The 1082255-nt window shown below is 46.4% G+C and overlaps 4 protein-coding genes and 1 pseudogene across 5 annotated transcripts in view; 1 reads left to right on the forward strand and 4 right to left on the reverse strand.

The window, feature by feature from the left end:
• RTF1 (RTF1 homolog, Paf1/RNA polymerase II complex component) overlaps nt 1-7962 on the reverse strand; it is a 588556-nt gene extending 580594 nt beyond the window's left edge. Inside the window, exon 1 of the mRNA XM_082242851.1 lies at nt 7714-7962. Coding sequence (XP_082098977.1) covers nt 7714-7791 — 78 coding nt within the window. The 5' untranslated portion in view covers nt 7792-7962. The remainder of the gene's footprint in view (nt 1-7713) is intronic.
• Nucleotides 7963-80132: 72170 nt separating this feature from the next.
• NDUFAF1 (NADH:ubiquinone oxidoreductase complex assembly factor 1) lies at nt 80133-193271 on the forward strand. The gene is made up of 4 exons (XM_082242893.1): nt 80133-80688; nt 100413-100598; nt 157104-157178; nt 193117-193271. The coding sequence occupies exons 1-4, from the start codon at nt 80197-80199 to the stop codon at nt 193252-193254; spliced, it is 891 nt and encodes a 296-aa protein (XP_082099019.1). The 5' UTR covers nt 80133-80196; the 3' UTR covers nt 193255-193271.
• A 135946-nt stretch (nt 193272-329217) lies between these two features.
• On the reverse strand, nt 329218-329865 carry LOC309569188 (annotated as a pseudogene). The gene is made up of 2 exons: nt 329862-329865; nt 329218-329823 (listed from the first exon to the last, which is right to left on the reverse strand). The product of its transcript is annotated as an uncharacterized misc_RNA (transcript).
• A 360-nt stretch (nt 329866-330225) lies between these two features.
• On the reverse strand, nt 330226-331710 carry LOC309569189 (uncharacterized protein; the record flags this gene model as incomplete). The annotated part of the gene is made up of 2 exons (XM_082274948.1): nt 330226-330990; nt 331078-331710. The coding sequence occupies 2 exons, from the start codon at nt 331708-331710 to the stop codon at nt 330226-330228; spliced, it is 1398 nt and encodes a 465-aa protein (XP_082131074.1).
• Nucleotides 331711-362149: 30439 nt separating this feature from the next.
• On the reverse strand, nt 362150-950534 carry NUSAP1 (nucleolar and spindle associated protein 1). The gene is made up of 11 exons (XM_082242852.1): nt 950293-950534; nt 888455-888523; nt 808868-808979; nt 715734-715814; nt 670928-671040; nt 578804-578866; nt 550785-550966; nt 499220-499461; nt 476188-476304; nt 399054-399156; nt 362150-362258 (listed from the first exon to the last, which is right to left on the reverse strand). The coding sequence occupies exons 1-11, from the start codon at nt 950383-950385 to the stop codon at nt 362171-362173; spliced, it is 1263 nt and encodes a 420-aa protein (XP_082098978.1). The 5' UTR covers nt 950386-950534; the 3' UTR covers nt 362150-362170.
• Nucleotides 950535-1082255: the final 131721 nt, after the last annotated feature.

Raw genomic sequence — 1082255 nt, forward strand, 5'->3', positions numbered from 1 at the left:
CACCAAATTAGTCCTCCTGGGTGCCACAGAACGCCTAAGGTCCTACCATTCCAGGGAGGGGCACACGTCCACCAAGGGTGTTTGGGGGGGGGACAATTTTACTCACCATACCATGGTACAGGTGGGGGCCACTCCGAAACAGATGACCTCCCACCCAGTAAGGGGGTGCTGTCAGCCAAGGGAAGCTGCGACTCAGGGCATTCCAGGTCCATGCGTCCCAACGAGCCTGTCCACTCGCAGGCTCACCCCCATCCATCGGGGCACTGTCGTAGCGAGGCCTAGTTCTGGACTATAACCTGCTCACGCTTGCTGGCCAGGCTGGGAGACCTTAGGGATCTAGATTATCCAGTGTGAAACCCGAGCCGGCTGTTGCTTGTAGTACCTTTGGATCTTGGTCCTCAAGAACTAGTTAAATCTAAAAATAAAAACATTCCCATTACAGCTAAGACCGAAGTCCCAGCAGGGAGCTAGGTCCTATTCATAACACTAGGCAGAACAAAACAGTTTGATGATAGAGTCCGAGAGGTCATGCCTGCAGGGACAGTCCTCATAGGTGTGGTTACGTTTTTTTCCTGCCTAGTGCCTATTCCTAGAAGGAGGAGCATAACCCTATTAGTCAGTCGATGAATGATAAAGAAAAAAATTTAAGGCGCCCCGTCACTCAGCACTCGTGCGCAGAAGCGAACGCTAGGGCTGAACAATAGTCGATATGATATCGACTAGCATTCTGCGGGCGTGGGCGATATTTAGTATAGGCAGGGAGAAGTCGGGACTCGGCGTGGGGGGGGGGGGGGGGGGGGAGGACAGCGATGACATCCGTCCCATTTTCCGTGAAGCTCCATTCTCTGCCCATAGATAAGCTCCGCACACCAGGGGGGGCAGTGTGGGGGATGTAGTTCTTCGCTCCCCTGTTCCTCCACTGGTTGGCTCCTACAAAGACTACATCTCCCGGCATCCCTTGCACCTTAGCTGCCCCTGCACACAGACAGACAGCTCCAGCGGTGTCCTATCACACCGTAGGGGGATGATGTCACCTGCAGGCTGCAGCACGCAGAGACAGTTCAAATAGATCTCCGCGTATGAGGAGCCCGGGCAGGATTCATGAGGGACCCGGCATGCTCAGGTGAGAGACCCTCCCTATGCTAAGAATGGCTGTGCTGGAGAACACGGACAGTACACACTGCAGGGGATGCTGGGGAGACACTCAACCAGCTTATGGGCGTGACAGCTATGTGGGGAGACTGCTAATACTCGGTGCGGGTGCATGGAGGGTGTTCCATTGAGAAGAGCAGCTTGCTGGGTGACTGGAGCCTCCCATTGATCTGCAGTCACTGGTCTCACTGGACACAATGGGGGCAACTACTGCCTTCCTTTCATTCTCCTCCATTCATACTGTCATCCCACTGGAAGCACGGCACAGCGATCAGCTTGCACCGCTAACCAATCACACGTGCCGGCACACCTGATTGGTTCGCTGTGCCGCTACTCACTGCGTGATTGGGTGGCTGTGCCATTGAGAAAAATGGCTGCAGGGCGGAGACTTAACGTGTGGGCTGCAGTTCACGGAAGTGGAGTGAATCACTGTATGCAGCTGTTTTCTTTTACCGGCTCCTAGTCCTCCTACCACCACTGGGAGAAAAGCATTGTGAGAAATATCTTGCATGAATGAAATTCCTTGGTACAGTACAGAACAGCACTGTAGGCAAAAGGATACCAAGCATTAGAGATAACTTATTTACATTTTATTTTTGGAAACACTTTATTGGCTTGGTGGTCACTTGGACAAAAATTGTGAGAAAATCTCCACAATCGGGACAAACCATTTCAAAGCCCAACAGAGGATTTCAATCTTTCCATACTCTACCCAAATCCTACAAAATAAAAAAAAGTTTGGCTGGGGTTGCAGGTTGGAGGATTACTATATAGTTTTAAATTACATTGTTGGGAGTGGCTAGTGTAATGAGTTCCACTTCCCTCAGCTACATATCATACATCAAATACACAGCTGCTAAATTGCAACCCTGCCCACTGTTTATCCTCTGCCCGCCAAAACACGCCTGGTCCTCCGTTCTTGGAACGGAGGTACCTGACACCAGGAAAGTCTATGGGGATGTCACAGAGAGGAAGTAGGTGAGCAGATGATCCATGGCAGTGCAGAGATTTTGCATCTGCAAATCTGGCAAAGGATGCCACAGAAGTTTACATTGCACATTACACCTGCCACCCACACTGGCTGTCACTGAGAGAGTATCAGTATACCATTATTAACCCTGGCCTGCCCTGTATCTGCAATTACAATCAGAAGGCTGTGCTGCTGCCTGCATGCCCTGCTACAATACTTAATGATTTCCATCCATTCTCAATATCGCAATATATATCGTTGAAAAAAAATATCGCAATATATATTTTTTCCAATATCGTGCAGGCCTAGCGAACGCACATGCAAGTCGCGCCCACATATGAAAATGGTGTTCAAGCCACATGAGAGGTATCACCGCGATCGCCAGAGCAATCATTTTAGCACATGACATCCTCTAACTCTAAACTGGTAACTTAAAATTTTTAAAGTGTCGCCTATGGAGATTTTTATGTACCTAAGTTTGTTGCCATTCCACAAGTAAGCACAATTGTAAAGAGTGACATGTCAGGTATCTATTTACTCCGTGTAAATAAATTTTTGGATTCAAGAAAGTGTATTTCTTCCCCAAAAAAATTGGGTTTAAAAGATTGCTGCGCAAATACCGTGTGACATAAAATATTGCAATGATCACCATTATATTTTCTAGAGTCTCTGCAAAAAAATAAAAAATATGTTTAGGGGGTTCAAAGTAATTTTCTAGCAAAAAAGATTTTATGAGCTGTTCAGGAGGCGAAGAATTGCCCTCAGCCCCCACCTTTTTGGCCCCGAGACTTCTTCTGTCCATCGAACCACTTCAGAGCAGAGAAATTCCTTTGAGTGCAAGATTTATTTTTGAAAGGTTCACCATGTCTATGCTTGACAGGAAAGGACTTCTTCCTGTCCGCTTTCCAATCCAAGACCGTTTCCAGGCCTAGACCAAACAGTTGGTCTCCTGTAAATGGAATCCTACAAAGTTTAGCCTTAAGCCCCGTACACACGTACTGATTGTCGGCCGTAAATATTCGGCCGACGACTGTTCGGCCGATTGTAGGCTTGTTAGTATGATGCTTCCGACAGCGCATTTTCGGCCGAACAGAATCGGGTGTGCAGGCATTAAAATTTTTGTTGGCCGTCACCAGAACGGCCGATTGTTCGCCAGTCAGTACAGATTTCGGCCGACAGAAAGCAGATTAGCAAGACTGGGCATGCTCAGAAAATAAAAAAAAAAAGACAAGGAAAGTTAACCATCACATGACATCACTTCTGCAGTCGGCTGTTGTTGGCCGACAAAATTCGTGTGCAGTCTTTTGCAGTTTTCAACAGACACGAAAGCACCGGACAAAAGACGGCCGATCGTTCGGCCGACATTCGGTACGTGTGTACGGGGCTTTAGACCCACTAACACCCTGCCAAGTCTTGAGCCAAGAGCCCTCCTTGCGGAGTTGTCTAGTGCTGAAGATCTAGCGGACATACATACTGATTCCGCCAACACATCCGCAATATAAGCTACGCCCCGAAGGAGCATGGGACAAGGAAGACAAAATTGTCTCCTTCGAAACGCCAGCCTCAATGTGTGCTTTAATCTGGGTTAACCAATACTCCAGATTGCAGGCAATAACTGTCATAGCCACGGCAGGTTTAAGATTTCCTAAGGAGGAATCCCACTGAGCAGAGAATCCATTCTTTTATCCAAGGGATAAGGAAGGGAGCCCATGTACTCAAAAGCTAGGTCTGTTTGTCTCGAGATCTGAGAGAAGGCTGTGTCCAATTTTGGTGACTTGTTCCACACTGAGGCGTCCTCTTCAGAAAAGGGAAACCTTTCAGGGCTCTGAAAAAGAAAGGCTCTCTCTCAGGATCTTGCCATTCTTTTTAAACCGCTTCCACAAGGACCTCATGGGGAAGACTCTTCTTTGTTTGCCTAAACCCAGGTACATTTGATCATAAAGAGAAAGTCTTCTCCTCCTGAATTCTTAAGGTGGTGTGGATTGCTCCCAACAGATTTTTCACCTCTTCAAGGGTTAATTTGTACCCAAAAGCTCTGGCGGACTCACCGTCCCACCTTCTGCATCTGACTCCCCCTGGGAGCCTGAAGATGTGCTATCACATTCCTCACCCTGTTTTTCAGTAACCCCCCCACCTGTGGAGGTGGAGCATACTCCTGCTGTGCGGAGCTGTGGGGCTAAGGCACCTGTAAATTAGAAGAAAAAAAATCCTTAAAAGACTGAAAGGTGCTAGAAAGCTCCTTGACAGATGCAGCTAGATCTGTATTTTGTTCCCCGGCTAGGCTATCCAGTCTTTACAGAGCGCCTTGGTTCAGGATTCCCTCATAGCAACCTTGCATGACGGGCATTTCCTCTTAGAGCTATGTGGCGATTTGCATTTCTCTGAGGTCTTACCTTCAAAATACAAGAGACAAAAAACACACTGACTAAGAACCTCAAGGGCCCCCCCCCCCCCAGCCATAGCACAGCATGCCCCCTAGGGAGTGATACTGGGAATCCCACAGATACCCCACAAATCCTTCCTCTATCCCCCTTTGGACCACTAAGGTGGAATAGCACTGTGGAGCAAACAGGAGAAGCAAGGGCACCCACCCCAGGTTCCTTACCTCAAGCTGGCTGGTGCTGGCTTTAGTGGGAGCAGTTCCTGAGGCCTGTGCCTCCGACATATCCCCTAAGTGGTCACCGCCAAGTGTCTTTAACTGTCCCCCCAGCATTTGACACGCACCAGCCAAACGTCCGGCAAGCTTTCCATGCCGCGACCAGAAACCGGAAGCCACGGCTGTCGGCAGAAGTGCCCTCCTCTACGGGAAATTACGTCGCCTGTTATCCGGCCCGGCAGCTCCAAGCTGGTCGCAAGTGCGGGAGGCCACCTGCATTTTCGCCCTGCTCTCCCTAAGCATGAGGAGCAGGCCCCAGAAGCCAGGATCGTCACTGAGAGGAGCAGGGGTGACGAGAGGCAGCCAAGGTAACCCGGTCCCTACCTAGTACTCAGCTGTCATGGAGAGCCTCATCTCTCCTTCCGGAAACACAGCCCCAGCCCCCTGGCCGATCAGCTCCTAGTGGTGTCTCCCCACCGTAGGAAACACCAGAACTGAAGGAAGCTGGCTAACGGGGCTTAAATCTGTGAATGGGGTTGTGTTTCCTGAGAAGGGAGGAGCCAGGGTCTCCCTCAAAGGTGGCTGTCCTGAAAGACAATAGGGGAAATATATAATTACTTTACATTGTTGTGGCTTTAAACTGCCACTTCCTCAGTTCAAGGTGATAGAATTGTTGTCTAGTGTCTGCTGGTAGTGTGCTCCACTTGGGAAATATTCTTCATCAACCACTAAAGTAAAGCGTAGATTTTGTTGTAATTATGTCATCCATGGATCAAACGTAGCTGCTACATGCGATTTCCCTTGATGACATGGCCACAAACTACACTCCGCTACATCAGGCAACTGAGCCAAAAAAAAAAAAAAAAAAAACCTACCAACTTGGTTTTTGGTGCTGACTCTACTTACCAATTAATTCACCCACCTAAGGACCCCAGAGAACTCGCTGGGTGGAAATGTCTGAGGCATAAAGAGCAACAACACTGACCCTCCATGTAAACAGGGGGATTTCTCCAACTGGGCCCTAGGAAAGCCACATGCCTTCCGTCCGTGCCCCTTGAATGACCACAGCCTCAACAGTTGAAAGTCCATTTTGACCTGTTCCTTTAATTGTGAAAGCATTCTTTCCTGGTTATTAAATGAGTCTTCTGCACTTTAAGTGCTCTTTGGTCTTCCTCTTTTTCGGTGGACACTCTTGAGCTTTACCAGAGACCACTGGTCTACCACCACACCCTAGACCCTATTGTCTACATTGAAGCCACTGGGAGCTTATGTGATAATTTAAAAGCTGAACCCCCATCTTTTGATATATTTTACATAGTTCATTTGGGCTAGTTTGGCCCAAACTAACCATGTCCCTCTTCAATGTGAAGCCACTGGATGCGTAGTATTAACTGTATGTACTTCCATACTGCACTGTGTACCGGTATATTAACTGTATGTACTTCCACACTGCAGTGTGCACCGGTATATTAACTGTATGCACTTCCATACTGCACTGTGTACCGATATATTAACTGTATGCACTTCCATACTGCACTGTGTACCGGTATATTAACTGTATGCACTTCCATACTGCACTGTGTACCGGTATATTAACTGTATGCACTTCCATACTGCACTGTGTACCGGTATATTAACTGTATGTACTTCCATACTGCACTGTGTACCCGTATATTAACTGTATGTACTTCCATACTGCACTGTGTACCCGTATATTAACTGTATGTACTTCCATACTGCACTGTGTGTACCCGTATAAGTGTATGTACTTCCATACTGCACTGTGTGTACCCGTATATTAACTGTATGCACTTCCATACTGCACTGTGTACCGGTATATTAACTGTATGCACTTCCATACTGCACTGTGTACCGATATATTAACTGTATGCACTTCCATACTGCACTGTGTACCGATATATTAACTGTATGCACTTCCATACTGCACTGTGTACCGGTATATTAACTGTATGCACTTCCATACTGCACTGTGTACCGGTATATTAACTGTATGCACTTCCATACTGCACTGTGTACCGATATATTAACTGTATGCACTTCCATACTGCACTGTGTACCGGTATATTAACTGTATGCACTTCCATACTGCACTGTGTACCGGTATATTAAATGTATGCACTTCCATACTGCACTGTGTACCGGTATATTAACTGTATGCACTTCCATACTGCACTGTGTACCGGTATATTAAATGTATGCACTTCCATACTGCACTGTGTACCGGTATATTAAATGTATGCACTTCCATACTGCACTGTGTACCGGTATCAAGCTGAGACTTCCTGTCTCATATGCAGAACACAGTAGAGTCCATCATAGTAGAGAAAGCGATGTATAAATAGCAATGGATACAAGGCTTCAGAGTCAGAGGTTGTAACATCATCTGACCGCCTCTAATTCAGCCATTCCGAGGAAGCTTTGCATTAATTGTTAAAATACAATCACTTTCTCTGAATGGCTGAGCGCCGATCAGATACACTCTACTTGTGTTTCGGGTATGAGAAAGGAAGTCTGGGCTCGAACCCAGGACAGTGTGGTAGGCTGTATGCCGCCTCAGCTACATACAGTTTATTCAGCGATCTCACATTAGTAAGGGACATAGTTCGCTTAGGCATTAGGGTCGTTTTTTAACATTGGATATTACGTGTGGCCCTTTGGTTATGTCAGAGGACACACTAAGGGTTTCCTATACTGTGGACGATCACCGGTGTAGTGTCCGTAGCAGGCGTTTAAATACCACAGGACGGAGGCTTCTCAGCTTTTCAATGAAATTGTTCTAGAATCCTTCACAAACCAGTAACACTGTACGTGATAGAACAGAGGGAATTCCACAGATGAGCCCGAGTTACACCCGGACAACGTTCCACATGCATGAACTGTTGTGTAGGGAGCATTAGGTGTGGGTCAGTGCCCAGGCCCAGTGCAATATACGCTCATTCTAGCTATACGTATGGTTTTAAAAGGGATTTCTCACCTGATCTAGGTTGGAATCACTGCCGCTGTCTCCAGTATCCGAATCGATAACGATTCGCCTCGTCCGTTTCTTCACCATGTTTGCAGCAGACAGGCCCTACCACCGGAACCACAGCTCACGCAGCAAACACTGCGCCTTCAGAGTCCTTCCCCCCCGGCGCCCTGACGCTTAAGGGCGGGACCGTGACGAAAAAAGACTAGCACAGTGAATCAGGTTAGCGTTTGATATGAGATATAGGCTTCCTATTAATTGACGTCATTTACTGAAGTGAATTACGGGGGTCTATGGTTCTCTTCAGGTCCTTTACATGGGAAGAAGTCATTGTTTAAAATTGGTACAAAACATCCGCGGCTTCGCTACTAATTAGTCGCAAATAAATGACGTATGGGGGTGGGGGGTGGAGCCGGCTGACTGACGTCCTGACTTTCACCGGTGTGCTGTTTGCTCTTCCTGGGGTATAAGCAGGATTGAAGCACGTCAATGAGAATTTGAGAACTACTGGGTAACTGAATGAGCTGATTGCGGGAGAAGAAATCTGTGAGGTAAGAATTTTTTATGAAGATATGTGTTTTAGGGCTGTGATCTCTGATAACCCTTCTTTTATTGAAATGGGACGATAGCGTTCAGTCTGCATCCCGAAATAGGTCGGCTGTGGCAAGTGTGCTATTTCTTTCTGCACATATCCCGTTTGAATTATATCTATGCCTTTCTATACATGTCGGTGACTGTGTATAATTGTGCATTGTGTATTTTTTTAGGGATGTTTATCAAGCATATTAATGACATGGTCTGGGCTCATTCCCAGCAATAGTTAAAGCAGAACTCCAGCTTTTCCTCCCCAAAACAGATGCATTGTGCATGTAAATCAGGGGTGGGGAACCTTTTTTCTGCCAAGGGCCATTTGTGTATTTATAAAATCCTTTGGGGGCCGTACAAAATTGTCAACTTAAAAATGTGCCTGTTATATTTGGTCAAACATTTCATTAACTCACCCCTAATGTGATGGCTGCAACTGCTTCTCTTTGGTGAGGTGTGTGATGTTAGCTGGTATGGATGATGTTGCTGCTCGCAACTGTTTTTCTAGGTTTGCGTTGGTCAGTCTGGAGCGCAGTCGACTATTTGTGGTGGGAAGTTTTGAAAGGAACTGCTGGCTGGTACTGATGGTGGGTACTGCTGGATCTGGCTGGGTACTGCTGTGGGTACTGCTGGCTCGGTTTCCTGTATTGGTCACAGGTGGAGTGCATTTGATATCGCTCTGCCTGTGACTCACTCAGAATGGAGCCGGAACTATACAGGAAGCATTGGCTCCATTCTGACAGATCAGCTGAGAGAGACAGACTCAGCTGCACAGGGGGCCGGACCAGATGACTTTGGGGGCCGCATATGGCCCACAGGCCGCAGGTTCCCCACCCCTGATGTAAATTAATCACAATCCCACTGTTGGTTTCTCTGTATCTTGTCTCATTTAGCTGGATACAGCAGGTTTATGTGTCTGTGATGTCAGTCCTTCTGCCTGAATTTCAAAGTTCTTGATTTGAAAGACTTCTTGATTGAACCTCTACTACTCTTTGAATATGGGGGTGGGTGAACTCTCTTGCTGACCTATGACTTCACTTTTTGTTAAGTACAACCCCCTCCTATGCAATATGAGACTGGTGTTGACTCCCTGAGTTCTACAGGGGGCCACTGTGGGGGAGGAATCCCCTACTTCAATGGTCGGTTGGATGGTAGTGCAATTGATGCCTTTCAGTTCACCTAGGTGAGGGGGGGGGGGGGTTGTGACATTCTTCAGTAAGAGGGATCTAAGATAAGGTGACCAGATTTTTAAAATTAAATCCAGGGACATTTTTTATTGGAAAATGGTTAACTATTTTATAAGCATATTTTCCTCAAATGATATATGCAGTGTATGTAGTATGTGTTTATGGAATGATTTATGATATATATGTTATTTCTCACATTTCGTCCATGAGATAAAAACAAAAAAAGATACTACTTAAAATTTTTTGAAATATGACTACCAAATGTTATGAAGATAAGATAAAAAGAATAAAAACTGTGTGTAGAGTTCAGGAGTGCATTACATAAAGAATGCAAGGCTAAATAGCCCTGCATGCTTTATGTAACGCGCTAAGTAGCGCTCAGGAACGTGCTACATAAAAAAAGCAGGGCTCAGCAGTGTACTACATAAAGAATGCAGGGCTCAGCAGTGTACTACATAAAGAATGCAGGGCTCAGCTGTGCACAGCAATGCAGCCTGACCAGTGCCCCCATCCCATGCAGCCTGACCAGTGCCCCCATCCCATGGGATTAGAGCGCCACCTGATTACACAGAGCAAGGTTCTTCTGCTTACCTGGCGCCCTATGGTAGGGCCGGCCCTTGCGCCCCCCCTGCCCCAGTTCACGGTGCACACGCCCAGCATCGCCCTGGCAAACTGGGGACAAAACTGGGGACGTCTGGTCACCCTACTCTAAGAGGACTCAGGTTTTTGCTGTTTTTTTCTTTATGTAATTTATATGCATAGACTTTGCACTATATTCTTTGGAAGGCTCCTTTGATACATATGGTTTTGAGGGGCTGGTTTGATGGGATTTATCTAATACTCTTTTACATGGGGCATTGGTCTATCTGTTGGAGACGCAGCTGCTCTGCAAACCCTCTATACAAAATACTCTTATGCCTCGTACACAGGATCAGATAATCGGACAAAAATAATTGCTTTCAAATTGATTGCACGATAATCTGATTGTTAGTACACCGCTTTTGACAGCAGATCATGACCCTTCGTCCATCAATATCTGAAGGGACAAACACGAAAACTTTTCTCGTACAATAGCCTAGTGAACGACAATTGTTTAATTAGTTGTGTTCACTAAAAATCGATACAAAGACAACGCATGATCAGAAACCTGAAAATAACCTGGAAAAACCTTGCTGCCATTGTTTTTGTTTTGCACTATCTGATACGTAGCTATGCAACCAGGAAGCTTTTCCAGAATCGTACAGAAAAAATCATACGTTTTTAGTACGCATTGTTGAATTCGCTATTAGTATCATGCAACAAAATGCAAACGATAAGTTGTCTGATTATCTAATCGTGTGTATTAGGGGGCACAGATGTCATGGGAAGATCCGGATGTTGTCCTTCCTCCCGGGGGGGGGGAGGGGGTGAGAGAACAGCACGGGCCTCATTCTTGGAATCGCCTGCTCCCTCAGCATGAGATTTACGGCTGACGTTGGCAGAACTCTGCTGAGGGTGGGCTCCGGCTAACAGACCAGGGGACAAGCCTCTTTGCTATGTTGAGCCCTGGTTCTTACAGTTTAGTGAGTGCGTATTAGGCCTGCGGAATATAATCGGAGCATCGATGCATTGCGATGCGACCCTTCGTGATTCTGCATCGATTTGGGGTGCCGTCAACATCGATTAGGAAATTACGTCATCAGCCGCGGCCACGCCCTATCGTGCCTGGGAGAAAAAAAGTCACAAGTTCACAGCTGATTGGTGGATTAGTGCGGGAAGTCACAAGAACACAGCTGATTGGTGGATTAGTGCGGGAGCTTAATAAAAAGGCTCCGCCCCTCCTCTTCCCTCTCTTTGACCCGGGCCGAGGCGCAGCAAGAACTTCCCCCGCGTGTATCGGCGTCCCACCTGCGGCCTTGCAGCCAAGAAGCCAGCCAGCCAGCCAAGCCAGTCCACACAGGAGCCCGGAGTGTTGCAGCCATCTAGGACCTGGAGCCCCAAGCATCCCCATCGCAGCCAGCCAGCGCCACCCGCCTCACCGTGGTCATCCCAGGCCCAGCTGCCACGCCAGTGACGCCACACGCCAGCGGCCACTGAGGCCAGAGAGCAGCACCTGTCCTCGTTTGCAATGCAGTGCACAACAACCCACACAGTCACACAGCAGGTAAGTCCGAACGAATAATTGTAATCATGAGGGTCTCTCTGTATCTCTGGGGGGATGTCTGTGATGGGGGGGCCTGGCCAGGACAGGGGATGGTCGGTCGGGGGTAGTGTTCTGTGGTGGCAGGGGGGTCTCTGACTGTCAGTGTCAGTGGGTGTGGGGTCTCTGTGTCAGCTGTGGGGGTCTGGGGAAGGGGGGGGTCTCTGTCAGTGCTGTGGGGGATTGCGGAAGGTGTGGGAAGGAAGGTCTCTGTCAGTGTGTCAGCTCAGCTGTGGGGGCACTGGGGGGAGGGGGGTCTCTGTCAGTGTCAGCTGTGGGGGTCTGGGGAAGGGGGGGGACTCTGTCAGTGCTGTGGGGGATTGGGGAAGGTGTGGGACTGGGAAGGTCTCTGTCAGTGTGTCAGGCTGTCAGCTCAGCTGTGGAAGGGGGGGTCTCTGTCAGTGTCCCTGTCAGGCAGCTCAGCTGTGGGGGAAGGGGGGGTCTCTCCGACTGTCAGGGTAAGGGGGGTCTCTGGCTCAGTGCATGCATAAGAGGGACTGACACACACACACACACACACACACACACACACACACACACACACAGTAATATTTTATGAAAGATGTTGCTTGCTTGTTGCAGCTTAGCTTACAAGTGTTTTTTTTTTTTTTTTTTTTTTTTTTTAAACACTGACAGAGTTTGGCAACTTACGTCATCTGTCTCCGTAACATATAAGGTAGTATGGTAATGGCAGAAGGAGAAAAAGATCGAGAGCTAAAAAATGCACCTAGAATTTTAAGAGCAAACATCTGGGCACATTTCGGATTTTACGAACACACAGGGAAGCGTGAGTTGGACAAGATACACGCTGTGTGTAAAGCCTGTCACACAAAAATTAAATACCTAGGGAATACTACGAACCTGAGAAACCATGTTAGCCATTTTCACTCTGAGTTAGTAACACCTGTCGCCACCACTGCCAAGGAAAGACTGCTAGACCCAGATCAGCCAAGAATTGATGCCATACTGTCAACTTATCTGGCCAACTCTGAAAAAGGGAAGAAACTAACCAAAGCTGTGGCAGCTTTCATCGCCAAGGACCTACAGCCTTACTCAGTTGTGGACAACCCCGAGTTTCACTACCTTTTTGAAGATGCTAGAGCCACGTTATAAGATCCCGTCACGCAGTCACTTTACAGAAAACGTTATACCTGCACTCTACCACGACACCAAAGCTCAGGTACTTGCGTCAATGAACCAAGCCAGTCGAGTCGCAATAACGTGCGATTCATGGACTTCAGTCACAACGGAGTCCTATGTTACATTAACAGCACATTACGTTACTAAGGACTGGCAGGTCTTGTCACATGTGTTGCAAACGAGAGCCATTTATGAGTCTCACACAGGTGCTCATCTGGCAGAGCTACTGTCTCCTGTCGTGGAAGAATGGCAGCTGTCTGATAAATATGTAGTGCTTGTGACCGACAACGCGGCGAACATGATAGTTGCAGCTCAAGTTGGTAAATTTCCTCATGTTAAATGTTTTGCCCATACACTCAATCTTGCATGTCAGCGGGCACTGAAAGGGGCCACGCTCTCCAGGCTTCTTGGCAGAGTGCGACAAATATCCACATTCTTTCATCGCAGCACTAGAGCAAGCCACTGTCTAAAAGAGAAATAATGTCTAGGCCTGAAGAATCATAAGCTAATAACTGATGTGACAACAAGATGGAACAGCGCATATGACATGGTCGAGAGGTTCTTAGAACAACAACCTGCAGTTTGTTCCACCTTGCTGTCTCTAGAAGTCAGAAAAGGATCTGATCTCTGCACTCTCAATGAAAGATGTGTCAAATGCAGAGGACGCTGTGAGTGCATTAAAGCCAATGAAGGATGCAACCTTGCTGATGTCAGAAGAGCGCAACCCAACAGTGTCTCTCATTGCCCCTCTAAATGCACAACTGCTCCAGAGCATGACAGACCCCATGGGAGACACCCCTGACCCATGAGATCAAGAATTGCCTTTAAAACAGATCTCCTGAAGAGGTACAGCAGTGAGGAAGAGAAGATCCTTCATACAGCCTCTGCACTGGATCCTCGCTTTAAAGGACTGCCTTTTTATTCTCACAGAGGAGAGATCGGAGATATACAGAGGAGTCACTGAGGAGGCTGCATCTTTGGAGTAATTAGAATTTCATCATGTTTCCTCCCAGACAGCTAGAAGCTCAGCTACATTGTGTTGTGTAATAAGCCCTTATTCACTGATGTGGTGTGGGAAATGGAACTGTATGGATTACCGTGCGGTTTCACACACCTCATCAATGAATCACACTCTTGGGCAGTTTAGCTCTTCTTATACTATTATCTTTTGTTCAAACACAGATTACATCTAATAGAAGGACAAATGTGGATGAAGTGCCTAGGGAAAAAGCAACTGTGGAAGAAGAAACCACACCCATTGAGGACAGCCATTCTCCTCCCAAAAAAAAGGCCACAACATCGCTGCTCATGACTTTGCTGGGGCAGTCTTTCACTGATGGTGCAATAGAACCTAAGACCCCCCCTATGCCAAGGCAGAAGACGAAATGGAAAAATATTGTAAAGTCCCACCTCTGCGTCTCACTGAGGACCCTTTGAAATGGTGGCGTAAGCATGAGGTCATATTTCCCCTCCTCCTCTCAGCTGTCAAAGCAATACTTGTGTATCCCAGGTACAGGTACAAGTGTATCTGCAGAGCAGGTTTTCTCTACTGCAGGAGATGTTATAACTGCAAAAAGAAGCAGTCTGAAACCTGAGCATGTGGATCAGCTAGTGTCCTTACAGAAAAACCTACATGTTCCCAAATGCTAAGCACTGCATTAAAAACATGAATTAGTAATTACTAATACAGTTTGCCAGTCACATCAGTGTTGTTTTTATAGCTTTATAGCACTGATGGTTTGTTTTTGAATATTGTCCTGTCCAATGTCCATTGCCAATCCATAATCTGTTGCTTCACACTAAGTTTCTAGGGGTTCAATTAACCCTCAACCAAATAAATAATATTAAAGTGTATTTTCTTTTAGACAGCTGACACCAAGCCAGCCACGGTGGCAGCATTATAAGAAGGAAAATCATTGAGAGAAATAACTTGTACATTGAAGCTTAACCTTATCTTATTGGATCACAAATAAATACACCAATTTTGGATTCTTGTGTAATATTACTATATTTGTGAGTTTGTGAATGTGACCCCATAAGGATTTCCTCAAGGTTAAGCTTCAGTTGACAATTTATTCTCTCAAGGATTTTCCTTCCTCTAATGGTGGCTTGTTGGCAAGCTTGGCTTCAGTTACAGATGTAATCGACGTGGTAGAGTGCACTGCAGTGCAGGTAAAGTTTTTTTCTTTCTGTGTCGTGACAACTCGAGCTTATAACGCAGCTCTAGCATTAACTCAACACACACACACAGTGTGTGTTGAGTTGATGCTAGAGCTGCGTATAAGCTTTTGAGTTGTCACGACACACGCGCACACACTGTGTGTTTAGTTGACTGGTAATGGCAGGGGAAAACACAATCACAGTGAACCTGGAACATTTTATTTATTTATTTATTTATTTATTTTTTACAGCTTTTCTGGCACTGGAGACGGAGAACGGCTTGTTTTTTTTTTTTTTTTCAAATTTTTTATTTAAAGAATACAATACAGGCAACAGGCAAATATGTAGATTCATGAAACAACAGGTTTGTCATTACAACACAAAAGTGCGGAGAACCAAAAGCGGACAGTATGAGAAAATATAAAAAGGTGATCCGCTACTTTAAATTACATTTACGCAGAGAACGCGCCATTCCCAGGTCCTCCGTGTAAGGGAGGCAAACTTACCCCGGGAATGACGCCTCTAAAGTCAAACCAGCAAACCAGCAAGTGAAGGAGAACAAGAAACCGTACTCCAGGTGAGCAGGCGCCTGAGCCTGTGTGCATCCTGAAATTTTTTACTTTTTTTCACTTTAAGGTCACCAGAGCGAAAAAAAGAAAGAACGTTGTAGGAAAGATAGAAAGAAGGATTAAACAGAGGGAAAGGCAAGGGGGGAAGAGAGAAAGGGAAAAAAAAAAAAAAAGGGTGCAAATCCCCCACGCCAACCCGGACGGGAATTTTCGAAGGGATCGGACTGGCCAGAAGGGCGCCCAAAAAGGGCTGCAAAAGTTGCTACATCTCAAGCGGCACCAACCCCCTACAGTGGGTCAGAGTATGGCAGGTACTCCTCGGAGACTCGAAATAGGTTCCAATGTATCCACCTAGTCCTGTGCGCCTCTCTCGTCCCTCGGAGTTCGGACGTAAGTTCCTCCATATGCTCGAGTTCGCTCACCCTGGCAAGCCATTGCGAAACCGTGGGGGCAGATTGCTGTTTCCACATAGCTGGAATGCAGGCTCGCGCAGCGCTTAAGAGGTATTTGAGTAGGGATTTGCTGTATCTCTTCTTAGACATAGGCGTGAGGTTAAGCAGCACTGCCTTAGGATCCCCCTGCAAAGCCACATCCGTGAATTTCTGAATGAATTGCAGTACTGGGTCCCAAAAGGAGGCAAGGACGGGACAATCCCAAAAAATGTGCAAGAGAGTGCCCTCGGAGGAATGGCACCTCCAGCAACGGTCACTCTGTTGAGGAAAGTATTTGGCCAACATCGATGGCGTTCTGTACCATCTGGTCATCAATTTATATGTAGTTTCCTGATATCGGCCGCTGAGTGCGGACTTGTGCGCAAAATACAATATGCGCTCCCGCTGAGGGACAGAGAAAGTAGCTCCAAGCTCCCTTTCCCATTTAGCAAGAAAAGGGGGCTCAGATCCCGCCCTAAGCTCCAAAAGGAGCCTATAGGAGTTGGAAAGGGATCCACGGATCGGTCCCTCCCCCAGGCACAGCTCTTCAAAGGCGTGTAGATCACGCTGGAAAGACGAGTAATGTGGCTGTGAGTGCAGGAAATGCGAAAGTTGATGAGAGCGCCATTGGTTAAGGAAAGAGGGGGGTTGGCCAGGAGGCAGAATACGATCTACGCGCCACCCCCCGGGACTCAGTAGTTGGGAAGCGCGAACCAACCCAGTGGCAGATAAAAGACTAAAATGCGCATCCGCAAGCCCGGGCTGGAAGCCCAGATGTCCAATAATAGGAGACATAGGAGAAGGATGGCCCTCCAAGGAGGCCATGCGGTAGAATCTGTCCAACTCGGCCAGGGTGGCACCTATCAAGGGGTGCTCCGAGACGGTGGCCAAGTGATGACGCCCTGTCCAGGGCAATCCCGCGAGCGGTGCATCACATGCCTCCTGTTCCAACTGGACCCAAAGCTTAAGGGACTTGTGTCTGCACCAGTCCAGGACCCTCGTCATGTGGGCAGCAGTACAGTATAAGGCAGGGTCCGGAAAGCCTATACCCCCCCTGTCCTTGGAACGTACCAACACGTCGACTCCAAGACGGGGATGCCGACCATGCCAAACAAATTTGATAAACGCTGAGCGGACCGAGTGTAAAAAGATACGAGGCAGTCTTATCGGCAGTGCCTGCAAGAGGTAAAGCAACCGGGGCATCGCATTCATTTTCAAAACATTACAACGACCAAACCATGACAATGCCAGCGAGTCCCATTTCTGTAAGTCTCCGGACAGAGTGCCTAGGAAGGGCTGAAAGTTCAAGGAGAAGACCTCAGACAAGTTTGCAGAGATCTTCGTGCCTAGGTACTGAATGTAACGCGTGGCCCATCGGAACGGGAAGTGTGGGCGCAGGGCCGAAATAGTCGCCGTGGGAATCGAAACGTTCAAGGCCTCCGATTTCTGGAGGTTGATCTTGAAATTGGACAGTGAAGAGTAGCGGCTCAACTCAGCAAGTAAAGAAGGAAGGGATATGAGAGGTTTGGTGATATAAAAAAAGTAAGTCGTCTGCGTAAGCAGCCACTTTATGATGGCAGTCAGTTGTACGTACACCCTGGATCGAGGGATTATCCCGGACGTGTTGGAGGAACGGTTCCAATGTCAGAACAAATAGCAACGGAGACAGGGGACATCCCTGTCGGGTGCCGTTGGCTATAGGAAAGGGGTCCGAGCTAAACCCGTTGACGCGGACCGTCGCAGTGGGGGTAGAGTATAGCGAGGCTATCCAGGACAGCATCGGGGGCGGCAGGTGCACATGTTGCAGCGTGGCATGAAGAAAAGACCAGTTCACCCGGTCAAACGCCTTTTCGGCATCTGTAGACAGGAGCAATAGCGGTGTGCGAAGCCTCTGTGCTCTCTCTATAATGTTAAGGGAACGAACAGTATTGTCCCTAGCCTCACGTGTCTGAATAAAGCCAACCTGGTCCAAAGAGACAAGACGCGGCATCAACGGAGCCAGTCCAGTTGCCAGGATCTTAGAGAAAAGCTTGACGTCGCAATTGAGCAGGGAGATCGGCCTATAACTCCCACACAAAAGGGGGTCCTTGCCTGGTTTGGGGAGGACCGTTATGCTGGCTCTCAGCATATCCGACGGCACCTGTTTGTCGTCCGTAATGGCATTGAAAGCTTTAACGAAATGTGGCGCGAGAACATCCTGGAAGGTCTTATAATACGTTCCCGAGAAACCATCAGGGCCAGGTGCTTTGCGTAGAGAAGTGGACGCAATTGCCGCCCCAAACTCTGCCACCGAAATGGGCTGAGAGAGGTCCTCCACTTCCTCAGCGCTGAGGGTTGGAAGGTTAGCCTCGCGAAGGTAGGAGGCCAGACTTGGAGGGATCTGAGGCTCCAAGGGCGAGGCCGGCACTCTATCAATGTTATATAGCGAAGAATAAAAATCGCGGAAGGCCTTCGCCAGGTCCGGGGTGGAATGAATCCTCGTGCCCGTCGGAGTAGACAAGGCAGACACGAAGGTAGAGGACCTCCCCGCTCTCAGGGCGTTAGCGAGCAAGCGGCTGCACTTGTCCCCGTATTCATAAAAAGACCGTCGAACCTTCACCAAGACATGTTTTGCCTCGTAGAGGGAGTGTTCCCGTATAGCTTCTCGAACCTCCAACAACTCCACGGCCGTGCCCGTATCCGAACCCGCTTTATGGCTACTCTCTAACCGCCGAAGGCGTGACAGGAGCCCAGAGAGAGTCTCCATTCTCTTTTTTTTTTACAATGTGGCCGTGCTTAATCAAGATTCCCCTAATAACGCACTTATGAGACGCCCAAACTGAAAGGGGATTGTCTACCGAGTCCATGTTGGCAGCAAAAAACGCCTGTAGTTCTGCAAGGACATCCGTGACTATGGCGGGGTCCTGCAAGAGCGCTTCGTTCAGCCTCCAAGAAGGAGTGGTTGGATGGGAGTTTCGGATGTTGAGTTCCAACACCGTGGGGGCATGGTCCGACAAGGCGATATGCCCAATCTCAGCTTTGGAAGTCAACGGAATGGACGAATGTTGAAGCAAGAAAAAGTCGATCCTGGTATAAGAGTCGTGTACCGCGGAATAAAAGGTGTAATCCCTCTCCCGGGGGTGAAAGATCCTCCAGATATCCACTAAACGATGGGAGTGCAATAATTCGTGCAAGCGGCGTCTCACGCCGCTCGACATAGAGGAGGTACCCCCAGAGGAGTCCACCCGTGGATCCAGGCAAAAGTTGAAGTCCCCTCCCAAGATCAAAGTACCCTCGAGGAAGGAATCTAAAGTGGCAAGGAACTTTTCCAGGGCAGGAAGTTGGCTACTATTGGGTAGGTAAACAGTAGCTAGTGTGACCTTATGATCATAGATCGAGCCTTGAAGCAAAAGGAAACGCCCTTCCGGATCGGACAGCACGTCCTGGAATTGCCAGGGGAGAGAGCCCGCTAAGAGGATACTGGTCCCTTTGGATTTAAAGGACGCTGAAGAACTATGGTAGACCGTTGGAAACCGTTTGTTGCAAAGTTTTGGTATTTTGTCGCTCCGAAAATGAGTCTCCTGTAAGAAGACGACCTGCGCCCTCTGACGCCAGAGTTCCGAAAGGCAACTCGTTCGCTTTTCAGGCGAGTTCAAGCCCTTTACGTTCCAAGAAAGAACTTTCAAGGCCATGATCTCCAACACAACTGAGGACAAGAACCAGTCCAAGACAGCGTGGGGGAAGGGGGGTAACGAGGAGGGAGGAGAAAGAAGAAGAAAAAAAAAAAACGCAAAGAAGGGGAGTAGAAGAAAAGACTGAGGGGGGCTAGGCTGAGAAAAAGTGCAAAGGAGCAAGAAAAAGAGAAGAAACGGGAAGAAAATACTCAAACTATCAAGAAATCTCTATCGAGATATTCGTCTACCACCAGGGTAGAGGCGGCCTAGAGAGGGAAGTGGCAAAGCACGGGTATGCTCAGAGCCCCGGCCATGTGGTTCCCCCACCATAATAAAAAAAAAAAAAAAAATAAAAGCAAAAGTAAAACAGCAAAAATAACCAAAGGACATGCCACCCAACAGACATCGGAAGGACCAAGTCTTATACAGGACAGTGGAAGAAAAAAAAAAAAAAAGTCACAGTAGAAAAACAACACAGGGGCAAAAGAACCTGGAGAACAGCAAATAAAGCTACAGTCCTGAAGGAGAAAAAGAAGTCCCCCACCCATAGCACAAATCCCACCAGAGGAGCTCAGCCAGAGCCGGGGGGCCCGGTCATCTCCAATCGCCCGTCCCCACTAAGACTCATCCCCGGAACCGGCCGAGCCACACCCTATCCCCACCCACTAACAATACTGAGAAAAAAAAAAAGTCAAGTGAGGCCTCCAAAACAAGGGAAAAAGAACCTCATATAAAGTAAAGTAATGTGTAGCCAGCCCCGAGACCCGAGCCGGCTGTGGGCAACTTTTGGCAAAAAAAAAAAAAAAGTGGGTGGAGAGATCAGTCAAATGTACAAAAAGAAAAAAGCGGGTGGAGAGATCAGTCAATTGTAACATCTAACAGTGGCGGGTACGGACAGTCATTTCCCAAGAACTCATGGGAGTCGCTCAGAAAAAGCGAGCGAACAGGAACTTGCAGACCCCATGCGAGTAACCAGGAACTCTTCACGGTGTGGGCCGTCTGGAGCCTCGGCGCCTGCCCCTCCGTGGGCGGCGGTTGTAGCGATCTTCAGGAGGGTCCCCTCTGGAAGCAATGGTGCGCGGCTCCGGGGTGCCCGCTGATGCAAGCCAGTTCGGCACCTGCATGGGTTCCATTGCAGCGAACTGAAAAAGGTCAGGAAGGCCAGAAGGGTGACGCAGGTAGAAGGATCTGTTGCCATTTTTCACAATGACATGAAAGGGGTGTCCCCATTTGTAGGTGAGACCCTGTGCCCCCAACCGCTCCAGCAAGGGTTTAAAGGATCTGCGCATTTGCAGTGTTTTGCGGGACACGTCAGGCAGCAGGTGGACCGCGGCCCCATCAAACTCCAAAATGCCCACCTGCCAGGCCCTCTGAAGGATTTCCTCTTTAAGATTATAAGAATGTAGGCGGCACAGCACATCTCTGGGTCTATCCGAAGTTGTGGATTGAGGACCCAGAGTCCTGTGAACTCTGTCAATGACAATGTTCGTCTCCGGGGGACGATCCAAATACCTGTTGAAGATGGAAGTCACTGTAGCTCGAAGCGCCCCTTGTTCAAATGACTCTGGGATCCCCCTAAGTCTGATGTTCTGTCGCCGGCTACGGTTCTCCAGGTCGTCGAGAAGTAAGTGCAAGTTGGTAACCTGATCAGCCAGATCTGTATGGGAGGATTGCAAAGCTTGGACAGCTTGGGATGTGGTCCCACACTCCTGTGTCACAGCAGTAACCTTAGCATCCAGATCTGTGACCTCCTGTTTAAGGTTCATCACCTCACCCCTCAAAGCTGTCTCGACCCTGTTAGCCAGGGACTCAAAGTCTGCTCTTGTGGGGAGCTGCTGCAAGAATGCCCAGATGGCCTGTTCTGACTGTGGGGCGGAAAGGGGCACAGTGGTGTGAACTGCAGTCTCAAGGTTACTCACTGTGTGGTGTGAAGCAGGCACCTGGACCAAGCTGGCAGGAAGAGAGGTCTGAGTGTGTCCTGTATAGGAGAACTCGGCCGGGGAGCCAGAGAGATCCATCCCCCTCGCGATCTCCTCTTCATCTAAGCCCAGGGAGAGTGATCTCGGCAGGCAGGGAGACAGGTCACTCGGCGGAGAGAAAGGGGGCAGTTGATGGTCGTCTCCCTGTGTGTCCCTTTGGTCCGCCATGGCAGCACTCCGTGGCTGTGGCAAGGGAGCAGAACGCGCCGGCGCCATCTTGACCGCATCTGGGGTGGAGGCCGCGGGCTGGAGCGGCCGAAGAAAGCGATCCATACCGCAAAACACCCCCGCTGTGCACTCCTGATGCCGGGGGGATCGCGGATCCGGTATCGGCGGCAGGCAATGCAGGAATCGCTGTTGCGGTAAGCTGAAAGGGAGCCTCTGGCCGGGAGCTCTGAAAGGAAGCGTCTTCACGCGGCCATGCTCAAACCACGCCCTTATAGAACGGCTTGTTTTCAAAAAATGGTCCATTCACATAAGTGAACTTGATAAGCTTAAGCTTATAGTTATATAACTCCCCTCTAGCAGCCATCAACTCACTTGAGTTGCCTTGCAGTTGCAGGGGGAAACAAACATCACGGTGAACATGGAAGTTATGCACCAGTGCACTATTGCCAGGTTCACCTTGATGTTTGCTACTAGTCATGAAGTGCTCTGTTTTGTAGAGGACAGGTTATATGGCACACCTGGAATTTATTGCAATGCATATATTGATATTCACATAAAAGGATTTATATATAATGTTTTGTGGGAATTCATTATGACCATTTTCATAAGAATATTAGCTTGGCTGGCTGGCTTCTATCTTGGCTTTAAAGTACAACTATAGGCAAAACTTTATCCAAAATCAAAAAAGTTTTGCCTTTAGTTGTACTTTAAAAGGTAGACCTTATATTAATATTTTCTTTTATGAAGCCGTAAACTGCGCTACTACAGTTTACTTATTTTACTGTTACTTCTAGTAAATACTAGTGTTGTTGTCTGTCTCTGCGATGTTATTTTCATTTTCAGACCTTCCTATATGTTTGAAGTGCAAGTGCACTATGAGTATGCAGGGCTTGCAGGCCATGACAGGGTCCAGGGAAGTGTCCTTTAAAAGCAAATGAAAATAAAAATGATTTTTAATTTGTGACTGCTTGTTTGTTTTGTTTTTTTTATAAAGTTTTGAAAACCATTGGGCAGTGGGCTGGGCATGGGCATTGGGCAGTAATAGTGCGTAATGCATCACGGAATCGAATCGCGACCCTAATAATCGCATCGAATCATGAGGTAAGTGAAGATGCGCAGCCCTAGTGCGTATAATATAATATAATATTATATATATATTATAGTTTTTTTTTTTTTTTTTTTTTAATCATTCTGTTTTAGTCATTTTCATAATTGGCTTTTATGGAATTTTTGGAAGGCTAGAACCAAGGCTGTATACACTGTCTTGGATCCTCCATTATACTGAGTCGCTGAGTAGTTTGTGTATATATAGAGGGAACTGCTTACTTTGGTTGCTCCCTTCCATGGTTTACAGGGAGAGGTAGCTTTCCAGTACTCCCTATGCTTGGGTCCAGAAGAAGTGCCACTCGGAATTACAGTCGGATCTTCCTATTGTATTCTTTTTTTCTCTATTGTCCATTTACAGATGCAGCCTCATCTTCATGAGCTGTGTGGGTTATGCTGCCACCTGCAGGAGTAGTCTAGGCAGTACGTTAGTACAAGTTTTTACATATACACGTCCACGGGGCTGTCCCTCCAGACATAACCCTCACAGACACAGCCCAGCACATGAGTTTGTTTCTGCCTAGAGGAGTAGGACCTAAGTTTCCTGGTGGGATGCAAGTCTCAGTTTTTTTGTGTTCTTTTCAGAATATTTTCTTTTATTTCTATTTACTCACTTGCTAGCTAGTGTTCAGGGAAGAATTTCCTGGTGATCCAGCTGGCATCGTTGTTGGTAGGGCTTCGTACTGGATAATCTAGATCCTTATGGTCCCCCAAGCCAAACCTACGAACGTGAGCAGGTTATAGTCCCGCACTAGGCCTAGCCATGACGGTGCCCCTTTTCCAGATGGGGACGAGCCTGCGAGCAGGTGCCTTGCCGAACACGACGACCTGGATCGCCTGAGTCACAGCTTACCCCTCAGCTGGCAGCACCCCCACTTCGGGTGGGAGGCAGTCTGCCCAGAGCAGAGACCACCCGGGTCCATGGTATGGTGAGTAAATGTTCCCCTCTTGCCCCTGCTGGACTTGGGGGGGGGGGGGGGGGGGGGGAGGAGATGTGGGCCCTTTCCTGGTGATAATGGGATTTGTGCCTCCTGAAAGATCCCCCCCCCCCCCGGCCTACCCGGTCTGTGTGTCTTACCCCCCCCCCCTTTCCTGTTCCTGCGGGGGACTATGTGTCTGAGGCGCCTGGCGCCCTGGGGGGGGGGTGGCATGGTTTCTTGGACTTGCTGGTTCCTGTTGTGGATCCTGAGACCTTCATAGTGTCGGTCCCTGGCCGCATGGCTCGCTGTGGGCGCCGCCATCTTAAGTGTGGGCAATGTAGTTTTCCCTAATTGTCTTTCAGGACAGGCACCTTGAGAGAACTTGGCTCCTCCCTTCTGAGCAAACACCGCCCCAATTCTTTGGATTTAAGCCCCCTGCCAGTTGGCTGCCTCAGTTCTGGTGTTTCCTCCGGAGGGGAGACACCGTCCAGGAACCTAAGCTGAGCAGCCAGGGAGCTGGGGCTATACATTTAACCACTTAAGCCCCAGAAGATTTTACCCCCTTCCTGACCAGGGCCTATTTTGCGATTCGGCACTGCGTTACTTTAACGGACAATTGCGCGGTCGTGCGACGCTGTACCTAAACGAATTTGACGTCCTTTTTTCCCACAAACAGAGCTTTCTTTTGGTGGTATTTGATCACCTGTGCTATTTATTTATTTATTTATTTTTATCATGCGTTCTAAACAAAAAAAGAGCGTCAATTTTGCAAGAATAACTATTTTTCACTTTTTATGAAATTCCCCCAAAAAAATGTAAAATCTAATATTTTTTTTTAACATTTTAGGCCAATTTGTTTTATGCTACATATGTTTGGTAAAAAAAATATCGCAAAAAGCGTATTTTGATTGGTTTGCGCAAAAGTTATTGCGTTTACTAACTAAGGGAAAGTTTGTTTTTTTTTTTTTGTTTTTTTTGTCATTTTAATTAACGCGTAATGCGATTTTTGGCAGTACTGCGACATTGCGGCGGACAGATCGGACCCTTGACTGACTTTTTTTTTTTTTTACACTTTTGGGGTTACCAGTGACATTACTACAGTAATCAGTGCTATACATATGCACTGTTACTGTAAAATGACACTGTCAGGGAAGGGGTTAACTTTTTTTGAGAGGGAGGGGTTGTGTGTCCCTAGGGGCGTGATTCTAACTGTGATTGGCTGTGGCTTGAGGTGTATGAACAGTGATCAACGGTCCTACATAGTAGAACCGTGTGATCATTATTCATACAGACAGGCGGCTTGTTTACATTAGCCGCCTGCCTTTCTCCTGCTCTACGGACGATCGCGAGTGACCGGCGGACATCGGGTCCGCCGAGCACACACGCGCGCGGGGGGGGGGGGGGGGTCTGTGACCGCGCGGGAGCGCGCCCGCTCCCTAGACCCTCACAGGCTAGCGACGTAGCCCTACGCCTTTGCCTGTGAGGGGCTGACCGCCGTCGGCAAGTGGTTAAGAGAGAGCCAGGCACTCTCAAGGCGGCTGTAATGCAGGGATCATGGGCGGGAGGACGGAGCCCACTCACATGCAAGGCCGCGCAGCGTCACCCCAGGTCCAGCTCAGGGGAGTTCACTGGCTGGGGGGTCCTGCTCTCCACGCTCGGTGAGAGCATTGCGGCGGAAGAAAGGCCCGCCTCCCGCTCTTGCGGCAGGTTTGTGGGCTGACCGGGTGACGCCATGTCTGGCGGAGGTGGGCACTTCCGCTGGCAAAGGTCGCGACTTCCGGTTCCGGGTCGCATATAGGAGAGCGGGCCAGGCAAAATACAGACTGGTGCAGTACAAGCTCGGGGACAGCTGAAACACACACGGCAAGCCACCCCAGGAAGATGTCGGAGGCACAGGCCACAGCGACCGCTCCTGGGGAAGCCAGCACCAGCCTACCAAAGGTAAGGAACCCTGGGGAGGTGTTCGCTTACTTTTCCCTCCTAGCTCCAAGGTGTCTTTTCTTTCCCCTTGTGTGGCAGGAGGGTTGATAGGGGGTACACTGGGGATTTTGGTGTTGGTCATCCCTAGTAACACTCCCTAGGGGGTCTTTGCCTCAGCTGGGGGTCCGTGATATTTTACTTGTCCCTTGTGTATTTCCTAGTAAAGCCTTGGAGAAATCCAGGTTACCTCGTAGCTCTAGAAAGAAATGCCCATCATGTAAGGCTACTATGGGGAATTCCTGGCCCAAAGCGCTCTGCAAAGATTGTCTAGACAGCCTATTCAGGGAACACAAGGAAGAAAAGAATACGGATCTTGCTGCTTCGGTCAAGGAGCTCTCTTGCACCTTTGAGTAATTTTAAGGATTTATTTTCTAAATTTCAAATCCCTCAGAGTTCCCCCCCCCCCCCCCCAGCTGATTCAACAAGAACCTACCCCACCCCCACCAGTGGTACCCTCAACTAGCAGGGAAGCACTGGGGGGTTCAGAAAGACGGGAAGAATGTGATAGTATTCCCCCCCCCCCCCCCGGCTTCACAGGGGGAGTCGGAAACGGAAGGATTGGATGGGGATCCATAAAAACTTCCAGATACAAACTAACTATTGAAGAGGTGGAAGGGCTCTTGGGGGCTATCCATACCACCTTAGGCATTCAGGAGACGAGGACTTTGTCCCTTCATGACCAAATCTATCTTGGGTTAGGCGAACAAAAGAAAAAGGTCTTCCCGATGCATGAGGTACTTATAGATGCAGTCAGGAAAGAATGGCAGGACCCAGAAAGAAAGCCCTTTTTTTTCTAGAGCCCTAAGAAAGGAGATATCCTTTTACTCAAGGATGAAGCATCAGTTTGGAATAAGTCGCCAAAACTAGATGCAGCCTTCTCGCAGGTATCAAGGAACCCAGATCTGGCCTTTTGAAGATATGGGTTCCCTTCCTGACCCCATGGACAAGAGAATGGATTCCCTCCTTGGGAAAACCTGGGATTCCACCCTGGGTAACCTAAAACCTGCTATGGCCATCACAGTTGTCACCCGCAACCTGGAATACTGGCTAGCGCAAATAAAGGCGCACATTGAGGCAGACACTCCCAAGGAAACAATTCTGTCTTCCTTTCCCGTACTACTTCAGAGCGTAGCTTATATTGCAGACGCCTCAGCAGAGTCAGTACGTATGTCTGCAATATCCTCAGCCTTAGCCAATTCGGCAAGAAAGGCTCTCTGGCTAAAAACATGGCAGGGAGACATTGGATCCAAAGCTAAACTCTGTGGAATTCCTTTCACAGGGGATCTTTTGTTTGGCCCAGAGTTGGAAAGATGTTTAGACGTAACAGCGGACCGCAAGAAGTCCTTCCCGATAAAGCAGGGACGTAAAGAATTTTTTAAGAAAAGGTCTTACCAGCAAAATTTTTCTGTCCCTAAAAAAATTGAGGGACAAAGGAAGCCTTGGGTCCAAAGGGGTAGGCGCAGAGGAGGAGCTATTTTTCGCCCACCTGAACCCCCCCCCCCCAAGAAGTCGCAATGACGCACTCACCACAGTGGGAGGAAGATTGGGAATCTTCCTCACACAATAGGAGAAGTTTACCTCCAGTCAGTATATCCTAGGAATTATAAGAAGAGGATATCGGCTGGAGTTTTCAACAACCCCACCTTACAGGATGCTTGTAAACCAATCTGCCAAATTCCAAAAGGAAGGCCTCGGCCTTACTATCCTCCCTAGAGGAACTGGAAAAACAGAGGGTCATATGCAGGGTACCACCAGAAGAGTTGGGAAAGGGGTTCTATTCCCACATCTTTTGTAGTACCCAAACCCTCAGGAAAGTACAGACTTATCCTGAACCTAAAACCCCTGAATCTCTCGATCGTGTACAAGAGGTTCAGGATGGAGTCAATTTTTTCAGTAAAGACCATCCTTCCCCCATACTGCTTCATGGCCTCAATAGATTTAAGGGATGCCTACCTTCACATTCCTATCTCAGAGGTGAGCCAAAAATTCCTCAGATTGGCCATAAGAACGAAGGAGGGCACTTTCAGTTTCAGGCCCTTCCTTTTCGGACTATTCTCTTCCCCCCGCATATTTACCAAAGTCCTAGCGGAGGCCTTGGCATCAATGCGGCTCAGAGGTATATTGGTCATTACGTACCTGGAGGATCTGCTCCTGTTTGCACCCTCACAGGAACAATTGTCCAGAGACTTACAGGAAGCAAGGCAGTTCCTGGAAAGCCTAGGGTGGCTTTTGAACCTGGAAAAATCCAGCCTAATTTCGTCTCAGAAAATTACATTCCTGGGATACAAACTGGATTCCACGCTACAAAAAGTTCTCCTGCCCTTAGCAAAGAGCCAGAAGATAGATGCAGCAGTCAGCCTTTTACAGAACAATCAAAGGATATCAATAAGACAGGCCATGTCGATTCTGGGCTTACTCACAGCCACACTCCCAGCAGTTCCTTGGGCGGGACTTCACTTTCGCCCCTTACACTATTTATCCTAGAGATCTGGGATCACACGCAGCACTCTCTGGATACAGTAGTACAAATCCCAACACAGGTAAAAAGATCCCTGTGGTGGTAGAGAAGGATTTTGAATCTGTCTCAGAGCCTCTCCTGGACTCAGACAGCATCAAAAGTTCTCACCACAGATGCAAGCGGCACAGGTTGGGGGGCGCATCTCGGCTCCAATCCAGTACAGGGGCACTGGGGAAGCAAAGAATCAGAGCAGTCCTCCAATTGGAAAGAACTGAGAGCGGTGGAACTAGCCCTAAAAAAACCTTCCAGACAGAACTACAGGGTACAGGTCCGCTCAGACAATGCCACAGTGGTGGCTTATGTCAACCGACAGGGGGGGAACAAGGAGCAGACCCCTATGGGCTATAACGGAGAGAATACTTCAGTGGGCCGAAGCCCAGGTTCTCTCCCTCCTCAGCAGTTCACTTGAAGGGAGAACTAAACCAGGTGGCCGACTTCCTGAGCAGGAAGACTTTGAGAGTCCAGTCGCCCTCTCAATCAAGAGGTGTTCAGTTGCATCACCCAGAGATGGGGGATGCCGGAGATAGATCTGTTTGCTTCTTGGCGAAATGCGAAGCCACGACTCTTCCCTGAGCAGATGGGACGGAGCACTCGGAGTAGATTCCCTCGCACAAGCTTGGACATTCCCCAGCTGTTATGCCTTTCCCCCGCCAGTACTACATAGTTACATAGTTACATAGTAGGTGAGGTTGAATAAAGACCATAGTCCATCCAGTTCAACCTGTGTAGGTGTGTGTGACTGTAATCATCTAACATAGCCCTCAATCTCCTGATCCTTGAGATGTAAGTCTAAGAGTCTTTTGAAAGTCACCATACTACCCGCAGAAACCACCTCTTGTGGTAGACAATTCCACAATCTTGTAGCCCTAACAGTAAAGAACCCCCCACGTTGCCTGAGGTTAAAACGCTTCTCCTCTAATCGCATTGTATGTCCTCGAGTCCTCATGCAATTCCTTCGAATGAACAGCTTTTCTTCTAAGCTGAGATCCCCATTAAGATATTTATAAATTGCTATCATGTCCCCTCTCAGACGTCTTTTCTCCAGGGAAAATAAATCGAGCGATTGCAGCCGCTCTTCATAGGTAAGGTCCTCCAACCCCCTAATCAGTTTAGTTGCCCTTCTCTGGACTTTCTCCAGCTCCAACACATCCCTCCTGAGGACTGGCGACCAGAACTGGACAGAATACTCCAGATGCGGTCGGACCAGAGTTTTATAAAGTGGAAGGATTATAGTCTTATCTCTGGAATACATCCCTTTCTTTATGCATGCTAATATTCTGTTGGCTTTGGAAGCTGCCGCTTGGCATTGCATGCTGTTGCCTAATCTATCATCAACTAAGACTCCCAGATCCTTCTCCATTTTTGATTCCCCCAAGGGTTCCCCTCCTAACGTGTATTGTGTTTTTATGTTTTTGGTCCCCAAGTGCAAAACCTTACACTTCTCCACATTAAACCTCATTTGCCATGTCGTTGCCCACTCCGTAATTTTGTCCAGGTCATTCTGTAGGATATCTGCTTCATGCTGTGCAGTTATTGCCCTGGCCAATTTTGTGTCATCTGCAAAAACTGATAACGAACTACTGATCCCGTCCTCAATGCTGTTTATGAATAAATTGAACAAGGTTGGTCCCAGGACTGAGCCCTGGGGCACCCGCTTACTACCTCAGACCAGTCTGAGTATGCGCTGTTTATTACTACCCTTTGGACACAGCCTTTTAGCCAATTCCGTATCCAAGAGCAAACCCTGCTGTCGATACCTGCAGACCTTATTTTATAAATTAAGCGCTTGTGGGGAACTGTATCAAACGCCTTAGCGAAGTCCAAGTACACCACATCCACTGGTCTCCCCCTATCTAGCTCACAGCTCACTTCCTCGTAGAATGCTAAGAGATTGGTTTGACAAGATCGCCCGTTTGTAAACCCGTGCTGGTTACTACTGATGATGTTGTTGTCTTTAGCATACTCTACGATATAGTCCCTTATCATCCCCTCCAAAAGTTTACATATTATTGATGTCAGACTGACAGGCCTATAATTTCCCGGGATATGTCTCTGGCCCTTTTTGAATATCGGAATCACGTTGGCCTTCCTCCAATCCCCTGGTACATCTCCTGTCCTAATACTGTCAGCAAAGATCAGGAACAGTGGTCTAGATATAACCATACTGAGTTCCTTGAGCACTCTCGGATGTACGCCATCCGGGCCTGGTGATTTGTTTGTGTTAAGTTTATCCAGTCTTTCCCTGATTTCCCCCTCTGTTAGCCATAGTGGCAAGTCCTGTGTATTACTACTAACCATACAGTCATGGTCAGTGTACCCTTCCTTTTCCTGCGTAAAGACTGACGAGAAAAAAGAATTCAGCACGGTTGCTTTTTCAGTGTCCTCTGTAACCATCCTCCCATCATCGCTAATTATGTGTGCAATATGCTCTGCCCTAGTTTTTTTGCTGTTGATATATTTAAAGAATTTCTTTGGGTTTTTTTTACTATCCTCCGCTATTTGTCTCTCAAAGTTGATTTTAGCCATCTTGATTTCGTGTTTACACTTCTTATTTTCCTCCTTGTATTGCTGGAAGGCCGATACGGTGCCCTCTGATTTATATTTCTTGAAGGCCAATTTTTTTCCCCTAATAAGTTTTTTAACGCTACGGTTTAGCCAGCCAGGTTTGGCTTTGTCTCTTCTAAATTTATTCCCCATAGGAATGCACTGCAAGATGCCTTTGCTTAATATTGTTCTAAAGCATTCCCATTTTTCCTCTGTGGTCAGTGATCCCAGGGTTTGGTCCCAGTTTACCCTTTCCATCAATGAGTACAATTTTGGAAAGTCTGCCCTTCTGAAGTTTAGGGTTCTTATGTTCCCCACTTGCCTTTTTATATTGTTATTTATACTAAATGTGATCATCCTGTGATCGCTAGAGCCCAGGTTGTCCTAATACCGGCAGTCTTGAAAAAATTTCGGGAGGAGGATACCACCCTAATCCTCATAGCACCACACTGGCCCAAGAGACCATGGTTCTCGTTTCTGAAAGAACTAGCAGTAGAACCCCCTTGGATTCTACCAGCACGGAAGGACCTTCTTTATCAGGGCCCAGTATTCTGCCCAGAGGTGGAACGCAGGAATCTAGCAGCCTGGTTTCTGAGAAAGATCTATTGAAAAGTAAGGGGTTCTCAGATCAGCTGGTGGAAGTGCTGCTTAAAAGCAGAAAGAAAGAAACACAGGCCATTTATCTCAAGACGTGGAAATGTTTCAATCTCTGGTGCGAGAAACTCCTTGAATGTAAGTAGTCCAATTACTGTAATGGAATTTCTTCAGGCGGGTGCGAACAAGGGCCTAGCCATCAGCACCCTAAAGAGCCAGGTTTCCGCAATAAGTGTATTCTTAGAAACGTCCTTGGCCAGTAATCCCTGGGTAATTCGCTTCTTCAAAGCCTTAAGTAGACAGAGGCCGGTAAGCAATCTCCCGTTCCCTATGTGGGACCTATCGGTGGTCCTACAAGCTCTCCTAGAAGAGCCGTTTGAACCAATTATGTCTTGTGAGGTAAAAGTTTTTTTTTTTTTTTGGTAGCAATCACTACCGCAAGGAGAGTCAGTGAACTCGAAGCTCTCTATTAGAGCTCCCTTTTTGCAAATTTTTTCGGATCGTATTATTTTCAAGACTGATCCGGCTTTCTTACCTAAAGTGGTCTCAATTTCATAGAGATCAAGAAATAGTGTTACCATTTTTCTGTTCAAATCCTGTGAAGGAATAGGAGATAAAATTCCATAAGTTAGACGTTAAAAGATGTGTTCTTCAGTACATAGTGTGAGGGATTACTCATTGGTAGGCGTGGATGACCCCTTTGGGGGTGCGTTTTCACAGAGAGATAGCCGACAAGTGCTTGCAAACAAACAGTGTGGTTTATTAAAGGGTGTTTTCTTCACCAGGCTGTATGCAGCAAAACATCCAAAATAAAATAAAACACAAAATAAATCCTTGCCTCTGTGGGCGGCTACCTTCTCACAGCTGGAACCTACCTAAGAAGTCTTTCCAACCTACTGTTGGGCCGACACTGCTGATCCTACAGCAGACACTCAAATGTCCATTTGTTTGCTTTTCACACAGCACAAACATTGTCCATTGAACATGTCCCTTTGTTTTCTTTCACACAGCACATGTTCATTTATAACAGGATCCTTTACTCTTCAGATTCTTCACATTGAACATAGTTCATTTAACAGGTCCCTTTACTCTTCACATGGAACACTTCTCTTCACACTCTTCACATGGAACACTTTGTCTTCTCACCTTTGAGACGTCTTCACTCGTGGTTACCCTCCTTAGCTTCACATCGCTGTAGGGGGTCTTCTCCCATGCTCACCAGCTTGTCGGGAGGCACACATCCGACTGTCCCCCTCTCCCAGCCCACACGGCGACAGGCGGCAGCAGTCCTTCTCCCATGCCCACACGGCGTCGGGAGGTACACGTATGTCTGTCCTCCTCTCCCAGCCTACACGGCGACAGGAGGCAGCACTCAATAGATTTTCTCTGGACAAATTATAGAGGCCTTGATCTCCTCATTCTGAACAGCTGAATGGTTTTCAACTTCCTGCTGGCTCTTTTTGCAGCCAACACCCTATAGTATCAGTGAATTTTTCAAAGCAGGTGGGAATGTATCTCCTTCCTGTGACTACATTCCCAGATTTACCTGACTTCCTGTCACAATAGCTTGTACAAAAGAATTTAGGAAATCGGATTCCTTTTTTATTTTTAAAAAACAAAACGGGGATAGTGAGGTCCCACCAATATTATAAGGTGGGGTCCCAACTAAACCTATAAAAGAAGGGTATGGTGAAGAGGGTATCATAAACCAGTAAGTCTGAGTATCATAGAACAACAATTAGGAGAACCAAGAAAAAAAGATTTGTATTAAATATTCATTTTATTAAGACATGTATAAAGACCTAAAAATGGAACAAAATCCATAAACCTGACATCATTTGTCTCACAATAAGTAACAGGCACTTGTTGTAGTGACAGCCGGTGAGGATGGGGCTGACGCGTTTCGCTTAGGTTAAGCTTTCTCAAAGACCACTTAATAATCCCCAGTTGACTATTACAAGGAGAAGAAAGAGAAATACAGTGGGTACGGAAAGTATTCAGACCCCCTTAAATGTTTCACTCTTTGTTATATTGCAGCCATTTGCTAAAATCATTTAATAATCCCCAGTTGACTATTACAAGGAGAAGAAAGAGAAATATATACAATATTAATTGAAAAAATGCACAATTATTTGCATATACAAACATTTATATCAATCAAATCATTATATCCTGAAAAACAAAAATAGATGCTCACCAAAGTGCTAGTGCTACAGAGGTGCGGACATAGAACATAGGCGTAGGCTGTGCAGAACACACTCCAAAGGGCTATTAGAGGGGGTACAACCAGGTGGGGACTTCAGGGTAGGCACCTCACTTTTAGAGAAAAGAGGAGTGCCGAGTCGCGTACCCTCAGACAGGAGAAGGGACAAAAACCCCCACTTCAGGGCGGAGGGAAATCCACACGAAAAATCACCCGGAGCGAGGGGAGAATCCCATCTAATAAAACAAAGATAATAAATATACTCCTAATAACAAGAAAAATAAGAACATATATCTTTCAAGGTAAGCATGCACAGAAGCAAAGTCTACCCCATTATATGGATTGGATTTCTAATAGAAGGGGAGTTCTTATGGGGCACCTCCAAAGGGGGTCACCATATACTCCCCAAAGAGTTGCGGATACATTTTTAAGTGATCCAAATATATACATTGCAATAGATTAATGTAGGGACAACTACGTGAGTATCCCCAATCCAAAGACGGGACTCCCGCCCACTTACTGGAGGGGTTCGGGTTGGAGGAAATCAAGAAGAGGGGGGTATATACAACAACAACCACGTATCACCACACCCAGTTATCACCCCTTTCCCCAATTTTTGCCCAATACCAGGATTGTTACATTTTGATATAGGATATTACAAAAATAAATTGCTTGATGTATCCAGAAAAAACAACCATTAATTGGGGGGACTATGAATCTCCTGCTTACCTTGTATTTAGCAACAGAGCCAAATAGATCAAAACCGCTGCATCAACGGAGTAAAACAGGGTGGAGATAATCCCCCGCAACACTGAGGGGGAGAGACAGCTGCGTGGAGACGCCGGCCGCCTCCTCCCTAAATACGAGACTCCACCGGAAGTGATGAACCCGGAAGTCACAACACCTCCGGCGCTGGCACAAGAGACTCCACCGGAAGTGACGAACCCGGAAGCCACGTCACCTCCGGCGCGGGCGCAAGAAATGGAACCGACGCCCTGACATCAGGAAGACATCCGGGGTGCGGTCACATCATAACTTTCGGCATGACGCCGAACCGGAAGCCAGGGTGACAAGTGCTCACCGGCTTTGCGCCCGAACACTCCACCCAAATCTCAGTCGATCCCGTAGCCCCCTAGGTGTGAACTTGGCAACCCACGTTCTGAACATATCCACAAAGTCCTAGCAACAGCAAAGATACAATTGGATATTAACATAAAAATTACAACTTAGACCAAATGACAATTTACCATTGGAAATTAATAACAAAGTTGGATAAATAATTTAACATTAGAAGACTGATTAAAAAAAAAAAGGGGGGAGGGTGCAGTTTGAACCACAGCAATTTATTTCAAAAATGGCTGATATGAAATTACCGAATTTAAACCAGGTGGAAGCGTAGCATGCAAATTGTATATCCATTTGGCTTCTTGTTTTAAATTCCTATTATCAAAATTGCCACCCCGGATACTAGGGCTTATAACCTCCAAGACATGGAACTTAACCAGTTCAGGGTCAAAATTGTGGTGGTTTCCTACATGCTTGCAGATAGGGGTATATATCAACCCTACCTCCATATAATGCAAATGATCGCCTATCCGACTGGCTAGCATCCTCTTTGTCTTGCCCACGTAAAATGAGCCACATCTGCAGAGAGCGATGTACAACACTCCAACTGTTTGGCAGTCAGCATAACCATTTAGTTTGTGTACAAGGCCATTCGGGAGAGTACAAGTTGTTCCTGCCTGGATCCACAGGCAAATGTCACACTGGCCACATGGGTATGTACCTCTCCGTGTCTGGCCACTATCGGCGTCCACCTGCTGAAGATGACTGTGAACAATAGTCACAAAGTGATTTAGACTTCCTGAAAACTAATTCTGGACAATTGTGAACATAGCCAGATATAACCCTATCGTCTGTCAAGAAATGCCAGTTCTGCATCATAATTGCTCTAATCTGCGAATGATGGCTGTTATACGTGGTGACCAGCTTAGTGGTACCAGTACCTGATGCCCTTCTCTTGAAATTAAATACAAGTTCATCCCTTGTGCGGGCTTTGGCCTGGTTATATGCTTTCCGAAGTACATATTTGCTGTAGCCCCGAGACCTAAGCCTATTTCTTAGAGCTGCAGCTTCTACTTCGAAATCATCATCCCTTGCACAGTTCCTCCTGAGGCGGAGGTACTGGCCAAAAGGGATGCTATTAATCAAGGAACGAGGGTGACTACTGGTGTAGTGTAAGATCGTATCCCCGCAGTTTCCTTGCGGTACAAGGTTGTGCAGAGCATACGATCATCATCCAATAATAATCTGGTATCCAGAAACGGGAGGCTTTCGATGCTAAATTGCATGGTAAACTTTAAATTAGAAGTATTGATTGCTAACAACTCCATGAATTGATGCAGTTCCCTCTCGCTTCCTGTCCAAATGACTAAGACGTCATCAATATATCTGCGCCACAAAAGAATGTGTCGCAGGTACATTGATAAGGCCTCGTCACTGAAAACTGATCTTTCCCACCACCCCCAGGTACAGGGTCGCGTAAGACGGGGCACACGAAGTCCCCATCGCCACCCCCTGTACCTGGAGGTAGGTGACATCCTTGAACATAAACACGTTCGACCGTAAAATGTGGTCCAGCAGGATGACAATGAAATCCGCCATTGGCCATTCAGACTGGTCCTGCTCGTAGCGGAAGGTAGAAATAACTTCAATGCCCCTGGAGTGGGGGATGCTTGAATATAAAGCCTCAATGTCTATCGCAACTAATAAGGCTCCTGGGGGGACCATTTCCCCTCTACCGCCCGTAATAGATCTAGAGTATCCTTCAAGTATGAGGGTAACCCCAAAATCAGCGGCCTCAAATGACTATCTACAAACTGGCTTGCAGGTTCAGTTTCACATCCCACACCCGAGACTATAGGACGTCCGTGGGGGTCCCTAAGGTTCTTGTGAACCTTGGGGAGCGCATAGAACGCTGGGGTAATGGGCCATTGAACTTTCAAAAAGAGGTATGTATCATGAGAGATAATACCTTGATGATAGGCATCCAGTATTAGGGAACGGTATCTGTCAGATAAAACTTTAACCCTATCAATAGGAATGATGGAGTACCACTCCTCATTCGACAAGATTTTTAAACACCTACTTTCATATTTGGACCTATCCATCACCACCACATTGCCCCCCTTATCGGAGGGCTTTATGATGATGTTGGCATTTTCGGGTTAGATTATTTAAGGCCTCCCTCTGGGGTTTAGTCAAGTTGGATTTATATGGCACATTGTCTGGTAAGTTCTCAATATCCTTCATTGTCTGTTTGACGAAGGCCCAGACCGAGGGACAGGCTGGGGAATTTGTCAGATTTGGGTTTAAACAAGATGGATTTTTGGATTTGAGTCAGCACCCTCATCCTCAGAGGAGGGGGAATCTGTACCCCCCGGGTCATTGTGCTCATTCTCTGCCAGCAATTGCGTTAGGATCTTCAAAGCCTTGAAGTCCTGAACCTTGAAATCCTTATAGGGATTTATATCGCCTCCCGAGGCTTTACTCCGTTCCTTATCATAAAGGAATCTAAACGTTAAGTTTCTGGCAAAGAGTTGCAGATCCTTCACGAGGTCAAATTTGCTCAGTCCACGCAAAGGGCAGAAACTTAAACCCAGTCGGAGAACCTCACATTCAGACCTTGTTAGTTGGTGGGAGGATAGGTTAATAATATCTAGAGTGTGGGAGTCCCAACCTGCCTCAGCATGTAGGTGTCCAAAGTTCCCACCCTCTTCTCTCTTCCCCCCCCCCCCCCCCAGTGAGGAGGCCAAATTGGCCATTGGCTGCTCCAAAGGGGCCACCCCTGAAAGGGGGGCCAGTGGAGGGGAGGAGGGGGTAAGGTCACCGGCTCTTGAGGGGTTTTTTTGGGACTGCTCCGGGGTCAGCATTTTTTCAACTAATATTGTATATACAGTGGGTACGGAAAGTATTCAGACCCCCTTAAATTTTTCACTCTTTGTTATATTGCAGCCATTTGCTAAAATCATTTAGGTTCATTCTTCTTCCTCATGAATGTACACATAGCACCCCATACTGACAGAAAAACACAGAATTGTTGACATTTGTTGCAGATTTATTAAAAAAGAAAAACTGAAATATCACATGGTCCTATGTATTCAGACCCTTTGCTCAGTATTTAGTAGAAGCCCCCTTTTGATCTAATACAGCCAGGAGTCTTTTTGGGAAAGATGCAACAAGTCTTTCACACCTGGATTTGGGGATCCTCTGCCATTCCTCCTTGCAGATCCTCTCCAGTTCTGTCAGGTTGGATGGTAAACGTTGGTGGACAGCCATTTTTAGGTCTCTCCAGAGATGCTCAATTGGGTTTAAGTCAGGGCTCTGGCTGGGCCATTCAAGAACAGTCACGGAGTTGTTGTGAAGCCACTCCTTCGTTATTTTAGCTGTGTGCTTAGGGTCATTGTCTTGTTGGAAGGTAAACCTTCGGCCGAGTCTGAGGTCCAGAGCACTCTGGAGAAGGTTTTTGTCCAGGATATCCCTGTACTTGGCCGCATTCATCTTTCCCCCGATTGCAACCAGTTGTCCTGTCCCTGCAGCTGAAAAACACCCCCACAGCATGATGCTGCCACCACCATACTTCACTGTTGCGACTGTATTGGACAGGTGATGAGCAGTGCCTGGTTTTCTCCACACATACCGCTTAGAATTAAGGCCAAAAAGTTCTATTTTGGTCTCATCAGACCAGAGAATCTTATTTCTCACCATCTTGGAGTCCTTCAGGTGTTTTTTAGCAAACTCCATGCGGGCTTTCATGTGTCTTACACTGAGGAGAGGCTTCTGTCGGGCCACTCTGCCATAAAGCCCCGACTAGTGGAGGGCTGCAGTGATGGTTGACTTTCTACAACTTTCTCCCATCTCCTGACTGCATCTCTGGAGCTCAGCCACAGTGATCTTTGGGTTCTTCTTTACCTCTCTCACCAAGGCTCTTCTCCCCCGATAGCTCAGTTTGGCCGGACGGCCAGCTCTAGGAAGGGTTCTGGTCATCCCAAACGTCTTCCATTTGAGGCTTATGGAGGCCACTGTGCTCTTAGGAACCTTAAGTGCAGCAGAAATCTTTTTGTAACCTTGGCCAGATCTGTGCCTTGCCACAATTCTGTCTCTGAGCTCTTCAGGCAGTTCCTTTTGACCTCATGATTCTCATTTGCTCTGACATGCATTGTGATCTGGAAGGTCTTTTATATAGACAGGTGTGTGGCTTTCCTAATCAAGTCCAATCAGTATAATCAAACACAGCTGGACTCAAATGAAGGTGTAGAACCATCTCAAGGATGATCAGAAGAAATGGAAAGCACCTGAGTTAAATATATGAGTATCACAGCAAAGAGTCTGAATACTTAGGACCATGTGATATTTCAGTTTTTCTTTTTTAATAAATCTGCAACAATGTCAACAATTCTGTGTTTTTCTGTCCGTATGGGGTGCTATGTGTACATTCATGAGGAAGAAGAATGAACTTAAATGATTTTAGCAAATGGCTGCAATATAACAAAGAGTGAAAAATTTAAGGGGGTCTGAATACTTTCCGTACCCACTGTATTTCTCTTTCTTCTCCTTGTAATAGTCAACTGGGGATTATTAAGTGGTCTTTGAGAAAGCTTAACCTAAGCGAAACGCGTCAGCCCCATCCTCACCAGTTGTCACTACAAGTGCCTGTTACTTATTGTGAGACAAATGATGTCAGGTTCATGGATTTTGTTCCATTTTTATGTCTTTATACATGTCTTAATAAAATGAATTTTTAATACAAATCTTTTTTTCTTGGTTCTCCTAATTGTTGTTCTATGATGCTCAGACTTACTGGTTTATGATACCCTCTTCACCATCCCCTTCTTTAATAGGTTTAGTCGGGACCCCACCTTATAATATTGGTGGGACCTCACTATCCCTGTTTTGGTTTTTAATCTATATTACTTGTAGGATTATCATACCATGTAACCATAGTCTATCCAACAACCAATCTCTTTAGTATATCCTTTTTATTTTATTTTCTGGATTCTAACAAAGGTACTAGGGCATCTAGACACTCGTTAGCAAGATGGCTTCGGTTAACCATTAGTCAGGCCTACATTTCCTGTGGGAGGGAAGCCCCTATAGGTATTAGGGCACATTCCACTAGAGCTATGGCGACTTCTCAAGCGGAAAGAGCTGGTGCTACCCCAGAACAGATCTGTCGGGCTGCAACTTGGTCCAGTTATGAAACATTTACCAAACACTACAGACTGGACCTACTCTCCGCTAAGGATCAGGCTTTTGGTCGAAAAGTCCTTCAGGCGGTAGTCCAACCCTAAGAGTGAGTACTTGCTGATCCTCTCAAGGTGCCTGTCCTAAAAGACGATTAGGGAAAAATAGAGTTACTTACTGGTAACGTCTTTTCCAGTAGTCTTTCAGGACAGCACCGCTACCCACCCGAAAAAGTCTGAACATAAGACAGTCAGAGGTTGGAGGTTAGTATGATTAACTTGTGTCTCCCCCAGTGGCCGGAGGTGCTCTCGAAGAACTGAGGCAGCCAGCTGGCAGGGGGCTTAAATCCAAAGAATTGGGGCGGTGTTTCCTCAGAAGAGGAGCCAGGTTCTCTCAAGGTGCCTGTCCTGAAAGACTACTGGAAAAGACGTTACAAGTAAGTAACTCTATTTTTTTCCCCATAGACTTGTATGGGGTAGCCATTTTCCCTTAACTTCCTATTGCACCTGTATGGGCAACCATGTTTGTGTAGCCTTTGTGCTGCGCTGAGCAGCGCGACCTTTCATTCAGGCGAGATCACTTCCTGTGCTCTGTTTCCTGCTGCTGACCAAGGTCATTTCCTGTCTTTCTGCATGCTGCTGAAACGATCAGGAGGATGTTTTCTCTGAGGTGGAACAGTACTGGGGTCTCTGCGGACATATCCCTGCATACTCTGCTGTTTAGTTTAACCACTTTAGCCCCGGAGGATTTGGCTGCTCAATGACCAGACCCTATTTTGCGATTCGGCACTGCGTGACTTTAACAGACAATTATTAAGGATTTCTATAGCGCCAGCAGTTTACGCAGCACTTTACAATATTGCGAGGGTCGTGCGACGCTGTGCCCAAACAAAATTGACCTTTTTTCCCACAAACAGAGCTTTCTTTTGGTAGTATTTGATCACCTGTGTTTTTTTTTTTTTTTTTTTTTTTGCGCTATAAACAAAAAATGAGCGACAATTCTGAAAAAATAACAGTATTTTTAAATTTTTTTTTTTTTGAAAAAAATGAAATTCTCCCAAAAAAAAAAAAATGTAAAAATCAAAATTGTTTAACGTTTTAGGCCAATTTTGTTTCCTGCTACATATTTTTGGTAAAAAAACAAGCATATTTTGATTGGTTTGTACAAAAGTTATTGCGTTTACTAACTACGGGAAAGATTTATCTTCTTTCTTCTTCTTCTTCTTTCTTCCTTCTTCTTTCTTCCTTCTTCTTTCTTCCTTCTTCTTCTTCTTCTTTCTTCTTCTTTCTTTCTTCTTCTTTCTTTCTTCTTCTTTCTTTCTTCTTCTTTCTTCTTTTTTCTTCTTCTTTTTTCTTCTTCTTTTTTCTTCTTCTTTTTTCTTTCTTTCTTTTTTCTTCTTCTTTTTTCTTTCTTTCTTTTTTCTTCTTCTTTTTTCTTTCTTTCTTTTTTTCTTTCTTTTTTTTCTTTTTCATTGCAGCGGACAGATCGGACCCCTAACTGACATTACTACAGTAATCGGTGCTAAAAATATGCAATGTTACTGTAAAAATTACACTGGCAGGGAAGTGGTTAAATGTGTCCCTAGGGGCATGATTCTAACCGTCAGGGGACATGGCTTGTGAAGTAATCAGAGACATGCAATCCTATATAGCAGGATCACATAGCCTCTGTGATTACTTCAGGGAGAGTGACAGACTGCTGTTTACATCAGCCGTCTGTCCTTCTCTCTCTGCTGCGGGAGATCGCGAGTGGCCGGTAGCCATCTGAGCCGCCGGTCACATGCACTGGTTCCCCAGCTAACGAGCGGGGGTGGGAGCGCGGCGACGCGAGCTCGCCACCTAGAGTCTCCTAAGCGAACGACGTAACATATCGTCGCTTTGCCCAGGAGCGACTGCCTGCCGCAGTAAAACTGCGGCGGGCGGTTGTTATGCGGTTAGAGGATCTCTGCAGACTGCTGCGATCGGTGGTGGGAACCGCGATCGGCGCTTCTTAAAACAGTAGTCCGTTCTTTGCAACTTGCAACATGGAGTCCCAAACTGTGAATTCACCCAGACAGTCCGGATCGCAGTCGCTGGCTGCGATTTCAGCAACTCTGGAAAGCCTGACGCTACAAGTTGATTTAGTCATGAAAAAGGTTGATAGCCGAAAACTGCTGCTGCCTTCTCCGTCTCTATGAAGGTGTCCTCTGATTCAGAGGATGAGGTTGCCCCGGATGCTCCCCTACCTGAGGGGTTCTGTCCTCGCAGTCAGATGGTGAAGAGGACCGGTCCTCTTCAGCCGCAGCGGGGGGACGCGCTTTAGTGGAAGCCCTGATTATTTCAGTACGGGACACTTTAAAATTGGCTGAGCTCACGCCGGCAGGAGGCGGGTGGCTTTTTTTCCTCCCAGAAGTCTCAGAAAGCTGGCAAAGTTTTCCCTTGTCCCGACACTTTTCCAGATTATTGTGAATGACCAATGGTGGCGCGTTAAGCACGTGTGTGCCAAAACGCTTTAAACGCCGGTATCCATTTGCTGAACAGGTCTCCAACTGTTGGAAGGTGCCACCTAAAGTGGACCATCCTGTCTCCAGATTAAACAAATCTACTCTTGTGCCTGTGGAAGATTCCCCGGTTTTTACGGATCCGGTGGACAAGCGGGTGGAATCCCTTTCCCGCCATCTTCACGTGTTGGCGGTTTCTAATTTTAAACCAGTGTTTGTGTCTGTTTTTTAGTCTCACAGACGTTGACTGAATGGATTGGGGGTTTGTGGGAGTCTTTGGACCCCGAGACTGTTACTCCAGAACAGCTGGAACTGTTGGTTCAGTTGATCCAGGCTCTGGTGTTCCTGTGCGATGCGGCCCCCCTGGTGGCCAGGGTTTCGCCCATGGGCATTGCCTTGAGACGCATAGTTTGGCTGAAGAGCTGGTCGGCTGACCAAGCTTCTAAGAACGCTCTAGCTGACCTCCCCTTTTTGGGATAGCATTTGTTTGGCGACTCATTGGATGAGTTGATCAAGGGCTTGACTGGTGGGAAGAGTACTCTCCTCTCCTTCCTTAATCCTCCAAGGGTAAGACTCCCTGTACTAAGCGGGGTCCCGGGGTCCTTTTTTTTTTTTTTTCTGCTCACAAGTGTTTTCCGGGGCGCAAGGAAAAGGTAAGCCGTTCAGAGCTTCTGGAGGGGCTAAAAATCATTGGGGCAAGGCCGGTCAGTCTGGTGCTGCTGATAAGTCCTCTTAAGCATGAAGGGGCGCCCTCACCCAGGTCAGGGGTAGGGGACGTCTGCACTTCTTCCAGGAACCCAGGACTTCCTTCATTCAGAACGATTGAGTTTGCAAACTGTTTTGTTCCAGGTACAAGATCGAATTCTGGTCCCGGCCAGGAGACAGGTTTTTTCAGTCAAATCTTCACCTGTCTCCAGAGCGTTTGAAGGATCTGCGGGAGGCTGCGTAAGATTTCCTGGCTCAAGGGGTGATTGTGCTGGTTCCTTAGCAGGAACGCTCTCAAGGTTTCTATTCAAACCTGTTCACAGTGCCCAGAAAGGAGGGCAAGGTGCGTCCAATTCTGGATCTCAAAGCTCTGAACCGCTTTGTGCGGGTGCAGAACTTTCGAATGGAGTCCATTCGGTCAGTGGTGGCATCATAGAATCAGGGGGATTTTCTGGCTTCCATCAATCTCAAGGATGCGTATCTCCACGTCCCTATTTTTGAGGGACACCAGCGATTCCTCCGCTTTGCGGTGGCAGAGGAGCACTTTCAGTTGTGGCATTACCCTTTTGGTCTCGCCTCGGCTCCCAGAGTATTTACCACGGTCCTGGCCCCTGTGCTGGCCTTATTACGTCGGCCAGGTATAACTGTTGTGGGATATCTGGACGATCTCCTGTTGCGAGCAGTCTCCCACTCAGATCTGTTGGGCAACATCTCTATCACGATTCAGACCCTTCAAGAATTCATCATTTTAAAAAAAATCTGCTCTGACGCCATCAGTATGGGTCACTTATCTGGGGCTAACTCTCGACTCTGCTTCGGCAAGGGTCTTTCTCCCCCTGGACAAACTTCAGAAGCTGCAAGAAGAGGTCAGGTTGCTGATGGCGACCGATCAGTCCTCCTTGTGGGCTTGCATTAGGGCCCTGGGTCTAATGGTTTTTACTTTCGAAGCAGTCCCGCTTGCTCAGTTTCCCTCATGACCTTTGCAAAAGGACATTCTGGCAAAATGGAACAGAGATCCTCAGTCATTTGACCAGAAGATTTGCTTGAGCCGTCTTACAAAGTCGGCTCTTTCTTGTTGGCTCCAGTCTCCTCCTGTCCTGTGCCAGGGCAAGTCCTTCCTGCCGGTATTTTGGACAGTGGTCACCACGGACGCCAGCCTGTCAGGCTGGGGTGGAGTGCTGGGGAAGCTCTGTGCTCATGGGACTTGGGCGACGGGAAGAGTCTTCCTTGCCGATGTAATGTTCTGGTACCCTTATTCCACTTTCCATTCCGTGTATGCGTCCCACCATTCTCTTCTGGTAGGTGCGCATACACCTTTAAGACCGATGCTGTCATCACTGAGCGCCGCAGAGCGGCTATTTCAACCGCCGGCGTTCTCACTCACATGTTCGTTCAACCTGCCTTGCATCTATGCTTACAAGCGTGTCTCGCTGTGGAACCTCGCTACAGATCCCTGTATCTCGCTACCAGGATCACTTCCTCAGACCCGAACCTCGCTACTGATCCCTGTATCTCGCTACTGGATCACTTCCTCATCACCGGACCCTTCTACTACTATACTATAGTGATAAGTACCCCGCAGGGGAAACCTCCATAACTTACACTACTTCTATTGCATTAAGGACTGTTACTACCTATCCATACTATCCTATCATCTGCACTGTTACATAGATTGCTAGCTCTTGAGACTACTACCATCTATCATCTGCACTGCTGCATAGATTGCTAGCTCTCCTGTCTACTACTATCTATCCTTGCACTGGGTTAGTCTATCCTGTATTTTTCATCTGCTGTCCTCACCACCACCTGTTAGCATACTCGATACTAACCTATCTGCATTCCTAAATACCATCTTGAACTCTCCTGTACAAACCTATCAAGTGCTAACCATCCTTGTCACTGTTCACACCTGTCCCTTCAGCACATCACCTTCATACTATCATATACATCCTATCACTCCAGGAACATCTCATTGAGTGTGTATATATCTGTATGTTGAAGCTGACAGGCCCACGGTGATGAGTCCTGGAGAGTTGGATCTGGTATTCAACACATCTCTACATGACTACTGAGTGGAGATTTTGCAGCTGTAAATCCAGCCTATAACAAAAACGCAGGAGCGTTACAGCCGATCAATAATCTGGAGCTGAGAGCCATCAAGCTCTACCTGCTTCACTGGATGGGTTGGCTACGCGGCTCTCCAGTTCAGATACAATCAGACAATGCCATGGCCGTGGCTTGCATCAATCATCAAGGGGGCACCAAGAGTGTCCTGTTGGCCGAGATTCTGGTTTGGGTGGAACAAAATGTCCCGGCTCTTTCCATAGTCCACATTCTGCGGGTGGAGAATTGGCAACGGATTACCTGAGTCATCAGGTGTTGAATCAAGAGGAATGGTCCCTTCATCCGGATGTGTTTTATCTCCTGTTTGCCTGGTAGGAGACTCCGGAGGTGGATCTGTTTGGGTCTTGCCTCAACAGGAAAGTTCAGCGGTTTGTGGCCAGGTCTCAGGATCCTCTGGCCAACGCTAAAGACGCTCTGGTGGCTCCTTAGAGCCAGTATCGCCTGTTTTTTTGCCTTCCCTCCGCTCGTACTCCTGGCAAGGTTTCTTTGCCAGGTAGCAATGGAAGGCATTCCGTTTCTTCTGGTGGAAACCAGACTGGCCTCGGTGGTCTACCCAGACCTGGTAAAAATAGTCGTAGACCCTCCAAAGAGACTTCCTCTGCAGGAAGATCTACTGTCTCAAGAACCGGTCGCTGCTTTAATGGCTTGGCTGTTGAAAGCAAAGTGTTCATGGTTAGAGGTCTGTCTGACTCAGTGATTCCTACCCTTTTTGAAGGCCAGGAAGTCGACTTCCAGGAAGATCTATCGTGGAAATCGTACATTTCATGGTGTGAATTGCTGCAGCTGCACCGTCGCTTGTTTTCTACAGCTAGGGTTTTGACCTTTTTGCAAAAAAAAGGTTGAAGCGCTTGGCGTTGGGTACTATCAAGAGGTGTCAGCCTTGGCTGTTTACTTCCAATGTCCGTTGGCCACTAATGGCTTGATTCGCACTTTCATCCTGGGGGTGCGTCATCTGGCTCCTCCGAGGAGATCCCGGTTATCGCCGTTGGATCTCAATCTGGTTTTGTCTGTTCTTCAGAAGCCTCCCTTTGAGAATATCAAGGAGATTTCTCTGCTTTTCTTTTCACAGAAGGTTGCCTTCCTAGTGGCTATTACTTCTGCTCAGAGTCACTGAGTTGGCGGCGCTATCCTGCCGTTCGCCTTATTTGGTGGTCCACAGGGTAAAGTGGTCCTCCGGCCAAAACTGTCTTTTTTTCCCTAAGGTGGTGTAGTATTTTCACCTTAATAAAGACCTCATGTTGCCTTCCCTTATGTCCTAAGCCTAAACAGCCCAAGGAAATTGCCTTGCATTCTCTGGATGTGGTTTGGGCGATAAGCATTTTATCTGACGGTTACTGAGTCCTTTAGGAAATCGGACTCTCTTTGTCCTTTATGGATGGTCCTTACGAAGGTTTGGCTGCGTCCGCTGTGAACATTTCGCAATGGATCAGACAGATGGTTGTTCAGGCTTATTGCCCAAGGGTCATGTTCCTCCTTTCCATGTGAAGGCTCATTCTACTAGAGCGCTGAGTGCCTCTTTAGGCTTTTCGCCATCAGGCCTCGGTCGTACAGGTTTGTAAGGCAGCGACTTGGTCGTCTGTGCACACCTTTACCAAATTTTACAAGGTGGATTTGTTGTCTTCTTCGGATGCCTCTTTTGGCCGCAAGGTTTTGCAGGCTGCTGTTTCATAAGGCTGCATTCACACTTGAGCGTAGCGTTTTCGCACGTTTTTTACCGTGATTTTACTGCGATTTTTCAGGCATTTTTGGAGGCAGGCATTGACATCTATCAAAAACGCTGGTAATCAGCCCAAAAAGAAGCTCATGTACTTTTTTCAGCTACAGGCGGTTTGCAAAATGCTCAGATGTGAACAGGGGTCATTTAAATGAATGGGGTTTTACTTGTTGGGCGTTTTTGGAACTTTTTTTTTTTTTTTTTTTTTTTTAGCGTTTTTGGAGCTGAAAAATGCTCAAAAACACCCAGGTGTGAATGGAGCCTAAGAGAATGGTTTGTTGTTTTTTTTGTTATTTTTTTTTTTCCTTATTCTCTTAGGGGTCTTTTACCTGGGTGAGCTCATGTTCTGTTGGTTGAGCTTTGTTACCCAGTTGGCTAGGTTTAGCCTTTGGAGTTTACGTTACTTTCTGGTTGCGTTTTCCCACCACTCATGCCTATACTGCTTTGGGACGTCCCACACAGCTCATGAAGATGAGGCTGCGTCTGTCAATGGACGATAGAGAAAATAAAATTTTTGTAAAATCTTTTTCTCTGATGTCCATTGACAGATGCAGCACCTGCCCCTCTGAATTAGGGATGTTTTTTTTTTTTTTTGTCCTCACTGCTTGCAACTAAACTGATGTGCTGGGCTGTGTCTGTGAGTGTTATGTTTCGAGGGACAGCCCCGTGCGCGTGTATATGCTAGTACAAAAAGTTTTAACATACTCCCTAGACTACTCCTGCAGGTGGCAGCATAACCCACACACAGCTCATGAAGATGAATCTGCGTCTGTCAATGGACATTAGAGTAGAAGATTTCACGGCAAGATCTTACAAAAATCTTATTTTTTCCTCCAACTTGTACAAATAATACCCCATAATGACAACGTGAAAGAAGTTGGTTTGCAATCCTTTGCAAATTTATTAAATAAACTAACAAAATTATATGTACATAAGTATTCACAGCCTTTACTCAATACTTTGTTAAAGCACCTTTGGCACCAATTACAATTTTTTTTTTTTTTTTTGTTAGTATGATGCTACAAGCTTGGCACACCTATTTTTGGCCAGTTTCTCCCAGTCTTCTGTGCAGGACCTCCCAAGCTCTACAAGGTTGGATGGAATGCATCATTGCTCAGACCCTTTTCAGATCTCTCCAATCAGGTTCAAGTCTGGGCTCTGGCTGGGCCACTGAAAAACATTTACGGAGTTGTCCCATAGCCATACCTTTTTGTTATCTTGGCTGTGCGCTTAGGGTGGTTGTCCTGTTGGAAGATGACCTTTTCGCCCCAGTCCGAGGTCCACAGTGCTCTGGAGCAGGTTTTCATCAAGGATGTCTCTGTACATTGCTGCATTCATCTTTCCTTCAATCCTGACTCGTCTCGCAGTTCCTGCCACTGAAAAGCATCCCCACAGCATGATGCTACCGCCACCATGCTTCACTGTAGGGATGGTTTTGGCCAGGTGATAAGCGGTGCTTGGTTTCCTCCAGACATGGTGCTTGCCATTCAGGCTAAAGAGTTCAAGCTTTGTTTTATTAGACCAGAGAATTTTTTTTTCTCATGATCTAAGAGTCCTTCAGGTGTCTTTTTGGCAAACTCCAGGCAATGGCTTCCGTCTGGCCACTCTACCATACAGGCCTGAATCGTGGAGTGCTGCAGAGATGGTTGTTTTTCTAGAAGGTTCTCCTATCTCTCCACAGAGAAACACTGGAGCTCTGTCAGAGTGACCATCGGGTTCTTTGGTCACCTCTCTGATTTAAACCTTTTCTCCCCTGATTGCTCGGTTTACCCGGATGGCCTGCTCTAGGAAGAGTCCTGGTGGTTTCAAACTTCTTCCATTTACGTATGATTGAATTCACTGTGTTCATTGGGACCTTTTTAATGCTGCAGAAATGTTTCTGTACCCTTCTCCAGATCTGTGCCTGAATACAATCCTGTCTCGGAGTTCTACAGACAATTCTTTGGACTTCATGGCTCAGCAAGCTGTAGTACCGATTCCAAAGTTTGAACAGCGGAATTTATCCCCCCCCCCCTGTTTCTTGTTCAGAAGACATCAGGCAAATGGCGTCCCGTCTTAGACCTCAGGTTCCTGAACTCCTTTCTCAAGCAAGAATATTTTTGTATGGAGTCAATCAAAACCATTGCCTCAGTAGTACAGAGGAGCGATTGGATGATATCCATAGATCTCGAAAACGCCTATTTCCACATTTCAGTGTCCCAAGTTCCTCAGGTTCCACTTCAGACAGCCATTTCCAGTTCAGATGCCTGCCCTTTGGTCTCAGCGCAGCCCCGAGAAGGTCAAAGGTCCTAGTGGCAGTTATTGCCTATCTACGAGAGAGGTGTATTCGTATTTTTCATTATCTGGACGATGTCCTGGTGTTGGCCCAGTCCAAGGATCTTCTCATGGACCACCGATTTCAGGTTCTGCATACCCTATCAGAGTTCGGGTGGATGGTGAATGTGCAGAAGAGCCATCTCGTTCCGTCCCAGTGCCTCATCTACCTTGGTATGGCTTTCGACAATAATTGAGTCCGTGCAGATAATTTCTTCAAGAGAGGTTACAGTTTGCCGGGGCATGAGCTATTTGGGTCTCCTAACAGCTTGTATCCCAGCGGTGCCTTGGGCACAGTAGCATATGAGGAAGTTCCAGTTCTGCCTTCTGAGTCAGTGGCGCCACGGTTCCCTCAACCAAAAACTCAGAATTCCTCGCTTTGTTTTCAACAACCTTCTCTGGTGGACCAAGAGGAGCAACCTCTCCCAGGGTGGATCCATCAACCCTGGAGACTGTATCACAATTTCTTCGGACGTCAGCCTCCAGGGTTGGGGGGCACATTGCCTGCAACTGAAAGTGCAGGGAGCGTGGGACCAGTGTTTGCCGTGTTCCTCGAATCTCCTAGAGCTTAGGGCAGCTAGGGAGGCGCTGAAGACATTTCTGCCCGTAATCTAGGGCAGGGGAGTCAAACTTCTCATGGAAAATATGACGGCTGTGTCGTACATTGTAATGCAAGGGGGGGACAAGGAGTCTGTGACTTCTCCAGATTACTGCAGAGCTCTTCCCTTTTGCCGACGCCCACTTGCTGGACCTATCTGCATCGTATCTCCCGGGCCCTCAGAATACCCTGGCGAACCAGTTGAGCAAGAACTTCTCCAGCCACACGGAGTGGATGCTGAATCCGAACTATCTGGTGAGAATTTTCACTCAATGTGGGGTTCCCGAGATAGATTTAATGGCAACCCCGCTCAATTGTCATGTGCCCCTGTTTTTTTTTGTTTTTTTTTCTAGCTTCTACACGCAAGCTCTGGCCCAGGATGCTCTCTCTCAGAAATGGTATTTCAGGCAAGTCTACCTATTTCCGCCAATTTGTTCTGATGCTCAAATCATTACTGAATGGGGACCTTCCAAAGTTCCCTTTTTATGGAAGAGATAAGAGAGCTCATGCAGGAAAAATGGACAAAGCCATTGGAATGGAATCTTGGAGGAAGGAGTACCGGCTATTGTGAAAGCTCCGTTCTGGCCGAGGAAGCCGTGGTTTCCCATTCTCTGGCACCTGGCGGCGTGTCCTCCAATCAGGCTTTCTCAAACCAGAGATCTTCTCATTTGCAATGGCCAGTCTCACCCCAACCCGGCCCATCTGGTTTGACTGCATGGAATTTGAGAGGAGCAAGCTCCAAGGCCTAAATCTCTCTGACTCGATAATGTCCACCATTTTGTCGGCCAGGAAGAATTCTACTAAGGCCACTTATTATAGGGTGTGGCATAGGTTAGAGACTTTCTTGGTTCAATGGGGGTTTTCTTTCTGTGCCCCCTCGGTGGCTAATATATTTGACTTCCTGAAGTCCGGCCTTGACAGGGGACTAAGCTACAACACCCTTAAAGTTCTCAAGTGTCAGCAATTTCTGCCCTTACCGATACTCCAAGGTCAAATGAGTCTCTGGTCTGATTCCTTTGAGCGGCGATCAAGATACGCCTGCTTATTCGTGCTTTCTTTCCAAAATGGGATTTATCGTTAGTTTTGAGCTGGTAGCTGATGACCCCCTTTTTTCCCAGATTTAGACAGTCCTTTATGGTACCTGACAATGAAGAATGAATGTTTTTTGACAGCCTTGGTCTCGGCTAAACGGGTCTCAGACATTGCGGCCTTCTCCTGCAAAGAGCCGTTCTGCACTTTCCTTCAAGACAGCGTCGTATTGCGGCCTTCTCCGAAGTTCCTTCCTAAGGTCTCGTCAGATTTTCATTTTAATTGGGAGTCTGTTCTCCCGGCCTTTTCACCTTCTCAGTCACGCTTGGAAGAGCCTAAATGGAAGGCCTCTCCCCCCCCCCCCTCTCTGCAGGAGATCCGGGCACACTCCACAAGGGCAGTATCGTCCTCATGGGCAGCTTGGTCTAAGGTATCGGCGGACGAAGTCTGTAAAACAACAAGTTGGAGATCTCCGAATACCTTCATAAAGCACTATAAGCTGGACGTGGTGTCAGTACGCTAATATGGGGGCTTCAGTATTTTCTTCTGCTCTGTCAAGATATAAAAAAAAAATTCTGTAGGAGCACCTGGTGTCTGATGTTGTTCTTCCCTCCCTGAATTTGGCTAGCTAAGTCCCGTAGTCCTGATGGCATGACGCAGAGCCAGGAAACCGGAAAATTGTTACCAATACCGGAATTTCCCTTTCCTGGCTCTGCGTCATGCCAGCACATACCCTCCCTGGTCCGTTGCGAGCTCTATAAAGAACACTTCCACCAGGTACTGCCTGCCTTTTATGCTGTATTCAGGAATGTCCTATTGGGTCAAGGGAACAGAGTTGACCCGTAGTCTTGATGGCATGATGCAGAGCCAGGGAAGGAAAATTTACGGTAAGTTTTGGTAACGATTTTCCATTTTCTATTTATCGTTCATTATATTAATGTCCTATTTTTAGTTTTCCCTTGGCAAATTGTATTTATTATATTGGTATGATCTCTAATGCGAGCTGCATATTTATTTAGAGCTCCCCATTAAGCATGCTCATGTGGAATAATATTGCAGATTATATCACCTTTTAGTCTAATATACATACCTTTTTGGGATTTCATATATTTTTAAGAGGCAGTATCATTTTATTTTGCCTATTTTAGTATAAGGTTTTGCCTATTTTTAATATGTTAATATTGGCTGACTCCCTCTAGAGCTGCCATTGCAAATTCACCTATATGGCGTCTACACCAAGATCCTTCGGTTTGTTTATGGGCAGTGTCAAATCAAGGCTTGGTCTCCTACATGTCACATTCCAGAGCGAGGCTTGGTTTCTATCCTGCTCAGGTGGGCAATAACGTGACGCTCCCCAAACTCAAATCGAGGCTCATATGGAGCGCACACGACGAGGCCATCTTTGACAGTTCAGGAAGTGGAGCGTGATTGACACGATCTGCAGCCTTCCAAGTGAGTTCCATAATTGGGGTTACTTTTTTTATTTATATATATATATATATATATATATATATATATATATATAATGTATAACACACCCACACAGTGGCAGCAATAGTCAGACATCCCCAAAAGATGTCTATTCAGACAAAATTCATTGGGTCTGCTGCTATGTTTCCACTGCATCATTTTTGATCCTAGGATGTTCTCTTTGAAAGCACTTTTTGCTCATCTACATTGTTCTGTAGTTTAAATAAATGAGATATTTTGTATGGTTTTACACTAATGTGGAGCTCTCTCTTTTATTGAGTACATGTGGAGAAGAACTTGTGGCCCTAATTTTTACCTGGATGGTCCATTATTGGAAATTACCTGTATCCAAGTGGAATAATCCATTGGTGCTGTAGAAGTTTATACAGATATCCTTTGGCTTATTACTCATCTATATATGCTGTTTCTGACTCACTAGGCGTAAGCTTATCGGAGTCTATTCTATCTGGTAAAGCCCCACTATGACGTTGGTGGTGGTTCCGGTGCACGAGTTTGAAAATACACATGAAATGATGTTTGAAGATTTTGCTTTTCACATCACACTTTGGACTCACTCCAGACTTTTTTTTTTTTTTTACTTATTTGCGGTGACCAGTTACTATTATCACTTTATTTATTGGTTACATCATTATGTGTGTATTCTATCAATGCTCATGTTTGTCATATAGATACAATTTATCATTGCACTATATTTTTATTTTCTATTACTGCATTTTATATTTTTTTATTCCTAATCATTGGGTTATACTGCCCCCTACAGGAGTAGGACACTAGGCAGGAGAATATTCTGGGTCAGCCGCGACATAGCCCCACTGGACGGGGCTGGCCTGCGAGTTAAATGTCTTGCGAGGGCACATACAACCTGGCCTCGGCCTGAGTCCATAGTGTTCCTCCTGGCCAACAGCCCCCCATTCCGATGGAGAGGTGGTCTGTCCGGAGCAGCGCCCACCATGTTTCCATGGTATGTGAAGTAGCTGCCCCCCCCCTCTTCCCCCCTCAAGGGTTTTGGGGTGGACATGGGCCCCTAACTGGGATGGTGGGACCCCCGGGTTCCCCTCCTTCTCCCAGCGCCTCTAAATTTTGGGGGTCTGCCGACCGCTCCCTGGGTGAGGTTATGAGCTGACTTCTGCCACGTGCCCTTAAGGGGGGCTTGTTGGGGTTTCTGCTGGCCAGGTTTTTTCGTGGTGCGGTCCTGGGAGGTTGAGTAGAGTTCCCTGCCACCCTGGGGTGCCTAGGGCAGGGATGTCCTCTGGGCTGCCTGCTGCAGTTGTTGGACGGGGAAAGGATTTGCATCTGCAAGTCTGCGCCCTACGCAGCTTGATCCGGCCGAAAATTAAGGTTGCGGCCTACTGGTCGGGAGCCATGTGGGGTGGCCCCAGTGAGGGTGGCTGAAGCCACTCCCCTCCATTTGGGCATCCACCCTCCCCTCCACTGGCCGTGTGGTCGGCTCAGCTGGGGCTCGTGCCCAAGGCTCGCCATCGGCATAAATTTAGGTCGCGACTTGCGGCCGAGTTGGGTGCCTCCGTTAGGGGGGGCGGACCCAGTGGGGTGAGCTGAAGCCCCCGCTCTTTTGGCTCTGCTTTTTCCTCCACTGGCCCTATTGGCTGGGATCCTTGAACTTGCAGCTGGGCCTCCACAGAAATTTAGGCCGCATCCTACTGTGCCATTCGGCCAGCTTGGCGCCTCCCTTGGAAGGGGTGGCACTGTCGGGGCGGTCTATTTTTTGATGGCAGCCATGCCAAAGTAACTGGCGACCGGGTGGTGTTGCCAGAGCGGTGTGGGTGTGGCAGTGTTTTTGCACTTGGCAGTGTTTTTGCACTTGGCAGTGTTTTTGCACTTGGCAGTGTTTTTACACTTGGCAGTGTTTTTACACTTATCTATGGGTCCCCCTGGTGGCTAATGGAGAATACTCAGATAGCGAGGATGATTACTCCACGTCTGCAACCGCGCACGAAAAGGCGCTGGTGGACGCACAGCTGCGACTGCAACAGAGGCGCAGGTTCCCTTTGGCACTCACAAACCACCCAGAGTTGCAAAAGGTGTTCCCCTTTCTCTGCCTAATTTGACAGAATTGTCGCAAAAGAGTCCCTAAGTGGTTTGCTAGGCAAAAGAGTCCTTTTTCAAAAAGTTTTCTGTTCCACCAGTGGTGGACCCTCCAGTTTCCAGGTTAAACTAAGCAACCATGATTCCAGTTGAAGAGTCTCTAGCCTTTAAGGACCCGGCTGACAACAAAGGCGGAGGCTGTGGCTGTGTTCACCATTGCCCTGGTGTCGCAAACTCTGACTGAGGGGGCTAAGCTTTCACGTCATGGCCTGGAGGGAAAACTGCTCCCATCTGCTTTTCCTGAGCTGGCGGACCAGCTAGTCTAGGGGCTTTAGTTTATTTGTCCCGAATCTTTGGATGCGGCTCCCCTAGTGGCTCGGCTTTGTTTCGACAGTGATCTTTGGCTAAAATGCTGGTCTGCGGACCAGACTTCTTAAAAAAAAAAAAAAAAAAAAAAAAAGCCCTGGCTGTTCTTCCTTTTTCAAGGAGATCGCCTGTTTGGAGCTACCCTGGATGACCTCATTAACCACTTAAGCCCCAGGCCTGTTTTTCACACTCGGTGTTTACAAGTTTAAAATCTGTCTTTTTTTTTTTTTTTTGCTAGAAAACTTACTTAACCACTTAAGCCCCGGAAGATTTTACCCCCTTCCTGACCAGGGGGTATTTTGCGATTCGGCACTGCGTGACTTTAACGGACAATTGCACGGTCGTGCGACGCTGTACCTAAACGAATTTGACGTCCTTTTTTTCCCACAAACAGAGCTTTCTTTTGGTGGTATTTGATCACCTGTGCGATTTTTTTGATCACGCGCTATAAACAAAAAAAGAGCGTCAATTTTGCAAAAATAACAATATTTTTCACATTTTTTTTATATGAAATTCCCCCAAAAAAAAAGTAAAAATCAAAATTTTTTTAAATTTTCGGCCAATTTGTTTTTTATGCTACATATGTTTGGTAAAAAAAATCGCAAAAAGCGTATTTTGATTGGTTTGCGCAAAAGTTATCGCGTTTACTAACAAAGGGAAAGATTTTTGTCATTTTTGTTGTTTTTTTTTTTTTTAACGCGTAATGGCGGCGATCTGCGTTTTTTTTTTTTTTTGCGGTACTGCGACATTGGGGCGGACAGATCGGACCCTTGACTGACATTTGTGACACTTTTGGGGTTACCAGTGACATTTCTACAGTAATCAGTGCTATACATATGCACTGTTACTGTAAAAATACACTGGTTGTGAAGGGGTTAACTTTATTTGGGAGGGAGGGGCTGTGTGTATCCCTAGGGGCGTGCTTTCTACTGTGATTGGCTGTAAGGACACTGAGCTGTAAGGACACTGATCAACGGATCTACATACTAGATCCGTTTGATCAGTGTCTTTACAGCGAGGAGAATGACAGGTGGCTTGTTTACACAAGCTGCCTGACATTCTCCCCCGCCGATCGCCGAGTGACCGGCGGACATCGGGTCCGCTGGTCACACGCGCGGGGGGGGGGTCCGTGACCACGCCTCCGGGGGCGCGCGCTCGCTCCCTAGACCCTCACAAGCTAGTGACGTAGCCCTACGTCACTTTGCCTGTGAGGGGCTGACTGCCGACGTAGATCGGCGTTAGGCAGTCGGCAAGTGGTTAAAACCCCCAAACATTATATTTTTTTTTTCAGAGACCCTAGAGAATAAAATAAAGATTATTGCAATATTTTTTATCACACCGTATTTGCGCAGCGGTCTTCCAAACGCAATTTTTTTATTTTAAAAAAATTCCCTTTTTTGAATTAAAAAATAAGAATCCAGTAAAGTTAGCCCAATTTTTTTCCATAATGTAAAAGATAATGTTACGCCAAGTAAATAGATACCCAACATGTCATGCTTCAAAATTGCTCACGGAACAGCGACAAACTTTGGTACCTAAAAATCCCATAGGCGACATTTTATAAATTTCTACAGGTTGCCATCTTAAAGTTACAGAGGAGGTCTAGGGCTCAAATTATTGCGATCGTGGTGATACCTCACATGTGTGGTTTGAACATATATGGGCGGGGGTTCCGTTCTCTTCTGCACGCAAGCTAACGGGGACATGGCCTTTTTTTAATTTTTTTTTTTTTTTTTACTATTTATTTTATTTGTTATTTTTCGTTTTTTTTTAAAAAAAAAATTTGATCATTTTTATTCCTATTGCAAGGAATGTAAACATTCCTTGTAATAGAAATAGGCACGACAGGACCTCTTTTTTGTGAGATCTTCGGTCAAAAAGTCCTCAGATCTCACAAGTACACTAAAAGATGAAAGAAAAAAAATAATAATAAAAAAAAAATGGGGTCTTTAAACCGGTTGCTAGGCAACGACGTTTGCCATTGCTCCGGTCCTCCAAGACCATATATGTAACTATTAAAGACCACACCATACAGGGGTATACAATGTACTAACACACACACACACACACACACACACACACACACACACACACACACACACCATAGGTTGAACTGGATGGACTGATGTCTTTTTTTTTTTTTATTTTTTTTTTTCAACCTCACAAACTATGTAACCATAGTCGAGTGAGGGCAAGCTTGCACTCGCTCGACATCCTGTCTGTGAGGATCCGGGACCGGATCGTTGTCCCTGCTGCCGGCGGGTCCGGTAAGCGGGGAAAAGTACCAGGAGGTGGGGGGCAGCTCTGCGTCGCCCCGGAAGGGTGATCCTGCAGCTAATCCGCCGCTGGGACCACCGTTATCGGAAAGCCGACCGCCCGAAGTTTAAAAAAATACCAGGGTTATGGCAGCTATCTGCTGCCATAACACCGGTATTTAGGTTTAAACTGCTGCCGTAAATAGTTGTTGGGCGGTCGTTAAGTGGTTAAGGGTCTCACGGAGGAGAAGAGTACCTTTTCTTCCACAAACTACTAAGGGCAAGGACCCTCGTCGCAGACGTGGGCCCTCCTTTTCGGCTCCTAAGAAGTTTTTTTTTCGTCCCTCAGGATCGACTGACAAGGGATCAAAGCCTTTTGGGGGCCTCCTCTAAAGGACCCAAGCGAACTTGGTCTAGCAAGTCGAGGACGGGCTTCTCCAGACCCACAGACAAGCCTTCTTCCACATGAAGGTGCACCCTCACCCGTATCTGGGATGGGGGAGACGTCTTTGCTTGGTCCTGGACCCGTGGTACAAGACAAGTGGGTCCACTAGGTCATACAATCCGGATAAAATATCGAGTTTTGTGCTCGCCCTCCGGAAAGGTTCTTTCTTTCTAATGTGCGGCTGTCCCCAGTCTGCTTACAGGCCCTCTTTGGGGCAGTGCAAGAACTCTCTTGCTTCAAGGGGTGATTGTCCCGGATCCATTCGTGGAATGTTTTCAGGGGTTTTACTCAACCTGCTTATAGCCCCCAGGAAGGAGGGCAAGATGCATCCATTCTTAGAGCTCAAGGCACAGAACTGCTTTGTGCGGGTGCAGAAGTTGAGGATGGAGTCCCTTTGCACAGTGGTGGCTTCCCTGTATCTGGGATTTTTTTGCCTCCATAGACAGATGCCTACCTTCACATTCCAATATATGTCAGTCACCAATGCTTCTCCCGCTTTGCAGTGGGAGAGGAATATTATCAGTTTGGGGCGTTACCATTTGGTCTCTCCTCCGCTCCTTGGGTCTTCACTAAAGTGTTGGCCCTGGTACTGGCATTGATATGCCAGCAAGGGATCGCGCTCCTGGGTTATTTATATGTACAAAAAGAATTCCCCTTAATGGTATGGGACTATAAATGCCGCTGGACACTGTATACTATATAAAAAATAATTTTATTAAGACAAAGGGACAAATCATGAAAACACAATATTGTGAAAAACACAAATACACATACAGGGCATTAAAATTGCATGCATTTGACAGACCGAATACCGAACCAAGATGTGGACACTCAGGTACATAGGGCAATCATGGAACCGGAACCGACCCTACGCGTTTCGGGCATGGAAGCCCTTCCTCAGGGGTCACCCAAAGTTACCAGATAGAGCACCTAGTGTATCTAGAAAAGTAAAGCGATTTAGTAATTTGTAAAGCAAATATCTATGTAGTTGCATATCGCCTAGTGTATCTAGGAAAACAAAAATGCTTCGATATACTTTCAAACAGACATTTGTACAACTGTAATTCCCAATACAGGGACATGTGTCTCCAAATCCTCAATAACAGGGAGTGGTACAAGCCTATCTCAAAAGGGGCCATCGATAGGTCCAATTTAGAGTTCTATACCATGGTGGACCACGCCTATCTCTACAATACCATAGATAAGCCTACATGGGATTTTTTACGGACAAAATGTCCGGTGGTTCCCACCTTCTACAGCCTACCGAAGGTTCACAAACACCCTTCCAAACCCCCAGGACGCCCGATAGTGTCCGGATGTGGGAGCATATCGGAGAATCTAAGTAAGTTCATAGATTCAAAACTACGTCCTTTTGTACAGAGCCTACCCTCCTATGTTAGGGACACGATTCACTTACTCCAGATTCTGGACTCGATAGTGATTCCATCGGATGCCCTGTTGGTGGCTATCGATGTAGAAGCACTCTACAGCTCGATACCACACCAACAGGGCATCCAGGTAGTCCAAAAAATATTGTCTCAATTTGATAGACATCAAAGTGACCTCAATGGGTTTCTCATACAGGGCCTTAGATTTATACTCGCTAATAATATCTTTTCTTTCGATGGTTCCCACTACCTCCAGGTGCAGGGGGTTGCGATGGGGACTTCGTGTGCCCCATCGTATGCCAACCTGTACCTGGGGGAGTGGGAACGTCAGTTGCTATCTGAGGACTTATCTACAGGTTGGACCAGGCATATTTTAACCTGGCACCGCTACATTGATGACATTTTAGTTATTTGGAGCGGCTCGTCTGAGGAACTCATTGATGGGGTTACACATATGAATAACAACAACTTCAATTTGAAGTTCACTATGAATTATGACCCACACTCAATTAACTTTCTTGATATTACCATCAAGAAGGACGGTTTAGGAAACTTACAAACCACTCTATACCGCAAGCCCACATCCGCGAACACTATCTTACATGCGTCCAGTTCACACCCTGCACCACTTGTCAGATCTATACCCTTCAGTCAGTACCTGCGTATTCGCAGAAATTGCTCAAACGACACACAATTCAAAACTGAGGCCAACAACCTGAGGGCGCGTCTACGCGAAAGAGGTTATTCTAAAACTTGCCTCAAAAAAGCGTTTAATAGAGCAAACTCTTTTACGCGACAAGAACTGCTGTTTAAAAACAAGAAAAAAACCAAATCAGGCATTGTAGATGCGAATCTTCCTCGCATTATAATGCAATATTCGGAACAGCATCAACAGGTACTTAAAGCGATTCAAAAATATTGGCATATGTTGAGTTGCGACCCTAATATCAGCCCACATTTTACACAGAGACCGGCTATTACGTATCGTAGAACTAAAGCCTTGAAAGACTACCTCACACGGAGTGAATTTGTTGGCAAATACCGTAAAGACCCCTGCAAAAGATTCGGAACATTTACATGTGGAGGGTGCAATTATTGCCAGTATATTAATAGAGGCTCTAATATTCGTCTCCCCAATGGAAAGACATTTAAGGCACATCACTTTGTTAATTGTAAAACGGCAGGGGTGGTGTACTTACTCTCCTGTCCATGTGGGTCCTACTATGTAGGGAAAACCCAGCTGCCCTTTCACAAACGTATCTACCGACATGTATTAAGTATGCAAAAACGTGATCCGGATCTGCCACTTGGCAGACATGTACGAGACATGCATACAGGTATTCCTCCGGTTCCAAAGTTTTTCGCTCTGGATAGGGTCCACCCCAGTCCCCGCGGTGGGGACTGGAATAAGACCCTTCTACAGCGGGAAACTCGTTGGATCCTGGACTTAAATGCCACCACAGCCCCGGGCCTGAACGACGTGATCAGTTTCAGGCCATTTCTGGAGGGCTTCTCCTCGGGTGGCTGGGAACAATGATCATGACTATACTTCCAACTAAGAGTAAGTACACAACAAAACCCCCCAAACCCCCCCCCCCTTTTCACCTTCCCTCTAAAATAGTCTGTATTGCCCACTAGATTGCCCATGTAGATGTTCTGGGGTAGAGTTTAACATCATCATACAACCTGGTGGGGTCAAAGGTTGGGTCTATGACACAATATTTATGCTCAGGACTTCTTATCAAGATAGCCTGACATCATTATGATACCTATATTGTGCATCCCATTCTGTGTGATAATGGCTTATCCAAAATTTCTGTCATATATTTTATATGTATTATAATATATTCATACAATATGCTATGTATTCTTTGTGTATGATCTGACATGTTTTGACTCAATTATATGCAGGGTTTAATACTATCCTATACGATGGTCTTATGGTTCCTTCTGGCTAGTATATGGTGTAAAAACCCGCTCTTAGTTATGTATATAAGCTTTGCTTATTTTCTGTACATTAACTGTAACATGCAATTGAGAGACCAATACTGTGCCACCGCGATGGACAAGTATATAATTATTTTTTACATTTCATCTTTTGGGGTTTCTTTCTCCCTGCCCACCTATGTCTTTTCCTTTCTCCTTCTCCCCTTCTCTCCTTCCCTTTTTTTCTTTTTCCTTCCCTCTTTCTTCCTTTTTCTTTTTTTTTTCTTTCTATCTCTTTTCCTTCTCCCATACTTTTTCTGCTTATTCCTCTGTGTTCACCAGCGTTCCGCTGGCTTTACGTTTGCTGCCTTGTCGGTTGCAGGCTCCCCCGGCGCGGGTAGGGGGCGCTAGCTGCGCTGGCTCCCCACTTACTCCAGCTCTCTTCCTGAGTAGCTGGTTTCCCGCGTCGGTGCCCGTGGAACGCGGACCCGGCCTCGCCTTCCGGGATGGGCGGGGCCCGCGCTCTCCGGGCGGATGACCAGATAGGCTCTCAAGACCGCTCGCACTGACGTCACGTGTCGCCACTGCGCAGGCGCCGGCGTCATGCGATGCTCTTTAAATAGTCTGGGCTCATGGCCATCCGCAGAGGATGCCAAGCCCATGAACACCCAGGGATAGTAAGTGTCAGAATTCTCTTTACTGCATGTTATTATTTCACTAACTCGGCTTTTTATCACCATGTCTTTTATTTTATTCTTGCATGCTGACGACCTGTACCATTTGCTCTATGTCCTTTATTATTATTCATTATGTATTTCCCCACTTACCACACATCCTCTTTTCCGGCATCTTCTCTACACACTTTTTCTCAACACTTACATCTTATCACTCTTTTCCTTACATCATCACACAGCTATGTGGCATGCTTTACCTGTAGGGAGCCATGTATGCACATTGCCTGAGATTTAATCCAGGATTGCCCACGATTGTTTGGCCATATCTTTATGGCATACATTGATGTGGACAGCTTGAGTTATTTTTCTCTCTGACTATCTGTAAGTCATATTAATGTGACAATACAGCACACTATTATGCTGCACATTATGAACAAATTCAGGCACTTGTGCGTCCATGCCCTCTATTGTGCACATGTCATATGCATCTGAATCCTATGCACTTTCTTTGCACTTTATTTTTTGTTTGCACTATTATGTGTTGTGCATGGATCTCTTGGTTTCTTTGCATGAACCTGGGATTTTGACTTCACTACACCTCCTTCCTTTCCTCTCATTCGCACTTTTGCAATTTATTGGGGTTTTAATAGCCTCTATACCCCCCTTAATATCTTTCAGACCACCTTCACAATGTTGACTACGCCAACATAAGATCTATATCATATCTACTTCATTTGACCCTTTGCTCACATTCACTTCATATACTCAAGGTAAATGTCTTCATGGTCTTTAAAGGGGTCAAAGACAAATTCACAGGGAATTATTATCCCTGGCTATTCCAACATTGGTGTTGTACTTTTATATTCTTTGCATTAGGTATCACAAATGTTTATACCCTTCTACATGTGAGCGGCCCATGTTGAGCCACTACTGACTGGTCATCGTGGTGCCCTGTCGGTCCCTCCGGGCAGCTACTGCTACTATACTCTCGATATTCTCACGGAGTTCTCTGCCCTGCACGGGCTTTGGGAAAACTTGGGCATTTCTTCACACGGTATCAATACCGTTTTTATCCGACAGACCGATCCAATCCACTGGTTGGACACAAAGGGTAGGTTGATCCACATAGAGCTTACACTAGAAGACAGTGTTTACAATTGTCGGCCTGTGAATATATAGTTGTACAAATGTCTGAAAGTATATCGAAGCATTTTTGTTTTCCTAGATACACTAGGCGATATGCAACTACATAGATATTTGCTTTACAAATTACTAAATCGCTTTACTTTTCTAGATACACTAGGTGCTCTATCTGGTAACTTTGGGTGACCCCTGAGGAAGGGCTTCCACGCCCGAAACGCGTAGGGTCGGTTCCGGTTCCATGATTGCCCTATGTACCTGAGTGTCCACATCTTGGTTCGGTATTCGGTCTGTCAAATGCATGCAATTTTAATGCCCTGTATGTGTATTTGTGTTTTTCACAATATTGTGTTTTCATGATTTGTCCCTTTGTATTAATAAAATTATTTTTTATATAGTATACAGTGTCCAGCGGCATTTATAGTCCCATACCATTAAGGGGAATTCTTTTTGTACATACTGATCAGGGATGATGGCCGCTGTCACTGGGCACCGAGCATGAGAATACTTTCTATCCTGGGTTATTTATAAGGTCTCCTCTGCGAGCAGAGTCTTCTGCTATGGCCGAAAACCTGGAGATCACCATACAAACTCTTGACGGGGTTAAACTGGATTCTGAATCTTCAGAAGTCAGCCTTAGTCCCTTCTACGAACCTAGACGATCTGGGGCTGACTCTGGACTCGGCCTTAGCAAGAGTATTTCTTCCTCCTGACAAACTTTAGACACTGCAGGTTGCAGTTCGTCTCCTGCTGACCAGCAGATGATCGTCCTTTCGGACTTGTGCCTGGAACAGTGGATGGATCGTCTACAATAGGGATGCACCGAAATGAAATTCTTGGCCGAAGCCGAATAATAATGAAATGCTTGGCCGAAGGCCGAATACCGAACGCAGTGTTTCGCATTTTTTCCATTTATTTTGCCAATTTTTTGTCCTCTCTCTCTTGTCCTCTCGTCTCTCTCTCTCTCTTGTCCTCTCATGTCTCTCTCTCTCTCTCTCTCTCTCTCTCTCTGTCTCTCTCTCTCTCTCTCTCTCTCTCTCTCTCTCTCTGTCTCTCTGTCTCTCTGTCTCTCTCTTGTCTCTCTCTTGTCTCTCTCTCTTGTCTCTCTCTCTGTCTCTCTCTCTCTCTCTTGTCTCTCTCTCTCTTGTCTCTCTCTCTCTCTCTCTCTTGTCTCTCTCTCTCTCTTGTCTCTCTCTCTCTCTCTCTCTCTCTTGTCTCTCTCTCTCTCTCTCTTGTCTCTCTCTCTCTCTCTCTCTTGTCTCTCTCTCTCTCTCTCTCTTGTCTCTCTCTCTCTCTCTCTTGTCTCTCTCTCTCTCTCTCTCTCTCTTGTCTCTCTCTCTCTCTCTCTCTCTCTTGTCTCTCTCTCTCTCTCTCTCTCTCTTGTCTCTCTCTCTCTCTCTCTCTCTCTTGTCTCTCTCTCTCTCTCTCTCTCTCTTGTCTCTCTCTCTCTCTCTCTCTCTCTTGTCTCTCTCTTGTCTCTCTCTCTCTCTCTCTTGTCTCTCTCTCTCTCTCTCTCTCTCTTGTCTCTCTCTTGTCTCTCTCTCTCTCTCTCTTGTCTCTCTCTCTCTCTCTCTCTCTCTTGTCTCTCTCTCTCTCTCTCTCTCTCTTGTCTCTCTCTCTCTCTCTCTCTCTCTTGTCTCTCTCTCTCTCTCTCTCTCTCTTGTCTCTCTCTCTCTCTCTCTCTCTCTTGTCTCTCTCTCTCTCTCTCTCTCTCTTGTCTCTCTCTCTCTCTCTCTCTCTCTTGTCTCTCTCTCTTGTCTCTCTCTCTCTCTCTCTTGTCTCTCTCTCTCTCTCTCTCTCTCTCTCTCTCTCTCTGTCTCTCTCTCTCTCTCTCTCTCTCTCTCTCTCTCTCTCTCTTGTCTCTCTCTCTCTCTCTCTCTCTTGTCTCTCTCTCTCTCTCTTGTCTCTCTCTCTCTCTCTCTCTCTTGTCTCTCTCTCTTGTCTCTCTCTCCCTCTCTCTCTCTTGTCTCTCTCTCTTGTCCTCTCTCTCCCTAAATGTTACTGTAGGGAATGGGATTCAGTGCACACTGCAGCCTTGTACCATAGGGTTAATGTTAGTGACACTGTAGGGATTGGGAAGGATGCTGGGAATGGAAATCAGGAAGCATGCAGGCAGCCTTGTAAATTTTAATTGCAGATACAGGGCACTGGGCAGATCAGGGTTAATATGGTAACATCAATTACTCAGGGACAGTCAGTCAGTGTGGACTCGATCAGATTATACAGTGACAGACAGTCTCTCATAGTGGTGGTAGTAGGAGGCTGGAGGTGGACTAGTAGGAGCCTGGAAAGGAGCGCAGCCGCATACATACATTACTCACTCGTGCACTGCAGCCCGCCCCACACATTCAGTGAGTCTTACTCTCCTCCCTAGTTTTTTCAATGGCACATTCAGGAAGCCAATCACGCCGTGAGTAGCGGCACAGCGGAACCAATCAGGTGTGCAGGCACGCGTGATTGGTTCGCTGTGCAGCTAATCACGGCGTGATTGGCTCCCTGAATGTGCCATTGAAAAAACTAGGGAGGAGAGTAAGACTCACTGAATGTGTGGGGCGGGCTGCAGTGCACGAGTGAGTAATGTATGTATGCTCACCGCTGAAGTGTCCCGGCTTCCCCTGCCTAACACGGAAGTCTGTGAGTCCTCCTCCGAGTCCCTTCCCCCTGCCTATGTAAATATCGTGACCTCGGCGATATGAATATCGCCTACGGCCACAGAACGATAGTCGATATCATATCGACTATCGTTCAGCCCTATTGTTCGGCACAAATTTATTCGGCCTTTTTACTTATTCGGCCGAACACCGAAAGTGCTTTTTTTGCTATTTTCGGCCGAATAATGTTCGGTTGCCGAACATTCGGTGAATCCCTAGTCTACAAGGCTGTCCAATTCGCATTCAATCTGACAATGTCATGGCCGTGGCTTATGTCAATCCCCAAGGGGGCACAAGAAGAACTTTTTTACCATACCTCACATCTGCCATTCGTTTATTTATTGCCTTGGCTTGAATTTTATATATATTTATTCACCCACGTACACAATTATCCTTATGTGACACTTTGTACGCACTAAGCACTTTTTTCTCCTTCACCCGCATTTTTGCACATGCCTTAGGTAGCGCCGTTTTCCAACTATTCACCCTCACACTTTATTTCTGCCCCTAAGTTTCTCAGGGGTTCGGTTGGTGGCTGCAACCTTATATTTCACCGCCTGGTAGTTCACATCCATAGCGCTGGTTCTCCAACCCCCCGCTTATAACAAGAAGTGTCCTGGTGGCTCTGGAGGTAGCCGGCATTCTCAGGTGGACAAAACATTTCGTTCCAGCCTTCTCTGCCGTTCACTTTCCTGGAGTGGAACATTGGCAGGCAAATTACCTTAGTCGGCAGGCGTTAGTCCAGGGGGGAATGGTTTCTTCATCCGGAAGTGTTTCATCAGTTGTCTCCAGTGGGGCACCCCCAAGGTGTATCTGTTGGCGTCTCGCCTCCATAGAAAGGTACATAGGTTTGTGGCTCGGTCACAAGATCCTTCGGCAGACGCCACAGACACGCTGGTAGCCCCGTGCGGTCAGTATCATCATCTGATTTATGCCTTCCTGCCTCTGACTTCTACAGGATCAAGGCAGAAGTGATTCTGATCATTTTAGTGGCCCTGGACTGGCCTCACCGGGCCTGGTACACAGACTTGGTGCTGCTGGTTGCCGACGTTTCCTTGGACAAATTAGATTGAGAAATGCGCTACCACACCGCAGTGTAAGTGGGCGCCAGATCAGTAGGAAAAGTGCCACATCCTAGTTAATTAGAGGTTGTTGGGGAGGCATGGACTTTATAGGCACTGGTAGCTTAAAAAATAAAATTTTTATTGATTGACAATTAAAAATCAAAAAGTTACAAATCAAAAAACACACATAGAAATAAATTGCCTTAGTAGGCGTTTTGTGACAGTAATCATACTATCACAATGTTGATACAGAGCAAGGTAAATATAATACAGTAATAGCAAGATATATACGTCACATCTTATAGGTCTCATAGACGATGACAAAGAAGTTGTTCTATCGTCCCTGAGGTCCACTTGTGCGACATCTGACATGTAAACAGTTCATGTAGCCAGATTGCCCTACATGTTTAGCTTGGAAAAGCAGCTTCCTCTGGAGCTACTGGTACATTTATTTCTGTGTAATAGGTTATATATGTTATATATGTTTAAGTGAAATGTAACCAATTTAGCATAAAACACAGTGATCATAAAGATAGTATGTTGCTATATTATAGAAGCAAGGATCGAAATGGGAAAAGAAAAAAAAAAAAGCATAAATACAAACCGAAAACGGAATGTGTATAATTATAAAAGCCATAAAGTATGGCAGTCAATCAAAAAGGTTTAGACAAGATGTAAAATTATGGACATGGGGGGGGGACCCCAAAAAAGGACATCACATGAGGGGCCCATATGGGGACTGGCGACATACAAACCTTAAGTGCCGGTTCACACTTCTGCGATGCGGGAACGCTGCAGCATTTTCCCGCATCGCATTCGCACATCTGGCAGTTCACACTGCCATATGTGACACGCAGGGGGTGTCAATTAAAAGTTAACGACACCCCCAGTTGCGATCGCATATCGCAGTGCTATCTGTAAGTACGCACAGAATCGGATCGCACAAGTGTGAACCACTATGCAATCCGATTCTACTGCGGCTCAAAAAAAGCCTCATGTGCGTGTTTGTCGCCGATACAGTGCGAATTCAGCCATACAAAGTGTATGGCTGAACTTGCATCCGCACATCAGATCGCATGTAATTAGGAGCAGTGCGCTCCGAATTACATGCAATCTCCGCAAACGCGGAATTGTGAACCGGCACTAAAGTAAACATCAATAACAGAAGTTATACCTGGATGTATCCAAGTAATGATTCAGAAAGGATAGAATCAGTAAGGTAATTAATAATAATAATAACGAAAATAACACATAACAGGGGGGGGGGGGTGGAGTATGTTGCCGGGAGATGCCTGAACACTCAATAGTAGGTATGTTCTGTAGTTGTAACATCAGGCAGGTGTAGACCTATAACCTAAAATGTTGATTATGAGATAGTAAATACATACGTCCCAAAGCAACAACGAGATATTTAACAAAGGTAATAAGGGCAGAGAGAGTGTGTGTATGTATATGTGTATGTATGTATGTATGTATGTATGTATGTATGTATGTATATTGTGACAGGAAGTCAGGTAAATCTGGGAATGTGGTCACTGAGAGGAGACACATTCCCACCTGCTTTGAAAAGTTCACTAATTATTATAGGGTGTCGGCTGCCAAAGGCAGCAGGAAGGTGTAAAGAAGTTGAAAGGCCTTCAGCTGTTCAGAATGAGGAGATCAAGGCCTCTATAATTTGTCCAGAGAAAATCTATTGAGTGCTGCCTCCTGTCGCCGTGTGGGCTGGGAGAGGAAGGCAGACATACGTGTACCTCCCGACGCCGTGTGGGCATGGGAGAAGGACTGCTGCCTCCTGTCGCCGTGTGGGCTGGGAGAGGGGGACAGTCGGATGTGTGCCTCCCGACAAGCTGGTGAGCATGGGAGAAGACCCCCTAAAGCGATGTGAAGCTAAGGAGGGTAACCAAGAGTGAAGACGTCTCAAAGGTGAGAAGACGAAGTGTTTCTGTGTGAAAGAAAACAAAGGGACATGTTCAATGGACAATGTTTGTGCTGTGTGAAAAGCAAACAAATGGACATTTGAGTGTCTGCTGTAGGATCAGCAGTGTCGGCCCAACAGTAGGTTGGGAAGACTTCTTAGGTAGGTTCCAGCGTGAGAAGGTAGCCGCCCACAGAGGCAAGGATTTATTTTGTCTTTTATTTTATTTTGGCTGTTTTGACGCTTGCAATTGTGTGAAGTAAATTGCATGAATAAATCAGTCTTGTTTTCAACCTCTGCTCGGCTATCTCTCTGTGAAAACGCACCCCCAAAGGGGTCACCCATACGCCTACCACCGAGCTAATCCCTTACAATATATATATATATATATATATATATATATATATATATATATATATATATATATATATATATATATATATATTATAGTGTGTGTGTGTACAGTGCCTTGCGGAGAGTATTTGGCCCCCTTGAACTTTGCGACCTTTTGCCACATTTCCGGCTTCAAACATAAAGATCTAAAACTGTAATTTTTTGTGAAGAATCAACAAGTGGGACGAAATTTATTGGATATTTCAAACTTTGTTAACAAATAAAAAACTAAAAAAATTGGGCGTGCAAGATTATTCAGCTCCTTTACTTTCAGTGCAGCAAACTCTCTCCAGAAGTTCAGTGAGGATCTCTGAATGATCCAATGTTGACCTAAATGACTAATGATGATAAATAGAATCCACCTGTGTGTAATCATGTCTCTGTATAAATGCACCTGCACTGTGATAGTCTCAGAGGTCCGTTTAAAGCGCAGAGAGCATCATGAAGAACAAGGAACACACCAGGCAGGTCCGAGATACTGTTGTGGAGAAGTTTAAAGCCGGATTTGGATACAAAAAGATTTCCCGAGCTTTAAACATCCCAAGGAGCACTGTGCAAGCGATTAATATTGAAATAGGAGTATCGGACCACTGCAAATCTACAAAGACCTTGCCGTCCCTCTTAACTTTCAGCTCATACAAGCAGAAGACTGATCAGAGATGCAGCCAAGAGACCCATGATCACTCTGGATGAACTGCAGAGATCTACAGCTGAGGTGGGAGACTCTGTCCATAGGACAACAATCAGTCGTATACTGCACAAATCTGGCCTTTATGGAAGAGTGGCAAGAAGAAAGCCATTTCTTAAAGATATCCATAAAAAGTGTCGTTTAAAGTTTGCCACAAGCCACCTGGGAGACACACCAAACATGTGGAAGAAGGTGCTCTGGTCAGATGAAACCAAAATAAAACTTTTTGGCAACAATGCAAAACGTTATATTTGGCGTAAAAGCAACACAGCTCATCACCCTGAACACACCATCCCCACTGTCAAACATGATGGTAGTAGCATCATGGTTTGGGCCTGCTTTTCTTCAGCAGGGATAGGGAAGATGGTTAAAATTGATGGGAGGATGGATGGAGCCAAATACAGGACCATTCTGGAAGAAAACCTGATGGGAGTCTGCAAAAGACCTAAGACTGGGACGGAGATTTGTCTTCCAACAAGACAATGATCCAAAACCTAAAGCAAAATCTACAATGGAATGTTTCACAAATAAACATATCCAGGTGTTAGCAAGGCCAAGTCAAAGTCCAGACCTGAATCCAATTGAGAATCTGTGGAAAGAACTGAAAACTGCTGTTCACAAAACGCTCTCCATCCAACCTCACTGAGCTCGAGCTGTTTTGCAAGGAGGAATGGGCAAAAATTTCAGTCTCTCGATGTGCAAAACTGATAGAGACATACCCCAAGCGACTTACAGCTGTAATCGCAGCAAAGTGGCGCTACAAAGTATTAACTTAAGGGGGCTAAATAATTTTGCACTCCCAATTTTTCCGTTTTTTATTTGTTAAAGTTTGAAATCTCCAATAAATTTTGTTCCACTTCATGATTGTGTCCCACTTGTTGATTCTTCACAAAAAATTACAGTTTTAGATCTTTCTTTGAAGCCTGAAATGTGGCAAAAGGTCGCAAAGTTCAAGGGGGCCGAATACTAATATATATATATATATATATATATATATATATATATATATATATATATATATATATATATATATATATATATATATAGAGAGAGAGAGAGGGACCTGAGATCCCAAGGTGCCACTGGTGTGCATGATTCAAAGACTGCAATATAGTAATTAGGCAGAAAGGCACATAAGGAGAAGAGAACCAATGTGCAAAGAAAAAACGCATGCAGGAGAGTGATCCAGCAACAGGAAATCAGGAAAATGTAACAATTGCCTGCATAGGGGCACATTCACCAGAAGAAAAAGGTAAGAGCTTCATTCGTGGATCCTGAAAGGAAACCAGAACACCCATAGGTGGACACAGGGAAATTAACAGCAGAGCATAATACAAATGTATTTGAAAGACCTAGGGAGAAATAAATGATCACCCAGGTCAAAATGCAACAAGTATGTATAGGTCCAATAATAAATAGACCGGATGGTCCAGACAGAAACGGGAAATTTTAAGGCTGGTACCTGGATAGATGTAAAATAAAGTATAGATGCATTAAGATGTAGTCCTACACATGTATGCCAAAGTGTGGTAAAGGGACAATACAAAACTTGCAAGAGTTCTTACCAAGGGCAAATACTCAAGGCAAAGCACACTCCAATCCTCCCGGATGGGGAAAAGCCACCATACAAGGGCTTGTAATCGGCTCTATTTGTATGCGCCAGTCCCGGGCGGTGAGTCACCAGTTGATGACGTCAGACTGCCCCGGCTGGTACTCCCGCGCATGCGCGGATCTGCACTCCGCCGTGTCAGGCACGTCGCGTGCAGGGCCAGCAGACGTCCAGGAGGAATAGGGCGGAATGGGTCCGAAGGAATCGGAGCCAATCAGCCCTGAGTCAACGCATGAGTCACGCCAAGGGGGTGGGGCACAATGCAATGTCCAAGAAGGACAACCCGGTAGACCCAATACACTGCTCAGCGTAAAAATGTATACATTACCTGTATAGTAATACAGGTTTAAAGAAGTAGAAAAATTATAAACATCAAAGTGAAAAAATATATATGATAATGGGATTATGAATGAAGGGAATGGGAAGGAGGGAAACAAATGGAATGATATGGGAAAGGTAAGGAGGGAGGGAGGGGAAGGGAGAATGGTGAGGGAAAAGGGAGGAAGGAGAGAAAGACCAAAGAAGGACAAAACAGTGCATAGCCCATATTTGTGTTGTCAACAGCATCAGGAGTCATTTGGATATGTATCCTATAGAAAAGATTTATAAGATTGGGTTTCATTTAAACCTGGGCGGCAGGTGGCATTCAACCGCTCAATCCAGAGTTATTCCCTCTGGAGGATGCGTTGATTCCAATTACCGCCACTTGGATCTTGTCACACAACAAAAAATCGGCATGTTTTGTGTTAAATTTGTTATACAAGTCTAGGTGTCTGACAGGGGTGATCATTTTACTCCCTGAAGAGTAGTAAACGTGGTCATTGATGCGCCGACGGAATTGGCGAATCGTTTTGCCCACATAGACACCACAATTGCAATGCATCAAATAAATGACGCCTATAGTGTTGCAATCGGCTCTGAATGTAGGAGCGAATTGTTCACCATTAGGTAAGATAAATTTCTTGCCCTCATCAACCCATGGGCATAGAGCGCAATTGCGACATTTGTACGTGCCCTTGGGTCCAGAATGAGGGGGGCTTGGTAGATTGGTAAAAACTAGACGTGAGTCGATCTCGGAGAATGGCTGTGCGTTTGAATGTGATTTCAGGAACCGTGTTAATATGTTTGCGGACTATAGGATCTTCTTGTAATAAGTGCCAATGGCGACGAAGTATATTCCTAAGGATGCCTTGATGACTCGAAAATGTAGTTATTAGTTTGACTGTGGGGTTGGAAGGGGTGGGATTGGTTTTGAACAGAAGGGAATTCCTATTTTGGGAAAGGGCTTGATTATAGGCTCTGCGAAGAGTGCTTTTTGTGTATCCTCTCATTTTTAGGCGACTTCGCAGTAAATTGGCTTGCTTCTTGAAGTCCTCAAGGGAGGTACAGTTACGTCGGAGCCTTACATTTTGAGCGTAAGGTATACTCCGTACCAGCGGGGGGGGTGTGCACTGGAGGCATGGAGGATGGTGTTGCCTGCTGTAGTTTTGCAAAAGAGATTAGTAGTAACTTGGCCTTTCAAGCCTTTCTTAATTGTAAGGTCAAGAAAGTTTTACTTCTGACTGGTTAGCTGAAAATGTAAATTTCAAATTAAAACTGTTAGTATTAGGATGTTGAATAATCAGAAGTTGATATGGGCCCAGCCAAACAATAAATACTTCATCAATATACCTATATATACAGCTACGCAGGCAAGGTAATCTGATAAGGCATCATCTGAAAAAATAGATCATTCCCACCCCCCCCAGGTACAGGTTGGCCCATGGCCACGCCCTGTACCTGGAGGTAGTGGGAACCATTGAAAGAAAACCAATTGTGTGTAAGAATAAAAGATAACAGGCTGAGAAGGAAGTCGTTGAAAGGCCAACTACGGTGATCCTGTTCTAGGAGGGAGGTTTGAATCGTCCTGACGCCCTGCTCGTGAGGGATGCTCGAGTAAAGGGCCTCGACATCTAAAGTCACAAGCAGGGCGTCAGGAGGAAGCACCATGTCCTTTACCATCCTGAGGAAGTCAAGGGTGTCCTTGACATAAAACTGGAAACTTGTAACATGAGGCAAGAGAAAAGTCGATAAACCGACTTGCATTCTCTGTTAAATTACCTATACCTGATATGATTGGCCTACCAGGGGGTGACTGCATATTTTTGTGCGTTTTTAGGCAACGCGTAGAACGTCGCTTCCCTAGGAAAGCGAGTATTTAGAAAGTTGTAGGTATCTTGATCTATTAAACTTGACTGAAAAGCCTTTCCAATTAGATTTATTAGTTCTGGAGAGATTAATTTTTTTATACCAGGCAGAATTATTCATGATATCCATACACATTTTTTCATAATTAGCCTTTGTCATTACAACAATGTTGCCCCCCCCCCTTGTCCGATGATTTGATAATCCTATCAGGATGGTTTTGAAGATTCTGTATGGTGCATTGTTTCGTGGAAAGGTTACAGTGAGGGGGAGGTTAACTGACAGAGTTTGATCCCACTTAACGCAAGTAGTTAGGAATTCCCATATTTTGGGATTAGTAGTCAGGTCAGGAAACTGAGTAGATTTGGGTTTAAACTTTTTGTTGGCTGTAGGTGGAGGGACCTTTGGCAAGGGTTAGGTGGAGGGACCTTGGGCAAGGGTTGCGAGCCGATTTGTGTAGCACTAGGCAGAGAGCTAGGGTCATTGGGATCATTGTCCTCCAAAAGGAGGATTAGATCCCGCAATGCCAGAAATTCTCTCATGGTAACCTTTTTATGTTTTCAGAGAGCTCATGTTCTTGGGCTAAACAGGTATTATCTTGATCAAATATGTACTTGTATTTGAGATTCCTAGAGAAAAGATACAGATCTTTTATGGTGTCATATTTGTCAAGTGGTGCAGTGGGGCAGAATGTTAGGCCTAATTTCAGTACAGTAAAACCTTGGATTGCGAGCATAATTCGTTCCGGAAGCATGCTTGTAATCCAAAGCACTCTTATATCAAAGCGAATTTCCCCATAAGAAATAATGGAAACTCAGATGATTCGTTCCACAACCATTTATTCATAAATCCTTCAATTTATAGTCCATAAAAAAAGATTATAGCATTGCGATAGGTTATATAACCATAAAATGTCCATCCACAAATAGCCGCTTCCACAAGGGGATTGGAAGCAAAATCCAGCAGGAGATACAGGGTATCAAAGAGAAGAGAGGCGTCTCTAAGTGTAGCAATATGGTTCCATTTAATGAAGGTACAACATTTAGCAACTCACATGGTTGATGAATAAAACAGGCACATCTAAGTATGCAGGCATCCGGGGTAAAGCTTTCCACATAGACCATGGTCTGCACCGCCGGCTGCTAGTCTGTAATCCTGAACGGGAAGACCCCCCTGCAGTAAAGCGAGGGGCAGCATTGAAAGGATGACGTAGATGACGGTGCGGAGGATGGTCCTATGTGGACAGCTTTACCCCTGATGCCTGCATCCTTAGATGTGCCTGTTTCAATCATCAACCATGTGAGTGGCTAAATGTTGTACCTTCATTAAATTTAGCAATATTGCTACACTTAGAGGCGCCTCTCTTCTCTTTTATACTCAGCTGGGACTTGAGGCTACTTGTATATCAAGACATCACTTGTATATCAAGTCAAAATTTATTTGAAAATTTTGCTTGTCTTGCAAAGCGCTCTTAAACCAAGTTACTCTCAAACCAAGGTTTTACTGTACTTCATATTCCTCAGGGGTAAGTTTGATAGGAGTAAGATTAATAACAGATTTAGGTCGGAAGTGTGGGTGTGTGGCTCATGGAAAAATTTGGTGATTGTGAGGTGTATGGATAAGTTAAAGTGTGAATCCAAAGTGGTTTGTCTAGCGCCGGGTATAAGTGAGTTTAAGCAGATAGCTGGGGTCCTTGTGAGGTTTGTATTGGACCAATAGACACACTAGTATTGGAACCAGATTGGGTGTTACTGCCTATATTTGATGGCCTATTGCCATTGTTAGACAAAGTAGGCTGTAGCATTTGTAAGGCTTGAATGACAACATTCCCTAAGTAGGGGTCCTGTGTATTGGCCTGCATCTCGCGTGTTGGTGTGTCTTTGTGGTGATAAGTGCTTGAAGTCATGCCCAATAGGGGCTGTGACTTGGGTGGTTCATCAGGTCGTTTTTTAGGGTGAGGTGTCTTCGTGTTGATTGCGTTTGCGTGGTCCCATTTTAGATTTGGAACGTGTCAATAGTGTTCAAAGATGAAGATTTGTGAGAGGTATTGGAAAAAGATGAAGAATCGGATTCCCAATCAGTGTCCCTATGATCTGGGTAACTCAGAGGGACCTCGTGGGTCACTAGGGCGGCGGGAGCGGGAGGTTCCCCGCCAATGATAGGCAAATCCCTCTGAGAAGGCCAGCTTGTCTTTCAGAAATTTGGTCTATTTCTTGCATATGATGTCTTTATTTAATTTGGTAACATATTCTTTGACCTCGTTCCATCTTTTGTCAAATGCTGTATGTTTTTTAATTGTTTCATTATTGAATCCAGGGATACCAGGTCGAGTTTGTACTGGGTAACTAATAATTAGCACAAAATCTAAACTGCACCTGGTTAAGATGTGTTCCCACTGCACTCTGAACTCGTTTGAGGCATTGTCAAAAGATGGGAACAACTGAATTCTCAGACCCATAGGGCAAACCCTATGTATGTATTTGAGAAAAAATTCTATATGCCAGTAAAGGTTAGAATCTCTTTTGAGAAGTCTTTTAGCAGTATTGATGTACCGGTTTAGGCCAATATCCTCTTTAACTGGAATAGTGCAGCTTTGTTGGATTTTGGTCATATAACCGGTCCACGCATTGCCTACAAAGTCCATGTTTATGCAAAATATACAGGAGGACAAGGTATAAAGAGGGGAGGGAAGAAAGAGGGGGTAAAAAAAAGGGGGGGATCCTTGGAGGCTTCCCCTCAGGGAGGATCTGCTGTCCCACAGGCCAGTCTTCCAGCCTGCTTTAAAGTAGCTGGTTTTGATGGCTTGGCTGTTGAAAGCCAGATGCTGAAGGATAGGGGATTTCCTGAATCAGTGATTTCTACTCTGTTAAACGCCGGGAAATCTACTTCTTAGACGATCTACCATCGTATGTTGAAGATGTACATTGTGTGATGTGAATCACTTGGGGTCCCACCTCGCTCTTTTTCGGTGGCTCAGATCTTGACCTTTCTTCAACGGGGGTTAAACAGAAGTTGGCCAGGTGTCGGCCTTGGCGGTCTTCTTCCAACGACCCTTGGCTACCGCTCTGGTGCAGACCTCTCCTCAGGGTGTTCGGCACTTGGTCCCTCCAGTGTGGTCTCCTTTGCCGCCTTGGGACCTCAGTTTGGTACTTGGTTCTCCAGCAGTCTCCCTTTTGAGAATCTTTGGGAGTTTCTTTTGCTTACGCTGTCCCAGAAGGTGGCCTTTTTTGGTGGCTATCTTCTCTGCGCGCAGGGTGTCGAACCTGGTGGCGTTATCCTGACGTTTCACCTTATCTGGAGATTCACAGGGATATGGTGATGCTTCTCCCCTGTCCATCATTCCTTCCTATGTTGGTCTCTGATTTTCATTTGAATGAAGACATTGTGTTGCCTTCCCTGTGTCCCAGGCTTAAACATCCTAAGGAAATTGTCTTGCATGCCTTGGATGTGGTCCAGGCAACTGGTGTGTACCTGGCAGCTACGAATTCTTTCAGCAAGTCAGACTCTCTATTTGGGCTCACGGATGGGCTTTGTAAAGCGGTGTCCGCTTCCTCGGCGACCATTTCTGGATGGATCAAAGAGATGGTGGTTCAGGCCTATTCCATCAGGGGTCAGGTTCTTCCTTTCCCTGTCAAGGCGCGCTTTTACCAGGGTGCTTAGGGTCTCCTAGGCCTTCCGTCATCAGGCGGCAGTGACTCAGGTTTGCAAGGCAGCCACCTGGTCGTCGGTGCACTTTTTTTTTTTTTTCTCAAGTCTTAATATAGTGGATGTGTTGGCATCTGCGGATGTTTCCCACCCCTCATGTTTAACCACTTTAGCTCCTCCCGCCGCATTTTTACTGCGGCAGGCAGCTTCTCCTGGGCAAAGCGACGTTATATTACGTCGCTTGCTCAGGAGACTCTAGGGGGTGATCGCACGCCACCGGCGGCGCGCTCTCACCCCCGTTAGTTAGCTGGGGAGCCAGTGCGTGTGTCAGGCGGCTCCGATGGCCGCCGGCCACTCGCGATCTTCTGCAGCTGAGAGAGGATAGACGGGATAGATGGCTGATGTAAACACAGCCGTCTGTCAGTCTCCCTGATCAGAGGCTATAGTTTATTTGAGTCTTTGAGCCCACATGAGAGATACCATAATAGGGTTAATACAGACTCTCCTCAGAATAGAAACACTTCCGATGTCAGAATCTATTTACCAAATAATATACTGTTCATTAAAATTTATATTGGTATGAATGTAGATGAATAGAGACCTCTAGCAAAGATTCTGTCACTTTTTTAAAGTCATTCTTTCGCTGGAAAGAGTTCTAATCGCGGCGATGTAAGTTACATCATATACTGTTTGTGTCCGAGTTGACACCGGAAGTGTTAAGATCTAGTTAAACAAAAGGGCATGAGTGACGGCGCGGACTCCCCTGCCATCTCCGTGGAAGCCCAATTGGGAAGAAACACGTCAGAGCAAGGAGCCGCGCCGCCACACACTATACCGCGGTTTGTATGGCAGACAACCGCAGGCATCGATCTCTACAGGCACTTGTATCCGATATTAATGTAAGTGTTCTAACCATTATAATAAACATATTTTGGGGATAATGCACTATTTTCGGTCATCCTTATTCTTGTCCCATATGTGGAATAACCATGGATGCTGAATCGAGTGTAAGTGTCAGGAGATCCTCTTGCTCACCATTTCAAGTGCAGGAAACAAGGAATCTACATCCTAAAGCCCTCCATTGTTTGGAATCTGGTAAGTGGCCAACTGTATATTAGGTGAAGGTGTCTGATTCACCCCCACTTGTGGTGTTATAAGAGTCTCTCCCAGGATCGACCATCACTTTTTTATGCCCTACATTACTTTTCTCTGGTAAGAAGTAAATCCAAGAGGTGTTGGGAAACTGTCACAGTCCTTGCTGAAAATCACTTCAACACCAGTTTATTTTTCACGTTTTCTATATTTACTTTTTGGAGTTGGAACGTTGGGACTTGTTTATCACTTATTACTGGAATATATTATTCCCTTTTGGACTTTATACACGTTTATACTATTTTGTTTGAGTTTGTTTATAAGGTCATTCACATGTAAATTGTTGGTTTAGCAATTGCACATCACATTTGTAGCGCACCAGACTTATTTTCACATATTTTTAGCACTGATTACTGTAGTAATGTCACTGGTACCCTCAAAAGTGTCAAAAATGTCAGTTAGGGGTCCGATCTGTCAGCCGCAATGTCGGTCCCGCAAAAAAAAATCGCAGATCGCCGCCATTACTAGTTAAAATAAAAATGACAAATCTTTCCCAGTAGTTGGTAAACCCAATAACTTTTGTGCAAACCAATCAAAATACGCGTATTGCGATTTTTACCAAAAATATGTAGCAGAAAACAAATTGGCCTAAAATGTTACATTTAGATTTTTTACAGTTTTTTTTTTTTTGAGAATTTCATATAAAAGAATGTGAAAAATATTGTAATTTTTTTTTCAAAATTATCTTTTTTTTTTTCTTTATAGCGCAAAAAATAAAAATCGCACAGGTGATCAAATACCACCAAAAGAAAAGCTCTATCTGTGGGGAAAAAAGGACGTCAATTTCATTTGGGTACAGCTTCGCGCAACCGCGCAATTGTCAGTTAAAGTAACGCAGTGCCGAATCACAAAATAGGGCCTGGTCATTGAGCAGCCAAATCCTCTGGAGCTAAAGTTGTTAACTTTGCTTTGGGACATCCCAATGGTTAAGGAGACCAGAAGCTGTGTCCGTCAATGAACCAAAGGGAAAATTTAATTTTTTTTCTCTTAACCACTTGCCGACCGCCGCACGACTATTTACTGCGGCGGTCAGCCCCTCACAGGCAGAGTGACGTAGGTCTATGTCGCTAGCTTGTGAGGGTCTAGGGAGCGAGCGCGCGCCCCCGAGTGGTCACGGACCCCCCCCCCCCGCGCGTGTGACCGGCGAACCTGATGTCCGCCAGTCACTCGGCGATCGTCGGGGGAGAGGGAGAAAGTCAGGCAGCTAGTGTAAACAAGCCGCCTGTCATTCTCCCCGGTGTATATATATAGCACTGATTTACTGTAGAAATGTCACTAGTAACCCCAAAAATGTCAGTCAAGGGTCCGATCTGTCCGCCACAATGTCGCAGTACCGGAAAAATCGCAGATCGCCGCCATTACGCGTTGAGAAAAAAAAAACAACAAAAATCTTTCCCTTTGTTAGTAAATGCGATAACTTTTGCGCAAACCAAACCTATGTAGCATAAAACAAATTGGCCGAAAATGTTAAATTTTGATTTTTTTTTAATTTTTTTGGGGGGGAATTTCATATAAAAAAATGTGAAAAATATTGTTATTTTTGCAAAATTGACACTTTTTTTTTTTTGTTTTTTTTTTTTTTTTTTTTGTTTTTATAGCGCATGATCAAAAAATTGCACAGGTGATCAAATGCCACCAAAAGAAAGCTCTGTGGGGAAAAAAAGGACGTCAAATTTGTTTGGGTACAGCGTCGCACGACCGCGCAATTGTCCGTTAAAGTCACGCAGTGCCGAATCGCAAAATACCCCCTGGTCTTTTAGCAGCCAAATCCTCCGGGGCTTAAGTGGTTAATGTTTGACGGACACAGCACCCACCCCTTTTGTGGAATTATAATTCTCCTGACACTGCTTGTAACAAAACTGAGTGGCTATAGCAGAGAGAGGGAGTATATCCCCTGAGACTGCCCATGGGTGTAGCCAGAATTTTTTTTTCTGTCTAGTGTCCTACTCCTGTAGGGGGCAGTATAACCCAATAGTTAGGAATACCAGAAGCTGTGTCCGCAATGAACAACCGAGAAATGGATTTTACGGTAAGTCAAAAATCCCATTATCTCAGGTTTGGGTGAACAAAAATACAGAACTTTTTTGTTGCATTAAATAGGCTCTCATATATTTTTTTTTTTCGGTGTATTTAGCAGTTTGCATAGAGTTTAACTTCAAGGCACTTGTAAATAATATTTTGGTAAAATGCATGCCTTGATTACTAATCCTTTTTTTTTTTATCTTCTTTTTTTCTGTAGGAGTAAGTTTCAAAGATTCCTCACGTGGAGGTGAAGAATTTTGACGTTCCCCCTTCAGTGATGACTTATTCTTATAGCATTTATTTGTAGCCAAATGACAGAATAATGTGGAGGTTCAACTTTTCTCATGCATACCGACAAACGAAGGCATTTTGTCCTTTGTTGTATTCTTCTTTTTATCATCCTATCCTAAATTCACATGCTAGAAGTTACAGGAGGCCAGGCACTTCTCCTGATCAAATACCTTTTTGGAGAAAAAACGATTTCAACCTTAAAAATACAGCTGAAAGTCTAAAGAGAAATTTTTATCTTGTGTTTAAAGAGATAGAAGACCATCTTAGAGGTCCAGGAGGAAAACCTCTAAAGGAGAGCCTTGTGGAACAGACAACTGTGGTGTGGGATTTTAGAAGCCCTGAAGATCTGCAGAAATGGATGGGATCATCTGACATGGAAATTGGTGGGAAAAGCCAGGCTTTCCTAAAACTTGGGAGGAATAACCAAACTGCACTTTTTTATGGAGTGCTTAATTCTGAAGTACCTCGTGATGGAGAAACCACTTCCAGTGGATATTGCACTTTGAGGTCAAGGCCTCCGAAGGTCTGTCTAAATGTAAAAGCACTATGATGTATCTGGAAGTAAATATTTTACAGTTTGAAATATTATCTATTTCTTATAGGAGTACAAAGATAGCCTTCACTTTACTGTAAGACTTGATTCAAATCTTTGCGTTTCCTGTATGCCACATTTGCATGGGTATGGGCTGCTGTACCTGCATCTCCCACAGGGAAATAGTCCTTGGCCCTTATTTAAAACTGGTTTCACACTCCTGAAAACGTACCACATTTTCTGATGTGTGAGGGTGACCTTAACAATTGGAATTTACATGCTGTCCTTAATCTGCAACAGTGTGAACCTAGCATAAGAACGATTTTGCTTTTGTATTTAGTGGGGGGTTTTTTTGCGTGCTTAAAAGGTACCCTTTAAAGCTAGACTTTCATTTGACAGATTTAGCCAACAACGTTAACCACTGGCCGACCACAATACTTTGCAGTTTGCAAGTGGTATATCAGGATTATGGCTGAAGAGATCAACCATAATGTCTGTATCATTTATTTCAGCCTGTGGCCGGCTTTCTCATTAAACCATTCTGACTGGCTCATGAGCCGCTGGAATTCTTTCTGTAGTGGCGGGAGGGAACGTACTCTCCTGGTGCTCGCATGCGTTTCTCGGCATTACTATTTCCACTGGTTTGCCCGAGAAATGATCCGACGGTGCAGCCGGCGCCTCCCATAGGCGATTAAAGAGTAGATACTCTTTGATCGCGTCTATGACCTTGGAGAACAAGAGCAAATTTTTTTTTTTTCTGATCTTTTGCTTTTTATAGTCTTTTTTTTTGGTCCCAGATCTCTCCATAAAAAGGACTTGTCTCCCTTATTTCTATTACAAGGGTTTTTTTTTTCATTTCTTGTAGTAGGAATAAACGTGAAAAAAAAAAAAATAAAGGGACAGTGTTCAAAAGAAAAAAAATGTAAAGCGCCCCCATCCCTCCGTTCTCAAGCACAGAAGCTAACGCATAGCTAAGTCATATGTAAATGATATTTGCACCACACATGAGGTATCGTCGCAAAAGTTAGAGCGAGAGTTTGTTAATGAGGGATTTATAATTAGCTTCATTTTAGGTGTTTTGAAGGAAAGGTTAATGTGATGCCTAGGAATGGAATTTCTTTATCAGACCAGGAGTATAGAAGGTTGTTAGAAAGGTAGGAGCGGTCCTGTTCGGAGGATCCCAAGTCTAAGTTTACGGATTTAGAGACATTAACCTTATAATGGGAAACTGCACTAAAACGGGTGAGTGTCTCGTGTGCATGGTAAAGGGAAGTGGATGGGTTGGTAAGCACTAGAATGACATCATCTGTGAATAGGTTAATGACGTGTGGGCAAGTATGGAAGCAGAAACCTGGAATTTCTGGATGGGACCTGATGATTTCAGCTAATGGTTCGATCATAAGGTAAAAATAGAAGGGGAAAGCTAAAAACCCTATCTTGTCCCATTAGAAATGTGAAATTATGTGGACAGGAGACTTGAGGAGAAAACTCTTGCGGAGGGGGTTGAGTATCGTACTAGTATGGCTGTGAGGATAGGACCTGAGAATCCAAATTTGGTCAATACTTGTTTCATATACAGTTGTGCTAATAAGTTTACATACCCTGACAGAATTTATGATTTCTTGGCCATTTTTCCGAGAATATGAATAACACAAAAACTTTTCTTTCACTCTTGGTTAGTGTTTGGCTGAAACCATTTATTATAAATCAACTGTTTACTATTTTTAAATCATAATAACAGAAACTACCCAAATTACCCTGATCAAAAGTTTACATACCCTGGGGATTTTGGCCTGATAACATGCACACAAGTTGAGACAAAGGGGTTTGAATGGCTATTAAAGGTAAATATCCTCACCTGTGATCTGTTTGCTTGTAATTAGTGTTTGTGTATAAAAGGTCAATGAGTTCCTGGACTCCTGACAGACCCTTGCATCTTTCATCCAGTGCTGCACTGACGTTTCTTGATTCTGAGTCATGGGGAAAGCAAAAGAATCTTCAAAGGATCTGCAGGAAAAGGTAGTTGAACTGTATAAAACAGGAAAGGGATTTAAAAAGATATCCAAGGAATTGAGAATGCCAACCGGCAGTGTTCAAACTCTAATCAAGAAGTGGAAAATGAGGGGTTCTGTTGAAACCAACTAAAATTTCAGCCACAACTGCCAGGAAAATTGTTCGGGATGCAAAGAAAAACCCACAAATCACTTCAGTTGAAATACAGGACTCTCTGAAAATATTTGGTGTGTCTGTTTCAACATGCACAATAAGGAGGCACTTGAAGAAAGATGGGCTCCATGGTCGGGTCGCCAGAAGAAGTGATTACTACGCAAATGCCACAAAATGTCCCATTTACTATACGCCAAACAGCACAGAGACAAGCCTCAAACCTTCTGGCACAAAGTAATTTGGAGTGTTGAGACCAAAATTGAGCCACAACCATAAACACTACATTTAGAGAGTAGTCAACAAAGGTACACCATTCCTACTGTGAAACACGGAGGTGGATCGCTGATGTTTTGGGGATGTGTGAGCTACAAAAGCACATGAAATCTAGTCAGAATTGATGACAAGATGAATGCAAATTTTCTTCAGTTTTGTTTGATAACATACTGCATTTATCAGCCTGGATGCTGCGCATGGGACATACTTGGACATTCCAACATGACAATGATCCTAAACAAAACGCAAAGTCGACCTGTCATTGACTACAGCAATCTCTCGGGAGATCTCAAATGTGCAGTTCATGCAAGAGAGCGCAAGAATTTACAGGAACTGGGGGCTTTTTGCCAGGAAGAATGGCCAGCTTTACCATCTGAGAAGATAAAGAGCCTCATCCACAAATACCACAAAAGTCTTCAAGCTGTCATTGATGTTAAAGGGGGCAATACACGGTATTAAGAACTGGGGTATGTAAACTTCATTTGGGTAGTTTCTGTTGTCATTATGATTAAAAATAGTAAACACAGTTGACTGACAATACAGTAAATGGCTTCAGCCAAACACTAGCCATGAGTGAAAGAAAAGGTTTTGTGGTGTTATTCATATTCTCTGAAAAATGGCCAAGAAATCATAAATTCTGCCAGGATATGTAAACTTATGAGCACAACTGTATCCCCAGTGAACTCTGTTAAATGCCTTCTCTGCGTCTGGGGATAAGAGCAAGGAAGGCTTTTGAGTTTCCTCAGCGTATTGGATAATATTCAGAATGGGCCTAGTGGCATCTGAAGCTTGTCTTCCCCTTTAATGAACCCTGACTGGTCAGGTTGGATTAAGTAAGGGGGTATATAATTTAAACGGAGGGTAATGATTTTAGCGTCAATTTTTACGTCTGAGTTGAGCAATGAGATGGGTCTGAAATTGGCCGGAGAAGAGGAGTTTTTCCCTGGTTTTGGTAGGGTTATTATGTTGGCCATTAACATCATCTCTGGGAATGATGCAGTGCGAGCCACCTCTGTAAAAACCTGCAGTAGAAATGGGGCTAGAGTGTCAGAGAAACATTTTATAGTATTCGTTTGTGAGTCAGTCTAGGCTGGGTGATTTATTTAGAGGTAGAAGTTTAATAACACGTGTTATTTCATCAACTGTAAAGGGAGCATTAAGAGAATCTACTTGGGAAGGCATAAGAGACGGGAGGCTGATCTGTGTGAGGAAGTCTGCAATGGATTCTGGAGTGGGTTGAGGAACAGATATATCTTTATGCAGGTTGTACAAAGCTCCGTAGTAATCTGAAAAAGCATCGGCTATGTCCTGTGGGTTAGTTGGCCTCCGTTTAGAAAAGAGGTGGGTGAGATACGGTAATCCAAGTTTGGCGTTATGAGTTTTTAATTTGTTTGCCAATAGTTTACCTGTGTGATTATCCTGCGTATAATATCTCATTTTGAGCTTTCTCAAGTGGTTAAATTAAATTAAACCACTCACGCCACTGGGGTTAAATTAATTAAATAAGCGTGATCTGTGGGATGAGGTGCTGCTTCAAAAAAACCCTAGAGGTGAAAAACAGGAATTATAGATCAAGGCAGCGCTAAATCCTCCTACCTACTGTTATCGTTCCTTGAAGTGCAAAAATTGCTAGTGCAAATCTGCAACTAAATATAAAAAAAACTATATAATATATTGATCAAAGGTGCAACTAAAGATCAATATACGCTTAGGGGTCTCCACGTGCTGAATGGCCTGTATGCCAGTAGATGGATGGATGGATTTCCTGTGGGTGGTCTCAGAGGGTGAGATAAGGAAGAGGACTCCTCATGGTGTAGTAGGTTAAAAAATAATCCAATATATTATTTGATAAAAAGGTATTATAAAATAGGTTTAAAATGTGCAAATCCAGCAATCACTGTTCCGTATTCTGGGTGGTGCCCGCACTGTTTCCCTGGGTCCCTGGGTCTACCCGGAGCCTTGCGGATTACCGTAACCAGTGCTGGGAGCCGCGCCGCTCCCGGAAGTAGGGTAGATCAGCGTGCGGTTCAGAGCGGGCCCAGAGTGAGGCAGCGTGCGTTGCAGCTTGACGCGTTTCGTCACAGAAATTACGTCGTCGGAAGCTTTCTCAAGTGAGCCTCATGTCGGGAGCATTGGAGGATCCTCGGATTGACGTAATTTTAGTAAATTCGGCTGAAACAGGCTCGCAGGGGGAGGACTTATTTTGGGTTTCAAGGTTGTGTTTGGAGTGGAGAAGTTTTTGCAGTTCAGAGTTAAACTGACATTTTGCCCTGGTGCTAAGTTGCAATATCATCCCTCTGATAAAGTCTTTATGGGCAATTCAAAGGGTAAAAGTGTTGGGATTTGAGGCTGCATTTACACTGAAACACTCCTGGAGGTGTTGGGAAAGTTTAGTTAGATTTTCAGGTTTTTTGATTACTGAGTTATTACATCTCCACACTCCAAGATCTGGGGCAGGTGTCCCCTTCCTCAATAGTTAGTACAATAGGAGCATGGTCAGACCAAGTTCTGCCTAAATTGAGGAATGGGAGATTTGCTGCAAAAGCCATTACGTGACTAGGAGAGGTGTCTAGAGGAAAAAAAAAGGTGAAGTCCTGCTCGTTACCATGACGACCTCTCCAGACGTCGAAGAGCTCAGCTTCGTGAAGTAGGGAGTTCAATTCTGCTCGAGAGTTCTTATCTGGAAAGGAAGTGTCCATAATCGCATCAGTATCAGCGTTGAGATCGCCACCAATTAAGATGTTGCCGTATTTCAATGAGTAGATTTTTTTGAGTAGTCTCCTGAGAAATCTTACTTGATGGGTGTTGGGGACGTAGGTATTTACCAGGGTGTAGTGTTTGGAGTTCATGTTACACTGTAAAATGATGACCCTCCCGTCCTGGTCCAGGGATGAGCTTTTCAGATAGAATTGGTTGTGGCCAGTAGTACGCCTCTCTTTTTTGGTGGGCGAGGATGCCAAGAATATATGGGGATAGAGCTTGTGAGTGGAACATGGGGTTGCTTGAGCGTCAAAATGGGTTTCCTGGGTGAAAAGGATATCAGCACTGTGTTTGCAGGCTTCCATCCACATGGAGCTCATTTTGGCCGGGTGGTTTAATCCATTAACATTCAGAGATAGTAACTTAAGTCCCATATTTGTGTAAGGAGTATTTAGATGGAGTAATCTTGTGTCTCAGCTTTGATAGTGGAGGATTCAGATTCTCTGGTAGAAGGGCTAATGTGAGCCGGGGTCGAGACGAGATTGTGAGGTGGAAAATATTTTGTAGTTTTCATGTTCTGATCTTGGATTTTGGTATGCTGTTGGGAACAGTTTACTTAAGACATGAGTCCTGTACGTGTCCGCTGGAGTTTAGTGTGACAACCAGGAATCTGGTTGCATCACGAAATAGTATAAGAACAATCAAACAAAAACTGAAAAAAATAACGCATAAAAATAAAGTAGTCTCTTAGTGCGAAAGAGGAAATGCTGTTTTATACCTGACAGACTCCATGGCAGCATACGTATCGGGTTTGGCCCCGCCTCCAAACCTACCCATAGGACATCACTCCCATAAATCTTTGCACCTGTTCAGCACACGTGTTCCTTTTTTGTCCTCCTAATGGATTACCTGTATCCTACCTGAAGATGGATCCCAGGAGATGGATGTCTCTACCATTCGGGTAAAGAGTTCTCCAATAAGCCCCAGCTGTTGCGGGGTATGGAGCAGGGGCGAAGATTCTTCTGACGTGCACCTTGGCCAAAAAGCCCAGCTGCTGCGGGTGGCCTGTACCCTTAAAGAATCATGAAGTCCGGTGTGTGCTGTATGCTCATCCATCCCTGGTGGCTAGCGGTTCGTTGGTGGTTGTGAGTACCCCTTGCCTGTCACATTTGTTTAACTCCATGGCAGCTTGGTTCTCGCACATGCTCAGTGACGATGTGGAGCATGTGCAGTAGGGTTTTTCGGCGCTGCTTGATGATGTCAGCGGGTGCCATATTGAAAACCCTTCAGGTGTCAGCAGAGTGTGTAGACCATACACTCTGCTGCTGGAAGTCTGTATTTTGCTGTCGGTTTCTCGGTGTGTCTACCTGCGGCATCCGCTGCTGCTCTGCATTTGCCCATACGGTCTTCTTGGTGAGTACCGGCCCCAGGTTTTCGGGAGTTATTCCCCCCTCTCCTCTTTCTTCCTCTCTGATCCCGTTGTCCGGCTCATCCCTGCAGGTCAGCGCCAGATGGAAGCCTCCTCACCCTCAGCCCGCCCTTAATAGGTATGCGGGGCTTGGGGGTTGGGGTGTGTAGAGAGGGGGGGATTAGGGCATCATTTATGTCCTGGCTCCCTGTTTGTCTTGTTTTGATTCCTTTTTGTTTTACAGCCCTCCTAGGTCGGAACGGCATTCCTCACGCAAGAGTGAGCATCGCTCAAGTTCTCTCCACCGGCACTCCTCCTCGAGATCTGCTCGGAGGTCACAGTCAGGCTCTCATCATCGTGGGAAATCATCTGCCTCAGCGGGCCCCTCGCGACGCCCAGATAAAGTGGGCTGTTGGGGTTGTTGTGCACGTGTCCCTGAAAGCAAGTCAATGTGTGACAAATGCTTCTCTCAAGCTGCGGGAGAGAGGGACAATCCAGACCAGCGACTGGAGGCCCTAGTCAAGAGGGTCGTCAAGGATTCCCTGGCAGACTTGGGAGTAGGTCGCGCGCAGAGCCCAGACGGGACTCCTCCAAGCCCTCCCCTTGGAAGACAGCCTAGGGAAGATCCTGAAACCTCTCAACCTAGTCACCTGTCAACTTTCCTGTCAGAGAGTGATTCAGAGGTTGAAGATCCCTGCTTGGGATTTGAGTATGCTCTCGTCCGCTCCTTAGTCAGAGCGGTAAGAGAGACCCTGAATTGGGAAGACTCGGCTGTTTTCTCCGCCAAAACAGAAGAGATTCTTTAAGCAGCTCTGCAAAGAGCGACTCAACTTCCCTTTTCTGGGTGAATTGGGGGATATTCTTACTGAAGAATGGAATAAAGTGGAAAGGAAGAATTCCATGCTTTCCAAAATGTCCCGGTTATATCCTTTCAAGGAAGAAGATGTAAAACATCTAGAATCTCCTCCCTTGGTGGACGCCGCAGTCATGAGGCTGGTCAAACATGTGACCCTCCCACTAGAGGACACCGCCTCCTTTAAAGATCCTTTGGATAGGAGGATGGATTCCGATCGTAAAAGAATCTACCTGACCGCGGGAATGGCCTGCAAGCCGGCACTGGCCTTAGCCTCATTATCCAAAGCAATGGAGTTGTGGTCTGACTCGGTGGATGAGTCCTTTCGGAGCCTTTCTGAGGAGGCTGCCAGAAGTTCCGCGATTCAGGAACTTAAGATGGCTTCGTCTTTTCTGGGGGAGGCATCTATTGACCTTGTACGTCTGTTGGCCAGGGTTATGCTGTCCTCAGTATCGGCCAAGAGGGCTTTGTGGCTCCGCCCTTGGATGGCTGATCCAGCTTCCAAACAAATCTGGTGCCGTATTCCTTTTGGAGGCTCCTCCTTCTTTGGGAATAAGCTGGATGAGGCGATAACCAGGGCCATGGGCGGCAAGTCTGGGTTTCTCCCTTAGGATCGACGCCCTCTCAATCCAAGGAAAGGACAACCCAGAAGGTATGTTCCTGACCGTGCCAGGGAAGTACATACCTATAGGCCTGGCAGAGAATTTGGTCGCAACTGGAGAGCAAGACAAACCTCGCGGAAACCTTCTAAGAGTGTCCCCTCCGGTGAACGCGATACGACCAAGTCTTTTTGAGATTGGGCCCCCTCAGGCATATCGGGTGGGAGCTCGGTTGCTACACTTCCGGCATGTCTGGGCGGCCTCAATCCGAGACTCCTGGACTGTCAGGACAGTCACGTACGGGCACAAGTGGACTTTCAGAGAAACTCCAAGATCAAGGTTTCTTCCTACCTCCCTGCCACCCTCAGGAGAGAAGCGGCAGGCACTATTTTCCTACATAGTCACTAGTTTCTGAAGGGGCTGTCGTCTCTGTACCAGAACCAGAGTGCGGCCAGGGAATCTACTCCCCTCTTTTCTTGGTTCGCAAGAAAAACGGAACATGGAGGCCAATCATCGATCTGACCTTTCTTTTTTTTTTTTTTTTTATTTAAAATTTTTCGACAGTTTAACAAGTCAGAAAATACAACAGGTATACACAAGAATTGTACATAGCAAAATGCAACAGTGGCTGGAAGGATCCAGCAGGAGGGAAGGGGAAGAGTGGAAAGGGGGGGGTGGCCAGAACTCCATGGCCAGACATTACATGAGTCCCAGGTTGGCATGGGTGGCGGGGATGGAGGAGGCACTCGTAGAGAATGCAAATGCAAAATCTACCGGGGGGGGGGGGGGTCGTCCGAGGTTCTTGACACGTGCTTGAGAAAGACGTTCCACTTGGCGTGGAAGAGGCCAGTAGTAGAGGGGGACACATTGTCCATGTTGATGCGGTCAGTGGAAAGGAGTGTGGTTAGCTCTGGCTGTAGCATGGATGCAAGGGGGGGGGTATTTGTAATCCAATGTTTCAGAATTAGTCGCCTGGCAATGAGTAGAGTGGTAAGGATCCAGAGACGAGGGGAAACGTCTGATATGCTTGACCATTTCTGCAGGCGTTTGTCCCAGTAGCCAAACAGTAGGAGAAGAGGGTCTTTCGGGACAGTCAGTTTGGTGACGGTTTCAATGTAGACAAGCACCCTATCCCAAAATGACGCAATAGAAGGACAGTCCCAAAACTTGTGACAGAGGGACGGGCGTTCAATTAGGCAAAAAGGACATTTGTGAGCATCCGGGATCGTGTTATCTGAGAGGAACGGGATATGTGCTCTATGAAAGATCTTAATTTGCGTTTCCTTCCAGATAGAGTTAGGGGTGAGTGCAAGAGTTGTCCGAAGACCACTTATGATCTTTGGTAGGGTGTCCTCTCCAGGAAAGTCTTTGAGCCAGTTCTTTGCGGATGATGTAAAAATCGCCGGTGGGCATGAGTATAAGAGGGGTTTATACACGTCAGAGATGGTGTATTTGCCCGAAGCTATAAGAGAGTCCACTAGTGACGGCTGGAATCGCTGATCAGGTTTGGGTGAGGCGGTACGGATGAAGTGACGACATTGAGCCAGGTAGAAAAGATCCGATGCAGACAAGTCATAAATCTTGGAGATGTCCGCAATAGGAAGTAAGAGACCAGTTTGGGTGTTGCAGAGCTGGGCGAAGGTGACCAGTCCTTTCAAGCTCCAATGATTATAGACCGTATGATCCAAACCAGGGGGAAAAGCCGGGTTGCCCCGGATCGGCATAAATTTGGAGAAATACAGTGGTAGTTTTAGCAGCTTGCGTATCTCCCTCCACGCTATAACCGTGTCCCTCAGGAGCAGGCTATGTCGCAGGTCGGGAGGGAATTGAACCCATCGGACATGGAGAAGGGCTGCCAGGTCGAAAGGCTTGGACATCTGGGACTCCAACTCATAGTTCGAGAATTGAGACGCCCGAGATATCCAGTCCAAAGCCACCCTCAGCAAGCATGACAAATTATACATTCGTATGTCAGGAAAATTGATACCTGCGTCTCGCCTGGGGAGGCTTAGCTTTTTGGAAGATATGCGAGGCCTCTTCCCTCTCCACAGAAAACGAGAAAATGCTCTGGAGAGGTCCTGTACGTCCTTGTGTTTGATCAGTAATGGTAAGGTTTGCAAAAAGTACAGTATGCGTGCAAAGCTGACCATTTTAACCAAATGGCATCTCCCCAAGAGAGACAGCGGTAGATCCTTCCAGTTTTCCAGTTCCCCTTTAACCTTGGCGAATAGTGGGGGGTAATTGAGGGTGTAAATTGATGCAGGCGTCCTTCCGATTTTAATACCCAGGTAAGTGATAGCATGAGGTGCAATCTTAAAGGGGGAAGTACGTTCCCACGCACGTTGTACATTAGACCCCAGGGGGAGGATTTCGCTCTTAGAATAATTTATTTTAAGGCCCGAACATTTCCTGAAGGCGTCAAAGGTAGAGACTATCGTGGGTATGTCGTCAGCGGGTTGAGAGGTGAATAGAAGGACATCGTCAGCAAATAGGGAGATCCGGAGTTCTCGGTCCCCTACACAGACACCGTGTAAGGCCGCCTTGGTGGAAAAGTAACGCGACAGGGGTTCCATCGCCAAATTAAAGAGCAAAGGGGATAGGGGGCACCCCTGACGTGTACCTTTGTACAGTCTAAAATCGTCCGTCATGGATCCACCCACACACAGTCTAGCAGTCGGAGAGGTGTACATAGAGGCAACCAGGTGCACGAATGGGCCCCTGAACCCCATAGTGTCCAGGACCCGCCTAAGCCAGGTGAAATTCACATTGTCGAATGCCTTTTCGGCGTCTAGCGTTACTATGGCCAGGTCTTTGTCGGGATGAATGCGGGCCTGTTCTAGCACCAGTAACACCTTCCGGATATTCGCCGTAGCCGAACGTCCTTTGGTGAAACCGGATTGGGCTGGGTGAATTAGAGTGGGCATGATAAGCGCCAGGCGCGAGGCAACAATTTTTGATAGAATTTTAACGTCGAGATTGAGTAGCGATATAGGGCGGTACGATCCTGGTTCCAGAGGGTCCTTCCCTTTTTTTGCAAGCAATTTAATAATAGCCTGGTTACCTGTCGGCAGGTAGGGCCCCCCGTCCCAAATATGGGAGTAGACGGCAACCAATGTAGGGACCAGGCATGTCATAGCAGATTTGTAAAATTCCCCTGTGAGACCGTCAGGACCAGGAGATTTGTTAGCCGCTAGGTGTCGAATCGTTTGTGTGATTTCTTCCGCCGATATCGGAGCGTTCAGCATACTCAATTGTGCAGGGTCAATAAGAGGAAGCCCCGTGTTTGACAGAAATATATCGCCCGCCGATTCCTCAACATCTTCCTGCCCATATAATGAAGAGTAGAAGTTTCTCATGATGCGCTGCACGCCTAGGGGAGAAGAGTCTACCAAGCCCGAGGGATCCCGAAGAGAGCCTATGTGTGTGGGAGAAGGCCGACCCTTGCACATGCCCGCCAACATCCTGCCCGCTTTATTGCCGAACCTGTGCAAGGACGCAGCCAAGTGGGCAGTGTGGATGCGTTCCACCTTTTCCGCCCAGTCATCAAAAGCTTTCTTAGCCAGAAGCCAAGCTTCTGTGGCCTTGGGGGTGTTCGTGAGAAGGAGGTGCCTGTGTGCCGCGTGTAAACGTTCACTCGTTGTCTTGTAACCGCTTTTGGCATGTCTCTTGTACGCTGCCGCATACGAAATTATGCGGCCCCTTAGGAAGGCTTTGCCCGCTTCCCAAAATAGATGTGGGGAGGAGGAATGCACTGCGTTAGCCGCCGAGTAGTTTTGCCATTCACGCTCGAGATAAGACTGGAAGTCGTGATTTTTAGCCAAAAAGGAGGGGAATCGCCAAATGAGTGGGACCGTCGGGGAGCCTGCGAGATCAATGGACAGGGCTAGAGGAGAGTGGTCAGAAATAGCCATATCGTGAATGTTTGCGTCTTGTATCAGGGGTAGGAGAGAGTCAGAACAGAAGAAATAGTCGATCCTAGTGAAGGTCTTGTGAGGGTGAGAATAAAAGGTATATTCACGGTCTGTCGGGTGGAAATGTCGCCACACGTCAATCAATGATAATGAGTCTACAAGAGTGGCCAGGGGAGTAGGAGTTTCCATAGTGCGGGGGCGGGATGATTGAGGGTGCAAGGATTTGTCCACAACTACATCCATAACCGCATTAAAATCACCCCCCAGCAGTCGTGGGGTCTGTGGCAGTGTTAGGGCCCGCGTCGATAGCGACGAGTAAAAGGACTGGTCAAATACATTAGGGGCATACACGTTGGATATGACTAATTCCCTACTGTTGATGCGAATGTGTGCAGAGACGTATCGGCCTTCCTCATCCGTATCCACAGTCAGGATTTCCACTGAGAGCCGCTTGTGGAAAAGAATGAGGACGCCAGCTTTGCGGCCCACTGCCGCTGATCCTATCACCTTACCCACCCAAAGTTTTTCCATGCGGTGCATATCCGCCGCCGGAAGGTGCGATTCCTGGAGAAGAGCTATGTCTGCCCGGAGGCGTTTTAAATGCCGCAGGACTTTCATCCTCTTCGCCGGGGATCTGAGTCCCTTAACGTTCCAGGATATCAGCGTCATTCGTCATACAAAAATGGTCGATACATCAGACAATGATGGTATATTACACCCAAAAATATGATATAGTTACGCCAGAGTACGGTGGGAAAAGTTACAGAGTTAAATGAAAGAAGCTCCAGGTATAGTCTAGAGTCCGAGGGGTGACGACCGTTGGGGGGGGGAGGCCCAGGGGAGAAGGGAAGGGATAACTGGAAGGAACAACATCTAGAGAACAAAGAAACATAGCAAAACAGTGGCATCAACTTCACTTTTTTCCGCATGTGCGTGCGATAGAGCGCAGCCCCCCAGGCGCGACTCCAGAAACGACCGGGGCAAATCAGGCCCTATAAGCGAACGCATCTGGAGTGAGACCTGGGTCGCGACGGACAAGCAGAGCTGGGCGCTGCCACGGCACAAGATGCGGAGCATAGAGAGGAGAACAGTAAAACATTAAGGGCTGAGAGAGTTTTAAACGTCATGTAATAAACAGGTTAATCTACTCCAGCTTGTGAAGGGTATGCTTACGGAAATTGCCGTATGACGGCAGGCGTATTCCAGGGACAGGTCACAGAAGAAGAGTACTGAGGTCCCAGGAGACATAAGGTAGCACCAAGGAGGCAGGAGAAAGGTCAATGAGTGGGTCCAGAGCGGCCAGAGCTAACCACATCCGCATATCGCTGCCTTTTCGGAGATCCTTGCCGCGGGCTGTGCTGAGAATCCGGTCTGGAGAGGGAGGACGATTTATATGTAGATGATGACTGACCCGATTCGCCATGATGAAGGGATCGAACAAATTTTTCTGCTTCCGAGGGGTCCTGGAAGGACAGTTGTTCGCCATTCGGGGCACGAAGGCGTAGCGTCGCCGGGTAGGCCAAGGTAAATTTTAAACGTTCATTATGCAGTTGCGAGCAAACGTTTTGGAAAGCTTTACGTCTTTTTGCGACGTCAACAGAATAGTCAGCGAAGATCAGTATTTTCATACCTTCTATTTGGAAGTGTGGAGTTTGGCGAAATTTCTGCAAGATGGCCGATTTGTCCGCATAGTTAAGATATTTTGCGATTACGGGGCGAGGGGTCTTCCGCTCCTCAGAATAGAGTCCCATCCTGTGCGCCCGTTCCACCACACAAATCCCTTGTAGGCCCAGGGCGGCAGGTATTTTGCGTGCACACAGCTCAGGGATAGCCGAGGGGGCAACAGATTCCGGGATCCCTATGAACCGAAGGTTACTCCGCCTGGATCGGTTCTCCAAATCCTCCAGCTTGTCCATTATCACCCTATTAAGTTTATCCTGGGATTGCTCCGTTCCCTGCATTTGGTAGATTTCGTCTTCTATGCTGGAGATTCTACCTTCAGCTTCATTTAGGCGACGGGAGTGAGACTCCAGCTCTTTTCTGATGCAGGCCATGCCTGCGGCCACCGCTTGTTCCACAGAAGCCTTTATGGTGGGGGTGAGCAGGGCGACCACTGCCTGAGCGATCCGGTCCGTGGAAGGGTCCGCAGCTGAGGAGGATATGGCAGAAGTCGGCTGCGAGCTCTCCTCGTGCTGCTGTGAGGTATCCATGGCAGCCGGAGCAGGCGTTTTTGCGGAGTAGGCCGCGACCGCGGCCTCGATTTGGGCCGTGCCCGGCGGAGGACGCGCCGCCGCCTTTTCCAAGAAGCGCTCCATGGCGGAGCAAAGGAAGGGACTGTGCCGGGTCCGGAGGGGTTCGGGAGGCAGACAGAATGCCGATGGGGCAGGCTGGATGTGCTGGGCCGGCTTTTTATGCTGGATTTCAGAGCCACGCCGCGGGAGCTGAGTAGTGCTCAACTACTCCATGCGGCGCCGGAACCGGAAGTGATCTGACCTTTCTAAATCAATTCACCAGAAAGGAAAGGTTCAAGATGGAAACTCTTCTTTCTATTGAACAGGCGGTCCAAACTGCGGACTGGATGGTGTCTATAGACTTAAAGGACTCCTATTTCCTTGTCCCTGTTGCAGAAGATTTCCAGAAATACCTCTGGTTTTCCGTCAATCAATTACACCTTCAGTTCACTTGCCAACCCTTCGGGCTCTCCACTTCTCCACGAACCTTCTCGAAAGTTTTGCTGGCTATGGTAGCTCCATTGAGAACAAAGGGCATTTGCTTACATCATTACTTTGACGATCTGCTCCTCTTGTCCCAAGACAAATCTCATCTGTTGAAGCACCTGGACCAGGTGGTGTCCAACCTTCAGATGTTTGGGTGGCTGCTAAATCTAGAGAAAAGTCATCTAATTCCCACCCAGTCTCTCGTCTACCTCTGGACCTTGTTCAATACACTGACAGCGACCGTGTCCCTTCCGGAGGAGAAAATCACGGTGGTCAGGGACAGGATTCTCCATGCCCTCGCATCACCTCACCTCCAAGTGCGTCAGTGCTTGAGAATTATCTGGACCATGGTGGCTGTAGCTCCCATGGTAAAGTGGGCCCTATGGAGAATGAGGCCATTGCAAAAAGGCTTTCTTCGTCAATTGGACACCTGGCATGTGGATCAGACCATCTTCCTGACCCTGGCCATGAGAGCAGGTCTTCCATGGTGGCTGCAGTGGGAGTATCTTCTGTGCTGCCATTCTCTTGTACAGACCTCATGGGTTGTGATGACATCGGATGCCAGCAGCACAGGTTGGAGGGCTCATTGCCTCTCGGAAGTGGCTCAGGGCAAATGGAAATTCCCCTCCCAGGGGAAAGTGTCCAACATTCTGGAGCTACGGGCGGCCCTTCAAGCTTTGAAAGCATTCCCTTACTTGACAAAAGGTCTTCCAGTGATGATAAGACTGGACAACACCTCAGCAGTTGCATACATAAGGAAGCAAGGAGGGACACGCAGTTGGTTTGGAGCCAATTATGGTCTGGGCTCAGAAGAACTTGCCCGACCTGTCAGCAGTGTATGTTCCGGGAGTCCAAGGTGTCCAAGCCGACTTTCTATCTCGTGTGCAGTTGGACAACGAGTGGTTTCTCCACGAGGAGGTCTTCGAGTGGATCCTGAGCCGGGGGTTCTCCCCAGGGGTAGACCTGTTTGCCTCTCCTCGCAACCGCAGGTTGAAAAAATACTGTGCAAGGTTCAGGGATCCTCAGGCTCTGGGGTTGGACGCCCTCACGGATTGTTGGAGGTTCAACAGGGCATATGCCTTTCCCCCAGTTCCCATAATCCTTCAGTTTTCTCCGGAGACTCGGGTCGGAAGCAACGGAAATAGTGGCGGTGATTCCATTCTGGCCCAACAGGCCTTGGTTCCCTCTTCTAACACTTCTCAGCGTTCAGGAACCGATTCCGCTGCCTCTCAGGCAAGATCTATTATCTCAAGGAACCATATTGCATCCTTGTCCAACCCGGCTGCATCTGAAGGTTTGGCTGTTGAGAGGGGAAGGCTACAAGCCTTAGGGTGCCCTGAAGAGGCCATCTCTACACTTTTGAGTGCCAGACGAAGTTCAACTAATAAGTGTATGAGAGAATTTGGTCAAGATTTTCCTCGCATCTGGCCACAAGGTCCAACCCTCATTCATCCATCAGGATTCAGGATGTGCTAAGCTTTCTACAGTCTGGTCTAGTTCTTCCTCTATCAGTGAGTTCTCTGAGTTCAGGTGTCAGCTATTTCAGCCTTTACCGGCATTTCTTGGTCTACCCATATGCTAGTCCGACAATTCTTCAAAGGGGCAATGAGACTCAGGCCCCAGAAGAAGCCAATGTTTCCCAAGTGGGTTCTCCCCATAGTTCTGGACTTTCTATCACAATGATTACGTAACACAGATGAAACTCTTACCATCAAGGAGTTGACATTGATGACCGTGTTCCTGGTAGCCATTACATTGGTAAAGAGAGTCTCCGAAATCTGAGCTTTAGGGGCACAGGAGCCCTTTCTAACCCTCTTTCCAGACAGGGTAGTATTAATCCCTATGGTGGAGGCTAGACCAAAGGTTACTTCAGTTTTTCATGAAAACACAGAAATAGTTCTGCCTACCTTTTTAGGCGAGAAGAAGATTCTTCTGTCCATCCGCTGGATGTTGGAAATTGCCTCAAGCAGTATCTGGAAGCTACGGTCTCCTTTCGACAGTCAGATCATTTGTTTGTCACTTTCAGTGGAAAGAACAAGGGTCTTCGGGTTTCTTCAAGGTCCATCTCTTCTTGGATCATCCAACTATCCAATGGGCTTATAGGGCTAAGGGCTTGACCCCTCCAGTGGCGATTACGGCTCATTCAATTTGGAGTGTCTCTACGTCCTGGGCAGTGTCCAGACACGTCTCGCCTGAATTGATTTTTAGAGCAGCGTCCTGGTCCTCTATAAATACTCTTTTGTCTCACTATTGTGTTGAGCCGGCGGCTCTTTCTTCTGTTAACTTTGGTTAACAAGTCCTGTCTGTTTTGACAGAGTAAAATTCAACTTTTGTTCAGCACCTGCCCACCCTTTTGTGTACGGCAAGTTATTTCCCGATACGTATGCTGACTCTACGTATGCTGCCATGGAGTCTGTCAGGAAAACGGAAAATTGATATCAAATACTTACCGTAATTTTCCTTTCCTGATGGACTCCATGGCAGCAGGAGTTCCCTCCCGGATTCTGAGGAGGATAGTTACAGAACACGTGTGCTGAATAGGTGCAAAGTTTTATGGGAGTGATGTCCTATGGGTAGGTTTGGAGGCGGGGCCAAACCCGATACGTATGCTGCCATGGAGTCCATCAGGAAAGGAAAATTACGGTAAGTATTTTGATATAAATTTTCAGTTTTTCTGCAAAAATGCCTGGGGTGAAAGTGTGGTGGAATACACTCAACTTGCCGCTGGAGATTGGCGAGGTGTTTGTAAAGATTAGGATGGAGCCCATCCTGCGTGTTTGCCCTTGAAGTGTGGCAGTTATGGCGGATCTTTTGCCAACCTGGGTTTATCTTATGAGGAGGTTGGATGGGGGGGGGGGGGGGTCGGTCTGCATGTTCTGCAGGGATGATGTTCCATTGCCGCAGTAGGGATAAGCCTTCTAAAGATGTTATACGAGCAGTGTGGACTTGGTGGGTGATCTCAAGTTTTGCCGGATATTTCCATTTACAGTGCTTTGCGAAAGTATTCGGGCCCCCTTGAACTTTGCGACCTTTTCCACATTTCAGGCTGCAAACATAAAGATATAAAACTAATTTTTTGTGAAGAATCAACAAGTGGGACACAATCGTGAAGTGGAACGAAATTTATTGGATATTTCAAACAAATAAACTGAAAAATTGGGCGTGCAAAATTATTCAGCCCCCTTAAGTTAATACTTTGCAGCGCCATCTTTTGCTGCGATTACAGCTGTAAGTCACTTGGGGTATGTCTATCAGTTTTGCACATCGAGAGACTGAAATTTTTGCCCATTCCTCCTTGCAAAACAGCTTGAGCTCAGTGAGGTTGGATGGAGAGCGTTTTGTGAACAGCAGTTTTCAATTCTTTCCACAGATTCTCGATTGGATTCAGGTCTGGACTTTGACTTGGCCATTCTAACACCTGGATATGTTTTATTTGTAAACCATTCCATTGTAGATTTTACTTTGTTTTGGATCATTGTCTTGTTGGAAGACAAATCTCCGTCCCAGTCTCTGGTCTTTTGCATACTCCCATCAGGTTTTCTTCCAGAATGGTCCTGTATTTGGCTCCATCCACCTTCCCATCAATTTTAACCATCTTCCCTGTCCCTGCTGAAGAAAAGCAGGCCCAAACCATGATGCTGCCACCACCATGTATGACAGTGGGGATGGTGTGTTCAGGGTGATGAGCTGTGTTGCTTTTACGCCAAATATAACGTTTTGCATTGTTGCCAAAAAGTTCGATTTTGGTTTCATCTGACCAGAGCACCTTCTTCCACATGTTTGGTGTGTCTCCCAGGTGGCTTGTGGCAAACTTTAAACAACACTTTTTATGGATATCTTTAAGAAATGGCTTTCTTCTTGCCACTCTTCCATAAAGGCCAGATTTGTGCAGTATACGACTGATTGTTATCCTATGGACAGAGTCTCCCACCTCAGCTGTAGCTCTCTGAAGTTCATCCAGAGTGATCATGGGCCTCTTGGCTGCATCTCTGATCAGTCTTCTCCTTGTATGAGCTGAAAGTTTAGAGGGACGGCCAGGTCTTCTTAGATTTGCAGTGGTCTGATACTCCTTCCATTTCAATATTATCACTTGCACAGTGCTCCTAGGGATGTTTAAAGCTTGGGAAATCTTTTTGTATCCAAATCCGGCTTTAAACTTCTCCATAACAGTATCTCGAACCTGCCTGGTGTGTTCCTTGTTCTTCATGATACTCTCTGTGCTTTAAACGAACCTCTGAGACTATCACAGTGCAGGTGCATTTATTATTACACACAGGTGGATTCTATTTATCATCAATAGTCATTTAGGTCAACATTGGATCATTCAGTGATCCTCACTGAACTTCTGGAGAGAGTTTGCTGCACTGAAAGTAAAGGGGCTGAATAATTTTGCACTCCCAATTTTTCAGTTTTTTTATTTGTTAAAAAAGTTTGAAATATCCAATAAATTTCGTTCCACTTCATGATTGTGTCCCACTTGTTTGTTCTTCACAAAAAATTAGTTTTATATCTTTATGTTTGAAGCCTGAAATGTGGCAAAAGGTCGCAAAGTTCAAGGGGGCTGAATACTTACGCAAGGCACTGTATGTGTGTGTGTGTATGTATGTTTGTATGTATATGTATGTATGTATATATGTGTGTGTGTGTGTGTATATATGTATATATATATATATATATATATATATATATATATATATATATATATATATATATATATATATATATATATATATATATATATATATATATATACATATATACTTTGCACTTTAGATTAATTTGTGATAAGTTTGCTTTGTGTGTGTATATTCGCATCAGAATAAGTTTTCTGTTCCGTTTCACATTTAAAGAACAGTGCACAATTTATATATATATATATATATATATATATATATATATATATATATATATATATATCTTGTTATTAGAGCGATTGAGTACACTTTTCAGGTGGTTGCAGCATTTCAGATTTCGGTTCACATATTTTTTTTTTTTCTGTAATTTTACTTGTAGCAAAGCATGAGTTTATATTGTTATATTATAATATATTAAATTGTTTTTTTTTTTAATGGTCATTGGTTATTTCAGGGAGCATTTGGACGTAAACAGAACTATGACTGGTCCAACTTTAATACACTGCACCTGAGAATTCGAGGAGATGGACGGCCTTGGATGGTGAATATACAGTCTGAAACCTATTTTTCACTTCAGTGGGATGATTTATATCATTATTTCCTCTACACACGTGGAGGTCCATACTGGCAGGATGTTAAGGTAAATATGATCATTTAAATAAATAAAAAAAAAAAAGTTTTTTTGTGATTTAGACCCAGTTCACACTACTCCGACTTGGGACACAACTTGTGCGACCTCAAGTCGCCCCAAGTCCCTTGTCATTACAAATTCAATGTAAATGAATGAGAGCCGTCTTAATATGCACTACTGAAGTCGCTCCGACTTCAGAAAAGGTTCCTGTACTACTTCAAGGCAACCTCTATGCGACTTGTACAAATAAACTTCAAGGGAGTCGCCTCTAAGGTGGATCCTTATCTATTTTCAAGCGACTAGGATCAGACTTTCCAGGAAGAAGAAAAAGATAACCCAGGCATTCACCACAGACAAAGTCGCCTATCATTTAAGTCTTTTCAAAGTCTGTTTAAAAGTCTCTTCAAAGTTGTGCTAAAGTCGTGCTAAAAAGTCGCTCCTTCATGGGCGACTTTCTGGTGGCGGTAGTGTGAACCGGCTCTAAAGCTTCAAGAACTTTTGTTTACAAAACAAATATTTCTTGCTGATACTTATCTTAGCAATTTTAGCACGGTTTCTGGACTAAAGTATATCTATAGCTTAAACTTTGTTTTTGGTTAGTTTGAATAGGTTGAAACCCCTATTGTTCGTGTGTGTGACCTATTTTAGACCTTTCTCTTTATTTTTGTACTGAGAAAATAACAGGAAGTGAGGGGAAATCCCTTTTAGATGGTTGGCAGCAGATCAGTTGTGCAGATTTTCCCTCACCTGCTGCTCTGGGGACAAACCTTACATTTTGATTTCCTATCAACATCTGACAGTGGTCACCGGTACTGGGACAAATAAAGCGGATGAATCTCTCCAGCAGAGACACAAAATTTGAGCACAGAAATTGTGTTGATACCCCTCATAAACTATAGGCAAATGACCATAATGGTATAAATCTAAAACCTAGTTTTATTGAATGGACATGCAAAAATATTACAATGATAAAGGTCCCACATGGGACTATATAAAACCTACAAGGAGTACCTATTAGACATCATAAACAAATGTATGCCAATTTGTACCGCCGCCTGGAGAATAGCGTGGGCAGCTTGTATTGTGTAGATGTCTTGAATCCTCAAGATCATCAAATTCTCCAGGCGGCAGTACAAATTGGCTTACATTTCTGTATGATGTCTAATGGGTACCCCTTGTAGGTTTTAGATAGTCCCATGTGGGACGTTTATCATTATAATATTTTTGCTTGTGTTTCTATATATTTTTATATGTCCATTCAATAAAACTATGTTTTATATTTTATAACATTATGGTCTTTTGCCTATAGTTTGAGGGTTATCGGCACAATTTCTGTGCTCAAATTTTGCACTTTCAGTGGACAGGACTGAGCTTGGTTTTTCATTATATTGATTTTCATTTCAATACATCCTTTCAAACTCCAAAAAAAAAAAATCTCTATCCAGCAGAAACAGACATTAATAGCAACCTGACAGAGATTGTTATTCTTCCGTATTCTATCGAAAAATATTTGGCATTATACACACTTTAACCTGCACCTCTATGCCTATTTCCCCAAGGGCACAAAGAAAACAATTGTACTCTATGTGCCCTGTTCACACCACAATACTGGTAATATGGGTGTATTTTTTCTGCTCAAAACTATGCATGTCTCTGTAAAAGGTGTGAACATGCCGAAAATATTCTATGCAAGTCAAATCTGAGCCCTTGCAGAGAATTCATGGTGCAGATTTCTGAACAGAGAGACTCACAGTAGTGGGATGGTATGAACAGGGCACATAGAAAACAGGCGTTTTTTTGTGTGCTTGCAGAGACTTGTGTTAGAAATACATGCATCTCTGTAAAAGGTGTGAACAAGCCCAAAATATTCTAAGCATGTCAATTCTGTGCTTTTTTTTTTTTTTTCCATCAGTTATTATGTACATACAGTGTGAACAAGGCCTATAATTAACTTCATTTCTGTGGCACCATCTTTTTAACAACAAAACTATAGAGATCCTGTTGCTGATGATATCCAAAAAGCTTATGGCGGTGCTTGAAGCTGAAGTAAGCTTATGGCGGTGCTTGAAGCTGAAGTGTTTCCCTGCTGGTGGTTACATAAAAGAAACATTTATTAAGAGAGCTCTTACATATTACTAAATACAAACAATGAGAGAGAAAAGACCTAAGACAAACATTTAGATATAAGTGCAAGGGATATATTCCATAATTACCATCCAACTACAACTGAGGGTCCCATTTTGGTAACTTGTGTTCCAAAGACTTCTCCCCCTACTTCATCTAGTCTGTGTATTATTGTAGGCCTCTCCTTCATTGGTTTGCATGGAGTTGCTCTGATTGGTGGCCATCTCTATTCCCTCTTGTCAAATCTTACTCATCCCTTTTTAAGATTGGCTAATTCTCAATCCCCTGTACTTTGCATAAATCAGCCCTATTTTGTTTGCCTTCTCACAGTAGTAATAATTTGAATATTCCCCCTGGCAACTTAAACAATCCCCATCTGTAGAACAGGGTCTTATGAGAAGACCTATTACACACCCACACTGATACAATATATAGATATGAAATATATTCATAATTACAATATTATTTACTGCTGTTAACAAGGATATCACATAAACTTATCTAACAAATTGATAAAATTTATAAGTAAAAAATATAAAAATGTAAATGATATACATCAATAGTCCCAAGGGGAATAGTAATGCCTCTTACCAGACATTAAGACCTCTGTAAAAGGTCTGTGAATCCATATGTAATCAGCGCAATATTGAGGAAATTCTGTGCAAACTAATATTCAGTGGCCTTAAATTATGGCCTATTGTGATTGTTGCCAACACTTATCAGTGTGTCTACCTGTGACTCTCCAAACCAAAATCAATATAACATTACATAATCAGTGTAGCGCAACCAAGATAAAATACAATCCATAATTGCATCCAATAAATGAATACAAAAAAAGTCCCAGTTTTGTGTATGAATTCCACTGTTGTGCAACTCAAAGTGATAGTTCAAAGTCATGTATAAGAAAATGTTATCCAGTGAATTTAGTGACCACCACCTCTGGCTGGAATACCTGCTGACCTCCAAATTATGACCCCCACTACAGAGTCCCAATCACCTCTTAGGATGTCTCTCAGGATGTCACAAGGGTACTCTTCCACAGGATGTCGCTGAACCATGCTGACCTCCTCTTGGGGTTTCAATCAATCACGTGCGGCCATAAAATAATAAAGGGAAACCGTAGTGCTCTCTGCTTTGAATATTTATTGTAAAACTTCACACAGGGATTAAAAATACTTGCCTAAATGTGTGAAAAACATGCATATCACCAGCTCTCCATGCTGGCACACAAGCGAAAAAATGTCCAGAGTAACTACTCCTCCCACCTGTACGCATTACGCCCTCTGAGCTTCTTCAGCAGGTGGGGAGCACCATCAGACTCTTTGGTGAATTGAATAATAAAACCAAAAAATGGGATCAAGGAGAAGAAAAACATACAAAAATTCTGAGAGATACAGAAGATTACAAAAAAATTAGGTTTTTAAATGGCAGTCTAAAGTTAGTGAGAGTCATATCCCCTCACAACTCTCCACTCCAGGAGAAGATAGAAAGGCATCTCCACCAGGAGATCATAGTAGGACTTATGCAGGAGGGCCTAGTACGAGACAACAGCGGTCAGAGCTCACAGGGACCACCAAACAATTTTAGACCACAATATTACAATGGAGGTCCACAGAGACATAAAGGGCATAGAGGAAGAGGTTATAACAGAGGAGGCCCACCAAGAAGGCCTAATCCCCCTTAATATCAGAACCGAACCCCACAAAACCATTATCCCCATTATAACCAAGGAGACCATATGAATTGTTGGTATGGACTGGATATTTCAGTCTATAATAGATTTACTCCCTTGGAAAATAATGGGGAAGATATGGCGAGAGGGGATTTTTTTTTGTAGGATCCCGGATGACCCCAACTAGGGGTTATATGGGGGAAGAATATACTGGAAACAGATCTGGAACACAAAGAGGAGGAGACGGGCAGGGAAAAGGATTTAAAAAAAAATAAAGCTCAACTAGAGGAATGGTATTTACAACTTGAATGGGACTGACCTATTAAAAGAGGAACTAAAGGTCCTTGATAGGGGTCTTAAATTCACTCCAGTTAGGAACTTAAAGGAGAAGTATAGCCAAAGCTAGTTTTGGCTGTAATTCTATAAATCACAGGAGTGCAGTTTGTTTTGCACTCCTGTGACCCGTTTTCAGCAGGGAGCAGGCTGAAGCTCTGCGTCATCACGACCATGGAGTTGGGATCCACCAAATCCCTGGACCGACACCCGGCTCACAGAGCTGCGAGAACCGAGCGATCAGCGGTGTTTGATTGCTCGGTTCTCAGTGTAGAGGCCCCGGGGGACAGATGCAACATCGGTTCGATGCTACATCCACCGAAGTATGAACAAAAAAAAAACGCCCATACTTCTCTTTTAAATAAATTCCAGACTTACATCAGCATTGAGAACTATATTCGGATTTCGAATATCAAATAATATTTCTCTTACATCCTCCGACAGTCACCGCCACCTCTAAGTCCTCACTATTGGGTATTGACTTCCGCTCCGCAGGAGTAACTAGGCATAAGACTTAGTCAAAAGAACAAAGGCATTTGCATATACACACCCATGGGGGCTGTCCCACTAGGTCAATACCCCCCTGCAGTGACCACTCCCAACTCAGTTTCTTTCTGCCTAGCGTCAGGAGTAGTTAGGCTTCCCTGTGCTGGGGCTACAGTCTCAGCCTATCTAATCTTTTTTTATTTGATTTCTTTGAAAATGTCAGTTTTTTTCTTTGATTTACTAGCTGTTTATTTTGTCAGCTTTAGTTTAGTCGATTCTTTGGATGAAGATGGATTCATGCGGTGCTGGGATTCGGACTGGCCGCCCTGGTTCTCCAGGGCATGAGGGTCAGATGGACCCCCAGCCCGCCATCGAGCATTCAGCCGTGGTTCGCCCTGGCACTATGAACGACCCATCCCTGCTCGCAGCAGGGATGCAGCCGTGAGGTGGCTACCTCACTGGACTCATCTGCGATACTGCAGTGAAATGTCCCTGGGTAACGGCATTCCCTGTCAGATGAGGACAGCGGCTTTCCGTTATGAGAGGCTCCCCACGCCATCTGGTACAGGTAAGTACTTCTTTGTGGGGCCTCTGTGTGGGGTGGCAGTTCTGTGTTGCTGTGTGTCCCCCATGTCTGTGCCGGTGTGGGCCTCCCTGTTTGGTGATCCCTGGGGGATATTTTTTTTGCACATACAATGCTGTGTGTTTGTGGGAGCCCCTTTCCCTGTGTCACTTAGGTGTTTTCACTGGGGGTGCAGACTGTGTGTGTGGCGGCCGCAGCGGGGTAAAACCGCGTGGTCCGCAATTTTAGGTATGGGCAAGCATCTTGGGCTTCACTATGGGCATCACTACATGCTGTTTTGGCGCCATCCGCCGCCATTTTGCGGTGGCAGAACGATCGGTCCGACCGCATGTTCGGAAGCCATTTTGCCGGAGCCTTTCCATTCAGTCCTATGGGGCAGCCATTTTCCCTGAGTCATTGCAGCCTATAATTCAGCCTGTTTCTGACATCACTTCCTTTTCCTCTGAGGCAGCGACATCGGTGGTAACACTCTGCGGGGCTCTGCAGACTATTCCTCTCACCCTTCTGTGTGTTCATTTCTGGCTCAGTTTTCTTCACCTGTTTGGGGGTCCTGTGTCACTGTACCTGTAGCGGTGGGCTGCGCACTCCGCAGCAGTTTTAAAGGGGCAGTACCTTATTATTTTTGCACTGTTACTTCATTGGGCAATGGATTCTCAGGACAAAGCTGGGGGGCCCCGGTTCTCCTGTGGCCCCTCTAAAACCTGATTTGGCCTCTGTAGCAGCGACCTTAGTGTCCAATATGGAGGTGCTGCTGGCTGATCGTGCTGCTAAGAAGAGGCCCAGATAGTCTCTCTCCTCTGATTTCAGATGGTGATATGGCTGCTGCGGCGAGCGTGCCCTTTTCAGGGTCCCGCTCATCCCTAGACACGCTGGGGTCTGAGGGGGAGGCTGAGGTGGAGGGGGTTGATACTTCCTCCCCGGGGTCGCCTGAAGAGCACGCGACCATGGATGAATTGATTGTTTCTGTAAAGGAAACACTACATTTGGAGGATGAGCCCAGTCCTCCGGGCATTGTGTCCTCGTTTGGGACACACAGGACCCGCAAGTCGGCGCAGGCTTTTCCCTGTCCCGCTGAGTTTCATTACACTGTTAATGAACTGTGGCGCACTTTAAAACGTCCATTCCTGGTACCTAGTCGGTTCAAATTGCTTTATCCTTTTGCGCCGGCTACGGAATCACAATGGTGTGTGCCTCCACAGGTGGATCACACTGTGGCAGTCTTAAACAAGGCTACCTTGGTTCCTTCAGAGGATACCCCGGTTTTTCGGGATCCCACGGACCAGCGGTTGGAGTCTCTAGCCCGCCATTCCTATACGGTGGCGAGCTCCTTGCTCAAACCCATTTTCGCGTCCGTTTTGGTTGCTCAGGCGGTGGCTAATTGGACTAAGGTGCTTAGGAGCAACCTCGTGTCTGATGCTGTTCCACTTGCCCGGCTGGAGATGGATCAAATTCACCAAGGAATCATGTATTTGTGTGAAGCGGCCTTAAATGAGGCCCCTTTGGCAGCACGCCTGTCTAGTGTCTTGGTACTTAACCGTCAACTAATCTGGCTGAAAAGCTGGTCGGCTGACCAGTCCTCGCGGAAAACAGTTGCTGATTTTCCCTATGCTGGTTCTCGCCTTTTTGGCGAGGCGTTGGATACCCTGGTAAAAGGCGTCACAGGAGGCAAGAACACTATGCTGCCCCAGAACCCGAAGAACAAGTCCTTTCGTGGCAAGCGGGGTTCGGCATCACGATCCAATCAGGGGTCCTTTCGTGCCTTTCGGAACCAATCGAAGGGCAAGCCCTTCAAGGGCCAGGGTAACCAGAAGAAGCCCTGGGCGGGCAAGCAGAAGTCGGGCAATGCCCGCTCGGCGGGTCAGTCCGCCTGAAGGGGCGCCCTCACCCAATTCTGGGGTGGGGGGACGTTTGCGCGGTTTCCTCCAACCTTGGCTGCTCCGAGTTTCGGACAGGTGGGTTCAGGAAATCGTTCGATCAGGATACAGGATCGAATTCCTATCCCGGCCAGGGAACAGATTTTTTGCCTCAAATCTTCATTTGCCTCCTGGGCATCTGCAGGATCTGCACCAAGCGGTGCGGGACCTTCTTGCTCAGGGGGTGATTGTCCCAGTGCCTCATCGGACAGGTTTCAAGGATTTTATTCAAATCTGTTCACTGTGCCCAGGAAGGAGGGCAAAGTACGTCCAATTCTGGACCTGAAAGCGCTGAACCGCTTTGTGCGAGTTCGAAAGTTTCGGATGGAGTCTCTCCGTTCGGTGGTGGCCTCCCTGAGTCCAGGAGAATTCCTGGCCTCGATAGATCTGAAGGATGCGTATCTGCACATCCCCATTTTCGAGGGTCACCAGAGGTACCTTCGGTTTGCTATCGCAGAGGACCACTATCAGTTTGTGGCGTTACCTTTCGGTCTCGCTTTGGCTCCAAGGGTTTTTACCAAGGTGCTGGCGCTGGTTCTGGGCCTGTTGAGGGCACAGCGCATTGCGGTCTTGGGGTACCTAGACGATCTTCTTCTGAGATCGAGTGTCAGCCAACACCTTCTGCGCGAACTGTCCACCACGGTGCAGACGCTACAAGAGTTCGGTTGGACTATCAACGTTTAGAAGTCGACGTTGTCTCCATCGGTTCGTTTTCCCTATCTGGGAATGATCCTGGACTCTGCTCAGGCGAAGGTGTTCTTGCCGAGGTCAGGTCCCTCAGGGACGATCCGTCCTCGTCACTCAGGACCTGTATGCGAGGCCTGGGGTTGATGGTTTTGGCCTTCGAGGCGATACCCTTTGCTCAGTTTCACACGCGGGCTCTCCAAGTGGAGATCCTGGCCAGGTGGGACAGACTCCCTCAGTCCCTGGATCTGAGTGTCTCATTGAGTCGTCGGCCCAGATTGGCTCTTCTGTGGTGGCTCCAGTCCCCGTCGGTGTCGGAGGGCAAGTCCTTCCATCCGTTGTTGTGGACGGTGATTACCATGGACGCCGGCATCTCGGGCTGGGGTGGAGTCCTGGGCAACCTGTCTACCCAGGGCACTTGGTCGGAGGAGGAGTCCTCCCTTCCGATAAATGTGCTGGAATTGAGAGCGATAAAACTGTCTCTTCCAGTGGTCGCACCGTCTTCGGGACCGTCCTGTTCGGGTACTGACGGACAATGCTACCGCGGTGGCTTACATCAACCACCAAGGGGGCACCAGGAGTGCCCGGGCGGCCCGGGAGGTGACCGACATTTTGTCTTGGGCTGAGACTCCTGTCCCGGCGATTTCAGCAGTTCACATTCCGTGTGTGGAGAATTGGCAGGCCGACTATCTGAGCCGCCAGACCCTGAACCAGGGGGAATGGTCCCTACACCCGGAGGTCTTCCAAATGCTGTGTGTGAAGTAGGGATCCCCGGACGTGGATCTGTTCGCATCTTGTCTAAACCATAAGGTGGAAAGGTTCGTAGCAAGAACGCGCGATCCTCTGGCAGACGCCTTGGATGCGTTGGTGGCCCCTTGGCATCAGTATCGTCTGATGTATGCCTTTCCTCCGATTCAGTTGCTGTCCAGGTTCCTCCGCAGGTTGGCCTCGGAACCGCACCCGGTGATTCTGGTGGCGCCGGACTGGCCACGCCGGTCCTGGTATGCCGACGTTGTTCACCTGGCAGTGGCGCCTCCGTGGTGGCTACCACTGCGGGAAGATCTCCTGTCACAGGGTCCGATCTTCCATCCTGCTTTACAGTCGCTGGCTTTAACGGCCTGGCTGTTGAGACCCAGGTATTAAGGGATAGGTGTCTCTCCCCTGAGGTCATCCCTACCCTTGTTAAGGCTAGGAAATCCTCTTCTGGTAAGATCTATTACCGTACCTGGAAGGCTTATTTCGCCTGGTGTGAATCCAGGGGGTTCTCCCCTCGCTCGTACTCGGTGTCACGAGTATTGGCCTTCCTCCATTCTGGGGTGGACCAGCACCTGGCCACAATCAAGGGCCAGGTGTCCGCACTGGCTATTCTTTTCCAACGCCCTGTGGCATCTCATTCCCTGGTTCGCACCTTCATTCAAGGTGTGCGACATTTGGCTCCTCCCAGGAAGGAGCCCTTACCTCCATGGGACTTGAACTTGGTTCTGTCCGTGTTGCAGCGTGATCCGCTTGAAAACATACGGAAGATATCGTGGCCTCTGCTGTCCAAAAAGGTCGCCTTTTTGGTGGCAATCACTTTGGCTCGCAGGGTGTCAGAATTGGCGGCGTTGTCTTGCCGTTCTCCGTATTTGGTAAATCACGAGGATAAGGTGGTCTTGCGTCCACGCCCCTCCTTTCTTCCTAAGGTGATCTCTGTTTTCCACCTTAATGAGGACATTGTCCTGCCTTCGCTTTGTACGAAGCCTAAGCATCCCAAGGAGGTTGCATTGCATTCCTTGGATGTTGTCCGGACGATCAGGGTTTACCTGTCTACGGAATCCTTTCGGAAGACGGATTCCCTCTTTGTCCTTCCTGAGGGACCTCGGAAGGGCATGGCTGCATCCGCAGCGACTATTGCCAAATGGATCAGACAGACCATTGAACAGGCTTATGCCTTGAAGGAACGGGTTCCACCCTTCCCTGTTAAGGCGCACTCTACCAGATCTGTGAGTGCATCTTGGGCCTATTGGCATCGTGCCTTGGTGGCGCAGGTGTGCAAAGCTGCGACTTGGTCGTCGGTGCACACTTTTTCCAAATTCTACAAGGTTGACATTCTGGCATCGACTGATGCCTCCTTTGGCCACAAGGTTCTCTGTGCGGCAGTGCCATGAAGGACCCTTGTTTTTTCTCTGGGTCCCTGGCTGTTGTTGTTTGCTTTCCTGGGCGGTTGCTCCTGTTGAGCATTGTTTGCCCAGAAGGTTCTCTTACTGTGCGTGTAAGATTCCTTTCTCTGATGGGGTACTGCGTTGCCTTTTCTAAGGTTGCGTCTCCCACCCCTCATGTCTACACTGCTTTGGGACATCCCAATAGTGATGACTTAGAGGTGGCGGCGACTGTCGGACGTAAGAGAAAACTGAATTTTTGTAAAATCTTACCTGAAAAATTCCTTTCTCGGAGTCCTCTTGACAGTCGCCCCCGCCCCTCTTTTGGGGTTGTTGTCTATTACCTACTGCTATGCTACTAAACTGAGTTGGGAGTGGTCACTGCAGGGGGGTATTGACCTAGTGGGACAGCCCCCATGGTTGTGTATATGCAAATGCCTTTGTTCTTTTGACTAAGTCTTATGCCTAGCTACTCCTGCGGAGTCAATACCCAATAGTGATGACTTATAGGTGGCGGTGACTGTCGGAGGACTCAGAGAAAGGAATTTTACAGGTAAGATTTTACAAGAATTCTGTTTTTCTAGCTAAACTGGTCCATTTTTTGTAACCCAGTGGGTAGCAATACTAATTTGAGGAACAAATCCACTTTTAAATATTCCCAATGCAGATAATAACCACCAAGAATTCCGCAACATTGTATTTTTAATGAGTTGGACACACTTAAAATTAAAGTCCCGGATCTACAATACGTTAGAAAAGGTATACAACTAGAGGACAGGAAAGATGTAATTATCAGACAAGGGGGGAGGGATTGTCCTGATGACCAAAATACTATAAAGAAGAAATAGGCAGGCTGTTGCTGATTGAACTACTTACAGACTATTACAAAGAAACCCTATTTATGAGTTTAAGAGCAAGTTCGAACAATTAAGAAAGGTATTAAGAAAAAGATCTTAAATGATCACGAGGAGGGGAGGAGCACATGCGCGGAGGCTGCTTGAGCGGTAATGCTGTGCTGAACCTCGGCTCCTGACAGGAAGATAACCGTGGTACAAAGACTGCGAACATCACCCTAATTTTCCTGAAAGGTAGCTAATAGGGTCTGGCACACAGCGGTATGGTTTTAGTTTGGAACCGCCACAAAAACAAAAATAAATCTCTTAAAGAGACATTCTCCCGCTCTCCTGGCAAAATGGCGGCGGCTGTAGCTAGTACCTCAGCTACAACAAGTGTTTCCGTGCGCCCAGTGAAGACTGCTCAGTGTTCCATTTCACTTCAGTATTCCAGGTCATTTTCACATCCGCTTGACCACCATATTTTCTCACAGGGGAGTTTAAACAGTGGGCATTATCTCCAGCACTAATGCAACAGATGGAAAATATGTTTCAGAAATTATTATCTCAAACATCTGATCACATCACAAATAGCCTCACTAAGGAAATTAAAGACTTGGGCTTTAGGATATCTGACCTTGAAATGAGAGTGACTGATATGGAAAATTATTCCCAAACTTATACTGCAGATATTTATTCTCTTAAACCGGAAAATCTCTTATTACAATATCGCCTGGAAGATTTTGAAAATAGGGCTCGGCGTTCTAATCTGCGCATTAGGGTTATCCCTGAATCTGTAACTGACTTACAGGCTATGTTGGCACGCATCCAAGAACTACAGACGTCCAGACGAAGCTACGCTACGTTAAGCGAAATGCGTTGACGTCATCAACACCGGCGGTGCAGCATGCAAGGTTCCAGCGTGGAAGGCGGACGGTAACAGCTGAAGCAAGGCGATCCGGAGCGGCACTCACACCAGCGGAGGGTATGAACGGAATCCATCCTTCTACGGAACGAAGGTCAGGTAAGTGAAGCATCAGCCAAAGCATCAGCAACGAGTTGCAACTCGAAGGGGTGAAGAATCAGCCGATAGGCTGACAAGGTAAATGGCTGCCAATAATTAGACTGTATCGCACAAGCAGAGGAGCATAATTACAGGACATAACGCAGCAGCAACCCCCTGCTAGGCGACAGCTCCCCCATTGCATACCAGTACAAGCAGCCACACTTTGCATAGTCCCCATACATCCCTGATGCTTCACTATACCACACCCGAGACCCTAACAGACCGCTGCAACAAATCGCCTCTCCCCCACATAAGGCTGCAACAAAAATCTTCTCTCCCCCACATGAAATGCACTATCCAGGAACAGGAGGGGGTGAAGAAATGGCATTAGCCGTCGGAGTCTATTACAGGTCATTGCACCAACTCTGCTTAAATCCCCACATACCTCTACATCCCAGACGAAATTAACATCTAAGCAGCCATCCTTGCAAGTCTGGCATGCAGCACCCCCATTAAAGGTGCAGCATTTTACAAAAAGAGATTCCTTACCCGGATTTTCTCTAAACCCGAAACCTCCATAGGAACACATCACAGGGAGAACTTCAGATGTACAATACCCCCAAGATTATATCCTATTACTATCCTGTGATGTTCATGATAATGCATCGGCCGGTGCCCTGTTAACTGTTTTATGTTTTTATGTTGTTTGTCTTGTTTCTTGTTAATACTGGTTCTGTTCACAGTATAATATTGTATCTGAACGGTAATGTAATTACATACCATATATTTTTCTAAATAAATTGCTATGATTCACTTTTACATTGTGTCCCTAATTGTACCGACCATTTAACCTTCTTCAAATTCTGACGACTGTGCAGAATATCTTTTTATATACTATGTTGGCACGCTTCCAAGAACTACAGCCCACTATCTCAGCTGACTGCCTGGAAATGGACAGGATCTATCGTGCACTTACTCCCAGGAAACCTGACGGTCCACCTCGCAATATTATTGCCAAGCTCCATTTTTATCGCACTAAGGAACAACTCATGTCTGCAGCAAGAGAAAAAGATGTTCTGAAATTTTAGGGTCATCATTATCAAATTTTTGCAGACATCTCTCCACTTACTATTAGGCGAAGAGCCCTGAAGCCCCAGCTCCAAATCCTACAGCAACTCCAAATTTTCTATCAATGGGGTTTCCCATTCTCCATTCGCTTCACTTTTAAAGGTACCAAATATGTATGCCGCACAGCAGAAGACCTACAGTCCACTCTGCATGATCTACAACTGATCGAATCAATGCCTACCAGTGGCAACTCATGTTGCAGATCATCTTCAAATTCCCTGCAGAACTATCCCAGAAAGAATGGGAAGGAAAACAAACTGAGTTCACACAAACACGGCCGCTTCATCTCTCCTACACCTGACCCTGTAGACTCAATGGACTGAGATGTCTATTATTAGACATACAATGTCTCTAATACAGACCTGATGGGACAGTGGTACATTTAAAGCATCTTCTGGGAGCGATGGCAAGCAGTCAGCTTTCTGGGTTATGAGTTGGACGGTAATGTAGTGACTTTTCCATTTGATATGCCTTCATTTTACCAGGGGTCCACGGAGGAGTTTTGGATCTATCCCACAGGAGACACTGCGGTCTTGAGTTATCCATAGAAAGAGGCTGAGTGCAGCACCCTGATTGATTTTTCAAGCGATTGAGATTTATCCTTGTGGTGCGTAGGGAACCAAAAGGGTTTGCCAATCACCTTGAGCACTTTTCAAATAGATTATCTGCACCTGAGCACCTTTTTTGGATTTCATGCATTTTTAAAGGACTTTTGTATTATATATTTTTAATTATTTATATATTGACCTGTTTGTTCATCATATTTTTACTGTCGTCACTATAGATCTGCTAGCGCAGTTTTAAATTTGATCTTCTATATAGATATTTATACATTCGATCAGAGGAGCTTTGTGAGCCCGATTTGCTCCCATTGTGGCCAATGTTTTTCCGCCCCACTGGGAGGAAGAGGCAGTCTTCAAAGAGACCACAAGAGTTGATCTGTAAGACGTTGCATAGATGACGTGTTTATGATTTGGCAAGATGAGGTGGAACTGAGACCATGTCAAAGTTAGAAAGAAACCATAAAAATATAGTTTTGACATGGCATGTAGATAGAGAAAGTGACATTCCTAGATCTAGAAATATACAAGAAAGGTAGCACTTTATGCACAAGAAATTTTTTAAACCGACAGACCGGAATAGTTTTATTTCACTGGTTAGTTGTCATTAGAAGTCATGGCTTCTCAATATTTTGAAAAAGGGCAGTTCCATTAGTCTCCAGAGGAATTGCACAGAGGAAGACTTCTCTGCCCATCCCAAAAGTGCAGTAATCCACAGATTACTGTCACTTGCAATACACACACACAAAACCGCAGCATTAGCAGAGTCAGGCCTGAACTCTGCTAGCACTAGCAGTTTTTTTTACGTAGCGATTCAAACAGTCCTCGACAACCAGGTGCTTTTTTACCTGGGAGTCACAGTAGCTACCTGTAAATTTAATTAATCAAAATGTCAAATGAAAGGTACACTAGCGAAGAGGCCTACAGGATACAGAGCATGACCGATGAGCGCGATGGGGAAGCCTCACAGTCAGAATCTGGCTCCGTATACAAACCTGTCGACAGCAGTGGCACCCTGATAGATAGCTCTGACGACGGAGTAGTGGTCCCTGCTAAGGTCAGGCGTACTGGACCCTGTTCTGTTGCTGAGGTGCAGCATTCGCAGGGTTCTCGTATGCAGCAGAGTGTCGTACTAGTGCCGCTCAACCTTCTGGTGAACTGGCAAGCACCAGTGGCCTAGTACATCCTGGTCTTAGTCAAACCAGCACTGCAGTAACACTTGGTGACCTGGCGAGTCCCATAAGTGCAGTTCATGCTGGTGCGGTGGCTAGCACAAGTAGTGTCCCCCAGCCAGGAAGAGTTTAAAGACAAGCCCATAGTGTCCTTCATGATGCGCTGGCAAATCCTATTTGGGAGCCAAACACTTGGTTCTTCCCTTGGTACGGCCTGACGCTCCTGTAATTCCCCCCCCCCCCCCCAACACATTCATTGGCCTAACTGGAATTCAGGTGGAAACAGCCAATTTTACTTCCCTTGACTTTTACGAGCTGTTTTTCACGGAAGATCTATTGTGGACCAAAGCAATTTATATACCATCAATTCATTGCCGCACACACAAATTTGACCCTTGCCAGAGAATTTGCATGGAAATGTATCACTGTTTCCGAATTTAAAACCTTTCTGGACCTATCCCTCCTCATGGGCATTACTAAAAAAAAGTGGGTTGCGGTCATATTGGTCCACTGACTGCTGCCATGGCCAGGACGAGATACGAGCAAATCCTGCGGTTCATGCAATTCAGTGACAATGAACTCTGTCGTCCTCGAGGTGACCCTGGATATGACCGGCTCCACAAAATTCAGCCCCTCATAAACCACTTCAACCAGAAGTTTGCAGCCTTGTATAAGCCCCAACAAGCTGTCTGCCTTAAAAACAAAAAATTCACTAACCTAGAAACTGTCTGCCTTGATGAGTCCCTGATTAAAGTTTTCTGGCTGCTTTCCTTTTAAACAGTTTATCCCCAGCAAGCATGCCAGATACGGGGTCAAAATGTATAAGCTCTGTGACGGGGCAACAGGCTATACATGTAGTTTCCGGGTTATGAGGGCAAAGATGGCAATGTGGAGCTTCACAAATGCCCAGACTACATGCGGAGCAGCGGCAAGGTTGTTTGGGACTTGGTGTTACTGTTTTTTATTGTGAACCATTGTTTGCCTTGCATGTACGCCCATCAGCTGCCGCACTGATTTATTTATTCTGACAGCAACAGCATTTGCTCTCAGCATATATGAAAATCTATGATGACAGCAAGTGTAGGAGGTGATTTCACCATTGCAGGTAAAAAAAAAAAAAAAAGCATATGTGGCGAAGGATGGGGGTGGACACAGATGGAGGATCTCCCTTATGCTTCGCCATATATTTTTTAACACTTTTCTTGGCAGACATTTCTTCATCCATGTGATTGATGCGAATGGAGGAATCTGTTCATGGGCTGCATGAAAAAAAAAAAAAAAGAACATTGCACGAATGTCCATCATTAGAAGTGGTTGGATGTTGGCAGGTGTAATGGTGGGCGTACCACACATTTTCTGGCAGAGATTTCTTCATCCACATGATCGATGTGAATGGAGGAATCTGTTAGGTTCTCTTTTCTCTATCGCTCATTGACAGACGTAGTCCTCGGTGATTCAGCACCTTCGGGTTATGTCGCCTCCACAGGAGTAGGACTAGACAGGAAACAAAATGCTCTGGCCACACCCTAGGGGCAGTCCCTGAGGGTATATCCTCTCTCTCTCTCTGCCACAGCAAATAAGTTTTTTTCTGTCTAGTCAGGAGTAAGGACCTAGATACCTTGCTGGGATCTTCGGTCCTGGCAGGATTTTTTTCTTAGAAAAGATTTTTTTAGACAGCTTTTTTTCTCCAGTGTTCTTGTGAGATCTTCAAGCAAGAAAGCTGAACTGGGCGACGGGCTGGATGTTGAGATCCAGTGGTCACCCCAGTTCAGCCTACGAGCGCGTGCAGGCCATAGCTCCGCGCTGGGTCGGCCGCGACATAGTCCCACTGGACGGGGACTGACCCTGCGAGTTAAACGTCTCGCTGAAACGCCAAGGACCATGAGTCACGGCGTCCGTATTGGTCGACAGCCCTCCAACTTCGGTTGAGAGGGGTACTGTCAGGAGTTGGCGCCCGCCTGGTTCCGGTACGGTGAGTAGTATGTTCCCCCTTTCCCCCTGACGGGTCTTGTGGTGAACGCGGGCCCCTCTCTGTAATGGTAAGGATGGGTTCCCCTCTATCCTATAACATAGCACAGATCCCCCTATATTGAGTGTGATTTGTGTGTACAAAAAGCCAGCAGGCTTGGTTTGGGAGCTGACAATCTAATTACAAAGTATGTTTAAATGATTGTAATATGTGGCAGCACTGGAATCTTACTGTGATAATAGAAGTATCCTACCTGTCAGAAGCCACAGGACATGTATGCGGCTTGCCAGGTCATTCCTCCAGCTGAAGCATGTCTCCCGACGGCCACGCGGTCCCGCCAGGGTTCGGTACCGCCGGTAGCTGATCTCCATGAGAGAGAGATTTTGCAATGCCTAGTTACTCTGCAGGACGCCGCTATGCTGTAACAGACCGCCGTAGATCGCACAAGGCCGCCATTTTGGCGTAGCCTCGTGTCTGCAGCATGGGGGCGGCCATGTTTGAGGTGACTCAAACACCTCGTGGAGCTAGGGGAGGCGCCGGAAGGCGTGCAGAGGGGCGGAGCCGCCTCCTTTCTTCCCGGGCAGCCAGCCAAAAGACTTCCTGTTTGTGGAGACAGTGCTGTAACCTGTTGCAGTGAACTCTGAGCATCAAGTGGTGAGCCTGGGGGTCTATCTCTCTCTCTCTCTCGCTCGATAGGGATCCCTAGCAGGTAACACTGAGGGGCTTTTGTCGCGCTGGGGGTCTGAAAGAAAAAAAAAAAAAAATTTTTTTTATTTAAGTTTGGATTGAATTTTCCGGGTAGTTACTGGAATAATCATGGACCCTGCCACACAAGTACCCCCACCTGTTTCCCTCGAGGGGGCCACGGGACCCGCCGGTGCCCAGAGTATGGATGCATTTACAGCAGCTTTGGAGTCTTTGGTGGCTCGGGTGGAGACGGCCTGTCAGGGACGGGGGTCAAGAAAGCGACCCCCGCCTACCCCTATATTATCAGACACTTCAGACTCCGAGTCTGAGATGGTCATTGCAGCTGCAGGTCCCTCTGCAAGGGCTGTTGTCTCAGGTAAAGTTCCCTCAGACAGTGAGGAGGACGTTAATACTTCCGCCATAATTCTGGAAGAAGCATTGGTGGACGCGCTAGTTGTGGCGGTTCGGGAAACCTTAAGACTGGAGGTTTCACCGGCAGAGGCAACTGAAACGGAGATTCCCTTTGGTACTAACAAACCCACCAATACGGTGAAGGTTTTTCCTGTACCCAAGTGTTTTGGTAATAAAATTAAAGAAGAATGGGAGCATTCTAAGCGTACCTTTACTATTTCCAAACGCATTGCTAGACGATATCCGTTTGAGGAATCCCTCATTAAGAAATGGACGGTACCACCAGTGGTGGACCCACCTATTTCCAGACTGAATAAAGCCACGGTTATCCCAGTGGAGGACACTTCGTCCTTAAAGGATCCGGTGGATCGGAAGGTGGAAGCGGAGTCCCGCACTATTTTTTCCCTGATAGAGTCAGCATTTAGACCAGTAATTGTCATTGGTCTAGTTTCCCAGACACTTACGGAATGGGCGAGATTGGTGCACCAGGACCTGAAGGGGAAAGAGATCCCCCAGGGAACATTTGAATTAATGGAACAAATCATACAAGGACTACAGTTTGTCTGTGATGCAGCCTTGGATGCTACCCCCCTATTGGGGCATGCATCTATGTCAGCGGTAATCCTCAGACGTGTGCTGTGGTTGAAGTGCTGGTCAGCGGACCTAGGTTCCAAAAAGACCTTAACGAATCTCCCCTTTCAGGGGAATCGCTTATTTGGGGCCACCCTAGATGAGATCATTAAGGATGCCACTGGAGGCAAGAGCACTTTCTTGCCACAGGCGGCTAAAGCTAAAGGACCTCGTAACAAGCGAGGACCTTTCTTTACTGCCCATAAAGGGTTCGTACGCCCGACTGGAACTAGTGGGAAAGGCAAGGCTCCTCCAGGGGGGTTCAAGAAGGGCTGATCGGACAAACAAAAGACCGACACAGCCAAACCCGAAGCATACACAGCCTGAAGGTGCGCCCCCACCCGGTTTGAGGATCGGGCATCGATCACTGCTACCGGTGCGATTCTTCCCTTCCAACATTTAAGTACTACAGGGAGTGACAGTTACCGTTCCCTGAACAGATCTTTTCCTTTACCTTTTCCAAAAATTAGTCTCAGTTCCCCACAAGAAACGGATCCGGTTGAACAGACAGGCCAAGAAGCCTCTAGCCAGGTGACTTCGGTCCCGGAAGTTCAACCAGAAGAGATCACCGTTCCTGATAGGAATCAGGTGTCTGATAAATGTGTGGGAACAGAGAATGAGCAGACTGATGGTCGGGGCCAGATAGCTCTAGGGCCGCCTGGTTCAGATCCAGTCAAAGCCAGTGGTCCTAGAAATTCTAGGCTGGCCTCGTCTAGCCGGTCTGGCCGACTTGGACAGACTGGTCGCGGACATTCCTTGAGAACTTCGTCTCAGGGAGTGTCTGCGGTCTCAAGGACCAATCTTCCATCGTGCTTTACAGTCGCTGGTTTTAATGGCCCCGCCATTGAGACCCAGGTACTGAAGGATAGAGGGTTGTCAGCTTCAGTTATTCCTACCCTTATTAAAGCAAGGAAAGCGACTTCCAGCAAGGTCTATTATCGCACATGGAAGACTTATATCGCGTGGTGCGAATATTTAGGGATTCCTCCACGTACCTATTCAGTGACTCGAATATTGGCCTTTCTGCAAAAAGGGGTTGAGCAGAAACTAGCCTTGAGCACCATCAAGGGTCAAGTTTCAGCATTAGCAATCTTCTTTCAGAAGCCTTTAGCTACTAAGTCCTTGGTGCGGAATTTCATCCAGGGGGTGCGGCACCTGGCTCCACCAGTCCGCGCGCCCTTACCGCCCTGGGATCTTAATTTGGTTTTGTCGGTTCTACAGAAACCTCCCTTTGAAAACATCAGGGAGATTCCCTTGCTTACTTTATCCCAGAAGGTAGCCTTCTTGGTGGCTATCACTTCTGCACGCAGGGTGTCAGAACTGGCTGCATTATCATGCCATTCCCCATACTTAGTGATTCATAGGGATAAGGTAGTACTTCATCCTAAGCCATCCTTTCTTCCAAAGGTGGTTTCAGATTTTCATCTGAATGAAGATATTGTACTACCTTCCTTGTGTCCTCAGCCCAATCATCATCGGGAACATGCATTGCATTCCTTGGATGTGGTTCGGGCAATCAGGGTATACCTGAAGGCTACGGAATCGTTCCGTAAGACGGATTCACTTTTTGTGATCACGGATGGCCCCAGAAAGGGGTTGCCTGCATCTGCCGCGACTATCGCCAAATGGATTAGACAGACGGTGGTACAGGCTTATTCTATTAAGGGTCGGAGTCCTCCATTCCCTGTTAGGGCGCACTCCACTCTAGCGCTCAGTACTTCCTGGGCCTTTCGCCATCAGGCGTCAGTGGTCCAGGTATGTAAGGCGGCCACCTGGTCGTCAGTACTTACCTTTACAAAATTTTATAAAATTGATGTGATGGCATCGGCGGATGCCTCATTTGGCCGCAAGGTTTTGCGGGCCGCAATTTGAGGAGACCGGAGGTCTACCTCGAGGATTTTTTCTGTTGAAAGATTTTTGTTGAGTCTCATCATTGAGGATGAGCATTGTAAAACTTCTAGTTGGCACCGGTTGGGCCTTCTAGATTGGATTTAATTTCCATTTCTCCCACCCCTCATTTGTGGTACTGCTTTGGGACGTCCCGAAGGTGCTGTATCACCGAGGACTACGTCTGTCAATGAGCGAAAGAGAAAAATGGATTTTTGTAAAATCTTACCGTAAAATCCTTTTCTCTTAGCTCATTGACAGACGTAGTACCCGCCCCTCTGTTTTGGAGTTGGGTTGGGTTAAATTCTCTAAACACTGCTTTGTGACATAACTGATTTGCTGTGGCAGAGAGAGAGAGGATATACCCTCGGGGACTGCCCCTAGGGTGTGGCCAGAGCATTTTGTTTCCTGTCTAGTCCTACTCCTGTGGAGGCGACATAACCCGAAGGTGCTGAATCACCGAGGACTACGTCTGTCAATGAGCTAAGAGAAAAGGATTTTACGGTAAGATTTTACAAAAATCCATTTTTTTCGTTCAGCCCACAGGGTGCATGAAAAAAGAACCCTACAATATATGCCCAACAAAGGCCAGCAATGTACTGGATGATGCCTTCAGATTTAGGCATCATCTTGGTATTGTTTTTTACAGCCAGGAGTCGGTTTACATGTAAAAGCGATCCTATTGGATAATTAGCCGCTAGACTGCCCCCCCCTCCCGCCAACTTCCACGGTTTTCTCTGGCTCTCCTGCCCCACCGTGTAACCCAAGACTGCAGCCGGTGGTTCCATCAGCTGACCATAGAGCTGATTGGAGATGAGAATGGCTCCAATCATCTCTATGGTTGAAGATACAGGAGGCTACGAGCACTTCATGACTTTGGTTTCGCCAGATATAAACAGCGCCTTTTTTGAAATTGGGAAAGCATCTTATCACACCAATCTTCGTGTGAACAGATGCTTTAAGGGTAGAGGAGAAATCTAATAGACCCCAATTTTTTTTTTTTTTTTTAAAAAGAGTACCTGTCACTACAGATTGCTATGATAGGGGATATTTAAATTCCCTGTGATTAACAATAAAAATTATTTAAAAAATAAAATAAAAGTGAAGGTGTCAAAATAACATAAAAAAGCAAAATAAATAATAAAAAATAAAAATGTAAGCACCCCTGTCCCCCCATGTTTACGCGCAAAGGTGCACATAAGTGTCAGTCTAATGTCATATGTAAACAGCAATTGCAGCATGCATGTGAGGTATCGCCGCGAACGTCAGGTCGAGAGCAGTAGTTCTTGCAGTAGACCTCCTCTGTAAGTCTACTGCAAGAACTACTGCTCTCGACCGGACGTAACCTGTAAACTCTTTTAAAAACGTATTTGTTGCCGCTGCATGGGCGTGCGCAATTTTAAAGCATTTCATGTTTGGTATCTATGTACTCGGCTTAAGATCATCTTTTACATTTTACCAAACAATTAGGAAATATATAGTGTATTTGTGCATTAAATTTTAAAAAAGTGTTTTTCTCTATCGTCCATTGACAGACGCAGCCTTCATCTTCATTAGCTCAATGGGTTGTGCTGCACCCTGCAGGAGTAGTCTAGGCAGGAAAAATTTAATTGTACATGCCCATGGGGCTGTCCCCACAGGCATAACCCACACACCCTCTCTAGGGTAGGAGTAGGACCTAGGTTTCCTGCTGGGACTTCGGTCTCTGTTTTTTTTATTCTTTTCAGAATATTTAGTTTTTTTTCTCTTTACTAGACCTTTAAGGTCTCCCCAGCTTGGCCTATGAGTGTGAGCAGGTTATAGTCCCGCACTAGGCGTCGCCACAACGGTGCTCCTTTCCAGATGGGGACGAGCCTGTGAGTGGATGCCTCGGCGGGACGCGACTACCTGGAACGCAGTCGCAGTGTACCCCTCGGCCGGCAGCACCCCCTTTTTCGGGTATGAGGTCTGCCCAGAGCGGAGTCCACCTGGTCCATGGTATGGTAAGTAAATGTGACCCCCTTGCCCCTGGTGGCCTGGGGGGGGCCCTCTCCTGGGGACAATAGCACCTGTACTTCCTAAAAGATCCTCCTGGCCTGTCGGGTACCCAGCCTCTGTGCTCTGTCTCCCGCCCCAGCGGGGGGCTAGGTAACTAGGGCGCCTGGAGTCCTGCGGGGGGTGGCAATAGTACCTTTTTGCTTGCTGGGTCTTGTTGTAGATCCGTGAGGCCTTCATTGTGGGGGTCCCTGGCCACATGGCAAGCCGTGTGTGCCGCCATCTTAAGTGTGGGCATTGTGTATCTTTTTCCCATTGACTTGTATGGGGCAGCCATTTTCCCTACCAAAGGGTCTCTGTCCTCGCAGTCAGATGGTGAAGAGGACCTATCTTCTTCAGCTGCAGCGCGGGAACGCGCTTTGATGGAAGCCCTGATTATTTCAGTGAGGGAAACTTTAAAATTGGCTGATGAGCCCACGCCGGCAGGGACACGGGTGGCCTTTGGCTCCTGCAAAAACCAAAAGTCTGGCATGGTTTTTCCCTGTCCCGAGACGTTTCATAATATTGTGAATGACCAATGGCGGCGCGTTAAGCACATGCTAGTTGTGCCAAAATGCTTTAAACACCGGTATCCTTTTGCTGATACGGTCTCTAACTGTTGGACAGTGCTACCTAAGGTTGACCACCCTGTTTCCATGTTGAACAAATCTACCATTGTGCCTGTGGAAGATTCCCCGGATTTTATGGATCCAGTGGACAGGCGGGTGGAATCCCTTTCCTGCCATCTTCACGTGTTGGTGGGTTCCATTTTGAAACCGGTCTTTGTGTCTGTTTTGGTATCACAGACAGTTAAAGAATAGATTAGGGTTCTGAATGGGAACTTGGACCCTGACGTTTATCCCCCGGAACTAATGGAACTTGTGGACCAGATGGCCCAGGCCTTGGTGTTCTGTGTGATGCGGCTCCCCTGGTGGACAGAGTTTTGACTGTGGGGATTGCCCTGCAGTGCATGATTTGGCTGAAGAGCTGGTCCGCTGACCAAGCCTCCAATAAAGCCCTAACGGTTCTCCCTTTTCTGGGAGAGCAAAAAGAGAGGGTTGGGACTTTGAGTGAGGCATAAGACCTGAGTCTGATTTGTAAAACAAAGACAAAAAAGTAAAAAAAAATATCCATTTTATTAGGTACAACAAATGATGACAATGTTAAAACAAGATAACATACATGACTAAAAACCTGGAAAAGCGGCGCTAATTCATATTCTTCCAATAAAATCCTAATAAAAAACAATATTCTGGATTAATGTAAGTGAGTAAGTCTGTGAAGTGAGGAAAGTGAATCTTCTCAATAATCCATAATAGGAAGATAAAAATATTGAATACAAATAGTGCAGATGGATAAATCAGTGCAGTAGGATGTGAAACAAGATGTATCTTTATAATACGAAGTCCGATGAAATATAAATAAATAAAATAGTGTTGGTTATAATAAATGTCCTATTATAAAAAAACGGTACAGATGGACAAATAGGTGCTAGTGTCGCAAAAACCTGACGTGCTTCAACCATAAAACACTGTAAAATCAATCAAACATAAATATATAAATAAATAGATGCTGATGCACATTAATATAGTGTCCCAATGTAGAATAAATAGTAAAATCAATCTGCTGCAAAACAAAATGTCCCAGTAAATCCAATAGAAACGAATTTATAAATAACTGTGCACTCCTCTGTGCATGGAAAAGTCTCCACAAATAGTGTCCAAAAAACAAATGTGAAATAAAAGGCAAATAATAATCCCAATCTTGATGCTCTTAAAGTGTGTAGTGGCCGCTTACCTCAAACACACAATACAACGGCATGTGTATAATCCAGTGATGAAGGTACTTTGCTCCAGATATGCTCCATATACCGCCCCTCTCAGATGGGTGGATGGCTGGATCTTTAATCAGCAAATTCCTGTATAATAGTATGGGTCTTCTGCTGTAAAATCTTGTATCCTAGGCACAGATTTAGCCTCATAGGGATGCAAAGGAAAGATCGCTCATGGTGCAGTATCTTTAAAACCAATTTATTGGTTAGGTATATAGCTATCCCTTGATAAAGTCACATGATCTAGTGACGCAACGAGTTGGGAGGAGCCGGGTGACGTCACTTCCATGTTCACGGCCGGAACCGGAAGTCCTATTGTGTACCGCTTGTTAGCGGTGTCAGCGTGTACCTATTTTTATTGATGTAAGTGCATTACTTTTTGATTAATAAATTGGTTTTAAAGATACTGCACCATGAGCGATCTTTCCTTTGCATCCCTTTGAGGCTAAATCGGCGCCTAGGATACAAGATTTTACAGCAGAAGACCCATACTATTATACAGGAATTTTCTGATTTACCGATGTCGCCGGTGACATAAGGGGGCGGGCCTCGTCGAGAGGCCACGCCCCTAGTGGCTAAATAACAAGCTGCAGAGACTGGCATAATCACCGGTGACAGCGTCGGAGGAGGACCGGAGAAATAAGAAGACCAGAGGAGGCAAAAGAGCAGAAGAGCGGAGAGAAGACCAGAAGAGAGGAGAAGACCGGAGCAGAAAAGAGCAGATGAAGATTTTTAATAAACTTTTCAAAACGTCTCCTGTCGTTATTTACACACACTGCCTTTTATGGGGTGAATAGGTATTGGTACGGTGTACCCCATACCCATTCACATAGGGAGGGGGTCCGGGATCTGTGGGGCCCCCTTGTTAAAGGGGGCTTCCAGATTCCAATGAGCCCCCTGCCCGCAGACCCCCACAACCACCGGCCAGGGTTGTGGGGATGAGGCCCTTGTCCTCATCAACATGGGGGCAAGGTGCTTTGAGGTGGGGGGTGCAGAGCCCCCCCTGCCCCCAAAGCACCCACACCCCCCCATGTTGAGGGCATGTGGCCTGGTATGGTCCAGGGGGGGTGGGGCCGCTCGCTCGTCCCCTCCCCTTTCCTGGCATGCCGGGCTGCATGCTCGGATAAGGGTCTGGTATGGATTTTGGGGGGGAACCCACGCCGTTTTTTCAGCGTGGGGCTACCCTCAAATTCCATACCAGACCCGAAGGGCCTGGTTTAGAACCTGGGGGGAACCCCATGACGTTTTTTTCCCCATTTTGGCGTGGAGTTCCCCCTCAAGATTCTCACAGTGCAAGTCGCGCCGCAAGTCGGATCATCCTCCCACAGGGAACCATTGATTTTGATGGAAGAAAAAATACCATATAACGTGGCTTAACGCACGTTAAGCAACGTTATTCAGCCTTTAGCAGCGTCAGGCGTTTTTACAGCTTGACGCTGCAGCTCCAGAACGCACAGTTCCTGGGGTTTTTTTGGAGCTGTAAAACGCCTATGCCTCTTGGAGCTCCTAAAAGCTCTGTGTGCATGAGGCCATAGAATAACATGGATGGGCGTTCTGCAGCTGCAAAAAAAAAGTCTGACGCTGCTAACAGCAGCTCCAAAAACGTCCAGTGTGCATGAGGCCTATGTATTGATTATTGAGAAGATTCACTTTCCTCACTTCAGACTTACTCACTTACATTGATCCAGAATATTGTTTTTATTAAGATTTTATTGGAAGAATATGAATTTGCGCCGATTTTCTAGGTTTTCAGTATTTTTATTCACAGTGGGGACACTGATTAAGATTGGCTGCTTTTTATGATCACTTTACATTGCAGATTTGCACATTATATTTATACGGTTTTTTCTACACTTCATGGGCAATTTTGAGGTCAGACTACCTCCGAGTAGCGCATTGGTCCTTGCTATTTTTACTTGGATAACATACATGACTAATGCCAGTCTGACCAAGACATATTGAAGGTATACAGTGTGTCAATGACCTAAATGCTAGAATTCCAAAGTAAAATAGGAAAATGGTTGAGACAGACATATGTAAATGGCTATAGGAGTATTGTTCATGAAGATTGCGTCCTATTATGCTCTACGCGTTTCGTGTTTCTACACTCGTCAGGAGCAGAAGCAATTGTTAATCTATCAAGGAATAATATATATATCAAAAGATATGCCAAAGTGTCTAATAGTATCATCGCCAAGGCATGGCAATGTCTGTCACAATTGGTGGTCTACTTACTAATTGGTTCAAACTGTCACCACATGGGGCTTATGAAGGAAGGTACTCTGAAATCGTCTAGCCCGGGAACTGAGGGAGCAATGCCATGCGCTTGTGGGGTAGAAAAGCAGAGATGTAGGATAGGTGTCATCTCCATGGGAGGAAAACACAGCCTCAGCTAGTCATCCAATATAATTCCTAAAAATATATATAATGAAGCCAGTATATTCATGTATCAAATGTATAAGTAAAAGTAAATGAAATAAGTTAAGATTATTAAATTAAATAAATTAAGATTAATATTATTAAAATAATTAAATTTAAATAAATCAATAAATAAGTAAATAATAAAGATAAAAAGTAAAAATATTGATAAAATAATAATTTTCCTAAGACTTGTGGCAAAATATAAAATATTCCATGGACTCCCCATGCCTCTCAGCAAATAGCTTGGAGTGTTTACTTTGCAAAATGGGGTCATTTGGGGGGTGTTTCAACTGTCCTCAATCTTAGGTAAAAAATAGAATAAAATCGGCGCTCAATCACCCCTAGTATATTAAAATCACAGAAATAAATAGTAAAAACTCTAAAAACCAAGCAAAGCAACTGCAAAAATGCACAAAAGTAAACAGTAATTGTGATAAAAATAACGTGCAAATATTGCAATAAATAGATGATAAAAAGATACAATGTATAGGAAGTGAAATAATATTACAGGGTGATAAAGTGCATAGTAGAAATATATTTTAAATATATATATATATATTAAAAGAATATTGGTATTTAATTATTTGTTTATTTATATATTTTTAATTGCTCATTTAGGAAAAGGAAATGTAATAAATTATTGCATATTTCATAAGGAAGGTATTTTAATTTAAGATTTAGAAGCGATAATTTTGGTGATTATTGGTATTTACATTGTTTTTTAATGTTTATTTTATATATATATATAATATGAAGGGGGTTGGAATATTGATGTAATTATGGATTTTAATGAGTTTTTTTAACACAAAGGCATTTTAGAGCTAAATGAATAATGATTATGTTTTATTTATTTTTATTTTTTGGACCATTAAAAATAAAGTTTTAATGTGGTTTATATGCATAGATTGCCAAAATACGGACATGGATAATATACCCCAATTTAAATGAAATCGCTAGTAAATTACAGCAATATTAGTAATGCACTGGAGCTTTTTTTATTAAAAGCGGAGTGTGGGGACATTTCATCCATGTCCGGGTTAAAAAAGGAAGAGGCGGGATGAAGGGGCATCACGTCCGGTATTTAAGACAAGGAAGCGCTGTGTGTTCCTATCTCCGAAGACGTCACAGGAAGTGACGAAACACGTCAGATTGGAACGCACAGCGTACTGTTTACTTTTGTGTATTTTTGCAGTTGCTTTGCTTGGTTTTTAGAGTTTTTACTATTTATTTCTGTGATTTTAATATACTAGGGGTGATTGAGCGCCGATTTTATTCTATTTTTTACCTTGTATTATGTATGTGGAGACACTGCTAAGAATTGGCTGCTAATCTTTGACCCCCCTTTATCACATTTCACTTTTTAATCTATTAATCTCTCAGCTTTATTACATCTGGTTGGTGGTCAGCGCATTAGGCTCTTTTTACCTCTTGTCCTCAAACTTAGCCACACATCATCCACTCTTCTAACCACTTGAAGACCAAGCCTTTTCTGTGACTTTTTGTTTACATGAAAAAATAGATTTTTTTTTTTAGTAAAACATTACTTTGAACCCCCAAACATTATTTATATATATATATATATATATATATATATATATATATATATATATAATATATTTTGTGGGAGATTAGCTCGGTGGTAGGCGTGGATGACCCCTTTGGGGGGGTTCGTTACACAGGGAGATAGCCGAGAAGTGGTTGCAAACAACAGTTTGGTTTATTCTTGCAGTTTACTTCACACAAGTGCAAGCCTCAAAACAGCAAAATAAAAATAAAACACAAAATAAATCCTTGCCACTGGGGGCGGCTACCTTCACACACTGGAACCTATCTAATGAAGTCTGTCCCCAACCTACTGTTGGGCAGACTTGGCTGATCATACACAGACTCTCAATAGTCCATGTTTTATCTCTTCACACAGCACATGTTCATTTAACCTGTCCCTTTGTTTGTCTCTTCACATAGCAAACAGATCATTTATTTCTTCCACATAGAACAGGTCCCTTTTCCTCTTCACATTGAACAGGTCCCTTTTTGTTTGTCTCTTCACATAGCAAACAGTTCATTTATTTCTTCCACATAGAAATAGTTCATTTTCTCACCTTGAGAAGTCTTCACACTTTTTTACCCTCCTCAGCGCCCATCGCTTCAGGAGGTCTTCCCCATGCTCACACAGCTTTCAGGGGGCATTCCTTCTTCCCTGCCCACATGGCGTCGGGAGGTACACATCTGACTGTCCTCTCCCCATGTCCACACAGCGGCAGGAGGCAGCAATCCTTAGACTTCCTTTGGACAAATTATAGAGACCTTAACTTCCTCATTCCGAACAGCTGAAGGCCTTTCAACTTCCTTAAGCCAGTTCTGGCTACCTTTGCAGCCGACACCCTAAAGTAATTGGTGAATTTTCTAAACCAGGTGGAAATGTATCTCCTGTCTGTGACTACATCCACAGATTTACCTGACTTCCTGTCACATACCCCCCCCCTCTTGTTTCAACCCTAGGGTTGGGACACAGATTTCCAGACACGCATGTGTCAGGCACTTCTCTTGACTCTCACTGATAAGCCTCCTAGTATCCTCAAGCTTCCGGATGAAACTGTTTCTGTCATCTTCATTGACAGATTTCTCATAAATGTCACACAGTTTGTCTCTCATCTCATATACACATTCCTCAACTGCATTTTTGGCATAATTTCGCTCCTTCTCAAGTTTGTCTTGCATACAAGTTTGTCCTATCCGCCATGGAGGACTGTGATCCATAGGCAACTCAATTGTGCTAGTCTTAAAGTCTTCAACATTCTTGAGCCGCCTCTCTCTGTAATCAACAAATGATTTCCACATTTGAGAACTTTGAGAACCTCTGCTTCACTTGGCTTTGATCCAAGTAGGGACTCTTGACGTCCCTCTGTGACTTGAGTTGCCGCTCCATACAGCTGTACACAATCATTGACTCTTTGTTGTAAAAGGGAATGATCTTCTTTCTTGAGCTTAGCTTGCTCTAAGATGCTGTGCAGAGGGCCTTCTATTTGCGACAACAAGCGGCAACACATTTCTTCAAAGTGACCCCTGTTCCTTTTTCCAGAGACATCATCAACTTTCCTTCCACCAACACATGGGTCAAAGGCAACAACACAGTCTATTACAGGTTTCTTCAATGCACTTTCTGCTGAACTATTTGACCGCTCAAGGTCACCTAGTTCCTTTTCTCAATCTGAACTCCTCATGGAATGTATCTCAAAATCACGCTCAAACTTCTGCCACCTGTCTTTCACCAGTTCCATTTTGGAAATATTCCCTGAAAGGCACTTGAAATTCATTTGCTTCACGTTTTCATCAACCGCCTTAGTTTTCTCCACTAGGTGGTGTTTGCTTTTTTTCTCCCAGATTTATATCACTTGCTTTAGTTTTCTCCACTAGGTTTTCAGCCTGAACTGAGAAATCATCACATTTCTTACACAGCTCCTTTGTTTGCTGAAGTTCTAATGATACATTTTCCAATGCTTGAAGTTTTTGAAGGAACGGTTTATTCCAAAGGGGTGATTCAAGCCACATGTCATCACATTTCTGAGGCTCACTCAGGACAGACCCCAAAACACTGATCCTTTTATAAACTGCATCAGGCACACTATCCCCTCTTTGGGACAGATCCTCTGTTGCCTGTAATTCCTCTTCCAGTTCCTGCAACGGAATCTTCATCTCTTCTACTTGCTGTTCTAAGGCTCGCTTAGACTTTTCTAGCTCCTGAACGCTTTTCACAACATCATCCTTGGAGCTGACCAAATCTTCCATTTCTGTACGCAGCTGTTTAACTCTTTCTAGTTCAACCTTACACTCTAGAGCTTCCTCCAAAGAGCGAGCCAAGAACAGGGCTTTGCTCTCTTTATCACGCACCTCCGCTTCTGCACGGTTGCATTCTTCTGCATATTTTGCAGACAGTCTTCTCCTCACCTTCTTTCTCCTTTAACTGCTGCTCGACACGTTGGGCTTCATCTTTCCAACTTTCACAGTCCGTACGCAATTCATCTACCACATTGCTCAAAGTGGTGAGCTCATACACAGTACTCAGTAATTTAGCCTCTCTTTCACTTTTCTCCTTGTCGCTGAGAGACAATGTCGTTTTCAGAGAGACATTCTGTTCCTGCACCCCCTGCAGGTCTATTTTTGTAGCTTCCAAAGACTGAAGACTTTTTTCCAGCTGACTACGCAACTCCAACATTTCACCCATACTTTGCTTCTGCAAAGTCTATATTTCAATTTCCTTTTCCATAAGGATGGTATCTTTCTCCATTATAGTCTCTCCACGTTTTTGTAACTCGGAAAAAAGAAGAGCAGTGGATTCTTCCCACTGGAACACCTGAGCCTGCACGTTTCTATGCTCCATCCTAAGCAACTCCAGGGCGTGTTCCTTTTCTTCCATTTTCCGTTGCAAGGCATCCAACTCAGCCCTGCACACATACTCTGTTTCCTCCAAACCAATTGCCTCCATTTGCTGCTGGCATCTCTGTTTCCAGCCTGCCATGCTCTCTTGATGAGCCTTTTGTTGAACTGCAAAGCTCCGCTGAAAATCCGCATTTTCCTCAGTGTTGCTAGGGACAACAACCTTTCTCTTTAGCAGACTCTGTTCCGGCATGGATGGGGCTCGTTCAGACGGTAGCATCCCCTCCATCCATAGAATCCGGTCTCTCATTTCAGCTATCTTTGCATCTTTCAGGCGTTTTGATCGCCCCATCTTCAATTACTCCACAATAAATTTTTCACAGTCCAGCAAAAAAAATTTGAGACCACGGTCTCTTTAAAGCCAGTAGCTTTTCTCTCTCTTGCAGGATCTCCTTTCCTGCACACACAGTTTGTGCAGTCTCATGAACCAGACAAAACAAAGTTCATCAAAATGTTTTTTTTTTTTTTTTCTAGGATCTCCTCTCCTGCACACATAGATTGTGCAATCTCATGCACCAGACAAAGTTCATAGAACATATGCACTTCTTTGCAGGGATCTCTGCTTCTGCCCAATGCATACCTCCACCATATGTGGGAGATTAGCTCGGTGGTAGGCGTGGATGACCCCTTTGGGGGGGTTCGTTACACAGGGAGATAGCCGAGAAGTGGTTGCAAACAACAGTTTGGTTTATTCTTGCAGTTTACTTCACACAAGTGCAAGCCTCAAAACAGCAAAATAAAAATAAAACACAAAATAAATCCTTGCCACTGGGGGCGGCTACCTTCACACACTGGAACCTATCTAATGAAGTCTGTCCCCAACCTACTGTTGGGCAGACTTGGCTGATCATACAGCAGACTCTCAATAGTCCATGTTTTATCTCTTCACACAGCACATGTTCATTTAACCTGTCCCTTTGTTTGTTTCTTCACATAGCAAACCGTTCATTTATTTCTTCCACATTGAACAGGTCCCTTTGTTTGTCTCTTCACATAGCAAACAGTTCATTTATTTCTTCCACATAGAAATAGTTCATTTTCTCACCTTGAGAAGTCTTCACACTTTTTTACCCTCCTCAGCGCCCATCGCTTCAGGAGGTCTTCCCCATGCTCACACAGCTTTCAGGGGGCATTCCTTCTCCCCTGCCCACATGGCGTCGGGAGGTACACATCTGACTGCAGCGTTAACAAATTACGTACATTTTTAAAGTCTTTACCGGTTACCGTTTTAGACTTACGGAGGAGGTCTACTGCAAGAATTACTGCCCCCGACCTGGCGTTCGCGGTGATACCTCACATGTATGCTGCAATTGCTGTTTACATATGACACTAGACTGACTCTTGCGTGCACCTTTGCACACAAGCAGGGGGGGACAGGGGTGCTTGAATTTTTTTTTTTTTTTTTTTATGTTATTTTGACACCTTCCTTTTTTTTTTTTTTTTTTTTTTTTTTTTTTTTTATTGTTATTACAGTGAATTTAAATATCCCCTATGATGGCAATCTGTAGTGACAAGTAGTTTTTTTTTTTTTTTTTTTAATTGGGATATATTAGACTCTAGATCTCTCTTCTGCCCTTAAAGCATCTGACCACACCAAGATTGGTGTGATATGATGCTTTCTCAATGGCGTTGTTTATATCTAACAAAACCGAAGTCATGAAATGCTAGTAGCTTCCGGTATCTTAGGCCATAGAGATGTTTGGAGCCATTCTTCAAATCTGTAAAGAAAAGCGCACACAACCTCGGGCAATAACGCTTTAATAAAGGACAATAAAACAGTACATTGGAATTGCACTCACACTTTTCCTTTAAGACAATCGCTTTACAGCATTCCAACAGGAGCTACTCGCTCCTCCCGTCCCTCCAGATGGTGACTCTGCGGTCTCCTCATCCGCGGCTGCCACCGCTGTATCCCCGCTCTCCTTCACTTCCTGTGTTGCCTGGTCACCGGATGCCGGTTCTAGTGCGCCTGCACACTATACCGACGTGATCTACGGCGCCTCAGGAGAGCCTCAGCCAAAGCCGGAGCCACAAGTTGTACGGAGCTGCGAGGTGGGGGATTCAAGACACGGGTGCACTGCCTCTGCTGTTACTACGGACAATGCGTTTCGGAGGCTGAGCCTCCTTCCTCAGGTCCCACCTTGCTTCCTGCTAACGCCCCTCCCTATATATACCCGGGATACCATCGGCCCTAATTATTTAGTTGTGTATTCTTAAAGGGGCCAGTAACCGATAATCCTTATCCACCTTGGCTGGGACGGGAGAAGCAAGGGGCTATCCACTTTTAAAAAACATATATTAAAAAACATATATTAAAATACAGTTTAAGATACAATTTAAAATACAATTTAAAACAGTACAATACCAGCGCAGATATTAACCAGAGCTATTATAGATACATGTTTGGATATCACATTCCCTACATAGCAATGGTTGTCTCCTGCTAAAAATACATAAACGTATCCTAAAAGTATATATGTATATAAGACTCTAAGCTACATCAGCATTTCCTAATCCCAATAGTCGACAGATCATATTAATTCCACATTATCTCTCATCCATCTACCAAAATAATTTCATAAGTCAGGATAATACACATAATAAAAAAAAAAAAAAAATACTAGTCTCATTAAAATTCAATAAGATAAGATTCAATTCCATATGGCACATATGCAAATATCAATTAGTATATGAGAATACTACTCCATATAGGCCAACCAAATATACTACACGGCAGTTGTTTATATTTCTCATATATACATATACACACACATGAGAAATACATATACATATACCTACACATACCCATCGGTGGTGACACCCTGAGTATCCCCAAATATATATCTGTACATAAACACCTACTCTCATACCCAGCTGCTCAGATATTGTGGGACCTGAGGAAGGAGGCTCAGCCTCCGAAACGCGTTGTCCGTAGTAACAGCAGAGGCAGTGCACCCGTGTCTTGAATCCCCCACCTCGCAGCTCCGTACAACTTGTGGCTCCGGCTTTGGCTGAGGCTCTCCTGAGGCGCCGTAGATCACGTCGGTATAGTGTGCAGGCGCACTAGAACCGGCATCCGGTGACCAGGCAACACAGGAAGTGAAGGAGAGCGGGGATACAGCGGTGGCAGCTGCGGATGAGGAGACCGCAGAGTCACCATCTGGAGGGACGGGAGGAGCGAGTAGCTCCTGTTGGAATGCTGTAAAGCGATTGTCTTAAAGGAAAAGTGTGAGTGCAATTCCAATGTACTGTTTTATTGTCCTTTTATTAAAGCGTTATTGCCCGAGGTTGCGTGCGCTTTTCTTTACAGATTTGAATTGTTTTGATCCGCCCCCCCCCCCCCCCCCCCCAGTGGAGTGAGAGAGGAGCAGCAGCAACCGGGACATTTCAGCTAAAAAACATACAAGCAAAGGAGGTGAACACATGGACAGCGCCATGGGCTGGTGAAGTACTCCTCTTTGTACTTGTTGTATATCAGCATGTGCAGGATCTGTCCTTTTTGATTGGAGCCATTCTTGTCTCCAATCAGCTCTGTGGTCAGATATGCAACCACCGGCTGAATTCTCAGGTTACCCGGTGGGACAGGAGAGCGTAAGAAAAAACGCAGAAGGCAGCGGGGGTTTTGGCTAGTCCCCTCCCACTGCTTGTAAAAGCAGTCTAGTGGCTAATTATCCGCTGGGATTGCTTTTACATGTAAGCCGACCGCTGGTTGTAAAAACTGATACCAAGATGATGCCTAAATCTGCATGCTTCATCCTGATATAGCCACTCAAAGTCCAGCGACGTATCAGTACTTTGCTGGTCCTTGTTCAGCATATATTGTAGGCTTTTTTGGGGGGTTTTGTTTTTCACGCAGCCTGTGGGCTGAACGAAAAAAGAGAACCTAACAGATTCCTCTATCCACATCGATCAATGTGGATGAAGAAATCTCCGCCAGAAAATGTGTGATATACCCATCATTAGACCGCCCAACATACACCCACTTCTAATGATGGGCATACATGATGAAAGCCATGTTAGCCTCTTTTTCTTCTTTTTTAAGCTGCGGTGGTGAAATCACCTTCTACAGCGCTGCCATCGTAGATTTCCATATATGCTGAGTGCAAAAAACGCAGTTGCTGTCAGAATATATAAATCAGTGTGGCAGCTGATGGGCGTACCTGCAGGGCAAACAATGGTTAACAATAAAACAGTAAAAATAAAACATTACATTATAATAGCATAGAATGTTGGTATCTGAAAAGTAAAACATGGTTAACAATAAAGTACAGTAAAAGCAGAAAGAGTAGAAGAGCAGAGTAAGAACAGAAAATTAACTAAATAAAATGACAAATTTTGGCATTTTTATTTTTTTATTTACTTTTTTTTTTACACTTTTTTTCTGTAACTGTAAAACATTCCTGGTTAGGGTCTCTCAAAATATGATCGCCATTGAACATTTTTTGAGACCCTGTGTAAGTGTGCCCTAAACTAATAATCCACTAGTGTGTGGTAGCGATGGAAACATTCTCCGATGCAGAGACCAGGTTGGCCAGGACAGAAGGGACAATAATAACGGGTGTCAAGCCTAAATCCGCGTTTCCTACACACACATCTTCTTTGGGGGAATCTTTGGGTAGGGGTACTCGGGAGGACATACGTAAAATGCCTCTCATGCAGCCGTCTCACTGCATCTGGTAAGGGAAGTTGGGGCGCAGAACCTCCTGGATACAGGAGGGCTCTGATGATCTCTTCCTGGAATTGTAGGAAGGATCCACTTCGTCCTGATGCTTTGCATAGCACATAAGCGTTCAGCAGAGCCAATTGAAATAAACAGACCCTTTTTTTGTACCAGCGTCTCGCCTTACATAGTTAGATATAGTTACATAGTAGGTGAGGTTGAATAAAGACAACAGTCCATCCAGTTCAACCTGTGTAGGTGTGTGCAGCTGTAATCATCTCACATACCCCTGAATGTTCTGATCCTTGAGATGTACGTCTAATAGTCTTTTGAAAGCCACCATACTACCCGCAGAAACCACCTCTTGTGGTAGAGAATTCCACAATCTTGTAGCCCTAACAGTAAAGAACCCCCCACGTTGCCTGAGGTTAAAACGCTTCTCCTCTAATCGCATTGTATGCCCCCGAGTCCTCATGCAATCCCTTCGACTGAACAGCTTTTTTTCTAAGCTGAGATCCCCATTGAGATATTTAAAAATTGCTATCATGTCCCCCCTCAGGCGTCTCTTCTCCAGGGAGAATAAATCAAGCGATTGCAGACGCTATTCGTAATCAAGGTCCTCCAATCCCCCTAATCAGTTTAGTTGCCCTTCTCTGGACTCTCTCCAGCTCCAACACATCCCTCCTGAGGACTGGCGACCAGAACTGGACAGAATACTCCAGATGCGGTCGGACCAGAGTTTTATAAAGTGGAAGGATTATAGACTTATCTCTGGAATACATCCCTTTCTTTATGCATGCTAATATTCTGCTGGCCTTGGCAGCTGCCGCTTGACATTGCATGCTGTTGCCTAGTCTATCATCAACCAAGACTCCCAGATCTTTCTCCATTTTTGATTCCCCCAAGGGTTCCCCTCCTAATGTGTATTGTGCTTTTATGTTTCTAGTCCCCAAGTGCAAAACCTTACACTTCTCCACGTTAAACCTCATTTGCCAAGTCGTTGCCCACTCCGTTATTTTGTCCAGGTCATCCTGTAGGATATCTGCTTCATGCTGTGCAGTTATTGCCCTGCCCAATTTTGTGTCTTCTGCAAAAACTGATATAGAACTACTGATCCTGTCCTCCAATGCTGTTTATGAATAAATTGAACAAGGTTGGTCCCAGGACTGAGCCTTGGGGGACCCCACTTACTACCTCAGACCAGTCTGAGTATGCGCTGTTTATTACCACCCTTTGGACACGCCCTTTTAGCCAGTTCCGTATCCAAGAGCAAACCCTGCTGTCGATACCTGCAGACCTTATTTTATAAATTAAGCGCTTATGGGGAACTGTATCAAACGCCTTAGCGAAATCTAGGTACACCACATCCACTGGTCTGCCCCTATCTGGCTCACAGCTCACCTCCTCGTAGAATGTTAAGAGATTGGTTTGACAAGAACGCCCATTTGTAAACCCGTGCTGGTTACTGCTGATGATGCTGTTGTCTTTAGCAAACTCTACGATATAGTCCCTTATCCACTCCAGAAGTTTACATAATACTGATGTCAGACTGACAGGCCTATAATTTCCCGGTATATGCCTCTGACCCTTTTTGAATATCGGAATCACGTTTGCTTTCCTCCACTCCCCTGGTACATCTCCTGTCATAATACTGTCAGCAAAGATCAGGAACAGTGGTCTGGATATAACCTTACTGAGTTCCTTGAGTACTCTCGAATGTACGCCATCCGGGCCTGGTGATTGGTTTGTGTTAAGTTTATCCAGCCTTTCCCTGATTTCACCCTCTGTCAGCCATAGTGGCAAGTCCTGTGTATTTCTACTAACCATACAGTCATGGTCAGTGTACCCATCCGTTTCCTGTGTAAATACTGACGAGAAAAAAGCATTCAGCACGGTTGCTTTTTCAGTGTCCTCTGTAACCATCCTCCCATCATCGTTAATTGTGTGCAATATGCTCTGCCCTAGTTTTTTTGCTGTTGATATATTTAAAGAATTTCTTTGGGTTTTTTTTTTACTATCCTCCACTATTTGTCTCTGTCTATTTTAGCCATCTTGATTTCGTGTTTACACTTCTTATTTGCCTCCTTGTATTGGTCGAAAGCCAATACTGTGCCTTCTGATTTATATTTCCTGAAGGCCAATTTTTTTCCCCTAATAAGTTTTTTAATGCTACGGTTTAGCCAGCCAGGTTTGGCTTTCTCTTCTAAATTTATTTCCCATAGGAATGCACTGCAAGATGCATTTGCTTAATATGTTCCTAAAGCATTCCCATTTTTCCTCTGTGGTCAGTGATCCCAAGGTTTGGTCCCAGTTAACCCTTTCCATCAATGAGTACAATTTTGGAAAGTTTGCCCTTCTGAAGCTAAGGGTTCTTATGTTCCCCACATGCCTTGCTATATTGTTATTTACGCTAAATGTGATCATCCTGTGATCACTAGAGCCCAGGTAGTCCTGGACTCCTACCTCCGAGATTATGTCTGGGTCATTAGTGATCAATAGATCCAGGATGGCGTTTTCTCTAGTAGGAGAATCCACCAGCTGTGACATGTAATTATCCTGTAAGGTTTCCGTGAATAGACGGGCCTTATGTGAGTGTGTAGTCCCCTCTCCCCAGTCAATGTCGGGATAATTGAAGTCCCCCAATATGATGACTGATCCTAGCTTTGTGACTTTACCCAAAAGTGCTAAAAATTCCAGCTCTACCTCCTCCCCTTGTTTAGGTGGCCTATAGCAAACCCCCACAATTACTTTTCCCTTTTCTCCTTCCGTATGGAGTTCTATCCATACGGATTCTAACTCCATACTCATCCCTTCCGTAATGTCACTCCTCTCAATCACCCTTACATTATTCTTGACGTAGAGACATACCCCTCCCCCTCTTTTTCCTACCCTGTCCTTCCGGTACACCGAATACCCTTGGATATTTGCCAGCCAGCCATGTGAGGGGTCGAACCAAGTCTCTGCTATTCCCACAAGGTCTATGTCCTCCTCATGTACTAACATTTCCAACTCATCCATTTTATTAGCTAGGCTCCTGGCAAGAGCATATACCCCTCTTAGTTTTACGGAAGTTAAACGTGATTGGTGGTTATGTTTATTCCTGTTTGGTCTGAGGTTCTCCCGCACAGACCTACCAATTTACGGGCAGTTAAGTACGGTGCCATCATCTGGTCGTTGAGGTCCACCCCTCCCATATTAAGGTTGTAGTCGTGGACAAAGTGGCTTCTCCAAAACACCAGTTGCTGTAGAAATTTGGACTGCCGTGCCTGCGTGAATGGAGGACAGAACGAAAACATTCAGTGTATCCCTCCACTTCACTGCAAGCAATTTGTTTTCAAGCAGGCTCTCTCCCCCGTCTAAGTCGGGTATCTACAAGCCGTTGGGGGAAGCCCCAGCGATTAGGTCGCACAGTGCCACGTGCGCCAATTTGAAATTCAATCAGGTGACTAAAATGTGGCACGCTTGTGTAAAAGTTGTCCACGTATAAATGGTACCCCTTTCTGTCTAAGGGTGACACCAAGTCCCAAACAACCTTGCCGCTGCTCCCTATAGTATTCTGGGCAGTTGGGAGGCTCCACATTGCTATCTTTTCCCTCGTAAAAACAGAAACTACATGTATAGCCTGTGGCCCTGTCACAGAGCTTCTACATCTTGACCCCATATCTGGCACTCTTGCTGGGGATAAACTGCTTGAAAGCAAGGCGGCCATAAAACTTAATCAGAGATCATCAATGCAGACAACTGTTGGGGGATAAACAAGGCTGCAAATCTTTGATTGACATGGTTTACGAGGGGGGCGTATTTTGTGGAGCCGGTCATATCCAGGGTCACTCCGAGGACGACCAAGTTCATTGTCACTGAAGTGCATGAACCACAGGATTTTCTCGTATCTCGTCCTGTCCATGGAAGCAGAGAACATGCGCATATGGTGAATTGAGTCAGTGGACCAATATGACCGCAACTCACTCCTTTTAGTAAAGCCCTTGTTGAGGGATAGGCCTAGAAAGGTCTTAAACTCGGAAACCGTTATAGGTTCCCATCTAAATTCTCTGGCAAGTGACAAATTTGGGTTTGCGGCGATGAATTGATTAGCATATAAATTGCTTTGGTCCACAATAGATCTGTACAGATCTTCCGTGAAATACAGCTTGTAAAAATCAAGGGAATTAAAATTGGCTGTTTCCACCTGAATTCCGGGTTGGCCAGTGAATGGGGGAAGTACGGGCGCTGCAGAATCTGTGGGCTGCCAATCAGGATTTGCCAGCGCATCAGAGAGGACTCTATGGGCTCTACGGGCCTGTCTTCGCATTCTCGGTGGCTGCGGGACACTAATTGTGCTAGCCACCGCACCAGCTTGAACTGCACTTATGGGACTCGCCACGTCACCAAGTGATACTGCAGTGCTGGTTTATCTACGACCAGGATGTACTGGGCCACTGGTGCTTGCCAGTTCACCAGAAGGTTGAGCGGCACTAGTACTTACACTCTGCTTCATACAAGAACCCTGCAATTGTTGCACCTCTAGAACGTTGCACCTCTAGAACTCTAGAACGGGGTTGGGTATGCCTGACCTGAGCAGGGACCACTCCGTCGTCAGAGCTATCTGTCAGGGTGCCGCTGCTGTCTACAGGTTTGTATACTGACCCGGATTCTGCCAGTGAGGCTTCCCCATCCCTCTCATCTGACATGGTCAGTGTGACGAGACCAATCTCGCCACTGGGCGTTGGAGAAGCCTGGTTGCTCGCCTCCTGCAATATGACTATGGACCCTCTCATCAGCCCATGCTAAACATAAACACCATGGCAATTTGACTGTGTTTGTGGCATCTGAGCGCTGTTTGGATATGTTGAGCGCTCAGATCCAGGCTATCTGGGGATGGGTTGAATGTAGGGGTTCTGTTCAGTAGACTGGTAGTTATGCATTTTTGTGTCTTTTTGTGTTTCTTTAAACATGTGGCTAATGGAGCCTTGCCTCTCTCCTGGAAGCTAAAACGTATTCCTGTAAACTGTAAGGAACAGGAAGCCAACTCCTAATATGGGCATTACAGGAAGTTCTGAGGAGACGGGCTGTCTATTGACACTCAGAGTAATGTGTATTGAGGGCTCGTTAGGGAACCATTGTTCTGTGTCTGACTATTGTGTACATTGATTGCCCCCTGGGGCTTCTGTCTCCTTGCATTGGTCAAAGATATCTGACCAATCCCTGTTGACTCATTTTCAAGCCCTCATTTGCATATGCTGGAGAGGACCTTAGTGAGAACTGCAAGTACTTTACAATTGACCAATGGGAAAGCGGTTGTTGGGGGAAGGATGTTCCAATTTCTGTATAAAAGTGTGCTCTGTTCTTCCAATAAATGTTGTTCCTGTTTTACCCTCATCTCGGAGCTTGACTCGTTATTGGGGGAATCTGCTGCAGGGATTGCTATGGTCTTCCATACTCCCTTAGAGAATCACTAAGCTCTTGTAAGAGCTTGTGTAAGAGCTTGTTCGTGCTGCACTCTCTGGGGAAAGAGAGGTTCACCCACAGGAACCTGGGGCCTTGTCGTTGGTCCAGGGTGGGTAGGAGATGCCAAGACCCTAACCAAGCTGCGGTGGTTCGTGGAGTCTGAAGTGCTTACGGTGTCTGGTGGAGTGCTTGGAGCCCTCGGGAAGCACTAGGAGCATCTGTCAACAGAGGTACCTGCTCAGGGGTGCCCTGTTCCGTAACAGTCAGTATCCTAATAATAATAAACAAGCTGCGCTAAGTGATAAAAAATGAGTTACTAACGATGGATTAATCACTCTAAAGTGTTCAAATGTAAATTTGATAACATGCAAATAAATAAAAATAAACCAAAATATCCCAAGTAATATAATGCTGTGAATTAAATTACTGAGATGTGGAAAAATTGCATTGAGTGATAATCATAATGGAATGTGATGCATAAAAAGGTGAAGGAAATTATTTAAATACACAATAATGGTCAAATACATTGGTTGAATGAAGAAAATAAATGAGTATGCAAATAATCTCTAGTAAAAGTCCACAAGTTTCACATAGAGAGTGTGACACAGTATGTGAAAATAAATGGACTGTGCAATAAATCCACCGCAGGTGCTCAATCCATCACCAATATCAAATCTGCTTACCAGAAGCCAATTAATATAGGGCTTATAAATATCAAGGCAGAGGGAGCAACCAGATTCCAATCGACCAAGGTAAGCCTGGAGAGATATCCATGACTCTGAGTGTACAAGCCGTAGGTGTCACCTAGGTGACAACACTGGTCCCAACCTCACGGTCCATTAATGAATAAGGCAGCAGTCATGAAATATAAAACAGTGGAGGCTCCATAGTGTAAAACCATTGAGATGAGCTTTATTATAAAAGAAAAACACTTACAATAGTGCAGAGTATGCGCGCTAAAAAGTCAAAGCCATCGGCCGGCAAATCCGCCCGTTTTTCCTGGTTACGTGGGTGACGTCAGCATGCTGCGACCCGACGCGTTTCATCACAGCTGACGTCTTTCTGGGGTGACCCCAGGATTTTATAATCAAGCTCGTCTCAATGGTTTTACACTATGGAGCTTCCACTGTTTTATATTTCATGACGGCTGCCTTATTCATCTGTGGACCGTGAGGTTGGGACCAGTGTTGTCACCTAGGTGACACCTACGGCTTGTACACTGTCATGGATATCTCCCCAGGCTTACCTTGGTCGATTGGAATATGGTTGCTCCCTCTGCCTTGATATTTATAAGCCCTATATTAATTGGCTTCTGGTAAGCAGATTTGATATTGGTGATGGATTGAGCACCTGCGGTGAATTTATTGCACAGTCCATTTATTTTCACATACTGTCACACTCTCTATATGGAACCTGTGGACTTTTACTAGAGATTATTCACATACTCATTTATTTTTTTCATTCAACCGATGTATTTGACCATTATTGTGCATTTATATAATTTCTTTCATCTTTTTATGTATCGCATTCCATTATGATTATCACTCAATGCAATTTTTCCACATCTCAGTAATTTAATTCACAGCATTATATTACTTGGGATATTTTGGTTTATTTTGCATGTTATCAAATTTACATTTGAACACTTTAGAGTGATTAATTCATCATTAGTCACTCATTTTTGATCACTTAGCGCAACTTGTTTATTTGTTTTTTGTGGTATTTCACTGGAAGCTGCTGCTTTCACTGTTGTACATTTTTCACTAGCGTGGTTATACTTTTTGTGTTTTTTTTTATGGTCAGTATCCTGTAGGCCTCTTCACTAGTGTACCTCCATTTGGACATTTTGGCCAATAAATTTATAGGTACCTAGTGTGACTCACAGGTAAAGCACCTGGTTGTCGAGGACGGTTTAAATCGATATGGAAAAAAAACTGCTAGTGCTAGCAGAGATCAGGCCTGACTCTGCTAACACTGTTTTTGTGTGTTGGGTTTTTGGAAGTTACAGTAATCTATTGATTACTGCACTTGCTTGGGTGGGGTAGTCTTGGTGGAGGGGCTAAACGCAGGTGCTGGCAGGTGTCGTGGCCGATCCTGCTAACGCTGCATTTTTAGAACCCTAAACTATTGGGGACACTAGTATAGTTCTGATCAGATCAATGATATTGATCTGTTCAGACACTATACTAGTAATGGAGGTGTTTAGTGTGTGTATCACTTGCAATCAAAGGTTTAAATTATATTTCTGACGCTGTCCTAGATTGACACTAACAAGCGTTAATGCTAACTAATGTCACCTGCAGTGGCGGCTGGTGCTCAACATTTTTGGGGGGCGCAAAAAGAAAAATGTAATGGGTATTGCTTTGCGGCAAAAAACGCTGTAAAAATTGCGTGACTTTGAGGTCCCCTGCCAGCACAAATCCCCCCAATCCCTCAACAAACCCCTGCCAGTTAACTTTCCCACTGGCATGAATGGATGGATGGAGGCATGGATAGATGGATGGAGACATGGATAGATGGATGGAGACATGGATGGATGGAGACATGGATGGATGGATGAATCTAGACATGGATGGAGACATGGATTGATGGATAAAGACATGGAGGGATGGAGACATGGATGGATGGACATATGAATAGATGGTGGGATGGATGGATGGAGACATGGATGGATGGATGGATGAATCTAGACATGGATGGATGAATCTAGACATGGATGGAGACATGGATTGATGGATAAAGACATGGAGGGATGGAGACATGGATGGATATATGAATAGATGGATGGAGGCATGGATAGATGGATGGAGACCTGGATAAATGGAGACATGGATGGATGGAAACATGCACATATGGATGGACACATGGATGGATGGAGACATGGATGGATACATGGTTTTGAAGAGCCGACGGTCAGCGCTCTTGGCAGAGCTAAGATCAGAGCGCACAGCACAGTAGCACACTGAGACATGCAGCCTGCAGGGGGACTCGGAGAGAACGGGAGGCTGTGGATCGGCTGCAGAGGGAGAGAGCTGCTTGTCAGCTGCCGGGCCCCACTGACTGTTAAACTGAAGGAGCATGCACGGGGAAAAGCAACCATGAATGTTTTATGGAGGTGACTGGATCAGGGATTGAGAGGTGATGTTTTGGGATCATGTGGTTTCACTTACCTGCTCCGGTTGGCACTCGACTCTGTCTGTGAGATGTCCACGCTGCTCCTCCTTGCTCTGAGTGACGGCGGGCGGGAACCGAGTGAGTCAGAGTGACTGACGCACGCACCGCCCCCACCACGATGTCAGACCGGATGTCCTGAATGATTTGTCCAGGCTGGAGTCTGGACCATGCACAGGACTAGAATGTAGAAGTGGGGAGTGTCAGGGCGCATTGCTCTGGGCCCAGATGACACCCAGAAGGCCGCCAATCGGCTCTCTCCACGTGGGATGCTAACCCCCCCATAGACTTTAATAGGTCAGGTGCCCCTAGTTGGCTTTAAAGGGTATTTTTTTTTCTTTGAAGATTGGGGGGGTGGCGCCCCCTATTGACCGGCCGCCACTGGTCACCTGTGAAACTAATATAGTGATCAGAAAAATGATCTGTACACTATAAAATTGACACTGTGACAGGGCAATGAAGGGGTCAACTGGGGGTGATCAGGGAGTTAAATCTTTATTGGGGGAGTGGCGGGTACCCTAAACCTATTTGGGACAAACTAACGGTAGCTAACGCCAAATGAAGCCATAAGGCCCACTATCCCAGTAATCAGCAAAACCGCTATATACTGTATATACTGTGCACTGTGACAGGGAGTGAAAGGGTTAACTGGGGGTGATCAGGGGGTTAAATGTGCTTATCTGAGGTGGTGTATGTGTAGTGCTTGGTGTCCTCAGTTAGATGCTTTCTCCTCTCAAGCTGGAACCGTAAAGGGCTCCACGAGGGAAGAGAGTAGCATTTCCTGTGCCTGTGTTTACAAAACACAGGCACAGGACGGTCTGCCATTGGTCAGAACCGATTGCCAGGACCAGGCCAAAAATCATTGGCCTGGACCTGATGATTGATCGATTCTGTACCGAAAAAGACCATCGCGGAGACGGAGGCTGCGCTCCTGCCCGTCCCCGAGCCATACTTGCGACCGATGTAGCCCCACGTCGGTACGTGCAGGAGGGGCTGCCTGCCGCAGTATATCTGTGGCGGGCGGTCCAGAACCGTTTAAAAAATGGGGTTCCCCTGGTGCAACAATGGACCCTGCAGAACTTTCTCCCCCACCTGAACTCTTCAAGGAGGCCGCAAGGCTCTGCGGATCCCAGCTATCCATAGATGCACTGTCTACGGTCTTCTAAATCCTTTGTGTCCCAGGTGGAGGTGGCCTGTAAGAGAGAGGTGCCAAAAAACGCCCCCACCTACCCCTGCCTCATCTGATGTATCAGATTCTTAATCTGATTCAGCCATCGCAGACGTGAGTCTCCCTGCCAGGTCTACTACCTTGTGCCCTGTCCCCTCTGATAGTGAGGATGACACCTTTCCCTCCGTCACCGTGCAAGAAAAGGAGCTGATGGATGCACTGGTTGTTTCCATGCCTGAGACCCTAAAAATGGAGGACATAGCTGCGACTGAGGCGCAGCTTATGTTTGGCAGTCACAAGCCATCCGGAGCGGTAAAGGTTTTCCCCCTTCCCGCGTATTTTGACAACATGGTCAAAAAAGAATGGGACCGCCCAAAGCGTACCCCCTGGATTGCCTAAGCGGATTGCTAGACGCTACCCCGTTGAGGAGTGCTTTATTAAAAAGTGGACTGTGCCACCTACGGTGGACCCTCCGGTCTCCAGACTGAATAAAGCTACCATGATCCCAGTAGAGGATTCCCCGTCCTTTAGCCACTTCTGGACCGGAAGGATTTGCCCCCTTAATGACCAGACCATTTTTATTGATTCGGCACTGCGTTACTTTAATGGAAAATTGTATGGTTGTGCGACGCTGTACCCAAATACAATTGATTTCCTTTTTTCCCACAAATAGAGCTTTCTTTTGGTGGTATTTGAACACCTCTGCGGTTTTTAGATTTTGAGCTATAAACAAAAAAAGAGGGACAATTTTGAAAAAAACGCCATATTTTATACTTTCTGCTATAAAACATTCCCAATAAAAAAAGATGTAAAAAATTTAATTTTTTTATCCGTTTAGGCCAATTTGTATTCGGCTACATATTTTTGGTAAAAGAAATCCCAAAAAGGGTATTTTAATTGGTTTGCGCAAAAGTTATACCGTTTTACAAACTACGGGATAGATTTTTTTTGGACTTTTTTATTTTTTTTTTTTTTTTTAGTAATGGCAGCGATCTGTGATTTTTAGCAGGGCTGCGACATTGCGGCGGACAGATCGGACCCCTGACATTTTTGGCACTTTTTGGGGACCAGTGACACTAATACAGTAATCAGTACTAAATAATATGCACTGTTAATGTATAAATGACACTGGCAGGGAAGGGGTTAATACTGGGGGTGATCAAGAGGTTAAATTTATGCCTATATGCTTACTGACTGTGTGTGGGGGGGGGGGGGGGGGTTCTGTGACAGGCACAGACAGGTCGCAGTTTAAGCTGATCTGTCCCTGCCTGTCTGAGAGAAGTTCCGCCTGCTTTGTTTACATAAGCAGGCAGGTCTTCTCTCAGTTTCCCGGATGATCGCGCAAGGGCAGTGGCAATCACCGCTGCTCCTCCCGCGGCCCACCTCCTGCTGTGTCTAAACACAGCGGGAGTGTGGCTCCGGTGGCACGTGCACGCTACGGAAACCACATGCACTCCCGTCACGTAGTACTACATGACTAGACACAGCCGAGCCGCCCTGCTGCAAAAAAAAAAGGCGGCGGGCCGTCGGCAAGTGGTTAAGGATTCGGTGGATAGAAAGGTGGAGTCTGTGGCCCGCAATTTGGACTCCCTGGCGGGGTCTGCACGAAGACCGGTGTTTCCTATTGCCCTTGTGTCGCAAACCTTGCCTGAATAAGCAAAGTTACTACGTCGTGACCTGGAGGGGGTACAACTCCCCCCTGCCTTTGCGGAGCTGACGGACCAGTTGCTGCAGGGGCTGCAATATGTATTTGTTTGCGATGCCTCACTGGATGCGTCTCCAATATTGGCCCGACTGTCTTTGTCAGCAGTGGTTTTCCGGCGTATACTTTATCTAAAATGCTGGTCTGCGGATCAGACCTCCAAAGAAGGCCTTGACTGATCTACCTTTTCAAGGTGATCGCCTGTTTGGGGCTGCCCTTGATTACATTATCAAAGGTCTTACAGGGGGTAAGAGTACCTTTCGTCCCTCAAGGACAAGTGATAAAGGATCGAAGACCTTCAAGGCCTCCTCGGGTGGCTCCAAGCGACCCTGATCTAGCAAACAGAAATCAGGTTTCTCCAGGCCTGCAGATAAGACCCCTTCAGCATGAAGGTGCGCCCTCACCCGTATCTGGGGTGGGGGGACTTCTTTGCCGGTTCCCGGACCTGTGGCTATCCCGTATACAAGACAAGTGGGTTCACGAGAGGATACGGTCCAGTTACAAGATCGAGTTTCAATCTGTCCCGCCGGTAAGGTTTTTCCCTTCCAACGTACGACCTCCCCGGATCACTTGCAGGCTCTTTGGGGAGGTACAGGACCTGTTACAACAAGGAGTAATATGCCTCGTTTCCACTGAGCGGAACGGTACAGGTCGGGACAGATAGGAAGGGTGTTAATGGTCCGTACTATTCAGTTGAGCGTTTCCACTGCAAGTCGGACCGCCAGGGTCCATGCGGGGCGTACACAAATGCCTAGCGTGGCGTCACACTAGTGCGACAACAGACGTGACGCTACAAACAACAACAACAACAATGGAGGTCATCCAGCAGCTCCTCTTTGCTCTACTTGGCTTTTGGTTCTTAGTAATCAAAATACATGCCACACTGTGTGAGAGAAGGTTACGAGCGGCAAAGCGAAACACAGCAGAAAAGAGAAGAAACTTTTGGCTTGGGTCTTTAGTCAGGAGGAGAAGTACACCTTTGTGCGGCAAAGACAAAGACGGCAGCGTTATAGGGTAAGCAACATTATGCCATTTGTCATGTAATATTTCTACCTGTATTAAAAAGTAAAATAATACAGAATATGACAAAATCTAATATAAGATGGGAAGGATATACAGTACATATGTATTTAACAACATACATGTTGTACACGTATGTAAACATGCACATTTGAAGTATTAAATCTTGTGCATAAATAATAATTAGTAGTATAATGAGTATTTATGTAGAAGGTGTAATATTCAAATGTGCAAATTTACATACGTATGCAACATGTATGTTGTTAAATACATAATGTACTGTATATCCTTCCCATCTTATATTAGATCTTTGCAGATTCTGTATTTTTTTATTTATGTAAAAGGTGTAATACTTGCAATGTGTACTCATTGCTCACTTTTATACATGATGCTATCTGGCCGTGTAAAATATAGTATGTTGTATTAATATGTTTTTATTATTTGTGATATGGTAACATCTGTGGTTTCTTCTTTTAAAGATGCCTTTCCTTTTGTCAAAGCAGCGCTGCTGACCAGTCATTTGGGCTCACCCCCGCGCCAATGAGTGGTGGGATGTGACCGTCCCAGGATTCACACACACACACACACACACACACACACACACACACAGTGGGTGCACAATTTCCGAATATCAGGGGAAACCTTTTCATACCTTTGTGCAAGGCTACATCCAGCGATGGAGAAGCAAAGCACAAACTTCAGAGACTGTTTGCCGATGAGGAAAAGAGTTGCCATTGCACTGTGGAAGCTGGCTACCAACAGTGAATACAGAAGTATAGGTCATCTTTTTGGTGTCAGTAAATCCTCAATGTGCCGGTGTGTGCAGGACTTCTGTAAGGCTGTCTGCACATTGCTAGCTCCTGAAATTTTTCATTTTCCAGACAGGGAAAAGCTTAAAGACATTATTATGTGCTCGGGGACTCCCTACCCTTTAAAAAATTGACTCCTGAAACCATTTCCTGACAATGGCCGCCTGACACCAGAACAACAAACCTACAACAAGAAAACATCCAGGGCACGGGTCGTAGTTGAAAATGCTTTTGGAAGACTTAAAGGTAGGTGGCGGTGTCTTATGAAGAGGAATGACCGTGACATTGAACTTGTCAAATCTATGGTGCTTACTTGCTGTGCTCTTCACAATCTTTGTGAAAGTCATGGAGAAGACTTCCACCAGGATTGGAATACGTCTGCAGAAGAGCCAGTACGGGTAATAGCACAGGATATTGAAGAGGAGTGCAATGAAATACGTCAGGCTCTGATGCGGCACCTCAACGCCTACCATGATTGTTTTAAAGTTTTATTAAAGTTTTACATTAATGACTCAGACACACCCAAAGTCGCTTATGTTTTTATTCCACAAAAAAAAATATTCTTTCTATATTTTCTTACAAGAAATTTAAAAAAATAAAACATTTTTTACAAAAAAAAAAATTACCAAACAAAAAAGGGTACAGGTCCTGTGCTGACTGACAGGCACTATTGCCTTGGCGGTGGCCTGGGATCACGACTGGCTCCCAGCACTTGAACAAGCTGCCCAAGGACACCAAGGAAGGCCTGGTTGAAGGTAGCCAACTGCTCCATCTGCTGCAGGGCAATCTCAGCCTCCTGACGCAGTGCCTGTAACCACCGCTCAGAAAGGGTCTCCATCCTTTCCTCTACCGCCCTCATATCCTCAATAGCTTTGCGCAGATCCATCTGCAACCGTCTCCTTTCACCTGGAATATACAAAATACCAGAATATTGATTTAAGAAAATGCACAATTATAACTTTCACTCTGATCATTATGTCTTACCTGTGTGACGTGGTGCATTTGGTGTACTCTGTGGTTGGCTTGGTGTTGACGCAATCATACTGGTGCTGCTGAAAGACGTCGATGGACCATCGTCTGAAAAGTTTGAGGTATCATTGGAGAGTCCATCAACAGTATCTGAAAATGCACATATTAAGGGTTTAATACACAAACAACGAGAATAAGACACGGTGTACTATCTTATGGCAGTTATCATCAGGTAGAAAACAATGGGATGCAGAGTAGGTAAAAAAATGAGATGCCTATCCTCTTCTGTACAGGTATTTAAATAAAAAATAATGGAACTATATCAGTTTAAAGGCTAAGGTAGAATGAGAGTATCAGAAATCTCTTATCTTTTCTACAGTTGTCTTTTTTCTCATACATAGGGACTGATTTATACAGACAGTACATATCCCTATCCATTCTTTGATTAACTTTACTTGGTTAAAGTGCACTGTGGCTGCTTGAAATCATGCATGATAGCCTTTAATAGTAGTTTTATGCATATTCAGCACCTATTGATATTATCAAGCCCATACTAATTAAGCAAAACACCAGTTACACATTTTTCATGAATTATACAAAACAGTGCAGCGCTTATCCCTACCATTTTCTTTCAGTCCACTGTACAAATACAATTACATTTTTGGTGCAAAGAGTTAATGGTTTTGTGCAGTTATTTTTATAAATGGTTAGCATAGGGAAAGCCAATGCCAAGCAGGGAAAAAAAAAAAAACTTCCCAACAGGATCTATCATGGATTCGAGAAGTGCAGATGAAGATGCAGAGTCCAGACCTCCTTCCCTGCCTTGGTTTGCCGGCCTTTGCCCGTAAATGGCGTCCATGGCATCGTACCAATTCCAAGTACTTCGACTGTTTCCACTACAGCTGTTGGCATCCTTAATTTTTTTTATATTGGCCTTTAAGCTTCTTAAGCTTTGCCCTACACTGACCTGACGTCCGTTCAAATCCCTGGGAAATATCTTTATACACTCACTGTTTCTCACTGATCCATCAAGCTCACTCTGAATAACGCTGTCCGTAATTATAGTTAGGAAAGTGGATAGTTCCTGAGTCGACCAGACCTTGCCGTTATTTGCAGGAATCCTTCTCCTATATCTGGACTGAACTGCGCTTTCGTTTGAGGACAGCAGTGAAGTTTTCCTGTCCGTCAATCAGTGGAATATATCGTGTGATGCCAGTAGCTCCGCCCTTACCATACCATTTCCTATGGCCCTACATCTGAAGGAGGACCTCTAATGGTGCGGTTTGGTTCGGTTGTATGGGCCACTTTCATAATGGAAACACTCAAAATAGCATAGCGTACCGAACCGTTCCGCTCAGTGGAAACGAGGCAATAGTTCCAGTTCTGTCTTCGGAACGTTTTCAGGGCTTTTACTCAAACCTGTTTATGGTCCCCAGGAAGGAAGGCAAGGTGCGTCCAATCCTGGACCTAAAGGCACTGAATTGCTTCGTGCGAGTTCAGAAATTTAAGATGGAATCCATTGGCACGGTGGTGGCTTCCCTATATCAGGGGGATTTCCTGGCCTCCATAGACATCAAAGATGCCTACCTTCACATTTCGATATGTGCAGGACATCAACTGTTTCTTTGTTTTGCCGTGGGAGAGGTTCACTATCAGTTTGTGGCGTTACCCTTTGGTCTCGCCTCTGCTCCTCGGATCTTCACAAAGGTGTTGGCTCCAGTCTGGGCATTGTTACGCCAGCGGGGGATATCGGTCTTGGGTTACCTGGACGATCTACTTCTCCATGCAGAGCCTTCCATGGTGCTGGTGACAAACTTGGAGATCACATGAGAACTGGAGGGGTTCGGTGGATTCTGAACCTTCAGAAGTCGTCCCTGGTTCTTTCTATGAGACTGAACTATCTGGGCCTGACTTTGGATTCGTCCTCAGCAAGGGTGTTTCTTTCTCCAGAAAAACTTCAAAAGCTCCATTGTAGGTTGTAGCTTCGGACTTGTGGGACTGATGGTGTCGTCCTTCAAGGCGGTCCCTTTCGCTCAATTCCGCACGGGAATCCTTCAGAAGGAACTCCTTCTCAAATGGAACAAATATCCAAATTCCCTGGACAATCAGATTCAGCTGAACCGGGGGACCCAGGGGTTCCCTGAAATGGTGGCTTCAGTCCCCAACGCTCAATCTAGGAAAATCCTTCCTCCCCTCTATTTGGGACAGTGATCATCACTGATGCCAGTCTGTCTGGGTGGGGAGGTGTTCTAGGCCAGCTTTCTGCTCAAGAGGTCTGGTCTCTGGAGAAATCCAGGTTACCGATCAATGTTCATGAGCTGAGAGCGATCAGGCTTTGCCTAGTCCACTGGATGGAGTACCTTCAAGGCTGTCCAGTGCGCATTTAATCGGACAATGCCACGGCTGTGGCTTATGTCAATCACCAAGGGGGCACCAAGAGTGTCCTTGTGGCCTTAGAGGTGGCGAGCATCCGTCGATGGGCGGAACGCTCTGTTCCAGCTCTTTCCGCCGTTTACATTCCAGAAGTGGAAAATGGGCAGGCGGATTACTTCAGTCGGTAGACCTTGGATCCAGGGGAATGGTCTCTCCACACAGATGTGTTCCAGCAGTTGTGCCTTCGTTGGGGCACTCCAGACGTAGATCTATTGGCATCTCGGATCAACAGGAAAGTGCAGAGGTTTGTGGCCTGATCTCGGGACCCTCTGGCAGACGCCACAGACGTGCTGGTGGCTCCGTGTGGTCAGTATCGGCTGATTTATGCTTTTCCCCCTCTCAACTTGCTGCCAAGACTGCTTCGCAGGATCGAGGCGAAAGGGATTCCGGTCATCCTTGTGGCTCCGGACTGGCCTCGCCGAGCTTGGTACGCCGACCATGGTCAGGCTAGTCTCAGACGTTCCTTGGAGACTTCCCCTCAGGGAGGATCTACTGTCTTAAGGGCCGATCTTCCATCCTACTTTACAGTCGCTGAATTTGATGGCTTGGCTGTTAAAAGCCAGGTGCTGAAGGACAGGGGATTGTCTGCTTCAGTAATTCCCACTCTGCTTAAAGCGAGAAAAGCGACTTCTAGAAAGGGCTATCATCTCACGTGGAAGCCGTATATTGCGTGGTGTGAGTCTATTGGGGTTCCCCCTCACTCTTACTCGGTGGCTCGGATCCTGGCCTTGCTTCAACGGGGACTTGATGAAAAATTGGCCTTGAGTACTATCCAGGGTCAGGTCTTGGTCTTGGCAATTTTCTTCCAGAGGCCACTAGCCACCCATTCCCTGGTGCGTAACTTTATCCAGGGGGTGCGACACTTGGCACCGCCGGGGCGACCTCTGTTGCCACCTTGGGACCTTAATTTGGTGCTGTTGGTTCTCCAGAAACCTCCCTTTGAAAATATTCAGGAGATATCCCTGCTTACCTTATCCCAGAAGGTGGCCTTCTTGGTGGCTATTACTTCTGCGTGCAGGATGTCGGAACTGGTGGCGTTGTCCTGTCATTCTCCCTATCTGGTGGTTTACAGGGATAAAGTGGTGCTTCATCCGAATCCGTCCTTCCTTCCGAAGGTGGTTTCCAGTTTCCACTTAAATGAAGACATTGTGTTGCCCTCGTGTCCTAAGCCTCAACATCCCAAGGAATTTGTACTACATACTTTGGATGAGGTTTAGGCAATCAGGGTGTACTTGGCGACTACTGAATCTTTTCAGAAGTCTGATTTGCTCTTTGTACTCATGGATAGACCAAGGAAAGGGCGACCTGCGTCTGCTGCGACTATTTCCGGATGGATCAGACAGATGGTTGTGCAGGCTTATTCAATTAAGGGTCAGGTTCCACCTTTCCCTGTTAAGGCACATTCTACTTGGGCGCTTAGTGCTTCCTGGGCCTTTTTGCCACCAAGCATCTGTGGTTCAGATCTGCATGGCGGCAACCTGGTCGTCTGTTCATACCTTTACAAAGTTTTATAAGGTGGATGTGCTGGCATCTGCAGATACCTCTTTGGCCGCAAAGTGTTGCAGGCTGCTGTTTTTTAAGGGTGTTTTTTAGTCTCCCTTGAGGGTGTTTGTTTTTTTTCAGGTGGGTCTCATCTTGTTGTTCTGATGAGTTCTATGTTGCCTGTTTGGCTATGTTTCAGCCTTGGGGAATTATTTTCTGCTGTTCCCACCCCTCATCTTTAAGGCACTGCTTTGGGACTTCTCCACTGCTATGAAGTACGGAGACTGCGCCCGTCAATGAACGACAGAGAAAATTGGATTTTTGTCTTACCGTAAAATCCTTTTCTCTGAAGTTCATTGACGGACACAGTCTCTGTTCATAACAGTAGGGTTATACTGCCCCCTACAGGAGTAGGACACTAGGAAGACAAAAAAGATGTTGTTTTTTATCAAACAGTGTCAGAGAAAACAATACCAACCCAACTCAAAATAGAGGGGCGGGTCCGTCAATGAACTTCAGAGAAAAGGATTTTACAAAACACAGTACCCACCCCTCTATTTTGAGTTGGGTTGGTATTGTTTTCTCTGACACTGCTTTGATACAAAACTGACATCCTGTAGCAGGAAGAGAGGGTGTACCCCCGGGACTACCCATGGGCGTAGCCAGAACTTTTTTCTGCCTAGTGTCCTACTCCTCTAGGGGGCAGTATAAACCTACTGTTATGAAGAACAGAGACGGCATCCGTCAATGAACTTAAGAGAAAAGGATTTTACGGTAAGAAAAAAAAAAACTTTTTTTTTTTTTTCACAAAGTTGTCATTTTAACAATTTAATTCTCGCACACAGCATTGGCATACATACAGTTACACACCATAACACATTCTGCTACACCTCCTGAGTATGTTGATATCACATGTGTGAGACTTTTTCATAGGAGTCCAAAATCCAAGGAGCACCTTTGGGCTTTCAAGGAACATACGTAAATTTACATGTCTAATTTCCTGACTACCTATTACATTTCTTTAGTCCCTGAGTGCCGGGACAGGAGAAACTCCCACAAAATGATGACATCTTGAAAAGCAAATGCTCTTGGATATTTTCTGAAAGTCATAGTTTTTTGAAAAATGGTTTTTGTTTTTGTTTTTTTTACACAAAGTTGTCAATAAAAAGGTATTTCTAACGCACGTCATCATCTAAGTAGAATTGCACCCCAAAACACATTCCATGTATACCACCTGTGTGAGACTTTTTCACAGCCTAATCATATAGAGAATCCCAAAATTCCAGGGAGCACCTTCAGGCTTTCAACGGGCATAAATTACTATGAAGTATTAATTTCCTGATTACCTATCAGGTTTTTGGAGGCCCTGGAGCACCAGGAGAGTGGAAACGTTCACAAAATGACCACATTTTGGAGAGTAAATACTCTAAGGTATTTTTTAAGACTTAATTTTTTGCCACAAGTTTTGGGAAATTTCAGGGGATAAAAAAAATGAAAATTCACTTTCCCACAAAGTCTCACATACACAGTACGGGCATACTTAGAATTACAACCCAAAACACATTCCTACTCCGGAGTATGGGGGATACCACATGTTCTTCACTGTTTGGACTGATTATGTACTTCAGTATCTTGTGTATCACACACACCAACCAATTGTGTCAAATCCAAAGTACTCTAATAGTCTCCTTCATATGAGTGGTCAGGTAATATAGCTTAGTGTAGCATCACCTATTGCAGTCCCCATTTCTAAAAGGAAAGCAAGCCTAGCCTACTAGTACGTGGCTGCCCTCAGGAATGCCATGTTCACTGGCCAGGAAGTTCAGGAGGCTGAATAAAGGAACACAAGGTTCCAGGAATTGTCCACGGGGGATGGCTGTGACCGGTGTTTTGCAGGACTTAAGACAGACCTCCAGATGGGTCAATTCAGCAGGCAGGCAGAGACATGGTCAGCAAACAGGCAAAAGATCGGTCTAGGCAGAGGCATAGTTGGCAAACAGGCAAACGATCGGTCCAGGCAGTAACATGGTTAATAAACAGGCCAGGGTCAGTACAGGCGGCATGCAGAGGCAACATTGCTGTGTTGTAGCAGTGATAAAGAATACTGTTGCTGGCTGCACTGGTCTGGTGACAGTGGGACCGCTACCCCTTTTATCTACAGGGGCAGCAGTGTACACATGCCACAATTGCAATGCTTTGTTCGCAGCTGTGACAAGAATTGTACCCTCTGTGTGCCCTCTGATTGTGACCCATTCAAGTGAAGGTCTTTGTGCTGTGTTCAAGGGGTAAAAGCAGGTAGTGAGGAGGTGATACAATGCCTCCCCACTGCCTGTCAAATGCTCTCTAAAAAGAGCATCTTCTGAGAGCATCGCACATCTGAATAAGTTCGTATGGTCACACTGGGACTGGTGTGGCAGTTATCAGGGACACTGGCACTAGTGTAACTGTTTGTTTTGTTTTTTGTTTTTTTTTGTTTTTTTTCTCCATACAGTTACTAGAGCAGTGCAGTGACACCATAGTGGCATTAGCCCTGTACCCTGATCTGTGACCTGTTGTGTCCAAGGGACAGGTACATCCTTCCAGATTGATGCTTGCCCAGCCCTGGTCATTTATAAAGTGTCTGGGCAGGAAGTACTTAGGGAAATGAGGGGCTTTTTCTTTCTTTGTATGTAGGCTTTGTGACCCTACAGCCACTTTCTAATTCTTTTGTCAATTCTGCTAATTTATTTTAACACAGATTCCTTTGTCCAAGTTCTTCATGAGCAGTCGTGGCAGAGTCCAGGATGGCCAGTATCCTCTATGGCCAGACAAGGTATGTAATCCTAGAAGGCCTACCAACACCTAAAATGTTAAAACCGTATCTGAGAGTGTCTGAGAAATGTTTCATAATATTCACAGAAATAATTTTGTTTTGAGCAGTGATGAGTCACTAACACACTTAGGAAATGTAGACACTCTGTTACAAAAGTCCATACTGACTACTTGGCATTAGGGATGGAGAGCTGGCCTTTTTGAATACAAAACATTATTTTATTCTGTTCATTATTGTGGCCAGAAAACTCTCCCTAGCTAGACTTTGGAAACAGAACGATTCTTAGGGAAGAGTTAGGAAATTGGCCAACGAAAGCATGGGACACCTGGGAACAAGTGAGAAGCCAGGACATTATAGTCAGTGGAAAGGGATGTAAAGGACCACAGGGAACCATTAGCAACTGTGTGAGAAAAAAGGGTAATTTTATATTTTACCTATGCCTGTGGATCCGGCAGAGTATAAAAATGTGATAACACCACCATGTGATTGCACCACAGCAGAACATTTTGAGATGTATGTGGTATAGTCTCGTATGCTCACCCTGATTGCCAAGCTTTAAAAGTAGTGACCATGGAGGGGGTCAAGGGGTAGAGGCCTTAAGACCACAGAAAAGAAGGGGTTGAAGGGCTTTCAAGGAATTTAGTACCACCGCCTCCAAAATCGTAGAGGTATTATATCTGCCAGGGCATAGCCACCACCTAGCTTTTACCAGCTGTGACCCCAGATAGTATTTTTAGCAATCCAGAAGGGCTAAGCCCCCCCTGGAGGCAGGTCTCATGAATGTTGTCAATTTGTATCCTGGTGGACGAGATCCCCACAGGAAGGAAGAAAAGAGTTGGTTTAGTTGTATAAAAAAATATTTCCGAATCCTTTGGGGCGAATGCCTAAAAAGGTAAGTACATTTAAGGAGTATTTTTATTTTTAGTCAATGTATGCCCCCAAGGAGGGACAAGGGTAGGTTCTCCCCAGCTGAACTTTTGTAGCCTGGTACACTGGAAGGAGATTGAGCCTAGCATAATCCACAGCACACAGAGATACAATCACACCCAAATATTTAAATTCCTCTACCCATTGCAACTGCAATGTCATTGGAGCAGATTTCCAAGCATCAGGGTCAGTTAGAAAGAGTAGAGTTTTAGACCAATTAACTTTCAGTCAAGTAACATAAGAGAACACTTCCAGAGTCTGAAGCACCCCCTCCAAGGAGGGACCTGTGTCGTTTAGAAACAATAGTTAATCATTTGCATATAGGGCCACCCTCTCTTCTAACCAAGCAGTCGTCGAACCATGGATAAGTGGGTATACCAGTACGGCCCCAGCCACTAGCTCCATAGCGATTGCAAAAAGGGCTGGTGAGAGAGGGTAGCCCTGCCGGGTACCTCTGTGCAAGGCAAATTTAGCTGACAGGTCTCCGCCCAACCTAATTAAAGCTGTAGGGTTTTGATAAATTGTGCGTAACTAGTGTATAAAAAGCAGGGGGAAACCCATCCTCCTTAGCACCTCCCACAAAAAGGGCCACTCAACGGTGTCCAAAGCCTTCTCTATGTCTAAAGAGGGGACCACTCTAGAGCCTGGATTTGAGTGAGGTGCATGGATATTAGTAAATGTCCTCCGTAAGTTGACATCTGTGGCCCTATGAGCCATGAACCCAGTTTGGTCTGAATCTATCGAGTGTAAAAGGGTGTTCAATCTGCAAGTGAGCAACTTGGTAAGAATTTTGAGGTCACAATTCAAAAAGGCAATCTGCCTGTATGAAGCACAAGCAGTGTGATCCTTGGTGGGGGTATAAATGAGGACCACACGGTCTTCGCTCATAGACTAGGGGAGTTTATCCCCAGCTAGGCATTGTGTAAAGGACACCAACAGTGGAGAAAGAAAGTCCCCATTGGCTTTGTAGACCTCTGCTGGCAGACCATCATGTCTAGGTGCCTTGCCATTAGAGAAGGCCTGTATGACCACATGGACTTCTTCCAGGGAGATTGGATGCACTAAGATGGATCTCCCATCATCTGAAAGCCGGCCAAGGGCAACAGGGATGTCTTACCTGACGCATCAACAGTAGTTGATCGGGAGGAGGAATACAGTTTAGCATAAAACAGTCTAAATTCTTCTAAGATGTCCTCTGGAGAGGTGAGTACACTACCAGAATGGGACTTCTGGAATCAGCATGAAGGGCGTGTCCTGCTTAGACAATAGTGCTAAAAACCGACCATTTTTGTCCCCCTGCTCAAAGAATGTTTGCTTACATTTAAAGAGATTCAATCTGGTGACTTCAGCAAATGCAGTTCCCTCTTAGCAGATTCTAGAGAGTAAAAGAGGACAGTGGTAGGGTTAGAGTTCTAACGATTCGCTCGTTCAAGTACCCTGTTCTGACTGCCTGCCAACCGTTAAATGACAGCGGAGCGGTGCAGCTATTGTTCTGGGATGCCCTCACATGACGGCGCACCAGAACTGCCTCTCTTACGTGCCCACGGGGGCGTGCAGTGCGGAAATCGTGGCCACGCTGTGTCCTACCAATGACATGGCTCTTTACCCATGTGATCGGCTGTGTCCAATCACAGCCGGTCACATGTAAATGAGGAAGTGCCGTTTATCGGCTCTCCTCACCTCACACTGTCTGAGTGTGAGGCGAGGAGAGCCGATCAGTGGCTCCTCCTCACAGGGGAGACTAGGACAGGTACTGATTACAGAAAAGTGGAAATCAGTGCCCTTAGTGCTGCCAGTCAGTGTCCACCAGTGCCTGCTCATCTGTGCTGCCCATCAGTGTCCATCAGTGCTGCCTGTCAGTGCTCATCAATGCCACCCATCAGTGCCACCTCTCAGTGCTGCCTATCAGTGCCCATCAGTGCGGCATATTGGTACCTCCTCATCAGTGCCCATATGTGCCACCTCATCAGTGCAGCCGATCAGTGCCGTCTCATCAGCGCACACCAGTGAAGGAGAAAAATTATTTTCCAAATTTTTTTTTTTTTTTTTTTTTTTTTTTTTTAATTTTCTCTTTTTTTTTCTGGTGATAACAATTTTTATATGGATACAGTGTAGCATGACCACGCAATTGTCATTCATAGTGTGACAGCGTTGAAAGCTGAAAATTGGCCTGGGCAGGAAGGGGGTGAAAGTGCACTGTATTGAAGTGGTTAACAGCAGCTATGGAAGGAATATAATGACCTCTTATGAAGGCTTTAAAATAGGGATGCACCGAAATTTCGGCCACCGAAATTATCGGCCGAAAATGAGTCTATCTCATTTCGGCCGATAATGGGTTATCAGTGTCGAAATTAATATGGCCGCCGTGAGGAAGGAGGAGGGCGCAGCGCAGGGCAGGTTTTAAAAGTCCCGCCTCTGGCCGGCCGCCCGCCTCTCAATGACGTCCCTACTACAATCTGTGCATTAATGAAGGGACATACCAGGCGGGAGGGCGGGGCGAGCGGCCGCTAATAGATAGAACTATGTGATCCTTCCCTGTCAGCTCAGCGGGACTGTGTGTGAATGAGATCTGATCTGACCTGACACCGGGCGGGGGGAGCGGCCGCTAATGGCTGTAACTATGTGAGCCCTTCACTTCCTTGTCAGCGGAGATACATGCCTGACAAGGAAGTGAAGGGCTCACATAGTTACAGCTATTAGCGGCCGCTCCCCCCGCCCCCCCCCCCGCCCGGTGTCAGATCAGATCTCATTCACACACAGTCACAGTCCCGCTGAGCTGACAGGGAAGGATCACATAGTTCTATCTATTAGCGGCCGCTCGCCCCGCCCGGACTGTCAGGGAATTTAAGAGAAGTGAAGGGCTCACATAGTGACAGATATTAGCGGCCGCTCGCCCGTGGTGTCCGTTCATTCATGTACAGATGGTAGTAGTAGTGACATCACCGGGAAGCGGGCGGCCGGCCAGAGGCGGGACCTTTGAATAATGGACACCATGACCGGAGGAGCTTAGTGAGTAGGAGAGGGACGCTGAGGTTGATGCGGGGGGGAGGGGGGGTTATAGCTGAGGCAGCTTACCATTGGTATTTGTATTAATTATGCAGCATGAGGGGGTTAATGTATTGTCACTGCTGCATTAGTGACCGACCAGTGGCAGTTAATTAACCCCTTTGTGCTGCATTAGTGCAACCAGTATCAGTGTTAATTAACACTGGTTGCACTGATACTGGTTGCACTAATGCAGCACAAAGGGGTTAATTGACTGTCACTGGTCGGTCACTAATGCAGCAGTGACAATACATTAACCTAACCCCCTCATTGTAACGCTCCTGCGTTTTTATAGTAAGCTGGATTTGCAGCTGCAGAATCTCCACTCAGTAGTCATGTAGAGATGTGTTGAATTACCAGATCCAACTCTCCAGACTCATCACTGTGGACCCGCCTGCTTCAGCATACAGATATACACACACTCAATAAGATGTTCCTGGAGTGATAGGATGTATATGACAGTATAGAGGTGATGTGCTGAAGAGACAGGGGTGAGCAGTGATAGCAATGATAAGCACTTGATAGTAATGTTCAGGAGAGTAATAGACGGTAATAGGTAGGATGCAGATAGGTTAGTAATCATGTATGGTAATAGGTGGTAAGGACAGCAGATGATATACAGGAGAGACTAACCCAGTGCAAGGATAGATGGTAGTAGACTCAAGAGCTAGCAATCTATGTAACAGTGCAGATGATAGAATTAGTAATGCATAGATAGTAACAGTCCTTAATGTGCAGAAGTAGATAGTGTAAGGTTGTTATGGAGGAATCCCCTGTGGGGTACTTATCACTAGTAAGGTTAGTAAGTAGAGGGGTCCGGTAGTGAGGGAGTGATCCGGTAGCGAGATACGGGATCAGTGTCGAGGTTCCGGTCTGTTCCAGGTAAAGAGAATAGCTGGAGGCTCCGGCAGCATAAGACAAGGCTTGTAAGCATGCGGTAGATCAGGTAGCGAGATACAAGATCAGAAGTGAAGCACAAGAACAGGTAGCGAGATACAAGTCCAGGTAGCGTCAGGCATAGCTGTATACTGGCGGCTTGAACGAACTACCTGAGAGAGAAAGCCGGCGATTTGAAATAGCCGCTCAGAGCGGCGCTCAGTGATGTCATACGGCTTAAAGGTATATGCGTTCCACCTAACTAAAAAGGTGGGACGCAATATGAAAAGGAAAATGGGCAATAAGGGTACCAAAGGTACCAGAATCTTACACTCATGCTGCATAATACAAATACCATTGGTAATTAACCTATTGCCAACCCGTCACAGTACATATACTGTGACAGGGTGGCAGCGACAGGTGTACGTCGCTGCCTGTTTTTTTTGGCGTATGCCCCCCTTTTATCTATTTTAAAATTATTTGGGGGAAAAAGTAATTTTCCGTTTCGGTTTTCGGCCAATGGCATCCTGTATTTTCGGTTTCGGCCCAAAATTTTCATTTCGGTGCATCCCTACTTTAAAAGCTTCCCATTCTATGTCTGGAGAGGATGATCCCACATTAAAATCCCAATATTCCTGGGGGTGTCTTCTCAGAGATTTCTGAATGGGAGACTTAATAAGCTCCCAGTCACCACAGGGACCCGTTAGGGTGGAGTCGAGTGCGAAGGACCAAATCTATTAATCAGGTAACCCACTAGGAAAATAATTTGTTTCCAGGACATCCACTAAGAGGGAAGGATTGAGAAAGGCCAAATCGATATGGCAAAAGGTATGAGGAAGAGAAGCAGGAGTATGCTTTAGCTGTAAGGTATTTCCTCCTCTATGCTTTTGTGAGGCCAGCTGACAGTGCCCAGTTAGACATGTCCCCTGAGAACTGCTTAGCTGAAGTGGGCCTATCCAGAGTAGGAGACAGAATAACATTGAAATCACGCATAATCAACAATTTAGCCGGACAGTGGGGGATAATCCTCTCCAGAATGGCATACAGAATTTCAGATGAAAAGGGAAGTGAAGGAGTGAGTTGCCAGCATTCTCTGGTTGCAGCATAGCCTTTACTTTGTCAATGACCTTTTAGTGAATCTGTCCCAGCATTTCTGTTTGATAATACTTCTCACTCTTCAGTGTGTAGCTTGGCTCAAATATGGACATCAACCGCTTAAATCCTGAGTCAGACACTATTGTAAATGGCTGGTTATCAGTTACAATCATCTCTGTGATTACTCTGTCCTGCAGTTGGGATCTTCCATCTGAATTTAGACAGTGACACCTGTTTTTTTCTGAAACATATCTGTTATTGGTGCCTGGGATAGTGGAGGAGGTATTTCGAAATCACATTGATATTCATTTTGTTTTTTCTGTGCTGCATGATATAATTCAATAGGATGAACTCTTAGATGGGCCTAAAGATTTGACTAATTTTGGTTTTTGCAGTTACTGATCCCATGCTTCTATTGTTTGTGCATGTGTTGCACACTGCTGCTTTTCCTGGAGAAGGTTGAGACGAGAAGTAGTCCCAGACCACACTTTTTTACTTTTTCTCTCCTCATCCATCTCCATTGCAATTTGAAAGACATAAAAAAGTTAAAAAAAAATGGCTTGCTGACACCCTGTTGTGGGCCGGTCGGTGGCTGACGCCTGGCAGTGTGGGTGGCTTGCTGGTACCCTTGCGGGTTGGTGGCTGAGGCCTGGCGGTGTGGGTGGCTTGCTGGCACCCTGTTGTGAGTTGGTGGCTGACGCCTGGCAGTGTGGGAGGCTTGCTTGCTGTCACCCTGTTGTGGGTCGGTGGCTGATGCCTGGCAGTGTGGGTGGCTTGCTTGCTGGCACCCTGTTGTGGGTTGGCTGACTGCTGTCACCCTGTTGTGGGTTGGTGGCTGACGCCTGGCAGTGTGGGTGACTTGCTTGCTGGAACCCTGTTGTGGGGTGGCTGGCTGCTGTGTCACCCTGTTGTGGGTCAGTGGCTGACGCCTGGCAGTGTGGTTGGCTTGGGGTCGCCCAGTTGTGGGTAGCTTGCTTGCTGGAACACTGTGGTGGGTGGCTGGCTTGGTGTCACCCTGTTGTGGGTAGCTTGCTTGCTGGAACACTGTGGTGGGTGGCTGGCTTGGGGTCACCCTGTTATGTTGGTGGCTGGCTTGCTAGAACACTGTGGTGGGTGGGTGGCTGGCATGGGGTCACCCTGTTGTGTGGGTGGCTGGCTTGGGGTCACCCTGTTGTGCATGGCTGGCTTGGTGTCACTCACCCTGGCCTGTTGTGGGTGGCTGGCTTGCTGAAACACTTTGTGGTCTGTGGTGGTGGGCTTGGTGTCATCTGTGTGGCTGGTTTGCTCACTGGAACCCTGTTGTGGGGAGGCTGGCTGGCTCCTGGCACCCTGTTGTGGGTGGCTGGATGCTGGCCTGGCACCCTGTTCTGTTGTGGGTCGGATGGCTCGTGGCTGAGGCCAGGGCCTGTGGGTGGGTGGATGGCTGGCTGGCACCGTGAGCACCATGACCGGACTGCAACTGTGCACACGAGGCTGTCCGAGTCGGTCTTAGAAGGCAGAAGTGTGCAGCGCGCGGTGAAATGACATCACATATGGGCCGCGCAGGCGTGGGAGGCGGTCTTAGAAGGCAGAACGTGTGCAGCGCAACATATGCAATGACGTCACGAAAATATCAGCAATATCGGTAACTCAGAGGCCGTTTCCGATATATCGGGGAAAGTGCATATCGGCCCTCTATATATTGGCTTTGACGATAATCGGTCGATCTCTATTTTATACATTTGTTTTTTGCTGGCTTCTGGTGGTATGATCATGCTACTTGGTGTATCCATATGCTAATCTACTCTGGGTAAGGCTTTTTTAATTGTCTGATGAGCAGAGTACTTTGGGCTTTGATGCAGTGGTCTGAATATGCCTCCTTTTGTTCTTATTTCTAGGGGATATCTCCTCCCTTGTTTTGGCTGTTAAGTTTACACCTTTGTTTATCCTTGGCTGATTATTTTTGGCTTGGGAATGAAATATTCTGCATTAGATGAACCATAAGGTTTAGCACTCTCCCTGATGTTTACTATATTAGGTCATCTTTTCTTTTTGGATGTAACAATAAAAATGTGCAAGAGGATACAAAGCAGGCTAAAATTAGCAGCTATGATAATAAGTGATCGGAGATAAGTAAATAAATAAATGCACAATAATAAATATATAAAGTGTCACGTGCAGTGAATAGTAAGAATATTACTGGAAAGTGCTTCGTAACAAAATGAATAACGGAATAGTTGAAAATAAAGTGTCAAGGTGCACACATAAATATCAAATGTAGTGATAAAGTGAAATCTGACAAAATATAAACAATATAACAACTGTGGTAAAGTGGCACAGTGCACATATAATAAGTCCGCTGGGCAAAATAAAACATAACCAATAAAGTGACAATGTGCACAATAGTCAAATAAAGTGACCAGGTGTCAGCTGACAGGAACAGTCCATAAATGGTGTATACAAGTGAACACTTTTCATGCGGCAATATCGGTAGTGACCCCGTGGTGGGTATGGTGAGGTGCTTGGTGGCCCCTATAGTAAGTAGCAAACTCACCAGAAATACCCACCCCACACAGGGGTATAGGGCAGGTATATATAGTAGTAAAAAAAGGCGATCCCTCTGGTAGGTCCTGGTTCCCCCAAAATATCTTGGTATACAGGGTAGTGCTGGGAGGTCCCTGTATGGCTCCGGGATAATCATGGTGTTCCTCTAAAGGATTTCCAGGGGTCTTGTGGGGTCCACACTTGGTGGATGGGTGGGGTATTCCAGTACTCAGCCAGTGTCAGCAGGAAGAACCATGTGGAGTAAGGAGAGGGCACATAGCGTGATACTGTATACAAGGTGTATCCTTTATTAAACACAGGTAAATATGGGTACTCACATGAAGGAAGTGTAGTACAGGCAGTAAAAACGTCCCTGGAACGCAATGCGTTCCACACACAATCAGGAACCGGAAGTGATGTGACGGCGCCGTAAGCGCTTTGTCATCGAACGTCTTCAGCGGTGTCAATAGCCCCTGGATATCCTTTTGAGGAACCCCCTGATTATCCCGAAGCCCTGCAGGGACCTCCCGTCACTACCCTGTATACCAAGATACTTTGAGGGAACCAGGACCTACCAGAGGGATCGCCTTTTTTTGCTACTATATATACCTGCCCTATACCCCTGTGTGGGGTGGGTATTTCTGGTGAGTTTGCTACTTACTATAGGGGCCACCAAGCACCTCACCATACCCACCACTGGGTCACTACTGATATTGCCACATGAAAAGTGTTCTCACTTGTATACACCATTTATGGACTGTTCCTGTCAGCTGACACACAGTCACATTATTTGACTTTTGTGCACATTGTCACTTTATTGGTTATATTTTACTTTGCCCAGCGGACTTATTATATGTGCACTGTGCCACTTTACCACAGTTGTTATATTGTTTATATTTTATTGTCAGATTTCACTTCATCACTACATTTGATATTTATGTGTACACCTTGACACTTTATTTTCAACTATTCCGTTATTCATTTTGTCACTAAGCACTTTCCAGTGATATTATTATTATTCACTGCACGTGAGACTTTTATATATTTATTATTGTGCATTTATTTATTTACTTATCTCCGATCACTTATTATACCAGTTAATTTTAGCCTGCTCTGTATCCTCTTGCACATTTTTATTGTTACACACATTTATTATCGCCTATTATTATCTGTTGTTACCGTATTTCACAGTAGACAGCGCCATTTCCCTCCTTTTTACCTACCATTTCATAACCTTCTGGTTATAGTTAAGGGAGGCTGCAGCCTACTATTGTTACTTTTCTCCTTAGCACGGAGTATACCTTCTTCAATCTTTTCTTTTTATTGGACAATGGGCTTCTTATAAACCTTGCACATAATGGCTTTTTTTTTCCCGTAATGGGGAATTCCATGGCCTTCTTTTGTGTTTCCACAGTCTGAGCTGTGTGTGGGTCCCCTTTTTTTAGAAACCTGATCATCATAGCGATTTTTGGCATTGTGAGTCTATAGTTACTATCCATTTATGTTTCTCTTACGTCCTCCGACAGTCGCCGCCCATTCACACAGTCTTCACTAATGGGGTATTACTTCCTCTCCGCAGGAGTTTCTAGGCATAATACTTGTAAAATAACAATTCATCTACATAGTCACACCCATGGGGGCTGTCCCTCTAGTCCAATACCCCCCTGCAATAGCCATCCCAACTCAGTTTGTCTTCCGCCTAGCTTAGGAGTGGATAGGCTTCCCTGTGCTGAGGCTACAGTCTCAGCCTTCTTCTTTTCTTTTATGATTTATTTTCTGAGAATGTCTTTTTTCTTTACATTGCTAGCTGTTTATTTTATCAGCGCTAGTTAGTTGGTTCTTCGGATGAAGACGGCGTTTGCGGAGCTGGGAATCAGACTGACCGTCCTGGTTCTCCAGGACAGAGGGTCAGATGGAATCCCAGCCTGCCATTGAGCGTTTCGCAGGCTATGTGTTTGCCCTGGCCTCGCAAACGACCCATCCCTGTCCTCAGGGATGCACCCATGTGAGGTGGCTACCTCACTGGACACAGCATAGGTTCGTCCGTGCACTACTAGTGTCCTGCATTTCTGGCTGGCGGCACTCCCCTGCCATCTGAAGGTGGGCGGTTTCCCGTTTGATATGGCCATCGGGTACAGGTAAGTACACTCTGTGTGGGGCCTCTGTCTGTGGTCGGCAGTCCTCTGTCTTTGGTGTCCCCTATGTTTGTGCGTTTTGGGCTCCCTGGTCCCGGTCCCTGTGGGGGTTTTATTCTCTCACAGCAGTGCTGTGTGGGATTTTGGGGGTCTCTCTCCTAATGTCACTTTAGGGTGCTTGGAGGTGCAGACACATGCGGCGACCGCTGCAGGGTTAAAATCCGCCGGTCCGCCATTTTTTGTTTGGGCAGCATGTCTGGCTTCACTATGGGCGCTTATACAGCATGCTATGTAGTGTATTTGGCGCCATCTTGCGCATGGCAAACGAGCGTTCCGAGCACGTGTCGGCGGCCATCTTGCCGAAGCCTCCCATTAGTTTCTATAGGCATCCATTTTCCCTTGGTCTGCAGCCTCAGTTCAGCCTCCGGTCGGTGACATCACTTCCTTCTTTCTCACAGAGCCGCCCGAAGGAGCTGGTAACACACTGGTGGGGTCCTGTCCTGCTGTTCCTTTCCTTTCCTACTTGTGCAATTTTCCTGGTCAGTTTTGTCCCTGTGGGGGGGTCTGTGTGTCTCACAGTCCTTATAGCGGTGTGCTGCGGGGGGTCCGCAGCGCTCTTAAAGGGCCAGTACAAAAAAAAACTTTTTTATTTCTGCCATGGAATCCCAGGACAGCAAATTCCCGCCAGCTTTGGTGGGGGATTCAGGTTCCTCTGAATCCTCTACCCTGCCTAATTTGGCTACTGTTGTGGCAACTTTGGTGTCAAAAATGGATGTGCTGATGACTGAACGGGCTGCTAGAAAAAGGCCTAGGATTTCTTTTTCTTCTGATTCTGAATGTGACATGGTTGCTGTAGGTAGCGTGGCCCTTTCGGGGTCTCGCTCTTCTCAGGACCCGCAGACTGCGCAGGTTTTTCCTTGCCCCGCAGAGTTTCACCATAAGGTGAATGAGCTATGGCGTAATTTTAAACACACCTTCGTGGTGCCTAGGAAGTTTCAACTTCTCTACCCTTTTGCGGCTACTACGGTTGCGCGCTGGTGTGTGCCTCCTCAAGTGGATCAAACGGTAGCCAGATTGAACAGGGCTACTCTGGTCCCCACCGAGGACTCTCCGGTGTTTAGGGACCCTACTGATAGGAGGCTAGAATCTCTTGCCCGACATTCCTACATGATGGCGGGTTCCATGCTCAAGCCTATTTTTGCCTCTGTAATGGTGGCTCAGGCTGTGGCGGATTGGACCAAGGTGCTCAAACGTGCCCTCGTGGCTGACTCTGCCCCCCCCACTACAGTGGAGATGGTGGATCTGATTTATCAAGGGGTCATGTATTTGTGCCATGCGGCCCTAAATGAGGCCCCTTTGGCGATACGCCTGTCCAGTGTTGCAGTGATTAACTGTCTACTAATCTGGTTAAAAAGCTGGTCGGCTGACCAAAAATCCAGGAAGACGGTGGCTGATATCCCCTATGCTGGGTCTCGCCTTTTTGGGGAATCCCCAGATGAATTGGTTAAAGGAGTCACTGGGGGTAAGAGCACTTTGCTGCCCCAGAACCCTAAGGGTAAATTTTTCCGCGGTAAGCAGGGCTCCTCCTTTAAACCTAATCAGGGGTCCTTTCGTGCCTTCAAGGCGCAGAACAAGGGAAACCCTTCAAGGGCCAAGGTGGCCAGAAAAAGCCCTGGTTCGGCAAACAAAAATCCGGCCAAGCTGGGACGGCGGCTCAATCCACCTCTGCCTGAAGGGGCGCCCTCACCCGTTTCAGGGGTGGGGGGACGTTTGCGCGGTTTCCTCCAACCTTGGCTGCTCCATATCACGGACAGGTGGGTTCAGGAAATCATTCGGTCAGAGTACAAGATCGAATTTCTTTCTCTGCCGGCAGACAGATTCTTTCCCTCAAATCTTTATTTGACCCCAGGGCGGTTGCAGGACCTGCATCAGGCGGTGCAGGATCTCCTCGCCCAGGGGGTTGTCGTCCCGGTGCCTTATCGGGACAGGTTTCGGGGGTTTTATCCAAATCTGTTCACTGTGCCCAGAAAGGAGGGCAAAGTGCGTCCGATTCTGGACTTAAAAGCTCTGAACCGCTTTGTGCGCGTTCGAATATTCTGCATGGAATCACTCCGCTCGGTGGTGGCCTCCCTGAATCCGGAGGAGTTCCTTGCCTCTATAGACCTGAAGGATGCGTATCTGCACATCCCCATTTTCGAGGGTCATCGGAGGTACCTCCGATTCGCTATCGCGGAGGATCATTACCAGTTTGTGGCATTGCCTTTCGGTCTCGCTTCGGCTCCAAGGGTCTTTACCAAAGTGTTGGCGCCTGTTCTGGGCCTGTTGCGGGCACAGGGCATTGCGGTCTTGGGTTATCTGGACGATCTCCTGTTAAGATTGAGTGCCAGGCAGAGCCTGTTGCGTGATCGGTCCACTACGGTCCAGACGCTCCAGGAGTTCGATTGGACCATCAACGTTCAGAAGTCGACCTTGTCGCCTTCGGTTCGACTCCCGTATCTGGGAGCGGTTCTGGACACTGCTCAAGCAAAGGTGTTCTTACCGGAGGACAAGCTCCGGACCCTACAGGACGAGGTCAGGTCCCTCAGGGCCAACGAATCCTCGTCACTCCGAACCTGCATGTGGTCCCTGGGGTTGATTGTGTCGGCCTTCGAGGCGATACCGTTTGCACAGTTTCACACGCGAGCTCTCCAAGCGGAGATCCTCACCAGGTGGGACAGACCTTGGACCTAAGGGTGTCTGAGTCGCCAGACCAGAATGGATCTATTGTGGTGGCTTCAGTCCCTGGCTGTGTCGGACGGAAAATCCTTCCAGCCAATTCTGTGGACGGCGATAACCACGGATGCCAGCCTGTCGGGCTGGGGTGGCGTTCTGGGCAACCTGTCTGCCCAGGGCACTTGGTCGGAGGAGGAATCCTCCCTTCCGATCAACATTTTGGAATTAAGAGCGATCAGGCTGTGCCTGATCCATTGGTCCGATCGTCTTCAGGGCCGTCCTGTGCGGGTGCAGACGGACAATGCCACTGCGGTGGCTTGCATCAATCACCAAGGGGGCACCAGGAGTGCCCGGGCGGCCCAGGAGGTGACCGGTATCCTATCTTGGGCCGAGACTCATGTCCCGGCGATATCTGCAGTTCACATTCCGGGTGTGGAGAATTGGCAGGCCGACTATCTGAGCCGCCAGCCCCTGGACCAGGGGGAATGGTCCCTACACCCGGAGGTGTTTCAGATGCTGTGTGCAAAGTGGGGATCCCCGGATGTGGACCTGTTCGCGTCTCGGCTAAACCACAAGGTGGAAAGGTTTGTGGCAAGAACGAGCGATCCTCTGGCAGACGCCTCGGATGCTCTGGTGGTGCTCTGGCATCAGTATCGACTGATCTATGCCTTTCCTCCGATTCAGTTGTTGTCCAGGTTCCTTCGCAGGTTGGCCTCGAAACACTCACTGGTGATTCTGGTGGCGCCGGACTGGCCTTGAAGGTCCTGGTATGCGGACATCGCTCACCTGGCCGTGGAGCCTCCGCGGCGGCTGCCAATGCGGGAAGATCTACTGTCTCGGGGACCAATCTTCCATCCTGCTTTACAGTCGCTGGCTTTAACGGCCTGGCTGTTGAAAGCCAGGTCCTTAGAGACCGGGGTCTCTCCTCAGAGGTCATTACTATTTTGATCAAGGCTAGAAAAGCCTCGTCTGGTAAGATTACCGTACATGGAAAGCTTATTTTGCCTGGTGTGAGTCCAGGGGTTTCTCTCCTCGTTCCTATTCGGTGGCGAGGGTGTTGGCTTTCCTCCAGTCTGGTGTGGACCAGCGTCTTGGGTTGGCCACGATTAAGGGCCAGGTCTCTGCACTGGCTATTCTTTTCCAGCGCCCTGTGGCGTCTAATTCCTTGATTTGCACCTTTATTCAAGATGTGCGTCACTTGGCCCCTCCTAGAAGGGAGCCCTTACCTCCATGGGACTTGAACTTGGTTCTGTCCGTGTTGCAGCGTTTCCCGTTTGAAAACATCAGGGAAATTTTGTTACCTATGCTATCTAAGAAGGTTGCGTTCCTGGTAGTGATCACTTTTGCTCGCAGAGTGTCGGAGTTGGCGGCATTGTCTTGCCGTTCCCCTTACCTGGTGGTTCATAGGGATAAGGTAAGACCACCTTATCCATCCTTTCTGTCAAAGGTGGTTTTGGATTTTCACCTGAATGAGGACATTGTTTTACCTTCGCTTTGTGCGAACCCTAAGCATCCAAAAGAGGTTGCTTTGCATTCTTTATATGTTGTCAGGGCGATCAGGGTTTACCTGTCGTCGACTGAATCCTTTTGGAAATCGGATTCTCTTTGTCCTTCCTGAGGGACCTCGGAAGGGTATGGCTGCGTCTGCGGCAACCATTGCCAAATGGATCAGACAGACCATTGTACAGGCCTATTCGTTGCGGGAACGGGTTCCTCCCTTCCCTGTCAAGGCGCATTCTACCAGGTCGGTGAGTGCGTCCTGGGCCTTCCGGCATCAGGCTTCGGTGGCCCAGGTGTGCAATTCTGCGTCTTGGTCGTCGGTGCACACCTTTTCCAAATTCTATAAGATTGATGTTCTGGCGTCAGCTGATGCCTCCTTTGGCCGCAAAGTTCTCTGTGCGGCAGTGCCATAGGGAACTCTGGTTTTGTATGGGTCCCTGGCTGTTGGGGTTGTTTACCCCTTGGTTATTTGCTTTCCTGGGTTGTTGCTCCTGTTGAGCCCTTTTTTTTTTGTTACCCAGAAGGTTGCCTTTCTGTTCATGTAAGGTTCCTTTCTCTGATGTGGGTACTGCGTTGCTTTCTGGCGGTTGGGTTGCCCACCCCTCATGTCTACACTGCTTTAGGAAATCCCCATTAGCGAAGACTGTGTGAATGGGCGGCGACTGTCGGAGGACGTAAGAGAAAATTGAATTTTTGTAAAATCTTAACGTAAAATTCCTTTCTCTGAGTCCTCCGACTGTCGCCGCCCCCGCCCCTCTTTTGGGGTTCTTATACACTTAACTGCTTGCGACTAAACTGAGTTGGGATGGCTATTGCAGGGGGGTATTGGACTAGAGGGATAGCCCCCGTCGGTGTGACTATGTAGATGAATTGTTCTTTTACAAGTCTTGTGCCTAGAAACTCCTGCGGAGAAGAAGCAATACCCCATTAGTGAGGACTGTGTGAATGGGCGGCGACTGTCGGAGGACTCAGAGAAAGGAGTTTTACGGTAAGATTTTACAAAAATTCAGTTTCTCTTACGTCCTCCGACAGTCGCCGCCTCTTCATATTCGTCACATATGGGGTATTAGACTTTGCTCCGAAGGAGTAGCTAGGCAACAGAATATGTTAACATTAAAGCTTTTAACATATCCCACCCTCAAGGGGTGGTCCCCTCAGTCAATACCCTCCTACTTCCTGCAACCATATCTCAGTTTTAATGTCTAGCTTGTCAGGAGTGGCTGGCTCTCTGTGCTGGGGCTTTGTGCCCCAGACTCTTTCTTCTTTTTTGATTTTTTGTTTGAGTTTTCTCTCTACCTTTACTTAGCTGTTCTTTTTGTCAGCATTAGTTAGTTCTTCGGACGAAGAGGATCATGCGGGCTGGGTCTCGGGCTGATCCCCCTGGTCGCAGTTCGTGGGTCAGTGGCTTCCCAGCCTGCCATCGAGCGTTCAGCCAGGTAACGCTCCTGGCACAGTGAACGACCCATCCCTGTTCGGTGCAGGGATGATTGGTGAGGTGGCTACCTCACTGGACGCTGTGCGGTTTCTTAACCCCCATTCTGTGCGTCTTGTATGCGACTCTCCCTGCCTCATGTGCAGCGGCTTGTTCGCCTGTGCGGGTCCCCCACGCCACTGTGAGGTAAGTGTATTTATGTGGGGACCTGTCTGTCTGGGGGGGTGTCAGTCTGGGACTGTGTAACCTGCCTCTATTCACACTGTTTGTCTCCCTATCTCTCGGCTGCATGCTGTGGGCTGCAAGGGGGGGGGGGAGCTGTGTGACACTGTGTGTGTCAGCCTTATCAGTGTGAGAAGCTGTGTGCTGTGGGGCATGTTTTTGTGGCATGTTTGGGCATTATACAGCGATCGCTGCGGCGATCTGACATGTTTTTTTATATGGAGACATGTGTGCATTACTGTACTGTGGAGCGGCGGTTTCGGCGCCAAACGGCGCCATTTTGCCTACAATCGCTCCGGCCGCATGTTCTACATGCATGGCGGCCATTTTCTTGTAGCCTCCCATAGGCTTTCATAGAGCGCCCTGGCAGCATCACTTCCTCTTCTCCAGGAACACCGATCGAGGCAGCAGCAGCGGCGAGGGTCTCCTCAGGTTTTATCCTTCCTATCCATTGCCTGTATCAGTTTTATTGTCCCTGTGGGGGTCTCATTGTGCTTGTGTTGTGGTGCGGTGGGCTGCGCTCGCCGCGCGTGTTAAAGGGGCAGTTAATCCTTTATTATCCGGCATTTGTTGTAGGGGCAATGGATTCTCAGGAGGGCAAATTTCCTACCGCCTTGGTGGACAGCCAGGGGACCGCTGTTTCCCCCCCAGGGGGGGATTTAGCCACTATTGTGGCTAGCCTTGCTGCTCAGGTGCAGATGCTGGTGGCTGCTCAATCTACTAAAAGACCCAGAATTGCTCTTTCCTCTGATTCTGAGGGTGAAGGTGATGGGGTTGTTATGGCGGGGGCCTCCTTATCGGGGTCCCGCTCCTCCCTGGATCTAGTGGGGTCCGAGGTGGAGGCTGAAGTTGAAGAGGTTGATAATTCTCCCCCTGGCTCGCCCGAAGAGCTTGCAATCATGGATGAATTGATTGCTTCCATAAAACAAACGCTGCGTTTGCAGGATGAAGTGTGTCCCCCCGCTGCCTTGGCGGCTTATGGGACGCAGAGAAAACGCAGCACGCCGCAGGTTTTTCCCTGCAATGATGATTTTCAGCGCGCTGTTAAGGAACAATGGCGCAATCTGCGCAAACCTTTTGCTGTACCTAGTAGGTTCAAGCTGCGTTATCCTTTCTCGCCTTCCACTGATGAAAGGTGGTGTGTGCCACCCCCAGTGGATCACGCAATTGCGGTTTTAAACAAATCCACTGCGATTCCTGCAGAGGATTCCCCGGTGTTCCGTGATGCCACGGATAGGAGATTGGAGTCTCTTGCCCGTCATACTTATTCTGTTACGGGTTCTATGCTTAAGGCTCTGTTTGCCTCTCTCATGGCGGTCCAGGCGGTCGCAAGTTGGACGCAGATGCTTCGGCGCGTCTTAGTGGCCGATTCGGCCTCGCCGGCGACCCTGGATATGGTGGATCAAATCCACCAGGGTGTCATGTATCTGTGTGATGCGGACTTGGACTTAGTCTCGTTGGCTGCACGTGTACACAGCGTGGCGGTGTTGTCTCGCCGCCTGGTTTGGTTGAAATGTTGGTCGGTGGACCAGTCTTCACGTAAGACCTTAGCCAATCTGCCTTATGATGGGTCTCGCCTTTTTGGGGAGTCCTTGGATGTGTTGATTAAGGGGATCACCGGGGGTAAGAGCACTCTCTTGCCCCATTTCCCCAAGGCTAAGGGGGCTTCTGGGAAGAAGCATGCTAATTTTCGGCCCCCTCAGGGGTCCTTTCGTGCCTTTCGGTCGCACTACAAGGGCAAACCGTTCAAAGGTCAAGGCTCTCAGAAGAAGCCCTGGTCTGGTAAACAGAAATCCGGTCAATCCGGATCCGCAGCCCATAACAGTGCGGCCTGAAGGGGCGCCCTCACCCAGTTTTGGGGTGGGGGGGACGCTTGCTCGGTTTTCTTCAGCCCTGGTTGGCCCGCGTGCGGGACAGATGGGTTCAGGAGATCGTTCGATCTGGTTACAAGATCGAGTTTCTCTCTCGGCCGGAGAGCAGATTTTTTCCCTCAAATCTTCAACTGTCTCCAGAGCGTTTACGGGACCTGCACCTGGCGGTGCGGGACCTGAGGGCTCAGGGAGTGGTAGTTCCGGTGCCTCATCGGGACAGATTTCGGGGGTTTTATTCCAATCTGTTCACCGTGCCCAGGAAGGTGGGCAAGGTTCGTCCAATTCTGGACTTGAAGGCTCTGAACCGCTCTGTGCGGGTTCGCAAGTTCCGCATGGAATCCCTGCGGTCGGTGGTGGCTGCCCTGGTTCCGGGGGAATTCATGGCCTCCATCGATTTGAAGGATGCGTATCTTCACATCCCCATTTTCGAGGGTCACCAGAGGTACCTTCGATTTGCCATTGCGGAGGATCACTACCAGTTCGTGGCGTTGCCTTTTGGTCTCGCCTCGGCTCCGCGGGTCTTCACCAAGGTGCTTGCACCGGTTCTGGCATTATTGAGGGCCCAGGGCATTTCTGTCCTGGGGTATCTGGACGACATTCTGGTTCGGTCTGCGACCAGCCAGGGTCTGGAGAAGGACCTGTCTGTCACGATGCAAACTCTGCAGGAGTTTGGTTGGACGATAAATTTTCCAAAGTCGACACTGAGTCCGTCGGTTCGTCTTCCCTACCTGGGAATGATTCTGGACTCGGTGCAGGCGAAGGTCTTCCTGCCGGAAGACAAACTCAGAACTCTTCAGGAGGATGTCAGGTCCCTCAGGGACGTTCCGCACTCATCTCTGCGGACGTGCATGAGATGTCTGGGATTGATGGTCTCGGCCTTCGAGGCGATTCCCTTCGCCCAGTTTCACACGCGGGGTCTCCAAGCGGAGATCCTGTCCATGTGGGACGGGCGACCTCAATCCCTGGATCTTCAAATCTCGTTGAGTCATCGCACCAGAAGAGACCTTCTGTGGTGGCTCCAGTCCCCGATGGTGTCCGGGGGCAAGTCGTTTCGTCCTATCTCGTGGACGGTGATCACCACGGATGCCAGCCTGTTGGGCTGGGGTGGTGTTCTGGGCGTTCTGTCCGCCCAGGGAACTTGGTCGGGGAGGGAGTCTTCCCTTCCGATCAACATTCTGGAATTGCGTGCGATAAATCTCTGTCTTCATCGCTGGACGGACCGGCTGCAGGGCTGCCCGGTTCGGGTGCAGACGGACAATGCCACGGCGGTGGCCTACATCTACCACCAAGGGGGCACCAGGAGTGCCCGAGCGGCTCGAGAAGTGGCCGACATTCTGTCTTGGGCCGAGACTCATGTCCCGGCGATAACGGCGGTTCACATTCCAGGGGTGGAGAACTGGCAGGCGGACTATCTGAGTCGCCAGACCCTGGATCAGGGGGAATGGTCTCTCCACCCGACTGTCTTCCAGATGTTGTGCGCGAAGTGGGGTCTTCCAGATGTGGACCTGTTCGCGTCTCGTCTCAACTACAAGGTGAGAAGGTTCGTGGTAAGGACGCGCGACCCTCGGGCAGACGCGTCGGACGCGTTAGTGGCCCCGTGGCATCAGTACAGGCTGATGTACGCGTTTCCACCGATTCAGTTGCTGTCCAGGTTCCTTCGCAGGTTACACTCGGAACGCAGCACGGTGATTCTTGTGGCACCGGACTGGCCTCGCCGGTCCTGGTACGCAGACCTCGTGAATCTGGCGGTCGACGCCCCGTGGCGTCTGCCTCTTCGAGACGATCTCCTGTCTCAAGGACCGATATACCATCCTGCTTTACAGTCTCTGGCTTTGACGGCCTGGCTGTTGAGACCGAGGTCCTGAAGGAGAAGGGTCTCTCCCCAGAGGTCGTTCATACTTTGATCAACGCGAGGAAGTCTTCCTCGGGGAAGGTTTATTACCGTACTTGGAAGGCCTATTTTGCCTGGTGTGAGTCCAGGGGGTTTTCACCCCGCACGTACTCGGTTTCCCGAGTGCTGTCCTTCCTTCAAACGGGTGTCGATCAGCGTTTGGCGCTGGCTACGATTAAGGGTCAGGTGTCTGCGCTGGCCGTTCTGTTTCAACGTCCCGTGGCTTCCAACTCCTTGGTTGGCACTTTTGTTCAGGGTGTGCGGCATCTGGTTCCTCCTAGGAGGGATCCTTTGCCCCCTTGGGACTTGAATCTCGTTCTGTCTGTGTTGCAACGTGCTCCTTTTGAACAGATCAGGGAGATCTCGTTGTCTATGTTGTCCAAAAAGGTCGCCTTTTTGGTGGCGATCACTTCGGCTCGCAGAGTGTCGGAGCTGGCAGCTTTGTCCTGCAAGTCTCCGTATCTGGTTGTTCATTTGGATAAGGTGGTCTTGCGACCTAATCCTTCTTTTCTCCCGAAATTGTTTCGGAATTCCATCTTAATGAGGATATTGTCTTGCCTTCGCTGTGCGCGAAGCCTAAACATCCAAAGGAGGTGAGATTACACTCTCTGGATGTTGTTCGGGCGATAAGGGTTTACCTTAAATCGACTGTCTTTTCAAAAGACGGATTCCTTGTTTGTTCTTCCAGAGGGTCCTCGGAAGGGCATGGCGGCGTCGGCCTCTACCATCGCTAAATGGATCAGGCAGACCATTGAACAGGCCTATGCCTTGCAGGGGAAGGTTCCCCCTGTGCCTGTGAAGGCGCACTCTACTAGATCTCTGAGTACGTCTTGGGCCTGTCGTCATGGGGCTTCTGTAGCCCAGGTGTGTAAGGCGGCGACTTGGTCGACCGTGCACACTTTCACAAAATTCTACAAAGTAGATGTTCAGGCATCGGCGGATGCTTCCTTTGGCCGCAAGGTTCTTAGTGCGGCAATTCCCTAGGGTCCCTTGTTGGGGACCTCTGGCTGTTGGGATAAGTTTTTTATCCCATGGTTATTTGTCTTTTCCTGGGTTGTTGCTCCTGTTGAGCACCTGTTTTTTCTTGTTGCCCAGCTGGTTTCCTTCCTTTGGTAAGGTTCCTTTCTTTGATGCGGAGACTGCGTTGCCTTTTCGGCGCGGATGCGTTTCCCACCCCTCATGTTTGCACTGCTTTGGGACGTCCCCATATGTGACGAATATGAAGAGGCGGCGACTGTCGGAGGACGTAAGAGAAAACGGAATTTTTGTAAAATCTTACCTGTAAAATTCCTTTCTCTGAGTCCTCCGACAGTCGCCGCCCCCGCCCCTCTTTTGGGGTTTGGTTGTATACTCTACTGCTATTCCACTAAAACTGAGATATATGGTTGCAGGAAGTAGGAGGGTATTGACTGAGGGGACCACCCCTTGAGGGTGGGATATGTTAAAAGCTTTAATGTTAACATATTCTGTTGCCTAGCTACTCCTTCGGAGCAAAGTCTAATACCCCATATGTGACGAATATGAAGAGGCGGCGACTGTCGGAGGACTCAGAGAAAGGAATTTTACAGGTAAGATTTTACAAAATTCCGTTTTTTCTATCTGGTGTTCTATATACAGTATATTTCTTGTATGACATATACAGTATGTGCTTATATTATAGATCTAACCACTGTGATATATCCCCCAATGAAGATTTGTGTCAAAAATTTAAATGCGTTGGGATCTTTACATTATTTATGTTTATTTGTCTCATGGTTGTCACTATATATGGTTATAGATCAACTTTTGCTATGTTTTAATAATTTGATGCCACAAACATTGACGTTTTTATATTTTTGTTTGAAGTAGCTTTTGTTGCCTAAAAAATCCCATTATTTGCATTTTTGCTCTATCCTAATTAATCTAATTTATGGAATGTCGCACTTGTTACTTTTTAACTAGATTTGAAAATAATAAATGCAATATCAAATAAATGTTTTACAAGGTATAAACATATTTCCTGACAGACTCCATGGCAGCATACGTTCGGGTAGGTCCCGCCTCCTCTCCTACCCTATAGGACCCCACTCCCATAAATCTTTGCTCCCTTTCAGCATCCATGTTCCTTTTTTGTCCTCCTCAGGTTGCACATATCGGTGCGTTCCTACCTTCAAACGGACGTTATAGGATGTGGATTTGGTTCAACATGGTCCTTCCTCCGATAAGCCCTTGCTATTAGCCGGGTATGGATGGGGCAACTGAAGATTCCTTTGGTGGCCAAAAAGCCCAGCTGCTGCGGGTGGCCCTGCTTTGCCCGAAGCCCAGTGTACTGCGCTGACCGTGTCTGAGCTAAACCGCAAGTATTTTTTTTCTATGCTATATTTTGATTCATTTTCCCTGGTTCTAGTGTTTTTATGGCTTACTCGTCTCTGTCCTCCCTGGTTGGCTCAAGTGCCTTTCTTTTTGTGCTGCTGTGGGGTCGGGTGTCTTCTCTAGCCGGTTTCCTGTATCTCGGTCCCGGTATTCTGATCTTCTGCGCATGCGTGGCCGGGTCCAAAAGCAAAGCTTTGTTCGCGCATGCGCAAATCCGTGTTTGGCTGCCATTTTGCACATGCGCAGTTGCTGGCGCTGACGTCATCCTGGCGCCAAATTTAAAAAGGGAAGATGCCTTTCAAAATGGGAATGTCATTTTGGTTGCAGCAGGCTTCCCCAGGTACTGAATTCCTATCCTACAGGTTAGTGACACTGATGGGGACTCTCCCTCCCCCCCCCCCCCTTCCTTGCAGCTTATAGCTCAATACTTATTTTCTGTCTCCTTCTGTCTTTAGCGAATCGCTTTAGCCAGCATGGAGTCATCTCCGCCCCTAGGTGGTCAGCCCTCTCATGGCAGGTATTTTGGGGGGCAGTTATTGGTGGGAGGTGACACGGATCCTGCATTGCCCGTGCTATCTCTCTCTATTCTTTATTTCTTATAGTTCTTCCAGGTCTGATCCGCAGCATATTGCCCACAAAAAGGAACGCCACTCAAAGTCGCAGCAGCGGCATTCCTCTTCCAGATCAAGGCGTAAATCCCCTTCCAGCTCTAGGCACCGTGGGGAAGACTTGTCCTCTCCTTCTAGGGTCCACGGCAGCTCGGGTCTATCCCGCGAGAATAAATGCTGGGGGTGTGGCCTGCAGGTCCCAGATGGAAAATCTCTCTGCGACCGTTGCTATGCTCAAGCCGCAGGGGAAAGACATAACTCAGACCAGCATCTGGAGTCTGTAGTGAAACGGGTCCTGAAGGACTCTGGCAGATCTGAGGGTCCCTCATCAAAGAGCGACTTATGTACAGCCTTGCTCCCCGTAAATGGAATTGCAGGGTCAAGACTGTTTAGATTCTTCTCAGCCAAGTCGTCCTTCCCTCCTCTTATCAGAGAGTGATTCAGAGACAGACGATCCCTGTGCGGGCTTTGATTTTGGGCTTGTTCCCCCTTTGGTGAAGGCAGTAAGGGAGGCCCTTGATTGGGAGGAGCCAACAGTTCCTCCTCCTAAACAGAAATTTTTTTTTCAAACAACTGAGCAAAGAACGTCTCAACTTTCCATTCCTAGGAGAACTAGGGGAAATTATTACTGAGGAGTGGAATAAGGTAGAGAGAAAAAATTCCATGCTCTCTAAAATGGCGAAATTGTATCCTTTTAAGCAGGAGGAAGTTAAACATCTTGAATCCTCTCCACTGGTTGACGCAGCAGTGATGAGGCTTGTCAAGCACGTGACTCTCCCTCTGGAAGATACAGCCTCCTTTAAGGATTCATTGGAGAGAAGAATTGACTCAGACTTAAAACGAGTCTACCTTACACTACCTACCTGAAAGCCGGCCTTGGCCCTGGCAGCAACATCCAAGGCAATGGAAATTTGGTCTGAAGATATTGAGGAGACTCTTAAAGGTGTCTCTGAAGAGGTTGCCAGGAGCTCTCCTATTCAGGAGTTGAAAATGGCATCTGCTTTCCTGGGGGAGGCTTCCATTGACCTCATCCTTCTTTTGGCCCGAATGATGCTGTCTTCCATGACCGCCAAAAGGGCGCTTTGGCTTCGGCCTTGGGTAGCTGACGCCGCTTCCAAACCAGTGTGGTGTTGGATCCCATTTGAGGGTTCTTCCCTCTTCGGGAACAAATTGAAGAGTGCCATCTCTAAGGCCACTGGCGGAAGGTCGGGGTTCCTCCCTCGGGATAGACACCCAGCTGGCTTCAAAAGAGTCCCAACTAGGAAGCAAAAGGCTGGTCGATCCAGAGAAGCACGCAGCTACAAGCCAGGCAAAAGCTATGGTAGAGGCTGGAAGTCCAGGAAGTTGTCCTTTCAAAAATCATCCAAAGGAGATTAATTTGGGGATCGAGAGGCCACGAAGTCATTTTGAAGTTGGGCCTGCTCAGACATGTCAGGTGGGGGCTCGTCTCTTCCACTTTCGACATGTCTGGGCGGCCTCAATCCGAGACACCTGGATTGTCAATACGGTCTCGGTCGGTCACTCTTGGACCTTCGACCTCACCCCAAGACTCAGATTTCTCCTGACTGCCATTCTCGGCTCAGAAGAGAAAAAATGGGTTCTTCTCACCTACATAGACTCCCTACTAGCCCAGGGTGCAGTGGTTCCCGTTCCAGACATCGAGAAAGGTCAGGGTATTTACTCTCCCCTTTTTATGGTTTGAAAGAAGAACGGTTCCTGGAGGCCAGTCATAAATCTAACACACCTAAATCGCTTTATTCTCAGAGAGGTTCAAGATGGAGTCTCTCCGGACGATTCAACACTCAGTTCAGCCAGGAGACTGGCTAATATCTATCGACCTGAAAGACGCCTACTTTCACGTTCCTATCGCAAAAAATCTTCAGCAGTACCTTCTATAGGAGGGAGTCACTTCCAGTTTGTCTGTCTTCCCTTTGGACTCTCCATGTCCCCTCGCACATTCTCAAAAGTCTTGTTGGCAGTGGTGGCTCTGATCAGAGTAGAGGGCATCAGGTTGCACCATTACTTGGACGACCTTCTTCTTCTGTCCCAAGACAAGTCACAGCTCCTCAGACATAGAGACCGTGTCATCAAGGTCCTTCAGAAATTCGGGTGGATCCTAAACATCGAAAAGAGCCACCTGGTTCCTACTCAGTCTCTCATCTTCCTGGGAGCTCTGTTCAACACAGCAGAGGGCACCATCTCTCTTCCAGTGGAGAAGATCCCAGTAATCAGAGACAGGGTTTCTCTGGACCTCTCATCTTATGGCTCGGCAGTGCCTAAAGATAATTTTGACTTTAGTAGTGAAAGTTCCCATGGTGAAATGGGCTCTTTGGAAGCTACAGCCGTTCCAGAGTGGTTTTCTTCAACAATGGGAGTCAGACGATCTGGCTCAACGCATTTCGCTGATGGCAGCCATGAAAAGGTGTCTTCCATGGTGGTTGTTACGAGAAAACCTTCTGAATTGTCACTCCATAGCTCCCATCTCCTGGGTTATGGTGACATCAGATGCCAGCAGCACGGGTTGGGGAGCTCACTGTCTGTCCGAGACAGCACAAGGGAGGTGGAACTTCTCTATCCTCGGAATAGTCTCCAATATTCTTGAACTCAGGACGGCCTTCAAGGCGCTTCAGGCTTTCCGCCATCTGAAAGTGAAGTAGATTGCGCTGCCAATAATATGAGTAAATGAATATAAAAGTGTATAGTTGGTAAAATCCCAAAGTATATAAGACCTTAAGACACAAGTCTAGAATAAATATAGGTAAAAATGACTAATAAAAAGGAACCAGGTATGTAAGATGGTAACAGAAGGAAATAATCAAAAATGCAAATTAAATGCAGATCCTAAAATTAAAACCTTCCAATGGATAAACAAGGTGCATTGAAGTGTAGAAGTATGGTAAAGTGCACAAATATATATAAAGTGCAAGAGGTGAAAATGATAAATAATTGGCCAAGAAAAAATGGCCAAAACGGAAAATTGAATAAGGTGCAACGATAAATAAAGTACACAAGTGAAGTAAAATGGCAAAAGAAATGTCAATAGCAGAGAGTATTGATAGGTGAATGAATTATTATTCCAAAAATTCCATTAAATAAATAGAAATAAGTGAATAAATAGTCCAATATTAAAGTGACAAAAGTAGGAAAACGTGATCCGAATAAATATATAATTAATAATATACAACTGGTGATCCAGGGACAATGACAAAGTGACCAGTGCTGTAAGCTCTAATGAGCAATAATGTAGTGACTATAAAAAAGTCCAAAATGGTGCTCCAGGGGTGTTAGCCCAGAGATACAGGGTGGGTCCTAGGGTGGTCCGTTTTGTAGGGTGCAGGTGAGGGGTAAAGAGTGCCTCCCCTATGATTATGCCCGCACTCACCAGAACTCCGTACCCCTACAGGGGTAAACAGCGTTGTAATTCTCAAGGGGAATTGGGGGCTCCTCTCCACTATGGACTCCAATATCAAGTAATATAGCCACAGGACCTTCACTCCAGATATATGTATGTAAGAGCTCCAAGGGACATCAGTATATTATGCCAGGGTATACAAGGAGGTATTCCGGACCATATAATGAAGAAAAACCTCACATAGTGAAGTACAGTAAAGCCAAAGCATTTATTGAGGCAAATAAAAAGGGTACTCACATTTCATAAAAGAAAATCGAGCTTTGAATACACAATAAAACAAGGAACAGCAGCTCCTTAGCGGTGTACAGCAGGGCTTCCGGCTTCCGTGACGCCGTGCGCTTCACCAAACCAGAAATGCATTCCAACCAAGGTAGCGGATGTGACGTAGTTACGACTTACGCGTTTCGTCATTCAGACGTCATCAGAGGCGTAACTAGAGCGCCACGTCCGCCATAATATATAATGAAGTGGTAACCAGGCAACCGGAGGCTTTATTAACTTAACTAGACGGCCGTATCCAATCATTAAATGACATGATCGTGGTCAGTAGTTGCTAGGTAGAATATATGTATGCAAATATTGATAATTCTACCACAGATGGAAGCCAATCAATAAATAGCCTACTTGTTACTGGGTAAAAAGTAGAAGTCAAAGGCATTGAAACCGATGATTGTGGAAAATGGATTATATATATATATATATATATGAAGAACAATTAAAATTAGGAGATTTGAGTATAAAATGAAAATTTATATAGAAATATTGATATAAATAATTAAATGTGTAAATATACAAAAAAAATATTTAAAGGTGTGTGTGTGTGTGTGTGTGTGTGTGTGTGTGTGTGTGTGTATATGTGTGTAAAATTAAATTAAATTAAAATAAATTAAACATTCTATTGACATGGTGGCCACTTTTACAATAGTTGATGTCGCATATAAAATACAGGAATCTATAGTAGAAAAGCATAATTCATAAATCTGATAAAAGTAAATGAATTTAAATAAAATATAAATAAATATATAAAGCTAGAATTTAGATGGCTATAAAATAGTATTGAATCATTTAGAAAAAGGGTATGGATCAAGTAATGTAATATATTATAGACCTTTTGTAGTAGGAATATAAAAATGTAAAAAAATATAAAAAGTTGTCAAGAAAATGTAAAAAAGCGGGAGATTGGTGTAAAATTAGGGATCAGAAATTAGAGATGTAACAATTTAAATCAATATCCAAATTTAGGCCCCCTGGCTGGAGAGATTTAAGCTGGTAAATCCACCTGGTTTCATTTTTTGAGATTTTCCTAGTTTTGTTCTCTCCTCTCCAGTGCCCCTTGATCATATCAATACTGTAAAAAATTATCCCCTTAGGGTTACGGTTATGATGTTCCAAGAAATGCCGAGATAGACTATGTTTGGGATATTCTTTTCTGATATTATTGATATGTTCCCTAATACGGACATATAGGGGGGGTCTTGTTGTTATTACAGGGTATAATAATCAGTATAAATCAGTGGAAAAAATCTTTAGAAAATACTGGCCCATTTTGAGAACAGATAAGACACTCTCCAAAATCCTACCCATGAGACCAAGATTCATATATAGGAAAGCCCCGAATTTGAGAAATAGATTGGTTCACAACATTATAGATCCACCTAGAACAGTTAAATTGTTCCCTGAGATGAAAGGCTTTGTCAGGTGCCGCAATTGTATGGCATGTAAAAATAATCCAGATCAAGAGAAGAAAATTACTTCCTTTAGATCCAGGGTCAATTAGAGGACATTTTCAATTAAGGAGCTCATTACTTGCCATACTACACACGTGACATTAGGGCTGCGCATCTTACCTCACGATTCGATGCGATTACGATTATTAGTGTCGCGATTCGATACGATTCGATTCCGCGATGCATCACGATTACTATCGGGACCCTTTTCTAAAGGGGGATCTATGGGGACCCTGCTCTAAAGGGGGATATATGGGGACCCTGCTCTAAAGGAGATCTATGGGGAGCCTGGGCCTGCCCTAAAGGGGATCCAGGGGAACTGAGCTCTAAAGGGGGATCTATGGGGACCCTGCTCTAAAGGGGTATCTATGGAATAGATCCCCTTTAGTGCAGGGTCGCCATAGATCCCCCTTTAGAGCAGGCCAGCATCCCCAGAGATCCCCCTTTAGTAGAGCAGGTCCCCCCATAGATCCCCTTTAGTAGAGCAGGTCCCCTCATAGATCCCCCTTTAGAGCAGGCCACATCAGGTTAGAAGAGTCACCTGATGCTAGTTGTAGTACCATAGGCCCTGGTAAGAAGGAATGCTGGGCTCTGTAGTCCCCCTAGTTGTACTATAGCAGGCTCTGGTAAGGAGTAATGCTGGGCCCTGTAGTGCCCCGACTTACCAGGAAGCAGAGCTGCAGCCAGTTGTGGGTGAAGTAGCAGTAGCCGGTAGGTGTATGGAGTAGGGCTCGGACACGGACAGGTTCTGGTTGATGAGCCTCATGTCGGCATTTGGAGCTCGGACTCGTGCAGTGCAGTGTGCACGGTACAGGCGGAAAGCAGCGCCTCCTCGGCCAGTCCATTGGGGGGGACGGCAGTCCGTGGGTCGGGTTGCTCTGCAGGCTCTGCTCTCCTTTAGTATGGGATGGTGCTGCTGCTATTTTCCCCAGTACTAATTGTATGATATGAACATAATTCTAGTACAGGATATGTCGGCTTACTTCAAATTATTTCCTAAAGGGTTGTAATGAGCCTCATATTCCAATTCTCTGGACTTATCTACCTGCTTCTTCCTCTCACTTTCCCTGATCTGCTCCTGCTTATCAGATCAATAATTGTGAAGGAAACAGGTCTCCTTGTAGTAAAGATAATGCTCCCTGTCATAAATCCCCCCTCTAGACAGCCTTTTCTCAGAGGAATGAGGACAAATTAGACTTTACAAATTGCTGATCAAGCTATGACAGCTGTCCTTGTAGTGTGACCCCCCCCCCCCCCCCCCCGTGAGGGTGCTGAGGGTACTGGGACTCCACAGGGGTCATTTAATATTAAATTCCACTATGACCAATACTGGGACATAGTGGGACTAGTCCCACCAGTCCAACTCTTTAAAGTTCCTAAGCCTCTTAACACCTCATTATGTGTGATACCACTGTATTTTAATTTACAGGCTTCTTCGAATGGAACTGACAGGGATATGTCAATGGGCAGGACTTCTCTGTGCTCTTTTCCAGATTGCTTTATGCTATGGTAGTTTTTATAAGCAGTCACATGACCAAACAAACCCCAGGGGGGCTTCAAGTAATACTAGGTGTATTGCAGACAATCAGTCCCACCCAAACAATGAAAGCTGACACCTGAATTGTGTGACAGCCAGGACACCCCTGCCAGGACATTCACAGCAATGCAGGTGGTGCAAGGAGGAAGTCACAGGTTTGTGGGGGAGGAGGAGGAGGGGAGGGGGGGGGGCACCTGTCAGTGATAAGAAGGAGGAGTGATTTGGGGGTGATGATTCCTGATATGGGGTTTTTGCAGCTGAGAGCAGAAGCGGTGGTGATGTCATTTTCTTAATGCCTACGAGGGCTTTTAGCCACCCCCAGCCCCATGTTTGCAGGGAATAAAAGCTGTATGTATAGAGGAGAAGGGGGCATACCAGCCAGCTGACGCGATGAGGAGGAAAAGCAGGGAAGTCCCGCACCTTATGCCTCACCCTGACAGCAGAGTATCTGTGATCCTGCATGGTACCTCCTCCTCCTGCTCCCAGCAAAGTACTACTCACTACTACTCCTCAACTCCTCATACTAATCCACTGCAAGAATCTACAAATACACATATCCCTCTTACTCTCAGCAAGGTATTGATCCTTATCACTACTAATTTATAAATACCCCCCTGCACCCAGCATAAGGCTACTTACTACTCTGCTCTCCTCCTCTCCCACGAGGAGCTCCGTATTCGCAAGCCCGGCCGCCGCCGGCACTCTCATCATGCGCCAGCGCCGCCCACCCCGGAAGTGACGTCAAGCTAATCGATTTTGCAGTCACCCCGAATCGATGCCGAATCGCGAAGGGTCGCATCGCGATGCATCGATTCGGCGATTATATTCAGCAGCCCTACGTGACATACATAGTGGAATGTCCGTGCCGGCTTCAGTATGTGGGCCGGACAGCAAGACCCCTATATGTCTGTATTAGGGAACATATCAATAATACTAGAAAAGGATATCCCAAACATAGCCTATCTCTGCATTTCTTGGAACATCATAACCGTAACCCTAAGGGGATGATTTTTTATGGTATTGATATGATCAAGGGGCACTGGAGAGGAGAGAACAAAACTAGGAAAATCTCAAAAAATGAAGCCAGGTGGATTTACCAGCTTAAATCTCTCCAGCCAGGGGGCCTAAATTTGGATATTGATTTAAATTGTAACATCTCTAATTTCTGATCCCTAATTTTACACCAATCTCCCGCTTTTTACATTTTTTACAATTTTTTTTATATTTTTTTACATTTTTATATTCCTACTACAAAGGTCTATAATATATTGCATTACTTGGTCCATACCCTTTTTCTAAATGATTCTTGTATATTCAATACTATTTTATAGCCATCTAAATTCTAGCTTTATATATTTATTTGTTTCATTTAAATTCATTTTACTTTTATCAGATTTATGAATTATGCTTTTCTATTATATATTCCTGAATTTTATATGCGATATCAACTATTGTAAAAGTGGCTACAAGGTCAATAGGATTTTTAATTTTTTTTATTAAATTTTTTACAATTTTTTAATTTATAAAATTAATTTTTTGCGTATAACATATATATATATATATATATATATATATATATAATATACCTTTAACTATTTTTTTGTATATTTACACATTTAATTATTTGTATCAATACTTCTGTATACATTTTCATTTTATACTCCAATTTCCTAATTTTTAATTGTTCTTCCTTGTAGAATTATCAATATTTGCATACATATATTCTACCTAGCAACTACTGACCACGATCACGTCATATAATGATTGGATACGGCCGTCTAGTTAAGTTAATAAAGCCTCCGGTTGCCTGGTTACCACTTCATTATATATTATGGCGGACGTGGTGCTCTAGTTACGCCTCTGATGACGTCTGAATGACGAAACGCGTAAGTTGTAACTACGTCACATCCGCTACCTTGGTTGGAACGCATTTCCGGTTTGGTGAAGCGTACGGCGTCCCGGAAGCCCCACTGTACACCACTAAGGAGCTGCTGTTCCCTGTTTTATTGTGTATTCAAAGCTTGATTTTCTTTTATGAAATGTGAGTACCCTTTTTATTTGCCTCAATAAATGCTTTGGCTTTACTGTACTTCACTATGTGAGGTTTTTCTTCATTATATGGTCTGGAATACCGCCTTGTATACCCTGGCATAATATACTGATGTCCCTTGGAACTCTTGCATACATATATCTGGAATGAAGGTCCTGTGGCTATATTACTTGATATTGGAGTCCATAGTGGAGAGGAGCCCCCAATTCCCCTTGAGATTTACAACGCTGTTTACCCCTGTAGGGGTACGGAGTTCCGGTGAGTGCGGGCATAATCATAGGGGAGGCACTCTTTACCCCTCCCCTGCACCCTACGAAGCGGACCACCCTAGGACCCACCCTGTATCTCTGGGCTAACACCCCTGGAGCACCATTTTGGACTTTTTTATAGTCACTACATTATTGCTCATTGGAGCTTACAGCACTGGTCACTTTGTCATTGTCCCTGGATCACCAGTTATATATTATTAATTATATATTTATTTGGATCACGTTTTCCTACTTTTCTCACTTTAACACTAGTATTGGACTATTTATTCACTTATTTTACTTATTATTTCTATTTATTTAATGGAAGTTTTGGAATAATAATTAATTCACCTATCAATACTCTCTGCTTTTGGCATTTCTTTTGCCATTTTACTTCGCTTGTGTACTTTATTTATCGTTGCACCTTATTCAATTTTCCGTTTTGGCCATTTTTTCTTGGCCAATTTATTTATAATTTTCACCTCTTGCACTTTATATATATTTTTGCACTTTACCATACTTCTACACTTCAATGCACCTTGTTTATTCATTGGAAGGTTTTAATTTTAGGATCTGCATTTAATTTGCATTTTTGATTATTTCCTTCTGTTACCATCTTACATACCTGGTCCCTTTTTTATTAGTCATTTTTACCTATATTTATTCTAGACTTGTGTCCTAAGGTCTTATATACTTTGGGATTTTACCAACTATACATTTACTCATATATTATTGGCAGCTCCATCTACCTTTTATTTTATTGCCTTTGTAACCCTCTTGGGGGGTATACTTTTGAGGTGGGCAGCAGCCAGACTGTCTTTTTATCCTAAGCACGGATTTTTATTCTTTCTTTTATTTCTTCCATCTTATTCACGGTTCATCTGTAATCCTCAGGTTAGACAACACTACAGCAGTAGCCTATGTGAAGTGGCAGGGCGGAACACACAGCTGGTCTTTGCTTCGGGAGGTGAAGCCGATTATGCTCTGGGCCCAGAAGAATCTGTCCAACCTGTCAGCAGCATATGTTCCGGGGATACAGAACCTGCAGGCGGACTTTCTCTCCCGGGTCACACTCAACAACGAGTGGTCTCTCAACATAGAAGTCTTCCGGTGGGTTCAGTCCCTAGACTTTCTTCTGGAGGTCGATCTGTTTGCAGCTCCAGACAACAAGAAGCTTGCAAAATACTACACAAGATTCAGAGACCCCCGAGCCTTTGGGGTGGATGGTCTCACGGACTGCTGGAAATTTCACAGAGCCTACGCCTTTCCCCCAGTTCTGATTTATTCTCCAGTTCCTACGGAGGCGATGGAAATCTTAGCAGTAATCCCATATTGGCCCAACAGGCCATGGTTTCCCCTGTTAACACTGCTCAGTTACCGGGCTCCTGTCTCTCTCTACCTTTCAGGCCGGATCTTCTGTCTCAAGGCCCTACTCTTCATCCGTGCCCAGCACGTCTGCACCTCAAGGTTTGGCTCTTGAGAGGGGGAGACTGGATGCCCTAGGATGTCCTGCAGAGGCTATTCCTACCCTTCTGAGCACACGCTAGACGAAGCAGCACCAAATAGGGTTTACGAGAGAATCTGGGCAAAATTCTATGGTTATTCATCTCCTAGAAGCGATCCTGATGCGACTCCTACAATACAGGATGTTCTAGGCTTCCTATTCAGGCCTGGATCTGTCTTTTTCAGTCAGTTCATTACGGGTTCAGGTTTCAGCCATCTCAGCCTTCACAGGAGTTTCTTGGGCAAGACATGCACTGATTCGCCAATTTTTCAAGGGTGCTTTGAGACTTAAGCTGTATACACACTATCCAACTTTTGTGGTTGATTTCCTTCAGATTTACCTTTTCTATGTAGTGCAAGGGCCTGCCAGATTGCATACAAATTGAAAGTGTTTAGGTTTGACCTCATTATATGGTTTTGGGAAGTCTAAAGGAAAAAGTCTTCAGAAAATCTTAGTGTGTATGGCCCATTAAGCCTCAGAGGAAGCCGAGATTTCCAAAATGGGATCTTTCCTTGGTTTTGGACTTCTTTTCATCACTTGAATCAACTTCAAGTAGGCCTCTATCGATTAGGGAACTTACTCTTAAAACCGTGTTTCTGGTGGCAATTACTTCAGCAAGACATGTCTCCGAGATCCAAAGTCTGGGGGTTAAGGAACCATTTCTAACCTTTTTTCCAGACAGAGTAGTCCTGATACCTATGCTAGGATCAACTCCTAAAATAACTTCAGTATTTCACGAAAATTAGGAAATTGTCCTTCCCACCTTTAGGACAGACAAAGACTCGGCTTCATCCTCTTGATGTAGGCGACACTCTACAGCAATATCTAACGGCCACAGCTGCTTTTCGTCAAACAGACTTTCTCTTCACGGGAAGAAAAAAGGAATGCAGGCTTCTTCTAGAGCTATTGCTGCATGGATCGTTCAGGCCATTCAGTGGGCATACCACTTCTGGAGGATCCAAGCCCCTAGATTTGTAACGGCACACTCAACCCGAAGTGTTTTGACATCTTGGGCAGCTTCCAGACACGTCGCTCCTGAATTTGTCTGCAGGGCAGTGTCCTGTTCGTCCATCAACACTTTTATGTCTCACTATTGTGTTGAACCAGCTGCATTATCCTCTGTTAGTTTTGGTATTCAAGTACTGTCGGTTGATGGTACCAATTAAAGTTTTCTGTTCAGCATCTGCCCACATGGGAGTGTATTGCGAGTTATTTTCCGAACGTATGCTGCCATGGAGTCTGTCAGGAAAACGGAAAATTGATATCAAATACTTACCGTAATATTCCTTTCCTGATGGACTGCATGGCAGCAGGAGTTCCCTCCCAGTTCCTGAGCAGGCTAGTTACAGAACATGGATGCTGAAAGGGAGCAAAGATTTATGGGAGTGGGGTCATATAGGGTAGGAGAGGAGGCGGGACTTACCCTAACGTATGCTGCCATGTAGTCCTTAAGGAAAGGAAAATTACGGTAAGTATTTTATATCAATTTTCTGTTTTTATATGAACTGAAATCTTTTTTTTTTTTTTTTATTTATTTTTTTGCAATAATATGGTGTGGGCTATCTACAGAAGAGGTTCTGCTGGTTTCCCGCCCCTCCAGCCTGTGTCTGTTTGTAACAGATTGATGAAATTTGGCCAATTCAGCAGGAACCAGCTAAATTTCGATTCATCTAAAGGCAGGCTGGTTTTACAGAGATCAGTCCATCAATCAACTTCAGTACAACCAGCCTGTCAGAGTTTTCTCGTGCAATTACTGCTAGCTTTAGCTAACTGGCAGTGATCATTGTATTCTGATAGCTGAGAAACCTCTTACTGTCAGAATACAATAGCGTAGCAGGATCAATACTGACTGTGTTGATGGGGAAATGGAGCAAATTTCTTTCCTTCAACACATGGTTAAAAGGAAAGAAATTAATTTATGGGTACTTTAGAATTACAGGGAGGTTATGCCTCCAACAATCGGCATGTAATATCCTGCCCTCATTGTGCGGGAATGGAGGAGGAGGAAGGGAGTGGGTTGTGATTTATCCAGCGTGTATACACTCGCATAGTCACTTGGGCTTCAGATAAGAAACTTGAGGAAACTAACAGCTCAGAATAGAACTGAAACTAGAACATGGTCAGTCGCTGTGGCAAAGGCTGGTCTACACAATCTCATAATGCAGCAAGCACACAGACCAGGAGTGAGGTGTATCAACATCATGTACTTCAGTTTTTAATGATGCAGGTTTGACACTTTGTTTTTTTTTTTTTTTTTTTTTAATGCTCTAGATAACCACTCTTGGATTCACAATTGCGGACAGAGCAGATGGACCTTTTCAACTTGAAATAGATTTTATTGGGCTGTGTAATGATCAAGCACATCAAGAAGAGTTTGCATATGAGTTATACAAGAATACGCCTTTATAAAAAATAAAAACTGAACTTAAATGGTTAAATATAGTAGATTTTCAATTAAACCTGTGTCTTTCCAAGTGGCTTTTCTGTGGGGAGTATGGAGTTTATATACATCTATAGTTTGTAGGCAAAATATAGTACCTGGCACTATGAATTTATGCACTTCATATTGATCGCACCACACGTTTTTCAGTAATATTAATATGTATACTGTAATGTGCAAACAGTTCACCAGCTGAGTTATGTGCCATACACACTATAAGATTTTCTGAAGACTTTTTCCTTTAGACTTACCAAAACCATATATTATGAGGTCAAACCTAAACACTTTCAATTTGTATGCAATCTGACAGGCCCTTGCACTACATAGAAAAGGTAAATCTGAAGGAAATCTAACCACAAAAGTTGGATAGTGTGTATCCAGCTTAAGTCTCATAGCACCCTTGAAAAATTGGCGAATCAGTGCATGTCTTACCCAAGAAACTCCTGTGAAGGCTGAGATGGCTGAAACCTGAACCCGTAATGAACTGACTGAAAAAGACAGATCCAGGCCTGACTAGGAAGCCTAGAACATCCTGTATTGTAGGAGTCGCATCAGGATCGCTTCTAGGAGATGAATAACCATCTGGCAGGCCCTTGCACTACATAGAAAAGGTAAATCTGAAGGAAATCTAACCACAAAAGTTGGATAGTGTGTATCCAGCTTAAGTGAGTCAGCGCTCACTGACAGATGAGATCAACAGTCGGGTCCCTAAATATTGGGACATTGACACAATTCTAATCTTTTTGGTAGGGATGCACCGAAATGAAAAATCTGGGCACTTGGCCAAAAAACGAAACCGAAAATTACTTTTTTCCCCAAATGATTTTAAAATAGATAGAACAGGGACATACACCAGAAACAGGCAGCGACATACACCTGTAGCTGCCACCTTGTTGCAGTATATGTACTGTGACAGCTTGGCAAGTGGTTAACTTAATTACCAATGGTATTTGTATTATGCAGCATGAGGGGGATTAATGTATTGCCACTGCTGGTCACTGATGCATCACTCACATGACATCACTTCTGCAGTCGGCTGTTGTTGGCCGACAAAATTCATGTGCAGTCTTTTGCAGTTTTCAACAGACACAACAGCCCTGGACAAAAGACGGCCGATCGTTCGGCCGACGATTGGTACGTGTGTACGGGGCTTTAGTGACCGACCCGTGGCAGTTATTTAACCCCTTTGTGCTGCATTAGTGCAATCAGTGTCAGTGTTAATGAACACTTGTTGCACTGACACTGATACTGGTTGCACTAATGCCATGATTCACATACTGATAATTCACAACAGATCAAGAAAAAATTCGTAATCATAACATGTGCAAAAAAGACAATAAGTGCTGAAAAATGGGTATAAGAAATTATAACAATTTGTCAGCACCTATTGTCATATTTGCACATCTATTACTACAAACTTATTGTTGATCTATTGCATTATTTGCACATTTTCTTGATGCATGTTCTTGTGCAGTCTAGAGCAGTGGTTCTCAATTCCGGTCCTCGGGACCCACCAACAGGCCAGGTTTGCAAGATTACTAAATCTTGCAAACCTGGTGATCTCATTTGCTGCTCAGTGATTGCAATATTCTAGTCTGCATCCCCCAAGGTAATACTTAAAATCTGGCCTGTTAGTGGGTCCCGAGGACCGGAATTGAGAACCACTGGTCTAGAGGTATATAAGAGGCTACAAATGAAAGAGAAGCACTCTTATTAAATGTAAAGGCTGCAATGAATAAACCACCACTGTCCCAGTATGAATAATTAAAAAAAAACAATCTAAAAAAAACTTTCTCCCCTTTTTTCCATGCAAAAAAAAATGGTCTCTCTCTCTCTCTCTCATAATCATGGTGTTATATTTTGAGAGAGAGCGAGAGAATTTTTTTTTTGCATGGAAAAAGGGGAGAACGTTTTTTTAGATTGTTTTTTTTTTTTTTTTTAATTATTCATACTGGGGATAGTGGTGGTTTATTCATTGCAGCCTTTACATTTAATAAAAGTGCTTCTCTTTCATTTGTAGCCTCCTATATACCTCCTAGATTGCACAAGAACATGTATGGCAGAAAGATAATAAGAAACACAGCAGACAGCCACATTACCTTCCTCCGCAGCGCTCAGCACATAAAGGGAGGAGGTGAGTGGAGCCATTCAGCAGTAGCCGCGGAGGAGAACAAGATACTCCTACGCTATGCATGCTGGGTCGTCTACGTCACTGCGTGCTAGACGCCAGTTGGCTGGCATTCATAGCAACCAGTGTAGCTAACAATGAAGCGTCCGGCGCTGAGGATCACATCGCAGCGGTCACCACAGATACCCGGAGATGACAGGGAAGTCTAGAGCTCATTTTTTACAGATATTACTGGCCATACATTTTCAGCAACTTTAACCCCTTTTCGGCCGAAATGGGATAGGACCATTTTCGGCCGAATCTATGGGTTGCCGAAATTTTGGTGCATCTCTACTTTTTGGCTCTATACACCAGCACAATGGGTTTGAAATTAAACAAACCAGATGTGCTTTAACTGCAGACTTTCAGCTTTCATTTGAGGGTATTTACATACAAATCAGGTGAAAGGTGTAGGAATTACAACAGTTTGTATATGTGCCTCCCACCTTTTAAGGGACCAAAAGTAATGGGACAATTGGCTGCTCAGCTGTTCCATGGCCAGGTGTGTTTTATTATCTCATTATCCCATTTACAAGGAGCAGATAAAAAGTCCAGAGTTCATTTCAAGTGTGCTATTTGCATTTGGAATCTGTTGCTGTCAACTCTCAATATGAGATCCAAAGAGCTGTCACTATCAGTGAAGCAAGCCATCATTAGGCTTAAAAAAACAAAAAAAAAACCATCAGAGAGATAGCAAAAACATTAGGTGTGGCCAAATCAACTGTTTCCTTAAAAAGAAAGAACACATCAGTGAGCTCAGCAACACCGGAAGACCACGGAAAACAGCTGTGATGGATGACCGAAGAATTCTTTCCCTGGTGAAGAAAACACCCTTCACAACAGTTGGCCAGATCAAGAACACTCTCCAGGTGGTAGGTGTATGTGTGTCAAAGTCAACAATCAAGAGAAGACTTCACCAGAGTGAATACAGAGGGTTCACCACAAGATGTAAACCATTGGTGAGCCTCAAAAACAGGAAGGCCAGATTAGTTTGCCAAACAACATCTAAAAAAGCCTTCACAGTTCTGGAACAACATCCTATGGTACAAGTTGATTGTGGTCTCATCTGTCCAGAGTAATGGGAAGAGAAGAGTATGGAGAAGGAAAGGAACTGCTCATGATCCAAAGCATATCACCTCATCAGTGAAGCATGGTGGTGGTAGTGTCATGGCGTGGGCATGTATGGCTTCCCATTGGACTGGTTCTCTTGTATTTATTGATGATGTGACTGCTGACAAAAGCAGCAGGATGAATTCTGAAGTGTTTCGGGCAATATTATTATCTGCTCATATTCAGCCAAATGCTTCAGGACTAATTGGACGGCGCTTCACAGTGCAGATGGACAATGACCTGAACCATACTGCGAAAGCAACCAAAGAGTTTTTTAAGGGAAATAAGTGGAATGTTATGTAATCCAATCAAGGAGTATAATGAATGGAAGTTCAAACACACATCCACATTTGATAGACAGTCCAGTGCAGATATCAGAACTCCCACTATGTAGTGAAGCACAGTAGCAATGTGATGGTTGGCATAAATTACATGACTTGAAGTCAACTTGAAACGTGAGTTAAGAACCACAATGATAAGTTTGTGGTCGGTTAATCTATGATGGTTAGAACCACGTGTGCGGCTAAAGTCTGTGTGGTGTGCCGGAACCGACATAGGGGGTAGGCCTGTAAATAAGAGAGGGCCCCCCGAAGGGATTGTGTAGCAAGGAAGAGGGCGAGGTGGGTGGGGTGGACAGTGAGCGACGCGGCAGGAGGGGAGAGGAGCAGCGTCTTATAAGCATGCTAGCTCCTCCCACAAAAACAGGCCTGCGGCCTTCTACCTCTGGTCGGTTAATCTATGATGGTTAGAACTACGTGTTCAGCTAAAGTCGGTGTGGTGTGCCGGAACCGACATAGGGGGTTGGCCTGTAAAATAAAAGAGGGCAAAAAGGATGCAGTAAACACACTTTATTCATAACACAACTTATGATACAAGCCTCTTGAAAGCTAATCTTCACTCTCTTTCCGGGTGTGGGATGTATGTGTGAAAAATAGCCGATTCCCACCGCCCCAGTTTCTTAATTATGTGACCTGGCGTATTGGCCCTGGAAGCAGCTGATACTGCTCCTATTCTGAACAAATGTCCGGAATGAGATGAGGGGTCACAGCCTAATTGAATGCACAGCATGTGAATGTAAAACATAAATTTAGTAGTGGTTAGGGGACTACCTAACAGGGAAAATAATAAAGAGTGGCTGGCAGAGTCTTTGATTTGAGCTAGGTAAACGTCTAGGACTTGAATTCTCAGTCGGGTAGAAGGGGATGGCCATTGGATGACCAATCTGTCTGGTCTTTGAATGTCATAGCGAAAGGATGTAGTGGTCCTTTACCTTCTCTTAAGCCCCGTACACACGTACCGATGGTCGGCTTACAAATGTTCCTCTTTTCTCCCCGGGATGTCGGTGTCTGCTGAAAAGTGCAAAGACAGCACAAGGACAGCACAAGAATTTTGTCCGCCGACTGCAGAAGTGATGTCATGTAATGGTTAACTTTCCCTGTGTTTTCTATTTTCTGAGCATGCCCAGTCTTGCAAATCTGCGGTCTGTCGGCCGAATTGTGTACTGACAGGCGAACAATCGTCCGTTCTGGTGTCGGCATACAAATATTTTCATGTTTGCACGAAAGACTTTTGTCCGCGGATTGTGCGCAGACATCTGTCGGAGGCACCATACTAACACGCGTACAATCGGCAGATCCTTCGTCCACCGACGTTTGTATGCCGACGATCGGTACGTGTGTACGGGCCTTTAATCTTCTTTGAGGAAGCATGACTGCCTGTCTGACTGGGTCGCAATCGTGAATTCTCCTGGTCTAAGGAACCCGTAAAAAGCTAAATACATGGAGGTTTTAATGACTAGGCTTGTGTAAGGTTCGAATGGTAAGGTGTCCAGTACGTCGGATAAAGTCCGGAATTTTTCCCTATCTATAGGCAACCGTTTGTTTGTGGTGTGATGATCTGCCTTACTAATCTCTATCAATATATTCTTCACCGGGTATGCTCTGAGGAAAGGAGAATGGTCTGGAACAGCTGTCAAGACGTGGTGTTGTATGCCAGACAGGTAAAGTTTGATCGTACTATACGAAAGTCTGAGCTGAAGGTGGCAAAAAGCGGCAAAAGTGACCATGGTTTGAACTGAATGATCGTGTAAGTCATATTCTACTGAGAACTTTGGAAGATGGTCACGGCTCTGTCGTACGCCCCCCTGGTGTTCGCAGATAAGGCTACCCGAGCCAATTCGTCACTGTGTGCCAAAATCTGGGCTAGTCCAGAATTAACTTGTCGAACTCTGGGGTCCGGGTGGGGCACTTGTCGGCAGATGGGTGGAGGTTGAGAAGAAGACCTGCAATTTACAACGGGACAAAGCGTCAGTGGCAGAGTTAGAGTAGCCCGGGATGTGTTCGCAATAGAGGAAGAACTGACAGGTGGCTGCCAATCAGGTCAGCCTGCGAACTAGCCTCATAATGATTAAAGAAGATGAATGGCCCTTTATTAATTATGTCGCAGGCTGCCTTGTTGTCAGAGTAACACTTCACAGCCATTCCTGTGCAGGATTTGCCCCATGCGAAAGCTGCCACCACTATCGGGTTCCTTTTTTCGATTAAGGCCGAAGTCTCGCAAAAGGCAGGTAAACCGAGAGACTCTGCCGGCCAACAATCTCTTAACCAAGAGTTTTTATATATTGCTGCAAACCCGGTATTGGCGGCTGCATCTGTCCAAAAGACCGGGGATTGGGCGATATCGGTGGGATGAACATGGAGATCCCATTCCATCCACATGGTCAGGTCTGCCCTTGCCAGGTGGAACCAAGTGACCAATATGTTCATCTGGAAGACCCAGTAATAATCATAACCGCCTGGAAATAAATGATCTACCGTGGGGAATAATGCGCATCACTAAGTTGAAAGAACCTACCAAAGATTGTAGTTCTTTACGAGTAAAAGTTCCAAGTTGTAGGAACTTGACTAGGTCCTTGCGTATGCGTCTGAGTTTGTCCTCAGGGAGACTAGACTGCATGATGTCGGAATTGAGTGTGATGCCTAGGAAGTCCAGTCTGGTGGTCGGTTCAGTCGTCTTGTCTAGAGACAGGGGGACACCTAAAGTAGAAAACAGTGCTACGGTGCTCTTTAGACTGACAGGGCTGCAGTCGCTATGTTCGACCAACAAAAAATTGTCCAGATAGTGTAGCACCATGGGGCACCTAGCGACATTGAGGAGGAGCCAGCAGAAAGTCTCAGCAAATGTGTTGAATATTCTCGGGCTATTCTTGGCCCCAAACGTGAGTCTAACAGCAAAGTAGTTTTCCACTTGACACCGTGAATATGCCATAAAGAGGGGTGAATGGGTAACAACTTGAAGGCGTTGGAGATATCGGTCTTGCTGAGCAATGCGGCCCTACCTGCCCTCAAGATTGCTTGAATGGCATCATCCACGGTGGTATAGTGAAGAGAGAATTCGGTAGATGGAATGAGGGAATTCAGGCTCGGGTTAGTGGACGAATGAGGAGCAGACAGATCAATGACAAGACGTTTTTTATTAGAATATTTGCTAGTGGTTATCCCAATTGGGTTCGTGTGCCAGGAGGTGAAGGGAGGGGAGGAAAAGGGGCCTATCATGAAATCTTTCTAGGTTTCCTTACTGAGCAGATCGTCCACTGTCTGTGGCTCGTTCCTAGCTGAAAGGAGGTTGGGACTTTCTAGTGTTCCTATAGGGAGTGAAACCAACCCAGTGTGGAATCCTGCTGAGAACCCATGTAACAAGTATTCCACCAGGTGAGGAGACGGGTGCGATTTCAAGTAGTATCCTAAAATACAGAGGCGTAACTAGATTGATCAGGGCCCCAGTGCAAGAAATCACGAAGGGCCCCCCCCCCCCCCGAAAAAACATTTTTTTGACACTTTTTTTCCCCCCAATGTATAACAAAGTAAAACACACATACAGGGGCGGACGTACAGGGGTCGCAGGGGGTCGCCATGGTGACCGGGCCCCATGCTGCAGGGGGCCTGAGAGGGCCCCCTGTATGTATAGAGATGAATTACTGCACACTTCAGCTTAAAATCATTTAAAAGTCCTTAAAAGTCCATAAACTCAAATAGGCAATACCTTGAAGCACACTCACGTACATATATCCACACACATATAAAACACACACACACACACACACATACATACATACATGCACGCACATACAGTACACACACATACATACATACATGCACGCACATACATTACACACACATACATACATACATACATGCACGCACATACATTACACACACATACATACATACATACATGCACCTACATACAGTACACACACATACATACATACATGCACGCACATACAGTACACACACATACATACATACATACAGTACACATACATACATGCACGCACATACAGTACACACACATACAGTACACACAGTACATACATATATGCACGCACATACAGTACACACACACACATACATACATACATGCACGCACATACATTACACACACATACATGCACGCACATACAGTACACATACATACATACATGCACGCACATACAGTACACACACATGCATACATACATGCACGCACATACAGTACACACACATACATACATACACGCACATACAGTACACACACATACATACATACATGCACATATGCACACACATACATACACACACATACATACAGTACACACACATACAGTACACACACACACATACATACATACACATACATACAGTACACACATACATATATAGATGCACATATGCACACACATACATACACACACATACATACACACACATATATAGATGCACATATACACACATACATACACACACATACATATATAGATGCACATATACACACATACAATACACACACATACATATATAGATGCACATATACACACATACATACACACACATACATACACATACATATATAGATGCACATATACACACATACAATACACACACATACATATATAGATGCACATATACACACATACATACACACATACATATATAGATGCACATATGCACACACATACATACACACACACATACATATATAGATGCACATATGCACACACATACATACACACACATACATGCATATAAATACATACATACAGAAAGCCTTTTTAAAAGACGACAGAGAGAAGACTGTTGTACCTTCCTGTAGCTTCCTGCCGGGTATTGCACTGTAGGGGGAGGCAGAGAGCACAGCACACTCTGCTTTCACTTTGCTATGTGAGAGACCAGCTCCTTCAGTGCCGATTTATCGGGGAGCTCCGGTCTCAGCTGCACTTGCCGCTCCTCATCTCTATACATACAGGGGCCCCTCTCAGGCCCCCTGCAGCATGGGGCCCGGTCGCCATGGCGACCCCTGCGACCCCTGTACATCCGCCCCTGCTAAAATATCTATATTCACCTCGGTTAGTCATTGCTTGGGATTTAACTTAGAAGGGCACATGGATTTGTCATGGGCCCGAAAGCATATGGAAAAGACGTGCAGTAGCCTGCAGGCGCTAAAGCTACAGGCACCTCCATTAATGTTATTGCATATTTGAGCTTTGCCTAAATAAACGATGGGATGACCGAGCTTATCCCTTTGGCCACGTTGGTCAGGCTTACTAGTTCCCCCGAGAAACCAGGAAAGGAGGGATCGGCCTCTGAGGGGCACAGGTTGGCGGTATGAGAGATGGAAGAGCAGACTGCACAAGATGGGGGTACTAAAGCCCCGTACACACGTACTGATTGTCGGCCGAACGATCAGCCATCTTTTGTCCGGTGCTGTCGTGTCTGTTGGTTGTCTGTTGAAATGTGCTCTAGACTTGCCCTGGACTTTTGTCGGCCCACAGAAAATGACGTCACTACGTTAAACGCACGTTCGGCGCACGTCCGCCGCTACAAAAGAGGAAGTGAGTGTTTGGCCGTGACCCTTCTGGGCATCTCGCGCTGATTTCGGTAGCATTTGTTTGGTTGTTGACATTTCGCTATTTTCCAAGACATCGTTCGAGAATTAATTATGGAGACCGAGGATTCAACTCTTGCTGTAGTTAGTGTTGGAGTTTTGGCTCTGAGGCGAGTTATGAGCAAGAGGAAGAAGAAGCGAACCTCCTGGACGAAAAATTGGTTGCTTAACCGTGATAAATTTTCCCACATGTCCTTGCTGAGGGAGCTCCAGGAAAATAATCCTGATGACTTCAGGAATTATTTGAGGATGACGGATCCCATCTTTCACCGTCTTCTTGCCCTGGTGTCCCTCTATATTATCAAGCAGGATACGTGTATGCGGGTTGCAATTACTCCTGAGCAAAGGTTAATTGCGACTTTGAGATATCTTGCAACAGGGAGAAGCCTGCGGGATCTCAAGTTCACCACAGGCATCTCCCCCCAAGCTCTTGGTAACATCATCCCTGAGACCTGCTCTGCTATCATCAAGGTCTTGCAGAATGTTTTATTTTTCACATTACATTACATGTATTAGTCATCTCACCCGAATTATGATGTTTTTGGATGTACATCAATTTACAGAGGTCATTATTTTGTAACTACCCTCTGTCCGTATGCACATAGTAGTAAAGATTTATATTCTCTTAACCATTTGTAAAATTACCCACTAACCACCCCAGCATTCTCTCCTATGTGTCCCTAAACGCATTGCCTGTTAACAGTATATTGAATCGGTGTCATTTTATGACTTTCCCTGAAACAATTATTCCTTGGCCAATGTGCTAGTACCTAGTTTATGATTTATCTTAAACACATCAGTCCATCCACTCCCACCTATGATTGTGTATGTTTATGTAATGATGTAAAAACGTTCATTGACCACAAGCCCTTATTGATGTATAAGTGCATAGTTTTACTTACCCATCCCCCCACCCACCCATGCTAAATCTAAAAGTCAGCATATACCAAAGCTCTAGCTGGTGAGTTACAATATAATAACATTAGGAGTTGTAAAATAAATGTATGTAGATGTTAGATCCCCAAATCCAAACGATTGGCTTCCTGTTGTTTATATCTTATTAAAGTTGCATAAGCATTTAACAGACAACTGTGTGTGTAATAATGTGATGTGCTCAAGCACTAAATCTTTTTTTTTTTTTTTTTTCCCCAAAGTTTCCTTCAAACGCAGAGCAATGGCTGTAGATTTCTGCTCAATTTCTGGAAAAGTGGAATTTTCCCAATTGTGGGGGTGCTATAGATGGGAAGCACGTCCGCATTGTCCCCCCTCCGAATTCCGGCGCATTTTTTTATAATTATAAAGGTTTTTTTAGTATTGTCATGCTAGCCATAGTTAATGCTAACTAGGAGTTTATCTTTTTGGATATTGGCAAAAATGTCCGCAATTCGGATGGGGGAGTTATTGAGCAGATGGAGTTCGCTCGTCGCCTTCGTTACGGCACTCTGAATTTGCCATCCAGGGAGCAAACCATTGAGGGGATGAGCTTCGTTTTTATTGCAGATGATGCTTTTGCGCTTGGGGAGCATCTTATGAAGCCCTACCCTCAGAGGAACCTCACCCCTGGGCAAAAGATCTACAACTACCGTTTTGTCCAGAGCTCGCAGAGTTGTGGAGAATGCCTTCGGGATAATGGCCAACTGGTTCCGGATATTCCTGACTTCCATACACCTGGCACTCTACAAAGTAGATCACGTGGTCCTCTGTTGCTGCATTTTACACAACTTTCTATCCATGAATGCTGAGAACTATCTAATGCAGCAACTGGATACTGACCCTGCTATGCCAGGGCCAAGTGGAGAGGCACAACCCTATGAGCAAGTGGAGTCCATGACCTCAATGGAAGTTGGACGTTCCGGATTGGCATCACAAAGAGCCTGTCAGATCCGCCAGTAATATCTGGAGTATTTTGTGGGGAGAGGAGCTGTGTCCTGGCAGGAATCACTGCCAGACACTCATTCATTTTGTCATATCTGCCAGACACAAGATAAATGTCAGATATAATCTTTTTCCAAAAATTAAACTAAAATTGCAATGATTCTGTATTGTGTATTCTATTAATTTGGGCACATATCTCAAACATCATTTTTTGGGTTCATCATGTGTTATATATGTGTGACTTTAGAAGGGTTAATATATTCATCAGTGTGTTTCTTTACTGTAGTCTCTCCCCAGCTGATCCAAAGTGATGATGGCCATGTGTTATTTTTTACCCAGTGGTGTAAATACAAGGGCCTTCTGCACCCCATTAAATTTCCACAAACCCTCTCACATTGAGAACTAGGTCACACCCAATGTTCATCCAATGTCACCTTACATTGTTGGTCATTGTCCAGAAGGTGCCCCCATACTATATATTTATTATAATATATTAGGGTATTAACAACTTACCTCCAGTTCATTTATGACATCCTTCTCACTGCCCACCAATGTTAGATGTCAGTGTTATGTGAAACTTGCTCATTGAAGTGTTCTATATATAGGTAATGTAAAGTGAAATAGACCAAAGAACCAGCAATACACTATATATTACACTGATCTCCCTACACTGATTGCTACTGGCAATATCAATGCCATATTGAATCCTAGGAGTTCTAGTACTTTGAGTGGCGAGTCACACTTATGCGATGCAGGAAGGCTGCGACTTTGCAGCCTTCCTGCATCGCATAAGGATGACCCGGCACTTACAGTTTGCACAGGATTGGATTCCACAAGTGTGAAGCACTGCGCGATCCAATCCTGATGCGGCAGAAATAAAGGGTCATGTGCGACTTGTGTGGGGGTGCAGTGTCAATTAGCCATACAAAGTGTATGGCTGAATTCACACTGCACATCTGATCGCATGTAATATCAGAGCGCACTGCTCCTTCATTATATGCGATCGGATGTGCAGGGCAAAATCAGCTATACACTTTTGTGCGGGTGCAGTGCAAATTTAGCCACACAAAGTCGCACATGAGGCATTTTTTTCAGCCGCATCAGGATTGGATTGCACAGTGCTTCACACTTGTGAGATCCGATCCTGTGCGAAATGTCAGATCGCACTGCGATATGCGATAAAACTGGGGGTGTCGTTAACATTTCATTGACACCCCCAGCATCTCGCATATGGCAGTGTGAACTGCCAGATGTCCGTTTGCCATGCGGGAACAGGCTGCGAATTTGCAGCCTTCCTGCATCGCACAAGTGTGACCCGGCACAGAAGCTCCAATATTACATGCAATTGCCGCAGAAGCAAAAGTGTGAGCCAACACTAAATATAACCTGTATTTTAGTAGACTGATTGACACTAAGGTCACAGATATTATAGTGCATTCAGTGTACTAGTGAATATAACTTGTTAGATGTCCACTGGTCCTGAAGGCACAAACATTTGTTCCCGCTAATAATTCCACACACAATCAAAACTGCTTTCATTAACATGCAAATATGTGAATAGGACAGCCATCATACATTTTGTGCTTCTTTACACAGCTTTAGACCTGGCCCCCCAACGAAAGTCAAAGAAAGAATTGAACACACCTTGTTGAATGTTAAAAAATTTTAGTACAAAACATTCACAGGGTTAGGGTGTTCTAAAGTGCTTGATATGCATAAGAGCCCTGTGTCAAACTTGACAAAACTTGGGTACACCCTTAACAGCTGACAATGCATGTATTGTGCAATAAATATGCCATAAAATTGAACACGAACATGGGTAAAAACAAGAACATCCCAATAAAAACCAATAAAAGGTTATTAAAAGTATTTATTTTTAAAATTTGGCAAGCATGTCAACAAAGTCTCTCATTTTATTTTGTAACGCTGTTGCAGACTCCTTAATTTTTTCCAGCTCTGAGCAGCATTGTAGAGCCTCTGTTGTCATCTTGGCGAGAGTGCAACTATGAAAAACATGACCTGTTAAAAAAATAAAAATAAATAAAGTACATGTGAAGCACCTAGATGAGGTCATAATATAGAAACATTTGGTGTCCAGTTTATCTTAAATTACTCTAGAGTTAATACCTACCCTGTTCTTATGCTCTTTTGCCCTAGGCTCTTCTTCCTCCTCCGATGATTCTGCCGGTCTCTGCAGCTTACTATATATCCATTAGGGGTGTGAACGCATGATGACGTCATCGAGATGTCATGGCCCTAATGTGTATATATATTAAGCTGCAGAGACCGGAGACTGGCAGAATCAACGGCAACAGCATCGGAGGAGGACAGGAGGAAGAAGAAGAGCCTAGGGCAAAAGAGCAGACAACATAAGAGCAGAAGATTGGACAGCAGCAGAGTGGAGAGGAGAAGATCCGAAGAGCAGAGGGGAGAAGACCGGATGAAGATTTTTAAGAACATTTCAGAAACGTCTCCTGTCGTTATTCACATACACTTCCTTTTATGGGGTGAATGTGTAGGGGTACTATGTACCCCAAACCCATTCACATAGGGAGTGGGATCTGGGGGCCACCCCTTGTTAAAGGGTGCTTCCAGATTCCTATGAGCCCCCTGGCCGCATGACCCCCTGAACCACCAGACAGGGTTGTGGGGATGAGGCCCTTGTCCTCATCAACATGGGGCAAGGTGCTTTTGGGTGTGGGGTGCAGAGCCCCCCCCCCCTGCCCCAAAGCAACAAGACCCCCCATGTTGAGGGCATGTGGCCTGGTGTGGTCCGGGGGGGTTGGGTCCGCTTGCTCGTCCTCTCCCCTTTCCTGGCCTGCCAAGCTGCATGCTTGGATAAGGGTCTTGTATGGATTTTGGGGGTACCCCACGCCGTCTTTTTGGTGTGGGCCTTCCCTCAAACTCCATACCACACACAAAGGGCCTGCTTGGGAACTTGGGGGGGACACCCACGGCAGTTTATCCAATTTTTGTGTGTAGTTCCCCCTCAATAATCTCACAGCGCAAGTGGCCCCGCAAGTCAGATCATCCTGATCCGAATTACGGTCCGACTTCCATTCAAATCAAGAGGCTCCCATAGGGATCTAATGTTTAGAAATGGAGGCTGAAAATAACGCTGATAAAAGCAACATGGCAAAACGTGCGATTATGCTAATTCAACAAACTACTGAAAGCACGTATTTACAGCTGCTTTTCCGGCGTCAAAACAAGCTTTGACACACGTTTTTGCTCATGCCCCGTGTGCAAGGGGCCTAGAAACCTGCAAACGTCAAAAACATATGTTTGGTGTAAAATGTGAATCAGGTGCGCCAAACTATTTAATCATGTGTCAAATATATAATCATATAGTCCCAAATCTACACAAATGAAGCTACATTATGACGAATTTACACTATATGATTATATAATTGACACATATTTTAAATGCTTTGCACACCTGATTCACATTATATAACAAACAGGTCGTTCCTTTGAAGCATTACATCAAATACAGCAAATGAAAAATACACTTGAAAAAACATTATTAAAAAATGTACTTGGGCACACAACTGGCTCCCCGACACTTGCTCCATGATCCCGATCAGTCGCAGATGTGCTTGCAAGGCTGGTTGTCAAGCTGGCACGAGATTTGTCTTCAGATATTTCCACATCCGATCTGGCTGGAGATGACATCCCATATGAGGCAACATCTGCAATGTACATTTTAAAGGAAATACAACAATATAAGGTTAAACAATAATTGCAAATACACATATTTGTAGTATCCCACTACCCAAAAATCTGTGCCTACCAACCTTCCTGTTGCTGTGGTGGCTGCACACTTGTTGGCTCCACCATGATGCACTCGGGAAGAATGTCTTGATCTACATAATAATAAAAATGTGGCATATAATAAAATTCACAAGAGGTAAATGTGATAGGACATGGTGCACTGCTTGATAGCTATTTTATTTAAACATATTAAGACATGTACATGGTTATCTCAGAAAAATATGGTACATTAATGTTTGACTCTGCATAGGAAACAATTACCTTTTGGAGAATGTGTGCCAGCATCTGGGCCCATGTCCTCTGCTTCTTCCTCCAATGTAGATGGAGCTGCCAAAGTCGCTGCACCTCTCCTCCTCCTTTCCCATTCTTTAGCTTTTAATTTGCGTTTTTCTCCTATTTAACCACTTTAATACAGGGCACTTCCCGCCCAGGCCAATTTTCCCCTTTTAGCGCTGTTGCATTTTGAATGACAATTGCGCGGTCATGCAACACTGTACCTAAGCCAAATTTATGTCATTTCCCCCCCACAAATAGAGCTTTCTTTTTGTGGTATTTGATCACCTCTGGGTTTTTTCCTTTTTGCTAAACAAATAAAAAAAGCCCGAAAAGTTTGAAAAAAAAAAAGTTTTTTTGTTTATGTTATACAATTTTGTAAATAAATAAGTTTTTTCCTGCACTGATGAGCACTGATGAGACTGCACTGACAGGCACTGATGAGGAGGCACTGATGGGGTGGCACTGATGGGGTGGCACTGATAGGCGGCACTGATAGGTAGCACTGATATGCAGCATTGGTGGGCACTGATAGGCGGCACTGATGGGCACTGATAGGCGGCATTGATGGACACTGATAGGTGGCACTGATGGGGACACTGATAGGTGGCACTGACGGTCACTAATGGGCACTGATAGGCGGCACTGGTGGGCACTGATGGGCGGCACTGATCGGCACTGACAGGCGGCACTGATGGGCACTAATGGGCACTGATAGGCGGCACCGGTGGGCAATAATGGGCACTGGTGGGCGACACTAAAGGATGGCAATGATGGGCACTTGTGGGAAGCACTGATAGGGAGGGCACTGGTGGGCAGCACTGATGGGGAGGCAATGGGGGGCTCCCTGAGCCCTGATTGCCATCCCTGGTGGCCATAGTGGGCATCCCTGGGGTCATAGTGGGCATCCCTGGTGGATCTAGTGGCATCCCCCCCCCCCGAGGGTCTGCACTGGTAATCAATGATCTGATTACCAGTGCCGACCCCCCCCCCCCTGGCAGGGGAGCCGCCGATCAGCGCTCCTTTACTCGTGCCTGTCAGGCACGAACTAAGGAAAGCCGATCAACGGCTGTTCCTATTTACTATGTGACCAGCCGTGATTGGACACGGCTGATCACATGGTAAAGAGCCTCCGTCAGAGGCTCTTTACCGAGATCGGAGATGCAGGGTGTCAGACTGACACCCCGCATCACCGATCGCCGCTCTGCGCGCCCCCGGGGGGCGCCCAGAGCTGTGTTATCCTGCCGCCGTCATATGACGTCCGGTCAGGATAACACAACCACATTCCCACCGTCATTTTGTAATAGGGCGGGCGGGAAGTGGTTAAAGGTTAGAAAAATAATATGGGAATAATAGGAATGTTTGCATAGAAAATTTGTTGCAAGAAAGAACATTCGTTGCAATCAAATGCATATATTTTTAACTATGGCTTCCTGTCTTTTAATGTAATATACCAAAAAATCATCAATAGATCGATCTAATCACGACATGACCAGTAAAATTATTAATAGTAAATTTTATATATACATTATAATCTAGACATTTTAATACAACATACACCAAATTGACCCAAAACATATTGCTTGTTAAAAAAATTACTTTTTTTAAGAATACGATGTATGTGACCAAGCTGTTCTTGCTCACGATGCTTTAGATCAGACCATCTTTTCCGGATTTGGTCTTTGGATCGCTCCACACCATACTTTCTGTGTAAACATGCCACCACCTTGTCCAGAATCCTGTCTTTTCTGGCGTTGGGCCTCTCATAATTCTCCAACCTGTCATCATAGTCCTGCTTCTCAAGTATGCCAACCATCTCCACCATTTCCCCCTTGGTCATAGCTGTTGCTTTGGGTTTTTTGGTTGCCCAACCACTTCAGCCCCCACTTGTAGAATTCTCAGATCTTTGAGACATGTTTCTTGCCAAAGATTCTTCCGCCGACTCGTGTGTGTGTGTCGCATGCAGCCTAATCTTCGGCACGTACACGCCCCTGCGTCAGCCCGCCACTGGAGGCGGAGTTGACGCATGCGCTGTATTTAAAGGACGCCTGGATCTTTCGGTCGACCAATCGCTATCGGAAAAATCGGTTGTTGGAGCGCGGGCGATCGGCGATTCACGACTCTTCAACACAAACAAAGGTACGACTATTGATTCAAAAGTGGGTGTTTTTGGCCCTATACAGCTTTTATTGGGAATATGTTTATTATGTGCCAAAATACTTTTTTTTACTATATTTTGTTTTGTGTTGTGTCTTGCAGGCTTATCCTGTACTTTATCATAGTGGACAATTACACCACCCCAGAATTTTTACAGCAGTTTATCGAGGAGTACAGGAAACTGCCCTGTTTGTGGCAAATTAAAAGTACAGCCTAAACGAATAGGCAAATGAAGCAAGAGGCTTATTTAAAATTAGTGGCCTTCTACAAGACAGCTAATCCAAAGGCCAACATGACTTATATCAAAAGAAAAATCAGCAGCATTCGTACTGCGTACAAACGGGAGGTAAATAAAATTGGCAAAACCACGAGGTCTGGAGCTGCTGCAGGGGAGGTCTATGTACCACGGCTGTGGTACTTTGACAGCCTGAGGTTCCTCACGGACGTGGAGGAATCCAGGCCATCCCTCTCCACGCTGCCTTCTACATCGGCAGAGGCCTCAGTTGAGCCCAGCCAGGAGGAAGATATCCTGGAGGGCAATTTGACTCAGGTATGGCATTTCACAATATATTGTCTGCTATAAATGTAATGATGTAACAAAATAATTAGCAAGACCATAATTGACCCTTTATGTAAACAGGGGCGTAGCAAGGGGTTGGCGAGACCAGCGACCGCCAGGGGCGCAGGCCAAGGGGGGGCCGCAAAAACATTGGCAGTGTTAGTGATTTTTTACAACTCCGCTCAGCCTGCACACCCCAGAACCCCCAAGTAGCATGCGGCTTCATCCAGGTGTAAAACAATGAGAGCAGCTGAGCCAACAGACCAGGAGACTGAGACTGCCTCTCACTGCATCCCCAGCACACCTCCGGTCTTACAAACACTGCTGTAGCCTCAGCATTCCTCCGGCTCAACTTTTTTTTTAACTCTAACAAACGAACAGCTCCTGCAAATGATGCATCCATCCTTGCTTCCATGTCTCTGGTCTCTCACTCCGGGTCAGCAAGGCAGGTGGCTTCCTTATTCCTGTTTCCCTGCACCACTTCCCCCTCAATGCCCTACATCAAGCCCTCTGCAAGTTCAGGCCCCTCTCTCTCTGCAACCCCCCTCCTCTCTCTCTCCCACCCCCTCTTTCTCTCCCTCTCTCTATCTCTCACCCCTCTCTTTCTTGTTGTTCACACCTGAGACAATGATTGCCCACTAGAGAGCTCTACACTGGGCAAACAAGGGACAAATCAGAAACTTGAAATTCCCTTTTAGATTTTTTTTGGTGGTTACATTTTTAAATTGATCTTGGGGGGGGGGGGGTTCACATATTTTTTGGACTGCCGCGAGACGAAAGTTCTTTCTGGATAAAATGTCTAGTTTACTTGAGAATATTCTTCCGGGACATTATTTGTAGATGTTTGTCGGCCGAAATCTGTACTGACTGGCGAACAATCGGCCGTTCTGGTGACGGCCAACAAAAATTTTGTAGTCTGCACACCAGATTTTGTTCGGCCGAAAAGTCGGAGTCGGTTGTCGGAAGCATCATACTAACAAGCCGACAATCGGCCAATCGGACGCTGGCCGAATATTTACGGCCGACAATCACTACGTGTGTACAGGCCTTAAGCCTGCAAAATGTCTGAAAAAGAGTTCCGTGACCAAGAGGCTCCAGTCAAAACGGATGTTAAACTGGGCCAAGGCTGCGGCTGCTTTTGCCGATACAGACTTGTGGAAGTCGTAAAACATAAAACCCCCATACTTGTGGCCTAAGTCAACCACCTTATGAAGGTATAATTCGAATTCCTCCCGGCGTTGCGGATACACCGAGCACACAACATCCCTGTAGATGCCGAAGGCTAGGACAACATCTGGTATGGTAAGCTTTTTGTTGAGTCTTGGGTCTCTGGCCTTCATTATGATGGCCAAATCACCATAATTGTACACCCTGTATGTGTGTTCCCGCTGTGTTCCTAAATGTGAGTGCCACATCCCAGTATGAAAAGCTTGTTTTTGGAAAAATCCCCTATGGGGTGGGACTTTTTAGGTCACTCAAGACAAATAATTTGAAAAAAGTACTTAAATGATAATTGTATTTGTATTAACAAAAGAGAATAGAAAATTGACATACAACAATGATATAATTAAAATTGGACAAAACTGGTGTGAATAAAAAGATGTACATATGCATTCAACCAACTATTTCATGTGTGGTCCGACGTTTCGAGGTGAAGACCTCTTCTTCAAGGACTGTACTAGAAATAGTATTATCTGTAAGTATTAGAGAGATATTGTAACAAATAATTGTTGATACATGGAAGCAGCAAACAGAGTATGGTAATGCGTTTTAAATACATATACATATTTGTTATATTAAATAACGTTTAAACACATATACATATTTGTTATACTCAATATCATTTTGAAGATGGATACAAGATTGAACTTACATGGTTGAAGAAAATATGAACACCAATATTGTTTTGTCCTTTAAGTAAAAGCATGGATTTTTGACCGCACCCACAGAGGCTAATAGTAGTTTGTTCTATGGCAAGGAAGTTTGATGCAAGCAGCAAGCCAGAGTAGTATAAATGGACATATCGCAGAAATGAAATGTGCACCTAGGGGGCCCAATGCCACAACTGCAGTCCAAAAAGTAGCCTAAACAGACGGGCAGAGGCCAATCAACATGTGCTGTGAATAACAAATACGTGTGGTTACTAAAGCCCTGTACACACGCACAGATCGTCGTCATACAAACGTCGGCGGACGAAAGATCTGCCGATTGTACGCGTGTTAGTATGGTGCCTCCGACAGCTGTCTGCACACAATCCGCGGACAAGAGTCTTTCTTGCAAACATGAAAATTTTTGTCTGCAGACACCAGAACGGACGATTGTTCGCCTGTCAGTACAGAAATCAGCCGACAGACTGCAGATTTGCAAGACTGGGCATGCTCAGAAAATAAAAAACACAGGGAAAGTTAACCATTACATGACATCACTTCTGCAGTCAGCTGAAGTCTGCGGACAAAATTCTTGTGCTGTCTTTGCACTTTTCAACAGACACCGACATCCCGGGGAGAAAAGACGAACATTTGTATGACGACGATCTGTGTGTGTGTACGGGGCTTTAGTATATGTAAAAAAGAGAAAGATTGTTCTGTGAACATATCATGCAAATATATGCAGTAATGCAACAGGGCGCATATAAAATATGAAATCCCAGAAAGGGGAAATATAGCCTCAAACATAATTGATCATGTCATAAGGAAATTTTCTCTTTAAAAAGAGTGACTATGTTTATTGGATTGGTTTATTTAAACATAACATATTTTTCTATATATATATATAGGACCAAAAATGCAGTCCTGTTTGCTCCAATGCACGATCAAATGATCGGTGGAGATCAAGTCATGGTCAAGGGTAGATATGTGATGCAGGTGAAATGGAAATAAAACATAACTGGGTGTTGCCCAAATGACATAAAATAGATACCAAGTTTTTGAGGAATATGAAGCATGTAAAATTACACAGCGAATATGAAGGTAAGTACTGACCTTGGACAGATATCCCACGGCAAACCTCCTCCCAGCAATGGATGCGCAGAGTGATCCACGCCGGGAGTGGTGCCTAATAAAGGGACACTGCCAGGTGAGAACAATCACTCTCATTGCCTCTCAGCCCGCTGGCAGCCATGGGCTCCCCGGGAGGTGCTCGCCAGGCCCGCCCTCAGGACCGGCCCCGACGCGCACAGAATGTGCGTCATCGGGGGGCGGGAGCGCAGTCGGCGGAGCGTCTCCCACCAGCACGGGATGTGACGTCGCTACCGCGTGATAACGCAGGTAGCAGCATGTCCCGGAAGCTGGGTGGACATCAAAGAGATGTCAGCAGTGGAGGTACCCAGCTGCCGGGAAGACATAGGACCTAGAAATAGGTCCCGGACCCCGTGCTGGGTTGGGCAAAGGGCTCACGAGGTGCACAACATGCGTATAAAGCTACAAGATTGTGAAATTAAAAGATATATGCATATGTTATATAATGGAATGGAAAATATATATTAAAGAAATAAAATTAGCTGTTTTAGGGCTTAAATGGGTATTGTAATTATTGAAGGAAAATATTTGATATAAATGTGCATACTATAGGTATTGGCTTGCAAAAAAAGAAAAGAAAATGATAACTAATATAAAAATCACCAAAAATACTTGTGTATTATCATATACATATAAACGTCCACAATTATCAGCGGATGTGGGTGGTGCCAATGCCATGCCTTTTTAACAAATTTTAAACTTAAATATGCACAGACATCAACCTCAAAAATGGAACATGATGACATATGGTGGGCAAATATAGGTCCAAATGTAAAAAGAATGAAAAAAGAGAAATACATCAAAATGCTGTACATCACATGGGATAATGAGAGACAGATGGTATATTTATTTTTCAATGCCCCCAGATGCGAAACCTTCTAAGAAGGGCCTAAAGGACACCATGTCATTGAGGCCCGGGGGTTCCGTTGCTTTCAAGGTGTGGATCCATCTCAGCTCCAATTGGAGGAGGCGCTTATTCCAGTCGCCTCCTCTGGAACTGGGATGGACCCGATCCAAAGCTAGAAATTTTATTTTGGGAAACTTTCCACCATGTATAGTAGATACATGGCGGCCCAAGGGTAAATCGGGATCGCATTTCCGCATGCTCCTAATGTGTTTGTACATGCGTCTCCACAATTCTAACTTAGTTTTGCCAACATAAAAGCATTTACATTCGCAGATTAAAAGATATACAATTCCGATAGTTCTACAATTAACAAAATGTTTGGCCTTGAACTTTTGGCCGTTTGGGAGGATGGGGTCCCGTGTAGTGTGCATAAAATTGCAATAGTGGCATGCCCCACATGTGAAAGTACCTTTGTACTTACATGGGTCGACGTTGGACTGGCTTTTCAGTTCACTGCGAACTAATTTGTCCCTAAGGGCCGGTGCCCGTCTGTATGTGATTAATGGTCTCTGGGGTAGATGTCGGCTTAAAGTTGGATCCAAAGCTAGGATATGCCAATATTTAGTGATTATGTTTCTTAAATCTTGGTGTTGTTGGGAGTAACTGGTGATAATTCTCAATGCATTGTCATTTTTTCGGACCTTGGGAACCAAGAGTACATCTCTATCACTGGCCAGTGCTTTCTTATATGCAGACTTTAACAGTTTATGGGAATATCCTCTTGCCAGAAGTCTATCTCTCAGGCCAGTAGCTGCTGTTTTGAAAATGTATACGTCGGAGCAATTCCGACGCAGACGCAGGTACTGGCCTGTTGGAATTGAGCGAATAAGAGGCTGGGGATGAAAACTTGTGGCATGGAGGATGGTGTTCCCAGCAGTGGGCTTGCGATAGAGCCCACTGCGGAGAACACCATCCCCATCGCAAAATACCTCAACATCCAAAAAAGTTATCTTAGTGGCATCAGCTTGCATTGTGAATTTCAAATTAAAATCATTTCGATTTAGTCTTTCGATACATTTGTCCAGAAGTTCTCTGGAGCCATCCCAAATTACAAATACGTCATCAATATATCTCATCCATGTGCATATACAGTCTGTATACATCGTGAAATCTTCATCTGCCAAAAAGGTTTTTTCCCATTCCCCCAGGTACAAATTGGCGTAGGATGGGGCACAACATGTCCCCATCGCTACGCCTTGCACCTGGAGGAAATGGGATCCTTGAAAACAAAACACATTATGTGTCAAAATAAACTCCAACAGGGACAACATGAACTCCCCATATGCGTCAAGGCCGGAACTGGTGGCGATCGTGTGGCGTACAGCTGCGACCCCCCTGGAATGAGGGACCCCCCTGAAAAAAATATGTTATGTTTAAATAAACCAATCCAATAAACATAGTCACTCTTTTTAAAGAGAAAATTTCCTTATGACATGATGACATGATCAAATATGTTTGAGGCTATATTTCCCCTTTCTGGGATTTCATATTTTATATGTGCCCTGTTGCATTACTGCATATATTTGCATAATATGTTCACAGAACAATCTTTCTCTTTTTTACATATATTTAGTAACCACACGTATTTGTTATTCACAGCACATGTTGATTGGCCTTTGCCCGTCTGTTCAGGCTACTTTTTGGACTCCAGTTGTGGCATTGGGCCCCCTAGGTGCACATTTCATTTCTGTGATATGTCCATTTATACTACTCTGGCTTGCTGCTTGCATCAAACTTCCTTGCCATAGAACAAACTACTATCAGCCTCTGTGGGTGCGGTCAAAAATCCATGCTTTTACTTAAAGGACAAAACAATATTGGTGTTCATATTTTCTTCAACCATGTAAGTTCAATTTTGTATCTATCTTCAAAATGATATTGAGTATAACAAATATGTATATGTGTTTAAACGTTATTTAATATAACAAATATGTATATGTATTTAAAACGCATTACCATACTCTGTTTGCTGCTTCCATGTATCAACAATTATTTGTTACAATATCTCTCTAATACTTACAGATAATACTATTTCTAGTACAGTCCTTGAAGAAGAGGTCTTCACCTCGAAACGTCGGACCACACATGAAATAGTTGGTTGAATGCATATGTACATCTTTTTATTCACACCAGTTTTGTCCAATTTTAATGATATCATTGTTGTATGTCAATTTTCTATTCTCTTTTGTTAATACAAATAAAATTATCATTTAAGTACTTTTTTCAAATTATTTGTCTTGAGTGACCTAAAAAGTCCCACCCCATAGGGGATTTTTCCAAAAACAAGCTAATTGTACACCCTGTTCTCCACAACGTCTTGGGAGGCAATCAGCAAGGAAACCAGATTCACCATGTGTGCTGGGGTAATGACTGGTGAAGCATAAGGGGAGAAAAATGGCAAGGCTGGGGGCCTACCCTGTGAGCTGGCAGGAGCGAGAGCTTGTACCAGCCTAAAGGGAGGCGGGGGTCATGTGGGATGGGCCAGCATTTTCCAGCTTGGACAGTCTATCACTGATTGACTGTAGTGATAACAAGATGGTGTCTAGAGTCCCTTGTATGTCCGTCCTAGCCCCCTGAGAGATGGTACCCAGCCCAGGATACTCAGGATGTGCTTAGAGTAGTTCATAGAGTTCAGCCTTTCTCGCCGTAGCTGGGAAAGGGACACCCCCTGCGGGCGCAAAACAGCCGAAATTCTGAGTATGGTCCAGGACTTTAAAGGGCCTGGCATGGATGGTTCTCGGAATCCCCTGGGGGTACCAATTCTAACAAGGGTGTTAGGCCTAGCGGGTGTGCTTGGGGGAGATGACCCTTCCCCTATGTTGGCTGCTTGAGACATGCTGAAAAGAGAAAATAACACACAAAGGAAAAACTTGGTTAAATAAACACCGTTGAGCTAAACAGAACTGGCTGGCTAACTAGTGCCGAGGCAAAAGCTGTCTATCCTGTGACAGAGGAGACAGCCTCATTGGGGGGGGGGGCCCTTCTGGCCACCACTGTGCTCTCTTTCCCCCCCCCCTTACTTTCCACCCCATATGTATGGTTATTACCGGTCGCTCTTCCCCTTCCTCTCTTCCTTATCCCCTCCTCATTCTCCTCAACCTTGTATAGCTTGCCAAGATAAACCTTTGTCATATAATCAATATGTAGCAGCGATTTGGTTATATAATGAGTATATTGGTAGAATAAGGAATATCAAAAAACAGGTGTTGTATGCTGGCCCCTGTGGCGGACAAACATGGCAATTGTAGGAATCTTTTATTATATACATTCGAGCTTTATACATGCTGTGATGGTGGTGGTGGATAGTAATTTGCCGAGCACAAATAGTCCCTATCCCATATATCTATGTATGTATTACAGGAATTGACTATAGATATTTAGTTAATGTACATGCGTGAATGGTGGTAAGTGACAAATTGCCCAGTGTAAACCACCTCAATTCTGTGCCCTGACGGATCGACTGCCTAGATTTATAATGCATAAGACAATGGCTGCATTACTTTTCGCCCTAGCTTCGAGCAGCCTTCAACTACGGGCAATCACTATGTTACTTCCTCCCTGACTTCGAGTAGCTTCCAACTATGGGCAGTCACTACGCCACTTCCGGTATCCGGCGGAGGTGATGCTGTCCTCCGGCGGAAGTGATGTCACCATCATTGCAATCACTTGAGACACTTCCGGGTCACGGACGCCCAGCTGATAGGCGGTAAATACCGCACTTAGTATATAAGGAGTCACACAGAATTATCTACGTAGGCAGGATATGCGTTTGGAGGGAGACACTTATGTAAGTTGCTCATCATGACAACACTTTCTAGCAATGGACACCTGCTATAAAAACATTTAAAATAACATAGATACATATCTCTTTTTATATCCCAAGGATGGTCCTCCTACAAAAGGAAGCTTGATCTTACTGAGTATAATACCCTTGGTGTTTCCTTCTCCATATGATCAAGAAAATACATATATCTATTTGGGAATACTATACAAATAAGTACCTGCCCATCCATCGCATACCCTAGTAGTAGGTAAATTGAGCTCCATTTCCATATCATAGCATGTATGACCCATATTTAGAGATTACCGTCTTATGGTTTTCCAATTTTGTTTCCTCAATAGGATGCTATATATCTTTTTTCATGGCAGTATATGAATATCTAACACAATAGTGCATTGGGGTCCATATTACATAATAAGACAGCACGTGTACCATATAGGCACCTATAGGTACCCCTATTTTATATGCACATATATGTTCTACAAAATTATTATTACTGCAAGATCGATGTGTGGTCCTATGTCTGCCATACAAGTGGAACCTACCAAATTCCTGTTTGTCCTGTGAGTCTGCACGTCTCTAGGGGGTCAGTATGAAACACATTTGCCTATTACTATGTTGATATGGTTTTCTTTGTATATTATATTGCAACATGTTGAAAAATATATTATGAAATGAAAACGATATATTGTACATGTATATTTATTGTATCACTTTTTCATACAATCTGTAGAACACTAGCTGGTTCTCTGGTCTCTTAAGCCCTGAAGAAGCGAAGTCAAGCGAAACGCGTTGGCTGCACAGGGATCATGTCCATCTTTTCTGACTGAGACCCCACCATCCGGTTACCCATTTTGTGTTCTCAATTTTAAATTCATTATATGTAGATGTTATATGTATGCATGTCTTCATATAGAATATAGAAAAATAAGTTGCGCTGTGTGATGTGGGTAAAACAAATAAATGTCCAAACAAATGAGTGTCCCAAATATCAAGTTGAACGACGTTGGAAACAAAGAGTAACTCCACAGTCTCTTTAGGAAATGCGCTTACCAAATAGCCATTAAAAATCAGCAAGATTCATGAGCCAAGGTGCAGTCACAGATCTGGGAGATTGGAGTGATCAGAGTCCTCAACGAATGGTGTTAGTGGTGTACATAAAAAAGAAAAACTTGCATAGTGTGATACCGTACAAATAATGATCAAATCATAAGTTCCACCACCAAGGGAAATCCCTTAACAATTGTGCAGCAGCTCACCAAATAGAAGAAATAGTGATCAGTGAAACCAAGTATCAGGGAGCGAAAAATAGAGGAAGGAACCTCTTACCAGAGCCTCTTACCGGAGTTAAAAAAATGCAAACAAGGTCAATCCAAGAGAACCAATAAGCCAAAAGAATCACTCAGGTGGCACTGCAAGCCTCTTACCAGAAGAAAAATAATCTGTGCAGTATGATCTCTTTATCGCATTCCCTTCACAGGTGTAGCTTCATGACCAACGGCATCAATAATAATCACTGTAAACTCAGTGCCAGAGTATTATGCACCAGCCAGAGTAAAAGAGAAAAAAGCCCCAATAGTGTAATAAAGTCTGGACAAATTTATTGGATAAAAGAAATACACTTACAAACAAAGTCGATAAAATCGTGTGGGATGGAAGGCCGCCGGCCGGAGTCTCCGACGGCATACGTCACTTCCGGTTGTCGGCTGTGGAACGCGGAAGCATCCCGGCGCACACTGTACTCTGATCTCGATCATCTTAAGAGTGAGTTATCTACGCCTTGCTTTATGCTATGTATGATTTGACTATTCACTATGGGGTTTCTTCTTATATGAGCATCTAGGCCTCCCGCCAGCGGCCATTGTTTGCATCATTTTCCGAAAGGGAACCCCTCATCATCATACAGGTTGTATTCCGGAGAAACGCCACCTAGTGGCCACCACGGATTTTGCACACCAAAGTTTTTTCAGTTTATCATCACACTTTGTGTGGCACGGTTTATTTATTAATCACCAAGTCCTTTTCACCCAATGCATGGTTGTGAGTTTATTACACTCACGTTTTTTATTTTCAGCACTATTATAATTTTATTTGTAATAAACACCCAGACTCGCATTTCTGATTATCATTTTATAACACCATTTGGCACATTTCACCATTTGTGGGTTTTTACACCCTTTATCCCCACTCAAGTTTTTTTGGGGCATTTATAAAGGTAGCGCCAACACCAATCGTCACATTTTTATTTATCACTTTCACCTTCTTTAAGGTTTGATTGGGGCAGCTTACACCTTATATTTTATTATTTATTATTTTTTATTTTTCACCCCCCTTTTTTTCATATTTTGAAATCCGTAGCGCTGGTCACCCCTCTTTATCATTTTTTTTTTATATGCATGCTTTTTTTTTTTTCTTCAATATCTCTTTTATTGTAATTTTCCAAAAAAAATAATAATACACAAAAAAAACAAAACAGCAAAATATCAACATAAAATGTTGCAATAAAATTATTGATCATATCATTTTACCTAAAAAAAAAAAAAAAAAAAAAAAAAAGGGGGGGGGGAAGGGGGAGAAGAGGAAAGGACAGGGAGGGAAATAGGAAAGGGCAACCTTCCATCCAACTCAGTTTAACCGTCACACAATGGGGTTTCCATATATATATATATATATACATATATATATACTCATTATTTTCGATCTATCGTCACTAGACGTCAATCTTATAATAAAAGAGACCTATTCCCCATAGCCCATTCACATTTTACCTCATGATCAATAAATTCATTCCTACTAAGCAATCCTTACATTAACACATATACCTTATCTAATCCATACATCTTAGATTGTTTAGCCATGGATTCCATCTAACCGCAAATATTTTCTTTGCCGAACTTATAGTAGCCATAATTTTTTCCATCTCACATTGCTGATTAAGTAATGTAACAATATCAGATGGAGATGGTATCTCCTGAGATTTCCATCTTCTTGTGATTAAAAGTTTTGCCGCTAATAAAAGATGTAAAACCACTACTCGGTACTTTATAGGTATCTCATGGATATTTAGGTGCAAGATCGCCATCTCAGGACTTGGAATTATGTTTTTTTCCACAACTTCTGAGATCATAGAGAATATTTTGTTCCAAAATGCTGTAATCGATTTACACTCCCAAACTGTATGGAATAGCGTCCCTTGTTCACCACACTCTCTCCAACATAATGCTGGAGCTAAGGGGTAAAATTTGGAAAGTTTAGTGGGAGTCAAATACCAAAAATGTAAAGTCTTTTGATATAATTCCCAATGATTAGTACATTTTGAGGAAGCGTATGTGGCAGCAAAGACTTTTAGCCAGTTAGTTTCCGGGAAAGATTTCCCCAGTAATTTTTCCCATTTAAGAACGGTAGTGGCTTTAGAATAGGTGTTATGCTTGTTCAAAATATATCATAAATAACTGATATACCGTTGGCAGTAGCCAAGGGTGCTTGATACAACTTTTATAAAGAAATGGGTAATTTAACATATGAAGGAAGGCTATTTTTCCGTAGAAAGGAAAATATTTGATAATAGCTCAAAAAAGCTGACGGTGGTATTCTATACTGGTGAACAAAATATTCAAAAGGATGAATCCCTGTTTCATTATACGTACAGATCTTTCAAGCACTTAACCCCCTTTCTCAACCACAATTTTATATCAACATTTGGGATGAAGCACGTGAGAACTGACAGGGGAGTAGGGAATTCACATGTCGCCCCATATTCGAGAGGCTAACAAAATACTTCTGCCCACGTTGTATAGGCAGTTTGCACTGTAATAGATAGGATATTGGGCACAGCAGCTCCAATCATTACAGCTATCAGATTTTCTTGATTACAATCATCCGCCTCCAATCCCAGCCACAATTTATGCTGCAAAGGCGTCCACCAATATTTCAATTGATCTAATACAGATGCTTTATAATATGCAGAAACCCAAGGAACTCCCATCCCTCCATGCCTCCTATGTCTCCTCATAATGAGGGACGCACATTGGGGTGGTTTTCCTTCCTATATAGTTTGATTAAAGCACTTTTGAACAGAGACACAATATTGGGGTGGTAAGGGAATTGCCAACGTACGAAACATATAAAGTAGTTTGGGAAGTATAATCATTTTTAACATAGCCACTCTGCCTGCTACAGTCAAATCTTGAACCTTAAGTTCTCCAATTTGTCATGACAAAGTGTCCAGAAAGAGTTTATAATTGTAATCATAAAGTTGTGAAATAGATGAAGTTAAATTAATCCCCAGGAATGGTATATACGAGGACCATGTAAAGGAAAATTTTTCGGTTATATATTTCTGTACTGACGTGGGAACATTAACACCCATAATCTGTGATTTTGTAATGTTTAATTTGTATTATGATACTGCACTAAAATCATTTATCATTTTCTCTACTTCTATTAAAGATGACACTGGATTTGTAATGATTAACATGACATCATCAGCAAATAAGCTAATCTTATGTTCAACTCCAGCAGCTTTCCAGCCTGTTATCTTCGCGTTGCTCCTAATACTCTGAGCAAAAGGCTCCATAAGCAACGCAAAGACAACTGGTGAGAGGGGACATCCCTGTCTATTCCCATTAGTTATCCCAACCGATTTAGATAATATTCCCGATGCAAGTACGTTTGCTGTTGGTCTAGAATAAAGAGCCATTATATTTTTTTTCCAACCAACCCACAATGCCAAATTTATGCAGCACTGCCTCCAAATACCCCCAATGGATCCTGTTGAATGCCTTCTCCGCATCCAAAGAAAGTAGCAGGGAAGGCGTCCGACAGGATCCCATCCGTGTCAGCAGATTCAAAAGTCTTCTCGTGCCATCAGAAGCCTGCCGTCCTGGCACAAATCCCACCTGGTCTGCATGTACCAACTGGGGTAAAAACTTCTGCAGTCTACTTGCCAAAAGCTTGGCAAAGATTTTAATATCTGCATTTAATAGGGCAATTGACCTATAAGATGAAGGGTCCTCAGTATCCTTTTTTTGCTTGGGGATTGTAACAATTAATCCCTTCAACATTTCCGATGGGAATGTACCAGTGGAGGCTGCTAATTCAAATACTGATTTTAAGTGGGGAGCTTCTTCTGTAGATAAACTTTTATAGAATTCATTGGGAAACCCGTCCTCCCCTGGTGATTTCTGATTAGGGAGTTTGATGATGACCAAGCTATTTTCCTGAGTTGAAAATGGTTGGGAAATTGAGCTCAATTGATCCTCTGTAAGTTTAGGTAACGAAATCCGTGCCAAATAGTTTGAGATAATCTCTGTGGTAGGTTGGGGGGATAGTTGTATCCTTTTGAAGATCATATAATGACTGATAGTAATCTGCAAAGGCGTTGGCAATATATCTCTAGGATTTGTTAACCTCCTATGTGAATGAGGGTGGAGAAGTGCTTCTATTTTGTTTCTAAATTGTTTAGATTTCTTTTTTTTAGCTAACCAATGTCCCACCCTATTACCCAGGCCATATTCTTTAGCTTTAAGGACCTTCAGGTGATATTCCTCTTTATTTAACAAAAGTAACCTTAGTTCTTGTCTAAGTTTCAGTATAGTCTGTGTACATTGTGAAGTAGGATTTTCTTTATTTGTTTTTTCCCCCAAAGCTATGCTATCAAGAATATCTCCTATCTTTTTTTCCCTCTGGCGGTTAATATATGATGACATTTTAATCAAAATGCCTCTCATATATGCTTATTACGCATTCCATAATACAAATTTGTTAACTTCTGAATTGTCATTATGTTTAAAGTATTCCCTATGTTCATGAGTCATTCTTTGGTACAGATCGATATTCTGAAGTAATGAAATATTTAATCTCCATCGCGGGGGCGGAGTTTTAGACAATTTGCCATCCACCGTCAAAATAATCGGTGCATGGTCAGACCATCCAACCGTGCCAATTTCAGCTCTTTGAATATTTTGTAGCATCCTCTTGTCTGTAAGGAAAAAGTCTATTCGGGAGTAAACAGAATGAACAGGAGAAAGAAAAGTATAATCTCTTTCAGCTCCATGTATAGAGCGCCAAATATCAAATAGTTCATATTTTGCCATTAGAGGGAGTATAGATTGCGTAGTTCTTCTAGTGGGGTTTGAAGTATCTAAATTTGTGTCTAAGATTGTATTAAAGTCCCCTCCGATCATTAAAGCCCCTTTCCTCATCTCCATGGTTTTACTTAATAGAGGTGATAAGAATCTATGTTGGCCTGTATTTGGAGCATAGAGATTTAACAATGTAAAAAATTGAATTATTGAGTTTGCATATTAATATTATATATCGTCCCAAGGGATCTTGTGTAGTGCAGATATGTTCAAATTTAACTGAATCCCGGATCGCAATCAGGACTCCACATGTCTTTTTCAGACCATTAGCCATAAATATGTGTGGAAAATGTTCAAACTGAAAGAGTGGACACTTATGCCCCGTACACACGTGCAGATTATCTGCAGACTTACCTTTTCTATGTAGTGCAAGGGCCTGCCGGATTGCATACAAATTGAAAGTGTTTAGGTTTGACCTCATATTATATGGTTTTGGTAAGTCTGCAGACAAAAGTCTGCAGATAATCTGCACGTGTGTATGGGGCATTAGAGGCAGCAAAATGTGTCTCCTGGGCAAAAATTACATCAGCTTGGTGCAATTTAGCTTCCTTCAATAGCGCTTCTCTTTTATAGGGGCTATTAAGGCCTTTAGTATTTATAGAAACAATAGTCAATGGCATTGGATATATAAACCATTTACTCTTTTGCCGCTAGGATCTCTTACTTTCAACTTTTTTTGTACCCAAATTTGCTTTATACAGCTATCTGTATTCTTATCAAACCATTTCTCCAAGTATACCCCTAGGATCCCTATAATTTGTCTTTCTGGATGGGAAGGGAAGGATAATAGGATAAGAAAGGGGAAAAGGGAAAAAAAAAACAAAACCTAAAAAAAGGAAAAATACAGACTATACACAAAACATAATAATAAAAAAGAAACGCATAATAATAAAAAAGAAACACATAATAATAAAAAAGAAACACATAATAATAAAAAAGAAACACATAATTATAAAAAAGAAACATTCATGCTTTTTATGTGAACAAAGTTTATCAATAAATATGTATTTCTCTTACATCCTCCGACAGTCGACGCCTCCTCTAAGTCATCACTGTTGGGTATTGACTTCCGCTCTGCAGGAGTAGCTAGGCATATAGACTTAGTCAAAAACAAAAATCATTAGCATATACACACCCATGGGGGCTGTCCCATCTGGTCAATACCCCCCTGCAGTGACCACTGCCTAGTGTCAGAAGTAGTTAGGCTTCCCTGTGCTGGGGCTACAGTCTCAGCCTATCTAAAGCTTTTATTTGATTTTCTTTGAAAATGTCAGTTTTTTTCTTACTTTACTAGCTGTTTATTTTGTCAGCTTTAGTTTTAGTCGACTCTTCGGAAGAAGATGGATCATGCGGTGCTGGGATTCGGACTGACCGCCCTGGTTCTTCAGGGCAGAGGGTCATATGAACCCCCAGCCCGCCATCAAGTGTTCAGCTATGGTTTGCCCTGGCGTTATGAACGACCCATCCCTGTTCGCAGCAGGGATGCAGCTGTGAGGTGGCTACCTCACTGGACGCATCTGCAATTCTGCAGTGCAATGTCCCTGGCTAACGGCATTCCCTGTCAGATGAGGACAGCGGCTTTCCGTTCTGAAAGGCTCCCCACGCCATCCGGTACAGGTAAGTACTTCTGTGTGGGGCCTCTGTCTGGGGTGGCAGTCTGTGTTGCCATGTCTGTGCCTGGGTGCCTCCCTGATGCGGTCCCTGCAGGGATCGCTTGTACATGCACTGCGGTGCTGTGTGTTTGTGGGGCCCCCTTCCCTGTTATTACTTTGGTGTTTGTGGGGGTGCAGACTGAGTGTGTGGCGACCGCAGCGGGCGAATCCACGCGGTCCGCTATTTTAAGTATGGGCAGGCATGTTTGGCTTCTTTATGGGAAAACTACATGCTGGTTTTGGCGCCATCCGCCGCCATTTTGCGGTCGCAGAGCGATCGTTCCGGCCGCATGTTCGGCGGCCATTTTTGCGGAGCCTTCCATGCAATTCCTATGGGGCAGCCATTTTCCCTGGGTCATGCAGCCTCTATGTTCAGCCTACTTTAGCAGCACTTCCTTTTCCTCTGATGCAGGACAGTTGTGGCAACACTCTGCGGAGCTCTGCAGGTTATCGCTCTCAATATTTTTCTGTATTGTTATTTCTGGCTCAGTTTTTTCTTCTCCTGTTTGGGGTTCTTTGTCACTGTAGCGGTGGGCTGCGCACTCCGCAGCGCTCTTAAAGGGACAGTACAAGCGCCTTGCACTGTTTTTTTTTTGTCACATTGGGCAATGGATTCTCAGGACAGCAAATTCCCCCCAGCTCTTGTGGGGGTCCCCAGTTCTCCTGTGGCCCCTCTGAGACCTGATTTGGCCGCTGTAGTGGCGACCTTGGTGTCAAACATGGAAATGCTGATGGCTGAACGTGCTGCTAAAAAGAGGCCCAGATTGTCTCTGTCCTCTGATTCGGATGGTGATATGGCTGCTGCTGCTGTGAGCGTGCCCTTTTCAGGGTCCCACTCATCTTTAGACCCGCTGGGGTCTGAAGGGGAGGCAGAGGTGGAGGGGGTTGATACCTCCTCCCCAGGGTCGCCTGAAGAACGGGCGACCATGGATGAATTAATTGTTTCTGTGAAGGAAACACTGCATTTGGAGGATGAGCCCAGTCCTCCGGGCGTTGTGTCCTCATTTGGGACACATAGGACCCGCAAGTCGGCGCAGGTGTTTCCCTGCCCGGCTGAGTTTCATTACACTGTTAATGAAATGTGGCGCACGTTAAAACGTCCATTCCTGGTGCCTAGTCGGTTCAAATTGCTTTATCCCTTTGCACCGGAATCACGGTGGTGTGTGCCCCCGCAGGTGGATCACACTGTGGCTGTGTTAAACAAGGCTACCTTGATTCCTACGGAGGATTCCCCAGTTTTCCGGGATCCCACGGACCGGCGGTTGGAGTCTCTGGCCCGCCATTCCTATATGGTGGCGGGCTCGTTGCTCAAACCTGTTTTCGCGTCCGTTTTGGTGGCACAGGCGGTGGCTGATTGGACCAAGGTGCTTAGGAGCAACCTCGTGTCTGATGATGGTCTGCCTGCCCGACTGGAAATGGTGGATCAAATCCACCAGGGAATCATGTATTTGTGTGATGCGGCCTTAAATGTGGCCCCTTAGTAGCATGCCTTTCTAGTGTCTCGGTACTTAACCGGTGACTGATATGGCTGAAGAGCTGGTCGGCTGACCAGTCTTCACGGAAAACGGTTGCTGATTTTCCCTATGCTGGCTCTCGCCTTTTTGGCGAGGCGTTGGATACCCTGGTAAAAGGCGTCATGGGGGGCAAGAGCACCATGCTGCCCCAGAACCCGAACAACAAGTCCTTTTGAGGCAAGCGGGGTTTTGCGCCTAGATCCAATCAGGGGTCCTTTCGTGCCTTTCGGAACCAATCCAAGGGCAAGCCCTTCAAGGCCCAGGGCGGCCAGAAGAAGCCCTGGGCGGGTAAGCAAAAGTCGGGCAATGCCGGCTCGACGGGTCAGTCCGCCTCTGCCTGAAGGGGCGCCCTCACCCGTTTCAGGGGTGGGGGGACGTTTGCACGGTTTCCTCCAGCCTTATCGGACAGGTGGGTTCAGGAAATCATTCGATCAGGGTACAAGATCGAATTCCTTTCCCGGACGGCGGACAGATTCTTTCCCTCAAATCTTCATTTGCCTCCGGGGCTTCTGCAGGACCTGCACCGAGCGGTTCAGGACCTTCTTGCTCAGGGGGTGATTGTCCCGGTGCCTCATCGGGACAGATTTCGGGGGTTTTATTCCAATCTGTTCACTGTGCCCATAAAGGAGGGCAAAGTGCGTCCTATTCTGGACCTGAAAGCGCTGAACCGCTTTGTGCGCGTTCGGAAATTCCGTATGGAGTCTCTCCGTTCGGTGGTGGCCTCCCTGGGCCCAGGGGAATTCCTGGCCTCGATAGATCTCAAGGATGCGTACCTGCACATCCCCATTTTCGAGGGTCATCAGCGGTACCTTCGGTTTGCTATCGCAGAGGACCACTACCAGTTTGTGGCATTACCTTTCGGTCTCGCTTCGGCCCCAACGGTTTTTACCAAAGTGCTGGTGCCGGTTCTGGGCCTGCTGAGGGCTCAGGGCATTGCGGTCTTGGGTTACCTGGGCCTGCTGAGGGCTCAGGGCATTGCGGTCTTGGGTTCTGAGATCGTGTGCCAGCCAGGAGCTAGTGCGCGATCTGTCCACTACAGTACAGATACTCCAGGAGTTCGGATGGACCATCAACGTTCAGAAATCGACGTTGTCTCCATCGCTTCATCTTCCCTATCTGGGAATGATTCTTGACTCTGCTCAGGCAAAGGTTTTCTTGCCGGAGGACAAGCTCCGGACCTTGCAGGACGAGGTCAGGTCCCTCAGGGACAACCCGTCTTCGTCACTCAGGACCTGTATGCGGGGCCTGGGGTTGATGGTTTCGGCCTTCGAGGCGATACCCTTTGCTCTCCAGACGGAGATCCTGGCCCGGTGGGACAGACTGCCTCAGTCCCTGGATTGGATCTGAGTGTCTCCTTGAGGAGTCAGACCAGATTGGCTCTTCTGTGGTGGCTCCAGTCCCCGTCGGTGGTGGAAGGCAAGTCCTTCCGTCCGTTGGTGTGGACGGTGATTACCACGGATGCCAGCCTGTCGGGCTGGGGTGGAGTCCTGGCCAACCTGTCTGCCCAGGGCACTTGGTCGGAGGAGGAGTCCTCCCTCCCGATAAATGTGCTGGAATTGTCTCTTCCAGTGGTCGGACCGTCTTCGGGCCGTCCTGTCCGGGTACAGACGGACAATGCTACCGCGGTGGCATAAACCAACTGGCTTACTAGCTCTCATGATCACAACTGTAAAGAGTTTCTTCTATATAAGTGCAATTGTAAACTATATGTATGGAAAACTAACTCAATATATATTTTTGCTTATTTTGTTAAGAGATTACCTAATCATCTGGGGTCCTGGAGAAGCGTAATGCGAAACGCATTGACCTTGCCAGATCAGTGCAACACACGTATCTCTTGCTAACCAATTGCATACAATGCTTGTATATTTACTCTGAACCCACATGGAGTCTTTTCTATAAAGGACAACCATTTTTATATGTTGTTAATTGTGTTCTCTTTTAATATATATTTTCAATAAAATGTATAAATTTTAATTAAATCATTTGTGCCTACTCAGTTTGTGCCTCTAAAGTCCGCCACTCCAGACTGGGCAACCTTGGTTGTACCATTCACTTTTTTCCTCTTATCAATATTAGGATTATGGCAAATAAGGGGTAGCTCTTCCTTTTTGTCCAGTAATACATATAGTAGTAATAGTATCAGCAGTGACGTAACGTAGCAGCGTCTATAGTAGTGGCATAGTGTGACGGTATATATGGCAGTGGTACACATAAGGTAATAGTATTGGCAGTGGATCAGTATATGTATGGCAGTAGTGCACGCCGTAGTAATAGTATTGTTAGTGTAGCAGTATATACAGCCATGGTGCACATAGTAACGGCATTAGCAGTGTATCAGTATATAGCAGCAGTACACATAGTAATAGTATTTTTTATAGGGCAGGGCAGCTGTAACCAACACCTCCAATCTCATCTCATTGATTGGACTCCAGTTGGCTGACATCTCACTCCAATTAGCTCTTGGAGATGTCATTAGTCTAGGTGTTCACATACTTTTTCCACCTGCACTGTGAATGTTTACATGGTGTGTTCAATAAAAACATGGCAACATTTCATTCTTTGTGTGTTATTAGTTTAAGCAGACTGTTATTGTCTATTGTTGTGACTTAGATGATGATCAAATCACATTTTATGACCAATTTGTGCAGAAATCCATATCATTCCAAAGGTTCACATGCTTTTTTCTTGCAGCTGTATGTATACTACTACACTACTTATACTACTACCATGTGTACTACTACTACTTCGCTAGGTATGTTGCATTACCCCTTTGTCAAGCCCCCGTACAGGGTCAGAGAACTGGCTATTTAGGGCTAGGCGCTGGCCTTAGCCTCCCTGGTAGCTGGTCCCACGAGGCCAACTCCCCAATCTCAACACAGAGTTTTTTCGCCCTCGGGCCAAATCATAGTTAGTGCCTCGCATCCACCCATCTCTTGGGGTCATAGTTAGGGCCTCACCTGTCACGGCAACACGTTTAAAATCTTTTACCGTCACCAAGAGGCCAACCCCCCGCCACCATGCTAGTGGCTCGTACCCCACGCCCAAATCATAGACAGAGCCTCTCACCTGCCGCTCAGCAACTAGCAGGACCTCACCTGTCACAGGGTAGACAGCTTTCGCCTCGGCACTAGATAGCCAGCCAGTTCTGTTTAGCTCAGTGGTGTTTATTTAACCACATTTTTCCTTTGTGTGTTATTTTCTCTTTTCAGCATGTCTCAAGCAGCCAACATAGGGGAAGGGTCATCTCCCCCAAGCACACCCGCTAGGCCTAACACCCTTGTTAGAATTGGTACCCCCAGGGGATTCCGAGAACCATCCATGCCAGGCCCTTTAAAGTTCTGGACCATCCCCAGGATTTCGGCTGTTTTGCGCCGCAGGGGGCGTCCCTTTCCCAGCTACGGCTAGAAAGCCTGAACTCTATGAACTGCTCTCAGCACATCCTGAGGATCCTGGGCTGGGTACCAGCTCTCAGGGGGCTAGGACGGACATACAAGGGACTCTAGACACCATCTTGTCATCGCTACAGTGAATCAGTGATAGACTGTCCAAGCTGGAAAACGCTGGCCCATCCCACATGGTGTTTGGAAGAAACACACAACACTATGTGTGGCGAAAAAGAGGCACAGCACACCAACATCCAAACCTCATCCCAACTGTGAAGTATGGTGATGGGGGAATCATGGTTTGGGGCTGCTTTGCTGCGTCAGGGCCTGGACGGATTGCTATCATCAAAGGAAAAATGAATTCCCAAGTTTATCAAGACATTTTGCAGGAGAACTTAAGGCCATCTGTCTACCAGCTGAAGCTCAACAGAAGATGGGTGTTGCAACAGGACAATGACCCAAAGCATAGAAGTAAATCAACAACAGAATGGCTTAAACAGAAGAAAATACGCCTTCTGAATTGGCCCAGTCAGAGTCCTGAGCTCAACCCGATTGAGATACTGTGGCATGACGTCAATAAAGCGATTCACACCAGACATCCCAAGAATATTGCTGAACTGAAACAGTTCTGTAAAGAGGAATGATCAAGAATTACTCCTGACCGTTGTGCACATCTGATCTGCAACTACAGGAAATGTTTGGTTGAAGTTATTGCTGCCAAAGGAGGTTCAACCAGTTATTAAATCCAAGGGTTCACATACTTTTTCCACCTGCACTGTAAATGTTTACATGGTGTGTTCAATAAAAACATGGCAACATTTCATTCTTTGTGTGTTATTAGTTTAAGCAGACTGTGATTGTCTATTGTTGTGACTTAGATGATGATCAGATCACATTTTATGACCAATTTGTGCAGAAATCCAAATCATTCCAAAGGGTTCACATACTTTTTCTTGCAGCTGTATAGCAGTAATACACGCGGTAGCGATAGTATTTAGTAGTCATGTGGTGTAGCAATATATATAGCTGTAGCACGGGCGGTTGTAACAGCATTAGTAGTGATGTAGCAGTGTATAGCAGTAATACTGTACATTTAGAAGTAATAGTATCAGCAGTGACGTAACGTAGCAGCGTCTATAGTAGTGACATAGTGTGACGGTATAAATGGCAGTGGTACACGTAAGGTAATAGTATTGGCAGTGGATCAGTATATGTATGGCAGTAGTGCACGCCGTAGTAATAGTATTGTTAGTGTAGCAGTATATACAGCCATGGTGCACATAGTAACGGCATTAGCAGTGTATCAGTATATAGCAGCAGCATAGTAATAGTATTTAGCAGTGTATCAGTATAGTAGTAATATTCGCGACAGTAATGGTATTTTTTATAGTGTAGCAGTAGTGCACAGCATCGGCAGTGCAGCTGTGCATCCAGCAGTAGTATGCATAGCAATGGTATTGGCAGTGTACCGGTATGGCAGTTAGTTTGTGGTAGTAATAGTATTGTAGTGTAGCCGTATGTAAGCAGTAGTACACAGAAACAGGAGTGTAGCAGCACGTATAGCAATAGTCCAAGTGGTATCAGCAGTATCAGTAGAGTAGCAGTATACATTGTGGCAGTACCCATAGTATCAATAGTATTAGCAGAGTAGCAGTACACATAGTGGCGGTATCAATAGTATTAGCAGAGCAGTAGTACACACAGTGGCAGTACCCATAGTAAGAATAGTATTAGCAGAGTAGCAGTACACATAGTGGCGGTATCAATAGTATTAGCAGAGCAGTAGTACACACAGTGGCAGTACCCATAGTAAGAATAGTATTAGCAGAGTAGCAGTACCCATAGTAACAATAGTATTAGCAGAGTAGCAGTACCCATAGTATCAATAGTATTTAGCAGAGTAGTAGTACACATAATAGCAGTAGAAAAATAGCAGCGTAGAAGTACACAGGTAGTACCAGTGGTAGTGACAGTATGAGTAGGGAAAAGGTATGAAGCAGGGCCGTGGCCTGGTGAGGCAAGGCAGAAGTCAAGCTCCCTCCCCAAGAAGCCCCCCAATGGTACCTGATGCCCTGCGGCCGGATGAATGAACAGCCCGCTCGAGCTGATGATGCGATTGCAGGGGAGGCAGACCGGTGGGACGCGATGGCAGCGGCTGCGGTGGCTGGAGGGATCAGAAATTTGGCTGTCCGGATAGACAGCGAGCGATGCAGCAGGCAGGAGGGGCAGCGTCCTATAAGCACACAAGCTCCTCCCACAAAAACAGGCCTGCGGCCTTCCACGTATTCAAAAAGTCAAATTCTATGTTGGAGGTGTGGGTCGCTTTCAGAATGCTATATATCTGATAAGGCAGCATGAGCTGATCCAATTAATCAGCATTGTAGAGGAACACACCTGATGAAACATTTGCTGGTGTAAATACAAAGTCCATCCAAAGGGAGATTCTGAGACTGACTATAGGTGAATGGAAAAACAGTATATTCCACTGATGTCAGGTATTCCAATCAAAGAGTATAATGGCTGAAAGTTCAAGCACACATCCACCTTGGATAAACGGTTCAATGCAGATAGAGGGGGGCCTAAGCAGGACAATACTATATCACCCAAACACGGGGAGTGTAATACTCACTGCTTCTTGTCACTTGTGCCCAAAGTTGACCATGACTAGGCTGGGGATAAGGAACTTAGGAGCCAGTTTCAGAGTGTCCAAATGAAGTATCTATGTTAGCAAGGGGAGACGAGGCTGAAGAGGGTGATCCCATGAGCTGGCTTCTCCTTTTTCCAATATAAAGTGCGGTGAGTATGGCAGCTACTGCCGGTCAGTGTCTCTCCACACACATCGGTTTGTAAGGCTTCACGAGCAGCTCAGAGCACACCTGCCTGTCATCTGGGAGTAACAGCCATCACTGGATGACGCGTTTCATCCACCACTCAGCGAACTTCTTCGGATCAGGAGAGGGATGATTTTCACGTCCTTTTATATTGTGTAATTCAATGGATTTCAGACATTCCCTCCCCCGCAGTGAGTTGTTAGGATTGCAACATAGTGATAGACCACATAGCAACTGGCACAGCTGAGTCAATCAGAAGATGAGACATGGCAACAATTATCAAGGAACAGGTGGGAAAGAGAGCAAAGTATACTTAGCATACTCCTGCACCATAAGATCATAAATAAAGCAGGGAGAAATGTTGTAACAATAAGAATCACTAAACGGACAAACAGATGAAAACTGGGTAGAGATCTAAAGTATATATCTCCCTGGGCTCAATCTATTACCCAGGGAGGTAGGTATTCAGTATTACAAGAGAAGGGAGGGCAAATATGGAAGTTAGTCCAAGGCAAAAATCACCACATCTTGATTATACAGAATACTCTATATCTGCCAGATAATCAAATATATCATATTAGGAATATACCTTGAGATCCCAGGTTGCCAAATGGAGAAGGCAAGAAGGGATGAGAAAAGAGACAAGAGGAAAAACAGTTGCAGGTCCCCATACCACCTCTGAAGAGTGATACACATATTTGAAGTGCAGTTGTCCTTAACACTAAGATCCAGTGGTAATTCTTCAATTTAGACAAGATGTAGGATAATAATAAAGTTGAGATACAGTCTTTAACTATGATGAACACAGTCAAAGGCAAAAAATCACAGCGTCTTGATTATATAAAATACATACTGTTACTACTGTATCTGTCTAAAAGTAAAGTATACAATGTTGGAAGAATACCTAGAGACCCCAAATTGCTAAGAAAAAAGGCAGGGAATGGTAAGGAAAGAAAGATGTAAGAAGAATCATTTGAAGGTCCCCATACAGTGGCGGCCGGCGGCTGGTGTACAGAGGCGCAGGGGCGCCGCCCCCCCATCCATGCGATCTCTGCATTGGGGGCATGTATGCTGGTCACTACATTGGGGTCATGCACGCTGATCTCTGCATTGGGGCATGTACGCTGGTCACTACATTGGGGGCACACATGCTGATCTCTGCATTGGGGGCATGTATGCTGGTCACTGCATTGGGGGAACGCACGCTGATCTCTGCATTGGGGGCATGTACTCTGCATTGGGGGCATGTACTCTGCATTGGGGGCATGTATGCTGGTCACTACAATGGGGGCATGTATGCTGGTCACTGCATTGGGGGCATGCACGCTGATCTCTGCATTGGGGGCATGTATGCTGGTCACTGCATTGGGGGCACGCACGCTAATCTCTGCATTGGGGGCAATTTACGCTGGTCACTGCATTGGGGGCATGTACGCTGGTCACTGCATTGAAGAAGGCATGTACGCTGGTCACTGCATTGGGGGCATGTACGCTGGTCACTGCATTGGGGGCATGTATGCTGGTCACTGCATTAGGGGCATGTACGCTGGTCACTGCATTGGTGGCATGTACGCTGGTCACTGCATTGGGGGCATGTACGCTGGTCACTGCATTGGGGGCATGTACCCTGATCTCTGCATTGGGGGTATGTATGCTGGTTACTGCATTGGGGGCATGTACGCTGATCTCTGCATTGGGGGCATGTACGCTGGTCACTGCATTGGGGGCATGTATGCTGGTCACTGCATTGGGGGCATGTACGCTAATCTCTGCATTTGGGGAATGGTATGCTGGTCACTGCATTGAAGGGGGCATGTATGCTGGTCTCTGCATTGGGGGCATGTACGCTGATCTCTGCATTGAAGGGGGCATGTACGCTGGTCACTGCATTGAAGGGGGCTTGTGCGCTGGTCACTGCATTGAAGGGGGCATATACACTGGTCACTGCATTGAAAAGGGGCATGCTGGTCACTGTGCATTGAAAGGGGGCACGCTGGTCACTCTGCATTGAAAGGGGGCACGCTGGTCACTCTGCATTGAAAGGGGGCACGCTGGTCTCTCTGCATTGAAAGGTGGCACACTATACCTTAATTACTGAAGGCCCCTTTCACACTTTTGCGACCTCAAAGTCACGCAATTTTTTACAGCGTTTTTGCCGCAAAGCAATGCCTATTACATATTTCTGTTGGCGCCCCCCCAAAAATTTTGAGCACCAGCCGCCACTGTCCCCATACCACCTCTGAAGAGTAATACACATACCCGGAATGCAGTTGTCTTTAACACCAAGATCTAACAGTGGTGTTTCAATTTAGACAGGAAGTAGGGCAATACTAAAATTGAGATATGGACATTACTTCTGGCAAGCCTTAGTTATCAAGTTAAACTCTGTATTTAACCCATTGGGTACCAAATTGTTAACATTGTAAATCCAGAATTTTTCTTTACACAACAAAATCCTGTCAAAATCCCCTCTTCTTGGAGGTAAGTCCAGGAGAAAGATACCTTTGATTTTTAAACCATCTGTCTTACTTCCATGATAGTCCCTGAAATGTAAAGCAACCAGATTTTCTTTACATTTTTAAGCTTTTTCCTTGTCTAGGTCTTATGATTTTCTAATATCCCTAAGATGTTTGCCAAAACGAACCCTCAGTTGACGTTTTGTTTTACCTATATAATATTTCTGACAGGGACATTCAAGCAAGTAAATAACTCTAGATGATGAACAGTTAATAATCTCAAATGTTTTAGTATGTTGTGTGTTCCAGAAGGAACGGGTCTTTTCTTTTCTTTTCAAAAAAAGGTCACATCTGACAATGTCCACAAGGAAACATACAAAAGTTCTTGGCACATCTGTCAACCAATTACCCTTACAAATTTTTTTATATTAAGAGTGGACCAAAAGGTCTCTCAGGTTGGGGGCCCTTCTTGCCACCATAAGTAGCCTTGGCCCAGTGATTCTAGCAATGGAGGGATTGGATGTGAGGATGTGCCAATGCTTCTGAAGAATGGACTGAACGTTTTTCCATTATCTGCCAAATTTCGTAATAAATCTAGTGTGACCCTGCGATTCATCCCTGTCTGTTGTTTTGGTAGTTTTCTTTGTTTTCTTTATTAGTAGGGCATTTCTATCAGTTTGTAGAGTCCTTTTCTTGACTTTCCGTAAGATGCGATGGGGATACCCTCTCTCTGAATCTTCCATTTAGTGAGGTGGCCTCTCTGTTGAACTGCTCCAAATCAGAGCAATTCCACCTGATGCGGAGGAACTGTCCAACAGGGATACCATTGTTTTGGATCGGGACCAAAACAGTCCGAGATTATATCTGCCCCTGGCCTAATTTCAGATTAGGTGTGTGCACACAGGGAAGAAATCATACGCCGACACACTTGTCAGAATAGTTCTGCTTTATTTTGTTCCTCTTTTAAGCTTATAAAGCATCAATAAATTAATTCCAGGAAATACTCATTTATAATACGTATAAGCTGATGATTGGATGTATCTATGTGTCTATGATTCTCTTCCAGGATATGACAACCTTTTATTTTGGGTGCAGTCCCTCTCTGGAGGCGCCATCTAGGATCCCATGAAGCAGCCATTTTGAGTAAGGTAAGGGAAAGTATATTGATTTCTACCTCCAACCCTTAGTGCAGAATATGCCGTCTTATGTCTGTGACACAAGACATGTGATCAATCTAATATCCAAAATCACCCCTACGAAAGATCTGTGGATGGTTATGGCTGATGTATCATCACTATATACCACACGAACTGGGTTTGGGAGCAGTCCATATGTTCCTAAATAGAGAACTCTAATATACCTTCTGTTCAAATTTCATTTATTATGGAACTGCTAGAATATGCCACCAAACATAATTATTTTTGGTTCGGCGGTCGGTTCTATAGACAAGATACTGGTGTTGCGATGGGCGCCAAGTACGCCCCGTCCTTAGCCAATTTATTCATGGCTCAGTGGGAGGAGGATGTCATCTATGCCTACAACAGACCTTGTTGTGGGCCAGGTATATAGATGACATCCTCCTCCTATGGGACGGAGCGGAACACGATCTAGTTTCTTTTTTGGATTCTCTTAATATTAATTCTAGGGCATCCATCTAAATTATGACAAGAGTCAATCTGCCATTCATTTTTTGGATTTGTCCATTTCCATTCTAAATGTTTTTGTTACTTCCACGCATTTTAAGGCAACCGATAGAAACGCATATATACCAGTTGATAGTTGCCATCATAACACCTGGCTACGGGCAGTGCCTAAAGGTCAATATATGCGTATTCGGCGTAATTGTTCGTCGGGCCCAGGTTCTTACGGAGAGATTCATCGACAAGGGATATGATCGTGACTTTCTCCGTGAGTCCCTGGAGCAAGTGAGTCAGATCGATAGATCTCAATTATTGCTAACACGCCCTCAGGACGAACGTAGGGACCATATGCCTGGTCCTTTCTTCATCACTACCTTCTCAAACCAGTTTATGGGGATCAAGAAATTACTAACGCGCCATTGGCATATTTTAAATAATGACTCCATTTTTAAAAAGGTTTTACCAGATAAACCACGCGTTAATTTCAAGGGTACTCCTAACTTACGTGATGTAGTGGCTCCGAATGGGATTGAAATTCCTCAGAGCAAACCTACCTTTTGTAACGCTCCTGCGTTTCTTATATGGTGTGGATTTTCAGCTGCAGAAATAGATCCACGTCAGTAGTCATGTAAGAGATATGCTGAGATACCATTCCCAACCTCAATGACTCATCATGTGTGGAAGGTCTTATTTCAGCCAGTAAATACACACAGTTAGCAAGCTGGTTCCTAGAATGACTTTATGTATGTGGTAACACAATGATGAAGGTTGAGGGATAGGTTGAGTGGAGGTGATAGGTGATAGACACTTGAAGGCTAGACAGTAGCAGATGGATGCAGGAAGGTTTAGCAATGTTGTATGATAGCAGATGATAGAATAGCAGGTGGACATACAAAAGAGATCAACCCAGTGCAGAAAAGTAGCAGTAGTCTCAAGAGCTAGCAATCTAGTTTATGCAGATGTAATAAACAGTCTTTACTATGCAGAGCTAGATAGTGTAAGCTTAGTATAAGTTTATAGAGAATTCCCCTGCGGGGTACTTAGCACTATTAGCGATACAGCCGAAGGGTGGTTCAGGAGAGGCGGATGATCCAGTAGCGGGATAAAGGGATCAGCGCAGCGAGGTTCCGTCAGCGAAGTAAGCTTGCAAGCATGGAAGCTTCAAGCAAGGTTAGCATCCAAGTAAGGGTGTTTGAACGAACACATGTGAGTGAGAACCGACGCCTTAAATAGCCATCTAGTCCGGCGCTGAGTGATGACAGCTCCAGTCTTAAAGGTGTATGCGCACCTTTCCAAAAGTAAATGGTAGGGCGCATACACTTGTGGAAAGTGTAATTTAGGGTACCAAAGGTACCGGAACATTACAATACCCCCCCCCCCCTTAAGGCCTGCTCCTGAAGGCCTCTGGAGCTGGTTTGTCTGGGTATCTCGCATGAAAATTGCGGATTAATCTAGGGGCATGTATGTCAGAGGTGTTTAGCCAGGTGTCGTCTTGGGGCCCATAGTTCTTCCATCTAACCAAGTACTGAAGTCTTCTTCTGTAGATACGAGAATCCAGAATCTCTTTTATCTCGTATTCTTCTCCACCTTCAACTTGTACAGGAGGGGGAGGTGGAATATTAGGCCTTATTCCTTGGTCCGGAACATGGGGTTTTAGTAGCGACACATGGAAAATGGGATGGATTTTTAGGTCCATTGGCAATGTAAGCTGCACTGCAGCTTTTCCAATAAGTTTCTTGATTGGGAAAGGTCCCAAGAACAGAGGTCCAAGCTTTTTGCTAGGGATCTTCAGTCTCAAGTTTTTTGTTGAGAGCCAAACGAGGTCCCCGATAGTATACTGTGGAGAAGGTCTTCTACGAAGATCATAGTACTTCTTTTGTTGACTGTGAGCGTGTGCAATGGTAGTATTTAGTAAACCCAGAGAATCCTTTATTTGGGAAAGATAGTCTGAGGCTACTGGGTTATTTGAAGGAAGGATGCGTGGAGGGAGAATAGAGGGATGGAACCCATAGTTCAAGTAGAACGGACTCTGCTTGGTTGTACTGTGAGTTGCGTTGTTGTAGGCAAATTCTGCCAGGGGGAGAAGATCCAACCAATCATCCTGTTGGTAAGAAGTGTAACAACGTAAATACTGCTCGATGCATTGGTTGACTCTTTCAGTCTGTCCGTTGGTCTGCGGATGGTAAGGAGAAGTGAGATTCCGCTCAATCCGTAGTATGTGACATAGTTCTTGCCAGAATTTAGAAATAAATTGGGATCCACGGTCAGACAGAAGAGTTTTTGGGATACCATGTAATCTGAAGACATGTTTCATCAGGAGTTCTGCCGTTTGTTTGGACGAAGATAGTCTGCGAATAGCAATGAAATGTGCCATCTTTGTCAGATGGTCCACTGACACCAAGATGGTATTAAATCCTTTGGAAGGAGGCAATTCTACGATGAAGTCCAATGACAGAACCTCCCATGGAGTTTGGGGTATTGGATGGTCTCGTAGTGTCAATTTTGGACCTGGCACAGACATTGCATGAAGAGACAAATTTTTGTATAGATGTTTTCATGTCAGGCCACCAGAATTGCCGAGAAATCAAATTGAAAGTCTTTGTCATACCCATATGTCCTGCCATAGGCACATCATGCGATAATTCCAAGATCTTGGTGCGTAGGGTAGGTGGTATGTAAAGTTTATCGTTGTAGTAGAGGAAGCCTTCTGCATCGGTATTTAGTTGTGGTGGGGGTGAATCCAACCTTATACCATGCAGAACCTCTTCCTTCAAGGAACGGACAACTCCAATAATGCGTTTGTGAGGTATTATAGGAACGGAAGGAATTTCAAAGTAGTTTTCTTCAGTTAGTCGTGATAGTGCATCCGGCTTTTTGTTCTTATCTGCAGGTGTGTAGGTCACTAGGAAGTTAAACCTTAGAAAGAATAGTGACCATCGTACCTGTCGATGCGAGAGAGTTTTGCTAGTCTGAAGATATTGGAGGTTTTTATGGTCCATGTATATAATTATTGGTAATTGGGTGCCTTCGAGTAAATGTCGCCAATTCTCCAGAGCCAATTTTATAGCAAGCAGTTCCTTCTCACCCACGGGGTAATTTATCTCGGGACTGCTTAGGGATTTAGAAAAAAAGGCGACTGGATGAAGTGGTGAAGTGGGGGTAGGTCGTTGGGAGAGTATTGCTCCTACTGCCAGGTTTGACGCATCTACCTCCAGAATGTATTGGAGGGATGGGTCTGGATGGCGTAATATGGGAGCGGAAGTAAACCTTGTCTTTAACAAGTGGAAAGCCTTATTTGCTTCTTCTGACCATTTAAATGGTATTTTTAAGCTAGTGAGCTGTGTGAGGGGTCTCACAATAGCAGAAAAGTTTTTTATGAACTTCCTGTAGAAATTTGAAAATCCCAGGAATCGCTGTAGCGCCTTGCGTGTAGTTGGTGTAGGCCAATACACTGATAAAGAGTATACCTTATGCACAATACCTGCGGATACGCAGGAATTGTACAGAAACCTCTGACTTCAAAGAGGAAGCAGATAAATTGCAAAAACGACGAATAAAACGGGGATATTCGAAAACAAAGAGGAAGCAGATAAATTGCAAAAACGACTAATAAAACGGGGATATTCGAAAACGACTTTAAGAAAAGCATATAATAGGGTAAAAATTCAGTCAAGGTCAGATCTAATTACAAGATTCTCAGATAATTCTACACAATTTCGTGCAATTGTTAATGAACATTGGCATTTATTAACAGATAACCCTACAGTTTCTAAATATATAAAAGATCGACCAGAGCTAGTATATAGACGGGCTACATCTATTAGAGATCGGCTAACTTCCAGCCATTATACAGCAATAAAACAGACATCTCTGAATGGACCAAAGGGCACATATCGATGCGGGAATTGTGCCCGCTGCCCTTGGGTCCATGAAGGCCCCACAACATTTCTACCTAATGGTGATGTACATTGACTGCGTACATACGCAGATTGTACTACTCAGGGGATTATTTACCTGATGACGTGCCAATGCACGGCTTTCTATGTAGGAAAATCTATCCGTGAATTTGGTCAACGTATACGAGATTATATATACTATTCAGGTAATGGTAAAATCTTAACCCCAGTGACCAGACATATTGGTCTGTGCCACAAATTCAACAATACTGTAGTATCGTTTCAAGTTCTTGAAGTGGTGCCTCCCGACCCTAGGGGTGGCGACTGGGATAGACGGATTCTGCAATCCGAAACCCTTTGGATTGAAAGGCTTAATGCCCTCAACCCTCCGGGTCTCAATGAAATGCATACTTTTAAAGCATTTCTATAACCTTCTGATTTGAATATTATTTTCTTTTTCATATTTATTTTTATTTTGGTTGATTTGTATGTGATGTGTCCTTTTTCTTCTTTCTCTTTTCTTCCCCTCCCTCCCCCCCCCCCTTTCTTCTGTCTGCACAGGTAATATTTGGGAATGATTCCAAGTTAAGACCTATAGTCCCGTTGCGAGTATTCTCTATACGGGCGGTCCTCTGACAACAATTACTGTACCCTATTAAAATCTTATTGTGGCAGGCTACACAATGTTGATAATAGAATGTAATTACTTATGTGACTATATTATCTGTATGTATTGATAAACTTGAACATCTGTAAACATTGGCATGGAGACCGGCAAATGGCATAAGTGGTATCCCCTTGTTGATATCGGCTACTCAGGTGGGTACTGTGCGTGGAATGGCCTATATTGTCCCATTAGGCGGGCATGCGATGTACAGAGGACTGTGCGTTATATATTAATGACACACTCCTTTGCGTACACAGGATATGCTCCTCCCTCGCCAGCGCCTTTTCATCCACAGCCTTGCTGCTGTCTTCCGGCGTGACGTGGTTGCATAGCAACCAGAGTAGAGGCATCTCCCTGTGATTTGTGACAGCTGTGCATCGCGCCTACCGACGTGCATGCGCAGTTGTACATCGGACTCCGTGATGTCATCGCTGGGCGCGCCGCCTGCTGATGACACCGGAGTTGACGGCCTATATAGGCACATGTAGGACGCTATGATTGTGCAGATGGTGGAAGCGAGACACAGGAGCTGGTCGAGGTAATCATTATAAACTATTTAGATATATCTACATTATGTGGGATGTACTATTGAGCCATAGCCTATGTATTATCACTGACTCCCCCCATGCTTGTGAGCCTAGTGCAACAACTTGAGATGTCTGTTGTTGACAAGGGGGCTTTTTGCAAGTCCAATATATGTGGTATACTGACCCTTTATATATTTATAATTTATAAGCGGAGTTTTTCCTCTGTATATATCGTTAAATCTTATATATTTATAGAAACTGACATTTTGGTCGGATCCTGAATATATATCCAAACTCCTTTCTTCTGTGTATATTACACATCCGTGCTCTGCTTGTCCACCTCCACCATCTGACCATTACGCAGGCCCTGGCAAATAATATTGGTAGGTAAATATAAATGTATATGCAATATCTGCATTTCTGGGACAGCAATCTCTTTTCAATGTATGGACGTATGTTCAGATATACCTTCTTATATCCTACATAACAACTATTCTATGACCTTACATCATTATTTAGATCTATCTGGACTGTATATATAGATCAGGCATCACTAAATGGCGGCCCGCGGTCCGTTTCCGGCCCCCCTCCTTCCCCCTCCCGGACCGCAGCTGTCTCGCCATTTATCAGTCTGCTCTCCTTTCAGCTGTGATGATTTCTTTGCAGAGCCGACAGCGTGAGGCAGGACAGCTCTGAAGGGAGGGCGGGAACTGCCCGAGGTAAACAGCCAGTGATTGGTTGCCAAGATGAATGGCAGTCTAAGCAACCAATCACCATCTTGCAGCTTCCTTCCTCCAGACCTGCTATGCCTCGAGTGCTCCTGGCTGTGTAAGGTAGGGGAGAGACACTGAGTACAGCAAAGAAGAGTACTCTAATGTGTATGGGGGCTATGTACTCTAATGTGTATGGGGGCTATGTACTCTAATGTTTATGGGGGCTATGTACTCTAATGTGTATGGGGGCTATGTACTCTAATGTGTATGGGGGCTGTGTACTCTAATGTGTATGGGGGCTGTGTACTATAATGTGTGTGGGGGCTGTGTACTATAATGTGTGTGGGGGGGCTATGTACTCTAATGTGTGTGGGGGGGCTATGTACTCTAATGTGTGTGGGGGGGCTATGTACTCTAATGTGTATGGGGGGGCTATGTACTATAATGTGTGTGGGGGCTATGTACTATAATGTGTGCGAGGGCTGAGGACTCTGATATATGTGTGTGGGGCTGAGGACTCTGATATATGTGTGTGGGGGCTGAGGACTCTGATATGTGTGTGTGGGGGCTGAGGACTCTATGTGTGTGGGGCTGAGGACTCTGATATATGTGTGTGGGGGCTGAAGACTCTGATATGTGTGTGGGGCTGAGGACTCTGATATATGTGTGTGTGGGGGCTGAGGACTCTGATATATGTGTGTGGGGGCTGAGGACTCTGATATATGTGTGTGGGGGCTGAGGACTCTGATATATGTGTGTGGGGGCTGAGGACTCTGATATATGTGTGGGGCTGAGGACTCTGATATATGTGTGTGTGGGGGCTGAGGACTCTGATATATGTGTGTGGGGGCTGAGGACTCTGATATATGTGTGTGGGGGCTGAGGACTCTGATATATGTGTGTGGGGGCTGAGGACTCTGATATATGTGTGTGGGGGCTGAGGACTCTGATATATGTGTGTGGGGGCTGAGGACTCTGATATGTGTGTGGGGCTGAGGACTCTATGTGTGGGGGGCTGAGGACTCTATGTGTGGGGGCTGAGGACTCTGATGTGGGGGGAATGGGGGTTAAGGCTGAGTACTCTAATGTCGGGGGGGGGGGGTGAATACTGTAATGGGGAACTGAGGACAATGTGGGGGAGCTGAGTACTGTGATGAGGGGCTGAGGATAGTAATGTAGGGGAGTTGGGTTCTGTAATGAGGGGATAAGAAGGGTGTTGATGTTAAGGGGGTATGATAACACAAAGGGGGGAGGGAACTGTGATGTGCAGTGGACAATGTGGAATAGATGTAAGGATGGGATTGTGATATGGGGCTCAGTGTCACAGGTAGGTCAGCCCATTCATTTTAATGGGCTGCACTACCCATGAGAAATGCAGGAAAACAAGTCCCTGACCCTTTTTTTAAATTGCGCAGTACCAAGCTGTGCTGAAGTGTGGCGTGTTCCTCTGCGGGCCGGGAACATGTGCAGTTTCACCTGCATTCCCCAGCTGCAGAGATGGGACCGCCTAGGAGAGGGTGCTGTAATGTAAAGGATCTGAATCAAATCACAAACATGATTCGGACCTCCGCTGGAAGAAGATTTTACTAAGCGGACCTCCATGAATTTTAATTCAGTACCCCTGATATAGATGGATCTTTACCATATCCTTTATGAAGGTTCTATTATTATTATTTTTCAATCATCATTTAGGCTGGACCCCTGTGTCCAACTACATCTTGCCTTTTGGTCGTCCATGCCCGCCGGGGGGACGTAGTTGGCCTCCAGCACAGTCCACCTTGGATCTAATACCATCAGCCCCATAGGGGGGATTGTCCACGTCTGCCTCGGCCTGTATGCCAATGTAGGTCCATCTGTTATACATATGTATTGCACTTCGAATTATGTGATCGAATACGTGACGTGTACGTGTCATAAGAAGGACAGTCTTTCGCCTACTGCTCCATACTCGACACACACAGATATTTGAGAGAATTATCTTATGGAATATAAAAATATGTAACTCTGATATTTGTATGGTAACTAATTTTGTATTCTGTATTTTTCTTACCATTTTGCAGTTCCTTTACTACAAGCTCTATCCTTTGTGCCCCTGAAGAAGTGGTATTTACAGCGAAACATGTCGGGTAGTGGGTAACGGATCTATTAGAGAGATACATATTGGTACCGGTTTACCCTGGCCCAGCTGTAATCTCGGATGATTCCACCTACATATACAAGGATGTGATTTTGCTTTGATAATTTTAATAAGTGTATATGTTTGATATATATGTCTTTATGATTTTTTGCAATATTTTTTGTCCGGTTTTTCCCCCCCTCTGGGGGATTATATGTAATTAATAGAATATATTTTTAATATAATTTATTTACTATATTTATTGGTTTCATGACGGTACCCCTTAAAATCCCAAACTATGCCCCAAATCCCTACATTTTCGCTACTCTACTAGGGATGAGGTACCCATACATATAATATATTCTTGGTACAATGAGCTAAATATATTGTTATTCTTTTTGTTTACTTATTTAATTGGGTTATAAACTTTAGAATCACTTTAATCTGAGTCTGGGAAAGGGTTATATGGTATTGAGAAGAGTGCCATCTCCATGGGAGATAGATTCTTTTATCCTATCCAGGCCAGGAATGAAGCTGTGGATATATTTCAGAGTATTATTGAAAGGGAATTAAATTAATTAAAAATCAACTAAACTGCATCCTGCTAGTTTTAATTTGACTAAAGCAGAGTACGAGGCATTACAGTGTTTTAAAAAGAGAGAAGATATTATAAGGCAGGCTGATAAGGGAGGGGTCGTTGTGGTGCTGGATGTTGAAAATTACAAGTTGGAGGCTCTTAGGCAACTGAGCGATGCAAGTACATACAGAGTACTCAACTCTTATCCTACAGGCATCACTCAGAAGAAATTGTTACAACCTTTTGAGGATGGTAAAGATATGTGCACAATAGATCAAAAGATTGCTGATTTCATATTCATTGAAAAGCCTATAATGCTCATATTCCACCATCTTCCAAAAATCCATAAAGATCAATCTCCAGTCCAGGGATGCCCAATAGTTGCGGGTATTGGTTTCTTATTGGAAAGACGTAGTGAATGGGTGGATGAATATTTACAGCCCTTAGTCAAACGTTTGCTGGGTTATTTGAGAGACACTGGGCATCTTTTGGGTCATATACATGAAATCAATTGGTCTTCTGCCCATTGTTGGATTACGATTGATGTAAAATCTTTATATTCATGTATACCCCATAATAGCGGTTCAACATCATCTTACACGGTACAGTAATTATAGCTCAGAATTGTGTGAATTCATTTTGATGGTTATTGAATTTTTATTACAAAATAATTTCTTCATGTTTGACTCCCAATGTTATTTGCAATGTCGGGGAGCATCGATGGGCTCCATGTTTTCTTCATCTTTGGCCAATTTATACATGGGGTGGTGGGAAGAAAAACTGAATTTTTGTAAAATTCCTTTCTCTGAGTCCTCCGACAGTCGCCGCCCACTCACAAGTCTTCACCAATGGGTATTGACCTTTGCTCCGCAGGAGTAGCTAGGCACAAGATTTGTTAATAACAAAAGCTTTTAGCATAGACACACCCCTAGGGGCTGTCCCCTTAGTCAATACCTCCCTGCACCAGCATTCCCAACTCAGTTTGGTAGCATAGCAGTAAGAGCACACAAAAACCCCAAAAGAGGGGCGGGGGGCGGCGACTGTCGGAGGACTCAGAGAAAGGAATTTTACGGTAAGATTTTACAAAAATTAAGTTTTCTCTTACGTCCTCCGACAGTCGCCGCCCACTCACAAGTCTTCACCAATGGGATGTCCCAAAGCAGTGTAGACATGAGGGGTGGGAGACGCAGCCGCATATCAAGCAACGCAGTACCCACATCAGAGAAAGGAACCTTACCATAGTAAGAGAACCAACCGGGCAACAGGAATACGTGCTCAACAGGAGCAACAACCCCGGAAAAACAAGTAACCCAGGGGCAAAAACACCCCAACCGCCAAAGACCCAAAAACATGGGTCCCTAAGGCACCGCCGCACTGAGAACTTTACGGCCAAAGGAGGCATCGGCCGATGCCTGAACATCCACCTTATAGAACTTGGAGAAGGTGTGAACGGACGACCAAGTCGCCGCCTTACACACCTGGGCCACTGAAGCCTGATGCCGGAAAGCCCAAGACGTACTCAAAGACCTGGTAGAGTGCGCTCACAGGGAAGGGAGGAACCCTCTCCTTCAAGGCATAGGCCTGCACAATGATTTGTCTGATCCATTTGGTGATTGTCGCAGCCGACGCCGCCATGCCCTTCCGAGGTCCCTCAGGAAGGACAAAGAGGGAATCCGACTTGCGAAAGAATCTAGTGGACGACAGTGATCGCCACCAAAAAAACCACCTTTTTGGACAACAGAGGCAACGAGATCTCCCTGATCTTTTCAAAGGGAGAATGTTGCAACGCGGACAGAACCAGGTTCAAGTCCCACGGAGGGAGCCTTTTGGCGCACCTCCTGAACAAAGGTGCGAATCAACGAGTTTGACGCCACAGGGCGTTGAAAAAGAACGGCCAGTGCAGAGATCTGGCCCTTAATCGTGGCCAGCGCCAAACGCTGGTCCACTCCAGTTTCGAGGAAAGCCAACACTCTCGACACCGAGTACGAGCAAGGGGAATACCCCCTGGACTCACACCAGGCAAAGTACGCTTTCCAAGTACGGTAGTAAATCTTCCCCGAAGAGGCCTTCCTAGCCTTGATCAAAGTGGGGATGACCTCAGGGGAGAGACCCCTATCCTTCAGGACCTGGCTTTCAACAGCCAGGCCGTTAAAGCCAGCGACTGTAAAGCAGGATGGAATATCGGCCCTTGAGACAGAAGGTCTTCCCGAAGCGGCAAGCGCCACGGAGTGTCGACTGCCAGATTGACGAGGTCTGCGTACCAAGACCGGTGAGGCCAGTCTGGTGCCACCAGAATTACTGTATGCAGTTCCGAGGCTAACCTGCGAAGGAGCCTGGACAGCAGCTGAATCGGGGGAAAGGCATACATCAGACGATACTGATGCCAAGGCGCCACTAACGCGTCCGAGGCGTCCGCCCGAGGATCGCACGTTCTTGCTACGAACCTTTCCACCTTGTTGTTTAGACGAGACGCGAACAGGTCCACATCTGGTGAACCCCACTTCGCGCACAACATCTGGAAGACATCCGGGTGAAGGGACCATACCATGGTTACGACTAAGCGGAAGACTCCGTGAAACGCGTCAACCGCCGTGCTCCCCTTTTCCCCCCCATGTCTCCGACTGTTTTGGTTTCATCTTGGATGATTTTATCTTTTTGCCTGCAAAATAAATTTGGATTTTAACTTTTTGCATCTTCAACCGGTTGTGCGGCTTTTTGTGCTTTTCCATTTGCTGCTGACAGGACTGCGTATCCGTGCCTGCACCTGGGTTGGATGTGTTTGGAACTATCCCCTCACTTGAGCGGTTCTTTTCCCTCTTGACCGTTTGAAGGGACCATTCCCCCTGGTCCAGGGTTTGGCGACTCAGATAATCCGCCTGCCAGTTCTCCATCCCCGGAATGTGAACTGCCGATATCGCCGGGACATGCGTCTCGGCCCAAGACAGAATGTCGGCCACTTCCCGAGCCGCTCCTGGTGCCCCCTTGATGGTTGATGTAGGCCACCGCGGTGGCATTGTCCGTCTGAACCCGAACGGGACGGCCCTGAAGCCGTTCCGACCATCGCAGAAGGCAAAGCTTTATCGCTCGCAATTCCAGAATGTTGATCGGAAGGGAGGACTCCTCCTCTGACCAAGTTCCCTGGGCGGACAGAACACCCAGGACACCACCCCAGCCCGACAGGCTGGCATCCGTGGTGACCACCGTCCACAACAATGGATGAAAAGACTTGCCCCCGACACCGCCGGGGACTGGAGCCACCACAGAAGATACCCTCTGGTGCGGTGGCTCAGAGAGACCCGCAGATCCAGGGACTGCGGTCGCCCGTCCCACTTGGCAAGAATCTCCGCCTGGAGACCCTGCGTGTGAAACTGGGCAAAGGGGATCGCCTCAAAAGCCGAGACCATCAACCCCAGGCACCTCATGCATGTCCAGAGAGACGAGCTGTCGTTGTCCCTGAGGGACCTGACCTCGTCCTGAAGCGTCCGGAGCTTGTCCTCCGGTAGGAAAACCTTCGCCTGGACAGAGTCCAGAACCATCCCCAGATAGGGAAGGCGAACCGAAGGGCACAGAGTCGACTTCGGAACGTTTATGGTCCAACCGAACTCTTGCAGTGTCTGCACCGTGGTGGACAGGTCTGTCAACAGGCTCTGGCTGGCATTCGACCTTATCAGGAGATCGTCCAGATACCCCAAGACAGCAATGCCCTGTGCTCGCAACAGGGCCAGGACCGGCGCCAGCACCTTGGTAAAAACCCGCGGAGCCGAAGCGAGACCGAAAGGTAACGCCACAAATTGGTAGTGGTCCTCTGCAATGGCGAATCGAAGGTACCTTTGGTGACCCTCGAAAATAGGGATGTGTAGGTACGCATCCTTCAGATCGATGGAGGCCATGAAATCCCCCGGACTCAGGGCGGCCACCACTGAGCGCAGGGATTCCATGCGGAACTTCCGAACCCGCACAAAGCGGTTCAGAGCTTTCAAGTCCAGAATCGGACGCACCTTGCCCTCCTTTCTGGGCACAGTGAACAGATTGGAGTAAAACCCCCGAAATCTGTCCCGATGAGGCACCGGAACCACCACCCCCTGGGCCCGCAGGTCCCGCACCGCCAGGTGCGGAGCCTGCAAGCGCTCCGGAGACAGCTGAAGATTTGAGGGAAAAAATCTGCCCGCCGGCCGAGAAAGAAATTCGATCTTGTAACCTGATCGAACCATTTCCTGAACCCATTTGTCCTGAATGCGGACCAGCCAAGGTTGGAGGAAACCGCGCAAACGTCCCCCCATGGCATGGGTTGCAGAACCGGCTTGACCGGATTTCTGCTTACCCGCCCACGGCTTTTTCTGGGAGCCTTGGCCTTTGAAGGGCTTGCCCTTGGATTGCGACCGAAAGGCACGAAAGGACCCCTGAGAGGGCCTGAACGAGGAGTTCCTCTTGCCACGGAAGGACTTGTGCTTGGGATTCTGGGGTAAGAGAGTACTCTTGCCCCCAGTAACACCTTTCACCAGATTATCCAATGCCTCGCCGAAAAGGCGAGATCCCGCGTAGGGAAAATCCGCCAACGTCTTGCGAGAAGATTGGTCGGCCGACCAACTTTTCAGCCATATCAGGCGACGGTTGAGCACTGCCACACTAGACAGGCGTGCAGCCAAAGGAGCTAAATTCAAGTCAGCATCACACAAGTACATGACTCCCTGATGGATCTGATCCACCATAGCCAGCGTGGTCGGCGGAGCCGAATCAGCTACCAGGGTGCGCCTGAGCACCTTCGTCCAATCGGCCACTGCCTGGGCCGCCATAACCGAAGCAAAAGTAGGTTTGAGCATAGAGCCAGCAACCATATATGCATGACGGGCAAGAGACTCCAACCTCCTGTCCGTAGGTGTAATGTTCCGGTACCTTTGGTACCCTAAATTACACTTTCCACAAGTGTATGCGCCCCACCATTTACTTTTGGAAAGGTGCGCATACACCTTTAAGACTGGAGCTGTCATCACCCAGCGCCGGACTAGATGGCTATTTAAATCGCCGGTTCTCACTCACATGTGTTCGTTCAAACACCATTACATGGATGCTAACCTTGCTTGAAGCTTCCATGCTTGCAAGCTTACCTCGCTGACGGAACCTCGCTGCGCTGATCCCTGTATCCCGCTACTGGATCATCCGCCTCTCCTGAACCACCCTTCGGCTGTATCGCTAATAGTGATAAGTACCCCGCAGGGGAATTCTCTATAAACTTATACTAAGCTTACACTATCTAGCTCTGCATAGTAAAGACTGTTTATCACATCTGCATAACTAGATTGCTAGCTCTTGAGACTACTGCTACTTTTCTGCACTGGGTTGATCTCTTTTGTATGTCCACCTGCTATTCTGTCATCTGCTACTGTAACGGATCTTTGTACCCCAGCTGGGCACATCCGCCGAAACTGTGTCTCCTGTCTTCCAAACGCACCCACAGCCTGCAGAGAAGCCATATCCAGCCCGTAACCCCTCAATCACGAGACAATCCACACAGGTGTTGAGGGTTAGCCATGCAGAGCTTAAACTGTTTATTACATTCCAAGACAACAGTTTTACATACAGTTAGGGAAACTCCCCTTAGCCTTTCCACAGAAGGGGGGGAAGGGAACCAACCAATGAGAACTGAACATTTGTACATTTGAAACAAGCAGTCTTAATACACACCCCCTGCGGAGAGATGTCTCCAACTCAGACCATTGTCTGCCATGAATCCACACACTTAGACACAGAAACAGGAGGGGGGGGGGATGGGTTGTAACATTACATTACATTAACTCAATGCCATGAGTCAGTTGTTCAGAGGATGAATAAAGGGAAAATAAAATGCAATGTCCCAAACTCATAAGAAAATGACACAAAGGGGTTTACAATCCAGGAACAGGGTGATCCGTCACCCATAGTGACGGCTAGTACCGTCACATCTCTTCCCCCCCAAAGGTAGACTAATCCAGGTACTAGACCTCCAACTGGTCTGTGCCTGAATTAGTCGGGTAACAAATCCCAAAAAGAGTCAATGTCTGTTTGCCTGGATAATTCGTCGGCGTTGCTTCCCAGGCCAGTAGTGGATGGTAAAGTCAAAAGGCTGCAGCGCCAAACTCCAGTAGCTTCTGGCCCATAGTCTGTCGGTAGGAGGCTTGCGCACAGTCCCCTCCAAAACACACAGTGACAGTGGGTTCTGTCACAGCTACCATACAACATTGCTAAACCTTCCTGCATCCATCTGCTACTGTCTCACCTTCAAGTGTCTATCACCTACCACCTCCACTCAACCTATCCCTCAACCTTCATCATTGTGTTACCACATACATAAAGTCACTCTAGGAACCAACTTGCTAATTGTGTGTATTTACTGGCTGAAATAAGACCTTCCACACATGATGAGTCATTGAGGTTGGGAATGGTATCTCAGCATATCTCTTACATGACTACTGACGTGGAACTATTTCTGCAGCTGAAAATCCACACCATATAAGAAACGCAGGAGCGTTACAGTAGGATCCCGGAAAACCGGAGTATCCTCAGTAGGAACCAGAGTAGCTTTGTTCAAAATGGCTACAGCGTGATCCACCTGGGGCGCCACACACCAACGCTCGTCGGTGGAAGGCGCAAATGGATAAAGCAGTTTAAACTTATTTGGCACTGTAAAGGGCTTCTTTAAATTGCGCCACTGCTCATTAACAGTATGATGAAACTCTGCAGGGCAGGGAAAAACCTGCGCTGATTTGCGAGTTCTGTGCGTCCCAAAAGAGGACACCCTAGCAGGAGGAGTGGGCTCATCCTCCAGGTGCAGTGTATCCTTTATGGAGGCGATCGGCTCATCCATGAGTGCAAGCTCTTCAGGCGAGCCAGGGGGAGAAGTATCAACCCCTTCCACCTCCCCCTCAGACCCCATAAGGTCCAGAGATGAGCGAGACCCCGAGAAGGGCACGCCAGCCACAGCAGCCACATCGCCCTCTGAATCAGAGGAAATGGATAACCTGGCCCTCTTTGCAGATCGTTCAGCCATCGCACGTGCATCTGAGATACTAGGGATGCCACCACAGTGGCAAGATCAGCCCCCTCGGGGGGTGCAGCAGCCCCCTGGTCCCCCACCAGGGCGGGGGGAAACTTGCTATCCTGAGAATCCATGCCCAACAGCAATGAGAGGAAAAAAAGGGTACTGGCCCTTTAACACTGCGGCGAGCGCAGCCCACCGTATACTACTGTATGCATCGACCCCGCAGGGACAGAGAACACTGAGCAAGGAATGACAGGACAATGAAGGAAAAACCTGGAGAGAGCACAAACAGGCTGCTGCCACCGATCGCTGTTCCAGAGAGAGAGGAAGTGATGCAATAACCGGCTGACTTATATAGCCTATGAGGCTCCGGCAAAATGGCTGCTCGGCTGAGGGATAGAGGCTACAAGAAAATGGCGCCGACATGTGCTCGAAAACGAGCGCGCCTCGCCAAAATGGCGCCAAAACACAGCGCTGCACAGGTTCAGAGGAAAGCTGGCCACCCACAGCATTATGCAAAAAGATGGCGGACCGCAATAGCGGCCGCCGCTGCAGCATGTCTGCACACATTCCGCCCTAGAGGAATCTCACAGCAGAGCCTCCCGGCCCCCCCCCGCAGCCCACAAAGGCATGCTAACCCATACAGGGATCTGTCAGGGAGCCCGCACTTTACACAGACATGGGGGTACACACAGCCACAGACTGACACCCCACACAGAAGGTGCTTACCGTACCGGATGGCGTGGGGAGCCGTCTCCAAGCGAACAAACCGCTATCCTTCATGACAGGGAGAGTCGCAGCCGGGACACAGCGGACCGCAGCACAAGACCGCAGAATGGCGTCCAGTGAGGTAGCCACCTCACAGGCAGCATCCCTGCAGCTAGCAGGGATGGGTCGTTCATGGCGCCAGGGCGAACCGTGGCTGAACGCTCGATGGCAGGCTGGGGATCCATCTGGCCCTCAGCCCTGGGATCCAGGGCGGCCAGTCCGAGACCCAGCTCCGCATGACATCTTCATCCGAAGATCCCTAACTAAGAGCTGACAAAATAACAGCTAGTAAAGTAAAGATAAAACACTTGAAATAAAATCAAAAAAAGGGTAGAAGGCTGAGACTGAAGCCCCAGCACAGGAAAGCCTGCTACTCCTAAGCTAGGCAAGATCAAACTGAGTTGGGAATGCTGGTGCAGGGAGGTATTGACTAAGGGGACAGCCCCTAGGGGTGTGTCTATGCTAAAAGCTTTTGTTATTAACAAATCTTGTGCCTAGCTACTCCTGCGGAGCAAAGGTCAATACCCATTGGTGAAGACTTGTCAGTGGGCGGCGACTGTCGGAGGACGTAAGAGAAACATTTTTTTTATTCACAGCAATCCATACAGGGACCAGATTGAATGGTACTCACAGGTTTCCGACAATTCTCAGGAGATGTGAAGTGACAAATTGATCACCAGATCCTCAAATGGCCCCAAGAATGGTAAAAAGGCTCATAGTGTAATATGTTGAATCAAAATGACACTTTATTGATCATTAATGCACTCACATTTAGTCAAGATGGCATTAGCGTATAGACAGTGTGGGATAGTCTGTTTCCTTCCAAGAAAATGGCCGCGGTCATTGTTGACGAAACGCCGTGTCCAGCGGGCTGACGGTAAGGCACAGTACTTTTGGTGGTGGTGAAATGTTTATCCTGCAATGCCATCTTGGAATCACGGACACTTGCTGATTTATACCTAACAAGACTGCTTATAGATTCTTTGGAATCTTTGTATGTTTTTTTATCTAGCGCTGCACCCTTTATTTTATTTTGCTTGTGTATGTTTATATCCTGACATATGTGCAACTGCTCTTTGTGTTCTTTATACATATAGTCCTTACTTTTATATTTATATTTTTTTTGAATTATTGTCCTGAGTGCAGTTTTTCTCTTGTTTTATAATGGTACTCACGCTTTATAGATGATCTGATCCTCGTGTGGAGGGGCCCGATCGATATGATTGATTTGTTTATGAGCTACTTAAATTCTAACCATCTGAATTTAGAATTCACACATAGTTTTCATCCAGTCCATATTGCTTATTTGGACGTTGTTGTGACAGGTAACAAGGAGGATGGCACAGTAAATACCAAAACGTTCAGAAAAGAAAGGGCTGGGAACTCGTTCTATAGCTAGCCAATAGTTGCCATCCTCCACACACTGTGCGGGCATTATCCATAGGAGAGTTCCCCAGGGCTAAAATAAATTGTTCCCAGGACAAAGATTATCTACAAGAATGCAGGATTATATCAGATTGTTTAAAAGAACGTAATTATAGTGGAGAGTTGATAATATAGTGGAGAGTAATCGATTCGCCAATGAGAAAGAGCGTAATATGTCACTTAACCTGGTCTTTAAAGATAGAAAACGTTCTCCTTGCAGAATTAGAAAAGGCATACATTTTGTAACATCATATTCAGCACAATATGAGCAGATAGTGAAAATTGTCAAACGTTGCCTTCCCATTTTGTATACAGATAATGCACTGTACAACATTTTACAGCAAGGTTGCCATTTTTCCAGTAGGAGAGCTCCCACTTTAGGAACTATGTTATGAGCTTCACTTTTTTGTTCCCACAATCCTCGAACGTCCCATTCTTGGTTGAAGACTATGGGATCATATCCATGTGGTTTTCTCACATGTAAACAATGTGTAAGACATAAAAAAAGGTAAAAACTTTATCTCTTTTTCTACAGGAGAGTCTTATTCACTTAGGCATTATATAAACTGCAATTCTAAAATGGTCATTTATATCATAGAATGTAGTGTTTGTCAATTACAGTATGTTGGATGCAGTAAGAATATCTGAACATTTCAATGATGCATCAAACATCAATGGCAAAAATATTTCTAGTGTGTTTAAACATTCAGAGAAATCCATGTTCTGAAGTTCTTTTTCCTTTTTTGGTTTAGAACAGGTTGGAAGACCAGCTTGAGGAGGTGATATACACCGCACTTTACTACAGCGAGAGATGTGGCGGATACACAAGCTCAATACAAGAGCACCTAGTGGTATGAATAATAGGATGGACATAAACCTTTTCTTGAAATAATTGTGGTTTATTATGGGTTAATGTTTATTTTCCTATTGGACACCTTCCTGGATTTTTGACAGACTTGAACACACCACCTCTTCCCTGGTGTTATGGTGATGTTAATTTCAATTAAGTAGTTTTAGGAGCAATTTTCACATTATACAAGTTTGATTTTATTGTACATGCTATGATGAAGGCGTAAATGCCGAAACACATCAGCATTTGTCATGTTGTCACCGCTATCCATGCTGGAATAAAGAATTTTACTTGGAAGAAGCTTTTTCGTGTGCCAGCTTTATTCATATAACATTTGGTTTGGACGTTCACCCTGAGCACCAACACTTAGCTCTTTATCGTCTCACAGTGCGGTGGAGCTACGGTGAGTTGTTGTTTATATCCTTTCATATACCCTGTCTGCACCTCTGGCTGTTCTGAAGTTTAATAAATGCATCTCTCTGGAAAAGAATCATTGAGCTCGTTACTGCGGAGATTCGTTTTACAATAATAATCACTCATCATCTATGACAACATCTTATAGAGGCGTTGATTGAATTTTCATTTACACAGTTTGCAATGTTGGGTACATAATCCATCCAGCTATTGAAAAGATCTGGCATGATAATCAAGAGAAGTAGCAGAGTACATTTTGGGGTGTAATTCTAAGTATATCCATGCTGTTTGTTAGAACTATCTTATAAATTGACAACTTTGTGTAAAAAAAAAAAAAAAAATGTTTTACCTATTTTCTAAAAACTTGTGAAATCAAATGGCTATTATGCAATGTGATAGGTTGTCAGGAGAAGTAGTAAAATGTATTTTTGGGTGTAATTGCAAGTATGCCAATGATGTGTATGAGAGATAACTTGTTAATATGACAGTTTTGTGAAGAAGGAAAAAAAAAACTGTATTTTTGACTAACCGTAAAATCCTTTTCTCTTAAGCTCATTGACAGATGCAGACTTCTTGATTGATATCAGTAGGGTTATACTGCCCCCTACAGGAGTAGGACACTAGGCAGAAAAAAGGTTCTGGCTACGCCTATGGGCAGTCCCAGGGGGTATATCCTTTCACTTCCTGCTATAGGATGCCAGTTCTGTAACAAAGCAGTGTCAGAGAAAACAAACCAACCCAACTCAAAAACAGAGGGGCGGGTACTGCGTCTGTCAATGAGCTTAAAAGAAAAGGATTTTACAGTAAGTCAAAAATCCGTTTTTCTCTGTCGCTCATTGACAGACGCAGACTTCTTGATTGATATCAGTAGGGACGTCCCAAAGCAGTACCATAAATGAGGGGTGGGAGAGCAGAAACATAGTTACATATAGTAGGTGAGGTTGAATAAAGACAATAGTCCATCTAGTTCAACCTGTGTAGGTGTGTGTGGCCGTAATTATCTCTCATACCCCTGAATGTTCTGATCCTTGAGATGTACGTCTAAGAGTCTTTTGAAAGCCACCATACTTCCCGCAGAAACCACCTCTTGTGGTAGAGAATTCCACAATCTTGTAGCCCTAACAGTGAGGAACCCCCACGTTGCGTGAGGTTGCCTGAGGTTAAAACGCTTCTCCTTTAATCACATTGTATGCCCTCGAGTCCTCATGCAATCCTTTCGACTGAATAGCTTTTTTTTCTATGCTGAGATCACCATTGAGATATTTATAAATTGCTATCATGTCCCCTCTCAGGCATATCTTCTCCAGGGAGAATAAATCAAGCGATTGCAGACGCTCTTCATAATTAAGGTCCTCCAATCCCCTCCTGAGGACTGGCGACCAGAACTGGACAAAATACTCCAGATGTGGTCTGACCAGAGATTTATAAAGTGGAAGGATTACAGTTTTATCTCTGGAATACATCCCTTTCTTTATGCATGCTAATATTCTGCCGGCTTTGGCAGCTGCCGCTTGACATTGCATGCTATTGCCTAGTCTATCCTCTACCAAGACTCCCAGATCTTTCTCCATTTTTGATTCCCTCAAAGGTTCCCCCCCTAAAGTGTATTGTGCTTTTATGTTTTTAGTCCACAAGTGCAAAACCTTACACTTCTCCATATTAAACCTCATTTGCCATGTCGTTGCCGATTCTTATTTTGTACAGGTCATTCTGTAGGATATCTGCATCATGTTGTGCAGTTGTTGCCCTGCCCAATTTTGTGTCATCTGCAAAAACTGATATCGAACTACTGATCCGGTCCTTAATGCTGTTTATGAATAAATTGAACAAGGTTGGTCCCAGGACTGAGCCTTGGGGGACCCCACTTACCACCTCAGACCAGTCTGAGTATGCGATATTTATTAACACCCTTTGGACACGCCCTTTTAGCCAGTTCCGTATCCAAGAGTAAACCTTGCGGTCGATGCCTGCAGACCTTATTTTATAAATTAAGCGCTTGTGGGGAACTGTATCAAACACCTTAGCGAAATCCAGGTACACCACATCCACTGGTCTCCCCCTAGCTAGCTCACAGCTCACCTCCTCGTAGAATGTTAAGAGATTGGTTTGACAAGAACGCCCATTTGAAAACCCGTGCTGATTACTGCTGATGATGTTGTTGTCTTTAGCAAACTCTACGATATAGTCCCTTATCATCCCCTCCAGAAGTTTACATACTATCGATGTCAGACTGACAGGCCTATAATTTCCCGGGACATGCCTCTGCCCTTTTTTTGAATATCGGTATCATGTTAGCTTTCCTACAATCCCCTGGTACGTTTCCTGTCATAATACTGTCAGCAAAGATCAGGAAAAGTGGTCTAGATATAGTCTTACTAAGTGCTTAGAGTACTCTCGGATGTACGCCATCCGTGCCTGGTGATTGATTTGTGTTAATTTTATCCAGCCTTTCCCTGATTTCACCCTCTGTTAGCCATAGCGGCAAGTCCTGTGTATTACTACTAACAATATAGTCGTGGTGAGTGTACCCCTCCTTTTCCTGCGTAACGACTGACGAGAAAAAAGCATTCAGCACAGTTGCCTTTTCAGTGTCCTCTGTAACCATCCTCCCATCATCGTTAATTATGTGTGCAATATGCTGTGCCCTAATTTTTTTGCTGTTGATATATTTAAATAATTTATTTGGGTTCTTTTTACTATCCTCCGCTATTTGTCTCTCAAAGTTGATTTTAGCCATTTTGATTTTGTATTTACTTTTCTTATTTGCCTCCTTGTATTGCTCGAAAGCAAATACTGTGCCCTCTAATTTATATTTCTTGAAGGCCAATTTTTTCCCCCTAATAAGTTTTTTTAACATTACGGTTTAGCCAGCCAGGTTTGGCTTTGTCTCTTCTAAATTTATTTCCCATAGGAATGCACTGCGAGATGCATTTGTTTAATATGTTCCTAAAGCATTCCCATTTTTCCTCCGTGGTCAGTGTTCCCAGGGTTTGGTCCCAGTTTACCCTTTCCATCATTGAGCACAATTTGGGAAAGTTTGCCCTTGTGAAGTTTAGGGTTCTTATGTTCCCCACTTGCCTTGTTAGATTGTTATTTACGCTAAATATGATCATCCTGTGATCGTTAACGCCCAGGTTGTCCTGGACTCCTACCTCTGAGATTAGGTCTGAGTCATTGGTGATCAATAGATCCAGGACTGCATTTTTTCTAGTAGGAGAATCCACCAACTAAGACATGTAGTTGTCCTGTAAGGTTTCCATGAATAGACGGGCCTTCTGTGAGTGTGTAGTCCCCTCTTCCCAGTTAATGTCAGGATAATTGAAGTCCCCCAATATGATAACTGATCCCAGTTTTGCCACTTTACCAAACAGTGATATAAATTCCAGCTCCACCTCCTCCCTTTGGTTGGGTGGCCTATAGCAAACCCTCACAATTACTTTTCCCTTTTCTTCTTCCCTATGGAGTTCTACCCACACGGATTCTAACTATATACTCATCCCTTCCATAATATCACTCCTCTCTATCACCCTTACATTATTCTTGACATAGAAACAAATCCACAAGGCTAAACATAGCCCACCAGGTAATACAGGACTCATCGAAACAATAAGATGAGACCCGCCGGAGAAACAGAAACCCTCAAGGGAGACTAAGGGCCCCTTAAACAGCAGCCCGCAAAACATTTCGGCAAAAAGAGGCATCTGCAGATGCCAGCACATCAACTTTATAAAACTTTGTAAAGGTGGGAACAGACGACCAGGTAGCCGCCTCGCCAACGAGCAGAATGCGCCTTCACGGGTAAAGGAGGAACCTGACCCTTATTGAATAATCCTGTACCACCGTCTGCCTGACCAATCTGGAAACAGTAGCAGCAGACGCAGGCAACCCTTTCCCAGGGCCATCCGTGAGCACAAAAAAGGAATCTGACTTGCGAAAAAAGTCAATAGTTTCCAGGTACACCCAGATTGCCAGAACCACAACCAAAGCATGCATGCAATATTTTGGATGTGTAGGCTGCGGACACAAGGAGGCAAACAAGACAACTTCATGTAAATGAAAAAACGGAAACCACCTTCGGAAGGAAGGACGGTTCCGGACGGTATCACTGTATCACTATGAACCATCAGATAGGAATAATGACAGGAAAACGCCGCCAGTACCGACACACTGCACGCAGCAGTAATAGCCACAAAGAAAGGCCACCTTCAAGGACAAGGTAAGCAGGGGAATCCCCTGAAAATTTGCAAAGAGAGGGTTCTGAAGAACCGACAGCACCAATTAAGGTCCCAAGGTAATAACGGAGGTCGCACTGGAGATACCAGGTGTCGCACCCCCCTGGATGAAGTACGCAACAGGGAAAAAAGGTGGCCAATAGCCTTAGGAATAATATAGCCGAGACATGACCCTCGATATACTCAAGGCCAACCTTTGATAAACTCCCCGTGGAAAAAAATCAAACAATTGAGCCACCGAGCAAGAGCTTGGGGGAACCCCAACAGAAGCACACCACGCAATATATGACTTCCAACGTACGATGATTGATCGATCTAGAAGTCGCTTTCCTTAGTGTGAGCCGAGTAGGAATGACTGAAGCATACAATCCCCTTTTCTTCAGCACCCAGCTATAAACAGCCAAGTAATCAAAGCCAGCGACCATGAAACAGGATGGAAGATTGGCCCCTGACAGTAGGTCCTCCCTGAGAGGAAGTCCCCAGGGAGCGTCCGCCACTAGCCCAACCAGGTCGGCGCACCAAGCCCAACGAGGCCAGTCTGGAACCACAAGAATGACCGGAATCCCTTCCACCTCTATCCCGCAAAGCAGTTTCAGTAGGAACGTGAGAGGAGGAAAGGCATACAGAATCCCGGGAGGAGACAACAACCCACTGTACATCACTGTTGATCCGGGACGCCAACAGATCCCTATCTGGAATGCCCCAACTAGGGCACAACTGGTGGAACACCTCCGGATGGAGAGACCATTCTCTTAGATCCAAGGTCCGTCGACTGAGGAAATCCACCAGCCCATTTCCCACTCTTGAAAAGGACAGCGCAGAAAGCTGGAACAGGCGTTCTGCCCATCGGAGGATGTAGGCCCCTTCCAAGGCCGCAGGGGTGTAATGTTCTGGTACCTTTGGGTACCCTAATTACTCTTTCTTAAGTGTATGCGCCCCACCATTCTCTTTTGGTAAGGTGCGCATACACCTTTAAGACTGATGCTGTCATCACTGAGCGCCGGACTGGATGGCTATTTAGATCGCCGGCTCTCACTCACATGTGTTCGTTCAAACTGCTTTGTGCCTTGATGATAACCTGTCTTGAAGCTCTCATGCTTGCAAGCATACCTCGCTGTCGGAACCACGCTGCGCTGATCCCTGTATCCCGCTACCGGATCATCCGCTCTTGCCGAACCTCTCCTCTGCTACATTGCTATTAGTGATAAGTACCCCACAGGGGAAACCTCTATAACCTTTATACTAAAGCTTACACTATCTAGCTCTGCATACTAAGGACTATTACTACATCTGCATTATCTAAGATTGCTAGCTCTTGAGCCTACTACCACCTGTTCTTGCACTGGGTTGATCTCTCTTGTATGTCCACCTGCTACTCTGTCATCTACTACCATACATGATTGCTAAACCTATCTGCATCCCATCTGCTACTATCTTACTTTCAAGAACATTTCCTTTCAAGTGTCTGTCATCTACCATCTCTACCCAACCTGTCTCTTCAGCCTATCATCACTGTGTTACTATATACATAAGTCACTCTAGGAAACATCTTATTGAGTGTGTGTATTTACTTGCTGAATTGAGATCATCCACACATGATGAGTCATTGAGAGTTGGGATTGGTGTCTCAGCGTTTCTCTACATGACTACTGAAGTGGAATATTTCTGCAGCTGAAAATCCACATCATACGTAAAACGCAGGAGCATTACAAGGGGCACTAATGGTACCCCCTCAGCAATTTACATAAGCCACGGCCGTGGCATTGTCCATTTGAAAGCGAACTGGACAATCCCAAAGACGTTCGGTCCAGCGAAACAGGCAAGCCTGATAGCTCTCAGTTTCAGCACAGTAAGAGGCCAACCTGGATACTTTCAGGGACCAGACTCCCTGAACAGAAAATTCACCAAGAACCCCTCCCCACCTGGATAGACTGACATCCGTGGTAACAATAGACCAATAAATCAAAAAAGAGGGACTGCCCTGGAGTTAGCATCAGGGACTGAAGCCCCCATATCAGTGACTCCCTGGGCACCAGGCTCAGCTGGATCGGATTGTCCAGGGAAATGTGATTATGGTTCCATTGAAGAAGGGTGTCCCTCTGGAGTGAAAAAGTGCAAGGTTGTTGGCGTCGGCGCTATCACTCTTAAGATATTTCAAAGATAAAAAATGTGTACTGTGCGTATTGGTGAAGGATAAAATATATAAAACCATACGTCTTTAGTAAAGTGCATATAGTGCATATAGTGCGTTTGCCACTTAAATGCAAAGTGCTTAGTGCTGATTTAAACATCAATAAAGTGCATAAGCTGTGTTTAGTGTACCATATCATATGCCACAATATACATAGAAAGCGCTGAGTGCTGGTATTTGCATTAAACCACGTGAGTGGTTATGTGCCTTTAAATAATGAACATGGCGCTTGTGGATCTCCACCAAGTGCACCGCTGCTTACCGCACATTTAAGGCAGATGATTCAACCACTCTTCGGTCACTGAAACACAAGAGAAGCCTCCATTGCGTAGTATATGTTGGTTATATAAAAGCAAGTTAGCATCCACTCACATTTAGGGAGTTCACTATCAGCATACGGTGTTCGCCGAGTTGTTTCCGCGTTCTTACCGGCTCAAACCACCGTTACCGGAAGGGACGTATTGACGTAAACAAACCATGACCTACGCGTTTCGTCATACGACGTCATCTGGAGCATGCCATCTAGCGCTACTCCTGGTCTTTTTATAGGCTGGACTGCTGCCATCTTTGTACACCTATTGGGATCCGAGCACGGCGGACATCTTTGTACACCCACCATGCAAATTACCAATATTGTACAGCCTAAACAGATTTTATTCATCATGTGAACTCCCTGCTTGCTGTGTTCGCCGTACAAACAATACATACATGTTTATTATATTTTATAAAAGTACGACCAAGACTTACATTCATTAACTTGTTTAAAAACTTTTAATACAATAATATAGTGCGATATTAGTGCGGGACAGTGATGTACCCGATTCGATCGGGTGTACCCCGATACTCTAAGTGCTAAAAAAAAATGTCAAATGACAAAAGGTGATCCAGTGGACTATTAAAATATTCTTTATGTTTATTGGTGAAGGGCCCATTTAGCTCATGCAAATAGTGCTTATGGTAAAAAGTGCCCATACATATAACGATAAAAATCGGTGAAAAATCGGGAAAAAATATTTTATGTTAAAAAATCTTAAAAAAATCCTAAAAATCCTTAAAAATCCAAGGAACTCTGGGAATGTATTTCCAAGATAAAAAACATATTTGTGGAGAGTTGCATACTTAAAAACGTTGGAAATACCATAATCTTCATGAATATTATGGAAACTTATATCCTCCTGTACGTGTATGTAGATAGTTTCGAGGTAATGTGTTACCATAATCCCGTTATAACAACAAAAAGAAACCCCCTAGGTTTGGTGGGAATTTAGAGGTAACGGTATAAATCTCTCAATAGAAAAGGTTAAATTTAAGTAAAACATGAAATTTATTTAGAGAAAAGTGCATGTTGGCAAAGTCATCATGTCTACATAAGCATATATTCAAGAAATTGCGACTACCATAGATGATACAATACAATCACAGGTATAGAGCAGAATCCAACGCGTTTCAAAACGTTGTCTAATACAGAAATCTTCCTCAGGGAATCTGCATATATTCCTGAAAAGCATAATTAAATGTAAATTATAAGTCCCGAGAAAGGACAAACAGATATACATTTTAACAATATTCGTATACATTAAAACAAGTAGCTTTGCAGCTGCGACAACATATTGCCCCAAATTGCCATGGAAATCTCTGCTGGTTTGCCAGGGATAACACCAACCCCCCTTGTTGTTCTTAGGAAGTACCACCCCGTGGGGAAATAAGAACCCCCCAACAGTTAGAAACCGAGCTGAGAAGGAGAAACAGAAAAAGAAAAAAAGAAAGAAAAAAAGACAAGAGAAAACTTCCAGATGAAATGCCAATTGTGTATAGGTCACATACCTGCGAAGATTAGAACCCCATAGAATTACCCTTCAGGGGATACAGTGATTCTCCCACAAGTCGAGAGCTAGAGTCGGGTATGTTTTGTCACAAAATATTCTTCACCTGAAAATAGTGAGTATGTTTAATACCTATCAGGGAGCCTGGAATGATGTATATATAATTTTTCATACAATATAGAAAAAGTGTTCAAATCAATTCACCTGCTGTGATGATATGCCATTTAAAAATGGAAATTGAAAAAAGAGTTTTTTTTTGATAAAAGGGGGGAAGAAAAAGGAAAAGAAATTCCAAAAGATTATCCTCCGATGTGTGTATCTCCCGGGCTTACTGTATTGTTAGTCCTGGGAGCCATGAGTGTTTGTTGTAACCCTTATGAATAAAGATGATAAATAGACAATACTGGACTTATCATATTTAAGGTGTCTTACCTCACTGCTCTATCAGAAAGTATAGAGTATCCTAGCGACCTTCATAAATATGGTGGCCAGAAGACTTTAACAGTATATCCAGAGTTTAGGGTATAGGTACCAATACTTGCCTAAGATGAATATAAAGAGACAATATGTATGTATACACTGTTGTGTATATAGATATGTATCTAGTGTTAGTGGTTGTTCCAAAGTAAGTAAAAAGGTACCATTCAATATGGGAACAAAAGCATCCCTGGAGTCACAGTATCCACTAGGACTGGCGGCGTGTCATTCCTGAGGCTAAATGGTGTTGCCTCAGTGGCGCTTACCCAGTAAGTCCTAATGGCAAGAAGGAAAAAAGACTCCCTTAAGTGTGAATATAACATAGATTCAAAAATCCAGGTCCCCTGAGGGGTACTTACTGTTGGTACAGGTGAAGATGCTTAGCGGGACCACAGTCTTGCTTGCTATGTACAATCAGGGATGTCGGGCCGTGCCCGGATATCATTGTGTTACCATAAATTAGATGCTCCGTTCCCACATTCAAGATGGCGGAGCGGTCCTCATTGATCTCCGGTGGCCCTGCCCCATCCCTTCTGGTTAAATAGATGGCGTCAGTACGCCGTCCGCACCTTTGAAAACGTCATCTGTGACGAAACGTCGTAAGGACACGGCGTACTGACGTCATCCGATCGCGACCAGGAAGTGCGGACGAGCGGAGACCGTCCGGCCGGCGGCCTTGTTATACATGCTCCCCATTTCCTCGTTTCTGTAAGTTTTATTCTTTTTTTCTTCAATAAATCGTATGGTTTTACACTATGGAGGTCTTTTCTTTTTGGTGGTAATACCCTGGTTTCATTGGAGTTACTCGTATTGGAGTCACTTGCCCTGGAGTCCACTGCAGGTTCCGTGAAGCTCACCATCCCTATAGGCTCATTTACCATCCCCTTAGGGTAAGAGGCAAATTCTACTGGTGAAGGCTGGCGTCCTGTCATACTCTCTTGCTTTATTTGGCTCAATCTGATTTCTATCTGTCTACGCGAGAGATTGGTTCCAGTCTACTATCAAAGAGACGAGATTAGCTTCTGAGAACCTGCCTTTTGATTTACCAGCTCTGGTAAGCGTATACCCATAGGTAGCCTATTTGGATACTGTGTTCCTGATTTATATGGACTTTATGGACTTTATTTTCCATTATTCAAGTTAGCGCGACTTTTTATAGAAATATTGCTTGGGGTGTGGTCACACTTGAAGTTGCTGCTGTTCTCCTGTACCATTAGCGCGGTTATTACTTTTTATCTATCTTTGCTTTTTTGACCTTTAACTGCAGCTTTTGGTTGATCCAATTTGATATGGACATCTTTGAGTATCGGGCCTCTAGGTCCTTAAACACAGATGGGGTTTTTGAGGCCCTTTCAACTGAAGAGACTGATATGAGTGGGCTCTTTATGAGATTGAAGAACCTACTTGTATCTGAAATTCATACACAATGGGACATAGCCTTTCTTGACACCTATATCAAAAAGACTATGGTTCCCAGGAGCCTGAGGTGGGAGGTCAGTCCCCAACAAGGTGAGGTGGAGTTGGAAGATTGGTACAAGTACTTTAATGAGGCGGGGGTGAATTTTTTGCGCTTTTTATCAGGGAGAAAAACTGGTAAACTCTCCAGACTCGATGACGAGGTAAAACTGGTCAAAGAGAAACTGGCACCCTATATGGAGAGTGCAGAGTATAAATCCTCTTCTTCTGATCTTTTAAAGAACCTCGAAAAAGAAGAGAAGGATCAGAGGATTAAGAAGCGCAAAAAGTTCAATCGTGATCTTCAGGATTATCTGTCCAGTAGCGTTTTTGAGTGGCAGAAGCGTTTAATGGCAGAATTAAATCCTGATGATGAGGTTATGGAAGTAACCCCAGCTCTAATCAATGGAGCAACACCAACTCCTCAACCAATTACCAACACCAAGAAAACACAAAAGAAGGGACCACATCAGAATAATCGTCGTCCTTCATTTAAATCCCCATTTAGGGGACAAAACCCCAAAAAAGGTAAACAACCGGCCAATCAACATAAGCCAAATAATTCCTATAACAATCAAGGTTATAATACTAATTGGCAACAGGGAAATAGAGAACATCAAACTGTTCCAAATTATCGTAAGGAGGATTTTTTGCATACTCCGGGCTACCCAAACACTCCACAATGGAGAAGGGGTCCTTACAATTACCCTGAACCCCCTTATCACTATCAGAGAGATCAGGGTTCCGATTATGGCCACCAACGTCCAGCCTATGGGAGGTATGATCATAGTCCCCCTAGACCAAGTACACATTGGTATGATCCACCTACAGGACCTATGAGAGGCCCGGATAGGGACCAACGCTGGCAGGGAAGACCTGATAATAGACAGGACAATTACCATTACAATGTCCCAATTGAGAATAGATTTTATCCTTTAAAGGATAATGAAAGCCCCAACAATATTCAGGCTTCCTCAAACTCGAATGCTTCCCAACGGTCCAGGGAGATAACATCAGAAAATATTACATCTCAAAACCCTAACAATCAAAGCTATCCAGGTTGGGGTTTTCCCAGGGCCACACAGGGAACCAAGCGCCCTGCCGAACCTCAAGAGGAGTTAGAGGAGGCAGGCGCGTCAAATCTAAAAAAAGTAAAAACATAGCAGGGGCAGGGGTCTTCAACCTAAGCAAAGTAACGTTGTCAGAATCTGAAAAACTTATTTTAGATAAAGGTCTCAAATATGCCCCTCCTAAGGGGTTGGATAAGTTCCAAACCTACATGGATATCCATAAATTCGTAAGAAAACTCAATGTCAAGAGATATATATTGAGCAATCCCATCAAAGAGAATCGCATGGTCAGCTCAGAGATTCACCACTCTGGCCTGTCTAATGCTTCCCTATTCAACCCGCCAGGATCCCTAGCTCCATCACTTAGGGTATTCAGGGACGTGTTGCTCAGAGATTTGGATAAGATCAAGCCACATAAAACCTCCTTGTCTGCTGAACTACAAAAAGGCCTAGATTCCCTGTGTGATAACAAGGATCTGGTTATTAGGCCAGCAGACAAGGGGGGTGGCATTGTGGTCCTTGACCGTTGTGATTACAACAAAGAAATGGGACGTATTTTGGGTGATAGCCAAACATATGTACCTCTCTCTAAGGACCCGAAATCTGCATATAAAAAAGCTTTAGTGGAGATAGTTGATAGGGGATTTGATCATAATATAATTAATAAAAAGGAAAGAGCATATCTGGTTCCTAAGTGCCCCCGCACTCCGGTTATCTACTATCTCCCTAAATTGCATAAGTGTCTGACTTCCCCCCCGGGTCGTCCCATAGTCAGCGGCATTGACTCTGTGACGTCCCGGGTGGGGAAGTACATTGACGCTTATTTGCAACCTATAGTGCAGACTACACCAGCGTACATTAAGGACACGAGACACGTCATTGGCCTTTTGTCATCCTTGACCCCCACTGAACACCTTTGGCTGGTCACAGCCGACGTGTCATCCCTCTATACAATTATTCCTCACAATGTGGGATTAAATGCGGTAAATATGTACCTTAATAGAGATTCAGAACTGCCGGCTATTCAAATATCTTTCATCATGGAATTGTTGGAGTTCGCTACACACCACAACTATTTTTGGTACAGTGGACAATTTTACCGCCAGGTCACTGGTGTGGCCATGGGGGCAAAATACGCCCCTTCTCTGGCCAATTTATTTATGGCCCAATGGGAGGAGGACGTCATCTATGCCCATCGCAGGCCGCAGATATTGCTTTGGGCTAGGTATATAGATGACGTGCTCCTCCTATGGGATGGCCAATATAACGACCTAATATCTTTTTTGAACCAACTTAATTTGAATAACCGTGGTATACAGTTAAACTATGAATGCAGTCAGACTAGCATTAATTTTCTAGATCTTACTATAGGCATTAAGGATGGACTGTTTACCACTTCAACCTATTTCAAGACAACCGACAGGAATTCATATATTCCTGTCGATAGTTGTCATTATGCACCTTGGTTGAAAGCGATTCCGAAGGGTCAATATCTTCGCATTAGGCGTAATTGTTCCAATTTCCAAGTTTTTCAGACTCAGGCCCATACCCTTACTGAACGATTTCTAGATAAAGGTTACGATGCAAAATTTCTTCAGGATACTTTATCAGAAGTTAGTCAAATGGATAGAAACCAATTATTAAGGAATGTCAGTAGAGCTGATCAAAATGATTCTTCCTATAACCTGCCATTTGTTACTCCGTTTTCAAGTCAGCATATGAGTGTCAAAAACATCATAAAACGGCACTGGCATATTCTGGGTAATGATTCCGTTTTGGGATCCTCCCTTCCAGCTAAACCGCGTATAGTTTTCAAGGGGGCCCCTACCTTAAGAGATAAGATAGCACCCAATATCTTAGAACCACCTGCACCTAAGCCTACTTTCCTAAGCCAACTGACAGGCTTTTACAAGTGTAATAGATGTCGAGTATGTTCATTTAGTTCCAACAAATGTAGATCAGTCAAACAATTTACAGCTACTAGTACTAATAGGGTCCATGCTATCAAGCCGTTTATTTCCTGCATGACCACTGGTATAGTTTACCTCCTCCAGTGCCCATGCGGGCTTCAATATATAGGGCGAACTAAAAGACCCCTGCAGGTTAGATTAAATGAACATGTGTCTAATATACTCAAAGGGTTCCCGAAGCATTCAGTGTCCAAACACTATGCCCTGGTTCATGGGAAAAACCCCAAGAATACACTTTTCTTGGGGATAGACAAATTTGAACCTCATTGGAGGGGGGAACCCTTGGTGAGGGGCATATCAAAGTTAGAGATGACTTGGATACACCGTGCTAAAACATATGTGCCGTTTGGTCTCAACGTTGACGTTGAGGTTAATGCTTTTATTGATAATTCATGATTTTTATTATTATTTTTTACCTTTCTGGTTTTCCTGGTATAAAAAAGTTTTCAAAAAAACTATTTTTCATATATTTTACAAATAAGAATTACACCCAGTCTTATTGTTACCTTTAAAGGGGTTTACTGTTAAGATGTGTACTAGCACTTATCTACTTAGTTTATCCTTGGACTGTTTTTGGATACTAATTTTTATATAATTTTTATCCTTTAGTACAATGTGGCCTTCACTGACTACACTATGTTAAGCATGGCTCTCTGCAAAGAAATTGCAATTCCTTTTGTTGCCACTAGATGGCATTACAATTATATTGCTATCGTTAATGTCGAGCTTGACCCGATTCTTTTGGGTTTAGATGACACCGTTTTAGGATCGACAATACATTAATTTTCTGATTTTATTCTCTTTTTGTTTTGGCATAACTAGCTTTTATTAAAGATGTAATGTGTAATCGAGACTTTGCTTGGTTCTTTGCAGGGAGACCATGCATCCCTCTTAATTGCCATTAATTGGTGTTCTTAATTTAATAATGTACTCAATGTCTGATATGTTTTTTAGACAATTATTTATGTAACCTGTAGCGAGCGGGACTGTTCAAATTGCCTTGCTTGCTATGTACAATCAGGGATGTCGGGCCGTGCCCGGATATCATTGTGTTACCATAAATTAAATGCTCCGTTCCCACATTCAAGATGGCGGAGCGGTCCTCATTGATCTCCGGTGGCCCTGCCCCATCCCTTCTGGTTAAATAGATGGCGTCAGTACGCCGTCCGCACCTTTGAAAACGTCATCTGTGATGAAACGTCGTAAGGACACGGCGTACTGACGTCATCTGATCGCGACCAGGAAGTGCGGACGAGCGGAGACCGTCCGGCCGGCGGCCTTGTTATACATGCTCCCCATTTCCTCGTTTCTGTAAGTTTTATTCTTTTTTTCTTCAATAAATCGTATGGTTTTACACTATGGAGGTCTTTTCTTTTTGGTGGTAATACCCTGGTTTCATTGGAGTTACTCGTATTGGAGTCACTTTCCCTGGAGTCCACTGCAGGTTCCGTGAAGCTCACCATCCCTATAGGCTCATTTACCATCCCCTTAGGGTAAAAGGGAAATTCTACTGGTGAAGGCTGGGGTCCTGTCATACTCTCTTGCTTTATTTGGCTCAATCTGATTTCTATCTGTCTACGCGAGAGATTGGTTCCAGTCTACTATCAAAGAGACGAGATTAGCTTCTGAGAACCTGCCTTTTGATTTACCAGCACTGGTAAGCGTATACCCATAGGGAGCCTATTTGGATACTGTGTTCCTGATTCATATGGACTTTATGGACTTTATTTTCCATTATTCAAGTTAGCGCGACTTTTTATAGAAATATTGCTTGGGGTGTGGTCACACTTGAAGTTGCTGCTGTTCTCCTGTACCATTAGCGCGGTTATTACTTTTTATCTAACAGTCCTATGGTAGCTCGGAGAGATAGCTCTCCGGACTGACTCTCAGCGTCCCCTTATATACTGGTGAATGCCCAGTAATCTCGCGGTAACCTCCGCGAGATCCACGTGTAGTTCGGTAGTTTCCGCTTATGATGCCGTCATTTCCGCCTATTCTTCCAGCGGGGAATCCCGCGGGTTTTGGCGGTGACATCATATCCGCTCTGGCTTCAAACGTGGCTAGAGGTCATCCCCGCCTATATTTACTGTGGCGAATTCCACAGGGCTAGCGCTGATATCACTTCCGCCCTTGCTGCAGATGGACCTGGCTGTATGTCCGCCCAAAATACAGCGGTACATTGATGCAGCGGAAGCAAGAAGTATAATATATAGACTTCAAGTCATAAAAAGCGGGAAAAAGCTTTTCTTAAAATAAGGCTTGGCTTAAATTGAATCTGTTCAATGCACTAAATAAGAAATTTATTAAGGCCAATGACTGTTCTAATATTAACCCTCAGTTGTATAGAGGCTCCCAGTGGGCCAATCTTCAGATACGGGGAAATCTATATCAGATAACGCCCCAGGCACGGGTAGTGCGTGTACCCCTTAGAATTGACTAGGGGTTCAGAAATGGAGTTCCCGGTAACATAGCAACCAGGTGTTACCAATCTGAAGACGCTAATTTCTCCAGATGTTTGGGGGGCCAAAAAATATATAATGGTCCCCATTCGAGATGTCTTACCCGTGCCGGGCTCTCGGCTAACAGGGAGCCCCCCCGAGGGGAAAAGATGACCATGCATTGCTTGTTGCATGGCTAGGGGTAATGGTCCGCTGGTGGGCCTGCACAATGGGAGGGAAGAAGGAGAGGAAAAGAGACAGAAAAGTGGTTGGAGGGGGAGTATATCCTCCTTGGACTAAAATTGAAAGTGGGAGACTAAGTCCAGGTAAAAACCTAAAATGGAACCGGGAAAAAACAAAAGGAGAAAAGTCCAGGGGTAAAACATCCAGGGAAGAAATCCAGGAAAAAAATCTTTCTTAGGTTGGAACCAAAAAATATCAATATGGGCCCAAGGTATATAAGCCCAAGGGTATGACCTCAGGAAAAAAGGGAAAAAAAGCTTTAGGTCACAAAAACGAGCAAGATAACGCATTTGCAGCTTGAATAAATACATATAAATATAAATTATATGTATAAAATTGTATAAAAATGTAAATATAAAATATAAAATTGTATAAGCCATCCTTATTCCAGTAAAAGAGAGGGGTCTTCTTAAAAATCTGTGATAAAACAGTTCAAATCAATGTCTATATTCAAGCCTTTCGGTTGGAAGTTCTGCATCAGATATATCCACTTAGTTTCGTTCCTGGATACATTTATTCTCTTATTGCTACCTCTCCAATCATTTTTTATTTTGTCAATGGCATAGAAAACCATGCTTGGGAATGATATTGCTTGAAATGTCGGGAAAGACTATGCTTATCAAACTCCTTCCAGATGTTTTTCATGTGTTCTCTAATGCGGATAAACAAGGGTCTGGTGGTACGGCCTACATATTGTAACTTACATGGACATTCCACCATGTAAGTTACATGGGTGCTTGTGCATGTTATAGTGTCTTTAATTTCAAACGTTTTTCCCGTGCTTTGTGCTATGAAGGATGTGGTTTTTCTTCTCTTTTCTTTTGATGTCCTACAGGGTAGGCATTTTCCACACCTGAAGAAACCTTTGAGACTTGTTGGAAGGTTTATTTTCTTTGGAGGATCAATGACATTATGCACTAGCCGATTTCTCAGGCTAGGTGCCTTCCTGTAAATGAAAGTGGGTTTTGCAGGGAGAATATCTTTTAATGTGGTATCTGCTTTCAGAATAGGCCAGTGTTTCTTTATGATCTTTTCTAGTGCCTTGTGTTGCGTATTAAATCCTGTCAAGAAAGCAAATTCCATATTTTTGCTTTTGTTTGTTCTGTTTGGTGAGTCACTTATTAGATCTTCTCTCCTCATATTTTCTACCGTCTTCTTGATGTTGATGAGTTCCCTCCGTTTGTATCCTTTCTCCACAAACCTGTCAATCAATATCTGGGCTTGTGTTTCAAAATCTGTTGGATCACTACAATTTCTTTTGATCCTCATCAGTTGACCTTTAGGAATGTTCCCTAGCCACTTGGGATGATGGCAACTGTTCTTGGGGATATACCCATTCCTGTCGGTTTTCTTAAAATACGTCTTAGTGGTTAGTTTTCCTTCTTTCTTGGATAATTCTAAATCCAGGAAGGCAATGTGCTCGAAATGAAAATCTCCAGAGAAAGTGATGCCATACACATTTGTGTTGATCTCATCGAAGAATTCTTGTAATGACTCCACATTGCCCTTCCAGACGATAATACTGTCGTCGATGTACCTACGGTAGTACTTCAGGTTATCCCTAGGTACGCTGAACACCTGCTCCTCTTCCCACTTCTGCATGAAGATGTTTGCCCCGCTGGGGGCATATTTAGCCCCCATAGCTACTCCTTTCTTTTTTTTTTTTTCCATTAGAATTTTTATTAAATTTTAAAGGAATACAAACATAACATAACATATGTCAGTACATAAGTCAAAACAACAATTACAGCAGATACAGCAAAGTCATTTGTAACCGAAACAATGCCAGTAATAGGAGTCACAGGTATGTCAACTATGGATTCTGTAGGTTAACAACACCGTGAGCACCTTGCCTCTATTCTAGAGTGTAAATACTATAGGCAGGATCTCTAACTCCTGAGGGGAGGAAGAGGTGTTGGGTTGGGGGTAGAGAAGGAGACATGGAGAGAGAAGTGGGAGAGCGGAGAGAGAGTAGAGGGCAGAGGTGTGGGAGAGGAGAGGGGAGAGGAGAGAAGCTACTCCTTTCTTTTGTACGTAGTAGTTACCCTTGTACCAAAAATAGTTTGATTCCATTGCTGTTTTTAGTCCTTTCAACATATAACGAATTTGTGCCTCCTTCATATCCGTATGAGTGTGTAGAGCCCAGTCCACTGCTTGTAATCCATCTTGCTGCTTTATATTAGTATAGAGGGAGTTGACATCAATAGTTACCAAGATGTCACCCTCCTCTACATCCAAGTCCTTGATTTCTGCTAGCAGTTGCTTGCTGTCCCTCAAGTTGGATTTCCCCACAGGGACCAGGGGTTGCAAGAACTGGTCAAGGTACTCTCCTAACCTTGAATGCACAGAATTTATTCCACTCAAGGTTGGCAGTGTACCTAGGGATAACCTGAAGTACTACCGTAGGTACATCGACGACATTAATATCGTCTGGAAGGGCAATGTGGAGTCATTACAAGAATTCTTCGATGAGATCAACACAAATGTGTATGGCATCACTTTCTCTGGAGATTTTCATTTCGAGCACATTGCCTTCCTGGATTTAGAATTATCCAAGAAAGAAGGAAAACTAACCAGTAAGACGTATTTTAAGGAAACCGACAGGAATGGGTATATCCCCAAGAACAGTTGCCATCATCCCAAGTGGCTAGGGAACATTCCTAAAGGTCAGCTGATGAGGATCAAAAGAAATTGTAGTGACCCAACAGATTTTGAAACACAAGCCCAGATATTGATTGACAGGTTTGTGGAGAAAGGATACAAACGGAGGGAACTCATCAACGTCAAGAAGACGGTAGAAAATATGAGGAGAGAAGATCTAATAAGTGACTCACCAAACAGAACAAACAAAAGCAAAAATACGGAATTTTCTTTCTTGACAGGATTTAATACACAACACAAGGCACTAGAAAAGATCATAAAGAAACACTGGCCTATTCTGAAAGCAGATACCACATTAAAAGATATTCTCCCTGCAAAACCCACTTTCATTTACAGGAAGGCACCTAGCCTGAGAAATCGGCTAGTGCATAATGTCATTGATCCTCCAAAGAAAATAAACCTTCCAACAAGTCTCAAAGGTTTCTTCAGGTGCGGAAAATGCCTACCCTGTAGGACATCTAAAGAAAAGAGAAGAAAAACCACATCCTTCATAGCACAAAGCACGGGAAAAATGTTTGAAATTAAAGACACTATAACATGCACAAGCACCCATGTAACTTACGTGGTGGAATGTCCATGTAAGTTACAATATGTAGGCCGTACCACCAGAATCTTGTTTGTCCGCATTAGAGAACACGTGCAAAACATCCGGAAGGGGTTTGATAAGCATAGTTTTTCCCGACATTTCAAGCAATATCATTCCCAAGACCCCACGGGCATGGTTTTCTATGCAATTGACAAAATAAAAAATGATTGGAGAGGTAGCAATAAGAGAATAAATGTATCCAGGAACGAAACTAAGTGGATATATCTGATGCAGACCCTCCAACCGAAAGGCTTGAATATAGACATTGATTTGAACTGTTTTATCACAGATTTTTAAGAAGACCCCTCTCTTTTACTGGATTAAGGATGGTTTATATAATTTTATATTTTTATATTTTATATTTACATTTTTATACAATTTTATACATATAATACAAATAGGAGAACGTTTTGGGACTTTGTATGAGGCATAGCCACCCTAGGGCTATATGCCTCCATCCCTGAATCATAAAGAAGCATTGGGGGAGGGGAGAGTAATAAAGGGGGGGTATAATAGGCAATAGACATAAATTGTAACATAGGGTCAACTAAATAATGTACATTCCACAACATAATCATAATATAGTAACATAATACAAACGGCTAATTGCCTAGCATCCCAGAAGGCTGGGGGACATGGGATAAAAAGGGGGGGGAGCAAGTGGGACTTTAAATGAAGTGCATACAGAGGGTTGGGATGTAAAAGACTGATATGGGTATAAAGGTGGGTCCACAATATGATAACGATATAAGCAATTTAATGATGTGTGTCATCAATCATACAGATATACAAAATTGGCATAGGTACATACATGTGATGGTATACAGTAATACAGTTGAAACAACATGATTGTAAAATCGCATATAGCTGGCAAGGCTTAAAATGGTTGAGACATTGGCTGAAAACGGGCATATACAAAACCCTGAAATGAATAAATAACCATATAAATATACAGAAGGGATTGCATCATAAAAAGCTCTACGCGTTTCGTGGAGTGGATTCCACTTCTTCAGGAGCGGATGCATCCCATGTCACTGCAAAGAGAGTAAAGAATTCCCCTTATAATATAAAATTATTAGAGATAACAGGGATATATATGTAATCCCAGTCCAAGCCAACTCCACCCAATGTACTCACAGCCATGATGATCATGTAAGCATGGAATATTGTGGGCAACGGTCCAACAGGGAATAACGTCTGTCCAGGAGCTGAGGAAGACCAATAAGCGGCCCGGCGAGGAACCACGAGAGGGCATCCCAAAAGAAGCAAGTGTGTCCTGATAGGAAGGATAAATGTGATAAGTATCTATAAAGGTCTGCCATATGCAGATAATCTATGTAAAAATAATATAATTGTGGGTTTCAATGGTGAGGTACCAAAATTAATATAACCATATAGAAAACCGCATACCCAGACACAGGATCTCCGTTATAAAAGATGTAAGTAGATGGTGATGATAGAGACAACACGTGTGCAGGAATTGTGAGATGATGAACAGTGTAATACAGGTGACAGAAGCACCGGTAGTTAAAGAGGGATAGAACCAAGAACCCCATAGTGATGTGAAGACACCAAGTAGAAGAAGGAAATAAGAAAAGGGTGAAAGAAAGGCTGGAGGAATGTACTCCGATAGTGCCCACCTATGGCCACGAATGGCTCACAACGTCACGGAGCACTCCTAAGAGGGGAAGAGGACGCCGCGCCACCGGTGGCTAGAGCCGACCAGGACTGCGGCGGCGAGGAACCCCCCTAGTAATAGTGCGCTAACAGAACACACACCTGCCGTCGTGATGGGGCAATAACGTCACACGTACGGCAGGGGATTCGTGGCGTCGATGCACAACGGGCCGACCCGCCCATATCCCCGCGTCAGGGGGGAAGGGGAAAATGGGAGGGCCCCCGGAGTGCATCGCAGCTCCCTTCATCTGACGGAACCCGGCAGGTCCGTAAGTCCACGAAAGGGGATATGTAATACCCCATATGTAGTCCGTTTGCCATAGTAACAAATAAAAATTGATTTTTTTTAAATCTTACCGTAAAATCCTTTTCTCTTAAGCTCATTGACAGACGTAGTCCTCGTTGATTAATAACAACTCGGGTTATACTGCCCTCTACAGGAGTAGGACTAGACAGGAAAGAAAACGTTCTGGCCACACCCTAGGGGCAGTCCCAGAGGGTATATCCTCTCACTTCCTGCTACAGCAAATCAGTTATGTCACAAAGCAGTGTTTAGAGAATTTAACCCAACCCAACTCAAAAACAGAGGGGCGGGTACTACATCTGTCAATGAGCTTAAGAGAAAAGGATTTTATGGTAAGATTTTACAAAAATCCATTTTTCTCTGTCGCTCATTGACAGACGTAGTCCTCGTTGATTAATAACAACTCGGGACGTCCCAAAGCAGTACCACAAATGAGGGGTGGGATAACAGAAATCAAAATCTAGAAGGCCCAACCGGAGCCAACCAGAAGCATCAAGGACTCATCGAGCAAAAAGATGAGACCTAAGTGAAACACCCAACAAACCCTTGAGGTAGACCAACAGTCTCCTCAGATTGCGGCCTGCAGAACCTTGTGGCCAAAAGAGGCATCTGACGATGCCATCACATCAACTTTATAAAATGTTGTAAAGGTATGAACCGACGATCAAGTCATCGCCTTGAAAACCTGGATCGCTGAGGCCTGATGGCGAAAGACCCAGGAGACACTAGGCGCCCGAGTAGAGTGCGCCTTAACAGGGAACGGAGGATTCCGACCCTTAATAGAATAAGTCTGTACCACCGTCTGACTGGTCCATCTAGATATGGTCGCGGCAGACACAGGCAACCCCCTTCAAGGGCTATCCGTGATCACAAGAAGTGAGTCCGTCTTACGAAAACAAGTTCGTAGTAGTCAAGTGTATCCTTCTGAACCCCATCCAAGGAGTGTAATGCAAACTCCCAAGGATGGCTAGTCTTAGGACACGGGGAAGGTAACACAATATTTTTATTCAGATGAAAACTCTGAAAACCACTTAGGAAGGAAGGATGGATTTGGAAGGAGAACCACCTTATCCCTATGAACGACCAGATATGGGGAACGTCAAGATAATGCGGCCAGTTCCGACACCCTGCGTGCAGAAGTAATGGCCACCAAGAAGGCCACCTTCTGGGAAAATGTAAGCAAGGGAATCTCCCTAATATCTTCAAAGAGAAGTTTCTGAAGAACCGACCACACTAAATTAAGATCCCAGGCGGTAAGGGTGCGCGCACTGGCGGAGCCAGATGTCGCACCCCCTGGATGAAATTCCGCACCAAGGAATGATTAGCCAAAGGTTTCTGAAAGAAGATTGCCAACGCTGAAACCTGACCCTTGATAGTGCTCAAGGACAGTTTCTGCTCAACCCCTTGTTGCAGACAGACCAAGATTCGGGTCACCGAATAGGTATGTGGGGGAAATCCAAAAGATTCACACCACGCAATATAAGACTTCCATGTGCTGGAAGTCGCTTTCCTTGCTTTAACTAGAAGTAGGAATAACTGAAGCTGACACTCCCTTGTCCTTCAGTACCTGGGTCTCAATGGCCAGGCCATTAACCCAGCGATTGTAAAGCAAGATGGAAGATCGGTCCCTGAGACCGCAAATCCACCCTGAGAGGAAGTCTCCAAGAAGCGTCCGCGACTAGCCTCACCAAGTCGGCGTACCAGGCTCGACGAGGTCAGTCCGGAATTTCCAGAATAACTGGAATTCCATCCACCTCTATCCTGCGAAGAAATTCCCGCAGTAACTTGAGAGGATGGAAGGCATGCCGTAGCTGATACTGCCCCCACGGGGCGATCAGCGTTTCTGCTGCGTCCGCTAGAGGATCGCGGGTGCGAGCTACAAACCTCCGCACCTTCCTGTTGAGCCAAGGTGCCAACAGATCCACATCCGGGGTGCCCCAATGAAGGGACAGCTAGTGAAAAACCTCTGGATGAAGAGGCCATACCCCTTGATCCAGAATCTGACGGCTGAAATATACTGGAAGATAAGAACAGCGCCACTCTAAGTGCAGTAAAACCAATACTTTATTTGACATCTAATAATGCTGGGTACTCACAAGATAAACGATTAAAAAGCATGGTGAACGTATGTAAAAAGATCCATTAATCCAGTGCCTGGGCGAGGAGGGGCTGATGTGCTCCAAACAGATCCGTCCGACTGCGGGAGTGAGCAGTATCCGGACCCCGAGGACACCTGCAACGCCTCCGGCGGCGGACTTCCGGGTTGGGCGTAAAGGTATGAACCGTGAGGCCTGAGGAAGGAGCGCATGCTCCGACAACGCGTCGCCTACGTCATCACGCCCACGCTCTACGTCCAACCCGGAAGTCCGCCGCCGGAGGCGTTGCAGGTGTCCTCGGGGTCCGGATACTGCTCACTCCCGCAGTCGGACGGATCTGTTTGGAGCACATGAGCCCCTCCTCGCCCAGGCACTGGATTAATGGATCTTTTTACATACGTTCACCATGCTTTTTAATCGTTTATCTTGTGAGTACCCAGCATTATTAGATGTCAAATAAAGTATTGGTTTTACTGCACTTAGAGTGGCGCTGTTCTTATCTTCCAGTATATTGCAAGTTCCTTCTCGTCTTGAGAATCAGCAGCCTTCTGGAGTGCACAGACCGGTGCTTCTTATGGACTTTTTGGACTTTGCCACACAACATCCAGGTCCGTGCATCTTCCCATTAACCACTTAAGCCCCGGAAGATTTTACCCCCATTCCGACCAGGGGGTATTTTGCGATTCGGCACTGCGTGAATTTAACGCACAATTGCGCGGTCGTGCGACGCTGTACCTAAACGAATTTGACGTCCTTTTTTTCCCACAAACAGAGCTTTCTTTTGGTGGTATTTGATCACCTGTGCGATTTTTTGATCACGCGCTATAAACAAAAAAAGAGCGTCAATTTTGCAAAAATAGCAATATTTTTCACATTTTTTTATATGAAATTCCCCCAAAAAAAATGTAAAAATCAAAATTTTTAAAAATTTTCGGCCAATTTATTTTATGCTACCTATGTTTGGTAAAAAAAATCGCAAAAAGCGTATTTTGATTAAGTTATGAAAGTTATCGCGTTTACTAACAAAGGGAAAGATTTTTGTCATTTTTGTTGTTTTTTTTTTTAACGCGTAATGGCGGCGATCTGCGATTTTTTTTGCGGTACTGCGACATTGCGGCGGACAGATCGGACCCTTGACTGACATTTTTGACACTTTTGGGGTTACCAGTGACATTTCTACAGTAATCAGTGCTATACATATGCACTGTTACTGTAAAAATACACTGGTAGTGAAGGGGTTAACTTTATTTGGAAGGGAGGGGCTGTGTGTGTCCCTAGGGGCGTGGTTTCTACTGTGATTGGCTGTGGCTCTAGCTGTAAGGACACTGATCAACGGATCTACATACCAGATCCGTTTTATCAGTGTCTTTGCAGCGAGGAGAATGACAGGCAGTTTGTTTACACAAGCTGCCTGACTTTCTCCCTCTCCCCCGCCGATCGCCGAGTGACCGGCGGACATCGGGTCCGCTGGTCACACGCGCGGGGGGGTCCGTGACCACGCGGGAGCGCGCCCCGGGGGGCGCGCGCTCGCTCCCTAGACCCTCACAAGCAAGCAACGTAGCCCTACGTTAGTTTGCCTGTGAGGGGCTGACTGCCGACGTAGATAGTCGTGCGGCGGTCGGCAAGTGGTTAATATTTTCCTAGGAGGTTATTGAGGTTCATTTTGAGTCCTGTTGCGCCAGTTTTTTTATGTTTGTTGACGGCTGAAATATCTGCCTGCCGATTTCCCGGAGTGAACACTGCGGGGAGATCCGGAACAAACCGTTCCGTCCAATGAAAGATGCTAGTCGTTTCGATGGCCACCAGGACACTCTAAGTGCCCCTTTCTTGACATAACTCACGACCGTGGCATTGTGCGATTGGATCCGAATCGGGCTGCTCTAGAGCTGCTCGGTCCAGTAAATCAGACAAAATCTGATCGCTCTCAGTTCCGATACCCTATTGGTAACCTGGATGCTATCGGAAGGAATGACTTCCCCTGGTTGAGCATCGGAGGCTCCCTGGTCCGCTCGCTCAACCGGATCCGATTGTCCAGGAAATCGGAATTCTGATTCCATAAGAAAAGAATCTCCTTCAGGAGAATTCGGGTATGAGACTGGGTATACGGTACTGCCTCTAAGAAGGCCACCATCCGTCCCAGCCAATTGACGGACAGCAACATCCGAATCGTTGACTGAACCTTCTGGAGTTTTTCCGCAAGGAGAAACTTTCTTGCCCAGGATGTATCCAACATTCCAAGTCCAGAATTGGACGCACCTTGCCCTCTTTCCTGGGCATTGTGAACAGGTTCGAATAGAACCCCTGAAACCATTCAATGTTAGAAGGGAAGAATCGTACAGGTGGAAGTGATCGAAACTCGATCCTGTATCCTGACCGTATGACCTCGCAAACCCCTTAGTCCGGGGTTTTGGCAAGCCATGGATCCGGAAACCGGTGAAGACATCCCCCCACCCCAGAGATGGGTAGGGGCGCATCAGGCTGTATACTTCAGGCTTGGCTGAGCCGGACTTTTTGCTTAGCCGACCAGCGCCCTTTGAAAAACCCTCTGAAGGGGTTTTGGAAGGTTTCGCCTTATCGCCCGCCCTCGCAGAACGAACAAACTCTTTATGAGCAGAAAGGGAAGGTCCTCGTTGGTTACGAGGTCCTCTTTATCCTAACAGTCTGTGGCAAGACAGCAGGTGGTACCGTCTATCCTTTAAAGAGGAATTCCTCAAACGGATAGCGCCTAGCCATGCGTTATGAAATAACAGGGTTTCGTTTCAAAATGACCCCATTTGGGTAAAGGAAAATCCTTCACCCTTTTGGTAGGCTAACAAGTACCAAAAAGGAATTTCAGTCTCAGCTACCTCTGCCGGTGTAACCTCAAGACTAAAGGTTTCCCAGACGGACACAACTAATGCATCCACCACTCTTGTGCTATGGTGGAGGCAGAAACGTTCTCCTCACTGCTGAGGAGACATTACCTGAGACAACAGCCCCATAAGAGGGACCTGCAGCTGCATTGACCAGCTCCGAATCCGTATCTGAAGTATCAGATAAAAAATAGGGGTAGGCGGGGGTCGCTTCTTGACCCCCGTCCCTGACAGGCCACCTCCACCCGGGATACCAAAGACTCCAAAACTGCCGATAATGCATTAAAAACAAGTGGGGTACTGGAGGGTCCTGCGGCCACCTTGAGGGGATCAGGTGGGGATACCTATGCGGCAGGGTCAATGATTATACAAGACATTTGCCAGCGACAAAAAATGACAAAGTAAAAAACTTTTTTTTTGTATCCCCCAGTCGCAACAACGCCCCTCAGTGTTACCTGCCTTTTTGGACCCCACAGAGAGAGAGAGAGACCCCAAGGCTCATCCCTGATGCACAGAAGTTTTCATCAGCTTGCTCAGTGCTGTCCTGTTACAGACAGGAAGCCTTTGGCCCTTTTTCCTGGGTAAAGGAGGTGGCTCCGCCCCTTAACACACCTTCCGGCGCCTCCCCCTGGCTCCACGAGGTGTTTGGTCACCTAAAACATGGCCGCCCCCATGCTGGAGACACGAGGCTACGCCAATATGGCGGCCTCGTGTGCTCTGCAAGACAATGGCGGTGGCCTGTTAGGATAGCGGCGGCTTAGCAGCGGCCTGCGGGATGCTGTATTCGGCCTAGCGGCCTGCGGGAGTGCATCGGCCCCCCAAACTTCACCCTGGCTGGTGCTCAGCCTGGCCGGCGGTACCGGACCCTGGCGGGCCGTATGCGGTCCGTGGGCCGTCGGAAGGCAGCCTGCCCTTGCTGGAGGAATGCGATCTGGACAGCAGTTATACATGCATAGACATCGCCCTGTGAACACCTCTGACAGGTAGGATACCTTATGCTACCACAGTAATATTCTAGTACTGCCACTGACTTCAGTCATCTTTACAGTTTTGAAATGACATTAGATTGTCATCTCCCAAACCAAGTCTCCTGGTTTCTTGTTCACAAAAATCACACTCAAATAGGGGGATCTGTGACATGTTATAGGATAGAGGGGAGACCCATCCTTACCATTTCAGAGAGGGGCCCGCGTTCACCACCAACCCGTCAGGGGGAAAAGGGGGAACATACTACTCACCATACCGGAACCAGGCGGGCACCAACTCCTGACAGTACCCCTCTCCACCGGGGTGGGAGGGCTGTCGACCAATACGGATGCCGTGACTCATGGTCATTGGCGTTTAACCGCTTGCCGCCCGCCCGCCGTCATATGACGGCGGAGCGGTGCGACCATTATCCTGGGCCGCCGTCATATGACGGCGGCACTTTAAGCAGGGCAGGCGCGCGATCGCGTGCGCGCCGCCCTGCACTGCCGGTGTCGGGGTGTCCCCGGGACACCCCCCGTCACCGGCAGGGGGGAAACAGCCAATGGGCGTGGCTGTTTCCCACGTGATCGGCTGTGTTCCAATGACACAGCCGATCACAATGAAGGCGCCCACAAGATGACCGCGCATGCGCGATCGGGAGCGCGCAGCGCGGTCATGTCGGTGGCACTGTGTTCCGTAGGAACACAGCTGTCACCGGCGGTAGTAAACAGTCACTGACAGTGACTGTTTACTATGTGATCGGCTGTGAATCCATTCACAGCCGATCACAAAATGTAAACAAAGAGCAGTAACTCAGTGTTACTAGCTCTACTCTCCTCACACAGTTTCCAGTATGAGGGGAGCAGAGCTAGAAACAGTGAGTTACTGCTCTGTGTACCTGTAAAATGTAAAAGCACAGTAAAATCACACAAATAAAAGGTCCCCACACAGTCCTCAGTCCCCCCCCAATGTCACCTGTCACCCAACAGTCACCTCATCAGTGCCCAGAAATTGACACCCATAACGTTCACATGTGAGCGTAGCGATCGCAGGCAGAATCACAGCGATTCTGCCCGCGATCCGGAAATCATTGCAAATCGCGGGACGCCTGTGCGTTGCCCCTGATTTGCAATAGCACCCCAAACGCTGTGCGATGTTGCCGCCATTTCCGCCTGCCGAATCGCGGTAACATCGCGCAAACATCGCATGACGCCCAAAAAAGGTACAAGAGTTTCTTTGGAGCGTCATGCGTTGTTTGCGCGATGTTACCGCGATTCGGCAGGCGGAAATCGCAGCAACATCGCACAGCGTTTGGGGTGCTATTGCAAATCACAGGCAACGCACAGGCGTCGAGCGATTTGCAATGATTTCTGGATCACGGGCAGAATTGCAGTGATTCTGCCCGTGATCGCTACGCTCACATGTGAACATAGCCTAAAGTTCACTGGTCACCAGAGACTGCCATCAGTACCGCCGTGCACCATCGCCGTCACCTGTCACCCATCAGTGACCATCACCCGTCACCTGTCACCCCATCAATCACCGTCACCTGTCACCCCATCAGTCATCGTCACCTTTCACCCCATCAGTCATCGTCACTTGACACCCCATCAGTGATCGTCACTTGTCACCCCATCAATCATCGTCACATGTCACCCCGTCAGTGATTGTCATCTGTCACCCCATCAATCATCGTCACCTGTCACCCCATCAATCATCGTCACCTGTCACCTCATCAATCATCATCACCTGTCACCTCATCAATCATCGTCACCTGTCACCCCATCAGTCATCGTCACCTGTCACCCCATCAGTCATCGTCACCTGTCACCCCATCAGTCATTGTCACCTGTCACCCCATCAGTCATCGTCACCTGTCACCCCGTCAGTCATCGTCACCTGTTTGCCATATACATGCAATCACTTACTGACCGCCTAACGACTATATGCGTCGGCCATTAAAAGCTAAATACTGGGGTTATGGCAGCAGATAGCCCCCATAACCCCAGTATTTTTTTGAAACGGCGGGCGGTCGGCTTTCAGATAAGGGTGGTCCCAGTGGCGGATTCTCCGCGGAATTACCCTTACGGTGCAGGGGAAGAGGTGCCCCCCCCCCTCCTGCCACGTCCCAGACGTTTTCCCAGCTTACCGGACCCGCCGGCAGCGGGGAAAACTATCCGATCCCGGATCCTCAGAGACAGGAAGTCGAGTGAGGGCAAAATGGCCCTCATTCAACTCTATGGTCTTGGAGGACCGGAGCTACGTCAAAAGACGTTGCCTAGCAACCGGTTTAAAGGGCCGCTTTTTTTTTTTGCTTTTTTTTTTTCCTCTTTCAACAATTTTTTTTTTTTTTTTCTTTCTTAGTGTAGTTGTGAGGTATGAGGTCTTTTTGACCCCAGATCTCACAATAAAGAGGACCTGTCATGCCTATTTCTATTACAAGGGATGTTTACATTCCTTGTAATAGGAATAAAAATGATCAAAACATTTTTTTTTTAAACTGTGTAAAAATAAAAAAATAATAAATAAAATAAATAGGAAAAAAAAAAAAAAAAAAATTAAAGCGCCCTGTCCCCGTTAGCTCGCGCGCAGAAGCAAACGCATACGCAAGTCCCGCCCACATATGTAAACGGTGTTAAAACCATACATGTGAGGTATCGCCGCGATCGTTAGAGTGAGTGCAATAATTTGAGCCCTAGACCTCCTCTGTAACTCTAAGCTAGTAGCCTGCAGAAATTTTTAAAATGTTGCCTATGGGGATTTTTAAGTACCAACGTTTGGCACCATTCTGTGAGCATGCGCAATTTTGAAGCATGACATGTTGGGTATCTAATTACTCGGTGTAACATTATCTATCACATTATGGAAAAAAATTGGGCTAAATTTACTGTTTTCTTATTTTTTAGTTAAAAAAAGTGAATTTTTTTCAAAAAAATCGCATTTGGAAGACTGCTGCGCAAATATGGTGTGATAAAAAATATTGCAACGATCTCCATTTTATTCTCTAGGGTCTCTGCTAAAAAAAAATATATAATGTTTGGGGGTTCAAAGTAGTTTTCTAGCAAAAAAAAATGATTTTAACTTGTAAACACCAAGTGTCAAAAATAGGCCCAGTCTTAAAGTGGATAAATGGACAACTTTGTGTAAAGCGCTACTTGGATGTGAGGCCTATGTATGTGGCCAGGCTGTGAAAAAGTGTTACACATGTGGTATCGCCATACTCAGGAGGAATAGCAGAATGTATTTTGGGGTGCAAGTTTTGCTATGTACATGCGATGTGTTAGAAATATTGCATAAATTGACAGCTTTGTGTAACAAAAATGTGTTTTCATTTTCTTTCCACATTTTCCAAAAACTTGTGGAAAAAAATGACATATTCAAAAGACTCATTATGCCTCAAAAATTATACGTTGGGCTGTTTGCTTTCCAAAATTGGGTCATTTTATGGGGGTTTCCATTGTCCTGGTGCTCCAGGGCCTTCAAAAGTGCGATAGGTTGTCAGGAAATGATATGTGTAATTTGTGCTCCTAGAATGCCGGACGCTGCTACTTGGCCTCTGTATGTGGCCAGGCTGTGAAAAAGTCTCACACGTGGTATTGCCATACTCAGGAGGAGTAGTAGAATGTGTTTTGGGGTGTAGTTGCAAGTATACATGTGCTGTGTGAGAGAAATAACCTGTTAATACGGCAATTTGTAAAAAAAAAAAAATTAAAAAAAAAAAATCTTCATTTTGCAAAGCATTGTGGGAAAAAATTACAACTTCAAAAAACTCATCATGCCCCTTATTAAATACCTTGGAATGTCTACTTTCCAAAAAGGGGTCATTTGGGGGGTATTTGTACTTTCCTGACCTTTTATTGTCTCAAGAAATGAGATAGGCCTTCAGTACATCAGGTGTGATCAAGTGTGATCAATTTTCAATGATTCGCACCATAGCTTGTGGACTCTATAACTTTCACAAAGACCAAATAATATACACTTATTTGGGTTTTTTTTACCAAAGATAAGTAGCAGTATAAATTTTGGCCAAAATTTGTGAAGAAAAATTACTAATTTGCAAAATTTTATGACAGAAACAAAGAAAAATGCGTTTTTTCACAATATTTTCAGTCTTTTTTTATTTATAGCACAAAAAATAAAAAACCCAGTATTGATCAAATACCATCAAAAGAAAGCTCTATTTGTGTGAAAAAAAGGACACAATTTTTGTATGGGTACAGTGTTGCATTACTGAGTAATTCTCAGTCAAAGTGTGAGAGCGCTGAAAGCTGAAAATCGGTCTGGGCAGGAAGGGGGTGAAAGTGCACTGTAGGCAAGTGGTTAAGCAAGACGTTTAACTCGCAGGGCCAGTCCCCGTCCAGTGGGACTATGTCGCGGTTGACCCAGCGCAGAGCTATGGCCTGCACGCGCTCGTAGGCTGAACTGGGGTGACCACTGGATCTCAACATCCAGCCCGTCGCCCAGTTCCAGCTTTCTTGCTTGAAGATCTCACAGGAACACTGGTCTAAAAAAATCTTTCTAAGAAAAAAATCCTGCCAGGACCGAAGATCCTAGCAAGGCATCTAGGTCCTTACTCCTAACTAGACAGAAAAAAACTGATTTGCTGTAGCAGGAAGTGAGAGGATATACCCTCTGGGACTGCCCCTAGGGTGTGGCCAGAACGTTTTCTTTCCTGTCTAGTCCTACTCCTGTAGAGGGCAGTATAACCCGAGTTGTTATTAATCAACGAGGACTACGTCTGTCAATGAGCGACAGAGAAATAATACTATTATCAACTAATCAAATTTATGATGTGGAGCCACCCATAATTGATGAAATAGTCACATTAATTTGATAGTCATATCGCCAGCCTTGTACGCACTTCCATCCCTAAATCAATAATACAAATAGGAGAACGTTTTGGGACTTTGTATGAGGCATAGCCACCCTAGGGCTATATGCCTCCATCCCTGAATCATAGAGAAGCATTGGGGGAGGGGAGAGTAATAAAGGGGGGGGGTATAATAGGCAATAGACATAAATTGTAACATAGGGTCAACTAAATAATGTGTGGACATTCCACAACATAATCATAATATAGTAACATAATACAAAAGGCTAATTGCCTAGCATCCCAGAAGGCTGGGGGACATGGGATAAAAAGGGGGGGAGCAAGTGGGACTTTAAATGAAGTGCATACAGAGGGTTGGGATGTAGAAGTCTGAAATGGGTATAAAGGTGGGTCCACAATATGATAACGATATAAGCAATTTAATGATGTGTGTCATCAATCATACAGATATACAAAATTGGCATAGGTACATACATGTGATGGTATACAGTAATACAGTTGAAACAATATGATTGTAAAATCGCATATAGCTGGCAAGGCTTACAATGATTGAGACATTGGCTGAAAACGGGCATATACAAAACCCTGAAATGAATAAATAACCATATAAATATACAGAAGGGATTGCATCATAAAAAGCTCTACGCGTTTCGTGGAGTGGATTCCACTTCTTCAGGAGCGGATGCATCCCATGTCACTGCAAAGAGAGTAAAGAATTCCCCTTATAATATAAAATTATTAGAGATAACAGGGATATATATGTAATCCCAGTCCAAGCCAACTCCACTCAATGTTCTCACAGCCATGATGATCATGTAAGCATGGAATATTGTGGGCAACGGTCCAACAGGGAATAACGTCTGTCCAGGAGCTGAGGAAGACCAATAAGCGGCCCGGCGAGGAACCACGAGAGGGCATCCCAAAAGAAGAAAGTGTGTCCCGATAGGAAGGATAAATGTGATAAGTATTTATAAAGGTCTCCTGAGGGGATGCCATATGCAGATAATCTATGTAAAAATAATATAATTGTGGGTTTCAATGGTGAGGTACCAAAATTAATATAACCATATAGAAAACCGCATACCCAGACACAGGATCTCCGTTATAAAAGATGTAAGTAGATGGTGATGATAGAGACAACACGTGTGCAGGAATTGTGAGATGATGAACAGTGTAATACAGGTGAAAGACAGAAGCACCGGTAGTTAAAGAGGGATAGAACCAAGAACCCCATAGTAATGTGTAGACATAGAGTGGTAGAAGACACCAAGTAGAAGAAGGAAATAAGAAAAGGGTGAAAGAAAGGCTGGAGGAATGTACTCAGATAGTGCCCACCTATGACCACGAATGGCTCCCAACGTCACGGAGCACTCCTAAGAGTTTTGTATATGCCCGTTTTCAGCCAATGTCTCAACCATTTTAAGCCTTGCCAGCTATATGCGATTTTACAATCATGTTGTTTCAACTGTATTACTGTATACCATCACATGTATGTACCTATGCCAATTTTGTATATCTGTATGATTGATGACACACATCATTAAATTGCTTATATCGTTATCATATTGTAGACCCACCTTTATACCCATATCAGTCTTTTACATCCCAACCCTCTGTATGCACTTAATTTAAAGTCCCACTTGCTCCCCCCCTTTTTATTCCATGTCCCCCAGCCTTCTGGGATGCTAGGCAATTAGCCTTTTGTATTATGTTACTATATTATGATTATGTTGTGGAATGTCCACACATTATTTAGTTGACCCTATGTTACAATTTATGTCTATTGCCTATTATACCCCCCCCTTTATTACTCTCCCCTCCCCCAATGCTTCTTTATGATTCAGGGATGGAGGCATATAGCCCTAGGGTGGCTATGCCTCATACAAAGTCCCAAAACGTTCTCCTATTTGTATTATTGATTTAGGGATGGAAGTGCGTACAAGGCTGGCGATATGACTATCAAATTAATGTGACTATTTCATCATATTATGGGTGGCTCCACATCATAAATGTGATTAGTTGATAATAGTATTATTTATTCGTTACTATGGCAAACGGACTACATATGGGGTTTTACATATCCCCTTTCGTGGACTTACGGACCTGCCGGGTTCCGTCAGATGCCGGGAGCTGCGATGCACTCTGGGGGCCCTCCCCTTTTCCCCTTCGCCCCTGACGCGGGGATATGGGCGTGTCGGCCCGTTGTGCATCGACGTCACGGATCCCCTGCCGTACGTATGACGTTATTGCGCCATCACGACGGCAGGTGTGTGTTCTGTTAGCGCACTATTACTAGGGGGGTTCCTCGGCGCCGCAGTCCTGGTCGGCTCTAGCCACCGGTGGCGTGGCGTCCTCTTCCCCTCTTAGGAGTGCTCCGTGACGTTGTGAGCCATTCGTGGCCATAGGTGGGCACTATCTGAGTACATTCCTCCAGCCTTTCTTTCACCCTTTTCTTATTTCCTTCTTCTACTTGGTGTCTTCTACCACTCTAGGTCTACACATCACTATGGGGTTCTTGGTTCTATCCCTCTTTAACTACCGGTGCTTCTGTCTTACACCTGTATTACACTGTTCATCATCTTACAATTCCTGCACACGTGTTGTCTCTATCATCACCATCTACTTACATCTTTTATAACGGAGATCCTGTGTCTGGGTATGCGGTTTTCTATATGGTTATATTAATTTTGGTACCTCACCATTGAAACCCACAATTATATTATTTTTACATAGATTATCTGCATATGGCATCCCCTCAGGAGACCTTTATAGATACTTATCACATTTATCCTTCCTATCGGGACACACTTGCTTCTTTTGGGATGCCCTCTCGTGGTTCCTCGCCGGGCCGCTTATTGGTCTTCCTCAGCTCCTGGACAGACGTTATTCCCTGTTGGACCGTTGCCCACAATATTCCATACCTACATGATCATCATGGCTGTGAGTACATTGGGTGGAGTTGGCTTGGACTGGGATTACATATATATCCCTGTTATCTCTAATAATTTTATATTATAAGGGGAATTCTTTACTCTCTTTGCAGTGACATGGCATGCATCCGCTCCTGAAGAACTGGAATCCACTCCACGAAACGCGTAGAGCTTTTTATGATGCAATCCCTTCTGTATATTTATATGGTTATTTATTCATTTCAGGGTTTTGTATATGCCCGTTTTCAGCCAATGTCTCAACCATTTTAAGCCTTGCCAGCTATATGCGATTTTACAATCATGTTGTTTCAACTGTATTACGGTATACCATCACATGTATGTACCTATGCCAATTTTGTATATCTGTATGATTGATGACACACATCATTAAATTGCTTATATCGTTATCATATTGTGGACCCACCTTTATACCCATATCAGTCTTTTACATCCCAACCCTCTGTATGCACTTCATTTAAAGTCCCACTTGCCCCCCCCCCCTTTTTATCCCATGTCCCCCAGCCTTCTGGGATGCTAGGCAATTAGCCTTTTGTATTATGTTACTATATTATGATTATGTTGTGGAATGTCCACACATTATTTAGTTGACCCTATGTTACAATTTATGTCTATTGCCTATTATACCCCCCCCCCTTTATTACTCTCCCCTCCCCCAATGCTTCTTTATAATTTTATACATATAATTTATATTTATATGTATTTATTCAAGCTGGAAATGCGTTATCTGGCTCGTTTTTGTGACCTAAAGCTTTTTTCTCCCTTTTTTCATACCCTTGGGCTTATATACCTTGGGCCCATATTGATATTTTTTGGTTCCAACCTAAGAAAGATTTTTTTCCTGGATTTCTTCCCTGGATGTTTTACCCCTGGACTTTTCTCCTTTTGTTTTTTCCCCGGTTCCATTTTAGGTTCTTACCTGGACTTAGTCTCCCACTTTCAATTTTAGTCCAAGGAGGATATAAGTTTCCATAATATTCATGAAGATTATGGTATTTCCAATGTTTTTAAGTATGCAACTCTCCACAAATATGTTTTTTATCTTGGAAATACATTCCCAGAGTTCCTTGGATTTTTAGGAATTTTTTAAGATTTTTAACAAAATATTTTTTCCCGATTTTTCACTGAGTTTTATCGTTATATGTATGGGCACTTTTTGCATGAGCTAAATGGGACCTTCCCCAATAAACAAAGAATATTTTAATAGTCCACTGGATCACCTTTTGTCATTTGACATTTTTTCAGCACTTAGAGTATCGGGGTACACCCGATCGAATCGGCACATCACTGTCCCGCACTAATATCGCACTATATTATTGTATTAAAAGTTTTTAAACAAGTTAATGAATGTAAGTCTTGGTCGTACTTTTATAAAATATAATAAACATGTATGTATTGTTTGTACGGCGAACACAGCAAGCAGGGAGTTCACATGATGAATAAAATCTGTTTAGGCTGTACAATATTGGTAATTTGCATGGCGGGTGTACAAAGATGTCCGCCGTGTTCGGATCCCAATAGGTGTACAAAGATGGCAGCAGCCCAGCCTATAAAAAGACCGGGAGTAGCGCTAGATGGCACGCTCCAGATGACGTCGTATGACGAAACGCGTAGGGCATGGTTTGTTTACGTCAATACGTCACTTCCGGTAACAGTGGTTTGAGCCGTTGGAACGCGGAAACAACTCGGCGAACACCGTATGCTGATAGTGAACTCCCTAAATGTGAGTGGATGCTAACTTGCTTTTATATAACCAACATATATACTACGCAATGGAGGCTTCTCTTGTGTTTCAGTGACCGAAGAGTGGCTGAATCATCTGCCTTAAATGTGCGGTAAGCAGCGGTGCACTTGGTGGAGATCCACAAGCGCCATGTTCATTATTTAAAGGCACATAATCACTCACGTGGTTTAATGCAAATACCAGCACTCAGCACTTTCTATGTATATTGTGGCATATGATATGGTACACTAAACACAGCTTATGCACTTTATTGATGTTTTAAATCAGCACTAAGCACTTTGCATTTAAGTGGCAAACGCACTATATGCACTTTACTAAAGAGGTATGGTTTTATATATTTTATCCTTCACCAATACGCACAATACACATTTTTTATCTTTGAAATATCTTAAGAGTGATAGCGCCGACCCCAACAACCTTGCACTTTTTAACTTTTCACTACCTCAGAGGTAGGTTGGTGGCAGCTTACATCACATTGTTTTATCCCAGTCCAATAAGGGTACTGAAACTCCATAGCGCTGGTATTAACCCTACCCCTATGTCCCTCTGGAGGATTCTTGTGTGGAATGAGCAAAAGGGAACACCATGAAGGACGACACCATCAGTCCCAGAACTCACATACAGGCCCGAAGGGAAGACTATTTGCTGGACAGCAACAGCTGATCGCAGTCCGGAGCTCGTGTAGTGTGTCCAAAGGAAGAAACACCCTGGCTAAGGGCGAGGCCAAGTCAGGCCCAGATAGGCCAGTCTCCCAGACCGACAGTCCCCGCTTTCACAACAGTGCCAGAACGAGAGCAAAACACCTACGTGAAGACCCAAGGAGCAGAAGCGAGACCAAAGGGTAAAGCCACAAATAGATAATGGGCCACTCCCACTGCAAAGCGCAGAAAACGTTGGTGTCCTGCGCATAGGGGATGTGAAGGCAGTCATCATTGATAGCCATGGAGGCCAGAAAGTCAGATGCAGGGAGGCCATCACCGTGCGATAGATTCCATCTTGAAATTTTGAACCAGCACGAAACAATTCAGCTCCTTAAGTCCAGGATTGGACGCTGTCTCGAATCAAGGAGAGTCACGGGTCCGGGAACCGACAAAGACGTCCTCCCACCGCAGATATGGGTGGGGGTGCACCTTCAGGCCGAAGTGGCCTTGTCCGCAGGTCTGGAGAGATTTGATTCTTGTTTTCCAGACCAGGGTCACTTGGAACCCCCCGAGGGAGCTTTGAAGGACTTTGCCTCATCGACTGACCCTGAGGGACGAAAGAACTCCCTGTGTGCTGAAAAGGAGGGTCCTCGTCAGCGACGGGGCTCCTCACCCTTGGTAGTCTACGGGAGAAAGGTACTTTAACCCCCAGTGAGACATTGAAAAAGTCAGCCAAGGTAGCCCAAAACAGATGATCCCCGGAGGGGAAGATCTGTTAAACGATCATCCAAGGCTGATCCGCAGACCAACATTTCAGCCACAACATGCGCCAGAGGACCACTGCCCAAAAAGACAAACGACCCAGCATGGGAGCAGTGTCCAATGCAGGAGCACAAACAACTGCAGCCCTTGCACCAGTTGGTCCAGCAGCTCCGAAACAGCAAGGGGGAGTAGTCTCCCCTCCAGGTCACGGAGTAGTAGTGTAGCCCATTCAGTCAATGTGTGCGACACCAGGGCACCCAGAAACACCAGTCTTAAGGCAGACCCCATAGATGAAGGGGGGAAGGGAAAAGGGATAAACCCACCGCTCCAAAGCAGTCCGCAGAGCTGTGATCCCAGAAAGGCTGGAGAAAACCCATGCAGGGTGCTCGCTGAGGTCCGTGGCCCGGAAAGTACAAATGTGCAAGAAGAGAGGATGCGGCACTTCCAAATGCAGGAAAATCGTGGAGTATATTGCACTTAAAATAATCCGACATAGACCATAGGACAACACACCATTCAGCAAACGCATTTCACACTATAGTGCCTAATCATTGCTGATTACCATAGGGTGTGTGGATTCTCTTACGGATCAAAATATGCAAATGTTCTCATTTAAAGACAATTAGCATTTGTCCAGGTATTTTCAAAAAGATCTATCAGAGAAAACACCCACACCTGTGCGGCAAGCAGCGGAAACTGCGAGCAGCGAGGAGAGCTGTGTGGAGGAGAGCGTGGAGGAGAGCCGCGGGTGACACTTGCGGGGGAGCCGCACTAGGTCACCAGAAGGCGGCGCGGGTGCAGGGGACCGGGACAGAGAGCGGCGGCTGCGGGACCGGGACAGAGAGCGGCGGGACAGGGACAGAGAGGGACCAGGACTGAAAGCTGCGGCGGTGGACGGCGGAGCTGCGGCGGAGGACGGACACCGCACAGTATTGAGGAGGTGAGTGTTCCCGGAAGCAGGGGAGGAGGAGCAGCGGCGACTGGTGAGTATCTCTGCAGCTGTGTGACGGTGCTTTGGGACCTGTGACTGACTGACTGACAGACCTGTGACTGACTGACCACTTAGGGATCTGTGACTGATTGACCACATAGGGATCTGTGACTGATTGACCACATAGGGATCTGTGACTGACTGACTGACCACATAGGGATCTGTGACTGACTGACTGACCACATTGGGATCTGTGACTGACTGACCGACTGACCACATTGGGATCTGTGACTGACCGACTGACTGACCACATAGGGATCTGTGACTGACCGACTGACCACATAGGGATCTGTGACTGACTGACTGACCACATAGGGATCTGTGACTGACTGACCTTGCTTGCGACCGTCAGCGACTGACAGACTGCTCTGCGACTGACAGACGGTGCTCTGTGACTGACTACTCTGTGACTGACCGACGGTGCTCTGTGACTTACCGACGGTGCTCTGCGACTGACCGACGGTGCTCTGCGACTGACCGACGGTGCTCTGCGACTGACCGACGGTGCTCTGCGACTGACCGACGGTGCTCTTGACTGACCAACCGTGAGTATTTTAGAAACTGGGGAGTATCTTTTTTTTAACAAATAAATTTTTCTTTTATCAAACGTATAAACAGAACAAATAATTACAGCTACAATACATTACTCTGCACAAAAAAAAAAAAAAAAAATTTGGGAGAGGAAGGGAAGGGGAATACCAACAAAACAATTTAAGGGCTGAAAAGGAAAAAGAGAAAAAAAAAAAAAAATTTTTTTAATAAGTTCCTGCTTCTATCATTATGGAACAGGTGACATTGGCACGCCTACAGCATCAATCCAGGCTGACCACACTTTATCAAATTTTTTTGGGCAATTCCTACTACCGTATGTAAAACGGTAGAATGGAAGTGTCTTAGTAACGGCTGCTATCCAGGTTGATCGGGTGGGAGGTTCGGGTAGCTTCCATCGCAAAAGGATTTCTCTCCTAGCATAAAACAGGGTATACATAATGCACATTTTATCATATTTATCCCCACCCACTTCTGTAAGGTTACTCAATAGAGTTACCTTTGGGTCCAAAGGAATCATAATGTCAAAAATTTCCCCAATAGTATCCGTCACCGCCTTCCAAAAGGTTGCCAGCTCAGGACACGACCAAACAACATGTATAAAGGTAACAATTTCATGCCCACATCTGGCGCACGAGGGATCCTTCATAGGATATATCCTAGCAAGACGTTGCGGCGTATAGTATGCTCTGTGTAAGAATTTGAGTTGTATAAATCTATTCCTAGCCGCTATCATTGAGGGAATATAATTATTAACCGAATCCTCCCAATCTTCAACCGTCAGGTCTGGAATGTCATCCTTCCATTTATTATAGGTTTTCTCAAGAGACTGACTGTTGAAAGTATAAAATATATAGCAGAGAGAGTTTTCCCTATTACCTTGAACGTTAGCATTTTCTCCAAAGGGTCTGATTCCAAGACAACAGGGCCTTGGAACTGAGCCCGCATAGCATGACTAAGCTGGCGGTAACGAAAACCCATAGTGGGAGGCAATGAGTGGGTAAACTGGAGAGCGTCAAACCCTAGAAGTCTTCCATCTTTAATAACATGTTTCATGGTCACAATCCCTCTGGCAGCCCATACCTGGGGATCAGGAAGTTGGTACAAATGTAATAGATTAGGATTACCCCACAACGGAGTGTGGGGGGATATATGTAGAGGTGTGTTATATATCACCCGCGCCCGAGTCCATATCCGCAGCACCGTCTTCATCAGACTGGTAATTTGAGGATGTGCCCGTTCACCCCGGAAAACCAGATTACTAAGGGCCGCATAGGAACCCAGCAATGCTGCTTCTAGTGTAACTGCGGAGTTAGTTTTATGTTGGGAGAACCACCACCGGACCGTCACCAGTACAGCCGCCCAAAAGTACAGCTTAAAATTAGGAAACGCTAAACCCCCTCTTGCAAGTGGAAGATATAACGTACGCTTTGCGACTCGTGGAGTACGCCCGGCCCATACAAAAGTTGTTACCATACTATCTAATCTCGAAAAAAAGGTTTTAGTCATATCAATAGGGGAATTACGAAAAAAATACAGAAATTTCGGAAGATAACTCATTTTTAATAAATTAATTCTGCCAACCGGGGATAAGGGAAGCATGCGCCATGACGCACACCTTTTATTTAATTGTAAAACTAAAGGGTCGATGTTATTTTGCTGGTACACATCCAATGTTGGACCCACTTTGATACCCAAGTACACCATATCCTGTACCCATTTCAACGGTGTCTGAGTATCAATTAAAGGTACCGATGGATGTAGTGGAAAGAGGACAGACTTAGACCAGTTAATACATATACCTGAAAAACGACCAAAGATGTAGAATAATTGTAGGGCCCTATGTAATGAGGTGGAAGCATCAGCCAAATAAATCAAGGTGTCGTCTGCATACAAGGACAACTTCTCTTCAATGACACCCACTTTAATGCCTCGGACTTGTGGGTCCGCCCGCAACATAATCGCGAGCGGCTCCAGAGCCAAGGCAAACAAAGCCGGAGATAACGGACATCCCTGCCGGGTACCCCTCAATAGAGGGAATTTATCCGACAGCGATGAGTTAGTGCGGACCCTAGCCGTGGGGTTCCCATAAAGAAGCTTAATCCATGACACAAAGTTAGGGCCAAACCCGAAGCTGGCGAGGATCTTCCAAAGAAATGGCCACTCAACAGAATCAAATGCTTTCTCGGCGTCGAGGGAGGCGACCACACCTGCTCCCTCCCCCGACGCCAAGGCCATATGTGTGAACAATCTCCGGATATTGATATCCGTGCCCCGTTCAGGTATAAATCCGGTTTGGTCCGGATGAATCAAGTCTATAATAACACTATTAAGTCGAGTGGCCAAAATCTTTGAAAGAATATTCCCATCTACATTTAATAAAGAGATAGGTCTATATGATGAACATAATGATGGATCCTTCCCTAATTTAGGGATCACGACGATAACCGCTTCGCTCATTGTTTTAGGGAGTTCCCCGTCGTTTAGAGATCCTACAAGAGTGGCTAATAGATGCGGGCCCAAGAGGTCCATATGGGCCTTATAGAATTCAACGGGAATTCCATCTGGTCCTGGTGTTTTATCCGGTTGTAAGGAAGCCACCACTTCCTGGATTTCCAAAAGAGTAATAGGGGCATCTAATTTGGCCCTATATTTATCGGTTAAGACCGGAAAGTCCACTACCTGCAAATAGTGATCCAATTCATCTCCTGAATAGTTGACCCTGGTATTATATAGGGCCTGATAATAATCAGTGAAATTGTGATTGATGGTTTCTGGATTAGAATGAAGAGTGCCTGATTGATCCTGAATGTGTGCTATACTATACCCAATTGTCTGTTCCCTAGAAATTTGCGCAAGCATTTTACCGTTATACTCTCCTTGTACGAAAATACGTTGGGATTGAGAAAGGAGTTTTTTCTGTGTAAAAACTGTACGTATTCCCATTACCTCCCTGGTCAAAGATTGAAATTGTGTATAATGAGTGGGATCTCTAGTTTGAATATACAAATTTTCCATATCTCTAGCCTCTTTTTCTTTTTGCAGTAAATTTGTTCGCCTATATCGTTGGATCTTCCCAATAGCTGTCTGATAATACCCCCGGGTGCAAACCTTAAAGGCATCCCAGACCATAGCCACTGATGCCGTGCCCGGGTTTATCTCCCAAAAGGCCGCTATTTGGGGCGCCACTAGAGGGTTTATATCAGGATCAGAAATCCAATATCTGGATAATCGCCATAATCTATCAGAGGGGTTGCCAGATAGTTCCATATTTAGGAGAAGTGGAGCATGGTCAGAGATCCCACGAGGAAGAACCCGAATCTCCTGCACCCGAGATAGGAGTGAACCACCTGCAAACATTAAATCAATTCGAGAAAAGGATTTATAAGTGGCGGAATGGCAGGTATATTCCCTAGAGTGGGGATGGTGCCAACGCCATAGATCCGTCAACCCATAAGTCTCAGCCCATTCCGCAAGATCCGATCTGGTGGAAGAATCTCCAGTCATTCTATCCATGTTCGGGTCTGGAACCATATTAAAATCACCCACAATAAGTATGTTATCATTCTCGTGTTTTGCAATTTCTTTCAAGATTTTATGCAGCAGCCTGACTGAAGCCGGCGTGGGTATATATAACCCTACCAGCAATAAAGTAAAAGATGATATCTGCAGATTGAGCAAAACAAATCGTCCATCCGGGTCTAGGGAAAGATCCAGTAGTCTAAACGGAAGAGACTTATGGATAAGAACGCTGACTCCACGAGCATACGTAGAAAACGTAGAGTGGTAATGATGCCCAACCCATGGTTTCTTGAGAGCCAGCGTTCGGGTACCCAGCAAGTGGGTCTCCTGAAGGACACATATATGGGGATTAAAAGATTTTAAATATTGGAACACTAAGGAGCGTTTCTGCGGGGAATTCAAACCCCTAGTGTTCCAAGAGATCACCCTTAAAGAATCCATATCCACTCATAAAACAGTGTATTAAGGATAATGAATGAGTAATAAATATTACAGTATTCCCCAGGGCCCGGGTGGAGGCTGCTCCATTTGGTATTCATCTGCATTCTTAGTAGCAATTTTGGTATGTATAGATTTGTGTGCCAATGCAAAAAAAAAAAAAAGGAAAAAATTGACTAATAAATACAATAACAGAGTAATGTTCAAACATCCCCACCCCCCCCACCCCACCCGTCTCCCCAAAATTGGAGAGGGTTTGTATCCCACCCACCGCGGACCTCATAGTCAACCCTAGAGGGTAAGTGTCAAAAAAGGCACTATATTACCCCCCCCCTTAGGAAAAAAAAAAAGGGAGAGGGGAGAAGACTCCGGCGTTCAAAAAGGACAAAAGTAGTTATATATCGAATCACCCAAATATCGGATAAAATTTGGGAAAGTAAACTGTGAGAAGAGAAAAAAAAACAAAAAAAAAACTGGGGAGTATCTTAGCGACTGGGAGTATCTTAGCGACTGGTGAGCATCTTGCGACTGGTTAGCATCTTGCGACTGGTGAGTATATTTGCAACTGGTGAGTATCTTGCGACTGGAGAGATTCTTTGCGATTGGTGAGTATCTTGCGACTGGTGATCTTTGCGACTGGTGAGTATCTTGCGACTGGAGAGATTCTTTGCGATTGGTGAGTATCTTGCGACTGGTGAGATTCTTTGTGACTGGTAAATATCTTGCGACTGGTGATCTTTGCGACTGGTGAGTATCTTTGCGACTGGTGAGATTCTTTGCGACTGGTGATCTTGCGACTGATGAGTATCTTTGCGACTGGTGAGTATCTTGCGACCGGTGAGTATCTTGCGACCGGTGAGTATCTTGGCGTCTGGTGAGTATCTTGGCGTCTGGTGAGTATCTTGGCGTCTGGTGAGTATCTTGGCGTCTGGTGAGTATCTTTGCGACTGGTGAGTATCTTTGCGTCTGTTGCTATCTTTGCGACAGGTGAGTATCTTAGTGACTGGTGGGTACCCCAGGTTTAGTACCAGGGAAGTTAGAGGTAGTGTAGGTAAGGAAGAGCAGGTCGTTAACATTATCCCCATAGCGTAGTAGGTAATAATGTCCGATAGGATTGGGAATGCCACTCAGTGCACTTCTTGCGGCATGTATGAGTTTCTTGATGAACCAATCGAGGACGAATACTGCTGTGCAAGATGTGAACAACCTGTTGCTCTGGAAGCCCACATCGTGGATCTAGAGAACACAGTGACAAGACTGCGTGGCATCTACAACCTGGAAAGGAGCTTGGACATTACCCATCAGGCGCTGGCAGGGGCCAGCATAGAGGAGGGAGGAATAGAGGAGACGCAAGCAGCAGAGGTACGCAGCTGGGTGACTGTTAGGAATGTTAGTAGGAGGAGTGTCAGGGAGGCCAGTCCTGAGTTGGTACACCCTAACATATTTGCCGAGTTGCAGGTTGAGGGGGATATCAACTCAGGGGTGGCAGTGCTGGAGCATGCGCCCTCCCCCAGCTGCCAGGGGAGGGACGGCTCCAGGAAGAAGGGGGGCCGTAAATCAGGTAAGGTTAGAAAGGTTGTGGTAGTTGGGGACTCAATTATCAAGAGGACAGAGAGGGCAATCTGTAAAAAAGATCTCGTTAACCGAACAGTTTGTTGTTTACCGGGCGCCCGCGTTCGGCATATCGCACATCTGGCAGACAGATTGTTGTGCGGGGCTGGGGATGACCCAGCGGTCATGGTGCATGTGGGCACTAATGACAAAGTTAAAGGTAGGTGGAGGATCCTAAAGAACGATTTCAGGGACTTAGGTAATAGATTGAGGAAAAGGACCTCCAAGGTGGTTTTCTCTGAAATACTGCCTGTACCTCGAGCCACACAGGAGAGGCAGAAGGAGATTAGGGAACTTAACAAGTGGCTGAGGAATTGGTGTAGGAAGGAGGGGTTTGGGTTCTTGGAGAACTGGGCTGACTTCTCAGTCGGCTACCGGCTCTTTAGTAAGGATGGGCTGCACCTTAATGGGGGCGGTACAGCTCTTTTGGGGAGAAAGATGGCCACAAAGTTGGAGGAGCTTTTAAACTAGGAGACGGGGGGGAGGGCTCAGAAGCAGAGTCAGTTAGGAGGGAGCAGAGGACTGAAGGCAGTGGTAGGGTCAGCAGAGATAGTAGGTCCACAACGTCAATTGGTAGGTCTGTGCGGGAGAACCGCAGACCAAACAGGAATAAACATAACCACCAATCACGTTTAACTTCCGTAAAACTAAGATGAGTGTATGGTAATGCCAGGAGCCTAGCTAATAAAATGGATGAGTTGGAAATGTTAGTACATGAGGAGGACATAGACCTTGTGGGAATAACGGAGACTTGGTTCGACCCCTCACATGACTGGCTGGCAAATATCCAAGGGCATTCAGTGTACCGAAAGGACAGGGTAGGAAAAAGAGGGGGAGGGGTATGTCTCTACGTCAAGAATAATGTAAAGGTGATTGAGAGGAGTGACAGTACGGAAGGGATGAGTATGGAGTTAGAATCCGTATGGGTAGAACTCCATAGGAAAGGAGAAAAGGGAAAAGTAATTGTGGGGGTTTGCTATAGGCCACCTAAACAAGGGGAGGAGGTAGAGCAGTAATTTTTAGCACTTTTGGGTAAAGTGGCAAAGCTAGGATCAGTCATCATATTGGGGGACTTCAATTATCCCGACATTGACTGGGAAGAGGGGACTACACACTCACAGAAGGCCCGTCTATTCACGGAAACCTTACAGGATAATTACATGTCACAGTTGGTGGATTCTCCTACTAGAGAAAACGCAACCCTGGATCTATTGATCACTAATGACCCAGACCTAATCTCGGAGGTAGGGGTCCAGGACAACCTGGGCTCTAGCGATCACAGGATGATCACATTTAGCGTAAATAACAATATAGCAAGGCAAGTGGGGAACATAACAACCCTTAACTTCAGAAGGGCAGACTTTCCAAAATTGTACTCGTTGATGGAAAGGGTAAACTGGGACCAAACCTTGGGATCACTGACCACAGAGGAAAAATGGGAATGCTTTAGGAATATATTAAGCAAAGGCATCTTGCAGTGCATTCCTATGGGAAATAAATTTAGAAGAGACAAAGCCAAACCTGGCTGGCTAAACCCTAGCATTAAAAAACTTATTAGGGGAAAAAAATTGTCCTTCAGGAAATATAAATCAGAAGGCACAGTATTGGCTTTCGACCAATACAAGGAGGCAAATAAGAAGTGTAAACACGAAATCAAGATGGCTAAAATAGACTTTGAGAGACAAATAGCGGAGGATAGTAAAAAAAAACCCAAAGAAATTTTTTAAGTATATCAACAGCAAAAAAACTAGGGCAGAGCATATTGCACACATAATTAACGATGATGGGAGGATGGTTACAGAGGACACTGAAAAAGCAACTGTGCTGAATGCTTTTTTCTCGTCAGTCTTTACACAGGAAACGGAGGGGTACACTGACCATGACTGTATGGTTAGTAGTAATACACAAGACTTGCCACTATGGCTAACAGAGGGTGAAATCAGGGAAAGGCTGGATAAACTTAACACAAACAAATCACCAGGCCCGGATGGCGTACATCCGAGACTACTCAAGGAACTCAGTAAGGTTATATCCAGACCACTGTTCCTGATCTTTGCGGACAGTATTAGGACAGGAGATGTATCAGGGGAGTGGAGGAAAGCTAACGTGATTCCGATATTCAAAAAGGGTCAGAGGCATATACCGGGAAATTATAGGCCTGTCAGTCTGACATCAGTAGTATGTAAACTTCTGGAGGGGATGATAAGGGACTATATCGTAGAGTTTGCTAAGGACAACAGCATCATCAGTAGTAACCAGCACGGGTTTACTAATGGGGGTTCTTGTCAAACCAATCTCTTAACATTCTACGAGGAGGTGAGCTGTGAGCTAGATAGGGGCAGACCAGTGGATGTGGTGTACCTAGATTTTGCTAAGGAGTTTGATACAGTTCCCCATAAGCGCTTAATTTATAAAATAAGGTCTGCAGGTATCGACAGCAGGGTTTGCTCTTGGATACGGAACTGGCTAAAAGGGCGTGTCCAAAGGGTGGTAATAAACAGCGCATACTCAGACTGGTCTGAGGTAGTAAGCGGGGTCCCCCAAGGCTCAGTCCTAGGACTAACCTTGTTCAATTTATTTATAAACAGCATTGAGGACGGGATCAGTAGTTCAATATCAGTTTTTGCAGATGACACAAAATTAGGCAGGGCAATAACAGCACAGCATGAAGCAGATATCCTACAGAATGACCTGGACAAAATAACGGAGTGGGCAACGACTTGGCAAATGAGGTTTAACGTGGAGAAGTGTAAGGTTTTGCACTTGGGGACTAGCAACATAAAAGCACAATACACGTTAGGAGGGGAACCCCTGGGAGAATCAAAATGGAGAAGGATCTGGGTGTCTTGGTGGATGATAGACTAGGCAACAGCATGCAATGTCAAGCGGCAGCTGCCAAGGCTAGCAGAATATTAGCATGCATAAAGAAAGGGATGTATTCCAGAGATAAGACTATAATCCTTCCACTTTAAAAAAAACTCTGGTCCGACCGCATCTGGAGTATTCTGTCCAGTTCTGGTCACCAGTCCTCAGAAGGGATGTGTTGGAGCTGGAGAGGGTCCAGAGAAGGGCAACTAAACTAATTAGGGGATTGGAGGACCTTGATTATGAGGAGCGTCTGCAATCGCTTGATTTATTCTCCCTAGAGAAGAGACGCCTGAGGGGGGACATGATAGCAATTTTTAAATATCTCAATGGGGATCTAGGCTTAGAAAAAAAGCTGTTCAAACGCAGGGATTGCATGAGGACTCGGGGGCATACAATGCAATTAGAGGAGAAGCGTTTTAACCTCAGGCAACGTGGGGGGTTCTTTACTGTTAGGGCTACAAGATTGTGGAATTCTCTACCACAAGAGGTGGTTTCTGCAAGTAGTATGGTGGCTTTCAAAAGACTACTAGACGTACATCTCAAGGATCAGAACATTCAGGGGTATGCGAGATGATTACAGCCACACACACCTACACAGGTTGAACTGGATGGACTATTGTCTTTATTCAACCTCACCTACTATGTAACTATGTACAAATAACTTGACAAAGATGTAGTTGAAAATACAATTGTGTTCAATGTGAATAGACAATAAGAAGAAAGGAGACTTATACCACAATACATAAAGTGAAAAAACTACATATATATCAAAAAGGCATTTATAGTGGCAATAAAATTAATAAGAAAAAATGTATGTGTATGCTGCAAAAGACCATAAAAACATCTTTTTTGTATAAAAACAAATGCAAAGAAAAACAATACTCTTTGCATGCACAAATACATACACCCAACAGTAAAGCAAAAAGCACCAAGTATAAGGACGAGAGATAACAACCAGTAATGGCTGAATGTGTATATAAATTGTTTCACAAATATTTCCCTAAAAACACTAGTTGCCAAGAAAAGGAGGGGGAGAATAGTTTCTTGTATTAATCAAAGAGTATGTATAAACTATATGCATAATATGATATAATAAATGCCTCTACTTCCTCTTATATCCGGTCTTTCCTTGTTTTTTGTTCTTTGTTTTTATTTTTTTTTATTGTTATCCCCACAGAGCAAATGAAAAGTGGTGTACATAAGAAAATATATATGGGAGCCACCTCTATAGATAGATGTGTATGAACATGTGAAAAAATATACATGCAATGGCAACAAAAAGTGCTATATATATATATATATATATATATATATATATATATATATATATATATATAATATACTGTTCCCATACGGCAAATTACGAAAGATATGTAATAATAAAGAAATCTCTAAATAGAAAAGTACAATGGATGCTAATCAAAATAGTGGGATATATCCCACTCAAAATTCATACCTTTGGGGATACGGGTATCTAAATGAAATATCCAATAGACTTCGCGTCTACATAAAAGTTTTAACATGTTACCCCCTCTGGCTGCAAGACGTATTTTTTTCCACGATTTGGACTTGTAACAAATTAATATCCCCATGATGTTGAATATTAAAGTGTCTAGCAACTTATGTGGATTTTTTAATCCTAATGTCGCTTAAATGTTCACCGATGCGTTCCCTCAATTTGCGGGTAGTGCGTCCCACATACTGCATATTGCAGTCTTTACATGTAATGACATATGCAACATAACTGGTATTACAGTTGAAAAACTGTTTGATATGAAATATTTTACCAATAATGGAAGAGATCACAGTTTGACCTATAAAGTATATGTGAGCAACAAGAACAATCTCTTGTTCCACACCTGTAATTGCCCTAAAACGGAGCCATGTAGAAGGCTGTTTAGGTGTGGAGCAGAAGAAACTAGGTGATAAACAAGTGCCTAATGAATGGGCTTTCCTGGATACAAAATTAATACCTTTGTCAAAAATATATTTATGAGTATCATCCTCAAACATAATGGGCAGATATTTATTGACTATGTCTCTGATTTGGTGAAACTCTAAACTGTAAGTTACAAGATTGGGCTTATCATTATGTTGTTTATTTCTATGTTTATTTGGACATTTATAGTGTTGGGAAAGTTCTTCCCTGTTTTTAGTCCTTGCAATTAGAGATGTCCTTGCGGTTCGCGGCGAACTTGCTTGTTCGCTACCCGCCAAATTTTCGGACACATGGCGTCGGTCGCGGTGGCCATATTTGTTTACATTGGGGAGGACTTTGACCCATGACACAGCCGTATTCCAGGGCTGGTATTTCAGTTTTGGCCTTCTACAGTCTCTTTTCAGGTTAGGGACAGGTATCCTGTGGTTGCTTTAGGGGCAGTTAGAGATCAGCTGCAGTCACAAATCGCTCTGTCAATGTCCACAAAAGTCCTTCTCAGGGCTGGTATTTTGGTATAGGTCTAGCATCTTTAGAGCTTAGGGAGAGGTATCCTGTGGTTGCTTTAGGGACAGTTAGATATCGTCTGCAGTCGCACAGAAATCGCTTTGTCAATGTCCACAAAAGTAATTTAAAATGCCCCAATGTCGTTTTAGGGTCTATTACAGTCTCTTTAACATGAGGGCCAGGTATCCTGTGGTTGCTTTAGGGACAGTTAGATATCGGTTGCAATCGCACAGAAATCGCTTGGTCAATGTCCACAAAAGTAATTTAAAATGCTCCAATGTTGTTTTAGGATCTATTACAGTCTCTTTTAATATGAGGGCCAGGTATCCTGTGGTTGCTTTAGGGACAGTTAGATATTGGCTGCAGTCGCACAGAAATCGCTTGGTTACATAGTTACATAGTTAGTGAGGTTGAAAAAAGACATCAGTCCATCCAGTTCAACCTATGATGTGAGTGTGTGTTTGCTTTTAACCGTACATTGTATACCCCTTTATGTTGTGGTCTCTAAGGTGCCCATCTAATAGTTTTTTGAAACTATCAATGCTCCCTGCTGATACGACTGCTTGTGGAAGAGAATTCCACATCCTTACCGCTCTTACAGTGAAGAACCCCTTACGCATTTTAATGTTAAACCGCCTTTCCTCTAGTTTTAGTGAGTGGCCACGTGTCTTATTGTATCTCCTTTCTCTGAATAGTTTGTTCCTTATGCTAGGGTCGCCAGTACAGTATTTGTACATTGATATCATATCCCCCCTCAATCGTCTCTTCTCCAGAGAGAATAGGTTCAGTGCTTGTAGTCTTTCCTCATAGCTGATGTCCTCCATTCCCCTAATTATTTTTGTTGCCCTTCTCTGGACTCTTTCCAATTCCAGCACATCCTTCCTGAGGACCGGTGCCCAGAACTGGACAACATACTCCAGATGTGGCCGGACCAGAGTCTTGTAGAGCGGGAGAATAATCTCTTTATTTCTGGAGTGAATCCCCTTTTTTATACATCCTAGTATTCTGTTGGCTTTGCTTGCAGCGGCTTGGCATTGCATGCCACTGCCAAGCCTGTTGTCTACCAGTACCCCCAAGTCTTTTTCCATCCTAGACTCACCCAGAGTTTAGTTTAATGCACTAGTGAGCATTACTTTACATTTTTCAACATTAAACCTCATCTGCCATGTAGTTGCCCACCCCGTTATTTTGTTCAGGTCCGCTTGTAAGGTTTCCACATCCTGCGTAGAAGATATTGGCAAGCTTAATTTAGTATCATCCGCAAATACTGAGATTGTACTAGATATCCCCTCCTCTAGATCATTTATGAATAAATTAAACAGGATTGGTCCCAGGACAGAACCCTGGGGGACCCCACTTTCCACACCCGCCCAATCCGAGTACTCCCCATTAATCATCACCCTCTGGACTCTCCCCTGAAGCCAGTTCTCTATCCAGGTACTCACCTTATGGTCCATACCTACCTTCCTTAGTTTGTACAGTAAGCGTTTGTGGGGAACGGTGTCAAAGGCCTTTGCAAAGTCCAGATACACCACATCCACAGGCTTTCCCTTATCTAGGTGGCAGCTCACTTCATCGTAGAAGGTTAATAGGTTGGTTTGGCAAGAACGATTTTTCATGAATCCATGCTGATTACTACTAATAATACAGTTTTCATTACTAAAGTCTTGTATGTGGTCCCTTAACATCCCCTCCAAAATCTGGCAGACTACAGATGTTAGGCTGACTGGCCTATAGTTACCCGGGATATATCTCGGCCCCTTTTTAAATATTGGTACCACGTTGGCTTTTTTCCAATCAGATGGCACCATACCCGTCTGTAAACTATCCTTAAAGATCAAGAATAATGGTCTGGCAATCACCTGGCTGAGCTCTTTAAGAACCCTCGGGTGCAAGCCATCCGGTCCCGGTGATTTATTTATGTTAAGTTTCTCTAGTTTAGTTTTAAGTCTATCTTCTGTTAGCCATGGCGGTATTTCCTGAGGTGTGTTGTTTAGTTTGACCTTACATGCTGGGTTCGTGTAGCCCCCCGATTCTTTTGTGAAGACTGAAGAGAAGAAATTATTTAACACTTCCGCCTTTTCTCTGTCCTCAGTGGCCATATTTCCTTTGTCATCTTTTATGGGGCCAATGTGTTCTGGCCTCGCTTTCTTACTGTTTATATACTTAAAGAACTTCTTGGGGTTCTTTTTACTCTCCTCCGCTATATGTCTCTCGTGTTCTATTTTAGCCGCCCTGATTTTGTTTTTACATTTCTTATTACACTCTTTGTAATGCTTAAATGCTGCCAATGACCCCTCAGTCTTGTATTTTTTGAAGGCCTTTTCTTTAGCAATAATATGCATTTTTATGTTGGAGTTTTGCCACCCAGGGTTTAGTTTTGCTCTTTTAAATTTATTTCCCTTTGGAATGCACTGGTCAATCCCCCAAATCGCTTGGTCAATGTCCACAAAAGTCATTTAAAATGCTCCAATGTCGTTTTAGGGTCTATTACGGTCTCTTTAACATGAGGGCCAGGTATCCTGTGGTTGCTTTAGGGACAGTTGGATATCGGCTGCAGTCGCACAGAAATCGCTTTGTCAATGTCCACAAAAGTCACTTAAAATGCTCCAATTTAGTTTTAGGGTCTATTACAGTCTCTTTAACATGAGGGCCAGGTATCCTGTGGTTGCTTTAGGGACAGTTAGATATCGGCTGCAGTCACACAGAAATCGCTTTGTCAATGTCCACAAAAGTCATTTAAAATGCTCCAATGTCGTTTTAGGGTCTATTACAGTCTCTTTAACATGAGGGCCAGGTATCCTGTGGTTGCTTTAGGGACAGTTAGATATCGGCTGCAGTCGCATAGAAATTGCTTTGTCAATGTCCACAAAAGTCATTTAAAATGCTCCAATGTCGTTTTAGGGTCTATTACAGTATCTTTAACATGAGGGCAAGGTATCCTGTGGTTGCTTTAGGGACAGTTAGATATTGGCTGCAGTCGCACAGAAATCACTTTGTAAATGTCCACAAAAGTCATGTAAAGGGCTGCAAATTTTTTGGTATTGCTGTGCAGTGCACTAAAAAGGGGGTGGGGGTTAATCCACAGTATAATATACTTTGTAGAAAGCATATTATAGTGGATTAGTACTATTATTGTGCACTGTTCAGCATTGTGACAGGTGTGGTGGTGAGACTGAGCGTTTCTGCAGCAACACTACACACAGTGACAAAAGCACTTATAATGTATTATAACTGGTGTGATAGACCAATTGCCCCCCCCCCCAATGCCACATATTGAAGTAGGGTGTTATCCGAGTAAAGGTTTTCAAACATTTATTTGTGTCATGCAACAATATTGCCTAGTTTGCTGAGTGCAGTCTGGTACACACTGCGCCAAACTCACTGGCCAATTTTTTGAACTGGTGTGCTACACCAATGCCACATATTGAAGTGGGTTGTTATTTAACAGTATAATTTTCTAAGAGTGTATTTTAGTCCTGCAAAAATTTGGCCTCTTGCTGTGCAAACTGTGCTACACACAGTGACAACAGTTGCTGGCCAATTATTTGTAGAACTGGTGTAATAAACCTGTGCCCCCCCCCCCCCCCATGCCACATATTGAAGTGGGGTGTTATTTAACAGTATGATTTTCTAAGAGTGTATTTTAGTCCTGCAAACATTTGGCCTCGTTTGCTGTGTTAACTCTGCTACACACAGTGACAACCAGATACTGGCCAATTATTTGTAGAACTGGTGTAATAAACCTGTAGCCCCCCCCCCCCCCCATGCCACAAATTGAATTGAGGTGTTATTTAACAGTATACTTTTCTAAGATTGTATTTTAGTCTTGCAAACATTTGGCCTCTTTTGCTGTGTTAACTCTGCTACACACAGTGACAACAGTTACTGGCCAATTATTTGTAGAATTGGCGGACTGACGGACCGGCAGATAGGGAGGAGAGGCAGGCAGAACTTGCATTGCAGAAGAGGTAGAAAGCAGACTGCAAATGTATCAGGACAACCCACTTCAAAATGTGGCATTGGTGTAGCACACCAGTTCAAAAAATTGGCCAGTGAGTTTGGCGCAGTGTGTACCAGACTTCACTCACCTACTGTACCTCTATCAACCATGTACAGTCACATCTGGCGCTCCCAGGACGCCGGCACATGGCTCCACAGTGTGGGCTTTTATTAATGTGTCCGTTGCAGACACCAGTGTTGCCATCTGCAGCCTTTCCAGTCAACGCATAAGTCCCGGTAAGCCCAACACTCACCTAGGAACAACCGCCTTAAGAAGGCACCTGAAATCCCATCACCAAGACCAGTGGGAGCAAAACTGTCAGAACACACAAAGCCACACTCCATGCTCTCACCGTCCAGCCTCTTCTCCTTCTCCTCCCCCTTCTCCTGTCTCCTCACAGTTGTCCAACACTCCACCTTCCATGATGCCATCATATACTACGTTCTTTACTGTCAGTTCAACCCATGTGAGCTCATGTTTGTGGCCTAAACAGCCCGCCACCAACTTGTGTATACTGTGAATGCCTACTGAACCTCTAGCAATCATATACAACGTTCTTTACTGTCAGTTTAACCCATGTGAGCTCATGTTTGTGGCCTAAACAGCCCGCCACCAACTTGTGTATACTGTGAACGCCTACTGTACCTCTAGCAATCATATACTACGTTCTTTACTGTCAGTTTAACCCATGTGAGCTCATGTTTGCTGCCTAAACAGCCCACCACCAACTTGTGTATACTTTGAACGCCTACTGTACCTCTAGCAATCATATACTACGTTCTTTACTGTCAGTTCACCCCATGTGAGCTCATGTTTCCGGCCTAAACAGCCCGCAACCAACTTGTGTATACTGTGAACGCCTACTGTACCTCTAGCAATCATATACTACGTTCTTTACTGTCAGTTCAACCCATGTGAGCTCATGTTTGCGGCCTAAACAGCCCGCCACCAACTTGTGTATACTGTGAACTAGGGCTGAATGATAGTCAATGTGATATCGACTATCGTTCTGCGGGCGTGGGAGATAGTCACATCACCGAAGATACGATATTAAAGCACATAGGCATTAGGCAGGGAGAAGTCGGGACTCGGGGGGAGGACTCACAGTGATTGTTGTAGCAGCCCGACATCCGTCCCACACGTTCAGCGGTGAGCAGCGCGCCGTGAGCAGCTGCACAGCTAACCAATCATGCGTGCCTGCACACCTGATTGGTTCGCTGTGTCGCTACTCACGGTGTGATTGGTTCGCTGTGCCGGTCAAGAAAACTAGCTGCAGGGCGGCAGACTGAACGTGTGGGCTGGACGGATGTCGAGTCAGGCTGTGTACTTCTACTGACTTCTACCACCACTGTGAGTCCCGAGACTGTGCCTAATCCACACTGACTGTCACTGAGTGTCAATCCCTCCCTACAATACCATTATTAACCCTGGCCTGCCCTGGCTGTATCTGCAATTACAATCAGAAGAAGGCTGTGCTGCTGCCTGCAATACTTCATGATTTCTATCCATTCCCAGCATCCCTACAGTAACATTAACCCTGGCTGTCCCGGACTCCCAGTGCAGTATATACAATCAGAAGAAGGCTGCTGCAAAACTCATCCCATCCCTACAATGGTAAGGTAATTGTTGACTTTAGCCTGGATTGACGGGTCTCTCAATCTCGCAATATATATCTATGAAAAAAAAATATCACAATGTACTTTTTTTCCAATATCGTGCAGCCCTACTGTGAACGCCTACTGTACCTCTAGCCATCATATACTACATTCTTTACTGTCAGTTCAACCCATGTGAGCTCATGTTTGCGGCCTAAAAAGCCCGCCACCAACGTGTGTATACTGTGAATGCCTACTGTACCTATAGCCATCAAAAACTAAGTTTTTTGCTGTCAGTTCAAACCATGTGAGCTAATTTTTGGAGCCTATCTGAGTATACTTTTACAAGTGTATTTGTGTCCTGCAACAATATTGCCTCTTTTGCTGAGTGAAGTCTGATACACACAGTGCCAAAATCACTGGCCAATCTTTTGAACAACTGGTGTGTTAAACCAGTGGCCCCCCCAATACCACATATTGACGTGGGGTGTAATCTGAGTATACTTTCATAAGTGTATTTGTGTCCTGCAACAATATAGCCTCTTCTGCTGAGTTAAGTCTGATACACACAGTGCCAAACTCACTGGCCAATTTTTTGAACAACCGGTGTGATAAACCAGTGGCCCCTCAATACCGCATATTGAAGTGGGGTGTTATCTGAGTATACTTTTACAAGTGTATTTGTGTCCTGCAACAATATTGCCTCTTCTGCTGAGTTAAGTCTGATACACACAGTGCCAAACTCACTGGCCAATTTTTTGAACAACCGGTGTGATAAACCAGTGGCCCCCCAATACCGCATATTGAAGTGGGGTGTTATCTGAGTATACTTTTACAAGTGTATTTGTGTCCTGCAACAATATTGCCTCTTCTGCTGAGTTAAGTCTGATACACACAGTGCCAAACTCACTGGCCAATTTTTTGAACAACTGGTGTGATAGACCAGTGGCCCCCCAATAGCACATATTGAAGCGGGGTGTTATTTAACAGTATACTTTTCTAAGATTGTATTTTAGTCCTGCAAACATTTGGCCTCTTTTGCTGTGTTAACTGTGCTACACACATTGACAACAGATACTGGCCAATTATTTGTAGAACTGGTGTGATAAACCTGTGGCCCTCCAATACCACAGATTGAAGTGGGATGTTATCTACACAGACACATGGTCTAGCAGACACGGGCAGGGAAGGTATATCACTTTAACTGCCCACTGGGTGAACCTTCTGATGGCCGTTAAGCATGCAACCCGTGGCACCCGTGTAGATTTAGTTGTACAGCCACGGATTGCAAGCAGGCCTGCCTCTTCTTCTCCTCCTCCTCCATCCTCTCCTCCTCGGCTGACTCTTCCTCTTCCACTGCTACCGTCTCTTCTCCTGCGCCGCCCAAGATCCCCAGAACCTATTCCACATGCCAGGTAAGACGTTGCTTGCCATGCTGTGCTGTGTCTGTTGTGCCTGGAAGCCAAGAGCCACACTGGTCCTGCACTCCTTTCAGCTTTGCGTTCACAGGCAGATCAGTGGCTGATACCGCTGAATTTGTCAGTTGGTAAAGTGGTGTGCGACAACGGTGGCAATCTGCTGAGCGCGCTGAAACAGGGCAAAATAACACACGCCCCATGCATGGCACATGTCCTGAACTTGGTGGTGCAGCGATTCTTTGCAAATACCCTGGGGTCCAGGACGTCTTGCGGCAGGCCAGGAAAATCTCGGGCCATTTCCGAAGATCTTACACAGCTATGGCTCGCCTTGCTGAGATTCAGCGGCGACACAACCTCAGGCGTCTTATTTGTGACTGCCCGACGCAATGGAACTCAACGTTGCATATGCTCGATAGGCTGCTCCAGCAGAAACGTGCAGTTAATGACTACCTATTCGAACTCGGAGGCAGGACAGGTTCTGGGGAGCTTGGGGTTTTTTCACCTTGCCAGTGGCTGCTCATGCGGGACGCATGCAGACTTCTGCGGTCATTCGATGAGATCACCAAACTGGTCAGTCACGGCCAGTGCGCCATACGTGACATCATACCTTACGCCTTCTTTCTGGAGCGTGCATTGCGTCGTGTCATTGATCAAGCCGTCGAAGAGCAGGAAGATCAGGAAGTCGCAATGTTGAATTCCCAGGGGGTGCTACTCCATCTGAGACAAATCAACAGCAGGAGTCTGAAGAGGGGTCAGAGGAGGATGGTGCTGGGGGGGATGAGGAGGAGCAAGAAGAGCATGCTTTAAACCTTTCTGGGATCCCTTGTGTTATCCGTGGATGGGGGGAGGAGAATGAGGACGACATTATCCTGGATGATGAGCTGGAAGCAGGCCACTATACCACTTCCAGTTTAGTGGGAATGGGGGCCTACATGCTGCAGTGTTTTAAGGGGGACCCCCATATAAAACGCATAAAGGCCAAGGATCAATAGTGGGTGGCAACGTACTTAGACCCCCGGTACAAACACAAAATGGCGGAAATGTTGCCACAATCACAGAGGGCGGTCAGAATGCAGCACTTCCAGGCCTTGCTGCGGGAAATGCTGCATTCTGCTTTTCCGTGCGCTAGCAGAGGAATATCCAGTCACAGAGAGACAGTTGCGGGTAGCAATCCAACAGCGCCTGCAAGAAGAGGGCGGTTGGAAGATGTCTTGGTCACTTCAGATATGAGATCATTCTTTCAGCGGAACCATCGACAGCTGTACTCCCGATCCAGCATGAGGGAACGCCTAGACCGTCAGGTGTCCGACTACATCGGGTTAACGGCCGATGTGGACGCTCTGAGGAGTGATGAACCCCTGGACTACTGGGTGGGCAGGCTTGACCTCTGGCCAGAGCTTGCACAATTTGCAATGGAAATGTTGGCTTGCCCCCCATCCAGTGTCCTGTCCGAAAGGACGTTCAGCACAGCAGGGGGGGATCATGACCGATAAGCGCACTCGCCTAGCTCATGACAGTGTAGACAACCTCACATTTATAAAAATGAATGAGGCATGGATCTCTGAGGAATTCAACACATGTGACCAGTGGACCAGGTTTCATCAAAATTCCTCCACCCACAACAATTCCTGGTCCTTGGCTTCGCTACATACAGCGGCATAAAAGGCATTTCATGTCCATTGAATGGCACATTTTTGGGGCCTTTCAGGGCCGACAATTATTTTTTCTGTGAATGCCTAATGTACCTCCAGCCACCAAATACTAAGTTCTTTGCTGTCAGTTCAAACCATGTGAGCTAATTTTTGCAGCCTATACAGGCCCACACTTACTTCTGTATGCTGTGTGAATACCTAATGTACCTTCAGCCACAGAATACTACATTCTTAGCTGTCAGGTAAACCCATGTGGGCTAATTTTTGGGGCCTTTCATGGCCGACGCTTACTTCTGTATCCTGTGAATGCCTAATGTACCTTCAGCCACAGAACACTACGTTCTTAGCTTTCAGGTAAACGCATGTGGGCTAATTTTTGGGGCCTGGAATGGCCGACACTTCCTTCTTTATCCTGTGAATGCCTAATTTTTCAGACTGGAAATGAAAAACAATGGGTCTGTAAAGGTTCCGCCAAATTGTGGAATGGATATGGACCCATTTTACAGATGTGTGAATGGACCCTATATGTATTAGACAATGTATTTACTGGCTGCTGTCAGTTCTGGCTGATTTATGAAAAAAAAAATGTATATATTTTTTGCTGTAAAAAAAAAAAAAAAATTTAGGGCAACTTTTTCAATTGCAATACTTCCGTTATGATATTGTCCATGTGCTGGGACTATTTGTGCACAGCTAGTACGTCTTTTGTGGCTGCAAATAGGACCTAAAGTTTTTTAAAGTTCGCCTCCCATTAAAGTGAATGGGGCACGCCACGAACTCGCGGTTCGCGGACTTTTGAGAAAATTTGTGGCTGGTGTTAGCGAACCGCCCCGGCCAATGTTCGTTCATCACTACTTGCAATGCTAAGGGCACGTTCGAGCATCTACATTGGGTATCCCCGCAGTCTAAATCTCTTGAAAAGGGCTATTGACTCTCTTTCAAAATCTTCCTCATTACTGCAGTTGTGGCGCAGACAGACAAATTGTCCTACTGGTATACCTTATATTGTGTGTGCGGAGTGATTGGATTGAGCCATAAGGAGACTATTACCTGCTTACGGTTTTCTAAATAGGCGTGTGGTAACCCGCTTGCCTGAAGCCACTAGCAAAACATTTAAAAAACAAATCTGACAATCGTCAATGTGGCCCGTGATTGAGAAGTCAGATTTTTACCCTGTTAATGCTCATACATCTAGTATAGATACTTTTCAAAGGTGTGTAGAGAGAGACTTATTAGGTTTGATAAATGATTTTGATTCTTCTGACATACATGCCGACAATCTTTCCTCAGATGAGAAAATTGCCTTACGTGATTTACAGAATGATGACACTATAGTTATTAAAAATTGAGATAAAGGGGTCATGATTGTCATCATGGATGCAGAAAAATACCGTGAAGAAGCCGTTAGACAGCTGTCTGATGGTTCTACCTAGACAGCTGAACAGCGATCCAACCATGCGTTTTAGAAGCACTCTATAAGGTTTGATACAAAAGGGTATTTATTTGGGAGTTTTCAGCATTGGAGACACAGAATCACTTATTCCTGAACATCCCATTATACCTATTTTTCATCACCTCCCTAAAACGCACAAGGGTCTAGATCCTCTTCATGGTAGACCTATTGTAGCGGGCATAGGATCACTGAATGAGAGACCAGGACAGTGGTTAGATGGCCAGCTACAACTCTTGGTACACTCTTTACCCAGCTTCCTAAAGGATACTAATCATCTACTAAATGTCATGAATAACTTTGAGTGGAAGCAGAACTATTCCTGGGTGACATGTGATGTTACCAGTTTATATTCCAGCATACCACACAATCTTGTCAATGTTGCAGTATCATTTTACTTAAAACACTTCACGGGATTACCACTTAAACAATCTATGTTCATTTTGGAAGTTCTAAATTATTTACTATCACACAACTACTTTCTCTTTGATGGGTCCTTTTATTTACAGCAGTGCGGAACAGCGATGGGGGTTAAATTTTCGCCCTCACTTGCCAACCTTTTTATGGGTTGGTGGGAATGGTCTTATATTTATGGAGACAGAAATCCTTTTAGACAGGGGATATATTTATTTTTTCGCTACATTGATGACCTGCTATTTGTTTGTGACAAAAGTATAGGAGATCTAAAATCATTTTTGACTTATTTGAACGCCAATGAAAACAACTTATCGTTCATGGGCCACATGGACTATTGTCAGATTTGTTTTTTGGATGTTTTGCTGGTGGCTTCAGGCGAACGGGTTACCACATGCCTATTTAGAAAACCGCAAGCAGGTAATAGTCTCCTTATGGCTCAATCCAATCACACACAATTAAAGGTATACCAGTAGGACAATTTGTCCGTCTGCGCCACATCTGCAGTAATGAGGAATATTTTGAAAGAGAATCAATAGCCCTTTTCAAGAGATTTAGACAGCGGGGATACCCAGTGTGGATGCTCGAATGTGCCCTTAGCATTGCAAGGACTAAAAACAGGGAAGAACTTCTTTCTCAACACTATAAATGTCCAAATAAACACAGAAATAAACAACATAATGATAAGCCCACTCTTGTCGCTCCTTACAGTTTAGAATTTCACCAAATTAGAGACATAGTCAATAAATATCTGTCCATTATGTTTAAGGATGATACTCTTAAAAATATTCTTGACAAAGGTATTCATTTTGTATCCAGGAAAGCCCGTTCATTAGGCACTTGTTTATCACCTAGTTTCTTCTGCTCCACACCTAAACAGCCTTCTACATGGCTCCGTTTTAGGGCAATTACAGATGTGGAACAAGAAATTGCTCTTGTTGCTCACATATACTTGGAGGTCAAACTGTGATCTCTTCCATTACTGGTAAAATATTTCATATCAAACAGTTTTCAACTGTAATACCAGTTATGTTGCATATGTTATTACATGTAAAGACTGCAATATGCAGTATGTGGGACGCACTACCCGCAAATTGAGGGAACGCATCCGTGAACATTTAAGCGACATTAGGATTAAAAAATCCACAAATGTTGCTAGACACTTTAATATTCAACATCATGGGGATATTAATTTGTTACAAGTCCAAATCGTAGAAAAAAATACGTCTTGCAGCCAGGGGGGGTAACATGTTCAAACTTTTATGTAGACGCGAAGTCTATTGGATTTTTCATTTAGATACCTGTATCCCCCAAAGGTATACATTTTGAGTGGGATATATCCCACTATTTAGATTAGCATCCATTGCGCTTTTCTATTTAGAGATTTCTTTATTATTACATATCTTTCGTAATTTGCCGTATGTGAACAGTGTGTGTGTGTATATATATATATATATATATATATATATATATATATATATATATGGCACTTTTTGTTGCCATTGCATGTATATTTTTTCACATGTTCATACACATCTATCTATAGAGGTGGCTCCCATACACATTTGCTGTGTGGGGATAATAATAAAAAACTAAAAACAAAGAACAAAAAACAAGGAAAGACAGGATATAAGAGGAAGTAGAGGGATTTATTATATCATATTATGCATATAGTTTATACACTCTTTGATTAATACAAGAAACTATTCTCCCCCTCCTTTTCTTGGCAACTAGTGTTTTTAAGGAGATATTTGTGAAACAATTTATATACACATTCAGCCATTACTGGCTGTTATCTCTCGTCCTTATACTTGTTGCTTTTTGCTTTACTGTTGGGTGTATGTATTTGTGCATGCAAAGAGTATTGTTTTTCTTTGCATTTGTTTTTATACAAAAAATGGAATTTTTGTAAAATCTTACCGTAAAATTCCTTTCTCTGAGTCCTCTGACAGTCGCCGCCCACTCATACAGTCTTCACTAATGGGTATTGACCTCTTATACATAGGAGCAAGCTAGGCATAAGACTTGTTAAAAACTAAGTAATTTACATAGACACACCTATGGGGGCTGTTCCACTGGTCCAATACCCCCCTGCAACCAGCCATCCCAACTCAGTTTGGTAGCAAGCAGTTAAAGTCCAAAGAACCCCAAAAGAGGGGTGGGGGCGGCGACTGTCAGAGGACTCAGAGAAAGGAATTTTACGGTAAGATTTTACAAAAATTCAGTTTTCTCTTACGTCCTCTGACAGTCGCCGCCCACTCATACAGTCTTCACCAATGGGATATATATAACTAAGTTGCGCTAAATTGTGTTATAAATGGCAATGAATGTCAAATTAAGGCACAATATGATGTTAACTCTAAATGAATGTCCTCTGAAAGTCCCAAATAATCTCCAGAAATAAACACAGTCCAAAATGTAAATTCCCAAGTCAGAAACGTGTATCACCGGTGATGTAGTCTCCTTACCGGATAAAGGAAAGGGAAAAGCCAAACTCAAATTAGGTCTGCCAATCTCAGATCTGCAAGCCCATATTCATCTCAGGTGATGGATGGAAATCATGTAAAGAAAACAAAAGCTTCCATAGCATAATACTGTTGTTAAATGACACCCTGAGAAGTGCACACCACCACCAGAGCAGATAAGGATGAAAGTTATACACCAGCACCCCTATGTTCCAAATGCTTACCAGATGATAGGTAAAGGGACACACAAAAGCCACCAAATTCAAAGATTCAAAGATCACCCCAACACCACTGCCTCTTACCAAATCGCATATGGGTAAACGCCAAATGTCCCATGGATGACCCTCGGAACCAGCAGTAGGTGGAACGATCACTGGCATGCTAGTCAGAAAACCAGTGAGAACCAGTGACACAAGCATCTCATTCAGTGCTGGCTCATTAGGAGAAGCTGATCACTGCACACGCACGTTCAAGACTGAAGGATGTCTCCTATGGAAAGACTTGGTTGTGATTTGGAGTGATCGTTCCACCTACTGCTGGTTCCGAGGGTCATCCATGGGACATTTGGCGTTTACCCATATGCGATTTGGTAAGAGGCAGTGGTGTTGGGGTGATCTTTGAATCTTTGAATTTGGTGGCTTTTGTGTGTCCCTTTACCTATCTTCTGGTAAGCATTTGGAACATAGGGGTGCTGGTGTATAACTTTCATCCTTATCTGCTCTGGTGGTGGTGTGCACTTCTCAGGGTGTCATTTAACAACAGTATTATGCTATGGAAGCTTTTGTTTTCTTTACATGATTTCCATCCATCACCTGAGATGAATATGGGCTTGCAGATCTGAGATTGGCAGACCTAATTTGAGTTTGGCTTTTCCCTTTCCTTTATCCGGTAAGGAGACTACATCACCGGTGATACACGTTTCTGACTTGGGAATTTACATTTTGGACTGTGTTTATTTCTGGAGATTATTTGGGACTTTCAGAGGACATTCATTTGGAGTTAACATCATATTGTGCCTTAATTTGACATTCATTGCCATTTATAACACAATTTAGCGCAACTTAGTTATATATACTTTTTTGATTGTTTGTCGCAATTTAAGTTGCTGCTGGATCTCATTAGTTAGCGCAGTTATCTTCTTGTATTATTCACCAATGGGATGTCCCAAAGCAGTGTAGACACGAGGGGTGGGAAAAACGCAACCGTCAGAAAAGGCAACGCAGCACCCACATCAGAGAAAGGATCCTTACATGATCAGAAAGGTATCCTCTGGATAACAAAAAAGCTCAACTGGAGCAACAACCCAGGAAAGCAAATAAACAAGGGGGAAAACAACAACCCCAACAGTCAGGGCCCTGCAAAACTAGGGTCCCCTTAAGGTACTGCCGCACACAGAACTTTGCGGCCAAAAGAGGCATCTGCTGATGCCAGAACATCAAGTTTATAGAACTTTGAAAAGGTGTGTACAGACGACCAAGTTGCAGCCTTGCACACCTGGGCCACCGAAGCCTGATGCCGGAAGGCCCAGGACGCACTCACCGCTCTGGACAACATCCAAGGAATGCAAAGCAACCTCCTTAGGATGTTTGGGATTCGCACAAAGCGAAGGCAAAACAATGTCCTCATTAAGGTGAAAGTCAGAAACCACCTTTGGAAGGAAAGACTGGTTAGATCGCAAGACCACCTTATCCTTATGAAACACCAGATAAGGGGAGCGGCAGGACAAGGCCGCCAACTCCGACACTCTACGGGCAGAAGTGATCACCACTAGAAAGGCAACCTTCTTAGACAGCAGAGGCAAAGAAATTTCCCTGATGTTTTCAAAGGGAGAACGTTGTAGAACAGACAGAACCAAGTTCAAGTCCCATGGAGGTAGAGGCGCCCTCCGAGGAGGGGCCAAATGACGCACACCTTGAATAAAGGTGCGAATCAAAGAGTCAGACGCCAAGGGGCGCTGAAAAAGAACAGCCAGTGCAGACAACTGGCCCTTAATCATGGTCAACGCAAGGCGCTGGTCCACACCAGTTTGTAGGAAGGCCAACACCCTCGCCACCGAATAGGAACGAGGAGGGAAGCCCCTGGCTTCAAACCAGACAAAATAAGCCTTCCAGGTATGATAATAAATCTTACCAGACGAGGCCTTCCGTGCTTTGAGCAAGGTAGGAATGACCTCCGAGGAGAGACCCCCGTCTCTCAGGACCTGGCTTTCAACAGCCACGCTGTTAAAGCCAGCGACTGTAAAGCAGGATGGAAGATCGGTCCCTGAGACAGTAGATCATCTCGTAACGGGAGCCGCCATGGAGGCTCGACGGCCCGTTGAATGATGTCCACGTACCAAGACCGGCGCGGCCAGTCCAGTGCCACCAGAATCATCAACGTTGGTTCCGAGACCACCCTGCGAAGGAACCTGGACAACAACTGAATCGGAGGAAAGGCATACATCAGACGATATTGGTGCCAAGGCACCACCAGCGCATCTGAGGCATCCGCCAGAGGATCGCGCGTTCTTGCCACGAACCTTCCCACCTTGTGGTTTAGCCAGGACGCGAACAGGTCCACGTCCGGGGATCCCCATTTCGCACAGAGCATTTGAAACACCTCCGGGTGCAGGGACCATTCCCCCTGGTCCAGGGTCTGGCGGCTCAGATAATCGGCCTGCCAATTCTCCACACCCGGAACGTGAACTACCGAGATCGCCGGGACGTGGGTCTCGGCCCAAGACAGAATGCTGGACACTTCCTGGGCCGCCCGGGCACTCCTGGTGCCCCTTGGTGGTTGATGTAAGCCACCGCAGTGGCATTGTCCGTCCGCACCCGTACAGGGCGGCCCTGAAGATGCTCTGACCAATGAATCAGGCACAGCCTGATCGCTCCCAATTCCAAGATGTTGATCGGAAGAGAGGACTCCTCCGCTGACTAAGTGCCCTGGGCAGATAGGTTGCCCAGTACGCCACCCCAGCCCGACAGGCTGGCATCCGTGGTAATCACTGTCCACAGCAACGGCCGGAAGGATTTTCCCTCCGCTACGGCCGGGCACTGGAGCCACCACAGAAGATCCAATCTGGTTTGGCGACTCAGAGACACCCTCAGGTCCAAGGACTGAGGGAGACTGTCCCATCTGGCCAGCATCTCCGCTTAGAGAGACCGCGTGTGAAACTGAGCAAACGGTATCGCCTCAAAGGCAGACACCATCAATCCCAGGGACCGCATACAGGTCCAGAGTGATGAGGATTCGTTGTCCCTGAGGGACCTGACCTCATTTTGCAGGGTCCGGAGCTTGTCCTCCAGCAGAAACACCTTCGCTTGGGCGGAGTCCAGGACAAGTATGGGAGACGAACCGAAGGAGACAAAGTCGACTTCTGAACATTGATGGTCCATCCGAACTCCTGGAGCGCCTGAACCATAGCGGACAGATCGCGCATCAGGCTCTGACTGGCACTCGATCTTAACAGGAGATCGTCCAGATATCCCAAGACCGCAATGCCCTGTGCCCTTAACAGGCCCAGAACTGGAGCCAGCACTTAGGTAAAGACCCTTGGAGCCGAAGCGAGACCGAAAGGTAACGCCACGAACTGATAGTGTTCCTCTGCGATAGCGAATCGGAGGTACCTCGGATGACCCTCTAATATGGTGATGTGTAAATACGCATCCTTCAGGTCGATAGAGGCCAGGAAATCTCTCGGACTCAAAGAGGCCACCACCGAGCGGAGCGATTCCATGCGTAACTTTTGAACGCGCACGAAGCGGTTCAGGGCTTTCAAGTCCAGAATCGGACGCACCTTGCCCTCCTTTCTGGGCGCAGTGAACAGATTTGAGTAAAACCCCCGAAATCTGTCCCGATGTGGCACCGGGACGATTATCCCCTGGGCGAGCAGATCCTGCACCGCCCGATGAAGATCTTGCAACCGATCTGGGGTCAAATGAAGATTTGAGGGAAAGAATCTGTCCGCCGGTCGCAAAAGGAATTCGATCTTGTAACCTGATTGATTGATTTCCTGAACCCACCTGTTCGGTATTCGGAGCAGCCAAGGTTGGAGAAAACCGCGCAGACGTCCCCCCACCCCTGAAACGAGTGAGGACGCCCCTTCAGGCAGTGGCGGACAGGGCCACCGCACCAGCCTGGGCAGCTTTTGGCTTGCCCGCCCAGGGCTTTCTCTGGCCACCCTGGCCCTTGAAGGGTTTCCCCTTGCCCTGCGCCTTGAAGGCACGAAAGCACCGCGACACTAGATAGGCGCGCGGCTAACGTGGCCTCATTTAAGGCCGCATCGCACAAGTACATGACCCCTTGATAAATCTGGTCCACCATCTCCAGTGTAGTAGGGGGAGCAGAATCAGCCACGAGGGTACGTCTAAGCACCTTGGTCCAATCCGCCACGACTTGAGCCACCATTACAGAGGCCAAGATGGGTTTCAGCATGGAACCCGCCACCATGTAGGAATGTCTGGCAAGAGATTCCAGCCTCCTATCCGTAGGATCCCTAAACACCGGAGAATCCTCGGTGGGTACTAGAGTGGCCTTGTTTAACCTGGCCATAGTGTGATCCACAGTAGGAGCCACACACCAGCGTGAATCCATAGGAGATGCAAAGGGGTAAAGAAGTTGAAACTTTTTGGGCACCACAAAAGTGCGCTTTAAGTTACGCCATTGTTCATTCACAGTTGCGTGAAACTCAGCGGGGCAAGGAAAAACCTGCGCCGCCTTACGGGATCTGTGTATACCAAAAGAGGATACTATCCCCGGAGGATTGGGCTCATCCTCTAAATGTAGTGTTTCCTTAATGGAAAGGATCAGCGCATCCATAGCTGCGCGGCCCTCGGCCGTCCCAGGGGGGGGGAATCATCCACCCCCACAACCTCCACCTCCCCCTCAGACTGAGAAGAGCGAGACCCTTCAAGGGGCACGCTACCTACGGTAACCAAGTCAGACTCAGAATCAGATGAAAAAGAGAGCCTAGGTCTTTTTCCAGCACGCTGTGCGGACATCAGAAAATCCACTTTTGACGTCAAAGTCGCAAGTACAGCAGACAGAGTAGTCATAGCAGAGGATTCAGAGGACCCTGAACCATCCACCATGGCTTGGGGGGAATTTGCTGGGACTCAACAATAAAAAACTTTTTTTTTTTTTAAAAGGCACTGGCCCTTTAAGCGCACCGCGATCCCCCAAAGTACACCGCTATGAGGGACTATGCAAAACGACCCCCAAGCAGGAATAAGCTGACAGCCAGAGGCATTCCCACAAAAAAGACAGCAAGACAGACCCCACAAGTGTTACCTACACTCCTGCCGATCTCCTATGAAGAAAGAGGAAGTGATGTCACCGCAATAGGCAGAACTAGGATTTTAGACCAAGGAAAAATGGTTGCCCATAGAAAATAATGGGAGGCTTCGGGAAAATGGCCGCCGACATGTGCTCAGCAAAAAACACATTGCCACACACAAGATGGCGCCGTAAGGCGCCAAAACACACTACATACACTGCTGTATAAGCCTTATTTATGTAAATAGATAACCTCTGTACCATACATAAAAGTAGGATATAAAAATAAGATTGGGATGAGATAAAATTTCCAGCACGTCTAATATAAAAACCCCTTAAATTAATAACAGCAATAAATGGGCTTGATACATAAAATTCTATATAATACTACTATTCTGTCTCAGCATCGGTTGTACCTGTGACCTTCTTGTAGACCCCCAGTCTGTAAGCGTGTGCAGCAGGTTGAATGATGGCTTTAACAGATAGTTTACTCAATGAATAAAGACTCCAGAGGTGTTCTCCAATGCTTCTTTATGCTTCAAGTTAGCAAAGGCATAAACATAGAGGCTTTTCCATAGGTAAATTTACAATGAAGTTACACAGCTTCCACACTCTGCAGTCTCCTCATAACAACTAAACAAAATGGGAGATACAGCAGGAAAATGGAGATGGGAGAAACCATCTAGCCAGAAACAGCAGGGGTGCAAGGAAGATACCAATAACATAGCATAACATAACATGTAATAACAACTGCTAGACAGTTAAAGCTGCGTGGCAGCACACTCCCCGCCTGGTATCGTGAGATACCACTACACAATTATTTTCCATAAACATACAATTAACATTGCATACAGTAGAATGCTATGTAGCCCTCTCCTCTAAGCTAACTATGCTAGAGGTCTAAGTGACTCCTACACATAACACTGAATCAGAATTTTTGGAAGCAGGCATAATTAGGACTGTCTCAGTGACTGGTCTCAGGAAGGTTTTTGGGCTCCCGTCCTTTACAATCCTGACTTCCACACTTCGGACCTTTCCATCATCACTAGCAATGGTCTTTGTAATAACTCCAACTGGCCACTGGATCCGATTGGTTTGCTTGTCTTTTAGAAGAACCATGTCCCCTTCCTTTAAGTTAGGCTTCTGGGTTTGCCACTTTTTACGTCCTTGAAGTGTGAGGTATTCCCTCCTCCATCTGTCCCAGAAACAATCTGCAAGGTATTGAGCGTATCTCCATTGACGTTTATATATGTCCTTTTCATCAAAGATGCTCTTTGGCACTGGGGTCTGTCCAATTTTCCGGCTCAATAATGCAGCTGGAGTTAAAACAGTCGGACATTCTGGGTCTGTAGATACAGCGGTCAACGGTCTTGAGTTGATTATTGCTGCGACCTCAGCAAGGAATGTAGTAAGTACTTCATGGGTAGGATGTGAAGAACTCACATCAAGCAACATAGAATCCAGTATGCGCCTTGCTATCCCAATCATACGTTCCCATACTCCGCCCATGTGTGAAGCGTGTGGTGGGCTGAATCTCCACTGGTCTGCAGTGGCGGAGAAGGTGGCCCTTGGAGGTGGCTCCGTCTGAGAAGCTCGCTCCCGCAGGGGCTTGCCAATGCTATGGGACGCTCTCTCGCTATAATTGAACTGGTTGGTCAGTTTTCTCTCCTTCTTGTTCCTGGATGGTATTTCCTCACCTTCTGTCCATTCTTCACTAGCCTGAGCGTCAGACTTCCCATCTGTATCTTTGTCTCCCGTCTCTGTGGAGTCGTTGGTCTGAGTCTCTTCAATGACTCCCAACTTCGCCATCTGTCGCCGCGCTTCATCAGAGTCTTCGCGTGGCATGTTTCCATCCAGGGAGAAGCGTACGGCCAGCTGGTCCACGATGCTAATGGGTTTGTAGGCCCGTTCCTTAAAACTGTACCTCACAATGTTCTGGGGGGCATGAGGGTTGTTTGCAGTCAGGATACGAGTGAATTCCTCCTTAAGTTCAGCGTCGCTGAGTTCCAGCTGGTCCGGAGGCTTAACCAGAGTCTTGGCCTGCATCCATTCATCAGCTCCATCCCCCATATCTGTGGAGTCATCTTCATCCTCCAAATTTCTTCTTGAGCAGATGTTGGAACTCAATGCTACAACTTCAGGCCGGATTTCCGGATCAGTATCTGGATCCTCCAGGTGGAAATCGATAATTTCTTCTGAGTTTGTAGAAGACTGGTCCATTAAAAACTTGGGTGCTGAAAACCAAATGGTTTGTGTGAGGACAACTGCTGGCACTAAAATCTTCTGCATGAATGCTAGAAAGTGCTCTTGCTTCTCAGGTTTGTTACGGAGAGTTTTCTTAAGTGCAGCAAATCTGGTTAAAGCTTGTTCTCGATTGTTAGGGAGAGTAAGCCTTGGTACTCGGAAGGGTAATGGAGCTACCCAATTGTTGGAATTGTCCTTGAAGAACTCTTCATCCATAATCTTAATGAGCTCCTTGTCTTCAACTGAAGGAGCAATTTTGTTGTCATCGCAAGTAGTCTGGTACACTGAATCACCAAAGTCCTTTTGAGAAGTGACCTTGCAGTTAATACTTTGAAGTGCTTGATATGGAACTTCGTTTTTGAAATCAAGTCTTTCCTTCACATAATAATGCGATGGACATTTCATCAATTGACAGGTAACATTAGTTTTGTAGGAAGCTACATCCAAGAGCTTGTGAGATTGGTCTAAACAGACTTCTCCTATTATCACCCAACCAAGATCGAGTTTCTGGGCTTGAGGAGCATCATCTGGACCGTTACATAACTCTCTTATTTTATGAACTCTAGGAATGTCTCTCCCTAGTAGAATCAAAATCTTAACATCCTTGTTAAGTGGTGGAATGTAGTTAGCAATGTGGCTCAAATGAGGGTGATGACGTGCAACCTCTGGTGTGGGGATTTCTTCTCTGTTGTTCGGTAGCTGATCACATTCGATTAGAGTTGGGAGAGGAAACTCTGTGTCCTCATATTCTGATGCAACTATGAAGCCATGGGCTCTTCTTCCAGAAGTATTGACCTTTCCTGCACATGTCTGCAAGGTATAAGACCAGGTCTCTCCTTGAATGTTGAATAGGTCAAAGAATTCTGTACTGGCCAATGAGCGATTGCTCTGATCATCGAGTATGGCATACATTTTTATGGAATTTTGTGGACATCCTTCAGGAAAAACTCTTACAAGACATATCTTGCTACAAGACTTGCTATGAAGCCCTTCTCCACATACCTCTGTACATCTTGTGGTTACGGGGTCGGCATATTGCTCAGTTCTCTCCCCGCCATCATCTGATGTAGTCTTGGGGTTGCTGCCGGGTGAAGGTTTCCTTTTGAACAGGTCTGAATGAAGAGCGTCCACATGTTTGGCACTGTTGCAGAGAGAACATCTGATGGCGATCTTACAGTCTCTAGCTAAATGATCGGAGGATGCACAACACTTAAAACAGATATTATGCTCTTTGAGAAATGACTTGCGTTCTTCAATAGGCTTGTCCTTAAATGCACGACATTTGGAGAGAGAGTGTGGCGCATTATGAATAGGACACTGTTGATTAAGATTGCTAGCTTTAATGTCTGTAGCTAAGACGTTGGATGCTATTGCAGTCTTCCTCACGGCAATAGGATGCCTTAAATCCTTGAATTTACTGTTGGTGGCAATACCCCTTGAAGTACTTAAAGGAATGGTGGTTGTATCTGGATAGAAGAAGCTTGGGTCATTTTTGGATCTTGCAACCTTCCGCACGAACTCTGAAAAATAAGAAAAGGGAGGGAAGGAAACACGATGCTCATACTTATACTTTGATCCTACACTAGTCCACTTTTCCTGAAGATAACTAGGCAACTTTGCTACAATAGGATTTACGCCCTGAGCAGTGTCTAAATAGCTAAGACCTGGTAAACTAGGATCTAACTTAGCAATTTCAAGTTCTTGAAGGAGGTCACCTAACTCTCTAAGCTTATGATTGTCCTTAACAGAGATTTTAGGAAAGTTGTTTAGTCTCTGGAATAAGGCAGATTCAATGACTTCGGGGCTCCCATAGTCTTGTTCTAGACGTTCCCAGGCAGCATCAAGGCCTGCTTTAAAGTTATAAATGTAGACAGATTTAAGTCTCTTTACTTGTTCTGAAGATTGACGCCCCAACCACTTTATTAGTAAGTCAAGTTCTGCTTGAGGTTCAATGTCCAAGTTCTTACCGCCTTAAATGTAGATCTCCAACTCCTGTAGTTCTCTGGGCGGTCATCAAATCCAGACAGTCCAGTTGTAATCAACTCTTGTCGAATCATATACTTGCTGAACTCTGCAATGTCAGTGCTTTCAGTTTTTATAGCCACAGGGGGTACTGATGGTGAGCCGTCTTGGACCATGGTTGGTATATGATGTTGGCTGGTAGGTAGAGAGAAAGGTGTTGCAGATGGGTTTAATCTAGGTAAGGGTCTGTCGTCTAAAGGTCTCTGAGCATTTGAAGTTAAAGAGAGCTGTATCAAAGGGGGTATAGAGTTCATTCTGTAGTCTTCTGCTGTGCCCTTGTAATCTCTATGCACATAGGGTTGTGGTGGCACATGAGCTGCGTAGGTTGATTCACTTGATTTTGTGACGTGCGGTATTCGTGGAGGGTCTCTGTTAGTAGGTGTGTCTAGTTGACCAGCTTGCTTTGGCGACACATTGCCTTCTGATCCACTTGCTGGATGATTATGAGAAGAATCTCCAACTGTAGGTGGGACTGTATTGTCGTGGTTCTGAGTTAAGACAAACTGTAGGGTCCTTTCAACAGGGTCTTGAAAAGCAGCCAAGCTGGTACAAGCTGCTCCTTCTTCTTCCAATAGGGCTTGTTCCAAGACAGATAACTCTGCTAAAGCTACTTCCTTTTCTCTATTCTTCTGAAGAATTTCTAGCTGAGCCTCTGTTTCTGCTTGTATTCTTGCCTGAATGCGTTTAGCTTCTGCTTACTTGCATTTAGCTTCTGCTTCCTTGCATTTAGCTTCTTCTTCCTTGCATTTAGCTTCTGCCTTGATGGCTGCTTCTTTTTCAGAGCAGGCGGCTTGAACCTGGGCTACTGCAACCTTTTGGCGAGCTTTGATTATTTGGTCGCTCAGTATTGACCTTATAGAGCAGGACCGCAATGACTTAGAAGAAGATTTATGATATGAGCGGGCAGACCTAGAAGATTTTCCTGAGTGTCTGGAAGAAGCAGAGTTACAGGATATAGTTTCATGTAGCTGTGCCAATCTACATTCTATCTGTGCCTTTGCTTCAAGATATGTACTATGCCTCTGCTGGTCATTAGAAGTAAAGTCCTTTAATTCCAATGCAGCTTCCTCTATGTTGGAATGTGACAATAGGGAATAGTACTTCTCAGAAAGTCTTTTATAATTCTCAAATGCCTTCTTAACCCTTGAAAGAGCAGTGTTCAATTGCTCAGAATTGTTGCTAGTTTCATTAGTGGCTGTTATACAACTTAAAGTCTTTTCCCATAATGCAGTCAGGTTACTAGATGTTTCTTCCTTACTTGCTTTATAAACCTCCCTTGCCTTCAAGGATGGATGAGGGGCTCTGACAGGACGAGCAGAATGAAGTAAGGAGTCTGCTTTATCTTGACTAAATGCAGGTAATTCTGTGAGATCTCTGTCAGACATAATAAGTACTGTATTTCTGGTGTCTTGTTAGAAATCTGCCAGAGCTCAGCTCTGTAAGTAGTGACTTCTGTTATTAAGCAGGCTGGGCTGAGGTATTTTTTGTTACAATAGTGGCTAGTGCTGGAACTAGTTCAAACTGGATCACCTCAGAAGGCTGTAACAGTAATGAAGCATTCAGTAGGTGGCTGGTTTCATATGCAGAGTAATGCTTCTGGTGACACACAGGTATGGTACTTACATTTCTGAAGCTGGAAATTTACTATTCTGAAGCTGCAGAGATACCTGTGTGATGAAACAACTGGAAATTTACTTCAAGTACTTCTTGGAAATGTACTCTCTGAAGCTGTGTATTCTTGTAAATTTACTATTCTGTCTCAGCATCGGTTGTACCTGTGACCTTCTTGTAGACCCCCAGTCTGTAAGTGTGTGCAGCAGGTTGAATGATGGCTTTAACAGATAGTTTACTCAATGAATAAAGACTCCAGAGGTGTTCTCCAATGCTTCTTTATGCTTCAAGTTAGCAAAGGCAGAAACCTAGAGGCTTTTCCATAGGTAAATTTACAATGAAGTTACACAGCTTCCACACTCTGCAGTCTCCTCATAACAACTAAACAAAATGGGAGATACAGCAGGAAAATGGAGATGGGAGAAACCATCTAGCCAGAAACAGCAGGGGTGCAAGGAAAATACCAATAACATAGCATAACATAACATGTAATAACAACTGCTAGACAGTTAAAGCTGCGTGGCAGCACAACTACTGTGGATAAAAAGTGACTCAAAAAATAAAATAATAAAATAAAAAATGGCTCAGAATATAAATAGACCAATACCAATAGAGAAAAAAACTTATATAATTATGTGCAATAAGTGTGGTGAACACCACTATTGAAAAATAAGTGAATCCTACCACAAAGAGGTTATTTAGATATGAATGATACAATATTAAGTGTAATGAGCCATATATTGAAATAAGGTGCAAATAGGTGCTATAAAGTGCAAGGTGACTATATAATAAATAAATGAGGTGATAGAGATCACTAAATAAATTATTTAGCAGAGGATAAAGTGCCAGGTGCTAATAATGGTGGTTCACGATAATCAAGAATAAATTAACCTCCAAGAGCCTAATGAAATGCAAGGGTTAAAAGCTCTCGTATGATAATAAAGAATTCCCAATTAAAATTAATCGAAAGTGAAAAACTATGAGCTCAATAAAAATTTATCGCAACAGTGATGTGTCACTAAGTAATTAATTCATACAAAAATGTGCGACCAAAAAGTGCACCAAATGTGCAAAAAAGGGTCCCCAGGAACTTGTATAATTATAAAAGTCCACAGTTAGATTGGGGTGTTCTTATCCGAGGTGACGTGGGGGTGGGTGTTTAGAAGTAAAGGAATCTGGTGCTCCCCTCTCCAGTAAATCCCGCGCTTACCAGAAGGAAGTCCCCCCGCAGGGGTAGAGCGCAGATCGATATTAGGGATCGCTCCCGTACAGCAGGGGTCCAGTCCCTGATCTTCCTTAATGGCTTCAAATCCCCAGGTCACACTCCGTATAAGTAATGGTAAGATTACATCAGCGTCATTGCTCCATAAGAACCATCCCAGGACATGTGTAAAAAAATCTTTTATAGTGAAGTATCGCTTAAGAAATCTTTATTTATCACATAAAAGCAGGTACTCACATAACAATAAGTCAACAATCTTCCGTCTGGCTTAGGGACCGCAAAGTCCTCTTTAGCGGTGTAGTTTCCTGAACGCCGTGCGTTCCACTGGCCGGATATGCGTCCCAAGCTGACGGACCAAGGAAGGCGGAAGTGATGTGGTACGTACATACGTTAATTTAAGGGGTTTTTATATTACAGACGTGCTGGAAATTTTATCTCATCCCAATCTAATTTTTATATCCTACTTTTATGTATGGTACAGAGGTTATCTATTTACAAAAATAAGATTTTTATTCCCCTTACATATACACACAGGATCTCCCATTGTGTATACACACCATGTACATACTGTACCCCATACATATATTGGCAGCGCCAAGCACTTCTCCTTTCTTTTAACATTTATCATATAACCTCTTTGTAGGTTATATTCTGAAGTGGGCTGCAGCCGATCCATTTAGCACCTTTATTTAAATATATCCTTTTTATATATATATATTTTTATATACATATATTTCTTTCTATACCCCGTTTCTTTATCCTAAGCGCGGATCTTTTCTGGCTTTTATCTACTGCTGTATAAGCGCCCACAGTGAAGCCAGCATGCTGCCCACACCTAAAATGGCGGACCGGCGGTTTTTAACCCCGCAGCGGTCACCGCACGTGTCTGCACCTCCAGAATCACCCTAAAGGGACAGGGAGCCCAAAAACGCACAGACATGAGGGGATACCACAGACACACAGGACTGCCAGGCCCAGACAGAGGCCCCACACAGAGAGTACTTAACGTACCCGATGGCGTGGGGTGCCTCTCATCGACGGGAAACCTCCCACCCTCAGATGGTGGGGGTGCCATCAGCCAAAAACGCAGGACGCTAGCAGTGCATGGAGAACCGTGGGGAGACGTCCAGGCGAGGTAGCCACCTCGCAGGCTGCATCCCTGAGGACAGGGATGGGTCCTTTGCGAAGCCAGGGCAAACACATAGCCTGCTAAACGCTCGATGGCGGGCTGGGATTCCATAAGGCCCACTGTCCTGGAACACCAGGACGACCAGTGCGACTCCCAGCTCCGTGACGCCGTCATCATCTTAAAGAAGTGACTAACTAAACGCTGATAAAATAAACAGCTAGTAGTGCAAAGAAAAAACACATTTCTTAGAAATAAAATCATAAAAACAGAAGAAAAGGCTGAGACTGTAGCCCCAGCACAGGGAGAGCCTATCTCACTCATAACTAGGCAGAAGACAAACTGAGTTGGGATGGCTGATTGCAGGGGGGTATTGGACCAGTGGAAAAGCCCCCATAGGTGTGTCTATGTAAATTACTTTATTTTTAACAAGTCTTATGCCTAGCTTGCTCCTATGGATAAGAGGTCAATACCCATTGGTGAAGACTGTATGAGTTACATAGTTGGTGAGGTTGAATAAAGACAACAGTCCATCCAGTTCAACCTGTGTAGGTGTGTGTGGCTGTAATAATCTCACATAGCCCTGAATGTTCTGATCCTTGAGATGTACGTCGAAGAGTCTTTTGAAAGCCACCATACTTCCCGCAGAAACCACCTCTTGTGGTAGAGAATTCGACAATCTTGTAGCCCTAACAGTAAAGAACCCCCCACGTTGCCTGAGGTTAAAACGCTTCTCTAATCGCATTGTATGCCCTCGAGTCCTCATGCAATCCCTTCGACTGAATAGCTGTTTTTCTATGCCGAGATCCCCATTGAGATATTTATTAATTGCTGTCATGTCCCCCCTCAGGCGTCTCTACTCCAGGGAGAATAAATCAAGCGATTGCAGACGCTCTTCATAATTAAGGTCCTCCAATCCCCTAATCAGTTTAGTTGCCCTTCTCTGGACTCTCTCCAGCTCCAACACATCCCTCCTGAGGACTGGTGACCAGAACTGGACAGAATACTCCAGATGTGGTTGGACCAGAGTTTTATAAAGTGGAAGGAGTATAGTCTTATCTCTGGAATACATACCTCTCTTTATGCATGCTAATATTCTGCTGGCTTTGGCAGCTGCCGCTTGACATTGCATGCTATTGCCTAATCTATCATCAACCAAGACTCCCAGATCTATCTCCATTTTTGATTTCCCCAAGGGTTCCCCCCCTAACGTGTATTGTGCTTTTAGGTTTTTAGTCCCCAAGTGCAAAACCTTACACTTCTCCACATTAAACCTCATTTGCCATGTCGTTGCCCACTCCTTTATTTTGTCCAGGTCATTCTGTAGGATATCTGCTTCATGCTGTGCAGTTGTTGCCCTGCTCAATTTTGTGTCATCTGCAAAAACTGATATTGAACTACTGATCCCATCCTCAATGCTGTTTATGAATAAATTGAACAAGGTTGATCCCAGGACTGAGCCTTGGGGGACCCCGCTTACCCCCTTAGACCAGTCTGAGTATGCGCTGTTTATTACCACCCTTTGGACACGCCCTTTTAGCCAGTTCCGTATCCAAGAGCAAACCCTGTTGTCGATACCCGCAGACCTTATTTTATAAATTAAGCGCTTGTGGGGAACTGTATCAAACGCCTTAGCAAAACCAGGTACACCACATCCACTGGTCTCCCCCTATACAGCTCACCTCCTCGTAGAATGTTAAGAGATTGGTTTGACAAGAACGCCCATTTGTAAACCCGTGCTGATTACTGCTGATGATGTTGTTGTCTTTAGCAAACTCTACGATATAGTCCCTTATCCCCTCAAGAAGTTTACATACTATCGATGTCAAACTGACAGGCCTATAATTTCCCGGGATATGCCTCTGCCCCTTTTTGAATATCGGTATCACGTTAGCTTTCCTCCAATCCCCTGGTACATTTCCTGTCATAATACTGTCAGCAAAGATCAGGAACAGTGGTCTAGATATAACCTTACTGGGTTCCTTGAGTACTCTCGGATGTACGCCATCCGGGCCTGGTGATTTGTTTGTGTTAAGTTTATCCAGCCTTTCCCTGATTTCACCCTCTGATAGCCATAGCGGCAAGACCTGTGTATTACTATTAACCATACAGTCATGGTCAGTGTACCCCTCCTTTTCCTGTGTAAAGACTGACGAGAAAAAAGCGTTCAGCACGGTTGCTTTTTCAGTGTCCTCTGTAACCATCCTCCCATCATCGTTAATTATGTATGCAATATGCTCTGCCCTAGTTTTTTTGCTGTTGATATATTTAAAGAATGTCTTTGGTTTTTTTTTTTTTACTATCCTCCGCTATTTGTCTCTCAAAGTTGATTTTAGCCATTTTGATTTTGTGTTTACTTTTCTTATTTGCCTCCTTGTATTGCTCGAAAGCCAATACTGTGCCCTCTGATTTATATTTCTTGAAGGCCATTTCTTTTTTCCCTAATAAGTTTTTTAACGTTACAGTTTAGTCAGCCAGGTTTGGCTTTGTCTCTTCTAAATTTATTTCCCATAGGAATGCACTGCAAGATGCATTCGTTTAATATGTTCCTAAAGCATTCCCATTTTTTCCTCTGTGGTCAGTGATCCCAGGGTTTAGTCCCAGTTTACCCTTTCCATCAATGAGCACAATTTTGGAAAGTTTGCCCTTCTGAAGTTTAGGGTTCTTATGTCCCCTACTTGCCTTGTTATATTGTTATTTACACTAAATGTGATCATCCTGTGATCGCTAGAGCCCAGGTTGTCCTGGATTCCTACCTCCGAGATTAGGTCTGGGTCATTAGTGATCAATAGATCCAGGACTGCATTTTCTCTAGTAGGAGAATCCACCAACTGTGACATGTAGTTATCCTGTAAGGTTTCCATGAATAGACGGGCCTTCTGTGAGTGTCCCCTCTTCCCAGTCAATGTCGGGATAATTGAAGTCCCCCAATATGATGACTGATCCCAGTTTTGCCACTTTACCCAATAGTGATAAAAATTCCAGCTCTACCTCCTCCCTTTGGTTGGGTGGCCTATAGCAAACCCCCACAATTACTTTTCTGTTTTCTTCTTCCCTGTTGAGTTCTACCAACACGGATTCTAACTCCATACTCATCCCTTCCGTAATATCACTCCTCTCTATCACCCTTACATTGTTCTTGACATAGAGACATACCCCTCCCCTCTTTTTCCTACCCTGTCCTTCAGGTACACCGAATACCCTTGGATATTGGCCAGCCAGTCATGTGAGGGGTCGAACCAAGTCTCCATTATTCCCACAAGGTCAATGTCATCCTCATGTACTAACATTTCCAACTCATCAATTTTATTAGCTAGACTCCTGGCATTAGCATATATCCCTCTTAGTTTTGTGGAAGTTAATCGTGAATGGTGATTATGTTTATTCCTGTTTGGTCTGAGGTTTTCCCGCACAGACCCCCCAATTGTGTGGGCGGCGACTGTCAGAGGACGTAAGAGAAAAGATGTTTTTATGGTGTTTTGTGGCATACACATACATTTTTTCTTATTAATTTTATTGCCACTAAAAATGCCTTTTTGATACATAACGGAATTTTTGTAAAATCTTACCTGTAAAATTCCTTTCTCGGAGTCCTCCGACAGTCGCCGCCTCTTCATATTCGTCACTAATGGGGTTATTGACCTTTGCTCCGTAGGAATAGCTAGGCAACAGAATATATTAATATCAAAGCTTTTTGCATATCCCACCCCCAGGGGGTGGTCCCCTCAGTCAATACCTCCTTGCTTCCTGCATACCAACTCAGTTTCAGTAGAATAGCAGTAGAGTATATAAACAAACCCCAAAAGAGGGGCGGGGGCGGCGACTGTCGGAGGACTCAGAGAAAGGAATTTTACAGGTAAGATTTTACAAAAATTCAGTTTTCTCTTACGTCCTCCGACAGTCGCTGCCTCTTCATATTCGTCACTAATGGGGACGTCCCAAAGCAGTGTAGACATGAGGGGAGGGAAAACAGCAGCCGTGCCTAAAGCAACGCAAAACCCACATCAGAGAAAAGAACCTTACCAAAGTAAGAGAACCAACTGGGCAACAGGAAAACGTGCTCAACAGGAGCAACAACCCAGGAAAAAACAAGTAACTCAGGGGTAAAAACACCCCAACAGCCAAGGGCCCAAATAAGGGACCCTAAGGCACTGCCGCACTAAGGACTTTATGGCCAAAAGAAGAATCTGCCGATGCCTGAACATCCACTTTGTAAAATTTGGAGAAGGTGTGAACGGACGACCAAGTCGCCGCCTTACACACCTGGGCCACAGAAGCCCGATGATGACAGGCCTAAGACGTACTCAGAGATCTGGTAGAGTGCGCCTTCACAGGCACGGGAGGAACCTTCCCCCTCAAAGCATAGGCCTGCTCAATGGTCTGTCTGATCCATTTGGCGATGGTAGAAGCCGACGCCGCCATGCCCTTCCGAGGTCCCTCGGGAAGGACAAAGAGAGAATCCGACTTGCGAAAGGATTTAGTCGATTACAGGTAAACCCTGATCGCCCTAACAACATCCAAGGAATGCAAAGCCACCTCCTTCGGATGCTTAGGCTTCGCGCAAAGCGAAGGCAAGACAATGTCCTCATTGAGGTGAAATTCAGAAATTCTCTTCGGAAGAAAAGATGGGTTAGGTCGCAAGACCACCTTATCCAAGTGAATCACCAAATACGGAGACTTGCAGGACAAGGCCGCCATCTCCGACACCCTGCGATGTCGGAGCATGTTGCAACACGGACAGAACAAGGTTCAAATCCCATGGAGGCAAAGGCTCCCTCCTAGGAGGGACCAAATGTCGCACCCCTTGAACAAAGGTGCTAACCAAAGAGTTAGACGCCACAGGACGTTGAAAAAGAACGGCCAGCGCAGAAATCTGACCCTTAATCGTGGCCAACGCCAAATGCTGGTCCACGCCCGTTTGAAGGAAAGCCAACACTCTCGATACCGAGTATGAGCGAGGGGAATACTCCCTGGACTCACACCAGGCAAAATACGCCTTCCAAGTACGGTAGTAAATCTTCCCTGAAGAGGCCTTCCTGGCCTTGATCAAAGTGGGAATGACCTCAGGAGAGAGACCCCTATCCTTCAGGACCCGGCTTTCAACAGCCAGGCCGTTAAAGCCAGCGACTGAAAAGCAGGATGGAATATAGGTCCTTGAGACAGAAGGTCTGCTCGAAGAGGCAGACGCCACGGAGCGTCGACCGCCAGATTCATGAGGTCTGCGTACCAAGACCGGCGAGGCCAGTCCGGCGCCACCAGAATCACCGTTTTCGGTTCCGAGGCCAACCTGCGAAGGAACCAGGACAGCAGCTGAATCGGTGGAAAGGCATACATCAGACGATACTGATGCCAGGGCGTCACTAACGCATCCGAGGCATCTGCCCGAGGATCGCGCGTCCTTGCCACGAACTTTCCCACCTTGTGATTTAGACGAGACGCGAACAGGTCCACATCTGGGGACCCCCACTTCGCGCACAACATCTGGAAGACATCCGGGTGAAGGGACCATTCCCCCTGGTCCAGGGTCTGGCGGCTCAGATAATCCGCCTGCCAGTTTTCCACCCCCGGAATGTGAACAACAGAGATCGCCGGGACGTGCGTCTCGGCCCAAGACAGAATGTCGGCTACTTCCCGAGCCGCCCGGGCACTCCTGGTGCCCCCTTGGTGGTTGATGTAGGCCACCGCTGTGGCATTGTCCGTCTGCACCCGAACTGGACGGCCCTGAAGCCTGTCCGTCCAACGCAGAAGACAGAGATGTATCGCTCGCAATTCCAGAATGTTGATCGGAAGGGAGGATTCCTCCTCCGACCAAGTTCCCTGGGCGGACAAAACGCCCAGAACACCACCCCAGCATGACAGGCTGGCATCCGTGGTAATCACCGTCCACGACAAAGGACGAAAGGACTTGCCCCCCGACACCGCCGGGGACTGGAGCCACCACAAAAGACCCCTTCGGGTGAGATGGCTTAACAACAGCCGCAGATCCAGAGATTGCGGACGCCCGTCCCACTTGGCCAGGACCTCCGCCTGAAGCTCCCGTGTGTGAAACTGGGCGAAGGGAATCGCCTCGAAGGCCGAAACCATCAATCCCAGACACCTCATACACGTCCGGAGGGACGAGCACTGATTGTCCCTGAGAGACCTGACTTCGCACTGAAGTGTCCGAAGCTTGTCTTCCGGCAGGAAGACCTTCGCCTGAACAGAGTCCAGAATCATCCCCAGGTAGGGAAGACGAACCGACGGACACAACGTCGATTTTGGAAAATTTATCGTCCAGCCGAATTCCTGCAGTGTCTGCATCGTGATGGACAGGTCGTTCACCAGACCCTGACTGGTCGCGGACCGAATCAGGATATCGTCCAGATACCCCAGGACAGAAATGCCCTGGGCCCTCAGTAAAGCCAGAACCGGCGCAAGCACCTTGGTGAAAACCCGCGGAGCCGACGCGAGACGGAAGGGTAACGCCACGAATTGATAATGATCCTCCGCAATGGCAAATCGAAGGTACCTCTGGTGACCCTCAAAAATGGGGATGTGTAGGTACGCATCCTTCAAGTCGATGGAGGCCATGAATTCCCGCGGAACCAGGGCAGCCACCACCGAGCACAGGGATTCCATGCGAAACTTGCGAACCCGCACAAAGCGGTTCAGAGCTTTCAAGTCCAGAATCGGACGTACTTTGCCCTCCTTTCTGGGTACAGTGAACAAATTGGAATAGAACCCCCGAAATCTGTCCCGATGAGGCACCGGAACCACCACTCCCTGGGCCCGCAGGTCCCGCACCGCCAGGTGCAGATCCTGCAAGCGCTCCGGAATCAGCTGAAGGTTTGAGGGGAAAAATCTGCCCGCCGGCTGAGTGAGAAACTCGATCTTGTATCCAGATCGAACGATTTCCTGAACCCACCTGTCCCGAATGCGGTCCAGCCAGGGTTGAAGAAAACTGAGCAAACGTCCCCCCACCCCAGAAACGGGTGAGGGCACCCCTTCAGGCCGCATTGTTATGGGCAGCGGATCCGGACTGGCCGGACTTCTGCTTACCCGCCCACGGCTTCTTCTGGGAGCCTTGGCCTTTGAAGGGCTTGCCCTTATAGTGCGACCGAAAGGCACGAAAGGACCCCTGAGAGGGCCTAAACGAAGCATTCTTCTTACCGCGAACAAACTTATTCTTGTTAGATTGGGGCAAGAGAGTGCTCTTACCCCCAGAAATACCCTTTATCAGGGAATCCAAAGATTCGCCAAAAAGACGGGATCCCGCGTAGGGCAAATTTGCCAGAGTCTTGCGAGAAGATTGGTCAACCGACCAACATTTCAACCATATCAGGCGACGGTTCAAGACCGCCACACTAGAAAGGCGCGCCGCCAAAGGGACTAAATCCAAGTCCGCATCACACAAATACATGACACCCTGATGAATCTGATCCACCATAGCCAAAGTTGTCGGCGGGGCAGAGTCAGCCACCAGAGTGCGCTTGTGCACCTGCGTCCAATCCGCAATAGCCTGGGCTGCCATAATGGAAGCAAAAATAGGCTTCAGCATAGAGCCAGCAACCGTATAAGCATGACGGGCCAGAGATTCCAATCTCCTGTCCAGCGGGTCCCGGAACACCGGGGTATCCTCTGCAGGGATCGCAGTTGATTTATTCAAAATCGCCACCGCGTGATCCACCTGAGGCGGTACACACCAACACTCATCAGTAGCCGGTGTAAAGGGATAACGCAGCTTGAATCTACTCGGCACAGCAAATGGCTTTTTTAAATTGCGCCATTGCTCATCAACCGCGCGCTGAAATTCCGTAGAGCACGGAATAACCTGCGATGTTTTGCGTTTCCTCTGCGTCCCATAAGAGGACATCAAAGCAGGAGGACATGGTTCATCCTGCAAATGCAGCGTTTGCTTGATAGAAGCAACCAACTCATCCATGAGTGCAAGCTCTTCAGACGAGCCAGGGGAAGAATTATCAACCCCTTCCACCTCAGCCTCCCCGTCAGACCCCACAAGGTCCAGGGATGAGGGAGACCCTGAGAAGGGCACTCCAGCCATAGCAGCCCCATCGCCCTCTGAATCAGAGGAAATAGACACTCTGGGCCGTTTTGTGGATCGATCAGCCACCAGCATCTGCACCTGAGCAGCTAAGTTAGCCACAATAGCGGCCAGATCAGCCCCCTCGGGGGAAGCAGCAGCCCCTTGGCCCCCCACCAGGGTGGGAGGAAACTTGCAATCCTGAGAATCCATGCCCCAGCAAAAATAAGTAATAAAGGGTACTGCCCCTTTAAGATCGCGGCGAGCACTGCCCACCACACACACTGACCCCCACAGGGATAAGAAACTGGGCAAGGAACACAGGAAAAAAGGAGATATAAAAACCTGGAGAGCTCACACAGGCTGCTGCACCGATCGCTGTCCCAGAGGAAAAGGAAGTGATGCAAGACTGACCGCCCCTATGAAGCCTCTGCAAGGCTACACAAACATGGCCGCTCGGCTGAGGACAAAACCCTGGGCAAAGAGAACATGGCGCTGACATGTGGGATCGATCGCCGCTCAAAATGGCGGCGTTTGGCACCAAAAACGTTGTGCAGTACCTCACAGGACCTGCCACCATAATTCTTGCCCCAGAAAATGGCGGATCGCCGCAGCGATTGCCTCACAGCATGTCTAAAATCTTACTGCTTCATATGACACCCAGCAGAGCGGGAAAGCCCCCCCCTCACAGGCAGCAAGTGCACACAGGAGCTGACAGGGAGCACAGCAGTCACACAGACATGCAGGGTCACACAGTCCCAGACTGACACCCAAAAAAAACAGGTCCCCACATAGAGATACACTTACCAGTCCGGATGGCGTGGGGAGCCTGCTCCAGCGACCAAACCGCAGTACTGAGGACAGGGAGTGTCGCAAGCATGATGCAGTGGAGTTGCGGTGCGAAACCGCAATGGTGTCCAGTGAGGTAGCCACCTCACCCATAGCATCCCTGCAGCGAACAGGGATGGGTCGTTCAATGTGCCAGGGCAAAACCTAAGCTGTACGCTCGATGGCAGGCTGGGAAGCCCCTGGCCCTGAGCCCTGGGATCCAGCTCCGCACGATCATCTTCATCAGAAGAACTAACGCTGGAAATAAACAGCTAAGTAAAAGAAAGAGAAAAAACTACAAATAAAATCAAAAAAGAGAAAGTGGCTGAGACTAAGAGCCCCAGCCCAGGAACAGCCTGCGTACTCCTGAGCTAGGCATATGAAACTGAGTTGGTATGCAGGAAGCAAGGAGGTATTGACTGAGGGGACCACCCCCTGGGGGTGGGATATGCAAAAAGCTTTGATATTAATATATTCTGTTGCCTAGCTACTCCTATGGAGCAAAGGTCAATAACCCCATTAGTGACGAATATGAAGAGGCGGCAACTGTCGGAGGACGTAAGAGAAATGTAGTTTTTTCACTATATGCATTGTGGTATAAGTCTCATTTTTTCTTATTGTCTATTCACATTGAACACAATTGTATTTTCAACTACATCTTTATCAAGTTAAGGCAGACCCTGCCAGGGAGAACATAGTGCGGGACACAGATTCCGCTCTCCACCAGATCCTCACAGGATGGGGGAACCTCCACCAGGATCACAGTAGCTCCATACAGTCTGCAGACCAGCGGACCCACTGTAGGTGGCACAGTCCACTTGTTAATGAGGGACCCTGCAAAATGATAGCACCTAGCATCCGCTCAGGCTGGGAGCAGTGTCCAAATCCCAGAGGAACGTTTTGGATGGTCCCAATCTTTTTTGAGCATATTGGCCAAGTACGCAGGAAAAGGAAAAACCTTTGCTGCTTTGGAAGGCTCGTGAGCGACAATGTAGCCTGCGCCTCAGTCGCAGCTGTGTCCTCCAATTTAACAGTATCACGCACAGACACTAACAGTGCGTCCACCAGCGCCTAGTCTTGCGAGGCAGCAAAGGCAGAAAGGACATCTCACTATCAGAGGAGACAGGGAACGAGACAGAAGACTCGACAGGGAGACCCTTGTCAGCAGTGACTGATGCAGACCCAGAGTCTGAGGCATCAGATGAGGCAGGGGTAGGCTGAGGGCGTTTATCAGCACCTCGCCCTTTAACCACTTGCCGATGGCCGCAAGTACATATACTGCTGCGGTCAGCCCTGTGCAGGCAAAGCGACATATTGCTACGTCACTCGCTCCTGCCACTCTGGTGTGCGCGCCCGCGGTCCCGCTGATGACCTGATTGGGTTCAGAACCGATCAGTCATCAGGTCCAGGCCAATGATTTTTGACCTGGACCTGTTGATCGGTTCTGCCCAATCAGATTCTGATCTGTGCCTGTGAAATGTAAACACAGGCACAGAAAAGACCTGCTCTCCCCTCCCATGATCCTTTTTGGATTCATCAAGTCGAGAGAGCACATCTAACTGAGTACTGCACCAAGCACACCCACACACACTTATATAGGCACTTTAACCCCATCACCCCCCCAGTTAACCCCTACACCCCCTGTCACAACACACATTGTATACAGTATATAGCATTTTCCTATATACCCGTATAAGTGTGACTTGTGACCAGGTTTAGTGCTTGCGGTCGTTCCTTTTATACTTAGGATACCCGCCACCCCCCCATAAAGATTTAACCCCCTGATCCCCCCAGTTAACCCCTTGCCCCTGTCACATTGCACACTAATACACACGTAATATAGTGTTTTACTGTATTTTGCATTAGTGCGATTGTGACTTGAGTTAGCACTAGTGAGTTAGTTTCTATCCCAAGGAGGTTTAGGGTCCCTGCCACCCCCCCATAAAGATTTAACCCCCTGATCCCCCTACACCCCCTGTCACAACACACACTGTATACAGTATATAGCATTTTCTATATACCCGTATAAGTGTGACTTGTGACCAGGTTTAGCACTTGCGGCCGTTCTTTTTAGGTTTAGGGTCCCCGCCACCCCCCCCATAAAGATTTAACCCCCTGATCCCCCCCTGATCACCCCCAGTTAACCCCTTCCCCCCTGTCACATTGCACACTATACACACGTAATATAGTGGTTTACTGTATTTATGTATTAGTGTAATTGTGACTTGAGTTAGCGCTCGCAAATTATTTTCTGTCCCAAGTAGGTTTAGTGCAGATCCCCGGCGCATAGTTAGAAATAACCCCTTGATTACCACATACACACACGCATAAACACACACACTTCCATTACTAGCATAGTGTTTGAACAGATCAATATCTGATCTGATCAGAACTATACTAGCGTCCCGATAGTTTAGGGTTCCTAAAACGCGGTGTTTGCACGATCAGCACTGATTCCTGCCAGCACCTGCGTTTAACCCCTCCGCCGAGCCCACCCCACCGAGGCAAGTGTAGTAATCAATAGATTACTGTCACTTACAAAAAACACAACACACAAAACCGCTGTGTTAGAGTCAGGCCTGATCCCTGCTAGCATTAGCAGTTTTTTTTGGTAGCGGTTGAAATAGTCCTTGACAACCAGGTGCTTTTATTATCTGTGAGTCACACTACTGTACAGGTAAATTTAGTTACTAAAATGACCAAACGTTGGTACAGTAGTGCAGAGGCTTACAGTATACTGACCATGTCAGATGAGAGCGATGGGGAAGCCTCACTTGCAGAATCAGGGTCAGTATACGAACCTGAAGTGAGCAGCGGCTCCCTGACAGATAGCTCCGACGACAGATGGGTCCCTGTTAGACTCAGGCGTACCCGACCCCATTCTGGAGTTGCTGAGGTGCAGAGATCGCAGCGTGCTCGTATGGAGCAGAGTGTCGGTACTAGTGGCGCTCATCCTTCTGGTGGCCTGGCAAGCGCCAGTGGCCTAGTACACCCTGGACCTAGTACAACCAGCACTGCAGTAACACTTGGTGACGTGGCGAGTCCCATAAGTGCAGTTGAAGCTGGTGCGGTGCCTAGCACGAGTAGTGGCCCGCAGCCACTGCGTATTCGAAGACAGGCTCGTAGAGCCCACAGTGCCCTCCCTGATGCGCTGGCATATCCCGATTGGCAACCCACTGATACAGTGCCAGTACTTCCCCCCCCCCATTCACTGCCCAACCTGGAATCCACGTGGAAACAGACAATTTTACGCCCCTGGATTTTTATGAGCTGTTCTTCACGGAAGACCTTTTTAGATTTATTGTGGATCAAACAAATTTATACGCACGCCAATTCATCCCTGCCAACCCAAATTCGCCACTTGCCAGACCATCCGGCTGGAAACCTTTAACGGTTCCAGATTTTAAAATCTTCATGGGCATTTCCCTGTGAACATGGGCATAACCAAAAAAAGTGAATTGCGGCTATATTGGTCCACTAGCCCAATTCACCATATGCGCGTGTACTCTGCCTCCATGTCCAGGGTGGGATACGAGCAAATTCTGCGATTTATGCATTTCAACGACAATGAAATCTGTCGTCCTCAAGGAAACCCTGAATATGATCGGCTCCACAAAATTCGGCCCCTCATAGACCACTTCAATCAGTGGATTGCAGCCCTGTTTACCCCCGGACAAGTTGTCTGCATTGACAAGTCCCTGATTAAGTTTACTGGCCGCCTTGCTATGAAACAGTACCTCCCCAGCAAGCTCGCCAGATACGGGGTCAAGCTGTACAAGCTCTGTGACAGGGCCACAGGCTATACAGTTAGTTTCCAGGTCTATGAGGGAAAAGATAGCTCTGTGGAGCCCCCCAACTGCCCAGACTACATAGGGAGCAGCGGCAAGATAGTTTGGGACTTGATGTCACCCTAATCCGGAAAGGGGTACCATTTATACGTGGACAATTTTTACAAAAGCATGCCACTATTTAGCCACCTGCTCGAATTACAACAGACACGACAGTCCAAATTTCTACGGCAACTGGCGTTATGGAGAAACCACTCTGTGTTCACGACTACAACATTAATATGGGAGGGGTGGACAATAACGACCAGCTTTTGGCGCCGTATTTAGTTGCCCGTAAAGCCAGACGCTGCTACAAAAGTGTCTGTTTATTTATTCCAATTGGCTATGCTGAACGCCTTTGTCCTATAAAGGGCGTCAGGACGAACTGGATCCTTCCTAGAATTCCAGGAAGAGATCATCAACGCCTACCTGTACCCAGGGGGTGTTCAAGTCCAACTTCCCCTTCCAGATGCAGTGAGCCGGCTGCATGAGAGGCATTTTCCACATGTCCTCCTGAGTACCCCTACCCAAAGACGCCACCAAAAAAGAGGTTGTGTCTGTAGCAGGTGTGGATTTAGGCGTGACACCCGCTATTATTGTCCCAGATGTCCTGACCAACCTGGTCTCTGCATCGGGGAATGTTTTGAGCGCTACCACACACTAGTAGAGTATTAGTGTAGGGTACAGCATGACACAGTGTAGGGCACACAAACACAGGGTCTCGAAAGATGTTCGATGGCTATCGACATTTTGAGAGACCCAAGCTTGAAAATTGCAGTTCACAGAAAAAAACGGTTAAAAAAAATTAAAAAAGCCAAAAACAGTTGTGTCAGTCATTTATGTTCTTTTACTCTTCCTACTGTACTTTTACTGTACTTTGTTTTTCATTCTTTTCTTAACCTGTTTCTCTTGCAGGTACCCGTCATCTGCCACACTGATTTTATATATTCCGACACAAACAGCATTTGCGCTCAGCATATATGGATACCTCTGATGGCAGCAGCTGTGGTAGGCTGATTTCACCACTGCAGTTAAAATACCTTTAGGTTTACGTGGAATATTGTCATGTATACCCACCATTAAATCAGTGGGTTTGGTTGTTGGGCGATTAATGGTGTGTAATACTACACAATATTCCTGTGGTGATTTCGGTTAGGTTCTCTTTTTTTTCGTTCAGCCCCCAGGCTGCATGGAAAAAAAAAAAAAAACTACACTATATGCCAAACAAGGACCAGCAATGTACTGGTACATTGCTGGACTTTAAATGTTTATACCAGGATGATGCCTGCAGATTTAGGCATCACCTTGGTATCGTTTTTTACAGCCAGCGGTCGGCTTACATGTAAAAGCAATCCTAGCGGATAATTGGCCGCTAGACTGCTTTTACATGCAGTGGGAGGGGACTCCCCCCTCCCTCCGCCTTCTGTGGTTGTTCTCGGGCTCTCCTGTCCCACCGGTTAAAACGAGAGTGCAGCCGGTGGTTCAGTTATCTAACCATAGAGTTGATTGGAGAGGAGAATGGATCCAATCATCTCTATGGCCTAAGATACCAGATTTGGCTTATATGATTGGACATTTTACAGCTCATTTATATGTGTTATTTGTTTAATCACATTCATTGATACTAGCGCTGCACATTTTTCTGGTTCTAAGATACCAGAAGCTACAAGCATTTCATGACTTCTGTTTCGCCAGAAATACACAGCGCCATTGGGAAATTGGGAAAGCATCTTATCACACCAATTTTGATGTGGTCAGATGCGTTAAGGTCAGACTAGAGATCTAGAGTCTAAAAGACCCTATTTTTTTTAAAAAAGAGTACCTGTCACTACAGATTGCTATCATAGGGGATATTTAAATTCACTGTGATAATAATAAAAATGATTAAAAAAAAAAAAAAAAAAATGAAAGGAAAGGTGTCAAAATAACATAAAAAAAAATCAAGCCCCCCCTGTCCAAAGGCGCACGCAAGCGTTTTTTTAGTGTTATATGTAAACCGCAACTGCAGCATGCATGTGAGGTATCGCCGCGAACGCCAGGTCGAGGGCAATAATTCTTGCAGTAGACCTCCTCTGTAAGTCTAAAGTGGTAACCTGTAAAGACTTTTAAAGGCTTTTAAAAATGTACGTAGTTTGTTGCCGCTGCACAGGCTTGCGCAATTTGTAAAGCATGTCATGTTTGGGGTCTATGTACTCGGCATAAGATCATATTTAAAATGTTACCAAACAATTTGGAATTGTATAGTGTATTTGTGCATTACATTTAAAAAAAATGTATTTTTTTGGCAGAAATTGCGTTTGGAAAATCTGTGCGCAAATACCGTGTGAAAATTTTTTTTGCAACATCCACCATTTTGTTCTGTAGGGCCTCTGATTTAAAGAAATATATAATGTCACAGAAAAGGCTTAGTTTTCAAGTGGTTAGAAGAGTGGGTGATGTATGGCTAAGATTGAGCATATAATGCTGGGACGGTTCAAACACCCCCTAAATGACCCCTTTTTGAAAAGTAGACACCCAACGCTATTTGCTGAGAGGCATATTAAGTCCATGGAGTATTTTATATTTTGCCCTAAGTTTCGGGAAGGTGACAATTTCTTTTTTTTTTTTCACAAAGTTGTCACTTAACGATATATTGCTCACGCATGCCATGGGTATATGTGAAATGACACCCCAAAATACATTTTGCTGCTTCTCCTGAGTACAGGGATACCATGTGTGAGACTTTTTGGTAGCCTAGCTGTGTACGGGACCCCGAATACCAATCCCCACCTTCAGGTTTTCGAATTGCGTAAATTGTGTATTTTACCTCCGCACTACCCGTCACAGTTTCAGAGGCCCTGAAACTTCAAGATAGCACAAAACCCCCCCAAATGACCCCATTTTGCAACGTAGACACTCCAAGATTTTAGCTGAGAGGCATGGTGAGTCCATGGAATAGTTTATATTTTGCCACAAGTTTTGGGAAAATTATTATTCTTTTTTTTTTTTTTTTTTTTTTACACAAAATTTTTACTAAATGATATATTGCTCACACATGCCATGGGTATATGTGGAATGAAACCCCAAAATACATTCTGCTGCTTCTCCTGAGTACAGGGATACCCAATGTGTGAAACTTTTTGGCAGTCTAGCCGCGTACAGGACCCCGAAAACCAATCCCCACCTTCAGGCTTTCTAAGGGGGTAATTTGTTGATTTCACTCCTTACTACCTATCACATTTTGAAGGCCATGAAATGCCAAGATGGCACAAAACCCCCCCAAATGACCCCATTTTGCAAAGAAGACACTCCAAGCTATTTGCAGAGAGGCTTGGTGAGTATTTTGAAGCTCTAATTTTTTTGGAAAATGAAGGAAAAACAGGAAAATGAATTTTTTCCTCTTTTTTCAATTTCAAAAACTTTGTGACAAAAAGTGAGATCGGCAAAAGACACAACATGACTCTCTGCAAATAGCTTAGGGTGTCTACTTTCCGAAAAGGGGTAATTTGTCCGAAACTGTGACAGGTAGTGTGGAGGTGAAATGTACAATTTACGCCATTAGAAAACCTGAAAGTGGTGATTGGTTTTCGGGGTCATGTAAATAGCTAGGCTCCCAAAAAGTCTCACACATGTGGTATCCCTGTACTCAGGAGAAGCAGCACAATGTATTTTGGGGTGTCATTTCACATATACCCATGGCATGCGTGAGCAATATATCATTTAGTGACAACTTTGTGTAAAAAAAAAAAATATATATATATATATATATATATATATATATATATTTCCCGAAACTTGTGGCAAAATATAAAATATTCCATGGACTCACCATGCCTCTCAGCAAATAGCTTGGGGTGTCTACTTTGCAAATGGGGTCATTTGGGGGGGGGGTTTGTGCTATCTTGAAATTTTAGTTCCTCCGAAACTGTGACAGGTAGTGCGGAGGTGAAATGTACAATTTACGCCATTAGAATACCTGAAAGTGGTGATTGGTTTTCGGGGTCATGTAAACAGATAGGCTCCCAAAAAGTCTCACACATGTGGTATCCCTGTACTCAGGAGAAGCAGCAGAATGTATTTTGGGGTGTCATTCCACATATACTCATGGCATGTGTGAGCAATTTATCTTTTAGTGACAACTTTGTGTTAAAAAAAAATTAAAATTTAATATTCCCGAAACTTGTGGCAAAATATAAAATATTCCATGGACTCACCATGCCTCTCAGCAAATAGCTTGGGGTGTCTACTTTCCAAAATGGGGTCATTTGGTGGGGGTTTTGTGCTATCTTGAAATTTCAGGGCCTCCGAAACTGTGATGGGTAGTGAGAAGTAAAATCAAAAATTTACACCATTAGAAAACCTGAAGATGGTGATTGATTTTCGGGGTCCCGTACACACCTAGGCTCCCAAAAAGTCTCACACATGTGGTATCCCCATACTCAGGAGAAGCAGCAGAATGTATTTTGGGGTGTAATTCCACATATACCCATGTCATGTGTGAGCAATTTATCTTTTAGTGACAACTTTGTGTTAAAAAAAATTTAAAAAACTGTAATTTTCCCAAAACTTGTGGCAAAATATAAAATATTCCATGGACTCACCATGCCCCTCAGCAAAAAGCTTGGGGTGTTTACTTTCCAAAATGAGATCATTTGGGTGGGTTTTGTGGTATCTTGACATTTCAGGGCCTCCTAAACCGTTATAGGTAGTGAGAAAATGCAATTGAAAAATGTACGCCCTTTGAAATTCTGATGGTGGGGATTGGTTTTCGGGGTCTCGTACACAGCTAGGCTCCCAAAAAGTCTCACATATGTGGTATCCCTGTACTCAAATACCACCAAAAGAAAGCTTTGTTTGTGGGGAAAAAAGGACGTACATTTCGTTTGGTTACAGCATTGCATGACCGCGCAATTGTCAGTTAAATTCACGCAGTGCCAAGTTGAAAAAAGGGCCCTGGTCTTTGAGCAGCCAAATCTTCTGGGGCTTAAGTGGTTAAAGGCCACCTACAGCCAGGACACGAACGATTCCAGGACCACCGAAAGTGCATCTATTGCCAGACGGGAGCCCTGTGGCCACCTTGAGGGGGTCAGGTGGGGACACATGTTCAGCAGGGTCCATGTTACACCAGGGGAACCCGTTAGCAAATTTTGAGGAAAAAAAACTATTTTTTATTTATTTTTTTTTAAATCGTCCCGCCGCGCTATAGCGCCCCCAAGTGGCCAGGCAGTGCACACTAGAGACCCCCCCAGCAGAGAGAGAGAGAGAGAGACCCCCAAAACTCACCAACCCACAGCCAGATGCACTAGAAGGCCCAGAGTGTCGCAGCCGCACGTGTCAGCAGCGATCCTGCTTCAGAGTATTGCGCCAGGGTCTGCGGAGGGGCTCCACCCACATGCACGCCTCCAGGAACTCCCATACAGTGAACTCATGCACTGAAATACGAGGCGGGTGTACCAAGATGGCCGCCGCCATCTAGAGCACATGTAGGTTACAAGAAAATGGCGGCCCGCGGCGCTAAAGGGGACCCCCCCGTGCCTACCCATGGATCGATCGGCAGATGGGCCTGGAAAAAACAGGTAGCAACCCCCCCCACACGATCGTTGGGGCGTCACCGGCGGCGCACCCCCCTGCCCCCATCTGCGGCCTGTAACCCAGATTCAGCCCCCGGGAGTCACCTCCCAACATCCCCACTAGTAAGGGGGGGGGAGAAGGGCAGATAGGCGGGGGTGTGTAATAGGACAGAGGGGAACCCGGGATTTTGAGGGTCCGACCATCCCAGGGAGGGGCCCGCGTCCACCCCAAAACCTGTCAGGGGGAGAGGGGGAACATTTTGCCCACCATACCAGAACAGGCGGGCGCCAACTCCTGACAGAACCCCTCTCCACCGAGGTGGGGGGGCTGTCGGCCAAAAAGGACGTTGCAACTTGGGCTCAGACTGGCCGTATGCGACCTGGCGAGACGTCTAACTCGCGGGGCCAGTCCCGTAGTCTTGTAGATCTCACAGGAACAATCCGGAGAAAAAAACTAGTTAAAAAAAATTATCTAAAAAGGCTTGCCAGCAAGGAACTTAGGTCCTTACTCCTTACTAGGTAGAAAAAACTGGCATCCTATAGCAGGAAGTGAAAGGGTATACCCCCTGGGACTGCCCATAAGCGTAGCCAGAACTTTTTTTTTCTGCCTAGTGTCCTACTCCTGTAGGGGGCTGTATAAGCCTACTGATATCAATCAAGAAGTCTGCGTCTGTCAATGAGCGACAGAGAAACACATTTTATTTAATTTCTTCATGTTCCAAAGAATTGTGGGAAAAAATTACAACTTCAAAAAACTCACCATGCTTCTTATTAAATACCTTGGACTGTCTACTTTTCAAAAAAGGGATCATTTGGGGGGTATTTCTACTGTACTGGCATTTTAGGGGCTCAACAAATGAGACAGGCAGTCAGTACAGTACATCAGGATTGATCAATTTTTAATGAACCGTACCATGGCTTGTGGACTCTATAACGTTCATATAAACTAAATAATATACTGTATACTGATGTTGGGTTATTTTTACCAAAGAAATGTAGCAGTATAAATTTTGGACTGAATTTATGAAGAAAAATTACTTATTTGCAAAATTGTATAAGAGAGAATAGGAAAAAAAAATTGAATTTTTGTAAGAACTTACCGTAAAATTCTTTTGAGTCCTCTGACAGACGCAGCCACTTCAGTTTCCTCACAAATGGGTAATGCACCCTCTACAGGAGTAGGTTAGGCAGTGACACTTCATAGGAAAACTTTTCATTAGACACACCTTTAGGGTCTGTCCCTTCAGACATCACCCCAGACACATCGTGCTTACTAATCAGTTTCGTAGCAAGCAGTGAAGGAAAACACAATCAACCCCAAAATAGAGGGACGGGGCTGCATCTGTCAGAGGACTCGGAGAAAAGAATTTTACGGTAAGTTTTTACAAAATTTCTATTTTCTCTTACGTTCTCTGGCAGATGCAGCCACTTCATAGTTTCCTCACAAATTGGACGTCCCATAGCAGTGTAGGCATGAGGGGTGGGAAGAAACGCAACCAACAAAAAACAACGGCAACGATTCATCCAGGCCAGTAAAAAAAACGTAGCCAACAGGGCAACAGGAGCTCAATCAACAGGAGCTAACCCCAAAACAAAAATTCACCCCACGAAGAGAAAACCAAGTCTTCAGCAAACAGCAGCCTGCAAAACTTTGCGGCCAAAGGAAGCATCAAAATCAACCTTGCAGAATTTTGTAAAAGTGTGTACGGATGACCAGGTCGCCGCTTTACACACCGGAGCCACAGAAGCCTACTGGCGGAAAGCCCAAGAGGCACTCATAGCTTCAGTAGAATGTGCCCTCACAGGAAAAGGAGGAACTTGACCCTCAAGTGAATAGGCCTGAACAATAGACTGTCTGATTCATGTGGAAATGGTTGCAGCGGATGCAGCCGAACCCTTATAAGGTCCCTCCGGAAGGACGAACAGGGAATCAGACTTCCGAAAAGATTCTGTGGCTGACAGGTAAACCCTGATCGCCCGGACCACATCCAGCGAATGAAAGCAAATTCCTTGGGATGCTTGGGCTTCGCACAAAGCGAAGACAATACCATATCCTCATTGAGATGGAAGGCTGACACCACCTTAGGGAGAAAGGATTGGTTGGGTCGCAGAACAACCTCATCCCTATGAACGACCAGATTAGGCGACTGGCAGGACAGAGCCGCCAATTCAGACACACTGTGAGCAGAGGTTATAGCCACCAATAAAGCAACTTTCTGGGACAACACAGGCAGAGAGACTTCTCTGACATTCTCAAAGGGAGGTCGTTGCAAAGCGGACAAAACCAAATTCAGATCCCATGGAGGCAAGGGGGATCTCATTGAAGGAGCCAGATGACGCACCCCTTGAATAAAGGTGCGAATCAGGGAATTAGTCGCCAAGGGACGCTGGAAGTAAACGGCCAAGGCCGATGCCTGACCTTTGATCGTGCCCAACGCCAAACGTTGGCCCACACCTTTTTGCAAGAAAGCCAAGACCCTCACCCCCGAAAAGGAGCGAGGATGCAACCCCTGCGACTGACACCCGGCAATGGACACCTTCCAGGTACGATGACAAACCTTCCTGGAAGTAGCCTTTGGGGCTCTCAGCAAGGTAGGACTCACTGCCTTGGAGAGACCACTGTCTCTCAACACCTGGCCATCAACAGTTAAGCCGTTAAAGCCATAGACCGCAAAGCAGGATGGAAAATCGGCCCCCGAGACAGCAGATCTTCCCGCAGAGGCAGCCGCCACGGAGGTGCGATGACCATCTTTACGAGGTCTGCGTTTCAAGACCAGCGAGGCCAGTCCGGGGGCCACCAGAATCACCTGCACCTGTTCCAACGCCAACCTGCGGAGGAACTTGGACAACAGTTGAATCAGGGGAAAGGCATAAATTGGCCGATACCGGTGCCAAGGCACCACCAACGCGTCTGAGGCATTTGCCAGAGGATCTCGAGCTCTGGCCACAAACCTTTCCACCTTTCTGTTCAGACGAGATGTGAACAGATCCACTTCCGTTGTCCCCCACCGGGAACACAGGAGACGGAACACCTCCGGATGCAGGGACCATTCCCCCTGATCCAAGGACTGACGACTCAGATAGTCCTCCTGCCAGTTCTCCACTCCAGGAATGTGAACAGCGGAGAGAGCTGGAACGTGCTCCTCAGCCCAAGTCAGAATCTAAGCCACCCCCTTGGCTGCCCCGGCACTGCTGGTGCCCCCTCGATGATCGATGTAAACCACAGCTGTGGCATCGTCGGACTGCACCCGAATCAGGAGATCATGCAGCCGAGGCGTCCAATGGAGAAGGCAGAGTTTGATCGCCCTTAGCTCCAGGAGCGGGAACAAGGCCAACACCCCGGTCAAAGCCTCGGCGAGGACTCAGGGTTCTCAGGCACCGGGAAAAGGGGTGAACAAAAAACCCCGAAACCTTTCCTGCCGAGGAACCGGCACCACCAAGGGACCCCACAAATGATCCGGAGATAAATGCAGACATTTTGAAAAAAACCTGCCTGCCGGGCGAGACCGAATTACGGTCCTGAACCCCGAACGAATCAGTTTGTGAACCCATGAGTCCTGAAACAGAGACGCCCAGGGTTCCGGAAGGCAACGCAGATGTCCCCCCCCACCCCCGAATCGGGTTAGGGTGTCCCATCATGCAGAGGAGGAATCCTCCGCTGAACTGGACTGGCTAGGTTAGGGCTCATCCGACCAAGCCTTCTCGTTTCCTCCAGAGGCACTGAATGGCTCTTCTTCCCCCCCCCCCCAAGCACGTGAAAGCCCCTGGTGAGCCTTGAAAGAAGGTCCCCGCTTACCTCGGGGCCCCTTACCTCTCGTGGATTGGGGGGAGAAGAGTACTCTTACCCACGGTTAGACCCTTGACTAGCTCATCCACGGAGTCACCAAAAAGGTGTTCCTCCCAAAAAAGGGAAGATCAGACAGGGCCATCTTAGAAGCCTGATCCGCCGACCAGCTCTTCAGCCACACCATGCAGCAAAAGGCAATCCCCACCGCAGATACTCTAGCGACCAGGGCAGCCTCGTCCAGGGCCACATCACACAGATAGGCCACGGCCTGTGCCATCTGGTCCATTAGCTCAATGAGAGGTGGAGGAACCGACTCAGCCAGCAAATTGCTTTTAAGCACCTTAATCCAGCCCGAAACCAGTACGGAGCCGAACACAGGCTTGAGGAGCGAGCCCGCCACCAAGTGTAGGTGGCGAGAAAGCGATTCCATGCGCCTGTCCACCAGATCCTTAAAACACCGGGGAGTCTTCCACTGGCACTAAAGTGGACTTATTCGACCGGGAAACAGTGTGATCCACCTTAGGGGACACTGTCCAGCGATTGAAAACTGAGTCTGCAAAGGGATAACGGCGCTGGAAACGCTTGGGCGCTGCCAGCACGTGCTTAATGCACCGCCATTGCTCCTTCATGATTTTGTGAACTCCTCGAGGCAGGGGAAAACCTGGCCAAACTTCTGGGCTTTGCGAAGACAACCAGCTTTCCTGACTGTGTGGGCTCATCATCAATTTCAAAAGTCTTCCTGACTGAGCAAACCAGTGCTTCAAGCAGAGCGCGATCCCGCTCTGCAGCGGAGGACTCCCCCTCCTCGCCAGCTGAGTGTGAGGACAGGGACCCCTCAGGGAGGGCAGTGTCCGTGGCAACCACATCAGGCTCTAAATCAGAAGACAGAGGGCATCGGCCTTTTTTGACCAGCAACTTGTGACATGACAAGATCTAGTTTGGACGCCAAAGTTTCTATGGCTGCAGACAAAGAGGCTAGGGAAGGCGATCCGGATGACCCGGATGCACAAATAAGATCAGTGGGGAAATTTTCACTCTGGAAATCCATATTAGCAATGTTACAAAAAAAAAGGTAAACTGGCCCTTTAAATCCACAATTGCGGTCCGCACCGCCCAAACCGCCCTACTGCTGGAGTCCCCCTTTAGCTAGCAGAGAATCTGATAGAAGCCAAATGTGTCTGGATAGTGCCAAAAAAACTGAGAAAACGATCAGCCACCGCTCTCCACGCTGTCTGCAAAAAGTGAAACTGACTGGGAGGAAGTGGCCAAACATCACTAGAGGCCGAAGTCCCACTGAGCCACAAAAAACATGGTGCCATAATAAAGTATAGGGAAAGCACAGTGAAAATGACCGCTGCTCATACAGCGCGGCCTGCCCTCATCCAAGATGGTGCCCGAAAACGGTGCCAAAACACAGCAAGGCAGAAAATGGCTGCTACCCTTACACTGATGCAGCCTGGCTGCCCATACCTAAAACGGCGGCCAAGAAAAGCACCAGCGAACAGGAGCCCAGGGAACAAGGCCATCGCGGGAATCCATCACAGGGAACCCCCCCAAGACAAGGTATTGGACATACACCCCCAGGAGGCAGGACCTTTCCTGACAGGCCAGGGGGACCTCACAGAGACCGCAGCTCTGACATCCCCAGGAGTGGGCCCACATCACCCCCACAGATGACTGTCCCAGGGACACAGGGGGCATAGCATAACTCACCATATCATGGACCGTGGGGCTCCGCTCCGATACAGCTGGCCTCCCACCCTGCGTGGGGGTGCTGTCAACCAAGAGGGGTACGCTGCATATCAGGGCATTCCAGGTTGATGCGTCCCGGAAAAAGTGCTCTTCGCAGGCTTGTCCCCATCCATCGGGGCACCGTCGTGGAGAGGCCTGGGCGGACCACAACCTGCTCACACTCGTTGGCCAGGCTGGGAGACCATAAGGATCTAAATTATCCAGTGCAAAACCCCAGACCGGCTGTCGCTTGTAGTTTACCAGGAGGATCCCCCTGACACTAGCTAGCGATAGTAAGTAAAGAAAAAATAAAAAACATTTATCAAAGAAAATAAAAACTGAGACCAGAGTCCCAGCAGGGAACCTAGGTCCTACTCCTAAGCTAGGCAGCAAGAAAATGATTAACACCATCCACCAATAGAGAGGTTGATTGCCTATACTTCTGTAAAATAAGAGTCTTGTCAGCGTAATTAAGGAATTTGGCAATGATGGGACGCAGCGTGGTGCGTTCAGAGGAGGGAGAACCCAGTCGGTGAGCACGCTCCACAGTGCAGGGGCCGGGGAGACCCAGGGCCTCCGGTATACGCGTAGAGCAAAAATGTACGATATCTTAGGATTGCAGCGATTCCGGTACACCAATAAATCGCAGACTACTGCGCCTGGACCTATTTTCCAGATCTTCAAGCTTTTGTAGTATATACTGGTTGGTTTTATCTTGTCTTGTTCAGTGGCTTGAGCATGATAGAGCTATTCCTCAATACTGGAAATCCTATTTTCCACTTCATTCAAACGGGAAGAGTGGTCTCCCAGCTCCTGCTTCAATAGCTGCATTGCCGCAGTAATGGCTTTCTCCACAGTGGCTGTGATAGTGGGAGTAAGGATATCAGCCACAGCCTGGGCAATCTGCTGGGTGTTGTAGTCCCCTTGAGCAGGGAGAGTGGAGGATGGGCCGCCACTCACCTCCATTGCAGGCTCCTCTGCTGCAGCGTGGCAAGGCCGCATCCCCGGGCTCAATTTGTTGGGCGGGCGGGAGCGATCGCGCAATGCCCTTCTCCAACTACCGCTCCATGCTGCCTGGGAAGATGGAGAGGGAGGTCCAGGACCGGGATAGGCGGTGGGTAAGGCTTAATATGCCGGTTTGTGAGGTTAGAAGCGGGAGCTGTGAGAGGGAGCTACCCTGTGATGCGGCGCCGGAACCGGAAGTCGAGAAACTGATTAGTAAGTAAGCACGATGTGTCTAGGGTAATGTCCCCTCATGCCTACACTGCTATGGGATGTCCCATTTGTGAGGAAACTGAAGTGGCTGCGTCTGTCAGAGAATGTAAGAGAAAATAACATTTTTGTAAAAACTTACCGTAAAATTATTTTCTCTGAGGTCTCTGACAGATGCAGCCACGCCCCTCTATTTTGGGGTTGGTTGTGTTTTCCTTCATGGATTACTACGGAACTGATTAGTAAACACGATGTGTCTGGGGTAATGTCTGAACGGACAGCCCCTAAAGGTGTGTCTAGTGAAATGTTTTCCTATGAAGATTCACTGCCTAGCCTACTCCTGTAGAGGGCGCATTACCCATTTGTGAGGGAACTATGAAGTGGCTGCGTCTGTCAGAGGACGTAAGAGAATTGTTTTTTTTTTGCTTACATCACAAAAAAAAAAAACGGTGCCTAAATATCACCAAAAGACAGCTCTATCTGTGTCAACAAAAATGATAAATATTTTGTTTGGGTACTGTGTTGCATGACAAGTAACTGTCATGCAAATTGTGAAAGTCCTGAAAGCTGAAATTTGGCCTGGGCAGGAAGGGGATAAAAGTGTCTGGTATTGAAATGCGAACTAGAAACAGTGATTATAAATAAACACTTTTGCAACAGTGATATTACTTTGGATGATATTTATTTTTTTCTGGAAGAAAAGCCATTCTACAAAGCAGAACTTTGTTAACTGGTTCAATAAAATGATGAAGCAAACAAAGTTTTTTGGCATTACACAGTAGAATAAAGACAAACTAACCAAAACCATAAGTAATATATTGCAGTTCAGTCACTTTAAATCTTACAAATAACAATAGCTACAGACGATCTAAAATAGCAAGAAATAGTAAGAAATACATATTGTCTATAGTCACCTCAACACTTCAAGGAGCTACAATAAAACAGTTATTAATAAGGCAATAGCCTTTGCCAGGACTCAATAAAACACCTAATCTAAGTGGATATATCAAGATAAAGCACAACTGACAAAGAAAAAAAAAAAAAGGTACCATGAAGGAAGAGGTTGGAGAAGGCAGAAGCTGTGCTTTCAGCAATAGAATGTTTTAGTGTACATTCGAACTCTTATTATTATATTTTTGGATTCATATGCTTCCAAAATAGCAGTTGACACACAGATCAGAGAATATTTGTCAATTCTTGCAGCCTGACCCATCCCCTCCTGGCATTTTCTTATTAAACTTACTCGTGAGCAGTCAGTTTGCAAATTGCTAAAGCTGGCTATACAAAGATCGAAATTTGGCTGGTTCAGCAGGGAATGGCTGAACCATGTATACGCAGGGTGGTTGTACAGAAGTCAATCGATCTACCGATCGACTTTTGTACAACTACCCCATCAAATATTTGCTGCTCAATCAGTGCTGCCGGCTGCACTGATCACTGTATTCTGACACCAGGGAATTCTCCTCACTGTCAGAATACAATAGCGCAGTGGAGAAAATTTTCCCACCCACATTGAGTATGTGGATGGGGGAATCAAATCATTTTTTGGGTGTTCAGCCTAATGTATGGGCTCTTTATTCGTGCTGGAAATATCTACAAAGCTCTCTCAATAAGCACAAACCTCTACATTTGCTAGCTAGAAACATGTATGTTCGCACCACAGTCGTGCAGCAGGATGATCATTTGGTGGCCAGGTTGTAAATGCATTAACCCAAATTATGTAATGTCTGACAGTAGTAATACCTAAATCCCTCCTACTGCCATGTTGTGTGTGTGTGTGCCTGTAGGACAATGCTTGATGCAAAGCTGTGGAAGAATTTGATTTGATAAGCATACCTAGAGTAATGGGTCCTTTCTCTAAGTTCTAAAAAGATGTGTAACAAACTAGTTTTAGAGCTGCCATGGTAGGCTCCACGGATCCAATGACAGAGGTTTTAGCACAATTCATTCAGGGCAATTAAACTTCTCAGATGGACATTGAGAAACACAAAATTATAGGTCTAATTTGTGCTATAGTATTCAGCATGTGATATATCATAAAAGAACTCGAGGTATAGATAACTTTACCTAGTAACACTGGTTCAGCTTGGACCAATGTAACTATGCATACACCATACCTAGCTACCCTGCTAGAAATCACTGTAGTTGGGCACAGCTACTCCAGTGTTCTCCTTTAGCTTTTGGGTCCCCTGCCGCACTGTGAACACAGGATGTCGCCCATTTGGCATGGTCCTAATTTAGAAATTGTTTCCCATTTTATTATTACAGGCATTTTATATAGCGCTGACAATTTATCCAGTACTTCACATATATATTGTACATTAATTTTCTCTATGTATTCAAAGCGTTGTCTGACTGCAGTGACAGGGAAGTGACATCAAAATCTCCTACCTGGCTCAATTAGAAAATGCTTTACATCACTTGGGAAAATACAAAGCGTTCTCTGTATGGCACCCATGCCAAGCAGGCGACCTCCTGTGTCGACTAAGCAGTTAGGCAGGGGATCCAGAAGCTAGTAAAGATCACTGTAGTAGTGATGCCTTCTACGGCTATTTCCAGCTTCCAGGGGGATCAACCAGAAATGTATAGGCATAGTTACATTGGTCCAACCTGAACCAATGTAACTGTATAAAAATATCCATACCTGGAATTCATCTTTTTGGTTGAATTTAACATTTGACCTGTTAAAATTGGTTATCTAGCAATCCTGCTGTATATGAGAAACAACTCTGAAAAAGTGCAACGATTATATAATTTTAAGTACAATTAAAACAAAGCACAGACAAAAAAAAAAAAACAAATAACCATTTCCTAACTTGCCCAGTATATAAAATATAAAAAGATGGCAGTTAGCTAAGGATTTTAAAAGTTAACACACATATTATGTACAAATATATATATATATATTGTATATATTTAAAATGGCTGAATTTTACTGCATTACAACGCCTCTCCGTTTCCCAACAGTATTGTCTCTCTTGAGCTTTCTGTCTTCTTCATGCTGTTTGCGTCTGTCATCACTTTTAAAGAAAATATAAAATAAAAGGTGATTAGCAGAATAAACTTAGGACAGCAAAAGAAAGGACTGGCAGTGAATTTGCCAACAGATTTTCTTTATTTGATTTAACTGCATTTTCTATTTTTTTTCTCCTCAGAGATTTTAACAGCAGACCACTATTAAAAACAAACAATCCTAGACAGGATATTACAATGAGATACAGCACTGTGCTTAAGTCTTAGGCAGGTGTGAAAAAATGCTGTAAATGAAGAATGTTTTCAGAAATAGAACTGTTAATAGTTTACTTTTATAAATTAACAAAATGGAAAGTAAATGAACAGAAGAGAAATCCAAATCAAATCAAAATTTGGTGAGACCATTATTTACCTTCAACACAGCATCAATTCTTCTAGGTACATAGTTTTTGAAGGAATTCAGCAGGTAGTTTGTTGCAAACATTTTGGAGAATGAACAACAGATTTTCTGTGGATGTAGTCTGCCTCAAAGCCTTTTTGTTTCTTCACGTAATCCCAGACCGACTCGATGTTGAAATCAGGGCCAAATATTTCAGATATTGACTCATCAGTTCAGAGCACCTACTATCATTTTTCTGCATCCCAGTTCCTATGTTGCATAGAACATGGAAACAAGACTAAGTGATTTAACTATGCATGAAAACATAAGAGCTGTGAAACATAGGAACGGTCTTCAGTTTAAAGAAAAAGGAGTCCTGGAAGTGATGGTTAGGCTCCCACAGAGCCCTGATCTGAGTCTGATCTGAGTCTGCCTGAGAGTGCATAAAGAGACAGAAGGTCTGAGGCAACCTACTTCCACAGAAGATCTGTGGTTAGTTCTCTAATATGTTTGGAACGACCTACCTGCTGAGTTCCTTCAAAACCTGTTTGCAAGTGAACCTAGAAAAATTTATGCGGTTTTGAAAGCAAAGGTGGTCACTCCAAATATTGATTTGATTTGAATTTCTCTTCTGTTTAATTTCCATTTAGTTATTTGATAAAAATAAATGGTTAACACTTCTATTTTTGAAAGCATTCTCAAATCACAGCATTGTTTTCACACATGCCTATGACTTTTGCACAGTACTGTTCATACACAAAAAATTGAATTTTTGTAAGAACTTGCCGTAAAATTATTTTCTCCAAGTCCTCTGACAGTCGCCGCCCGATGGTATTAGCCTTCACTAATGGGTAATGGCACACTCTGCGGGAGCAGGCTAGGCAGATAATTGATTATCAGGTTAATACAAAAAAACGTTTTTGTACCTCAGCACGCCACTAGGGGGCCATCCCTCAGCCATTACCAGAACCCAATCTGATATTACTTCAGTTTGTAGCAAGCAGTACCGGAAGGCAACAACCCCCAGATCCAAAAACCAGAGGGGTGGGGGCAGCGACTGTCAGAGGACTCAGAGAAAATAATTTTACAGTAAGTTCTTACAAAAATTCTATTTTCTCTTACGTCCTCTGACAGTCGCCGCCCGATGGTATTAGCCTTCATGAATGGGAAGTTCCAAAACAGTGCAGGTATGAGGGGTGGGAAAGAAACGCAACCAATTTAGAAGGTAACGCAAATAACCGGGCCAGTACCAAACCCAGAACCAACACCCCACAAAGAGGAACAGATTAAACATGTCAAAATGTCCCCTTAAACAACTGCCACACTCAAAACTTTGCAGCCAAAGAAAGCATCTGAAGATGCCAAAACGTCAAGTTTGTAAAAACTTAGTGAAAATGTGCACGGACGACCAGGTCGCCGCCTTGCACACCTGAGCCACAGACGCCTGATGGCAAAAAGCCCAAGAGGCACTAACGGCTCGAGTAACAAGAGCCTTTACCGGGAAAGGAGGAACCTGATCTGTGATGGAATAGGCCCGAACAATCGTCTGTCTGATCCACTTATAAATGGTTGCCGCGTAGGTGGCCAATCCCTTCTGAGGTCCCTCAGGAAGAACAAACAGAGAATCAGACTGCTGAATCGACTCCCTGGTGGACAGGTAGACCTTGACCGCCCAGACCACATCCAGAGAATGCAAGGCAAACTCCTTAGGATGCTTGGGTTGTGTACCCAGCAAAGGCCACACAATATCCTTATTGAGGTGGAATGAAGAAAGCCACCTTGGGAAAAAAAGGTTGACTCGATCGCAGAACCATCTTATCTCTATGAAGTACAAGATAAGGAGAATGGAGGACAAGGCCGCCAATTCAGACACTCTGCGAGCCAACATGATGGCCACCAGAAAATAAACTTTCCGTGACAACAGACAGAGACATCTCCCTGATGTTCTCGAATAGAGGTTTAATGTAACACTGACAAAAAACAAATTCAGGTCCCATGGAAGCAAGAGAGCTCCCCTCTGGGTGAGCCAAATGCGGCACCTCTTGAATGAAGGTGCGGACCAAAGAAAGCAACGTCAAAGGTCATTGAAACAAGACGGCCAAGGCCGACAACTGACCCTTGGCCTTATTCAGCACCAGATCCACGCCCTTCTGCAGGAAGGCCAAGACCTTCGCCACTGAGAAGGAATATACGCTTTCCAGGTGCGGCCAAGAAAACTTCCTTGAAGTGGCTTCGCGAGCCTCTTACAAAGTAAGGATGACCGCCTGAGGAAGACCTCTATACCTCAGGACCTGGCTTTTAACAGCCATGCCGACAAAGCCAGCAACTGTAAAGCAGAATGGAAGATCGGTCATTGAGACAGATCGTCTCGCAGCGGAAGCCGCCATCGAGGTTCAACGACCATCTGAACGACGTCCGCCTACCAGGATCATCGAGGCCCGTCCGGGGCCACCAGAATGACTGACATCGGGTCCAACGCCAACCTGCAGAGGAACCTGGATAACAGTGGAATCAAAGGAAAGGCATACAGTAGCCGATAGCGGTGTCAAGGCACCACCAACGCGTCCGCGGCGTCTGCCAGAGGATCGCGAGCCCTGGCCACGAACCTTACCACCACTTTGTGGAGACAGGACGCAAACAAATCCACGCCCGGGGTCCCCTACCGGGCGCACAGTAGGTGAACCACCTCCAGATGTAGGGACCATTCCCCTCGGTCCAAAGCCTGGTGACGTAGATAGTCTGCCTGCCAGAGTTCCACACCTGGAATGAGAATGGCTGAGAATGCAGGTACCTGCGATCTGGCCCAGAACAGAATCTCGGCCACTTCCGTGGCCGCCCGGGCACTCCACGTGCCCCCTTGGTGATTGATATAAGCCACAGCCATGGCATTGTCCATCTGTACCCGCACCGGACACCCCTGAAGCTGAGGTGACCACCGGAACAGCCAAAGCTTGATCGCTCGGAGCTCCAAGACGTCAATCGGTAGCTAAGTCATCCCCGCCGACCACGTCCCCTGGGCGCAAAACGTGCCCACAACTCTTCCCCAGCCCAACAGGCTGGCATCGGTGGTGACAACTGTCCATAATAGATGTCGGAAGGACCGACTCTGTGTCAAGGACAGCGGCCAGCGCCACCACAGGAGATCCGACCCGGATGACTCAAGGAAATACTCCTTTCCAAGGACTGAGGTGTCCTGTCCCACCTGTCCAGGCTCTCCGCTTGCAGAGACCTGGTGTGAAATTGAGCAAAACGGAACTACTTCGAAGGCCGAGACCGGCCGTCCCAGAACCCGCATGCAGGTCCGCAAATAGGAGAGATCGTCATTCCTGAGAGCTCCGATCTCCTCCCGCAAAGTCCCGATTTTTGTCCTCCGGAAAGGAAGACCCGAGATTGAGCAAAGTGCAGGACCATCTAGGTACTGGAAACGAGAAGAGGGAGTCAGTGCCGAATTCTGAAATTGACGGCCCACCCAAAATCCTGAAGTGTCTGAACCCTCACAGCCAGATCTTTTGCCAAGGTTACACATGAGTTCGACCTTACAAGAGGTCATCCAGGCAACCGAGGACCGCAATGCCCCGTAAACGCATCAAAGCTAGACCGAAGTCAACACCTTGGTGAAAACCCTGGGAGCCGAAGCGAAAACGAAAGGCAACGCCAAAAACTGGTAGTGCTCCTGAGCTCCGATGACCCTCGAAAATAGGGATGTGGAGATACGCATCCTGCAGGGCGACGGATGCAGTAATTCCCCAGGCATCAACGAGGCCATCACCGACCGGATGGATCCCATTGTGAACGTCCCGCACAAAGCGGTTCAGGGACTACCAGTCCAGAATCGGAAACACCGTGCCCTCTTTCCTGGGCACCGTGAACCGGTTGGAGTCAAAACCGTGAAAATTTTTTCCCGAAAAAGAACGGGTACAATGACTCCGTGTGCAAGCAAACCGTGCACAGCCCCCATGAGATCTCTGAGACGATCAGGGGACAGCTGAAGAATGGACGAGAGGAGCCAGTCTGCGGGGCGAGATCAACTCGATCTTGAGCTCTGAACGAATTGGTTCGTGAACCCACCTGTCCTGAATGCCGGACAACCAGGGTTCCTGAAAAGAAAGCAGACGCCCCCCCCACCCTGACAACGGGGAGGGCTTCCCTTTAGGGAGAGGTGGACTGAGCCACCGAACCAGACTGGCCAGCGTTTGGCTTACCCGACCACGGCTCCTCGTGGCCACCGGGAAGTCGGAAGGGTATACCCTTCTCCTGCGTCCTTAAAGGCACGAAAGCAATTATGTGGAGTCTTGAAGGAGGGCCCCCTCCGCGTGCGGGGAGGCTCTCCCTTGGTGACCTGGGGCAGACGAGTACTCTTACCTCCCGTGAGCCCCTTATCAACTCAGCTAGTTACCCCAAAAAGACGATCCCCCTCATAGGGGACCTCAGAGGCCGTCTTATAGGGCGCGTGGTCAACCGACCAGCACTCTTACCATGTAATGCGGTGGATCGCATTCCTCACCGCCGACAACCGGGCGACCAACTGAGGCACGTCCAAGGCCGCGTCGCCCAGGAACATCGCAGTGTGGATGAGCTGATCCTGCTGCGAAGCCCTTTGCACCATGTCATAAGCATCTGAGAGGCCATCACTGAGGCAAAACACAGGTTGAAACAGGAAACCCACCACTAGATAAATGAGGTGGGCAAGCGCTTCCACACGCCTATCAGCCAGATCCCTGAATACCGGGAATCCCCTACTGGCAGCAAGGTGGACTTATTCAGCCTAGACCCAGTGTGATCCCCTGCTTGGGGACAACGACCAACATTCGTCTACCGCCTCCAAAAAAAACGGAGAGTGGGTGGAAAAACGCCTAGGCCCCACCAACATGCGCTAAATGCGCCGCCACTGGCCATTCACGATCTCGAGAAAATCCACCGGGCAGGAAAAAAGCCTGACCCGACTGTCTGGGGTCTGCAGAAGCTGAGCAAAATGGACCGTTCACTTGACTGAGCTGGCGCATCGTTAAGATAGAACGTTTCTGTTATGACACCCATGAGAGCATCCCTCGTAGTGCGGTTCACGCGCTACCGAGGAGGAAGATTCCCCCTCCTCCTCTCCCTCAACGTGGAGGACCGGGACCCCTCAGACCATCGTCAATGGCAACCAATTCGGCTCAGAATCAGAGGACTGGGAGGGCACATGCCATTTCTTATGGAGGAGCGTGCCGACAAGAGCAGATTCACCTGGGACGCCAAAGTCACCAGAGCAGCAGATATGGGTGCCAGGTGGGAGGATTCAGGAGTACCCGAAGTCCCCGCCAGGTCTGCGGGGGCTTTATTATCACGGGAGACCATTTTTGCCTTAAATGAAAAAAAGGGACGCTGCACCCCCCCCGCAATCTGCACCAACTGAAAGAGCCCCTTGAGAAAACACACTAGCAAAAAAAAAGATTCGATTTGGTTGAATAATGGCCGAGATACAAGCAAAAATCCCCAGCCTGTAAGCACATTTTTCACAGGATAAAAATGGAGAAGGAGAAAGTGACCTCACATCGCTAGAGGCCAGCCCTCGAGCCCAGAGAAAAGGTGCCTATTGAAAGTCAATGACAAAAGTCACAGTGAAAATGGCCGCTTGCCCTTACTAGGCATGTTGCCCACATCCAAGATGGCGCCCGACCGGGAGCCAGAGCAGAATTCTCACATGGCTGCTGTGTTACACAGAGCTTAGAATCTGCAAACCATTAAAATTGGCGGCCGCTCCAAACGGCTGCAAAATAAATGCACCAAACACATTTCTGGCTATTAGCAGGGACCCCAGGGAGACCCCCATAGCATTCCCATGCAGCGCCCGCAGCGGGGGCAGGGAGGGGAGGGAAAAGCAACAACCCGGCCAGAAGAGGGATCCTACAGAGACCGCCAGCCCTGCAATCCCCTAGGAATGGGCCCACAACTCCCCAAACGTCCCCAGGGACAAGAGGGTTCAGTACTCACCAGTCCAGCAGCGGGCAGCGCTCAAAAATGGGAGACCTCCCACCCTAAGTGGGGGTGCCGTCAGCCACGGAGAGACGCTGGCAATACGCGGGCGATCCGGGTTGAGACATCCTCTGCGAAGCGCAGCTCCGCCGGCTCATCCCCATATGGAGGGGCACTGTCGTTTTGAGGCCAGGGCATACCAGTAAACTGCGACGCTCGTTGGCAGGCTGGGACTCCATAAGGATCTAGGATACCCATTCCGAGGCCCAGCTCTGCAGTTACTTGTAGTCCTCCAGGAAAGGAATCCCTGACTAACTAGTGATAGTGAGAATAAATACAAATCTATTGTGTAAAGAAAAAACACTTAAATTCAGAAAAAAATAGAAGAAAGCCAAGACGCTAGGTCTTAGCAGAGAAGACCTGAAGCTCTGCTCCTGATGCTAGGCAGCTTCAAACAGAATTAATATCAGATTGGGTTCTGGTAATGGCTGAGGGATGGCCCCCTAGTGGTGTGCTGAGGTACAAAAACGTTTTTTTGTATTAACCTGATAATCAATTAACTGCCTAGCCTGCTCCTGCAGAGTGCGCCATTACCCATTATTGAAGGCTAATACCATCGGTCGGCGACTGTCGGAGGACGTAAGAGAAATTCTGAACGCCGAAGAAGAAAAAAAAAACTTCAGTTTAACCACTTGCCGACCAGCTGCCGCAGATATACGGCGGCAGGTTCCCGCGAAAAGACGTACCCGTACGTGGCTTTGTGGGAGCGATAATGGGGGTGCGGGCGTGCCCATTCGCCAGCGGGGAAGCTGAACCGCACCTGCGTTGTAAACACAGCAGACCGTCGTTCTGTCAGCAATTAACACAGGGCTCCTGTGCTCCTTCTGTTTAGTAACATAGGTCCCTGTGTTGATTCCATAAGCCCCCCCCCCATCCCTAGGCACACATTTAACCCTTCGATTGCCCCTGGGTTAACCCTTTCCCTGTCATTAGTAAAGTAACAGTGCATATTTTTAGCACTTAATACTGTAGCAATGACACTGGTCCCCCTAAAAGTGTCAAAAATGTCAGTTAGGTGTCTGATCTGTCCGCCGCAATGTCGCAGTCCCACTAAAAATCGCTGATCGCCGCCATTACTAGTAAAAATTAAAAATTACTTTTCCCTAGTCTGTAGACTCAATCATTTTTTTTTCCCCCAAAAAATATGTAGAATACAAATTGCCCTAAAATAATGAAAAAATTAGATTTTTAAATTTTTTTTTATTGGGAATGTTATATAGCAGAAAGTGAATATATATATATATATATATATATTTTTTTTTTTTCAGAATTGTCGCTCTTTTTTTGTTTAAAGTGCAGAAAAAAAAAATAGCAGAGGTGATCAAATCCCACCAAAAGAAAGCTCTATTTGTGGGGGGGAAAAAAAAAGGACATCAATTTTATTTGGCACAGTGTTGCACGACTGCGCAATTGTCATATAAAGTAACGCAGTGCCGAAGTGCAAAAAATGGCCTGGTCATGGGTGGGGGGGTAAATCTTCTGGTCCAAAAGTGGATCGATCCAGATAAAATGCAAAGGCATTCGTGCCATATCAAGAAAGATTTAGGTACAAAATGTAATAAATATTATCCAATTTAAAAAAAAGGGGGGAACTTTAGGTAAACCGCTGTGACGCGAGTCACTTTGGCTGGGGGGCTTGTGGAACCCGGATTGTTTTAGGGAGCTTGGGAGACTCTTTGTCCAGCTTCCCCAGCCCCTCTTATGTGTAAGTCACCCTGTGTCTATTAGGGGCACAGGGTGACCAAGAACCCCAGTCGGGTCTGCACAAATCAGACTCGCTGTACAACCACACCGGACTCAGAATTTGGTGTTGCCCCAGTTATCCTGGGTTCTATATGTGTGGTTTGTGTTGAAAGAGTGAAGGGCTCTTTCACTTGGGACAATTATATTTCTGGACAATATCCCTCAGGAAATATATAAAGATATATAGCAGAAGGGTTTCATAGACCCTTGCTAGTGGGGGGAGGGGGAGGTTTGTTGTTGTTGAATACCTGCATTCCCTTGTTCTATTGTTCCTGTCTGCCTTGAGTAAGCTTATTATGGGATGTGTTTGTTTGTGTGGATTGGCTAAGGGGGAGGGGTTGTAAGATTGTATATCTCTGTGTACATGTGTTTTGAATAAACAGTTTGATTCTGGTTGACTCCAAAACTTATACTGTCTAGTTCTTGGGGTAACTATAGCCAGATTCACGGATCCCGTGTTCCAGAGCTTAGGAAGCAGGTTACTGGCAGAGATACCCAGACAGGGGTGTCCGGATTCCGTCACAACCGCTAAATTAGACAATGAAATACATACAGAATGTGTTCACCCCTTTATCTGCGAAAGGATTTCCAATTCTGTACTGTTTGCCCATCATAAACTTCTACTACATGTTATGACCATAAGATACGGGAAGTAGATAGTACCAGACTGATGACGGAATCCAATTCAATTTGTATTATTTCATTAGAAATATCCCAAGGAACAAGTTGATGTGTTAACATACAGTATATTTATTTAGTGGCTGAGGCATTGTTGACCCACATGTAATTCTCTAACACGGTACTGCAATTTAACATGAAATTATTGCTAGAAATATATGAATCACTAACATTGTGCTCTAATTTAACTACTTGTCTACTGGGCACTTCTACCCCTTTTTTGCCCCGTTCAATTTTCAGCTTTCAGTACTGTCGCACTTTGAGTAACAATTGCGCGGTTCTGCAACGCTGTACCCAAACCAAATTTTTATCATTTTTTGAGACAGATAGAGATTTCTTTTAGTGGTTTTTAATCACAACTGTTCTTTTTATTTTTTGCTAAAGAAAAAAAAATGGGTTTTGACTTATTGTAAAATCCTTTTCTCTGAAGTTCATTGACAAACGCAGCTCCATATTCTTCTTAACCATTGGGTTATGCTGCCCCCTACAGGAGTAAGACACTAGGCAGGAAAAAACTTTACTACGCCTATGAGGCAGTCCCTAAAGGCTTATACCCACTCACTCTGCTATGGGAATCGGTTTTGTTTCAAACAGTGTCAGAAGTAAAAAAGAAAACCTCAACCCATTCAGAAATACTGTAGAGGGGCTGGTGCTGCGTCTGCCAATGAACTTCAGAGAGAAGGATTTTACGGTAAGTAAAAAAACTGGATTTTTGACTTACCGTAAAATCCTTTTCTCTTAAGTCCATTGACGGGCGCAGTTCTCTCTGATCCATATCAGTAGGGTTATACTGCCCCCTACAGGAGTAGGACACTAGGCAGAAAAAAGTTCTGGCTATGCCTATGGGCAGTCCCGGAGGGTACACCCTCTCTCTGCCTGCATAGGATGTCAGTTTTGTATCAAAGCAGTGTCAGAAAGTAACACCAACCCAATTCAAAATAGAGGGCCGGGTACTGCGTCTGTCAATGAACTTAAGAGAACAGGATTTTACGATAAGTCAAAAATCCAGTTTTCTTTATCGTTCATTGATGGACGCAGTTCTCTTTGATCCATATCAGTAGGGACTTCCCAAAGCAGTGCCATAAAATGAGTGGTGGGAACAGCAGAAAAAAACAAGTCCCCAAGGCTAAACATAACCAACCAGGCAACATAGGACTCATCAGAACAAAAGATGAGACCCACCTGAAACAAACAGTAAAAACCTTCAAGGAAGGCCAAAAGCCCTCCAGAAAGCAGCCAGCACATCCACCTTATAAAATTAATTTGGCAAAGGTGTGAACAGACTACCAGGTAGCCGTCTTGCAATCTGAAGCACAGATGCCTACAAGGCGAAAAGCCCAGGAAGTACTAGGCGCCCGAGTAAAACGCGCCGAAACAGGGAAAGTTAGGACCTGACACTTAATTGAATAAACCTGCACCACCGTCTGCTGTGTCTATTCCCGGATGGATCGGACAGACGCAGGCAGTCCCGTTCACGGGCCATCCGTAATTACAGAGAGTGAGCCTGACTTACGAAAAGACTCAGTAGTCGCCAAGTACACCTTGAGTGTCCGCACTCTAAACAGAGTAAGCAATGCACATTCCTTAGAATGTGATGGCTCAGGACACAATATGGGAATACAATGTCCCCGTTCAAATGAACACCAGAACCCACGTTCGGAGGGAAGGACGGATCCGGACAAAGTACCATTTGGCCCCATGATCACCATATAGGAAGAATGACAGGACAATGTCGCCAGTGCCGACACCTGCGCGCAGTGTGACAGCAACCAAGAAGGCCACCTTCTGTAATAAGGTAGGCAGGGGATACCCTTGAATACTCGCAAACAGAGATTCTTAAAGAACCAACTGCACCAAATCAAGGTCCCCAGTTGGTGACGGAGGTCACACTGGAAGTACCAAGTGTTGCACCGCCTGGAAGAAGTCACGCACCAGGGCACAGACGGCCAACAGCCTTTGGAAGAAAGCCGAAACCTGACCCCTGACAGTACTCAAGGCCAACTTTTAATCAACTCCCCATTAAAGGAAGCCAAGATCCGGGCCACCGAGTAAGAGCGAGGGGGAGCCCAGGCAATATATGTCCCTTCCCACGCTTCAAGCAGGGTGAGAATCACTGAAGCAGCCAAACCCCCGTCCTTCAGCACCTGGCTTTCAACAAGTCGGCAAAGTCATCGGCTGTAAAGTCGGACGGGAGATGGGCCCTGGAGACAATAACTCCTCCCTTAGAGGAATTCTCCAAGGAGCGTCTACGGCTAGCCTGACCAGGCCGGCATACCAAGCTAGGCGAGGCCAGTCTGGAGCCACGAGAAATACCTGAAACCCTGCTGCCTTGATCCTGCGAAAAATTCTTGGCAGCAACCTGGGAGGAGGAAAGGCAGACCGCAGCTGATACTGACTTTGGCTCATCCGTGAGCACGCACACACACACGACCATGCCGGCAGCAGCCGTGCGCAGGCGACCATGCTAAACTCCACAGCATTGTTCAAGTTGAACTTAGCGAATGTTCTTGGTCATGACAGAATCCATAGTGCCACTATTGCACCTGCCAAAAGGGTCCCGGGAGCGGGCCACAATCCGCAGCACTATCCTGTAGATGCGACGCCAACAGGTCCACGTCTGGCGTGCCCCACAACTGCTGAAACACCTCCGGATGAAGGGACCATTCCCCCGCATTCAAGGCCTGTCAACTGAGGCAATCCGCCCACCAAGGTTTCCACACCTGGAAAGGGAACAGCGGAAGAGCTGGAACAAGGCGCACTGCCCAGCGAAGAATTGACACTTCCAAGGCCGCAAGGACACCCTTGGTGCCCCCTCGGGGAATGACATAAGCCACGGTCGTGGCGTAGTCAATTGAACGTGCACTGGGCAGCTGCAGGTGCCCGATCCAGTGAACCAGGCAAAGCCGGATCGCTCTCAGCCCCAGGACATTGATCGGTAACCTGGATCCTCCAGGGACCAGAGAACCTGCTGAGGACTCCTCCCCACCTGGACAGGCTTGCATCCGCGGTGATAATTGTCCAGGAAAAAGGGGAGGAAGGATTCCAGATCAAGACTCCAAGGTCAGCCAGCTCAGCCGGATCCGAAAGTCCAGAGAGTTTGGATTGTAGTCCCATACAAGAAGGAACGCCTTCTGGGGGATCCCCAAGAGGGATTTAGCGAAAGGGACCGCATCAAAAGATGGCACCATCAGTCCCAGAACTCGCATGCAGGTCCGAAGGGACGACCATGTGTGGGACAGTAATAGCTGAACCGCAGTCTGAAGTTCCAAAAGTTTTTTCCCCGGAGGGAGAAAACACCCTGACTGAGGGAGAGTCCAAAGATAGTCTAGTCTCATGGAAGGGACCAGGGATGACTTCTGAAGGTTCAGAACCCACCTGAACTCCTCCAGAGTTCTCGTGGTGACTTCCAAATTTGTTTGTCAGCACCGTAGGGGACTCCACACGGAGAAGCAGATCAGCCAGGAACCCCGCACCGATACGCCCTGCTGCCACAACAGCCCCAGGACGGGAGCCAACACCATTGTGAAGACCCGAGTAGCAGAAGCTAGAACAAGGGAAATGCCACAAACCTTCCCCACTGTAAAAACTGAGAACCTGTTGGTGTCCTGAACACAACGGAATGTGAAGGTAGGCATCTTGATGTCTATGGAGGCCAGGAAGCCACCATCGTGCGAACCGATACCGCCTTTAATGTCTGATCCGCACGGAACCATCAAAGGTCCATCTTGTTGAACCAGAGCCTGAACTGCCCCACAGAGCACCTGCAAGCGATCCGGGGACAGCCATACATTGGAAGAGAAAAAACTCACCGGAAAAAACGGATCGAAACCCGATCTTGCAACTGGACCGCATGACCCCCTGAATCCAGCTGCCTGGGATCCGGGCCAGCAGAGAACCGGCAAGGACGACCCCCCACCCTATAGATGGGTGAGGACGCACCTTCAGGCTGAGAAGGCCTCGTCCACAGGTCTGGAAAAAAAATAAAAATGATCTCTTATCCAGACTAGGGTCGTTTGAATCTACCAGAGGAAGTCTTGAAGGAATTTGCCATATCGACTGTCCCTGAGGGACGAAGAAACTGTGGTGAGCCTAAAGGGAGGGACCTCGTTCGCGACTAAGGCCTTTACCCTTGGTAGCCTGTGAAAGAAAGCACACTTCCCCCTGTGCCACCCATGTATAATGCCCCCAGGGCAGCGCCAAACAGGCGATCCCCCTGAAAGGGGAGATCCGTTAAGGTCTTCTTAGAAGTTTGATCCTGTTGTGGAAATTTTGTTGTGGACATTTCTTCAGGTAATTAAATTGCCATAATGTCTCCCAGTGTCAGTTTTACCGGTAATCGCTATGAACAGCGAATATTGCTTTAACTGTCATTTCGGAAAGACTTGTTAGTGAAAACCTTCCATTAGATGGGATGGCACAATACTTGTAGCAAGGAAAGTCTATCGCACAGATGTATACCCGCCATCCGGGGCCCCGTACTGCGGAGATATGTTTGTGATATGGAATTCTTGTTGTTTTACCAAGATTAATGGATGGCATCTTTCAGTCATACTTGATCCGTATAACTGAAATACTGCTGCTATTGGCTTATGATAATAAAGCCCCATCTTCTGGAACAAATAGCATGGTCACTATTAAATATGGTTTTCTATGATCAAACTATATTTGATGAGATCCACTAACAGGTAATGAGTCAGTGTTTGTGAATTAACGTGGCTGAATCTTTAGAAGCCATGTGCTCTGTCCTTTGTGGTAGTTGGGAGTCTGTAGCCTCAGTCATGCTCATTCATAGGCATTCACTCATCAGTTCCCATTGTACTTTTTGAATGTATACATGTTCTGTGATAAGTGGTCTTGAAGCCACTCCCTGTAACCCCCTTTTTGTTCACTTGCTGTAAATAAACCAAGCCCTGCCCTGAGACTCACACAGAGGGACTGACACAGGAAGCTCACACACAGCACAGAGAAGGCTCACACACGCAACACAAGCTCTCACATCCATTCATGCATGCAGACACAGAGGAGAAGCACACAGACCACACACATCCACAACCACTCGCTCTCATCCACACTCACACATCCACACACACATACACACACACACACATACATACCCAGAAAGAGAGATCCGGGCAGATGGCATCAATATGACCCAGCGTGTCTGTTCCTATTTTGTCACCGAGCGCTTAGTAAACCTTATGCAAAAGAGCCTTACATTTGTACTTTTCAGTACAAGGGGTTAATGGCGTTTGGTGCGTATTAATATCCACAAGTGCGTTTTTCAGCGCAGCAAAGTCTTCAGCGCACTGATCGGGTTTCTATGCTCCAAGTTCTAACAAAACTTCACAGCGGAGAAAAGGAGGGGAGAGAGTCGGTTCTGGTTCTACAATGGCCAACCGTTTGGTAAGAAAATTTGTTGTTTAAAACTAAAGCTTACTTTCTTTGTCGGCTGTTGAAGTTTAGAAGCATAGCTTAGCAAAGGACCTTTTCATTTGCAGCGTTCGCTCTATTGTATAATGATTGGGTGTTTTGTAATAATATTTGTGGCTGGGGATCAGGTCTATTAATTGGGGGAGAAACCTGTATATAAGGTTCCCAGTTAATATATCCTGGGGATGTGATATCTGTGTTAAATATTTCCTTATAACATATCTGTTGTAGTATCAGTTTAGTTCGATGGGATAGCAATATATTATCGATCAATGTTGGTTTTGGCAGCAGACGCTGACGTTTGAGTTGAGCAGACGGTTTTGGACTGAGTTTCTGTTTTAACTGGCAGATTGTGTTGCACAGCTTAAAATCAGCATTCTATGAGGATAGCTATTGTCTACACTATACAGTGGGGATCGAAAGTTTGGGCACCCCACGTAAAAATTTGTATTAATGTGCATAAAGAAGCCAAGGAAAGATGGAAAAATCTCCAGAAGGCATCAAATTACAGATTAGACATTCTTATAATATGTCAACAAAAGTTAGATTTTATTTCCATCATTAACACTTTCAAAATAACAGAAAACAAAAAAATGGCGTCTGCAAAAGTGTGGGCACCCTGCAGAATTTATAGCATGCACTGCCTAATTTGCAAGGCTGAGAACTGCCAGTGCCATGCATTGTTCTCAATCATCGTCTGGGAAGACCAGGTGATGTCAATCTCAAAGGATTTAAATGCCCAGACTCATCTGACCTTGCCCCAACAATCCGCACCATGGGATCTTCTAAGCAGTTGTCTAGAAAACTGAAACTGAAAATAGTTGATGCTCACAAAGCTGGAGAAGACTATAAGAAGATCGCAAAGCATTTTCAGATGTCCACCCTAAAAGGGCCTGCTTCCACCCAGGGAGGGGGGGAACGTATACTCACCATACCGGGTACACCGGCGGGTGCCATCTAATGCCAGGACCCCACGCCACCGGAGTGGGGGGGCTGTCGGCCAAATAGGAATGCTGCGACAGAGGAGGGCAGAGAAACCGGGGTGCAGGCATCAGAGCAGAGTAGATGGGTGACAGTTAGGAGGGGTAGAAGGGAACAAGGCAAGGAGGCCGGTCCTGGGCTAGAGCACCCCAATAAATACGCCCGTTGCGTGGTGTTGGGGAAACCAGTCAGCAACCAGCATTGCTGGAGCAGAGTGACGCCCCTAGCTGCCAGGGGAAGAACTTCTCCAGTGAGAGCGGGAGAAAGGGAAAGGAAAGACAGGTTCTGGTGGTAGGGGACTAAATCATTAGAAAGACAGACAGGGCAATCTGTCACAAAGACCGTGAGCGCCGAACTGTCTGTTGTTTACAAAGCGCTCGGGTTTGGCACATAACGGATCGGGTGGACAGATTACTGGGTGGAGCTGGGGAAGACCCAGCTGTCATGGAACACGTGGGTACCAATGACATAGGCAGAGGGAGATGGAGAGTCCCAAACGATTTCAGGGACTTGGGAGCTAAGTTGAGGACTAGGACCTAGGAGTATTTTCAGAAATACTACCTGTACCTTGAGCCACACCAGAGAGGCAGCGGGAGATTAGGGAAGTTAACAAGAGGCTGAGGTACAGGTGTAGTAAGGAGGGCTTCAGGTTCCTGGAGAACTGGGCCGACTTCTCAGTCGGCCACCGGCTTTTTAGTAGGGACAGATTGCACCTAAATGGGGAGGGTGCAGCCGTACTGGGTGAGAGTATGGCCAACAAGTTAGAAGGGCTTTTGAACTAGGTGATGGGGGGGAAGGGTACATATGTAGAATTATCCAGCGGGGAGCAAGGTTTAGCGGGCACAAATGGGGACATTAGCGGTAGGGTGTTCAGAGTTCCTAAATCCAAGGTGGGTGTGACAGAACCATCTGACTTTGTATTATATTGTTGCTGCCTCCTTTCATCTGTTTGTTCGGCTGTTCCCCGGCCCGTACAGCCCCCTTTGTTCCCCTGTGTTTTAGCCGCTACGCTCCAAATTCACGGATCCTCCTGACTTTGTTCATTAGACGAACGATGAAGCGTTCGGCAGTTTTATATTAGATTGGGTAAGGGGAAACCCAGATATCCATGCCATGGAACCTGTTCGTGAGATTAAAGACTTTGGCTCCATGGCGATTTGACTGTGTTTGTGGCATCTGAGCGCTGTTTGGATATGTTGAGCGCTCAGATCCAAGCTATCTGGGGATGGGTTGAATGTAGGGGTTCTGTTCAGTAGACTGGGAGTTATGCATTTTTGTGTCCTTTTGTGTTTCTTTAAACATGTGGCTAATGGAGCCTTGCCTCTCCTGGAAGCTAAAACGTATTCCTGTAAACTGTAAGGAACAGGAAGCCAACTCCTAATATGGGCATTACAGGAAGTTCTGAAGAGACGGGCGGTCTATTGACACTCAGAGTGATGTGTATTGAGGGCTCGCTAGGGAACCATTGTTCTGTGTCTGACTGTTGTGTGCATTGATTGCCCCCTGGGGCTTCTGTCTCCTTGCATTGGTCAAAGCTATCTGACCAATCCCTGTTGACTCATTTTCAAGCCCTCATTTGCATATGCTGGAGAGGACCTTGGTGAGGACTGCAAGTGCTTTGCAATTGACCAATGGGAAGGCGGTTGTTGGGGGAGGGATGTTCCAATTTCTGTATAAAAGTGTGCTCTGTTCTTCCAATAAATGTTGTTCCTGTTTTACCCTCATCTCGGAGCTTTGTCTCGTTATTGGGGGAATCTGCTGCAGGGATTGCTATGGTCTTCCATACTCCCTTAGAGAATCACTAAGCTCTTGTAAGAGCTTGTGTAGAGCTTGTTCTGCTGCACTCTCTGGGGAAAGAGAGGTTCACCCACAGGAACCTGGAGCCTTGTCGTTGGTCCAGGGTGGGTAGGAGATGCCAAGACCCTAACCAAGCTGCGGCGGTTCGTGGAGTCTGAAGTGCTTACAGTGTCTGGTGGAGTGCTTGGAGCCCTCGGGAAGCACTAGGAGCATCTGTCAACGGAGGTACCTGCTCAGGGGTGCCCTGTTCCGTAACAGTGGGTATGGGGAAAAAATCAGCAGCCTAAAAACAACATCAAATAAGGATATGGTATGCATCTGGTCAAAATTATGAGGTTTGTATACCAATGCTAGAAGCCTGGCCAACAAGATGGGAGAGCAAGAGCTGCTGATGTATGCGGGGGACTCAGATTTTGTGGGGATTACAGAGACTTGGTTCGACCGCTCTCATGATTGGATGGCGACAATTCAGGGGCATTCCCTTTATCACAGAGATAGAGAAAGTAAAAAAGGGGAGGGGTGAATGCGCCAACAAGGAACAATGCGGTACTTGACCTATTGATTACCAACAATACAGACCTGCTCATGGATATAGAAATACGGGGCAACTTAGGAAACCGTGACCATAAATGGATTTTTGTAAAATCTTACCGTAAAATCCTTTTCTCTTAAGCTCATTGACAGACGCAGTCCTCTTGATTAATATCAAATTGGGTTATACTGCCCTCTACAGGAGTAGGACACTAGGCAGAAGGAAAACGTTCTGGCCACACCTTAGGGGCAGTCCCAGAGGGTATATCCTCTCTCTCCCTGCTACAGGATGTCAGTTATGTCACAAAGCAGTGTCAGAGAATTTAACCCAACCCAACTCAAAAGTAGAGGGGCGGGTACTGCGTCTGTCAATGAGCTTAAGAGAAAAGGATTTTACGGTAAGATTTTACAAAAATCCATTTTTCTCTGTTGCTTATTGACAGACGCAGTCCTCTTGATTAATATCAAATTGGGACGTCCCAAAGCAGTGCCACAAATGAGGGGTGGGATAACAGAAATCAAAATTTAAATCCAGAAGGCCCAACCGGTGCCGACTAGAAGTCTTAAAGGCTCATCAAACCAAAGGATGAGACTCAACTGAAAACCCAACAGAAAGAAACCCTGGAGGTAGACCAACGGTCTCCTCAAACTGCGGCCTGCAAAACCTTGCGGCCAAAAGAGGCATCCGACGATGCCATCACATCAACTTTATAAAATTTTGTAAAGGTATGAACCGACGACCAGGTAGCCGCCTTGCAAACCTGGACCACTGATGCCTGATGGCGGAAGGCCCAGGAAGCACTAAGCGCCTGAGTGGAGTGCGCCTTAACAGGGAACGGAGGATTCCGACCCTTAATAGAATAAGCCTGTACCACCGTCTGTCTGATCCATTTGGAGATAGTCGCGTGTAATGTTCTGGTACCTCTGGTACCCCTATTCCACTTTCCACTTCAGTGTATGCGTCCCACCATTCTCTTCTGGTAGGTGCGCATACACCTTTAAGACCGATGCTGTCATCACTGAGCGCCGCAGAGCGGCTATTTCAACCGCCGGCGTTCTCACTCACATGTTCGTTCAATGTGCCTTGTTGCTGACCTGCCTTGAAGCTCATATGCTTGCAAGCGTACCTCGCTGTCGGAACCTCGCTACTGATCCCTGTATCCCGCTACCGGATAACTCGCTCATACCGAACCTCTCTACTACTGCTTGCTATTAGTGATAAGTACCCCGCAGGGGAATCCTCCATAACCTTCCTACTAAGCTTACACTATCTAGCTCTGCATATTAAGGACTGTTACTATCATCTGCACTAATTAGATTGCTAGCTCTTGAGCCTACTAACATCTATCCTTGCACTGGGTTAGTCTCTCCTGTATGTCATCTGCTATCCTACCACCTACTACCATACATGATTGCTAACCTATCTGCATCCTACCTGTTACCATCTATGCTCTCATGAACATTTCTCTCAACTGCTGTTCACCTATTGTCACTGTTCATACCTGTCTCTTCAGCTCATCACCACTATACTGCTATATACAGTGGGTACGGAAAGTATTCAGACCCCCTTAAATTTTTCACGCTTTGTTATATTGCAGCCATTTGCTAAAACCATTTAAGTTCATTCTTCTTCCTCATGAATGTACACACAGCTCCCCATATTGACGGAAAAACACAGAATTGTTGACATTGTTGCAGATTTATTAAAAAAGAAAAACTGAAATATCACATGATCCTAAGTATTCAGACCCTTTGCTGTGACACTCATATATTTAACTCAGGTGCTTTCCATTTCTTCTGATCATCCTTGAGATGGTTCTACACCTTCATTTGAGTCCAGCTGTGTTTGATTATACTGATTGGACTTGATTAGTAAAGCCACACACCTGTCTATATAAGACCTTCCAGATCACAATGCATGTCAGAGCAAATGAGAATCATGAGGTCAAAGGAACTGCCTGAAGAGCTCAGAGACAGAATTGTGGCAAGGCACAGATCTAGCCAAGGTTACAAAAAGATTTCTGCTGCACTTAAGGTTCCTAAGAGCACAGTGGCCTCCATAATCCTCAAATGGAAGAAGTTTGGGACGACCAGAACCCTTCCTAGAGCTGGCCGTCCGGCCAAACTGAGCTATCGGGGGAGAAGAGCCTTGGTGAGAGAGGTAAAGAAGAACCCAAAGATCACTGTGGCTGAGCTCCAGAGATGCAGTCAGGAGATGGGAGAAAGTTGTAGAAAGTCAACCATCACTGCAGCCCTCCACCAGTCGGGGCTTTATGGCAGCGTGGCCCGACGGAAGCCTCTCCTCAGTGTAAGACACATGAAAGCCCGCATGGAGTTTGCTAAAAAACACCTGAAGGACTCCAAGATGGTGAGAAATAAGATTCTCCGGTCTGATGAGACCAAAATAGAACTTTTTGGCCTTAATTCTAAGCGGTATGTGTGGAGAAAACCAGGCACTGCTCATCACCTGTCCAATACAGTCCCAACAGTGAAGCATGGTGGTGGCAGCATCATGCTGTGGGGGTGTTTTTCAGCTGCAGGGACAGGACGACTGGTTGCAATGGAGGGAAAGATTAATGCGGCCAAGTACAGGGATATCCTGGACAAAAACCTTCTCCAGAGTGCTCTGGACCTCAGACTGGGCCGAAGGTTTACCTTCCAACAAGACAATGACCCTAAGCACACAGCTAAAATAACGAAGGAGTGGCTTCACAACAACTCCGTGACTGTTCTTGAATGGCCCAGCCAGAGCCCTGACTTAAACCCAATTGAGCATCTCTGGAGAGACCTAAAAATGGCTGTCCACCAACATTTACCATCCAACCTGACAGAACTGGAGAGGATCTGCAAGGAGGAATGGCAGAGGATCCCCAAATCCAGGTGTGAAAGACTTGTTGCATCTTTCCCAAAAAGACTCCTGGCTGTATTAGATCAAAATGGGGCTTCTACTAAATACTGAGCAAAGGGTCTGAATACTTAGGACCATGTGATATTTCAGTTTTTCTTTTTTAATAAATCTGCAACAATGTCAACAATTCTGTGTTTTTCTGTCAGTATGGGGTGCTATGTGTACATTCACGAGGAAGAAGAATGAACTTAAATGATTTTAGCAAATGGCTGCAATATAACAAAGAGTGAAAAATGTAAGGGGGTCTGAATACTTTCCGTACCCACAGTACATCTATCACTCCAGGAACATCTTATTGAGTGTGTATATTTGTATGCTGAATAAGACAGACCACAGTGATGAGTCTTGGGAGTTGGAATTGGTATTTCAACGTATCTCTACATGACTGCTGAGTGGAGTTTTTCTGCAGCTGCAAATCCATCTTGTTTCAGAAAACGCAGGAGCGTTACAGATTGAACGAACCTAAAATGGATTCAGCAGATTTACCCACTCAAGTGACACAATTAAAACAACAAGTGACTGCGTTAATACACGCTCTTACTGAATTAAAAGAAGACAATCAGGCTCTGAAGCAGCAGGTAACCCGTCTATCACAACTTGCCGCTGCTCAGCCCCCTGAACCCAAAATAAATCCTCCTCTAGTGTTTACAGGTGATCGCAAAAAATTTAGTGAATTCAAAAACGCCTGTCAGTTACTTTTCTTGCTAAAACCTCGTACCTACCTTACTGATCATATCAAAGTCTGTACTATTATTTCATACCTAACGGGTGATCCACGGGCCTGGGCAGACTCTCTCTTTGAGAAAAATGATCAGCTTCTCAACTCCTATGCTTTATTCCTAGCGGAACTCGCTAGTCTATATGATGACCCCAATAGGCAGAGTACTGCCGATATTCAATTGAGGTCCTTGAAACAAGATAGGAGACCTGTAGAAGACTTTGTAGCAGAGTTCAAAAGATGGACCCTTGATTCAGGGTGGAATGATACATCTCTGAGAACTCAATTTAGACTCGGCCTATCAGAAGCCGTTAAAGAGGAGCTCGCCCGAGCGGATTTACCGGACACCCTGGATGCTTTGATACAACTCAGTATCAACATAGACAGGAGGCTGCGAGAAAGAAAGGCTGAAAAAATGGGAATGCCATTGTCCAATCTTTCTCGGATTTCGGCCGTTGACCCTACTCCTATGGAGGTAGGAACCATACGCCCACCTTTATCAACTACTGAAAGAGCCAGGAGACGATCCAGTAATCTTTGCTTGTACTGCGCATCCCCGGATCACATGATAAGCGTCTGTCCCCTTGTCCGCAAAAAAGAGGGTGAGTGTTCACATGTCCTCCTAGGGGGATTGACAACTTCATTTACTAACCCTTATCTTTTTGTTCGTTTGACATTGCAGTGGGACCAGACTAGGATTACCACTAAAGCCATGATCGACACAGGATCTTGCGGAAATTATATCGATATACGTTTTGCTACTTTAAATAAAGTACCTATTATTTCAAAACCTAAGCCTGTCTCTGTGAGTCTTATTAACGGTATTCCGTTATCTTCTGGCCCAATCACTAATCAGACACAAGCACTCCTAGTCACCACTAACGAGTCTCATACGGAGACCACTACCTTCGACCTATTATCTTCGCCCCATTTTCCCATTGTTTTGGGACTTCCCTGGTTACACACACATCAACCAACCATAGATTGGAAGAAACGGACCCTAACCTTCCTCTCTTACTATTGCGAGAGTACGTGTAACCTCCCGTCTTATGGAAAGATCCTGTCTGTGGTGTCAGATGAGATTGCACCACTATGCTATCAGGATCTGTCCGAAGTTTTTCTTGAGAAAAATGCTCAAGTACTGCCTCCCCATAGGGATTATGATTGCACTATTGACCTACTCCCAAATAGTAAATTGCCTTTTGGTCATGTTTATCCTCTTTCACAGGATGAACTTTCCCATCTCAAGGAATACTTGGATGAGAATTTGACAAAAGGTTTTATTAGACCTTCCACTTCTTCCACAGCTGCAGGACTTTTTTTTGTCCGCAATAAAGACTCAAGTCTCAGGCCTATTATCGACTATAGGCAATTTAACGCCATTACAGTAAAAGATCGCTATCCTTTGCCGCTTATCCCTGAACTCATTGAACAAGTGCGTGGAGCTACCTACTTTTCAAAATTGGACCTGAAAGGGGCATACAATCTAATCCGAATCCGTGATGGAGATGAGTGGAAGACAGCATTCAGAACCAGATACGGATTGTTCGAATATCTTGTAATGCCATTTGGGCTATGTAACGCTCCCGCAGCCTTCCAACGATTCATAAACGATATCTTTAGAGACTTACTTGATGTCTGTGTTGTGGTATATCTGGATGATATACTTATTTATTCACGATCCTTGTCTGAACATATAAAACATGTAAGACTTGTGTTATCCAGATTACTCACACACAATCTATACGTGAAACAAAAAAAATGCTTATTTCATAAAGAAGAAGTATTATTCCTAGGATACATCATATCCAAAACAGGAATCAAGATGGATATGAGTAAGATATCCTGTATTCAGGATTGGCCTATACCAACCACCCGCAAAGCACTACAGCGATTCCTTGGATTTTCAAACTTCTATAGAAAGTTCATCAAGAACTTCTCTGCCATTGTGAGACCTCTCACACAACTCACAAGTATTAAGAAACCATTCAAATGGTCAGATTAAGCAAATGAAGCTTTTCGCTTGTTAAAAACAAGCTTTACCTCTGCTCCCATACTACGCCATCCAGACCCATCCCTCCAATACATTCTGGAAGTAGATGCGTCAAATATGGCAGTAGGAGCAGTACTCTCCCAACGACCAACGAATACTTCACCACTCCATCCAGTCGCCTTCTTCTCTAAATCTCTAAGCAGCCCAGAGGTGAATTACCCAGTGGGTGAAAAGGAACTGCTTGCTATAAAACTGGCTCTGGAGAATTGGCGACATCTACTTGAAGGCACCCGATTACCAATACTCATATATACAGATCATAAAAATCTTCAATATCTTCAGACTAACAAAACCCTCTCCCACCGGCAGGTACGATGGTCACTATTCTTCCTAAGATTTAACTTCCTAGTGACCTACACACCTGCAGACAAGAATAAAAAAGCGGATGCGCTATCACGATTAACTGAAGATAATTGCTCCGAAATCCCTTCCGTTCCTATAATACCCTACAAGCGTATTATTGGGGTTGTCCGTTCCTTGAAGGAAGAGATTCTACACAGTATAGGTTTGGATTCACTTCCACCACAACTAAGTGCTGATGCAGAAGGCTTCCTCTACTACAACGACAAACTCTACATACCCCCTACTATGCGCAACAAGATCTTGGAATTGTCACATGATGTGCCTATGGCAGGACATATGGGTATGACAAAGACCCTTAATTTGCTTTCCAGGCAGTTTTGGTGGCCTGATATGAAGACATCTATACAAAAATTTGTCTCTTCATGCAACGTCTGTGCCAGGTCCAAAATTGACACTACAAAACCATCCGGTCTACTATGCAGTCTACCAATACCCCAGACTCCATGGGAAGTTGTGTCGTTGGACTTTATAGTAGAACTACCACCTTCCAAAGGATTTAATACCATTTTAGTGTCAGTGGACCATCTGACAAAGATGGCACATTTCGTTGCTATTCGCAGACTACCTTCGTCCAAACAAACAGCGGAACTACTGATGAAACATGTCTTTAAGTTACATGGAATTCCAAAAACTCTTTTGTCTGACCGTGGATCACAATTCATCTCCAAGTTTTGGCAAGAACTATGTCACATACTACGAATTGAGCGAAAGCTCACTTCTCCCTACCATCCTCAGACCAACGGACAGACTGAAAGAGTCAACCAGTGCATCGAGCAATATTTACGTTGCTACACATCATACCTACAGGATGATTGGGTGGATCTCCTCCCTCTGGCAGAATTTGCCTACAACAACGCAACCCACAGTACGACCAAACAGAGTCCGTTCTATTTGAACTATGGGTTTCATCCCACTATTCTTCCACCACGCATCCTTCCATCAAGTAACCCAGTAGCCTCAGACTATCTTACCCAAATAAAAGACTCTCTGGGTTTACTTAATACTACCATCTCACACGCTCATAGTCAACAAAAAAAGTACTATGACCTTCGTAGAAGACCTTCTCCTCAGTATGCTATTGGGGACCTTGTTTGGCTATCAACAAAAAACTTAAGATTAAAGATCCCTAGCAAAAAGCTTGGGCCTCTGTTCTTGGGACCCTTCCCAAACAGGAAACTTATTGGAAAGGCTGCAGTACAGCTCACATTACCAACAGACCTCAAGATACATCCCATCTTCCATGTGTCACTACTGAAGCCCCATGTTCCTGACCAAGGAATAAGGCCTACCATTCCACCTCCTGTACAAGTTGAAGGTGGAGAAGAATATGAGATAAAGGAGATTCTGGATTCTCGTATCCACAGAAGAAGACTCCAATATCTAGTACGATGGAAGAACTATGGGCCCCAAGACGACACCTGGCTGGATACCTCTGATATACATGCCCCTAGGCTGATTCGCAATTTTCACGGAAAAACCAGTTCTAGAGGCCTTCCGGAGCCGGCCTTAAGGGGGGGGTACTGTAATGTTCTGGTACCTCTGGTACCCCTATTCCACTTTCCACTTCAGTGTATGCGTCCCACCATTCTCTTCTGGTAGGTGCGCATACACCTTTAAGACCGATGCTGTCATCACTGAGCGCCGCAGAGCGGCTATTTCAAACGCCGGCGTTCTCACTCACATGTTCGTTCAATGTGCCTTGTTGCTGACCTGCCTTGAAGCTCATATGCTTGCAAGCGTACCTCGCTGTCGGAACCTTGCTACTGATCCCTGTATCCCGCTACCGGATCACTCGCTCATACCGAACCTCTCTACTACTGCTTGCTATTAGTGATAAGTACCCCGCAGGGGAATCCTCCATAACCTTCCTACTAAGCTTACACTATCTAGCTCTGCATATTAAGGACTGTTACTATCATCTGCACTAATTAGATTGCTAGCTCTTGAGCCTACTAACATCTATCCTTGCACTGGGTTAGTCTCTCCTGTATGTCATCTGCTATCCTACCACCTACTACCATACATGATTGCTAACCTATCTGCATCCTACCTGTTACCATCTATGCTCTCATGAACATTTCTCTCAACTGCTGTTCACCTATTGTCACTGTTCATACCTGTCTCTTCAGCTCATCACCACTATACTGCTATATACAACTATCACTCCAGGAACATCTTATTGAGTGTGTATATTTGTATGCTGAATCAGACAGACCACAGTGATGAGTCTTGGGAGTTGGAATTGGTATTTCAACGTATCTCTACATGACTGCTGAGTGGAGTTTTTCTGCAGCTGCAAATCCATCTTGTTTCAGAAAACGCAGGAGCGTTACATCGCGGCAGATGCAGGCAACCCCTTTTTGGGGCCATCCGTGATCACAAAAAGTGAATCCGTTTTACGAAACGAGTCTGTAGTCTTCAGGTATACCCTGATTGCCCGAACCACATCCAAGGAATGTAACGCACACTCCCGAGGATGACTGGGCTTAGGACACAAGGAAGGTAGCACAATATCTTCATTCAGATGAAACTCCGAAACCACCTTAGGAAGGAAGGATGGATTCGGACGAAGAACTACCTTATCCCTATGAACCACCAGATATGGGGAACGACAGGATAATGCGGCCAGTTCTGATACCCTGCGTGCAGAAGTAATGGCCACCAAGAAGGCCACCTTCTGGGATAATGTGAGCAAGGGAATCTCCCTGATATTTTCAAAGGGAGGTCTCTGAAGAACCGACAACACCAAATTAAGATCCCAGGGCGGTAAGGACGCGCGCACTGGCGGAGCCAGATGCTGCACCCCCTGGATGAAATTCCACACCAAGGAATGGGTAGCCAAAGGTTTCTGAAAGAAAATTGCTAACGCTGAAACCTGACCCTTGATAGTACTCAAGGCCAGCTTCTGCTCAACCCCCTGTTGCAGAAAAGCCAAGATTCGGGTCACCGAATAGGTACGTGGAGGAAATCCAAAGGATTCACACCACGCAATATAAGACCTCCATGTGCGATGATAGACTTTTCTGGAAGTCGCTTTCCTTGCTTTAATTAAAGTAGGAATAACTGAAGTTGACAATCCCTTGTCCTTCAGCACCTGAGTCTCAATAGCCAGGCCGTTAAAGCCAGCGATTGTAAAGCAAGATGGAAGATCGGTCCCTGAGACCGCAGATCCTCCCTGAGAGGAAGTCTCCAAGGAACGTCCGCGACCAGCCTGACCAAGTCGGCGTACCCGGGTCGACGAGGTCAGTCCGGAGCTACCAGGATAACTGGAATTCCCTCCACCTCTATCCTGCGCAGAAGTTTCGGCAGCAACTTGAGAGGAGGGAAGACATACAGTAGCTGATACTGTCCCCACGGGGCGACCAGCGCGTCTGCTGCGTCCGCTCGAGGATCTCGGGAGCGGGCTACAAACCTCCGCACCTTCCTGTTGAGCCGAGCTGCCAACAGGTCCACCTCCGGGGTGCCCCAAAGAAGGCACAGCTGGTGAAAAACCTCTGGATGAAGAGGCCATACCCCTTGATCCAGAATCTGACGGCTGAGACAATCTGCCTGCCGATCTTCCACCCCCGGAGTGAATACCGCGGAGAGAGCCGGAACAAACCGTTCCGCCCAATGAAGGATGCTGGCCACTTCTATGGCCGCCAGGGCACTCTTGGTGCCCCCTTGGTGATTGACATGAGCCACGGCTGTGGCCTTGTCCGACTGGATCCAAACCGGGCTGCCCTGAAGCTGCTCGGCCCAGTAAATCATACAAAGTCTGATCGCTCTCAGTTCCAATACATTTGTCTGTAACCTGGATTCTCTCGGAAGAAATGACTTCCCCTGGTTGAGCATCGGAGCCCGAAGCCACCAGACCAGAGACTCCCTGGTCCGCTCGCTCAACCGGATCCGATTGTCCAGAGAATCGGGATTCCGATTCCATTAGAAAAGAATCTCCTTTCGGAGAGTTCGGGCATGAGACTGGGCATACGGTACTGCTTCTAAGAAGGCCACCATCAGTCCCAGGATCCTCATGCAAGTCTGAAGGGAAGACCAGTTGACGGATAGTAACATTTGAATCGTTCACTGAATCTTCCAGCTCCTGGTGGGAACTAGGAATGATCTTTGGGAAAAGTGAAGACAACGTTCTGCTCAAGGAACGGGAATTACCGCTCCCTGTTGCATCAAGTCCATTACTGTCCCCCGCAAAGCTTTTAAGCGATCCGGGGATAGTCGAATGTTTGAAGGGAAGAATCGCACCGGTGGAAGTGATCGAAACTCGATCTTGTATCCCGACCGTATGACCTCGCGAACCCCTTTGTCCGGGATTCAGGAAAGCCATGGATCCGGAAACCGGTGAAGACGTCCCCCCACCCCAGAGATGGGTGGGGGCGCACCTTCAGGGTGTATTGGTCTTATCTTCAGGTTTGGCTGAGCCGGACCTTTGTTTACCCGACCAGCGCCCTTTGAAACCCCCTGCAGGGGCTTTGGAGGGCTTTGCCTTATCGCTCGCCCCAGCGGAACGAACAAACTTTTTATGAGCGGAAAAGGAAGGTCCTCGCCTGTTACGAGGTCCTTTACCCTTAGCAGACTGTGGTAAAAAAGCGCTCTTGCCCCCAGTGAGATCCTTTATAATCTCATTCAAGGTGGCCCCAAACAGGCGATCCCCTTGAAAAGGGAGATTTGCCAAAGCTTTTTTGGAACCTTGATCCGCCGACCAGCACTTTAACCACAACACGCGTCTGAGGACCACTGCTGAAACAGATGCATGCCCTAGCAAGGGAGTGGCGTCCAGGGCGGCGTCACAGATGAACTGTAGCCCTTGTATAATCTGCTCCAGCAAATCTGATACTGTCGGGGGGATACTTCTCCCCTTTATGTCACGGCGTAACAATTTGGTCCATTCTGTCAATGTTTGCGAGACTAAACCAATGGCCACCACTGGCCAAACTGTTGACCCTGGAAACCGGTGGGTCCACCACTGGTGGTACCGTCCATTTTTTAAGGAGGGATTCCTCAAACGGATAGCCAAAGGGAATTTCAGTGTCAGCTACCTCTGCCGGTGTAACCTCAAGACTTAAGGTTTCCCGGACAGACATGACGAGTGCGTCCACCAACGCTTCTTCTTGCGCTATGGCGGAGGCAGAAACGTCCTCCTCACTATCTGAGGAGACCGTACCCAAGACAGCAGCCCCAGAAGAGGGGCCTGCAGCTGCAGTGACAAGCTCAGAATCCGTATCTGAAGTGTCAGATGAAATAGGGGTAGGCGGGGGTCGCTTTCTTGCCCCCCGTCCCTGACAGGCTACCTCTACCCGGGATACCGAAGACTCCAAAACTGCTGATAATGCATCAATCACAAGTGGGGCACTGGAGGGTCCTGCGGCCACCTCGAGGGGATCAGGTGGGGATACATGTGTGGCAGGGTCCATGATTAATCCCAGACACTCTCCAGCAAACAAAAAATAACTGCAAAGAAAAAAACTTTTTTTTTTTTTTTTACCTTTTGTAATCCCCCAGCGCAACAGCGCCCCTCAGTGTTACCTGCTTTGGACCCCACAGAGAGAGAGACCCCAAGGCTCACCACCTGATGCACAGAAGTTTCTATCAACCTGCTCTCAGCGCTGTCTCTTACAGACAGGAAGTCTTTTGGATCCTTTTCCCGGGTAAAAGGAGGCGGCCCTGCCCCTTTACACGCCTTCCGGCGCCTCCCATGCTATTCCTCGAGGTAGCTGGTCACTTCCAAAATGGCCGCCCCCATGCTGGAGACACGAGGCTACGCCAAGATGGTGGCCACCATACCGGAACAGGCGGGCGCCAACTCCTGACAGAACCCCTCTCCACCGAGGTGGGGGGGCTGTCGACCAATACGGACGCCGTGACTCAGTTTCCAACTGGTCGTCGGCGTCCCGGCGAGATGTTTAACTCGCAGGGTCAGTCCCTGTCCAGTGGGACTATGTCGCGGCCGACCCAGCGCGGAGCTAGGGCCTGCACGCGCTCGTAGGCTGACTGGGGTGACCACTGGATCTCAACATCCAGCCCGTCGCCCAGTTTCAGGTCCTTACTCCTGACTAGACAGAAAAAACTGACATCCTGTAGCAGGGAGAGAGAGGATATACCCTCTGGGACTGCCCCTAAGGTGTGGCCAGAACGTTTTCCTTCTGCCTAGTGTCCTACTCCTGTAGAGGGCAGTATAATCCAATTTGATATTAATCAAGAGGACTGCGTCTGTCAATGAGCGACAGAGAAAGGTCAATTAGTTTCAGTATTAACCATAGTAATGGGAAACACAGGGGTAAAAGAAGGACACTGAATTTCAAAAGAGCCAATTTCCCAAAACTGCGCTCTTTGCTAGAAAATATCAAATGGGATAGAACCCTGGGAAAAAAGAAAATGGAGGAAAATTGGGAGTACTTCAAGAGCATACTAAACAAAGGGATTGGCCAGTGCATTCCAAAGGGAAATAAATTTAAAAGAGCAAAACTAAACCCTGGGTGGCTAAACTCCAACATATAAATGCATATTAATACTAAAGAAAAGGCCTTCAAAAAAAAAAACTAGGCCGAGGGGTCATTGGCAGCATTCAAGCATTACAAAGAGTGTAATAAGAAATGTAAAGGCGAAATCAAGGCGGCTAAAATAGAACACGAGAGACATATGGCGGAAGAGAGTAAAAAAGTATATAAATAGTAAGAAAGCGAGGCCAGAACACATTGGCCCCATACAATACGACAAAGGAAATCTGGCCACAGAGGACAGAAAGGCGGCGAAAGTGTTAAATAATTTTTTCTCTTCAGTCTTCACAAATGAATTGAGGGGGGGGGGGGGGGGGGCTACACTAACACAGCTTGTAATGCTAAACTAAATAATACACCTCAGGAAGTACCCCCATGGCTAACAAAGGATAGACTTAGAACTAAACTAGAGAAACTTAACATAAATAAATCACCGGGACCGGATGGCTTGCACCCGAGGGTTCTTAAAGAGCTCAGCCAGGTGATTGCCAGACCATTATTCTTGATCTTTAAGGATAGTTTACAGATGGGTATGGTGCCAGCTGATTCAGTTTCCCACAAACGCTTACTGTACAAACTAAGGTACGTAGGTATGGACCATAGGGTGAGTACTTGGATAGAGAACTGGCTCCAGGGGAGAGTCCAGAGGGTGGTGATAAATGGGGAGTACTTGGATTGGGCAGGTGTGGAAAGTGGGGTCCCCCAAGGTTCTGTCCTGGGACCAATCCTGTTTAATTTATTCATAAATGATCTAGAGGAGGGGATATCTAGCACAATCTCGGTATTTGTGGATGATACTAAACTAAGTATGCCAATATCTTCTATGCAGGATGTGGAAACCTTACAAGCAGACCTGAACAAAATAATGGGGTGGGCATCTACATGGCAGATGAGGTTTAATGTTGAAAAATGTAAAGTAATGCACTTGGGCATCAGAAACACGAAAGTAAGCTACTCACTAGGGGGGAAACCTCTGGGTGAATCTAAGATGGAAAAGGACCTGGGGGTACTAGTGGACAACAGGCTTGACAGTGGCATGCAATTCAATTGGGAAAAGACTGCTCCAGGTGGGCTAGATATCAGGTGCTGGTCGGATCCGTCAATCCAGAATCACATGAAGCAAAAAGAGATGACCGCACTACGATATAAATCAAAAATTGGAGTAAATTTATTCCACATCAAACAATAGGCAAACTGGAACAACACACTGTGGATGCAGGACACAAAGGCAGACGCATTTCACGACTTAGCGATGTCGCTTACTCATTGCCAACTCATTGGCAATGAGTAAGCGACATCTCTAAGTCGTGGAGAGGGATATGATATCAATGTATAAAAACTGTGGTGATGACCCTAGCATAAGGAACAAACTTTTCAGAGAAAGGAATACAATAAGATACGGGGCCACTCACTAAAACTAGAGGAAAAACGGATTAACCTTAAAATATGTAAGGGGTTCTTCACTGTCAGAGCAGTAAGGATGTGGAATCCTCTTACACATGCAGTCGTATCAGCAGGGAGCATCATTAGTTTCAAAAAACTATTAGATGGGCCCCTTAAGGACTACAACATACAGGGGTATACAATGTACGGTTAACAGCAATCACACACACACATCATAGGTTGAACTGGATGGACTGATGTCTTTTTTCAACATCAAACTAGGACGTAAGCCTAAGCCTAGACCCTGTCGTGTGCGTCCTGGCGAGACATTTAACTCGCGGGGCCAGTCCAAGTCCAGTGGGACTATGTTGCGGCATACCCAGCGCAGAGCTAAGGTCTGCACGCGCTTGTTGGCAAGACTGGGGTGACCACTGTATATTGGGGTCGCCCAGCCCGGCATAACTGCTTGAAGATCTCACAGGAAAAAACGATCCGGAGAAAAAAACCTGAATTTTTGTAAAATCTTACCGTAAAATTCCTTTCTCTGAGTCGCCGCCCACTCATACAGTCTTCACCAATGGTATTGACCTCTTATCCATAGGAGCAAGCTAGGCATAGGACTTGTTAGAAACAAAGCAATTTACATAGACACACCTTTAGGGGCCTCTGGTCCAATACCCCCCTTATATCAGCATTCCCAACTCAGTTTGGTAGCAAGCAGTTAAAGTCCAAAAGAACCCCACAAGAGGGGCGGGGGCGGCAACTGTCAGAGGACTCAGAGAAAGGAATTTTACGGTAAGATTTTACAAAAATGCAGTTTTCTCTTACGTCCTCTGACAGTCACCGCCCACTCATACAGTCTTCAACAATGGGATGTCCCAAAGCAGTGTAGACATGAGGGGTGGGAAGCGCAACCGTCACAAAGGCAACCCAGCACCCAGGTCAGAGAAAGGAACCTTATCTGAGCAGAAAGATAAAAACTCTGGGTAACAGAAAAGCTCAACTGGAGCAAACAACCCAGGAAAGCAAATAAACCAGGGGGAAAACCACCCCAACAGACAGGGCCCGGCCAACGCCATGGCCCCCTCAAGGCACCGCCGCACACATAATTTTGCGGCCAAAGGAGGCATCTGCTGATGCCAAAACATTAAGTTTGTAGAATTTGGAAAAGGTGTGCACGGACGACCAAGTTTGCTTTGCACACCTAGGCCACCGAAGCCTGATGGCGGAAAGCCCATGACGCTCTCACAGCTCTGGTAGAGTGCGCCTTTACAGGGAAGGGCGGAACCCGTTCCCTAATAGAATAGGCCTGTACAATCATCTGCCTGATCCATTTTGAAATGGTTGCCGCAGACGCAGCCATACCCTTCCGAGGGCCCTCGGGAAGGACAAAAAGGGAATCCAACTTTCTGAAGGATTCAGTAGATGACAGGTACACCCTGATCGCCCGGACTACATCCAAGGAATGCAAGGCAAACTCCCTAGGATTCGCACACAACGAAGGCAAGACAATATCCTCGTTAAGGTGAAAATCTGAAACCACCTTAGGAAGGAAAGATTGGTTCGGTCGCAAGACCACCTTATCCCTATGAACAACCAGGTAAGGGGAGCGGCACAACAGGGCCTCCAACTCCGACACTCTGCAGGCAGATGTGATCGCCACCAGGAAGGCAACCTTCCGAGACAGCACAGGCAGAGGAATCTCCCGGAGGCTCTCAAAGGGAGGACGTTGCAAAACAGACAGGACCAAATTCAAGTCCCAAGGAGTTAAAGGCGCTCTCCTAGGAGGAGCCAAATGACGCACCCCTTGAATAAAAGTGCGTATCAAAGAGTTTGATGCCAAGGGGTGCTGGAAAAGGATTGCCAGTGCAGACAACTGACCCTTAATCATGGTCAGTGCAAGACGCTGGTCCACACCTGTTTACAGGAAGGCCAACACCCTCGCCACCGAAAAGGAGCGAGGATGGACGCCCCTGGAATCACACCAGGCAAAATAAGCCTTCCAGGTACAGTAATAGATCTTACCGGACGAGGCCTTCCTAGCCTTAAGCAGGGTAGGAATGACCGCAGACGAGAGACCCCGATCTCTCAGGACCTGGCTTTCAACAGCCACGCCGTTAAAGCCAGCGACCGTAACGCAGGATGAAAAATCGGCCCCTGAGACAGCAGATCGTCCCGTAACGGGAGCCGCCATGGAGGCTTGACGACCAGTTGTATGATGTCCGCGTACCAAGACCGGCGCGGCCAATCTGGGGCCACCAGAATCACCAACTTCGGTTCCGAGACCAACCTGCAAAGGAACCTGGACAACAACTGAATCGGGGGGGAAGGCATAAATCAGGCGATACTGATTCCAGGGCACCACCAGCGCATCCGAGGCGTCTGCCAGAGGATCGCGCGTTCTTGCCACGAACCTTCTGCATGAGGAAAGGAAGTGATGTCACACCGCTAGAGGCTAAACAGGACTTGGGGTAAAGAAAAATGGCTGCCCATAGGAATCAATGGGAGGCTCCGGGAAAATGGCCGCCGAACACGTGTATAAAGCAAACCACCACACACAAGATGGCGCCCGAAGGGCGCGCTACACTACTATAGAAAATGGCTGCTGAAGTGCCCATAGTGAAGCCAGAGTAGCCGCCCATACCGAAAATGGCGGTCCCGTGGTTTTTCACCGCTGCGGGCCGCCCACACATGCCTGTACCCCTGTAAAAAGCACAGTAATAGTGCCACAGGGGTAAGGGACCCCAACAACCCCCCACAGAGCGTCCTGGACGCGGTAGTGCCCCCGCAGGGAACAGGAGGAATGCGAGCCCCAGACACACAGACATGAGGGGGAGAGCACAGACACCAGCAGACTGTCATCCCCAGACAGAGGCCCCACACAGAATGTACTCACCGATCCATGATGGCGTGGGCACCTCTCTGCGAAGGGAAGCCTCCCACCCCAGGTGGCGGAGGTGCCGTCAGCCAAACAGGACTCTAGCAACGCATGGAACCACGGTTGAGGCATCCTAGTGAGGTGGCCACCTCGCGGGCTTTTGTCCGAGGGCAGGGACATGTCGTTTGCGAGGCCAGGGAAACGCTCGATGGTGGGCTGGGATTCCATAAGGTTCTGTAAGAAGAGGTTTGCTGTTCAGAGTTGTGTTTCTGTTCAATCCCGCCGGGACTTGGCGTATGCGCGCACGCAAGCACGCAACGTGACAGATGCTGGTGCCAAATGGGCTATTTAAACCCAGCCCTTGCTCAGCTCCAGTGCTGCTTTGTCTTCAGCCTTGTTGACCTGAACCTGCTAACTTGTATCCTGCTTACCAGTACCAGATCCGGCATCCGTTCCTGACTATCCTCTGCTCTCCGCCTGCACCGACCTCGGCTTGTCCCTTGACCTCCGCTCCAGTCTGCTCCTTCTGGCTCCTGTATGACCATTTGGCTTCTGACCCGGCTTGTCTCACTACGCTCCTGCCACCAGCACTAGTTGCCTGCATACCTGCTCTGGACCTACCCAGAAATTACCATTGAGGCAGGTGATCCTATATAGAAGGATCACAGGCGCTCTGTGATCATTGCAGAGAGAAGAACGGTCGGCTGTGTTTTCAACATCTGACTGTTCTCTCTCAGCGGGGAGCAATTGCGACCACCGGCCCTATGGATTGGCATCCCCTCTGCCTAGTGAGGGCCCCAGGAGCGCTCCCGCGAACCGATGTACCCATACATCAGTTCACACCGCTGAGCCAGCTTGCCGCAGTAATTCTGCGGTAGGCGGTCAGCAAGTGGTTAACCACTTGCCGACCGCCCGCTGCAGTTTTACTGCGGCAAGCTGGCTCAGCTGCGCAAACCAAAGTAGTACTATGTCGGTTGCCCGCGTGGTTCTAGGGGGCCGTCCCCACTAGGCAGCGGGGACTTCCGATGCACAGGGCCGGCGGCCACAATTGCTCCCCGCTGAGAGAGAATGACAGTCAGCTGTTGTAAAGACAGCCGACCGTTCTTCTCTCTGAAATGATCACAGAACGCCTGTGATGCTTCTATATAGGATCACCTGCCTCAATGGTAATTTCAAAAGCCCCCCCCCCCCCCCCAGCAGTAAACACTCCCCTAGGCTTACATTTAACCCCTTGATCACCCACTAGGTTAACCCCTTCCCTGCCAATGTCATTATTACAGTAACAGTGCATATTTTTAGCACTGATTACTATAGTAATGTCACTGGTCCCCCCAAAAGTGTAAAAAATGTCAGTTAGGAGTCTGATCTGTCCGCCGCAATGTACAATATAATATAATACAATACAATGTACAAGTGGGCACTTTGTACCCACCTTTAATGTACAGAGAGGAAGAGGTGGAGCTCTAAGAGAAAAAGGTGGAGCCTAAAGAGGAAGGGGTGTGGTTTACAGATGACAGGGCGGGACTAAAACAGGTAGGGGTGTGGCCTTAAAAGGAAAGGGTGGGTCGTAGTTAAATTAGGGGGTGCACGAATGTAGTCTGGCTTAGGGCAGCACAAAACCTAAATACACCACTGCCTATTCCTAAACTAGGAAGAAACAAACTGGGTGCTGTAGCAGTGTGGGGTTATGCCTGCAGGGACAGCCCTCATAGGCGTGGTTAAGTGTTTTCCTGCCTAGTGTCCTATTCATGATTGGAGGAGCATAACCCAATGGTCTAAGAAGATATTGAGCTGCGTCTGTCGATGAACGATAGAGTAATAAGAAAGCTATACGACCACAAGTCCCAGTATAAAAAACAAAACAAAATGTCCATACTCCTGACACTAGGCAGAATGACTGGAGGCCTATAGCAGAAAGGGGGTTTTATATCCAGAGGGGACTGCCCATAGGAGGTGGCTATTTTTTTTTTTGCCTAGTGTCCTACTCCTGTAGGTGGGGCTATAAAACCCTGTTTGGTCACGGATAAAAAAGCAGAAGCTATCAACAAACGTAAGAGAAAATCCATTTCTGGGTTCACATCTTGCCTGGTATTCAAACCTCATTAATTAGTCTCTGCTTTCCATGGGTCTAGCCCCAGAACTCTCTTTCTGCTGTGAGAGCCTGCTGCTGGATGAAAAGACTGACTGCTGATGGAACATCAAAAGGTACATGAGCTGCCTTATTGTTTTGGGTAACCCATTAAAGGGCATCCTTTTATTCAGGAACTGGCATGAGTTAAGTTAGAGACATGTACAAGCAGAAAAGTTTTACTTGTTTTATGCTATGAACTTGCTGTACAAAGTCCACCGGAATTGAAACTGTGTGTTGCCTTGCTGAATTAAAGTGCAAAATAAAACCACTTGGACTTTTCCTGGCTGTCCCTGTCTCATGCATGCTTTAGTGCTGCCAATACAGGTTGTGTCTGTACCCCTCAAAAACTTTGTTAGTACTTACTGTGTTGGAAGTATAGGTTGCTTGAAACTATCCCTCATGGCTGATGCAGTACTCCTAGTGGCAGCATACTTCTCTTTAGTTTGCCCCCAAGGTTTCAATTTACCTGTGAAATTTAGAAGAATTAGAAAAGTTCAGTCTATACATACTGCAACATTTTAATTTAGACAAAGCACTGGATTGTGTATATGAAAGTGGACCTTATTTATTCAAGTACCACCATAAATATGATCCATACTACAACATACTGTAGTTTCAAACTTTCAGTCTCAAATTGCCATTTCTCTGTTTAGGGTTTATTCACAATGGTTTCAATACTGCGAGTCTACATATACAGACAGTTCTAAAGAAAAATGCTTTGATAAACGGCAATACCTTGGTTATTTATCTCAAGGAACAGTATGTAGATTTTAAGCAATTTATCATACTTCAAGCAGAAAACCCCTTAAAAATGGGTAAAACATCTGCTGGATGTTTCTGGTCAGCTAGAAGTCTTGAAATTGGATGAATTTTATTCTTTTTAGCTAAGGAAAGTGGATAAGCTCCACATGCACAGAGAGATTCTAGCCAAATTATTTTAAGGTCCAACAATTATGTTGGGGGGGGAGGGGGGGTTTACTTTAGCTCTGCAAGTGGAAAATAATATGGATTTCCCTATTCCTCCAATGACTGCTTACAAATGCAGTTTTGGTACAAGGCCCTGTAGAGTGTGAGGATACATTGTGTATGTATGTATATGTATGTATATATATATATATATATATATATACACACATACACATATATACACACACATATACAGTATCATACATACAGTACAAGTTTGTATATTAGGGGCTGACCTAACATGTCCCACTGTAAAATTTGGGGTATTATAACAGGGTTAACAAAAGAAACATGATTTGTTGCTCTGTTGCCTGCCATTTCCTGTTGCTCCAGGTTAGCCAGTGAGGAAGTCCATCACACTTTATGGCCAATAAGTAGGTAAGAGAGTAGGAAAAGGGCAGGCTACACAATGACCATACCATCTGGCTGTTTTTCCCCTATTGCCGTACCTAGAAAGGAAGGCAAGTAATGACATCACTACCAGCTGTATTTTTGATTTACCAGTAACATCCGTGTCCCCTAATGGAAAATAGTTCAGGACACCTGATCTCTAATCATTACCACTGCCATATGCAGCTACTTTAAGGTGATTGGGGAAGAACTCCTCCAGTGAGGCCGGGAGAAAGGGAAAGGAAAGACAGGTGCTGGTGGTAGGGGACTCAATTATTAGAAGGACAGATAGTGTAATCTGTGACAAAGACCGTGTGCGCCGAACAGTCTGTTGTTTGCCGGGCGCTCGGGTTCGGCACATCGCGGATCGGGTGAACAGATTATTGGGTGGGGCTGGGGAAGACCCAGCTGTCATGGTACACGTGGGTACCAATGACATAGGCAGAGGAAGACGGAGAGTCCTAAACGATTTCAGGGACTTAGGCGCTAAGTTGAGGACTAGGACCTCCAAGGTAGTATTTTCCGAAATACTACCTGTACCTCGAGCCACACCAGAGAGGCAGCGGGAGATTAGGGAAGTTAACGAGTGGCTGAGGAGCTGGTGTAGTAAGGAGGGTTTCGGGTTCCTGGAGAACTGGGCCGACTTCTCAGTCGGTCACCGGCTCTTTGGTAGGGACGGATTGCACCTAAATGGGGTGGGTGCAGCCGTACTGGGTGAGAGGATGGCCAAAAAGTTAGAGGGGCTTTTAAACTAGGGAATGGGGGGGGAGGGTACAGATGTAGAATTAGCCAGTGGAAAGCAAGTTTCAGAGGGCAGAAATGGGGGCATTAGCGGTAGGGTGTTCGGAGCTCCTATACCCAGGGTGGGTACGGGGAAAAATCAAGAGAGCAGCCTAAAAACATCAAATGAGGATAAATGTAACCGATCAAAATTACGAGGCTTGTATACCAATGCCAGAAGCCTGGCCAACAAGATGGGAGAGCTGGAGCTGCTGATGTTTGAGGAGGACTTAGATTTTGTGGGGATAACTGAGACTTGGTTTGACAGCTCTCATGACTGGATGGCGACCATTCAGGGGTATTCCCTTTATCGCAGAGATAGAGAGGGTAAAAAAGGGGGAGGGGTATGTTTGTATATTAAGAACAGTATACAGGTAAATATAGGGGATGATAATAATGGAGCTATGGACGAGGCAGAATCCCTATGGGTAGAGCTTCAAAGGAAAGGCACGGTGGGGAAGGTAATATTGGGAGTATGCTATAGGCCCCCCAACCAGAGGGAGGAGGGTGAGGCGGACCTCATGTTACAGATAGGATTGGCAGCAAGGATGGGAAATGTCATTATAATGGGGGACTTTAATTATCCTGATATAGACTGGGCAGAAGGAACCGCGCATTCAACCAAGGCTCGGCAGTTCCTAAATGTTTTGCAGGACAATTTCATGGGTCAGATGGTGAATGCACTGACAAGAAACAATGCGGTACTTGACCTACTGATTACCAACAATACAGACCTGCTCACGGATATAGAAATACGGGACAACTTAGGGAGCAGTGACCATAGGTCAATTGGTTTCAGTATTACAGTAATAGGAAACACAAGGGTAATATAAGGACACTGAATTTCAAAAGAGCCAATTTCCCTAAACTGCGCTCGCTGCTAGAAAATATCAAATGGGATAGAACCCTGGGAACAAAGAACACGGAGGAAAAATGGGAGTGCTTCAAGAGCATACTTAACAAGGGGGTGGGCCAGTGCATTCCACAGGGAAATAAATTTAAAAGAGCAAAACTAAACCCTGGGTGGCTAAACTCCAACATAAAAATGTATATTAGAGCTAAAGAAAAGGCCTTCAAAAAATACAAGACTGAGGGGTCATTGGCAGCATTTAAGCACTACAAAGAGTGTAATAAGAAATGTAAAGACGAAATCAGGGCGGCTAAAATAGAACACAAGAGACATATAGCGGAGGAGAGTAAAAAGAACCCCAAGAAGTTCTTTAAGTATATAAACAGTAGGAAAGCGAGGCCAGAGCACATTGGCCCCATAAAAGATGATAAAGGAAAAATGGCCACAGAGGACAGAGAAAAGGCGGAAGTGTTAAATAATTTATTTTCTTCAGTCTTCACAAAGGAATCGGGGGGCTACACGAACCCTGCTTGTAAGGCCGAACTAAATAATACACCTCAGGAAGTGCCGCCATGGCTAACAGAGGATAGACTTAGAGCTAAACCAGAGAAACTTAACATAAATAAATCCCCGGGACCGGATGGCTTGCACCCAAGGGTTCTTAATGAGCTCAGCCAGGTGATTGCCAGACCATTATTCTTGATCTTTAAGGATAGTTTACAGACGGGTATGGTGCCAGCTGATTGGAAAAAAGCCAACGTGGTACCAATATTTAAAAAGGGGCCGAGATATATCCTGGGTAACTATAGGCCGGTCAGCCTAACATCAGTAGTCTGCAAAATTTTGGAGGGGATGATAAGGGACCACATACAAGACTTTAGTAATGAAAACGGTATTATAAGTAGTAATCAGCATGGATTCATGAAAAATCGTTCGTGCCAAACCAATCTATTAACCTTCTACGATGAAGTGAGCTGCCACTTAGATAAAGGTAAGCCTGTGGATGTGGTGTATCTGGACTTTGCAAAGGCCTTTGACACCGTTCCCCACAAACGCTTACTGTACAAACTAAGGAAGGTAGGTATGGACCATAAGGTGAGTACCTGGATAGAGAACTGGCTCCAGGGGAGAGTACAGAGGGTGGTGATTAATGGGGAGTACTCGGATTGGGCGGGTGTGGAAAGTGGGGTCCCCCAGGGTTCTGTCCTGGGACCAATCCTGTTTAATTTATTCATAAATGATCTAGAGGAGGGGATATCTAGTACAATCTCAGTATTTGCAGATGATACTAAATTAGGCATGCCAATATCTTCTATGCAGGATGTGGAAATCTTGCAAGCAGACCTGAACAAAATAACGGGGTGGGCAACTACATGGCAGATGAGATTTAATGTAGAAAAATGTAAAGTAATGCACTTGGGGGCCAGAAACCAGAAAGCAAGCTACTCACTAGGGGGGGAACCTCTGGGTGAGTCTAGGATGGAAAGGGACCTGGGGGTACTGGTAGACAACAGGCTTGGCAGTGGCATGCAATGCCAAGCCGCCGCAAGCAAAGCCAACAGAATACTGGGTTGTATAAAAAAGGGGATTCACTCCAGAAATAAAGAGATTATTCTTCCACTCTACAAGACTCTGGTCCGGCCACATCTGGAGTATGCTGTCCAGTTCTGGGCACCGGTCCTCAGGAAGGATGTGCTGGAACTGGAGAAAGTCCAGAGAAGGGCAACAAAAATAATTAGGGGAATGGAGGACAACAGCTATGAGGAAAGACTACAAGCACTGAACCTATTCTCTCTGGAGAAGAGACGATTGAGGGGGGATATGATATCAATGTACAAATACTGTACTGGCGACCCTAGCATAAGGAACAAACTATTCAGAGAAAGGAGATACAATAAGACACGTGGCCACTCACTAAAACTTGAGGAAAGGCGGTTTAACCTTAAAGTGCGTAAGGGGTTCTTCACTGTAAGAGCGGTAAGGATGTGGAATTCTCTTCCACAAGCAGTCGTATCAGCGGGGAGCATTGATAGTTTCAAAAAACTATTGGATGGACACCTTAAAGACCACAACATACAGGGGTATACAATGTACGGTTAAAAGAAAACACACACACACATCATAGGTTGAACTGGATGGACTTATGTCTTTTTTCAACCTCACTAACTATGTAACTATGTAACTATTGGACACTGGCAAAAAAAAAAAAAAAAAAAAAGAGGCTGTAGAGCCACTGCTTTTTAAAACCACTTCCAGGTAACCTTGGTTTTGTAGCAAGCAACATGTGCGTTTATTTTTATTTTTTTATGGGGTAGTAAAGAACCAGCACAGGGAGAAGGGAGGCGGGGCTGTGACTGAACATCATTGGCTTTGTACGAGCAGGGGCCGGCACGGCATTGGGGGCAGGACTACAAGTCAATCACAGCCCAACTCACCATGCCATCCTTTAGCACCCGCCCCGGCATAAACAAACTGCTCTTATTCCTGGGACTCTTCTCAGTACTTGGGGTAGTTCAGCTTTTGGTCTTCTCCCCCTTCTCCTTTTCCCTGGTCCAGTGGACGGGGCTATAAGTAGCTGTAATTTAGCTCTGCCTACTGGACCAGGAAATAGGACAAGGGTGAGAAAAGTTAAAGCTGCAGTACTCTTAGTAATATGCAGAGTCCACTGAGAAGGAGAACACAGCTAAGCAGTGCAGAGGTGAGACAGTCACTTATTACTGCACTCCGTATCACTACTTAAACCTAACCTCTGCACTGACCTCCGAACTCCGCCTCATAAAATTACATATTACATGTTTAATCATATTATCAATTTAAAATTATATAGAATATGCATAAATAAGTATATAAAAAAGTGCATAAAAAATTATTAAATGTGTGGAAGCACCACTACCTAATTGTTTTTTATAGATACATAGGGTCCCTAAAAATAAATAAATAAATATATATAATCGAATAAAATCTTATGGAGGAAACGTATTATTTTTAATTTATTAAAATCAGATGGGAAATAAATTTGTGTGTATTATAATATAATATTCCACTCACTGATCCTGATAGAAATTAATCAGGTGTATTTATTATTAAAAAAGAGGATTACATATTCATAATGGGAGTATTCCCTTAGTTGGAGTTATATCATTAAATCTCTTAATGCAATAAATAAAAATGCGAGTCAGAAAATGGTATATATGAAAGAGGGGTTGGTATATGTCATAGAAATATTGATGTTTATATTAAATATGGTGAAAAATTCTTTATTAATAATATTAATTAATAATAAATAATTTTTCACCATATTTAATTATATACAAGTCCGTGACACACCTCACTTCCAGTATGACTGAGTAGGCAGAATTGAAATAAAAATACATTTATGGGTTGCAAAAGCCACACATCATATATTAGTAATGTATTGGAATAAAAATGAATCAAATACGATATTCCAGTAAAACACTTTTAGGCATATAAAGCGATTTACATATACAAAGGTATTCCAATATGGTGTCTCTAGCATATCCGGCTTTGGAACTATAAAAATACGTCACCTCCATGTGCCATTCACCCCTTGAAGAAGTCACGTGGTATCGTGACGTAACGCGTAGGAAGTACACGGAAGCACACTACCGGAAGTGACGTTACGGGACACAGACGCGAGTCCCGCGGCACACAGACAGGCAGCAGAGAGTGATTTTAAACTGTAAGTTACTATGTTTTTGAAGCAATAAATGTTTGAAATACTACACCATGTTGGCCCCATTATTTTGAGATACGAGGTAGTGGAAAACTGATAGCGGTGTACAAGGATCTGAGGTACCCCGGAGAGGCGAAAGACCACTCCCATCCCCACACTAAGCTGAGCAGAGACAGGAGTAGAAAATTGGTCTGGCTTATGATACCAGAAGCATATTACTTACAGCATTAAGGTGAGCGGTTAGCACACCTAGAAGTGGCTGGCACTGAAAAGCACTATTAGTCACAAGGTTGAGAGGTAGAAAAGATCTATTATAATCCTGGGGTGGAAAACTGGGACATTGTCACTTTTATTTGGACCCTGAAGCACCTTTCTATATTTTGATTGATTTGCCTTAATAATATGTAAAATTAATTGGAATGATGACATTATAAGTTATTTATTGGCACCTGCACCTGGAAGAATCACTAGTATTTGCAAAAGGATTATTAGATATCATACTGGCATTATTACACAATCCCACAATTATGTATATGTACAATATGTGAGTTAGGGACCTTAGATTGTAAGCTCCTTGAGGGCAGGGATTGATGTAAATGTACAATGTATATGTAAAGCGCTGCGTAAATTGACAGCCCTATATAAATACCTGAAATAATAATAATAATAATATTTATTTTTAATTAAGATTACACATCATCGATTGTCATAAGTATTTACAGTTTAAATGATATTGATTATTGATTTTCATATATCTAAGATTCATTATTTATTTATTTCAGGTACTTATATAGCGCTGTCAATTTACGCAGCGCTTTACATATACATTGCACATTCACATCAGTCCCTGCCCTCAAGGAGCTTACAATCTAAGGTCCCTAACTCACATACATACACAGTAGGGCCAATTTTATACAGGATCCAATTAACCTACCAGCATTTCTTTGGAGTGTGGGAGGAAACCCACGCAGGCACAGGGAGAACATGCAAACTCCAGGCAGGTAGTGTCGTGGTTGGAGTTCGAACCAGTGACCCTCTTGCTGCTAGGTGAAAGTGCTAACCACTACACCACTGTGCTGCTCATTAGTGCACATATTTATTAGTGAATATTTATTGAAAATCTATTGAAGCTCAGTACTCCCCCCCCCCCCCCCCCCGTTACCGTACAAGCAGCATCAGGGGAAGAATAACAGAGCGTTCCCACGAAAGCGCAAGAATCATTTTAGTAAAATAGAATCTACATAGAAAATGAGGCTTAATGTGGAGAAATGTAAGGTAATGCACTTGGGGGCCAAAAACAAGCGCAAACTACTCACTAGGGAAGGAACCTCTGGGGGAATCAAGGATGGGGAAAAATCTTGGGGTCCTAGTGGAAGACAGACTAAGCAATAGCAAGCAATGTTAAGCTGCAGCTGCCAAAGCCAGCAGAATATTAGCATACATAATGAAGGGGATATATTCCAGAGATAAAACTATAATCCTGCCACTTTATAAAACTCTGGTCAGGCCACATCTGGAGTATTCTGTCCAGTTCTGGCCACCATGTCTCAGAAGGGATGTGCTGGAACTGGAGAGAGTCCAAAGAAGGACAAATAAACTAATTAGGGGATTGGAGGACCTTAATTACGAGGGATTACAAGCGCTTAATTTATTCTCCCTGGAGAAGAGCCTCCTAAGAGGGGACATGATAGCGATTAACAAATACCTCACTGGTGATCCCAGCAAAGGAAAAACTAGTCTCAGGGAGTGTAAGAGGACACGTGGCTACACAACGAGATTAGAGGAGAAGCGGTTTAACCTTAAGCTGGGTAGGGGGTTTTTCACTGTTAGGGTGGTAAGAATGTGGAAGTCTCTTAGACAATTGGTGGCATCAGCAGGGAGTATCGATACTTTTAAAAGACTCTTGGGCGTGCATCTCAAAGAACACAATATTCAGGGATGTGGGAAATGAATATCGTTACTGACACACCTGCACAGGTTGGACTGGAAGGACTGTTGTCTTTATTCAACCTTAACTACTATGTAAAAGTGAGTACACCCCTAAGTGAAAATGTCCAACTTGGGCCCAAAGTGTCAATATTTTGTGTGGCCACCATTATTTTCCAGCACTATTTTACCCTCTTTGGAATGGATTTTACCAGAGCTTCACAGGTTGACCCTGGGGTCTTCTTCCAGTCCTCCATGACGACATCACAGAGCTGGTGTTAGAGACCTTTAGTTCCTTCACCTTCGGTTTGAGGATACCCCACAGATGCTCAATAGGGTTTAGGTCTGGAGACATGCTTGGCCAGTCCATCACCTTTACCCTCAGCTTCTTTAGCAAGGCAGTTTTCGTTTTGAAAGGGGGGGTTTTGTGGTCATTATGTTGGAATACTGCCCCTGCGGCCCAGTCTCCGAAGGGAGGGGATCATGCTCTGCGTCATTTTGTCACAGTGCATGTTGGCATTCATGGTACCCTCAATGAACTGTAGCTCCCAGTGCCGGCAGCACTCATGCAGCCCCAGACCATGACACTCCCACCACCATGCTTGACTGTAGGCAAGACACACTTGTCTTTGTACTTTCCCCTAGTTGCCGCCACACACGCATGAAACCATCTGAACCAAATAAGTTTGTCTTGGTCTCATCAGACCATAGGACATGGTTCCAGTAATCCATGTCCTTAGTCTGCTTGTTTTTAGCAAACTGTTTGCGGGCATTCTTGTGCATCAAATTTAGAAGAGGCTTCCTTCTGGGACGACAGCCATGCAGACCAATTTGATGCAGAGTGCGGTGTATTGTCTAAGCACTGACAGGCTGACCCCCCCACCCCTTCAACCTCTGCAGCAGTGCTTGCAGCACTCATACGTCTATTTCCTAAAGACAACCTCTGGATAAGACGCTGAGCGCATGCACTCAACTTCTTTTATCGACCATGGGGAGGCCTGTTCTGAGTGGAACCTGTCCTGTTACATAGTAGTTGAGGTTGAATAAAGACAACAGTCCATTCAGTTCAACCTGTGTAGGTGTGTGTGGACGTATTCATTTCCCATACCCCTGAATGTTTTGATCTTGGAAATGTATGTCCAAGAGTCTTTTTAAAAGTAGCTATACTCCCGCAGTTACCACCATTTGTGGAAGACCTATTGACCTTACTGTAAAAAAACGCTTACGTAGCCTGGGGTTAAATCACTTCTCCTCTAGTCCCATTGTATGGCCTCGTGTCCTCTTACATTCCTTGGGACTGAATAGCTTTTTTCTAGCTGAGATCTCCATTGAGGTATTTGTAAATCGCTATCATGTCCCCTCTAAGGCATCTTCTCTCTAGGGAGAATAAATCAAGCGCTTGTAAACGCTCCTCATAATTTAGGTCCTCCAAATCCCCTAAATAGCTTAGTTGCCCTTCTTTGGACTCTTTCCAGTTCCAGCACATCCTTTCTGAGGATCGGTCACCAGAACTGGACAGAGTACTCCAGATGTGGCAAGACCAGAGTTTTATAAAGTGGTAGGATTATAGTTTTATCTCTGGAATATATCCCCTTCCTTATGCATGCTAATATTCTGCCGAATTTGGCAGCTGCAGCTTAACATTGCATGCTTTTGTTTAGTCTATCTTCTACGAAGACTCCTAGATCTTTCTCCATTCTTGATTCCCCCAGAGGTTTCCCCCCCAACGCGTATTTTGCGTTTATATTTTTAGTTCCCAAGTGCAATACCTTACACTTCTCCACATTAAGTCTCATTTGCCACGTAGTTGCCCACTCTGTTATTTTGCTCAGGTCATTCTGTAAGATTTCTGCATCATGATGTGTGAAGTTATTGCCCTGCTTAACTTTGTGTCATCTGCAAAAACTGAGATTGAGCTAGTGATCCTATCCTCAATGCTATTTATGAATAAATTGAACAAAATTGGTCCCAGAACTGAGCCTTAGGGGACCCCACTTACCACACCAGTCCAGTCTGAGTATGCGTTATTTATTACCACCCTTTGGACACGCCCCTTTAACCAGTTTTCTATCCAAGAGCAAACCTTGTGATCTATGCCTGCAGACCTTATTTTGTAAATTAAGCGTTTGAGGGGAACTGTATCGAATGCCTTAGCAAAATCCAGATACACCACATCCACAGGTCTCCCCTTATCTAGCTCACCTCCTCACAGAATGTTAACAGATTGGTCTGACAAGTACGTCCTTTTGAAAACCTGTGCTGATTACTGCTGATGATACTGTTGACTTTAGCAAATTCTTGGATATAGTCACTTATCATCCTTTCCAGTAATTTACATACTATTGACGTCAGGCTGACCAGCCTATAATTGCCCGGGATATGCCTCTGCCCTTTTTTGAATATTGGTATCACGTTAGCTTTCCTCCAGTCACGTGGTACAGTTCCTGTCAAAATACTATCTGCAAAGATCAGGAACAGTGGTCTAGATATAACCTTACTGAGTTCTTTGAGTACTCTTGGATGCACGCCATCTGGTCCTGGTGATGTATTTGTATTAATATTATCAAGCCTTTTCATGATTTCACCCTCTGTTAGCCATAGCGGCATCTCCTGTGAAGTACTGCTAACCATACAGTCATGGTCAGTATATCCCTCCTTTTCCTGTGGAAAAGGAAAGGACTGAGAATTAAGCATTTAGCATAGTTGCCTTCCATGTGTCCTCTGTAACCATCCTCCCCTCATCGTTAAAAATGTGTGCAACATGCTCTGACCTAGTTTTTTTGCTATTGATATATTTAAAGAATTTCTTAGGGTTTCTTTTACTTTCCTCTACTATATGTCTCTCAAAGTCAATTTTAGCTTTCTTTATATTTCTTATTCCATTCCTTATATTGGTGGAAAGCCGATAAAGTCCCCTCCAATTTATATCTTTTAAAGGCCACCCCCCCCCCATACATTTTTTTACATTACGGTTTAGCCACCCTGGTTTGGCCTTGGCTCTTCTAAATTTGTTTCCCATAGGTATACACTGTGAGATGCTTTTGTCTAATATGTTCCTAAAAGAGTACCATTTTTCCTCCATGGTCAGTGTTCCTAGGGTTTGGTCCCAGTTTATTTTCTCTATTATTGAGCACAGTTTAGGAAAGTCTGCCCTTCTGAAGTTTAGGGTTCTTAGGTTTCCCTCTTGCCTTGCCATCTTGTGATTTACGTTAAATGTGATCATCCTGTGATCTCTAGAACCCAAGTTGTCCTGGACTCCTACATCTAAGATCAGATCTGTCATTAGTAATTAAAAGATCTAGCACTGTATTCTTTCCAGTAGGAGAATCCACCAGCTGAGACATGTAGTTGTCCTGTAAGATATTCATGAAGCGACGGGCTTTTAGTGAGTGTGTAGTCCCCTCTTCCCAGTCAGTGTCAGGATAATTGAAGTCCCACAATATGACTGACTCCAGCTTTGCCACATTACCCAACAGTGATAGAAATTCCAGCTCTACCTCCTCCCTTCGGTTGGGCGGCCTATAACATACCCCAACTATTACTTTGCCCTTTACTTCTTCCCTATGGAGTTCTACCCATACGGATTCTACCTCTGTACTCATCCCTCCCCTAATGTCACTCCTCTCTACCACCCTTACATTATTTTTGACATCGAGACATAGCCCTACCCCTATTTTTCCTACACTGTCCTTCTGATACACAGAATACCCTTGGATATTGGCCAGTCAGTCGTGTGAAGGGTCTTACCAAGTTTCTGTTATTCCCACAAGGTGTATGTCCATCTCATGTACTAACAGTTCCAACTCATCCATATTATTAGCTAGGCTCCTGGCATTTGCGTATACCCCTCTTAGTTTTGTAGAGGTGGATGGAGACTTATACTTAAGTTTAAGTATTCCTGTTATGTCTGAGATTTGTCCGCACAGACCCCTCTGTGGTTGTCACTACGGTTCTACTGTCGCTGCTGACCCCAATAATACCTTCTGTACTTTGCTCCCAACTAACTGACTCTACCAACGCCTAGTTTAAAAGCCCCTCCAGCTTTGTGGCGATCTTTCTCCCCAATAGAGCTGTACCATCCCCATTAGGGCGCAGCCCGTCCTTACTACAACCGACTGAGAAGTCAGCCCAGTTCTCCAGGAACCCGAACCCCTCCTTCCTACAACAGTACCTCAGCCACTTGTTCAGTTCCCTAAGCTCTCTCTGCCTTTATGGTGTGGCTTGAGGTACAGGCAGTATTTCAGAGAAAACCACCTTGGAGGTCCTTTTCCTCCATCTATTCCCTAAATCCCTGAAATCATTCTTTTAGGATCCTCCACCTTCCTCTCACTTGGTCATCGGTGCCTACATGCACAATGACTGCTGGGTCCTCCCCAGCCCCGCCCAATTTGCGAACTCGAGTGCCCCGGTAAACATACTGTTCGGCTATAACAATCGTTTTGACAGATTGCCCTCTCAGTCCTCTTGAAAATGAAGTCCCCTACTACCACAACCTGTCTAACCTTTCCTGAGTCTCGGCCCCCCTCCTTCCTGGAGCCGCCGCTCCCCTGGCAGCTGGGGGAGGGTGCCTGCTTCAGCACTGCCACCCCTGAGCTTATATCCCCATCATCATGCAACTTGGCATATTTGTTGGGGTGTACTAACTCAGGACTGGCCTCCCTAGCGCTCTTCCCTCTTCCCCCCTAACTGTCAGCCAAATGCCTACGTCTCCACACAGCTCCGAGTAGGTCACCAGCACACAGCTCCGAGTAGGTCACCAGCACACAGCTCCGTGTAGGTCACCAGCACACAGCTCCGTGTAGGTCACCAGCACACAGCTCCGTGTAGGTCACCAGCACACAGCTCCGTGTAGGTCACCAGCACACAGCTCCGAGTATGTCACCAGCACACAGCTCCGAGTATGTCACCAGCACACAGTTTCGAGTAGGTCACCAGCACACAGCTCCGAGTAGGTTACCAGCACACAGCTCCCAGTAGGCTACCAGCACACAGCTCCGAGTATGTTACCAGCACACGGCTCCCAGTATGTTAGCAGCACACATCTCCCAGTATGTTAGCAGCACACAGCTCCCAATATTGGCAATATTTTTTTAGCCTAAGCCATCTTTATATAGAGCAATAATTATTATTTTCAGATTCAGTGTGTTCTTTGCCATGAGGTGCCATGTTGAACTTCCAGTGACCAGTATGAGAGACTGGAAGCTCCCCATTCACACCTGAGACCTTGTAACACTAACAAATAACATGACACCGGGGAGGGAAAAACTGAATTTTTGTAAAATCTTACCTGTAAAATTCCTTTCTCTGAGTCCTCCGACAGTCGCCGCCACCTCTAAGTCATCACTATTGGGTATTGACTTCTGCTCCGCAGGAGTAGCTAGGCATAAGACTTAGTTAAAAGAACAAAAGCATTTGCATATACACACCCATGGGGGCTGTCCCACTTAGTCAATACCCCCCTGCAGTGATCACTCCCAACTCAGATTGGTAGCATAGCAGTAAGTGTACAAGAAAAAACCCCAAAAGAGGGGCGGGGCGGCGACTGTCGGAGGACTCAGAGAAAGGAATTTTACAGGTAAGATTTTAAAAAAATTCAGTTTTCTCTTACGTCCTCCGACAGTCGCCACCACCTCTAAATCATCACTATTGGGATGTCCCAAAGCAGTGTAGACATGAGGGGTGGGAGACGCAACCGTAGAAAAGGCAACGCAGTACCCACATCAGAGAAAGGAACCTTATACGCACAGTAAGAGAACCTTCTGGGCAACAGAAAAGGCTCAACAGGAGCAACAGCCCAGGAAAGCAAATAATCCAGGGGATAAACAACCCCAAACATCAGGGACCCACAACAAAACAAGGGTCCCTCATGACACTGCCGCACTGAGAACTTTGCGCCCAAAGGAGGCATCAGCTGATGCTAGAACATCCACCTAATAGAATTTTGAAAAGGTGTGCACTGACGACCAAGTCGCAGCCTTGCACACCTGGGCCACCGAGGCATGATGCCAGTAAGCCCAGGATGCACTCAAAGACCTGGTAGAGTGCGCCTTAACAGGGAAGGGTGGAACCCGTTCCTTCAAAGCATAGGCCTGTTCAATGGTCTGTCTGATCCATTTGGCAATGGTTACTGCAGACGCAGCCATGCCCTTCCAAGGTCCCTCAGGAAGGACAAAGAGGGAATAAGTCTTCCGAAAGGACTCCGTAGACGACAGTTAAACCCTGATCGCCTTGACAACATCCAAGGAATGCAATGCAACCTCCTTGGGATGCTTAGGCTTCGTACAAAGCGAAGGCAGGACAATGTCCTCATTAAGGTGGAACTCAGAGACCACCTTAGGAAGAAAAGACGGGTGTGGTCACAAGACCACCTTATCCTTGTGAATTACCAAGCGACAACATAAAGTCGCCAGCTCCGATACTCTGCGAGCCCAAGTGATCGCCACTAAAAAGGCAACCTTCTTAGACAGCAGAGGCAACAAGGATCCCGGATGTTCTCAAAGGGAGAACGCTGTAAAACGGACAGAACCAAATTCAAGTCCCACGGAGGTAAAGGCTCCCTTCTGGGAAGATGCCAAATGTCGCACACCCTGAATGAAGGTGCGAATTAAAGAATTAGATGCCACAGGGCGTTGAAAAAGAATAGCCAGTGCAGACACCTGGCCCTTTATCGTGGCCAGCGCCAGGCACTGGTCCACCCCCCGACTGGAGGAAATCCAACACGCTCGACACCGAGTACGAGCGAGGGGAGAACCCCCTGGACTCACACCAGGTGAAATAGGCTTTCCAGGTACGGTAATAAATTTTACCAGAGGAGGTTTTCCTAGCCTTGATCAGGGTAGGAATGACCTCAGGGGAGAGACCCCTGTCTCTCAGGACCTGGGTCTCAACAGCCAGGCCGTTAAAGCCAGCGACTGTAAAGCAGGATGGAAGATCGGTCCCTGAGACAGTAGAATTCCCGCATTGGCAGCCGCCAAGGAGGCGCCACTGCCAGGTGAACAACGTCGGCATACCAGGACCGTTGATGGTCCATCCGAACTCCTGGAGCGTCTGTACCGTGGTGGACAGATCGCGCAGTAGGTCCTGGCGGACACTCGATCTTAAGAGGAGATCGTCCAGATATCCCAAGACCGCAATGCCCTGAGCCCTCAGCAGGCCTAGAACAGGTGCCAACACCTTTGTAAAGACCCTTGGAGCCGAAGCGAGACCGAAAGGTAACGCCACAAACTGATAGTGGTCCTGATAGTGGTCCTCCGCTATAGCGAACCGAAGGTACCTCTGGTGACCCTCGAAAATGGGGATGTGTAGGTACGCATCCTTCAGGTCTATAGAGGCCAGGAATTCCCCTGGACTCAGGGAGGCCACCACCAAACGGAGAGATTCCATACGGAACTTTTGAACGTGCACGAATCGGTTCAGAGCTTTCAGGTCCAGAATAGGACGCACCTTGCCCTCCTTTCTAGGCACAGTGAACAGATTGGAATAAAATCCCCGAAACCTGTCCTGATGAGGCACCGGGACAATCACCCCCTGAGCAAGGAGGTCCTGCACCGCTTGATGCAGGTCCTGCAGACGCCCTGGGGTCAAATAAAGATTTGAGGGAAAAAATCTGTCCGCCGGCCGGGAAAGGAATTCGATCTTGTACCCTGATCAAATGATTTCCTGAACCCACCTGTCTGGAATTCGGAGCAGCCAAGGTTGGAGGAAACAGCGCAAACGTCCCCCCACCCCCGAAATGGGTGAGGGCGCCCCTTCAGGCAGAGGCGGATTGACCCGCCGTAGCGGCATTGCCGGACTTCTGCTTGCCCGCCCAGGGCTTCTTCTGGCCACCTTGGCCCTTGAAGGGCTTGTCCTTGGTCTGATTCCGAAAGGCACGAAAGGACCCCTGGTTGGGTCGAGAAGCGGAACCCCGCTTGCCACGAAAGGACTTGTTCTTGGGGTTCTGGGGCAGCATGGTGCTCTTGCCCCCCGTGACACCTTTTACCAAGGTATCCAACGCCTCGCCAAAAAGGCGAGAACCAGCATAAGGAAAATCAGCAACTGTTTTCCGTGATGTCTGGTCAGCCGACCAGCTCTTCAGCCAGATCAGTTGACGGTTAAGCACCGCGACACTAGATAGTATAACGCTCCTGCGTTTTTATATGGTGTGGATTTTCAGCTGCAGAAATAGTTCCACGTCAGCAGTCATGTAAGAGATATGCTGAGATACCATTCCCAACCTCAATGACTCATCATGTGTGGAAGGTCTTATTTCAGCCAGTAAATACACACAATTAGCAAGCTGGTTCTTAGAGTGACTTTATGCATGTGGTAACACAATGATGAAGGTTGAGGGATAGGTTGAGTGGAGGTGGTAGGTGATAGACACTTGAAGGTGAGACAGTAGCAGATGGATGCAGGAAGGTTTAGCAATGTTGTATGATAGCAGATGATAGAATAGCAGGTGGACATACAAAAGAGATCAACCCAGTGCAGAAAAGTAGCAGTAGTCTCAAGAGCTAGCAATCTAGTTTATGCAGATGTGATAAACAGTCTCTACTATGCAGAGCTAGATAGTGTAAGCTTAGTATAAGTTTATAGAGAATTCCCCTGCGGGGTACTTAGCACTATTAGCGATACAGCCGAAGGGTGGTTCAGGAGAGGCGGATGATCCAGTAGCGGGATACAGGGATCAGCGCAGCGAGGTTCCGTCAGCGAAGTAAGCTTGCAAGCATGGAAGCTTCAAGCAAGGTTAGCATCCAGATAAGGGTGTTTGAACGAACACATGTGAGTGAGAACCGATGCCTTAAATAGCCATCTAGTCCGGCGCTGAGTGATGACAGCTCCAGTCTTAAAGGTGTATGCGCACCTTTCCAAAAGTAAATGGTGGGGCGCATACACTTGTGGAAAGTGTAATTTAGGGTACCAAAGGTACCGGAACATTACAATACCCCCCCCCCTTAAGGCCTGCTCCTGAAGGCCTCTGGAGCTGGTTTGTCTGGGTATCTCGCATGAAAATTGCGGATTAATCTAGGGGCATGTATGTCAGAGGTGTTTAGCCAGGTGTCGTCTTGGGGCCCATAGTTCTTCCATCTAACCAAGTACTGAAGTCTTCTTCTGTAGATACGAGAATCCAGAATCTCTTTTATCTCGTATTCTTCTCCACCTTCAACTTGTACAGGAGGGGGAGGTGGAATATTAGGCCTTATTCCTTGGTCCGGAACATGGGGTTTTAGTAGCGACACATGGAAAATGGGATGGATTTTTAGGTCCATTGGCAATGTAAGCTGCACTGCAGCTTTTCCAATAAGTTTCTTGATTGTGAAAGGTCCCAAGAACAGAGGTCCAAGCTTTTTGCTAGGGATCTTCAGTCTCAAGTTTTTTGTTGAGAGCCAAACGAGGTCCCCGATAGTATACTGTGGAGAAGGTCTTCTACGAAGATCATAGTACTTCTTTTGTTGACTGAGCGTGTGCAATGGTAGTATTTAGTAAACCCAGAGAATCCTTTATTTGGGTAAGATAGTCTGAGGCTACTGGGTTATTTGAAGGAAGGATGCGTGGAGGGAGAATAGAGGGATGGAACCCATAGTTCAAGTAGAACGGACTCTGCTTGGTTGTACTGTGAGTTGCGTTGTTGTAGGCAAATTCTGCCAGGGGGAGAAGATCCAACCAATCATCCTGTTGGTAAGAAGTGTAACAACGTAAATACTGCTCGATGCATTGGTTGACTCTTTCAGTCTGTCCGTTGGTCTGCGGATGGTAAGGAGAAGTGAGCTTCCGCTCAATCCGTAGTATGTGACATAGTTCTTGCCAGAATTTAGAAATAAATTGGGATCCACGGTCAGACAGAAGAGTTTTTGGGATACCATGTAATCTGAAGACATGTTTCATCAGGAGTTCTGCCGTTTGTTTGGACGAAGGTAGTCTGCGAATAGCAATGAAATGTGCCATCTTTGTCAGATGGTCCACTGACACCAAGATGGTATTAAATCCTTTGGAAGGAGGCAATTCTACGATGAAGTCCAATGACAAAACCTCCCATGGAGTTTGGGGTATTGGTAGACTGCATAGTAGACCGGATGGTCTCGTAGTGTCAATTTTGGACCTGGCACAGACATTGCATGAAGAGACGAATTTTTGTATAGTTGTTTTCATGTCAGGCCACCAGAATTGTCGAGAAATCAAATTGAAAGTCTTTGTCATACCCATATGTCCTGCCATAGGCACATCATGCGATAATTCCAAGATCTTGGTGCGTAGGGTAGGTGGTATGTAAAGTTTGTCGTTGTAGTAGAGGAAGCCTTCTGCATCAGTATTTAGTTGTGGTGGGGGTGAATCCAAACTTATACCATGCAGAACCTCTTCCTTTAAGGAACGGACAACTCCAATAATGCGTTTGTGAGGTATTATAGGAACGGAAGGGATTTCAAAGTAGTTTTCTTCAGTTAGTCGTGATAGTGCATCCGCCTTTTTGTTCTTATCTGCAGGTGTGTAGGTCACTAGGAAGTTAAACCTTAGAAAGAATAGTGACCATCGTACCTGTCGATGCGAGAGTTTTGCTAGTCTGAAGATATTGGAGGTTTTTATGGTCTGTGTATATAATTATTGGTAGTTGGGTGCCTTCGAGTAAATGTCGCCAATTCTCCAGAGCCAATTTTATAGCAAGCAGTTCCTTTTCACCCACGGGGTAATTTATCTCGGGACTGCTCAGGGATTTAGAAAAAAAAAGCGACTGGATGAAGTGGTGAAGTGTGGGTAGGTCGTTGGGAGAGTATTGCTCCTACTGCCATGTTTGACGCATCTACCTCCAGAATGTATTGGAGGGATGGGTCTGGATGGCGTAGTATGGGAGCGGAAGTAAACCTTGTCTTTAACAAGTGGAAAGCCTTATTTGCTTCTTCTGACCATTTAAATGGTATTTTTATGCTAGTGAGCTGTGTGAGGGGTCTCACAATAGCAGAAAAGTTTTTTATGAACTTCCTGTAGAAATTTGAAAATCCCAGGAATCGCTGTAGCGCCTTGCGTGTAGTTGGTGTAGGCCAATCCTGAATGCAGGATATTTTACTCATGTCCATCTCGATTCCTGTTTTGGATATGATGTAGCCTAGAAAGAGTACCTCATCTTTATGGAACAAGCATTTCTTCAGCTTCACATAAAGATTATGTGCAAGCAATCTCGATAATACAAGTCTTACATGTCTTATGTGTTCAGACAGGGTCCGTGAATATATAAGTATATCGTCCAGATATACCACAACACAGACATCTAGTAAGTCTTTAAAAATATCGTTTATAAATCGTTGGAAAACTGCAGGGGCATTGCATAGGCCGAATGGCATCACAAGATATTCGAACAATCCGTATCTAGTTCTGAATGCAGTCTTCCACTCGTGTCCATCACGGATTCGAATGAGATTGTATGCTCCTTTCAGGTCTAATTTTGAAAAATAGGTAGCTCCACGCACCTGCTCAATGAGCTCAGGGATAAGCGGTAGAGGATAGCGATCTTTTATTGTGATAGCATTCAATTTCCTGTAGTCGATGATAGGTCTGAGACTTGAATCTTTATTGCGAACAAAAAAGAGTCCTGCTGCTGTGGAAGAAGTGGAAGGTCTAATAAAACCTTTTTCCAAGTTCTCATCCAAATAGGTTTTGAGATGGGCAAGTTCATCCTGTGAAAGAGGATAAACATGACCGAACGGCAATTTGCTATTTGGGAGTAGATCAATGCTACAATCATAGTCTCGATGAGGAGGTAATGCTTGAGCATTTTTCTCAAGAAAAACCTCAGAAAGATCCTGATAACATAGTGGTGCAATCTCATCTGTCACCACAGACAGAATCTTCCCGGAAAACGGGAGGTTACACGTTTCCTCGCAATAACAAGAAGGGAAGGTCAAGGACCGTTTCTTCCAATCTATGGTTGGTTGGTGTGTGTGCAACCAGGGAAGTCCCAACACAATGGGAAAGTGGGGTGATGGTATTAAATCGAAGGTAGAAGTCTCCCTATGAGACTCGTTAATAGTGACTAGAAGTGCTTGTGTCTGATCGGTGATCGGACCAGAGGATAACGGAACACCGGTAATAAGACTTACTGAGACAGGTTTGAGTTTAGAAATAATAGGAATTTTATTTAAAGCAGCAAAACATATATCCATATAATTTCCACAAGATCCTGTGTCAATCATGGCCTTAGTAGTAATCCTGTTCTGGTCCCACTGTAATGTCAAAAAAACAGAAATGTAGGGGTTAGTGAATGAAGTTGTCAATCCTCCTAGAGAGACATGTGAACACTCACCCTTCTTTTTGTTGACTAGGGGACAGACGTTTATCTTGTGATCCGGGGATGCACAGTACAAGCAGAGATTTCATTTCGTCTTTTGGCTTTTTCCATAGTTGATAGCGGTGGGCGTATGGTTCCTACCTCCATAGGAACGGCCAGACTCCGAGAGGAAACGGATAATGGCATTCCCATCTTTTCAGCCTTTCTTTCTCGTAGTCTTCTATCTATGGTAATACTGAGTTGTATTAATGCATCCAGGGTTTTTGGCAGATCCGCTCGGGCGAGCTCGTCCTTAACGGCTTCTGATAGGCCAAGCCTAAATTGGGTTTTCAGAGATGCATCATTCCATTCTGAATCAAGGGTCCATCTCTTGAACTCTGCGACAAAGTCTTCCACAGGCCTCCTTCCTTGTTTCAAGGATCTTAACTGAAGATCAGCAGTACTCTGCATATTGGGGTCATCATATAGGCTAGTGAGCTCTGCCAGGAACAAGGCATAGGAGTTGAGAAGCCGGTCGTTTTTCTCAAAAAGAGAATCTGCCCAGGCTCGAGGATCGTTTGATAGGTAAGAAATAATAGTACAAACCTTAATGTGATCAGTAAGGTAGGTACGAGGTTTTAGCAAAAAAAGTAACTCGCATGCGTTTTTAAATTCGCAAAATTTTTTGCGATCGCCTGTAAATGCCAAAGGGGGATTTATCTTGGGTTCAGGGGACTGAGAAGAGGTAAGTTGTGTCAGTCTAATTACCTGCTGCGACAGAGCCTGATTGTCTTCTTTTAATTCAGCAAGTGCGTGTATTAACGCAGATACTTGCTGTTTTAATTGTGTCACCTGAGTGGTTATTTCTGGAACTATTTCTGCTGAATCCATTTTTAGGTTCGTTCAATCTATAACGCTCCTGCGTTTTTATATGGTGTGGATTTTCAGCTGCAGAAATAGTTCCACGTCAGCAGTCATGTAAGAGATATGCTGAGATACCATTCCCAACCTCAATGACTCATCATGTGTGGAAGGTCTTATTTCAGCCAGTAAATACACACAATTAGCAAGCTGGTTCTTAGAGTGACTTTATGCATGTGGTAACACAATGATGAAGGTTGAGGGATAGGTTGAGTGGAGGTGGTAGGTGATAGACACTTGAAGGTGAGACAGTAGCAGATGGATGCAGGAAGGTTTAGCAATGTTGTATGATAGCAGATGATAGAATAGCAGGTGGACATACAAAAGAGATCAACCCAGTGCAGAAAAGTAGCAGTAGTCTCAAGAGCTAGCAATCTAGTTTATGCAGATGTGATAAACAGTCTCTACTATGCAGAGCTAGATAGTGTAAGCTTAGTATAAGTTTATAGAGAATTTCTCTGCGGGGTACTTAGCACTATTAGCGATACAGCCGAAGGGTGGTTCAGGAGAGGCGGATGATCCAGTAGCGGGATACAGGGATCAGCGCAGCGAGGTTCCGTCAGCGAAGTAAGCTTGCAAGCATGGAAGCTTCAAGCAAGGTTAGCATCCAGATAAGGGTGTTTGAACGAACACATGTGAGTGAGAACCGACGCCTTAAATAGCCATCTAGTCCGGCGCTGAGTGATGACAGCTCCAGTCTTAAAGGTGTATGCGCACCTTTCCAAAAGTAAATGGTGGGGCGCATACACTTGTGGAAAGTGTAATTTAGGGTACCAAAGGTACCGGAACATTACAGATAGGCGTGCAACCAAAGGGGCCTCATTTAAGGCTGCATCGCACAAATACATGACTCCTTGATGAATTTGATCCACCATCTCCAGCCTGGCAGGTGGGACAGAATCAGACACAAGATTGCTCCTAAGGACCTTAGTCCAATCAGCCACCGCCTGAGCCACTAAAACGGACGCGAAAACAGGTTTGAGCAAGGAACCCGCCACTGTGTAGGAATGGCAGGCCAGAGACTCCAACCTCCTTTCCGTGGGATCCCGAAAAACCGGGGTCTCCTCAGTAGGAATCAAGGTAGCCTTGTTCAAAACTGCCACAGTGTGATCCACCTGTGGAGGCACACACCATCGCGATTCCGTAGCCGGTGCAAAGGGATAAAGTAACTTAAACCGACTAGGTACCAGGAATGGACGTTCTAAAGTGTGCCACAGTTCATTAACAGTGTAATGAAACTCAGCGGGGCAGGGAAATACCTGCGCCGACTTGCGGGTCCTGTGTGTCCCAAATGATGACACAATGCCCGGAGGACTAGGCTCATCCTCCAAATGCAGTGTTTCCTTAACAGAAACAATCAACTCATCCATGGTCGCGCGTCCTTCAGGCGCCCCCGGGGGAGAACCATCAACCCCCTCCGCCTCCCCCTCAGACCCCAGCGGGTCTAAGGATGAGCGAGACCCTGAAAAGGGCACGCCCGCCGCAGCAGCCATATCACCATCTGAATCAGAGGAGAGAGATAATCTGGGCCTCTTCCTAGCAGCACGTTCAGCCATCAGCACCTCCATTTTGGACACTAAGGACGCCACTACAGCGGCCAAATCAGGTATAACAGGAGCCCCAGCAGGACTGGGGTCCCCCACCAGGGCTGGAGGAAATTTGCTATCCTGAGAATCCATTGCTCGAGGTGAAAATAACAGTGCAAGTAAAGGGTACTGTCACTTTAAAACCGCTGCGGAGTGCGCAGCCCACCGCTATATGTACAGTGACAAAAGACCCCCAATAGGAGAAGAAAACTGAGCCAGAAATGACACAACAGAAGGTTATGGAAGAGACAGTCTGCAGAGCCCCACAGAGTGTTACCACCTAGATCGCTGCTTCAGAGGAAAAGGAAGTGAGGTCATGAGAGGCCGAACTATAAGCTGCAAATGATCCAGGGAAAATGGCTGCTCATAGAACTGAATGGGAGACTTCGGGAAAATGGCAGCCGACATGTGCATGGAACGAACGTTCTGCCACACGCAAGATGGCGCCGGAATGGCGCCAAAACAGCATGTAAATCAGCCCACAGTGAAGCCAACATGCTTTCCCAAATTAAAGATGGCGGACCGCCCGGTTTTTCCCCGCTGCGGCCGCCACACACACAAAGTCTGCACCCCCTAACACACACCGAAGTGACACAGGGGAAGGGGCCCCCACACAGATACACAGCACCGCAGCGCATGTATAGAGAAGACCCCCACAGGGATCACAATAGGGAGCCCCACACCGGCACAGACATGGGGGACACACAGCAACACAGGACTGCCACCCCAGAGGCCCCACACAGAAGTACTTACCTGTACCAGATGGCGTGGGGTGCCTCTCAGAACGGAAGGCCGCTGTCCTCAACTGACAGGGAATGCCGTTTGCCAAGGACATTACACTGCATATCGCAGATTTGTCCAGTGAGGTAGCCACCTCACAGCTGCATCCCTGCCGCGAGCAGGGATGGGTCGTTCATAATGCCAGGACGAACCATGGCTGCACGCTCGATGGCAGGCTGGGGGTCCATCTGACCCTCTGCCCTGGAGAACCAGGGCGGTCAGTCCGAATCCCAGCTCCGCATGAATCCATCTTCATCCGAAGAAATGACTAAAACTAAAGCTGACAAATTAAACAGCTAGTATAAGAAAGAAAAAACTGTCATTTTCCAAAAGAAATCAAATAAAAAGATTATAAGGCTGAGACTGTAGCCCCAGCACAGGGAAAGCCTAACTACTCCTGAAGCTAGGCAGAAACAAACTGAGTTGGGAATGATCACTGCAGGGGGGTATTGACTAAGTGGGACAGCCCCCATGGGTGTGTATATGCAAATGATTTTGTTCTTTTGACTAAGTCTTATGCCTAGCTACTCCTGTGGAGCGGAAGTCAATAACCCCCACTGCCACAGCCCAGCACATGAGTTTAATTTTAAAGCAGTGAAGACAAAAGAACCAACCCCAAACAGAGGGGCGGGTGCTGCATCTGTCGATGGACATCAGAGAAGAAGATTTTACGGTAAGATCTTACAAAAGATCGTATTTTCTCCATCTTCCATCGACAGATGCAGCTTCATCTCCATGAGCTGAGTGGGACGTCCCAAAGCAGTATAGGCAAGAGGGGTAGGAAAAACGCAGCCAGACAGTAACGTCCACTCCAAGAGGCTAAACCTGGGCAAAATAGAGCTCAACCAAACAACAGGAGCTCACCCAGGTAAAAGACCCCTAAGAGAACAAAAAAACATTCTCTTAGGAAACAGCAGCCTGCAAAACCTTGCGGCCAAAAGAGGCATCCGAAAATGCCAACAAATCCACCTTGTAAATCTTGGTAAAGGTGTGCACAGACGACCAAGTCGCTGCCTTACAAACTTGTACAACAGAGGTCTGATAGCAAAAAGCCCGAGAGGAACTCAGCTCTCTAGTAGAATGCACCTTCACAGAGAAAGGAGGAACCTGACCCTTGATTGAATAAGCCTGAACAACCATCTGCCTGATCCATCTCGAAATGGTCGCAGCGGAAACAGCCAAACCTTTGCGAGGACCGTCCAGAAGGACAAAGAGAGAATCTGACTTCCTGTAGGACTCCGTAACCGTCAGTTAAACCCTTATTGCCAGAACCATATCCAGAGAGTGCAAGGCAATCTCCTTGGGATGTTTAGGCTTAGGACATAAGGAAGACAACACAAAGTCTTCATTAAGATAAAAATCCAACACCACCTTAGGGAGAAAAGACTAATTAGGTCGGAGGACCACTTTATCCCTGTGGACCACCAAATAAGGCAAACGATAGGACAGCGCCGCCAACTCAGACTCTGCGAGCAGAAGTGATAGTCACTAGGAAGGCAACCTTCTGCGACAAAGAGCAGAGAAATCTCCCCAATATTCTCAAAAGGAGGCTTTTAAAAAACAGACAAAACCAGATTAAGATCCCACGGCGGTAACGGGGATCTCCTCGGAGGAGCAAGATGGCGCACCCCCTGAATGAAGGTGCGGCTCAAACTATGAGTAGCCAACAGACGGAGGTAAATAGCAAAGGCCGAAAACTGGCCCTTGATAGTACACAACGCAGAGTGCTGCTCAACTTTATTTTGTAAAAAGGTCAAAAACCTAGCTATTGAAAACAAGTGAGGGTGCAACTGCAGCGATTCACACCAATAAATGTGCGATTTCCACGTACGATGATAGATCTTCCTAGATGTTGACTTCCTGGCCTTCAAAAGGGTAGGAATCACTGAATCAGAGAGACGTCTATCCCTCAACACCTTGCTTTCAACAGCCAAGCCGTTAAAGCCAGCGACCGTAAAGCAGGATGGAAGATTGGTCTTTGAGATAGTAGATCTTCCCGCAGAGGAAGACGCCATGGAGGATCCACGACCATTTTTACCAGCTCTGCTTACCCAGACCGCCGAGGCAAGTCTGGTATCACCAGAATGACCGGAATGCCATCGCCACCCTGCAAAGAAACCTCGGCAGGAGAACTAGTGGAGGGAAATCCTATATCAGGTGATACCGACTCCAAGGATCCACCTGTGGTTTCGGCCAGAGGATCCTGAGACCTGGCCACAAACCTCTGAACTGTCCTGTTGATGCGAGACCCATACAGATCCACCTCCGGAGTCCCCCACCGGGCGCACAGGAGATGAAACACCTCCGGATGCAGGGACCACTCCCCCTGACCCCACACCTGAAGACTCAGGTAATCCGCCTACCAATTCACCACACCCGAGATGTGGACTGTGGAAAGAGCCGGAACATTATGTTCCTCCCACATCAGAATCTCGGCCACCTCTTTGGCCGCCAGGGCACTCCTGGTGCCCCCTTGATGATTGATGCAAGCCACAGCTGTGGCATTGTCCGTCTGGACCCAAACAGGAGAGCCGCGTAACCGACTCGTCCAGTGAAGCAGGTAGAGCTTGATCGCTCTCAGCTCCAGTATATTTATCAACAAGGAAGACTCTTCTGTCACCCAAGTCCCCTGGGCACAGAGCTTCCCCAGCCCTGACAGGCTGGCATCCGTGGTGACTACCGTCCAAAACACCGGCAGAAAGGACTTGCCCTGGCACAGGACAGGTGACTGGAGCCACCAAGAGAGAGCCGACTTTGTGAAATGGCTCAATCGAATCTTCTGGTCCAATGACCAATGATCTCTGTTCCATTTTGACAGAATCTTTTTCTGCAACTGTCTCGTATGAGCCTGAGCAAACGGGACCGCTTCGAAGGTCGAGACCATCAGACCCAGGTGTTGTGGAAATTTTGTTAATATTTATGTGGCCATTTCTTTAGGATGTATTTTTAGTTAACCTCCTTCCGCCCACGCTATAGCCGAAAGACGGCTTCAGCACGGGCTCTAATTTCCGGGAGGCCGTCTTTAAATGGCCTCCCAGTAACAGGCTCCCCGCGCGCTCCCGCGAGCGCGCGTCGGGGAAAATCTGCGTCGGCTGTACCTCTTGGACATAGCCAATCACAGACCATGGTGGATGGCCAATCACAGCGGCCATTTACCACGTGATCGGACCATGCAATGAGAGATGATCTCATATGTAAACATATGAGATCATCTCTCATCGCCAGCTCTCCTTCCTCACACAGAGACTGCAGTGTGAGGAAGAGGAGAGCCGATCAGCGGTAAGGGGACACAGAGGAATGTAATCAGGGCACTGATCACCAGTGCCCTGATTACACAAGAGGGGAAAAAAATGCCATAACTGCCCACAGTGCCTGCCATCAGTGCCCACAGTGCTGCCAGTCAGTGCCCATTAGTGCCTGCTCATCTAGGCACTGACTAGCAGCACTATGGGCACTGAGTGTGGGCACTGATGGTGCTGCCCATCAGTGTCCATCAGTGCCACCTCTCAGTGCCCATCAGTGCCGCCTCTCAGTGCCCAGCAGTGCCACCTCTCAGTGCCCAGCAGTGCCACCTCTCAGTGCCACCTATCAGTGCGGCATATTAGTACCTCCTCATCAGTGCCCATAAGTGCCACCTCATCAGTGCCCATAAGTGCCACCTCATCAGTGCCCATCAGTGCAGCCTATCAGTGCCCATCTGTGCCGCCTCATCAGCGCACATCCGTGAAGGAGAAAAATTTATTTATTTTCAAAATTTACTCACAGAAAATAAGAAAAACTTTGTTTTTTTCAAAATTTTCTGTCTTTTTTCTTTTTTTTTTGTAAGAAATAAAAAACCCAGAGGTTATTAAATACCACCAAAAGAAAGCTCTGTGTGTGAAAAAAATGATAAAAATGTCATATGGGTATAGTGTAGCATGACCGCGCAATTGTCATTCAAAGCGTGAGAGCGCTGAAAGCTGAAAATTGGTCTGGGCAGGAAGGGGGTAAAAGTGCCCAGTAGGCAAGTGGTTAAATTGCCATTATGTCTCCCAGTGTCAGTTTACCGGTAAACGCTATGCACAGCGAATATTGCTTTAACTGGCATTGAGGAAAGACCTGTAATTGTGGAAACCTTCCATTAAATGGAGACAGCACGCTACTTGTAGCCTGATCATCCCTATTGGCAGTGGCAGTGCAGATCTATGGCAGTGCAAGAAGAACAAATGTATATCAGTCATCCGGGGTCCCCGGAATTCACTGCAGAGATATGTTTAGTATTTGGAACTCTTATAATTTTAATATTATCTGCACTTTACCAGGATTAATGGCTGGCACCTTTCTGTCATATTTGATCCATATGATTGAAATACTGCTGCTATTGTCTTTTGCAGATATAATAAAGTGCCATTCACTGTACATACGGCACATCGCGGATCGGGTGAACAGATTATTGGGTGGGGCTGGGAAAGACCCAGCTGTCATGGTACACGTGGGTACCAATGACATAGTAAGAGGAAGATGGAGAGTCCTAAACGATTTCAGGGACTTAGGAGCAAAGTTGAGGAGTAGGACCTCCAAGGTAGTATTTTCCGAAATACTACCTGTACCTCGAGCCACACAGGAGAGGCAGCGGGAGATTAGGGAAGTTAACAAGTGGGTGAGGAGCTGGTGTAGTAAGGAGGGTTTTGGGTTCCTGGAGAACTGGGCCGACTTCTCAGTCGGCCACCGGCTCTTTGGTAGGGACGGATTGCACCTAAATGGGGAGGGTGCAGCCGTACTGGGTGAGAGGATGGCCACAAAGTTAGAGGGGCTTTTAAACTAGGTGACGGGGGGGGGGGTACAGATGTAGAATTAGCCAGTGGAAAGCAAGATTCAGAGGGCAGAAATGGGGGCATTAGCGGTAGGGTGTTCGGAGCTCCTAAACCCAGGGTGGGTATGGGGAAAAATCAAGAGAGCAGCCTAATAACAACAAATGAGGATATATGTAACCGATCAAAATTAAGAGGTTTGTATACCAATGCCAGAAGCCTGGCCAACAAGATGGGAGAGCTGGAGCTGCTGATGTTTGAGGAGGACTTGGTTTGACAGCTCCCATGACTGGATGGCGACCATTCAGGGGTATTCCCCTTATCGCAGGGATAGAGAAGGTAAAAAAGGGGGAGGGGTATGTCTGTATATTAAGAACAGTATACAGGTAAATATGAGGGATGATATTAATAATGGAGCTATGGATGAGGCAGAATCCCTATGGGTAGAGCTTCAAAGGGAAGGCACGTGGGGAAGGTAATACTGGGCGTATGCTATAGGCCCCCCAACCAGAGGGAGGAGGGTGAGGCGGACCTCATGTTACAGATAAACAAGCAGGATAAGAGTTGGCGCATCACACATACCTATATAGCATCAAGGGGTATGCAGTTCATGTATAGTCATTAGTCTGGTGTAGTTGATGGCTGAAATAGATTACACTCAGGGCCAGCTCAGCTGCAGAGAGAAGTCAGCTTTTTTTTTTTTTGTTGTTGTTTTTGCTGTTTGTTTTTATTTTCATGTTACAGATAGGATTGGCAGCAAGGATGGGAAATGGCATTATAAGGGGGGACTTTAATTATCCAGATATAGACTGGGCAGAAGGAACCGCGCACTCAGCCAAGGCTAGGCAGTTCCTAAATGTTTTGCAGGACAATTTCATGGGTCAGATGGTGAATGCACCGACAAGAAACAATGCGGTACTTGACCTACTGATTACCAACAATACAGACCTGCTCACGGATATAGAAATACGGGACAACTTAGGAAACAGTGACCATAGGTCAATTGGTTTCAGTATTAATTACAGTAATAGGAAACAAAAGGGTAAAAAAAGGGACACTGAATTTCAAAAGAGCCAATTTCCCTAAACTGCGCTCGCTGCTAGAAAATATCAAATGGGATAGAACCCTGGGAACAAAGAACACGGAGGAAAAATGGGAGTGCTTCAAGAGCATACTTAACAAGGGGATTGGCCAGTGCATTCCAAAGGGAAATAAATTTAAAAGAGCAAAACTAAACCCTGGGTGGCTAAACTCCAACATAAAAATGTATATTAGTGCTAAAGAAAAGGCCTTCAAAAAATACAAGACTGAGGGGTCATTGGCAGCATTTAAGCATTACAAAGAGTGTAATAAGAAATGTAAAGATGAAATCAGGGCGGCTAAAATAGAACACGAGAGTCATATAGCGGAGGAGAGTAAAAAGAACCCCAAGAAATTCTTTAAGTATATAAACAGTAAGAAAGTGAGGCCAGAACACATTGGTCCCATAAAAGATGATAAAGGAAATATGGCCACTGAGGACAGAGAAAAGGCGGAAGTGTTAAATTATTTCTTCTCTTCAGTCTTTACGAAAGAATCGGGGGGCTACACGAACCTTGCTTGTAAGGCCAAACTAAATAATACACCTCAGGAAGTGCCGCCATGGCTAACAGAAGATCGAGTTAGAGCTAAACTAGAGAAACTTAACATAAAAAAATCCCCGGGACCGGATGGCTTGCACCCGAGGGTTCTTAATGAGCTCAGCCAGGTGATTGCCAGACCATTATTCTTGATCTTTAAGGATAGTTTACAGACGGGTATGGTGCCAGCTGATTGGAAAAAAGCCAATGTGGTACCAATATTTAAAAAGGGGCTGAGATGTATCCCGGGTAACTATAGGCCGGTCAGCCTAACATCAGTAGTCTGCAAAATTTTGGAGGGGATGTTAAGGGACCACATACAAGACTTTAGTAATGAAAACGGTATTATAAGTAGTAATCAGCATGGATTCATGAAAAATCGTTCTTGCCAAACCAACCTATTAACCTTCTACGATGAAGTGAGCTGCCACCTAGATAAGGGAAAGCCTGTGGATGTGGTGTATCTGGACTTTGCAAAGGCCTTTGACACCGTTCCCCACAAACGCTTACTGTACAAACTAAGGAAGGTAGGTATGGACCATAAGGTGAGTACCTGGATAGAGAACTGGCTCCAGGGGAGAGTCCAGAGGGTGGTGATTAATGGGGAGTACTCGGATTGGGCGGGTGTGGAAAGTGGGGTCCCCCAGGGTTCTGTCCTGGGACCAATCCTGTTTAATTTATTCATAAATTATCTAGAGGAGGGGATATCTAGTACAATCTCAGTATTTGCAGATGATACTAAACTAGGCTTGACAATATCTTCTATGCAGGATGTGGAAACCTTGCAAGCGGACCTGAACAAAATAACGGGGTGGGCAACTACATGGCAGATGAGGTTTAATGTTGAAAAATGTAAAGTAATGCACCTGGGGGCCAGAAACCAAGCTACTCACTAGGGGGGAAACCTCTGGGTGAGTCTAGGATGGAAAAGGACTTGGGGGTACTGGTAGACAACAGGCTTGGCAGTGGCATGCAATGCCAAGCCGCCGCAAGCAAAGCCAACAGAATACTGGGATGTATAAAAAAGGGGATTCACTCCAGAAATAAAGAGATTATTCTCCCACTCTACAAGACTCTGGTCCGGCCACATCTGGAGTATGCTGTCCAGTTCTGGGCACCGGTCCTCAGGAAGGATGTGCTGGAACTGGAGAAAGTCCAGAGAAGGGCAACAAAAATGATTAGGGGAATGGAGGACATCAGCTATGAGGAAAGGCTACAAGCATTGAACCTATTCTCTCTGGAGAAGAGACGATTGAGGGGGGATATGATATCAATGTACAAATACTGTACTGGCGACCCTAGCATAAGGAACAAACTATTCAGAGAAAGGAGATACAATAAGGCACGTGGCCACTCACTAAAACTAGAGGAAAGGCGGTTTAACCTTAAAGTGCGTAAGGGGTTCTTCACTGTAAGAGCGGTAAGGATGTGGAATTCTCTTCCACAAGCAGTCGTATCAGCAGGGAGCATTGATAGTTTCAAAAAACTATTAGATGGGCACCTTAGAGACCACAACATACAGGGGTATACGATGTACGGTTAAAAGCAAACACACACACATACATCATAGGTTGAACTGGATGGACTGATGTCTTTTTTCAACCTCACTAACTATGTAACTATGTAACAATAGCAGGATCACTATCAAATATGGTTTTTATGAACTATATTGTATAGGATTCACTCTTAACCGGTTATGACAAGAGTGTATGCTTGTGAATTAGCATGGCAGAGTCCATGAGAACCCATGTCGCAGCCATGTTGCTTTGTTCACTTGGCAGTTAGAGTCTCTCCACACGGCCGTGTTATTCCAAAAAACTTAACTCCTTTTCTATTGTACTTCTAAAAGTATATATGTCTGATTGGTGTTCTTGAAGCCGCTCCCTTGTAACCCTCTTTTGTTCTCTGGCTGTAAATAAACCTGAGCTCTGCTCTGTAGGACAGAGAGATACTTCCGTTGGCATCAAATTGACTACAGCGAGCGTCTGTTTCTTTCTTTGTCGCCGAGCGCGCTGGGATAACCTTATACAATAGAGCTGTACATTGTACTTTTCAGTACAAGGGATTACTAGCGTTTGGCACGTATTAAAATCCACAAGTACGCTTTTCAGCGCAGTGAAGTTTTCAGCGCATCGTGAGAATTTCTTTGCATAAACTACATTAATTTCCACGACACAGGGCCCTCATGCAAGCCCACAAGGAGGACTGATTGGCCTCCATCAGCAACCGGACCGCCCTTTTCAACTTCTGAAGCTTGTCCAAGGGAAGGGAGACCCTCACCAGAGTAGAGCCGAGGATCAGCCCCAGATAAGTGACCCGCACGGATGGTGTCAGGGCAGATTTGGTAAGATTGATCGTCCATCCGAATACTTGAAGGATCTAAATGGGGATAGAAACATTGTCCAGCAGATCCGAATGGGAGACTGCACGCAACAGGAGATCGTCCAGATATCCCATAATGGAGATACCTCGCCGACGTAACAAGGCCAGCACGGGGGCCAGGACCTTGGAAAAAACTCTGGCAGCCGAGGCGAGATCAAAGGTTAACGCCACAAATTGAAAGTGCTTCTCTGCCACCACACAAAGCGGAAAAATCGATGATGTACCTCGAATAGGAGGAGGTTAAGATACGCATCTTTGAGAACGATGGAAGCCAGAAAATCCCCCTGATTCAAAGATGCCACCACCGCTTGAATGGACTCCATTCGAAACTTCTGCACCCGCACAAAGCGGTTTAGAGCCTTGAGGTCCAGGATTGGACGCACCTTGCCCTCCTTTCTGGGCACAGTGAACAGGTTTGAATAAAAACCTTGAGAGCGTGCCTCTGGAGGAACTGGCACAATCACCCCTTGAGCCAGGAGATATTGCAAAGCCTCCCGCAGATCCTTCGAATGCTCCAGAAACATGAAGATTCGACTGAAAGAACCTGTCCCCTGGCCGGGACCATAACTCGATTTTGTACCCGGAGCAAATCAGTTTGCGAACCCAATCTCCCTGAATGAAGGAAGTCCTGGGTTCCTGAAAGAAGTGCAGACATCCCCCCACCCCTGAGACGGGTGAGGGTGCCCCTTCATGCTTAAGAGGACTTGTCTGCTGCACCAGACTGGCCAGCCTTGGGCTTGCCCCAGGGCTTCTTAGCTCCTCCAGAAGTTCTGAACGGCTTGCGCCCCGGAGGCATGAAAAAAAAACGTTTATGAGCAGAAAAGGAGGGATCCCGCTTAGTACGGGGAGTCTTATCCTTGGAGGATTGATGAAGAAGAGTACTCTTCCCACCAGTCAGGCCCTTGATTAACTCATCCAATAAATCGCCAAACAACCGGTCTCCCAGAAAGGGGAGATCAGCTAAGGCTTTCTTGGAAGCTTAGTCCGCCGACCAGCACCTTCAACCAAACCATGCGTCTTAAAACAATGCCCAAGGCCGAAACCCTGGCCACCAAGGGAGCTGCATCATAGACGCATCACACAGGAACACCAGAGCCTGGATCACCTGGTCCAACAGTTCCAGCTGTTGCGGAGGAACAGTCTCGGGGTCCAAGGACTCCCGCAAACCCCTGATCCATTCTGTCACTGTCTGTGAGACTAGTACAGACACAAAAACCAGTTTCAAAATGGAACTCGCCAGCACATGAAGATGGCGGGAAGGGATTCCACCCGCCTGTCCACTGGATCAGTAAAAGCTGGGGAATCCTCCACAGGCACAAGGGTAGATTTGTTCAATCTGGAAACAGGATGGTCCACTTTAGGTGCCACCGTCCAAAGGTTGGAGACCTTTTCAGCAAAAGGGTACTGGTGTTTAAATCGTTTAGGAACCACTAACACGTGCTTAACGCGCCGCCATTGGTCATTCACAATATCGTGAAAAGTGTCGGGACAAGGGAAAACCCTGTCAGCTTTTGGAGACTTCTGAGAGCCAAAATTCACCCACATCCCTGCCGGCGCAGGCTCATGACTAAATCGACTATAGTCGCCAAGCTTTCCAGGGCTGCTGAAATTGCGCCCAGCGACTGCGATCCGGACTGTCAGGGAGTTTTGCACAGAGGGTATGAGGGTGACTGAACAGTTTTTTCAGCATTTGTCATGTTGTCACCGCTATCCATCTTGGAATAAAGAATTTTACTTGGAAGAAGCCTTTTCGTGTGCCGGCTTTAGTCATATAACATTTGATTGAACAGTTTTGGTCTCCATATTACAATTTCCAAAAAACGATGTACTGTCGCTTTAAGAGCACCGATCGTTGCGGTCTGCAGGGAACCCCTTTAAACCAAACTGACAACAGAAAGTGCAAGGATATGCCTGCAGGGAGCCCAAGGACTAAACCACCTCAGACAAACCGTCCTCCTGAATACTTCAGCAGCATGGAGAGAAAGGCAGGAAGTGACCTCGGCTCAGCAGCAGGAAATGACTGCACAGGAATTGATGTCGACTGAATAAGGTTACACTGCTGAGTATAGCACCAGGGCTACACAAAGATGGATGCCCATACAAAACAATAGGAAGCTACAGGGAAAATGGCTGCCCAATACATGTCTATGGAGAAAAAAAAAAATCACATTGCCCACGACGAACCATGCGGCTAGGGACCGACACATGAAGGCCTCAGGAACCAAAACAGGTACCAGCAAGCCCAAGGTACCATGTCACCCCCCCAGAGTGCCAGGGCCCTCCAGACACACAGCCACCGCAGGGCCAGGGAAGGGGGGAGGGAAGGACACACAGACAGGGCAGGCCAGGGGGATCTTTTGGGAGGCACAAATCCCATTATCCCCAGGAGAGGGCCCTAATCCCCCCAAGGCCAGCAGGGGCAAAGGGGGTAAATTTACTCAACCATACCATGGACCGGGTGGGCTCTGCTCCAGGGAGACTGCCTCCCACCTGAATTGGGGGTGCTGCCAGCCGAGGGGTACGCTGCAATTCAGGGCATTCCAGGTCATCGAGTCACGGTGAGGTATCCGCTCGCAGGCTCGTTCCCCTCCAGAAAAGGGGAAACGTCGTGGCTAGGCCTAGGTCTGAACTATAACCTGCTCACGCTCGTAGGCTAGACTAGGGGGATCATAAGGATCTAGATTATCCAGTGCGAAGCCCCAGCCAGCATTGTTGCTTTCAGATCACCAGGAAAATTATTCCCTGAACACTAGCTAGCAAGTGAGTAAAGAGAAATGAAAGTAAAATATTCTTTAAAGAAATAAAAAAAAAACTGAGACCAGAGTACCAGCAGGAAACTTAGGTCCCACTCCTTCTCCAGGCAGAAAAACTGATGTGCTGGGCGGTGGCAGTGGGCGTTATATGCCTGGAGGGACAGCCCCTAGGGCATGTACATTCAAATTTTTCTGCCTAGACTACTTCTGATGGGAGGAGCATAACCCACTCAGCTCATGGAGATGAGACTGCATCTGTTGTTGGACGATAGAGAAATGGCTAATTGGGCCCAATTTGAACATTTTCACTTAGGGGTATACTCACTTTTGTTGCCAGTGGTTTAGACATTAATAGCTGTGTGTTGAGTTATTTTGAGGGGACAGCAAATGTACACTATTATACAAGCTGTACACTCACTACTTTACATTGTAGCAAAGTGTCATTTCTTCAGTGTTGTCACATGAAAAGATATAAAAAAATATTTACAAAAATGTGAGGGGTGTACTCACTTTTTTGAGATACTGTACCTGCTGAGTTCCTTCACAAACTGTGTGCAGAAGCATGGTGCATACCTAAAAAAATTAATGCTGGCCTGAAGCCAAAGTTTAGTCATACCAATTATCGATTTGATTTAGATTTTTCTTGAGTTCGCTCACTTTGCAAATTGAAAAAAGAAACAATTGAAATATACATTTTTGAATACATTCTTATGTTACAGAATGAAATTTATAGAGGCTGGCCAGTTCTGGAAAAAATTGCAGGTCATTTGAAATCGACATCACTTGGAGATTAATTTCCCTACAGTGGAATGATTCATTACAAATAATGGGGCCCTCTTCTGAAATCACTTGCCAGTCTCCAATGCATTCTTTCTATGGTCCTTGACAGCTCTTTTCATCCTGGCATGATGACCTCACAACTACTAATAGCAACGAACACCAAACCCTAGATATCTAAAGTTTGAAATGCATATTCTCTAAACAAGTTCTAATCAATGATCTCTTATCTAACACCTGATTCCAAATTTATGGATTTAAAATTTTATTAAACCCAAATACAAAATTTAATCTATTGCAGCTTACCAATCCATATGATGTGGTGGCCACATCAGTTTTTTTTTTGTGAAAACCTGTTTGCTAACTGGGAGTCTTTCAGTCATGTTTCTTGGGGGGGGGGGACTCAAATGGCCTACAGGTATGACAAAATTATAGAACATTTTACAAACCTGCACAGTTTTTAAGTCGAATATCTTTTTATTCAGACAAATTCCAGGGTACAAACATGCACAGAAATGATTATGATTCACAATATGATGCACAATCAATGATAACCATATATGAAGGAGATACTGTATCATAGCTGTTCAATAAAAAGACAATGTTTACAGTACCTGATAACACAATATAAACCAAGCTGCACAGTTTTTAATAACTACCACTTAAATGGTTGAGGAATTGGTGCAAGAAGGAGGGATTTTGGTTAATGTAAAATGGGTTTGACTTTTGGATTGGTTACTCAATCTATAGCAAGGACAAACTGCACCTAAATGGGAAGGGTGTAGCTATGTTGGGGGAGAAGATGGCCAAAAAGGTCCACTATTCAAAACTTTTCCCTCCTTCAATGGGCAAGAAGTAGGCCTGCCGTCCTTCATAGATTCATAGAAATACCGTTACTGGTAAGTCTTACGTAGGATTTTCTCCTTACTTTCCATGACGGCACACAAGAGGATAATAAAGAAACCACAGGCCTAACTTAGGTTGGGACAACTGCCTAAAGAACCTTCCAGCCAAAGGCTAGGTCTTGCTGAGTACTTCAACTCGGTAATGCTTCAGAAAGGTATCTTGGCTGGACCAGATGGCTGCGTTGCGAATCCATTCCCAGGAGGCCCCTGCCTTCCCCTCCCAGGATGTCGCCAGAGCTTTAGCTGAGTCTGCTACCACTTTAGCTGGTGCAGGAATCCTCATATGCTAGAACAATAGCCTGTCCAGGGCCGTCTTTTCCAATGGGCATGCCCGGCGGTTGCCCGGGGGCCCCACTTGCCAAGGGGCCCCACACACATGGTGGCAATTACTGTCCCCCAACAGGCCAGAATCCAGATTACTTAGTTTACCTGGTGGTCTAGGGCCCCCCGTTGTCCGCCTGTCCCCCCCATTGTCCGCCGGGCCCCCCCCCCGTTGTTGTCCGCCGGTGGCTCGAGTCTGCACTGCACACTAAGGCCAGCCAATTGGCATCTAGCAACCAGTGACGTTCTGAGAGCAGACCCATGATGCACAGTGTAGGAGGATCCTCCTCGTCGGCTCGTCCTCCTCTCCTCTCCGAGCCTAGAAGACTGGTTCCACCCACCTCCTCTTTTCATGTGCAGCCATTGTGAAGGGTAAGGCAGCCAGCCCAGCTGCCAGGCTGCTTGATTTTCTTTTTTTTTTTAACTCTCTCCATCGACACAAGAGACAACTACCTGGAGGATATACCTTACTATATATTGGTCCCTGTAATATGTATATAGTAAGGTATATATATCCTCCAGGTAGTAGTTGTACTCCCTTGTAGTATATAGTGTTCCCTGTTATGTGTATATAGTCTATATACTGTACATATTACAGGGAACACTATATACTACAAGAGAGTACAACTACTACCTGGAGTATATACCTTACTATATACATATTACAGGGACCAATATATACTACAAGAGACTCTTGTTTGAGGTACCAATAAAAATAAATATCGCCTTATCGATAATTTGCATTTATATTCTTGTGGGTGATTGTGTAGGCAGGGGGCCCCAGGGCACTGCATTGCCCAGGGGCCTATAAGGCTCTTAAGATGGCACTGAGCCTGTCTAATTCATCTGGAGACTGAAGCTTTTAATTCTTGTAGTTCCTTCCTTGGTCCAGATTAGATTTTTAAAAGATGTTTAGATCTCCTCACCTCTTTACCCCTCAGTAAATAAGTGAGAAGACATCTTGCGGCTAAAAAAATTGATTTTTGTAAGAACTTACCGTAAAATCCTTTTCTCTTAAGCTCATTGACAGACGTAGTCTTCTTGATTCTCAAGAGCTGGGTTATGTTGTCTCCGCAGGAGTAGGACTAGGCAGAAAGACAAAACGTTCTGGCTCCACCCTAGGGGCAGTCCCTGAGGGTATATCCTCCCTCTCTCTGCTACAGGGAATCAGTTCTGTTTAAAGCAGTACAGAGAATTTAACCCAACCCAACTCAATAATAGAGGGGCGGGTACTACGTCTGTCAATGAGCTTAAGAGAAAAGGATTTTACGGTAAGTTCTTACAAAAATCCATTTTTCTCTATCGCTCATTGACAGACGTAGTCTTCTTGATTCTCAAGAGCTGGGACATCCAGAAGCAGTGCCACAAATGAGGGGTGGGATTGACAAAATCAAATCCAATCTAGAAGGCCCAACCGGTGCCAAACTAGAAGTTTTAAAGGCTCATTATAAACAAAGAATGAGACTAAAGAAAAAATTTTCCAACAGAAAAAAACCCTCGAGGTAGACCACTGGTCTCCTCAAATTGCGGCCTGCAAAACCTTGCGGCCAAATGAGGCATCAGACGATGCCATTACATCAACTTTATAATGTTTAGAAAAGGTATGCACCGACGACCAGGTAGCCGCCTTGCACACCTGGACCACTGACGCCTGATGGCGAAAGGCCCATGACGCACTAAGTGCCCGAGTGGAGTGCGCCTTAACAGGGAACGGGGGCTCCCGACCCTTAATAGAATAAGCCTGCACTACCGTCTGTCTGATCCATCTGGAAATGGTCGCGGCAGATGCAGGCAACCCCTTTTTGGGTCCATCTGGGATCACAAAAAGTGAATCCGTCTTGCGAAACGAGTCTGTCGTTTTCAAGTATACCCTGATCGCCCGGACCACATCCAAGGAGTGTAAAGCAAACTCCCGAGGATGACTGGGCTTAGGACACAGGGAAGGTAATACAATTTCTTCATTCAGATGAAATTCTGAAACCACTTTTGGTAGGAAGGATGGATTCGGACGAAGAACCACCTTATCTCTATGAACCACCAGATATGGTGAACGACAAGATAATGCGGCCAGTTCTGACACCCTGCGTGCAGAAGTAATAGCCACCAAGAAGGCCACCTTCTGGGACAAGGTGGGTAGAGGAATCTCCCTAATATCTTCAAAGGGAGGTTTCTGAAGAACCGACAACACTAAATTAAGATCCCAGGGGGGTAACGGCGCGTGCACTGGCGGAGCCAGATGTCGCACCCCCTGGATGAAATTCCGCACCAAGGAATGAGTAGCCAAAGGCTTCTGAAAGAAGATGGCTAATGCTGAGACCTGACCCTTGATAGTACTCAAGGCCAGTTTCTGCTCAACCCCTTGTTGCAGAAAAGCCAATATTCGACTAATCGAATAAGACCGAGGACGGAACCCCAAAGGTTCACACCATGCAATGTAGGACTTCCATGTGCGATGATAAATCTTTCTGGAAGTCGCTTTCCTTGCTTCAACTAGAGTAGGAATAACTGAAGCTGACAAACCTTTGTCCTTCAGCACCTGGGTCTCAATAGCCAGGCCGTTAAAGCCAGCGATCGTAAAGCAGGATGGAAGATCGGTCCCTGAGACAGTAGATCCTCCCTGAGAGGAAGTCTCCACGGGACGTCCGCCACCAGTCTGACCATGTCGGCGTACCAAGCTCGACGAGGCCAGTCCGGAGCTACCAGGATTACTGGAATTCCTTCCTCCTCTATCCTGCGAAGAAGTCTTGGCAGTAACGCGAGAGGAGGGAAGGCATATATTAGCTGGTATTGCCCCCACGGGGCGATCAGTGCGTCTGCGGTTTCTGCTAGAGGATCGCGGGAGCGAGCCACGAATCTCTGAACTTTCCTGTTGAATCGTGATGCCAACAGATCCACATCCGGGGTGCCCCACCGTAGGCACAACTGGTGGAAAACGTCTGGATGGAGGGACCATTCCCCCTGATCCAGGGTCTGACGGCTGAGATAATCTGCCTGCCAATTCTCCACCCCCGGAATGAACACCGCAGAGATTGCTGGAACAAATCGTTCCGCCCAGCGAAGAATGCAAGCCACTTCTTTGGCCGCTCGGACACTCTTGGTGCCCCCCTGGTGATTGACATAAGCCACGGCCGTGGCATTGTCCGACTGAATCCGAACCGGGCTGCCCTGGAGCTGCTCGGTCCAGTGAATCAGACAAAGTCTGATCGCTCTCAGTTCCAATACATTTATCGGTAACCTGGATTCTTCCGGGGACCAAAGTCCCTGGACAGATAACTGACCAAGGATTCCTCCCCATCCGGATAGACTGGCATCCGTGGTCACTATCGTCCAATATATTGGCAGAAATGACTTTCCCTGGCTGAGCATTGGAGACCGAAGCCACCAAACCAGAGACTCTCTGGTCTGTTTGCTCAATCGTATCTGATTGTCCAGGGATTCCGGATTCCGATTCCATCTGAGAAGAATCTCTTGCTGAAGAATTCGGGTATGGGACTGGGCAAATGGGACTGCTTCGAACGAAGCCACCATCAACCCCAGAACCCTCATGCAAGTCCGAAGGGAAGACCAGCTGTTGGACAGTAACAACTGGACTGCTGATTGAATCTTTCGGAGTTTCCCTACCGGAAGGAAAACTCTTGTCCTGACTGTGTCTAGAATTAGACCCAGATATTCGAGCCTCTGGGTGGGAACCAGAAATGACTTTTGCTGGTTCACCAGCCACCCGAATTCCTGTAAAGAAATCATAGTAATTTCTATGTTTTGTAGCAAGGTCTGAGGAGACTCTGCATGAAGCAGAAGATCGTCTAGGTAACCTAGAATCGATATACCTCTTTGGCGCAGAAGTGCCAACATTGGGGCCAACACCTTTGTGAAGACCCGCGGAGCCGTGGCGAGACCGAAAGGTAACGCCACAAACTGATAGTGGTTCTCCTCTACGGAAAAGCGTAGAAAACGCTGATGTCCTGCGAAAATGGGAATGTGAAGATAGGCGTCCTTGATGTCTATGGACGCTAGGACATCCCCTGGATGCAGGAAGGCTGCTACCGTGCGAATGGACTCCATTCTGAATCTTCTTATGTTGACGAAAGAATTGAGTGCTCTTAAGTCCAGAATTGGACGCACTTTGCCCTCTTTCCTGGGTATTGTAAACAGGTTTGAATAAAACCCTTGAAACCGTTCTGTCCAAGGAACGGGGACTACCACGCCTTGTTGTAGTAGATCTGTGACTGCTCTCCGCAGATCTTCTAAACGATCTGAGGATAGTCGGATATTGGAAGGGAAGAATCGCGCCGGTGGGAGAGATCGAAACTCGATCTTGTACCCTGACCTTATGACTTCGCAAACCCATTTGTCCGGGATTCTGGAAAGCCATGGATCCGGGAACCGGCGAAGACGTCCCCCCACCCCAGTTATGGGTGGGGGCGCACCTTCAGGCTTTGGATGGTTTATCTTCAGGTCTGGAGGGGGCGGGCTTTTGCTTGCCCGACCAACGACCCCTGACGCCTCCTGCAGGAGCTTTGGAGGACTTAGTTTTTTCACCCGCTGGACGAAAAAACCTCTTGTGAGCAGAAAAAGAAGGCCCTCGTCTTTGACGAGTTCCTCTACCTTTAAAATTTTGCGGTAAAAAGGTGCTCTTTCCACCGGTGAGATCCTTAATGATCTCATCTAAGTTGGCTCCAAATAGACGCTCTCCTGAAAAGGGGATATTAGCCAATGCTTTTTTGGAACCTTGGTCGGCTAACCAACCTTTTAGCCACAGTGTACGCCTGAGAACCACTGCTGAAACTGATGCTCGCGCCATTAATGGAGTGGCGTCTAACGCCGCATCACACACAAACTGTAACCCCTGTATCATTTGTTCCAACAAATCTGATACCGCCTGAGGGACTTCTTCTAAGTCCCGGCGTAACTACTTGGTCCATTCAGTTACAGCCTGCGAAACCAGACCAATAGCTATTATAGGTCTGAAAGCTGATCCAATCAAGGAAAACATGGTGCGAGACATAGCTTCTATCTTGCGATCCACTGGATCTTTAAAAGACGGAGCGTCTTCTAAAGGAATAACTGTGGCTTTATTCAATCTAGCAATTGGTGAATCCACCACAGGTGGTTCTGTTCATTTCTTAATAAGGGTTTCCTCAAACGGATAACGCCTGTCAATGCGTTTAGAAATAGTAAAAGTGCGTTTTGGCAGACGCCATTCTTCTTCGATTGGATTGCCAAAACATTTGGGCAATGGAAAAACCTTCGCCACTTTGATGCGTTTTTTAGTCCCAAAAGGGATTTCAGTTTCAGCTATTTCTGATGGAATACCCTGTAACCTTAAGGTCTCTTGAACAGATACAATGAGTGCGTTTACCAACGCTTCCTCTCGGGCTATGGCTGATGCCGAAACATCCTCCTCACTGTCTGAAGAGACAGGACCCGAGACACCAATCCCAGATGAAGTACCTGCAACTGCAGAAATAGGTTCAGAGTCTGAATCCGAGGTTTCAGATAATAAGGGGTTAGGCGGGGGTCGCTTTCTTGCGCCCTGTCCCTGACAAGCCACTTCCACCCGGGACACAAAAGTTTCCATAATAGCTGACAATGATTCAATTGTCAATGGGGTGCTGGAGGATCCCGCAGACCCTACGAGGGGATCCGGAGGAGATACATGAGTGGCAGGGTCCATGTTAATACAGGACACCTTTGCCAGCAAAACAAAAAAACTTTTTCTTTTTTTTTTGTGTGTCTCCCCCTATCGCAATAGCGCCCCTCACAGTACCTGCTTCTCGATCCCAGAGAGAGAGAGAGGGACCCCCAAGGCTCACCAACCGATGCAGTGCAGTTTCCAACCAACTGCAGTCAGCGTCTGTCTTACACAGACTGGAAGGAGCTGTTTGCTTTTTCCCGGGTAGAAGGCGTGGCTCCGCCCCCTGTATACGCCTTCCGGCGTTCCCAGCCCTCCACGAGGTAGCTGGGCTCACAAAACATGGCCGCCCCCATAGAAGAGACATAGGACTCCAAAAACATGGCGGCCGGCGTGACCTGAGGACATACATGCATTCGGTCTACGGCAAAATGGCGGCGGACCACCGAAATCGTCTTCCCAGCACATCCACCTGCACTCTGCTAAGAGGTGATATATGGATCTACAGAGATACACTACACATAAGGTAGGATTATACCTCTTATGTCTGCTGTAATGTTGCAGTCTGCTGGGTAGAGTGTTAGCTCTTGAACCAAGTCCACTTCCCACAAACACATGCTGTATTACAAGGGGGACTTGTAAGTATCAGATATATACTGACCATATATGGAGGAGCCCATAATACATACTGCCTCATAACGAGGAAAAAAGGGAACGTTTACTCACCATACCGAACCGACAGGCACCCTCTCTTCACAATACCCTCTCCACCGGGGTGGGGGTTTGTGGACGCCTCGACTCTCTGGTACCTGGCGTCCAAGCGAGACTTTTAACTCGCAAAGTCAGTCCCTTCACTGGGACTCCGTCGCGGCCGACCCATCGCGGAGCTCTGGTCTGCACGCGCTCGTAGGCAGAAACCGGGGTGACCACTGGATCTCAACATCCAGCCCGTCGCCCGGCCCCGCATACTTACTTGAATATGTCGCGGCCGACCAAGCGCAATGCCATGGTCTGCGCGCGCTCGTAGGCCGGCTGGGGTGACCACAAGTGTCGCCCAGTCCGGCATTTTTGCTTGAAGATCTCACAGGAAAAAACACTGGAGAAAACTACCTAAAAAATGTCTTTTTCTTAAAGAAAAAAAGTCTTGCCAGGACCAAAAGATCCCAGCAAGGAACTTAGGTCCTTACTCCTGACTAGACAGAAAAAAACTGATTCCCTGTAGCAGAGAGAGGGAGGATATACCCTCAGGGACTGCCCCTAGGGTGGAGCCAGAACGTTTTGTCTTTCTGCCTAGTCCTACTCCTGCGGAGACAACATAACCCAGCTCTTGAGAATCAAGAAGACTACGTCTGTCAATGAGCGATAGAGAAACTGAAACTTTCTTGGTAATTTTTGGAATTATCGCAAAATGATGGGAAGGTAATCTGTGTTCTATAAAATGAGGATGCTACCTTGGGCAAATAAAGTGGATCTGGCCTGGGAATAATCCTATCTTGCAAGATCAACCAAAAGGGTTCCTTTATAGATAAGTTTTGTAGGTCCCCCACCCTTCTAACCTTGGTAATAGCTAACTGTGACGGTGTTCACTTTCACTAGGAGTGAAAGACAGAAAATTAATGGTTTGAATTGCTTTAGATGGGGCCGTAATATTTGACAGCAATATCTTAATATAGAAATATGAAGATTTATTCCTACTTCACACTGGGAGACTTAGACTTTTATAGACCATTGCCATGAAATCTGACTCCTAAATAATGTGTGTATTCCATGTCCCTGCATTCCAGACAGGCTTCCCTATTGTTTGTGTATTGAAATGGAATGTGGATTTGACCTGTCCCATTGTTAAATGTTAATGACCTCAAATTGTTCTGTCCAAATGGCTAGATAATTAGTTTAGGTTAATTCTGTTAGTTTATACACTCATCTGCATATGCTACTGTAATAAAGGCAGAGGGGAGGGATTGTTTACACTGTATGGGAGTGTAAAACTCTGTTTTCATTGGATTGTGAATGTCATGTCCTGTTCTCCACAAGGTCCACCTGGGCGGTAACCTTGTGGGGGAAAACTGTATAAAAGTCTTTCTTGTTCAATAAAGAGTTCTACTTCACCCTCAGTTTAGAGTCCGGTCTCTTATTGGGGGAATCGGCTACAAGGGATTGCTATGCTCTTCATACTCCCTTGAATCATCACTAAGAGCTTGTTCCTGTTGCACTCTCTGGGGAAAGAGGTTAACCCAATGGGAACCTGGAGCCTTGTAGTAGCTCCAGGGTGGGTAGGGGACAGTGTGACCACAACCAAGCTGCGGCGGATTGTGGGGTCTGAGGTGTTTATGGTGTCTGGTGGAGTGCTTGGAGCCCTTGGGAAGCACTAGGAGCATCCGTCAACAGAGGTACCCGGTCGGGGGACCGGTTGATCCGTTACACTAACAAAAAGGACATTTTAAATGTTAGAAACTTGGGGCATGTCCAGCCAGCGGAATAGATGGCCACTTAACAGAGCTACAGCAGCCTCACGCAGATATCGGCTCAAAGCAATGAGGAGAGACGACCTACATAGCCCCGGAGTGACTCACCAACATCCCGCTCATCCGCTGACACAATGTCAAAAAGGAGGAAAGCAGATAAACCATGTCAGCGCCTCACGGACTTCTATCCGGCAGCTCCGCAGCAAGGTAGGCAAGATGACGCCGGCCCCTGCTCCACGAGTGTAGCCCGGTCACTCTGCGGGTCCCAGGATGCAGGCAGACAGGCTCCTGAAGTGCATGGTGCATGAGTGCTCCCCTCCCTCATCTCCCACTACACTTAGCCCTGTTAAAATGAAGCAGCGCAGGGGAAGATGAGCTCTCCCCTGGGCCGCAGCACATGGCATCTTAGGCCTTCATGCTGGCTATGCTTCTCTCCTTAAGGAGCACACTGTTTAAGGATTTCTCAGCTATGTTCACCCCTTTAAATGAGACAGTCCAGATATACGCTGACAAAATTCAACATTTAGAAGCCAAGATGGCGGACCTTTACTCTACACATAATGATCTCATTGACGCTTACAATGGTTAGGAAAGTGAACTATAGCGAATTCAAAACAAATTAGCAGACTTGGAAGACCGCTCAAAGCGTAATATTATTACATTTAGGGGTAATCCCTGAATCTGTACCCCCTAGTGACTTAACCAACTTTGTGCAACGCCTGATGAAAGCCCTTATCCCGTCCTTAAGCGATATCAAGTCATGAGTGGCTAGGGCTTACCGTATCCTTAAACCGAAATTCTTACGTGATACAGCGCCTAGGGATACACTGGCACGTATTCACTACTACCACGTGAAAGAACAGATTATGTTGGAGGCTAAACAGAGCCCAGCGGTACCTGACAAATTTATAGGCATCTCTCTTTACACAGATATTTCTCAGCAAACGGCAATGAATAGAAAGAAACTGGCTCCGCTCACTAAAATCCTTTGTAACAATAGTGTGATCTACAGATGGGGTTTCCCCACAAAACTATTGATCACCTGGAATGGGAAAACCTATCCCATATACAGCGTAGAGAAAGGCATCCAACTCTTCAAACAGTGGCAATTACTACCAGCGGATATGCAGCCGCCTGCTACACCTTCATTAGAACGCCTGCAGTCTGATGGACTTAATTAGCCGGCTTGCTTACCACGACGTCTCTCACCCCAACATACTCTCTACACAGATGTGAGGCTGGGCGAGCACCTACCCGGTATGGTTCTTTTAGCTTGATTTCCCTGGGCTCAGTGTGTGCGCTGAGCATTGTAGCACCCCCCACGCTACAACAGCAGCCCCGGCTGCCCATTGTGCCTGAGTTTTGACAGGCCTTTCTTATCTATGTTGTGTCTGTTTTTTGTGTTCTCTCCCCCTTTCAGTTATCCCTCTTTACCCTCCCACCATCCTAGATGAAACCTTGACCCACTGGAGGATCACTCCACGGAATGTGACATCGACTTCATCAATCCTGCACGGGTGCCTACCACATGAATTGGATACCAGCATCGCATCAGCCGTTGCCTCTAGTCTACTGATGTCCCCTGACTGTCAGGTACTTTTTTCATTGTTTCTCTTATGATGACCGCTCCAGATACCCCAACGTCCCAGCGAACATCCACCTCTCATTATGCCCCTAAAGTTTGCATCACTGAATGCTAAAGGACTAAATAGCCCCTTTAAAAAGGGCTGCGTTGCTGAAAAAAGCTAGAACTCTCAAAGCAGATATTTTATTTGCCCAAGAATCCCATTTGACAGCAAATAAGTGTCCCCGAAAAAATTTCCTGCATTTTCCGCATCTTTATTTGGCCAATGGCCCTAAAAACGCATGTGGAATTCTTATCGCCATCAAGGACTCGGTGTCGTTTAAACATATTCATACTATTTCAGATCCACAAGGCCGGTACATTATCCTGATCTGTGAACTTAACCGAATCATCTTTACACTGGTTAACCTCTATGCTCCGAATTCCAAGCAAAGAAGACACACTGGACTCCATAACCACAAAAGAACGGGAAAATAAAGCTAACCCTACCCCCCAACTGACCCAGGCATTACAGTCAGAAAGACAGACCCTAAGATCACTGCTCCAGTACAAATATGGGAATCATCTCAAATTTCTTAAATCTAATTTTTACGCCCTCCACAACAGAGCAGGAGAATGGCTAGCAAAGAAAGTGAAAATGAAGCAGCGCAAGCACAAAAATCGCCTCCCTAAATTACCCCAAACCTACGGACACCCTATTTAACCCCAAAGATATAGCCAATGGCTTTGGACTACTATTAGTCGCTGTATGACCTTCGCAACGACAACTCCACCCCGCAGCCCTCTTCTGCGCTTATTAGTAATTTTTTAACAAAAATTAAACTGCCCTCTCTCACGGAGGACCAACTCCAGTCTATCTCCCAACCTCTCACAACACAGGAGATCTGTTCAGTCATTAAAAAACTTCCAAATCATAAAACCCCAGGAGAAGATGGCTTTACCAATGAATATTACAAGTGTCTCTGTGAAATTGGCCCCCTATTTGCAGTCTGTCTTCACCCTTGCCTCCTCCTCTGCTACGTTTACCCCATAAATGTTAAGAGCTGTGATAGTCACTATACCCAAACAAGGACCCCACTAACCCTGCAAATTATAGGCCTATTTCTCTCTTGAACACTGATATCAACATTTTTGCCAAATTATTAGCACTCAGATTACAGAAAGTTCTTGCTCTTCTTATGCATCCTGACCAGGTTGGTTTTGTCCCTGGACACCAGGCCCCAGATAGCACTAGACGCCTCATCAATCTGATCTCCCACACTGTGCCCTCTCAAGCGCCTTCTCTGCTCCTTTCATTGGATGCAGAGAAGGCGTTCGATAGGGTACACTGGGGATATCTTCAGAGAATGCTTGACACTTTCGGGATTGGAGGCTGGATGAAATCTGCTATATTGTCCCTCTACTCCACACCTTGAGCCACTGTACTCACTTCGGGTATTAAGTCTAGGCCTATACACATAAAGAGAACTAGGCAAAGATGTCCACTATCGCCTATCATCTTTACCCTTCTAATGGAACCTTTGGCAGAGAGCTACTGCTCTCATCCCAACATCACAGGCCTGGTCATCAAGGGCATTGAACACAAAATTAGTCTCTTTGCGGATGACTTTATGCTCATCATATCCAACCCTGAAACATCTCTGCTAGAGACCTATAGGCTTCTGAAAGAGTTTAGCTCAGTTTCATACCATAAACTGAGCGCCATCAAATCCCAAATTCTAGGTATTAATGTTCCCGCCACCCTACAGAACACCTTATCCAAACATTCCCCTTTGCTTGGTCCCCCAACTCCTTGAGCTTCCTAGGGATCCAACTGACTCTGCACACCCCACAGCTTTAGATCTTAAACTTTAAGCCTCTCTTAGAATAGCTACCTCAGCAGCTTGCGCTCCTGAGAACTCAAGAACTCTCCACCGCAGGTAGAATAGTGGCCTTTAAAATGTTAATTCTTCCCAAACTTCTATATATCTTTCACACTATAATTATCCCCCTTCCACGATGCTTCTTTACTTGTGTTAAAAAATTACAAAATTTATATGGAACCACAAACCCCCCAGATGCTCCATCAACATTATGACAAGACATAGAAATCAAGAGGGTATGGGTATGCCCAATGTCCTGGCCTACTACAAGGCATGAGTCCCTGACCAACTTCGATATTGGTGGACTGCCACCAAGCACAAAACTTGGACGTCCATGGAAACCACTACAGTCCCCCATAAGGACCTAAAAATGGCCCTCATTGCTATTAAATTAGGGGCTACACTTCCAACCCCTATTACCCTGTCTATGCAAGTTTCCACCAAACTGTGGATGGAGTTTCCACTTTCCCACTCAGATAAAAGGTCGGTCTAAAAAATTCTGGTTCCTCTATTTATATTAAAATACTTTATACCCAACTTAGATACAAGAAGGTGGACGGAAAAGGGCCTGAATCTCATTCAGGACCTATACCAGGGTCATTCCCTCCACACCTTTGCAGACTTATCTACCAAATTTGGAGTGCCACCAGGTGCATTCTATGCCTACTTGCAAATATGCTCTTTCCTCCACAAACACCCCCTTCCTGCATATTTGGAACTTCCCACTCCAATATATACATTCTTTCAAAAACAAAACAGCCCGATAAGAGGGATTACACTATAATACCTATAATGCTAAAGGCTCCTTCTCGAAGACCACCACCATTATCAAATATGAAAGCACCTTTCAGAAAGTTTTTCCAGATTCATCCTGGCTTAAAGCTCTCTCCAATACGTATTCTGTCTCCAAATGTGTCAACCAAAGTGATCAATTCCTGGTACCTCACTCCATTTAAACTTTCAAAGTTTTATCCATCTCACTCGGCCCTTTGTTGGGAGACAATGTGGGGAATCTGGGACCCTTTACCATACCTTATGGTCCTGTGTATCACTGACATTCTGGAACAAGTTTTTCTCCATGATTTCAGAATTCTTTGCTCAGACCATACCTCCCAATCCGGAATCAGCTACTATTTTACACCTGAAAATTCAGGAATTCCTACCTAAATTTAGAACAGTAATAACTTATCTCCTACGTGCAGCAAAAATTACGAGACTCTGGAAATCCACTGACTCAACCTCTTACATTGACACCATCCTTACTCTCAACCCCCAATGGGAAATGGAAAAAATACTAGCATATACTTCCTTGAATACTAAGGCTTTCCGGAGAAAATTGGATATTTGGCTCTTTTACTCTAAGTGCACAGTCAAAATGTGATTAGGTCTTATATTTTTGGCTCATATTGATAATCTAACAATGGATGGCTCTCCCTCCCTTTTCCCTCATCACTGCTTCCCTTCTCCCCCCCCCCTTCCCCCTTCTTTTTCCCAGTAACCCATAGCAGGGATTACTCACCGTCTGTGTGCTGGTTTGATGCCTAGTACTCCATGTTCCATGCTTTGATATGTTTGTTGAGATGACAGGGTTGCTTCCCCCCCCCCTCAGGACACAGTTTTGTTCCCATTGGGGTGCCTGGGGTGGGTATTAGGGCTGAACAATAGTCGATGTGATATCGACTATCGTTCTGCGGGCGTGGGCAAAATTCATATCGCCGAAGATACGATATTTAGGCATTAGGCAGGGAGAAGTCGGGACTCGGGGGGAGGAGGACTCACAGTGATTGCAGCCGACACATCCGTCCCACACGTTCAGCGGTGAGCAGCACGCCGTGAGCAGCTGCACAGCTAACCAATCACGCGTGCCTGCACACCTGATTGGTTCGCTGTGCCACTACTCACGGCGTGATTGGTTCGCTGTGCCGGTGAAGAAAACTAGCTGCAGGGCGGCAGACTGAATGTGTGGTCGAGTGAGTCACTGTATGGCTGTGTTCTTCTACCTGCTCCTAGTCCTCCAACCACCACTGTGAGTCCCGAGAGTGAGACTGTGAATAATCCACAATTCCACACTGTCACATAGTACAATACCATTATTAACCCTGGCCTGCCCTGTATCTGCAATTACAATCAGAAGGCTGTGCTGCTGCCTGCATGCCCTGCTGCAATACTTCATGATTTACATCCATTCCCAGCATCCTTCCCTACAGTAACATTAACCCTGGCTCTCCTGGACTCCCAGTGCAGTATATATACAATCAGAAGAAGGGCTGCTGCAAAACACATCCCACAATCAGAAAGCTGCACTACTTCCCTACAGTAACATTAACCCTGTATGGTCAGAAGGCTGCACGTTCCGCGTGCCTGCACAGTCACACCTGATTGGTTTGCTGTGCCGCTGCTCACGGCGCTCACCATAAAAACCAAAAAGTGCAGCGCTGAAATCAGTATACAATTATATAGCTGAAAAGCTCATATAAAGAAAACAAAAAAGGAGAGGGGATAATGTCCAAATGAATAGTCCCAATATTAAGTGCAGAGATGTGAATCCACGTGCAAAATAACTTTCTTCCAGTGACACCAGGGAAAAGTGTAGGAAGGGGACACCCTTGTGCTCAGGTATAACAAGCAGCTTACCGAAATTCCGTGGCTGCTCAATTTAATGAGACAGCCTCTCCCAGCTAGTAGTAAACCAGTAGGTCAACCGATATCAAGCTCAGGTGCTTCGAAAGACTCCAAAAGCCGAAAGCCGTTTCCGGTGTGTTGTTAAACCGATCACATTAATATGTGGCACACTTGGAACTTCTCATATACTCCATTGAACGTAAAGCCATATGTAGAAAGAAACAGAGGCCCATAGCGTAATCCCGTAAACCAATAGGTAAATTTATTAAAAAAACTACTTACAATTTAAAAGACAAAAACAGGCATGTAGTATGTGCCGGCCATGGATCTAACCGCGGCGTCCCGCAAGTCTCCAGATCAGCATATGGATAAACAGCCGGCTTCGTTGGGGGGCGTGTGGACGTTTATGTCTGGGATCGCCAACGTTTCGTCATAAGAAAGACTTCTTCTGGGCGGTGCTCACCGCTCAGTCACAGCCAACATTCATCACTACTAATAATGTGCAACGAAGAGGATCCGCCGCAAAAAAATGATTTCGTACCAAAAAGAAAGTCAAAATCAAGTATTTGGGAGTATTTCGGGTACAAAAAGGAGGATGTTGACCAAAAAGAGGTACTTTGAATGCAGTGTCATAAAGTTGTGGCCACAAAACAAGGAAACACCACCAATTTGTCTGAACACTTAAAACGGCACCACAAAGCTCTTTACGATGAATTCAAAGTCAAATCTGGATGTTGTCAAGTTCCAAAACAAACAAGTATTTGTGATGCCTTTGCCACTAAGACACCTTACCAGAAAGGCTCTCAACGTCACAAACAAACAACAGAGGCAATAACGTTTCATATCGCTAAAGATATGATGCCATTAAATACTGTCGCCAAAGAGGGATTTAAGAAACTGATCCAAACGCTTGACAGGCGGTATGTTGTACCATCCCGCACATATTTTTCCCAAGTTGCGATACAAGAACTGTATGAAAAATGCAAATCTAAGGTTGAAGCAGAACTGTCGCACGTGGAATACTATGCAACTACAACAGACTTGTGGTCCATCAGGACAAGGACAACGGTGCCCTACATGAGTCTGACGGTCCATTTCATCACAGAGGACTTCGAGCTCAAAAGTCGCTGTTTGCAGACGGCATTTTTCCCGGAAAGTCATACAGCCGAGAATATCGCAGAGGCCCTGAGAGAAGCGGTGTCCGCTTGGGGCTTAGATGAGACACGTCAAGTCTGTATAACAACAGATAATGCAGCGAACATGCTGAAAGCTGCCGATCTGAACAAGTGGACCAGGCTACAGTGTTTCGGCCACAAACTGCATCCTGCAGTTGGTGAGTAATGACCATGATCTAAATAAACATTTTTTTTGCTGTTTTACTTAAAACAGAGTTCCTGCTGAAAATAAAAAATGTAGATAAAAATACCCCCGGGACAGTCAGGGCTAGTACATTTCACAATGGATAGCCTCTACTGTCCCAGGTTGCACTTACGTTTTAGAAGAAATACTTACCTTGAAAATTTCTTGTCCAGCGCTGCCATCAGGTGTGGGCAGCTGAAGCTGGAGCGTCCCCTTCTGTGTCCTCTTCCGTCCTAGAATGCCCTGCACTGGCCCCGACGTCATTTGCGGTGCAGGCTCGTCATCCCTGCTCAGCTTCTGGGCATGCCCAGCTGTTTAGCAGGGAATGACGCGCCTGCCCCTGAACGGACGTGCGGGGCCGGTGCAGGCGCATTGACTCCTGGGAGCGATGACGTTCAGCTCCCAGGAATCATTACAAGCAGGAAGTCACGGCGGCGGACGTGTCCGCAGAGGGAGGAAGAGGAAGTAGGGTAAGTATATTTTCTTTAAAAACAAATTAAGTGAAAAGAAAAAAAAAAATTTAATTATCCAATTCTTTTGCAGGTACAAACAAGCAAGCGGATAGAAAAATAATTTTTTTTATGGTGGAACTCCACTTTAATAACCTGTCCTGAACCTGACAAAACTTGTAAAATGAATTTGTTGCATGTGTGTACTGTACATAGAGCTTTAAGAAAAAAATACACTGACTAAATATTTAATTTTAAACAACTTATTGAATCAGTGGCAAAAAATAGTTTTAGGAGCAAATTTGAGGAGCTCTTTTCCAAAACACGATAACTCCATTTCAAAAGTTTTCAGGGAAAATTAAATTTTTTACCTAGACCCACACATTTTTAGAATATTCAATTTATCCTGTTAAAACATTTTAAACAAGGAAATTATCATTGGCGTTTATCGCGTTTTGGAAAAGAGCTCTTCATTTATTGTTTCAAATAAAACAGTGTGCTGCCTTCTATAATTAAAGTTCACATGTTTTGTTTGTTTTCTTCGCTTAGAAAATGCAGTGAAAAAGGATGGTCGCATTGATCGTGCTGTAGGAGTCTGCAAGAAGCTGGTGAGCCACTTCTCTCACAGCTGGAAGGCCAGCAATGCCCTGGCAAAAGTCCAGAAGGAACTCAATCTTCCATCACATTGTCTCATCTCAGAATGCCGAACAAGATGGGGTTTCAGACAGATGATGATCAGCAGGATATTAGAACAGCAGCATGCTTTAACTCAGGTCCTGTCTGCAGACAAGAAGCTGCGGCATCTAATTCCAACCTGGCAAGATATAGGTGTTCTGGAATCTATAAGCAAGTCACTGGGCCCAATGCTGGATTTCACTGATGTACTTTCAGGGGATGAATATGTAAGTGTCTCCTTTGTAAAGCCAGTTCTTCAGCTCTTCAACACTTCACTACTGGAAATGCAAGAGGAAGACACAGACCTGACCAAGAACATAAAGAAGATGATGCTGGACTACCTCAACGAGAAATGCGAAGATGATGATACTCAGAAGCTGCTAGATATGGCATCTGTTTTGGACCCCCCGGTTCAAGATGGACATCATCAGTGCGGACAAGAAGACCCAAGTTAAGGCCAGAGTGGCATCACAGATGATGGAATGCCAGGGGAAATCAAGCTGCAGCACTGACGTGATGCCCAACATTACCAGTGAACCCCAGGCAAAGAAAGCAAAGAAGTCATTGGCAAGCTTCTTTAAACAGAGTGAAACTGCAGCAAAAGGCGATTCCTGTCTGACCCTAAAGGAAGCTTTGGAAGCAGAGTTAAACACCTACCTGCTAACACCTCCAATAGACAAAGAGGAGGATCCACCTGCATGGTGGAAAGTACACAAAATAAGCTTTCCTCGTCTCGCCAGACTTGCCCGCAAATACCTGTGTATTCCTGCGACAAGCTCGCCGTCAGAGAGACTTTTCAGTACTAGTGGCAATATCATCACTTGCCAACGAACCTGTCTCAAGCCTGCAAAGGTTAATAGACTTGTGTTCTTGGCTAAAAACCTTGAGTAAGCAAAGCATACATAAGCAGCTATGCATGATCATTACTCAGTTTACAAGTTTTTTTCATTTTGTTTAGCCATGATTACGATGACCAACACTGTTTTACTTTGGCACTTTTGCTAAGTAAAGTTGACTTAAAAACCGAAGATTGTGAACCAAAATGCTTAGAAGTTGTTTTATAAAAAATATGTTAAGTTATATTGTTGTAATGTAAACCAATCAGGGGGGTTGGTGTAAAGCTGCTGTTTTATTTAAAAATGTGTTCTGCTCTTGTGTTTACAAGAAATGTTCTAATTTTGGAATAAAATATTAAGTGACCTTTTTGTCACTTGTAATGAAGCTTGCTTATTTGTGAAATTATTAATATCAATGGTAAGGTAATTGTTGACTTTAGCCTGGATTGACGGGTCTCTCAATATCGCAATATATATAGTTGAAAAAAAAAATATCGCAATATATTTTTTTTCCAATATCGTGCAGCCCATAGTGGGTATAGCACCGCAGTTATCAATTTGGTTTATTGTCTTCCATCACCCAATTCCTGTTTGACATCATGGAAGAGTTCCACTTGACGGTGATACTTTATAAGTACATGTGGTTTATTTTCTTACACGCAGGGTGTATTATTGCCACTGTTTTATCATTGTTTATTTTCCTGTACGTTTTATTATCTGAAACTCAATACCATAGAAACTAAATGTTAGAAACTTCCTCTTCTATTGCTTCAAACAGGTGTTCTGATAAGGCCTCTAGCACCTTAGTGAAATCCCACAGTGGGAACGTGTCCTTTGTGACTGGGGTAACTCCTTTAACTAAAGGATATTTTGCCAACTTGGCGTCTAGAAAAACAAAGTGCTGCAATCTGCACTCAAAGGGTATTATCCACTACCCCTTTATCTGCTCCGGCCTGAAGTAATTCTAGAACCACGGGAACAGAGGTATAATAAACCGGTTTCTGCTTTCACCATGAACAAAAGCTTTTCCATACTTTAGTGAAAATGTTTCTCGTTACTGGTTTTCTACTTAGAAGAAGGATGTCTACAACCTTATCATAGCAGCCTTTTAGTCTAAGGATCAGGCGCTCAAAAGCCACGCTGTCAACTGGAAGAATTCTGGTCTGGGGTTTCACCGGTCCCTGGGACAGATGACCTGGCTGGATCAGCAAACCGCAGGGGGCACCACTGACAGAGCCTTCAGGGTTGCAAACCCCGCCTTCCTTCAGGAGAAGGTGGCCCGATGACCGAGTGAGCTTCTGCAGTACTCCTGGGATTAAAACCAGAGGAGGAAAGGCATATGCCAGTTTGAACTACCAAACCTGAACTAAGGCATCCAGACCCTCTAGCTCTCTTTCTTGAGAGAGAGAGAGAGAGAGAAAAACCTCTTTACCTTTCCTTTTCTTGCCGTTGGCAAAAAGGTCTTCCTTTGGATGGTCAAAGCGCTCTATTAACACCTGAAATAACCTCTGGCTCAACTCCAACTTTCCTTGCCTTAATTGATTCCGACTGAGGAAGTCTGCTTCCTGGTTGCTCGCCCCTTTTATGTGAACTGCAGCATTAGAAATTACCTTTCCTTTGGCCTGTGTTCTTGGCAAAGTCCAGGAGGGATTCTGATCTGGTTCCTTATCAGCGATTCAGGTACGCTGTGACATTGTTACCTGAGCCTCCCTGCTTAGAATACGGCTTTTAAAGGCCTTTAATGCCCAGCCTATTGCCCTGAGTTCTCTCAGATTGGATGAGGTCTTGGTCACTGTACTGTCCCAAGCCCCTTGGCCGGAATACTGGCCGTCATGAGACCCTGAAGCCTGAGAATCTCCCTCCTGGAAGAAGATGGAGGTTCTGCCTTCCTTCGTACAGAAGAAGTTATCTTCTCTACCTTTTCCCTTGGTATAAAGTTTTTGTAGCCTTGTGTCCACCTGGTAATTCAGGAAGGTGTTGACCTGATCTGGTTCCAAGGATGACTTCTTCAGACTCACTATCCAGCCCAGCATCTGCAGGACAGTGACTACCCTCTCGGTGTCTGTCTTTTCTTGAACAGCCTGAAGACCCAAAAATGAGCAGATCGTCCAGGAACATGTAAAAAGGGATCCTAAAGATTCAGAGTAGTCAGAAAGGCTTCTTTTAAAAGATTCTTGAAACTGAGTATATGTTTTCCATGGAAAACCTTTGGTACTCTAGGAACTTCATGATCCTGAGGTTTATAATGAGGTGGTACTTTCCCGAGGGTTTGCGAACTTCGAACATATGGGAATAGAACCCCTGGAATTGTAACTTTTTTGGTACAGGCACCACTACCCACTGTTCTGCCAGTTCATAGATCCATTCTAAGAGGGCCTTTTTTTTTTTTTTCAAAACATCCCTGGGGGATGAGTTAGAGTGATCATTACTAGGGGCCTTGCAGAGAATTCTAGGCAATAGCCTACTCTCAAAAGCTGACAAATGTAATCGTCTTGCGATATTCCCACCCACTGGTAGGTGAACTGGTAGATAAATGGAGACAGCTGCCCCCCCCCCCTTTATTTTGCTGTGTGTGTTGTTTTGCTGCTTGTATTGGGAGAGGAGAATAGCAAATTGCCTCCCTGTCTCCCCCTACCATAATCCCACTTCTTGGGTTCTTTCCTGGCTCTTTGCTGGTCCTGCCCAGGTGGGGGTCTTTCCTTTTTTTGGTTTAACCGGGAATTTCTTCCCCTTCTCAGGAGACCTGGACAGCAAGTTATTTAATTCTGGCCCAAAGAGCAAGGAACCTTCAAAAGGTAGACCACACAGCTTAGACTTAGATGTGAGGTCACTTTTCCACACTTTCACCCAAATAGCCCTCCCTGACTGGTTCTACAGCTGCATCCACTAAATATGCTACGATTCCCTCTGCTTTGGTCCCTTGAGACAGATGTTTGAAGAGTCTCCCAATCCAAAAATCAGCATTCCTGGCAAAGCAGGTTACTGCCAAGCCATGGCAGAGGTGTTAGCTTCCCAGGCTTTCCTTAGAAGGGATTCAAACATATGGTCCACCACGACTTTTATAGTCCTGGAGTCCTTAAAGGAGAGGTCAGACCTTTTAGTCACTTGAGAGAGAGTGCCGCATCCAATTTAGGGACTTTAAGGAACTTTTCTTCATCCTCCTCTCTAAAGGGGAATCTCCTTCTCCATGTCTTTGGTCTGACCAATCTCCTTTCAGAATCTTTCCATTCCTATAGGATCAAATCTTTCAGGGATTGGTGAAAAGGAAGAACCCTAGAATGGGACTGGACCAGGTCTCCACAGAGATCTCTTTTGGAATTCCAAGGATCTCCTCTATAGCGCACACAGCCTGAAGAAGTCCTTTCAGGAGAGCGAGGTGTCTACTTATTTTGGCTTCCCCACCTTCCTCACTGGCAAAGTCAGGGTCCACTTCTTCCCCAGGCTGAAGTATGACTCCTCACTTCTCTCACTTGTTCTTCCTCCCTGGCCTGAGCTGGGGGGGAGCCCCTTTGAGGAAAAGAGGGAAGCACTTGGTCCCCCCTTTGGAATTAAGACTTTCCAGAGAGTAAGGACTTTCTCTAAGAGCCAGTTGCTCAAGGCTTGGAACCTGTGGAGCCACAGATGCATTGAAGGATTGAATTGTGGCTGGCATCTCAGCCTGCATGAGGTTAAGAAACCCTTCATTAGACCTGAGGCTTCCTTTCCCGACAATTTATTATTGCATTTGTAGTAAAAAGGTCTGGAATGGGACCTAGGTAGTTATCTCCACAATATCCACACTTCTTAGAGGAACTAGTACCAGTACGAGCGGAGGCAGAAGGTGTTTTATCAGAGGTCTCCAAGGATCTGCCTGGGAACTTTGTAAAAAAAAAAAAAACATAAAAGGTCCCTCTTCCCAACCCACTGGCTGCCAAACATACCCCCCCCCCCCCATTTAGAGGGAGAGCAGGAGAAACCAAGCACGGGCTAGGTCACTCTCGTACATAAAAAGATATACTGCATTGAAAGAGATAGCCAAGGCAGGAGATTTCTATATAAGCCTCAGAAACCCAGCAAAAAATAGCTGAATTCTCCAAGCTTCCCCCTGCCTGAGTGTTTGTGGGGCAGGTAGACCAGACTCTCCTGGCAGGTGGAGCAGCCAGACCTCTCCAGCCAAGCTACGCCCCCCCCCCCCTTCAGTGCAAGGCTCCAGACAATTCTCTCCCTCTCTCCCATACCCTTAGAGAAAGATGGAACTCACCGCTTGGCTTGTTGTTTTTTTAGCAGCCTTTCCCTCCTCTGTCTCAGGTGTGCCATCTGGTCAGCTCCCTCTGCTCTCCACGTGTTCCAGCGTCCCTCTTAAGCACTTCTCGGGTCACCTCCACCTGTAGCCCCACCCATTTTCTACTGTGTGACCGGAAGATGAAGCCGAGCGGTTAGAGGGTGCAATAGTGGTAGTGTAACTAGTACACCTAAAGCCAAGATGGATAGGTTGACAGAATACACATGCAGGCTCAGAATAACTAAGGAGAAAATAATATGTGCCCAAACAAAATAAAAGGCATGTACACAAATGCTAGAAGCCTAGCTAATAAAATGGAAAAACTGTAGCTACAGAGAGAAGAGGATTTTGCGCAGGGCAGGGTTTTGCACAGGGCAGCCCAGATCCTCCTCTTCTCAGGTCCCTGGCTGGAGCTCCAGGGCCCTCCCTCCCGTAGAGTGTCCCCACAGCAAGCAGCTTGCTATAGGGGGAACCTGAGCCGAGCTGCAGCTCTGTGCATCCTTTTAGACACAGGAGTTCCTGCTCGTTCCCGCCCCCTCTCTCTACTAATTGGATGAATTTGATTGACAGAAGCAGGAGCCTATGGTGCCACTGCTTTTTCTCTGCCGATCAGGCTGAGGCACTCGTGGACATCGCTGGATAGAGAGGGGACTCAGGTAACTATTAAGGGGGCTGCTGCACACACAAAGCTTTTAATCCTAAGGCATAGAATGCACAAAGTGAAAAAAACCTTCTGACTTTACAACCCCTTTAAGTCCAGATTCACCCTGATGCGACATGCTCTGCGACTTTGAGAGCACATGTCACATGAGAAGTCACACCCCATTTAGTGCAAAGAAACTGTTCTAATACGAGTGAATTGAGTCGCTCTGACTCTGACCGCCCGCCGCCCCTCCTGTGCAAGCCGTTGTAGGTATACATCAGTCGCGCACCTGCAGCTGGGGGCGAGCGTGCTGGCATGCTACCGCCCCCATTTGCACAGGGATGACGCCTCCGATTGCCGCCTGCGATCGCTCCCCGCAGAGAGAGAACAACGGTTCTTCTCTCCGGAAAGATCACAGAGCTCTTGTTATCCTTCTATATAGGATCACAGGTCTCTGTGATCATTTCACAAGCCCAACCCCCATACAGTTAGAATCCCTCCCCTAGGTACACATTTAACCCTTTGATCGTCCCTGGGTTAACCCCTTCCCTGCCAATGGCATTATTACAGTAACGGTGCATATTTTTTAGCACCGATTACTGTAGTAATGTCACTGGTCCACACAAAAGTGTCAAAAATGTAAGTTAGGGGTTCGATCTGTCTGCCATGTCGCAGTCCCACAAAAAATCGCAGATCGCCACCATTACTAGTAAAAATAAAGAAAAATGACAAATCTTTCCCGTATTTAGCAAACGCAAAAACTTTTGCGCAAACCAATCAAAATGAGCTTATTGCGATTTTTTTAAATCAAAAATAAGTAGCAGAAAACAAATTGGCCTAAAATGTTAAAAAAATTTGATTTTTTTTAGGGGGGAATGTTATATAGCAGAATGTAAAAAATATTGTTTTTTTTTTTTTTCAGAATTGTCGCTCTATTTTTGTTTATAGCGCAAAAAATAAAAATCGCATTGGTGATCAACTACCACCAAAAGAAAGCTCTATTTGTGGGGAAAAAAAGGACATTGATTTTTTTTAAGTAGAGCTTAGCATGACCTTTAAATTAGCGCAATTGTCCTTTAAATTAACGTAGTGTCGAATCGCAAAAAAATTGATTTTTGAATTACCGTAAAATCCTTTTCTCTTAAAGAGGAAGTAAACCCTCCTCTGAAACTTTTACCTATAGGTAAGCCTATGATAAGGCTTACCTATAGGTACTGTAAATATCTCCTAAACATGCACCATTTAGGAGATATTTACCTTACATGCAGCCAGTGACATCACTGGCGCATGCGCTCTGAAGGAACGGCCGCTGGTGCCGTTCCTTCAGAGCCCCGTGCCGTGACCGTTGGCTCCCGCGTGACGTCACCGCGGCTCCGGCCAATCAGATGGCCGGATGCCGCGATCCCAGAAGACAGGCGACTGAACATGTCGCCCGTCATAGAGGTAAGCAGGCGGCACGGCGGGGGCTCATTCTAAGGTAAGTATTTCATAATGAGCTTGGAACGGATCCTATAGTCTCTATGAGAGAGATCCGTGCAGCTTCTCCCGAAATCCCATTGAAAATAGAAGAGAATTGAAGAATTGCTCCAGCAATAGCAACTGTATGGCATCCTCTAATGTAGTCGCCTGGCATCCCTGCATCCAATTGCTGGCAGCGCGGTGCATGCGGAATGCCCACTCGGTATATGACTCTTTGCCCTGTCTCCTGAGGGCCCGGAATTTTCTTCTGTGTGCCTCCGGTGTAACAGCATAACGAGCCAACAAAATTTCTTTTACTTTGTCATAATTCTGAATGTCCTCATCAGGCACTGCTCTAAAGGCTTCTGCTGCTCTGCCTGATAACTTGCTGCTCAATATCGCAGCCCAGTTAGCTTTTTCCAGGTCCTCTAATACACACTGTCTCTCCAAGTCTTGCAAATAATTATCAATATCCATCTCACCCTCTGTGAAGCTTTTAAATGCAGCATAGTTGATCTTACGCGGCCGTCCTATTGTAGATCCAGGTAGCGACAACATATAACAAAAAAAACAAAAAAAAAGGGGTTAGGTCCCAGCATACTTAGTCTCCCTCTTACATCCCTTTGGAACTCTGTTTCCTCTGTGTTTGCCATTTGCAGGTTGCTGGTTCGGTCGCTCTCCAGTAGTTCGACGACTATCGTGGCTTTTGGCTTGTTGCTCGCCCCTAAGCCTCGAGCTTCCAGCAGTTCCTTAAGCGTCGTTCGTTTCAGCCGTTTGTATATACAGTGGGTACGGAAAGTATTCAGACCCCCTTAAATTTTTCACTCTTTGTTATATTGCAGCCATTTGATAAAATCATTTAAGTTCATTCTTCTTCGTCATGAATGTACACATAGCACCCCATACTGACAGAAAAACACAGAATTGTTGACATTGTTGCAGATTTATTAAAAAAGAAAAACTGAAATATCACATGGTCCTAAGTATTCAGACCCTTTGCTGTGACACTCATATATTTAACTCAGGTGCTTTCCATTTCTTCTGATCATCCTTGAGATGGTTCTACACCTTCATTTGAGTCCAGCTGTGTTTGATTATACTGATTGGACTTGATTAGGAAAGCCACACACCTGTCTATATAAGACCTTCCAGATCACAATGCATGTCAGAGCAAATGAGAATCATGAGGTCAAAGGAACTGCCTGAAGAGCTCAAAGACAGAATTGTGGCAAGGCACAGATCTGGCCAAGGTTACAAAAAGATTTCTGCTGCACTTAAGGTTCCTAAGAGCACAGTGGCCTCCATAATCCTCAAATGGAAGACGTTTGGGACGACCAGAACCCTTCCTAGAGCTGGCCGTCCGGCCAAACTGAGCTACCGGGGGAGAAGAGCCTTGGTGAGAGAGGTAAAGAAGAACCCAAAGATCACTGTGGATGAGCTCCAGAGATGCAGTCAGGAGATGGGAGAAAGTTGTAGAAAGTCAACCATCACTGCAGCCCTCCACCAGTCGGGGCATTATGGCAGAGTGGCCCAACGGAAGCCTCTCCTCAGTGTAAGACACATGAAAGCCCGCATGGAGTTTGCTAAAAAACACTTGAAGGACTCCAAGATGGTGAGAAATAAGATCCTCTGGTCTGATGAGACCAAAATAGAACTTTTTGCCCTTAATTCTAAGCGGTATGTGTGGAGAAAACCAGGCACTGCTCATCACCTGTCCCAATACAGTCCCAACAGTGAAGCATGGTGGTGGCAGCATCATGCTGTGGGGGTGTTTTTCAGCTGCAGGGACAGGACGACTGGTTGCAATCGAGGGAAAGATGAATGCGGCCAAGTACAGGGATATCCTGGACAAAAACCTTCTCCAGAGTGCTCTGGACCTCAGACTGGGCCGAAGGTTTACCTTCCAACAAGACAATGACCCTAAGCACACAGCTAAAATAACGAAGGAGTGGCTTCACAACAACTCCGTGACTGTTCTTGAATGGCCCAGCCAGAGCCCTGACTTAAACCCAATTGAGCATCTCTGGAGAGACCTAAAAATGGCTGTCCACCAACGTTTACCATCCAACCTGACAGAACTGGAGAGGATCTGCAAGGAGGAATGGCAGAGGATCCCCAAATCCAGGTGTGAAAGACTTGTTGCATCTTTCCCAAAAAGACTCCTGGCTGTATTAGATCAAATGGGGGCTTCTACTAAATACTGAGCAAAGGGTCTGAATACTTAGGACCATGTGATATTTCAGTTTTTCTTTTTTAATAAATCTGCAACAATGTCAACAATTCTGTGTTTTTCTGTCAGTATGGGGTGCTATGTGTACATTCATGAGGAAGAAGAATGAACTTAAATGATTTAGCAAATGGCTGCAATATAACAAAGAGTGAAAAATTTAAGGGGGTCTGAATACTTTCCGTACCCACTGTATGCACCATTTTCCACCTCTTTCAGTTCAGGATATCCATTCGGGAGAAAAATCCCACCGCTTGCCACCAGTGTAAGTCTATAGTCTCTATGAGAGAGATCCGTGCAGCTTCTCCCGAAATCCCAGTGAAAATACCATCAAGAAGTGAAAATAGCTCCCCATTCCCCCAAACACGAGTCCAGACTTCATGACGGGATAAAACGAACTCTTTATTAAACTCACACACAGTCAATTTATATACAGCATGGACACATCCCCCTCCTCATCAAATTACTACACACAGGTCAGGGGTTGAATGATTACATTATAACATGTAGATGAAATTGTATACAAGAACCAAACTAATTATCTAGCCCTCTGAACAGAAGCAATGGGAGTTCATTAACATTTCTAAGGAATAACGACCACAAACAGCATTAACAGATGACAATGGTTCAATCAACCTGAGCCAATTGACTTGAAGACGGCCGTACTCAAGCTCATGAAATGCAATACACATTACCAGACAGAGGTGTAAATCAGCATATTCAATGATGTCTGGAAGACAGGTGGTTGAACTGATGACATTAGTATCTGTACACATCTTAGCATGGCTTTGATTATTTAGTAGTTACAGACTTTATGGCAACAGGCCACAGGTCTCACAGAGCAACTTGGAGAGACATTGTTGAAAACTATCACTCTCCCTTACAGGCAAAACTCAGATTTTGTCACAGAGCTAGTATGCGATGCATGCGCGCGGGAGTTACTTTCCGGCTGGGAGCCGGCAAAGAGCTCTGAAGGTCCGCCAGACCTTCAGAGCACATGAGCCACTGGTTTCAGCAGCTGCATGCAGGACAAATATCTCCTAAACATTGCAGGTTTAGGAGATATTAATTATACCTACAGGTAAGCCTTATTATAGGCTTACCTGTAGGTAAAAGGTAAAAAGCAACGATACTTCCACTTTGACGGACGCAGTCCTCTGATCCATATCAGTAGGGTTATACTGCACTCTACAGGAGGGTACACCCTCTCTCTTCCTGCATAGGATGTCAGTTTTGTATCAAAGCAGTGTCAGAAAAGTAACACGAACCCAATTCAAAATAGAGTGGCGGATAATGCATCCGTCAATGAACTTAAGGATGATCCGACTTGCGGCGCGACTTGCACTGTGAGAATCTTGAGGGGGAACTCCATGCCAAAAATGGGAAAAAACGGTGTGGGGTCCCCCCAAAAATCTATACCAGACTCTTATCCGAGCATGCAGCCCGGTAGGGCAGGAAGGGGACGAGCGAGCGGCCCCACACCCCCCTGGACCATACCAGGCCCCATGCCCTCAACATGGGGGGGGGGGGGTGTTGGTGCTTTGCGGCAGGGGGGGGTGTTGGTGCTTTGCGGCAGGGGGAGCTCTGCACCCCCAACCCCAAAGCACCTTGCAAAAGAGCAGAAGACCAGGAGAGGGAGAAGACCAGAGCAGAGAAGAACAGATGAAGATTTTTAATAAACTTTCCAAAACGTCTCCTGTCGTTATTTACATACACTGCCTTTTATGGGGTGAATGGGTAGGGGTAGTGTACCCCATACCCATTCACATAGGGAGGGGGTCCGGGATCTGGGGGGCCCCCTTGTTAAAGGGGGCTTCCAGATTCCGATGAGCCCCCTGCCTGCAGACCCCCACAACCACCGGCCAGGGTTGTGGGGATGAGGCCCTTGTCCTCATCAACATGGGGGCAAGGTGCTTGGGGGTGGGGGGTGCAGAGCTCCCCCTGCCCCAAAGCACCAACACCCCCCCATGTTGAGGGCATGTGGCCTGGTATGGTCCAGGGGGGGTGGGGCCGCTCGCTCGTCCCCTCCCCCTTCCTGCCCTACCGGGCTGCATGCTCGGATAAGGGTCTGGTATGGATTTTGGGGGGACCCCACGCCGTTTTTTCGGCGTGGGGCTAACCTCAAATTCCATACCAGACCCGAAGGGCCTGGTTTGGAACCGGGGGGGGGGGGGGACCCCCACGCAGTTTTTTTCCCCATTTTTGGTGTGGAGTTCCCCCTCAAGATTCTCACAGCGCAAGTCGCCCCGCAAGTCGGATCATCCTGATCCGACTTGCGGTGCGACTTCCATTCAAATCAATAGGCTCCCATAGGAAAGAATTGATTTTGAATGGAGGCAGAAAAAACGCTGCTAAAAGCAACGTGGCCAAACGTGCAATAACTCAAATGGAAAAAGCTACTGAAAGCACGTTTAACAGCTGCTTTTTCCCAGCGGCAGAACTAGCTTTGCAGCACGTTTTTTCTAACGTCCCGTGTACATGGAGCCTTAGTGAAAACCTTCCATTAAAATGAGATGGCACAATACCTGTAGCAAAGAGAGTCCATCGCACAGATGTATACCCGTACTGCTGAGATATGTTTGTGATATGGAATTCTTATCATTTTACCAAGATTAATGGAAGGCATCTTTTAGTCATATTTGATCCGTATGACTGAAAAACTGCTGCTATTGTCTTATGCAGATAAAGCCTCATCAACTGGAACAAATAGAATGGTCAATATTAAACATGGTTTATATGAATCATATTTGATGAGATCTACTAACAGGTAATGGGTCCATGTTTATGGATTGACATGAATGAACAATGAGAAGCCATGTGCTCTGTTCCTTGTGGCAGTTGGGAGCCCCTTTGTTCAGTCGTGTTCATTCATGGGCATCTACTCCACAGTTCCTTTGTACTTTTTGAATGTATACATGTCCTGTGATTGGTGGTTTTGAAGCCACTCCTTGTAACCCCCTTTTGTTAAATAAACCTGCTCTGCCCTGGATGGGACAGTCACTCACAGGGAACCCTCCAGATGGCATCGAATTGACTACAGCAAGCATGTCTGTTCATTTCTTTGCTGCCGAGCACTTGGATAACCTTATACAAAAGAGCTGTACATTGTACTTTTCAGTACAAGCTATTAATGGTGTTTGGTGCGTATTAATCTTGGGCGCGCTAAGCAGGTTTCTATGCTCCAAGCCCTATTAATTTCCAGGACAATGTTTACTCACTGTTCCAGGAAAACAGGCGGGCACCATCTCCTGACAGGACACCTCTCCGCTGAAGTGGGGGGACTGTCGGCCAAATAGGAATGCTGCAACATAGGCTTAGACCCTGTTGTGTGTGACCTTGTGAGACGTTAAACTCGTGGGGCCAGTCCCCGTTCAGTGGGACTATGTCACGGCCGACCCAGTGTAGAGCTAAGGTATGTGCGCGCTCGCTGGCCAGCTGGGGTGACCACTGGATCTAGATTATCCAGCCCGTCACCCAGATTCGGCATAGTTGCTTGTAGATCTCACAGGAAAAAAATCTGGAGAAAAAGGCTAGCTAATAAAAAAAACTATCTACATAAAAAGAAAAAACACTTTAATGCCAGGACCAAAGATCCTAGCAAAGAATTAGGTCCTTACTCCTGACAAGGCAGATTAAAACTGACATCCTATGCAGGAAGAGAGAGGGTGTACCCTCCGGGACTGCCCATAGGCGTAGTCAGAACTACTTTTCTGCCTAGTGTCCTACTCCTGTAGGGAGCAGTATAACCCTACTGATATGGATCAGAGGACTGCGTCCGTCAATGAACGATAGAGAAAACTACATTCACTGCATGCTCAACATCCAGGTGCATTGATGTTAATAAAACACGCCATTTCAATGTACATATTCCAAAAGCACACTTTACTGTTCGGCGGGCTCTACTCAGTTGATAATTAAAAATGTGTTTCCTGGAATCAGAGCCATGCCTCGTGTAGAGCCTGAGAAGGTAGGTGGATAAAGAAAATGCTTCATTTGCTACAACTACTAGAGGCATATCGGGACCAGCAGCACCAGGCAGAGGCCTTGATTGTGGCACGTCAAATTCCCAATTTTGAAAACGCTGACCCATCACAGAAATACAAAATAATCTAGAATATCCAGAACTTCCATAGGCCCCAACATCCAAGGCTATAAATTTCATGTTGGCATCATAGAGTCCTAGCAGAATAATAGAGAAATACTTCTTGTAGTTAAAGAAGCGGGAACCAGAATTAGATGGCTTGATGAGCCTGAAATGTTTAACATCTAATGCCCCAATGCAATATGGGAAGTTAGTTTTCTCCCAAAACTCATCAGCTATTTCTTCCCACGCATTGGATGTTGGTTCTGGGGTAACTGAATTTTTTAGTTCTTTCCACAAGATGAGGCAAGTGTCATGCACAATTGTTGACACGGTTGATATTTCCAATTTGAAGATTGTGCAGGGAGGTGAAACTGGCTCCAGTGGCAAGGTATCTGCAATTAAATAATTGAGAAAAAATGAGAAATCTGAAGACGGATAATTACACATATTTTGTAAGCATCTGTTCAACATATTGAAAACCTACCTTGAAGTCAATAGCAACCGTTCTTCCGCATTTATGCTTCTTCTCATGTTGGTGTGCCTTCCGTTCAGACGTCCTCTTCCAAGGTCTAGTAACTGATCAAAGGTTGCCACTAACATCCTAGTAAAATTGTAGAACTTGTCTTGGTGAGTACGCAGTTCTCCAAATATGAGGGCAAAGTAGCCAATAGATGGATGCTGGGAGGTCAAAGGATGTACCCAGTAGAGACGACGTCTCCTCTGCTGAATCAGAACCATCTGTCTCCTCCTTTTCATCGTCATAAGCAGCAATTTGAGCATTGCAATCATATGTCTTCCGTAATCCATAATAAATGCTCACTCTTCAACAAAGGTTGAAGTCCTCTCACTGAACAAAAAAACAGGCACTGAACAAAGACACAGGAAATGGGTGGGCAAAAATGCACTATGGGTAGTGAAGGGACAAAAAATTAAACATAGTTGCTATGGAAATGACAAAAAAGTTCCACCGCAGCTAAACGCAGCCGCATTTAAATGCAAGTAATCGTAATGTACATCGCAAATTATCGTTGTGCTTTGAGTCTTGGGATTTCAAGATAACAAACACATGCTTTTACCAGCGGCAGAACAACCGCCCATGTGAAAGAGGCCTTACAGATGCAGTACAATTATTTACTGCCCTAAGTATGTCAGCCAGAGTGAGTTGTTCCTAATCTCTATATCCTGCATAGATGTGGATTGTGGTATTGCAGACAGGGAATCAAAGCTAGTTGGGGATAAGGCTGTCTGATCCTGCTCCCTAATTCTGGAGGGCCCTCTGAAACATCCATCCGCTCTGTCCCCAGGGCCCCTGACAGCTTCTGGGTGTAATATAACATGTCCCTGGGAGGATCCTTACTCTGATCCGCAGGGACTTTTGTAAATTTCAAGCAGGCATCTTTCCCCTTCTTTGTGCGGTGTATGTCCCCATCGGCATGGCCCCGGCAGCGCCATCTTGGCAGTCGGGGCCCGGCTCTTCGCTTTGCTCCTTGTGTGTGCGGATGGCTGGCGGCAGGTCCACATTGGTGTTTAGAGGTTTATCGAGCTATGTGACCCGGATTAATGTCGGTAAAAACAAAAAGCAGAGCTCCTCTAAGTGTTATCAGATTAAAAGGGTAAGGCAGGTACAGGAAAACTGCTCACATTTAAAACGGTATAAAATAGCTAATCTGTTAGGTGGTCTGCAGGAACACAGGGGTCCACGGCTGGATGTTGTGGCTCCAAGAGGTGATGCAGGAGATGGTGAAGGAGGGAGATGCCTGGAGGGCCAAGAGACCAGATAGTAGGATGGCGGGTGGCTTCGGGAAGGTGTTCTGTTCCGCAGAGAGACGCCTGGTGAGCCAAGGGACAGTTTGGTAGGATGGCCGGCGGCTTCAGAAGGGCGCCCTGCTCCTCAGTACATCCGGCAGCGACAGACAGGGGAGCCCAGTGTGACAGATCCAGCAGCCAATCGCACAACGCGTTTCCGAGCGTGCGCAGTAGCCTCGCAGGGCATGCGCGCTCCTTTCTTAAGTGCAGTCAAGTGCGGCCCTGAGTGTCATCTATTTCAGCCATCAACTACACCAGACTAATGACTATACATGAACTGCATACCCCTTGATGCTATATAGGTGTGTGTGTGATGCGCCAAGTCCTATCCTGCTTGTTCGGATTAATGTAGGTATGCAGACTGGGGGAGGATCGTTTACCGGATTGGCTGCAGGAGCTTTGGAAGAAGCGTCCTCTCACATGCCAGTCTTGGCCACACCCTATTTAAATAATTTTTAAAATTCAAAGCAAACTCATCCACATATCCATGTCTCCATGCTTTATTTTTGTTGACAAATCACTTTGAAAAGCACTCTCTAGCATTTCTGGCAGTGGCCATATTGACTAAGGGCAGATAATTCATATAGCAGTTACTTCCCAGAATCCATCAGGCATGCAGTCAGAAGGGTGCGTTTAGCTGAGAAAGCCCTTCCTTCTATGAAAATTCATGGGGTGTATGACATTAGCCTAGGCATGGAAACCAGGAAGTAACTAAATAAATGTAAAAAAAAAAAAAAGTTTTACTAATACTAGCAGCATAAGAATCACAAATAGTAAATGTTGATTGAGAGAGAAGTTCTGCTTCACAGATTATAGTACTAAAATGGTATTTTTGACTTACCAAAAAATCCATTTCTCTCATTGACGGACACAGCTTCTGGTATACATAACCATTGGGGTATACTGCCCCCTTACAGGAGTAGGACACTAGGCAGAAAATATTTCTGGCTACACCCATGGGCAGTCCCAGGGGTATACTCCCTCTCCCTGTTTTGTTACAAGAAGAGTCAGGAGAATTATAACTCCACAGAGCAGGTGGGTGCTGTGTCAGTCAATGAACATCAGAGAAATGGAATTTTGGGAAATATTGCTAGAGGTTTATGACAATGAGAAGCACCACATCCCTGAAACAAATGAAAACTACAATAGAGGGGGCTAGGTGGGATTTTAAAGGTGCAAATGATGGAGAAAAATCTGAATTCTCAAAAAATACACATTTTATTAAACATATAAGATTAGGACAAGACACAACATTGATTAAAATGTTAAAAGCACAAAAATGCACTCGATAATATCACCTCAGAGTTGATATAATCGAGTGCATTTTTGTGCTTTTAACATTTTAATCAATGTTGTGTCTTGTCCTAATCTTATATGTTTAATAAAATGTGTATTTTTTGAGAATTCAGATTTTTCTCCATCATTTGCACCTTTAAATCCCACCTAGCCCCCTCTATTGTAGTTTTCATCAGAGAAATGGATTTTACGGTAAGTCAAAAATCCCATTTTCTCTTTCATTCATTGACTGACACAGCATAGGGATGTCCCAAAGCAGTGTTAACATTTGAGGTGGGAACAACAAAAAATCCCCAAGGCTAGAAGATTAGCCAACCAGGCAACAGGAGCTCAACCAAACAACTGGGGCCCACCTGAAAAAACAACTCACTCTCAAAAAGGATCAGGTCCTCTCAAAACAGCAGCCTGCAAAACCTTGCGGCTAAAAGAAGCATCCAGCAGATGCCAACACATCCACTTTTTAGAACTTCGTGAAAGTGTGCACCGACAACCAGGTGGCCACCTTGCAAACCTGCGTCACTGACGTCTGATGACGGAAGGCCCAGGAGACACTGAGCACCCTTGACAGGGAAAGGAGGAACCTGACCATTGATGGAATAGGCCAGAACCACCGTCTGTCTGATCCATCTGAAAATGGTAGCAGAGGAAATGGACAACCCTTTCTGAGACCTGTCCGTAAGCACAAATAGTGAGAGTCTGACTTCCTAAAAGACTCCGTAGCTGCCAGGTACACCCTAATTGCCCGAATCACACATACAAGACATGCAGGGTAATTTCCTTAGGACGTTTAGGTCTGGGACAGAGGGAAGGCAACACAATGTCTTAATTTAAATGAAAATCAGAGACCACCTTAGGAAAGAACGACGGACAGGGGCGAAGCACCACCTTATACCTGTGAATCACCAGATAAGGTGAACAACAGGATAACGCCGCCACTTCCGATACCCTGCGCGCAAAGGTGATAGTCACCAAAAACGCCACCACCTGGGACAGCGTTATCAGGGGAATCTCCAGGATATGTTAAAGGGAAGCTCTTTGAGAGCTGAAAGCACCAAACTAAGATCCCAAGGCGATAACGGAGACCGCACTGGAGGGACCAAATGTCGGACACCCTGAAGAATAGTACGCACCAGGGAGTGTGGCCAAAGGTCATTGGAAAAAGATCACCAAGGCCGATACCTGACCCTTGATGGTACTCGAGGCCAATTTCTGGTCAACCCCCCGTTGAAGAAAGGTCAAATCCGAGCCATCGAGAAAGAGCGAGGAGGAGCCCCAGGATACTCACAGCACGCAATGTACGTCTTCCACGTACAATAGAAGATTTTCCTAGAAATCCATTTCCTAGCTTTTAACAGTGTAGGAATCACAGACTCAGACAATACCCTATTCTTTAGCACCTGGCGTTCAACAGACAAGCCGTCAAAGCCAGCAACTAAAGCAGGATGGAAGATCGGTCCTTGGGACAGCAGATCCTCCCTGAGAGGAAGCTTTCAAAGAATGACGGCGACCAGCCGCACCAGATTTGCGAACCAAGCCCAGCGAGGCCAGTCTGGCACCACGAAGATAACTGAAAACCCTACTTCCTTGATCCTGCAACAACTTGAAGAGGGAAGGCGTAAAGCAGACAATACTGACCCCACTGGGCCACCAGCACATCTGTGGCATCAGCTAGCAGATCCCTTGACCGAGCCACAAACCTCTGCACCTTTCTGTTGAGCCGAGACGCCAACAGATCCACCTCGGGGGTGCCCCACTGCAGACACAGCTGATAAAACACCTGATAAAACACCTCCAATGAAGGGACCACGCACAGCAGTCAAACTCCTGCCGACTGAGGTAATCCACCTGACAATTTTCCACCCCGGGAACACGTACGGTGGCAAGGGCTGGAATAATAAACCGTTCTGCTCACCTTAGAATGCCGGCTACCTTTGGAGCCGCCAGGACACCTCTTGTGCCCTCTTTGTGATTGACATAAGCCATGGCACTCTCAGATTGAATGCGCACTGGGCATCCCTGAAGATAATCTGTCCGATGATCCAGACACAGTCTGATCGCTCTGAGTTCCAAGACCTTGATCGGTAGTCTGGATTCTTCCAGCGTCCAGATCCCTTGAGCAGAATACTTGCTGAGTGCGCCTCCCCAGCTGGAAAGACTGGCATCCTTCCAGAAGGATCTTTCCAGTCTAAGTGCCGGAGAGCAAAGTCACCATATCAGGGACTCTTTCGTTCCCCGAATCAGCCGGATCTGATTGTCCAGAGACTGCAGAGTCTTGTCCTTTTTGGTCAGAATATCCCTTTGCAGGGATCTCGTATGGAACTGTGCAAATGGAACTGTCTCGAATGTAGACAACATCAGGCCCAGCACCCGCATGCAAGTCTGGAGGGATGACAATTCTTTGGACAGCAGGAGGCGAATGACAGCCTACAATTTATGGAGTTTGTTCAGAGGAAGGAGCACTCTGGCTATGGCCAAATCCAGAGTCAGGCCCAAGTAGTCCAGCTTTGTGGACGGAACCAGGGTAGACTTATGAAAATTCAGAGTCCAGCCAAACTTACGCAGAGTTTGTATTGTGATCTCCGGGTTCTCCACCAGAGCAGAGGGAGACTCCGCTCGCAGAAGGAGATAGTCCAAGTAACCTAGTATCGCACTGGGGCAAACACTTTAGTGAAGACCCGAGGAGCGGAGGTGAGACCAAAGGGTAACGTCACAAACTGATAATGCTCCTCTCCTACAGCAAAGCGGAGAAAACGCTGGTGACTGGCACATATTTGAAAGTGAAGGTAGGCATCCTTGATATCGATAGAGGCGAGGAAATCCCCCTAACGCAGGGATGCCACCACTATTCGAATAGACTTCATTCTCAACTTCTGTACCCGTACAAAGCAGTTTAGCACCTTGAGGTCCAAGATTGGACGCATGTTGCCTCCCTCCCTGGGAGCTGTGAACAGGTTTGAGTAAAAACCCTGAAAACCTTCCTAAGTCGGAACCGGGACAATCACCCCTTGACGGAACCTTGTACCGTCCCAAACAGACCCTGTAAGTGGTTTGGGGACAGGTGCAGGCAGGGCCGGATTAAGAGCATCATGGGCTTGGTGCTGAGGATTTTGAAGGGCCTTAAGGGCCGTGCCTTGGCATGCACCCAGAGGAGGAAGGGTGCAGTCATGCATGCCTAATTCAACATGGGATGCTGTCTCTGAAGCCCATAAACACATCCATGCATCGGCAACTGTCCCTCCTTGTCCGGCCTTCGTGCTGTGTGGGGAGGTTCTGAGGGAGCTGACTGGGGAAGCGAGCATAGAAGCCAGACTTCTGTGTTTACAAGTGACAGAAGAGCGGTAACAGTGAATATGGCCAACCCGGGGCCTATATAAAGGTAGGGGCCTGGAGCTGCAGCTCCAATAGCCCCTACGTTAATCTGGCCCTGGGTGCAGGTTGGAATTAAAAAACCTTGGCGTGGTACAAGAGCGAAACTATCTTGTAGCCGTATCGAATGACTCTGTGGACCCACTTGTCTTGCACCAGGGAAGTCCACGGGTCCGGAAAACAGCGAAGACGTCCCTCCACCCCAGATAGGGGTTAGAGTGCACCTTCATGCAGAAAGAACCTTGTCCGCAGGTCTGGAGAAGTCAAATCTTGGCTTGCCAGACCAGGTTTGTTTGGATCCTCCAGCAGAGGTCCTGAAAGACTTTGAGCCCTTGTCAGCCAACCCTGAGGGATGAAAAAAACCTCTTGTGAGCCGAGAAGGAAGGTCCACGTCTATGACGAGTTTCCTTGCCCTTAGTAGCTTGTGGAAGAAAAGTACTCTTCCCATCTGTGAGACCTTTATTGATGTCATCCAGGGTAGCTCCAAGCAGACGGTCTCCTTTAAAAGGAAGATCAGTCAAGGCCTTTTTTGAAGTCTGATCCGCAGACCAGCATTTGAGCCAAAGGACACGCCGAAGAACCACTGCCAAAACAGAGAGGCGAGCCATCAGGGGAGCCAAATCCAAAGAAGCATCACAAATAAACTGCAGCCCCTGGACCAGCTGGTCTGCCAGCTCGGCAAAGGCAGGGGGGATCAGCTCCCCTTCGAGGTTACTCTGAAGGATCTTAACCCACTCGGTCAGAGTTTGCGACACTAGGGAATTGGTGAATACCGGCCTCATTGCAGAACCAGCTAAAGAGTACATAGTGTGGGCCACAGTCTCCGCCTTCCAGTCAGCTGGGTCCTTAAAGGCCGGGGACTCTTCAACCGGAATCATGGTTGCATTGTTTAATCTGGAAACCGGAGGATCCACCACTGGTGGTACCGTCTACTTCTTAAGAAGGGACTCCTCATAGGGGTAACACCTAGTAAAGCACTTAGGGACCCCAAGGGGACGCTTTGGTTGTCCCCACTCTTTAGCGACAATTCTTTCAAAATAGGCAGGAAAAGGAAAAACCTTTGCCGCTCTGGATGACTAGTGAGTGCCAAAGGGTACCTGCGTCTCCATCGCAGCTTCAGCTGCGTCCTCCATCTTCAGGGTCTCACGCACATATACAATCAGTACATTCACCAGTGCCTTTTCCTGCGTGGTCGCAGATGTGGAGGAATCATCCTTACTATCAGAGGATTCCAGACACGTGGTAGCTGACCCAGAAGGGTGACCCACATCTGCGGTGACCAAATCAGATTCAGGATCTGACGAGACAGATGAGATAGGGGAAGGCGAGGGTCGCTTTTTGCAAGCCCGTTGCCTGCAAGCCGCCTCCATCAGGGACACAAAGGACACCAAGACCGCCGTCAGTGCATGGATGGATGGCTGGGACCCTGAGGGCCCCGCAGCCTCAGAGAGGAGATCAGCTGGGGAAATGTGCTCCAAAGACTCAATGAGTCATCAGGGGGACCCCACAAAAAAGTGTAACATACTGCTAAGGAAAAACCCCCACCACGCTGGCAGCACCACCCGATCGCCAAGCACAAGGTACAGAGCGATCATCAGCAGAAAGGGAGAGGACCCCACCAAACTCACCACCCGCCGACAGGCACCTGCAACCACCAGGGGAATCTGCACTACACGTGCAGCCATCAGGAAGCTAAATAAACCAGGATTCAGTGCCAGGGGATAACCAGGAGGGGCTCCCACTGCCAAAATCGTCGCTCAAAAGGCCCCACTATCATAGCCACTGCTATTTGCAATGCAAACCACAAGAAAATGGCCACCAGACTACATAAACATGGTCGCCATGTAGAGAAAACCACAGGCTACAACAAAATGGCGGCCACCTTGAGGGACCCCAGAGGAAGACTAGGCCTCACGGACGGATCCAGGGAGGAGCCCCCGCCAGGTACAACCCCTCCAGCACAGTCGATTACCCGTTCGCCAGGGGCAAACCCCCCCAGCCCCCATCGCCAGTGAGCGCTCTGCCCCCACCCCAGGCAATGGCCAGACCACCAAAAGCAGCCACAGGGGGTGGCAGGCTGAGGGACTCTGCAAAAGAGAGGAGTGCATGTGGTAAGGAGGGGAACCTGGGGTTCCAACCATCCCAAGGAGGGGCCCACGTTCACTCCAAATTCCTCCAGGGGGTTGAGGTAAAACAGCTACTCACCATACCAGGAACCAAGCGGACACCGCTCCAGACAGATCCTCCTCTTCATCGAAATGGGGGGGGGGCTGTCGGCCAGGAGGAACGTTGCAACTCAGGCCGAGGCCAGGTCGTATCCAAATTCGCAAGATGTTTAACTCGCAGGGCCAGCCCACGTCAAGTGGGGGCTATGTCGCGGCCGACCTAGCGCTCACTGAGGCCTGCGCTCTCACGGCCAGACTGGGATGACCACTGGATCTAGATTATCCAGCCGTTGCTCAGTCCGGCAACTGATTGTAGATCTTGCAGGAAATAAGGAGGAAAACTTTCTATCCAAAAAATTTTGCCAGGACCAAAGATCCCAGCAAGGATCTAGGGCCTTACTCTTGACTAGGCTGAAAAAAACTGAGTGGCTATAGCAGAGAGGGAGTATACTCTATGGGACTGCCCATGGGTGTAGCCAGAAATGTTTTCTGCCTAGTGTCCTACTTCTGTAGGGGGCACTATAACCCAATGGTTATGAATACCAGAAGCTGTTTCCGTCTATGAATGAAAGAGAAAAATATGGGAACCATGGCTTAATCCTCTTCCTTGAATCCTTCTAGTCTGAACTATTTTTTTTAGCCTATTGTATAAGTGCACACTCAAGTCTGTGGGAAATAGCCCCCCCCCCCCTCATTTTGGAGTTTATGAGCCCCCTTCAGGCACCCTGATTCATCTATGCAGCCCTAATTTCTGTGTAGACATTCTATTGCTTGTATCCGTATTTAACTGCCACATATGCTGTTTTTTCCTCTGCAATTATCTAAATGTTCGTTTAAGGGTGTTTTGGTCCTTGCATGGGCATACCTGTTTACCTTCTTTTGCAGTTAGACCAATAAAAAGAATTGAACAGGAAACTGATTGTTTTACTGGTTACGTTAAATTGAAGAAGCAAACAGACAGTCAAAGGAAATTAACCTACAGACTGGGTTTTCTATTAATGAATCTAGAATATTTAATCCATGCTCACCTTTGTGGGGCTGATAACAAAGTGGCTGTGCCAAACTTGCCTGAAGATCAAACTTTAGCTTTTTATTGGTGCTTGGAGTTGTTGTAGGTTGCACAGTAAATTTGAAGGGAGTAGTAACTACAAGAGACAAAACAATATTAAGAGTAAGTGTACATCAGGGGAAAAAAACATATACAGTTAATGCACATTTTCGTATGTTTAACAATTTTAAAGACCCTGGAAGTCCAGAATAAAAGGACTTGCCTTAGGCTCCATGTACACGGGACGCTGGAAATGGACGTTTAGGAGCAGTTGGGCGTTTTTTTCAGAAGTCCCTGAACGCAGCTCCATGTTATCTTATCTGTCCATGTACACATGGTAGTTTACAGTCATTTGCAGGCAGTTGCGTTCAGGGACTTTTTTTAGAACGCAATTATATTGCGTTCGAACGTGTGTTTCCCGACGTTTCAAACGCAGAAACGCGGCCGAACGTGACTAAACGTGACTGAACGTGATGAACCTACGTTCAGCCACGTTATACGTTTTTTTTCTTCCATTCAAAATCAATGGTTCCCTATGGGAGCCTATTGATTTGAATGGAAGTCGCACCGCAAGTCGGATCCGACTTGCGGCGCGACCTGCACTGTGAGAATCTTGAGGGGGAACTCCACGCCAAAAATGGGAAAAAAAACTGCGTGGGGTTCCCCCCCAGGTTCCAAACCAGGCCCTTCGGGTCCGGCATGGAATTTGAGGGTAGCCCCACGCCGAAAAAACGGCGTGGGGTCCCCCCCAAAATCCATACCAGACCCTTATCCGAGCATGCAGCCCGGCAGGCCAGGAAAGGGGAGGGGACGAGCGAGCGGCCCCACCCCCCCTGGACCACACCAGGCCACATGCCCTCAACATGGGGGGTGTTGGTGCTTTGGGGCAGGGGGAGCTCTGCACCCCCCACCTCAAAGCACCCTGCCCCCATGTTGATGAGGACAAGGGCCTCATCCCCACAACCCTGGCCGGTGGTTGTGGGGGTCTGCGGGCAGGGGGCTGATCGGAATCTGGAAGCCCCCTTTAACAAGGGGGCCCCCCAGATCCCGGACCCCCTCCCTGTGTGAATGGGTATTGGGGTACACTGTACCCCTACCCATTCACCCCATAAAAGATAGTGTATGTAAATAATGACAGGAGACGTTTTGGAAAGTTTATTAAAAATCTTCATCCGGCTCTTCGGGGTCTTCTCCTCTCCGGGGGTCTTCTCCTCTCCGGGGGTCTTCTGCTCTTTTGCTGTCCGCCCTTCTGCTATCCTCTCTTCTTGTCTTCTCCTCTCCGGGGGTCTTCTGCTGTCTTCTCTCCGTGGGGTCTTCTGCTCTTTTGCTGTCCGCCCTTCTGCTGTCCTCTCCTCTCCGGGGGTCTTCTGCTGTCCGCCCTTCTGATGTCCTCTCTTCTTGTCTTCTCCTCTCCGGTCTTCTGCTCTTGTGCTGTCGGCTGTCGGCTCTCCTTCTTCCTCCGGTCCTCCTCCGACGACGTCTCCAGCGATTATGCCGGCCTCTGGTCTCTGCAGCTTATTATATAGCCATTAGGGGCGTGGCCGCCAGATGACGTCATCGGGAGACCACGCCCCTTGTGTCACATGTGACGTCACATGTGACACAAGGGGCGTGGTCTCCCGATGACGTCATCTGGCGGCCACGCCCCTAATGGCTATATAATAAGCTGCAGAGACCAGAGGCCGGCATAATCGCTGGAGACGTCGTCGGAGGAGGACCGGAGGAAGAAGGAGAGCCGACAGCCGACAGCACAAGAGCAGAAGACCGGAGAGGAGAAGACAAGAAGAGAGGACATCAGAAGGGCGGACAGCAGAAGACCCCCGGAGAGGAGAGGACAGCAGAAGGGCGGACAGCAAAAGAGCAGAAGACCCCACGGAGAGAAGACAGCAGAAGACCCCCGGAGAGGAGAAGACAAGAAGAGAGGATAGCAGAAGGGCGGACAGCAAAAGAGCAGAAGACCCCCGGAGAGGAGAAGACCCCCGGAGAGGAGAAGACCCCGAAGAGCCGGATGAAGATTTTTAATAAACTTTCCAAAACGTCTCCTGTCATTATTTACATACACTATCTTTTATGGGGTGAATGGGTAGGGGTACAGTGTACCCCAATACCCATTCACACAGGGAGGGGGTCCGGGATCTGGGGGGCCCCCTTGTTAAAGGGGGCTTCCAGATTCCGATCAGCCCCCTGCCCGCAGACCCCCACAACCACCGGCCAGGGTTGTGGGGATGAGGCCCTTGTCCTCATCAACATGGGGGCAGGGTGCTTTGAGGTGGGGGGTGCAGAGCTCCCCCTGCCCCAAAGCACCAACACCCCCCATGTTGAGGGCATGTGGCCTGGTGTGGTCCAGGGGGGGTGGGGCCGCTCGCTCGTCCCCTCCCCTTTCCTGGCCTGCCGGGCTGCATGCTCGGATAAGGGTCTGGTATGGATTTTGGGGGGGACCCCACGCCGTTTTTTCGGCGTGGGGCTACCCTCAAATTCCATGCCGGACCCGAAGGGCCTGGTTTGGAACCTGGGGGGGAACCCCACGCAATTTTTTTCCCATTTTTGGGTGGAGTTCCCCCTCAAGATTCTCACAGTGCAGGTCGCGCCGCAAGTCGGATCATCCTGATCTGACTTGCGGTGCGCCTTCCATTCAAATCAATAGGCTCCCATAGGGAACCATTGATTTTGAATGGAGGCAGAAAAACGCTGCTAAAAGCAACGTGGCCAAACGTGCAATAACGCAAATGGAAAAAGCTACTGAAAGCACGTTTAACAGCTGCTTTTTCCCGGCGTCAGAAATAGCTTTGCAGGACGTTTTTTCTAACGTCCCGTGTACATGGAGCCTTACCTGTAAAATCCTTTACTTGGTATACAGCCGTGGCTAAAAGTTTTGAGAAGGACACAAATAATACTTTTCACAAAGTCTGCTGCTTCAGTGCTTTTAGATCTTTTTGTCAGATGTTACTACGGTATACTGAAGTAAAATTACAAGCATTTTATAAGTGTCAAAGGTTTAATTGACAACTACATTAGTTTTATGCAAGGAATCAATATTTGTAGTGTTGACCCTTTTTTTTCCAAGACCTCTATAATTCGCCCTGGTATGCTGTCAATCAACTTCTGGGCCACACCCTCACTGATGGCAGCCCATTCTTGCATAATCAATGATAGGAGTTTGTCAGAATTTGTGGGGTTTTTTTTTTATTTACCTGCCTTTTGAGGATTGACTACAAGTTCTCAATGGGATTAAGGTCTGTGGTATTTGCTGGCCATGGACCCAAAATGTCAATGTTTTGTTCCCCAAGCCACTTACTTATGCCTTATGGCAAGGTGCTCCATTATTCTAGAAAAGGCATTGTTCCCAACCAAACTGTTCGTGGATGGTTGGGAGAAGTTGATCTCAGAGGATTTTGTACCATTCTTTATTCATGGCTGTGTTCTTAGGCAAAATCATGAGTGAGCCCACCAGGGCCACTGATAGAAATCATGGGGCCCCATACAGCCTACCTGATGGGGCCCCCTTCAGTCCCACCCTCAACCCAGCCCCTGGCCCTTCCCCAGACCCCGCCTTGAAGCAAAGTGCAGGAACAGGCTGGATGAAGTACAAGTATGCGATCCAGCCTGCCGTGCCACCCTGCTGCAATAAATTGACTGAGGGTGGGCGGCAAGCAGTTAGGGGGAAAAGGTTGGGGGTGGGTCCACATAACAGGACTGATCAGATACGCCTGTCCATTTTACAGGTGGACCTAATCTGACCCTCTATACTTGTGTCCATTTACACCCGCCTACCTCCAGTCCGATCCGCTTAACAAAATGGAGGGGGATCTGTTCCCCTTTGTCTAGCGGATCAAATTAGGGGGCAGTCGGGTGTAAACGGACATCCGTTTTTTTACACCAGCCATCCTTAGAGCAGAGTGGGCTGTGTCCGTGTCCACTCTACATAAGCTGAGTGGTCACAGACCTGTCATCTGCCCACTCCGCTCAGTGGGGGATCAGTGGACAGTAGGGCTGCACGATATTGGAAAAAAAAGTACATTGCTATATTTTTATTTCAACGATATATATTGCGATATTGAGAGGAAATCACAGAAGTATTGCAGCAGCGCAGCCTTCTTCTGATAGTAATTGCAGATTGCACCATACAGCCAGGGCAGGCCAGGGTTACTGTTATTGTAGGGATTGACAGTGACAGTCAGTGTGGATTAGGCACACGGTCGGGAATCAATGGTGGCAGGAGATAGAAGAACACCGCCTGACATGGCATCCGTCCATGGTGTACTCAGTGAACTGACTCTTCAGTCTGAACGGTTACAAATTTACAAGTTTGTATCCAGTTCTTCAGTGTAAGTGAGCTAGGAGCCGCTGATTGGTTACAGGCAGGAGCTGAGCTCCTCACTCTAGGATCATATTACCATCAGCTGGAGAACTAGCCTAGCTGCAGGCAGACTGAACGTGTGGGACGGACTGTGTTCTGCTTCAATCAGTGTGAGTCCTCCCGAGTCCCGACTTCTCCCTGCCTAATGCCTATGCCTTAATATCGTATCTTCGGCGATGTGACAATCGCCCACGCCTGCAGCACGATAGTTGATATCACATCCACTATCGTTCAGCCCTAGCGGACAGATACCCCTCTGAACAAACAGATCCCACTCTGTGTGAAAGCCTTGATAACAAACATCAACACAGGGAGCTTAAGATCATCAGAATTTAAACACACAGGCAGCAGTCAGCAGGTGCTCTATCATGGCTGGCACTGTCGCAGTGTCACAGGACATGGCTGTTGGGTGCTGACCTTGTTAACTTATGACCAATGAGTTAACAAAATCAGCACCCAACAGACATGCTATGTGACACACTGTGACAGAGAACCTCTGCTGACTGCTGCCTGTGTATTGTAGATGGTAATATGGATGGTGACATATAGAAATATACAGTGCACTGTAGTATATATTTCACCTACCCCGAGCAGCTGCCTGCTGCCACCGCTTGCCTCACAGCCTCATGCTTTCTGTCTCTCTGACCAACTACTGACTGAGTGGGGAGCTGAGCGGATCACTCCGCCAGGGAAGGAAACAGGCAGCCGCAGTGGCAGGTCGGCGGCCAGTACAGTCTGCGCATGTGCCCGAAAATGAGAAAAAAGTCCCTCTACTTCCTTATCATCAGAGAGGAGGGGCCCGGAAGACAGCAATAATATATCCCCCTAAGCTAGCAGGAGCAGCTGAGCGCGGGTGTAGTTTAGAAAGCCAGTATGTCATTTTATTTTGTGCTGTCTGTGAGGCTGCCCGGGCCCCCCCTGCCGAGCTGAGGTCACCGGGCCCAGTACAACAGGGCTGGTTGTACTGGCCTATCAGGGGCCCTGGAGCCCACTCCCTTGGGTGAGAAGCAACCCCACACATGAATAGTTTCAGGATGCTTTGCTGTTGGCCTGACACAGAACTGGTGGTAGGGAACACCTTTTCTTTTCCTAACAAGGTTTTTTCCCCAGATGCCCCAAACAAACAGAAAGGGGATTCATCAGAGAAAATGACTTTACCCCAGTCCTTAGCAGTCCAATCCCTGTACCTTTTGCAGAATATTAAGTCTATCCCTGATGTTTTTCCTGAAGAGAAGTGTTTTCTTTGCTGCCCATCTTGAAACCAGGCCAGGAGCCAAAAGTCTTCGCCTCACTGTGCGTGCACATATACTCACTCATACCTGCTCCCATTCCTGAGCAAGCACTGCACTTGTGGTGCCCCAATAACACAGGTGAACCAACTATAGGAGCCGGTCTTGGCGCTTGCTGGATTTTCTTGGGCACCCTAAAGCCTTCTTCATAAATGCAGTGGAAACGTTTTTTTATGGGATGAAGTTAATTTTCACAGCAAAGGGGGTCTTTGCAATTGATTGCAATTCATCTGATCATTATTTCTAACATTCTAGAGTATATGCAAATTGCCATCCTAAAACCTGAGGCAGCAGACTTTGCAAAAAACTGGATTTTTGTACTTACCGTAAAATCCTTTTCTCTGAAGTTCATTGACAGACGCAGCTCCATATCTTTAGACCATTGGGGTATGCTCTCCAAATCAGGAATAGGCAATAGGCAGGAACAAGCTTTATCATGCCTATGGGGGCTGTCCCTGCAGGCATAACCCCACACACTCTGCTACAGCAGCCAGTTTTGTTGCAAGCAGTGTTTAGAAGACAAAAAAAAACCCATTCACACAGAAACAGAGGGGCAGGTGCTGCGTCTGTCAATGAACTTCAGAGAAAAGGATTGTACGGTAAGTACAAAAATCCAGTTTTCTCTTTTGTTCATTGACAGACGCGGCTCCATATCTTCTTAGACCATTGCAATGTCCCAAAGCAGCATTTTCATGAGTGGGTGGTAAGATAATGCAAAAAAAAAAAAAGAACTTAACTCCCCAAAGGCTAAACTTAGCCAACCAGGTAACATGGAGCTCAACCAGGAACAACTGGAGCTCACCTAGAAAAAAAAAAAAACCCTCAAAGAGAAACAAAAAAGATTCTCTTTAAACCGCAGCCTGCAAAACATTGCGGCCAAATGAGGCATCCGAAGATGCCAACATATCTACTTTGTAGAATTTTGTGAACGTGTGCACTGATGACCAGGTTGCCGCCTTGCAAGCTTGCAGCACTGACGCCTGATGGCGAAAAGCACAGGAAGCACTCAGTGCCTGTGACAGTATTCACCGTCACTGGAAGATAAAAAAAGATAATTAATGGTTTGAATTGCTTCAGATGGGACGGTCATATTTGCCAGCAATATCTCCATATAGGAACATAAAGATTTATTCCCATTTGCCATAAAATCTGTAATTCCTAAATGCTGTGTATATTACATATCTTTCAATGTCAGACAGGTATTCCTTTTGTTGTGTATTGAGAGGGAATGTGAATTGCCCTTTCGCATTGTTAAATGTTAATGACCTCCCATTGTTCTGTCTGCCGTAAGAGAAACTTATAGGTATAAGGATTGGATGCTGAGGGGGAGGGGGGGGGGGGGGAGTCCCACATTGTATATTTTTGTGTACACTGTATGAGAGTGTAAAACTCTGTTCCTATTGGATTGTGAATATCACGTCCAGTCTTCAACAAGGTCCACCTGGGTGGTAACCTTGTGGGGGAAAACTGTATATAAGTCTGTTCAATAAAGAAGAAGAGAGTTAATTCACCCTCAATCTAGAGTCCTGTCTCTTATTGGGGGAATCTGCTGCAAGGGATTGCTATGTTCTTCCATACTCCCTTAGAGAATCACTAAGCTTGTGTAAGAGCTTGTTCTGCTGCACTCTCTGGGGAAAGAGAGGTTCACCCACAGGAACCTGGAGCCTTGTCGTAGGTCCAGGGTGGGTAGGAGATTGCGAGACCATAACCAAGCTGCGGCGGTTCGTGGGGTCTGAAGTGGTTACGGTATCTGGTGGAGTGCTTGGAGCCCCTCGGGAAGCACTAGGAGCATCTGTCAACGGAGGTACCCAGTAAGGGGTGCCCTGTTCCGTTACAGCGCCCTAGTAGAATTCGCCTACACAGGGAAAGGAGGAACCTGACCCTTCAGCGAATAAGCCTGAACTACCATCTGTCTGATCCATCTGGATATGGTCGCAGCAGACGCGATACATTTACGAGATACTTCGGTAAGGAGAAATAGAGCATGTGATTTTCTGAACGACTAGCCCCCAAGGCAAACTCTGATTGCCTGCATCACATCTAAAGAATGCAATGCCATTTCCTTGGAATGCTTGAGCTTAGGACAAAGTGAAGGCAGCACAATGTCTTCATTCAAATGAAAATCAGAAACCACCTTAGGAAGAAACGACTGATTAGGTCGGAGTACCACTTTGTCTCTGTGGACCACCAGATAAGGTGAGCGACAGGACAACGCCACCAATTCAGAAACTCTGTGGGCAGAAGTAATAGCAACCAAAAAGTCAACCTTCTGAGACAAGGCAAGCAAAGGAATCTCCCTAATGTTCTCAAAGGGAGGTTTTTCAAGAACAGAGAATACCAAATTCAGATCCCACAGAAGTAGCGGGGGGATCACCTCGGGGGAGCCATATGGACGAACCCCCTGAATAAAAGTGTGAATCAGGGCATGCGTAGCTAAAAGGACGTTGAAAAAAAAAAAACACAGCAAGAGCCAAAACTTGGCTCTTGATGGTGACCAAAACCCACCGCTGTTCAACACCTTTTCGAAGAAAAATCAAAACCCTAGCCACTGAGAACAAGCGAGGGTGCACCTTCAATGATTCACAACATGAAATGTACGATTTTCACATGCGATGATAGACCTTCTTGTAAGTAGACTTCCTGGCCTTCAGTAGTGTAGGAATCACTGAATCAGAAAGAACTCTATCCTTCAATACCTGCCTTTCAACAGCCACGCCGTTAAAGCCAGCGACTGTAAAGCAGGATGGAAGATCGGCCCTTGAGACAGCAAATCTTCCCTGAGAGGAAGTCTCCAAGGAGCATCGGCGACCAACCTTATCAGGTCTGCGTACCAAGACCGGCGAGGCCAGCCTGGGGACACCAGAATGACTGGAACCTCTTCCACTTTTATCCTGTGAAGAAGCCTCTGCAGAAGTTTTAGTAGAGGGAACGCATAAATTAGCCGAGACTGACTCGAACGAGCCACCAGTGCGTCTATGGCATCAGCCAGCGGATCCTGAGACCTGGCTACGAACCTCTGCACCTTTTCGTTGAGTCGAGAAGCAAACAGGTTGATTTCGGGTGTCCCCCACCGGACACACAGGAGAAGAAAACACCTCCGGTTGTAGGTATCACTCTCCCTGATACAACACCTGACTCTTCAGGTAATCCACCTGCCAGTTCTCTACACCTGGAATGTGCACAGCAGAGAGGGATGGAACAAACTTTTCCGCCCATTCCAGGATCTCGGTCACCACCCGGGCCACAAAGACACTCTTGGTGCCCCCATGACTAATGTAAGCCACGGACGTGGCATTGTCCGACTGAATCCAGACCTGACAATCTTGCAGATGATTTGTCTAGTGGCTCAGACAAAGCTTTATCGCTCTGAGCTCCAAAATATTTAATCAGAAGTTTGGACTCTTCTACTGTCCAGGATCCCTGGACGCAGAACTTCCCCAGCACTCCTCCCCAGCCTGACAGGTTACCACCGTCCAATGGAAGGAAGGACTTGCCCTGGCATAGTGCCAACGAGTGAAGCCATCATAGTAAAGCAGTCTTTGTGTTATGACTCAACCGAATCAAAGAGTCCTAGGACTTTGTATCTTTGTTCCATTTGATGAGAATCTCCCTTTGTAAGGTTCTTGTGTGGAACTGAGCAAACTGAAAAGCCTCGAAGGTTGACACCATCAGACCCAAAGCCTGTATGCAAGTCTGCAGAGAGGACAGATTGTTTGCCAACAGCAAACGGATCGCACCCTGCAAATTGTGCAGATTCTCCGGAGAAAGAAAGACCCTCGCCAAAGCGGAATCCAGAGTCAGGCCCAGATAATCCAGTCTTAATGAAGGTATCGGGGCAGATTTTTTTAAACCGAACTCTTACAGAGCCGTACAGTGATGGTCAAGTCGCCGAACAGAGCTGAATGAGAGTCCGCCCTTAATAGGAGATTGTCTAGGTATGCAAGTACCGAGATCCCCCGTTGGCGCAGTAATGCCAACACCAGAGCCAGGACCTTGGTAAAGACCCTGGGGGGCGGAGGCGAGACCAAAGGGTAACGCTACAATTGATAATGCTCCTCTCCTACAGCGAAGTGAAGAAAACACTGGTGCCCAGCATAGATAGGGATGTGTAGATTTGCATCCTTGATATCTATGGAGGCCAAAAAGTCTCCTTGGTGTATAGACGCCACTTTCATTCGAATGGATTACATTCAAAACTTCTGTACCCGCACAAAGCAGTTCAGAGCCTTGAGGTCCAGAATTGAACGTACTTTGCTTTACTGGGCACAGTAAACATGTTTGAATAGAATCCCTGAAAGCATTCCCGAGAGGCAACCATCACAATCACCCCTTACTCCTGCGTGCCAAAGGCAGGAAGGGGCCACCTGTGTGCTGAAAAATAAGGGCCCCCGTCTATTACCCGGTGACTTGCCTTTAGCGGATTCCAACAAAGACCCAAATAGGCGGTCCCCCGTAAAAGGGGAGATCTGTAGAGCCTTTTTAGAAGACTGATCCGCAGACCAGCTTTTTAGCCACACCATGTGTGGTTACCATTATTGCGTTTAGAACAACGCCACTGACGCGCGACAATTTTGTCACAGTAGGTGGGAAAAGGGAGTACCGTTGCCACCTTTAGAAGTTCTGCAGGCCCTGAGGGAACCAGTGCCCCCATGTTAAAATTTTCTGCACTGATGCAATCAGTGAATCCACCAGCGCCCTTGCATGTGCAGTAAAAAAGGAATTATTCTCACTGCAGAGCACCCGAAGTGCGTGGACGCAGACCCATTAGAGTCGCTATATGCTAAGCTCACCTTGGGAGCATAACAAGCAGGGGAGGTCGCCAACCAGGAGACACCGGCTAAAGACCATAAATGACATAAGAGGACATAGCACCCTATAAAGGGGAAGAGGGGGCCCACCGTGACGCAGACGCGAAGGCAAAGTACCTCCACACAACAATGTCCCCCACAGCGTCCCCCGGTTAAAGGGGAGCACCAGGCAGTCTGTGTGTCCACCCCCCAGAGGAGGGGAGGGGGAAGGGCAGATGCCCATCTGCTGCTCTATCACCCTGGACAGCAGCTCAAACTGCCTGGTGAGCAGCTCGGTCAGCCAGCCTCGAGTAGGCCCCAAAGCCGCAGCCTAGATTTGGGGCCCGATCCAGTTGCCCCTCCGTCATCAGCTCAATCAGCAGGTCGGACAGCCTGACATGCTACCCGGGGAGTCGCGAGTAGGCCTCAAGTCGTGGCCTCAGTTTTCGGACCAAACCTGACCACGTGTGGCAATCCGTCGGCATCCGCCAGTCAGCTCTGTCAGGCACTTCGGATAGCTTGACATGGTACTCGAACAGCCTGGTATTGTACTCGGACAGCCGTGAGCAGGCCGCAACCCGCAGCCTCAATTTTCTGACCGATCCGGCCCTGCGATGCGATCCCGTCGGCATCCGCCAGTCAGCTCAGTCAGGCACTCGAACAGCCTGGCATTGTACTCGGACAGCCGTGACAATTTTCTGACCGATCCGGCCCTGTGAGGCGATCCCATCGGCATTCGCCGGTCAGCTCAGTCAGGCACTTTGGACCGCTTGACATGGTACTCTGACAGCTTGGCATGGTATACGGACAGCTGTGAGTAGGCCACAAGCCACGCCCTCAATTTTCGGCCGAATCCAACCACGTGAGGTGCAGACCCACAGATGAAGAAACAGCCGCTCCCCCTCTAAACCTATAGCCACCACAGGGAGCCCAAAATACATCCCTGCCCCAGTATCTAATCCCCAGGGGGCCGGGAACTTGCTCAAAGACCCCCATGTGCGATCCGGAAAGCCTGGTTAACAATAACAGCATCTATCTCCCCCTTACTGGAGCAAGTGGCAAAGCCAGCTCCTACCCAACTCTGGGAGGGGGGGCCTGGGGGTAGGTTGGGTCGATCGCGTCACAGCGAGACTTGTCCACTCACAGGCTCGTCCCCATCCATGAGGGCTCTGTCATGGCGAGGCCTAGTTCTGGACTATAATCTGCTCACGCTCGTTGGCCAGGCTGGGAGACAATAAGGATCTAGAATATCCAGTCCGAAACCAGAGCCGGATGTTGCTTGTAGTTCTCCAGGAACTCAAACTAGTGAAAAAAAAAACAAAAACAAAAAAAAAAACACAAAATAATTTTTCGCTATTAATAGCCAAGATCGAAGTCCCAGCAGGGAACTAGGTCCTATTCCTAAACTAGGCAGAAACAAACTGGCTGCTGTAGCAGAGTGTGTGGGGTTATGCCTGCAAAGAGGGCATGGTAAAGCTTTTTACTGCCTAGTGCCTATTCCTGATTGGAGGAGCATAACCCAATGGTCTAAGATGATATGGAGCTGCGTCTGTCAATGAACGATAGAGAAAATAAGATTTTTTTAAGATCTTACCGTAAAATCTTTTCCTCTGAAGTCCATTGACAGACGCAGCCTCATCTTCATTTGCTGAATTGGTTATGCTCCTCCCTGCAGGAGTAGCCTAGGCAGGCAAAATCTAAATGTACACGCCCACGGGGCTGTCCCCGCAGGCATAACCCACACACACTCAGCCAACCAGTTTAGTTGCAAGCAGTGAAGAAAAAAACATCCCCATATTAGAGGGGCAGGTGCTGCGCCTGTCAGTGGACTTAAGAGAATACGATTTTACGGTAAGATCTTAAAAAATTGTATTTTCTTCTGTCGTCCATTGACAGACGCAGCCTCATCTCCATTAGCTGAACGGGACATCCCAAAGCAGTGTAGGCATGAGGGGTGGGAAGAACGCAAGCACAAAGTAACAAACTTCAAAGGCTAAACATAGCCAACTGGGTAACAAGAAGCTCAACCAAACAGGAGACCCCTAAGAGAAACAAAAAACATTCTCTTACAAAACAGCCTGCAAAACCTGAAGATGCCAACAAATCCACCTTGTAGAATTTAGTAAAAGTATGTACAGACGACCAAGTCGCTGCCTTACAAACTTGTACAACCGAGGCCTGATGGCAAAAGGCCCAAGAGGCACTTCGCGCTCTAGTAGACTGCGCCTTCACAGGGAAAGGAGGAACCTGACTTTAGTAAATAAGCCTGAACAACCGTCTGCCTGATCCATCTGGAAATGGTCACAGCAGACACAGCACACCTTTGCGAGGACAGCTGTGAGGACAAAGTGTCCACATTTCTAAAGGACTAACCGCCATGTAAACCATTATTGCCTGAACCACAGCCAAAGAATGCAAGGCAATTTCCTTGGGATGCTTAGGCCTTGCAAATAAGGAAGGCAACACAAGGTCTTCATTAAGATTAAAATTCGACACCACCTTAGGGAGAAAAGACGGATTAAGTTGGAGGACCACTTTATCCCTGTGGACAACCAAATAAGGCGAACGACAGGACAGAGCCGCCAATTCAGATACTCTGCGAGCAGAAGTAATAGCCACTAGGAAGGAAAACTTCTGTGACAAGGAAAGCAGAGAAATCTCCCTAATCTCAAAAGGAGGCTTTTGAAGAACAGACAAAACCAGCTTGGGATCCCATAGAGGTAACGGAGATCTCCTTGGAGGAGTCAGACGACGCACCCCTTGAATAAAAATGCTAATCAAGCTATTAGTAACCAACGGACGTTGGAAGTAAATGGCCAAGGCTGACACCTGACCTTTCATAGTGCCCAACGCCAATTGCTGCTCAACCCCTTTTGCAGAAAGGCCAAAAGCCGAACTATAGAAAACAAGCGCGGGTGCAGCTGCAGCGATTCAGGCCATGAAATGTACGATTTTCACGTACGATAATAGATCTTCCTAGATGTCGACTTCCTGGCCTTCAAAAGGGTAGGAATCACTGAGTCAGAGAGGTCCCTATTCCTCAACACCTTGTTTTCCACAGCCAAGCCGTTAAAGCCAGCGACAGTAAGCAGATTGGAAGATCGGTCCTTGAGACAGTAGATCTTCCCGTGGAGAAAGTCGCCATGGAGGATCCACGACCATTCATACCAGGTCTGCGTACCAAGATCGCCAAGGCCATTCTGGTGCCACCAGAACAACCGGAATGCCCTCAATCGCCACCCTGCGAAGAAACTTTGGCAGGAGAATGAGCGGAGATAAGGCATAGATCATGTCTGTGGCGTCGGACACACAGGAGATGAAAGCCCTCCGGATGCAGGGACCACTCCCCCTGATCCAACACAAAGACTCAGGTAATCCGCTTGCCAATTCTCCACACCCGGGATGTGGACTGCGGAAAGAGTCGGAACACTGTGTTTCGCCCATACCAGAATCTTGACCACCTCCTTGGCTGCCAGGGCACTCCTGGTGCCCCCTTGATGATTGATGTAAGCCACGGCCTTGGCATTGTCTTACTGGACCTGAACCAGAGAGCCATGTAGCCAACTCGTCCAGTGAAGCAGGCACAGCTTGATCGTTCTCAGCTCCAGCATATTGATCGGCAAAGGAGACTCTTCCGGCGCCCAAGTCCCCTGAGCACAGGGCTTCCCCAGCACTCCACCACAGCCTGATAGGCTGGCGTCCGTGGTGACCACTGTCCAAAATACCAGCAGGAAGGACTTGCCATGGCACAGGACAAGTGACTGGAGCCACCAAGAGAGCCAACTTCGTGAGACAGCTCAACCGAATCTTCTGGTCCAATGACCGAGGATCCCTGTTCCATTTTGACAGAATCTCTTTCTGCAACTGTCTCGTGTGAGACTGAGCAAATGGGACTGGTTTGAAGATCAAGACCATCAGACCCAGGGCCCTCATGCAAGCCCGCAATAAGGACTGATTGGCCTCCATCAGCAATTGGACCGCTCTTTGGAACTTCTAAAGCTTGTCCAAGGGAAGGAAAACCCTCGCCAGAGCAGAGTCGAGGATCAACCCCAGATAGGTGACCCGCACACACGGAGTTAGGGCAGATTTGACGACGTTGATCATCCACCGGAAGTCCTGAAGGGTCCGAATTGTGATGGAGATGTTTTCCAGCAGATCCGAATGGGAAACTGCTCGCAACAGGAGATCGTTCAGATACCCCACAATGGAGACACCTTGTTGAGGCAACAAGGCCAGCATAGGGGCCAAGACCTTGATAAAAACTCTGGGAGCCGAGGCAAGACCAAAGGGTAACGCCACAAATTGAAAGTGCTCCTCTGCCACCGTAAGGTGGAGGAATCGCTGATGTCCCTCGAATATGGGGACGTGGAGATACACATCTTTGAGATGGATGGAAGCCAGAAAATCCCCCTTATTCAAAGATGCCACCATCGATCGAATGGACTCCATTTGGAATTTCTGCACCCGCACAAAGCGGTTCAGAGCCTTGAGGTCCAGGATTGGATGCACCTTGCCCTCCTTTCTGGAGGCACAGGCTTAGGATGGGGTGTCTTACCCTTGGAGGATTGAGTAAGAAGAGTACTCTTTCCGCCAGTCAGGCCCTTGATCAACTCATCCAACGAAACCTCTCTCCCAGAATGGGGAGATTAGCTAAGGCTTTCTTCTCTACCAGCTCTTCAACCAGACCAGGCGTCTTAAAACAATGCACATGGTCAAGACCCTGGCCACCAGGGGAGCCACATCCATAGACGCATCACACAGGAACACCAGAGCCTGGATCCCCTGGTCCAACAGTTCCAGCTGTTCCGGAGGAACAGTCTCGGGCTCCAAAGGTTCCCGCAAACCCCTAATCCATTACGTCACCGTCTGTGAGACTAGCACAGACACAAAAAACGGTTTCAAAATGGAACCCGCCAGCACATGAAGATGGTGGGAAAGGGATTTCACCCACCTGTCCACTGGATCCGTAAAAACTGGGGAATCCTCCACAGGCACAAGAGTAGATTTGTTTAATCTGGAAACAGGATGGTCCACTTTAGGTGGCACTGTCCAAAGGTTGGAAACCTTTTCAGCAAACGGATACCGGCATCTAAAGCATTTTGGCACCACTAACACGTGCTTAACGTGCCGCCATTGGTCATTCACAATATCGTGAAAAAGTGTCGGGACAAGGGAAAGACCCGTCAGCTTTTGGAGACGGAGAGCCAAAAGCCACCCATGTCCCTGCCGGCGTGGGCTCATCAGCCAATTTTTCAAGTACGCCACACTGAAATAATCAGGGCTTCGACCAAAGCGCGTTCTGGCGCTGCAGCTGAAGAAGACACGTCCTCTTTACCATCTGACTGCAAGGACAGCAACCCCTTAGGAAGGGGACCATCCGGGGCAACCACATCAGCCTCTGAATCAGATGACACCTCCACACATGGAGAAGGCAGCGGCCGTTTACAGCTATCAACCCTTTTCATGACTAAATCAACTTTAGTCGCCAGGCTTTCCAGGGAAGCTGAAATCGCGGCCAGCGACTGCGATCTGGACTGTCCGAGAGTCGCACAGAGTGGGTCTGAGGGTGAAATTCCAGATTGGGACTCCATAGTGCAAATTGCAAAAACTGAGTACTGTAGCTTTAAGAACGCACTGATCGTAGTGGTTTGCAGGGAGTCCCTTTAAACCAAACTAGCATAGCAAAGCAGAAGAATATGCCCGCAGGGATCCTCAATACTTTACCACCTCAGACACACAGCCTTCTGAATCTTCCAAAGCATGGAGAGAGAAGCAGGAAGTGACCTTGGCTCAGCAGCAGGAAATTACCACACAGGAAGTGATGTCGCCTGATAGGGATACACTGCCAAGAATAGCACCAGGGCTACACAAAGATGGATGACCATACAAAACATGGGAAGCTGCAGGGAAAATGGCTCCCCCATACAAGTCTATGGGGAAAAAAATTCCATTGCCCACACCTAAGATGGCGGCGCCCACGGCGCACCATGCGGCTAGGGACCAACACATGAAGGCCTCAGGAACCACAACAAGGACCAGCAAGCCCAAGGTGCCATGTGCCCCCCCCCCCCCAGCACTCCAGACACACATGGGTGGGTATGGGGAAAAATCACAAGAGCAGCCTAAAAACAACATCAAATGAGGATATATGTAACTGGTCAAAATTACGAGGCTTGTATACCATTGCCAGAAGCCTGGCCAACAAGATGGAAGAGCTGGAGCTGCTGATGTTTGAGGAGGACTTAGATTTTGCGGGGATAACTGAGACTTGGTTCGACAGCTCTCATGATTGGATGGCGACCATTCAGGGGTATTCCCTTTATCGCAGGGATAGAGAAGGTAAAAAAGGGGAAGGGGTATGTCTATTAAGAACAGTGTACAGGTAAATATGAGGGATGATATTAATAATGGAGCAATGAATGAGGCAGAATCCCTATGGGTAGAACTTAAAAGGGAAGGCACTATAGGGAAGATAATATTGGGCGTATGCTATAGGCCCCCCAAACAGAAGGAGGAGGGGGAGGCGGACCTCCTTTTACAGATAGGATTGGCAGCAAGGATGGGAAATGTCATTATAATGGGGGACTTTAATTATCCAGAAATAGACTGGGCAGAAGGAACCGCTCATTCGGCCAAGGCTCGGCAGTTTCTAAAGGTTTTGCAGGACAATTTCATGGGTCAGATGGTAAATGCACCGACAAGAAACAATGCGGTACTTGACCTACTGATTACCAACAATACAGACCTGATCACGGATATAGAAATATGGGGCAACTTAGGAAACAGTGACCATAGGTCAATTCGTTTCAGTATTAATCATAGTAATAGAAAACACAAGGGTAATATAACGACACTGAATTTCAAAAGAGCCAATTTCCCAAAACTGCGCTCTCTGCTAGAAAATATCAAATGGGATAGAACCCTGGGAACAAAGAACACGGAGGAAAAATGGGAGTGCTTCAAGAGCATACTAAACAAGGGATTGGCCAGTGCATTCCAAAGGGAAATACATTTAAAAGAGCAAAACTAAACCCTGGGTGGCTAAACTCCAACAAAAAAAGGCATATTAATGCTAAAGAAAAGGCCTTCAAAAAATACAAGACTGAGGGGTCATTGGCAGCATTCAAGCATTACAAAGAGTGTAATAAGAAATGTAAAGACAAAATCAAGGCAGCTAAAATAGAACACAAGAGACATAGTGGAAGAGAGTAAAAATAACCCCAAGAAATTCTTTAAGTATATAAACAGTAAGAAAGCGAGGCCAGAACATATTGGCCCCATAAAAGACGACAAAGGAAACTTAGTCACAGAGGACATAGAAAAGGCTGAAAGGGTTAAATAATTTCTTCTCTTCAGTCTTCACAAAAGAATCGGGGGGCTACACTAACCCAGCTTGTAAGGACAAACTAAATAATACACCTCAGGAAGTAGCGCCATGGCTAACAGAAGATAGACTTAGAACTAAACTAGAGAAACTTAACATAAATAAATCACCGGGACCGTATGGCTTGCACCCAAAGCATCTTAAAGAGCTCAGCCAGGTGATTGCCAGACCATTATTCCTGATCTTTAAGGATAGTCTACAGACGGGTATGGTGCCAGCTGATTGGAAAAAGGCAAACGTTATTTAAAAAAGGGCCGAGATATATCCCGGGTAACTATAGGCCGGTCAGCCTAACATCAGTAGTCTGCAAGATTTTGGAGGGGATGTTAAGTGACCACATACAAGACTTTAGTAATGAAAATGGTATTATTAGTAGTAATCAGCATGGATTCATGAAAAATAGTTCTTGTCAAACCAATCTATTAACCTTCTATGATAAGTGAGCTGCCACCTAGATAAAGGTAAGCCTGTGGATGTGGTTTATCTGGACTTTGCAAAGGCCTTTGACACCGTTCCCCACAAACACTTACTGTACAAACTAAGGAAGGTAGGTATAGACCATAGGGTGAGTACCTGGATAGAGAACTGGCTCCAGGGGAGTGCAAAGGGTGGTGATTAATGGGGAGTACTCGGATTGGGCGGGTGTGGAAAGTAGGGTCCCACTAGGTTCTGTCCTGGGGCCAATCCGGTTTAATTTATTCATAAATGATCTAGAGGAGGGGATATCTAGCACAATCTCAGTATTTGCGGATGATACTAAACTAAGCATGCCAATATCTTCTATGCAGGATGTGGAAACCTTTCAAGCGGACCTGAACAAAATAATGGGGTGGGCAACTACATGGCAGATGAGGTTTAATGTTGAAAAATGTAAAGGAATATGCACTTGGGTGCAGAAACACGAAAGCAAGCTACTCACTGGGGGGGGGGACCTCTGGGTGAGTCTAGGATGGAAAAGGACCTGGGGGTACTGGTAGACAACAGGCTTGGCAGTGGCATGCAATGCCAAGCCACTGCAAGCAAAGCCAACAGAATACTGGGATGTATAAAAAAGGGGATTCACTCCAGAAATAAAGAGATTATTCTCCCACTCTGCAAGACTCTGGTCCGGCCACATCTGGAGTATGCTGTCCAGTTCTGGGCACTGGTCCTCAGGAAGGATGTGCTGGAACTGGAGAGGGTCCAGAGAAGGGCAACAAAAATAATTAGGGGAATGGAGGACATCAGCTATGAGGAAAGACTACAAGCACTGAACTTATTCTCTCTGGAGAAGAGACGATTGAGGGGGGGTTATGATATCCATGTACAAATGCTGTACTGGCAACCCTAGCATAAGGAACAAACTATTCAGAGAAAGGGAATACAATAAGACACGTGGCCACTCACTTAAACTGGAGGAAAGGCGGTTTAACCTTAAAATACATAAGGGGTTCTTCAATGTCAGAGCAGTAAGGAAGTGGAATTCTCTTCCGCAAACAGTCATATCAGCAGGGAGCATCGATAGTTTCAAAAAACTATTAGATGGGCACCTTAAAGACCACAACATACAGGGGTATACAATGTACGGTTAACAGCAAACACACACACACACACACACACATCATAGGTTGAACTGGATGGACTTATGTCTTTTTTCAGCCTCACTAACTATGTAACTTCAGGTCCTTCTCAAAAAATTAGCATATTGTGATAAAGTTCATTATTTTCTGTAATGTACTGATAAACATTAGACTTTCTTATATTTTAGATTCATTACACACAACTGAAGTAGTTCAAGCCTTTTATTGTTTTAATATTGATGATTTTGGCATACAGCTCATGAAAACCCAAAATTCCTATCTCAAAAAATTAGCATATTTCATCCGACCAATAAAAGAAAAGTGTTTTTAATACAAAAAAAGTCAACCTTCAAATAATTATGTTCAGTTATGCACTCAATACTTGTTCGGGAATCCTTTTGTAGAAATGACTGCTTCAATGCGGCGTGGCATGGAGGCAATCAGCCTGTGGCACTGCTGAGGTGTTATGGAGGCCAAGGATGCTTCGATAACGGCCTTGAGCTCATCCAGAGTGTTGGGTCTTGCGTCTCTCAACTTTCTCTTCACAACATCCCACAGATTCTCTATGGGGTTCAGGTCAGGAGAGTTGGCAGGCCAATTGAGCACAGTAATACCATGGTCAGTAAACCATTTACCAGTGGTTTTGGCACTGTGAGCAGGTGCCAGGTCGTGCTAAAAAATGAAATCTTCATCTCCATAAAGCTTTTCAGCAGATGGAAGCATGAAGTGCTCCAAAATCTCCTGATAGCTAGCTGCATTGACCCTGCCCTTGATAAAATACAGTGGACCAACACCAGCAGCTGACATGGCACCCCAGACCATCACTGACTGTGGGTACTTGACACTGGACTTCAGGCATTTTGGCATTTCCCTCTCCCCAGTCTTCCTCCAGACTCTGGCACCTTGATTTCCGAATGACAAGCAAAATTTGCTTTCATCCGAAAAAAGTACTTTGGACCACTGAGCAACAGTCCAGTGCTGCTTCTTTGTAGCCCAGATCAGGCGCTTCTGCCGCTGTTTCTGGTTCAAAAGTGGCTTGACCTGGGGAATGCGGCACCTGTAGCCCATTTCCTGCACACGCCTGTAAACGGTGGCTCTAGATGTTTCTACTCCAGACTCAGTCCACTGCTTCCGCAGGTCCCCCAAGGTCCGGTCACCTCTTCTCGTTGTGCAGCGTTTTCTGCCACACTTTTTCCTTCCCACAGACTTCCCACTGAGGTGCCTTGATACAGCACTCTGGGAACAGCCTATTCGTTCAGAAATTTCTTTCTGTGTCTTACCCTCTTGCTTGAGGGTGTCAATGGTGGCCTTCTGGACAGCAGTCAGGTCGGCAGTCTTACCCATGATTGCGGTTTTGAGTAATGAACCAGGCTGGGAGTTTTTAAAAGCCTCAGGAATCTTTTGCAGGTGTTTAGAGTTAATTCGTTGATTCAGATGATTAGGTTAATAGCTCGTTTAGAGAACCTTTTCATGATATGCTAATGCTAATGAGATAGGAATTTTGGGTTTTCATGAGCTGTATGCCAAAATCATCAATATTAAAACAAAAGGATTGCACTAATTCAGTTGTGTGTAATGAATCTAAAATATATGAAAGTCTAATGTTTATCAGTACATTACAGAAAATAATGAACTTTATCACAATATGCTAATTTTTTTAAAAGGACCTGTATGTAACATAGCCCCCGCTGGAGGGAAGGACACACAGATCGGGCACCGGGCAGACCAGGGGGGCCTCTTAGGAAGCACAAATCCCATTATCCCAAGGGGAGGGCCCACATCCCCCCAAGGCCAGCAGGGGCAAGGGGGGCACAGTTACTCACCATACCATGGACCCGGTGGGCTCCGCTCTGGACAGATTGCCTCCCACCCGAAGTTAGGGTGCTGCCAGTCAAGGGGTACGTTGCGACTCAAACGCTCCAGGTCGATGCATACCGGCGAGGCATCCGCTCGCAGGCTTGTCCCCCTCTGGACAAGGGGGCACCATCGTGGCTAGGCCTTTGTCGGAACTATAACCTGCTCATGCACGTAGGCCAGACTGGGGGGACCATAAGGATCTAGATTATCCAGTATGAAGCCCAAGCAGGCATCGTTGCTTGTAGATTACCAGGAAATTTTTCCCAGAGCACTAGCTAGCGAGTAAAGAGAAATAAAAGAAAACATTCTGAAAAGAATAAAAAAAAACAGAGACCAGAGTCCCAGCAGGAAACCTAGGTCTACTCTCTCTTACTCCAGGCAGAAAACAAACTGATGTGTTGGGATGTGCAGTGGGGGTTTATGCCTGAAGGGACAGCCCCCTGGACGTGTGTATTCAAATTTTCCTGCCAAGACTACTCCTGATGGGAGGAGCATAAACAACTCAGCTCATGGAGATGAGGCTGCGTGTGTGGATGGACGATAGAGGAAACATGTTTTACAAAGCCAAATATCAGAATTAATATGATCGCACTCTACAGAGTAGTTCCCAAAGAACATTAAGCTCTGGAGTTCTCGACGGCCTAGAGGACGTTCCAAGGCAGACGTGGATGCAGCAATGCTATCTTTTATGGAGGAAATGAGGACAATCCGACAAGATTATACCAAGGGACACTTTGCGGACAGAAACGATCCAATTGTTGCTATTCTGGGGAATCTTTAAAGTCATCTCAGCCACACTCCAAACACTAGAAAAATGGATGTCCACATGTCAATTTTTTATTTTAGTGCCATGTGTGTTAGGGCTGCAGTTGCTGGAGATCCCATGCCAGAATTCCATAATGTGAGCCCTCAACACCAGCCTTTACATACTTACCCCTCAGATGCATCTCCACCAAACATTCAGCAGCTACATGTCCAGCAACATTATCAACTTCACCTACATAACCAACGCCCACCAAGCAACATTTGCTCAACTCCATTAACTGCATCACAGGGATCATACATAAGTCCTAACAACCCCTCCCAATCCTATGAGACCTCAGTTTCACAGTTGCACTATTATGGAAAGTTCATCCCAAGCTTCATCCCAGTTTTCAAATTCTCCCAGTCTGTATTATCAGGATCTTTAAAGTGGTGGTAAACATACACCCAATGAAGTTAAGCTGAACTCCATCTTTTGTTAGACATTACCTATGTCCCTCACAAACATGTGAGACCACCAGATGAACAATCTAAACTGTATGCAGCTGATATCACACTGTGTTCCGGGTTCAAGCCAAGACTTCCTGTCTCATATTCGGGACAAAGGAATACAAAGCTTCCTCTGTTTAGCTGAGTCAGAGAAGCGGCTGATGATGTCACAACCCTGGTTTAGCCAATGAGACGGGAAGTCTAGGCTTGCACTCAGAACATCCCATAATTCAGTAAAAACGGATGAAAAAACAGGATGAAAAAACAGGATTACAATGGGTGGAAAACCGACAACAGGTGGAAAACCGACAGCGGGTAGAAAACAGACGACAGCGGGTCGAAAACCGATGTCAAATGGAAATGTTGAACGAAAATGAAAACAGATGTTGACTGAAAAAAAAAAAAAAAAAAAAAACAAGAATAAACTGATGAAATGAACGGTCCGTATGTGTGAAAGGGCCCTTCTACAGATCAGAAAACCATTAGGTTCAAACTATGGAGGATCTACCCTGATAATGACATACATACCTGGCTGTGTCATTTTACTTTCGTTAGACTGATTTTTGTGTAGTGAGATTTTGCAAAATTCAGCCTTTATATCACTCTCACAAAGTAGTAAACTTTTATTTGCATCCACAACTGATTCTATTTTTTGCAGTGGTAAGCTTCTTCTTGCTTCAGTCTCTGGTGTTTCAAAGTTGGAGGACTTTTTAGCAGGTGTCTTTATTAAAGATTGCTTGTGTTCATTATCCTTTGTGGTTTCTGAAAACCTAAGAGAAATTAAATAACTTATTTAAGTTATCCAAAAATAAATTCTTCTTTTTATGTTTGAAAATGTTTGTGTTTGTGTATATATATATATATGTATGTGTGTATGTATACACACATTTTATGTGTGTATACATACACACATACATATATATATATATACACAAACACACTATATTATCAAAATTATTGGGATGCCTGCCTTTACATGCACATAAACTTTAATGGCATCCCAGTCTTTGTTCGTATGGTTCAATATTGATATGGCCCACCCTCTGCAGCAAAAACAGCATAAACTCTTCTGGGAAGGCTGTCCACAAGGTTTAGGGGTGTGTCTATGGGAATGTTTGACCATTCTTCCATATGCGCATTTGTGAGGTCAGGCACTGATGTTGGACGAGAAGGCCTGGCTCGCAGTCTCCACACTAATTTATCCCAAAGGTGTTCTATTGGGTTGAGGTCAGGACTCTGTGCAGGCCAGTCAAGTTCTTTCACCCCAAACTTGCTCTTCCAGGTCTTTATGGACCTTGCTTTGTGCACTGGTGCGCAGTCATGCTGGAACAGGAAGGGGCCATACCCAAACTATTCCCACAAAGTTGGGAAAATGAAAATTTCCAAAATGTCTTGGTATGCTGACGCCTTAGGAATTCCTTTCACTGGAACTACAGGGCCAAGCCAAACCCCATAAAACAACCCCACACCATAATCCCCCCCTCCACCAAATTATTTGGACCAGTGCACAAAGCAAGGTCCATAAAGACATGGATTTGTGAGTTTGGGGTGGAGGAACTTGACTGGCCTGCACAGACTCCTGACAGACTCTGAGACGACGGCGGACTGGGCCAAGGGGGCAGGGATGCAATTGTCCCCTGAGTCGCTCTGATGTCCTGTACAAAGGCCACTTTGTCACCAGCACAGAACTGCGCATATGCAGTTACGGAGCTGGCCAAGTGCCGCTGTACAGGCAGGAACTCTGTTATCCCTCCATTCAATACTACGAGCCAGGCAGCCATTGATGTGTTCTGTCATAGGGCTGATACTCTGTTTTTTTTTTTTTTCTTTTATACTCTGTTTTACAGAGTGATTTACCAAGCCCAGCTCCTCCATCCTCCACACGAATGGCTGGTAGAGGCTGGATCTGCTCTCGCTTTTCCTGACTGACTGCTCATTTTGAACTTTCTCACCCACACATCCTCTTCACAGACAGCACACGGGCTGCACGGAGTGTGGGCGGGAAAGTTCAAAATGAGCAGTCAGCTCGGCAGCCAGAGCCTTAAAATTAATCCAGTGAGCCTCCCAGGACCGTCATAATAACGGAATTTTTGTAAAATCTTACCGTAAAATTCCTTTCTCTGAGTCCTCCGTCAGTCGCCTGCTCACTCATACAGTCTTCACCAATGGGGTATTGACTTGATCTCCACAGGAGTAACTAGGCATAAGACTTGTTAAAAACAAAGCATTTACATAGACACACCTATGGGGGCTGTCCCACTGGTCCAATACCCCCCTGCAATCAGCAATCCCAACTCAGTTTGGTAGCAAGCAGTTAAGTGTATAAGAACCCCAATAGAGGAGCGGCGACTGTCGGAGGACTCAGAGAAAGGAATTTTACAGGTAAGATCTTACAAAAATTCTATTTCTCTTACGTCCTCCGACAGTCGCCGCCACTTCATAGTCATCACTAATGGGGACGTCCCATAGCAGTGTAGACATGAGGGGCGGGAAAAAACGCAGCCACGCCTAAGGCAACGCAGAACCCACATTAGAGAAAGGAACCTTACCAAGTAAGGAAACCAACTGGGCAACAGGAAAAAAACAAGCTCAACAGGAGCAACAACCCAGGAAAACAATTAACCTAGGGATAAAGACATCCCAACAGCCAAGGACCCAAACAAGGGACCCTAAGGCACTGCCGCACTAAGAACTTTGCGGCCAAAGGAAGCATCCGCCGATGCCTGAACATCCACCTTGTAGAATTTTGAGAAGGTGTGAACTGACGACCAAGTCGCCGCCTTACACACCTGGGCTACAGAAGCCTGATGACGATAGGCCCAAGACGTACTCAGAGACCTGGTAGAGTGCGCCTTCACAGGGAAAGGGGGAACCTTCCCCTTCAAAGCATAGGCTTGCACAACGGTCTGTCTGATCCATTTGGCGATGGTCGCAGCCGACGCCGCCATGCCCTTCCGAGGTCCCTCATGAAGGACAAAGAGAGAATCTGACTTGCGAAAGGATTTAGTCGATGACAGGTAAACCCTGATCGCCCTAACAACATACAAGGAATGTTTAGGCTTCGCGCAAAGCGAAGGCAGGACAATATCCTCATTGAGGTGAAATTCCGAGATCCTCTTCGGAAGAAAAGACGGGTTAGGTCGCAAGACCACCTTATCCAAGTGAATCACCAAATACGGAGATTTGCAGGACAAGGCCGCCAGCTCCGACACTCTGCGAGCCGAAGTGATCGCCACCAAGAAGGCAACCTTCTTGGACAACAGAGACAACGAGATCTCCCTGATCTTTTCAAAAGGAGCATGTTGCAACACGGACAGAACAAGGTTCAAATCCCATGGAGGCAAAGGCTCCCTCCTAGGAGGGACCAAATGTCGCACCCCTTGAACAAAGGTGCTAACCAAAGAGTTAGACGCCACAGGGCGTTGAAAGAGAACAGCCAGTGCAGAAATCTGACCCTTAATCGTGGCCAACGCCAAACGCTGGTCCACGCCCGTTTGAAGGAAAGCCAACACTCTCGACACCGAGTACGAGCGAGGGGAATACCCCCTGGACTCACACCAGGCAAAGTAAGCCTTCCAAGTACGGTAGTAAATCTTCCCCGAAGAGGCCTTCCTAGCCTTGATCAAAGTGGGAATGACTTCAGGGGAAAGACCCCTATCCTTCAGGACCTGGCTTTCAACAGCCAGGCCGTCAAAGCCAGCGACTGTAAAGAAGGATGGAATATCGGTCCTTTTTTTTTGAAAAATTCTTTTTATTGATTTTTAAAGAAAGAACAGAGTAACACAAACAGACACACACAGCAGCCAAAAAAGGCACACAATAACCCAACAACAACCTCCCCCCCCCCCCCCACCCACCCAAAAACGACTACCAGCACCCTGAGAAGACCAGGAGCGTCGAGGTCAGGGGGTCAGCGCAGGCCACCGTCCAAGGACAGCACGACCTACCACCGGCCTCCGGAGTAAACAACCTTCGGTCCCTTCTCATAAACAACACACCATATCTCCCCCCTACCCGGGATCAACACATGTCAATTCAACATTAAAGAGACCCAGTATCTGGCTGTTCTTGCAGGACTACAATGCTAGAATACAAGATAGCATAAGTACACTTCTATAGAGCGTTCAATCCACCAGCTTCATAACAGTTACACAATATGCAGTTCAGCCCACAGTGTCTGAGGAGTCCACCCACGCCCTCCAAACCTTGTCAAATTTTTTCGGGCAACCTCGTGAGACATAGGTGGCTTTGTATAGGGGTAGCATTGCATTCACTAGGCATTTCCAGAACAGTAAGGATGGCGGGGAAACCTTCTTCCAATGTAGTAAAATAGCCTTTTTGGCATAGAATAGAAGAACACTCAGCAAAGTCCTGTGGGCCACCGAGGGGACCACCTCCTCCACCAAACCCAGCAAACAGACTCGCTGGGTTCGCGGAATCGGAGTCAGCAGCACCTCGGCGAGACAGGACGTCACCGCAGTCCAAAACTGCTGAATTTGGCCACAGCCCCAAAAAATGTGAGTTGCATCTGCGGGGGAAGCGGAACAACGCCAACACTCCGCAGACGAAGTCGGGAAGATTCTGGCCAGACGGGCCGGAGTATAGTAAATCCTGTGGAGGAATTTAAATTGAATTAGTTTGTCCCTAGCAGCCACTAAATATTTGAAAGGCTCCGTCCATACATCATCCCAGTCCTCCCCCTGTAGGTCTGGCACCTCAGCCGTCCATTTTTCCTTACATCTAACTATGCCAGGGGGTGTAAGTCGGAACATATCCTTGTACACAGTGGAGAGAGTTTTGAGTGTGGTATCACAGGTCAACACGCATTCTAAGTCCGAAGGAGACAGCTCTACAGAGGATGAGGCAAATTGGGCCTGAAAGGCATGCCGCAATTGGAGGTATCTGAATATAAAGCCGCTAGGCAAGTCGAATTTCTCCCGCAATCGGTCAAACGGCAAGAGAGCCCCCGCCGCTGTTATATCACCCAAGGTTTTTACACCCCGCGTCGCCCACAACATCAAATCAGGTAAGTGATGAAAATGAGGAAAGGTAGGGTTCATCCACAACGGCTCGGACGGGGAGGATCCAACATAACTGGGGCATGTCAACTTTAATGACTGGGCCCAAGCCCTAACAGTCGCCCTCATGGAGAGCGTTAAAGGGAGATCTGAGCCCAGACCCCTAAACAGCGCCAACCTAAGGGTTTCGAAGGAGCCCAGGTGGGCCGCCTCTAAGATTGTTGCCGAATCCTCCCCGTCCGCCCGCAGCCAGCGCCGCGCAAACACCATCTGTCCTGCCAAATAGTACTTGCGCCAATCGGGCAGTGCCAGGCCTCCATTACCCCACGGTTCCTGGAGGGCCCGAAGGCCAATCCTGGGAACCCCGGGCGACCAGAGGAATGAACAGACGAGGCTGTCCAACTTCCGGAAAAAGGTCAGTGGTACCCATAGCGGAGAATTGCGGAGGAAATATAAGACTACAGGCAGAAATTTCATCTTAAGGACACTAATACGACCCAATAAGGAAAGTTGTAGACGCTTCCAAACTTGGATATTTCGTTGGAGTTTAGGCAATAGAGGAGCCAAATTCAACGAGAAATAATCCTGGGGACGCCTAGTTATCTTGATCCCCAAGTAGGTGAAGCTATCCACCCAACGAAGGGGCAGGTCCCCGGCCGCAGCAGGTCGAGCACCGTCATCGAGAGGCAAAATGGAGGACTTACTCCAGTTAACGCGAAGCCCTGAGCACCTGCCAAAATCATTCAGGATGGACAGGGCCGCCCTCAAGGAGGGACCCGGATCCTCCAGGAACAACAGCATGTCATCGGCATATAACGCCAGACATTCTTTAATAGAGCCGACTTTAATCGACCCCACGGCCGGGGAGCTGCGCAGTGCGGTCGCGATGGGTTCAAGGGTAAGGGCAAACAGGAATGGGGAAAGGGGGCACCCCTGCCTCGTCCCCCTCCCCACCCGGAAATACGGAGAAGTGAGATAGCCCAATCGTATGGCTGTTCTAGGGCTTGCGTAAAGGAGTCGGATCCAGGTCTTGAATTTGGGTCCGAACCCCATACGATCCAGCGTCTTGTGCATAAAGGCCCAGTCGACCGAATCAAAGGCCTTCTCAAAGTCGATTGAGACCACCACCCGCTGCCCCGACGCCTCCCCAGGAATTTGAAGATGGGTAAACAATCGCCGAATGTTAGTGTCCACAGATTTACCCGGCATAAAGCCCGTCTGATCCGGGTCTATCAATGAGTGAATAACCCCAGCCAAACGAGTGGCCAGGACCTTCGTCAGGATTTTAAGGTCCATATTTAAAAGGGCGATAGGGCGATACGAGGAGCAGTCCAGGGGGTCCTTACCCGGTTTCTGAAGCAGCACCATATAGGCATCCATCATAGAGGGAGGAAGTTCCTCCACCTCCAAACAGTGCTGCAACAGAGAGCTAAGTCTAGGCGCTAAATGTTCGGAGTATTGTTTGTAAAAGTCAGCAGGGAAACCGTCAGGACCCGGGGCCTTATGTGGTGGGAAGGCCGCAATGGCTCTTGCCACCTCTAATGTTGTTATCGGAGCATCCATGAGGGCGCTATCCTCCGCCGACAAGGATGGCAAGTCAACTCCCTCCAGGAGGGCATCCGCGTGCATAGAGTCACTATCCGGTAGCGGGGCGTACAGGGCCTCAAAATAGTCAGTAAATGTCTCCAAAATGTCACGAGGATCCGACCTGAGCACACCCCCAGCGGCCCTGATAAGCGGGATATTAACTGGCGGCTGCTGGTCAGCCACCAGCAGTGCCAGGAACTTGCCATTCTTATCGCCCTGTGCGAATATAGAAGCCCGTAGATTGTTAGCTTCTGTATGAGCAAGATCAGAGACGTGAAGAGAGAGAAGGCGTCTCGCCTCCAGCAATGCAGCATAGCTGGAATCAGACGGCAAGGCCGCGTTCTCCTCCGCACATCTCCGCTCCTCCTCCTGTAACATCCTCACCTCCTCATTGTGATCTTTCCTAGCGGATTTAATGGCCGATATACACTCTCCCCTCGCCACTGACTTAAATGCCTCCCACACCACTCTCTGATCAGCTGAGTCCACATTTTCTGGCCAATATGACTGGATCGACTTTTCAAGGTGGGAAGCGACCTGATCCTGTTGGAGCCAGCCCGCAGCCAGGCGCCAACCCCGCACTCCAGCCCCCAATTGGAGGTTCACTGTCAAGAGTAGCGGGTTGTGATCAGACACTCCCCCGGCCCTGTATTCCGAGGCAGTCAAAAGGGATTGCATTCTGGCAGTACCAAACGCCAGATCTATGCGAGCAGAGGAACGATGAGCGGTGGACAGGTGAGAGTATTCCCTCAAGAGCGGATGCTTCCATCTCCAAAGTTCAGTCAAGCCCACCGTGGAAGCCCAGGTGAGCAGATCCACCGAGGGCGGTCTATTGGGGTTGGAAGTATCCAAGGTAGCATCCAGGATGGCATTAAAATCACCCATGAACAGTACAGGTAAATGCATATATTCAGCCAACTTATCAGTTAAATCATATAGCAGTTGTATCCGAAAAGGTGGAGGCACATAAACAGCGACCAACAGCATGGTAACAGAGTACATATCCAAAAGCACAGCCACGTATCTGCCCCCTGGATCGGAGATCACCCGCTGGATTGAACATGGGATAGATTTACTAATGAGGATGGAGACCCCTCTAGCATAGGTGGAGTACGTGGCATGAAACGCCCTTTGTATCCACGGCCTACGGAGAGCCAAAATCAAGTTCCCATCCAGGTGGGTCTCCTGCAGGAGGATGACATGTGGCTTAATGAGCTTTAAATACTGAAAGACACTGGCACGTTTGAACTTATTGTTCAGGCCCCTCACATTCCATGAGAGAAGTTTTATATTGTCAGCCATGGGAATCTAGAAAAAAATTACACAGAGCCCAGGTAAGGGCTATGGGCAGGATGAAAAAAAAAAGGGACCCATAAATTACCCCCTCAAAATATACATGAGCAAACAAAAACAGGTGCTGGTGCAGAACTCCCCATGCCATTATACCAGAACAACCCCCCCAACAAACAAAGAAAAAGGGAAAGTTGAACAAAAACGAGCTTTCCCAAAACGTGAAAAACGTAGTCTGATATGCGGCTTCAATTCCAAACTGCCAAAAAAAAACAGTGACGCACGTCAGTTTTCCAATGTGAGCAACAGTCCGGTAAAGAAGATGTTCTTACAGTTCCGATGGAGTCTCTGAGACCGGATCACCCGGTGTGCAAGGAGGGCGCCACGACACACCCCTCCTCCAATAACCAGTCTCCAGATAGCAGGATAGGGAACCCCAAAAGTAGACATTCCTAAACCATCAACAAGCCGTAGATATCCAGAAAGAATGGTACGACAGGAGGAGAAAGTCAGCAGGGGCAGCGTACAACAGGAAAACAAAAAAAAAAAGTAAAAAGAAAAAACGGACCACATCCAAAGGGGAGCCAGCCGAGAGCACTGGCAGTCAGGACTCATCACACGCCATCCAGCCAGTCCGAAGCCTCTTGAGGAGTGTCAAAGAATTTCACCGTGCCCTTGTACTGTACTCTGAGCCTGCTAGGATATTGCATGCTATAGATAAGTTCCTTGGCCCTTAGGCGCTTCCTGACATCCGTAAAGGAACGCCTGCGGCGTTGTGTCTCCGCCGAGAAATCGGGGAATAGCATGACACGCGCGTTCTCAAAGCGAAGTTCAGGGTGTTTCCGCGCCTCCGAGAGGAGCATGTCTCTGTCCCTGTAATTGAGGAACTTCACCAGGAACGGACGGGGGGGGGCTCCAGGGGGTCTGGCCCCAGTTGGCACTCTATGAGCCCTTTCTACCACATACGTGGGGGGTAAATTCTCCAGAGAGAGCAGTTGTTTGAAGAACTGCTCCGCAAATGTAGCAGGCTTTTTCCCCTCCAGCCCCTCAGGAAGCCCCACCACCCTTACATTATTCCGGCGCTGTCTATCCTCCGCATCGTCAGCTCGGTGTTGCAAGGATTTCACAATGTTCTGGAGTTCAGCCAGCTGAGCGCCATGGGAGTGTGAGCTGTCCTCCACCTCCGAGATGCGATCCTCTGCAGCAGTGAGTCTCCCCCTGAATTTATCCAGGTCATGGCGGATGAGCGTGCACTCCGATGCCAGGTGATCTATGCGCACCATCAAGGCCGCTTTGCAAGCATCTATGGCTTCTAGGATGGGGGCCGTGATCGCCCGCTGGTCCGCGACCACCTCCTGAGCCTGTCCCTGAGAAGTGCCGGAGAGCACGGGGTCCGTAGGCTTCTGAGACTCCATGCCTGCACCCGTACCACCGCTCTTCCGGGAAGACGTTGGCGCCAAGATGGCGGAGGCGGAGCCCGAGCCCTGGCTCTTGACGGAGCGGGTCTGGCGCTGGTCCTGTGGCGGCTGCCGGGCGGGTTTTGGGGTCGAGGATGGCATCGCTGGAGACCTGAGAGCTTCCCCCACAAGATGGTATAGGAGAGCAGCCCCACCGCACACCGAAAACGGAGGTAAGTTGCAGGATTAACAGAGAGCTCCGGTCCGGCACGTCTACCCTCGCTCACATCCGGCCACGCCCCCGGAATATCGGTCCTTAAGACAGGAGATCTTCTCGAAGTGGCAAACGCCATGGAGCGTCGACCGCCAGATTCACGAGGTCTGCGTACCAAGACCGGCGAGGCCAGTCCGGTGCCACCAGAATCACCGTGTGCGGTTCCGAGGCTAACCTGTGAAGGAGCCTGGACAGCAGCTCAATCGGTGGAAAGGCATACATCAGGCGATACTGATGCCAGGGCGCCACTAACGCGTCTGAGGCGTCTGCCCGAGGATCGCGCGTCCTTGCCACGAACCTTCCCACCTTGTTGTTTCGACGAGATGCAAACAGGTCCACATCTGGGGACCCCCACTTCGCGCACAACATCTGGAAGACATCCGGGTGAAGGGACCATTCTCCCTGGTCCAGGGTCTGGCGGCTCAGATAATCCGCCTGCCAGTTCACCCCCGGAATGTGAACTGCAGATATCGCCGGGACGTGCGTCTCGGCCCAAGACAGAATGTCGGCTACTTCCCGCGCCGCTCGGGCACTCCTGGTGCCCCCTTGGTGGTTGATGTAGGCCACCGCTGTGGCATTGTCCGTCTGTACCCGAACTGGACGGCCCTGAAGCCTGTCCGTCCAACGCAGAAGACAGAGATTTATCGCTCGCAATTCCAGAATGTTGATCGGAAGGGAGGATTCCTCCTCCGACCAAGTTCCCTGGGCGGACTGAACGCCCAGAACACCACCCCAGCCCGACAGGCTGGCATCCGTGGTGACCACTGTCCATGACAAAGGACGAAAGGACTTGCCCCCCGACACCGCCAGGGACTGGAGCCACCACAAAAGACCCCTGCGGGTGAGATGGCTCAACGAAATTCGCAGATCCAGAGATTGCAGACGCCAGTCCCACTCGGCCAGGACCTCCGCCTGAAGCTCCCGTGTGTGAAACTGGGTGAAGGGAATCGCCTCGAAGGCCGAAACCATCAATCCCAGACACCTCATACACGTCCGGAGGGACAAGCACTGATTGTCCCTGAGGGACCTGACTTCGCACTGAAGTGTCCGAAGCTTGTCTTCCGGCAGAAAGACCTTCGCTTGAACAGAGTCCGGTATCATCCCCAGGTAGGGAAGACGAACCGACGGACACAACGTTGACTTTGGAAAATTTATCGTCCAACCGAATTCCTGCAGAGTCTGCATCGTGATGGACAGGTCGTTCACCAGGCCCTGACTGGTCGTGGACCGAATCAGGATATCGTCCAGATACCCCAGGACAGAAATGCTCTGGGCCCTCAATAAAGCCAGAACCGGCGCAAGCACCTTGGTGAAAACCCGCGGAGCCGAAGCGAGACCAAAGGGCAACGCCACGAATTGGCCCTTAGTGACCCTCGAAAATGGGGATGTGAAGGTATGCATCCTTCAAGTCGATGGAGGCCATGAATTCCCCCGGAACCAGGGCAGCCACCACTGATCGCAGGGATTCCATGCGGAACTTGCAAACCTGCACAAAGCGGCTCAGAGCTTTCAAGTCCAGAATCGGACGTACCTTGCCCTCCTTTCTGGGCACAGTGAACAGATTGGAATAGAACCCCCGAAATCTGTCCCGATGAGGCACCGGGACCACCACTCCCTGGGCCCGCAGGTCCCGCACCGCCAGGTGCAGATCCTGCAATCGCTCCGGAGTCAGCTGAAGGTTTGAGGGGAAAAATCTGCCCACCGGCCGAGAGAGAAACTCGATCTTGTATCCAGATCGAACGATTTCCTGAACCCACCTGTCCCAAATGCGGTCCAGCCAGGGTTGAAGAAAACCGAGCAAACGTCCCCCCACCCCAGAACCGGGTGAGGGCGTCCCTTCAGGCCGTATTGTTATGGGCAGCAGACCCGGACTGGCCGGACTTCTGCTTACCCGCCCACGGCTTCTTCTGGGAGCCTTGTCCCTTGAAGGGCTTCCCCTTATAGTGCGACCGAAAGGCACGAAAGGACCCCTGAGAGGCCCTAAACGATGTATTCTTCTTACCACGAACAAACTTATTCTTGTGAGTTTGGGGCAAGAGAGTGCTCTTACCCCCAGAAATTCCCTTTATCAGAGTATCCAAGGATTCGCCAAAAAGGCGAGATCCCGCGTACGGCAAATTAGCCAAAGTCATGCGAGAAGATCGGTCAACAGACCAACATTTCAGCCATATCAGGCGACGGTTCAAGACCGCCACACTAGAAAGACGTGCAGCCAAAGGGACCATATCTAAGTCCGCATCACACAAATACATGACACCCTGATGAATTTGATCCACCATAGCCAAAGGTGTCGGCGGGGCAGAGTCAGCCACCAGGGTGCGCCTGAGCACCTGCGTCCAATCCGCAATAGCTTGGGCTGCCATAATGGAAGCAAAAATAGGCTTCAGCATAGAACCAGCAACCGTATAAGCATGACGGGCCAGAGACTCCAATCTCCTGTCCGTCGGGTCCCGGAACACCGGGGTATCCTCAGCAGGGATCGCAGTGGATTTATTCAAAATCGCCACCGCGTGATCTACTTGAGGCGGCACACACCAACGCTCATCAGTGGCAGGAGTAAATGGATTACGCAGCTTGAACCTACTCGGCACAGCAAAAGGCTTCTTTAAATTGCGCCATTGCTCATCAACAGCGCGCTGAAATTCCGTAGAGCAAGGAAAAACCTGCGATGTTTTGCGCCTTCTTTGCGTCCCATAATAGGACATCAAAACTGGAGGACATGGTTCATCCTGTAAATGCAGCGTTTGCTTGATAGAAGCAACCAACTCATCCATGAGTGCAAGCTCTTCAGACGAGCCAGGGGGAGAATTATCAACCCCTTCCACCTCAGCCTCCCCGTCAGACCCCACAAGGTCTAGAGATGAGTGAGACCCTGAGAAGGGCACTCCAGCCATAGCAGCCCCATCGCCCTCTGAATCAGAGGAAATAGACACTCTGGGCCGTTTTGTGGATCGATCAGCCACCAGCATCTGCACCTGAGCAGCTAAGTTTGCCACAATAGTGGCCAGATCAGCCCCCTCGGGGGAAGCAGCAGCCCCTTGGCCCCCCACCAAGGTGGGAGGAAACTTGCAATCCTGAGAATCCATGCCCCAGCAAAATAAGGAAGAAAGGGGTACTGCCCCTTTAAGATCATGGTGAGCGTAGCCCACCGCACACACTGCATACACCGACCCCCACAGGGACAGAAACTGGGCAAGGAATACAGGAAAAATGGGAAGATAAAAACCTGGAGAGATCACACAGGCTGCTGCCACCGATCGCTGTCCCAGAGCAAAAGGAAGTGATGCAAGACTGACCGCCCCTATGAAGCCTATGCAAGGCTACACAAACATGGCCGCTTGGCTGAGGATTCCTTGGGCAAACAGAAAATGGCGCCGACATGTGGCCTGATCGATCGCCGCCAAAATGGCGGCGTTTGGCGTCAAAACGCCGTGCATCACCACACAGGACTGGCCACCATGATTCTGCCGCAAAAAAATGGCGGGTCGCCGCAGCGATCGCCGCACAGCATGCCCAAAATCTGACTGCTTCATGCTTACACCCAGCAGAGCGGGAGAGCCCCCCCCCCTCACAGCCCACACACAGGAACTGACAGGGAGCACAGCAGCCACACAGACATGCAGGGTCACACAGTCCCAGACTGACACCCAAATAGACAGGTCCCCACATAGAGTTACACTTACCAGTCCGGATGGCGTGGGGAGCCTGCTCCAGCGACCAAACCGCTGCACTGAGGACAGGGAGTGTCGCAAGCATGACGCAGTGGAACTGCGGTGCGAAACCGCAATGGCGTCCAGTGAGGTAGCCACCTCACCGATAGCATCCCTGCAGCGAACAGGGATGGGTCGTTCAATGTGCCAGGGTAAAACCTAAGCTGAACGCTCGATGGCAGGCTGGGAAGCCCCTGGCCCTGAGCCCTGGGTTCCAGGGTGGCCAGACTGAGACGCAGCTCCGCACGATCATCTTCATCAGAAGAAGCTAACTAATGCTGAAAATAAACAGCTAAGTAAAAGAAAGAGAAAAAAACTCCAAATAAAATCAGAAAGAGAAAAGAAGCTGAGACTGAGAGCCCCAGCACAGGAACAGCCAGCCTACTCCTAAGCTAGGCATTAGAAACTGAGTTGGGAATGCAGGAAGCAGGGAGGTATTGACTGAGGGGACCACCCCCTGGGGGTGGGATATGCTAAATGCTTTGATATTAACTATTTTGTTGCCTAGCTACTCCTGCGGAGCAAAGGTCAATAACCCCATTAGTGATGACAATGAAGTGGCGGCGACTGTCGGAGGACGTAAGAGAAATTCCGTTTTCTCTTACGTCCTCCGACAGTCGCCGCCCACTCATACAGTCTTCACCAATGGGGATGTCCCAAAGCAGTGTAGGCATGAGGGGTGGGCAACGCAACCGTCAGAAAGGCAACTCAGTACCCACAACAGAGAAAGGAACTTTACGTGAACAGAAAGGTAACCCTCTGGGTAACAAAAAAGGCTCAACAGGAGCAACAATCCAGGAAAGCAAATAACCAAGGGGATGAACAACCCCAACAGCCAGGGACCCGAAAAAAAAACAGGGTTCCCTTATTGTCAGACTTATATAAAGTACTCGAAATTTCTACTTGAGTAAAAGTACAAGTGCTCGATCAAAAAGTGACTTAAGTAGAAGTGCTCGCAGAAAAAGTTACTTAAGTGGAAGTACTAAAGTATTTAACATTTTTTTTACTTAAATATTGCAAGTAGTTTTTTCAAAAAAATTGCTACTTAAGTACTAAAAGTAAAAAGTATCAGTAGTTTTGAAAAAAAAATTCTAGTCAAGTACTGAAAGTAGAAGTACTGTGTTATGTAGTTATTAAAGAAAGAAGTCAAAAGTTTGAACATCATATTGTTTTTTATTATTTCAAATGATTTATTCAAATGATTAACCTAAAGGACAATCACAATTCCTTAGGCTGTAACTTTTTGTAAACAAAAAACAGATAAAGTATGTCCCTCCCTTCCCCTTTTAAAGCATCCCTCCTTCTCGTCCCTGCCTGTTTTTTTTTTTCTCCAAAGCTTATTGGTGCGCAAAATCATATATAAACCAATGTGATATACAACAATATATTCCAATAATGAAATAAAGGAAGAGTGTATGAAATCTAAGTCAATAAAAAGTTCAAAATATTGTGAATCTTCAAATATATATGTGACAAAACAAGATGAATATAATTTCATATCTGCTGTTAATGGGAAAGAACCTCCCAACCAGGGCCGGCCTTAGGTGTTAAAGCGCCCTGTGCGAGCTGATCCTGTGGCGCCCCCACCAGCGCCCTGCACATTTTTTCTTGCACTTTTTTGCACTTCATTTGACTTTTCTTTTTTATAAACACTACACTTTTCTTTTTTTATGTTCACTACAAACTTAGCCCCCCTTACATTAGAGACCCCCCTTACATCAGAGACCCCCCAACGGAGCCCCCTTACAACAGAAACCCCCCACAGAGGCCCCACTTACAGAGACCCCCCAAACAGAGCACCCTTACAGCAGAGTGTAAATATATGTAGGTAGTTTCCAAGTACTGTGTTACTATAATCCCTATAGAGTTAGTGACAAAAAACCCCCTTGAGGAATGGTTGGGACTTTAAAGGTAACTATATTTGACTCTCATGACAGAGATTTATGAATAAAACGTGTCTTTTATTTAAAGGAAGTGAAATATTTGAAAAACCATCAAAACAAAAAGAACATATGTTGGACAGTATGCATGGACATTTTTATACAATACAGTCACAGGTTACAGCAGAATCCAACGCGTTTCAAAAATGTAGTATAATACATGAATCTTCCTCAGGGAATCTGCATATATTCCTGAAAAAGTAACCACATACAAAATAAGTCCCAAAAGAGGGGCATAATTCAGTATATACAGTTTACAAATATATGAATGAATAATCTTGCAGTTGCGACCATGTGTTCTCAAGAAGAAAAAAAAAAAAAAAGGGGGGGGGGGAAGGAGGGAAAGGGGGGAAGGGAAGAGAAAAGAAAAAAAAGAAAAACTTCCAGATGGAATACCACTGATTAGGAGGTCACATACCTGCAAGAAATGGGGAAGCCCAGCAACCCTGTCCCAATAGGGATATGTTCAATTCCCACAAGGTGAGAGCTAGAGTCAGGTGTGTATATTGTTGGCCTTAACCTAGAAACAATGGTAAATGATCAGAAAACCAGAAATGTAGAGTGCAAAAACTGCACTATACAAAAAAGTATTCCAAACAATTCACCTGGTTCGATGATTTATCACAAGTGAAGATGTGAAAAAAAGGGAGTAAAAGGTTTTCCCTGAGATAAAAAAAAGGGGATAATGTTCCTGGAAGGTTCCAATTGGTTATCCTATAATATAAGTATCTCCAGAATTTGATAGATCCTATATTGGGAAAAGAAAAGGAAAACTGAGCCATACATAGATGTTAGTGACCGTCATATGAAATATGGCGGACATATTTCGTTTGGGGTACCTTACCTCAGTAGCGGTGAATCATTTATGGTGTCTCCGACAGTTCAATACATATACAGTCCCTCGGGATATATATAAAAATATATTCCAAAATCCTTGGTGAGAAATGCACCATTACTTGCCTAAGATGAATGTAAATACATACATCTATGTCAGTGTATATAGAGATATCGACTGGAATGAATAATCAATGTCTCCAGTAAAGTAGAAAAAAATAATACCATTAAATGTAGGGAAGGCAGTAAACCATGGAGTCACGCTATCCACCAGGGCTGACAGAATCCAATTCTATGGTAACTTGATAGAGCCGCAATGGCGTCCACCACGTGTATCCTAATAAACTGGAGGGAGGGGAGAAAGAACCTCCTTAACCAGGATCGAGTATAAATGTAACAATAAAGGTCATTAGAAAGGTACTTACTATCGTGTAAAAGGCTTCGAGGAACACCAGTCCTGAGGTGACTAGAGGTGACCTTACAGCAGAGACCCCCCAGCCCCCACAAAGAGCCCCCCTTACATCAGAGACCCCCCACACAGAGCCCCCCTTACATCAAAGACCCCCCACACAGAGCCCCCTTACATCAGAGACCCCCCCACACAGAGCTCCCCTTACATCAGAGACCCCCCACACAAAGCCCCCCTTACATCAGAGACCCCAACACAGAGCCCCCTTACATCAGAGACCATCCCCATACAAAGCCCCCTTACTTTAGAGACCCCTCACACAAAGCACCCCTTACATCAGAGACCCCAACACAGAGCCCCCTTACATTAGAGACCATCCCCACAGAGCCCCCCCCCCATAGAGCCCCCCACAGAGCTCCCCTTACATCAGAGCCCCTTCACACAGAGCTCCCCTTACATCAGAGCCCCCCACATCAGAGCCCTCCCACACAGAGTCCCCCTTACATCAGAGACCCCCCCACACAGAGCCCCCTTACATCAGAGACCCCCACACATCAGAGACCCCCCACACAGAGACCCCTTACATCAGAGACCCCCACACAGAGCCCCCTTACATCAGAGACCCCCCACACAGAGCCCCCTTACACCAGAGACCCCCCACACAGAGCCCCCTTACATCAAAGACCCCCCACACAGCGCCCCTTACATCAGAGACCCCCACACAGAGCCCCCTTACATCAAAGACCCCCCACACAAAGCCCCCTTTACATCAGAGACCCCCCACACAGAGCCCCCCTTACATCAGAGACCCCCAACACAAAGCCCCCTTACTTTAGAGACCCCTCACACAAAGCCCCCCTTACATCCAGAGACCCCAACACAGAGCCCCCTTACATCAGAGACCATCCCCACAAAGCCCCCTTTACACCAGAGCCCCCCACATTAGAGCCCTCCCACACAGAGTCCCCCTTACATCAGAGACCCCCCAAACAGAGCCCCCTTACATCAGAGACCCCCCACACAGAGACCCCTTACATAAGAGACCCCCACACAGAGCCCCCTTACATCAGAGACCCCCCAAAAAGAGCCCCCTTACACCAGAGACCCCCCACACAGAGCCCCCTTACATCAAAGACCCCCACACAGCGCCCCCTTACATCAGAGACCCCCCACACAAAGCCCCCTTTACATCAGAGACCCCCCACACAGAGCCTCCCTTATATCAGAGACCCCCCACACAAAGCCCCCTTACTTTAGAGATCCCTCACACAAAGCCCCCCTTACATCCAGAGACCCCAACACAGAGCCCCCTTACATCAGAGACCATCCCCACAGAGCCCCCCTTACATCAGAGCCCCCCCTACATCAGAGCCCCTCCACACAGAGCTCCCCTGACATCAGAGCCCTCCCACACAGAGCCCCCCCTTACATCAGAGACCCCCCCCACAGAGTCCCCTTACATCAGAGACCGCCCACACAAAGCCCCCCCTTACATCAGAGACCCCCCCATGTTTCCCTTAACCAAGATGGCCGCCAGTGCCTTTATCGCACTGCGCATGCGCACGTGCCTCTACTGCGCGGCCGCCGGAATCCCCGCCTCCCAGCGCTGAGACGTCAGCGAATGGAGACATGGAGGGGAGGAGCGGAGTGGCCGAAGGCCGCCACACATGTCAGAGCGCCGAGAGGCGCATGTGGAAGCACTCCATGCCGGCACAGCAGAAGCCTGGAGCGGAACAACGCAACCCAAATGGCCAGAGACCAGGTACCCATGAAAAAGGGTGGTATCTTTACCTTTGCCTTCCAATAGAAAAGGGGAGGGGAGGGGGGAAGGCAGAATAGGGAGGATAATTGAAAGAGTAGGAAAGAGCAGTAAGGAGGGAAACCAAACAAAAAAGAAAAAGGGAAAGGCAGAGAAAAGTAACGAGTAACGATGCAGCACAAAAAAAAAATAACGGAGTAGAAGTATCGAAATCATCGAAAAAATGTAGTGAAGTAAAAGTAGAAGTAGGAGAAAAAAATTCTACTCTAGGAAAGTACAGATACCGCATTTTGGTACTTAAGTACAGTACTTAAGTAGTTCTACTTCGCTACTATACATCTCTGCTTACGGTACAGCCGCACAGAGAACTTTGCGGCCAAAGGAGGCATCCGCCGATGCCAGAACATCAATTTTCTAAAATTTTGAAAAGGTGTGTACTGAGGACCAAGTCGCAGCCTTACACACCTGGGCCAACGAAGCCTGATGTCGGAAAGCCCAGGACGCACTCACCGCTCTGGTAGAGTGCGCTTTGACAGGGAACGGAGTTACCCGTTCCTTCAACGCATAGGCTTGAACAATCGTCTGTCTGATCCATTTTGAAATGGTCGCCGCAGACGCAGCCATACCCTTCCGATGTCCCTCAGGAAGGACAAAGAGAGAATCCGATTTCCAAAAGGATTCAGTCGACGACAGGTAAACCCTGATCGCCCAGACAACATCCAAGGAATGCAAAGCAACCTCCTTAGGATGCTTAGGCTTCGCACAGAGCGAAGGCAAAACAATGTCCTCATTAAGGTGAAAATCAGAAACCACCTTTGGAAGAAAGGACGGGTTAGGTCGCAAGACCACTTTATCCCTATGAACCATCAGGTAAGGGGAGCGGCAAGACAAGGCCGCCAACTCCGACACTCTGCGAGCAGAAGTGATTGCCACAAGAAAGGCAACCTTTCTAGACAGCAGAGGTAACGAGATTTCCCTGATGTTTTCAAACGGGAAACGTTGCAATACGGACCAAGTTCAAGTCCCATGGAGGTAAGGGCTCCCTACGAGGAGGGACCAAGCTGACGCACACCTTGAATGAAGGTGCGAATCAAAGAATCAGACGCCACGGGGTGCTGGAAAAGAACTGCCAGTGCAGATACCTGGCCCTTAATCGTGGCCAACGCAAGGCGCTGGTCCACACCAGTCTGAAGGAAAGCCAGCACTCTCGCCACCGAGTATGAACGAGGAGAGAAGCCCCTAGACTCACACCAGGCAAAATAAGCTTTCCATGTACGGTAATAAATCTTACCAGATGATGCTTTCCTAGCCTTGATTAAGGTAGGAATGACCTCTGAGGGGAGACCCCTGTCCCTCAGGACCTGGCTTTCAACAGCCATGCCGCTAAAGCCAGCGACTGTAAAGCAGGATGGAAGAACGGTCCCAGAGACAGTAGATCTTCTCGCATTGGCAGCCGCCATGGAGGCTCGACGGCCAGGTGAACGATGTCCGCGTACCAGGACCGGTGTGGCCAGTCCGACACCACCAGAATCACCAATGTTGGTTCCGAGGCCAACCTGCGAAGGAACCTGGACAACTGAATCGGAGGAAAGGCATACATCAGATGATACTGATGCCAAGACACCACCAGCGCATCCGAGGCGTCTGCCAGAGGATCGCGCATTCTTGCCACGAACCTTTCCACCTTGTGGTTTAGCCGAGACGTGAACAGATCCACATCCGGGGATCCCCATTTCGCACACAGCATTTAAAACACCTCCGGGTGTAGGGAACATTCCCCCTGGTCCAGGGTCTGGCAGCTCAGGTCATCGGCCTGCCAATTCTCTACACCTGGATTGTGAACTGCCGATATTGCCGGGACATGAGTCTCGGCCCAAGACAGAATACTGGTCACTTCCTGGGCCGCCCGGGCACTCTTGGTGTCTACTTGGTGATTGATGTAAGCCACCGCAGTGGCATTGTCCATCTGCACCCGTACAGCGCGGCCCTGAAGATGGTCCGACCAATGGAGTAGGCACAGCCTGATCGCTCTCAATTCCAATATGTTTATGGGGAAGGAGGATTCCACCACCGACCAAGTGCCCTGGGCAGACAGGTTGCCCAGGACTCCACCCCAGCCTGATAGGCTGGCATCCGTGGTAAATACTGTACACAGTAACGGCCTGAAAGATTTTACCGCCGGGGACTGAAGCCACCACAGAAGATCCACTCTGGTTTGGTGACAAAGAGGCACTCTCAGATCCAAGGACTGCGGGAGTCTGTCCCATCTATTCAGGATCTCCGCTTGGAGAGACCTTGTGTGAAACTGTAGGAACGGTATCGCCTCGAAGGTCGACACCATCAACCCCAGGGCACGCATACAGGTCCTGAGTGACGAGGATTCGTTGTCCCGGAGGGCTCTGACCTCGTTCTGTAGGGTCCGGAGCTTGTCCTCCAGCAGAAACACCTTCGCTTGAGCAGAGTCCAGAGCCATTCCCAAATATGGGAGACGAACCGAAGGAGACAAGGTCGACTTCTGTACGTTGATGGTCCATCCGAACTCCTGAAGCGTCTGCACCGTAATGGACAGATCGTGCAGCAGGCTCTGGCTGGCACTCGATCTTAACAGGAGATCGTCCAGATATCCCAAGACCGCAATGCCCTGAGCCCGCAACAGGCCCAGAACAGGAGCCAGCACTTTGGTAAACACCCTTGGAGCCGAAGCGAGACCGAAAGGTAACGCCACAAACTGATAGTGTTCCTCCGCGACAGCGAATCGGAGGTACCTCAGATGACCCTCGAAAATGGGGATGTGTAGATACGCATCCTTCAGGTCGATAGAGGCCAGGAACTCGCCTGGACTCAGGGAGGCTACCACCGAGCGGAGCGATTCCATGCGGAACTTCCGAACGCGTACAAAGCGGTTCAGAGCTTTTAAGTCCAGAATAGGATGCACCTTGCCCTCCTTTCTGGGCACGGTGAACAGATTCGAGTAAAACCCCCGAAATCTGTCCCGATGAGGCACCGGGACGACCACCCCCTGGGCGAGGAGATCTTGCACCATCTGATGCAGGTCCTGTAACCGCCCTGGGGTCAAATGAAGATATGAGGGAAAGAATCTGTCCGATCTTGTAACCCGATCAAATGATTTCCTGAACCCACCTGTCCAGAATTCGGAGCAGCCAAGGTTGAGGAAACGTCCCCCCACCCCTGAAACGGGTGAGGGCGCCCCATCAGGCAGAGGCGGACTGGGCCGCCGCACCAGCTTGGCCGGATTTTGGTTTGCCCACCCAGGGCTTTCTCTGGCCACCCTGGCCCTTGAAGGGTTTCCCCTTGTTCTGTGCCTTGAAGGCACAAAAGGACCCCTGATTTGGTTTAAAGGAGGGGCCCCGCTTACCGCCGAAAAACTTGCCATTAGGATTCTGGGGCAGCAGAGTGCTCTTGTCCCCAGTGACCCCTTTTACCAATTCATCCAGGGATTCCCCACACAGGCGAGACCTCGCATAGGGGATGTTAGCCACCGTTTTTCTCGAAGTCTGGTCAGCCGACCAGCTTTTCAACCATATCAGGCTACTGTTAATCACCGCGACACTGGACAGGCGTGCAGCTAATGGGGCCTCATTCAAGGCCGCATCACACAAATACATGACTCCTTGATAGATCCTTGATAGATCTGGTCCACCATCGCCACGGTAGTAGGAGGAGCGGAATCAGCCACGAGGGTGCGTTTTAGCACCTTGGTCCAGTCCGCCACAGCCTGAGCGGCCATGACAGAGGCGAAAATAGGCTTTAGCAGAGAACCCGCCACCATGTAGGCATGGCGGGCAAGGGATTCCATTCTCCTATCCGTAGGATCCCTAAACACGAAGAATCTTCGGTGGGTACCAGAGTGGCCTTGTTCAATCTGGCCACAGTGTGATCCACCTGAGGGGCCACACACCAGCGCGAATCCGTAGGAGACGCAAAGGGATAAAGGAGTTGAAACCTCTTAGGCACCACAAAGGTGCGTTTCAAATGACGCCATTGATCATTCACAGTAGCGTGAAACTCAGCGGGGCAAGGGAACATCTGCGCAGCCTTGCGGGTCCTGTGTGTACCAAAAAAAGACACAATGCCTGGAGGATTGGGCTCATCCTCTAAATGTAGTGTTTCTTTAATGGCAAGAATTAACGCATCCATAGCTGCGCGGTCCTCGGCCGTCCCAGGGGGGGAATCATCCACCCCTGCAACCTCCGCCTCCCCCTCAGACTGAGAAGAGTGAGACCCTTCAAGGAGCACGACACCTACGGCAACCATATCAGATTCAGAATCAGACGACAAGGAAAAACTAGGCCTTTTTCTGGCAGCATGTTCCGTCATCAGAATCTCCACTTTGGACACCAAAGTCGCCACTGCAGCAGACAGAGCAGAGGATTCAGAGGAACCTGAATGCCCCACCAGGGCTGTGGGAAATTTGCTGTCCTGAGATTTTATGTTAAAAAAGTTATTTTTTTTTTTAAAGGTACTGGCCCTTTAAGCGTGCCGCGGACCCCCGCAGCACACCGCTACAATGACTGTGAAAACACAGACCCCTAATCAGGATAAACTGATAGCCAGAAGAATTGCACAAGTAAAAGGACAGCAGACAGACCCCCACAAGTGTTACCACCGCAGCCAAACTCTCCTGAGTAAAAGGAGGAAGTGATGTCACCGCAAGAGGCTGAACTGAGGCTTCAGGCTAAGGAAAAATGGTTGCCAATAGAAAGTAATGGGAGGCTTCGGTAAAATGGCCGCCGACATGTGCTCGGAACGAACGATTTGCCACACACAAGATGGCGCCGCAAGGTACCAAAAACACACCACATACATGCTGTATAAGTGCCCATAGTGAAGCCAGACATGCTGCCCACACCTAAAATGGCGGACCGGCGGTTTTTAACCCCGCAGCGGTTGCCACACGTGTCTGTACCTCCAAAAGCACACTAAAGTGACACAGGAGAGGGACCCCCAGAAACCCACACAGTGCACCGGCTGTGAGAGAAAACCCCCGCAGGGACCGGGATCAGGGAGCTCAAAAATGCACAGACTTGAGGGGATAACACAGACACACAGGACTGCCAGCCCCAGACAGAGGCCCCACACAGAATCTACTTACCTGTACTCGATGGGCGTGGGGTGCCTCACATTGCACGGCAAACCGCCCACCCTCAGATGGCATGGGTGCCGTCAGCCAAAAAATGCAGGTCGCTAACGGTACACGGAGAACCGTGGATGAGACGTCCGAGTGAGGTAGTCACCTCACAGGCTGCATCCCTGAGGACAGGGATGGGTCGTTTGCGAGGCCAGGGCGAACACATAGCCTGCTAAACGCTCGATGGCGGGCTGGGATTCCATCTCGCCCTCTGTCCTGGAGAACCAGGACGACCAGTCCGACTCCCAGCTACGCAAACGCCGTCTTCATCCGAAGATCCGACTAACGCTGACAAAATAAACAGCTAGTAATGCAAAGAAAAAAACACATTTGCAGTAAATAAAATCTTAAAATAGAAGAAGGCTGAGACTGTAGCCCCAGCACAGGGAAGCCTATCTTACTCCTTAACTAGGCAGAAGACAAACTGAGTTGGGATGACTGATTGCAGGGGGGTATTGGACCAGTGGGACAGCCCCCATAGGTGTGTCTATGTAAATGCTTTGTTTTTAACAAGTCTTATGCCTAGTTACTCCTGTGGTGATGAAGTCAATAGTGGGCGGCGACTTTTGGAGGAAGTAAGAGAAAAGTGAGCTTCTCCTCGCCTCTCCTCCCTCCTCCTTCTGTCTCTCTCTCCCTCCCCCTCTCTACAAATAAAGAGTTTTATTTCTAGAAGCCAGTGGGTGTACCCTGCTCCTATGTGCTATGAAGTGGGTTCACATTGGTATGCTGCGGTTTGCCCGCAGTGATAGTGTACTGGCAGTATTCCTGCATGTTGCCCCCAGTCCCAAAGGCCTCTATTAGGATTCACATTTTCCTGCATGTTCTGTAACTTAAAAAAAAAAGTCCTGCATGCTGCATCTTTGGTGCACTTTCAGAAAATGCAGCAAAAACGCATAACCTAAAAGAAGTCTAAGGGACTGCGGTTAAGGAAAACTGCCAGCACACCTGCACGAGTGCCCAAAGGCTAGTACTCACTTTCAGCAGGCACTGCCACTCCACTGAAAAGTTATCCATGCTCAGGTCACTTTTCAGAGGCATTTGACAGGCAGTGAGGAGGTTATATCACATTTCCTCCCTGCCTGTATTAACGTCCTAAATGCCAGTTCCTCCAGGTAATTGCATAGTTCACTTGAACTCAACCTTATTTCCATTACTCTCTGTAGGTATTAGATGTGCTCTCACCTTATTGCTTCTAATACATAAAGAGAGTTCTGGAAAACTGGATTTTGTCTTACCGTAAAAAATCCTTTTCTCTGATGCTCATTGACGGACACAGCGACATATCTTCATTAAACTATGATGTATGGACACTTTTTTTAAATCATTGTTTTTGTATAATAAATTTGATCATATTATGTGTGTCTACATATTTGTTAGTTAACTTTTTTCATACGGCACCATTAAAGTCCTATTCAGTCCCCTATTATCCTCCATGGTGTTCTCCCAGGGTTCACCCTGACTTGGTCCTCTCAGTTGAGGGACCTGGAGGGGTGGAGGTGTCCCGGGGAGATACACTGTGGGGTGATTTTTTTTTTTTTAAACTGTCATTTTTATTGAGAGTATAAACAAAAATAAGTAACAGACAAGGGGTAGGAGACCCCGAAAAAATTAAGTAAACAATAACATTGCAAAACCAGATCAAAACAGTCCCAGTTGGAACATGCAGCTACAAAAGAGTGGGACACAAGGGGGAAAGACCAATTAACATAAACCACTATTACCAGAAGACAGGGTAACAGGAAGTACTTTGTAGCAAACATCAATCATCAAATTGCACCATACATTCAAGTAGGAACAGAGTCCTGCAAATCCCAGTCAGCCCATATAGCATTGAATCGTGTGACTTTGTGATGGGCTGTAGCAGTTAGGAATTCCATTCTCCGTATCTCCAACACCAGGTGTTGAAAGAGCACAGCATCTGGAGGCCCCATCTGCCTCCAACACAGCGGGATCGCCCTTCTAGCAGGCACCAAGAGAAAGGACAGCAACCGCCTGGTAGGCTTGGAGACCCCGGGGAAGGGAAGGCCCAAGAGATAATGTAGAGGATCTAACGGGAGAGACAAACCCGTTACTGACTGTAATTTTGACTCCACCATTTCCCAAAAAGGTTGAAGAAGGCATTGCCAAAAAATATGAAATAGAGTGCCCGTCCCAGAACCACAGCGCCAGCAAGTAGCCGGGCAGGACGGGTCAATCTTATGCAATTTGGCCGGTGTCCTATACAAAAATAACAACATTTTTAAAGTAGTCTCCCTCTGCACCACACACCGAGAAGATTTAAAAGCCGTGGTCCAAATCTTGTCCCACATCTGCAGAGAAATAGGCTTCTGTAGTATATCAGACCATTTGCGCATATAGGAGGTGAGCATCTTCCACCAGGGGAAGCGCGTCATGTAGAATATTATAAATGCTAGAGATCAAATGCCTCTGGTGGGGCCCCTGCACCATTAACTGCTCAAAGGCCGTTGGCCGCTCTAGGGTGAATGAACCCACCAGGGATTGAAACATATGACGGACTTGGAGATAGAAATAAAAGGTATGTTTAGGAATGCCAAATTTCTCTTGCAGAGTCTCAAAGGGGTACAGAGTGCAGGAGAACGGGTGGACAAGGTTACGAAGCTGAAACATAGGGGCCTGCAACCACGTCCATACCCGTCCCATCTGCAATCCATCGGAAATGGAAGGAAGAGAACACTAGTAAGCGGTGGACATGGCGAGGAGAGAGAGTACTTATTATAACACTTGAGCCACACATCCAAGGAACAAAGCATAGGGGCAAGGCACATGGCTCGCAGGACTCTATCTGAATGCAACTTAGCTGACTACAACAAAGAGCAGGGGGTGAACCGGAAAAAGGACACCCCGCTCGATCTCCGACCACCGGTTGGGGGCCACCAGGGAAGACCAGGAGGCCGCCACACGGAGGTGGGATGCAAAATAATACTTCATAACGTCTGGTGCCCCGAGACCCCCCCTCTGCCTTGGAGAGAAGACCACAGAGCTAGCCACCCTGTGGACCTTATTCCAAATAAAATTAAAAAAACTACGCTGCAAGAACTTCAATTGGACATAGGTACCTGAACCGGCAAGGTGTCAAAAAAATAAAGTAGCTTAGGTAAGACGGACATTTTTAGGACATTAATCTGGCCCAGGAGCAAAAGGGGGGTAACCCATCCACTGGCGCAGGGAACCCAGGAGTTCTTTAAACAAAGGGACATAATTCTGTTGATAGAGGGTATCATAGGAGGGCGTAGGCTTAATCCCCATTAGGAAAGGGAAGTCTTCAGAAAGGGAAAGGGAACTTCAGAAGTGGCTTGGAAGCTAAACGGCAACCTGGCCATGCCTGTCCTCTATGAGCTGGTAGAGGTGCAGAATTGCTTCTGGACTCTGCATGAACTTGCTCAAGATATCAGAATCCCGTATCTTCGCCTAATGTAGCCATGGAGCTAAGATCGTGGGCTGGCGCTGTAAAGGCACACAGACTGGAGACTGTTAATATTACCTTGCTGCATCCCTCCTTATGCTGTAATTCCATGAAAAATAAATACTTTTGAACGGAACATGTCTATTTTTTTGTGGGTGGCTACAGATTTAAGCTGCCAATGCCGGAACTTTGCACTATGCATGCTGGTTGTACTGGTGATGTGAGGGGTTGGAATGTAGGGTAGGGATGGGACAGTGTTGTGTTGAGGTGTGAGCAAAGTGTAGTGTTGGACTATGAGGGTCTGTGTTGTTCAAATATGGAGAGAGTCCAATACCAGACACATATGTTTGTTGTTCCTGAAATTCAACAACCATGGTAAATGTGTCAACAATTGCAGCTCCAGAAAACTAGAATCACACTCATACAGTTAAAATTGTGTTTGTTCCATTAGGGCTCTGTATATTTATGTAGACCCCCCCCCCCCCAAAAAAAATAATATACAAACAAAAACTAAAGAAAAATGATAGTGAAAAGAGATCCAAGTGTAGTGATTGTTGGGATTTGAAACCATGACGTTGCATAACGTTGTTAACTGTAGTTAATTTGCAAAGCACTTAGCTATTCTGCAAAATAGAGCTGTTTGGTGAAAAGAAAGGAGTGTGCTGAGGCTAAAATGCACATATAGCTAAAGTACTAAACATTGTAGGGAATCTAGGAAGAAGACCATAGAAAAAGTGTGAGTTTTTAATGTCGACCTGAAGTGGTGTATGTGGTTAGAATACTTTGCTCTGCACCGTGCAAGCATGAGTTTGAATCGACACACAGATGAGATTATGAAATCGCTGAACATAATGTAAGTTTGCAAGCGCTTCACAGTGTATGTACGTGATGTACATTTTGTAGCGATATAAATGATCCAATCCGTTAAGAGTTTTTAAACAAACAAAAATTATACACAAAAGAAGTTAGGTGGAGATGGTCAGCCTCGAACCTTCGGCAGAGGGAGATGCATTGATCAGAGGATATGTGCACAAACCCACTAGACCACAGTGCTATATGAGACTACAATGTGCACATAGACATAAGTATGAGAATTTGAGAAGCCGCGATCGCCATTCAGCGTAGCTCAACGCCGCTGAAGGCGGAATTCATTGTGCTGTCACGCTGTCCAATTCGCCACTGCGGGAGAAAATTGATTGGAATGCGGTGAGAAATAAACAAGCCAAAGCAGTCTTAAGCTGGAGGTTTAATAAATTCGGCCCTAAGTGTTTTTCAATGATTGACTACATTGTGGAGTTTGACTGATCCATTCTTTTATTGAATTCAGTTTTCGGGATTGTTTTGCGCTGAGTAGCGGTTGTTTCTCACAGAGATAGTTTTCGTTACTGCAGGTTGAGTTTTAGGTAGAGAGGTTATACCTTCCAGTGTACAATCCGAAACCGGCATCTCAATTTAGTTTTTAATGCAACATCAAGGAATGGACTGAAGACAAGGTTTGTATAGAGAGGACTTTCATTGTGCTTTCAGGGTTGTTTGGCTGCACGGGTTAGGTCGATACGAACGTGTGTACTTTGAGGCGTCTACGTGAAACAGGTGATAGCGACATGCTTGTTTCAGCCTTCAATGTGTGAGGAGTAGATACCGAAACCCACCCCACATTTGGCCGTGTAAAATGATCGGAGCTGGGGAGCGAGTGGGGGTTGATGAGCTGTATAGCCTACGAAGCCACCGGGTTGAGGTCTTCTAGCTGACCGGCGAGGGCTGTGTAAAATAGTCGGAGTCCGGAAGCAAGCCAACACTGTCAAAGTTGGCACCTGGCAGTGTTGCTCCGAAACCAGGTGCAAAGGAACGATTAGAATCATCACGGGCAATGGTTTCGTCGGTGCAAGGGGGGGAAACGCAGGCCCCCAAAGTAAGTCAAACAACTTTCGCGGTACATGAGGTCTGAGTTTGGGGCTCGGGCCATGAGACCCCTCAGGAAGTGGCATAACCAAGGGAAACAGTTGGTGCATCCCTTTGGAAGGTACCCTTGATGTCTGGAGATGGGAGGAGTTCATTATTGAATTTGGGACTAGGTTCCAGGCAACAAAGATGCTAGGCGTAGCGCAATTATGGCTTCAGAGATCTATTATGGTCAATCAGCAAGGTGTACATGGGGCAGTTTCTGTCTGGAAGAACCGCATCATGGACACTTGGCATGATGAGACAGCCGAGTCCAACGATCCGGTGAGAGAAGTGGAGGAAGCTCTTTCCGGGCTAACTTTACTTAGACGAGCCAGATCCGCCGACACAGAACCTGTCACGATCTCTCCTGATTCTGGACTTGTTATTGACTCTACGGTCTCTGCACTTTAATCTCTGTTTTCTTCAGCTCACAGTGCAGACCTCGATACTGTTAACATCCTCCCACCTCACACTGTCTCTAGCTCTCAACAGCCTGTCATAACAGCTGAACCCTCTCCATCTAACTCTGTGGCAAACTAGCAGTTATTTTAACAGGTCTGTTATGGTTGTGGAAAGTCGGGGCACATCAGGCATAATTGTCTGACCAACCCAGTTGGCCCGTGGGGTAAGTGCCAATTTATTGCGGAGGATCCGGAAACTTCAAAAGGTAGGTATGGTCAGAAAGGACTAGGACTTATCATAGGGCGTTGGTAAACTGGTGTCAGCTCATATCCTAGAGGAATTAAAATATCCCCTCCCTTGCTTTATTGACATCGATGGAGCCAAAATGGTTCTAAGATCTCAAGACCCTAGAGGCAAGGTTCCCCTTCCAGGGGAGACAACTCCCGCCGTAGGTCTCACGGGCCAGACAGTGTCTTTACGAATGACTGAACCTCTCTATTGCAGGCTAGGACAGTTCTGCAAGAAGCTTGTTTTTTTTTTTTTTTTTTAAGTCACTGCATTTCTCTGGGCACCCAACATCTAACCACTCAAAGCATACAGACTTTGAAGGACCTCCAAAGACCTCGTAACTTTAAACGCTGCACTATTTTTGAACCCTGGGTCTCTTCTTCCTGTTAAGGAGGAAGAGAAGGGGGAGAAGGTCGTGCTGAAAATGGAAATTTTCAAAACTTTCTCTCTTTCCCTCTCTCTCTCTCATCACTTTCCAACTTTAGTAGGAATGACACGATTCCCTTTCTTTGATGGAGTAGGAAACACCGGCTGTCAGTCCAGTGAAGGAAACCCCCATTCCAGACGCTAACCTTTTTTTCTAAGGTTCCAGGTACTACACCCCAGATGGTAAGACAGCGATCAGAGGATCAATTTCCATACAGATACGAGATACGCTTTTTGGGTTGGCACATGGTTGTGGTCCTGTCTGGAAGGCAGGAGGGTTCTTGACTAGTTTGGGGAGGTCGGTGAAACGTGCGGGGTTAATAGAGCTGTTCATTGCCTTTTGCTGGCCACACAAGATAGCCATTCTGAAGGTAAAGGCTCATACTACTGAGAGGACTATGGAAGCCAATGGAAATACCTTAGCAGATAGAGCTGCTAAGGAAGGTGCTCTGCGCCCAGGGGCAGAGACCCTGATGCTAGCCATCCCCTCTGAAACTGTAGTTCAAGGTGTAAATGCAGGAAAAAAGGAGATGGACAGCCTTGGGGGTTACACAGGGTCCAGATGACATCTGGGGTCTTGATGGTAAATGGTGTTTACCCAGATCTGTTTTTCCAATGATGGTCCACTCCGCTCATTACCCTGGGCATTGGACAAAGATGGTTATGTGTTCATAGGTGTAGGAGCATTGGATTGGCCCTGGCTTTACTACTGCAGCTGAAACGGTACCGAGAAGGCACTCACCCAAACCGGAATATACCTTTCAGCGCATTCAGATAAACTATATCACTTTACCAAAGGACGAGCGTGTCTTGGTCTGTCTGGATATGTTCTCTGGGTGGCCAGAGGCCTGGCCCATTCACAATGCCATTGCCACTGCCACCACGAAAAAGATCCTGTCTGAGATAGTTTGTCGCAGGGGGGCTGCCTGCAACATTCGAGTTGGATCGCGGATCACATTTCACTGGTCAGATCTTTGCAGAGGTTTGTAAAGTGCTTCAGGGATTCATCTTCAAAGTAGCGGTAAGGTTGAACGCCTAAAAAGAAAAAGCCATGGCTTCAATGTATTTCCATTACTCTTTACCCCATCAGGAATGCCCCATGGGTTATCACCCTACAAAGTTTTCTTTGGGAGTCAACCAGAGACTGTATTGTACTTTCCTCAGCAGCTGTCATCTCTACATTCTCAGCTCAGCAGGTAGGTGCTCTCCCGGCAAAGGGGAGCCCCAAAAGGTCCATAATAGGGCTCGGGGGTCTCTCCCGGACCCTGACACAATAACCGGTGTACATTCTATCCAACTAGGTGACTGAGCCGTGAGGAAACAATCAAATTAAACAATCAAAGGATGGGATTGGAGCGGAGGTATTTAGAGGCATACCAGGTTCTGCTGACAAACGCCGACTTCCTTGAAGCTCGGGGATCCATGCCAGCCACTGCAAAAAGCTGCTCAACTCCATCCAAGAATGATAATGAGGAGTATAGTTTTTATTTACATATGTAGCTTAATGTATTTTAGCAAGTGTATTTTAGCAAGGGTAATGCATCTTCAGCTGGCCAAGGCGGCAAACAGGTCTAATTGCTGGGTGTGTTACAAACACCCACCTAGCTATTACACCCCAGCAATGGCAGACATTCGTATTATCATGAAGACAACCAAGAGACACTTGTCCACAGAATTTAATGACACATTCCTAGAGGGTAACATCAGTTATAGTTTTAATGTTAGCTCTGGCTCCTGTTCTTTGCTGGTCAATCAAATTTGGATATCGGGACAATTAGGTAGTCCACAGATGTGCTTTAACTTTAATGTTGGCACCGGAACTAGATTTGTAGGATCTACAACCTGTGGGACAGGTATAGCAGTCAATCTCACCAATGAAACTCAAGTTCTTTTTAATGACACCAACAGACCGAATTGTATCTGCTGGAGGGACGGTTGTGATGTACAGACTAAGGGAGCTATCCCTCAGTATATTATGTTACTCTTTAGTGCCCGTGACCGACAGGAAGATTCTTCTTGTACGGTGTTGACAGGTCCCTATTACTTTTTGTGTTGTTCTGCAGCTTACAAGGTAGTGCCACCTAATGCGAAAGGTTTGTGTGCTTTAGTGAAGCTCGTACCAGCACCATGCATTGCTGCTGATCGGGAGGATCTGCTGTTAAGGAGAGTAGGGGTGCAAGACAGGACTCGCAAAGAACTGGGCATTGTTCCCGGCTTGGACTAGGTGGGGAATCGAGCTGATGAAACGGTTGAATAATTTCGCGTCCATTCTGGATGAGATGTTCAATGAAACCGTTGAAGCTGTAGGGAAGTTACTCAAGAGCAGAGACAAACGAAGACTTTAGTACTGTAGGAGAAAATGGCACTAGATTTTCCTTTAGCTTCCAAGGGGGGTTTCTGTGAATTCATAGGGGAAGACTGTTGTACCTGGATAGCAGACACCAGTGATAAGGTCCAGGCCCATATGGATAAGGTAAATTCATTGCAAGGCAGAGTTAGAGCTATAGCTAGCGAGGGTTGGAATAATTTTAAGGCTTTGGAAAGTTTTGGGTATTTTTTTGTTCTCCATTAAATCTTGGTAGAAGGAGATAGGAGTACATATACTTATGTGGTTCTTGTTTCTATTCCTCCTATACGATCCTGTTGTCTGGTCGACCCAGTCACCAAAGCCCGAGCAGATGACCTTGTCTTGATCGCTGAGAAAAGACGCCCCAAGATCCTGCCCCTGCATCCGACGCCAAGGACCCCAGCCCGACGCTGATCAACGCATCCCATCATCTCGTGTTCTCCCTCTGAAGTCACCTCCCGAAGAGTGGAACCCGAAGTGTTGTTTCCTTTCGATGGATTGTTTTTACCTGTTATCTTTTTTTTCTTTTTATAAACTTTTTGAAATGGATTGTTTTTATCATGAGAAGAACTGTTCTGTTTATTTAGAAGAAGAACATTCATCAAAGGGACACATGGGTGCATATGACAGAGCAGGGGCTGTTGTGGAAATTGTATTAATATTTATGTGGACATTTCTTTAGAATATACTTTTAGTTAAATTGCCATTATGTCTACCAGTGTCAGTTTACCGGTAATCGCTATGCACAGCAAATATTGCTTTAACTGGCATTGAGGAAAGACCTGTTAGTTGAAATCTTCCATTAGATGGGATTTCACAATACTCGTAGCCTGATTTATGGCAGCGCAAGGAGAAATCCATCGCACAAATATATACCCGCCATCCAGGGCCCCGGCTATTCACTGCGGATATGTGCTTGTGATGTAGAGTTCTTATCGTTTCACCAAGAATAAAATGAATGGCATATTTCTGTCATATTTGATCCATATGGCTGATATACTGCTGCTATTGTCTTATGCAGATATAATAAAGTCCCATAGACTGGAACAATAGCATGATCACTATCTATGTAAGGGTGATAGAGAGGAGTGATATTATGGAAGGGATGAGTATGGAGTTAGAATCAGTGTGGGTAGAATTCCATAGGGAAGAAGAAAAGGGAAAAGTAATTGTGGGGGTTTGCTATAGGCCACCCAACCAAAGGGAGGAGGTGGAGCTGGAATTTATATCACTGTTGGATAAAGTGGCAAAACTGGGATCAGTCATCATATTGGGGGACTTCCATTATCCCGACATTGACTGGGAAGTAGGGGACTACAGACTCACAGAAGGCCCGTCTATTCATGGAAACCTTACAGGACAACTACATGTCTCAGTTGGTGGATTCTCCTACTAGAGAAAATGCAGGCCTGGATCTATTGATCACTAATGACCCAGACCTAATCTCGGAGGTAGGAGTCCAGGACAACCTGGGCTCTAGCGATCACAGGATGATCACATTTAGCGTAAATAACAATACAACAAGGCAAGTGGGGAACATAAGAACCCTAAACTTCAGAAGGGGAAAATTTCCCAAATTGTGCTCAATGATGGAAAGGGTAAACTGGGACCAAACCCTGGGAACACTGACCACGGAGGAAAAATGGGAATGCTTTAGGAACATATAAAACAAATGCATCTCGCAATTTAGAAGAGACAAAGCCAAACCTGGCTGGCTAAACCGTAATGTTAAAAAACGTATTAGGGGGAAAAAAATGGCCTTCAAGAAATATAAATCAGAGGGCTCAGTATCGGCTTTCGAGCAATACAAGGAGGCAAATAAGAAAAGTAAATACGAAATCAAAATGGCTAAAATCTACTTTGAGAGACAAATAGCGGAGGATAGTAAAAAGAACCCAAATAAATTCTTTAAATATATCAACAGCAAAAAAACTAGGGCAGAGCATATTGCACACATAATTAACGATGATGGGAGGATGGTGACAGAGGACACTGAAAAAGCAACCGTGCTGAACGCTTTTTTCTCATCAGTCTTTACACAGGAAAAGGAGGGGTACACTGACCACGACTATATGGTTAGTAGCAATACACAGGACTTGCCGCTATGGCTAACAGAGGGTGAAATCAGGGAAAGGCTGGATAAAATTAACACAAATAAATCACTAGGCCCGGATGGCGTACATCCGAGAGTACTCAAAAAACTTAGTAAGACTATATCTAGACCACTGTTCCTGATCTTTGCTGACAGTATTATGGCAGGAAATGTACCAGGGGATTGGAGGAAAGCTAACGTGATACCGATATTCAAAAAAGGGCAGAGGCATGTCCCGGGAAATTATAGGCCTGTCCAGTATGACATCGATAGTATGTAAACTTCTGGAGGGGATGATAAGGGGCTATATCGTAGAGTTTGCTAAAGACAACAACATCATCAGCAGTAATCAGCATGGGTTTACAAATGGGCGTTCTTGTCAAACCAATCTCTTAACATTCTACGAGGAGGTGAGCTAGATAGGGGGAGACCAGTGTATGTGGTGTACCTGGATTTCGCTAAGGCATTTGATACAGTTCCCCACAAGTGCTTAATTTATAAAATAAGGTCTGCAGGCATCGACCGCAAGGTTTGCTCTTGGATACGGAACTGGCTAAAAGGGCGTGTCCAAAGGGTGTTAATAAATAGCGCATACTCAGACTGGTCTGAAGTGGTAAGTGGGGTCCCCCAAGGCTCAGTCCTGGGACCAACATTGTTCAATTTATTCATAAGCAGCATTGAGGACGGGATCAATAGTTCTATATCAGTTTTTGCAGATGACACAAAATTGGGCAGGGCAATAACTGCACAGCATGAAGCAGATATCCTACAGAATGACCTGGACAAAATAACAGAGTGGGCAACGACATGGCAAATGAGGTTTAATGTGGAGAAGTGTAAGGTTTTGCACTTGGGGACTAAAAACATAAAAGCACAATACACTTTAGGGGGGGAACCTTTGGGGGAATCAAAAATGGAGAAAGATCTGGGAGTCTTGGTAGAGGATAGACTGAGAAATAGCATGCAATGTCAAGCGGCAGCTGCCAAAGCTGGCAGAATATTAGCATATGCATAAAGAAAGGGATGTATTACAGACAAATAGCGGAGGATAGTAAAAAAAACCCAAAGAAATTCTTTAAATATATCAACAGCAAAAAAACTAGGGCAGAGCATATTGCACACATAATTAACGATGATGGGAGGATGGTTACAGAGGACACTGAAAAAGCAACCGTGCTGAATGCTTTTTTCTCGTCAGTCTTTACGCAGGAAAAGGAGGGGTACACTGACCATGACTGTATGGTTAGTAGTAATACACAGGACTTGCCACTATGGCTAACAGAGGGGGAAATCAGGGAAAGACTGGATAAACTTAACACAAACAAATCACCAGGCCCGGATGGCGTACATCCGAGAGTGCTCAAGGAACGCAGTATGGTTATATCTAGACCACTGTTCCTAATCTTTGCTGACAGTATTAGGACAGGAGATGTACCAGGGGATTGGAGGAAGGCTAACGTGATTCCGATATTCAAAAAGGGCCAGAGACATATCCCGGGAAATTATAGGCCTGTCAGTTTGACATCAATAGTATGTAAACTTCTGGAGGGGATGATAAGGGACTATATCGTAGAGTATGCTAAAGACAACAACATCATCAGTAGTAACCAACACGGGTTTACAAATGGGCGTTCTTGTCAAACCAATCTCTTAGCATTCTACGAGGAAGTGAGCTGTGAGCTAGATAGGGGCAGACCAGTGGATGTGGTGTACTTGGATTTCGCTAAGGCGTTTGATACAGTTTCCCACAAGCGCTTAATTTATAAAATAAGGTCTGCAGGTATCGACAGCAGGGTTTGCTCTTGGATACGGAACTGGCTAAAAGGCCGTGTCCAAAGGGTGGTAATAAACAGCGCATACTCAGACTGGGCTGAGGTAGTAAGCGGGGTGCCCCAGGGCTCAGTCCTGGGACCAACCTTGTTCAATTTATTCATAAACAGCATTGAGGACGGGATCAATAGTTCGTTATCAATTTTTGCAGATGACACAAAATTGGCCAGGGCAATAACTGCACAGCATGAAGCAGATATCCTACAGAATGACCTGGACAAAATTACGGAGTGGGCAACGACATGGCAAATGAGGTTTAATGTGGAGAAGTGTAAGGTTTTGCACTTGGGGACCAAAAACATAAAAACACAATACATGTTAGGAGGGGAACCCTTGGGGGACTCAAAAATGGAGAAAGATCTGGGAGTCTTGGTTGATGATAGATTAGGCAACAGCATGCAATGCCAAGCGGCAGCTTCCAAAGCCAACAGAATATTAGCATGCATAAAGAAAGGGATGTATTCCAGAGATAAGACTATAATCCTTCCACTTTATAAAACTCTGGTCCGACCGCATCTGGAGTATTCTGTCCAGTTCTGGTCGCCAGTCCTCAGGAGGGATGTGTTGGAGCTGGAGAGAGTCCAGAGAAGGGCAACTAAACTAATTAGGGGATTGGAGGACCTTACCTATGAAGAGCGGCTGATATCGCTCGATTTATTTTCCCTGGAGAAGAGACGTCTGAGAGGGGACATGATAGCAATTTATAAATATCTTAATGGGGATCTCAGCTTAGAAAAAAAGCTGTTCATTCAAAGGAATTGCATGAGGACTCGAGGACATACAATGCGATTAGAGGAGAAGCGTTTTAACCTCAGGCAACGTGGGGGGTTCTTTACTGTTAGGGCTACAAGATTGTGGAATTGTCTACCACAAGAGGTGGTTTCTGCGGGTAGTATGGTGACTTTCAAAAGACTCTTAGACTTACATCTCAAGGATCAGGAGATAAAGGGCTATGTTAGATGATTACAGTCACACACACCTACACAGGTTGAACTGGATGGACTATTGTCTTTATTCAACCTCACCTACTATGTAACTATGTAACTATGTAACTATATAATCCTTCCACTTTATAAAACTCTGGTCCGACCACATCTGGAGTATTCTGTCCAGTTCTGGTCGCTAGTCCTCAGGAGGGATGTGTTGGAGCTGGAGAGAGTCCAGAGAAGGGCAACCAAACTAATTAGGGGATTGGATGACCTTAATTATGAAGAGCGTCTGCAATCGCTTGATTTATTCTCCCTGGAGAAGAGACGCCTGAGAGGGGACATGATAGCAATATATAAATATCTCAATGGTGATCTCAGCATAGAAAAAAAGCTATTCAGTCGAAAGGATTGCATGAAGACTCAAGGGCATACAATGCGATTAGAGAAGCGTTTTAACCTCAGGCAACGTGGGGGGTTCTTTACTGTTAGGGCTACAAGATTGTGGAATTCTCTACCACAAGAGGTGGTTTCTGCGGGAAGTATGGTGGCTTTCAAAAGACTCAGACGTACATCTCAAGGATCTGAACATTCAGGGGTATGAGAGATAATTAAGGCCACACACACCTACACAGGTTTTACAAGAAGGACTGTTGTCTTTATTCAACCTCACCTACTATGTAACTAAAAGAAAGAACAAGGGCGCTCCCTGGATGGGCAACCTCTTGCTATCTGCAGGCTTCAGCACAGTGCCTGGATCGTGAGCTCCTTCAACACATAACCGTCACTTGGACCTCACAGCCCGCTACTTACCATCTGGCTTCACTGTGGAGACCCCCTTTGGACATCACATATGCTGATCTTGTTTTATCTACATAACCGCCACTCAGGACTCTAATGTGACCATTCTTTTTCTTTGCTGCACATTTGGAGGGAATCCCTACCTCTTGAGGAGCTGCCTGTCTAATTCTCACCCCAGCACCCCGATTTGAACTTTATGATTCGTCCACAGCAGGACTGCTCTTCCTCATGATCATCACATAATTGAAAAGGACTTCTGCAAATTTGAGGTTCATGTATTTGTCTGCCCCGTATCAATTTATTGTGTTTTTGTTGTGTTTTTATTGTTTTTTTTATTATTTTTTCTAATTGATTCACATCTTGTGATTCACATTTGTGGTACCACCAGTGCTGTGGTTCCTTTCATTTTGGCACAGTGAACGCTGACTCACCAATTTAGGTCAGTATTTTGTTTACTATGTAACTAAATATGGTTTTCTATGAACTATATTATATAGGATCCACTAACAGGTAATGAGTCCATGCTTGTGAATGAGTGTGGCTGAGTCATGAGAAGCCATGTGCAGCCATGTTTCTTGGTTCACATGGCAGTTGGAGTCTCTGCATTAAGCCATGTTCGTGCATAGGCATTCACTCTTCGTTTCTATTGTACTTTTGAATGTATACATGTTCTGTGATTGGTGGTCTTGAAGCCACTCCCTGTAACATCCTCTTTTGTTTACTTGCTGTAAATAAACCTAGCACTGCTCTGGGACAGAGACTTTCACACAGAGACACTGAAACACACAACCACTCACTCTCAATAACACAGACACACACACATGCACAGTGAGACCCGGCAGATGGCATCAATATGACCCAGAGTGTCTGTTCCTTTCTTGTCGCTGAGCGCTTGGTTAACCCTATGCAAAAGAGCTGTACGTTGTACTTTTAAGTACAAGGGATTAATGGCGTTTGGCGCGTATTAATATCCACAAGTGCGCTTTTCAGCGCAGCTAAGTTTTCAGTGCACCGAGCGGGTTTGCTATGCTCCAAAATCCATTCATTTCCATAACAGGGGGCAGGGCACAGGGCAGGTGGCCTGACAGGCCAGGGGGATCTTTAAGGAAGTCCAGGTCCCATTATCCCCAGGAGAGGGCCCACGCCCCCCCAAGACCACCAGGGGACAAGGGCGGGGGCTGCATTTACTCACCTTACCATTGACCGGGTGGGTTCCTCTCGGAGTGGGGGTGCTGCAAGCCGGGGGTTCGCAGCAACTCAGGGTGTTCCAGGTCTCGTGTCCCAGCGAGACATCCACTCGCAGGCTCGTCCCGATCCAAAAAGTGGCTCCGTCGTGGCGAGGCCTAGTGCGGGACTAAAACATGCTCACGCTCGTAGGCCAGGCTGGGAGACCTTCAGAATCTAGATTATCCAGTGTGAAACCTAAGCCGGCATTGCTTGTAGATCACCAGGAGGATCCCCCTAAACACTAACTAGCAAGTGAGTAAAGATAAAACAAAACATTCTGAAAAGAAAAAAAAACTGAGACTGAAGTCACAGCAGGAAACCTAGGTCCTACTCCTTCACTAGGCAGAAACAAAACTGTTTTGCTGGAGCAGGGTGTGTGGGGTTATGCCTAGAGGGACAGCCCCATTGCCGTGGTGAAAAGCTATTTTTCCTGCCTAGTACTACTCCTACAGGGGGCAGCATAACCCAATGGCTAAGAAGTATGAGAGCTGCGTCTGTCAATGGACGATAGAGAAAAGGGGTTTCACTCCAGAGATCAAACCATTACTCTCCCACTCTACAAGACTCTGGTCCAGCCACATCTTGAATATGCCATCCAGTTCTGGGCACCGGTCCTCAGAAAGGATGTGCTGGAACTGGAGAAAGTCCAGAAAAGGGCAACAAAGATAATTAGGGGAATGGAGGACATCAGCTATGAGGAAAGATTGCAAGCATTGAACTTATTCTCTATGGAGAAGAGACGCTTAAGAGGAGATATGATATCAATATACAAATACCGTACTGGTGACCCTACCATAGGGAACATTTTTTTCAGACAAAGGAAATTCAATAAGACACGGGGGCACACACTAAAACTATAAGGAAACTGGATTTTTGACTTATCGTAAAATCCTTCTCTCTTAAGTGCATTGACGGATGCAGTTCTCTCATATCAGTAGGGTAATACTGCCCCCTACAGGAGTAGGACACTAGGCAGAAAAAAGTACTAGCTACGCCTATGTGCAGTTCCGGAGGGTACACCCTCTCTCTTCCTGCATAGGATGCCAGTTTTGTATCAAAGCAGTGTCAGAAAAGTAACACCAATCCAACTCAAAATAGAGGGGTGGGTACTGCGTCCGTCAATGAACTTAGAGAAAAGGATTTTACTGTAAGTCAAAAATCCAGTTTTCTCCATCGTCATTGACGGACGCAGTTCTCTCTGATTCAGATCAGTAGGGACATCCCAAAGCAGTGCCATAAAATGAGGGGTGGGAACAGCAGAAAAGAACAAGTACCCAAGGCCAAACATAGCCAAGCCAGGCAACACAGGACCCATCAGCACAAAAGATGAGGCCCACCTGAAAACGACAGTAAACACCCTGAAGGAAGTCCAAAAGCCCTCCAAACAGCAGGCAGCAAAAAACCTTGCGGCAGAAAAGAGGCATCTGCAGATGCCAGCACATCCACCTTATAAAACGTGGTAAAGTTGTGAACAGAATACCAGGTAGCCGACTTGCAACCAGGAGTACACATGCCCACAAGGCGAAAAGCCCAGGAAGCGCTAGGCGCCCATGAGAATGCGCCGAAACAGGTAAAGGTAGGACCTGACCCCTAATTGAATAAACCTGCACCACCGTCTGACCGATTCTTCCGGGAATAGACGCAGCAGATGCAGGCAGTCCCGTATAAGTACAGAGAGCGAGTCAGACGCACGAAAAGACTCAGTAGTCGCCAAGTACACCTGGAGTGATCCGCACTCTAAACAGAGTAAGCAATGCACATTCCATAGGATGTGAGGGCTCAGGACACAAGATGGAATATAATGTCCCCATGCAAGTGAACACCAGAAACCACCTTCGGAGGGAAGGATGGATGCGGACGAAATACCACTTCATGATCAACATATAGGGAGAACGACAGGACAATGTCGCCAGTGCCGACACCTGCACGCAGAGTGACAGCAACTAAGAAGGCCACCTTCTGTAATAAGGTAGGAAGGCAATACCTTCGAATACTCGCAAACAGAGGGTCTAAAAGAACCGACTGCACCAAATCAAGGTCCCCAGTGGGTGACGGAGGTCGCACCAGAAGCACCAAGTGTCGCACCCCCAGGAAGAAGTCACGCACCAGGGCACAGGCGGCCAATGGCCTTCGGAAGAAGTTTGCCAAAACCGAAACCCAACCCTTGACAGTACTCAAGGCCAACCTGTGATCAACTCCCCATTGAAGGAAGCCAAGATCCGGGCCACAGAGTAAGAGCGAGGGGGAGCCCACGCAATATACGACTGTCTCGTATGATGAACAAAAATCACCCTAGAAGCCGCTTCCCACGCTTCAAGCAGGGTGGGAATCACTGAAGCAGCCAAACCCCCGTCCTTCAGCACCTGCCATTCAACAGCCAAGTCGGCAAAGTAAGCGACCGCAAATCGAATGGGAGATGGGCCCTGGAGACAATAACCCCTCCCTGAGAGAAATTCACCAATGAGCGTCTGCGGCCAGCCTGACCAGGCCAGCGTACCAAGCTCGGCGAGGCCCGTCCGGAGCCACGAGAAAGACCGGAATCCCTTCCGCCTCGATCCTGCGAAAAATTCTTGGCAGCAACTTGGGAGGAGGAAAGGCAGACCGCAGCTGAGACTGACCTTGGCCCATCCGTGAGCACGCACACACGACCAAGCCGGCGGCAGCTGTGCGCAGGTGACCATGCTAAACTCCACGGCATCGTTCAAGTTTAACCTAGCGAATGTTCTTGCCCATGACAGAACCCATGGTGCCACCATTGCACCCGCCAGAAGGTCCCAGGAGCGGGCAACAAATCGCAGCACTATCCTGTAGATGTGACACCAACAGGTCCACGTCTGGAGTGCCCCCAACAAAGGCACAACTATAGAAACACCTTCAGATGAAGGGACCATGCCCCTGCATTCAAGACCTGTCGACTGAGGCAATCCGCCCACCAAGGTTTCCACACCTGAAAAGGGAACAGCAGAAGAGCTGGCGCACTGCCCAACGAAGAATTGACACATCCAAGGCCGCAAGGACACCCTTGGTGGCCCCTTGGTGAATGACATAAGCCACGTGGCGTAGTGGATTGAACATGCACCGGGTAGCTGCAGGTGCCCAATCCAGTGAACCAGGCAAAGCAGGATCGCTCTCAGCCACAGGACATTGATTGGTAAACTGGATCCTACAGGGACCATACTCCCAAAGCAGAGAACCTGCCGAGGACTCCTTCCCACCCAGACAGGCTTTGCATCCGAGGTGATAAGTGTTCAGGAAAAAGGGGAGGGAGGATTCCAGTTCAAGACTCCCTGGTCAGCCAGCTCAGCGGGAACCGAAAGTCCAGAGCGTTTGGATTCTAGTCCCATTCGGGAAGGATCGCCTTCTGGGGTATCCCCGAGAGGGATTGAGCGAAAGGGACAGTCTTGAAAAAAAGATGGCACCATCAGTCCCAGAACTCGCATACAGATCGGAAGGGACGACCATGTGCGGGACATGAACCGCAGTCTGAAGTTCCAAGAGTCTTTTCCCCGTAGGGAGAAAACACCCTGACTGTGGGCGTGTCCAAAGTAAGGCCTAGACAGTCCAGTCTCATGGAAGGGACCATGGATGACTTCTGAAAGTTCAGAACCCTCTGAACTCCTCCAGAGTTCTCGTGGTGACTTCCAAATCCGTTTGTCAGCATCATAGGAGACTCCACGTGGAGAAGCAGATCGCCAGGACCGGAGCCACACCTTTGTGAAGACCGTAGTAGCATAAGCGAGACCCAAGGGTAACGCCACAAACGATAGAGATTCTTCCCCACGGCAAAAAACGGAGAACCCATAGGTGTCCCGAACATAACAGGATGTGAAGGTAGGACAGCCGTACATTGGAAGGGAAAAAAAACGTACCGGAAATAAAACGGATCGGGATTGTATCTTGCAACTGGACCGCATGACCTCCTGAACCCAGCAGCCTGGGATCTCGGCCAGCCGCAGGTCCTCGACTGGCAAGGACCTCCCTCCACTCCCTAGATGGGAAGCACATTCTGGCCGAGCAGGCCTAGTCCACAGGTCTGGAAAAAAACGATCTCATGTTCTCCAGACCAGGGTCGTTTGGATCCACACGCGGAAGTTCGGAAGGACTTTGCCACATCGACCGTCCCTGAGGGACGAAGAAACTGTTTGCGAGCCGAAAGGAAGAACCCCGACTGCGACGAAGGCCCTTACCCTTGTTAGTCTGAGGAAGAAAACACTCTTTCCCCCCGTGAGACACTTATATAATGTCATCCAGGGCTGCGCCAACAGGCGATCCCCCTGAACAGGGAGATCCATTAAGACCGTCTTAGAAGTTTGATCCGAAGACCAACACTACGGTCAAGTAGGTGCTGGACAACCACCGCCGAAAACGACAAGGTGACCCATACAAGGGAGCCCCGACCAGCGTGGCATCGCAAACAAATTGCAGCCCCTGCGCCAGCTGGTCCAACCGCTCCCCCAGAGCAAGAGGGACATGCCCCACACCAAGTCACGGTGGTGGAACTCCGCCCATCAGGCAGAGTCTGCGTGGCAAGGGGAAAAAAAACACTGTTCCCAGTGCAGACTACACCAGGGAGTTCAGATCGCAGGCCACAGCCCGCGCCATCCTATCCCCCAAGTCCTTACAGGACGGGGGATGCCTCCACTGGAACAACAGTAGTCCCATTCAGCTAGAGACTGTACGGCCACCAAAGGCGGAACAGTCCTCTGTACCAGAGACTCCCCAAAAGGGCAACGTCTAACAGCCGCATAGACACCCCAGGGGAACGTCTCAGGACGGTCCCCTCCTACATGAGCAGCCAGCAAAAAGAGCAGCTCCAGATGGCATGTGAGCCACCTGCGCCGCAGGCGCAGCCACCACTGTGACCCCACAAATCGCAGGGTGTCGCACACCGAAACAGCCAGTGCATCCGCCAGCACCTGTCGCGGCAGGGGAGGTAGAAATGTCATCATCATCCGAGGAGACAGGGTGTGAGTTAACAGACCCGGTATTCTATCAGAAAACCCTACCCCATCAGATTTCCCTCCCTACATCATTTCTGGTGCGTGTTCGTCATGCACCAGCTGTAGCCGCGTCACACGTCCTACTGCGCATGCGCAGAACAGGTAGGGAATTTTGATAACATCGTAAGGGGTGAGGCAAAAGTTCTACTGCGCATGCGCACCAACGGATGGGGAAGCGGCATTTCTTATAACATAGATCTGATCTCCATGGCACACACTGCGCCGAGCCGACAATGGGACAATCATATTCCCTACCCACACACGCACGCCCACTGTCTCATTGTTGGGTCGGCGCAGTGAGGGGCATGGAGATTGGATGGATGTTTGTTATAAGAGATCCCGCTGCCCGACCCGTTGGTGCGCATGCACACTAGGACTTTTGCCTGACCCCTTACCACGTTATCAAAATTCCCTACCTATTCTGCGCATGCCCAATAGGATGTGTGACAAGCTGCTGCATGAGGAATCCACAGCTGATCTCAACCGGAAATGACGTAGGTAGGGAAATCTGACAGGGTAGGGAAATCTGATAGCCAGACTCAGACTCCGAGACATCAGATGAGGCAGGGGTAGGCGGAGATACGTCTCAGCACACCTACCACTTCTCACCCGGGCCCAAATGCTTCCCAAACTGCCGAAAAGGCATTGACGGACAATGGAGATCCGGGAGGCCCTGCGGCTTCTGTGAGGTGGGGGTCAGGTGGGAACAAATGGCCTTCAGGGTCCATACTGAACCTGAGGAACCCGCCAGCAACTTTTTTTTTTTTAAAGTGGCCCCAAAGCGCTACTGTGCCCTCGGAGGTCAGGCGCGCGATAACAAACCCGCACAGAGAGGGAGAGACCACCCTCATGACACACTGTGTCCTCCAGGCATGCCTACCAGCCTCCACAGCAAAAAATATACCGCAAAATGGCCGAAAACGGGTGCACCACGATGGCCGCTCCCATAGAAGCAGACAGAGGCTACAACAAAGTGGCGGCCCCGTGAATGGCGATAATCGGGGTCCACAGGGGGACCCCCCAAACGTCCATCCACACCAGAAACCCCACCAAGGGCCCCCCCCAGCAGGATCGGTCTAGTTCCCTGGACAGCGCACTCCCCCGGCCCCCCCATGCGGCCGGCACACTAGACCCCTGCCTCAGGTAAGCCCAAACAGTCCCCCACGTGGGAGGGGGGGTAGGGGGGGTGAGGGAGAGGAGGGTGGTCACAACAGGATAGAAGGAACCCTGGAGTGTGAGGGTCCGACCATCCCAAAGAGAAGGGCCACGTCCAACCCAAAATCCGCCAGAGAAGGGGGGGGCGTTTACTCACCATACTGGGAACACAGGCAGGCGCCATCTCATGACAGGATCCCACGCCACCGGAGTAGGGGGGCTGTCAGCCAAATGGGAACGCTGCGACATCAGCCTAGACCCTGTCATGTGCATCCTGGCGAGACATATAACTCGCGGGGGCCAGTCCCCGTCCAGCGGGACCATGTCACGGCCAACCCAGCGCGGAGCTAAGGCCTGCACGCACTCGATGGCCAGACTGGGGTGACCACTGGATATGGGAGTCCAGTCTGTCACCCAGCCCAGCATAATTGCTAGAAGATCTCACAGGAAAAACGATCAGGAGGAAAAAAAAAAAAGACTAGCTAAAAAAAAATTCTACATAAAAAAATGACTTATGCCAGGACCAGAGATCCCAGCAAGGAACTAAGTCCTTACTCCTGACTAGGCAGATAAAAACAGGCATCCTATGCAGGAAGAGAGAGGGTGTACCCTCCGGGACTGCCCATAGGCGTAGCCAGAACTTTTTTCTGCCTAGTGTCCTACTCCTGTAGGGGGGCAGTATTACCCTACTGATATGAATCAGAGAGAACTGCGTCCGTCAATGAACGATAGAGAAAAACGGTAAGGATGTGGAATTCTCTTCCCCAATTAGTGGTATCAGCAGGGAGCATCGATAGTTTAAAAAAACTTTTAGATGGGCACCTTAAAGACCTTAGGGTGAGATGGATGGACTGATGTCTTTTTTCTGGTTCAATATTTTTATTGGGTTTTAAAAAACAAATAATAACAGACATTCAGTAGTATAAGATAATGCCAGTACAAGATCACAATACATACAAAACCGTAAAACAATGCAGTAACAAGTAGCCTAGGCATGGAGACAAGAAGACCTGTTGTGGAAGGTTCTAAGGCCGGGTCCACTTAGAACAGGATAGCAAGCCCCCTAACTAGTCTTTCAAATTGGCTAAAGGGACTTGACTGGTAGGAAATGGAGTGGAGAGGCCTATTCAGTAACATGCACCAACCTCTTCTTCAGGAGTTTGCCCTACTCATGGAGTCACCGGTATTGTGATACAGCTAGGTTCCAAACGCAAACTAGAGTATTTACTGAACATTGGGGAGGGGAAGGGGGAACGCACGGTAAGTCCAGAGACGATCAGATAGACGGATAAAGTTAAAATGTACCATGTCAAGGTCAAAAGGTGTACCTGTACACCCTAACAGGATTTCATGGACTCTGATGTATGGTTCGAGAAAGCCAGGGGGTCCACGCAGAAAGATATTTGTTGTAGTTTCTGTTTAATATGCGTGTATTCGTTCCATAGTGCATATGTGATTCATGTCGGATATCACGTCGGTGACATTGGGGGTTTGTAGTTGTTTCCAGTTCCTAGTTATTTTCAATTTGGCTGACAATAGGATGTGAACGGTGAGTGGTCTAATGGGAAGAGGAATGTATTCCATATTCAAGTGTAAGAGGGCAAGGGCCAGGTTGGGAGTAAGTGGTGACTGGGTGAAAGTCGAAATCAGCTTAAAGACCTGGTTCCAATAGGAGACAATGGACAGGCAATACCATATAATATGTATTCGTGACCCCAGTTCTCCATATTGTCTCCAGCACATAGTGGACGATGCGGGATACATTTTGGAAAGTCTATATGGGGTAAGATACCATCTATGTAGAACTTTGTGGTATAGCTGCCAGTGATCAGAACACAGAGTCACTTTGTATGTGTAGTTGATAGCTTTCCGCCAGGATTTAAGAGGGAATGTGACGCCTATATCCCTTTCCCACTTCGTGATGGTAGGTGTCTTTTGAAAATCATATACGCCGCTTGTTATTTTGTAAAAGAGAGAAATGCCCTTAGTACACGTGTATTCATTTTGATAGTATTGAAATACTGTTTTTTTCCCCTGACCATAGGAATGAGGTGAGTAGTGTTTGAGCTTTGGAGAAAAAGGAGTGCAGGATAGGGATAGTGCGGAAGAGACAGAGGATTTTGGGGAGGGTCATTATCTTGAAAGCAGGCATTTTGCCAATCACTGATAAATCCGTGACTGTCAAGCCAGCCAGTTCCTTGGGGAGATTATCCAGGAAAGTTTTATAATTCAGGGAATATATTTTGTTGGATAGAGGGGGTATGAGGATACCTAGATATTTAATATATTCGTATGCCCATATCCATATGTAGGCCACAGAGGCCTTGATGTTATGTTTTATGTGTGGAGTGATATTGAGTGCCAATATTTGGGATTTTGTGTCATTCACTTTATAATAGGAGACCTGCCCGAACGCATTTAGGAGAGTTTTAACTGCCAGTATGGATTTGTGTGGGTGCGACATGGTGATCAAGACATTGTCCACGAATAGACTGATTTTTTTCTACGGACCTACTTGGATGTCAGAGACCTGAGGGGAGATTCTGACAGAGTGCGCTAGGGGCTTCATCACCAAGGCAAATATAAGTGGCGATAATGGGCATCCTTGCCTGGTGACATTAGTGATGTCGAACAAGGATGAAAGGGTCCCAGAGTCATATATCCTCGCTGATGCCTGCGTATAAAGCGCCATAATCCCGGATAATATGGGACCCTGGAACCCAAATTTTTGCAGCACCGCTCAAAGGAACCCCCAGTGCACTCGGTCAAAAGCTTTTTCCTGCATCCAATGTGAGGAATAATTCTAGAGTTTTGTGTAGTTCTATGTGCCTAAGTAGGTGAAGCACGCGGTGAGTGGCATCTGGTGCTTGGCAGCCTTTTACAAATCCCACTTGGTCTGAGTGAATTAGAGATGGCAGGAGGTCCAGTAGTCTTTGGGCCAGGGCTTTTGCAAAAGTTGGTATATAATTACTCGGTTTGAATGGATCTTTGTCAGGTTTGGGCAGTGTTTTAAATTACCGCTTGGAGCATCTCTTTTGGGAATTGGGCACCCGCTAGGACTGCATTAAAAATTGGTGTGAGATAGGGTATAAGGATGTTGTTAAATATTTTATAATAATCATTAGTGAAGCCGTCAATTCCCAGAGCTTAAGCGCAGGCTAATCCCTTAATTACTTCGTCGTTTGAGAAGGGTCGGGATAGATGTAGTTGTTCAGGGGTCAGGGATGGTAAAGAGAGATTGTGTAAGAAGTCATTAATTTGGGTAGCCTAGGGTTGTGCTGTATTGTCGTCCTTGTTAGGTTAGGTTGTTAGGTTTGGGTCACCACAGAGAGATCGGTTATCTGCATTTCACATAGGATTTCTGACAAGGTGTGGACTCATCCACCCTATGTGCTCCTCGTGAACACAATGTGCATATGGCCATTGGGGATTTGAGTGAACCGCCGGTACTAACATTAATACCCTGACAATGTGTGGAGGGACTTGTATTCTCTCAAGTCCATATACTTGTTGCACATTCAAACTACAGAGCTGCACAGTCAGACTGCATGAATATAAGGTATCCTTTTGCCATACAAACAGCCACCTTTGCAGTATACCTTCTGTGAGGAGACAACTAAAAGGACGCTTTTTGCTCCATACTCCCTCTAGGGATACACAGGTGGTGAATGCACGGTTATGTGTATATAAACTTCCCTGAAGAAGGAATTAGATGAACAAAAATTCCGAAACATGTTGGAGGATACACTCCCCTGCTTCATGAACCCCTAATGTATTATCCCTATCAGGATATGTACATGGAATGTTATTTTAAAGTCTAAATATGTTATTTTTTGTATTTTGTTGAATTTTAATATAAATCAATAAATGTTGAAATTTTATATATTCTTTTCTATACCTTTCATTACTACACTTACCATCTCCAGCCCTTCCACTCAAATTCCCCAGGGACACCTATAGTTGTTTCTTTCATGAATTCGCAACGGGGGTGAACAAAGGGCTGAAAAATGGGCACTTTTAGAGTCCGCCGAACGGGTCGGGGAGTAGGCACAGGAGCGGAGGTGTCAGCAGAGTGAGGCCCTCCGGCAGAAGTGAACTAGGAAGTGGAGTGATGGTTGCAACCACATCCCGGGTTGCCTTAGGTCCATTCCATTTTGAGCTTGGATGGTGCTGTCTTGTTAGGAATAGAGGTGTCAGGAGGTATAATGTTCCATTCCTTGAGGAGCCTTTGGATGCCTTTGTCAAAGGAGTGGACAACATGCTTTCTGCCCTGATGAGTTATCAGCTTGGTAGGTCTGCCCCATTAGAAAGTGATTTTTATGATTATGCAGCGCTTTTGTCAAAGTGAGAAATTGGCGCCTGGAGTAGCCGCTGAGAGGTCAGCATATAGCGCCACACCGTGGAATTTTTTCACATAGTGTCGGGATTGCTACGTGCTGCTGTCATAGCCTTATCTTTGGCGGTGAAAAAGTGTATGTGGGCCAAAACGTCCCTGGGGATAGAATCGGCTAAGTATGATGGTTTCTGAATTCTATGTGCTCTATCAATGAGGAGCTCCATAGTGGTCGCTGAGGGGAGTAGTTCCGCCAACAATTGGGTTAAATACTCATGTACCATGTGCTGAGTGACCGTTTCCAGGATGCCTCAAAAATTGATGTTGTTGTGGCGCGAGCGGTCTTCAAGATACGCTAATTTGGCCGATATACGCTGCAATTCCTGGTCGTGGTCAGAGATGGTGTTTACAACATAATTATGGGCATGGCAAAAGTCACTTATCTTATTTTCAGCATTGGAGACTCTGACTGAGAGATCTTGTACAGCTGCAGTTACAGAGAGCAGCATAGCAGACATGTCAGAATGCATAGAAGCTTTCAGGGAGAGGAGCATATCTTTCAGCTCAGACTGTGGCAGGTTGGGAGGAGGAGGGAAAGTCCTCTAATGGCCGCACAGTGCTACTCATGCTGGGCAGGGTAAATGAAGGCTGTGTTTCATTAAGTGACTGGTCAGGTCTGGCTTTCTTCTGCTTGGATGGACTACATGTTGTGGGTGATTCTGGAGGAGATGACTCAACGATAATCTGCCCAGGTAGGCCACTGACTGACAGGGAGAGTGCCGCTGTGTGACTTCCTCTCATTGAAGGGAAAGCTCTGTCCACTGTGTGAGGAGAGAGGGAGCCGCCGCCATCTTGTGACAGCCTGTCTCCCGCTGGTGGGTAGAAGTCGGTCAGTTTCTGGGGGCCAGAGCGTGCGTTCCGCCGTTTAGACGTCTTCTCCTAGTGCTGGGACAGGACACCGCACAAATAAGGTATGTGGATGGGCACTCCTGTCTTCAAATTTCGCCGCTTTCAGAGCCTCTGCACGGGAGCTATCTCACTCTGCCTCCATTCAGTTCCGTGGCTGGCCACACCCCCCCGATGTCTTTTTTCAACCCCACTAACTGTAACTATAAACTCACGCACCAAATCTTTCAGTTTAGCTGCCACTGGTGAATACTTTAACATCAACACAATGCAATTGTGGAACTTGCCATGTAATATATCTGATTTGTTGTAATTTACAAGAGGAGATGACTTTTAGGAAGAGAAGCATGGTGGATATTCAAATTGAGAACGAGGGTCCCCAAGTGACTTATCCTGATATTGGCCCTGGATGTGGATTAATGCTTTATTCCACCAGTATTGTATTTCAAGTCTCCTGTGAGTACCCACTGTAACGGACCGTTACAGCAGACAGGGGGTTAAAATCCGTTTAGGCGATATGCCCCTTTCTGAGAGACAGGCACAGCTACTTGCAGGACATCAAACTCCGGAACTGGATACAAAATAGCACTCCAACCTGGAACCTCACGAATAGCTGCTAGCAGACGAACAGGAAAAGCTCCCAAGCGGCTTACACTCCTGGCAGTCAGTCCCTATCAGCATACAGTGAATCCCCCCAAGAACGAGACAAGGCTCCGTGTGAGGTTCAAGCAGTGGTCTGACTTAGAACTGTTTATTAAATCCACACAAACACTTTATATACACTATCAGGTAATGTGAGTCTCATTGCATTAGCATATGCAGATAGATTTGTAAACAGGCACAAAATAACACTAAACTAATTATCTAGCCACCTGGCCAGAACAATGCAAGGTCATTAGCATGTAAGAATGGAACAGGAATACTGAGCACACCCGACAATAGGTGAATGCAAAGCCACCTCGGCCCTCAGCATACTTCAAATGCAAACATAACCAAAAATCATAGAAATCCCTCCAGGGGTTAAAAAGTTAGACGAAGTCCTTTTCTGACCGACCGCAGGCACATTTTCATGCCCAAATACAGTCTTATGCTTTAAAATATATAAAGTTACTTTTTATACATTAAACATAGACATGTTACATATCCCCAGATAGCTCAGGTCTGAGTGCACATTATTAGGTGAATGGCACTCAGACCCCACGAATACAGTTTAATCGCCATGGAGCCAAAGTCTTTTAAAGTCTGGTCCATAGTCCAAAGGCAGCAGGCGGGCAACCAGGCTCCTCCAATGCAATGGGGCGAGATTGGTCTCGTCACACCCACTACTATGTTTCTATTGGCAACTGAATTTGTGTGTACAAGCTCTCGAGTCTGCCAAGAAAAAGGGAAGGATGGGCTCACTAGCCATCATTCCAAGCCATGTTTTCACCAAACTAGAATGATAGGTGACTGATTAAAAGAGTGATGCCACCGAGGATGGGAAGAGGTGTGCATTTGTGAGCTCCAGTTAGTAGCAGTTTTGAGCCAGGAATAATTTTGGAGTAAATAGAGGATATAAATAAATACTGTATGTACTTTATATTAGGTTTATAAGAAAATAACCACATAAAGATAGCTTTACTTACCTAACATTCATTTTAGTCACTGAGAGAGAAAACGGTTTTAGTGCAGATTTTTTAGCCAGGATGCTTCTGCTGGCAGTGCTGAAATGTGCTGACCGCCTCCGACATGTTGGTGTTTGAGCAAGAGAGCCGAGTCCCTTCAATGGCGCAGGACTTAATATGAAGTATTTGCTCTTTAACAGTTTCTAAATAGAGGGAAATTATTTTAGCAAAATTGAAGTGGAACATACACCTAGACTTCAGATCAATTTTCAAGCCATTGCAAGCAAAAGTGGGATATTTATCCTTCCAAAGTTTATGTAATATTGCTGAACTAAGCCCAGCTACTAAAACGTGCCCAGTTAGGTCTACAAAAGAGACAAACTACACCAGTTCAAAAATATATTCCTAAGCACAAGTAATTAAGGGGGGCCATTTGCTTTAGATATACAGTATCTCACAAAAGGGAGTACATCTGACATTTTTGTAAATATAATTTTTGTAAGAACACCTTAAAATTATTTTCTCTGAGTCTTCTGACAGACGCAGCTCTCCATAGTTTCCTCACCAATGGGTAATGCGCCACATACAGGAGTAGACCAGGCAGTGAAACTTTTCTGAAACTTTTCACCTGACACACCTATAGGGCCTGTCCTTCACCAGACACACCGTGCTCACTAATCAGTTTCGTAGCAAGCAGTGAAGGAAAACACAACCAATCCCAAAATAGAGGGGCGGGAGTTGCGTCTGTCAGAGGACTCAGAGAAAAGTTTCACTGTAAGTTCTTACAAATATTCTATTTTCTCTTATGTCCTCTGACAGACTCAGCTCTCCATAGTTTCCTCACCAATGGGATTTCCCATAGCAGTGTAGGCATGAGGGGTGGGAAGAACGCAACCTACAACCGTTAATGTTTCATCAAGGCTAGAAAAAAACGTAGCCAACAGGTCAACAGAAAGCTCAACCCCAACAGGAGTTTACCCCGAAAAGAAATTCACCCCTAAAAGAAAACAGTAAATCTCTTCAGCAAACAGCAGCCTGAAAAACCTTGTGGCCAAAAGGAAACATCCGAGGATGCCAGCAAATCAATCTTGTAGCATTTTGTAGAAGTGCTTACGGATGACCAGGTTGCCGCCTTACACACCTGAGCCACCGAAGCCTGATGGTGAAAAGCCCAAGAGGCACTCAGTGCTATAGTAGAATACGCCCTCACAGGGAAAGGCGGAACCTAACCTTCAATGAATAGGCCTGAACAATAGTCTGCAAGAAAGGAGAGAGCGGCGCCAGCTTAGTATAGTACAAGTTTATTTAACACTGTTAAAATTGGTGACTCACTGTCCGAGGTTGGGTGAGACCGGTACACAAAGACAGTTAGGGTCATCCATCTTCCTCTTCCAGGATAGTGGTCATAGGAGAAGGTGGTGAGGTTCCAGAGGTATAGCCGAGCCGCTGTGGGGCTGCTAGTTGTCACTGGCCGCGGCGGAGCATGCACAACAGGGCTCTGGCTGCCGACTTCTGATCCCTGATGACATCACTTCCTGGCAGGAGAAAAATAGGGGTTGCACGCGTATTTTTCTCCTGCCAGGAAGTGATGTCATCAGGGATCAGAAGTCGGCAGCCGGAGCCCTGTTGTGCATGTTCCGCCGCGGCCAGTGACAACTAGCAGCCCCACAGCGGCTCGGCTATACCTCTGGAACCTCACCACCTTCTCCTATGACCACTATCCTGGAAGAGGAAGATGGATGACCCTAACAGTCTTTGTGTACCGGTCTCACCCAACCTCGGACAGTGAGTCACCAATTTTAACAGTGTTAAATAAACTTGTACTATACTAAGCTGGCGCCGCTCTCTCCTTTCTTGCATCTCTCAGGGCTTCTCCACGCTTCAGCCGGCTGCCGCGGACTATAGCTTCCCTACAGTACCAAACTTTGTTCCCCCCCCCACGCAGCCCCATAACCCCCCCCCTCCCATCCACCCACATTCCTTGTACCACCTTGGGATATTAGAAGAGCGCCATGACACCCCCCACTTTCATGTCTGAACAATAGTCTGTCTGATCCACTTTGATATGGTTGCAGCAGACGCAGCCGAACCCTTACGAGATCCCTCAGGAAGAACAAACCGGGAATCAGACGTCCAAAAGGAGTCCGTGGCCGACAGGAAAACCCTGATAGCCTTAACCACATCCAGCGAATGCAAGGCAAATTCTTTAGGATGCTTGGGCTTCGCACAGAGCGAAGGCAAAACAATGTCTTCACTGAGGTGGAAAGCTGATACCACCTAATGGGAGAAAAGATTGGTTAGGTCGCAGAACAACCTTATCCCTATCAACGACCAGATAAGGCGAACAGCAAGACAGAGCTACCAACTCAGACACCCTGTGAGCAGAGGTGATAGCCACCAGAAAGGCAACTTTCTGAGATAACAAAGGCATAGAGATGTCTGATATTTTCAAAGGTACAGTGCCTTGCGAAAGTATTCGGCTCCCTTGAACTTTGCGACCTTTTGCCACATTTCAGGCTTCAAACATACAGATATAAAACTGTAATTTTTTGTGAAGAATCAACAAGTGGGACACAATCATGAAGTGGAATGAAATTTATTGGATATTTCAAACTTTTTTAACAAATAAAAAACTAAAAAACTGGGCGTGCAAAATTATTCAGCCCCCTTAAGTTAATACTTTGTAGTGCCACCTTTTGCTGCGATTACAGCTGTAAGTCGCTTGGGGTATGTCTCTATCAGTTTTGCACATCGAGAGACTGAAATTTTTGCCCATTCCTCCTTGCAAAATAGCTCAAGCTCAGTGAGGTTGGATGGAGAGCGTTTGTGAAAAGCAGTTTTCAATTCTTTCCACAGATTCTCAATTGGATTCAGGTCTGGACTTTGACTTGGCCATTCTAACACCCGGATAGGTTTATTTGTGAACCATTCCATTGTAGATTTTGCTTTATGTTTTGGATCATTGTCTTGTTGGAAGACAAATCTCCATCCCAGTCTCAGGTCTTTTGCAGACTCCATCAGGTTTTCTTCCAGAATGGTCCTGTATTTGGCTCCATCCATCTTCCCATCAATTTTAACCATCTTCCCTGTCCCTGCTGAAGAAAAGCAGGCCCAAACCATGATGCTGCCACCACCATGTTTGACAGTGGGGATTGTGTGTTCAGGGTGATGAGCTGTGTTGCTTTTACGCCAAACATAACGTTTTGCATTGTTGTCAAAAAGTTCGATTTTGGTTTCATCTGACCAGAGCACCGTCATCCACATATTTGGTGTGTCTCCCAGGTGGCTTGTGGCAAACTTTAAACGACACTTTTTATGGATATCTTTAAGAAATGGCTTTCTTCTTGCCACTCTTCCATAAAGGCCAGATTTGTGCAGTATACGACTGATTGTTGTCCTATGGACAGAGTCTCCCACCTCAGCTGTAGATCTCTGCACTTCATGCAGAGTGATCATGGGCCTCTTGGCTGCATCTCTGATCAGTCTTCTCCTTATATGAGCTGAAAAATTAGAGGGACGGCCAGGTCTTCGTTGATTTGCAGTGGTCTGATACTCCTTGCATTTCAATATTATCGCTTGCACAGTGCTCCTTGGGATGTTTAAAGCTTGGGAAATCTTTTTGTATCCAAATCCGGCTTTAAACTTCTCCACAACAGTATCTCGGACCTGCCTGGTGTGTTCCTTGTTCATGATGCCCTCTGCGCTTTAAAACGGACCTCTGAGACTATCACAGTGCAGGTGCATTTATACGGAGACTTGATTACACACAGGTGGATTCTATTTATTATCATTAGTCATTTAGGTCAACATTGGATCATTCAGAGATCCTCACTGAACTTCTGGAGAGAATTTGCTGCACTGAAAGTAAAGGGGCTGAATAATTTTGCACACCCAATTTTTCAGTTTTTTATTTGTTAACAAAGTTTGAAATATCCAATAAATTTCATTCCACTTCATGATTGTGTCCCACTTGTTGTTGATTCTTCACAAAAAATTACAGTTTTATATCTTTATGTTTGAAGCCTAAAATGTGTCAAAAGGTCGCAAAGTTCAAGGGGGCCGAATACTTTCGCAAGGCACTGTAGGTCATTGCAGAACGGACAAAACCTGACCTTTAATCGTGCCCAAGGCCAAATGTTGCTCCACTCCTCTCTGCAAGAAGGTGAACACCCTCGCCACCGAAAAAGAGCGAGAGTGCAACCCTTGCAACTCACACCAAGCAATATAAATCTTCCAAGTACGATGATAAATTAAATTTTCCTGGAAGTAGTTTTCCTAGCTCTCTGCAAGGTAGGAATCACAGAATCAGAAAGACCTCTGTACCCCAACACCTGGCCTTCAACAGCCATGCCGTTAAAACCAGCGACCGTAAAGCAGGATGGAAGATCGGCCCTTGAGACAGCAGATCTTCTCTCAGAGGCAGCCGCTAGGGAGGTTCGACGACCATCTTTACTAGGTCCGCGTACCAAGCCTGGCGAGGCCATTCTGGGGCCACCAGAACCACCTGTACCAACTCCGCTGACAAGCTGCAGAGGAACCTGGACAACAGTTGTGTGACGGTATGCAGCGTCACAGAGTGAAAAAACTATGTGACCGATAAATTGATGCTTTGGACTGCTTCAGTTGGTCAGACTTGTAACAGATGCATGTCATCAGCTCAAACACCTGTCCTCCACGCATTGTAAATTATGCTGAATTGCTCACCTATCGTTTACGGTGGGTTCTCAGTAATTACACTATGATATGTGTATTTGTATCTTGTTTTAGCTTTGGTGCCGGCAGTCGGTGTTTCCAGGCTGGCTTAAGTGTAATGAGTTAATTAGCATGTTAATTGGGATTAGCCATGAGTCAGCTGTACCTCGTTATCTATTCATGTAGTGACTGACATACTTCTCAAGTGTATAAAAGTCTGTTTCTTTTTCAATAAAGGAGTTTGTTGTTTCCAGTATACAAACTAAGTGTCAGGCTAGCTTTGTATGACAGCGGCTGGGATTTGAGATCTATATTATTGACTATGAGGAAGCCATATACTGACGGAAGAAGACAAGTACAGTGTGGGACTGAGGTTCCGTCACATTGGTGGCAAGCGGTGGGATGCTTCCTGCAGTCTGGAACATCCAAACCTCCACCGGGATCCAAGGTCCAGGGAGCAGAAGAGGAGAGGTACAGATATCAGCCGCCATGGAAGAGGAATTCGGAAGGAGGTTGCGAGAGATGCAGATACAGCACAGGGGACCAGTGTCAGAGAAGGTCCTGCTGGAATGGCATGATTCAATCAGCTTGTAACTCTGGGAGGAAGAGCTAGCCCATGAGCAGCGACACCAGAGAAAAATCTTCCCCTCCTTCCAGGAAAGGTACTGGTCGCAGTACGAAGTGCGAATGGTGTTTTTGGGGAGACAACCGCATAAGGAATGGAAAGGTGAGTTAAGCAGGCTGGTCCAAGCGGAGATGCGGTTGGATGAGAGCTATAGAGCCCTCCGCTGGTATGTAACCCAAGTGTGCCCATGGACAGCACATGACAGCCCAATGGAAGGCTTTTGCTAGAGCGGCCTGGGGCTGTTATTAGAGAGGCTGTCTGAGGACCCCGAATTTGGGAGCGATTTGGAGTGGCGTTTGGAGGAAATCTTGGAATACAGAGAACAGATGCTGAATATGTCTTGGAAGTGCACTGGGCACTGGAAGAGTTGGAATTTCTAGCCAATCAGGAATGGGAGCTGGAGATGACCTACAGAAGGCTGCTAGACTCTGCTCAGCGCCGGGCCTGGGCTCCCCTTGCCTGGGAATATCCAGAAGTACCGGCTGACAGTCCAGAAATCCTGACTGAAGAATTGTCAATGTGACAAAGTAATAGTGTGCTTTGCTCATCTACACCCACGGTTTTGGATGCGGAGATCTTATGGCGGATGCAGCAAGTGCTGACTCACCTTGATGAACCTGTTTCTGCACAGGACGAGCTTGGATGGAGGAATGCATTTGTTCAGCCGCCGGCTAAAGGTATGGGAGAAGAGGAAGCCATCTTCATTCCCCAAACACAGATCACAGATTTAATTAACTTTCCATCAGGATGATATGGATGATAAATCACCCGCCAAAGTGTTGGCACTGGGCCCGAGTGCTACCGGCTTGTGCCCTGGACTTTCAGCAATTCCAGAGGCCCAGGGTGAGAAAGTGGTGATCAGCCCCCAGCAGCAGATCAGGATCCAGGGGGAGAAGAGAGAGGAGGTTGTCATCCTCCCTCCCCAACAGTTACCTGGAGCGGATTACGTGGAGTCCCCAGCAGAAGTGCTGGCAACAGAGCAGAGTGCAGCTGGCCTCTGCCCTCAATGTACAAAATATGGAGTTTCTGTGATAGTGGATGGGACTGCAGTCTCCACATCTATATCCCAGGGACGCTGGGCAGTCGGTCCAGGTCCACAACAACATGAGGGAGTGAACCCAGCCACCCTGTCTTCTCTCCCGGGAGAAGGGCCAGTCCAGGTTTATCCACAGCAGCGGGTATGTTCTACAAGAGAGGCAGAGGTTGGCTGGGTGAGTAATGCTCCCATTGGGACAATTTGCTTGGGATACTGTGTGGCTATAGACATTGGGGGGCTGGAACTACAGACTACCGTCAAAGTCAACCCATTCTGGGTCCCCTCCTTTGTTAGTCTCCTTCCAGGAGGGGAGAGATGTGACGGAAGTCACTTTAGTTGGGGGGCCCGTGGAACACAGCTTACCTTAGAGAGGTTGGGAAATAACTATCTTAACCCCTAGGCACTTCTTATATTTAAGTCACCCTGTGTCTATTAGGGACACAGGGTGACCAAGAAGCCCAGTCTGGCATGCCCAAACCAGACTTTCACAGACTAATTGGCTACGAGAGCTCCATGCGCCTTGCCAGGACAAAGTTACAAACTATGTGGAACTTTGACAAGGAAGCTGCCATGATGGATTGACTCTTTGGGACTTGTTACCTGACTAACTCAGCCACAGACCGATTGGAGGTCTGGTACCTGGTTCGTCTACCTTTGGGGGGGAAGATATGTGACGGTACGCACCGTCACTGAGAGTGGAAAAACTATGTGACAGATAAATTGATGGTTTGAACTGCTTCAGTTGGTCAGACTTGTAACAGATACATGTCATCAGCTCAAACACCTGTCTTCCACGCATTGTAATTTATGCTGATTTGCTCACCTACCGTTTATGGTGGGTTCTCAGTATTTACACTATGATATGTGTATTTGTATCTTGTTTTAGCTTTGGTGCCGACAGTCTGTTCTTCCAGGCTGGCTTAAGTGTAATGAGTTAATTAGCATGTTAATTGGGATTAGCCATGAGTCAGCTGTACCTCGTTATCTATTCATGTAGTGACTGACATACTTCCAAAGTGTATAAAAGTCTGTTTCTTTTTCAATAAAGGAGTTAGTTGTTTCCAGTATACAAACTAAGTGTCAGGCTAGCTTTGTATGACAGCGGCTGGGATTTGATATCTATGTTCATGACTGTAAGGAAGCCGTATACTGATGGAAGACCACAAGTACAGTGTGGGTCTGAGGTTCCCTCACAAGTTGTATTGGAGGAAAGGCATAAATCAGCCAGTATTGGCTCCAAGGTGCCACCGACACGTCTGTGGCGTCTGCCAGAGGATCCCGAGCCCTGGCCACAAACCTCTCCACCTTTTTGTTTAGGCGAGATGTAAACAGATCCACTTCCGGAGTTCCCCCACCGGGAACACAGGAGGCCGAACACCTCGGACGCAGGGACCATTCCCCCTGATCCAGTGACTGACGACTCAGGTAGTCCGCCTGCCAGTTCTCCACTCTTGGAATCTGAACAGCGGAGAGAGCTGGAACGTGCGCCTCGGCCCAGGTCAGAATCCCGGCCACCTCCGTGGCCGCTCAGGCACTCCTGGTGCCCCCTTGGTGATTGATGTAAGCCACAGCGTTGGCATTGTCTGACTGCACCCGAACCAGGAGACCATGGAGCCAGGATGTCCAATGGAGCAGGCAGAGTTTGATCGCCCTGAGCTCCAGAACATTGATCGGTAAGGATGTTTCCTCCGTCGACCACAGATCATGGGCACAAAGCGTGTCCAAAACCCCACCCCATCAGGCTGGCATCCGTGGTGACCACCGTCCACAACAGTGGCAGGAACGACTTGCCTTGGCACAGAGCAGGCAACGGAAACAACCATGACAGCTCCGCCCTCTTGTGACGACTTAGACATATCATCCTGTCCCAAGGCTGCGGATCCTTGTTCCATTTGGCAAGGATCTCCGCTTGTAGACGCCTAGTGTGAAACTGGGCAAACGGGACAGCCTCGAAGGCCGCCACCATCAGCCCTAGGGACCTCATGCAGGTCTGCAGGGAGGAGAGATTATTGTCCATAAGAAGCGCGGCCTCGCCCTGCAAAGTCTGAAGTTTTTCCTCTGGGAGAAAAACCTTTGCTTGAGCGGAGTCCAAGTCCATGCCCAGATAATGCAGACGTACTGACGGGGTCAATGCGGACTTCTGGAAGTTGATGGTCCACCCCAACTCCTGGAGCATCTGAACCGTGACGATCAGATCGCCTGACAGAGTGACACACAAGCTCCCCCTCTTGCACAGCAGAGCCAGCACCGAGGCCAAAATCTTGGTGAAGACCCTGGGAGCAGAAGCTAGACCAAAGAGTAATGCCACAAATTGAAAATGCTCCTTTGCCACAGCGAAACGGAGATACCGCTGATGACCCTTGTAAATAGGGATGTGCAGATACGCATCCTTCAAATCGATGGAGGCCAGAAAATCTCCTAGGTTTAAAGATGCCACCACCGACCGGATGGATCCCATCCGGAACCTCTGCACCCGCACAAAGCGGTTCAGTGCCTTGAGGTCCAGAATTGGATGCACCTTGCCCTCCTTCCTGGGCATCGTGAACAGATTTGAGTAAAAACCTCCACACCTGTCCCGCTGAGGAATCGGGACAATAACTCCCTGTGCAAGAAGATCTTGCACTACCCCCTTGAGATCCGTTAAACGATCCGGAGACAGACGGAGATTTGATGGAAAGAACCTGTCTGCTGGGCGAGACTGAAATTTGATCTCGTACCCTGTACGAATCAATTAGTGAACCCACTTGTCTTGAATCAGAGACGTCCAGGGTTCACGAAAGTAATGCAGACGTCCCCCCCCACCCCTGAACTAGGCGAGGGCGTCCCTTCATGCAAAGGAGGACTTGTCCGTTGCACCGGACTGCCCGGCCTTGGGCTTATCCGACCAGGCCTTCTTGTTTCCACCGGAGGCTCTGAAAGGTTTACCTTTTTCCCACGCCCCTAAGGCATGAAAAAGCCCACGATGAGCCTTGAAGGAAGGTCCCCGCTTACCGCGAGGTGCCTTACCTTTTGGGGATTGGGGGAGAAGAGTACTCTTACCCCCAGTGAGACCCTTGATTAGCTCATCCAGGGAGTCACCAAAAAGGCGTTCACCCAAAAAAGGAAGATCAGACATGGCCTTCTTAGAAGCCTGGTCCACCGACCAGCTCTTCAGCCACACCATGCGGTGAAAGGCAATTCCCACCGCTGATAATCTAGCAACCAGTTTGTCTCGTCCAGGGCCGCATCGCACAGATATACCATGGCCTGGCCTTCTGGTCCGTGAGCTCAATGAGAATTGGAGGAACCAACTCAGCCAGCAAGTTGCTCTTAAGCACCTTGATTCATTCCATAACAGTCTGGGAAACCAGGACGGAAGGCGAACACGGATTTGAGGAGCAAGCCCGCCACCAAGTGCAGGTCTTGGACATTGGCATTGGACTTCTTTGCCCAGGACAGGATAATTTCCACCTCTTTCTGAGCTGATCAACTCATTGTGCCTCCTTGATGGTTGACATAAGCCATGCCCGTGGCATTGTCGGATTGCTTCTGACAGGGTGACGCCGAAGTCTGAGCGTCCTGAATTTCAGAGCCCGACTGCACGAATTTCCAAAAGGTTGATGGGGAGACGACTCTCTACCCAAAACCATTTCCCCTGGACAGTGGCTTTCTCCAGAACCACTCCCCAGCCGGAGAGACTGGCATCTGTTGTCACTACCTTCCAGGTCACTGGAAGAAAGAATTTCCCCTTCTCCAGATTTCTGGTCAACAACCATCAATTCAGACTCTGTCGTACTCTTAGCAGCAGAGATATAGACCAGTCTAAGGACTGAACTTTTTCATTCCACGCAGACAGAATGTTGTTCTGCAAAGGTCTGTCATGGAATTGAGCATAGGGAATTGCCTCGAAAGTGGACACCATCTTTCCCAGTAACATGCAAAGATATATAGACCGATATCGCAGTCTTACTATGGACCAAACCCGACCCTTCAGGTCTGAGACCTTTCTTGCTGGCAAGAATACCTTTGCCTGCACCATGTCGACAAGTAGCTTCAGTTATTCCAGACACTGGACTGGCTGTAGTGCTGACTTTGCTAAGTTCAGTATCCAACCCAGACATTTAAAAAAATATATGGTCTGAACGATATTTCAGCATAGAGCCAAAACCGATCGATCTATTAGTAATAGATCGTTCAGATATCCTATTACACATATCCCTCAAGACCTAGTACAGCCAATACTGGAGCTAGGATCTTTGTCAACACTTGATAAAGGAAAAGGAATTGGCAGCACTCCGCGTTGAGTCAAAATCCAGATTTATTGACTGGACATCCAAATAATGACAATCGTGACAAGGTAGACGCGTTTCACACACTGACTGTGTGCTTAATCATTACAAAGAAAAATGGATATAACATCTCAATATGATAAATAAAAATGTGACGATTGGTGTTGGCGCTACCTTTATAAATGCCCCAAAAAAACGTGAGTGGGGATAAAGGGTGTAAAAACCCACAAATGGTGAAATGTGCCAAATGGTGTTATAAAATGATAATCAGAAATGCGAGTCTGGGTGTTTATTACAAATTAAATTATAATAGTGCTGAAAATAAAAAACGTGAGTGTAATAAACTCACAACCATGCATTGGGTGAAAAGGACTTGGTGATTAGTAAATAAACCGTGCCACACAAAGTGTGATGATAAACTGAAAAAACTTTGGTGTGCAAAATCCGTGGTGGCCACTAGGTGGCGTTTCTCCGGAATACAACCTGTATGATGATGAGGGGTTCCCTTTCGGAAAATGATGCAAACAATGGCCGCTGGCGGGAGGCCTAGATGCTCATATAAGAAGAAACCCCATAGTGAATAGTCAAATCATACATAGCATAAAGCAAGGCGTAGATAACTCACTCTTAAGATGATCGAGATCAGAGTACAGTGTGCGCCGGGATGCTTCCGCGTTCCACGGCCGACAACCGGAAGTGACGTATGACGTCGGAGACTCCGCCCTACGCGTTTCGTCACAATGACGTCAACTGGAGCGGCTAGGCCTCCCGCCAGCGGCCATTGTTTGCATCATTTTCCGAAAGGGAACCCCTCACACCAAAGTTTTTTCAGTTTATCATCACACTTTGTGTGGCACGGTTTATTTACTAATCACCAAGTCCTTTTCACCCAATGCATGGTTGTGAGTTTATTACACTCACGTTTTTTATTTTCAGCACTATTATAATTTAATTTGTAATAAACACCCAGACTCGCATTTCTGATTATCATTTTATAACACCATTTGGCACATTTCACCATTTGTGGGTTTTTACACCCTTTATCCCCACTCACGTTTTTTTGGGGCATTTATAAAGGTAGCGCCAACACCAATCGTCACATTTTTATTTATCACTTTCACCTTCTTTAAGGTTTGATTGGGGCAGCTTACACCTTATATTTTATTATTTATTATTTTTTATTTTTCACCCCCCTTTTTTTCATATTTTGAAATCCGTAGCGCTGGTCACCCCTCTTTATCAACATCTCAATATATACACACACAAAAATCCAATCATCAATTAAAAAACAGGTGATACAAATAAGGGGTAAACCATTTTACTAATTACCGAGGACACTGATAGACCCATAAAACATCTATGTGAAACCAGTGAAAAATCAAATGTGAATGCTGTGACACAATTGTGTATGAAAAAATATATAAATGCAAAAAATCTGATAAAATCTAAATATGTATAAACTATGTCTGAAAATTAAATGTATTGTGATTAAAGATATGGATAAAATTACCTTGTTTAATAATATGTGTCAATTATAAAATGAGAATAAAAGCGCAAAAAAATGCACAAAAAATATACAAAAATACAAGGAATAGTGAATATATATATTGATATCTGTACAATCCGATTATGTGAATATAAAACTATGGAATAGTTTGTTATTAAATTTTCAATTTTAAAAAAAAATTTTCTCAAATATATACCTGTAAATCTATTCGTGCATATTAGCTGTATGGGTCAGAAGAAAAATCGATCGTATAACATACACAGACCAAACGATATATGTACAATAAAAACAATTTCGAACAATATGGTTTTTAGAACAAAATAAACACACATGATCCTGTGTATATATGCATCAACCGGTCACCCATAAAAACAATTACAATCATATCGGGGTGACCGGAGAGAGAGATATATAGTTCGAGGAGATCAAGGCTATATACATCAGATTATAACGCTAGATACTGAACAAGATAGGGGATCCATACATGGTAAGATCTAATTGTAGAGAATCCATAATTGGAAGGATATATGGAGGGATAAGGGATCCATACATGGTAAGATCTAATTGTAGAGAATCCATAATTGGAAGGATATATGGAGGGATAAGGGATCCATACATGGTAAGATCTAATTGTAAAGAATCCATAATTGGAAGGATATATGGAGGGATAAGGGATCCACACATGGTAGGATCTAATTGTAGAGAATCCTTAATTGGAAGGATATATGGAGGGATATAGGCCTGGGAGATGAATAACTACGCAAAGTATATTTTATATTATGCAGGATGATGGCCAAACATTTAAGCTCATTATATAAATAGAATATAAAGTATATGTAGTATAATATAAACTCTGCAGTGTTGGCCATATCATGCTATAAACTCTTGGGGACGGACATCGAGATCTAGTCAGAGTTCAAAGGATCCGAGGGACAAAGCTAAATACACCAGACTACAACACTAGATGTCGTGCAAGACAGGGGGTCCATACATGGTAAGATCCAACTGTGCAGAATCCGCACATAAAAATGGGAGATAATTAACTATGCAAAGTATCGTTAATATTATGTAGGATGATGGCCCAACCTCTAAGCTCATTATATAAATAAAATGTAAAGTGAAAGTAATATAATATGAACTCTTTAGTGTTGGCCACGTCACGCTATGAACTCCCAGGAATAGACACAGAGATCCAGCTAGAATTCAAAGGATCCCAGGAACAAAGGATCAACCAATCAAAAGATCCAGAGATCCTGGCCCCCAACTGTGAAAAAACATGCGGCCATGCACATGGGCAATTCCTGCTGTAATTGAATATGGAAATGCAACAAGCTTGGAGGCAACCATGCATCTGGGCTTGTTACCCGATGTCAACGTCCAATCCCAAGCAATGTGTGAAACAAATCACATAGTATATATTTATTGTTATATCGTATCAACACTATTAACAGATTGACATGGGAACTGTAACAACACTGGAGATTAATTCTCCAATGCGTTGCATTGGACGTACACTGGATATGGAGGATTCCAATCATAAATGGTTTAAATCCATTTTATGTGAAGGAGAAAAATACCCTCAGTATCTGTGAATATCCGTATGAACCACCATTTTCTATATAACATACAGAACACACATACGCAGTCTGCGAATAGGGCCAGAAATTGTATATAATATCATAAAGATATATGTTTGCACAAGACCTAATGGATGTATTATCTACAAATAAGGAAATTATGGCTTGGCCGACCCATTGTGCCGTATGTGTGCAGGTCCAAATGAATCATGTCAATGATCGCTGACATCTTCCGATGTATGAACAAAAGAGATTATAATGGTAAATCGTCGGTTTAGTGTACATAAGGATACAGAATACTGACTTCCTAGATATAGGTCGCTATGGATCATTATCTTTTGGATATGCACACATGTAGCTGATGTTTGGAGATGTAAGAAGGCACCTATTCATAAAAATGGGTTACATCCCATTCAAAGTTCATGCCTTGTGGCAACCTAGTTCGCAAGTGGAAGATCCAAAAGACCTCTCTCCTGCATAGAAGCCGAAATATGTATCCCCCCCCCCCCCCCCCCTGGTGGTGTTTTAATTTTTTCAATAACTTGTATGTTCATAGCTGTGGTGTCTCCATTGTGGCACAAGTTAAACTGTTTGGCTACATTAGTTTTTGATTTTTTATTGACGCTATATAGGTGTTCATTGAAGCGATCTCGTAGTCGCCTAATCGTTCTACCCACATATTGTACATGGCAGATTTTATGTGTTAACAAATATATGATATAGTTGGTGTTACAGTTAAAAAATTCACTTATATTATATCGTTTGCCTGTACATGTGGAGACAAATTGGTCTCCCATGAGTATGTGGCTACAACATGGGCATCCAGTACTGCCACATCTATAGTCCGTATTCTGTATCCTTATGTACAATAAATCGACGATTTACCATTATAATCTCTTTTGTTCATACATCGGGAGATGTCGGCGATCATGATTCATTTGGACCTGCACACATACGGCACAATGGGTCGGGCCAAACCATAATTTCCTTATTTGTAGATAATACATCCATTAGGTCTTGTGCAAACATATATCTTTATGATATTATATACAATTTCTGGCCCTATTCGCAGACTGCGTATGTGTGTTCTGTATGTTATATAGAAAATGGTGGTTCATACGGATATTCACAGATACTGAGGGTATTTTTCTCCTTCACATAAAATGGATTTAAACAATTTATGATTGGAATCCTCCATATCCAGTGTCCGTCCAATGCAACACATTGGAGAATTCATCTCCAGTGTTGTTACAGTTCCCATGTCAATCTGTTAATAGTGTTGATACGATATAACAATAAATATATACTATGTGATTTGTTTCACACATTGCTTGGGATTGGACGTTGACATCGGGTAACAAGCCCAGATGCATGGTTGCCTCCAAGCTTGTTGCATTTCCATATTCAATTACAGCAGGAATTGCCCATGTGCATGGCCGCATGTTTTTTCACAGTTGGGGGCCAGGATCTCTGGATCTTTTGATTGGTTGATCCTTTGTTCCTGGGATCCTTTGAATTCTAGCTGGATCTCTGTGTCTATTCCTGGGAGTTCATAGCGTGACGTGGCCAACACTAAAGAGTTCATATTATATCACTTTCACTTTATTTATATAATGAGCTTAGAGGTTGGGCCATCATCCTACATAATATTAACGATACTTTGCATAGTTAATTATCTCCCATATTTATGTCCTTTTATGTGCGGATTCTGCACAGTTGGATCTTACCATGTATGGACCCCCTGTCTTGCACGACATCTAGTGTTGTAGTCTGGTGTATTTAGCTTTGTCCCTCGGATCCTTTGAACTCTGACTAGATCTCGATGTCCGTCCCCAAGAGTTTATAGCATGATATGGCCAACACTGCAGAGTTTATATTATATTACATATACTTTATATTCTATTTATATAATGAGCTTAAATGTTTGGCCATCATCCTGCATAATATTAAATATACTTTGCATAGTTATTCATCTCCCAGGCCTATATCCCTCCATATATCCTTCCAATTATGGATTCTCTACAATTAGATCTTACCATGTGTGGATCCCTTATCCCTCCATATATCCTTCCAATTATGGATTCTTTACAATTAGATCTTACCATGTATGGATCCCTTATCCCTCCATATATCCTTCCAATTATGGATTCTCTACAATTAGATCTTACCATGTATGGATCCCTTATCCCTCCATATATCCTTCCAATTATGGATTCTCTACAATTAGATCTTACCATGTACTGTATGGATCCCCTATCTTGTTCAGTATCTAGCGTTATAATCTGATGTATGTAGCCTTGATCTCCTCGAACTATATATCTCTCTCCGGTCACCCCGATATGATTGTAATTGTTTTTATGGGTGACCGGTTGATGCATATATACACAGGATCATGTGTGTTTATTTTGTTCTAAAAACCATATTGTTCGAAATTGTTTTTATTGTACATATATCGTTTGGTCTGTGTATGTTATACGATCGATTTTTCTTCTGACCCATACAACTAATATGCACGAATAGATTTACAGGTATATATTTGAGAACATTTTTTTTTTCAAATTGAAAATTTCAATATTCCATAGTTTTATATTCACATAATCGGATTGTACAGATATCAATATATATATTCACTATTCCTTGTATTTTTGTATATTTTTTGTGCATTTTTTTGCGTTTTAATTCTCATTTTATAATTGACACATATTATTAAACAATGGTAATTTTATCCATATCTTTAATCACAATACATTTAATTTTCACACATAGTTTATACATATTTAGATTTTATCAGATTTTTTGCATTTATATATTTTTTCATACACAATTGTGTCACAGCATTCACATTTGATTTTTCACTGGTTTCACATAGATGTTTTATGGGTCTATCAGTGTCCTTGGTAATTAGGAAAATGGTTTACCCCTTATTTGTATCACCTGTTTTTTAATTGATGATTGGATTTTTGTGTGTGTATATATTGAGATGTTATATCCATTTTTCTTTGTAATGATTAAGCACGCAGTCAGTGTGTGAAACGCGTCTACCTTGTCACGATTGTCATTATTTGGATGTCCAGTCAATAAATCTGGATTTTGACTCAACCCGGAGTGCTGCCAATTCCTTTTCCTTTATCAAGTTTTCACGGAGGCGAGCCGGGGCATGCACCTGTGCGAGTCATCAGGCAATTACACCACCTTGAGCAGTGAGTCCTTGTCTTTTCTTTGTCAACACTCTTGGAGCTGTCGCCAACCCGAAAGGCAGGGCCACAAACTGGCAATTATGGTTTCCAATCACAAAACGAAGGAACTTTGATGAGTCTGAAATATAGGCACATGAAGATAAGCGTCTTTGATGTCTAAGGATGCTAGAAATTCCTCTTCCTGCAGGGAGGCTATAACTGAACAAATGAATTACATGCAGACTTTCAGAAACATTCACAAACTGATTCAGTGCCTTGAGATCCAAAATAGGTCTCACATCCCCCTTTGGTTTGGGGATTATGAATAGGTTTGAGTAAAAACCCTTTCGTTTTCTGGAACCTCAGTTATCACCCTCTGAGCTCTCAGCTGGTCCAATGCCTGAAAGAGAGATCTTTCTTTTAGGGGGATCTGTTGGTATACTTGACCTCACAAACAACCGAAATTCCACCTTGTATCCCTGTGAAATGGTGGAGACAAAGCGGTTGCCTTGAATTAACTCCACCCATACCCCTGAGAACTGTAGGAGCCTTCCCCCCACCCATGTGAGTGGGGGCGCCCCTTCACTGAGAGAGCTTAGAGGAAGACTTGGCTGTTCACTGGGCCCAGGGCTTTTTCTGACCTTGCCCCGAAGGTTTGGGACTGGATGCAGACGGTTGAGGCTGTCGCCACTGCCTGGCATTGGCAGCACTGGTATTAGGAGTGTCGGGGATCTTAAAAGGAAGGACGCCTGCTCTTCCTCTTTACAGGTAGCAACGTACATACTTTTGGATATATCTATCCAGATTATAACCAAAAAAGCTTTCTCCCTGAAAGAGAAAGCTAGCCAGTAATTTTTTACATGGTAATTCCGCAGACCAGCATATGCACTGCCAACAGAGCAAACTGTGAATTTTGCCTTATGGAGTTCGTAAGAACCTCTACTGCGAAACACAAACTGCGAGGTAGATCTGACAGACCTTCCACAGACTCTCCTTAAGAAGGAACTGTCTCGGCCACTCGTTTTATGCGGTTTTTCAAAGACTCAAACTCCTATGGCTGCTACTGCTGGTTGTATTGCAGAGCCTGCAACCGCAAAGGAGGCTTTCAATAAAGATTCCAACTTTTTATCAGCTGGATCTTTAAAAATCTGGGCATTATCAGCAGGACAGGTTAAATTCTTGTTAACCGAAGAAATGGCTGCATCCATAATGGGGAATTTTCCATCTCTTAGAAAACTTATCCTCCATAGGATATAATGATGAAAACCTTTTAGGAGGAACAAAACATCCTATCCGGATGATCCCAGTCATTATACACTACTTGCTCCAAGAGTGGATGTATGGGAAATGACCCAAGACTCTGAGGAGGGCACAATGAGCCTAGGGTGGAAAAAGAGGTTTCAGTTGTCTCTATGGGCGGAAGTTTTAACTCCGCCCGGACAATCACAGCAAGAGACTGAATAAACAATCTCTGGGATTGAGAGGCTGATAGATTCCTATGACTCTGACTCCCCGGAAGAGGAAATTTCAGCTTGACCTTCTATAGCAGGGATCTTAAACTATGGCCTCCAGTTGTTCAGAAACTACAATTCCCATCATGCCTAGTCATGTCTGTGAATGTCAGAGTTTTACAATGTCTCATGGGATGTGTAGTTCTGCAACAGCTGGAGGGCCGTAGTTTGAGAATCCCTGTTCTATAGGGTCACCCTCAGCTACATCTTCCACATCCTCTGCCCAATCCTAAACTGATTCAGGGGGCTACTCAGGAGAGGGGGATCTAACCCGCTCCATGCGGTGCTGCAAATATGTCAGCAATCCTACCCTCTATGCTGACTAATGCAGATGCCAAATTGTCCTTGGTAACATAGGCTGAGGCAGAAGTACACGGAGTAGCTACTATGCCTGACAACCGTAATGGCTCAGATTGGCTAATTGGCTTATCAGGAGGAGTAGACACTCCTCCTTTGTTGGTTGAACCAGATGGACTTGTGTCTTTTTTCAACCTGACTATGTAACTATGTAACAGTGGAAGCACTACTAGAACCTTCAGGGCCTGACGGTGGTATAGTGCCCTTTCCAACTGTGCTCCCTTTTGCGGGCAGACATTGCTTTATAGCAAGACAAACTTGAGGTACTACCTTTGAAGTGCACTCAAGGTCTGTGCCACGTTATAGAGCCTAATGCACAAAACACTGATAACTCAAAGATACAGGACCTATTCGTGCCAATAACACACCCACAGTGACTCAACAGAGATGCAGCTGCTCTGTGTCACTTTCAGCCTGTGACAAAGGCTAATGTGTTGGAGACAGTTCCTAGCGGAATGCGCCCATTTATGCATGTGCGGCATGGTGCTTTGCGTCCACGTGCACGCCAAATCATGTTAGAATACGTCCACCATGCAGCGTACACCTGTACTTAAAGGGGAAGATTCCCAAACGCGATTAGGCCTACGCCATAGACACACGATCAAGGCAGAGAAGAACATGCGGACTCTTATGCACCAGGGCGAACAAAACAAGCAAATGGGGAAAAGAGCAGTTTAGGCTGAATCTTGTTTGTCACAGCTGATACTTTTCAGGTGACCAGCTCAGGGTAAGAAACAGTGCAACAATATGCTTTACCATACTTTAAACATACTTTGCATAAACCTGCTACAAGAACATAATTGCAAGCAGAAATACACTTGGCACAAGTCTCTGTAATCTTATTAAAGGGAACAGTGCATAAAATATTTACTTTTGCAATTTTTCACCTTATTTAAAATGGACTCACCAGTCCTGCCGCAGGAAACTGCTATAAGCAAGAATCCAATCCCTTCACAGGGAGCATTGTCTTAGAGACCTTCAAGGACTGGGTCCCGATATATATAATAGGGGCCTCGGCCTTGGACCTGAAGAGCACACTGCACGGAGCGGCTTTGGGGTTTGGTATCTCAAGGGTCCGAATCCCAGGGTCCAGCACCTAAAAATGACAGCCTTACAGGCAAAACCTTGTGCCTGCTTCCCGAGGCTCGGGTACCATCCTTTCAGTCCATTGACTGTTTTAGATCTTTGCTTGGGGTATGTTAGCATAAACTTCTTTCTTCTTTGAAACAAACATGTGGAGCACCTCTCCACAGTGACCTTCACCTTTTAGACACTGGCGAAAAAACGGAGGTACTTCCTGCGTGGGAGGAGTTATATAAAGGTCATCAGTTCTGATTGTCTGCCAGTGTCCTTCACCTATAGGTGGACATATAACAGATATGTTACGATTTACGGTTCTCTGTCCCGTGATGTACGAAAATAAAGACTACTTTCTGTGGCAGTGTAAGCAGAGGAATCTTCCTAAGTTTTCAAAGGGAGGTTTTTGAAGAACAGACAGTACCAAGATTGGCCCTTGAGACAGCAGATCGTTCCTGAGAGGAAGTCTCCAAGGAGCATCGGCGACCAACCTAACCAGATCTGCATACCAAGACCAGTGAGGCCAGTGTGGGACCACCAGAATTACTGGAATCCCTTCCACCTCAATCCAGCGCAGAAGCTTTTGCAGAAGTTTCAGCGGAGGAAGCATATAGATCAGCCGATACTAACCCCAAGGAGCCACCAGTGCGTCTGTGGTGTCGGCCAGAGGATCCCGAGACCTGGCTACAAACCTCTGTATCTTCTTGAGCCGAGAAGCAAACAGGTCTACATCGGGTGTCCCCCACCGGACACACAACAGGTGAAACACCTCCGGGTGCAGGGGCCATTCCCCCTGATCCAACACCTAACGAATCAAGTTATACACCTGCCAGTTCTCCGCTCCGGGCATATGCACAGCGGAGAGGGCTGGAAAAAAATTTTCGGCCCAAATTAAGATCTCGGACACCTCCCGGGCCGCCAGGACACTCTTGGTGCCCACTTAATGATTGATGTAAACCCCAGCCCCGGCATTGTCTGATTGCATCCAAACTTGACAACCATGCAGACGATTTGTCCAGTGACTCACGCAAAGCTTTATCGCTCCAAGTTCCAGAATATTGATCGGAAGTCTTGACTCTTTCAGAGTCCAGGTCCGCTGGACACAATGCATTTCAAGTACTCCAGCACCCCCCCCCCCCCCCCCCGCCGGACAGGCTGGCATCCGTGGATACTACGGTCCAATACAATGGAAGGAAGGGCTTGTCCTGACACAGGGCCAAGGAACAGAACCACCACAGAAGAGCACTTCTTGCGTTTTGACTCAACCAAACAGATTGTCCAAAGATTTTGGATCCTTGTTCCACTTGACAAGAATACCCCTTTGCAGAGGTCTCGTGTGGAACTGAGCAAACAGAACCGCCCTGAAGGTAGATACCATCAGGCCTAGAGCTCGCATGAAAGTCTGCAATGAGGACAGAGTGCTGGATAACAGCGACCAAATCACCCTCTGCAACTTTTGCAGCTTTTCCGGGGGAAGAAACACCCTCAAAGAGGCTGAGTCCAGAGTCAGTCCCAGATAAACCATTTTGGAGGCTGGGACAAGAGCAGATTTTCTGAAATTGATGTAGCATCTCGTAGCTCCCTTAACCAATCTAAAGATAGGCGTAGATTGGACGTAAAGAATCTGTCCGACGGTTGGGAACTGAATTTTGATCTTGCAATCTGATCGGAGCAGCTTGTTGGCCCATTTGTCCTGATTCAAAGAGGTCCCTGGTTCTGGACAGAAAATGGAGACGTCCCCCCACCCCAGATACACGTGACGGCGTCCCTTCAGGCAGACGGAGATTTGTCTGCAGATCTGGAGGGGCCTGTTCTCGGCTTACCTGTCCACGTCTTCTTGGAACCCCCGGATGACCTAAATGGCTTAGGTCCTTTCACCTGCGTGCAGCAGGTGTGACGGTACTCACCGTCACTGGGAGTGAAAGACAGAAACTTAAAGGACATTGAGAATATGGTTTGGATCGCTTCAAATGGGACAGTGATATTTGTCAAACATGTATCTCCAGAAACATGTGAAGACTGCTTCACAGAGTCAGACTTCTAGCAGATGCAAATATCATCACCTCAACCACCTGTCTTCCAAACATTGTTGAATATGCTGATTTACTCACCTGTTATCTACAACGGATTCTGTGTTTACACTTATGATAATGTGCATTGTATTTCAGGAGCTTGAGGTTCCTTAACTTGTACAAGCGAAAGTTGTCGGCTAGCTTTGTATGGGGGAGGCTAGGATATTTGATATCTAGGTCCATGATTGGGAGGAAGCGGTATACTGACAGAACTCCACAGAGACAGTGTGGGTCGCGGTACACTTACAGATGGCACGAAGGGGCCGTCTGTGTGCTGAAAAATAAGGGCCCCGTCTCTTACGCGGTGACTTGCCCTTAGCGGATAGAGGAAGAAGAGTACTCTTCCCACCAGTTCATCCAAAAAAGATCCAAATAGGTGGTCCCCCGTAAAGAGGGGATCTGATAGAGCCTTTTTAGAAGCCTGGCCTGCACACTAGCTTTTTAGCAACACCATGCATGGTTACCATTATTGCGTTTTGGAACAACTCCACTGACTCACAACAATTTTGTCACAGTAGGCAGGAAAAGGGAGTACCTTTGCCGCTTTTAGGAGATCTGCAGTAAAACAAAAAAGGAATCATCCTTACAGCAGAGCACACGAATGCGTGGACGCAAACCCAGTAGAGTCTCTATATGCAAAGCTCACTGTGAGAACATAACAAGCAAGGGAGGTCGCTGACCACATTCCCCCAAGGAGACACAAGCTAAAGTTCTACAAAAAGACCCCTATTAGACCTACAGTAAGGGTCGCTCACCTTAAATGACATAAAAAAACATAGCCCCCTAAAAAGGGGAAGACGGGTTCCGCCGTGACGCAGATGCGCAGGTAGAGAACCCCCACACAATGCCCCCTTGGCGCCAAGAGGCAGTCCATATGGCCACCCCCCTGAGGGGGGGGGGGGGGCGGATGCACATCTGCTGCTTTTTCACCCCAGTCAGCAGCTCAAACAGCCTGGTCAACAGCTCGGTCAGCAGCTCGGACAGCCAGCCAGGAGTTGGCCGCAAAGCCGCAGCCTAAATTTGGGGTCCGATCCAGTTGCGAGTCCGCCGTCAGCTTATTCAGCAGCTCGGTTAGGAGCTCAGTTAGGAGCTCGGACAGCCTGGTCAGTGGCCCAGACAGCATGGTCAGTCACTCAGACAGCCAGCTCCTTCAGTCGCGAGTAGGCCGCTAGCCGCGGCCTCAATTTCTCGCCCGATCCGGCTGCGTGAGGCATCCCCCAGTCAGCTTGGTCAGGCACCTCATCTCGGTCAGGTACCCGGAGAGCCGCAAGTAGGCCGCAAAGCTGCAAACTAAAATTTCGGCCCGACCCAGACACGTGAAGCGCAGACCCGCGGATGAAGAAACATCAACTACCCCCAAGCCGATAACCACTACAGGGAGCCCAAAGGACATCCCTGCCCCATTCACTAACCCCCAGGGGGACAGGAACTTGCTCAAAGACCCCCGTGTGCGATTCGGACAGCCAAGACAGCGACAACCCCATCCCCCCCTTATTGGAGACGTTAAGGATTTAGGATATCAAACCTGAAACCCAGTCCGGCTGTTCATTGCAGTTCTCTCAGGAAAATAACTAGCTAAAAAATGAATTTGTGGCTGGTGGATGTCAGCGTTTCCTGCGCCATTCACCACCACGAGGTGACAGACGCCATAGCTGGCGTCTGCACGCTCCTTCGAACCACTTGGCATGGCGTGCAGGTCTATAGATGCTCTCTTTTCTCTGCTATCATCATATAATGCAGTATTCTACTTGTACTCTCATATCTATTATACTCACACATATTTGCTTCAGCAGCAGTATACATGGACATCAAGGGACATTTCTTCACACATACCGATTTCATCTGTCCCCCACCTGCTCTCCATTGGGGTGTCCTCAACCCCACACCTCCAGCTCCCGGACCATACCTTTCACCACTGCCACAAAATAACAGTACCTTTGTATTCACCTTGGCTCAACTTACTTGTAAGTACTGATCCCTAGGATAGGGTCCTTCATGAGTTTTTACACTCCACTAGAAATTATGTATACTCCTATATTAGACAATGATATTTTATGTACCTTTCAGATATGTCTATGAGCATCTACTCTTGAAGAGGTGAGCTGTGTTCTCACGAAACGCGTTGAGTTTCAAGATGCTTTTATTTCCATTATATGCTATTTCTACTGTATTTACAAGCATGTATATATTCATGTATTTATGATTGAATTATCTGACATTTATATGTGGTCATATATGAATTTTTTTTTTTTTTTAATTTCCAAAAAATCCACTATTTTCAGTATATATCTAGTGGCCCCTTGTGTTCACCTCAATTAAAGTCCCAGGGCATTTTTTTCCTTTTTGTAAATTTATATTAGGGATGGCACTGTATCACTGGCAGTACCGGACCATTTTATCCTTTTTTGTAGCTAAAAAATTAAAACATTTTTAACAAAGGTTCCATTTAAAATAAAAAAAACACGCTAAGACCGAAGTGGGGGCAGCATAACCCATTGGTTAAGAAGAATATGGAGATGCGTCTGTCAATGAACGATAGAGAAAAATTGTTTTGGTAGAGTTTTTCCAGCAGAAAAAAACAACAAATGCTCCTAAATGCTAGTAACACCTTTTTTGAGCTTTTTATTTTTTTCATGTTCGGCAAAAATTGCCATTAAAATGCTAATGCTTCAAAAAGTTATTAAAATGCTACTGAAAGCGGTCACAAAAATGCTATTATCACCATTTTATTCAAGCTTTTTATGAGCTTGTGAAAATCGCTAGAGTGCATGGAGCCTTAAATAGGCTTTCTGCCAAAACAAATATTTAGGAATCTTCACGATGTCGCTATTTTTCTTAATTTTGCTCCATTGCTTCCTAAATTTAGAAGTGAATTTAAGACCTGGTCTACCCTGTTTTTTTGTGAATAGGAAGATGTAATGTCATAAAACAAAATGTACTTCGCAAAAACTTTCGAACAATCCCTACAATCACTCCTTCATTTTTTTTTTTTTTTTTTTGACATAACATCTATATTTAGCACTGTACATTCATATTGGCATCCAAACCTGCTAGAATTAGCCACACTATTTTCCACAGACCAAACATTTTCAGTGGAATACCTATACCAGATATCAAACTATCATCTAGCAGCCCATCTTGCCCGAGCTTTGGACTGGTGCCGACACACTGGGATCAATGAGTTCCCTTTCTGGGACCCCACTCCCTGACCTTTTATGGTGCTCAAAATGTATACAACCAGATATTTGATCTCAGCCGACTATCACCGCAACATGGAAGTATTGTACAGTAAATCGAGCTTTAATACATATGAAATTGCTCCTAGCCCATCACCTCTTTTACTCAAATTGATTAAACAACCCTAATTTCGCCCAGGGACACTATAACCCTGCTTTTTCTACCTCGTTTAAACAAGATACATTTTTAGCACAACATTTTATCAAAAATTCTAGTTGGTTATCTGCTAATCAAACTTTATTTTTTTGCATTCTCTGCCAAAGGCCAACCGATTCGGACATCTTGCTAAGTTTGAGGGAGAAAGCCTAGCTTCAGACCGTTCCCCAAATACTTATTTCCACAAACTTCTCATTTTAGGATCACAGACTGCACCTCGATTCCTATATTTATAGGAATGTGACCTTAATATGGAACTCTCACCTCAAGGTAAGGCCAAAATTCTAACCTTTTCTTTTCATTCCTCAATTAGTACCATGTTAGGAAGCTGGTTACAAGTTAATGTCTAGATGGTACCGTACTCCCAAATGATTACATTCCATTTTTCCATTCCCCCCCAGATATTTATTGGCGCTGTAAGACACCTCAAGCACACCTGTTCCACATATTCTGGTCTTGCCCCAAGTTCATAACCTTACACAAAAACTCGCTTCTATCCTTCAAGATCCAGGTTTTCCAGGCCATTACCTTTGACACCAGTTGGATGAGTTAACCTTTTTAAGATGTCAATTTTACCCAGGTTTCTATATCTGTTTAGACAGACACCAACACCTATACTGAGTGCCTTTCTTCGTAAACTAGAGAATATAAATATGTCCTTTATATGGAAGGGTGCTATACCCGGAATAGCCAAAGCTACATTACAGTTACCTATCAACCAGCATTACCATGTTTTAATAAACACTATATTGGGAGGCGGTTCTTGTTTTAGTTACTATCAAGTGGTGGTTCTCAGATGAGCTGGCTATCCCTGCAGCCACCTTGGAGGCAGCTCTACTTGACTCCTCAGTTACCTAACTTGGTCCATCGAGGTACAGCTCTAGCCCTAACATCACCTTCCCTATTAGGAAAACTCTTAGATTATGGGAAACTGTCAGGGCTAAAGTAGAGAAGTCTGACTGCTGGTCCCCCATATACCCCACTGTGGGGCAATCCGCTATTACTACATTTCAGATCCATTCGGGATCCTGTGCTCTGGGCCCGATTTGGCTTTAAAATCCTTGGTGACATTGTATCCCAAGGGTAGTTACTAACTTCCGATGATCTTAAGCTGGGGCGTGGCCTACCTAATCGAATGCTGTTTAGGTATGTCCCACTACGCCATGCCTTCAGGGCTCAATTCCCCTGTCCTATAACACTGGTGTGGTACATGATGTTAAAGGCCTCCTAAGGTCAGTTGATGGGGACAAACCTCTTTCGGCTCTCTACTCTTTTAGCAGGTTTGGACAACTCGAAGGAGTCACAACTATTTCCGGTTTGGAAAACTGATACACCTACATTGGCCGATGATGATTGGGAGGGGAGCATAAAGCAATACCTTCTGTTGATGATCTCTGCACAGGATAGATTTGCCCAACTTAGGTCATACATAGGGCCTACTACTCCCCTGTTTGACGTTCAAGAATCTATGCCTTTAGGGAGGCAGGCTCTACCCAAATGTGGCTCTGATCCTGGTGCATTTCTCCATATGGTCTGGTTGTGCCAGACCATATGGAGACCATACTGAATATGGATGCAATCATCTTATTGATTGGAATGTGTGACACTTTAGAGGCTTCCCAAACTAAAAAACAATTTGTATTTTTAACCGCCTTTAGTGCTAGAATGAGGATCTTCAAATGGAAAAAGGCTAACTTCCCCCCGAGAACACAATGGGAAACCGTAGTTAACGCAGCCCTGCCACTGTAAAAGTTAACGTACATGGGACAAATCTACCCCAAAAAATTTAATAAAATTTGGGTGGAGTGGGTCAAGGCAAGAATCTAAAAAAAAAAAAAATCTGCAATGAAGTCTGGTCTCCCAATCTACATAAATAACCTAGAGGGGATATTTTTGTTTTTCCTAGGAAAAAGGGAAGTTTTTTTTTTTTTTTTATCTTGCTGTTCCTCTTACTCCTCCTGTACCCACAATCTGCAGTATACAGTAAACCCCCGCTCCATCGCGGTTCAGTTTTTGCGGTCCCGGTATATTGCGTTTTTTTTTTGTAATGTTATTATACTATATAAATCATTAAAAATGAAATATTTTTGTGTTTTCCATAGCTCTTGCTATGTCTCTCAGTATCTTTTATGTGTTTAAATGAGTTTCTATTGTTTTAAAAGTGTGTTTAAAGACCTTAAAATGCTTTTACACGTACAGTGACAGTAAAAAAAACATGCCTACAATGGGTTTTTCTATTTCGCGGATTTTCACTTTTCGCGGCTGGGTCCGGAACGTAACCCCCGCAATGGAGGGGGGTTTACTGTATCTTTAAAACCCTTGTTACAAAGGCCAAACCGGATCACAGGAGATTGCTTTACTTAGCAATGGCTGTATACTCTCCCTAAATTTCATACAAGTTACCCTGTACTATTGTTAGTAGCACGCAACTTTAATATTTATTCATATTATTTACATTACTAAAAACTGCTATACACTAGCTATACTCTTATGTTGCTTCAGTGGACTATATTCTTATTCCAACATACAATAATTAAATCAGAAAAACAAACTAAAAAAGTAGCCATAGTAGTTTCAAAACAGAAACTAGGATGAGCTTTGTTTGTCTTGTACTGCTCCTGGATGTAAGCTACACTTGGAGTCTCAAGCAGCGGGCAACTATTATTAGGTGTTGCTACAGAGATCAGTTGCACCAATGTGCATAATCTCTTAAGAACTAATGCCACAATGTTTTTAGCCTTTACTTTACCTCTGAACTACTGATTGGAGTCTTCTCAGCTACCGTCACCAGCTTTGATTCCATTGCCATCATCTGCATATAAAGAAAACATTTATAAACTCTGGCTACTGACAAAATATGTAATGCATGTAATGTCCAGGATTTCTCAATAAAACATTATAAAGGTAATTCGCAACAAAGACATTAGACGCAATGAAGACTAAAAAGTTCCCTTTTTTTTAATATAAATAATGTTCTATACTATTCTCTCTCTCTACTGTTCTATGCAGACTAAGCCATCCAGCAAAAGTGACAGGGGCTGGGACAAACTAGCACCGCAGGGCTGAGCAGTTGGTGCAAATGTTTGAATTAAACATTGTATAGAATACTTTTTTGTGCCCTGTTAAATATGGACAAGATGTGTAAACCTGTATTTTTATATTATATGACTATATTCTCTTCACAACCAGGTCACAATAATGTATCTCTATCGTCCGACAGACACAGATCCATATTCATTACTACTGGTAGTAGGGTTATGCTCCTCCTAGGAATAGGCACTAGGCAGGCAAAAAGCTTAACCACACCTATGGGTGCTGTCCCTGCAGGCATAACCTCTCACACTTTGCTATCATCAAACAGTTTTGTTCTGCCTAGTGTTAGGAATAGGACCTAGCTCCCTGCTGGGACTTCGGTCTTGGCTGTAACAAGGAAAGTTTGTGATTTTTTATTTTTTCACCAGTTCGTTCCTGAGGACCAGGATCCAGAGGAACTACAAGCAACAGTCGGCTGTGGTTTTCGCACTGGATAATCTAGACCCTAAAGGTCTCCCAGCCCGGCCATTGAGCATGAGCAGGTTATAGTCCAGAACTAGGCTTCGCCATGACAGTGCCCCGATGGATGGCGACGAGCCTACGCGTGGACAGTTTCGCTGAGACGCACATGACCTGGAAAGCCCTGAGTCGCAGATTCCCCCTTGGCTGACAGCACCCCAATCCCAGGTGGGAGTTGATCTGTCTCAGAGTGGCACCCACCTGGTACCATGATATGGTGAGTAAATGTTGCCCCCTAAAATCCCTAGTGGTCCCTGGGTGGTCGTGGGCCCCTCCCTGGAATGGTCTGACCTCAGGAGCTCCCTCGGTTCCCTGGCACCTCAGAGAAATAGTCTGGTATTCCCATCGGCATTCCCCCACCCCTAACAGGTTCTTACCTTGAGGGGCGGAAATAAAACAGCCGTTATGGCGCTTATTTGAGGGGTGTGGGTGGTTCTGTGTGGGTCCCTGGTCAGGGACCTTTATATGCCTATTGTTCTGGGACCTCTTTTGGGAGGTCCTAGAAAACATGGCGCGCCGTGAGGGCTGCCGTTTTGCTGTGGTTTATAAATTCTATGTTCCCATTATGATTGCATGGGCAGTCATTTTATAAAATTCCCTATTGAGAATGTATGAGCAGCCATGTTTTTGAGGTCCATGGGCTGGACAGGTTTGCGGCACGGCTTCTTCCTGTTCAGGAATCACACTGGTTCATTATCACACACTGATCGTGCTGGCAGCTTCTTGCAGTCTGGTAACGTTTTTCCTGAGGTTTTTCCTCATCTGCTTTGCTGTTATTATAGATTTATCAGGGATTGAGAGCCCGCAGTGTTAGTGGTGGGACCGCGTTTTTCGCAGTCTGAAAGGGACAGTACCCTAAAAAATTTGATTACATAACTTGGAGTCCCAGGATACAATTTCACCTGCAGACCCCCTTGGGAGCGATTGTGGGACCTTCAAGTTTCCAGTCTCAGTCAGATTGCAGGTTTTTTTTTTTTTTGCAAAATTAGATCTCCAAGTTAGATTTGGTCATTACTGGTGCTGCCAGCCGCAAACTCACCTACTTCAGCAGGGTCTTCAAACTCTGAGATAGATATGGTCGGCGCGGACGCAGACCACCTTAAGAGGTCGATGTCTTCGCATTCGGACGGAAAAAAGGACCTGTTCTCATCAACCGCAGTGCGGGAATGCACATTAGTGGAAGCTCTGATAGTTTTTTTCCGGGAAACTCTAAAAAAGGCTGATAAACCTACAGCATGTCTTTTGGCTCCCGCAAATCCCCTAAGTCTGGGAAAGTGTTTCCTTGCCCAGAATTTTTTCACTCCATTGTAGATGAACAATGGAGACGCATTAAGGACATGTTGGTGGTGCCTAAGCATTTTGCACACCGTTACCCCTTTGCTGGGGAACTGCCCAATAGGTGGACTGTTCCACCAAAAGTAGATTCTCCGGTGACTAGGTTGAATAAAGTGACAATGGTACCGGTGGAAGAATCGCCACTTTTTAGAATCCCATGGATAGAAGGGTGGAATCATTATTCCGCCCTTTACACGTGGTGGCAGGTCACAGGTTAAAGACTACCTTTGTGAATGTTTTGGTAGCGCAGACTGATGTTGGACTTAAAAGTAACTTGGAAACTGCACGGCTCCCCCCTTGGTGCTGGAATTACTAGACCAGTTGGCTCAAGCTCTGGACTTCATGTGTGATACGTCCCTGGATTCAATTCCATTAGTGGCAAGAACGTCAGAAGTGGGGAATGCGATTAAGAGCTTGGTATGGCTGAAATGATGGTCGACTGACCAGGCCTCAAAAAAGGCTGTGGCTGATCTCCCGTTTACAGGGGAAAGGCTGTTTGGATCCTCTTTGGACAAGTTGATCAAAGGTATCATGGGGGGTAAGAACCCCAATCTTCTAAAAGTAAGGCGCCATGTCCTAGGCGGGGCCTTTCTTTAATGCTCATTAATGTTTTTTTCGTGCTTCCCGGGTTGCAAGAGAAGGAAAAATTTTTCAGGTCTTCTGGGGGTCCAAACTAAGTCCGGGAAATCTGGGCCTGCAGACAAGTCCTCAGCTGCATGAAGGGTCGCACTTACCCTGTTCAGGGGAGGGGGGGGGGGCATCTTCGTTTCTTTCAGGAACCCTGGACTTCCTTGATTCAGGACAAGTGGGTTCACTAACTGATCCAATCAGGGTACAAGATCGAATTCCGGGCTGGAAGCACAGGTTCTTTACGTTGAATGTACAATTATCAGTCTGGTTACGGGACCTGCATGGGGCGGTACAAGATTTGCTGTCAGGAGTGATTGTACCAGCTCCATCTCAGGAACGGTTTAAAGGGTTTAATCAAACCTATTCACAGTGCCCAGAAAGGAGGGCAAGGTGTGTCCCATTCTGGATCTCAAGGCTCTGAATCGCACCGGACGAGCACAGAGGTTTCAGAATCCATCCGCACAGTAGTGGCGTCTCTTCATCAGGGAGAGTTTTTAGCCTCCATAGCTATCAAGGACGCATATCTACACATCCCTTTTTACGCTGGACTCCAGTGTATTCTTTGCTTTAAAGTAGCAGAGGAACATTATCTATTTGTGGCGTTACCCTTTGGTTTAGCCTCCACTCCCAGATTGTTTACCAAGGTTCTAGCGCCGGTATTGGCATTGTTACGCCAGCAGAGGATTGGGGTACTAGGGTACCCGAACAGTTTCCTGTTGAGAGCGGACTCTCGCTCAGCCTTGTTGGGGGATTTGGAGATCACTTTCAGGATTCTACAAGAGTTCGGTTACATACTGTAGTTACATAGTAGTTGAGGTTGAATAAAGACAATAGTCCATCCAGTTCAACCTGTGTAGGTGTGTGTGGCCGTAATCATTTCTCATACCCCTTAAAGTTCTGATCCTTGATATGCATGTCCAAGAGTCTTTTGAAAGTAGCCATACTTCCTGCAGAAACGACCACTTGTGGTAGAGAATTCCACAATCTTGTAGCCCTAACAGTAAAGAACCCCCTGCGTTGCCTGAGGTTAAAACGCTTCTGCTCTAATCGCATTGTATGTCCTCGCGTCCTCATGAAATCCTTGCAACTGAATCGTTTTTTTTTCTATGCTGAGATCACCACTGAGGTATTTGTAAATTGCTATCTTGTTCCCTCTCAGGCATCTCTTCTCTAGGGAGAATAAATCAAGCAATTGTAAACGCTCTTCATAATTAAGGTCCTCTAATCCCCTAATTAGTTTAGTTGCCCTTCTCTAGACTCTCTGCAGCTCAAACACATCCCTCCTGAGGACTGGCGACCAGAACTGGACAGAGTACTGCAGATGCAGTCAGACGAGAGTTTTATAAAGTGGTAGGATTATAGTTTTATCTCTGGAATACATCCCCCTCTTTATGCATGCTAATATTCTGCCAGCTTTGGCAGCTGCAGCTTGACATTGCATGCTATTGCCTAGTCTATCCTCTACTAAGACTCCCAGATCTTTCTCCATTTTTGACTCCCCCAAAGATCCCCCCCGAAAGTGTATTGTGCTTTTACGTTTTTAGTCCCCAAGTGCAAAACCTTACACTTCTCCACATTAAACCTCATTTGTCATGTAGTTGCCCACTTGGTTATTTTGTTCAGGTCATTCTGTAAGATATCTGCCTCATGTTGTGAAGTTATTGCCCTGCCCAATTTTGTGTCATCTGCAAAAACTGAAATCGAGCTAATGATCCCGTCCTCAATGCGGTTTATGAATAAATTGAACAAGGTTGGTCCCAGTACTGAGACTTGGGGGACCCCACTTACCACCCCAATCAGGTCTGAGTATGCACTACAGGTCCCTCTCAAAAAATTAGCATATTGTGATAAAGTTCATTATTTTCTGCAATGTACTGATAAACAGACTTTCATATATTTTAGATTCATTACACACAACTGAAGTAGTGCAAGCCTTTTATTGTTTTAATATTGATGATTTTGGCATACAGCTCATGAAAAAACAAAAGTCCTATCTCAAAAAATTAGCATATTTCATCCGACCAATAAAAAAAAAAAAAAGTGTTTTTAATCCAAAAAAAGTCAACCTTCAAATAATTATGTTCAGTTATGCACTCAATACTTGGTCGGGAATCCTTTTGCAGAAATGACTGATTCAATGCGGCGTGGCATGGAGGCAATCAGCCTGTGGCACTGCTGAGGTGTTATGGAGGCCCAGGATGCTTCGATAGCAGGCTTGAGCTCATCCAGAGTGTTGGGTCTTGCGTCTCTCAACTTTCTCTTCACAACATCCCACAGATTCTCTATGGGGTTGAGGTCAGGAGAGTTGGCAGGCCAATTGAGCACAGTAATACCATGGTCAGTAAACCATTTACCAGTGGTTTTGGCACTGTGAGCAGGTGCCAGGTCGTGCTGAAAAATGAAATCTTCATCTCCATAAAGCTTTTCAGCAGATGGAAGCATGAAGTGCTCCAAAATCTCCTGATAGCTAGCTGCATTGACCCTGCCCTTGATAAAACACAGTGGACCAACACCAGCAGCTGACATGGCACCCCAGACCATCACTTACTGTGGGTACTTGACACTGGACTTCAGGCATTTTGGCATTTCCCTCTCCCCAGTCTTCCTCCAGACTCTGGCACCTTGATTTCCAAATGACATGCAAAATTTGCTTTCATCCGAAAAAAGTACTTTGGACCACTGAGCAACAGTCCAGTGCTGCTTTTCTGTAGCCCAGGTCAGGCGCTTCTGCCGCTGTTTCTGGTTCAAAAGTGGCTTGACCTGGGGAATGCGGCACCTGTAGCCCATTTCCTGCACACGCCTGTACACGGTGGCTCTAGATGTTTCTACTCCAGACTCAGTCCACTGCTTCTGCAGGTCCCCCAAGGTCTGGAATCGGTCCTTCTCCACAATCTTCCTCAGGGTCCGGTCACCTCTTCTCGTTGTGCATCGTTTTCTGCCACACTTTTTCCTTCCCACAGACTTCCCACTGAGGTGCCTTGATATAGCACTCTGGGAACAGCCTATTCGTTCAGAAATTTCTACCTGTGTCTTACCCTCTTGCTTGAGGGTGTCAATGATGGCCTTCTGGACAGCAGTCAGGTCGGCAGTCTTAACCATGATTGAGGTTTTGAGTAATGAACCAGGCTGGGAGTTTTTAAAAGCCTCAGGAAACTTTTGCAGGTGTTTAGAGTTAATTAGTTGATTCAGATGATTAGGTTAATAGCTCGTTTAGAGAACCTTTTCATGATATGCTAATTTTTTGAGATAGGAATTTTGGTTTTTCATGAGCTGTATGCCAAAATCATCAATATATGAAAGTCTAATGTTTATCAGTACATTACAGAAAAGAATGAACTTTATCACAATATGCTAATTTTTTGAGAGGGACCTGTATTTATTACCACCTTTTGGACACGCCCTTTTAAACAGTTCCGTATCCAAGAGAAAACCTTCTGGTCGATGCTTGCAGACCTTATTTTATAAATTAAGCACTTGTGAGGAACTGTATCAAACGCCTTAGCAAAATCCAGGTACACCACTTTCACTGGTCTGCCCCTACCTAGCTCACAGCTCACCACCTCGTAGAATGTTAAGAGATTGGTTTGACAAGAACGCCCATTTGTAAACCTGTGCTGATTACTGCTTATGATGTTGTTGTCTTTAGCAAACTCTACGATATAGTCACTTATCATTCCCTCCAGAAGTTTACATACTATCGATGTCAGGCTGATCGGCCTATAATTTCCAGGGACATGCCTCTGCCCTTATTTGAACATCGGTATCACGTTAGCTTTCCTCCAATCACCTGGTACATTTCCTGTCATAATACTGTCAGCAAAGATCAGTAACAGTGGTCTAGATATAGTTTTAGTATAGTCGAGTTCTCTCGGATGTATGCCATCCGGGCCTGGTAAATTAATTTGTGTTAATTTTATCCAGTCTTTCCCTGATTTCACCCTCTGTTTGTTGGAACATCAATTTCAAGAAATCCACGCTGACTCCTGTCCTGAGACTGGAGTATCTGGGCTTGACTCTGGATTCAGCCTTGGTGAAGTTCCCCCCCCCCCCCGGCGGTCCCCTTTGCTCAGTTCCACACAAGACCGTTGCAAAAGGGAGATTCTGGTCAAGTGGAACAAGGATCCAAAGTCCTTGGATTCTATGATTCGGTTGGGCCACAACACGAAGTCTGCGCTGTTGTGGTGGATTCAGTCTACAGCTCTATGCCAGGGCAAGTCCTTCCTTACGTTGTTTTGCACAGTAGTAACCAGGGACGCTAGCCTTTCGGGCTTGGTCGGGGTGCTGGGGAAGTTCTGTGCCCAGGGTACCCAGACGATAGAAGAGTCAAGACTTCTGATACATTTTTGGAGCTCAGAGCAATAAAGCTATGTCTGGGTCATTGGAGGACTCATCTGCAATATTGTCCGATTCAGACTCAATCAGACAATGCCACGGCTGTGGCTTACATCTATCACCAGGGGGGCACCAAGAGTGTCTTGGCAGCCAAGGAGGTGGCCAAGATTCTGGCCTGGGCAGAAAGCTTTGTTCCAGCCCTCTCTGCTGTACACTTTCCAGATGAGGAAAACTGGAATGTGGATTACCTGAGTCATCTGATGTTGGATCAAGGGGAGTGGTCCCTGCACCCAGAGGTGTTCATGTCCTGTGTGTTCGGTGTGGGGACTGCTCAGGTCGATCTGTTTGCTTTTCGACACAACAAGAAGGTTCAGAGGTTTCGTAGCCAGGTCACAAGATGTTCTGGCCAACAACACAGATGCACCGGTGGCATCTTGGGGTCGGTATTGGCTCATTTATGCATTTCCCCCATTTAAACTTCTGCCGTGACTGCCGTGCGCAGGATAGAGGTGGAAAGCATTCCGGTCATTCTGGTGGCTCCGGACTGGTCTCCCCAGTCTTGGTACACGGACCTAATAAGGATGGTCACCGATACGTATTGGAGAATTCTTTTCAGGGAAGATCTGCTGTATCAAGGCCCGATCTTCCAGCCTATGAGGGATAGCGGTCTTTCTGACTAGCCTAGGAAGTCGACTTCCAGGAAGACTTATCGTACGTGGAAGTTATAAATCTCATGGTGTCAATCACTGAAGGTGCATCCTCGCATGTTTTCTATGGCTAGGATTTGGGCCTTTCTGCAGAAAGGAGTTGAACAGCGGTTGGCTTTGGGAACAAAGGCGAAGTCTCGGCTTTAGCTATATATTTCCAAGGCCCATTAGCTACACATGCATTGATTTGTACTTTCATCCAGGGAGTGCGCCATATGGCGCCTCCAAGACGATCTCCGCTGGCTCTGTGGGATCTCAATATGGTGTTACCCGTTCTTCAAAAGCCTCCTTTTGGAAAAATTCGGGAGATTTCTCTGACTTTGTCTCAGAAGGTTGCCTTCTTGGTGGCTATCACTTCTGCTCGCTGAGTATTTGCATGGCAGCTTTGTCCTGCCGCTCCCCTTATCTGGTTGTACACAGACCTAAAGTGATACTTCGTCCTATTCAGTCGTTTCTCCCTAAGGTGGTTTCTGATTTTCATTTGAATTAAGACATTGTGTTGCCTTTACTCTGTCCTAAGCCCATGTATCCTAAGGAATATGTTTTGCATTATTTGGATGTGGTTCGGGCAATCAAGGTTTATGTTTGTGACTTTGTCTTTAATTTTGTTATTTGGATACCGGATCAATGATACTGGGGTGAGGGGCTCCTTCTCTTCCCACATGATGACTGGCCATTTGCAATCTCTCCTATGTCCGGCACAAAAAGCTCCAGTGTCAGGGGGCTTTATATACCTCTATTATTTTTTTTGCGGGCTTTTCCCGCAGCCACTAGAGGTGGTCTGTGTCGGTGGTGTTTTCTGTCCTCAGACCAGATGTGGGAATGTCTCCGGATACCATCGGGTGGGGACTTGTTACAGCGCAGCTTCAGCCGCCTCTTACATCCGTGTCGCGTTTGACGTCATCGCATTGTGCATGTGCCTTAATTCGAGGACACCGGAGACCGCAGCCGACGACATTTTGTCTCTCTGCTTTGTCGGGGAGAGATATTTGTGGAGATCCCAGCTCAAAAGCACCATTTTATTGGTAACTTAATCTTTTCCAGCATATTTTTGGGAATGGCAGTCGGGGATAAGCATCTCCTCTCATAGGTAAGCATGAACACACTTTTTTGTCAGTATGTCCCCTCACTCAGATTAAATGGGCCAATACGATCCCTAATTTTGGAGAGACATACTTATTGAGATATATATACTCATGCATGTATATATTACTCCTTAAGATAAAAAGGTCAGCTATTCCTTTTTTGGATGACATTTTTCCAGCGGTCTTACATGGAGAGAGATTTGGCCTTTTATTCATACTTTGGGAGGATTATGTGGTACTCCTTCAGAGATCTGGGAAACATTTTAGTGAATTTCAGCATGTTGCATTGTTTTTTATTGAAAAAAATAGATTTTTTGTAAGAACTTACAGTAAAATCCTTTTCTCTGAGTCCTTTGACAGATGAAGCTCTTAATGCTTCTTCGCTAATGGGTAATGCGCCATCTACAGGAGGAGACTAGGTAATGAAAAGTTTTCACTCGACACACCTATAGGAGCTGTCCCTTACAACATAAACCCAGACACACTGTGCTCTCAAATCTGTTTCATAGCAAACAGTGGAAGAAGACACAACCAACCCCAAAAAAGAGGGGCGGGAGCTGCGTCTGTCAAAGGACTCAGACAAAAGGATTTTACAGTATGTTCTTTCAAAAATCCAATTCTCTCTTACGTCCTTTGACAGACGCAGCACTTAATGCTTCTTCACTAATGGGAAGTCCAAAAGCAGTATAGACATGAGGGGTGGGAAGAACGCAACCAAAAATTGTTAACGTATTTCCAAGGCTAAAAACGTAGCCAACTGGGCAAAAAAAAGCTCAACCAATACCAACAGGAGCTTACCCACAAAAGAAAAAAATTCAACCCCTTAAAGAGAAAAAAACAAGTCTCTTTAAAACAGCAGCCTGCAAAACCTTGCAGCCAAAAGGAAGCATACGAGGATGCCAATAAGTCCACTTTATAGAATTTTGTAAAAGTTTGTACAGACGACCAAATCGCTTTTTTACACACCTGAGCAACGGAAGCCTGATGGCGAAAAGCCCAAGAGGCACTCAGCGCTCTAGTAGAATGCGCCCTCACAGGGAAAAGAGGGACCTGACCCTTCAATGTATAAGCTTGAACAATGGTCCGCCTGATCCATTTTGATATGGTCGCAGCAGACGCAGCCGAACCCTTGCGAGATCCCTCAGAAAGGACAAAGAATCAGATGTCCAAAAAAGACTCTGTAGCGAACAGATAAGCCCTGATCGCCCGAAACACTTTCAGCGAATGCAAGGCAAATTCCTTGGGATGCTTGGGCTTAGCACAGAGCGAAGGGAACACAATATCTTCGATGATGTGGAAAGAAGACATCACTTTATGGAGAAAAGATTGATTAGGTCGAACAACCTTATCCCTATGAACGACCAAATAAGGCAAATGGCAGGACAGAGCCGCCAACTCAGACACTCTGTGGGCAGAAGTGATAGAAAAGGCAACCTTCTGAGACAACAAGGGCAGAGATATTTCCCTAATATTTTCAAAGGAAGGTCTTTGAAGAACGAACAAAACCAAATTCAGATCCCACGGCGGTAAAGGGGATCTCCTTGGCGGAGCCAGATGACGCACCCCTTAAATAAAGGTGTGGATCAAGGAATTAGTCACCAGGGGACGTTGGAAGTAAATGGCTAATGCCAACACCTGACCTTTTATCGTGCCTAAGGCCAAGCGGTGCTCAATGTCTCTCTGCAAGAAGGCGAAGACCCTCGCCACCGAAAACGAGCGAGGATGCAACTTTTGCAATGCACACCAATCAATATACATTTTCCAAGTGCAATGATAAATCTTCCTGGAAGTTGCATTCCTAGCTCTCAAGGTAGGAATCACAGAATCAGAGAGACCTATGTACTTCAACACCTGGCCTTCAACAGCCATGCCGTTAAAGGCAGTGACCGTAAAGCAGGATGGAAGATCGGCCCTTGAGACAGCAGATCCTCTCGCAGAGGCAGCCGACAGGGAGGATCATTGACCATCTTTACCAGGTCTGCATACCAAGACCGGCGAGGCCAGCCTGGGGCTACCAGAATCACCGGCACCTTTTCCACCGCCAACCTGCAAAGGAACCGTGACACGAGTTGAATCGGAAGAAAGGCATAAATCAGCCAATAATGGCTCCAAGGCACCACCAACGCGTCTGTGGCGTCAGCCAGAGGATCTCGAGCCCTGGCCACAAACTGCTCTACCTTGTTCAGACAAGATGCGAACAGATCCACCTCCGGAGTTCCCCATCGGACACACAGGAGGTTAAAAAACTCCTGAAACAGGGACCATTCCCTCTGATCCAGAACCTGACGACTCAGGTAATCAACCTGCCAGTTCTCCACAACTGGAATGTGAACTGCAGAGAGAGCCGGAACATGTGCCTCTGCCCAAGTCAGAATCTCGGCCACTTCCCTGGCTGCCCCCCTGATGATTAATGTAAGCCACAGCCATGGCATTGTTGGATTGCACCAGAACCTGAGAGCCACGCAGCCGAGGCGATCAATGGAGAAGGCAGAGTTTGATCACCCTGAGCTCCAGGACAATGATCGGTAAGAATGATTCCTCAATTGACCACACACCCTGGACACAGAGATTGTTCAGCACTCCACCCCAGCCTGACAGGCTGGCATCTGTGGTTACCATTGTCCACAACAGTGGCAGAAAGGACCTGCCCTGGCTCAGAACGGACGACAGAAGCCAGCACGAGAGCTCCGACCTCGTGAGCAGGTTTAGACATATTCTGTCCAAGGACTGCCTTGTGTAGAGGCCTTGTGTGAAATTGAGCAAATGGGACCGCCTTGAAGGTCGACACTATCAGCCCCAGGGACCTCATACAAATCCGCAGGGAGGAGAGATCGAAGTCAATCAGCAGCCTGATCTCACCCTGCAAGGTCTGAAGCATTTTCTCGGGGAGAAAGACCACGTCTGAGAGGAGTCCAAGATCATGCCAAGGTAATTCAGATGCACTGACGGGGTCAGCGCAGACTTCTGGAAGTTGATGGTCCACCCGAACTCCTGAAGTGTCCAAACTGTGAATGCCAGGTCCTCCGACAGGGTGGCAAGAGAGCTTGCCCTCAACAGGAGATCGTCCAGATACCCGAGGATCACAATCCCCTTTCTGCAAAGCAAAGCCAGCACTGGGGCCAAAACCTTGGTGAAGACCCTGGGAGCAGAAGCTAGACCAAAGGGTAATGCCACAAATTGAAAGTGCTCCTCCGCCACCGCAAAACTGAGATACTGCTGATGACACTCGTAGATAGGGATGTGCAGATACGCATCCTTCAAATCGATGGAGGCCAGAAAATCCCCTTGATTCAGAGAAGCCACCACCGACCGGATGTATTCCATCAGAAACTTCTGCACCCGCACAAAGCGGTTCAGTGATTTGAGGTCCAGAATTGGATGCACCTTGCCCCCCTTTCTGGGCATCGTGAATAGGTTTGAATAAAAACCTTGAAACCTGTCCCGCTGAGGAACCGGGACAATTACGCCCTGTGCCAGGAAATCCTGCACTGCCTCCCTGAGATGCTTCAATTGATCCGGAGACAGACTGAGATTTGATGGAAAGAACCTGTCTGCTGGGCAAGACTGAAATTCGATCTTGTACCCTGAACGAATCAGTTCGTGAACCCACTTGTCTTGAATCAGAGATGTCCAGGGTTCCCGAAAGTAACGCAGACGTCCCCCCCCCCCCCACTCCTGAACCGGGTGAGGGCATCCCTTCATGCATAGGAGGACTTGGCCCACCGAACCGGACTGGACGTCCTTACCCGACCAAGCCTTTTTGTTCCCTCAGGAAGATCCGAATGGTTTGCCTTTCCTGCACCCCTGAGGCACGAAAAAGCCCCCTGTGAGCCTTGAAGGAAGGCCCCCGCTTACTCCAAGGCGCTTTACCTTTTGAGGAATAGGGAAGAAGAGTTCTCTTACACCCCGTCAAGCCCTTGGTTAACTCATTCAAAGATTCACCAAACAGGCGTTCACCCAAAAAGGGAAAATCAGTTAAGGTTTTCTTAGAAGCCTGATCCGCCGACCAGCTCTTCAGCCATACCATGCAGCGTATGGCAATCCCCACCGCAGACACCCTGGCATCCAGAAGAGCCGCATCTAGGGCCGCATCATACAGGTACACCATGGCCAGGGCCATCTGATCCGAGAGTTCAATTACAGTCGGGGGAACCAACTCAGCATTCAAGTTACCGCGAAGTACCTTGACCCATTACGTAACCATCTGAGAAATCAGGACGGACGCAAAAACAGGTTTCAGAATCGAGCCCACCAACAAGTGCAGGTAGCAGGAAAGGGATTGAATTTGTCTGTCCACCAGGTCCTTAAACACCGGGGAGTCTTCCACCGGTACCACAGTCGATTTTTTCAACCGGGAAACAGTGGGATCCACCTTAGGTGACACCGTCCAACGATTTGAAACCGAATCAGTGCCGCCATTGGTCATTCACAACATCGTGAAAGTCCTTAGGGCAAGGAAACACCTGACATGACTTCTGGGTTTATAAGGAGCCAAAGACCACCCGCTTTCCTGACTGTGTGGGTTCATCATCCAGTTGCAAAATTTCCCTGACTGAACTAATCAGTGCTTCTACCAGAGCGCGTTCCCGCGCTGCAGCCGAGGAGGACACATCCTCCTCACCATCAGACTGTGAGGAAGATCCCTCAGGTATGGGATTGTCTGGCGACCATATCAGGCTCTGAATCAGAAGATTGAGAAGAAGATTGAGAAGGCAACGGCCGTTTTTGGGTAGATACTTGTTTCATCACAAGGTCCACCTTTGATGCCAGAGTTTCTAAAGCAGCAGAAAAAGAAAGAGATGGCGATCCGGATGGCCCCTATGCACAAATAAAATCAGAGGGGAAATTTTCGCCTTGGGACTCATTTTGCAAGAAAAGAAAAAAGTTAGTGTACTGCCCCTTTAAATCGCGGTCCGCATCGCTGTACCGCGCTATATCTGGAGTCCCCCTTTAAAGGTTGGCAGGAGCAAAGTGAGGAATGCCCAAAGGACCAAAAAAAAAACCCCTTACTTTACCACCCCTGAGAAGCAGCCGGTCTGCAGTAAGTCGTCAGCCGTGAGAAACATCTGACAGGAAGTGACACATCACCACTAGAGGCCGAACACCGCCTGTGGAGCCCCAGGCTACAAGAAAAAAAAATGGTGCCAAAAGAAAAAGGTATTGGAAGCTAAGGGAAAATGGCCACTGCCCTTAGATCGGCCTATGCCCAAACTTAAGATAGCGGCCGAAAATGGCGCCAAGTGCTCAGGGACCCAGGGATGAGGCCACCGTGGGAATCCACCTAAAGGGACTCACCAGGACAAGGTAACATCTTCAATACCACCCCCCCCCCCCCCAGGCATAAGACACCGTCTACAGAGCCCCCTGCGGGAGGGCAGGACATGTACTGACAGAAACGAAAATAGTGATGCTGAGCACCCTTCTCCTGCACTCAGAACTAGGTCCTCAGGCTACCTCTATCCCCGAACTCACACTTGGTATCCACTATGGCTAAGCTTTGCTGCCCTCTACGACCGGGGTGGTCAACAACACTGCAAATACAAACACAAAGAAAGGGCACACCAGCCTAGCGCATTATCCTCAGCAGGCTTTTAATAACATAAGTTTAAAATCAACTACTCACAAATATGCGTAATAATCCAGCATATCAATTCCATAGAGCAGCATCATTCGAAAAGTCCAATGTCTCATGAAGACGGAGGGCTGGCGCGTTTCGAGGCCGTGCCTCTTCCTCAGAGCCTGAAGGCCATGACTGAGTCCATGGTTTAAATACAGTGGACAAGGCCCCCCTTATGTTATTAAAAGCTCGCTGAGGATAATGCGCTAGGCTGGTGCGCCCTGTCCTGACAGGCCTGGGGGATCTTTTAGAGAAAACAGTTCTGTTATCCCCAGGAGAGGGCTCAGGGGTCTGCTACAGGGACATGGGGGGGCGTTGCATCACTCACCATACCATGGAGCGTGTGGGCCCCGCTCCGAAACAGCTCGCCTCCCACCATGAGTGTGGGAGCTGCCAGCCAAGAAGGGTACGCTGCGACTCAGGACGTTCCAGGTCGATGCGTCCCTGCAAAACATCCGCGCACAGGCTCGTTCCCATCCACCGCGGCTCCATTGTGGCGAGGCCTGGGCAGACCACAACCTGCTCACGCTCGTTGGCCAGGCTGGGAGACCATAAGGATCTAGATTATCCAGTGCGAAACCCCAGCCCGGCTGTTGCTTGTAGTTCACCAGGAGGATCGCACTGACACTAGCAAGCGATAGTGAGTAAAGAGAAATAAACAAACATTCTTAAAAGAAACAAAAAACTGAGACCGGAGTCCCAGCAGGAAACCTAGGTCCTACTCCTTAACTAGGCAGCAAGAAACAGATTAAAGAGCACAGTGTGTCTGGGGTTATGTCATAAGGGACAGCCCCTATAGGCGTGTCAAGTGAAAACTTTTCACTGCCCAGTCTACTCCTGTAGATGGCGCATAACCCATTATTGAAGAAGCATTAAGAGCTGCGTCTTTCAAAGGACGTAAGAGAAATTATTATCTTTGTAATAAATTCTCGTTTCTATAATGAATTAAATTGTGTATTTCAGAAGTTGATATAATATCCCTGAGGAAGAGGACTATTTATTATTTCAAAACGGGTTGGTTATCCCCAGTTACTGTACATGAATTTGGGTATAGGCATCCATTCGGAATATATTCAACAGTAGTTGGGGAACACCACTTCTCTACAAACACTCTAGTACCAGTGAAGTATTTGTACAAGTGATGCATTGAAATATGTATGGAATTACATTTTCTATGTTTTTAAATTGTATTTATTGTGCATATAAAATGGAATTAACAAAAAAAAAAATATTTTTGATATGCATATGTAATTTCTTAATTTTCCTTTAAAATCCCACCTCTAGAGGAGAACAAATTTCCCTATAAGGGTTTTCTGGTTTATCTACTCCCAGCAGTCCACCGCACTTGGAAAAGGGGTGCTTCGGCCTGAGGTGCGCTGCGACTTTGATCATGACTATTGTTGTGACCAGGGCTATGCGACCTTGCAAGTTGTTTCACTAGCCAGCCAGCCCTTGTCCACTGGGGCTAGGTTGCGGCCAACCTAGCACTGAGCTAACAGTTGGGTCACGCTCGCAGGCCAGACTTGGGAAGACCATAAGGATCTACAATATCCAGTACGTCACCCAGTCCGGTTGTTGATTGTAGTTCACATAGGAACAAAATAAAGAAAAAGTAAAAAATTCCATTTAAAAAATGAAAAAATGCCAGAATCGCAAATCCCAACAGAGAGCCAGGTCCTTACTCCTGACTAGGCAGAAAAAACTGAAGTCCAATAGCAGGAAGTGATGGTATACCCTCTGGGACTGCCCCAGGGGCGTAACCAAAACGTTTTCCACCTAGTCCTAATTCTAAAGAGAGCAGCATAAAGCCCAATGGTCTGAAGAAATGGAGCCGTGTCCATCAGTAAACAAAAGAGAAATTCCTTTTAAAATGGGAAAAATGCTAGGACCAGAGATCCCAGCAAGGAACTATGTCCTTACTCCTGACCAGGCAGAAAAAAAAAACTGAAGACCTATAGCAGGAAGTAGGAGTATACCCCCTTTAGGCGCCCTTTAGGCATAGTCAAACTTTTTTCGGCCTAGTGTCCTACTCCTGTAGAGGGGAAGCATAAACCCAAGGGTCAAGAAGATATGGAGCTGTGTCCATCAATGAACGAAAGAGAAACTTTTTTTTTTTTTTTGTTAGATCTATTTAACATGGGCAAACACCAGCATACGCCTGGCAAGGCTGTTTACACCTGCAGGGGGATGCACAGAAGTTCTATGCATTCCTGTGCAGGCAGTCCCAATTTATATCAATGTGCATCTCTGTGCGGGTTATCAAAACCCTAACACAGGCGTATGCTGTAGTACTTCCAGATAGCGTACTACAAAATATAATCAATGCAGTTCCAGCAAAAGGATCCCAAAGGGTCAAGAGCTGGATCTGCAAAGTATATGAAAAGCATGCAGTAGTCAGAACCTGGATGTATGTAACAAAGAGAACAAACTTTCAATAAATATGATTGGAAAACAAAATAACTGGATTTTTGACTTACCATAAAATCCTTTTCTCTTGTTCATTGACAGACGCAGTTCTCTGATCCAAGACAGTAGGGTTATACTGCCCCCTACAGAAGTAAGACACTAGGCAGAAAAAAAAGTTCTGGCTACACCTATGGGCAGTCCCAGAGGATGTCAGTTTTGTATCAAAGTAATGTCAGAAAAGTAACACCAACCCAACTCAAAATAGAGGGGCGGGTACTGTGTCCGTCATGAACTTAAAAGAAAAGGATTTTACGGTAAGTCAAAACTCCAGTTTTCTCTATCGTTCATTGACTGATGCAGTTCTCTGATCCATATCAGTAGGGACATCCCAAAGCAGTGCCATAAAATGAGGGGTGGGAACAGAAGAAAAGAACAAGTCTCCAAGGCTAAACATAGCCAACCAGGCAACAAAGGACTCCTCAGAACAAAAGATGAGGCCCACCTGAAACAAACAGTAAACACCCTCAAGGAAGGCCAAAAGCCAGCAAAAACTTTGCAGCCAAAAAGAGGCATCTGCAGATGCCAGCACCTCAAAAAATTTGGTTAAAGTGTGAACAGACGAGCAGGTAGCCTTTTTGCAACCTGAAGCACAGATACCTGTATGGCGAAAAGCCCAGGAAGCACCAGATGCCCGGGCTAGAATGCGTCGAAACAGGGAACGGTAGGACCTGACCCTTAATTGCATAAGCCTGCACCACCGACTGTCCGATCCATCTGGAAATAGTCGCAGCAGACGCAGGCAGCCCTGTTCTTGGGCCATTCATGAGTACAGACAGCGAACCTGACTTACGAAAAGACTCAGTAGTCGCCAAGTACACCTTGAGTGCCCGAACTCCATCCAGAGTATGCAACACACATTCCTTTGGATGTGGGGGCTTAGGACACAAGATGGTAATACAATGTCCTCGTGCAAGTGAACACTATAAACCACCTTCAGAGGGAAGGACGGATCCTGACGAAGTACCACTTATCTCCATGAAACAACATATAGGGAGAAGGACAGGACAATGTCGCCACTGCCGACACCCTGCGCGCAGAGTGACAGCAACCAAGAAGGCCACCTTCTGTAATAAGGTAGGCAGGGGATACCCTCGATACTCACAAATGGAGGGTCGTCCAAAACCGACTGCACCAAATCAAAGTCCCCAGTTGGTGACGGAGGTCGCACCGGAAGAACCAAGTGACGCACCCCCTGGAAGAAGTTACGCACCAGGAAACAGGCGGCCAACGGTCTTTGGAAGAAAATTGCCAAAGCAGAAACCTGACCCTTGCCAGTACTCAAGACCAACTTTTGATCAACTCCACGTTGAAGGAAGCCAGGATCCGGGCCACCGAGTAAGAGCGCGGGGGAGCCCAAGGAGACTCACACCATGCAATATATGACTTTCTCGTATGATGAAAAAATCATCCTAGAAGATGCTTCCCACTCTTTAAGCAGGGTGGGAATCACTGAAGCAGACAATCCTCGGTCCTTCAACACCTGACTTTCAGCCGGCAAGCCAGCGACCATAAAGCCAGATGGGAGATTGGCCCTGGAGACAATAAATCCTCCCCTGAGAGGAATTCTCCAAGGAGCATCAGCGGCTAGCCTGACTAGGTCGGCGTACCAAGCTCAGCGAGGCCAGTCCGGAGCCACGAGAATGACCAAAATCCCTTCCGCCTTCGATCCTGCACAGGATTCTTGGCAGCAACTTGAGAGGAGGAAAGGCAGACAGCAGCTGATACTGACCTTGGCCCATCCGTGAGCACTCTCACACGACCATGACAGCGTCAGCCTTGCGCAGGTGAGCATGCCAAACTTCTCAGCATCGTTCATGTTGAACCTAGCCAATGTTCTTGCCTAGGACAGAACCCATGGTGCCACCATTGCACCTGCCAAAGGGACCCGGGAGTGGGCCACAACCTCTGCAATATCCTGTAGATGCAACGCCAACAGGTCCACGTCTGGAGTGCCCCAACAAAGGCACAACTGCTGGAACACCACCGAATGCCGGGACCATTCCCCTGCATCCAATGCCTGTTGATTGAGGCAATCTGCCTGCCAATTTTTCCACACCTGGAAAGGGAACAGCAGAGAGAGCTGGAACAAGGTGCTCTGCCCAATAAAGCAATAAAGAATGGTCACTTCCAAGGCCACAAGGACACCCTTGGTGCCCCCTCAGTGAATGACATAAGCCACGGTCGAGGCATAGTCGATTGAACGTGCACCAGACAGCTGCAGGTGCCCGATCCAGTGAACCAGGCAAAGCCGGATCGCTGTCAGCTCCAGGACAGTAATCAGTTACCTGGATCCTCCAGGGACCATACTCCTGAAGCAGAGAACCTGCCGAGGACTCCACCTGACCCGGACAGGCTTGCATCCGCGGTGACTATTGTCCAGGAAAAAAGGAAGGAAGGATTTCCAGATCAAGACTCCTTGGTCACCTGGCTCAGCCAGATCCACAAGTCCAGAGAGTTTGGATTCTAGTCCCATTTGAGGAGGATTGCCTTTTGGAGGATGCCCGAGAGGGATTGAGCGAAAGGGACCATCTTGTAAGACGACACCATCAGTCCAAGAGCTTGCATGCAGGTCTGAAGGGACGACCACCGCAGTCTGAAGTTCCAGGAGTTTGTTCCCTGGAGGGAGAAACACCCTGACTGAGTATGAGTCCAAAGTCAGGCCAAGATAGTCCAGTCTCATGGAAGGGACTAGGGATGATATCTGAAGGTTCAGAACCCACCTGAACTCCTCCAGAGTTCTCGTGGTGACTTCCAACTTCATTGTCAGCACCGTAGGGGAACTCCACACGGAGAAGCAGATCTGCCAGAAAACCAGGACGGATGCACCCTCCGCTGCAACAGCGCCAGGATCAGAGCCAACACCAATGTGAAGACCTGAGTAGCATAAGCAAGACAAAGGGGTAGCGCCACAAACGGATAGAGATCCTTCCCCACGGCAAAAAACAGAGAACCCGTAGGTGTCCCAAACATAACGGGATGTGAAGGTAGGCAGCTTAATGTCTATGGAGTCCAGGAAACCCTCTCATGTAGGGAAGCCACCATCGTGCGAACCGACACTATTTTAGATTTTTGATCCGCACGGAACCATCAAAGTTTCAGTAGGTCCAGCTTGTGGAACCAGAGCCTGAACTGACCCACAGAGTGCCTGCAAGAGATCAGGGGAAAGCCGTACATTGGAAGGGAAAACCTTATCGGAAAAAAACAGATCGAAACTCGATCTTGCAACTGGACCCCAAGACCTCCTGAACCCAGCTGCCTGAGATCCGGGCCAGACGCAGGTCCGAGAATCGGCAAGGACGCCCCCCTCCCACCCCCTAGATGGGTGAGGAAGCACCTTCAGTAGGCCTTGTCCGCAGGTCTGAAAAACAACAATCTCTTGTTCCCCAGACCAGGGACATTTGGAACCACTCGAGGGAGTCTTGAAGGACTTTACCACATTGACTGTCCCCAAGGGACAAAGAAACGGTTTGTGAGCCGAAACGGAGGAACCCAGTCTGTGACGAAGGCCCTTACCCTTGTGCCTGTGGAAGAAAAGCACTCTTCCCCCCAGTGAGACACTTATACAAAGTCATCCAGGGCAGCGCCAAACAGGCAATCCCCCAAAAAAGGGAGATTCATTAAGGCCTTCTTAGAAATCTGATCCACAGACCAACACTCCAGTCAAGTATATGCCGAAACCGACAGGTGACCTATACAAAGGAGCCTCGTCAAGCGTGACATCGCAAACAAATTGCAGCCCCTGCACCAGCTGGTCCAACAGCTCCCCCAGGGCAGGAGAGACTTGCCCCACACCAAGTCAAGGCCTTGGAACTCTGCCCATCAGGCAGAGTCTGCGTGGCAAGGGCAAACATGAACACTGTTTCCAGTGCATACTCAGCCAGGGAGTACAGATCGAGGGCCACAGCCCGTGCCATCTTATCCCCCAAGTCCTTAAAGGACGGAAATTCCTCCATCGGAACAACGATAGTTCTATTCAGCCTAGAGACCGTACGTACGGAACAGTCCTCCATACCAGAGACTCCCCAAATGTCTCAGACGGTCCCATCCCACATGAGCATGCTAGCAAAAATAGACGGCTCCGGATGGCATGTGGGTGCCAGATGCTACTTGCCCCCCAGGTGCAGCGGCCGCTGCATCCTCCAAATTGCAGGGTGTCACGCACCGAAAAACAGCCAGTGCATCCACCAGCGCCAGCATCAAGTGAAGCAGGGGAAGTAGAAAAGTCATCTTCATAATCCAAGGAGTCAGGGCGTGAGGTAACAGACCCAGCAGGGAGGCCCACGTCTGCGGCAGCTGAGTCAGACTCAAAATCGGAGACATCAGATGAGGCAGGGGTAGGTGGAGAAAACATTTCAGCGCACCTCCCACCTCCACCAAGGCCCAAATGCTTCCCGAACCGCCAAAAATGCATTGATGGACAGTGGAGATCCGGAAGGCCCCTGCAGCCTCCGTGAGGGGATCAGGTGGGGACACATGACCTGAAAGGTCCGTGCTGAACCTGAGGAAACCACCAGCAACAGAATAGAGGGAAACCCAGGAGTGTGAGTGTCCGACCATCCAAGGGAGGGGGTCTGTGTCCACCCCAAAATCCGCCAGAGAAGGAGGGTGGACATTTACTCACCATACCAGGAACAAAGGCGGGCGCCATCTCCAGACAGGACCCCACGCCACCGAAGTGGGGGGGGGCTGTCGGTCAAATTGGAACGCTGTGACATAGGCCAGTCCCCGTCCAGTGGGACTATGTCGCGGCCGACCCAGCACAGAGCTATGGCCTGCACATGCTCGCTGGCCAGACTGGGGTGGCCACTGGATATAGAGATCCAGTAAGTCGCCCAGCCCCGCATAGTTGCTTGAAGATCTCACAGGAAAAAATTCTGGAGAAAAAAGCTAGCTAAAAATAAAATCCTTTTCTCTGAAGTCCATTGACAGACGCAGCTCTTATGTTCCTTCACTATTGGGTTATGTGCCATCTACAGGAGTAGACTAGGCAGTGAAAAGTTTTCACTCAACATGCCTATAGGGGCTGTCCCTCACGACATAACCCAAGACAAACTGTGCTCTCATATCAGTTTCAGTGCAAGCAGTAAAAAAGAAGACACAACCATGCCCAAAAGGGGTGGGTGCTGCGTCTGTCAATGTACTTCAGAGAAAAGGATTTTACGGGAAGTTCTTACAAAAATCCAGTTTTCTCTATCGTCTATAGACAGACGCAGCTCTGATGCTTCTTTACCTATTGGGACGTCCCAAAGCAGTGAGGGGTGGGAAGAAAGCAACCAAAACTGTTAACGTATTTCCAAGGCTAAAAACATAGCCAACTAACAAAATAATCAACCAGTACCAACAGGAGTTTACCCCCAAAAGAAAAATTAAATCCCTTAACCACTTGCCTACAGTGCACTTTCACCCCCTTACTGCCCAGGCCGATTTTCAGCTTTCAACGCTCTCACATTTTGACTGAGAATTACTCAGTCATGTAACACTGTACCCATACAAAAATTGTGTCCTTTTTTAACACAAATAGAGCTTTCTTTTGATGGTATTTAATCAATACTGGGTTTTTTATTTTTTGTGCTATAAATAAAAAAAGACTGAAAATATCGTGAAAAAATGCATTTTTCTTTGTTTCTGTCATAAAATTTTGCAAATTAGTCATTTTTCTTCACAAATTTTGGCCAAAATTTATACTACTACTTATCTTTGGTAAAAATAACCTAAGTAAATGTATATTATTTGGTTATAGAGTCCACAAGCTATGGTGCGAATCATTGAAAATTGATCACACTTGATCACACCTGATGTACTGAAGGCCTATCTCATTTCTTGAGACACTAAAAAGTCAGGAAAGTACAAATACCCCCCAAATGACCCCTTTTTGGAAAGTAGACATTCCAAGGTATTTATTAAGGGGCATGGTGAGTTTTTTAAAGTTGTAATTTTTTCCCACAATGCTTTGCAAAATGAAGATTTATTTATTTTTTTTTTTTTTCAAATTGCCGTATTAACAGGTTATTTCTCTCACACAGCACATGTATACTTGCAACTACACCCCAAAACACATTCTACTACTCCTCCTGAGTATGTCGATACCACATGTGTGAGACTTTTTCACAGCCTGGCCACATACAGAGGCCTAACATCCAAGTAGCACCGTCTGGCATTCTAGGAGCACAAATTACACATATAATTTCCTGACAACCTATCGCACTTTTGAAGGCCCTGGAGCACCAGGACAATGGAAACCCCCATAAAATGACTCCATTTTGGAAAGCAAACACCCCAACGTATAATTTTTGAGGCATAATGAGTCTTTTGAAAATGTCATTTTTTTCCACAAGTTTTTGGAAAATGTGGAAAGAAAATGAAAACGCATTTTTTTTTTTACACAAAGTTGTCCATTTATGCAATATTTCTAACACATAGCATGTACATAGCAAAAATTTCACCCCAAAATACATCATTCTGCTATTCCCCCTGAGTATGGCGATACCACATGTGTAATACTTTTACACAGCCTAGCCACATACAGAGGCCCAACATCCAAGTAGCTGTTTACACAAAGTTGTCCATTTATCCACTTTAAGACTGGGCCTATTTTTGACACTTGGTGTTTGCAAGCTAAAATAATTTTTATGCTAGAAAACTACTTAGAACCCCCAAACATTATATATTTTTTTTTAGCAGAGACCCTAGAGAATAAAATGGAGATCGTTACAATATTTTTTATCACACCATATTTGCGCAGCAGTCTTCCAAATGCAATTTTTTTAAACAAAAATTCACTTTTTTTAATTAAAAAATAAGAAAACAGTAAATTTAGCCCAATTTTTTTCCATAATGTGAAAGATAATGTTACGCCGAGTAATTAGATACCCAACATGTCATTCTTCAAAATTGGGCACGTTCGCGGAATGGCGCCAAACATTGGTACTTAAAAATCCCCATAGGCAACATTTTAAAAATTTATACAAGTTACCAGCTTAGAGTTACAGAGGAGGTCTAGGGCTCAAATTATTGCTCTCGCTCTAACGATCGCAGCGATACCTCACATGTGTGGTTTAAACACCGTTTACATATGTGGACGGGACTTGCGTATGCGTTCGCTTCTGCGCGCGAGCTAACGGGGACAGGGCGCTTTAATTTTTTTTTTCCTATTTATTTTATTTAATAATTTTTTATTTTTACGCTTTTTTTTTAAAAAAATGTTTTGATCATTTTTATTCCTATTACAAGAAATGTAAACATCCCTTGTAATAGAAATAGGCATGACAGGTCCTCTTTATTGTGAGATCTGGGGTCAAAAAGACCTCATACCTCACAACTACACTAAAAAAGAAAAAAAAAATGGCCCTTTAAACCGGTTGCTAGGCAATGACTTTTGACGTAGCTCCGGTCCTCCAAGACCATAGAGTCGAGTGAGGGGCATCTTGCCCTCACTCGACTTCCTGTCTCTGAGGATCCGGGACCGGATAATTTTCCCCGCTGCCGGCGGGTCCGGTAAGCAGAGAAAACGTCTAGGACGCGGCGGGAGGGGGGCACCTCTTCCCCTGCACCGTTGCGGCGGATTCCGCCACTGAGACCACCCTTATCTGAAAGCCGACCGCCCGCCGTTTAAAAAAATACCAGGGTTATGGCAGCTATCTGCTGCCATAACCCCAGTATTTAGCATTAATGGCCGATGTATAAATGACAACCTATCATTTTTGAAGCCCCCTCATATTTTTTACACATAGCATGTACATACCAAGAATTACACCACAAAATACATTCTATAAAGGAAAGTGTAAAAAAAAGTATTACCTGTGGTTTTAGTAGTGCAGTTGTCCACAGAGGAGAGCATTAGTCCAGGCAGCAGGCAGGGATATGCTTAGCGACTACAATAGCAATTTTCCAGGCAGCAGGCAGGAATATAGTCTATAGTCAATACTGGGATATTGTCAGCACAGCCGCAGCATTTGTCCAAAGGAATTTTCCAGGCAGACAATCATTGTACCACTCTCCAGCTAATATCATGCAGCAGGCAGAGGCATGATGGTAGTAAGTCAGCTGAGGGCCTCGTTTAGGTAAGACCTGGGGACAGGGGTAGAGGCTTCTCCCACCCAAATCTCTTTAAAGCCTCCGGACTCCAGACCCTAATCCGGAATTTACGAAACCCAGAGAGAACCAAAAAAAATGGATTTTTGTAAAATCTTACCGTAAAATCCTTTTCTCTTAAGCTCATTGACAGACGTAGTCCTCCTTGATTAATATCAACTCGGGTTATACTGCCCTCTACAGGAGTAGGACTAGACAGGAAAGAAAACGTTCTGGCCACACCCTAGGGGCAGTCCCAGAGGGTATATCCTCTCACTTCCTGCTACAGCAAATCAGTTATGTCACAAAGCAGTGTTTAGAGAATTTAACCCAACCCAACTCAAAAACAGAGGGGCGGGTACTACGTCTGTCAATGAGCTTAAGAGAAAAGGATTTTACGGTAAGATTTTACAAAAATCCATTTTTCTCTGTCGCTCATTGACAGACGTAGTCCTCCTTGATTAATATCAACTCGGGACGTCCCAAAGCAGTGCCACAAATGAGGGGTGGGATAACAGAAATCAAAATCCAGAAGGCCCAACCGGAGCCAACCAGAAGCATCAAGGACTCATCGAGCAAAAAGATGAGACCTAAGTGAAAAAACCCAACAAACCCTCGAGGTAGACCAACGATCTCCTCAAATTGCGGCCTGCAAAACCTTGCGGCCAAATGAGGCATCTGACGATGCCATCACATCAACTTTATAAAATTTTGTAAAGGTATGAACCGACGATCAAGTAATCACCTAGAAAACCTGGACCCCTGACGCCTGATGGTGGAAGGCCCAGGAAACACTAAGCGCCCGAATAGAGTGCGCCTTAACAGGGAACGGAGGATTCCGACCCTTAAATAGAATAAGCCTGTACCACCGTCTGTCTAATCCATTTGGAGATAGTCGCGGCAAAGGCAGGCAACCTCTTTCTGGGGCCATCCGTGATCCCAAAAAGTGAATCAGTTTTACGGAACGATTCCGTAGTCTTCAGGTATACCCTGATTGCCCGAACTACATCCAAGGATTGCAACGCACATTCCTGAGGATGATTGGGCTTAGGACACCAGGAAGGTAGCACAATATCTTCATTCAGATGAAAATCTGAAACCACCTTAGGAAGTAAGGATAGCTTCGGATGAAGAACTACCTTATCCCTATGAACCACTAGATATGGGGAATGGCATGATAATGCAGCCAGTTCTGACACCCTGCATGCAGAAGTGATAGCCACCAAGAAGGCCACCTTCTGGGATAATGTAAGCAAGGGATTCTCCCTGATATTTTAAAAGGGAGGTTTCTGCAGAACCGACAAAACCAAATTAAGATCCCAGGGCGGTAAGGGCGCGCGCACTGGCGGAGCTAAGTGCCGCACCCCCTGGATGAAATTCCGCACCAAGGAATGAGTAGCCAGCGGCTTCTGAAAGAAAATTGCTAACGCTGAAAACCTGACCCTTGATAGTGCTCAAGGATAGTTTCTGCTCAACCCCCTTTTGCAGAAAAGCCAAACTTCGGGTCACCAAATAGGTACGTGGGGGAAATCCCAACAATTCACACCACGCAATATAAGTCTTCCATGTGCGATAATAGACTTTGCTAGAAGTCGCTTTCCTTGCTTTAATTAGAGTAGGAATAACTGAAGCTGACAATCCCCTGTCCTTCAGAACCTGGGTCTCAATAGCCAGGCCGTTAAAACCAGCGACTGTAAAGCACGATGGAAGATCGGTCCTTGAGACCGCAGATCCTCCCTGAGAAGAAGTCTCCAAGGAGTGTCTGCGACTAGCCTGCCCAAGTCGGCGTACCCGGCTTGACGAGGCCAGCCCGGAATTACCAGGATAACTGGAGTTCCCTCCACCTCTATCCTGCGGAGAAATCTCAGCAGTAACTTGAGAGGGGGGAAGACATACAGTAGCTGATACTTCCCCTATGGGGCGCTCAGCGCGTCTGCTGCGTCCGCTAGAGGATCGCGGGCGTGAGCCCTGTTGAGCCAACCTGCCAACAGATCCATATCCGGGGTGCTCCAATGAAGGGACAGCTGGTGAAATACCTCTGGATGAAGAGAGTTTTCCTCTTGATCCAGAATCTGACGGCTGAAATAATCTGCCTGTCCACCCCCGTGATAAATATCGAGGAGAGAACTGGAACAACTGTTCCCCCAATAAAGAATGTTGGCCACTTCTATGGCCGCCAGGGCACTCTTGGTGCCCCTTGGTGATTGACATAAGTCATGACCGTGGCATAGTCCGATTGGATCCGAACCGGACTGCCCTGGAGCTGCTCGGTCCAGTAAATCAGACAAAGTCTGATCGCTCTCAGTTCCAACACCTTTATCGGTAACCTGGAATTTATCAGAAGAAATGACTTCCCCTGGCTGAGCATCGGAGACCGAAGCCACCAGACCAGAGCCTCCCTGGTCTGCTCGCTCAATCGGATCCAATTGTCCAGGGAATCGGGATTCCGATTTCATATGAGAAGAATCTCCTCTTTGGAGAATTTGGGTATGAGACTGGGCAAACGGTACTGCCTCTAAGGAGGCGACCATCAATCCCAGCCAGTTGACGGACGGCAACATCCGAATCATTGACTGAATCTTCTGGAGTTTCTCCGCCTGGAGAAACACTCTTGCCAAGGATGTATCCAAAATTAGGCCCAGATAGTTCAGTCTCCTAGTGGGAACCAGGGATGATCTTTGGGAAAAGCAAAGAAAACGCTGATGTCCTGCGAAGATGGGGATATGAAGATAGGCATCCTAAATATCTATGGACGCCAGGAAATCCCCCTGATGCAGGGAGGCCATCACTGTATAGATGGACTCCATCTCTTCCAAGACCAGAATTGGACGCACTTAGCCCTTTTTCCTGGGCATTGTGAACAGGTTCGACTAGAACTCCTCCAAGGAATGGGAACTACCACTGCTTGTTGCATCAAGCTGTTCCCCGCAAAGCTTTTTAAGCGACCCGGGGATGTCGAATATTGGAAGGGAAGAATCGCACCGGTGGAAGTGATCGAAACTCGATCTTGTATCCTGACCATATGACCTTGCTAACCCCTTTATCCGGGATTCTGGAAAGCCCTGGATCCAGAAACCGGTGAAGAAGTCCCCCCACCCTAGAGATGGGTGGGGCCCATTCTGTCAATCCAACGAGATAACAGTGGCTTTATTTAGTCTGGAAATCGGTGAGTCCACTATTGGTGGTACCGTCCATCTTTGTAATGAGGGATTCCTCAAAATGATAGCGCCTAGCAATGCGTTTGGAAATAGCAGGGGCTCCTTTACAGGAGACCCCATTTGGGCAAGGGAAACCCTTCACCATTTTGGTAGGCTTGCTAGTACCAAAAAAGGAATATGAGTCTCAGCTACCTCTGCCGGTGTAACCTCAAGATTTAAGGTTTCCCGGCAATGACAAGCTCAGAATCCGTATCTGAAGTATCAGATGACATAGGGGTAGGCGGGGGTCACTTTACCTCCACCCGGGATACCAAAGACTCCAAAACTGCTGATAATGCATCATCACAAGTGGGGTACTGGAGGGTCCTGCGGCCACCCCGAGGGGATCAGGTGGGGATACATGAGTGGCAGGGTTCAAGTAACAAGACACTTGCCAGCAAACACAAAAAAATTAATTGCAAGAAAAAAACTTTTTTTTTTTTTTTTTAACTTGGTCCCCCAGCGCAGTAGCGCCCCTCAGTCTACCTGCTTGGACCCCTCAGAAAGAGAGAGAGAGACCCCAAGGCTCACCTGATGCACAGAAGTTTCTTATCAACCTGCTTCCAGCACTGTCTGTTACAGACAGGAAGTCTTTGGCTTGCTTTCCCTGGGCCAAGGAGGCGGCTCCGCCCCTTTACACGCCTTCCGGCGCCTCCCAATTACTCCACGAGGTGTTTGGTCACCTCAAACATGGCCGCCCCCATGTGTGCATTCGGCCTGTGCGGCCTGCGGAAGTGCCTCGGCCTGCGGGAGGCTGTGTGGCCTGTGGAAGTGACCGGCTTTCTGGAGGGATGGCGATCTGTGGCTGCAGTAACTCAGGCATAGGCATCGGCCTGTGTACACACTAGACAGGTAGGATACCTCTATACCTCAATAGTAATGCCTTTTAGTAGTCTGCCACCGACTTCAGTCACCCTTACAGTCATATAGTGACTTTAGATAGTCAGCTCCCAAACCAAGCCTCCTGGTTTCTATTCACAAAAATCACACTCAAATTGGGGGATCTGTGACCTGTTATAGGATAGAGGAGAGACCCAGAAAACCGAGTGTCCGACCATCCCAGAGGGGCCCGCGTCCACCAACAAACCCGACAGGGGGAGAGGGGGAACATTCTACTCACCATACCGGAACCAGGCGGGCGCCAACTCCTGACAGAACCCCTCTCCACCGGGGTGGGGGGGCTGTCGACCAATACGGACGCCGTGACTCTGTTGGTCATTGGCGTCCAGGCGAGACGTTTAACTCACAGGGTCAGTCCCCGTCCAGTGGGATTAGGTCGCGGCCGACCCAGCGCGGAGCAATGGCCTGCACGCGCTCGTAGGCTGAACTGGGGTGACCACTGGATCTCAACATCCAGCCCGTCGCCCAGTTTCAGCGTACTTGATCTCACAGGAACACTGGAGAAAAAAAGTTGTCTAAAAAAAGTATTTCTAAAAAAAAATCTTGCCAGGACCGAAGATCCTAGCAAGGAATCTAGGTCCTTACTCCTAACTAGACAGAAAAAAACAGATTTGCTGTAGCAGGAAGTGAGAGGATATACCCTCTGGGACTGCCCCTAGGGTGTGGCCAGAACGTTTTCTTTCCTGTCTAGTCCTACTCCTGTAGAGGGCAGTATAACCCGAGTTGATATTAATCAAGGAGGACTACGTCTGTCAATGAGCGACAGAGAAATTGGTTTTCTCCATCCGGAAAAACAACTCTGGAGCCCCTCACATATGTGAGACCCCTGTGTACTACAGTAGCAGGGGGCGACAGATCAGTTCAAGCGGTAGGCAGAATCATAGTTGGTAAAACAAGCCAGGGTCAGTTCACGTGCAAGCAATCCAAGCGGCAGGCAGAAGGGTAGTTGAAAAACAGGCCAGGGTCAGTTCACAGGGAAGCAATCCAAACAGTAAGAAGAAGCGTAATCGGTAAAACAAGCCAGGGTCAGTTCACGTGAAAGCAGTCCAAACAGTAGGCAGAGGCATAGTGGAAAAACAGGCCAGGGTCAGTTTATGTGGAAGGCAGTGGCATGGTGATATGAGGAAAATTGGTCAGCACAGATGAAAACGGGGAAATGGGCTAGTAATTTACCAATGTATGGTAACGTGTGAAGCATTCTCCAATGCACAGGCCAGGTTGGGAGGGACAGTACCGACAATAGAAGCTGGTATCCTTACGAAACCCCCTTTTGCTGCATACACGGCATCTTTTTTGGCGTCTTCGGCCTGCTTCAGACGGTGGAACGTAGTCTGGAAAGTGGCGCTCACTAAGTCGGCTAACAGCCTCAGAGCGAAGGTTTTCTTGGGGGAGTCCTTGTGGGTAGATGAGGGTCGTGACAGTTTCCTCGATGAATTTTAGGAAGGAGATGGGGCTTTCAGTGGATTTGGTGTAGATTACATAGGCGTTATAAAAGGCCAATTGAAATAAATAAATTGCAACTTTCTTATACCAGAATCGGGACTTCCTTGTGGCTAAGTAGGGCTGAATCATTTGGTCGTTAAAATCCACCCCCCCCCCCATCCCCATGTAAAGATTGTAATCCTGCACACATGTTGGTTTTTCAATGGGGCCTCTTCTTCTTCGAACCTCAACTGTGGTGTCGTTATGAATGGTGGACATCATGTACACATTTCTGTTATCCTTCCATCTCAAGGCCAGCACTTCGTTGTTTCTCAAGGCTGCTATTTCCCCCTTTCTCATTCTTTTATTTACTAGGGATTGTGGGAAGCCCTTCCTGTTCTTCCTGGTGGTTCCGCAGGCCAGGGTTCCTTCAAGGTACAGATGTTTGAAGAGGGGCACGCTGGTATAACAATTATCCAGGTATATGTGGTACCCTTTCCTCAGCAGTGGGTACGCCAAGTCCCATACAATCTTTCCATTTGTGCCCATGTAGGCCGGGCAGTCAGGGGGATTGAGCTAGGAATCTCTTCCTTCGTATATGCGGAACGCATACAGATATCCCGTAGCTCTGTCGCACAGTTTATAGAATTTGACCCCATATTTGGACCTTTTGCTCAGAATGTATTGCTTTATTCCTAGCCGGCCTGTGAAGTGTAGCAGGGACTCATCTACACATATGTTTTGATCAGGGACGTAAAGTTCTGCAAAACTTTGGGAAAGAAAATTTATGAGGGGGTGAATTTTATATAGCTTGTCAAAATTTGGATGATTTTGGGGGGGGGGGGGGGGGGGCACTGGCTGTTGTCACTGAAATGAAGGAAGCGCATGATAATTTCATACCTGGACCTGGACATTAGGGCAGAATATATGGGCATACTGTGTATGGGTTGGGTGGACCAATGGGCATGTCCTTCATTTTTTTTTTTTTGTAACCCCCATGTTTATGGTGAGGCCCAAAAACATTTTGAACTCCTCCAAGGTTAACTCTCTCCACTCAAACGGACGGGAATAGGAAGATTGGGGGTTGTTTACAATAAACTGCTGGGCATACAGATTTGTTTGGTCCACGATGTATTGCAGAAAATTGTTGGGCAAAAATAAATGGAGAAAATCAATTAACGAAAATTTTTCTGTATTGGCCTGCACACCTGGCTGTGCGGTAAAAGGGGGAATATTTGCTGATCCTGAGTTGGAGGGCAGCCATCTTGGGTTGGCAAGAGCATTTGGGAGGTGGATAGTGGCCCTGGCTCTTGGGGGATGTGACACTCCAGTGCTGGTAGAAGGGGGATTTGAAATTGGGAGTGATGCCGCAGCGCTGGTGCTGGGCCTGGACATTCGCTCCTGGGGTGTATCGCTGGTGGCAGTGCTGGTACTGGGCCTGGGCATAGGATCCTGGGGTGTACTGCTGGTGGCAGTGCTGGTACTGGGCCTAGGATCCTGGGGTGTATCCCTTGTGGCTGCCTGGTTTCCAGAGCGCCGTGCCCTTTTGGGAGGGACCCATTCTTCCTCCGAGTCCATCTCCGATCCGCTACTATTAGCGACTTCAAATTCCGAATCGGATTCGGAATTGGATTCGGATACTGATGAGAGCGCCCCGGTGCCCTCATTAGTCAGAGAGGATCTCAAACACCTCCTCGCTGCTGTACATCCTTTTTGACATTCTGGCTGTGCGATGGGTGACTGCCGATGATCACTGATGGGTGGCAGGTGACGGATAGGTGGCAGGTGACGGATAGGTGGCAGGTGACGGTCACTGATGGGGTGACAGATGACAATCACTGATGAGGTGACGATGACTGATGGGGTGACAGGTGACGGTGATTGATGGGGTGACAGGTGATGGGCGCTGGTCACCGATGGGAGACAGGTGCACCGCTGGCGATACTGATGGCAGTCTCTGGTGACAGGTGCACTTTATAGCGATTTTTGGGCACTGATGGTGACAGGTGACTGTTGGGTGACAGTTGCAATTGGGGGGGGCTGATGACACTTTTTTTTGTGCTTTTACACTGACAGGTACACAGATCAGTAACTCACTGTTTCTGGCTCTGCTCTCCTCACACTGGAAACGGTGTGTGAGGGGAGAAGAGCTAGTAACAGTGAGTTACTGCTCTGTGTTTACATTTGTGATGGGCTGTGAATGGATTCACAGCCCATCACGTGGTAATCAGCCACTGTCATTGGCTGTTTTACACTGTCGGTGACTAGCTGTGTTCCTAGGGAACACATAGCCACCGGCATGACCGCGCTGCGCGCTCCCGATCGCGCATGTGTGGTCATTTTCTGCGCTCCTGTATTGTGATCGGCTGTGTCATTGGAACACAGCCGATCACGTGGGAAACAGCCATGCCCATTGGCTGTTTCCCCCCTGCCGGTGACAGGCTGTGTCCTGGAGACACGCCGACACCAACAGTGCAGGGCGGCGCGCACACGATCGCGCGCCTGCCCTGCTGAAAGTGCCGCCGTCATATGACGGCGGCCCAGAACAATGGTCGCACCGCTCCGCCGTAATATGACGGCGGGCGGGCGGCAAGCGGTTAAAGAGAAAAAAAAAACAAGAGTCTTTAAACAGCAGCCTGCAAAACCTCTACTTTGTAGAATTTTGTAAAAGTATGTACGGACGACCAAGTCGCCGCTTTACACACTTGAGTAACAGATGCCTGATGGCGAAAAGCCCAAGAGGCACCCAGCGCTCTAGTAGAATGTGCCTTCATGGGGAAAGAAGGAACCTGACCCTGCAATAAATAGGCCTGTCTGCCTGATACATTTTAACAAGTTTTCAGCAGACGCAGCCGAAACCTTACGAGGTCCTTCTGTAAGGACAAACAGAATCAGATGTCCTAAAAGGCTCTGCGGCCGACAGGCAAACCCTGATTGCCCGAACCACATCTAGAGAGTGGAAGGCAAATTCCTTGGGATGTTTAGGCTTAGGACAGAGCGAAGGTAAAACAATATCTTCGTTGAAGTGGAAAGCAAACACCACCTTAGGAACGAAAAATTGATTAGGTCGGAGAACCACTATCTCTATGACCGACCAAATAAGGCGGACAGGAAAGTGCCGCCAACTCAGACACACTGCGGGCAAAAGTGATAGCCACCAGAAAGGTGACCTTCTGAGACCACAAAGGCAAAGATATGTCCCTAATAGTTTCAAAAGGAGGCTTTTGAAGAACAGACAAAACCAAATTCAGATCCCATGGAGGCAAGAGGGATCTTGTTGGAGGAGCCAGATGATGCACCCCTTGAATAAAGGTGCGGATCAAGCAATAAGTCCACAACGGGCGTTGGAAGTAAATGGTTAAGGCCAACACTTGTCCTTTGACCGTGCCTAAAGCCAAACGTTGGTCAACACTTTTCTGCAAGAAAGCCAAGAGCCTTGCAACCCGAAAAGGAGCGAGGATGCAATGTTTGCGATACACACCAAGCAAAATACATCTTCCAAGTACGATGATAAATCATCCTGGGAGTCGCCTTTCTAGCCCTCAACAGGGTAGGAATCACAGAATCAGAGAGACCTCTGTCTCACAACACCTGGCCTTCAACAGCCATGCCGTTAAAGCCAGCGACCATAAAGCAGGATGGAAGATCGGCACTTGAGACAGCAGATCCTCTCTCAGAGGCAGCCACCAAGGAGGCTCGATGACCATCTTTACAAGGTATGCGTACCAAGACCGGCGAGGCCAGTCTGGGGCTACCAGAATCACTGGCACCTTTTCCACCGCCAACCTGCGGAGGAACCTCCACAACAGCTGTATCGGAGGAAAGGCATAAATCAGCCGACATTGACTCCAGGGCATCACCAATGCGTCTGCTGTGTCGGCCAGTGGGCCTCGAGCCCTGGCCACAAACCTCTGTACTTTTTTGTTCAGATGAGACGCAAACAGATTCACCTCTGGAGTTACTCATCGGGCACACAGGAGATGAAAAATCTCTGGATGCAGGGACCATTCCCCCTGATCCAGAACCTGATGACTCAGGTAATCCGCCTGCCAGTTCTCCACACCAGGAAACGTGAACTGCGGAAAGAGCAGGAACAAGTTCCTCAGCACAAGTCAGTACCCGAACCGGAAAACAGTGCAGCCGAGTCGTCCAGTGGAGCAAGCAGAGCTTGATCCCCCTGAGATCCCCCTGAGCTCCAGGACATTTATCGGTAAAGAAGATTCCTCCATTGACCAGCTTCCCTGGGCACAGAGATTGTCCAGCACTCCACCCCAGCACGACAGGCTGGCATCCGTGGTGACCACTATCCACAACAGTGGTAGAAAAGACCTCCCCTGGCTCAGAGCAGGAGAAGCCACCATGAGAACGTTGACCTCGTGAAACGGCTTAGACATATCATTCTGATTAACCGCTTGCCAACCGCCGCACGACTATTTACGTCGGCAGTCAGCCCCTCACAGGCAAAGCGACGTAGGGCTACGTTGCTAGCCTGTGAGGGTCTAGGGAGAGAGCGCGCGCCGCTGGAGGCATGCTTCCGCACGGTCACTCGCGATCGTCCGTTAGAGCAGGAGAAAGGCAGGCGGCTAATGTGAACAAGCCGCCTGTCATTCTCCCCTGTGTATGAATAGTGATCATACGGTTCTACTATGTAGGACCGTTGATCACTGTTCCTACACCTCAAGCCACAGCCAATCACAGTTAGAATCACGCCCCTAGGGACACACATAACCCCTCCCTCTCAAAAAAAAAAAAAGTTAACCCCTTCACTGCCAGTGTCATTTTACAGTAACAGTGCATATGTATAGCACTGATTACTGTAGTAATGTCACTGGTAACCCCAAAAGTGTCAAAAACGTCAGTCAAGGGTCCGATCTGTCCACCACAATGTAGCAGCACCGTAAAAAAAAAAAAAAAAATAACAGATCGCCGCCATTACGCGTAAAAAAAAAAAAAAAAAAACAAAAATGACAGAAATCTTTCCCTAAGTTAGTAAACGCAATAACTTTTGCGCAAACCAATCAAAATACGCTTTTTGCGATTTTTTTACCAAACATATGTAGCATAAAACAAATTGGCCTAAAATGTTAAAAAAATTTAATTTTTACATTTTTTGGGGGGGAATTTCATATTAAAAAATGTGAAAAATATTGTTATTTTTGCAAAAATGACACTCTTTTTTTGTTTATAGCGCAAAAAGTAAAAATCGCAGGGGTGATCAAATACCACCAAAAGAAAGCTCTGTTTGTGGGGAAAAAAAAGGACATCAAATTCTTTTAGGTACAGCATCACACGACCGTGCAATTGTCCGTTAAACTCACGCCGAATTGCAAAATAGGCCCTGGTCAGGAAGGGGGTAAAATCTTCCGGGGCTTAAGTGGTTAAGGACTGCGGCTCCACTTGACAAGAATCTTTTTGTAGAGGTCTTGTGTGAAATTGAGCAAATGGGACCGCCTCGAAGGTAGACATCAGCCCCAGAGACCTCATACAAGTCCGCAGGGAGGAGAGATCGGTGTCCATCAGCAACCTGATCTCGCTCTGCAAAGTCTCACATTTTTCCCCGGGGAGTAAGACCCTCGCTAGAGGAGTCCAAAATCATACCCAGATAATTCAAGCGCACTGACGGGGTCAGCGCAGACTTCTTGAAGTTGATGGTCCACCCGAACTCCTAAAGGGTCCGAACCGTGATTAACAGGTCGCCCAACAGGGTTGGATAAGAACTTGCTCCCCACAGGAGATCGTCCAGATATCCGAGGATCGCAATCCCCTTTTTTGCGTAAAGCTAACACCGGGGCCAAAACCTCAGTGAAGAAGCTGGGAGCAAAGGCTAGACCAAAGGGTAATGTCACAATTACAAAGTGCTCCTCCACCACTACGAAACGGAGATACCTCTGATGACCTCCGTATATAGGGATGTGCAGATTCGCATTTTAGATCGATGGAGGCCAGAAAGTCCCCTTGATTTAAATATGCTACCATCGACCGAACGGGTTCCATCCGAAACTTCTGCACCCGCACAAAGCAGTTCAGTGATTTGAGGTCCAGAATTGGACGCACCTTGCCCTCCTTTCTGGGCACTATGAACAGGTTTGAATAAAAACGTTGAAAGCTTTCCTTCTGAGGAACCGGCACAATCACTCCCTGTGCAAAGAGATCCTGCACTGCCTCCCTGAGGTCCTTCAATCGATCCGGAGACAGATGGAGATTTGATGGAAAGAACCTGTCTGCTGGGCGAGACCGAAATTCGATCTAGTACCCTGAACGAATTAGTTTGTGAACCCATGTGTCCTGAATCAGAGACCTCCAGGGTTCTTGAAAGTAACGCAGACGTCCCCCCACCCCCAAATCGGGTGAGGGCATCCCTTCATGCAGAGGAGGATTTGTCAGCCGAACCGGACTGGCTAGTTTTGGGCTTACCCGACCAAGCCTTCCTGTTCCCTCCAGAGGCTCTGAACGGTTTCTTGCACCCCCTGAGGAACAAGAAAAAAAAACACCTGTGAGCCATGAAAGAAGGCCCCCCACTTACTGCGCGGTGCCCTGCCTTTTGAGTATTAGGGGAGAAGAGTACTCTTACCCCCTGTTAGGCCCTTGATTAACTCATCCAAGGAGTCACCAAACAGGCGTTCACATAAAAATGGGAGATCAGTTAAGGCCTTCTTAGAAGCCTGGTCTGCCGACCAGCTCTTCAGTCACACCATGCGGCATATAGCAATCCCCACCGCTGACACTCTGTCAACCAGAGGAGCCGCGTCCAGGGCCGCATCACACAGGTACACCATGGCCTGGGCCATCTGGTCCGTGAGCCAGAGTCGGAGGAACCGTCTCAGCATTCAAGTTACCCCAAAGTACCTTAACCCATTCAGTAACCGTCTGAGAAATTAGGACGGACGCGACCGGGATAAAGGGTGATCCACCTTAGGCGACACTGTCCAAAGATGTGAGACTAAGTCAGCAAAGGGCTAAGAGCGTTTAAAGCGCTTTGGCACCACCAGCACGTGCTTAACGCACCGCCATTGCTCATTCACATATCGTGAAAGTCTTCGGGACAAGGGAACACCAGACCCGACTTCTGGGCTTTGAGGGAACCTAAAACTACTCGCTTTCCTGAATGTGTGGGCTCATCATCCATTTGCAATGTTCCCCTTACTGAACGGATCAGTGCTTCCACCATAGCGCGTTCGCGTGCTGCAGCCGAGGACACATCCTCCTCACCATCTGACTGCGAGGACAGAGATCCCTCAGGGATGGGATTGTCCATGGCGACCATATCAGGCTCTGAACCAGAAGACTGAGAAAACATTGGCCGTTTTTGGGTAGCAACTTGTTTCATCACAAGGTCCACCTTTGACTCTAGATTTACTAAAGCTGCAGACAGAGACATGAGAGATTGCGATCCGAATGGTCTGGCATGCGCACAAATGAAGTCTGAAGGAGAATTTTCACATTGGGACTCAATTTGCAATTGTAGAAAAAAAGGAGGGCACTGCAAATCTCGATCACGGTCCGCACCGCTGTACTGCGCCATATCCGGAGTCCCCCCTTTAAGGTTGGCAGGAGCAGAGTGTGCCCCAGGAATGCCCAAAGGAGCAAAATCCCTTACTTTACCACCGCTGAGAAGCAGCTGCTCTGTAGTCAATCTCCAGCATTAAAAACATCTGACAGGAAGTGACATATCATCCACCAAAAGGGAACCCCAGGACAAGGTAACATCTTTAAACCCCCCCCCCCAGGCGTCAGGCGCCAACTATAGTGCCCCCAGCAGGAGCAGGGAGGGTAGGTGCTGTCCTGATAGGCCTGGGGGATCTTCCAGAGAACACAGTCCTGTTATCCCCAGGAGTGGGCCCGCAGCTCCCCCTCAGAGGTCTGCTTCAGGGACACGGGGCGCGTTGCATCACTCACCATACCATGGACCGGGTGGGCTCCGCTCCGAAACAGCTCGCCTCCCAACCTGAGTGGGGGTGCTGCCAGCCAAATGAGGTACCCTGCGACTCAGGGCATTCCAGTTCGATGCGTCCCTGCGAGCCATCCGCTCACAGGCTCGTCCCTATCCACTGGGGCTCCATCGTGGCGAGGCCTGGGCAGACCACAACCTGCTCACGCTCGTTGGCCAGGCTGGGAGACCATAAGGATCTAGATTATCCAGTGCGAAACCGCACCCGGCTGTCGCTTGTAGTTCACCAGGAGGATCCCCCTGACACTAGCTAGCGATAGTGAGTAAAAAGAAATAAACATTCTTAAAAGAATATAAAAACTGAGACAGAAGTCCCAGCAGAAAATCTAGATCCTACTCCTTCACTAGGTAGCAAGAAACTGATATGAGAGCACAGTGTGTCTGTTTCAGGATCAGTGTCATTACGTGGGTCACCTGCTGGTGGCACTGCTGTTCCTGGATCTGAAGGGCGCAGTTCCAGTGGGTGTCTCTCAGTAGCTGGACTGTACTTAATTAGGCTGCATCTGAGTAGGACTGCTGAGGGAATATAAGCCCGCCCTTCACTGAGGTTCAGTGCTTCAGTATTTTCTCAGCTAGCCGTGTCCCTGTCTGAGCCTGATCCTGAACCCTGTGTTCTGATCCTAAATCCTGTTCCCTGTACCTGGCTCCCTGCTTTCCTTGTTTCCTGTCCTAATATTGTTTGCTCCATCTTTTTGTATATAGTTTGATAGGTTCTATTGGGGTTTTGTACTCTTGAAGTGCGTAATTTTGCTTAATAAATTTATTTACACCTTTATCCGTCTGGGTCCCGATTCCTAGGTGCAGCCAACTGATCTGATCACCCTTGCTGGATACCTGCATGTGGTATCCCTGACAGTCTGGGGTTATGTCGAGAAGAACAGCCCCTATAGGCGTGTCGAGTGAAAACTTTTCACTGCCTAGTCCATTCCTTTACATGGCGCATAACCCAATAGTGGAGAAGCAAAAGAGCTGCGTCTGTCAATGGACGATAGAGAAAAATAATTTTATGCCAGGACCAAAGATCCCACCAAGGAACTAGGTCCTTACTCCTGACTGGGCAGATTAAAACTGACATCCTATGCAGGAAGAGAGAGAGCGTACCCTCCGGGACTGCCCATAGGCGTAGCCAGAACTTTTTTTCAACCTAGTGTCCTACTCCTGTAGGGGGAAGTATAACCCTACTGATATGGATCAGAGAACTGCGTCCGTCAATAAACGATAGAGAAACAAGATTTTCTCTTGTACTCACCGTAAAATCCCTTAATGATGAACACAACTCTTCGGAATCCTGGCGCCACCTACAGGAGTAGGACACTCGGCAGAAAGGAAAAAAATGCACCGCCTATGGGCAGTCCTAGCTAGTATAAAACCTCCCCTCTGTTATAGGCAATCCAGGTCGTAACAAAGCAGTGTCAGAGGATAAACTCCAACAAAGGGGCGGGTGCTGTGTCCCTCATTAAACTCAGAAAAGGGGATTTTACAGTAACCAAATACAAAAAAAAATGGATTTTTGTACTTACCGTAAAATCCTTTTCTCTGAAGTTCGACAGACGCAGCTCCATATCTTCTTTAGACCACTGGGTTATGCTCCTCCAATCAGGAATAGAACACTAGGAAGGAAAAACCTTTACCATGCCTATGGGGGCTGTACCTGCAGGTATAACCTCACACACACTGCTATAGCATCTAGTTTAGTTGCACGCACTATTTAGAAGACAAAAAAACCCCATTCACTCAGAAATAGAGGGGCGGGTGCTGCGTCTGTCGATTAACTTCAGAGAAAAGGATTTTACGGTAAGTACAAAAATCCAGTTTGTACTAGTGTTCACCGACATATGCAGCTCCATATCTTAGACCATTGGAATGTCCCAAAGTAGTATTTTCATGAGGGGTGTGAAGACAATGCAAAGAAGAACGTAACTCCCCAAAGGCTAAACTTAGCCAACCAGGTAATAAGATTTTTCTAAAATCTTACCGTAAAATCTTTTTCTCTGATGTCCGTCGACAGACGCAGCCTCATCTCCATGAGCTGAGTGGGTTTATGCTCCTCCCAACAGTAGTCGTCTAGGCATAAAAAAAGTGAATACACATGCCCAGGGGACTGTCCCTCTCGGCATAAACCCCCACTGCATGACTCAGCACATCAGTTTAGTTTAAAGCAGTGAGAACAAAGAACAAAACCCAAACAGAGGGGCAGGTGCTGCATCTGTCGACGGACATCAGAGAAAAAGATTTTACGGTAAGATCTTACAAAAATCTTATTGCCTAGAAGATTTTGATCTCTATCTGCCTATCAGAAATATGGGTTTTGCCATCGTCTCCATTAGAGTTGCATTCTGGGTTGGTACCTCAAGCCAAGTTAAATGGGTGGGGACTTTAAAGGCAAGTGATAGTAATAGTATCAAAACAAGGTAGTAAAATAAGACAGGTATTTAATGTCTTGTATCGAATGGTGTATATACAAAGTAAATAATAAGTTGTGAAGGGTTATAGACCCGGGTGAAGAGGTGTGAATAGTTTCGAGATTTGTGACAAGTGTGTATATTGTGACTGTTTAGGATAGATCTCGGTCTTGTTAGAGAGTTTCTCCTGCGTTTTTTCCAACGCGTTTCGGCTCTCAGTCAAGCCTTTGTCAAGGGTAGTAGTCACCAATTATCTATTTTTTCTCTCCATGTGTGATTATGTTTATCCCTTTAGAACAGCGAGAACCTGAGCCGCATCAATTTGCATTGGACTAGTGTTGCCAATTAGAGTATACGCTTGTTCAATCACTACTGTCGATAGTTTTCTTTGATATATCCAAATATGTATCAATATTACCCCAGATTGGATCCTAGATGCGTCCAAATCGCATCCAGGACTGTACGGTCTTTCTATAAATTTCCCATCAGACAGGGAGGAGAGAGGAGACACCTTAGCAAAGCAGCCTGAAACCATTGGAGACAAATTACAAGCCACAAACCCAGCCGTGGTGGACATCCACAGGAATCCCCCAAAGAACTAAGAGAGGTCCCACATTACAGATCAAGGATAAGACCCCCAAAACTTGGAGTAACAAAGTTATCTTTGTTGGAATTTATAGAAAGACCGTACAGTCCTGGATGCGATTGGACGCATCTAGGATCCAATCTGGGGTAATATTGATACATATTTGGAAAAACAGGATGGAAGATCGGTCCTTGAAATAGCAGATCGTCGGCGCACCAAGACCGCTGATGTCAGTCTGGAGCCACCAGAATGACAGCAATGCCTTCCATCGCCACCCGGCGAAGAAACCTTGGCAGGAGAACGAGAGGATGGAAGGCATAAATCAGCCGATACTGATTCCAAGGAGCCACCAGAGCGTCTGTGGCGTCGGCCAGAGGACCCTGAGACCTGGTCACAAACCTCTGAACTTACCTGTTGAGACGAGACGCAAACAGATCCACCTCCGGAGTCCCCCACTGGACACACAGGAGATGAAACACCTACTGATGCAGGGACCACTCTCCCTGATCCAACACCTGAAGACTCAGATAGCCTCCATAGCGGATTACCTCTTATCTGGGTATACGCCTTACCTCAGAATTAAAGTACATCTTTCCCAATAATTATACACCTTTACTACTGAAAATCAGAAGGCTTGGAAGTTCTATCACATTTCTTTTCTGGGGAGAATTACCGCTGTTAAAATGATTGTACTACCTAAATTATTGTATTTGTTTCGAGCAATCCCAAATAGAATTAATAAAACTTACATATCGAAGTTCCAGAGAGAAATAAATAAATTTGTCTGGGCTGACTCACATCCTCGATTTTCCAAATCTGTGTTGTTCACTACACAACAAAGGGGTGGAGTTGGTATCCCAGATTTCTGGTTATATTACTTGGCCTCTCGCTTCACCCAGATTGCTCAGTGGCACATCCCTGATTCGAAAATCCCATGGGTTAGTTTTGAGAAGGGATCTATTCTACCTTATCAGATAACAGGTCTAATGTGGACCAGAAATGTCCCTATTAATGTGATAGCATCACGTAATACTCTAGTTTCACAATCCTTATCTCTTTGGAGATCATTCGGTAATAAATTCGGCTTGATCTCATGTGCTCCTCCAGGTGCTATGTTTTTAGGGGATCCAAAATTTCTCCCCGGTCTCCATAATTATAGCATTTTCAAACATTGGATTGATAGAAATTTAACATTCCTACATAAATTTATAACTAACTCCACATTTACATCGTTTGAGATTTTGCAATCCAAATATAAATTACCTCATAGCGAACACTACAACTTCCTGCAGATCAGGTCATTTTTCCAAAAGCACTATCAATTAACTGTCACCCCCAGCCCAACATTCTATAAAAAGATTTGCATTAAAAATCCTAGAGGTAGGGGTATTACAGTGGGTATGGAAAGTATTCAGACCCCCTTAAATTTTTCACTCTTTGTTATATTGCAGCCATTTTCTAAAATCATTTAAGTTCATTCTTCTTCCTCATGAATGTACACATAGCACCCCATACTGACAAAAAAACACAGAATTGTTGACATTGTTGCAGATTTATTAAAAAAGAAAAACTGAAATATCACATGGTCCTAAGTATTCAGACCCTTTGCTGTGACACTCGTATATTTAACTCAGGTGCTTTCCATTTCTTCTGATCATCCTTGAGATGGTTCTACACCTTCATTTGAGTCCAGCTGTGTTTGATTTTACTGATTGGACTTGATTAGGAAAGCCACACACCTGTCTATATAAGACCTTCCAGATCACAATGCATGTCAGAGCAAATGAGAATCATGAGGTCAAAGGAACTGCCTGAAGAGCTCAGAGACAGAATTGTGGCAAGGCACAGATCTGGCCAAGGTTACAAAAAGATTTCTGCTGCACTTAAGGTTCCTAAGAGCACAGTGGCCTCCATAATCCTCAAATGGAAGACGTTTGGGACGACCAGAACCCTTCCTAGAGCTGGCCGTCCGGCCAAACTGAGCTATCAGGGGAGAAGAGCCTTGGTGAAAGAGGTAAAGAAGAACCCAAAGATCACTGTGGCTGAGCTCCAGAGATGCAGTCAGGAGATGGGAGAAAGTTGTAGAAAGTCAACCATCACTGCAGCCCTCCACCAGTCGGGGCTTTATGGCAGAGTGGCCCGACGGAAGCCTCTCCTCAGTGTAAGACACATGAAAGCCCGCATGGAGTTTGCTAAAAAACACCTGAAGGACTTCAAGATGGTGAGAAATAATATTCTCTGGTCTGATGAGACCAAAATAGAACTTTTTGGCCTTAATTCTAAGCGGTATGTGTGGAGAAAACCAGGCACTGCTCATCACCTGTCCAATACAGTCCCAACAGTGAAGCATGGTGGTGGCAGCATCATGCTGTGGGGGTGTTTTTCAGCTGCAGGGACAGGACGACTGGTTGCAATCGAGGGAAAGATGAATGCGGCCAAGTACAGGGATATCCTGGACAAAAACCTTCTCCAGAGTGCTCTGGACCTCAGACTGGGCCGAAGGTTTACCTTCCAACAAGACAATGACCCTAAGCACACAGCTAAAATAACGAAGGAGTGGCTTCACAACAACTCCGTGACTGTTCTTGAATGGCCCAGCCAGAGCCCTGACTTAAACCCAATTGAGCATCTCTGGAGAGACCTAAAAATGACTGTCCACCAACGTTTACCATCCAACCTGACAGAACTGGAGAGGATCTGCAAGGAGGAATGGCAGAGGATCCCCAAATCCAGGTGTGAAAGACTTGTTGCATCTTTCCCAAAAAGACTCCTGGCTGTATTAGATCAAAAGGGGGCTTCTACTAAATACTGAGCAAAGGGTCTGAATATTTAGGACCATGTGATATTTCAGTTTTTCTTTTTTAATAAATCTGCAACAATGTCAACAATTCTGTGTTTTTCTGTCAGTATGGGGTGCTATGTGTACATTCATGAGGAAGAAGAATGAACCTAAATGATTTTAGCAAATGGCTGCAATATAACAAAGAGTGAAAAATTTAAGGGGGTCTGAATACTTTCCGTACCCACTGTATATCTGAAATATAGCAAAGTATACACACTCCATCTCGGAGGAAAAACTCCCTTATATGCACAAATGGGAGAAAGAATGTAATTTACACCTCACATCAGATGAATGGCAGGAATGTATTTTGAACCTCAGAAAATGCACCAGATCTATCACAATTCGTGAAACCCCCTACAAACTAATAACCAGATGGTACTTTACCCCATCTAAACTGCATGCCATCTTCCCATCTTCTTCCCCTAACTGCTATAGAGGATGTGATGCCCCGGGATCATTTACCCATATTTTTTGGGAATGTAACAAGATATCCTTTATTTGGCAAAAACTGGATAATTTTGCCTCCAAAATCTCTAACAGGCAAATAAACCTCACTCTCCCCAATTGTCTTTTATTCACTACGATACCTGGTTTGTCTGTTCCTCAGATGAGACTTATTCACACTATATGTGTTGCAATACATTGGCTGATTGCAGTAAATTGGAAATCCTCTTTGTTCCCCCAGGCCCAATTAAAGGCTAGACTCTCTTCGATTAACCAAATGGAAAAAAATTTCCATGTAATTTATAATTCAACAAAATTCTATGATAACAAATGGGAACCTTGGTTTGATCACTCTAACATTCTATTCCCACCGATGGGTTCCTAATCACAAATATATCTTTACGACATGATTGTGAAAGATGTAGTTGGTAATTTGTAGTCATTTTGTACTTAACGATATGTTCTCTATATACTCTTGTATGTTTACTGCTTTATGCAGTATTATGGAAATTGTCATAGGTCCGCTACTCGGCACCACTCATACGAAGTCTTATTTTTTTCTTGATCCTGTTGTTTAATTATATCTGACATAAGAACTTATACATACTTTCTGTAACAATGACTATTGTTTATTGTTGTTTACCTCACTGTTAATATACGCTTTTGTACCACAATTTTTTCACCCTAATAAAAAAGTTTGTATACAAAAAAAAGACTCAGGTAATCCGCTTGCAAACTCTCCACAGCCTTATGTTGGAGGAATTTTGGCGAATAGGGCACATTGTTTCATATAACATGGTCATGTAAATCCTTTAGGTCATTTTGGAATAAAATATTATCCGTGATCTCAGAGATTGTGGGATATGGTATGGTTTCTAATCCTGAATTAGCTATTTTACATTAGAATATACATGAGATTCCGTTTAAGTATCAAGTAGTGATAATACATTTCTTGTTAGCGGAAAAGCTCAATTACTAGGCAGTGGAAACCTCAGAATGTTCCATCTCCATCTGACACGGTTATGCTGCTTAATCAACAGTGTGAGATGGAAAACATTTTGGCTACTATAAGCTTGGTTAAGAAAGTATTTAAAGATAGATGGAGCGCATGGCTGAATCACTTTAGATGTACAGTGGTGACTGATTAAGGTAGTCAGGAACCTTACTATAGATGTGATGACCAAACGTATGTGACTGGTTCTTGCTGCTGGTGAGGATATTTTAGAAGGGAAGCAGCCTTGCCCCCCCCCCCCCCCCCCCACCAACCCTTATTTTTTTTTTTTCATTGTCTGTTTTTGCTTTGATAGTAATTTGGTATTCAGCGGGGTTTTTTTGATTATCAATAATGGATTATAGGTATTGATGAGTGGCGTTTATGATATTGTATGACATTGTGTTCCGCCCAAAGCAGAATCTCAGCCTGCTCCTTGGCCACCAGGGCACTCTTGGTGCCCCCTCGATGATTGATGTAAGCCACGGCCATGGCATTGTCCAACTGGACCTGAACCGGAGAGAGGCGTAGCCGACTCGTCCAGTGAAGAAGACAAAGCTTGATCGGTCTCAGTTGCAGGATATTGATCGGTAAGGAAGACTCTTTCGTCGCCCAAGTTCCCTGGGCACAGAGCTTCTCCACCCCAGCCTTATAGGCTGGCATCCAAGGTAATCGCTGTCCAAAACACCAGCAGGAAGGACTTGCCTTGGCATAGGACAGATGACTGGAGCCACCAAGAGAGTCGACTTTGAGAGATGGCTCAACCGAATCTTCCGAACCAATGACCGAGGATCCCAGTCCCATCTGGACATCATCTCCGTCTGCAGCTGTCTCGTGTGAGATTGAGCAAACGGGACTGCTTCAAAGGTAGAAACCATCAGACCCAGGGCCCTCATGCAAACCCACAAGGTGTATTGCTTGGTCTCCATCAGCAACCCGATCGCCCCTTTCAAAGTCTGAAGCTTGTCCGAGGGAAGGAAGACCCTCGCCAGGGCAGAGTCGAGGATCAGCTCCAAATAGGAGACCCACACAGACGGAGACAGGGCAGCTTTGGAGACAATGATCATCCACCCGAATTCCTGCAGGGTCCGGATGGTGATGGAGACGTTACCCAGCAGATCCGAATGGGAACCTGCTCGCAACAGGAAATCGTCCGAGTACCCCACAATGGAGATACCTTGGCGACGCAACAAGGTCAGCACAGGGGCCAGGACCTTGGTAAAAACTCTGGGAGCCGAAGCAAGACCAAAGGGTAACGCCACGAATTGAAAATGCTCCTCTGCCACCACAAAGCATAAGAATCGCTGGTGTCCCTCAAATATGGGGACGTGGAGATACACATCTTTGAGATCAATGGAGGCCAGAAAATCCCTCTGATTCAAAGATGCCACCACCGACCGCATGGACTCCATTAAAAACGTTTGCACCCACACAAAGCGGTTAAGAGCCTTGAGGTCCAGGATTGGATGCACTTTGCCCTCTTTTCTGAGAACAGTGAACAGGTTTGAATAGAAACCTTGAGATCGTTCCTGTATGGGAACCGGCACAATCACACCCTGAGCACAGCCTCCCGCAGATCCGTCAAATGCTCCAGAGACCGGTGAAGATATGACTGAAGAAAACTGTACCCTCGCCAGGACCGGAATTTGATCTTGTACCCGAAACAAACCAGGTCACAAACCCAATCGTCCTGAATGAAGGAAGTCCAGGCTTCCTTGACTGAGACAGGTGAGGGTGCCCCTTCATGCTGAAGAGGACTTGTCTGCAGCACCGGACTGACCAGCCTTGGTCTTGCCCCAGGGATTCTTAGCACCTCCAGAAGCTCAGAACGTCTTACCTTTTTCTTGGGCTCGGAAGGCACGAAAAAAACATTTGAAAGCAGAAAAGGAGGGAACCCACTTAACATGGGGTGTATTCTTCCCGCCAGTCAGTCCTTTGATCAACTCATCAAATGAGTCGCCAAACAACCTGTCTACCAAAAAGGGGAGATCAGCTAAGGCTTTTGTAGAAGCTTGGCCAGCCGACCAGTTCTTCAACCAAACCATGTGCCTTAAAACAATGCCCACAGCTGAAACCCTGGCCACCAGGGAAGCCGCATACATAGACGCATCACACAGGAACACCAGAGCCTGGATCAACTGGTCCAACAGTTCCAGCTGTTCCAGAGTAACAGTGTTGGGGGAAAAAAGCTCCTGCAACCTCCTAATCTATTCCGTCACCGTATGTGAAACCAACACAGACAAAAAAACGGTTTCAAATGGAACCCGCCAGCATGTGAAGATGGCGGGAAAGGGATTCCACCCGCCTGTCCACTGGATCCGTAAAAACTGGAGAATCTTCCATAGGCACAAGAATAGATTTATTAAATCTGGAAGAAGGATGGTCCACTCTATGTGGCACCGTCCAATGGTTGGAAACCTTTTTCAGCAAAAGGGTATCAGCGTTTAAAGCATTTTGGCACCACTAACACGTGCTTAACGCGCCGCCATTGGTCATTCACGATATCGTGAAAGGTGTCGGGGCAAGGGAAAACCTTGTCAGATTTCTGGAACTTTTGGGAGCCAAAAGCCAACTGCATCCCTGCCGGCGTGTGCTCATTAGCCAATTTTAAAGTATCCCTCACAAAAATAATCAGGGCTTCCACTAAAGCACGTTCCCGCGCTGCAGCTGAAGACAGGTCCTCTTCACCATATGACTGCGAGGACAGCGACCCCTCAGGAAGGAGGGCGTCCGAGGCGATCTCATCAGCCTCTGAATCGGAGGACAACTCCCTAGAAGGAGAAGGTAGCAAATGTTTACCGCTATCAACCATTTTTTTTTACTAAATCAACTTTAGTCGCCAGGCTTTTCAGTGCAGCTGAAATCAAGGCCAGCGACTGCGATCCGGACTGTCCGGGAGTCGCACAAAGTGGGTCTGGGGGTGATTTTTCAGCTTGGAACTCCATTACGCAAATCGCAAAAAATGGAGTATCGTCTCTTTAAGAGTGCCGATCATGGTATACACCGCCAAGCGCAGCGTTCTGCAAGGGACCCCCTTTAACACAAACTGATATCAAAAAGCGTAGTGATATGCCCGCAGGGACCCTCAATACATTACCACCTCAGACAAACTTCCTACTGAATCCATCCCAGCATGAGAGAAAAGCAGAAGTGACCTCTGCACTGCAGCAGAAAATGAGCACACAGGAAGTGATGTCGGCTGATAGGGAAGTACTGCTGAGTATAGCACCGGCCTACACAAAGACGGATGCCCATACAAAGTAATAGGAAGATACAGGGAAAATAGATGCCCCACATAAGTCTAAGGGGGAAAAAAAACATTGCCCACTCTTAAGATGGCGGTGCCCATGGCTTACAATGCGGCTAGAGACTGGCACATGCAGGCCTCAGGAACAACAGGGACCAGCAAGCCCAAGATACCATTTTACCCCCCCAGAGTGCAAGGGCACTCCAGACACACAGACCCCGTAGGGACAGGGAGAGGGAAGGACACAAAACCGGGCAGACCAGGGAGATCTCTTGGGAGGCCCCACATCTCCCCAAGGCCTGCAGGAGCAAGGGAGGCAGAGTTACACATCATACCATGGACCGGGTGGGCTCCGCTCTGGGCAGACTGCCTCCCACCCGGAGTGGGGGTGCTGCCAGCCGATGGGTACGCTGAAACTCAGGGCGTTCCAGGTTGATGCGTCCCGGCGAGGCATCAGCTCGCTGGTTCGTCCCCCTCCGGGCCAGGGGGCACCGTCGTGGCTAGGTCTAGGTCGGAACTATAACCCGCTCACGCTCATAGGCCAGACTAGGGGAACCATAAGGATCTAGATTATCCAGTACGAAGCCCCAGCCGGAATCGTTGCTTGTAGAAAACTCTTCCCTGAACACTAGCTAGCAAGTGAGTAATGAGAAATAAAAGAATATTCTGAAAAGAATAAAAAAAAAAAACTGAGACCAAGGTCCCAGCAGGAAACCTAGGTCCTACTTCTTCTATAGGCAGAAACAAGTTAATGTGCTGAGTCATGTAGTGGGGGTTTATGCCGAGCGGGACAGCCCCCTGGGCTTGTATTCAAATATTTTCTATGCCTAGGCTACTTCTGATGCGAGGAGCATAAACCCACTCAGCTCATGGAGATGAGGCTGCGTCTGTCGATGGATAATAGAGAATAATATAATTTTTGTAAGAACTTTGACAGTCGCCGCCCATTCAGTTAGTCTTCACGAGTGGGATGTCCCAAAGCAGTGCAGGTGTGAGGGGTGGGAAGACGCAACCAAAGAAAAGGCAACGTGCAACCAGGCAAGAGTCTGAAAAACTGAGCCAAAATGGCAACAAAAGCTCAACAGGAGCCAACCCTGGACAAATACACCCCAAGAAGAGACAGAAACACACGTCTCTGCAAAACAACCACCGCGCACCAAACTTCACGGCCAAAGGAAGCATCTTATGATGCCAGTACATCCAAACAGTGGAATTTTGTGAAAGTGCGCACAGACGACCACGTCGCCGCTACACACACCTTAGCCACAGGAAGCCTGAAGGTGGAAAGACCTAGAGGCAATGATGGCTCTAGTAGAACGTGCCCTCACAGGAAAAAGGAGGCACCGGAGCCTATAGTGAAGAAGCCCAAAACCAAAATCCGTCCGACCCAATTCGGAAGAAACTGCAGCGGACGCAACCAAACGCTTCCATGGGCCCTCGGAAGGACAAACAGGGAATCAGACTTCCCAAAAACCTTACCGCCCATACCACATGCAAGGAACGCAGGACAAAGTCCTTGGGACGCTTGGGCAACGCCCAAGGCTGAAGCAACGGAAGAAGCAACGATGAGGTGGAAAGCAGACACCACCGCAGGTAGAAAAGACTGAGTGGGTCGCCGGACCACGTTATCCCTATAAACGAACAAAGAAGGCAACCGACAAGACCGACACTCTGCGAACAGAGGTGACAGCCACCAGTAAGGCAACTCTCTGGGACAACACAGGCAGAGATGGTTCTCTGATGTCCTCAAAAGAGAGGTCACTGTAAGAAAAGGGACAAAATCCCAAAGTCAGTGCCCACGGAAGCAAGGGAGCCTTCCGTGGGGAGCCAGATAATACACCCCTTGAGTAAAGGTGCGAATCAAGAAATTGGTCGCCAAGGGACGCTGAATGAAAACTGGTAAAGGCTGACAACTGACCCACGACCGTGCCCAGCGCCAATCGCTGATCCACATCTTCCTGCAGGAAGGCCAAAACCCTTGCTACCGTAAAGGAGCGTGGATAAAACCCTTGCGACTCACACCAGGCAATATACACACTCCAGGTACGATGGTAAATCTTCCTGGAGATAGCTGTCCGAGCCTTCAGTAAGGCAGGAACTGAAGCATTCGAGAGACCCTATCCTCTCAAAAACTTGGCTTTCAACAGCCATGCCGTCAAAGCCAAAGACTGTACAACAGGATGGAATATCGGCCCCTGAGACAGTAGAACGTCTCACAGCGGAATCCGCCAGGGCGGCTCGACAACCATCCACCCAAGGTCTGCATACCAAGACAGACAAGGACAGTCTGGGGCCACCAGAGATACTTGAACCCGTTCCGACGCCACCGGCGGAGGAACCTGGACCGCAGTTGAATCAGGGGGAAAACCGATACTGGTGCCAGGGCACCACCAATGCATCCGTGGTGACTGCCAGAGGACCGCGGGCTCTGGCCACAAAACTTCCCGCCTCCATGTAGAGACGGAACGTGAACAAAACCACGTCCGGAGACCTCCACCGAGCACACAGGAGGCGAAACACCCCCGGATGGAGGGACCATTCCCCCTGGTCCACGGACTGGCGACGAAGACAGTCTGCCTGCCAGTGCACCACTCCCGAAACATGAACAGCCGAAACGCTGGAAAGCGCAAATCGGCCCAAGAAAGGACCTCGGCCACCGCCTGGGCTGCCCGGGCACCCTAGGTGCCCCCTTTTGCAAATGACGTAAGCCACTGCCGTGGCGTTGTCCGAGTGAAACACGAACCGTGCGAATCTGAATCCGGGTCGTCCAAGGGAACAAGAAAACTTGATTGCACAGAGCTGCAATATGATATCGGCAAGGAGGATCCCTCCACCAACCACGTCCCCTGGGGACAAAGTGTGCCCAGAACTCCACCCCAGCCTGACAGGCTGGCATCCAAGATGTCCTCTAGTTCAACGACTGAGGATTTTGTCCCACCAGGTAAGAACCTCTGCTGACAGAGATCTCGTTGGAAACTGAGCAAACAGAAAGGCTTCGAAGGCCGAAACCAGCAGACTCAGGGACCGCTCGCAGGCCCGTAGAGAGGAGAGATAGTTGTCCTTGAAGGACCCAATCCCGCCCCGCAAGGTCGGAAATTTTCCTACCCTGGGAGAAAAAACCTTGCGTAAGCGGAGTCCAGGACCAACCCCAGGCAACTGAGACCAACTGACGGGGTCAGCGCCGACACCTGAAAGTTGATGGCCCAACTGAACTCCTGGAGCGTCTAAAACGCAACCTGTAGATCGCTTGACAGAGCGGCACACAAGCTCGCCCACAACAGAAGGTCGTCCAGAAAACCGAGGACTGTAATCCCCTTCACGCGCAGCAAAGCCAGCACTGGAGCCAAAACCTTGTCGATTACCCTGGGAGCGGAAGCGAGATCAAAGGGTAATGCCACAAATAGAAAATGATCCTCTGCCACTGCGAAGCAGAGATATCGCTGATGACCTCCATAGATCGGGATGTACAGACATGCACCCCTTTAGTCGATGGAGACCAGAAGCCCCCAGGACTCAACGATGCCCCCACCGAGCAGATGGACGCCATCCGGAACCTCTGCACCCGCATAAAGCGGTTCAGAGACTTGAGGTCCAGAAACGGACACACTTTTCCCTCTTACCTGGGAACCGTGAACAGGGTGGAATATAACCCGCTGAGGGACTGGCACAATAACTCCTACGGCGAGAAGCTCTCAAACTGCCTCCCTTGAGATTATGTAATCGATCGGGAAACCGATTGAGATCTGAAGGAAGAAAACCTGCTTGCGGGGCGAGAACGAAACTCGAACTCGCACCCTGAATGAAGCAGTTTGCGAACCCACCCGTCCTGAATTAAGGACAACCAGGGTTCCCGAAAAGTAACGCAGACGGCCCCCCACCCCTGAAAAGGGTGAGGGCGTCCCACAGGCAGAGGAGGACTGGGCAGCCGAAACATCTTGACTGGTCATGGGCTTCCCGGACCATGTCTTCCTGCAACCGCCTGAGGCCTCGAAGGAAGGACCCCGTCTGGCGCGGGGAGAATTCCCCTTTAGAGGTGTGGGGTCAAAGGGTACCCACACCACCCGTAAGACGTGCGAGCAAAGCATCTAAGGCATTCCCAAGTAGCTGAATACCCACAAAAGGGTCAAACACAGATTTTTAGAAAGCGTGGTCAGTTGACCAACATTCAGCCACAAAAAAGTGGCGGATTGCGACCCCAACCGCAGAAACCGTGCAATCAGGGGAGTCTCGCTCCAAGGCCGCATCACAAAGGTAAATCACGGCCTGGGCCATGTGAGTCACAAGGTCAAGGGCAGTCGGAGAGACTGCCTAAGCACCTTGGAACATTCCGTGAGAGCTTGAGAAAACCATCACCGAAGGATCGAGCAGGGAGCTTGCCACCAAACACGTGTCAGGAAAGTTGCTTCACGCACCTATCCGCCGAATCCGTGAACACCGGGGAGTCCTCCACGGGCATCAACGTGGATGCATTTAACCCAGAAAACAGTACGGTCCACCTTTGGTGACACTGTCCCACAATTACCCACAGCATCCGTAAAGGGATAACGATAATTAAACCGCTTAGACACCGCCAGCATATGCGTGATGCAACGCCATAGGTAGTTCACGGTTACGTGAAAACTCCTCGGGGCAGGGAAAAAAACCTGACCCGACTCCTGGGCATTGTGCGGGACCCGAAGGAAACCCGCCAACCTGACTGGGTGGGCTCAGCAGCAACATTTCAAGTCTCCCTGACGGAGCTAAGAAGCGCAACCACTACAGCATGTTTCCGCGCCGCAGTGGAGGAGGACCCCTCCTCCATCCCATCGGAATGTGAGGACTGGGACGCTCAGGGGGGAACATTGTCCGTGGCAACCAAATCAGGCTCAGAGTCAGAAAAACAGAGGACATCGGCCGTTTTTGGAGTAGTGCGTTCAGACAGCAGCAGACCATTCTGGATGACAAGGTCGCCAGTACAGCAGATAAGGAGGCCATGGAAGAGGATTCCAGGGGTTCCTGAAGCACAAACCAGGTCTGTGGGGAAATTTCTATCCTTGGACTCTAAATTTAGGACACTGGCCCTTTAAATTGGCGGTTCCCACGGTGCACACTGCAAATCTACACTGCCAGTGGAGACCCCTTTAAAACTGCTAAAGCAACAGACAAAGCTGTTTTGCAGGAAAAAAACTACCAGAAAAACTGAAAAAAATCAGCCCAACAGTGACACAGTATACACTATCACCTCACACATGCTGTTGCAGTGAACGGAGAAGCGACAGCTCGCACTAGAGGCCAATTCATGCCCTGAGCCACAATACAATTGAAAGTAAATGGGAGAAACCACTCACAAAATGTCCGCCGCCCTTACTAGGCGGCCGCCCACAGTGAGAAAAAAATGGAATTTTTGTAAGAACTTACAGTAAAATTATTTTCTGTGAGTCCTCTGCCCGATGGTATTAGCCTTCACTAATGGAAGCAGGAGCAGGCCAGGCAGATAATTATCAGGTTAATACATAAAAACTGTTAAACCTCAGCACGCCACTAGGGGGCCATCCCTCAGCCATTATCCAGAACCCAATCTGATATTACCTCAGTTTGTAGCAAGCAGTACCGGAAGGCAACACAACCCACAGATCCAAACCAGAGGGGCAGGGGCGGCGACTGTCAGAGGACTCTAGAGAAAATAATTTTACGGTAAGTTCTTACAAAAATTCTATTTTCTCTTACGTCCTCTGACAGTCGCCGCCCGATGGTATTAGCCTTCACTAATGGGACGTCCCAAAGCAGTGCAGGTATGAGGGGTGGGAAAGAAACGCAACCAATTTAGAAGGTAACGCAAATAGCCGGGCCAGTAACAACCTGAGCCCACAGGAAAAAACTGGAACAAACCCAGAAAAGAACAACCCATAAGGAGGGACAGTAAAAATAAATGTCCCCTTAAACAACTGCCGCACTCAAACCTGTGCGGCCAAAGGAAGCATCCGAAGATGCCAAAACAGCAAGTTTTTAAAAACTTTGTGAAAGTGTGCACGGACGACCCGGTCGCCGCCTAGCACACCTGAGCCACAGACACCTGGTGGGGAAAAGCCCAAGAGGAACTAACGGCTCGAGTAGAATGGGCTTTTACCGGGAAAGGAGGAACCTGACCCGTGATGGAATAGGCCTGAACAATCGTCTGTCTGATCCACTTATAAACGGTCACTGCGGAGGTGGCCGATCCCTTCCGAGGTCCCTCAGGAAGAACAAATAGAAAATCAGACTGCTGAATCGACTCCGTGGCGGACAGGTAGACCTTGACCACCCGGACCACATCCAGAGAATGCAAGACAAACTCCATAGGATGCTTGGGTCGTGCACACAACTAAGGCAACACGATACCCTCATTGAGGTGGAATGAAGAAAACCACCTTGTAAAGAAAAGACTGATTCAGTCGCAGAACTACCTTATCTCTATGAAGAACCAGATAATGAGAATGGCAGGACAAGGCCGCCAAGTGTCAGACACTCTGCGAGCCGACGGGATAGCTACCAGAAGAGCAACTTTCTGCGACAACACAGAGGAATCTCTCGGATGTTTTCAAAGGGAGGTTTTTGGAACACTGACAAAACCAAATTCAGGTCCCAAGGAAGCAAGAGAGCTCTCCTCGGGGGAGCCAAATGCAGCACCGCTTGAATGAAGGTGCAGACCAAAGAAAGCGCCACCAAAGCTCATTGAAAAAAAAGACGGCCAAGGCCGACAACTGACCCTTGACCGTAGTCAGCACCAGATGTTGATCCACGCCTTCCTGCAGGAAGGCCATGACCTTCGCCACCGAGAAGAAACGATTGTGAAAACCATGCACTTTGCACCAAGCGATATACGCTTCTCAGGTGCGGTGAGAAAACTTCCTTAAAGTTGAAGGCTTTGCGAGCCTTTAACAAGGTGAGGATGACCGCCTGAGGAAGACCTCTATCCCTCAGGACCTGGCTTTCAACAGCCATGCCGATAAAGCCAGAGACTGTAAAGCAGAATGGAAGATCGGTCCTTGAGACAGAAGATCGTCTCGCAGCAGAAGCCGCCAGCGAGGTTTGACGACCATCTGAACGACGTCCGCATACCAGGACCGTCGAGGCCCGTCCGGGGCCACCAGAATGACTGACATCCGTTCCGACGCTAACCTGCGGAGGAACCTGGACAACAGTCGAATCGGAGGAAAGACATACAGTAGCCGATAGTGGTGCCAAGGCCCCACCAACGCATCCGCGGCATCTGCCAGAGGATCGCGAGTCCTGGCCACGAACCTTACCACCTTTTTGTGGAGACGGGACGCGAAACAAATCCATGCCCGGGGTCCCCTACCGGGTGCACAGGAGGTGAACCACCTCAGGATGTAGGGACCAGTCCCCTTGGTCCAAAAGTTTGGCGACTCAGAAAGTCCGCCTGCCAGTGTTCCACACCCGGAATGAGAACGGCCGAGAACGCAGGTCCTGCGATCCGGCCCAGAACAGAATCTTGGCCACTTCCTTGGCTGCCCGGCCACTCCTCGTGCCCCCTTGGTGATTGATATAAGCCAAAGCCGCGGCATTGTCCGTCTTTACCTGCACCGGACACCCCTAAAGCTGAGATGACCACCGGAACAGACAAAGCTTGATCGCTCGGAAGCTCCAAGATGTTGATTGGTAGTGAAGTCTCATCCGCCGACCACGTCCCCTGGGCGCAAAGCGTGCCCAGAACTCCTCCCCAGCCCGACAGGCTGGCATCCGTGGTGACAAACGTCCATAATAGAGGCCGGAAGGACTGACCCCGTGTCAAGGACTGCGGCCGGAGCCACCACAGGAGATCCGACCGCACCGGATGACTCAAGAAAATACTAATTTCCAAGGACTGAGGTGTCCTGTCCCACCTGTCCAGGATCTCCACTTGCAGAGACCTCGTGTGAAATTGAGCAAACGGAACTGCTTCGAAGGCCGAGACCATCAGGCCCAAAACCCGCATGCAGGTCCGCAAAGAGGAGAGATCGTCGTTCCTGAGAGTTCTGATCTCTTCCCACAGGGTCCTGAGTTTGTCCTCCGGAAGGAAGACCCGAGATTGAGCAGAGTCCAGGACCATCCCTAGGTACTGGACACAAGTCCAGTCAGTGCCAACTCCTGAAAATTGACGGTCCACCCGAACTCCTGAAGTGTCTGAACAGTCACGGCCAGATCCTTCGCCAAGGTTACACATGAGTTGACCTCATCCAAGTAACCGAGGACCGCAATGCCCCATAAACGCAATAAAGCTAGCACCGAAGCCAATGCCTTGGTGAAAACCCTGGGAGCCGAAGCAAGACCGAAAGGCAATGCCACGAACTGGCAAAGCTCCCCAGCCACCGCGAAGCGGAGATATCTCTGATGACCCTCGAAAATAGGGATGTGGAGATACGCATCCTGCAAGTTGATGGATGCTAGGAAGTCCCCAGGCCTCAACGAGGCCATCACCGACCGGAACGGATTCCATCCTGAACTTCCCGCATAAAACAGTATAGGGACTACAAGTCCAGAATCGGACACACCGTGCCCTATTTTCTGGGCACCGTGAACAGGTTGGAGTAAAAACTGTGAAACCTTTCCCGGAAAGGAACGGGTACAATGACTCCGTGGGCAAGCATAGACCCCATGAGGTCTCTGAAACAATCAGGGGACAGCTGGAGAATGGACGGGAAGAACCTGTCTGCGGGGCGAGATCGAAACTCGATCTTGTACCCTGAACGAATCAGTTCGTGAACCCATCTGTCCTGAATGCCGGACAACCAGGGTTCCTGAAAGGAAAGCAGACGTCCCCCCACCCCGACAACGGGGAGAGCTTCCCTGTAGGGAGAGGTGGACCGGGCCGCCGAACCAGACTGACCGGTGTGTGGCTTACCCGACCTCGGCTCCTCGTGGCCACCGGGAAGTCAGAAGGGTTTACCTTTCTCCTGCGTCCCAAAGGCACGAAGGCAATTATGTTGAGTCTTGAAGGAGGGCCCCCTTAAGTAACTCAACTAGAGCTATCCCAAAAAGACGACCACCCTGCATAGGGGACCTCAGACATTGTCTTTTTGGACACGTGGTCAACTGACCAGCGCTTTAACCAGGTAGTGCGGTGGATCACAATCCCCCACCGCCGACAACCGTGCTACCAACGGAGCCAAGGCCAAGTCGCACAGAAACATTGCAGTGTGGATGAGCTGATCCTGCTGCGAAGCCCCTTGCACAATGTCGTGAGCGCCCGAGAGGCCATCACAGAGTCAAAAAACTGGTTTCAACAGGGAACCCACCACTAAATAAATGTGGCGGGCAAGCGCTTCCACACGCCTATCAGCCGGATCCCTGAATACCGGGAAATCCTCTACTGGCAACAAGGTGGACTTATTCAGCCTAGACACAGTGCGATCCCCTGCTTGGGGACACCGTCCAACGTTCGTCTACTGCCTCCAAAAAGACAGGTAGCGGATGGAAAAACCACTTAGGCACCACCAACATGTGCTAAATGCTCCGCCACTGGCCATTCAAAATCCCGTAAAAACCCTACTGGCAGGAAAAAAGCCTGAACCGACTTCTGGGGTCTGCAGAACCCAAACAAAACGGACCTCTCACTTGATGGAGCGGGCTCATCGTTAGGATTGAGAGTTTCTTATGACACCCATGAGTGCATCGATCGTAGCGTGTTCCCGTATTACAGAGGAGGAAGATTCCCCCTCGTCCTCTCTCTCAAAGCGGCGGACCAGGACCCCTCAGGGGAACCATCGTCCGTGGCAACCAATGCGGGCTCAGAGTCAGAGGACTGGGAGGGCACAGGCCGTTTTTGTGGAGGAGCGTGCCGACATCAGCAGATTCACCTGGGACACCAAAGTCGCCAGAGCAGCAGATATGGGGCCATGGAAGAGGATTCAGGTGTACCCGAAGCCCCCACCAGGTATGCGGGGGATTTATTATCCTGGGAGTCCATTTTTGCATTAAAATGAAAATGGGACGCTGGCCCTTTAAATCGGCGATTCCCGCGGACCCCCCCCCCCCCCCAATCTGCACTAACAGAAAGAGCCCCCTGTGAAAACACACTAGCCACAAATAAAAATAGTTTTGGTTGAAAAATGACCAGAGGGATTAACAAAAATCCTCAGTACATTTTTACACAGGAGAAAAGTAAGAAGGAGGAAGTGACCTCACATCGCTAGAGGCCAGCCCTCGATCCCAGAGAAAAGGTGCCTATTGAAAGTCTATGACAAAAGTCACAGGGAAAATGCCCGCTTGCCCTTACTAGGCATGTTGCCCACATCCAAGATGGCACCCGACCGGGAGCCTGTGCAGAAATCCTAACATGGCTGCTGTCCTCACACAGAGCTGAGATACTGCACACCATAAAACATGGTGGCCGCCCCAAACAGCGGCAAAATAAGTGTACAAACACATCCTGGCTAACATCAGAGACCCCAGGGAGACCCCTACAGCACCCCATACAGCGCCCCCAGCGGGAACAGGGAGGGAGGGAGAAAAACCACAACCTTGCCAGAAGGAGGATCCAACAGAGGCCACCAGCCCTGCTATCCCCTAAGAGTGGGCCCACAACCCCACAAATGTCCCCAGGGACAAGGGGGTATCAGTACTCACCAGTCCAGAAGCTGGCACCACTCAGATACGGAAGACCTCCCAACCTAAGTGGGGGTGCCGTCAGTCATGGAGGGACGCTGGCAACACGCGATCGATCCGGGTTGAGACATCCTCAGCGCCGGCTCGTCCCCATATGGAGGGACACTGTCATTGCAAGGCCTGGGCATACCAGTAACCTGCGACGCTCGATGGCAGGCTGGGACTCCATAAGGATCTATGATATCCAGTCCGAGGCCCAGCTCTGCAGTCACTTGTAGTCCTCCAGGAAAGGAATCCCTGACTAACTAGTGGTAGTGAGAGAAAATAAAAATCTATTGTGTAAAGAAAAAACACAAATTCAGAAAAAAAACAAAGAAAACAACCAAGACTCTAGGTCTCTGCAGGGAAGACCTAGCTCTACTCCTGATGCTAGGCAGCTTCAAACTGAGGTAATATCAGATTGGGTTCTAGATAATGGCTGAGGGATGGCCCCCTAGTGGCGTGCTGAGGTATAACAGTTTTTTTGTATTAACCTGATAATCAATTATCTGCCTAGCCTGCTCCTGCAGAGTGCGCCATTACCCATTAGTGAAGGCTAATACCATCGGGCGGCGACTGTAAGAGGATGCAAGAGAAATTGCTGGTGCCCATACAATGAGGCCAGATAGCCTGCCTTCACCCAAAATGGCAGCTGAACGACCGGCACCAAATTAGAACAAACCCAGGGACCTGGCCACCGTGGAGACACCTCAGAGGCACCCCCAAACATACAAGCCCCAACACCCTCCCATCCAGGCAGTGTGCACCGCACAGTGCCCCCAGCGGGGGGCAGGGGCTGTCCAAAATGGCCAGGGAGGTGGATACTACAGAGACCACGTTTTTTCTGCCATCCCCTAGGAGTGCGCCCAAAACCCCCATATAACTGTCCAGGGGACACGGGGGTATTATCACTCGCCATTTCACAGATTGCGGGCTCCGCTCCAACATCGAACACCTCCCACCCTGAGTGTGGGTGCCAGCAGCTAGGATGGAATGCTAGCAACACAGGGAGTTGAGACATCCCGGCGACGATGGATTCTCTGCAGGATCGCCCACGTCCTCAGGGGGGCTGTCGTTGCGAGGCCTGGGCGCACCGATAGCCTGCGACGCTCGTTTGCAGGCTGGGACTCCATAAAGGATCTATATTATCCAGTGCAAGGCCCAGCTCTGCTGTCGCTTGTAATCCTCCAGGGATACTTCTGACTAACTAGCGATAGTGAGTGAGGAAAGCAATAAAAAGAAAAAACTTTTTGCAAAGAAAAAGAAAAAAAACTAAGACATAGGTCCCAGCAGGAAAACCTATGACCTACTCCTATGCTAGGCAGCAGAAAACTGAAGAGCAGCTCCTAGTGGCTGATGGGTAATAGCTGAGGAACAGCTCCCTAGAGGTGTGTTATGTGTAAAAGCTTTAGTTTATTAACCTTTTCACTGCCTAGACAAAGATAAATACTTATTGCTAAATAAAAGATTGCGCTCAACTAAATCACAAATATAAATAATAGTTCAAAATAAAAGCAATTTGGTGCAAGTTGTGCAAGATAAATACCCAGGGTCAGATGACGTCAGATTACGAGCAGACGAAACACGTTGGGCCGTAGGACCTGTGACTGCGCCACTACATCATATCCGGCTCCCGGTGGAACGCATATGGAACACGGAAGGCGTTCCTGATCCGGGGGACTGCGATTCTTACCCTTAAGCCCTGATTTTGTCTACCAATTGTAAGTTCATCCGTCTATTAATAAAAATGGATTTTTGTAAAATCTTACCGTAAAATCCTTTTCTCTTAGCTCATTGACAGACGTAGTCCTCGGTGATACAGCACCTTCAGGTTATGTTGCCTCCACAGGAGCAGGACTAGACAGGAAATTAAAAAGCTCTGGCCACACCCCAGGGGCAGTCCCAGAGGGCATATCCTCTCTCTCTCTGCCTCAGCAAATCAGTTATGTGAAAAAGCAGTCTTTAGAGATTTTAACCCAACCCAACTCAAAAAACAGAGGGGCGGGGACTACGTCTGTCAATGAGCTAAGAGAAAAGGATTTTACGGTAAGATTTTACAAAAATCCATTTTTCTCTAGCGCTCATTGACAGACGTAGTCCTCGGTGATACAGCACCTTCGGGACGTCCCAGAGCAGTATCACAAATGAGGGGTGGGAAAATGGAAATCAAATCCGAATCTAGAAGGCCCAACCGGTGCCAACTAGAAGTTTACAATGCTCATCCTTAATGATGAGACTCAACAAAAAAGAAATTTTTCAAACAGAAAAAAACTCTCGAGGTAGACCACCGGTCTCCTCAAATTGCGGCCTGCAAAACCTTGCGGCCAAATGAGGCATCCGCCGATGCCGTCACATCAATTTTATAGAATTTTGTAAAGGTATGTACCGACGACCAGGTGGCCGCCTTACATACCTGGACCACTGACGCCTGATGGCGAAAGGCCCAGGAAGTACTGAGCGCTCGAGTGGAGTGCGCCCTAACAGGGAACGGAGGACTCCGACCCTTAATAGAATAAGCCTGTACCACCGTCTGTCTAATCCATTTGGCAATGGTCGCGGCAGATGCAGGCAAACCCTTTCTGGGGCCATCCGTGATCACAAAAAGTGAATCCGTCTTACGGAATGATTCCGTAGCTTTCAGGTATACCCTGATTGCCCGAACCACATCTAAGGAATGCAACGCATGTTCCCGATGATGCTTGGGCTGAGGACACAAGGAAGGTAGTACAATATCTTCATTCAGATGAAAATCTGAAACCACCTTAGGAAGAAAAGATGGCTTAGGATGAAGTACTACCTTATCCCTATGAATCACTAGGTATGGGGACTGGCATGATAATGCAGCCAGTTCTGACACCCTGCGAGCAGAAGTGATAGCCACCAAGAAGGCCACCTTCTGGGATAAAGTAAGCAAGGGAATCTCCCTGATGTTTTCAAAGGGAGGTTTCTGTAGAACCGACAAAACCAAATTAAGATCCCAGGGCGGTAAGGGCGCGCGGACTGGTGGAGCCAGGTGCCGCACCCCCTGGATGAAATTCCGCACCAAGGACTTGGTAGCTAAAGGCTTCTGAAAGAAGATTGCTAATGCTGAAACTTGACCCTTGATGGTGCTCAAGGCTAGCTTCTGCTCAACCCCTTGTTGCAAAAAGGCCAATATTCGAGTCACCGAATAGGTACGTGGAGGAAATCCTAAAGATTCGCACCACGCAATATAAGTCTTCCATGTGTGATAATAGAAATTGCTGGAAGTCGCTTTCCTTGCTTTAATAAGGGTAGGAATGACTGAAGTAGACAAACCTCTGTCCTTCAGTACTTGGGTCTCAATGGCCAGGCCATTAAAACCAGCGACTGTAAAGCACGATGGTAAATTGGTCCTTGAGACCACAGACACTCCCTGAGACGAAGTTCCCACGGAACGTCTGCGACTAGCATGTCCAAGTCGGCCAGGCCGGCTTGACGAGGCCAGCCTAGAATTTCTAGGACCACTGGCGCTGATTGGATCTGAACCAGGCGTCCCTAGAGGTATCTGGCCCCGACCATCCGAGAAAGTCTGGTCGTTTTCTGTTCCCACACATTTATCAGATACCTGATTGTTATCAGGAAGGGTGATCTTTTCTGGTTGAACCTCAGGGACCGAAGTCACCCGACTAGAGGCTTCTTGGCCTATCTGGTCAACCAGATCCGATTCCTGTGAGGTATAGGGACTAATCTTAGGAAAAGGTAAAGGAAAAGATCTATTCAGGGAACGGTAACTACCGCTTCCTGTAGTACTTAAATGTTGGAAGGGAAGAATCGCACCGGTAGTAGTGGTTGATGCTCGATCTAATGTCCTGAATACTGGTGAAAACGTCCCCCCACCCTGAAACCGGGTGGGGGCGCACCTTCAGGCTGTGTACTCCTTTGCTTCGGGTTTGGCTGGGTTGGTCCTTTGCTTGTCCGACCAGCCCTTCTTGAACCCTCCTGGAGGAGTCTTGCCTTTCCCGCTTGTTCCAGCCGGGCGCCCTTTATGGGCGGTAAAGAAAGGTCCTCGCTTGTTGCGAGGTCCCTTAGCTTTAGCAGCCTGTGGCAAAAAAGTGCTCTTGCCCCCAGTGGCATCCTTAATGATTTCATCTAGGTTGGCCCCAAATAGACGATTCCCCTGAAAGGGGAGATTTGTCAAGGTCTTTTTGGAACCTAGGTCAGCTGACCAGCATTTTAACCACAGCACACGTCTGAGGATGACCGCTGACATAGATGCATGCCCTAATAGGGGAGTAGTGTCCAAGGCTGCGTCACAGATAAACTGTAGCCCTTGTATAATCTGTTCCATCAAATCAGATGTCTCCTGGGGAATATCTTTTCCCCTAAGGTCTTGGCGTACCATTCTCGCCCATTCCGTAAGTGTCTGGGAAACTAGACCAATAACAATTACTGGTCTAAATGCTGACCCTATCAGAGAGAAGATGGTGCGTGACTCTGCTTCCATCTTTCGATCCACCGGATCCTTAAAGGACGAAGTGTCCTCCACTGGGATAACCGTGGCTTTATTCAGCCTGGAAATAGGTGGATCCACCACTGGTGGTACCGTCCATTTCTTAATGATGGATTCCTCAAACAGATAGCGTCTAGCAATACGCTTGGAAATAGTAAAGGTACGTTTAGAATGCTCCCATTCTCCTTTAATCTTATTACCGAAACACTTGGGTACAGGAAAAACCTTCACCGTTTTGATGGGCTTGTTAGTACCAAAAGGAATCTCTGTTTCAGTTGCCTCTGCCGGTAAAACCTCAAGTTTTAAGGTTTCCTGCACTGCCACAACTAGTGCGTCCACCAATGCTTATTCCTGAATTATAGCGGGAGAAGAAACGTCCTCCTCACTGTCTGAGGGAGCTTTACCTGAGATAACAGCCCTTGCAGAGGGACCTGCAACTGCAGTGACCATCTCTGAATCTGAGTCAGAGGTGTCAGATAGTATAGGGGTAGGCGGGGGTCGCTTCCTTGACCCCCGTCCCTGACAGGCCGCCTCCACCCGAGCCACCATAGACTCCAAAATTGCTGTAAATGACTCTACACTCTGTGCACCGGCGGGTCCCGTGGCCCCCTCGAGGGAAACAGGTGGGGGAATATGTGTGGCAGGGTCCATGATAATTCCAGTCACTTCCTGGATAATATAATTCAAAAATAAAAAACTTTTTTTTTTTTTTTTCAGACCCCCAGCGCCACAAAAAACCCCTTAGTGTTACCTGCTAGGGATCCCTATCGATCGAGAGAGAGAGAGATAGACCCCCAGGCTTACCACTTGATGCTCAGAGTTTAACTGCAACAGGTTACAGCGCTGTCTTGACAAACAGGAAGTCTTTTGGCTGGCTGCCCAGGAAGAAAAGAGGCGGCTCCGCCCCTCTGCACGCCTTCCGGCGCCTCCCCTAGCTCCACGAGGTGTTTGGATCACCTCAAACATGGCCGCCCCCATGCTGGAGACACGAGGCTACGCCAAAATGGCGGCTCGTGCGATCCAGCAAAAAAAAAATGGCGGCGGCCTGTACTGAATAGCGGTGTGCTGCAGGGCACACAACACTCTCTCTGCATGGGGATTTGGCGTGGTTGGCGGTACCGGCCCTGGCGGACCGCATGGCCGTTCGGGAGGCCTGCTTATAGCTGGAGATCTGATTTAGGAAGGCAGTCTACATGTCCGTGGCTTCTGACTGGTAGGTAGCTTATTCTTATCACAGTAAGATTCCCAGAATGCCACTGATTACAATCTTTTAAACATGTATACAATTAGATTGTTAGCTCCCAAATCAAGCCTCCTGGCTTTTTGCACATAAAATCACACTCAAAGTAGGGGGATCTGTGTCATGTTATAGGATAGAGAGGGACTCTATCTTACCATACAGAGAGGGGCCCGCGTTCACCACAAGACCCGTCAGGGGAAAAGGGGGAACATACTACTCACCATACCGGAACCAGGCGGGCACCAACTCCTGACAGTACCCCTCTCCACCGGGGCGGGAGGGCTGTCGACCGATATGGACGCCGTGACTCATGGTCTTTGGCGTTTCAGCGAGACGTTTAACTCGCGGGGTCAGTCCCTTAATGAGACTTTGTCGCGGCGGACCCAGCGCGGAGCTATGGCCTGCACGCGCTCGTAGGCTGAACTGGGGTGACCACCGGATCTCAACATCCAGCCCATCGCCCAGTTCAGCTTTCTTGCTTGAAGATCTCACAGGAACACTGGAGAAAAAAAGCTGTCTAAAAAATCTTTTAAGAAAAAAATCTTGCCAGGACCGAAGATCCCAGCAAGGTATCTAGGTCCTTACTCCTAACTAGACAGAAAATAACTGATTTGCTGAGGCAGAGAGAGAGAGGATATGCCCTCTGGGACTGCCCCTGGGGTGTGGCCAGAGCTTTTTAATTTCCTGTCTAGTCCTGCTCCTGTGGAGGCAACATAACCCGAAGGTGCTGTATCACCGAGGACTACGTCTGTCAATGAGCGCTAGAGAAATATCATTTGTCAAAACGTACTTCACTATCGAGACCCTCTTTCTTCTCCCGGGTGTATTGTTATAGGAGCCCATCCCCAGGTTAACATTGGAAGGGGAATCCCCTGTTTGGAGTACTTAGGAGCCGTTGCCTTGTCCGACTTCTGGTGTAGGTTTTATCTATCTGCTTTACTGACCCCCTGTAACTGAAGGGGTCCACGGTTTCTGGTTGTAACGCTCTGGGTTCTTAGTTCAATGGGGCTGGATCTACAGCTGCAGAATTCCACTCAGTAGTCTTGTAGAGATATGTTAAATCACCTGATCCAACACTCTTGACTCATCACAGTGGTTCAGCCTGATTCAGTATGCACATACACAAACACTCAGTTAATGATGTTGCAGGAGTGATAGGTAATTATGCAAGTAGCAGTGAAATGATACACTGAAGGTATAGGCTTTGAAGAGTGACAGTAGATGATGATAAGCATTCAGATAGTGATGTTGCAGGAGTGATAGTAGATGATGATAGGTAGAAGTAATAGTTACAATGGATAACACAGGTATGTTAGTCTCTTTGTAGGTGTGTGGAGGTAGTTTGGTAACTGATGCGAGAATCGGATATAGCTGGTAACCGATGTGAGAATCGGATAGGGCTGGTAACCGATGTGAGAATCGGATAGGGCTGGTAACCGATGTGAGAATCGGATAGGCTGGTAACCGATGTGAGAATAAGATAGGCTGGTAACCGATGTGAGAATCGGATAGGCTGGTAACCGATGTGAGAATCGGATAGGCTGGTAACCGATGTGAGAATCGGATAGGCTGGTAACCGATGTGAGAATCGGATAGGCTGGTAACCGATGTGAGAATCGGATAGGCTGGTAACCGATGTGGTGTTCAGAGGTATGCACAAACAGAGTTGCAGGGTAACAGATAGCAGTATACACAACAGCTAGCAATCTAGTTCAGGAATGCAGGGTTTAGTAAGCAGTAGGCACAAGAGCTAGCAATCTAGTTTAGTAATGCAGGTGATAGATACTAGAGAGCATGTATCCTAGAGCTAGCAACAGTTCTGTAATGCAGGTATTAGTTAGCAAGTGTTGTTGATAAGAGGGGGTCCCCTGTGGGGTACTTATCAATAGCCAGTAGTGTGGGAGTGCAGGACAAGGTAGCGAGGCTCCGGTCCATCCAGGTATAGGGTATGTAGCTGGAAGATTCGGCAGCGTCAGGTTAGGCAGGTATCAGGAGCGGTTGCACGAACAATGTGTGAGTGCAGACCGTCAGTTGAAATAGCCACTCAGTGCGGCGCCTGATGATGATGTCAGCCCTGTTAAAGGAATACACACCTATATGCGTTCCACCTACCTGAGTGGTGGAACGCAACCTGGAAGTGAGGTGATAGAAAGGCACTGAGAGTACCAGGATCTTACAGTACCCCCCCCCCCCCGTAAGGCCGGCTCCAGAAGGCCTCTAAAGCTGGTTTTTAGGGTGTCTGCTATAGGACCCCCGAGTAAATCCGGACGCATGAACATCAGTAGTAGTCATAGCTTTCAATGCTTCTTCGAACAATTTCAGATCCTCCTTACGTACCACTGTGCCATTAGAAGCGTGTGTGCAGTCAGGTGTAAGAACTTCATTATTTTGATTGGAAGCAATAAGGGTGCTTACCAAAAAAGGAATTTCTTTAGAAAGAGGTACAGGAGGGTTTTTAGAACGAGGTACAGAGTTCACTGGAGCTGAAGGAGGGGCTTCCCCAAGGTCATTGGGTTCAACAATTGCCAAAGTCTGGGTGCCCTTTTCAGACACAGAACGAGGACAGGGCTGACAACAACCTTGGCAGGTTCCAGGCTGTTTTACTGGGAAAACAGGATGGATCTGCATGGTCCCCACTGGGAGAGCCTTAGGCCAGGATGGACGAGTTGGGCAAAATGTAATAAAATGTCCCCCCTCTCCACAATAGAAACAAAGGCCGCAGTTTTCTCCTATGGTCTTTTTTTTTTTTAAAGACAGCCTGGTATGCACAGCACCAATCTCCATAGGCTCTTCTTCCTCCTCTAAAGGATCAGGACTTATTGGAGGTGTGTCAGGGTGACAAGGCTGACTGTTAAAGGCAGGCTTGTACCGTGACCAGGCAGAGCCATTATATTCATATGGTTTTCTTTTTTCTCTAGGTACCCGGGGTCTGCGGGAACCTGGAGCAGGCTTGGCAGTAACTTTCTGGGAGGAAAAACATTGAGAGTCCATAGCAGCTAAAAATGACTCCCAATTGTCCAAGATAGGACTTTTCTCCTGCAGGTTTTTGTATGCCCATGTTTTCATCTTTCCGGAAAGCAAATTAATAGCAGAATGAACCTTGATGAAATCATTGTAGTAGGTCCTGGGCTTAAGAACAAACAGGAGCTCACAATCCATCCGGAAAGTTGAAAATGCGGAACGGGAACCATCAAATCTATCAGGTAACAGGACATAGGGTTCTGGGGGTTGGGCAGCAGTAAGCTGTGATACACAAGCTAATTGCTGTGTTAGGGTGTGGTTCTCTTTTTTTACTTTAGAGACTGTGTGTACAAGTGCCTCCACTTTTTGGGTTAAATGCTTGACTTGAGTGGCCATATCTGCTGGATCCATTTTTTTCAGGTTCGTGCAATCTGTAACGCTCTGGGTTCTTAGTTCAATAGGGCTGGATCTACAGCTGCAGAATTCCACTCAGTAGTCTTGTAGAGATATGTTAAATCACCTGATCCAACACTCTTGACTCATCACAGTGGTTCAGCCTGATTCAGTATGCACATACACAAACACTCAGTTAATGATGTTGCAGGAGTGATAGGTAATTATGCAAGTAGCAGTGAAATGATACACTGAAGGTATAGGCTTTGAAGAGTGACAGTAGATGATAAGCACTCAGATAGTGATGTTGCAGGAGTGATAGTAGTTGATGATAGGTAGAAGTAATAGTTTCAATGGATAACACAGGTATGTTAGTCTCTTTGTAGGTGTGTGGAGGTAGGTTGGTAACTGATGCGAGAATCGGATATAGCTGGTAACCGATGTGAGAATCGGATAGGGCTGGTAACTGATGTGAGAATCAGCTAGGCTGGTAACCGATGTGAGAATCGGATAGGGCTGGTAACCGATGTGAGAATCGGATAGGGCTGGTAACCAATGTGAGAATCGGATAGGGCTGGTAACCGATGTGAGAATCGGATAGGGCTGGTAACCGATGTGAGAATCGGATAGGCTGGTAACCGATGTGAGAATCGGATAGGCTGGTAACCGATGTGAGAATCGGATAGGCTGGTAACCGATGTGAGAATCGGATAGGGCTGGTAACCGATGTGAGAATCGGATAGGCTGGTAACCGATGTGAGAATCGGATAGGCTGGTAACCGATGTGAGAATCGGATAGGCTGGTAACCGATGTGAGAATCGGATAGGCTGGTAACCGATGTGAGAATCGGATAGGCTGGTAACCGATGTAGTGTTCAGAGGTATGCACAAACAGAGTTGCAGGGTAACATAGCAGTAGACACAAGAGCTAGCAATCTAGTATAATCAACAGGTGATAGATAATAGCAAGCAAGATATACAGGTGTTGCTAAGCTTAGTTCGGTAATGCAGGTTGTAACAAATAATAGGCACAAGAGCTAGCAATCTAGTTTAGAAATGCAGGTGATAGATACTAGAGAGCATGTATCCTAGAGCTAGCAACAGTTCTGTAATGCAGGTATTAGTTAGCAAGTGTTGTTGATAAGAGGGGGTCCCCTGTGGGGTACTTATCAATAGCCAGTAGTGAGGGAGTGAAGGACAAGGTAGCGAGGCTCCGGTCCATCCAGGTATAGGGTATGTAGCTCGAAGATTCGGCAGCGTCAGGTTAGGCAGGTATCAGGAGCGGTTGCACGAACAATGTGTGAGTGCAGACCGTCAGTTGAAATAGCCACTCAGTGCGGCGCCTGATGATGATGTCAGCCCTGTTAAAGGAATACATACCTATATGCGTTCCACCTACCTGAGTGGTGGAACCCAACCCGGAAGTGAGGTGATAGAAAGGCACTGAGAGTACCAGGATCTTACACTGGTAAGCATATATACACTCTGGGTGTTCTGGTGGAGGTGTATATTACTACTAACCATATTGTTACCAAGTGCCTTTCATCGTCCCTATCTGGATATCCGTTGTCACTTATCACTTTATGGACTATTTTGTTGTTTACCCATTTATGGACACTTTGGCATAATTTTGCACATTTTCAATTTGCACTTTATCACTGTATTCATGTGATTTTATGTGATTTTCCTGGCGTTTTAATTATTTATGTATTTATCTTGCACAACTTGCACCAAATTGCTCTCATTTTGCACTATTATTTATATTAGTGATTTAGTTGAGCGCAATCTTTTATTTAGCAATAAGTATTTATTTTTGTCTTTTCTCACGATCACGTGTTGATTGCTGCTTCTAATTTGGGTTTTCCTGCACTAATAACATTGAATCTAATCTCATTTAATTTAAATTTATACACATATTTTTAATTATTCCGTTTGGTTCATTACCATATTTTTTTTCACTTTTCACTGTCTAGCCTACTCCTGCAGAGAGGCGCATTACCCACTCGTGAAGGCTAACTGAACAGGCGACGTACTTTAAAATCAGTTTCTCTGAAGTTCATTGACTGGCGCAGTCTTCTGATCATCATATCAGTAGGTGTTATGCTGCCCCCTACAGGAGTAGGACACTAGGCAGAAAAAAGTTCTGGCTACGCCTATGGGCTGTCCCGGGGGGGGTATACCCTCTCTCTCCCTGTTATAGGATGTCAGTTTTGTATCAAAGCAGTGTAAGATAAAATAATACCAACCCAACTCAAAATAGAGGGGGATGCTGTGTCCGTCAATGAACTTCAGAGAGAAAGATTTTACAGTAAGACAAAAATCCAATTCTCTTTTGTTCATTAACGGACGCAGTCTTCTGATCTTCATATCAGTTGGGACGTCTCAAAGCAGTGCCATAAAATGAGGGGAAGGAACAGCAGAAAAATAAGTCCCTAAGACTAAACCATAGCCAATCAGGCAACATAGGACTCATCAGACAAAGATGAGACCTGCCTAAAAAAAACGTAAACACCCTCAAGGGAGACTAAGAAACCCCCTTAAAAAGCAGTCTGCAAAACTTTTCGGCCAAAAGAGGCATCTGCAGATGGCAGCACATCCACCTTATAAAATTTTGTGAAGGTATGAACAGACGACCAGGTAGCCGCATTGCAAACCTGAAGCACAGATGCCTAATGGCAAAAAGCCCAGGAAGCACTAAGCGCTCGAATAGAATGCGTCTTACCAGGGAAAGAAGGAACCTGACCCTTAATTGAATAGCCTGCACCACTGTCTGTCTGATCTATCTGGAAATAGTTTCAGCAGATGCAGGCAGCCCTTTCTTTGGTCCATCCGTGAGTACAAAGAGCGAATCCGAATACCGAAAAGACTCAGTATATAGTTACATAGTTACATAGTTTGTGAGGTTGAAAAAAGACATCAGTCCATCCAATTCAACCTATGATGTGTGTGTGTGTGTTTGCTGTTAACCATACATTATATACCACTGTATATTGTGGTCTTTAAGGTGCCCATCTAATAGTTTTTTTAAACTATCAATGCTCCCTGCTGATACGACTGCTTGTGGAAGAGAATTCCACATCCCCACTGCTCTGACAATAAAGAACCCCTTACGTATTTTTAGCTTAAACCGTTTTTCCTCAAGTTTTAGTGAGTGGCCACGTGTCTTATTGTATTCCCTTTCTCTGAAAAGTTTGTTCTTTATGCTAGGGTCGCCAGTACAGTATTTGTACATTGTTATCATATCCCCCCTAAATCGTCTCTTCTCCAGAGAGAATAAGTTCAGTGCTTGTAGTCTTTCCTCATAGCTGATGCCCTCCATTCCCCTAATTATTTTTGTTGCCCTTCTCTGGACTCTCTCCAGTTTCAGCACATCCTTCTTGAGGACCGGTGCCCAGAACTAGACAGCATACTCCAGATGTGGCCGGACCAGAGTCTTGTAGAGAGGGAGAATAATCTCTTTATTTCTGGAGTGAATCCCCTTTTTTATACATGCCAGTATTCTGTTCGCTTTGCTTGCAGCGGCTTGGCATTGCATGCCACTGCCAAGCCTGTTGTCTACCAGTACCCCCAGGTCCTTTTCCATCCTAGACTCACCCAGAGGTTTCCCCCCCAGAGAGTAGCTTGCTTTCGCATTACTGATGCCCAGCTGCATTATTTTACATTTTTCAACATCAAACCTCATCTGCCATGTAGTTGCCCACCCCATTATTTTGTTCAGATCCTCTTGTAAGGTTTCCACATCCTGCATAGAAGATATTGGCATGCTTAGTTTAGTATCGTCCGCAAATACTGAGATTGTGCTGGATATCCCCTCCTCTAGATCATTTATGAATAAGTTAAACAGGATTGGCCCAGTAGTCGCCAAGTACACCCCGATTGCTGGAACCACATCAAAAGTATGCAGGGCAAATTCCTTAGGATGTTTTGGCTTAGGACACAAAGAGAGTAACAAGATGTCCTCATTTAAGAGAAAACTGGAAACCACGTTTGGAAGGAAGGACGGATCTGGACAAAGTACCACTTTATCCCTGTGTACCACCAAATAGCGAGGACAGGACAACGCCGCCAGTTCGGACACCCTGCGCACAGAAGTGATAGCCACCTAGAAGGCAACCTTCTGGGATAAAGTAAGCAGGGGAATCTCTCGAATACTTTCAAAAGGAGGTTTCTAGAGAACCGACAGCACCAAATTAAGGTCCCAAGGTGGCAACGGAGGGTGCATCGGAGGTACAAAGTGTCGCACCCCCTGAATGAAGTTACACACCAGGGAATGGGTGGCTAATGGCCTTTGGAAGAAGATTGCCAAGGCCGAGACCTGACCCTTGATGGTACTTAAGGCCAACTTTTGATCAACTCCCTGTTGAAGAAAAGCCAAGATCCGAGCCACCGAGTAAGAGCGAGAAGGAGCCCCAAGAGACTCACACCACGCAATATATGACTTCTACGTATGATGATAGATTTTCCTAGAAGTCGCTTTCCTCACTTTAAGCAGAGTAAGAATTACTGAAGCAGACAAACCCCTGTGCTTTAGCACCTGGCTTTCAACAGTCAAGCCGTCAAAGCTCTGAAGAAACCGGCGTGATTGGCCAGTGAAACGCTTCAGCATCCACATCACGATCACGTGACAAACGGGGAGAGACTGCGGTGAATACACTTACAGGATCGGATGTCGTAGGCAACCACGTCACGATTGTTTAATAGCTTGCTGTGTGCCCCTCACAGCCAATGACGGCTTGTAGGAGAGGCCGAAAGGACACATGATCCGGACTGGACGCCGCATAGCAGGCACTTAGTAGGCACTCGGGAATGCTATCCAGTGGCTTTAAACACAGGAACTTAACTACAGACAGAGCAGGTACGGTGTGAATGAAATGTGCCCTGGAGGGGAACCCTGAACTTATAAGCGGTGACTGACATCAGTACCTTCCATCTACCTGCGTTACCGGACTGTTATGGTAGTCATGCAAAGTCCTCTGGAATATGGTTTACAGTTATCACTTTGTTTATCTTACTATCAAGAAATCTAGAGGAAGTGGACATCTATGTATGTATGCCCTTCTACCTGGGATACCTGAGATTTGACGGTTCTTACCCAACCCCATTCTGAAGCCATTTCATCTCTGTGAACAGAATAGGTTATACTTAGGACTACTTGAACCTTCATTGAAATCATGATGAATGTGCTGTATCATGGATTAGTGGAAGGGTAAAGCATGCACAGCTGTCTAAATGCCCCATGTCTTTGGTTTCAATTAACGACGTTGTCCTGTTTAATGGTTGGTGATAGTATGTTAATGGAATTGCAGGTTTATCTTCAATAAAATTTACCTTAATACTCGTGTGTCCCTTTTGACTTCATAGAGTTCATTCTCCTTCCTCCCTTTTTTGTATATAGCCAAGCCGTCAAAGCCAGCGACCATAAAGCATGATGGAAGATTAGCCCCTGAGACAGTAAATCCTCCCTGAGAGGAAGTCTCCAAGGAGCGTCTGAGACTAGCCTGACCAGGTCGGCATACCAAACTCGGTGAGGCCAGTCAGGAGCCACAAGAATGACTGGAATCCCTTACGCCTCGATCCTACAAAGAAGTCTTGGCAGCAACTTGAGAGGAGGAAAGGCATACACCAGCAGATACTGACCCACGGGGCCTACAGTGCGTCTGTCAAAGGGTCCCAGGAGCAGGCCACAAACCTCTGCACTTTTCTGTTGATTCAAGACCCCAACAGATCTACACCTGGAGTGACCCAACGAAGGCACAATTGCTGAAATACCTCTGGATGGACAGACCATTCCCCTGCATCCAAGGCCTGTCAACTGAGGTAATCTGCCTGACAATTTTCAATTCCTGGAATGTGAACAGTGGAGAGAGCTGAAACAAAAGCGTTCCGTCCATCGAAGGATGTCTGCCACTTGAAAAGCCGCAAGTACACTTTTGGTGCCCCCTTGGTGATTGACATAAGCCACGGCCGTGGCATTGTCCGATTAAATGCGCACTGGACAACCCTGTAGGTGCTTAGTCCAGTGGATTAGGCAAGGCCTGATCGCTCTAGAACACTGATCCTGGATCCTTCCAGGGACCAGACTTCTTGAGCAGACAACCTACCGAGAACACCTCCCCATCCGGACAGACTGGCATCTGTGGCGACAACTGTCCAATATACAGGGAGGAAGGATATCCCTTGCTTGAGCATCGGGGACCAAAGCCACCATATCAGGGACTCCCTGGTCACCTGGCTCAGCTGGACCTGATTGTCTAGGGAATTTGTATTCTTGCTTCATTTGAGAACGATTTCCTTCTGGAGGATCCTCGTGTGGAATTGGGCGAAGTGGAACGCCTCGAAGGATGACACCATCAGTCCCAGAACTTTCAAACAGGTCCGAAGGGACGACCACTTGCTGGACAGCAACAGCTGGATTGCAGTTGGGAGATTTCAGAGTTTTTCCAGAGGAAGAAAACACCCTGGCTGAGGACGAGTCCAAAATCAGGCCCAGATAGTCCAGTCTCATGGAAGGGACCAAGGATGACTTCTGAAAATTCAGAATCCACCCAAACTCCTCCAGATTTCTCATGGTGATTGCCAAATTTGTTTCCAGTACTGTGGGAGACTCCGCACGTAGAAACAGATTGTCCAGGTAACCCAGGACCGATATTCCCTGCTATCGCAACAGCGCCAGGACCAGAGCCAACACCTTTGTGAAGCAGAGGCGAGACCAAAGGGTAAAGCCACAAACTTAGAATGATCCACTCCCACGGCAAAACAGAGAAACCGTTGGTGTCCTGCACATATCGGGATGTGAAGGCAGGCATCTTTGATGTCTATGGTGGCCAGGAAATCCCCTTGCTGAAGGGAAGCAACCACCGTGCGAACTGATTCCATCTTGAATTTTTGAACTCGCACAAAGCAATTCAGTGCCTTCAGGTCCAGGATCGGACTCACCTTGCCTTCCTTCCTGAGGACCGTAAACAGGTTCGAATAAAAGCCCTGAAAATGTTGCACACATGGAACCGGAACTATTACTCCCTGTTGTACCAGGTCCTGTACTGCCCAAAGAGAGCCCTATACGCGATCATGGGACAGTCGCACATTGGAAGGGAAAAACCTTACCGGTGGGATCAAAACTCAATCTTATAACCGGAACGTATGACCTCTTGAACCCAATTGCCTGGTATCCGGGATAGCCAAAAGGTCCGGGAACCGGCAAAGATGTCCCCCCACCCCAGATACTTGTGAGGGCGGACCTTCAGGCCAGAGTGGCCTTGTCCTCAGGTCTGGAGAAACTAGATTTTTGTTTGCCAGACCAGGGTCGCTTAAAACCATCCGAGGGAGTCTTGAAGGGCTTTCCCTTATCGACTGACCCTGAGGGACAAAAACATTTCTTGTGCGCTGAAAAGGAGGGACCCCGTCTCCGACGAGGGTCCTGACTCTTGTTAGTCTGTGGGATAAAAAGGTACTCTTACCCCCTGTAAGACCTTTGATAATGTCATCGTGGGTAGCCCCAAAAAGGCGATCTCCATGAAAAGGTAGATCAGTAAAGGCCTTCTTTGAAGTCTGATCTGCAGACCAGCATTTTAGCCAAAGTATACGCTGGAGGACCACTGCCAAAACAGACAGTTAGCCTAATATGGGAACAGTATCCAGCGCGGCATCGCAAAAAAATTGCAGCCCCTGCACCAGCTGGTCCAACAGCTCCTCAAAGGCAGGAGGAAGATGTTTCTCCTTCAGGTCACGGTGTAGTAACTTAACCCATTCAGTCAATGTTAGTGAGACCAGGGCAACCGTAAACACCGGTCTGAGTGCAGACCCCGCCAGGAGTACATATTGCAGGCCACAGGCTCCGCCTTTCTATCCGCCGGACCCTTAGAGGATGGGGAATCCTCCACCGGGATCATGGTAGCTTTATTCAGTCTTGAGACTGGAGGGTGCACCATAGGTGGCAAAGTCCACTTCTTTATAAGAGATTTCTCAAAGGACTAGCATCTAGCAATCCGCATAGGCACCCCAAGGGAACGCTTTGGGTGGTCCCATTCATTTTTGAGCATGTTATCAAAATATGTGGGAAAAAGAAAAACCTTTGTCGCTCCGGATAGCTTGTGAGTGCCACATGTAACCTGCGATTCCGTCGCAGTCATAGCTGCATCTCCATCTTTAGGGTCTCACACACATATATAACCAGTGCGTTCACCAGCCCCTTTTCTTGCGCGGTTGCGGAGGTAGAAAGGTCATCCTCACTGTCAGAGGAGACAGGGCGCGAGGTAGTAGACCCGGCAGGGAGACCCGTCTTGCGGTGGCTGAGTCAGACTCAATCTGAGACATTCGATGAGGCAGGAGTAGGCAGAACACATTTTTTTTTTTTAGCACCTCACCCTTTAAAGGTCACCTCCACCCAGAACACAAACTATTCCAGGACCGCCAAAAGTGCATCTATTGACAGCTGGAATCCGGAGGGGTCTGCGGCCTCCGTAAGGGGGTCAGGTGGGGTTACATGTTCTGCAAGGTCCATGTTGCACCAGGGGAACCCATCAGCAAAGAGTTCAAAAAATGTCCCACCTCGCTATAGCGCCCCCTAAGAGGACAGGCAGAGCAAACTTAAAATCCCCAGCAGAGAGAGAGAGAGATCCCCCAGACTCACCACCTTACACCAAAGATGCACCAGGAGGCCAAGAACATCTGCACAGCAGGTGTCAGCAGCGATCTTGACCCAAAAAAAAGGAACTGAAGATCAGCACCAGGGTATAGGGAGGGGCTCCACCTAGGAAAAAAGCCTCCAGGAACTCCCATTCAGTGATTCCTGTCAGAAAATCACTGTAAAAGGGCGCCGGGTGTACCAAGATGGCCGATAATTCATGCAAAGCACATGAGCTACAGGAAAATGGCTGCCCCGCACGGCCTGCGGAGCTACTGAGGACCCTAGTGGGGACCCCCCAGCCTCCTAGATGGTGGGCCCTGGAGTGACAGGTAGAAACCTCCTCCGAAGCCACCCCTCCCCGCAATCGGTAATCCGTCCACGGCACCGCACCCCCCCCCACCTGCGGCCTGAAGCTCTGACACAGCCCCCACAAGTAGTTACAAACGTCCCAATAGCCCCAGTAGTGAGAGGGGGGGGGCAGGTAGGTGGGGGGTACATGACAGGACAGAGGGGAACCCGGGGTTGTGAGGGTCTGACCGTCCTAGAGAGGTGCCTCCACCCCAAAAACCGCCAGGAGAGAGGCGGGAACATTTACTCACCATTCCAGGAACAAGCGGGCGCCATCTCCTGACAGAACCCCTCTCCACAGTGGGGGGGCTGTTGGCCAAACAAGAACACTGGGACTTGGGTCAAGACCCGGTCGTAAGCGACCAGGCGAGATGTTTAGTTTGCGGGGCCAGTCCCCGTCCAGTGGGACTATGTCATGGCCGACCCAGCCCAGAGCTAAGACCTGTGCGCCCTCGTTGGCCGGCTGGGGTGACCACTGGATCTATATATCCAGCCCGTCGCCCAGATCCAGCATAGTAGCTTGTAGATCTCACAGGAAAAAAAACCTGTGAAAAAGCGAACTAGAAAAAACTTTGCCAGGACCAGAAATCCCAGCAAGGAACTAGGTCCTTACTCCTGACTAGGCAGATTAAAACTGACATCCTATAGCAGGGAGAGAGAGGGAATACCCCCTGGGACTGCCCATGGGCATAGCCAGAACTTTTTTCTGCCTAGTGTCCTACTCCTGTAGGAGGCAGCATAACCCTACTGATATGAAGATCAGAAGACTGCGTCCGTCAATGAACGATAGAGAAATGGAGCTCAACCAGGAACAACAGAAGCTCACCTAGAAAAAACACACTCCCAAAGAGAACAAAAAAGATTCTCTTTAAACAGCAGCCTGCAAAACCTTGTGACCAAAAGAGGCATCCAAAGATGCCAACACATCAACTTTGTAGAGTTTTGTGAACGTATGCACAGACAACCAAGTTTCCGCCTTGCAAACTTGCATCACTGACGCCTGATGACAAAAAGCCCAAGAGGCACTCCGCGCGCTAGTAAAAAGCGCCTTCACAGGAAACGGAGGAACCTGACCCTTCAGCGAATCAGCCTGAACAACCGTCTGCCTGATCCATCTGGATACGGTCGCAGCAGATGCAGTCAATCCCTTACGAGGACCCTCGGTAAGGACAAATAGAGCATCTGATTTTCTGAAAGAATCAGTGGCCGCCAGGTAAACCATGATCACCCGAACCACATGCAAAGAATGCAAGGCAATTTCCTTGGGATGCTTAGGCTTGGGACAGAGTGAAGGCAGCACAATGTCTTCATTCAAATGAAAATCAGAAACTAGGGAGAAAAGACTGATTTGGTAGGAGTACCATTTTATTTCTGTAGACCACCAAATAAGGTGAGCAGCATGACAACACCGCCAATTCAGATACTCTGTGGGCAGAAGTGAGACCAACCAAAAAGGCAACTGAGACAATGAAAGAGGAATCTCCTGAATGTTCTCAAAAAGGAGGTTTTTAAATTACAGATAATACCAGATTCAGATCCTGCGGAGGTAGCGGGGACCGTCTCGGAGGAGCCATATGGCGCACTCCTTGAATAAAAGTACGAATCAAGGCATGCGTAGCTAACAGGCTGTGACGAGACCAATCTCGCCACTGGGCGTTGGAGAAGCCTGGTTGCTCGCCTCCTGCAATGGGACTATGGACCCTCTCATCAGCCCAGGCTAAACGTAAACCCCATGGCAATTTGACTGTTTGTGGCATCTGAGCGCTGTTTGGATATGTTGAGCGCTCAGATCCAGGCTATCTGGGGATGGGTTGAATGTAGGGGTTCTGTTCAGTAGACTGGGAGCTATGCATTTTTGTGTCTTTTTGTGTTTCTTTAAACATGTGGCTAATGGAGCCTTGCCTCTCCTGGAAGCTAAAACGTATTCCTGTAAACTGTAAGGAACAGGAAGCCAACTCCTAATATGGGCATTACAGGAAGTTCTGAGGAGACGGGCGGTCTATTGACATTCAAAGTGATGTGTATTGAGGGCTCGTTAGAGAACCATTGTTCTGTGTCTGACTGTTGTGTGCATTGATTGCCCCCTGGGGCTTCTGTCTCCTTGCATTGGTCAAAGCTATCTGACCAATCCCTGTTGACTCATTTTCAAGCCCTCATCTGCATATACTGGAGAGGACCTTGGTGAGAACTGCAAGTGCTTTGCAATTGACCAATGGGAAGGCGGTTGTTGGGGGAGGGATGTTCCAATTTCCGTATAAAAGTGTGCTCTGTTCTTCCAATAAAGGTTGTGCCTGTTTTACCCTCATCTCGGAGCTTTGTCTCGTTATTGGGGGAATCTGCTGCAGGGATTGCTATGGTCTTCCATACTCCCTTAGAGAATCACTAAGCTCTTGTAAGAGCTTGTGAAAGAGCTTGTTCGTGCTGCACTCTCTGGGGAAAGAGAGGTTCACCCACAGGAACCTGGGGCCTTGTCGTTGGTCCAGGGTGGGTAGGAGATGCCAAGACCCTAACCAAGCTGCGGCGGTTCGTGGAGTCTGAAGTGCTTACGGTGTCTGGTGGAGTGCTTGGAGCCCTCAGGAAGCACTAGGAGCACTGGAGAGATCCAAGCGGTTCGTGAAGAACTTAGTGCTCGGGACTCTGCTAGACAGGGCAGAGAGAGAGGGCCAGCTGGCACGTTGGGAGGAACTCCAGCGGCAGGTAGAGTTAAGGGAAGAGGAGAACCCAGTCTCCATTCCCCAGCGGCAGCCTGATTTATTGGGAATTGGGAGCCCAGTCTCCATTCTCCAGCGGCAGGCTGAGTTAAAGGGGGCAGAGACAGTCGGTCCTGTCACCCAGCAGCAGGACTCTGTGTTGGGAGGAGAGACAGTCGGTCTCCCTCCACAAAGACTGGAAGTATGTATGGGAGAGGAGATTGTTACCCCCTCTCCCCAGCGGCAGCTTAATGTACCAGGGGGAGACTGTAAGCCCCCCACCAGTGCAGATGGGACCGAGGTCTCTCCACCGGTCCTGCAGGGAATTGGGAGCCCAGTCTCCATTCCCCAGCGGCAGTGTAAAGTGCAGGGAGAGGAGAGCAGTGTCCTCCCTCCCCAGCGGCAGTGTGATGTGCCGGGAATTGGGAGCCCAGTCTCCATTCCCCAGCGGCAGAGTATCCTACAGGGAATAGAGAGCCCAGTCTCCTTTCCCCGGCAGCAGGACTCTGTGTTGGGAGGAGAGACAGTCGGTCTCCCTCCGCAAAGACTGGAAGTATGTATGGGAGAGGAGATTGTTACCACCTCTCCCCAGCGGCGGATCAATGATGGGCAGAGTGTTCTATCGGGAGAGGAGCTTGTTACCCCCTCTCCCCAGCAGCAGCTTAATGTACCAGGGGGAGACAGTAAGCCCCCCAACAGTGCAGATGGGACCGTGGTCTCTGCACTCACAGCACAGGGGGTAGGGACAGTCGGTCCTGACCCCCAGCAACAGGGCTGTTTAGCCAAAGGGAAGACAGTCGGTCTTCCCCCACAGCAGCATGGTGGTGTATCTAAAGGGGAGACAGGCAGTCTCCCCCTCCAGCAACCAGGCTCCAACCAGACTACTCCGGTTGTAGTGCTGGCACCAGGACAGAGTACCGCTGGTCTCTGCCCACTCAGCAACCCACCAAGGCAGCCTACCAGTCCCCTACACAGCCGTGGTGAGGCACCTGGACATGGACAAGTTTCTCCTCTAACCAGGTGTAGTAACCATTTATTGTGGGTGGGCCATACTGTTTTTTCTGTTTTGTGGGTGGGCTGCTGGACTAACAAGGGCACTGACCGGCAGGAGGTCAGGTACCCTGTTAGTCTTTTTGGAAAGGGGGAGAGATGTGACGAGACCAATCTCGCCACTGGGCGTTGGAGAAGCCTGGTTGCTCGCCTCCTGCAATGGGACTATGGACCCTCTCATCAGCCCAGGCTAAACGTAAACCCCATGGCAATTTGACTGTTTGTGGCATCTGAGCGCTGTTTGGATATGTTGAGCGCTCAGATCCAGGCTATCTGGGGATGGGTTGAATGTAGGGGTTCTGTTCAGTAGACTGGGAGCTATGCATTTTTGTGTCTTTTTGTGTTTCTTTAAACATGTGGCTAATGGAGCCTTACCTCTCCTGGAAGCTAAAACGTATTCCTGTAAACTGTAAGGAACAGGAAGCCAACTCCTAATATGGGCATTACAGGAAGTTCTGAGGAGACGGGCGGTCTATTGACACTCAAAATGATGTGTATTGAGGGCTCGTTAGAGAACCATTGTTCTGTGTCTGACTGTTGTGTGTATTGATTGCCCCCTGGGGCTTCTGTCTCTTTGCATTGGTCAAAGCTATCTGACCAATCCCTGTTGACTCATTTTCAAGCCCTCATCTGCATATACTGGAGAGGACCTTGGTGAGAACTGCAAGTGCTTTGCAATTGACCAATGGGAAGGCGGTTGTTGGGGGAGGGATGTTCCAATTTCTGTATAAAAGTGTGCTCTGTTCTTCCAATAAAGGTTGTGCCTGTTTTACCCTCATCTCGGAGCTTTGTCTCGTTATTGGGGGAATCTGCTGCAGGGATTGCTTTGGTCTTCCATACTCCCTTAGAGAATCACTAAGCTCTTGTAAGAGCTTGTGAAAGAGCTTGTTTGTGCTGCACTCTCTGGGGAAAGAGAGGTTCACCCACAGGAACCTGGGGCCTTGTCGTTGGTCCAGGGTGGGTAGGAGATGCCAAGACCCTAACCAAGCTGCGGCGGTTCGTGGAGTCTGAAGTGCTTACGGTGTCTGGTGGAGTGCTTGGAGCCCTCGGGAAGCACTAGGAGCGTCTGTCAACGGAGGTACCTGCTCAGGGGTGCCCTGTTCCGTAACACAGGCGTTGAAAATATATAGCCAAAGCAGATGACACTTGGCTTTTGATAGTGCCCAAAGCCAAACGAGGGTGCACCTTCAGCAATTCACACAAATGAAATGTACCATTTCCACGTACGAGGATATATCTTCCTGAAAGTCATTTCACTAGCCTTCAATAGCAGAGGAATCACAGTCGGAAAGACCTCTATCCCTCAACACCTGGCTTTCAACATCCATGCCGTTAAAACCAGTGACTGTAAAGCACAATGGAAGATCAGACCTTGGGACAGCAGATCTTCCCTGAGAGGAAGACTCCAAGGAGCATGGGTGACCAATCTTACTAGGTCTGCGTACCAAAACTGGCAAGGCCAGTTTAGAGCCACCAGAATCCCTTCCACCTCTATCTTGCATAGAAGCCTCGACAGGAGTTTCAGGGGAGGAAAGGCATAAATCAGCGGATACTGACCCCAAGGAGCAAGCCAGCACGTCTGTGGCGTCGGCCAGAGGATCTCGAGACCTCTGTACCTTCTTGTTGGAACGAGAAGCAAACAGATCGACCTTCGGTGTCCCTCACTGAACACACAGGAGATGAAACACCTCCGGGTGTAGGAGCCACTCCTCTTGATCCAACACCTGACGACGACTCTTGATCCAACTGGCAATCCGCTTGCCAGTTTTCCACACCTGGAATGTGCACAGCAGAGAGGGTTGGAACAATCTTTCCCACCCAGGCCAGAATCTCGGCTACCTCCCTGGCCGCCAAGACACTCTTAGTGCCCCCCGATGATTGGTGAAAGCCACAGCCGTGGCATTGTCCTATTGAATCCGAACAGGACAATCTTGCAGACAATTCCTCCAGCGGCTCAGACAAAGCTTTATTGCTCTGACCTCCAAAACATTTATCAGTAGTTTGGACTCTTCTACCTATCCAGGTTCCCTGGGCACAGAGCTTCCCCAGTACCCCGCCCCAGCCCGACAGGCTGGCGTCCGTGGTTATCACCGTCCAAAACAACGGGAGGAAGGATTAGCCCTGGCATAGTGCTGGAGAATGAAGCCACCATAATAGAGCACATTTTGTGTTGCGGCTCAACCTAATTAAAGTGTCCAGGGACTTTGGATCCTTGTTCCATTTAACAAGAATCTCCCTTTGCAAAGGTATGGTATGGAACTGATCAAACGGAACCACCTCTGTTACGGCACCCCAAAGTATGAAAGGGGTTACAGTCGTCTAGGATAATCCACTCCCAAACACCCGGACAGCTATCGACCACCCCAATCCGCCATACATGAAGCACATCAATAATTCCCCCCCAAGTACGAGACAAGGCTCTGTAGTGAGGTTTGATCGAGAGTAACTCTCTTCTCTTTTATTGCAAGAAACACACACTTATATATACTTTGAGAATACCACATGAACAATGACTGTGTAATTACAGCCAGGTGAGCTCATTAACATGCTTATCAATAGTCTCAGACTCTATTAACATACTGTCCTATTTTAGACAAAAGCACTGAGTTAATCAGTAGACATTCTTTAGGAGGGGGCTGCTGGAAGCAATCCCCCCCCTCAATCTGCAGCTAATACCCATTGAATTTGCAGACATAGTGACAACCTCTTTAAAGGAATTTGGAGCGTAGCAGCTAAAACATAGGGGAACAAAGTCTTTTAAAGCCTGGTCCATAGTCCAAAGGCAGCAGGCGGGCAACCAGGCTCCTCCAATGCAATGGGGCAAGATTGGTCTCGTCACAACCTCGAAGGTTGATACCATCAGACCCAAGGCCCGCATACAAGTTAGCAGAGAGGACAGATTATTAGCAAACAACAACCGGATCGCCCCTTGCAACTTCAGCAGGTTGTACGGGGGCAGAAAGACCCTCGCCAAAACTGAATCCAGAGTCAAGCCCAGATAATCCAGTTTCAAGGAAGGTATCAGGGCAGACTTCTTGAAATTGATGTTCCACCCGAACTCCTGCAGGATTGCTGACAGTGATCGTCAAGTCACACATCAGGGCTGAATGAGACACTTCTCTCAATAGAAGATCGTCCACATACCCCAGTACCGCAATCCCCCGTTGGCGCAACAAAGCCAATGCCGGGGCCAATACTTTGGTAAACACCCTGGGAGCAGAGGCGAGATCAAAGGGTAATGCCACAAATTGATAATGGTCTTCTGCTATGGCAAAGCGAAGAAACTGCTGGTGACCAGCGTAAATACGGATGTGTAGATATGCGTCCTTGATATCTATGGAGGAGAAAAAGTCTCCCTGGTGTAGTGATGCCACTACCGTTAGAATGGATTCCATGCAAAACCTCTGTACCCGCACAAAGCGATTCAGAGCCTTGAGGTCCAGAATTGGATGCACTTTGCCTTCTTTTCTGGGCACAGGTTTGAATAAAACCCCTGAAAGCGTTCCAGAGAGGGAACTGGCGCAATCACCCCTTGCGACAGCAGATGCTGTACCGCCTCTCATAGATTACTTAATGGGTCTGGAGATAGGCGCAGATTGGACGGAAAGAATCTGTCTGACGGACGAGACCGCAAATCAATCTTGTACCCCGACATCCCCCCCACCCCAGAAACGGGTAAGGGCGCCCCTTCATGCAGACAAGGATTTGTCTACGGATCCGGATTGGCCCGTCTTCGGTTTACCTGACCATGTCTTCTTGGAACCCCAAGAAGACCTGAATGGCTTTCCTGTTTCCTGAGTCCCAGGCTAACCTAGTCTGTCAGCAGTGTGAGTGAACAACACCTACAAGGGACCCCAAAAACATTACCAAACCAATCAGGAGGCTTTCAGGAACGTTCTGTGCAGCAGAAAGAAACAATCTGATACAAGAAATAGAAAAGCACCTGGGTCATGCCTAGAGTCTTTATTGTATCCCTTTGCTGTCCAGCGATCGTGGACTACAAGAAAATGGTCACCTCATGCATTCCTATGGGGAACTATCAAAAAATGGCTTCCATGCATTGCAATGAAGAAAACGTAACATTAATGCAGAGCAAAAAGTCTACAGCAAAATGGTGGCCCTGACGGCGTGCCATGAGGTCTCCAGGAGGGTCAGCAGACAAAAGACACCGGAGGGTCCCCAGAAGGAGACCCCACCAGAAAGACCCCACTGGGGAACCAGCGCAATATATCTCCCCCACCCCCACCCCCCCGAGGTAGAAACCTGCTATGGGAGGAGGGGGGAAACAGCTGAGGGAGGGGCCTGGTATACCCAAGAGGCCAGGGGAACCGAGGGATACCCGAGGGTCCGAATATTCCATGGAGGAGGCCCACGTACACCCCGAGACCGCCAGAGAAGTGGGGAGACACTTACTCACCATACCACGATATCAGGTGGGCGCCACTCCAAACAGACTACCACCAACCAGGTCGTTCGCGTCCCAGCAAAAACGGTCCACTTACAGGATCGTCCCTGTCCTACGGGGCTCTGGCGTGGCGAGGCCTAGTGCTGGACTATAACCCGCTCACACTCGCTGGCCAGGCTGGGAGACCTTAGGGATCTAATATATCCAGTCCGAAACCCAGCTAGCTGTTGCTTGTAGTTCTCCAGGAACTCTAACTAAAAGAAATTAAATTACAAAAAAAAGGTTCCCAAAAAACAGCTAAGACCAAAGTACCAGCAGGGAACAAGGTCCCACTCTTAAACTAGGCAGAAACAAATTGAGGGCTGTAGCAGAGTGTGTGGGGTTATGACTGAAGGGACTGCCTCATAGGCGTGGTTAAGTTTTTTCCTGCCTAGTGTCATACTCCTGTAGGGGGCAGCATAACCCAATGTTCAAGATGATATGAAGCTGCGTCTGTCAATAAACAAATAAAAAAGTGAGGTGTGAGGTTGGCGTTTCTCTGGTGTGTGTTCAATCAAGTATAAATCCAAAGAAAAATGTGATATCAATACAATAAATACTAATTAATAAAATAAACATTCATACAATGATAAATAATATTCATTCAATAATTGAAAGTGCTTGGTGCTGAATAAAAACTGCTACCAAGTGCTGAAAAGGTGTGATGCCCTTCCCTAGCTACTAGAGGGAGTGGCGTGCACAAATGGATAAGAGAGCAAATTAATAAGTGATTCTTAAAAGTGCCGATGTGCTAATTAAATTAAATCAATACCCACGGGCATTATAAAGGTGCTTATACAAATAAAAATGGAAACAATAAATACACTTGAAGTGACAATAATCAAAATAATTGGTGCTGATTTGTGATGTGTATTAACAGTCTGCAGTCCATACAATAATCCAGTGTGGATTGCACAGGAAATATAGAGGTGGCAGCACACTCCAACACATTGATACAACACATTCTGTCAATAAACGATAGAGAAATCCAGTTTTCTCATATCGTTTATTAACAGAAGCAGCTCCATGTTCTCTTTGACCATTGGGACTTCCCAAAGCAGTATTTGCATGAGGGGTGGGAAAACAATGCAGAAAAGAACGTCATCCCCAAAAGCTAAACTTAGCCAACCAGTGAACATGGAGCTCAACCAGGAACAACTGGAGCTCACCTAGAAAACATACACTCTCAAAGAGAAAATTTTCTCTTTTAAACTGCAGCCTGCAAAACCTTGCGGCCAAAAGAAGAATCTGCGGGTGGCAACACATCTACTTTGTAAAATTTAATGAACGTGTGCACAGACGACCAACTTGCCACCTTGCAAACTTGCATTACTGACGCCCGATGGCGAAAAGCCCAAGAGACACTCAGCCCTAGAAGAATGTGCCTTCACAGGGAAAAGTGGAACCTGACCCTTCAGTGAATGAGCCTGTAGCACAGTCTGCCTGATCCATCTGGATATGGTCCTGGCAGATGCAGCCAATCCTTTTCAAGGTCCATTCGTGAGGACAAAAAGTCTAGTTTCCTGAAAGATTCAATATCTGCCAGGTAAACCCCAAGTGCTCAAACCACATCCAAAGAAGGCAAGGCAATTTCTTTGGGATGCTTGGGCTTAGGACAGAGTGAAGGCAGCACAATGTCTTCATTTTCCTATCAGAAATTTCCCTTAGCCCAAAAAAAAAAAAAATCACCCACCTAACACACATCCTCTTTTATCTCAAATTCCCCATCCTAGCACAAATCCTCCCAATCCCTTCTTCACCTCCACAAATTCCCCCAATCTCTCCTCCTCGCACAAATCCCCCCGCCCCATCCCAGGAAAAATTTTCCCCAATCTCCCCTCCTAGCAACCCCCATTCCCCCAATACCACCACCCAGCACAAATCCCTCCAATCCCTCCTCCTAGCACAAATCCCTTGCACAAACCCATTCCAATCCCCCCTCCCAGCACAGCCCCCCCCTCAATCCCTCCATTAATTCAGAACCCACTCCCCCGAGCACAAATCCCCCCCAATCCCACCTCTTAGCACAAGTCCCCCAGCTCTGCTCCAAGCACAAACATTTCCCCCAATCCCCACCACCCCAATTCTCACCACTACAAAGCCAGGAGGAGGTGCGCTATGTTGTGCTCTCCCCTCATGTCAGAACAACACACATCTATGCAGCACAGGAGACAGAAATACTCTTACATTGCATTGGACTGTACACACACACAGTTTGATTACCAACCCCTACCCATGTTTCCGGTTTTCAGGACATAAGCAGCCCGTGGAGGAGGTAGGGGGCGGAAATCAAACTGTGTGTGTGTACAGTCCGATGCAACGTAAAAGCGATCTTGTTACCTGTGCTGCATGATCGAGTGTTGTTCTGACAGGAGGGGAGAGCCCAAAACAGCGCACCTCCTCCTGCTTCTTTCCATTCCACCACTCCTCCAGGCTGCCTTCCCCTTGTCCTTAAACTATACCCTGCAAAACCTTGCAGCCAAAAACAAGCATCCAAAGAAGTAAACTCTAACATTTTGTAAAGGTGCGTACAGACGATCAGGTAGCCTCTTCGCAACCTGAAACCAGAAGCACAGGAGGCAATGAGCTCCCAAGTAGAGAGTGCCTTTATGGGAAAGGGAGGGGGCCCAACTCTTAATAGTTTAAGCCTAACAAGAGTCTGCCGGATCCAATGGAAAATAGTAGCAGGAGGTGGCCGTCAGGCCATGCCTTAGCCGTCTGTGGGCAAAAAAAAAAAAAGAAAGCTGACCACCAGCAGGAGGTCGCAGTGGACAGGTACACCCAATTTACAATTGAGGAGTGCAACGCACCCGCCTCAGAATACGACAACTGTGTACACAAAGAAGGCAGGAAAATATCCTCAGGTGGGTAAAGGTCAGACTCCGACTTCAGTATAAAAATAAAACCCACATAATCCTTGTGAAGGACCTATAGGGATACTTGCAAAACAAGTGCAGTCCTCAATTTGTAACATCTTTCGCACCCAAAATATGCACTGCTGGCACCAGCATTTGGCCTGCACAGACAAAGAGGTGGAGGACTCTTGTCCTCATTGCTCAAGGGATAAGGGGGAAGCATCAGTAGGGCCTGCAGAAACAAAACTTAGCCTGCCATAGCCAAGGCCGACTCAGGCTTCCTGCATTGAGACATAAGCATACAGAAGGAAATCCTCAAAAGGAAGGGCTGACATGTACTGAATTTCTAATGTTATCCCCATTTTTTGTCATGTCCCTGTACCGAGGGCACTGTGTGGACATTAGAGCCTGTTTGCGTGGCAATGTAGGAGTGGTCTCGTCCTGCTAACAGAGGAATCAGGGATGTGGACCAGCAGCCCGAGACTACAAAGCTGTAAGGGGAACAATCCAGCGCCCACTGTCTCCCAAACTCCAAAAAGTGGGGCAGAATCAGCAAGGTGCCAGCAGGGAGGCCTCTGCAGCAGGACGGACCCTAGCCTTAACACACATCCCAAAATTGGACCCAACTTTTCTGCAAGGCAAAACAGCTGATAGGTAGCGCCATAGGGGGGATTTGCCTCTGCAAACGGAGCACTACCAGTCATATGGGTGAACATCAAGAATACGGTGCCTACCCCTCAGCCAGCAGTGCCTCCACAGGAGCTGTGAGAACCCCATCTCCTGAGCCAGCAAAAAGCAGCAGCAGAATCACTGAGCAGACAGCTGCAGCCTCGGTACAACCGTTGGGAAGGCCGCCCAGAGCCATCCTGATATATGCAGCGCAGTGTTAATTTTGGCAGCAAATTTCAATTTAGTTTTAGTCTTAGGACTAAAATGGCATTTTAGTTTTAGTCCCATTTTAGTCTTCTGCAAGTGTTTTAGTTTTAGTCATATTTAGTCGACTAAAACTCCAGTACATTTTAGTCGACTAAAACTCCAGTACATTTTAGTCAACTAAAACGTCCTACCTTTTAGTCGACTAAAACAAATTTTAGTCATCTATAATCAAATTGTAATTTGTAATGCATTATTTAAGCATTTCTCTACAATTTCCAAACTCATTATATACTACTGCTGGTCCTGGAGTGAAAAATCTAATATGTTATTATTTATGGTATTAAGCTTTGAGCATGCACCAGTGTTAATTTTGGCAGCAAATTCGATTTAGTTTTAGTTATAGTCTTTTGATTAAAATGCCATTTTAGTTTTAGTCGTATTTTAGTCTTAAGACTAAAATGCCATTTTAGTTTTAGTTGTATTTTAGTCATCTGAATTGTTTTGGTTTTAGTCGTATTTTAGTCTACTAAAATTGTGTTAATTTAGTCGACGAAAATGTTTTAGTCCGTTTTAGTCGACGAAATTAACACTGATGCAGCGCCATAGGACAGACTCTCCCTCCACTGTGAAAAACTGTACTGCCAGGTCCCGGCACTGCAAGCCTCCCTTCCTCCCCGCATCCATAAGACAACTCGCACAGCAAGCAAGGGAGCAGGGGCAAGTGCCCTGAAGCAAGATGGCAGCTGTGACTGGCATCCCTTCCAACTGCTTCTTTCGGGTCTGTCCCCACAGGTCCACCCAGCACTGGTCTTGCAATAGCAGGGGCAGGCAAAAAAGGGCAACCGCCCAAAATTAAAATGGTGGCGGGCACTACATGGCCGGAGGCCACGGCCTTGATTTGCGGATAGCCTGACCGCGTGGCATGGGAGGGCCCGAAACAGAAGCCTCAGGCAAGGAGGGGAGTCAGGAACATAACCACCCCCACCAACACACAAGGCAGCCCATACCAGGCCATGAGGCTTCATGCCTGCTTGGCCTGACCCCCACAGCCTCTGTACAGCAACCCTTAACACTTGACGTCTTGGCGCTAATGTCCGGACCAGACATAAGCGCATGCTCCGAAACGCGTTGTGAGTCCAGACTGCCCACACTGCCCTCTCCTACCTCAGTGACATCAGACGCCACCGCCGGCCACCGCACCAGCTTCTCCATCCTGTCCACCACGACCCGGAAGACGACAGAGCGGGCCTCTCGAGTCCTGCAGAGCTGCCGGACATTACCTGGATGCTGCGCACACTTACATCTGCCCCCGGAACAGGATACGCTGGACATGTGAATCCACTTACTTTAATGTAAGTTGCTACTGTATTATATTGTAATAAAACTTTTATCACACTCAAGAGGCGCTTTCCCCTCCTTTTATCTGTACAGCAACCCGGAAGGGGGGACGCACAGGCAGCATACAGTCCAGGTCCAAGAAGATCCCTCCAAGCCAGACCAGGGATCCGTCTGTCCACCAGAAGGTACAGATAAAGATAATCTGGGGAGACAGCCACAGGCACATACAGCCCGGAGTGCCAGCACCCACACCCTGAGACGCCACTTGGAATCTGGAGAGACTGGGGGCCCCCAACCCCACACCAAGTTTCAGAAGATAGTGCGGCCACAAAAGGGACAAGCCTGGAGGGAAGGAGGATAACCCCCACAGGGTCCAACCACCCCAAGAAGCACCCCACGCCGTGTCCGGGGAAGGAAGGGAGGGGGCATACTACTTACTGATCCAACTGGAGAATGCAGGTAAGGCTCCTATAACAGATTATCCTCTCCACCAAAGTTGAAGGGCTGTCAGCCAGGGTAACAAACTATACACGCCCAGTCATATGTGTCCCTGTGAGAGATTAACCTCTCTGGCTCTCCCAGTACAGGATGGGGCATCGTTGTGTCTGACTGAGGGCAGAGCTAGCGGTCTGCTTGTGCTCGCTGGCCAGACTGGGGTGACCACTGGATCTAGATTATCCAGCCCAATGCCCAACCCAACTGTTGATTGAAGATCTCCGCAGGAAACTGTCCCATGAAAAAACTATGGAACCATAGGTCCCAGCAGTGAACTAGTTCCTTATTCCTGAACACTAGGCAGACAAAACTGGATTGCCTATAGCAGAGAGGGATTTTATACCAGATAGGGCTGCCCATATTTACTTTTATACCTAGTGTCTTACTCCTGTAGGTGGCGCTATAATCTGATGGCCAAGTCTCAGAAGAGCTGTGTCAATCAATGAACGCAAGAGAAAATAGGACACATTTCTTAAGCTGATTGTACATTTTGTGATTTTTTTTTTTCTGCAGAAGCTGCATATTACTACTTGCTGACATTAGTTGGAAAGTGTGCCCCCATTTGTTTATTACACAGGTAATGTGTTTAACAGTTAAAATCCTAAAAATACTTTTCAAAGAAGCAGAGTTCCATAAAAACATTATTATAGGAACAGATACCAAAACTAAAAACTGTTGTGTTAAAAATTTTAATTCAAATCAATTATTTACCTTGGCTTCATGAATGGAATTGCTCACAGCATGCAGACGCTTCTGTTTTCTCTCCATGTATTTATCGATAGACTCCATTTTCTTGAAATGAGCTTCATGCAATTTTTTAAAGTCTATTATAAAAAACAAAAAAACAACAAGTTAACAGTAAAAAGTAAAACAAATCTGGGTTTTTCCACAGACTTATCCCACTACTCCAACCCTTCCCCTCGAAAAAAAGGTATGAGAGTGCTGAAAGTCTATATAACAACACAAATATATTTTCCCATTCCAAATACCCGCCAGGAGTAAGTCAAATGTGCTAGGGGTGCAACTAGCCCCCAGCACATAATTTTAAGTATCCCAGCACGTGCAGTGTTTCTGACTCCTACCACCATGACCACTTCAAATCACTAAAGTGGTCATGGTGGTTAGAGTGTTCCTTTAATATCTCTCAGAAGAAGTAAAACTCTGTATACTGATTGTATTTGATCATCCTTTAGTTGTGTTAAATTGGTGGGGGGAGGGGGCGCGGTGTGCCACCTCCCTGAAATGTGTTTTTGAAGGTTGGGATGTCTGCATAGTGAAAATTATCAGGTCACATTTGTATAGATGCTGGGATCAAGGATGTCCCCGGGATGCTGGCATCGGTATTGTGGCGGGATTGCTAAGGTAGCCGGAACCGGAGGGGAAACCGTTGGCTGCGGCGGAGTCAGCGTGGAACGCAAACGGCAGATACAGGAACTGACGCCAGCTGAGAAACAACGCGATGCGGTGGATGGGTGGTACTGCGTTTCTTCTTCAAACATAGGCCCCAGGGAAAATGCACCCCTCATCCCTCTCCATGATGTAGCCAACCAGGTAAAAGTAGGAGCTCAACTAGTAATAATTGGAGCTCACTACCAGGTAAAAAAAAATTACACCTTCAAAAGCCGAAGCCTCTGGAACCGCAGCCTGCAAACACCTTGTGGCCAAATGCCGCATCCGAAGATGCAAGTACATCCATCTCATAAAACTTTGTGAATGTGTGTACAGATGACCAAATAGCCACCTTGCACACCTGGACCACTGATGCCTGGCCCAGGAGGCACTGAGCGCCCTCATAGAATTCGCTTTACCAGGGAAAGGAGGAACCTGACCCTTAATGGAATAGGCCTACACCACCGTCTGCCTGATACACTTGGAAATGGTTGCAGCAGATGTGGCCTGCCCCTTACAAGGTCCATCCATATAAACAATCGGATTTCCGAAACGGTTCAGTCACCGCAAGGTGCACCCGAATCGCCCTTACCACATCCAAGGAATGCAAAGCAATTTCCTTTGGATGTTTCAGGTTAGGACATAAGGACTGTAACACACTATCTTCAAATTAAACCCCGGAGACAACTTTAGGAAGCAATGACTGACAGGGTCGAAACACCACTTTGTCCCTATGAATCACCAGCTAAGGCGACTGACAGGACAACGCAGCAAACTCCGACACCATACGTGCAGAAGTAATAGCAACTAAGAAGGCCACCTTATGCGACTGAGTGAGCAGAGGAAGTTCTCGATTACTTTCAAAGGGAGGCTTTTGAAGCACTGACAGTACCAAATTGAGGTCCCACGGAGGAACCAGATAACTCACCGGCGGAGCCAGATGGCGAACTCCCTGCACAAATGTGTGAACCAAGGACTTTGCTGCCAAGGGCCTTTGGAAAAAAAATGGCCAAAGCGGAAATCTGGCCCTTGATGGTGCCCAGAGCCAAATGTTGATCTACACCTAGTTGTAGAAACTCCAACAGGCGAGACACAGAAAAGGAACGGGGAGAAACCCCCCTGAGACTCACACCAAGTAATGTACACCTTCCAAACTCGATGATAAACCTTCCTCAAAGAAGATTTCCTAGCTTTCAACAGCCGAGGAATCACCGACTCTGACAGCCCTCTCTCCTTCAGCACCTTGCTTTCAATAGCCAGGGCATTAAAGCCAGTGACTGTAAAGCAGGATGGAAGCTCGGTCCTTGAGACAGAAGATCTTCCCTGAGAGGAAGTTCCCAAGGGAAGTCTGCTACCAGCCTTACCAGGCCTGCATACCAGGACTGGGGACGAGGCCAGTCTGGTGCCACTAGAAACCCTTCTACCTCGATTCTGCGTAGCAGTATCAACAGAAGTTGTATTGGAAGAAAGGTTTAAGTGAGACAATACTGACCCCAAGGGGCAACCAGGGTGTCTGCAGCGTCCGCAAGAGGATCCCGAGGCCTTGCCACAAACCTCTGCACCTTCCTGTTGAGATGGGAGGCAAAAAGGTCCACATCAGAGGTCCCCTACTGAAGGCACAGTTGATGAAACGCCTCCGGGTGAAGAAACCATTCTCACGGATCAAACGTCTGCCGACAGATGGTCTGTGTCAATTCTCTATCCCGAAATGTGCACAGCAGAGCGGGCAAGAACATACACAGTTCTGCCCACCTCAATATACCAGCCACTTCCTGGGCCGCCAGTTGGCTCTTTGTGCCCCCTTGATTGACATATGCCACAGTCGTAGCATTGTCTGATTATATCCGCACAGGGCGTCCCCACAGATGATCCGTCCATTGAGAAAGTCTGATCGCCTAAATTATCAGGATGTTGATCAGCAGCCTTAACTCCTGTCGAGTTTAAACACCTTGGGCCGAGCACAGTCATAAGACACCTTCCCATCTAGACAGACCAGCATGCGTGATGATTATAGAGGGGAAGAATAAGATTTTTGTAAGATCTAACCATAAAATCTCTAATGTCCATTGACAGACGCAGCCTCATCTTCATGAACAAAGGTTTTACATATACACGTCCCTCCAGACATAAACCTCACAGACACAGCCCAGCACATCAGTTTAGTTGCAAGCAGGGAAGACAAAAAAATCATCCCCATCAGAGGGGCGGGTGCTGCGGACATCAGAGAAAAAGATTTTACGGTAAGATCTTACAAAAATCTTATTTTCTCTATTGTCCATTGACAGACACAGCCTCATCTTCATGAGCTGTGTGGGACGTCCCAAAGCAGTATGGGCATGAGGGGTGGGAAAACCGTAACCAGAAAATAACGTAAAATCCAAAGGCTAAATCTAGCCAGCTGGGTAACATGAAGCTCAACCAAAACCCCATGAGCTCACCCAGGTAAAATACCCTGAAGAGAATAAGTAAAAAAAAAAAAACAACATTCTTTTATGAAAACAGCAGCCTGCAAAACCTTGCGGCCAAAATAGGCAACCAAAGAAGCCAACAAATCCACCTTGTAAAATTTGGTAAAGATGTGCACAGACAACAAAGTCGCTGCCTTAGAAACCTGTACAAACTTTTGCAAGGACCGTCCGTAAGAACAAAGATTCCGATTTCCTACTGCAGGCAGAACAAGCGGCTCACCACCACCCGGAAGGTCTGGGTCTGTGATCCAGTGATATTATATCACAATGATGAAGAGTACATATTAGAGACCTCCTTACATCCTGTCTCCATATTCCCCCTCAGACAACACTAGAGCACATTATTGCACTGAGTGGCGCCGCTTGGGAAAGGTTCATCCACTAAAGTTGGAGCCCAAATATTGGGCTAGAGAATTATGCCTTTGACATTAAACCAAGAAGCCAGAATGTAGCGACACTCCTGACTGATTTAAACCACCAAGAGGGGATACCTGTGTAGAGGGCAATAAAGACCACGACTACAACACGGGGGACCTATACTAACTGAAGGATCAAGATTTAGACTGGCCTACACTACCAGTCTTGTGCTTACAAGACATTCACGAATACAGGAGTCTATATGTCCTGCCCACTAATAATACTTCTACATACAGCAAGAAATATCGCTATTGCTCGGTCTCTTTGGCCCTGACGAAGCCCGATGCGAAACGCGTTGGCTCATTGGGACCCTCAAACCGAATAACAGAGACTTCTTGCACCAACATCAGCTCGAAGCATGTATTAGCCTTCTACTAGGGGTATATTTCTGTGCTGTGGTTTTTAATTGGTTTTTGGTGCATATATGGGGGATTTGTTTCTGTTCTTCCAGTAATCCCTCATGTACTACACTACATTTTTATGATCTAAATAAAACGTTACATTTTGTATAAAATATGGACTCTTGGTTTTCCTTTTCCAATTTGGCCCTAAAAACCCATACTTTCTCTATTTTTTGATACTCGATTTAATTTCTCCAGAATCTCCTTTTGCAAAGGTCTCGAGTGAGACTGAGCAAACGGGACTGCTTTGAATGTCGAAACCATCAGACCCAGGGTCCTCATGCAAGCTCGCAAGGAAGACTGATCGGTCGCCATCAGCAACCTGACTGCTTTTTGCAGCTTCTGAAGTTTGTTCAAGGGAGGAAAAATCCTCGCCAAAGCAGAGTCGAGAGTCAGCCCCAGAGGGTTGACTCACGTCCGCGCGGCCAAATCTACCTCCGAATTTAAAGAGGGAGAGGATACAGGTGAAGGCGGGGGGCGCTTCTTGCTAGGCCTCCTTTGCAGGCCCATATCTACGTTGGATACAAATGACTGCAGACCCAGAGGGTCCCGCAGCTTCCAGGAGCGAGTCAGGTGGTGATACACGCTCTAGAGGCTCCATTGCCAACAAGGAGTCATGCTGTGCAAATAAAAGAAAACTTTAATTTTTTTGCAAAAAAAAAACGGGGGACCCCCTGCGCACCGCTGGGGCACCACAAAAATCAGCGCACCCGTGGCGCTGTATCGCAGAGAAAGGATTGTATATCCACAGAGACTCACCACACCATAGCTGGAGAGTGCAAAAAAGCCTGCCACACTGCAATGGAAAAGGAAGAGGAAGCACCGACACTGACACTAGTGGCCCACGCAGAACTCATACTACAAGAAAATGTCCGCCATTATTCTCTATGGGAAACCCAAAACATGGCCACTGGACTACACAAACATGGCTGCCAAAGCTTGGAATGCAGAAATCACGGCAAAATGGTGGTGCCACACAGCGCTACACTGGACCTGGGACCCCAGGGAAAAGGTCATACACCAGGATAGGACCCCCCCGCAGCACCCAGGTACGGACACCCCCAAAAAGGGGGGCCGAAAGCGGCACCCACCACTCTCTGGCCCAACACCAGACAAGTCCCCTCTACCCAAATGCACCTGTGCCCTCAAGAGGGGCTAGGTGGGGGGGTAACCGGTGGAAGATGAAGGCAACCTATGCGGAGGGAACTACGCTGTGGAGATGGGGGGAAAAAAACACGAGGGAGATGGAGGACATAGGAAGGTGCCTACCATCCCCAGCAAAGGCCTGCAACCACCCCAGCAGTTCCGTAAGAATGGAGGGGAGGACACTACTCACCACATAACGGCACCAAGCGGGTGCTACTCCCAGCAGTCCACTGCACCATCTTGAGAGAGAAAAAACAGCGCCTTCTAAGTGCAGCAAAACGATAATTTAATAACATGTAAAAAAAAAAAAAAGAAACTTACTCTCAATGGTAAGCTTATCAAAAGCATGCGATAGCCATGTTGGAGTTGGGCTTTTGAGCCCACAAACTGAGTAAGATGCTATATTGGCTAAGTTTGTGGGCATAAAAGCCCAACTCCAAAATGGTGCCAACACAGCCTAAAGAAGGAGCGCATGCTTCGCAATGCGTCGCCGTCTCACGTCTTCTCATCGCGATCAGGAAGTGACGTCATGGTCCTTCTGTGCTCGTTCCACGGACTCCTTCCGCTACTACCGAGGAACCCTCCATGCTGAGTGAACCAGCTGGATAATCGCCATCAAGGACCCCCAGGATCGCGATAAAGACCCTCTTATGTTATCACAGGCTTCTAATAAGCTTACCATTGTGAGTACGTTTTTTATACATCTTATTAAATCATCGTTCTGCTGTACTTGGAGAGAAAACACAGCACTGTGATTTCACTCTCTTTTGTCCCAAAGCAACTTATACCTCTTCCACATGCAGCCACTACAATGGGCAGAAGTTAGTTACTTTCTAATGACATTTCCACCCCATACTGTCATCCCCTTTACCCCCAGTCTGACTAGTGATACAATGAACTCCACTTGCGCCAATTATCTTGTTTTTGCTGCACCGCACCATCTTGGAATTGGGGTGCTGCGGCCTGAGGTACGCTGTTAATCTGATCGTGACTGCTGTCGTGACCAGAGCTATGCTACTTCACGCTGTGTTTCACTCGCCGGACAGCCCCGTCCAGTGGGGCTATGTCACAGCCAACCTAGCGCAGAGCTAATAGTTGGGTCCCACTCGCAGGCCAGACTGTGAAGACCATAAGAATCATACATACACATAGACATTATATAAATATATATATATATACACACACACACACACATACAGTGCCTTGCAAAAGTATTCGGCCCCCTTGAACTTTGCAACCTTTTGCCACATTTCAGGCTTCAAACATAAAGATATAAAACTGTAATTTTTTTGTGAAGAATCAACAAGTGGGACACAATCATGAAGTGGAACGAAATTTATTGGATATTTCAAACTTTTTTAACAAATAAAAAACTGAAAAATTGGGCGTGCAAAATTATTCAGCCCCCTTAAGTTAATACTTTGTAGCGCCACCTTTTGCTGCGATTACAGCTGTAAGTCGCTTGGGGTATGTCTCTATTAGTTTTGCACATCGAGAGACTGAAATTTTTGCCCATTCCTCCTTGCAAAACAGCTCGAGCTCAGTGAGGTTGGATGGAGAGCGTTTGTGAACAGCAGTTTTCAGTTCTTTCCACAGATTCTCGATTGGATTCAGGTCTGGACTTTGACTTGGCCATTCTAACACCTGGATATGTTTATTTGTGAACCATTCCATTTTTAGATTTTGCTTTATGTTTTGGATCATTGTCTTGTTGGAAGACAAATCTCCATCTCAGTCTCAGGTCTTTTGCAGACTCCATCAGGTTTTCTTCCAGAATGGTCCTGTATTTGGCTCCATCCATCTTCCCATCAATTTTAACCATCTTCCCTGTCCCTGCTGAAGAAAAGCAGGCCCAAACCATGATGCTGCCACCACCATGTTTGACAGTGGGGATGGTGGTTTCAGGGTAATGAGCTGTGTTGCTTTTACGCCAAACATAACGTTTTGCATTGTTGCCAAAAAGTTTAAGTTTGGTTTCATCTGACCAGAGCACCTTCTTCCACATGTTTGGTGTGTCTCCCAGGTGGCTTGTGGCAAACTTTAAACAACACTTTTTATGGATATATTTAAGGAATGGCTTTCTTCTTGCCACTCTTCCATAAAGGCCAGATTTGTGCATTATAAGACTGATTGTTGTCCTATGGACAGAGTCTCCCACCTCAGCTATAGATCTCTGCAGTTCATCCAGAGTGATCATGGGCCTCTTGGCTGCATCTCTGATCAGTCTTCTCCTTGTATGAGCTGAAAATGTAGAGGGACAGCCAGGTCTTCGTAGATTTGCAGTGGTCTGATACTCCTTCCATTTCAATATTATCGCTTGCACAGTGCTCCATGGGATGTTTAAAGCTTGGGAAATCTTTTTTTATCCAAATCCGGCTTTAAACTTCTCCACAACAGTATTTCGGACCTGCCTGGTGTGTTCCTTGTTCTTCATGATGCTCTCTGCGCTTTAAACGGACCTCTGAGACCATCACAGTGCAGGTGCATTTATACGGAGACTTGATTACACACAGGTGGATTCTATTTATCATCATTAGTCATTTAGGTCAACATTGGATCATTCAGAGATCCTCACTGAACTTCTGGAGAGAGTTTGCTGCACTGAAAGTAAAGGGGCTGAATAATTTTGCACGCCCAATTTTTCAGTTTTTTATTTGTTAAAAAAGTTTGAAATATCCAATAAATTTCGTTCCACTTCATAATTGTTTCCCAATTGTTGATTCTTCACAACAAATTACAGTTTAATATCTTTAGGTTTGAAGCCTGAAATGTGGCAAAAGGTCGCAAAGTTCAAGGGGCCGAATACTTTCGCAAGGCACTGTGTATATATATATATATATATATACACACACACACATATACCCCCAGGCATATAGGAATATAGGACAGGCCAGTGACAAGTCTATTTAACACATCAAAAAGTAAGGATGGGAATAGATACTTATCTAATTAGGCATTTCAAAGGGGACTTGTTGACCAGAACAGAGACTGACAAAACCAAGTTACCTTAACATATCAAACGGTAAGGTAATGACCCTGTGCTATGTTAATTTTAATAAAAGACCACCTCAGCCTTTGAGAGCCAACCTATTTAGTAGTCAAAGAATGCAAATTAGGAAATTTCCTGATGCAAATTAGGACATTTCCTGAAGGGTTTTATGACTGCAGTTGTCCATAGCCAGAGGGGGCATTATCCACCCAGAAAGACAAAAGCAGATCAAAGGCCTAATAAAACTGGCCAATCAAATTGCTTATACTGGTCCACAATGAGGAAAAGAAGGTATATTACAAATGGTTTGTTTTGGCTAAGTTATGACAGGAGAAGCTGGGTTATCTTAACCACTTGCCGACTGCTCACAGTATATTTACTGCGGCAGTCAGCCCTTCACAGGCAGAGCGGCGTAGGTCTACGTCAATAGCCTGTGAGGGTCTCAGGAGCGAGCGCACGCCGCCGGAGGCGCGCTCCCGCGAGGTCACGGACCCCCCGAGCGTGTGACCGGCGGACCAGATCGTCGGTCACTCGCGATCGTCGGTGGAGAGGGAGAAAGGCAATGTAAACAAGCCGCCTGTTATTCTCCCTGGTGTATGAATGATGATCATACGGTTCTATGTAGAACCGTTGATCACTGTTCATACATCTCAAGCCACAGCCAATCACAGTTAGAATCACGCCCCTAGGGACACACATAGCCCCTCCCTCTCAAAAAAGTTAACCCCTTCACTGCCAGTGTAATTTTACAGTAACAGTGCACATTTATAGCACTGATTACTGTAGAAATGTCACTGGTAACCCAAAAAGTGTCAAAAATGTCAGTCAAGGGTCCGATCTGTCCGCCGCAATGTCGCAGTACCGCAAAAAAAAAAAACGCAGATCGCCACCATTACGCATTAAAAAAAAAAACAAAAATGACAAAAATCTTTCCCTTTGTTAGTAAATGCGATAACTTTTGCGCAAACCAATCAAAATACGCTTTTTGCGATTTTTTTTACCAAACATATGTAGCATAAAACAAATTGGCCAAAAAATGTTAAAAAAATTAGATTTTTACTTTTTTTTGGGGGGGAAGTTCATATAAAAAAAATGTGAAAAATATTGTTATTTTTGCAAAATTGACGCTCTTTTTTTTGTTTATAGCGCATGATCAAAAAATCGCACAGGTGATCAAATATCACCAAAAGAAAGCTCTGTTTGTGGGGGAAAAAAAACGCCAAATTTGTTTAGGTACAGCATCGCACGACCGCGCAATTGTCCGTTAAAGTCACGCAGTGCCGAATCGCAAAATAGGCCCTGGTCAGGAAGGGGGTAAAATCTTCCGGGGCTTAAGTGGTTAAGATGAAAGAAATGTCCTGTCATCCTTGCATGTACCTCTGTTGACTTGTGTGAAGTCTCAATAAATGCATCTCTCTGGAAGAACTGGGTCATGGCAAGAATAACTCGCATTATAGTAATAATTCATTAATACTACGAATATATTACTACATATCTCACAATTCACAGAACTGTGCAACCTGTCAAATCCATAGTGGATTTGGAATATCAAATAAGGAACCTGCCTGCCTAACAGAAGCAATGCCCAACAGGGAAACTATGACATCCCACACCACATCTAGGCAGCAGAGAGAGGTCTTCTTGCTGTGAACCAGTGCTGGACAGAGGGAAGGTAATAATGTTCTCATCAAGTTGAAAGGTAGAAACTACTTTGGGAAAAATGAAAGTGGAACTTCACTCTCTCAATCAACATTGACTGTTTTTAATGCTTATGCTGCTAGCATTAGTATATATATATATATATATAAGAAAGTATATCATATTTACTGTTTTAAACTTTTTTTTTTTAAATTTCTTTAATTTCTGGTTTCCATGCCTAGGCAAATGATGTCATACATCCCAGGAGTCTTCAGGAGAGGAGGGAGGGTTTTCTGCTCAGGTTATGCCTGAACTAAGGGCAGATGGATTCCAGTAACTAAATGATACATGAACCTGACCTTACTCAAGATGGCCACAACCAGAAATGCTAGGGGGCGTTTTTTTAAAATGATTTCTAAGCAAAATAAAGCATGGGGACATGGATGGATGGGGGGTGATTTCTTTGAATAACACAAATTAATTAGTAAGCATTTTTGGTTTGTGGTGATCAGAAGCAGTGCAGTTAACGATATAATCAAATTTTTGGGGGGGGATTTAGGCCAGGCACACACGGCTCTGACATGGAAGTTGGAAGGCTTCAGGTCTGACTTCCATGCGACCTGAATAAATGGGATCTGACAATAGCAGGCCCGTTGGGTCTGCTATGAATCTTAAGGGGGGAAGCCCATATCAAAAAAAAAAACAACGCATACCAGACTCTTTTCCGAGCGTGCAGTCTGGCAAGTCAGGGAAGGGAAGGAGACGAGCGAGCCCCCCCCCCCCCCATGGACTATACCAGACCACATGCCCTCAACATGGGGAGTCAGTGCTTTGGGGCGGCCGGGGGGGGGGGGGCAGCGCAACCCCACCCCAAAGCATCTAGTCCCCATGTTGATGGGGACAAGGGCCTCTCAACAACAACCTTAGGTGGTGGTTGAGGGGGTCCGTGGGCAAGGCTTATTGAAATCTGGAAGCTCCCTTTAACAAGGGGACCTCCAGCCCCCACCATATGTGAATGAATATGGGGTACATTGTATCCCTACTCATTAACCAAAAAATCAGTCCACAGGTTTTTAAAAAAGTGCTTTATTAAAGTAGCTCCAACGTGTCTTCTTCCCCTGGTTCTTTTACCTCAGCTGTATTCTTCCTCTGGTTTTTCTGCCTCCGGATTTTCTCCCAACATTAGCTCCCACTGTTTTGTTAGCTCTGTGTGCCATTACGTATATAGCCATGGGACATGGCCACCCAGTGAGGTAAACTAGAGACCCCGCCCCCTTGTGAGGTCATCGCCCCACCATACCAGGCAGACCCCCCCAGGTTGAGGGCATGTGGCCTGGTATGGTACGGGTGGGGGGTTACCCACAGCTCATTCATCCCCCCCCCCCCACACTTTTATCCCTCCCCCCTTTCCTGACCTGCCGGGCTGCATGCTCGGATGACGGTCTGCTATGGTCTTGAAATTTCCCCTTTAAGATCCATTTCAGACTCAAAGCGACTGGTGTGGAATTGGTAGGAGGGGACCCCAAGCCCCTTTCTTTCTTTAATTTTGGCATATGGTTCCCCTTTAAGATCCTCAGAGCACAAGTCACATGTCAAAGTCAGATCAGTTAAGATGATGATGCAACTTTGATCCCACTTCAATGATCATGGGCTGAGGTCAGACCAAAGTAGAGCAGGAACCTTTTTCAAAGTCAGACCAACTTGTGTCAGACCAGTTAAGACAGCTCTCAATGGGAACCATTGATTTATACACGCCATGCGTCATGTGTTCACAAATTCGGAGCGTATGTAGCATCAGTGAGAATCGGGCCTTAGTCTCCTGAAGGGGGAGGTTGGGAGATCCCAGCAATTTTAAGGAATATCTTACCACATATGGTTGGTGGGGGACATCGCCCCACGGGGCGACCCGACATATGCATGCCCCCTACAGGAGGTTCTTAAAGTGTGCATGTTTGACAGAGCAAATGTTTTGTTGTCTTTTTAGTAATGTTTTTTTTCTTGTTTCTGCTACCACGGTTTTATGCTGCTATGTACACTAGGGACTAGGGTGACATTACTGTTGATGGCACTAGCGGCCATGTGTTGTTCTACTTCTAACTGAAGGAAAGGGAAGAACATGTTCCATGGAAAAGGCATGAGGGAAACCCTTACAGGCTCAGACCAGCGAAAATAAGTCTTTGTTCGATGATATTTTTTTGTGGGTAAAAAAAAAAAAAATGGGATTTTTGTCTTACCCTTAAAATCCTTTTCTCTTATGTTCACTGACAGACACAGGTCCATATCTTTTTTGACCGTAGGGTTTATGCTTCCCCATACAGGAGAAGGACATTAGGCGGAACAAAGTTTGACTACGCCCATAGGGAAGTCCCAGGGGGTATACTACCACTTCCTGCTCTGGCTCTTCAGTTTTGTAACAAGCAGTCCCTGAAGAATATAAACCCCAACTCATTAGAGGGGCGTGTGCTGTGTATGTCAATGAACATCAAAGAAAAGGATTTTACAGTAAGACAAAAAACTGGATTTTTGTTTTACCGTAAAATCCTTTTCTCCGATTTTCACTGGCAGACACAACTTCAAATCTTCTTTGAACGTTGGGTTATGCTGCTCTTCCTAGGAGTAGGACACTAGGTGGCAAAAGGGTTAACAAAAGTTAACAAGGCTTTGACTACGCACATGGGCAGTCCCAAGGGGTATACTCCCACTTCCAGCTCTAGTATATCAGTTTTGTAACAAGCAGTATCAGAAAAATACATAACCCAAATTCACAGAGGGGTAGGTGCAGTGTCCGTCAATGAACATCAGAGGAAAATTGAATTTTTGTAAAATCTTACCGTAAAATTATTTTCTCTGAGTCCTCTGACAGTCGCCGCCCACTCATACAGTCTTCACTATTGGGGTATTGGCCTTCTCCGCAGGAGCAAGCTAGGCAGTAATTTTATTAATACAAACAAATTTTAACACATAGACACACCTACAGGGGGCCGTCCCTCTGGCCAATATCCTCCAGCCAGCAACACTCTAATCCAGTTATGTAGCAAGCAGTCCATGAAAAACCGTCAACCCCAAAGAGAGGGGCGGGGGCTGCAACTGTCAGAGGACTCAGAGAAAAGAATTTTACGGTAAGATTTTACAAAAATTATTTTTTCTCTTAGGTTTTCTGACAGTCGCCGCCCACTCAAACAGTCTTCACTATTGGGACGTCCCAAAGCAGTGCAGATGTGAGGAGTGGGAAGACGCAACCTTAAAATAGGCAACGCAGCAACCACGTCAGAGAAAAAAACTGAACTGAACCAACCAAGGTTAAGTAAACCTCAATAGGAGCTAACCCCGGAAAAATGAAATAAACCCCATGACTAAGAGACAGAAAAAAATAGCACGTCTCTTTAGGCCACTGCCGCACACAAAACTTTGCGGCCAAAAGAAGCATCCGAAGATGCCAACACATCAAGTTTGTAAAACTTAGAAAAGGTGTGTACAGACGACCAGGTTACCGCTTTCCACACCTGAGCCACCGACGCTCGGTGGCGAAAAGCCAAAGACGCACTAACAGTTCTAGTAGAGTGCGCCTTAACAGGGAAGGGAGGAACCTGACCCTTAAATTGAATCGGCCTGCACAATCGTCTGTCTGATCCATTTTGAAATGGTTGCCACAGACGCCGCTGTACCCTTCCGAGGTCCCTCAGGAAGGACAAACAGACAATCCGATTGCTCAACAGGGTGGCACTCGAGCTCGACCTTAACAGGAGATCGTCCAGATAACCAAGGATCGCAATCCCCTTCACCCGCAGCAGAGCCAACACAGGAGCCAATACCTTGGTGAAAACCCTTGGAGCCGAAGCGAGACCAAAGGGCAACGCCACAAACTGGTAATGCGCCTCTGCGACTGCAAAGCGGAGATACCGCTGATGACCCTCGTAAATAGGGATGTGCAGATACCCATCTTTTAGGTCGATGGAGGCCATGAATTCCCTTGGACTCAGAGATGCCGCCACCAATTTGATGGATTCCATCCGGAACTTCTGTACCCACACAAAGCGGTTCAGCAACTTTAGGTCCAGAATCGGACGCACCTTGCCCTCTTTTCTGGGCACCTTGAACAGTTTGGAGTAAAACCCCAAAACCTGTCCCGCTGAGGAACCGGCACAATGACCCCTTGGGCGAGAAGATCCTGAACCGCCCGTTTTAGATTCCAGAAACGATCGGGAGTCAGATGGAGATTTGATGGAAAAAATCTGTCTGCGGGGTGAGATCGAAACTCGATCTTGTACCCTGAACGAATGAGCTTGCGAACCCACCTGTCCCGAATCTTGGACAACCAGGGCTCGAGAAAAAAAAGCAAACGTCCCCCCACCCCTGATACGGGTGAGGGCGTCCCTTCAGGAAGTGGTGGACTGGGTTGCCTGCCCAGCTTGACCAGTTTTGGGCTTACCCGCCTAAGATTTCTTGTGACTGCCGGAGGCATTGAAGGACTTACCCTTTTCCTGTGCCCCGAAGGCACGAAAGGACCCCTGGTTAGTCTTAAAGGAGGGACCCCACCGAGTGCGGGGAGATTTACCCTTCGAGACTTGAGGCAAGAGAGTGCTCTTACCCCCGGTAAGTCCCTTGATCATGTGGCGGGAAAGCGTTTCCACCCGTCTATCCGCCGGGTCCATAAACACCGGGGACTGTTCTACGGGCATCAAGGTGGATTTATTCAGTCTGGAAACAGTGTGGTCCACTTCAGGAACCACAGCCCAGTGAGAATCAACTGAATCTGCAAAGAGATAGCGGTACTTAAATCTCTTAGGTACCACCAGTGTATGCTTAATGCGATGCCATTGGTCATTTACTGTTTCTTGAAACTCTTTGGGACAAGTAAAAACCTGTCCCGACTTCTGGGCTTTGCGGGTCCCGAAGGAGGGCTCATCATCAAGATTTAAAGTCTCCTTAACGGATCCAATATGTGCGTCTACCGCAGCGCGGTCACGTGCTATCCCAGAGGATGAATCCTCCTCCTCCACATCCGACTGAGAGGACGGGCACCCTTCAGGGGACGTCGTCCGTGGCAATCAAATCAGGCTCTGAGTCAGAAGACAGAGGGCATAGGCCGTTTTTTTGTAACACGGTCAGACATCAGCAGATCAACTTTTGACGCTAAAGTCGCAAGTGCAGAAGATAAAGAGGCTAAGAAAGTGGAATCAGGGGTACATGAACCATCAACTAGGTCTGTGGGGAATTTGCTATCCTGGGACTTTTATCAAGGTGCAAAAATAATGACACTGGCCCTTTAAAACAGCGGTTCCCGCGGACCCCTATCGCAAACTGCACTACAGGTGGAGACCCTTCCCTTAACTAAAGTCACCCTGGAAAAAGAGTGCTAGCAGGAATATAGCTAGAGAAAAAAAGTAAAATCCCCCTACAGTGTCCCTATACTTGCCACGCTGCTGAGAAGGCTGATGTAAAAGGAGGAAGTGACCTCACGTCCCTAGAGGCAAAAGCAAGCCCTGAGCCACAAAAAAACGGTGCCTGATATAAGTCAATGGAGGAAAAGCACTTTGAAAATGGCCGCTGCCCAGAACAGGTCATCCGCCCATACTAAAGATGGCGCCTCATCAGCGCCAACGATGATAGAAAATGGCCGCTGCCCTCACTCTGAGGCCACAACAGCCAGCCCTCACGCGAAATGACGGCTGGGCGAACCATGCCAAACGGCCGCACTGGCCCCCACCGAGATCTGCACAGAGCACCTCCGGGGAGAAGGAAGCCCCCACACATCCCCGCATGGCGGTCCGCACCGCAGGAGCGTCCCCGCAGGGGCAGGGAAGATAAAACACAGGGGGCCATCCCATGGCCATGAGGGGGATATTACAGCAAACTGTACATGTACCGCCATCCCCAGAGTGGGCCCACTCAATACCTCCTCAACTCCTGTACCCAGGGACAGTGGGGCAATTGTACTCACCATCCAGTGAACATGGGCACCGCTCAGACATGGGAAACCTCCCACCTGGGTGGGGGAGCCATCAGCCAGGAAGGATGCTAGCAACACCCGGGCATTCCGAAGTTGAGACATCCCAGTGAAGATAGGTAACTTTGCAGGCTCGTCCCCGCTTCCAGGGGCACTGTCGTTGCGAGGCCCAGGTGTACCAAAAGCCTGCGACGCTCAATGGCAGACTGGGACTCCATAAGGTTCTATATTAACCAGTGCGAGGCCCAGTTCTGTTGACGCTTGTAGTCCTCCAAATTCTGACTAACTAGCGCAGGTGAGAAAAATAAAAAAATATTTCAAAAGAAAAATCACTTTTCAGAAAGAAAACAGAAAGAAAAAAACTGAGACACTAGGTCTCAGCAGGGAAAAATCTAGCCTACTCCTGACGCTAGGCAGCAAAGAACTGGATTAGAGTGTTACTGGCTGGAGGATATTGGCTCAGAGGGACGGCCCCCCTGTCGGTGTATCTATGTGGTAAAGTTTGTTTGTATTAACACAATTACTGCCTAGCTTGCGCCAGAGGAGAAGGCCAATACCCCAACAATGAAGACTGTATGAGTGGGCGGCGACTGTCAGAGAACGTAAGAGAAACTGGATTTTTGTAAGAACTTACTGTAAAATCCTTTTCTCTGAAGTTCGACAGATGCAGCGCCTTATCTTCATGACACATAGGGTTATGCTCCTCCTCCTAGGAATAGGCACTAGGCAGAAAAAAAGCTTAACCACGCCTATGGGGGCTGTCCCTGCAGGCATAAGCCCTCAGACTCTGCTATCATCAAACAGTTTAGTTGCAAGCAGTGTTTGGAAGACAAAACCCCATACCTTTAGAAGTAGAGGGGCGTGTACTGCGTCTGTCGAACTTCAGAGAAAAGGATTTTACGGTAAGTTTATTACAAAAATCCAGTTTTCTCTATCGTTCTTCAACAGACGCAGCTCCTTATCTTCATGACTCATAGGGATGTCCCAAAGCAGTATAATCATGAGGGGTGGGAAAACAACTCAGAAACAAAACGTAAGTCCCTGATGGCTAAACTTAACTAACCAGGTAACATGAAGCTCAACCAGGAAAAACTGGAGTTCACCAGTTAAAAATTGAACCCTCAGAGAAACTAAAGATTTCTATTTTAAACTGAAGCCTGCAAAACCTTGCGGCCAAAAGAAGCATCCGCGGATGCCAACACATCAGCCTTGTAGAATTTTGTGAACGTATGCACAGATGACCAAATTGGCGCCTTGCAAACATGTAACACCGACGCCTTATGGCGAAAAGCCCAAGAGGCACTCAGCACTCTCAGAGTGAGCCTTCACTGGGAAAGGAGGAACCTGACCCCTCAGTGAATAAGGCCAGTACCACCGTCTGCCTGATCGACCTGGAAATGATCGCAGCAGACGCAGCTAGTCCCTTACGAGGTCCATCAGTAAGGACAAAGAGCATATGAATTTTCAAAAGACTCAGTGTTCTCTAAATAAACCCTGATTGCCCAAAACACATCCAAAAAATGCAAGGCATACTCCTTAGAATGCTGAGGTTTAGTGCAAAGTGAAGGCAACACAAGGTCTTCATTCAGATAAAAATCTGAAACCACAGTAGGAAGGAACGACTGATTAGGTTGAAGTACCACCTTATCCCTGTGTGCCACCAGATAAAGTGAGCAGCAAGATAGCACGGATAGCAGGGAAATCTCCCAAATTTTTTCAAACTTCCTAGCCTTCAAGAGTGTAGGAATCACAGAGTCATTAAGACCCCTATTGCTTGTAGTTCCTCTGGATCTTGGTCCTAGGAACTAACTAGTTAAAAAAATTAAATCACAAAAAATGTTCCCTGTTACAGCTAACAAGGAAGTCCCAGCAGGGAGCCAGGTCCTTTTCCTAACACCAGGCAGAACTAACTGTTTGATGATAGAGTATGAGGGGTTATGACTGCAGGGACAGCACCCATAGGCGTGGTTAGGTTTTTTTTCCTGCCTAGTGCCTATTCCTAGAAGGAGGAGCATAACCCTATGAGTCAGGAAGATAAGGAGCTGCGTCTGTCAATGAACGATAGAGAAAAGAATTTTACGGTGAGACAAAAATAGTAAACCAGGTGTTATGGAGCCCAACCAAGAACAACGTGGGCTCACCAACCAGAAAAAAAACACCCAAAAGAGGCCGTAGTCTCCACAACAGTGGCCTGCAAAACTTTGCGGCCAGAAGCAGAATCCACAGATGCCAGGACATCCACATTGTAAAATTTGGTGAACGTACTGTATGTAGACAACCAGGTGGCCGCCTTGCACACATGAACCAACGACGCATGGCGACGGAAGGCCCAGGAGGCATTAAGAGCTCCTATAGAATGCCCCTTGAAAGGGAAAGGAGGAACCTGACCCTTAATGGAGTAGGCCTGCACCACCACCTGCCTGATCCATCTGGAAATAGTCGCAGCAGACACATCCTGCCCCTTACGGGTTCCATCCGTAAATACAAATAGGGAATCCGATTCACAAATCGCCTCAGTTGCCGCCAGGTACACCCTGATGGCATGAACCACATCCAAGGAATGTAAGGCAATCTCTTTTGGATGTCATAGCTTAGGACACAGCGACAGTAACACAATGTCCTCATTCAAATGGAAGCCCGAGACTACCTTAGGAAGGAATAACTGACAAGGACGAAGAACCACTTTGTCCTTGTGAACCACCAGATAAGGCGACCGACAGGACAATGCAGACAATTCAGAAACCCTGCGTGCCGAAGTAATGGCCACCAGGAAGGCCACCTTCTGTGAGGATGTCAATAATGGAATCTTGTGAAGATTCTCAAAAGGTGATTTTTGAAGAACAGATAAAACCAAATTAAGATCCTATGGAGGCACCAGAGACATCAAAGGAGGGGCCACATGGCGAACCCCTTGCACAAAGGTGTGGACCAAGTCGTTTGAAGCTAATGGGCGTTGGAAAAAAATTACCAATGCAGAAATCTGGCCCTAATGGTGTCCAGAGCTTATAGAAAATCCAGCAGACACGATATTGAGAAGGCCCTCGGGGAGACACCCTGAGCCTCACACCAAGTATTATACACCTTCCAAACCCAATGTTAAATCTTCCGGGAAGTATATTTTCTCGCTCTTAGAGTAGGAATCACAGAATCCGACAATCCTCCATACTTCAGTACCTGGTTTGAAATAGCGAGGCTGTTAAAGCCAGTGACTGTAAAGCAGAATGGAAGATCGGACCTTGAGACAACAGATCTTGAGAGGGAGTCGCCATGGATCATCAGCGACCAACCTTAACAGATCTGCATATCAAGATCGGCGAGGCCAGTCCAGAACCACCAGGATTACTGCGATCCCTTCTGCCTCGATCCTGCGAAAGAGTCTTGGCAGGAGCTGTAACGGAGGGAAGGCATAAATTAGATGATACTGACCCCGGGGGGTCACCAGAGCCACTGCTAAAAGGTCTCGAGATCTTGCCACGAACCTCTAAACTTTCCTGTTGAGACAAGAAGCCTGTAGATCCCCATCGGCAGTCCCTCACCGGAGGCACAAATGTTGAAACACCTCCGGATGGAGAGACCATTCGCCCGGACTCAGAGCCTGCCAGCTGAGGTAGTCCACCTGCCAATTTTCCACACCTGGAATGTGCACAGCAGAGAGGGCTGGAACATGTCATTCTACGCATCTCAGAATACCAGCCACTTCTTTGGCTGCAAGGGCACTCCTTGAGCCCCCTTGATTGATATATGCCACGGCCGTGGTGTTGTCCAATTAAATCCTTACCGGACACCCTTGTAGACGATCCATCCACTGAGACGGACAAAGTCTAATTGCACGGATTTCCGGGATGATCAGCAGAACAAACTCCTCCAGAGTCCAAACCCCCTGGACTGAGTGCCTGCCCAGGGTACCTCCCCAACCGGACAAACTGGCATCCATGGAGATCACTGTCCAGTTTAACGGAAGAAAGGATTTCCAATAATGAAGCGATGGGGAGCTTAGATACCACAGCAAGGCTCCCCTCCTGTCCTGGGTCAACCTGATCAGATTGTCCAGGGATCCAGGATTCCGGTCCCATTTTGCAAGGATCTCTCTCTGCAGAGGTCTTGTGAACTTACTTTGAACCAGAAGCAGGAAGCAGAGTGGGCGGAGCAGCAATCTGCAGCAAAGGGATCGTTCCCGGAAACAGGAGAGGAGGAGACCGTCCCGTTCCAAGTGTGTGAGGCAGCAGCTGCAAGCAAGGTGGGTGAGAAAGCTGTGTGACTGTGCTCTGCGAACAAATAGCTGTGTAACCGTGCTCTGCGACTGATAGCAATCTGTGACTGACTGTGCTCTGCGACCGATAGTGATCTGTGACTGACTGACCATGATCTGCGACCGACAGCGATCTGTGACTGACCACGCTCTGCGACTGATAGTGATCTGTGACTGATCGTGCTCTGCGACTGTTAGCGACCTGTGACTGACCATGCTCTGCGACTAACGTGTTCTGCGACTGCTAGCGACCTGCGACTGACCGTGCTCGGCGACTGATAGTGATCCGTGACTGACTGACCGTGCTCGGCGACTGATAACGATCTGCGACTGACTGACCGTGCTGTGCGACTAAGAGTTATCTGTGACTGACTGACTGTGCCCCGCGACCGACCGTGACTGACGGTGCCCTGCGACTGACTGAGCATGCTCTGCAACTGACTGAGCGTGCTCTGCGACTGAGTACCTGGGAAGACTGGTGAGTATCTTAGCGCCTGGTGAGTATCTTAGCGACTGGTGAGTATCTTAGCGACTGGTGAGTACCCCAGGTTTAGTACCAGGGGAGATAGAGGTAGTGTAGGTAAGGAATAGCAGGTCGTTACCATTATCCCCATAGAGTAGTGGGTAATAATGTCCGACAGGATTGCGGATGCCACTCAGTGCACTTCTTGCTCCATGTATGCGTTCCTTGATGAACCAATCAAGGGCGAAAACTGCTGTGCAGGATGTGTGCGACTTGTTGCTCTGGAAGGCCAGATCTTGGATCTAGAAAACATAGTGGCAACACTGCGTAGCATCAACAACCTGGAAACGGGCTTGCCCATCAGACGCTGGCAGGGGCGGGCATAGAGGAGGGAGGAGTAGAGGAGACGCAGGCATCAGAGGTAGGCAGTTGTGTGACCTTTAGGAAGGGTAGAGGGATGAGGGTCAGGGAGGCCAGTCCTTAGTTGCTACACCGTAACAAATTTGCTAAGTTGCAGGTTAAGGGGGATATCAGCTCAGGGGTGGCAGTGCTGGAGCAGGCGCCCTCCCCCAGCTGCCGGGGGAGTGGCGGCTCCAGGAAGAAGGGGGGCCGAGATTTAGGAAAGGTTTAGACAGGTTGTGGGAGTTGGGGACTCAATCATCAAGAGGACAGAGAGGGCAATCTGTCGAAAAGATCGCGGTAGCCGGACAGTATGTTGCTTACCGGGCGCTCGAGTTCGGAACATCGTGGATCGGGTAGACAGATTATTGGGCGGGGCAAGGGATAATCCAGCGGTCATGGTGCATGTGGGCACTAATGACCAAGTAAAAGGAAGGTGGAGGATCCTAAAGAATGATTTCAGGGACTTAGGGAATAGATTGAGGAATAGGACCTCCAAGGTGGTTTTCTCTGAAATACTACCTGTACCTCGAGCCACACAAGAGAGGCAGAAGGAGATTAGGGAACTTAACAAGTGGCTGAGGAATTGGTGTAGGAAGGAGGGGTTTGGGTTCCTGGAGAACTGACTGACGCAAACCACCTTATCCCTATGAACCAACAAGTAAGGGGAGCGGCAAGACAACGCCGCCAACTCTGACACTGCGAGCAGAAGTGATCGCTACCAGGAAAGCAACCTTCTTAGATAGCATGGGCAACATAAGTTCCCTGATGTTTTCAAAAGGGGAACGTTGCAACATGGATAGAACCAAGTTCAAGTCCCATGGAGGTAAGGGCTCCCTTCTAGGAGGGGCCAAGTGACGCACACCTTGAATAAAGGTGCGAATTAAGGAATTAGACGCCACAGGGCGCTGAAAAAGAACAGCCAGTGCAGAGACCTGGCCCTTAATCGTGGCCAGCGCAAGACGCTGGTCCACACCAGTCTGGAGGTAAGCCAACACTCTCGCCACCGAGTAGGAACGAGGAGAGAAACCCCTGGACTCACACCAGGCAAAATAAGCTTTCCACGTACGGTAATAAATCTTACCAGAGGAGGCTTTTCTAGCCTTAATCAAAGTGGGAAGGACCTCTGAGGAGAGACCCCTGTCTCTCAGCAGCCAGGCCGTTAAAGCCATCGACTGTAAAGCAGGGTGGAAGATCGGTCCTTGAGACAGCAGATCTTCTGAGGCCAACCTGCGAAGGAACCTGGACAACAATTGAATCGGAGGAAAGGCATAGATCAGACGATACTGACGCCAAGGCACCACCAGCGCATCCGAGGCGTCTGCCAGAGGATCGTGCGTTCTTGCCACGAACCTTTCCACCTTGTGGTTTAGCCGAGACGCGAACAGATCCACATCCGGGGATTCCCACTTCGCACACAGCATTTGAAACACCTCCGGGGGTAGGGACCATTCCCCCTGGTCCAGGGTCTGGTGGCTCAGATAGTTGGCCTGCCAATTCTCCACACCCGCAATGTGAACCGCCGATAGTCTCGGCCCAAGACAGAATACTGGTCACTCCCAGGGCTGCCCGGGCACTACTGGTGCCCCCTTGGTGATTGATGTACGCCACCGCAGTGGCATTGTCCGTCTGCATCCATACAGGGCAGCCCTGAAGACGATCCGACCAATGGATCAGGCATAGCCTGATCGCTCGCAATTCCAAAATGTTTATCGGAAGGGAGGATTCCTCCTCCGACCAAGTGCCCTGGGCAGACAGGTTGCCCAGGACTCCACCCCAGCCCGACAGGCTGGCATCCGTGGTCACTACCGTTCCACAGAATTGTCCGGAAGGACTTTCCACCCGACACCGCCGGGGACTGAAGCCACAAGAGATCCATTCTGGTTTGGCGACTCAGACACACTCAGGTCCAAGGACTGAGGCAGTCTGTCCCACCTGGTCAGAATCTCTGCTTGAAGAGAGTGCGTGTGAAATTGTGCAAATGGTATTGCCTCGAAGGCCGATACCATCAACCCCAGGGACCGCATACAGGTCCTGAGCGACGAGAATTCGTTGTCCCTGAGGGACCTGACCTCGCTCTGCAGGGTCCGGAGCTTGTCCTCCGGCAAGAACACCTTTGCTTGAGCAGAGTCCAGGACCATTCCCAGATACTGGAGACGAACCGAAGGCGACAAGGTCGACTTCTGAATGTTGATGGTCCAAACGAACTCTTGGAGCATCTGGAGCTTAGTGGACAGATCGCACAGCAGGCTCTGGCTGGCACTCAATCTTAACAGGAGATCGTCCAGATAACCCAAGACCGCAATCCCTGTGCCTGCAACAGGCCCAGAACAGGCGCCAACACTTTGGTAAAGACCCTTGGAGCCGAAGCGAGACTGAAAGGTAACGCCACAAACTGGTAATGCTCCTCCGCGATAGCGAATCGGAGGTACCTCTTATGACCCTCAAAAATGGGGATGTGCAGATACGCATCCTTCAGGTCTATAGAGGACAGGAACTCCCCCGGATTCAGGGAGGCCACCACCGAACAGAGTGATTACATTCGGAACTTCCGAACGCGCACAAAGCGGTTCAGCGCTTTTAAGTCTAGAATCAGACGCACCTTGCCCTCCTTTCTGGGCACGGTGAACAGATTTGAGTAAAAACCCCGAAACCTGTCCCGATGAAGCACCGGGACGATCACCTCCTGAGCGAGAAGATCCTGCACCGCTTGATGTAGGTCCTGTAGCCGCCCTGGGGTCAAATGAAGATTTGAGGGAAAGAAACTGTTTGCCGGCCGTGAAAGAAATTCGATCTTGTACCCTGACCGAATGATTTCCTGAACCCACCTGTCCGAGATTCGGAGCAGCCAAGGTTGGAGGAAACCGCACAAACATCCCCCCACCCCTGAAATGGGTGAGGGTGGCCCTTCAGGCAGAGGTGGACTGAGCCGCTGCACCGGCCTGGCTGGATTTTTGCTTGCCAAACCAGGGCTTCTTCTGGCCACCTTGGCCCTTGAAAGGTTTTCCCTTGTTCTGTGCCTTGAAGGCACGAAAGGACCCCTGAGTAGGTTTAAAGGAGGGGGCCCGCTTACCACGGAAAAACTTACCCTTAGGGTTCTGGGGCAGCAAAGTGCTCTTACCCCCAGTGACTCCTTTCACCAATTCATCCAGGGATTCCCCAAAAAGGCGAGACCCCGCATAGGGGATATCAGCCACCGTCTTCCTCGATTTTTGGTCAGCCGACCAACATTACAACCAAATTAAGCGACGGTTAATCACATCGACACTGGACAGGCGTATCGCCAAAGGGGCCTCATTTAGAGCCGCATCGCACAAATACATGACCCCACGGTAGATCTGATCCACCATCTCCACTGTAGTGGGAGGGGCAGAATCGGCCACGAGGGTGCGTTTGAGCACCTTGGTCCAATGCGCCACAGCCTGAGCCACCATCACAGAGGCGAAAATAGGCTTGAGCATGGAACCCGCCACCATCTAGGCGTGTCGGGCAAGAGATTCCAGCCTCCTATCCGTAGGCTCCCTAAACACCGGAGAGTCCTCGGCAGGGAGCAGGGTAGATTTATTCAATCTAGCCACCGTGTGATCCACTTGAGGAGGCACACACCAGCGCGCCATCGTAGTGGCCGCAAAAGGGTAGAGAAGTTGAAACTTCCTAGGCACCACGAAGTTGCGTTTTAAATTACGCCATAGCTCATTCACCTTATGGTGAAACTCTGCGGGGCAAGGAAAAACCTGCGCCGTCTTGCGAGTTCTGTGTGTGCCAAAAGAGGACACAACGCCCGGAGGAGTGGGCTCATTCTCCAAATGTAGTGCTTCCTTCACCGCTAGGATCAACTCATCCATAGCTGCGCGTTCCTCGGGCGACCCAGGGGGGAGTCATCCACCCCTGCGACCTCCGCCTCCCCCTCAGACTCTTGTGGGTCCTGAGAAGAGCGAGACCCAGAAAGGGCCACGCTACCCACAGCAACCATATCACACTCAGAATCAGAAGAAAAGGAAATTCTAGGCCTTTTTCCTAGCAGCACGTTCAGACATCAGCACATCCATTTTTGACACCAAAGTTGCCACAACAGCAGCCAAATTAGTGACTGTAGAGGATTCAGAGGACCCTGAATGCCCCACAAAAGCTGGAGGAAACTTGCTGTCCTGGGATTCGATATCAGAAATAAAAAGTTTTTTTTTTGAACTGGCCCTTTAAGAGCGCTGTGGACCCCACAGCACACCGCTATTGAGACTGTGACACACAGACCCCCCGTAGGGACAAAACTGAACAGGAAGAGTGCACAATGCAGGAAAAGAAAGGAACAGCAGGACAGACACCCCACAGTGTGTTATCAGCATGTTATCAGCTCCTACGGTCGGCTCTGTGAGAAAGGAGGAAGTGATGTCACCGCTGGAGGCTGAACTAAGCTGCAGGCCAAGGGAAAATGGATGCCTATGTAAACTAATGGGAGGCTTCTGCAAGATGGCCGCCGACATGTGCTCGGAACGAACGTGTTGCCACACACAAGATGGCATCGTAAGGCGTGAAAATACACTACATAGCATGCTGTATGAGCGCCCACAGTGAAGCTAGACATGCTGCCCACACTTAAAATGGCGGACCGGCGGTCTTTTAACCCGCAGCGGTCGCCGCAAGTGTCTGCATCCCAAGGCACCATAAAGTGACATTAGGAGAGGGACCCCCAAAACCCCCACACAGCGCTGCTGTGAGAGAATAAAAACCCCCGCAGGGACCAGGACCAGGGAGCCCAAAACGCACAGACACAAGGGACACCACAGACACACAGGACTGCCGACCCCAGACAGAGGGCCGACATAGAATGTACTTACCTGTACCTGATGGCGTGGGGTGCCTCATATCAAGTGGGAAACCGCCCAGATGGCAGGGGAGTGCCGCCAGCTCAAAACGCAGGACACTATTAGTGCACGGACGAACCAATGCTGTGTCCAGTGAGGTAGCCACCTCGCATTGCTGCATCCCAGATGGACAGGGATGGGTCGTTTGTGAGGCCAGGGCGAACACATAGCCTGCGAAACGCTCGATGGCGGGCTGGGGTTCCATTTGACCCTCTGTCCTGGAGAACCAGGACGGTCAGTACGATTCCCAGCTCCGCAGACGCCGTCTTCATCCAAAGATCCACTAACTAGTAGTGATAAAACAAACAGCTAGCAATGTAAAGAAAAAAATTACATCTTTGAAAATAAAACATGAGAAAAAAGAGAAAAGGCTGACACTGTAGCCTCAGCACAGGGAAGCCTATCCACTCCTGAAGCTAGGCAGAAGACAAACTGAAGTGGGATGGCTATTACAGGGGGGTATTGGACTAGAAAGACAGCCCCCATGGGTGTGACTATGTAGATTTATTGTTCTTTCACAATTCTTATGCCTAGAAACTCCTGTGGAGATGAAGTCAATACCCCATAAGTGAAGACTGTATGAGTGGGCGGCGACTGTCGGAGGACGTAAGAGAAATCCACTTTTGACGTCAAAGTAGCAAGTGCAGCAGACAGAGTAGTAAGAGCAGAGAATCCAGAGGACCCTGAACCATCCACCAAGGCTGGGGGAAATTTGCTGTCCTGGGACTCCATAATGAAAAACTTTTTTTTTTTTTCTTTTTTCAAAAAGGTACTGGCCCTTTAAGCGCACCGCGATCCCCCCGCAGTACACCGCTATGAGGGACTATGCAAAACGACCCCCAAGCAGGAAGAAGCTGACAGCCAGAGGTATTCCCACAAAAAAGACAGCAAGACAGACCCCACAAGTGTTACCTACACTCCTGCCCATCTCCTCTATGCAGAAAGAGGAAGTGATGTCACCGCAATAGGCTGAACTAGGATTTTAGACCAAGGAAAAATGGTTGCCCATAGAAAGTAATGGGAGGCTTTAGGAAAATGGCCACCGACATGTGCTCAGAAAAATACACATTGCCACACACAAGATGGCGCGGCAAGGCGCCAAAACACACTACATACACTGCTGTATAAGCGCCCACAGTGAAGCCAGCATGCTGCCCACACCTAAAATGGCGGACCGGCAGGTTTTTAAGCCTGCAGCGGTCGCTGCACGTGTGTGCACCTCCAAAAGCACCATAACGTGACACAGGAGAGGGACCCCCACAAACCCACATAGCGTACCAGCTGTGAGAGCCCCCGCAGGGACCGGGATCAGGGAGCCCAAATAACGCACATACATGAGGGGATAACACAGACACACAGGACTGCCAGCCCCAGACAGAGGCCCCACACAGAATGTACTTACCGTACCCGATGGCATGGGGTGCCTCTCATCGATGGGAAACCTCCCACCCCTCAGATGGCTGGGGTGCCGTCAGCCAAAAACGCAGGACGCTAGCAGTGCACGGAGAACCGTGGGGAGACGTCCAGGCGAGGTAGCCACCTCGCAGGCTGCATCCCTGAGGACAGGGATGGGTCGTTTGCGAAGCCAGGGCGAACACATAGCCTGCTTAACGCTCTATGGCGGGCTGGGATTCCATAAGGCCCACTGTCCTGGAATCACCAGGAAGACCAGTGCGACTCCCAGCTCCGCAAAGCCGTGATCATCTTGAAGAAGTGACTAACTAAACGCTGATAAAATAAACAGCTAGTAGTGTAAAGAAAAAAAAAAATTTTTTTCAGAAAAAAAATCATAAAAAACAGAAAGAAAGGCTGAGACTGTAGCCCCAGCACAGGGAGAGCCTATCTCACTCCTAACTAGGCAGGGAGAGCCTATATCACTCCTAACTAGGCAGAAGACAAACTGAGTTGGGATGGCTGATTGCAGGGGGGTATTGGACCAGTGGGACAGCCCCAATAGGTGTGTCTATGTAAATTACTTTGTTTTGGTCAATACCCATTGGTGAAGACTGTATGAGTAGGCGGCGACTGTCAGAGGACGTAAGAGAAAACATTTTTTTTTTTTTTCTTCTACACAAAGTTGTCATTGAAATGATATAATGCTCATGCATGCCATGGGTATATGTTTAATTACACCCCAAAACATATTCTGCATCTTCTCCTGAGTACAGGGATACCACGTGTGAGACTTTTTTGGAGCCTAGCTGTGCACACTACCCCGAAAACCAATCACCACCTTCAGGCTTTCCAAGGGCGTAAATTGTTGATTTCACTCCTTACTATCACAGTTTTGGAAGCAATGAAGTGCCAAGAGAGCACAACCTCCCCCCCCCCCCCCAAATGACCCCATTTCGGAAAGTAGACACCCTAAGCTATTTGGAGAGGCATGTTGAGTGTTTTGCAGATCCCACTTTTTGTCCCAAAGTTTTGGAAGTTGAAAAAAAGAGGGAAAAAATGCATTTTCCTTTTTTTTCTTCATTTTCCAAAATAAATGAGCTGCAAAATACTCACCATGCATTTTAGCAAATATCCTGGGGTGTCTACATTTCGAAAAGTAAAGTGGTCATTGGGGGGGTTTTTGTGCTATCTTGGCATTTCATGGCCTTCAAAAATGTGAAAGGTAGTGAGGAATGAAATCAACAATTTACGCCCTTAGAAAGCCTGAAGGCGGTGATTTGTTTGCGGGGTCCTGTATGCGGCTAGACTGCCAAATAGTCTCACACATGGGGTATCTCTGTACTTAAGAGAAGCCGCAAAATGTATTTTGGGGTGTAATTTCACATATACCCATGGCATGTGTGAGCAATATATCATTTAGTGATAACTGTGTAAAAAAAAAAAAAATAATAATAATAATTTTCCCGAAACTTGTGGCAAAATATAAAATATTCCATGGACTCACCATGCCTTTCAGCAAATAGCTTGGAGTGTCTGTTTTGCAAAATGGAATCATTTGGGGGAGTTTTGTGCTATCTTGAAATTTCAGGGCCTCTGAAACTGTGACAGGTAATGCGGAGGTAAAATAAGCAATTTGCACCATTAGAAAACCTGAAGGTGGTGATTGGCTTTCGGGCTTATGTACACAGCTAGGCTCCCAAAAAGTCTCACACATGTGGTATCCCTGTACTCAAGAGAAGCAGCAGAATGTATTTTGGGGTGTCATTTCACATATACCCATGGCATGCGTGAGCAAAATATAATTTAGTGACAGGTTTGTGTAAAAAAAAAAAACAAAAAACAAATTGTCACTTTCCTGAAACTTAGGGCAAAATATAAAATACTCCATGGACTCAATATGCCTCTCAGCAAATAGCTTTGAGTGTCTACTTTCCAAAAAGGGGTCATTTGGGGGGTGTTGGAAGTGTCCTGGCATTTTATGCTCAATCTTAGCCACACATCACCCACTCTTAACCACTTGAAAACCAAGCCTTTTCTGTGACTTTTTGTTTACATGAAAAAATATTTTATTTTTACTAGAAAATTACTTTGAACCCCCAAACATTATATATTTTTTTAAAGCAGAGGCCCTACAGAACAAGATGGTGGATGTTGCAAATTTTTTTGTCACACGGTATTTGCGCACAGATTTTCAAAATGCAATTTCTGCGAAAAAAATATATATTTTTTAAATTGAATGCACAAATACACTATATAATACCAAATTGCTTGGTAAAATTTATAAGATGATCTTATGCAGAGTACATAGATACCAAAAATTGTGCACGCCTGTGCAGCGGCAACAAACTTAAATAAACTTTATAAGTCTTTACAGGTTACCACTTTAGACTTACAGAGGAGGTCTACTGCAAGAAATACTGCCCTCGACCTGGCGTTCTCAGTGATACCTCACATGCATGCTGCAATTGCGGTTTACATATGACACTAGACCGTTTGCGTGCGCATTTTCACAGTGAATTTAAATATCCCCTACAATAGCAATCTGTAGGGACAGGTACTTTTTTTTTTTAATAACTGGGGTCTTTTAGACTTTCGATCTCTCCTCTGACCTTAACTAATCTAACCACACCAAGTTTGGTGTAATAAGATGCTTTCCCAATTTCCCAATGGCGCCGTTAATTTCTGGCGAAACAGAAGTCATAAAAAGATCATAGCTTGCGGTATCTTAGGCCATAGAGATAATTGGAGCCATTCTTGTCTCCAATCAGCTCTATGGTTAGATAATTGAACCACCGGCTGCACTCTCGGGTTAACCGTTGGGACAGGAGAGCCCGAGAAAAACCGTGGAAAGCGGCGGGAGGGGGGGGGGCAGCCCTCTCCCACTGCTTGTAAAAGCAGTCTAGCGGCTAATTACCTGCTAGGATCACTTTTACATATAAGCCAACCACTGGCTGTAAAAAACGATACCAGGATAATGCCTAAATCTGCAGGCATCATCCTGGTATAACCACACAAAGTCCAGCAACGTACCAGTACACTGCTGGTCCTTGTTTGGCATATAGGGTAGGTTTTTTTTTTTTTCTTTTCATGCAGCCTGTGGGCTGAATGAAAAAAAGAGAACCGAACAGAAATCTCTGCAAGAAAATTGTGTAGTACACCCACCATTAGTCACCCAAAACATCCAAACCCACTTTCTAATGATGGGTATACATGACAAAATTCCATGTATACTGGTAGGTCAAAGTACATATATAGCATGACAAAATACACCTTGCCAATGAGGCATGAGCATACAAAATGGTTTACAATAATTGCATATTGGAAACAAGATGGTAAATGAGGACGCTATACGTTACATCCAACATGACTCGGGAATGATGTCAAGGGCAACGCAGAGCATCCTTTGATAGAGTGGATACAACTTGCACATAGGGGACGGTTCATGTAGCCAGATGCCCTACATGTTTAGCTTAAAAGTTCAAGCTTCACAAAAATTGATTCCAGACGATTGGTGCCTCAAATTGCCATCATCCCAAAAATTCGATACATAAAACTAACACTATACAGTGTTGATCTCCTCTGATAAAAAGGGGGGATTTTTAAGGCAATAATACATGGAAAAACAATATATATAAAATATATAAAATTTATTGATTAAAAACAGCATTGCATATCATAAATACATAGATATAACAAATTCCCTGTCCGAATGTGGAAAACCACAGCAGGCCATGGATCACAAAAAACATGTGACATATATCTGACTGTACAAAAATAGAGATCACAATTGTGGAAATGTGTAAGAAAGCAAGGGATATAGTACCTCTCCTACACCAGGGTGCAGCCCTAGGTGAAGGAGAGCATCAATCCAACGCGTTCCGAAAGATTAAACGAACTTTTAGTTCCAGTCTTCGTCAGGGATAATATATTATCCTCACAATTAATTGTGAGCTATTTGGGTTTTCCCTTCCTTTTGGAATAACGGCGGTGGTTTATCATTACCGTTTTGTTGAAGCTTGGATCCTTTCAGCAAGGACAACATTATGTTGCCATGAGGAGGTATTGGTGGGTATTTACACACATATATATATATATATATATATATATATATAGTGTCCATACCTTTGTTCATTCATTGCATTTGTGACCTTGGTTTCAGGTGAGGGTTGGGTTACGTTATTCATGCCTCTAATGTATTTTTCTCTGTGTTTGTTTGTGGGTTTTTTTCTTTAGGTAAGAAAAATAAAGGGACTAGTATATATTATCCCTGACGAAGACTGGAACTAAAAGTTTGTTTAATCTTTCGAAACGCGTTGGATTGATGCTCTCCTTCACTTAGGGCTGCACCCTGGTGTAGGAGAGGTACTATATCCCTTGCTTTCTTACACATTTCCACAATTGTGATCTCTATTTTTGTACAGTCAGATATATGTCACATGTTTCTTGTGATCCATGGCCTGCTGTGGTTTTCCACATTCGGCCAGGGAATTTGTTATATCTATGTATTTATGATATGCAATGCTGTTTTTAATCAATAAATTGTCTATATTTTATATATAGATTGTTTTTCCATGTATTATTGCCTTAAAAATCCCCCCTTTTTCTCAGAGGAGATCAACACTGTATAGTGTTAGTTTTATGTATCAAAAGTTCAAGCTTCTTCCGGAGCTACTAGGATACAAGTTCTGTGTGGCAAGATGAACCAAAGTTAGTAACACAGCAAATATGTATGCAATAATCGCAAATCTAGGTCAGTAAAACAGACTGATTAACAATTATATTACATTTCATACAAATTACAAAGTTAAACAAAGGATTTATAAAAATGAATAAGCAAAATAGACATTTACATAGTCAACACAACACAAGGTAAAAATGACACAAGTAAGAGGGGAATGGGAGGTATACCTCACCATAGGAACCCAGAAGGTGGCTGATGACTAAAAGGGCGACACCCAGAACAATCGTATGAGCAAAACAGGGCCGATGTAGGGAACAGAAAAACATACAAGCAGTTGGCAGGATAGGATAAAAAAACCCTTATATGGAGTTATACCTACCCCTATAAAGGCAGATGTGTATTCACAGTAGCCAGAGTTTAAACAAAGGCGAGGTAGACAAAATATCGAACATATACGGGGGATGATCTGCAGAGGTGAGTCTGATAGATATATTGCAGTAAACAAGTTAGGCAGGGTATTTGTCTAAATAAAGGGCCAAACGGCGGTAACCTAGAATAGGAGGGAAAGAGAAGTTGGCAGGGAATAAAATATACTGGTGATAGTTACACTTAGTAAAAACCAGGAGGGAACCACCTCATAGATGGTGAAACGCCAAAAGAGCATTCCTCACGAGCAGGGCGTCGGGATGATTGGCACCTTCCTCTCAGAACAGGACCGCCGCACCTGGCCCTTCAACAACTTCCTCCTGAAATTGCTTATCTTTGTTTTGACTCATAAATTGATTTTCTTTTAACGGGTGCCACTACCTCCAGGTACAGGGGGTGGCTATGGGCACATATTGTGAGCCTGACCTACGCCAACCTGTACCTGGGTGGGTGGGAACGGTATATTTTTTCAAATGAGACTTACACTCAGTATGTTACCCACGTCAATGTGTGGTTAAGATACATTGATGATGTGTTTATTGTATGGTCTGGCTTTTCGGAGGCTTTGACTGAGTTCATCGAACATCTCAATGTGAACAGCTTCAATTTGAAATTTACATTTTCGTTCCATCCCAGTGAAGTCAATTTTCTAGATTTAACCATTATGAAGGACTTGGAGGACCAGGTGACCACCAACCTCTTCCGTAAACCTACGATCTTACATGATCTTAAATACGATCTTACATGCCTCTAGTGCACACCCACCAGCCTTAATGCGTAGTAAACCCTACGCCCAGTATATCAGGCTGAGACGCAATTGTACATCTAGTGCTGATTTCGTCCAACAAGCCGGCCTCTTGCGAGACCGCCTTCTCCAGAGAGGTTACAGTAAGAGCACGTTACGCAAGGCATAAAACCGAGCCCGTTTTAAGAGAAGAGCTGATCTCCTCTATAAACCGAATCCTGTCCCATCTCAACCGACAGTTAGACTCATTACCGAGTTCTCTAGCCATCAGGGTCTGTTGAGAAACATTCTAAATTGGCACTGGCACATGCTTTACAAGGATTCCATCATCCGTAAGCATATTAGCAGTGCCCCACAAGTGACCTTGAGGCGGACGAGGTCTCTACGCGACCGTCTGACTAGCAGCTTCTACCAATCCACCAAATCCTCTCCCCCGAGATTTCAAGGTACTTACAGGTGTCACCAATGTGCGTTTTGTCCTTGGGTGGCAAAGGGTAATAGATTCCATCTACCCAACGGTGAGACCCTGTCCCCCACTTTCCGAGCAGACTGTAGCACTCAAGGGGTCATTCATTTGATGTACTGTGACTGTGGGGTTTTCTACGTGGGGAAGACGATACGTCAATTTAGACGTCGAATTAATGACCACGTCTATTATTCCTCTAAGGGTAAAATGATCACCCCAGTCACAAGGCACCTAGACCTATACCATAGGTTTAACAACAAGTGTGCACATTTCTTCATACTTGAGAGCATTCCTCAAGACCCCGTGGGGGCGATTGGAATAGGAGTATTTTACAAAGGGAGTCACTCTGGATTGTACGCCTCAACGCCACCAGTCGACCTGGCCTCAATGAGGCGCAATCTTTCAAATCATTCCTATAGCAGCCCTTTTCTCTCTGGTGTTTCTTTACCAGTCTCCTCCCCCCCCCCCTTTTGTCTTCTCTTTTCCCTCTTTCTTTTTCCCCCTTTTCTTCTATTGCTTGTCTGTCTTCTTTTCTCCCATTATTTTTCTGCCAACTCTGATTCAGGTCTGTCACCCTTCTTGAAGTGCCCATATATTGTGCTGGTATTAATCTATTTATATTCAAGCCAGAATTGGCTAAGTATCTATATCTAAACACTAATTTAATCCTGTTATCAGGAGGAGCGGTTCGCACATGTGTCTGGCCTTTTTGCCACCCTTGTGTGACTCGTGGCTCATTTAACTATTACCTCTGTTTATATTGTACCTAGTAAGGGCTGAGTGCACATTGACCCCACATGGTGGCGCTGTTGCGCTCTGATTTGTCGGTTGAGCGAATTATGGGGACCAATGTGCGGCCAGGTAACCACACAAGGCGCCTCCACCTCTGGATGGCGCTGTGTGTGGCGTAGCAAGCCCATCGGACTGCCTTTTGGTGCTCCTTTCGGGCTCCTCCCCTTTCGCGTCTCGTTGTCCCGGCGGCTCCTACCCCCTTGTACGCTGGCGCGGAAGTGACGGCCGGGGTTTGGGTGACATCACATCCGGTGGCTCACTACCCGGTAACGTCGGCGTTATAAAGGAGGCACTTTTTATGCCTCCTCTATGGTGGTTTATCCCCATCCGGGGGATTTGATCTGCGGCTTTGCGAGGCATACACTTAAGATATATTGCATGGTAACTATCTGTGTCCTGGTCTTGAGTCCTGTCTGTCACAATATGTATTCCTACCTGCCTAAGTTGTGAGCCTCTACTAATATGATTACCCACTGATGGTCTTTCTCTATCAGAGGGACTAGTTTTATCTTGGACCAATCCATCTAAGTGTGTCTTCGCTGCTCATTGGTAAGTGCTCACCCTTTGGCTGCACTGGTTGGTTTACATTCATGCCCTCTATTTACTTATAAGGTATTAACCCTATGCTATTCTACTATCTCAGGTGGTGGCTATCTGACTGTGCACTGGTTTTACCTATTTTTTCTTTATACACCTTGGAGGGCATGTGCATGCTGTGTTAGCTATATGCCCCTACTGGGTATACACTCCCCCTTGGGCTTCCCCACATGCTCTTTTGGCATTTCACCATCTAGGAGGTGGTTCCCTCTTGGTTTTTACCTAGTTACATAGTAGGTGAGGTTGAATAAAGACAATAGTCCATCCAGTTCAACCTGTGTAGGTGTGTGTGGCTGTAATCATCTAACATAGCCCATAATGTCCTGATCCTTGAGATGTAAGTCTAAGAGTCTTTTGAAAGCCACTATACTACCCGCAGAAACCACCTCTTGTGGTAGACAATTCCACAATCTTGTAGCCCTAACAGTAAAGAACCCTCCTCGTTGCCTGAGGATAAAACGCTTCTCCTCTAATCGCATTGTATGTCCTCGAGTCCTCATGCAATTCCTTCGAATGAACAGCTTTTTTTCTAAGCTGAGATCCCCATTAAGATATTTATAAATTGCTATCATGTCTCCTCTCAGAAGTCTCTTTCCCAGGAAAAATAAATCGAGCGATTGCAGCCGCTCTTCATAGTTAAGGTCCTCCAACCCCCTAATCAGTTTAGTTGCCCTTCTCTGGACTCTCTCCAGCTCCAACACATCCCTCCTGAGGACTGGCGACCAGAACTGGACAGAATACTCCAGATGCGGTCGGACCAGAGTTTTATAAAGTGGAAGGATTATAGTCTTACCTCTGGAATACATCCCTTTCTTTATGCATGCTAATATTCTGTTGGCTTTGGAATCTGCCGCTTGACATTGCATGCTGTTGCCTAATCTATCATCAACCAAGACTCCCAGATCTTTCTCCATTTTTGATTCCCCCAAGGGTTCCCCTCCTAACGTGTATTGTGTTTTTATGTTTTTAGTTCCCAAGTGCAAAATCTTACACTTCTCCACATTAAACCTCATTTGCCATGTCGTTGCCCACTCCGTAATTTTGTCCAGGTCATTCTGTAGGATATCAGCTTCATGCTGTGCAGTTATTGCCCTGGCCAATTTTGTGTCATCTGCAAAAACTGATAACGAACGAAGGTTGGTCCCAAGACTGAGCCCTGGGGCACCCCGCTTACTACCTCAGACCAGTCTGAGTATGCGCTGTTTATTACCACCATTTGGACACGGCCTTTTAGCCAGTTCCGTATCCAAGAGCAAACCCTGCTGTCGATACCTGCAGACCTTATTTTATAAATTAAGCGCATAAATTAAGCACTTATGGGGAACTGTATCAAACGTCTTAGCAAAATCCAAGTACACCACATCCACTGGTCTGCCCCTATCTAGCTCACAGCTCACCTCCTCATAGAATGTTAAGAGATTGGATTGACAAGAACGCCCATTTGTAAACCCGTGCTGGTTACTGCTGATGATGTTGTTGTCTTTAGCATATTCTACGATATAGTCCCTTATCATCCCCTCCAAAAGTTTACATATTATTGATGTCAAACTGACAGGCCTATAATTTTTCCCGGGATATGCCTCTGGCCCTTTTTGAATATCGGAATCACGTTAGCCTTCCTCCAATCCCCTGGTACATCTCCTGTCCTAATACTGTCAGCAAAGATCAGGAACAGTGGTCTAGATATAACCTTACTGAGTTCCTTAAGTACTCTCGGATGTATGCCATCCGGACCTGGTGATTTGTTTGTGTTAAGTTTATCCAGTCTTTCCCTGATTTCACCCTCTGTTAGCCATAGTGGCAAGTCCTGTGTATTACTAATAACCATACAGTCATGGTCAGTGTACCCCTCCTTTTCCTGCGTAAAGACTAACGAGAAAAAAGCATTCAGCACGGTTGCTTTTTCAGTGTCCTCTGTAACCATCCTCCCATCGTCGCTAATTATGTGTGCAATATGCTCTGCCCTAGTTTTTTTGCTGTTGATATATTTAAAGAATTTCTTTGGGTTTTTTTTACTATCCTCTGCTATTTGTCTCTCAAAGTTGATTTTAGCCATCTTGATTTCTTGTTTACTTTTCTTATTTGCCTCCTTGTATTGCTGGAAGGCCGATACTGTGCCCTCTGATTTATATTTCTTGAAGGCCAATTTTTTTCCCCTAATAATTTTTTAACGCTACGGTTTAGCCAGCCAGGTTTGGCTTTGTCTCTTCTAAATTTATTTCCCATAGGAATGCACTGCAAGATGCATTTGCTTAATATGTTCCTAAAGCATTCCCATTTTTCCTCTGTGGTCAGTGATCCCAAGGTTTGGTCCCAGTTTACCCTTTCCATCAATGAGTACAATTTTGGAAAGTTTGCCCTTCTGAAGAGCTACTAAACTAGTACATGTATTGCAGGAAAAAACTTACCAGGAAAGGTTAAAGGACCTTAACATGTATAGCTTGGAAGAAAGAAGAGACAGAGGGGATATGATAGAAACTTTGAAATACATAAAGGGAATCAACTCGGTAAAGGAGGAGAGCATATTTAAAAGAAGAAAAACTACCACAAGAGGACACAGTTTTAAATTAGAGGGGCAAAGGTTTAAAAGTAATATGAGGAAGTATTACTTTACTGAGAGAGTAGTGCAGTGGTTCTTAACCTTGTTGGAGGTACTGAACCCCACCAGTTTCATATGCGCATTCACCGAACCCTTCTTAATTGAAAAAATAAAATATGATTTTTTCAAATTCAGAACATAGGAATATATTTAGGTATATATTTATACATAGGTGCACAAAATGAACAAAACCATTAACTGGTCTTGTAAACCAGGGGTCGAGAGTTCAAATCTCGCTGGGGCCTCCCTGCAAGTGTTGGCGACTGTATCTCAAAAAACAAAACCATTAAGAACAAAGAACAAAACCATTAAAACATGGGGTGTCAGGAGGGCACACACTGGGGTGGGGTGGGGGGGGGGGTTGGGGGGGCATACCATGGGGTGTCAGGAGAGAACACACTGAGGGGGGAGGTGTTGGGAGGGCATACTATGGGGTATCAGGAGGGCACACACTGGGGGGGGGGGCTGGGAAGACATACCATGGGGTGTCAGGAGGGAACAAACTGGGGGGAGGTGTTGGGAGGGCATTCCATGGGGTATCAGGAGGACATACACTGGGGGTTGGGAGGGCATACCATGGGGTATCAGGAGGGCACACACTGGGGGGGTTGGGAGGACATAGCATGGGGTGTCAAGAGGGAACACACTTTGGGGAGGTGTTTGGAGGGCATACCATGGGGTGTTAGGAGGGCACACATTGGGGGGAGGTGTTGGGAGAGCATTCCATGGGGTATCAGGAGGGCACACACCAGGGGGTATTCACAATGCTTTATTGAGCTAAATGAAAAGGACATGCATTTCCATCTGTCAGCTAACAGCACCTCTATGCTAAGCTGCAGTAACTCAGCAGACGTAGCATAGAGGTCCTTGTAAACGAATCCACCATGTACAGCTAGCTGAGCCTACCTCCAGGAACATTCACTCGGCTCCCTCTGCTCATCTGCTCACACTTCCCTCTTCCAGGCGGGCGCGATCTCCGTGGTCAGGTACATCCCTTTCCCGCCCACTCACGCAGCAAGCAGCCTGCAGGAGATAGGCTGGAAACCTGCTGGGGGAGGTACAGGGAGCGGAGTGTCAAGTGTCTATGTGTAATGGCTGTGAGATGTCCCGACTGCGGCTCTGATTTCCCGGGGTGCGCTCGGCCTCACAATCAGTAATATTTTCTCGGGGGGAGCAATTGCCCCTTTGTCCCCCCCGCCGAACCCCGGAGAGTGACTCACTGAACCCCTGGGGTTCGATCGAACCCAGGTTAAGAACCACTGGAGTAGTGGATGCATGGAATAACCTTCCAGCAGAAGTGGTAGCTGCAAATACAGTGAAGGAGTTTAAGCATGCATGGGATAGGCATAAGGCTATCCTTCATATAAGATAGGGCCAGGGACTATTCATAGGATTCAGATATATTGGGCAGACTAGATGGGCCAAATGGTTCTTATCTGCCGACACATTCTATGTTTCTATGTTTAGGGTTCTTATGTTCCCCACTTGCCTTGTTATATTGTTATTTATACTAAATGTGATCATCCTGTGATCGCTAGAGCCCAGGTTGTCCTGGACTCCTACCTCCGAGATTATGTCTGGGTCATTAGTGATCAATAGATCCAGGACTGCGTTTTCTCTGGTAGGGGAATCCACCAACTGTGACATTTAGTTGTCCTGTAAGGTTTCCGTGAATAGACGGGCCTTCTGTGAGTGTGCAGTCCCCTCTTCCCAGTCAATGTCGGGATAATTGAAGTCCCCCAATATGATGACTGATCCCAGTTTTGCCACTTTACCCATTAGTGCTAAAAATTCCTGCTCTACCTCCTTCCCTTGGTTAGGTGGCCTATAGCAAACCCCCACAACTACTTTTCCCTTATCTTCTTCCCTATCGAGTTCAACCCACACAGATTCAAAATCCATGCTCATCCCATCCGTAATGTCACTCCTTTCAATCACCTTTATATTGTTCTTGACATGGAGACATACCCCTCCCCCCCTTTTTCCTACCCTGTCCTTCCGGTACACCGAATACCCTTGGATATTGGCCAGCCAGTCATGTGAGGGGTCGAACCAAGTCTCTGTTATTCCCACAAGGTCTATGTCATCCTCATGTACTAACATTTCCAACTCATCCATTTTATTAGCTAGGCTCCTGGCATTAGCATATACCCCTCTTAGTTTTACGGAAGTTAAACGTGATTGGCGGTTATGTTTATTCCTGTTTGGTCTGAGGTTTTCCCGCACAGACCTGCCAATTGACGTTGTAGACCTACTGTCGCTGCTGACCCTACCACTGCCTTCAGTCCTTTGCTCCCTCCTGAATGATTCTACTTCTGAGCCCTCCCCCCCCCCATCTCCTAGTTTAAAAGCCCCTCCAACTTGGTGGCCATCTTTCTCCCCAAAAGAGCTGTACCGTCCCCATTAAGGTGCAGCCCATCCTTACTAAAGAGCTGGTAGCCGACTGAGAAGTCAGCCCAGTTCTCCAGGAACCCAAACCCCTCCTTCCTACACCAGTTCCTCAGCCACTTGTTAAGTTCCCTAATCTCCTTCTGCCTCTCTTGTGTGGCTCGAGGTACAGGCAGTATTTCAGAGAAAACCACCTTGGAGGTCCTTTTCCTCAATCTATTACCTAAGTCCCTGAAATCGTTCTTAAGGATCCTCCACCTACCTTTTACTTTGTCATTAGTGCCCACATGCACCATGACCGCTGGGTCATCCCCAGCCCCGCACAACAATCTGTCTGCCAGATCTGCGATGTGCCGAACGCGGGCGCCCAGTAAACAACATACTGTTCGGTTACCGAGATCTTTTTTACAGATTGCCCTCTCTGTCCTCTTGATAATTGAGTCCCCAACTACCACAACCTGTCTAACCTTTCCTGAGTTATGGCCCCCCTTCTTCCTGGAGCCGCCCCTCCCCTGGCAGCTTTTTTACTAAGTGTAACTATCACCAGTATATTTTATTTCCTGCCAACTTCTTTCCCTCCTATTCTAGGTTACCGCCGTTTGGCCCTTTATTTAGACAAATACCCTGTCTAACTTGTTTACAGCAATATATCTATCAGACTCACCTCTGCAGATCATTACCCATATATGTTCAATATTTTGTCTACCTCGCCTTTGTTTAAACTCTGGCTACTGTGAATACACATCTGCCTTTATAGGGGTAGGTATAACTCCATATAAGGGTTTTTTTTTATCATATCCTGCCAACTGCTTGTATGTTTTTCCGTTACCGACATCTGCCCCATTTTGCTCATACGATTGTTCTGGGTGTCGCCCTTTTAGTCATCAGCCACCTTCTGGGTTCCTATGGTGAGGTATACCTCCCACTCCCCCCTTACTTGTGTCATTTTTACCTTGTGTTGTGTTGACTATGTAAATGTCTATTTTGCTTATTCATTTTTATAAATCCTTTGTTTAACTTTGTAATTTGTATGAAATGTAATATAATTGTTAATCAGTCTGTTTTACTGACCTAGATTTGCGATTATTGCACACATATTTGCTGTGTTACTAACTTTGGTTCATCTTGCCACACAGAACTTGTATCCTAGTAGCTCCGGAAGAAGCTTGAACTTTTAAGCGAAACATGTAGGGCATCTGGCTACATGAACCTTCCCCTATGTGCAAGTTGTATCCACTCTATCAAAGGACGCTCTGCGTTGCCCTTGACATCGTTCCCGATTCATGTTGGATGTAACGTATAGCGTCCTCATTTACCATCTTGTTTCCAATATGCAATTATTGTAAACCATTTTGTATGCTCATGCCTCATTGGCAAGGTGTATTTTGTCGTGCTATACATGTACTTTGACCCACCAGTATCTCCCCATTCAGGGGGTTCTGTCTTCTGATTTTATGTCAATCAACAATAAAAGTGTTTTATTTTATCGTGCCTAGAAAGTCCATTTTCCCCTCTTCTTTTCCATTCTTGACAATTTTTAGGATGTGGCACATCGTTTTTCTATTTTGCTGCGCCCCTATCTTTGCTGCACTAGTGTTGGCGCATAAGACTTGTTTCATCAAAATTCCATGTATATCTAATGTTTTTCTTTAGCTGCGGTGGTGAAATCACCTCCTACAGTGCTGCCATCAGAGATTTCCATATCTGCTGAGCGCAAATGCTGTTTGTGTCAGAATATATAAAATCAGTGTGGCAGCCGATGTGTACCTGCAAGGCAAACTGGTTAATAGAATGAAAAATAATAACAGAAGTACAGTAAAAGTTCAGTAGGAAGAGTAGAAGAACAGAAAAATAACTCAAACGACAACTATTTTTGGCTTTTTTATTTTATATTTTTTTTGTAATGTTTTTTGTAACTTTTTTATTTTTTATTTTTTTTTTTTTTTTGCTCAACTGCAAAATTCCAGGTTAGGGTCTCTCAAAATGTCGATAGCCATCGAACATCTTTCGAGACCCTGTGTTAGTGTGCCTTAAAACGGTGTCATGCTGTACCCTACGCTAATACTCCAATAGTGTGTGTGTGGTAGCTTTGGAAACATTCCCCGATGCAGAGACCAGGTTGGTCAGGACAGAAGGGACAATAATAGCGGGTGTCGCGCCTAAATCCGCACTTGCTACAGACACGACATCTTCTTTGGGGGTGTCTTTGGGTAGGGGTACTCGTGAGGAAATGTGGAAAATGCCTCTCATGCAGCCGGCTCATTGCATCTGGTAGAGGAAGCTGGGCAGGAGCACCTCATGGATACAGGTAGGCTCCGATGATCTCTTCCTGGAATTCTAGGAAGGATCCAGCTCGTCCTGAAGCTTTGTATAGCACAAAGGCATTCAGCATAGCCAATTGGAATAAATAAACAGACACTTTTTTGTACCAGCGTCTGGCTTCACGGGCAACTCAGTACGGCGCCAAAAGCTGGTCGTTAAGGTCCACCCCTCCCACATTAAGGTTATATTCGTGGACACAGAGGGGTTTCTCCAAAACACCAGTTGCTGTAGGAATGTGGACCATCGTGTCTGCGTGAAGGGAGGACAGAACAAAAAACATTCTGTGTATCCATCCACTTCACTGCAAGCAATTTGTCAGTTTTCAAGCAGGCTCTCTCCCCCCGACTAAGACGGGAATTTACAAGCCGTTGGGGGAAGCCCCGGCGATTAAGTCGCACGGTGCCACATGCGCCAATTTGTAATTCAAGCAAGTGACTAAAAAGTGGCACGCTTGTATAAAAAATGATCCACGTACAAATGGTACCCCTTTCCGAATAAGGGTGACACCAAGTTCCAAACTATCTTGCCGCTGCTCCTTATGTAGTCTGGGCAGTTGGGGGGCTCCACAGTGCTATCTGTTACCTCATAAACACGGAAACTAACTGTATAGCCTGTGGCCCTGTCACACAGCCTATACAGCTTGACCCCGTATCTGGTACGCTTGCTGGGGAGATACTGCTTCATAGCAAGGTGGCCAGTAAACTTAATCAGGGACTCATCAATGCAGACAACTTGTTGGGGGGTTAGCAAGGCTGAAAACTGCTGATTGAAGTGGTTTACGAAGGGCCGAATTTTGTGGAGCCGGTCATATTCAGTTTCTCCCCGAGGACAACAGATTTCATTGTCGTTGAAGTGCATGAACCGCAGAATTTGCTCGTACCTCGCCCTGGACATGGAAGCAGAGAACACGCGCATATGGTGAATTGTGTTAGTGGACCAATATAACTCACTCTTTTTGTTATGCCCATGTTGAAGGAAAGGCCCAGAAAGGTTTTAAATTCGGAAACCGTTATAGGTTTCAAGTCTGGCAAGGGGGTTAATTTGGGTTGGCGGCGATGAATTGAGCAGCATATAATTTCCTTTGGTCCACAGTAGATCCGAAAAGATCTTCCGTTATAAACAGCTCAAAAGAATTCAGGGGAGTAAAATTGGCTGTTTCCACAGGGACCCTAAACCTACTTGGGACAGAAACTAACTTTCTAGCGCTAACTGAAGTCACAATCACACTATCACAGAAAACCACGATATTACCTATATATAGTGTGCAATGTGACAGGGGGGAAGGGGTTAAATCTTTATTTGGGGGGGGCGGTGGAGGGTATCCTAAGTCTAAAATAAAAGGTCGCAAGCGCTAAACCAAGTCACAAGTCACACTAATACAGAAATATAGGCAAATGCTATATACTGTCTATAGTGTGCAATGTGACGGGGTGTAGGGGTAAACTGGGGGTGATCAGGGGGTTAAATCTTTATGGGGGGTGGAGGGGACCCTAAACCTACTTGGGAAAGAAACTAACTCGCTAGCGCTAACTGAAGTCACAATCACACTATCACAGAAAACCACTACACTGTATTATCTATATATAGTTTGCAATGTGACGGGGGGGAAGGGGTTAACTGGGGGTGATCAGGGGCTTAAATCTTTATTGAGGGGGGGTGGCGGGTATCCTAAGCTTAAAAGGAACGGTCGCAAGCGCTAAACCAAGTCACAAGTCACACTAATACAGAAATATAGGAAACAGCTATATACTGTATACAGTGTGCAATGTGACAGGAGTGTAGGGGTTAACTGGGGGGGGGGGTGATCGGGGGTTAAATGTCTATGCCTATAATGCCTATCTAGGTGTGTGTGTATGTGTGTGTGGGTGCTTGGTGCAGTACTCACAGTTTTGATCCTCTCTCTTCTCTCTATGACGCCAAAAAGGATTTTGGGAGGAGAGAGCAGGTCATTTCTGTGCCTGTGTTTACATTAATTACACAGGCACAGGTCAGTTTCTGATTGGGCAGGACCGATCAACAGGTCAAGGAAAAAATCATTGGCCTGGACCTGATGACTGATCAGTTCTGAACCCAATCAGATCATCAGCGAGGCCAGGAGCACGCCCCAGAGCGGCGGGAGAGATCGACGTAGGGCTACTTCGCTTTGTCCAGCAATGGCTGAGTGCCACAGTAAATGTACAGTGGGCTAAAGTGGTTAAGAACTGGGGTATGTAAACTTTTAATCAGGGTCATTTGGGTCGTTTCTGTTGTAATTACGATTTAAAAAAGTAAACACAGTTGATTGAAAATAAATGGCTTCAGCTAAACACTAACCATGAGTGAAAGAAAAGTTTTTGTGTTTTCATATTCTCTGAAAAATGACTAAGAAATCAAATTCTGCTAGGGTATGTAAACGTATGAGCACAACTGTGTACTGTATGCCCCACGGTCACCTCTCTGTAGAGACTGACTCACTGATTCACATAGGAACACGTTTAAGCATTTTTGGGTTTGAAAATGTTGTTAGTATTTTAAGTCACAAAGTGGAACATTTTTGAATGGGGAGGGAATAGAGTCAAGTTTCTTATAGTGTGAAATAATAAATAGGTATTTTCCAGCACTCCCTATTTTTGTTTTGTTTTTTCTCTAGAAAGTTTTCTTGGTGTAGGGGTTGCGGTTTCAAAGTTTGCAATTGAGATGTTCTACTGCTGGTTATGTATACATATTTTATCTGGTTGCTATCCTGTACACAGACTTACTTGGCGTTAAAGATTTGGATCCAGACTTAGATAAACGACCAGAGTGCCTTGGTATTTTTGCAGCTGGTGAAGGGTTTCCAGCTGTACAAAAGGAAAAAAAAAAGTTCAAGTTACATAATGAAGAAAACAGTCCACCTAGTTGAACCAATAGAAGAAAAACAGAATATATAAATAGAAATAAAGAGAAAATCTTCATATACAGAACCCTATATCCACAGTTGATTGGGAGGAAGGCAAGAAAAGAAAAAACCCTATAAAGCATAGCCCAAATTGATTCAGAGGGGAAAAACTGGATTTTTGAAAGAGCTTACCGTAAAAAAATCCTTTTCTCTGAATTTCGACAGACGCAGCTCCATCTAGTCAGAGACTATAGGGTTATGCTCCTCCTATCAGGAATAGGCATTAGGCAGGAAAAAATCTTAACCACACCTATGGAGGCTGTCTCTGCAGGCATAACCCCACACACCCTGCTATCATCAAGCAGTTTAGTTGCAAGCAGTGTTTACAATAGAAAAAACCCTAGTCAGAAGTAGAGGGGCGGGTGCTGTGTCTGTCGATGAACTTCAGAGAAAATATAATCTTTGTAAGAACTTACTGTAAAATTATTTTCTCTGAGTCTTCTGACAGACGCAGCCTCTTCCAAGTTTCATCACTATTGGGTAATGGCGCCCTCTGCAGGAGGAGGCTAGGTAGTGAAACTTCATTAAAAATCTTTAACTAGACACACCTTTAGGGGCTGTCCCTCTAGACATTACCCTCAGACACAAAGCGTACTAATCAGTTTCGTAGAAAGCAGTACAGGAAGACAAACAACCCCAAATTAGAGGGGCTGCATCTGTCAGAGGACTCACAGAAAATAATTTTATGGTAAGTTCTTACAAAAATTCTATTTTCTCTTACGTCCTCTGACAGACGCAGCTTATTCTAAGTTTCATCTTTATTGGGACGTTCCAAAGCAGTGCAGGTGTGAGGGGTGGGAAAAGACGCAACCAAAACGGCAACGTGTCAACAAGGCCAGAACCAAAACTCAGCCAACAGAAGCTCAACCAAAAACAAGCGCTAACACCAGAACAAAAATTCACTCCAAGAAGAGAAAGAAACAGGTCTCCAACAAACCGCAGCGCTCAAAACTTTGCGGCCAAAGGAAGCATCCGAGGATGCCATCATGTCAATCTTGTAAAATTTTGAAAAAAAAGTGTGCACAGACGACCAGGTTGCCGCTTTGCACACCTGAGCCACAGAAGCCTGATGGCGAAAAGCCCAAGAGGCACTCACGGCTCTAGTAGAATGTGCCCCCACAGGGAAACGAAGCACTTGACCCTTGAGTGAAAAGGCCTGAACAATAGTCTGTCAGATCCATTTAGAAATGGTTGCAGTGGACGCAGTCAAACCCTTCGGAGGTCCCTCAGGAAGGACAAACCGGGAATCTGACTTCATAAAGGATTCCGTGGTCGACAGGTAAAGCCTGATCACCCGAACCACATCCAATGAATGCAAGGCAAATTCCTTGGGATGCTTAGGCTTTGCACAAAGCGAAGGCAAAACAATATCTTCATTGAGGTGGAAGGCAGACACCACCTTAGGGAGAGAAGACTGGTTGGGTCGCAGAACAACCTTGTCCCTATGAACGGCCACATAAGGCGAACGGCAGGACAGAGCCGCCAATTCAAACATTCTGCAAACAGAGGTGATGACCACCGGAAAGGTAAAATTCTGGGACAACTAAGGCAGAGAGATTTCGCTGATATTTTCAAAGGGAGGTTGTTGCAAAACGGACAAAACCATATTCAGATCCCATGGAGGCAAAGGAGCCCTCCTTGGAGGAGCCAGATGATGCACCCCTTAAATAAAGGTGCAAATCAGGGAAGTAGTTGCCAAGGGGCGCTGAAAGAAAATGGCCAAGGCCGACACCTTACCTTTTATCGTGCCCAACGCCAAACGCTGTTCCACACCTTTATGCAAGAAAGTCAACACCCTTGCCACCGAAAAGGAGCCAAGATGGAACCCATGTGACTCACACCAGGAAATGTAGGCCTTCCAGGTACGATGATAAATCTTTCTGGAGGTAGCCTTCCGAGCTATCAGCAAGGTAGGAATTACTGCATCGGAGAGACCTCTGTCTCTCAACACCTGGCCTACAACAGCCACGCCGTTAAAGCCAGAGACAGTAACGCAGGATGGAATATCGGCCCTTGAGATGGCAAATCTTCCCTCAGAAGCAGCCGCCAAGGAGGCTCGACGACCATCTTTACGAGGTCTGCATACCAAGAGGCCACCAGAATCACCTGCACCTATTCCAATGCCAACCGGCGGAGGAACCTGGACAACAGTTGAATCAGGGGAAAGGCATAAACCAGACGATACCGGTGCCAAGGCATCACCAACGCGTCCGTGGCGTCGGCCAGAGGATCTCGAGCCGTGGCCACGAACCTTTCCATATTTTTGTTGAACGAGACATGAACAGATCCATGTCCGGAGTCCTCCACCGGGATCAAAGGAGACAAAACACCTCCGGATGCTGGGACCATTCCCCCTGATTCAAGGACTGACGACTCAGATAGTCTGTCTGCCAATTCTCCACTCCAGGAATGTGAACAGCAGAGATAGCTGGAACGTGCGACTCGGCCTAAGTCAGAATCTCAGCCACTTCCTTGGCCGACCGGGCACTCCTGCTGCCCCCTTGGTGATTGATGTAAGCCACCGCCGTGGCATTGTCGGTTAGAACCCGAACTGGGTGAAAGTGCAACCGAGGCGCCCAATGGAGCAGACAAAGTTAGCGCCCTGAGCTCCAGGACATTTATCGTCAAGGAGGATACCTCCGGCGCCCACGTACTCTGGGCACAATGAGTGTCCAGTACTCCACCCCAGCCCGTCAGGCTGGCATCAGTGGTGATCATCGTTCACAACAGGAGCAGAAAAGACTTGCCCTGGCTCAGAGCGGGTGACAGAAGCCACCACGACAGCTCCAACCTCGTTAGACGACAGACATACAAGTTCAATTTGGCAAGGATCTCCGATTGTAGAGGCCTTGTGTGAAACTGGGAAAACTGGATCACCTCGAAGGCCGACACCATCAGCCCCAGGGACCTCATGAAGTTCCGCAGGGAGAAGAGATCGTTGTCCCTGAGGGACCTGATCTCGTCCTGCAAAGTCTAAAGTTCTTCCTCGTAGATAGGAATGTGCCGATGGAGGCCAGAAAATCTCCTTGACTCAAGGACGCCACCACCGACTGGATGGATTCCATTCGGAACTTCTGTACCCGCACAAAGCGGTTCAGAGATTTGAGGTCCAGATCTGACGTACCTTGCCCTCCTTTCTGGGCACCGTGAACAGGTTTGAATGAAACCTGCGAAATCTGTCCCGTTGTGGAAATGGGTAATAACGCCGTGAGCAAGAAGATCTCGCACCGCCCCCTTGAGGTCCGTTAAAACGATCCGGGGACAGACGGAGATTTGATGGAAAGAACCTGTCTGATGGGCGAGATCGAAATTCTATCTTGTACCATGAATGAATCAATTCGTGAACCCATTTGTCCTGAATTAGGGCCGTCCAGGGTTCCCGAAAGTGACTCAGATGGCCCCCCCCCCACCCCTGAACCGGGTGAGGGCGTCCTCATAGAGGCACGGTCCGCCGAGCAGCCCTTAAAGAGGAAGTAAACCCTCCTCTGACACTTTTACCTATAGGTAAGCCTATGATAAGGCTTACCTATAGGTACTGTAAATATCTCCTAAACTTGTACCGTTTAGGAGATATTTACCTTAGATGCAGCCAGTGACGTCACTGGCGCATGCGCTCTGAAGGAACGGCCGCTGGTGCCGTTCCTTCAAAGCCCCGCGCCGTGACCGTTGGCACCCGCGCGTGTGCGCGGGAGTGATGTCACCGCGGCTCCGGCCAATCAAATGGCCGGATGCCGCGATCACGGAAGACGGGCGACTGGACATGAGGTGAGCGGACGGCACGGCGGGGGCTCGTTCTAAGGTATTTCATAATGAAATGCGATGCATACTAGCTCATTATGTGTTTCTCTTTTAGCTTGTAAAAAACAAAAAAAAAAAAAAAATGTAGAAAGTTTACAACCTCTTTAAGCCACACCATGCGGCGGAGTGAAATCCCCACCGCAGAAAACCTTGCGACCAGGGGAGCTTCGTCCAGGGCTGAGTCACACAGATACACCATGGCCTGGGCTATTTGGTCCGTGAAGAGTCGGGGGGGGGGGGGGGGGGGCGACTTGATCCATTCCGTAACTGTCTGAGAAACCAGCACGGAAGCGAACACAGAGTGAGCCTGCCACCATTACTTGGTAGCAGGAAAGTGACCCCACGCACCTGTCCATTAGGTCTTTAAATACCAGCGAATCCTCCGCGGGGCACCGTGGATGTATTCAACCTTGAGACAGTGTGGTCCACCTTAGTGTACACTGTCCAGCGATAGGAAACTGGGTCCGTAAAGGGGTAGCGGCGTTGAAAACACTTAGGCACTGCACGCATGTGCTCCTGCTACTGTTTGTTCACGATATCGTGAAACTCCTCGGGGCAGGGGAAAACCTGACTCGACTTCTGGGCTTTGCGGGAACCAAAATAACCCGCTTTCCTGACTGTGTGGGCTCATCATCAATATGCAAAGTCTCCCTGACGGAGCGAACCAGTGCTTCTCCCAAAGCGCGTTCCCGGGCCGCAGATGACGAGGACTCAAAAGGCAGTGTCTGTGGCAACCACCTCAGGCTCAGAATCAGAAGATTGAGAAGGCACCGCCCGTTTTTTAATAGGAACTTGTGACATTACAAGATCAACTCTGAACGCCAGAACTTCAAAGACTGCAGACAGGGATGCAAAAGAAGGGGATCCGGATGACCCGGATGCACACACAAGTTTAGAGGGGAAATTTTCACTCTTGGACTCCATTTTGGCACAAAGACACTGGCCCTTTAAACCCGCGGGAGCGGTCCACACCGCCACACCGCGCTACTTGTGGAGTTCCCCTTTAGCTAGCAGACTCGCTGACCAAAGCTAAATGTGCCTAAAAAGTGCCCAAAAGGACTAAAAATTCCCCCTTACTGTGTCCAGAAATAGGATAGCAGCCGCTGTCTGCACTGAAGAGAAACTTTTGGAGGAAGTGACATACACTAGAGGCCGAACTCCCCCTTTCGAGCCACAAGAAAATGGTGCCACATTAAGGAATAGGAGAAGTACAGGGAAAATGGCTGCCACCCATACAGTGCGGCCTGCCGACATACAAGATGGTGCCCGAAAATGGCGCCAAAACTCCGAACAATGCAGAAAATGGCTGCTGCCTTACGTTGATGTCAGCCAGGCTGCACACACCCAAAATGGCAGCCGAAAAAGGCACCGTCAATCAGGAGCCCAGGGACCCTAGCCACCGTGGGAATCCTCTACAGAAAGCCCCCCAGGACAAGGTAGGAGCCGTACATACCCCACCCCCCCACGCAGTGGACGCCGCTAGAGCGCCCCCATATGGAGCAGAGAGCCAGTATCCGTCCAGAACAGGCCAGGGGGGATCTCACAGAGATCGCAGCTTTGACATCCCCAGGAGTGGGCCCACATCCACCCCCCTCAGGGGACTGTCCCAGGGAAAGGGGGGTAGCATCCCTCACCATACCATGGACCGCAGGCTCCACTCCGATACAGCTCGCTTCCCACCCTGAGTGGGGGTGCCGTCAGCCAAGAGGGGATGCTGCAACACAGCGCATTCCAGGTTGATGCGTCCTGGCGAAGAGTTTCTCTGCAGGCTTCTCCCCATCTGTCGGGGCACCTTCACGGCAAGGCCTGGGTGGACCACAACCTGCGCACGCTCGTTGGCCAGGCTGGGGTACCATAAGGATCTAGATTATCCAGTGCGAAGCCCAGCTCAGCTGTCGCTTGTAGTTCTCCAGGAGGATCCCCCTGACTAGCTAGCGATAGTGAGTGAAGAAAATAAAATAAACATTTTTCAAAGAAAAAACAAAAACTGAGACTGGAGTCCCAGCAGGGTACCCTAGGTCCTACTCCTGAGCTAGGCAGCAAGAAATTGATTAGTAAGCTATGTGTGTCTGAGGGTAATGTCTAGATGGACAGCCCCTAAAGGTGTGTTTAAGATTTTTTAATGACGTTTCACTACCTAACTTGCTCCTGCAGAGGGCACCATTACCCAATAGTGATGACACTTGGAAGAGATTTACATCTGTCAGAGGACATAAGAGAAAAGGAATTTACGGTAAGTTCTTAAAAAATCCAGTTTTATCTATCGTTCATCGACAGACGCAGCTCCATCTAGTCCCCAGTGGTTCTGTCCTGGGACCAATCCTGTTTAATTTATTCATACAGTATCTAGAAGAGGGGCTATCCAGCACAATCTCGGTATTTGCGGATGATACTAAGCAAAGCAGGGCAATAAGTTCTATGCAGGACGTGGTAACCTTACAAGCAGACCTGAACAAAATAACAGGGTGGGCAGGGCAACTACATGGCAGATGAGGTTTAATGTTGAAAAATGTAAGGTAATGCACTTGGGCGTCAGAAATACGAACGCAAGGTACTCACTAGTGAGGGAACCTCTGGATGAATCTAAGATGCAAAAGGACCTGGGGGTCCAAGTGGCAGGGCCGGTGCTTCCACTAGGCAAACTAGGCAGCCGCTTAGGGCGCATTGCCACCTAGGGGCACAACCAGGAGTCGGCACTCTATTTCCTATATTAATGATCCTTGTGAGCTGAGGGGAGGGGTGGCAGTGGGGGAGGAAGAAGGGACAGAGAAAGATGCCAGGTGTCTGGGGCAGTGGCGGAACTACCAAGCATTGGCTTTGGGGGGGCCCCAGAAGGCAGGAAGGGAGCCCACCGGAGTGCTGCCTGCATGATGATCCTCTTCAGCTGGAGCTGAGCGGCCTAAACCCCGGGCAGGAAGTGATTCTCTGCACTGCACTGAGCTGATGGGCAGTCGTCATTTCCCTGGTATTAAGCAGGGAGCGGAGGAGAGCTGAGGAGAGCTGAACCTGAGCCGGAGCTCGGCACTGGAGGGCGATACCTTTACTGGAGCAGTAGCAACGAGGCACCAGAATGGTCTCAGGAGGTTGGTAATGAAGGATGTGCGGAGCTCTCTGACTGCTGCTCCTTCCTCCACCAGGAGCCTGTTGGAGCTGTGGTGAGCACTGTGGTCCAGAAGAGGAGTGTCCTGGGAAAAGGAATCACAGTGAAGAAGAGGAGAGTGCAGGCCACTCTCTTCATACCGCCCAGTGAGTGTCCCTAGAACAGGGGATCTGGGTCGCTGGGTGTGACATGGAGGATCCCTGGTGTGAAAGGGAATTGGGGTCACCAGGTGTGCCATGGGGAATCAGAGTCCCCAGGTGTGACATGGGGGATAGGGGTCACCGGGTTTAACAGGGGATCAGGAGTCACCAGGTGTGCCATGAGGAATTTGGGTCCCTGTGTGTGCCATGGGGGATTGAGGTGCCCAGGTGTGACATGGAGGAACCATCAGGGTCTCCATGTGTGACATGGAGGAACATCAGGGTCTCTCCAGGTATGACATGGAGGAACATCAGGGGCCCCTGGGGTGACATTTAGGAACATTGGGGTCACTGGGTATGACAGCATGACATGGAGGAACATGGGGGTCCCTGGGTGCCACATGGAAGAACATCGGGGTCAGTGGGTATGACAGCAAGACATGGAGGAATATTGGGGTCCCAGAATGTGACATGGAAAAACATCAGGGTCCCTGGGTGTGGCATAGAGGGACATCAGGGTCCCCAGGTGTGACATGGAGGATCATGGGGGTTACTGGGTACGACAGCATAACATGGAGGAACCATCAGATCAGGGTCACTGGGTAGGACATAGAGAAGTTTTTAACCCCTTACCTTTTTATTTTTTTTTGGGGGGGGCGCAAGTAGCTGGTCTTGCCTAGGGCGTAAAATAGTCTAGCACCGGCCAACAGCATACTGTATGTATAAAAAAGGGGATTCACTCCAGAAATAAAGAGAATATTCTCCCACTCTACAAGACCCTGGTCTGGCCACATTTGGAGTATTCCGTCCAGTTCTGGGCACCGGTGCTCAGGAAGGATGTGCTAGAACTGGAGAGGGTCCAGAGAAGGGCAACAAAAATGGTTAGGGGAATGGAGGATTTCAGCTATGAGGAAAAACTACAAGCATTGAACTTATTCTCTCTGGAGAAAAGACGCTTGAGAGGGGATATGATATCAATGTACAAATATTGTACTGGTGACCCGAGCATAAGGAACAAACTCTTCAGGGAAAGGGAATACAAAACACGTGGCCACTCACTAAAACTAGGGGACAAATGGTTTAACCTTAAAATACATTGGGGGGCTCTTTACTGTCAGAGCAGTGGGGATGTGGAATTCTCTTTCACAAGCAGTGGTATCAGCGGTGAGCATCGATCGTTTAAAAAAACTATTAGACGGCACCTTAAAGACCACAAGATACAAGGGTATTCAATATACGGTTAACATCAAAAACACACACACAATAGGTTGAACTGGATGGACTGGTGTCTTTTTTCGACCTCACTATCTATGTAACTATGTAGTCAGAGACTACAGGGATGTCCCAAAGCTGTATATTCATGAGGGGTGGGTAGACAAAAAACGGAAAAAGTAACTCCACAAAGGCTAAACTTAGCCAACCAGGAACAACTGGAGCTCAACCTGAAAACACAACACACCCTCAAAGAGAAACAAAACCTTGCGGCCAAAGGAAGCATCCGAAGATGCCAACACATCTACTTTGTAGAATTTTGTAAACGTATGCACAAACAACGAGGTTGCCGCCTTACGGACTTGCAGCACCGATGCCTGATTGGCAAAAAGCCCAAGAGGCACTCAGCGCTCTCGTAGAATGCGCCTTCACCAGTAAAGGAGGAACCTGACTCTTTAGTGAATAAGCCTGAACCACGTCTGCCTGATCCATCGGGATATGGTCGACGCAGCCTGTCCCTTACAAGGTCCATCGGTAAGGATAAAAAAAGAGTCATATTTACTAAAAGACCCTGTGGTCTCCAGATAGACCCTGATCGCCCAAAACCACATCCAAAGAGTGCAACGCAAATTCCGTTGAATGTTTGGGCTTAGGGCAGAGTGAAGGCAACACAATGTCTTTATTCAGATGAAAATCAGAAACAACCTTAGGAAGAAACGATTAGGTTGAAATACCACATTATCACTGTGTATCACCAGATAAGGTGAGAGGCAGGAAAACGCAGCCAGTTCAGATACTCTGCGAGCGGAAGTAATAGCCACCAAGAAGGCAACCTTCTGTGACAACGAAAGTAGAAAATTCTCCCAAATGTTCTCAAAAGGAGGCTTTTGAAGAACAGAGAATACCAGATTGAGGTCCCACGGAAGTAGCGGGGACCTTCTCTGGGGAGCCATATGGCATACTCCCTGTATAAAGGTAGGAATCAAAGCATGTGTAGTGTGATGGTACGCACCGTCACTGAGACTGAAAAAACGATAGGACAGATAAATTGATGGATTGGACTGCTTCAGTTCGTCAGACTTGTAACAGATATTATGGTCATCAGCTCAAACACCTGTCTTCCAGACATCATTGAATTATGCTGACTTACTGTTCGTTTATGTGTATGGTCTCTTGTTTTAGCTTTGGTGCTGGCAGTCTGGACTTCCAGGCTGGCTTAAGTGTACTGATTTAATTAGCATGTTATTTGGGATTAGCCATGAGTCAGCTGTACCTCGTTATCTAACCATTGTGTGATGTTTTGGGTAAATATTCGGGTCATTGTTCATGTAGTGACTGAAATACTTCTCAAGTGTATAAAAAGTCTGTTTCTTGTTCAATAAAGTGTGATTCTAGTACAAACTAAGTGTCAGGCTAGCTTTGTATGACGGCAGCTGGGATTTGATATCTATGTTCATGACTGCAAGGAAGCCGTATACTGACAGAAGACCACAAGTACAGTGTGGGTCTGAGGTTCCGTTACATTGGTGGAAAGCGGTGGGATGCTTCCTGCAGTCTGGAACATCCAAACCTCCACCGGGATCCAAGGTCTGGGGAGCAGAAGAGGAGAGGTACAGATATCAGCCGCCATGGAAGAGGAATTCGGAAGGAGGTTGCGAGAGATACAGCACAGGGGACCAGTGTCAGAAAAAGTCCTGCTAGAATGGCCTGATGTAATCCGCTGGGAACTCTGGAAAGAAACGCTAGCTCGTGAGCAGCGACACCGGGGAAAAATCCTCCCCTCCTTCCAGGAAAGGTACTGGTCACAGTATAAAGTTCGAATGGTGTTTTTGGGGAGACAACCGCACAAGGCATGGAAAGCTGAGTTAAGCAGGCTGGTCCAGGCGGAGATGCGGTTGGACAAGAGCTATATAGAGCCCTCCGCGTGTATGTAACCCAAGTAAGCACATGGACAGCCTAACAGACGGCTTTTGCTACGGCAGCCTGGGGCTGTTATTAGAGAGGCTGTCTGAGGACCCTGGCTTTGGGAGTGATTTGGAGTGGCGTTTGGAGGAATTCTTGAAAAACAGAGAACAGATGCTGAATGTCTTGGAAGTGCACTGGGCACTGGAAGATTTGGAATGGGAGCTGGAGATCGCCTACAGACAGCTACTAGACTCTGCTCAGCACCAGGCCTGGGCTCCTCTTGCCTGGGAATATCCAGAAGTACCAGCTGACAGTCCAGAAATCCTGACTGAAGAATCAATAATATGGCACACTAACAGTGTGCTTTGCTCACCTGCACCCACGGTTTTGGATGCGGAGGTCTTATGGCGGATGCAGTAAGTGCTGACTCACCTTGATGAACCTGTTTCTGCACAGGACGAGCTTGAATGGAGGAATGCATCTGTTCAGCCGCCGGATAAAGGTATGGGAGAAGGGGAAGCCATCTTCATTCCCCAACCACGGATCACAGCCTTAATTAACTTTCCATCGGAGGATGATATGGAAGATAAATCACCCGCCAAAGTGTTGGCACTGGGCCCAAGTGCCACCAGTCCCTGCCCTGGACTTTAAGCAATTCTGGAGACTGGGGATTTAATAGACTTTTCTGCTGAGGAGGAACATCCCAGTGAGCCTACAGCAAAAGAGTGGGCATCCAGGCATAGCGCTGCTGACCTCTGCCTGCAACAATTGGTGACCTAGGAAGATGTGTGCAAGGCCACTGACATTTCAGTTTACTTTCCTGCAGAACAGCTGGCATCAGGGCCTAACATCACTGAGCGCTGCCCAACACCAACAGCAGCTTCAGCCTCCATGAGAGAAGAGGCAGCTGATCTTTCTGCTACACCACTGACAGGGACACAGGATTCCCTGCCAGCAGCATCTGTGGAGTTACAAGAAAATTCTATAGCAAAAGGGCTGACAACTGGACAGAGGGTCCAACACCTCTGCCCCACACCTGCAGCAGTCCTGGAGGCTCAGGGTGAGAAGGTGACAGTCACTCCCCAGCAGCAGATCAGGATAGAGGGGGAGAAGAGAGAGTAGGTTGTCGTCCTCCCTCCCCAACAGTTACCCGGAGCAGATTACGTGGAGTCCCCAGCAGAAGTGCTGGCAAAAGAGAAGAGTGCGGCTGGCCTCTGCCCTCAACGTGGAGTCCCCAGCAGAAGTGCTGGCAAAAGAGAAGAGTGCGGCTGGCCTCTGCCCTCAACGTACAAAAGATGGAGTTTCTGTGATAGTGGATGGGACTGCGGTCTCCACCTCTATATCCCAGGGATGCTGGGCAGTCGGCCCAGGTCCCCAACAGCATGAGGGAGTAAGCCAAGCCACCCTGTCTTCACTCCAGCAGCTGAAAGGACTCCGGATAGAGGGGCCAGTCCACGCTCCCCCCCCCCCCCCCGGTGGTTGTGTTCTGTGAGAGAGGCGGAGGTTGGCTGGGTGAGTAATGCTCCCTTTGGGACAATTTGGTTGGGGTATTGTGTGGGTACAGACATTGGGGGGCTGGAACTACAGACTACCTTCAAGGTCGGCCCTTTTGGGGTCCCCTCCTGTGCTGGTCTCCTTCTAGAAGGGGAGAGATGTGACGGGAGTCACTTTGGTTGGGTTGCCCGTGGAGCACAGCTTACCTTAGAGAAGTTGGGAAATACCTCTCTTAACCCCCTAGGCACTTCTTATGTGTAAGTCACCATGTGTCTATTAGGGACACAGGGTGACCCAAAAGCCCAGTCTGGCCTGCCCAAACCAGACTTTCACAGACTGATTGGCTATGAGAGCTCAATGCGCCCTGCCGGGACAAACTTACAAACTATGTGGAACTTTGTCAAGGAAGCTGCCATGATGAATTGACTCTTTGGGACTTGTTACCCGACTAACTCAGGCACAGACTGATTGGAGGTCTGGTACCTGGTAAGTCTACATTTGGGGGGGAAGATATGTGACGGTACGCACCGTCACTGAGACTGAAAAAACTATGTGACAGATAAATTGATGGATTGGACTGCTTCAGTTGGTCAGACTTGTAACAGATATTAATGTCATCAGCTCAAACACCTGTCTTCCAGACATCATTGAATTATGCTGACTTACCGTGTGTTTATATGTGTATTTTATCTTGTTTTAGCTTTGGTGTCGGCAGTCTGGACTTCCAGGCTGGCTTAAGTGTACTGATTTAATTAGCATGTTAATTGGGATTGTACCTTGTTATCTAACCATTGTGTGATGTTTTGGGGGAAATATTCGGCTCATTGTTCATGTTGTGACTGAAATATTTCTCAAGTGCATATTTCTCAAGTGCTGTTTCTGTATAATAAAGTGTGATTCTAGTACAAGCTAAGTGTCAGGCTAGCTTTGTATGACAGCGGCTGGGAATTGATATCTATGTTCATGACTGCGAGGAAGCCTTATACTGGCGGAAGACCACAAGTACAGTGTGGTTCTGAGGTTCCGTTACACGTAGCTAACGGGCATTGGAAATATATAGCCGAGGCCAACACTCTGCCTTTGATAGTGTCCAAAGCCAACTGCTGTTCAACCTCTTTCTGCAGAAAGCCAAGACCCTAGCTATCGAAAACAAGCGACAGTGCACCTTCAGTGATTCACACCATGAAATATACAATTTCCACGTACAATGATCTATTTTCTTATAAGTCGACTTGCTAGCCTTCAACAGCATAGGAATCACAGAGTAAGAAAGACCTCTATCAACAAAAACAGTATCTCTCCTGCACTCAAGTCAAGTGGTATGCGGGAAGGTGAATGGTCCGAATTGTCTTTTTAGCACAGATAAGGTGGTCTTGCTGGCCCCTCAGGACAAAGGGTATCCAAAAACACTGAAAGACAACAAGAGAAGGGCACACCGACCTTATGCATTACCACTAAAAAGTTTATTAAGGGGGCGTGACCGGACATCAGACGCGCTGGACACTTGTATGTGCGCTCCAGACTACAGGGCCTTTATGCACCGCCATCAGCAAAGCCAGAGCCAGGATACCAATCAAAAACATCCCCACAGATAGAGCATCCCTTGGAGCACCTGATGATACCCGTATTTCCAGTCCAGCAGGCCAGATCGAGATGCAGTGAGACCCTCGGCCTACTTGGGCCTACCACCGCCGACCGCCATATTGGATCCATCCCTGCTCCTACAACACCAAATCGACCTCCATCCTCCTTTTCTGCCACCTCTCTGGGCTCAATACCACCACTAGGAGACTCCCCCCCCCCCCCCACTCCCCAGGGCTAGGCATCCACCGCTATTTTGTATGGGAGACCCCGATAAGTGGAGCTCTGGCCTGAGGCCTAGCTGCCTGCTAAAGCCGCAGGCCTTTCCTGCGGCGGGACCCGGACGTGCCTCGGGGACCCAGTAAGCTCCAGCTTGCCCTGACTCTCCTCCAATCCCCCCGGGCTACCCCACAGCTGTCCACCTACATCTGACCCCATCTCCAGGCTTCCAGTGCTGAGGGAGGCTGCAGCCTAGACAAAGCCCCTCTGGATTTTACTGCACTACAGACTCTGGGGGGGGGGGGAGGTGTTCTGAGGCCTGTATACTGACCCCTTTAAATTGCCATCCTTGCCTGCCAGCCATCTCACAGCTCCTGCATCCCTCAGACTGACAAGTGACTGCAGCTGTGAAGTCTTTCAGCTGCATAATCACAGCTCTGCAGAGTATTGCACCAGGCCCCCACTGACTATCTCGCAATCCCCATATCAGTTCACCTATCTCTTTGCTCCTTTTTTGCTGTGGGTTGCTCTGATCAATTGTTTTCTACATTAACGGACTGCATTAACGGACTGCCCGTGACTTCATGCCCGTGTGGATCTTATTGCAACTGATTTGAAGACACTGGTAATGCGGTGCTGAGCCACGGGACTGTCCGGCTCCAGCAGTTACCTTTTAGTCTAGCTACACCTACCATACGCATGTCGGTGGGCAATACCCACCCCGCCGACCCTACAGACTTTCAACTGAGCTCCATACAACGTTACCTGCTCCGCACTGCACCACCGGAACCCCGCTCTCCCAGACCGGATAGGATGGCACCCAGTCGTGCAGTAGGTAAAACTAAGCCTCCCCCATCTCTTGCCCGCTCCCCCTGATGAGGACACGGGATGCGCGGAACGGCCTCCATCTCCAGCAACGTCCTCTTCCTCACCTCCCATGCCCAGCTCTTCTTCACTGAATGGGGGCCCTGATTTCCGGGATTGTGGGGGTCCCCTCAGGTCGGAGGCGGCCTCACTTCTCTCAGCCTTCCGGTCGGATTTCTACTCAGTGGTCCGTCCCTTACTGGACTTACTACGCCAAATTGGGGCCACTTACAAATGGGGGCACACCTTCAGCATCAAAGTAACTTTCAACTCCTGGAAGTTTGTGCTTGCGGATCCTGATCAACTACTCGACTTCTTCTCCTTCCTGGGTCATGCTCCGGTGGACATTCCGAATTGGCTGGATCCTCCAGATGAACAGATGCGACCACAGGCATCTGGTCCCTTCCCTCCGAGAAGACAGCGCTCCTACTCAAGATCTGCCTTACCCCAGCGTGGGGCTCGCCGCCCTCAGTCCCTGGAAGCTTGATGACTACATTATACCGCATTCTACACGGACTTCTCTAGTGTGACCGGACCTTATTTGTTGACCCCCCATTTCCCCTCTCTTGCTCTAACGTGCTTCTCTCCACAGCTACCAGCCTTACCCGTTTCGGACTGACCTTGCTTCTGCCCTTTGCTATTGCTATAATTGGCTGGCGTTTGGGGAGGTCAAAAAGTGACCGTCATCACCGAAGATTCCTGGTCCTCCAGCTCTGGTTTTTTAGGTTTCATGTTGTTGGTATTACTTGCTATACAATGCTGATGCTTCCTCTAGTTGGTGACAATTTTTTCATTATTTAATGCTCATCACCCCACGGCTTCATGTACTTACTATCTCAGGCTGACCTTACTCCTGCCCCTTGCTGTTGTCATGTCCAGCTGGGGTTTGGGGATGGGGGGGGGGGGGGGGGGGTCGCCTGACGCCGTGTGATTCTGATGGATCTTGGCCCACCGCTTAGTGTTTACATTGCTCTTATGTTGTTGATCTTACATATTTTCTGATGTTGTTGCCTTCTCCCCTGACGGTCGCATTTTTGCGTCCCTCCCATTATTCCTGTATTGAGCTCTAATGCCGTTGTTTTTCTTTGGTGTACTCGTAACTGATTCTTTTAGATCTGCTGTGTTGCCAGGCCCGCTCACGTGTTTCTAACTCCCTCTTCACACTTCCACTCCCCATAGGTTGAGCACGGTTCTGTGCCCGTATCATGTGTTACGCGCAGTGTCCTGTACTCAGGCACCATAGTTCCTTTGGCTCCTCTCCTGGAGTCCACCCTGTCTACTACTCAGTGTACCCCTTAGTCTTCCCCTCTTTTTCCTCCTCTACTCTTTTTCTATATTCTTTGTTCCTGTATATTACTCTCTTTTCTTTCTGCGCCCCGGCCCTTCCTTTCTGGTCACGGCTTCCATTCCCCTGGTGACCTACTATCCTCTGCATACCCGCTCGCGTCCCGCTATGGCCCACACAGTAAGTACTCGCCCCCGATTGACCCTGGGCTCCTATAATGTACAGGGCCTCAATGTTGCTTCCAAGAGGGGCCAAGTTCTATACCATATGCACAAGCGCCATGTCAATTTCTTGCTGCTCCAGGAGACTAATTTCTGCTCCAATTCTGTCCCTTCTTGTTCCAACAGGTACTACAACCGATGGATACACAGTTCTAATCAGCTTCAGAAGTCCAAAGGGGTGTCTGTGGCTTTTAGCTTCAGAAGTCCAAAGGGGTGTCTGTGGCTTTTTATAAGTCCCTGCCTGTCATCGTGATTGACCATGTTGCAGACCCACAGGGGAGGTACGTGCTGGTTAAGTTTTCACTCTGGGGGACAACGTACACGGTCGCCAACTTTTACTTGCTTAATACTAATCAGGTCGCCTGGGCCTTGCAGTACCTTGAGCTACTAGCGGGGTTCGCAGAGGGGAGGGTCATTCTGGGTGGATACTTCAACCTCCCTTTGGACACAACAACACTAGATACCTCCTCCTCCCGCTCATCTCTCTCCTATACGAAGTTGCGCGCCCTGAAGCGTACCCTTCATGACATGCGCCTAATTGATATAAGGAGAATTCTCCACTCAACCTCTCGGAACTACACTCACTTTTCGTCGGCCTATCAGTCGTACAGCAGGATAGACCATTTCTTCGTGGACCATGCTTGTCTTGACTGGTCCCCCGAGGATGACGTTGGGACGTTGGTTTGGTCCGACCACTCCACAATTTTTCTCACGCTTTGCCCCCTGGATACTCCGCTAAGAGAGTGGACCTGGAGGCTTAATGACTCTATACTGGCAACTCCAGGCTGCGTGGACACGATCTCCACTGTCAATTTATTTTCAGACCACACGTCCCTCCCCCATCAATGAGAAGCGCTCAAGGCAGTGCTACGGGGTACCTTCATTCTGATAGGCACCCGTCTTAAAAAGCACAGATCGGCCTCTATTACAGCTGCGACTCTTAATCGTCGCAAACTAGAAACGAAGCATAGCCAGACTCCCTCTGATGCGATCCTGGCCGACCTCTCTACAGCCTGATCCCAACTTAGAGACCTATACGTGGCCTCCGCTCGCACATATGACCAGAAGCTGGCCCTACACAGGTACAAGTTTCAGGATAAATGTGGTCGCCCATTGGCTGGCGCTCTACACCCGCGCGCTACCTCTACCTTTATCGCCCAGATTCGTGACCCTGCGGGGTCCCTGGTGACGACCCCAATGCAAATTGGTCAATCCTTTGCGACTTACTAGCAATCGCTTTACCATCTTTCTGCGTCCCTGCCCCAGGGGCCTCCCTCGACGACGAGGCCGTGTATGTGTCGACGACCGCCCTCCCGTACCTGCCTGCTGAGACCGTCTCGGACCAGGAAACGCCAATTTTGGCTGACGAGGTTGTGGCGGCTATTGCATCTACCCCTACCAGCAAGAGTCCTGGCCCAGACGGCTTTACTGCCAAATTTTATAAGACTTTTGGCCCTCTACTGACTTCTTTTCTGGCCTGGGTCTTTAACTCGATTCTGGACGGCTCAGCCTTTCCCCCTCAGACATTTGAGGACCACATATCTCTAATTCCGAAACCGGGGAAAGACCCCGCATCGTGTGCCAATTACAGACCTATCTCTTTGATTGGAGTCAAACTTAAACTCTATGCTAAGATCCTAGCGACCCGACAAACCGTTATTGCCGGACCTTATTCATATGGACCAAGTAGGCTTTGTCCAAGGCAGGGAAGCCAGGGACAACACCCTGAAGACCCTCCTGCTTACTGACTACGCCCGCTCCCAAATATACCATTGTGCCTGCTGACGTTGGACGCGGAGAAGGCCTTTGACCGCGTTGACTGGCATTTTTTGTGTCTTACCCTAGAGCAAATCGGTCTCGGCCCGCTAATGCTAGCTAGAATTATGGCCCTCTATAAGTCGCCTTCCGCTAGGCTCCAGATTAACGGCTCCTTGTCTCCTGCCTTCAGCATACATAATGGCACGCGCCAGGGTTACCCCTTATCTCCGCTCCTCTATGTCCTTGTAATGGAACATCTGGCCGTTGCTCATCGCCACAACCCCAACGCCAACGGCCTGACCATTGGCTTCATACATTCTAAACTAGCGCTATTCGCATATGACTTACTGCTCTACATCACTTCTCCTCAAAAGTCCCTCCCTGCGATCCTGACCGAGTTCCGAGACTTTGGCCTTATGAGCAACTTTAAAGTAAATCACTCTAAATCGGAGATATTGAATGTCTCCCTGCCTAAATCGACCCTTAAGCGTATCTCGGACACATATCCCTTTAAGGCGGGATCCTCCTCGTTTGGCTACCTGGGCATCAATCTGCCTTTTGACCCGACGCGCCTCTAAACTGACAATTTTGTTCCACTCTTCACTAAAACTCTGTCTCACCTGTCTACCTAATCCACGAAACGCTTGTCCTGGTTTGGGAGGATCAATGTTCTGAAGATGGACGTTCCACCTCGTTTTTTATACCCCTTTCAAGCGCTTCCTGTCCACATACCTGCCTCCTTTGACAAGCTGCGCAGAGCGCTTTCGAGATTCGTATGGCTCCATAGCCGACCCTGCCTAAAATATGCCACTCTCACACTTCCAAAGTCCAGAGGGGGCACAGGTATCCCAGACTTCGCTTTCTACCACCGAGCAGTGACCTGACGCGCTTGGTGGATTGGTTTCACAATGCCTCCACTAAACTGTGGGTGCAAATTGAACGTCTTCTCACCCCCTTTGATCTCAAGGCAATCCCCTTGACCCCGGTACATCTTCGTGGCCACGCTTCCTCTTTCAGCGCTTTAACACATCAGACCTTGCAGGCCTGGGATTGCCTGAATAAATCGGGCCGTCTCTCAGGTCCTCAGGGACCCATGACGCCCTTCTTTGGCACCCCAGCGTCCCCTCCACCCCCCCCCCCCCCCCCCGGCAGTCTCGTGTTCTAGATTTGGACCCTGGACTGCGAAAGATCGACGGGTGTCCCAACAAATTCTCCGAACTGACCCGTCCTGGTTAATGACTCCTGCTTCCACCACTTCTGACGGTGATCTTGCGAGCTGGCTGCAGTGCCGCCAGGCACTCTCCTATATACGCACCCTGCCCTCACTGACTGATGTTAGGGGAGACCCTTCGGAATTTGACTCTATCCTACTTCAGGATGTTCCCCCCACGCACACGGTTTCTCTCTTATATTCCTTACTCCTGCGTACCCTCGTCCTGACCTGCCGACATACAGTGGGGATCGAAAGTTTGGGCACCCCAGGTAAAAATGTGCATAAAGAAGCCAAGGAAAGATGGAAAAATCTCCAAAAGGCATCAAATTACAGATTAGACATTCTTCAAATATGTCAACAAAAGTTAGATTTTATTTCCATCAATGAAACTTTCAAAATTACAGAAAACAAAAAAATGGCGTCTGCAAAAGTGTGGGAACCCTGCAGAATTTATAGCATGCACTGCCCCCTTTGCAAGGCTGAGACCTGCCAGTGTCATGGATTGTTCTCAATCATTGTCTGGGAAGACCAAGTGATGTCAATCTCAAAGGTTTTAAATGCCCAGACTCATCTGGCCTTGCCCCAACAATCAGCACCATGGGATCTTCTAAGCAGTTGTCTAGAAAACTGAAACTGAAAATAGTTGACGCTCACAAAGCTGGAGAAGGCTATAAGAAGATAGCAAAGCGTTTTCTGATGTCAATATCCTCTGTTCGGAATGTAATTAAGAACTGGCAGTCATCAGGAACAATGGAAGTTAAAGCAAGATCTGTGAGACCAAGAAAAATATCAGACAGAACAGCTCGCGGGATTGTGAGAAAAACAACTCAAAACCCACGTTTGACTGCACGATCCCTCCAGAAAGATCTGGCAGACACTGGAGTTGTGGTACACTATTACACTATAAAGAGATACTTGTACAAATATGGTCTTCATGGAAGAGTCATTAGAAGAAAACCTCTTCTACGTCCTCACCACAAAAATCAGCATTTGAACTTTGCAAATGAACATATAGACAAGCCTGATGCATTTTGGAAACAAGTTCTGTGGACCGATGAGGTTAAAATTTAACTTTTTGGCCGGAATGAGAAAAGGTACGTTGGGAGAAGAAGGGGCACAGAATTTAATGAAAAGAACCTCTGTCCAACTGTTAAGCATGGGGGTGGATCAATCATGCTTTGAGGTTGTATTGCAGCCAGTGGCACAGGGAACATCTCACGAGTAGAAGGAAAAATTAATTCAATAAAATTTCAGCAAATTTTGGATGGTAACTTGATGCCATCTGTGAAAAAGCTGAAGTTAAATAGAGGATGGCTTCTACAAATGGATAATGATCCTAAACGCACCTCGAAATCTACGGGTGATTACATCAAGAGGCGTAAACTGAAGGTTTTGCCATGGCCTTCACAATCTCCTGACCTCAACATAATTGAAAATCTATGGATAGACCTTAAAAGAGCAGTGCGTGACAGACAGCCCAGAAATCTCAAAGAACTGGAAGACTTTTGTAAGGAAGAATGGGCAAAGATACCTCAAACAAGAATTGAAAGACTCTTGGCTGGCTACAAAAGCTGTTTACAAGCTGTGATACTTTCCAAAAGGGGCAGTAAAAGACATTAAAAGTTTGGGCACCCTGCAGAGTTACTTACGCCATTTTTATGTTTTCTGTTATTTTGAAAGTGTAAATGATGGAAATAAAATCTAACTTTTGTTGACATATTATAAGAATGTCTAATCTGTAATTTGATGCCTTTTGGACATTTTTCCATCTTTCCTTGGCATCTTTATGCACATTAATACAAATTTTTACCTGGGGTGCCCAAACTTTCGATCCCCACTGTATACTGCTGTCTGGGACAGGAACCTGGGACAGGCCCTTTCATCCAACGACTGGTACAAATGTTTTGCGCTGACCCACTAGCTGTCTCCTGCTACACAAGTTCAAGAGAAGGGGTTCAAACTCTTGAGTAGATGGTACAGGTGCCCTTCCTCAGCTAACTATATTGATCCACTTCAGTCGGAAAAATGTTGGCGGTGCGAGTCATCTAGGGGAACACTTATTCATATCTGGTGGGAATGTCCACAGATCCATGGATTGTGGACTGACATTATTGCTCTCTACGGCAAGCTCCAGGCAACCACAGTTTCTGCGACACCGGAATTGGCCCTGTTGTCTTTGTTAAGAAACGTTCTGCGGTTCTTCTTGGTGGCTGTTAGGACGGTGATACCCAGACACTGGAGGACCAAGCACGTGCCCTCTAAACTTGAGTGGGCTCTGGAACTAGACAGACTTAGGGATGTGGAAAACCTACTGGCGCGGGAGGGGGGCACGGAGGTACGGTTCTCAGCTGCGTGGATGTCCTGGGACATGTTTCGGTGTTTGGATGCCTTCAAGTCCTGGCTCAAAACATCTGTGTTGCCGGGTGCTGGGGGGCAGAAGTGGGACGCGGGCAGCCCCTCCTGATTTCCTCTACCTTCTTCACCCCCTTGGCTTACCTCTGTCTACATTCTCCTGCTTTATCCCACCTGTCTTCTCTCTATCCCCTCTTTTGTTATACCACTGGCACCATAAGGCAATCCTTTTTGTGCTTGTTATTTTTAGGCGCTTCTAAGCAGGAGGCCTGGATATTTACCAATGCCTTACACACTGCACACCATCTTCTAATGCAATGCCAGCTATAGCGGTGTCTCTACCATTTGCCTTTTCTTTTGCTTATGTTATCTCATGTTACACCAAGTTGCTGTTTGTTAAGCTGCGATGCAACCAGGATCCAACGGACCTGGAGGTTTACGTTTCTTATTTGCACTTATTGATATTGATTGTTGTATGCACTTACTCAAAGTTCACTATCAGTCATGCCTGTCATTTTTCTGTCCTTTTCTTACTCACATGCTTCTCCCCCATATTCTCCAAAACCCTTCTTTTTCAATAAAGTAAGATTAAACTATAAAAAAAAAGTTTATTAAAAATCGAAATGGGTAGCATACATTATACTCACAAACATAGCATGTGTACATGCATGTAGGAAATGGGAACCAATTGCCTCCAGAACACTTATGCCACGTATCAGTGTCACGTATCAGTGTCCATCAGTGCCATGTATCAGTGCCACAAATCAGTGTCCACCAGTGCCACATATCAGTGCCACGAATCAGTGTCCACCAGTGCCACATATCAGTGCCACGTATCAGTGTCCACCAGTGCCATGTATCAGTGCCACGTATCAGTGTCCACCAGTGACACGTATCAGTGCCACATATCAGTGTCCACCAGTGCCACAAATCAGTGTCCACCAGTGCCACGTATCAGTGTCCACAGTGCCACATATCAGTGCCACGTATCAGTGTCCATCAGTGCCATGTATCAGTGCCACAAATCAGTGTCCACCAGTGCCACGAATCAGTGTCCACCAGTGCCACGTATCAGTGCCACGTATCAGTGCCCACCAGTGACACGTATCAGTGCCATGTATCAGTGTCCACCAGTGCCACATATCAGTGCCACGAATCAGTGTCCACCAGTGCCACATATCAGTGCCACGAATCAGTGTCCACCAGTGCCACATATCAGTGCCACGAATCAGTGTCCACCAGGGCCACGTATCAGTGCCACGAATCAGTGTCCACCAGTGCCACGTATCAGTGCCACGTATCAGTGCCACTAATCAGTGTCATGTATCAGTGCCACGTATCAGTGTCCACCAGTGCACGAATCAGTGCCACGTATCAGTGTCCACCAGTGCCATATATCAGTGCCATGAATCAGTGTCCACCAGTGCCACGTATCAGTGCCACGAATCAGTGTCCACCAGTGCCACGTATCAGTGTCCACCAGTGCCACGTATCAGTGTCCACCAGTGCCACGTATCAGTGCCACTAATCAGTGTCGACCAGTGCCACGTATCAGTGCCACGTATCAGTGTCCACCAGTACCACGTATCAGTGCCATGTATCAGTGCCACGAATCAGTGTCCACCAGTGCCACGAATCAGTGTCCACCAGTGCCACGAATCAGTGTCCACCAGTGCCACGAATCAGTGCCACGAATCAGTGCCATGAATCAGTGTCCACCAGTGCCACTTATCTGTGTCCACCAGTGCCACTCACACAGACCAAGCAGAGATAATGGAATATATATACCATTACATATACATATATATACCATATAGCAGGGCTCGACAAACCCGGGCGCCAGGTCGCATTTGCGACTAGAATTAGCGACCTGGCACCTGGGGTGCTCTGCAGGAGGTGTCCTGTCCCTTTTGCGCCCCCCACCTTCTCCTCGAGTGCACGGACTTCCGCGCCGTCCAAAAATTGAGGCCCCGGCTTTTCGGCCTTCTTCTGTGAGATGAGAGGCTAGGGGAACTGGCGCCCTCTTGTGGTGGCCGGGAGTAATGCATGTTCTCAATGCCTTCCCATCTCCTTCCGAAGAGGAAATGAGAGGGAAGTTTTTTAAGGCTTCATCTCTCTGTCCAGTTACCTTTGCTTAAAGGTAAGTGGACAGGGAGTGTGGTTATTATTAATTTATTTTTTAAATGTAAAAAAAATAAATAATAATTTTTTCTTTTTTTTTTCCAATTATTATTAAAAAAAAAAAAAATATATATATATATATATATATATATATATATATATATATATATATATATATATATAAAATCTTTTTTTTTTTTTTTCCTCATCGCCGTGCCACAGCCGAAGGCCCCTTTCACACGGGCTGTCTGATCAGGTCCGCCTGTCAGTTTTTCAGGCAGACCTGATCGGACCCTTCATTCTCCTCTATGGAGCAGTAATCTGCCGCCATCTGATCCTGTCCGCCAAAAACAGACGGATGGTGGTTCTATTTTCTATTCATCCCGTGGATCGGATCAGATGGCATCGGATGGAAAGAGACAGACAGTCTGTTTCCATCCAATTGCGCCATAGAAGAGAGTGGAGTTCTAGTCGTATTTATTTGTAAATTTAGTATCCGTTTTATTAAATAAAGCTTGGTTGTTAGTTTAAAAAAAAACAAAAAACTGGCTCCTAACTTTTTTAGCTGGCTCCTAGATTTCAGGCAAATTTGTCAAGCCCTGCCATATAGGCATGGCTGAAAGGTGGGGAATGCCTGGCTAATCTCTTTCTTCTTCCTGGAAAGTCTGATAACAAGTCGCTTCAATTAAGATAAGGAGGCGACTCCCATTGAAGTATATGGGACAAGTCGGATCACAGGTCGCCTCAAAGTAGTACAGGACCCTTTTCTGAAGTCGGAGCAACTTCAATAGTGCCAATTAAGACGACACTGATTGATTAACATTGCTTTTGTTATGTCAAGCGACCTGGGGCGACACAAGTTGCCTCACAAGTCGCAGCAGTGTGAATGGGCTCTTAAAATACCGTGTTTATCTGCTCCTCAAGTCTGCCTTTAGAATTGATACATTTCAGTGAGCTGGATGACTCATTCATTCACTCAGCAGTTCACTCACTCAATAGAAACAGCTCTGGTAATATGATCCTAGAGTGAGAGACTTAGCTCCTCCCTGTAACCAATCAGACAGCTCTCACTCAGCACACACCCACATGCTTCTTCCAGGGCTCAGACACAGAAACACTGCTAATACAAGCAAGTTTCTGCAGATAGAATTAGATAGATATTATATATATATATATATATATATATATATATATATATATAGATAGAGATATACATACATACATGGGCATAGCAGCATATCATATTTTATATATATATATATATATATATATATATATATATATATATATACACACACACACATATATATACACACACACACGACGCATAGCAGCCCACATTACATTATTATATAGCCATCAAGCCGTGTCTGACCTACCTGATGATGACTGGTCCTGACGCTCGGCTCCGATGGCCTGGTCTTTAAAGGGGCAAATCCTTGCGGCCCAGAAGTGGTTAAACTTGCAGGAGGACCGGTGTTTTTATCTATAAATTACTTTACTATTGCTTTAGGCCTGGTTCACATGTATGCGGGTTGGGGGCCCACATTTGCACAGGCATAGCAGCCCATTGATTTGAATGGGCTTGAGCTGCTATGCCTGCGTTTTAGGCTGAAAAAAGATGCATGCAGAATTTAAAAAAATGCAGTGGCCATGAAATCCATCCTTCTTTTGCACCATGCAACTTACCTGCCATTGCTGCACACGCAAACTGTGTTTTTAAATGCCGTGCCCATGTATATAAAAAAACGCAGAAAGCTTGCCAGAGCAGGAACTGCAGGTAAGTCGCATGGTGCAAAAACAGGATGTATTTCAAGGCCACTGAATTTAAAAAAAATGCTGCATGCACCTTTTTTCTGCAGAAAATGAGGGCATAGCAGCCCGTTCAAATCAATGGTCTGCTATGCCTGTGCAAATGTGGGCCGCTAACCCGCATACATGTGAAGCAGGCCTAAAGCAATTGTAAAGTAATTTATAAATAACAACACCTCCTTCAGGTTTAACCACTTAACGACCGGCGCACGACGATCTACGTCGGCACTCAGCCCCGGCCAGGCAAACTGACGTAGGCCTATGTCAGCACTTTTTGCCGGCCCTGTGCGCGCTCCCGCGCCCCGCCGCCGCTGCCGATGACTCGATTGGGTTCAGAAACGATCAGTCATCAGGTCCAGGCCAATCATTTTTGGTCTGGACCGGTTGATCGGTCCTGCCCAATCAGATCAACCTCTAAGACTGTGAAATGTAAACACAGGCTTAGAGGAGATGTGCCCTCCCCTCACAACGGTCTTTTTGGATCCAGCGTGAGAGGAGAGCACATCTTACTGTGAGTAATTGCACCAAGCACACCACACACAGCTAGATAGGCACATTTCACCCCCGATCGCCCCCCAATTAACCCCTACAGCACCTGACACAACACACACTATATACAGCATATAGCAGTTACCTATATACCTGTATAAGTGTGATTTGTGAACAGGTGTAGCACTTGCGACCCCCCCTTTTCCACTCAAATTACCCCCCACCCCCCCTAATAAAGATTTAACCCACTGATCCCCCCTGAACCCCCCCTGATCACCGCCGTTAACCCCTACACCCTCTGTCACATCAGCACTAATACAAACGCAATATAGAGTATTTTTGTATTTTTGTATTAGTGTCATTGTGATCAGAATTAGTGCAGGCGACTAAGTTTCTGTCCGAAGAAGGTTTAGGGTCCCCGCCACCCGCCCAATAAAGATTTAACCACCTGACCCCCCCCTGATCACCCCTACACCCCCTGCCATCACACACACCGTATACAGTATATAGCATTTTGCTATATACCCGTATAAGTGTGATTTGTGGTCAGGTCTAGCGCTTGCGACCCCCCCTTTTCCACTTGAATTACCCGCCACCCCCCCCTAATAAAGATTTAAGCCCCTGATCCCCCCCTGATCACCGCTAGTTAACCCCTACACCCTCTGTCACATCAGCACTAATACAAACGTAATATACTGTGTTTTTGTATTTTTGTATTAGTGTGATTGTGATCAGAATTAGCGCAGGCGACTAAGTTTCTGTCCCAAGGAGGTTTAGGGTCCCCCTCACCCGCCCAATAAAGATTTAACCCCCTGACCCCCGCCTGATCACCCCTACAACCCCTGCCACAACACACACTGTATACAGTATATAGCATTTTCTATATACCCGTATAAGTGTGACTTGTGACCAATTTTAGCGCTTGCCACCGTTTCTTTTATCCGTAGGATACCCGCCAGCCCCTTCCAATAAAGATTTAAACCCCTGATCCCCCCCTGATCACATCCCGTTAACCCCTACACCCTCTGTCACATTAGCACTAATACACACATAATATACTGTTTTTACTGTATTTTGTATTAGTGTCATTGTGACTTGAGGTTGCGCTAGCTAGCTAGTTTCTTTCCCAAAGGAGGTTTAGGGTCCCCGCCATCCCCCCAGATCCCCAGCGCATAGTTTAGAAATAACCCCTTGATTACCACACACACACGCACGCACGCACATACACTTCCATTTCTAGTATAGTGTTTGAACAGATCAATATCTGATCTGATCAGAACTATACTAGCGCCCCCATAGTTTAGGGTTCCCAAAACGCAGTGTTTGCAAGGTCAGCACTGATTCCTGCCAGCACCTGCGTTTAACCCTTTCACCCAGGTAAGTGTAGTAATCAATAGATTACTGTCACTTACAATAAAACACAAGACACAAAACCGCTGTGTTAGCAGAGTCAGGCCTGATCCCTGCTAGCATTAGCAGTTTTTTTGGTAGCGCTTGAAATAGTCTTCGACAACCAGGTGCTTTTATTACCTGTGAGTCGCATCACTGTACGGGTAAATTTAGTTACCAAAATGTCTAAACGTTCGTACAGTGATGAAGCTATTTACAGTATAATGACCATGTCAGGTGAGAGCGATGGGGAAGCCTCACCGGCAGAATCAGGGTCAGTATACGAACCAAATGACAGCAGCGGCTCCCTGACAGATAGCTCCGATGACAGATGGGTCCCTGTTAGACCCAGGCGTACCCGACCCCATTCTGGTGTTGTTGAGATGCAGGAATCGCAGGGTGCTCGTATGGAGCAGAGTGTGGGTACTAGTGCCGCTCATCCTTCTGGCGACCTGGCAAGCGCCAGCGGCCTAGTACACCCTGGACCTAGTACAACCAGCACTGCAGTAAGACCTGGTGACGTGGCGAGTCCCCTAAGTGCAGTTGAAGCTGGTGCGGTGGCTAGCACAAGTAGTGGCCCGCAGCCACCGCGTATTCGAAGACAGGCCCGTAGAGCCCATAGTGCCCTCCCTGATGCGCTGACATATCCAAATTGGCAACCCACTGATTCTACAGCGCCAGTACTTCCCCCATTCACCGCCCAACCTGGAATCCACGTGGAGACAGCTGGTTTTATGCCCCTGAACTTTTATGAGCTGTTCTTCACGGAAGATCTTTTCAGATCTATTGTGGATCAATCAAATTTATATGCACAACAGTTCATCGCCGCCAACCCAAATTCGCCCCTTGCCAGACCATTCGGCTGGAAACCTATAACGGTTTCCGAATTTAAGATCTTTCTGGGCCTTTCCCTCCACATGGGCATAGCTAAACAGAGTGAATTGCGGCTATATTGGTCCACTAGCCCACTTCACCATATGCGCATGTACTCTGCCTCCATGTCCAGGGCGAGATATGAGCAAATTCTGCGATTTATGCATTTCAGCGACAATGAAATCTGTCGTCCTCGGGGAGACCCTGCATACGATCGGCTCCACAAAATTCGGCCCCTCATAGACCACTTCAATCAGCGGTTTGCAGCCTTGTTTACCCCCGAACAAGTTGTCTGCGTTGACGAGTCCCTGATTAAATTTACTGGCCGCCTTGCTATGAAACAGTACCTCCCCAGCAAGCGTGCCAGATACGGGGTCAAACTGTATAAATTGTGTGACAGGGCCACAGGCTATACAGTTAGTTTCCGGGTCTATGAGGGAAAAGATAGCACTGTGGAGCCCCCCAACTGCCCAGACTACATAGGGAGCAGTGGTAAGATCGTTTGGGACTTGGTGTCACCCTTATCCGGAAAGGGGTACCATTTGTACGTGGACAACTTTTATACAAGCGTGCCACTATTTAGTCACCTGCTCGAATTACAAATTGGCGCATGTGGCACCGTGCGACCTAATCGCCGGGGCTTCCCCCAATGGCTTGTAGATTCCCGTCTTAGTCGGGGGGCGAGAGCCTGCTTGAAAACGGACAAATTGCTTGCGGTGAAGTGGAAGGATACACGGGATGTTTATGTTCTGTCCTCCCTTCACGCAGACACGACAATCCAAATCACTACGGCAACTGGCGTTGTGGAGAAACCCCTCTGTGTCCACGAATATAACCTTAACATGGGAGGGGTGGACCTTAACGACCAGCTTTTGGCGCCGTATTTAGTTGCCCGTAAAGCCAGACGCTGGTAAAAAAAAGTGTCTGTTTACCTTTTCCAATTGGCGATGCTGAACGCCTTTGTCCTATACAGGGCGTCAGGATGAACTGGATCCTTCCGAGAATTCCAGGAAGCGATCATCCTTGCCTACCTGTACCCAGGAGGCATGCCTGCCCAACTTCCCCTTCCAGATGCAGTGAGCCGGCTGCATGAGAGGCATTTTTCTTATGTCCTCCCGAGTACCCCTACCCAAAGATGGCCCCAAAGAAGATGTTGTGTCTGTAGCAGGCGTGGATTTAGGCGTGACACCCGTTATTATTGTCCCAAATGTCCTGACCAACCTGGTCTCTGCATCGGGGAATGTTTTGAGCGCTACCATACACTAGTGGAGTATTAGTGTAGGGTACAGCACGACACAGTGTAGGGCACACAAACACAGGGTCTCGAAGGATGTTGGATGTCCATCGACATTTTGAGAGACCCAAGCTGGAAGAGAAGATCGCAGAAGATCGCAGTCCCTCCCAAATCAAGAAATAAAGGAACAGTTAGAAAGAAAAATAAAAGGATGCAAAGACTGTTGTTGTGTCAGTAATTTTATATGTCCTTCTACTCTTCTTACTGTACATTTAAATGTCCTTTGTTTGTTTTTTCATTCTTTTGTGACCTGTTTCTTGCAGGTACTCGTCGGCTACCACGCATTGATTTTATATATTCTGACACAAACAGTGTTTGCGCTCAGCATATATGGATACCTTTGCTGATAGCAGCTGTGGTGATTTTCTGATTTCAGCACTGCAGTTAAAATCCTATTTTGGTATACGTGGATAGTGCAGTGTATACCCATCATTAAATTCAGTGGGTGGTTGTTTGGGCGGTTAATGATGAGAATCCAAAAACTTTTGTTGTTGTCAGTCATTTTATATGTCCTACTCTTCCTAATGTACTTTTTTTTAATGTACTTTGTTTTTTCATTCTTTTGTGACCTGTTTCTCTTGCAGGTACTCGTCGGCTACCACGCATTGATTTTATATATTCTGACACAAACAGTGTTTGCGCTCAGCATATATGGATACCTTTGCTGATAGCAGCTGTGGTGATTTTCTGATTTCAGCACTGCAGTTAAAATCCTATTTTGGTATACGTGGATAGTGTCGTGTATACCCATCATTAAATTCAGTGGGTGGTTGTTTGGGCGGTTAATGATGAGTAATACTACGCATTATTCCTGTGCTGATTTCTGATAGGTTCTCTTTTTTTCCGTTCAGCCCACAGGCTGCATGAAAAAAAAAAAAAAACTATAAGCCAAACAAGGACTAGCAATGTACTGGTACGTTGCTGGACTTTGAGTGGTTATACCAGGATGATGCCTGCAGATTTAGGCATCATCTTGGTATCGTTTTTTACAGCCAGCGGTCGGCTTACATGTAAAAGCAATCCTAGCAGGTAATTGGCCGCTAGACTGCTTTTACATGCAGTGGGAACATGCGTGGGGGGGGCCTCCCCCCCCCACCGCCGCCTTCCGCAGCCTTCCGTGGTTTTTCTCGGGCTCTCCTGTTCCACCGGTTAACCCGAGAGTGCAGCTGGTGGTTCAGTTATCTAACCATAGAGCTAATTGAAGATTAGAATGGCTCCAATCATCTCTATGGCCTAAGATGCCGGAGGCTACGAGCATTTCATGACTTCTTTTTCGCCAGAAATAAACAGGGCCATTGGGAAATTGGGAAAGTATTTTATCACACCAATTTTGGCGTGGTCAGAAGCGTTAAGGTCAGAGGAGAGATCTACAGTATAAAAGACCCCAATTTTTTTTAAAAAAAAGAGTACCTGTCACTACAGATTGCTATCATAGGGGATATCTAAATTCACTGTGATCGCAATAAAAATGATTTAAAAAAAAAAAAAAATTAAAGGAAAGGTGTCAAAATAACATAAAAAAGCAAAAAAAAAAAAAAAAAAAAATCGAGCCCCCCCCCCTTTCCCCCCGTGCTTGCGCGCAATGGCAAACGCAAGCGTTGGTCTAGTGTCATATGTAAACCACAATTTCAGCATGCATGTGAGGTATTGCCGCGATCGCCAGATCGAGTGCAGTAATTCTTGCAGTAGACCTCCTCTGTAAGTCTAAAGTGGTAACCTGTAGAGACTTTTAAAGGTTTTTAAAAATGTACGTACGTTTTTGCCGCTGCGTAATTTTTAAAGCTTGTCATGTCAGGTGTCTATGAACTCGGCATAAGATCATCTTTTAAATTTTACCAAAAAAATTGGAATTATATAGTGTATTTGTGCAATAAATTTAAAAAAAATGTATTTTTTTCGCAAAAATTTCGTTTGGAAAATCTGTGCGCAAATACCGTGTGACAAAAATATTTGCAACATCCACCATTTTATTCTATAGGGCCTCTGCTTTAAAGAAATATATAATGTTTGGGGGTTCAAAGTAATTTTCTAGTAAAAAAAAAATATTTTTTCATGTAAACAAAAAGGCACAGAAAAGGCTTGGTTTTCAAGTGGTTAGAAGAGTGGGTGATGTGTGGATAAGATTGAGCATAAAATGCCGGGACAGTTCAAACACCCCCCAAATGACCCCTTTTTGAAAAGTAGACACCCAAAGCTATTTGCTGAGAGGCATGGTGAGTCCATGGAATATTTTATATTTTGCTACAAGTGTCGGGAAAATTATTATTTCTTTTTTTTTTGTTGTTTTTTTACAGAAAGTTGTCACTAAATGATATATTGCTCACACATGCCATCTGTACATGTGAAATGACACCCCAAAATACATTCTGCTGCTTCTCCTGAGTACAGGGATACCCCATGTGTGAGACTTTTTGGCAGCCTAGCTGTGTACGTGCCCCCGAAAACCAATCCACATCTTCAGGTTTTCTAATGGCGTGAATTGCTGATTTTACCCCTGACTACCCGTCACAGTTTCAGAGGCCCTGAAATTTCAAGATAGCACAAAACCCCCCCAAATGACCCCATTTTGCAAAGTAGATACTCCAACCTATTGGCTGAGAAGCATGGTGAGTCCATGGAATGGTTTATATTTTGCCACAAGTTTCGGGAAAATAATTTTTTTTTATTTTTATTTTTTTTTTTTACACAAAGTTGTCAGTAAATGATATAATGCTCACCCATGCCATGGGTATATGTGAAATGACACCCCAAAATACATTCTGCTGCTTCTCCTGAGTACAGGGATACCCCATGTGTGAAACTTTTTTGCAGTCTAGCCGAGTACAGGTCCCCGAAAACCAGTCCCCACTTTCAGGCTTTCCAAAGGCGTAAATTGTTGATTTCACTCCTGACTACCTATCACAGTTTCAGAGGCCCTAAAATTCCAAGATAGCACAAAACCCCCCCAAATGACCCCATTTTGGAAAGTAGACACCCTGAGCTATTTGCAGAGAGGCATGTTGAGTGTTTTGCAGATCTCACTTTTTGTCACAAAGTTTTGGAAATTGAAAAAAGAGGAAAAAAAATGCATTTTCCTGTTTTTTCTTCATTTTCCAAAAAAAATGAGAGCTGCAAAATACTCACCATGCCTCTCAGCAAATAGATTGCAGTGTCTACTTTGCAAAATGGGGTCATTTGGGGGGGTTTTGTGCCATCTTGGCCTTTTATGGACTTCAAAAGTGTGATAGGTAGTAAGGAGTGAGATCAACAATTTACGCCCTTAGAAAGCCAGAAGGTGCAGATTGGTTTTCCGGGTCCTGTACGCGGCTAGACTGGCAAAAAGTCTCACACATGGGGTATCCCTGTACTCAGGAGAAGCAGCAGAATGTATTTTGGGGTGTCATTTCACATATACCCATGGCATGTGTGAGCAATATATCATTTACTGACAACTTTGTGTAAAAAAAAAAATATATATATATATATATATATATATATATATATATATATATATATATATATATATATATATATATATATATATATATATTTCCCGGAACTTGTGGCAAAATATAAAATATTCCATGGACTCACCATGCCTCTCAGCAAATAGCTTGGGGTGTCTACTTTCCAAAATGGGGTCATTTGGGGGGGTTTTGTGCTATCTTGGAATTTTAGGGCCTCCAAAACTGTGACAGGTAGTGCAGAGGTGACATGAACAATTTACGCCATTAGAAAACCTGAGAGTGTTGATTGGTTTTCGCGGTCCTGTACACAGCTAGGCTCCCAAAAAGTCTCACACATGGGGCATCCCCATACTCAGGAGAAGCGGCAGAATGTATTTTGGGGTGTCATTCCACATATACCCATGTCATGTGTGAGAAATTTATCTTTTAGTGACAATGTTGTGTAAAAAAAAAAAATAAAAAAAAAAATTGTAATTTTCCCGAAACTTGTGGCAAAATATAAAATATTCCATGGACTCACCATGCCTCTCAGCAAACAGCTTGGGGTGTCTACTTTCCAAAATGGGGTCATTTGGGGGGGTTTTGTGGTATCTTGACATTTCAGGGCCTCCTAAACCGTTATAGGTAGTGAGAAAATGCAATGAAAAATGTACGCCCTTTGAAATTCTGATGGTGGTGATTTGTTTTCGGGCTCCCGTACACAGCTATGCTCCCAAAAAGTCTCACATATGTGGTATCCCTGTACTCAGGAGAAGCAGCAGAATATATTTTGGGGTGTAATTACACATATACCCATGGCATGTGTGAGCAATATATCATTTCAATGACAACTTTGTGTAAAAAAAAAAAAAAAATGAGCTCAACATGCCTCTCAGAACATTCCTTAGGATGTCTACTTTCCAAAAAGTGGTAGTTTGGGGGGGTTTTGTACTGCCCCGCCATTTTAGCACTTCATGAAATGAGATAGGCAGTCAGAAATTAAAGCTTCATAAATTTCAGTATTTGCACCATAGTTTGTAGACGCTATAACTTTAGCGCAAACCAATAAAAATACGCTCATTGATTTTTTTTTTGTCAAAGACATGTAGCTAAATATATTTTGGCCAAAAAAAATGACATAAATTGAGTATATTGGATATTTTTTAAAAGACAAAGTTGAAAATGTCATTTTTTTGCAAAATTTTCGCTCTTTTTTTATTAATATCGCAAAAAATAAAAAGCGCAGAGGTGATCAAATACCACCAAAAGAAAGCTCTGTTTGTGGGAAAAAAAGGACGTAAATTTCGTTTAGGTACAGCATTGCATGACCGCGCAATTATCAGTTAAAGTCACAAAGTGCCAAGTTGAAAAAAGGGGTCTGGTCTTTTAGCAGCCAAATCCTCCGGGGCTTAAGTGGTTAACCACTTCTTGACCACAAGGATTTGCCCCCTTAATGACCAGGCCATCGGATCAGAGCCGAGCGCCAGGACCAGTTATCACCAGTTAGGCCAGACACTGCTTGATGACCTATTTTAGGCCTGGTTCACAGAGTCTGTGCTGACTGACTATATAATAATGTGCATAAGTGAACCAAAGCCCCTAAATTCAGCAATGAAATTCAAGTGAGGTAGAAATGTAATAATTTAAATTTAATATTTGAATACCGTGATAATACCGTATACCGTGGCAAAACCTTAATCAATTAAATCGCAGCATGAAAATCTGATACTGTCACAAGCCTAGTACCAAGACCAGCGAGGTCAGTCCGGTGCCACCAGAATGGCCAGAATCCCTTCCACCTCAATGCCCTGCACACAGCTCGACAGGAGTTTCAAGGGAGGAAAAGCATAAATTAGCCTATACTGACCCCAAGGGGCCACCAGAGCGTCTGTGGCGTCGGCCAGAGAATCTTGAGACCTGGCCATGGATCTCTGAAACTTCTTGTTGAGACGAGAAGCAAACAGATCTACCTCGGGAGTCCCCCACCGAACACACAGGAGATGAAACCCCTCCAGGTGCAGGGACCACTCCCCTTGATCCAACACCTGACGACTCAGGCAATCCGCTTGGCAGTTCTCCACACCTGGAATGTGTACAGCAGAGAGGGCTGGAATACATTTTTCTGCCCAGGCCAGAATCTCTGCCACCACTTTGGATGCCAAGACACTCTTGGTGCCCCCCTAGTGATTGATGTAAGCCACAGCTGTGGCATTGTCAGATTGAATCTGAACCGGACAATCCTGCAGACAAGTCGTCCAATGACTCAGACAAAGCTTTATTGCTCTGAGCTCCAAAACATTTAATCGGCAGTTTTGACTCTTCCATCGTCCAGGTAACCTGGAAACAAAGCTTCCCCTGCACCCCACCCCAGCCTAATAGGCTGGCGTCCGTGGTCACCAAAATCCAAAATAACGTAAGGAAGGGCTTGGATACTTTTTCCATTTGACAAGAATCTCCCTTTGCAAAGGTCTGGTATGGAGCTGAGCAAATGGAACCACCTCGAAGGTTGATACCATCAGACCCAAGGCCCGCATGCAAACTCGGAGAGGATATACAAAATTAGGGAAAAATATAATTTTTGTAAAACTTACCGTAAAATTATCCTGACAGTCGCCGCCCACTCATACAAACTGCACGTCTGGGTATTGGCCTTCTCCACAGGAGTAAGCTAGGCAGAAGATTTTGTTAGAATAGCCACAAAAGGGCTATGGAGGGAGGAGCCTGCTGATGGAGCTGATCCCGACGGCCTGCTGAGTCTCTGAGCCACCGCCCAGAGAGATGTGAGGGAATGCTCTCTCACCTAGCCTCGATGCCTGCCTAGCTGGATCCCGCTACCCCCCCTCCCCGCTACCCGGAGGCCCCGACCCGGTCCTGGTTGCTGACCCTCCCTGAGGCTTGGAGGAGGGAGGACGAGCACCCTGGGTCCCTCCTGGAGACTGGAATCGGCCGTGTATTGGAGAGGTGGCCGCCGAGCGCAGGGGCTGCTGAGACGCTGGGAGAGCCGGCTTCCAGGAGCAGGAGAGAAGGTCTGATTGGAGTGAACACCGCCGAGGGATCCAGCTTGGAGAGACCCAGCAACATTGGACATCGTAATCATCCCCACCATACCACTCTACAAGGAACGCCACAGATTAGCCGAAGGGGACTGGTGAGAGGGGAAACCCCCCAGAATTTTCATATGAACAATATCAAAACAGTCTTTCTTAAAAATACTATCATCATTTTGGAGTGTATAACTTAAGAGCTAATGTGACTGTGATGGAAAAGTGGTGTTGGACCTTGCTTGCTTGAGTGCGAGGGAAACCCCCAGAGAGGTTGTACGTTTATTTCTCAACATCAGCTCTTCTTAAAAAGACGACTAAAAAAGGGACTAATCTGAAAAAAGTGCGGGACTATGCTCACTTAAGCGAGAGGGGAAATCCCCTAGAACCCCCCTGCGTTGGATCATAAAATCAGCCTTCCTTGAAGCACTGTTAAATTTTCACCCAGGAGTATATAGCTTAGGAGTCAATGAGACTGTTGAGAAAAAATGTGCGGGACTCTGTTTACCAAAGTATGAGGGGAAACCCCTATAGAATTGCACTACATTTGATATCATTCCTAGCCCTTCGTGAAAGTATCAGTATATTTTCATCTATGAGTTCATAGTTTGATGAGTCAGAGGGATGGTTCTGAAAATTGTGCGGGACGATGCTTACTTATGGTAGCGGGGAAACCCCCCAGGATTTTATTTCACATGATCTCAATATCGGCCCTCCTTGAAAGTACTGCTGAATTATCTTTCATGAGTGTATAGCTTAAGAATTGTCGGGACTGTTTGGAAAAAATGTGTGGGACTCTGCTTACTTATATAACTTAAGAGCTAATGTGACTGTGATGGAAAAGTGGTGTGGGACCCTGCTTGCTTGAGTGCGAGGGAAACCCCCCAGAGAGGTTGTACGTTTATTTCTCAACATCAGCTCTTCTTAAAAAGCATTGTCTTATTATCATCTATGAGTATGCAGCTTAATAGAACGGAGGGACTAATCTGAAGAAAGTGCGGGACTATGCTTACTTAGGCGAGAGGGGAAATCCCCTAGAACCCTCCTGCGTTGGATCCTAAAATCAGCCTTTCTTGAAGCACTGCTAAATTATCACCCAGGAGTATATAGCTTAAGAGTTAACGAGACTGTTGAGAAAAAATGTGCGGGAATCTGTTTACCAAAGTATGAGGGGAAACCCCTATAGAATTGCACTACACTTGATCTCATTCCCAGCCCTTCGTGAAAGCATCTGTATATTTTCATTCATGAGGTTACAGTTTAATGAGTCAGAGGGATGGTTCTGAAAATTGTGCGGGACACTGCTTACTTATGGTAGAGGGGAAACCCCCCAGGACTTTATTGCACAGGATTTCAATATCAGCCCTCCTTGGAAGTACTGCTAGATTATCTTTCATGAGTGTATAGTTTAAGAATTGTCGGGACGGTTTGGAAAAAATGTGTGGGACTCTGCTAACTTAGGGAGGGGGGAAACCCCCCAGAATCCTCCTTTATTGAATATAATATACCGGCCCTCTCTGAAAGCAAAGACATATTGTCATCTATGAGTATAAGGTCTAAGAGAAGGTGGGTTTGTGTTGAAAAGGTTCGGGACTCTGCCCGTTTAAATGAGAGGGGAAACCCCCCAGAATCCTTATATGATCAATTTCAAATACCAGCTTTCTTAGAAAGCACTGCTACAGTATTTATTTACAAGTGTATGCTTAAGAGCTAGTTGAACGGTTCTGGAAAAAGTGTGGGACTCTACTCACTTGGGTGAGGGTGGAAACCCCCCAGATCCAACTTACGCGCATTGAGAAATGTGCGGGAATCTGAGTACTTAAGTGAGAGGGGAAACCACCAAAATTTTCATACGTTTGACTTCCAACAACAGCTTCCCCTGGTAGCACAGCTATATTATCATGCGTGAGTGTATAGCTTAAGAACTAGTGAGACTGTCGTGCAAAAAGTGTAGGACCTCTCTTACTTGAATCACTGAATAAATGTATATGATATTTAGTTCATACTGAAAATAGAGACATAAGAGGAAGCTATACTGAGGGCTTATTCCCCAGAGCCGAATCCACAATGAGAGGTAAACCGGCAAAGGAAGTGGCAGGGAAGCCTCCAAAAACTACAGCAAGCCCAGGAACAATTAAAAAATACATGACACCTGAGGGAAAAGGTCAAAACACACAGCCAGAGGATCAACCGGTTGTTAGACCCAAACAAAATACAGAGGGAACCAAGAAAACTAAGAATCAAAAGCATATAGGAGTAAGTGGAGAAGAAAGCCTACAAGTGTCAAGAGAAAGCAGTATAACAATAGAGGATGGAGACATGAATAGAGAAGATGAATTCAATGAAAAAGATTATCCACCATCAAAATCAGAAATGCGGGAAATGTTTGCCAGCCTTGAAAGATCTATCAAAGCCGAGATGGCTACATTACACGTCGACTTTGGGCATATTCTGGGCAGAATAGAAGAAACAGAAGAAAAGGTGGAGTCCCAAGGAAAAGAACTAAAAAATCTAAAAGAACAAATGAGAAAAATGAAAATGGAGCAGAGAAATATGTTATATAAAATCGAAGACCAAGAGAATAGAAATCGAAGAAAAAATCTGAGAATAAGAGGATTACCAGAGAAAGGGCCAACAGAAAAATTAGAAGAAACCATGGAGAAGTTATTTAACCCTCTGCTGGGAAAGGCGACCACAGATAAAATTGAGTTTGAGAGAATTCATAGGTTGCGTAAACCAACCAATCTACCAAAAGAGAAAACAAGAGATGTGATTGTAAGATTCCATAAATACGAGACAAGGGCCCAGATCTGGGGGAAAATGAGAAGTAGACCGGAATTAAAATATGACGGGGAGGACATTCAGATTTTCCCAGACCTGGCAAAAGAGACAATTAACAGAAAACGCATTCTTAGACCAATGGTAGAAATATTAAAGAAAAAAGATATACAATACTTTTGGAACTTCCCAGCAGGCCTGGGAGTGAGAAGAGATGGGAGGACAGTACTCCTTAGATACCCAGAGGAAACCAAAGACTTTTGTGAAGCAGTAAAAATCCCACTTATGGATATTCCAGGCTGGACAGACCAGGAGTGCCCAGAGGAAGAAGTTGATGAAGGAGAATTGAATCAGTGGAAACAGAAGAAAAAGATGAAAACAAAAGGATGAAAAAGGATCGGGGGGACCGGGGGGATTGGGGGAAGGGGGGGAGGGCTGGCGGGAGAAGGGGAGGAGGGGAGGAGGAGCAAGTAAGAATAAAAAACGGGTGGCCCTATGGAGATCAGCGGGCCGTCACCATTAGACCCTACGGTAGGGAAGATGGGAGGGAACGGTGACCACTAGCAGAGCTCGACCTCGGCCACAAGGGAGGAAGGAGAATCGACAACCCTGATGGAGGGACTGGGAATAGTTGGGGGAGGGGAGGGTAGGGGTGGGAAGAGGAAAGGGGAAGAAAGAGGGAAAAAGAAGTCAATAGATCAAAACGTCTCCTATAAGAAAATACAAGAATTAAGAGAACTCACAAGACAAGAAAAATCAGAGGGATTAATGCCATCTCTTAGGGATCCCTGGTGTTGGTTGAACAGTTTTTATGGCCACTTTAGAGTTGAAGAGATGATAGAGAAAGACAGTAATGAAGATTAAGAAACAATGGTTATAGTTAACATATTATCTTACAATGTCCGAGGTTTAAACTCTCCAGAAAAAAGGAAAAAAATTTTAAAAGAAATTAGTTATTTGAAAGCAGATTTGACATTCTTACAGGAGACTCATTTATCTCATGCATCTAATATCAGATTGTATTCTAAGAGCCATCCTACCTGGTATTACGCGGACTCACCCGGGAGGAAGTCCAAGGGAGTAGCCATTGGCATTTCTAGGGGCCTTGGATTTGTTCTAGAGTCGAGAAAGGTAGACCCAGAGGGAAGATACCTCTTTTTAAGAGGAAAAATAGGAGATGAAGATTTGACCCTAGTAAATATATATAGTCCTAATGAGAGACAAGTAGACTTCCTAGGTAAAGTACTGGGAAAATTAATGGAGTTTAAAAAAGGAGGAGTCATACTGGCAGGGGACCTCAATCTCTGCCTTGACCCTAAAGTAGATACCACATCAAAAACCCTACAGATAAATAAAGTACAGGCAAAGAAAATAAAGGAAAAATTATTTACAAATCAACTGGCAGATATTTGGAGAATTCTCCATCCGAAAGATAGAGATTATACATGTTACTCAAGTGTACATGGAACATACTCAAGATTGGATTATATACTAATCGAACATAGGTGGATCGAAAGGGTAAGCGAGGCAGAGATTGGGGTCAAGACTTGGTCGGACCGTACCCCCATTATGGTAAAAATGAAAATGGCGAAAGAGCGACCTAGGATGGATGCTTGGAAAATAAATGAGGAGATTTTTGGAGATAAAAAGTGGGAAAAAGAAATAGTGAAAGAGTTGGAATTCTATTTTCAAATAAACGATACAAAAGATGCACCAAAAGACATAGTATGGGAAGCTCATGAGGCTTATATGAGGGGCATATTTATCTCAAAGGGGACCCAAAGGAAAAAAGAAAGAATAAAAGATAAGATTAGGCTAATGACAGAAGTACATCAATTAGAGCAAAAACATAAAAATACACAAGATATATTAATAAATAATTTACTTGAGGTGAAGAGAGAAGAATTGAAAGATCTGCTAGAACAGGAAATAAAGCAGGAAATGAAAAGATGCATAAAAGAAAAATACATTGAAAGTAATAAGGTTGGGAAAAACCTAGCAAAAATCCTGAAAAAAGAAGAAAGGAAAAAATTTTGTAGATAAAATTAAAAATAAAAATGGGGAAATAATTCAAACAACGACAGGAATAGCCAAAGAATTCCAAAACTACTATGCTAATCTTTATGCAGTAAAGAAAGGTGAGATACAGGGGAATGAAACAGAAAGGAGGGAGAAAATCAAAAAATACCTTGTAGACGCAGGACTGACAAAGATAGATGAGGAAAAGTTAACATTCTTAGAAAGACCAATCTCAGAACAAGAAATAGAGAGAGCCATTAAAGAAACGAGCCTAGGTAAAAGCCCAGGACCGGATGGGTTTACCATAGGTTATTATAAAAAATTTAAGGACATTTTAATCCCAAGATTTAAAGAATATATAAACGGAATAGGGACTCAGTACGAGATGAGTAGAGAGGCCCTGTCAGCATCAATCACAGTTATACGGAAAGAGGGAAAAGACCCGTTACTATGTTCTAGTTTTAGACCCATCTCCCTACTTAATGTTGATACTAAATTATTCACAAAATTTTGGCCACTAGAATGAAGAACCTAATGGGGGAGTGGATACACAATGATCAAGTAGGATTCATCCCGGGGAGACAGGGACGGGACAATGGGATAAAAACTATACTGTTGATAGACCATATGGTAAAAAGCAGAGCTCCCAGTCTACTCCTGTCAATAGATGCGGAAAAAGCATTTGACAGGGTAGACTGGGAGTTCATGATAAACACCCTAGTGGAGTTGGGAATAAAACCTAGAATGTTGGCCTGGATCAGAACTTTGTATAATCAACCAACTGCAAAGGTAAAGGTCAATGGAACTTTGTCAGACTCGTTTAAAATGCTCAATGGAACAAGACAAGGATGTCCCTTGTCTCCGATGTTATTTGTCTTATCTTTGGAATCACTACTGGCAACTATTAGAAATAGTGTGGACATCGGGGGCATAAAGGTGGGACAAGTGGAGCATAAGGTATCTGCCTTTGCAGATGATATCCTGCTTTACATAAGTAATCCGAGGATCACTTTGCCCAACATAATTAAAATAATGAAACAATATGGAGAACTATCCAATTTAAAAATTAATCAAAAAAAATCAGAAATATTAAATATTAATATCCCTAAACAAGAAGAGGAGATGTTAAAAAAAGAATTTCAGTTCAACTGGAGAAAAGATGAGATTAAATATTTAGGGATAAAATTAACCCCAACTCCAGAAAAACTCTACAAAACAAATTTTCTAGAACTTCTGAATGAAGTAAGATCAGAATTAAATAGATTATCCCCGAGAATCTTTTCCTGGATAGGGAGAATAAATACGATAAAAATGATAATCCTGCCCGAAATTATATATAAATTCCAGATGATTCCGATTTCATTACCTCAAGTATTTTTTAAAACACTTAAAAGATTAATATCCCGCTTTATTTGGAAATACAAAAAGCCAAGGGTAAAGTACACTACACTATGTAAAGGTAAGGGACAAGGGGGACTAGCCCTACCCGACTTTAAAAATTATTATTTTGCAGCAATACTCACAAGGGTGATAGAATGGACAAAAAAAAATAATGATAGAAATTGGGTGGTAATAGAAAGCACGATGAGTGGTACACACCTAGCAAAAAGTTATATGGATACCTGAGAGGTTTAGAAATCTGGACACTAACACGCATATAATCACAAGACATGCTATTAAGGTTTGGGATAATATACATAAAAAAGAAAATTGGAAACACAATTCACCACTGATCCCGTTACAGGGCACAAAATTTTTTGCACCAGGGGAAGAGAAGGAATTAGGTAAATGGATAGAAGAAGGAGAAGCACAATTAGGGGATATAGTAGAGAAGGGGAAAATTATAAACTTGGCGGAGCTGAAACAAAGGAAAGAAAACTTGAAGATAAATGAGTGGAGGTACATCCAACTAAAGCACTTCACATTGTCACTACCGCAGCCATTGAGAGATATAAACGACCTCCACCCTTTTGAGCAATTATGTCTTAAGGATAAGATAATAAATAATATCTTGAATGTGTATAAAATACTGTTAACAATAACAAAAGAGAGAGGAATATCATTAAAAGAAAAATGGGAAAGAGACCTCGGCCCGTGTAGTGACAACAAACAGTGGGATAAGAGCCTTCAATTAGTACATAAATCCGCGATAGACACCAACACGGAGGAGATGAACTATAAATTGATCACGAGGTGGTACAACACTCCTGATAAGATGGGAAGAATTCAGGTGGAGAGTTCAAGACTTTGCTGGAGGGGATGTCAGATGGTAGGGACTATAGCCCATATATGGTGGGAGTGCCCAAAAATTAAAGTATTCTGGAGTGAAGTTATAGAATTAATAAGTAAAATTACTAAAATAGATATTCCCTTGGATCGTTGGAAATGCATGTTTCATGGAACCCATATGTCAGTGAAGCAATATAAAAAAACATTACTCCCTCACTTATTAAACTCAGCTAAGAGCTTGATTCCCTTTAATTGGCAAAAAGAAGAGGCCCCCTCCAGGAAAGATTGGCTGTTAAAAGTAGAGAAAATAAGAAAGTTGGAGCAGCTGAGGACCTGGGAGGAGGAGGAACAGGGGAATGAGGAGGAGATTTGGGATGAGTGGCAAGAGTTTAAGGACACAAGGGAATACAGAGAAATAATAGGAGTCGAATGATAAGAAGAGACGGGGGGGGGGGGAGGGATAAGGAAGGGAGGGGGGAAAAAAAAGGGATAAAAGGTAATATGTGTAAAATGTATATGAAAAAATTCTCCAGCGATTGGAGTGTTGTAAATAATTTTTTACCTGGAAAATTTAATAAAGAAATAAAAAAAAAAAAAAAGAATAGCCACAAAAACTTTGTATAGACACACCTACAGGGGGCTGTCCCTCTGGTCAATACCCCCAGCTAGCTTCATTCCCAATTCAGTTTGGTAGCAAGCAGAATAGAGATCCATGAACCCCAAAAGAGGGGTGGGGGGCAGAGACTGTCAGAGGACTCAGAGAAGAATTTTACGGTAAGTTCTTACAAAAATACTATTTTCTCTTACGTCCTCTGACAGTAGCCGCCCACTCATACAATCTGCACGTCTGGGACGTCCTAAAGCAATGTAGATGTGAGGGGTGGGAAAATCTAACCGTCAAAAAAGGCGACGCAGCACCCAGGTCAAAGAAAAGAACCTTTTCTGAACCAGAAAAAGAAACACTGGGCAACAAGACATCAAGTTTGTAAAATTGCGTCACTGACGTCTGATGGCGGAAGGCCCAAGACGCACTAATCGCTCTGGTAGAGTGCGCTGTGGCAGGGAAAGGTGGAACCTGATCCTTCATTGAATAGGCCTGCACAATCTTCTGTCTGATCCATTTGGAAATAGTTGCCGCAGACGCAGCCGTACCCTTCCCAGGTCCCTCAGGAAGGACAAAAAGACAATCCAACTTTCTGAAGGATTCAGTAGACAGGTAAACCCTGATCGCCCGGACCACATCCAAGAAATGCAAGGCAAACTCCTTAGGATGCTTAGACTTCGCACACCGCAAAGGCAAGACAATGTCCTCATTGAGATGGAAGTCTGAAACCACCTTCGGAAGAAAGGACTGATGAGGTTGCAAGACCACTTTATCCCTATGAACAACCAGATAGGGGGAGCGGCAAGACAGGGCCGCCAACTCCGACACTCTGCGAGCAGATGTGATTGCCAATTCTCTTCTCAGATGATATTTGTTCAGAGATTTTGAAGCGAGGGGTCAATATTGTTTCACAAAGAGCCCCGTCCTTGGGGGGGGTTCTTTGGCTCCTAGCTTCTTTCACACTAAAATCCCTCGATCGGTCACATGGTTACATTGCAAAGGTAACTACAGATGTGGGGCAGTGGGATGTTCCTGTTGCAGCCACATTCAGGATGGCACTACATTTAGGTCCACCGTTAATCATAAAGTGTACGATATCGGGTTCTTCTTTAACTGCTACACTAGTTATACAATTTATTTAATTACATGTGCTATTTGTAAAATGCAGTATGTAGGAAGAACCACGAGACGTCATAGGGATAGATTCCAGCAACATTTTTACAGTATAGCGAAGAATCTGTCTACTAATGTGGCCAAACATTTCAACGGGTGCATCAATGGGGACAAAACAGCTATGTGGGTCCAGGTTATTGAAAGTGTCAGTGGGTGGCGGGGGGGGGGGGGGGGGGTTGGTGATGCATGATAGCACAGGCAGAAAAATCTCCCGGATGTTCTCAAAGGGAGGACTTTGCAAAACGGACAGAACCAAATTCAGGTCCCAAGGAAGTAAAGGCGCCCTCCGAGGAGCCGCCAAATGACGCACCCTTTGACTAAAAGGTGCGTATCAAAGAGTTCGGTGCCAAGGGGCGCTGGAAAAGGATTGCCAGGGCAGACAACGGACCCATAATAGTGGTCAGCGCAAGACGCTGGTCCACACCAGATTGCAGGAAAGCCAACTCCCTCTCTACCGAAAAGGAGCGAGGATGGACGCCCCTGGGATTCACACCAGGTGACATAAGCCTTCCAGGTACGGTAATAGATCTTACCGGACGAGGCCTTCCTAGCCTTGAGCAGGGTAGGAATGACCGCCGACGAGAGACCCAGATCTCTCAGGACCTGGCTTTCAACAGCCAGGCCATTAAAGTCAGCGACTGTAAAGCAGGATGGAAGATCGGCCCCTGAGACAGTAGATCGTCTCGTAACAGAAGCCGCCATGGAGGCTTGACGACCAGTTGCATGATGTCCACGTACCAAGACCGGCTGGGCCAGTCCGGGGCCACCAGATTCACCAACTTCGTTTCCGAGACCAACCTGCGAAGGAACCTGAACAACAACTGAATGGGGGGAAGGCATAAATCAGACGATACCGATTCCAAGGCACCACCAGCGCATCCAAGGCGTCTGCCAGAGGATCGTGTGTTCTCGCCACGAACCTTCCCACCTTGTTGTTTAGCCTGGATGCTAACAGATCCACATCGCACACAAAGCATCTGAAACATCTCCGGGTGTAGGGACCATTCCCCCTGGTCCACGGTCTGGCGGCTCAGGTAATCGGCCTGCCAATTCTCCACACCTGGAATGTGGACTGCTGAAATCGCCCGGACCTGCGTCTTGGCCCAAGACAGAATTTTGGTCACTTCCTGGGCTGTCCGGGTACTCCTGGTGCCCCCTTGGTGATTGATGTAAGCCACTGCAGTGGCGTTGTCCGTCTGCACCCGCACAGGGCGGCCCCGAAGATGAACCGACCAACGGAGCAAGCACAGTCTGATCGCTCGCAGTTCCAAGAGGTTTATGGGCAGGGAGGATTCCTCCTGCGACCAAGTGCCCTGGGCAGATAGAGTGCCCAGAACGCCACCCCAGCCCGACAGGCTGGCGTCCGTGGTGACCGCCGTCCACAACAACGGCCGGAAGGATTTCCCCTATGTCAGAGCCGGAGACTAGAGCCACCACAGAAGATCCTCTATGGCTTGGTGGCTCATGAGATCCTCCTTTCCAAGGAATGAGGATGCCTATCCCACCTGGCCAGAATCTCCGCTTGCAGAGATCGTGTGTGGAACTGTGCAAACGGTATCGCCTGGAAGGCCGACACCATTAATCCCAGGGACCGCATGCAGGTCCTTAACGATGAGGATTCGTTGTCCCTGAGGGACCTGACCTCGTTCTGTAGAGTCCGGAGTTTGTCCTCCGGCAGAAAAACTGTTTGGGTGAAATCCAGGACCATCCCCAAGTAAGGGAGGCGAACAGAAGTAAACAAAGTCGACTTCTGAACGTTGATGGTCCACCCAAACTCCTGGAGCGTCTGAACCGTAGTTGACAGATCGCGTAACAGACACTGGCTGGCATTCGATCTTCACAGGAGAGCATCCAGATAGCCCAAGATCGCAATTCCCTGCGCCTGCAACAGGGCAGAACAGGAGCCAACACTTTGGTAAATACCCTTGGAGCCGAAGTGAGACCGAAAGGTAATGCCACAAACTGATAGTGTTCCTCCGCGATTGCGAATCGTAGGTATCTCTGATGACCCTCGAATATGGGCATGTGTAGATACGCATCCTTGAGATTGATGGAAGCAAGGAAGTCTCCCGGGCTCAGGGAGGCCACCACCGAGCGGAGGGATTCCATGCGGAATTTTTGAACCCGCACGAAGCAGTTCAGAGCTTTCAAGTCCAGTATAGGACGTACCTTGCCCTCCTTTTTGGGCACAGTGAACAGATTCGAGTAAAAACCCCTGAAACCTGTCCCGATGCGGCACCGAGACGATTACCCCCAGGGCAAAAAGATCCTGAACCGCCCGATGAAGATCTCGTAAACGATCTGGGGTCAAACGAAGATTTGAGGGAAAGAATCTGTCCGCTGGACACAAAAGTAATTTGATCTTGTAACCTGATCGAAAGATTTCCTGAACCCACCTGTCCGGAATCCGGCGCATCCAAGGTTCGAGAAAAACGTGCAGACGTCCCCCTACCCCTGGAACGGGTGAGGGCGTCCCTTCGGGTCGAGGCGGACTGGGCCGCTGCGCCAGCGTGGGCGGCTTTTGACTTACCCGCCCAGGGCTTCTTCTGGCCACCATGGCAGTGGCTGAGTGACAGACAACAGAGGGTTGTAGTCAATGGAGAACATTCAGAACAAGGTCATGTTACCAGTGGGGTACCTCAGGGATCTGTACTGGGACCAATTTTGTTTAATATCTTCATAAGTGATATTGCAAAAGGCCTCGATGGTAAGGTTTGTCTTTTTGCTGATGACACAAAGATATGTAACAGGGTTGATGTTCCTGGAGGGAAACGCCAAATGGAAAAGGATTTAGGAAAACTAGAAGAATGGTCAGAACTCTGGCAACTGAAATTTAATGTGGATAAGTGCAAGATAATGCACCTGGGGTGTAAAAACCCAAGGGCAGAATATAGAATATTTGACACAGTCCTGACTTTAGTATCTGAGGAAAGGGATTTAGGAGTAATTATTTCAGAAGACTTAAAGGTGGGAAGACAATGTAATAGAGCAGCACGAAATGCCAGCAGAATGCTTGGATGTATAGGGAGAGGTATAAGCAGTAGAAAGAGAGAAGTGCTTATGCCGCTGTACAGAACACTGGTGAGACCTCACTTGGAGTATTGTGCGCAGTACTGGAGGCCATATCTCCAGAAAAATATAGATACTCTAGAGAGAGTTCAGAGAAGAGCTACTAAACTAGTACATGGATTGCAGGAAAAAACTTACCAGGAAAGGTTAAAGGACCTTAACATGTATAGCTTGGAAGAAAGAAGAGACAGAGGGGATATGATAGAAACTTTTAAATACATAAAGGGAATCAACTCGGTAAAAGGAGGAGAGCATATTTAAAAGAAGAAAAACTACCACAAGAGGACACAGTTTTAAATTAGAGGGGCAAAGGTTTAAAAGCAATATGAGGAAGTATTACTTTACTGAGAGAGTAGTGGATGCATGGAATAACCTTCCTGCAGAAGTGGTAGCTGCAAATACAGTGAAGGAGTTTAAGCATGCATGGGATAGGCATAAGGCTATCCTTCATATAAGATAGGGCCAGGGACTATTCATAGGATTCAGATATATTGGGCAGACTAGATGGGCCAAATGGTTCTTATCTGCCGACACATTCTTTGTTTCTATGTTTCTATGGCCTTTGAAGGATTTGCCCTTGTCCTGTGCCTTGAAGGCACGAAAGGACCCCTGATTTGGTTTAAAAGAAGGGCCCCGCTTACCGCGGAAAAAGTTACCCATAGGATTCTGGGGCAGCAAAGTGCTCTTGCCCCCACTGACCCCCTTAACCAATTCGTCCAGGGAGTCCCCAAAAAGGCGATTCCCCGCATAAGGGATGTCGGACACCATCTTTCTGGTCAGCCAGCCAGCTCTTCAGCCAGACCAAGCGACGGGTTAGCACTGCGACATCAGACAGCCGTGCGGCTAAAGGGGCCTCATCCAAGGCTGCGTCACACAGGAACAGAACAGCCTGAATAATCTGGTCCACCATCTCCAAAGTAGCAGGAGGGGCGGAGTCAGCCACAAGGGTGCGTCTGAGCACCTTGGCCCAATCTAGCACAGCCTGAGACACCATGACGGAGGCGAAAATAGGTTTCATCACAGAACCCGCCACCTCAAATGTAGGAGTGGCGAGCAAGAGATTCCACCCGCCTATCTGTAGGGTCCCTAAACACCGGAGAATCCTCCGTGGGCATAAGAGTGGCCCTGTTCAACCTGGACACCGTGTGATCCACTTTAGGGGCCACGGACCAGCGCGAATTTGTAGGAGACGCAAATGGATAACGGAGCTGAAACCGTTTCAGTACCACAAAATTGCGCTTCAAATTGCGCCATTGTTCGTTCACCGTTTCGTGAAACTCAGCGGGACAAGGGAACACTTGTGCCGCCTTCTGGGTTCTACGGGTCCCAAAAGAAGACCGCTTACCCGGCGGGTTGGGCTCCTCCTCTAAATGTAGTGTATCCTTAGCAGCGGTAATAAGCGCAGACATAGCAGCTCGTTCCCTGGCCGTCCCAGGGGGGGAATCATCCCCATCCTCATCCTCCGCCTCCCCTTCCGACTGAGAGGACTGAGACCCAGAGGGTACACTGTCCATGGCAACCATATCAGATTCTGAATCAGAGGAGTGAGAAAGCCTAGGCCTTTTTCTAGAAGCTCACTCAGACATCAAAAGATCCACTTTGGACGCTAAAGTCGCAAGTGCAGCAGTAATCACGGATGATTCAGGCGTACCTGAATCTTCCACCAAAGCTGGGGGAAATTTGCTGTCCTGGGACTCCATGAAAACTTTTTTGGTGCTGGCCCTTTAAATCGCGATCGCGGCGCAATGCACCGCCATAAGGACTATACTGAAGCACCCCACAGGAAGGAATATAACTGACAACAAAGGAATATCCCCTGAATAACAGCAGAAAAAGACCCCCAGAAGTGTAGCTATACAGTTATCACGCTTGCTGAATGATCTGGCTGCATGAAGAGAGGAAGTGATGTCACACCGCTAGAGGCTGAGTAAAACTCGGGCTAAGGAAAAATGGTTGCCTATAGAAATCAATGGGAGGCTCCGGGAAAATGGCCACCGAACACGTGCATAAAAACACCTTGCCACACAAAAGATGGCGCCCGAAAGGGCGCGATGCACTACATAGAAAATGGCTGCTGATCGTCCTTACTGAAGCCAGAGCAGCTGCCCACACCCAAAATGGCAGCCTCGCGGTTTTACACCGCAGCGGCCCTCACATGCGTGCCTGCACCCCACAAAAACACACACAACAGTGCCGGAAGGGACAGGGACCCCCACAGACCCCCGCAGAGCGTCCCCGCAGGGACCGGGGAGGGAATGCGAGCCCCAGACACACACACACATGAAGGAGAACACAGACTCTCAGCAGACTGTCATCCCCATAACAGAGGCCCCACACAGAATGTACTCACCGATCCATGATGGCGTGGGTGCTGCTCTGCGACGTGAAGCCTCCCACCCCATGCGGTGGGGGTGCCGTCAGCCAAAAAGGATTCTAGCAACGCACGGAAACCGCAGTTGAGGCATCCTAGCAAGGTGGATTTTTGTCCCTGAGGATAGGGACAGGTCGTTTGCGAGGCCAGGGCGTACACATAGCCTGCTAAACGCTCGATGGCAGGCTGGGATTCCGTAAGGCTCTAGTACAACCAGTCCGATTCCCAGCTCCGCAAATGCTGTAGTCTTCCGAAGATCCGACTAACTAAGCACAGTACAAATAAAAAGCTAGTAGTGCAAAGAAAAACACTTGGCATAAAATAAAAGTAATAAAACTGAAGAAAGGCTGTGACTGTAGCCCCAGCACAGGGAAGTCTATCTTACTCCTAACTAGGCAGAAGACAAACTGAGTTGGGGATGCTGATAGCATGGGGAGTATTGGACCAGTGGGACAGCCCCTATAGGTGTGTCTATGCAAATTGTTTTGTTTTTTAACAAGTCTTATGCTTAGCTTGCTATTATGGATAAGAGGTCAATACCCATTGGTGAAGACTATATGAGGGGCAGCGACTGTCAGAGGACATAAGAGAAATGGCCGCTGTCCACAAAAGGACACCATGCCCACACTAAAGATGGCGCCCGATCGGTGCCAAAAGGATAGCAGAAAATGGCTGCTGCCCACACTATGAGGCCAAACAGCATGCCCACAGCTAAAATGGTGGCCGTGCGGTTTCGCTCCAATTGCGGCCCCCACACACCATGTACTGTTCCCCAAATAGTACCACAAGCACCTCAGGGACATTGGAGACCCCCGCAGCCCCCCATACAGCGGTGAAATCGCGACAGCGCCCCCGCAGAGAACGGGAAGGAACACACAGGGACCGCACCTACAGACATGAGGGGGACATCACAGAACCCACACCGAACTGCCATCCGCAAAAAACAGAGGGCCCACATACACACCCCGACAGTCATGCTCAGAGACAGAGGGGTAGCATGGTACTCACCGGTCCAGCAAAACGTGGGCACCGCTCTGCGTCAGGAAGCCTCCCACCCTGACTGAGTGGGGGTGCCGTCAGCCAAAGGGGATGCTAGCAACACGCGGGCGTACCGCAGTTGAGACATCCCGGCAAAGATAGTAACTTCGCAGTCTCTTCCCTGAGGTCAGGTACATAGTCGTTTGCGAGGCCTGGGCGTACCAATAACCTGCTAACGCTCGATGGCAGGCTGGGAGTCCGTAGGGCTCTAGAATAACCAGTGCTCAGTCCCAGCTCCGCAAACGCTGTAGTCTTCCGAAGTCCGACTAACTAATCGCAGGAACAAATAAAAAGCTATCTTTTTAAAAGAACAAATACTTTTTCAGAGAGAAAACATAAAAAGAAGAAAAAAGCTGAGACCGCAGCCACAGCTAGGGAAACCCAGCCTACTCCTAAGCTAGGCAGCAGAAAACTGAATTGGGAATGAAGCTAACTGGGGGTATTGGACCAGAGGGACAGCCCCCTGCAGGTGTGTCTATACAAAGTTTTTGTGGATATTCTAACAAAATCTTCTGCCTAGCTTACTCCTGTGGAGAAGGCCGATACCCAGACGTATAGATTGTATGAGTGGGCGGCAACTGTCAGAGGACGTAAGACAAATGGCGCTGCCAAATTTAGGTGGGTGATATAATAAATTCTGAAGAGCAGATAAAACTCTAGTAGGTAAATGACAAAGGGGTGGTAATGTTACTTTGGTGTATAAATGTATAAATCGTATGTACACCTACGTAACAAAATTCATTAAATTAGTAAAAAATTATAAAAATGTGCACCACATACAATAGTAAAAAATGTAATTGAAAAATCACCATACGATGCATAAATATAATCAATATCAACAGTATTAATATAAATAAATCATAGAAAGTGCTTAGTGACGTGGCCTGGTTAAATTGATCCCAGTAAAGTGACTTTGTGACATAAAGTGCAAAACATATATATAGTGGTGTCACTAGTGGCTTGAGGGAGATGTAGTAAGAATTTAATAATAAATAAGATAAATTAACCGGTGACAATAAATATAAAATTATATATATATATATATATATATATATATATATAGACAGAAGGTGGAGACAAAGTTAATATAAATATCCAGTGGTAGATAATAAAGTAATTATTGCAATGGTGTGGTACCTATATTAGGTGTAACATAAGCTACGCAGGGAATTGAGTGCAAGGTGGACAATATAAATAATATGTACATAAAATTGGGTAATAAATAACCCCTTTCAGTGCAAGTGATTAGATGCACAGTGAAATCTGTTTGATGCGTAGTGCATAAATCATGGAAATAATGTCCCAAATTGGAGGTGCTTAGTCTTCATGCGGCAATCCCAAATCTCTTCGTTTTATAAAGGAGGGTGCCCGAGGTGGTTGTAATATAGACTGCACTAACCAGAGTGCCTGACCCCACACAAGGGGTATTAGGCAGGGGTATATATTAAGGCTGTATACCACAGCATGGAGATAGCTGGTCCTGTAGGTCCTAGGAAGTGCTCCTACGTCCGTACGTCTCGGTACCAGGAGGGGGTGGGGGGGGGGGGGAATAGGTGCTGTTCCTCAGCAATCAATATGCTCCCAGGTTAGACTCCAGCAGTGATGTATTTGAAATGAACAAGGGGGGGGGGGGGGGACACATAGTGTGATACTGTAGCAACAAAGGTTTATTTAAGCTCTCAAAATCAGGTACTCACATTTCCATATTGGTAAAAAGGCATTAAAACAGCATCAATGCAAGAGAGGAACCGTACAGGCAATCCGCCGAATGGATAAGACTCCAGAACGCCGTGCGTTCCACGAAAGCTCCGGATCAGGAAGTGACGCAACTACACTGTACGCGTTTGTCATAAGACGTCCTCAGCAGCGTCACTACACTTCCTGGTCCCAACTATATGTACGCTGCGGTTGCCCGGCAACAAACCAATCGGAGTCGCGCATTGTTAAAGATATATACCGATACGTATTCAAACGGCAACGAATGGATAAATGTAATCAAGTGTCTTAATAGGTGTAATCGTATATATAGGAGAAGTGCCAATTCATCTGACCTTGCCCCAACAATCAGCACTAGAGATGGCCTTGCGGTTCGCCCGGTGGTTGGTTTGCGGCGAATTTTGCTTGTTAGCTACCCGCCAAATTTGCGGCGGCCATATTAGTTTACATTGGGGAGAACTTTGGCCCATGACACAGCCATCAGGTGGAACCGGACAGCCAATTGAAATGTTCCAGCACATGGACAGTCCCCCTACCCTATACATAGACCTGAGCTGTCGGCCATTTCACATTCCGCTTTCTGCCAGTGTAGGGAGAGGTCTGCTGTGCTCATGAGGGAGAGTTTGCTAGACACATAGCGCTGTGAAGATCCACAAAAGTCCTTTTCAGGGCTGCTATTTCGGTATAGGTCTACTAGTCTCTTCAGTATAGGGACAGGTTATCCAGTCTGTGCTTTAGGGGCAGTTAGAGATCGTCATCTGCAGTGACATAAATAGCTCTGTTAATGTCCACAAAAGTAATTTGAAGTGCTGCAATGTCGGTATAGGGTCTATTACAGTCTCTTTAGTATAGGGGCAGGTATCCAGTCTGTGTTGTAGGGGCAGTTAGAAATCGTCAGCAGTGACACAAATCGCTCTGTTAATGTCCACAAATGTCATTTAAAGTGCTGCAATGTCGGTATAGGTCTATTAGTCTCTTTAGTATAGGGGCAGGTATCCAGTCTGTGCTGTAGGGGCAGTTAGAGATCATCAGCAGTGACACACATCGCTCTGTTAATGTCCACAAAAGTCATTTAAAGGACTGAAAATTTTTTGGTATTGCTGTGCAGTGCACTAAAAAGGGGGGGGGGGGGTAATCCACAGTATAATGTACTTTGTAGAAAGCATATTATAGTGGATTAGTCGTATTATTGCGCACTGTGCAGCATTGTGACAGGTGTGGTGGTGAGACTGACCGTTTCTGCAGCAACACTACACACAGTGACAAAAGCACTTATAATGTATTATAACTGGTGTGATAGACCAATTGCCCCCCCCCCCGCCCCATACCACATATTGAAGTGGGGTGTTATGTGAGTATACTTTTACATGTTTATTTTTGTCATGCAACAATATAGCCTCGTTTGCTGAGTGAAGTCTGGTACACACAGTGCCAAACTCACTGGCCAATTTTTTTTAACTGGTGTGATACACCAATGGCCCCCCAATACCACATATTGAAGTGGGGTGTTATTTAACAGTATACTTTTTTAAAATTGCATTTTAGTCCTGCAAAAATTTGGCCTCTTTTACTGTGTAAACAGTGCTACACACAGTGACAACAGTTACTGGTCAATTATTTGTAGAACCGGCAGACTGACGGACCGGCAGATAGGGAGTAGAGGCAGGCAGAACTTGCATTGCACAAGAGGTACAAAGCAGACTGCAAATGTATCAGGAGCGAGCCACCAACCATGTACAGTCACATCGGGCGCTCCCAGGACGCCGGCACATGGCTCTGCAGTGTGGGCTTTTTTTAATGTGTCCGTTGCTGACACCAGTGTTGCCAACTGCAGCCTTTGCAGTCAAGGCATAAGTCGCGGTAAGCCCAACACTCACCTAGGGACAACCGCCTTAAGAAGGCACCTGAAATCCCATTACCAAGCCCAGTGGGAGCAACAAGGTCAGAACCCACAAAGCCACACTCCATGCTCTCACCGTCCAGCCTCTTCTTCTCCTGTCTCCTCACAGTTGTCACACACTCCACCTTCCATGATGCCGTCGTCACGTTGTTCTGGAAAAAGACAGGCTTCTGTGGCTCAAATGTTGGGAGTGTAAAAAAAGGTGTCCGACTACATCGGGTTAACGGCCGATGTGGACGCTCTGAGGAGTGATGAACCCCTGGACTACTGGGTGGACAGGCTTGACCTCTGGCCAGAGCTTGCACAATTTGCAATGGAACTGTTGGCTTGCCTCCCATCCAGTGTCCTGTCCTAAAGGACGTTCAGCGCAGCAGGGGGGATCGTGACCAATAAGCGCACTCGCCTAGCTCATGACAGTGTAGACTACCTCACATTTATAAAAATGAATGAGGCATGGATCTCTGAGGAATTCAACACGTGACCACCAGCAGACCATGTGTCATTGAAATTCCTCATCACAGGCCACAAATATCTGCCAGACTGCCATCCACCCACCACAATTCCTGGTCCTTGTCTTCGCTAAATACAAAAGCATTTCATGTCCATTGAATGGCTAATTTTTGGGGCCTGTACAGGCCGACACTTCTGTATACTGTGAATGCCTAGTGTACCTCTAGCCATCAAAAACTAAGTTCTTTGCTGTCAGTTCAAAACATGTGAGCTAATTTTTGGAGCCTATACAGGCCCACACTTACTTCTGTATACTGTGAACTAGGGATGTACCGAAATTTCGGCCACCGAAATTTTCGGCCGAAAATGGGCCTATCCCATTTCGGCCGAAAATGGGTTAAAAATGCCAAAATGAAAGGCCGCCGTAAGGAAGGAGGAGGGCGCAGCGCAGGTTTGAAAAGTCCCGCCTCTGGCAGGCTGCCCGCCTCTCAATGATGTCCCTACTACGATCTGTGCATGAAAGAACTGACCTGACACCGGGCGGGCGGGCGAGCGGCCGCTAATAGCTATAACTGTGAGCGCTTCACTTCCCTGTCATGCGGGTATCTCCTCTGATAGGGAAGTGAAGCGCTCACATAGTTATAGCTATTAGCGGCCGCTCGCCCGCCCTCCCGACAGTGTGTTAGTTCATTCATGCACAGATCGTAGTAATAGTGACATCACAGGGAGGCGGGCCGCCGGCCAGAGGCGCGTCTTTTGAAACTGGAAGGACACCGGAGATTAGGATGGGGAGGGACACTGAGGCAGGGGGGGGAGGGTGTACTGCCGAGGGGGACGCTGAGGCAGTGGGGGGGAGCTGAGGCGAGCTTACCAATGGTATTAGTATTATGCAGCATGAGGGGGTTAATATATTGCCACTGCTGGTCACTGATGCATTAGTGACCGACCAGTGGCAGTTAATTAACCCCTTTGTGCTGCATTAGTGCAACCATTATCAGTGCAACCAGTGTTAATTAACACTGATACTGGTTGCACTAATGCAGCACAAAGGGGTTAATTAACTGCCACTGGTCGGTCACTAATGCATCAGTGACCAGCAGTGGCAATACATTAACCCCCTCATGCTGCATAATACAAATACCATTGGTAATTAAATTAACCTCATGCCAACCCGTCACAGTACATATACTGTGACAGCGTGGCAGCGACAGGTGTACGTCGCTGCCTGTTTTTGGTGTATGCCCCTCTTCTATCTATTTTAAAATTATTTGGGGGAAAAAGTCATTTTCGGTTTCGGTTTTCGGCCAAGGGCATCCTGCATTTTCGGTTTCGGCCCAGATTTTTCATTTCGGTGCATCCCTACTGTGAACGCCTACTGTACCTCTAGCCATCATATACCACGTTCTTTGCTGTCAGTTCAACCCATGTGAGCTAATTTTTGCAACCTATACTGGCCGACACTTACTTCTGTATACTGTGTAAATGTCTAATGTACCTCTAGCCATCATATACTACGTTCTTTGCTGTCAGTTAAACCCATGTGAGCTAATTTTTGGAGCCTATACAGGCCGACACTTACTTCTGTATACTGTGTGAATGTCTAATGTACCTCTAGCCATCATATACCACGTTCTTTGCTGTCAGTTCAACCCATGTGAGCTAATTTTTGCAGCCTATACTGGCCGACACTTACGTCTGTATACTGTGTAAATGTCTAATGTACCTCTAGCCATCATATACCACGTTCTTTGCTGTCAGTTAAACCCATGTGAGCTAATTTTTGGAGGCTATACAGGCCGACACTTACTTCTGTATACTGTGAACGCCTACTGTACTTCTAGCCATCAAAGACTAAGTTCTTTGCTGTCAGTTCAAACCATGTGAGCTAATTTTTGCAGCCTATACAGGCCAATACTTCTGTATACTGTGTGAATGCCTAATGTACCTCTAGCCATCAAATACTAAGTTCTTTGCTGTCAGTTCAACCCATGGAAGCTAATTTTTGCAGCCTATACAGGCCGACACTTACTTCTGTATACAGTGTGAATGCCTAATGTACCTCTAGCCATCAAATACCACGTTCTTTGCTGTCAGTTAAACCCATGTGAGCTAATTTTTGGAGGCTATACAGGCCGACACTTACTTCTGTATCATGTGAATGCCTAATGTACTTTCAGCCACAGAATACTACGTTCGTAGCTGTCAGTTAAACCCATGTTGGCTAATTTTTGGGGCAAATACTGGCCGACACTTACTTCTGTATCATGTGAATGCCTAATGTACCTTCAGCCACTGAATACTACGTTCTTAGCTGTCAGGTAAACGCATGTGGGATCATTTTTGGGGCCTGGAATGGCTGACACTTACTTCTTTATCCTGTGAATGCCTAATTTTTCAGACTGGAAATGAAAAACAATGGGTCTGTAAAGGTTCTGCCAAATTGTGGAATGGATGCGGACCCATTTTACAGATGTGTGAATGGCAGAGGTGGGGGACTCGAGTTACATGACTAGACTCGAGTCACCTGATTGAGGACTTGCTTGACAGAATTCATTAAATGACTCGACTTGACTTTGACTTGCGACCTATGACTTGCGACTTGACTTTGACTTGCGACCTATGACTTGCACTGACTTGACCGCCGCTGCTTTGGTGTGCTGCCCTCGACTGTCTCCGGGTCTCTGCTGCACTGGTCGAACCCATCATGCACAGCGGAGGAGGATCCTCCTCTTCGGCTCGTCCTCCTCTCCTCCGCGCCAAGAAGACTGGCTCCACCCACCTCCTCCCTCATGTGCTGTGCGGCCGGCCCGTGGTGAGGTACCTCTCGGGTGTCAGACTGTTCAAGGTAAGGTACTTCTGTGTTAAGGGGTTTAGAAAGCCTCATGCTTTTTTTTTTGGCACCAACCTATGATTTTAGCAGACTATGTAGTAACAACATGGAGAAAGTCCCTTTTCTTCTTTATGTAAAGCAAACCAATGTGTATGTGGTGTAAGGTCAGGACAGCTGTATGCTGGTAGATGGACAGCCTTCCTTCCTGGGTGCAGTCGGCGTGCCCTGAACTAAGAGTCCTATTTGTTTGGTGTTGTCCTCAGGCAATCATTGCATCCAGCCAGTCCTTCAGGTTCTCAGCAATGACAGCCTTGGCAACCTCCTTCTTATCCAGGCAGATTTCATGTGTTATGGTGGGTGACTAGGTTTAGGTTTAGATTTCTTGACAGGGGACTTAGCCTTTCCCTCCATGACAGGGGCCACCAGATCCAGCAGGAAGTCCAGCTCTTGTCCCACTCCCCCACCCCTCCCCCTCAGAGAGCTGGAACTGAGTGTGTGAGTCCTGGCGAAGCTCTGCAGTACGGAATCATCTGGTCAAAATTCTGATTTGTTACAAAGCCAGTAGTAACCTACTCAGCATAAACACTGAGCCTAACAGGACATTGTCAGTAAAATCAGCATAAAGAGATAACTGTATATGTAAAGGCATAAATGTGAAGTTACATGGACAGTAGTGAAAGTTTTCTGATAGTAAAGCCTCATTAATGACCTGTTAACCTCACCCGTTAATGTTGTCTTTATGGTCTTCATGTTATAGTGTGACACTGAAAAGCCCAGACTCCTAATGCTGTATACACTGTGAGGTTTGGGCAGTATGCTAGTAACCCCCCCCCCCCCCCCCCAATTCATTAACCAAGACTTTGGTATTTTTAATGCAATGCAGTTGCACAAATCTCATCTGTACAAACATATCACATATAGTGTCCTGAAAAGGAAACAAACCAAGGACCCCAGTATCACAGAGCAGAAGTACTAACCACTAAGGCACATAAGATATGCAAAACTAAGAGAAAATATATATTGGCCATGGTATTGCAGTGCCACCACTATAGCACCATTAGAATTTTTACCCTCATTCATGCCAAATGTAATTCCTATTAAAGGAATAACAATGTAAAATGTACATTCTATATAAATCCTATATGATAATAATGCATAACAATCCTACTGTGGGTTTTGATTTTGAGCCTTTTAACCTCTCCAGAGTCAGGGGCACAAAGCAAAGCCTTGTCCTCTTGACAGTCAATAAGATTAATGACTATTGTTATAAGTGGTCCTTGATCTTGGTCTTCTTATTAACTATAAGGTGCTCAAGCAACCTGATTAGCTGATGTCAATGTTCTCAGTCACTGGGCTTTATCCTCTACCAACCAGAAGTTTTCTGCAGAGGAAGAGGTTTGCAAATTGTTGAATTCACCTCTTATGTCCTCATCTGTTATGTGCCGAGTTATACTGCTCTGGAGTGTCAATGTTCAGGAGGGCATTTGTTCTGCCTAGTAACTGCCAATACTTCAATTACCAGGGGTGGACAATGGACATACATATATTTTATTTATATTTGTGTGTGTGTTTGATGTGTGTGCCATCCGCTGTGTGCCATGTAAATCCTCTATGTGCCATCCTCTGTGTGCCATGTATATCCTGCGTGCCATCCCCTGCGTGCGCCATCCTCTGTGTGCCATGTACATCCTCTGTGTGCCATCCTCTGTGTGCCATGTATATCCTGCGTGCCATCCTCTGCGTGCCATCCTCTGTGTGCCATGTACATCCTCTATGTGCCATCCTCTGTGTGCCATGTACATCCTGTGTGCCATCCTCTGTGTGCCATGTACATCCTCTATGTGCCATCCTCTGTGTGCCATCCTCTGTGTGCCATGTACATCCTCTGTGTACCATCCTCTGTGTGCCATGTACATCCTGTGTGCCATGTACATCCTCTATGTGCCATCCTCTGTGTGCCATGTACATCCTCTGTGTACCATCCTCTGTGTGCCATGTACATCCTCTGTGTGCCATCCTCTGTGTGCCATCTACATCCTCTGTGTGCCATCTACATCCTCTGTGTGCCATCTACATCCTCTGTGTGCCATCCTCTGTGTGCCATGTACATCCTCTGTGTGCCATCCTATACTTGCCATGTACATCCTCGGTCTATGCCATCACATACCTGCCATGTACATCCTCTGTGTCATCCCATACCTGCCATGTACATCTTCTGTGTCATCCCATACCTGCCATGTACATCCTCTGTGTGCTTCTCTCTCTCTCTCTCTCTCGTTGTACCAATAAATTTTCGCCTTATCGATAATTTGCATTTTTTTTCTCGTGGGTGATTGTGATCCCTCCAGCACCTTCTCCAGGCGGCCATTACCCAGCAGCACGCACCCCACTGAGAATCATTCTCTGTGACTGTGAAAGAGTCTTTCTTATTTGAATGAAGAAAAGTGAGTACAATTAATTTAATTTTATATATGCCCTAATCACACATTACTATCTTCTGTGTGCCATGTACATCCTCTATGTGCCATCCTCTGTGTGCCATGTACACCCTTTGTGTGCCATCCTCTGTGTGCCATCCTTTTCCTGCCATATACATCCTCTGTGTGTGCCATCCTCTGTGTGCCATTTACATCCTCTGTGTGCCATGTAAATCCTCTGTGTGCCATCCCATACTTGCCATGTACATCCTCTGTCTATGCCATCACATACCTGCCGTGTACATCCTCTGTGTGCCATGTAAATCCTCTGTGTGCCATCCTATACTTGCCATGTACATCCTCTGTCTATGCCATCAAATACCTGCCATGTACATCCTCTGTCTATGCCATCACATACCTGCCATGTACATCCTCTGTCTATGCCATCACATACCTGCAATGTACATCCTTTGTCTATGCCATCACATACCTGCCATGTACATCCTCTGTGTGCTTCTCTCTCTCCCTCTGTTTGGGCATTCAAAATGTTTCTTTAATATGCCAAGAAAAAAGCACTAAGCACTGCAGTTTTGTTAATGTTGAAAATAAAACAAAACCTTTCCTGAACACTGACTTTTAACTCATTTAAAGGTGAAAATTGGGGTAGATCACTATTTTGACTTGATTTGTGACTTGACCAAAATAAATTACTTGACTTGCTTGACTTCTAGCAGTGACTCGACTTGACTTGCTTGCTTTTCGCCACAGTAACTTGGGACTTGCTTGTGAATTGAAGGTTACGACTTGAGACTTGCTTGTGACTTGCACATGTGTGACTTACTCCCATGTCTGGTGAATGGAACCTATATGTATTAGACAATGTATTTACCGGTTGCTGTCAGTTCTGGCTGATTTATGAAAACAAAAAAATATATTGTTTGCTGTAAAAAGAAAAAAAAAGAAAAAACTAGGGCAACTTTTTCAATTGCAATACTTCTGTTATGACATTGTCCATGTGCTGGGACTATTTGTGCTCAGCTAGTACATCTTTTGTGGCTGCAAATATGACCTTAAGGTTTTTAAAGTTTGCCTCCCATTAAAGTCAATGGGGCCCGCCGCAAACTCGCTGTTTGCTGACTTTTGAGACAATTTGCGGTTGACGTTCGCGAACCGCCCCGGCCGATGTTCATCCATCACTAATCAGCACCATGGGATCTTCTAAGCAGTTGTCTAGAAAAATGAAACTGAAAATAATTGACACTCACAAAGCTGGAGAAGGCTATAAGAAGATAGCAAAGCGTTTTCAGATGTCAATATCCTCTGTTCGGAATGTAATTAAGAAATGGCAGTCATTAGGGACAGTGGAAGTTAAAGCAAGATCTGTGAGACAAAGAAAAATATCAGACAGAACAGCTCGCAGGATTGTGGGAAAAACAATTGAAAACCCACGTTTGACTGCACGATCCCTCCAGAAAGATCTGGCAGACACAGGAGTTGTGGTACACTTTTCCACTATAAAGAGATACTTGTACAAATATGGTCTTCATGGATGAGTCATCAGAAGAAAACCTCTTCTACGTACTCACCACAAAAATCAGCGTTTGAACTTTGCAAATTAACATATAGACAAGCCTGATGCATTTTGGAAACAAGTTCTGTGGACCGATGAGGTTAAAATTTAACTTTTTGGCCGGAATGAGCAAAGGTACGTTTGGAGGCGAAGAAGGGGCACAGAATTTAATGAAAAGAACCTCTGTCCAACTGTTAAGCATGGGGGTGGATCAATCATGCTTTGGGGTTGTATTGCAGCCAGTGGCACAGGGAACATCCCACGAGTAGAAGGAAAAATGGATTCAATAAAATTTCAGCAAATTTTGGATGATAACTTGATGCCATCTGTGAAAAAGATGAAGTTAAAGATAGGATGGCTTCAACAAATGGATAATGATCCTAAACACACCTCAAAATCCCCGGGGCATTACATCAAGAGGCGTAAACTGAAGGTTTTGTCATGGCCTTCACAATCTCCTGACCTCAACATAATTGAAAATCTATGGATAGACCTTAAAAGAGCAGTGCGTGACAGACAGCCCAGAAATCTCAAAGAACTGGAAGACTTTTGTAAGGAAGAATAGGCAAAGATACCTCAAACAAGAATTGAAAGACTCTTGGCTGGCTACAAAAAGCGTTTACAAGCTGTGATACTTGCCAAAGGGGGCAGTACAAGATATTAACTCTGCAGGGTGCCCAAACTTTTGCAGATCCCATTCTTTTGTTTTCTGTTATTCTTAAAGTGTAAATGATGGAAAGAAAATCTAACTTTTGTTGACATAATTGGGTGGGGTAAGTAAGAGGAAAGATATGGACCCATCGGGTGGGGTAAGTAAGAGGGAAGTAACAAATAAACAATACAAGGAATAGGATAAATTGGATGAGAATATTGTAAAAAACCACGGTATTGAGGTGTATTGGGTGGTCTCATGTGCTGAGTGGGAATTGGAATGTAAAATGTAAAAATTAGAGATAAAACAATTAAGATCTATATCTATATTTAACCCTTTGGGTTGCAGGGTCTCCAATTTAAATATCCAGGCGGTTTGATTTCTTGAAATACTAATTGTTTTTGTTAACACCTCTCCAGTGGGGTTTTAAAGTGTCAATTCCATAGAATATTATTCCGCTTGGGTATTTGTTGTGGGTTTCGGCAAAATGCCTTGAAAGACTGTTTTGGAATCCCTTTACGGATATTATTAATATGTTTGCGGATTCTTACATATAAGGGCCTAGTCGTCCTATCGACATATTGGAGCCGGCAGGGGCATTCTATGACATATGTCACGTGGGTGGTGTTGCAGGTAATTAGTTCCTTGATTTGAAATGTCTCGTTATTCCACCTTGATTTGAATGTAGTAATTTTCCTTGGTAAGTTCCTATTAGTCTTGCATGGTAGACAACGCATGCACCTAAAGAACCCTTTTGTTTGCGGAAACATTTTCACATTTTTTAGGGGGGGGGGGGGGTTCACCACGTTGTGTACCAGATGATTCCTATACATTCCATTGTCCACCTAAAATGTCCTTTGCATATTCTATTCCTCAAAAATATCTTCTCTGAATTTTTAATTTTTATATTCTTCCTCCCAGATCAATTTATTAATTCAATCAATTTATTAATTCTACTAATCCATATTATAATGTCCATTTAAATCAGACCCCTCCTGTAAGCACTTTAAATTAAATGGAATTTATATTTATTTTTTTGTATATTCAATTTTTAGAATTGAATTCAATTATATACATATTTACATGTTTTTAGTATTATATATTTTATTTATTATATATTTACTATATTTTTATTTTATTTGCAATATGTTTATTGTATATTGATTATGTAACTTATGGGGTTTATCTCATGCAGGCTGCATTAGTAGTATATACATCTAATTGGCACTTCATACCAAGTGACCTTCTCCTTATATATACGATTACACCTATTAAGACACTTGATTACATTTATCCATTCGTTGCCATTTGAAAAAGTATCAGTATATATCTTTAACAAACGCCCCTGCTTCCGGGTATATGGAGACCACGGACTCCCGCAATGCGCGACTCCGATTGGTTTGTTGCTGGGCAACCGCAGCGTACATATAGTTGGGACCAGAAGTGTAGTGACGCTGCTGAGGACATCTATGACGAAATGCGTACAGAAAAGTTGCGGCACTTCCTGATACGGAGATTTCTGGAACGCAGGGCATTAAGGAGTCGTATCCATTCGGCTGATTGCCTGTACTGTTCCTCCCTTGCATTGATGCTGTTTTAATGCCTTTTTACCAATATGGAAATGTGAGTGCCTGATTTTGAGAGCTTAAATAAACCTTTGTTGCTACAGTATCACACTATGTGTCCCCCCCTTGTTCATTTCATATACATTACTGCTGGAGTCTAAGCTGGGAGCATATTGATTGCTGAGGAACAGCACCTATCTCTCCCCCCCCCCCCCCCGGTACCGAGACATACGGATGTAGGAGCACTTCCTAGAACCTACAGAACCAGCTATCGCCATGCTGTGGTATACAGCCTAAATACATACCCCCTGTCTAATACCCCTGTGCGGGGTTAGGCACTCTGGTGAGTGCAATCTATATTACAACCATATATATTTATTGTCACCGGTTAATTTATATTATTTATGATTACAATTCTTACTACATCTCCCTCAAGCCACTAGTGACACTATATATATATATATATATATATATATATATATATATATATATATATATATATATATATATATATGTTTTGCACTTATGTCACAAAGTCACTTTACTGAGATCAATTTAACACGGCCACGCCACTAAGCACTTTCTATGATTATATTAATACTGTTAATATTGATTATATTTATGCATCGTATGGTGATTTGTGGTGCACATTTTTCAATTAAATTTTTTACTATTTATTGTATGTGGTGCACATTTTTATAATTTTCTACTAATTTAATGAATTTTGTTACGTAGGTGTACATACTATTTATACACCAAAGTAACATTACCATCCCTTTGGGATTTACCTACTAGAGTTTTATCTGCTCTGCAGAATTCATTATTATATCACCCACCTAAATTTGGCAGCGCCATTTTCCCTATCCCCATTTATCTACATCCTTGATATAGCCTTTAGCTATATTTTAGGGAGGCTGCAGCCTTTTCTCCCCTTCCCCTTATTTCCATAGCGCGGGACTTTCTTTACATATCGAAGAGAGGATAGATTGTTCGTCATCAACAACTGAATCGCCTCATGCAACTTTTGCAGCTTGTACAGGGGACGAAAAACCTTGGCCAAGGCTGAATCCAGAGTCAAGCCCAGATAATCCAGTCTCAAGACAGGTGTCAGCGGGCATATCTTGAAATTAATTTTCCAACCAAAATCCTGTAGAGTTCTGACAGTGACCGTCATATCCCCCAACAAGACAGAAGGAGAGTCCGCTCTCAACAGGATCAACAGGAGATCGTCTAGGTACCCCAGTACCACAATCCCCTGCTGCAATGACAATACCAGTGCAAAGACCTTGGTAAATACTCTGGGAGTTGAGGAAGACCAAAGGGTAACGCCACAAATTGATAATGCTCCTCTGCGACCGCAAAGCGAAGAAACAGCTGGTGTCCAGCGTAATTAGAGATGTGTAGAAATGCTTTCTTGATATCTATGGAGGCTAAGAAGTCTACTTGATGCAGCGACACCACCCCCGTGCGGATAGATTCTATCCAAAACTTCTGTAAACCGCACAAAGCGGTTCAGGGCCTTGAGATCCAGGATAGGACGCACCTTGCCTGCCTTCCTTCCTGGGCACGGTGAAGGATTGAATAAAACCCTTGAAAATGTTCCTAAAAAGTAATTAGTACACTAACTCCTTGCAACAGCAAATCGTGTACTGCCACTCGCAAGTCCCTTAACCGGACTGGGCCTAGTCGAAGATTGGACGGGAAGAACCTGTCCGTTGGGCAAGACCGGGATTCAATCTTGAAACCAGATCGGATCAGTTTGTGAACCCATCTGTTCTGAATTAAGGAGGTCCAGGTTTCCAGAAAGAAACAAAGACGTCCCACCACCCCAGAATCGGGTGAGGGTGCCCCTTCATGCAGACGAGGACTGCAGGTCCAGATTGGCCGGTCTTTGCTTTCCCTGACCAAGGCTTCTTGGAACCCGCAGAAGACCTGAATGATTTACCTTTTTCTTGCAACCCGGAGGCACGAAAAAGACGTTTATGAGCATTAACGGAAGGCCCCCCGACTAGGAAGCAGCGCCTTGCCCTTAGAGGATTGGGGAAGTTGAGTACTCTTACCCCCCGTGACATCTTTAATCAACTCGTCCAGAGAGGATCCAAACAGCCTCTCACCTAAGAAAGGAAGATCAGTCAAGGCCTTTTTAGAAGCCTGGTCTGCCGACCAGCTTTTCAGCCACACCATGCGTCTAATAGCAATCCCCACTGCCGATAATCGCCCTGGCCACCAACGGGGCTGAATCCAGGGACATATCACACATGAATACCAGGGCTTGAGCAAACTGGTCCAGTAGTTTCAACACCGTGGGGGGAGCCGTTCAGCTTCCAAGCTACTTTTAAGTAACTACACCCATTCCGCAGCAGTCTGTACTACCAAAACATTCACAGAGGTAGTCTTAATATGTGACCTGCTACCACGTGTAAATGGCGGGACAAGGATTCCACCGGTCTATCCACAGGGTCCACAAAAGTTGGAGACTCTTCCACCGCTACCAGAGTCGATTTATTCAACCTGGACACCGGAGGATCCACTTTTGGTGGTACAGTCCATCTAGTGGACACTACCTCCGCAAAGGGGTAACAGTGTGCAAAACGCTTAGACACCACTAACGTGCTTAATGCGCCACCATTGTTTATCCACAATAGTATGAAACCATTCTGGGCAAGGGAACACCTTGCACGATTTATAGGATTTAAGGGAGCCAAAAGACACCAGCGTACCCAGCGCTGTGGGTTCATCAGCCAATCTTCAAGTTTCCCACACTGAAACCTTTAGAGCTTCCACCAAAGCACGTTCCCCTGTGGCGGCTGATGAAGACAGGTCCTCTTCACCATCAAAATGCGATGACACCAACCACTCAGGGTGGTCTGCAGCGGCCATATCTATCTCCGAATCCGATGATCCTGCAGATGGAGGTGAGGGTGGAAGGTGTTTGCGGCTGTAAGAACTAGCAATGACAAAATCTACCTTAGACAGCAAATTTAACAAAAAGGCAGCAATCTCTGGCTGAGACTAAGAACCAAAAAGGTCCCGCAATCACTCCCAGGGGTCTGCAGGTGAAATATTATCCTGGAACGCCATGTTACACTTTTTGGGCAGTGTCTCTTTAAGGCCGCCAAAAATGCGGTCCCACCACTGAGTACGGGCTCAAAATCTCTGGTTATTATAAGATAATATAGTGAATGAAGAAAAACCCACAAGGAACCTGTGCAAAAACTAAACTGACACTGACTGTACAATAAGAGGAAGAGAAAACTCAGCCTCTATATTTTAAACAACCATGTCGCATGCCTGTCCAGCCTATGGACCTCAGGAAAATGGCCACTCTTGCATTCTCAATGGGGAATTATAGTAAATGGCTGCCCATGTAAACTAATGAGAATATAAAAATCATGATCCACAGCAAAATGGTGGCCTCAATGTCACGCCATGAGGTCTCCAGGAGCCCCAAAAGGGGGCCCAGAACAATAGACACATCGGAAGGTTCATGCCCATGGGCCCACACAGGACTATTCACCCCCCCTCAAATAAGCGCCACAACGGCCGCATTTTTACCACCCCCCCCCCCCAACATGGTAAAAACCGGGTAGGGGGAATGCCGAGCGGTACACAGGACTAGTCCTCCGAGGTGCCAGGGGAACCGAGGTAGCCCCTAAGGTCCGACCATTCCAGGGAAGAGCCTATGTCTGCCCCGAGACCGCCAGGGGTTTTTTGGGGGGACAATTTGCTCACCATACCACGGTACCAGGTGGGCGCCATTCCGAAACAAATCACCTCCCATCCAATATGGGGGTGCTTTCAGCCAAAGGGAAGCTGCAACTCATGGCATTTCAGGTCGTGTGTGTCCCAGCGAGACAGTCCACTCGCAAGGTTCGTCCCCATCCATAGGGGCACTGTCGTGGTGAGGCCTAGTTCTGCACTATAACCTGCTCATGCTCACTGGCCAGGGTGGGAGACTTTAAGGATCTAGATTATCCAGTGTGAAACCTCAGCCGGCTGTTTGTAGTTGCTCTGGATTTGGATCCCCAATAACTAACTAGTGAAAATAAAAAATCACAAAACTAACAAACTTATAATAGCTAAGACCAAAATCCCAGCTGGAAGCTAAGTCCTATTCCTTAAACTAGGCAGAAACAAACATTTTGATGATAGCAGGGTGTGTGGGGTTATGCCTGCAGGGACAGCCCCCATAAGTGTGGTTAAACTTTTTTACTGCCTAGTGCCTATTCCTGATAACCCTATAGTCTCTGACTAGATAGAGCTGTGTCTGTCGATGAACGATAGAGAATATACATTTCTTTCCAATCCCCCAGAAGGTAATTGGATTTTCCCTGGATCAACAATCTCTGGTATTATTACCAATGAAGCCTCATGCACGCTGCACATTTCAAACACTCAACCAAAAACAACTGGAGCTCACCTTGACAAAACAAAAAACTGGATTATTGACTTAGGGTAAAATCCTTTTCTCTGAAGTTCATTGACAGACGCAGGTCCATATTCTTCTTGACCATTGGTTATGCTGCCCCCTACAGGAGTAGGACACTAGGCAGGAAAAATATTTACCATGCCTATGGAGCAGTACCTGCAGGCACACACCCACACACACTACTATACTGTAGAATTCAGTTTTGTTAAAACAAGTGTTTAGAAGAAAAAAAACCCATCCCACTAATTAGAGGGGAGGGTGCTGCATCTGTCAATGAACTTCAGAGAAAAGGATTTAAGTCCAAAATCCAGTTTTCTCGATCATTCATTGACAGACGCAGTTCCATATTCTTCTTCACCATTGAGACGTCCCAAAGCAGTATTTACATGAGGGGTAGGAAAACGCAGAAAAAAACTTAATTCCCCAAAAGGCTAAACTTAGTGAACATGGAGCTCAACTAGCAACAACTGGAGCTCACCTAGAAAAAAAACATACATCCTCAAAGAGAACATTTTCTTTACACAACAGCCTGCAAAACCTTGCGGCCAAAAGCAGCATTCGAAGATGCCAAATACAACTACTTTGTAGAATTTTGTGAACGTATGCACACACCACCAAATTGCCCCCTTGCAAACTTGCATTACTGACGCCTGATGGCAAAAAGTCCAAGGAGGCACTCCGCGCCCTAGTAGAATGCGCCTTCACAGGAAAAGGTGGAACCCGACCCTTCAGTGAATAAGCCTGTACCACAGTCTGCCTGATCCATCTGGATATGGTCGCAGGAGACGCATCCCTTTTGAGGTCCTTCCGTGAGGACAAAGTATGATTTCTTGAAAGATTCAGTAGCCACCAGGCAAACCCTAATTGCAGCAACCACATCCAAAGAATGCAAGGCAATTTCCCTGGGATGTTTGGGCTTAGGACAGAGTGAAGGCAGCACAATGTCTTCATTCAAATGGAAATCAGAAACCACCTTAGGAAGAAACAACAGATTAGGTCGAAGTACCACTATCTCTGTGGACCACCAGATAAGATGAACAGCAGGATAGCACCGCCAATTCAGACACTCTGCGGGCAGAAGTAATAGCCACCAAAAAGGCAACCTTTGTGACAGTGTAAGCAGAGAAATCTCCCTCCTAAAGGAGGTTTTTGAAGAATAGAAAATATCAAGTTAAGATCCCACGGAGATGGCTTAGGAGGAGCCTGTTATACCTGAAGGGTTCCACATGTACTGTCACTTTAAGGCTGGCTCCAGCCAGGAGTGATGACAATGGTCAAGGGGTAGAGAAGCCATCTCAGAGCACATGTAATAGAAGCACAAGAGATATGCCTGACCTATGATGGATTTGGAGTGTACACTGAGTACTGAATAAATATCCGTTGTTCCAGACCAGAGTCTTATAGTCTCTGTGGTGTGAGAGACAACAGTGGCGACGAGGATGGGATTTACAAAGTTACTATCAGTCTGAGAGAGTCAAAGACATTGTGGATTGTCAACTGCATAAAAACATTCACAGAGCCCAGCAGGAAAAAGTCATTGATCGGGACATTATGTGAATTTGATGGAGAACAGACATCCTGGAGTTCCTGGGTTGAGAGACTGGAACAGTATTTCAGTGCAAATGCCATCCTAGGCAACAGGCAAGTAGCAGTATTTTTGGTTGGTGGTAGGACATATGACACTGAGGGATCTCCTTTTCCCTGTAAAAACAGCAACTAAGACATTGGCAGAGCTCCTGACACTGTTAGAGATTCACTTCCAGCCTAAACCACTAGAGATTGCAGAAAGATTCCAGTTCTATCAGCGGCAGCAGCAGCCGGGTGAAGAAATTAAGACTTATGTGCTCGCCCTTCGGAGACTAGCCTTGACCTGTTCTTTTGGGGAGTACCTACCAACTGCACTGAGGGATGTTTGTCATGGGACTGAATAGTGAGTCTAGCCAAAAAACTTAACAGAGAAAGACCTTACTCTTACAAAAGCAATTGAGATAGCTTCAGTGATGGAAATGGCTGTGAAAGATACAGAGGAATTGAACCCCCAGGGCAGAAGGGAAGAGGTTAAAGAGGAAGTTTTCAGAACAGCAGTCAAGCCAACTGCAGCAAATGGGAAATATAGACCCTCACCAATCCGGGAGTCAGCTTGCTACCATTGTGGGAATACAAACCATGATCACAAAGTCTGCCGGTTTAAGGATTAGACCTGTCATATTTGTGGTAAGGCAAGCCATCTTAAACGAGTGTGCCGTAGTAAGAAGGTGCGAGATAAACAACCTCTGAACCCCAAGTCGAAGAGATATATGGTGGGAAGATATACATCATCTGAATCAGAGGATGACGAAGTGCTCCACAGATTAGACATACATCATATGCATTCAGCACCCTCTGCAATGACTGTAGAGGTAACCATTGAAGGAAATAAACTTGCGATGGATGTAGACACAGGATCTGCAGTTTCAGTTATCACCCAGAAACAATGGAGACAACTTCAGATCCGAACAACTGTCCTTTCAACACCAAACTGCAGACATACTAAAAGCAGATACTGACGCGGTGCTCCGGGCCGAACGTGACTACTTGCATTCCCCTACTTCAGATAATCAGAACCGGTGGCTGGAGGCGCAAAGTTTTTTCCGTTCAATACAACAGCAGCAGGCGGACCATAAGCGTTTCTTCACCTCCCAGGCTCATTTTGAGGAGGAGGAGAAAACTGGTCATATGCTGGCGACCATATCACAGGCACAACGGCCTTCCCAGATTGTACACAGGTTAATTCTTCCCACAGCTCAGGTGGTTACAGATACTCCTAATATTTTACAGGGATTTAGTTCTTTTTTTCAAGATCTGTACTCCTCCAAGGTGTCTTATGACCCAGAGGATCTGCAGACCTTCTTGCAAGAGCTGCAGCTGCCGCAGATTTCTGCGGGGGATCGGGGGATGCTGGACTCCCCCATTACACTGGAGGAACTCCAGGAGGCACTGGCTGCGTTCCCCAATTCTAAAGCACCAGATACTGATGGGATCCCTATTGAAATGTATAAACAGTTTGGCAAGGTTTTGTTGCCTGAGTTGCTTAGTACCATATTGGCCTCTTGTCACTAAGGAAGGCTTCCGCCGTCGATGTACGAGGCGGTGGTGGTAGTTCTCTTGAAGCCTGGGAAGGATCCGACTCGCCCCCGGATCTTACAGACCTATTTCTCTTTTACCAACAGACTTGAAACTTCTAGCTAAAGTATTGGCCACCCGATTGTCTAAAGTAATTACCAAGTTGGTTCATGGGGACCAATCTGGGTTTATACCTGGACGATCCACAGCCACTAATATACGTAGATTGTATTTAAACATGCAAATACCCCCTGATAACTGTGGCCATAGAGCGATTCTGTCACTTGACGCAGCTAAAGCTTTCGATAGCGTGGAGTGACAGTATCTGTGGGCGGCTCTCGAGAGCTTTGGTCTAGGACCCACCTTTATTAATTGGATTAAACTGTTATATGAGGCTCCCACGGCTTGTTTGCGGATCAATAATTCCCTCTCTAAATCATTCCCGTTATACCGGGGCACTAGGCAGGGGTGTCCATTGTCCCCCGTGCTATTCGCGCTCACGGTAGAGCCCCTCGCGGCGGCTGTTATGGCTGACCTGGCGATACACGGATTTCGGAGGGGTGGGGGTGAGGACAAAATTGCATTGTATGCTGATGACGCATTATTATTTCTGGGCGATACCTCAGGCTCCTTGGTAGCGTTGATGTCACTGATTCGTAGATTTGGATCCTTCTCGGGCTTTCAGATAAATTGGGACAAATCTGTTTTGTTACCGCTGGACCCGCTTGAGGTAGCACTGCCCCCGGTGGCATCGCAGGTGGAGGTGGTGGGACAATTCAGGTAATTGGGAGTGATTATCCACCCTGGCCAGGGGCAATATACTAAGCTTAATGTTCTTCCATTATTAAACAAGTTTAAAGACAAGCTAGCCAGCTGGATCAGGTTGCCTCTGTCGGTAGTGGGCAGATGCAATCTGATCAAGATGATCTGGAACCCGCAGCTGCTGTACGTGTTGCACAATGCACCCACTTGAATCCCTATCCACATTTTCAAAAAGTTTAAAACGGTTTATCGTGCCCTCATCTGGAGGAAACAGTCTCCTAGGATTCGCCTGGAAACGTTACAGGAGGCCAAGGATAGCGGGGGCTTGGCTGTTCCAAACCCCTACTATTACTTTTTGGTGTCTCAGCTACAGCACTTTACGGGCTGGCTGCAGGATGATGACTCCGATCCCGTCAGGCAGGTCCTTGTCGCGCATCTGGCGGACGGAGCACTGGTCGAATCGTTGGAGGCTGGCGTGCTGAGAATTTCTCCTAGCTTTCCCACCCTCGTGCTCATTGACAAATTTGGCAACAGGCCAAGCGACATTTCGCTTATGGGGGATTCTCAAAATATTCCCGCATTGTGAATAATGCTAATTATCCGGAACTAGACAAGTTACGGAGCTCGCTGCGCTGGGATAGATATGGAGTGAAATTTATATCGCAGTTGTACAGGGGGGGCACCCTTAAAGATTTCCAATCACTACACAATGAGTTTGGCATACCCAATTCCCTGTTCTTTCAATATTTACAACTACGTCACGCACTTACCTCACAGTCCACATGGGGTCTATGTCATCCAGTCATCCTTATAAGTCTAGTGAAAAAAGGGGCAAATATCTTCATTGTACACGTCTTGTATGGATCAAATTTCAAGAGCTATGTCACTTAAATGCAGGGAGGACTGGGCGGAAGATCTGGGTCCCATTTCCTCGGAGGAATGGACAGGTATCCTTGACGATGTGCTCAAGGTTTCGCTGTCTTCTTCTTAAAAGCTCACACAACTATTTATACTACACCGCACGTATAGGACCCCACAGCGCTTGCATAGCTGGCAGAGGAGGGACTCTCCCCTCTGCCCCTGTTGCAAGGTTCACACGGGCACTCTCCTACACATGCTTTGGAGGTGCCCGAAGTTGCATTGCTATTGGCATACAGTTCTTCAATCCGTTAACGCGATCTGGAAATTAACTTTACCCTTGGACCCGAAGTTGTGCATCTTGGGTTGGTTGGATGAGGAACAGTACCCCCCTGAGGTACACACGGCGGTCCTTAGGGTCCCATTTCTAGACAGGAAACTGATCACGAGAAAATGGAAGTTAAAGCGCTACTGGTCCGGGAAAATCTAACCTATAGACATAGAGAGACTGCTCTGAAGTTTGACCGTATATGGGGCCCATGGCTGGACGTTCCCGGCCTGGCTCCCCTTCACTTAGTCACAAACAGGATTATGGGTGGGGTCTCCACATAAACATAGTGCTGCTCCGTCGGTTGGGTTATGCACTACGTTTACCTGGGCGGGCAGGGGACAACCTTATTTAATAGACAGTTATTAGTATTGGCTTCAACGGGCTGGCACCTCCCTTGAGGCGCTGCTGCTGGGCATCTCACCAGATTTCCCCCTTCCCCCCCCCCTTCTCCCCTCCTTTCCCTTGTGTTTTTTTTTTTTCCTTCTTTGGGCGATAGACTCATCTCATGGTTACTAGGACTCGGGGGAGGCTTCCCCTGGGTATGGATTACCGATTTATCTTCTATTCTGGAGTACTTTGGTGACACCTATGGGATTTTAGAATTCTTCTTATGGCACGGGGATACTACCAGCAGCCGTTGAGCACTAGCGCTGTTAACATTGTTGTTTATATTCTACTCATGTATTTTAACTGCTGTACATACCTCTCTATTGGTGTGCTGGTACATGTAATCTGTTGCTGATGCTCTATCGCTAGTTTGTTGTTCTTTTTGGTGTTCAGTGTTGTTTTGTAATGTAAAAAAATTCAATAAAAATTATATGATTTAAAAAAAAAAAGAAAAAAAAAAAAAAGCAGATACTCCACCCACTGGGTTAAGTGAAAATACAGGTATGCTACAAGGGTCAGATGAAGAGACTGCCATTGTATATCCTAGAACATGGGGGACCCACTCTCTTTAGGAGAGACTGGATTGCTCACTTTGGTATGTCAGACATCGCCATGAACCATGAACGAATACAAATCGGATGATGTTTGGTGTAGCCTCCGCCCCAGTCATTTGGCAACTAAAGATGTATGAGATTTTGGCAGATATTCCTTTCACATAGTGCCTGCTAGATGATATGCTCATCACGGGACTGACGGACCAGGAACACAAGCGGAACCTGGAGCTTGTGTTGATGAGACTCCAAGAACAGGGTCTAAAAGTGAACTTAGCGAAATGCCAATTCATGGTGCCTAAATTGGAGTTGTGTGGCCACGGAAGCCAAGGTTGATGCTTTAGTCAAAGCTCCAGCCCCAACCAATGTCCAACCGCTGCGATCATACCTTGGCTTGCTGAACTATTACCACAAATTCCTTGTTTCTGTTAAACAAGCTTTTGGAGAAACATTCCAGATGGGACTGGTCGGCTGCATGCCAACGTGCTTTTGAAGTTTCTAAGCGAAAGCTGTTGGCGTCACGCATGCTCGTGCACTATGACCTCCAGAGGCCTCTCACCATGGCTTGTGATGCCTCACCTTATGGTCTTGGGTCTGTACTGTCTCAGATCTTACCAGATGGATCAGAAAAACCAGTGGCATTCGCCTCCAGGTCCTTGACAAAAGCAGAAAGCAATTACTCTCACATTGACAAAGAGGCTCTTGCACTGATATGGGCAATTAAGAAGTTTCATCTTTACCTGTATGGTAGGGAATTATCTTTACTGACGGACCATAAACCACTTCTTCCGATCTTTAGCCCTGACAAAGGCATCTCTCAGACGACTGCGGACCGCCTTCAACGCTATGCCCTATTCTTGGGAGCATACAGCTACAAAATCCAATATCGCGGTCATGATGTCAATGCTAATGCAGACGCTATGTCCCGAATGACAGGGACGTCAACGGGCTCTTCTCCACCAGTTAAAAGTTGCCGTTACACCAGCCTGTCCTTCTTGTCTTCTGGGGAGATAGCAGCCCATACAGCCAAGGATACCTTCCTGAAAACAATACTCTCCTGGGCACGGTATGGTTGGCTTGCAACCGTCACACAGGATTATGAACCTTACTTCCATAGGCGTGTGGAATTAACTGTGGCTGGCAACAGAATTTTATGGGGAGACCGAGTGATCATTCCACAGACCCTCCGGAGACACATTCTGGACTTGCTACATACTGGTCATCCCGGAGGCACACATATGAAACAAAAAGGCCCAAGGCTATGTGTGGTGGCCGAACCTAAACTCAGATATCACGACATACGTCAATGCTTGTGCTGGATGTGCACAAACTGCAAGAGACCCTCCTCGAGGGTGCGTTTAGCCCTGGACTTGGCCCACGGTTCCCTGGTTTCGCCTACACTTGGACTTTGCAGGCCCAATCAGAGGACACACCTTCTTGATCATAGTTGATGCCCATTCAAAGTGGCCTGAGGTCATTCCCGTTACTCAGCCAACGACTAAGGCGACGATTTTCATACCGTTACATCTTGCTGCTACGTTTGGATACCCCAGAGAAATTGTCACAGACAACGGTGCACAATTCACAAGCCAGGAGTTTCAGGGTTTCTTGACTGCACACAACATCAAACATAAGTTGACTGCACCTTACCACCCGGCTACAAATGGTCAAGCAGAACGGTTTGTGCAGACTTTAAAACGCTATTTCAAAGCTACAGTGGCTACAAGTAAACGTCAGTCCCTGTCACCGCAGCAGCTGGACTCCTTCCTTTCTGCTTACAGAAACACACCACATGCAACCACCGGGAAAGCTACAGCTGAACTCCTTTTGAGTTGACAGCCATGGACTGTTTTTGACATGCTCTGCCCTCTAACGGTCCAGGAACAGGTACTGCAGTCCCAAGACAAGATGTCAAACACGACCTGACCGGTTTCAGCTGCAAGAGCGGTTACAAGACTTTCAAAGAGCCTGCAAAAAGTGATCCGATGCCATTTTATCCCTGTAGCTTCCCTGGAAGTTTGTTCTCACATCTGGGTGCTAGAGAAGCCAAGTGAATCTCCTGTGTTGGAGGACTGTGGACAATTATTAGTTACTGTTTTGTGCCTGTTCTCATTTTGTTGTGTTTCTTTTTTTTTTTTTTTTTTTTTAGGAATGGATGGAAGGTGTTCTACCTGAAGGGTTCCACATATCACTTTAAGGCTGGCTCCACCCAGAAGTTATGACCAGGGTCAAGGGGTAGAGCAGCCATCTCAGAGCACATGTAATAGAAGCACAAGAGATATATGCCTGTCCTGGGATGCATGTTGTAGTGTACAGTGAGTACTGAATAAACATCCGTTGTTCCAGACCAGAGCCTTCTTGTTGAGTCAAGAAGCTAACAGGTCAACGTCAGGTGTCCCCCACCGGACACAAAAGGTGAAACACCTTTGGGTGCAGAGACCATTCCCCCTGATCCAACACATGACGACTCAGGTAATCCGCCTGCCAGTTTTCCACACCTGGGATGTGCACTGCGGAAAGGGCTTAACAAAATTCTCTGCCCATTTCAGGATCTCGGCCACCTCCAGGGCTGCCAAGACTCTTGGTGCCCCCTTGATGGTTGATGTAAGCTACGGCCGTGGCATTGTCTCATTGAATCCGGACTGGACAACCCTGTAAACGATTTGTCCAGTGACTCAGGCAAAGCGTTATCATTCTGATTTACAGAATATCGATCGGAAGTCTGGACTCTTCTACTGTGCAGGACCCTGGACACACAGCTTCCCCAGCACTCCCCCCCCCCCCACCCAGACAGGCTGGCGTCCCTGGTTCCCACAGATCAATACAATGGGAGAAAGAACTTGCCCTGACGTAGTGCTAATGAGCAAAGCCACCATAGAAGAGCAGTCTGTATTGTGACTCAACCAAATCATAGTGTCCAAGGACTTTGGATATTTGTTCCATTTGACAAGAAATTCCCTTTGTAAGGGTCTCGTGTGGAACTGAGCAAATGGAACCGCCTCCAATGTCAATAGCATCAGACCTAAGGCTCGCAAGCAAGGACAAATTGCTGGATAACAGTAAACGAATTGAAACGAAACGAAAAACCCTCGCCGAAGCACAGTCCAGAGTCAGGCCCAAATAATCCAGTTTTGAGGATGGTACTAGAGCAGATTTTTTTTTAAATTGATGTTCTAACTGAACTCTTGCATAGTCCGTACAATGATTGTGAAGTCACCCAACAGGACCAAATGTGAGTCCGCTCTTAAGAGGATATCGTCCAGGTACCCCAGTACCTTAATCGCAGGTTGTTGCAGTAATGCCAATACGGAGCCAACAAGACCCTGGGGGTGGAGGCAAGACCAAAGGGTAACACCACAAATTGATAATGCTCTTCTCCTACAATGAAGCAATGAAAATGCTGGTGTCCAGCGTAAATAGGGATGTGTAGATATGCATCCTTGATATCGATGGAGGCCAAAAAGTCTCCTTGGTGTAGGGACGCCACTACCGTGCGAACAGACTCCATTCCAAACCTCTGTACCCGCACAAAGCGGTTCAGAGCCTTGAGGAACAGGATTGGACGCACTTTGCCTTCTTTTCTGGGCACAGTGAACAGGTTTGAATAGAACCACTGAGAGCGTTCCTGAGAGGAACCCCTTGCGACAGGAGATCTTGTACCGTCTCTCAAAGATCCCCTAACTGATCTGGAGATAGGCGTAGATTGGACAGGAATAGCCTGTCCGAAGGTCGAGACCGGAATTCAATCTTGTAACCCGATCGGATCAGTTCGTGGACCCATTTGTCCTGAATCAAGGAAGTCCATGGTTCTGGAAAGAACCAAAGAAAGACGTGTGGAGGGTGAGGGCATCCCTTCATGCAGACGGGGATTTGTCTGCAAGTTTGGATTGGCCTGCTCTCGGCTTACCCGACCATGTCTTCTTGGAACCCACATTAGACCTAAATAGCGTAGATTCTTCGTCCAGCATGCCATAGGCACGAAGGGGCCGCCTGTGGGCTGTAAAATAAGGCCCCCATCTATTACACGGTGACTTGCCCTTGGCGGACTGAGGAAGAAGAGTACTCTTCCAGCCTGTGAGTCCTTTGATTAATTCATCTAAAGAGAATGCAGACAAACGGTCTCCTGTAAAAGGGGAGATCTGATAGAGCCTTTTTTGAAGACTGATCTGCTTCTGGAGGCCCCTCGAGGGGACCCCCCCAGCCTCCTGGATGGGATCAACAGGATTGGGGCCCTGGTAGTGACAGTTGAGTCCCCCCTGCATGATCGATCATCTGGTCGCCAGCCGCGCACCAACCCCCCCCCCCCCGGCCCCTACTGTCGGCATGACGCCTGGTCCCAGCCCCCAGGGTTAGCTGCAACCGCCCCATATACCCAGTAGGGGAGCAGAGGGGGGAGGGGCCAGCTAAAGGGGGGGTGCATAACAGGAGAGAGGGGAATCCCGGGGGTCTGACCATCCTAGGAAGGGGCCCACGTACACCCCAAAACCCGCCAGGGGTAAAAGGGGGGGAACAGATACTCACCACACCCAGAACAGGCCGGTGCCATCTCCTGAAAGAACCCCTCTCCACCTTGCTGTCGGGGGGGGCTGTCGGCCAATAGGAACGCTGCGACTCCTGCCTAGAACTGGTTGTGTGAAACCTGGCGAAACGTTTAACTCGCAGGGCCAGTCCATGTCTGGTGGGACTATGTCGTGGCTGATCTAGCGCGGAGCTGGGGTCTGCACGTGCTTGCTGGCCATCTGGGGTTACCACTGGATCTGTAGATCCAGCCCGTCACCCAGATCCAGCTTAGTTGCTTGTACATAGTTACATAGTAGGTGAGGTTGAATAAAGACAAAAATCCATTCAGTTCAACCTGTGTAGGTGTGTGTGGCCGTAATCATCTCTCATACCCCTGAATGTTCTTCTCCTTGAGAAGTACATCTAAGTCTTTTTAAAGCCACCATACTTCCCGCAGAAACCACCTCTTGTGTTAGAGAATTCCACAATCTTGTAGCCCTAACAGTAAAGAACCCCCCACGTTGCCTGAGGTTAAAACGCTTCTCCTCTAATCGCATTGTATGCCCTTGTGTCCTCATGCAATCATTTCAACTGAATAGCTTTTTTTCTATGCTGAGATCACCATTGAGATATTTATAAATTGCTATCATGTCTCCTCTCAGCGTCTCTTCTCCAGGGAGAATAAATCAAGCGATTGCAGACGCTCTTCATAATTAAGGTCCTCTAGTCCCCTAATTAGTTTAGTTGCCCTTCTCTGGACTCTCTCCAGCTCCAACACATCCCTCCTGAGGACTGGCGACCAGAACTGGACAGAGTACTCCAAATGTGGTCGGACCAGAAATTTATAAAGTGGAAGGATTATAGTCTTATCTCTGGAATGCATCCCTTTCTTTATGCATGCTAATATTTTGCCGGCTTTGGCAGCTGCAGTTTGACATTGCATGCTATTGCCTAGTCTGTCCTCTACCAAGACTCCCAGATCTTTCTCCATTTTTGATTCCACCAAAGGTTCCCCTCCTAAAGTGTATTGTGCTTTTATGTTTTTAATCCCCAAGTGCAAAACCTTACACTTTTCCACATTAAACCTCATTTGCCATGTCGTTGCCCACTCCGTTATTTTGTCCAGGTCATTCTGTAGGATATCTGCTTCATGCTGTGCAGTTATTGCCCTGCCCAATTTTGTCTCATTTGCAAAAACTGATATAGAACAATAAATTGAACAAGGTTGGCCCCAGGACTGAGCCTTGGGGGACCCCACTTACCACCTCAGACCAGTCTGAGTATGCGCGGTTTATTATCACCCCTTGGACACGCCCTTTTAGCCAGTTCCATATCCAAGAGCAAACCCTGCGGTTGATGCCTGCAGACCTTATTTTATAAATTTAGCGCTTGTGGGGAACTGTATCAAACGCCTTAGCGAAATCCAGGTACACCACATCCACTGGTCTCCCCCTATCTAGCTCACAGCTCACCTCCTCATAGAATGTTAAGAAATTGGTTTGACAAGAACGCCTATTTGTAAACCCGTGCTGATAACTGCGGATAATGTTGTTGTCTTTAACAAACTCTACAATATAGTCATTTATCATCCCCTCCAGAAGTTTACATATTATCGATGTCAGACTGACAGGCCTATAATTTCCCGGGACATGCCTCTGCCCTTTTTTGAATATCGGTACCATGTTAGCCTTCCTCCAATCCCCTGGTACATTTCCTGTCATAATACTGTCAGCAAAGATCAGGAACAGTGGTCTAGATATAGTCTTACTAAGTTCTTTGAGTATTCTTGGATGTACGCCATCCGGGCCTGGTGATTTATTTGTGTTAATTTTATCCAGCCTTTCCCTGATTTCACCCTCTGTTAGCCATAGCGGCAAGTCCTGTGTACTTTAGGAACATATTAAACAAATGCATCGTGCAGTGCATTCCTAACCATACAGTCATGGTCAGTGTACCCCTCCTTTTCCTGTCTAAAGACTGACGAGAAAAAAGCGTTCAGCACGGTTGCTTTTTCAATGTCCTCTGTAACCATCCTCCCATCATCGTTAATTATGTGTGCAATATGCTCTGCCCTAGTTTTTTTGAGGTTGATATATTTAAAGAATTTCTTTGGGTTCTTTTTACTATCCTCCGCTATTTGTCTCTCAAAGTTGATTTCAGCCATTTTGATTTCGTATTTACGTATATATATTTATATTTCTTGAATGCCATTTTTTCCCCTAATACGTTTTTTAACATTACGGTTTAGCCAGCCAGGTTTGGCTTTGTCTCTTCTAAATTTATTTCCCAAAGGAATGCACTGCACGATGCATTTGTTTAATATGTTCCTAAAGCATTCCCATTTTTCCTCCGTGGTCAGTGTTCCTAGAGTTTGGTCCCAGTTTACCTTCTCCATCATTGAGCACAATTTGGGAAAGTTTGCCCTTCTGAAGTTTAGGGTTCTTATGTTCCCCTCTTGCCTTGTTATATTGTTATTTACGCTAAATGTGATCATCCTGTGATCGCTAGATCTCACAGGAAAAAAATGCGGAGAAAAAAATGAAATAAATAAACTGAATTTTTCTAAGAACTTACTGTAAAATCCTTTTCTCTGAAGTCCATTGACAGACGCAGCTCTTATGCTTCTTAACCTTTGGGTTATGCGCCATCTACAGGACTAGTACTAGGTAGTGGAAAAAAAAATAATTCACTGACACGCCTACATGGGCTGTCCCTTCCAGCATAACCCCCACACACTCTGCCACAAGCCAGTTGCGTAGCAAGCAGTGAAAAAAGAAGACACAAACCATCCCCATAACAGAGGGGCGGGTGCTGTGCCTGTTAATGGACTTCAGAGAAAAGGATTTTACGGTAAGTTCTTACAAAAATCCAGTTTTCTCCATCGTCCATTGACAGATGCAGCTCTTATGCTTCTTAACCATTGGGACGTCCCAAAGCAGTGTAGGCATGAGGGGTGGGAAGAACGCAACCAAAAAACAGTAAAAACGTATTTCGAAAAAGGCTAAAATGTAGCCAACTGGGTAACCAGCTCAACCAGGAACAACAGGAACTTACTCAAAAAGAAAAAAATAACCCCTGAAAGAGAAAACAAGTCTCTTAGCAGCCTGCAAAACCTTGCGGCCAAAGGAGGCATCCGAAGATTCAATAGCAGTTTTTGCAGATGACACAAAATTGGGCAGGGCAATAACCGCACAGCATGAAGCAGATATCCTACAGAATGACCTGGACAAAATAACGGAGTGGGCAACGACTTGGCAAATGAGGTTTAACGTAGAGAAGTGTAAGGTTTTGCACTTGGGGACTAGAAACATAAAAGCACAATACACGTTAGGAGGGGAACCCTTGGGGGAATCAAAAATGGAGAAAGATCTGGGAGTCTTGGTTGATGATAGACTAGGCAACAGCATGCAATGTCAGGCGGCAGCTGCCAAAGCTAGCAGAATATTAGCATGCATAAAGAAAGGGATGTATTCCAGAGATAAGACTATAATTCTTCCACTTTATAAAACTCTGGTTCGACTGCATCTGGAGTATTCTGTCCAGTTCTGGTCGCCAGTCCTCAGGAGGGATGTGTTGGAGCTGGAGAGAGTCCAGAGAAGGGCAACTAAACTAATTAGGGGATTGGAGGACCTTGATTATGAAGAGCGTCTGCAATCACTTGATTTATTCTCCCTGGAGAAGAGACGCCTGAGGGGGGACATGATAGCAATTTTTAAATATCTCAATGGGGATCTCAGCTTAGAAAAAAAGCTGTTTAGTCGAAGGGATTGCATGAGGACTCGGGGGCATACAATGCGATTAGAGGAGAAGCGTTTTAACCTCAGGCAACGTGGGGGGTTCTTTACTGTTAGGGCTACAAGATTGTGGAATTCTCTACCACAAGAGGTGGTTTCTGCGGGTAGTATGGTGGCTTTCAAAAGACTATTGGACGTGCATCTCAAGGATCAGAACATTCAGGGGTAGGAGAGATGATTACAGCCACACACACCTACACAGGTTGAACTCGATGGACTATTGTCTTTATTCAACCTCACCTACTATGTAACTATGTAACTATGAAGATGCCAATAAATCTACCTTGTAGAATTTTGTAAACGTATGCACAGAGAACCAGGTCACCGCCTAACATACTTGAGTAACAGAGGCCTGACGGCGAAAAGCCCAAGAGGCACTCAGCGCCCTAGCAGAATGTGCTTTTACAGGGAAAGGAGGAACCTGACCCTTCAATGAATACACCTGTATGACCGTCTGCCTAATCCATCTAGATATAGCCGCAGCAGACGCACCCAAACCCTTACGAGATCCCTCAGTAAGGACAAAAAAAAGAATCTGATTTTCTAAAAGGACTCCGTGACCGACAGGTATAACCTGATCGCCTGAACCATATCCAGAGAATGCAATGCATTTTCCTTGGGATGCTTCAGCTGAGGATAGAGTGGAGGCAAAACAATGTCTTCATTCAAATTAAAAATCAGACACCACCTTAGGAAGAAAAGATGGATTAGGTCAGAGAACCACTTTATCTCTGTGGAAGACCAAATAAGGCGAGCGACAGGAAAGCGCCGCCAACTCAGACACTCTGCAAGCACAAGTAATAGCTACCAAAAAGGCAACCTTTTGAGACAACGAAAGCAGAGAAATGTCTCTAATATTCTCAAACGTAGGCTTTTGAAGAACAGACAAAACCAAATTCAGATCCCACGGAGGCAATGGGGATCTTCTCAGAGGAGCCAGATGATGCAACCCTTGAATAAAGGTGTGAATTAAGTTAATAACAGCCAACGGACGTTGGAAAACTATCGCCAAGGCAGACACCTGGCCCTTTATCATGCCCAACCGTTGCTCGACTCTTTTCTGCAAGAAAGCCAAGACCCTCGCAACCGAAAACCAGGGAGGGTGCAAGGATTGGGATTCACACCATGAAATGTACGATTTCCAGGTGTGATGATAAATCTTCCTGGAAGTCACTTTTCTAGCCCTCAACAGGGTAGGAATTACAGACTCAGACCTCTCTCTCAGCACCTGGCTTTCAACATCTAGGTCGTTAAAGCCAGCGACCGTAAAGCCGAATGGAAGACCAGTCCCTGAGACAGCAGGTCTTCCCTTTAAGGCAGCCGCCAGGGAGGCTCGACGACCAACTTTACCAGGTCTGTGTACCAAGACCGACGAGGCCAGTCTGGGGCCACAAGAATCACTGGAATGGTTTCAACCGCCAGCCTGCAGAGAAACATTGACAACAGCTGTATCAGAGGAAAGGCATAAATCAGCCGATACTGGCTCCACGGAGCCACCAACGCGTCTACGGCGTTGGCCAGAGGGTCCTGAGCCATGGCCACGAACCTAAACGAATCAGTTCGTGGACCCATCTGTCCTGAATCAAGGATGTCCAGGGTCTCTGAAAGCAATGCAGACGTCCCCTCACCCCAGAAACAGGTGAGGGCGCCCCTTTACACAGAGGACGACTTGTCCGCCGCTTTGGACTGGCTAGTCTTGGGCTTTCCCGACCAAGAATTTTCGCTCCCTCCAGAGGCCCTGAACAGTTTACCTTTTTCTAAAACACCTATGAGCAGTGAAAGAGGGCCCCGCCTACCACGGGGCACCTTTCCCTTGGAGGATTGGGGAGAGAATAGTACTCTTACCCCCCGTTAACCCTTTAATCAACTCCAAGAAATCTCCAGAAGTTCACCCAGAAAACCTTAGTTACCGGTGACGGTATTTCTAAGAGCCTTTCAGGACAGCACCTGGAGAGAGCGCAGCTCCACCCATAATGACAGGAAACACTGCAAGTTTAAAAGCTCCTCCTCTTCCACCATGCCTCAGTTATAGGGTATCCTCCGACATGCTGAAAAACATAATGAAACACCACAACCACCACAGGTTAAAAAATTACCAACACAATAATATAGAAAAAACCAGGGAGGGTAGTTGCTGCTGTCCTGAAAGGCTCTTCGAAATACCGTCACCGGTAAGTCTAACTAAGGTTTTCTCAAATCGCCTTTCAGGACAGCATCTGGATAGGATAAGCGAGTAACTTACACTTAAGGTGGGACCACTGCCTGCAGAACCTTTCTGCCGAAGGCCTGATCCGTGGCTGACAACAGGTCCAACCTGTAGTGTCTAAGGAAGGTTGAGAAACTCGACCAGGTAGCTGCTTTGCATATCTGTTCTGGCGAAGCACCAGCCCTTTCAGCCCATGAGGTTGCCACTGACCTCGTGGAATGTGCCACGATACCTTCTGGAGGTTCTTTCCCCTGGGCCATATAAGCTTGCTCAATAGCGCCTCTAAGCCATCTTCCTAGAGTGCCCTAGGATGCTCTTTCTCCCTTACGAGGACCCAAAAAAAGAACAAATAAAGCGTTTTTTTTCCTGAATTCCTTGGTTAAAAGAAAAAAAACGAAGGAGACATCTTCTTACATCCAGCGTATGGAAAGACTCCTCCCGAGTGTTAGAAGGAGTTGAGGAGAAGGTTGGGAGCACAATTTCCTGAGTACAATGAAAATTGGAGACAACCTTTGAAAGAAAGGCTGGATTTGTACGGAGCACTACACGATCCGAAAATACCGACAAAAAAGGATCCGCAACTGAAAGGGCCTGAATCTCACTAATTCTTCTGGCCGAGGTAATAGCTATCAAAAAGATTGTCTTAAGTACTAAACTCTTCAAAAGGAACTTCCTCCAAAGGTTCAAATGGAAATTTGGTTAATCCCTGTAAAACAATGGATAGATCCCAATAGATCCCATCTAGGGAACATCTTGAGGGCTACTGGCCTGTTGCGGGCTAAGGCCCTAAAAATCTTATAATTAAAGTCTCTTGAGATAATGTTCTCTCAAAAAAAACTGAAAGAGCAGCCATTTGGGTTTTAAGGGTGCTGGCTGCCAGGCCCATTTCCATTCCTTCATGAAGAAATTCCAGCACTGAAATTAAATTCAAAACTTCACATTTCTTAATGGAACCAAGAATTATATTTTTTCCAAACCTTCATATATATGGCCCTGGTTACCCTCTTTCTACTGGAGAGAAGGGTAGCAATGAGCTTCTCAGAAAGACCCCTGGCCCTTAAGATGTCTTCCTCAGAAACCACGCCATCAACTGGAGTCGATCTGATTCCGGATGGTTCAGGGTCCCCTGTATCAGAAGATCCCTTCTGGACGGAAGCTTCAAAGGTGGTTCTGAAGCCAGATTTAGAAGTAGAGCAAACCAAGGCCTTTTTGGCCAAAAGGACGTGATCAGAATTAAATCTGTGGTCTCTTCCTTTAACTTCCTGAGAACCAGTGGTATTAGTTGGAAGGGAGGAAATGCATAACACAGGGGGAAGTCCCAATGATGAGCGAGAGCGTCCAAACCCCAAGCCTGATCCTCCCTGTGGAGAGAAAAGAATCTCATAACCTTGGCGTTTTGTTGGCTGGCGAACAGATCGATGTGAGGAAATCCCCAAACTTCTGTGATAATAGAAAAAACTTCCTGATTCAGGCTCCATTCTGCCTCCAGCACTTTTCTTCTGCTTAGAAGATCTGCCAGGAGATTGTGACCCTTTTAGATGAATCACGTTTTGCTCTGCCCAGGAAAGCAGCTGCATTGCCAAATCAGAGATTTCTGCTCCTTGTTCCCCCTTGTTTTGAAACATAAGCCACTGCTGTTATGTTGTCCGAAAGAATCTGGACGTGTTGACCCCTGACCACATGTTGAGACTCCTGGAGACCTAAAAAGATAGCCTTCAACTCCCTCCAGTTGGATGACCTTCTGGTTTCCGACTTGGACCATGTCCCCTGCATCGTCCGACCATCTAGATGGTCTCCCCCTCCCCAGGCACTGGCGTCTGTGGTCAGACATTTGTTCTGGGGGAAAGACCACATCAGACCCCTCTCCAGATTCCTGGCATCTCTCCACCACCAAAGAGCTCTTTTTGCTCTTTTGGCAATCCTGATGGGTTTTTCCAGCGGTTCTAGATGTGACCACTTCCGCAGGATATCCCTCTAAAAAGAGACCGGAATGAGGCCTTGCCCACTGAACAGCTGGGATGGATGCAGTGAGTAGGCCCAGAGCAGCCATAGCAGACCGTACTGACACCTGAACATTGGTCTGCATCTGAGCTACTGCAGCCTGGACCTTTAAAATCTTCTCTTGAGGCAGAAAAACTCTTTGAAGGACTGAGTCTAACATGTATCCCAAAAACCTTATCCGCTGGGATGGAACCAGATTGGACTTCTCCAGATACAGAAGCCATCCCAGGCTCTCAAGATGGACTCGGGTCTCCTGAAGGTGCACCAAACACTGACTGTTGGAATCCGCAAAAATCAGCAGATCGTCTAGATTTGGGACGATGGAGACCCCCCTCAGCCTCAGAGGCTCCAGGGCTTCTGCCATCACCTTGGTGAACACCCTGGGAGAAGAAGAAAGGCCAAAGGGAAGAGCCCTGAACTGGAGATGCCAGACCGAATCCCCCAGATTGACCGCCAACCTCAGAAACTTCTGACAGGATAGGTTTATCGGGACATGTAGATAGGCGTCCCTTAGATCCAACAAAGCCATGAAGCAACCTGGGGACAGCAACTTGGTTACAGAGTAAATGGTGTCCATCCTGAAATGTTTTTACCGGATTGATTTGTTCAAGACTTTTAGATTTAGAATCTACCGATACTTGCTGGAGGGCTTTTTCACCAAAAAGATGTGAGAATAGAACCCCCGACCCTCCTGACCCCTGGAAACTTGAATGAGAACCTCCTGAAGAATCAGCTCTTCTAATAGAGACATCATTGCAGAAGCTCTCTCTCGATCCCTTGGAAGGGGAGTAACCAAAAACCTGCTTGAAGGGGTTCCTGAAAATTCTAGGTTGTATCCCTGAGCCACAATGTTCCTCTCAAAGGGGCTTGAGGATACTTCTTCCCACAGTGGGAGGAACCATAACAACCTTCCTCCCACTGGGAGAGGAATATCACTTGCTCTTTGCGGACTGCTCAGGTGGTTTGAACAGTATTCCGCCTCTTCCCTTTCCTCTCTGTGAGGACCATCTTGATCTCTGGTCTTGATCCCTAGTTTTCTGGGCTTGCGGAATAGGACGAAAATTCCTCTTGGGAGGTGGTTTCTTTTTGGACAGAAAAGCCTTTTTCCTATCCGCCGTTCTATCCAGAATAGCCTTCAAATCTGGTCCAAAGAGCAGGTCTCCTGAAAAAGGCAAACCACAAAGTCTGACTTTAGAGGCCGAGTCACCAGCCCACGTTTTCAGCCAAAACGCACGCCTGGCAGAGTTCACCAGAGCCGACGATCTGGCGGACATCTTAATTGATTCAGCAGATGCATCAGCCATGTACTTAGCCTTAAGGAGCAGGGGAAAGGATTCCAAAAGGTCTTTCCTAGCCGTTCCAGCCTCCACATGCCCCTTGAGCTGTTCAAGCCAGCATTCCAAGTTTCTAGCTACCACTGTGGAAGCCATGGCCGGCCTAAGGCTGGATGTTAAGGAATCCCAAGCCTTCTAAAGGCGGGAGTCTGCCCTTTTGTCCACACCATCCTTCAGTACCCCCATATCCTCAAACACCATACCTGTGTGGCGCGATACCTGGGAAAAAGCAGCGTCAACCTTAGGCTTCTTATTCCAGAGATGTGCTTCATCTTCCTCAAAAAGAAACCTTCTCTTCAGGGATTTGGAGAAAAAGGGGGCCCCCTCAGGATCCTTCCATTCATTTTTAATTGAATCCGTAAAGGACCTTGTGGACCGGGAAGAACCTATGCTTGACCTGATCTAAGCCCTGGTACATTCTGTCATGTACTGACATCTGTACCTTTTCCTCCGGGATTTCCAGGGTAGTATAAACTGCCTTAAGCAATTCATCCACTTCCTCTAATGACAGCTTATATCTAGATGTCCTAGCAGTTTCTTCCTCCTCCTCTTCATCAGAATCTCTGAGGGAGAGTAAAGTACTTGCTCCTTCTTCCTCTGAGTCACAGGCCTCTGCCGACTTAGAGGTGGATGCTTGGGAAGTTGCCCATACATTCTGCTGGGAATCTGTCTGGGAAGCCGATCCCTTGGACAAAAGGGAGCGGACAGAGGTCAAAGTATCCATAAGCTCTTTAACAGAGGCAAAAAGATTGCTATTCTGCTGAGCGGTTTCTTCTTTAAGCAAATCAGAAATACAGGTTTTGCAAAGTGGCTTAGGCCAGGTATCCTTAAGGGGATTTTTGCAAGAAGGGCACTTCCTTGCTGCTGCTGAAGCCCTGGCTTTAACCTAGAAAGAGAAAAAAAACACTCATCAGCTACGTAACCTCAACATCACTAGACCAACAGACAATAACAGACTCCCAGACAGAAAGAAAGCTGCAAGACTGGGAACATACACCCCGTACAGCAGGGCAGGCTCCGAAAAGGAGGTACATTAAACAGACCCATAAGCCCAATAGTAGAGAAAAAGAGGCACCCCTGTACCTCTCTTACCTGGGCTGGGCCGGTGCTGACGGCGCCTGCTTCCGCCGAATCTGCTGTTTTGTCTTTCATCCTGCAGAGCGTGCAGCAAACCGGCCAGACCCTCCACGCCAGAAGGAAATTTAAACTCAGCTTCCCGCGTCCTCCTCTGAAAACCGGAAGCACTGACCTCTGACCCGCAGCCGTCCTTAGTGGCTTGAACCAGAGCCACCACGCCCCCCGCCGGAAGTCCCGCCTACCTAACCTGACGTCCCCCGTCAGCCCGGGACCGACATGCGGGTAGAGCTAAAAACTAAAAACTCCCCGCCTGAGCTGCCTGCCAGCTCTAACCAAGCGGATCCCCGGCGCACAGGCGAGACCCCCCGGCAAGGCTCCGCTCCCCTGAGCCCGAAAGGACAGTGGCTCCGGAACAACCCCTTTGCAGTCAGGGAGGGGTGCTGGGATGGTCACTAAGACTAGGGGTAAGCCCACCCTGACTCCACATGGAGAGAGCGTAGCCCCATAACCGGTTCCCTGCAGTGCCTCCACCATGGCGGAGGAAACACAAAAACTGAGGCATGGTAGAAGAGGAGGAGCTTTTAAACTTGCAATGTTTCCTGTCATTATGCGTGGAGCTGCGCTCTCTCCAGGTGCTGTCCTGAAAGGTGATTTGAGAAAAGGGAGATCTGTAAAGGCCTTCTTTGAACCAACCAGCTCTTCAGCCACACCATGCGGCAAATGGCAATCCCTAACCGCTTACACTTTGGCAAACAAAGGGGCTGCGTCCAATGCACAGGAACACCAGGGACTGGGCCATTTGGTCCGTGAGCTCAATCAAAGTCGGGGGAACAATCTCAGTGGTCAAGTTACCCCGAAGAAGCTTAAACCATTTTGTCACCGTCTGTGAAAACAGAATGGACATAAATCTCGGTTTTAGTACGGACCCTGCCAAAACATATAAGTGGCGGGAAAGGAATTCCACCCTTCTATCCACCGGGTCTGTAAACGCCGGGGAATCTTCCACGGGTACCACAGTAGATGTATTTAACCTGGAAACCGGGTGATCCACCCTAGGTGGCACCGTCCAGCGGTTTGAAACAGAGGGATAACAGCGTTTTAATCGCTTCGGCACCACTAGCGCGTGCTTAATGCGCCGCCATTGCTCATTCATGATATCATGAAAATCCTCGGGACAAGAAAACACCTGACCCGATTTTTGGGCTTTGCGGGAGCCAAAAAATACCCACGTCCTGTGTGGGCTCATCAATTTTAATGTTTTCTTACTGATAAAATCATCTAACAGCAAGGACAGGGATCCCTCAGGGGGGTTGTCCGTGGCGACCATATCAGACTGAATCAGAGGACAGAGAAGGGAGAAGCCATTTTTTGCTAGTGACTTGTTTTTATACTAAAAATAAACTACTAAAAATAAAAATATATAAATAAAAAAAAAAAATAATAATAATAATAAATGGGAATAAAAATATAAATAAAAAAATAAAAATGATCACAAGCAAAACCAATTACAAATGATTATCATTGGGGCTGGAGTTCCCCCTGATTCAGGTGTCCCCAGCTTAGTGGCTCCAGTTCAGGTTTCCCCTTGTTGGCATTTCCGGACAGCGCTCTTAAGTATCTTGCGTCTGGCCGTGCTGCATTCATTCTCCATAGCTGTGGATAGTGGATAGCTATGGAGAATTAATGCAGCACTTCTGGAGACTGGACTGCGGAGCTTACACTCTAACGGTTTACAAGTACAAGACCCTCCTCTCCTCCCCAATTGGTTGGACTGCCATTTCCCTTCCCTGTGTTACCTGAGCTGCATTGAGCAGGAGGAGGTTTGCAGCAGCCAGTAATACCGGAAGGAAGCAGTCTGATTTCATGCGTTTTCAGCCTATTCCATGAGAGTGGTTAGGCATGGTTCTCTGGTGAGTGTGCATTTTGGCCATATTCCCCCAGCACTGGTGGTGGTGACATCTTTTGGTGATCCCTGTATTGGCACCAACAAGACCCTCTTCACACTGTGATTTACTACAAAAGACTTGTGAAGGACTTTTTATTGCTGTATTGTTACAGACTTATTTTATCAGTTTTATGCTATTTATATTCTATTTTAGTACTCTATGCACTTTATGATAGGAGGGTTATACCATTCTTGCGCTACTAAAGTTCTATAGAATTTTGAATGATTTTCTGTGATGAATTTTACTTGTATATGATTTTTGTTTGAAGTAGCAGCACTATTTGTATTTATTTTAACATCCTGTCAGCGCAGAGGATCACATCAGCCCATTGAGTGTTTTTTTCTGTGTTATTTGAGCTTCTATAACGGGTACACAGCGGATCAGGAAGGACGCCGGGTCATGACGCTTTATCTCTGTCTTAATGTAAATTTTTAAATGTGAGCCAAATAAAACTGTTATACTTGCTTCACTGAGTGGCGCCTTCTCCTTTACTCTGCTTGCATGTGGGACTTTGCTTCGGCCCTCTAAGAGCTGCCCTCGATGATAGCACTGAAATTGTGCATTTGGGACATCAACAGTCTGATTAACATTCCATCTATCAAGACTTTCTTGAACTGAGGATTCATCCCCCAGCAACAGCGCCCATCTATCTCTCTTTTGCGGCTTAGGACTCCATTGCAATGTTTCTGTAAAAATACGCACTGCTCCTTTAAATCGCGATCCGAACTGACTGATCGTAATGCAACCGGAGTTACCCTTTAAGTTAATGGCAGGTAGCAGAGTGCGCAAGGAATGCTTGAAAAGCCCCTTAATACAGTACCACCTCAGAATAACCAGCAGCATCTGCAGCATGGAAAGCTGAGCACAGGAAGTGTCTCACAGGAAATTAAATCAATCACAAGTGGCTGAACTGCCCGTGTAGCTCCAGGTTACACAAAATTGGTGTCAATGCAAAAGTATAGGAATCCCAGGGAAAATGGCTGCTGCATCTCACACACAGGGAGCCAATGCCCACACTTAAGATGGCGGCCGAAAACGAAGCCATGGGGTCAGCACCCAGACATGAGGCCCCATCAGGGAATCTACCAAAAGACCCCGCAGGATTAGGTAACATTGCACACACACACACACACACACACCCCTCCCCAGGGCGCCAGGCGCCGACATATAGCACCCCCAGACAAGGAGCAGAGGGTAGGGCCAGAATCCTGACAGGCCAGGGGGATTTTTTAGGAAACGGGGGTCCTACTATCCTCAGGAGTGAGCCCATATCCCCCCCCCCCCCAGAGGCCGCTAGGGACATGGGGGACTCAGCTTACTCAGTTATGTCTTAAAGTTTTCGCAATGTTCTATTTTTATCAAATATACTTTAATCAAGCGGTTTAAAATTGACTGGTTGATGCTCTATGAAGAGTTCTTTGTGAACCTTTAGTCCTCCCTAAATATATGCTCATATATCTAGAGGATCACGCTACCATCCACTCCCTGTATTGATTGTATGGGGGTGATTTAACCTTTGTATGGGGCGATGGTGCCTGAGATAGAGTTTGAGGTATCGGATTCCTTACACGATACCCTCCTCTAAATCTCCAGCTTTAGATTGAGTGACTGAGATTACACAGTGATTTTTATCTTTTTATTTATGTATTATAACCTAAATGGCACTAAAACTCTTTGCATATGATATAAACACAAGATGCAGAAACATACCTTGGCCCAATTTTGTTTTCTCGGAAATCACATCTTTAGCCCTCTGCTGCTTTCTTTGTTTCCTGGCACAGTCAGGCCTAGTAGATTCTTCATCTTTTTCATTGTTATTTTCCTAAATATTAGAAGTCAATAAGCAATATGACAATTTCTATGTATCACACTGGAGAGAACTTTTGTTAAATCTAAATAAATGCAATATCAAAAACAGTGTATTAGTCATAAAAATGGCTACACAAAAAAAAAAAAAATATGACTGGATACTAAACAAGACTTGTAAGCAAATACACGAACAGCACAACAAAAAAACATGTAAAAGCTGAACAAATGTCCATTTCAATGTTTTTTCTGAAGTTGTGGGTACTGTCCTATATTTATAATGCCCTTATGCCATTTACTAGTTTGCAGTAAAAAGAGTCTGTCAATTACTATACAGAAAGGCTTTATTTTTACATGGGATTTCGTTTTTTAGGCACAGTCTATACAGCAATCTTTTACACAGAGCTTTTCCGAAGCTTTGTGGAAGCCTTTAAAAGTACCATTCAGCTTGCTAATGTTAAACCCAGGTCTGGGAAATGCCGACTGTCATTTTAAAAAGACTTCAGTGCTACGCGACGCCTGCTAGCAGCTTGCTGTCAAGTGTCAACCTTCGATTACTATCGGTCATTAAATCAAAAAAAAGGAGCGCTAAGCCACTCAGGGCAATATGGATAACTCAGACCCAAAGGCAGAAAAAGTAATATAAAAAGTCACAGTTTATTGTCATTTAAGATAGTTAACAACAGCTCCCATGTAAACCATGAGATCCTGGTCAGCAGAGTGCATTGGAAAAAGATGTAAAACTCACAAATCCATCATGACAGTTAGGTAAGCCCAATGAATGATGGATGCAAGGATGGATTCCTCAAATCCTGGACTCAGAACATGAAGGATGAGCTGCTGCATGACCCCCTGGGAAGGAGCTAAAGAATGCTGAAATTCCAGCATCCGCCAGGGTCCCAGAAATGATGCGTCAGTGAAGTGCACAAAGCCTGGAGATGACGCCAACTGCTGGCAGAAAGGCCCAAGGAAGGATCTGATGTTATGGGCTCCGAGGGTGCCGATGCTATCCCAAACTCCTGGAACCCACAGGGAGAAAACAGAATGGAGCCAAAGACTACGTTTCGGGGAACTCCCCTTCCTCAGGTCTCATAGTATACCGGCAGCAAGGAAATTTATATAGGAGGGGCAAAAAGGATGAGTCATCCATGCTTACCGCCCCCAGAAAAGATAACCCTTCGTGTGCCTCCTATTGAACATATTTAAAGAACATATATTTCATTATAATAAGAACATGATCAAGTATTAAGAAAAAATAAATAAATACAATTAAATATCGATCATGTATACAGGTTGTATGTGGCTTTATATAAATACCGGTATATAATTTTATGTTTATATATTTATTTATTTATTACGGGGAAAAGATCACAAAAAGGTAGGGATGCACCGAAATGAAATTCTTGGCCGAAGCCGAAGCCGAATAATAATGAAATGTTTGGCCGAAGGCCGAATACCGAACGCGGTGTTTCGCATTTTTTCCATCTATTTTGCCAATTTTTTGTCCTCTCTCTTGTCCTCTCATGTCTCTCTCTCTCTTGTCCTCATGTCTCTCTCTCTCTCTTGTCCTCTCATGTCGCTCTCTCTCTCTCTTGTCCTCTCATGTCTCTCTCCCTAAATGTTACTGTAGGGAATGGGATTCAGTGCACACTGCAGCCTTGTACCATAGGGTTAATGTTAGTGACACTGTAGGGATTGGGAAGGATGCTGGGAATGGAAATCAGGAAGCATGCAGGCAGCCTTGTAAATTTTAATTGCAGATACAGGGCACTGGGCAGGTCAGGGTTAATGTGGTAACATCAATTACTCAGTGACAGTCAGTCAGTGTCAGTGTGGACTCGATCAGATTATAGTGACAGTCTCTCATAGTGGTGGTAGTAGGAGGCTGGAGGTGGACTAGTAGGAGCCTGGAAAGGAGCACAGCCGCATACATACATTACTCACTCGTGCACTGCAGCCCGCCCCACACATTCAGTGAGTCTTACTCTCCTCCCTAGTTTTTTCAATGGCACATTCAGGAAGCCAATCACGCCGTGAGTAGCGGCACAGCGGAACCAATCAGGTGTGCAGGCACGCGTGATTGGTTCGCTGTGCAGCTAATCACGGCGTGATTGGCTTCCTGAATGTGCCATTGAAAAAACTAGGGAGGAGAGTAAGACTCACTGAATGTGTGGGGCGGGCTGCCGTGCACGAGTGAGTCAGTGTATGCTCACCGCTGAAGTGTCCCGGCTTCCCCTGCCTAACACGGAAGTCTGCGAGTCCTCCTGTCCTCCTCCAAGTCCCTTCCCCCTGTAAATATCGTGACCTCGGCGATATAATTATATCCTACGGCCACAGAACGATAGTCGATATCATATAGACTATCGTTCAGCCCTATTGTTCGGCACAAAATTATTCGGCCTTTTGACTTATTCGGCCGAACACCGAAAGTGCTATTTTTTCTATTTTCGGCCGAATAATGTTCGGCCGCCGAATATTCGGTGCATCCCTACAAAAAGGGCTAAAAAAATAAATACTAGGAAAAAACATGCTCAGAAAAATGAAAGTATAAAAAAATAAGAAATGACAAAAGGAACAATGGCATCGCACATAATTGTATGGATGTCAATCTCCTCACTCAGCCCATGGGGCGAAAGTGTACCAAGCTTGTAAAGCAAAAAGGTCTCTCTTTTACACAGCAGCAAGAATCTTTCCTTATCTGTAAGAAACCCACTGGAATTTTTAGCACTACTGGGTAAAGTGGCAAAACTGGGATCAGTTATCATATTGGGGGACTTCAATTATCCCGACATTGACTGGGAAGAGGGGACTGCACACTCACAGAAGGCCTGTCTATTCACAGAAACCTTACAGGATAACTACATGTCACAGTTGGTGGATTCTCAGACTAGAGAAAACGCAGTCCTGGATCTATTGATCACTAATGACCCAGACCTAATCTCGGAGGTAGGAGTCCAGGACTACCTGGGCTCAAGAGATCACAGGATGATCACATTTGGTGTAAATAACAATATAACAAGGCAAGTGGGGAACATAAGAACCCTAAACTTCAGAAGGGAAAACTTTCCAAAATTGTACTCATTGATGGAAAGGGTAAACTGGTACCAAACCCTGGGATCACTGACCACAGAGGAAAAATGGCAATGCTTTAGGAACATATTAAGCAAATGCATCTTGCAGTGCATTCCTAAGGGAAATAAATTTAGAAGAGACAAAGCCAAACCTGGCTGGCTAAACCGTAGCGTTAAAAAACTTATTAGGGGGAAAAAATTGGCCTTCAAGAAATATAAATCAGAGGGCACAGTATCGGCTTTCGAGCAATACAAGGAGACAAATAAGAAAAGTAAACACTAAATCAAAATGGCTAAAATCAACTTTGAGAGACAAATAGTGGAGGATAGTAAAAAAAAAACCCAAAGAAATTCTTTAAATATATCAACAGCAAAAAAACTAGGGCAGAGCATATTGCACACATAATTAACGATGATGGGGGGATGGTTACAAAAGACACTGAAAAAGCAACCGTGCTGAATGCTTTTTTCTTGTCAGTCTTTACACAGGAAACGGAGGGGTACACTGACCATGACTATATGGTTAGTAGTAATACACAGGACTTGCCACTATGGCTAACAGAGGGTGAAATCAGGGAAAGGCTGGATAAACTTAACACAAACAAATCACCAGGCCCGGATGGCGTACATCCGAGAGTACTCAAGGAACTCAGTAAGGTTATATCTAGACCACTGTTCCTGATCTTTGCTGACAGTATTAGGACAGGAGATGTACCAGGGGATTGGAGGAAAGCTAACGTGATTCCGATTTTCAAAAAGGGGCAGAGGCATATCCCGGGAAATTATAGGCCTGTCAGTTTGACATCGATAGTATGTAAACTTCTGGAGGGGATGATTAAAGCAGAGATGTATAGTAACTAAGAACTACTTCACTACTGTACTTAAGTACCGAAAGGCGGTATCTGTACTTTCCTGGAGTAGAATTTTTTTCTCCTACTTCCACTTTTACTTCACTACATTTATTCAATGATTTCAATACTTCTACTCCGATAATAATCATGTGTGTTAATATTCCTAGATAGGAGTATTCTCGGGCCAGATCCCTGATATCTGTCCTATGAAGCAAGAAATAAATTTACCATCCTTTGGTGGCAACCCTAAGAACAAAAAAGGAAATGAAATTTCACTGTTTACATATGAGGAGGTGCCTCCTCACTTAGTTACAGTAGACCAGGGAGTTTAGGAGATCTAATCATCCTCTGATCCTCTACTCTGGACCAAGAAGAGGACTGCAGGCTTCAAAACCTCAGTCCATAGGTGAACTAGACAAGCCATGAACAGGTCTTCGGAATTTTCAGGTGTTCAGGTTTCCAGCAAAGAGCCCTGGCAACAGCATGGGCCAAAACAGCTGGTACTTCTCGGAAATAGTTCTGCAATGCAGCCATCTTGTCCAGCCATGACACTTTCCTAAAACACTACCGTGTGAAAGTACTGTCTCAACAAGACCTTGCCTTTGGCTGAAAGGTTTTCTACAGGCAGTGGTCCCACCCAAACGTAGGCCTGCAGGGGTTCCTTTATTATCCTCTCACATGTTGCCGTCCTGGAAGGGTATATGAGAAAACCTACCGTTAGTGTACCGGTAACGGATTTTCTATAGATTCTTCCAGGACGGCAGGCCTACTTCCCACCCTGTTAAAAGGAGGACTTAAAAAAAAAAAAAAACTGAATCTTTGTAAAATCTTACCGTAAAATTCCTTTCTCTGAGTCCTCCGACAGTCGCCGCCCATTCACACAGTCTTCACCAATGGGTATTGACCTTCGCTCCGCAGGAGTAGCTAGGCATAAGACTTGTTAGTAACAAAGGCTTTTAGCATAGACACACCCCTAGGGGCTGTCCCACTAGTCAATACCTCCCTGCACCAGCATTCCCAACTCAGTTTGGTAGCATAGCAGTAAGAGTACACAAGACCCCAAAGGAGGGGCGGAGGGCGGCGACTGTCGCCACCCATTCACACAGTCTTCACCAATGGGATGTCCCAAAGCAGTGTAGACATGAGGGGTGGGAGACGCAACTGCAGAAAAGGCAACGCAGTACCCACATCAGAGAAAGGAACCTTACACACAGTAAGAGAACCACCTGGGCAACAGGAACGTGCTCAACAGGAGCAACAACCCAGGAAAGCAAATAACCCAGGGGTAAAACACCCCAACAGCCAAACACCCATAAACAAGGGTCCCTATGGCACTGCCGCATTGAGAACTTTGCGGCCAAAAGAGGCATCGGCTGATGCCTGAACATCCACCTTATAAAACTTGGAGAAGGTGTGCACGGACGACCAAGTCGCCGCCTTACACACCTGGGCCACGGAGGCCTGATGTCGGAAGGCCCAAGACGTACTCCGAGATCTGGTAGAGTGCGCCTTAACAAGGAAGGGTGGAACCCGTTCCTTCAAGGTATAGGCCTGTCTGATCCATTTGGCAATGGTCGCTGGAGACGCCGCCATGCCCTTCCGAGATCCATCAGGAAGGACAAAGAGGGAATCCGACTTGCGAAAAGATTTAGTGGATGACAGGTAAACCCTGATCGCCCTGACAACATCCAAGGAATGCAAGGCAACCTCCTTAGGATGCTTGGGCTTCACACAGAGCGAAGGCAAGACAATGTCCTCATTAAGGTGAAAATCAGAGATCACCTTAGGGAGGAAGGACGGGTGAGGCCACAAGACCACCCTATCCTTGTGAACCACCAAATAGGGAGAGAGGCAGGACTATGCCGCCAGCTCCGACAAGTGATCGCCACCAAAAAGGCAACCTTTTTAGACAGCAGAGGCAACGAGAGCTCCCTGATGTCTTCAAAGGGAGCACGCTGCAACACGGACAGAACCAAGTTCAAGTCCCACGGAGGTAAGGGCGCCCTCCGAGCAGGGGCCAAATGACGCACACCTTGAACAAAGGTGCGAATTAAGGAAAGAGACGCCACAGGGCGCTGAAAAAGAACAGCCAGTGCAGAATCCTGGCCTTTTATCGTGGCCAGCGCCAAACGCCGGTCCACACCAGTCTGAAGGAAAGCCAACACTCCCGACACCGAGTATGAGCGAGGGGAGAATCCCCTGGACTCACACCAGGCAAAGTACGCTTTCCAAGTATGGTAATAAATTTTACCAGACGAGGCTTTCCCAGCCTTGATCAGAGTAGGAATGACCTCAGGGAAGAGACCCCTGTCCCTCAGGACCTGGCTTTCAACAGCCAGGCCGTTAAAGCCAGCGACTGTAAAGCAGGATGGAAGATTGGTCCTTGAGACAGAAGGTCTTCCCGCATTGGCAGGTGCCACGGAGGCGTGACTGCCAGATGAACGATGTCCGCGTACCAAGACCGGCGAGGCCAGTCCGGTGCCATCAGAATCACCGTGTGCGGTTCCGAGGCCAACCTGTGAAGGAGCCTGGACAGCAACTGAATTGGAGGAAAGGCATACATCAGACGATACTAATGCCAAGGCGCCAGTAACGCGTCCGAGGCATCCGCCCGAGGATCGCGTGTCCTTGCCACGAACCTTTCCACCTTGTTGTTTAGTCGAGACGCGAACAGGTCCACATCTGGGGATCCCCACCTCGCGCACAGCATCTGGAAGACATCCGGGTGTAAGGACCATTCCCCCTGGTCCAGGGTCTGGCGGCTCAGATAAACTGGCCTGCCAGTTCTCCATCCCCGGGATGTGCACTGCCGTTATCGCCGGGACGTGAGTCTCAGTCCAAGACAGAATGTCGGTCACTTCCAAGGCCGCTCGGGCACTCCTGGTGCCCCCTTGGCGGTTGATGTAAGCCACCGCGGTGGCATTGTCCGTCTGTACCCGAACCGGACGGCCCTGAAGTCGTCCCGACCACTGGAGAAAGCAAAGCTTTATCACTCTCAATTCCAGGATGGTGATCGGAAAGGGAGGATTCCTCCTCCGACCAAGTTCCCTGGGCAGACAGGTTGCCCAGAACACTACCCCAGCCCGACAGACTGGCATCCGTGGTGACCACCGTCCATAGCAACGGACGAAAAGACTGGCCCCCCGACACCGCCGGGGACTGGTGCCACCACAGAAGATCCCTTCTGGTTCGGCGGCTCAACGAGACCCTCAGATCCCAGGACTGAGGTCGCCCGTCCCACTTGGCAAGAATCTCCGCTTGGAGAGACGGCGTGTGAAACTGAGCAAAGGGGATCGCCTCGAAGGCCGAGACCATTAACCCCAGGCACCGCATACAGGTCCTGAGTGACGAGGATCGGTTGTCCCAGAGGGACCTGACTTCGTCCTGAAGCGTTCGGAGCTTGTCCTCCGGCAGGAAGACCTTTGCTTGAGCAGAGTCCAGAACAATTCCCAGGTAGGGAAGGCGAACCGAAGGGGACAGCGTCGACTTCGGAACGTTGATGGTCCAACCGAACTCCTGAAGTGTCTGTACCGTAGTGGACAGGTCGCTCAGCAGGCTCTGACTGGCACTCGATCTTACCAGGAAATCGTCCAGATATCCCAAGACCGCAATGCCCTGGGCTCTGAACAGGGCCAGAACAGGCGCCAGCACCTTGGTAAAAAACCAGTGGAGCCGAAGCGAGACCGAAAGGTAACGCCATGAACTGATAATGGTCCTCCACAAAGGCGAACCGAAGGTACCTCTGGATGACCTTCGAAAATGGGGATGTGTAGATACGCATCCTTCAAGTCGATGGAGGCCATGGATTCTCCCGCAGGGATTCCATGCGAAACTTCCGAACACGCACGAAGCGGTTCAGAGCTGTCAAGTCCAGGATCGGACGTACCTTGCCCTCCTTTCTGGGCACAGTGAACAGATTGGAGTAAAACTCCCGAAACCTGTCCCGATGAGGCACCGGAACCACCACCCCCTGGGCCAGAAAATCCTGCACCGCTTGATGCAGATCCTGCAAACGCCCAGGAGTCAGCTGAAGATTTGAGGGAAGAAATCTGCCCGCTGGCCGAGAAGGGAATTCGATCTTGTAACCCAATCGAACGATTGCCTGAACCCATCTGTCCCGAATGCGGAACAGCCAAGGCTGGAGGGAACCGCGCAAACGGCCCCCCACCCCAAATACGGGTGAGGGCGTCCCTTCAGGCAGATGCGGAATGGGGCGCAGAGCCGACTTGGCCGGGCTTCTGCTTACCCGCCCAGGGCTTCTCCCAGCCACCTTGGTCATTGAAGGGCTTGCCCTTGGATTGCGACTTAAGGCACGAAAGGACCCCTGAGAGGGTCTAAAAGCAGGGCCCCGCTTGTCGCGAAAAGACTTGGTCTTCGGATTCTGGGGCAACAGAGTGCTCTTGCCCCCAGTGACTCCTTTCACCAGAGTACCCAAAGCCTCGCCAAAAAGGTGAGACCCAGCATAGGAAAAATCAGCCACCGTTTTCCGAGACGATTGGTCAGCCGATCAACTCTTCAGCCAGATCAGTCGACGGTTAAGCACCGCGACACTAGACAGGCGTGCAGCTAAAGGGGCCTCATTCAAGGCCGCATTGCACAAATGCATGACCCCCCGATGAATCTGGTCCACCATTTCCAGCGTAGCTGGTGGGGCAGAATCAGACACGAGGGTGCGTCTGAGCACCTTAGTCCAGTCTGCCACCGCCTGAGCCACCATGACAGAAGTGAAAATAGGTTTAAGCATAGGGCCCGCCACCATACGCGTGGCGGGCAAGAGACTCCAACCTCCTGTCCGTAGGATCCCGGAAAACCGGGATATCTTCCGTGGGAACCAGGGTAGCCGCCTTCTTCAATACGGCCACAGCGTGATCCACCTGGGGCGCCACGCACCAGCGCTCCTCAGCGGAGGGTGCAAAAGGATAAGGCAGCTTAAACCGACTGGGCACCGTAAAGGGCTTCTTTAAACTGCGCCATTGTTCACTCATAGTGTGATGAAAGTCAGCAGGGCAGGGGAAAACCTGCGCCGACTTGCGGGTTCTATGTGTCCCAAAGGAAGACACCATAGCTGGAGGAGTGGGCTCATCCTCCAGGTGCAGCGTGTCTTAGATAGAAGAGATCAGCTCATCCATGAGTGCAAGCTCTTCAGGCGAGTCTGGGGGAGAAGTATCAACCCCTTCAACCTCTGCCTCCCCTTCAGACCCCAAAGGGTCCAGAGATGGGCGAGACCCTGAAAAGGGCACACCAGCCACAGCAGCCATATCACCATCTGATAAGAGGAGATAGATAACCTGGCCCTCTTTATTTGCAGAACGTTCAGCCATCAGCACCTGCATCTGTGACACCAAAGATGCCACTACATTGGCCAAATCAGACCCCGGGGGGGGTGCAGCAGGTCCGGGGTCCCCTACCAGGGCTAGGGGGAAATTGCTATCCTGGGAATCCATGCCAAATAAGTTTTGGAAAAAGAGGCACTGGCCATTTAAAAGCCCACCGCAATACTCACAGTATGCACCGACCCCCAGAGGGAAAGAAAACCACTGAGTTAGGAAGGATAGCGCCGAACAGCATGGCTACTCTCCATGGGACCCTTCAGCTCCCGGGTCAGGCTTCGGTCCGCCACCATTACACGGGAATCCAATTTCCATTTAGTTTCATCAACCTGTGAGTATTTTATACTCCTTTGTAACATTATTACTCCCTTTTGATTTGTATACTATATCTCTACATCCTCCAATATATACTGAAACTTATTGTTCTTTTGTAGATACACTCAAATACATAGATCTCTGAAGAAGGGAGATGTAGCTCCCGAAACGCGTCAGGATCAATATGTATTATAATCTACCATCATGGAACTACAATTACTTCATCTAGGCTATCATTCAAACTAAGTGGTTACACCAGGATACCTACCTATATGCGTTTAAATATTGTGCATGTTATTACACTATGCAATTATGGCCATTGAGCTATGTTATGTGATATTTTTACATGTTATCATTATTCGCTATACTTGTCTATACAATGTAATAAAATTACATATTGTTTTACATATTTATTGTGGTATTCATTTTATCTCCAGCCAATAGCACCCACCTCATACAAAGTCCCGCGGGCCATTTTTTCTGTGTTAACAGCATGGAGGGAGCACCTGCAGAGCCCGCAGACTGTTGCCACTGATCGCTGTATCAGAGAAAGAGGAAGTGAGGCAAAGAAGGCTGAACTTTATTGCAATAGGCCCAGGGAAAATGGCTGCCCCATAGAAGTGAATGGAGGCTACAAGAAAATGGCCGCCGACATGTGCTCCGATCGAGCGATCATGCCACACGCAAAAATGGCGTCGAGTGGCGCCAAAAGCACCGCACTGCAACCCTGTACAAGGCCCCAGGTGAAGCCACATTTTGCCCACAGTAAAAAAATGGCGGACCGCGCGGCGCCCCGCCGCAGCAGTCACCACACACATGTCTGTACCCAGCACACAAGTGACACAGGAGAGAGGGGTTCCCACCTCACAACAGTGATTATACATTAACCCACACAGGGATCACATCAGGGAGCCCGCATACACAGACATGAGGGGAACACACAGCCATAGACTGACACCCCAGACAGAGGTCCCCACATAGAAAAGGTGCTTACCGTACCGGATGGCGTGGGGAGCCTTCACAAACGGAAAACCGCTGTCCTCATTTGACAGGGAGTGCCGTAGCCGGGACGCAGGACACTGCAGCACAAAACCGCAGAAGGCGTCCTGTGAGGTAGCCACCTCACAGGCTGCATCCCTGCAGCGAGCAGGGATGGGTCGTTCATAGTGCCAGGGCGAACCATAGCCGAACGCTTGATGGCAGGCTGGGGATCCATCTGACCCTCAGCCCTGGAGTCCCAGGGCGGCCAGTCCGATACCCAGCTCCGCATGATGCATCTTAATCCGAAGATCCCTATCTAAAAGCTGGTAAAATAACAGCTAGTAAAGCAAGGAAAACAACTTTGAAATAAAATCAAAAAAGGGTAGAAGGCTGAGACTGTAGCCCCAGCACAGGAAAGCCTGACTACTCCTGAGCTAGGCAAAATGAAACTGAGTTGGGAATGCTGGTGCAGGGAGGTATTGACTAATGGAACAGCCCCTAGGGGTGTGTCTATGCTAAAAGCCTTTGTTACTAACAAGTCTTATGCCTAGCTACTCCTGCGGAGCGAAGGTCAATACCCATTGGTGAAGACTGTGTGAATGGGCGGCGACTGTCGGAGGACGTAAGAGAAAAAAATGTTTAAAGTTATTGAATAACTACGTGACAAGTATCCCTTGTATATCGGTTGGAAAGCTACTTTCCATTACTGAGAGGCAAGGGGAAGGGTGGGGCCTTTTAAACAAGCCTTAATTGATTGCGTTTCCTGTAGGGGTGGAGCCTCTTATCTCTCACATGTTGCCGTCCTTTAAGGATCTATAGAAAATCCGTTACTGGTACACTAACGATAGGTTTTTTCTTCTTTTATTATTTCCTGTGTCTGAGAACTACAATCAACTGCTGGACTGGGCGTCGGTTAGATATTCTAAAACCTTATGGTCTCCCAGAACGGCCAGCGAGCACGGGTAGGTCTCATCTCCGCGGTAGGTCTGCCGCGACATAGACCCAATGGACGGGTGATAGCCGGCGAGTTAAACGTCTCGAGAGGGCACATACGACCTGGCCACGGCCTGAGTGGCAGCGAGCCTCCGGCCCGCAGCACCCCCATTCCCATGGTGCGGTGGTCTGCCTGGAGTGGTGCCCACCTGGTTCCATGGTGTAGTAGGTAGTGTCCCTCCTCTCCCCTGGTAGTCTTTTGGGGTGGATGTGGGCCACTCCCTGAGATGGTGGGACCCCCCTCCCTCCCCCCCAGCCTTTCTGAACGGTCACTGTGGGTCTTTTAGCCCCCCACCCCCTCCCCAGGTGTGGTTGCGAACTGGCTTTGCCACATGCTCCTAAGGGGGGTTTGTTGTAGTTGCTGCTGACCAGGTTTTTTCCCTGGTGTTAAACGGGGGGTTGAGCAGGCCTAGGAGTTGGCAACTAGGGCAGGGATTTCCTCTGGACTCCCTGCGGCGGATGTTGGGCTGGGGGAGCGGATGTTTTATCATCCGTAGTTACGCCTCTCACGCGGCCGGATCTGGCCAAAAATTGAGTCCGTGGCTTTGCAGCCTACTCGCAGCGGAGCTGACCAAAATAAAAGCAGTGGAGTGTTAGCGCTTAAGGATGTAAGGATAATTAATATTCCAACAAGACGTAAATAAAATGATAATATAATGATAATAATATAATAAAAATGATAATCCGGGGGGGGGGGGGCAGGGGGGGATTAATAGTCCATGTGCATCTAACAAGGGGGTGGGAGCTGACTGAGCTGCTAGCCAGTAACCTATGTGAGGGGACCGCAAAAATTTAAGCCGCGGCTTTTGGCCGCCGCCGTTGACAAGCGGCATTAGTGAGTTTAGCTGAAGCCCTCAACTCTCCACCTAAGCATCTGACTGAGGATCCATGCAATTGTAGCTGGGCCTCCACAGGAATTTAGGTTGCGGCTTGCGGCCTGCTGAACAATGTGGTTAGCTTGGTGCCTCCCTTTAAACCGGGCAGCGCTTCATTTTTAGCGACAGTCTTGCCGCCATTATTGTGTGGGCGAGGGTACTCTGCCTGCGCGTCCACATCACGGTGGGCGGCCCCCATTTAAGGAGGCCTATTAAGTCCTCTATGGAGGACGACCCCTTTATTTATTTTTTTTTGTTATTTTGTTTTTTTGGCGGGGTCAAATAGGTGGTCCTTTTGTTTACCCTTGGCCGGCATCCCCTTGTGGGATTGTGATCGGAGGCCCCTGCTTCTTATGTTTCAGGGTGAGCTTAGCATATAGCAACCCCTACTGGGTCTGCGTACATGCATTTCGAGTTCTCAGATAGTGAGGATGATTCCTCTTCTCCTGCAGCCGCGCATGAAAAGGCGCTGGTGGATGCACTGATTGTATCGGTGCAGGACTTTAAACATGGAGGGTGCAGCTGGTCCCCTTTGGTACCCCCAGATTCTCAAAAGCAACAAAAGGTATTCCCTTTTCCATCTTTTCCACCTACTGTGACAAAATTGTCACAAGTCAGTAAGGTTGTCCTAAACGCAATATGGCATGCCTAAGCGTTTTCGAAAGACATTATCCAATTGAGGAGTCGCTGTTGAATAAGTAGACAGTCCCACCTGTGGTGGACGCTCAGGTTTCAAGCCTGAATAAATCCCCTCTATTTCACGGTGGATGAGTCTCAGGCCTTAAAAGATCCCTTTGATAGGAGAGCCAAGACTCGGTCCGCCACAGGTTACTGTGGCCGGTTCAGTCCTTAGCCTGTTATTCACCACAGCCTTGGTGTCCCAGACTCTGAAGGAGTGGGCAAATATTTTGCGCCAGGATCTGGAGGGGGGGAAAGCTTCTCGCTGCCTTTGCGGAGCTGGCGGACCAGTTGATCCAGGGGTTTGCATTTTGTCTGTGAGGCCTCTCTGGATGCGGGTCACTTAGCCTCTAGGCTGTAAGGGACAGCAGTGGTCCTTCGGCGCATGATATGGTGTTTTTAGTTAAATTGCCATTATGTTACCCAGTGTCAGTTTACAGGTAATCGTTATGCAGAGCGAATATTGCTTTAACTGGCCTTGAGGAAAGACTTGTAATTGTGGAAACCTTCCATTAAATGGAGACTGCACGCTACTTGTAGCCTGATCATCCCTATTGGCCGTGCTGGTCTGGATCTATGGCAGTGCAAGAAGAACTCCACCGCACAAATTTATATCAGACAGCCGGGGCCCCGGTATTCACTGCAGAGATATGTTTGTGATGTGGAATTCTTATCGTCTTGATAATATCTGCCCTTTTACCAGGATTAAAGGCTGGCATCTTTCTGTCATATTTGATCCATAGGATTGAAATACTGCTGCTATTTTCTTTTGCAGATATACTAAGTGCCATTCACTGGAACAATAGCATGATCACTATCAAATATGGTTTTATAAACTATATTATATAGGATTCACTCTTAACAGGTTATGATGAGAATGCATGCTTGTGAATTACCGTGGCCAAGTCCATGAGAATTCATGTGGCAGCCATGTTGCTTTCACTTAGCAGTTAGAGTCTGGTGCACACGGCCGTGTTTATCCATAAACATGTACTCTCCTTTCCTATTGTACTTTTGAATGTATACATGTCTGTGATTGGTGTTGTTGACGCCACCTCCCTTGTAACCCCTTTTTCCTTTTGTTCTCAGACTATAAATAAACCTGAGCTCTGCTCTAAAGACAGAGAATCTTCAGTTGGCATCGAAGTGACACAGCGTGCCTCTTTCTTTCTTTGTCACCGAGCGCGCTGGGATAAGCTTATACAAAATAGCTGTGCATTGTAATTTTCAGTACAAGGGATTAATGGCGCGTATTAAGATCTACAAGTGCATTTTTCAGTGCAGCAAAGCGCACCGAGCCATTTCTATGCTTCAAGCGTCAATTTCCACAACAATATGGTTACAGCAGACGAAGCCTATCTCTTCTAAGGTCGTTCCGTAAGGACAAAGTCTGATTTCCTGAAAGACTCAGTAGCGGCAAAGGTAAACCCTAATGCCCCGAACCACATCCAAAACAATGCCAAGCAATTTATTTTGGATGCTTGGGCCTAGGACAAAGTGAAAGCAGCACAATGTCTTCATTCAAATGGAAATCAGAGACCACCTTAGGAAGAAAGGCTGATTTGGTCGAAGAACCACCAGATAGGGTGAACTGCAGGACAGCGCCACCAATTCAGACACTCGGCGCGCAGAGGTAATAGCCACCACAAAGGCTACCTTCTGTGACAGTGTAAGCAAAGGAATCTCCCTAATGTTTTCAAACAGAGGTTTCTGAAGGACTGACAGTTCCAAGTTAAGATCCCATGGAGGTAACGGGGACCTTAACAGAGGAGCCATATGGCGAAATCCATGGATAAAGGTAGGAATCAAAGAATGTTGGACGTTGAAAGTAGTTGAGTCAGAAAGACCCTTATACTACCTGGCTTTCAACAGCCACGCCATTAAAGCTAGCGACTGTAAAGCAGGATGGAGGATCGGCCCTTGAGACAGCAGATCTTTCCTGAGAGGAAGTCTCCAAGGAACATCGGCGACCAACCTTACCAGATCAGCGTGCCAAGACCGGCAAGGCCAGTCTGGAGCCACCAGAATGACTGGAATCCCTTCCACTTCTATTCTGCGCAGGAGCATCGGCAGAAGTTTTAGCGGAGGAAACGCATAGATGAGTGGATACTGACCCCAAGGAGCCACCTGTGCGTCTGTGGCATAGGCCACAGGACCCTGAGACCTGGCCACAAACCTCTGTACCTTCTTGTTGAGCCGAGAGGCTAACTGGTCAGCATCGGGTGTCCCCCAACGGACACACAGCAGGCGTCCCCCTGATCCAACACCTGACTCCACAAGTAATCCGGCTGCCAGTTTTTCACTCCGGGGATATGCATGGCGGACAGGGCTGGAAAAAAGTTTTCTCCCCATTTTAGGATCTCGGCCACCTCCCAGGTGATCAAGACACTCTTGGTGCCTCCTTGATGATAGACGTAAGCCACTGCCGTGGCATTGTCTGATTGAATCCGAACCAGAAAACATTACAGACGATTTGTCCAGTGACTCGAGCAAAGCTTTATCGCTCTGAGTTTCATAATATTGATCTGTAGTCTGGACTCTTCCAGAGTCCAGGTCCCCTGAACACACATCTTTCCAAGCACTCCACCCCAATGGGACAGGCAGGCATCTGTGGTTACTACGGTTCAATAAAAGGGAAGGAAGGACGTGCCCTGATGCAGAGCCAAGGAACGGAGTCACCAAAGTAGAGCACTTCTTGTGTTTTGACTCAGCCGAATCAGATTGTCCAAAGATTTTTAATCCTTGATTTACTTGACAAGAATTTCTCTTTGCAGAATTCTCGTGTGGAACTGAGCAAACAGAACCGACTCGAAGGTAGACACCATCAGGCCTAGTGCTCACATACAAGTCCACAGAGAAGACAGATTGCAGGATAACAGCAAGTGAATCGCCCTCTGCAACTTTTGCAGCTTTTCCAGAGGGAGAAACACCCTCGCTGGGGCTCCAGAGTCAGTCCCAGATAATCCAGTTTGGAAGATTTTTTTGAAATAGAGTTTCTAACTTAACTCTTGCAGAGTCTGTACAGTGATTGACAAGTCGCCCAACAGGACTGAATGCGAGTCTGCTTTTAAGAGGAGATCGTCCAGGTACCCCAGTACCGCAATCCCTTGCTGTCGCAGTAACGCCAATACTGGAGCCAACATCTTGGTGAAGACCCTGGGAGCAGAGGCGAGACCAAAGGGTAACGCCACAAAATATCGATACCTTGATATCGATGGGAGGCCAAAAAGTCCTCTAGGTCACCACTACCATGCAAATGGACTCCATTTAAAACTTCTGTTCCCGCACAAAGCGGTTTAAAGCTTTGAGAACAAGTACTGGAAGCGCTTTGCCCTCTTTCCTGGGAACAGTGAACAGGTTTGAAAAGAGCCTCTGAAACTGTTCCCAAGAGGGAACCGGCACAATCACCCCTTGCGACAGAAGATCTTGTACTGCCTCTCGTAGATCCCTTAGCCGATCTGGAGATAGGTGTAGATTGGAAAGAATCTGTCTGGCATTCGAGACCTGAATTTGATCTTGTAACCAGATTGGATCTGTTTGTTGACCCATTTGACCTGAATCAAGGAGGTCCATGGTTCTGGAAAGAAACAAAGACTGAGGCACGAAAGGGCTGCATGTGTGCTGAAAAATAAAGGGCGTCGTCTGACGCGGAGACTTGCCCTTAGCGGACTTGAGATAAAGAGTACTCTCCCCACCTGTAATCCCATTGAAAAGTTCTAACGAAGAACCAAATAGGTGGTCCTCTGTAGGGGGAGATCCAACAGGGCCTTTTTAGAAACCTGATCCGCGGACCAACCTTTTAGCCACACCATGCGTCTAATGGTCACCCCTACCGCAGAAATTCTAGCTGCAAGAGGGGGCCGCATCTAAAGACGCATCACATATAAATTGTAAGGCTTCAACCATTTGGTCCGTTGGCTCTGCAAGGCCCGGGGGAAGCTGTTCTGCTTCCAAATCCCTTTATAGTAACTTTGCCCATTCCGTTATGGTTTGGGACACCAGAGTAATAGCAAAGACTGGTTTAAGTACTGAACTCGCTATCACATGTAAATGGCGGGACAGAGTCTCAATCCTTCTATCAATTAAAGACTGGAGACTCCTCCACTGGGATTACAGTAGATTTGTTCAGTCTGGAGACCGGATGGTCCACCTTCAGTAGAAAGGTCCATTTATTGACTACAGCGTTCACAAAAGGGTAGCGCCTCTTAAAGCGCATCGGCACCACTAACGCGTTTAAGGCGCCACCACTGTTCAGTGACAAATTTTGCCAAAACGTTTCGGACAAGGGAAAACCGTGCCCGACTTCTGGGGTATGTGTGTGCTGAAGGACACCTGCGTCCCTGATGCTGTAGAATCATCCACCATTTTTAGAGTTTCCCGCACTGACACTGTAAGTGCCTCCACCAGCGCGTTTTTGTGCGTGGATGCAGATGATGATATTTCCTCCTCACCAGCAGAGTGCGATCCCTCATAGCGCCGCTAGTTCACAAACCCTGCGCGCAGAGGTGATAGCCACCAAAAAGGCAACTTTCTGCGACAAGGCGAGCAAGGAAATGTGTCTTATGTTCTCGAAAGGAGATTTCTAAAGAACCAATAGAACCAAATTAAGGTCCCAAGGAGGTAACAGAGACCTCCTGTGGGGAGCCAAATAGCGAACCCCCTGAAGAAACGTACGAATCAAAGAGTGCGTAGCCAAAGGGTGTTGGAAGTACACAGCCATGGCTGAGATCTGACACTTAAGAGTGCCCAACGCTAAACGTTGGTCAACCCCTTTCTATAGAAAGGTCAGGATCCTGCTGATAGCAAAGGATCTAGGATGCAGCTTCAGCGATTCGCACCAAGCAATGTACGCTTTCCATGTACGATGATAAATCTTCCGAGAAGTGGACTTCCTAGCCTTGAGTAAGGTAGTGATCACAGAATCGGACAGACCCCTGTCCCTTAACACCTTGCTCTCAACAGCCAAGCCGTTAAAGCCAGCGACTGCAAAGCAGGATGGAAGACCGGACCCTGATGTAGAAGATCTTCCCGCAGAGGAAGTGGCTACAGACCTGCGACCTTCAGCTGAATTAGGTCGGCGAACCAGGATCTACGGGGCCAATCAGGAGCTACCAGAATTACCGGGATCCCCTCCAACTGGACCCTGCGTAGCAGGCAAGATAAAAGTTTCAGCTAAGGAAAAGCATAAATTAGCCCATACTGGCTCCAGGGAGCCACCAGGGCGTCTACTACGTCGGCCAGAGGATCTCTGGACCGAGCCACAAACTTGGAAACTTTCATGTTTTGTCTGGACGCGAACAGGTCGACATCCGGGGTCCCCCACTGGAGACACAGCTGGTGGAACACCTGTGGATGCAGGGACCACTCTCCCTGATCCAGCGTTTGACGACTCAGGTAGTCCGCCTGCCAATTGTCTACGCCGGGAACGTACACGGCGGATAGGGCTGGGACGTAGTCCTCTGCCCAGCGCGCGATCTGTGCCCCCTTGCCATTCGCCATGATTGACATATACCACGGCCGTGACATTGTCGGACTGGACTCGGACAGAACACCCCTTGAGATTGTCCGTCCAATGGAACAGGCTCAACTTGATTGCTCTCAGTTCCAGAACGTTGATCGGGAGCTTGGATTCTTCCAACGTTCGGGTCCCTTGAACATTCAGGGTGCCCAGCATTCCTCCCCAACCGGTCAGACAGGCATCTGTCCTCACCACCTTCCAGAATACTGGAAGGAAGGATTTCCCGTGGAGAAGATTCGGAGCACTGTGCCACCAATTTAGGGAGTCCTTGGATCTCCGACTCAAACGAATCAGACTGTCCTGGGATAAAGGATCCTTGTCCCATTTGACAAGGACCTCCTTTTGCAAAAGTCTTGTGTGGGCCTGAGCATATGGTACGGCCTCAAAGGAGGACACCATCAGGCCAAGCACCTGCATAGATGACCTGAGACACCAGGTCGCAAGCCAGCAGCGACAGAATCGCTTCCCTTAACTTCTGTAACTTCACAGGGGGTAGAGATACCTATGCTTAAGCTGAATCTAGGATCATCCCTACATACTCCAGTCTGGTTGTTGGAACGAGGGCAGATTTCTGAAGGTTGAGATTCTAACCGAACTGCTTCAGAGTGTGATTGGTCACCTCCAAATCCGTTCCAATGTCACAGACGAGTCAGCTCGGAGAAGAAGATCGTCCAGGTACCCCAGAATCGCTATTCCTCTCTGTCGTAGCCAGGATAGGGGCTAACACCTTGGTGAAGACCCTGGGAGCAGAGCCGAGACCAAACGGTAACATGACAAATTGAAAATGGTCCTTGCCCACCGCGAAGCAGAGGAATCATTGAAGACCCTGGCAAACAGGGACACGGAGAAAGACATCCTTGATACCGATCGAGGCCAGCAGGTCCCCCTGATGCAAGCACGCCACCACTGACCGCAGGGACTCCATTCGAAATTTCTGGACACGCACAAAGCGGTTCCGAGTTTTGAGGTCCAAGATTGGACGCAATTTGCCCTCCTTCTGTGGAACAGGTTCGAATAGAACCCTCAAAGGCGTTCCTGATGAGGAACTGGCACAATCACGCCTTGTGACAGCATATCCCGAATCGCTTCCTGCAGCCCCGCAAGGCGGTCTGGGGACAGCTGAAGATTGGAGGGAAAAAATCAGTTGGCGGATAGGAACTAAACTATCTTGTACCCGGACTGAATTACCTCGAGGACCCACCTGTCATGCAACAGCGAGGTCCAAGGATCCGGGAAGAAACGGAGACGCCCCCCCCACCCCTGAAGCGGCTGGGGACGCCCCTTCAGGCAGAAGGGGTCTGCTTGGAGGTGCTGGGGGAGAGGATTTTGGCTTACCAGCCCACCGTTCCCCAGATCCTTTTCCGCCTGAAGTCAGCTTGGTTTTCAGCGACACGGTCGCACGAAAAAGACGCTTCTGGGCTGTAAAGGAAGGACCTCGCTTATGGGAGGGAGACTTACCCTTAGTTGAGTAAGGAAGGAGTGTGTTCTTTCCCCCAGTGACCGTCTTGATCAAGTCATTCAAGTCATTCAAGGAGGAACCAAAAAGGCGATCCCCCTGAAAGGGAAGATCTGCCAAAAGCTTCTTAGAAGCCTGGTCGGTTGACCAGGACTTTAGCCAGATTGCACGTCTGATGAGCACACTGACGCTCTGGCCCCCTCCGAGGCCTACCCCCCACCGTCCACTACCCGGTATAGCACCTGAGGCGACTTACATAAGGGACCCCCACTAAAAGTGTCCTGGGGGACCGGAGCCCAGAGTAGGGAGAGGTCAGGGTAGGAGGGGGAAGGTCCCAGGTGACCCCTCATAGTGGAGGAGGGTGGTAGGAGGTATGGGTACCGGAGGGTCCTACTCACCTATGGAGGAGCCCATGTCCGCCCCAGGCCCGCTAACCAGACGGTGGGGGACTGTACTTACCGGACCACGCTGCTGAAGGTGGGCATCCATCCTGGCAGACTGCCTCTGCACCACAGTGAGGGTGCTGTCGGACAAGGGGCACACTGCGACGCTGACATTCCAGGTGTGTGTGTCCTAGTGGGGTGTTTCACCCGCAGGCCAGTCCCCGTCCGTGGGACTATAGTCGCTATGGAGACCCAGTGTGGAGCGATAGTCTGCAATTGCTCGCTGGCACAAACTGGGAGACCGTAAGGCTCTCATATAGCCAGTCCGAAACCCAGCCGGCATTCCACAGGAACTGGAGTCAGCAGCAACAAAAATAAAATAAAAAAGGTTCCTTTTAAGACATTTAAAACAGAGCTAGGACAAAAAGATGCCAGCAGAGAGCTGTGTGGCCACTCTTAAGCCCAGGCAGCTAAAACTGAAAATGCAACGGTGAGACAAGAGGTAATACCCCAGGGACCCCGCCCCCCTTGGCATGTCAAAGCCATTGGCTCTACCTGGTCACTCCTAGTGGGAGGGGCTTATTACCCACCCATCTATGATTTAAAGCAGCAGCTACGTCTGTCGGTGGACGAAAGATAAAAGATTTTACGGTAAAACAAAAATCCAATTTTCTCTATCGTTCATTGATGGCCGCTGTCTCTGTGCTTAACAGTGGGGATGTCCCAAAGCAGTGCCATAAAACATGAGGGGTGGGAACAGCAGAAAACAATTCCCCAAAGCTGAACCATAGACAACCAGGCAACATAGAGCTCATCAGAACAACAAGATGAGGCCCACCTGAAAAACATTAAACACCCTTAAAGGGAGACTAAAAGCACCCTTAAAATGGCAGCCTGCAAAACTTTGCGGCCAAAAGAGGCATCTGCAGATGGCAGCACATTAACCTTATAAACTTTGTGAATGTATGAACAGACGACCAGATAGCCGCCTTGCAAACCTGAACCACAGATGCATGAAGGGGAAAGGCCCAGGAAGCACTAAGCGCCCGAGTAGAATGCGCCTTCACAGGGAAAGGTGGAACCTGACCCTTAATTGAATAAGCCTGCACAACTGTCTGATCCATCTGGGAAATAGTCGCATCAGACGCAGGCAGCCCCTCCTTTAGTCCATCCGTGAGTACAAAGAGCGAATCCAATTTCCGAAAAGACTCAGTAGTCGCCAAGTACACCCCGATTGTCCGAACCACATCCAAAGTATGCAGTGCAAATTCCTTAGGATGATTAGGCTTAGGAAACAAGGAGGGTAGCACAATGTCTTAATTTAAGTGAAAACTGGAAAATACCTTCGGAAGGAAGGACGGAGCCAGACGAAGCACCACTTCATCCCCGTGAACCACCAGATAGGGAGGACAGGAAGATGCCGCCAGTTCCAACACCCTGCGCGCAGAAGTAATAGCCACCAAGAAGGCCACCTTCTGGTATAAGGTAAGCAGGGGAATCTCCCAAATAATTTTCAATGGGAGGTTTCTGGAGAACCGACAGCACCACATTAAGGTCCCAAGGTGGCACCGGAGGTGCCAAATGTCGCACCCCCTGGATAAAGTTACGCACCAGGGAATGGATGGCTTGTGGCCTTTGGAAGAAAATTGCCAAGGCCGAAACCTGACCCCTGATAGTACTCAAGGCCAGTTTTTGATCAACTCTCCGTTGAAGGAAGGCCAAGATCCAAGCCACCGAGTAAGAGCGAGGGGGAACCCCAAGAGACTCACACCACGCAATATACGACTTCCACGTACAATGATAGATCTTTCTAGAAGTTGCTTTTCTGACTTTTAGCAGAGTGGGAATCACTGCAACAGAAAATCCCCTGTCCTTCAGCCCCTGGCTTTCAACAACCAAGCAGTCAAAGCCAGCGACTGTAAAGCAGGATGGAAGATTGGCCCTTGAGACAGTAGATCCCTGAGAGGAAGTCTCCAAGGAACATCTGCGACTAGTCTGACCAGGTCGGCGTACCAAGCTCAGCAAGGCCAGTCCGGAGCCACAAGGATGACCAGAATCCCTTCTGCCTCGATCCTGCAAAGAAGTTTTGGCAGAAACTTGGAGGAAAGGCATACATCAGCTGATACTGACCCCACGGAGCCACCAGCGCATCCGTGGTGTCTGCCAGAGGGTCCCGAGAGCAGGCCACAAACCTCTGCACTTTCCTGTTGATCCGAGATGCCAACAGATCTACTTTGAGTGCCCCAACAAAGGCACAACTGCTGGAACACCTCCGGGTGGAGAGACCATTCTCCATGATCCAAAGTCTGCCGACTGAGGTAGTCCGCCTGCCAATTTTCCACTCCTGGAATATGAACAGCGGAAAGAGCTGGGACAAATCATTCCGCCCATCGAAGGATGCCTACTACCTCCACTTCTGGTGCCCCCTTGATGATTGATATAAGCCCCGGCCGTGGCATTGTCTGAATCAATGCACACTGGACAGCCCTGAAGGTACTCTGTCCAGTGGACTAGGCAAAATCACTCTCAGCTCCAGGACACTGATCGGTAACCTGGATTCTTCAAGGGACCTGACCTCTTAAGCAGAAATCTTGCCAAAAACACAAACCCCCCCCCCCCCCACCCGACCCAGGCAGACTTGCATCCATGGTGATCACTGTCCAATATATAGAGAGGAAGGATTTTCCTAGTTTGAGCATCGGGTCGAAGCCACCATATCAGGGTCCCCCTGGTCACCTGGCTCTGCTGGATCTGGTTGTCCAGAGAATTTGGATCTTTGTTCCATTTGAGAAGAATTTCCTGCTGGAGAATTCTCGTGTGGAATTGAACGAAAGGGACGGCCTCGAAGGCAGACATCATCAGCCCAAGAACTCTCACACAAGTCCGAAGGTACGACCATTTGCTGGACAGCAATAGCTGAATCGCAGTCTGGAGTTTTTGAAGTTCTTCCGGAGGAAGAATCACCCTAGCTGAGGAGAAGTCCAAAGTCAGGCCCAGACAATCCAGTGGGCTCTGAGGAAGAGGCTAAGCCTCGAAACGCGTCAGCTGTCATCTCATCGGTTATGGACGATTATTTGGACTTATCCGGACACTTGGGCAAATGAGCTTGATATGCTATATTTACATCTATGTCTGTGAGTAGCCACTTTTTAATGTTACACAAATAAAGCCTTTTATTGAGGATAATGCGCTAGGTCGATGCGCCCTTTCTTTGTTTTCTCTGCTTTTAGTATCGGTGGACTACCCCAGTCCGTCATGGGCAGCAAGACCTTAGCCATCTGAGAAGCCAGGTGTGAGTCCCGGGAGGAGTGTGGTCGGGAGGCTTGGATTCCAAGCGCAGGAGAAAGGTGTTTCACCTTATTGTTTTTTGGACCAGACAATCCAGTCTCATGGAAGGGACCAGAGAAGACTTCAGAATCCACCCGAACTCCTCCAGACTTCTCATGGTGACCTCTAACTTTTTCAAAAGCACCGTGGGAGACTCTGCACTGAGAAGCAGGTCGTCCAGGTAACCCAGGACCAATATCCCCCGCTGGCGTAAAAACGCCAGGACCGGAGCAAACACCTTTGTAAAGACCCGAGGAGCAGAGGCGAGATCAAAGGGTAACGCCACAAACTGATAGTGATCCTCTCCTGCAGCCAAAACCAGAAAGGTTGGTGTCCTGCACATACTGGGATGTGAAGGTAGGCATCTTTGATGTCTATGAGGCCAGGAAATCCCCCTGATGTAGGGAAGCCACCACCGTGCGAACGGATTTCATTTTGAATTTTTGAACTCGCACAAAGCAATTCAGCGCCTTTAGGTCCAGAATAGGATGCACCTTGCCTTCCTTCCTGGGAACAGTCAATAGGTTTGAGTAAAAGACCTGAAAGCATTCCTAATATGGAACCAGAACTTTAACACCTTGTTGTAACAGGTCCTGTATCGCCCCCAAAGAGCCTGTAAGCGATCCAGGGACATTCGTACATAAGAACCTTACCGGAGGGGCGGATCGAAACTCGCTCTTGTAACCAGACCGTATGACCTTGTGAACCCACTTGTCTTTTATCCGGGATAGACACAGGTCTGGGAACCAGCAAAGGCGTCCCCCCCACCCCAGAAGGGGTCTTATCCGCAGGCCTGGAGAAACCCGATTTCTGTTTCCCAGACCATGATCGCTTGGAGCCACCCGAGGGGGCCTTGAAGGACTTTGATCCCTTATCAATTGACCCTGAGGGACAAAAAAACTTTGTGTGTGCTGAAAAGGAGGGACCCTGTCTGCGAAGAGGGTCCTTACCCTTGTTGGCCTGTGGGAGAAAGGTACTCTTACCCACTGTAAGACATTTAACCACTTACCGCAAAGTGACGTAGCCCTACGTTGGCAAACTTTGCGGTAGTATACCGGGATGATGCCTCTAGCTAGAGACACCATCCCGGTACCGTGGTTTAGAGCCGACGGTCGGCTTTCCGTCAATAACGACCGATTCTGCTCGGGAGCCGCTCGATCGTTACCCGGGTGACGTCCCCCCCCCCCCCTCCCGCACCCAGTCGATATGTCCGCCGGCTGGATGGAGTACGGATCAATGCCGGAAACGGCTTTGATCAGGTCTCCGATGACGTAACCCGGAGGCAGCGTCCATGACGTCACTTCCAGGTTACTGCGCTGCAAAAGGCGGCAAATTTAAAAAACGTCTGTATGCAAAAACGCTGTTTTCGGCGTTTTGCATACATGGAAGTGTAGTGGAGGGGTCTAGGGTCTTTTAGACCCTCGATCCCTTCATAAAGAGTACCTGTCACTGCATATTGGTGTCACGAGGGATGTTTACATTGCTTGTGACAGCAATAAAAGTGATCAGATTTTTTATTTTTTTTAAAAACCTGTAATAAAAAAAAAATAATAATATAAAATAAATAGGGAAAAAAAAAAACTATTTTAGAAGACCCCGTCACTGTTAGCTCACGCACAAAAAAAAAAAAACGTATACCGAAGTCGAGCCACGAATGAAATCGCAGTTCAAACCACACATGTGAGGTATCGCTGCGATCGCCAGTGGGCAATAATAAAAAAAAAAAATTTAAAGCATCGCCTGTTGAGATCTCTATTGACCGTAGTTTGTCGCCATCCCACGGGGGGGGGGGGGGGGGGTGGCGCAATTTTAAACCATAACATGTTGGGTATCCATTTACTCGGCGTGACATCATCTTTCACAATATACAAAAAAAAGGGCTAACTTTACTGTTTAGTATTTTTTAAATGCAGTGAAATGTGATTTTTCAAAATTTTTCCCCAAAAAATGGCGTTTTAAAGACCGCTGCGCAAATACTGCGTGACAAAAAATATTGCAATGACCGACATTTTATTCTCCAGAGTCTTTGCTAAAAAAAGTGTTTTTTTAGGAAAAAAAAATACTGGTTTTAACTTGTAAACAAAAAGTGTCCGAAATAGGGCTGGGGCTTAAGTGGTTAATAATGTCATCAAGAAGAAGAGGGGAGAAGCGCTCTAAGTGCAGACAATTTATTGCAGATAACAAGGCAGGTAATATACACTCACTAGACATGAAGACTGAAAAGCTGTATATGTCAAAGCAATCCTGCAGCCATCCTCTGGAGGGTGTCCTCTGGTCTCAGGAAGCTGTATGCAGTACTGTCACTGGCGGTGGGAGGGAAAAAAGCCGGCTGTCTCCCACAACATCAGCGGTGAGCGGTCAAGCGGCTCGGATCTGCGGCTCCGTGATGCGAGTGATGGATGGAGGCACTCTCACCCACAGGGATGGTGGGATCTGTCCAATGTGTTACGGCATGCACGACGCGTTTCTGAGCATGCGCGGGGTCCTCTGCACCCGGCGCGCTCTTTCATCAGGTGCTAGAGTGCCGTAGTCTCTGTGGGGCTTTTTGTAGTGCTGAACAAGAGGATAATTGGGCACAGCTGAAGTAAGGGGATGGCAACCGCCCACAGCACTGAGCAATAACCTAACCAATCAAACATTTTTTGTAGCAATGGGAGAGATTAAAAACAACTTAGAAGTGGAGTGTGATCGGTCGGCTGCCCTTAAATACACATGTATGTGGGCTAGACAACCGCTTTTCACTGTGATAGCAAACAATTAGGCAATAAAAAACATATAATAGATATAAAATAGGGGTAAGCCCGGGTTCATCAAAGCTTATGAAGAACATGTAAAACGTTCCAGGTTTAAAACGGATACAATTATAAAAATTAATAAAAAGCATCTTTAAAAGGTATATTTTAAGAGCTAATGCATAATACCTATACAGGCTGTGGTATGGAGAAACATATAGGCAGGTGAAACAGTAAAAAAAGGGGGGAGAGGGGGGGGGGGGAGTAAAAAAGCCTTATATATTGGATAAGAAAATGGAGGATGGATATAACCCATATATAGGTGTACATATGTATATCCTAATAATTCTATTTTCTGTATAAAGGATTTTTATATGGATTACCAACTACGGTACCACATGTATGATATATAGGGAAATAAGCCTTCTGATTGCTCAGTAGGTAAGACCATATAAAGTTTATGTAAAAGATTTATATACCAGAACCATGGCCAAAGTGTATATATTAAAAAATCATCTAATATGATGCGATGAAGGAATAGAGACCAACAGAAAACCCTGATAGTAATTATAAGATAGTGTGCACGTCTAATTCTTCATTTAACCCTCGAGGAGCGAGAACATCTAACGTATAGATCCAGAAAGTCTCTCGCATACATAATTTGGAAAAACGTTCTCCCTCCGGCAAGTCTTTGGGAATGGGGGGCGGTTGCCATCCCCTTACTTCAGCTGTGCCCAATTATCCTCTTGTTCAGCACTACAAAAAGCCCCACAGAGACTACGGCACTCTAGCACCTGATGAAAGAGCGCGCCGGGTGCAGAGGACCCCGCGCATGCTCAGAAACGCGTTGTGCATGCCGTAACACATTGGACAGATCCCACCATCCCTGTGGGTGAGAGTGCCTCCATCCATCACTCGCATCATGGAGCCGCAGATCCGAGCCGCTTGACCGCTCACCGCTGATGTTGTGGGAGACAGCTGGCTTTTTTCCCTCCCACCGCCAGTGACAGTACTGCATACGGCTTCCTGAGACCAGAGGACACCCTCCAGAGGATGGCTGCAGGATTGCTTTGACATATACAGCTTTTCAGTCTTCATGTCTAGTGAGTGTATATTACCTGCCTTGTTATCTGCAATAAATTGTCTGCACTTAGAGCGCTTCTCCCCTCTTCTTTTTGTCTATACAGATTCTTCCTCCTCATCTGTGGAAGAGCAGCTCAGTGCCTACGGACTTTATCCCTTTTAGGATCATCAACCTATTTATGGTATCCCATTGTCCCCTATTGTATGGTACCATTATATGCTTATGTCCATTTGCAGCTACACCCCTTTACTGCCTGTGTTTATTTTTTCCTTTTTTCCTTCCCTCCCCTCCCCCCCCTTCCCTTCCCTGGATTCAGCTGCTTATTAGTTTTGTTCATCCACCCTTCATATGCTGGAGGTCTTCGTAGCGCTCTGTGTTTTGTTTAATAATGTCATCAAGGGTAGCCCCAAACAGGCGATCACCTTGAAAAGGTAGATCAGCCAAAGCCTACTTTGAGGTCTGATCCACAGACCAGCATTTTAGCCCAAGTATACGCCGGAGGACCACCGCCGAAACCGATGGCCATGCCTATAATGGAGCCGCATTCAGCGTGGCATCACAAACAAAATTGCAGCCCCTGAACCAACTGGTCAACCAGGTCTGCAAAGGCAGAGGGGAGTTGTTCCCCCTCTAGGTCACGGTGTAGTAACTTAGCCCATGCAGTCAAGGTTTGTGACACAATGGCAATAGTAAACACTGGCCTTAGTGCAGACCCGCCAGGGAGTACATATTGCGGGCCACAGACTCCGCCGTTCCATCCACCAGATCCTTAAAGGATGGGGAATCCTTCACTGGAATCATGGTAGCTTTATTCAGTCTGGAGATCGGAGGGTCCACTGTAGGTGGAACAGTCCACTTTAATAAGTGACTCCTCAAAAGGGTAGCGCCTAGCAATCAGCTTAGGCACCCTAGGGGGACGCTTAGGACGGTCCAACTCTTTTTTGACCATGTTGTCAAAATACGTGGGAAAGGGAAAAATCTTTGCCGCTCTGGATGGCTTGTGAGTGCCAAACAACCTGCGCAGCAGTCACAGCTGCATCTTCCATTTTTAGGGTCACACGCACTGATACAACCAGTGCGTCTACCAGCCCCTTTTCTTGCGCGGTGGCGGAGGGAGAGGTGTCACCCTCACTATCAGAGGAGACAGGGCGCAAGGTAGCAGACCCGGCAGGGAGAATCAGAATCTGACCTATCAATTGTGGCAGGGGTAGGCTGGGGGCGTTTTTTGGCACTTTGCCTCTTAACCTTCCTAGTGGTATTCCTGAGTGCAGCTCGGGCTTAATATTCAGTGCCAAAAGCGGTAACCCCGACCCACACTCGGGATTACCCCAGAATGATACTCACCTTCCCCTGCGATCCCCCCCCTCCTCCCCAGCCTTCTTGCAGCTGTCCTCCCGCTAGGTGTTCGGCCGATGCCGGCACCTTCCCTGTGAGCGTCGCGTCGCGGGGGGGGGGGGTGGAACTGGCGGGAGATATAAAAAAAAAAAAAAAAAGACATGATACAGTGTAATCTGTTAGGATTACAACTTTGTATCATGCTATTTCCCCTAGAGGCTTTTCCAGTGCCCTGCCTGTACTTTTTGCGGTACTTTGTGCCTGGAAAATTGATAACATCCATGGCATCCAAAAAGCGTTCTTTTAGCTCAGAAACGCTTTTTTTTTTCACATTAGTTACATAGTTTGTGAGGTTGAAAAAAGACATCAGTCCATCCAGTTCAACCTATGATGTGTGTGTGTTAGTACATTGTATACCCCTGTATGTTGTGGTCTTTAAGGTGCCCATCTAATCATTTTTTTAAACTATCGGTGCTCCCTGCTGATACCACTGCTTGTGGAAGCGCATTCCACATCCTTACTGCTCTGACAGTGAAGAACCCCTTAAGTTTTTTAAGGTTAAACCGTTTTTCCTCTAGTTTTAGTGAGTGGCCATGTGTCTTATTGTATTCCCTTTCTCTAAAAAGTTTGTTCCTTATGCTAGGGTCCTCACCAGTACAGTATTTGTACATTGATATCATATCCCTCCCTCAAGCGTCTCTTCTCCAGAGAAAATAAGTTCAATGCTTGTAGTCTTTCCTCATAGCCGATGCCCTCCATTCCCCTAATCATTTTTGTTGCCCTTATCTGGACTCTCTCCAGTTCCAGCACATCCTTCCTGAGGACCGGCGCCCAGAACTGGACAGCATACTCCAGATGTGGCTGGACCAGAGTCTTGTAGAGTGGGAGAATCTCTTTAACTCTGGAGTGAATCCCCATTATTATACATGCCAGTATTCTGTTGGCTTTGCTTGCAGCGGCTTGGCATTGCATGCCACTGCCAAGCCTGTTGTTCACTAGGACCCCCAGGCCCTTTTCCATCTTAGATTCACCCAGAGGTTTCCCCCCTAGTGAGTAGCCTGCTTTCGTGTTTCTGACGCCCAAGTGCATTATTTTACATTTTTCAACATTAAACCTCATTTGCCCTGTAGTTGCCCACCCCATTATTTTGTTCAGGTCCGCTTGTAAGATTTCCACATCCTGCATAGAAGATATTGGCATGCTTAGTTTAGTATCCGCAAATACCAAGATTGTGCTAGATATCCCCTCCCCTAGATTATTTATGAATAAATTAAAACTAGATTGGTCCCAGGACAGAACCTTGGGGGACCCCACTTTCCACACCCGCCCAACCCGAGTACTCCCCATTAATCACCACCCTCTGGAATCTCCCCTGGAGCCAGTTCTCTATCCAGGTACTCACTCTATGGTTCAAACCTACATTCCTTAGTTTGTACAGTAAGCATTTGTGGGGAACGGTGTCAAAGGCCTTTGCAAAGTCGAGATAAGCCACATCCACAGGCTTAGCTTTATCTAGGTGGCAGCTCACTTCATCGTAGAAGGTTAATAGATTGGTTTGGCAAGAACGATTTTTCATGAATCCATGCCGATTACTACTAATAATACCGTATTCATTACTAAAGTCTTGTATATGGTCCCTTAACATCCCCTCTAAAATCTTGCAGACTACTGATGTTAGGCTGACCGGCCTATAGTTACCCTGGATATATCTCGGCCCTTTTTTTAAATATTGGTACCACGTTGGCTTTTTTCCAATCAGCTGGCACCATACCCGTCTGTAGACTATCCTTAAAGATCAGGAATAATGGTCTGACATTCACCTGGCTGAGCTCTTTAAGAACCCTCGGGTGCAAGCCATCCGGTCCCGGTGATTTATGTTATGTTTCTCTAGTTTAGTTCTAAGTCTATCTTCGGTTACCCATGGTGGTACTTCCTGAGGTGTATGATTTCGTTTAGCCTTACAAGCTGGGTTAGTGTAGCCCCCTGATTCTTTTGTGAAGACTGAAAAGAAGAAACTATTTAACACTTCCGCCTTTTCTCTGTCCTCTGTGGCCATATTTCCCTTGTCGTCTTTTATGGGGCCAAGGTGTTCTGGCCTCACTTTCTTACTGTTTATATACTTATTTTCTTGGGGTTTTTTACTCTCTTCCACTATATGTCTCTCGTGTTCCATTTTAGCCGTCTTGATTTCGTCTTTACATATCTTATTACACTTTTTGTAATGCTTGAATGATGCCAATGACCCCTCAGTCTTGTATTTGTTTAAGGCCTTTTCTTTAGTATTAATATGCATTTTTATGTTGGAGTTTAGCCACCCAGGGTTTAGTTTTGCTCATTCAAAATTAATTTCCCTTTGGAATGCACTGGCCAATCCCTTTGTTTAGTATGCTCTTGAAGCACTCCCATTTTTCCTCCGTGTTCTTTGCTCCCAGGGTTCTATCCCATTTGATATTTTCTAGCAGAGAGCGCAGTTTTGGGAAATAGGCTCTTTTGAAATTCAGTGTCCTTATATTACCCTTGTGCTTCCTATTACTATGATAAATACTGAATCTGTATATCCGTGAGCAGGTCTGTATCGTTGGTAATCAGTAGGTCAAGTACCGCATTGTTTCTCGTCGGTGCGTTCACCATCTGACCCATAAAATTTTGCCGCAAAACATTTAGGAATTGCCGAGCCTTGGCTGAATGCACGGTTCCTTATGCCCAGTCTATATCTGGATAATTAAAGTTAGGGATGCACCGAAATTTCGGCCACCGAAATTATCGGGCGAAAATGAGCCTATCCCATTTAACAATGCCGAAATTAATATGGCCGCCGTGGGGAAGGAGGAGGGTGCAGCGCAGGTTTTAAAAGTCCCGCCTCTGGCCGGCCGCCTCTCAATGACGTCCCTACTACTACGATCTGTGTATGAATGAAGTGACATACCGGGCGGGAGGGCAGACGAGCGGTCTAAAAGATATAACTATGTGAGCCTTCACTTCACTGTCAGCGGGACTGTGTGTGAATGAACTGACCTGACACCCGAGCAGGGGGGAGCGACCGCTAATAGCTGTAACTATGTGAGCCTTCACTTCCCTGTCAGGCATGTATCTCCGCTGACAGGGAAGTGAAGACTCACATAGTTATATCTAGAGGGGGGGAGGGTGTACTGCCGAGGGGGACGGTGAGGCAGTGGGGGGGGGAGCTGAGGCAGCTTACTAATGGTATTAGTATTATGCAGCATGAGGGGGTTAATGTATTGCCACTGCTAGTCACTGATACATTAGTGACCGACCAGTGGCAGTTAATTAACCCCTTTGTGCTGCATTAGTGCAACAAGTATCAGTGCAACCAGTGTTAATTAACACTGATACTGGTTGCACTAATGCAGCACAAAGGGGTTAATTACCTGCCACTGGTCGGTCACTAATGCATCAGTGACTAGCAGTGGCAATACATTAACCCCTCAGGCTGCATAATACTAATACCATTGGTAATTAAATTAACCTCTTGCCAACCCATCACAGTACATATACCGGTTTTTGGTGTATGCCCCTGTTCTATCTATTTTAAATTTTTTGGGGGGAAAAAGTAATTTTCGGTTTTCGGCCAAGGGCATCCTGCATTTTCGGTTTCAGCCCAGAATTTACATTTCGGTGCATCCCTAATTAAAGTCCCCCATTATAATGACATTTCCCATCCTTGCTGCCAATCCTATTTGTAAAAGGAGGTCCGCCTCCCCCTCCTCCCTCTGGTTGGGGGGGCCTATAGCATACACCCAATATTACCTTCCCTATAGTGCCTTCCCTTTTAAGTTCTACCCATAGGGATTCTGCCTCGTCCATAGCTCCATTATTAATACCATCCCTCATTTACCTGTACACTGTTCTTAATATGCAGACATACTCCTCCCCCTTTTTTACCTTCTCTATCCCTGCGATAAAGGGAATACTCCTGAATGGTCGCCATCCAATCATGACAGCTGTCGAACCAAGTCTCTGTTATCCCCACAAAATCTAAGTCCTCCTCAAACATCAGCAGCTCCAGCTCTCCCATCTTGTTGGCCAGGCTTCTGGCATTGGTAAACAAACCTTGTAATTTTGACAGGTTGCATATATCCTCGTTTGATGATGTTTTTAGGCTGCTCTTGTGATTTTTCCCCATACCCACCTCGGGTTTAGGGGCTCTGAACACCCTACCGCTAATGTCCCCCTTTGTGCCCTCTGAATCTTGCTCCCCGCTGGCTAATTCTACATCTGTACCCTCCCCCCCATCACCTAGTTTAAAAGCCCCTCTAACTTTATGGCCATCCTCTTACCCAGTACGACTGCACCCTCCCCATTTAGGTGCAATCCATCCCTACTAAAGAGCCGGTGGCCGACTGAGAAGTCGGCCCAGTTCTCCAGGAAACCGAAACCCTCCTTACTATACCAGCTCCTGAGCCACTTGTTAACTTACTTTATCTCCCGCTGCCTCTGTGGTGTGGCTCGAGGTACAGGTAGTATTTCTGAAAATACTACCTTGGAGGTCCTATTCCTCAACTAACTGCCTAAGTCCCTGAAATCGTTTAGGACTCTCCATCTTCCTCTGCCTATGTCATTGGTACCCACGTGTACCATGACAGCTGGGTCTTCCCCAGCCCCGCCCAGTAATCTGTCCACCCGATCCGTGATGTGCCGAATCAGAGCGCTCAGTAAACAGACTGTTCGGCGCTCACGGTCTTTATGACAGATTGCACTATCTGTCCTAATGATTGAGTCCCCTACCACCAGCACTTGTCTTTCCTTTCCCTTTCTCCCGGCCTCACTGGAGGAGGAGTTGCCCTGGCAGCTAGGGGCTTCGCTCGGCTCCAGCAATGCTGGTCCCTGACTGGTTTCCCCAACATCACGCAACGGGGCGTATTTATTGGGGTGCTCCAGCCCAGGAATAGCCTCCTTGCCTTTTTATCCCTTCTACCCTTCCTAACTGTCACCCATCTACTCTGCTCTGATGCCTGCACCTCCGTTTCTCCGCCCACCACCTGTCGGGTACGATCCCAGCTCTCCTTCGGTATGGACATTTGTCTCAGTGCTTCCAGCTACTTCCCTAGATTCAGGACCTGAGCATCCAGGGAAGCAACGTGCTTACATTTTCTGCATTTGTATTCGCCCTTGATAGCATGATCAAGGAACGTATACATACCACAAGATGTACACCGAATCGCATCTCCACACCCGCTGGGAATTGTACCTACTAATCTAATCTAATGGGGATTCAGTAATTTAAGTCTATCCTGTGTGGCTGTTTCCTAGCTTCCCATCTCTACTTTCTCACCCTCTGGTACTCCGCTACACTCACTGACACTCCCAGACACTCAGGTACTCCCAGAAACTCCTGGTCGCAGAGCACAGTCCGTCCCTGAGCACAGTCCGTCCCTGAGCACAGTCAGTCGCAAGAGGTCAGGCACAAGGCACTGAAGACCCCCAGCAGAGAGAGAGAGAGAGACCCCCAGACTCACCACCCGCACCAGAGATGCACCAGGAAGGCCTAGGATGTCTGTACAGATCTGTGATGGGAAAGAAACCCGAGTGTCAGGCACCAGGGTATAAGGAGGGGCTTCACCGCCAAAAAAAAAAAAACACCTCTAGGGACTCAAAAAACTTGGCCGCCATTAATTTTCAATGGAAATCCACTGCAAAATGGCCGTCGGGCTACACAAACATTGCCGCTGATCTTATTAGCACATTGGCTACAAGAAATGGCGGCCCCATGCGGCCTGCGGAGCTTCTGATGACCCCTCAGCCTCCTGGACGGGATCGACAGGATGGGGGACCTTGGTAGTGACAGGCGAGTCCCGTCCCCCTCACACGATCAATCGTGCGGTCGCCGGCGGCACACCCCCACCCCACCGTCGGCATGACGCCTGGTCCCAACCCCCAGGGAGAGCTCCAAGCGCCCCATAGCCCCAGTAAGTGAGGGGGGGGACAGGTAATGGGGAGGGGGTGTGTGACAGGACAGATGGGAACTGGTGCTCAATAAGGTGCTGATGCCAAAGGTGCAATGGTGCTCCACACAGTGGAAGGTGCCTCGGGTCCCCCTAAGAGAATCCACTCACCAGAGCCAGTGGGTCAAATGAGCCTAAGAATTGCTTAGACCTGTAGGGTCCAAAGAGGCAGCTCATACTAGGTCTAACATTTTGTAGCAGAATGGGATAAGAGCACAACACAATAGGACCTTTACCTCTTCATTTCATCTAATCCCTAAGAGCATCTTAAAAAAGAAAAAAAAAAAAAAAACACAAATACAAATTTACCTCTGGGTTAGATGGAACAACCTTTATTTGGTGGTTAGACAAAAGGGACATAGAACAGGGCACTATTAAAGTACACATAAAAGGACCTTTTACGCTGCAGCAATGCTAAGTCAAATCAGAAATGCTTTACAGTTCAGCTTTTTTTTTTTTCCTTCATTGTAATCTTGGACGCATGCAGGTTTTTGCATGGAACCATGTCTTCTGTGAAACGCCACTGAGGTATTCTGGATGGTTAACAGCATGTATGCATCCCTCTTCCCCCTTCAAAATTCAAGGCCAGCACTTCATTGTTTCTCAGACTTGCAGAATTCCCCCTTTGTAGCCTTGTGATCACTTAAGATTGTGGAAAGCCCTTCCTGTTCTTTCTGGAGGTACTGCAGGCCAGGGTTTGTGCACAGTGTAGGTATCGGAAAAGGGTCAGGTTGGTATATATTTTGCACAAGGGGGTATGCCAGGTCCCATACAATTTTTCCAGTCGTGCCAATCAGTGGTGTATTTTAGTTTTGTGCTGCCCAATCTAAATGTGTCCCACCCCTTCCTGTTTAAGCTCCACCCCTTCCTCTTTAGGTCCCTCCTCTTACTTTTTAGAGTACCACCTCTTCAGAGGTGGGGGTGCGAAAGTGCAAAGGGGGGACCACACAGGGATCTGGTACAGGGGGGTGTGCAGTGCAGTCTCTACACACAGATTAGACACATCATTTAGTGAGTTCAGATGTGCTAGAATGACTCACCTCGGTGTTGGTGGGGGGGTCCGGCGCTTGCAGCTCTACACACCAGGGACTCCTCTACCGGATCTGTTCCACCGCATTACACCCAATCTTCTCTGGGACAGTGTCAGTGCTCCGATTACATGCACTGCACACCGCCCGGGGTTCTCTGAGGACCTGACCGGGATCGGACTGGGGTGGTGTTCGGTGTGAACTGCCTCCTCTTTCCCCCTCTAAAGAATGTTGTGGAAATTTTATTAATATTTATGTAGACATTTCTTTAGGATGTATTTTTAGTTAAATTGCCATTATGTCTCCCAGTGTCAGTTTACCGGTGATCGCTATGCACAGCGAATATTGCTTTAACTGGCATTGAGGAAAGACCTGTTAGTGGAAATATTCCATTAGATGGGATTGCACAATACTTGTAGCCTGATTTATGGAAGAGCAAAGAGAAATCCATCGCACAAGTATATAGCCGCCATCCGGGCCCCGGCTATTCACTGCAGAGATGTGTTTGTGATGTGGAATTCTTATTTTACCAGGATTAATGGCTGGCATCTTTCTGTCATATTTGATCCATATGGCTGAAATACTGCTGCTATTCTCTTATGCAGATATAATAAAGTCCCATTCACTGGAATAGTAGCATGATAACTATCAAATATGGTCTGTATGAAACCATATTATATAGGATCCACTAACAGGTAATGAGACCATGTTTGTGAATTAGCAAATCCAAGTCCATAAGATGGCAGCCATGTTTGCTTTGTTCACTCAGCAGTTCCATCTCTGCACATGGCTGTTTCTCTACATAAACACTGACTCTTCGTTTCGATCATACTTTTGAATGTATGCTGTTGTGGAAATTTTATTGTGGACATTTCTTTAGCATGTATTTCCATTATGTCTCCCAGTGTCAGTTACCGGTAGTCGCAATGCACAGCGAATATTGCTTTAACTGGCATTGCAGAAAGACTTGTTTGTGAAAACCTTCCATTAGACGGGATTGCATAATCAGCGCAAGGAAAGATCTATCGCACCAATATATACCCGCCATCCGGAACCCCGTCTATTTACTGCGGAGATGTGTTTGTGATGTAGAATTCTTATCGTTTTACCAAGATTAATGGATGGCATCTTTCAGTCATATTGGATCCATATGATTGAAATACTGCTGCTATTGTCTTATGCAGATATAATAAATTCCCATCGACTGGAACAAATAGCATGGTCACTATCAAATATGGTTTATTTTAACTATATTTGATGGGATCCACTAACAGGTAATGAGTCCGTGTTTGTGAATGAGCACAGTCAAGTCCATAAGATGGCAGCTATTTCTGCTCACCTCTGCACATGACTGTCGTTCTATATAGACACTGACTCTTCGTTCCTATTGTACTTTTTGAATGTATACATGTTCTGCGATTGGTGGTCTTGAAGCCACTCCCTGTAACCCCCTTTTGTTCACTTGCTGTAAATAAACCAAGACCTGGTCTGAAGGTCAGACTCACACAGGAAGCTCGCACACAGCACAGACCACACATACACACAAGCACACACACCCATTCATGCATGCAGACACACACACACATTCACAGAGGAAGAACACAGAGACTCACACACACACAGACACGACCACACGACCACTCACTCTCACCCACACACATACATACATACATACATACATACATACATACATACCCACCTACATACCCACAGAAACACCAGGCAGATGGCATCAATATGACCCAGCGTGTCTGTTCCTTTCTTTGTCGCCGAACCCTTGGTAAACCTTATGCAAAAGAGCCGTAAATTTGTACTTTTCAGTACAAGCGATTAATGGTGTTATACCTGAAGGGTTTCACATGTACTGTCACTTTAAGGCTGGCTCCACCCAGGAGTGATGACAAGGGTCAAAGGGGCAGAGTGGCAATCTTTAGACACATGTAGAGATGTATTGATATGCAGAGCTGTCCTGTAATGCTGTACAGAGAGTCCTGAATAAACATCCGTTGTTCCAGACCAGAGTCCTGTGTCTCTCACAACACGGAGAATATAACAGTGGCGGCGATGATGGCATTTACAAAGTTACTATCCGTGTGAGAAAGGAAAAAAAAAAAAAAAAAACCTCTGGATTGTCAGCTGGATACAAACACCCACAGAGCCCAGCAGGAAAATGTCATTGATCGGGACATTACGTGAATTTGATGGAGAACAGACAACGTGGATTTCCTGGATTGAAAGACTAGAACAATATTTTGCTGCAAATGCCATCCCAGGCGACAGGCAAGTAGCAGTATTTCTGACACTGGTTGGTGCTAGGACATATGACACTCTTAGGGATCTCCTTTTCCCTGAAAAACCAGCAACTAAGACTTTGGCAGAGCTCCTGACACTGTTAGGGAATCACTTCCAGCCTAAACCACTAGAGATTGCAGAAAGATTCAGGTTTTATCAGCGGCAGCAGCAGCCAGGTGAAGATATTAAGGCTTATGTGCTCGCCCTTCGCAGACTAGCCTCAACCTTTTCTTTTGGGGAGTACTTACCAACTGCACTGAGGGATAAGTTTGTCATGGGACTGAATAGTGAGTCTAGCCAAAAGAGTCTGTTAACAGAGAAAGACCTTACCCTTACAAAGGCAATTGAGATAGCTTCAGTGATGGAAATGGCTGTGAAAGATACAGAGGCATTGAACCCCCAGAGCAGAAGGGAAGAGGTTAAAGAGGAAGTTTTCAGAACAGAAGTCAAGCAAACTGCAGCTAACGGTAAATATAGAACCTCACCAACCGGGACGTCAGCTTGCTACCGTTGTGGGAATACAGACCATGATCACAAAGTCTGCCGGTTTAAGGATCAGCTCTGTCATAATTGTGGTAAGGCAGGCCATCTGAAACAAGTCTGCCGTAGTAAGAAGGTGCGAAATAAACAACCTCTGAACCCCAGGACAAAGGCATATATGGTGGGAAGATATACATCATCATCTGAATCAGAGGATGAGGAAGTGCTCCACAGATTGGACATACATCATATGCATTCAGCACCCTCTGCAATGACTGTAGAGGTAACCGTGGAAGGAAAGAAACTCAAGATGGATGTAGACACAGGAGCAGCAGTTTCAGTTATCACCCAGAAACAATGGAGAAAACTTCTGATCCGAACAACTGTCCGTCCAACACCAATAAAACTGCAGACATACTCAAAGCAGATACTCCACCCACTGGGGTACGTGAAAGTACAGGTATCCTACAAGGGTCAGACGAAAAGAATGCCATTATATATCCTAGAACATGGGGGGCCCCCTCTTTTTGGGAGAGACTGGATTGCTCACTTTGGCATGCCAGACATCGCCATTAACCCCTGCAACACCGTGACCATCCCATCAGGGGATGAAGAGGGATGGGTGAAGTCCCTGAAACAGCGATTCCCACAAGTCTTTGATAACCATTTGGGAAAAATAAAGCATTACTGTGCGAGACTCAGGCTGAAACCCAATGCCCAGCCTAGGTTCTTCAAAGCTCGGACGGTACCTTTCGCACTCCGAGCAGGTGTGGAAGCTGAACTAAGCCGGCTGGAGGAACAAGGTGTCATCTCAAAGGTAGAGCACAGCGAGTGGGCATCACCAGTTGTACCAGTAAAGAAAGCGAATGGGGACTTACGCATTTGTGGCGATTTCCGCATGGCACTAAATTCTCAACTGGAGATAGACCAGTATCCCCTACCCAGAGTAGATGACATTTTTGCCTCTCTTGCAGGAGGTCAAAAGTTCACCAAGCTTGATCTCAGGCAAGCTTATTTACAGTTTGAGGTCCACCCTTCGTACCGCAAGTTTCTAACAATCAACACTCACAAGGGACTGTATGAATACAAATCGGATGGTGTTTGGGGTAGCCTCCGCCCCAGCCATTTGGCAACGCAAAATGGATGAGATTTTGGCGGACATTCCTTTCACACAGTGCCTGTTAGATGACATGCTCATCACGGGCCTGACGGACCAGGAACACAAGCATAACGTGGAGCTTGTGTTGGCGAGACTGCAAGAGCAGGGTCTAAAAGTGAACTTGGCGAAATGCCAATTCATGGTACCTAAATTGGAGTTTTGTGGCCACCTTGTGGATGCAGAGGGTATACACACCACGGAAGCCAAAGTTGATGCTTTAGTAAAAGCTCCAGCCCCAACCAACGTCCAGCAGCTGCGATCATACCTGGGCTTGCTGAACTATTACCACAAATTCCTGCTGGATCTAGCACACACTTTGTTTCCATTAAACAAGCTTTTGGAGGGGGGCGTGGCCGGGATGTGAGACTGCACGGACGCACAGGGCTCTAGCTCCGCTCCGGACTTCATCCTATCTATTCCATCGGCATCCATCCCTTGCATTTGCACCCCTAAAAACTCACCCTGGGGACCAGGAGGAAGGGCGGCACGTCGCAGATTCCTCCGTTTTCGCCGGGGAAGCTGCGGTCCGCCAAATCATCCCGGAGCTCCTCTCGGCCTTCGGGTCCCGCGGCGGCCATCTTGGACACGAGGTCTCCTCCGGCGAAGATGTCTGCTGGCGCCCAGCCTGCTCGGGACCCTGGCGACCCCTCGGATCCTTCCCCGGCTGACATCCTGGAGGCCATAAAGGCTTGCAAGGACACCCTTACAGCGAAAATGGACTACCTTGCTACAGACATTAGCCTAATACTCCATGACCTAGATAAGTTCCGCTCCCACGTGACGGAGGCGGAGGAGAGGATATCTCAGCTGGAGTACTCCACTCGGGCCGACTCTACGGAACTCCGCGCCCTTCAGATCCAGGTCAAGGCGCTACAAGACAAAGCTGTGGACACGGAGAACCGCCTCCGTCGCAACAACGTCCGCATCTTGGGCCTGCCGGAGCGGGCGGAAGGTTCTAAACCGGCGGAATTTGTTGAAACGATCCTGCCTTCACTGCTGGGCCTTCCCACCATGCCGCCAACGTTCATGGTGGAGCGGGCGCACAGGGTCCCCCCGACCCCCCCGGTGCCGGGCGCCCCTCCTAGGCCTTTCCTCCTCCGCCTTCTCAATTACAGACACCGGGACCAGATCCTTGCTGCGGCCAGGGCCAAACAGGAGGTCTGCTACGAGAACGCCAAGCTGATGTTCTTCCCTGACTACTCGCCAGAGGTTCAGGGCAAACGGCGCCAGTTTACCGACATCAGAAAAAGGCTGCGAGACAAGGGCCTGAAGTACAGCCTCCTCTATCCCAGTCGCCTGCGAGTCATAGATGGAGACCACGCTCGGTTTTTTGATACCCCTGAGGCGGCCGCTGCATGGCTAGATATTCGTTGACCTGGATGATCACTCGGCTGTCTGTGAACCTCCTGAACTGTCGCAAGTATTGAATCTACCTATCCCCCTACAGCCAAGTGCCTCTCTTGTGCTCCCCCCCTCCCTCTGCCTTTCCCTTTTTTGCCTGTGCCACTCCATTGCTGACTTTGCCTCTCCAGGACAGCCTGTCTGTCTTCTCCCATTTTTTGTCCCCATCTTCCCGCCCTGATGCTCTCCCCCCCCTGCTACCTTCACACCTGGATGGATGTCCCTATTCACTGGAGCTATCCCCCTCCTAGTGCTGCTGATTTCATTTTGCCCGCTGATTTTTTTCTCTGTACTGTTTGGACTGCGATTTCCCGGCCCAGAAGTGAGACTGGGACTCTTCCCTTTTTGTTTTCTCCCCCCCTTGATGAGACTGCTCGGCAGGCTGCACCGTTAGCGGCCTGTGAAATTTTTTTCTGTTTTGTTTTTGGGTCGAGATCGTCCCCCCGCCTCCCCTGTGTTTTATGGGGGGTCCGGGGCACGATAGGGTGAGCCACTCCGGCTCTGGGAAAAATGCTGTATGCTATACTGTATATTTTTATTCCTCCTTTTTTTGTTTTTTGGTTGTGCGTTTTGATGTTTGGTGCATTGCTTTCTGTTGCGCTGTTACTCACCAGATGTGTCTGCTAGCTTGCGGGCTGGTTAGCCCGCTCATGCCTATTGTATCTAGATATGGCGTCACTTAAACCCTCTAACTTCTCAATCCTTTCGTGGAACGTCCGTGGTCTGAATAGCAAATTTAAGCGGGCACAACTATTTCAGTATGTTAAGTCCCACAATCCCTCTATCCTTGTGCTGCAAGAGACACATCTGGTGGGTGGCAAGCTGCAGGCCCTCAAGAAACCCTGGGTCCAGCAGGCATTCCATGCGTCCTATTCCTCCTATGCCAGGGGGGTATCGGTACTGGTACGCAAGTCCCTGCCCCATGAGATAGAGGCTGTCCATACAGACCCATGGGCAGGTTTGTCGTGCTGGTGCTCACCTTATGGAGACAACGTTATATTGTGGTGGGGGTTTATGTGCCCCCGCCTTTTAAGGCCGAAGTTCTTTACTCTGTATTGGAAAAGGTTTCCCTCTATGCCCCAGCCAAATTGTTAATTGTTGGAGACTTCAATGCCATCCTCTCCCCCGACCTGGACAGACCGGTTCCGCCCAAGGTGTTCTCCCGCGACCTACTTGATTGGGCAGAGGCGGCTGGGGTCCGGGAGGCCTGGCGCTGGAAACATCCTGAGCGGAGGGAGTACTCCTGTTTCTCCGCTACGCACAAGACCTCCTCCAGGATCGACCTTGCCTTTGCCAGCCCATCTGTCCTGTCGCAGGTGGAGGGGGTGGCATATCTCCCGAGTGGTCTGTCTGATCATAGTCCCTTGCTGGTCACGTTGCGATCTGGGCTGACACGCGATGGCTCAATGTGGCGCTTAGGCGCAAACTGGATAGACCAGCCGGATGTCTCGCGACAGGCCCCTCCGGTGTTGCGGGAATATTGGGACATTAATGCTGGCACGTCCTCCCCTGCTGTGGTGTGGGATGCGTTCAAGGCATTCACTAGGGGTCATTATATTTCTTCGATCAAGGCAGTGCGCAGCCAGCTGGCCTTTGACACGGTGGTGCTGGAGACGGCGGCGGAGGTGGCTTCTGTCCGTTATGGGCAGGACCCCTCGGCAGTGAACTTTGAGGGGCTCCAGGCGTCCCGTCGGGACCTCCAGCTTCACCTCTCGGAGCTCACCAGGCTGTCCCTGTATCGCTCACGGCAATGTTGTTTTGAGCAGGGGGACCGGAATGGTCGACTGTTAGCTCAACTCTCTCAGCAGGATGCTCCCTTGACACTAGTGCCCGAGCTCATCTCCTCGGCAGGGGAGGTCGTCACCTCTCCCGAGGCGATTCTGTCAGAATTCAGAGATTTTTATTCCCATTTGTACACTACTACCCTCCCACCGGGCCTCCTGCCGGAGGACCTATACCCTCTTCTGGATCCGATTGCTCTGGGATGGTTGTCTGATCATGAACGGTCCGGTCTGGTCCGGCCGATCACGGAGGAGGAAGTGAAAGTGGTGATCCGCTCTATTCCTAGGGGGAAGAACCCGGGCTCGGATGGGCTTCCGATCGAATTTTAATCGGGCCCATCTGGATCTGCTGGCCCCGCTGCTAGCCGCTCTGTTCAATGATTGTCTGGCGGAGGGGGCTCTCCCCCCCTCCATGGCGCAGGCCCACATAATCCTTATAAACAAGTCTCCTAAAGGCCCAAAATTGTGCGCCTCCTATCGGCCAATTGCTTTACTTAACAACGACCTAAAAACTCTCACGAAGATACTGGCGGCTAGACTTCAACCCCTGCTCCCCTCTGTCGTCGACCAGGACCAGACCGGTTTCATGGCTCACAGATCCACAGACATTAACCTCCGCAGGCTTTTTACAAATTTACAGGCCAATCACACCAACTCTGGCTCCCGAGTCATCGCCTCTCTCGACATTGAGAAGGCGTTTGACTCAGTGGAGTGGCTTTTCCTGTGGTAGGTACTCCGGAGAATGGGTTTCCCGCTTCTGTTCATTCGCTGGCTGCAGACCATTTATGCCTCCCCCAGGGCCGCCATTCGCCTCAGGGGAAGGCTGTCCTCCGTATTTCAGTTGTCTCGGGATACGCGGCAGGGCTGCCCTCTCTCCCCGGCCCTTTTTGCCATAGCCATGGAGCCCGTGGCAGAGGCCCTTCGGGTCTCCCAACATGTCAAGGGACTGCGGGTGGCATGGCTGGAGGAGAGGGTGGCTCTGTATGCTGACGACCTCCTCTTGTTTCTTAATGACGCTGGACCGTCTCTCGGAGGTGCCCTCAGGATCCTGAATGCCTTCTCCGATGTGACGGGACTCAGGGTTAACTGGTCCAAATCCCTACTACTGGCAATCGACCCCGGGGCTAGGAGTGGGTGTATGCCGGATGTTTCTCTCCAATGGGTAGATAGCTTCACGTATCTTGGGGTCCGGGTCTCGCGGAACCCTGACGATTTTGTCTCCCTGAACCTGAATCCGGCTGTGGCTACACTTAGGGCCAAGCTGAAGGCGTGGGAAAACCTCCCGCTTTCCCTGCTAGGCAAGATCAATTTGATAAAAATGAAACTCCTTCCTAAATTGACATACTTGTTTCGTCACTCCCCGCAATGGATCCCGAAGTCTTTTTTCACTGCACTAAATAAGATGTTTTCCAGTTTATGGGGCCCCCGCCCCCCAGATACAAATTCGCCACCCTAATGCGCCCCCTCTCCCAGGGGGGACTGGCTTTCCCCGATTGTCACAAATATTTCTTGGCCTCTCAGCTGGTCACAGCTGTCTGGTGGTTAGCTCCGGAGGCTTCTAATTCCGCAGTGGTGGTGGAGGCCGCGGTACTGGGTTCAACGGAGGCGTTGTCCCTTCTCTTGTTTCGTGGGCCTCGGGCCCCCTACGAATTGACTACCTCCATGCGCACGACACTTCGGGCATGGCGCCAGGGGCTTCTTTTGGAGTCTTATCCGAGCACCGCGTCCTCCCCGAGCGCCCCTCTGTGGAAGAACCCCTCCCTCCCCCACCTGTACAGTCTCCCTGACCCGTGCGATGGACCAAGTATAATATTAAAAAGGTCTCGGACCTCACGCCTGACCTAACCCTCCCGTCCTTCACGTGTCTTGTTACGGACCGCAATATCCCTCCCTCGCACTTCTTCCATTATCTGCAGTTGTCCCACGCCTTCAGGGCTCAGTTTCCCCCTGAGAGTTCTCAGCTGGTGCAGCCGGATCTGGAGCGGGTCCTACGGTATGACTGCTCCACTCGGGCGGTCTCGGTGCTACACTGCCATCTCCTCCGGGTCTCTTCTCCGGAGCTCCTGGGCCTCCGCTCTCGGTGGGCCCGGGATGTCCCGGACTTGGACTCGGTGGACTGGTTGCATATTTGGGATTCCCCATTCAAGATTCTGGTCTCCATGCGTGACCGTCTGGTCCAATTTAAAATTGTGCACAGGGCTTACCTCACCCCACATCGCATGCATCGAGTCTATCCTACACAGTCCCCGGAGTGCTGGCGCTGTGTGGGTGTTCCAGGGGATTTTTTCCACATTTTTTTGGACCTGTCCAAAACTTTCAGCCTATTGGTCTCATGTTTTTTCGGTGTCGTCTGCAATTTTGCAGTTGGACCTGGACCCTCCCCCCGGCTTGGCCTCCTGGGACTGTTGGATGACTTGGTGCCCAGGGTAGCGGAGCGCACCCTCCTGGGCCTCCTACTATTCTATGCTTTGCACTGGCGTAGGCAGGCTCCCCCCACGCTCCAGCAATGGAGAGATCTGGTGGATGGGGTTATTCCCCTATACCGGGACACATATTCGCACAGGGGCTGCCCAAAAAAACATGACCGCGTCTGGCGGCGGTGGCTGGAGGGATCCTCGGCCGCCCTGCTGGCGTGCACGGAGTGAGCGGGGACCCTCGGGCCTGCCACCCCACTTTCCTGGGTTTTGCTGCTTCCACGAGAGGGTGTGTTTCTTCCCTCTTTTGTCTTCCATTATGCTAGCTGTGAACGCTGTACCTTTCTGCGTTAGTACTGTGGGTGACAGCGCAATGTCTATTTGTTCTAGGCCATGTGATTGACTGTATGCACCACTGTTTTTTGTATTGTGTTGTTGGTTTTCTCTGTTTTATACCAATAAAAAGATTTAAAAAAAAAAAAAAACACAAGCTTTTAGAGAAACATTCCAGATGGAACTGGTCGGCTGCATGCCAACGTGCTTTTGAAGTTTCTAAGCGAAAGCTGTTGGCGTCACGCATGCTCGTGCACTATGACCTCCAAAGGCCTCTCACCTTGGCTTGTGATGCCTCACCCTATGGTCTAGGGGCTGTACTATCTCACGTTTTACCAGATGGGTCAGAGAAACCTGTGGCATTCGCCTCCTTGACAAAAGCAGAAAGCAATTACTCTCGACAATATTTGAAAAGAAAAAAAGAAAGCAATTACTCTCACATTGACAAAGAGGCTCTGGCGCTCATATGGGCAATTAAGAAGTTTCACCTTTACCTGTATGGTAGGGAATTCACCATACTGACTGATCATAAACCACTCCTTCAGATCTTTAGCCCTGACAAAGGCATCTCCCAGACGACTGCGGCCCGTCTTCAACGCTATGCCCTATTCTTGGGAGCATATAGCTACAAAATCCAGTATCGCAGCCATGATGCCAATGCTAATGCAGATGCCATGTCCCATCTGACAAGGACATTAACAGACTCTTCTCCACCTGTCAAGAGTTGTCGTTACACCAGCCTGTCCTTTCTGTCTTCCGGGGAAGTAGCAGCCCATACAGCCAAGGATACCTTCCTTAAGACAATACTCTCCTGGGTACGGTACGGTTGGCCTGCAACTGTCACACAGGATTATGAACCTTACTTCCGTAGGCGTCTGGAATTAACTGTGTCTGGCAACTGTGTTTTATGGGGAGACCGAGTGATCGTTCCACAGACCCTCCGGAGACACATTCTGGACTTGCTACATACTGGTCATCCCGGGGGCACACGTATGAAACAAAAGGCCCGAGGCTATGTGTGGTGGCCGAACCTCGACTCCGATATCACGACATATGTCAATGCGTGTGCTGGATGTGCACAAACTGCAAGAGACCCTCCTCGAGGGTGCGTCCAGCCCTGGACTTGGCCCACGGTTCCATGGTTTCGCCTACACTTGGACTTTGCAGGCCCGATCAGAGGACACACCTTTTTAATCATTATTGATGCCCATTCAAAGTGGCCTGAGGTCATTCCTGTTACCCAGCCAACGACTAAGGCGACGATTTCCATACTGTTACATCTCGCTGCTACGTTTGGATACCCCAGAGAAATTGTCACAGACAACGGTGCACAATTCACAAGCCAGGAGTTTCAGGGTTTCCTGACTGCCCACAACATCAAACACAAGTTGACCGCACCTTACCACCCGGCTACAAATGGTCAAGCAGAAAGGTTTGTACAGACCTTCAAACGCTATTTCAAAGCTACTGTGGCTACAAGTAAACAACAGTCCCTGTCACCCCAGCAGCTGGACTCCTTCCTTTCTGCTTACAGAACCACACCACATGCAACCACTGGGAAAACTCCAGCTGAACTTCTTTTGGGTCGGCAGCCATGGACTGTTTTCGATATGCTCCACCCTCAAACGGTCCAGGAACATGTACGGCAGTCCAAGACAATAGGGTCGAACACGATGAGATTCCCCGGTTTACAGCCCAGCAAAAAGGTATGGTCCCGATCTTATGGCGCTTCCAACACTCGTTGGCTTCCTGCTATCGTCGCAGAGACTTTGGGACCCAAAATGTATAGGGTCTGCCTGGAAGATGGTTCCATTTGCAGAAGGCATGCGGACCAATTGCGTCCTCGTTCTCAGCTGCCCGAATCCCTGACATCGGCTGCACCTCCAGTGTCAAGGATCTGCTCCTACCGGATCAGGAGGCATTGAGACTGATGCTTGGGGGGACTCTGAACTTTTGAACTCAGCTCCAACAGAGCCCTCCAGCCCTGGTCCAGAGGTCTGCTCACCCTCTGAGCTAGGGGATCCCCTCTTGGCCCCGCCGGTGTCCATTCCGGCCAGCCCTGCTTCCTCCGGCCCCGAGTCGCTGGGTGCCTCAACGACACTGTCGCCCTCCTGACCGGTTTCAAATGCAAGACCTGTTACGAAACTTTCGACGGGCCCGCCGAAAGTGATCCGCTGCCATTTTCTCCCAGTAGCGTCCCTGGAAGTTGTTCTCACATCCGGACGTGGAAGAAGCCATGTAAATCTCCTGAGTTGGAGGACTGTATTGGACAATTATGAGTTACTGTTTTATGCCTGTTCTCGCTTTGTTTTTTTTTTGTTTTTTGTTTTTTTTTTTTTTAGGGATGGATGGAAGGTGTTATACCTGAAGGGTTTCACATGTACTGTCACTTTAAGGCTGGCTCCACCCAGGAGTGATGACAAGGGTCAAAGGGGCAGAGTGGCCATCTTTAGACACATGTAGAGATGTATTGGTATGCAGAGCTGTCCTGTAATGCTGTACAAAGAGTCCTGAATAAACATCCGTTGTTCCAGACCAGAGTCCTGTGTCTCTCACAACACGGAGAATATAACAAATGGCTTTGGCGCATATTAAATATCCACAAGTGCGCTTTTCAGCGCAGCAAAGTCTTCAGTGCACTGAGCGGGTTTCTATGCTCCAAGCTCTATTAATTTCCACAACAGTATGGCGAGCCAGAAGATCTAACAGAACGGTTCTAAGCGTCACAGCGGAGAAAAAGGTGGGGAGTGAGTCGGTTCTGGTTCTACAATGGCCATGTGGTAAGAAAATCTGTTTACAATCAAAGCTTACTTTCTTTGTCCGCTGTGGAAGTTTAGAAGCAGAGCTTAGCAAAGTACCTTTTCATTTGCAGCGTTTGCTCTTTTGTACAACGATGGGGTGTTTTGTATTAATATTTGTGGCTGAGGATCAGGTCTATTAATTAGGGAGAAACCTGTATACAAGGTTCCCAGTTAATACAACCTGGGGTTGTGATATACGTGTTAATATTTCCTTGTAACATCGCTGTTGTAATATCAGTTTTGTTCGATAGGATAGCAATAGATTATCAACTCGTGTTGGTTTTGGCGGCAGATTGGTTTGTGTATGTGCTGGAATTGGTGTTTGGCGGTGAAACTGGTGGTTGTTTTAGACGCTGACGTTTGAATTGAGCATAGAGCAGACGGTTTTGTACGGAGTTTCTGTTTTAAGTGGCAGATTGTGTTGCGCAGCCTCAAATCAACATTCCATGAGGATAGTTATTGTCTACACTATATTCTGAATACGGCTGATCCTGTTTTTCTTGTTTTTTGTATCTCTGTTAAATAAATGTTTGCTCAACCTCTTTGTTTTGTGCCACCATTTTGTGCCGACCATGTGCTTGGAGGCCATCTTATGCCATGTGGTTGTAACAATTTCCTTTGTGTGGTAGCCATTTTGGACTCCCACACTCCCATTTTGAGTTTTAACAAACATTTTTCTCTTTTTTGTTTTTTTTTTTAAAGGGTAACTTTGTTATAAAGTTATTATGTTATTTTTGTACTGTATTTTAGTTTAAAGTGGTGTTTCTTCATTTTAATTGAAATTCAGCATCTAGGAAGATTTTTTACAGGATCATTGCGGTTGTTTTTCTAGCTAGCTTTGTTCGTCTTTTTGTTCATATTTAGCATGTACATATCCAACCCATCAGTTTTGTTTGTGTTTTCGTGTCTGTTTTTAGTGGTTACTATTTTGTTTCTGCATTTGTGTAATTTCCTCCCCCCCCCCCCCCCGGGAGCAGAGATGCATTCTTTGATAAAAAAAAGAGCAGGCGGGAAGGAATCCGTTTCTAAGTACGGAGCAATCCCTACATGGGTTTGTGCTAGGTACTGGAAACCCGTGGCAGAGGAATTCATTAAATATGCAGCTCCAGTCTTTCCAAATCTTGGTACAGACTTTGGTACGCAGGTTTTGCGTTTAGATTTGAGCACATATTCTAAGGAGTGGAAAGCCGCTGCCACTACTGGGTGGTTAGTCCTGCAGGCCCTTTGCAGCGAGGTGCAGAAGAATGAAGCGCTTGAGAAAGAGTTGCAGGAAGTGAAAGATATGTTGGTTCAAAGTAATGCATGTCGAGTAGTTGCTTTAGAGGAAAAGTGTAAAGTGAGAGAGATGATTGCAGATCCCACATTGAATGCTGAAGACATGCACCAGTCTTTAGATGATGACTGTGTCCTATTCTGATGGTAGTGATGATCTGGATGAGTGTGATGCACGTCCAATAATCAAACATCAGAGAAAAAGGAAAATAAATTGTCAGCATGGTGGAGAGAATGGTTTGGGGGATAGTGCTTGTGATGAACTGAATGGTTTAGGAAATGGGTCATTTAAAGTTAAACCTGCAGTGGCTTTAAAGTGTAGGCAGAGCTGACGATTTGAATGAGCGGTGTGCAGCCCTCAAACATGTCGAATGATGCCCTAACAAAAAAGACAAATGCCCTAAGCCTGTAAACAAAAATAGGACATCTTGCAATGTGACTCCCCTTAAGCAGGAAGCTGAGGATCTAATTCCCTGACTTAACCACAAATTCCAACATATGGGCATTTCTAACCACAGTGGTGGGTGAGATTAGGAATTGTGAACTACAACCCACACAAAATAATCAAAACAACAACTTCAAATAATTATTAGGATAAAAAAAACGGAATTTTTGTAAAATCTTACCGAAAAATTCCTTTCTCTGAGTCCTCCGACAGTCGCCACCACTTCATAATCTTCACTAATGGGGTAATAGACCTTTGCTCCGCAGGAGTAGCTAAGCAACAAGATTTGTTAATATCAAAGCTTTTAGCATATCACACCCCTAGGGGGTGGTCCCCTCAGTCAATACCTCCCTGCTTCCAGCATTCTCAACTCAGTTTCAGTAGCATAGCAGTAGAGTACATAAACAAACCCCAAAAGAGGGGCGGGGGCGGCGACTGTCAGAGGACTCAGAGAAAGGAATTTTACGGTAAGATTTTACAAAAATTCAGTTTTCTCTTACGTCCTCCGACAGTCGCCGCCACTTCATAATCTTCACTAATGGGGACGTCCCAGAGCAGTGTAGACATGAGGGGTGGGAAAAACGCAGCCGCGCCTAAAGCAACGCAGTACCCACATCAGAGAAAGGAACCTTACCAAAGTAAGAGAACCAACTGGGCAACAGGAAAAACGTGCTCAACAGGAGCAACAACCCAGGAAAGAACAAGTAACCTAGGGGTAAAACACCCCAACAGCCAAGGACCCAAACAAGGGACCCTAAGGCACTGCCACACTAAGAACTTTACGGCCAAAGGAAGCATCTGCCGATGCCTGAACATCCACTTTGTAAAATTTCGAGAAGGTGTGAAGGGACGACCAAGTCGCCGCCTTACACACCTGGGCCACAGATGCCTGATGACGATAGGCCCAAGACGTACTCAGAGATCTGGTAGAGTGCGCCTTCACAGGGAAAGGAGGAACCTTCCCCTTCAAAGCATAGGCATGCACAATGGTCTGTCTGATCCATTCGGCGATGGTCGCCGCCGACACCGCCATGCCCTTCCGAGGACCCTCTGGAAGAACAAATAGAGAATCCGACTTGCGAAAGGATTTCGTCGATGACAGGTAAACCCTGATCGCCCAAACAACATCCAAGGAATGCAAGGCCACCTCCTTTGGAGGCTTAGGCCTCGCGCAAAGCGAAGGCAAGACAATGTCCTCATTGAGGTGAAATTCCGAGATCCTCTTCGGAAGAAAAGAAGGGTTAGGTCGTAAGACCACCTTATCCAAGTGAATCACCAAGTAGGGAGAGCTGCAGGACAAGGCCGCCAGCACCGACACCCTGCGAGCCGAAGTGATTGCCACCAAAAAAGCAACCTTCTTGGACAACAGAGACAACAAAATCTCCCTGATCTTCTCAAAAGGGAGCATGCTGTAACACGGGCAGAACAAGGTTCAAGTCCCATGGAGGTAAAGGGTCCCTCCGAGGAGGAACCAAGTGTCGCACCCCTTGAACAAAGGTGCTAACCAAAGAATTAGACGCCACAGGGCGTTGAAAGAGAACGGCCAGCGAAGAAATCTGATCCTTAATCGTGGCCAACGTCAAACGCTGGTCCACGCCCGTTTGAAGGAAAGCCAACACCCTCGACACCGAATAGGAGCGAGGAGAATACCCCCTGGACTCACACCAGGCAAAATACGCTTTCCAAGCACGGTAGTAAACCTTCCCCGAAGAGGCTTTTCTAGCCTTGATCAAAGTGGGAATGACCGCAGGGGAGAGACCCCTATCCTTCAGGACCTGGCTTTCAACAGCCAGGCCGTTAAAGCCAGCGACTGTAAAGCAGGATGGAATATCGGTCCTTGAGACAGGAGATCTTCTCGAAGTGGCAGACGCCAAGGAGCGTCGACCGCCAGATTCACGAGGTCTGCGTACCAAGACCGGCGAGGCCAGTCCGGTGCCACCAGAATCACCGTGTGCGGTTCCGAGGCCAACCTGTGAAGGAGCCTGGACAGCAGCTGAATCGGTGGAAAGGCATACATCAGACGATACTGATGCCAGGGCGCCACTAACGCGTCTGAGGCGTCTGCCCGAGGATCGCGCGTCCTTGCCACAAACCTTTCTACCTTGTTGTTTAGAAGAGACGCGAACAGGTCCACATCTGGGGAACCCCACTTCGCGCACAACATCCGGGTGAAGGGACCATTCCCCCTGGTCCAGGGTCTGGCGACTCAGATAATCCGCCTGCCAGTTCTCCACCCCCGGAATGTGAACTGCAGATATCGCCGGGATCGTGCGTCTCGGCCCAAGACAGAATGTCGGCTACTTCCCGTGCCCCCTTGGTGGTTGATGTAGGCCCCCGCTGTGGCATTGTCCGTCTGCACCCGAACCGGACGACCCTGAAGCCATTCCGACCAATGCAGAAGGCAGAGATTTATCGCTCGCAATTCCAGAATGTTGATCGGAAGGGAGGATTCCTCCTCTGACCAAGTTCCCTGGGCGGACAGAACGCCCAGAACACCACCCCAGCCCGACAGGCTGGCATCCGTGGTGATCACCGTCCACGACAAAGGACGAAAGGACTTGCCCCCCGACACCGCCGGGGACTGGAGCCACCACAAAAGACCCCTTCGGGTGAGGCGGCTCAACTAAATCCGCAGATCCAGAGAGTGCGGACGCCCGTCCCACATGGCCAGGATTTCCGCCTGAAGATCCCGCGTGTGAAACTGGGCGAAGGGAATCGCCTCGAAAGCCGAGACCATCAATCCCAGACACCTCATACATGACCGGAGGGACGAGCACTAAGTGTCCCTGAGGGACCTGACTTCGTCCTGAAGTGTCCGGAGCTTGTCTTCCGGCAGGAAGACCTTCGCTTGAACAGAGTCCAGGATCATCCCCAAGTAGGGAAGACGAACCGACGGACACAGTGTTGATTTTGGAAAATTGATCGTCCAACCGAACTCCTGCAGAGTCTGCATCGTGATGGACAGGTCGTTCACCAGGCCCTGACTGGTCGCAGACCGAATCAAGATATCGTCCAGATATCCCAAGACAGAGATGCCCCGGGCTCTCAATAAAGCCAGGACCGGCGCAAGCACCTTGGTGAAAAGCCGAAGCGAGACCAAAGGGTAACGCCACAAATTGGTAATGATCCTCCGCAATGGCGAATCGAAGGTACCTCTGGTGACCCTCGAAAATGGGAATGTGAAGGTACGCATCCTTCAAGTCGATGGAGGCCATGAATTCCCCCGGAACCAGGGCAGCCACCACCGAGCGCAGGGATTCCATGCGGAACTTGCGAACCCGCACAAAGCGGTTCAGAGCTTTTAAGTCCAAAATCGGACGTACCTTGCCCTCCTTTCTGGGCACAGTGAACAGATTGGAGTAGAACCCCCGAAATCTGTCCCGATGAGGCACCGGAACCACCACTCCCTGGGCCCGCAGGTCCCGCTCCGCCAGGTGCAGATCCTGCAAACGCTCCGGAGACAGCTGAAGATTTGAGGGGAAAAATCTGCTCGCCGGCCGAGAGAGAAACTCGATCTTGTATCCAGATCGAACGATTTCCTGAACCCACCTGTCCCGAATGCGGGCCAGCCAGGGTTGAAAAAAACCGAGCAAACGTCCGCCCACCCCAGAATCGGGTGAGGGCGCCCCTTCAGGCCGAATTGGCATGGGCAGCGGACCCGGACTTCTGCTTACCCGCCCACGGCTTCTTCTGGGGGCCTTGGCCCTTGAAGGGCTTGCCCTTGTATTGTGACCGAAAGGCACGAAAGGACCCCTGAGAGGGCCTAAACGAGGTATTCTTCTTACCGCAAACAGACTTATTCTTTTGAGAGTGGGGTAAGAGAGTGCTCTTACCCCCGGAAATTCCCTTTATCAGAGTATCCAAAGACTCGCCAAAAAGGCGAGATCCCGCGTAGGGTAAATTAGCTAAAGTCTTGCGAGATGATTGGTCAACCGACCAACATTTCAGCCATATCAGGCGACGGTTCAACACCGCTACACTTGAGAGGCGTGCAGCCAAAGGGACTAAATCCAAGTCCGCATCACACAAATACATGACACCCTGATGAATTTGATCCACCATAGCCAATGTTGTCGGCGGAGCAAAGTCAGCCACCAGGGTGCGCCTGAGCACCTGCGTCCAATCTGCAATAGCCTGGGCTGCCCTAATGGAAGCAAAAATAGGCTTCAGCATAGAACCAGCAACCGTATAAGCATGACGAGCAAGAGACTCCAATCTCCTGTCCGTAGGGTCCCGGAACACCGGGGTATCCTCAGCAGGAATCGCAGTAGATTTATTCAAAACTGCCACCGCGTGATCCACCTGAGGCGGCACACACCAACGCTCATCAGTGGTGGGTGTAAATGGATAACGCAGCTTGAACTTACTCGGCACAGTAAAGGGCTTCTTTAAATTGCGCCATTGCTCATCAACAGCGCGTTGAAATTCCGCAGGGCAGGGAAAAACCTGCGCTGTTTTGCGTTTCCTTTGCGTCCCATAAGAGGACATCAAAACAGGAGGACATGGTTCATCCTGCAAACGCAGTGTTTCCTTGATAGAAGCAACCAACTCATCCATGAGTGCAAGCTCTTCAGGAGAGCCAGGGGGAGAATTATCAACTCCTTCTACCTCAGCCTCCCCCTCAGACCCCACAAGGTCCAGAGATGAACGAGACCCTGAGAAGGGCACTCCAGCCATAGCAGCCCCATCTCCCTCTGAATCAGAGGAAATAGACAATCTGGGCCGTTTTGCGGATCGATCAGCCATAAGCATCTGCACCTGAGAAGCCAAGGTGGCCACAATAGCAGCCAGATGCGCCCCTCGGGGGATGCAGCAGCCCCTTGGCCCCCCACCAAGGTGGGAGGAAACTTGCAATCCTGAGAATCCATGCCCCAGTAATAAAAGAAATAAAGGACTGCCCCTTTAAGACCGCGGCGAGCGCAGCCCACCACACACTACTGTATGTACCGACCCCCACAGGGATGAGGAACACTGAGCAAGGAAATACAGGATAAAAACCTGGAGAGACCACACAGGCTGCTGCTACCGATCGCTGTTCCAGAGCAAAAGGAAGTGATGCAATGACTGACCGCCCTATAAAGCCTATGCAGGCTTCACAAACATGGCCGCTCGGCTGAGGCATTGCAGGCAATGAGAAAATGGCACCGAAATGTGGCTGTATGAGCGATTGCCGCCAAAATGGCGGCGTTTGGCGCCAAAACACCGTGCTGTATCACACAGGACCGGTCACCAGTTTGCCGAAAAAAATGGCGGGCCGCAGTAGCGGACGCCGCACAGCATGTCAGAGCCCAGTCTGCCCCATACATCTCACACAGCAGAGCGGGAGAGCCCCCCCCCCCCCCCCCCGCAGCCCACAGAAAGGCAGCTATTCCACACAGGAATCTGACAGGGAGCTCTTCACTTACACAGACATGCGGGTCACACAGTCACAGACTGACACCCAAACAGACAGGTCCCCACATAGAAGTTTACTTACCATTCCGGATGGCGTGGGGAGCCTTCTCTAGCGACCAAACCGCTGTACTGAGGACGGGGAGTGTCGCAGCCAGGACGCAGTGCAACTGCGGTGCAAAACCGCAAATGGCATCCGGTGAGGTAGCCACCTCACAGGCAGCATCCCTGCAGCGAACAGGGATGGGTCATTCAATATGCCAGGGAAACCTGAGCTGAACGCTCGATGGCAGGCTGGGGAACCCCTGGCCCTGAGCCCTGGGATCCAGGGTGGCCAGTTCGAGACCCAGCTCCGCACGATCATCTTCATCCGAAGAAACCAAACTAATGCTGATAAAAGAACAGCTAAGCAAAAGAAAGAGAAAAAAACTCAAAATAAAATCAAAAAGAGGATAGAAGACTGAGACTGAAAGCCCCAGCACAGGATCAGCCAGCTACTCCTAAGCTAGGCAATTGAAAACTGAGTTGAGAATGCTGGAAGCAGGGAGGAATTGACTGAGGGGACCACCCCCTAGGGCAGTGGTTCTCAACTCCGGTCCTCGGGACCCACCAACAGGCCAGGTTTGCAAGATAACTAAATTACATCACAGGTGATCTCATTTGCTGCTCAGTGATTGTGGTATTCTAGTCTGCATCCCCCAAGGTAATACTTAAAATCTGGCCTGTTAGTGGGTCCCGAGGACCGGAATTGAGAACCACTGCCCTAGGGGTGTGATATGCTAAAAGCTTTGATATTAACAAATCTTGTTGCCTAGCTACTCCTGCGGAGCAAAGGTCAATTACCCCATTAGTGAAGATTATGAAGTGGCGGCGACTGTCGGAGGACGTAAGAGAAATCATGTAGATAAAGTCAAAGGGGACTATTCATACCCCCTTGTAGAACTATATATAAATATATGGGGACATTGAAGTATTTATTGATATATCTACTAGTTTCTTTTACAAATACATATTATCCCCCTGCGGCAAAGGTCTGTGCATCTTATAGCACTACTTTATATCCATCTATCCTGTCTTCACAGGATGTCGGTACTTAATTCCTCTCTTTCTCTAATTCACCGTACACGTGTCTCCATCTAATATATAGGAGCTGGTACCACGGAAACTATTTTCCAAAATATGAACACTGGGTGTTTTCATATTAAGACCCTAAAACTCTGTATGGCAAGTAAGATATAATACATATCTCTTTATATTTTGTCCAGATATAACACATGGGGTGATTACTCTCACTCCTATGTGAATACCCGTTTACCAATAGATGAGCTGTTTGAGCACTCAATAGTCCTCCTCGTTAACTATCAAAGATTCTGAGATAGATATCTCACTATACAATGTACAGGTATGTATATTGTCGTTTACAAAATTTACTAACATATATTTATCATTATCTATTTGAATGTACGGTGTGGGTCCCCATATGCACTCACAATTGGCTGCTCCTCTGTGCCCCTGGCAGCTTCCCCTTGCCCCAGAAGGAATTTAAATATCTAGATGTTTCCCTACATTGATGTAAACCACTCTGTGAAATTTACTAATGGAATGTATACTTATAGAATAAGAAAGAAGTTGCATTTGTGAATTTATGTATAAATGATATAAGTCACACACTGTTTGTTTAAACATATTTACATTTTTATGCAGACGAGTCAAATAGTGTGCTCCAGATGAAGCTTTTCATAGCAAAGCGAAACATGTTGAGGAAAAACGCAAAGTAATGTATGGTGCAAACCAACTACAATTTCAGTTGACCCTGTTGACCGGCACCTTGATGTTCGGGTATCCGTCGGCAGGAATCTCCTGATGTGAAGTATACTATGCTTGATCTACACCAATTGTAAACCTTTCTGTACATTTAACTGTTATGTAAACCGAAGGCGCAATATCCTATGAGCTAATGCATTCTATGACGTAGACCATTGATATGGGTCTTGTTTTCAATGTAGAAAACGTATCTGCCTGCAACATTTTATGTTTTTAATTGATTTGTTAAATAAAAAGTGATTTTATATAATCAGTGTGCCCAAAATCCTTGTTTCCCAATCCTTCTATTTCTAATGATATATTTGAGGATAGGGGCACCATCAGGTGCTATATATAATGGCCCAGATAGCTGCTGTCTGGAAACACATTATTTCTAAAAAAAAATGGGGATCTAATCAGCTATGGCCAAATTGAGTCAGATGCAAGGAAGACCAGGCCTATAGTTTCCAGAATAAACATGTGGACTGATCTACTTAAGGCAGGGTCCCTAGAAAGGTAATAGATAGGATTCCAACACCAGCTTTGTTTAGGAGGTGGAAACAAGTGGTTGGGAATGGTAGATTTAGCCACATTTTTTTGTGTTTTTGCTGTCATAGAATGGGGCATCTTGCTAGATACTGCCATGCTGTAAAGACTGAACAACAGCAGGCTAGGATTCGCAGGACAGCACGGAGAGACATGCAAGTTTATTCATTTTGCTGGAAGTCAATGCCTTTCAGAGAAAGTGTCACTAGACAACAGTGGGCACCCTAGACAACAGTGGGCACCCTACAATAGTTTTTCAGTTAGAAAATAGTTGATCGAGAAGTGTGAGCAGTGAGCTAAGCATTTGTGTTTATTTTGTTTTGTATGTCTGTTTCTCTGTTTTTGTAGTGTACTTGTCCTGTTTTTGTTGTACCTAAGTTTTTTTCAATGATAGACTACATTGTGGAGTGTGACTGATCCATTCTTTTATTGGATTCAGTTTTCGGGTTTGTTTTGTGCTGAGTAGTGGTTGTTTCTACAAGAGGTAATTTTCGGTACTGCAGGTTGGTAGAGAGGTTTTACCTTCCAGTGTGCAATCAGTAACCGGCGTCTCAATTTAATTTTTAATGTGACATCAAGGAATAGACTGAAGCCAAGGTTTGTATAGGGAAGAACTTTCATTGTGCTTTCGGGATTGTTTGGCTGCACGGGTTAGGTCAAAACCAACGATTGTGCTTTGAGCAGTCTATGCGAAACGGGTGATTGTTACATAGTTACATAGTAGGTGAGGTTGAATAAAGACAATAGTCCATCCAGTTCAACCTGTCTAGGTGTGTGTGGCTGTAATCATCTCACATACCCCTGAATGTTCTGTTCCTTGAGATGTACGTCTAATAGTCTTTTGAAAGCCACCATACTACCCGCAGAAACCACATCTTGTGGTAGAGAATTCCACAATCTTGTAGCCCTAACAGTAAAGAACCCCCCACGTTGCCTGAGGTTAAAACGCTTCTCCTCTAATCGCATTGTGTGCCCCCGAGTCCTCATGCAATCCCTTCGACTGAACAGCTTTTTTTCTAAGCTGAGATCCCCATTGAGATATTTAAAAATTGCTATCATGTCCCCTCTCAGGCGTCTCTTCTCCAGGGAGAATAAATCAAGCGATTGGAGACGCTCTTCATAATCAAGGTCCTCCAGTCCCCTAATTAGTTTAGTCGCCCTTCTCTGTACTCTCTCCAGCTCCAACACATCCCTTCTGAGGACTGGCGACCAGAACTGGACAGAATACTCCAGATGTGGTCGGACCAGAGTTTTTTAAAGTGGAAGGATTATAGTCTTATCTCTGGAAAACATCCCTTTCTTTATGCATGCTAATATTCTGCTAGCCTTGGTAGCCGCCGCTTGACATTGCAAGCTATTGCCTAGTCTATCATCAACCAAGACTCCCAGATCCTTCTCCATTTTTGATTCCCCCAAGGGTTCCCCTCCTAACGTGTATTGTGCTTTAAAGTTTCTAGTCCCCAAGTGCAAAACCTTACATTTCTCCACGTTAATCCTCATTTGCCAAGTCGTTGCCAACTCCGTTATTTTGTCCAGGTCATTCTGTAGGATATCTGCTTCATGCTGTGCTGTTATTGCCCTGCCTAATTTTGTGTCATCAGCAAAAAATGATATCGAACTACTGATCCTGTCCTCAATGCTGTTTATGAATAAATTGAACAAGGTTGGTCCTAGGACTGAGCCTTGGGGGACCCCGCTTACTACCTCAGACCAGTCTGAGTATGCGCTGTTTATTACCACCCTTTGGATTCGCCCTTTTAGCCAGTTCCGTATCCAAGAGCAAACCCTGCTGTCGATACCTGCAGACCTTATTTTATAAATTAAGCGCTTGTGGGGAACTGTATCAAACGCCTTAGCGAAATCCAAGTACACCACATCCACTGGTCTGCCCCTATCTAGCTCACAGCTCACCTCCTCGTACAATGTTAAGAGATTGGTTTGACAAGAACGCCCATTTGTAAACCCGTGCTGGTTACTACTGATGATGCTGTTGTCCACGATTACTCCACGATATAGTCCCTTCTCATCCCCTCCAGAAGTTTACATACTACTGATGTCAGACTGACCGGCCTATAATTTCCCAGTATATGCCTCTGACCCTTTTTGAATATCGGAGTCACGTTTGCTTTCCTCCATTCCTCACATCTCCTGTCCTAATACTGTCCGCAAAGATCAGGAACAGTGGTCTGGATATAACCTTACTGAGTTCCATGAGTACTCTCGGATGTACGCCATCCGGGCCTGGTGATTTGTTTGTGTTAAGTTTGTCCAGTCTTTCCCTGATTTCACCCTCTGTTAGCCATAGTGGCAAGTCCTGTGTATTACTACTAACCATACCGTCATGGTCAGTGTACCCCTCCGTTTCCTGTGTAAATACTGACGAGAAAAAAACATTCAGCACGGTTGCTTTTTCAGTGTCCTCTGTAACCATCCTCCCATCATTGTTAATTATGTGTGCAATATGCTCTGCCCCAGTTTTTTTGCTGTTGATATACTTAAAGAATTTCTTTGGGGTTTTTTTACTATCCTCCGCTATTTGTCTCTCAAAGTCTATTTTAGCCATCTTGATTTCGGGTTTACTCTTCTTATTTGCCTCTACGCTAAATGTGATCATCCTGTGATCGCTAGAGCCCAGGTTGTCCTGGACTCCTACCTCCGAGATTAGGTCTGGGTCATTAGTGATCAATAGATCCAGGACTGCATTTTCTCTAGTAGGAGAATCCACCAACTGAGACATGTAGTTATCCTGTAAGGTTTCCATGAATAGACGGGCCTTCTGTGTGTGTGTGTAGTCCCCTCTTCCCAGTCAATGTCGGGATAATTGAAGTCCCCTAATATGATGACTGATCCTAGCTTTGCCACTTTACCCAAAAGTGCTAAAAATTCCATCTCTACCTCCTCCCCTTGTTTAGGTGGCCTATAGCAAACCCCCACAATTACTTTTCCCTTTTCTCCTTCCCTATGGAGTTCAACCCATACGAATTCTAACTCCATACTCATCCCTTCCGTAATGTCACTCCTCTCAATCACCTTTACATTGTTCTTGACGTAGAGACATACCCCTCCCCCTCTTTTTCCTACCCTGTCCTTCCGGTACACCGAATACCCTTGGATATTGGCCAGCCAGTCATGTGAGGGGTCGAACCAAGTCTCCGCTATTCCCACAAGGTCTATGTCCTCCTCATGTACTAACATTTCCAACTCATCCATTTTATTAGCTAGGCTCCTGGCATTAGCATATACCCCTCTTAGTTTTACGGAAGTTAAACGTGATTGGTGGTTATGTTTATTCCTGTTTGGTCTGCGGTTCTCCCGCACAGACCTGCCAATTGACGTTGTGGACCTACTGTCGCTGCTGACCCTACAGCTGCCTTCAGTCCTTTGCTCCCTCCTGACTGATTCTACTTCTGAGCCCTCCCCCCATCTCCTAGTTTAAAAGCCCCTCCAACTTGGTGGTCATCTTTCTCCCCATAAGAGCTGTACCGTCCGCATTAAGGTGCAGCCCATCTTTACTAAAGAGCCGGTAGCCGACTGAGAAGTCAGCCCAGTTCTCCAGGAACCCAAACCCCTCCTTCCTACACCAGTTCCTCAGCCACTTGTTAAGTTCCCTAATCTCCTTCTGCCTCTCCTGTGTGGCTCGAGGTACAGGCAGTATTTCAGAGAAAACCACCTTGGAGGTCCTTTTCCTGAATCTATTACCTAAGTCCCTGAAATCGTTCTTTAGGATCCTCCACCTACCTTTTACTTTGTCATTAGTGCCCACATGCACCATGACCGCTGGGTCATCCCCAGCCCCGCACAATAATCTGTCTGCCAGATCTGCGATGTGCCGAACGCGGGCGCCCGGTAAACAACATACTGTTCGGTACACGAGATCTTTTTTACAGATTGCCCTCTCTGTTCTCTTGATATTTGAGTCCCCAACTACCACAACCTTTCCTGAGTTACGGCCCCCCTTCTTCCTGGAGCCGTCCCTCCCTTGGCAGCTGGGGGAGGGCGCATGCTCCAGCACTGCCACCCCTGAGTTGATATCCCCCTCAACCTGCAAATCGGCAAATATGTTAGGGTGTACCAACTCAGGACTGGCCTCCCTGACACTCCTCCTACTAACATTCCTAACAGTCACCCAGCTGCGTACCTCTGCTGCTTGCATCTCCTCTATTCCTCCCTCCTCTATGCTGGCCCCTGCCAGCGCCTGATAGGTAATGTCCAAGCTCCTTTCCAGGTTGTAGATGCCAGGCAGTCTTACCACTGTGTTCTCTAGATCCACGATGTGGGCTTCCAGAGCAACAAGTCGCTCACATCTTGCACAGCAGTATTCATCCTCGATTGGTTCATCAAGAAACTCATACATGGCGCAAGAAGGGCACTGAGTGGCATCCCCAATCCTGTCGGTCATTATTACCTACTACTCTATGGGGATATTGTTAACGACCTGCTCTTCCTTACCTACACTACCACTTACTCCCCTGGTACAAAACCTGGGGTACTCACCAGTCGCTAATATACTAACCAGTCACTAAGATACAACAGACGCAAAGATACTCACCAGTCGCAGAGATACACACCAGTCGCAGAGATACTCACCAGTCGCAGAGATACTCACCAGTCGCAGAGATACTCACCAGTCGCAGAGATACTCACCAGTCGCAAGGATACTCACCAGTCGCAAGGATACTCACCAGTCGCAAGGATACTCACCAGTCGCAAGGATACTCACCAGTCGCAAGGATACTCACCAGTCGCAAGGATACTCACCCGTCCAAAGATCTTCACCAGTCGGTCGGTCACAGAACACTGTCAGTCAGTCGCAGAGCACAGTCAGACAGTCGCAGAGCAGTCAGTCACAGCGCAGTCAGTTGTCAGTTAGTCGCAGAGCAGTCAGTCGGTCGCAGAGCAGTCAGTCGGTCGCAGAGCAGTCAGTCGGTCGCAGAGCAGTCAGTCGGTCGCAGAGCAGTCGCAGAGTAGTTTTAAGCAGATAGCAGCCCCTTAGCAACCTATATTGCTAGTAGTGTTGTGCTTTTAGTCCCCCCACCAGCCCCACCCCCCTACCAGCTGATCAGTTGTTACCTTACGTCCCCAGTCAGGTCCTGTCAGGTCCTTGTCCTTGCCGTCGCCGCTGCTATTGGTTCCCGAGCCCAGTCACACAGCTCTCTCTTCCCTGCCTTGCTTGCAGCTGCCGCTGCTGCCTCACACACTGGGGACGGTCCCCTCCTCTTCTCCTCCTCTCGGAACACTCTCCTCAGTATCGTGCGGTGTCCGTCCGCCGCTACCACCGCTCTCTGCCCTCTCTGTCACGGTCCCTGGGGTCCGCTGCACCCACGCCCGGCTTCCGGTATCCTACTCACGTCCCTGCTGCTGTCGCTCCCTCCTTCTGGCCGTCCGCTGCCGCTGCTCAGTCACAAGATACCGGTCCCCCGCTCCCGCAGCTCCTCTTCCTCCTCGCACACCCACAGCACAGCACCCGGCTCAGCATAGCGCACGGCTCCCTCGCCGCACGCCGCTCGTCCGCACACACACACACACACACACACACACACACACAGCACAGCTTCTGGCACAGCTTCCGGCTTCTCTCTCTGCACAGCTTCCGGTTCCGGCGCCCTTTAGGGACTTCCGATTGCGACGCGCTTGTTTCAGCCTTCAACGTGTGAGGAGTAGATACCGAAATCCGCCCCACATTTGGCCGTGTAAAATAAAATCGGAGCTGGGGAGCGAGTGGGGGTTGATGAGCTGTATAGCCATACAAAGCCACCGGGTTGAGGTCTTCTAGCTGACCGGCGGAGGGCAGTGTAAAATAGTCGGAGACCGGAAGCAAGCCAACACTGTCAAAGTTGTCACCTGGCAGTGTTGCTCCTAAACCAGGTGCATAGGATCGATTAGAATCATCACTGGCAATGGTTCATCCATGTATAAAAACAGAAATATATATATATATATATATATATATATATATATATATATATATATAATCAAAAATCGAGATAAAATATTCCAGTAGCGCAAAAAAGAGATGATAAACTATCTCCACCTACCAAGCAGTAAATATGACTATATATCTAAGCATAACTAAATAGATAGGACAGTCCCAGTGCAGGATATCCTGCACATGTAAATCCACCAAAGCAGCACAAAATAAATAAATAACAAAAGTCCGCAATGATGTATCTCTTAGGAAAATTTGTAGGTGCAGATGTACTGGATCACCTCGACCACCACCACTGTGCTCTGAAAGGGGGGGGGAAGGCAATGCGCACTCACCAACTCCACAGGCCCAGTAATCCTCGTAACTGAGCAAACAAGCCAAACATCAACCACATCCACTAAGGACTTCGGAACAGGAACAATGGCATAGGCTCGGTCAGGTGCAATAGCATGTAGAGGAAAGAATAGAACTCCACTAGTGTGATACCGTTTTACACTCACTTTATTCCAGTAAATAACATATATTGCACTCACATGTATTCAGTTGAACATCCGCATAAAAATGGAGGTGTGCACCCTTCGGGAACCGTGTCCAGACTCCACGCCGTGGATCGCGCGCCTTCCGGGTGTTCAAACTCCTCGTACACTTAGATTGAGTTTACGCCGCCTGGCCACGCCACGACGCGTTTCGTACTTCCGACTTCCTCACGGGGGCATGACCACGGCGGTGCGGCAGCAGAATAAATACCTCTGACTCTCCGCCCATCCGGGCGGGGTCGTGATGTACGTGATACGTCATTGGTTCTGCGCTTCCTGTTCCGAGCGGTCTCCAGACTCAGCAGACGCGGTTGCCAAGCAACCACAGCTCTCATTGACACCAGCCTTATTGCCCTCGCACCCGCTCCCAAGTACACAAATAGATAGTGCTAAATACACTTATATAGCTCACCGGCTACAAAACTACGGGAAGTTGTTAGACCGGGCAGCTGAGTGCCGCATTCGAACAGGAGTAAAGCACAACACAATGGGCTCTGCTGCAATTCACAACTTACAGGCGAACTCTGCACCATATAATATAATGCAATAAATAAGTTAATGCAATAAATAAGCATAAGCATAAGCATTCCTGTTGTCACTATAAATCAGTACAACAAGCAAAATAAAGTAACAGCATAAGAGCGATTGAAATAAAAGGGTAGCTCAAAACATAATTCAAAAATTAGTGAGATACCCTAAAATACAGTTCAGGAAATACTACATATAAAATAATCTGTAATGTGACACACATTCCAGATATCTAAAACATGTAAAATGACCATAAAATATCCAAAATGAGGATATATAATTATAATTAAATTAAAAAATCTTTAAAAATCTTTAAGAATCACTAATAAAACAATTCAAGTCCAGTTCGATGTTCAAGCCAATCGGGCTAAGGGATTGGGTCATAAATATCCATTTAGTTTCGCACTTGGACAACTCTCTCACCCAATTGGCCCCTCTCCAAGATGGTGTGACACGCTCTATACCCCAAAATTGGAAACAGCTAGGATCACGTTGATGGTGTGAACGAAAATGGGCCGGCACACTATGTTCTCTTTTACCTTTAATAATGTTGGTGATGTGTTAATCTACCCTTATACTTAAGGTACGTTTAGTGCGACCAATATAGATTAATTTGCAAGGACACATCAATGCATAAACTACATGCGTTGTATCGCACGCGATTTGATGTTTAATATCAAACTCCTTGTCAATGGCCTGCACATAAAAGGAGTTCCGTCTCCTCAGATTTGCAGTAGTAAAGGAGCACGTCCTACACCTTCCACACATATGAAACCCTCGCCGTCCTGGAAAGAAGGATGTGTTTGGCGCATCCAGCACCTTTTTTACCACCCCATCACCAAAATTGGGAGTTTTCCGATAAATAAAGTTTGGAACTTCCGGCAGAACAGGGCCCAATGTAGCATCCATGCGTAGAACATGCCAATGTAATTTGAATATGGCCTCTACCTTTTTATAGTCCTCCGAATAATCGGATAAGAAACTCCATTGTTTATCATCCGATTCCTTTTGGGGTCTATTAGTGTTCTGCAGACATGCGGATCTAGGGATTTCTAAAATGTTCTTTATTTCATTATCCAAGGTCTCTTCTTTATAGCCTTTATGGATAAATCTCTCCTTTAGTACCCCTGCTTGGGACACAAAATCCTCATCAAACATGCAATTGCGTCTCACTCGCATAAAATGCCCGCGCGGGATGTTGCGTAACCAGTTCGGATGGTGGCCACTCTGTATTGATAAATAACTATTCCTGTCGGTAGATTTAAAGAAGACAGTCGTAGTTAGTTTCCCCATCAGTTTTTTAATATTCACATCCAAGAAGTGAATTTCAGTTTGACTCCAATGGAAATCCAATTGGATGTTATTGGTGTTATTGTTTAGATGACTCAAACTCAAACAAGGACTGTTCAGTGTCATTCCAAATGAATATGATGTCATCTATAAACCTACGATAATAAGTAGGGCCGGCTTCTCTCTACTAAAAATATACTTATCCTCCCATTCTGCCATGAAGAGGTTGGCGAGGCTGGGAGCAAACTTCGCTCCCATAGCCACGCCCCTCTTCTGGCTATAAAAGCTTTGTTGGTACAAAAAATATTTATGCCCTAGACAAGACATCCATGCAAGAGGGGGAAACGCAGGCCCACTAAATTAGCCAAACAACTTTCGCGGTACATGAAGTCTGAGTTTGGGGCTCGGACCATGAGACCCCCTCAGGAAGTGGCATAACCAAGGGAAACAGTTGGTGCATGCCTTTTGGAAGGTACCTTTGATGTCTGGAGATGGGAGGAGTTAATTATTCAATTCAGGACTAGGCTCTAGACAACAAAGATGCTAAGTGTAGCACAATTGTGGTTTCAGAGATCTATTATGGTCAATCAGCAAGGCGTGCATGAGGCAGTTTCTGACCGGAAGAACCGCATTCTGTACACTTGGCCTGATGAGATAGCCAAGTCCAGCGATCTGGTGAGAGAAGTGGAGGAAGCTCTTCCTGGTCTAACTTTACCGAGACGAGCCAGATCCGCTGACACAACCTCTCACTATCTCTCCTGATTCACGGCTCGTTATCGACTCTACTGTCTCTGCACTTTAATCTCCATTTTCTTCAGCTCACGGTGCAGACCTCGATACTGTCAACATCCTCCCACCTCACAGTGTCTCTATCCCTCAACAGGCTGTGATAACAGCTGAACCCTCTCCTAACTCTGTAGCAAACTATAAGTTCTTTTAACAGGTCTACTATGGATGTGGAAAGTCAGGGTACATCAGGCATAATTGTCCGACCAACCTGGCTGGTCCGTGGGGTAAGTGGCAATTTATTCCGGAGGATCCGGAAACTTATAAAAGGTAGGTATGGTCAGAAACTACTATGACTTATCATAGGGTGTTGGTAAACCGGTGTCAGCCCACATCCTAGAGGAATTAAAATAGCCACTCCCTTGCCTCACTAACACCGATGCAGCCAAAATGGTTCTAAGATCTCAAGAATCTAGAGGCAAGGTTCCCTTTCCAGGGGAGACAACTACCACTGTAGGTCTCACGGGCATAACAGTGTCTTTACAAATGACTGAACTTCTCTATTGCAGGATGGCCAGTTCTGCAAGGAGAAGCTTGTTTTTTTAGGTCATTGCATTTCTCTGGGTACCCAACATCTAACCATTCAGAGAATAAAGACATTGAAGAACCCCCCAAGACCTTAAACGATGCACTATTTTTGAACCCTGCGTCTCTTCTTCTTGTTAAGGAGGAAGAGAAGGGGGGAGAAGGTCGTGCGGAAAATAGTAATTTTCAAAACTTTATCTCGCTCTCTCTCTTTCATCAATTTCCAACTTTAGTAGTAACAACACAATTGCCTTTCTTTAATGGAGTGGCAATCAGCAGCTGTCAGTCCAGTGAAGGAGATCCCCCATTCCAGACGCTAACCTTTTTGTAGATGGTTCCAGGTACTACACCCCAGATTTTAAGACAGAGATCAGACAATCAATTTCTATACAGATTTGAAATACGCTTTTTGGGTTGGCACATGATTGTGGTCCTGTCTGGAAGGCAGGCGCATTCTTGACTAGTTTGGGGAGGTCGGTGAAACGTGCGGGGTTAATAGAGCTGTTCATTGCCTTTTGCTTGTCACACGAGATAGCCATTCTGAAGGTAAAGGCTCATACTACTGAAATGATTTTAGAAAACAATGCAAATGCCTTGGCAGATAGAGCTGCTAAGGAAGGTGCTCTGAGCCCTGGGGCAGAGACCCTGATGCTAGCCATCAACTCTGATGTGCCGCTAGAGGAATTTAGGAAACTGTAGTTCAAAGTGGAAATGCAGGAAAAGAGGCGATGGACAGCCTTAGGGGCCACACAGGGTCCAGACGACATCTGGGGTCTTGATGGTAAATGGTGTTTACCCAGATCCGTTTTTCCAATGATGGCCCACTCAGCTCATTACCCTGTGTAGCGGACGCCACGATGGAAAGAGGGGTTTCGCCGCCAGAGACGTTCTCTTCCCCCCTAGTGTGAGGGATGATGTAGAGTAGAGCAGGAACCACTCTTACCAGAGCTAGTGATTGAGCAATCCAAGCAGAAGAGGGATAGAGCTGGTATAGCCTTCTCCCACAAACATGAGATGAAACTCTATGCTGTGAGTAAGCAAGAAGTGTTTATTAAATTCCAAGACATACAGTTTTACACACAGTTATGGGACACTCCCATTAGCCTTGCCAAAGGGGGGAAGGGGAAAAGGAACAACCAATGGGAACTGAACATTTGTACATTGAAACAGGCTACAGATAACCTAATGAGCTTATGGTAGACAGGCAGTCTCTCAATACACACCCCCTGCGGAGAGATGTCTCCAGTCCAGACCATTGTCTATGTGCCATGAATCCACACAATTAGACACAGAAACAGGAGGGGGGGGGGGATGGGGGGAGAAGGGCTGTAGCATTACATTAACTCACTGCCACGAGTCATGCCATCTTCAGTTGTTTAGAAGATGAATAAAGGGAACCTAAAATGAAATGAAAGGCAATGTCCCAAACTCATAGGAAAATGACACGAAGGGGTTTACAATCCAGAGACAGGGTACTCCGTCACACCCTGGGCATCAGACAAAGATGGTTATGTGTGCATAGGTGGAGGGGCATTGGATTAGCCCTGACTTTACTACCGCAGCTGAAAATGGTAACGGTACCGAGAAGGCACTCACCCAAGCCAGAATATCCCTTTCAGCGCATTCAGATAGACTATATCACTTTGCCAAAGAACGTAAATGAGCGTGTTTTGGTCTGTAAGGATATGTTTTCGGGTGGCCATTGCCACTGCCACCACGAAAAAGATCCTGTCTAAGATAGTTTGTCGCCGGGGGGGGGGGGGGGGGGCTGCCTGGAACGATCAAGTCAGATCGCGGATCACACTTCACTGGCCAGATCTTTGCAGAGGTATGCAAGGCTCCTCAGGGATTCATTCTCAAAGTAGCGGTAAGGTTGAACAGCTGAATAGAAATAGCCATGGCTCGATTTTTTTTCCATTGCTCTTTACCCCATCAGGAATGCCCCATGGGTTATCAACCTACAAGGTTTTGTTTGGGAGTCAGCCAGAGACTGCATTGTACTTTCCTCAGCAGCGGTCATCTTTACATTCGCAGCTGATGGGGTAGATGAAGTCCCAGCAAAGGGAGCTCCAAAAGGTCCAGCATAGGGTTCGGGAGTCTCTCCCGGATCCTGACACGATAACCGGTGTACATTCTATTCAACCAGGTGACTGAGTCTTTGTGAGGAAACACCAAAGGACGGAATTGGAGCGGAGGTATTCTGAGCCATACCAGGGTCAGCTGACAACGCCGACTTCCTTGAAGCTCTGGATCCATGCCAGCCACTGCAAAAAGCTGCTCAACTCCATCCAAGAATGATGAGGAGTATAGTTTTATTTACATATTTATCTTACTGTATTTTTGCAAGTGTGTTTTAGCAAGGGTAAATGCATCTTCAGCTGGCCAAGGCGGCAAACAGGTCTAATAGCTGGGTGTGCTCCAAACCCCCACCTAGCTATTAAACCCCAGCAATGGCAGACGTTCTTATTATCATGAAGACAACCAAGAGACACTTGTCCACAGAATTTAATGACACATTACTAGAGGGTAACATCAGTTATAGTTTTAATGTTAGCTCTGGCTCCTGTTCTTTGCTGGTCAATCCAATTTGGGTATCGGGACAATCAGGTAGTCCACAGATGGCACCGGAACTAGATTTGTAGGATCTACAACCTGTGGGACAGGTATAGAAGTCATCTCACCAAAGAAACTCCGGGTGTTTTTACTGTAGGAGAAAATGGTACTAGATTTTCTTTTAGCTTCCAAGGGGGGTTTCTGTGAATACATAGGGGAAGACTGCTGTTCCTGGATAGCAGACAACAGTGATAAGGTCCAGGCACATATGGATAAGGTAACTTCATTGCAAGGCAGAGTTAGAGCTATAGCTAGCGAGGGTTGGAATCATTTTACTGCTTTGGGAGGTTATGGGGATTTTTTCTGTTCTCCATTGCATCTTGGTTGAAGGAAATAAGAGTACATATACTTATGTTGTTCTTGTTACAATTCCTCCTATACGATCCGGTTGTCTGGTCGACCAAGTCACCAAAGCCCGAACAGATGACCTTGTCCTGATCGCTTAGACAAGATGCCCCGAGATCCTGCCCCTGCATCCAACGCCAAGGACCCCAGCCCGACCGCTGATCAATGCATCCCATCATCTCATGTCCTCCCTCTGAAGTCATCTCCCGAAGAGCAGAACCCAAGTGTCGTTTCCTTTCGATGGATTGTTTTTACCCGTTATCTTTTTTTCTTTTTATAAACTTTTTGAAATGGATTGTTTTTATCGTGAGAAGAACTGTTCTGTTTATTTGGAAGAAGAAGATTCTTTAAGGAACACATGGGAGCATATGACAAAGAGGAGGGGCTGTTGTGGAAATTTTATTGTGGACATTTCTTTTAGGATGTATTGCCATTATGTTTTATGTATTATCAGTGGTGTATTTTAGTTTTGTGTTGCCCAATCTAAATGTGTCCCACCCCTTCCTGTTTAAGATCCACCCCTTCCTCTTTAGGCCCCTCCTCTTACTTTTTAGAGTACCACCTCTTCAGAGGTGGGGGTGCAAAAGTGCAAAGGGGGGACCACACAGGGATCTGGTACAGGGGGGTGTGCAGTGCAGTCTCTACACACAGATTAGACACATCATTTAGTGAGTTCAGATGTGCTAGAATGACTCACCTCGGTGTTGGTGGGGGGGTCCGGCGCTTGCAGCTCTACACACCAGGGACTCCTCTACCGGATCTGTTCCACCGCATTACACCCAATCCTCTCTGGGACAGTGTCAGTGCTCCGATTACATGCACTGCACACCGCCCGGTGTTCTCGGAGGACCTGACCGGGATCGGACTGGGGTGGTGTTCGGTGTGAACTGCCTCCTCTTTCCCCCTCTAAAGAATGTTGTGGAAATTTTATTAATATTTATGTAGACATTTCTTTAGGATGTATTTTTAGTTAAATTGCCATTATGTCTCCCAGTGTCAGTTACCGGTAGTCGCTATGCACAGCGAATATTGCTTTAACTGGCACTGCGGAAAGACTTGTTAGTGAAAACCTTCCATTAGACGAGATTGCATAATCAGCACAAGGAAAGATCTATCGCACAAATATATAACCGCCAACCGGGGCCCCGTCTATTTATTGCGGAGATGTGTTTGTGATGTAGAATTCTTACCAAGATTAATGGATGGCATCTTTCAGTCATATTTGATCCATATGATTGAAATACTGCTGCTATTGTCTTATGCAGATATAATAAAGTTCCATCGACTGGCACAAATAGCATGGTCACTATCAAATATGAATGTGAAGGGGGAAGGGGATGCCGCTCAGGTGTGCGCCCAATCTGGTGCTGGCTAGATCCGCCGTCCGGAAACATGCAAGTAAGATTGTGGAGCCGCACACAGGTAGATGAAATCAAAAAGGATATCTTTATTCTTCAAAATCATCATGATTTTGAAGAATAAAGATATCCTTTTTGATTTCATCTACCTGTGTGCGGCTCCACAATCTTACTTGCACTATCAAATATGGTTTATATGAACTATATTCGATGGGATCCACTAACAGGTAATGAGTCCGTGTTTGTAAATGAGCACAGTCAAGTCCATAAGATAGCAGCCATTTCTGCTCACCTCTGCACATGGCTGCGTTTCTATATAGACACTGACTCTTCGTTCCTATTGTACTTTTTGAATGTATACATGTTCTGCGATTAGGGGTCTTGAAGCCACTCCTTGTAACCCCCTTTTGTTCACTTGCTGTAAATAAACCAAGCCCTGGTCTGAAGGTCAGACTCACATAGGAAGTTTGCACACAGCACATACCACACACCCATTCATGCATGCACACACACAGACATTCACAGAGGAAGCACACAGAGACTCTCACCTACACTCACACACATACATACATACATACATACCCACAGAGAGACCAGGAAGATGGCATCAATATGACCCAGCGTGTCTGTTCCTTTCTTTGTCGCCGAGCGCTTGGTAAACCTTATGCAAAAGAGCCGTACATTTGTACTTTTCAGTACAATCGATTAATGGCGGTTGGAGTGCATTAATATCCACAAGTGCTCTTCTCAGCGCAGAAAAGTCTTCAGTGCACTGAGCGGGTTTCTTTGCTCCAAGCTCTATTCATTTCCACAACAATACATGTCTGCGATTGGTGCTCTTGAAGCTACTCCCTGTAACCCCCTTTTGTTCACATGCTGTAAATAAATCTAGCCCTGCTCTGTGACACACAGAAGCTGACACACAGAGACATGCGTTCTGACAAACACTCAAGCGCGCACACACACACACACCAGGCAGATGGCATCAATATGACCCAGCGTGTCTGTTCCTTTTTCTTTGTCGCCGAGTGTGATGGCCTAACTTTATACAAAAGAGCTGTACATTGTACTTTTTAGTACCAGAGATTAATGGGATTTGGCGCATATTAATATCAACAAGTGCACTTTTCAGCACAGCGAAGTCTTCAGCGCACGGAGCAGGTTTCTATGCTCTAAGCGCCAATAATTTCCACAACAAGAACCAGTACATAATTTCCCCCTTTGAGGATCCCTGATCTGGATACTGGAACGCCTCTCTGAGGATGCCATGATCTATACACTGGACCCCACTTCTGAGAACTCCCAATATCAACTATGAACCTCCCATCCCAAGAACCCCAATTTAGACTCTTGACCACCCTCCCCTGAGCAACCAATTGATGATTCAGGCCACAACCCTCCACCCAAAAATCAGACATAGCATTAGGGTTAATTGCTTTCAAAGTACTGAGACTTCCATTTCTCTGAGTCTCGGTTGTCATGTGCCTGGTTGTGCAGAAGCTGGGCTGGGGGGAAACTACATCTCAGCCTAAGAGGACTTGTAGATGGCCAGAGACTAGCCAGAACGCCACTGCTGGAGGTGACATGTTAGGGGCTGCTGGAGGAGCTAGACCTGGTACTCCATTGAAGATCTTCTTAAAGGAAGCCGGGTATGGCCGGGTGACGAGCAAAGGAGCTGGATGTCAATGCTCCTGCACGTGGGATGGAGCAGGGAGTCAGGACTTAAATCATCGTCTGACCAGGAGTGGAATGGACAGCAGCAGCAACACAGCGCCGGGCACCCAAGCCCCCCACCCCCCACGCTATGGTAGACTACCTTCTACACAGGGGCAGGGTGGCACCGCCCCACTAAAAATGCCATGTTTGCCTGGCAGCAGATACTGGTGTCAATGTAGGTCAGGCACTCTGGGAGCTTGAGCTGGGAATCTCCTCCTTGATATATGCGGAACGCATACAGAGATCATGTGACTCTTTCACATAGCTTATAAAATTTTACCCCATATTTGGCCCTTTTGCTTGGTATATATGTTGTTTTATTCCTAGCCGACCAGCAAAGTGTACAAGGGACTCATCTCCACATATAATATGATCAGGGGCAGAGTTCAGCAAATCTTTGCGAAAAAAAACAAAAATGTATAAGTAGGCGAATTTTGTATATTTGTCATAGTTGGGATGATCTCGGGGAGAGCACTGGGTATTGTCACTAAAGTGAAGTAAACGCAGGATAATTTCATAGCCGGACCTGGGCATTGCAGAAGAATAAATTGGCATGTGTTGGATGGGGTGGGTGGACCAGTAGGCAAGGCCTTCATTTTTTTTGTAAGCCCCATGTTAAGAGTGAGGCCTATACCCACAGGAGTCTATGGATCATATCACGACCTCCTTTGGCTTTAAAGTATCGTCACAATCCTTGCAGTATTTTGGGGTATGTCTTGCTTCATCTTTGTTAGCATGTATAACATTAACTACCCCCAGACTTTTACTAAGGTGAGACAATGGTTATCCCTATAGCACTCCTTCTCGATCCCTTTTATGGGAAGGGTGGTAGCAGTTAAAATGTCTATATTACCTAAACTTTTATATTTCTTCCGGGCTTTGCCGGTTGCCCTCCCGAGGAGGGTTGTGGAGGACATTCAAAGGGAGGTGAACAGATTCATTTGGAGGGGTAAGCGGCCCAGGTGTGGGAAGCCCACTGTTTATAGGTATAGGTAGTCTATTTGCCATAACGCTTCCAGAGACAGGGGGGTGATCTCGAGACTCTATAGTTACCTCAATGGCTTACACTTGCCAGACAAGTCTTGAGCCATGCTCGGGTGGGAGGCTGATCTCAGGGTGGAGCTGTCAGTTGAGACGTGGTCGTCTATGCTTCAGAATATGCACAAATGTTCTAAATCTATGTCAGTGAAGGATACAGTGGTGAAGCTCCACACCAGGTGGTACTTTACCCCCGACAGGGTCCATAGGTTTTATCCGGGTGTCTCCGACCTCTGCTTTCGTGGCTGTGATACGCCGGGTACTATACTTCATAACTTTTGGGAGTGTGGCCGATTGTCTGCAGTGTGGGACAGAGTTTCAGATAGGATTTCTCAAATGCTAGACTCAAGAGTTTCTATTACCCCCCAAATGTGCTTATTATTTGCTAAGATCCCAGGTGCTCCTGCACCCACTCAGAGATTGGCGCACACGCTCTGTTGCTCGGTGCTGTGGACTATAGCCCTTAACTGGCGATCGGAGACGGTCCCTTGGACCCAGGTACTATCGAGAATGGAGGCGATCAGAAGTATGGAAAGGGTTTACCATACTTTGTATACTATGCATGTGTTTCATAAAAAAATGGGAGAATTGGTCTACGGGCTGATTGGGTCTTTGGTTTTCTTGCCCTATCTCAGCACTCGGTGGTTTATCTGGTTGTTTTAACCATATGGTTATACCTCATTTCTCAGGATTGTATAGATATTGCTGTTGTTGTTTGTTTCTCCAAGTATGCCTTCATCCAATGTAGTTATAATCTGCGCTGGATTCTTCTATACCATGACATAGTAGAAGCACTGCCACTTTACATGCCTTTTTTTTTTTTTGCAGTTAAGATTTTGCACTGATTTACCTATATTCTCTGCGATCCCTTGGTTGCATCTGCTTGGGATACTATGTAACTGTACTTTTCTAATTTTTCATGTTTTGATTTTGTTCTTGGTTTTACTTGTTCCTAAAACCCAATAAAAAACGTTTGTATTAAAAGAGTGAGGCCTATAAACAATTTAAACTCCTCCAACGTCTGATTTCTCCACTCATACGATGGAAGCGGGGTCGTTAGCAATATACTGCTGGGCAAAAAGTTTTGTCTAGTCCACAATAAAATTAGAGTAAAGTGTTGGGCAAAAAAAAGATAGGAAAGATCAATTTCTAAAAAATGTTCAGTATTGGCCTGAACACTTGGCTATGCAGTGAAAGGGGGAAAACTTGCTGATCACGAGTTGGAAGGAAGACATGTTAGGTTGGCAAGAGCATTTGGGAGGTAAGTATTGGCCCTGACTCTTGGGGGATGCGATACTCCAGTGCTGGTACTTGGGGGATGTGTCACTCCAGCGCTAGTACTGGGCAATTCATCCTGGAGGTCTATCGCTGGCGGTTCCAATGGGTTCAAACACAGAATTGGAATCCAACTTGAGAACTCCCCGCTGCTCTAATCAGTCATGCTTAGGATCTGATACTGCTCCTTACCGGTGTAAACTTTTTTGGACATGGCTGGGACTGGTAGACTGCAGCCTTGGCTGTGTAACGGGTACTTTGGTGATGGGCAGCTGCATGATGGGTACTCTGGTCACATGGGCAGCTGCGTGACGGGTACTTTGGTGATGATACTGATAGGCGGGTGCACTGCTGATAGTCACTGATTTGGAGAGAGGTGAACTTTATGGGCACAGATGGGTGACAGGTGCACTGGGGGGGGGGGGGGACGGTGTGTGAGGATAGAAGAGCTGGTAACAGTCAGTTACCGCTCTGTGTTTACATTTGTGATTGGCTGTGAATGGACACAGCCGAACACGTTGTAAACAGCTGCGGTTGTTAGCCGTTTATCACCATTGGTGACGAGCTGAGTCATGGGGACATGACATCTCCACATTTAACCAAAATGGATATATAGGTGCCTTCGTGGGTAAATGTTAGGGTGACCCCGTGGTGGGTAACTGGAGCCCACTGAGCTACCTTCACCTGCATCTAATACCCGCCCTATACCCCTGTGTGGGGTGGGTATATCTGGTTAGTAGGATATTTACCTTAGTTGTCACCCAGCACCTCACCAGTTACCCACCACGGGGTCACCCTAAGATTTACCCACAAAGGCACCTGTATCCATTTTGGTTATGGACTGATCTGGTTATTTACACACCACCACTATACTATTGGCTACAAGGACTCTTCTTAGCCAGTCACCCCATTCAATGCAATATTCACCTTTGTGCACTTTACTGCACTGTATTTTTTCTACTGTCACTTTAATTTCTCTGAGAGTTTAGACGCCTTCTATATATTTTTAGTGCATTTTATTGCACTTTTGCTCACCACTGCCACTATATTTTGTTTTATCCATTTTATTTTTGTATTTACCAAGTTTTAGTGCACTAGATTATATTTTTTATTGTTTGATCATACATTTATTGGTACATACACGTTATCACCTTGTTTGCACTTTATCACTGGGCTATTGTCACACACCAGCCATTGTGTTTTACTATTTATTTATATCTCATATGTTGATTCTATATATTTATTCATTTGTCGCACTGTCAAGATATTGATCACCAATTCCCACATATACACTACGGTGTTCTTACACATTTATTTATTTATTACTGCTGACACTCTATACCTTTACATAAGGCAGCGCCATCACCCCAATTTTTATCTCAATCAAAAGGAACAGAACTGAACCCAGAGGTCCATGAGAACTGACTAAAGGGGGAGAGACACTGCTGACCCTCGAAAAACAGTATCGTGAGTACAGGTGATCATGTCAAGGGGCCTGACCTGAGGGGGGCCAGCAAGGAGTAGGAAAGTCAAAGGACGGGTGTCAGTGTGTCAAGTGAAAGGGGATACTAGGAGAGGATCCTGAAGAGGATTAGTTTGTCAAGTCTTCTGAATAGAGACTTAATCTAAATTCACCTAGTGGCAGGGTGAATCAGCAGCCTGGCTGCATCATCAGACAGGAGTCTGCATATCTTGTGAATAGTTAATCTTGAGTATCCCACTATTCCCTTCTCCCATCCCTATTTAAAATCAAACACCAATAACTAAAAACCCCTGGACTGATCACTGACTGAGCCAACAAGTGTTAAATTATAAATACCAGAGTTGCTAACGGTAACCCAGGGGGACCCGGAAGTTCAATATTCTGCAGCCCTCAAGGGGGCAGTGGTACACAAATATTAATATCTATTTTTACTCTGTATTCCAAAGGCTTTTTTTTTTTTTTTTTAACATATGACCAGCAGCAGAGGACTAGAAGCTCTTACTGCTTGCGTTTCCTTGCAGACAGGTTGGGAAAGATCTGGGTCATGTGACAGCAATATATCAATTAGGAAAAAGGTACTAAGACTTTGTATTTTCTGCTAAAATGTTTTTTTTGTCTCACTTTAAATTTAATTTAACCACTTAAGGACCGAGCCCATTTTTGACACATTGTTTACAACTTAAAAGTTTTTTTTTTGCTAGAAAACTACTTAGAACCCCCAAACATTATATATATTTTTTTAGCAAGGACTCTGGAGAATAAAATGGCAGTCATTGCAATATATTTTGTCACGTGGTATTTGCGCACCGATCTTTCAAACAGTTTTTGGAAAAATTACAAAAATAACATTCCACTGCATTTAAAAAAACTAAACAGTAAAGCTAGCCCATATTTTTGTATATTGTGAAAGATGATGTCACGCTGAGAAAATAGATACCTAACATGTTACGGTTTAAAATTGCGCACACCCGCAGAATGGCAACAAACTACGGTCAATAAAAATCTCCATAGGCGACGCTTTCAAATTTATTAACGGTTACCAGTTTAGAGTTAGAGTGTAGCTCTTTTTATTTAATTATTGCTCACGCTCTGGCGATCGCAGCGATACCTCACCTGTGGTTTGAACAGCGATTTCATTTGTGGTGCGACTTCCATATACGTTTTCTTTTGTGTGTGAGCTCGCGGCGAGGGGGCGGCTAAAATGTTTTTTTCCCCCATTTTATTTTATTTTTTTAATTTTAATACAGGTTTTTTTAAAAAAAAATAAAAAAATCTGATCACTTTTTTTTTTCTTTTTGGTGGTTGAACCGGATGGACTTGTGTCTTTTTTCAACCTGACTAACTATGTTACTATGTTGCTTTTATTGCTGTCACAAGCAATGTAAACATCCCTTGTGACAGCAATAGGCAGTGACAGGTACTCTTTATGGAGGGATCGGGGGGGGTCTAAAAGACCCTAGACCCCTCCACTACACTTCCATGTATTCAAAACGCCGAAAATTGCATTTTTGAATACATTCACTTTTTAAATTTGCCCCCTTTAGCAGCCGAGTAACATGGATGTGACGTCATGAACGCCGCCTCCGGGTTACGTCATCCAAGGCCCGATCAAAGCCGCATCCGGCTTAGATCGGCGCCGGCTGGTTGCTTGGGTCTCCCGGTGGGACGGGAGACCCGGGCAGAGCCACGGAAGGGGGCGGGGGGACACATCCTCTCCCGCTTACCGGGGTAACGATCAAGCCGCAACGGTCGTTACCGCCGGAAAGCTGACCACCGGCTCTAAACAACAATACCAGGATGCTGCCTCTAGCTAGAGGCATCATCCCGGTACAACCACCCAAAGTCAGCCGACCTTTACTTCCGTGATTTTGCGTTAAGTGGTTAACTTTTTGGACTGTAACTCTATACTTGTCTAATGAAAAAGGTTAAACATAAATAATATGTATACGAGTTAAAAAACAAAAAAACAAACAGCCTCATGAAGTTAACATTATACATTATAACTTTTTTAGGAACCAACGTTTATCCACTTACTTCACACATCTGCTCTGGCAAGGCAGCAGGATGAAAATGTTTTTTCAAAGCCTTGAGTAACCGATCTGCCTATAAATTCAAAGAAAAGGTAAATAAAAAAAGGGAATAGACTCAACCTTACAAACACTTGCCAAACTAATACTAGCAATATAAAATAAACCTACAGGAAAACCTTCCGTACATGCAGCTTTTTAGACAAAAAAAATAAAAATATTAAGGAAAAAAAAAAGAAAAAGACAAATGCATTTGTAGTGCAGAGTCATACTGTCATATGGCCCACATACTGGGGGTAGAACAAATATAATGATGTACAAGGTCTACCAAATGCCAAAAATAAAAAATGGATTTTTGTCTTACTGTAAAATCCTTTTCTCTGATGTTCATTGACAGACACTGCTCCATATCTTCTTTGACCCTCGGGTTACGCTGCTCTTCCTAGGAGTAGGACACTAGGTGTAAAAGAATTAAAGAGTTTGACTACGCCCATAGGGCAGTCACAGGGGGTATACTCCCACGTCCTGCTCTAGCTCTTCAGTTTTGTAACAAGCAGCATCAGAGGAACATAACCCCCAACTCCTTAGGGGGCTGTGTGCTGTGCCCATCAATGAACATCAGAGAAAACTGGATTTTTGTCTTATCGTAAAATCCTTTTACCTGAGGTTCACTGATAAGACACAGCTTCAAGTCTTCAGACCATTGGGATTATGCGCTCTAGGAGAATGACTAGTCGGAAACCATTTTGATTACGCCCCTGGTGCAGTCCTAGAGGCTATACCATCACTTCCTGCTGTAGGATCCCAGTTTGTAACAAGCAATGCAAGAAGAACAAAAAACTCAACCCCAAAAGAGGGGCGGGTGCTGGGCCTTGTCAGTGAACCTCAGAGAAAAGGATTTTACGGTAAGACAAAATTCAATTTTTCTCTTTCGTTCACTGACAGACACAGCTTCAAGTCTTCAGACCATTGGGATGTCCCAAAGCAGTACAACATGAGGGGTGGGAAAAACACACAGCAATACGTAGAAATCCCAACAAGGCAAAACATAGCCAAACAGGTAACAGGAGCTCAACTAGGAACAAATGGAGCTCACCACCAGAAAAAAATGTTCACCCTCAAGAAGCGGAAGCCTCCGCAACCACAGCCTGCAAAAAACTTACAGGGGTATACAATGTACGGTTAACATCAAACACACACACACACACACACCATAGGTTGAACTGGATGGACTGGTGTCTTTTTTCTACCTCACTAAATATGTAACTATGTAACTTTGCGACCAAACGCCGCATCCGAAGATACAAGTATATCCAGCTTCTAAAATTTTGTGAATGTGTGTACGGACGACCACGTAGCCGCCTTGCACACCTGAACTACTGACGCCTAATGACGGAAGGCCCAGGAGGCCCTCAGCGCCCCCGTAGAATGCGCTTTAAATGGAAATGAGGAACCTGACTCTTAATGGAGTAGGCATGCACCACCGTCTGCCTGATCCAATTGGAAATGGTCACAGCAGATGCAGCCTGCCCCTTACGAGGTCCATACGCAGGAACAAAGAATCAGATTTCCTAATCGGTTTAGTCACCGCCAGGTAAACCCAAATCGCTCTTACCACATCTAAGCAATGTAAGGCAATTTCCTTAGGATGTTTAGGCTTAGGACATAAGGACGGTAGCACAACGTCCCCATTCTAATGAAACCCCGAGACAACCTTAGGAAGGAACCTCTGACAGGGTCGTAACACCACTTTGTCCCTATGAATCACCAAGTAAGATGACCGACAGGACAACCCAGCCAACTTCGACACGCGACGTGCGGAATTAATAGGGATTAAGAAAGCAACCTGCAGGATGTGGAAACCTTACAAGTGGACCTGAACAATATAATGGGGTGGGCAACTACATGGCAGATGAGGTTTAATGTTGAAAAATGTAAAGTAATGCACTTGGGCATCAGAAACACGAAAGTAAGCTATTCACTAGGGGGGAAACCTCTGGGTGAATCTAAGATGGAAAAGGAAATGGGAGTACTAGGTGGACAACAGGCTTGGCATTGGCATGCAATGCAAAGCCGCTGCAAGCAAAGCCAACAGAATACTGGCATGTATAAAAAAGGGGATTCACTCCAGAAATAACGGAATTTTTGTAAAATCTTACCTGTAAAATTCCTTTCTCTGAGTCCTCCGACAGTCGCCGCCTCTTCATATTCGTCACATATGGGGGTATTAGACTTTGCTCCGAAGGAGTAGCTAGGCAACAGAATATGTTAACAATAAAGCTTTAACATATCCCACCCTCAAGGGGTGGTCCCCTCAGTCAATACCCTCCTACTTCCTGCAACCATATCTCAGTTTTAGTGGAATAGCAGTAGAGTATACAATCAAACCCCAAAAGAGGGGCGGGGGCGGCGACTGTCGGAGGACTCAGAGAAAGGAATTTTACAGGTAAGATTTTACAAAAATTCAGTTTTCTCTTACGTCCTCCGACAGTCGCCGCCTCTTCATATTCGTCACATATGGGGACGTCCCAAAGCAGTGCAAACATGAGGGGTGGGAAACACATCCGCGCCGAAAGGCAACGCAGTCTCCACATCAAAGAAAGGAACCTTACCAAAGGAAGGAAACCAGCTGGGCAACAGCAAAAATAAGTGCTCAACAGGAGCAACAACCCAGGAAAAGACAAAAAAACCAGGGGATACAAAACTTATCCCAACCGCCAGGAGTCCCCAACAAGGGACCCTAGGGAACAGCCGCACTAAGAACCTTGCGGCCAAAGGAAGCATCCGCCGATGCCTGAACATCTACTTTGTAGAATTTTGTGAAAGTGTGCACGGTCGACCAAGTCGCCGCCTTACACACCTGGGCTACAGAAGCCCCATGACGACAGGCCCAAGACGTACTCAGAGATCTAGTAGAGTGCGCCTTCACAGGCACAGGGGGAACCTTCCCCTGCAAAGCATAGGCCTGTTCAATGGTCTGCCTGATCCATTTGGCGATGGTAGAGGCCGAAGCCGCCATGCCCTTCCGAGGACCCCCTGGAAGAACAAACAAGGAGTCCGTCTTTCGAAAAGACTCAGTCGATTTAAGGTAAACCCTTATCGCCCGAACAACATCCAGAGAGTGCAATCTCACCTCCTTTGGATGTTTAGGTTTCGTGCACAACGAAGGCAAGACAATATCCTCATCAAGATGGAATTTCCGAAACTCGTTTCGGCAGAAAAGAAGGATTAGGTCGCAAGACCACCTTATCCAAATGAATAACCAGGTACGGAGACTTGCAGGACAAAGCCGCCAGTTCCGACACTCTGCGAGCCGAAGTGATCGCCACCAAAAAGGCGACCTTTTTGGACAACATAGACAACGAGATCTCCCTGATCTGTTCAAAAGGAGCACGTTGTAACACAGAGAGAACGAGATTCAAGTCCCAAGGGGGCAGAGGATCCCGCCTCGGGGGAACCAGATGCCGCACACCCTGAACAAAGGTGCCAACCAATGGGTTGGAAGCCACGGGACGTTGAAACAGAACGGCCAGAGCAGACACCTGACCCTTTATCGTAGCCAGCGCCAAACGCTGATCAACCCCCGTTTGAAGGAAAGACAGCACACGGGACACCGAGTACGTGCGGGGTGAAAACCCCTTGGACTCACACCAGGCAAAATAGGCCTTCCAAGTACGGTAATAAACCTTCCCCGAGGAAGACTTCCTCGCGTTGATTAAAGTATGAACGACCTCCGGAGAGAGACCCCTCTCCTTCAGGACCTCAGTCTCAACAGCCAGGCCGTCAAAGCCAGCGACTGTAAAGCAGGATGGTATATCGGTCCTTGAGACAGTAGATCGTCTCGAAGAGGCAGACGCCACGGGGCGTCGACCGCCAGATTCACGAGGTCTGCGTACCAGGACCGGCGAGGCCAGTCCGGTGCCACAAGAATCACCGTGTTGCGTTCCGAGTGTAACCTGCGAAGGAACCTGGACAGCAACTGAATCGGTGGAAACGCGTACATCAGCCTGTACTGATGCCACGGGGCCACTAACGCATCCGACGCGTCTGCCCGAGGGTCGCGCGTCCTTGCCACGAACCTCCTCACCTTGTTGTTGAGGCGAGACGCGAACAGGTCCACATCTGGAAGACCCCACTTCGCGCACAACGTCTGGAAGACAGCCGGATGGAGAGACCATTCCCCCTGATCCAGGGTCTGGCGACTCAGATAGTCCGCCTGCCAGTTCTCCACTCCCGGAATGTGAACCGCCGTTATCGCCGGGACATGAGTCTCGGCCCAAGACAGAATGTCGGCCACTTCTCGAGCCGCTCGGGCACTCCTGGTGCCCCCTTGGTGGTTGATGTAGGCCACCGCCGTGGCATTGTCCGTCTGCACCCGAACCGGGCAACCCTGCAGCCGGTCCGTCCAGCGATGAAGACAGAGATTTATCGCACGCAATTCCAGAATGTTGATCGGAAGGGAAGACTCCCCCTCCGACCAAGTCCCCTGAGCGGACAGAACGCCCAGAACTCCACCCCAGCCCGACAGGCTGGCATCCGTGGTGATTACCGTCCACGAGATCGGACGAAACGACTTGCCCCCGGACACCAACGGGGACTGGAGCCACCACAGAAGGTTTTCCCTGGTGCGAAGACTCAACGAGATTTGAAGATCCAGAGATTGAGGTCGCCCGTCCCACCTGGACAGGATCTCCGCTTGGAGACCCCGCGTGTGAAACTGTGCGAAAGGAATCGCCTCGAAGGCCGAGACCATCAATTCCAGACATCTCATACACGTCCGCAGAGACGAGTTCGGAACGTCCCTGAGGGACCTGACTTCCTCCCGGAGAGTCCTGAGTTTGTCTTCCGGCAGGAAGACCTTCGCCTGCACCGAGTCCAGTATCATTCCCAGATAGGGGAGACGAACCGACGGACTCAGTGTTGACTTTGGAAAATTTATCGTCCAACCAAACTCCTGCAGAGTTTGCATTGTGACAGACAGGTCCTCCTCCAGACCCTGTCTGGTCACAGACCGAACCAGAATGTCGTCCAGATACCCCAGGACAGAAACGCCCTGGGCCCTCAATAATGCCAGAACCGGTGCAAGCACCTTGGTGAAGACCCGCGGAGCCGAGGCGAGGCCAAAGGGCAACGCCACGAACTGGTAGTGATCCTCCGCAATGGCAAATCGAAGGTACCTCTGATGACCCTCGAATATGGGGATGTGAAGGTACGCATCCTTCAAATCGATGGAGGCCATGAATTCCCCCGGAACCAGGGCAGCCACCACCTACCGCAGGGATTCCATGCGGAACTTGCGAACCCGCACAGAGCGGTTCAGAGCCTTCAAGTCCAGAATCGGACGAACCTTGCCCTCCTTTCTGGGCACGGTGAACAGATTGGAATAAAACCCCCGAAACCTGTCCCGATGAGGCACCGGAACCACCACTCCCTGAGCCCTCAGGTCCCGCACCGCCAGGTGCAGGTCCCGCAGGCGCTCTGGAGACAGTTGAAGATTTGAGGGAAAAAATCTGCTCTCCGGCCGAGAGAGAAACTCGATCTTGTATCCAGATCGAACGATTTCCAGAACCCATCTGTCCCGCACACGGGCCAACCAGGGCTGAAGAAAACCGAGCAAGCGTCCCCCCACCCCAAAACTGGGTGAGGGCGCCCCTTCAGGCCGAACTGTTATGGGCTGCAGGTCCGGATTGGCCGGACTTCTGTTTCCCAGACCAGGGCTTCTTCTGAGAGCCTTGACCTTTGAACGGTTTGCCCTTGTAGTGCGGCCGAAAGGCACGAAAGGACCCCTGAGGGGGCCGAAAATTTGCATGCTTCTTCCCAGAAGCCCCCTTAGCCTTGGGGAAATGGGGCAAGAGAGTGCTCTTACCCCCGGTGATCCCCTTAATCAACACATCCAGGGACTCCCCAAAAAGGCGAGACCCATCATAAGGCAGATTGGCTAAGGTCTTACGTGAAGATTGGTCCACCGACCAACATTTTAACCAAACCAGGCGGCGAGACAACACCGCCACGCTGTGCACACGTGCAGCCAACAGAATCAGGTCCAGGTCCGCATCACACAGATACATGACACCCTGGTGGATCTGATCCACCATATCCAGGGTCGCCGGCGAGGCCGAATCGGCCACTAGGACGCGCCTAAGCATCTGCGTCCAACTTGCGATCGCCTGGGCCGCCATGAGAGAAGCAAACAGAGCCTTAAGCATAGAACCCGTAACAGAATAAGTATGACGGGCAAGAGACTCCAGTCTCCTATCCGTGGCATCACGGAAAACAGGGGAACCCTCTGCAGGAATCGCAGTGGCTTTGTTCAAAACCGCAATTGCATGATCCACTGGTGGAGGCACACACCACCTTTCATCAGTGGCAGGCGAAAAAGGATAACGCAGCTTGAATTTACTTGGTACCGCAAAAGGTTTGCGCAGATCGCGCCATTGATCCTTAACAGCGCGCTGAAAATCAGCATTGCAGGGAAAAACCTGCGGCGTCCTGCGTTTTCTCTGCGTCCCATAAGCCGCCAAGGCAGCGGGGGGACACACTTCGTCCTGCAAACGCAGCGTTTGCTTAATGGAAGCAATCAACTCATCCATGATTGCAAGCTCTTCAGGCGAGCCAGGGGGAGAATTATCGACCCCCTCAACTTCAGCCTCCACCTCAGACCCCACTAGATCAAGAGAGGAGCGGGACCCCGATAAGGAGGCCCCTGCCAGAACAGCCCCATCACCTTCACCCTCAGAATCAGAGGAAAGAGCAACTCTGGGCCTTTTAGTAGATTGAGCAGCCACCAGCATTTGCACCTGAGCAGCAAGGCCAGCCACAATAGTGGCTAAATCCCCCCCTGGGGGGGAAACAGCGGTCCCCTGGCTTTCCACCAATACTGTAGGAAATTTGCCCTCCTGAGAATCCATTGCCCCTGTAATGCCAGACAACCAAGGGTTAACTGCCCCTTTTCAGCAAGCGCGGCAAGCGCAGCCCACCGCACCACACTCAAGCACAATGAGACCCCCACAGGGAATATGCAAACTGAACACAGGCAATGGATAGCAAGAACAGAAGGATAAAACCTGAGGAGACCCTCGCCGCTGCTGCTGCCTCGATCGGTGTTCCTGGAAAGAGGAAGTGATGCTGCCAGGGCGCTCTATGTAAGCCTATGGAGGCTACAAGAAAATGGCCGCCATGCATGTAAACCATGCGGCCGGAGCGGGTGTAGGCAAAATGGCGTCGATTGGCGCCGAAACCGCCGCTCCACAGTGCATTAAAACACACATTACATTCCAATATAAGAATACATGTCAGATCGCCGCAGCGATCGCTGTATATGCCCAAACATGCCAAAAAAACATGCCCCACAGCACACAGCTTCTCACACTGACCAGTCTGACACACACAGTGTCATACAGCTCCCCCCCCCCCTTGCAGCCCACAGCATGCAGCCGAGAGATAGGGAGACAAGCAGTGTGAATAGAGGCAGGTTACACAGTCCCAGACTGACACCCCCCCAGACAGACAGGTCCCCACATAAATACACTTACCTCACATGGCGTGGGGGACCCGCACAGGCGAACAAGCCGCTGCACATGAGGCAGGGAGAGTCGCAATTCAAGACGCACAAAATGGGGGTTAAGAAACCGCACAGCGTCCAGTGAGGTAGCCACCTCACCAATCATCCCTGCACCGAACAGGGATGGGTCGTTCACTATGCCAGGAGCGTTACCTGGCTGAACGCTCGATGGCAGACTGGGAAGCCACTGACCCACGACCTGCGACCAGGGGGATCAGCCCGAGACCCAGTCCGCATGATCCTCTTCGTCCGAAGAACTAACTAACGCTGACAAAATAACAGCTAATTAAAGGTAGAGAGAAAACTCAAACAAAATATTAAAAAGAAGAAAGAGTCTGGGACAGAAAGTCCCAGCACAGAGAGAGCCAGCCACTCCTGACAAGCTAGACATTAAAACTGAGATATGGTTGCAGGAAGTAGGAGGGTATTGACTGAGGGGACCACCCCTTGAGGGTGGGATAGGTTAAAGCTTTATTGTTAACATATTCTGTTGCCTAGCTACTCCTTCGGAGCAAAGTCTAATACCCCCATATGTGACGAATATGAAGAGGCGGCGACTGTCGGAGGACGTAACAGAAAAAGAGATTATTCTGCCACTCTACAAGACTCTGGTCCGGCCACATCTGGAGTATGCTGTCCAGTTCTGGGCACCTGTCCTCAGAAAGCATGTGCTGGAACTGGAGAGAGTCCAGAGAGGGCAACAAAAATAATTAGGGGAATGGAGAGCATCGGCTATGAGGAAAGACTACAAGCACTGAACTTATTCAGAAAAGACGCTTGACGGGGGGATATGATATCAATGTACAAATACTGTACTGGCGACCAATGTTCCCTCTAATTTTTTACTGTGCTGAGCAAATAAAAACATTTCTGAGCGCAAACCTTTAGACTGAGCAATTGGGGGGGGGGGGGGGGTCAATGCAGAGTGCCCACAGCATTGCCCCCAATCAATTGCATTGTGCCCACAGCAATGCCCCCAATCAATTGCAGAGTGCCACAGCAATGCCCCCAATCAATTGCAGAGTGCCACAGCAATGCCCCCCAATCAATTGCAAAGTGCCACAGCAATGCCCCCCAATCAATTGCAGAGTGCCCACAGCAATGCCCCCAATCAATTGCAGAGTGCCCACAGCATTGCCCCCAATCAATTGCAGAGTGCCCACAGCATTGCCCCCAATCAATTGCAGAGTGCCACAGCAATACCCCAATCAATTTCAGAGTGCCACAGCAATGCCCCCAATCAATTGCAGAGTACCACAGCATTGCCCCCAATCAATTGCAGAGTGCCACAGCAATGCCCCCAATCAATTGCAGAGTGCCACAGCATTGCCCCCAATAAATGCAGAGTGCCCACAGCATTGCCCCCAATCAATGCAGAGATGCCAGCGCCCCCCCCCCCCCCCCGAGACCCTTGCACTTACCTCACGAGTCACGGCAGCTTCTCTTTAGTCCCCGGCTCCAGCGTCCCCTCAGTCCCCCCGCCTCCTCCTCGGACCTCGGCCAATGGCATGGGGTGGTATGCCTTTCGGCCAATCAGAAGCGGGAGGACCCGCTCCCTGATTGGCCAGGAGGAGGATGCTAGTGACAATAGCGAATTTTCATTCGCTATTGTCACACAATGGGCGGGCTCTCGGGGCGCACTGCTCAGCTCACTACCTTCACCGTCTTTACGTCGGCTGCGCCGTCTGACTTTGTGCTGCGCGGGACCGTCAATTAGACTGCGCTGCCGCGCATGCGCGCAGCTTAAGGTGAACATTGCTGGCGACCCTAGCATAATGAACAAACTTTTTAGAGAAAGGGAATACAATAAGACACGTGGCCACTCACTAAAACTAGAGGAAAAACGGTTTAACCTTAAAATAAGTAAGGGGTTCTTACTAAGTAAGGTTCACAGTCAGAGCAGTAAGGATGTGGAATGCGCTTCCACAAGCAGTCGTATCAGCAGGGAGCATCGATAGTTTCAAAAAACTATTCGATGGGCACCTTAAAGACCACAACATAAAGGGGTATACAATGTATGGTTAACAGCAAGCACACACACATCATAGGTTTAACTGGATGGACTGATGTCTTTTTTCAACCTCACAAGCTATGTAACCTTCTGCGACAGAGTAAGCAGAGGAATTTCTCAAATATTTTCAAAGAGAAGCCTTTGAAGCACCGACAGAACCAAAATTGAGATCCCGCGGAGGTACCAGGGATCGCACCGGAGGAGCCACATGGCAAACTTCCTGCACAAAAGTGTGAACCAAGGACTTTGCCGCCAAAGGCCTTTGGAAAATAATAGCCAAGGCAGAAATCTGGCCCTTGATGGTGCCCAGAGCCAAACGTTGATCTACACCCAATTGTAGTTACTCCAACAGGCGAGACACACAACAGGCGAGACACAGAAAAGGAATGGGGAGAAACCCCCCGCAACGCACACCAAGTAATGTACGCCTTCCAAACTCAATGATAAACCTTTCTGGATCTAGCCTTCAACAGCATAGAAATCAACGACTCCGACAGCCCTCTGTCTTTTAATAGCCACGCCGTTAAAGCAAGTGACTGTAAAGCAGGATGGAAGCTTGGTCCTGGAGACAGATGATCTTCCCTGAGAGGAAGGAACGTCTGCTACCAGCCTTACCAGATCTGCGTACCAGGACCGGGGAGGCCAATCTAGTGCCACCAGAATGACTGGAATTCCTTCTACCTCGATTCTGCATAGCAGTCTCGACAGGAGTTGAATTGAAGGAAAGGCAAAAATCTGACGAAACTGACCCCAAGAGGCCACCAGAGCGTCAGCCAGAGGATCCCGAGACCTTGACACGAACCTCTGCACCTTCCTGTTGAGATGGGAAGCACACAGGTCCACATCGAGAGTCCCCCACCGAAGACACAGTTGATGAAATCCCTCCGGACGAAGAGACCATTCTCCTGGATCCAACGTCTGCCAACTGTGAAAATAGTGCGCTTGCCGATTCTCTACCCCCCGAACATTCAAAAGCAGAGAGGGCCGGAACATATCGTTCTGCCTACTTCAAGATACCGGCCACTTTCCGGGCCGCCAGGGCAGTTTTCGTGCCCCCTTGATAATTGACATATGCCACAGCCTTAGCATTGTCTGATTGTATCTGCACAGGGCATCCCTGCAGATGATCCGTCCATTGAGACGGACAAAGTCTGATTGCCCGAATTTCCAGGACATTGATAGGCAACCTGGACTCCTCCTGATTCCAGACACCCTGGTCCGAACACACTCCCAAAACACCTCCCCATCCAGACAGACTGGCATCCGTGGGGATTACAGTCCAATACAGGGGAAGAAAGGATTTTCCCCAGACGTAGGGCCGGGGAGCAGAGCCATCATAGGAGAGACTCCCTTGAACCCCAACTCAACAGGATCAGATTGTCCAACGACAGCGGATCCTTGTTCCATTTGATCAGAATCTCCCTTTGCAAGGGTCTGGTGTGGAACTGCACAAACTGAATTGCCTCGAAGGTGGAGACCATCAGACCCAGCACTTGCATGAAAGTCTGGAGTGATAACTGATGGTTGGACAACAGGAGCCAAAAAGCATCCTGTAGTTTTTAGAAATTTTGTTTGAGGAATTAACACCCAGGCTGACGCTGAGTCCAGCCTCAGACTAAAGTAGTCCAGCTTTCTGGACGGAGACTGTGCAGATTTCTGAAAATTCAGTATCCACCCAAACTCCTGCAGAGTTTGCACCGTAACGTCTAAGTCGGCTTCTAGAGCTGAGGAAAACTCTGCACGCAGAAGCAGATCGTCCAGGAAACCTAGTACAGCAATCCCCTTCTGCCGTAAAAAGGCCAACACTGGGGCTAAAACCTTTGTGAACACCCGAGGAGCTGAGCCAAGACCAAAAGGGTAACGCCAGGAATTGAAAGTGCTCCTCGCCCACGGCAAAAAATAAACGCTGATGCCTGACATATATTGCAATATGAAGGTAAGCGTCCTTGAGATCGCTAGAAGCCAGCCGATCTTGATGAAGGAAAGCAACTACTGTGTGGATGGACTCCATCCAAAATATTTGAACCCGCACAAAGTGGTTCAGTGCCTTGAGATCCAAGATCGGACGAACCTTGCCTTTCTTCCAGGGAACTGTAAACAGATTTGAATAAAAACCTTGGAAACATTCCGACTCTAGAACCGGCACAATAACTCCTTGTGCTAACAGGTCCTGAACTGCTCCATAGAGGGCCTGTAGCCGCTCTGTAGACGAGCGTAAGTTGGAAGGAAAGAAAAGTGCCGAAGGCAAGGACCGAAACTCGATCTTGTAACCGAACTGAATCAGTTTGGAGGACCCATTTGTCCTGAGAGAGCAAGGCCCACAGAACCGGAAAGAAGAAAAGAAATCCCCCCACCCTAGACGCTGGTGAGGGCACCCCTTCAGGCTGGGGAAGGCTTGTCTTCGGAACTAGAAGTGCCAGCTTTGGACTTAACATTCCAGGGTCTCTTGGAGCCTCCTGCAAAGTTACAGGTGGATCTCGAGCTCTTTTCCTGCGATCCAGATGAATGAAAGGGCCGCTTGTGAGTTGAAAAGAAAGGAATCCGCTTACAGCAAGGTTCCTTGCCATTAGCAGCCTGTGGAATCAATGTACTCTTGCCTCCTGTAAGACCCATTATAATTTCTTCCATTGAGGCACCGAACAGATGGTCACCTACAAAAGGAAGATCAGTCAGCCCCTTTTTAGAAGCCTGGCCAGCCGACCAGTACTTCAACCAGATCATGCGGCAAAGGATCACCGCCGTCGCCGAAACCCTGCCGGCAAAGGGGGCCACATCCAGTGATGCATCCCATATATACTGTAACCCTTGGATCAACTGATCTGTCAGCTCAGAAGGGTGTCGACTCCCCTCCAGGTCCCTGGCGCAAAATCTTAGCCCATTCATTTAAGGTCTGGGATACCAGGTCCCAGCAAATACCGGTCTCAAAATTGAACCAGCCACAGTGAAAAGGTACCGGACCAGAGCCTCCGCTCTTTTGTCCACGGGATCCTTAAAAGACAGGGAATCTTCCACTGGCAAAAAATAATCAAAATGAATCGGCGCTTAATAAATCCCGTAATAAACATGGACATATCAAGAATAAAAAACTATTAGAACTATAAAACTAATAGTAAGTGATTGATAATGAAGTTATATGGTAAAGTGCTCTGTGCTAAAGGTGCAAATAAAGTGACCACAATAAGTAATAATATCACATTAAAAGCTTCAATTACTAAAATAGCACAAATAATATTAAAGTGACAGTGAATCATGGTGCACTGTGCAAAAAATAAAATTTGATTCAGTATCAAAATCTGATCAGGAAAGCATAAAAGTGGTAAATAGCACACTATCAATACAAAAGTGCGAGAAGAGACATAAAAACCTCCCAGAAAGCAAAAAAGCTTGGGGGGGGGGGGGGATAAAAACAGCAGGTGCTACAAAGGCTAAAAAGTCCTTGTAAGACGATAATATCGTGGTATATAAAAGTCGATAAAAAAAGGCGATGATTTTAATAAAAAGTGCTGGTGTCTAGACAAGTTGTCAGATGTGCGGAGAACTGGATAGGTGCGGGAAACTTTACTCTCTGCGATGGTGAGCATGAATCCATAAAAAAAGTGAAATGGCCGCTCACCTCCAAAATCACTCATAAAGAGCGTTTGTACCAAATAGGTAACCAAGGTCTCCAATGTGAGCAGATCGATCCGCTTTCCAGTAGCCAGGTACGGTCAGTTCTATGACAGGCTCCTTAATTCCTCCTAGACAGCCGGCACCAGACGCCAACGGATAAATAACCCTAAGCAGGTGTGTAGCTCAGACCAAGGATAAAGGGAAGGACCTCATAGTGTAGTAAGTTTATAAAAGCATTTATTGAAATAACATAGTAACACATTTAAGAATGAGGATAACAGCATAGTAGCGTGGCAGCGGTATGGCGTTGAATACCGGTTACTTCCGGTCTCGGCCGGAAACCAGAAGGGACGTCAGACAGCTTCTGCTGACTCATTGCGTCACAGCACAACGTGACTTTCTCAAGGGATGAGAAGACGACTGATGTGTCAGCCATGTAAAGCCAGCGGTCACGATGGTGACCGTCAACAACCTGAATAGAGTATTATTTACCACCAGATGGCGCTGAAGGCCCTTAAACTGATGAAATAACAATTTGGAATCCCATAGAATTGACATAATAGCGGGAATTAAAAGCAAATCGCAATATTATTGAAATGAATCGTGGGAAACAGAGAATATTCAGAAAATAAGGGGGCTGGTCACGCCGCTAATACATGAATATATAATCAGAAAAAACAGGCAGATAATAAATAATATATAACCACACTAGTAAAGCAGGTATAATAAATACCATACTTATGAATCCAATAGCCCAAATAAATAATAATAGGATAGAAGTCCACATAATATACATAGCCAAAAATAACAAAAATATCTCAAAAGAGATATATAAATATATATATATATATATATATATATATATATATATATATATATATATAAATAAAATATTGTAATATAGATAAAAGCCAAAAAAGTTAAAAGTGAAATAAAGGCCAAATGGATAATATATAATGTATATAAAATATAAAAAGTGGACTAATGGGCACAGGACTGATAGCATAAATATGATAAAAGATATAAAAATAAAGGTATATATAATTGTATATGTAAACAAGAACAGCCCTTAGGTGAGGTAGATGAAGGGATAAAAGCTAGAAATCAGAAATAAAACAATTGAGATCAAACTCAATATTCAAGCCTGAGGGGGCTAAGGACTGCATCTCAAAAATCCATCTGGATTCAGCCTTACTGAGGGTATTAATTCTGTTACTCCACCTCCAATGTGGTTTATATTTCTCTATACCACAAAAGCGAAGGGAAGAAGGGTCTTTATGGTGGTGTTCCAGAAAGGGTTTAAAAACACTATGTTTAGGATACCCATTGTGGATATTTTGAACATGTTCTATAGGCGTTTCCAGAGAGGTCTTTTTGTTCGTCCCACATATTGATAATGGCATTAACATTCTAGTAGGTAAACAGCGCCTTCAATTCTACACAAGATAAATTCTTTTATTTTAGATTTCTTCCCAGTAATCGTAGATTCAAACTCAATACTTTTCTTTTTTGGGAAGTTCTTGCGTTTGCAGTCATAGCAGTTTTTGCATGGGTAAAATCCTTTCCCTTCAAAGTAACTAACAGGAATTTTAGGTGGTGGGTCAATTACATTTTTTGGCTAGTTGATCTCTAAGGGTAGGTGCCCTTCTATAAGTGAATTTGGGTGCACTCGGGAGTATCTGGTTGAGATTTTTATCAGCCAGCAGGATCTTCCAGTGTTTCTTAATGATTTTTTCCACCCTTTTGTGTTGAATATTGTAATCAAGAATGAGGTTGATTGATTGTGGTTGTTGTGGTTCTTGTGTAACCTCCTTCAGCAAGGTCTCTCGTTCTAGATTACCCACTTCATTAATTTTCTGATTCATAAAGGAGTTTCTGTAGCCTTTTCCAACGAATCTTGTCTTTAGAACATTCGCTTGTTCTTCATAGTGTCGTTTCTCTGTACAATTTCTGCAAGTATATATCATCGGGAGGTCCTGCCCCCTCGTGTCACAAATGACGTCATCTGTGACACGGGGGGCGGGGCCTCCCGATGACGTCATCTGGAGCAACGCCCACAATGGCTATATAACAAGCTGCAGAGACCGGAGACCGGCATAATCACCGGAGACATCGTCGGAGGAGGAACGGAGGAAGACGAAGAAGATAGGATTAGAGCCGAGGGCAAAAGAGCAGAAGAGCAGAAGACCAGGAGAGGGAGAACAGATGAAGATTTTTAATAAACTTTCCAAAACGTCTCCTGTTGTTATTTACATACACTGCCTTTTATGGGGTGAATGGGTAGGAGTACAGTGTACCCCATACCCCTTGTTAAAGGGTGCTTCAAGATTCCGATGAGCCCCCTGCCCGCAGACCCCCACAACCACCGGCCAGGGTTGTGGGGATGAGGCCCTTGTCCTTATCAACATGGGGGCAAGGTGCTTTGGGGTGGAGGGTGCAGAGCTCCCCCTGCCCTAAAGCACCAACACCCCCCCCCCCATGTTGAGGGCATGTGGCCTGGTTTGGAACCTGGGGGGGACCCCCACGCAGTTTTTTCCCCATTTTTGGCGTGAAGTTCCCCCTCAAAATTCTCACAGCGCAAGTCGCGCCGCAAGTCGGATCATCCTGATCCGACTTGTGGCGAGACTTCCATTCAAATCAATAGGCTCCCATAGGGAACCATTGATTTTGAATGGAGGCAGAACAAACGCTGCTAAAAGCAACGTGGCCAAACGTGCAATAACGCAAATGGAAAAAGCTACTGAAAGCACATTAACAGCTGCTTTTTCACGGCGTCAGAACTAGCTTTGCAGCACGTTTTTTCTAACGTCTCGTGTACATGGAGCCTAACAAGTGTGGTAGGCTGCTGGCGCGGATATTGCAGAAGCGTACAGAGGCCCGTCACGTAAATGCATTAGATATACCAGGAGGAAGGGTGGTTAGTTCCCCTCAAATAGCAAAAGCCTTTCAAATTAGGGATGCACCGAAATGAAAATTCTGGGCCGAAACCGAAAATGCAGGATGCCCTTGGCCGAAAAGCCATTTCCCCCAAATTATTTTAAAATGGATAGAACAGGGGCGTACGGCAGAAACAGGCAGCGATGTACACCTGTAGCTAGTATGTAGTATATGTACTGTGACGGGTTGGCAAGTGGTTAATTTAATTACCAATGATATTTGTATTATGCACCATGAGGGGGTTAATGTATTGCCACTGCTGGTCACTGATGCATTACTGACCGACCAGTGGCAGTTAATTAACCCCTTTGTGCTGCATTAGTGCAACCAGTATCAGTGTTAATTAACACTGGTTGCACTGATACTGGTTGCACTAATGCAGCACAAAGGGGTTAATTAACTGCCACTGGTCGGTCACTAATGCATCAGTGACCAGCAGTGGCAATACATTAACCCCTCATGCTGCATAATACAAATATCATTGGTAGAGTATCATCAGTATAGTATCGCAGGGCTGCTCCACTCTACTTAAACCAGCTGTGCAAGATCAAGTCAGTAAAAGTGACAGAAGACAGCAGCACATCCAATTTCCAAAATAAAAATTGTCTTACAAACAGTTAACTGCTCAAGATTAGTGGAGATCAGTAAACAGGTAATAGGTTTGTGAAACTTCTAACCTGAACCAACAGTAAATGCTCCAAAAATAAAATAAAAAAACCCATGCAGCACACACAGACCTCAAATTAGCTAATGGAAGCTGAAATGGTTAACAGCCATGTGTTCCTGCAGCGTCTTCTTATCAGTGTATCAGGCAATGTACAGCTCAGGGAAATAAAACCATAAAAAGAGTGAGGGGAGAAGAGGCTGATCGGTAACCTGCACACTGCCTGAATACACAGATATCTGGAACACACTGCAGCCCACCAGCATTACATGGGACATTGCTCTAATTCTAGGTCATACCTTTAAAAGCCTTGCAGCTATCTCCTGGTGCTCTCAAGTCAAATGTGGCGGGCTGGAGAGGGGCGGGGGAGGAGTGTTTTACTGCATGCTGACTGGCTGTGGATGGAAGGGAGGAGGAGCTCCACATTTCAGCACGCCCATCCCCGACATTAGGGCTCCGATCTGACAGCTCTGCTCTCTCCCTGTGCTGGAAGGAGTCACACTGCAGAATGTAGTGCTACACTGTCAGCACACCGCCCCTGAATCCAGGGATAGCAGTGATAGTGGACCTGGCCGGCCAATATCAGCGGCCATACATTTTCGGCATCCTTAACCCCTTATCGGCCGAAATTGGATACTCACATTTTCGGCCGAAATTATCGGTGGCTGAAATTTCGGTGCACCTCTACTTTCAATCATTCTATGAAAAATTGTATAGCCTTCAGGGCTGTGGATTAGGAGTCGGAGAAAATTTTGGGTACCTGGAGTCGGAGTCGGCAAACAATGCACCGACTCCTACTAAATTTAGATTGGAATTGAGGAGGCCAAATGTGAAAAAGGAAGAACTACAGAAAGTTCTGAAAGGACGTTTTGTCTTCCTTAAAATGGATGCATGCACACGTCACGGAGTCAATTATTTTGCTATTAATGTTAGATTTGTGGATGAAAATAACAAAACAATAACACGGACCCTCAGATTAAAGGACACTCAGGCACATCACACCAGTGATTACCTTCAGAAGTTAGTGGAGGGTGTTCTAGAAGATTTTGAAATTACAAAAAGGAACAGATTTTAGGTATTGTGACAGATAACACCTCTAACATGTTGAGCACAATTGAGAAGATGAACGCAGATGAAGAAGGAAACAAAACAGATATTAGAGTAAGGGTCCATTCACACTAGCGCGACTTGTCAGGCGACTTGGTCGCCTGACAAGTCGCGGTCGGTCGATCGCCATTGAATAGTACAGGACCCGTTCTGATAGGAGCGACACAAGTCGCTCCGACTTAGAAAAAGGGTCCTGTACTACTTTGGGGTGACCTGGAGGCGACTTGCATTGACTTCAATTATATGAAGTCCGTGCAAGTCGAGCCGAGGTCGCCCCACAAAGTCGTGTCGCGCCAGTCTGAATGGGCGCTTAGAAGAAGACAGCTCTGTAAGTATTGGAGAAAGTTCAGAAACTGAAGAGAATGCTGACATTTTTTTTAGACAACTTTGTTGAAGAAGCATTGAAGCTTGCTACTATTCATCATATGGGATGTGCTGTTCATACACTGCAACTTGCCTTAAGAGATGGATTAAAAGATCGCCATGCAGCTACACTAATTGGCAAATTATGGCAAGTAACTGTTGCAGCCAGGGCCCCGAAAACAGATGCAATTTTGAAAAGACGTGCAGGAAAAGGAGACATTTTGGATCAAACAACTCGCTGGGGAAGCACTTATTTAATGGTGAAGCGTTTGCTTGAACTTAAAGACTTCATAGAAGAAATGGAAAATGAAAATCTTGCATTAACTGAAAGCCAGTGGACACAAAAGAGCTGGAGAACCTTCTTTCTCACCCCTTCACTGTCACCAAGAGGTTGCAATGTGACGATCTAACCCTGGGTAAATTCCTAACAGGAAGAGCCTGTTATATCGCCTGAACAAAAATGGAGGGTTAATAGCTGAGGGCATTGCATCTTCAATGATGAAAAGAGAGAGTCTTTTGCTGGAAAATGAAATCTGGTTGCTGCTATTTATGACGACCCAATGAGCCGACTTTTGTTGAACAGTGAACAGACTGCTACTGGGAAAAAGGCCCTCTATTATCATTTCGCATGAAGGGATTACGACCTGAAATACCTCCACAGGATGAAGTTCTTTTAAGCAATAGTGTTAACTCAGGATCATCTTCTTCAAACAAAGAATTCGACTTTGATTCCTTCTTAGACAAAATGGAAGTTAGAAAAAAGAATTAATAGATTGTGCTCAACTAAAACACTAATATGTACACAGGAATAATTAAAATTATAAAGTGTACACATAAATGAAATAATACCATCCAATCTGTGCAAATATAAAGTGCAATATTGGGAATTGTGAGGTAATTAATACAAATACCAACACTGTGTAAAAACTGCAAATAAATAAATATAAAGTGCAATTTAACAAGGTGCAAATATCGCCAAATATGTGCAAATAATCAAATGAATAAAGTGCAATATGGGAATAATATTCCCAAAATGTGCAAAATCACTGCAGAATGTCCATAGCTGGATATATAGCCAGATAGTCCATAAGTAGACAGGGGATATCCAAATAAAGATGAACAAGATCCCACTTGGTAGCAATATACACCTCCACCAGATCACCCAGAGTGTATAAATGCTTACCAGTTTCCGTGGACCCCTTCAGTTATAGGGCGTCTAACAGGCAATTGGATAAGATGGACAACCAGGCTTCAAAATGGGCATCAACTTCACATACTCCAAAGCGATTCCTCCTCCAATGCCATAAATCTGGGGATGGGCTCCCACACAATATCCAGAAGGAAAGAAGGGTCTCAATAGTGAAGTACGTTATAATAATATTTATTAAAAAGAGGATGCACTTGTGAAGGAATGTGATGAACACTTGTGAATTAAGCAAAATGTCTATTTTTCTATGTGTATTTTTCTGTACATATACATATCTTTTTCCTGTCTTCCTTACTCAAAATGCCCGTTACTAGATACCCCCCCGCCCACCAAGATGGAATGTGAGAAGAAAGATGGAGCCTTGGCACAGTGCCTTCAAGAGAAGATAACATTCATGAACTCAAAGGGGACCACCTTATAATGGGCATGACTAATCAGAAAGCTGCAAATAATCAGTATTATGCTTATGACGTACTAACATATGACACCGCCTACTAACTATATAATAGACTGTACATTACAAATAAACAGGAAGTATCATTTACCTGAACAATGTGTCAGTCTGATATCCTCGTGCATGCACTCTAATTACCTATCTAATCAGATCCAGCAGCAAGAAATCTATTTTGAACCTGATTGAGGTTCGCGGACATTTACACGCTTACAAATATAGGTGATAACAGGGCATTGAGGATAATCGCGGTCTCCGGGTTAGGAACGCCTTCCGCGTTCCATCTGCGTTCCACCGGGAGCCGGAAATGACATAGCGCAGTCATAGGTCCTACGTCCCGACGTGCTTCGCCATGTCCCTGATGACATCAGATTACGAGCTGACGAAACGCGTCGGGACGTAGGACCTGTGACTGCGCTACGTCACTTCCGGCCCCAAATCAATGCAGAGTGCCACAGCATGCCCCGAATCAATGCAGAGTGACCAGTGCACTTACCTGATTTGCAGCAGCGGCTTCTCAGTCTCCCCGCGTCTCCTCGAGTCTTCCCTCCTCCTCCTTGGCCAATGGCATGGGTTAGCTTTTCGGCCAATCAGGAAACGCGTCTCGGACCCGCTTCCTGATTGGCCAGGAGGAGGATCCATGTGACAATAGCGAATATTCATTAGCTATTGTCACACAAATGGTTGGGCTCAGGGCGCACTTATCTGCGCCCCGGGTCCACCCTTTTCTGGAAAAAAAAAAAAAAACGGAATTTTTGTAAAATCTTACCGTAAAATGTCTCTCTGAGTCCTCTGACAGTCACCAATGGGTATTGACCTCTTATCCATAGGAGCAAGCTAGGCATAAGACTTGTTAAAAACAAAGTAATTTACATAGACAGACCTATGGGGGCTGTCCTACTGGTCCAATACCCCCCTGCTATCAGCCATCCCAACTCAGTTTGGTAGCAAGCAGTTAAAGTCCAAAGAACCCCAAAAGAGGGGCGGGGGAGGCGACTGTCAGAGGACTCAGAGAAAGGAATTTTACGGTAAGATTTTACAAAAATTCAGTTTTCTCTTACGTCCTCTGACAGTCGCCGCCCACTCATACAGTCTTCACCAAAGGGATGTCCCAAAGCAGTGTAGACATGAGGGGTGGGAAACGTAACCGTCATAAAGGCAACGCAGCACCCACGTCAGAGAAAGGAACCTTACGTAAACAGAATGGTATCCTCTGAGTAACAGAAAAGCTCAACTGGAGCAACAACCCAGGAAAGCAAATAAACAAGGGGAAAACAACCCCAACAGCCAGGGACCTGCAAAACTAGGGTCCCCTTAAGGCACTGCCGCACACAGAACTTTGCGGCCAAAGGAGGCATCTGCCGATGCCAAAACACCAAGTTTGTAGAACTTTGGGAAGGTGTGCATAGACGACCAAGTCGCAGCCTTGCACACCTGGGCCACCGAAGCCTGATGCCGAAAAGCCCAGGACGCACTCACCGCCCTGGTAGAGTGCGCCTTGACAGAAAAAGGCAGAACCCGTTCCTTAATCAAATAGGCCTGTACAATCGTCTGTCTGATCCATTTTGAAATGGTCGCTGCAGACGCAGCCATACCCTTCCAAGGTTCCTCAGGAAGGACAAAAAGAGAATCCGACTTCCGAAAGGATTCAGTGGACGACAGGTAAACGCTGATCGCCCTGGGGACATCCAAGGAATGTAAGGCAAACTTCTTAGGATGTTTAGTATTCGCACAAAGCGAAGACAAAACAATGTCCTCATTAGCCCCCGTTCACACTGGGGCGACCTGTCAGGCGACCTGGTCGCCTGACAGGTCGCCTTCCACAGAGAAGCTGTGGACCCGTTCCAATAGGAGCGACACAAGTCGCTCCGACTTAGAAAAAGGGTTCGGAGCTTCTTTGGGGCGACCCGGAGCGACCTGCATTGACTTCAAAGTTATGAAGTCCGTGCCGGCCGCTCCGAGGTCGCGGTGCGAGCAGCGCGCCGCGACCTGTGAGGTCGCCCCGGGAAGTAGTGTTGCCCCAGTGTGAACGGGGCCTTAAGGTGAAACTCAGAAACCACCTTTGGAAGGAAGGACTGGTTGGTTGGCAAGACCACCTTATCCCTATGAACCACCAGGTAAGGGGAGTGGCAAGACAAGGCCGCCAACTCCGACACTCTGCGGGCAGAAGTGATCCCCACTAGAAAAGCAACCTTTTGCGACAGCAGAGGCAAAGAAATTTCCCTGATTTTTTCAAAGGGAGGATGTTGCAACACGGACAGAACCAAGTTCAAGTCCCAAGGAGGTAAAGGCGCCCTCCAAGGAGGGGCCAAATGACGCACACCTTGAATAAAGGTGCGAATCAAAGAGTTAGACACCAAGGGGTGCTGGAAAAAGACGGCCAGTGCAGATAACTGGCCCTTAATCGTGGTCAACGCCAGGCGCTGATCAACACCAGTTTGCAGGAAGGCTAATACCCTCGCCACCGAGTAGGAACGAGGAGGGAAGCCCCTGGATTCAAACCAGGCAAAATAAGCCTTCCAGGTACGGTAATAGATCTTACCAGACGAGGCTTTCCTAGCCTTGAGCAGAGTAGGAATGACATCGGATGAGAGACCCCTGTCTCTCAGGACCTAGCTTTCAACCGCCAAGCCGTTAAAGCCAGCGACTGTAAAGCAGGATGGAAGATCGGTCCCTGAGACAGTAGATCGTCTCGTAGGGGTAGCCGCCAAGGAGGCTCGACGGCCAGCTGAATGATGTCCACGTACCAGGACCGGCGCGGCCAGTCCGGGGCCACCAGAATCACAGACTTCGGTTACGAGACCAACCTGCGAAGGAACCTGGACAACAACTGAATCGGGGGAAAGGCATACATCAGACGATACCGGTGCCAAGGCACCACCAGCGCATCTGAGGCGTCTGCCAGAGGATCGTGCGTTCTTGCCACTAACCTTTCCACCTTGTGGTTTAGCCGAGACGCGAACAGATCCACATCCGGGGATCCCCATTTCGCACACAGCATTTGAAACACCTCCGGGTGCAGGGACCATTCCCCCTGGTCCAGGGTCAGGCGGCTCAGATAATGGGCCTGCCAACTCTCCACACCCGGAATGTGAACTGCCGAAATCACCGGGACGTGAGTCTCGGCCCAAGACAGAATACTGGTCACTTCCTGGGCCGCCCGGGCACTCCTGGTGCCCCCTTGGTGATTGATGTAAGCCACCGCAGTGGCATTGTCTGTCTGCACCTGTACAGGGCGGCCCTGAAGACGATCCGACCAATGGAGCAGGCACAGCCTGATCGCTCTCAAATTCCAAGAGGTTTATCGGCAGGGAGGATTCCTCCACCGACCAAGTGCCCTGGGCAGACAGGTTGCCCAGAACGCCACCCCAGCCCGACAGGCTGGCATCTGTGGTAATCACTGTCCACAGCAACGTCCGGAAGGATTTCCCTTCCACTACGGCCGGGGACTGGAGCCACCACAGAAGATCCACTCTGGTTTGGCGGCTCAGAGACACCCTCAGGTCCAAGGACTGAGGGAGCCTGTCCCATCTGGCCAGTATCTCCGCTTGGAGAGACCGCGTGTGAAACTGTGCAAACGGTATCGCCTCGAAGGCTGACACCATCAACCCCAGGGACCGCATACATGTCCTGAGGGACGAGGACTCGTTGTCCCTGAGGGACCTGACCTCGTTCTGCAGGGTCCGGAGCTAGTCCTCCGGCAGAAACACCTTCGCTTGGGCGGAGTCCAGGACCATTCCCAAATATGGGAGACGAACCGAAGGAGACAAAGTCGACTTCTGAACGTTGATGGTCCATCCAAACTCCTGGAGCGTCTGAACCGTAGTGGACAGATCGCGCAGCAGGCTCTGACTGGCACTCGACCTTAACAGGAGATCGTCCAGATATCCCAAGACCGCAATGCCCTGTGCCCGTAATAGGCCCAGAACAGGAGCCAGCACTTTGGTAAACACCCTTGGAGCCGAAGCGAGACCGAAAGGTAACGCCACAAACTGATAGCGTTCCTCCGCGATAGCGAATCAGAGGTACCTCTGATGACCCTCGAATATGGGGGTGTAAATACGCATCCTTTAGGTCGATAGAAGCCAGGAAATCTCCTGGACTCAAGGAGGCCACCACCGAGCGGAGTGATTCCATGCAGAATTTCTGAACGCGCACGAAGCGGTTGAGAGCTTTCAAGTCCAGAATCGGACGCACCTTGCCCTCCTTTCTGGGCACAGTGAACAGATTCAAGTAAAATCCCCGAAATCTGTCCCGATGTGGCACCGGGACGATTACACCCTGGGCGAGGAGATCCTATACCGCCCGATGAAGATCTTGCAACTGATCTGGGGGTCAAATGAAAATTTGAGGGAAAGAATCTGTCCGCTGGTCGCGAAAGGAATTCGATCTTGTAACCTGATCGAATGATTTCCTGAACCCACCTGCCCGGAATCTGGAGCAGCCAAGGTTTGAGGAAACCGCGCAGACGTCCCCCCACCCCTGAAACGGTTGAGGGCGCCCCTTCAGGCAGTGGCGGACTGGGCCGCCGCCCCAGCCTGGGCGGCTTTTGGATTGCCCACCCAAGGCTCTCTCTGTCCACCCTGGCCCTTGAAGGGTTTCCCCTTGTCCTGTGCCTTTAAGGCACGAAAGGACCCCTGATTTGGTTTAAAGGAAGGGCCCCGCTTACCGTGGAAGAATTTTCCCCTAGGATTCTGGGGCAGCAGAGTGCTCTTGCCCCCAGTGACACCTTTAACCAATTCATCCAGGGATTCCCCAAAAAGACGAGACCCCGCATAAGGGATATCGGACACCTTCTTCCTGGAAGTCTGGTCAGCCGACCAGCTTTTCAACCAAATCAAGCAGCGGTTAAGTACCGCGACACCAAACAGGCGAGCCGCCAACGGGGCCTCATCCAAGGCCGCATCACACAGATACATGACCGCTTGATGAATCTGGTCCACCATCTCCAAGGTAGTAGGGGGGGGGGCAGAATCAGCCACGAGGGTGCGCTTAAGCACCTTGGTCCAATCAGCCACCACTTGAGACACCATGACGGAGGCGAAAATAGGTTTTAGCATGGAACCCGCCACCACATAGGCATGCGGGCAAGAGATTCCAGCCTCCTATCCGTAGGGTCCCTAAACACTGGAGAATCCTCGGTGGGTACCAGAGTGGCCCTGTTCAATCTGGACACAGTATGATCCACTTTAGGGGCCACAGACCAGCGCGAATCCGTAGGAGACGCAAAGGGGTAACGGACTTGAAACCGTTTTGGCACCACAAAATTGCGCTTCAAATTGCGTCGTTCATTCACAGTTTCGTGAAACTCAGCGGGGCAAGGAAACGCCTGCGCCGCCTTTCGGGATCTGCGGGTACCAAAAGAGGACCGCTTGCCTGGAGGATTGGGCTCATCCTCTAAATAAAAAATGGTAAAAAATACTGCGCTACCCTAATATGTATCAACTTAGCAGTGAAAGTGCACGTGCGAACGTGTAAACAATACTTCAGTGCTATATATCCTTATTTGCTGATATAAAGTAATAAACAATACTTCAGTGCTATATATCCTTATTTGCTGATATAAAGTAATAAAACAATAAAAAACATTTATAATAAATCACTTTGATATAAACAATGAGTGGGTTACCACTAAAGTGCACGTGCGAACGTGTAAGCAATAAATATACCTATAAAGTGCTTAGGGCTACACAATTAATCATATTAAGCAAAAATGATAAACAAAAAAGTCCAGTGAAAAATAGTCCGTGAAATGAACACAAATAAGAAAGTGCAAGAGCGTGCTCAAAAGTCTCTTAGTGTGAGGATGGGGTCGTGCGTGCCGGTGATCCTTGGGTTCTATCACTCTGTGCCAAGGGGTAAGATAGCACACTTACCAGAAGGTGTGGATTCCAATGGCGTATGCCAATAGGAATCAGAAACGCTTTTTCTGCTGCTCCTTTGTATGGATGGGCGGGTGGACGGTCTCCTTATGGATATGGATAAGCATTCAGCATAGAAGAAAAAGAGAGAAGCTCCTCATAGTGTAAAAAGGTTTTTAAACCTTTATTGAACTCAAAAAAAGCACATCAATCTTCATATAAAAAACATCCGTAAAATATCCATAAAACCCCCGATCGGTACTGCAGCTTAAACTTTAAAAACACTCCAAATGTAAAAACACTCCAAAATGAAAACGAGGGTGACACGGCAAACATAACTCGACCAAAAGTAAAGGGTCAATAGATAAAAAAACACCGCTATTGAGCTCCTGTGTTGCCTCGCGGCTAAGATAACACAAGACGCTGGCTCTCTCCACTTGTGTGCGCCGTACCCGGAAGTGGGAATCCCGGCGTGCGGTCCAGCTACTAGCTCAGAGCGAGGCAACGTGCGTGCCAACTTGACGCGTTTCGTCAGATGTGATGTCTTCCTAAGTGGTCCGCTTCCGAAGACGTCACATCTCTGACGAAACACGTCAAGTTGGCACGCACGTTGCCTCGCTCTGAGCTAGTAGCTGGACCGCACGCCGGGATTCCCACTTCCGGGTATGGCGCACACAAGCGGAGAGAGCCAGCGTCTTGTGTTATCTTAGCCGCGAGGCAACACAGGAGCTCAATAGCGGTGTTTTTTATCTATCGACCCTTTACTTTTGGTCGAGTTCTGTTTGCCGTGTCACCTACGTTTTCATTATGGAGTGTTTTTACATTTGGAGTGTTTTTAAAGTTTAAGCTGCAGTACCGATCGGGGGTTTTATGGATACTTTACGGATGTTTTTTATATGAAGATTGATGTGCTTTTTTTGAGTTCAATAAAGGTTTGAAAACCTTTTTACACTATGAGGAGCTTCTCTCTTTTTCTTTTATGCTGAATGCTTATCCATATCCATAAGGAGACCGTCCACCCGCCCATCCATACAAAGGAGCAGCAGAAAAAGCGTTTCTGATTCCTATTGGCGTACGCCATTGGAATCCACACCTTCTGGTAAGTGTGCTACCTTACCCCTTGGCACAGAGTGATAGAACCCAAGGATCACCGGCACGCACGACCCCATCCTCACACTAAGAGACTTTTGAGCACGCTCTTGCACTTTATTTGTGTTCATTTCACTGACTATTTTTCACTGGACTTTTTTGTTTATCATTTTTGCTTAATATGATTGTGTAGCCCTAAGCACTTTATAGGTATATTTATTGCTTACACGTTCGCACGTGCACTTTAGTGGTAAACCACTCATTGTTTATATCACAGTGATTTATTATAAATGTTTTATTGTTTTATTACTTTATATCAGCAAATAAGGATATATAGCACTGAAGTATTGTTTATTACTTTATATCAGCAAATAAGGATATATAGCACTGAAGTATTGTTTACACGCTCGCACGTGCACTTTCACTGCTAAGTTGATACATATTAGGGTAGCGCAGTATTTTTTACCATTTTTTATGCTTGAGATCACTATCCACGCAAGATAGTGTTTCTGATTACTTGCTGCTTCCGGAAAATCAAACAAAGTTACCTAGGCGCGTGTATAATTATCCTTCTACCCCCTTCTTCTCTCTCATCCTCTAAATGTAGTGTATCTTTATTCGCAGTAATCAGCGCAGCCATAGCTGCGCGTTCTTCGGCCGTCCCAGGGGGGGGAATCATCCCCCTCCTCATCCTCCACCTCCCCTTCCGACTGGGAAGAACGAGACCCCTCAAGGGGCACACTATCTATGGCAACCATGTCAGAATCAGAAGAATGAGAAAGCCTAGGCCTTTTTCTAGTATCCCGTTCAGCCATCAAAAGATCCACTTTGGACGCTAAAGTCACAAGTGCAGCAGTCAGAGCAGAAGATCCAGAGGAACCTGAATCATCCACCAAAGCTGGGGGGAATTTGCTGTCCTGGGACTCCATAAGAAAAAACTTTTCTTTTTTTTTTCCCCAAGGTACTGGCCCTTTAAGTGCACCGCGATCCCACCACTAAGGACTATGCTAATAGACCCCCCAAGCAGAATTAAGCTGACAGCCAGAGGTATTTTCCACAAAAAACAGCAAAGACAGACCCCACAAGTGTTACCACGCTCCTGACGATCTCCTCTGAAGGGAAAAAGGAAGTGATGTCACCGCATGAGGCTGAACTAGGAATCAGGCTAAGGGAAAATGGTTGCCCATAGAAGGTATTGGGATGGCCACCAAAATGTGCTCAGAAAAAACACATTGCCACACACAAGATGGCGCCGTAAGGCGCCAAAACACACTACATTCATTGCTGCAGAAGCGCCCATAGTGAAACCAGCAGCTGCCCACACCTAAAATGGCGGACCAGCGGTTTTTAACCCCGCAGCGGTCGCCGCACATGTCTGCACCCCAAAACACACAATATAGTGGCACTCAGGAGAGGGACCCCCACAAACCCCCACATAGCGTTCCAGACATGGCAGAGCCCCCGCAGGGACCGAGAGTAAGGGAGCCCCAAACGCACAGACATGAGGGGATACCACAGACACATCAGACTGCCAGCCCCAGACAGAGGCCCCACACAGGATGTACTTACCGTACCCGATGGCGTGGGCGCCTCTCATCGACGGGAAGCCTCCCACCCCAGGCGGTGGGGGTGCCGCCAGCCAAAAACGCAGGAGGCTAGCAACACACGGAACTGTGTTTGAGACGTCCAAGCGAGGTGGCCACCTCGCAGGCTTTCATCCCTGAGGACAGGGACAGGTCGTTTGTGAGGCCAGGGCGTACGCATAGCCTGCTAAACGCTCGATGGCAGGCTGGGACTCCATAAGGCCCTCTGTCCTGGAACACCAGGTCTACCGGTGCGACTCGCAGCTCTGCAACGCCTTGTTCATCCGAAGATCCGACTAACTAAATGCTGATAAACATCTAGTCGTGTAAAGAAAACACATTGCAGAAAATAAAATCATAAAAACAGAAGAAAGGCTGAGACTGTAGCCCCAGCACAGGGAAGCCTATCTTACTCCTAACTAGGCAGAAGACAAACTGAGTTGGGATGGCTGATAGCAGGGGGGTATTGGACCAGTAGGACAGCCCCCATAGGTGTGTCTATGTAAATTACTTTGTTTTTAACAAGTCTTATGCCTAGCTTGCTCCTATGGATAAGAGGTCAATACCCAATGGTGAAGACTGAGTGAATGAGTGGGCGTCGACTGTCAGAGGACGTAAGAGAAACATTTATTTTCTAAAATGGAAATAATGTAATGTTCTTTGGGCGGACCGGTACCGATCCGCGGCCCGGGGGTTGGGGAACACTGCCTTACGTCATGGATTTAAATGGCGAGAGGCTTCCCTTTTATATTTGGGGGTACATATTTCCTCAGATGGGAAAGTACTCATGATCGAAACTATGGAGACTTGTTGACTCAAATCACCTCAAACATAGAATTATGGATGCCATATCCACTTACCTGGTTTGGATGTATTAATGACATTAAAATGAATGTCCCAATTTATTTGCTTAGTACAGTTCCCATCCAATTGCCAAAAATTTTTTTTCAACACCTACAACGTGTCTTTTTGAAATTTGTTTGGCATGATAAACATCCACGATTAGCATATGATAGACTTAGGAGGCGGAAATGGGAGGGAGGAATTGGACTACCTGACATAGCCTTGTATTATAAGGCTATGGCACTGGTTCGTATAATAAACTGGACACATGACGCTATTAATAAACCTTGGGTATCCCTGGAGAAAACTATGGTGGGCCGGAACCTAGCGGGTGCCCCCTGGATCCTGAGGGGAGATCGCGGGCTGTCAGTATGGACATCCCCATTTACGCGTAATACTCTTCGTATCTGGGATGGCCTTAATGTAAAGGGGGTCTTTTCCCCGGGGGTATCACCACTGGCTCCTCTAGGTGGCTTCCGCTGGTTTCGACCAGGGCCGGAACTTTTACTGACAATGGGGGTCTGGATCCACGCCCCCATCTTCCTTCTGCCTTGTTTTATTGATGTCAGTTAGAGGCTCTTTGCTCATTCTGGAGACTTCACAGAGCACAGCTCCTCTCTCCCTCCCTACTCCCTTTTAGGTATGACCCTTAACATACAAGCTTTCAGGAATAGCAGTAGCACTTATGTGAGGATAAGTCACTGAAATGTGGTTTATACATATTTATTCAAAGAACATAAATGTATACTCTGTGGGTTTCTCTTTTGTGAAGGCAGTGCAATATGTAAACAGGTGGGTGATGGTTACCCTTATGAATAAATGCATCTCAAGCAACCTGCTTCCTCCAGACTGAGGAAACACAAAATAACTGACCAGCTGCCTGCAGAACCGCTGTTTCAACTATTTTAGTAATGAAGATGGCTGGGGAAAAATTTAGCGTGCCCATGGAATTTCAAAAAACACTATGGTACCCAAAATTCTGAATAGACGACACTTTAAATGCCTTTACAAGTTATCAGTTTAGAGTTAAAAATGAAATACGATCCTAGGATTATTGCTCTCACTCTGATGGTTGTGAGCATACATCATGTGTGTGGTACAATTTATGCTTACATACAACATACATGAATACCCTGTGTTACCTGCAGTCCTAACTCCTGTTAATTTCTTAGTCTCCAAAATGGAAGCACATGCATTCTAATGGATAGATAGAAGGCAGGTGGGTCTGGAGGTAGCCAAGTCCCCCTAAAGGCATAGGGGCACCCTGGGCGCCCAGCACAATGGCAGCAAAGGCGTCTTGTGTGTCCCCTCACCAGTATACATCAACAAGCAAAATGGCCCCTGCCGCATCCATCACTGGCCTTTACAGCAAGGAGCACATTGAAAGGCTGCACATGCAAAACAAAACCAGAAACATTTTTGTTTTGCATGCTCAGCCCTTCCATGTGCTCCTTGCTGTGAAGGCCAGTTAAAGTTAAGGGCAGGGGCCATTTTGTTTGTTGTTAATGTGGTGAGGGGACACACTGGGCGTCTTTGCTGCCATTGTGCTATGTGCCGGGTGCCCCTGTGCCTTTAAGGAGGACTTTGCTTCCTCCAGGCCCACCTGCCCTCTATTAGAATGCATGTGCTCGCATTGTGGAGACTCTCAGAAATTTACAGGAGTTAGAACTGCAGGCAATACATGGTGCCGTGAAGTGGCTTTGCAGCTTACGCACGTGTTTGCAAATGTGTGCTAACTAAACAGCTGGATTGTGACGCATATTGTTTAGACAGGTTAATTTGGCTGTTAACCGCTTGCCGACTGCCACACTACTATTTACTGCGGCGGTCAGCCCCTCACAGACAAAGCGACGTAGTACTACATCGCTAGCCTGTGAGGGTCTCGGGAGCGAGCGTGCGCCACCGGAGGCTCCCGCTCCGTCACAGACCCCCCCCCCCCCCCACCCCGCGCGTGTGACCGGCGGACCCGATCGTCCGCCGGTCACTCGCGATCATCGGTGGAGAGGGAGAAAGGCAGGTGGCTAATGTAAACAAGCCGCCTGTCATTCTCCCCGGTGTAGGAATAGTGATCATACGGTTCTGCTATGTAGGACCGTTGATCACTGTTCCTACACCTCAAGCCACAGCCAATCACAGTTAGAATCACGCCCCTAGGGACACACATAACCCCTCCCTCTCAAAAAAAAGTTAACCCTATCACTGCCAGTGTAATTTTACAGTAACAGTGCATATTTATAGCACTGATTACTGTAGTAATGTCACTGGTAGACCCAAAAGTGTCACAAATGTCAGTCAAGGGTCTTATCTGTCCGCCGCAATGTTGCAGTACCAAAAAAAAAAAAAAAAAAAAAAAAAAAAAAAAAAAAGCAGATCGCCGCCATTACGCGTTAAAAAAAAAAAAAAAAACAACAAAAATCTTTTGTTAGTAAACACGATAACTTTTGCGCAAACCAATCAAAATACGCTTTTTGCGATTTTTTTTTACCAAACATATGTAGCATAAAACAAAATTGGCCGAAAATCTTAAAAAATTTGATTTTTACATTTTTTGGGGGGGAATTTCATATAAAAAAAAAAAAAAGTGAAAAAATATTGCTATTTTTTCAAAAATTACGCTCTTTATTTGTTTATAGTGCATGATCCAAAAAAAAAAAAAAAAAAAAAAAACGCACAGGTGATCAAATACCACCAAAAGAAAGCTCTGTTTGTGGGAAAAAAGGACGTCAAATTCTTTTAGGTACAGCGTTGCACGACCGGGCAATTGTCCGTTAAAGTCACGCAGTGCCGAATCGCAAAATAGGTCCTGGTCAGGAAGGGGGTAAAATCTTCCGGGGCTGAAGTGGTTAAGCAGAATTGCTGGTGAGTAGAGCTTGGAATTTCTCTCGTTTTGTTACACAGCATACATGGGCACACCCTATGCAGCATGTTTGTAAAAGGAAGGAGATGCTTTCAAAAATGTATAAACTATTTTGTTTCTTTACCTTACTCTATTGCCATTACGAGCGAGCTAACAAGGGGGGAAAGGGGCATGCCTTCAGAGCCCTGTAAAAGTGATCACTTTAACCTGAAAGCCCTTTGCCGGCTCTAGAAAAATAAGCATGGTACACAGGGGCCAAATGTCGGATGACATTGCATTTTTCAATAAAAAACTGGCCAACATACAGCCCGTGTGTAAGGCAGCCAGTGCGGCAGAAGCTGGCTTCTGATGGACGAGCATGCTGGAAAACCAGCAGCCAAACCGCCTCACAATCTTGCTGAGAGCGATGATCAAAGTATTTTAGTGGTGGTGGAGGGAGGGCATCCCTGTCAGAACACAGAACAGCATAGGAGATTGATGTACCAACGTTGATTGTTAGTACAGCGTTTCCGACCGAGCTGTTTTTTTTTTTTTTTTTTTTTTTTTAAAACCAGAAAACACTAGTGGTGTGTACCAGGATTAGAATCAGCCATGAGCTTACTTTAACCCTTTGAATAACAGGACATTTAAACCTACTGACCACCGACTGCAAAATGGCATTTTTGACTTACCATAAAATCCATTTCTCTGCATTCATTGACAGACATAGCTCTTCGGGATTCTTGAACTATTTGGTTTTACTGCCCCATATAGGAAGAGGACACTAAGCAGAAACAAACAATGAGCTTGACTACACCTATGGGCAGTCCCTGCTAGTTTACTCTCCTTCTCCTATTAGGTCCTCAGTTTTGTAACAAGTAGTATGCTGTGTCTGTCAATTAACGCAGAGAAATGGATTTTACGGTAAGTCAAAAATCCCTTTTTCTCATTCATTCATTGACGGAACAGTTCTTCAGGTTTGTTGAACCATTGGGACATCCCAAAGCTGTGCCAATCATGAGGGGTGGGATAAACAAAAAAAAAAAAAAAATCCCAAGGTTTAACAATAGCCAACCAGGTAACAGGAGTTTAACAAAAAACAACCGGAGCCCAACCTGAACAATAAACCCCCAAAGAGGAAATAGATCCTCCAAACAGCAGCCTGCAAAATTTTGGGGCGAAATTAAGCATTCGCAGATGTAAACACATCCACTTTGTAGAATTTAGTGAAAGTGTGCACTGACGACTAAGTGGCCGCCTTGCAAACCTGCACCATTGATGCTTTATGATCAACGCCATGACAGGGAAAGGAGAAACCTGACCCCTGATCAAATAGGCTTGAGTCACCATCTAAAAAAAAGCATAAAACAAAAAATAGTGCAGCGCTATCAAAATATGGTGCAACCCATACAGGTGTAGAATACCAATAAGTATTATATAAATAACACTCAATGATTAAGTGAACATAAAAGTCCATAAGGTGATAATTGTGAATCCAAAAAAAGGTCCCAGAAAGGTGATGTCAAAGCAGAAGGCTTGAATCCCAAGGAAGAGACAGGAATGCACCCGTGATTATATTATATATATATATATATATATATATATATATATATATATATATATATATATATATATATATATATATATATATATATATCAAATTGGCAGCTTACCAGAAGCTAAGGCCTCCAACCTAATGGAACGGCCATACACGCTTAGATATCAATCCGAGTGAATCGTATCCTTCATGGACAGGGAGACCAGATATATTCCACTATAACATATAGGATGTATGAACTCCAGACGTGAACTCATGAATGTATAGGGATAAATAAGGTGCACATAGCGTAATCCCGTTAAGTATTACATACAAAGATTTATTTGAAATTGCACTTACAATGGATGTTTTGCATGAAGGCACATCAAAGACAGAAGGCAAAGCCGCGGCGTCTTGCGTGTGTGGAAGATCCGGCGTTTAGGGAGCGTGACAGTCGTACGTCCAGTACCGCCCGACCGGTTTCGTCATACGTGACGTCGTCCGGGGCGTGGTTACCGGACGCTACCATCACACCAATAAAAACCCCCAGAGGCGATGACACGTCCGCGCCACGGGCCAATCATATGAAGTAAGGGCACACAAGGCGGAAGTGTCACACATACACATATCGAAGTGAGGGCAAAAAAACATCAATACCACCTCGATGTGCGGTGTATAGCTGATTGGAAATATGTATATAAATGCTCATAAGTGAACCACTTATTAAAAAGTAGTAAAGACAAAAAACAAACGGAGGGGGACGCCTATATATTTCTAATGACATCGCTGACAATAATTAATACAGGGGCCCCCGAAAAATGAATTGGGATTCAAGCCTTCCGCTTTGACATCACCTTTCTGAGACCTTTTTTTGGATTCACAATTATCACCTTATGGACTTTTATGTTCACTTAATCATTGAGTGTTATTTATATAATACTTATTGGTATTCTACACCTGTATGGGTTGCACCATATTTTGATAGTAAAGCAAAAAATAGTGCAGCGCTATTAATCAAGTGTTTTTCAGCTGCTTTCACCATTATCAAATTTACATAATTTATCAACTCATTTTTAGCGCTGGATTTTTTGGATTTGTATTTGAGTCACTGTCTGTCTGATCCATCTTGAAATGGACACAGAAGAAGCGAAAAGCCCTTTTCTTGGCCCATCCATGAGCACAAACAGGGAGTCTGACATCTGTAGCTGCTCGATACACCCGAACCCCATCCAAGGCATGCACTGCAACTGCCTTAGGATGATTGGGCCTGGGACACAGGGAAGGCAACACAAAGTCTTCATTCAAATAGGAATCAGAGACTACTTTAGGAAGGAACGACAGACATGGGCGAAGAATCACCTTATCGCTGTGTACCACCAAGTAGCGTGTACAACAGAATAACACCGCAAAATTCAACACCTTGCGATCAGAGTTGATAGCCACCATAAAAGCCACCTTCTGGGACAGCGTAAGCAGGGGAATCTCCCAAATATTTTCAAAGGGAGGCTTCTGGAGAACTGAAAGCACTAAGTTCAGAGGGGTAGAGGAGACCGCACCGGTGGAGTCAGACGAACCCTTGAAGAAAGGTAGGCACCAGGAAGTGTGTGGCCAGGGGTCACTGAAAGAAGACCACCAAGACCTAAACCTGGCCCTTGATGGTACTCAAGGCCAAATTTCTGCTCAACCCCCTATTGAAGGAAGGTCAAAATCTGAGCCACCGAAAAAGAGCGGAGGAACACACCAATCGACTCACACTACAAAATATACGCTTTCCACGTACGAGGATAGATCTTCCAAGAAGAAGACTTCCTAGCTTTCAGCAGTGTCAGAATCACAGACCCAGGCAAACCTCTATCCTTCAGGACCTGGCTTTCAAAACAGCCAAGTCGTCAATGCCAGCAACTGTAAAGCAGGATGGATTATTGGCTCCTGGACAAGATATCCTCCCTAAGAGGCAGCCTTAAGGGACGCCAGTGTCCAGCCGCAGGAGGTCAGCATACCAAGACTGGCGAGGCCTGTCTGGGGCCATTAGAATTATCAAAATTCCTTCTGCCTCGATTCTGCACAAGAGCCTCGGCAGATGCTTGAGAGGAGGTAAAGCGCAAATCAAACGATACTGGCCTGACGGGGTCATTAGAGAGCCTGTGGGGTCCACCAGAGGACCCCAAGACCTTGCCACAAACCTCTGAACTTTTCTGTTGAGCCGGGACACCAACAGATCCACCTCGGGGTGCTCCACCGGAGACATATCTGATGAAACACGTCCGGGTGAAGAGATCATTACCCTTGGCCCAACACCAGCCAAAAAGCAGGAGATGCATCACAGCATCCAACTTCTGGAGTTTGTCCAGAGGAAGGAACACACTAGCTAGAGCTAAATCCAGAGTGAGACCCAGATAATCCAATTTTCTGGATAGAATCAGAGCAGACTTCTGGTATTTCAGAAGCCAAGCAAACTCCCTTAGGGTCTGTATAGTGATCTTCATGTCGTCCATCAGAGCAGTAGGGGACTGAGCTCGCAAGAGGTCATCCAGATAGCCCAGTACTGAAATCCCCCACTGACGTACGGTAGTAAACGCCAGAATCGGGGCCAACACTTTAGTGAAGACCTGAGGAGCAGAGGAGAGACCAAAGGGTAGCGCCACAAACTGATAATGGTCCTCTCCTACAGCAAGACTGAGAAAGCGCTGGCGCCAGGCACATTTTGGAATGTGCAAGTAGAGCATCTTTGATGTCGATAGAGGCAAGAAAATCCCCCCTGATGTAGGGATGCCACCACAGTGCGAATGGACTCCATTCTGAACTTTTCTACCTGCACAAAACAGTTCTGGGCCTTGAGGTCCAGAATCTGAGAGACCTTGCCCTCTTCTCTTTGGGACCGTGAACAGGTTTGAATAAAAACCAAGAACCAGGACCACCACACCCTGAAGCAGCAGGTCTTGAACCGCCCCATAGAGAGCTTGCAATCGGTCCAGGACAGACGCAAATTGGAAGGAAAGAACTTTTCCAGGGGGTAAGAAGAAAACTCGGTTTTGTAGCCAGACCGTATCACTTTGTGGACCCATTTTTTGTGTACGAAGAAGCTCCACGGGTCCGGAAACCAGCTAAGATCACACCAGGCACAGGAAAGGGCGTACTTTCACGTTGAAGAAGCCTTGTCCACAGGTCTAGAGAATCCCGCTCTTGGCTTACCAGACCAGGGCCGCTCGAAACCTCCCAAGGAGGACTTTAAAAGTTTTTGAATCCTTGTTAGTGAACCCTGAGGGACAAAAAAAAAAACCTATTTTGTGCCGAGAAAGACGGGTCACATCTGCAACAAGGTTCCTTACCCTTTCCAACCTGGGGAAGAAAAGTACTGTTCCCCCTGTGAGACTCTTAATGAGGTCACCCAGGGGGGCCCCAAACAAGCGATCGTCCTGAAAGGGAATATCTGTCAGAGCTTATTTAGAGGTTTGGTCGGCAGACCAATACTTAAGCCACAATACGAGCCTAAGTACCACTGCCAAAACAGACAGCCTAGAGATCAGGAGAGCCACATCCAAAGAGGCATCACAGATAAAACTGAAGCCTCTGGACCAACTGGTCCGCTAGTTCAGCAAAGGCAGGGGGGAGCCGCTTATAGGTCACAGTGCAAAAAATGTAGCCCACTCGGTCAGGGTTTGTAATAACAGGGCAATAGTAAAGACCAGCCTAAGAGCCAAACCAGCAACAGGGAACATATTGCAGGCCACAGCACCTGCTTTTCTTACAGATGGGTCTTTAAAGGCCGGCGATTCATCAACCGGAATCATGGTTATTTAACCTGGAAACCGGGGGGGGGGGGGGGGGGGGAGGGGATCCGCCACCAGTGCAAATCTTTCTTTTTAAGGAGGGACTCCTCAAAGGGGTACCTCACCGCAAAGCATTTAGGAACCACAAAAGGGACGTTTTGGACGCTCCCACTGTTTTGCGACAAATATGTAAAAAAAGGAGGGATAAGGAAACACTTTTGCAATGCGAGACCTCTTGTGAGTGCCAAAGGGGACAGCCACCTCTGCTGAAGCTTCAGCTGCTTCTTACATTTTTAAAGCGCCTTCTTGTGCGCAGCTACAGGTGTGGAGGAGTCATCCTCACTGTTCAAGGGGAAAAAAAAGGAGGGGGGAGGGGATGCTGCAGCCGTCCCCAACCGGCTTTAAGCTTGAGTGATCACACTTGGCCTTGAGGAAAGAGGGAGGGCGCAGCTAGCTTTGGACGTTCAGCCACCTGCTGAGACCTGGAGCTGTTAAGCAGCAAGGTTGATCCATACAATATGGTCAGGATCCCTCCAGAGCCTGGAGCAACCCTGTGACGTTAGCAAGCAGAAGACTTGCCCACTGTTGACTAGTTCTAAGTCACCAGAGAAGAAAAAAAAAAGTGCACTCCTGTGACCCACAAGAGAAATATGGCCAAAAAAGCCTTGACACTAGGTCTCGTTAAAGTTGAGCTCCAAGAATTAAGCCATTTTTTAAACGTTCCAAATGTGGGTTAGGTCCAATGAGTGCATCCAGCCTTGAGGACTTCTTTTTTAAGCTACATTTTCATTGAGCGCTATCACTATACTTCCAGTGCTAGACCTTCTTGCCTCCGCCCCTGCAGCTACAAAATTTCATACAGCTGCTCTGCCCACCCAGTCTTCTGCCCACACACAGGGTGCTTTGGATTATGTGAACCGGGGGGGGGGGGGGGGGGGGAGAAACGTCACAGCTGCTGTGTGAGAGCACAGCATCTCAAAACGTTGGGAGCATGGCTATAGCTGTACTCCTGGTGCGAAGGAAAACTGTCAGTTGGAAACAATAGAGATAAATTCATGAGGTGGGTTGCACCTCATTGGGCTTGATCCATAGTAATCCAGCACATTTTAGAGAGTGGCAGAACTCCTGGAGTTCATCCATTACACATTAATCACAAGAAAATAACATTTCTCGTAAACTATTTTAACAAATTTTTACCCCCAACACTTGCAGTTTACAAAATCAAATGTATAATAATAGCCCAATCTGTGCGTCTCAGTTCGTTATATCATACATTCAGCGGCGCTTCAACACACACAATGTATGTGTGCAAGTATATTAGTCAGTTCCTGCAGTGCTTCAGAGCCTGCAATTGCAAACTAGTCCCAACTCCACAGGATGAGCAGTCACAGCCAGCAAAAAGATTTCTCCTCTGATGTTCAGCACCAGTGATTGTACACACAGTATCACTAATCCTTCACCACACCGACTGTGCACCCCTATGAAGTGGCCACTCACCAAATTGCCCTTGAAATATCGCCTTTATGCATAAGCTGCATGAGCCCTTGCTTCTGGTCGGTCTGTCGTCTCTTGAGCACGTCCAGATCCTATCCGTCCACCAGGGGTCACTATCAGGCTGTATATCTCCTCAGTGCAATTTGTAAGCAAACGACATGAAGCAAGAGAGTAGTGTAATACTGTTTCGACTTTATTAATTAAATAAAACTTCCCTCCCCTTCAGCGTATATGCTTACATTTCAATCACCCTTTGCACGCATATCATAGACCCAGAGGCTTTGAAAGGTACCGCCGCTCGCCGACCGCGAGCTAGTCCCTGCTGTGGATTACAGCGCTCCTGCGGCTAACAGGCGAGATCCAGAACAACAGCGGTATCCTCCCTTCGTCTCCTCAGCAGCAGCGTACGTGCATCCTGACCGGTTTCGTCTGGTAGACTTCAACAGAGGACTAACGTGCGCTGCTGCAATCAAGATTAATGTATGCAGCCGGAGGACCTCCCTCCCATCATGATTGGTTTACACCACTGATGGGTTCAAACACCTCTTCATTGCCATTACCTGGCCTGAAGGAAATTCAATATGGACATACCATAGAATCATTTTCTAAATACCGGAAAAACAAGATTAAATCGATACAAAACAAAGTTTAATACCGCTATTAACTCTCTTATTACCGCAACCAGTATCTGAATGGGTATTCCCCGGGTTTGAATCACACAGAACCCCAGTTTTTTTCAGATTGGCCATCTATGCCCGATCTGAGCATGTATGTTCAAAATTTCCAAACCTATCGATTTGTAAAAATTGGTCATGGAGTTCTTTCTACATGCCATCTTGCCCTATCCGGATGCATACATCTTAAGTACTACTAATATTTAAAACGGTTATGCTAAAATCGATATAACCAAAATTTGACACAAAAATAAACCTACAGCACCTGGTATTCCCAGGTGGTCTCCCATACAGGTACTAACCAGGCCCGACCCTGCTTAGCTTCTGAGATCAGATGAGATCGGGCATGTTCAGGGTGATGTGGAAAACGTAAAGTGCATTCTAATGGTGAAACCATCATGTATGACCACTGTCCTCAAGATGTCATACTTATTACATAATTAGCACATGTCATGTAATTTCTGATATGTTTTAAAACCAGTAAATGTCAAATCTTAAATAAATCATTTCATAAATAGTAGATACATAATAAATAAATACATTAACTTCATAAATAATAGGTACAATTCATATTTTGAGATTACAAGAAAATGTTGTTCATAGGAGGCCAAATCGCAGATATAATATATAAAATTCGCTCTAAAATATCTTAGTCCATAACCAATGGTACTAAAGGTTAAAATATATATAAATAAAAGGCGTGTTGCCATAAGGAATCAATGGTCGAGGCATAATCGTAAATTCAAGTAAAATTGGAGAAGGATAAAAGTATATATAAAATTTTATATATAAAAATCTATATATAAAATGGAATCCATAAAACGTCCTGTCTAAAAATATACTTAATAGTTGCTTAAAAAACAGTTCATATGTATGGGAGACCACCTGGGAATACCAAGTGCTGTAGGTTTATTTTTGTGTCAAATTTTGGTTATATCGATTTTAGCATAACCGTTTTAAATATTAGTAGTACTTAAGATGTATGCATCCGGATAGGGCAAGATGGCATGTAGAATTAGGGGTAGAAAGAACTCCATGACCAATTTTTACAAATTGATAGGTTTGGAAATTTTGAACATACATGCTCAGATCGGGCATAGATGGCCAATCTGAAAAAAACTGGGGTTCTGTGTAGGGATGCACCGAAATGAAATTCTTGGCCGAAGCCGAATAATAATGAAATGCTTGGCCGAAGGCTGAAGACCGAACGCGGTGTTTCGCATTTTTTCCATTTATTTTGCCAATTTTTAGGGGGCACGCTGATGGGCACATTTTATGTTAGGGGGCACTCTGATGGGCAAAACAAAACATTTAAATCAGCGTTGCTCTTAACATAAAATATGCCCATTAGCGTGCCCCTTAACATAAAATATGCTCATCAGCATGTCCCTTAGCATAAAATAAGGGGCACGCTGATGGGCACATTTTTTTTCTTTTTTTTTTTAAGGGGCACTTTATAGGGCACTCTAATGAGCATGGCAAGTGGCAACATATGGCAAAATATGCCAGTCTGCACACTAATGCTTGTGCAGCTACCGTATTCTCCCCCAAATGTGCTCCACATACCTGAACTGCAGCCAGGTCGGAGCCAAAAGCCGCGAACAGGGGGGCGGGGCGTGCACATAGTGTCACGCTCACTGGACCTAGTGTGAAGGAGCCGTAGTCAGGAGCAGGGGGCGGGACGCGCGCGAGACGTCACACCCCCTACTCGCGGCCGGACAGGACACCGGCGGCGTGTGAGCAGGGAGCTGCAATGAGGAAGGGGACTGAAGGATTCCTAGGTAGCGGGCTCGCGGTCCGGGCGGAAGCATCGCGCGGGCCGCCATTTAGTGACCGCCGCTGACATTGTTCGGCACAAATTTATTCGGCCTTTTTACTTATTCGGCCGAACACCGAAAGTGCTATTTTTTCTATTTTCGGGCGAATAATGTTCGGCCGCCGAACATTCGATACATCCCTAGTTCTGTGTGATTCAAACCCGGGGAATACCCATTCAGATACTGGTTGGAGAGTTAATAGCGGTATTAAACTTTGTTTTGTATCGATTAATCTTGTTTTTCCAGTATTTAGAAAATGATTCTATGGTATGTCCATATTGAATTTCCTTCAGGCCAGGTAATGGCAATGAAGAGGTGTTTGAACCCATCAGTGGTGTAAACCAATCATGATGGGAGGGAGGTCCTCCGGCTGCATACATTAATCTTGATTGCAGCAGCGCACGTTAGTCCTCTGTTGAAGTCTACCAGACGAAACCGGTCAGGATGCACGTACGCTGCTGCTGAGGAGACGAAGGGAGGATACCGCTGTTGTTCTGGATCTCGCCTGTTAGCCGCAGGAGCGCTGTAATCCACAGCAGGGACTAGCTCGCGGTCGGCGAGCGGCGGTACCTTTCAAAGCCTCTGGGTCTATGATATGCGTGCAAAGGGTGATTGAAATGTAAGCATATACGCTGAAGGGGAGGGTAGTTTTATTTAATTAATAAAGTCGAAACAGTATTACACTACCCTCTTGCTTCATGTCGTTTGCTTACAAATTACACTGAGGAGATATACAGCCTGATAGTGACCCCTGGTGGACGGATAGGATCTGGACGTGCTCAAGAGACGACAGACCGACCAGAAGCAAGGGCTCATGCAGCTTATGCATAAAGGCGATATTTCAAGGGCAATTTGGTGAGTGGCCACTTCATAGGGGTGCACAGTCGGTGTGGTGAAGGATTAGTGATACTGTGTGTACAATCACTGGTGCTGAACATCAGAGGAGAAATCTTTTTGCTGGCTGTGACTGCTCATCCTGCGGAGTTGGGACTAGTTTGCAATTGCAGGCTCTGAAGCACTGCAGGAACTGACTAATATACTTGCACACATACATTGTGTGTGCTGAAGCGCCGCTGAATGTATGATATAACGAACTGAGACGCACAGATTGGGCTATTATTATACATTTGATTTTGCAAGTTTTACGTTTACAGTGGCAGCTAGTGCATTAAAAGGATGCACAGAGTGACATGTTTTACATGATTTTATTTACTATTTATTCATGATTTGAGTAGATATATTTATTTCTTTATACCTTACACTGATTTATATATATATTTTAGCGCCGGGCGGGTGGTTGACGTTTTTTAGCATCAGTTACCTTTTACAATACTTGCAGTTTACAGCTTAAATGCTGCTTCCTTGAAATTTCGATCTTTATATGAAAGAGCTTACAGTAGACTTTACAATATCAAATTGGTCTGTTAGCTTGGGGCAGGAGAGTGAAATTCCACGCTTTTGGCCCGTGAAATAATGGGCGTGACATTCATGGTGCTGGCATTTGATAGGCTGAGGGATAGCGGCTTTAGGAATTACTTGTGCCTGTGCTAACAAGTGAATGGGCTTAGGGACCAGGAGGCAATTTCTAGTTGCAAATGCGACCTGGTGCCTGGGATTTGTCGAGCCATGCATACGCATATATGTAGCCTCAAAAGAAGAGAAAAAAAAAAGGGGGAGGGGCGATCAAGGTTTGCCAGGTTTGGTGTTAGGGTCAAAAGGTCACAGTCAGCATATTGTAGAATAACGGAATTTTTGTAAAATCTTACCTGTAAAATTCCTTTCTCTGAGTCCTCCGACAGTCGCCGCCTCTTCATATTCGTCACATATGGGGTATTAGACTTTGCTCCGAAGGAGTAGCTAGGCAACAGAATATGTTAACATTAAAGCTTTTAACATATCCCACCCTCAAGGGGTGGTCCCCTCAGTCAATACCCTCCTACTTCCTGCAACCATATCTCAGTTTTAGTGGAATAGCAGTAGAGTATACAACCAAACCCCAAAAGAGGGGCGGGGGCGGCGACTGTCGGAGGACTCAGAGAAAGGAATTTTACAGGTAAGATTTTACAAAAATTCCGTTTTCTCTTACGTCCTCCGACAGTCGCCGCCTCTTCATATTCGTCACATATGGGGACGTCCCAAAGCAGTGCAAACATGAGGGGTGGGAAACGCATCCGCGCCGAAAAGGCAACGCAGTCTCCGCATCAAAGAAAGGAACCTTACCAAAGGAAGGAAACCAGCTGGGAAACAGAAAAAAACAAGTGCTCAACAGGAGCAACAACCCAGGAAAAGACAAAAAACCAGGGGATATAAAACTTATCCCAACAGCCAGAGATCCCCAACAAGGGACCCTAGGGAATTGCCGCACTAAGAACCTTGCGGCCAAAGGAAGCATCCGCCGATGCCTGAACATCTACTTTGTAGAATCTTGTGAACGTGTGTACGGTCGACCAGGTCGCCGCCTTACACACCTGGGCTACAGAAGCCCCATGACGACAGGCCCAAGACGTACTCAAAGATCTAGTAGAGTGCGCCTTCACAGGCACAGGGGGAACCTTCCCCTGCAAAGCATAGGCCTGTTCAATGGTCTGCCTGATCCATTTGGCGATGGTAGGGCCGAAGCCGCCATGCCCTTCCGAGGACCCTCTGGAAGAACAAACAAGGAGTCCGTCTTTCGAAAAGACTCAGTCGATTTAAGGTAAACCCTTATCGCCCGAACAACATCCAGAGAATGCAATCTCACCTCCTTTGGATGTTTAGGCTTCGCGCACAGCGAAGGTAAGACAATATCCTCATTAAGATGGAATTCCGAAACTCGTTTCGGAAGAAAAGAAGGATTAGGTCGCAAGACCACCTTATCCAAATGAACAACCAGGTACGGAGACTTGCAGGACAAAGCTGCCAGCCCCGACACTCTGCGAGCCGAAGTGATCGCCACCAAAAAGGCGACCTTTTTGGACAACATAGACAACGAGATCTCCCTGATCTGTTCAAAAGGAGCACGTTGCAACACAGACAGAACAAGATTCAAGTCCCAAGGGGGCAAAGGATCCCTCCTAGGAGGAACCAGATGCCGCACACCCTGAACAAAAGTGCCAACCAAGGAGTTGGAAGCCACGGGACGTTGAAACAGAACGGCCAGTGCAGACACCTGACCCTTTATCGTAGCCAGCGCCAAACGCTGATCAACACCCGCTTGAAGGAAAGATAGCACACGGGAAACCGAGTACGTGCAGGGTGAAAACCCCCTGGACTCACACCAGGCAAAATAGGCCTTCCAAGTACGGTAATAAACCTTCCCCGAGGAAGACTTCCTCGCGTTGATCAAAGTATGAACGACCTCTGGAGAGAGACCCCTCTCCTTCAGGACCTCGGTCTCAACAGCCAGGCCGTCAAAGCCAGCGACTGTAAAGCAGGATGGTATATCGGTCCTTGAGACAGTAGATCGCCTCGAAGAGGCAGACGCCACGGGGCGTCGACCGCCAGATTCACAAGGTCTGCGTACCAGGACCGGCGAGGCCAGTCCGGTGCCACAAGAATCACCGTGCTGCGTTCCGAGTGTAACCTGCGAAGGAACCTGGACAGCAACTGAATCGGTGGAAACGCGTACATCAGCCTGTACTGATGCCACGGGGCCACTAACGCGTCCGACGCGTCTGCCCGAGGGTCGCGCGTCCTTGCCACGAACCTTTTCACCTTGTTGTTGAGACGAGACGCGAACAGGTCCACATCTGGAAGACCCCACTTCGCGCACAACATCTGGAAGACAGCCGGGTGGAGAGACCATTCCCCCTGATCCAGGGTCTGGCGACTCAGATAGTCCGCCTGCCAGTTCTCCATCCCCGGAATGTGAACCGCCGTTATCGCCGGGACATGAGTCTCGGCCCAAGACAGAATGTCGGCCACTTCTCGAGCCGCTCGGGCACTCCTGGTGCCCCCTCGGTGGTTGATGTAGGCCACCGCCGTGGCATTGTCCGTCTGCACCCGAACCGGGCAGCCCTGCAGCCGGTCCGTCCAGCGATGAAGACAGAGACTTATCGCACGCAATTCCAGAATGTTGATCGGAAGGGAAGACTCCCCCTCCGACCAAGTTCCCTGGGCGGATAGAACGCCCAGAACACCACCCCAGCCCGACAGGCTGGCATCCGTGGTGATCACCGTCCACGAGACAGGACGAAACGACTTGCCCCCGGACACCATCGGGGACTGGAGCCACCAAAGAAGGTTTCTTCTGGTGCGATGACTCAACGAGATTTGAAGATCCAGAGATTGAGGTCGCCTGTCCCACCTGGACAGGATCTCCGCTTGGAGACCCCGCGTGTGAAACTGGGCGAAGGGAATCGCCTCGAAGACCATCAATCCCAGACATCTCATGCACGTCCGCAGAGACGAGTGCGGAACGTCCCTGAGGGACCTGACTTCCTCCTGAAGAGTTCTGAGTTTGTCTTCCGGCAGGAAGACCTTCGCCTGCACCGAGTCCAGAATCATTCCCAGGTAGGGAAGACGAACCGACGGACTCAGTGTCGACCTTGGAAAATTTATCGTCCAACCAAACTCCTGCAGAATTTGCATCGTGACAGACAGGTCCTTCTCCAGACCCTGGCTGGTCGCAGACCGAACCAGAATGTCGTCCAGATACCCCAGGACAGAAATGCCCTGGGCCCTCAATAATGCCAGAACCGGTGCAAGCACCTTGGTGAAGACCCGCGGAGCCGAGGCGAGACCAAAAGGCAACGCCACGAACTGGTAGTGATCCTCCGCAATGGCAAATCGAAGGAACCTCTGGTGACCCTCGAAAATGGGGATGTGAAAATACGCATCCTTCAAATCGATGGAGGCCATGAATTCCCCCGGAACCAGGGCAGCCACCACCGACCGCAGGGATTCCATGCGGAACTTGCGAACCCGCACAGAGCGGTTCAGAGCCTTCAAGTCCAGAATTGGACGAACCTTGCCCTCCTTTCTGGGCACGGTGAACAGATTGGAATAAAACCCCCGAAATCTGTCCCGATGAGGCACTGGAACCACCACTCCCTGAGCCCTCAGGTCCCGCACCGCCAGGTGCAGGTCCCGCAAACGCTCTGGAGACAGTTGAAGATTTGAGGGAAAAAATCTGCTCTCCGGCCGAGAGAGAAACTCGATCTTGTAACCAGATCGAACGATCTCCTGAACCCATCTGTCCCGCACACGGGCCAACCAGGGTTGAAGAAAACCGAGCAAGCGTCCCCCCACCCCAAAACTGGGTGAGGGCGCCCCTTCAGGCCGAACTGTTATGGGCTGCAGATCCGGATTGGCCGGACTTCTGTTTCCCAGACCAGGGCTTCTTCTGAGAGCCTTGACCTTTGAACGGCTTGCCCTTGTAGTGCGGCCAAAAGGCACGAAAGGACCCCTGAGGGGGCCAAAAATTAGCATGCTTCTTCCCAGAAGCCCCCTTAGCCTTGGGGAAATGGGGCAAGAGAGTGCTCTTACCCCCGGTGATCCCCTTAATCAACACATCCAAGGACTCCCCAAAAAGGCGAGACCTATCATAAGGCAGATTGGCTAAGGTCTTACGTGAAGATTGGTCCACCGACCAACATTTTAACCAAACCAGGCGGCGAGACAACACCGCCACGCTGTGCACACGTGCAGCCAATGGAACCAGGTCCAGGTCCGCATCACACAGATACATGACACCCTGGTGGATTTGATCCACCATATCCAGGGTCGCCGGCGAGGCCGAATCGGCCACTAGGACGCGCCTAAGCATCTGCGTCCAACTTGCGATCGCCTGGGCCGCCATGAGAGAAGCAAACAGAGCTTAAAGCATAGAACCCGTAACAGAATAAGTATGAGGGGCAAGAGACTCCAATCTCCTATCCGTGGCATCACGGAACACAGGGGAATCCTCTGCAGGAATCGCAGTGGCCTTGTTTAAAACCGCAATTGCGTGATCCACTGGGGGAGGCACACACCACCTTTCATCAGTGGAAGGCGAGAAAGGATAACGCAGCTTGAACCTACTTGGTACAGCAAAAGGTTTGCGCAGATTGCGCCATTGTTCCTTAACAGCGTGCTGAAAATCATCATTGCAGGGAAAAACCTGCGGCGTCCTGCGTTTTCTCTGCGTCCCATAGGCCGCCAAGGCAGCGGGGGGACACACTTCATCCTGCAAACACAGTGTTTGCTTTATGGAAGCAATCAATTCATCCATGATTGCAAGCTCTTTAGGCGAGCCAGGGGGAGAATTATCAACCCCCTCAACTTCAGCCTCCACCTCGGACCCCACTAGATCTAGGGAGGAGCGGGACCCCGATAAGGAGGCCCCCGCCATAACAACCCCATCACCTTCACCCTCAGAATCAGAGGAAAGAGCAATTCTGGGTCTTTTAGTAGATTGAGCAGCCACCAGCATCTGCACCTGAGCAGCAAGGCCAGCCACAATAGTGGCTAAATCCCCCCCTGGGGGGGAAACAGCGGTCCCCTGGCTTTCCACCAAGGCGGTAGGAAATTTGCCCTCCTGAGAATCCATTGCCCCTGTAATGCCAGACAATAAAGGGTTAACTGCCCCTTTAAGCAAGCGCGGCAAGCGCAGCCCACCGCACCACACCCAAGCACAATGAGACCCCCACAGGGAATATGCAAACTGAACACAGGCAATGGATAGCAAGAACAGAAGGATAAAACCTGAGGAGACCCTCGCCGCTGCTGCTGCCTCGATCGGTGTTCCTGGAAAGAGGAAGTGATGCTGCCAGGGCGCTCTATGAAAGCCTATGGAGGCTACAAGAAAATGGCCGCCATGCATGTAAAACATGCGGCCGGAGCGAGTGTAGGCAAAATGGCGCCGTTTGGCGCCGAAACCGCCGCTCCACAGTGCGGTAATGCACACGTGACATCCCTGTATAGGAATACATATCAGATCGCCGCAGCGATCGCTGTATATGCCCAAACATGCCAAAAAAACATGCCCCACAGCACACAGCTTCTCACACTGACCAGGCTGACACACACAATGTCACACAGCTCCCCCCCCCTTGCAGCCCACAGCATGCAGCCGAGAGATAGGGAGACAAGCAGTGTGAATAGAGGCAGGTTACACAGTCCCAGACTGACACCCCCCCAGACAGACAGGTCCCCACATAGATACACTTACCTCTCAATGGCGTGGGGGACCCGCACAGGCGAACAAGCCGCTGCACATGAGGCAGGGAGAGTCGCAATTCAAGACGCACAAAATGGGGGTTAAGAAACCGCACAGCGTCCAGTGAGGTAGCCACCTTACCAATCATCCCTGCACCGAACAGGGATGGGTCGTTCACTGTGCCAGGAGCGTTACCTGGCTGAACGCTCGATGGCAGGCTGGGAAGCCACTGACCCACGACCTGCGACCAGGGGGATCAGCCCGAGACCCAGCCCGCATGATCCTCTTCATCAGAAGAACTATAATAATAAATAACTGGCGCACCACGGGGAGAAACAGTATCACCAAAAGACTATACCGATAATACTGGACACATACTAATGAACTGGTAAAAAGGAAAATCAATGTGGTATAAAAAAGGAAAATCAATGTGGTATAAAAAAGTCCATAAGTCCATATGTGACACAGTCCATAAAAAATTCCAATGTGCACTCCTTAGGCAGCTCTAGTGACAAGGTAGAAGTTTTGCTTGTTGCCAACTGAAAAGAAACACAGGCGCCACTCTAAGTGCAGTAGCTGGAATTTTATTAAAAGGATGCAACTTAATGTTGGGTACTCACAAGGGTAATAAGTGATCAAGCACAGAGGATGCTCCGGTGGAGAGTCAGGATGGCCAGAGCGATAGCAATGGGCAGGCTGCAGCGATATCGCTGTACTTGCTCGTCCCGGGGACACTCAGATGCCGGTCCGTCGACACTTCCGAGAGCGTGGGCGTGATTACGTCATGGCGCCGGCGACGCGTTCTCGGAGCATGCGCTCCTTCTTCAGGCCGATATCGCGCCATTTTGGATAAGGGATTTAAATAGGATGGAAGCCGTGGCCTCCCGGTCCTAGAGTCCGCCCTAATATTAAATGTATTAGCAGTTTGGTTTATCTGATAGGTCTGGCAGTGTCCGGTGCATATAAAATCAGCAATTTCACAATACAATAATGGATATTCAAGCAGCAGTTAATATAAAAGCAGTGGTTAAAACAATATGCAATATAGAAGCAGCTTATAAGCGAAGAATGTACTTTTATGCCTCGTTTCCACTGAGCGGAACAATTCGGGTCGGTACAGTTTGGAAGGGTTAGAATGGTCTGGTCTATTCAGGTGAGCGTTTCCACTGCAAGTCGGGCCACCGGGGACCATGCGGGGTTTACACCAAACGAGGTGTTTGTTTTGCTCTTTCATTTGACGTGAGCATTGATGGTTTCCTGTCCGCCAATCAGAGGACTCTATCGTGTGACGCCAGTAGCTCCGCCCTAACCGTACCGTACCATTTCCTATGGCCCTACATCTGAAGCAGGACCAGGAATGGTGCGGTTTGGTTCGGTTGTATGGGCCACTTTCATAATGGAAACACCCAAAATAGCGTACCGTACCGAACCGACCCGAACCGATCCGCTCAGTGGAAACGAGGCAATAGTGACCATTGTTTTAGCCGCAGTATAAAATTGTTAAATAATTGTAAATACAAATAAAATTAGATTCACATAAAATTAAATACAAAAATGAAAATGAAAAAATATGAAAAAATATAAAAAAATTTAGAAAATAAAAAATAATATTATATATATATAATATAATATAATGCATATAAAAAATATAAAAAATGGCAAGATAGGTTCAACAATTTTAAAAATATTAATTAAAACGCACTAAATGAGCGAATTCGTTTCGACTTCTTCATTTAAGCCACCTGGCACTAACGTGTCCAGGATATATATCCAGTACGCCTCCCTTTGACACAACCGCTTAAAACGTTCGGCTGGTGCAAAGGTGGCTGGTATGGACTCTATGATCCACACTCTCAAGCCAAGGGATGATTTGTCATGTGACAACAAAAAATGACGTGGAACACTATGCTTATCCTCTCCTGCCTCTACGAATCTGCGGTGTTCCCCAAATCTCTTTCTCAAGGGACGAATAGTCCTTCCTACATAGAACTGTCCACATGGACATGTCAAACAGTAAATGACATAGTCCGTTGAACAGTTATAAAATTTTGTAATAGGATATGTTTTACCTTTGATCTCAAAGCTTTTTTGCCCATGATTAACATGCTTACACGTTAAGCATAATGCTTTGCGGCATTGAAACATGCCTATAAGCGGAATGAGGCACGGTCTCGCTTGGAAGGGTGTAGGCAGATTTTTTAGTTTACTAGGAGCAACTATGCTCTTGATGTTTCTAGCCTTCCGGTAGCTGACCTTGGGTTTCGATGGTAGATTGTCCTTAAGATGGGGATCTTCCAGTAAAATTGGCCAGTGTTTGGCTAAAACCTGTTCCATCTTTTTGAATTTAGTATGGAATTGGGTAACAAATCTGGGTACAGTGATCTCTATGTTAGGTGTCTTACTCTCATCCCGTACATAACCAGTCTTATACGTGTCCTGGGCAAGTTTCAACAAAGGTTCTGGAAAAGCTTTATCTGTAAATTTCCTCTTTAGCATAGCACTTTGTTCTTCGTAATCTGCATCGTTGGTACAATTTCTGCGAAGTCTGCAGAATTAGCTCTTGGGAATATTATTGATCCACCTGGGATGGTGGCAACTCTTGAAATGCAAAAACTAATTCCCTGCTGTGGGTTTTGAATAATTTTTTGCCTCTATTTTACCCTCCCGGTGGTAAAGGAGGAGATCCAAGAAGGCCAACTCTACCGGATGGTAGATAAACTATAATTATTTGAATTGCAATGGCTAACAAATTCCGAAAGCAAGGTGGCTGTGCCATCCCATATGACAATTATGTCATCAATATACCTCCCATAAAAGACAATATGGGAGGCATAAGGATTGTTATTCCAGACATAATTGTCCTCCCACATGCCCATGGTCAAATTAGCATAGCTAGGGGCAAAATTTGCCCCCATAGCTGTGCCATTGACCTGCAGGTAATACTCCCCATCAAATTGGAAATAATTGTGGGTGAGGCAAAACCTGGTTGCTTCCACAACAAACTCGGCCTGTGAGGGGTTGATGGTGGGATGGTTAGCAAGGGCCCGAGCCACAGCTTCAAGGCCTATAGAATGGGGGATGGAGGTATACAACGATTCCACATCCAAGGAGGCCCACAGGTATGTGGGTTCCCAACTATATGGTGAAAGTAGTTCTAAGAGATGAACTCCATCCCTATTATAAGATGTCAGATTTTGGGCCAGGGGTTGTAGAAATTGGTCCACGTATTGTGAAAAAGGATTCGTAATACTCTCCATGGCCGCAACTATCGTTCTACCTGGTGGATTTTTTGTATCTTTATGCACTTTCGGAATGTGATAAAAATAAGGGGTGGAAAAGAAATCTCTATTAAAGAAGGAGTATTCTGATTTGTTAATAATACCTGCTTCCTTGGCCTGTGTTAGAAGCCCTGTGGCCTCACTGATATAACTGGGTTGGGGGTCTGTTGGGAGTTTACAGTATGTGGCAGTATCTGCCAGAAGGCGATGTGCTTCCTTAAGATAGTCTACTCTATCTTGGATGACTATACCCCCTCCTTTGTCTGCATTTTTAATGACCAGATCATGATTGTTAGATAATTCAGTAAGGGCCTGCCTCTCTCCACGACTCAAATTGGAGTTTTTAGGGAAGGATTTGTTATCTGGCTTGTTCTGAGTGCACATCTTTTTTATCTCAGAAAACACCACCTGGTAAAAAGTTTGTATATAAGCACCTTTGGAATGCACAGGATTAAATGTAGACTTGGACCGTAAATTAATGTGCTGTATTGGTGGAGACGTAAAGGGGTGCTGAGTAAAATAAGTGAGATCGTCATCATTGTCACTAATGTATAGTTCCTCAAGGAGTTTTAGACCTATCGGATCAAGAGAAGATTCCGATTCTGTCTCCAAACTGGTTTGGGGGTGGCTCATTAGAACTATTTTTATTTTCTTGAATTTGAAAATGTCGTCTTAGGGTGAGTGTACGAATAAAACTATTGAGATCTTTGAATAACGTAAATGGGTTAGGGGTGGCTTTGAGAGGGTAAGGTAAAACATATCCTATTACAAAATTTTATAACTGTTCAACGGACTATGTCATTTACTGTTTGACATGTCCATGTGGACAGTTCTATGTAGGAAGGACTATTCGTCCCTTGAGAAAGAGATTTGGGGAACACCGCAGATTCGTAGAGGCAGGAGAGGATAAGCATAGTGTTCCACGTCATTTTTTGTTGTCACATGACAAATCATCCCTTGGCTTGAGAGTGTGGATCATAGAGTCCATACCAGCCACCTTTGCACCAGCCGAACGTTTTAAGCGGTTGTGTCAAAGGGAGGCGTACTGGATATATATCCTGGACAGGTTAGTGCCAGGTGGCTTAAATGAAGAAGTCGAAACGAATTCGCTCATTTAGTGCGTTTTAATTAATATTTTTAAAATTGTTGAACCTATCTTGCCATTTTTTATATGCATTATATTATATATATATATTATTTTTTATTTTCTAAATTTTTTTATATTTTTTCATATTTTTTCATTTTCATATTTAATTTTATGTGAATCTAATTTTATTTGTATTTACAATTATTTAACAATTTTATACTGCGGCTAAAACAATGGTCACTATAAGTACATTCTTCGCTTATAAGCTGCTTCTATATTGCATATTGTTTTAACCACTGCTTTTATATTAACTGCTGCTTGAATATCCATTATTGTATTGTGAAATTGCTGATTTTATATGCAGCGGACACTGCCAGACCTATCAGATAAACCAAACTGCTAATACATTTAATATTAGGGCGGACTCTAGGACCGGGAGGCCACGGCTTCCATCCTATTTAAATCCCTTATCCAAAATGGCGCGATATCGGCCTGAAGAAGGAGCGCATGCTCCGAGAACGCGTCGCCGGCGCCATGACGTAATCACGCCCACGCTCTCGGAAGTGACGACGGACCGGCATCTGAGTGTCCCCGGGACGAGCAAGTACAGCGATATCGCTGCAGCCTGCCCATTGCTATCGCTCTGGCCATCCTGACTCTCCACCGGAGCATCCTCTGTGCTTGATCACTTATTACCCTTGTGAGTACCCAACATTAAGTTGCATCCTTTTAATAAAATTCCAGCTACTGCACTTAGAGTGGCGCCTGTGTTTCTTTTTATCAGAAGAACTAACTAACGCTGACAAAAATAACAGCTAAGTTAAGGTAGAGAGAAAACTCAAACAAAATTTCAAAAAGAAGAAAGAGTCTGGGGCAGAAAGCCCCAGCACAGGAAAAGCCAGCCACTCCTGACAAGCTAGACATTAAAACCGAGATATGGTTGCAGGAAGTAGGAGGGTATTGACTGAGGGGACCACCCCTTGAGGGTGGGATATGTTAAAAGCTTTAATGTTAACATATTCTGTTGCCTAGCTACTCCTTCGGAGCAAAGTCTAATACCCCATATGTGACGAATATGAAGAGGCGGCGACTGTCGGAGGACGTAAGAGAATATATATATATATATATATATATATATATATATATATATATATATATATATATATATATATATATATATATATATATATATATATATATATATACATACACACACAGCTGCAAGAAAAAGTATGTGAACCCTTTGGAATGATATGGATTTCTTGCCCAAATTGGTCATAAATTGTGATCTGATCATCATCTAAGTCACAACATTAGACAATCACAGTCTGCTTAAACTAATAACACACAATGACATTTTGCCATGTTTTTATTGAACACACCATGTAAACATTCACAGTGCAGGTGGAAAAAGTATGTGAACCCCTAGACTAATGACATCTCCAAGATCTAATTGGAGTGAGATGTCAGCCAACTGAAGTCCAATCAATGAGATGAGATTGGAGGTGTTGGTTACAGCTGCCCTGCCCTATAAAAAACACACCAGTTCTGGGTTTGCTTTTCACAAGAAGCATTGCCTGATGTTAATGATGCCTCACACAAAAGAGCTCTCAGAAGACCTACGCTTAACGACATTACCACTAAGCCTATTTTTGACACTTTTTGTTTACAAGTTTAAATCAGTATTTTTTGCTAGAAAACTACTTAAAACCCCCAAACACATACATATTATATATATATATATATATATATATATATATATATATATATATATATATATAATCTCTTTTTTTTTTTTTTAGCAAAGGCTATGGAGAATAAAATAGCAGTCATTGCAATATTTCGCACACCCGCGGAATGGCGACAAGCCACGGTCAATAAAAAATCTCCATAGGCGACGCTTTAAACATTTTTAACGGTTACCAGTTTAGAGTTTGAGTGTAGCTCTTTTTTAATTATTGCTCACGCTCTGGCGATGGCAGCGATACCTCACATGTGTGGTTTGAACAGCGATTTCATTTGCGGCGCGACTTCCATATAAGTTTTCTTTTGTGCGCGAGCTAACGTCGACGGGGGCTGCTAAATTTTTTTTTTTCCTATTTTTTTTTTTTTTTTTTAATTTTAACAGGTTTTTAAAAAAAAAAAACAAAATCTGATCACTTTTATTGCTGTCACAAGCAATGTAAACATCCCTTGTAACAGCAATATGCAGTGACAGGTACTCTTTATGGAGCGATCGAGGGTCTAAAAGACCCTAGACCCCTCCGTTACACTTCCATGTATTCAAAACGCAGAAAACTGCATTTTTGAATACTATCACTTTTTTGAATCTGCCGCCTTTAGCAGTAGAGTAACCCGGACGTGACGTCCTGGACGCCACCTCTGAGGCACATCATCGGAGACCCGATCTAATCTTCTTCCGGCTTTGATCGGGACTCCATCCAGCCCGCGGACGTGCTGGCTGGGTGCTCGAGTCTCCCAGTGGGACGGGAGACCTGGCAAAGCTGTGGAAGGCGGCGGGAGGCGCCCCCTACCGCTCGCCGGGGTAACGATCGAGCGGCTCCCGAGCCGCATTGGTCGTTACCGCCAGAAAGCCGACCGCCGGCTCTAAAAAACGGTACCGGGATGATGCCTCTAGCTAGAGGCATCACCCCGGTACAACCACGCAAATTCAGCTGTTGTAGTTCTACGTGGCTAGACGTTAAGTGGTTAAGAATTGTTGACTTGCATTAAGCTGGAAAGGGTTATAAAAGTTTCTCAAAAAGCTTTGCTGTTCATCAGTCCACAGTAAGACAAATTGTCTATAAATGGAGAAAGTTCAGCACTGCTGCTACTCTACCTAGGAGTGGCCAGCCTGTAAAGATGACTGCAAGAGCACAGCGCAGACTGCTCAATGAGGTGAAGAAGAATCCTAGAGTGTCAGCTAAAGACTTACAAAAGTCACTGGCAAATGCCAACATCCCTGTTAGCGAATCTACAATACGTAAAACACTAAACAAGAATGGATTTCATGGGAGGATACCACAGAGGAAGACACTGCTGTCCAAACAACATTGCTGCACGTTTACAGTTTGCACAAGAGCACCTGGATGTTCCACAGCAGTACTGGCAAAATATTCTGTAGACAGATGAAACCAGTTGAGTTGTTTGGAAGAAACACACAACACTATGTGTGGCGAAAAAGAGGCACAGCACACCAACATCAAAACATCATCCCAACTTAGGGCTGGGCGATTTTGCCTAAAAAAAAAACAAATCTTCGATTTTTAAAGAAAAATTTGAGTTTCGATTCGATTTTCGATTTTTTTTTCCAATGCACTTAAAAAATGACGGCAGAGTCTGGAGGGAGGACTGAGGAGAAGGAGAAGCGCTGTATATGTGTGTCTGACTCTGACGGACCACCGCCGCGCCTGGATGTTGTGACGTCAGCTGCGGGCGGTGCGTCTGTACAGGGGCTGCGCTGTGATTGGTACAGTGACAGTCCAGAGAACGAGTCCACAGTAACCGGCCACCTTTTTTAGTTTGACTTGTTTGAAAGTAACTATTTTTTTTTTCAAAAATTTGAGTTTTTTCTGCCTTGTGCAGCCTGCCCCTGCGTAACTACACACACCCTGGGCCTGCCCTGGGCTCCAGTCCAGCCAGCTCCTAGTCCACAGGAACAGAACTCCAGTCCCCAGTAACGTTTGGTTTGAAACGTTTTTTTTTTTTTTTTTTTTAAACTCAAGTTTTTTGTACAATACTAGCCACCGAACTCCCCACCGCCGCGCCTGGATGTGATGTCAGCTGCGGGGCGGGTGGTGCGTCTGTACAGGCCGGGGCTGCGGCGCGCTATGATAGGTACTGTCTCCCCGGCCTGGATGTGACGTCAGCTGCGGGGCGGGTGGTGCGTCTGTACAGGCCGGGGCTGCGGCGCGCTGTGATAGGTACAGTCTCCCCGGCCTGGATGTGACGTCAGCTGCGGGGCGGGTGGTGCGTCTGTACAGGCCGGGGCTGCGGCGCGCTGTGATACATTTAATGATTTATTGTTTTAATCTGATGTGTATCAGGATTTATCTGATTGGCAGAGAATCACATGACCCATAGACCTGGTCAGAGATTGTGTGATCTGCAGATTGAACACAACCTCGTGTACTGCCCCTGACACCTCTGTACATCACCAAAGAGGACACACTTGTCTGACTGACTGTTAAAGTGAAATGCCTCCAAAGTCAGAATTGTCATGGTCGGTGGACTTTTTATTTGTAATTTAACAAGAAGAATTGTTGTCAATGTACATGGGCCTTGGCTTCAGTCCTCCTGTGTCATCAATGGGGGTCACAATATTACATGTAATACTAGAGGGGGCGGCTGGGGACCACTGATGCAGTAGAGGGGGCGGGGCGGCCGACGCTGTAGATGGGTCACGGCCTGGGGGGGCGGCCGACGCTGTAGATGGGTCACGGCCTGGGGGGGGGGGCTGTACCGCTGTGATAGGTACAGTCTCCCCGGCCTGGATGTGACGTCCGCTGCGGCGCGCGGTATCACAGCGTGCCGCAGCCCCGGCCTGTACAGACGCACCGCCCGCCCCGCAGCTGACGTCACATCCAGGCACGGCGGTGGGGAGTTCGGTGGCTAGTATTGTACAAAAAACTCGAGTTTATTAAAAAAAAAAACGTTTCAAACCAAAAAAATCGATTTATCGCCCAGCCCTATCCCAACTGTGAATTATGGTGGTGGGGGCATCATGGTTTGGGGCTGCTTTGCTGTGTCAGGGCCTGGACGGATTGCTATCATCAAAGGAAAAATGAATTCCCAAGTTTATCAAGACATTTTCCCGGAGAACTTAAGGCCATCTGTCTACCAGCTGAAGCTCAACAGAAAATGGGTGTTGCAACAGGACAATGACCCAAAGCATAGAAGTAAATCAACAACAGAATGGCTTAAACAGAAGAAAATATGCCTTCTGAAGTGGCCCAGTCAGAGTCCTGACCTCAACCCGATTGAGATGCTGTGGCATGATCTCAAGAAAGTGATTCACACAAGACATCCCAAGACTATTGTTGAACTGAAACAGTTCTGTAAAGAGGAATGGTCAAGAATTACTCCTGACCGTTGTGCATGTCTGATCTGCAACTACAAGAAACGTTTGGTTGAAGTTATTGCTGCCAAAAAGGAGGTTCAACCAGTTATTAAATCCAAAGGTTCACATACTTTTTCCACCTGCACTGTGAATGTTTACATGGTGTGTTCAATAAAAACTTGGCAACATTTCATTCTTTGTGTGTTATTAGTTTAAGCAGACTGTGAGGGCTGGTTCACATTTCTGCGAGTGTGCCAATCGCATGTAATTCGGAGCGCACTGCTCCTTCATTACATGCGATCTCATGTGCGGATGCAAATTCAGCCATACACTTTGTACGGCTGAATTCGCACTGTATCCGCACCAAACACGCACATGACCCTTTTTTCCAGCCGCATCAGGATTGGATCGCACAGTGGTTCACACTTGTGTGATCCGATCCTGTGCGAACTGTCAGATCGCACTGCGATAAGCGATCAAACTGGGGGTGTCGTTAACATTTCATTGACACCCCCTGCTTATCGCATATGGCAGTGTGAACTGCCAGATGTGCGTTCGCGATGCGGGAACAGGCTGCGAATTTGCAGCCTTCCCGCATCGCACAAGTGTGACCCGGCACTTATTGTCTATTGTTGTGACTTAGATGGTAAGATCACATTTTATGGCCAAATTTGTGCAGAAATCCATATCATTCCAAAGGGTTCACATACAGCTGCAGGAAAAAGTATATAATTTTTTTTTTTTTTTTAAACTAGTAACAGTGTGTTTTAGGCAGGATGAAAGAAAATGCAAAATGTGAACCATTGTTTCTGGACCCTACTAGCGGTACAAACAACAACATACATTTATGGGGTATCGCTACAATTGTTAGGCTTCTTTCACACAGTCCGCTGTCAGGTGCAGACCATTCGCTGCTCAGCGGGGATCGATCCGCCGATCGAGGACTGTGTGCGGAGAGGGAGGTGTCAGAGCCCCGCTGCTCTCTATGGGGTAATCGGATGAGAACGGACTGCCTGTCCATTCTCATCCGATCTGATGGAAAATAGGGTTTCCATCCGTCTGGATTTCACGGACAGGATCAGATGCGGATAGCAGCGGGTGTCAGCGGACATGTCACCGCTGACATCCGCTGCCTCATAGGGATGCATGGAGGATCAGATCAGCTCCGCCTAAAAAACTGACAGGCGGATCTGATCGGGTCGTTCGTGTGAAAGGACACTAATGCCCCATACACACGTGCAGATTATCTGCAGACTTTTGTCTGCAGACTTACCAAAACCATATAATATGAGGTCAAACCTAAACACTTTCAATTTGTATGCAATCCGGCAGGCCCTTGCACTACATAGAAAAGGTAAGTCTGCAGATAATCTGCACGTGTGTATGGGGTTAGGAGCAGGAGAATTTGTTTTGGGCTGTTCTTTGGTAGTAAAATGCGGTAATAGCAAAAAATATACAGCCAAATTAAAAAAATAAATAAAATGAATCTTATTACTATTTTGGGCCAGTTTTAATTGGAACAAAATCAAGAGAAATCCATTAACATTTACCACCAAAAGAAAGCCCAGTTTGTTTTTTGTTTTACAAACACACACACGTATAATTTACCTGGATACACAAAGTAGTTGTGACAATACAGTATGTACAATTTTACGAACATGTCAAAAAGGTGCAAAATAGTGCTTAGATATTACCATTTGTTTTAGAGGTTAAAAAAAAATAAAAATATATATGAACTACATTAACCACTTAAGCCCCGGAAGATTTTACCCCCTTCCTGACCAGGGCCTATTTTGCAATTAGGCACTGCGTGATTTTAACGGACAATTGCGCGGTCGTGCGAGGCTGTACCTAAACGAATTTGACGTCCTTTTATTCCCACAAACAGAGCTTTCTTTTGGTGGTATTTGATCACCTGTGTGATTTTTTTTGATCATGCACTATAAACAAAAAAAAAAAAAGAGCGTCAATTTTGCAAAAATAGCAATATTTTTCACATTTTTTTATATGAAATTCCCAAAAAAAAAAAGTAAAAATCAAATTTTTTTAACATTTTAGGCCAATTTGTTTTATGCTACCTATGTTTGGTAAAAAAAAAAAATTGCAAAAAGCATATTTTGATTGGTTTGCGCAAAAGTTATTGCGTTTACTAACTAAGGGAAAGACTGTCATTTTTGTTGCTTTTTTTTTTTTTAACGAGTAATGGCGGCGATCTGCGATTTTTTTTTTAGCGGGACTGCGACATTGCGGCAGACAGATCGGACCCTTGACTGACATTTTTGACACTTTTGGGGTTACCAGTGACATTACTACAGTGATCAGTGCTATACATGCACTGTTACTGCAAAAATTACACTGGCAGTGAAGGAGTTTATTAGAGAGGGAGGGGTTAAGTGTGTCCCTAGGGGCGTGTTTCTAACTGTGATTGGCTGTGGCTACTAGTGTAAGAACAGAGATCAACGGTCCTACATAGTAGAACTGTGTGATCTTCATCCTTACACAGGGAAGAATGACAGGCAGCTTTGTTTACATTAGCCGCCTGCCTTTCTTCCGGTGTAACGGACAATCGCGAGTGCCCTGACGGACATCGGGTCTGCCGGGCACACGTGCGGGGGAGGGGGGGGGGGTCCGTGACCGCACGCTCGCTCCTTAGAGCCTCACAGGCTAACGACATAGTTCTACGTCGCTTTGCCTGTGAGGGGCTGACCGCCGCAGTAAATAGTCGTGCGGCGGTCGGCAAGCGGTTAAGATCAGTAAGAAAAAAAAAAAAAAAAAAGCCCAATAAGTGGTGCTTTAAGGCATCTGTATGCAAAGGAGCCTTGGTTACCAGAGAGTACACAGAACCATGATCTAAGGGCCTATTCACACTGTCCGATCAGGTCCGCCTGTCAGTTTTTCTGGCAGAGCTGATTGGACCTTGCAGTCTCCCCCATGGAGTGGCGGATGTCAGTGGGCGAATATCTGCATACATCCGCCGATATCAGATCCTGCCCACAAAATCCAGACGGATGGTTTTCCTATTTTCCATCCATCTTGGGGATCGTATGAAAAAGGACAGGCTGTCCATTTCCATCCGATTTCCCCATAGAGAGTAGGACTGTGTTCAATCTGCACAGCGGAGCCAACAGGACCGGTCATCCGCCTGCTCAGCGGAGATCAGCAGAGCAATCCCCCGCTAAGCAAGAGGAATCTGTTGCATGGAGGCACCCGTTTAAGGCCCCTTTCACACGGGCGATCCGATCCACCTGTCAGTTTTTCAGGCGGACCGGATCAGATGCTCCATGCATCCCTATGGGGCAGCGGATGTCAGCGGAGATATCTCCCCATGACACCCTCTGCTATCCGATCCATGAAATCCGGATGGATGGAAACCCTATTTCCATATGTCTGGCAGATTGGATGAGAACGAACAGGCGGTCCGTTCTCATCTGATCTCCCCATAGAGGAGAACGGGGATCTGACAGCTCCATCGCTGCACATAAAGCGGAAACGAAGCTGTCATCAGCCTGCTCAGCAGGGATCTGCGGATCAATCCCCCATGAGCAGAAAGGACTATGTTCCATGTGAAAGGACCCTAAGGGGCCCAATAGTTACCATGTTTTTGTTTTTAACAGAAGCATAGTTCCCACGTTTTATTCCAACAACAAACTCTTTCTTATGTTTATCCATTTACAAATTAAAACAGTGAAACAAAAATATACACAAGTCAACAGATAAAGAACTAATGACTACAGAAAAGATGTAAACACACAAGTGTTGTCCATGACACCCAGTCTTTCGTTTATGACCAAACTTCACCATGAAAATGAAGAAAGAAATGATCAGAAATAAGGGACAGCCCGCTCTGACATATCCCGACAATTGCATATTATGTGTACGATTCTTCTCACCTTTAGGTTAGCTTTAAGTCCAGCTTGCTTAGCCAACTTTTGCAAATCGGAATACTTCAAACTATCTAACTTCAGTAGGGATGGCACCTCCATGGTTCTACTAGCAGCCGACCACCGATACGATCCGAAGACAGATGTCAATAAACACTGACACAATTCTTTTAAAGCACGCGCGCATTTCGCTAACGGCTTCTTTTCAAAGTCATTCCCTCTCGTTTACTAAGTGGGTAGGTACCGAGCGAGATGCAGCAGGAACAGCCAATCGGCTTGCAAATCGGGAGAATCTTCTCCCACCCATTAACGCCCACTTTGGGTGGCTCTCAGGAGTCAGGCGTTTATTATGCGGGATTGCGTCATTTAAAGAGAGGTTTTTTTTCTTTGCTGAGGAGGATTTTGGCGAGGTAGATCTGTAATTGCGTGGGGACGATTTTTGTTTTTGTTTACTGTGTACATTGACCTTATGCAGAAGCGTGCTAACTGGACATGCCCTTAATGCTTGACTCAAAATAGCCGGGCTGCAGCCTATTAACCACTTCTGGACCAGAAGATTTTCCCCCTTAACCACTTCAATACCGGGCACTTTCACCGTCTTCCTGCCCAGGCCAATTTTCAGCTTTTAGCGCTGTTGTATTTTGAATGACCAAATTTATGTAATTTTCCCCCCACAAATAGAGCTTTCTTTTGGTGGTATTTGATCACCTCTGGGTTTTTTCTTTTTTGCTAAACAAATAAAAAAAAGACAGAAAAGTTTGAAAAAAAAAACAAGTTTTTTTGTTTATGCTATACAATTTTGTAAATAAATAAGTTTTTTCGTGCACTGATGAGGCTGCACTGACAGGCACTGATGGGGTGGCACTGATATGCGGCGCTGATAGGCGGCACTGGTGGGCACTGATAGGCGGCACTGCTGGGCACTGATAGGCGGCACTGGTGGGTAATAATGGGCACTGGCGGGCAGCACTGATGGGGAGGGCACTGGGGGGCTCCCTGAGCCCTGATTGCCATCCCTGGTGGCCATAGTGGGCATACCTGGTGGCTCTAGTGGCACCCCCCCCCCCCCGAGGGTCTGCACTGATAATCAATGATCTGATTACCAGTGCAGACCCCCCCCCCCTGTCAGGGGAGCCTGACAGGCACGTACTGAGGAAAGCCGATCAACGGCTCTTCCTGTGTACTATGTGACCAGCCGTGATTGGACATCAGTATGCTCTTTACCGAGATCGGCAATGCGGGGAGTCAGACTGACACGCTGCATCACCGATCTCCGCTCTGTGCGCCCCTCGGGGGCGCGCAGAGCGCATTATCCTGCCGCCGTCATATGACGTCCGGTCAGGATAATGCAACCACATTCCCGCCGTCAATCGCCTATAGGGCGGGCGGGAAGTGGTTAATGACCAGGCCATATTTTGTGATTCGGCACTGCGTTACTTTAACACACAATTGCGCGGTCGTGCGACGCTGTACTCAAATAAAATCAATGTCTTTTTTCCCTCAAATAGAGCTTTCTTTTGGTGGTATTTGATCATCGATTTTTATTTTTTGCGCTATAAACAAAAAAAGAGCGACATTTCTGGAAAAAAAAAACAATATTTTTCACTTTCTGCTATATAACTTTCTCATTTTAGGCCAATTTGTTTTCTGCTACATATTTTTGGTAAACAAAAAAAAAGCAATAAGTGTATTTTGATTGGTTTGGCAAAAGTTATCACGTCTACTAACTATGGGAACAATTTGTAATTTTTATTGTTTTTATTTCTTTCACTAGTAATGGCAGCGATCTGCAATATTTAGCGGGACTGTGACATTGCGGCGGACAGATCGGACCCCTAACTGACTTTTTTGATACTTTTGGGGGGACCAGTGACATTACTTCAGTAATCAGTGCTAAAAACATGCACTGTTACTGTAATAATGACACTGGCAGGGAAGGGGTTAACCCTGTTGGTGATCAAGAGGTTAAATGTAAACCTAGGGGAGTGATTCTAACTGTAAGGGGGCGTGGCTTGTGAAATGATCATAGAGGCCTGTGATGCTATATACAGTGCCTTGCGAAAGTATTCGGCCCCCTTGAACTTTGCGACTTTTTGCCACATTTCAGACTTCAAACATAAAGATATAAAACTGTAATTTTTTGTGAAGAATCAACAACAAGTGGGACACAATCATGAAGTGGAACGAAATTTTTGGCCAACGTCCGATCTGCCGATTTTCGGCTTGTTAGTATGATGCTTCCGACAACCAACTCCGACTTTTCGGCCAAAAAAAATCTGGTGTGCAAGCTATAAAATTTTTGTTGGCCGTCAACACAACGGCCGATTTTTGTGCAGTCAGTACAGATTTCGACAGGGAAAAATCTGATGAGCAAGTCTGGGCATGCTCAGTGAAGAAAAAACACAAAGAAAACAAACCAACACATGACATCACTTCTGAAGTAGAATTTTGTTGGCCGAGAAAATTCGTGTGCAGTCTAGGCACATTCCAACCAACAAAACACAACTTGGACAAAAGTCGGACGATCGGTCGGCCGATAATCGTTGCGTGTGTATGAGGCTTTAGTCAAAAGAACAAAGCATTTAGCATAGACACATCCATGGGGGCTTTCCCACTGGTCAATACCCCTCTGCATTGATCCCTCCCAACTCAGTTTGTCTCTGCCTAGCATCAGGAGTAGTCAGGCTTCCCTGTGCTGGGGCTGACAGCCTTCTAATCTTTTCTTTTTGATTTTTATTTAAAAAAAAAATGTCCGTTTTTTTCTTTGCTTTACTAGCTGTTTATTTTGTCAGCTTAGTTTAGTCGGATCTTCGGATGAAGATGGATTCTGTGGAGCTGGGAATCGGACTGGCCGCCCTGGCTCTCCAGGTCAGAGGGATCCCCAGCCCGCCATCGAGCGTTCGCCCATGTGTTCGTCCTGGCATTATGAACGACCCATCCCTGCTCGCAGCAGGGATGCAGCCTGTGAGGTGGCTACCTCACTGGACACATCTGCGGTGCTGCAGTGTCCCTTTCTTGGCTAACGGCATTCCCTGTCAGATGAGGACAGAGGCTTTCCGTTCATAGAGGCACCCCACGCCATCTGGTACAGGTAAGTACTTCTGTGTGGGGCCTCTGTCTGGGGTAGCAGTCCTGTGTTGCTGTGTGTTTCCCATGTCTGTGCCTGTGTGGGGCTCCCTGATGCGATCCCTGTGGGGGTCGCTTGTACATGCGCTGCGGTGCTGTGTGTTTTGGGGGGCCCCTTCCCCTGTATCACTGCAGTGTTTTTGGGAGTGCAGACTGTGTGTGTGGCAGCCGCATTGGGTAAAAACCGTGCGGTCCACCATTTTAAGTATGGGCACGCATGTCTGGCTTCACTGTGGGCTTAACTGCATGCTGTTTTGGCGCCATCCGGCGCCATCTTGTGTGAGGCAGTACGATCGTTCCGAGCACATGTTCGGCGGCCATCTTGCCGAAGCCTTCCATTCAGTCCTATGGGCAGCCATTTTCCCTGGGTCTTGCAGCTTATAGTTCAGCCTCTGATGACCTAACTTCCTTTTCCTCTGAAGCAGCGATCGATGTGGTAACACTCTGTGTGGGCTCTGCAGACTGTCTCTTCCATAACTCTCTGCTTTGTCCTTCCTGGCTCAATTTCTTCTCCTTTTGGGGGTCTTTTGTCACAGTATATATAACGGTGGGCTGCGCACTCCGTGGCAATTTTAAAGGGCCAGTACCTTTTATTGCTCTATTGTTTCTGACTTGGGCAATGGATTCTCAGGACAGCAAATTCCATCCATCCCTGGTGGGAGAGCCCAGTCCTGCTGTGGCCCCTGTTATACCTGATTTGGCCGCCATAGTGGCGTCTTTAGTGTCCAAAATGGAGGTGCTGATGGCTGAACGTGCTGCTAGGAAAAGGCCCAGATTATCTATCTCCTCTGATTCAGATGGTGATGTGGCTGCTGCGGCGGGCGTGCCCTTTTCAGGGTCTCGCTCATCCCTGGTCCCTCTGGGGTCTGAGGGGGAGGCAGAGGTGGAGGGGGTTGATGATTCTCCCCCGGGGTCGCCTGAGGAACGCGCGACTATGGATGAGTTAATCTCTTCTGTAAAAGAAACACTACACTTGGAGGATGAGCCCAGTCCTCCGGGCATTGTGTCCTCTTTTGGGACACACAGGACCCGCAAGTCGGCGCAGGTTTTTCCCTGCCCCGCTGAGTTTCATTACACTGTGAATGCACTGTGGCACACTTTAAAACGTCCATTCACGGTCGGTTTAAGTTGCTTTATCCCTTTGCCCTGGCTACGGAATCACGATGGTGTGTGCCTCCACAGGTGGGTCACACTGTGGCGGTGGTAAACAAGGCTACCTTGATTCCTACTGAGGAGACCCCGGTTTTTCGGGATCCCACGGACAGGAGGTTGGAGTCTCTTGCCTGCCATTCCTACACGGTGGCGGGTTCCTTGCTCAAACCTGTTTTCACGTCCGTTTTGGTGGCTCAGGCGGTGGCTGATTGGACTAAGGTGCTTAGACGCAACCTCGCGTCTGATTCTGCCCCACCTGCCACACTGGCTATGGTGGACCAAATTCACCAAGGAGTCATGTATTTGTGCGATGCGGCCTTAAATTAGGCCCCTTTGGTAGCACGCCTATCTAGTGTTGCGGTGCTTAACCGTCGACTGATCTGGCTGAAGAGCTGGTCGGCTGATCAGACATCACGGAAAACAGTTGCTGATTTTCCCTATGCTGGTTCTCGCCTGTTTGGCGAGGCGTTGGATACCTTGGTAAAAGGCGTGACGGGGGGCAAGAGCACCATGCTGCCCCAGAACCCGAAGAACAAGTCCTTTCGTGGCAAGCGGGGTTCCGCCTCTCGACCCAATCAAGGGTCCTTTCTTGCCTTTCGGAATCAAACCAAGGGCAAGCCCTTCAAGGGCCAAGGTAGCCAGAAGAAGCCCTGGGCGGGCAAGCAGAAGTCCAGCAATGCCGGTGCGGCGGGTCAATCCGCCTCTGCCTGAAGGGGCGCCCTCACCCATTTCTGGGGTGGGGGGACGTTTGCGCTGTTTCCTCCAACCTTGGCTGCTCCGAATTCCGGACAGGTGGGTTCAGGAAATCATTCGATCAGGGTACAAGATCGAATTCCTTTCTCGACCGGCGAACAGGTTCTTTCCCTCAAATCTTCATTTGACCCCTGGGCGTTTGCAGGACCTGCGTCAAGCAGTGCAGGATCTCCTTTCCCAGGGGGTGATTGTCCCGGTGCCTCATCGGGACAGGTTTCGGGGGTTTTATTCCAATCTGTTCACTGTGCCCAGAAAGGAGGGCAAGGTGCGTCCTATTCTGGACTTGAAAGCGCTGAACCGCTTTGTGCGCGTTCGGAAGTTCCGTTGAGATCCCCATTGAGATATTTATAAATTGCTATCATGTCCCCCCTCAGGCGTCTCTTCTGCAGGGAGAATAAATCAAGCGATTTCAGACGCTCTTCATAATTAAGGTCCTCCAATCCCCTAATCAGTTTAGTTGCCCTTCTCTAGACTCTCTCCAGCTCCAACACATCCCTCCTGAGGACTGGCGACCAGAACTGGAGAGAATACTCCAGATGTGTTCGGACCAAAGTTTTATAAAGTGGAAGGATTATAGTCTCATCTCTGGAATATATCCCTTTCTTTATGCATGCTCATATTCTGCTGGCTTTGCCAGCTGCCGCTTGACATTGCATGCTATTGCCTAATTTATCATCAACCAAGACTCCCAGATCTTTCTCCATTTTTGATTCCCCCAAGGGTTCCCCTCCTAACGTGTATTGTGCTTTTATGTTTTTAGTCCCCAAGTGCAAAACCTTACACTTCTCCACATTAAACCTCATTTGCCATGTCGTTGCCCACTCCGTTATTTTGTCCAGGTCATTCTGTAGGATATCTGCTTCATGCTGTGCAGTTATTGCCCTGGCCAATTTTGTGTCATCTGCAAAAACTGATATTGAACTACTGATCCCGTCCTCAATGCTGTTTTATGAATAAATTGAACAAGGTTGGTCCCAGGACTGAGCCTTGGGGGACCCCGCTTACCACCTTAGACCAGTCTGAGTATGCGCTGTTTATTACCACCCTTTGGACACGCCCTTTTAGCCAGCTCCGTATCCAAGAGCAAACCCTGCTGTCGATACCTGCAGACCTTATTTTATAAATTAAGCGCTTGTGGGGAACTGTATCAAACGCCTTAGCGAAATCCAAGTACACCACATCCACTGGTCTGCCCCTATCTATCTCACAGCTCACCTCCTCGTAGAATGTAAAGAGATTGGTTTGACAAGAACGCCCATTTGTAAACCCGTGCTGATTACTGCTGATGATGTTGTTGTCTTTAGCAAACTCTACGATATAGTATATAGAAAAAAGCTGCGCTAAGTGACAGTGACCTTATGTGATACAGGTCAAAAGAAAAGTCCCAAATAAAGTCCCACAAATTATGTGAAAAATAAACAAATGAACAAATGCAGTCCAAAATTAATTTGCACTCCACAGATGCAATCAATACGTGTAGATACTGCTTACCAGAAGTAGCAGTAAGATGAGCATAAAGTGTATGGAACCGAGCCAGATGGAAGTCTGAAGAGGATTCCTCCCCGACGGTGTCCAACTCAGAAGTAAGAGTATGTGAGCATATCAATCAGACAGATCAGATATATGGAAGAAATGAGAGAGACCACCACCATAATCCCATTCAAATTACCGGATAGGTGCAGATAAATCGTGTGTATATTCACTGGAACTATATAGTGATCTCAAAAGAGCCGTCACCAAAATTCCCCGCTTAGCGGATATGAATAATATGGCAGCGTATATCAAATCAGGATGATACTGAGATATAACAGTCTAATAGGAAAATCTCTCCCTCATCAGTCAGGCTGACCCGCATGAGAACTCCGATGATCACATGGAAATAATGATAAAGGAAATTCCCATAGCGTAAAACCATTTATTAAAATCACAAATAAAAGGAATGCACTTACAGGAAAATACGTGAACTAGCGCTGAATCGAAGCTGCCGGCCGGTCAGCTTCAAACACCCGCCTGAGCGTCTCGTAGAGGTGACGTCAGCACGCCGCGACCGACGTACGTTTCGTCAAAACTGACGTTCTCAAGGTACGGACGGCGCACTGACGCCACCTCTTAAATAACAACAGCAATAGGAAGAGGATCCTCCCTGCGAGATCTGAGTCACGCATCGCCATCTTGAAAGAGGAAGTAAACTCAGCTATGAAAATCAAACTTTTACAATGTATTAAACGTACATGCAATATAATTACATTACACATTAAATATTCACATCATAACTGTCTAGAAATACCTTTTATTTTAAAGTTTATTTTTTTCCTCTTCCTTTGTGTAGGCAGCGCCATGTCTAGTCCTGTTTTATGCTCCCCCTGCTGCCGTCATTTCCACCCTTACTGTAGTTGTAAGACTCTCTGTGTAAGACGTGCTCTCTCAGTCTCTCACTGTCTTGGAGGAATGCTTGGAATTTTCACTCACTCGCTCCCTCCTCCCCCCTCCCCTTGTGTAACCTGTCATGCTCACTTCCCCTGTGAGATGACAGGAAGCTGGAAAGAACGGCATAGCTAATCGCAAGACTTAGCTGTGCCCTGACAGAACAGGGAGAGTTCAGAAACGGCATGCAGATGTGCCGTGGATTGAATAACACACTGGGTATGCGCAAATGACGTCAGAAAAAATTACAGGAAGGATTACAGGAAGAATAAACAAGTAAGAAATCTTTTACAGGCATCTATTGACTGCTTTGTTTCTGCAGATTAGAATAAGCTGAAGTGAAAATTATGAGGTTACAACCTCTTGTGAATGTGGTCTAAACGAACACTAAAGCAACACAACAAACGATTCAAGCGGCTCTAAATGAATAGACCCGGAAGTAAACTTGCTGTGGCACATAATTGAGCAAATAGATGGGTATCTAATCTCAATACCAGGTTAAAACGGCAACAACACTATGGGCAAAAAAGGCTCTCAGATCTCACAGAGAAGACCCCTCACATAGTATTGGAAAATATAAAAGCAAAAAGACACATATGTATATGGCAAATTGTATAATCAATTATTGAACTAGAAATTGGGCAGCCATCCAAATAGGTTATCTCCCAATTTCAGCAATTATTATACATTTACCATATGAGCCCAAGCTAAAATCTATATCATATAGTTAAAAAGGTTAAAACCTACAGAATTTAAAAAATCAACAAAACAATAAAAAGAAACAAATATGATCATAGTATTAAGAGTTGTTGATAAAGGCGTTTCCATCGGTGTCAACATTCATACCAAAAGGCGTATAGGTCTTAACCCTATTTCTAACTTAGAAAGACCCCTCACAAATGGCTCTCCACGCCATTTTGGGCTAAATTTGTCAATACCCAAAAAGGTAACGTTGGAAGGGTTTTTATTGTGATTGAATAGGAAATGCTTTGACACCGAATGTTTGTCGTATCCCTTGCGAATGTTTGCTATGTGTTCATTTAAACGTACAAACAATGGACGCTTGGTTCGCCCTATATATTGAAATCCACACGAGCACTGGAGGAGATAAACTACCCCAGTGCTCGTGCAGGAAATAAAGGGTTTGATATCAAAGAACTTCCCAGTGCTAGTTGATCTAAAAGATTTAGTATTTTTACTTTTGATGTGGTTTAAACGACATACCTGACACCTATTACATTTATAGAAGTCATTTAATTGATTGAAAAAGGTAGGTCTAGCCATAGGGGCCTCTATAACATTGGGAGCCAATATATCCCTCAGGTTAGAAGTACCCTTAAAGATGACCCTAGGTTTGTCCGGTAATATTAGGTGCAGAACTGGATCATTATTTAAAATGTGCCAGTGTTGTGTTATCAGCCTTTTGATATCCATAGCCTGTTTCGAGTATGTAGTTATAAAGGAGGGACTAGATGTAAATTCATTCTGTGCTGTCGCTGGACACGTCATTAACAGTTGGGATCTGTCCATTGAGCTGACTAGCTCCAGGGACCCACGGAGAAAGTCGGGGTCATACCCCTTAGCAACGAATCTCTCCGTGAGAACCTGGGCCTGTTGGTCGAATTCAGCCGCATTCGTGCAATTGCGACGAATGCGCATATACTGCCCTTTGGGCACTGCCCTCAGCCAAGAGCTGTGGTGGCAACTATCCAATGGTATATACGCATTACGGTCTGTGGCTTTAAAGAGTGTAGAAGTAACGAAAGAACCTTCTTTGATAGAAATGGACAGATCCAAAAAGTTAATGACTGTCTGGCTCAATTCGTAATTCAAAACAATTCCTCTCGAGTTCTTATTAAGGGAATCCAAGAAAGAAATTAAATTTTCTCTATTTCCATCCCACAGGAGGAGGATGTCATCGATGTACCTAGCCCATAGCAAGACTTGGGGTCTAGCATGGGCATAGATGACATCCTCCTCCCATTGGGCCATAAAAAGGTTGGCCAATGATGGGGCATACTTGGCGCCCATAGCAACGCCAGTGTCCTGCCTATAAAATTGGCCTCCGAACCAGAAATAATTGTGTTTTGTCACATAATTGAGTAGTTCAATTATGAAATCAATCTGTGTCCGAGGCAACAATGAATCCCTCCTAAGAAACATCAACACTGCATCAAGGCCGAGATCATGTGGAATGACAGTATACAGCGACGATACGTCAGCTGTAACCATCCACATGTTCTCTGTAGGGACCAAACCTGACAATAAATTAATGATGTGTCTGCTGTCTCGAACATAAGAGGGCATTCTTTGGACCAATGGCTGCAAATAGAAGTCTATATACTTCCCCACCCGGGACGTCACAGAGTCGATCCCACTGACTATGGGACGCCCCGGGGGGGAAGTGAGGCTTTTATGGATCTTAGGCAAATAGTAAATTATTGGTGTACGAGGACACTTTGGTACCAAAAACGATCTCTCTTTTTTGTTCAAAATATCCAACTGATGGCCCTTATCCAATAATTTCTCTAATTCCCGTTTGTACTTAAACTTGGGGTCCTGAGAAAGAGGGGTGTATGTCAAACGATCGTTGAGAATACGATACATCTCTGTCTCATAATCAGATCTGTCCAAGACAACTATGGCTCCCCCTTTATCAGCAGGTCTAATAATCAATTGCTTGTTATTGCAAAGTGAGTCAAGACCAGCTTGTAGATCCTTGCGCATACGGCATTTTCTCACATTCAATTTCTCCAGGTCCCTAAGCATAACATCCTTAAACACCTTTACTGCAGGAGCCATAGAGCCTGGAGGGTTGAACGTAGAAGCATTGGAGAGACCAGAATGTTGGAAATTAGTCGAAATTATACGGTTGTCCTTGATGGGATTACTAGTGACATATCTTTTTGATTCCTTATAAATTTATGGATATCCATATAATTTTCGAATTTATTGATGGTTTTGGGGGGGGGGCATATTTCAAACCTTTGTCCAGAATTTGTTTTTCTGATTCTGTCAAGGCAGTCTTACTTAGGTTGAATATGCCCGCCCCTGTTACATTTTGGCTTTTTTTAGATTGGACTCTCCTTCCTCCTCTTGAACCTCGTTTGGTTCTGCTAATCTCTTTTTTCCTTGGTTGACCTTGGGAAAAACCCACCCTGGGTAACTTTGATTAGCAGTTAATGTTAGGCCTGTAGCTCCCAGTTCAAGCTCCTTTTGTTGTTGATTAGAGCTGGAAGCGGGTTGAGCTAGACTATCAGGACCCACATTATCCCTTAGCGGGAAAAACTGGTACCTAGTTGGGACATTGTATTGATACCCTGATTGACGCTGACCTTGAAGAGGGTATTCATCCTCATAATCAGAATATGAGTCAGGAGCAAAGTCCTGCTCGTCCCAATTACGGTTAGGTCTGGGGTATGGTGGTCCCTGCCTCTGCCATGGGTTTTGATTATAACCCGAACCTGTAGGCTGATTAGGGTAAGATCTCCATTGAAATCCCTGATTATGGGAAGACTCATAATTATTGGGGCCAGGACCCCACCATGGTCCATTCCATGACCTATCCCTAGGTCCCCTAGTGTTCCCATTCCAGGGTTGATTATAAGGAGGATATTGATTACCCCCTCTATCTTGGCCTGATTGTGGTTTACCCCTAGGAGGAGCCTGTGTCCTAACTGGTGATCTATATGAAGGACGTCTCTGGATATTAGGGAAGGGGGCCTTAAAGTTGTTATTATTTTTAGATTTTTTATTATTTTTGGCCTTTTTAGTAGGCACATTGGGTATAGAGGTTGATGGAATAGGATTAGACACTTCCATAACTTCCTCTCCCTCTTCCCTCATCTGTTCAAAAAGCTTTTTTTGCCATTCGAATACTGCACTGTTTTGATAGTCGGATAAATCTCTATTATACTTTTTCCTCTTTTTTATCTTTTGTTCCCTCTCCTCTTTTTCTAAAATCTTAAGTAGATCAGCAGAAGCAGATTTATAATCTTCGCTTTGCATTAGGGGGGAAAGTTTGGATTTAACCAGCTTGATTTCCTCATCCAGTCGCGATAATTTAGCCTTTTTACGAACAGTGAGGAATTTCAAAAAAGCAACACCAGCTTCATTGAAATATCGGTGCCATTCCTCTAATTCTACCTCCCCAACTTGAGGACAAACCTCCCATCGGAGACTTCTAGGAACCATCGAATTCTATATATAGATCTCGAGAAAAGCAATATCCCACTGGGAATTTCCTTTATCATTATTTCCATGTGATCATCGGAGTTCTCATGCGGGTCAGCCTGACTGATGAGGGAGCGATTTTCCTATTGGACTGTTATATCTCAGTATCATCCTGATTTGATATACGCTGCCATATTATTCATATCCGCTAAGCGGGGAATTTTGGTGACGGCTCTTTTGAGATCACTATATAGTTCCAGTGAATATACACACGATTTATCTGCACCTATCCGGTAATTTGAATGGGATTATGGTGGTGGCCTTTCTCATTTCTTCCATATATCTGTGATCTGTCTGATTGATATGCTCACATACTCTTACTTCTGAGTTGGACACCGTCGGGGAGGAATCCTCTGCACACTTCCATCTGGCTCGGTTCCATACACTTTATGCTCATCTTACTGCTACTTCTGGTAAGCAGTATCTACACGTATTGATTGCATCTGTGGAGTGCGAATTAATTTTGGACTGCATTTGTTCATTTGTTTATTTTTCACATAATTTGTTTGACTTTATTTGGGACTTTTCTTTTGACCTGTATCACATAAGGTCACTGTCACTTAGCGCAGCTTTTTTCTATATATTGTTTCTTTGATGTTTGTCGCATACAAGTTGCTGCTACTTTTGCTCTAGATATTTAGCGCAGTTTTTCTTTCTTTTTTGATTTCTACGATATAGTCCCTTATCATCCCCTCCAGAAGTTTACATACTATCGATGTCAAACTGACAGGCCTATAATTTCCCGGGATATGCCTCTGCCCCTTTTTGAATATCGGAATCACGTTAGCTTTCCTCCAATCCCCTGGTACATCTCCTGTCCTAATACTGTCAGCAAAGATCAGGAACAGTGGTCTCGATATAACTTTACTGAGTTCCTTGAGTACTCTCGGATGTACGCCATCCGGGCCTGGTGATTTGTTTGTGTTAAGTTTATCCAGCCTTTCCCTGATTTCACCCTGATTTCACCCCCATAGTGGCAAGTCCTGTGTATTACTACTAACCATACAGTCATGGTCAGTGTACCCCTCCTTTTCCTGTGTAAAGACTGATGAGAAAAAAGCATTCAGCACGGTTGCTTTTTCAGTGTCCTCTGTAACCATCCTCCCATCATCGTTAATTATGTGTGCAAAATTATATAATGTTGGTATTCCCCTATGCTACTCTCTACTAGGGATGATCGAACTTTTCAAAAGTTCGGTTCGGCCAGAACATCCGAACTTCCCGAAAATTCGGCCCGGATTTCAGAACCCCATTGAAATCAATGGGACCCGAACTTCGGTAATCGAAAAACACCATTTTGAAGCCCTAATACCCAAAAAATGCCCCTAAAAAGTGCCTAGGGTTCTGGGTCATACCCCAGGGACTATTAATCACTCAAAAAAAAGTTCTTAAAAATTGTAATTTTTGATAGAGAGCCAATTATTGAAAAAATTAAAAAAAAAAAAATTCTTTGGATTTAGTATCTGCGGGGTCTAAAAAGTGTACCTGTGAAGTTTCAGCTCTGTAGCATGTCCAGAACCATAAAAAAAGATTGTATTATGTCACTTATAGAACAGGGATATGGCTTCGCTATTTTCACACCTTGCCGGTTTAGTAGCAGGCGTTTTTTTGGGCATTTTTTGGGGGTCTTTTGAGGCAGGCAAAACATCTGAACTTGTGTATAGGGGTATGTATACACACATACTTATATGTATATATACACCTAGACATATATAGGTGTGATAGTAGCAGAAATATATGCTTGCGCTAATGAAATAATTAACACTAATATGGCTCCGCTCCTATAACGCCTATATATGTGTAAGTGTAAAATACATATAAGTATGTGTGTATATATACCACTATACACAAGTTCAGATGTTTTGCCTGCCTCCAAAAACCCCAAAAAAATGCCTGCAACAACACACCTGGGCGTTTTTTTTTTTTTTTTTGGCGCTAGCGTTTTTGTGGGCATTTTTTTGGGTTCTTTGGAGGCAGGCAAAACATCTGAACTTCTGTATAGGGGTATATATATACATGAAGTAAGAAGGAATGACCGCACTTCCGATAAAGTTCAAAAATGGAGTGTATTTATTCCACATCAAACGAATGGCAAAATAAAACGTACACACTGTGAGTGTAGGACAAAACGGTAGACACGTTTCACGACTGGATCCAGTCGTGAAACGTGTCTACCGTTTTGTCCTACACTCACAGTGTGTACGTTTTATTTTGCCATTCGTTTGATGTGGAATAAATACACTCCATTTTTGAACTTTATCGGAAGTGCGGTCATTCCTTCTTACTTCATGTGATTCTGGATTATGGATCCGACCGGCACCTGATTCCTGCCTCACCTGGAGCGGTCTCCCCAGCTTGGACTCTGCGTATATATATATATATATATATATATATATATATACACACACGCTTATATGTATTTTACACATACACATTTATAGGTGTGATGGGAGCGTAACTATATTGGTGTTAATTATTTCATTAGCGCAAGTAATGTTTTCTGCTCCTTTTCACACCTATATATGTGCAAGTGTATATATACAGACATGTGTGTGTGTATATATACCCCAATACACAAGTTTAGATGTCATGCCTGACTCCAAACTTGTCCTCAAAAAATCCCTATAAACGCCTGAAGCCAAAAAGCAGGCTGACCGGCGCGAAGCCATATTAGTGCACCGAATGTGACTTAAGAGAAACTATCTTTTCTCTATAGCGGTCACCCTGATATGGAAGGGTTTGGTCACCCTGCCATAGCAGTCAGTGTCAGTTCACCCTACACTACATTACGGTCACCCTGGTACTTAACACTTTCCCTACAGAAACTAAATTTTTGCATCTAACTAAAGTGTAAAAGAGCACCCTAACTACACTAGATATCCCTTTCCTCACACTAATAAATGCTAAATTACACTTTTAAAGTAAAATTAACAGAACTGCTTCCACTCTCTTCCATGTCCCTGTATTACAATGCTACGAATTTGGCGGGGGCTATCTTATATACTGGGGGGCGTATTCACTAATGATTGGCCTAGGGACCCCCTAGTCACTCCAATCACATTCCTAGCATTCTCTTGCCCCCTCAATTGGCTTTTACTAATGGTTCTGGTCCAATCACAGGCTTTTAAAGCCCATTTCCTGGCCTATTGCATTTTGGTCGGTTCTGGTTGCCGAATTCTGAACTTTTTCAGCAAAAAGTTCTAAATTCGGCCGAACCTCGAACAGTCAATGTTCGGGTCGAACCGATGGTCGACCCGAACCGTTCGATCATCCCTACTCTCTACTAGGGCTCCTTGCTTATACATGGACTTCAGCCGCCTATCCTCTGTTGGGCTATAGGACATGAGCCTCTCCTTGTTGCCATCTTTGGGGAACTATCACCAATCAGTTCTCAGAGTGTTGCTGTGACCCAGACCTTACAGGCATCATCTGGAATGGTTGTGTCTATTGATGAGCAAACACAAATCTGATCAAAAACACAGATGATGTAAGTGTTTTGATTTTTGACTTTTGGTTCTGTATTGTAAATACTCTGTAATATGTATACTAATTTTTGTCTTGTATTATCCTGTTGTAGAAATTGTTTGCAGCAATAATAGTCATACCCCTGAAGAAGAAGCTTATCCAAAGCTTTGAAACCCGTTGGGTATTTTTATGCTGCATGCTGCACTAGTTCTTTGTTTCTCTGTGTATTGTCATTTCATGATTTTCTGGTTGCACTTTTTATAGATGTGACATGGTTTATAACCATTTTTTTGTTAATAAAATGTATAACTTTTGAAAATACTTATGGACATTTTTTGAGTGCCTGTAAAGTCCCAAACCATTAGGGGATACTTTTTTTCTATACAGGCTAGATAACGGCACCCTGACTGCAATTAGGTATCGGGATGAAATCCTTGGACCAATTGTCAGACCCTACGCTGGTGCAGTGGGTACTGGGTTCCTCCTGGTGCACGACAATACCCTGCCTAATGTGGTTAGAGTAGGACGCCAGTTCCTGGAGGATGAAGAAATTTATACCATTGAATGGCACCCACGCTCGCCTGACCTAAATCCAATAGAAAACCTCTGGGACATTATGTCTCGGTCAATCCGAGGCTGCCAGGTTGCACCTCTCTGTTCAGGCACTCAGTGATGCCCTGGTCCAGATATGGGAGGAAAAACCCCAGGACACCATTCGTCTTCACATTAGGAGCATGCCTAAAGGTTTTCAGACATGCATACAAGCACATGAGGGACATACAAACTACTGAGTACCATTTTGAGTTGTTGAAATGAAATTTCAGCAAAACAGACTATCCTGCTGCATCATTTTATCACTTTGATTTTTGGGGTGTCTTTGAATTCAGCCCTCTGTAGTTTGATAATTTTCATTTCCATCAAACGATGTGGCATCCTTTCATTCCTAACACATTACCCAGTCCATATCAGTATAGATATCCAGCATGATATTTCCTGGCAGTCTCCATGGCAGCCTACGTGTGGGTTAACCCTGCCTCCACTCTAAGGGTATAGGACCCCCCTCCATAAATTTCAGCTCTCAGGTACAGCAGGTGTTCCTTATTTGTCCTCCTCCAAGGACCTACAATTCTGATGTCTTACTTTGTCTGGCTTACCTCAGGATACTTTGGATGGTGTCTGCATGTCCAGGGCCCAGCCACGGGCGGGTGAGTGACATTTAAAATCCCCCAGCTCTCTGCGGTTGACTGAAGCTTGGCCGGCATACTCTGACAGGGTCTGAAGATTCTCATTACAGCTCTTCATAGCAGCGGTATTTGTAACTTATGTTTCTCTATCGCTCATTGACAGACGTAGTCCTCGGTGATACAGCACCTTCGGGTTATGTTGCCTCCACAGGAGTAGGACTAGACAGGAAATGAAAAATGCTCTGGCCACACCCCAGGGGCAGTCCCCGAGGGTATATCCTCTCTCTCCGCCACAGCAAATCAGTTTTTTTCTGTCTAGTCAGGAGTAAGGACCTAGATACCTTGCTGGGATCTTCGGTCCTGGCAGGATTTTTTTCTTAGAAAATAATTTTTTAAGACAGCTTTTTTTCTCCAGTGTTTCTGTGAGATCTTCAAGCAAGAAAGCTGAACTGGGCGACGGGCGGGATGTTCAGATCCAGTGGTCACCCCAGTTCAGCCTACGAGCACGTGCAGGCCATAGCTCCGCGCTGGGTCGGCCGCAACATAGTCCCACTGGACGGGGACTGACCCTGCGAGTTAAACGTCTCGCTGAAACGCCAAAGACCATGAGTCACGGCGCCTGTATTGGTCGACAGCCCTCCTACCTCGGTGGAGAGGGGTACTGTCAGGAGTTGGCGCCCGCCTGGTTCCGGTATGGTGAGTAGTATGTTCCCCCTTTCCCCCTGACGGGTCTTGTGGTGAACGCGGGCCCCTCTCTGTAATGGTAAGGATGGGTTCCCCTCTATCCTACAACATGTCACAGATCCCCCTAATTGAGTGTGATTTTTGTGTACAAGAAGCCAGGAGGCTTGGTTTGGGAGCTGACAATCTAATTGTAAAAATGTGTAAATGATTGTAGTCAGTGGCAGTACTAGAACTTTACTGTGATAGTATAAGGTATCCTACCTGTCAGTAGCCACAGGGCGATGTCTATACATGTATACTGCATTCCAGATCATTCCTCCAGCTAAGCAGATGCCTCCCGACGGCCACGGACCGCATACGGCCCGCTAGGGTCCGGTACCTCCGACCACGCTGACCACCATGAGGGTGAAGGGTTGTGAGGCCGAGATCCTTCTGCAGACATGCCGCTATTCTGTGCAGGCCGCCGCCATTGTCTGGTAGATCGCACGAGGCCGCCATTTTGGTGTAGCCTCGTGTCTCCAGCATGGGGGCGGCCATGTTTGAGGTGACTCAAACACCTCATGGAGCCAGGGGGAGGAGCCGGCAGGCGTGTTAAGGGGCGGAGCCGCCTCTTTTACCCAGGAAATAGGGCCAAAGACTTCCTGTCTGTAACAAGACAAGCACTGAGCAAGCTGATGAAAACTTCTGTGCATCAGGGATGAGCCTTGGGGTCTGTCTCTCTCTCTGTGGGGTCCAAAAAGGCAGGTAACACTGAGGGGCGCTGTTGCGACTGGGGGACACAAAAAAAAAAAAAAAAAACTTTTTTTTTTTGTTACTTTGTCATTTTGTGGCAAGTGTCTTGTATAATCATTGACCCTGCCGCATAGGTATCCCCACCTGATCCCCTCAAGGTGGCCGCAGGACCCTCCAGTACCCCACTTGTTTTTAATGCATTATCGGCAGTTTTGGAGTCTTTGGTATCCCGGGTGGAGGTGGCCTGTCAGGGACGGGGGTCAAGTAGCGACCCCCGCCTACCCCTATTGTTTATCAGATACTTCAGATACGGATTCGGAACTGGTCAATGCAGTTGCAGGTCCCTCTTAGGGGGCTGTTGTCTCAGGTAATATCTCCTCAGCAGTGAGGAGCACATTTCTGCCTCCGCCATAGCATGGTGGAGTGGTGGATGCACTAGTTGTGTCCGTCCGGGAAACCTTTAGTCTTGAGGTTACACCGGCAGAGGTAGCTGAGACTGAGATTCCTTTTTGGTACTTGTTAGCCTACCAAAAGGGCGAAGGATTTTCCTTTACCCAAATGGGGTCATTTTGAAACGAACCCCTGTTATTTCCAAACGCATGGCTAGGTGCTATCCGTTTGAGGAATTCCTCTTTATAGGATAGACGGTACCACCTGCTGTCTTGCCACAGACTGTTAAGATAAAAAGACCTCGTAACTAACGAGGACCTTCCTTTTCTGCTCATATAGAGTTGTTCGTTCCGCGAGGGCGGGCGATAAGGCGAAACCCTCCAAAGCCCCTTTAGAGGGGTTTCAAAGGGCGCTGGTCGGGTAAACAAAGAGTCTGGCTCAGCCAAGCCTGAAGAATATAGCCTGATGCGCCCCTACCCATCTCTGGGGTGGGGGGGGGGGATGTCTTCACCGGTTTCTGGAGGACACAGGATCGAGTTTCGATCACTTCCACCGGTGCGATTCTTCCCTTCTAACATTGAACGGTTTCAGGGGTTCTATTCAAACCTATTCACAATGCCCAGGAAAGAGGGCAAGGTGCGTCCAAATCTGGACTTGGGAAGAAATAGAGTCCATCCGTACAGTGGTGGCCTCCCTGCATCAAAGAGATTTCCTGGCGTCCATAGACATATAGGATGCCTATCTTTATATCCCCATCATCGCAGGACATCAGCGTTTTTTCGCTTTCCCAAAGATCATCCCTGGTTCCCACCAGGAGACTGAACTATCTGGGCCTAAGGTTGGATACATCCTGGGCAAGAGAGTTTCTCCTTGCTGGGAAACTCCAGAAGGTTCAGTCAACGATTCGGATGTTGCTGTCCGTCAATTGGCTGGGACTGATGGTGGCCTTCTTAGAGGCAGTACCGTATACCCAGTCTCATACCCGAATTCTCCTGAAGGAGATTCTTTTTTAATGGAATCAGAATTCCGATTCCCTGGACAATCGGATCCGGTTGAGCGAGCGGACCAGGAAGTCTCCGATGCTCAACCAGGGGAAGTCATTTCTTCCGATAGTATCCAGATTACCAATAAGGGTATCGGAACTGAGAGCGATCAGATTTTGTCTGATTTACTGGATCGAGCAGCTCTAGAGCAGCCCGATTCGGATCCAATCGTATATGGCCTCTTCATCCAGAGGTTTTTCCCTAGCTGTCCCTTCATTGGGACATCCCGGATGTGGATCTGTTGGCACCTTGGCCTAACAGGAAGGTGCGGAGGTTTGTAGCTCGCACCACGATCCTCTAGCGGACGCAGCAGAAACGCTGATCGCCCCGTGGGGGCAGTATCAGCTACGGCATGCCTTCCATCCTCTCAAGTTGCTGCGGGAACTTCTTCGCAGGATAGAGGTGGAGGGAATTCCAGTTATTCTGGAAATTCCGGATTGACCTCGTCGAGCCTGGTACGCCGACTTGGCGAGGCTAGTCGCGGACGCTCCTTGGAGACTTCCTCTCAGGGAGGATTTGCGGTCTCAGGGACCGATCTTCCATCTTGCTTTACAGTCGCTGGCTTAATGGCCTGGCCATTGAGACCCAGGTACTGAAGGACAAGGGAGTGTCAGCTTCAGTTATTCCTACCTCCAGTTAAAGCAAGGAAAGCGACTTTCAGCACATGGAAGTCTTATATTGCATGGTGTGAATCTATTGGATTTCCCCCACAGACCTATTCGGTGACCCGAATTTTGGTCTGTCTGCAACAAGGGGTTGAGCAGAAACTATCCTTGAGCACGATCAAGGGTCAGGTTTTCGGCGTTAGCAATCTTCTTTCAAGAAACCTTTGGCTAATCATTCCTTGGTGCGGAATTTCATCCAGGGGGTGCGACATCTGGCTCCGCCAGTGTGCGCACCCTTACCGCCTGGTATCTTAATTTAGTGTGGTCGGTTCTTCAGAAACTTCTCTTTGAAGATATTAGGGAGATTCCCTTGCTTACATTCCCAGAAGGTGGCCTTCTTGGTGGCCATTACTTCTGTACGCAGGGTGTCAGAACTGGTCGCATTATCCTGTCGTTCCCCAGATCTGGTGGTTCATAGGGATAAGGTGGTTCTTCTTCCGAATCCATCCTTCCTTCCTAAAGTGGTTTTCGTAAGACGGACTCACTTTTTGTGATCACGGATAGCCCTTGAAGGGGGTTGCCTGTGTCTGCCGCGACCATATCTACATGGATCAGTCAGACGGTGGTACAGGCTTATTCTATTAAGGGTCGGAATCCTCCGTTCCCTGTTAGGGCGCACTTCACTCGAGCGCTCAGTACTTCCTGGGCCTATCGCCATCAGGCGTCAGTGGTCCAGGTATGTAAGGCGGCCACCTGGTCGTCGGTACATACCTTTACAAAATTTTATAAAATTGATGTGATGGCATCGGCGGATGCCTCATTTGGCCGCAAGGTTTTGCAGGCCGCAATTTGAGGAGACCGGTGGTCTACCTCAAGGGTTTTTTTCTGTTTGAAAATTTTTTTGTTGAGTCTCATCATTAAGGATGAGCATTGTAAACTTCTAGTTGGCACCGGTTGGGCCTTCTAGATTTGGATTTGATTTCCATTTTCCCACCCCTCATTTGTGATACTGCTCTGGGACTTCCCGAAGGTGCTGTATCACCGAGGACTACGTCTGTCAATGAGCGAAAGAGAAAAATGGATTTTTGTAAAATCTTACCGTAAAATCCTTTTCTCTTAGCTCATTGACAGACGTAGTACCCGCCCCTCTGTTTTTGAGTTGGGTTGGGTTAAATTCTCTAAGCACTGCTTTTGTGACATAACTGATTTTCTGTGGCGGAGAGAGAGGATATACCCTCGGGGACTGCCCCTGGGGTGTGGCCAGAGCATTTTTCATTTCCTGTCTAGTCCTACTCCTGTGGAGGCAACATAACCCGAAGGTGCTGTATCACCGAGGACTACGTCTGTCAATGAGCTAAGAGAAAAGGATTTTACGGTAAGATTTTACAAAAATCCATTTTTACTTTGTATGTGTCTTTCTCTATCGCTGAGCGGCGTTTGTTTGTAGCCCCAATGGCGCTGGAATGCTTCCTGCGTTCCAGAAATCCTTCCTCTTCTGCTATCTGCGGCCAATCGGGGGACGCTTTCGTGGTCCCGCGCATGCGCAGTGCGTCGTGAACGAAGTCGAGGCTCAGTTTGCGCATGCGCACCAGCGATCGCGGCTGCATCACCGCTGACGTCATTCTGGCGGGGGATTTAAACAGCTGTCAGTTCCCCTGTACTTTGGGAAGTACTGTGGGCGTTGCGGCAGCTTCCCTGTGTCTCTGAATTCCTTGCTACAGGTATGTGCAATGGATGCTTGACTTGCAGAGGGGGGGGATGGATTGTTGCTATCCTACACTATATCACTATATTGTCCTGGTGTCTGATATGTATTACCTTTCTTTATCAGTCCGGTTGTTTGGCCTGAAGTATGGATCCTGCATCACCACCCTCCTGTGGCCAGCCCTCTCATAACAGGTGGGTGCTGGCATTTTCAGTGGGGGGGCGGGGGAGGGCTAGCTGGTCCCTGTTTCATGGCTAAATCCAGTGTCTCCCCGACTTTCTCTTTTTCCATCAGCTCTTCCAGGCCTGGTTTATCTCAAGAAAGAGACCCTGTCAGATCACGTGGGAGTTCATCCTCCTGATCAAAGTGCCATGAATCTGCATCAGGGTGTAGGCAGCAGGGGAGATGCTCTAATTCCTCCCCCAGACACCATAAACAACGTCAGAGTCACCGCACACACCAGAGAACTTGTTGGGGTTGTGGGGCCGCCAGGACGGTCTCTATAGGCCACAAATGGTCTTTTCTGGCAGATCCGGTTCCACGGTTCATTCCAACTCACTTGCCCTGTCAAGAAGAGAGAAGAGAAGTCTTGCTCGCTTATGTAGATGCTTTGGTGGCTCAAGGAGCAGTAGTTCCGGTTCCAGAGCAGGAAACATTTCAAGGTGCTTACTCACCCCTCTTCTTGGTCCAGAAGAAGAACGGAGCTTGGAGGCCCGTTATAGACCTCACATACCTGAACAGGTTTATAAAGAACGAAAAATTCAAAATGGAAACACTCTCCACCATTCAGAAGGCAGTGCTGCCAGGGGACTGGCTCACCTCAATAGATCTAAAAGATGCGTACTTTCATGTACCTGTGGCAGTTGACTTTCACAAATATCTCCGCTTCTGTGTTCTGAACCGACATCTTCAATTCATGTGTCTACCTTTAGGCCTCTCTACCTCGCCCAGAGTGTTCTCCAAAGTTCTCCTGGCTGTAGTGGCCCTCATAAGGTTAAAGGAATACGTCTACACCATTACCTAGACGATCTTCTGCTGTTGTCTCAAGACAAAGATCAGTTATTGGCACACAGAGATCAGGTCATATTGACCCTCAAGGAATTTGGCTGGCTGTTGAACTTACAAAAGAGCCAGCTGGAACACGCTCAGCGCCTAGTATATCTCGGGGCGCAATTCAACACCATCGAAAACTCAATCTCTCTTCCGTTGGAGAAGATACCGGTGGTGCGGGAGAGAATCCTTCCAGCCCTTTCTTCCTCCCGGGTGAGAGCCTCTCAGTGCCTCAAAATGATTGGCACCATGGTGTCCACGGCTCCGATGGTCAAATGGGCTCTTTGGCGTATGAGGCCTTTCCAGAAAGGGTTCCTACAACAGTGGAACCCGGAAGAGGGGGAGCAATACATTCACATCTCCTCCAGCATGACATTCAGTCTTCTTTGGTGGCTCCAACGCAAGAATCTGCTCAACTGCCACTCTCTGGTTCTAGTCTCATGGACCATAATCACAACAGACGCCAGCAACTCAGGTTGGGGGGCTCATTGTCTGTTGGAAATGGCCCAAGGAAAATGGTCTTCTCAGAGACACACGCCAGTCTCCAATATACTGGAGCTCCGGGCAGCATATCAGGCTCTTCGATCCTTTCAACACCTGGTGGAAGGGAAATAGGTCATGATTCGGATGGACCAGGGCCGTCTTTAACACAGGGCAAAAGAGGAAGCTGCCCCGGGCCCATTCATTGTTGTGGGGCCCAAAGCAGCTGCCCCCTGAGCCCGCACTACCCGCAAATAGTTGATTAGGGAATTTGGGAGGGCCCTAAGAAAAATGTTTGCCCTGAGCCCAATCAGTAATAAAGATGGCCCTGGGATGGATAACACCACGGCAGTGTCTTATGTGAAGAGACAAGGTGGGACACGGAGTCTCTCTCTACTACGAGAATTAGACCCAATTATGACTTGGGCTCAGGCTCATCTAGGCGATATCTCAGCAGTCTACATTCCTGGTCCTCAGAATGTTCAAGCAGATTTCCTGTCCAGAGTCCAGTTCAACCACAACGAGTGGTCTCTCCATGTGGAGTCGTTCAAATGGATCCTGTCATTGGGAGTGTCTCCCGAAGTCGACCTGTTCGCCTCTCCTTGCAACCACAAGTTGGAGAAGTATGTCACGAGAGGCAGGTGCCATCAGGCCTACGGGACGAATGCGCTAACCGACAGGTGGGAGTTCAACAAGGCATATGCCTTTCCTCCGGTACTCATCATTCTCAAATTCCTGCAGAGACCTCAAGCGGAAGATGTAGAGATACTCCTACAGCTAAGTTACCGGGACCCGGTCCCTCTTCCCCTCAGACCAGACCTGCTCCTACAGGGAACATCAGTACACCCCTGTCCTGCAATACTCCGGTTGACGGTCTGGTTCTTGAGAGGGAAAGGTTGGAATCGCTCGGCTGCCCACCAACAGCCATTTCCACCTTAATGAATGCTAGACGACCGAGTACAAATAAGGTATACTGCAGAATCTGGTCAAGATTCATGAAGTCTGCATATCCAGAAGGTATGTCTTCCTCAGTTCCTGGGATTCAAGAAATACTAAGATTTCTTCAGGCCGGCTTAGCTATGCCCCTTTCAGTAGCAACTCTAAGAGTCCAAGTATCGGCATTATCTGCCTTCTCTGGGATCATGTGGGCTCAACACCCACTTATTCAACAGTTCTTTAAAGGAGCAGCTAGGCTCAGACCTCAAAGAAAACCTAGGTTTCTGAAATGGGACCTTCCTCTTGTCCTGGATGCCTTCTCAAAAACGGGCATAGAGTCTTCTTCTTCTATCAAGGACCTGACCATCCGGACTGTCTTCCTGATCACTTCGGCTAAAAGGGTCTCTGAAATAAGTTCCCTCGGCTATAGAGAACCATTCCTGACTTTCTTTCCAGATAGTGCTGATACCCATGCTGAATTCAAATCCGAAAGTCACCTCAGTGTTTCACCAGAACCAGGAGATCGTCCTGCCTACTTTTTGATTTTCTGATGAGTCTAATCCTCATCCGTTGGATGTAGGAGAATCCTTAAAAGTTTATCTTCAAGCAACTGCACCATTCAGGCAGTCTGACCACCTCTTTATCCTGTTCTGGGGGAAGAACAGAGGTAAACGTGCTTCATCCAGAACTATTGCATCATGGATACTGGCGGCTATCCAACAGGCCTATAGAGCAGAGGGTTTGGCTCCTCCAGAGGCGGTGACGGTGCACTCTACAAGGAGTATTTCTACGTCCTGGGCGGCCTCGCGACACGTGGCTCCAGATGTGATTTGCGGCTTCATGGTCTTCAGGTCAATACTTTTATGACCCACTATTGTGTGGAGCCTGCTTCTTTGTCTTCAGTTAATTTTGGTTTAACTGTTTTGTCTGCGAATAGCATGAATTAAAGTTTCTTTGCTAAAGCATTCCCACCCGTGTGGCGTGAGCTTGTTATTTCCCACACGTAGGCTGCCATGGAAACTGCCAGGAAAACTGAAAATTCCTATCAAATACTTACCTTAATTTTCCTTTCCTGATAGTCTCCATGGCAGCCAGAGTTCCCACCCTCTCATCTTGGATTCGGCTAAGATATGGAACACCTGCTGTACCTGAGAGCTGAAATTTATGGGAGGGGGGTCCTATACCCTTGGAGTGGAGGCGGGGTTAACCCACATGTCAGGAAAGGAAAATTACGGTAAGTATTTGATAGGAATTTTCCGTTTTTGAGATCTGATGTGTTTTTAAAGTGTTCCTTTAATTTTTGTTCTGCTAAATTTTCGTAAGTATATATAAACATTTTCTGCAAAATATTTTGCAAGGCTAGGAGTTTAAACTGACGGACTAATAATCGCTCGTATCAATAGGGTTATAAATACTGTACTGACAGTGTGGGTAAAAAAAAAAAAAAGGAGGTGATATGAATAGTTGGAGTTCTTATCTAAATGTGATTTTAGCTGTAAATCTTTTTTAGTAGTAAGTAAATTGTAGCAAGTATTTGGAAATATTTTCCGACCATGATGGTGGAAAAATGCTTTCTAAATGAGTAAATTGATGGTCAATGAATGAAGGAATGGGAAAATGTTTTATTGTGTAAAGCAAAATAATATTTCCTGACAGACTCCATGGCAGCATACGTATCGGGTTTGGCCCCGCCTCCAAACCTACCCATAGGACATCACTCCCATAAATCTTTGCACCTGTTCAGCACACGTGTTCCTTTTTTGTCCTCCTAATGGATTACCTGTATCCTACGTGAAGATGGATCCCAGGATATGGATGTCTCTACCATTCGGGTATTGAGTTCTCCAATAAGCCCCAGCTGTTGCAGGGTATGGAGCAGGGGCGAAGATTCTTCTGACGTGCACCTTGGCCAAAAAGCCCAGCTGCTGCGGGTGGCTGGTACCCTGAAAGAATCATGAAGTCCGGTGTGTGCTGTATGCTCATCCATCCCTGGTGGCTAGCGGTTCGTTGGTGGTCGTGAGTACTCCTTGCCTGTCATATTTGTTTAACTCCATGGCAGCTTAAGTTTTTTTTATTTCAGCTGGTTTTGTATGTTCTTTCCTTATTTCCTGTTATTTCCTGGTGACTAGGGCTACTGAGCATGTGCGGGCGCCTCAGAACGAGGCTTGGTTCTCGCACATGCTCAGTGACGATGTGGAGCATGTGCAGTAGGGTTTTTCGGCGCTGCTTGATGTCAGCGGGTGCCATATTGAAAACCCTTCTCAGGTGTCAGCAGAGTGTGTAGATCATACACTCTGTTGCTGGAAGTCTGTATTTTGCTGTCGGTTTCTCGGTGTGTCTACCTACGGCATCCGCTGCTGCTCTGCATTTGCCCATACGGTCTTCCTGGTGAGTACCAGCCCCAGGTTTTTGGGAGTTATTCCCCCTCTCCTCTTTCTTCCTCTCTGATCCCGTTGTCCGGCTCATCCCTGTAGGTCAGCGCCAGATGGAAGCCTCCTCACCCTCAGCCCACCCTTAATAGGTATGTGGGGCTTGGGGGTTGGGGTGTGTAGAGAGGGGGGGATTAGGGCATCATTTATGTCCTGGCTCCCTGTTTGTCTTGCTTTGTTCCTTTGATTTACAGCCCTCCTAGGTCGGAACGGCATTCCTCACGCAAGAGTGAGCATCGCTCAAGTTCTCACCACCGGCACTCCTCTTCGAGATCTGCTCGGAGGTCACAGTCAGGCTCCCACAATGGTGGGAAATCATCTGCCTCATCGGGCCCCTCGCGACGTCCAGATAGAGTGGGCTGTTGGGGTTGTGGTGCACGTGTCCCTGAAAGCAAGTCAATGTGTGACAAATGCTTCTCTCAAGCTGCGGGAGAGAGGGACAATCCAGACCAGCGACTGGAGGCCCTAGTCAAGAGGGTCGTCAAGGATTCCCTGGCAGATGTGGGAGTAGGTCGGGCGCAGAGCCCAGAAGTGACTCCTCCAAGCCCTCCCCTTGGAAGACAGCCTAGGGAAGATCCTGAAACCTCTCAACCTAGTCACCTGTCAGAGAGTGATTCAGAGATTGAAGATCCCTGCTTGGGATTTGAGTATGCTCTCGTCCCCTCCTTAGTCAGAGCGGTAAGAGAGACCCTAAATTGGGAAGACTCTGCTGTTTTCTCCGCCAAAAACAGAAGATATTCTTTAAGCAGCTCTGCAAAGAGCGACTCAACTTCCCTTTTTTGGGTGAATTAGGGGATATCATTACTGAAGAATGGAGTAAAGTGGAAAGGAAGAATTCCATGCTTTCCAAAATGTCCCGGTTATATCCTTTCAAGGAAGAAGATGTAAAACATCTAGAATCTCCTCCCTTGGTGGACACCACAGTCATGAGGCTGGTCAAACATGTGACCCTCCCACTAGAGGACACAGCCTCCTTTAACCACTTGCCGACCGCCGCACGACTATCTACGTCGGCGGTCAGCCCCTCACAGGCAAACTAACGTAGGGCTACGTTGCTTGCTTGTGAGGGTCTAGGGAGCGAGCGCGCACCGCCGGAGGCACGCTCCCGCGTGGTCACAGCCACTCGGCGATCGGCGGGGGAGAGGGAGAATGTCAGGCAGCTTGTGTAAACAAGCGACCTGTCATTCTCCTCGCTGTAAAGACACTGATCACATGGATCTACTATGTAGATCCGTTGATCAGTGTCCTTACAGCTCAAGCCACAGCCAATCACCGTAGAAAGCACGCCCCTAGGGACACACACAGCCCCTCCCTCCCAAATAAAGTTAACTCCTTCACTACCAGTGTATTTTTACAGTAACAGTGCATATATATAGCACTGATTACTGTAGAAATGTCACTGGTAACCCCAAAAGTGTCAAAAATGTCAGTCAAGGGTCCGATCTGTCCGCCGCAATGTCGCAGTACCGCAAAAAAATCGCAGATCGCCGCCATTACGCGTTAAAAAAAAAAACAACAAAAATGACAAAAATCTTTCCCTTTGTTAGTAAACGCGATAACTTTTGCGCAAACCAATCAAAATACGCTTTTTGCGATTTTTTTTTTTTTTTTTTTTTTTTTTTTTTTTACCAAACATAGGTAGCATAAAACAAATTGGCCGAAAATGTTAAAAAATTTTGATTTTTACATTTTTTTTGGGGGAATTTCATATAAAAAAATGTGAAAAATATTGCTATTTTTGCAAAATTGACGCTCTTTTTTTGTTTATAGCGCGTGATCAAAAAATCGCACAGGTGCGTTTAGGTACAGCGTTGCACGACCGCGCAATTGTCCGTTAAAGTCACGCAGTGCCGAATCGCAAAATACCCCCTGGTCGGAATGGGGGTAAAATCTTCCGGGGCTTAAGTGGTTAAAGATCCTTTGGATAGGAGGATGGATTCTGATCTTAAGAATCTACCTGACTGCGGGAATGGCCTGCAAGCCAGGACTGGCCTTAGCCTCATTATCCAAAGCAATGGAGTTGTGGTCTGACTTAGTGGATGAATCCTTTCGGAGCCTTTCTGAGGAGGCTGCCAGAAGTTCCCCGATTCAGGAACTTAAGATGGCTTTGTCTTTTCTGGGGGAGGCATCTATTGACCTTATACGTCTGTTGGCCAGGGTTATGCTGTCCTCAGTAACGGCCAAGAGGGCTTTGTGGCTCCGCCCTTGGATGGCTGACCCAGCTTCCAAACAAGTCTAAAGCCGTATTCCTTTTGGAGGCTCCTCCCTCTTTGGGAATAAGCTGGATGAGGCGATAACCAGGGCCACGGGCAGCAGGTCTGGGTTTCTCCCTCAGGCTCGACGCCCTCTCAATCCAAGGAAAGGACAACCCAGAAGGTATGTTCCTGACCGTGCCAGGGAAGCATGTACCTATAGGCCTGGCAGAGAATTTGGTCGCAACTGGAGAGCATGGAAACCTTCTAAGAGTGTCCCCTCCGGTGAACGTGATACGACCAAGTCTTTTTGAGATTGGGCCCGCTCAGACATGTCGGGTGGGGGCTCGGTTGCTACACTTCCGGCATGTCTGGGCGGCCTCAATCCGAGACTCCTGGACTGTCAGGACAGTCACGTACGGGCACAAGTGGATTTTCAGAGAAACTCTAAGATCAAGGTTTCTTCCTACCTCCCTGCCACCCTCAGGAGAGAAGCGCCAGGCACTATTTTACTACATAGAGTCACTAGTTTATCAAGGGGCTGTCGTCTCCGTACCAGAACCAGAGTGCAGCCAGGGAATCTACTCCCCTCCTTTCTTGGTTCGCAAGAAAAACGGAACATGGAGGCCAGTCATCGATCTGACCTTTCTAAATCAATTCATCCGAAAGGAAAGGTTCAAGATGGAAACTCTTCTTTCTATTCAACAGGCGGTCCAACCTGCGGACTGGATGGTGTCTATAGACTTAAAGGACGCCTTTTTCCATTTCCCTGTTGCAGAAGATTTCCAGTAATACCTCCGGTTTTCCGTCAATTAATTACACCTTCAGTTCACTTGCCTCCCCTTCGGGCTCTCCAGTTCTCCACGAACCTTCTCGAAAGTTTTGCTGGCTGTGGTAGCTCTATTGAGAACAAAGGGCATTCGCTTACATCATTACATGGACGATCTGCTCTTCTTGTCCCAAGACAAATCTCAGCTGTTGAAGCACCTGGACCAGGTGGTGTCCACCCTTCAGATGTTTGGGTGGCTGCTAAATCTAGAGAAAAGTCATCTAATTCCCACCCAGTCTCTCGTCTACCTCGGGGCCTTGTTCAATACACTAACAGCGACAGTGTCCCTTCCGGAGGAGAAAATCACGGTGGTCAGGGACAGGATTCTCCGTGCCCTCGCATCACCTCACCTCCAAGCGCGTCAGTGCTTGAGAATAATCGGGACCATGGTGGCTGTAGCTCCCATGGTAAAGTGGGCCCTATGGAGAATGAGGCCTTTCCAAAAAGGCTTTCTTCGTCAGTGGGACACCTGGCATTTGGATCATACCATCTTCCTGACCCCAGCCATGAGAGCAAGTCTTCCATGGTGGCTGCAGCGGGAGCATCTTCTGTGCTTCCATTCTCTTGTACAGACCTCATGGGTTGTGATAACATCGGATGCCAGCAGCACAGGTTGGGGGGCTCATTGCCTCTCCGAAGTGGCTCAGGGCAAATGGAAATTCCCCTCCCAGGGGATAATGTCCAACATTCTGGAGCTACTGGCGGCCCTTCAAGCTCTGAAAGCGTTCCCTCACTTGACAAAAGGTCTTCCAGTGATGCTAAGACTGGACAACACCTCAGCAGTCGCATACATAAGGAAGCAAGGAGGGACACGCAGTTGGTCCTTGCTGCGAAAGGTGGAGCCAATTATGGTCTGGGCTCAAAAGAACTTGTCTGACCTGTCAGCAGTGTATGTTCCGGGAGTCCAAGGTGTCCAAGCCGACTTTCTATCTCGTGTGCAGTTGGACAACAACGAGTGGTCTCTCCACGAGGAGGTCTTCGAGTGGATCCTGAGCCTGGGGTTCTCCCCAGGGGTAGACCTGTTTGCCTCTACTCGCAACCGCAGGTTGAAAAAATACTGTGCGAGGTTCAGGGATCCTGAGGCTCTGGGGTTGGACGCCCTCACGGATTGTTGGAGGTTCAACAGGGCATATGCCTTTCCCCCAGTTCCCATAATCCTTCAGTTTCTCCGGAGACTCAGGTCGGAAGCAGCGGAAATAGTGGCGGTGATTCCATTCTGGCCCAACAGGCCTTGGTTCCCTCTGCTAACACTTCTCAGCGTTCAGGAAACAATTCCGCTGCCTCTCATGCAAGATCTACTATCTCAAGGCACCATATTGCATCCTTGTCCAGCCCGGCTGCATCTGAAGGTTTGGCTGTTGAGAGGGGAAGGCTACAAGCCTTAGGGTGCTCTGAAGAGGCCATCTCTACACTTTTGAGTGCCAGAGGGAGTTCAACTAATAAAGTGTATGAGAGAATTTGGTCAAGATTTTCCTCTCATCTGGCCACTAGGTTCAACCCTCATTCATCCATCAGGATTCAGGATGTGCTAAACTTTCTACAGTCTGGTCTAGATCTTCCTCTAGATCTTCCTCTATCAGTGAGTTCTCTGAGAGTTCAGGTGTCAGCTATTTCAGCCTTTACCGGCATTTCTTGGGCTACCCATACGCTAGTCCGACAATTCTTCAAAGGGGCAATGAGACTCAGGCCCCAGAAGAAGCCAAGGTTTCCCAAATGGGATCTCCCCTTAGTTCTGGACTTTCTATCACAACGATTACGTGACACAGATGAAACTCTTACCATCAAGGAGTTGACTTTGATGACCGTGTTCCTGGTAGCCATTACATCGGCGAAGAGAGTCTCTGAAATCGGAGCTTTAGGGGCACAGGAGCCCTTTCTAACCTTCTTTCCAGACAGGGTAGTATTAATCCCTATGCTGGAGGCTAGACCAAAGGTTACTTCAGTTTTTCATGAAAACACGGAAATAGTTCTGCCTACCTTTAGGCAAGAAGAAGAAGATTCTTCTGTCCATCCATTGGTTGTTGGAAATTGCCTCAAGCAGTACCTGGAAGCTACGGTCTCCTTTCGACAGTCAGATCATTTGTTTGTCACTTTCAGTGGGAAGAACAAGGGTCTTCGGGCTTCTTCAAGGTCCATCTCTTCTTGGATCATCCAAACTATCTAATGGGCTTATAGGGCTAAGGGCTTGACCCTTTCAGTGGCGATTACGGCTCATTCAACTCGGAGTGTCTCTACGTCCTGGGCAGTGTCCAGACACGTCTCCCCTGAAGTGATTTGTAGAGCAGCGTCCTGGTCCTCTATAAATACTTTTTTGTCTCACTATTGTGTTGAGCCGGCGGCTCTTTCTTCTGTTAACTTTGGTTTACAAGTCCTGTCTGTTTGACAGAGTAAAATTAAACTTTTGTTCAGCACCTGCCCACCCTTTTGTGTACGGCGAGTTATTTCCCGATACGTATGCTGCCATGGAGTCTGTCAGGAAAACTGAAAATTGATATCAAATACTTACCGTAATTTTCCTTTCCTGATGGACTCCATGGCAGGAGTTCCCTCCCAGATTCTGAGGAGGATAGTTACAGAACACGTGTGCTGAACAGGTGCAAAGATTTATGGGAGTGATGTCCTATGGGTAGGTTTGGAGGCGGGGCCAAACCGCGATACGTATGCTGCCATGGAGTCCATCAGGAAAGGAAAATTACGGTAAGTATTTGATATAAATTTTCCGTTGTCTTCCCAACAGTGTTGGGATGAATTTGGCTTATGTTTAATTTATTGGTATTAGGTAACTAATAACACTGCATTCTCAGTGTCATATAAAGTAAGTGTTTATGTCAGCAACAGGTTGACCAGAAATGTGTGGACTGACACAGAGAATATTAGGCATAATTAAGGTGTAAAGAATATAATTTATTTAAAAATAAGTGAATAACACAAATGTAAACGCACCTCCAGAAAACTACAACTGTGTAAATCCAACAAGATCACCAAACAATAGTGACACACAGCAAACAATTGCTCAAACCAAATATATACAAAAACAGGATAAATGAATGTATGAGCCGGGTCATACACGGGAGATCAAGCAGAGGGAGCTGGGAACAAGACAGAACAGAGAGAGGGTTACAAGAGACGGGTTAAGCAAGCAGGAAGGAAGGATTAGGCTGCAGGGTCAGGATGAGGATCAGGATGCAGGGACACAGTGTTTTGCGTGCATTTCTAGCGCGGTTACTTTGCGGTACAACCAAGGAAACTTAGACCTTTGTGGTGTGTAAATGTGCTTTACTATGCAAAAACAATCCATACATACAAAACTATTACAATATTTAGGAGCATAATACAAGACTAGCAGATACAGATAAAGATAAAGCAAATATACTTAACTAAAAGAAGTATGCAGCCATGGAGTCTCATTCCAATGCACATGGCTCAGGGAAGTCAGGTTTAGCTTCTTGCTTCATGGATGTTCCCGTGTGAGACTAAAGACTTGCAGCTTTGAGCAGTCATTTAGACTTGTGATTAAGGAATATACCATCCCCCCAAACCAACACCATTTGTCCTGAGGACAAAAGGGCTGTTTATCCATTGTTTGGACAGTGACTTTGAAGGGAAGGGGGGTTAGGCTTGGCCAAACTTCCTTCCAAATCTTTATAAAAGAAAGGTATAATTTAGTGAGCCACTGTTAAATATGCAATTTCCACAACACTCCACCCCTTGGCTCACAAATGACATAATGCCTCCAACTTTACATAAAGACATCTAATAATTCTCCCACCCCCTGGTTTATCTTAAATAAAACACAATGGGGGAACTAACTAAAATACAACCCCCTCCTATAACTATGAAGGTATTTCAGTCTTTGGCTAAAAGTTCATTAGAAAAGTCCAATCTAACGTTCTTTAGAAGACAATTCCAGGCTTGTAATACATCAAAAGGCCTTGCTCTCCATAGCTCTTGCGGTCTTCCATCATTCTGTCCATCATGTAACCACTTTCTCTGGTCTTCCTATGGATCAAATCGGAGACAGCCTGTGGAGTGGAAAACAAAGCAGATTATCTGTTCCTGCTAATAATACATATACAGTAGATCCCGGCCCATCAGCTACAATCTCTCCTCTAACTGACTTCTTGCCTGGATCTCTGACCAACACTTTTCCACCTGCCTGTATCCACTTCTGATCCTCCCAAAGAACATCAATAGGGAGGAGAGGAAATATACTGATATTTCCCAGAAGATCACTGCTGTTTATTTTGGAAGGTTTGATATTATAGAGCCTCAGTTTCCACTCTTGCTGGGAAGTATCCACTAACCAATCAGAGTCCCAGCCAGTGTCCTGAAGCTCATCTGCCAATGCAAATATAACTTCAAACCTTCCTGCCAGATTCCCTCTCATTCCTAGATAGGCTTCAGCTTCAGATACTTCACTCTTGGTTTCTATGTCATGGGAAGCAGTAACTTGGTACCTGTTAAACCCTGTTCTTTCAGGAACCTTGTGTAAATACTGAACTCTGCACTCTAGCTGTGGAATCTGCACCCCAGCCCCAACCATCCTTTCATATGGTGTGCTTTTGGCTAGTGGCCTAGAATTTAACAACATGACTGCCTGTGTGAGGACCCGATCCCACCCCCTTAGTGTACATGTGGGTGTAAGTTTGCGTATCTGGTCCTTCAATAGCCCATTGTATCTTTCAATCAAATCAGCTGCCTGTGGATGGTATGGGATGTGGCACAACCAGTACACTCCAGAATCTTTGGCCCATTGCTGTACTGTTGATCCGGTGAAGTGTGAGCCATTATCACTTTGGACTTGTTTGGGACAGCCATACGCAACAACAATATTCTGTAGCAGTTGAAGTGTTGCGGCTTGATCTGCACGTTTGCAAGGATGAACAAACAAAAGTCCTGAATAGGTGTCCACTGCAGTGCAACAATACCTCAGTCCATTGTTTCCCTGGGGCAGGGGACAGATGAAGTCAATCTGCCAAATCTCTGCAGGCCTCTCTCCCCTCTTAATCGATCCGGTGGAGTACTTTTGCAATGGCCATTGTCGCACTTCTCCACACACTGTACAGTTGCCTATTACAGTCCTTATCATGTCCATTGATATGGGCAATCCTCTTTGCTGTGCCCATTCATATGTGGCTTTCTGCCCCAAATGTCCAGATTGCTTGTGGGCCCAGTTGGCCAAGTTCATCAAGACAGGATCAATTGGCACAACTGCATTCACCTTGGCAATTTCGTCTGCCACTCTGTTATAGTTCTCAAAGTCTGGGACCAGGGGCACATGTGCATCAACATGCCCCACATTTATGGTGTGGGAGTGAGCTTCCTTCCAGATGAAGTCCCAGACTTCCTTGCCTCCCCACACCACCTTTCCATGATTCAAACAATCATTGGACTTCCACGTGGGCATCCAAGTTGTCAGTCCTTTAAAGACCGCCCAGCTGTCAGTGTAGATGGTGACATGGGAAGAAAGATCCTCCTGAAGAGTCATCACTACAGCTTTCAACTCTGCATACTGACTGGACCCTCCAATTCCGGTCTCCTGCAGGACTGTGTCTGTACTCGGGTTGTAGGCTGCTGCTGTCCATTTACGCCCAGACGAGGTGACTATGGCTGAACCATCAGTGAACCATGCTGACTCCTTCATCTTATCTGACAGAGACTCAAAGGGTGGAGCCTCGTGAATGGGGGATGACTGCAGCACAGGAATTTCTTCTTCTGTATGGGTGCTGGTAAAGGTGACGAGCCCAGCCAACTGTTTTGAAATGTCTCTGACATCCCCAGCTGCAATACCCCCTCTTTCTTGAAGGTACCACTTCCATTTCATCAATGATTGGTTCTGGGCTACAGCTGCCCTAGTGGTCAGTCCATTATCTCTCACCCATCCTGCTATTGGCAATGCAGTATGGATGGTGACTGTGTCCTTTCCTGTAATGGTCTCTACGTGTTGAAGTGCTGTGTAGGCTCCAAACAGGTACTTCTCTAGGGGCGTGTATATCTTCTGTGCCCCTGTAAATTGTTTGGACCAAAATCCAATGGGTATTGCTCTCAGTCCCTTCTTTTCATTTGGCTGCCACAGACTCCAAGATATTGTACCATCCTGCTCAACCTCATCCAGCTGAAATGGTACTCCTTGTCTCACAGGTCCCAATCCTTGATGCTGCAAAATGGCTTCTTTAGCAGCCAGGAATGCAGTCTGCTGCTCTGAACCCCATGTGAACTCAGTCTTTTTTCTTGTGACATTGTATATAGGCCTCAGAATCAGTCCAAGATGTGGGATGAATGATCTCCAGAATCCCACAACTCCAATGAACTTCTGCGCCTCCTTTTTGGTAGTAGGTGGCAACAATGCCTGGATACTTTGCACAACTGTCTCAGGAATTTTGCTCTGTGGCCCAGTCCACATCATTCCCAGGAATTTCACCTCTGTGGCAGGTCCTTGGACTTTGTCTCTGTTGATAGCCCACCCTCTGTTCTCCATGTGCTGTATCAGCAGGTGCAGTGCTTCAGTTACATCTTCCTTTGTTCCAGAGATCATGATGTCATCAATGTAGTGAAACACAGCGACTTTCAGATTTAGGGTGCTTAAATCTCGGGCAATCAGTCCATGACAAATCGTTGGAGAATGAAGGTATCCTTGAGGAAGGACAGTGAAAGTGTACTGGCGGCCATTCCACACAAAGGAAAATTGGTTCTGACACTCTGGGTCTATTGGAATCGAAAAGAAAGCATTAGCCAGGTCTATCACAGCATGATATTCTCCTGCCTCTTTAGCAATTTTCTCAATGATTGAGATCATATCCGGTACAGCTGACTTTAATGGAGGTGCCACTTTGTTTAGACCTCTGTAATCCACAGTCATTCTATATGTCCCATCAGGTTTCTTTACTGGGAACACCGGAGATGAGAATGGACTTACAGCAGGTCTAAGGATCCCTACTCTTAACAGTTCTTGAATAGTCTCCCCAATTTCTTTGTGGCCTCCAGGAAGTCTGTATTGCTTGAGACAGACTGGCTTCTCTGGTGGAGGAATAAAGACAGGGGTCCATTTTGCATGACCTCTGACCACAGCCTTCACCGCCCTGACCAGATACGTTTTATCAGGATACCCGAATGTGAATGTACCTTGTTCAGTCTGAATAGACTGACCTTGAAGTACATCCATCCCAAGAATATTTTCAGGTAACTCTGATACCAAAACATTTGTCCAAAATCCTGGTCCCTTGCCAATAGCCAATTTCACCCGTGTCCTAACTGCTGGTGTGGTTTGCCCTCCCAAACCTTCTACATAATCACTTCTCCTTTGTGATGGGAAGGATCTCCTTGCAAAAGTGTAACTTCAGCTCCAGTATCCACTAAAGCCATGACATGTGTAGGAGGAAACGACTTCCCCCACCATACAGTGACAGGTGCATATGGGCGTCGGTCTCCTGCTGTCACTGTTCTTATTGCTATTACAGGAGACCCACCTTCCCTTCATAAAGGATAAGGGACCTCCCAATCCCCTTTTCTAATTCTCTCTAACTCCTCCCCAGGATAAAGGGATTTGGGTTTGGGTTCCTGTTCAGTTTTGGGAATGGGTTTGGGACTAACAGGAGGGGTCTGTTCTGTTGTCTCTAAATCTAGGCTGATGTTACCTTCACTAGGAATAGTGTTTCTAACCCTGACAGTTTTCCCCACTAAATGTTTCCACCGCTTCAAAATTTCTGCAGTAGAGATGCCATCTATCTCACTTTTAGGTACTCCTGCCTTTAAAAGGTCCACCCACATTTGTTTCCTAGAGATAACTAGCCTGGTTTTCTCTTCACCTCCTGTCTTCTCTCCCACATTCCCTTTCTTCTCTTTAAAAGTCCTTTTCAGCCTGTTCTTGTCACGGAACCATGAACCAGACGTACAACAACAGATAAGTGAAAATAAGAAGGCTTTATTGAAAATCAAGCTGTAAAGCAAAAGTCCAAACGGATGGCAAAACCGAAGCAGAGTCTTTGCGAAGCCAGAGGTCAGGAACCAGGAGGGTAGTCAGACGAAGCCGGGATCAGGAACCAGCAGGGTAGTCAGACGAAGCCAGGATCAGGAACCAGCAGGGTAATCAGACGAAGCCAGGATCAGGAACCAGAAGCAGCAGCAGCAGTCTTAGAAGCATGTGAACACAGGAGGACCAAGCAAGGAACTGAAGCCACAGAACTCCTATATATATGAGCTAGGCATCCAGCTCCTCCCAGTGGGAAGGAGGAGCCGCAGGGTGGGAGGCTACAAGAAACCCAGAAACCAAGATGGCCGCCAGCACATGCCAAACGAAGGAGAACAGCAAGAAGGTAAGACCATGACAGTACCTCCCCCTCAAGGGCCCCTCCTCCGCGGAGTAAAGAACGGTTTCTGAGGGAAGCGTGCGTGGAAGGCTCGGAGCAAGGCAGGAGCATGGACATCTGCGGAGGGAACCCAGGAACGCTCCTCTGGACCATAACCACGCCAATGAACCAAAAACTGCACCCGACCGCGGACCAGGCGTGAGTCCAGGATATTGCTCACCTCATACTCCTCACGATTGCCCACTTGGACCGGACGAGGCCGAGGAACCGAGGAAGTGAAACGATTACACACCAGTGGCTTCAACAGGGAGACATGAAACACGTTGGAGATCCGCATGCCAGGAGGAAGCGCAAGGGCATAGGCTACCGGGTTTACCCTGCAAAGCACTCGGAAGGGACCAACAAAGCGAGGCGCCAGCTTGGGAGTGGGCACCCGAAGGTTTGAAATTGCGGGTGGACAACCATACACGGTCTCCGGCCTGGTAGGAAGGAGCAGGCGCTCGTCTGCGATCAGCCTGGAGTCTCTGGCGCTGCGCAGAGACCTCAAGGGACTTCTGGATCTGTACCCAAGAAGCACGTAGGACGGAAAGGTGATCCTCCACAGCCGGAATATCCTGGGGAGAGAATACCTCCGGTAACACGGCAGGTTGGAACCCATAATTGGCCATGAAGGGAGACGTCCCAGAGGAAGAGTTCACCGCCGTGTTCCTGGCAAACTCAGCCCAAGGCAGGAGGTCAACCCAATTGTCTTGGTGATCGGAGACATAGCAACGCAGGAATTGCTCCAAGGCCTGATTGGATCGTTCTGCGGCCCCATTGGACTGAGGGTGGTAGGCCGAGGAGAAGGAGAGATGAATCCCCAACTGGGAGCAAAAGGCGCGCCAGAACCTGGACACAAACTGACTCTCCCGATCCGACACAATCTCCTTGGGCAAACCGTGCAACCGGAAGACCCCCCTGGCAAAAATCGTGGCCAACTCCTGTGCAGAGGGTAACTTCTTGAGAGGAACACAGTGGCACATTTTGGAAAACCGATCCACAATCATGAGAATGACCGTATGGCCTCGGGATGCAGGGAGGTCCACAATGAAATCCATCCCCAGGTGTGACCATGGGCGCTCCCCGGTGGCTATGGGCTGCAGAAGGCCCAACGGAAGGTGCCGAGGGGACTTACTCTGGGCACAAACGGAGCATGCCGCTACATATGCGGCGATGTCGGAACGTAGGGAAGGCCACCAGAACAGACGTGAAACAGCCCAGGACAGCTAATTCTTTCCAGGATGCCCCGCGGTCTTGGAGTTATGGTAGGTTCGCAACAACCGAGTGCGCAACTCCTCAGGCACAAAACATCTGCCGTTGGGTCTCCCAGAGGGAGCACCAGATTGAGCCGCCAAAATCTGCTCACCCAGGGGAGAGGTCAGGCTGGTGCGAATGGCGGCCAGGATCTGATTCGGAGGTATGACCGAAGTCGGAATCGACTCCTCCCTGGACAGGTCAGAGTACTGCCGTGATAAGGCATCCGCCCTGATGTTCTTGGAACCGGGTAGGTAGGAGACCACGTAATTAAAACGTGACAAGAACAGAGCCCATCTGGCCTGATGTGGTGTCAATCTCTTGGCCTCAGAAAGGTAGGTCAGATTCTTGTGGTCCGTCAGGATGAGGACCGGAACCACCGAACCCTCGAGCAAGTGCCTCCATTCTTTAAGAGCCTGCACGATGGCCAATAACTCCCTGTCACCAATCTGATAGTTGCACTCCGCGGAAGACAGTTTCCGGGAGTAAAACCCACAAGGAAGCAGAGGACCCTCTGGTGTTCTACGCTGAGACAGAAGGGCGCCTACTCCCATCTCAGACGCGTCCACCTCGAGGACAAAGGGCAACCCAGGGTTGGGATGCGACAGGATCGGAGCCGACACAAAGGCAGACTTTAGAGCCTCAAAAGCTCGGATGGCCTCGAGCGGCCAGACCTGGGAATTACTGCCCTTCCTGGTCAGATCCGTGAGAGGCTTGGCTAGCATGGAAAAGTCCCTGATGAACTTCCGATAATAATTGGCGAAGCCCAAAAATCGCTGCAGGGAGCGAAGACCACTGGGCTGGGGCCACTGTAAGACAGCCGAAACCTTCTCAGGATCCATGGAGAACCCCTCAGCGGAAATGATGTAACCTAAGAAGGTTACCTGGGATCGGTGAAATTCGCATTTCTCAAGCTTACCGAACAGCTTGTTCTCTCGTAACCGTTGCAATACTCGTCTGACATCCAGAATGTGGGTCTCCATGGATTCAGAATACACCAAGATGTCATCCAAATAGACCACCACACACTGCTGCAACAGGTCACGGAAAACATCGTTGATGAATTCCTGAAAGACTGCGGGCGCATTGCACAACCCAAAGGGCATAACCAAGGATTCATAATGACCGGTCCTGGTGTTAAACGCGGTCTTCCACTCATCGCCCGCCTTGATCCTTACGAGGTTATATGCCGCCCTCAGGTCGAGTTTGGTAAAGACCGTGGCCCCTTTAAGGCGATCGAACAGCTCGGAAATCAAGGGTATCAGGTAAGCGTTCTTGATCGTGATGCGATTGAGACCCCTGTAATCGATGCAAGGCCTCAACTCACCGCCCTTCTTTTTCACAAAGAAAAATCCAGCCCCTGCCGGGGACGAGGATTTGCGAATGTGTCCGCGTGAAAGCGCCTCCCTCACGTACTCCTCCATGGCCTCATTCTCCGCTACCGACAGTGGATAGACTTTGCCACGAGGAGGAACGGCACCAGATTGTAACTCTATGGCACAATCGTATGGGCGATGCGGAGGTAGGGCAACCGCACGCACCTTATCGAATACATCCCGGTACTCCTCGTATTTAGGAGGCAACAGAGAGTCCGAGGGAGTAAACAGCAACTTGACAGGCCCATGGATGCAACTAGCCCCACACTGCGGTTACCACGAGAGGATCTCGGCCGATCTCCAATCGAAAGTCGGATTATGCTTCTGGAGCCAGGGGTACCCCAAGACCACCGAGTAGTGTGGAGACGAAATAACCTGGAAGCAGACCGACTCTCTGTGAACGGCTCCAATGGCTATCCCCACTGGAAAGGTCTCATGAGTCACGTGTGGCGGCAGAAGGGGTCTGCCGTCTATCGCCTTAAGAGCCAGTGGAGAACCTCGAGCCTGCAGAGGAATGGAATTGGCGGCAGCGAACACACTATCAATGAACAAACCACCAGCACCAGAGTCCACCAACGCCTGGGTCGTCACCGAGCCCCCGACCCAGGAGAGGACAACAGTGATCAGTGGTTTGTCAACACGGGAAACCGGGGACGAGGAGACTCCACCCAAGATCTGCCCCCGACAGGATCTCAGGTGCGAGCGTTTCCCGGACGGTTCGGACATGCCAACCGAAAATGCCCACCGAGACCACAGTACATGCATCGGCCCTCGCGTCTCCGGAGTACCCTCTCCCCCTCGGACAGGCGAGCAAACCCCAGTTGCATGGGTTCACCCCCAGACAAGTCATCCCCAGGAGGCGTGGGAGGAGAGGGAGGCACGGGTGGGACAGCAAAGGTAGGCGCCAATCTGTTAGGAGGCCTCCGCAGACTCTCCTTAAAGGAAGGTCTCTCCCTGAGTCTGGTGTCAATCAAAATCAGGAAAGAAATAAGAGACTCGAGCTCCACTGGTAGGTCCTTAGCTGCAACCTCATCCTTCAAGGCATCCGAGAGACCATGAGAGAAAGCAGCGACCAGAGCCTCATTATTCCAGCCCACCTCTGCTGCCAGGGTACGAAACTCAATGGCGTATTCAGCTACGGATCGTGAACCCTGTCTGAAGGACATAAGGAGCTTCGCAGCAGAGGCAGCACGAGCCGGCACATCGAATACCTTCCGAAGAGAAGCAACAAAACCGGAAAACTCGGCAACCACCGGATTGTTGTTCTCCCATAAAGGGCTGGCCCAGGCCAAGGCCTTGTCCGAGAGCAGCGAGATTAAGAAGCCCACCTTTGATCTCTCAGTAGGAAAGGCATGTGGCAGCAACTCAAAATAAATGCCCACCTGGTTAAGGAAACCTCGGCACTGAGTTGGCTCTCCCCCAAAGCGCTGTGGAAGGGGGGCAGAACCGGTCATACCCCGAAACACCGCAGGCGCAACAACAGGTGTCGGGGTAGACTCTGGCGCAACAACCGGAGCGGCAGTAGGAGCGGGCCCAGGAGCGACAACCGACCCATCGGCAACGGAAGCGAAATGAGCCGTGCGTTCAAGCAGGGTTTGCAACGCCACGGCGAACCGACCCAACAGGTGATCCTGCTGATCGAGTCTGGCAACCAGCGTGGGTAGCGAGGATGGCCCTGTACCGTCAGAATTCATGGCTTGGTCCTAATGTCACGGAACCATGAACCAGACGTACAACAACAGATAAGTGAAAATAAGAAGGCTTTATTGAAAATCAAGCTGTAAAGCAAAAGTCCAAACGGATGGCAAAACCGAAGCAGAGTCTTTGCGAAGCCAGAGGTCAGGAACCAGGAGGGTAGTCAGACGAAGCCAGGATCAGGAACCAGCAGGGTAGTCAGACGAAGCCAGGATCAGGAACCAGCAGGGTAATCAGACGAAGCCAGGATCAGGAACCAGAAGCAGCAGCAGTCTTAGAAGCATGTGAACACAGGAGGACCAAGCAAGGAACTGAAGCCACAGAACTCCTATATATATGAGCTAGGCATCCAGCTCCTCCCAGTGGGAAGGAGGAGCCGCAGGGTGGGAGGCTACAAGAAACCCAGAAACCAAGATGGCCGCCAGCACATGTCAAACGAAGGAGAACAGCAAGAAGGTAAGACCATGACAGTTCTCTGCCTGTCTGACCTTGTCTACTGCCCTGACAGGTTTTGTTTTAGTCTCCTCTAGCTCCCCCAACTGGCTTAAAAGGGTTGTTGCTTCATGAATTTTGCTGTTTAAACCCAGTCCTCCCAGCAAAGACAATAAAGGAGCCCTGAGATTAAATGGTGCAGACTTCATTAGCTTAGAGCGCAGAGCAGACGTGAAGGGTTCCATATCTGGACCCATCCATTCTGGAAATGTATTTAATCCGGTTATACATCCCATCTCACGTAACCTGGAAATACCTTCTCCTAATGTTCTCCACGAGTAGGTATTTTCCAGGTCACTAGGATTAGCGTATACTCGGACTATACCATCTCTCACGAGGTCTAAGAGTGAAAAATTCACACTAAACTCTCGGGCTTTTCGCATGGCCTGACGCAATTGTGGATCATGGGTTAACACTCCCAAAGCCACTGCTTCCTTGCCTGACAAAACAACACTGTCCGCCCCTTCATCCCACAAACGTAAGAGCCAACTCAATAGGGGTTCCCCGGACCTTTGTTTGTATTGTTTTGCCAGCTCATGGGAGTTCAGTTTGTGTAAACTCCCTGACTTCTTCAAATTCAACATCTCTGGGGTTGCGATAATGCACCTCCCCATCTGCCATATCCTCTCTATCATGTTGCCTTTTCCTATGCTTAGTAATGAGAGGTCTGGCACACTTTTTTTCTTTCCCATTGGATGATCATCATCAGAAACATCAAATTCTATCTCCTCATCCTCACTATCATTGGAGGAGACATTCTCACAATCCCAGTTTTGGGATGTGACAATGGCACGTACCCTGGCTTTACTAACAGGTTTACGTCCCTTTCTTTTCCTTAAGGCATTAATTGATTTGGTCATGAGGGCTGCACACCGCTCTTGCAAATCATCAGCCCTACTATCAGTTGAACGCACACACTCTGAAGCAACTGCTAGCTGGTCTTTCAATAACTTAACTTCTGCCTCTGCCTTCTCCCTTCTCTGTGATTCTGTATAGAGAGCATGAAGAAAATACCAGCCCACTGTGGAAACTGTCCTCTTCTCTGCTTTACTTAAATCCAACCCCTTAAGGCTAAAATCTACAAAATGATCTGAGACTTTATCACCCCAAGTTTTATTCAAAGGAGAAGCATACTTTGCAAATTCTTTAGCAAGAGACTCCCACTCATTGTCTCTGGCCCAGATAGGTAAACTGCACATTTCCTTCTGGACACCAGAAACCTCTGCAGCCTTGCTTTTCCTAAACAGCTTACGCAGCATTTTTTTACCTAGCACAAGCTACACAACACACCACAGAAAACAAACAGGTCTGTTTCAGATGAATTTATAGCGCAAATCGCGGACGAGCCCCCAATGTTTTGCGTGCGTTTCTAGCGCGGTTACTTTGCGGTACAACCAAGGAAACTTAGACCTTTGTGGTGTGTAAATGTGCTTTACTATGCAAAAACAATCCATACATACAAAACTATTACAATATTTAGGAGCATAATACAAGACTAGCAGATACAGATAAAGATAAAGCAAATAAACTTAACTAAAAGAAGTATGCAGCCATGGAGTCTCATTCCAATGCACATGGCTCAGGGAAGTCAGGTTTAGCTTCTTGCTTCATGGATGTTCCTGTGTAAGACTAAAGACTTGCAGCTTTGAGCAGTCATTTAGACTTGTGATTAAGGAATATACCATCCCCCCAAACCAACACCATTTGTCCTGAGGACAAAAGGGCTGTTTATCCATTGTTTGGACAGTGACTTTGAAGGGAAGGGGGGTTAGGCTTGGCCAAAATTCCTTCCAAATCTTTATAAAAGAAAGGTATCATTTAGTGAGCCACTGTTAAATATGTAATTTCCACAACACACAGGAATGCAGGTCAGGAGCACATGGAGAAAATACCAAGGCAGTGAAGAGAAGCATACACAGGGTTTAAATATACTTCCTGCAACCAGCATCAGGTGATGACTGATTGCATGAGATGTTAGCTTCTGACTACTGAGAGACACCCGCTGGTGGACACTGGAACTGCAGCCTATGGATCTGGGAGCTACAGTGCCACCAGCAGGTGAGCCCTTTCCTGACAGTACCCCCCCCCCCCTCCTCTAAGGAGCGGCCTCAGGACGCTCCAAAAAACCCTAGCTAAACCAGTCCATAAAAGACAGTCATTTGCTGCACAAATCCCGAGCAAAAGTTCCTTGTAGGCTGAAGAAGTGCCGGGTTCCAAGCGAGATGCCCCATTGCCAAGATTCAACAATAGGCAAAGTGTTCCACCGCCTGGGTCAGGTGACTGACTGGGTATCCCACCGCTGAGGTCAAGCAACTGGCTGGGTGTCCTGCTGGCCAGATCCTCTGAGATGTACAGAATTTGATACTTCAAGTCCCTCAAAACAGCAGGTACCCCAATGCTGGGGTCCCACGAGTTGTCTGCAGACTTAGCCATGGGGTCATGTGACAATACCGGAACTCTGACACAGAAGTTTCTGGCCATAACCAAGTAGCTTGCCTGATTTCCAGGACTTACTCTGCACTTCAAAAGCCGCCTAGGTATCTCTGAGGCACTGGTTACCCGAACAGAGTCCCCTAGTGCACCCGAAGCTGAGGCAAGTGCATCCGGATCATGGAGAGGCACAGATAGTACCCCTCCATTCCCTGGGAGCTTACAATGACCAGGACCATGAAGGCAAATGCAACTACTAGTTACCATGGGCATGTCTGGACCACCAGGCTTTGGAGCCATACTAACAACACTCTGCCAGAGGGACTCAACCGAGGCAACCAATAAACAAATCACAGGCCAAACAGGTAACCCATATAAGGCACGTGAGGACTCAGAGCTTTCAGACCCATTAGCAGGTTAACACTCAGCTTTTGCATGACAATCCAACCAAGCAGCTGGTATTGAGTCAGTAGAACCCGGCTGGGTGATAAGTAGAAGAGAAGTAAGATCAGGCTGGTCAATGGTAAAAGGATCATCAGACGCATGTTGGACATCAAGCATGGGATCATCAGGCTGGACATCTGGCACCAGATCAGAGGCAGAAGAAGGCGGGTTGTCAGACAGCAGGTCACTATGGGTAGACTTGTCATCGAGCAGCAGACCATCAGAGGCAGGCAGGTTGTTAGGGACAGGATGTCCAGAGACTGGCTGGGCAGAAGGCACTGGGTCATCAGGCTGGTTAAAAGGCACCGGGTCATCAAGCTGGGCAGCAGGGACCGGGTCATCAAGCTGGGCAAAAGGGACTGGAACTTCAGGCTGGGCAAAAGGGACCGGAACTTAAGGCTGGAGCAGATCGGCTGGCGTGGAAGCAGGCTGGGGCAGATCGGCTGGCGTAAATGCAGGCTGGAGCAGATCGGCTGGCGTGGATGCAGGCTGGAGCAGATTGGCTGGCGTGGAAGCAGGCTGGAGCAGATCGGCTGGCGTGGATACAGGCTGGAACAGATCGGCTGGTGTGGATGCAGGCTGGAGCAGATCGGCTGGCAGAGAAGAGGTAAGCTTCAAGGCGTTAAAGGCAGGGTAGGTGCAGCAAGCGGGAAAAGGGTACTGACATATGGTTGGTAGTAGGGTATACTGGGCTGCAATTGTGGTTGCTGTGGGTGATGGAGAGAGAGATCTTTGAGCAGGCGGGTGTCTAGCAGTAGGAAGACGTTGTTGCAAACTGACTGAAGCTGAGTGCAATATATCTGACCATGCTTGAAGTAACGGTTGAACAAGATTCAGTTTACACTCTGCCTGTCTGACAAAAGACTGCACTGCATTAATACACTCTACTAGCACCTGTTGGGAACATTCTGAATAGTGCTCAAAGAAATAAGATGAGTCATCCTCCAATAACCATACCAGTGATTCTACCTGAGCCATACTAAAGGGAGGAGAAAAGTCATCACTTCCTTCAGGAGTACTGGACAAAGCCAACTCTGCACAAACTTGAATCAATGGCTGAACATCATCAAACAGCATCCTGCTGTCGGGACTATTGGGGGTGATTCAAATAATAATAGGTAAAATAAAAATGATTTTAAAAGCCATGTATTTCATATTATGCATATAAGATTCTGAATGGCGTGGCTTCCATCTTGTTTTCAGGGTGAAACAAAGTTCACATACGTACTTGTTAAACAAAATGTCTCTTACAAGCTTACAAAACAGAATAGAATTTAAACAGAGGTCTTGGTATCTATGTAATCGTAAATAAGATCCCTTTTGACATCTCTATCAGATAAGACTCAGTCAGTCTGGCGCTATGTTAAGGGGGTGATATCTCAGTCTGTCTATAAGTATATAACAATGGACAATACCCCAGTATATTCTAGTTGTATTTTTAAATGAGCTATATATAAGTTTTAAAGATATATCATTATGTGTGAGAAGATATTAGCCATAATTATGTCATTATATTATGTAAGGCATATACATATATATTTAGGAATGTTATATTACCTTTTGGGTTTATATTCTTATAGTAGTAATCTTACTTGGACTTAAGACTAGAGTGAATACTAATTACTTCATGTTAAGGCATTTGGTAGGAGTGTTTATATAAGCGTTGCTTTAGAATAGACCAAGTAATAAATTCTACCAACCTAGACTGTCTGACAGCCTTTGGCATGGTCAAATAAGTAATGGCTTTTCACCAGCCAGAGGTCAAAGATCACCAGATAACAAAATGTTTTAATTATTGTTAACATACAAAATCTAATGAATGGTACGATACTGCCCTCTATAGACGAAATACCAAATGCAGTTTTGAGATAATTTGAGATATTCCCATATAAAAATATTATATTGTGTTAAATAATATAATTATTGAAATGGCATTACTTGCCAAGGTGAATGATGGAGATACAGATGGACATTTATGTATGTACTGGGAGTCTGGACAAAGTTTTATATGTGTTTTATGATTACTCTTACATATAGAGAAATCATCCTTTAATTTTATTATACCAAGTATTGGGTTAATTATCAAAAGAGGTGTGTCTCTGACCTCACCAGTTTAGGTATAGACTATCCCGACCAATTGGGATAATGTTTCATCCCTCTGGGTTTTACTTATGGTAATTTTTATAGCTCTTTGTTCTTACCATATAAAAGACCAACCCAGATGAGAGATAGAACACATCACTTTACACTACTGACAACACACCTCACACTTACACCACACACGCTACTACGTCAATCGATAGACTCATCCAGACATACTCCATCTTGTCCATCATTCATCTGAAACTTGGAGGAAACTCCTCCCTCACTGGCATCCATCTTAGGACTCTGGTAACGGCCATTTGAAGCTAGCGGCCATCTTAAGTGTGGTAATTATGCCTTGCTATGTTATTTGATTTTATTCAACAATTGTTTATTTCCTTCCTTGTATGTTTTATATTGCATATTTAAAGGGTAATATGATTACAATCCCAGCCGTATAAACCATGGTAGATTTTTCTGTAAAAAGCTGATTTTTTTTTTATTAATATCAGATTTAGTGCATTATTTGCAATTTTAAGTCTTCCGTTTTGCTTGGCTTATTCTCACTCATCTGCAGTGAAGTGACATTCGGCTATGCATTACGCAGACCATTGTAGTCTGTTTATATAGAACATTAATTTATGGCTTATACTATACCTGGGAAGAAATGGTAATCTTTTTTTTTTTTTTTTAAAATCTTTTTTATTGAGTTTTCAACAGAGAAAATAAAACAAAACAACAAAAACAAACTACGGTGCCAGGGTCCACACTGACCCGAACAACTAGGCAGTACAGGCATTAAGGCACGGTACCCACGCAGGGGTCCAAATGGAAAAACATTAGCAGCAAAGACATCATAAAAGGCAAACACTTCCCTCCCATGAAACCCGACTTCTGCTCAGGGGGCTATCTCGTGACAAGACATGTGGCATAGGCACAAGAGGGCAATACCTCAAATAAGACCGACGCGGGCATCCCCCGGCCGCCCTAGGGCGATGGGACGAGGCACGCATCAGCCGCTCGCAGCCGTAGAGGGATCGGCGAGCCACTTCTTCCACACCCTGTCATGTTTCTTCGGGCAGCCTCTATGTGTATACGTGTCCTTGTAAAGAGGAAGTACCGAGTTCACCAGTATCTTCCATTGCAGTACCGTGGGTGGCGATCGTCGTCGCCAATGCAAAACAATAGATTTCCTGGCATAATAAAGCAAAAGACCCAGCAACGTTCGATCAGCCACCCGGGGCACTAGGTCATCAAGCAAACCCAGAATGCAGATTCTGGGGCTGGGATCAAGTTTAACCTGAGAAACTTTTTCAATCAATTGAAGCACCCCGGACCAAAAGTCAGAGAGATGGGGGCAGGTCCAGAATATGTGGAAGAAATCTCCCGGAGACTGGCCACACCGCCAGCACTCCGGGGAGTGAGATGCATGCATCTTGTGGAGACGAAATGGGGTGAGATAGGCTCTATGGACTATCTTAAATTGGATGAGTCTGTCCCTGAGAGAGACCAGCATCTTAAAGGGGACCTCCCACACATTAATCCAATCCTCCGAGTCCAAGTCCGGAACATCCCGGGCCCAGCGATCATGGAGGCCAGAGAGCTCCGGAGAGTGGACTCGGAGAAGGTGGGCATACAGAGCCGACACCGCTCGCTCCGAGCAGTCATGTCGCAGAACCCGTTCCAGGTCCGATTGCACCAGCTGAGCACCACCGGGCGGGAACTGGGCTTTGAAGGCATGAGAGAACTGCAGGTATCTGAACACTAGGGATGGCGGGACCCTTAAATGTATCAACAAAATGGGACAATAGAGGGAAGGTGAGATCATGCGACACATCCGAGAGTTTCTTGATGTTGAATTTAGTCCACACCACCGGGTCAGGAAGGGAATAGAGATGCGGCAAATCAGGATTGTGCCACAAAGGCGCGTTGGGGGAGACCGCCGTGCCAGGATAACCCTCGAGCTGCAGCCCGAGTTTCCAGGCTCGCAGCACCGTGGACATGGAGGCAGTGAGCCTGTGCGGGGCCTTGGGGCCCCTAAACAGCAAGTGAGTGAGTGCCTCCACAGATCCGAGCACCGCCGCCTCCACCGCAACCGCCGAGTTGTATAGATCAGGATTTAGCCACCAAACGGCCGTGACCAGTTGAGATGCTAGGAAGTATTTGTGGCAATCCGGAAATGCCAGTCCCCCCTGGGAAAGGGGGCGCATAAGTGTGGAAAATTTGTACCTGGGTGGGCGCGACCCCCACAAGAAAGAGGAAAATAGTCTATTCAGTGCCGTGAAAAAGGACTTGGGTATCCACTGCGGGGAGTGGCGAAAGAGGTACGTAAATTTAGGCAATACCTTCATCTTCACTAGATTAATGCGACCTAAAAGGGAAAGGGGTAGGTTCTCCCATGCCTTCAATCTTGCCCTAACTGCGTTGACCACCGGGTCCAGATTAAGTGAAATAAAGGCGTCAACATCCCGAGACACCTGTACTCCCAGGTACACCATGTCCTCCACCCATTGCAACTGAACATCCGGCGGTGCCGAGTGCCTGGCCCCCTGGTCAATCGCCAACAGTTGCGACTTAGACCAGTTGACCCTCAACCCGGTCACTCTGGAGAAGGTGTCCAGAACCTGCAGCGCCCCCCGGAGGGAAGAGTCAGCATCATTCAAGAACAGTAGGAGGTCGTCTGCATACAGGGCTACCCTCTCCTCCAACCCGGCAATCCGCAGGCCCCTGACTTGCGGGGAAATGCGGAGGGCCTCCGCCACCGGCTCCATGGCAATGGCAAACAAGGCTGGAGAGAGGGGGCAGCCCTGTCGCGTGCCCCTAGATAGGTTGAACCTAGAGGACAACTGTCCACCCAAGCGAATAGCCGCCACCGGTGCACTGTAAATGGTTTGCAACCAACGGATGAAGATTAGGGGGAACCCCATTCTCCGGAGAGTCTCCCACAGGAATGGCCACTCCACCGAGTCGAATGCCTTTTCTATGTCAAGTGAGGCCACTACTCTAGTCCCTACGTTAAGATGTTGTGCTTGTAGGTTGGTATACAGTCTGCGAAGGTTAACATCCGTGGACCTATGAGCCATAAAGCCTGTTTGGTCTTGATCCACTATCGAGGGAAGTAAGGGCTGGAGTCTAGTAGCTAGCAACTTGGTCAGAATTTTCAGGTCATTGTTGAGTAGCGCGATAGGCCTGTAAGAGGCGCAGAGCTTGGGGTCCTTAGGGGGCTTTTTAAATGAGGATGATATGTGCTTCCGCCATCGAGGGGGGCAAGGACCCCTCCTCGAGGCACCTGGTAAAGGTCGCGGCCAGCAGCGGGGCTAGAAGTCCCGAGTGTGTCTTATAAAATTCTATGGGCAGACCATCCGGGCCCGGGGCCTTGCCACCTGGTATGGACGAAATTATGGCCAAAACCTCGTCAGTCGTGACTGGGCGCACCAGCCAATCTCTCTCCCGGTCCGAGAGCCAGCCTAGGGCCACTGGGTCCAGGAGGGAGTGTAAGTCAGTCGGGCTAAAGTCTGGGGGAAGGGTGGTAGTGTAGAGTGTGCTATAGTAAGATCTAAAGGCTTCCAGTATGTCCTCGGGAGAGGTAAGGGCCTCCCCTGTGGGAGAGGTGAGCTCCGGAACCACTGTCTGGGGTGAGTCATGTTGAGAAATCAATGCCAGAAACCTACCATTCCTGTCCCCCTGTTCGAAAAAGGACTGTCGGGAGTGGTACATCGACAACCTCGTAATCTCCGACATATGTAGATGCAAGTCCCTTTTCTTCGCCTGCAACGTCTCGAAGTTGGCGGTCGAAGGGTCCAGGCCATACGTGGCATTGGCGCCCTCCACCTCCTCCTCCAGACGGGTCAGCGTAGCTGAATGCTGGACCTTGACCGCCTTAATGGTAGACATATAGTGGCCCCTGGTGTAAGCCTTGAAGGCGTCCCAAACCACTCCGGGCGTGGACGTCTCTGCGTTATTCTTCCAATACTCCTGCAGAAGCGGTTGGATCTGAGAGGAGACGTCCGGGTGGTCCACCCATTGAGAAATGGTAATCTTGCTTTCGTTTTGCTTTCACTTTGTTTTACTTTCACTTTCATTATTGAGCTAAACATCACATTGCATTAATTGTTTGAAGTTAGTATATTTTATTTAGAGTTATTTCAAGGTATTTCTACCCTTGTTGCGGCCAAGGTGCCGCAGGATGTCTTTTTTTTTTTTGATGGATCGAAATGACCCCGGTATAATTGACAATAGGGCCATCTCTAAAGTGGGTTAAAGAGAGGTCAACATCAGCCTGCAGTACAGAATAAAAATCGTCTCCCATAGTTTTCGAACTGGGGGGCAATCCCAACAAATATGGAGTAGTGTCCCTGTAGCAGATGAACACCTCCAACAAATGTCTTATAGGGAAGGGACTATGTATTTTTTTGTTTATGAATTCAATGAGGGTCTATGTATTTTTATGGTGGAGGGGAATCTGTACCATCTGGTCAACAATTTAAAGCCCTTCTCCTGGGTTTTGGTGGCTAGCTATAGTTTGTGTTAACATGAAGTATTTCTGCCAGTCGATGGGCGAGATAGCATGTTGAAGTTCCTTCTCCCACGCTCATGTGTAGGGTGGCAGATCAGGGGAAAATGAAAAGGCCCAAAGCAACAGGGAGTACAGATATTGCAAATGTATGTAGATAGCTTAAAGGTAATGTGTTACCATAATCCCGAAATAGATTTTGAAGCAAAAACCCCCTTCTTTTTGGGACTTTAGAGGTAACAATGGAAAATCTCTTGAAAGAGAGGATATTATGTTTAAAATAGTATAATTTATTTTGATTCAAGTATAGATAGTTGAAACATCATCATATCACCAGGTATTGCATACATTATTTAGACATATTGAATTCCATAAAAATGATACAATGCAATCATCAGTACGTAATATACAAAATACTATTGGAGGAGTAAACCTAGAATATGGGGGAACACATAGTGTTCAAGACTAAAAACCTGGGACTTTGTATGAGGTGTGGCCAGTGTATACATGATGATGATATATTGGTAATGCATATACAACTGCTGGTAAGCATAGAGGAGCATATGATAAATCATCACGTGTTTATTAACATATTCCATAGCACTTAAACATTTGTACATTGAGTATTCATAAAATCAAACGGGGAATGTATAAAATATACACAAGAATACCATGATACAATCATAATGAATGATACATAAATTGACAAAAAATACCAACAGATATAAGATCTAAATGATGATTGGATGCCTGCTGTACATTGGCTATCAGTTGAAAAGGCCTCTTAAGCTCTACGCGTTTCGTGAAACATAGTTCACTTCCTCAGGAGCAGGCACATTTCGATCTCTAGAAAATATAACATGTTTGGTATAGCATCCAAAGGAAGGGTTGAAAGATTAAGAAAATATGTAAAATTTGACTTACAAAAGGGTAAACACTGCCAAATAGGACTGGAGGCCACCCGAGAGTATGTCCATAAAGGGAACTGAGGGAGCAAGGATTCCGCACACGACCTGGGCGCAAGGTCCACATATGATAAGTGGATTTCCATTGGGGGTCATATAGGGCTGTATTGAGATATGTTGGAGGGGATAGTTAGTAATAGGGTAAACCCATATAATAATATAAAGGTACAATATTAAGCCCAAAACCAGGGGCATCTTCCATCCCCCCTACATAACATCACTTTCACACACTGCCATACACATTGGTTTTGGCTTCTGTTCCTTTTCACACTCCTGGTTTTGGGTCCTTTCTACCCTCCATTATCTCTGGTCTTGGGTTCAGCATTTCACTTTTATATTATAGTTTACATTATTTATTACAGTCTACCCTACTATCCATTATGTCCTTGAATATATTTCCCCATATAGCCCATCTTATGCCACATTATCTCTGGTTTTGGGCTTAATATTGTACCTTTATATTATTATATGGGTTTACCCTATTACTAACTATCCCCTCCAACATATCTCAATACAGCCCTATATGACCCCCAATGGAAATCCACTTATCATATGTGGACCTTGCGCCCAGGTCGTGTGCGGAATCCTTGCTCCCTCAGTTCCCTTTATGGACATACTCTCGGGTGGCCTCCAACCCTTTTTGGCAGTGTTTACCCTTTTGTAAGTCAAATTTTACATATTTTCTTAATCTTTCAACCCTTCCTTTGGATGCTATACCAAACATGTTTTATTTCCAATCATCATTTATATCTTATATCTGTTGGTATTTTTTGTCAATTTATGTATCATTCATTATGATTGTATCATGGTATTCTTGTGTATATTTTATACATTCCCCGTTTGATTTTATGAACACTCAATGTACAAATGTTTAAGTGCTATGGAATATGTTAATAAACACGCGATGATTTATCATATGCTCCTCTATGCTTACCAGCAGTTGTATATGCATTACCAATATATCATCATGTATACACTGGCCACACCTCATACAAAGTCCCACGTTTTTAGTCTTGAACACTATGTGTTCCCCCATATTTTATGTTTATCATATTAGGGATGGAGACTCTACTGCAAGGTTCTCATTTAAAGTCCAATTTCCCTTTCCTTCCCATACTTGTCTTTTCCCCTATCCTCCCCATTTTTCCTTACATCCACTTTGAACTATTGGAGGAGTGTTAGCAAAGTCCAACGCGTTTCAAAGTTGTCAAATACAAAAATCTTCCTCAGGGCATCTGCATTCACTCCTGAAAAGGCATAATTGAGTATAAATTCCCACAGAGGACATACAAATATCAATACTGAAATGGTATTTACATCAATTTAAAATCGAGAAAATATGCATCCGCGACCATTCTTCCTTTCTGTTTCTTTGAAATCTCTCTCTCCCCCCCTCCTCCCCCTCACCACCACCCCAAACCCCCCCCCCCTCCCCAATTCAGAATTCTTCCCTTCTGAATTGGAATCATGGGTGTGGACTGTATCAACAGGCCCCTTTTAGTACAACGGGGGCCCCCCCAAAAAAAAAAGACCCTTTCCCTCTCCCCATTCATCTCCCTCCCTGCCCCCTTCCCCCACTGTCCAGGGTTTGCCCTCCAGCAATATATGCACTCCTGGCCGTGCATCCCCAAAGATGCCGGGTTTTTTTTCCCTCTCAGGGTTCCTACCCAGTAGAAAGCCCAGCACGGGTAAGACTTCTCCCGGGAGGTTAAAGTCCATTAGCCCCTAACCATCAGGGGAGTATAGCGTTTTCAGAATGGTTATACCTGGATGCAGCAATGCTCCAGTGATATCACCTCTGAATCCCCAATTCTTTAATGGTATATGCACTACCTGTGCCTGGGGCGTTTATTTCTTTTCCCCTTATCAGGCTATCCAAATGATTTTTAGTCATGTTGAACACACAGAGTTATATAACAAAATAGCTGATATATAATATATTGAATTGTCATATTTCAGGCGAATACGGGGTTAAATAGGTAAGAAATACTTTCACTATTCTTGGAGAAGTTCTTTAATCTTTTTTTAAAAAAAAGTCATAACTACCGTACCTCCCCCCTCATTAGCATGTCAAAGTTAGGCAACCAACTAAAATAAAGACGCCCGTTATCTCCTATTAGGAACTTTGGGTGGAAGTGTATTCAGGCCCATTAGAAGTAGGGGCGGAAGTGATGTCATCGCCCATCTCGCGGGATCTCCCGTGGGAAGTAGGGGCGGAAGTGTTGTCATTGCAGCAGCAGGGGCGGAAATGATGTCAATACGTATCCCGTGGGAGTTCCCGCAGGATTACATGTCATTTGGCCCTTTATAAGGGGACGCCGAGAGTCAGCAAGGAGAGTTATCTCTCTGAGCCACGGCAGGACGGTATCGTCCATTTAAGCAACCAAGACCGGAAATAACAGTGAGTACTTAGATCTTTCTGGGGGACAAGTTGGTTTCTTTCATCAGAGAGATCGGTGTCCCTAACAGAGGGGCTCTTTCTCTCTCTCCCCTCTTTTTCTTCTCCCCCCCCCCCTCTTCTTTTTTGATTCATAGGGGGATCGTTTATTTGCTTATTTACTCAAGGAGATAACTAAGATAGCTACCTTCGAAGCAAATATCTCTCGCTCTCCAACATATCAGTAACTCCTACAACACTGCAATTTGATTGTAAGTAATCACAATCAAAACTGTATTTAATGAATGGCATTTTCATTGAAATAACTATCATCAGAAGGCATATGGGTTATACATAAATATCTCTTCTGGCATGTTTTAGGTAACAGAGGAACTATAGGATCCATGCCCCAGTTGGGCACAAAACATCTTAAAACCCTGATATAGGATCAAGGTTCTTTGTTAGTACATAATTAGAGGCTGATATGGAATTCCTTGTTTCTGACTGGATGGCAAGGTAAGACATATCAAAGCAAAAGAAAATCAGATTTATTTCTTATATCTACCCGACACTGATGGATTTATTTTTTCTACAACAGATTGATAATATAAAAAACTCTCGGGAGATGCTTAAACTTGAGGTTGCCCTCTTTGAATCATCATTATTATATTCTTTTATACCATTTAAATTCATCGCAACAGGTGAACCTTTAGACTCACCTATCTAATTAGCAACTCAAATTGTTAACCTGTCCCTCAACAAAGATCACATGATATACTCACTGTTTTCAGGTTAAGAAATATCCACAATTTGATACACCTGACTCTAGCTTTCGGATCTGGGAGATAAGGTGCATCCCCAGGAGGGAAATCCCATGGGGTGCTATTTTTGCAGGTACGTGGCTTAACTGGACTGGAAATTCCATCAAGGTGCTTTGTGGTTTCTGGGGGGGGAGTGAGAGATTTCAAAGAAACATCTTGGGGAAGAATGGTCGCGGATGCATATTTTCTTGATTTAAATTGATGTAAATACCATTTTAGTATTGATATTTGTATGTCCTCTGTGGGACTTATAATTTATACTCAATTATGTCTTTTCAGGAGTGAATGCAGATTCCCTGAGGAAGATTTTTGTATTTGACAACTTTGAAACGCGTTGGACTTTGCTAACACTCCTCCAATAGTATTTTGTATATTACGTACTGATGATTGCATTGTATCATTTTTATGGAATTCAATATGTCTAAATAATGTATGCAATACCTGGTGATATGATGATGTTTCAACTATCTATACTTGAATCAAAATAAATTATACTATTTTAAACCTAATATCCTCTCTTTCAAGAGATTTTCCATTGTTACCTCTAAAGTCCCAAAAAGAAGGGGGTTTTTGCTTCAAAATCTATTTCGGGATTATGGTAACACATTACCTTTAAGCTATCTACATACATTTGCAATATATGTTTTTGGTGGATAATTGTAACGCTCCTGCGTTTTTGTTATAGTGAGCTGGATTTGCAGCTGCAGAATCTCCACTCAGTAGTCATGTAGAGATGTGTTGAATTACCAGATCCAACTCTCCAGACTCATCACTGTGGACCCGCCTGCTTCAGCATACAAATACACATACACTCTATAAGATGTTCCTGGAATGATAGGATGTATATGACAGTATAGAGGTGATGTGCTGAAGGGACAGGCGTGAGCAGTGATAGCAATGATAAGCACTTGATAGTAATGTTCAGGAGAGTGGTAGATGGTAATAGGTAGAATGCAGATAGGTTAGTAATCATGTATAGTAACAGGTGGTAAGGACAGCAGATGACATATACAGGAGAGACTAACCCAGTGCAAGGATAGATGGTAGTAGACTCAAGAGCTAGCAATCTATGTAACAGTGTAGATGATAGGATTAGTAATGCATAGATAGTAACAGTCCTTAATGTGCAGAAGTAGATAGTGTAAGTTTGTTATGAAGGAATCCCCTGTGGGGTACTTATCACTAGTGAGGTTCGTAAGTAGAAGGGTCCGGTAGTAAGGGAGTGATCCGGTAGCGAGATACGGGATCAGTAGCGAGGTTCCGGTCTGTTCCAGGTAAAGAGAATAGCTGGAGGCTCCGGCAGCATAAGACAAGGCTGTTAAGCATGCGGTTTGAACGAACAACCTGTGAGAGAAAGCCGGTGATTGAAATAGCCGCTCAGAGTGGCGCTCAGTGATGATGTCATGCGGCTTAAAGGTATATGCGTTCCACCTAACTGAAAAGGTGGGACGCAATATGCAATGAAAAATGGGCAATAAGGGTACCAAAGGTACCAGAATCTTACAGTACCCCCCCCCTCTTAAGGCCGGCTCCAGAAGGCCTATAGTACTGGTTTCTCCGGGTATTTAGAGTGAAACCTTCGTATAAGCCTGGGTGCGTGAACATCAGAAGTATCCAACCAGGTGTCGTCTTGGGGTCCATAGTTCTTCCATCTTATGAGATATTGGAGTTTTCCTCTGTGGATACGAGAATCCAAAATCTCCCTAATCTCAAATTCTTCTCCGCCTTCAACTTGTACTGGAGGTGGAGGCACGATTGTAGGCCTTATTCCTTGGTTAGGAACATGTGGTTTCAGTAGCAACACATGAAAGATGGGATGTATTCTGAGATCTGCCGGTAAAGTGAGTTGCACTGCAGCTTTTCCAATGAGTTTCTTAATTGGGAAGGGTCCCAGAAATAAAGGTCCAAGCTTTTTGCTAGGGATCTTTAACCTTAAATTTTTCGTCGAAAGCCAAACGAAGTCCCCAATAGCATATTGAGGAGAGGGTTTCCTACGAAGGTCGTAGTACCTTTTTTGTTGACTATGAGCGTGTGAGATGGTGGTATTAAGTAAACCCAGAGAGTCTTTTATTTGGGTAAGATAATCCGAGGCTACTGGGTTACTTGATGGTAGGATGCGTGGTGGAAGAAGTGTGAGATGAAATCCATAGTTTAAGTAGAACGGACTTTGCTTGGTAGTGCTGTGGGTTGCGTTGTTATAAGCAAATTCCGCCAGAGGGAGGAAGTCCAACCAATCATCCTGTAGGTATGAGGTGTAGCAACGTAGATATTGTTCAATGCACTGGTTGACTCTTTCAGTCTGTCCGTTGGTTTGAGGGTGGTAAGGAGAAGTGAGCTTTCGCTCAATCCGTAGTATATGACATAGAGCTTGCCAAAACTTGGAGATGAACTGTGAACCACGGTCGGATAAAAGAGTCTTTGGAATTCCGTGTAACTTGAACACATGTTTCATTAGTAATTCCGCTGTTTGCTTAGATGAAGGTAGTCTGCGAATAGAAATGAAATGTGCCATCTTTGTCAGATGGTCCACTGACACTAGAATGGTATTAAATCCTTTGGAAGGTGGTAGTTCTACTATAAAGTCTAAGGACACAACTTCCCATGGAACCTGGGGTATTGGTAGACTGCAAAGTAGACCAGATGGTTTTGTAGTGTCAATTTTGGACCTTGCACAGATGTCACATGAAGAAACAAATTTTTGTACAGACGTCTTCATATCAGGCCACCAAAACTGCCTGGTAAGCAAATTAAGGGTTTTAGTCATACCCATATGTCCTGCCATAGGCACATCATGTGACAATTCCAAGATCTTGGTGCGCATAGTGGGGGGTATGTAGAGTTTGTCGTTGTAGTAGAGGAAGCCTTCTGCATCAGTACTTAGTTGTGGTGGAGGTGAATCCAGTCCTATACTGTGCAAAATCTCTTCCTTCAGGGAACGAACAACACCAATAATACGTTCATAGGGTATTATAGGAATGGAAGGGATTTCGGCGCAGTTATCTTCGGTTAATCGTGATAGCGCATCCGCTTTTTTATTTTTGTCTGCAGGCGTGTAGGTCACTAGGAAGTTGAATCTTAGGAAGAATAATGACCATCGTACCTGCCGGTGGGAAAGAGTTTTGTTAGTCTGAAGGTATTGAAGATTTTTATGATCTGTATATATGAGTATTGGTAATCGGGTACCTTCAAGTAGATGTCGCCAATTCTCTAGTGCCAGTTTTATGGCAAGCAACTCTTTTTCACCCACTGGGTAATTCACCTCTGGGCTGCTTAGTGATTTAGAGAAGAAAGCAACTGGGTGGAGTGGTGAAGTATTTGTTGGTCGTTGGGAGAGAACTGCTCCTACTGCCATGTTTGACGCATCTACCTCCAGGATATATTGGAGGGATGGGTCTGGATGGCGTAGTATGGGAGCAGAAGTAAAGCTTGATTTTAACAAGCGGAAAGCTCCATTTGCTTCTTCTGACCATTTGAATGGTTTCTTTATACTTGTAAGTTGTGTGAGAGGTCTCACAATAGCAGAGAAGTTCTTAATGAACTTCCTATAGAAGTTTGAAAATCCGAGGAATCGCTGTAATGCCTTACGAGTTGTTGGTATAGGCCAATCTAGAATACACGATATCTTGCTCATATCCATCTTGATTCCGGTTTTAGATATGATGTATCCTAGGAATAATATTTCTTCTTTATGAAATAGGCATTTTTTTAATTTCACGTATAGATTGTGTGCGAGTAATCTGGATAACACAAGTCTTACATGTTTTATATGTTCAGACAAAGATCGAGAATAGATAAGTATATCGTCCAGATATACCACGACACAGACATCAAGTAAGTCTCTGAAGATGTCATTTATGAATTGTTGGAAAGCTGCGGGAGCATTACACAACCCGAAAGGCATCACAAGATATTCAAATAATCCGGATCTGGTTCTGAATGCTGTCTTCCACTCATCTCCGTCACGGATTCGGATTAGGTTGTATGCCCCTTTTAGGTCCAATTTAGAAAAGTAGGTAGCCCCACGCACTTGTTCAATGAGTTCAGGGATGAGCGGTAAAGGATAGCGATCCTTTATCGTAATGGTATTTAATTGCCTATAGTCAATAATAGGCCTAAGACTTGAATCCTTATTGCGGACAAAGAAAAGTCCTGCAGCTGTGGAAGAAGTAGAGGGTCTGATGAACCCTTTCGCCAAATTCTCATCCAAGTATTCCTTGAGATGAGAAAGTTCATCCTGTGAAAGAGGATAAACATGACCGAAAGGCAATTTGCTATTAGGGAGTAGATCGATAGAACAATCATAGTCCCTATGGGGAGGCAACACTTGAGCATTTTTTTCAAGGAAGACTTCGGTCAGATCCTGGAAGCATAGTGGTGTAATCTCATCTGACACCACAGACAGGATCTTTCCATAAGATGGGAGGTTACACGTGATCTCGCAATAGTGAGAAGGGAAGGTTAGAGTCCGTGTTTTCCAATCTATGGTTGGTTGATGTATGTGTAACCAGGGGAGTCCCAAAATAATGGGAAAATGTGGTGAAGGTAGTACATCAAAAGTGGTAGTCTCCATATGGGACTCATTAGCAGTGACAAGGAGTGCTTGTGTCTGATTGGTGATTGGACCAGAAGATAACGGAATACCTTTAATGAAACTAACAGAGACAGGTTTAGGTTTTGAAATAATAGGTATTTTATTTAAAGTAACAAAACGTGTATCGATATAGTTCCCACAAGATCCTGTGTCGATCATAGCCTTGGTGGTGATCCTAGTTTGGTCCCACTGTAATGTCAAATGAATAAAGAGATAGAGATTAGAAAAGGAAGTCGTTAATCCCCCTAGCAAGACACGTGAACACCCACCCTCTTTTTTGCGGACAAGGGGACAGACGCTTATCAAATGATCCGGGGAGGCGCAGTACATGCAGAGATGATCTTCTCCTGGCTCGTTCAGTAGTCAAAAAAGGTGGGCGTATGGTTCCTACCTCCATAGGAGTAGGGTCAACGGCCGATTCCCGAGAAGGACTGGACGATGGCATTCCCATCTTCTCAGCCTTTCATTCTCGCAATCGCCTGTCAATGTTGATACTGAGTTGTATTAAGGCATCCAAAGTGCCAGGTAAATCTGCTCGGGCGAGCTCGTCTTTAACGGCTTCTGACAACCCAAGTCTGAACTGAGTTCGCAGAGATGTATCATTCCACCCTGAATCAAGGGTCCATCTTTTGAACTCTGCTACAAAGTCTTCAACAGGTCTCCTTCCTTGTTTTAAAGCCCTTAATTGGATATCAGCAGTACTCTGCCTATTGGGGTCTTCATATAAGCTAGCGAGTTCCGCTAGGAATAAAGGATAGGAGTTGAGAAGAGGATCATCTTTCTCAAAGAGAGAGTCTGCCCAGGCCTGTGGATCACCCGTCAAATATGAAATAGTGGTACAGACTTTAATTTGATCAGTAGGGTAAGTACGAGGTTTTAGCAAAAAAAGCAATTGACATGCGTTTTTGAATTCACTTTATTTTTTTTCCGATCACCTGTAAACACTAGAGGAGGGTTTATTTTAGGTTCAGGGGGCTGAGCAGCAGTAAGCTGTGAAAGACGGGCTATTTGTTGTCTCAGAGTCTGATTTTCATCTTTTACTTCAGTAAGAGCAAGTATTAATGCATTTACTTTTTGTGTTAATTGTATCACTTGAGTGGGTAATTCTGCTGAATCCATTTTTTTGGTTTGTTCAATCTGTAACGCTCCTGCGTTTTTGTTATAGTGAGCTGGATTTGCAGCTGCAGAATCTCCACTCAGTAGTCATGTAGAGATGTGTTGAATTACCAGATCCAACTCTCCAGACTCATCACTGTGGACCCGCCTGCTTCAGCATACAAATACACATACACTCTATAAGATGTTCCTGGAGTGATAGGATGTATATGACAGTATAGAGGTGATGTGCTGAAGGGACAGGCGTGAGCAGTGATAGCAATGATAAGCACTTGATAGTAATGTTCAGGAGAGTGGTAGATGGTAATAGGTAGAATGCAGATAGGTTAGTAATCATGTATAGTAACAGGTGGTAAGGACAGCAGATGACATATACAGGAGAGACTAACCCAGTGCAAGGATAGATGGTAGTAGACTCAAGAGCTAGCAATCTATGTAACAGTGTAGATGATAGGATTAGTAATGCATAGATAGTAACAGTCCTTAATGTGCAGAAGTAGATAGTGTAAGTTTGTTATGAAGGAATCCCCTGTGGGGTACTTATCACTAGTGAGGTTAGTAAGTAGAAGGGTCCGGTAGTAAGGGAGTGATCCAGTAGCGAGGTTCCGGGCTGTTCCAGGTAAAGAGAATAGCTGGAGGCTCCGGCAGCATAAGACAAGGCTGTTAAGCATGCGGTTTGAACGAACAACCTCTGAGAGAAAGCCGGCGATTGAAATAGCCGCTCAGAGCGGCGCTCAGTGATGATGTCATGCGGCTTAAAGGTATATGCGTTCCACCTAACTGAAAAGGTGGGACGCAATATGCAATGAAAAATGGGCAATAAGGGTACCAAAGGTACCAGAATCTTACAATAATACACCCTACCCCCATTTTCTGTAGATAACCTCTAGGTAACCCATTTTTGAGTAGAAAATTATTTAAAAGATTTTGTGATTAAAATTGTTAAAAAGGACACGACGGGAAACGTTTTCCAAAATTTTCCTACTGTGCCCTCAACAGGTTTTCTTAACCTGTTAATATAAATCCCTTCAAATGGGAGGTTTCCAGGGTGATGGGTGGGAGGAGCTCATGTCCGGTATTGAAAACAAATTCCAACAAAAAGAACAAGTAGAATTGGATATACACACTCTGTTTTCTACTTTGAAAAGATTTCTTGAAAAGAAGTCGGCATTACACTGGCACATTAAAACCTTTGATAGGTATGTGAAGGAAGGTCTGAATCCTTTAGGTCTAAGAATTCAGATCTTCCCTACTCTTGAAAATATTTCACAAGAACTCAAACAAGATTGGGAGAGAATTCTTAATGAACGCTCAAAAAATTTAATGGTCCTCTTACAGGCCGAATACCTTAAACAGCTAAAACATATTGACTCTGAAGTTTCTTTGATAAACAAACAACTTACCCCTCTAAAAACATCCCCCCTCTTTACAGAACAAGAGGATAAATTAAAAACATATTTGGAGGATTATAATAAATCTATCCTACAAAACAAAGAGAAAAAATATTGGAGGGATAAAATAGCGTTCAATGAGGGTAAGGCTTATAGATGGCATCTAGGACAACGCAATGTTAGACGTAGAAACGAACATAACAACAGAAATGATTATTACTCATCTGACTCTTTTGCTTCCAATTCATCCCAAACAGAAACACGTGGATGTTCTCGAGTAGATTATCCACAACAAGGGAAAAACAAAGATAAAACTAAGAAAAGTGTTAGTACCTCGCGGGGACAAACACTGACGACTTTGAATAATGATGGTACACCTGGTGATAATGCTGGCGGTTATAATGATAATCAAGACCCAATAGGATCCCAACCAGAAAACACGTTAACAAATAAAACACAAGGTACGGTAAACAAAGGGTTTTTTTTTAGGACGGCCGAATACGCGGCAAACAGTGAAAACACAAGTAAGCATGGACTCTTTTGCAGTAAGAGTAACAGAGAAGACGGATTAACTATCATTAACCTTTCATCCTACAAACTAACAAAAGAGGAGGAGGAACTACTCAAGCTGGGTCTTTCCTTCTGCCCAAGTCAGCAAACGGACAGATTTGGTGCTATCAAAGACATCACTCTGTTCTCAAGAGATATTTTCTTTAAAAGCAAGTTTTTCAAACAAACAGATAAAACTTCAAAACCAGATTCCAGACTTAAAGCGTCAGAATACAGAGCACTCCGGGACTTAAATATACCCTTACAAGAGAGTGGATATGATGATCAAGAGATATGGGATAATTTGAGTAGTTCATCTGATGAGGAAACTACACAAATAAAAGATAAAAACCCAATTTCCACCAAACAATTTCGCAAAAAATCACCAAAATTTCCTCAATTCGGCCAAAACCCTACAATAGCTCTTTTTGTTAGAGAAGTCACCAAGGATATTAATAAACTAAAAATAGACCCAACCTCTGACAACCTTCTCCCTAACCAACGAAAAGCTTTAAAGTCTCTTCAAAAAAATCACGATATCACTATAAAACCCAGTGATAAAGGTGGGAACATTGTGTTAATGAATAATCCCGATTATGAAAATATGTGTTATAAACTTTTGAAAAATAAAACTTGTTACCAAAAAATACCAGTCTCAACAGTTCACCAATTCAATAAAGAATACTACACTATTATTGATAGAGCTAGGGTGTCAGGGAACTACCAATATCCTGGCGAATCAGCGAATTCGCGCAGTGGCGCGAATGCGCATGCGCGCCCAAACACGGGCAAACGCATTTAGGAATGTGGCGCCAAACTGCCTTTTTAAAGCCAGCAGCCACAACATCTAGTTGCTGGATGATCAACAGCCTCCCGTGTTCCCTGTGCCTTGTTAACTTGCTGATCTTGACTTCTCGTTGCCGACCCGGACTGTCTGACTTTGCTTCTCCTGGCTCCTGACCCCTTGGCTTGCTCTCGGATTCCTGTTGTCTTCTCCAATACTTGACCTCTGCTTGGCTCCTGACTTCGCTCCAGTATTCTCCCAGTCTGTTCCTGTTTGCACCTTGTAACTGCCTGGCTTGCCAAAGTGTTCCAGACCTGCTTGGGACTTCTCAGCAAGTTGGTTCCTGCTTTCATCGGGTCATCCCAACCGGCAACCCGTGCTACTTCGGGCACAGCACTCCCTGTCCCACTTCCAGGGGTACTCTGCACCTAGCCGCAAGGGGAGCCCTCTCTACACTCCGGCTTTGGATCAGGTACGTGACATAGGGAGGCAGGAACCATCACCATGGAAATGTGGGAATACATGAGGACAACACATCCCCGTATCCCCACATTTTATTGCCTACCGAAAATTCACAAGGATCCAAGAAATCCACTGGGTCGTCCCATAGTTTCAGGTAATGGAAGCATTACTGAAACAGCTAGTCGTGTAGTGGATGCGCATCTTAGACCCCATGTTATAAGTTTGGCATCTTATACGAAAGACACTATTCATATGCTCCAAATTTTGGAGAATGTCACTATACCTAAAGACGCCCTCCTTGTAACGATAGACGCAGAATGTTTATATAACTCAATACCTCATGACAAGGGCTTACTTGCCATAAAAAATATCCTTCAACAAAGAGGTCTACATGAACAAAGTTACAATACGTTTATCTTAGACATTTTGGAGTTTATACTCCAACATAATGTTTTCTCCTTTCAAGGCTCCCACTACATCCAGGTACAGGGAGTGGCGATGGGGACCTGTTGTGCCCCATCTTACGCAAACCTGTACCTGGGGGAGTGGGAGCAAAAAGTTATCACCAGTGAAGACTCGTCGATGTACTCCTGCCACTTTCTTATGTGACAGAGGTACATCGACGACATCTTCCTGGTGTGGGACGGCCCGGTTGAACTTCTGGAGGATTGCCTCCAGAAGCTCAACCAGAATAATATGAACTTATTTTTTACAATGAAATATGATTTAAACTCAGTGGACTTTTTGGATATCACCATCACAAAAAACAGTGATGGACAACTTTAAACAGCTCTTTTCAGGAAAACCACAGCAGGGAATACACTGCTTCATGCAGGAAGTTTCCATCCAGAACCCCTAAAAAGATCCATCCCCTATTCCCAATAATTAAGAATCAAACGAAACTGTTCCTCAGAAAGTGACTTCAGAACTAAAGCGAACGATTTAACAGATAGATTGTTAGAAAGAGGGTATTCTAAAACTTGCCTTAGAAAAAATTACAACAGATTAAGAATCCTCAAGAGACAGGATTTACTATTTAAAACCCAGAAACAGGTAGAATTACCATCAAAAAACCCACCCAGGGTCATTCTAAATTATTCTACGGAGCATGAAAGTATTTACAAAATACTTAAAAAACATTGGGAAATACTTAAAGAGGATCCTATCCTAAAACAAATAGTGACACCCTCTCCAGCTATTACCTATCATAGGGCGACCTCGATGAAAGACAATCTAGTACAGAGCGAATACAGGGGCTCCAATAGAGATGACCCCTGCCGCGAGAGGGGCACATTTCCCTGCGGAAAATGCGATCAGTGTAAGGTAATAGTAAAATGCAAAACGACTATATTACCCAATGGTGAAACATTTCACCCGAAACATTTTGTAAATTGTAAAACCAGGGGGGTTGTACATTTGATGCGATGTGAGTGCAAAGCATTTTACATCGGCAAAACAAAACAAGAATTGGGCAAACGCATTAACAAACACATGCAAAGCTTGAATATTGGGGACCTTTATTTACCCTTGGGCAGGCATATGGCTATTGCCCATAAATATAGAACCCCCAGGGTGACCTTTTATGCTCTGGAACGAGTTCACGTTCCGGCCAGGGGGGATGATTGGAACAAGCAGCTACTCCAACGTGAAATGCGTTGGATTACTAGACTTGGGGCAACCACCCCCCCTGGCCTAAATGAAACGGAGAGTTATAGACCCTTCTTGGAGGGTTTCTCTTCGGGAAAGACGGATTAACAAACTCTCTATCCTTTCTGAAAATAACGACCCAAACTATAATGGCACTAGCCATTTTTCCCTTTGAAACAAAGCCTTGCTGTTATTGGATACAGGGGTTATCCCTGTTAATTTAGGGACAGACAAGTATCCCTTTCAATTTACTAGACAGTTTTGGGGGGTAGGAATGGCCTCTGAGGGGTATGGGTAACTAGTCACATCTAGACCCCAATTTCCACTCTCTTCTCCCCTCGCTCTTCCCCCTTCCTTCCCCCTCCCCCCCCCTTTTTCCATCATCTGCCCCAATTTTTGGGCCCTGGAAATTTATCCTCCTTATTTGATTGAAAGAACATGAATGTAAAATCATTTTCAAATGTATTTCAAATACAACTCATTATGGGTTCAATAAAAATATCTGTATTATGACTGTACGTTTATAAGTGAAAATATAATTGTAGGATTATTTTGAGAATACCATGTAAATGCATCCTGCGACCCATTTCTTCCCTTCTGAATTGGAATCATGGGTGTGGACTGTATCAACAGGCCCCTTTTAGTACACCGGGCCCCCCCCCAAAAAAAAAAACCCTTTCCCTCTCCCCATTCATCTCCCTCCCTGCCCCCTTTCCCCACTGTCCAGGGTTTGCCCTCCAGCAATATATGCACTCCTGGCCGCGCATCCCCAAAGATGCCGGGTTTTTTTTCCCTCTCAGGGTTCCTACCCAGTAGAAAGCCTGACACGGGTAAGACTTCTCCCGGGGGGGTTAAACTCCATTAGCCCCTAACCATCAGGGGAGTATAGCGTTTTCAGAATGGTTATACCTGGATGCAGCAATGCTCCAGTGATATCACCTCTGAATCCCCAATTCTTTAGGGGTATACGCACTACCTGTGCCTGAGGTGTTTATTTATTTTCCCCTTATCAGGCTATCCAAATGATTTTTAGTCATGTTGAACACACATATATTATACAACAAAATAGCTGATATATAATATATTGAATTGTCATATTTCAGGCGAATAGGGGGTTAAATAGGTAAGAAATACTTTCACTGTTCTTGGAGAAGTTCTTTAATCTTTTTTTTAAAAAAATGTCATAACTACCGTACCGCCCCCCTCATTAGAATGTCAAAGTTAGGCAACCAACTAAAACAAAGACGCCTGTTATCTCCTATTAGGAACTTTGGGCGGAAGTGTATTCACGCCCATTAGAAGTAGGGGCGGAAGTGATGTCATCGCCCATCTCGCGGGATCTCCCGCGGGAAGTAGGGGCGAAAGTGTTGTCATTGCAGCAGCAGGGGCGGAAAGATGTCAATACGTATCCCGCGGGAGTTCCCGCGGGATTACATGTCATTTGGCCCTTTATAAGGGGACGCCGAGAGTCAGCAAGGAGAGTCATCTCTCCGAGCCACGGCAGGACGGTATCGTCCATTTAAGCAACCAAGACCGGAAATAACAGTGAGTACTTAGATCTTTCTGGGGGACAAGTTGGTTTCTTTCATCAGAGAAATCGGTGTTCCTAACAGAGGGGCTCTTTCTCTCTCCCCTCTTTTTCCTCTCCCCCCCCCCTCTTCTTTTTTGATTCATAGGGGGATCGTTTATTTGCTTATTTACTCAAGGAGATAACTAAGATAGCTACCTTCAAAGCAAATATCTCTCTCTCTCCAACATATCAGTAACTCCTACAACACTGCAATTTGATTGTAAGTAATCACAATCAAAACTGTATTTAATGAATGGCATTTTCATTGAAATAACTATCATCAGAAGGCATATGGGTTATACATAAATATCTCTTCTGGCATGTTTTAGGTAACAGAGGAACTATAGGATCCATGCCCCAGTTGGGCACAAAACATCTTAAAACCCTGATATAGGATCAAGGTTCTTTGTTAGTACATAATTAGAGGCTGATATGGAATTCCTTGTTTCTGACTGGATGGCAAGGTAAGACATATCAAAGCAAAAGAAAATCAGATTTATTTCTTATATCTACCCGACACTGATGGATTTATTTTTTCTACAACAGATTGATAATATAAAAAAACTCTCGGGAGATGCTTAAACTTGAGGGCAACCTCTTTGAATCATCATTATTATATTCTTTTATACCATTGAAATAATCACAACAGGTGAACCTTTAGACTCACCTATCTAATTAGCAACTCAAATTGTTAACCTGTCCCTCAACAAAGATCACATGATATACTCACTGTTTTCAGGTTAAGAAATATCCACAATTTGATACACCTGACTCTAGCTTTCGGATCTGGGAGATTAGGTGCATCCCCAGGACGGAAATCCCATGGGGTGCTATTTTTGCATGTACGTGGCTTAACTGGACTGGAAATTCCATCAAGGTGCTTTGTGGTTTCTGGGGGTGGAGGGGGGAGTGAGAGATTTCAAAGAAACATCTTGGGGAAGAATGGTCGCGGATGCATATTTTCTCAATTTAAATTGATGTAGATACCATTTTAGTATTGATATTTGTATGCCTTTTCAGGAGTGAATGCAGATTCCCTGAGGAAGATTTTTGTATTTGACAACTTTGAAACGCGTTGGACTTTGCTAACACTCCTCCAATAGTATTTTGTATATTACGTACTGATGATTGCATTGTATCATTTTTATGGAATTCAATATGTCTAAATAATGTATGCAATACCTAGTGATATGATGATGTTTCAACTATCTATACTTGAATCAAAATAAATTATACTATTTTAAACATAATATCCTCTCTTTCAAGAGATTTTCCATTGTTACCTCTAAAGTCCCAAAAAGAAGGGGGTTTTTGCTTCAACAGGGAGTACATATTGGAGATGACCCTCTCATGAGGGCTGTCTTGCAAAAGCAGGTCCTCGAAACTTGAAGGGTCCACCAGGATATCTGATAGAGAAGGCAGTGTATGGAGATAGGAAAAGACCTGTTGTCTCTGTAACCATCCCATCATGTTTTGAAAAGATTCCCGAGAAAGGACCTCAGCCATCAGTGATGGATCAGTGTGGAGGACTTGGGCAAGCCGTCTGTGATAGTCTTTACTCCATGGGCCAAACCTCTTCCCACTAGAAGCCGGCAGGAAGGCCGGGGTTCCAAAAAAGTGGGTCATGAGGCCCTGCAATTTTGTTAGGTTGCCGGATGTGGTCAGTCGGTCCCAAATCTGAAGAGTCTGACAAGTAAGAGTACAAGACGGAGGTGTAACCTTGCGGTAAACAACAGGTGTCCATGGCAGGGCACAATGATCTATTAAATTGAGGTGGCGTTCCAGCTGATCGGAGCAGATCGGCTGGCGTGGAAGCAGGCTGGAGCAGATCGGCTGGCGTAAATGCAGGCTGGAGCAGATCGGCTGGCGTGGATGCAGGCTGGAGCAGATCTGCTGGCGTGGAAGCAGGCTGGAGCAGATCTGCTGACGTGGAAGCAGGCTGGAGCAGATCTGCTGGCGTGGAAGCAGGCTGGAGCAGATCGGGTGGCGTGGAAGCAGGCTGGAGCAGATCGGCTGGCGTGGATGCAGGCTGGAGCAGATCGGATGGCGTGGATGCAGGCCGGAGCAGATCGGCTGGCGTGGATGCAGGTAGCGGAGAAGAGGTAAGCTTCAAGGGGTTAAAGGCAGGGTAGGTGCAGCAAGCGGGAACAGGGTACTGACATATGGTTGGTAGTAGCGTGGATGCAGGCTGGAGCAAATCGGCAGGCGTGGATGCAGGCTGGAGCAGATCGGCTGGCGTGGATGCAGGTAGCGGAGAAGAGGTAAGCTTCAAGGGGTTAAAGGCAGGGTAGGTGCAGCAAGCGGCAACAGGGTACGGACATATGGTTGGTAGTAGGGTATACTGGGCTGCAACTGTGGTTGCTGTGGGTGATGGAGAGAGAGATCTTTGAGCAGGTGGGTGTCTAGCAGTAGGAAGAGGTTGTTGCAAACTGACTGAAGCTTAGTGCAATATATCTGACCATGCTTGAAGTAACGGTTGAACAAGATTCAGTTTACACTCTGCCTGTCTGACAAAAGACTGCACTGCATTAATACACTCTACTAGCAACTGTTGGGAACATGCTGAATAGTGCTCAAAGAAATAAGATGAGTCATCCTCCAATAACCATACCAGTGATTCTACCTGAGCCATACTAAAGGGAGGAGAAAAGTCATCACTTCCTTCAGGAGTACTGGACAAAGCCAACTGTGCACAAACTTGAATCAATGGCTGAACATCATCAAACAGCATCCTGCCCTGGTCAACTAGGGAATGAGCAAGACGAATGCATTCGAACAGCTGATCACTGGCCCACTCCTTTAATATCTGGCAGCATTATTCCTTTTCCTCTGTCACCAGCAAAGAAAAGTAGATTACTTCCTCAAGATGCATCTTGCAACAAACAACAGCAGAGCCAAGATGGCTTCTCTGTGCAGCCACATCTGGTCAGGAGGGCCTTGGTATTATGTCAGCAACAGGTTGACCAGAAATGTGTGGACTGACACAGAGAATATTAGGCATAATTAAGGTGTAAAGAATATAATTTATTTAAAAATAAGTGAATAACACAAATTTAAACGCACCTCCAGAAAACTACATCTGTGTAAATCCAACCAGATCACCAAACAAAAGTGACACACAGCAAACAACTGCTCAAACCAAATATATACAAAAACAGGATAAATGAATAGTAATTGTAACAGAGCCGGGTCATACACGAGAGATCAAGCAGAGGGAGCTGGGAACAAGACAGAACAGAGAGAGGGTTACAAGAGACGGGGTAAGGAAGCAGGAAGGAAGGAATCAGGCTGCAGGGTCAGGATGAGGATCAGAGTCCAGGATCAGGATGCAGGGACACAGGAATGCAGGTCAGGAGCACATGGAGAAAATACCAAGGCAATGAAGAGACTCATACACAGGGTTTAAATATACTTCCTGCAACCAGCATCAGGTGATGACTGATTGCATGAGATGTTAGCTTCTGACTACTGAGAGACACCCGCTGGTGGACACTGGAACTGCAGCCTATGGATCTGGGAGCTACAGTGCCACCAGCAGGTGAGCTCTTTCCTGACAGTTTATCTTATGAAATCTATTGTATCTCTACTTCTATCCTAAGATTAAAAAAAAAAGACTTCCCCTGTTATTTTTTTGGTCAATCTTATTTTATTAAAAGATGAATAGAGAAAGTACAATCATTTAAAAACGTATATACCAAGTTATACAATATGGTACAAAGATAAGGATCATAAGGAAAATAGCATAGTTACAACATTATGGCATTTTCACAATCTGATTTTCGGAAGTAAAAGGATAATAAAGACCTTCAAAGGTTTCCTCATTGAAATACATGAAATAGATCTCATAGGCCACCAAAAAAGCAAATGGACACATTATATTGGAAAGGATATCTTGAGTGACATCAATAACCTCCTTCTCACAGTAGAATAAAATCTGTTAAGGTCATTAGAGATTTAAATACATGGAATTTTGCAATAATTTGGTGAAAAGGTGGTTCAGAAAAGTTCAAGGCAGAAATATAAGGGGAAGAATATAAATGAGACAGAAGAGGGAATAAGGAAAGAGGGAGAGGGGGAAAGTGTTGTGAAGGTTGTACGCATTCCATCATGGCACAGGGGTACCAGTATCTGTTGTGCCCTTGGCCCAGTGAACGAAGTCTGCTGAAAATCGGAACACGAACCAAGAGGACCATGTGGTGGAGAATTGGTCCAGTTTCCCATTCTCCTGCACCAACAGACGTTCCAAGTCTCCAATCTCGTCCACCTCAATGGCCCAGTCTCCTAGTGAAGGCATATCTGACGTTCTCCAATGTCAAGGTATTTCTACCCTTGTTGCGGCCAAGAAGTGCCGCAGGATGTCTTTTTTTTTTTATGGATAGAAATGACCCCGGTATGATTGACAATAGGGCCATCTCTGATGTGGGTTAAAGAGAGGTCAACATCAGCCTGCAGTACAGAATAAAAATCGTCTCCCATAGTTTTCGAACTGGGGGGCAATCCCAACAAATATGGAGTAGTGTCCCTGTAGCAGATGAACACCTCCAACAAATGTCTTATAGGGAAGGGTCTATGTATTTTTTTTTTATGAATTCAATGAGGGTCTATGTATTTTTATGGTGGAGGGGAATCTGTACCATCTGGTCAACAATTTAAACCTTCTCCTGGGTTTTGGTGGCCAGCTATAGTTTGTGTTAACATGAAGTATTTCTGCCAGTCGATGGGCAAGATAGCATGTTGAAGTTCCTTCTCCCACGCTCATGTGTAGGGTGGCAGATCAGGGGAAAAGGAAAAGGCCCAAAGCAACAGGGAGTACAGATTGGAGATGACCCGCTCATGAGGGCTGTCTTGCAAAAGCAGATCCTCGAAACTTGAAGGGTCCACCAGGATATCTGATAGAGAAGGCAGTGTATGGAGATAGGAAAAGACCTGTTGTCTCTGTAACCATCCCATCATGTTTTGAAAAGATTCCCGAGAAAGGACCTCAACCATCAGTGATGGATCAGTGTGGAGGACTTGGGAAAGCCGTCTGTGATAGTCTTTACTCCATGGGCCAAACCTCTTCCCACTAGTAGCCGGCAGGAAGGCCGGGGTTCCAAAAAAGTGGGTCATGGGGCCCTGCAATTTTGTTAGGTTGCCGGATGTGGTCAGTCGGTCCCAAATCTGAAGAGTCTGACAAGTAAGAGTACAAGACGGAGGTGTAACCTTGTGGTAAACAACAGGTGTCCACGGCAGGGCACAATGATCTATTAAATTGAGGTGGCGTTCAAGCTGGACCCACAATTTAGATAAGTGATGGTGGAACTAGTCCACAATACGCGTAAGTGCCTTGTGGTATAAAGAGGCATCAGGTACTCCAGCACCCCCTCGGGCCTTGGGAAGGGAGGGTGTTGCATATCCAATCCTAGGACAGGCCGCTTGCCAAAGAAATTTGGAGAACAATTTCCTAAAGTAGGATGTAGGAATAAACACGGGTATCATTTAGAATAAATACAGAAAGCGGGGAAGTACATCCATTTTCAATGTATTAATCCTCCCAAGTCTCTTGGTGGCATATGTGGTCAAGTCTGATTGGGTTCTGAGAAGTAGAGGCTCAAAATTCTCAGCAAAGAGTTGAGATACATCGGATGGTATGTTAGACCCTAAGTAGCGGATAGAGGAAGATCCTGTCTTAAAAAGGAATAAAGATGAAATTTGGCGCAAAGTCGTCTCTGGCAGCGATATATTGAGAATCTCTGACTTGTTATGATTAACTTTGAAGTTACTCACCTTCCCGAAGTCCTGGAATTCTTGCGCAATTGAGGGCAATGAGGAGAGTGGCTGTGTGACAAACAGTAAAACGATGTTCGCAAAGAGAGCAAGTTTGGAGTGTATGGGGCCCACCTGAACTCCTCGGATAGATGGCTTGGTCAGTAAGGCGATGGCTAAGTGTTCCATCGTAAGGACGTAGAGAAGGGGAGAAAGGGGGCACCCCTGCTGCGTCCCGTTCTGAATGGGAAATGCTGGGGACAATGAGCCATTGACTCAAATTCTAGCCGACAGGGAAGAATACAGACGGGCATGGTGCCAGCTGATTGGAAAAAAGCCAACGTGGTACCAATATTTAAAAAAGGGCAGAGATATATCCCGGGTAACTATAGGCCGGTCAGCCTAACATCAGTAGTCTGCAAGATTTTGTAGGGGATGTTAAGGGACCACATACAAGACTTTAGTAATGAAAATGGTATTATTAGTAGTAATCAACATGGATTCATGAGAAATCGTTCTTGCCAAACCATGGATTCATGAGAAATCGTTCTTGCCAAACCAATCTATTAACCTTCTATGATGAAGTGAGCTGCCACCTAGATAAAGGTAAGCCTGTGGATGTGGTATATCTGGACTTTGCAAAGGCCTTTGACACCGTTCCCCACAAACGCTTACTGTTCAAATTAAGGAAGGTAGGTATGGACCATAAGGTGAGTACCTGGATAGAGAACTGGCTCCAGGGGAGAGTGCAAAGGGTGGTGATTAATGGGGAGTACTCGGATTGGGCGGGTGTGGAAAGTTGGGTCCCCCAGGGTTCTGTCCTGGGGCCAATCCTGTTTAATTTATTCATAAATGATTTAGAGGAGGGGATATCTAGTACAATCACAGTATTTGCGGATGATACTAAACTAAGCATGCCAATATCTTCTATGCAGGATGTGGAAACCTTACAAGCGGACCTGGACAAAATAATGGGGTGGGTAACTACATGGCAGATGAGGTTTAATGTTGAAAAATTTAAAGTAATGCACTTGGGTACCAGTAACCAGAAAGCAAGCTACTCACTAGGGGGGGAACCTCTGAGTGAGTCTAGGATTGAAAAGAACCTGGGGGTACTGGTAGGCAACAGGCTTGGCAGTGGTATGCAATGCCAAGCCACTGCAAGCAAAGCCAACAGAATACTGGGATGTATAAAAAAAGGGGATTCACTCCAGAAATAAAGAGATTATTCTCCCTATCTACAAGACTCTGGTCCGGCCACATCTGGAGTATGCTGTCCAGTTCTGGGCACCGGTCCTCAGGAAGGATGTGCTGGAACTGGAGAGAGTCCAGAGAAGGGCAACAAAAATAATTAGGGGAATGGAGGACATCAGCTATGAGGAAAGACTACAAGCACTGAACTTATTATCTCTGGAGAAGAGACAATTGAGCGGGGATATGATATCAATGTACAAATACTGTACTGGCAACCCTAGTATAAGGAACAAGCTATTCAGAGAAAGGGAATACAATAACGGGTGCCGTCTGCTTTGCTGTTGGTCTGAGTCTCCGCTATACTGGTTGCTAGGAAGGCCAGCCGAATGGCATCTAGCAACCAGTGACATCCTGAGCAGAGGGGACCCAGCATGCACAGAGGAAGAGAATCCTCCTCCACCCCTAGAATGGCTCCACCCACCTCCTCCATTCATGTGCTGTGCTCCTGTGGAAGGTAATCAGACTGCTGCAGCCCGCTTGATTTTTCTCTCTCCCTCTCCATCCTCTGTGTGCCATTCTCTGTGTGCCATCCTGTGTGCTATGTACATCCTCTGTGTGCCATCCTGTGTGCCATGTACATCCTCTGTGTGCCATGTACATCCTCTGTGTGCCATCCTCTGTGTGCCATCCTCTGTGTGCCATGTACATCCTATGTGTGCCATGTACATCCTCTGTGTGCCATCCTATGTGCCATGTACATCCTATGTGTGCCATCCTCTGTGTGCCATTTACATCCTCTGTGTGCCATGTACATCCTATGTGTGCCATGTACATCCTCTGTGTGCCATCCTCTGTGTGCCATCCTCTTTTGCCCCCCTTCCTAGTTTAAATACTCTTTCGCAAATTCTTGGAGTTGTTCACTAAGTACATTTGTTCCTTTGAGAGAAAGATGCAAACCATCTTTTTTGTACAGTTCCTTTCTATTCCAAGTAGAGCTATCATGAGAAACAAAGCCAAATCCTTGCTCTTGACACCATTTACTAAGCCATATGTTGAACTCCTTTATGCGCCTCTGCCTATCATTCTGAACATTATGCACAGGCAGAACTTCAGAAAATGAAATGGTGGATGCAAAATCCTGTACGTCATTTCCAAGTGTGATAAAAGATTTTTTCACCTCTGACACTTCATTGCAAGCCAGGTCATTTGTCCCTAGATGGATGTTCTTTTCCATCTAGGGACAAATGACCTGGCTTGCAATGAAGTGTCAGAGGTGAAAAAATCTTTTATCACACTTGGAAATGACGTACAGGATTTTGCATCCACCATTTCATTTTCTGAAGTTCTGCCTGTGCATAATGTTCAGAATGATAGGCAGAGGCGCATAAAGGAGTTCAACATATGGCTTAGTAAATGGTGTCAAGAGCAAGGATTTGGCTTTGTTTCTCATGATAGCTCTACTTGGAATAGAAAGGAACTGTACAAAAAAGATGGTTTGCATCTTTCTCTCAAAGGAACAAATGTACTTAGTGAACAACTCCAAGAATTTGCGAAAGAGTATTTAAACTAGGAAGGGGGGGGGCAAAAGAGTGGAATTACAAGAGTCCAATTGCCCCCGAAACAATGCCAGAACAGGTCAGAAGCACAGAGGTTAAGAAATGATAAGCTCAGAGTCCTGTCTACAAATGCTCGCAGTTTAGGTAAAAAAATCAATGAACTTGGGTCAATTATGGCATCTGAGAATGTAGATTTAGTGGCTGTTACGGAGACATGGTTTAATGAAAGAAATGACTGGGACATAACCATACCAGGGTACTCTTTATACAGAAGAGACAGAGAAGGCAAGAAAGGAGGAGGAGTGGCCCTGTATGTGAAAGATAGCATTAAATCTAACCTAATACAAGTTGGTGAAGCCAACATAGAGTCAGTTTGGGTTACGTTGCAGTTTGCTAATCATGCAGTAACTCGTGTAGGTGTGATGTATAGACCACCTGGTCAAGTCAAAGAACTAGATGATCTACTAGTTGAAGAAATAGCTAAAATGACAATGAAAGGAGAAGTTATCATTATGGGAGATTTCAATCTTCCAGATATAAACTGGAAAACCAAAATAGCAAGTTCTACCAGGAGTACAGATATTCTAAATTCCCTACTGGGGTTGTCTCTGCAACAAGTGGTTGAGGAGCCAACCCGGAGGGAGGCCATTTTGGATCTGGTATTCACAACTGGGGATTCGGTATATGATGTCACTGTAGGCGAAACCTTGGGATCCAGTGATCACCAGTCAGTGTGGTTTAATATAAGAACTGTGAAAGAGTCACACCACACAAAAACAAAAGTTTTAGATTTTAGAAAAACAGACTTTTCAAAAATGAAATTAGTCGTAAATGAGTCCTTATCAGACTGGTACGGATTACATGGAGTCCAGGAGAAATGGGACTACTTAAAAGGTGCATTATTGAAGGCAACAGAAAATTGCATTAGACTTGTCAGTAAAAGCAAAAAAAGGAAGAGACCACTGTGGTACTCAGCAGAAGTGGCCCAAATCATTAAAAATAAAAAACTAGCATTTTGTAATTATAAAAAAACCCAGAGCAATGAAGATAAGGAAATCTACAAGATTAGGCAGAAAGAGGCCAAGCAAGTTATAAGAACTTCTAAAGCGCAGGCAGAAGAAAAACTAGCTCAGTCTATGAAAAAGGGGGATAAGACATTCTTCAGATATATAAATGAAAAAAGGAAATTAAAACAAGGAATAACTAAATTAAAAACAAAGGACGGAAGGTATGTAGAAGAGAATAAAGGGCTAGCCGACTGCCTAAATGAATACTTCTGTTCAGTTTTTACAGAAGAAAAAGGAGAAGTACCTCCACTTGAAAGGATGACTAATGAATCGTTTGATGCATGTGTCTTTACAGAGGAAGACGTTCTAAGATTGCTGTCTAAAGTGAAGACAAATAAGTCACAGGGTCCTGATGAGATACACCCAAAATTATTAAAAGAGCTTAGTGGTGAGCTGGCAAAACCATTAACAGATTTATTTAACCAATCATTAGTAACAGGAGTCGTCCCGGAAGATTGGAAATTGGCAAATGTCGTGCCCATTCACAAGAAAGGTAGTAGGGAGGAATCAAGCAACTATAGACCAGTGAGTCTGACATCAATAGTAGGCAAATTAATGGAAACCCTATTAAAGGATAGGATTGTGGAACATCTTAAATCCCATGGATTGCAAGATGAAAAACAACATGGGTTTACTTCAGGGAGATCATGTCAAACAAATCTTATAGATTTTTTTGACTGGGTGACTAAAATAATAGACGGTGGAGGTGCAGTAGACATTGCATATCTAGATTTTAGTAAGGCTTTTGACACTGTCCCACATAGAAGACTTATCAATAAACTGCAGTCATTGAGCATGGACTCCCATATTGTTGAGTGGATTAGGCAGTGGCTGAGTGACAGACAACAGAGGGTTGTAGTCAATGGAGAACATTCAGAACAAGGTCATGTTACCAGTGGGGTACCTCAGGGATCTGTACTGGGACCAATTTTGTTTAATATCTTCATAAGTGATATTGCAAAAGGCCTCGATGGTAAGGTTTGTCTTTTTGCTGATGACACAAAGATATGTAACAGGGTTGATGTTCCTGGAGGGAAACGCCAAATGGAAAAGGATTTAGGAAAACTAGAAGAATGGTCAGAACTCTGGCAACTGAAATTTAATGTGGATAAGTGCAAGATAATGCACCTGGGACGTAAAAACCCAAGGGCAGAATATAGAATATTTGACACAGTCCTGACTTTAGTATCTGAGGAAAGGGATTTAGGAGTAATTATTTCAGAAGACTTAAAGGTGGGAAGACAATGTAATAGAGCAGCACGAAATGCCAGCAGAATGCTTGGATGTATAGGGAGAGGTATAAGCAGTAGAAAGAGAGAAGTGCTTATGCCGCTGTACAGAACACTGGTGAGACCTCACTTGGAGTATTGTGCGCAGTACTGGAGGCCATATCTCCAGAAGGATATAGATACTCTAGAGAGAGTTCAGAGAAGAGCTACTAAACTAGTACATGGATTGCAGGAAAAAACTTACCAGGAAAGGTTAAAGGACCTTAACATGTATAGCTTGGAAGAAAGAAGAGACAGAGGGGATATGATAGAAACTTTTAAATACATAAAGGGAATCAACTCGGTAAAAGGAGGAGAGCATATTTAAAAGAAGAAAAACTACCACAAGAGGACACAGTTTTAAATTAGAGGGGCAAAGGTTTAAAAGTAATATGAGGAAGTATTACTTTACTGAGAGAGTAGTGGATGCATGGAATAACCTTCCTGCAGAAGTGGTAGCTGCAAATACAGTGAAGGAGTTTAAGCATGCATGGGATAGGCATAAGGCTATCCTTCATATAAGATAGGGCCAGGGACTATTCATAGGATTCAGATATATTGGGCAGACTAGATGGGCCAAATGGTTCTTATCTGCCGACACATTCTATGTTTCTATGTTTTCTATGTTTCTCTGTGTGCCATCCTATGTGCCATGTACATCCTCTGTGTGCCATCATCTGTGTGCCATCCTCTGTGTGCCATGTATATCCTCTGTGTGCCATGTACATCCTCTGTGTGCCATGTACAACCTATGTGTGCCATCCTCTGTGTGCCATTTACATCCTCTGTGTGCCATGTACATCCCCTGTGTGCCATCCTCTGTGTGCCATCCTCTGTGTGCCTTCCTATGTGTGTCATCTGTGTGCAATCCTCTGTGTGCCATCCTATGTGTGTCATCCGTGTGCCATCCTCTGTGTACCATCCTATGTGTGCCATCCTGTGTGCCATGTACATCCTCTGTGTGCCATCCTCTTGTGTGCCATGTATATCCTCTGTGTGCCATCCTCTGTGTGCAATCCTCTGTGTGCCATGTACATCCTCTGTGTGCCATGTACATCCTCTGTGTGCCATCCTCTGTGTGCCATGTACATCCTATGTGTGACGTCCTCTGTGTGCCATGTACATCCTCTGTGTGCCATCCTCTGTGTGCCATGTACATCCTCTGGGTGCCACCCTCTGTGTGCCGTGTACATCCTATGTGTGACCTCCTCTGTGTTCCATCCTCTGTGTGCCATGTACATCCTCTGTGTGCCATGTACGTCCTATGTGTGCCATTCTCTGTGTGCCATGTACATCCTCTGTGTGTCATCCTATACCTGCCATGTACAGCCTCTGGGTGCCATCCTCTGTGTGCCATCCTATACTTGCCATGTACATCCTCTGTCTGTGCCATCCTATACCTGCCATGTACATCCTCTGTCTGTGCCATCCTTTACCTGCCATGTACATCCTCTGTGTGCCATCCTATACTTGCCATGTTTATCCTCTGTGTGCCATCCTATACCTGCCATGTACATCCTCTGTCTGTGCCATCCTTTACCTGCCATGTACATCCTCTGTGTGCCATCCTCTGTGTGCCATCCTATACTTGCCATGTACATCCTATGTCTGTGCCATCCTTTATCTGCCATGTGCATCCTCTGTGTGCCATCCTATACTTGCCATGTACATCCTATGTCTGTGCCATCCTTTATCTGCCATGTGCATCCTCTGTGTGCCATCCTATACTTGCCATGTACATCCTCTGTGTGCCATCCTATACTTGCCTTTTCCATCCTCTGTGTGCCAGCCTATACCTGCCATGTACATCCTCTGTATGCCATCATCTATGTGCTACCCTATATCTTTCCTGTACATCCTCTGTGCCATCCCATACCTGCCATGTACATCCTCTGTCTGTGCCATCCTATGCCTTCCATGTACATCCTCTGTGTGCTATCCTATATCAGTCCTGTACATCCTTATATTGTCCAAACGTTGTGTTAATGTTTAAACACTGATTTTGTTGGATGTACCAATAAATATTGCCTTATCGATAATTTGCATTTTTATTCTCGTGGGTGATTGTGTAGGCAGGGCCCCAGTGCACTGCATTGCCCGGGGCCTATAAGGCTCTTAAGATGGCACTGCTCAGACCTTGGTGTCCAGAGTACTGACCCTAAATACTACATATGAGAGGATATGAAATGTTTGTTTTGTTTGCTCAGCAAAAGCTTTCTCTCCTGTGTTCCCTGCTCTAGCCAATATCCTGGACATTTTACAGTCAGCGCTAGAGGTTGGTCTGGCATACAACTCCATTTAAGGTACAATTCTTCACCTTATCTTTCACAGGCTTCAAACTGGTGGAAGAGCCAGTTACCAGATGCTTTTTGCAGGTGACAATTTACAGTATACATGACCTTGAAGGAGATCCTTGTTCCATCTGTAGGACTTAGGCTTGGATCTGAGAGCACTAGGGCACCCTTTGCTCCAATGGTTTCAATTCCATCAAAATTCCTCACAGAAAAACGAGTTCTTCTGCCAGTAACTACTTCAGACAGAAGGAGGTTTGAAGATTGCAACACTTTTCCTGCAGGGGCCCTTTGTGTCCTTCCTTTTTTACCAGAAAGAGTGATACTATGTCAATCTCCAATTTTAAAGTGATATCCAGTTTCCAGCAAAACTGGGAAGTAGTACCTCTGAGTTTCACACAAGAGTCACTGGATGCACAGCAGAAATACTTCAGTTCCTTGCACATGGGCAAGTTGCTGTAAGATCCTGGTACCTGCGGTACCCTTCCAGCCTATTATTTGTACATTACGTTCCACCATATAGATAGGTGGAACGCATCTAGTACCTGTCCCTTTAAATTCCATGACCTCATCAGTGAGTGCCGCTCTGAGCGGCTATTTCAACCGCCGGCATTCACTCACATGTGTTCGTGCAAACCGCTTGCTACAGCATTACCTAACGCTGCCGAATCCTCCAGCTATTCCCTAATACCTGGATTGACCGAAGACTTGCTACAACATCTTGTATCTCGCTACAAGATCATTACCTCACCGCCGGAACCCTCTCCTTACAAACCTACCAGTGATAAGTACCCCACAGGGGAATACCTTCCTAATCTACTTTCACTACTACTCTGCTTACTAAAAACTATTGCTACTCTAAGAACTATACTGTTACATCTAACATCTGCACCGCTACTTAGATTGCAAGCTCTTGAGCCTATTACCATCTTGTCACTGCACTAGCCTAGCATCTCCTGTACACTTCATCTGCTCTTCACAACCACCTGTTACCTGTACATGATTGCTATCCTAAGTGCTTACTATCACCATCTGTTACCTCTTACCATTGCTATCACTATCCACGCCTGTCCCCTCAGTATCACCTCTATACTTTCACATATAAACATATCACTCCAGGAACATCTTTAATGAGTGTCTGTGTTTGTGTATGTGCTTGCTGAGACAGGCTGATGCACAATGATGAGTCTTGAGAGTTGGATATGGTAGTTCAACACATCTCTACATGACTACTGAGTGTAACTTCCGCAGCTGCAAATCCACACCACACAAATAAACGCCGGAGCGTTACAGATTGCACGAACCAGAAAAATGGATTCAGCGGAAATAGCTACACATGTGATACAACTATCACAAAAGGTAGATTCATTAATTCTTTCACTTACTGAAGTGAAAAATGAAAACCAGACCTTGAGACAGCAGATAGCCCGTGTTTCACAGCTCACTGCTGCCCAACCCCGTGAGCCCAAAATAAACCCTCCACAAGTGTTTACGGGTGATCGGAAAAAATTCTGTGAATTTAAAAACGCATGTCAATTGCTTTTTAATCTAAAACCTCGTACTTACACTACAGACCAATTAAAAGTCTGCACCACTATATCATATATGTCAGGTGATCCACGGGCTTGGGCAGACTCTCTTATTGAGAAAAATGACCCTCTTCTCAACTCCTATCCTACGTTTTTAGCAGAGCTCTCTAGCCTATATGAAGACTCTAATAGGCAGAGTACTGCTGACAGCCAATTGAGGGCTTTAAAACAAGGAAGGAGACCTGTTGAAGATTTCATAGCAGAGTTCAAGAGATGGACCCTTGATTCAGGGTGGAATGATGCATCTCTGCGAACCCAGTTCAGGCTTGGGTTATCTGAAGCCATAAAAGACGAGCTCGCCCGAGCGGAATTACCTGGCACCTTGGATGTCTTGATACAACTTAGTATCAAAATAGACAGACGATTGCGAGAGAGGAAGGCTGAGAAAATGGGAATCCCATTACCCAACCCTTCTCGGGAGTCGTCCTTCGATCCTACTCCTATGGAGGTAGGAACCATCCGCCCACCAATATCGTCTACTGAAAAGGCCAGGAGAAGAGCAGAAAATCTCTGTATGTACTGCGCCTCCGCCGAACATTTGATAAGCGTTTGTCCCCTTGTCCACAAGAAAAAGGGTGAGTGTTCACAGGTCTTGCTGGGGGGATTAACGACTTCTTTTACTAATCCCTATCTCTTTATTCATTTGATCCTACAGTGGGACCAAATTAGGATCACCACCAAGGCCATGATCGACACAGGATCTTGTGGGAACTACATTGACACTAGTTTTGTTGCTTTAAATAAAATACCTATTATTTCAAAACCCAAACCTGTCTCTGTTAGTTTGATTAACGGTATTCCGTTATCTTCTGGTCCAATTACCACTCAGACACAAGCACTCCTTGCTACTGCTAACGAGTCTCATGTTGAGACCACCACGTTTGATGTGTTACCCTCACCACATTTTCCCATTATTTTGGGACTTCCCTGGTTACATATACATCAACCAACTATTGATTGGAAGACACGGTCCCTAACCTTCCCTTCTCACTATTGCGAGACCACGTGTAACCTCTAATCTCAAAAGAAAATCCTGTCCATGGTGTCAGAGGAAATTACACCACCACCATGCTATCAGGATTTATCAGAAGTCTTCCTTGAGAAAAATGCTCAAGTGTTGCCTCCCCATAGGGACTACGATTGTTCTATTGACCTACTCCCTAATAGTAAGCTACCTTTCGGTCATGTTTATCCTCTTTCTCAGGATGAACTTTCTCATCTCAAGGAATACTTGGATGAGAACTTAGCGAAAGGGTTCATTAGACCCTCTACTTCCTCTACAGCTGCAGGACTTTTCTTTGTCCGCAATAAGGATTTAAGCCTTCGGCCTATTATTGACTATAGGCAATTAAATATTATTACGATAAAGGATCGCTATCCCTTACCTCTCATCCCGGAACTGATTGAACAAGTGCGTGGAGCCACTTACTTCTCAAAGTTAGACCTTAAAGGGGCTTACAATCTCATCCGCATCCGTAGTGGGGATGAGTGGAAGACGGCATTCAGAACTAGATACGGACTATTCGAATATCTAGTGATGCCGTTTGGGTTGTGTAATACTCCCGCAGCATTTCAGCGGTTCATAAACTACATCTTCCGAGATCTACTCGATGTCTGTGTCGTAGTATATCTGGACGATATACTCATTTACTCTCAATCCTTGTCTGAACATAAAAGACATGTAAGACTTGTGTTGTCCAGATTGCTCGCACACAACTTGTACGTAAAACTGAAGAAATGCCTATTCCATAAGGAAGAGGTGTTATTCTTAGGATACATCATATCCAAGAACAGCATCAAGATGGATATGAGCAAGATATCCTGTATTCTGGATTGGCCTGTACCAACAACTCGTAAGGCCTTACAACGATTTCTTGGATTCTCAAACTTCTATAGGAAGTTCATCAAGAACTTCTCGTCTATTGTGAGACCACTCACACAACTTACAAGTGTTAAGCAAACATTTAAATGGTCTGAAGAAGCAAATAAAGCGTTCAGCTTGTTGAAATCAAGCTTCATTACCGCTCCCATACTACGCCATCCAGACCCATCCCTCCAATACATCCTGGAGGTAGATGCGTCAAATATGGCTGTAGGAGCAGTTCTTTCCCAACGACCTACGAATACTTCACCACTTCATCCAGTTGCCTTCTTCTCTAAATCACTAAGTAACCCAGAGGTGAACTACCCAGTGGGTGAAAAAGAGTTACTTGCCATGAAGTTGGCACTGGAGAATTGGCGACATCTACTTGAGGGCACCCGGTTGCCAATACTCATATATACAGACCATAAAAACCTCCAATATCTCCAGACCAACAAGACCCTTTCCCACCGACAGGTACGTTGGTCGCTATTCTTCCTAAGATTCAATTTCTTAGTGACCTATACACCTGCAGACAAAAACAAGAAGGCAGATGCGTTATCACGGTTAACCGAAGATAACTGTGCCGAAATTCCTTCATTACCTATAATACCCCATGACCGTATTATTGGTGTTGTTCGTCCCTTAAAGGAAGAGATTCTGCACAGTCTAAGACTGGATTCACCACCACCTCAACTAAGTACTGATGCAGAAGGCTTCCGCTACTTTAACGACAAACTCTACATACCTCCCGGTATGCGTACCAAAATCTTGGAGTTATCCCATGACGTACCTATGTCAGGACATATGGGTATGACTAAGACATTTAATTTGCTCACTAGGCAATTTTGGTGGCCTGGGATGAAGACGTCTGTACAAAAATTCATTTCTTCATGTGACATCTGTGCAAGGTCCAAAATTGACACTACAAAACCTTCTGGTTTACTTTGCAGTCTACCAATACCCAAAGTTCCATGGGAAGTTGTTTCTTTAGACTCCATAGTGGAATTACCACCGTCCAAGGGATTCACTACCATCCTAGTGTCAGTGGACCATCTGACAAAAATGGCACATTTCATTCCCATTCGCAGACTACCTTCATCTAAGGAAACAGCGGAATTGCTAGTAAAATATGTGTTCAAACTACATGGAATTCCAAAGACTCTTTTATCTGACCGGGGCTCGCAGTTCATCTCTAAGTTTTGGCAAGCTCTATGTCACATACTGCGCATTGAGCGAAAACTTACTTCCCCCTATCACTCGCAGACCAACGGACAAACTGAAAGAGTCAACCAGTGTATTGAACAATATTTGCGTTGCTACACCTCATACCTACAGGATGATTGGGTGGACCTCCTCCCTCTGGCAGAATTTGCTTATAACAATGCAACCCACAGTACTACTAAGCAAAGTCCGTTCTACCTGAACTATGGGTTCCATCCCACAATTCTTCCACCACGCATCCTACCATCAAGTAACCCAGTAGCCTCTGACTATCTCACCCAAATAAAAGACTCTTTGGGCTTACTTAACACCACCATCTCACATGCTCATAGCCAACAAAAGAGGTACTATGACCTCCGCAGAAGACCTTCACCTCAATATGCTATTGGGGATCTTGTTTGGCTATCTACGAGGAACTTGAGGTTGAAAATTCCTAGTAAAAAGCTTGGACCTCTATTCCTGGGAGCTTTCCCAATTGAGAAGCTCATTGGGGAATCTGCAGTTCGACTTACTTTACCGGCAGATCTTAAAATACACCCCACGTTCCATGTATCTCTATTGAAGCCACATACACCCAACCAAGGGATTAGACCTACCATCGCGCCTCCACCTCCAATACAAGTTGAAGGTGGAGAAGAATTTGAGATTAAAGAAATTTTGGATTCTGGTATCCACAGAGGAAAGCTCCAATATTTCATAAGATGGAAAAATTATGGTCCCCAAGATGACACCTGGTTGGATGCTTCTGACGTCCACGCACCCAGGCTTATACGAAGGTTCCACTCCAAATACCCGGAGAGACCATTGTTATAGGCCTTCCGGAGCCGGGCCTTAGGGGGGGGGTACTGTAAGATCCTGGTACCTGCGGTACCCTTCCAGCCTATTATTTGTACATTACGTTCCACCATATAGATAGGTGGAACGCATCTAGTACCTGTTCCTTTAAATTCCATGACCTCATCAGCTCTGAGCGGCTATTTCAACCGCCGGCATTCACTCACATGTGTTCGTGCAAACCGCTTGCTACAGCATTACCTAACGCTGCCGAATCCTCCAGCTATTCCCTAATACCTGGATTGACCGAAGACTTGCTACAACATCTTGTATCTCGCTACAAGATCATTACCTCACCGCCGGAACCCTCTCCTTACAAACCTACAAGTGATAAGTACCCCACAGGGGAATACCTTCCTAATCTACTTTCACTACTACTCTGCTTACTAAAGACTATTGCTACTCTAAGAACTATACTGTTACATCTAACATCTGCACCGCTACTTAGATTGCAAGCTCTTGAGCCTATTACCATCTTGTCACTGCACTAGTCTAGCATCTCCTGTACACTTCATCTGCTCTTCACTACCACCTGTTACCTGTACATGATTGCTATCCTAAGTGCTTACTATCACCATCTGTTACCTCTTACCATTGCTATCACTATCCACGCCTGTCCCCTCAGTATCACCTCTATACTTTCACATATAAACATATCACTCCAGGAACATCTTTAATGAGTGTCTGTGTTTGTGTATGTGCTTGCTGAGACAGGCTGATGCACAATGATGAGTCTTGAGAGTTGGATATGGTAGTTCAACACATCTCTACATGACTACTGAGTGTAACTTCCGCAGCTGCAAATCCACACCACACAAATAAACGCCGGAGCGTTACAGTTGCTGTGTACTTGGTCAAAGAGGAAAGTGGACAATCCTTCTCATTTAGCCATCAGCAGTGTTGGTCATCTTACTTTAAAAAAGTAATTAGTTACAGTTACAAATTACTTCTCCCAAAAAGTAATTGAGTTACTGACTCAGTTACCACATTGAAAAAGTAATTAGTTACTCAGAAAAGTAACTGCGACTTTTTTTACTATTCTATAATGCAATTACGTTCTAGAAGATCTTTAATAGTGGTGGCGGTGTGGCACACTGTGGGGGTCTGAGTCCGGAGTCCTCCTGACTGTGAGTAACTGTATTTTGTTTTGTTTTTTGGTACCTGCTGCCTGGAGTGGCTGGCTGTTGGCGGTGTGGCACACGAGTGGTGGCGGTGTGGCACACTGGTGGTGGCAGTGTGAAACACTGGTGCTGGGGTGTGGAATACTGGTGGTGGTGGCGGTGTGGCACACTGGTGGTGGCGGTGTGGCACACTGGTGGTGGCAGTGTAGAACACTGGTGGTGGTGTGGCGGTGTGGCACACTGGTGGTGGCGGTGTGGAACACTGGTGGTGGCGGTGTGGAACACTGGTGGTGGTGGCGGTGTAGCACACTGGTGGTGGTGGCGGTGTGGCACACTGGTGGTGGTGGCGGTGTGGCACACTGGTGGTGGCGGTGTGGAACACTGGTGGTGGCAGTGTGGAACACTGGTGGTGGTGGCGGTGTGGCACACTGGTGGTGGTGTGGCACACTGGTGGTGGTGGCGGTGTGGCACACTGGTGGTGGTGGCGGTGTGGCACACTGGTGGCGGTGTGGCACACTGGTGGTGGCGGTGTGGCACACTGGTGGTGGTGGCGGTGTGGCACACTGGTGGTGGTGGCGGTGTGGAACACTGCTGGTGGCAGTGTGGAACACTGGTGGTGGTGGCGGTGTGGCACTGCCAGAGTCTGCCCAAGCTTGCCCTTGTCACCAACATCATCTGGTCCTCCTAGGGAAATTATATGTTGCATTGGCAATTATCGCATAAAAGAGGACATTCTTTGAAGTGCCAGAAACATAAGCTGTATTTTATTTCAGAGATCTGAGATAAAACTCTTTCAGCATCTTTCACACATAAATCTGCAACAAAGGAAAATACCTCCATCCTCTGCTTGCTGTAACATGGCATATAGATGGAAATTTCCCTTTTGTATCTTCCCGATTGGTACAGTGGTCTGCGCCTACCTCCCTTGCCTGATGGAGAACCCATGGATCTGCAGGGACAGGGCAACCAGATGTTCCACATACGCCCAAGATCGCCCCAAATAGCCCACCAGACCCCAGCAAACCGGCGCCCTACACATGGAGGAAGTCAGCCAGCCTCCCCAGCACACCGCAAGGCAAGACAAGACTGACCACTCTTCACTCCTTGTGCAATCTTCATCACACTTCTGCTTTTTCTCTTTCACTTGAGAACACAGAGACAGACCACAAGCTACCTTTAGACTGGACCAAGCTGCTCTGACAATCTCCTACGAATCGGCTACGATGCGAAGACTCAGTGTGGACGGAGTCGCGGCGTCACGTGACTCACTTGACTGAGTCTCCTCCTCTTCTCTCTCCATGACCGTGGACAGCGGTCATAGAGGAGAGGGGGAATACAATTACATCTACTGCCATCTAGTGGCGGTAGAAGTAATTGCGGTAACGCAGCCGAAAGTATCGGCAGCGGCGTTACAGGGAGAAATTGAGTAATCTGATAGATTACTCGTTACCCTGAAAAGTAATTGCGTTAAGTAACGCCGTTTACTTAAACGCAATTACTACCAACACTGGCCATCAGGTCCTCAAGAGTCATCCACTGTTGGACTTCTAGGGTGATTACATTGACATGCTGGAAGTACGCTTTTCTGCTCTGAAATAGTTGCAAGCTTATTTGACTAGAGGGGCGGCAGACTTTGGGGTAGTTTAAAAGTATTTGGTTCCTCAGGCCAGTAAGGGGTGGGACTTTGAGGCAAGTTCTTAAACAATGCGATTCATGCAATTGTGCGATTTCCAAGTTTTTTTCATAAAAACATATTTATTTTCAACTTAATACAAGTATATTGTGCTTCGTTGGGCAAGAAGCCCATCGGTGAGTAAGTGAAAGAAGGTAAAGGTGTGACAATTGTGATTATGGTGACTTTAGAAACATATTCCCTGTCATCCATGCGTTTCTGGATGTTCAGGGGGCGTCTGTAAGATTCCGGTACCTCCGGTACCCTTAATCACCACTTTCTCTGTAATGCGTCCCACCTTTCTGTTCAGGTGGTACGCATATACCTTTAAGAACGATGATGTCACTGCTGAGCGCCGCAGAGCGGCTATTTCAACCGCCGGCGGTCTCACTCACATTGTTCGTTCAACCTGCCTTGTTATCCACATGCTTTCAAGCCTGTCTCTCGATCGGAACCTCCAGCTATTCCCTTTACCTGGAGCAGACCGGAACCTCGCTACTGATCCCTGTATCTCGCGACCGGATCATTCCTTATCTACTGGACCTCTCTAAACTACTGTACTAACATTACAAGTGATAAGTACCCCGCAGGGGAACCCTCCATAACCTTATTGCACTATCTACCTATGCACATTAAGGACTGTTACTACCTATCCATACTATCCTATCATCTGCACTGTTACATAGATTGCTAGCTCTTGAGCCTACTACCATATATCATCTGCACTGCTGCATAGATTTCTAGCTCTCCTGTCTACTACTATCTATCCTTGCACTGGGTTAGTTTATCCTGTATTTGTCATCTGCTGTCCTCACCACCTGTTAGCATACTCGATACTAACCTATCTGCATTCCTAAATACCATCTTGAACTCTCCTATACAAACCTATCAAGTGATTACCATCCTTGTCACTGTTCACACCTGTCCCTTCAGCACATCACCTTCATACTATCATATACATCCTATCACTCCAGGAACATCTCATTGAGTGTGTATATATCTGTATGTTGAAGCTGACAGGCCCACGGTGATGAGTCCTGGAGAGTTGGATCTGGTATTCAACACATCTCTACATGACTACTGAGTGGAGATTTTGCAGCTGCAAATCCAGCCTATACTAAAAACGCAGGAGCGTTACAGCGTCTAAAATCCAACACGTTTCGGCTTCTGCCTGTTCGGCTTGTGCCTTTATCAAGGATTCACCATATCTACAATCATATTATTGATCGTTAGTTCAATATACATGATAGTTTCTTTTAATTGTATCGTATATTTGTATAATCAAAAAAGCTTACATTTTGTTTTTTTGTGCAGACTTATTGTGATCAGTGTGCTTAGGGGTACCTCTCTTTTTCCTGGGTAGCAGCAAGATCCAATAGTTTGTGGGGTTAATATCATTCTTGTTTAGGGAGGCTGAAGTGTCTGGAATATCTGAATCTCATGGGTACTTACATGGTCCAGAGTAGACAAAAAGCCTTCCTGCGTGGTTTTCTATACCCTCAAGTGTGGGCTTTCCATTTTTTTTTCTTTTTGGGCTTTCCATTTTCTAAAGAATACATGGAGGAAACCAATGTTTCTCTAATCGTAAGAGGTGTCAGCAGAAAATGGAGAACTTTATGTATATAGTTGAAAATGACTTATATTTGCTGGTATTGGATGGCGCTAGAAAGACCTGTATAAAGTGCTCAGGAAAGTTTCTTTCAAGCCATGTTCCCATTAAGTATAAAATATAAATTATGAAAGGCTGTTCACAGCCTTTAGCTAGTAAGTTACCTTTTCAAGTATGGAGGTGTATTCGGGATCTTCCAAATATGGTCCTTGTGCCGTCCTCCAGGAGGTGCTTCCTCTCCAAGACGTTGGAGGTGAATGGCACGCTCCTGGGATCCCCGGCGTCCTTTATGTAGGTCCTACATGTCAGGGCGGAAGGGCTTCACCTGCACGTACTGCGCATATGCCGGAGCAGTTGCGCGCGCAGCGGTGTTGAGTTGGTTCGCTGCTGACACTTGCCAGAATGCCGCCGACACGGTGAGGAGGAGCCAAACCTGGACTAAGCCAGGGATAGGTGGAACAAACTTGTTTGGCCCAAAGAAGCCCCGCCTGCAGTAGCTTTCCGTGCCGGGTGCTAACTCCTGGAGTTTCAGAGAGGGTGATCCTGTCACCGATCTAGTCTGCTTACAATTGTTTCAAACAAAAGTATGCATACAGTTTTAATGTACATATTTACAGTAATATTCAGCTTTCCTTTTTTATTATTTTCCAGTAGTGTTTATTTTAATCCTGCATGGTTCCAAAATGTGATGGAAGTAAAGAGCAATTATTAAGGGTTTTGGGAGTTGTAAAGGTGCGCATATGTCGGCCAATGTATGTGGGTGATTGTGGAATCCCCACATTTCAGACAAAAAGGTTGTTCATTGTATATACTGTGTGTGCCTATTGAAAAGGCTGTTTAGGGTGTATGTCTGGGCATATTATTGACTATGATGTGGTCAGTAATATAACATAGTATAACGTAAAACATAAGACCCAGTCTAGTTTTTGGGTTGTTCATGATAATACACGTGTGATATTTTTTGTGTTTATTAGTATCCATTTCATTGAACCAAAGAAAAAGAACAAGGGCGCCAAGTCATGAAGGTAAATGAACACTTGTAAATTTTAATGTAGCAACTTACATATAAAAACAGGCATTTCAATAGGACAGCATATGTGGAGTAAAGAGCGGTCCCCACAGTGAGTCCGATGGGAGATGGTCACATCCGGGTCCTGTGTGGCAGGTCCTGTGTGAATGTGAAAGACAGTTCTAGATGCCGGCAATGCCGGGTGATGCTGTGGATAGCGTAGGCTCCCTGGATGGGCAGCCTTGCCGGGATCCGCCGTGCAACAGGAAGGTGGTGACCCGGAACAGCTGTTCATTTACCTTCATGACTTGGCGCCCTTATTCTTTTTCTTTGTTGCATATTTGGAGGGAATCCCTACCTCTTAAGGAGCTGCCTGTCTAACCATCACTCCAGCACCCTGATTTGGATTTTTTGCATCTTCCAACAGCAAGGATATGTCATCCTTAGGATCATCGCATGATCGAAAAGGTCTTCTGCACAGTTGAGGTTTATGTTCCTTGTTGCCCTGTAACATCCTTATTGTCATTTTATTTATATCCATTCATATTTATTCATTTTTCATTGGTATCAACTATTTGTGATTTATATCTGTGGCACCACCAGTATGGGGTTCCTTCCATTGTGGTACAGTGAGCGCTGATTCACTGATTTAGGTCAGTGTTTTTTGTTTACTATTCTGTTTTGGGTTTGGTCAGCTGCACCTGAACCACCATGGATCACATTAGAGAATTCCTATCCCACAGAGATAGGAGATTTAGTAATCTATTTGTCAAGGATTCCTCCCCTCTCCCTGACATACCTGAAAATCTCCAATGGTGGGACGTATCCTTTTTACACAAGTATTTGGATCTGAAGGTCACCCCAGGGGCCTTAGGGTCTACAAGGGGTGTTCCTTCTTAGATCCGGATCTCATGACCGAATGGCGACACATTTTCGATTTCTGTACCACACAATGGATTAAAGTAATTATCAGACAAAGAGAGCAGAGGATAGGAAAATATGCCTCCCAAATCAATCATATTGTTGAACTTATTTTCCAGCATTTCTCCTTTTGTTTCCTAGAGAGGTGGTTCAGTCACCTTCTAGACAAAATTCGGACGAAAGAGAGGCAGATGGTCCACAAGAAAATTACCAAACTGAGTTGAGATCTAGTGGACTATCAGCTGAACAGAGTCCAAACTTGGGCTACTGATAAACGCCGGGGGAGGTTGGCGCAGCAGTTGCCACATCCCTCTATAGGTACATCCCAACCCCCTCGTTGCCGCAGAATACACACAGGTTTGACCTCACGATCCACTGTCCAGACACAGCCCCAGTGGACCCCTAGTCAGGGGGGCACTTCACAGACCAGTCTGGTTGGTAATCCCCTCATACCCTCTCTTGATGTTCCCCCTGAGACTGTGCTCTCTCTTGGTGTTTCCCCTGGGACTGTGCCTTTACCTTTGGAGGTAGGACAGAGTGACATCAATAGTACAGGTGAGGTTCAGTCTTGTCTAGGCTCGCTGGTCCTCCCGTCAGCCAATTCTCCCTTGCCTAACAATACAGTCACTGCGGATGGAGTGGCCTCAGTACCCAATACGCATATATTGCTGCAGGACTTGACCCAGTCTAATTCCCCCCTGCATCAAGTGTTCCTATTCCAACTGAGGAGCATGACCATCATTTTTTGGTACAGACCCCACCCGTCTGCCTGATGGAAACATCCACAAAAAGAAAAAAACCAGAAGAGGCAGACGAGGTGGGAAATCCAAACAAAAAGCAATACATAGACAGTCCTTCAACACTATCAAAATCTACAATCTGTCGTCCCACTCTTTGAGTGATGACGAGACGTCTATTCTTCAAAAGGGTCTCAGTTTTGCCCCTAGTAATCCTCCCAATCCCTTTACTCTCTTCAGAGACTTCAACGGATTCATCCGGAAGTTGACTCTGAAGAGATTCTTTTATATTAAAGAATTGGCTAATAACAGCAGTCTTCCCTCACGGGGGTCCTCAGATGAACCCCTGTTGGAGAAGTACAGCGAGGATGACCTGAGGATATTGGAGATCCTGGAGTCATTACACGCAGAAGCCGGGGGGGAAAGGGGTACCCCACTCTGACTCCGATATCTTTTGCCCCTATTAGACACTCAAATTATAAACCGACCTCCACTTTTTAACCAACTTAGGCCAAGGGTTCATTTATAGATGCCTTTTACCACACCACATTCAATGAATTACGGGAGCTTTGCTCCTCAGTGCAGTCTAGTTCACACCAGCACACCAATCTCACCCCTGGGGAGAAATTGGCCCTCAGTTCCTTGGTAACAACTCGGATATCATCATAAGACAGGCCGACAAAGGGGGAGGGGTGGTCATCCAGGATGTTGCTAACTATCTTAAAGAGTCTAACAGACTCTTGTCAGATAGGATAACCTATACCAAATTGAAGGGGGACCCTTTAGATTCTTTCAAATTAGAATTAAAATCTCTTCTAGATCTGGCCCTACAGGATAACATCATAAATAAAACGAAATATCAGTTCCTTTTCAAGGAACTATATAAACATCCTTATTTTTATCACCTGCCTAAGGTGCATAAAAACTCCACTTGTCCCCCCGGAAGACCCATCATAGCTGCTATGGATAGCCTGACTTCCAGTCTATCCTTGTATATAGATTCTTTCCTGCAGCCTTTGGTTCAGGCCCTACCATCTTACATCAGAGACTCTATCCATCTTCTTGATACCCTCTCCCATTACATCTGGAGTGACACATACACCTGGTTATCTTTAGATGTGACGTCTCTGTACATCTCCATCCCCCACGACATAGGTATTGCGGCCGTTAGTTACTTTTTGTCCAGGGACCCCAACATTCATCATAAGCAGGCCCAATTTATCACCAACAGTACCCAGTTTTGCTTAGAACATAATTATTTTAAATTTTCAGGTGAATACTTCCTCCAGATGCATGGGACAGCCATGGGCGCATCCTTTGCTCCCTCCTACGCCAACCTTACCATGGGTTGGTGGGAGGATAAATGCATATGGAGGAACAATCCCTTTGTGGCCCACCTGATCTACTACGGTCGATATATCGATGACGTGAAAGTCATCTGGGATGGGCCCCCCTCCAGCGCAACTCCCTTCATCGAGTTTTGCAACAGCAACGACATGGGTATCTCTTTCACACATGTGATCGATTCAACCTCCTTGGTATTCTTGGATTCAGAGTTGTCCCACAAAGAGGGTAGGATTGTGTCTAAGACACACTTCAAGCCCTCTGCAGGCAACTCATATCTCCACTATGGAAGCTGTCATCCAAAGTGGATACAAAATATCCCCAAGGGGCACTTCTCCAGATTACGGAAGAATTGCACCCTTGGAGAAGACTACGAGGAGCAGGGCCAAGTTTTGATTCATAGGTTCCTGGACAAGGGGTACGATTCCACCCTGGTCCAGGCGGCCTTTGAAGAAGGTAAACACCTTTGTACCGCCAAATCCACATCCGACTTGTCAGCTTTTGGTGAGGTTAAATTCATAACCCAGTACCATTATGCTCACAAGTGGATGGAGAGCATAATCAGACGCCACTGGGGGATTCTAATGCAAGATCCCAAATTGGCTCCTGTTTTACCCAAGTATCCCCGAGTCATTTACAGGAGGCCCAGAAATGTTAAAAACATAATAGCCCCGAGCAATATCCACAAGCCCACAACTTCCTCACAGCCCCTTATTACCTTTTGCAATTTAGTGGGCAAGCATCAATGTAAAAAAATCTTATGCAAAATGTACCCTTTCGTCAGGCATAGACCAAAGTGGTTCCAGGGTCCACTGGGGAAAAAATACATCCACAAACAGTTTTTCAGTTTCTCCATTGAGTTTGTGGTGTATTGCCTGACGTGTCCCTGTGGTCTCCTTTCCGTGGGATGCACCATTCGCACAGTGCGTGACCATTTTGGAGACCACAGGAGACTGATTGAAAAGGGGTCCGTGAAGCATAGTGTCCCCAGACACTTTCGTCTCCATCACAATCGGTCGACTGAGGGACTACGGGTTTGGGTCATTGAGACCATCCCCCCCTGTGACAGAGCGTTTCCAGACCCTCTGTAATAGGGAAACTTTTTGGATTTTTACCCTCAATTCCTTGGCCCCTGGGGGGTTAAATGAGGAGCTCGAAATCAATACCATTTTATAATGAGCACCGCAGACTTGATAATGTACCCTTGCTATTTTTGGTAATTTTATATTTCTTCTTTTCCTACAACGGGTCTTGCTGACACTTGCCGCTGTTGTCTTTGCCAGCGGTTCTATTGGGTTATTTGCTTTTTTATGAATGTCCTATTGATATTTAATAGAGCTATTGTTCTAAGGTGTATCTATTTATTTATTTATTTTATCATTTTAATGTATTTGGGTTTTTACATATATATACTTTTTATATGTGACATTGTTCACATGAGATAGGACAACACTACACCCGCATCTTTTCACTTCCGGTTCCGGGTCACCACCTTCCTGTTGCAGGGCGGATCCCGGCGAGGCTGCCCATCCAGGGAGCCTACGCTATCCACAGCATCACCCGGCATTGCCGGCATCTAGAACTGTCTTTCACATTCACACAGGACCTGCCACACAGGACCCGGATGTGACCATCTCCCATCAGACTCACTGTGGGGACTGCTCTTCACACCACATATGCTGTCCTATTGGAATCCCTTTTTTTATATGCAAGTTGCTACATTAGAATTTACAGGTGTTCATTTACCTTCATGACTTGGTGCCCTTGTTCTTTTTCTTTGTTGCATATTTGGAGGGAATCCCTACCTCTTAAGGAGCTGCCTGTCTAACCATCACCCCAGCACCCTGATTTGGATTTTTTGCATCTTCCAACAGCAAGGATCTGTCATCCTTAGAATCATTGCATGATCGAAAAGGACTTCTGCACAGTTGAGGTTTATGTTCCTTGTTGCCCTGTAACATCCTTATTGTCATTTATTTATATCCATTCATATTTATTCATTTTTCATTGGTATCAACTATTTGTGATTTATATCTGTGGCACCACCAGTATGGGGTTCCTTCCATTGTGGTACAGTAAGTGCTGATTCACTGATTTAGGTCAGTGTTTTTTGTTTAGTATCCATTTCATTGTTCATTTTAGTCTGTTTTGCCTGACACAAAACCTTCTAGGAATGGCCTATAGCTTTCAGCATCGTTAAGGCCTGGGGGTGTTGTCGCTTTCAGGTGTCTGATCCAATGCATCTCTTTTTGTAGTAAGATTTTGTTCCAATCACCTCCCCTCCTAGGTATGTGGAGTCTGTCCAGAGCCATGAATTTAACATTTGGCATTTTTGATTTGTGTTCGTTCCTTACATGTCTACCCAATGGTAGGTAGAAATTACACATTTCCATGCTTAGCATGTGTTTGCCCACTCTTTTTCTGAACTCCTGTTTAGTTTTCCCTACATCGCATTCCATGAGATAAATTATCCCTTGAGTCTTGCAATTTACGAAGTGGGTTGGTGTGAAGAGCTCGCCGTTAGGTAGTGTTTTGGCTGTACATCTTACGATTACCTTACATTGGGTGCATCCTCCGCATGGGAAGGTACCCTTATATTTACAGGGGTCCTTCCTTGGTCCCTCTCTATACTCACTGTGTACTAGTGACTGTTTTAGGGATCCTGCCTTCCTGAAGGTAATTTGTGGGTGCTCTGGGATCAGATGTTTTAGACTCGGATCTTCAGTTAGTATTGACCAGTTTTTGCTGATAATTTTTCTGATGGAATCATGTTGATTTGTGTATTATGATGATTCTGCTTATTCTTTCCATAGGTTTATCCATCTGTTTTTTTAATAGGATTTCCTGTCGTTCTCTTAGGTTGGCTCGGTTGAATGCTTTTCTCAAGCATGTTTTGGAATAGCCTCTTATTCTCAACCGTTTGGTTAGTTTATCAGATTCCCGTCTAAAATCCTCTTGTGTGGTACAATTCCGTTTGAGTCTTAGATACTGGCTGTACGGAATTGATTTTTTTAGTGCTGTTGGGTGAAAACTGTCCGCGTGGAGTATCGTGTTTCCTGCGGTATCTTTTCTAAACAAAAATGTGTTTAGGTTACCGTTGAGGTCTTTATAAACCCAGGTGTCGAGGAAGCTAATCTTATTTTTGCTGTATTGCATTGTGAAGTGCATATTGAAGGAGTTATTGTTCATATGATCAAGGCAGTCTTTGATGAGGTTTTCGGGTTCGTTCCATAGGATGAAAATATCATCTATATACCTCTGCCATAATGCTATATGGCTAGAGTATATAGTGTTTTCATCGCTGCTCAGAAATTCTTGCTCCCACATGCCTAAATAAATAGCGTAGGATGGAGCACAACTTGTGCCCATGGCCACGCCACATGTCTGTAGGAAGTAGAGGCCATTGAAACAAAAATAATTATGGTGTAAAATAAAATCCAACATTGAGACGATAAAGTTATTAAATTTGTGGTCGTAACGACTTTGTTGGTTCAGTGCTTGTCTGACTGCCAATATTCCTTTTTCGTGCAGTATATTATTATAGAAGGATTCCACATCTATTGTGACTAGGTAGGTATCTGGTGGAACTGTGACTCCATGTTTGGATGGAGTATATGAGAATATTTATTCACAAGACATGTATTCACAATAAATGATTAGACTTGAGATGACACAAAAAGATAACTTTACATAAAATACAAACTTAAAACCATAAATGCAATGTGATATTTAGCTCTATAATGAAAGTAAAAATAAAGCAAGATTACCTTTTCTCCAGGTATAGCATAAACCATAGGTAAGTATTCTATACAAACAGACAACAATTGTCTGCGATTTGCGCAGGCGACAGTCACTTCGCTGCAGATTGAGTGAGAATAGGCTATGCAGAACGGGAGACTAAAATCGCAAATATTGCGCTAAATCTGACATTAATAAAAATGTATAAAACAAAAATCTGTTTTTTAGAGAAAAATCTACCATGGTTTATACGGCTGGGATTGTAATCTTATTACCCTTAAATATGCAATATAAAACATATAAGGAAAGAAATAAACAATATTGAATAAAATCAAATAAACAGCAAGGTATATTTACCACACTTAAGATGGCTGCTAGCTTAAATGGTCGTTACCAGAGTCCTTAAGATGGATGCCTTCTTAAAATGGTGGCCAGTTAGGGAGGAGTTTCGCTTGGCATCCCTCAAAGTTTTAGATAAATGATGGAGCAAGATGGAGTATGTATAGATGAGTATATAGATGGATGTGAGTAGCGTGTGTTGTAGGTGCAATGTATGTTGTCAGTAATGTAATGTGTCCTATTACATCTGGGTTCTCCTTTTTATATTGTATTGAACAAAGGACCATTAAAATTACCATACCATAAGTTAAACCCAGAGGGAGGAACATTATCCCCATTGGTTGGGACATTTTATTCATTAACTGGTGATGTCATTGGCAACACCTCTTTAATCATACCCAATATTTTGGATATTAAAATTATGTAATAATTTCTTTATATTTAAGAGTAATCATAAACACAACATAAAAACTTGTCCATACTCTCAGTACATACATAAATGTCCATCTAATATCTCCATCACTCATCTTGGCAGGGATTGGATCTGGTAAAGCCATTTATAAAGATAATTATTAATAAAATATATATATTTATTGGAAAATACTGAGTTACCCCAAGACTGCATTTAGTAGCATCTCCAAAGGGGGCAGTATTGTACTGCTTATTAAATCCAGTATATAGAATAATAACACTATCATTATCTGATGACCTTTTGACCTATGGCTAGTGAAAATCCATTAATTACTTAGATTCTGTCAAACACTTCAGACTGAATAAAAAAGTGTCTGGAATATAGTATTTATGATGACCATAAAAACTTAAACACAAACTTACATAAACACTCCCTTATATACCTTAAAATTAAGTAATTAGTTCAATTTAAGCAAGATTATTATGTGCAAGAATATAAAACCAAAATATGGTATAACAGTCCTAAATATATATGTATACGTATAATTATTACTCATATTTTCTAACACACAATATAATGTATCTTTAAAACTTATATAGTTTAAATGTCTGATGAACTGAACTATTGTTCATTTTTAAAATACAGACAATCAAGGAGACATCACCCCCTTAACATCTGGTATAGCGTCAGGCTGACTGAGTCTTATCTAAAAGAACGTCAGTTTTCCACTTATTTAAGATTTAAAAGAAATACAAAGATATCTGTTGAAAATTTCAATACTCTCTGTAAGGCATTTTGTAAAAGAACATGAACTTTCCATGAACTCCTAACAAAATGGATGCTGTAAGAACTGATATACATGGCTTATTAAATACTTCCATTTTTTTTTCTTTTATTTAATTACCCCAATAATCCTGACAATGTGCCTCCCACTTTTTAAGGGACCAAAAGTAATGGGACAATTGGCTGCTCAGCTGTTCCATGTCCAGGTGTGTGTTATTCCCTCATTATCCTATTTACAAGGAGCAGATAAAAGGTCCAGAGTTAATTTCAAGTGTGCTATTTGCATTCAGAATCTGTTGCTGTCAACTCTCAATATGAGATCCAAAGAGCTGTCACTATCAGTGAAGCAAGCCATCATTAGGCTGAAAAAACAAAACAACCCCATCAGAGAGGTAGCAAAAACATTAGGTATGGCCAAAATCAACTGTTTGGAACATCCCTAAAAAGTAAGAATGCACCCGGGAGCTCAGCAACACCAAAAGACCCGGAAGACCACGGAAAACAACCGTGGTGGATTTCCGAAGAATTCTTTCCCTGGTGAAGAAAACATCCTTCACAACAGTTGGCCAGATCAAGAACACTCTCCAGGTGGTAGGTGTATGTGTGTCAAAGACAACAATCAAGAGAAGACTTCACCAGAGTGAATATAGAGGGTTCACCACAAGATGTAAACCATTGGTGAGCCTCAAAAACTGGAAGGCCAGATTAGAGTTTGCCAAACAACATCTAAAAAAGCCTACCCAGTTCTGGAACAACATCCTATGGACAGATGAGACCAAGATCAACTTGTACCAGAGTGATGGGAAGAGAAGAGTATGGAGAAGGAAAGGATCTGCTCATGATCCAAAGCATACCACCTCATCAGTGAAGCATGGTGGTTGTAGTGTTGTAGTGTCATGGCGTGGGCATGTATGGCTGCCAATGGAACTGGTTCTCTTGTATTTATTGATGATGTGACTGCTGACAAAAGCAGCAGGATGAATTCTGAAGTGTTTCGGGCAATATTATCTGCTCATATTCAGCCAAATGCTTCAGAACTCATTGGACGGCGCTTCACAGTGCAGATGGACAATGACCCTAAGCATACTGCGAAAGCAACCAAAGAGTTTTTAAGGGAAAGAAGTGGAATGTTATGCAATGGCCAAGTCAATCACCTGACCAGGATCCGATTGAGCATGCATTTCACTTGCTGAAGACAAAACTGAAGGGAAAATGCCCCAAGAACAAGCAGGAACTGAAGACAGTTGAGGCCTGGCAGAGCATCACCAGGGATGAAAACCAGCGTCTGATGTCTATGCGTTCCAGACTTCAGGCTGTAATTGACTGCAAAGGATTTGCAACCAAGTATTAAAAAGTGAAAGTTTTGATTTATGATTGATTGTTAATCTGTCCCATTACTTTTGGTCCCTTAAAAAGTGGGAGGCACATATAAAAACTGTTGTAATTCCTACACCGTTCACCTGATTTGTATTGTAAATACCCTCAAATTAAAGCTGAAAGTTTGCATTTAAAGCACATCTTGTTTGTTTCATTTCAAATCCATTGTGCTGGTGTATAGAGCCAAAAAGATTAGAATTGTGTTGATGTACCAATACTTATGGACCTGACTGTATGAGCTTCAAGTGTCTGTGGGGGGGATGATAGAGCCTGCTGATAAGGAGTTAAATACAAAGGTCAAAAAAGGGACAAGGAGGAAAGCAAACCCTTTATAGAATTTGGGGCTGAAGCCGTCAGGGCCCGGGCTCCTGCTAGTAGGAGTACCAGCGATTGCCTTTTCCACTTTGTCTTCTGAGAGAGGCTGCTCAAGTTCATCTATAGTATCTACATATTATCTTGGCAGAGAAGTCCTAGCAATATAGAATGACTTAGTCTCCTCTGGGAAGGCAAGGAATCTAGATTAGGTTCTGGAGGTATATTGTATAAAGATTGGTAAAAATCCTTGAAGGTCTGAGTAATTTGTGAGGGAGCAGTAACTGATTCACCAGATTTGCCCCGAATGTGGGTAATAAAGGTAGAAAGAGACTTAGGATGGAGAGAGCAGGCAAGATAGTTACCACAATTATTTATCCTGCGATTTATACTGATGGAGAGCTAACTTGTCAGCGTAGGTGCGCACTGGCACTTCATATAACTTCCTAAGTTGCGAACGGGCCAACGATAGAGCAGTTAACGTGTCCACAGTGGGAGCCCATTTGTGATCCGTTTCTAAGGATTCATGTTTGTGGACACTATGGCAGCTGAACGTTCTTTCTTCAAATAGGTCCCCATTTGAAAAAAGCGCCTCGTAAGACAGCTTTAAGTGCGTCCCATTGAATAGTGAGTGAGGTCATGTCCATCGCGTGATCCGCAAAATAGTTAGAAAGGTTTTTTTTGTGATCTGAGAGATTCCTGATCTCCTGAGACTCCTGATTCGAGAGCAGGGAGTCATTCAGGCGCCAAGTCCACTCCTTGACCGGGGTGGAGGGAAGTGAGAAAGTGAAGAATACAGGAGAGTGGTCTGACCAGACCATAAAGTCTGTCGCACTCGGGAGACCAATCTAGACAGCTACGATCTACCAAAATGTAATCAATGCGGCTATAGGACTGATGGACATGAGAAAAATGAGTATAGTTTCGGGACTTAGGGTGGAGAATCCTCCACACGTCAACAAGGTGTAAATTGAATAGGGCACGCTTCAGGGCCCTCAGCTTAGTGAAAGGTATTGAGGAACGGGAAGAGGAGGAATCTAACAGAGGATCTAACGGGATATTAAAATCCCCTCCCAGGATGAGCTTGCCCTCCGCAAAACCTGACAGGAGCTCTAGGTACTGCAGGGCCATCGAGACCTGGTTGACATTGGGTAGATAAATATTACATATTATCACAGAGAGAACTTCAGAAACACATATCCTCCCTATGGGTCCGAGACATGGTCTATCATTTCGATAGGAAGTGTTTTGTGGAAAGCAATGGAGACTCCCTTGGATTTCTGCAGCGGATTGGTGCTGTGGATCCACCTGTTGAAATATCTGTTGGAACAGGAAGGAGCAGAGTTAGAACAAAAGTGTGTTGCATGGATGAGGAGCACATTCACTTGGCTCTTGTGCATTTGGTAGAGGATTTGTCCCTTTTTAGAGGCTACATTAAGACCATTGGCATTATAACACCACAATTTTAGCTTGGGGCCAGAACTGACTGTATAGGCCATAATGGAGTGCGCAGAGGAGGGAAGGGGAAGTGAAGGAAAGGAAGAGAAGAAGGATCAAGGAAAAGATTAGGGAGCAGGGAGAGAAAAGAATCAAGTGAAGCGCTATTTTAATCACTCTTGGCGGCTACTGGGGTATGATGACGCCACCTGTGTAGTATTTAGGAGCAGAGTATATAATCTGTGTGATCAGGACAGGATTTATAGTAAGCGCCAGTGCCTCCACTCAATCAGGGCTTGTGATTAGCAAGTGAAATCCCAATTGAGAAAACATATCCATATAGACAGTAATCCACACAGCAGAGTGTTTAAATGTCCATGTATTGAAGAAATAACATTCAGTGAACCATACAACATAAGATATTTTCCTCAGGAACATGAAATCATTAGCAGTATCTCTGTGTGTCTCAGTGAGGGGATGTTGCAGCACTTACAGTCTGTTCTTCAGCAGGAAAAATGTCTGTGTCTCCTCATGTCTCTCTTTTCTTCCGTCTCACCCAGAAATCCTTGCTCTGCCCTTTTTGATGACCTCATCCTTCTTGCAGAGAGAGAAAAAGAACACAGCAGCCATATTGACAAAGGGCAAAAACAAACACTGCATAACAGGAATACACACTTGAAAGATGGGCAAAGAAATTATCACATCACTACATTCTCCTCCTGCTGAAAATCCTTCTGACCCGGCAAGGATATACACATAAAATAACAACAAAAATTAACATTGTTGTCACCTTCTGCAGACCACTTCTCCAGAAGCAATCTATTACAGAGCTAGCTGCAAAGAAAGTATGGTTAGTAACAAATAGGCATCATGCTAACCAGTCTAGAATGAGCTGCAATCATGTCCGTCAGAACATGAGGTTGTACATAGTTCTGTACAGCATAGCAGGGTCTTCCCAAAGTGTCATAAGTAAACACCGGTGGAGGACGTCGAATACGATCTCCTCTCCTCAACCCCTCAGGCATAAATCCAGAGAACTCTGGGACAGCATTAGTGGAGAAACTTGGTGCTCCAACCATGGCTGGAACTGTAGGCACAACATTTTGGACTGTTGGTTCAAAAGCAGGAGTAGCTGGGTTCAAACCTCCCCTCTAAGGGAGGCCCCCATCAGTACTAGGTGAAGGAACCTGTGCAGGAGACTCTGGTGGAGGTGTAAACCAGTCACTGTCATCACTCTGGTCTCCACTGTTGCCACAAGGCACATCATTAGAATCTGTAGCAATGTCAGATTGTGGCTCCTCATCAACAGTAGCAACTTGTGGTATCGGAAGCAAATGATTCCTATGCCAGGCTTTGATCGACCCTCAGGTCCTCGAATCCTGTATACTGGAATCCTAGGCAGTTTTTCTACAACTTCAAACAACTAATTTCTCCAGCGATCAGCTAACTTATGTTTGGCTGAGGGTCCCAAATTGCGGAGAAACACTTTATCACCAGGTTGTAAGTCTTTGTAACGAACTTTGGAATCAAAACGCCTTTTATTGGCAGCATTTAATTTCGCAGAATTTTCCTCAGCCATCTGATAGGCCTCTTTCAAACTCTGTTTGGGTCGTTCCACATACTGATAGTGATTCCTCTGTTCCACTCCATCAGTAAACACGCCCAACTGAATGTCAATAGGGAGACGGGACTCTCTCCCAAACATAAGAAAATAAGGAGAAAAGCCAGTGGATTTATGTCTGGTGCAATTGTAGGCATGTACCATAGCTCCCACATGTCGGCTCCAGGTCTGCTTAGCACCATTAGGGAGGGTACCCAACATGTTCAACAAGGTACGATTGAAGCGTTCAGGGAGAGCATCACCCTCTGGATGATAAGGGGTGGTGCGGCTCTTGTTGATGTTAAGCAATGTTAACAGCTCTTTAATTAGGCGACTTTCAAAGTCCCGCCCCTGGTCAGAGTAAAGTCGATTTGGCAATCCACAGTGAACAAAAACTTCTCCCACAGCACTTTGGCTACAGTTACTGCTTTCTGATCTTTGGTGGGATAGGCTTGAGCATAGCGAGTATAGTGATCAGTCACAATCAAAATATTTCCCACACCACTGCTGTCATTGTCAATACACAAAAAGTCCATGCACACTAAATCCATGGGACCAGAACTTTTCAAGTGTTCCATAGGAGCAGCTCGAGTAGGCAGAGTTTTCCGTTGCAGACATCTCACACAACGACGGCAATAGTCCACAACAGCTTCCCTCATTCGTGGTCAAAAGAATCGGTCTTGGATTAATCCATAGGTTTTTTCAACTCCTAGATGCCCATGTTGATCATGCAAACTTCTCAAAACAGAGTTTCTATAGACTTGAGGGAGCACTAGCTGTCTCCTTCCAGGATGATCGTGAAACAAATGTACCCTGTATAAAAGTCCATCAATTATTTTGAGCTTATTCCATTCCTTAAGATAGTAGGTACTCTGCTCAGGTAGGTATTTTCTCATGTAGTTAGGATCTTTGCGGAAAACAGACTCTCTGACATGTCTGATTATTGGATCTCTTTTTTGTAGAAGGATCATATCTTTCTTTTGCAGCTGGATGTTTTCTGGCACCCTTAAAGCAGTGGGGCAGCAATACATGTTTGGAATACACTCTTCACCAGTTCCCAGGGAATCAATAGCTCGTAGGTCAGAGAAAACAATACTGTCTCCTTGTACAGCAGCTGTAGCACAATAGGCAGCCACAATAGGCCCAGGTACTTCCTCCCAGTCACTTTCTTCCAAGTTCATAGGTAATCCAGGGCGCCTAGAAAGAGCATCAGCCCCAATATTCTTGGGACCCGGCTTGTACTTGAGAGTGAATTGATAATTAGACAAGGCAGCAAGACACCTATGACTAGTGGCATCTAGCTTAGCTGTAGTCAAAACATAAGTCAGGGGGTTGTTGTCGGTTCTCACCTCAAACTGAGTTCCATACAAGTAATCATGCAGCTTTTCAACAATAGCCCACTTCAGGGCAAGAAATTCCAGTTTATGAACAGGATAATTATTTTCTGCTGGGCTTAGACTGCGACTGATATAAGCAACAGGCTTTAGTCCTCCTGGGTACTCTTGATGTAAGACTCCTCCCAATCCATCATAGCTGGCATCCACATGCAGAATGTATGGCTTTTGTGGGTCTGCATAAGCCAACACTGGTGCTTCTGTAAGACTTTTCTTAAGCTGTAGAAAAGCTTCCTCACAAGCAGAAGTCCATCTCTCACTGAAATTAGTTTTGCGGTTTGTGTCCATGCCAGGGGTTTCTTTGAGCAAGTCATTAAGAGGCCGAGCAGTCTTGGAATAGCCTCTAATGAATCGACGATAATAGCCACAAAATCTCAAGAAGGACCTCAGTTCTCTCAGATTTGTGGGACGGGGCCAGGTAACCACAGCCTCCACCTTAGCAGGATCAGTTGCTACCCCTTCTGCAGATACGATGTGACCCACAAAGTTTACTGAAGAACGAGCAAACTTACATTTGTCCAGTGAAAGTTTCAGACCTTTCTTCCTCAAACGATCTAGCACTTTAAACAGTCTTTGGTCATGCTCCTCCAGAGTGGAGCCAAAGACAATTATGTCATCAAGGTAGACGGTACATTGAGTGGGACAAAGGTCTCCCAGGGTCCGATCCATTAGACGTTGAAAGGTTGCAGGTGCACCACTAATGCCCTGTGGCATGCGAACAAACTGGAAAAACCCCAGGGGGCAAATAAAAGCCGTCTTTTCTTGATCTTCCTCACTCATTGGGACCTGGTAATAACCATATCTTAAGTCCATTACTGTGAACCATTTACTGCCTTGCAGGGCATCAAGAGCTTCCTCAATGCGAGCTAGCGTGTAGTGATCTGGGACTGTTTGCCGATTTAGAGTCCTGTAGTCAACATATATTCGCACTCCACCATTTTTCTTTCTGACTACCACTATTGGGGATGCATACGGTTTTTTCGATTCAGCAATGATGTTTTCATCTTTCATTTTGTGCAAGCAATCTCGAACATCATCCAGATCTTTAAGAGGTATGCGCCTGGATCTTTCTCTAAATGTGGTGCTATCTGTTAGGCGAATACTGTGCTGAATACTTTTTGCACACCCAACATCCATGTCATCAGTAGAGAAAACATCATTGTATTCCATTAGCTGCTCTCCTAGTGCTTGTTGGTGCTCTGCAGCACTATCAGTATCATTCAAGTGAAAGTCTAATTTGGTTTCTCTTTCCTTGACTTTGGCAGTGTAGGAGCTAATGGTTTCCACTGGGTAACGATAGGCTACCTCTTTCCAGGCTGGTATTATAACTGGGTGTGTGGTAATGTTCCGGACAGTAACAACATCCATTCTTGGACATTTTACACGATAGTCTTTCCTTTCTGGTACTATCTCCCAGCCATTCTTTGCAGCCTCTTTGCAGCAGTCTCTAGCAAAAAGAAACTACCATTTGCACTTGGTGAAATTTACACATAAACCCTCAACACTCTCACTACCCCTGCTGGAAGCTCTATGGGACGCCATCAATTTCCCACACACCCTCCAGGAAGATAAGGAGCAAAAGTTTGGCAGATATTTTGAAGTTCTGGAGCAACAGGCAGTGAAGGTAGGGGAGTTCCCCGTTGGGGCTGAAGAAACCGTATGAAAGCAGCCTCAACAGCTTCAACATTGGAACCCACAATCATAGGAGCATACTCATTACCCCCAGGTGGAGGGCTCACATAAGCAATAACTTTAAGTGGGGGATCCTCCTCAGCTATCATGCCAGGAATGCAAAGCTCAACTTCTAGGCAACCATCCATAAAAACAGTATTTTCTCCCACACCATAAACAGGCAAAGTGTCCACAGTTTGCAAAGGGAGGTGGTTTAAGTGTTGCTGATAGAAGGGCCTGTATATGATCGTCAGCTGAGAACCAGTATCAAACAGAGCAGTAGTGGGTATATCATTAACAAACAAATTGAAAGTACATCTGCTGCCTACCCCAGGTAGTTTGGTAAACATTTGTTTTCTTGATCTTCCCTGTTTTCTTTGGTACATATGTCCAGCTTTACTGTGAATTTCAGAACTGTCAGCAAGCAGTGGACACTGACGAACTGTGTGGCCTGCTTGTCCACAGCGGAAACATTTAATGTGGAAGAGAGGCTTATCACTGGAGGTTTTATCAGCAGATAGAGCTCTAGGCTGTGGGAGTCTACCCACTTCTTTGTTCTTAGCAACAGTTTCATTTGTGGGCTCCACCCCAGAATTCTGTTTAACTTTGCTCTTGGAAGGGGTACTAAAAAGAATATCAGACTCCTGTCTCTTTACTTCAGTCATAGTTTCAGTGAAAGTAAAGTTCCTCTCTCTCAAAACAACTCTTAGAACTGGTGATATTGGGTGATGTGGCAGTAGCCCCTTTATAATTTGAGCAGTCCTTAATAGTCAACATCTGTAGGAGAGATGACCTTGTCAGTGAGCAATCTCACCAGTAGTACTTCTAGCCTCCTCACAAACACAAATACATCCTCTCCCTCTTTATGCTTTGTCTGTTTAAAATCAGCAAGCATCTGATCAGGGTCACGGTGCAGTCCATAAGCATCTGTCAAAATATCAATATATTCTTGAGCACTGGTACTCACATGAGTCTCCTTGTAAGCTCTGATGATAATGGATGCTGGTGGTCTTAAACTTTCCATGATGCATTGTTTTTTCTTTTCCTCTGAGCAGGTCCATTCCTCTATCATCACTTTCGGTGCAAAATCTCTCCACACCTCAAAGCTTTCTTCACCAACAGGGACAGGTAGCACTCCTGAAAAAGCCTTTAATTTGCGATAAGAATCAGCATGTAAATTCTGGGCAATGACTTCAGTGACTTTTAGCAGCAGATGCTCAATAACTGTTTCCTGCTTAACAGCCGCAGCAGGCAACATTACAGTTTCTCCTGATGAAGCAGTTGTATTCAATGGTTCACACTTATCAGGCAGGGCTGGTAACTTCCGCCTTACTGGAGGTGAACTTACTGGAAATACTACAGCACAACCAATTTCTTCAGCCCCTTTCGGATATATACAAAAAGGCCCTTTAACCACTTTACCACTGGAGGATTTTGCTGTCTTACGTCTGGGCCACTTTTTGCGATTCGGCGCTGTGAGAATTTAACGGACAATTGCGCGGTCGTGCGACGCTGTACCCAAACAAAATTTATGTCCTTTTTTTCCCACAAACAGAGCTTTCTTTTGGTGGTATTTGATCACCTGTGCGATTTTTACTTTTTGCGCTATAAACAAAAAAAGAGCGTTTATTTTGAAAAAATAACAATATTTTTAACATTTTTTTATATGAAATCCCCCCCCCCCCCCCAAAAAAAATGTAAAAATCAAAATTTAATTTTTGGCCAATTTGTTTTCTGCTACCTATGTTTGGTAAAAAAAAATCACAATAAGTGTATTTTGATTGGTTTGCGCAAACGTTATTGCGTTTACTAACTAAGGGAAAGATTTCTGTTATTTTTGGTGTTTTTTTTTTTTAACGAGTAATGGCGGCGATCTGCGATTTTTTTTGTGGGACTGCGACATTGCGGCGGACAGATCGGACCCTTGACTGACATTTTTGACACTTTTGGGGGTACCAGTGACATTACTGCAGTAATCAGTGCTATATATATGCACTGTTACTGTAAAAATGACACTGGCAGGGAAGGGGTTAATTTTATTGGAGAGGGAGGGGTTAATGTATGCCTGGTGCTTACTGACGTGTGGGGGGGGAGGTGAGTCAGGGACAGATCGGATGTTCAGCTATGCTGAACACTGCGATCTGTCACTCCCTGTCACTTAGGAGATCCGCCCGCTCTGTTTACACAAATCTCCAAACTAGATTCCCCGACGATCGGGGAAGAGCAGCGGCGATCGCCGCCGCTCCTCCCCTGGCCCGACTCCCGCTGTGACTGAAAACAGCGGGAGTGCGCCTCCGGCGGTGCGCGAGCGCCGCTTACAGGGGGAGGAGTCTAGCGATGTAGTACTACGTCGCTAGACGATAACGAGCCACATTGCTGCAGTAGCAGCAATGTGAGCAGATGTTAAGCGGTTAACTGGATTTAAATCCACCTCACTGAGACAGAGATAATGGGTATAGAGTTCATAACTCTCATCTTCCTCTCTTTTATCCACAGGAGCGGCATACCGCAAGGTTTCATTTGCTTTTAGCGCCTCCTGCAGTTTGTGGATGCTCACACGGATAGGTACATATGAAATAGCAAATGTCCTTTTAGGTGGCAGTCCCTCTTCCAGGGCCCACTGCCTCACAGCTTCTGTAGATAACAATGACATGGTCGTTCCTTAATGTCCTGATCCAAGATTTGTATCTCAGCAGTGCCTCCAAATGTAGCGCTATTTTAATCACTCTTGGCGGCTACTGGGGTATGATGACACCACCTGTGTAGTATTTAGGAGCAGAGTATATAATCTGTGTGATCAGGACAGGATTTATAGTAAGCGCCAGTGCCTCCACTCAATCAGGGCTTGTGATTAGCAAGTGAAATCCCAATTGAGAAAACATATCCATATAGACAGTAATCCACACAGCAGAGTGTTTAAATGTCCATGTATTGAAGAAATAACATTCAGTGAACCATACAACATAAGATATTCTCCTCAGGAACATGAAATCATTAGCAGTGTCTCTGTGTGTCTCAGTGAGGGGATGTTGCAGCACTTACAGTCTGTTCTTCAGCAGGAAAAATGTCTGTGTCTCCTCATGTCTCTCTTTTCTTCCGTATCACCCAGAAATCCTTGCTCTGCCCTTTTTGATGACCTCATCCTTCTTGCAGAGAGAGAAAAAGAACACAGCAGCCATATTGACAAAGGGCAAAAACAAACACTGCATAACAGGAATACACACTTGAAAGATGGGCAAAGAAATCATCACATCACTACATAAGAAAGGAAGAAATAGAAAGAAAAAGACACCGAAGGGAGTGTCCAACAAAACTAAAGTGTTTGCAGAGCAAAACACTACATGCTTATCACATTCAGGCACAAACCATGCCAAACCTAATGTGGGAGAAAGTTTGAAGAGGAGAAATCCGAGATGTGATCCCGGCAGTGTGTCAGGCATATAAGAAGAGTAATAAACACACCCTCTAGAAAATAAAATAAGTGGGAATAAAGTAACACTTGTGCATTGATAATTAACAGAAAAACAGCACTCTAAATGGTCCAATGGTGCATCATAAGTAGAATGCAGTCCCCAACTATCCATTGGACTTCCACACAAACCATTGGCATAGCCATTGCCCACAAGGTCGGCAAAAGCATACTTGGGACTTGGGGGGGAGCGCATGTAAACAATAAAAACAACCATAGGTAACCACTCCTGAGAGTATAGAACATAGTATACAGCTACATCTTGTAATAAATAATGTAGGGCCACAGGTGCCAAGGTCTGGCCCAAACTCCAGCCAGATACAACTAATCGGCGAAGAGCAGGGTAAGAGCATGTCCAACCAAAAGTCCCAAGCTCCAACATACCCACTCCCTAAAGCCATGAACATGGCCACGGGGAGAAAGGCATCATAGATGGAAGGACATGACTAGAATAGATCTGATGGGAGTTGATGAAATAAAGATTACTGTATCTAGTCCATCGTTTAAGGCAAGTAAGGTCTTCGGGGGCCCTCCATTACAGAGATTATTTAATCTTCTGGCGAGGTAGGATGTCTCATACCATGATTCATAGACACGGATCTGGATCTTGGACGTCTATGCTGCTGTGGGAGAGGAGCCTGTCTCTGTATCCCTGGTCTGTCCTGGGGTAGGGGGGGTCCAACCCATTTGGAATGTCTATCGGATCTTGCTCAAGGAAGAGGAAAAGATCAGGGAGCTGTTCCGGGTCAGAGAGGACAAAGTTGTGGTCACCTTCAAACTGAATGGATGACCCAAAGTGTATGTTGTACCAACTTGTCTAATAAGGACCAGTAGGGGGCGAAGCACCCTCCTCATGTATAGCGTGTTGTGAGATAGGTCAAGATAAAGATGGATAGAGGAGCCATCAAAATCCACAGGCCCCATACTCCAAGCTTTCCGCATGATTATCTCCTGCGGGGTATAAAAGTGTACACCGCAAAGTACATCTCGGACGGCCTTCGTGGCCCCCACCCTGGCCAGAATTAATTTGTACATCGGGATGAGACACTAACCTGCTTGTAGAGGCTGGAGGTCTGCACAGCCTTTGTCCCCGGTGTCACTTCCTAACAGGCCTGTGCTGCTACTGAAGAGGAGGGAGGGGGCTTAGCTTTCCCTGCAGCACGGCCCGGCGCCATCTTTTCCGGCCTTGGGGTCCGAGGTTCTGGAGGAGCTGTGGGGAGTAGCATTCTCTGGATGACTCCTTGCTGTAGCTCACCAGGCTCAGCAGGGTGAGAGCTATCCTTTGGCATATAGATTGTGGGTGTGAGAGTCCTGTATATCAGCCTGCCACAGCCGGGAGAGCAGAGAGCTCAGCAGCACACTTCTTTGACCATGCATCATCAGCCACAAACCCCGCCTCCCCCAATTACCCCTTTTATTTATGAAGATAGGGTGGATATTAGGCTTTTGAAGAAGTTGCTAAGGTTTTTGGTGGGAAAGTTTGTTTGGATACACTCTTAAAGTAACCGCCTTTTTGGTTTTACTTCACTCAGTTGGTATATTGCTTATATCCATTTATTTAATTTGCTTATGATAATCATGTGTTACAAGGTTGTGGAAAAAAAAAAGTTCTGAGGCAGAGTATGTGCTTAGGTAAAGTGTTCTGTTCTGGGGCCCTCTGGTTCCACCTGGGTCCAGAGGATAAGAGGAACTGAAGGTGTTTTTTTTTTTTGCTTCTGGTCACTTCTGGATCCAATCTGGGGTTGGGCTCTTTAATCTTTTATTGAATCCTGCAGCAATATTGGGTTTGAGAAAGATGTTCAAATGAATATATATATATGTCTAGTATTGAAAACCAGCTATGAAACATTTTTATTTCCATATGCTTATGGATTTATGTTTGAATTTTTAAAATGGCAAGAATATTATTGTTAACACTTCAGAGAGAGAAAAAAAGTTTGGAAAAAGACGTTATCTAGTACAGTAAAACCTTGGTTTGAGAGTAACTTGGTTTAAGAGCGCTTTGCAAGACAAGCAAAATTTTCAAATAAATTTTACATAGTTACATAGTTACGGGGGGCCGGATTTAAAGAAACTGCAGCTTCAAACATCTATGACGTGTTTCAGTTTCGCCGCGTTCAAATCAATTAACTGGCGCTGCGGCGAATTGGCGAGTAAAACAGCAATAATGAATTCCGCCGTCAGCGGGATTCACTTACGATCGCGGCTTCGCCAATTCGCAAACTTATGTCTTCCTGCTTATAGCAGTTTCACATAGCGATGTGGGCTAGTGGATTAGTGCTCACATCACATGTCTGTAATTCATCTCCCTCTGCTGTAGGTTCGAGGCTTACCATCTCCACCTACTTTTTTTATTTTCTTTTTTTGTTTATATTGCTAAAATGGAACGGATTACATCATATATATTGCTAAATAATGTTACACTCAGAAGCGCTTGCAAGCTTACACCATTTTAAGTGTTTTTTTGATCTTGTCTGTGTGTCGAATCGATCTTATGAAGGAAAGTACCAAAGGCAAGTGACCAAACCCCTACCCTACTTCAGGGCAAGATGAAACCTCACAATTTTACCATGGTCTTCTTCCCACATTCCATACAATGTTTAGTTCTTTAGCTATATGTGCTTTTTAGCCTTAACACACTCCATTTTTTCCACCATACAGCTTTATTCTGCACAATAGCTAAGTGCTTTGCAACTTCACTGCAGTTCACAACGTCATGGGTTCAAATCACATCACTACACTTGGGATCTCTTTTCACTCTCATTTTTTTAAACAGTTTTTTTAAACTATCTTGAATTTGGGGGGGGAGGGGGGTGTCCTACCCAAATTTCAAGCACATCAATGGAAACAACACAATTTTGATTTTATGAGTGTGGTCCTAGTTTTATCGAGATGCAATTCTTTACATATTTACCATGGTTCTTACAATTTCTTGACCAATAAACATAGGTGTCTGATATTGGACTCTCTCCATATTTCAACAACACAGGCCCTCATAGTCCAACACTACATTTGCCTCACACCTCAACACAACACTGATACATCCCTACTCTACATTACAACCCCTCACATCACCAGTACAAGCAGCATGCAAAGTGCAAAACTCCGGCCTTGGCAGCTTAATGGGCCATACACTAACAATTTGTCTAGACTTTTTCCTGTAGACTTAACCAAACCATATAATAGAAGCTCAAACCTCAACACTTTCAATTTGGATGCAATCAGGCAGGCCCTTGCACTACATAGAAAATGTCAATCGGAAGGATAAAGTCTTCTCTAAATCTTACAGTGTGGATGGCCCTTTTGTCTGTAGGCACCCACACAAAACAAAAAAACACATGTTCAATTCTAATGTATTTATTTATTTGAGAATGACAGCAGAAGGAGGGATGCAGCAAAAGAATATTGTCACTCTCCAGTCCGTGTGCCTTTACAGCGCCAGACCACGATCTTTGCTCCATGGCTACGGGATTCTGATGTCTTCCACAACTTCCGGCAGAGTTCAGAATCCATTCTGCACCTCTACCAGCTCATAGGGGACAGGCATGGCAAGGTTGCTGGGCAGCTTCCAAGCCACTTTCGAAGTTCCAGGGTGTTCATGTTGGTCATTGGCCATGTGCCTTACCAAATATCCACTGACCACAAAAGAAAATGAGTGGAGTCCATCAAGGTGGGTTTCTACCACCTACACCCGCAAGCAGTACCACTCCTGGAAAAATAAAACAAAGGATAAGACATTTCATTATGAAAATCACATCTTAATGCCTGTTTGCTTCATTCTGAACTTCATTTAATTTCGACATCACGAGTGAAATAACACATTTTATGCCAACTTACACAATCCAGAAATCATTAATGTAAACATTTGAATACACACCTGTGACGCCAGACAGCCCATCACCACAGGCTTCCCATGGTACGTGCCATGATTCCAAGATGTTGATGTTCTGGAAAATTACAACACCATAAGATACCAAGCAGCCGTTCATGTTATCAATAACTACACAGGTGGCATAGACACAAATAAACACCTGCCAGCTCTTCTCAGCCCTTTACACTATTCACAATACCAACATGTTTATGGTTAGAGGTGCATGTTTTTGCTCAAGTAACACAATTTTACCAATGTTGACTACACTTTATCTACAATGGCAAGTGTCATTGGCAGATGATAATCACCCTCTGTCTCCCTGTGAGTGGCACCTCTGCTAACTAGCTAATTAATACACATGCCCTATCTTGACCGGTTACAGTACTTACATGTAAAGTGGCTAGCAACCAGGGTATTCCGGGTGGCCATACCGGCAGCGGTGCTCCGCCGCCTGGGGGCCGCCGGCTGACGGACCTCTGGCTCCCTCTCCTCCGTCAGCTCCCAAGAATCATCCCGGGCAACGCACATGTTGTGCAACACGCAGCACGCCAGGATGATCTTGGAAGCCTTGGTAGGAGAGTACAGGAGTTCACCCCCAGGCCGGGCCAAGCAGAGAAACCGGGACTTGAGAAGACCTATGGTCAACTCAATGATACTCCGGCTTCTCCGCAAGGCCCTGTTGTAATTCCTCTCTGCTGGGCCCTGGGGGTACCTGATTGGAGCCATCAGCCACGTCAGCTGCGGGTAACCAGCATCCCCTGAAAAATAAGAAAAATATAAATTAGTTATTCATATCATGTGACTTTAGATGACTCCTCAAAATGGGAGACAATTAGGCATTTTACTAAACAACCTGCTCGTCTGTTTGCAAAAAATCATATGAAACATCTCAACTCTGTCTAACTGCCTAAATCACTAATACAAATGGGAAAAAGGACACACAAAGTGGTGGGTTTCTCTTGCAAGTTACAACTTGGCCCCTATTCTGTTCCTATTACATTAGCCTAGGTCTTACTTCTGGAATATATCTGCAACTAGAGTGAGGAAACCAATATTGACTCACTTATGCAAAGTACTTTGGGGATATGGCAATACCATTGGAATCATTTGTAGGTTTTCTTTGGGTGGCTAGAGGACACCATTTACACATTGGTTAACCACCTTCATTGGACTCAAAGACAACTTTGCAAATCTTTCTTTTGTGAGCTGCTAAGCTGCTGATCTGGTTGTGTGTGAACAGCCTGACAACTAATAACACATCCATTTTAGGTAGGCTTTGCTTAAATCAGGGTGTACACCGATGTAGCTTATTCCTATGTCTATGTAATCTTACAGTTTATGTTGTTAAGACAAAATACTTTACCAATAAGCCACCCTTCGGGCATTTGTCCACTTTCAAACACCTCGTACAGAGTACTTGTTCTTAACATACTGGAATCATGGCACGACCCTGGGTGACCAGTGTTGACACTCATGATGCGCTGTTTGGCGTCACACACTAATTGGACGTTCACAGAGTGGTACTGCTTGCGGTTCCGGTATTCACTTTCGTGGCTCCTTGGGGGCCTAATGGCTATGTGGGTGCCATCGATTGCCCCTAGGATTTGCGGCATGTGTGCCCGCCGGTAGAAACCCAACTTGACTTCATTCCACTCATTTTCATTCTGTGGCCAGTGGATAAAATTGGGCACTATATCCACTATGGCATTAATGACCAACATGAACACCCTTGAAACTGTGGGCTGGCTAATGCCCATGATACTTCCCGAAGTGGCTTGGAAGCTGCCACGCCCTAAAATATACAAAGTGGCCAGCAATCTGGCCATGCCGGGCACCGCATGGCCGCGCTGTGTGTCCGGGTCAATTTTCTCTGCTATGAGCTGGTAGAGGTGTAGAATAGTTCCTCGCTCGAGCCGGAACTTCCTCCTGACATCAGAATCCCGCAGCTTGTCCAAATAGATCCTTGGAGCAAAAATGCGTGGCTGGCGAGGTAAGGGCACACGGACTGGAGGTGCTGCTGCTGAAGGTGCTGCTGCTGCTGCTGCTGCAGCTTCCCCACCTTCTGCTGCCTCCTGTGCCAGGGCCTCCTCAAACAAGGCACCAATAAATGCCAGCATTGCACCATCTAATGCGTCTGGGATATCGTCCTCCATTTTGAACGCGCAAATTCGCGAATGCGCAGATATATATAGAAACGGCCGCTAATTATCACACCTGTGAGCCAGCTATAAAAGGAGCACATGGCCAATATGGCTGCTGGATGTTATAGATCGATGTTTCTTATGTGCTAGCAAGACCCTGTGACCCACAACCTACATTATCTGGAGGTAAGACAATTGTATCTCTCTCTCCCAAAAAAAAGGAAGGAGACAATTTGTACTTATCTTGGGTGTGCTTAAGTTGTCTATGGTGAATCCCCTCCAACCCACAATAGCTTGGGAACCCCTCAAGTGTCTTTTAATCATTGGCAGTTGGCCCCATGTGCATGTGGTTTGGACATGTGTTTTCTCATGTTTGTTAAAGGTGTGCAGTCTAGATTTGGCATCTAAACCTGCCCCCTTACCTTCCCAGCTTCCAAAGACACCATTTTTGCTTTCCTGATAACTGTAATTTATTATGTGCACGTATGTAGGTCATGCGATTTCTCATGTATGTTTAATGTTTGCAGCCTCCTTTTGCCTATAAAGGATTACACCACCACCACCACCACCACCACTGTGTTTGTGACATTAGGTAAGTGTTTGGAGGGCCTCGTGTGATTTGTACCCCTATGCGTTTTCTTATGTGTTTTTTTTTTACATTTCTTTGCAGCCTCTTCTGCTCTTTAACACCACCACCACCACCACCACCACCACCACCACCACCACCACTGTGTTTGTGACATTAGGTAAGTGTTTGGAGGGCCTCGTGTGATTTGTACCCCTATGAGTTTTCTTATGTGTTTTTTTTTTACATTTCTTTGCAGCCTCTTCTGCTCTTTGCCACCACCACCACCACCACCACTGTGTTTGTGCCATTAGGTAAGTGTTTGGAGGGCCTCGTGTGATTTGTACCCCTATGAGTTTTCTTATGTGTTTTTTTTTTTACATTTCTTTGCAGCCTCTTCTGCTCTTTGCCACCACCACCACCACCACCACCACTGTGTTTGTGCCATTAGGTAAGTGTTTGGAGGGCCTCGTGTGATTTGTACCCCTATGAGTTTTCTTATGTGTTTTTTTTTTACATTTCTTTGCAGCCTCTTCTGCTCTTTGCCACCACCACCACCACCACCACCACCACCACCACCACCACTGTGTTTGTGCCATTAGGTAAGTGTTTGGAGGGCCTCGTGTGATTTGTACCCCTATGAGTTTTCTTATGTGTTTTTTTTTTTACATTTCTTTGCAGCCTCTTCTGCTCTTTGCCACCACCACCACCACCACCACCACTGTGTTTGTGCCATTAGGTAAGTGTTTGGAGGGCCTCGTGTGATTTGTACCCCTATGCGTTTTCTTATGTGTTTTTTTGGTACATTTCTTTGCAACCTCTTCTGCTTTTTTTGCCACCACCACCACCACCACCGTGTTTGTGCCATTAGGTAAGTGTTTGGAGGGCCTCGTGTGATTTGTACCCATATGCGTTTTCTTATGTGTTTTTTTTTTTTCCTTTTCTTTGCAGCCTCTTCTGCTCTTTGCCCACTACTACCACCACCACCACGACCAAGTCTGTTTGTGCCATTAGGTAAGTGTGTTCTGTAACTGTTCACTAATTATACTGTATATGAAGAGCAATCTGCAAATCCTGTTTTTTCTGTTTTCTCTTTTGTCATTTCAGATTTAGGAGTTTGGGGCTCTTTGCTGCTGCTGGACAGCCAGATTCTCTGCCCACCTCGTGCTCCCATGGCCCCACCCACTGGAAGGATGAGAAGGGCCAGGGGGGCCAGGGGGGCCAGGGGGGCCAGGGGGGCCAGGGGGGCCAGGGGGGGCAGGGGGGTTAGGGTGGGCAGATCGTCTGGCTCTGGTGTGAGGGAGGCTCCAGCTGTATCCATGAGGGAGTCCACCATCCCCATCCCGGAGGAGGAAGCCGGGGGAGGTGTTAACACACCAAGTGGACAAGCTGGCTCTTCTGACAGTAGTCCTGGAGAGGGTCCGTCCACCAGAGTCAGCTTGTCCACATTAACCCGGCTTCCCCGTTTCACCCACAATCAGTGCTGTGCCCTGGTCCACGCCTATATGGCCAGATATCAGGCGATACATGGGACCAGGGCCGCGTCTTACTCAGTAACAGAGAAGAACAGATTGTGGGATGAAATCCGGGATGCTGTAAATGCACTGGGTGAAGCACCTCGCCACCGTGACAGTGTGCGGAAGAAGGTCAACGACATCTGTGGGTCCGTTCGGAAGAAGCTAATTGCATGGGCTGCGGAGGGTCTTTATGACCGTCAAGGTCGGCTGGATGAACGTGCACGAAGTTCTCTCTGGGATTATCAATTACCTTTCTTGAACATCATAGGACCCGATACCATCTTTACCAGAGAGGACTTAGATTCGGATGCTTTGCACCGAGGTAGGATATTATCTTGGATGTCAATTGTGTGAGTTGTTTGGAAAAGATTAACTACTATCCTATGTGTGACATTAAGAGAATGTGATACTTGCCCTTCCAATTGTCCTTTTTTTGTTTTCCCCAACCTGCAATTTGTTCATCTGTAGCACGGATCTCAGCCCCTCCACAGCCCATGCAGCTTGGCGAACCAGACGGACTCACAGGTGTTGACATCAGTGCTGACCCTCCTCCTGGTAGGTCCAATATCATACTGTGCCAAACAATGTAGATGTTTTTTTTTGGCCAAGATAGCTCATATTGCTATGTCCTTTACAGAAGATCCGCAGCAGGGAACACACCCAGTGCAGCTAGGCCTGGAGGAAGGTGTTGGTATGTCTAGTCAAATAATGTTTTTTTGAATCTTATTAACCCCATTAACACACATGTTTTTTCTTAGGAAAGAGTGTTGCCTTTTAGATGTTTACCCTGCAAAACACAGTTGACAGCATTAATGGGTGCCGTCATTAGTAGGCAGACCAAGCCTTCTTAACCTTTGGGAGGGTTTAGCAAGTGTCCTATGAGCCCAGGAAAGCACTTTTGAATGTTTGGCCTCAATGCTTCATTCATGAAGCTAGGAGGGCAATCTGGCCATAATCATTACTGACTAAGGTTATGTACTAAACATGTTTTTTTTTTTATTTTTTAAAAGAACATCAGGCCCCTCTTGACGTTGCAGCTGGAGTTGGATCAGGAGCTGGCGACGATTCTGCATCCAGTGCTGTGGTATGTGATATAAGGGAACAAGGTGCACATGTAACATTTCAATGGTAGCATTGATTTTGGACTAGATGTGGCTTACATTGTGTGTGTTAAATTAGTGCTATGACATTCTGACGATGCACCAGCACAACAAGAGTTCTATCTTGAACATCAGGGAATTATGTTATAATTTGGTGTGCCACTAATGTTCCAAAAACATCCAGGATCTTTAAAGTCCGGCCCGTCTTTGATTTTCCAGGTCCAAATTCATGGGTATCGTTTGGTTGGGTTGTCCTCTAGCCGATTGATGGCAAGATTTTAGACAACATACGTAGATGTATAAAGTCATTGGTGTAGTAACAGATTTACCAAAAGCATAAACAACCTACCACACCAGGGTTAATTGGGAACACCTTCATGTTGAATCTTTTTTGCCTTTGTCATATTAGTCCTACCAATATAATATGTACCCATTATCAGAAGTGTTGCTAGCTTGGATAATCTTACAATGAACAAGTACTCATTAGAAGCACATCAAACTTTTCAACGTTCTGCTTGGGGTGTTAAGTTGTCAAACTAATCTGAAATATTTAGTCATGATGTTTGATAATGATTTGGTCTATTTCTTCTGCTTTCAGGTAGCCTTAGATGCAGAGGGATTGTCACCTACCCAACTTCGTCCATCTATGCTGGATGTAGCCGAGAGGCTGCTTGATGAGTATCAGGTCCAAAATGAGTTAAGGAGGCGTACTCAGCAATCTACTGAGGCAGTACGTCTGCTCGGGCTCATACAGGAATCTGTAGCAACAATGGTACAGGTTCACCAGGATATGTTACAGGTTCAACAGGATATGCGTAACAGCTTGGTAAGTTTAGCAGACCAGCATCAACGGGATCGGCAAAGTGTTGACACTCAGGTGCTGGCCACACGCCAATGCCTGTTTGGATCTGAAGATGCCCCATTGGCAGAGCCCTCCCAAACATCTCACTCACCTGCCACTGCAGGTTGTGGTAGTGGGAGGGTAATGCCAGTGTTGGCCACTTGTCAGGCAGCTGGGGATGGGACAATTCCTCCTGTAGCCACTCCTAGCACTTCACACTCCGTTCGGACTCCCACACCCCTCAATGAGCAATCCTCCTGCACAACCTCAATGCGCACTGGTTCCACAGTACCCCTTCCACCTGACTACATTCCCTCCACACCTTTATCACTTCACTCCTCCCCAGGCCGTTCTTCTTTTTTGTCACCAATGCGACATGTCGTTTGCCCCCGCACCGTGGACCACAACAACCAATCAACCACCACTCCCCACACATCTTCACAACCCTTGCACCACCAGCAGCATCAAATAGCCTTGGAGCAGCAACGATCCCATCTCATGGTAATGGCACACGTTACCCAAATTCTTAGGCTGAGCACAGAGCAGATGGGACTATTGGCACAAGATCTTCAGTCTGGGACATTTCCAGGGTTCAACACCCTGCATCAGCAGCAGCCTCAGACACGGGATCTGATTCTAATGGGCCACTTTACCAGAACTCTAAGGCTAACCCCAGAGCAGATGGGACTATTGGCCCACCATTTGATGGCAGGAACCTTTCCATTGCTCACCACACTGCTTCAGTCACCACCACCACCACCAACTTAATTTCTTTTTTTTTTTTTTTTTTGGTTTTGTTAATGATTGTTACATTGGCCAATTTGTGGGGCCATTTTTTTTTTAAATTTGAGGGTGGCACAATATGATTTCTTATAGTGCTTTTTTTGGGGATGAAATAAAATTTTATGCAAAATGATTAGTTTGTGTTTGCTCTTTGGTTTTTTAGGAGTGTTGGTGGCCAAGTAATGGCCCTGGTTAATGTAGGCATTTATACACACGTGCTTCTCGATCTCCAAACATATGATTTCATGTAAATTTAGATAACTCAATGTTCACATAACGACCCAAGAAAAGGTCTCCCTTCAAATGTAGCTTCAAAACAAGTCTCAAGGCTAACATAAACCAAAGCCAACATACTAACAATTACAGACCACACCACTCAAGTAAACAAATACAACACAAAAGACATTCGATGTGTACACCAAAAAGAAAACTTGGGTAATAAAATAAATGTTTTAATAACACATGTGGGTGTCTACCAACTGTAGCGTACAAAAAATATATTACAATATATAATAGAATGAACTAAATTGCCAATGTAACATTTGTGTTGCAAAGAGCAACATACTTAAATTTAATTTAGATAAACATTTTAAACATTTTTTATGTTTTGACATCATTTTTTGGAAGGTTTTCACAAAAACAATTCTTTTTTGTAAACATTTGTGGTTTTGTCGGTTGCCATAAAAACAACAAGGCTTTTTTGTAAACATTTTTGGTTTTGTCCGTTGCCATAAAAACAACAAGGCTTTTTTGTAAACATTTTTGGTTTAGTTTGTTACCAAAAACAACAAGGCTTTTTTGTAAACATTTTTGGTTTTGTCGGTTGCCATAAAAACAACAAGGCTTTTTTGTAAACATTTTTGGTTTAGTTTGTTACCAAAAACAACAAGGCTTTTTTGTAAACATTTTTGGTTTTGTCGGTTGCCATAAAAACAACAAGGCTTTTTTGTAAACATTTGTGGTTTTGTCGGTTGCCATAAAAACAACAAGGCTTTTTTGTAAACATTTGTGGTTTTGTCGGTTGCCATAAAAACAACAAGGCTTTTTTGTAAACATTTGTGGTTTTGTCCGTTGCCATAAAAACAACAAGGCTTTTTTGTAAACATTTGTGGTTTTGTCGGTTGCCATAAAAACAACAAGGCTTTTTTGTAAACATTTTTGGTTTTGTCGGTTGCCATAAAAACAACAAGGCTTTTTTGTAAACATTTGTGGTTTTGTCCGTTGCCATAAAAACAACAAGGCTTTTTTGTAAACATTTGTGGTTTTGTCGGTTGCCATAAAAACAACAAGGCTTTTTTGTAAACATTTTTGGTTTTGTCGGTTGCCATAAAAACAACAAGGCTTTTTTGTAAACATTTGTTGTTTTGTCGGTTGCCATAAAAACAACAAGGCTTTTTTGTAAACATTTGTGGTTTTGTCGGTTGCCATAAAAACAACAAGGCTTTTTTGTAAACATTTGTGGTTTTGTCGGTTGCCATAAAAACAACAAGGCTTTTTTGTAAACATTTTTGGTTTTGTCGGTTGCCATAAAAACAACAAGGCTTTTTTGTAAACATTTGTGGTTTTGTCCGTTGCCATAAAAACAACAAGGCTTTTTTGTAAACATTTGTGGTTTTGTCGGTTGCCATAAAAACAACAAGGCTTTTTTGTAAACATTTTTGGTTTTGTCAGTTGCCATAAAAACAACAAGGCTTTTTTGTAAACATTTGTTGTTTTGTCGGTTGCCATAAAAACAACAAGGCTTTTTTGTAAACATTTGTGGTTTTGTCGGTTGCCATAAAAACAACAAGGCTTTTTTGTAAACATTTGTGGTTTTGTCCGTTGCCATAAAAACAACAAGGCTTTTTTGTAAACATTTTTGGTTTTGTCGGTTGCCATAAAAACAACAAGGCTTTTTTGTAAACATTTGTGGTTTTGTCGGTTGCCATAAAAACAACAAGGCTTTTTTGTAAACATTTGTGGTTTTGTCGGTTGCCATAAAAACAACAAGGCTTTTTTGTAAACATTTTTGGTTTTGTCGGTTGCCATAAAAACAACAAGGCTTTTTTGTAAACATTTGTGGTTTTGTCGGTTGCCATAAAAACAACAAGGCTTTTTTGTAAACATTTGTGGTTTTGTCGGTTGCCATAAAAACAACAAGGCTTTTTTGTAAACATTTTTGGTTTAGTTTGTTACCAAAAACAACAAGGCTTTTTTGTAAACATTTTTGGTTTTGTCGGTTGCCATAAAAACAACAAGGCTTTTTTGTAAACATTTGTGGTTTTGTCCGTTGCCATAAAAACAACAAGGCTTTTTTGTAAACATTTGTGGTTTTGTCGGTTGCCATAAAAACAACAAGGCTTTTTTGTAAACATTTGTGGTTTTGTCGGTTGCCATAAAAACAACAAGGCTTTTTTGTAAACATTTTTGGTTTTGTCGGTTGCCATAAAAACAACAAGGCTTTTTTGTAAACATTTTTTTTTTGGTTGCCAAAAACAAGGCATTTTTTGTTTTTTTTTGGTTTTTTTGGTTCCCAAAAAAAGGGTTTTTTATAAATTTTTATATTTTTTTTGGTTGCCAAAAACAAGGCTTTTATTTTTTTTTTTTTTTTTGGGTCCCCAAAAAAAGGGTTTTTTATAAATTTTTATATTTTTTTTGGTTGCCAAAAACAAGGCTTTTTGTTTTTTTTTTTTTTTTTGGGTCCCCAAAAAAAGGGTTTTTTATAAATTTTTATATTTTTTTTGGTTGCCAAAAACAAGGCTTTTTTTTTTTTTTTTTTTTTTTTGGGTCCCCAAAAAAAGGGTTTTTTATAAATTTTTATATTTTTTTTGGTTGCCAAAAACAAGGCTTTTTGTTTTTTTTTTTTTTTTTGGGTCCCCAAAAAAAGGGTTTTTTATAAATTTTTATATTTTTTTTGGTTGCCAAAAACAAGGCTTTTTGTTTTTTTTTTTTTTTTTGGGTCCCAAAAAAAGGGTTTTTTTTTAAACTGTTTTTGATTTTTTTGTTAGATTTTTGTTTATAATGGGCAACAATTACAAATGGGACATTTCTTTGTGTTGCAACGTGCAACATAAGTAAACAAACCACAAAAAAAAAATACTAGGATCTTTTTAAAGGTGTGACATTCCTAACGAATGGCTCCTTAGGGTCTGGATCCACGCCACAAAGGTGTTCCAAATATAGAATTCGGTCTCCGCACCACCTCATATAATCCAGGAGGACCTCGTAGGTGAGGTGGGTGTGCCCTGGGTAGAAAAAAACATGACAATTAGTTTTAGGCAAAATGATCCAAACAAGGATTGTAATTAATGTGCCTCAACAAATATGCTTAGGAGTCTATTGGTTGGCTTTTATCAACACTCTGAAGCAAATATGCTAAATTGCTGTTGTAAACCTTAAACTCAAACTTTCACAGCAAATTGTTCAAAAGGTTACATAAGATGGCTTGGAATGTTAGTAGCAGTTCCACCAAAGCTAAGTAAAATGCTTTTCTGCATGTAAACACAAGCAATCATTTTGAAGAATGTAAGGTGTTTTGGGTTCAATTGGTCAACACGATACATGTGCACACATTTATCTCTATCACCATTGGAATCTGTGGAGCGTTCTCTCTCACTCTTACTGTCTATAGATTGAACCTGACACATAGTAGAGACTCACCCTTAGGAATTTTGAGGGCCAGTTCTGGACGGAGCAGATGTGTCTGCTCCCCTGATCTCCTTTCCGCCATCCCAGCTGTGTTAAGAGAGAAGAAAAAGTTTATCAACAAATGGACTCACGCTAACTGTAGGTTACGCAGTCATGAAAACGCTCTAACACCCACTCATTACCCCTCCACATTTCCCTGAAAGTTTTATTTAGACATTGATATGGTGGTGATGCAGATTTGTACAGTGCAAGCGTCATTCTTCTGGGTGAAGCTTGTAGCGTTAAGGATACGTACTCCCTGCTTTTGTGCTGATTGTGTTTTTCTGATGTTTTTGGTGCCTCAGCCCTGCCTGTTCTAAGTGTTGGAAACATATCATTTTGGGAGGGCTGCGGAAAACTAATCAGGTTAGACTTACACTCTCTAGGTTTTTGGGGACAAGAGAAATAACAATCCTCCTTTTTACATGGCCCCTGTACACACCTCTAGGCACCTCCCTCCTGTTGTTTGACCCCACAGCAGGCAGCTTGCTATGGAGGCACATGAGATGAAGCCAAGCACCCTGTGCCTGTTCAGGCACTAGGCTGTGAGCCAGCCTTGCCCCCCTCCCTTCCATTGGTCTCAATGATTAGGAGTGACAGCATCAGGAGGCAATATTGGCATGCTGTCACCTCAGTTAAGGAGGAGGGGGAGTCTGTTCCAGACAAGTATTAGTGCAAACATTTGGACCGTAAAAAATGGTCCCAGTAAGTCTTAGGGGGAATATGCACACCTATCACTTGGAATACTAATGCATAGAATGCATTCACATAAAGAACCCGCTGCCTTTAGAACAACTTGAAGCCTGAGCGGGGACATACACAGTTAGCATTTCTCCACTTACTAAGTAGACACATTACTGGAAAAGCACACAACTTACCATCATCAGGTTTTTTTGGGGCCCCTGAAGTGGATGGCGTGGCTGGCTCTGGAGAAACTGCACAAAAAGAACACAAATTGTGAACTGGAATGTGGTACATTACCGAGGAAGAGTATTTATGAAAGATTGACAAACACACATTTTCAGTGTTGACTAAATCAGGACATGATTAAATTACAATGTCCCCTAAAAATTTACAAGTACAAAGCACACCATTTCCAATGTAGAGAAACTAACACCAATTTAGAATAGGGTGGCTTGAGATAACTTACAAAAGATAACATGTCCTGTAAAGCTCCCCAAAACCACCTTTCAAACATGAAGGTTAAGCAAGAGTGTTTCATGACCAACCTTCCTGTCACATATAGCAAAACTACACTTGCTTTGACTCCAACTTAGATTATCCTAGATACACATCATCCTAGCACACACAATTCATGTGAGAATCTAATTTTAGGTACTTACAGACTAGTTCAGGGGAGCCTGGAGTGGGGGAGGATGGGGGAGACCCTACATGGGGGGATGGTGTCCCTTCATGGGGGGATGGCGTTGTATCTCCTAGAAACACAAAGACACAAATACAATCCTTGAACAAAAGCTATTTGATAAAGGCACACAGAAAGTAGTCTGGAAACATTGAAGGTAGTAGTTACAGTGGACTGGGTAAGCAGTGGCCCCTCTTCCCCAGTCCTCCACAACAAACATCCTCAATGTCAGCTGCTACAAAACCCCAATGTCAAAATATATATATTACAGCCCTTATATTTACCAGGACACATTGAACACACAAACACATGTAGAATACTTACTTCCCCTTTGAGGAGAGCCCAGGTCCTCATCCGAGTCGGACCAATTGGCCTCTTCTTGGCCAACAGTTTGTTCCTGGCCCGGATCCAGGCGACTCGGCCCTGCCTGAGGCTCCTCTCTTGCTGAAGTTACATCAACCACAAAAGAAAACAAAACAAACAATCATTCCTCCAAGTTCGACCTAATACACAACACACCAGCACATCCACATTACTTACAGGGGGCCTGAGAAGGCTGAGCCGCAACATCCTGATCACTGGTTTCTAAAATAAAAGAAAAACATTATATATTATTTATGGACACAAATAGGCAGTAACCTCTCATCATGCTAGCACCATACTCAATGCCCCTACAATTCAGAACATAGAAGTGCACTTACACCAATGAGATGCATTGACCATGTTTTAAAACAGGAGGGCACCATGCAAATTAAGCGGGCGCCTAAGGCCTCGCACCTACAGGGGCCTTGCGGCCAGTGGCGGAGCACCAACATTTCGAAGGGCGCAGTCAGGGAAATCTCCCAAGTAAAAGATTGCTTTCAATCCTCGGATCAAAAAGTTGCAGCAGTGTGCTGCAGTCCCTTCACTGCGTCTGCCAGGTGTCTGTTGTCCGCTGACACTTACTCCTCCTTCTCTGCCTGGGGATTGGCCGTCTGATCATGTTATCCTAAGATGTGGAGGAATCGGTAGGTGTGTACCTGCACCAGTAGGAAGTGACTGGCCGGTCAACTCACTCTGCTATCATCAGTTGTTGCTCTGGGAGGAGAGCTCCGCCCTGGACCCGGAACATACAGGTAACCAGGCCCAGACTTGATATTTTGCAGGCTGGTCATAGATTTGTTGTGTCCACTATGCAAAGTGGTTGAGTAGCCCCAGGGAAGTTGGAAGAGTCTGAAAATGGTTGGTGGAGGAGGAGGAGAAGAAGGCCCTGGGTGGCTGGGGGACAAGGAGAGGGCCCCTGGGGGTTTTCTAGAGGAGGAAAGATCCACAATGACGCCAGAGTCAATTGCCAAGGAAGAGAGTGGAGCTGAGCAAGTCCTGCCTATCTGACATGAAAGCCAAACATGGTGTAGATGGAGCCCTTTGCCCTACACAATGACAGCACCAGAGGTGGAAGGTGAGTGGTAGCGGGTCTTTGACATTATAGAGCATATGGACTCTGTCCATTATTGGTAGTTTTGTTTGGAGTTGTCCTTTAGATGTTTAACTGTGTTGTTTTTGACCCGAGCTGTGAGGGACTGAGGTATGACAGCCCACTATGCTGAGACTTATAGTGCCCTAGAATGTTGAGGACTGAGGAATCCTTAGTCCCTAACAGAGGGCACTACAAGTCTTAGCATAGCAGGCAGTATTTCCTCATTCCCCTACAGAGAGGATTACAAGTCCAAGCAGGTAGCCTTCTGCAGTGGGACTTGTTGTGCCCTTGACTGTGGTGGACTGAGGAAGGGAAGTGTAAGAGGGTCTCTGTAAGCTCAGATGTATGGGGGAGCTTTGGGGAACACAGAGTTCCCTTTTACACCAGAGTCCCCAGCTTCCCCCCTCAAATAATGGTTCCCAAACTCTCCTTATATCAGAGTCTTCACACTTCCCTCTTACAGTGTAGTAAGTCTGGAGACTCCGATGTAAAGGGGGCTCTGTAAAATGTGATTAGAGATTAGAAATTTCTAACATTTTTATTTTCTACTTACGATCCACAATTTTCAGCTGCTCAAAGGGCTCGCTGCCTCGGACTGCATATTGGAGTGTGGCCGTCCTCCTCCTCCCCTTCTTCACCAAAATCACAAGAGGGTGCCGTCCGTCCGCTTTGGCTAGAAGCAGAAGAAAAAAAAAAACATAAAAAATACGAATGTACATAGTAGTATTAAAGGTTGTGAAGAGACACTTGATGGAGGTAGGAAAGGTAGGAGCGAGAGGGAGGGGGGGGGGGGGTGTTGGTATTAGTGTTGTTGCATAGCTAAACACATGTCCACCTACCCAAAAAATTGTAACCTATCTGGTCACATGTAATGTATATTTTTACTTACCGGAGATTTGCTCCACAGCCTTTAGCAGGAGCCTGGGTGAGCGCCTTTTGGCATCACTCCAGGCCCGCTGCAGATCCACTATATCAGCCTGGAACTGAAATCTCCGCTGCAGCCTCATCCGGAGACGACACATCATCTTGTGCTTTTGGTGAAGATGCGTATAAACTTTATCATACCCCCAGAGGAGGAGGAGCTGTGGAAAGAGCAGTGTATGTTTGAGTCCAAGTATGTCCAAAATAGTACAGTCTTCAAATAACATGCTAGGTCGTCTTTGAGATATTGTAGAACAAAGAATTCCATTTCTGGTGATACATATACATCGATGTCCAAATCTACCTCCATGACATAGGTTGCCCCACACTGGTGATTTCCTCTACATGATATAGCCATTTTCTCAATTGGCCTTTCATGACACACCCAGGGCCGCCATCAGGGGGGACAGGCAGTCACTGTATTTACAACCTTATTGCTGTCCATTTAGCAGGGTGCAAGTAAATTTACACACATGTAGCATAGGTATCAACTTTTGTCACCATGTTAAAAGGACAGCAGTATGGGTAGCATTACAGTGACTGTTATTAGTCCAGGCTCACTAAACTAGCCAATGCTTGGAAAAGCAAGCCATGCAGATTGCTTTTCAGGTCCCTTTTAACACGAGCTGTCTGATTGGGTGTGGCTGTTAATTTTTGACGCAGACCTGATAAGCCCCTCAATTCTCCTTTATGGAGTGTTATATGTAAATGGGATTGCTTCATTTGAGATGCAGATTTAAACTGTGTATGGCCAGGCTGAAGGTACCCAAGTTGATTGGTCGATCACCTGGAGGACAACGTACAACCAGTCTGTCAGATTTTACACACACTTATCGCTAGCATCTCTTGTAGCCACTAGCAATAATCACTGTGTTTTCCTGGCAGGGGCAGCACCAGGAGAACACAATGGCTCCGCAGGAGGGTTTCCCCTGTCTGTGTTGATGGTGGAATCAAGGCAAAATGTTTTTCCTGCAAGCCACGGGACAAACAAAGATATTTTTTTAATGAATCCATGATTTTGCCAAAATGGAAAAAAAAAGATGTTTGCTTTGTATATTCTTAAGTTTGCTACATAACTAGAACATGTAACAGTGTTATATCATTGCAGGAGATTTCCCTTCACTTCCTGTCTTGGTGTCACCAGGACAGGAAGTGAGGGAATCTCCCGTGGGGATACAGCCAGCAATTCTTTCCTTTTATATATACTATGGACATTATAAGGCAACAATTGCAAGCTATTTCCCCACAGTGATATTCCCCTCACTTCCTGTCTTGGTGTCACCAGGACAGGAAGTGAGGGAATCTCCCGTGGGGATACAGCCAGCAATTCTTTCCTTTTATATATACTATGGACATTATAAGGCAACAATTGCAAGCTATTTCCCCACAGTGATATTCCCCTCACTTCCTGTCTTGGTGTCACCAGGACAGGAAGTGAGGGAATCTCCCGTGGGGATACAGCCAGCAATTCTTTCCTTTTATATATACTATGGACATTATAAGGCAACAATTGCAAGCTATTTCCCCACAGTGATATTCCCCTCACTTCCTGTCTTGGTGTCACCAGGACAGGAAGTGAGGGAATCTCCCGTGGGGATACAGCCAGCAATTCTTTCCTTTTATATATACTATGGACATTATAAGGCAACAATTGCAAGCTATTTCCCCACAGTGATATTCCCCTCACTTCCTGTCTTGGTGACACTAAGACAGGAAGTGAGGGAAAATCTCATGCAATGATATCACCCTACTAGAAATTGTAGTTCCGTCTAAAAAGTATACATAAAGTAAGCACTTGGTTTCCAAAGTGGCAAAATTATGGAGGAGTTAAAACCCCATAGTGTGATCGGGTAATCTG

Source organism: Pelophylax lessonae (assembly GCF_965119305.1).
Source record: "Pelophylax lessonae genome assembly, chromosome: 13".
Taxonomy (NCBI): Eukaryota; Metazoa; Chordata; class Amphibia; order Anura; family Ranidae; genus Pelophylax; species Pelophylax lessonae.

Bases quoted from the DNA above. Each gene is read 5' to 3' on its own strand.
- NDUFAF1 (XM_082242893.1), top strand. From the start codon at position 80,197: ATGTGGAGGTTCAACTTTTCTCATGCATACCGACAAACGAAGGCATTT. The intron at 80,689-100,412 runs GTCTGTCTAAAT...TGGTTATTTCAG, and splicing joins TGAGGTCAAGGCCTCCGAAG to GGAGCATTTGGACGTAAACA. The intron at 100,599-157,103 runs GTAAATATGATC...ATTTTAACACAG, and splicing joins CATACTGGCAGGATGTTAAG to ATTCCTTTGTCCAAGTTCTT.
- NUSAP1 (XM_082242852.1), bottom strand. From the start codon at position 950,385: ATGGAGGTGCCATCCCTACTGAAGTTAGATAGTTTGAAGTATTCCGAT. The intron at 715,815-808,867 runs GTATGTTTCTGC...CCTTTTGTACAG, and splicing joins GAAAACAAAATTGGGCCAAG to CTGGAAACCCTTCACCAGCT. The intron at 671,041-715,733 runs GTAAGTCTGTGT...TTTTTATAATAG, and splicing joins ATCCAAATCTTTAACGCCAA to ACTTTAAAAAATTGCATGAA.